Source organism: Pleurodeles waltl, chromosome 9 (assembly GCF_031143425.1).
Source record: "Pleurodeles waltl isolate 20211129_DDA chromosome 9, aPleWal1.hap1.20221129, whole genome shotgun sequence".
NCBI classification, from domain to species: domain Eukaryota; kingdom Metazoa; phylum Chordata; class Amphibia; order Caudata; family Salamandridae; genus Pleurodeles; species Pleurodeles waltl.
In genome coordinates, this window is record NC_090448.1 from 753,753,695 (window position 1) to 754,656,619 (window position 902,925).

Below are 902,925 nucleotides of genomic sequence, written 5' to 3' on the forward strand. Positions count from 1 at the left end.
ACCGTATTTGTGACTGTATTCTGTGCCTTGCTTTATTGTGCCTTTTTGCTCCATTTGCTTCCATTTGTACTTTTTTGACTTTTTTGTGACTCCTTTTGCCCCTTGTGCGCTCCCCTTAGCCGCGTTTCCCCGCCGCTGCCTCCCTGCGGCCCCGCCCCCCTCGCGACCCCATTTGCCGCTCCCTCCCGCCTCCCAGCTGCTCCTCCCTCCCCCTCCCTTCTTAATGGCTGGCGCTGCGCGTCAAGGGTGAGCGACCTCTGACCTGATTTCAGTCAAGAGCTCGCTCCCCCACGTCCGCAGCACCACCTTGCTGTGTCCGTGTCCCTGACCCCCGCTGCTGCTCGCGTGTTCGAGGCCCTCCTCCACCCGCAGGCATCGACCTGCGCCTCATCCCTGGTGTCTAGTGGGCTTCTGGTAAGCGTCGTTAGACTCGTGTGCATTGTGCCGTTTTCACCATATTTGTGACTGTATTCTGTGCCTCGCTTTATTGTGCCTTTTTGCTCCATTTGCTTCCATTTGTGCTTTTTTGACTTTTTTGTGATTCCTTTTGCCCCTTGTGCGCTCCCCTTAGCCGCGTTTCCCCGCCGCTGCCTCCCTGCGGCCCGCCCCCCTCGTGCCCCCATTTGCCGCTCCCTCCCGCCTCCCAGCTGCTCCTCCCTCCCCCCTCCCTTCTTAATGGCTGGCGCTGCGCGTCGAGGGTGAGCGACCTCTGATCTGATTTCGGTCAAGAGCTCGCTCCCCCACGTCCGCAGCACCACCTTGCTGTGTCCGTGTCCCTGACCCCCGCACACGCTGCTGCTCGCGTGTTTGAGGCCCTCCTCCACCCGCAGGCATATACTTGCGCCTCATCCCTGGTGTCTAGTGGGCTTCTGGTAAGCGTCACTAGACTCGTGTGCATTGTGCCGTTTTCACCATATTTGTGACTGTATTCTGTGCCTTGCTTTATTGTGCCTTTTTGCTCCATTTGCTTCCATTTGTGCTTTTTCGACTTTTCTGTGACTCCTTTTGTCCCTTGTGCGCTCCCCTTAGCCGCGTTTCCCCGCCGCTGCCTTCCTGCGGCCCGCCCCCCTTGCGCCCAAAATTTGCCGCTCCCTCCCACCTCCCAGCTGCTCCTCCCTCCCTTCTTAATGGCTGGCGCTGCGCGTCGAGGGTGAGCGACCTATGACCTGATTTCGGTCAAGAGCTCGCTCCCCCACGTCCGCAGCACCACCTTGCTGTGTCCGTGTCCCTGACCCCCGCCCACGCTGCTGCTAGCGTGTTCGAGGCCCTCCTCCACCCGCAGGCATCCACCTGCGCCTCATCCCTGGTGTCTAGTGGGCTTCTGGTAAGCGTCGCTAGACTCGTGTGCACTGTGCCGTTTTCACCGTATTTGTGACTTTATTCTGTGCCTTGCTTTATTGTGCCTTTTTGCTCCATTTGCTTCCATTTGTACTTTTTTTACTTTTTTGTGACTCCTTTTGCCCCTTGTGCGCTCCCCTTAGCCGTGTTTTCCCGCCGCTGCCTCCCTGCGGCCCGCCCCCCCTCGCGCCCCATTTGCCACTCCCTCCCGCCTCCCAGCTGCTCCTCCCTCCCCCCTCCCTTCTTAATGGCTGGCGCTGCACGTCTGCACCCGTCCCCGCCTGGACCGCGCCCAGCACCACCCCCCCCCTGGTCCGCACGACCCCCACACCACCAGACGCCGCTACTCGGCCAACCAGCTCATCGCCCTCAACCCCGGCTGCTCCACAACATGCTTCCAGGCCTCACCAAAGGACCCTTCTCCTGCTGCGCCTGCAATTTCACCTGCGACAGAACAAGGAAACCTGCAACAACCGGCACAAACCACCTCCACGGCATACTCCTCAACACACGCTCCGCACACAAGCACGCCATTGAGCTCTGGGACCTGCTCGACACCGTAGCCTTCCTGACCGAAACCTGGTGGAACGACTCCTCAGCACCTGACATCGCCATAGCCATCCCGGACGGCTACAAGATCACCAGAAGGGATCGCCCCAACGGAATCGAGGAGGAATAGCCATCGCCCACAAATCCACCCTCAAAATCCACACCCGGGACATCTTGTTTGGGGTCAAGGGCAACAAGTTTTTATGTTTACTTTGTCCTTGGGACAAGTAGGCCCAACCCTCTGCAGCACAAACCCTTTGGCTGCCTGTTTGCAGTTGAGGTAATGTGTTTCCAAAAGATAATGCTGTTCGAACTTGTATTTATGGTTCATTATTTGAAAACCTTCATTATTAGGGTGAGTGCTGTAAATAAATGTTTTAAGGTCACACTTCACTACTGACGTTGGTTCCAGTACAAAAAAAAAAAACGTGTACACATGTTTGAAATGTTTAGGCAATGAGGCTAAGTATAATGCTCCCAGAATGCTCTCTGATTAGATGCAAATGAAGTGTCATTTAGTAAAATGTTTTGATGCATGCTAGTATTTCCCAAAAATATTTCTAATGAAAAATCAGTGTAACCATTTTCAACACGATTATGGGAAGCATGAAAATAAACAAACACTGACAAAGCCAACTGATCTGACATATTTTTATAAGTCTTTTAGTTTCATCAATGCGTGTCTTGTTTTGACATGGCTTTTGTAACACTTTATTGTTGTGGGAGCTACCAGGCCCTCAACATTGTAACAAACACTGGCAAAAAAAAAAAAAAACGTTTTTGAACTCTAAAAGCACACGTTGCCACCAGTGGCATAACAAAGGCCCCGCAGCCGCCTTCCAGGGGCCCCTTCAGCACAGCACCTGTCCTGAGTGAGTCTGGAGAGGGGGCTCCTCCATGTTCTTTGCAAAGGGGCACCCTCCAGTTTCGTTACGTCACTGATTGCCACTGTAGTTCCTGCAATATGCTCCTTGTGGAAGAGAAGAATGCGATCACTCACAGTAAAGCCAGCCGAAAGAGAGAGAAATAGAAGTTTAATAAAAACAAAATGTCTTTGTTAACACCAGACCTAATTAGGGACCAAGACCCACATGTAGGTAGCTTTTTGCATGTCGCAAACAGTGACTTTCGCTGTTTGCGACGTGCAAAAAGCACATTGCTATGCACAAACCCAGTTTTGCGATTCGGTAACCTGGTTACCGAATCGCAAAACGGGTTTGCGACTCGCAATTAGGAAGGGGTGTTCCCTTCTTAATTGCGACTTGCAGTGCAATGTAGGATTGTTTTGCGAACGCGGGCGCAAACTAATCGCAGTTTGCACCCATTTTAAATGGGTGCTAACACTTTCACAAAAGGGAAGGGGTCCCCCTGGAACCCCTTCCCCATTGTGAATGTCACTGTAAACATTTTTTCAGAGCAGGCAGTGTTCCTGTGGACCACTGCCTGCTCTGAAAAATTAAACGAAAACGTTTCATTTTTCGTTTTTGTAATGCATCTCGTTTTCCTTTAAGGAAAACGGGCTGCGTTACAAAAAAAAAAACTGCTTTATTGAAAAGCAGTCACAGACATGGTGGTCTGCTGTCTCCAGCAGGCCACCATCCCTGTGAGGCCGCCATTCGCATGGGGGGCGCAAATTGCGACCCACCTCATGATTATTCCTGAGGTGTGCATTTGCGAAGCCCTTGCGAATCACAGATGGTGTCAGGGACACCATCCTACATTCGGATTTGCGACTCGCAATTTGCGGGTCGCAAATCTGAACCTACCTACATGTGGCCCCAAATTCTTAAAGAAAGTCACAAAAGTGCACCCATGGTATATGTCGTACCCCTATAAAATATTTGTGAAATGTATTTTAGCATGGGTAAATATGCATGTGTAGATTTGCTCATGTGAACATCTATTGAGCATTTGCAAGTTCATTTTCCCTCCATCCACTTTCTTCCCAACCCTGGAAGAAGTTCTAATTCTGCCATTGTCAGGAGTAAATGTCCAACCTTTCTTATTATGGGAAAATATTAGAGAGAAGCTGGTGAAAATCTTTGAAACATGCAGATTAGTAGGTTTGCAGACTCAAAGGCATTCCAGCCCTGAAACTATTGCTCACTGCTTCCTCCAGCCCCAGTATGCAGATCTGCAGAAAGGTGGAAAAATAAGGAAATTGCTACAGTAGGGATTGAAACTGCAAGTATTCAAGCCCTACTATGGTAGTAGCCCTGACATAATCAGAGAGGCTATTATTAGAGCTCTTACATAATGAGATTGCTGCCATAATTTGGCGCCACACTACATGGCACCAAAGGGACAAGTAGATCTTTTTACAGGACAAGTAGATTTGAGAAGCAACCTGTCCCGTGGACAAGTAGATATTTTAATAAATTCCACACCCCTGCACCTACACTTCTGAATCCACACTGACCCCAACACTACTCTCAGGGGAACGCTCATCTACAGACCCCCAGGACCACGAGCACCCTTCAGCGACTCCATCGCCGACCTCACGAGCACCCACGCGCTCCCTTCTACGGACTACATCCTCCTTGGAGACCTCAATTTCCACTTGGAGAACAACAACAACGCCAACACCGCATCTCTGATTGACAACCTCTCCAACCTCGGCCTCAGACAACTGGTCAACACACCCACCCACATCACTGGCCACACGCTTGACCCGATCTTCTCCGCAAGCAACCACGTCACCTTTAACCACACCACCGAACTTCACTGGACCGACCACCACTGCATCCACTTCACATTCAAGAAGCACACCGAGCACCACCGCACCCAACAACCACCACACCGCCACCGGAGCAAAGTCACTGATAACCAGCTGACCAGCACCCTCACCCAGAACCCACCCACTGACTCCACCGAAACAGACACCGCCGCACTCAACCTACGACGGTGGATCAACAACTGCGCCAACACCCTCGCACCACTCAAGAGGTCCACCGACAACCAAGAAAGAAAAAAAGCCGCCTGGTTCACTGACGAACTCCTAATCTCCAAACGCGTCTGCCAGAAACTAAAGAAGAAATGGCTCCTCGAACACACACCGACAGCCTTTCAGCCCACAAGGAGGCCACCCGCAAGCACCACCAGCTAATCAGACTCGCCAAACGATCCCACTTCACAGAACGCCTGAACAACAACGCACACGACAGCAAAGAACTCTTCTGCATTGTGAAAGAGCTCTCCAACCCCAGCGCCAACGTCAACGACATCCCACCATCCCAAGAACTCTGCGACACCCTGTCCACCTTTTTCTATCAGAAGATCGCCGACATCCACAACAGCCTCAACACCACGCCTCCGTCAGACCCCACCCCCGAAAACTCCACCTGCACCAACCGCTTGACCGCCTGGACCTACGTAGACGACACTGAAACAGGATCATGAACTCCATCCACTCAGGATCCCCTTCTGACCCATGCCCCCACCACGTTTACAACAAAGCTGAGTCTACCATCGCCTCCCCCAACTTCGAAAGGTCATCAACTTATCCTTCGAAACCGCAAGTTTCCTGGAAAGCTGGAAGCACGCCGAAATCCACGCCCTCCTTAAGAAGCCCAAGGCAGACCCCAACGACCTCAAAAACTTCCGACCAATCTCCCTGCTCCCTTTCCCCGCGAAGGTCACCGAGAAGATCGTCAACGCTCAGCTTACCGACCACCTCAAGGACAACTCCATCCTGGACTCCTCCCAATCCGGTTTCAGACGCAACCACAGCACCGAGACAGCACTCCTCGCCGCCACAGATGACATCAGACAGCAAATGGACAATGGCGAAACATCAGCCCTCATCCTCCTGGACCTATCCGCAGCCTTCGACACGGTCTGCCAACGCACCCTGTTTACACGCCTCCACGAAGCCGGAATACAAGAAAAAGCCCTCAACTGGATCTCCTCATTCCTCTCCGGCAGAACCCAGAGAGTCCGCCTCCCAACCTTCCGCTCCGAAGCCACCAACATCATCTGCAGCGTACCCCAAGGCTCCTCACTGAGGCCGACGCTGTTCAACATCTACATGGCCCCCCTCGCACAACTGGCCCGTCAGCACAACCTCAACATTCTCTCTTACACCGACGACACCCAGCTCATCCTCTCCCTCACCAAAGACCCACACACCGCCAAAGCCAACCTCCACGAGGGAATGAAGTCCATCGCCGAGTGGATGAGATACAGCCGCCTGAAGTTGAACTCCAACAAGACGGAGGTCCTCATCCTCGGACGCACCCCCTCCGCCTGGGACGACTCCTGGTGGCCCACCTCGCTGGGAGCCCCGCCAACACCAGCCAACCACGCACGCAACCTGGGTTTCGTCCTCGACTCCGCCCTCACCATGTCCAAGCAGGTCAATGCAGTTTCCTCCTCCTGCTACAACACCCTCCGCATGCTCCGTAGAATCTACAAATGGATCCCGAAGGAAACCAGAAGAACGGTGACCCAGGCCCTCGTCAGCAGCAGACTAGACTATGGCAACGCACTTTACACAGGCATCTCAGCAAAAGACATCCGACGCCTCCAATGCATCCAAAACGCCTCCGCCCGGCTGGTCCTCGACGTACCCCGCCGCTGCCACATCTCCCACCACCTGAGAGACCTCCACTGGCTCCCCGTGGACAAGAGGATCACCTTCAAGCTCCTCACCCACGCTCACAAGGCACTCCACAATGCCGGACCAGCCTACCTGAACAAGAGACTCAACTTCTACACCCCCACCCGCCAACTCCGCTCTGCCAACCTTGCCCTCGCCATCGTTCCCCGCATCCAGCGCAAGACCTCTGGTGGCAGATCCTTCTCCTACCTTGCCGCCAAGACCTGGAACCCCCTCCCACCCTCCCTGCGACAGACCCAGGACCTTCTCACCTTCAGGAGACTTCTTAAGACCTGGCTCTTCGACCAGTAGCAGCACCCCCCCCTTTCAGCGCCTTGAAACCCTAACGGGTACGTAGTGCGCTCTACAAATGTTGTGATTGATTGATTGATTGACGGCCGGCCAGAGGCACAGGTGAGTCCAGGTTTGGGGGGCACTGTGTGTGTAATGGATGGAGTGGATTGCTCTGATGTGCGCTCCTGTGAGCCAGGATGGGGCTTGGTGCATGGAATGCTGCGTCCCACTGTCCTGCATGTCTGGGAGTACTGTCTGTCCTATGTCTAACAATCAGCCAGCTATTGCCATCATGCTGGTGCCTGACCTCTGTGTTTCTTCTCTGTGTCTCCATACTAGGTCAGCACCCAACAGAAGAGGGCACATTGGCATGCCATCGCCAAGGAGGTAAGGACCCCGGGGGTCTACAACTGGCGGAGCACCCACTGTCATAAGAGGTGGGAGGACCTGCGGCGCTGGGCGCGGAAGATCAAGCTGGGGAAGTCCTCCCAATGTGGAAGGGTGGGCACTGACCCCCCTCATGCGAAGGATCCTGGTGATTGCGTACCCAGGCCTGGGTGGGCGCTTGAAGGCTGCACAGCAGTCACAAGGGGGTGAGTACTCACAGCCCATACTTCAGCCTGGAAGGATGAGTGTGTGTGCGATAGGGCTCATGGTGCTTAAAGCAGGGTTTTTGACTAGTGTCCAGCTACTGTCTGCTCCCCAAAGGGTGTAGGGATGTCCTTGTCAGGTTTCACCTACCTCAGCTTCAATGCAATGACAGGATATGGATATAGGTCACTATACTGCTCAGTAGTCAGGGCCATGGTCATGGGCCTAGTGCACGGTGCTGCCTGTTGGGTGTGTCTGCTGGGTAGGTGTATGGATGGCAATTGTGTATCAGCATTCAGCTACTTACAAGTGTCTCTCCTGTTTTGTCTCCCCATCCCTGTTCTCTTTTGTGTGTCTGGTACAGCATCAACATCAGGCGAGGGAGCTGAGGCACCGGCTAGTGGGGAGACAGCGGCCCACGGATCCTCGGAGGCAGAGACAGCGGACGCCCAGAGGAACAGCGGGTGGGAGAGCGAGGGGACTTCCACTGGGGAGGCTACTACCACAGGGGGAAGTGACTCTGAAACCTCCTCCGTTTGGTCCATTATTTGGCGGTCCGGACCGCTCCTCTGTTGGCGGTTTCTACCGCCACCGCCGGCAGTGCGGAACGGACCGCCATGTTCATAATGAGGGCCTATATCTGCCAAATCCTTGGTTCGCCCACCTCTGCAACCTGGCTGCCGAATTCTTGGTCTGCCTGCATCAGTCCTTGAGGTAGTAGGGGTAATTAGAAGAAGGGCGTTAAACTGTCTGCCCTATTCAGGGTTGATGGTGTAATTTATTTTTTACCTGTCTGTCACCACCCAGTAAAATCTGGTGGTGAGGTTCAGAAAAAATACAACAATGACCTGCCATACCCAGGGAGGAAATTCTGCGTGTGTAGGGGTCATTAGTTTCTGAAAAACAAAATGATTAGAAGCATTTGGGAAATGGCTGCCAAAACTTACAGCAGCCATCCACCAATCTTTTTGTTCCTTGAAGGGAATCAATGTGATGGTCATGGGTAACAATCAATTCAATCAACCAAACAGGATTTATAGAGCATGGCTAATCACCAGCAAGGATATTCAGGCACTGAGAACATAGCTGCTAAAGGGTTCATTTGAACAGTCAGGTCTTGCGTCCTTGCCTGAATTCCAGAAGAGAGGATGAGGTCCATAGTTGAAGGTGGAGATCATTCCAGTATTTCTTCAACTGATGCTTTGGTGGATGAGGAGGTGTGTGCGAGGGAGAGGGAAGTGGAGCACAGGTATCTGGTGGGTTGGTGTAAGTTCAGGCGGTGGTTGATGTATGCTGGTCCTTGATTGTGAAGGGTCTCTCGCTCCCTTCTGAATTGGGAGCCTGTGGAGCTTCTTGAGGTGGGGAGTGTTGTGGGTCTGTTTGGTGAGGCCGAGGATGAGTCTGGCCACTGAATGCTCTATGGTCTGGAATGTCTTCAGGAGGTGCATGGTAATTCCTATGTAGAGTGTGTTTCCGTCGTCCAGTCTGGTGGTGTCTAGGGCTTGAGTGACCGTTTGTCTGTTGTTGACGGGAAGTCATTTGAAGATCTTACAGAGCATGCGAAGTTTGAGTAAGCAGGCCAAAGAGACAGTGTTGATCTGTTTTTTCATGGTGAGCTTGCTGTCCAGGATGATGCCAAGGTTGCGAGCATGGTCTGTTGGAGTGGGTGCTGGTCCTAGTGCAGTAGGCCACCAGGAGTCGTTCCACAGGGACGCCCTGTTCCGGAAGATCAGCACTTCCGTTTTGTCTGTGTTGAATTTTAAGGCAGTTGCCATTCATCAAGTCGGCAATGCCCATCATGCACCTGAGGAAGTTGGCCTTCGTGTTGGAGGGGTCTTCTGATAGTGAGAGGATGAGATGGGAGTCGTCTGCGTAGGTTATTATGTTCATTCCATGTATTGTGACAATGTTTGCTAAAGGGGGTCACATAGATGTTGAACAGTGTAGGGCTAAGGGATGACTGAGCCATGAGGGACGCATCAGATGATATTCTTTGTTGTCAGGGTGAAAGGTTTTAGGCGGATTCTCTGCTTTCTTCCAGTGAGTAAGGATGCGATCCATTTGAGGGCAATTCCTTGGATTCTGCTGTGATGAAGCCTCTTGATAAGGGTGTGGTGGGACATGGTGTTGAATGCTGCTGAGAGATTGAGGAGGATCAAGGCTGCCATTTCTCCCCAGTCGAGAAGGGTGCTGATGTCAGTGGAAGCGATCTGGGTGGTTTCGATGCAGTGGTTTGTATGGAATCCGGATTTGGAGGGGTCCAGAATATTGTTGATCTCCAGATGTGTGAGTTGGCGGTTGATGGCTTTTTCGAGGACTTTGGAGGGAAAGGAGAGCGGAAAGAAGTGACAGTAGTTCTTGAGTTCACTGGGGTTGGCGGAAGGCTTCTTGAAGTTTCTTAATCACAATGAGATTCAGGGGCGAGATGATCAATTTTCAGGTTGGGCTGTTCTGAAGAGGAACAAGGTCAGTATTGATTTTCATTAAGAGGGCCTTTGTCTAGAGTGGCACAATGGGTATAAAACAATGGGTTGGAATGCTACCCGAGTGACTTGAATGAATAGGCTATTTGTACACAATCGTCCTATCAGCTTTTGGGTGTTTGATTGGAATGCCAGTAGTGTGCCTGGAAACCTGAGACTGGCACAGCCTTCTAAGCTTACTACTGCTAATATCTGTAAATTACAAAAAGAACTAAACTTACACCCATTCAAGGAGTACTTTTACCAGTGCATATACCTTGAAGTCCTTGACCCAAAAAATAATAAGTTTAAACCTCTTAGAGAGATTAGAATAATGAGAAAACCAGACACAGACATAGGATATGCGCTTGGGGCCCCAAGATCCAAATATATGTTACATTTATTTGGGGGTGTCACACCCCACACACTCCCCTGAAGTTACACCCTTGGGGATGGTGGTTCCCTTCAAAGCAACAGGATGACTGCTGTTTCAAGGGTCACCTCTAAATTTGGCAGATGATAGTCTATCAGCATAGCAAAGGTAATGCCCCTCGCCACCTTCACAGATGGAGTATTATCTGCCAAACACTCAATCAGGCCCCTAGTCTCTCATTTAGGGTTTAACCCACACCTCTTCACAGGCTTCCTTCTGGCTTAGCTCCTGTAGCCAACTGTGTAACTCCTGTAGCTAGTGGGCACCCTCTACCCTTCTGCGTTTGCACTCACACCTTCCGGTGGTCCTTGCTGAGCTTCCACTACCTAACCACATAGGTGTCCCTTCCTGCACATAAGCAATCTACAATGGCAATTTGGCACTTCTATGTGTGCTGTAGAATGCAGCACACATAAAAGTACTGAATCATCATTTTAAATGATTGTTTATGTGCAGGAAAGTGTTCCTTCCTGCACATAAACAATCAATCATGAGCTTTTGCTCTTTCTATGGAAAAAGCAAAAACTAAGAGGAATAAAAGTATTCCTCCTTGTTGTGCCATGCTAATTCCATTTGCGGCATGGTGTTAGTTTTTGGTGCTGCCACAGATTTTAGACTTGTAAATCTGGGGCAGCATCAAAAGCAATGGGTGTTGCAGTGGAACACCCACAGCAACACCCATTGCACGCCCCTCAGATGCAGAGAACTGCATTGGGGGAGGGGGGACATAGTTACAAGGTGGTGTGAAGCCACAAAAGTGGGTTAGCGCTGCCTTGTAAATGTGTCTCACTGCCTTTTAAATCTGGCCCTAAGTGCTTTGCCCAGAAACACAGGATGCTGAGTGGATCCGAGTCCTAAATCTGGGTCACCTGTTCCAACGTCGGCAGCTCTGGCCAAAACGCCACCTCCTAGGGAGGGGATAGGCAGAAGCCACATGGAAGATCGGCTCGTTATGGGCTCGAGTTTCCAACAGGACCTCGTGTTGAGCCAGAGCCAGGCTTCAGGCCCGAACTTTCAGTGGCTCGCTCACCTCTAGTCACATGTATCATGTTTAGGGAGTGTAGAAAAGTACCCGCCCCACGTTTCTCCACTGACATAGGTGTATTAACGGTGGATGAATGTCAAAACTGTCCCGGCTTAGGTGCTATGTAATCACAGAACTTGTTTAGTCAACAGTCTCCGGATTTGTTACGGCAATAAAATGTTATTGGCGTGAATAAAGAGGCAAACGAGATGGGGGTTGGGAAGACTGAAAACGTGTGCAACGCAGGCAGCAATAGTGGAAACCGTGCAAGAAACGGTCGCCTCCCTCACACTTGAATAAAGGAGTACAGCACATGACGGAGCACTGCAACATTCCCTTTGATGAACAACAGGCCGGGCCTCTGCACATGATACAAAGTATGCCACTGCGTAAAGAATAGTCTAAACAATTGTCTTGTTGGTAAAGCAGAGAGGGCTCTGACAGCTCTCGCGCTGGAGCTGTTAACATTTAACAACACAGCAGCGCGGTGTGATTCATTTACACGTCTGTTAGTGTCAACATATGCAGGACATAGAAGACGGACGTACAGTTGTCACTGGAGGCTGGAATGCAAGCAGTTAAGAGTGTGGAAGTGGGGCAGTGCCATGGAGCGGGGAGAGGGCACAAAGGTTGGGCGCCAAGTCCTAGTATCAAGATCGCGAGATTGGTGACAGATTCATAGCGACAATGCAGGTTTCTCAATTAGGCAAAGTCCGCTTAGATAAGGCTCTACTTTGGCAGTGTGAAATGGGATAGGCTGTCTGAAAAGCAGTTGATATAAAATATTCTCTAGGGTGGCTAGCGAGATTTGGGGCCACACCAGTGCGTGCAGTACAACCGCTGCTTTTTGGAACCACTCATTTCCAATCCAGTGTTGGGTATGGTCGAGCAGAGATAAAAACTTGGACTCTTTATATAAAGTGCAATTCTCATCAGTGAAGGAGGGCCCACATTAGATTTCAACTGGTTAAGATTTTTCATAATCTTCTCCACGCATTGTTCCTATTTTAAGTGCAGCACAGTTACAGATATGTAATTTCTTTTTTCTTCTTTCAAGGGACATAGAGGGATATTTAGTGGGTGGACCGAGACTCCACCCCATCACTGAGTAGAGGTTTGACTTGTCCCGATTAATTACACATGCTGAATATTTGCCAGATATCCTCATTTTATGCAGCACCTATTTATAAAGGCATCAGCGTCTGCCACACCAATTAGTATTTCATCAGTAAACAAGGACAAACGATTGTCCCAGGAGTCGGTTCAATGAAATCCTAAAATCAAAACATTTTGCTTGGTGCAACAGGCCACTAGTTCTATGGATTTCTGATTCATAGTGAAAACTGAGGGCACTCCACCGCCCACCCCCTCCCAGTGCCCCAGTGGAGCATAAAGTTTTGACATAGGATGCCGTTCACATTTACGCCGGCTAGTGACTCATAATGCAGCCTAACCCAAGATTGGAATCTCAGGCAATCTCTTTTTCGCCAATATGGTCAACATTAATGGCCGCTCTACAGAATTAAATGTTCTTTCTGTGTCAACTGATAATATTACTGCTGGTTGTGACCCCTTACAGGAGTACTGTTACACATTAACAGAATACTGTGATTGAGTCTGGTTGAGCTCTGTGGCACAAAACCAGATTGGTCATTATGGAACAGTTCACATATTACCTTACAGGACTTTTAGCCAAGAGTTTTGATTCTGTGTTTAATAAGGATCTTGGCTTGTATGAGGAGCAAAGCTCTGTCAGTTTGTCCGGTTTGTGTATCAGCACTGATGTCGCTATCCTTAGATCTGGAGTTGATATTCCCAACAAAGGTAGAACAAGATAGTTCATGAAATGATAACTTATAAAAACAATAGCCAGCAATACATGATTCAGAATCAGCGGAGAGTATCAAAAGACGCAACTCTGCAAACTCACCATGGAAGTTAGTGGAGCACAGGCCATGCTCCAGACATGCTCTTAAGTTATTGCTCGATGCTGGTACTATATGGGATGGCGTTACTTGTTGCAAGACACAGTGTAGTACCATCAGGTTTATATTAGTTCAGATCCAGTGTGGGTCCACCAGGATACTGCCATACCACTGCTCGATCGAAGTTGCACATTGCGAGGCCCCAGTTCACTTTGTTAATCAGGTGCAGCGGTTCAAGCTGTGGGCCATTTCTTAGCAACCGTCATTGTTCTGGAGAGGGACGGCGACCAGTTTGTTCTCTGTGGCAATTGTTATGAATGTTCAGGTGATGCAGAGGTGCAGACCTTGCTACTAGTGCTGCGCCCCGCTGCACATGCACAAAAAATCTGCATACTTGAACGGCCAGTGGCGGAATGCCACCCAAGCACATCAGTCTCCCTTTTATTTTCTCTACACACCAAGTCAGGTTTCTGCATGTGTATGGTCATCAAGGCAGAGTAATGTCTCTTTCTTCAGAGGTACACAAACACATTAAGGATACCTAACACTAACGTTGATTCGCTCATTAAAACCTGATCATAAAAAAGATTTTCTACTAATTTCCTCTTGTCCATTGACCCCCCCCCCATTTCAATTTTAGTTTTCTTCTCTATCCCATTTTATGATGTGGCTTGACATAATTGTCTGTCGCTTCATGCACTGTTAGTATCACTAGAGAGGGCCTTTGGCGCCACCCACTTGTTGGGAGTCAAGATTACATGTTTCAATTAGGCAGAAAGTGTGTGCTTCCAAAAACAAGTGCTTGCTCTCCACATAGCTGTGATCAATTTGCTTATTTGTCCTTTGCCTGAGTTTGAACTTTCAGGGGCACACACATGACACTGTAATATTGTTGGCATGCCTTAGATAATTAGATGATTGATAGTGTTTTCTGCAGCAGCACATATGGGCGGAGAGTAATCATTAACCTACATGGATTTATTGGTCTGGCTTGACAGTGCATTCATAAGCTATACCTACTGGCATTGCCAATGCTTGCTCGGTATGTGTCCCACTTTGGTTTCAACTGCTCTACAGGTTTAGATTTGAATCTGCTATTAATATGAAAAAAACCTGCTCATCCTGTCACTCCAGCTTCACTTTCTCCTTCAAAATGAAATTTCTGTTCCCAATCTGCTTTGTGCTTCTTTGTCCAATCCCTCGTGATTTGCAAACCAGAAAAATGTCCAAAGTATGGTGGACGGCCATCAAAACCGATAGCAGCATTGCACCAAACGTTTAGTCCAATATAGGTAATGTCCTCCAAAACAACACCATTAGTAATGCCCTTTCCCATTCTCCTCTTACAGTCTCTTTTCGTACTGACATCACCGGGAATGCTTTGGATTTGCTCAAACCAGCTTCCTTGATAGGTGAACCATTGCTTTATTTTTATGCTCAGAAAAAATGTTATGTTTGGAATTTGGGCTCTTCAAAACTGGCATCTACTTGGAAACGTTCGGGACAAACATACAGTGACACCCAACATTAGTGTAAAAGATCATTTATTTAGGACAGGATTTGAACATAAACATCAATAACTTCAACTGTATACCCCAACTTAACAGACCCCAACTCTTCAAGATTTCTTTGATCCTCTTTCTCTCTTCCAAAACCTTTCTTCGATTCTCCTCCCCTAGACACTCCCCTATTCCTCTCATGCCCTCCTTGCTTGGAGCATACCCAGACTCTGATCCTTCACCCTTCAAAGGGGAAAAAAACAAGGAGGTGGACAAGCTAGCATCTGGCTCTCCACCCTCCCCCATCTTCTGCCATCCAGCAAAACCCGCCAGGCGTTTTGGTGCCCCACCCCAGGAAAAACAACCTTCCTCAGGGTTCTTCTTCTTTTTTTTTTTTGACTCCTAAACTTGTTCCCTGAACCACAGCTTCTCGCCCCATAACTCGCCTAACAGCAACCTCAACTCCGTCAAATAGTATGCATTCCCCAATTGTGACAAATGCACCCCATCCGCTCTGAACAATGTCTTGTCTTGCTCTTTAATATCCTCATGCCTCAGGACTTTGATCCCTTGGGCCCAACAAAATACCCTTATCGCCCTGTTCAGTTTCTTGTGAGCCCGCTCGATGGCTCCATGTTTCACTGCCCCCCTCCACACTCACCTGGGCACAAATTCTGTCCACACCAAACATGTCCCACGTAACCTCTGCTTCAAAAGTTCCACGTCTCTCTGCATATGCTGTATCAATGTGAGCCCCGATAGCTTCACCAGGTCATTTTCCCCTTTAGGTATCAGCAATAGATCAGGACATCCCCATTGTGGCAAACTAGCAGTGATAAATGGAAGCAAACTTCCCCACCTCATGCCACTCTTCCCCCACCAACAAACTTTGAGATGTCTGCTCAGTAGTCACATAGCCCTGCCGTAAATTTGTTTCTCTGTGAACGTCGCCGCCCAGTGGACGAAGGAATGGCCAACCAGCCATGTCACCAACTTGTCTTTCTGTGGCCCAACCACACATCCTGCAAAGAAAAAACACTGTAAAGGTTGTCATGAAAAACCTAAACAACCTCCCACCCCATATGTCCCCGTTAAACGAAACCATCCACTTGAACCATACTACCTCACGGCCTCATGTAGCATTTGCAGCATCTAGACTTCCATCTACCTATGGCCTTAATTTTAGCCCAGTCCCAGCCTAAATGAGCTGCCGCTGTAGCTGCGCCAATCCTAAACTAATGCGTGCCGAAATCCAATGAATGCCGACCTGTCCGCCCAAGAGCCATTCTCAAAACCTGCAACAGCTGATAGCTGGTAAACTTCCCCCCTGAGCCATGTACAAACACCCCGCTGTCTCCCGTCAAGCATAGCTTTTGCTTAAACATCATCCATTCTCTTACCGGGCACGCCAACTCATCTCCCCCCTTTTTCCAGCCATACCCATTTACCTTTCCCCAACTGATCCGTCTTTGAACGCCTGAGCCAAATACCTAACCTGTCCTTATGCATCCAAACCTCTTTGACCCTTATCCCAATCTCTTTCCCTACACCCAGCAATTCAGATACTCAAAATGCGCCAAAAAACATCCAAACCATACACAAGCAAAATAAACCCACTTCATACTCATCCGCACAACATACTGGCAAAACATGCAATAACTCCAAAAGTATCTCAAAAGTAATGGGTTCCCTGGCTGGTTTGACCGCACTAGCACTGACCCTGCCCCAACCTTTCAGCGTTCTTCCTAACAAGTCATTACGCGCTGGATGAGAACCAAAGAAAAGTTTCCCATAAAAGGAAACCCCAGCTAGCTTCCCTCCGATTGTAGCTGGAGATAATCCCTGCTTAATCAGAAAAAGCACGAAACGTAATGCACGTGCCTCTAAAGCCTGTGGCCCTTGTGCCCAAACATTGCCCCAAAACAACTCAAAAGATTGAAACTCCAACCATGCAAGCCTGTCACTCTGCCGCGTGGATACTGCTAAAGACATCTCCACCAGCCCCGTGATCATCATGCCCCCCACTCCCAAATGTCTTGCTACATTACGCTCCTGGCGCCAACTCGGGAAAACGCTGCCACTGTGAACGAGACAGGGAATCTGCAATCTCGTTGTAAACCCTGGGTAATTGTGCAGCTTTAAAAATAACATTTAGAGATAAACATCTAAGCATAAACTGGCGCAATAAGCGCAACACTCTGAGATCCCTAGCCTGCTGTCTGTTTACTAACTCCACAACTGTCATGTTGTCCACCTGAAAGACCACTGTCCTGTTGGCCAATTCCTGCCCGCAAACTGCCAGTGCCACTAACAGAGGAAAAAACTCCAGGAAGGCAATACTCCTCCCTTGTCGCAGCCATTGCTATGGCCATGTCTCCGCGCACCACCTTCCGTCCCAGTAAACACCAAAACCCAAAGCTCCTGCTGCATCAGAAAAAATGTGAACCTGCCACACCATGCCGTGTCTCCAAAAGACATGGGTACGCCATTGAATTCCTTAAGAAAGGTTTCCCAAACCTTAATGTCCTCTCTCAGAGCTAACAAAACCCTTATCCTGTGGTAGCACTGCTCCTGACATGGATAGCCCCAAACGTCTGCAAAATGTCCTTCCTCCCTGCACCACCCTGCATGCAAAATTTAGATATCCCAACAATTTTTGAGCCGTTCGTAAATCCATTTTGCAATGGACACGCACCATAGCCAAAAACTCAAGGTTCTCTATCACCTTTGTCACTGGCAATCTGACCACTAGCGTGTTTGCATCTAATTCAATGCCCAGAAAGGTCAAAACTGACAGCGGCCCCTCTGTCTTTTCAGGAGCCAAAGGCACTCCTGTCTGCTGAGCTAATCTTTGAAAATCTGCTAGCGCCCGACCACAGGCCCCAGATGTGGCCGTCCATACAAATAAGAAATCATCCAGGTAGTGCGTCACTGTCCGGTAGCCACTGCTGCTGACAAAAACCCACTGCAAAAAGATGCTGAAGGTTTCAAATAGAGCACATGAGACTGCACAGGCCATGGGTAACACCCTGTCCACGTAAATGGCTCCGTCCAACCGCATACCCAGGAGGTCAAAGTCAGCTGGATGAATGGGTAGCAGCCTAAAGGCAGATTGTATGTCACATTATTCCATTTCCACCTTACGTCCGCACCTCAAAACTAACCTCACGGCATCATCCACTGAGGCATATACCACTTTGGTGTCCTCTTGTGCAATAAAATCATTGACCGACGCTCCCTCAGGCCATGACAAATGGTGAATCAACCGAAACTCGCCCAGCGCTTTTTGGGGGACAACCCCCAATGGGGATATCATCAATTGATCACTTGGCCAATCATGAAACAGCCCTGCTATTCTTCCCAACACCACCTCTTTTGCCAAGTTGTCCCGTACTACCTGAGGCTGTTCTTTTACAGACCCCAAATTGTCTGCCCACCTCCTGTTTCGGGGACCCTGATAGCCCACCCGGAAACCTTCACAAAACCCCCACTCCAACTGACAAGCCTTCTCCGAATCTGGATAGATGCGTAACCAAGGCAGCAGAGTCTCTAGCCTAATTGGCGTAGGACCCCTTTGGCGCAGTAGTGCCCTGCGTGCCCCGCCCTCTGGACGCCCTCCATTGCTCCGCCGGGCTGGAGAGGGAAAAACATTGAGTGGCTGGATGACGGCCCCCGCACTTGGAGCAGTCATGTTTAAACCTACACTGTTGTCGTGAGCAGAAACCTTTGTTGAAATTCCAACAAGCCCCCATGGTGGGCACTGGGGTCTTGGGAACCGCACCCGGCCCTCCTTGGGCAGGACGGGCCTGAAAAGGCTTGTAAACTACTGGCAGCCCACTCGCCGTATGCGTGGACGCCGAGGATTGAGCTGATGCCATCCATTGCATCCATAACTCCGGATCTACATCCCCCCATAGCTTCTCTGGGTTGACACTCACCCGAGCTCTAAACTCTTCATCATAGCTCAGCCAAGCAAAACCCCCAAAATGCATCTGTGCCTTCCTTATGATGTCCATGTATTTGAAAAGTGCTATATCCCTCTCTGGATATTTCTCACAATATATACTGGCGAATATCAGGAAAGCGGACGTCCAATTGTCCATTGTGATAGGAACCCTGGGCCTGCGTGAAAATTCCCATTCCTCCTCCTTGGATCCCTCCTTGGCCTGTATATCCCTATGTAAAAGCTTAAAAACATCTACATACTCATGCCTCCCGATTCTCGCCATTGTTTTGTCAGCCACGTGAAACCCCAGAGGCATGGCCAGTCCCATATACGGGAGCCGTTTCTTATGGCTTCCCCCCTCCTTGTCCTCTGAAACTGTGTCTTCCCCTGTCTTCTGACTGCCTGATTCTGCCACTGTTACAGACGTGGCCTCGCTGTCCTTGTTCACGTTTCCCTTCTGTCCTGAAACCGCACCTGTTGTCTCCAACACTGATCCATCCCCCACACCAATGGGCTTGCTTGTGCATGGTACCTTGGTGCCCCCCCCCATCACCCCAGACTGACCACCATCTCCCCTTACCTCCGTCCATTGCCCCCAAATTGCGTGGAGGTCTCTTCAATAATCTACCACGTGACGTCATTTGCCGTAATCCTGATGGCCCTTCAGCCAACCCGGTGTCCTTTAAGACAAAAGCAGAGGAAGAGGTTGGCCGCACTTGCGCCCTCGCCCCCCCTTCCTGACACCGCTCACCTCATTCTCCCGAATCTCTCCATCTTCCCAATCATCCCTGTCTTCATCATAATCCAATTCCAACTCTTCCTCGCCTTCCCACTCACACATGTTTTCAACAAACCCCGTGACTTCGTTAGCGGTGCAGCTGTTGTTTCCTGGCCCATATGGCGCAAACCATCTGTGTGATACCGACGATCCTGCGGTGTAGAGAAGGCTGCCGTAGACCCCTCTAGTGCTTCAGACCAACGTGATTGGGCCGTGTTGCGCCCCGTTGGCATCGCCCTTCTTCTGCCAACCTCCACTGTTGACATTGACCTGTTCCTTCCCATGTGGCCGTGTGCGCCACTGGGGCTTCCAGCGCCAACCGGCCCTACGGCCTCACTAGCCTCCTGTACCCCTCCCCCCTCAGCCTGCAGTACCCAGACCCAACTCCCTGCCCCTGCACTAGATGGCTGTGGCCCTCTGACATCTGGGACCTCTCTAACCCTCAGGCTTGCCTCACCCTTGGCTCCCAGTTCCTCCCGGTCCTTGCATAACTGAGCCCATCTAGCCTCTGTTTCTTAGCCGCCCCCCCCCTGGATTTCCCAGTGTATTTTCTGCATTTCTTTGCAGGGGCCCCAAAGTCCCCGGAGCTGGTGGCCCCCCCTTGGGGCATGACAAATCTAGCGTGGCCCAACCCCCAATGGGTCCGGGCAAAAGCTGCCCCCCTTCATCTGCCTGAACTGCAGGGGCCCACCCCCCACCATGTCCCCTTTGGCCCCTAGGGGCCCTTCTAATGTTGGGCCCAAACCACTCTCTCCACTGGTCCCTCCTTCTGTCCCCTGTGTAACAAGGGCCTCACCACCTGTGTTTTGGGGGCTGGGACCGCTTTGCGCCCCCCCCCCCCCCCCCCCATGTGTCAATGTTCTGGGACCCCCCACCCTCCCTATCCCCATCCGAGTCAACTGAATCACACGCAGCAATTGCAGCTGCTACCCGGCTTGACGCGGGCCACGTCGGCCGTGTCATTCCGCCCCAAGCCTGGTCCAAAACCCCAGGCCTGAGGAGGTCGGAACGGTCGGCTTCGTCCAAGACGTGAAGCGCAGCCTTTACCGCCTCAGCGTCATGGCTGGTTGCCATGGCGCTGTGCGGTCGGAGCAGTGAAGCCGCGTGTCCAAAATTACAGAAAGCGGAGCCGCCTGGCCTCGCATTCGCGCAGCAACAAACTCCTGGCTCCCTGCCTAAAAGCACGCTCGGCCGCAGAGCTGCACACCTGCACACAATGTTTATTTAAACTATAAAGCGGACTAACCAAAAACCTCCCGCCCTAACTACCTCTTTACAAAAACTCTCCCACTCACCTGCCAATTCTCTGCTCCTTTCTAACATGGTCGGCGCGGAAAAGAGGCCGACCCTCCCTCCCACCCCCCTTATAAACCCCTACTAAAAACCCACCCCTACTTCCCTGCAGCCAATCCCGGCGTCCCCGCGCCACTTCCTGTCCTCCCGAACGTGCCAGCGGAGAGACTAGAACGAGTCTCTCTCTCTCTGTGGGCCCCTCCATTGGGGTAGCGCTTATATAACCACTTCACCAAACACCATTAAATAAATAAATTATTGTTTTATAGATCGTTCTAACTAAAAATTCTATTCTCTGTAGAAAGAACTTCAAACAGTGGATTCCGCAATAACACTTGAATGCTTCCCTCTCAATGCTAGAGTATTTCTCCTCTGCTGATTTTAGTGCCTACAATACCAATGTAATCGGAGTCTCTGCAGATGGTCCCTTCGAGCTGGAATCTGTGATTGGTACAGCTTTACGACTGATGTTGAAGTGACTCAACACAGTTCCTGTCCCTATCTATCTTAATCTTCGCAAAATCTTCTTCAAACATTTCTGAATAAATGAATTATTTATCCTTCTTAAGAAGCAGCCTAAAAGAAACCAATTTCTTATACAAAGTCCTTCATGAGTTTGACCTTATTTGACAACACTAAGAACTCCCTCAGGTCATTTCTACTCTCGGTGTGGCTACCATCTCCACTGCCTCCACCAGCTCCAGTTCGTGTTTAACCCCTCGAATTAATAAAACATGACCCGAATAATGGGGCATGAATTCACACTTCTGCTTTTCATTCTAAATCCACTCACTTTCAATCTTTCCGAAACATCCCTCAGACCTTAAGCTCTCACATACTTCCCACATCATGATTTAGCATCCTGGAAAAACATTATTGTCATCATAATATATCATCCTGGAAAAACATTATCGTCATCGCTCCTTTACTACATATGTTACCATCCTCTTGAAAGTGACCGTCGTTGATGCTGAAGCAAAAAAGCATCCTCATAAATCTGAATGCTCTGAATAGTGTTACCAAGAAAGGAAGCTGATGAGAGCTGTCATAAAACTTTAATTGAAATAAGAGTGAGGAAAGTCCACTATACTAAGGGGCATATTTACAATAAAGTGGTGCAGAGCGGCACTGCGCCATAGTTGGCAGCGCAGCGCTGCCTCACTTTAGAAGCATGGGAATGAGTCGTATTTACAAAAATACAACACACGCCTGTGTTTCCCCTAGTGCTAGTGCTAATTTAGGGCCAGATGTACGAAGCTTTTTGCATGGCTCAAACAGCGAAATTCGCTGTTTGCGCCATGCAAAAAGCACATTGCGATGCTCATTCCCATTTTGCGAGTCGGTAACCTGGTTACCAACTCGCAAAATGGGAATGCGACTCGCAAATGGCAAGGGGTGTTCCCCTTCCTATTTGCGATTCGCATCGCGATGTAGAATTGCATTGTGACCGCGAACGCGATCACAAAGCAATTCACAGTTAGCACCCATTTCAAATGGGTGCTAACCCATTCGCAAAAGAGAAGGGGTCCCAATGGGACCCCTTCCCCTTTGTGAATGGTCCTGAACATTTTTTTCAGAGCAGGCAGTGGTCCTAAGGACCACTGCCTGCTCTGAAAAAATGAAACACAAACGTTTAATTTTTTCGTTTGTGTTGCAACTCATTTTCCTTTAAGGAAAACGGGCTGCAATACAAAAAAAATAACTGCTTTATTGAAAAGCAGTCACAGACATGGTGGTCGGCTGTCTCCAGCAGGCCACGATCCCTGTGAGTGCTGCGAATCGGACGGGGGTCGCAAATTGTGACCCATCTCATTAATATTGGTGAGGTGGGTCTTTGTGACCACCTTGCGATTCGCAGATGGTGTCAGGGACACCATCCTGCATCCGGGTTTGCAACTCGCCACTCAGACTCACAATTTGCGAGTCGCAAACTCTGACTTTGCTACATCTGGCCCTTTGCTAGCTAGCACCGACGCAGGCACGTCTTGCACATAAACAATCAATACTGGTGATTTGGCACTTCTATGTGTGCTACAGAATGCAGCACAGAGAGAAGTAGCAAATCGTCATTTATTAATGATTGTTTATGTGCAGAAAGGGACATCTTCCTGCACATAAACAATCATTCATGCCGTTTTGCTCTTTCTATGTGTGCTGCAGAACGCATCACACATAGACAAAGCAAAAATGAGGAGAAATAAAAGTATTCTCAACAGTTATATTGTTTCATCTCAGCACACTCATATCAAACAGTGTTCCAGTTAAGGCACGTATACAGGTGGCATTGCCCACCAAAGTCATCCCCACCGCGATGACTTGAAATAGAAGCGGATCTCTTTAAACAAAAAAGGACAACTACCCATTATCATTTCCTCTGCTACAGGATAAATGTAATACTCTTAATATAGATTTTTACAAATTTGTCAAACTTCAATTAGTCTTGAGGAAATTCAACATCTCACAATCTTATTGGCATTAGGACATTTTCCTGCTAACCAGTGGTTAAGTGCTTGTTCTCTATCCTTTAAGCATGGTAAAATGTCTTACACCCAAGTGGCACATTTAATTTACTTGCAAGTCCATAGTAAATGGTACTACAGGTATCCAGGGCAAGTGAATTTAATGCTACTTGTGGGCCTGCAGCACTCACTGTGCCACCCACTAAAGTAGCCTTTTAAACCATGTTGTAGGCATTCAACTGCAGCCTGTACTGCCATTTTAAACTGAAATCTCAACCTGGTAAAATAAAGTTTCTGCCAGACATAAACCTCCTATTTTCATTACACAAAATTCACCTCTAAGGTAGGCCCTAACGGCTGATAAGGTAGGGTGCATTATATTTAAAAGGTAGGTCATGTGGATTTAAGTTTTACATGTACTGGCAGTGAAATATTCCTAAAGTCATTTTTTACTGCTGCAAAGCCTTTTCCTCTCTTTGACCAACACTAGGTTACCTAATTACTTAATAAGTAATGCCTTCTGATTGGAAATAGATCGAGATATGGTGTTTACATTCAAATGAATCGTAATTTTAAATCCAATGTAATGTTAGAGTTGAATTTTAGGTCACAATTCTGAAAATGCCACTTTTAGAAAGTTGGCCTGTTCTTGTCCTAATCACTTCTGCCTTCTGCCAGTGTCCTGGATCACATGGTTGTGAATTGCTATTTTGTTGGGGATTGTGTATTCCTTTCAGACAGTGGCATCAACGGAGACTAGCTGTTGGCAGGATGGTCATCCTGCCAAAATGGTTGAGGGCAGAACTGTGCCTTGCCCCACTGTTCTCACACACAAAGGAACCGGATACTAGTATTTTGTCACCCCAGGCTTCTTGTACCCTTGACAAGAGAAGGGAAGAACTTTCCAAAACCAGATGTGGGGGTAAAATCGGGAATCCCCCCACTTCTAAGGTTGGCACCAGGTATAAATATTGGACCTTCAGAGCCATTTTTCAATATACTCCCAGACCTGTGTATATTATAGAAGAAGCATTGCCTTGCTCCCCAGAGGACTGCCTTACTGTTTGAGGCATGACCGTAACAGCAAAGCTCTGGTGAACCAGATTCTTTGCACTAGTTATTGCCAGTGATGACCAGCAATGCGAGATCTGCATTTTGTGCTATACCATCCACAGTCCGGAGAGATCACCAATGCAAAGCTCCAGCAATGAGGATCTGCAATGGCCGACTAGATCTTCTCGCTACAGCAATGACCATCTGCGACTCCATGCCTGCTCTTTGCGTTACAGTGACAGCCATTTGAAACACTCCCCATTCCTCGCGGGCCTCCTCCACTGCGAATGAATCTCTTCACACCAGACTTTGAGAAGGTAACTTTTTCAGTGAGAAACACCTGGCCCTGTATCAGCACGTGCTCCATCACAGTTGTCCTAAACTTATGACTTTCCCTTGGTCAAGCACAACCATATGACAGCAAGTGGCACTTTGTGCTTGTAGGTGTTATATCTACCAAACACTGTGAAATGTCATATCTCTGGTTCTACTGATTGGATTTTTATTGATCTGGTATCATTTTTTTAAACTAAAATGTAAACTTTTTTTCTAAATTGGTTTGGAATTTTTCTTGTGATGGGTTTTCACTTTACTACTATTTGTGTGCTGCATAAATACTTTGCGAATTGCCTTGAAGTTACGCTTGACAGCTTTGTGCCAAGCTATCAGAGGGACAAGATAATTTAGTGACTTTTCGTGGTTCTCTCTTAAGAAGGACTGTAGTTGCTGCTTGAGTGGGGCTTCCACATACCTCAACCAATAACCCAATTTCTTATATTCACTAATTGTGAATTACAAACGTTTGATTTAGGTAATGCACATAGAGTTAAACAAAAAAAGACATACAGGTATTAGAAGACTGGGATCACAAGAAAAGAGCGAGGCGGCCTCAATTTGTAACAGGAACATAAACATTTTCGGCTCATTCAGCCAATCAAGACTTTCGTATCTCAGGACCAAAGATGTGGAAGAGAGGCTCAAAACATCAGAGATGAGCACTTCAATTAGGCATCTGTTAAAAACGTAGCAGAAATGGATGAGTATTAGGAGTTACTGATCACCTTGCCTCTCTGGAGGTGGCCCAGTGAAGTAGTTGCTGTACCCGAGTCGGAGAGTGTGGCAAACACATACCACAAAAACAAAAGAAGAAAAAAACAGAAGACAACATGATTCAGCACATGGGGGGTCATTCTGACCCCGGCGGTCTAAGACCGCCGGGGCCAGGGTCGGCGGGAGCACCGCCGACAGGCCGGCGGTGCCCCGCAGGGCATTCTGACGCGGCGGTTCAGCCGCGGCCAGAAAGGGTAAACCGGCGGTCTCCCGCCGGTTTACCGCTGCCCTTAGAATCCCCCATGGCGGCGCAGCTTGCTGCGCCGCCATGGGGGATTCTGACACCCCCTACCGCCATCCTGTTCCTGGCGGTTCGCCCGCCAGGAACAGGATGGCGGTAGGGGGTGCCGCGGGGCCCCTGGGGGTCCCTGCCGTGCCCATGCCAATGGCATGGGCACGGCAGGGGCCCCCGTAAGAGGGCCCCACAAAGTATTTCAGTGTCTGCCTAGCAGACACTGAAATACGCGACGGGTGCAACTGCACCCGTCGCACCTTCCCACTCCGCCGGCTCAATTCTGAGCCGGCATCCTAGTGGGAAGGTTGATTTGCCCTGGGCTGGCGGGCGGCCTTTTGGCGGCCGCCCGCCAGCCCAGGGCAAATGTCAGAATCACCGCAGCGGTCTTTCGACCGCGGTGCGGTGTTCTGACGGCGGTACCTTGGCGGACGGCCTCCGCCGTCCGCCAAGGTTAGAATTAGGGCCATGGTGTTTCAAAATGAAAAAATCTTAACAATCATATCTGTTTTAAATAGAATATTACGGTCGCTTCCTAACAGACTGATGAATAAGGTTGGCTGACCCAAAGCCCCATATATTTATGTATTCATCTGTGTATTTTTTATTTTATGATATTTTTATTGTATGAGGCATGTGATGCAGCTGAAGCTATCTCGAGGACAGAGCTTAATTTCCCAATCCCAGCCCACAATGTGGTGTTAGTGGTTCTAGGCTGTAAGCGCTAGAAATACCATTTACAATTTACAATAACAAGAACAAGAATATACCCTGCCTGAGTCACCAAAGGAGAGAGAAATGTTAAAAGGAAGGATAGCATTACAACCTAAAAACAGGCGTTTGTGGCATCTTCCCTAGCCTGGAAGTATGCAAGTGAACACGCCACACACAGTGCTCTGTAGCAGACATCTTTATTCCTCAGCATATGATCACACGCTGCACACTGATTATGTTATAACCACTAATAACCACACCTTAACACCTCCCAGCAAGTTACATAATTTCTCTGATGAGTCCAACTAGAACCGCAAGGGTCCTAGCACACATAGGCCCTCATTACATCCCAGGCGGTCAAAGACCGCCAGGGTTGTTTTGGCGATCGTACCGCCAACAGGCTAGCGGTACAATTTGCCATATTTTGACTGCGGTGGTAGCGCTGCGGTCACACCGCCAGGACTGGCGGTTTCCCGCCATCGTTCTCCCGGTGATTATAATCCGCCAGGGCAGCGCTGCCCTGGGGATTATGACTCACCTTCCTGCCAGCCTGTCCATGGCAGTAGAGACCGCCATGGAAAAGCTGGCGGGAAGGAGAGTCACGGGGCCCCTGGGGGCCCCTGCACTTGGCATCGGCAGTGCAGGGGCCCCCAGGCACAGCCCCACCCTGCTTTACACTGTCTGCACAGCAGACAGTGAAAAGCGCGACGGGTGCAGCTGCACCCGTCGCACGGCCGCAACACCGCCGGCTCCATTAGGAGCCGGTTGCAATGTTACGGCCCAGCGGGGATGTTGTAATGCGGGTGGCGGTTTGCGGCCGCATAGGCGGCCACTCGACAGTTCAACCTTGGCAGGCGGCCTCTGCTGCCCACCAAGGTTATAATGAGGGCCATGGTCTCATGACACTACATCATTGAAGAGGAAGGAGGGAATGGATATGTGCATGGGGTCACCATAAATTTGAAGAAAACAAGTGTTTGATGGGGATTTCACTGAGGGAAACTCACTGTGCCACTACCGGGCTGGGAGCCCCACTGCACTGCTGGGATACAAACGTTATTAGCATTCAAAGGTCAGTTCACTGTCCACTATGGTAGTTTGGTTCCGATGGCTCTCCCAAAAAGCAAGGCGGCAGAACTCTCAAAAGTTGTGGAGTGAAGAGTTTAATGATAAGCACAGAGGGCTTGACAAAGTGCCTGGTTCAACTTGACTCCTTTCATCGATGCTCGCTAAATTACCCTTTTGAGTGTACCCATGAATCATTCTACAACACCATTGGATTGGGGGCCACAGAGGTGTACTCTTTTGATGCTTGACATTAAGTCTGACTAGAAACTCCTTGAATTCTTTGCTGTTGAATGCCAGACCATTGTCAGATTTGAGAATGGCAGGGATGCCCCACACTGCAAAAGATGTTATTGAGCAGCTTGATGACCTTGTCATGGGTTGTTGATGATAGCTCCTCTGCTAAAGGAAAACGTGAATACTCATCAATGACTACCAAGAGATGATGTCCATTTCCTAAGGGCCCAAAGAAATCTACTGCAATGCTTTCCCAAACCTGTGCCGAAAGGTCAGACATTTTCAATGGATGCTGCGTCACTTTGGGGGATAGGCAGTTGCAAAGATGGCACTCTTTTTGTTCCCTCTCAACTCGCTTTTTTCAACGTGGGAACCACACTCGATCTCTAAGAGATATTTTGGTGGCTACAATGCTACAGTGTCCTCTCCTGGGCTAGTTCAATGACTTGCTGTCTTAGAGTCTCAGGTTTGATGGTTCCTGAGCCTCTCAATACAACACCTGTCCCGCTCACAGACAGTTCATCCTGTACATTTTTGAATTTTTGAAATTCAACATCATCAGCAAAAGGTCAAGTGCCCCTCTTCCACAACTGAGTTGAAATGATGTCTTTGAGGACAATCATGTTCTCATCAGTATTTGTTGCAGCAATAAGCTGTTCAATGGACAGGGCTGCTGACATGCTAGACCTCACAATTAAATTAATCTCCTCAGCCATTTTGGATGTCGCACTGTGGCGATGTAGTGGTACTCGTGAAAACTATTCAGCAGGGTTCTGATCTTTACCCGGTTTGTGTACAATTGCATAGTCATACTCTTGCAGTCAACCCCTACACTTCTCAGTGCAAGGGGGCATCTTAGCTTTCAAATTTCTAAAAATAGTGAACAGCACTTGGCGGTCTGTAATGATAGTAAAATGTTTCCTGCAAAGAAACACATGAAAATGTTTGCAGGCCCACACTACAGCCAGACTCTCCTTCTCCTAATGAGAATAGGCATGTTCTGTGCCAGACATACTTCGACTGGCATAGGCAAAAATGTGTCTCTCAGCATTTGGATGACCTTCATATTGAGCAGGGATTGCCCTGCGGGGCTTGCTTCTACTGGGATCTCAGTATGTAACTTGGGGCAAAATAGGCCATCTGGATTGCATTCTCAACAGCTTGTTTTATTCTCTTTAAGTTTTGACCACATTCAGCAGCCCACTGGAAAGGGATATTTGTTTTGTCAAGTCTCAATGTGGCACTAATTGTAGCAAAGTCATGATGTACCATGAGGAATAACTGGCCATGCCTAGGAAGGATCGCACCATGGTGATGTCTTGTGGGGGGCAAGTAGCTGACAGTGCTTGCACTTTCTCTGGGTCTGAAGTCATTCCCCATCAGAGAATATGTGCCCAAAGAATTTAAGTTTGGTCTTGTGAAATTCACACTTTGCTGCATTCAGAGTGAGACCTGCATCAGCAAATAACTGGCACACTAAAGTAAGAGCCTTGTCATGCTTCTTTTGCATTGCTCCAAATACCCTTATGTCATCACTGTAATTAAAAGCATGCGTGACAGGTTGACTTATTCGACAGATAAAATCCTGATACATTTTTTGCAGCTGGCGACACATCAAAAATCAACCTTTTGTTTTTGAACGAACCAACATGAGTGGAAAAAGTAGTGATGTACCTGCAATTCTCTTCCAACGCAAGTTGATGGTATCCCTTGCTCAGGTCAACAGGGGAGAAGACTTTGGCACAGTTCAGTTGCATGGTCATGTATGCAGTTTTTGGACCAGGATGTCTTTATCTCTCAATTGCTTTGTTGGCCTGGCGCATATCAATGCCGATGCGCACTGCCCCTCCACTGTCCTTTTTTGGCATCACCACTATGGGCGAAACCCATGACGTAGGACTGGTGGAGCGCTCAATGATATCATGTTTCAACAGCGTTTCTTGGTATTTCTTAAGGGCTTCTGGCATGTGAAAAGCAACTCTGCTGTGCGGCTGGGCAACAGGTTGAATGTCCTCATTAATGTGAAGTCACAATTTCATTGTCTTGAGCCTTCCTAGGCCATGAAACAACAGAAAATGACTAACAATTTCAGATTGAGTGTGAAGGTTGTAATTGAGAGATATCGGCCCCATGTCAACAGCAGTGGCAAAACTGAATAGACATGCACTGGACGAAGTTCCTTGAAGAATGTGAATTGGCACTTGCAATGATACTGCTTCATGTCGCTATGAATGACCCTTGACTCTGCCATGGTTTAGAAGCAGCCCACATGTATACAGGCTATTAAATTTCTCATCTGGCATGATGTTCATCAACGCACCACTGTCTACGATAAAGGTTATGGGGCAACAATTGACTTCTTTATTGTAGTCTTGGGACCGTGTCCACATGAATTGTTTCATTTGATGGTTTAACTTTGTCTTGCATTCTTCCTTGCAAGAAACCCAAACCCATAAGTGCATGTCGTTCCTTGGTCGACATCATCATCGTACATCCATCCACTTCACTGGCACTTGTTAAAAAGCCTTTGTAGGATGAGCTTGATGATGACTGACTTTGTCTGGTTTTTACTTGTCATAACTGGTGCTGTTTTTTGGCCTTGAGGCCATGGCGAGAATGTATCTGGAACCTTCTGTCGCCCATTTTCTCTTCTTACAATGACGGATTTGGTTTCTTTTTCGCTTTGCAAGCTGTTATGAAGTGGCTTTCTTTCCCACAACCTATGCATGTCTGTCATATGGCTGGACATTTACCTTCATGGGGAAATTTATTAAATCATTGAACATCTTGAACCATGCAGTCCATCTGGCGCCAATCTTTTGCTTCTTGGCAGTGTCAAATGGTGAGGTGGTTTCAGAAACACAGCTTTGTCATAATTCGTGCTCTTTTCTACCACCATTGAGAGCATAAGCTGTCCAGATAACTGCCACTGCTCATGTAGACTGGTAACCTCTGCAAGCACTGGCTGTGTGCTCGCACTTAGTCTATGGCCTCAGATCAGGCATGATGACTTGTCTTCTTCTTTCTTGACAGTGAGTAATGGTTCTATTTCCTCACACTTGATCATTGTTGCATTAAGCTTTTTGCATCAAACCTGGTTGTTACTGCCTTCAGCATTTTTTTTGTATCAGTAATGGCTCTGCGCAATGGTGCAACACAGTATTTATTTTTTCAGCCTTCCCAACAAATTCTGGTGGGCTTTTCAAATGTGCTCCTCTACAAGGCCTTCCACTTCTTTGAGTGCCGCATGTGGGCTGGGGCGGGTCTTTAACTCCACACACACCAACTTCAAATTGCTTCTTATTGATTTTGGTGCGTGCAGCACACACAGGTAGTTTGCTGTATCATTGCAAACTCTCAGGGAGAGCAGTCTCGTTTCTTCAGGGGAATGTATTCCATCATCACCACCAGCATTATCACATAGGAGTTTTGCAATAATTATAAGGTAATCTTTTAAGGACACCTCCCCCCCGGTTAGACAGGAGGTACTGGGCTTAGATTGTGATAATCCATGCCCTTTCCCACCAGTGTCATGGGGTTTCCCCATACTATTGAGCCCCTTTAGCACTTGCCCCACTGGGGCATTAAAGCAAATACCCCAAGGCTTAATCAAAGAAGTGCTGTGTTTTTAGCGAGACCAAACTCAATACACCAACTAGAACAAGTTTATAACTGAATGGCCAACCAGTGCTTACTCTTGTGAAAAAGAAAGAATACTTTATTTTCAATCACACATGATCTAATTATATATATAAATAAATGGTTTATAAGCAGAACATTACAGTGAGTATTAATATTACCCTTTGAATATTTACTATAGGGAAAAACCTAAGCTACTCTCTTACGCAAACTTATTAAGGTGCTCTCAGTGCTCAAATCTCCTTTCTTGGTAGTATCTAGGGTTCCCCATAAAAATCCATATAGGGATTTACAAGATATTTAGACGGTTATATGTCGGAACCACGGGTGCCTAAACCACCCGTGGCTCAACAACGAGGTCGGAACAACGACCTTGTTCTAAACACTAATGCCTTTACCACGAATGCGTTTACAATGATTTTACTGTTGTAAATGCATTCCTGGTAAAGGCATTACCAATCAGCATGCACAACCCAGCAAAGGCTGAGGCAGGAAGGAGGTCACACCTCCCACCCCCAACCAGGTTAGTTAATAGAGCCATCAGTGCTGTGAACTGTAAAGGTTTCATCGCTCCTGAGAGCCATCTGTGCTGTCCCCCGGCAGAAGAAACAGTCCTCCCACTGCCCCCAGCACATATGATAATGGATAGGTGGGAAATTAGGAATGCAGGACTGTGCACACCCCCAGCAGGCTAACCACACCTCTAGGGTGAGCATCCTGGTCTGTGCACTAAATTTTGATTTCTGTCATCTTAGGAGTGGCAGAATAGAGGGCTATGGGTAGCTAAAGGTGACCTATCCAACCAGATGTATTCACCTCAGGGGCGGATTAGCTGTAGGAGCTAGCTGCCCATTGGCACTAGTTTCCACACCACTAGCTCCCCTAAATCCATGATTTAAGGGACATCTCTGACACCAGAACCTCAGATCTGATCAACCAACTTCGAGAAGGACCAGAAGGAGCTCGGCATCACCGACAACCGGACTCTACCCACTGCACCAAGGCAAAAGAGGAATACTCTTTCCCTGAGGCAACCGACTGGTAACTGCGTGATCGACCCTCATCCTTGACTGAAACTCATCACGCCGACCAGACGGACTCCTATCGAAGCCAGAAGCACCTTCAGTCTCCCTTGGACTAGAGGCACTAATCACACCTGCAGATTCCGAATCTTCACTGGCCATCGGGCCCACTGAGGAATTGTCAAAAAACAGGTGGCCCAGTGTCTTTTGGGAGCTGTAGTCAACCTGCCTCCAAGTTCAGACTGCAAACCACTCCCTCAGACCCCAGGAAGTTCCTATAGGATTTCTAAACCCTTACCGCTGCCAAGGCTTGTTGATTGCCAGTACAGTAACTAACCTCACACTTGACGCTGCAGGTGCATGGCACAGTGTGCAACCCAGCCCCAGCAGAGTGTTGCATCGCTTTGTCAGCAATGTGGTATAAGCAGTAAAATCAGCACCAGTGTGAGTCCTGTTCCGCACCACGAACAGCCAGGTCAACTCTGCACCCGGACCTCACAGACCAGGTAGAAGTGAGCTGACTGCTGTCAACTAGACCCAGGACCTGCACAACCTTATCCTTGCAAGGGTTCCCCGCAGCACGACCTCCAAGTGGTTGTTTGTCACCAGTGGCTCCCTGCTATTGATTTAAACACGAATCCCGTTCAGCACGACGGACAGGCAGGACAACTCTGCACTCGGACGCCACGGGCCAGGTAAAACTTCACTGACTGTTGTGATTTGGTCCTAGGGACTGCACAACCTTAACCCCAAAAGGGTTCTGAGCAACTCACTTTCTAGGTGCATTTTTGCAACCAGTGATATTTCTCCCATGTTTATACTTGCTCAATTCTGTTTGTTTTGGCGTCCGAATTAAGATAAAAATAAGCTCTATTTTATGAATTGGTGTTGGATTTCAATTCAATATCAATTACTTATTGTCCATGTTTCTGCTATAAAATGCTTAACGCCTGTTCCTCTAAGTAAAGCCTGACTGGTCTTTGCTACACTACCAGGACTGAGCTAAGGATTTACTAGTGTGAATCCAAGCACCATCTTGGTGGTATTGTGAGAGTATTGCATGGTGAGGGCTAACCCCCACACCACATAATACTCCACTTTCCTACACACAGCATCCAGTAATGCCGCAGGTGCAACAAATGCAGCCACAGCACAGATACCAAGCACCCCCAATGATGACTCCACCCCAAGGTGGACAGAGAGGTGTGATTCTAAGAGGAGGACACCCTGTCCAAACAAATTACGTGGGAGGCATATACAATGAAAATGCCTACAGAGTTGTCCAATGTGTCCAGTATTGTCAGTGCCGCACCACTGTAATGGTAGCTATCAATAATAAGAGGTATGCATTGCTGATAAATACTGGAGCAATACGATCTTGCATCCGAGAGGGAAGTCCTCCAATTTCTCAGAGATCAATGGAGGGACACACAAGGATTCTCTGGGGCGGTAATGAGGGTTCCGTTTATTAAACAAATGGAGATAGAGATAGGAGGGGGGTATATTGATGGTTGTTTTTCATTCTCTTCGGCTGTCCCCGTTAATTTATTGGGGGTTATGGCTTAACTAAACATGACTATCCATTTTGAGCCTGACTGTACTATTGTTTGTTCTACCCCAGGAAGTCCCTCCTTCTAGGATCATGGCTGTAACAGTAGATTCTTCTACTGGATACTAATTTGGAGCTCCACCCACTGACAGAGAGGCATTTACCAAAGTGATATATATAATAGTAGCAGAAATGGCAGATCTATTGGGAAGAGTGATCCAGCTACCCAAGGAGTTCCTTTTCCGATTATAGGGACAAGAGCCCTGGCTACCTGATAGTGTTAATTCCAAAGCCTCTATTTGTAATATCAACTCGCTGACGTATGGCGCTCTGACAGCCTGTGATCATAACCATGTCCTATGGGTATGTGGTATATTCATTGAGCTAGGTAAACCAGTTAAGGACATTTGAATTATCAGTTGTTTGAGGATGATTCTAAGAAAACTGTCATAGTATTTCAGAATGGTATACCGCCACGGACAGTATTGGAAGTGAGGATGCCCAACCAGGTAGTGCCTTTGATACTGTTAGGGATGTAGATCTTTGCCAAGTACCAGATACTCTGTGAACCAAGGGTCCCCATGATGTAGACATTATTAGCACTGCCACCCCATTCAGAATTACATTAAAGGAGGGTGCTATCCTACCTAGGGTGAGAGAGTGTTCCCTTTCCAAAGAAGCAGATTAGGGCATCACCCCCACTATACAGGCATTACTACAGCAAGGAGTAATTTACCCCAGAGTGTTACCTTGTAACACCCCTTTTTACTCAATTAAGAAATCTAAGGGTAGTACTTGGCGTATGGTTCAAGACCTGTTTCCTCTTAATAATGTAGTGGAACCAGAATTCCCAATTGTTCCCGACCCTTCTTTTATTTTGACAAATATTCCTCAGGATGCTAAATGTTTCTCTGTCATAGAACTTAAGAATGCTTTTTTTAGCATCCCTCTTCACCCAGACAGTCATTATTTGATAGCGTTCTCCTATCGCAGAGCTCAGTGTTTGCATTCTCGTTTGCCTCAAGGGTATTGTAAATGCCCTATTATTTTCAACAGGGTAGTGAAAAATGATCTGTCAAACTTTTAGTGTGGCAGCACATTGTTGCAATATGTTGAGGACATAGTCTGCAGTCCCACAGAACAAAAATGTAGGAAAGATAGTGTGTCTCTTATGGTTACTCTTGCAGGGAGAGGATATCAAGTGGAGAAAGACAAAGTTCAGAATTGTCAGGAGGAGGTCCATTATCTAGGGCAATTACTGTCAGCTCCTGGTCAACGAGTAACTCCTGAAAGAGCAGCATCTATATAGCAAATGACTGAACCAGAGACTGATAAGGAAATTACGAAGTTTCTTGTCCTTTGTAATTATGTGAGGAAATGGGTCTTTGGGGCACTATAATAACAACTTTGCTGATCTCTATTAAACAGGGAAAAGACAGATATGATAAGATAACTCGGACACCAAAAATGAGTGAAAACTTCCAAAAGTTGAAAACTGAGATAACAAACGCCCGTTTCAGGGACTCCTGATTACACTAAAGAGTGTTACCTCTTTTGTCACTGCAATGGTCAGGTGTTGACGGCTGTCCTCACACAAAAATATCCTTTAAGGTATAAACCCATTGCATACTTTAGTGGTCTGTTGTGCTCAGTAATAAAAGGACATTACCCCTGTGAGCAAGCTCTCAGCACTGCAGCCTTTGCGATACAAAAAGCACCCCCATTGTCATGTGGGACGCTTTATGCAGAACATGCAGTGGTTGCTGTTATTTAAAAGGCTAAGACTATCTTAACAACACAGAAACCATCAGGGTAGGAGGTAACAGTGTCACACAGTGAACCCCGCAACATTTTTTGCTCTTCTTATACTGGACTCTGAGGATGATGCACATGATTGTGCAACATATATCCCTAATGAACCTAGCCACGAAACAGAGGATTGAATATTTTGTTGGTGGTTCCACTACCATTGACCATGACACAGGAGTAAGACACACAGGTGCAGCAGTGGTCAGAGCACAGCAGCACTATTCCTTAGACACACTTCATATAGTTTGAGCAGCTAACATTGCCAGCACATTATTCTGTGCAAGCAGCAGAATTGACAGTCTTGATAGCGTCTCTCAAGCAAGGAATAGGAAATATTATCACTGTCTATTTGGATTTGGCTAATGTAACTACCACAGTAAATTCAAGCATCATAAGATGGAGCAGAAGAGACTTCCTCAAATCAGACAGGAGTCCTGTCATGCATAGGAATCACTGGGAGGCTTTAACAGATGCACTTGCTTTACCACAAGCAGTGGCAGTTGTAAAGTGTAGAGCACATACAAATGGACAGAATTTTGTGTCATAGGAAAATGCATTAGCAGACGGGGAAGCTAAAGACGCAGCTAGGCGTACACCCCCATCTGTGCTATTAGGTTCACAATATATCCCAGTCTTAGTGGCCCCGGCTGCCTTGCTGAATGAGCCTGAGTCGAACTCTACCACAGAATTATGCTGAGACAACATGTTTACATCTTCGAGAACTACAGGAAGCTGCTCCATTGCATGAGAAACAATTATGCAAGACTAGAAGGTGCTCCCAGTCAGGGGATAATTTGCTCTATAGACAAATACCTACAGGTAAACCAGTGATGCCTTTGGCTTTACTCATAATAGCTCTTGATCAATTGCATTTACCAGCTCACATCTCAAGAGGTCACGTGTCTATGCAAATACAACAAATTGGTTTGTTCCTAATTTGCATGATATGCTTACTATGTACATTCATAATTGTACTATTTGCCAACAATTCTCTCCAAACCCCATATTTAAGGTTATACATTCTACCATACCAGGTCCTCATAGTTCCTTTTAAAGCTCTTCACATTGATTGTTTTGAGATGATTGATCGATGCAACAACTATCAGTACCTCCTAGGTGTGGTTTGTCCTTTTCCTGATGGGTTGAAGCAGGTCCTTGAGTCCACTGTGATGTTAAGTCAGCTGTCACTTTTCTGATTTGTGAGGTGATTCCCTGCTAAGGAATTCCAGGAGGGATAATATCTGATGACACACACTTTGTTAATGCTATTTTTACACATTTTACAACAATGCTAGGGATAAAACATAAACTATCTTCTGTTTACCACCCCAAGAGTATTCACTTCTTTGAGTGCCTTAATAGCCTGCTGAAAAATTAGATATGGAAGCTATGCACTACACTGCACAAAAAATGGTTGTATTGTTTATCATTAGCACTATTGTCCCTTATGAACAAACCTAGTTCCGATCAACACCTAACTCCCCATCAGATAGTGAGGGGAAGACTCATGAATACTAAAATACCTGCCACTAAATGTAAGGTGCAGAGAAAAAGAACAGCTGAAATTTTTAATGATGAAAGCATGTTTATCTTATTGAATTAATGAAGGCTGCAAAGTTTATTTCCAAACAGGCAGCCAGAGTAAAAGAGAAGTGCCCCACCGCTGAGGTCGACCTCCCAGCTGTGAAAATAGTAGATCAAGTCTTTGTAAGGGACATTGGTCCTGATTTAGAACTTAGCGGAGGGGACTACTCCATCACAAAGGTGATGGATATCATGTCCGCCGCATTACAATTTCATTATATTCTATGGAGATCGCAATACAATGGACAGGATATCCATTACGTTTATCCATCCGCCAAGTTCTAAATCAGGCCCTTTGTTCGGAAATGGAAAGACCCCAAGTTCGATGGACCTTTTTCTGTAATGATGAACACCCCCACTACTATCAAAATCAATGGCAGGAAGCCATGGATCCAGCTGTCATATTGTCGCGTAGGCTCTCATTATTCTAATGAGACTACTGGATTTGACTGGCAGAATCGCCTGCGATGTGGGGGACAACTGAGTCTAACCCACTACAGGTGACACCTGTCAGCCTAATCCAGGTTTTTTGCTCCAGCTAACTAGCAGTGCCTCATCTCTAACCAAGAGCAGGGATGATTGGGAAGCTGAGCGTATGATACAATTGGCTCCTCAGGGAAATTGTGGTCACTCAGATCGCATCCGTTTCTCTCAGTTACATTAGTCTCATATATACAAGGACAAGCAGAAGCAGTATATGTTTCAATAAGGTTTTTAATGAAGCAACTGCATCTTAAATATTGAAGCATGTACTGTAATAACCAGGATGATAAAGCATGACAGGATTAAAATTGTGACAAGGAAAGTAAAGCATAGAAATAACGCTACCATATTGTCACTAGAGTCAATAGACTAATTTCTACCTAGGCTATATTAGAGCTCAGCATGTTAAGCTCTAGTCCTGCCCTTCAGGTTCCCCTGGGAAGACATCATCCCCATATCTGAGCAAAGGCCTGAAGTCTGCATAAGAAGCTGTAGTGAAGCGTTCAGCAATCAGCATACAGTCGTGGTCATCTGGCTGGAATCTCCCTCTAACGTGTATGGGGCAGGGAAGTGTTTTTTTAATAAAACAGCTGATGTTCTAAGAAAATGTCCCTACATAAGGATGTGTATGTTTCTATGAATACCAGAGACAAAGCGTTACCATGTTTACCGGCAACCTATCTTACTGCAGCCTTGAGAAAAGCACAGAGTGAAAAATATGTCTTGTTTAAGAACGCTGTGTTGGCCTAGGCAAAGAACTGCTAGATAGAGAGAAATAAAACAAGACCGCAAATGTGGCTATTGTTAAAATAATAAACAAAGCTGAATAAAATATATCTAGGTTAAAGCGCACAGCTGCAGGCCTAGTTTTACTAAAATAACGTGCATGGAGCTATAACTAAAATGGCTACACAACAATATGTTCCATGAATCCTATTTCACGCCAAGCACCACCAGCTATATAAATGGGACAAGAGGGTGGACCAAGATTGTGACTGTAAAGATCCCCCTCTCCACCTCTGCTTTGGGACAATTTTTTGATTCCACGAATTGAAAGTTATGTTTTGTTTGTTTTCTTTATTGTCTTCTACGAATATTTCTGTTGCGGACTTTCTATAGTAATGCATGTTTAAGCTCTACTTACTATTTCAAAGACCCTAAAAGAGAACTGTCTACTCATACCAATGTGTCTCATAAAATTCATGCTAGTCTGCTAAATAATATGTGGTATCAACATATGTCAGAAATAGGATTAGAAAGAACTGATGAATCCTGTTTTGTTTGCTCCCTGATAACTCAGGCCACGTGATCAGACAGGTTACACTCAAGTAAGGAAGTACACCCAAGAACAGATTTATGTCTCTTACAACTCTCTCTCTGTAGGATTAAGGTCCAAATGCAATCAACACATTCTTTAGTCAATGCCAAGAAATATGACTCCTTAGTAGAAGTATAATATGTCCTTTCAGAGAGGCAGGACATAAAGAATGAGATAGCACGAATGCAGAAAACAGGTTGTCCTAACCCAGCTGGATAGAAATGGTCGTAGGTTTAGGCTTTTTAGAGTGACATGCCCACCCGTTGAGTGTGATGGTTACTTAATAAACCCCTTACTACCGAATAGTGTTCATAGGCCAGGACTCAGAATTTCAGGATCAATGGTATTCTGATATAGAATTTTCCTTTAGGGCCATATCCATATGGAATGTTATTGATATTAATCAGGAAACGTTAGGAAAGTGTGCACGTGTCTGGGATAAAGATTTTGCATTAAACTCTTAGATGGATGGTACAGTGAGTCCTCGGATAGTCATGAGATTAATGTCTGTTTCTTTATGCTTCACAGAAAACGGCACTGTCAATGTAGGGAGAAATATCAACTGCAATACCATGACAGGTAACAATGACATGCAGGGGAGGCAACTCCAGCCTCATGGACTATTATTGGCAGTGTGGAGACCTGCAATACACCCAGTTGCCATCTAACTGGAATGGTTTCTGCTCTTTGGTTACTGTGCACACACACCAGTTTTCGTCATTCCGAGAATCAATATCTCTAAACTACATGATTACCCCATGAGCCGTCCAACGACTTTGTTACATCATCACCGGAGGAACAGAGCTGCAGACTGTTATGGCACTAGGACCTGGAAAGATGATCCCCAAGAACAAAGGTTGTTCAATGATGCTCAGTTGTTTTTTGGAAGTGTTGTACCATTTGCTCAGCAAAAGCAACTGCCCAATGGTTTCAAATAACTAAATAGGAAATAATGAAGGCAATGAACGGCTACAAAAGATGGATACTATGACATAAAGGAAGATCTGCGTGCCATGAGAATGATGATCGTGCAGCACCATTATGTACCTGATTTTATGACAGCCATGGAAGGAGGAGTATGCGCCAAGATAGGGACTACCTGTTGTACTGACAGCCCAGCAAATCATGCGGGCAATGGAACATTGTTGGATGCCATACAGACTTTGCACAAACTACAAAAGCAAGTGGTGGATGAAGGAGGTGCACCTTATGAATGTCTTAGAAGGTGGTTTGATTGGCTACCATCCTGGATGCCAGGGCTGTTTAAGGCTTTATTGACATTTCTTGTGTTATTGCTTTAGATATGTTGTGGTATTCAATCAATTGTAGCTTGTTGTAACAAGCTGAGTACAAAGATGGGAGGGAAATTCATAGTTAGGCCATCTACACAAGTAGTAGTTGCTCAGGGCAATACATATCATTTGATGCCAAGTGCAGATCTGGGATTAGACAAAATAGTTGAAATATCAACTAGAAGGCGGAATGTTAAGGAAAAATGAATTACGAAGAAATCTTGCTAACGCAGACATCAGTAGCGAGTATTGCAGAAATATCTATGGTTAAAAAACAGTTCAGGCCTAAGCTTCACTTTGAAACAAAGTAGGTGAGAGTTCACTAGAAATTAGATGCACAATCAGTAAGTTTCAGCTAAATGGAAACCCGTGTTTAAACAAACCTTGAAGAGGTTATGATCCCAGCACACAGGCACATATCTCATTCTCTTAGTTAATGGAAACGTGACCTAGAGAATATGGTTAAAGGTAGCATCAGTCAAGAGTACACAGATTCAGATAAGAAGTCTTGGGAGCAGTGCAATAAACACTCACACAGGCTCAACAGGATATTAATGTTTCATCAAAGCTTTGTAAGATTTACAATAAGAGAATGCAGAGGAAAGGAAATTAGTTTAAAGGACACAGGTGATGTGATGTTTTTGTAAAAGTTTCTTATTAACATTTGAACCTGTCTTGACTTGTTATTGGCTTTTGAGATAATTGTAATGTGAGCAGTTTTTCAGCTTTATAAACAGCTGTCAGTGAACAGCAAATTGAGATCAGCTGTTTACCTCTGAGGAGGTAACTGGACTCTCGGCCAGGACAAATAAACCTACTTTTGCCTTGCCAGAGAGAAGTCTTGTTTTTCTTTATTTCAGTTTCCCTGCAACAGCGTGGAAGCAAGCTTCATGACCTATGCACAATAGCAGGACACTAAATGCTCATATAAAGATTTTCAGCTTCTTTCTACATTTCAAGACAATTCTTTGACTATCACCTTATGGTACTTAACTCCTACAGCTTTGCATGCAGGTGATTCTCATGCTTGTTCTGTCAAAGGCTAATAGACTTTTGTATACCTCACAAGTAATGATTTGGAAGAGGATGGGGGAAGAAAAGGAGATCTTTATTGATAATCTTACATACACTTAGACCTACTCCAGCTCATTCCAGTGATTACAACCCATGAACCCTTCCTTTCTTCTGGGCCTTTGACATTGTTTGGAACTCCATGAGGAAGCTGGGAATGCCAGCCCTAATAAGGTCTCCAACTGAGGATGGACAGGGTTTCCATTCAGCACTCCTGTTTGCTTCTGTCCAGAGATGAGGATTCACCTCATAAATGACCAGATTGCATACCTTCAATCTTCATTAATCTTCATCCTACTCATCCCAGTCATAACTGCCAGTTGTTCCCATGCCATCTATTGCACCCTCTGCCTGTACTGCCATTTGCCTACTGCTAGTTGTACTCCGGAACTCGTAGTTCTGCTTTTCAAAGTATAATACTGGCTCAAAAAAGCATGTAATGTGTTATTGTCTTAAAGGCCAGGATTGGCTGAAGGATTAAGACGTGTCATGGGACAGTTTTGAAGGACGGGTTGTTTACTTACATCACAATCAAAAACTTCTGTCTTTGTCCAGATGCAGATGAAGGTGCAGGCTCGCTAAGAACCACAGAGCCCGGAGGTAGGGTTGTGGCCGCTGACCAGACTGAAACCGACCACAGCTAAGCAGCTAAACTGAACGCCGGGTCCCCAACACCTGAAACGCCCGCTGGCAGTGACGAAGCGGGCACTCTCTGCTGAAATTAGTGATCACAGACACTCCCCAGACACAGTCTAGGTGAGGTGAAGACGTGGATGTCATCTGCAGCAGCGAGGCAGTGATTGCACTGAGCTAGCGGCAGCGGTATCTGACAGACAGTGAGGCTGAGGGGGGGCTCCTCCCTTTCTCCATCTCCTCTTCCACCTTTTCACCTTTTTACCCTTCACTCATCATGACTGGACCATAATAGCATGCTTGTGACCCCCCCCGGTTAATATCAAAGTTACAGCGACGTAATAAGTTTAAAGACTGACACAGGGGGGTTGTGACGGTGCCCATGGGAGATCTGATGCCAACGCTGCTCCAAGTGAACTAATCAAGCAGTTGTTTGTTTGCTTCAAAAACGGAAGCCTACCACTGCATGAAGGATGCTGGTTATTCAAAGGGAGCCTAGAGTATCAGTCGGGCCCAATGTGTGAACCAGTGATCGGACCTAAGATCAGACATTCAGACCGAAAAGGACTAGGACTTGGTCTGAAAATTACTGAGTAGATTCAAGAGGTATATGAGAGTACCTGAGAATAAAGTAAGTGCCCACCACACCACACTACACCCCAAGTGCACAGTGCTCTAAACAGTCTGTTGAGCAAAGAGCAAACATCTGCAAATGGTTGCTGCTGCCAAGAGCCAGTGAGAAGCCACAACTAGAGACCACAGGAGACTACAGGATACCAATATAGGGTCACAAGGGTACTGGGATACAGGATGCGGGACACAGTGCACAGGGAATAGGCTCAAGCAGGACCCAACCCCGACAATGTTTCATGGCGCTAAGACTTGCAAGGGAAAAGTGGCCATCATAACCATAACTGCAGCAGCCGCAGTGCATCATGAGGTTGGGGAGATCGAGAAACCTGCCACAGCGCAAAAGAAAACAAAAGAAATCGACTGCAAGTGTAACACGTCTAGTAAATATATGTGGAACCGGGGATTCTGATGGTCAGACAAAAATTACTATCAAAGTCCAACTTTTAAAAGATGTGGTGGCTGCCATCTACTCACCAATTACACCAATTATGGGGCTGCCAGTCTCCCTCACTCTGACCATCATCATCCAAATGAAGGGTTAGCCCTCAAACCTGACCCTGGTTAAAATTTCTAAAACAACATCAGCCTTTCCGTCCAACACTATAGTCAACGATCTTATTGAGATCATAAGTAATCAAAATGGTACCTCAAAAGTAGACTCCACTAATAAAGTATCAAGGGGAAGCCCTCAGCATTGGCACTCCATAAAAGGAAGTGACAACAAGAATGAGAAAGAGGACATTAATCTAGATGACAGACCATAGAAACCCTTTCCAAATAACCCAAACAGCCCGGCAGGTCAAACTGGGCACGAAGTTTCAAATCAAGTTACCATACTGACTCTCAGCAATCGCGAGGATAACATTAAGAGTCCTAAAAAATCAGTGAGTCAGCAAACAAACAAAATTGCAGGGACTACCCCTGGAAGAAGCCCTCTAAACCTGCCTGAAGAGCAAACCATGCAGACAGCAGATGAAGGCCAAAGGGAGCCATACAGTAACACTACCATCGATATGGACCACAGCCGCACACCTCCAGTAAGGAAGGTAGGCGGCACCGAAGAAAGATTAGAATTCTCAGACTTTATACAAGAAGAGTGCAATGAGCTATTGGCCTCATTTGTTTCTGATAAAGATCATGAGAGCTCAATTGAGGGCACAGAAGGCAAAGACTGCATAGAAAGCTCAGAGGGTATCCCACCGTCATTAGGGGCTTCACTCCATGGAAACAAGGCAGAGCAAATGGACCAGTCCAACAAGGGGGAAAGGCCTTCTTTGTTGAAGACTATCCAATCAATGGCCAACATCCTGGTCTACCACTCTGTCAAAATGGACATACAAATTGAGGTACTCAACACCGTAGCAGCCCATGTGGCTGGAATTGATGGCAAAGTCGCCAAGCTGAATAATCTAATCAAAAGAGCTCAAGATGGCACATCAGAACTCACCCCGAGGTGCACCTGCTCCTCAGTACTAGAGAAATTGAGCACACTGCCTGAGTTTTTGAGTCAGGTAATAGAGGGTCTCAAAGCTTCTAAGAAGCATTAAGCAAAGGCAGAGCCACCCTCAAGGGTGGGGTATGAGGATCCAAACCGAGACACCCTAGCACTTGAATACAGAACATAAACAGTGGACAGACCTGTTTAACACCCATCAGAACATCTGGGCAGTCCAATCACATCCCCAACAGCAACGGGTAGTACAGTAACAGAAGGTGAGGTCACGAGGTTAAAGGCCAAAACAAGGACTGGAACCACTTTAGGAGTGGCTAGTAAAAGGGGCAATCCTACGAATTCTAAATCACCCACCAAAGGAGGAGCCTGTCCTGCCTCAGGAATAGCCAGCAGAAGGGATGACGGACCACAAACTTATACATCCATTCAAAAGGAAACCTACTCTCCTGCTGAGGGTGGAAATAACACAAAAAGGAAGACTAAAAGAGGTATAAAAAAAAGGAAACCACACAATAAAAACTTCCCTAAAACAACTTTTTACTACAGAATTATGCCATCTTTGATACGCCTGGCCCTAAAACGGAAAGACATACTAGACTGCCTTTGCTGCCAACTGAACTGTCCCCAAACAAGAAAGTAAAGCAAACCAACAGCCCACACGTTCAGCCACATGCGCTGAGACTCGAAGGGCCCATGCCAGGTTACCCTCACTGCCCGAGAATAATTTTTATGAGACACACACAAGGCAACCCTGCAGCTGGCCATTTAGAAACTCTTAATTGCCCTCCAGACCCCATTGGCAACCAGGTAGGATAACAGCTCATTCTGTTATGCCCACAGGAAATGGAAACTCGGACACAGTACACTCTCCCCAGCCAACATTGGAAGTATCAAACCCCAACCACACAGTCCTCCAAAAAAGGACAGTCTTAAATTCCAGCTTTGGGGATGAGCTCCATCAAATACCCTCCATCCCGTGGGCTTCACACATCATTGAACAAGGAAATAAAAGTGATAACGTTTCCCCAGATAGCCCACATTATTTACAGGCAGCTACCCTCAACCACCCCAGTTTTCTAACACCTACACAAGGCACAAAGGGGCCTAACAGCGATCAAGCCAACGGAGTCACAATCAACCTTACCTTGGGAGCAATGAGCAACCCAGTGAACCCTCCAGGAGGGCAATCAAGTGTAACTCTGTTCCACCCTGAATATCATTTGGTGGGCAACGAAGATATTCTAAACTGAGGGAATATAATCAGACTGTTAAAGCAGATACCTATGCTAGCTGGGATTTCCTCAACCAAAATAGATGCAGCTCAACTCATCAGTCCAGCACCAGGGTATCTTTGTGACTCAACCCAGGTTACCTGGAGATCCACTGTCACAGCCCAGAGAGTCCTAAACAAAATCAAATAGTCTAATGGCTGGGAGATCGTGGAGGAAAGCTTTCCCAAACTTGGTTATCCACACCCTATAAGAAAGATTAAACACCCTCAATCAGAGAACACAAAACTCTCATACAAGCCCTACTCGGTCCTCAGAAACTGTAGAGGAGGGTCACCACCAAAAGGGGGTAAAGCCAATAGTCCAGACCTAAACCTTTATCCAGTGACACACCTCACAAGGGAGTCCCCTAGGAATGACTGGGGGTGGATCCCAGGCTTCATAAATCACCAGCAATCTTGGAAGCGAACTGACTCCATAGAGGCTGCATCGGGACAAAGGGGTCTAAACTGAGACTTTATTCCTGTAACATTCATGGACAAAGGGACAAAATAGATGATCTGGACATGTTAGATATCTCCTAACTTTTGCAGCCGTAGCCCCGCACAAAACCTGGGCACTTCAGCCAATGCCCATCCCTGGTTTTCCTCACACGTTGACTCTGGCCATTAAAGATGCAAAATTTGGCCCCTGCAAAGATGGCCTAGGAACATACATATCGACAGCCATCAAAGCCAAGAGTAAGGTATTAACAACTAACTTGTAAAACATTCAAATACTGCATATAACATTTGAAGACAGTGGGCTGAAACAGGTAATGACTCTAATAAGCATTTATGCACCTCCCACCCACAAGGACCAAGGAGAGTTATCAAGAAAACTAACTGAATACATCTTCAGAGTAGAGGGACTCTACACAAGCACATCACTAGTAGAGACTGGAGATTTTAACATGAAAATGCTTGGCCAGACAGCACAAAATGGAGTTATAGAGGCCCAGCCCAGAACTGGGACATCCCCAAACAAGTACAAGTAAACTTTGGCAGGTAGGACATAATGAGCCAAACCCTGCTTGGCAAACCAGAGCATCTAGGTTTGCGGTATTAAAGATTGCTTTAGTGGGGACATTCCTCCATCTTATTAATTTCATTCAAAACAAGGAAATATGCTGATAGATTACACACTGGTATCTCTACCCCTGCTACATTTGGTTGCTTCCTTCAAAATGGGTGCAAGACCAAATAGTGATCATCTCCCTCAGGAGTTGGAACTCTCCTTCGAACTGTCTGTGCACAATCCTACAATAGAACCATTGGGGTACACCTACAAGATTGATCTAAAACGTCAAATGGTCCTCTGCAACATTAGAGACCTTGGCCTGTGAGCCAAACATCATCTGTTGAAAATTCAACAACTTAGTTGTTCTGTACTAAAACAATGGGAGGTTTTCATAGAAATCTTCACAGAGCAATTTGCCTCAAATGTTAATCCACCCAGGGCCCAATCCCAACCAATTCCTTTGAACACCCAAAAAGTTCATAAGGTAGGAGCGTTGAAAAAATTAAAGCAGAAAGTCAATAAGGCCTTCTGAACAGCCCGACAGTCCCCACTCAATGAAGAATATATCTGTATTTTGAAGACCTCTAAACAGGAATACAAACGAGCTATATGAGCCATAAAGAGGCGAAATATAAATATTGAGACATTTTAGGCTAGTTTTATTTGGGAACTGAAGTACTGTTAAAAATGGGAGTCTCAAGTTGGCAGTGGCTTGCACCCTGTCCAAGTAGGGACCCTTCCTTCTAGTCAGGATAAGGAAGTTACACACCTAAAATAACCCCTGCACACCTCTTGGTAGCTTGGCACAAGCAGACAGGCTTATCTCAGAGACAATGTGTAAAGAGTTTGCACATAACACACAGTTATACAATGAAAACACTACAAACTGATACCACACCAGAGTTAGACAAATAGCCACTATTCATCTCTGTGAAACAAGACCAAAACAATCAAAATCCAACATACAGTACTAAAGATACAAATTTTGTAAGAATCAGATTAAACTACTGTTCCTTGAAGTTGATAGCTCTGCCTGGGGCTACCACAGCGTTGTGAACGACAAATCCAACAGTTCAGACTGACCACCAGGTTGCAGGCCTGCTATGGTGTCGGGAAGATCCATAAACGGTACCTTGGAAATGCAGGGCATCGTGGACCTAGCGATGAGATCCGAAGTTGCGGCGTCACGGGTGTCGGCAGGCATCGGTTCCAGTGGTCGGTGGAGAAGTCATCAGACCCTTGAAGTCACACGCGTTGCAGATCGAACTCCGTTATGATGAAGTCAGGAGCGCTGGTGTCGGAGGCTTCGGTGCTGCGATGTGAAGTGGGAAGATGTGATGTGCAGTGCCGACAGGTCACGGTGCAGGCAGCGGCTCGGTGGCGGCGTCTGTGAAACCAGGGTTGCAGTGTGAAGCGGGGCGATGCAACATGTGGTATCTACAGGTCAGGTGCAATCAGCGGCACTGTCGTTGCAGAAACGCTGTTGTCAGTTAACCTAAAGTTGCAGTGCAAAGTGGGGTGATGCTTTGTGCCGTGCCCACAGGTTGCAGTGCAAGTAGCGGTGTTGGTTGACGAGGCTGGAGACGATGTCGCTGACGACGGTGGACCAGGGCTGCAGTGTGGGATGAGGTGATGCTTTGTGTATCTCACAAGCGGTATCCACAGGCCACGGTGCAGGCTGTGGCTTGGTGACGGCGTCAGGCAGCATCAGTGAGACCAGGGTTGTGTTGTGTTGTGTAGCAGAGTGATGCTCCGGGCCATCAGGTCATGGTGCAGGCGGTGGCATTGTTGGTGGTGCCGTAGTTGTTTTTCTTCTGTTGCAGCACAAAACACACAGTTCCTAGTGCTGTTGGCAATTTAACTTGAAGCCTTTGATGTTGCTGAGACTTCCAACAGGATGCAAGCTCTACTTAAAGCCCTTGGAGAAACTCAAGAAATAAGTTGCAGAAAATTCAGTCCAGTATTTTCACTGCCCAAGACAGAAGCAGCATGCAGAAAAGTGTAATTCCCTTCTGACAGCTTCTCCAGCTCTTTTTCTTGGGGGTTCCTTAGTCCAAAACATTTCGAAAGATCTGGGGTCAGGGCCCCTTACTTATACTAGTCCTGAATTTTGAAGTAGGCAACACATTTCAAAAGCTGTCCTTCCTCCTCACAATATCCAGTTCTTTTTTGCTGTGTCCCAGATGCTCTCCAGGAGGGGGAGACTTCTCCGTGCAGGACAGGTCCAGCCCTGTTCAGGTGCAAGTGTCAGCTCCTCTCACCATTCTAGCCCAGGAAGACCAATCAGGGTACGCAAGGCACACCTAAGCTTATTTTGTGTGACTGTCTAGAGTGTATGCAGGAGGCCCCAGCTGTCAGCTCTATAGATGTTAATTCCACAGGCAGGCACAGAATAGTTAAGCAAGAAAATGCCCACTTTCTAAAAGTGCCATTTTCAAACCTGCAATCTAAAAACCATCTTTGGTAAAATATGTATTTTTAGATTGTGAGTTCAGAGATACCAAAATCCAACTTCCTATCATCTTCCAATGAGAATTTACACTTGAAAGGTGTTTCAAGGAAGACCACATGTTTGCCTATGGAAGAGATGTCCTGATAGTGAAATACTGTGCATTTCATTTTTCACTATTGAAAGGCTATGTGAAAACACACCGATACATGCCCTACCTTTTAAATACCATGCATCCAGCCCATGTGGCTGCCTGAGCCTACCTTAGGGGTGACTTACATGCAATAAAGGGGATGGGTTAGGCCTGGCAAGTAGGTGCACTTGCCAGGTCTACATGGCAGTTTAAAACTGCATGCACAGACACTGCAGTGGAAGGTCTGAGACACATTTAGAAGGCTACTTGTGTGGGTGGCACCACCATTGCTGCATGCCCACTAGTCTGGGCATCACATGTTGCACTATACTAGGAACTTACTAGTAAATAAAATATGCCAGCCATGGATAACTAATCATAACTTACACAGGGAGCACTTGCACTTTAGCACTGATCAGCAGTGATAAAGTGTGCAGCGACTGGAAACCAACAAAAACTAAGTCCAGCACATCATAAAAGCAGGAGGTCAGAAAGCAAAAAGGAAGGAGAAACATGCCAAAAAATACCAGGTCTAACAAGCACCACAACCCCAACAGGTGTTGGAAAATGGTAAATGCCAAAAAAATACTGCCAACCTCAAACCGGAATGTAGCATTCGAGACAAAGTCTGGGTTGCCTACCTATACGCACATTTTAACCCTCAAATGGACACAAATAACTCAGGGGCTCTACATCTGGAGGGAACTGACTCGAATGTGGACCAACTGTCGGGTCAAGGCAGCTTGCCTCAAATCATTGCTAATGAGATCCTCAAGCAGATTGCTAAGGAGGTCCTCAAGCGGATTTGCACCAGGCCCAAACAGTATCCCTCAAGCCATTTACAAATCAGATCCATCAACATGGGCTGAAGCGATGGTGCCACTTTTCAATCATGCTCTAACAGGGGCCACGGTCCCAGCCTCTTGGAGAGGCTCCCTAATTTCCCCAACCTTTAAAGGTGGCCATAAACTCAATCCTGGGAATTATAGGTTAATAGCCGTCATTGACAATAAGGTGAAATAAAAGGCAGGTATTTTACATCTCTGTAACTGGGCAAGCTCAAACTTCATCATTCATCTTAGTCAAACAGGCTTTACTAGGAAAACCAGAACCACAACAAATATGTTGGCTCTGTCACTAATCTTTGACTCCTCTAAAACCAACAACCTTCCTTTATACTTGTGATACATTGATTATAAATCGGCCATCAACTGTGACAACTGCAAATTGCTCTGAGAAAAGCTAAAGGGTTGTTTCTTCTCCCCACTTCTCTTGAGAGCAATAGAAAATGTGTATTCTGACACCTGGGTCAGAATTAAGCGGGGCAACGAAAATGTATCAAGGGCTATACCAACAGTTAGTGGCCTCAAACAGGGCTGCGTCTTGTCATCCATCCTACCTAATTTATTCCTGGCCGACCTCCCTCCAGTTTTGTCTTCGACAAACTCACATTCTCCAAAATTGGTGTCAATATAATTGTCGTACCTTCTTTATGCTGATGAGCTGGTGATACTGAGACCAAAGTTGGGATGTAAAGTCGATTGGGTGCGGCACAAGAATACTCCCTGCAAATGGGCTGGAAATAATATGTTTAAGAATTTGAATGGGTACTCATTCAACCCTATACTGGAACTTGCAAGGGCACACATGGTTCTGACCTTGGCCTATGGCCGTGAGGCTCTCTGAGGGAGAGAAACAACAATCCTGGACACCACAGTACTACGTATTTACAGGCACATTTTTCAGCTCCCCCATAATAGACCACCAGCCCAGACTGGTAAATACAATCAATTACTATATACAGGAGAATATCTCAATAAGGTCCAATTCATCAGCAAGCGACTATCTCAGTGAAACGATTACTCAGTTTGGGTTCAATGATCCATGGTCGGCTGCAGTGATCCATGGCAATTTCAAAAAAGCTGTCAACAAAATCACGAAAATAATTTCCTCATTAGATGACAAGGCTACTTTAGAAAAACGCTCTCATGCCTGGACTACACCTAACAGTTACAAGGCCTTAAGTCCACTGCAATAGATTGGGGAAGTCCTAAACTGCAGGACCAAGAGCAGATACCTGAACTGCTGCCTTGGGATCTCTCCCTCTTCCATCTACAACAGCCCCTGGCTGAGGACGGAAGGGGCAAAGAAATGCTGACCACGCAGCTCTGCGTCCGAAGATCTGGGGCACACTATTTGTCTCTGCAGCTCCAGCACTAATATCCGCTGGGAATGGCTGCGCCCTGTCCAGAATCAGTTACGGGTCCCTTCATGTAGACAAGCCATTCCGGCATGCCTGGGTTCAGCAGACCAGAGAGCAATGTCACTGACTGGTAAATATCTCCGAGGAGTAGCGAGCGCACTAAAGCAAGCACCATCCACTTCATCCTAATTTGTTTGCAAAATTACTTACCTCCCCCACGTGACGTAAATACAGTCTTTGAACCTTTCAGTTTCACTACCACGCTCCTTTGAATGACTGCTAATTTTAACTGTTTTCAGCTAACCCCCTAAAAGTTGTTTTTTAATGCCTTGCACTTTGTGCCCTAGTTTGCACATTACTTCTTGAACGATTGAGACCAGTTTTGTTGGTATTTTGTAACGATTTTGATTAATCTAGCAATTTATTTGACTACTACTACTACTAACATCACAATCGCCACCAATCAATAACTGGCAAGCGCATGAATTTCACACATCACACTTCCTGATTCATTATGTGACCTGCACCCCTTGGACCTCACCTCTGCTCCTTTCCCTCTCTTCAGAATGTACCCCCCCCCCTCCCCCCACTCACTTCTATCCCCGGTCCCTGTTCAGGCCATGTTTCTTATTATCCTTCTCTATCCTTACGCCCTCTTCGTCTTATCTCACTCGTTTATCACCAAATGTCCTCGTCGCCCTCTGACCCTGTTTTGTCAACTGAACTTTGTTGGGAAAGCAAGTTACAGGAGTACTGCCACTGTTCATACAGCCATACAACCAACAGACAGAGCGACATACTCGTGACGTTTCTGTTACCATGCAGTGGTTCAGTCGTTAATCCAGTGGGTGCCCATGCCTGAGATTGCGCTTCATGTCTCTACCCCATCCATTCAGTTCATTCGTGCTTTATAACCTGATTTACAGACTCGCGGATCTGTCAGAGCCGTTTTACGTGTTTCCTTTTCCTACTGACATGATTTCGCAGGTTGCCCTTCCTGGGTGTCTCTTGGTCTGTGCGCAGACACTTCTATAAAAATCAACTCCTACGACACAGCCCGGAAGGGCAATGTACAAGAAAAATGCGATTTCTGTATCATTTCAACTTCTCCGCCTACATTTGTTCCTGCCCTCTGCGATCCTCTCCTCCCCTTTTTCAGTCCACCCCCCTTTTTAACCCACAACGCCCTAACGTCTCTCTCCTCCTCTTTCCCACGCCCTGTCCTATCCTCCCTTCAGCGTTTTTACATTCCAACTGCCCCCCTACCCGCTTCCCAAAAAGACAAACGAAAATGAGCTTTAAAGACATGCTAGGCCAGTGGCGACGCCTGCTACGGGAGTACATATACATGCTTAGCTTTGACACAGTTGCTTTCTAGCCCTCACATCTCCTCAGCCCTCCACCACCTTGATTCAACTCCCCCTCGGCAATCTCACTCCACCTTTGTTCCCATTGCCTCTTCTCTATGCCACTCCCTTTCGTTAATTTCTTCCCTTGCGCCCACTTCAGGTTTGTTGGCATGATAACTTATACCAGGTCTCCAAAGCTAATACAATGCCTCTCAACCAGTAAACAAACAAGTTGCCAGGTTTCTCAATTCCATGCATGACTAGCGAGCCAAACACAGATTTGTGCTTTAGTTTCCGCTACTTCTGGTCTTGTGTTTCTAATGGGATAAACAGAATTCAAAGTATGAAAACTTCTCCCGCATGAAATTTATGAAAGTGAATGAAATGGGGGCGTGATTATTTTTGACACACCCACATAATGTAGTTCATGTTTAGGATTCCACTCTTTGCCTAAGCTCATGACAGCAATTAGCATATCTGTCAACAACTTCTATCCACTCTCGTGATACCTTAGCCGGTTTCTTCGCTTTTTTTCTGCTGGTTCTCAGAGGAGCTACTCGAAACCTTTACCCAACGCCGCCTCCTATCACCCTCTCTCTCCCGTCAGGTTCAGCCCTCTCTATCCGCCTCCCTCCGCCCTGTACCGCCCCCACTCTTTCCCTTTGTCCCGCCCCAATTCCTCCCCTCCGCCACGCCTCCTCTGTCCTCCCTCGGGCCCGGGTCCATCCCGCCCCTCCTCTGTGCTCCTCATCCAGGCAGAAGCTTCATAGTTTGTTTGTCTGGCTCCCGCAGGGGCCGTCTATCCCTCTACGCCAAGGGGCCCCGAGGGAGCCCACCCTCCCAGGGCCATGGCCGGGGCCCGTCCGGGGGTGCACGCTCTTCAGCTGAAGCCCATTTCTGTGCACGAGACCCTCAAGAAGGGCAGCAAGTTCATCAAATGGGACGAGGTGAGTGAGAGTGGGCATTCTTGGGGGGCGGGGGCTTCCGGGAAGTGACCAGGGCAACGACTGCAGTGACAGGGCCACTTGCGAAAGAAGGGTTCGAGAGCAGTTAGAAATCCAAAGGGGTTGATAGGTGGGTGGGAAAGGCAGGGTAAGAGGGCAGAAAGGCAGCGAGCAGTTAAAAATGTGACGGAGGGTGGCAAAGTATCGGGCAGGTTGGAGTAAGGCAGGGTGGACAGGACGGCGACAGGAGCAGCTAAGCAGTGACAGACAAGTGGGTGACAGGGATAGATGTGGGTTACAAGAGGCACCTAGGAATATAAGGGGTTCAGCGAAGGGGCGACTGGGTAACAAGGAACGCTACCTGAAGAAACCTAGGGTTAAATTGACAGGAAGCTGGGAAGAGCTGGGTGTGACAACGGGGTGAGGGAATGCCTTTCGAGTTGGAAAAGTTACATCGATATATTGAGGAGGAATTCCTTTGCAAGTGAATGGGAATCTAGTTAGCGAGGTGAGATTGAGTGCACCTTTACACCGAGGGTTTCACTCCCTCTGGGGGCTCCTGGCAGGGCTGCGCGTAAAGCACGGGCGGGACCGACCGACGGGGAGCCTTCTAAGGGAACGGGGTCGCTATATGGACAATCGATTGTATGTAACGAGAGTGTAGAGGCGAACATCGAAGCTTCGCTGGGGTAGAGGCACACTTTGAAAACTGCCTGCAAGGCATTGAGGTGACCCATGGAGCATGGTTGTCAAGTGGACACAAGTATACAATGGGGGTTGGCTGCAGAGTACAGAGGGAACTACTGGAGCGTGGCTGTGAAATGGCCACATAAGTAAAGATTGGTTGCATGGCACAGAGATCACCGCGGGAGCCTGGCGGTAATGTGGGTGCGATAGAGGTGTGCCTTGAACGTTGTCTGGAAGGTATAAAGGTGATCATTGCAGCATGGCTGTTATCGGGGCACAGAGATAAACGCGGAAGCCTGGGTGCAGCAGTGATCTTTCGAGCGTGGTAATAAAATAGACGCAGGGATAAACGCGGACTTATGTCTGTAGGGTACAGAGGTCACAACTGGAGCATGGCTATGATATGGAAACAGAGATAGCCACTGGCTGTAGAGTACAGGGATCACCATTAGACCATGGTAGTAATATGGGTACCGAGATTCACAGTGAAGATTGGCTCTAACAAGGGTACGAAGGTGAACTCTGAAGATGGGCTGCAGAGTATAGTGTTCACCTTTGATTCGCGTCTTTAGGGATGGCTCGTGGGTGAGCAATGAAGCTTGGCTGTAGGATATAGAGATGGATGTTGACACCTTTTTTTAGGATGTAAAGGTTATTGCAACATGTATGTTATTGCATAAGCTGAAGAAATGTCTTGTATTTCTTCTCTGTATGGTACAGTACGGTTTGGTGGTCCACACTGAAACTGACTTGGAGGCCTGGCTTACAGTTTACTACTAAAGCTTGGCCCTTGACGGGGGATAGAGGGTACTCCAAAGGTTGCCCTCAGGTAGGGTGTGGCGTCAAACATCAAAGCTTGATAATCAGTAGGGTCTAGTGGCAAATCCTGAAGCTCAGCTTCGGGTAGGGTAAATAGGTGAACATCGAAGCTCGACTATATGCATTGAGTGGAGGAATATGGAGGTGACACACCGAAGCTTTGCACAATGTACTGCTGAAACGTAAGCACTGAAGCTTGGTTGTTGAATGGTATGTAGGTGAACACTGCATCTTGGCAGTCAAGCTTTAGAAGCACAGAGTGAGAACTGAGTGCTGGGATAGAAGTAAATTGAAACTTAACTATCGTCTCAATAAAGGTTAACACAAGCTTGGCTATAAAGGAGGTTAAAGTATAAATAGGCATACATAATGCATAGATTTGAGATATTAAAGGGAACAAGAACGTTTGGCTGTAAGCATGATATAGAGGTCAACACAGCAATGCTTCAATGTATAAGGGTGTACAATGAAACTTTTGTTGGTGAACATGTAGGGGCGTGTTCATTCTTGGCCATAGGCAGAATATACAGAGGGAAATTAAGCAGTGAGCAGAGTGCAGAGGTGAAGGCTGGAGTCTGGATGCAGGCGGAATATCGGGGTAATCACCAAAGCTTGTCATGTAGGCGGGATACAGGGGTAAATAATGAATCTTAACCTTATGTAGGCTGCAAGGGTAAACGTTGATGCTTGGGTCTAAGGATAGCAGGTATACTAGTACTGAGAGGAGAATGCTGCCACGTGATCGCAGCAGAACAGAGAGGTAAAGGCACCTGCGGGGCTAGACATGGCTGATGAGGTGACCACAGAAGCTGTTCATGGAGATTTTGTATACTGTCACTCACCAGGGGAACCACTCCAATGTTATTCTTGCTGTAGTTTTAGTTAGCAAAGGATGTCAGAGTGTGAAAACTAATTGTTGCTTCCAGGAGGCACATCCTGCCGGGGGATTGTAAATATGCCACTGCGGAATACTCGTTAGTGCACTGAGCCTAAGAACCAGGCTTATGTAGGAGTTGAATTCTTGATCGAGCATTTGCTTGGCTCGATGATGTTACTTATTTGTACAGGGATTAATGCCACCGTGAGTTCACTTCAAAATCCTGAAAGGAGTTGGCAGTGATGGAAGGTGCCCAGAAAGGTGGGAAAAAGGGATGGGCGAGATGAGAAGTATTGTCCGTTTTCTTTGATCCAATAAAAATGATAGCTCATATTTGTGAACGAAGTGGAAAAAAAGCAAAAGATGATGGGGGAAATACTTAAAAAGTCTCAGCCACAACGATCTTCAGAGGCTGGATAACAGCCCATTATATTATTTTGCCCACTGCACCACTCCAGACAGGAAACAGCCTTTTACAAAGCAGTCTGCTCCTTCTCCAGTAGAAGCAGTACAGCTGACTGCCAGGCTACATTCCCTGGGAACAGAAGCACAAACATCCCCAGGCTGGTTTCAGCCTTCTTGGTGCTCATCAGTGAGATCCAGCTTGGAACCACGTATGGGCATATTCTTTCCACTTACTGTATCGCGTTTGCAATGCAATTGGTCTTGCATTTGCTTGAGTTAGAGCTATTAGCGTTGTAAATTCCTAATAGGACTTTTCTTGCCACATAAATAGAAATGAAAAGTAAAACAGTTGACACAAGCAAGTCAATTCCAAGCGGCATGAGCGTGAAGGAGAGACACAAAAGGAAAAATAACTTTGCTCACAGTCAAACCTATCAGCAATCATGCAATTATCCATGTAACAGGGGCAGTCTGCATGGGGGTAACAAAACCGCTCCAAGGAGGGACAAACGTAGAGCATTTACCAATGATAAAGGATTTTTGAAAGGCGAGCCCACGAACAAGTGAAAGTGATGGGCATGCGGTGGGTGTGGTTAAACGCCTACAATACTTACAACTGGTCAAAGTGCTTGCGCACTCGACCTAAAAACGGTGATGGGTGGATACCTACAAAAGTCTTTGGCCCTGGCAATTGCTCATCCCTGCATTTCAGTCACTCTTTTTTTTTTTTTTTTTTTTCACTCACTGCAGACATGGAGCAACCATTTGCAAATTAGTTAAGGTAATGCCATAATAGGAACAGTTTGTCCAGAAGTGCCATCCTTTTGAACGGAAAGTAAGCAAACTGACCAGATGTTTTCTGGCAGTTTGAACATGCTTCTATTGCAGCAGGACCAAGACAGATTTGCAAATGGTTGCTCCCCGTCTAGAGTGGCATAGCAGGCTAAATAGATTGGAGTGCTTGAGAGTGGCTAATATTTTGCAAGCTTTACTCCTTTCATCGTCGCTAGGTTTCTGCAAGCTTTCCTCCCATCATCATCGAAGTGGAATTGCTATTGTCAGATGCCTATGACATATTGTTTGGAGGTCAAAGACATGTTTCCATGTTTATTGTGTCCAGATTACAAATAGGACCAGCCCTATGCAGCGCAAACCGTTTGGTTGAAAGTTTACTGAAACATAGTGTGGATCTTCGAAAGAGGCTTGCCTGACACTAAAGACAAGAATCCATCCATATGTATAAGTTGTTCAAATTTTTAACTATGATTCATAAAGTCTTCACTTTTGGACCAAGCTCACAAAGCTGTGAGCTCGGCTTGTATCACAAACAATGGCTCTGTTACAAAAATATGGACATGTAATTGCAAAATGTAACTGGCAGTGCTCTCAGAATGCCACCTTATATACACGGAGAAGCGTGGAGGCAAGACTGATAATTGTTTGCGCTCAAAATAAAATGTACACAAAAAACGTGCAGATTGGAAAAATGTTTTGTTAAACAATTCTACAACTTTACATACCATATCTCTGAGGTATCATCTAGTAAAGCGTGATTGACACATGCCAGTGTTTAAAAAAAGACTAACAATGGTGAATCGCTCTAAAACCATTATGGGCAAGATGAAAATTAAGGGCCCAGTTTTTAAAGAAAGTCACGAAAGTGCACCTGTTGGTATATATATATCCTTTCACTGGTACATATTTATGGAATTCACAAGAATTCCGTGTAGGACTGGAAACCGTATGCCAATCAAAATGTTGTGATTTCTATTTTTGCCTGTGCAAATACACATGCATATATTTGCTAGAGTGAAAATCTGCAAATTTACTTGCACTTCACCTCTTTTTTTTCCTGCTCTGGAAAACATTTTACTCCTACCCTTGCCAGGAGTAAGTTTACTACGTTTTCTAGGGTGGGAACAGTTTGAAGAGGAGTTAGTGAATTACCTTAAACCAGTACATTTGTAGGTATGCACAGACGTGCACAGCATTTCATCCCTATAACTACTGCTACCTGGAGGCTTTCTGTCCCTGTATGTAAATTTGCAAGAAGATGGCAAAATGACAATATTCAACGAAGCCAAACCCTGATATAATATGAGCCCTGGCAAACTCAGAGAGGCTGTTATCAGAGCTACGATATAACACAAGTGCTGCCAAAATTTATCACGTCACTTCATGGCACCAAAAGGGAGAAGTGGATTTTTTTTTTGCAGGACAAGTAGATTTCTGAAGTATCCAGTCCCTTGGACAAGTAGATATTTTATAAAGTTCCACCGTCCTGCATCAAGTTCTGTTTTTATGTGAAGAAATACCACACAATGTTCGGTCTTGTTATATATCTCCCTTGTACCGTATGCATAAAAATGGGTTGTTGTGGTGGGCAACATATTGTGCTGCTTTCCAGCGTTTTCTCGGTCAGGTCATATCTCACTGTTAGGCTACGGTTGCCCTTTCACTTTTACTCCTGCTATTTTTCCACTCTTGTAAATTGGATTTCATTCTTCTGTTTTGAGGTCCACTGTCAGAAACTACTCATTTTTGTAGTAGGCTTAATTTAAGTAGTGAATATATCATAACATAGCACAAAATGCCTTTGCCTTACTTTGTCAGTAGAGCAGTATAAACAACCACCTCTTTTAAAAACCAGTTAAACCCACAATGTAAACAGGAGAGATTTTTGTAAGTTACCTTTCATCAACCAAGAATAATTTCTTGCTATTTAATTTTGTTGTTCCCTGAGAAGTGTTTCCCACTGAGGTGTGCAGTAGGGTGCTCCATTTCTTCCTCACTGACATGCTGAGGACATATTGGTCATTGGCCCATAGCAGTGCTTCCGAAACTCTTTATAACCACCGCCCAATTTTTAGAACGACAAGCTTCCGTGACCCATATAGGTTTAATGGACCTGACATGTTTGATTTTGTTTTATGTAACTAAAGCATTGTGGGGTAGCACACTGTCATTTACAGACAGCACATCTGCCATTTAATTAGTCACTAAATTTGCACAGACATACAGTTTTATAGCTAAAACTATATTGCACACAAATGATAATGTTTGGAAATCGGTTGAACACTTACAATTTGTGAATCACCAAGTAAAGTGTCTTGATCTGTTTTTACCCTATTAAAATCTTTGCCATCTCACTTCAGAATTACAATAACATGCTTCATTTTTACTTTTCTAACTGCTGAATATTTACAGTTTATTTACAGATATTTGCATTTTGTTGTGTTACAAAAACTGACGTACGCACAGCCTTTCTTTTCACACGAATAAAGTGCAGTGTGTGAAAGATTTGTCACAAAATTCACTTTGTTTCTTACTCTGACTGCAAAGTGAGAGGTTTATTAACACCAATCGCCTAGTTAAAAAAACTAAGCAGCAATTTGTCAGTAGACATACCCTAACATTTGACTTATATCTTTGAAGCACAGCAAATGTAACAAGATAAATACCTAATTTCAAGGCCTCCACGACCCACCAAAAAGGGCTGCCACCCACAGTTTGGGAAACACGGATTTAGTGTTGTATATTAGCAATTAAAGTGTTCCATTGTAGCATTGACATAGTGCTTCGTGCCCTTTGTAAGGACATGAAGCTCTCAGATTTGAAGCGTATTCTGATTCGAAGTGTACACCTTGCTCCTGCTCAGAATGTGTGGTTAGGAAGGTGTGGGATGCAGTTTTTCCTGTAAGTAAGTTCGAGTGAGGTGTGTGGGACTATCCAGTGCTGTGAGTCAATCGCTGGGGCGTAATGTGCACAATACAAATGTCCTGACCTCCATCATTGGCCCACAAAATACCAAATCAAAGTCAGATCTTGAGAATAACCACCAAGTGTTTAAATGATTTCCATTTGGATGAATTAATACACATGTATCACAGGTGGAACACTGAGCCGGTGTTGGACACCCCTTGTGTGAGGCATTTGAACAGTGTGTGATTGTTTGTCAGAGGTCAGAGTGGAAGGTATGCTTCTGACCAAGAAAGGCTGCTTAAAAGCATTTGTCCAAAACACATTCTGCAACTTATTAGACTCATTTCCTTTTTCAAAGTAACTACTGAGCTGTTTTTGGATCGACGTTTGGGCTTCAATTTGTGGTGCCTTGAAGTTTTGCCAGCACTATGGAGAGAGGGATCTAGAAATTGGCAGGGTTGTTCCTAACATAAATTACTTTACAATGAGCTTGTTGAGGGCCACGAGGTTAGAGAAAGATGACCACTGCCATCCCTTCGGGTCGAGACCACCTGCCTGTGCCCTCTGGTCAGGCTCGTCGCAGAGATTATGTTTCTAACAACTCGTTGGTTCTGGGCAGTGGCTCTAGTTTAACTCTTGGTGACCAGACTGATTCTTCAGTTGTTAGCGCATAACCTCAATGATATGTTCCATTTGGAATAGTGATTACTGAAATGGACCAGGGGCTGTGGGAAGGCATACTGACTCCCACCCACATAACCTGTTTGATGTTATCTTTTACCTTCATCTTAGCAAGGTCAGGGACCTGTATAGCATTTACCAGATGGAAGCAGCTACCCCTACCCCTCTTCATGCACCTTCCTTAGTTCGCTGCTTAACAAGGACCTGTAAGCTGTTATCACCAGCCCTGCTGTTTTTGCTGTCGTGAAGTGGTTTCAGTAACTTTGATATTGTCTTCTTGGAGATGATTTTCTTTATCTAGAAAATGGGAAAGAAAAGTCACATCGTAATATTCACTATCTTCCACCCGAGGGGCCCGCAGTCCTGTCCTTCCTGAATCTTTCACACCATGATACAGTTCATGATGTCCATCTGGGCTATCTGAGCACTGGGTGACCCCTAAGCTCACCTCAGATGAGTGCTTGAAACCCTTGTACGAGCCAGTCCAGTTGGCCAGCATCTTGCCGTTCTAGAACTAAAAATAACATCCCCATACAACATCTTTGGAAGTGACCTGGTCATTTTGCTTCTTTTATATTTATTGAGATATGGCCAGTCGTGTGTCCTGTTCCAGCCACATCTAAAGCTCAGCATGCAGGGATGTGCAGTACTTACTGACCAGGGTCCTCTTCTTTTGACTCTCGCAGAAATTCAAAGAACCCCCGAGGCATACTGGCTGCATAGGAATCTTAACAGTGTGCAATCATAGTACGTGACTAACAGGTGAGCTGAGGAATGATTCCCTGTCTGTCACCTCTAGCAGAGATGCAGAGCACGCTCTTCACTGTTAATTTGTTTTATGATACTGCTCGTCCGAGAGTAATACAGATGCTAGGTAGGTCTGAGAGCACTGCTGTTGGGATGACCACCATGTTAAACACAGCTATCACAGCTCTTTCTACACTGCAGCTTACAACACAACACAAGGCACAACACATCTCTTGGGTCTATTTCCCACTCTGGTCCACTTTAGTTTCCTTATCTGCTCAGCATTCTACAATCTCTGTCTTCTTTCTTCTCCATCACTGTGCCACTCCACTTGCCTGTCCATTCAGAATTGCAGTGTTCTCTCTTGCATCGTTGGAATATGTTTAATGTGGAAGACGAAGACTAACTATTTTATAGTCCCAGGCAGACCCATGTCCAAGGATTGCAAGTTCCGTTCTCTTTCTCCTCTTCAAGAGCAGGTAGAGACATTCCTGCCCTTGGATAGCCTGAGTTTTCATGTGTACTGCAGGAGCACTGTTACCCCTGCGGGGCAGAGTTGGGCTATTGGTGATGAAAGGCTTACTTGGGCAACAGGTCCCCAACTACGCCCTCTGTCTGTGGCAGTGAACCTCCAAGTATTTCATCAGAGAGGCTAAGTTAGGAGGGTTTAACTACATTCACCCAGTGACTACCTGGACTAGGACCATTCCTGTTAGCTAGCTAGGATTTGGTATTCCAATGAAAATGTTCAGATGGTTTGCCGCCCACCCCACCTCTCCGAGTACATTTGGCGCTTAAAGTAGCGCATACAGCCAACTCCTTATGTGATGATGGCAACACGTTATCCCTTCTTCCGTAGAACAACCTGAGCCGGAGTGTTTAATAGTTTTTGCTTGTCCTGACATGGGCCTGCTGGCCAACTCCACTGACAGTTATATATAAGCTAGCACTAGTATGTCATAGACTTTGGATCGGTTTTGCATAACCAGCACCATGTTCCCTCAAATACCCTGAAGCTGGAGAACCTCCCTCGCAAGATGCAAGGTTGGTTCTGTTGTGATCACCTCTCATCAACCCAGTTGCTGCTGATGTACACAGTCTGGTTTCACCAGCAACATAAGAAAACCCAGGATGCCCTGCGGCTTGCCTAGTCTTTGTGTAACCCTTTCATGCCCTGGGACACTGGATACGGTTCCCCTGCTGGCTGTATTTTCTCTGAGCCTAGGCCAAGTCCTGGCCCAGAGCTTTCCCTTGCCTCTGGCCGAGTGTTGACATCTCCAGAGGATTCCACCTCCCGGGCCGTTTGAACTGCCAGTGTTCTCAGTCCTTCCTTCTCCACAGTGAACTAACCCACATTTTAAACACAAGTAAACAATAAAAATTAGACCGGCATTCATTACTCCCTTTAACCAACATATAAACAATTTTTGTAGGATGTTAAGTTTCTCCTTTGTATGTTAAGTTTCTCCTTTTCAAAGCTTAGATTTCAAGAGTAATTTGGCAGAATGTTTTTAAGGACATAGGGCCTGATTCTAACTTTGGAGGACGGTGTTAAACCGTCCCAAAAGTGGCGGATATACCACCTACCGTATTACGAGTTCCATAGGATATAATGGACTCGTAATACGGTAGGTGGTATATCCGCCAGTTAGAATCAGGCCCATAGTGTGTTTCTATGTCATTTTCCAACTTCATGAGACTGCTACAAGAGAGCGGTAGGGTACTCTCTACGCTGAAGCTGTATTTGCTGCTGCGCGTTTTAAAGGTCTATAAAAATACCTCCTATCTTGCCCTTTGACAGTATGCCAGCTCCTTTTCCTCCACAGAACCCCTCGGGGTGTTCAGTCCGCTTACCCCCTCCCTGAGTACCCTATTTGCAGTAGCTGAAGAAGTGGTTGTATGTCATGTTTGTGCTACACTCCTCTTTCACCTGGCTTCACTGTTTTCTGCATTGTTTCACTTAGCCTCTCTCTTGTTTGCTGTCGTTATCTCGTTGCCTCTATCGTGTGCTTTTTTTCTTCCCCTTTACTTATCGGACCATTTCCCTCTTTCTCTGTTTTGATGCTAATTTCTCGTTAGTGCATCCACCTTCTTTGTCCTCCCTATCTCTCCTGTTCTCTCTCGTTTTTGGTCTCTGCTTCCTCCCCACCCCCACCTTTCGTTTCCTTGCCCATTTCATTGTCTCTCCCATTTTTTTCTCGAGCTCCCTCGATCTTTCCGTCCGTGTTTCTCTCCGCCTATACCTATCTTCCTGTCATCGATGTGTCCGTCTCCTTCACTTCGCTGTAGTTCTTTCTGTTTCACTCACCTCTTTCCTCAGATAAGTTCTCTTGCTCTCTCCTCCTGAACATGTTGCTCAGAACTCCTTGCTCTGTGTGAGTCTTGCTTGAAACTGGGCCTTACCATGGACTGCGAAAAAAAACTAAACTTTGAAAGCCAAGGAAAATGTTAGGAACTTTTTTCTCTCCTTTTGATTAAAAAAAGTTAGCCAAATAAGGAAGTGCAGAAGTTCAGCGATGACGGGTAAACAAAGAAAGAGAATATACACAGGGAGAGGGGTGGGAAGTGAGAGCGGGGTGAGGAAGCATTAAGAGTGTATAGACGGAGAGAAAGATAGATGAGCCTGCCTGGGGAAGGATTATAAATGGAAGGTGGCCCTGGAGGAATTCCAGTGGAACTTGAAAATGGTTTCCAATGACATTATTTCATTTGCGCAAGTATAATAACATATGTCGATTTTGGGTGGCATTTAATTAACCCATATCTTCGCTCTGATAGTTCTGCTTGCTATATACCTAATGCCCCAGTACCCATAGCCACTGGATCCATTGGAAACGGTTTCATTACTGTCCATGGGAAATTTCCACAGTGGTGAGGCTCACAAAGGGTGGAGACATCAAAGAGGGATATCGAAATGGAAGGGGTAAAAAAACGGGGGAGGGACAGGAAAAAACAAAGGAGAGACTGTGAAACCAAGAGGCGGGCAGGTGAGATGGGTTGGGTAAATGGAGGGGTGAGAGAAGGAAAACCCAAGTGCTTTACTTCTGCTATTTGTAAACTATATTTTAGGAATATAGTAAAGAAACTGGAATCTAACGCTGGCAAGTCACACACCCTTCGTTCTGCCAAGAAATCGTTCGCGTACTCTACTATATTGTTTGAGGAACTGGAGTGTGAGGACCGGGTGCGGCCTCCCCAGACAGGAAGCAACAGCCTCACATTCCCCGGGGAACACATTTAAGGACTGCAGAGGAAGTTGTTGGGAGGAAAATGATGTCAATAAAGCTATGAAGCAGGATGAGCCCTGCCTCGTTTATATCGTGCTGGTTTGGCGCCTGGAAACTGCCCTGGGCCGCGGGCAGGTACCGCACTCGCAGAATGGCTTGCGCTGGCCCGGAGCAGGGTGGAGGTGTAGTCCCCATCCACACAGTGCAGAGGATGGACATGCCCTTAAAGAAGGATATTGAAGGGGTGAGGGACGAGCCCCCGCCCTCCCCCTCCCCGAGAGCGCAGAAATTGGTCTAATCCAGCAGCAGCGTGGGGTCTGCATTCGCAGCGTTGAAAGGTCAGAGTCATGCCTAGGCCCCAGTCAAGGTCAGAGTCATGACTAGGCCCCAGTCGCAGGCAGCGCGTGCGCGAGGAGCGCACGCGGGGGTGGGGGTGAGCCCACTGCCCAGGCCTCGCTGACGGTCTTTTGAAGCATTTGGCCTCATAGTGGGAAGGGGACGGGGGACTAGCCCTGAACGGGTATAATGCATGAAAGTATCGGTTGAAGTACAGGGATGCACTGTGCCCGGCCCACGGCCAGCCAGGGCTATGCATAATGACAGGAGACGGAAGGGGCCAGCCTCACCGAGTGAGAGTGCTCAGGCTAAATCGCTTCGAACCACCCAGGACTGTGCCTCACTGAGAGCCACTCGTGGGTAGACTAGGGGCAACTGAGGGACATTATAGAAAGTGGCTTGATCCTTGGACTTTATTATTTCCTCTGCAATGCAATTTCAAAAGCAACTAGCCTTGGTAGAACCAAAAGCGGCGAATGCATTGACAGCGAGACTGAATAGTTTTACAGGTTAGTGTTTTGTTAACACTCCTGTGTGCTGAATATAGAAGAAAGGCACTGCATAATCTGAGCTTCTGGGTCCCGACATAGAATTAAGTTGATGATATTGGCTGTATTTTTTATGGATTGAGTGCATAAATAATCACCACAACATTAACTGCGACATGGACATCTGTGATATTTCATTAGATATGCAACGCTTTTAGGTTTGACATCAACGGCGCATTCTGTTCTTAAAGGAGATTTTGGTCTGCCTGCCTCAGCCTTTGGCTTCTTTTTCTCCAGAACCATCATACATTTACTTGTGAATCACACCTTGGCTCAGCTAATAGGTCTATTTCAATATCACAATTCTTAAGTCTTGCCTACAGGCAGCTTTTGCTTGTCTTGTTTAAGACCTACTGACCCAACAAACAGTGGGCTTTAGGTAGGCCCCTTTCTTACCATTGGTTGGCTTTCTCATCACTGAGTCTCTTGCTTCTTATTCCTTGGCTTTCCTTCCTTTTCTTGTGTTGGTTCTTCCTCTGGAGTATAACTTCTTCACAATAATTTCAATAGGATGACTTTTATTTTTCTGCTGCTCACATTCAGCTACAACTGCAACAGTAATCAGGCAAGAAGTGGTCACTGCAGACAGTGGCTGGGAGTTTCAAAGACTTTGCTGCTCCCCTTATGCTAGTGAAAATCTCTGCACTGAGTGAAGAGGTATTGGAAGTGATCTGCATTCCTTAGCTATCAATTTATCATGAGTAAGTGTGCAGTTAACTTGATATGATTTGTGACAAGCCTGAGACTTTAGCAAAAGTAGTTCCATTTTTAGTTGTGGCAATGATGCAACTCCAGATAGAGTGGTAAATAAGTGACTTGTGTATGTATTTTATAATTTAGGCTTAAGTGTATGCATTCCAAGCATCATTTTTAATTGAATGCATTTTTGTTAAGATTTTTATTAATCACAGCAATAAAATAATTTCTGATTCTACTTTCTCCTTTTGCTTTTAACACTCCTTGGGAATGGATGTGCTTTCCTGATCTTTCCCCATGCGTGCTATTTCCCTTTCAGAAATAAGCATGCAACCCTCAGTTCTGCTGTTGCTTCCACTGCCCCTCGCACTTGATTTTTATTTTATATTTCAACTCCACCATGCCTCCGTTGATTGCTTGGCCCTTTCTGCTATCAAGAGCGCTCATGAGCATTTGTTTTCTTTTTTCGATGCTGCAATGTGCAAAAGTATTGTCTGAACGAATTTGCAAAGCCCATATATGTGAATAGGTAAAGGCAAAATGTGAGACCTAGAGCCTTTCTTGATCTTTTGGCAATGTGGAGGTGTACTTCTGCCGCCCCTGTAATCGACACATTCATGGTAATGCAACAAGCAACAACTGGCAACTCAATTATTGAAATAAATGCACATTCCAATAGTCTATTAAAAACAAATAAGGGTGCTCATACACTAAAACACATTGTTGCCATGATGTGTAATGCCGGATTGCTAAAAAGCAAACCGGTAGCATGAACTGAACAAAAACAAAATTAGTGGAGCACTCCAAGAAACTCAATATATCCAAAGTTTAAAGACAAATGTTGTCTTATAAGTCAAGTTGGAAAGAAACCATAAATTAAACCATCAGGGTATTTCTTATAATGGTGTTGGTACTAATATCATACAAAGAATAAATGTACAAACATACAAAAAGAATATGTAAAAAACAATAGTGCCAAAAAAGAAGAGAATTTTATATATATAACACATAAAAATATCGCAGAAATACAAATGCAATACAAACAATTCATAAATAGATACAAAATACAAAAACCAACAGCCGACACGTGTTTCGTCCAAACCGGACTTCTTCAAGGCTTAATCATTCAAATGGCACTCGACCTCGTATCCCCCTTTGGGACTGGGTTTAACAAAAGAACCCGTCTCTTGATGTCTTCAGACTGCAACCCACATAATATTATTAGCAACTTCCTTCCATCCTTCTGGTCTGAACTAGGAGACAGCATAGTCTTAATGTCCCTTATAACCTATAGCAATAGTCAGCATCTGTATTCAGTTTTTTCCTTTTCTTCGAGTTGGCGCCAATTAGTGTGAACGAGCGTCATGGTAATGCATGTTGGACTATATCACAGCAAGTGAGTCGCCTGTAGCATTGGGGAGTAAATGTTGACAAAAGCCTTTGAAAAATGGACACCATAGAGAACAAGCAGCAACAAAGTTAATTTGTCCGTCAAGCACAGTTCTAACTAAAATATTTAAAAAACTGCTGCAGTGAAAACAAAACAAAAAAACAAACATTTTGCTTGTTGTATAAAATGCATCTACTTGAAAATCAATGTAATATGCAATGATTTTGTTTCAATTTACTTTTGAGATGCAAAATATTCCTCCAGGATTTGCAGGGCAAGTACTCCCTAAGAACAGGAACGATACACAAAACAGCCAATGGCATGAGATGAGAATACTCTTCTTGGGGGAGACAAATCTAACTTGATGTACATTGTGAGTCGCAGGTCATGCAGACATATGTGCTGTTTAGCGAGGCCTAAATAAGGGTTGATTTACTTTCGGGAGCATCCATTTTCAGATGCGTTTTTCAGCGCTGACACCCCCCCCCCCACCCCCCAGTGTAGACTCAAGTATTGACAGTGCCATTATCATGCAGTGCAAATGTCAAACCTATTTGCTTTCCCAAAGACTTAATCGAGCTGGGTCATATGTTGAAAGTTATTTATGTGTGCTAGGATAGGTGAACACCTGATCCAGGTGTCACTAGGGAAACATAGTTGCTATGTTCAGAATGTGCTCCTGAGGCATCAAGCTGCATTGATTTTTGTAAAGAAATTGTTGCTGCAGTCACACGTGCAAACAAGGCAAATAGCCTGGCAATGCCTCCCAGCCCTGTACCCCCTTGCTAATGTCCAATTGCCTCACACACCAGAAACGCCCAAACACAAGACATACCGTACCCACCCTCAGACCTGCCATGTAGTTCTCCCTTACATCCGATGAGCCTGCAAAGCCTTACCTTGGTCGTGCTGTACGTGCCCTCTTGTAAGCGCTATTTACACTGCTGTAGCACGGTACTGTACCTGTTCTGCTGCTGAAGCCAAGGCTATGTCTGATGTCCTTCTTTTATTTTTAGGAAATGTCACGGTTTTTTGGTGTATTAAAAATCTGGTCATCCTAGTTAAGTTAGTTTGGCCTGCTGTTGTGGGTTTTGTATGTGTGAGAGAGGCATGCTTACCATGTGCGGCTGTATACCAATTGTCTGCAAGGAATGCACAGCAACCAATCAAGTGACTGGCAAACTGCTAGTGGACTGAAGAATGGATTTCACATTGGTTGGGTTAAGAGGAGAGGGAGGCTACCAGAAACAAGCAATAACGAGCATTGGCTAATGCAGAAGGTCCCTCCTTTTAGACCTGTGGGGTTTGCCAGTATCTATAGAATCTGCAGTCCGTTCTACTGTACCCATGTGCTCCAGGGTAGGAAGCAGCAGGCCCAAGTTCTTGGGAAACTGTGTACAATTCCAGATACTGATGGTTAGAGTTGTGGTACAGCTTTGGACTCATATAACCTTATTTACATTAATAGAAGAAAGAAAGTCTTAGACTGCAGTGTAACGCCTGATTACCCATCGACCTTCAAACGGGACAAACATCTTGTTTGGGAAATGCTTGAAAAATGAACTGTTCTAGTTTTCTTGCAACGAAATGTACATCTGTAATGGTGACGACTGAAGAATGCCAGATCAGGGCCTTATCTTCACCAATTGGACTTCAACTCCCTATCTTTGCTTCATAAAAATATTTGACATAGCTCTCTGTTGTGAGAGGAAAAAAAGGTACAGAACTTTATAAAAGTCTGTTATAATCAGATCTGTGTTTTCACCCAGCATGTAAGAACCCACTGTTCACCTTGGTTTTTCCGTGATGACTTGTTAAACTGTATTATAACCTGTGACACCACTGAGAGTGGGGCTTCGAAGAATACATTTAGACATCCCATGGCTGTCATTCTGTAATCTGCACCAAATTCCGCAACTTGTTGCACCTACCATATTGCAGTCATCGCTGTGCCCCACATCAGATTTGCTATGAGTAATCCAGAGAGTACCAACATGAAAATATGCACACAAAAAAAAGTGGTAGCTGGGCAAAGTGAGCGTATGCCAAAGTTTGGTCCCCTTAAGGCTGGGATGGGGTAGTAGGACAAATGCTAGAAGACAAGGCTGATGGTCCTGCCTGGTCTCTGGCGACCTGTTGTCTACTAAAAATATCTCAGCATACCTCCATTGACCAAGGAGACAAAATAGCATGACCCCCATTGCTGGTGCAAAAGAGACAAAACGGTGTGCAGGTCCATTGTTAGTAAGACAAGTAGGGAGGCCTGCAGTGCCCCCTGCATGGGCTGGCACTGCTCTGAGACTGCAGACCTCCAAGGCTGATTTCTTGCTGACTTGTGAGGCTTGGCCACTGCTGCTTTGAGGCCAGATATGCTCACATGAATCCTTGACCGCCGGTGTTCCTCCGAGGATTTGAGCTCTTTCCGCGTGGTTACAAAGCCTGTGGCCGTCTTTGCCTCCTACAAGCTTCATCGCCGTACATTGCACCTTAGTGGCATCGTTGAAAGTAGCAGCAAGTGTTCTAGCCAAACCTTGAGTGCCTGTGGCACTCTGTGACTGGCAGACTTCGATGGTTGTGCGTTGAGGGCGCTCTCGTGTTTCGTACGATTCGATAAATGTGCAGCTTTTTGGCGCGCTTACATCCTCAGGCTTCAAACGGCGCTGAAATGTCAACCAATAATCAAGAAGTGAGGCATTCGAAATAGAAGACATCCGGAATCATACTGGAAAAGCTGTGTCCGCACGTTCAGACCCTTCAGAACTTCGAACACGCAAACGGAATGGTTTGCACACCATCTTTGGGTCTTCTGAAGGGAGAGGGGGTCTCCATTCTAAAACCACCAGCGTGCCCCATTACGGGCACAAGCTTGGTGTGAGTCAGAATGTGGACACGTGGACGCTTAAGAGGATTCGATACTCACAGATGTGTAATGAAAACGGATTTCTAAAAATGCTGTCATTCCAGTTCCTCAAACAGCGGTCGGTGATGGTCATGGCAGCAGAGACCTGTAGCTGCTGCTGTCTGCCCTTGACATTCAGAGTAACTAAGGCTGGGTGTGACTTTCTGCCTTTAATTCGCGCCAACCCTTGGCCTCGCGGCAGGGTGAATATGTCCTCTTATCTTATGACCATATTCAGATTTCCTGTCTAGGGCTGAGTGGGTGCAGTGCACGCTGGGAAGTAAAGGGATGGCTGTGCGTCAGAGGCGTGTGCCTCTAATACAGGCAGAACCTGAGGGACAGCCTACTCCAGAGCAGTGATTTTTAACCTTTTGACTTATGTGGACCACCACTTAGTCGGGATCCCGGGGTTCCAATAATGATTAAGTTATTACTTGAAGCAGGGGACACAGACCTAAGCAATTTTGATGATTTGAGTGGCAAATCAATACAGAAACAAACATTCATCAAACAAATACAAATTATGAAATATTTTTAATTCACAAATACTTTTAAAAAAAAATACATTTACATTTTTAAGTTGGAGCGTTTCTAAATTCAATTGAGACCACCCATTGTCTATTCTACATTCTTTTCGATGTACTTTGACTAGTCCCACTAATCAATCTGAGGATACCATCCTATTTTTTAGCCTCCAATTTCAATTCTTTTATATCTGTAGACCGTTTTAAATAGTTCAGTTTACATTTTGTTTATTTATATGCACTTATTATTAAATAATTTGTTAATCATTTTTTATTTTCTAAGCAGTCATAGACCCCTGAGCAGGCTTTGCAGATCTTCCAGAGAACCCTGGACCACACATTACGAACTGCTGCTTGGAGGATTTGTATGTCTGGAGCTTTCCTCTAAAAATTCTCAGCTTGGGGCCAATGTGCTCTTCACAGTACTCCTGGGTTTGCTAAGGGGTCGCTCTTGAGGGCACCTTTTTTATTTGGCACAAAAAGCCAGACCTGCTGGAGAGGAGGGGTTGGAATAGTCTGTGCTTAATTTGTATTATACAAGCCTCATGGGGCCTACGTCTTAATTCTTGGGTTATGTGTAAAAATGCTAGTTTTCTAATTTACTTGCCTCTGTGCCAACCAGGAAGTTTACTGGATAGATAGTGGGAGTAGAAATGTCTCCATGGTTTAGAGTAACTGGATGTGTGCCACCTAAACTATTAGCAAGAGCATCTTGCATAAACTTACAATGGACAGTCGCTAAGGAAAGGTGTGCAAAATCACTTTTACTTACCAGTGACTGGCGAGAATGGGGCTGTGCTTAATTTGTAACAAAATAAGTGCCAGGGCCCTTGTCAGGACGCCTCTGCATCTTGCTTCACCCATGCCAGCACTGCCAATAACAGTACCAACACAACTACTAATCATTACGATCCTACAGGTGTGGCAATTCAGAGTATTCCAAGCCCCTAAAGCTATAAGAATGGCTTGGGTGGTGGGTATTTGTCATGTTAAATGTATATTGAATTAGAAAAACAACTGTTGTTGTGCTCATCTCTAAATTAAAGAGGCAGTGTCATCATGTGGCAGACTGTCATAAGCACCAGTATTGACAATTAAGTGCTGTTGCCGAGCACTGGAAACCACTGGCTCAAATTAAGCACTGGAATAGGGCTATCACAATGAAAAGCGTTGCTAGAGTCCTGATTTTTCGTAGATGGCCACCCGCACATACTATTCATAAAACCCGTAGTTCTCATGGGAATTGCACATTCTACTCTGGAAACCACTGAGCAGTATTGGAGCACAGAGGGTGAGTGCTGAAAAAGATGCTACATTGGAAATCTGGGCCGGAGCGTTCTCTTTTAAATCTTTTTAAAGCTTAGCTACTCTCATGAAAATGGTTGAAACCCAGGCTTTTGCGCCATTCAGTCTCCTCAGTCAGACCTAGCTAATCCACGGAGTTACTTTAGAATTCATTTATCCACTCCTCCATTTCTGCTCGGGCACTCCTAGCGCCTGCAGTGGTAGAAGCTGGCAAGGAGGAACCTTGTAAAAGCAGCGGCATTCCACAGCTGGCTGAGAACTTGTTCAGACAGCTGGCAGCAGCACTTGGCACCCATCAGCTAACCTGTACCACAGCTTTCAGCAAACATTACACACAAAGTATGGGGAGGGAGGAGGACTGGAGAAGGAGACGGAGGAAACGAGGAACGGAGACCAGTAAAGGAGGGAGGTGCTGCCGTTCAAATTGGGATGGGGACCAATGGGAAATTTAGGTGGAGAATTAATAAAAGCAGGAGACAGAAATAGTCACGTGGCAGACAGAGAACAGGATGGAGAATTCGGATGTAAAAAAAGGGAGAGACAGAAAAAGAAAGGGAGAACTTGAGGGAGAGAAATGGAGAAGAAGAGGCGACAAAGAGAGAAGGGATTAGGCTGTGGGTGAGATGAATAAGACCAATGAAGAGAAGGTCCACTTTCGTCCCAAGGGATTTTGAATCCTGACTAGCATCTGGGGTGAGAACAGAATTTGCTGGCCTGTAAAAAAAAAAAAAAATGAAGGGCAATTCCTGAAGTTAAATGTGCCTATTCCAAACTTCAGTACAACAACGCCAACTCCACCACATGGGGAGTTATAAATGCTCCCCAGCCCGATGCAACTACTCTAGTTCAAGAACCATATTCAGAACTAATCCCTTCATCAAATCCATCTTAGCCGTGGGTCCAAGAGGGCTCATCTCGGGCAGACCCCTAAAAGCCCAACCTTAGAGCTACAACACTACCATGTGCTGTTCTGCTATCAGGGCCAGCAGCTCGCATCCCTAGCATACAGCACTGCAGACAGTAGCCAAGCGCTACTCCATAGTGCTTCATGTTCTGGACATATAGTATTTCACCCATAAGCACACAGCTGTACAATCGAGCTCAGGGCCAGATGTGCAAGGATCAGCAGTGCACAGCCAAAACAGAGTCCAAGGGCCAGCTGTGCACAACCATTCGGATAGGGCCCATTGGGCAGCTATACACAGGTATACCAGAGAGCCCAAGGGCCAGCTTTGCATAACCATACCATAGAGCCCGAGGGTCACCCCTGCATCCCATACCATGTATATCCCTAGGACCAGCTGCATTGAAACTGGATCCTGCAGCAACAGCAGCGCCATTTAATACGGGGACTGATGGTGGCAGCAAAAGCACTGAAGACCGTAGCCAACAGAACACACTTCCGCTGTGCCCCAGAGCCAGCAATGCTGGCATAAAATTCACTGGCAAGGGCCTGGGTGCAGTGATACTAAAGGGTGTGCTAATCTCTGGAGCGGATCCCAACCTAGGCAGATGTGCACGCCTGGGCCTCTTGTGCGTGATAACGAGGTGACGAGTTTTCTGGGAAGAGTTTCTGTCAAACTGTTAGTAATCTTTGTAAGCCATGCTTGCGTCGGTGTGGTCAAGGTTAATTCACTTAACATTTAGTTTCCTCTAATCGGATCTCGGTCAGGGCTGGTTAAGGATTTGCATGAGATCTGACGAAGCAGCTCAAATCTTGGCTCATGGCGCACTTAGCCATTGTGAGGTTGTGCGATTCGTGGCGAGAGTGCATTTAAACACGTTTAGTGAATCCTCTCTTCCTCCTTAAAATAATAGAGTGCAAATGCTGAAGAGGAATTTTTGATAACTCCTACGAGGCCCTTTGTACGTTTTTTTGTTTAGGGTCCTCAAATCTACCAGAAAAATAATAGCTTATTATTGCCACTCTTTCGGTAGTTGGTTTGCACCCACTGCATATTCGTGCTCGGAAAACCTTTTTTTCTGCGCACATTCTGGGGAATACATTTTATCAGTCCACCCGTTTGGGAAGCCTTCGGGGTTCGGTATCTTGTTGGCAGCGGGTAAATCCCAGCTTGCCCTGAACCCCTGCAGTGGATGCAGGCCGCAGGTGCACCAGCCAGGCGAGTTGAACTGCGATCTCCCTGAATAATAGTCCCCTTTATTTCCTTCACGAGCTGCGGAATAGTGCGCCAGAGGACTGGCGGGGGCCTCTGACGGGGTCCTGTGTTGTGGGAGGTGAATTCAGGCGAACTGTTTATTTCGCCATTTTTCCAGGGAAGGCGATGGTTTTGGCAGTGGATGCGTCCCACTCAACATTATCTAGGCTGAGAATCCTTGCTGCGAATTCCACCCCTTTCAGTTCCAGTCAGCCCGAAATTCTTGCACAGTCGGAAGGGCGCCACTCTGCGGTGCAATAAAATACATGTTTTTTGGTTGGCCCGGTCACCCCGTTTCCTATCAGCTGGAGCAACACACACTTCAGTCAGATGTCCAGGGCGCTCGGAGGAGATTCGAATTTTATGGTCAAAATGATGATGCCACTCTGTGGCAACTGTTTAAAAAGGTGCGGAAATAGGCCTGGCTCAAGGTGCGTGCTATGTATAAAACATCACAGCATGAGCTTGACGAATCAGGCGTCAGCCCGTGGCAACTGTTTAACAGGTACCGAATGTTGGCATTTGTTTTGTGAAACGATGTTCACAAGCATTGTTATCTACACAGAACAGGTACAGCCTGGGCAGCTGCAGTGCCCCTCTCGAGCGGTGGTAGCCACAGCCATGCTAGCTGAATGCAGAAACTGTGCAGGCAGAGGTCAGCGAGTGCCAGTGAAGCTTTCAAAGAAATGATATACCACGGCCAGCCCCTGCGCAAGCATCCCAGACACTGAACAGGTACAGCACAGCGAGCTGCAGCGCAAGCATCCCAGACACTGAACGGGTACAGCACGGACAGCCACAGCGCAAACATCACAGACACTGAAGGGTGCATCACAGCCAGCTACAACATACGCATCCCAGACACTCAACGGGTACAGGACGGCCAGCCCCAGCGCAAGCATCCCAGACACTGAACGGGTACAGCACAGCGAGCTGCAGCGCAAGCATCCCAGACACTGAACGGGTACACCACAGCGAGCTGCAGCTCAAGCATCCCAGACACTGAACGGGTACGGCACAGCGAGCTGCAGCGCAAGCATCCCAGACACTGAGCGGGTACAGCACGGACAGCCACAGCACAAACATCACAGACACTGAAGGGTGCATCACAGCCAGCTACAACGTACGCATCCCAGACACTCAACGGGTACAGGACGGCCAGCCCCAGCGCAAGCATCCCAGACACTGAACGGGTACAGCACAGCGAGCTGCAGCGCAAGTATCCCAGACACTGAACGAGTACAGCACAGCGAGCTGCAGCGCAAGCATCCCAGACACTGAACGGGTACACCACAGCGAGCTGCAGCTCAAGCATCCCAGACACTGAACGGGTACGGCACAGCGAGCTGCAGCGCAAGCATCCCAGACACTGAGCGGGTACAGCACGGACAGCCACAGCACAAACATCACAGACACTGAAGGGTGCATCACAGCCAGCTACAACGTACGCATCCCAGACACTCAACGGGTACAGGACGGCCAGCCCCAGCGCAAGCATCCCAGACACTGAACGGGTACAGCACAGCGAGCTGCAGCGCAAGTATCCCAGACACTGAACGAGTACAGCACAGCGAGCTGCAGCTCAAGCATCCCAGACACTGAAGGGTGCAGCACAGCCAGTCGCAGCACAAGCATCCCAGACACTGAACGGTTACAGCACAGCCAGTCACCGCGCAAGCATCCCAGACACTAAACGGGTGCAACACAGCCAGCCACAAGTCACGCATCCCAGACACTCAACTGGTACAGCACAGCGAGAAACAGCACAAACATCAGACATTGAACAGGTGCAGCAAGGCCAGCCGCAGCTCAAGCATCCCAGACATTGATTGGGTGCAGCACGGCCAGCCACAGCGCAAGCATCATAGACACTGAACGGGTGCAGCACGGCCAGCCACAACACAAGCTTCACAGATGCTGAATGGATGCAGCATTCCAGCTGCAGCGCTAGCAATCGAGACACTGAAGAAGTGCAGCACGGCCAGCCACAGTGCAAGCATCCCAGACACTGAACAGACACAGAACTGTCAGCAGTAGGTGCAACGTTCTCTTTTTCTCAGAGCTGACCCAGCAGCATCCTTAAGCCATGAACTGGCTAAAAGAAAAAGCATTTGAAATGCAATAGGTCTCGCATTTTCTTAAGTTAGAGCTATTGTCATTGTAAATTCATAACTGGATTTTTCTTGCCACATAAATTGGTCAACCATGCTTCATAATTTTGTCTTTTGCTGACATATAATTCCAGTGGCTCAGCATTTAACTAAAGCACTTCCATTTACCTTCTTCCTCTATCTTAAAACATTTACAATTAGGATATAAACCTTTATCAGAAATAAACTTTTGGCATTAGAGTGTAATGCTCAAAACACCTTACAAAATATAATTTGGGATGTTTTGGAGGGTGAAAGAAAAGAGGGAGTCGGGAGTAAAGATGGAGGGGACAAGTGGTGTAGTAACGGTGTCATGGGTCCTGGAGTAAGAAAGGGAAATGGTTGACTGCAAGTTTGGTAGGAAATACAGCAGTATGGACATAAATGGGCCCTGTCTCTAAGGACTGCAAAGCCCTGGTAGAGCTGGGTGCCTAGCCTATAAACAATTACAAGCAATCCTCCCGCCTTTGCTCTCGCCACAAAGGCAGGCACACCTGGTAAAGAAAATCCTAGCCAAGGAAGGGCAGGAGCCAGGCAGCTGAGAGAGGGTGCAGAGACCCCACAAAGACCAAATATGACCAGTATAACAGCCTGATTCATAGCCTTGTTTCAGCTAAGCTCAGAGGAAGAATGCTCTGAAAATGAAAAGGGAAGCTTCCCTGGACAGGAGCAAGAAACAAGGTTAAAAAATAAGTCCTGTACAGACCAGATAAACAGAACAAAGCGTAATTATACTGTAGGTGGTCCCTCCTCCCACACAGAAGAAGGAGGGACAAATAGGCATGACTGACCCCTAGCAAGCAAGGATTTTTAAATGACACTGAAACTAGCAAATGAAATAGCTGAAAGCCCACAGAAGAAGTATATTTAAAAGTATCCAAGAGATCATACGCTTACGTTCAACCTAAAATGTACTCGTTCAGTTTCCTTCTTGTGTTGTGAGTTGTACACAATCGAGATAGAAAAGTGTCTCCCATTTGCTTTTGTTGGGAAGGGTTTAGGAGGTCAGACGTAAGATTTCCACAACTGTTTTTTTGGCGTTGGGTGGACTGTGAAACCTCTCATCCTTATTGTTTCAGGAGCGGTTGAAGATTTTCCCATCAGCACCTTCAGTCTTCCCTTTCCACCTCTTCACTTGCCGGCCTATGTCCTTCCTTCACTGCCCTCTTGGCTCCTCAATGCCGTGTTCTTTCCCTGACACCTATCTGTAGCTAGCTCTTCTGACTCTTTCCCAATTTCCTTCCTCCCCAGCTGTGTCTCGCAAGGGAGACCTATTTTTTCTATCTTTTTTTACAACTTGCTACACTGTAGCCTTGTTTTTTGACGCCTGGGAAGAAACCTCTTACTGTAATGTGAACAGTGCTTTTGTAGCGATGTTTTATCTCTTAGATATTGAGGGTTATGTTAAAATCGATTTTCCACTCTGTATTGCTAGACAGAATGCAACTGACCGCAGTACTTACTGTGTAAAAATAATGAAAATAACAATAAAAATAATAATAATTAGTGCACAGGTCCAGAGTTTTTCTTAGTAGAGTGCAACAGCACTACCAATTGCACCAGTGGCCAGATACAAGGCTGCCTAGCTTTGATTCCACTAAAAGACTCTTTCTTCTCCCACCTAATACTTTGAATCTTTAAGGTTCTTTTTCGTCAAGTTGTTCTCCTTCTGTCACTGATTTTCTAGTTTTCTTCCCTTTTTCTTTTTAATTTTGCTGCTTTTCTTGCTTTATATCTGTGTCAGTCGAATGATGAAAGGTTAGTCTTGGTCCTCCAGAGTGAGTGTCCATGCTCACCACCTGCAACCACTGGCACAGAATTAGCAAAACAGGTTTGCCAAACCTATTACCATATTTACAATGGGCATTACCAAAAGTATTGCATGAATTTTGAGTATCTTTCCATCTAAATAGTTCTGCATTGCGTAGAACATAATGCCCCTGAATAAAATGTTCCGAAGATACACCGAGTCCCTATTCCAATAGTTGTATAGTTATTTCTTTCATGTGAAATACCAGCTTCATACAATGCACAGATCAGCTTACGCGTTTCACCCGTAACAAGTTGGGTCTTCATGATGGTCGAAATAACTCGTATGTATAGTCACATTTGTAGTTATTCTAATTATTTAAATATCATATTTCTGTATATTGACATCACAGTCTAGTGTCAAACATTTACACCATAAAACGTGCCCACTTGTATTGACACAGTACAATAATGCTGCAAGAAACCCTTACCTGCTCGAGAATCATGTGTTTTTGGTGTTCTTTATTGTCGCCATTTTGATGTCCCATTTGTATTTAGAATGGATATAAAGCACCTCATCATCAGTTTGAGGTGTAACCAAAATGTACTAATGTTACCACCCTTTGAACTGATCCAGGATTCATACAGGATCAGGGGTGGTCAGTGTACTGTTCCCATCATTTGAACTGATCCAGGATTCATACAGGATCAGGGGTGGTCAGCGTACTGTTCCCATCATTTGAACGGATCCAGGATTCATACAGGATCAGGGGTGGTCAGCGTACTGTTCCCATCATTTGAACTGATATAGGTTATGGCCCTGACATACATTGCACCATCTTGGAATAGTTTCGATACAGCACATACAACGGAGGCAAGTTATCACTTTAGATTGATCTAATTTGTGATTGTGATGTGCATTATGGCATCTTAAGTTAGTAGATGCTTTTGACAACCATCCCGTTTGAAGTATGGCAGATTTAATAATTTAAGTATGAGATGGTTATCCAGTCTAAAATGTATAACGTGTAAATATCTCCACACAATAATTACATTTGTGCATTTTTACATGTTATATTCACCTGATGCATATTCTATGTTGGTCGGATTGTTAGGCTACTGGTCTTCTAGAGAATTGCACCATTTTCAAATATATTCATTGGTGTTCCATAATCTCATAGTAGCACATTTATGTTAACACCTGTAATGTGTCTGAAAGCTTAACAAAACATAATGTAATCCATTATATGTATTGTGCCCATTTCTAAATGCTGGGTCAATGAATCCATCTTGCTTTAGTTTGTTTAACGTACATTTTTAATGTTTGAAGCAGTACAAGGTATGTTTGGGTATATGGTCCCTTTGTGTCTGAAGGTTTCTGCTGTCTCTAAGCACCTGTTGAGGGGTATGTAAGAAAATGTGAGATGTGTGTGGGGACTGAGGTGGTGTGATTGGCTTACATAAGTGTTGGGGATCTAATGGAGCCTTAGTGGGAGGCTGATGAGCTGAGAATGTATGAGCTACCTGAGGGTCTGTTTGGGCTGTGTGTATTTCTTGCCAGTGGTGTCGGTCTTTTTAAAGGCACAGATCTGTCTGTAGAAGTTCTTGTTGTGGTCTTTTGTGGGTTTATAGTCAGTTGAGATTGACTGTGGGTGTTCTGATAATCATAGATTTTATAGTTTGTGAGGTTTTGACTATACTATTGGAAGATCAGGTGAGGCTAGAAATGCTCTTTCCTGGCTATGTGAAGAGGCATAGCTGAGTCTCTGGTAGGGCTCAGAGGATCTGCTGTTGTGGTGTGAGGGTCTATTAGAGACTTTTTTTGTGGAGCTGTATGGGCTTTTGTGATTTTCTTTTTTTATGGGTTTGTGAGGTTATGTTGGAGACTTTCAGCAGGGTTTGCAGGAGATTCTGTGGGAGCCTGTTTGGACTTAGGGTCATCTTGTGGTCTGTATTAGGGACAGGTTAGTGTAGAATTGCTTCAATTATCTTGTGATGAGGTGAGAATATGCTGGGGCAGTTTGATGCTCTAATTGCGTTGTTTTATTGTTTGTTCGCCTTGGGTGAGGATCTGTTGAAGATTTAAGATAGTTTATTATGAGCTATGTGATATTTTGGGAGCAGTGCTTAGATAATATTGGGAGCTTTGTCAATATGTTCAGCATGTGTAACTTGTGGGGATTTTCAAGAACCAGGTACTGTCAGCTGATCGAATGTCGAAAAACTTGTTTTTTAGATTAGGTAGTGGCACTGGTCTCAAGTTTGGACAGTATTCTTTGCGTTGAAACATGTTTTTCACATCCGGCACATGCGCAGCTGGGTCACGATTCTTAGGGCTGGTAAGGCAGTTTCACAGCAATCAAATCAGGCGTTCTCTCTTCGAGTTATTCAGCAATACAGGTTTTACTGCAGTTTTTAGGTCAAGCGTGCAAGCGATCTGGCCTGTTGTAAGTATTGTGGGCTTTTAACCATGCCCACCGCACAAGCCCATCACTCACTCGTTCATGGGCTTGCCATTCAAAAATCCTTTGTTATCATTGGTAAATGCTTTACACTTGTACCTCCTTGGGGCAGTTTTGTTACCACCTTTGCCATCTATCCTTTTACATGGATAATTGCACTTTTGCCGAGACATTTGACTATGAGCGAACTTCTTTTTCCTTTTGCGTCTCTCCTTCGCGCTCATGCTCATGGCGGCCTTGGCGCTTTGAATTGGTTCTCTTATGTCAACTGTTTTACTTTTCATTTTCAATTTATGTGGCAAGAAAAGTCCAGTTAGGAATTTACAATGCTAATAGCTCTAACTCAAGCAAATGGGAAACCCATTGCATTGCAAATGCTTGTTCTAGTCTAGTCCTAACTTGTGACACTGGGACAGCAAATGTCCTTGGTGCAATGGCTCTCAGTGGTGGCTGATGTCTCTAGAAAATGTTGGGCCATTCAAAGGGTACTTGCTGCTGTAGCAAGTACCCTATGAATGCCCCACCATTTTAGCCCGTCTGGTGTCTAATGTCACAATGTGGAGGGGGTAAGCACATAATCCTTCCTGAAGTTAACATAGAAACCGGCAGGCATACAGAACTCTTGGGGAACTAGTGCACACAATCATCAGGAACACACAACGTCTTAGAGCGCGGTTTCCATGAGTATCAGTTACATTACTTTAGGATGTTTAATTAACAGAAATAATCTTACCTGTGCACCCTCTTTGCTTACTGGTGGGCCGGCTCTTCATAATCCACCTGCATCGAAGCGTTGAGCATGCCAGGCATGCAGAAACTAAATCATAACACATCTCGCCAATGAAAGCACTGCTCTCATGCTGTTTATAGTAGTAAACAACATAATAGTAGTACGAGTATTGGTTGGGGCAGCTGAATACAGTGCTGCATCTGAGACCGCTGGGGCTGTATCTCTGTTTCCCAGCTACCTTACAGCAATCACTGGGAAGCCTGAACTACGCATGCCAGGATGGCCACAAGAAAATAGCGGCCAACCTGACGTGTGCAGTTCAGATACACAGCCCCAGCTGGTTGCTGCAATAAACAACGCCTAGGAGCACAGTACGCCTTACCTGCCGGAAGGTAATAAATAAGGTATTTGCGGGGTGTAACGGCTCGTGGGTAGCAAGTCGTCGCCCCATGAAGAAACCATGCCTGATTGCTCTCTGACTGGATACAGATCTTTTGTGCAAGTTAAGGTTCGTCCATTTCCCTGGCTCGCTTTGCTAGATTATACCTCCTGAGAGTAGCTGCTGAGCAATGGGGTCACCCAGCCACTTGGAACAAGCGCAGCACTAGAACTGTTGGGGATCCATTCACGTTAAACCATATCTTACTCATAATGGAGTTCGATTTCTTAGAAACTGACATTTAATGATTTCAGCTCTTCCCCCATGGTGACAGCAAACATGCCATCATAATTGTATGCTTAGTGGATGCAGTCCTTAGTTCGCCAATCAGGTTCCTGTCACTTGGCTACAGCCCGCCTTCTTCCAGAGCTCACTGCACTGCGTTGGATAGGCTCTCTGCAAACCTCATTTGCCTTTGTGTTGGAGTCGCTTTATTTTAGCCTCACACATTCTTTCGATACTGCTATATATCCTTCCAGGCCACAGATTGACCTGCAAAAATCAGTCTGAACTAATGGTGCAGGAACATTGTGTGATTGACAGTTTGTTAATTGCAATCAGCCACACAACGATCAGGCTTCAGTGACCAGGGACATTCAAGGGGGGTGGGCTGTATCTGTGTGTTGAGCTGATATTTATAGCAGCCCACCTGCATGTGTTTATATCTTTTTATCAACGCCACACACGTGCACTTTAACACACTCCACAGTTGGGCGGTGGGGTGAGTGTCCTGTACTTGACAACATCATCGGCTGCCTTCCGCATTAAGCGTGTCCTATCCTGAGCATGGAGAAGATAGTCATCCGCTAAGAAGAAACCCACTCTGCGTGACCCCTTCCTAGCAGAGTTGTGTGGTCTGCTGAAGAGCTGCTCACTCAGACATGTCACGTAGGGGCTGCTGGAGACTGCGTTTTCTGGCAGGAAATGTACTGGGTATGACAGGAAGTGATGTAATCAGGACCACGGTGGCACAGTGCAACTTTGCCAGAGACTTTCAACCCTTCTGGGTATGGTGAGCAGTGCCTGAAGACTTGGGAGCCCCATGTTAGTGTACGGAGGGTGTGTGGGAAAATAGTGGGGTGTCTGATGGTTTCTATGTTGCATACTTGAACATGGGTTCACGTGGGCCGTGAATGATTTGCTGTGAGCTGCACAAGTGTCTGTTGGGGTTCTGAAGAGGAGGGCAGTTCTGGTGTCTTTTGGGGTTAAACACTTCAGTGCTAGCCGTCTTAAAATGCTGGTGGACGCTTTGCGAACGCCCTTTATGGCCAAACAGGGAACCCTTGTGGACTACATGAGGGACTGTTGGGACGCTGCGCTACACAACTACCGTGACTTGAACTAGCAAGTTACGGAAGTACGTTTGGTGCTGTATGATGACCATTTGTAAGAGACGAAAGGTTAGTTTGGTGTCTTTGTAAGACTTTGTGGCCTTTTTGGAGTCACCTGTGACTGCGGGGCTGTTTTGACCTTCTGTTGAAACTTACCACCTAGAAGTACCTACAGAGCAGAAATATTTTCTGTGCAGCGGGCACCCGCACCGGCTAAGGAAATACGTAAGCAAGTTGGCACAAACCTCGGATCTCACCCATCCTAAATCACAACTCATTAACTGACACACACGCACGCGCGCGCATCCCTCCTAAACCGAAGCATACTTTGTTCTAAAATCTTCCCTCTGACTAAAGAAATCCACTGCAATGCTGTACTAACTGTACACGGTTCAGTATAGAAATTCTAATTAACAGTAACAACATTGTTGTGGGCTTTTGGGGCCTGCTGGCGATAAGTAGGAGCTGAGAGACTATGCCCTCCTTTCAGGCTGATACTGACTGACTGCGCTCCAAGGCTTTTCTGCGGCATGGAGGCGGCGCACACCCAGGCCCCACCCATTCTGCCCTGGAGGCTCTCTGCGAGCCCCACTCCTCTCGCCCACTGACACATGCCAGCCTCACGGGTAGGCCCACAGCCTCGCCTCACGAGTTCCTAAGGGCTATCTGCAGGAAACATAGGTCTCAGTGAAGGCCTGAATCCACGTCCTTTGGGCCCAATCCGTGGCTCGGTAGAGTTTGATAACTCCTTCCCAGACCCTTCCTGCCGTCGGAGACCTCTCTGCCCCTCCCTACGCCGCCTCCTGAGGCGGTGACTCACGAGGCAGCAGTGAGGCCTCGGCAACACGGTTCAACCGGTCTCGGCTGCAGAGTTTAATGTGGTTTCTGTGAATCTCCCGCCTAGCTCTCCCTTCTGACAGTGCAAGGAGGGGAGAGGTGGGGGCAGCAGACAGATTTCTTTACAGAGTTGCTTCTCTCAACTTTCGCTGGTATCTGTGTTTCACTCCCCTCTTGCTCTTTATTCTCAATAGTTCCCGCTATGCACCGTCGGATTGGGATCAAAATAAGGCCCAGACACTCCTATAAAGTGGCCCATCTTCCCAGATCGAGCCATTTCATGAAGTACTAATAGATTAGTCTCTCTACTAATTTTTATAGAAATGTTTGGTAACTTTAGCATTTTATAGCTGATAGGGCCAGTAATGTGTGGTAAAAACTAGAAGCACTGCATTTTGGCAGGGGGAGCAATGGTAAATATATTGGTCCAAAGGGCACAACTCCTGATCCAATGGGTATTGAGGTTTTTATATGTAAAGATTCCTCTTTAATTATCATGCATTGGCCTTTGCAGAATTTTAAAACCTGAACAATGGCCGTTTTTTGTTGTAGTTTTGTATAATGTCAACTCTACCCAATGACATTGGAGCAATTTACATGAGCATCAGTTACATTACAGCAGATCAAATTCGCTTTTGTTTCAGGCCTCAGGAGATTAAGTGATTTGCCCAGAATCACAGGATGTTGAGCTAACGCCAGGATTCCAACGTAGTTCCAGAGTTTGAAAGTTGATAGCTCTGGTTACAGTGGCCTAACAGCTAGGCCTATGCAAACACACTGGTACCATGGAGGCTGCTTCCAACTCACCCCTCCCCAGCCCACTTTAGCCTCAGGGCTATGGTCTGGAAGAGAAGGAAAGAGCAAAGCTTCATGGCCGGCCTCAAAGGTGTGGGCGCAATGGGGGCTGAAGTGAAGATGGCCCAACAGCCCCTGTATCACTATATAAAGCCCTCCTCAGCAGAGGCTGCATTACTCTTCCTGTCCCCGCCTCAGGGGAGATGGAACACTCCTCTTTGTAGTCTGTGCAGCCCCACAGCAGTCAAGGTGAAGTGTACGACAGCAGGTCTACATAGCTGCAGAGGTTTCAGATTAGTTATGTGTGACATTTTCATAATTTCAGTGTAATTATAAGTAACGTTCAATAACTATGAGTAAAACTTTCTTGCAGCAAAATCAAGCAGTGAGAACGAGGTAACCATAAATAAGTACCAGAAATTACACCGATTTGATCAACGGCAAACTCTAAGAAGAAATGGAAGGGCAATACATAGCTTCCAACGTTTCAAATTGCTTATGTGTGAGATTTTCATGGTTTCAGTGTATTTAAGGGTGGGCAGATCTCACTGAGTTAGCTAAAAACTTTGTGAAGTTCTGTGGAGTTCTGCTTGCAGCGGAATGTCGTCTGTCCTACCACCCTGGCTTGAATGCACCCGATCTCACAAGTGGTAAGCAGTGTTGGGCCTGGTTAGTATTACTAACCAGGCCCAACACTGCATAGTGCTTCCAAATTCGGGTGCATTCAGGTCAGGCTAGTATGCCATAGGTACCAAAAGCTGCTGTTTCAGGCCTTTTGTACTGACACAGCCCATCGGCACGGAGCCTGCTGTTCTCAACCACACCTGCACACTTCCCTTCACCAACTGCCCTCCTTCACAAACTTGCTACGTAGGACCAAGCACACCCACTGTCTTGCACTAGCCTTGCAATAGCTTCCTCTGCACTTACATACGGCCTCAGACTGCCGTTTCTTTATGGTCCAGCACTAGCAGCAGAAAACCAGCTCACCACCAGCAGCCTGGTATTTTCACAAAGTGCCTAGCCTTGCTTGCCACGGGCTCTAAGGCACTCTCTCAGGCCATACAGATCTCTATCCGGCAGGGCCTGCCAGACTAACACTCAGCAGCTGAATGCTACCCGGGTCTCCAGCTCTCCCTACTGGCCCCAGCACTGTATCCCATATCACCCCTTCCTTTCCCAGGGACTCTGGGAAGACAGGTTCTTTTCAAGTGGAGCTCTGACTGCAAGTTTCCTTTTCTCCAAGCACAGACCCCCCCCCCCCCTCATATGCAAAAATCTTGTCAATGCCCAGTGCTGCCCCCCCTGTGCTTGCAGCAGCTCCACGCCTCAGACCGGCAGAAAGTAAAGCCTTAGCTAAGGGGTCTCCTTGCTTGTCCTAGGGCAAATGTTGTCTTCATTGTGGGCCATGTGTAAAGTGAAGCCCAGTTATGGGCCACACAGCGCAAGCCCAGACTGCCGATTACAAGCAATTTAGTGCATAGAAAGACATTAATATTAGAAATTGGACCATTTTGAGCAGTGAGAAGCTCTAAAACAAATATCTTGGAACTGATGCAAAATCCTTGAAATGGAAGGTCAGTTAGCTACAGCTGCTTTTTAAGACAATCATTGCATATTCATAGTGCCTAAACGGTGTGGTGGAGGAGTCATCCCAATCTGTGTTAAGGTTTATAGTATTATTATTTTGTTTTTTAACTGTATTAATTTAAATTTTTATAAATATCTGGACAGCTCAATTTAGCATTATAAATGTTACACTGATGTATTTCATATAACCTTTGCCAACATTAAATGTTTAGATCAATATGGGATCTCACAAAAAATATTAATTTTTGTACTGTTTGATAAAAAGTAATTTAGCAATGCCATGAGAGTATAAGTAGTAACTTTACAAATTAATGTCACTTGTTACTGTTAGAAATAAAGTGGTGGAGAGAGTGCACATCCTGCTCATTGTTCGGTGCATCTTGCTGAGCTCAGGCATTCTTGAAAATTATGTTCTGTTATTGGCTAGGAATGCCCGTACAGTTAAAATTGGCATCAGAAGGAATTAGCAGAGGATTCTGGTGCCGAAGATTATAGAAAAAAACTGCACAGAAGTGGGCACCCATTCCGAATGATGCCTCCACATTCAGAGTGCCCGAAGTCTGGCTGTCAAAAGGGCAGTCACTGTCAGTGACACTGGGGCAGCCCTGACAGTCAGGCTGCCTCACATAATAGTGGCCTAGCAGGGAACTGGTGAAGATATTAAGGGTTGGTGGGCCAGGTGACAGAGTGCTTAAAAAAACAGGTCCCCAGGTGACTCTTAGGCACCGGCCTATTGGCCAGTGCCCAAATGCATCCCTTTCCAATCCGACCCTGCCGCTATCTTGCGCTGGTTTCTTCTCAGAACTTCATGTTATACCTGTTCTCTTTCCTCATCCCTCTTGTGGGGACTCATGATACTCCCTCTATCTGTCTTCCATAATTCCTGCTCTCATCACTCTCTGCATTGGTTGTGAGTCTTCTCAATTTCTCTGTAGCCATTGCTGAGTTTTTCATCCTACCTTGAAGCCCATACTGCTGCTGCGCTGTACTCTTCTAGCCAACCTACCATCCATTCCTGTGCTCCATCTTTTCTCTGAATAAATTATAGAACTTGTTAAGAGCATTAACACCCTACTAGGGCATCCTTAAGATTCCATTCTCCCTCCTTCCCAACTAACCTCCAACATCCCTGCTCCTTAAGTGCTTCACTTCCCAGGCCTAGCATTCAGCATGCCACTACGATTTGTGGTTTTGACATAGTGTTCCCTACTATTTTAATCATATCCTTTGGACCATCTATCCTCTCTCTCCAATTTGGATTTCACAAAACTGAATGGGCGAGGACCTGTAAAGCACAATATCTACCCTGAGAACCTTGGACTTAGCACTGGAGAGAAACCCAACACACCAGAAGAGTTAATGAAATGAAAAGGAGTGAAGGAAGGAGCAATGTTTCATAGGATACTGTTGAAGTGGAATTTGCAAGTCCCTAAACAAGCCTGAAGGACCCAAATCGTGAATATCTTGATTCCAAGATCTGCTTGTCTGCACCGAAATACTACAAAAAGCCGGTGTGCCTTTGACTATTATTATTATTATTACTATTATTATTATTATTATGAGAAATGGAGAAAAGCTCACAGTACACAAAATTGAGATTTGCACAAGATTACACTGATGTAACTAAAATGTCTCAATGGGATAGTTATGTTTTCCCTTCTGGGTTCGTTTTCTTTCTTCCCTTTTTGTATTTTCTAACAATATTGTTTCTGCTCTTCTGTGACTCCATCTTCCATATGTTTGCGCTCCTTTCATATTTGCTTCTTCAGACCGATATCTAGTGTGGTTTGTATTACTCTCCTACAACCCAGACCCTTTGTTCCTTTCTTGCTCCTAATTCTGTCCCCCATACTATGTATCTCACTTCTTTACCCCACCTATCTCTCTCTTTGTCTCAGGTTAACATTCTCTTCATCCAGGATCCATGTGAAAAATGTGAATTCAAAACATAGAAAAGCAAGTACTTTGAAACAATAATATTGTAGTGCACTGGGAAAGTGAAATGTATTTGAAACCATAAATTCGAACTTCCCAAATTGTTTTCTCCTTTTTTATTTTTTTTCCTTTGGCCGTGCACTTTTTTTCCATGTGATGCTTGTGCCATTCATTTGTTTGTGTGTTTATATGTTCGTAATTTTTGTATTACCTTCTCATGCTTTTTTGACTCGCCTATAAGTGTCTGTTGTTGAAAAGACCTATAATGGACCATATCAAAAGTTAGTCTGGTTTGGGACAGACCATTGGTTACCATTGCTTGGCTTTCTTGTCATTATCATGTGCGTGTCCCTTATTTTATGGCTTTCTATCATCTTTTTGTATTTGTCCCTCCCTTGAGCATGGCGTTTTTGACCATCCTTTTGATTGAATGACTGGTATCATTCTGATGCTTAAATTCCGGGAACTTTCTTTTGCTTTCATCACTCCATGAGAATTCAAGTTTTTTTTTTTTTCCTCTGCCTCATATTTTGCTTTCCGGCAAATAAAGCATCGACTTCCCCTACCCACCCACTCCTCCACTGCTTCCACACGATTCCTGCTGCAGTCCTTTAAAATTGGCTATTAGCTACCATTTGCTACTGCACCGCTCCTTTATTCAAAAAGCGGTTTTGAGCATGCTTATAATTTTTTTTTATTTATCACTCCTAGTGGTGCCCATCATCTCGCAACAGCTAAATAAATAAAATGGTGGCCATGTCATTGGTGTGTGCTTGCATCATCATGCTGTACTGCCATGACATTAGCACCCTCTGTGCACTTTTTTCTTTTGTTTTTGTTTGTTTAAGCCAATGGAGCACAGCATGAACACAAAAAAAGTGAAGGCAAAGCTAATAGGTCGAAAAGGCAAGACCAGTTGGTTCTACCAATGCTTATATCAATGATCTCTTACGTTCCCTACGGCTGCTGCAGCATCTTCTTTTTCACATCTTCTCAGTAATTGGCTATTTCATTTTAGAAAGACCACCTCTGCAACTCAAACCCAAACAACTGCCACTTTCTCTTTGTCTTTATTACTTTAAATCCTGTGAAACAGGCATATACCCCAAGGCCCATCAGCTCCACCTTGTTCCCTCAAGCACCCCTCCATGCTCCATACACCGTTTAGGTTTGATGTATGACACTTGAGCTGTTCACAGTGAACATATTGTATTCTATACTTAAAGAGGCTTTTGGTTAGCCTTCCTCAGTCAGTATCTTCCTTTGTTCTTGAACCTTCAGGCATTGGCTTGGGACATTGTCGATCACATCTTCAATTTTAGTTGAGTTTTTAGCCTTACTTTTTTTGTGAGTCTCACCAGCGAGAGCACTTGCGAAAGTGCATGCACTCTTCCTCGTGAACGTTATTGTATACAACAAGGGGCATGGAGCCGACACATTTTTTACCATTCGTTGTATTCACTGTCACTCTTGTTTGCTGCCTCCTAATTGGCCAGTGCATGCCTGCTTCACTTCCTCTTATTTCACGTGGAGCATGAACCAAGTATTGTTTGATTTCTTTAGAGATGACCTTACACTAGGTGTGCTCGTGTTGAGGTACTTATTTTTTATCCTCCCTCCACATCCTTTGCTTGTTGCTGTTGTCCCTCTTGCTCTGTCGTTCTTCTTTTTTACAGATGCTCTCCATGAGAGTACATGTTTTATCTATCCGTCTCCCTTGTATGTTTTCCAACCCTCCTATGTCACTCTGAAGTACAGTGTGCTTCTGTGCAAGCTCCGGCCTTCTTCACGTTATTATCTGGCCCTTACTTCTGTGACCCCGACATGCACCTGCTTTGCTCTACTTCATGCGTGTGTTTCTAGTATTTATGGCACAAACTCTGCCCAGTGCCATTGGAGCGCTTTCTATGAGCACAGGTTACATTACACAAGGTCAGATTTGTTTATTAGGCACATGGAGTGGAGATTTAGAGATGTGCCCAGCATTAAAGATGTTGAGCTGATGCCGGGTCTCGAACCTGGTTCCCCAGTTCCAATGTCTGAAGCCGTGGCTGTAATGGCATCTCCTTCAGCCACTCTCCTTTTACAGCTTAGTTTAAACAAATGTCTCTTTAATGGGCTTCAATAATCATGCCGTTTACACATCCAGTGCACAAGTGTCTTAACTGGGCAAAGAAAAGCACAATGGCATGCCTTTTACCTAAATTAGTTTGGTGTATTATGGCAACCAGATCAGCATTAACTTGCTTTGTGTGTGTTAGAGAGGCTTCTGCTGCAGAAAAAAAAATGGTCTTTGTGAAAGCGTTCCGCTGCTTCTTGGCACTAGATCTGTGTGGCTCTATCTATTAGAACCCTTAAAACTTATTATACATGGTTCTGTCTAGCGTTAGGTTCCCATGACCCCTTCACCACCTCGCCAGTTCTAAAAATCAGATGAAAACTATTTACTTGTGTGTGAGCGTGTGAGTGAATGAGTGTGCAATAGGAAGTGATAGAGGGGAAGGCAGAGGGCCCAGCAGCTAGATTTAGCAGAAAGGAGCCTGAATGGAATGATGCAGCCAGTAAGAGGGAGTTTGATACTGATGCTGTTGCAAAAATAACTGCATCTTTTTGCACGTTTATTTAGTGATCCATTTGAATTTACAGACATTTATAACTCAAAATAGCACTTTACGTACATTTAGAATTTCAATTTTAAAGAACAATTTGCTTGTTTTGTAGTCTATTGTTAAGCGTAATGCGTGGGGAATTGGGGAATTAATTAATTGGCAATGCCTTCTGGCTACAGAAGGGATGCATAGCAAAGGGGCACAGGAGTCATTTACCTCTTGCTTACCTTTGTTGCCCCTGAAACGGTTCTCACTACCCCTAGTCTAGGGGGCCATAAATGAAGGTTTAGAAAATTAAAGTTACTTTTTTATTTTTTTACCATACTTTACAATAACGGGTCAAACCATACTATACTTTACCATACCATACTATACTATACAATGACAGGCCAAACCATGATATGCTGTAGCCTACTATACAAGGACAAACCATACCATACAATGACAGGCCATTCCATGCTGTAGCATATTAAACATACCATACATTGACACTTCATACTGTACAATGACAGGTCATGTCATACAATACTATACAATGACGGGGTCATACTATACCATACCATAATATAGAATGACTGGCAATACCATGCCATCCCATACCACATCCTGTAAGTAAAATAATTAACAATGCCTGTAGATCTTGCTTAGGCGAGATTGATTGGCTTTGCTAGTGCTTGTTTCTTTTGGTTGTTTTTGTGTGTCTTTCTGCCTCTATGGGAATCCAATGAGGGCTTGTTTACATGTACAATCAGTGTGGAGTAGCCCAGTAGCATTGGGGTTAAAGTGTTGATAATAAACATCCTGAAAATGGATACCTCTGGGGGGGCTCTGTTTTTCTGCAACATTCATTTTTCCGATGTTTTTCTCTGTGCTTTAGCGCAATAGGTTTGACTTTTGTACGCACACCTGATGTTTAGTTGGTCTACAGTAGGTGTACTCGTTTTTGCTATTTTTATAGTATCTTCAGAAAACATAATTGCCACCAATTGAATTTGTTTTTCATAAATTATTTTCCAACTTTTTTTGTTTGAAACTTAGTTTCAATGTGTATCTTCTGGGTTTTTATTATCACGACCTCCTTCACTCGAATTCTAATGCAGATATTTCACTTGACACCACCCCTTCTCTTTCCACTTTCTGTCAAACTTTTCTCCACATGAAAAAAGGGTTCTTTGTTACACTCGGCTGAGTCTCTCTATGGAGACTCCTTTACTTTGTCACCCTACGTGTGGACCTCACTCTCTGGATTTTCCCTTTTCTCTGAGTCCTCTCTGACATATCTTCTTTACTGCGGGCCTGTATATTCTCCTTTTTAGGTCGAGTACGCCCAAGCGCTCTGACCTGTTGTAATCTATCTGTGGGCTTTTAACCACGCCCACTGCACGCCCATCACTATCACTCATTTGAGGGCTGGCCTTTAAAAAATCCTTTGCTATCATTGGCAAGTGCTCTACATTTGTTCCTTCTTGGGGCGGTTTGGTTACCACCTTGGACATTGACCCTGTTACATGGATAATTTCACGTTTGCCGATACGTTTGACTGCGAGCAAACTTCTTTTTCCTTTTGTCTTTCCTTCGCGCTCATGCTCATAGTGGCCATGGCGCTTTGAATCGTCTTGCTTATGTGAACCTTTTTACTTTTCATTTTCAATTTGTAAGTGGCAAGAAAAGTCCAGTTAAGAATTTACCACATTAACAGCTCTAACTCGAGTAAATGCGGGACCCATTGCATTGGAAATGCTTTTTCAGATTCCCTCCCTCCGGGCTAAACGTCTGCATGCAACTCACTAATCTCTTGTGCGAAGTCCAACAATAAGTTTTATCCTCCTGCTGGTAATTCGGCTCTCCTCACTGCTCCAGCGCCCCCCACCCCCGGTACATCTATCTAACTGTCTATTTATCTGTCTAGCAACCTCTCTCTCTCTCTCTCTGTCTCTCTCTCTCTCTCTCTTTCTCTCTCTCTCGTTCTCTCCATGTACTTCTGTAGTGCATAGCGCAGAGGGATTCTCATAGCTCTTTACAGTTTCTGATACATTTCACAATTATTTTCAATATAGTATGGTTTCCAGTACGGGGACAAGTCCAAATTTTTGGATCAAGTTACCTAAGTCAGTCCAGCACTCCATAAATGTGGCAGGTACTGCTCAACGTTGAATAGACAAAGAACCATTCTGAGATTCAAATCAGCAAAGCATTAAATCCAACTGCAGTTCTCCTAAAAATACTTTCCTAATGTGTACCATGATTGAGTAGTTGAAGAAAAATGCTTTGACGTCGCTGTAGAGTAAATGCACGTGGGGAAGGGAACGGGCGTAGATGCAGCAGAAAAGGAGAGCCTTATGGGTATCTGTCAGTCCTCTTAGGAACAAGTGTGTCGGGTAAATTAGAGGGAAAGAGAAGGGGATGACGAGAGGACGAGATGACCAGAGGAAATGATATCGAAAAAGAGGAGCAATTACGGAACGTGTCATTTAGCAAAATAAACGAGGTCCGATTGGACCGAGCATGGAGGAAGCGAAGCCCTCGTCGGACTAACGGCGCAGCAGTGCCCTGTTGGTTTCTGGATCGGGCACATCAGCCAGACAGATCAAAAGCCCTCCGTGGGTTATAACATCCCGCAGCCTTGGTATCCAGCATAGAGTTGAATCTAGCACCAAAGCATTACCTCCCGTCCCTCCCTCGCCTTCCTTTTAACCAATGAGGCCTCCCGCCTCCCCCCTAGACCCTCCCTTCCCCTTTCAAAAACCCCCCCCACCCTTATCCCCTCCTGTTCTTTTGTCTAGCCCACGCTAGACGGTTTTCTTTCCCTTTCTTACCTGCACGGCGGAGCCTGGAGGTCGTCGATGGAGGCACTCCTCGGGACGCGGTGCTCCGCGAGGAGTGCTACGGCTGGGTCACGTCTTGAGCGAACGGCATGGCTGCTCGAGAGGCGTGTACTGGGGGCCGGCTGACGGGGTCAGCCGGCCCTCTGTGGCTGGGGCGTTAGTTTCCGGGTTTCCGCGCCGCGGTGCCGCGAGGACCGAGAAACTTCAATTTTTGGATGCTGGTCAGGTAGGACGGGCGTTCTGCCCGTGGTTTTTTGGATTTTTACATGGATTGTGAAGCCCTGTTGGGGGAGGACCAGGGTCCTATATGTAGGGTGGTGTTTTGGAATGAGAGGCAGTGTTATTTTGGTTACCGTGCCTAAAGCTCCAGCAAAGAGACGTGGTTGTCTCTTCTTCCTCCTCGGAGGTGGGAGGGGAAGGTAGCATTGCTCTTCCTGAGAACCCAGAGGTACCTGACAGGGGTACTCCCCTCATGTCTAGTGAGGAAGTGCAGGATATGGTTGAATTGGCTGTCACCAGGGCACTGCAGGCTGGCGTGGCCAGGACTGTTCAGTCTAAGCGTGCGCACTCATCGGTAGCGGCAAGGAAATCCTCATCGGAGAGTGAGGATGTGGCCCCATCAACGTCATCTGGGGGGAAATGGGTTCCAGATGAGGTAATGTGGGCAGTGATGACACATGGTCGGGACAGTTTAGGTTTCCCTGTGTTTCAACCTACAAACTCAGAGTCTCATTTATTTCCTCAAATATCAGACGCCTTTTATGTTTGCCATGCCTTTCCAGGGACCTGTGAAGGATATGGTGTTTCGTGAGTGGAAGGATGTGGAGAAGGCTCAGTTTCCACGATTCCTTCAGAAACTTTACTTACTTGAGGGTGAGGGGGTTTTTCCTCCTTCAATACGCCTGGACTCTATTCTGGCTACTGTAATTGGCGAAACGGCAGTCAATCCGGACGATTGTGTGCCTACGGATGCCACAGACCGTAAAGTGGGTCAGGTCTTAAGAGGGCTTTTGCTGCGGAGAATCTGGCGCTGAAGGCAGGGTTTTATTCTGCTTATGCGTCACGATCATTGGTTCAAGGCTTTGATAGACTGGCGGTGGCTGTCCAGGAAGGGGCAGAATGTTCGGAGCTCCTGGCTGGTATGGAACAGCAGGCCAGATTATTGGCGGATGTGTCTTCAGATATAGTCCGTACTTCGGCTCTGGCATCTGGGTCTTTGATTGGGGCTCGTAGGTCCCTCTGGTTGCGTTCATGGAAGGCTGATCCAGGGGAAAAGGCGGCCTTGTTGAGACTGCCGTTTGAGGGTTGTAACTTGTTTGGAGAACTATTACCATCCATACTTTCCAAGGCGTTTAAGGAGCGGAAGCATGCCTTACCTTATAAAGGGGTTTCTTCTTCGGGTAAAGGGTGGAAGAAGCATTCCAGTTCTTCTCCTACTAGGGTTGCTAAATCCTTTTCGTTTAGGAGACGGCGTTTTCATCCGCGTTTTTCAACTAAGAAGTCTACTCCTGGGACCCGGGGTGGTTTCAAGAAGGGGTCCTGGCATTCGCTGTGGGCCTGGCAGAGAGCCGGTTGGGGGATGACTGTGTCACTTTCTTTCAGCTTGGGAGGACAGTGTAAACGATCATTGGGTACTAGACATGGTGTCCAATGGTTATGTCATTGATTTTGTGGCGGTTCCTCCAGATTCCGGGGTGCGTCCCACACCTCTGCCTTCAGAGGGGTCTTGGAGTGGTGCATTATTGGACGGCGTGCGGGCCTTACTGGTCATGGGGGCCATTTCCCACGTTCCGCTAGACGACCGCGGTCAGGGCACTTATGCGGTCTTGTTTTCTTGTGCGGAAAGTTTCAGGGGGATTTCCACCGGGGCTCAATCTGAAGGAGGTGAATACCTGGATCAGGACAGTGCATTTCCGCATGCTGTCCATTCGGACTATTTTTCCATTGGTCAGGCAAGGGGATTTTCTGGTGTCACTGGATCTGCAGGATGCTTACCCACACGTACCGGGGGCATGGTCCTCTCAAAAGTTCCTGAGGTTTGCTGTGGGGCAGGATCATTTCCAGTTTTGCGTTCTGCCTTTCGGTCTGTAATCTTCTCCCCGAATTTTCACGATGGTGCTGGCTCCTCTAGTGGCTTTGCGTCATTCAGAAGGGGTGTTTCTGCACCCTTATCTAGACGTCATTTTGATTCGTGCCCATTCATGAGACCTTTTGCAGAGGCAGGTGGCCCAAGTTCTGGGGGTCCTGCAATGACACGGGTTTTTGATCAATTGGGGGTAATCAGACTTTGTGCCGTCCCAGGATCTGGTTTTTCTAGGGGCTCGGTTTCAGCCTATTCTAGGGTTGGTGACTGTGTCCGAAAAAAGGTTGGATGCTCTCCAGGCTTTGGTAAAGAAGGTATGGTTACTGTCTGCTCCCCGAGCTCTTCTATGGTTGCGACTGCACATTTGGCGTCAGTGATATTTTGGGGTTCTGGGGCACGTTTCCATCCCCTGTGCTTGAGGACGTGGTTCTTGAGTAGGTGGGCTCCAGGGTCCGGTTCTCTGAGGGACGGGGTTCCAGGGTCCGGATTGATTCACAGAGAGTTGCAATGGTGGTTGGATGCAGACCACCTGAGGGTAGGGGTGTCTTTGTCACCTCTGAGACCCGTGGTGGGGACGACGGATGCCAGCCTCTCCGGTTGGGGGGCATGGATGGGGTCAGCTCAGATTCGGGGGTTTTGGTCCCCTCGGGAGGCGAGTCGGTCATCTAATTGGCGAGAATTGCGGGCTATATTCCTGGCTCTGGTCCATTTCCAGGATTCCCTGAGGGGATTGGCGGTTCTGGTTCGCACAGACGTCTTAGTGGCCGAGGCTTATGTCATTCGGCGAGAGTGGTAAATGTTTGGGCGGATCTACTGTGCAGAGTGATTCCTTCCTCTCAACTTTTCTCTCTCCGGAGGTCTCTGTTTCGGCATCTGGTTCGGCTTTGGGGTCTTCCAGTGCTGGATGTGTTTGCGTCAGTTGAGAATGCGATAGTGGGGTGCTTCTGCTCCCGGTTTCGGTGTCCCCAAGCATGGGAGGTGGACGGGATGTCAGGTCCTTGGCCGCAGGGCCTTTTATATGCGTTCCCTCCGTTTCAACTATTCTGGGCGTTTCTGTTAGGTGCCAGTGGCTTTGTGTTCTACCTTGCTGGCTTCATGGAGACGTTCAACTTTGCTTTCTTATGGTAGACAGTGGAAGGTGTTTTCATCTTGGTGCTTAAGTCGTGAGTTGGATCCTTCCTGCGCTTCTCTCTTTGAGGTGATGCAGTTCCTGCAGGACGGTGCTCGTTTAGGGTTGTCAGTGGCTTCTCTTCGGGTACGGTGGGCGGCTATTCAGGCATTTAGGGACCGTGGCGTAATCTTCAAGTTGAAGGGCGATTGATGCCTGGATTTTTTCAGGGGTTTATTAGTTTATTTCCTCGCCCGGTACGTTCTTTTCCCTCATGGGATCTGTCCTTGGTTTTGGATGGGTTGACGGGGGCCCCTTTTGACCCATTGGGGGACTGTGATTTGCGACGTCTATCTTTGAAGACGTTCTTTTTGGTCACCATTACTTCGGCTCGTCGGTTGGGGGAATTGGGGGCATTTGCATGTTCCTTTCCTTTTTTGTGAGATTTTTCCCGATGGGTGGTTCTGGTTCCGGTGCCTTCTTTTATTCCACAAGTCAATTCTTCGTTCCATTCCAGGCAGGCGGTCATCCTTCCTTCATTTTGTCCGGATCCCTCATCAGGGGAGGAGGTCCGTTTGCATTTGTTGGATGTACGTAGGGTGTTGTTGGAGTATCTGCGGGTGGTGGCTCCTTTTCATACAGGGGATTCACTGTTTGTTTCTTTTGGTCCGGCGCGCTAAGGTGAGAAACCTTCCACGGCTTCCTTGAGTCGGTGGGTTCGTTCTTTGATTCTGTTGGCCTATTCCTTGAAAGAGGTGGTTCCTCCTCTAGGGATTCAGGGGAGGTCTTCCAGAGACATGGCGGCGACGGTGGCAGAGCTTCAGGGGACTTCTGTGGTGGAGATTTGCAGGGCCGCCTCTGGGGCTTCTCCTTCGGCGTTTGTGCGTCATTATAGGCTGTCGGACTTGGGTGGTTTGGAGTCGGTGTTTGGTCACCGGGTCTTATCCTCTATGAGATAATGTTTGGGATGTTCTTGGTGCAGGATATTAAATATGGGTCTTGCAACTCAATGTCCGTCTCCTGTGTGTGTTTCTTGCTATGTCTCATTGGTTAAAAGGAAGGCGAGGGAGGGACGGGAGGTAATGCTTCCATTTTCTTACGATAATGGCATTACTCCTAGTCCTACTCCCTCGCCTTCCTTTTCCGTTCCCTCCCACCCTCCCGGTACGGACTGTCCGAGTTGCGGCTTGGGCTTGGTTTTTGTACAGGAGGGGATAAGGGTGGGGGGGGGTTTTGAAAGGGGAATGGAGGGTCTAGGGGGGAGGCGGGAGGCCTCATTGGTTAAAAGGAAGGCGAGGGAGTAGGACTAGGAGTAATGCCATTATCGTAAGAAAATGGAAGCAAGTCCCATGCTCTGAGGTGGACTCTCGGGCCATTTTACAGCAATCTCTTGGGTTCTTTTCGGGGGTTTTCTTGACAAAGACTGTCTTAGAGAAACCAGCATCATTTGGATGACTGTTCAAAGCTCTGTTTATTAGACACAGATTACAGGCCAGCAAAGCACTTCAAATATAATACAGCACTCGATTCATATGCGCTATCGATATCTAGAATGGCCATGAGTGGACCAGAAGTGGGCACTTTAAGACTGAGGCCGTGGCACTGAAAGCTAGACTTGCAGGAGGTCCGTGCCTGCACAGCATTAATTGCCTCCAGTTGTGGCAGACGAGACTATTAACGTTTTCACAATTTGCAGAGCCGGTGTTGTCCAGGACACATAAGCAGAGCTGTGACCTCTTCCAGTAGGTTTCCCTGCTTCAAAAGCAATGGAGGTAGTACGGGAACGTCTCCCACAGACAGTCGCAGGGTGGGGGTTCACCCGGGGCCTGTAACTGCCGACGGGAAGGAACAGATCTGAAGAACTGCTGCTTAGCTGACTCGCTTCTCCTCCTCTGGGCAACTATCCTCCCCCCCCCCCCCCCCACACACACTTCGGACCTTTGTTCAGCGACCATTTCCAGGTTTTAGCAGAACCCTCCTGAGCTCCAGTCATCCTTACGGCCTCCACTCACGGCACTCCTTAGCAACTGGTCTCAGGTTAATATCCTCTTTCTTGAGACGGGAGTGTAATGATTTTCTAGCGCTAAACACAAAAACAAGCAATCTGTGAGGTGTGCGAGGCAGTGAAATTAAAGACACTGATAGTATTTAGAAGCTCTCTTAAAAATGTGGTATTGATTTGTCTTTCATGGAACCAACTGTTACCCTTCTACTGTGGATTTCAGTTACTGTATATGCAAAAGCCTGGATAAATAATGAACTGAGTATTAGTGGTATTATATGCAAAATTGGGATTGATGGAACTTTAGAACAGCATCACAGCATCCTCGCAGTGGGACCATTTTGATTTATTACCTGTCCTCCGAGTTCGGTACACAAATGCATTAATGTACACAGATAATGAATGCTGTGTGTTGTCCACAATGCCAATATCTTTGAAACATCAACTGAATTATTTTTATCTTCTTGTTGCATGCTAAATTATTTTATACCAATGTAACGACAATCTGGCGATGTTTCCGAAGGGGAACTATTCTTGTAATTTACTTATCAATAGAATATTCTTAGACCAAATGTAAAAATGTGTGATTGTAAGAAAACAGGTTAGTACTTACATTAATTGTGTCCCTTGTTTCCACAACAGATGGAATTTCGGGCTGAGGACAGGGATAATCTTATATTTTTTATTTAAAAGAAAACAACTTTGAAATTATTTCCTTTTGAAAGTAAGGACATTTTTACTACCAGAAAGTAGTTTTACTGTTATTTTGTTGATCTGAGGTTTTCGTTGGGTGTGGGGGAGGAGGGGGGTCATATAAATTAGTTAGTAGCAGAGAAGGAAAAATCTGATGTTCTAATTTCTGTGTTCCCACAAACCCTCCTAACCTCACCATTAGATTAGGTTAATTGTATCGACTACATTAGCTGGAAACATTATACTTCGTAAATGTTTAAGAAAGTTTACAGTAGCTTGGCTTCAAAGATTCTAAGACAGAAATTGGAGCTTGATATCAGTAAGAGGAATCTCAATTTAAATTTAATGTTCTGGCTTCATTCGTTGGACAAGGATTGCACATCAACGGTGGAAAGATCTAAGGCAAGAAACTTTCTTTTGTTTGTTACTAAATTTGTTGTTATTGGCATTGTTTGCCTGATATAGACCTTGACCGAAGGTAATACTCCATCAGAAACGTGACCGATATCCCTTCCACCGTATTATGATCCCATTATATCCTTTGGAGTTAGTAATAAGGCGGACAGGATATCCGTCACGTTTGTGACAGAGTATTCCCTCCGGCAACATCTAAATCAGGCCCTTTATCTATTAGAACAGCCTAGAGAATTGCACAGAATGTAGGGCATTAAGTAAGTAGGCTCGAGATGCCTTGGATTGGTGTGAAAAGATGTCTTGGTCAAATGTCTGCCCTATGTATATTGGGACTATGGACTGATTGAGTTAAGAATCAGGGGCCAGATGTAGCAAGCAGTTTTGCCCATTCTGTGTCTATGGGAAAATGTGTTCGTACATATGGCCCCTAGTGTGCATTTTTGCTACATTGGTGGACTGATTCTAGTGTGTATTTTTGGTGAATTGAGTTTGCTGGTACGTATTTTTGCTACATGGGTGAATTGATCCTAGTGTGTATTTTGGGGGAATTGAGTTTGCTGGTACGTATGCTTTTAAGCTGCCCTCTGACAATGAACGCTTTCAGCATTTAATTGGCTTGTTTCAGCTGTGTACTGCGTGCTCCAATGTTTTTTATTTTTTGTAATCTGACATGTGTAACAAACAATGTTTAATGTGATATCTTGCAAAGAAAGAAGAAATAATTTTTTTTTTTTTTTTTTTTTGTGCAAAGTGAATAGTACCTACACCAAATTAGTTTTTAGGTCCGGTTTAACAACGCAGTTGTTGCCCTACCTTATGTGATCAACAGAAAAATGGCTTTAAGAAGCACTGCTGATAACAGGGACTTTGACTTGGCCCAAATTTGTATTACTTTAAGTACTTATTTTGTTTGGACAGAATTTGTGTACTTTAGCTGGCTGTGTTCTTGTATTTACCTTTTTTGGTCTCAGGTAGAGAGCTCATGCATTTTCTCTTCAAGACATTTGTAGTCCTACAGTGGGCCTAGAGGTTGCCCGTTGCTTGCCATTTGTTGGCTTGCATGGCACTTGTATTTACAGTCTCGTAATTGGTCACTGCAGGACTAGCATAATTTCCGTTCCTGTCTGTAGAGGAGGGATCAAGCACTGATTGATTCAACCTAATCAGTACCTGTCTGCTGTTCCCGACATGATTGAGGTACTTCTTATCCGTATGTGCCCAGCAGGACAAACGACATTGCAAAGTTTGTTTATTTTCTATAGTTAACTTGTTTCTTTTATTTTGCCAAGTCATCATTTCTCACTTTGCACTCATGGTTTTCTTTTTTTTTTTGCTCGTGGACACTGTTCTCAAAAGATGATTATTATCTTGTTCTAAATGCTGCAAAGCAACATTGTTTCTTTCTTATGTGTAATTTCCAAAATTATGCTTTAACACATAAATGTGCAGTACACCCGAATCCACCCCACTCCAATACATTCTGCCCACTCCAATCCACCCCACCTCACACACATCAGTCCACCCAACTCAATCCAATCCACCCTAGACCAATGCAGTCCACCTCACTCCAATAGACAATTCTCATCCCAAGCGACTCAAATCCACTACTCTCCAATCCTCCCAACCCACCCCACTCAAATCTGTCCCACTCCAATCCAAAACAACCTGCCCCACTCCAATCAAAAACAATCTGCACCCTTCCAATCCAAATCATTCTGCCCCACTCTAATCCAAAACAGTTTGCCCCACACAAATCTAAAACAATCTGCTTCAATGCAATCAGTGCCATCCCAACCCAAAACAGTCAGCCCCACCCAGTCCAAAACGATCTGCCCCACTCCCATCCAAAACAGTCTACCCCACTACAATCCAGGACAATCTGTCCCCAATCCAATCCAAAACGATGCGTCTCAGTCCAATCCAATCCAAAACAATCTGCCCCACTACAATCTACCCCAAGCCACTCCAAAACTATCTGCCTCATACGAGCCCAAAACAATTTGCCACATTCTAATCTGCCCCATGCCAGTCCAAAACAATCTGCCCCATGCCAGTCCAAAACAATCTGCTCCATTCCAATTCAAAACAATCTGCCCCACACCAATCCACAACAGTCTGCCCCCAAACCAATCCAAAACAATATGCCCCACTCTAATCTAAAACAATCTATCCCACTCCAATCAAAAACATTCTGCCCCACTCCAATCCAAAACATTCTGCCCTACTCCAATCTGCCCAACTTCAATCCAAAACAAATTGCCCCACAATAATCTAAAGCAATGTGCCACCAGTGCAATCCACAACATTCTGCCTCACTCCAATCCAAAACAATATGCCCTTCTCCATTCCAATCTGCCCCACTGTAATCCAAAACAATCTGCCCCACTCCAATCTGACTCACGTGAACCTAAATTAATCTACACCACTCCAATCTAAAACAATTTACACCACTTCCATTTGACCCCACTCCGATCCAAAATAATCTGACCCACTCCAGTGGGCTCCACTCCAATCCAAAACAATCTGCCCCACTCCAATCCAAAACAATCTGCCACACTTCAATCTGTCCCATGCCAGTCCAAAACAATCTGCTCCACTCCAACCCAAAACAATCTGCCCCACTCTGCTGTCACCCTCCAGTCCAAAACACCCTGCTGCACCCCACTCAAATCTGCCTCACTCCAATCCAAAACAACCTGTCTCACTCTAGTCCAAAGCAATCTGCTCCACTCCAATCCAAAGCAATCTGCCCCACTCCAATCCAAAGCAATCTGCCCCACTCCAATCCAAAGCAATCTGCTCCACTTCAATAAAAACAATCTGCCCTGCTCCAATCGAAAACAATCTGCCCCATGCCATTCCAAAACAATCTGCCCTACTCCAATCCAAAACAATCTTCCCCATGCATTCCAAAATACCCTGTCCCACCACCTCCGATCTGCCCCAGGCAATCCAAAGCAATCTGCACCATCTCAATCTGCCCAGCTTTAGTCCAAAACATTCTGCCCAGCTCCATTCCAAAACAATCTGCCCCACTCAATCCAAAACAATCTGCCCCACTCCAGTAAAAACAATCTGTACCACTCTAATCCAAAACAATCTGACACACTCCAATCCAAAACAATCTGACACACTCCAATCTGCCCCACTGTAATCTGCCTCACTCCAGTCCGCAAATATCTGCCTCACTCCAGTCTGTCCCACACCAATCCAAAACATTTTGCCCAACTCAAATCCAAAACAGTTTTCCCACTCAAATCTGCCCCACCCCAGTCTGGCCCACTCCAGTCGGTCCCACTCCAATCCAAAACAGTCTGTCCCACTCCAATCCAAAGCAATCTGTCCCACTCCAATCCAAAACAATGTGCCCCACACTGATCTAAAACAATCTGCCCCTCACCAATCTAAATCACCACCTCAATCTGCCCCGCTCCAATCCAAAACAATCTGCCCCACTCCAGTAAAAGCAATCTGCACCACTACAATCCAAAACAATCTACCCTCTAATGTGCCCCACTCCAGTTAAAACCAATCTGCCAGACTGCAGTCTGCCCCACTCCAATCTGCTCCAGTCCGAAGAAATCTGCCCCACTCCAATTCACTCCATTCCGGTCTGACCCACTCAGATCTATAACAATCCGTTCCTCTTCAATCTGCTCCACTCTAATCTAATCCACCTCACGCCAATCCAAACTGCCCCACTCCACCCCATTCCGCTCCACTCCAATCCAGTCCACCAGAATCCATGCCACTCCTAGCCAAAACAGTCTACCCCACTCCAGTCTTTCTCACTCCAATCAAAAATAATCTGTCCCACTACAATCCCAAAAAATCTTCCCCTCTCCAATCCAAACAAAATGTGTCCCACTCCAGTCAAAAACAGCCTGCCCCACTCTAATCCCAAAAAAACTGCCCCAGTCTAATCCAAAAAACCTTCCCCACTTCAACCCAAAACAATCTAGCTCACTCCAATCTGCTTTACTTGATCCATAACAAAGGCCCCACTCTAATCTGTCCCACACCAATCCAAAATAATCTACCCACTCCAATCTGCCCGCTGCAATCCAAAACGTTCTGCCCTATTCCATTCTAAAACAATATACTCCATTCCAGTCTTCCCCACTTCAATCCAATCCACCTCACCCCAATCCACCCATCCCATTACATCCTAATTCACCCGTATGCAATCCACCACAATTCACCTGACTCCAGTCCAGTCCACCCTACACCAATCTAATCGACCTAATTCTAGGACATATCCAATCTACTCCTCTCCAATCCAGTCTACCCCACTCCAATCCAATCCACTTTACACCAGTCCAATACACTCACCCAATCCACCCCACTCTAATCCAGTCCACTTCACTGCAGTCCAACCTGCTACATTCCAGTCCAATCCACCCCAAACCAATCCACCACCACACTATAATCTACCTACTCCTATCCACCTACCCCACTCCAGTCCATCCCATTCCAGTCCACCTTAACCCACCCCACTCCAGTCGAGAGTAACCCACCTCCTCCAATCTACATCCCACCAAGCTACCAATCCAACCCACTCAAGTCAAGTCCACCCCACACCAATCCAATTCACCCCACTCCAATCCACCCCACTCTAAAAAGTCCTCCCCATTCCAAAATGTCGACCCCACTCCAATCCAATTCACCCCACTCCAGTCCACCCCACCCTAATTCACCCCACTCCAGACTAATCTACCCCAATACAATCCAACCTACCCAAAATCCAATCCATCCCACCCCAGTCCAGTCCACCCGCTCCAGTCTACCCTCCCCATCCCATCCCACTTGAATCCGTTCCACTCCAATCCACCCCACCCCAGTGCACTCCAACCCACCACACTCTATCTCAGTCCACCCCACTTTACTCAAATACAATCCACCCCACCCCCAGTTCCGTCCTCCCAACTGCAAACCAATCCACATCACTAATCCAGTCCACCCCATTCCGGTCCAGTAAATCCAATCCACCCTACTCCAATCCAATCAACCCACTCTAATCCACCCCACTCTGACCTACCTCAATCCACCACACTCCAAACCACCCCACTCAATCCAATCCACCTCACCCCACCCCAGTCCTATCACTTTAACCTAATCTAATCCACCCACATCATTTCCATCCACCCCATTTCACTCAATCCATCCACTCTACTGCAATCCAATCGTCCCACTCTACTCCAATCCTACACCAACCCACTCCACCCTATTCCATCCCACTCCACTTCACTCTACTCCACTCTTTGACCCTGTACTCTACAACACCCTCTACGACTGAACTCTAATCCCCTCTACTCAACTCTGTGACACTCTACCTCCCAACTCCACTCTACGACACTGTATGCCAACAAAGCCACTTTAAGACACTACTCCCCCACTGCACCCTGACTCCCAAGCCACCAACATTTAGCCATGTGGAACAGTAGCCACACTGGTGTACAACATGGCAAAAACACATTGCCAAGCCCATAACTCTTGTATAGATGATGTCCATTGGCTTTTCCAATGCTTGGTGTATTGTTGGGGGCAGTTTATGTTTAACCCAGCAGGACGAAGCTGGTTATGATGGCAAGCCACTGGCAAAGGCTATAGGCCTGATCTGATTTTTAAGAAACGTTTCAACAAAGGGAAAAGGCCTAACATGTTTTTTGTGAAATGCATATGTTGAATCCAATAAACTTTAAAGCCATTACAAGTGTGTTCAAACTTTTGGACAGGTGTTTTGATATAAGGATTCTCGCAGGTAAGGGTCTTGGTGCTGGCTTTGGGTAGAAGATTTGCACCTACAGATCACTTGTTTTCCCATTTTAGATGGGTTATGTATTGTTTTGCCAACTGTGATTTTGCACTGGTTTGTAAGTTTATTACTGTCAAAATAGAGGCTTGGAGTCCACCCAAACGTTCATCCCTTGGAGTACATATTTTGATTGGGCAGAGGTTGTGTGTTTCCTCTGAAAGAAGAGTTTTTGCATTATGCTCAGTACAGTAGGACTAAGTTGGTTATAGTGACAAACCATTGATCAAGACTATATGCCTGTTCTGTTGATTATGGAAAGTTATGACAAAACCAGTAGCCCTGACGTATCTGTTTTGGAAAGTATATGCTAAAGCCAGTCCTTCTTTCAGGGTGATTTGTCACTTCACTGTGTTAACAAATGTAGACAGGTGTTTGACATATTACCATAGGATCCAAGGGTTTTGTTGTGGGTTACCTTCTGTGATAAATTCTCAGAGAAAGTTTTGACTTTGAAAATCATATCCTAATAATGCTGTTTTTGTAAGGGTTGTACATTGTTTTGTCCACTGTCATTTTGTACGTATTTGTAAGTATGTAACTATACCAATAGCTGCCTCGGGGGAAAGCTTATGTGGCATCATCCAGTTCTGGCGACAAAGCAGTGATAACGGCTATAGAACTGATTGGTTCATTAGTAAAAGCTGTGTGAGCAGCCATAGGTCTTGTCTGATCTGTTTACTATGAAAAATTACAAATAAAACAAACACAGTAGGCCTGACATATTTATTGTGAATATCATATGTTAAAGCCTGTAGGCCGGCAATGGTGGCTTGATTCCTGGAGAAGGGAGTATTGTTATAGCGAATCTAACAAATTACTTAAGCAAGGAATTCACTGATGGTTACTTCCTTTGACAAACCCTGAAAGTGCCAGAATTTCCTGGTGATAATTTTTGCTAGACTCTTTCAAGAGGACTTGGCAGGAGTAGTGGTCTGTTTGGCCCTGGAAATGAACAGAAAAAAATCGTACATATCTATGCATAGAGGGTCTTGGGTCATCCCTCTTCTTTCTATTCGAATGTCATTCACGTTCTGCTCGTGACAGCATACTGCATGAGGCAATGGGGTAGCCCATTTTCGTCCTTTGGCTCGATCCCCCAGAGAGTTACAATGTTTTACCTGACCAAATGTTCATATCAGGCTGAAAATGAGCTTCATTGTCTGGGCTGGAGGCCAGGCCTTTAGTTTTCCATGTGTTTCTTTGATAGGCCCCTTTCATTTGTTTACATTTTTGAAAAAAAGGATTATATGTATTTATTGAAGAGTAACCTGTAAGTCCCCAAATAGTCCTACTAGCCCTATATTGTGCCTCTCATTTCTCCTGCAGTGTTCCGACATCCTGTGTAGCCACTATTTCTAAACTGAGCGACCATCTTGGAATGACCATGTCTTTAGTGTTTCCCTTGGCGCCCTGTTTGAAACATTATGTTGGCCACCTTGAATTTGTACAACCATGAAATGCTGTACACTATGCAATTCAAATATGTCTGACCATTAAGCTGAGCAGACATCTTTGAATGGTATTCTGTTGTGTTGTACTGCTGTGTTATTTCTAAACATGGCAGCTATGCTGGAACTTTAAAACAAAGGTACACCATGTATAATAACCTTGCGAGGTGCCCTCTTACTGCTCTATTTAGTTTTATTTTTTTACTGGAAGCGTAAACATGCTAAGTTTTAGTGGCACCATGTTTTCTTTTTTCTTTTAACTTTTATTCTTTTAATTTGTCTTCCATATGCTTAATCAGTTTGTGTGTCTGTTTTATTTCAGAATGATAAGTGAGTGAATGCAAGAATGAGCCACTAGGTAGATGAGTAGATGTGATGTACTAGCACCTGTATGAGTGACAGTGCATGTATGATGACTTATTGAGTGTCGAAACACATCAATAACTGAAGAAGCACTCTGTTATAACTAAGACCTCTTGGCATTACCAGTCCTTGTTTTGACTTATGAATTCTAGCAAAAATAGATAATATTAAATGCTAATATTTAGTTGTGTGCACGATGTTCTAATTATGATGATCAGGTTAAGTAAGATATATGTAGTTTTTTCTAACTTGGAATATTAAGACTCACATTATTGGCCAAAATGATCGGTGCATAACATCTTTGTACATGGCTATAGTAAGAGGAAGAGAGTGTGTGTTTTTAGACTAGTTGACAGGTAATCCTCGGTGTTTACAATGTGTCCTATTTTTAATGGTACTGTGAAACACACACAAAATTTCTTCGACAGTGGATGCAAATTACATTTTTGGGCTGATTAAAACCTAGTGGATCCTCACCGTTTAAAGGGGAGGGACTGATTCCTCTGTTCTGACCATATATTCGCTATGTTTTATTCTTGGGGGTGTGGCAGCACAGCGTTTGCCAAATACTTGGACTTTCGGAACTTTAAACCAGCCACGGTCTGCAGCTGTGATTCATTCAATGTTGATTTCCAACTAAGGAAAAATTATCCCTGAAACGCAGTTGGTGTGGGTGTGTGTTTAGAGGAGTGGGGGTTGTTGTTAATGAGCTATTTCTTGAGTGGGAATGGTTTTAAGTATTGCGAGTGTGTGTGTAGTCTTCTGTCTCTACATGATGGTTTACAATCCAGGTCTGTCTAACTGGTATCAGCTGATGTTTCCCTTGTACAAGTTTGGTTCAGACTGAAAATTGTGGCTTGGGGATGCTGTACTCTTCTAATGGTTAGATGTAGCACAAGTGGTCAGCTGTACTGTGGTAGCTCTGCTGTATGTTCTGCGAACTAGATAGTTTGATGCTGTCCACAGAGGTCCTTGGTGTCTGGTGTTGTCCATGTAGTTGTGTCTTAACCCTTAGCACAGCTTCCTGATATTCCCAGTTTTGAACCCACTAAACCCATATGTTTGATATGTAGATGTCTTCTGCATTAGGAGTTCTTGACTTTGGAGGCGTATTTCACAGTGTTTGTATAGTAAGATAGGAGAGAGTTTCAGTTGTCTGGAATTCAAGCCATAGCCTATTCAGACAAGCTGTTTAAGGATTCCAAACCAGCTGTAAATTACAGGTGTCCTAAACTGTAATTTGTAGGGTTCTTAGATCAATCACATGAGTTGTTGATCCTTCATTAAAATAAGCATTTTTAGGTTAACCTTACCAGACAGCACAGCTGTCTGGTTGTGAAAGTTCTAGTGTGCACTTACCAAGAACATACAGAATCTTGGAGCCCACCTAATACTTACCATTGGTTGGCTTTCCTGTCAATCTCATTTGGGTGCTTCTTATTCCTGCCCCAGCTTGGCAGTTCCGTGTTTGCCCTGACCACAGATCACAACCTGTTTACCGTGTTTTTTGATTGGCTGGCTCGTATGCTTCCACTGCTTACTTTTCAAGCACTACTTTTTCCTTCTATGTTAAGCTATCCATGAGAATCCTCTGTGTTTATCTGCCCACCCAAGCTTAAAAATGCTTTTGCAGTACTTTTTTACTTTGTTTACTGTTCCAACTTGGTAAATAAATAAATAATAAAAAAATACGTCATTTTGTATGCGTGCAAATAGGTAGTGGTGCGCATCTACAAAATGACTTGACCACTGCATCATAGCACCTTTTATTTTGCTTTGTTTTCTTTATCAATGTTGCACAGCATCATAAATGCTGTACAGTATGACTTAATCCCATTGACAAAGCTAATAAATCCCAAAGGCGAGATCTATTGGTTTATAAATATAATGTATTTGCATCTAAGTGGTTGAGTTATATAGACTAAAGGTTATTAAAATACTATAGCATATGATGTTGATGTTCTTGGTTGTCCTTTGTGTGTTGGCATATTGCAGGAGAAAGGGTGTGCCTAGGTACATGGGAGACGAAGAGAGGCATAGAAGAGTTCTGCTGTATTTTATAATTCATTGCTTCATGATAAATGAAAGGTAAGGTATTATCTTGAGTGTAGTATGGTGTTTAGGTTTGTGTAGTGTGGAAGCGTGGGGGTCATGGAATTCAGTTGGCTAGAGCATGGATAAGGAAACTTTAGGCTTCTGCGAATGGAGTTTGAGGCAATGTGCAGAATGTATGTAGTGGGTTGGTGCTGAGGTATGTAGGGAGCTGGTATGTTTTGTTGTAGATTGTATTGTGTTATGTGTTCTGTAGTTATATGGATGGAGAGGGTAGTTAGCTACAGTGGTGTTTTGGTTGGTTGTGTATTAATGAACTTTGTAGGTGGAATGGCCTGGATTGGTTTTTAGTATTTAGATAATCAATGTTACTTCCTTCATTGGCTGGCACTGCCAAAGGTTGGCTCCGAGGCACAGCTCTACTAAAAAGTAGATGGCTTGCAAATTCCTTCATTACCTTAAGCATTTAGCTCAGTCTTTGAAATAGTTTTGCTTATTATAACACAAGTTATCTTCTTGGCAATCCATGTACTTATGATCGACAATCTTACCAACCAGATAAACAGAAGCCAATTGTTCCTGGGTGACCTTGCTTTACTTCTGGGTTGAACTGAATCTAAATCTTTTTAGACCAATTCCCAGTGTTAATGACCCTACGTCTCCATTTCAGATGTCCAATTGATCATCAAGAACGATGTGTGGTTTCCATGCTTGTCCGATACGGTTATTAACTGAGCAATGCAGACTCGGCCTCCTTCAGTTGTCCTAGAAAATCATTAGGAGCTGCCTTTCATCAGCAAATTTCCCCACCTCCAGATTAAATCTCCTCCTACATCACTGTCTCTTCTTGACAATTTCACCACTCAGATGTAGTGTGGTATTATCTCGGCCCACAGTAAATTCAAAATACCATACCTGTTTGCTATTTCAGTAAATGTCTACCCAAATTGTTGCCTCATTCCCCACCTTTGCGAGGCAGTTAACACCAAATGCAGGAAATATAGTTTGGGCTGTGCCTCTTTACTTAACTGCTGTTCTAGTGTGCCCCACAGTATGATCCCGTCATCTGGATTTACCAAGCAATTCACTGAAGTTTTGCTAGAAACTAATGCCTGTTTACAATCTGTTTATTGGCAGCACTTCATTCTCTGTCCCGGTCATGCCTGAGAACTCTGACGAACTCTACAGAGAATCAAGACAATTCACACTTCATGCCCAAACAAACGTCTGCAAACAAAGGAGGATCCAATGTCTGTCACAAATAATTTTTTTCATCATACTACAATAACATTGCAAAACAATCACTTAGGGCCTGATTTAGATATTGGCGGCCAGGTTACTGCGTCAAAGCGGTGATGGATATTCCATCCACTGAAATCTAAATCCCATTATGTCCTATGGGATTTAGCTTTTTGTGGATGGGATATCAGTCACTGTTGTGACGGAGTAACCTGTCCACCAATATCTAAATCAGGCCCTTAGTTTAGTATTGTACTTTAATGTCATGTAAAATTATGCTCTTGGATTTCTATTTCCATATTTTTTATATCTATAGCTTGTACATCTCGTAAGTGGTTGTTGCACTGATCTTGATGTCAGAAGTTATCTGAACATTCACGTTGGTAGTTTGAGTAGGTTCTGGATACATTTGGAGGTAGAATTGCCCACCGGGGTGCCTCAATGTTTGGAAACTTAATCAAGGAGGCCCCTTGATTCTCAGGTTCTCGTTCACCAATTTGCAGATTACTATCAGATAGTTATCTGTCCTCCATTGAGAGACCTGCTTACTTAAACTAAAAGATCCAAAGGTTGTTGTGGAAAAGGCATCTTAGTGTAGAAGCTGGAAAATGGTCTTTATCCAGGTAGCACCGGGAAGGGCTTGATTTTCCTGAATACAACAAGAAGATGTCTATCTCACTTCAGGCCTTCACTTTTTTCATATCTTGTCATGAGCACTTTCAGCAGGCAGGCCTTCTCACAGACCTGACACACATACATTTACTTTCCTAAGAAAGTTCATCCCACTTTACCCTGTTTCTTATGTCCTGCTCACCACTGTTGCTTATGCTCAATCACTTACCGTCTGTTGAATCTCACCCAGTAACCCAGCCAATTGTATAGAACTGGGAAGGGCTCTTTCTTGCTGCTTATTCTCCTACATAGAGGTTGTGCATGACAGTGGCGGCTCCAACTAATTATATTCTGCTCACCAGGTCCACTTTGAAGGTTCTGGGATTGCCTTTCTGCTGTTTACTGAGGCAGCTGTCGTGGGGAAGAGTTTGAGGGAAAGATGGAGAGCAGATTCTTGGATGAATTGCAGACCTATCAAATCTTTGGATATTTGAAGGGAATCAGCAAACCGAGAAAGATGGAGTCAGAGTGTGAAAGTACTACAATCTAATGGATTTTTTGTATGCACCAATATCTCCAGAAAAGCTGAATACATTGGTTTGGCAGATTATTTCTACATTGCAACAAATTATTTTTAAGAGTGTGAGACTCTAATATTGAATTTACAGGTCTAAATAACAATATTATTGCCTAAAAAGGTGTCTCTTGGCACTAGTCTTGTTATACCTTAGAAAAGGCTTTCTGAGCCTGTCTGAAGAATATCAAACAGATTAAGGTTGGAGTGAATTCCATAGCAGAAGTTCATAAATCAAGAAAGCCTGCATACCTTGAATGTAAGCTTATATATCTAATAGAGATTTCTATTTACAGATCCCTTAACTTAAAATTTCCCCTGGTGTCAGTTTGGATCTGAAGATTTTTCATCGAGCAGTACCCCTACACGCCATTAGGTGGTGTCCGTCAACTCTGCGTCAATCATTGGTGTTGTGGTCGCCAGATATGATGTTGTGAGTCTTTTATAGGCGCCACCCAAGAGCGCTGACGTCAGTTCTTTTCTTTCTGCGCCAGCCTACGTGCAGTTCTGAAGAAGAGCTACTCCTACAGTCTCTTTTTGACTGGCCTTTCTGACTTTTATCAACTTTTTTTAACTTTTTGGTGCATTGAGATGTTGTCACGGAGGACCGGCTTCAAGCCGTGCGACTCTTGTCATCGGATGATGTCCGTGACGGATCTGCACCTCGTGTGTCTTTAGTGTTTGGAGCGCGAACATTACCTGTGCTCTGAGTGTTGGGCCATGAACCTGAAGGCTTTGAGGATGCAGTCCCTAAAGCTTCTTGTGGACCGGCGCTCAGCTCTGTGTTGTTCTCGATCTGTGGAGAGAAAGATCCCGGGACCAGTCGCGGAGCCCACACTCTTCTTCTTATGCTTACCCGAACGTCCCGGAGAGTTTGAATGGGATGACAAAGTCGAAGAAGAGTAAGCATTCTTCGACTTCATCCTGTTGGTCGGATGACACGACTTGGGACAAGGAGCGTCATTGCTCTAGGCCTCTGTCCTTAGAGCCTACATCTGGGTGAGCTCCTCGCCTCCCCAAGTTTCCAGGAGCTGTAGCCACACCTGCCCAACTCTGCGAGTACTATGAGGCCGTGCAAGCATTTTTGGACAGTCCGACCCTGTTGGTGCACCTTCTGGCCAGCTTGGTCAGACGGGGCCCCCTCGAGGTCCGCGCCAGCAGCTTTTGTCTTGATTCTCGGTGGCACCCAGGGTTCTTTTTCTGGATTTGCACCAGCGTCGCTTGTGCCACTGTGACCTTGCCCAACCCTGGTGCAGATGTCAACCCTCCCAATGCCATCCGGGCCTGCAGCTGGTGTAAACCCCATAATTATCGCAGACTTAGGCATAGGGCCAGACTGATGTCGCTTGACGCCGATTCAGATTTCGGTGGGGACCTTACTTCTTCTGTTGGATCGTGACCCTTAATTGTATGGGTACGGGTATGGTGAAAGTTTGGAGGGCTTTAGAATACCAGTTTGATGACCCCATGGACTGGAATCAGGACCTGGGTGAAGCCAGTGGTCTTGACACTTCTCCTGACCCTGGCATGCTTTCTCCCCCTAATGTGGCTATGTAGGAGTGAGTGTCCTATTCAGTGGTGGCGATGAGAGCGGCTGAAGTCTTGGGCCTTGAGCTGCCTTCTGTGGCCGTCAGGACCAACCTGACTGAGGTGTTTCAGCCTGGGGCTTCCTCTTCAGAACCCCTCTTGCCCTTTAATGAAGCCCTCACTGATGTCCTGCTGGGGACTTGGTCCAAACCCAGGACTGGCTCCTGTTAGCAGGACAATTACCCGCTGCCAAAGGCATGTGCCTAATGACCCAGTTTTCCTGATCCAACATCCCACCCCTGAGAGCTTGGTTATCCAAGCCCCTACTGCCTCTGGTGCATTCCCTTTTGCACCCCCACATAGGGAATCCAAAAGACTGGATCAGATTGGGAAGAAAATGTTCTCTTCCTCATGTCTGGCATTGCGGTCTGTGAACATCACATGCCTTTTGGGACGTTAAACCCATTCTTTATGGGACATGGTTGCTTAGGTGCTGCCACAGGTTCTGAAGGAGGCCGGGCCATTCTTTCCTTGGTTGAGGATGTCTGGCTTTTCGGGGGATGTCCAAGCTGTGCTTATGGACATGCCCTTTGATGGCACCCGACTCTTCGGAGGCAAAGCAGACTCAGCGCTTGAGTGCTTTAGGGAGTCCTGGACTACGGCTCGATCCTTGGGCCTCAGAGCAGCTTCTTCGCACCCCCACAGCAGTCTGCTTTTCCTCCCCTTTAGTGGCTCCGAAAGGGCTGCCCAACCACAACCCTTTCCTTCCAGCCACCGTACTGTGCATGCTTTCCAGCTACTGCGTGGCCAGGGGCATGGGATCCAACATGCTGGTGGATCAGGAGACCAGCAGATGGCCTAGTCCACCATCCCTTCCCCTGCAGCCTCCAAACCTTCCTAGTCTGACACTTCCTCATCAGGGGCCAATAACAGGCAGCATTCATCATCACCTGCCCCGCCGGGAATCCATCACATCAGACAGGTGGGTTTTGCTAATATTACCGAGGGGCTACTCCCTCCTCTTCAAGACTACACCTCTATCCATGCCACCATCCTGTGAAAGGATTACGGAGGATCACTTGGCACTTCTCTGCAAGGAGGTTACAGCTCTTTAGGCCAAGGGAGCCATAGAGAGGGTCCCTGTGTAAGAGGTAGGTCGTGGTTGCTATTCCTGCTACTTTCTGGTGGCAAAGAAAGATAAGGGCCTATATCCTATCCTAGACCTCCGGCCACTCAATCTCTTCCTCAAAAAGGAGAATTTCAAAATGCCCACTGTGGCACAGGTCCTATTTGAACTGTTACCTGGAGACTGGATGGTAGCATTGGACTTGCAGGAAGCTTATTTTCATATTCCCATCCTGCCTGCCCAAAGACGTTACTTGTGGTTCATGGTAGGCCACGAGCATTTTGAGTTTACTGTACTCCCCTTTGGCCTTACCATCGCTCCTTGGGTGTTCACCTAGGTGAAAGCGGTAGTCGCAGCTCACCTGCACAGCTCAGGGGTTTCAGTCTTCCCCTACCTCGATGACTGGTTGTTGAAGGCCGGATCACCCTAGGCTGTCGTCTCCCACCTCCAGACTACTGCGGGCCTCCTGCATTCGCTGGGGTTCACTATAAAGGTGCCAAAGTCACACCTGACTCCCACCCAGATGCTCCCTTTCATCAGAGCTGTTCTTGACACAGTGCTGTTTGGGGCCTACCCTCCCAAGCGACAAGTCCAGAATATTAAGGCTATGATACTGATGTTTCAGCCTCTATCCTGGATTTCGGTGAGAATGACTCTGAGGCTGCTGGGCCTCATGGCCTCCTGCATCCTGCTGGTAACACATGCCAGGTGGCATATGCAGGCTCTGTGGTGGGAGAGGCAGAGATCAGAGGGTCTGGTCTCTGGGCAAGTCCGAGCTCCATATCAATCTTTTGGAGCTCAGGGCGATCAGTCTAGCATTGAAAGCATTCCTTCTCTCTCTTTAAAAAAAAAAAAAAGTGGTGGAGGTGTTCACAGACACCACTGTCATGTGGTACTGCAACAAGCAGGGGGGGTGAGGTCAGGGACCCTTTGTCAGGAGGCTCTGCTCCTCTGGATATGGCTGAGACATCAGGGCATATGCCATCTGGTGGCTCTCTGAACACCAAAGCAGACAAACTCAGCCATCAATGCCTGGTCGATCACTAATGGCGTCTCCATCCAGAGGTGGCACAAGGTCTCTTTCAGCAGTGGGGAGAACCTTGATTAGATCTGTTCGCCTCCACAGAGATCGCACAGTGTCAGCTGTTTTGTGCGCCGACGTTTCCAAGGTGGCACTCGCTCAGCGATGCTTTTCGTGTCAAGTGTGACTAAGGCCTCCTTTCCACCTCTCTACCAATACCACTTCTGCCCGGAGCTCTCAAGAAGATCAATAACAACTGCACCCAAGTAATTCTTGCGGCTCCAGACTTGGTAAGAAGAGTCTTGTATCCTGAGCTCTTGCGCATGACCATCGATCCTCCACTCAGACTGCCCTTCAGGATGATCTTCTATTGCAGCATCGGGGGATGGTTCTCCACCAAGCCTGTCCAGTCTCCGCCTTCTTGTGTAGAGATCGAGCGGCGGTAGTTGACAGCTTTTGACCTTCCACCCGAAGCCTGTGACATTATCTTGGCAGCCAGCATCCCTCCACAAAAAACAGTATACGTCTGTCGGAACAAATTTGTGGCATGGTGTATAGACAAGTCTGTTGATCCCCCTCTCTGGCCTAATATCGGAGGTTCTCCTGTTTGTTCTTTCTTTGGCCCAGCAGGGCTTTGCTCTGGGCACCATCAAGGATTATTTGTCTGTCATCTCGTCTTAACTCAGATTACCAGACCAACCGTCCCTGTTTAAATCTCCAATTGCTGGTACATTTCTAAAGGGTCTTACCCATATTTTTTCTCCTTCTCCGTTCATAATGCCCCAATGGGATTTGTACTTGGTTCTTACCTTCTTGATGTGTGCTCCTTTCTAGCCACTTCATAATTGTCCAGTTCGGCTTCTTACTTTAAAGACAGCCTTTCTAGACGCCATCACCTCTGCTTGCAGAGTGAGTGAGCGAGCTGCAGGCCCTTTCCTCCAAGCCATCTTTCATTTCCATCCATTCTGACAAGGTGGTGCTTTGTACCAGGGCTTCCTTTTTATCAAAAGTAGTCACAGCATTTCATTTAGACCAGTCCATCATCTTGCCTTCTTTTTACGCACCCCCACATCCTTCTAAAGAAGATGAGACTCCACTGCCTGGACCTAAAAAGAGCATTGGCGCTCTACCTGTGCCGTATTAAAGAGTTCTAGGTGGATGATCATCTCTTTGTAGGTTATGGCATGTGAAGAAAGGTTGAGCAGTGCAGAAGAGATCCATCTATAGATGGGTTGTTCTCGTCATTCAAATGTGCTACACATTGGCTAAGAAGCAATGTGGGCATCACTGCACATGTTCAGCAAACACTACTGCCTGGACAGTCAGGTTCGAAGGGACGGATACTTTACCCGTTCGGTCCTGCAGGACTTCCTAGCATGATTTTGGTTCACAGACCCTCCTCCGGGGATGATATTGCTTGGGTATCTATTCTAAGGTAAGAAATCTGCAACTTGAAGTCTCTATCAGATGAACAAGTTACTTACATTCTGTAACAAATCAGGTTGAGACCTATTCTAGTTGGAGATTCCTTACCAATCCACCCATCCTCCCCACTCTCTGAACTGATTACTAGAGACAGGGAGTTCCTTTCAGGGCCCTAGTTCTGGCACACCGGAATCGGTGTTCTTCATGGCGCCGCACTTCGAGCATGGAAAGTCCTGAAAAGAAACTGACGTCAGCGTGCTGGGATGGTGCCTATATACGCCCCAGAATGTCATATCCGGCAACCACTACACCAACAATGGAGCAGTCGACCAATGCCACCTAACGACACACAGGTGTGTACTGCTTGATTAAAAAAAATCTTCAGATCCAGACTGACACCTGGGGTAATTCTAAGGTAAAAATCTGAAACTAAAATATGTCTCTACCAGATAATTTGTTACCAAAGGCAAGTTACTTGTTCGTTATTGGAATATCAAGAGCTTTATATTGAGATGCTTAGGGTTCCTTGTTGGCGTGTATTAGTTTAGTCTTTTGGACATACATTCGGGTGTTAGATTATGTAGGCATCTGATCAGCAAAAATCGTAATTTGAATTGTTCCGTCACGTGCACCGGAACCCATTGCAGTGACATTAATGCTGCTATTATTGGATCACTTCAAAGGGCATTCTGCTGAGCGTTGGGCTTGCTGAAGCCTACAAATTTAGTAAACTGGCAACCCTGCTTAAAAAGCATTATAATTATCTTATTGCAAAGTCATAATCGTAGCCACCACCGCTGCAATTCAATTTTCAAAACCCCTCCTTTGGTAGGTCATTTGAAACCTACATGTAATTATGAGTATTGCCTGTTTAAGATTGCTCAACAAACAGCTTCGCCGGAAAATATATGAAATGGAGAGAATGGTACGATCCACCTTGTGGAACACCCAGAGATTACTAACAGACATCTTGCACCATCATCTACCATAAAAAGATTGTTGTTCCAGTTTCCATTAAATGTTTGTTGATAAATCCTTTATGAATTGGAAGTAATTTTGTAGAAAACTTTGTAAGTGCATTGTCATCAGTTTCTGGTTAATTTTGGCAATTTTGCGGTTTCAGTCAGGAACCCCTTCCAGATTTTACAATGCACTCTGTGCTGACTGGCTTGATCTATGCTTGAACATACTCCTATCAATGTAGGTTCAATATACCACTTAAATATATTCTCGCACGTTCACGTTTTCAATAATATATTGTCATTTCTACAACGCATAAAACAAGGGTTTTGAGGATTATTTTGTTTAAATGTGTTCTAGTTCGCTCCTCTTTCCATTCAAAGTTTAATAATTGCACACATGCGCGATCATTGTCATTTCGCTTTAACTGAACTTCCTCAGGCGTGTGCATAGTGTTAAAAAACCTGTCAAACGATGCATCAGTTTCCAGTTGCAGATCTTACAATACATTCCTGTAATCTACGAATGGACCCACAGCCTCTCATGATTTGTAAGACAAACTCGGCCTTGTGTTGTTACGTGTCTTTTTGTGGTTTCTGTTACTCTTGACTGATCTCGATGAACGACTCTTAACTGTATTCATCAAGATGTCATTAAAGTATTAGAAATAATTCATGGTTTGTTTCGGTTTTTTAAAATGGTTATCATCGGAGATATTTCCTATAAATGATGCACATCTTAATAGTTCACAACCACCATGTTTGTGTTTGACCCGGTCTTTGTAATATATGAAGGTTCCTTACCAGGCATCTCATGCTGACTGTCACTTTTACCAGTTTTGCAAAGAAATTGTCAAATACCTATCGGTCTGCTGCATCATTAAACAAATGTCACTGCTTTGAAAATGTGTTTTTGGGACAGTAGAATCCTCTTGTTTTGAAACCAGTATTTGCATTATGTTTTGGAGGGTGATTATAATAAAGTCGAATTCTTACCAAATAACGAATGTCCATCTATATGCATCTTCAGCGTTCCCTTGCCTGTCTAGTTGGAACCGTTCGTCTCAAAATTCATGTCCCTGTCTCTACTCAGGGTGCAGCATATTACCTAGATGCCTGCGTTCTATCCACATTTTGTCACTGAGAATCTGTACTCTTCTGTTTCTTTACTCTTGCTTTTATTTTATAGAATGCACATCGATAGCAAATTATGTTTCTCATCCTAAATTATCTTCTAGTCCGTCTACTCTGATTTGCAACCCCATACATCACCAGTGGGTGAGTCCTTCAGCAAAAAGAGATACATTTGACTGTTTCCCAGAAAGATAAAAGCTAGTAATGATGATAGTAGAGTCGTAACTAGATGTTTTTTAAGTAGTTGTTTGACCTGTCCTCTGGTAAAGCCTTAAGGTGGTGACCCTTTTGGATTTTTGCAATTTCCAAAAGACAAGTGGAGTCAATGTGCGAAAGACTTTCAGAAGCCAGTCAGGCGGGGTGTCAATCGGCGTGTCAGTGAGCTTCAGAAAGATGTGTTCTGTATGTACCTTCAAATGAGCTATTTAAGCCCTATTTTATTTTTTTTATTTCAGAGGCGCGAAATTAAAAAGTTGCATACTGGCCCTCAACGATCCAGCACAGTCTTGCCACACTAAGCCACAATATAGCCTGTATTCACCATTAAAATGTTTCATAATTAGCCTGCTTTGCCACCTGACCATCAGCAAGCAGGATGCACTGTTAGGAGTTGGGACAAAAAGGTAAGTTCCCCACCCCACCCCACCACCAGAAATTATTTTTTAAAAAAAGGCTATTTATTCGTTTTCCCACACAACTTCCCAGACATACTGAAATAGTCACAGTAATTACGGGCGACTATGAAGAGGAACTTCTGAAGTGTTGCATTGTTCACTGTCTTTCACTGTGCAAGGGAAACAGGCCCACTCAGAAACCCAGGGAGGCTTTGGTCTCCCTTAGCTATAATTGCAGTTCTGTCAAATGCTAAAAATTAGCAAGAGTCCCAATCTGAGCCTGCTTCCCAGGCCCAACGATGTGCCTACAATATCATCTCAGGACTGCAGCAAAGCATCATGAATGGGCCATTAAAGGGAATTTTAACACTGTTCCACCTGGCACTATTTTCAGACGAAGACAGGCAGATGGTATGGACCTTACCCCCTCCACCTCTGACAGCAGCCTCCCGCCCTCCAGGTCATGTATTCTGTTGTGTTTCCAGTGTGCCCTTCTAGCCAGTTCACCATGCCCATATAGGGCTGGAGGGGCCTTTCTGAGACTGGCATTTTCCTAGTTTGTTGCTGATCCGTGGGCCCTGTTCTTTTAGAGCTGATTGGGCGCCAGGAGCCAACCATAAATAGCAAGTCTAGGTGCTGACGTCTGCTTTCTGGATGAGGCTGGTCTGAACATTTCTGCCAGGGCTGACTTTGTTTGGTACTCTGGTCTGTGCCCACCTTCAGCTGTGGTGGAACGCGGCATCTAAATTGCAGCAGGTGCGTACAGTGTAACTTCCATATCGGCTATTAGGATTGTTCCACTCAGCATTGCTGCGTTTGTAATGAGGGAGTCATTTTGTGTTTGCACATCTAGGCCGTGTCTTGCTAGTTCAAGGGATTGAGACAGAGTCGACATGACATAATGTGCCCTAAATGCTTATTTGCTTCTGAAAGGGGACACCTCACGCTGCTGCCGCCCGCATCAGGTTGTGCTCGTCTTGCTCCTGTGCGTCATGCTGGCAGAATCACGGGGCTTTGAATAACAAGATTCACTTCTTAACTTGAAAGTCTGAACCCATCTGAAATCGAACGGATTTTGCTCATGAACATCAATTCACCAAACGCGCTCTTTCATGTTGGTGCAGGTGTGAGGAATGGACCATTTCTTCTCATGAATCCAAAAACAAAATGTTGCAAGCAACTTCACCACCGCACTCCAGGAAGAAATTATTTATTTTTATTGCAGTCAGGATTAAATCACCATCCTTCACCACTGACACGTTTCGACCTACTGGTCTTGATCACAGTTGATCAGAGTATATATATATATATATACACACACACTCTCCCTCTTCTTCTCTCTTCTCTTTTCTCTCCTTCTTCTATTTTCTCTCTCCGTTTGCTCTTCTTATCTCTCTTCTCTCTCATATCATTTTTTACTTACCTCAGCTCCCAGGAAGGGGCATATTCCAGCAAACTATAATTCATTCTTTTACACCTTGTGAATAACCTATTCCTTACTATTACTGTAATAAAGAATTTCCAAAAAAACAAGGAAAGGGGGGCTGCCCTTGGGCCTGGGACTGATTTAGCCACCTCTGCTGCCAGGGGTCACAAGGGTCAAGCCAGGGGTTGCAGCTGTGACCCCTAAATTATGTCCATGATTCTGGTCCTTATTTTATGAAGCATCCCTGCCCCAAAGGAAATAAGAACCTCTTTCCACTCACCGGGGAGTCTGCGTACCCTGGTCTGGGCAGCTCCTTGGTACTCCTGCTTGTGCCCAATGGGCTCGTTAGTCTCCTGCATACCTGGCCTTTTTATTTATTTTTATTTTAAAATATTTGTAGAGCGCCCACCTTCACCTGGGAGTTCTGGTATTTGGCTGCTGCCATGTGAAATGCATGACTGGTATGCTTAAATAGTTGTACCCCTATTAGGGCTGCAATCTCTGATCTCAGTTAGTGTCTTGGTATGTAACACATACATTTCTGTGGTAAGATTCTGTCCTGAGTCATACGAATCTTTATGGGAGTCGTATGTTTCAGTTTTTTTGAAAATCTTGGGAAGAGAATCCGCACTAGAGCAGCTTAATCTAATGGAAATAGGGCATGTATAATTACAAAATTCACTTTAAAATGCATAATTGAAGTAAAAATGAAAGTCTGACTAGTTTTGCAAAACCTAATCATCCCTTAGTCAATTAGATGCCAAGGTTCTTGACACAATTTTATTTCTATGCAAATTATCTGGGTATCATTCACATACATAGCCGTCATCAGACCAGAAGGCTAGATTAAAATAACCAATGGGCCCCTGTACAGATTGAAGAGTAGAGGGGGCAGCACAGAGCCCTGAGGAAACCCATGAGTCCATGCCTTCTTATCTGATTGAAAAAAGGGGTCCAGGTAGACTTGGATCATTGTGGATGAAAGAAAAGTCCGGCGCCAAAACAGAGCAGAACTTGATATTCCAGATCGCTCCAAACAGCTCAATAAAATACAATAACCCACATTATAAAACACAGCTGAAAGATCCAAAAGGTTGCGCACCGCTGGAATGTTCAATATATACAACAACAAAGAGTATGTAAACCAGCCAAACGACTCAGTTCTGCTTGATAACCACCTTGCGTGAATTGCAGCAAAATGTGAGTGTCAAAAAATTGGGACAACTGATTAGGCACCGGGTTGTAGGGACCTTTTGGAGCAGTCGGACACACAAATGCCTTCTTTGCACAGGCCCAGTGCACTGGATGCTGCTGCTTGAAAAGGGATGGTCATTCGCTTTTTCGGTTCTCCAGAGGCAGCTGTGGCCAGGCAGTCATGGCTTATGCAAGTGTGGCTATGCAAAAGTTGTTTTGGTGCAATACTACACAAATATTGTCACAGTAAAGATCATTGTGTAGCCATGGGTTCTAGGAAAAGTAGTATATTTTTAATAAATAGTTCTCAATAGGTAACAGAAGTAGAATTGATCACAACACTTAAGCACTTAAAGGTGCCCAGAGATGGCGCTTAAAATAATCTTTACGTTTTTTATACTGACTGCAGTGCAGTATTAAAAATAAAAAAAAACGACTCCTGCTGTCTATAATTGGTTCGGTTTATGTTACTCTGTGGAAAAGAAAAGCTTCATGATAAGCCAGAAGCAAGCGAGTCACAACTTCTGCAGAGCACTGTGGCTCCAGGAAAGCACAACTGTGTTTGCATGCACATTCTTTGTGATACAGTGTACCCAGTAGTGCTCGACAAGGTATTCATTGGAAGCTGGCAGGGATATTTAAGACAGATGAGTACCTCGCCGATACTATAGCTATAACATTCAAATTTAAATAATTGGAAAGGTAGGAATTGAGATATATATATATATATATATATATATATATATATATATATATATATATATATATATATTTTTTTTAATCAAAGGAGTGTCTTCGATTAAAAGAAAAAGTAACAATTTCTAAACAGTGAAATAAGTTTTTCTATGTCCACTGTTGCCCCCTTTGCCTCTCTTGTCTTGTGCTTTCTATTGGGAGCTTTCAGGGGTTAAGGCCTGCGGAGGGAACACAAACGAAAAGGCCACTCTTTTGCACACTACTAGTTGAGATCAAGTTTCAATCACGTTGGTTACAGGGACCCAGAAGTCCAGGTTCAGAATTTCAGCCTGGCAGAATAGGTGCACATTTCAAGTGTCCTTGTTGATGCAGTGGAAGCCTAATTCCTTGGGCAAGTGGAGGAACATAATATGGCTATATGCGGGATATTCTGGTCACATTTGAAAAATAATTTCAGTTACATCTCTGACTGCTCTATATAGAGTTTCGGAGTTCCATACGCAGATGGATCCCTGAGGCCTTAAGCAGGTGAAAGGATGCTTTAAGTCAGGATTCCATACTTGGGCAGCTGTTTGCTAGACCGCAGTGCTGCTGTTATAGAAGGGGAAGAGGCACGCCATGTATCAGAGGATGCTCCCAAAGAGGGAACATAAGTGGAGGGCATATGCTGAGATTTAGGAGCTCTTGAATACTAAATTCTCCAAGCTCAGCCTGAGGCTACCAGAAGGAGTGGCGTCTTGTCCTGCATGACCTTCAAGACTGGTGGTATTTGCGTCAGATGATGCAACATGTGAGGGAAATCTGAATCTCACTAAAGACGATATGCATCCCCTATCGATCCTTGAGAAAACTTTAGGGTGCAACGTCTGGATTTTGAGCATTATCTGAGGTATCAAACAAATGTACCATGGGCATGCCCTACTGGGTGGAAATCCCCAGTGCCACTCTGGATGCAGGCATTACTGATGATCAGGGAGATGACAGCGGCTTAATTCCTCCTCCTTGATTTTAGGGGGAACTTGCAAAGGTATCTGACCGTCAAGGAGATCGTATGTGATCCAGTCATCGCCACTATCTCAGGGCCTACAGACGGAGGTAATGGGACCCCACTCCGCCTGTTTGTTGCAATACCATATTGTTGTGTTTTCTATCATGACCCGGACGGACCTATTACTGATGAAAGGCAGAAAAGTTGTGAGGTTCAGCCAGATGGTGTGCAACTTTAGAACGTTGATGTGATAACAAAATTCAATCTTTGACCAGAGGTCCCTGATCTCCACACTGTCCAGATTGCCGACTTAGCCCAGTGATGACGCATCCATTACCATCATAAACTCAGGCTGGTGTAAGTAAAGTCATCTGTACGCATCAGTTTAGCATCTACATCAATAATTGCAGATCCCAGGTGGCATTATTTGAAATATGGATGTTTTCTGAGGTGGATGGATGTTTTCTGTGTGCCTTTTAATGTTCTGACTCGTTGCAAGGATGAAAACACCATTGACGCCACCATATCCAGTGTGGCCCTTACAAAGGGAATCACCTGAACAGGCTGAAGGTGGGATTTCAGTTAATTGATCGAGAATCCTATAGTTGACAAGAGCAACACAGTCACTTACAAGAGGTCTGATACTTACTGAGAGGAGTGCCCCTTCAGGAGGCTGACATTGAAGTATGAACAATCTGAATTAACTAGTCATCAGAAGTAATCACACATCAGCCAATGAGGCACAGTTGAATTCTTCCTCATACTGGTCTCAGTTGGCAGCCCGAGTGGGAACTAAAACATCTTAGTGGTAATGGCGACATGTGAAGAGAAGGAGTAATGATACATCTGTTGGTGACCTCCCTCCCTACGCTATTGCTGTCTCTTCTCTTGGAGCCGCAAAAGGACTGGAGCTGGCTGCACCAGCAGCACCGCAAAAGCAGCACAATTGGGCCCTTATTGGCGAGTCTAATTCCATATGTTGTGGTGTTTTTAGACCACTGGCTTTTTGGGGCTCAAGGCATAGGCTAGAATCAGTATAATGTGAGAGGAGCAGATAAAGCGCCTCCTTGTTGTCCTCTTCATTTCTTCATGATCACAAACATGCTTCAGTTCGAGGAGAAAATCAGAGTCAACCTCGAAGAGGTTCTCCATCGTCCTGAAATATTGTTGTAGATGCCGAGTGAACAGAAGGAGGGTCATCCTGAAACTGAGGTTCATCCTTGGTTATTTCATATTGCAACATTGGAGATGCCCTTGCTGCTGTCGGCCCCTGATCTGACAGTGGCATTGGAGCAGGATCTGGGACTGGATCCATTGAAACAGACACTACCTATGGTACAGAACCAAATCTGCAAGAGGCTCTAAGCCCAGTCCTTCATCAGAGGTGCAGAGGGCTGAGGCAGAGAGGGGCCAGTCAGTGCCAGGGAAGACAACCTTGTGGCCCAAATGGATCTGTAGTGCCCGAGAGTACACCAGAGCAATCCAGAGCCATTTACAAAAGTTTAAGTCCTTGCTCTTTGAAGGCCTCAGTCTGCTGCAGAGTCAATGATGGCCTGGGAAACTTATGGTGCATCAGCTCCAGGACAAGTGCTGGGGCCAACCCATCAAGTTTCAGTTATGGGATGCCTTCTGTGAATGGGAGCTACGCAAAAGTCAGAAGCCTCACTTGGTCAACTTCTGTTTGCTTTAGGAGTTGTTTTTAGACTTCACTTTGGACTTACCTGAAAATGGCATTTGAGGCTGAGGATGGCCCTGTGACTTGAAATGGGACTGGCCCCACTTCTTGTGTTTGGTCTTGTAGATTGTCTACTCCCCGTAGATGCATGAGGGAGCCTTTTTTTCTGTGATACTTGGAGTTGTGTTTGATCCCTAAGCATCTGAGGCAGACATTGGTCTGTTAAAGAAAGTCAGGACACGTCAATTAATATCTGAAGAGTTTATTAACAAAAAGAAAAATTAGTAGTTTGTGATTCACACGTTCAGCTGACCAAAGATACCACTAGAAACCTGGGATGGAGAAATGCCATATGCAAAGGCAAAAAACACATTTATAGTATTTCGTGAATGGTTCCTCTATGGGGTACTTGTGATAGAGTGAATAAGAAGAAGAATAGAGGTGTCCGAAGACTGAGATCATGAAAAGGAAGAACAAATTGTAGGCTTGAACAATAATGCATAAAGTTTGGCTGAGCATGGTAATCTAACATTTCTGGTTTTGCGCCAAGATGTCAAAGATTAGGTCAAACATCAGAAAAAAAAACCTTCTTTGAAGAATTTTGTTATATTTGGCAGAAAACCGTGGCTAGTGGTAGTGAAAGAACTGAAGAATAGGAACAGAGCTCTGGATCCCCATCATAAGGTAAAAGGCACGAAAGAGAAGGAACTGAAGTTTGCGTGCAATGGTGGCGTTCATCTGCAGCTCCATGTTGCCATGTCGGGATGTGAGGTGAAGAAGCAATGAAGGCTGAGGATGCCGCCTCCAGAGCACAGGAGCAATTGCATAAAGTTTACCGTATGCAGTCCTGGGGAGATTCGCAAGGTTTGGCTATGCATTTAAAAGTCTTGTTCAGAATGGATGTATTGTAGTTATGGTGGTCAAAAAATGCTGGCAAATGTGCACAAAACCTGGCATGAACATGGTACCTGCCTCCAAACAGAGCCTTTTTGTAGTATTCTTTAAAGCTGTTCAATAGGTTTGTGGTTTATCAAGAAATTTTAAAAATGACAGTAATATCAAGTACCATTAAGAGTCAAAAGTTTGCATTCAGAACACATTTTCCAAACTAGTAAACAAATTTGTTTGGTAAATGGTCATGGTCTCCAAACGACAGGGATTTCCATTGGTCGAGGGTACTTCGAAGGTTTTCTGTATCTGCTATCATTACTATAAAGGTGGACCACTAAGTTTGGGCTGTGAACCCTAAGCTTGAAACCCTTCAGCTGGGGCAGCACTGGTCTAAATTATACATAGAATATAGGGAGGAAAAACGTCATCACTTGAAGAAAAGAAAAAAACAATGATGGCTAGCATTATCATTTTGAGGACTTGCACTTCCTGATCAGTTGATGTATCTTCTTTGTAGTGATTTCAATCCGTTGTAAATCACAGACTGCGATTCTCTGCTTGCAAACTTTTTAAAAAAACTACAAACGAAATATAGTGAATTACAAAACCAAGGTAAGTCGGAGAAAAGCAAAACATTGTGGACCGTTAGACTTTAAACATTAAAACCAAAACTACTTAAGTGGACCAGTTATGTTTTCATCACCACTGGACCCATATCAAACAGGTATCGATACTAATTTAACCGTCCACTCTCTTTTGCTTTTAGTTTCTATATTTATTCTAGTTGAGCGTGATTACTCTTTTCAAAATACAAATAGGAAAAAAAGAGGTATCGCATTATGTTGGAAGAAGGAATAGTATGTTTGGGAACATAGATGAAATAGTAAAGTTCAGTGGGAGAGGAAGTTTATAAGGCAATGAATGTTGGCTAATGTGGTGTTACGGAGTATAGATTAAGGTGGGGCGAAGAGGAGGATTGGCAGAGCCGCCCTGTGGCGGAGTGGCCTTAAATGATTTCGGGGGCGGCGCTAGGCTCTAGCCAAGAGCTGCAATTATTATGCTCCTGGGTAACCGAGACAAACACCATCAAAACAATGAAAGTAAAATAGAGTGGTAGTGAGTAACTCGGTAATGGGCGATCAGTAATGTACTTTGTCACTCATGTCTTGGTAGGGAATAGGTGTCCCAGTGTTTGTGGAGGCCCTCAAAATCCCTCGCCCTAATTTTGAGGGAGAGCTGGCTGCCAATCTAATGTTGCCCATCATATATATGATCTCATATTTAAAGAGCTAACTAAACAAACCGGCAGTGTTTTGTTTGACTTGTTAAATATGCTCAGAGTCCCAATTTGCTAGAATAATTGTGTTAAAACGTTTGCCAGTTTGGGAAGGTGCTCTTTTTTAACACAATGGGGGAAGGTGGTATTAAAAAGTTTGAAGATCATTTTTTTAAACAAGAAATGAATTGCTTCTGTCATTTGTCATTTCGTTTCACATAGTGTCTGTTCCCTCGGGTAACAATCAACAATGATTTCGATTTCTTAGTGATTGTAACCAAAATAGGCTACAGCTTGACAGTTAAGTTGTAGCTAACTTCGTGTTATCAGACTAGAAACAACCTTTGTATCCAAGAAACAACCTTTGTATCCAAGAGCTGCATCAATCATTTACTGGACTCGTTCAGTTTCTTACATTTATACAGCCACGTGGAGTCCTCCATGTTGCACAATGCTTTACAAAGTGTTAGTACTACATGAGGCTGTGCAGAAACAGGAGAGGGGTGGAGCTGCCTGTTCCTTTCTATTTCCAAACAACTTAGATTATATTTTGAGGTTCTCTCGAGCATCATTTCAGCTCTGTTATGCTGAGTCTATTTTTTTACATTCTTTTTTTTTGTAAACCACTCAAATAATTTTTAGGAAGTTGCAGTCAGTGCTTAATTTGTGGAAAAAAGTGGTGCCAAAAATGGAGGCCACTGTAGCTTGCACCACTCGCTGCCGCAGCCAGCACAGCCAATGACAGTACAAACACAGCTACTAACCATCATACTCCTACAAGTGTGACAATTCAGACTATGTCAGGCCTCTAAAGCTATAAGAACGGATTGGGTGACATTTATTAGTAATTTTTAATGTATATTCATAAGCAACTGTTGTGCTCATCTCTAAATGGGACAAACAGCGCCCCCATTTGGCAGACTGTCATATGTGCTGGTGTCGGTACTTAAGTGCAGCCGCGTACTGGACGACGCCTGCTCAAATTAAGCACTGGTTGCTACCACAGGACTGAGGCTCTGATTTTGAAGCAGAGAAATAAATTGGCATTTACAGGAAAAGGATAGGGTCGTACCCCTTATTTAGCTTGTGTCCACAGCCTTCTGCAATGACAATCCTGTGGTTTCACGCTGCAACAACTGTATATCAGTGACACATGCTGAGTTGTACTGTCATCTGCACCCAGCGTTAGCACTTATTTTTTTTATTACAATTCCCTCCCCAGTGCTAACAAAATCACAGCACGCTGGGCGAGTGCTGATGCCAACACAGCCATCAAAGCAACATGTTGTAAAACGTAGGAAGATACTTCATCACTGGTCCACAGTGCTTTCTTCCAGTCGGCGCTGAAGTTGGCCCTTTATATGTGCTCTCGCCCGAGCACCCCGTTCACCAGCTAAGCCCACAGGCCATAGAAAGAGAAGTTGGGGAAGACGCTGAACTCAAGCTACAAGAATATTGTGCCTCAGTCCATGTGGGTAAATAGAACTATGAAGGTCATTAGCTGGGTGGCTTCCCCACCTGGGACTGCTGCTGACATCACTGCGCACGGGCTCAGCGCCGAAGGCTTCATGGAACACGTCCTGTCCGGGTTGCAGCATCACTGCCCTACGTTCAAGGAAGAGGTAAGCCCGCTAGAGCCGTGGTGTTTAAAACACCTGTCCAAAAGACAACTCGGAGTACCTGATCCACGGCAAGGATGCGTATGTTTGAGTTATTTTTAAAGGTTGACCTTCTGCTGTTGGCAGTTAGTTGGCGACACAGAGAGAATTTTTGATGACAGGAGCGAAGGCTGGCTCTCTGTGGTTCCGTTTTCTACCCTCCTCCTTTACATGTCCCTTCTTCAGCCGCCGTTTATGCGCCCACACCTTTCTCTCGCCCTTACTGCTGCCGCCCTCCCTCCCTTTCTCCCTTTCCTTCTGCATTTCACTCTGGCGCTCTGCCCGCACCCTTTCACCCTCTCCCCGTATCTGGAGAGCTGGGTCCAAGTCCGGAGCCTCATTAGGCACACTGGGTTCACTCCTTGAGCCCTAACTGCAGTATTTTGTCCTGTTCCAGAAATCGGACGTGGAGTTTTGTCGCGTTCTGAGAGCTGCTAAAGGCCTCCTCTGACCATGATGTGGTTTTGGGAGGGTTTGCATTGCAGCTTCGTGTCCTCTGGTGTATTGTTTAGTTCTCCGTGTCTCCTATAGACTTTATCTAGAGTGCTGTGTTTGTTCCCGGAATTAAAAAAAAAAAAGTTTATTTCGGTAGTTAACCGAAAACCATACAAGAATAAAAGAATACAATTAAACTGGTTCGCAAGTAGATTTTTTTAAGGAATATGGTCAGCGTCACAACAGGTTAAGAATGAATTCGCTGATTTTATATTTTTAAGAATATGGTCAACATCGCAATCTGCCCCTAATAAATCATGCAGGGAACAAGTATCTGGATACCGCAAACACCACAGCGCTTGACGCAGAGCACTTCAATAATTCTAAGGTTTAAAATCGGGTTCTGGACACCCAATCTTAGTGATGGGAGTAACCTTGTCTACTGTGGCATAATATATGTTACAAGAGAATGAAAAGTTTATCTCAGCCCCAGTGCAGTATCACAACTGGGGCAAGACCTTCATTGAAACGGTGAATTGCCCCAAGTTGAAATAAATAGTTTAATTCCAAAATATTTATTCTAAATTTAAGGGACAACCCTTTGGCTAGCACTGGCTTGACTTCATATAGAAATGTATTATATTTAGATACACATTCATAGGGCAAAACTAGTGTGTCAAGCAAGCATGCGGATCTTTAAAGTACTGCTTCTCCTGCAGCCAAAGCCTGTATGCGGACTCCACTTCTGTGGCTGTATCAGATTGCAAAGGTGTACGAGATCATATGCCCCAAGGCATCCTGCATATCGGGTCTAGCCTTAAGCACCACCATTGTGGTGGCTCATTACATGTGAGAACCTTCCTTGAGATTGTTAAACTCTGGGGTACCCCAAGCTCTAATCCAGTGCAGTAATGCGTCCATTTTCTTGCGATAATGGCATTACTCCTAGTCCTACTCCCTCGCCTTCCTTTAAACCAATGAGGCTTCCTGCCTCCCACTAGACCCTCCCTTCCCCTTTTAAAACCCCCCCCACCCCTACCCCCTCCTGTACAAAAACCAAGCCCAAGCAGCAACTCAGACAGTCCGTACCGGGAGGGCGGGAGGGAACGGAAAAGAAGGCGATGGAGTAGGACTAGGAGTAATGCCATTATCGCAAGAAAATGGACGCATTACCTCCCGTCCCTCCCTCGCCTTCCTTTAAACCAATGAGACATAGCAAGAAACACACAGGAGACGGACACTGAGTTGCAAGAAGTTCAATATCATGCACAAAGGCCACCAAAACCCCACCCCTAAGACTTCATAGAGGATAAGACCCGGTGAACCAATACCGACTCCAAACCACCCAAGTCCGACCGGCCAGAATGCCGAACAAACGCCAAAGGCGAGGCCCAAGTGGCGGCCCTGCAAATTTCCACCACTGAAGACCCCTGAGACTCTGCCACCCTAGCCGCCATACCCCTGGTAGAACGACCCTGAACCCCTTGAGGAGGAACAACCCCTATCAAGGAAAAAACCAAACAGAATCAATGATCTCACCCACCGACTCAAGGAAGCCGTGGAAGGCATCTCCGCTACGGGCCGGCCCAAAATTTACAAAAAGCGAATCACCCTTACGGAAAGGAGCCACCACACTCAGGCACTCCAACAAAGCCCTGCGTACATCCAACGAATGCAAACGAACCACCTCCACCGAAGCGGGATTCGGACAAAAGGAAGGAAGGATGACCTCCTGGCGAGCATGAAAAGAAGAATTGACTTTCGGGATAAAAGAAGGTATCGGAACCAGAACCACCGATCCTGAAAAACTTCCCAAAAAGGAAAGGAACAGGACAAGGCCCCCAATTCTCCTAAACGGCGAGCCGAAGCAATGGCCACCAAAAAGAACGTCTTTAAGGAAAGAAGACGTAAACACAGTCCCCCAGAGGTTCAAAAGGTTAATCCGTTAAAACATCCAATACCAAAGAAAGATCCCCTGAAGGAAAAGAACGTACAGGGCGAGGAAACACATGAAGAAGCCCCTGAAAAAATCCCGGCAACAAACGACCCTTATCCGGAAGACTGCGCCACGGACCTCTAAATGCCTGAATAGCCGCCCACTGTACCAGCAGAGACGCCCCTGACAACCTCAACTGCGCACCGTCCTGCAAGACCTGCATCACATCAAAGAGAGACGTTCCGGTAGGATCCAATACATGCCCCAAGCATCAAGAAGAAAAAAACCTTCCACAGCCTACCCTAAGAAAGTAAAGTGGAACGCCGCCTGGAACCCAGTAAAGTAGAACTCAAAGCCACTGGCACCCCCAGACCCGTCAAACCTCGGCGGGCCACTTCCAGGCCGTCAAGAGTAACCTCCCCCAAGACCTCAACGAGAGGCAGGGAAACTCCAGGGGTGACGGACACAGAGGAAGAGGCCACATCCGACCGGATGCCCTCAGCCGCAGCAATGGGAACCAATTCGCCCTAGGCCAATGGGGAGCAATCAGGATAACGCTGTCCCCCAGAAGCCGCACCCTTAACAGCAAAGGCCTGAGTAGCTGAAACGGCGGGAACGCACACAAAAGGCCCCTCGGCCAAGGACACGACATCCCGTCCACCTCCCAGGCTTGGGGACACCGAAAACCGGGAGCCAAAGTGACCGAGCTACGCGTTTTTCTCGGACGCGAACACATCCAGCACTGGAAGACCCCAGAGCCGAACCAGATGAAGAAACAGTGATCTCTGGAGGGAGAAAAGTTGAGAGGAAGTAACACCCCGCTCCGCAGATCCGCCCGCACAATGCCCGAATGTATGCAGCCCTGAGAGCAGAAACCCACTCCTGAGCCCACACAAAAAATCTTTCTGGCCAGACTGAACAAAGCCCTTGACCAGGTCCCCTCTTGAAGGATGACATAAGCCCTGGCCACTACGTTGTCCGAACAAGCACCGTAGAACCACCAAATGACCTTGCAGCCGCAACCATAGAAAAGCACGGAGGGCAGTCTGTACCACAACCATCCACCGGAGCATCACAAACTTCTTCTCTGACACTGCCACCAAGCCAAGAAGAGTCCGAAACTGAGACCCTAGAAAAACCAGATCCTGGGATGGGACTAAACCGCTAGCCCCCCGTTGATTAAAAACCCGTGGCTCTGCCGGACACCAGAACTTGGGCTACCTGCCTCTGAAATAGGGCCTGCGAGGTAGAATGGATCAAAACGTCGTCCAGATATGGATGAGTAAACACCCCTTCTGAATGTAGCAAAGCCACCAGCGGGGCCAGCACCGTCGTAAAAATCTGAGGAGAAGACTTGAGGCCGAACGGCAGTACACAAAACTGATAGTGCACCCGATCCACAGCAAACCTCAGGAACCTCCGCGAAGACCTTGCCACAGGCACGAGCAGGTAGGCATCCTGCAGAACCAGTGACACCAGAAAGTCCCCGTGACTGACCAAGGGAAAAACAGTCAAAATAGACAGCATGCGGAAATGCACCATCCTGTTCCAAGCATTCACCTCCCTCATATCGAGCACAGGTCGAAACCCCCCAGATACTTCCTGAACTAGAGATAAGACCGAATAAGTGCCTAGACCCCTTACTTCCAGCGGGGCGCGGGCAACGGCCCCTTGACCAGCAAGTCCCGGACACCGTCCAACCACGCCTTTCTCCACTACCCTCCAGCCGGCAGAGGAGCGGGACGTACCCCGAATCTGGAGGCATCACCACAAAATCGAAGACGTAACCATTGGCCACAATGTCCAGCACCCAACGCTTGCTGACACTCTCCTTCCAAGTCGAAAGAAAGGGGCTCAGCCTTCCCCCAACCAGCCCTACGCCAGGCCCACAGTGATTGTCAGGACCCCACCTCGAACCCACCCCGGTTCGAAGGCGCCGACATCTTAGGGGAAAAACACGGCTGAAAACGCAGTTTCCTAAAAGAAAAAGATTTGGCCTCAATCCTAGGAGAAGAACGGGAATGCTTCTTCCAAACATGTGTTATGACCAGCCGTGGCGGGATACGAACCCTTGTCCTGGGGAGCTTCCAGCACCAGAGGCAGATGACACAGCCGCTGAGCTATTGCTCCTTGCCTATAAGGCAAAGCATGCTTCTGTTCCTTAAAAGCTTTGTAAAGCATGGAAGGTAAATGAACCCCAAACAAGCTATGACCCTCAAAAGGTAGTCTCAGCCAGGCAGACTACCCCCCCGGGACGGCCTTCCAGGCTCGGAACCAGAGGGACCTCCGGGCCCCAATCAAAGCACCAGACGCCAGAGCCAAAGCACGGACCACATCTGAAGACACATCTGCCAACAACCTGGCCTGCTGCCCCATACCAGCCAGGAGCTCCGAACACTCCGCCCCATCCTGAACAGCCACTGCCAGTTCATCCAAGTCCTGCACCAACGACTGGGCCGCATAAGCAGAATAAATACCTGCCCTCAGAGCCAGATTCTCAGCCGCAAAAGCCCTCTTAAGCCCTGAGTCCACCCTACGGGCCGTGGCATCAGTAGGCACACAAACCTCCGGATTGACAGCTGTTTTGCCAATCAGGGTAGCCAAACGTGAATCCAGGAGGACCGAGGGAGGCCATACCTCCTCACCCTCAAGTAAATAACGTATCTGAATGAACCGTGGAACCTGAGCCACATCCACATCCTCCATTCTCGAAACACCATATCCTTCACAGGTCCCTGAAAAGGCATGGAAAATTCAGACAGCGTCTGATATTGTGGAAATAAGTGAGAGCCAGAGTTGGTAGGACTAAACACAGGAAACCCCAAATAGTCCTGTACATGTGCCATCACAACCCACATCACCTTCCAGGAGCCATATCCACCCCCAGAGGACGTAGATGGAGCATCCCCTTCCTCACTCTCTGAGGAGGACTTCCCTGCAATTGCAGGAGAATGGGTAGCCCTAGCCCCACTAGGCCAGGCCCTCCCCGCATGAAGAGCTCTGGAAACAGCCCCCTCGAACATCTCCTGCACCTCCTCCCTGGACATGATGGGTGCAGCACCACCACCCTGAATCTGGGGGCTCCCAGGAGTGGAAATGCCATCAGCACCTCCCTCCCTTGAGGAGGAAGAAGAAATAATCCTCCGTCCATTAACTGAATCTGTAGGCACGATCTCCTCCACAGAACACATTGTCACCAACCTAAAAAAAAAACACCTCCAAATATACAGGGCCCAGGAACAATATCCCAGAACCAATCCATATAAAGGTCAAAACAAGAATTTCAGTCAAAATGCGGGCAGAACGCCCGTCTTACCCGCACAGAAACCAAAAAACACTCTTTGGCATCCCTCCGCGGCTCCGCGGCGAAGAAAAACCGGAACTTAACGCCCCAGCCACCAAGAGCCGGCTGACCCCGTCAGCCGCCTCCCAGGACGCGTCCTACGAGCAGCCCCGCCTGCTCAGAAAAGACGCGCCCGGCCGAAGCACACCTCGCGGAGCTCCGCTTCCCGAGGAGTGCATCAAACGACGACCTCCAGGCCCCGCCGTGAAGGTAAGTGAAAAGGGAAAGTCTAGCGTGGGCTAGACAAAAAGAACAGGAGGGGGTAGGGGTGGGGGGGGGGTTTAAAAGGGGAAGGGAGGGTCTAGTGGGAGGCAAGAAGCCTCATTGGTTTAAAGGAAGGTGAGGGAGGGACGGGAGGTAAGGGTCTATGTTTTGCACATAAGGTGATGTCGGGAGCCCAGGCCCAGAGACAGAGGGTGTGTGGATGTGTCTGTGGAGAGTCTCTGCACTCCTTTGTAGATTGACAGTTATTTAGTGTTCATACTGCCTCAGAGTCATGGTCCATACAGGGAAGCATTCTGGGGCTGAGTCTTGTATACTTGCAGAGCAGGGGACACAAGTGCCCACCGATTTTCACCGCAAAACATACACCTGAGCATAATTCATTTGTTTTCTTCAGTAATCATTGCTAGGCCTTTGGCTCGCCAGCATCTTGCGAACATGTGAATTCGATTCTGTAAACGATTCGATTCTTTGGGACGAGGGACTAAGAGATCGTCATCTGTGAATAATAATGTGAAGATCTTGTCCCCAAACTGCCCTGCAGCATCATTGGTACAGCTACTAACCTCAGAAAGCACTTGATTTATGTGCAATGAAAACAGGATGGTTGCTGGTGAGCAACCCTTTCCGGCACCTTTATGGACCAGAAACGTGGTTTTGTTTCAGCTGCCAGTCCCCATCTACCGTGAAGTGGCTGTCATGGAATCGAATTGAGACGCTCAAAAGACATGAAGGATTGTACCCCTACCATGTTGGGATTTCCACAACGAACTGGATCCTCAAAAGCCTCATAAAGGGGCGCTATTTTCAGTATGACCAACTTTTCATAGATCAGCTGGAACCTGGAAAGGTTGTGTCTGTTTTCTTTCTGAACTCAGCCTGAATCTAGAACAGAATTTTATTAGTGTATTATAAGAATTTAGTATATTATGGCTGTAAATTTCAATCCCGGCGGCTTCAGGGTGACCCTTGACCCGTCCCCCCTCCTCATGTGGTAGGTGACCTCTCTCCACATGCGGAAGCCCGTCTCGCGCACCGCGGGCTCGTTCTGACCTTTCTGCACACGCAGCTGTAATTAAGTGCCCTCTGGGTCTGGGCGTGATTAAAGGTCATTTTATGCCATTAAGCATCTCGTTTCCCCTCCACTGGGGAGAATACTGACTTGTCAGTTATTTCACCAAACATCTAATTACTTGCAGTCTTTGCTTTTCCCCTGACCCAGTGTGTACCAAACGTCCTGCTTCCTGCAACCTTTCTCCACAGCTCTTCCTGCTCTCCCTGCTCTCTACCGTCCCACTCTCCACAGCTCTCCCTGCTCTCTACCGTTCCACTCTCCACAGCTCTCCCTGCTCTCTACCGTCCCGCTCTCCACAGCTCTCTACCGTCCCACTCTCCACAGCTCTCCCTGCTCTCTACCGTTCCGCTCTCCACAGCTCTCTACCGTCCCACTCTCCACAGCTCTCCCTGCTCTCTACCGTTCCGCTCTCCACAGCTCTCTACCGTCCCACTCTCCACAGCTCTCCCTGCTCTCTACCGTTCCGCTCTCCACAGCTCTTCCTGCTCTCTACCGTCCCACTCTCCACAGCTCTTCCTGTTCTCTACCGTCCCGCTCTGCACAGCTCTTCCTGCTCTCTACCGTCCCGCTCTCCACCGTCCCGCTCTCCACAGCTCTTCCTGTTCTCTACCGTCCCGCTCTCCACAGCTCTTCCTGCTCTCTACCACCCCACTCTCCACAACTCTTCCTGCTTTCCCTGCTCTCTACCATCCCACTCTCCACAACTCTTCCTGCTTTCCCTGCTCTCTACCGTTCCGCTCTCCACAACTCTTCCTGCTTTCCCTGCTCTCTACCGTTCCGCTCTCCACAGCTCTTCCTGTTCTCTACCGTCCCGCTCTCCACAGCTCTTCCTGCTCTCCCTGCTCTCTACCGTCCCGCTCTCCACAGCTCTTCCTGCTCTCTACCATCCCACTCTCCACAACTCTTCCTGCTTTCCCTGCTCTCTACCGTCCCGCTCTCCACAGCTCTTCCTGCTCTCTCTGCGCGCTACCGTCCCTCTCCTCCACAGCTCTCCCTGCTCTCTACCGTCCCACTCTCCACAGCTCCCCCTGCTCTCTACCGTCCAACTCCCCACAGCTCTTCCTGCTCTCTACCGTCCCACTCTCCACAGCTCTTCCTGCTCTCTACCGTCCCACTCTCCACAGCTCTTCCTGCTCTCTACCGTCCCTCTCCTCCACAGCTCCCCCTGCTCTCTACCGTCCAACTCCCCACAGCTCTTCCTGCTCTCTACCGTCCCACTCTCCACAGCTCTTCCTGCTCTCTACCGTCCCGCTCTCCACAGCTCCCCCTGCTCTCTACCGTCCAACTCCCCACAGCTCTTCCTGCTCTCTACCGTCCCACTCTCCACAGCTCTTCCTGCTCTCTACCGTCCCGCTCTCCACAGCTCTTCCTGCTCTCTACCATCCCACTCTCCACAACTCTTCCTGCTTTCCCTGCTCTCTACCGTCCCGCTCTCCACAGCTCTTCCTGCTCTCTCTGCGCGCTACCGTCCCTCTCCTCCACAGCTCTCCCTGCTCTCTACCGTCCCACTCTCCACAGCTCCCCCTGCTCTCTACCGTCCAACTCCCCACAGCTCTTCCTGCTCTCTACCGTCCCACTCTCCCCAGCTCTTCCTGCTTCCTCTGCGCTCTACCGTCCCACTCTCCGCAGCTCTTCCTGCTCTCTACCATCCCACTCTCCACAACTCTTCCTGCTTTCCCTGCTCTCTACCGTTCCGCTCTCCACAGCTCTTCCTGCTCTCTACCGTCCCACTCTCCACAGCTCTTCCTGTTCTCTACCGTCCCGCTCTCCACAGCTCTTCCTGCTCTCTACCGTCCCGCTCTCCACAGCTCTTCCTGCTCTCTACCGTCCCGCTCTCCACAGCTCTTCCTGCTCTCTACCATCCAACTCTCCACAACTCTTCCTGCTTTCCCTGCTCTCTACCGTCCCGCTCTCCACAGCTGTTCCTGCTCTCTTTGCGCGCTACCGTCCCTCTCCTCCACAGCTCTCCCTGCTCTCTACCGCCCCACTCTCCGCAGCTCTTCCTGCTCTCTACCGCCCCACTCTCCGCAGCTCTTCCTGCTCTCTACCGCCCCCCTCTCCACAGCTCTTCCTGCTCTCTACCGCCCCCCTCTCCGCAGCTCTTCCTGCTCTCTACCGTCCCATGCTCTCCCTGCTCTCTACCGTCCCACTCTCCACAGCTCCTCCTGCTCTTCCTGCTCTCTACCGTCCCACACTCCACAGCTCTTCCTGCTCTCTACCGTCCCACTCTCCACAGCTCTTCCTGCTCTCTACCGTCCCACTCTCCACAGCTCTTCCTGGTCTCCCTGCGCGCTACCGTCCCTCTCCCTGCGCTCTCCCGTCCCGCTCTCCACAGCTCTTCCTGCTCTCCCTGCGCTCTACCGTCCCACTCTCCACATCTCTTCCTGCTCTCTCTGCTCTCTACTGTCCCACTCTCCACAGCTCTTCCTGCTCTCTACCGTCCCGCTCTCCACAGCTCTTCCTGCTCTCTACCGTCCCGCTCTCCACAGCTCTTCCTGCTCTCTACCGTCCCACTCTCCACAGCTCTCCCTACTCTCTACAGTCCCACTCTCCACAGCTCCCCCTGCTCTCTACCGTTCCACTCTCCACAGCTCCCCCTGCTCTCTACCGTTCCACTCTCCACAGCTCTTCCTGCTCTCTACCGTCCCACTCTCCCCAGCTCCCCCTGCTCTCTACCGTTCCACTCTCCACAGCTCTTCCTGCTCTCTACCGTCACTTCATTATTTTGTCAGTTTTACACATGGTGTTTAATCTGATTATTGCCAGGATAGCACCCAAATACAGCAATAAGCAAAAGAAAGGTGGTGGTCAGGCTTTGCGAAGGGCTTTTGACTGCGCAGCAACACCGGTTACTACGTTTTTAGTAACTTTTGGTCCGTTTGAGCTGCGAACTAATTTTTGTTTAAACCTGCAGGTTATGCAGTAGATAGATGATGGATTATGTGGCAAACGTGGCACATCCATAATTATGTGAAAAGTGCCACAGCTGCAGAATTAAACAATTCCTGTGGTTCTGCCTGAAGTCGCGCTATCCACAGCTCCTCCTGCTCTCCCTCACCTTTATCATCCCACTCTTCTCGGCCTCTCTCAGCTCCCCCTTTCTACTGTGGCCCCACTCTCTACAGATTGTCCTGCTCTGGTTCCACTCTTTACAGCTCTCCAACTCTCCTCTCTTCTTGCCTGCCTCCTTTATTGTCCCTCTGTCCACATCCCCTACTGGTCTCCCTCTGCTCCATGGTCCATCTCTCTACGGCTCCTCCTGATCTCCCTTTCTCTACCGTCCCTTGGAGGGGAAAAACACGCACTTAAAAGGAAGGGCAGAATAGAGATAGCTGCCAGGGTGGACTGTGTTAGTCATCCCTCGTGTGCCTGGATTGTTCCAGAATAATTCTGCAGTCGGGACCTCCAAGGATGCGTTTTATTAGAGTCCTCGGGGCTGCCCGCCATGTCCGGCGCATTTATTCAGTCAGAGATTGCATTTTCAATCTGTGAATGAATGGTTGGTTAAGCTGGTTTCATATGGGATGTAATCGGCAGTAGCGGGCCCAGTATCGGTTCGGAGTCACTGTAAATTGTTATTAGGACGCAGTTTGAAAGGTAAGGGTCATAGAGCCCGTTTACCTGGGTGTGCAATGGTCATTCTGGCACCTCAGTGCACACTCCGCTCATAGTTTGACTGGTCAGTGGGTGTACTGGTCAAGCAATGCTGTATCGGTTTGTGCACAAGTAGAAATGATACCACAGTCTCTGCTCATGTCTTCCAAACCTGTACATATAACCAACGTGGCCTAATTCTGCTACTATGGAGCAGGCCCAGTTTAGCATCACAACCTCTGTTAGCCAACGGGGCCTACTTCTCAAAGAAAGGACTAGATTAGTTAGCGGGATCAGGTTAGTTAGCGGGACTAATTCACAAAGGTGCCTTATTTCATCATTGCAGATTAATCTACTGAATACAGCCTTTTTCAATGTACAAAGCAGAGATAATCCCATTAGGCAGCCCCTCTTTTTAGAACAACAAACCGTTGCGCCTGATCTAGCTTTCATGGGCATGAGGCAGGACAGTTTTTTAAATGTAATAACAGTAATTGTTTGCAAAGTTCACAACCTTGACTGCATCCTTGGATTTATACCACTGTGGCCAAGATATTGATCTGCCCATAAAAGTGGCAGATGGTAAAATACACTGGAGTCTGGAACACCTTTCAGAGTGAGTTGCTAGCCTGTGGCATCTGTTCACTAAAATCACAAGGCTTCTGAAAAACCTTTTTGCTGATACTAGTGAATTTAGTAAATTTGAGAAATCCCTTTTGAGGCAGAGCATGGGGAAAGGCCTCATATCTATTTTTGTGTTAAAACGCGACCCAGTGGTGCATTTTAGACTTATATATATATATATATATGTGTGTGTGTGTGTGTATATATATATATATATATATATAATCACTGAAAAAACAAAGGCTACATGGTCGTTATAGTTAGGTTCAGAATTTACATATACAAAACCACAGACATTTACCAGTTATAGTTCCCGTTATCTCAAGTAATTATAACCCGTGCCCTAAGATAATTATAACTAGCGCCCTCCCCATTCACAGTTTTCGTATCAATAATTTCACTGGAAATGTTGCAGTGAAATTATCAGTGATGTGATAGAAGATGTCATGAGTGATGTAATATGCAAGATAATTAGCAGTGCATAGCGAGGGCATGAGTTATAGTTACCTTAGGGCACGAGTTATTCTTACTTGAGATAACAATAACTATAACTGGTGAATTTCTGTGTTTTTTGTGCAGAATCAGAACCAAACTATAACGTCCTTGTAACATTTTTTTTTTTCCAGTGAATTTCTAAATTTTTCAATGCTGTTTCCTAACTATAACATCCTTATAACCTTCAGTTTTTTTAGTGAATTTCACCTTTTTTTAATATAAATGTTACTTCAGTGTGTGTGTAAGTGTCTGTATGGCTGTGTGAGTGGGTATCTGAGTGTGTGTGAATGGGTCTGTGGGTGTGGTAATGGTTTAGTGGGTCTGTGAGCTTATATGTGCGTGAATGGGTGTGTGGATCTGTGACAGGGTGGTGGTAGTATTTTTGGGGTCTGTGAGTGGGTGTGTTAGTGTTTGAATGGGTGTGTGAGTGACTGTTGGGTCTGTGAATGGATGTGATAGAGGTTTTGTGGGTCTGGGATTGGGTGCTTGAGTCTGAGTGGGTGTATGAATGGCTGTGTGGGTCTGTGAGGGGGTGCGGTAGTGGTTTTGTGGGTCTGTGAGTGGGTGTCTGAGTGTGAATGAGTGTATGAGTGTGTAGCTGTGGTTCTGAGTGGGTGTAGTAGTGGTTGTGTGGGTCTGTGAGTGGATTTGCAGGTGTGTGAATGGGTGTGTGAGTGGCTGTGTGGATCTGTGAGGTGCAGCAGTGGTTTGTGGGTGTGAGTGTGTGAATGGGTCTGACAGTGGGTGTGGTAGTGTTTTTGTGGGTCTGAGGGTGGGTCTGTGAGTGGCTGTATTGGGTGTGTGTGGTTGTGTGAGTGCGTATAAGTGGCTACATGGGTGTGTGAGTGCTGTGTGGGTGTGTAAGTGAGTGTGAGCATGGGTCTGTGAGTGGGTGTATTTTTTAATTTTTTTTATTGGGGTCTTGATCTGTGGATCCACCCGAATCTGTGAGGATCTGGTTGAATCTGCAGATCCTCGTGCGCAAAAAAAATTTTTGGGACAATTTCTTGCCCACGAGAGATCCCTCACAGACCCTTTCATCAGTCCCCGGGGGCCAGGGTACCTTTACCCTGACCCCTTCTATCACTTTCAAATTTTATTTTCCCTGCTGGAAACCAAGGCCTGATGAACAAAATGGCTGCACCTACTTTCCTCTCAGGTTGCGGCCAACCAGTCACAGAGCATTGCAGTTGGTGCAAATCTACCGGGATCCAAGGAGGATCCACAGCAGATCCGTGTCTCCAGATATACATACTTATTTTTCCTTTAATAACTTCAAACTAATAAATAGATTTACACCAAATTACTATAAAATTTCTTTCTGGACCAAGATCTAGCTTTCTGCCAAATTTGGTGTAATTCCATTCAGCGGTTGGGGATGTAGTCGTGTCTACAATCCCAATGGGAAATTGGAAGAGGAAAACTCATTTTGGGACCCTCCTTTTTCTTGTCCCCTGCTTGACGAATAACCCCAAATACCCCAAAACTTTACAGATAGCAGGTGAAGTGACTGGCAAACTAGTTTTGAAAAATTTGTGAAGAGTTGTCAAATGGCACCAAAGTTATTAGCAAAACAAAAAACGCTTCTCCTATGTAAACAAGGTCCTAACTATAACTACTTAACTACATACTGGTGACCACTAGTAGGTAATTAACACACATGTATGTATATATATTACATACAATCTGGAGCAAACATAAAGTGCTCCAGTGCCCCAGGACTGTGTTTGTATTATAGAAAACTGGAGAGAAAAAAAAAAAAATATATATATATATATATATATTTTGTTTTTGTTTTGTTTCTTTTTTTCTTTTTCAGTTTTCTATAGTACGAACATATTCCAAGGGCATTGGAGCACTTTACATTTGCCCCAGATTACATTACGCAAGGTCAGATTACTTTTATTACAAGCCCAGGAGATTAAGTAATTTGCATAAAATCTAAGGTTGTTGAGTCAACACTAGGACACAAACCTAGTTCCCCAGTTCCAGAGTCAGCACCTATCCCCTTTAGGCCATATCCATATTTGTTAATTTGTGTGTAAAAGTCATACAAGTGATGTGGATATGTATGTTCATGTTTAGTGAGCACATTTTCTGTTGAAATGGCTTTGTGAAGTAAAAAATCATCAGCAACAAATACTAGATGTTTCACCTGGAGTCTTGCTTGGGAAAACTTGCTATGGTTTGTTTTAAAAGTGGACTTAGTGACATTGTTCAACATCTTTGCACTAATCATTTTAATTATTACTTACATGTAGACCAGGATTTTCGTGGCCTACCAAAATCTTGCTCACGACCTCCGTTGGGTCCCAACCCAGAGTTGGAGAAACATTGGTCTAGTTATTCATTGCTGGCAAATTAGGCCACGGTTCCCTACAGTTTGGCGAAAAATTGCCATCTTCTACTCGCACAGCCAACGCGGCCTAGTAGTTTAACCAACACTCCCGGTACAGGCCACACAATCTAGCTGTCAATGCCCTGATGAGGGTTAAAGAAATATATCATAAAAAACAGCATTCCACAAAGCAAATAGCTTAGGCTGATGTTTTTATTTGGAGTTAAACTAGTGATGCCTGCCTCTGGCCTAGGCATCAGTAGAACCTTTTCTTTGAGCTTGTTAAAGTTGTGAGAGTTAACTGACTGTGAAATGCTGGGCCCTTTCAAAATATTGCATCAAAATGCATTGTCGTGGATGTATGAACTAGAGACATGATGAAATGGTTATTTTTCTAAGTAAAAGTGCGGTAGAAGCCTTGATGCTATTTTTCGGAAATGTATGAACCATAGGTGTGCTAGCCCTGCTTATTTTCCTGTCCTGCACAGGCATACGGAGTAGAGATTCAGGGGCTCGTGCTGAGCCATTCCCATGCACTTCACCGCTTTGGTGAGATTTCTGAATTGGATGTCGAAATAGTCGTAGTCTTTTTTTTTTTTTTCCTTTTCCATGTCTTAGACCTGTCAGGCCTCGCTTACGTAATACCGCGTGTACTCTGCAGAGGAAGCCTTGTTCAGTCAAATTTACTGGATTTAGCCATGGCCTCTGCAATTCTGCCTTGTCCACGTTCTCGCTGCACTTAGGTTTTTTTCACTTGCCACATATTCCTCCATCTGCTGTAAATGTTTCAGTTTTCAACAAAACAAAACGGTATTGACAAAGCCAAGAGACGTGACCTTGGCGGTTACCCTTTTGGCTTTGTCAATGTTTGTTCTGCTTTTTGTTTTTTGTTAAACTTTACTGTTGAGAGCTGCAGGGCGCCACCAATACATATTTGCTAAAATCACACATTTCTAGGGTGAATCTGTGGCACTAAAGGCAACTTTTTTGGGGGTATGGATGTGGTGCCTGTGAAAGGGATTAATTAAATGCCTTCACTCAGTGAGGCTAGTCAATGCCTCATGCTGTAGTAGGTGGTAGAAAAATGTGAATGACACAACAATAGACCAATTGGTGAACAGAGATGGCTGTGCGTCCTTATAGTTAAGTATGTTATACATACAATTCTGGTAGAACCAGCAGGTCTTAGCTAACGCCAGACTCATTGATTTCAGTAGCAGCGGATCGAAGTTTCTATAGAAAAGAGGGTGCTGCGTGTGGCGCAGTGCTCTGGCAGAAACTTTGGAACTGTTAAGTAGTCTTTTTCAGTTATTGACATTAACCTGGTACTAATAAGGTGACACTTTTATACGGACGGTATTAAAGTCGCCAATTGCTGGATTGCTGGAAGGCCTTTTTTGGCATCATGAAAAAATAGTGACACATTGACATGTAATTGAAATAATCACTCTTTATTAAGAAAACACTTTGGTTTACTGTTGTGCAGATTCATGTCACCTCACTGACACGGTTCTCAAAACATTGCTTATTTCAAGAGGCACTCAGAGGACAGGAACATCCAATTTTCCCTGCTTATGATCAGATTTTTTGTATTTTACTGCGACCCGCCTGCATTATGCACTTCAAAATGATAGACTGTTCTACGGGGTTGTTTCTCAGTAGCAAGTGGTGCTTTCGGTTTCCATAGAGTGGAGGCAGAGTGAAACCAAACTAAAACTGGGATATGCAGAACATAAGAGGTACACCTTTTTATGACAAGGAGTGTGCACACACAGGCTTGCTTGTTTTCTGTTGACTACAACATTTGTGTGTTTTAGAAAAAACTATATCACTCTTGGAGCTAGACAAGGTATTGTTATTAAAATTGTGTTCTTGTTTTTCCTTACTCTTCGTGAACGTGTATACTTTAGTTTTTTAAGAACCATTTTTAATTTTGCATGGTGATGGCATCCCTTTTGGACCAATGTGTGTTATAGTACAGTTATGCGGTAATATCGCTAAAGGATGTCTGCATAATTCCGCACAATTTTCCTGTTCTTGTCACATAATTTAATCAACGTAATTCAGTGCTTCATTGGCTCATTATGTAAGTAGTACCTGATTATAGTTTAGTCACTGCTGGTGATGTCGGCCAATGTTTTGGTTCCGCCCATGCAGACCAGGTCATGCCGTGCAGACAGGTTCAGCCCAGGTGATGTAGGACAACAGAGGGATAGAGCCAACGTGGCCGTGCTACATTAATGTTTGTGGCCTGGATATAAGGAGAAATATGTGACACATAAAAGGGGTTTCTTGGAAATTGAAGTAGCACCATCTGAATGTGGCTAGTTAGAAAATATAAATAAAATACTTTGTCACCTTTCTTCGTAGGGCATTGTTGTGGTTATTTTATGGACTGTAAAAGCATGTTTGCCTACACTTCATTGAAATGTTTGACCTCAATAAATAGTGATAGTAGATAGGTAATGTAGAACAGGGGCCTTTTTGGGAGATGTCAAAGCTGTGCATTTAATAATTTGTAATATATGTGTACTGCTTCACATCGCGCCTCTGCTGTTTCTGTACAATGTACAATTCAGGTATTACTGTCCAGTGTATTCATGTTTGAATCTGAATTGGATGTCGAGAAACGTAAGACTGGTTTGCCGTTTTTCACCGCTTGTTTTAAAGCCACTCTTATATCTGTTTGCGCAATGAACGCCGTCCTCACCCCAGAAGACAGCTTGAGCCTGTGATGTACATTGACATAACAAAAAAAATCTGACTTCCGTTCTTGTGTAACCTTCCTGTGCTCGTATGAGATTTCTGGTTTGTATGCTGCGAGCCATTCATCACTTGTATTTTGTCTTGTGAGACTAAGATCCTGCGGTGAGGCACTTCGAAAGGGCTTTGTGTACGGCCACAATTCTCCAGTCGCTGGGAAGTGTACGGCTTAAATTTGAGGTACACTGCCATTTAATGAGCCTCACTGCTGAAACCAGGTTTGAGGTGGATTGACCGAGACCTACCGAGTTTTCCAGGTCCAGTCCTGCCTTTCCCTCAGCATGCCGGGACTCGTAGTACAGAGTTTATAATAGCTAAACAGGACTACAACTCCCAGAATGCAAAGTAAACTCATGGAACAGATGAGCTCTTAGCGTGGGGACCTGTTGGCAGCTCCGAGTCGGCCATAGTGCCGGATTCTGAGGGGGTGTTGAAAGTAAGGATTGGTGAGGGCTGCATGCACTGGCAGGACGGGATTAGGGTGGGTTGGCAGGGCCCAGGGTTTAGCGATTCGGGCCCTGTGTCGCAATGCCTATTTAGGCACTGTGCACGGGTCTCTCTTCTAAGTGTTTATTCTGCTTCGTTTTATGGGATTTTTCATGAGTCTTTCTCGCCTATTTTATGTGACTTTTTACTGCTCCCTGTGACTCTCGGCCAAAAACATGAGAGGCCTGGAAACTGGCATCGCGACCGTAATCAGAGCAGGACTTGACTGCCACTGTTACTACACGAGAGTGTTCAGAGTGTAACCGTCCACATCTCGCCGCGTCTGGTGACACCGACTCGCACTCCTGTCACTGTGAGATCCCTGCAGAGAACATTTACCGGCTCGCTCGCTGCTATAGCAGAGCGGTCTCACCCCGGCACTGGGTGTCACTCCTTAGCACTGACGTCTCACCCTGACTGCCGTAACTCCAGAATCATTGACCGGCTCACCCTGAGAGCAGCGGCGATTCATCATGCCAGTGTCCTCACACTGGAGGGCTCCCCCCGAAACACAGGCCTTCCTATCCCCCCCCCCCCCAGCAGACATGTCTCAACCGGTAACTGCCCCAGAGCAGAGGGACTTAACCTGTGGGCCCGGGGGTCCCTAAAGCCTACTCCGGGGGGCGCGACTACTTAGATAAATAAAATAACATTCGCAGAGTTAAGAAAAAGTGCATACAACGGAAGACGCAAAATGTACAGTTGAAAAATTGTAAGTGTTCAATAAATATGAAGTATTTTGAAAGTGGAGACTAAAAATTAAATTAGTATCCTCAGATTGATTGGTGGAAACAGTGGGTGCAAGTGAATCACTCCGAATATAGTATGGATGTCTACTGGCCTCAATTGAATTTAGAAAAGCTTCAATTTTCCTATTAAATTTTTTTTATTTTTTGTGATTTAAATAACATACTTCACCATTTGTGGTTTTGTTTGATGAATAGTGTTTGTATTTTTTGTGTATTGTTTTGTGGTTCAAGTCTTCCACAATGCTTAGGCCGGAGTGTCCTGGCTTATAGTAATGGTTCAATGGGCCCCCTGCTTCTAGTGATGGTTAAGTGGGATCCACAGAAGTGGAAAGTTTAAGAACTGCACCAGATTGTCCCTCTGACATTAAATGTCTCCAGCCTCATAGTACAGACGTTTTACCCTGGCGTTTGTCATAACTTTAAAGTGTTCCTCGGCCACACTGTGGTCCCACACCGCACAGCAAGTTGTCACCATCACAATGGCCTAACTCTAGAGCGATCCATCTGCATTTTTGACAGTCTCAACCCTGTCAGCACAGGGAATTCACCTGGATACTGTCCTAATACTAATGTGCTGTATCACGCGGCTGTTACGTGTTGTCCTTAACATATATTGAAAGGCCTAGAGTGAGCTTTTAGCTGTCCATCATCAGGAAATAGAGTCTCTGATAAAAGAGGACGGTTGTGTATTTACTCCATGCAGTCATCTTAATGTGCCTTCATATCCCATTTACATGGCAGAGACTCAATGGGAGGGAGAGGTTTAAAAATGATGGATTGTTTCTACAAAACATGGACTAGTGTACTGGTGTTCTCACTGCAGAGGACATGATAGACTGGGGAAGAGGGTTTGAGGGGAGATTGCTTCTTTTTTTTTTTTTTTCACTCTTTACTTATATTCTTCTTGGTCTTTATTGGTTGCACTTAAATGGTTGCATCAGTATGGGCATAAACTCCTCATACTATCCTTTTTAGTTTCTTTCCCCTACCCTTTTTAGGTCAAGTGCGCAAGCACTATGACCCGTTGTAAGTATTGTGGGCTTTTAACAACACCCACCTCACACCCATCACTTTCATTCATTCATTCCTGGGCTTGCCTTTAAAAAATCACTTGATGTCACTGGTAAATGCTTTAGGTTTGTCTCGCCTTGAGGCTTTTTGTCACGCATTGCAGACTGCCCCTGTTACATGGATTAGTGCACGATTACTGATATAGTTCAGCGCGGGCGAACTAGTTTTCTTTTCTTTTGTCCCTCCCCTTTGTGCTGCATGGCGACCATGGCACTCACAGTGTAAACAGGCACAACATTATGAACTCGATCAGCAGTATTGGAGCGCAGGTCTCATTGTTCACAGTTACCTAATAAGAGTAATTTCTTGTGGCACTACCCTTAAAACACTTGAAATTGTTAAATGCTTTACGTAAAACAGAAATCCTCAAAGCGAAAGCGGCTCTCCTATGTCAGCGGGAGAACCAATACTACACTATTCACTGCACTCAGGAAACTTGCCCTATAATGCTTTGCAGGGCATTACTTTTAAAAAACATTTTTGCTCATAACTCAACCCGTGGTGATCCTCGGACAATGAGACCACCTATAAAATGTTCAGCATGACGTGCACTTTCTGTTTACATCATCTCTGGGTCCCCACACTAGGTTAGTGGGGACCCCAAATTAATAACCCCTCCCACCATTCATTGCCTTTTTAAGTGCTATTAAGGCTGGACCTTTTGTTTTACAGCTGGGAATAGCTTGTGTTTTAAGGGCCCAGTTTGTAATATCATTGCCATAGGCCTGGTACCCCTGAAAATGTATAATGTGCTGTGCCCTCTAGGGGCTAAATATATGGTTGCATTCCATTATTTAATGTCATATTATTTTTGTGTGGTGTGTGGTGTACTTTAGGGGCAGTAATCTTTTCAGGGCATTAGTTTTACAAAACATTTTTTCTCATAACTCAGCATCTGGTGGTCCTAGAACAATGGGACCACCTTCAAAACATTGACCACAATGTGCTCTTTCTCTCTACATCATATCTGGGTCCCTAAATTATGTTAGTGGGGAGTCCAAAATAACCCCTGCCACCATTCATTGTCGTTTGGCTGTAACGTTTGTTTTACAGCTTGGAGAAGTTATGTTTTATGGGCCTTGTTTGCAAAATCATTGTAATAGTCCTGCTGGCCTTGAAAATGTGTTATGCATTTATGTCCTCTATGGGGGTAAATATATGGTTACACTACATTACTTCCATTCTTTTTCATGTGGTTATGCTGTCTAAGGACTGAACTGTACGGTTACATGACCATGTTTATTCCAAATGCTATTTTTATTGTGGTGTCCTATAGGGGCTTTTCCGAGCATTGCAGTCTAGCACACTATAATATTTGTGGCACAAAAATGTGCCACATAATGCTTTGCCGGGCATGACTTAAACAAACCATTTTTTATCATAATTCAGCCTGTGGTGGTTCTAGGACAATGGGACCACCTTCAAAATGCTCTTTCTGTCGACATCATCTGTGGGTCCCCAACTAGATTAGCGTAAACCTCAAAATAATAACCCTCCCAACATTCAGTGTCTTTTAAGCTTTTTCATGGTTTGAACTTTTGTTTTATAGGTGGGAAAGGATTTGAATTAAAGGCCTTGTTAGTAATATCATTATAGTAGGCCTGTTAGCCTTAAAATGCTTCTAGGAGCTACGTACATGTTTACACTGCATTACACAGCGGAGATGAAACATGGGATACAATTTGTGAAACTATTTTTTGGAACTTTGTGTGATACATTGTGTCTTCAGTTCAGTTACCCTAAAGCTAGTGGATAGCAAAAGGGAGCTTGCAGTATGTTTGTGTATGTGACGAGTTTTGGTCATGAGGTGTTTCGCAAGTTTTTTGCATCTTGTGTGGGTCAAAAAAATGTGTGCAGGGCTTTCAGGTTGAGGAACGTGTTGCTTACTTTAAACAGCTTTTTTGTGGTTAACACAGTGATGCAATTCTGCTTGCACAATGGGCCTTTTTATGTTGATTCCATTTCTTTGTTGTCTGACTGGTATTGTTTCGGGCAATTTGATCGCCATTTTTACGGGAATTTGATGGCAATTGTTTCTTTTTAAATCTAGCCAAACCCCCAGCCTCCTCTGTGTGCCAGTTATGTGTGAGTCGAGGCGTTTTCTCATGGGACAAATGCGTTGAGGTCTCTAGTGATCTTTGCTTCTGTTGTTGACTGTGTATTAAACCAGGGATGTTAGTTTCTGTGGTAGCTTATGAAGGCAATGACAACGTGATCACATCATGGTGGTATAGCAGCATCTGTTTGGAGACTGTTGAAGTCAGAAATTGCATCTGTGCTCTGACCTGCTTCTTGGAGTAGGATTTGTTCAGTTAACTCAAGGCACATTCTTTCTAGGGTGGTCAAAAAAATTACAAGTTGGGCTTGTTTTGGGTGGCAAACCATGTAATACGTTTTCTGGGATTTTGATGCCAGGTCATATAGGATATGGCATATGTTAGAGTGCATTTGGATGTCTAGGACACCATATATCCATAGTAGATTAGTCAGAAGGAGAATGTGGTGGTGTATTGGGAGGAGGAGTAGAGCTGGAGAGATCTGCATTTGGTGCAAAATTATGGGAATGGTTTTGTGAGGTCTTAAGTAGAGCACTGCCTCTGGTTTACTTGGATAATATGTGAATTATTATTTTACAAGTGTTCAGAATGGGATCATGAGCACTCTAGTTGTATGTCCTGTAGCTTGTGTTTTAATGAGGATCAGCACAACGATGTTCCCCATGCTAGAGGAGTCTACAGATGTTCACGAGTTCTTTGAATGCTGAACTGGCGCCTAAGATCACATATGTGATGGTGTATATCGTGGTTCAGTTGAAAGGTGGAATGAACAGAAAGTGGTGATCTAATGTTGACTATGTTCTAGTACACTTCTATGCAGAGGAATTGGCAAGGTGGATGGTAGACTGCTGCCAGCGTTCTGAGTAGAGAGAATCTTGGCCGTTTGTGCAAGCAGCATCTATATGTTTACTGAGTGATGGGATAGGAGTGAGTGGTTATGGCATAGTTTGTGCTTGCACAGCACCCTAGGCTAATCCGTGACATCCATGTGGTGTTCCACCTTGTGGATATGGGTCTTTGAAGCTGAGTTGGCTTAACCTTCTGTCAGTTCTTCTAGTGTTATTTGTGAATTTTTAGAGCCCTTGTGGATCTCTATATGAGCAACAGGATTACGTCTTTCCATGCAGTGTAAGTTCGGGGAAAGGCTTGTACCTATTATATGAAGGTTTTTTTAATCACAGATATTCATTCGAGAAACAATCATGGTGCTGGGACATTAACAAGCTAGATTTTAAGAAAGGACATCTTTTTCTTGATAGCGGTGGATTGGTCCTCTGCAGCCTTGTTCTAGGGCACTGGTTCTTAACTTGCGGTCCGTGGACCCTTGGGGGCCCGCAAAGCCTACTCAAGGTGTCCGTGACTGCTTAGAAGATTCATTTAAATTGTATTACCAGATTAATAAAATGTATTTAAATTAAGCAAGTGTAAAAGTGAATATTGTAAAACGTTCTGTAAATGTGAGGAGTTTCAAATTGGAGGTTAAAATTAAATTGGTTTACTTAAATTGATTCATGGGAGAGTGCAAGTGCATCAGTAGCAAATGTATATGGTATGCACAATGGTTTGCCTTAATTGAATTTAGAATAGCTCTAACCTTCCCATTATAATTGTGATTTTTTTCATATTTGTGAACTAAATAAAATATTTAATCATTTGTGTATTGTTTTGAGATTCAAATCAGTGAAATTGCTTAGGCCGAGCTCTCCAGCTTCTAGTAATGAGTCAGTGAGGGTCTCCGGATTCCAATAATGATTCAGCAGGTTGAACCATACTCCAGGAATGATTAAGTAGGGGTCCACAGAAGTCAAAAAGTTACGAGCCACTGCTCTAGGGAACACTAATGCACTGTACAAGTGCAGTGTTTGAAATTTCCGACCTACTGTAATGCTAAAAGAGAGACTTGTCCCTTTCTTTCCCTGTCCAGTTGTTTACTGTTTGCCCACTACTTGCTGACTCCCACCAGTGCTTATTTTGTAAAATACAAATATTTCTTGATAGTTGCCGAATAGCAAGAACGGTTTTCAATACTTAATTTGCGAATTAAAAAGAGTTGGACGCCAATATTTTACAGGAGGCTGTGTAAGGCAGGAAGGCAGGCCTTACCGGCAGCACTGCTACTGCCCTGTCTGTTTCTGTCATCCACCCATTTTCTGCGGCATGGTCACCCCAGACAGTGTGCAGCATGCACCCCATCTCATCTGAAAGGGGCGCAACACTCTTCTGTTCTCATTGTTGCTCGTGAACTGAGGACCATGTGTTGTAATACATGTGAGTTACTGCTGAGCCCATAATGCCTTCGACTACATGTGTGACATAGCTGCAGGCTGTAATGTTTTCTACTTCATGCACATCAATGCTGCAGACCATAGTGTGATTCCCATAACGTGATATCCAATATTTGTGTACTATTGCTTCAGACCGGTAAGTGCTGCACTACATGCATGTCATTGCTGCTGACCATAATACCTTCTAGTACGTGTACCAGTGTTGCAGACCTATTATGATCCACCACATCTGTCATTGCGGCTGGCCAAGTATTCCACTACAGCTGTTGCATTGCTACTGTATGTGTGCTATTACTGCAGACCATGTTGTGCTGTTCGTGGCAGTTTTTGCCACAGGCCATAATCTGTTTCAGATACTATTGAAATATTGAGGAAAAGATAAAATAAAACTAAAAACATTGTTATAAAAAATACACAAGTAAATTACCTTCAAATACTGCAACACCTGAAAGTCTATGTTTATACAATACAACTTTAAATCTCACTATATTATCTTTCGTGTACCTTCTAGATTCCCCCCTCTTCTATTCCTCCATTATTCTAGTCAATCCAACTAACAAACTCACATGTCCACCCCTCAAATTAACTCAGATTTCCCTATACTAATCCACCACTAATCCTTTTGGGTTCCAGAGTAGTGTGCTACTCGCCGAAATGTGATTCAACGCCTTGTCGGGGGTAGTAAGCTCTATATAAATACAATTAGAACATTGGAATGTTCGGATCTCCATTGCAGACAATGGAGTGCTGCAGGCTTTTACTGGCCGGTAAAAGCCCACAGCGCCAACATTCCAATGTTTGCTTTGTTCACAGCAACTGCTGTGAACAAAGCCTCAGGGAGCCCGAGGGGATTTTAATCCCCTCGGGCTCCGTGAGCAATTTGTTTTATCTAATAGAACATTCTTCCCTGAGTGGCAGAATGTTCTAATAGCCTTAGAACCCGCCGTAGCGGGCTCTACCGGCTATTAAAGGCCCTTTCCCTTGTTAAATGCCCTCGCCTTCGGCTCGGGCATTTAACGCAGGAGCGGGCCTTTAATAGCCGGTAGAGCCCGCTACGGCGGGTTTTAAGGCTATATTACATGTTAGTTATTACCAGCCTTAAAGTCTTTCCTTGCCTATGTGCTCTTTCTGAGGGCTATAAGGTTCCACAATATGTTTGTAACGCCAGGCCATGATGTGTTCACACTACCTATGTGCTACTGCTGCAGGTTATGTTGTGTTCCACTGCAGGTGTCTTGTTAATATAGGCTGCAACTTTTTCTTAGACCTTCGTGCTGTCTCTTGACAGTCTCTGTGTACTATCTAGTTAACCCATAACTTACCTGACTGATTGATTAATTGCATCTGAATACAACTGTGATGAATGTGTACCATTGCTCGTTCTACTAAATGCAAAATTGTAGCATGTCATATAATACTTTTTAGGTCAGGATTGACAGTATAGCTGTCAGCCTTATCTTTTGTGGTCAATTCTTGCAGTTATACATAACTAGGTTTTTGGGTCAACCTCAGCGGTGTAGTTCTCTCTCACCCCAGACTGTTGGCTCTACGGTGTATCAGCCAGCCTCGCATGGGGTGCTCACATTGGAAGTCTATTTTACACCTCAAAAGCATACTGAATCATCACAAACGAAATTTATTATAGGTGCATTATGTCCAGAAGCAGTCTATTTTTGTTTTTTTCACTGCAGCAGAATTCAAAAAATATTTTAGTTAGGCCTTAAAATGTAGGCCAGTGCAACCGATTTTCGGCAACCCTTGTTTTTACATTTGCACTACCGAAAATGATTATTTACTGCTTATGGGACATTAGTGTGGACTGCACAGTTACTTACGTGTACGTCTATCTTGAAGATGTAACTAATTTCACTAATCGTGTCAGAGCACTACTACGTCTTAATTACTGCAGGCTACAATTTATTCTGAGATATGTGCAGTTATATTACATTAAACGGTTGCAGCAAGCTTTAGCAGTTTTAGCACATTTTATGTCCATGCAGGCATGTAGTTCATATTCATTTTATATTCATTTTATTGGCTGGATTCCAGAGAGGTGGAAAGTTGGTGTGTCCAGTTGATTCCATCAGGTGTCAAATTTGCCTCTAATTGCGTCCTTCTCGTCATCTGCCTGTAACCCTGTGCCCAGTGCATGCCTGGCATTATTTTGTCAGTGTTCTGCCTGCAAGTCTGTCCCCTGCTTGAGGCCAGGATGCCAGCATCTGATCTGCTTGTGTGCCAGTGCACTGCATGTGACCTACATATGACCCTGTGGCGTGCCTGTGAACCTTACTTTTCTGATATACTGCACTACGCCTGCGGTGCGCCCATAACCAACTCATTACCTGCAAGTCTGTCTGACATGTCTGCAAGCATGTTTGCAGGTAAGCCTGACTTGGCTAGAGATGTGCCCATGATTCTGTGACCTGCACGTATGATGCTTGTGACTTGCCTGCTATGTTGTGGTCTGTCTCTGTCCTTACTGTGAACGTGAACACTTCCTGTTACCCCCCAAAAAGGCCCCTGCTCTGTCCAGTGGGAGAGCGGGGGAAATGTGCTACTGTTAGGGCTGCCTTTGCCCTTTCCAATACCCCTCTGATTTGCAAGTGCCCCGTCTGCGAGTCTTTGGCCTGACTGAGATCCTGTGGGCGTTCTGTGACCTTGTGTCCTTTTTTTTTTTTTTTTGCGGCAAGCACAAAACGCTCTGTCCCTCTTCTAATGTCTCTTTAGGGGGATTTTAACCACGCCCATGTTACGTTAGTCACTTTCATTGGTTCGTGGGCTTGCCTTTTAAAATCCACTTGTTTTCATTCATGAAGGCATGCCTACCTCATGCCCTTTCCGGTGTGTAGCCCTCCTCGAGAGCACCGGTAAATTACTGAAAACATACAAGGCTTCATGTTTTCCGTATGGTTTCTGGACTACTTCTTTTTATTTCGCAGCGGGATCGCGATGTGTTTTACACAGCGTGATTGTGCTCTTTTTTCTTTTTTTTTTTGTTCATTTAATGTGGCAAGAAAAGTTTTTGGTTAGGAGTTTACAGTGCTAAAATAGCTCTAACTTGACGTAATGCGAGACCCGTTATATTGCAAATGCTTGTTTTCTTGCTGCTAACTCCTGACTTTGTTCTGCTCTTTGGATTGTGTTCTATCTTAGACGTGTAGCATATTTGGTACGTATTTGTGACTTATGTACACCTACTTCATGCCCATAACATGCCAACAAGTCTCTGACTTGCCTGTTACTTTTCTGTAATGTCTCCTCTCTCTCTCTCCCTTCTAGGAACCTACAAGCCGCAACCTAATCACCCTGAAGGTGGATCCCCAGGGGTTTTTCCTGTACTGGAGCGGGCCAAACATGGTAGGAGGAGGGACTCTATTCATATATAAATACGAACACACACCCACACTCGCCCTTTCTCTCTCTCCCTCTCTTTCTCGCTCTGTGTTTATTTTTGCATGTGATTGCTTAAAATCGATGGCACTATAGTTATGGGCCTGGTGATTCTAGGACTTGAAGAATTTGTGGTGCTGTCTCTCGAGAGCTTGCCGGACTGCATGCACTTTGGTGACTGGTACATTAATCCAGAAGTTGTTACTTTTATGGCTCGAGGGGTTAGGGAACTGGCAAATGGGATACTCACACGGGGTCCGGGTGGACCCAAGGGGTGGCTCCTCAATTTGGGTGGAGGGGCATTAACCCCCCCCCCCCTTTACACACACCACCACCACCAGCTGCAAGCCTTTTACCAAACAACCATAATAAACTTTGTTTATTATGGTTGTTTGGTAAAAGGGCAGGGCCACGGGGGGATGAGCAGTGAGGGGAGTGTTCAGCATTCCCCCTCAGAGCGCATGTGTGTCTTGGGTCAGCCAAACACACATGCGCAGTAGGCTCTCTCCAGCCCAGCAATGCAGTTGCGGGGCTTGAGAGAGTCTGCACAGGCTCCCACTCTGCCTGGGAGTGCCCTGGTATGGGCGCTCCTAGCCAATTCTGAAGCTGCTCTGAGCAGCGTCAGGATTGGCCGCAGGGCAGGCTGGGAGCCTGTGCCTGCAGCGAGGAGACGGAGGAGGGGAGCAGCGCACGGCGTTAAGGTAAGTGTTTTTTAAAAAATATTAGTTTTAATTTTATTTTAATTACCCCCCTGGGCGCCACCCCGCCCCTTCTCCTTGCCGCAAGCCGCTCCTGTATTAGACCAGGCTGCAGAGCTTTCATCTCTATAATGAGACACTTAGTGCTGGGATACAGGTAGGTGCTCCTGATTGTTATAGAGACAATGCTACTGGATTTAGAAGATTCTATGTCAATGGTATATTCCACATATTTATTGATTCACCACTCTTGCCGCACTATCCAAACATCTGCTTACTTTAAAAAAACAAAAAAAGGATTTAGATCAATCTGATAAAAAGTTACTAAAAGGAGAAGCCTTATACAGTTCTGCTCTGTGGCAAATCCTTGGTCAAGGTTAACTTGTCACCTTGAAATTGCTGATTACTGCATTTAGGTGTTACTAATGAGGTCATGATGTTGTCCAGACAGCATTAATGTGTGTTATAATTATAAAGTGGCTAAATAAACAGTGCCACCTAGTGTGCAGTATTATAATACAAAATGTGTCTGTTCCTGCACCATAATTTATTGAATTCTGTTTCATAATTTGTTCCTCCATCACTGCATAATTCCACAAGCTTTTGTCATAGAAGTCAGCGTGTAACTTTTAGGACTAGATGGGGGTAGTGGGTTGGTACTTATCAATCCTCTACCCTCTAGGGCTGGACGGTCTCATTGGTTTGGCACACAATGCCAAATTCACTTGTTGGCATGATTGGAATGGATTGCTCTTTGGAGACTGTGGGCCATGACGGGTCTCCTCAATACACTTGACCTCTAGATTTCTCTTTCTAACACATACTGTCTCTCACTCTCACACTCTCCGAATCTCTTATCCGATCTCTCTTCCTTTCCTGTTCATTGAGCATGGGGCTGGGTCAGCTTAATTCAACCATTGCCTGTCTTCATTGTGAGATAAGGCTCTCAGATTACAGTTCTCAGCAACAGTTTTGATGTTGGGGACCAACCCGAACAAACCACGGAAATAGAACATTTGCATTATGGTAATTCCTGTGAGGCTCTATTAGAGGGGAGTTTATTCTTATGACAACTGTAAGTTTCTACATATTTGTAATTTTTTTTATGGGGGGGCCTTGTGGCAACACAGTAGGTCTGAGTTGATTACGGTGACAAGCCAATGTTAAAGGTTAATGGCATCATTGTTTATTATGAAAAGTTATCATAAAAGCAGTAGAACTGACATTTTGATTGTGAAATGCTTGTGCTAGTCAATAGGCATTCAGTGATGAATTAATACTTTGTATTAAAGTTTACATGTAGGTTTTTTTTTACATGGAATCTCTCAGTATGAAATAGTAGGCAAGGGATTTGGTGTTTGTATCCCCCTTTTTACAGACTGATTGCAGAAGAGCTGCACTATGATAATCTTTGGAAGACCCTCTTAGGAGAGACAGTGTTTTACTTTACATTCTGTAGATTTGTTAACTTGTATTTTATGACTCTATGCCTAGCAGTTGCTTAACCAGAAAGCTTACATTCGGTGCAGTAGACTGAGCTTCTTACGGTAAGAAGCAAATGATAAGAGCTAAAGGCCTAGATTGTTCACTAGGAAAAAAAGTATTTGTGATGTGATAGATCAGATCTGTTTATTATGAAAATTTATGACAAAGGCAGCCCTAATTTATATATAGCACATACTTTAAAAGTCAATAGACCTTTCAGGGCGGATTGTTTTTGCACAGATTTAAAGCTTGAAATCAAGTATTTTCTTATCTGAAATCTCACTGAACATCATTACAGGAGGGATTTCGATGTTGATACTCCCACTGAAAAACCCTAGGGGTAGAAGTTTTGTACTGTCTTGCTAGAATTGTTTCAGAAGGCCTGACAGGCTTTGCAATCTACCAAGACCTTGTAATAAAACAAATCAATAAATAATACATACACTTATATATAAAAATATGCATATTCATTAAGATGCAAAGAAGGCCTTTGCGTCAATGCTGTTCTAATATGGGTCTATTTGAGTGTCATTTATAATCTACTTTCATTCATGACGGCATACTGCATGTGGTAATGGTTCAGTCCACATCAGTTATTTCCTCTCTTGTCTTGCGAATGACCGCATTTTCTGATGTTGTGCACAATTACATGAAGATGAATGGGCTTCAGTGTCAGGGTTGATTGGCTGGCTGTTTAGTTTTCAATTATTCCTTTAATAGTTCCACTTTCATTTCTTTGCTTCTCCTCTTTTTACCCCATTTCTTAGGTTTTGCCTGCATGTGCGCTTGCGCACCTGCTTGCAAAAGCCTTTGTTGGTTAAAAAAAACTTTAAATGGGCTTGGAACTAGCCTCTTATTACCTGAACTTACCATTAGCTTACTCCAACGTCGCTCTGAATTACCTGCTTCGGATTGGCCAGCACTTCGTCTTCACGTCACTTCCTGTCTTCGTCTTCTTCTCTGATCCTGCTGTCGAGTTGCTTGTGGACCGAGTACTCCTTCCAGTCACTTAATATTGGACACTGGCCAGGGTCCTTCCCACTGGCTGTGACGATGAAGGTACTTCTTTTTTCTTGCGTGCCGTCTTCTTTCTTCGTTGACATTTTCCTTCTTCACTGACATTTTCCTTCTTCACTGACATCTTCTCTGTCTTCTTTCTTCGTTGCCGTCAGTCTTCTTTTTTTTCTGCATGCCCTCTTCTGTCTTTGCTGTCTTCTTTACTGCGTGCCATCTTCTCATGTCTTCGGTCTTCCTCCGTCTTCTGTCTTCTCATGCCTTCACTCTTCTCCCGTCTTTTCTCTTCTCCCGTCTTTTCTCTTCTCCCATCTTCACTCTTCAGTCTTCTCTCTTGTCTTCCCTCTTCTTCCATTTTCTGTCTTCTTCCGTCTTCTCTCTTCTTCCGTTTTCTGTCTTCCTCCGTGTTCTGCCGTCTTCTTCCGCCTTTCCCGCATGCCAATACGTTTTTACCTTTGTCTTTTGTTCTAGGTAACTGGCTTAAAAATATTAGAAAATTGTTATAATAATGTTTGTTTTTAATTTAATAAAACACACATTATCATTACATTTTTCAAATATTTGTAAACCAGTTACATATAAAAAAGACAAAGGCGAAAACTTTTGGCTTTGCCAATGCTAGTTTATAAGAGAATTCTAGAGCTCCCTAGGCAGTGACAACAGGCTGCCTTCTTGCTGTTCATTTAATCTCCAGTCTGCTGCATCCCATGTGTTTACTTCCTCTAAACCAGTTGACCATTATCGAATGCTATTGTTCATAGTGTACCATTGTTTTACCATTCTAAGATATGCAGGTCATTGGTTCTAAACATGGTGACTAAACTGACACTTTAAGGCTACAATAGATTATGTATGATTCTACTGCAAGACAGGCACCTGCTGCTACATTTAGTTTCTTTATTGCAAGCATATGTATGCTATGTTTAGACCGTAGTGCCCTTCCTTTTCAGGGTTGAGCCTGTGATAGCATGCGCTATGAGACACTATGGTTAACAAAAAGGGCTTGGAGCCCACCCTTTGACTACCATTTGTTGGCTTACCTGGCACTCGTCTATAAACTTCATAATTGATCACTGCTTGCCCACCATAATTTATTTTCCTTTCTGCGGAGCAGCGACCAGTGACTCATAGATCCAACTTAATCAGTGCTCCTCCGCTGCTCCAGAGGTGATTGACATACTATTGTGTTCCTTTTAAATTCTAGTGCCCTACAAACAGAAGGGGTGTGACTGGCAAAAATGCACCCAGCAAGACAAACAAAATTGTGAAGTTTTGTTTTCAATAGTTCACTTTCTTTTATTTTGCCAAGTCTTTTCTCACTTTGCACCTATGTTTTGGTTTGTTTTTGCTCATGGACGCTGTTCTCAAAAGTTGATGACTATCTTGCTCTAAATTTGCATAGCGACATTGTTCTTTCTTTTGTGTAATTTCCGAAATTATGCTTTAACACGTAATCGTGCAATACACCCCAATCCATCCCAATCCAATCTGCCCCATGCCAGTTTACCCCAACTCACCCCAATCCAATCCACCCCATTCAATCCAGTCCATCCCAGATCAAATCCACCCCACACTAATCCAATCCACCACAGACCAGTCCAGTCCACCCCAATCCACTCCACCCCACTCCAGTCCAAACCACTCACCCCAACCCAGTCCACTCCAGTCCACCACACTTCAGTCTTCCCAGCCCACCCCAGTCCAATCTGCCACAATCCGATCCACCCCACTCCAATTCACCCCCCTTCAGTCCTATTCCCCCACCCCACTCCAGTCCTATACACCCCACTCCAGTCCAATCCACTCCGCTCCTCCCCACACCAGTCCAGTCCAACCCTCTCCAATCCAGAACAATCAACCCCACTCAAATCCAGCCCAATCCAATTGAACTGAATCCAATCAACCCCACTCCAGTCTAATCCACCCCACTCCACCAAGCCCACTCCAATCCAGTTCACCCACACCAATCCAATCCACCCCACTCCAACCCAATGGCCCAGTCTACCCCACCCCATTCCAATCCAGCCCAATCCAATCAAGCCCAATCCAGTCTATCCCAATCCATACACCCTACTCCAATCCAGTCCAACCCGCTCCAATCCACCCCACTCCAGTCCACCTTAATCCACCCCACCCCACTCCAATCCACCCACTCCATTCTAATCCAACCTACGTTATTTCAGTCCAGCCCACCCACTCAAATCCAATCTAACCCAGTCCGCTCCATTCAAATCCAATACAGTCCACCTACTCCAATCCACCCTACTTCAGTCCATCCACTTAAATCCATTCCACCATATTCCAATACAAGCCATCTCATTCCAATCCACCTCTCGAGTGCAATCCAGTCCTCCTTACTCCACCCCACCGCAATCCACCCCACTCCAAACCACCTTAATCCACCCCACTCCAATCCATTTCTTCCCACTTAAAACTACCTTGATCCACCCCACTCCAATCCACCCAAACCCACTCCAGTCCAATTTGCCCCACTCCAATTGACTCCACTCCAGCCCACCCCTCTTAATCCAGATCACTCCACTCCATTCCACCCCACCCCACAGTCCAACTCAATCTAATGCACCCCTACCCAATCCAATCCACCCCCCCCCCTCCGTCCATCCCACTCCGGTCCAATCCATCCCATTCCTGTCCAAGCCCCCCCCAGTCAAATCCATTCCAATTCTCCCCACCCCAGTCCAGTTGACCCAATCCAATCCACCCCACCCCACCCCACTCCAGTCCAGTCCATTCCAGTGCACCACAGTCCATCCCACTCCACTCCAAAGAATCTAATCCACCCCACCCCACTTTGTCACTCCACTCTACAACACTTCACTCTACAACACTCTGCCACTGAACTCTACTCCCCTCTACTCAACTCTACAACACTGTACTCCTCCTACTCCACTCAACAACACACCACTAACTTTTAGCCGTGCTGAAGAGTTTCCATACTGGTGTACAACATGGCAAAAACACATTGCCAAAGCCAATAACATTTGTATAGGCGCGACCTATTGGCTTTGCCAATGCTTGTTTCTGCTTGTCTTCTTTTCATTTATCTAGCATCTGTTGTTTCATTTGTGTATGTTTTATTGTGGTTGTCTCAGAGGGTGAATAGAAGAGTAAGTCAGTGGATGAATGAATTGATTAATGAGTGGAAAGCGGCATAATGGTGTGCATGTATGATAACTTAATAAGTGCCTAAACCCATCAGTGATGGAAGGCGCTTTGATTTTTGAGCCAGACGTATTGGCATTGACAATGTTTTTATGAATTTCTTTTTTGCATTTTATTTATTTTTAAAAACTATTTTATTAGTTTTTTCCTCAAACAGAATGCCCACTGCCTTTAGACCACCTTTAAATGACGGCATGTTTACTTAGTGGGCCAATCTCTGGTTTCATTTGTGTGTGTTTTTAAAATTCTTTTTGTGATGAGTCATTTTTTACTTGTTATTTATGCCAGTGCGTGTTAAAATAGTCCTACCACGCCCTGCTGTAGTCCTCGGGCATCTCCGGTTAACCTGGGTGCTCTTGTATTCTTTTTCTTTTTTCTCATTCCCCTGCCACTCCTACTTCCCTTGCTCCGGTCAGTACCGGTAGTTGTCTCCTATTCTCATATGGCTGCCATGGGCATCAGTTGTGTAACACTAGCCCCCGGAGCCTCCGTGGTGCGGGGGCCCCCGAGCTTCAGGGATCCCCCTCCTGTACTGTGCATGGATGGCGGGCTCCTGGCCTGAGAGCTCTAGGTTGGGTCAGTGGGGGGGGGCTCCTTTATGTATTTTGCGGGGGCCCTCTAGTTTTGTCACGCCACTGATGGGCATAGCAGATCTTGGTGTATTTCTTCTTCTCCCACTGTAAAAAGCAGTGTAAGTTCTGTGTGCTGTCCGAGGCTTGATTAAGTGTGTACCTGTAAGAAGCACAGACGTATTCCACTTCCCTGAACTGCAGACATTTTCTCCAGGGTTGGACTGGCCTACAGGCAGGGCCACTGGAATTCTACAATTGTGCGGCCACTGCAATTTTTGAAAAATATAGATGTGCCGCATTTGCCACATAATCCATCTTTTCCATCATAGCCTGCAGATTTTAACAAAAAAACATGCTTCTAGCTCAAAAGGTTCGAAAGTTACTAAAAATGCAGTGGCACGCTTTGCCACACAGTGGAAGGCCCTTTGTAAAGGTTGACTAGTTACATTTTTATTGCTTATTACTATGTTTGGGTGTTAAACTGAAATTAATGAGGATCAGCCAATGCCCAGACAATATTAACACGTTTTAAAATGACAAAATAATGAAATACTATAACAAAATGTGCCACATGCTGCATAAGTTACCTTGTCTTGCTGCATAATTTACTCAACTCTGCCACATAATTTGCCCCTTCCCTGCTGCCTAATTCCAGTGGTCTTGCCTATAGGGAAATTGGACAGCGCCCGATGGGCTGGTCTGACAAGTCAGTGTGTCGGACGGTTTTCGTAGTAGTTTGTAGGCCTTTTTATGGCCCAGTTTTTAGGTCGCAGCCTACCAGACAGGCCAGCTGTTTGGTATGTGAAAGACATCTTGGGGAGTTCCAGAAAGTTGACCTAGAAATGCATTGTGTCTGTTGCCTGCCATTGGCTTTGCAACTCACGTTTTCTAGCTTTCAGTTTGCTGGCTTTATTTACTTTAGGCTCCCCAGCTCCTGTTTGTGCCTCACCTTGCCAAAGCCTTGTTTACAGTATTCTTCAAGAAACTGTTTTTCTCTACTAAACAGGCCTGCAAATCTTGTTCTTATCTCCTCAAATTTACTGGGTATTCAAAGACTGAGGTCAAACGTTAAGCTGTGTGCTTGAGGGAGCCTGGTGCTTATTTTGCTTTCGGCTGACTTCAAAGAGAGAGCGTTTTCAGGAAAGAGGAACACAGCATGCTTTCAGTATGGAGCCCTCTTGTACCTTTTTTAAAATTTCATTTTGAACATACCCATTTCAAAAGGTATCTCATTCTTCAGCTGCACAAAACATTTGCCTTTCATTTGTGGGGCATGAAGTTCACTAATGACATTGTCAGGGCGAGTGGAAGCATGAACATTTCTACTATCATGTTTGAAAACTACTCCTTACAAAAAAAAAAAAAACTTGCACTGATTTAGTCTGATGTACTAGTACTTCTAAGATGAAACAGTTCTGCTTGTGAATAAAATACATTTTTGTTTTTTTTCATATTTAACAGATTTTTGCAAAGTGTCTTTACAAATAACGGTGGGCCAAACATTACCTGTGCAGGACACACTAGTTATTTGCTTTCTTTCACATAGATTGCCTTGTAAATAAATACTTGCCGGTTTTGAACAGGGAGCCACATGCATAGGTCAGGAGCGTGCTTGCAGCCCCCAGGCTATAGATCTACAGGGACGTTACAGTATAGATTATACAGCAGTGCTCGTTTGGTGCAGCATAGCTGCAAGTAACAAAAAATGTCATAACGCGGTCAATGCTGGCTGTGTCATAAAGCTTTTTATCTTTATTTTCAGCCGTTTGCAACATGGCTAAAAAAAATTGGCAAAGCCAATAGATCTCGCCTAGGCAAGACTTATTGGCTTTGCCAATGCTTGTTACTGCTGATTTCCCTGCTATCGCCACAAACATTACTAACAGCAAAGACAAATGCATGCGTTCTCCCATACCATATAAAATATACATACAGGTTGTCTTTAGAATCTGGAAACTGGCCTGATTTACAAATGTGGGGCACTTTTTTAGCTATCTGGTTCGCTAATCTGGGCCACTTTTATTTTGGTGACCAGGCCTATTTTTTTGTCCCAGTCCGATAATAATTTCCACTTCTAACAGATCTTAGTGGTCTTTTAGATAATGAAATGTTTATTGCAGCACCAAATATACATCACACAGTTACAACCACACTTATCCAAATTGATGAACATTTGCAAACTTAGTTTGGTTGAAGGAAGTGTGTTAAGGAGGTGATTAGGGCTGCCTCTCCAGCAGTCTTTCTTTTTGACACTTCTTTCCTGTACTTCCCCACTGATATTCACTTTTGTATCCATCTCTCCCCTCCCTCTTTTTCCCACTTTCTCCACCTTACTCTCATATTTGCCCCCATTATCCTCTGGCTCACCCCTGCAGCAGAGTGAAAACAGGCTATGACAAAGCCCCTCATTTTTAAAGCAAACAAATATGGCCAGCTCTAATGTTAACACTTAAGGAAAATATTGTCTTGGCTACTGGTCCAGTTAATCCAGCTGGAGGGAGAGGGGGTGTGGCGGAATAGAAGGTTATAGAGGGAGCAATGCAAGAGAGGTGGGCAGCATGAGGTAGAGCGTTATGTGAGGCTGTAAGAAATTAGAAGAGACTTTAAAGGGCCAAGTAGAGTATGAAAGAGAAAGAAATAAGAAATGGTAAAGGGAATGAGACATGGATGAGATTATGAAGGAGAATGAGATATGAAACAGAAAGGGATAAAGGACTAGAAGGGAAGTGGGAAAGACTGGGAAAAGAGTGCTGGAGCACTGGCGTCCCAGAAAATTTCTACTCTCCAGTTCCGGGCTCAACAGCCACCAGCGCTTGGGGTGAGACACCAATACCAATCTCACCTACGAGGTTGACTGGATCTTTGGACTTGGCAAAGAGTGTAGTAGTCATAATCATTTAATAGCAAATCAATGACGTTATGTCACAAATAATATTAAACACCACAACAATTTAAACTCTAAATCAAACTCCAAACCGAGTAAAGTTTCAAAGCTTTATTACAATCCCAAAATCAATGTTACTTAGATGGTTCGCAAAACCAAATTTATAACCATACATGAAAAGATTAAATCTTCTAAACATCAACACTGTTAGATTAGCAACAATACAAAAAGCGCATGATTATTAACATTCAAAGCAGATGATGGTGACATCAGTAAATCATCATAATACAGTTTTCACAATTAATTTCAGAGCTGGGCCACTCTTAACATGATATGAGTGTTTTGTAGAACTTAGTAAGGTATTTGTTCTAAGCTCCAGACCTCTGTGAGGACGAAGTGTTCCAGGGATGTCAGTTGCAGCTTGACTGGTGGAGAAACAGCTGAGTTGTCGTAGAAGAAGAGAGTAAATAAGCTTACGAATAACTTACCTTCAATCTTGTTGAGTTTCGAGTAGAAGTCAAAGTACAAGATTTTTTAGCGACGAGTTGGCCAGTCAGTGACTGTACGACATGGAGCTGTAATCCATTGCGTCGCAGCAGGGAGACGAAGTCTAGAGCAAGTGGATAGAGTTCAGGGCGACATTGGATGAAGGACACAGACAGTGGTTCCATTTCTGGTGGCTGTTTTTGAGGTGGTTGTGCAAAATTCAGACTTATGCGAAAGGCTCAGCTCGAGCAAGTGCGCAAGCTGACATTTTACCTCAACTGAGACGTCATTGATGTACCCATGTCATACGCATGTGTAGCCGCCATCTTAGATACAATCATTTTCATGTAATACTTGAGGGCAAACGCCTTTTTGAGTGTGGATTACAAAGGTGATATGCACACCATTCTTCCACGAATTATATTTATTGTTCTATGTTCGGGACACCGTTCCAGAGGTTAGGTCCACAGTTTGGACCAGCGACAAAACCTGTCAATCTGAGTCCTAGGAACGTGCTTCCCAGGGGGCCCTTTCTCAAATTGGGGATGGGTGACCTCATGTAACCAGTGTACTTAAATGTAAGTTACCGGTTTCTCTACCCTATTAGAGGTGGTTATTTCTTTTTCTCTTGTATTTTGTGAAGAGGTGATTCATTTTTGGTCCTGATGAAGCGTCAATGGATCCGGATGGACCGATAGATGCGAAACATGTTGACCTGTTCCTAAAGGCCCTATAAAAACCTGGAGCCCTTAGAACTATGTGAAAGTACCACGAGCATTATACTCTACATATGACTTTCAATTTTTGTTTTTAACCTTGGTCTTCATCTTCATTATACTGATTAAAATTATGATGTTGTTTGGAAGATGAATAACCAATTTTAATCAACTCTTTTTGACCTCTTTTTTGCACTGGTGCTTGAATGTAAGCATCTTTGACTGTATAACAGATTTTACAAGTCTTGATTAGATGAATATGGTCTAGAGCCCCCCGTTTGGGGTGCCCGCCAGGCATTGCAGTGCCAGCTTGGTGTGGAGCATTTCCCGATGATGATACTATTCATCCATTGTGATGCTTGAGGGCTCTTGCTCCTGAGACCCGTGGTCCCCTAGGATGATATGTAATTTTTGGAACAGTGTACTTTATATATTTGACTATAGTTTGGGAGATCGTACACTGGACCACTCAACCTCCCGGTCCCTCCCCCAATTTGTTTCTTGAGACGTCATTGATGTACACATGTCATACGCACGTGTAGCCGCCATCTTAGATACAATCATTTTCATGTAATACTTGAGGGCAAACGCCTTTTTGAGTGTGGATTACAAAGGTGATATGCACACCATTCTTCCACGAATTATATTTACGCGTGTTACATCAGTGACAAGCATACCACAGTTTTTGGACACGCTTTACGTGCACACATCAGCGTTTGTATGCACTTTCCTACGTGTGTTCCTTCGGAGACACGCACACCTAATGAACTGCAACGGTGACATGCACAACTGAATGAAAAGCTTTTTTACATCCTTGACATTTCAGTAGGATTTAAAAAAAAAAAAAACATTATGCCTGCTGAGTATAACAACAATTTACTTTTGCACACTTATAGGTAACTTGTTTTTTTGTCTATGTGGATTGCGCACACACACCCCCACTGCCTGATTTTTGTTATTAATTGATTATATCTTTTAACATTATTGCAAACGCATATGATATATATATACATATATGGTGCGCGAATATCTATAGTCAGTATGCAAGCTCAGAGTGCCATTGTGTCACTACCAATTTTCAGTTCCAAACCAGGACCATTTTCTATGGAGTGAGAGGACTGGATAAGCATGTTTGAAACATACATTGAAGCCATGGATATTACAAAGTTCAGTGTGACATGAAAGAAGACATTGTTGTTGAATAATCTAGGTAAGAAGGGGCAACACATTTTTAAGTACTTATCTAATGCCACCTTCCCCAACGGTTATCCGATGGAACATGTCTATGAAGAAGCAAAGACAAGTCTGGAATTAAGATTTGGAAAGAAGTCAACATAGTATTAAATCCCTACAAATGTTACACTTATCCACAAAAAGAATCTGAATCTATATATGAATTTGAAACAAAATTAAGAGAGTTGAAGATAAAATTTATATTTGGTGCAATGTCCGAAGAGTTAGTTCGAGACCAGTTGATAGTACATTGTAGATGTAAGATAACACAGGAATATTGATGGGCTGCTAGAAATCCATCTCTTAAAGATGCCGATGACATAGCAAAGATAGTAGAACAGTCACAACTGTACTAGCGAGAACTAAAAAAAACAGAAAGTACAAGTAGTGCGGTATCCACAATTGATAAAGAGAACAGTGATGTTGACGAAATAGTCAAATTAAGTCGAGCAACTACCAAGACGAAGCAAGCAGCCAGAGCAGCGGTAGCAACTCCCATACAGCTGATTTTTGCAAATGAATAACCATAAATAAGGAATGGTGCAAATGTGGCCACAGGGATCACTTTGCAGCAGTATATAAACAGGGAAACAAAACAAAGGTGACCATAGTTGAAGAGGATAATATAACAACTGAAAAACAAAATAGAATTCTCTGTATTGGGGATGGGGATACAGTGCAAGGAAGGAAGAACAGACCTAAAGCGGAGTTCAGAGTCAATGGGTGTGCAGGAGAACTCATGATTGACTCAGGATTCATGTACATGATTATCCCAAAATCCATGTTCTTGAGTCATTGGAAGGGCATTGATCTACATCCTAAAGATAGTAATACTGTAGGATATCAGGGTGCGAAAATAGACATTGTAGATTATATGGAAACAAGTGTGAATTTGGGGGAGAGTGATTAGAGGCAAAGTGTATGTGGCAGAAAAGGGTCCACCGATTTTAGGATGGATGCACCAGTATGATTTAAACATTGTAGTTAACCCCAGAGCACATAACCAACTGATAGTTGAGGACCTCACTTTGTCTGACATCATAGAGGAGGCTAAAGAGGTAGTTAGGGAGAAATCGAGGTACTTGAAGTGATATATACATAAAATATTTTAAAACCGAATGCCATTCCTGTACAACATAAAATGCATAGGATTCCCCTTGTGGCATGAGCACCAGTGTAAGAGATGCTTGATGAAATGCTGGCAACTGGGGTAATCAAACCTATTGAGACTTCCAGATGGATATCCCCTGTGGTCATTACTGAGAAGACCGATTTCAAATATAGGTTTTGTGTGGATTTGAGATCTCCTAACCAAAGTGTGGTAGTGGACACATACCAGTTGCCAAATATAAATTAATTAGTTCTAGCTCTGAGTGGGGGAGGGTATTTTTCCAAATTAGATCTGAAGAAAGCCTACCACCAGCTCAAGCTACATGAAGAGTCAAAACAGCTGACAGCCTTCATTACCCTGGGAGGCATGTTTCAGTTTATGCTATTAGGTTTTGGTTTTAAGTTCCTCAGCAAGCATATTCCAACGTAGGATGAGTGAACTGTTTAGGGGAATGTCGAACAACCCTTACTGTCAGGATGATATATTGAATATGTATTTGTTCTAAGTTCCAGACATATGTGAGGTTAGAGTGTTCCAGGGATGTCGGTTGCAGCCAGACCGGTGGAGGAACAGCTGTGTTGTCATATAGGAAGAGAGTAAATAAACTTCAGAATAACTTACCTTTAATCTTGTTGAGTTTCGAGTAGAAGTCCAGGTACAAGATAATACTAACCAGAATTGTGACTTGTGTGTGTGGGAACGGGCAAACACATACGGACAAAAGCAAAAAAAACAAAAGAAAGACAAAAATAATTTGGAAAAAACATCCAACTAGAATAACTCACAGCAAACATATGGTAGTGCAGGTTACTTTCGGAAAAGGAAACAAGAAACCACATTTAGTTATACCTCTCCTCGTGGGGCAGCATACAGCATGATTCATCAATACAGGGCAGTCACTATCTTTTGACATTAGTTGACAGCAGCATGAGGACAGTGGAGAACACAAGCTGCACATAGGACAGATTAGCAGTTCAGAATTAGCTGGCCTTAATCGGACTGAACCACTTAACAGAATAGGGCAGATGAGGACTATGATCAGGAAACTCCTAGAATATGAATGTAAAAGAGCAGGCTTAAGCAGGAACAGACAAACTCAAACAAAGTTCTAAACAGTGCCAAGCAGGGGCGAAGACTGATGAAGACTCTCAGGACAGACTGTCTTCAAGAAGGTTCTGAGGGGATATGACTCCCATTCTGAAGTTATTCACTAATTAAAATACCCACAATTCATTCATTGGTTCTTCAGGTGGGCACATTCTTGGCGTCAGTTTCAGCATCCTGTCACTGTAGATGACAGCACCAAGTTCTGATACTTTTAAGAATCTTCTCAGCAAAAGTGTGTTGTTTGCTATACAACTCAATACAGTTCTGCTCAAATATTACATTTTCTAATAATTTGCTACTTGCAGTTCTTTTCACACAATCCACAATAAACTAAACTTGTATTCTTTCAAATGAACACTGTGATTTCCTGTTCCGTTTGACAGCTAGAACAAATAGTGTTACATTATTGCATCTGAAACATGTCTCTTGCCTACTGTACAATAGGATATTCAACATTACATTAGCTGCCTCGGTAAAGAATTCAGGTCAGTGGGGCAAAATAAATAAGTGATTTGCCATTGCGGATTCAAAATGAATCTTCAGGCCTTGTCAAGATAAGAAACCTAAATGCACATTAATACATTATTAAAACCTATTGCGCACCTTACAATTCATGTATGCAAAGCAAATTATTTAATTTCAAATATTATTCATGTTATGTCAAAGAAAATGTAAACATATATTTATTTTTCTTCACAGGTTAATGGAATTCATTTAATTCAATACAAGTGTGTTTAATTCATATTCATTTAATACTCATCAGACATTTTATTTCTACTGTTTCTACCTAAAAATACTTTCATATTAATAATTCACACATTTATGAACGTACAATAATGTCATGTTAAACTTGGTGTCAAAATACGAATGGTAGGCACAAATGTCCAGCACATTTCAAACATGCACATTTTAATTTCTACATTATTTTCTCTGTTGGACTTTTGTAACTACAGATTTATTAGCTGCCATATGTTACTTCTATGCTGCTAATTTATAATTAAAAATGTGATCTCTCTTAATAGCAAGCTGGAAAGAAGCCAGGGTGTAAGGAGGATTGTGAGAGTAGGAAATGGGGGATAAAAAGGGCATGCCAAATTTGCGTACTTTTCTCTTTTGTACTAATGCAGAATTTCTGAAAAATTATGCACAATGGAAACTGCACATCTAGTGCCATACTTTTTTATGAAATGCATCCTCACACAGTTTTTAAAATAGCAGCTGCACAAGGTGCAGCACACTACAGATTAAATGGGCAGCAAATGAGCAGCCAGGTAGGGCGGTCTGTGAAACTGCTGGATTCTATAAGGAAGGCGAGAGAGAGAAGGAGGTAAGAAAAGAGCAGGCAGGCCTATAAAATGAAAAAAATTGAAAACTATGGGACTGACCACCATCCCAGACACTGAATCACCCTCGTTAGATGGATTTGTGTGTGTAATCAGGCGAAATGCCTTTAGTCATTGGGCAATAAAGTTGCTGGCAGAAACGGGCTACCCCATTGCTTTATGCACCATGTTGTAAGAGGGAGAAGTAGAACAAGAATGACCCTCAAATGGACAGACGAAGGCTGACCCAACGACCCTCTACATTTGTATATGCATGTAGAGATTTTTTTTAACACTTTTTGTTTTTACACAGAGGTATGGCAGACCGCTATAACTGCCTCCTTATAGGGACTAGCAAGAAATAGACAGTGCAAAGATGGAGGAGAGATAGAGGATCTGTTGGGGCTGCTGCAGCCAGAGTTAAAAAGGAAATGCAGTAGTGAAATGCGTGCTAAATAAAGAGACATACAGTCTAAGCAGACTAGGAATCACTTCACATAAGTAGGAACTCAAACTTGACATTTTTCAAGATTTTTTTAAGGAATGAGGCACAACACTTCTATTCCCCGTTTGCCAAACTACCAAATCACTGCCTGCAGGAATTTACACCACTAGTCAATGACATATGTATATGCTTTTCTACCAATACTGCTAATACCACTAGCCATTAGCAAGTACAGATGGACAGACATGACAATCAGTGGAACAGCTGTAACCAAACACCAGGAGGTGCCTAAAAAGTCAACCAGTGGAGGCATTGTTAACATTTGAAACAATGGGATGGAGCTATCCTTAGTGCCAATTCAAGAACATTGAGTGATAAATTGTGAGTTTTAAACATACTGGCCAAATCTGATACATTTACAACAAATATGTTTTGATTTGAGAATCTTTACAGGCTACTGACATATTTAAAAAGTGATTCTACAAAAAACAGCTTCTACAGATTTCAGTGCAGATCACTTTAGAACAGTAGTTTTCAAACTTGTTAATGCCGCCCCACCACCACCCCTGCACCCCCCAGTGGGAAAAAATAAATCGGGTCCCCACTCACAATTTTTCATAACTATTCTATTAAGTTGGCAATGTTTAAATAAGTCTAGACTTATTCAAACATTGCAGTTAAGTTCTGTTACCTTTTTACAAATGCAATAAAAAAAAATCTGCTTTAAACAAAGCGCTATTACTCTGCATAATCTTTCTTTTGGCCAGAGCCAGGCGCCCCCTCCCACCCCCAGGATCACTTGCGGCCCCTCTAGGGGGGCCCACCCCCCAGTTTGAAGACCCCTGCTTTAGAACAAGTGTTCCTAAAGCTGTTTTCAAAACGATTACCCTTTTTGTTAGTTACTACAGTGAAACAACCGTGAGCTCATGAAATATTTTTATCCTAGTCTTCAGAAAGACGCTACTGTGTGTCTGTTGCCCAAAGAAACATTTTCAGTCTGCTCATTGAGATGTGGCAACATATTACATGTGGGCAGCTCCACATAGTACAGGTCTCAGGAGATTGAGCTTAGTGGGCTAACAGACCTGATTTCGGGATTCCTAATGTATCTCTCATTCCACCTGACATTGAAGTGAGAGCCAATCAGTTGGCAGTATTACCATCTGTTAATTACTCTGGCAGGAGTCTGTGCTATCCTAAATCAAAATATAATAGGCATCCGACATGAAGTAGTCCTTCTATGAGAAGAAAGAGTTACAGCCATACAGGAGGCCACCATGCCTACAAAACTGGCAAAAAGATAGTTGCTGAGCAACAACTTTGCAACGAACAGTGTACCTGCATGCAAATAAAAAAAAGGTTTCCTATAAGCTCCAGAACATACCGACTGTGTGGCCTATGAACAATTTCCTGCCAAGAGGTTACACCAACATAAACAGAATTTGTCCCTGTTGGTAGCGTATTTCATAATAATAACAACCATGCCTTCAGTTCTGAAGCTCCCAGCACATACATTGTCTAATCCACTGAAATATCATTGGTGTTTTTAAATTATTCAGGGGCAGAGTGCATTATAAAACACAACATTTGTCATGAAATTCTTTAAAATTCCTTTGAGAAGAACAACAATATTCTCTAATAGTTTTTCCTAAATACCCTGGGGACTGCCACCTCCCCGGTGCTGAATTTAAATAATGAAGAGTGTCCGTGATGGACTCCCGGCCCTGGGGACTAGCACCTCCCCAAGGCTGTTGAAGTTGGAGGGCAGCCCCCCTCCAGGAGCCGTAGAAGGCCCTGGGGACTGCCACCCTCATGGCCAGCTCCTGCTATGTCCCAGGGTGCCCACCCCTAAGACATAGCTGTTTGCCTTTGCTTGGTGGGCGGTGACAGCTGTTGTTGGGTAGTTATAGCGGTTGGTTGGAGGGCCTGGCCTGTAGTCAACCTCCCGCGTGCTGAGTAGGTTGTATTAACATGTTGTAATTATAATTACGTTACGTTAAAAAACATAGAAATTCACTGAATTAAAAAAGGTTACAGGGGTGTTATAGTTATGAAATAGATATTTAAAAAAACCTTAGAAATTCACTTAAAAACAAAGGTTACATGGACGTTATAGTTAGGTTATGAATTTACTCGCACAAAACCAGAGAAATTCAGCAGGTATAGTTAGTTATTTCATGTAACTATAACTTACGCCCTTGCCATGCAGTGCTAATTACATCACAAATTACAGCACTCATGACATCTTTGATAACATCCTTGATAATGTCACTGTAACATCTACAGTAAAATTTTTGATCAGATAACTGTGCATGGAGGGAGCGCAGGTCATAGTTACTTGAAATAACTATAACTAGAACTGCTGAATTTCTCTAGTTTTGCCTGAGTAAATTCAGAACCTAACTATAATGTTCCTGTAACCTTTGTTTTTTTAAGTGATATATATATATATATATATATATATATATATATATATATATATATATATATCTCCGATACACATCGGGTGCTGTTTATCTGAAGGCATGTTTGGCTCCTTTCTTTGTCTGCAGCTGTTTTTTACTTGAGAACTATTTGCATGTATTTTGGAGCCTACTGAGCCCGCTACAAAACGCCGCTGCAAGAGGCAGGAGGGATCGGGAATTATTCTACCTTTACTCTCCCTTTGAAATGTTTAGGGTGATCCATCAAGCTGCTGCTGAAATAGGAGAGTTTCAAAATTATATGTCCCATGCAATTCCAAAGTGATTTTTGAACAGCCCTACATCCCAAATGGCTGAACCGAATTACACCAAATTTAGTAGAAAGCTGTTTTTTGTGATCGGATGTAAAACCATTCCCTGTTTTTTGAGAAATTAAGGTTCAAAGGTTACATATATCTGGATTGTTGGGTTGCCTGGAGTTCAGCAAACATCAAATAATAGAGCTTTCTGATTGACCAAAGGGGGCTTTTTTCCCTGTTGGCCCATCTCGCTCCAACAAGGGCGTGCATTATAGATACTCAAAAGACTATAACTGATGAATTTCTGTGTTTGTTAAAGTTAAAAATGGTAAATTTAAACCAACATTTTCACCTTACTAAAACGTTACTTTAACCAATGTGTTTTTTTCAGTGAATTTCTGGGATGTTTTGTTAATGCAAAGTAAGGTATTATTGCCATTCCTAACTGTAGCAAGCTGGCATTATTTTGTGGTATGACTGTGGGGGCGGCGGGTCTTACCATGTAATACTAACATATTACCCAGAAGTGGACCTCGGGTTCACACCAGTAATCCTTAACTCAGTCCTGGTAGAGTGGCACAGAGCAATCAAGCCACTTAGAGGAACATGTGTAAAGCATTTCACAACACAAATATAGACGATAAGTAATTGACATGACTCAAAAGAAATCCAACACTATTTTAGAAAAATAAAGCAGATTTGTATCTTAATTTAGACACCGAAACAAACATTGTATCCTACATACAACCGGAGTTGTGGATTTTAAAGCATTTAAAAATAGTTAATTAGTTGTCAAACGAATACTGTTGAAGTCAATTGGGTAAAGCACAGTGTGCAATTGGTCACTTGGGTGGTGAGTTCCATGGAACCCACCTGGAGTTAAGGGCTGAGGGGACCCTAGATCACGTTTCTATAGACAGTACCTTTTTAACTTGTCCAGGGAGTCCGGGTGCAGAGGTAGCCTTTCTGTCCTTAGAAAAGACTGGGAACCACGACTGCTTTCAGTCAAAGATGCAGCACTCTGCAAAACCATACTTGGAGGTGGAGTTACAGTCTACCCTCAGAGAGTAAAGGCATTTGGGGTCCTAGGACCTGATACCACAGCTGACACTACGCCACTACGGTCTTGCAGCTCCTGGTGCAGAGGTGGCCTTGCAGCTGTCGATCACAGGATGGTCTTGCCAAAGTTGCTTTGCCACTTAGTTGAAGTTGCCTTCTTCAGGATGCAGGATGTCTGCCACTATTGCTGGGAGTTGCTCTGGAGTTGGTGACATCCGGGAACGGGTCAGTTACCGGGCTGATGATCAACGAGCCTTGGCAGCAACAGATGTAATCCACAGAAACTCCATTGGCTGGAGGTCGACAGGAGTATTGCAGTGGCTCGAAACTTGGTGTGATCCTCACTACAACTCCTGGGGATTTTCTTTTTGCTGACCCAAGTGAGGCCCGACAGGTTGCACTTCTTGTGACGCAGCAGGACGATTCTTCTGCAGGTTGCAGTGGACTGGTTCCACTGGTTAGGGGAATCTACTTCAGTTTCTGGCATTCACTGGAGTCCCTTTTGCTGGGGGCAACATGCTTTTGCTACGGGCACATGTCGAACACAGAGTTCCAGTATATGGTCTCCTCGGGGCACTTAAATATCCTCTCTTTGTGCTGCTGCAGAGTCCAAGGTCCTGTTGTTGGTAATGGTATCTTCTCTGTGCCTCTTCTCGGATTTAAAGTCAGAACTGAGGTTCTGGTGCCAGGGGAGCCCCCTAAATCCTAGTTTAGAGGGTATTAGTGGTGTGGGGGGGGGTCAGTGGCCAATAGGCTACTGGTCCCTGCAGCTAGTCCGACCCTGAGGTGATGACTTCTGTGAGAGTAGTTCACTTTTCTATGCAGAACCCTATAATTCCAAGGTTTGGCAACATGGCACCACCTTTCCTCAGCTGTACAAACCTCCTAACCCACCCTAAAGGTGTGGCTAGCCTCGTGGAGGTGTATGCCTCCTGAATAACTATCTTCCTGTCTGTCAGCCTGGACAGGGTTAGAAGGGCTTTGTTCTTAAGAGGAACAAGTGATTCCATATCAAGGGTGGTGAAAGCCTTTGAGGCTCACTGCCTTGATCACTGTGAACATTAACCATCCTGGAAGGGCGGAGGTCTGACCTTCTCCCTAGCCAGGCGCTTTGTCTCCATCCTGGGGTAAGTGCTAGCACAACTAGCAGGAGGGCAGACTCTTGACTTGGCGGCAAATGGCCCAGGGGAGCCTGCCATGGCAAGAGAAAGCTGGCAACTTGGTGGACATCCTCTAAGGATGCCACTAGGGTACATGCTAGGTAACCCCGAGCATGTGAATCGTGCTCAGGGTTAAAAAGCATGGTGTTTGACAACAGACATGGGGGGAAATCGGTCGGGCCATCGTGGAGCTGGACATCTTGGGTTTGTCCGGGTGCCAGCCCATGGTATCCTATTGACCACCGGTCACTTTGCGGTAGCATTACTTTTAAATGCTATCACAGGGTCATATATGCTTGTACATATATGTCCTCACCTATAATCCAGTGTACCCCGTCTTCTAAGCTATAGGAAGCCTCCCTTAGGGTTGACTGGTCTGTACTATGGGCAGTGAAGGGGCCCTGCCTTCACCTGGCATGGGCAGAGGCAAACTCTGACAGACAAGCTTCTCGTGCAGGTTGACATGGGAGCTCTGCAGGCTTTGCATTTTCCTTGGGCCAAGCATGGTGGCATAATCGGTGCTGTAGCTCTGGTGTCCCCTTTACCATCCTTGCCCTGTGTACCATGGTAAAGTCCTTGCCAACTGGGTTTACAAAATCGCAGTACAATTTAAGGGGAAGAGCAATGACACTGAGGTTCGATTAGTAGGCCCAGTTTCTTACAATGACTATAAGGTCTTTATAATGTCACTGTAACCTTTGTTTTTCACGTGAATTAATATATATAAACACACACAAACATATGTGTGTGTGTGTGTTCATATACACACACACATGTGCACACTTTGGCGGTCATTCTGACCGCGGCGGTAGCCGCCCGCCATGCGGTCACCGACATTTGGCCGCTCCGCAGTCAAAAGACCGCGGAGGCCATTCTGGCTTTCCCGCTGGGCTGGCGGGCGCACGCCAAAGGAGCGCCCGCCGGCCCAGCGGGAAAGGCCCTGCAACATAGAAGCCGGCTCCGAATGGATGCAAAGCAGACAGTGAAAATCATGCTGGGGCCCTGTTAGGGGGCCCCTGCACTGCCCATGCCAATGGCATGGGCAGTGCAGGGGCCCCCAGGGGCCCCACGACACCCGTTCCCGCCATCCTGTTCCTGGCGGTAAAAACCGCCAGAAACAGGGTGGCGGGAAGGGGGTCGGAATCTCCATGGCGGCGCTGCTTGCAGCACCGCCAGGGAGATTCAGCCCAGACAGGGGAAATCCGGCGGGAAACCGCCGGATCCCCTTTTCTGACCGCGGCTTTACCGCTGCGGTCAGAATGGGCAGGGAAGCACCGCCAGCCTGTTGGCAGTGCTTCCGTGGTCCTCCACCCTGGCGGTCGATGACCGCCAGGGTTGGAATGACCCCCTTTGTCTCTCAACAGCTCTCTCTCCCTCATTACCTGATATTTCCCAATATGTAATTGTATTGTCAGGGCTAAGACAAAGGTGGAGATTTGTTAGAGGCTATGAGGTCCTATCCGTAGGAAAAATGGGCAAAACAGGTGGGCTTGGTAACCCCAAGCTGCAACTAATATTTTGGAAGCTATGTACCTGAATGGATAGCATCATGATAGAAGCAGAGAGAGAGATTTGGAGACCAAGGCCGTGGTTACAAGTTATGTAGAATTCAGGTGATAAATAGTGCATGTTTTAAGTATCGTTACACTGGTGTAGGGTATTTAACAGGTAACTAAATTGACTCAGCATGTGATCCCCGCCTCAGAAAGAAGCCTAATATGTTGAATTGGTGTTTACCCCACCAATTACTACATAGTTTACATTTTTGTGTTGGCATTTTCTCTCACCACATTTCCTCAGGATTTTCTGATTAAATGTATTAGGAGAAAATTGCAGAGTGTGGTTATTGGTGCTCAACTCAAAATTGTAATCTGTGTGTAAACATCCTTTTGTGCATGGATCAGTTTTTAAAGCACAGCTTTGAATCAGGGTCAGACTCAGTAAGGTATGTACATCCATAGAAGGCAGGGTTAGGTCTTGTCAGTAGAGATTTGCCTCACTCTATATTGCCATTGTTATGGCTTTGTGGTGCTGTAGGGCTTGAGTATGTTGTATTGTATTATAGTTGTGTTTATACAATGCTTCACGCTACTATTTAGGCAATAAAGTGCAGAGAGGTAGCACGTTACGCTGTGGAGTACCATAGATGGAACAGTGTGTGCTTATTGTACGGCCAATTTGAGGAGTTTTTTGATGCCATGCGTCATGACCAGATTTACGCTCTTTATAAATGTCATTGCTATACTTCAGCATGAATTCAGAGCAAAAGTGATGAGATTTAGGGTGTTTAAGCATTATATTCTACTTGTTGGACAGAAGAGTGTGAGTGCAGAGTGTGTTTGAAGAGTTTTTGGGTGTAACTATGGCAGAAACTGTGTCATAAACTGACCTCTAGCTGCTCCCCTGGAATGTGCAAACATTGGGATTCAGTCAGTTATGAAGCCCAAATATGCATCCAGTCAACCCCAAAACATCCTCTGTTGAAGGAAAGTGGAAGAAAAAGCACCATGAGCATCATAGTAGGCCCAGGCCTACAACACCTGCAATGCACTTTGCTTAAGGCAAGTGTTAGGATCAGGAAAACGGACAGACTTTGGAGGGCTGGTGCTTTAATTATAATCATTGATAAAGGCTTACGACCAAATATAATATATTTTCGTTCAGTTTATTTAAATAATTCCTGAAGTTAATAATTTATTCGAAGCAATAAGAAAATAAAACATAACAACTTTGTTGCCATCCGTGCGGTTTGAGCCTTTCAGGGGTTCGGAAAGTGCCATACAAATGACAATACAATACAGTATCACTCCCACTTTCTTTTGCATTCTGATGCACTCTTAAATTTTCTGTCTTTTGTTGAAGTTAAAGCTCTGGGAGTATTCCTGCTGTGCATTTGTAGATGTGGTAGGATATGATACCAAGGCCTTTCCTCCCTGTTTGCCTATCCCACGGACTTGATGTAGCCCACCATGGCCGGATTACAAGTTGCACAGTACTGGCAGGGTGCAAACTCTATACCAGTAATTGCAATACTATGTTGTAATAACCCCCAGTATTGTAAAAAAGAGTTGAACCCCATGCAATTGAAAACTACTGTGCTGCCCCGGGTTTACCGGGTGGGATTCTGCATGGTATGCCCTTTTCTGTGGGGTTTAACGCTCACATTTACCACATATCCTGAGAAGGTGGTAAAAGTATTAAATGTGCTATGGTAAAGTGTGCGCAGGATCTGTTGTAAGGCGGGTGATGGAGGAGGAGGCGGAGAGGGTGACGGAAGTAATGGAGAATGTGGGATAGTGGGGGAACCATGTAATGCTCTCTCGGTGCCCTCTGAGGTTCAGGTAGGGCTTGTGGAAGAGGATTCTCGCAACAATGTAGCCTTTCCCCACAGTGAATATACCTGCTGGATATTCCGGCTGGTAAAATTAGGTTAGTTTTTCCTACATGCAGTAAATCGGGGTACACTGGACCTCTTATAAAAGTGTAGAACACAATTTGACTCTGGAATTCTGCTCCGTACAATTACCAGTCCGGGCTCATGTATTTTAGGGGCACCTTGCCAGTGTGCTGATTAGAGAGAGAGACCATATACCAAGATAACAGAGAAGCAATGAAAAAGACAAACCAAGCCTCCTCTACCTGTAAACAGCTGTTGGCTAACCTTAGTTATTTAAGTTGGTTGGGTGTATTGGAGAGAACACAAGCCATCTTTATTTTAATTATACAATAACAGTTCCTATTCTTGTCTCTTCAACAATGATTTCAGAAAGAGTAGTGCAGATCTTCCGGTGTCTCTGGCTGAAAAGGAAGGAAAGGTGTCTCCTGTTCTTGGGAGTGGGAAACCTTGAGCCAGATGTCTGCCTCTGGCTCATCTTGAAATCCTCTTGGACCCCGGATGAGGTCGAGTTTCCTTGTGGCTTCTACAAGCCACCCACGCTCTAACCTCATGTACAAAGAATAAATAAAAACAAAGCAATGACCTTTGATGCAAACAAGAAGAGAGAAAGAGACACCCGTCTAGTGCCTGAATTGCAGAATGTGAAGCCTGAAATCCTGGGATCCCTCTTTCCCAGTTTGACCAGACTCTGTGATTGTAGTCAAATATCTTATTTCACAGATCCTCCTTTTTCTTTATTATCACATATTGGAGCACCTTCAAATACATGTGTTCAGGATATATGCTCCACAGAAAAATTTGATTTAATACACTATAGTTTTGCCCTGTATATAATAAGAGTTTAGGTCACGTATTAGGTACACATGACAACTGACTTATTTCTTGATTAATTATTTGTGGTATTGTCATTGATTTACAAACCAAATATTTACAAGGCTCGGCTCCTGCACATGTTCTTAAAGCCAAGCTAGACGATTGGCTTGACTGTCCCTGTTAATTTGCTACCTCACCTGCCTCTACCAGTTCTGTGAAGCAAAGAGCGATAGAGAGAGAAAGAAGAAGCAAGTCTTCTCGCCAGGATGCATGCTACTTGAAAGGAATTTAAATGTGTGCAATTGGTTAGTCAGTAAATCTAAAGGCTTCTTGGGAGACAGTATTGGGCTTAAGTGATGGAGCTATTTGAGGATTCGTTGTGACAAAGGTTTATTGTGTTGTAAGGTACTGTAAGAGTGTTACCAGCTGAGTCCTAAAGTACATTGAACTAATGGAAACTTATTTAAAAAGGGTCCACTAGGTATGGTCTGATTGTGCATTACTAAAAATGTGTATTTTTATTGCGCTTGATTGATCTTAAACACTAGGAGTAAGGTTTACTTACATTTTGCACAAGGTTTGCATCAGAAAAGTCAAGCAAACCAGCCCAAAATGTTTATATGGAACTTACTTTCCTGCGCAAAATGTGGAAAGTTGCTTGAAGTAGCACAAAGCACCACTTTGTGCAGCTTTGCATTACTTTGTGTCAATTGGGCGCTCCATGAGTTGTATATAGGTATTTCTTTGCTAACACCCACGTTTTTTTTTTTAACGCAAAGCCCTGACTATGTTTAGCTCATTTTGTCTGGTGATCTTAATGAGCGGGGCCATGTAGACGTTGAAAAGCGCAAGGATTTGTGAGGATCCTTGGGGCACTCCGCAGCAAGTGTCTTTAGGTTCTAATGTGAACAGTGGTAGTCTGACCCTCTGTGAGGAAGGACCTGATCCAATTCAGGGCTTTTTCTCGAATTCTGGCGTTGTGCAGTCTGTTGCAGAGGGTGGAGTGGGAGACGGTGTCAAATGCAGCGGAGAGGTCAAGGAGGATGAGTGCGGCAGTGCCTCTGCAGTCCAGTATGATGCGTTTGTCATCGGTGGCTGCTAAGAGTGTAGTTTCGGTGCTGTAGTTGCTTCTGAAACCAGACTGGGAACGGTCCAGGATGTGGTGTCTCGAGGAACTTAGTGAGTTGCTGGTTTTCGTGGCCTTCTCCGTTACCTTGGCTGGGAAAGGGAGCAGAGAGATGGGTCTGTAGTTCTTCAGCCTCCTAGGGTCGGCAGTGGGTTTCTTGAGTAGTGGGCTGATTTCAGTGTGTTTCCAGTCTGAGGGGAATGTGGTGATCTTGAAGGATAAGTTGATGGTTCGGCAGAGCTCCGGTGCTATGGAGGTGCTGCCAAGTTGTGGATGTGATCGGGGCATGGATCCGAGGGTGCTCCAAAGTGGATGGAGTTCATCAGTCTTTGGATGTCCTCTATGGTGATGGGGGTCCAGGAGTTCAGTATCTGGAGGGGTGCAAGGTCTGTGGTGGTGAGCGGTGCTGGCGGGCTTTGGTTCCTGAAGCCTTCGTAGATTTCCTGGATCTTACGGAGAAAGAAGGTGGTGAGGTCATTGCAGAGATCTTGGGAGGGAGGGAGGGAGGGATGGAGGGATAGATGAGGTGTCTGCCCCGGGGTTCATGAACTCTTTGACGATGGCGAAGAGCTCTTTGCTGTTGTGAGTGCTGGTGTTGAGGCGTGCTTGAAAGGTGACTTTTTTAGCAGTTCTGATGTTCTGGTGGTGCGTGGCGACTGATGTTTTGTAGGCTGTCAGCCTTATAGCCTGGGTCAGAGTTTGTCACAATATCCAACTCAGGCAAAATGTGTAATGCAAGCATTATTTTTCACATTGAAGTACACACCTGCTGCCAATCAAATCTGTATTCAGAGGAATTGACAGATAATTCGAGCAAGAGCCCATCTGTCAGTGCTTCGTAAAGATCTTTTTTTCTGTTGCTCATGTTAGGTCTGTAGACAACTGTGCTGTCAAGCCAGAACTAATGAACTCCTAGGCTACTTACGGTTCATAGCTACTACTAGTACAAGGAAAACAATTAGCACAAACTCTAGTAATTTGTAGATGGTCCCAAGTGGCCATTTATTTTACAACTAAGAGGACATGGGCAAAGCTGTGAGAAGTGAGGATGGTGTGAGACTGGTGGGATAGCATAGGCAGTTTTTGGGAAAGAGAATATTAGTTGGGTGCTTAGTCTGCCACCAGCAGGTGGTGTCATATTACTGGTATAAGCGGCAGATGTGACACTCTTTAAATGAAGTGGTTGATACAGAAAGATGTACATTGAACTAAGGTGGCAATAGTACTTGTAGTGATCCTGGATGGTGCAGAGACCTATATAACAAGAAGAGAGGAGGAAGTAAGAGCGGTGGTAGATAAGTGAGCAATAGAAGGGGTGAGAGAGTGGGACAAAATGAGAATAGTCTGGCAGGTTGTGTGTGTGATAGATAAGGTTAGGATAGAACAGGGTGAGAGTGAAGCAGGTGAGAATGAGGGATGAGTGTGAGGAATTTGAGGGTAAGAGAAAATAATTGTAAGGAAATGCCTCCTTGGCATGGTTGCCCCCTGACTTTTTGCCTTTGCTGATGCTATGTTTACAATTGAAAGTGTGCTGAGGCCTGCTAACCAGGCCCCAGCACCAGTGTTCTTTCCCTAACCTGTACTTTTGTATCCACAATTGGCAGACCCTGGCATCCAGATAAGTCCCTTGTAACTGGTACTTCTAGTACCAAGGGCCCTGATGCCAAGGAAGGTCTCTAAGGGCTGCAGCATGTCTTATGCCACCCTGGAGACCTCTCACTCAGCACAGACACACTGCTTGCCAGCTTGTGTGTGCTAGTGAGGACAAACCGAGTAAGTCGACATGGCACTCCCCTCAGGGTGCCATGCCAGCCTCTCACTGCCTATGCAGTATAGGTAAGACACCCCTCTAGCAGGCCTTACAGCCCTAAGGCAGGGTGCACTATACCATAGGTGAGGGTACCAGTGCATGAGCATGGTACCCCTACAGTGTCTAAACAAAACCTTAGACATTGTAAGTGCAGGGTAGCCATAAGAGTATATGGTCTGGGAGTTTGTCAAACACGAACTCCACAGCACCATAATGGCTACACTGAAAACTGGGAAGTTTGGTATCAAACTTCTCAGCACAATAAATGCACACTAATGCCAGTGTGCATTTTATTGTAAAATACACCACAGAGGGCACCTTAGAGGTGCCCCCTGAAACTTAACCGACTATCTGTGTAGGCTGACTAGTTTTAGCAGCCTGCCACAAACCGAGACATGTTGCTGGCCCCATGGGGAGAGTGCCTTTGTCACTCTGAGGCCAGTAACAAAGCCTGCACTGGGTGGAGATGCTAACACCTCTCCCAGGCAGGAATTGTCACACCTGGCGGTGAGCCTCAAAGGCTCACCTCCTTTGTGCCAACCCAGCAGGACACTCCAGCTAGTGGAGTTGCCCGCCCCCTCCGGCCAGGCCCCACTTTTGGCGGCAAGGCCGGAGAAAATAATGAGAAAAACAAGGAGGAGTCACTGGCCAGTCAGGACAGCCCCTAAGGTGTCCTGAGCTGAGGTGACTCTGACTTTTAGAAATCCTCCATCTTGCAGATGGAGGATTCCCCCAATAGGGTTAGGATTGTGACCCCCTCCCCTTGGGAGGAGGCACAAAGAGGGTGTACCCACCCTCAGGGCTAGTAGCCATTGGCTACTAACCCCCCAGACCTAAACACGCCCTTAAATTTAGTATTTAAGGGCTACCCTGAACCCTAGAAAATTAGATTCCTGCAACTACAAGAAGAAGGACTGCCCAGCTGAAAACCCCTGCAGCGGAAGACCAGAAGACGACAACTGCCTTGGCTCCAGAAACTCACCGGCCTGTCTCCTGCCTTCCAAAGATCCTGCTCCAGCGACGCCTTCCAAAGGGACCAGCGACCTCGACTTCCTCTGAGGACTGCCCCTGCTTCGAAAAGACAAGAAACTCCCGAGGACAGCGGACCTGCTCCAAGAAAAGCTGCAACTTTGTTTCCAGCAGCTTTAAAGAACCCTGCAAGCTCCCCGCAAGAAGCGTGAGACTTGCCACACTGCACCCGGCGACCCCGACTCGGCTGGTGGCGATCCAACACCTCAGGAGGGACCCCAGGACTACTCTGATACTGTGAGTACCAAAACCTGTCCCCCCTGAGCCCCCACAGCGCCGCCTGCAGAGGGAATCCCGAGGCTTCCCCTGACCGCGACTCTTTGAACCTAAAGTCCCGACGCCTGGGAGAGACCCTGCACCCGCAGCCCCCAGGACCTGAAGGACCGGACTTTCACTGGAGAAGTGACCCCCAGGAGTCCCTCTCCCTTGCCCAAGTGGAGGTTTCCCCGAGGAATCCCCCCCTTGCCTGCCTGCAGCGCTGAAGAGATCCCGAGATCTCTCATAGACTAACATTACAAACCCGACGCTTGTTTCTACACTGCACCCGGCCGCCCCCGCGCTGCTGAGGGTGAAATTTCTGTGTGGACTTGTGTCCCCCGCGGTGCCCTACAAAACCCCCCTGGTCTGCCCTCCGAAGACGCGGGTACTTACCTGCAAGCAGACCGGAACCGGGGCACCCCCTCCTCTCCATTCTAGCCTATGTGTTTTGGGCACCACTTTGAACTCTGCACCTGACCGGCCCTGAGCTGCTGGTGTGGTGACTTTGGGGTTGCTCTGAACCCCCAACGGTGGGCTACCTTGGACCAAGAACTGAACCCTGTAAGTGTCCTACTTACCTGGTAAAACTAACAAAAACTTACCTCCCCCAGGAACTGTGAAAATTGCACTAAGTGTCCACTTTTAAAACAGCTATTTGTCAATAACTTGAAAAGTATACATGCAATTTTGATGATTTGAAGTTCCTAAAGTACTTACCTGCAATACCTTTCGAATGAGATATTACATGTAGAATTTGAACCTGTGGTTCTTAAAATAAACTAAGAAAAGATATTTTTCTATAAAACACCTATTGGCTGGATTTGTCTCTGAGTGTGTGTACCTCATTTATTGCCTTGTGTATGTACAACAAATGCTTAACACTACTCCTTGGATAAGCCTACTGCTCGACCACACTACCACAAAATAGAGCATTAGTATTATCTATTTTTACCACTATTTTACCTCTAAGGGGAACCCTTGGACTCTGTGCATGCTATTCCTTACTTTGAAATAGCACATACAGAGCCAACTTCCTACATTGGTGGATCAGCGGTGGGGTACAAGACTTTGCATTTGCTGGACTACTCAGCCAATACCTGATCACACGACAAATTCCAAAATTGTCATTAGAAATTGATTTTTGCAATTTGAAAAGTTTTCTAAATTCTTAAAAGACCTGCTAGGGCCTTGTGTTAGATCCTGTTAGCATTTCTTTTAGAGTTTAAAAGTTTGTAAAAGTTTGAATTAGATTCTAGAACCAGTTGTAGATTCTTAAAAAGTATTCCAACTTTTAGAAGCAAAATGTCTAGCACAGATGTGACTGTGGTGGAACTCGACACCACACCTTACCTCCATCTTAAGATGAGGGAGCTAAGGTCACTCTGTAAAATAAAGAAAATAACAATGGGCCCCAAACCTACCAAAATACAGCTCCAGGAGCTTTTGGCAGAGTTTGAAAAGGCCAACCCCTCTGAGGGTGGCAACTCAGAGGAAGAGGATAGTGACTTGGAGGACAATTCCCCCCTACCAGTCCTATCTAGGGAGAACAGGGTCCCTCAAACCCTGACTCCAAAAATAATAGTCAGAGATGCTGGTTCCCTCACAGGAGAGACCAACACCTCTGAAATCACTGAGGATAGCCCCAGTGAAGAGGACATCCAGTTAGCCAGGATGGCCAAAAGATTGGCTTTGGAAAGACAGATCCTAGCCATAGAGAGGGAAAGACAAGAGATGGGCCTAGGACCCATCAATGGTGGCAGCAACATAAATAGGGTCAGAGATTCTCCTGACATGTTGAAAATCCCTAAAGGGATTGTAACTAAATATGAAGATGGTGATGACATCACCAAATGGTTCACAGCTTTTGAGAGGGCTTGTGTAACCAGAAAAGTGAACAGATCTCACTGGGGTGCTCTCCTTTGGGAAATGTTCACAGGAAAGTGTAGGGATAGACTCCTCACACTCTCTGGACAAGATGCAGAATCTTATGACCTCATGAAGGGTACCCTGATTGAGGGCTTTGGATTCTCCACTGAGGAGTATAGGATTAGATTCAGGGGGGCTCAAAAATCCTCGAGCCAGACCTGGGTTGACTTTGTAGACTACTCAGTGAAAACACTAGATGGTTGGATTCAAGGCAGTGGTGTAAGTAATTATGATGGGCTGTACAATTTATTTGTGAAAGAACACCTGTTAAGTAATTGTTTCAATGATAAACTGCATCAGCATCTGGTAGACCTAGGACCAATTTCTCCCCAAGAATTGGGAAAGAAGGCGGACCATTGGGTCAAGACAAGGGTGTCCAAGACTTCAACAGGGGGTGACCAAAAGAAAGGGGTCACAAAGACTCCCCAGGGGAAGGGTGATGAGACAACCAAAACTAAAAATAGTAAAGAGTCTTCTACAGGCCCCCAAAAACCTGCACAGGAGGGTGGGCCCAGAGCCTCTTCACAAAACAATGGGTACAAGGGTAAAAACTTTGATCCCAAAAAGGCCTGGTGTCATAGCTGTAAACAGCATGGACACCAAACTGGAGACAAGGCCTGTCCCAAGAAAGGTTCCACTCCAAACTCCCATCCAGGTAACACTGGTATGGCTAGTCTCCAAGTGGGATCAACAGTGTGCCCAGAGCAAATCAGGGTCCACACTGAAGCTACTCTAGTTTCTGAGGGTGGGGTGGATTTAGCCACACTAGCTGTCTGGCCGCCTAACATGCAAAAATACAGACAGCAACTCTTAATTAATGGGACTAGAATAGAGGGCCTGAGGGATACAGGTGCCAGTGTCACCATGGTGACAGAGAAACTGGTTTCCCCTGGCCAATACCTGACTGGAAAAACTTACACAGTCACCAACGCTGACAATCAGAGAAAAGTACATCCCATGGCAATGGTTACTTTAGAATGGGGAGGGGTCAATGGCCTGAAACAGGTGGTGGTCTCCTCAAATATCCCAGTGGACTGTCTGCTTGGAAATGACCTGGAGTCCTCAGCATGGGCTGAGGTAGAACTAAAAACCCATGCAGCAATGCTGGGTATCCCTGAACTGGTGTGTGTGAAAACAAGAGCACAATGCAAGGCACAGGGTGAAAAAGTAGAGCTGGAGTCTGGAAAAATGGCCCAGCCTACCAAGAGAACAGGAAAGTCAGTTGGGAAACCAACTACAACACAGCAAAAGAAAGGGAACCTCTCTTCTCAGGAAGAAGTTCTGCCCTCTGAGGGAACTGAGCCTTTGGAGCTTGAACCTTACCAGGTTGAGCTCTTAGGCCCAGGGGGACCCTCCAGGGAGGAGCTGTGTAAGGGACAAGAAACCTGTCCCTCTCTTGAAGGCCTTAGGCAGCAAGCTGCTGAAGAGTCCAAAGGCAAGAAAAATGGAACGCATAGGGTCTATTGGGAAGATGGACTCCTGTACACTGAGGCCAGAGACCCCAAACCTGGTGCCACTAGGAGAGTGGTAGTGCCTCAGCTGTTCAGGGAGTTCATCCTAACATTGGCCCATGACATTCCCCTTGCTGGACATTTGGGACAAACCAAGACGTGGGAGAGGTTAGTCAACCACTTCTACTGGCCCAATATGTCCAACATGGTTAAGGAGTTTTGCCTCTCCTGCCCCACCTGTCAAGCCAGTGGTAAGACAGGTGGGCATCCAAAGGCCCCCCTCATTCCACTTCCAGTGGTGGGGGTTCCCTTTGAAAGAGTGGGTGTGGACATAGTTGGTCCACTGGAACCTCCCACAGCCTCAGGAAATATGTATATCCTGGTAGTAGTGGATCATGCTACCAGGTATCCTGAAGCTATTCCCCTTAGGTCGACTACTGCCCCTGCAGTAGCCAAGGCCCTCATTGGTATCTTTACCAGAGTGGGTTTCCCTAAGGAGGTGGTGTCTGACAGAGGTACCAACTTCATGTCAGCATACCTAAAGCACATGTGGAATGAGTGTGGAGTGACTTATAAATTCACTACACCATACCATCCACAAACTAATGGCTTGGTTGAGAGATTCAACAAGACATTAAAAGGCATGATCATGGGGCTCCCAGAAAAGCTCAAAAGGAGATGGGATGTCCTCTTGCCATGTCTGCTTTTCGCTTACAGAGAGGTGCCACAGAAGGGAGTAGGATTCTCACCCTTTGAACTTCTGTTTGGTCATCCTGTAAGGGGACCACTTGCCCTTGTTAAAGAAGGCTGGGAGAGACCTCTCCATGAGCCTAAACAGGACATAGTGGACTATGTACTTGGCCTTCGCTCCAGAATGGCCGAGTACATGGAAAAGGCAACCAAAAACCTTGAGGCCAGCCAACAGCTCCAGAAGTTTTGGTATGACCAAAAGGCTGCACTGGTTGAGTTCCAACCGGGGCAGAAAGTCTGGGTTCTGGAGCCTGTGGCTCCCAGGGCACTCCAGGACAAATGGAGTGGCCCTTACCCAGTTCTAGAGAGGAAGAGTCAGGTCACCTACTTGGTGGACCTAGGCACAAGCAGGAGCCCCAAGAGGGTGATCCATGTAAACCGCCTTAAACTCTTCCACGACAGGGCTGATGTCAATCTGTTGATGGTAACAGATGAGGATCAGGAGGCAGAGAGTGAACCTCTCCCTGATCTTCTGTCATCAGACCCAAAAGATGGTACAGTAGATGGAGTGATCTACTCAGACACCCTCTCTGGCCAACAGCAAGCTGATTGTAGGAGAGTCCTACAACAGTTTCCTGAACTCTTCTCCTTAACCCCTGGTCAGACACACCTGTGTACCCATGATGTGGACACAGGAGACAGCATGCCTGTCAAGAACAAAATCTTTAGACAGTCTGACCATGTTAAGGAAAGCATCAAGGTGGAAGTCCACAAGATGCTAGAATTGGGAGTAATTGAGCGCTCTGACAGCCCCTGGGCTAGCCCAGTGGTCTTAGTCCCCAAACCTCACACCAAAGATGGAAAGAAAGAGATGAGGTTTTGTGTGGACTACAGAGGGCTCAATTCTGTCACCAAGACAGATGCCCATCCAATTCCAAGAGCTGATGAGCTCATTGATAAATTAGGTGCTGCCAAATTTCTAAGTACCTTTGACTTGACAGCAGGGTACTGGCAAATAAAAATGGCACCTGGAGCAAAAGAAAAGACAGCATTCTCCACACCTGATGGGCATTATCAGTTTACTGTTATGCCCTTTGGTTTAAAGAATGCCCCTGCCACCTTCCAAAGGTTGGTGAATCAAGTCCTTGCTGGCTTGGAGTCCTTTAGCACAGCTTATCTTGATGATATTGCTGTCTTTAGCTCCACCTGGCAGGATCACCTGGTCCACCTGGGGAAGGTTTTGAAGGCTCTGCAATCTGCAGGCCTCTCTATCAAGGCATCCAAATGCCAGATAGGGCAGGGAACTGTGGTTTACTTGGGACACCTTGTAGGTGGAGGCCAAGTTCAGCCACTCCAACCCAAGATCCAGACTATTCTGGACTGGGTAGCTCCAAAAACCCAGACTCAAGTCAGGGCATTCCTTGGCTTGACTGGGTATTACAGGAGGTTTGTGAAGGGATATGGATCCATTGTGACAGCCCTCACTGAACTCACCTCCAAGAAAATGCCCAAGAAAGTGAACTGGACTGTGGAATGCCAACAGGCCTTTGACACCCTGAAACAGGCAATGTGCTCAGCACCAGTTCTCAAAGCTCCAGATTATTCTAAGCAGTTCATTGTGCAGACTGATGCCTCTGAACATGGGATAGGGGCAGTTTTGTCCCAAACAAATGATGATGGCCTTGACCAGCCTGTTGCTTTCATTAGCAGGAGGTTACTCCCCAGGGAGCAGCGTTGGAGTGCCATTGAGAGGGAGGCCTTTGCTGTGGTTTGGTCCCTGAAGAAGCTGAGACCATACCTCTTTGGGACTCACTTCCTAGTTCAAACTGACCACAGACCTCTCAAATGGCTGATGCAAATGAAAGGTGAAAATCCTAAACTGTTGAGGTGGTCCATCTCCCTACAGGGAATGGACTTTATAGTGGAACACAGACCTGGGACTGCCCATGCCAATGCAGATGGCCTTTCCAGGTTCTTCCACTTAGAAAATGAAGACTCTCTTGGGAAAGGTTAGTCTCATCCTCTTTCGTTTGGGGGGGGGTTGTGTAAGGAAATGCCTCCTTGGCATGGTTGCCCCCTGACTTTTTGCCTTTGCTGATGCTATGTTTACAATTGAAAGTGTGCTGAGGCCTGCTAACCAGGCCCCAGCACCAGTGTTCTTTCCCTAACCTGTACTTTTGTATCCACAATTGGCAGACCCTGGCATCCAGATAAGTCCCTTGTAACTGGTACTTCTAGTACCAAGGGCCCTGATGCCAAGGAAGGTCTCTAAGGGCTGCAGCATGTCTTATGCCACCCTGGAGACCTCTCACTCAGCACAGACACACTGCTTGCCAGCTTGTGTGTGCTAGTGAGGACAAACCGAGTAAGTCGACATGGCACTCCCCTCAGGGTGCCATGCCAGCCTCTCACTGCCTATGCAGTATAGGTAAGACACCCCTCTAGCAGGCCTTACAGCCCTAAGGCAGGGTGCACTATACCATAGGTGAGGGTACCAGTGCATGAGCATGGTACCCCTACAGTGTCTAAACAAAACCTTAGACATTGTAAGTGCAGGGTAGCCATAAGAGTATATGGTCTGGGAGTTTGTCAAACACGAACTCCACAGCACCATAATGGCTACACTGAAAACTGGGAAGTTTGGTATCAAACTTCTCAGCACAATAAATGCACACTAATGCCAGTGTGCATTTTATTGTAAAATACACCACAGAGGGCACCTTAGAGGTGCCCCCTGAAACTTAACCGACTATCTGTGTAGGCTGACTAGTTTTAGCAGCCTGCCACAAACCGAGACATGTTGCTGGCCCCATGGGGAGAGTGCCTTTGTCACTCTGAGGCCAGTAACAAAGCCTGCACTGGGTGGAGATGCTAACACCTCTCCCAGGCAGGAATTGTCACACCTGGCGGTGAGCCTCAAAGGCTCACCTCCTTTGTGCCAACCCAGCAGGACACTCCAGCTAGTGGAGTTGCCCGCCCCCTCCGGCCAGGCCCCACTTTTGGCGGCAAGGCCGGAGAAAATAATGAGAAAAACAAGGAGGAGTCACTGGCCAGTCAGGACAGCCCCTAAGGTGTCCTGAGCTGAGGTGACTCTGACTTTTAGAAATCCTCCATCTTGCAGATGGAGGATTCCCCCAATAGGGTTAGGATTGTGACCCCCTCCCCTTGGGAGGAGGCACAAAGAGGGTGTACCCACCCTCAGGGCTAGTAGCCATTGGCTACTAACCCCCCAGACCTAAACACGCCCTTAAATTTAGTATTTAAGGGCTACCCTGAACCCTAGAAAATTAGATTCCTGCAACTACAAGAAGAAGGACTGCCCAGCTGAAAACCCCTGCAGCGGAAGACCAGAAGACGACAACTGCCTTGGCTCCAGAAACTCACCGGCCTGTCTCCTGCCTTCCAAAGATCCTGCTCCAGCGACGCCTTCCAAAGGGACCAGCGACCTCGACTTCCTCTGAGGACTGCCCCTGCTTCGAAAAGACAAGAAACTCCCGAGGACAGCGGACCTGCTCCAAGAAAAGCTGCAACTTTGTTTCCAGCAGCTTTAAAGAACCCTGCAAGCTCCCCGCAAGAAGCGTGAGACTTGCCACACTGCACCCGGCGACCCCGACTCGGCTGGTGGCGATCCAACACCTCAGGAGGGACCCCAGGACTACTCTGATACTGTGAGTACCAAAACCTGTCCCCCCTGAGCCCCCACAGCGCCGCCTGCAGAGGGAATCCCGAGGCTTCCCCTGACCGCGACTCTTTGAACCTAAAGTCCCGACGCCTGGGAGAGACCCTGCACCCGCAGCCCCCAGGACCTGAAGGACCGGACTTTCACTGGAGAAGTGACCCCCAGGAGTCCCTCTCCCTTGCCCAAGTGGAGGTTTCCCCGAGGAATCCCCCCCTTGCCTGCCTGCAGCGCTGAAGAGATCCCGAGATCTCTCATAGACTAACATTACAAACCCGACGCTTGTTTCTACACTGCACCCGGCCGCCCCCGCGCTGCTGAGGGTGAAATTTCTGTGTGGACTTGTGTCCCCCGCGGTGCCCTACAAAACCCCCCTGGTCTGCCCTCCGAAGACGCGGGTACTTACCTGCAAGCAGACCGGAACCGGGGCACCCCCTCCTCTCCATTCTAGCCTATGTGTTTTGGGCACCACTTTGAACTCTGCACCTGACCGGCCCTGAGCTGCTGGTGTGGTGACTTTGGGGTTGCTCTGAACCCCCAACGGTGGGCTACCTTGGACCAAGAACTGAACCCTGTAAGTGTCCTACTTACCTGGTAAAACTAACAAAAACTTACCTCCCCCAGGAACTGTGAAAATTGCACTAAGTGTCCACTTTTAAAACAGCTATTTGTCAATAACTTGAAAAGTATACATGCAATTTTGATGATTTGAAGTTCCTAAAGTACTTACCTGCAATACCTTTCGAATGAGATATTACATGTAGAATTTGAACCTGTGGTTCTTAAAATAAACTAAGAAAAGATATTTTTCTATAAAACACCTATTGGCTGGATTTGTCTCTGAGTGTGTGTACCTCATTTATTGCCTTGTGTATGTACAACAAATGCTTAACACTACTCCTTGGATAAGCCTACTGCTCGACCACACTACCACAAAATAGAGCATTAGTATTATCTATTTTTACCACTATTTTACCTCTAAGGGGAACCCTTGGACTCTGTGCATGCTATTCCTTACTTTGAAATAGCACATACAGAGCCAACTTCCTACAATAATGAAAAGAAGAATTAAGGTGAAACATGGGGAAAATGAGAAGAAAGAGAAAATCGGAATAGGTGAACACAATAGATAGTGATAAGGAAATAAAAGAAGTGTGGAATGGAGAGACTGGAAAGAGAGTGAGAGAAAGGGCAAGAGCAGAAGGGCAGCATAGAGCGTGTATTTTGTTTTGCCATTTTGTCTTTGAATAGCTGCACTGGACACAGGCCTCTCCCACCATTGCCTGTTTAAATCACAAGTATGGAATATCTCTGTATTGTTATATCAGGAGCCCAGCCTTTGAGGTCTGAAGTCCATTGACAAATGTACATGTGATGGCAGCAGTTGGAGCTACAGGAAATGACAGCAGCAAGACTGCAGCACATGACAGGAGGCGTTACAGCAGTGACAGATGGTCTTCAAGTGATAGGAGCAGGACATTCAAGATACTGATGTGGAATATCACCCAGTGAGAATGGTGCCAGGACTTGTTTGTTCACTAACTCATTTGCCTGTGAATTGCTCTCAGTGATTTAAGCACCCACTGGAGTGATGTCTGTAACTTACCTGTCACCCATACCTTAACTATGCCTATTAACAATGCTTGTTCCAAGAGCAATGAAAGCCTGTGCTAAACCGCTCAGCTGAATCTGTTCTGCTGGAATGGCAGTATGCACTTTCTGCCTTCTGTGAGAAAAAGAAACCTGCTTTGCTATTGCCATGCTCTACCTGTTTTATGTGGAAGCAAAACTGTCACTGCTAGTGCTCGATTTGTACATGTCCTTCATTGGCGAAAGCTTGTGATGCTGCTGCTGTTAGGTGTACATGTTCCTTTGACGAAGAGAACCTTGAAGCGTTTGTGCCCAAGGTGTCTGAAGAAGGTTGTGTCCACTACTGGTGCCATATGTTATGGAAAAACAAAGCATTTATTGAATAAACTTCATAACATGCCCTGTGTATCAGGGGCTGTTTCACAATATTTGATGTGAGATATGGAGCCTTGTTGCCCCGACGCAGGTGCTGGTTCTTTGGGACAATATAGAAGAGCTGAAACATGTTAACAGAAAAGAAAATTGGGGTCTGCTGCTCGACCCTCCTTTTTATTTTATTTTTAATAAAGTGTGGCTTGACAGTGTATCTGCCGCAGTTGCTTATGTGATCAAAAGAAAAAGCACTTTTAGAAGTGCTACAGAACATGGCTTTGGCTCCGCCCACCTATTTGTTTCTTTAAGTATAGCATTTGATTTGGCAGACCTTTTGTGCTTCTGCAGAAAAATATACCCGATGGGTGCCTTGTGGTAAAGTTTATGCTCAGTACAGGAGGTCTGTAAGGATAGATTTGTTAAATCCTCTAGGCATGTATTCTGATATATGAAATCTCACTGACTATCTTTTTTGCAAGGATTTTGGTGCTGATTACCTCCTTTGACAAAACTTTGGAGGAACATTTTGCAATGTCATAATTTTTGCTAGAATCTCTTCAGGAGACCTCTTCTGACATTGATCTGAAGGAGTGTCATTCGGGGCAATAGGTTATTCCACTTCAGCAATTGACTCTGATGCCTTGTGAGTGACATCATTTGCTAATCTTCCGTGCACATATGTCTGAAAATGAGGAGCTTTAGTGCCAAGGCTAGTGGGCCTGTCCTTTAGTTTTCCATTTTTTCTTTTTATAGGTCCCATTTCATCTCTTTCCTTTTCCTCATTTTATTTTAAATTTTTAGAGCATACTGCATCTCTAGTAACTGTTAATGGTCTGCTTGCTTGATGCTCGTTCCATCACAGTCTGCTGTTTACTGTGCAGATAATATAGAATGGTATTTTCTGAAGTGTATCATTGTTTTACCATTCAAAGATGACAGACATGTTGGTTCTAAATGTAGCTGCCCAGTTGAAACATTAAAACAATGATACACTAAGTACAATGCTGTTGCAAGACGAATATCCACTGCTATGTGTTTTATTGTAATGGTGTAAGTGGGTGAAGACAAGAAGGAGTCAGCGGGTGGATGGGTGAATGAGTGCAAGGATGAGTGACAGTGTACACGTATGATGACTTATTAGTGTCTAAACGCATCAGTGACTGGAGAGACACTTTCATTTATAAGCCAAACCTTTCTAGCTGCAGGTTCCTCATCTTTTGAATATTCCCCAGGTGTCTGACTGTATCCGGAAACTTGTTAGCAGTACCTCTGCGTATCAGAAGGTGGCGCTGTGCGGATCAGCGGATCAGCACTGATGCCATTTCACTCCAGAAAGGACTTGTGGAGCCTATATAAGCACCACTCCCGGGGCTGACGTCAGTACCTTTCTTTCTGCACCACCAGACGCGGATTTGGAGCTCTCTCCCTCTCATCTGTCAGAGGCAGGTACCTCAGAAATTTTGTCAAAATTGACGGATTTAAAGCTCTGTTGGGACTGTTGCAAGGAACTGTCTGTGACAGATCCCCATCAGATGTACTTGTGAAGCCTGGGGTTGAGTCACGACTCTACGTCCTGCAGTGACTGCTCATTGATGAACCCAAAGGGCATCTGACACTGCAAGGTGAAATTCTACATCGCCAGAAATAAGACCGTTTGACAAGACCAGCCAAAGTTGTGGTCCAAGATGAAGGATCAGTCCTGTTCTCACTCCAGAAGTTGAAGAAACCATTCCAGAAACCGGTCTTTGTCAAGATCTAAATTACCAATAAGCCCAAAAAGAAGCATTAAAAATTCAAAGCTGGACTCTGCCCCCTTTTATAATATGTATTCACCTGAGGAGGTGCAGGGCGGCACTATGGCTCCTGCTCTCATTCCTGGAGTCAGTCGCCTTTGGAGACAATCCTGCAACTGGTTCCAGCACATCCGGATTTTCCGGGGCCACCTGTCTCTGCTAAACAGATAAAAGAGTTCAGGGAGGATATGCCTTGAGTCTTTGGATCTTTGCCAACTCCCTCTGACATGCCTTTAGGCTCCAAGGAGTCAAGAGTACCTACAGGACTCTGAGTCAGCGCCAGTCCAACCTTGATAGAAGCTGCACATGCCTGCTGTTAAGGCGCCACATCTCCCTAATGATATGTCACCTCTACAAGGGAGAAACTCCCACCTTGCACTCCTTTTACAGCATGGACCCGAACAATGATTATGAAGCAGTGATGATTTTGCTTAGCCCTATAATGAGGACAGTTGGTACGATGACTTGCAGGAGTCCTGCTATCTTGAATCAGGTCTTCTCCCACTCCCTGGCCCAACCACTGAAGAATCGGCCACCTACACCAAGGTAATGTGTTGGGTGGCTGAAGTCCCGGACCTGCAGATCCTCCAGCTGAGACATGCATCTTCTGAGCCCCTTCTGGAGTTTAATGAGGCACTAAGGAATACCTTTTTGGTTGCCTGGGCCAAGTCTTTTTCAGGCCGTCCCAGTCAACAGACAAATAGTGAGATGTCATCACTTTGCCCCGAGCAATCCTACATTCCTGTCCCAACACATGTCCTCAGAAGGTTTAGTTGTGCAAGCAGCCACAAACAGGTCTAACATGACTGCCGCACCCTCCATTTCTTTCTCTCTTTCTCTCTCTCTATATATATATTTATATATATATATATATATATATATATATATATATATATATATATATATATATATATATATATAGTGTGTGTGTGTCCCTCTCTCCCACTGTCCAAGGGAGGGGAGACATTTGGGAAACAACTTATTTTTTCCACTAGTGTGGCTCTCCATTCAGTGGATGCCAGCTGTTTCCTAGGACGCTACTCCACGTCCTTTGAGACTCTGTGGTCCTCCCTAGTGTCCCCGAAGAATTCAGACCTGTCCATTTCCCAGGTCATCCTGGCAGTCATGATGCAACCAAGTTCACAATTCGTTGTGGCTTGAACACCACCTATTCCACTGGGCAGGCCATTGGCACCAGTGTTGCCATTTGCCACCACATTTAGCTGCTGTCCACTGGTTGTTCAGATGACATCCATTTATTCCTCATGGACATGGGACTCCCCTGTTTGGGTATAAGGCTTATTCTGCTTGAGAGGGGTTCTTTTCAGAGATAACACAGACTTAACTCTCGAGCAGTTCAAGGAGAGCAGGGCCACGGCTAGCTCCCTAGGACTATCTGCCCCACCTTGACAACCACACCGGACCTAATGTTCCTTTCGCGGTTTCAGCAGAGATACCCCAATACCACTAGCCAGTACAGCCACAGCATGGCACCCAGCAGTTTTTCCATCCCGGCTGCAATGCCCATTGCCCTCTCAACCAAGGTCAACAGGCTGCTCAGTCCTCAGTCCCCCTGCAGCCCTGTCTGCCAAATCCCTTTGACATGCCCTTTGTGGAGCTCAGCAACCTAGTAGGAAGCAGGATCCAATGATTTTTGGCAGTTTGACAGGCTACAACATCAGATAGGTGGGTACTGCAATTGTTTGGAAGGGCTAGGCCTTACCCAGCCTTTCAGCACCACAGGACCTTCTACCATCTCCCCAGCAACTGACATAGGAACAACTATCCTTCTTAAGGCAGGAACTGCTAGCCCTTTTGGCCAAAGGGCTATTGATAGAGTGCCTGTGCCAAAGTAGGGTGTGGCTGCTATTCCTGCTACTTTCTGGTGCACAAGAAGGATGGATTCCTCCGTACTATTTTAGAACCAGGCCCTCTCAACCCCTACCTCTCAAATTGGCCCAGACTTTGTGTGCCCTCGACACTGGAGACTGGGTGGTAGCACTGGACCTGCAGGATGCCTACTTCGATATACTCATCCTGCAGACCCATCAGCACTACTTGTGGTTTGGGGTGGGACAGGAGCATTTTCAGTTTGCTATGCTCACCTTTGTTTTCACCAGTCACGAAAGTGATGGTGGTGATGGCAGCACACCTTTGGAGGTCAGGGATACCAGTCTTCCCCTACCTCAGTGACATAACCCGGACAGTCATCAGCCCACTCCACACTAAATTGACCCATCTGTCATCTCTGGGGTTCATTGTCAAAGTATCACACCTGACTTCTTCTCAGATGCTTCCCTTCACCAGAGCCATTGTGGACATGGCTCAGTTTTGGTGCCTTTTCCACTGTAAAGATAGTCTAGGGCATTCAGGTTATGATCCTGATCTTTCAGCCTTAGTCCTGGATGTCAACTCTTAGCTGCTAGGACTGATTGCCTCCTGCATCCTGCTGGTCGAGCATGCCAGGCGGCATATTTGGGCTCTGTAGTGTGATATGAAGTCTCAGTGGGCCCAACATTAGTAGGACCTTTCCTACCATGTACAGATACAGAGGAGACTGCAAAAGACCTGCAGTGGTTGTTAAAGAACCATGAAGGGGTCAGTGGCTGACCCCTCTCCGTTTCCAACCCAGAGCTGACAGTGGCGACTGATGCATTGTTGCTGGAGGACCATCTGAGAAAGATGCATATCAGGGGCCTTAGGGAGCGGAGGGCCATCTGCTTGATGCTGGATGTCTTAATTCTGTCTATGAAACTGTGGCTGATACAGGTGCTCATGGACAACACCACTGCCTTGTGGTACTGTAGCAAATGGGTTGATTGGGGTCATGTACCCAGTGCCAAGAGGCCATGTGCCTCTGGAAGTGGCTGGACCACCAAGGAATTTTCCAGGTGGTGAACCACTTGGCAGGAACATTAAATGCCAGGGCAGACATGCTCAGCTGTCAGCGCCTAGCTGATCACGAGTAACTGTTACACCCAGAGATGGCACAAGGTCTATTTTGCGAATGTAGAGAATCTTGTCTCAGTCTGTTTGCTCCCTGTTGAGAATGTGCAATATCCACACTTCTGTGATTTGGAGTTTCCAGGGCATCTCTCGCTCAAAGACTCATCCCATCTTGATTGGAACTCTGAACTCCTGTATGTCTTTCCTTCGGTACCACTCCTGCCCGAATTCTCAAGAAGATCAGGACGCACGGGCCCAAATCATACAAGTGGCCCAGGATTGGGCATGGAGAGTATGGTGTCCAGAACTACTGGGCATGAGCATCATTTCCCCCAATCATGCTGTCTCTCCAGGAGGATCTGCTATTGCAGCAGCAGAGTAGGGTTTTGCAACGGGCCTGCACAATCTCCACCTTCATGCTTGGAGATTATGCGGCAATTGCTGAACACGTTCAACCTTCCTCTGAAGGTGGTTGATGTTATTTTGACAGCCGGGCATCCCTTGACAAAAACTGTGAACGCTTCCTGTTGTGAAAAATGTGTGGCTTGGTGCGGTACTCTGCAGATGGACCCCATCCAACCAAGTTATCTGAATATTTTTTATTTCTTTTTTTATAAATCTTTAGCCCAGCATATCACTGCTTTTGGCATAGTTAAAGGGAACCTTTTGCCTTTTTTACGGTTGCCAGATCAGCCCTCTTTCAGTTTTTAGTTTTTATGCTTTTTTTTAAAGGGTTTTGCAACATTTGTTTCCCCCTTCTCTCTTCATCATGCCTAAATGGGACCCTAAACATGATACCTGCTATTCTGATGTGCCTTCCATTTGAGCCACTTCGCTCTCTTCCTTGCAACTCATCACTGTGAAGACAGTTTTCCTCATCCCCTTAACATTGGTGCGTATGTGAGTGAGCTTCAAGCTTTCTATGTTAACCCACTGTACACCACTTTCTTTCCAGACAAACTATCTTTGCAGACACAGGCATCTTTGTTGCTAAAGGTTGTGATGCAATTCCATGTCAGTCAAAACAACACCTTGCCGGTGTTGTGTGCTCCACCTCACTATTCTAATGAGGAGGAGAGACTCCATTGCTTGTCCCCAGCAACTCACTGAACTTCTACATATATATATCGAACCAAAGAATATCAGGTTAATGATGATCAGCTCTTTGTTGGGTTCACTGGAGTGGAAAAAGAGCTGCTGTGTAGAAGAGAACCACCTCCTGCTGGATTGTGCTGTGCATTAGGATCGGCTGCACATTGAAAAGAAGCTTCCTCTGGATGCACTGCATGCTCACTTTACCAGGGCAAAATTGCTTCCACTGCATTACAGTGCAAAGTCCATGCCCCTAAGCATCTGCTTGGTGGCTATGTGGGCATCTCTCCATATGTTCATGAAGCACTATTGTCTGGACAGTCAGGATCGCCGGTAAGGGCATTTTGCGCACTTGGTCATACAGGAATTTCTGGTTTGAGTCCATTAACAGTCCCACCTCTAAATAAGTACTGCTTTGGTATCTATTCAGAAGAAGAAGAATCTGTGGCTAGAAGTATAAGCTAGTTAGCTTTGGTAACACTCTTAACCCTCGCATCCTCCCATTCTGTGGTTGGCCTCTGTCCATTTATAAGATCCCAAATCTAGGAATCTGCACGCTGGTCACATCAGTTTGCTTTTAGGGCATACTTACTGGCATGCAGACGTACTGCTGAAAAGTTTATAGATCAAAGTCTGATGCTTGAGGACTATTCAAAAGGTGAAGAATCTGCGGCTAGACAGAGACTCAACCAGCAAGAGAGTTACTGAAGGTAAGTACCTTGTTCATTGGCATTGTCAATGCTTGTGAATCTTGCAGTAGGAAGACACCTGTAAAGAAATAGCTCACCCACACACAATTTTAACAAAGTTCTGACAGTTGAAGGGATAAGATAAATAACAACATAAGGGAAATAACTTCACCCAAACCAGGAAATCCATCTCTAGGAGTGACCTCTGATGCTGCCCAGTGCTAGATGTGCAACCCATTGGGGGAGGATTTGCTTGCAGCTTAGCCTCCTAGAAATGTGCGGAGAGACTCATTTCTGTAACAATACCCATGGATTTGAGGGGAGACGGACAACAATATTGTGCTTCTTCGAACACTTCTCAGCGGTTGTGTTTTAACGCGTTAGCAGCCTCTCTCCTCCTGTTTTGAGGTGACGTCACGTCTCTTCCCTAGCCTTTTCACTATTTATGAGAAATAGCCAATGACTTAACCCCCCTTTGCGTGAGGGCGAACCCTTATCCTGGCCTCTTTCCTCGTTTGTACACCAGTAGAGGTTGTTTGCAAACAACTGTTTCAGGCCATCTGGAGGCGGCTGTTGCAGCTCCGTCTCCCAGCTGCATTTTCCCAGGACTTCCCACACAGCCTCCTCCCTTGCCGTCACCTTTCACCCTCTGCGGGCTGTGAGAGCAGAGCCACCCGCACCCCAGCGACTGAGGCATCTCTGTTTACAGTGGGTACAAGACCCTTATTTACACCCCGCCGACAAGCTGTGCCATCCTTGGGGCACCCTGGGTCTTGCGTGAGTAAACCGAGTTTTTCGAGTCCCTGAAGTCAAGCTTCATCTTCCACAGGGGCCGGGTTTATGCCTCGCACGGAGATGCATTGTTGTCCCCATGGACCGACATTTCGTAGTCCGCAGGAACTGATTATATAACTCTCAGTGACGGATTTTGTCATCATCCGGGATAAGCTTAGTTTTCTGCGAGAAGAGGCTTGTTTTTCCCAAACACAGATTTTGTTCTCCCAAGGTACTGTCTTTAAGATCCCCAAGGCATGTTCTTTCTTCTCCTGTTCTCCGAGGACAGACTCTCCTCCAACGAGAGGGTTTCTTCTGTGGTACCCTTGTTATCTAGTAGTGATGAGGGGAGTGAAATAAGGAACACAGAAGAATATGTTGTGATGGAAAATGAGAAAGGGACTGGGATAAGAGTGTGGGAGTTAAGAGAAACAACCATTGGCAAAGCCAGGCCTTGCCTTTTTGACCTAGTGGATTCGCCAATGTCTTTTTTTGCCAAAGGAAGAAGAGATGAAAATGGGAATGTGTGCAGTGATAAGGGTATGTGGTGTGATGATTATGGCGACCACATCCATTCCATAGGCACGCAAATACATGATGATATAAGCGCTGCATGCATCACCATGCAAGCGCACGCCTGCGAAATGACACAGGCACATTTATTGTTTTTAATATTTATCAGTGCAAGACGGTGAGTGAACACAATTTGGAGCAGATATTCAGTATTTTGATTGATTCATTGTAGGGAACAGCTTAGCCTTACTGACTAAGCCCAATGAGAAACCAATATGCCTGCAGTATCTTGTTTTTAGCCGACCACAGTGTGCTTTATGGGACTAATAACAAAAGCAAAACAAGCCTCAGCACATATGGTGAAGATGGTTTAGAAGCCATGGTTTTATCAAAGAATCACACATGAGGGGGCCACTTGGCAGCTCTGTCTGTATCCCACACAATTGTAACAGGATGTAGGGTTCTGAGCCGACTCGTCCTTTAAGTGCAGCAGTGAACTTTATTGTTGATGGTTGCTCAATGCTTTAAGGGCACAGGCATGATAAGAAATGGCAGACTGCTGCTGTGCGGACATAAATGTAAAAGTTCACGACTGAGAAACCATCAGCTCAATCCTTTGTATCACATGTTGTGATGTGAATTATTTTAGGGCCGTAAATCAATAAGTAGACATCATTTGAGACTGGGAACATCAGGGTAAGATGGAACAGCATCACTCTTGTGAGAAAAGCGGATTATTATACAGTGTGGTTGTTTGACCTCTCCTTGTAAAAATGGCACAGTTTGGTATCCGGTTCAGTCCGGTTCATTTGTTGAACCTTAGCTCAGTCCTGGTTAACTGTGGCTCAGAACAGTCAGGCTTAATCAAAGGAACAAGTATAACGCATTAAGAAGTACCAAAGCAGTTACGTAGGAAGAAAAAACACTTTAAAAATGTAACACAATTTATAAAAATAAAAAAAAAGTCTCATTTTTTCTTTAAATAAATATCTTGACATCAAAAATCCACTGGAGTGTCCTGGAGATAGACATTTTTAAAGAAAGAATGCATCATGGTGTTTGACTAAATGTAATAAATCTTTGTAATTTGCCATGATCGCTGTTTAATGCTAGCCACAACAGGCAAGTTGAAAAGAGCTATATGGGCACTCTTGGTGGTGCCAATCCTTCTTAGGAGCCAGTCACGGACCACTTAAGTCCAGATGGATAATTACCCGTTGGTTTGGGCAGTCTCCATTGCAGTTCTGAATTCTATGAGCAAACTCCAATTGAAGTTAATAGAGTCATCCGATGCAAGGGATAGCGAATATTCTCAAGGATGCTGAGCCTGTGACGATGTCTTCCAGTGGCTACTCCTGGGTTTCCTTAGGTTGGTGATGACCTCCTTGCTGGGTGACCAAATGGTACTCTGATGACTTTCCAGTATCCAGCAGACTTGGGTACAACTTTTGAGGGTCAGGACTCTGTCTCCCAGGCTCCACCTTGGCATCCAGCAGTGGTCACGCTTCATGGCGCTGGGCTGTCATGGGTGCAGACTTTTCAGCTTTTATGGCGTTGTGGCTGTAACAGGAAGTTTGAAGACTGACTCTTGGAGACACTTCCCTGTCTGGTAGTCTTGGGTAACTTTTCCACAGGTTGGACACCACATGCACAGTGCAGTCTTTGCTAGTCCACAGGTGCAATTCAGTCTTTGATGCCGCCTCTCTTTGCTGGGTTAAGGGAGCAGCAGGTCTGTCAGTCTGTAGTCCTCTATCCTCTGTAGTTGTGATCTGAGGTCTGAATTCCACTGTTGCTACTTTTATGCCCGCTGTGAGCCTGGGGAATGTAATGACTAACTAGCCAATAGGGTAGCAGGTCCACTCCTGCCTGATGATGACTTCTTGTGAAGTCTGGCATCCAGCTAGCCTAGAATGCACTATTCTGCCCTTTCCCAACATGGCAGAACCCTTCTGTCAGTTTGTGGACGTGTGGACTTCCTAGCCCCACCCAGAGGTGTGACTACCTGGGGGGCTGCACTCCACTTGAAAAAGTGATTTGACAACAGCTTCTCCCTCTCTGCCCAAGATGCGAGCCTGTCTGCCTAACAAAGGAGCAGCCCCTTCCTAGTGCGACTTTACCCTTCAAATACCCTTCAAAGGCAACATCACTTTGAAGCTCACCTTTTGGGCTTACACACATCCTGGCCATCTTGTCGGGAGGTCACACCTCTTCCTTTGGCAGGTCCTTTGCTCCTCTTCCTGAGAGGAGTTCTTGCTTCTCACCAGGAGGGCAGAAGGTTGACTCGAGGACAGAAACTTTGTGCAACAAAGTGGCCTTTTATAAAATAGTTACATTAAATTAGACTTGAGCATCAAATCAGGTTTTATACATTGATTCCTTTGATAGCTTGAAGTACCATAATTAGTAGTCCCATTTGGAAGTTAGCACTGCTGAGTTGCCGGCGTGTAACTCTATACTCGCCAATGGGGCTACTAGCCTTTCTACAGTGAAAAAACAATGTTTGGCCTTTACTTTCAGGATATGTAAAGTTAATAAAACACTGCCATTCATTTTAAAATAATGCACTGTGCCTTAGGGCTCAGTATACGCCTGCCTAAGAGGTGACTTATAAATATTAAAAAGGATGTTTTGTTTTTTCCAATTGGTTTAAATAGCAAAGGCGATTTAGCAGTTTAAGAACTGCCCTGCCAGTTTTTAGTGGCAGACTGGGAGTCATGCTGTGCTTTGTCACACTCAAGGCTACAGAATAAGTGCAGCAGTCCACGAGAGACGCTAAGTTTACAGGCTTTAGGTACCCCAAAGACCATGTACAAGGGACGTATAAGTAAGTTAAAATATACCAAGTATGGGTAAGCCAATTGGACAAATACTTTTTAAAGGTTAGAGCACACACACTGAGGTCTGGACAACAGGCCTCTGTGTATTTACAAGCCATTATACCAGTACCTAATAGTCAACAAGCATTGGCAAAGCCAATAGGCCTTGCCTATGTGAGATCTATTGGTTTTCGCAATGCCTTTAGCCATGTTGCAAATGGCTGAAAGTAAAGATAAAAATCTTTGACACTGCCAGCTTTGATTGCGTTATAGCGTGTTTTTTTTTTTACTTGCAGCTATGCTGCTTTGAAGCCAGCTCTGCTGTTTAATCTATGTTGTAATGTCCCTGTTGATCTATAGTCTGGCCGCCTCAAGAGCACTCCTTACCTTTGCATGGGGCCCCCTTTTCAAAACGGGCAAGATTTTTCTTTACAAGTTAATCGACATGAAAGAAAGAAAGTAAGTAACTAGGGTGTCCTGCACAGTTGACCTTTGGACCACCTTCATTCTTAAAGACACTCTACAACAAACATGTAAGATTATGAAAGATTATCTTCAAAACCTCAAAAAATGCATTGTACTCACATGCGGACTTGAACTTTAGTAGTAGTAGTTGTACATCAGGATAAATCAGCGTAAGTATTTTTTATAAGGAATAGTTTTCAAACACAAATTTTGAAACAATCATGCTTCCACCCATATTGACAATGCCAATTATGAACAAAGAGGCAAGTCAGTTACGTGACCCTTTGGATGGCCTGGATTGCTATCCTACATGGACAACATTTTAGTAAAATCAAATGTTGATGGTTTTTTTTTTCAGTGCACATTCTGAAGGTATGCATTTCAAGATTGTATTATATATAATAATAAAGATCAAGCACTGGCAAAGCTAATAGTTTTCCCATATGTGAAATCTATTGTATTTGTCAATGTCTTTGTACATGTTGCAGATGACTATTGTACAGATGTGAAGTAACGGAAAGAGCTGCCAACTTGGGGAATCAGATCTCGGCATCAGCTCAATATCTTGTGATCCAGGCCAAATTATGCAATCTCCTCAGTGCCATAAAAAAGTGCCTTAGTTGGATGTGACTGGTGCTTTTATGAAGCACTGAAATTCTTTGTAGAACTTTTAAGTGCTTTTTAGAAAAGCTGCCTGTACTGTGAAAAAAGGTGATCTGTACAATTTTAGGGTGTGCCAGTGTCCTGGGTGAGAAGAGGAAGCCTGCAAGGTGGAAGCCCGTGAAGGGTAGAGAAGAAGGGTCAGGAAGCATGGCGACAGTGCTTGTACCTTGCCACAGGGAGCACTGGATTAGCAGACGGTCGCTAGGGAGCGGGGAGATATCGGCCATAGCTGGTTCCGAGATGGGGCAAAAATCCGTGTTCAGTGGGTTTGCTAGATGTTTTGGCTCCTGAGCCACTGCATCTGCTGCTCTGTTCAAATCATGGCCCTAGTGCCTGCAAGGTAACTGCACCTGTGACTGCTTTTATTTAGTAGTAAAATATAGCAATAATTTGTGTTCAGTAGGTTTCCTTGAGATTTTGGCACCTGTGCCACTGCACCTGCTGCACCTTCAAATCATGGCCCTAGTGCTTACAAGGACAAATGAGTAAATTGTTTATATCCAGTAATATTTGTGTTCCAAAAAAAGGCACAGTTGCCGGGGGAATACATAATTATTGTGTAGCTAAACATAAACACAAAAGCTTTCATAAAAAGTGACTTTAAACTTATCCAACTCTCCAAAATTAGTTGCCACAGATGTCATATCTAAAGAGTATGCTTTACACATCAAAGTGTAAATCAAGCATTGTTAAATTGTATTACAATGTGGCTGGCTCTTTCCCGTGAATATATCTTATCCTGTGCTTGACAGTGAATGGGTCATAAACAGTGTAAATTGCCCAAGATCAACATATGTTAGGTTGAAGCCGAGAATGAAATGCGATTTTGAACTTTGTTCCTAAAATGGCAGTTTCACAAATTAAATGGAGTCACCAAAGAATAGGAATTTGGCAAAATACATGTTACATATGAAAAAAACATTGCCGAAATTCCAAAAATGTATTTCATTTGAAGGCAGCACTGTTTCATCTTAGTAGCACTAGTACATCAGACTAAATCAGTTCAAGTTTTTTTTTGTAATAGTTTTCAAACATGATTTTAGAAACTTTCATGCTTCCATCGACCCTGACAATGCCAATAGTCAACTTCATTCCCAAGGAATGAAAGACAAATGTTTTGTGCAGCTGAAGAATGAGATATCTTTTGGGATGGTTATGTCTAAAATAACATTTTTAAAAAGGGTACGAGCAGGCTTCATGAAGAAAGTATTCTGCATTACTCTTTCCTGTAAACGCTTTCACCTTGAAGTGATCCGAAAGCAAAATAAACGCCAGACTCCCTTGAAGACACAGATTGACATTTGACCTCAGTTTTTGAATTCCCAGCAAATGTGATGAGATAAGAACAAGATTTACAGGCCTGTTAATTACAGAAAACAAGTTAGTGGAAGAATACTGTAAACACAGCTTAGGCATGGGGAGGTATGAATTCAAGCTGTGGAGCCTAAAGCAAATAAAGCTAGCAAACGGAAAGCCAGAAAACATGAGTTACAAAGCCAATGGCAAGCAAAAGGCAGAATGCATTCCTAGGTCAACTTTCTGAAACTCCCCAAGATGTCTTACACATACCACACAGCTGTGCTGTCTGAAAGACTGCGACTTAAAAAGTGAGGTGAACCTGCAAAAAGCCATTGTCTTAAACCTGTGTTCCTAACCCCCTGAAACATGAACCTGCCCCTGACAATTAGGTTTAATTATTGACCAGCTGCTACATGTGCACTCACATACACTGCACACAATACAAGGTGACTCTCAGCGTGTCTTCTTTTAAAAAAAAAAAAAAAGTAAGCTTGTCACATTGAATGTCTTATTTTGATTCCATATGTATAACGGTTAGGTACTGAAGTGCCTATTGAGCACCTTATAAATCTGTGAATTATCAGCAGTTCTGCAAAACAGACTGTGGCACTGTTTTGGAGAGGTATTAGAGACCATGAGGCAAACAGACTTTTAAGTTCTGCAGTAACCAGAGCCTGTGTGTTCCCCCAGAACAGGAATCTAACATAGAGTGTATGGATCTAATTCCACAGTTGTATTGGCTTTTTTTGTGGGAGTTTGCGAATTCAGTTGGCTAAATGTTTTTCACGTTGGCTTACTGTTTACACATTTGTGTTGCATTACTTTGCTTTAGTTGGTGTGCTCTGTATATTAATTTATTTTGAAGAAAACTTTATCAAACAGTATTTCATATAAATATGCATGTGGCGATTTCTTTTCCGTTGCTCTTCAAAGCATTTCTCTGTGGGAGGCTGAGCTGTAATGGCTGTAACACAAGCATTTTTTTTATAGTTATTGATCTGAGCTAGATCGGTAATTTAAAAAAGTAATAATAAAACTTGCAAATGCGGTTTGTTTTTTAAAAGTGCAGGCAGGGGTGCGGCGGACGTTAAAGCAACACTGAGTGTGTGGGGTGTAACAAAGACGAAAGCAACATGGGGTGGAAGGGATGGGAAGCAGCACGGAACGCACAGCGGAGGTGGATGGAGTGGGGAGCAACACATGGATGAGTGCACTAGGGAAGCTAGTGGGCGACAGTGAGCAGCACATGGAGAGAAGTACACGAGGGAACTAGCTGAAAAACACACACTCTTATGGAGTGCTCAACACAAAAAAAAAATTGCGCTTGAAAAGCAAGCAATAGAAACAGAGATGTCAGCCAGTCAAAGCAATGATAAAGAGGCAGTTCTCCGTGGGAGGGTAAAACACTGGATTTCCAACCTGGGGCGGGAATAAGAAGGCGGCAAATTAGAGTGTCAAAGCAAGTCAACCAATGGTAAGCGAAGGGCGGGCTCTAAGCCCCTCTATATTCATTGTAAGCCACAATATTCTTCCCAATACACAGTACATGTGCTGTCTAGTCGGTTCAGCTTAAAAAGGGAGTGATTAAAGGATTCGCAAGTACAGGAAAGAGGCGAGGGCAGGCAGAAGAGGGAGAGGAGTGGATGATTTGGAAAGAAAGAAATGGAAGAGTAAAGGCTAAGTATAAAGGCGTGTGAGCAGGTGAGTGAATGATTTTTCCTGTAAAACATTCACTGAAAATGTAATCGCACCATTACTGAAAACTTAATCTCCTGTAGGTGCTCCAAATTTTTGCACATGTGGAAGAACAGACAAAGTGAATTTCCAAATTGCCATATTAACTGGTTTTATAGAGTGTGGATTTTATCCAGTACGATTATCTTGATGCTGCAAGCAAACCAAGCAGGATGAAGGTATGGTATAATTTGTAAGATATTGAACAAGTTGATATCTGTTCACTAGTTTTCTAAATGTAAGATGATCGTATAGGTTTCGAGAGGATGATAGGTAATCTATTACGCAGCTGTGGTCCCCAGTATGATAAAGTGTTCGCCTCAGTGGGCCTTATTCACAAAAGGGCACTGTTATGAAAGTGCTCTTGAAGGAGTGTAGGTTATGAAATATTTGGTAACTTTGGAATCGGTTTATTAGCGACACTGACACTTCATCACAGAATGTCTGATGTGCTACGTGCCACATCTTGACATGGACCCTCTGTGCGACAGGTGACCGATGGCGGGAAGGAGAGGCACTGAGTGAGGAGTATTGTAGCTGATTCAGTATTAAACCCTGTTGTGTGCCATCAGCTGAGTCAAGTGCAGTGCCAGCTAAGGCAGATCACACCATTACACACTGATAAAAATTAAAAAAAATAGAAAATCTGTTAGGGACCTGTGGAACCCACAGCTCCAGAGCATCCTGCATCCTCTAACCTGATCAGAGAAGGAATGGTCTTTGTTCCGTTTATCTCCAAGGCTAGTAGAGAAGACATAGAACCAGATCTGGTTCTGAGTCAAACTGGCCAAGGGTGGTCATGCAGAGGCATCAGGATCCAACAGGACTTCCTCTGCAAAGGTCTGTATGGAGCAAGACTAGTTGCATGCCCAGCAGTGACCTCATTGGAGTCTAAGCAAAGCTCAGATTATGGCATTTTAGTCTTGATGTAAAGTGTCCTCAGTGGCTCTCTTTGCTCCTTGGAGAAATGTTCAGTTATCACCTCAAGAGTAAGGGACTTGGAGGGTGTGGGTGCAGACTCTGCCCTTTCCATCCTGCCCCGTCCATACTAATTGTCCAGAACTGATCAAACCATTTAAAATCACTCAGCAATTTTCATTGATTTTGCTCAGTGGCTTCATAGCCTAGTTGGCCCTAAAGTACCCTATGAAATATGCCAAAGTTATCCATCCCGGTATGCCACATTATAGGCTAGGCAAGCAGCAGTGAGTCCAAAATGCAGCAGCCAGGATCCTGCTATATCAGTAATAGTGCTTCATCCAATTTACTTTTGTTCAGCATCTCGCAAAGAGATGAGATCAGTTCCTCTGTGTCGTTCCTCTGGCCTTTTATGGTGAAAAGCCCAGTTTCCTATCTTGGCGTTCTCATGAGGATACCCAGAGTTGAGGAATCTTGAACAGAGGCAGCTCTCTGTTCTATCTAGGCTTGTAGCTGTGGAATGCTCCGCCACTGCCAATCTGAGCTACTTCACATCATTTCCCTTTTAGAAATAAGTTTAAGATATCCCTGACAAACTCCTTCTAGATGATGTCAGCTTGTTTCACAACTTCTTTGGCACTAAGATGCCTCCCTGGGTGACTGCAAGGAAGCACTAAAATATAACAATCCTGGATAATCATGACTTGCAAAAACACTGCATGAAGCATAATACAACACAACACAACACACTCATAGCTGCATGAGATGTAGAGTAAATCCACAGTGGTATTTATGTACACAGAAGTACAGACAGCGAAGACACTGGTACCCTACGAATACCACCCTATTCTGAGATTGCCCCGAGAAATGGGGAATAACACACTGAAATTAAGCTTGTTGTTCATTTTTGGGGCCTTTATCTCCAGCACATCTTGAAAGCAGTGAACGGATAAAATGTCCATGTGAAAAACTAATGTGCCGTGGATCACCTGCTAGTACCTGGTCAAATCAGTAATTGTAGGCTTCTGGTCATTGGACCATTAGATTGTCACCCGTAGTGAGAAATGGGACCAGCTTTACAACACTGAGAAAAAAGGTAGCAGTCCATTGTTATATAATTTCTCCAACACCTTCCTTCTTCAGCTTTGAAAGAAGGGTGGTAGTTTGACAGTGTGGACAGTCGTTGATAAATCCAATTCGGCACGGGTTGCAATGCCAACTTGAGCAAGTCCCTTCTCATGTCATCATCTATTCCTGGGAGGACCAACACAGACCTTGTTCTGTTGCAGAAATTTGCCTGGAAAGGATGTGAGATTTAGTTTCTCTTTTCAAGGGCTAAAAATTAATTTAGGGCAATTTTGTTTTTCAGAGGGTTTGATCAGATGGTAGATTTCGAAAATTGCCTGGAAATGGAAAGATTGCTACGTTTACTTTCTTTTACTTAGAAGGGGGGTTTCAAAGATGTCTTTATGCCCATGTCTAATACAACATGTTTCCAAAGTGGCTCTGAAAAATGTGATTTGTGTTGCTGGGCGAAGGCCACTTTTAGCCACCAGGTTCAAAATTGTAGGTAGAGTCATAGATTCAAAGGCTGTAAAAGCTTTCTTTCAGTCCCTGTGCAGACTGAGATGCTGGTTTAAAACTGTTTCCATCTCTTGATTCGGCTACTTGACATGTTGATGCAGCATAGGTACCTTTCCAATGGATCTCTATTGTGAAGAGGTGAGCTAGTGTATCGGATAATTGATCAAGCTGGAAATTGAAACCAGGCCTCTTGGTTCCAAAGCCACACTGTAGCTACTGGACTGCAGCTCTAGTCTGGGGAGAAAGACTTAGTCAGTGCAGGGGTTACTGGATGAGGGGAAGTTGGGTAGATAGAGGCAAAGATGGAGAGTGGATTGATAGAGTAAGCAAAGAGTAGGGAGTGAATAGACTGCCAGAAGCTGATGGTGGAAGCTCTGGAAATTGAACGGAAGCCTTCATCTCAAAGTCGGGCATGGTTGGTAGAGCTTCCTTCAGCCTGGTTGAGGCCTGCACCCCTAGCGGAGTTCTGTCTCTAATAGAAAACAACGTGGAATTACTGGCTGTTTAAACATGTTTCTCCTTATCACAAATAACACAGTAAAAAAACAGATCTTGATAACCGCAAAGATAGACCATGAAACGTTGTGTTCTCATGTCAGGTGGGTGCTCGCATTGGCAGATCCCAGCTTACAAGTGACCCTGTTCTGTCCCTGGCAGGACTCCTGTGTGTCGGTGTCCATGTATCAGAGCCCAAGGACAGCCATCTGCAGTATTTTCTGTCGTTTCTGTATCAACGGACAGGGCAGGGAGAAGCACTAATCCCTCAAAGCGTATCAGGTGAATATGTTCACGCTGCTAGCAGAGTCCAGTATGACACCTGTCGATGTCCGTCCTGATGCCAGACATATCAGTGGGCAGCATGAATTGTAGCCCTTTATTGGTGCAGCATGTCTGATGAGGCTTAGCCAAGTGTTTTGTTCTTTTGCCTGATTATCAATCCTGCACATCGCAAGGTGGCTTTTCCCCAGTGCTTTCTGAAATCTTGCCTCATTAATATTTGTTTATTAGTTAGGTTTGTGGACGGCATGGAATGCAGACATCATCACCAGGAAGGGACTTCAGACTTTCATCTTTGCATTCACTGTCGCAAAGTGGTGGTATGCGACCCCTGTCATAATAAGAAAACAAGCAGTGTGTCTGGCATTGACTGCCAACTTTTGACTTTGCCGTTGTTTGTGAATGTTTTTGTGAAACTGTACAAGGGGGTATTTGCCATGTGCTAAGTGAGCAGAATACCTCTGCTTACAGAGAGGTAAGGTAATGGCTAAGTGGGCTACATGCTGTGTTCTGTTCTTGGCAGAACAAGAAGTTGAAAGGCACACTGACAGACCAATTGGTGAAGAGACCTGGCTGAAAACCCAGTGAAAAAACCCTATACCTAAGTGCATTATTTATCTTTTTTTTAATCAAAAGATCTTGCCTAACACCAGATCTAAAAAGTGGCACATGACAAAAAGATACCAGGGTGGCAGACTGAAGTGCTAGGACCAGTTGCGTATCAAGGATGCCATGGGTCCTTGGTGCAAGCAAGGAAAGTGGCCCTTTTGACTGCTGTTGGGATAGTAAATACAGCCATTATGCAGTTCAGTGGGCCCCGGTGCCACTGCTGCACCAGTGGCAACTACGGTCCTGCCCTGGACCCAATGTGTGCCCAAGCCCCGCCGCTATTGCCTTCCACGGTCAGTGCTTTAAATGGGCTGGTACTCACAGGTATTGAGCGCCATCACTTCTTATTTTTATCATTCTGAGCACTGGCTCGTCTCTACTACTGAGGAGAGTACTGGTACTCATGAAAGGTAGGTTCATTAGCTGCTAGTCCTGGTGAGCAGTAGGCTGTGAGTTGAACCTACCTCTGAGAGCCGAGGTACTTCTAGAGACCTGTGCTGAACCGCAGCTGAACTACTTAGTATGGGCTCATCTGCATAATGTCCGGGTGCTCATCGTCACAAGGTGTTTGACAGAGCAGGGTCCATTCAAGCCCTGTGCTGTCACTCACATTCACATTTTTGTGTGCATCTGTGCAAAGACAGGAATGGAGGCAGCCTCCCCAACAGCGGCAGTTAAGAAAGCCATGGGAGGTAAAGAGTCTAAAATGGCTTTAATACCACCTGAAACTTTTGTGCGAGTGTCTGAATATGCCTGTGTGTTTGCCTACTTGTGTGCCTGCTAGACTCTGCTCTCATTAAATATTAAAAACTTTCATGATGTGTCAGGCCAATTTAACGTGATGCTCCCTAGAGTTCACCCCATTTTTAACAAAATGTGCTAGAGGTCTCCCATACAACAAAAAGTACTTCCATTGTGCCAGGCACAGCATATTATCATGGGTGCTTCACATGTGCCATATGTGACCCTTAAGTCATAAAATTACATACAATATGCCACTGCCAGAATTCAGACATTAGTGCCACTCATAAAACATGTGTGAACCTAATGTCAAATATTAAATCTAGCATGTCAGGGCAAGCACTGTCATAATTGCCACCTCCTATATACCATAGTTGTCCTCCTTTATGCCAAAACTTCCCTTCAATGTGCCAGCATTTAGACACGGGTTGCCCCCATGCCAAGAATTTTCTTCAATACGCCAGCAATTTTACAAATTTGCCTCAGTGCCTCAAATTGCATCCAGTATGCTGATGCCAGCATTTTTTCATAGGTATCCCCTTATGCTAAGTATAATGTCTGGTGTGCCCTCGTTTGCTAGCATTTTTTCACAGGCGCTTGTCATACAAATACCTGCCTCCAGTATCCCAGTGCCACAATTTAGCCAAGGGTGCCTCTTAAAGTCTAGAATTCCCATTAGTATGCCAGGGTTGAGGGCACACTCACGAGCATAACACCACATTCTCACTCATGCTCCCTAATATTCACTCATCCACACTGACTCTCATTCATTCTCTCTAACTTGCATTCTTTCTGACTCACAGTTCTGCTCGCTCACAGCCGCTCACTCATTTTTGTTCACACTCATACTTGTTCGTTCTCACTCACATACTCTCACTTTTTTTGCAGATACTCTTTTTCTCACTCATTGAGTCATGCATACTCGCTGACACGTTGGGGCACTTTTACTAAACAAAATAACACCATGCAGCGCAGCAACCAAAGTTACTGTGCTGCCCTGCACTAGAAGACAGCATTGTAGAGATGTAACTACTACTCTAAGGCTCTTATGGTCTCTTCTCCAGCATTTGTGCACAAACAGGCTGCCTAGCACCATGCATACTTACCTTTGCACCATGGTGTAAAAGTATGTGCATGATGTTTAGCATATGTTTGTACTTGAAAGTTAACCTTCCAGGACAAAGTACAAATTACTGTGCCTAGACAAACTCTAAAGCGTTTCACACATTAGATGTGCGCTGAATAGTGCAGCACAGATGCAGGGTGTAAAAAGTTAGAACAAAATAAAACATTTCTCCAACTTAACACCTCCCTCAAGAAGGTGTTATGGTTAACTTTTGGTGCAAAGCCCTGTCTAACATTTTAGTAGACAACAGTTTGCATCAAAAACCCAAGGATGTAGAGTGAGAAGGCCCATATAGCACCCATGTCGTGCTCACACGATGCAAAGTAGCGCAAGGCAACACAAAGGAATATTTGTGCTACTTTGAGGCTATTTTCCAATTAAAAAAATAATTTATAAAGATTTTGCACAAGTTTGCATCACTTTGAGTGACTTTGTACTCGTGCAAAGTCTTGACAAACACTCTCAGAATCCCTACACAGAAACAGACAATATGGAGGTTCAGAAGGACGGTCACAGCTCTGGGCCCTGATGCCACTGAACCTGCGCATCATTGGCAGGTAACACCGTGTCTCCACTCCCCTAATACACACTGCCCAACTACAGGTTGCCTCAGACACGAGCAAGGGTTGCCACAGGGCCATTTTCTTCCGACATGAATATTTCAATGTCTCAGCCAGTGCAGAAATAGAGGAAATCATCTAAAGCTGGTGTTTTTTTCCTCTTTTCAGTACATACATAAAGGAGCGTTTATAAAAACCAATGCACTTTATTATGTGTTCTAGAGCTGCAAAGATTCCTGGCTTATAAATAAATACATGCAGAAAAGTAATGTTACAAATGAATACATTCGATTTTAGTCATAATCTTTTTTTAGTACCACGTCCAGGCCTTTGCGCAGTCATAAAACTACAACAGATGACATGTATTTCTCTTTTGGAAATGTGGCAACCCTCCCCCCGACTGATAATTAGTGTAAAGTAAGCGAAAAAACATCAGACGGTTTGGCCGTCCATATGGAGGGAGCATTTCCCAGGTGTGTTCTTCATGGCCACCTGTGCTGAGTGGGTGGGCCAAAGGTCCTTTTTGGTTGGGCCTGGCAAAACTGATAGAACTGGGCGTGGCTGGTATACCTGGCTGAAAGGTCCTTCATTCTTCAAACATGTCAGGTGCTCCATTTAACTCTCTGGCCATCTCCTCAGCTTCCTAGCTTGCCTGAGTCAGAGGTTACAGGAAGGCCCTTCATATTTGAATGGTTGAGATTCCTGGTCCTCCTTTTACAGAACCGAAGGCGATGAGACAAGAGTATGGGAGGAAAGACAGAAAAAAGACAGTGTGGCAAGGTGGAGCAGATCGTAGGGGGAAGGTGGGTTCGCAATCGGAGGGCCAATTAATGTTTATCAACTTAAACTTATTTATCCAGCGCCAGCTGCATCCTGGTCCTGTACACTGTTGTGTTACACATTTTCTGTGTAACACACCGTTGGTCAGTTCCTTGTACTCTCAGCACTTTAGGGTGTCTCAAACTTCAGGCTTTTGTTGGTTAGTTTTCTTCAAGGAGGGTCTCCTAGGCGGTCCTGGGTCATCTGACCTTCAACCTGGCCAAATAGAAAAGTTTGGTGTGGTCTTTGTGGGTTGTCCTGCTGGAAGTTCTTCTAGAGGACGGGTCTTGCGACCTTTCTCTAACTTGAGCAAGTTTGAACCATGCCTAAAGCATGTTTATCCCTCCACCTACCTCCTAGAAGCTATGGCAGTGCTGTTTGTTATCGTGGTGGGTTCTTAGGGCTGTTCTTTCTAGGGGCAGTGGTCTCGAGCCTTCACCAAGACCCTCGTGAGTGTGGGCAAGGTTCTTTGTTTTGCAGTATTTGTGCCTGGCCCTTGTATCTGAACATTATTTCCTATTCCTTGCGTTCACTAGTCATTGTCTCCGTATCCCTCTGATACCCTGTTCCCTTGTCACTGACTTTCCTGTCTTCATCTCTCACCGATTCTACGTTCTCGAGTCCCGTCCTTCCATTGATCCCCGATTTCATTATTACCAACCCCATGCCCCAGTGTCTGTCTCCTAGTCCCGGCCTCTCCCTAGCCAGTGAGTCTCTGTCCCCACGTCTTATTTCCTCATATCCTCCTGCCTGTGTCTCCGTGAGGATGTACCGGTGATATTTAACTAATTTAGGTTTTTGACATCACTAGGATCAGAAGAGGCGGGTGAGTAGATTGAGTAAATGATGAAAGATGGAGCGGACACATGTTTGAAAGGTGAAGTATATTGCATCTTGGCTCAGTGGCGGCCGGCAGCTTTAGGAGGGAGGGGTTGGGCGGGATACACACACACACATACACTCATTCTTTCACACACAGACACGCACGCACATCCATTAACAATACTCATAACACTCGAACATGCACGCGCCCACCAAACATTAAATTTAAAACATCACACACACTTACCTTCAGCCTCCAGGTCCCAGGAGGGTTGGGACTGCTGCCTTCCCTCACTGGCTGACCTTAGGTCAGCCAATGAGGGAAGGCAGCAGTCCCAGCCTCGTCACAGAGTGGGATGGGGTCAGTGAGACTGCTAACCCCACCCCACTCTGTGACGAAGTGTCACTGATTGACACTCGCCCTGGGTGCTTCAGGGCTTAAACCTGAAGCGCCCAGGGCGAGTGTCACTGGGTGACGCTTTCCTCGTCACCCAGGGGAGGGCCTCGAGGCACCTTTGCTGAGCTGAGGAGGTCACGCCCATAGGAGCTGTGACCTCCTCAGCCCAGCAAAGTTCAGCTCAGGCAGCCAGGAGTGTGCGCAAATCGCGCATGTCTGCTCCTGGCTGCCTGAGCTGAACATGGAGAGTGTCTGTCAGGCGGACCTTTGTTCAGCCTGACAGACATTCTTCATGAAGGGCAAAAGGTGGGGGGCGTGGCCCCTCCGCCCTAAAGGACTGGCCGCCACTGCCTTGGCTGTCCCACGGGCCCTCATGAGTGTAACAAGGATCCCAAAGACCTGCATGCCTCCCCCGTTGAACTCTCACCCCTATCAAGGGCACAACCATGGGTTGTTTGCCCCAGGCAGCATACATTCTGCATACTGAGAATTTGGACCTCTTGTCGTGCCAACGCTTAGAAATCCTTCAAATTCACCCTCGGTGTTTGAGGCTTCAAAACACAGGTCCCATATGCCCCTTATATATTAACCATAGAACCGTTTTTACTTGGTACCCAGACCTAGCGGCAAACCCCACACTGGGGCTTCAGTGGAATGGCCCACTTCAGTCTATACCTTTTGCGCTTTCACCCTGCAAAATGATAAAAGGTGACATGGTGGGACATTCTGGGGGAATAGAAAGAGGTTTAATAGGTACGAACATGGAAGCCGTGTCTTCACTGAATTATATGTTGGTGAAGTCGGTCTAGAGGTGACCTGCTCTTGGGTAGTTTGTACCAGAGGCTTTATCCAGAGTATCACACAGTCCTTTGGACAGGGCCACTGGAATTATGTGGCAGGTGAGGCACATAATGGAGCAGTGCTGACTAAATTATGTGCATGAAAAGGCAAATTATATGGCATAATGTGGCACAATTGTATATAGTATTACTTCATTATTTTGTCATTTGTACACATGGTAATACTTTCTGGGCAAAGTTTCACCCCATTAGTACAAGTTTAACAACATACAGACATAAGCAACTGAACGATGACCATTTTAACTCTGCATGTTTTTAGTTATTTTTGATCCGTCTGAGTTAGAAACAAATTTTTTGCTTGTTAAAATCTACAGATTATGCAGCAGATGACATATGTGGCAAATTCATAACTATGCGAAGAAACACACTGCCCAACAATTGCACAATTCCAGTGACCCCGCCTCTAGGCCACGTCTGGTGTACTTTGTATCCTGGAGAACTGTATCCATTTCTTATGGCTGAACTATAATTGTCCATTTTTAAAAGTTAAGTAGGAACTATTGTGTCCACCTTTGAAGGACATTTCTTCATACCTAAAGATGAGGAAGGGCAGAGTCCTTAAGAGATGGCACAACAACTGCATCACCACTAATACAGTGACTCAAAGCTCGCGACAAACCCTTGTGGGGACAGAGCTGGCAAATCACAGGTAACAAAAGTATGCTTGACATATGACTTCACGTCACTGAGGACACAATGCTCCAGTCCTAGTCTTTTTGTTTGCAAATCATTGTTTTCAGATGTGATAGTTCATTTGGATCAATGTAAGAGCACCAAGACCACAACTCCCAAAATTCTTTAGTTTTTTTTTTTTTAAACTAAACCCCAAGAGTTTAGCGGTGTCCTTACAGAGGCGGGCTCATCTGCTAAACTTTAATATAATAACGCTGATGGTAAAAAAATGTTTAAAAAAAAGTTTGGTACGTGCATTGCACCAAGACTGGGGGAGCCAACCTTTCAGGCAGCAAAGTCCTAGCTACTTGTCACCAGTGCCTAACAAACTGTACGCATGGAAATGAAGTCTGGGCCAAGCAATGAGCCAGTACTACCCAGATTTTGATAAAACGGCAATAGAAACCAGAGCATTTGCGTATGTGCAGCTGAGCGTGCAGAAATTGACCGTTCCCTCCGTCTATTGTAAAGCGAAAGTGAAGCACGTTCGCTTCCTCTCGGTAAATCAATAAACAAGAAGTATATGTCTAGAGAACGCCAGCTGCAAAGGAATCACGGTAGTTGGTGTCTGAAATGGATTATTGACTAAGGGAAAGAAAACAGTAATCTAGAGTCACCGAGACAATCTTTCTGTGTTTCTTCCAGCAAAGGTCAGCGGAAGAGAGCTCACAGGCTGAAGACAGGACTCAAATGTATACCTTAATGTGCACAAGTTTCTAGCAGCAGTTGCATGGTTAGACTGAACAGAGGCAGGTGCCTAGTTGAGCTCATGATAATCCGAGAGATTGGCCTTCAGACAGTAGTGGAAACTCACCTTGACTTTTCATGCCTTGGGTGACAAATGCAGCAGTTGCTCCACATTAGAGACAGGCGCATCTTGGGGGCAGTGTTAACATGAGCAAGCTTATTTCTCTGCGATTCATTGTTATAATATATGATGCTTAATGTCCATCATGAGCTTGATACAGAGCTTTTAATTTTCATCCTTATGACCTCATGTGTTAGTGAATTATTTCCAATATGGATTGTGCATACGTGAAATGATTGTCACAATGTATGAATTCGTGAATCCCGACTTGAAGTCTTTCTCACCGTAGCTTTGAGAGGGTCCCATCTACACTCTGGGGAAGTTGGTGACTTTCAATCAATGTTACAGACTGAGAACATCCATTCTGTTTTCTCAGAATATATATAAACGGGGCCTGCCGGTAAATATAAACTGCAAAAAACAACAGATGATGGCCGGCAAAAGAATTGATGGATTAAACCAAGATCAGCATTCCTTCCATCATTTGTGTTTGCTTTTGTCACCATAAGTGTGCCGGGTATGCCCAGACATGGTTCCTGGGCTCACTATGCCACTGGATTCAAGCTAGCCTGGCTGATGAAGGGTGATCCCCCTGAAACCGGTGCCAGGATGCTTGTTTCCAGGTCCAGGGAGGACCTGGCGTGGCAGTTTGGGCTGGTCTGTTCCAATGGGGAACAGGGTCAAGACTGATTTGCATATGGCTGGGTCCAAACTTGGGTGGCATGGTGAGCAAAATAATTGATGGATTAAACCTGGATCTGTGACTGGGGGTGAATGTTTGATTTATTCAGCATTCTGTCCATCATTTGTGTTTGGTAAATATATACTGGCATCCAGGCTGTTTGTCTTCAGTATTGGTGTATGTGATGAATGAAGTGCACCCCTCACAATTGGAAATCTTTCATTGCTAATCACCATTAACCAGGATTGATTTAGAAGGGAATGTGTTTATCCTAGTATGTTGCCTGTGCATATAATAATTACTCCTAATTAATTTATCATCACAATATTTAATTTAGTTACCAGCTACTACAATTTTACAGATGCTTTGCATTAGATTGGTGTCAAATAAAGCTTTATCTAATGCTGCAAATAGTGTTGCAGATTTCCTGTATGTGCTTGACTGTAGAAAATGTGAGCCCAGTTTCTTTAAAACCTTATGACTGTTGTTACTTTTCAAAAGTGAACCTTCTCAGATTACGTTTAGTAGAGATTAGTGGGACACCACCTGCCTGTGTTCCCTGCTCTGAATGTTAAATTAGCATGCTTGTGCTTGCCTTAGGGCTATGAGAAATTACTAGGTGTGGGCAAGATTGACCCTCTGATACGCAACAAACAGGGGCACGTAGGGAAAAACTTCCTGGTGCAGCTCTTGTGACCACAATGTTGAGATCCAAACAGTTTACACAGACAGGAGCCACTTACTATCACAGTGTAACAAAGGATAACTACAAACTAAGAGACATATGCTGTTTTTCAAGATCTCTGAGAAAGAGAGTGCCAAAAATCCTTTAATTTCCTCCAATGATAAAAAAAAGACTAGAATGCAGAAGGAATGGTGTATACCATGTCATCAAATGAACATAAAATACAAAGTTGATCAATATTTATATTTTATGGCTGACATTGATAACAACAGATACGCCAAATACAGCCACTTAGCAGGTGTGACAAAGCCACTAAACTGGCCTTTTATCGTGGGGCAGCAGACAATTCCACAGAACGATATTAAATTGTCCAGAAAGAACCATAGACCCAGACCATTCATGCAAACCTACCTCTGCCGTGTAGTCAAGACCTGCATCTTTCATCTACACAAGCTTGGCTAAACTGCACCAAATACAGGGCAAAAACAAGAGTTAGTCCTGTTGTGCTTTGATTGCACAAACACTTACTATCCTCCTGGCCTGCCTAGGGCATTCAAAATATAGTAGCCTAGTTTTACTCCAGACCCTGCATGGAGATAAAATATCCACACTAGCCTCCGAACCCTATACTAGATGTAGGCACCACGTTCTGTGGCCCTAGGGCCACAGCAGTATTTGAGCCGGGTGGTACTAGAATTGAAGTGTAATTATGTGAGCTGAAGGGGCGTGATCAGAGACGAGGACAGGAATCTGCCTAGTGCCCTATGAAATCTTATGTTATAGTGAAATTAACTGCGTTTTGCAATTTTTAAAATGGATCAAATTGCTCAGCATTCACAATTGGAAATGTCCACTCTGCACCTCTACCATCGGCAGTTCCTTTACATTTACATTCAAGTTAAGGTAATGTGACCCGGGTCCAGCAATATTTTCTTTGAATCGGGCTCCATGCAAGTAACACATGGCCTCCGCCCCCTCCAGAAGGCAGGTTACCTGCCTAAGAGGTGAGGAAGAAACTTATCTCTTCTGCTGGACCTGTTTTGTAATAAAATCACACACTAGATTAAACCGGACACACTTTCTAGAGCAGGTCATCTCATAGTGGCCTGGATACTAGTTTAAGGGGAAACAGAAAAACGACATACCGCGAGGCCCCTAGACATGGAAATGATTTCCCGACTTCGTCTATAGAAATTCCTGCAACAACACAGCATTAAGAATAAAAGAGTCGCAGTCTGAGGCTAATGTTTCTAGTAACAGTGGGACAGTTAAGATCTCCCCTTTCACAGCTTTCAGGAAGTCTTTAAACTTGTCTCTTTGCATCAACTAACCAAACCCTCAGGGCCCGAATTTGATGCCGGAAAATGTTGTCAGGACGTGCAACGGTTTGGCCACAAAGGTTTGGGCGTTCGCCATTGTCCAGAAGACTATGCCGTTTACCTGGAGCGCTTGACACGGTTCTTATCTTAGAAAGGTGGTTTTAAGCAGCAAAATTGTTAACATGATTTAATTCGCTTCCGATCGCCTTCTCTGGTCGTTAGTTGGTCCTCTGTGGTAGGCACGCGCACTGTCAGCGCGCGGCACGTATCTTGCACCGGGTGCATCACTGCCAGGTGCTCTCGGCAGGCTGCCCGTACGTCTTCCTTACCAAGGGGCTGCGCATGTCACTTGCAGCAGACCCGGCGCGCGGGAGGGTCAACTTAACAACTTCAGTATTTGCTGCTTTGTGCAGGTAGTTTTGTTGCACTTCTTATTCCACCAGGAGCCAAGCATGCAGAAAAGACAAGGAAAAAGCACATTGTAACATGCTAAAACAGGAACCGAGAGTAAGAGGGTGAGAAAGCAATCTTCAGGAAGAGAACTGGAGTGGAAATGGAGGCCACACAGGTAGAGAAAGGTGACAACATAATTAGAAAGCAACCAAAGGTAAGAGAAAGTAGATACAACATGAAAAACACCAGAGGCTGATCTACAAAAGCAACGATTTTGTACTAAAAGAAAAATGAAAATCAGCCAAAAATAACAAACCAGGTGGTAGAGGTGAAAGGAGCATCTGAAGACACAAAGGAACCACCAATTGACCCGAAGAGCCAGATAAGGGGACAACAGAAAAATAAGGATAATTTTAGGAAAACAACCCCATAAACGGGTATTTTATGTTGCAGATGAGATACCACACAGGTTTAATGCATTTATTGCATCATTGTATGTATAGTCCTCACATTGGTTGTAGTTTGAATGCTGATTTGTTCTGATGTACTTGGCTAATTTGTGGCTTTAATATTAGTCAATCCTATATTTGTTTACATAACGTTGAAAAGTTTGTTCTGGATACAGTTGCAGTGCCGATGCCAGGTCACTTGGAACAGTGAGGGAGACTGGTTCTGTATAAGCATTGGGGGGAAGGGCTTTGTAGTGTGCCTTGAAGGGGGTTGGAACAGTCAAAGCGACTCTTAGTGGGCAGGTTGCAAAGATGGATGCCTGGTTTCTGCAGAGTACTTAAGCTCCCCATTCCACGCATGATTATTTAATCTTATGCTATTGTTAGGTCTGGGGATAACAAAAATCTTCTTATTTTACTACAGTTACTTACTGGGCCTTTCAGATAGCCCTCTTCTGCCAGTGGTGTGGTGCTCTGTCGCTGTAGGAAACTGGGTTCTGGTTGCAGATGCCCCTCACTTTTTGCCTGGCTTTTGATGCAGTCTTGACTGAAGTGCACTGGGTTCCTGCTAACCAGGTCCCCGGTGCCAGTGTTCCTTACCCAAAACACCTGGTCACTTCATCCCCAAGTGGCCAGGCCATTTAGTGCTTCTGGTACATAGGGCAAGAGTACTAAAGAGGATCCTCTAAGAGCTGCAGCAGAGCTTGTGCCACTCTAAGGGGTCCAGCACCAAACTCATACAGACTGCCACTGCAGGCTGCATGACAAGGTGCTCCAAAGAGTAACAACACAACATGGCATACACTTGTGTACCATGTCCCCTAACACTGCCTGTAATACTTGTAAGTCACCCTTACAGCAGGCCTTACAACCCTAAGACCGGGTGCATTATATTATTGGTGAGGGCAAATCTGCATGAGCAAATATACTTTTACTATGTCTTTGTCGGTTATTAGACATAGTAATTGAACAGGGAAGCCATTTTAAATACATGTGCTGGACACTGGTCAATACGAGTTCCCCAGCTACATGAGGGCTTCATTGAAAATAGGGCTGTTTGATATCAACATCTCGTATTAATAAAGCCCCACTGATTCCAGTGATGGATTTATTAATTCAGGCACCTAGAGGGCACCCTGAAAACCTACCAACTGCTGGTGGACTGACTGATTACTTTCCACCAATCTGCCACCAACAGATGAGTTTCTAGCCCCCCACCCCCAGGGGTGAGAGCCTTTGCTCTCAGGCGGTCAGGAACAAAGCCAGCTCTAAAAGGGGTGTTAACACACCCCTCCCAGCAGGATGTCCTGCAAATCTGTATTCCAAAGCAGGGGAGCTTCAAAGAAGCCCAACACCCTTAGCATGCAGGTCTGGCTTCCCTCAGAAGGGTGATGCCAACGCCCTTTGCCCTACAGCCCATTTGGCACCTGGACAGGTGGTAAAATGTACTATGCGGGAGGCATGTTGTATTTGCAGGCTGGACACGTCTCTCGGGTGTCCAGCCTGAAATGAACACAACCTTAGGAATTCCATCATCCTATGTGTGGTGGAATTAGGAATTCTGGGACAGGGTGATGCCCACTCCCCAAAGGAAGTGGTAATCTAGAGGACGTAGTGACCCCAGGCGTAAGTAGCCCATTGGCTACTACCCTTCACAATCCTTAAATTGAGTATCTAGGAGACCCCGATACCAGGACCTCGTATTCCTGCTGACCTACAAAGAAGGACAACACTCAAGAGCTGCAAAAGCAAAAACTGAGGAAGAAGCAACTGACTTGGCACCAGCCCTGCCGGCCTGTCCGCTGTTCCTGCTGAATTGCGCCAGATTTGTCTTGTCCTGCAAGCTGTCAAGCCTCCAAAAGCCTGAGAGGACTGCCTGCCTTCAACAAAGATCCAGGAATGCCTGTGGAGCAGCAGAGCTGCTTCCTTGCATCCTGCAGGCACCCTAAGAGACCTGAGAGGATTCCGGACCGCCAAAATCCGACACTGGAAAGCACCATTGCACACATGCTGCCTAGCCTGAGCTGAAGTAGGCCAACAGTTCCAGCATGGTCCCCCGGCTCTCCAGAGACAAAGTCCACATTGTACTTGCCCACTGTAGACCTCCCGATGATGAAAATCTGACACCTCTGCACCCGTCACCCCTGGCCCGTGGAGAATAGAACCTAAGGAGTCCCCACCCCTGAGCATCGTGAGAGCTGAGCCCACTTTCTGGTTCAGCCAGACAGGCCTCCCATTCCAAACCTGCAGCCTCTTTTTAACTGGATCAATCCCCATTGACTAACATTGGCCATCCAACGCTGTATTGCATCTTATCACCCGGCTGCTCGGTATGACCTGTTGGTGTGGCCTTGAACCTTGCTCCATACTTACCTTAAGTCCAGGAGATTGGTTCCATAAGTCAATGTGAAGTATCCGAATTCAGTACATGTCCCCGTTCCCCCATAGGATAACTTTGGGCACCCAACACTGAACAGCACCTCTGCACCTGCCGTCCCATGCTGCCCAAGGTTACCTGTTGGTGCTACCTTGACCTTACCACATACTTAACTTTAGTCCACAAGATGGGTCCAGTAAGTCACTCCTAAGAACCCGTATGCAGTATATGTTTCCCTGCATAGGATAACACTACCGCTCCAAAAATCGCAGTCAACTTTTGAATACTGTAAAAATTCTTAACTCGAAAAATACTCACTTGATTCCAATGATCTTGGTATCAAAATTTATATAAAAATGTTATTTTTATAAATTGGTGTCTGATTTCTTTATTGAGTGTGTGTCGTGATGACTGCCTTTGTGTGTCCAATTCCTGCTTAGCAGTACCCTCTAATATGCCTAAATGTTTGGCCACACAACCACAAAAGAGAACATTTCGGCTGTAACTCCCCTGGGGTTTGGAGTTTTTACACAGTGTACCTCGTTTTGGTCCACTATATAAAGTGTGAGCTTCCTACAGTTTTGTCATGCACATTTTTCTTTTCCAGCCACTCAATACTTTCTTTGCAAAAGAATAGGCGCCAAGGCCCAAAGTTTTGCTTAGAAGTCCATGGATGGTGCTTTCGAAGATGGGGGTGCTGAACACCTAGTTTGTGCAGTCTCGATTCCACCTCATCCCTCAGTAATCCACCACCAGACAGTCATTGCCTCTTTATCTCACTTTTGCAGTTACTTTTTCTTCCCTGCTATCTCCATTTAACACTGTTTTCTTTTTTTTCTTTCTTCTTCTTTCAACTTGTTTTTTGTGCGTTGCTTTCTCTTGCGCTGGTTCAAACCCTGTTGAGAAAAATAAGTGCTGGTCCTTAAAAGTGAGTGCCCGTGTGCCTCACCTGCAACCCTCGGCTCAAACTAAGGACTGATCATTATAGCACGTGTCTGCTCACTTTAGCAACTCACTACTCAACTGTGACACCATTTTCCTCTTTCACAATGAAGATATTTGCACACAAATTAGTTCCTTTCAGTGCCAGGCATTACTATGAAAATGTACGCTTTTTGAGACCAAAGAACTATTTTTGCTTTAACTTGGCCTTTTTTTTTATATTAACGAGGGCCCTTAAAAGTATATAAAAATGGCCAGCTTTTATAAAGTAAAAAGTCTGTCAGCTAACACCATACCCATGTGGCTTTTGCAGTCTGGCTCGTGTAGCATTACTTTTAGCGTCAAAAGTGTACGACTTAAAAGTGCAAGAGTTAAAAGCTAACCCGAAGAGTGGATAACCTAACAGACATGGTGCAATTCGACGTCTCAGAGTCTCAGCCCTAAGTAATTACTGTAGGAGAAAAAGACAAGGCTTACGTAGCAAGTCGCAAAGAGAGTAAACTGGGTTTTAGGAGGGGTTCAGAAGGCTTGGTTGGCCTTGTTTCTCCACCTGTGAAATGTGGCATGGAGTCAGAAAACAGAATTGTGGAGGAGAAAGAAGGCACGAGCGAGATAAGTGAAAAGAACATGTAAGGACGCGCCCATCCTTCCTTCCCTCCCACCCACTTCTCCCTTTTCGTTCCTGCCTCTTCGAGACTTTTCCCGCCCCCATCTCACTTGTGTTTCCACTTGTAACCTCCCCTTAGCTACTTTTCGCCTCCTTTTTTCTGGTGCCTCCTCCTCTGCTTCTGTGACGGCCCTCCCCCATTTTCTCTCCTCCCCCAGGCGTGTTTTTCGCTTTCCGCCGAAGGGTCGTCTCCTGACTCTGAAATTTGCACTGTCACGATAATTACGCCTTTTCTGCTTCCAGAGTTCATGAAGTAAAACAAACACATAACCTTCATAGTCGTGCATCAGACCACGTTTCACAGGAAAACGTGCTCTTCGAAGTCTTGCTGCCCTCCCAGGAAATGCATTGGAAAAACATGTCTGTGCCGCCAATCAAAACTACAAAATGTATGTGACGTAGAAAATATATGACGTCAGAAACCTGCGCATTATTTAGTTTGACCCGTTTTATTTAGTTTGGCTCGTTTTTTTCCCACTGTTACTGGCTATTGCATATCAGTAGTTTGAATTTTGCATGAAGTGTCATACCACGTGCAAGCCTCGTGGTTTGCGCTGGGCTACAAATGTGGCTTTGACACTCATGTCAGGCTATATTTATCATAGGGCGTGTGGCCGCTGTCTGGTGCTGCATCGAATTCTCTATTTTGACTACCTTATGTACAGTTCACACTTTTCAGTGTGGATGTTTCTGCTGCAGATGTACTCAAAGTGGCCAGTAGGTGTCACTGTTTTTCCCTTGCGGTGCACACATCCTCTGTGATGACTAGTGCAGATTTAACTGTCATTTTTGGCATGTTTTGCTACAATGAGGAATAACATTTTTTCTAGCTAACGCGTCAAGATTTTTTCAATTCTATTAAGGACACGGAGGCGAGGATTATGCTTTCTCTTTCTTTACTGAACAAAACAGCAGCCAATGAAATACAAGTAACAGAAAAAACTACACATCCCAGGATGCCTAACATCCTGTCACATGGTCCAATCACTGTCCATATCCTCAACTATAAGTCCTTTGACCTTTGATGTCACTTCCTCTTTCTTTGGTCAATACAGATAATATCAACTTGAAAACGAAACTTCTTACGCCAACACGAACTCCAATGGCTTAACATCTATTCTTCCAGGGTAATCTTCTCCTGGCCAACTCGAATCCAGGCATCAGCCGGAACAGAACATGAAAAAACCAAACTATTCCAGCTGAAAAAGGTTTCAGGAATTTTTCTAATCGGATCCTGTAAAAATAAAACAGGCAGGTAACATCTCCATAAAATTGAAAAGTCTCAATAAAACCGATGGTTCAATAATAAACAATCAAATGGGAGGGAAACAATAACAATAACCATAATTATACACAATAATTGGTATTTCTTTATTCATTATATTTTTTATTGGGGGGGGATAATCCTCGCCTCCGTGTCCTTAATAAAAATAAAAATTCTTGATGCGTTAGCTAGAATTTTTTTTATTCTATGTCAGGACGGAGGCTCCGATTATGCTAGTTTAAAGCTGTTCCATTACTACAGTAGCTACGTCCAATACCGGTTTGTGATAAAACTTACGAAATGTGTTTTTTGAAGACCAGTCTGCTGCCTTCATAATGTCTTCTAACCAGGAACCAAAGGCAAATGATTTGGAAGCCATAGCTCCTCTCCCAGAATGAGCCCCGAATATAGAAGTGTCAATTCCTGCTTCACTCATCTCAACCATCTGGTCAGAGTGGCTGAAGTCACTGGTTTAAAAGGCTTTTGCAAAGAAATTAATAATGGCCCTTTAGAATTTTGACGAAATTCTTCTGTGACTGCTTCATAATCTTTTAAACATTGAACTAAACACAATTTTGAATTTTCCGTGTAAATAGGGTAGGATACTGACCTGTAATTAGTTTTAGTTCTTCTTGTCACAGCAAAAGTGACCCCTTCTGGGGAAAAAACTCTACCAGCTAGATCCAGAGCTCTGACGTCTGAAACCCTTTTGCAAGAGATAAGGCATAAGAGCATGGTTAGTTTAGCCGAGAGCTGTTTGCGCGATAAATACCTGTTGGTAGGCGAAGAATCCCAAAATTTTAGAATAATGTTAACATCCCATAAAACAGAATATTTAGCTTGAGGAGGTTTGGAAAGACGTATACCTCTTAAAAGTTTGCAAACTAATGGATGTTCACCAACGGGTTTACCCTCAAGATGAGCGTGCCCCGCTGATATAGCTGATCTAAAGTTATTAATTGTCCGGTAAGCCAAACCCGAACTTGCTAGTTCTGCCAAAAAATTAATAATCATACCAAGGTGTGTTTCCACTGGATTGGCACCCCGTCCATCACACCAACTAGACCATCTGCGCCAAGCTGAGTCATATCTTTTATGGGTACTACCGGCCCATGCCTGCTTAATGAATTCCGCAGCTTGCTTCGAAACATCTGGGGTACTCCATCTCGTCCTGAAATTAACCAGGCGAGAAGGACCAACTTCACTGACAAGACCAGAGGATGTTGAAGGCCCTCCGGACTCAACAGAAGATTCAGACGAGGTGGAATCAGAAGAGGAGAGGCACAAGCTAAATGAAGAGCTATAGGGAACCAAGGCTGTGCTCTCCAAAACGGGGTCACCAGGACAATTTCTGTCTTCTGTCTCCTCACTTGAGACAAGACCCTGGCAATCATCAGGAATGGAGGGAAGGCATATCCTCGAAACTGGGACCAATCCTGAAGAAAGGCATCGGTCCTTAGCGCATAAGGGTCTGGACTCCAACTGAAGAATTTTGGAAGTTGGCAATTGATCCTCGAGGCAAAGAGATCTATCTCGCAACTGCCCCATTCCTTGATTATCTGTGAGAAGATCAGAGGGTCCAATTTCCAATCGCTGAAATCTGAGAGGTATCTGGAATTCCAGTCTGCTATGATATTCTGATCCCCAGGGAGGTATTCCGCTATGACAACTAAGCGTTGGGTTAGGCAATAATGCCAGAAATCCTTGGCAATCTCCGCTAGAATTCTGGACTTCGTGCCTCCTAGTTTGTTGACATATCTTACAGCTGAGACATTGTCCATCCTTAAAAGTATGCAACAATCTGTTTTCTGAGGGGAGAGACTCTTTATGGCAAAAGATCCCGCTATAAGTTCCAGGCAATTGATATGTAGAGTTTGCTCCCATTCTGACCATCTGCCCCCCGTCACTAGGGAGTTGTAGCGTGCTCCCCAACCCCATCTGCTGGCATCGGATTCTATCACCACTTCCGGATGTGACCCGAAAATTGCCCTGCCGTTCCAAGCCTTCATGTGGTGAAGCCACCATTGGATCTCTGAGCGTACTTCGGCAGTCAAGGGGATTAATTCTGAGTAACTCAGACCCTGTTGTAGATGTCGGATCTTGAGCCTTTGAAGTGCTCGGTAGTGTAAGGGTGCGGGAAAGATCGCCTGAATAGATGAAGCTAATAGGCCCACTATTCTGGCAATATTCCTCAGAGAGATGGTCTGTTTGATTAGAACTGATCTCAATTCCCTCTTGATGTTGCGGATCTTCTGAGAGGGGAGAATGAGTTGACAAGAAATGGAGTTTATCTGGAATCCCAGGAACTCCATCACTTGAGAGGGTATCAATAATGCCTTCTGCACATTGATAAGGAAACCTAAATCCTGCAGAAGATTGATGGTCCAATCCAGGTGAGATAAGAGAACTTGAGGGGACTGGGCCATCAACAGAATGTCGTCCAGATATATAATCAGTCTGACACCTTTGGCTCTGAGCCATTCCATCACAGGTCTCACAAGCTTCGTGAAGCACCACGGGGCTGACGACAGACCGAATGGAAGGGCTAGAAACTCCAAGTACTGTCCCTTCCATTGGAATTGTAGAAACCTCTTGTGAGGTGGAAAAATTGGGATCAACAGGTATGCATCTTTTAGATCCAGACAAACCATCCAATCTCCTTCTAAAAGGATGTCCCTTAACATATGGATGCCTTCCATCTTGAAGTGTCTGTAAAGGATCCAATGATTGAAATCTTTCAGGTTCAGGACTAATCTGTGACCTCCTCCTTTCTTGTCTACTACGAAAATAGGACTGATAAAACCGTAAGGATGAGGGGAGGCAAACTGGACGGCTCCTTTGGCTAAAAGAGCTTGTACTTCTTTGTCTATAAAATTTTGATTTGCTAGGGAAAAACACATTTGTACAGGGGGGAGGAGCTGTTGGGGAGTGCTGATAAACTCCAAGTGAAAACCTTCTACTGTTTGGAGGATCCAAGGATCCCCTGAAATTCGCTTCCAATTTGACAGGCATAGTGCTACTCTGCCCCCAAGTTTGACCTGAGAAAAATGAATAATGCTCACCTGTGAAACTTGAGTCCTGAATGGCTCCTTGTTGCCCTCTGCGTTGACCTCTACGGAAGCGGGGACGTCCTCCTCTAGAACGTGTGTGGTAGAAGGTGGTGTCTTGATCTCCGTACCAGTCACCTCTACCTCTTGGGTAGTAGTTCTGGGGACCATTGTAAGTTCCTCGGCCGGGCATACGTCCCCCGTAACGACTGGCCTTGAGAAAAAGGCCTCGTTTAAAGACCTTCTTGAGGGACATTTGAGCCTTATCCAGCGTAGAGAAGGTGGAGCAAAACTTGGACAAATCTTTGATAAATGAGGTTCCAAAGAGCAGTCCTTCAGCCGAAGGTCCTGCTTCTGAAGATGCAAGATCAGACAATTTAGGGTCAATTCGCATTAACACAGATTTTCTGCGTTCTGCAGAAATAGCGCAATTCGAGTTCCCCAGTAGACAAATGGATCTCTGTGCCCATCCTATTAGGACATCAGTGTCCACCGGATCCCCAGATTCTTTGGCCACGTACACCATTTCAAGAATCTTGGTCAAAGGACCAGAGAGGTCCAACAGCTTGTCTTGGCAGTTACGCCAGGTGCGATCCAAACCTTTTTTGGGATCCTTAGAGAATTTCTGCATAAAAGTGACCATAGTGGGATCTATTTCTGGGGTCTTGGATACCTTGCCCTCTAGATCAGGTCTAGGGCATTCCGCTTTTAAGCGTGATCGAACTTCTTTGTCGAAGCATTTTTGTAAATTAGATTGTACATATTGAGCCACTTCGGGTGGGGGAACCCAATCAGAAGCTCTGGGATGAATGATTTCTGTGGGATCAAAATCTAGTACTTGGCAGGGAGGAGGCGTTTTCCTGGCTTTTGTACTAGGTCTAGGAGCGTTGGATTCATCTGAATCATCAGAGGAGGAATTATTATCGGAAGATGAGGAATGGAGGAAGACTTCCTTTTTTGAGCTGTAATTATGCTCTCCACTACGTTTTTTACGTAGTTTTTCAAAGGCGTCTGCGTGCAGACTACTAACCTCTGCACTAGGATCTAAGTTTTTTGCTTTGTCCTTAGCTTTTTTGGCTTCGGGAAGAGGTTGTTGTTCTTGTGTCCAGCCCTGTGCACGAGCATAGTCAAATAATTGTCCTGAAAATGGGCCCAAAGCTCTCACTAGAGCATCATTTACCGACTGTTGGACTCTAGAATCAAGGGCTTCAACTATATCAACTTCTAGTTGATTACTTAAATCATCGGTATAATATTCTGCTCCTTGATCCTCCCATTGAGCCATGATTAAGAAGGTAAAATACCTTTAAAACAAATCAGTTAAAGATCAAGGAAGGGGGAGTGCAAAACCCCAAGACCGGCAATATAATAAAAATATGAGCCCTTAATAGAATGTGGAGGGAGCTGCCTGTAAAGCACTCTCGGCAGAAGCCTGATATCAATTTTACAACCCACACAGTTGTACTGCTGGGCGTCAGGGAGCAATCTTTCGACACTGAAAAAGGGCCTAGGACGCCCTCGCCGCGCTTCCCACGAGCCGATCGATTCAGAAAGAGAAAGGAATCCGCTCGTCGGGACGCGCGCGCGCTAGTAAAAATGAAAGGGAGACTGCAAATGCAGCTCCGCTCCCGCTCCCACTCCATGAAAAAAATACGGGCTCAAGAAAAATTGGCAAAAAGCCAATAATTTAGCACGTATAAGCGCTCAAAACAAAGTAAATGAAGCGCGCTGAATCGCGACGCTATTAACACAAATAAAACGTTCTAAATCATTAAACAAACACACAGATATCTTGAAGAGAATAAAAATCGTGTACTTATCTGCTGCGAAGCAGCAAAGAAAGAGGAAGTGACATCAAAGGTCAAAGGACTTATAGTTGAGGATATGGACAGTGATTGGACCATGTGACAGGATGTTAGGCATCCTGGGATGTGTAGTTTTTTCTGTTACTTGTATTTCATTGGCTGCTGTTTTGTTCAGTAAAGAAAGAGAAAGCATAATCGGAGCCTCCGGTCCTGACATAGAATTCATAGAAAATGTTGCATTCTAAAAAACACAAGTCTAACCTGTAAAAATTCAGTTTACATTGCGTTTTAAATTGTTAGCTGGCACTCTCTTAATGAAATAATTAAAAAGAGCTTAACTTCCATGGTATGCATTTGTCTTTACAACACAGTTTTGATCGATGTGAGAAATTGGGTTGTTGGTTCACTGGGGTGTAAGTCCCGGTCAAGCAACAGCCACAATCCCTTGCAGGGTGAACCACAGAAAGTCACCAAGTTGACCTGTGCTTAGCCCTGGGTAACTTGGCACAAAAAGCAGTCAGGCTAAACTTAGAGAGAATGTGTTAAGTATTTTGTGCAGTACACAAACAGCAACACATTGAAAGCACAACACAATAAAATCCCAACCCAATTTGGAAAAAGAGAGAACATCTTAATACATTATTTGACACCAAAACCATGAAAATCCAATCAGTAGATCCAGAGTTCTGAATTGTTTAAGTTTCGATCTAGCAAGTCCTCAGTTTTGGAAAAATGGCTACCTGGGCACCTTTTAGCACCACAATCATGGGTCCAGGAATGGATGGAGAACTCTTTGGGGTTCAAGACTCATTCAGGCAGGGTCCAGGTGAAGTTTTTTTTTTTTTCAAAGCAATTTTTATTGGAGTTTGCCCAAAAGGTACAGTAGAACATATTAACAACAGTTTGGGGAAAAGACATTCCATTCTGGCATAGCATAAACACCCTTGTGACTCGTCAGCAGCAGGCCAATAACAACATCTCTCCCGTCAGGTGGGACATTAGGTTAGTTGGCCAAGCCATTTACCCCACTCTCGACCATGCTTGCGAGGACAACCTCGGGCCTCATAAACCAGCTTCTCCTGTTGTGAGCACCAATCCACCCCTCCGCTCCATTGAGAGGCAATAGGTGGAATAGGGTCAAGGCCGTACCTAAAATTATTGTGTCAGCTCTCGTACCCCTGTAGTCTTCGAGGGCTCCAAGTAGAAGCATCAAAGGGAAAGGGAGACCTCCCACCCCAGCACTTCAGTCAGCTCACCAACCACTGTAGCCCAGAACTCTTGGATCGTCGGGCATAACCAAACCACATGATATAAGTCAACAGGGGCTTCACTGCACCAGGGAAAGGCAGATTCGGAGAGTAGGCCGCTTGGTGTAATCTAACTGGGGAAAAGTATGCACTATACAAATATTAGATTTGAATCAGTCGTAATTTAGCCGATATAGTGATAGTCTTAGGTGACATAAGGGCATTTCTGCATTCCTCGTCCTCAAGGGGGCCTATCCAATTCTCCCATGGATCTCTAAGGTGGTCTAAGGTACCTGGGGCATTGATAATCAGTGTACAATAGATTTTGGAGACCCCACCTTTGTCCAATGCACCCATGAGATGTTTAGCTTCCAGCGGGTTGAATTTGGGGTTGGGATTGGACAGGTGGACATGTAAATGAAGGGCTACCTCAGTTATAGACATTTGTAAAACTTTGTGTTCGCCAGGAAGAAGTCAGTCCGAAGTTCTTGGAAGGAACGTATATGTATTTCCGACTAGATGTCGCCTAATTGGGAAATGCCTATAAGGTCCTACCTCTTGAAGCCTTGCAGGGAAGCTGCCTCCCTCAGCCAGGCACTGTACCAGAGGGGCGTTTTGCTGCATCAGTGTTAAATTCCATTGAGTGTGGTAAACGGCTGCCCTCCAGGCCAGGTAGATCGTCTTAGTCACCGGCGGTGCCTTCCAGGCGATCAGAGATCCATTAAATGTAGCCAAAATTTGGGAGAACCCTAAAAGGGACAGCTCTAGCGGGTAAGCGGGTTCCGATCAACCTCCATTAAACCAGTCGTGGATCGCTAATAAATGGAAGGCTAAGCAGTAGAGATAGAGGTTGACCATACCCAGGCCACCATTGTAAGGGGCCCTTTAACAGTGCGTGAGGGCCAGGCGCGGTCGTGATGGATGCCTCAAAAAAGAGGTTTAATTCCGGTCCATAGCCCTAAACCAAGATGTGGCATGAGGAATGGCAGATTTTGGAAAATGTGAAAATGTAGAAAACCTTGGAAGAATCATCATCTTATATACGGCTATGCGACCCATAACATTAAAGGGAAGCATCTGTCATTTGTTGAGATCAGCCCTAGCCCTACGTGCCAGAGTCTGAAGGTTGAGGGATCAGGTAAGTTCGGGATGTAAAGCCACCCAAATGCCCAGGTACTTAGACGAAGACAACGGATGGGTATGGTGTCATGCCAGGCAAAGCAGTCAGGGGACAGGGCCAGAGGCACCAATACCAATTTGTAGGGATTCATCTGGAGCCCCGATGCCTCCCCGAAGTGCTGAAGGATGCAGAGACCACGTGGGTCGCTTGTTGCGGGATCTGCAAGATAGAGAAGGACATATCTGCATACAAGACAATTCGGTCCTCATGACCCTCACTCCATCTCCATCCTCGTAGCTGAGCCTCCGTACAGATGAGGCAAGCCAGTGGCTAGCGCAAAAACTAAGGAGGCCAGGGGACAGCCCTGCGTAGCCCCCCAGCTGATAGGAAATGCTTGGGAGAGGATGCCATTGATCTGGACCCGAGCCAAGGGGTTGGAATAGGCTTGGACCATCATCCAGAAGCAGAGCTTGAGCCCTGCATGCGCCAGCACAGCCCAGAGATAACTCCAGTCTACCGTACAAATACCTTTTCAAAGTCGATGAAAAGCAAGGCTGTCGGGAGGCAGGCAATGACTGTGGGCCAGGACCACGTGGAGTTGTCTGATGCAGTGCCTTGTACTACGGGTCGGCATGAAGTCACATTGATCATGATGTATCGGTGTGGGGAGAACTAGTTTGAAATGGGTGGCAAGCATTACTGCAAAGATCTTAACCTCCCCATTAATGAGAGATATGGGGTGATAGTCCGTACATGCCGTTGATGGGGGTTGCCGTTTCGAGAGCACCGCACTTGTGGCTGTGTCTATGTCCATTGCGAGGTACCTTTGTACAGGACCACTAGACGAGGTGGGGGGATCAGGAGATCCTGAAAAGTTGTATAATATTCTGCCAGAAACCATTAGGTCCAGTGATCTTCCCTGAAGCCACCGTGGACAATACTGCGCTCATCTCTCAGCCTTCAAGGTCTCGTCTGGTGCACGGGCCTCAGCTCATGATAGTCAGGAGAGGGGTATCCCGTCAAGGAATCGAGAGGAAGAGTCGGCGTCTCTCCCATGAAGCATTGTATATACATGATGATAATAATGGGCAAATGCTTGTGCTATCTCAGGCTGAGCATGGATAGTATTACCTTGTCCATCAACAGTTTCGGGCACAAACCTGGTCACCTGGTGTTGGGAGGCCAGGCAACACAGTATTTTCCCGTTCTTGTCTCCCCAGCCGTAGACCCTGGCTGAAATGGCACTCATATGTTTGGCAGCTTCCAGGGATTGAAGACCTATTTCCTCATGCAAGAGACCTAGCTGGCAGGATGCGTTACCATGTGAACCTGTCACAAGGCTTTTTTCTAATCGTAGGGCACAAGCCTCCAGCCAAGTAATGTGAAGGGAGCGAGTTCCTGCCCACGGATTTGCCCCTGAACAACTCCCCTCATGGTCGCCTTACCTGCAGCCCAAAGGGTGCCAGCAGAGGCAACAGATCCTTCATTACTATAGAAGTAGGCCTGGAGTTCAGTGCGAAGGGCCTGAACACAGGATGTCTTGAAGATACCAGACGTTGAGATGCCACAAGGGCATAATCCACCCCGGGGGGAGCCAAGATGAAGGAGAAGGGGGGCATGGTCTGAAATGCCACGAGGAGGAATCTGAGCTTGAGAGATGGAGCAGCAGTCAGGAGCAGGCATATAATCCGGTCTATACATGGTAGAGTGTGGTGTGCAGCCAAAGTGTTTCTGAATTGATGACGTAGAGGATTCCAAAGCCTCCAGGTTTCACATAGTCCAAGATTAGAAGCCCAGTCATTGAGCCCACAAGCCCTGGTTCTTCTTGACACAGTAGGAGGTCCACTGGCATCAATCTCCGGATCCGGAACTGCATTAAATTCTCCAACTATTACAGCAAGTTCATGTGGGAGGTCTGGAAGGACCTTGACCAGATCCTGAAGGAAGGGGGGGAAGGACACCGGGGGAGCGTAAACACTCACTAGATTTACAATTCGGCCTTCTAGTGTACTGGTGATTGTGAGGAAGTGACGTGAGGGTCTTGAACCTCCCCTGAAACTGTTAGCAGGGAAGTAACACCTTAGCAGGATGGCCACCCCTTGGGTGCCACAATAGTAGCCCGAGTGACAGACCCTGTTGTAACCTTCATGCACCAGGAAGGGGCAACAGTTACCCATAGGGTGGGTCACTTGGAGTAGTAATACTTCATGGAGGTGTCGATGGGTGCAACTAAGGACAGCACTACACTTCACATGATCTAAGAGACGTTCCAAGGCAAAATGTGAAATAGTGTCATGTTGGTAAACGTGGGGTCTGAAAGTAGGCAGGAAAAGTAGAAATGTGCAGTCCTTTTGTGCTTGGGGACCAATGCATATGTCTGTCATGTAGTTTAAGGAATTGTGTACTTGGCTGTGGTGTGTGGGGTACATCACAGTTGCGTGCTGATGTCTGTTCCCACAGTAAAACAGTCAATATCATAAAACATCACCTGTAACTGAAATAAATGTAACAATAATTTGACTCCCAATCTTACTGACCCCTGTACAGAGCAATCACCTGGTCTTTAATAACATAATGGCAGTTTTTAGGCGGGTTATTTCTGCTGCAGTGAGCTGTAGTCAGATTTGCTTAAAGTTGCCCACTGTCCCGTATCCATAGTCAAGGCAAAGAGTCCAGCAAGGTCTCTGCAGATTGGTAGATCACTGAAGTATCTGAGAGGGAGACCTCTTGGTCTGCAGGTTACAGCCTCTTAACATTAGGAGCGGGGCATGCTGAAATGTTGCGTCTGCCCTTGGACAACGCTTTCTTCCTGAATCTGTTATGTCTCTTGCTGGGCTCCCTAACAGGATATGGGGAGGAGGTACTTCACGCTCCTTTCGGTTCTATACTGTCTGGCAATTGAGTAGGTCAGTGTTCCATTGCCCAATCCTATTCCTGCTCAGGAGTGTCGAGAAGTATGTGGAGGTGAAGAAGTATGGGGAGGAGGCAAAAATGACTTTAAGGCATGCAGGAAAGAGGAGTATGTAACGAATGTTAAGCGCACAGAGTTTTTGTTTAACTTCTTCAAAGTGTTGCTGACATTTCTGAACTGCTTTGGTGTAGTCTGGAAAAGTCAGGATTTTTGCATTTGAGTATCGCAGTTCAGGTTGAGCTGTGGCCTCGTAAAGAATGTCATCCCGATCGCAGTGATTGAAGATGCGCACTACCACAGGTTTGGGCGAGGTTCCTGGGGGGGGTGGCTTTTTAACCAGGGCTCGGTGAGCCCGCTTCACGATGAAGCAACTGGACAATTTATCTGCTGGAACCTAGGAGCGAAACCAGTCCTCCAGGAGGCTGTCGATATTAGTTACATCCACACCCTCTGGTAGGCCAACAAGGCGCAGATTGTTCCTGCGCAAGCAGTTTTCTGCATCCTCCACCGGATTGTCCAGGACCGCCAATGTGGATTGTAGCCGGGATACTTGTCGCTTAAGGTGCGCCACCTCGTCCTCTGCTGTTGAGAGCCTCGTCTTGGTCTCTGTAACCCTATCGGCCACCTTTCGTAGGTCCTGACGTAGAAGAGAGAGGTCGATTTGGATGTTCTCCACTTTGGATTCCACTGCGTCCCTGGAATCCTGGATTGCTTTGAGGATGGTCATCAAACCCGCAGCAGGTGGAGTGGGCAAGTTCTGTGATGATTCCCCGGTAGCTTCTCTGTATCTGGGGCAGAGGAGGTGTATTGATCAATTTTTTTTTAGCAGTTTTGGATTGGGAATGCTTATAATGCCCCACTGTCCAGGTGTGAGAGGCAGAACACAAGACCGAGTGGTTGCCTGAAACAGGCCCACTAGCCACATGGCAGCATGAGCAGCCCGCCACCAACTTAGTAATAGATGGATCACAGGTGCCGTGGATGTAACCCCTGCGGTTTAGAGAGATAGTGCCAGTCGAAGGAGGGGTCGCAAAAGTCTGTATCACCGACCTGCTTGTTCTGTAGCAGCACAAGCAGTCGGGGGCACAACAGTGTACAAAGAGTGCAACTGGAGAGGGGGCGCCCTGGAACACCAGCTAGCTGGACACACTTTGTGTTGTGGGAAATCCACTGAGTCAGAATGGACAGCAAGTCAATAGGTTCCCTTCAGGTGGGGGGCCTTAGTGTTCAGGGATGCAAGTACATCGTGCTGCGGGAGGTGAAGTCTCCACGGTCCCCAGCTGGAACACCTGGTTTAGAAAACTGGTGTGCAGATGTCTCTTATTGGCAGATCCATGGTGTACCCCTCAGTGTGACAGCTCTGAAAGGTGTCACTTTACCTGGGGGGTAGACAGAAGGGGAAGAGCCCTCCCCATCTTTTTCCCAGGATGTATAGCTCAGTCGATGTCCAGAGGACATGTAGGACCACGCAGGCCGCTCAGGGAAGCGGTCGACCCTCCACTTCAGGTCCCAGGGCAAAGCACTGTAAGGCGCACCGCAGGAGCTCTTGGTGTGGTGTGCACCTGCATCCTCTTATGTTTTGTCCTCTGCCGTCCCAGGAGGACCAGAGGTCTCAGCAGTCAGTTCTTTGGCTGGGGGCTGTGCACACAGGCCATTAACTAAGTTAGCCTGGTCCTCCAGCCCTGTGCATTCAGGAGAGGGGGTGGAATGGTATGTCCCCCCCCCCCCCTTTCCATATTCACCTCCCATCCTACGCCTCATCTTAGGCCCTGTCCACCTCACCCAGTCCTCAGCTGCTCCCTGGCCACCTGGGGAGGGCTCAGCAGTTTCTGCTCTCCTGCTCCTGACAGTCCCCACATCCATGATGCACTTGGGGGCCGAATCCAAATGAGTCAGTGTCTTTGGTGGGGAGCACGCATAGCAGCTCTAACTATTAGAGGCTGGTTCCTCAGCACAGCCATAGAGGAGGGGAGGTCCTCTCCCCTCCTATACTCAGCTCACAGCCCAGACCGCACTGACTGCTTGGGCTGCTGTGCCCTGACCCCAGTTGCCCTCAGGTTTCCCAGGGAGGGCACGGCAGTCCCTCCTTTTCAGTTCCTAACTGTCTGTATGGCCACGGAACACCAGATGGCCAGGGGCCTCAGGGGTTAGCATCTCAGGGTGTGGGGGGTGCGTACCAACCAACTAACAATGCAGGTCAGTCTCCAGGTACAGTTCCTGTCACCTCCCGGTCCCAGCCACACCAAAAGTCTGGGCCACTGCGCCCAGCCCTCCGATGCTCACAAATCAGCCGGGGCGGACTCTGCAGTCCCTCCTGCCGGGTCTTCCGCTCCAGGCCCTAATGTATGCGGGCAGAGTGGGCCAATCAATCTTTGCTGCGGCTGCCTCAGATACTGTTGGTGGGACCTGCCAGGGCTGCACAAGGGTGGAGTTTCCGCTCAGAGCTCAGTTACTTCTCGTCCTTACAGGACGGGGTGGACAGCTGTGTCCCCACGCTTCGCATCAGTGGGAAGGGGTCAGAAGGAGGGGTCAAGGATCCGCTGTCAGGCAGGATGAAGTTACATTAATGTCAGGCCCGGAGAGTGCCACTAATGTGTGTCCACCTTCTCCCACCCCCAAGTGCAGGCTTAAGATAGTGGGAGCCTGTTATGTCACCGTGGCTCAGTACAGGAGACCAGCTAAACTAACCCTTGGAGCAACTTCTGAAGTCTAGGGTGCAGGTGATGATGCAAGGCTGTACAGGAGGGCTGGCCTCTGAAAGCTTCCAAGCAGGCTCCAGGCAGCAAAGCAGCCCTTCCAGGCTCAGCAGCAGTCTGGCAGAGTGCACAGCAAGTTACAGCAGCAGGCAGTCCTCTGATCATCCTTTTGTAAGTCCTGTAGTGAACTGAGAAGCAGTCCCGAGAGCCCTGTTTTTATACCCTGGTGCCTTGCTCCTAGAAGTTGGGTGATGTTTCCAGACGGGTTCTCTGAAGTTCCAGGAATTTCCTGCATGCCCTGCCCTGGCCCCTAACTGGCTGCACAGACAATACAGTGTTAAGCCTATTGTGTGGCAGCAGACCCCAGCAGCTTACGGGCACAGAGAGACGGAAAATGCCAATTTTTTTAAAGTGCCATTTTCAAACTTGGAATGATAAATCCGACTTTACCACTAAAGAATTAAAGAGGGGTTATCATTACAAGTTTATAGATACCAAACATGAGATATCTACCACCTCTAGTTTAGGAATTAGAGCTTATTAAATGTAGAATGGAATCCCCATTGTAATTCTATGGGACTGATAGGCCTCACAGTAGTGAAAGAACGAATTTGGGAGTTTTTCACTACGAGGACATGTAAAACTAAACAGTACATGTCCTGCCTTTCAATTAAACAGCACCCTGCCCTATGGGCTACTTAGGGCCTTCAAGCTGTAATGGCAGACTTTGGACATGTTTTAAAGTGCTACTTAAGTGGATGGCACAATAAGTGATGCAGGCCTACTGGTAGCATTTAATTTACATGCCCTGGGTATACGGTATACCACTCTGCAATGGACTTAAATGTAAATTAAATATGCCAATCGGGCGTATGTCATTCAAACCATGTTTAGAGGAGTGTGCACATGCACTTTAGCATAGTTTGGTAGTGGTAAAGTGCGCAGAGTCCTAAGGCTAACAGAGCAAAAATCCAGACAAGATGGAGTCAACCAGGAAAAAAAGTATGGGGGGGAAGACCACCCCTAAGGCTGACCGGTCTAACAGTCGACAATGCAAGTATGTGCCTCTAGTTTACATGCCGACTTTACTGGCCAGTGCGTGCCATTGTTGCACATGTTGCACTGTAAGTTTCCACTAAAAGTGTAAAAAGCCATGCCACCCTGAACATATAAGGCATTGGGAAAGTTGTTCTGCTAGATTAACCCGAAGGCAGGTGCTAATCTCCTTTATGTCTGTTTAAAGATTGTCTCTTGGGTCTACAGTGATGTGTTAAGTATCCCTGCTTCATTGGCGTAACACAACTTGATGGGGCCCACCCCTGTAAAGTACATGGAGCACCCCTAAATATCGGTCAGGAGCTCTTAGGTTAGGTTACTGTGCAGGGGTCCCCTACACTGTAGGGGCTGCGGGTGCCTGTGTTACACCTCTACCCTGCGTTGCCTTTCTATATAATTCAGGCCACCATATGTTACAACTATATTTTCCCAAGCTTTGTGTGCTGGAGGTTTAAGGTAATTTTAAATCTGTCTGTCCTGGTTTAAAATTCCAAAGGGAGATACCAGTCCAGTCGCTCCATCAAATGTAATCCCACCCATTGTCGACAGCCAGAAGCTTTTTGATGCCAACGTGTTCAAAGTAGATGACTACTACAACTTGCAGTTTTCTCTTAGCGTGCCTTCATACTTTACATGTTGAAACTATCCGGTAAATCCAACTCTGCCTGTCCCGGTTTAAGGTTTTGAAGGGGCAGCCCAGCCCATCCGCTCCAGGTTATTGCACCATTGCTATCCCTAGCCCCTTCCAGGCATAATAAATCACATCAGCAACTCTTTGTGGGTAAAATGATGTTGCAAGTTTGATTACGAAGGTTGGGTTAGTTTCTTGGGCTATCCAGATGTCAGTGTTGAATTCAGTAAACACCCTCAGATCGTCAAACTCACGCGGCGCCACCGTGTGTCACACGATATCCGCTTCCTTCACCCGGTGAGGCGCCAGTATTACTCTGTGCGCACAGCTGGAAACCCCTACGGAGAGCAGGTTTCCAGCTAATTGTTTTGAGGTTCTGCACAGCAGATGTCCATTACGAAGTGTGAAACCTCACCATGACATCAGCGGCAGCCTCAACAGCTTTGTTTTTTGTGTTGGCCGGGCAGAAAATGGTGTGAAAGGTTAAAATCCGCTAGTTTAAGGGATGCAAACACCGTTCCAAATACACCAACAATATTGTGCGTTAAACGTGGACAGTGCGCGTGATCATCCCCAGGTTTACTCATGCCAGTGGTGAGAGGTTGTTGGAGGCTGCGGAAAAATCGTTTTGCAAAACGTTTACTTTAACAGATGTCAAGTCAGTCTAGTGATGGAATCGAATGTGCTATAGTGAAATGTACACATTCAAGAAATAACCTGAAAGAGTTTACATCATATTTCTACTTGTTTGGTGTGTCCTATACATGCCAAATCTTTTAATGGGCCGGCTTATGCGTTGGCAGACTCCTCCACAAATTACTGCGTAGTGAGCTTAATCCTCCTGAGCAGCTTGATAGCAGCAAGCAACCTAGTCGCACGCCATTCCTTACACGGAATGATTTCTGGCCAAATTCTGTCACATTGGCGCTAAGAGCGGTAAGTCTCTCTTTTAGAGTGAAGTGGGGGACTCCTCCCAGGAAGTGAGGCCCTTCGCCTCAGCAGCATCGTAACGAAACTTGAGGTGGCCCCACTGCAAAGTACCTGGGGGGCTCACCCCCCCGGACCTAGTCAGGGGCCTGCCGCCCGTGCACGGAGTATAGGGGCCCCTCAGCAACGTGGAGGCTGCGGGGGCCATTGTTACGCCACTGCGCCTCAGATCAATTACAAGCATGTGTAGTTTATACAAATTCTTGAGCTCGTGAACATTTGATACTGTAATAAGGGATACTGCCTGTTACTCACTCACTGCTATAGAAAGCTATGGCACACCTCATCTTAGTTCGCACACTCTGGTATTTTTCACACCCATAAAAAGACATCAACACTGTTTGTTCTTAGGCGGACGTAGCTAATTTTATTACACCAGCCACAAATCTTTGAACTAGCTGGGGAACCGCCACAATTTGGACTTGCTCCCACTGCCTTGGGCACACAGTTAAAAATGTGACGAATAAGACATGATTGGCGATAGAACCGCTTGGAAGTGATAACAGCTTGCAGACTTTGACTTAATGACCGCACATACTGATCAGCTAGACGTAACTTCCTTTTTTTTCTAAAATTGTTGCCATAATATATTTTTCATGGGCGTTATAGTGTCGCTTGCACATCTTGCACGCAATAACATTTGCGATTCATTAATGTTGAAAAAGTACAATTCCAGCACAAACAGCAGATGCAATTGCACCGATTGCCTTGGCTTCCTTGTTGTTCTGAGGATAAGCAGCCATGTGCTTTCGGTTCAAGGCCAATTTCTTCTCTCTTCATTGATCTGTCCTGTGCCTTTCAGCGGGGAGGCCTTTCCGCGTGGCCTAGATTTGTTTGCGCCTCGCCTGTGGCCCTCAGCACCTGTTTGCTCAGTCACTTGTCCTATATTTGCTTGCGGTTTTTGGTAACGGAGCAGGCTTTCATGTTTGGCGGGCCTGATTTGCATTGCGGAGCTGTCTCAATATGATTTGCTTGGTTACAGAGAATGAACACTACTGTTCTGTCCTCCGTGGCCAGGCCCTGACAAGATCTGTAACCTCTAGTGCCGCTCCACATTGTCTTTGTGACTTACCTCCAGCACTTTGACAGTCACAGCATTTCAGCTCTGTCCACATCTGCGGCTGTTTTTTGAAGACTCTAGACAGCGGCAGCGCCTCCGCAATGCCGGGTGAGTGTTGTCCTAATGGCGCAGAGCCAGCAGCTGAAAAATAAAAGAATATTTTCTTTTCGTTCTACTTTTCAGCTGCTGGCTGAGCCAGCATGTGTTAAGAGGGACGGGGCCGAGCCATGGGAGGGGGGAGGAGGAATGGAATGGAGTGGAGTGGAATCACTGGAGTGCACCTAAAAGTGCGCATATCAGTTTGGCTGGCCTTCTGAGGCCAGCCAAACAGGCATGCACACACAGGTTTCTCCAGCCCAGCTGTGTTGCTGAGCCGTGTTGGAGGGACAGCACAGACTTCCATGCACTATCTGAGCGGCAGACCAAGCCGCACAGACCAATCCTGGCACTCCTCCGATGCTAGGTATAGCATGACAGCAGTGCCAGGATTACATTGGGAGCCTGCGGTGGTGTCCCAGGGACTGCTGGGACACCATCAGGAGCAGGAGAGCAGAGGAGCGAGACAGTCGGCGGCAGAACAGATTCGTTTTTAAAATAAAAATTATTACCCCCACCCTCCAACTTGAGATTTGCGGCGGCCGCCACTGACTGTTGACCCAGTTCTTCATTTGTGCTTGTACTGGTGGCTAGTGGTCCTGCATCGGCACTCATTTTTGGGAACCGGAACTTGTAATTCGTCATAAAATGTTGACTCGGATGTCAAGAAAGGCAGACAAGATAAAAAAAGAAGCAGGAAGAGAAAGATAGGTAAAACTGTGACAAATGGAAACGGAATGAAAAGGAACCTGCAAGAGTGAGGGAAAGAGACGAAGTTAAGGGTGATGGAAAAAAGAGTAATGTGGTGCAGTCAGGACTAGCTACACTTGGTATTCAGCAACCTCAGCATGCAGCAGCATCGGCGAAGGGCTTCTGAGAAAAAAATGGGCCCTTCACCCTTTTATTTAACAAATTAAGCACCATATTCACACATTCCGTCCTCCATTTGGACGGTTTCTGTCTTTTGGATGTCTCACATATATTTTTGCTGTGAATATTATGACCCTTTTTGGTGCCATATTTTCCCTTTGCCAGACTATTTGGTAGTCTCTCCATCTGTAGTTAAATTGATCCTTTTTCTAATCTGTATCACAGATTATTTTAGAAAACTACATCAGGAGGAATCAGTGCTTGAATATTTTTTAACTCTAGAAATTTGAATGATTAGCCTTTGTTTGTTACAGGATACATTGTTTAAATATGGTATTTTGATAAAGCAGGTTGGCCTTTGTCAAAGTGCCCAACACAGAGGCGTACTGTTTGGTCAGGCGAAAAGTAAGAATTTGACAAGGGGACATCACTTGACTAAAAATGGTTTTCTCCACCCCATTTGACTGGTTCCTATGGCTGGTCACCAGAACCCATGTTTCTTAAATTCTCAGATTTCCAATGAGCCATCTTCCCATCTACAGCAGCTACAAGAGCAGAGATGTGAACGCCTTGGTAGCATGACTCCTTGTCCACAGAAACAGCGCAGTACTGATGGCCTGGCATTTTGTGTTGTTTCAACTGATAGCAGGCATAATTTATAGGTCACCAATATTTGCCACTATGACCTATTTGCCCCTTTTGTAACTCTCATGCATGACTTCCATCTGCTTTTATATTTTGAAGTTAATCGTTTTACACTTATTGAAATGCCTTTATTGGGGCTGCACGAAATTTGCGTTATTTGCTTTCATGTAATTACACAGAATTTAAAAAATGCATTAAATTACAAGTAAAATGCAAAACTGGCATATATTTTTTTGCAAAATGGGTCCTCGATGACACATTTCATGCTAAAACCCCCCCACAAAAAACACAACTTTCTTGAACAGCAGCCACTCAAATACTGGTTGTGTTGTTCCTGAGTGATCATGGTAAGGTATTACCATGAATGACTCTTAATTATTTATTGTGATGTAATAGCATAATTCCAATTTGCAAAACAAGCGTAACACAGACTTACTGAAATCACATGAAATGATTGCAGCATAATATAAATTTTGCCTAAGCCCAGTTGCTGTGAAAGTCTAGGCAATGTTGCATCTTGTTAAGTCATGAGGTTCAAAAGTCGTGATGGTCCTTCACGTGTTCTCTTACGGATTCAAAGGATGGTTTTACTTCTCCGTCTTATTTTTCTTTTGGTGAAATTGTTAGTAGCCAAAAAGGGGCTTTCATGACTACAACTTCTTGGACACGCCCTTATTGGTTTTAAGGTCTGACCTTAATTGCTTGGGGAGGCATGGGGTAAGGTTATTGCTTCCTTTATAAATGTGAAATCTACTATCTGCTTATAGCAAGAGATAACTTTTGTGCCATATAGACAAACCATATGATCCATATATTCGCTTACGCAAAGGAGCCAGTGGTCCCAAGTAAAAAGAACTGTACATCCAGCGTAAGCCAGCCAATTGGCTAATTTTGTAAAACAAACCTTCTTTTTCAAGAAATAAAATTTACCCTGGGCAAAATTTGTTTGTCTAGCAATAGGAAAAACATTGATTGTGAGAATGAAATGTCTTAGAACAGAGCAAAAAATGTATTGGTTTCCCGAGAGAGAGCTCTTGGTCTGAGGAAGATAACCAATAATTTGAAACACACAATACATTTATTTCAAGCACAGAGCCATTTGTTATGCGTAAAAAAACATAAGTCCTGATCAAGAAATCAAGAAAGCTTTTATTTCTGAGCAAGAAAGCTGCAAATCTCAACCAAACGTCGTCCACCTTTGTGGAGTAGGCAAATCTTAACAATTCTCACCAAGCCACAGACTATGGAAAAATCCAGTGATCAATATTCTGCTTTGATCTTACCGAAAGGCAAAGGCTGTTTGTAAAGCTCATCACCATGTCCCACTAACAGGTTTTTAAGGGATTCATGGTTTTAAAAGCAGCTTAGCAATGGGCACTTGTAGGATTTTAGGGGTTTAGCTGTGATGTTTGTGTACAAAAGTCTTAGACGTTATCACAGAAAGGAGAAGCACAAGAATGCAATGTATTCGGTTGACATGAAAAACCAAAAGTATGCATAATTGTCTTGGGCCTAGTTAGGAGGGAAGTCTGCTATATTACTGAGCCAAGTTCAGGTAATAATTCCAAGAGCCCTCTAAAAGATGTGCTTGTGCACCTCCTGTATGATTGTTTTTTTGTTATATGAATAATGTGCTAAGAGTGATCTTTCTAAAATGGTTTGTCAGACCTCAAGAAATAAACATAATTTCATTATTTACCCCAATTTTCAAATACCACTTATGCACTGAAGAGAGGGGCAGTAAAGCGACTTGAAGAAATTGGTGCTCTACACGTATAGGCGTAATCTGCTTCATACAAATTCTGGTGGCAGTTCATTTGAAGGAACCTTGTTTTTGGACTGATTTCTTCTGTACAGTCCTGTCTTTCTTAATTATTTGTGGCCTACTGTCTTTCAGTACACTTATGCCGAATATTTTCTGTCATTCACCTTTCATGACCACTTTCTTTGTGGCTGGGAGTACCATTAGTGAATAGGGGTGGCCCCCATAGCTGTCCAGTAGTGCGCCACAGTTTCCCGGCTCTGTGGAGCTGTTACAGCACTGTTTTGGGGGAATACACCTGCTGGCTATGTGTCTTAGTTTCTTGGTTTCATTTGTTTTAGCCTCTCCATCTAGTCATTGTCCTTCCTATGGATCATAGCCTGTTTACTATCTCTTGGTCTGGTACCTTTTATCCTTCCACAAGTGTCCGCCTTTCAGGAACTTTTTCTTTCTTTTTTTTCAAAGCACTCCATGAGTGTGTACGCGTTTCACACGTTCTGTGTTTTCCTGCTTCTCCGAGCACATTTTTTATTATAGCTTCATAAAAGTTCTATTTTCAGTGACTTTTTTCTTTGAGCTTCTCTGTGTCTTTACCGTTTTATACAGATTTGCCCTTCCGTTTGCTCTTCCATGCACTATCAATTTCAAACCATTTTATTTAGGCCTTTCCTATACTTCACATGCACATTTACATTTCTTAAGGTTAACATTATCATTGTTTAAAAAATGTAAACTTCACCTTTCTCAAATATTCCTTGACAGTGCATGCTTTTTTCCCATTCAGAATTTGCCCACCCTCTCAGCGCATTTCTTTTCATAACATTAAAACATTGTTATTTTCCTCAACTTTGTCCAACAAGCCGCTCTTATGTACACTTTCATGGTTATGGGGCTTCGAGCTGCTGTCCCGTGTACTATAACTCGACACTGCGCTGTCTTGTTCCCCGCCTACTCCGTGTTGCTCTGTCTTCATTTGATTCCCTCACCACAATCACCTCCTCCAGGTTTCTTCCTCCCACACATCTGTGTGTTGCTTCCACCTGCTCTCCATGTTTCTTCCGACCACCCCGCTGTTACTTCCTCACCCACTGTGGGTCCTCCTTCCATGTTGCTTTATGGACCTGCATTCTCTCCCCTACCCCAACCCTAATTATGCTGTTTCCTCCAACAGCTGACTTTTTTAACGGTCCACATCAGATCTGTAACCCTAAAACACATGTACTTTTGTATGTGTTTGCATGCTAGGTGCGTGCGCCTACAAAATGACGCACCATTGACATTTACCACTACTTCTTCTATGTGTTCTGGCGCTTATAGTCGGACTTATCCCCTCAAAAAAGACTGACTGCAGAAGAGCTTTCCTGGACGCTATGGACTGGGTAAACTAAAGAGAAGAGCTCTCGGAAGTCCATAACATCCTTGCTCACTACTTGGGAGGGTCAGAAGGACATAGGGGAAAAAAAAACAATCCGTTCAAATGAAAAGTGTACTGGTAGCGTTGAGATTCAGTGGTCGAAAACAAGACATTCAAATACTACCTATGTCTGTAAAAGAACATAAACAGTTAATGTAATACACACCACCAAGCAACGAAAGACACTTGCTGAGTGCAAAAAAACAGTTATCCAACATTCGCCACATCAGCGGTGCAAAAGATGATGGGTTGCTTCCTTATTGCACCTGGACACTGAAACACTCTTAACTGCCGCGGAATCTCTCCAAACCTGCAAGAGGTCAGAAGACCATCTTGGATGTCTGACCTGTGTGGCCTGCTCCTGTCTACATCCCTTAGACACTCAGGATCTTGAATCAAAGCTATTAATAACACTAAATCCACTATGCATCTCATCACCTCATCAGCATCTGTGGGAGACTGACTGGGGTGCGCTTTGATGTTTTTTGCTTTCTCAGGAGCTCTATCTTATCCTGTGTGCAAGTGATGACTGAAGTCACTTGCCAAGTTACCCAACAAGGCAAGCATTTGGCTTAATCTGGCTGATGCTCTTTGTTAGAATTGGTGACTTTGGCAGTGTGGGGGAGCTAGACGCATTAATCAAGCAAATTTTGAAAATATAGAAACCAGATATTTTGGCTATAAATGCAAGTAGACGTTTGTGGCGGGACAGGTGGGTAGCAGGGCTTAATTTATAAAATAAACAGTACCCGAGCTGGAACTTTTTCACATCTACCCGTAGTGCCAAGTACCAGGGCTGCGTAGACTTAATTCCCTCTCATGCATCTTTGATCCATCATCATGCACTGTGCTCCTCACACTCACTCCTGCACAAGCTTTTTTGTCGTTGCCTTCTCCCTTTGTCACTTATTTAAGCCGTCCTCCTTCTTTCCCCTTTTAGGCTTTTCTCTCTCTTGTTCTGCATCAAAGTCAGATGAGGAAAAATAAGTGCCGGTGGCCAAAAATAAGTGGCAGTGGGCCCCATTAGCAACCACCGGCTCAATTTAAGCCCATGTGGGTGGTAAAATAGCTTTAAATCAATAACTTGCTGTCAAAATAGACAGGTATGTGCCCTCTATATGGGTGGAACTGGTACGGAGCGATACATCATAACACTCATCTTAGGATAACAGAGGCCTATTTGTGACCCCACAACCACAGGGAGTGACATATATAGTGGTTAGTTCCTGTCCTGGCTTAGTAGTCCTGGACCAGAGATTAGTTTCTGTCCCTACATGTTGACCCACGTGCCCCTAACCCAGATCAGGAAAGCACCATGCATGTCATTTAGGAGTCACCAGGGGTCGCAACTGTGACCCCTGGCTTACCCCTTGCGACCCCTGGTAGTGCCTTTGCAGCCCTGGCCTCAGATGTGGCAAAATCAGTGCCAGAAACTCAGGAGCAGCTCATCTTTATGGGCGTCGGTAGGGGCTCCACTCTACATGTTTTCAACCTATTTTGTTATTACACAAATAGTGAATACAATTATTCACTGATAGTGTAATAACAGTTGTGCACAATTAGCTAGAATGGGACCTTCCTGGAAGCTAAGGTAAGTAAAAATGATTTTAAATGTATGTTGTGGTCTTACTTGTGGTTGAGCATGTATTTATCTTAGAGAACATTTGTGTGTACCTGTGTGTCACCATATGGGTGTACATTGGAGTCTGTGACAGGTAGTGAGTTATGTGTTAGTGTCAGTAAGTGAATATGAATGAGTGATAGTGAGTGATTGCAAGTGAGTGTGAGGAAGTTTTAAAGATTGTGAGAATCAATATGAGTGAGAGTGACCGCGAATGAGCAAGAAAAAAGTTAATGAGAGGTAAGAATGAGTGTGAGTGGGAAAGTAAGAGTGATTTTCGGTAAGATTGAGTGTTAATGAAAATATGTGCGTAAGAATGAGTGATAAGTGGAACAGTGAATATTAGGGAGTGGAGTAAGAGTGAGTGCAAGACTGAATGATCATGAATGTGTGAATGCTAGTAAATGAAAATGAAAAGAAGAGAGTAACAATGAGTGTGAGTGAATGTAAATGAGCGTGAATGAGAATATGTTATGCTTGTGTCTTCTGTCATGGGCCTTGGCATAGTGAAGGTAATTCTTGTCTTATGGAGGCACCCCTGGCAAAATGCTGATGCTGACAGTCAGCATGACAGACACCTGTGACAAAATACTGAAATATTGGAGGTTAATTCTTGGCATAATGGTAAAATACTGGTACTGGCAAACAAAAGGTAATTATTGGCATACAGTGCTGGAGATGGCATACTTGAGAGAATTCTTTCAATAGGAGCAACCTTGACAAAATATTTGCACTAGAACATTGGAGGTAATTATTGTCATGGGGGAGGACAGCCGTAGCATTTGAGACAGGGGCAACCATGACAAAATGCTGGGCCTGACATACTGGAGCAATTTGTGACATAAGGGTAACCAAGGGAATATGGTTTGCATTAATGGCAGATGTATGGTTCTAGTATGATGCGATGTAATTTTTACCCTAAAATGGCACCCAATGTAAAATGCTCCCCATGGCACAAAGAATGTCAGTTTTAACATATGGGGGCACCCATAACACATTTTGACAAAAGTGGGATCAGTTCCTGGGCAGTGTCAGGTTTCATATGCTTGGCACACAATGAAAGGACCGGAATATTTAAGGAGCCCCTTCAGAGTTCAGAGCCTATGGCGTTGTAGCAAATGTATACGAAAGTTGTACTTTGAAATGCACTGATTAATTAAAGAAAGTTTTCTGGGGTGGGCCTCCCCCAAAAGAGGTCTGGCTCACTTTCTTCACTCGCTTGATATAATTTAGGGTGGTATTATGCTCCAGAACATTCAAAGATAATGTCTGTACACTATTGTAGGTGGTATCTAAAAAAAGCTGTGTACAAACAGTACCCTTTGGGGATAGATTCTTAATACCTTGTTTTTCAATGGCGGCTTCTGTCGCTAATGGCAGCCAATAAGTGGTCTATTACAACTTTATATGTTTCAAAAACATATTGCGTATAAATCCTTGTAACAAATAAGTCCCATGTCGATTGTTAATTAACACTATTTATTCATGTTATTTCAGCATTGCTGTACTTAAAAACAAATTTAATTCACTTCTGCTATGCCTGGTATTTGGTGAATCGACGTACACAGAAAGCATGAAGCAACACAGGGTCCATTACCTTTTAATATGCCATAGAAGCTGAGGCAATCTGGCATCACTTAAATAGCTCATTGTGATCCAACAAAAATTCCCACAGGCTTGGTGTTCTCAGCACGGGCACTGACTGTGCCAAGTGCTGCCTGCTGCCTCCGGATGAGCTGTGAGGTCTCAGTGAGTACTGAATAAATGTCAGAGTTTGGGATTACAAGCCACCTACTGGCACAGGGCATGCATTTTTCATTTGTGAGAATTAAAAATCTATCCAAGCCAGCATATAATTGGCCTTATCATTGGTCACTTTATTTTGCCTTCAACTAAGTAATTAGTAGCAGTGGCCAGACGCGCACCACTGATTGGGTTGTTAGGGCTTGAGCCCACAACCCCCTCCCCGCACCCCCACTCACAAGAGTCCCCACCCATCCCGTTTATGTACGTCTTTGCACGGGCTGATGCGGCTTCCAGGACACACACAATTATTTAGCTGATGTGTTGTAGGCTGCACTGCAAATGGGACCTAAATGCCATCCTCTTACATAGTATTTCATCTGTCATTCTGAGATTGAAGTGCATTAAAAAGCATAGGAACTAAGATTGCTTCTTGTGCCCCATCGTGGTGCACTATCTTTCCCCAATCATTCACTTGCAAGGTGCACATAAAGGAAATGGGCCCTGAATGGGAATTGTGCTGAGCAGAATTCCATTGTTGAATTTCATTCCGCATAATAATCAAAAGTCCTGTGTTTCTGCATGCACATTTACTGTTCAAGGGACCAACAAACCTAATTTTACTAGCTGGAGAATCCAACTGGTAAAATTACTGTGGGAAAAAGACTGAATTACAGCCCACACCCCTTCCATAACCCATGCACACATCTCAGCCAGCCAACATTCTCCACTTCTCCCTTCACCCTCCTCACTCCTTCTCTCCATATCCCCCTCACAACACACTTTTACCACAACCCCCTGAATGCTTTTACCACCTGCTCAGTGCATGTGGTAAATGTGTGCATTAAACCCAGGGAAAGAGAATACCATGCATGCAGAATACCCCTGGAAAATCCGGATTCACACTGTAGCTCCCCATTTCTTAGCATTTAACACATAAATGTGCAGGGCTTGGAAATTGGTACTGCGTGTTATTGGTAATTACTGGTGTAGAGTTTGCACCCATGCCCAGTATTGTGAAGCTCGGGGCCACAGTGGGATAGATAAAGTGTCTGGGGATAGATCAACAGGGATGAAAGACTCAGTGTCACATCCCTCCACATCTATATAGAGCAGGGGTACGATACCACACTTCAACTTCAACACTCTCTGCATGCCTGATCTCAGATGATTGTTGGCTTAGGCAATGTGTATTGTGGGCGCTGTGGGCCCTGTCGTACTGTGAAGTTCATATGGATTTTTCCTTCCATAAAAGCTGTTTTGGAGTTAATGGGATGCAGGCCTCATAACTGCCTCAATTCCTGCATATGCCCCACCTAAGGTTAGATGCCATCATCCCTGTGTACATTCTCAGTTCTTAATATTTTGTGTGATTCAAACTGTATAAAGAGAGAGAAGTCTGTAAAGTATTCTAGGAACTGGTTTATAAGGCTGATCTATCTTCATACTTGTCTCCTGTTCCCATGAGTAAGACAGCTTAATGCTTGCTTATGACACAAAACCCTCCCCATATAGGCCATTTATTTATGGGCTTCCACAAAGTAGCGTGCTACCTTGCTACAAATGCACTTTGGCACTTCTTTGGGAGTATGAAGCACTGTATAAACATAACTGCAATATAATACAACATACTCGAACCCTACAGCACTGCAATGCTATAATGATGACATGCAGAGCTGGGCAAATCCATATTGATATAACGTGTCCTTGACTTTACTTAGACCCTTTCTCAAAGTTGTATTTGAAATGCCAATTGATGCACAAATGGATGTTTGAATACAAATTGGAATTCTGAGTTGTACATCAGTTGCCACATTCTGCTATTTTCTCCTGGCAGATTTCACCAGAAAAGGCCTGAGGCATTCTTTCAAGATGAATGCTACAACATAAATGCAAAACATATTGTAATCAGTGTGGTAAACACTGATTCCACATTTTAGACTTCATTCTAACGTAGGAAAAACTGACCCATTCAGTGCCCCACACCAGGGTTGTGGTATATTAAATACCCTGCCTACTATATCTTGGTAGACCATGCTTAGGAAGAAATTTAGAACGTGGGGAGATGGGCTAGAAGGGATAAGTCTGTGCAAAAGACTTTAGAGATCCCAGCCTGCCTACCTCTTTGCTGTCTGGGCAGCCACGGTGGCAGCACCCACTCAAGCTCTATAGTCTTGCTGAGCGGGCACCATTTTTTAAAATTGTTTTAAAAAACAGGTAAGTTCACAACCTTAATTATTATCATATCCCTCCCACCCCCCGCCCCCAAAAGAGGAGCGAATTGTAGCAGTTGCATGCTGTACATACATGATGGATCGCATGTTGGCACTCGAACGATACAGTCAACTTTTCAACCCAGTGCATATGTATGTGGATTCCTTCATTGCTATTCCCCAATCAATCCATCAGTCAGCCACATGATCTTCTGTTCCTGTCTCTGCCTTCTCGTCCTGTTCTCGCTGTAAGTGCACCTCCACCGTATCCCATTCAGCCAGGCCTCCTTAGTTCATTCCACCATACATTAATCTATGCTGAACCACGCACTCCGCCTGTGTCCATTTAGCAAATTACCACATCCACTGTTTCTTGGTGTGTGGCTTGGTTGTCATCCACTGCAGAGCAGCATATTTCTTGGCCACCATCAACCTGAGTTCTAATGCTTTCACCATGTGTTTGGCCTGCTTGGGTCGCGGCACAATTCCCAGTAAGTACACCTGCGCCGTTGGTGGGATCGCAAGTTCTGTCAGATCCCTCAGTTAATCTCGACTTCCTTTCAGAAGACATCCACCCCAGGGTAGGTCCACCAAATATGTATGTTCCCTGTGCGATCTTGCATCTAGAACACTGCTCTGTGTGATAAGTTGACCACTGCTCATTTGTAGCTCCGGGAGCGTTTGGTTAACTATATGTGTCTTCGGATCTTGATGGAACCCCTCCACAGCTTTGCATACAGCCGCCGCTATACCAGCATATGCCAGGAAGCTGCCGCCACCCACTCCCCTTGTAAGGCAGAAGTTTGCGTAGCTGATCATTCAGCCCTCCTCGTAAAACTCACCGAAGGTTAATAGCGCAGTCCCTTCTACCCTGGCCCTAAAAAATGGTAGTATCTGGGGGCTGACACCCATACGCCTTGGAATAAGGTCCTGCTTATCGATATATAGGTCGCCTTTTGTCTTTTTTACCCATTCTCAGATCTCCAAGAGAGTCCTAACATGCAGGGGCAGTGTGAACCTTTTTTTCTTAGGGACCAGGGGGAGTGCCAACAGCTCACTCATAGACTAGACGCTTTAGAATGTCATCCACTGAGTTAATGGCATCCTCCCGAAACTAGGACACCACATTTTGCATATAGGAGACCCAGTAGTATTCTCGGAAGTCAGCAGCCTGCATCCCCCCGGTTCCCATGGCAATCTCAGGACCTCTAAACTTACTCTTGGTCCCTCGGTCCCCCAGTACAGTAATCTAAGGAGTTCATTGAGTTTACGGAAGCACACCGCAGGAACACACATTGGCATGTGCTGTAATACATTTAAAACTCTGAGCAGCATTATCATTTACTTATGACTCTGGGGCCCGGCCTAGTACATGGAGAACCGGAGCCCTCTGCGTACACTCCACTCAATTTTAAGCAGCATCCCGCCGACATTCACCTCATATGTTTCCGTCATATCTGAACTCAAGTATATCCCCAGGTATTTAACCGATGGGGTCTGTATTTTCATAGTGTGTGTGTCTTGGAACCCCTCTGGGCCCTCTGACATTGGCTATAATACTAATTCATCTGCATTCAAGGTGAAGCCTGAGCAAATCCCCACTTCTTTTATGGTGTCATTAAGGGTTGTCCAACTAGTGGCTGGGTCCCTCATGGTATGCAAGGTCTCACCAGCACATAAAGATGCAATTTCCCTCTTGCCCCCTGTCCGGACGCCAGTATCAGTGTGTCTCCTGCGTCTAAGGTTCTATGACCATAGCAAAGATCAAGGGGGGATAGGGGGACCGCTGACGGGTCCCCCTCTCTATCAGCCAGGCCTCCGACATTCTGTGACCCACCTTCACCCTGGCTGTGATGTCAGTATATAGCAATTTCACCCACCTGAGGTAGTCCTCCCCCATTCCGTATCTATGGAGAGTCCTATCCATAAACAGCCAGTCAACTGTATTGAACGCTTTATGAGCGGCAAGACTAGCTAGAACACATCTCTTCCCGCTTCACAGCCTGCTCTGTAATGAGGAATGCCTTCCGTATGTTGGTGGTGGTATTTCGTCCCCCCACAAACCCCGCATGGTCCGTGTGTACAACTTTTCTGCTACCTTCGCTAGTCTATGGCTAAGATCTTCTCTAGAATCTTTGCATCCACCGTGATGATCGATAGCAGTCTATATGATTTGCATTCTACAGGGTCCTTCCCACCTTTAGGTAGTGTCACTATATGTGCTTTCCTCATTGATGCGGGCAGTACTCTTGTTTCAAATGCCTCCCTAAAAGTTGCTGATAAAGGGACGCACAGTAAATCAAAAATATCTGATAAAATTCTACTGTTAGCCTGTTGTTGCTGAGTGCCTTCCCGGTATTCGTGGGTGCAATCGCCCATCGAATGGCTGTTTCCTTTAATGGGCTATTTCCCTCATCCACAAGGGGTAACTGTACCTCATTCAGTATAGTATCTATGTCCGTGTCAGGACCCCGATCTTTCTGGACATATGGTGCTAAGTAAAATTCAATAAAGCAATTCAGTATTGCATCTTGGGACGTCAGAATTTCTCCATTCACATCTTTGAGGGCCACCACTGCATTTCCCCCTCTTTCTGAATTGACCAGCCATGCCAACAACCGTGTATGTGCGGTAATCATGTTGCCCAAGTGTGTCTCGAGCCTCATTGAGGTTGGTAGACATTGTGTGCTGTGTTTCCCAAATCTCCTCTGTGTGTGGGGCCTGCCTATCAATGTCCACTATCTGTTTTTCTAGCGGTGTTACTGTTGCGGCGAGACCTACATGCTCCACACGTGGCTGCCACACATTTCCCCCTGATAGTCACCATAAAGGCCTCCCATAATGTTCCTGTAGACTGAAAGTACCAGTGTTAAGGTGAAAGTATTCTGATATTGCCTCTCGGTTATCTTCCCTGTAAGCCTGGTCATGCAGCGCCCAGGATTGAAACCACTGTGGCATTGGGGAAACATAGGCCATCCCTGCAATTCTGCAGCAAATGGGGCATGATCCGATAGCGTTCAATCGAGGTCTTATATATCCCTGAACTGTGCCACCTGCTCTTGATGTATAAACATATAGTCTATCCTGGAGAATGCTAGGTGTGGTGGGGGGTAGAAGGAATAGCCTGTGTCAGCCCATGAAGTACCCGCCACAGCTCCACCAGGTCCAGTGTGTCCACCCCTTCAAGTAATGCTCATGAGGACCTACACAGTGGCCGCATCATGGCTCTTAAGCTAGCCAACCCATTATCCATTACACAGTTACAATCCCCCATCCAGATGATGTCATAATGTATGTATGGTGTCAATAATTGTTACTTCTTCATGAAAATCTGGTGTATCTATATGTGGTGCATATGTGTTAAACAAAACTGTCTGCCTGCTGCCAATGTCACCTACCACCTCAATGTAACGCCCATCTGCCACCTTCAAAAGTGTATCTCCTTTGAAAGGAACACTGGCGTCCACCCATAATAAAATTACCCATGCCGAGGAGGTGAAACGGGCATACCACATTTGGCCTCCCCACTTAGATCGGATCTTTTCGTGTTCATGTGATAATAATTGTGTTTCCTGTAGAATTACTATCTTTGCTTGTTGCTTACGGAGGTAGGACCATTTTCTCTGTCTTTTGATTGGACTCTGAACCCCCTTAACATTTCAGGATATTATTTTCACCTTCATGTGTGAGAAATATGGTTCTTTTGTGACCAGAGCCTACCCTGTGCCAATAAGTAACTGCTCCGCCCAGTCTGTATGCTCCTCCCCCCCCCCCCCCCCAGGCCCTCAAAACTGAACTGCTCCTCACCCATGTGGCTAACCCCAACCTGGCCTCCACAATTGACACACTCAGTGTCCATCCAATTCCCCACAAATAAGAACAGTTACGCATCCCCATCACAGCGCACTGTTCATGCGCGCCCGAGGTTAGGACTGCAACCTTCGAGGTGCTACCATTAACCGTGCACTCTAGAGGAGCTCCCAAGTCTATGTAACATGGATTGAGGCAGACGTTCAAGCTGTTCTCAGTCAACCCTTAATCACCCTCCCTCCTGGTGTAGCAATGCGAAGTCTCCGCCCCCTTCCCACAAGAATGTTGACATTCTCGCCCTCCTGCACTTCTCCTCAATCACAGTTTGTTTTTCACAGTGAACATGGCCTCCTAAAGTCTGTCGAAGAAATGTCTTCCCGTGTGCGTCCAACCATAGCTGTGCCGGGGGCAGCAGTGCATATGCCAGACTGCGTTCCCAGAGTTTCTTTTTGACCTCCACGAAGGACCTCAGTTTTTTCGGTGTTGCCGTGCCATAGTCCAGATAGAAGGCGATCCTGTTTCCATTATATTCCATGTCCCTCTGTGTATGTGCCGCTGTTAACATACCTTGTATCTTGGCATTTGGGTGATCAGCATGCAAGATGGAGAACCTGGATTTGGTCTGCCTCCTGGTGTTCTATGGGCTCTATCCACCTGTAATTCCTAATCGACTTCAAGACCTAGCAGTATGGTCGGCAACCGGTTCTCCAGGAGTTGTTCAATCGGTGCAGTCTCTGTCCCTTCCGGCAGCCACAAGATACAGATATTATCATGTGGTGACCTGTCTTCCAGGTCCGCAAGTTTAGCTTCTTCCATCTGTAGGTGTCGCTCATGCTCAGCCAATGTGGTGGTGTGCACCATTAGTCTCTTCCATTCCATCCATTCTGGTTCCCAAATCTTTCACTTTGTCCCGCATCATGTCAATACCATGTCACAGTAGTGCTACTGTGCTGGCCACCCCATCCATTTTTTCCTGTGATGGCCTTATTGCCTACCAGTATCAACGTTTTAAGCTCCAGCATGGACGGTGTCGCGGCCACCCCATCTCCTGCTCCTCGCTTGAGTTCACACTTTGTGCGATCTGGAAGGCCATCCTTAATGGTGTGTCGTGGTTTGGGGCCGTGCCTATACCCTCCTTTGGCTTGGGAGGCATCTATATCCCATGGCGTTCTCCTCGTTTTAAGTGGGCGCCCGAATGCCCGAGCGTAACCCCCTCCAGTGAAACTTCCGTATCTGGGTCACAGTCTAATCGCTCCCCATTCAGCTGTGTCTCACTCAGCGGATTCCTGGCCTCGATCTTGCCTACCCTGTTGAATCAAGTTACATATGGGGGGCCCGATCATTAGTGGAGGGCCGCCCGGCTACTCTATTGGCTACTCTGCCGTGGGTGCCTCATCCGCAGCAGATCCGGGCTCATGTACACGGTGCAGGGGCCGTCCGCAGCACCGATTGCTCTCTCTTTGGCTCCCAGTGCCACAACGCTGCTTGTCTCCGGCGAAGACTCATGCAGCCCACCCGTCTCTCGTTCTTCCTCCCAGGCCAGCTCCATCAGGGCCTCTGAGTCACCGGCAATGCAGTGTCCCTCCCTGGCTGCCCCAGCCTCAGAACGATTCCCGCTAAGCTTGTGTGCATGGGGTTGGAGTTCCTGTCTCGCCCTGCTCAGTTGGTGTTACGGTCACAGTAGGGCTCGAGGGAGGTCCAGTACGGGTGATATGTTAGAGCTACTGTATGGCACGTCCGTTCAGATGGCCATCTTTTCTCTTCCGCGAGCAGGCACCATTTTTAACATCCCTACTCAACATACTTCTTTATACTGAGAAAATACACTTTCAAAGTGGGGTTTCTTTCCTCAATACAAAACACTGATGGTTGACACACAAGGAGCTTTTCTCCATGCCTGTGCCTGTGAGGTCCATTCTGCATGGTCCCTGATGGTATCCACCATACTTTGGAAAAATGTGTGATGGTTGCCCTGCCCTCAGTTGCTTGGTACAACCATCATTGTGTCTTGGAGGGACCTTGGCATATGGGATGCCAGGTCATAGGTTCAAACCAGCAGAGCCATTGGAGGCTGTATCAGTGTAAACGTGGCTCTTCTGCCAACTCTACATAGAGCAGGAGAACACCCACTAAATTTGAAATAAGACCCTTTCTTTTATGTGTATGTTTGCTTCTGATAAACACAAAATGGCAAATAGGCTTGGAAAAACAGGAACAAGGGATAGAAACCACGATTATAGTCTACATAAGGTATCCAAAGAGAATTGGAGTAGATGCCTCACCCTGAGCAGAAATGATGGATAACTGAGTATTGTCACCCGAGGGAGAGCTTGGGTGTCTGACACCCGACTGATGCCTAGACTGAGAGATAGCTCACCTGTCTTAACTCTGAACATATCATTTATATCCCCCCAGAGGCACACCTCTGGTGCCTAAATCATACACCCCTGCAATTCGTTTTTCAGAGTCCTTTGTAAGACAGATGTAGAATTTCCTTTAACAAATGCCTTCTGCGTTTTCTCTCTGGAGTGGTGTCTATGCAGAGGCAGTACACCCGCAATCCCCATGAGTAGGCATTACATCACTGTACCCTGCTTCTTCAAAGGGTTATAGTTTGGCAGTAAAATGCTTGTGAAACATTTTTCTGCTGCCAAACTAAGCCTGGGTCTGTCACAAGCAGGAGTACTCTGATGTGGTGTATAAAAGGTTAACAGTGCAAAAGCAGTGCACAATGAAACCACTAGTTTGTGCACTGCTTGTTCCAGTGTTACAATGACACACTGTTAGCCACACTATCTATGGTGTCTCTCATGTCCCATTCAAGGGTCCCCTTCCCCTGCACAGACCAGGCTAATTGCTATAATTAGTATTGACATTTAGGACACTATGTTTGTGCTTCTTAAATACATTTTGTGTAAAACATAACAAATGTTACCCCTGCAGGATATAAAAACAACATTGATATTTTAGTGGTTTTGACATATGTGCTGCAGGCTTTAGAACAGATTTGAAAGCGCAGTTTTTGTTATTACAACATATGCTTTTAAGATGCACTTTTTTCTTTCTATCGGAGTGACCTCTTTCCGGGACATTGCCCATCCTCATCACATTATGTCTTCTGGAGTTTGAAGAAATACTTTCATCCTTTGCATGTTAGAACACCATTTGTTGTGACATTATTTCAGGGTATCTACCTTTTTTGTCTGTACTTTAGACCTTCTGAATGTAGCTCAGCCACTTCATATGATAACGGCTCAATGTGGGCTGCTCACAGCAACGCTTATTTTGATTTAAAATAGCGTAGATAGCGGGAAGAGAAACAAACGTGTAGTAATGCCATCTGACTGGCATTCACTTTTTTCACTCTCATGAAGACTACCACCAGTGGCGGCCGGCAGCTTTAGGAGGGAGGGGGCGGGCGGGATACACACACACACACACTCATTCTTTCACACACAGACATGCATGCACGCACATCCATTAACAACACTCATACCATTCAAACATGCACGCACCAAACATTCATTTTAAAAGATCGCACACACTCATTCTTTCACACACACACGCACGCACATCCATTAACAACACTCCTAACACTCAAACATGCACGCGTGCACCACACATTCAATTTAAAACATCACACACATACACACACACACACACCCACACACACAGTTACCTTTAGCCTCCAGGTCCCAGGAGGGTTGGGACTGCTGCCTTGAGGGAAGGCAGCAGTCCCAGCCTCGTCACAGAGTGGGATGGGGTCAGTGAGACTGCTGACCCCACCCCACTCTGTGATGAAGTGTCACTGATTGACACTCGCCCTGGGCACTTCAGGGCTTAAACCTGAAGCGCCCAGGGTGAGTGTCAATGGGTGACGCTTTCCTCGTCACCCAGGGGAGGGCCTCGAGGCACCTTTGCTGAGCCGAGGCGGTCACGCCCATAGGAGCTGTGACCTCCGCAGCCCAGCAAAATTCAGCATAGACAGCCAGGAGTCTGAGCACATCGCGCATGTCTGCTCCTGGCTGCCTGACCTGAACATGAAGAGTGTCTGTCAGACTGACCTTTGTTCAGCCTGACAGACACTCTTCATGAGTGGCAAAAGGTGGGGGGGCGTGGCCCCTCTGCCCTAATGGACGGCCGCCACTGAATACCACCACCTGAATTCAAGGAATTTAAACATTACTCATTGCATTTTTTAAAGATCACTGTCAGTAGCATGTGCACATTTCTAGATCCACAAAAATCTGCTTGTTGTAACCCTTTCAGGTTTGACCAATATCTTTAAAATGCTCAGCTTTCACTCTGTCTTTTGATATTGGCTCTAACAATAACTCTGGCCATTCTTTGAAATGTCTGCCCTTCCTCCATTTGTTGACCTGTTAGCGACACCTTCCTTCCCTCCCCAAGTTCAGGTCTTTGTGCGACCCTCCACCCTTCTATTTTGATACTTCACAGAGAAAAAAAGTCAGAATAGTATTTGACTTCTACCCTTTTCTGGTCTATGACTTAAATAAATCTGACACTTTTAGATTTTGGAAACGGGCCTCAGCTCCTCTGATGCGAATGTGCCCATAAGATTTATTCAGCTCTCTTCTACTACTGGGAGGCCCTATTGTGGAGGGAAGACCTTCGGAAGTCCTGGGCCCCTAGTTCCCTGGTGCCCCTCCCCCTGAAGCCAGCCTAAATGTTCTCATAAAACCTGGCCACTGAAAATATGCGATTATGAGATTTGTGAAGTTTTCCTCGTAACTATTGATTTGTTTCACTTGCCACACATTCCATCTTAAGCATATTTTGCAGATTTTAACAAAAGTATGTTTTTATAGCTCAAATGACCAAAAGTTATTATAATCGCTGCTTCACCTCGCACCGCACAGGACACCTTTTAGTTTCTGATTTATCTATTAAGGTGTTAATCTGATACTAATGAGGTGAAACAAGCATTGACAAAGCTAATATGTCTTGCTTTTGGGACCTACTGCCTTTCCTATGCATTTTAGCGAAGCTGCGCTGCATTGGCAAAGGTAAGAAAGGAAGATAAAACAAGCATTTGCAATACAATGGGTCTTGCATTTGCTTGAGTTAGAGCTATTAGCATTGTAAACTCTTTACTGGACTTTTCTTGCCACATAAACTGAAAAAGAAAAGTAAAACAGTTTCACATAAGCGAGTCGACGGCCCCCATGAGCGCAAAGCAGACATATAAAAGGAAACATAAGTTCGCTCGCAGTGAAACATTTCGGCAAAAGTGCAGCAGTTATCCATGTAACCGGAAAAAGTGTAATTGTCCATGTAACCGGAAAAAGTGTAATTGTCCATGTAACCGGCAAAAGTGTAATTATCCATGTAACCGGCAAAAGTATAATTATCCATGTAACCGGCAAAAGTGCAAATATCCATGTAACAGGGTTGATGTCATGCAAAGAGCTCGAGTACTGCCCAGCGAGGTCGCGCTGCCTACAAAATAAAGAGAGAAAATAGTCCAGAAACCATACAGAAGACACGGATCCCTCGTATGTTTTCAGTAGTTGGCCGGTGTGCTTGAAGTGGGCTAAACACCAGAAAAGGCATGACGTATGCATGCCTTTCACTCATTAAATCAAGCTAATTTTAAAAGGCAAGCCCACGAACCAACCAAACTGATGGGCGGGGTTAAAAGCCCACAGATAGATTACACCAGGCACAGAGCGCTTTGACAAAAACGGTATGATGTGGCCATGGTGGCTGCATCATTTTGTCGGCGCACGCATGCCTTATTAGGCCTAAGTGCCGCAGAAGTAGACATGGTGAGAGTGTGATAAGAAAGTGACCAACACACCCTTTGGGCATCTCAAGGCCACAGATACTCAGTGTGTCAAAATCAGAGGTTTTTCATAGACTCTGTAAAGTCCATGGCACACTAGCTGCATTTAAAATGTATTCTTCTCCCTAAGGCTTGGCTTCACTCTCTCGGCCCACTGCGTTCATTCAGAATGCCCCCTCTTTGTTGCAGGAGACACAAGGCTTGTTTTATTCCAACGTTCACTGACATTTGATCAGAGCATGCACTTCTGAGCAGGTACAAAAATAAAGAGGGGGATTGGGAACGTTAAAATTATTGCCAGGCTGTAGCAATACCTCCAACGTTCCTGAATCAGTGTACCATAAAGGGAGATTCTTTGCTTTTGACACACTGGCCGTCAGTGGGAGGCGGTCCGTTACCCACTCCCAGTTTTGTTGTTGGTGAGGTCTGATCCGTCGGCCAAAGCAGATTTGAAAAACGTGATGTCGACTTGCTAAACTTGTGTCGGTCCCTTTGAACACAGAAATGTTCCATGTATGGGTCGATTTAAGAGACATTAGTGAGCAGTGACATTAGATTGTTCGTACAAAGGTAAGTGGAGGGCTTCTGTGGTAGTTGGCTGTACCTGCGCCAGCTGATGAAGCCCATGGCGTTTTTTGGATCTTATGACTTGATGACTACTGGTTGGGAAGAGTAGCAGGTGTTTAGGTTATAGTAAACCCTTTGTGGATAAAATTGCATATCTTATAGGGCTTGTCGTAGAGACGGGAAGGTTCATTTTAGGCTTTACTGTCGCAATAATTTGCCTGATTTTTATTCACGTTCCAGCTTGCCAGTCTTCTGTTTGCCCTCCCATGGAGCAGAGCCTCTTTGCCATCTCTTTGATTGGCTGGCTTCTATGCTTGCATTGCTTGCTTTTAGGAAACTGCTTTCCTTTCTTTCTGCTTAATCATTCTGTGAGAGTGCATGTGTTTTAAAGCTGTTTCCCTCATACCCCTGTGCTCCTCACATCTGTTTGCTTCTCCACCATGTTGCTCTCGTCCTCATGTCCTTGCCCCCACGCAACTCACACCACATATTGCTTACTCTCTCATTTTCCTCTTTCTCATGCACCAAAGACTCTGCCCCTTTCTGCACATTTTCCTATCTCCACCCTATTATTACATCACTCACCTCTACCACCCCAGGACAGTAGCGTCTGATCTCTCAGCTTTTCTACTCACTGCAGCCAGCAACTACCACCATCTTGAATTCTCTGCTCCAACCTCAGCTGCATCCTCTTAAATTCTCTGCTCCACCTCAGCTGCTTCTGTAACTTGTCACCACCCCACCAGATGATCTAGACATAGAAACCACTGGGGCACTTCTACCCCCAGCATGCTTTGAAACATACTGCGTCTCTGCATAACTTGTCGGACACAGCTCTTGCCTTGCACGACGAATCATTGGTTCTCAGCACATAAGATACCCTTCTGTGGGACTTCAACTTCCACCACATGCTCAATTGTACATGTGTTCTTTTTGCCTGTCACCACCTTTTAAAAACACAAAAGTGCATCTTCGAATTTCTCTAATTCCTAAGAGAGAAAAGTTGTGGACTGTTACTCCATTGTGTTTTAGTGTTCTTTAAGGAACACTACAACTTTAAAGCTTACGTAAACTTTTTTTTTTTTTTAATGGAACAGCAGTCTTCGTCCCATGCAGCAACAGCAACCTGTCAATCACATGCTATTGGCCTCACAGTAAGCCGGGTGTGGAGCGATAGTGGAGTGTAGGAAGGATAATGGGGCAGAGAAGTGATGATCCTGAGGCACTGTCAAACTAGCTTGGTGGTGGTACATTAGAAAGTGGGTCATTATGAAACCTTTCTCAAGAGTGGTCCCTAACAGAAAGGGACAATGGAGACCTAGGCTGGCTACATTGTGTTTTGCATGGTTGCCATGGCCTAGTGTGTAAAGCACCATTTCCAGGACAGTATGCAGGTTGCCTTAGTATGTTAAGGATGATAGCTACACCAATACTGGATCTGTATTTTTGAGGGAGTACTGGCTATGTTCTTGTGCTTTACATAATGAAAGCTACTCTGTCAATGTGAATTCCATCTTGTTTGCATTTCTGCTGTATTTAGCGGCCCATCGTGGAAGAATTAGCATGGCTATGATGATTGACATAGAGCAGAGGTCTTCAAACTGGGGGGCGGGCCCCCCTAGGGGGGCCTGAAGTGATCCCAGGGGGGGCCCCAGACCCTGGCCAAAATAAATATTATACAGATAACAGGCCTTTGTTTTAAGCAGAAGCATGTTATTTCAGTTTAAAAAAGGTAACAGTACTTAACTGCAACGTTTAAATAGGTTTAGACATATTTAAACATTGCCATGTTCATAAAATAGTTGTGAAAAATTCTGAGGGGGGCCCAGTGATTTTTATTTTTCAACTGGGGGGGCGCGGCATTAAAAAGTTTGAAGACCTCAGACATAGAGGAACTACATTTTTCTTTTTGGCTGCACACTCCATGAGTACTTTATAAGAGTGCATCTGTTTTCCAGCTCTCTTTCTCGTGTGCTTCTACTATCACCAAACTTCCCTACCCCATGCTCCTTGTTTGTCTCCTTCACCTGTTTTGTGTCTTCCCTGCCTCCAGCCCTCCACTTCTAGTTGCTTTTCCCCACCCACTTCCCCACCTGCATACCTGCTACTATACCCAGACCCTTAAAAAAATATATATATATGTTCGATGGCATGTGTAGCTGCAGATACACATGCTGTGCACATCCCGCCATCTGGTGTTGGGCTCGGAGTGTTACAAGTTGTTTTTCTTCGAAGAAGTCTTTTCGAGTCACGAGACCGAGGGACTCCTCCCATTTCGACTCCATTGCGCATGGGCGTCGACTCCATCTTAGATTGTTTTTTTTCCGCCATCGGGTTCGGACGTGTTCCTTTTCGCTCCGTGTTTCGGGTCGGAAAGTTAGTTAGAATCTCGGAAAAATTGTCGGTATTGTTTGCGTTCGGTATCGGGTTAGTTACAACAGATCGACACCGACTTTGGAAGAGCTCCGGTGGCCCTTCGGGGGTTTTTCGATCCCATGTCGGGGCCTGGTCGGCCCGGCCACGTGTCTCTTCAAGGCTGATGGAACGGACCCCATTCCGCTTCTGCCCAAAATGTCATAACAAGTATCCATATACAGATCAGCATCTGGTCTGTAACTTGTGTCTGTCTCCAGAGCACAAGGAGGATACCTGTGAAGCCTGTCGAGCGTTTCGGTCGAGGAAAACATTAAGAGACCGAAGAGCGAGAAGGTTGCAGATGGCGTCGGCCCCGACAGGACAAGGGCGTTTCGAGGAGGAAGAAGAAACCTTCTCCATCCAGGAATCGGACTCGGACGAGCTCGATCCCGAAGAAACGCCAAAAACCGTGAGTAAGACGTCGAAGCATAAAGCTCACGAGAAGACAACAAAAGCCCAGGGGACGCCACCGCCAACAGGCCATGGCTTAACCCGAAAAATAAGTGACCGATCATCGGCACCGAAAAAGGGCATGCATGTGGCGAAGTCATCCGACTCCGGTCGAGATACCGCCACACAACAATCTCTGGCCCGAGACAACGGCTCCGAGCAGATTCGGCACCGAGACAGTGGCACCGAAATGGTTTGGCACCGAGACACCACGACGCCGAAAATAAAAAAGGTTTCCTCGGAGCCCAAAAAGGCGACCGAAAAGATTTCGATTCCGAAACATCCAGCCTCGGAACCGAAAACAGGTTCCTACACAGAGGAACAGGGATTGTCCTCCCAGATGCAAGGACATAAGTTCGGGGAAGAACTTGAATCAGTTGAGCCAGACTACACTCAAAGAAGGCTCCACATTCAAAAAGACACAGGGAAGATAAGCACTCTTCCCCCAATTAAGATGAAAAGAAGACTTGCCTTTCAAGAAAAGGACAAGCAGCCACAGGCAAAGGTGGCAAGACAAACAACTCCACCACCATCTCCACCACCATCAATGCACACATCACCGGAAGCCACTCCACCACTGATGCAATCCCTGACTCATACTGCAATGAGTCAAGATGATCCCGATGCATGGGACCTTTATGATGCTCCTGTATCAGATAACAGCCCAGACTGTTACCCTGCGAGGCCGTCGCCACCTGAAGACAGTACATCCTACACGCAGGTGGTCTCAAGGGCAGCTGCTTTTCATAACGTCACCTTGCATTCAGAACCAATTGAGGATGACTTTTTGTTTAATACACTCTCCTCCACTCATAGCCAATACCAAAGCTTACCTATGCTCCCGGGAATGCTAAAGCATTCTAAACAAATATTTCAGGATCCTGTAAAGGGCAGAGCCATAACTCCAAGGGTGGAGAAGAAGTACAAGCCACCGCCAACAGACCCTGTTTATATTACGCAGCAATTAACACCAGACTCTGTGGTTGTTGGGGCAGCTCGCAAGAGAGCAAACTCTCATACCTCAGGAGATGCACCACCTCCAGACAAGGAGAGTCGCAAATACGATGCTGCGGGTAAAAGGGTTGCAGCACAAGCAGCAAACCAATGGCGTATTGCCAATTCACAAGCACTTTTGGCAAGATACGATAGAGCTCATTGGGACGAAATGCAGCATTTCATAGAACACTTACCCAAAGAGTTCCAAAAAAGGGCACAACAAGTGGTAGAAGAAGGACAAAGTATCTCCAATAATCAGATACGGTCAGCAATGGATGCAGCAGATATGGCTGCCAGGACAGTAAATACTGCAATAACTATAAGGAGGCACGCATGGTTGCGTACGTCAGGATTCAAGCCGGAAATACAACAAGCCGTGCTGAATATGCCCTTTAATGAACAGCAGTTGTTTGGGCGGAGGTCGACACTGCTATTGAAAAACTCAAAAAAGATACTGATACGGCAAAAGCCATGGGCGCACTCTACTCCCCACAAAGCAGAGGCACATTTCGCAAAACACAATTTAGGGGAGGGTTTCGAGGTCAACCTACAGAGGCCACAACCTCCCAAGCAAACCCCACTTATCAAAGCCAATATCAGCGGGGAAGTTTTCGGGGGCAATATAGAGGGGGACAATTCCAAAAAAATAGAGGGAAGTTCCAAAGCCCCAAAACCCCTCAAAACAAGCAGTGACTTCCAAGTCACACATCCCCAACACAACACCTGTGGGGGGGAGACTAAGCCAATTTTACAAACATTAGGAGGAGATAACAGACACTTGGGTACTGGCAATTATCCAGCATGGTTATTGCATAGAATTTCTCAAATTCCCTCCAAACGTCCCACCGAAAACACACAATATGTCAAAACAACATATAGATCTTCTAGGACTAGAAGTTCAAGCATTGCTACTAAAAGAAGCAATAGAATTAGTACCAAAACACCAGAAAGGAACAGGAGTTTACTCTCTGTACTTTCTCATACCCAAAAAAGACAAGCGTCTGAGACCTATATTAGATCTCAGAACATTAAATACCTACATCAAATCAGATCACTTTCACATGGTGACATTACAAGACGTAATCCCACTGCTCAAACAACAAGACTACATGACAACACTAGACCTAAAGGATGCATATTTCCATATACCGAAACATCCTTCACACAGAAAGTACTTAAGGTTTGTATTCCAAGGAGTACATTACCAATTCAAGGTGTTGCCATTCGGAATAACAACTGCGCCAAGAGTTTTTACAAAGTTCCTGGCAGTCGTAGCTGCACATATCAGAAGGCAGCAAATACATGTGTTCCCGTACCTAGACGATTGGTTAATCAAAACCAACACGCTAAAAAGGTGTTCACAACACACAAAGTATGTCATATAAACCCTCCACAAACTAGGTTTCTCAATCAACTACACAAAGGCACACCTTCAGCCGTGTCAAACACAGCAATACTTAGGAGCGACAATCAACACAGCAAAAGGGATTGCCACTCCAAGTCCACAAAGGGTTCAGGCATTTCACAATGTAATACAGGCCATGTATCCAAAACAAAAGATACAAGTCTAAATGGTGTTAAAACTCCTAGGCATGATGTCCTCATGCATAGCCATTGTCCCAAACGCAAGGTTGCACATGCGGCCCTTACAACAGTGCCTAGCATCACAGTGGTCACAGGCACAGGGTCAACTTCTAGATCTGGTGTTGGTAGACTGCCAAACATACACCTCGCTTCAATGGTGGAACAGTATAAATTTAAACCAAGGGCGGCCTTTCCAAGACCCAGTGCCACAATATGTAATAACGACAGATGCCTCCATGATAGGGTGGGGAGCACACCTCAATCAATACAGCATCCAAGGACAATGGGACACTCACCAAAAACAGTTTCACATAAATCACTTAGAACTATTGACAGTATTTCTAGCGCTAAAAGCATTTCAACCCATAATAAGCCACAAACACATTCTTGTCAAAACAGACAACATGACCACTATGTATTACCTAAACAAACAGGGAGGGACACACTCAACACAGTTGTGTCTCCTGGCACAGAGAATATGGCATTGGGCGATTCACAACCATATTCGTCTAATAGCACAATTTATTCCAGGAATTCAGAATCAGTTAGCAGACAATCTCTCTCGGGATCACCAACAGATCCACGAATGGGAGATTCACCCCCAAATACTGAATACTTACTTCCAGAGTTGGGGAAAACCACAAATAGATCTATTTGCAACAAAGGAAAACGCAAAATGCCAAAACTTCGCATCCAGGTACCCACAAGATCAGTCTCAGGGCAATGCGTTATGGATGAGTTGGCCAGGGATATTTGCTTACGCTTTTCCCCCTCTCCCACTCCTTCCATATCTAGTAAACAAATTGAGTCAAAACAAACTCAAACTCATACTAATAGCGCCAACATGGGCAAGACAACCTTGGTACACAACACTACTAGACCTCTCAGTAGTGCCTCATGTCAAACTACCGAACATACCAGATCTGTTAACGCAACACAAACAACAAATCAGACACCCAAATCCAGCATCGCTGAATCTAGCAATCTGTCTCCTGAAGTCCTAGAGTTCGGACACTTAGACCTTACACAGGAATGTATGGAGGTCATAAAACAAGCTAGGAAACCTACCACTAGACATTGCTATGCAAATAAGTGGAAAAGATTTGTTTATTACTGCCATAATAATCAAATTCAACCCTTAAACGCATCTGCCAAAGACATCGTAGGATACTTACTACATTTGCAAAAGTCAAAGCTAGCTTTTTCTTCCATTAAGATACATCTCACAGCAATTTCAGCTTACCTGCAGATTACGCACTCAACTTCTCTATTTAGGATACCAGTCATAAAAGCATTTATGGAAGGCCTAAAGAGAATTATACCACCAAGAACACCACCAGTTCCTTCATGGAACCTCAACATTGTCTTAACACGACTCATGGGTCCACCTTTTGAGCCCATGCACTCTTGTGAAATGCAATACTTAACATGGAAAGTTGCATTTTTAATTGCCATCACATCTTTAAGAAGAGTAAGTGAGATTCAAGCATTTACCATACAAGAACCATTTATTCAAATACACAAGCATAAAGTAGTTCTACGGACAAATCCTAAATTTTTACCAAAAGTCATATCACCGTTCCACTTAAATCAAACAGTAGAATTACCAGTGTTCTTCCCACAGCCAGACTCTGTAGCTGAAAGAGCACTACATACATTGGACATCAAAAGAGCGTTAATGTACTACATTGACAGAACAAAACTAATTCGGAAAACAAAACAATTATTTATTGCTTTCCAAAAACCTCATACAGGAAATCCAATTTCTAAACAAGGCATTGCTAGATGGATAGTTAAGTTCATTCAAACCTGTTATCTTAAAGCAAAAAGAGAACTGCCTATTACACCAAAGGCACACTCAACCAGAAAGAAAGGTGCTACCATGGCCTTTCTAGGAAATATTCTAATGACCGAAATATGTAAGGCAGCAACATGGTCTACGCCTCATACATTTACCAAACACTACTGTGTAGATGTGCTAACGGCACAACAAGCCACAGTAGGCCAAGCAGTACTACGAACATTGTTTCAAACAACCACTGCTTTTGGGGAGATAACTGCTTAGTAGTCTATGCACAGCACGTGTATCTGCAGCTACACATGCCATCGAACGGAAAATGTCACTTACCCAGTGTACATCTGTTCGTGGCATTAGTCGCTGCAGATTCACATACGCCCACCCGCCTCCACGGGAGCCTGTAGCCGTTTAGAAGTTGATCTTGAACATTTGTAAATTTGTAAATATATTACTTTAAACTACATTATGTACATACGTATTCACTCCATTGCATGGGCACTATTACTAGCATACACAACTCCTACCTCACCCTCTGCGGGGAAAACAATCTAAGATGGAGTCGATGCCCATGCGCAATGGAGTCGAAATGGGAGTAGTCCCCCTGTCTTGTGACTCGAAAAGACTTCTTCGAAGAAAAACAACTTGTAACACTCCGAGCCCAACACCAGATGGCGGGATGTGCACAGCATGTGAATCTGCAGCGACTAATGCCACGAACAGATGTACACTGGGTAAGTGACATTTTCCATATATATATGTGTGTGTGTGTGTGTGTGTATATATTTTGGGACACACAGCAGAAATTGGTGCTGGAGCCTCAACCTTATAAAAAGCTGATTCACACTCCTTGTATTTCATTCCTTCTTATTTACTGATCCATCTTAGAATGGTAAATTAAGAACAAATTGGGACTGTATAATTTCCTACAGAACACTTGCATGATGAGGCACACGTGTAAATGTGTTATCACGAACACTAATGTAATAAGAAAATGATATGGCTTCCAGTGCATACTGTGCCCCTATTACTTTTTTTTTCTCTCTTTTGGCTGATGCCACACAGCTTTGCTGATGCTTCAAAAAGGCATTGTCCAAACTAATAGTTCCCCTGCGAGACCCGTTGGCTTTGCCAATTCCTGTTTTTAAGCGTTTGCAAGTATCTAAATAAAACAATTGGTGCTATGAGTAGTTTAGATAAGGGAGCACGAGAAGGGTCGAAGGAGCAGATTTTTGATGTTGGGGAAGAGAAGATAGTATTCTGAATGGTAAATATTCTTGGTAGAGAGATGTATACTATGGCCCAACATATATTTGTGCAGAAACCGTGGGATTGTACAATTTTTAGCTGCTGAAACAGTCAATATTATGAGTTAATGGCCCTAACAGGCCTGAGCTGCAGGTAAATACTCTTAAGGAGGGTGAAAGACAACATTAACGTTATTTACGCGGTTCTGTGCAGTATTAACATGTGAATGTGCGGTCTCCGCCTTTCCTGCCCCTCTAAATGGCAGTCTGTGTGAGAGTTGCCTCGAGCCTTCAGTGCTCTTTAATGGACCACATTCTGAAGAATCGGATTGACTTTCCCGCTCCAAACAGTTTATTGAACGCACCACTCCATTTTATGCATTTCAAAGATCGGCGTACGCGGAAGTAAACGTTTTATTTTTGTAAGGTACAATTTACAACGAAACAAAACTGAAATGTAACCCAGTATAGTACATCTGTGCTTGGTCGATACCCACAATTAAGCTTCCCCACTTAAATCCATTGTATAGATTCACAGCTGCCCCCATGTTTGCGGTGCAGTGTACAGTGAACATTGATATGCTGCTGTTGAGACATTGGTTGAGCACTCATACCGCGCACCCATCCTCACCGTCAGTACACTCACAGCTCCCCAACACTGATGCTAAAGTCACGAGCTTTCAAGATGTACCTCTGATCGGACCTGCATCATTCACTGATACAGTAGTGAAAAACAGAATACTGGCACCCAGAGAGCTCGCACAGGGCCCTTCTATCCGGATTCCCATAATGAGCACGTGTCTAGTGCTGATTCAGCAACAAGCTCTCAAAACAATGCTGTTCCCTATTACACTATGAACTGCATCAGTGTTTTGTTTTGTTTTTGTGCCCTTGTCAGGAATTCGTGTTTGGTTCAGATACAGACAATCGTCACCGTTCACAAATACCTTTTCAATGAAAGTCGTAGGTAACAAACTTGACAACATGTGTACAAGCTATCCCTTTGACCTTTTACCTGTTAAGGAAAAAGGTTACGTTGTTCAAAATAATACATTACATTACATCATTTCACATTTACTACAAATGTCTTCATCTGTGTCCGCCCCTTCCTGTTCACCTTTCGGGTCCTGGAGTGAAGAGAAAAAAGAGACAACATGTCAGTGGTCCCTCCAGAGCCCCCACGGGGGCCCCTTTCACGCATCTGAACTGTCCAGTATTGCATAGTCACTCAGGAGGCTGTGGATCATCTTCTGGCAGCCCAGGGTCGATCGCTCCTTCCCTACTACCCGGCGGTTTCTGGAAAATAGAAGAACATCTTTAAAACAGTACAGGAGCCTCCAGCAGCCCTGGAGGTCTCAGAGTGTGTGGGAACTGGGGAACAAGCCATACATTACAGAGTCTGTGGTGATGCATGATGTTGGTAGCTAGGCCCCAAGTTCGGTGCTTAGGGCCTTCAGCAGGTCTTGGGTATAGGCGCATTACCAGAAGAAATGGTAGAACGTCTCATCTGCGGTCCATCCTCTCAGGCAGGACTTGTTTCGGTTGAGCTCTCTTGCATGCATGAAGGCTCTCACTGGCAGGCCTCCCTGGATCGCCGTCCATGCAATGTCTTTGTGGTGGTTGGTCTGGTGCTTGGAGGCGACGTTTTCCCAGATGTGGTCCGCTGTGGCAGACGGGAGGGGGCCAGCTGGTTTACAGACGCCCCTCGCATGGATCTGGCGTTGGGCGATCTTCGGAGTCCACTGGGTCTGGGCGGTAGCCCCCAGACCAAACTCCTTTGTGAACTTTTCCACTTCCATGTAAAACCAAGAGGTTTCCTAGTTGTAGGGGACTGTGCTCTCCCACTCTGCCCATCCGAGGCGCCTCCACGTTGGCAACTAGAAGAAACATGCCATCAGGAAGCCAACATGGCTTTTGTCTTCTGTCCTCAGGGTGTTCCTCACGCAGTGGCATACAAAGGTTCCCCACAGAATGGTGGTGATGTCCCGCACTCCTTTACCTCCCTTGTCGTGGGGCTTGAACATCATCTCCCTCTTCACTCTATCCATCTTGGAGTTCCAGATGAAGTGGAAGATCACTCTTGTGATGGCTTTGGCCATTCGAGGCTTCACTGGCCACACTTGTGCAACGTACTGGAGCACTGGCAGGGTCTCATTCCGCAGGACCAAAGACTTCCCTTTGATTGTCAGCTTCCGGAAGCCCAAGAGTCCCTATTTCTGCTTTTTCTTAGCCAGTCTTTCTTCCCATGACTTCTTTGCCGCACCCTCTCCGCAAAACCAGACTCCAAGGATCTTCAGGAAATCCTGCTTGATGGAGAATGGCAGGGGATCTCTGGTGGGGCTCCAGTGGCTGAGGAGTAGGGTTTCTGACTTGGCGCCGTTGATCTTTGCTCCTGATGCCATCCCAAACTTGATACAAATCTTCTCCAGTTCTTCTATGGAGCGCCCGTCCATGCAGAATACTGAGACGTCGTCCATGTAGAGGGAGCACTTCACTTCACCCTTCCCTTTGCTTCCTGGCACTGTCACTCCTCTGATGTCCCCGTTCTGTCTCATACGTTCGGCAAGGAGCTCGATAACACAAATGAACAGTAGGGGTGAGAGTGGACAGCCCTGCCTAACACCTGACAGGACGGGGAAGGGGTAGTTTGTTCATCTGTTGACCAACGCTGTGCTTAGAGGTGTCTCTATACATTGTGGTCACCACGTCACAGAAGAAGTTGCCCAGACCCAGCGCTCTGAGTGTCCAGTCCATGAACTAATGGGAGACGCGGTCAAACGACTTTTTCTGGTATAGACTGACCAAGGCCACGTGAACCTTTCGGCTCTTGACGTACTCAATTGTGCCCCGAACCAGGGCCAGGCTGTCCGCGATCTGTCAACCCGGTATCCCACAGGTCTGGTCAGGGTGGACTATCTTTGCTATTAGTTTCTTTAGGCGGTTGGCCATTGCCTTCGCTTGTATTTTGTAGTCCACATTGAGGAGAGAGATGGGCCTCCAGTTCTTGAGGTCCTCCTTCTCTCCCTTCTGCTTGTACAAAAGCGTTATCATGCCTTCACGCAGGGATTGCGGCATACTGCTCTTGCCCACCATTTCCTCGTAGAGGTCCAGCAAGTCCGGCCCAATCAGGTCCCAAAGTTTGACATAAAGTTCCACTGGGAGACCATCACTTCTGGGGTCTTGCCTCGCTTCGAGGTCATAGCGGCCAAGTGCAGTTCTTTCAGGGTGAAGGGTGCATTTAGGCCCTTTCTCTCTTCCGGACTCAGTGTCTTTGAGATGCCCTTTAGGAAACTGTCTGCCTGGGGTCTCTCTGACGACTTTGGTGAGTAAAGCTCGCCATAAAAATCGGTAACAACTCTCATGATGTGTTCTTTCCCACTCTGAAAATTGCCCTCCGAGTCCCAAAGCTCTACCAGCGGGGTGTGGGCCGAGTGAAGTTTCTTGAAGAAGAATGAGTTTCATTTCTCGCCCTTCTCAGGTCTGGTCTGGGAGATGATTTTTCTGGATTCCTCCCTGAAGTGCTTTGCGAGCCCTTTTCGGGTTTCCTCCAGTTCATCATCCACGTCCCATCCCCTGAGCTCGAGTTTGAACAGGCGCTGCAGTCTTCTTTTCCTGTGCAGCAGCTCTGCTTGCATCTTGGAAGAAGCTCTGGAACCTGCCCTTCACCCATTCCCACCTCTAGCCGACGGAGTGAAAGAGGTCCCTCATGTCCTCCACTCTACATACGCGACTCTGAGGTTCGCCACTAACTCTTCGTTTTCCAGCAACGAGCAGTTCAGTTTCCATGATCCGGAGCCAGCGCGGAACTCCCCTGTAGGTTTCCCCTCGAAACTGACTCCTATGTGGTCCGAGAAGTGGACAGCAACATGGAGCTCCGCGCAGGCTTTACCATTGGGGAGGTGAAGAGGAAGTCGATCCGTGAACGCACGGATCCGTCGGGCCTACTCCAGGAGAAATTCCTGGCTTTCAGTCCCATACTCTCGATGACATCCCACAGGGATGCCTCACTTATCTCCACCAACAGCCTGGACGCCACATCCACTCCCGCAGAGTCTGACCCAGTGCGTCCATCCAACTCTACTGCGCAGTTGAAATCACCAACCATCAGGATGGTCCTGGAGGTCACGAGCTGCATCCTGAGCACCCTGAACATCTTGAGCGTTTATTCTTTTCCAGGGGGGCATAGACATTGATGAGCTTAGCGGGCTCACTGGACCACGAGTCATCCATGACCAGCACTTTGCTGTTGACCTGCTCAGCAACCCTGTTGGTGGTGAAATGCCTCCCCTTGATCAGGATGGTGACTCCAGATAATTTGCAGTTGTTTCTTCCGGACCAAAACGATGGCCCATACGTCCACTGCTGTTCAAGCTGGCTGTACGTTTGGGTGTACGGAATCCCGCATTCCTTCAGAAAGCAGATATCATGGTTCTGGGTGGCCAGGAAGGAAAATGTGCCAACACGCCTTACCTGGTCCTTCATGCTCCTAACGTTTAAGGTGAACAATGATATAGCCATTGTCTCAGTGCTAGCTATCAGTGTCTAGGTAAGGGAGAACCACTACTGGGGTTGGGGGCCCTGAGCTGTTCTATTGGGGGTGCTGAGCCACCTGCTGGTCCTCCTTTCTCTTGTTCTCGTTGTCTTCCCGAATCAGTATTTCGGCTATTGCCTCTGGGATTTCTGTCCGCTGCGTCTTTATGATTGGGGCCCCGGTGACATCTATCAGGGCTATCTGTTGGTGTAGCTCCTGGAGCGCTGTTTGTATGGCCAGGTTCTGTTCGCCCAAGGTGCCTCCTCTGTCTTCTATGTCAACCTCATCGGAGTTGATGGTGATGTAGCCATCTTTTGTTCCTCGGCTTGGGAAGTGATGCGCTTCTTCTTGTTGGTGTAGAAGACCTCCTTCCTTTGCTGTTGCCTCTTTCTTCCTGGTCTTTGGAGGTTCTGGTCTTTGGAGGTTTTGGGCCGCTTCCTCATCCCCCTCCATCTCCTCTTCTTGCGGGGTTTCGGGCTGTGACTCTTCTTGTGGCAGTGCTTGTTTCCCGTTTGGTCAGGGCCCGCCTTCTTCCTTCCTTTTCCTCTCTCTCCTTCCTGCACTTGTCCTGCAGCCTCCGGGACTTCACCTGTTTCCAGGCCTCCTCTATCTCCTCCTCGTAGTCCCCGATGCTGTCCACCTTCTTCTTGGGGTGTTTGCCCTTTTTCTTTCCTTTTGCTTTGACTGGGGCTTGAGCTGGGGTTAGATCAGTGTTGAGACACTTGCATCTCATAAAATCGCATAAGGCTCAGCACGTTTCAGTAGGAAGTTAAAGTGAATTTAAAGTTGCTTGCCACATTTTTATTAGGTCTGGCCTTTGAGATAGCTTTGTCTCCTCTATTACTTTACTAAAAAATCCGCCAAAATATATGCATATACAGAAAGGGCTTCATCCTGCTTTTAAACAGTGATTCCAAGTTTTGGCTCCGCTCAGCAAACCACACCACATAGGACAGTGGGTCGACGTCATCCATTGGCTCCCTGGCAGAAAGCCTGTGCACACTGCTCACACCCGTCAAAAATAGCTCTTTTCTCAATTGCAAAATTGGTTCAACGCATCCTTTTTTATTTATTTTTGTATCAACGGTCAATACCAGCTATTCATTTTCCCTGCACTCACTTATATGTTATAAAGTGTTCATGTGACATTGCAATAATTATAGCTGCTAGCGAATTGAGTGCTTAGAGGTGAATTTATTTTTGATAATAATAATGATAATATTAACAATAATAACAATAATCAGCAATGCAAGGTGCAACAGAAGGGCTTTTTGATTTAAAACTGCACTGGTAAAACTGCTGCATGGTGAATGTTTTTTTTACATTTAAATGTTTTCTTGTAAGTATAAAGCAGCCAGGTTTTGATGTCAGCATATTTTCTTTTTTTCCACAGTAGATTTGCTCGCCATTGCAATAGCTTGTCAAGGCCAGCCCTTCTGGCTTTGCCAATGCGTGTAATCCTTTGAGGTCGATAAAATAGATACTATTGCATTCAGTGATGACACTTGTTATTTGCTGCCCTTGGGCATTTCACTGATTCAAATGTAGTTTAATCAGAAATGGTACAGCAAATTTGTGCCACTTGTATGTTCTATAGAACTGTTATTTAATTTGTCTGCATTTATTTCTAATAACATTCCATACAACGCGAAGCCCTGCTTGAGGTCTATGTGTGTTTTATGCAAATAGGTTGAGAAAATCTGGTGATTGATTGATTGTTTTCATGACTAACCTACTGGTTCCAGGTTAAATTTCCAATGAGATAATTCTAGATGATGAGTGTTGGCTGCAGTGAAGCAAAGGACATAGATTCAAATGACAGTCAATGGATTCGTGGGTTATTTCGTGTCCCGTGAATATAATTCAGAGGGGTAGTAGAGTCTTTACTGAGACTATGCATTCGGCATAAGCTTCCCAGATATTGTGGTTGTTGCCGGGTGGGAATGAATTCAGATTACAATGTACATAATATTATATTGGGGGAGGAAGAGGAGGATAGCAAAATATATTGATGAAGGTATCAGATAAAACGCTTTAGAGTTAACATTACTCCTAATTTACATGACACATATTTCCCACTTGAGGGAGTGGGAAATACAGCAGTCTGCTCCTTCAGTTTTTATCCCATGCGAAAGCCGCAATTGGATCGATCCATCCATACATGCAGGCGTGTGCTTCTGAACCTCCAAGCAGCAGAACAAAGAATGAACATTTCAATGGTGACATGCACATGTCCATAGAGTGCTGTTGATTCCAAGTGAGACCATACCAAGAGACCTGCCAGGCTGAATCTGGAGTCCCTAGTCCTGATCATGAACCCCAGGACACACATCTGAAGCGTGTTGCCCCATCCCAGACTCTCAGAATACAGGTTGCTGCCTACTCTGTTCACGTGGGGTTCAGTGACTTTGTGTTGAGTCTTGTGGTGCGTCTTGGGATGGTAGTGGAGTGGTTGTAGGACACCATTGCGTGGTTGACCAGGTGAGATTGCATCTACAGTGGTGGGATAAAGGCAGGCGGAGCATTGAATCTTGCACTTTAACCAACTTCCTAACATCATTTTTTCTCTCTTCCTCCCTCCCTTGCTATCATCTTCTCTCTCCTCATGTAGGAGGTGGACGTGGTGGATATCACCTTAATAAGGGACACAAGGACAGGCCGATATGCGAAGACACCCAAGGTAAGAGCCCCCCGTAACAAACACTGTGGATTAAAACATCTTGTGTCAAAGATGGCAGTAGATACCCCTGTAAAGAGGCATGGGTAGAAGGAAATATCTTCAGTCTAAAATTGGCACTTTTGTTTGTTTGGATGTTTATTGTGTATATGTCAAATATTTTTCTGAGCTGTGGGATGCGTTGAAAACACGGTATCCCTGAGACTCCACAGAATACCTTGTGCAACACAAACATGGAAAACATAAAGTCTGCTATAATACTGAACTTGCACACGCTTTGATCATCACTACAGGACACCATCAGATACAAAGTACGCGGTATTGTTTATTCCGTTACTTGCCTTACAGGATAGTCGATCTAAAGCTTTCCGTAAGTAATGTTGTTCCTTCTGCTCAGCCTGTCACTGAATGATCCCAAGGGAAAAACTAAACTGTAGAACTCACCCACCACACTTTCTGCACAGAAACACGAACAATCCCAGGCATTGACACAGCACCGACCACGTACAGGAGGCGGCATAACAAAGAACCCCACACTCCTCTTCTCACAGAAGGTTGCTTTATAAGTGTGTTTTTTTTGCTTTCCGGGAACGTTTTGTTATGCAGAATTTTTTACTGTGACTTTGCTGGTCTGTTGCTGTGCACAGCTGGTATTTTAATAGGGTTGTATTACTCGCTGGCTACTATGCAGTCTGTAAGTGCCCGACTTCAGCAAACCATACCACTAAAGAGTTGGCATGGTGCCGGAAAAGGAAGAAAGGTGTCATTAATGATTTACCCATCTACAACCGTCCTTTATAACGGCCACCTTCGCACCCTGACGAACTCACAGCAGTTTTGTCTTTGAGGCATTTGGCGCTGTGCGCGCCAAGGCATGCGTCACCCCTGTCGTCAGAATGCTCATGTGTGAGGTCACAGCTCTACCGGGAGTGGGTTCCATTTTAGCCACTTGGGAGCCAGCATTCAGTGCAGGGCTGAGCTGATGTGAAGATGTCTCCTCTGGGTACGGTGCCTATGCACAAGTGCTTGCTGCCACCCGAACATTACCTGGCCCGTGCCCCTGTACAAGAAGCTCCTGGTTATCGACGGGCGTCTCGTGAATCCGCAAGCGACGGCACCTTAGCATATTTCTGTAAGCGTTCTTCCCTTTTAGACACCATATGCTTGTAGGTAGTGTTTTTTCATGGAAGTATATTTGTAGAGCAACTCCGTTTTTCTTAACTGGTTTGCCTAGACGATACTGGGTGTTCTTGAGCTTAGTTGTAGTCGAACAAAACTGCTAATATTTCTACCATGTAACTAGTGTAAATGTTTGGGGTTTATTTGTATTTTTTTGGTTTGCTGTCTGCCTGACCTCAGCGGCACAACCATACAGTGCTTAAATCACCAATATGTTTTTTTTGTTAGCCGTCCTTTCGTCCAATCAGGCTGTGGGCTGCCACTTTGTTTGTGTATAGCGAGTCTTGATGCTCATGGAAATAACATAAAGGTAAGGCCAATCTAGAATCCACCTGCATATGTAATGGGTGCTCGCCCTCGAAAATGGGAGTGCACACTTCAAGAAGTTTGGAATAAAGGTGTCAAGATCGGTGGACGCCCAGCTAAAGGTCAGTAGACAGCCTGATAAAGCAATAGTTGCTGAGACAGAGCTCAGCTAAGGCAGGGAACTCCCATCCAAGAGTGACATGAGTAGAATGTGGTCACTGTCTATATTGGCATATTGAATAAATAAGCCCAATCGGCGGCAAGATAAGCTAAAACAAGCGTAATTGTGCTGAGTGTCCTCATAGCCACTTGTGTATAATGTGCCAGGCAGTCCGAGGGTGTCTGACCATAAAACAAATACACAAGGTATCATCGAGGGAAAACCTCTTTGATTTTTTTAGCACATTCTACGGGCATTACAAGCACGGGGGACACAACTAAGATTCAATCTGCATAAAACCCTTGAATTGAAATAGAGGGCCTTCTATTGAGCTCACCTCTGGATTTTCAAAACAAACTGAGGTAATTGAAGGTTTCTCGGTGTCACTCACTGGTTATTAATACTACTGTTGTCTTGATGTATAAGTTTGATCTGAAAGGAAGCGGTTATCTAAATCTGCAACAGGCAAACAGCTGCACTTCCGACTCCTGCCTGAAGGGGGTAGTAGCAGAGGTGTAAGAAGTGTGACCACACTTCAAGGGAGTATCCTTCAACCACGCATTTATTTCATTTATTTGAGAAATTTATATCAAGGCAACAAGGCATAGGAGTATTAGAGCACTTTACATAAAAGAGGTATTTTGCTTAGCGATTATTAAGGCTCTCAACAAAGTGCCTGCAGTCCTCATCACCAATTTTCTGCCAAGCCAACTGTATTTAAACAATGAAGTGCATCAGGGAATTGTTCAAATTGATACTGACAGTGACCTCTTTAAGAAGCTGCTGTCAATCAAAATAATTAGTAGTGGAATGATTTCTTGTTGCGTGGGCTTTGAGGAAACGTTTAACTGGAAGGGACTTCAAAAGGAAATGGAGGATTGGGGTGGGTTATACTGATAGGAAAGCTGTCATGGGGGGGGGGGGGGGGGCAAGATCCAGGTGAGCCAAGGAGCTGTCTTATAACTGCGCCGTCGAGAGACCAGTCATAGACATCACATATTAGTCACTTAGTAGATGGCATACAAACACGTGGTATGACTGGGCTTAAAAATGTTTTTAAAGTTCAGTTTTTGTTGGCAGTTGTATTTGGCTTTCTGTAAGGCATTGCCTTTTTATATAATAAATTCACTACACGTTTTACATGCCCACTTCGCTCGTGGCACCTCGCTCAGTAGCAAGGAAAACTTTATAGCGACGTACAGGTTTTTTTGTTCCAAGATTTTATAGTTTGAACTGGTGTAGGTCTAGGATTTCAAGCCAGATTTTCTGATCTCACACGGTCTGGAACTAAACCACAAGAGTAAGGCCTTGAGCCCCTAGATTTATAGGAAATGACAATGCTTTGTGCACGACTGTCTTTAAAATGTTAAATAAGTACACTGTGTTCAATAGGTTCATTAAATGTGGCCTACAAAGTACACAAACCACCCTGTAAACCTACCAGGCACTAAATAATACATCTTTGTAGGAAAAAAATTGGCTGAACCCAGCGGTATTCAATCACAAGTGATTCTCTTCAAAATGGATGTATAGCACGCTTGCAGTCTACATAGTATAAACATATTGTTGTTCTACATAGTACAAAGAGGAACTCTTCATTTACATATTGAAATCAGTGGCTTCCTTGACTTGAAACACAAAACTGTTTGTAACAAGCTCCCACCTCAATAGAGGCAATAAGATAAATTAATTACACCTTATAAACGCTGAGAAGGTTGCTCGACAATTGCTCTCAGGCTACATGCAGGCTGTCCTCAGCAGAGTTGGCTGCCGCCTGCTAGACATGTAATCGCTCTTGTTCTGCATTTTATTAAAGTGAAAAGTCAGGCATGGATAAACTGCACTTCTCAGATTTCATTTATGGTCATGCTGCTAAAGCAGCTCTCCCTTTTGCAGGATGGAGTGTGGGGGGGGGGGGGGGGGGGGGAGAGAGAGGACCGTGCTCTGGTTAATCTTTGGCTTGCACTTGAATTGGCCCCCCAGAGCCAGGCCTAGCCCAGACTTTTGGACCTAGCCAGGCTTGAGTTTGACGTTCCAGCACACCAAGAGTAGGTGGGAAGGCCCAGGTATAGAGAGCTATAAGCGCCTTCAGGTCGCTCGTCTCTTTATAACTTGTGTCCCTAGTGCAGGTGTGAGAAAGGAAACACCAAAAGTTCCTACTGCGTGATCACAGCTATCCCTCGGAGCTACCTGTGCCTGACAGCGCATTTCATGTAGATAATGATGGAGTTTGTGGCAGCACCACTCCTACGGAGCATATATATTGGTGAAATTCATCATCACAGGGATAAGAGCACTCTACCTCTCAGTTCAACAAGCATTGGAGAAGCCAACTAGTCTCGCCTTTTGGCTTTCCCAATGCTGACAATTGTCTTTGCCATTGCCATTGCTATTTGCTAATGCTGGATAAAAGAAAAACGATAATTTGATAAATATGTTTTGCTATTTTACACAATTGGTATTTCAACGATGAACCGCTATTGTTGCCTTTCGGCGAGACCTACAAGACCGGTTAACAGCTTAAGAAGAGCAGCTTTGTGCCGCACTTTTTCACTATTGAACCACAGTGCATATAGTCTCAGTTGCACTGCCTGCTTGCACTAGGGAAGCTTTTTGTAGGTTGAGTGCGAAAGCGCTTTTCGACCTGCTGTAGGTATTCTGTGGGCTTTTAACCACGTGCATCTCACGCCATTCACTTTCACTTGTTCGTGTGCTTGCCTCTCAAAAATCCCTTAATGTTATTGTTAAATGCTTTACGTTTGTCCCGCATTGGGGCTGTTTTGTTACTGCCTTGCAGACTGACCCTGCTACATGGATTATTGCACAATTGCGGATAAACTTCAGCGTGAGCGAACTTTTTTTTTTATTTTTTATTTTTTATTTCTCTCCTCCAAGCTCACAGCACGGACAGTCATCTGCGGTATTGAAGCACTGGTCACATTGTTCACACTGTTGCCTAATCAGAGTCATTTCTTTTGGCTCTCCCCTTCGCGCTCCATAGCTTTTACAAAAACACTTGTAATTGATAAATGCTTTACGTAAAAAACATAGAACTCCTCAAAGCGTCTCTCCCGACCCAGCGGAAGAGCTGATACTACAATATTCACTGCACTCAGGAAATTCGCCCCATAATGCTTTGCAGGCCATGATTTGTAAAATAATTTTCAGCTCATAACTCAGCCTGTGGTGGTCCTAGGCCATTCACCACAACACGTTCTTTCTGTCTACATCATCTCTGGGTCGCCACACTACGTTAGTGGGGACCCCAAAATATTACCCCATTCCCATCATTCAGTGTCTTTTTAAGCTCTCTCATGGTTGTAACTTTTGTTTTATCGCAGGGAATAGTTTGTGTTTTAAAGGCCTTGTTTGCAATTTCATTGCACTAGCCCCAAAAATGTGTAAAGTGCTATGCCCTCAAGGGTAAAAGTGTATGGTTACAGTGCATTACTTTCTGACATTTTCTTGTCATGTGGTTATGCCCTCTAGGGGCTGGCTATATGGTTACATGACCATGTTACTTACAAATGCTATTTTTATTGTGGTGGCCTCTCAGGGCTATTCTGAGCATTACAGTCTAGTGCCAAAAGTTTATTTCTGATAAAAGTTTTTGGGGATTTATATGATAATTGTGTATGTTAAGTGCTTTAATTATATGCAGGGCCAGTGGAATTATGTGGCAGGAAAAGACAAAATGAGGCAGGGTTGACCAATTTATGTGTCAAGAACAGTCCAGTAATGAATTTACAACACCACTAGCTCTAACTCAAGCAAGTGCAAGACCTAATGCAAGTGCTTGTTGTTTTTAAAATAATAATAATAATGGAAGAGTCGAGGCTTAAGTGGGAATTCAGTTGCTGTGTATATTTCCTGGTGTGTCATTGCTAGTTTTCTGGCGCCAAGATACCTGTGAGGTGAACATTGCGCTTTATAAATGAGGATTAACAATAATTAATAATTATTGTATTTTCTTAACTTTTGATTCAGTGCGGCATGGTACTTGGCAAATAACACAGCTCATATTACCTGTGGTGTAAAACACATTAATTTTCAGTCCTAACTAACACCAGGTGAATTTCATATTTGTTAACTATTGATTTAGTAAGCTGACAGACAGCAGAATTCCTTTTTGCTTCCTTTCGTAACACAAGGACAATTCTATATTAAAGTACTGCAGCCAAGGACCATAGTTTTTCCTGAACTTTTTGTAACTGTCCTCTTTTTTTCAAAAATTGTTTTATCACCCTACATTGATTGATCTTTTTCAACTAAATTTTTTTTTTTTTTTTTTTTCGAAGTCCCCTCATTCCCCAATGAGTTTAAGAGGCAGAAACACCTTAACTCCTACCTGTAGATTCTGCACGACTGTTTTCTCTAGTGGGCATATCTTCAGTTCCGGGTTAAAATTCAAACCTCCTCAGTCATAATCGTCCTCTCCTCTGTTTTTTCCAGAACTGCAACATACTTAATGTGTATCAAATGTTCACATTTTAAGAGGTTCATTGTTCTTGCACCACCCTTTTTAGACAAGACTCCTCAGTTTGCATCCTCGTCAGCCTAGTTTAAAAGGTACTTCCTTTGGAAACATGCGTGCTTCCTCTACTTCACAAGGGTTTCCAGCTCTTTCACCTCCAGTTGTCAGGTGTGAATGAGGAGAGTGCATTGTATGATCTTGAGATGAATGTGGACTCTCTTTTACAGTTTATATTATGGGCATCTGAAGAGAATTTCAGGGGTGTAACACAGATAGTGTTAATCGTCTGAATCATCTTCAAGATAAGCTGCATCACATACAAGCCCACCAGAACCAGCTCCCGTGACAGAGAAAGGAACCACTTAAAGTAGACAACACCACTGCAGTAGTGAGGACATCGCCAATCAGGGCACAAAAATCTGCTAAAAAAAGAGAGAATATGACAAGTCTTTTCCATTCATGCACCCGGGATCTGAAGCAACATCAGAAAGACCCTAACCCGTCTACAGTCCAGAACAATCCAGAAAGGAACCGAAGAATCACCTCTTAAGAAAACACTGCATCTCAACGCAGTAGGATTTGCCGCCCCTAATCATCTTGCCTTTAAGTAAACAGCCCTGATTCTCAGGGTTCCTCCCATGTTCAACGCTCCTTTGCTCAATAGCTAGGTTATCACTGCAAAGATGCCTCTACATACATAAGTAAAATCAGTTGTGCCTTCATTGCAGATGTTTGCAGAGATTTTTATTTTGAAGACCAAACTCTCCCTTGAAGACCCCATATGACTTCAGCTCACTCAGATTTAGAAGATTAACCATTTTCAGTGTCTCAAGCTGGTCCCACCTCTTGAAATCCTCTTGTTGGTTCCCTTGTGTTTGCATCTATCATACCCACAGTCGGGCTTTGACTGCCAACTTAGGAATGGTTAATAATGGGCCCTGCTATACCGTATACAATTCTTAATGCAAACCGTTGGGCCTTATCTCATAATAAACTCAGCAATTCTTCTTATCTTGCAGAAATTCACGAGTTTTGCAGAAATTGGGCCCAATGCACTAAAACATTTACGGCACTAAATCAATATTTACGTCGAATAGGCTACACTGACGCCTTACAGGTATTGGCCAAAGGATACCTATCCGGGGTAAATGGTTTTACTATTGCATAATTGTAGACCATCTCTGTGTAAAATTGTGCAGTAGTAAACTCCATGCAAGGGAGTGGGAAGTTATAGGTGTTTGCCGTTAGTTTAACAACTACAAACTCGTGACTTGTTGCCATTCATAGACCCCTCCCTGGCCCGTTTCAGCCTGGAAACAGTTGGGGATTTACTCCAGCAAAGGGCTGGGGTAAATGCCTTCCCTTGATGGGAAGGTAAGTGAAACACCTCTGGACTTTATGAGGGTGTGATTAGACTTTGCTGTGCCCTCACATTGGGATGATACACCTGTAAAGCTCCACCTTGCACAGATTTCCAGTTTTACTGTTGCAAATGTTTGTGAGTTTGGAAAGTACTCCTATGTAGGAGTATGTCTAAGGGTGTAAACCTTTCGTGGATTAGGCCCTGGTGTTTGTGTTACTTAAATGAATATTGGATCTGCTTTAATAAAATCGCCCTAGTGATTTCTTTCGTCGTTAGTCGTTGTTGCCTTGTTGTTACAGCAATCATTGTGATTCCTTGTCACTTTAAATACCCGGTGATCTTTAACACTTACCAAGAATTCTGGAACTAGGCGGGAGGGCGGTATAGAGGGGGGGGGGTGAAGGGGCGATCCTGAAATCCTCTGTGCAGCAGTAATCCCTGGTGAATGGTTTCTGCTGTCTCCGAGTCGCACAGCCCGCTGCAGCCAGGCCGCATTTCTTGGCAGATTGGTTCCAGTGCCCACGCTGGTTTACAGTGGTTGCCTTGTTTTCTGTTATTTAAACACCGACGTGCATTTTTTCATTGTGTTCAGGCCTCCCTGTAAAACTTTGAAGTGGTGTGTGTATTTCATTCCCAGTTTTGGCAGCGAAGGAGGTGCTTAAGCGAGTGAAAACATGTAAATTAAAACAGGGGTCGTTTTGTTGTAATGTGTATTGTCCTTGCAGCTAGTGTTTTATGTAACCGAAGAACTAAACTAAAACAATGATTCTGCCCCGGCAAGAAGCTAAGGAGCATTGCGTCACCACCCCACTCCCGCTACCAACCTTGTTTTTTACATTTTGACACGGTGACTGGTCTCACTGTGATGTCACTGTGCAGAAAGCTCTGCTTTTCTAATAAAGGAAAATTGGCGCTATGCGAGGAAGTGACAAACGACCAGCATCGTGTGACTAACTATAACAAGTTACTTCCGTTTTACATTGCACTTACACTGCTGTAGGTGTGGCCAGAATCTAGTTTATAAAACAATAAATACGTCAGTGCAAGGGTACAAGGGCGCGAAAGCTTTCCTTAAGCTCGAACTACTGAACCCTGCGGCTGACGACCACCCAAGCTGCCATTACCAAGCCTTCCTCTTGTTTCTTCCTCATACCTCCTTCCTCCACCCCCCCCCCACACACGTGGCCTCCTTATCCTACCACTGCGGGTTATTTGTCACTGTTTTCCCGTCCTTTACGCCTTTCTGTTTCTAGCACTGAGTCTCGGAGTCTAAGGATGCAGAAGAAGTCCTGGTCCCAAAAAATGAGTGCAGGTGCCGGCAGCCGGTTAACACCGGTTTATATTAAGCACTGCACATTGCCCACCATCTCTGTGGCCCGCTTGAACTGTGACTGCAGGGCACTGATTTGATTTGAATTTTATAAAGGGCACTGATACCAACGTTTCCCTGTCGCAAGGAACCAAGCCAGAGCAAACACAAGCCGAAATACTAAATCAAGTTAACCAACAGGCGCGAACATCACTATTAAAAATCTGGGTGATTAGAGATTAACCTTGAGGCATCCTACCGCTAATACTATGTCTTCTGAGAGAAAATGGTTTAACTTGACTACTTGAACCCTTCCAACTACAACCCTTCCAACAAGAAGAGATTTAAAGAACGTAAGCTCTGCGCCAGCTTCACCTTCCTCTCTGTCGGCTGAGAAAGAAATTGTGGTCGGTCGTACTGAAGGGCGTTAAGATATCCAAAAGGACCTCTGCCATCTAATGACCGTGATGCAAGATTTAGTTTAGAAGGACACAACTGCATGTAGTAGTTTGCAAGGGACCATTACCTCTTCCATCCAAACACCCTTGCTGTCACAGTGTCTTTATTGCCTTTTTACTACACAGTTTTAATGATTTTACCTATTATGGATTGTAACGGCAGTGGAGTGTGGTGCATGAGAGCATACTTTCAGGACTATCCTTGCAAAGAGCAAGCAGAACATACATTACAATGTCTAGGCTGAAGCTATGCATCAGCGACTTAACAGCGGTGCATGGTGGTACTCCAAATGCCTTGTTGTTTTGTGGTCGTTTTGTGTAGCCGCTGAGCATAGAAGGACTCTTGCCTGTGTCCATGCTCAACTACAGGCATTAGGCAGGACTCAGCATATTGTAAATTCTCCAAATGTGCCAGCATAGGATGGACGGATACTTTACGTGTGAGTTTTTGCAGACTTGGCATGCACAGCCACAGAGTCCTAATACTCGGGGACAGATGAGGATGAATATCGTAGTGAAATCAAGAGTTGAAGGAAATTATTTACATAATCACGTGTGACAAACGGTTGAAGGCCACCATTTCAACATCTCCATCCCTAAAGAATCTCTTGTCAAACACCATATCATTTTAGTCTCTCGTCAACAGGTGGAGTTACCGTTGGCTTCCAGTACGCACGGCAATTAACCCTTGGCGTGTTTCTGGTCACCACGGCTGCTTATCCTTTCCTCAGGCTCTCGGGTAGCCAACTCATATCGTTCAGTGCCAGTAGTGGCCTGTGAAAGGAGCGGGAAGTTGTTGCAGCAGCTTCCAACATCATGTCAGTCCCCTGCCTGAAGAAGTTCCTGAAAGGGTGAGTTTGGCAATTACTCCACATGTAATTTTCTGTGACAACATAACCTCAATGAGGGTTTTCAAATGTATGTTAGGCCCACAACACAAGTGGCCTGGAATAGAATTCAGGGTAACGGTGTTGGAGCAATCTTTTTAGGGAATATAATGAATAAGCAAAACTCTTAACTTCTTCAGCGATCCACTCATTACAGCAGCCAGAGCAATATCCTTTTAGGTAAAGCCAAAGTATTCTTCTGTAATATACCACAAGTAAATAATCAGATTAAGCTCCTCCTTTAATCCATTGCTGAGTGAAATGCTCTGAGTACTATTCTCAAATCTGTTGAGGGGCAAAGCATAAAAGCAATGTCCTTTTGTATCGATTACAGGCAAATTGGTCAGTGCAGCCTGCTTTGTGAACTAATGCAGGGTAATCAGAGCAAAAGTATTCCATGATCTAATGAAGCCTAACCCAATCCTGGTAATGCAGCGCAGCGACATTTATATTTTGAGTGGTATTGCGGTACTCTGGGTGCAGTTAATGCCTATAAATTGCTTAGAACAAAGGTTTCAACTTCTTTTATTATTCATACATATATTTGTATCATTAGAAATGACTTAGTGATCACTGTTCACATTGTTTATCGCAGGACCATTCCCTCGCCCCACCAAATAGTGTTGTGCTCATTACAAGGACATATGTATGTTGAAAATACTTTTGCAGTGTTCCAAGCAGCATTGATATTTATGAGGATACGTTTTACAAGTAAGAATGAATTCTTTCCTCCCAAGGTCTTCATTATGAGGCTCCCTAACTCTCGATACTGGTACAACACCTTTGCAGAGATATTAAACGTAGTGACGTTGAGGATGTCAGTTGTGATCTGATAGGCCAAATGATTTAATTTGTCTTGTCACGTGTGAGGTCATGCACAGTACATGGTTGAGGGAGTTGTGGCTGCTTAGCTAGCTCACCATGGTTGACAATTTTCAGTTTTTGTTCAGCATTTGGATATATTATTAACATCTTTTCAGCTCACATTTGTATTAAGGTTTTATGCTGTTTTCTAATTACGTGCCCCTTAGAACCACACTTCCTTTTGACGTAAGAGTTGTCAGTAATTTTGTGTCACCTTTTGTTATGATATGTTAGATCCGGTTCCTGTAATTTGCCTGGGCCTGTACCCTCAGTGCCTGATGGTGTGTCTTAATTCTGGCCCAGCACACATTAATTAGTGGTGTGCTTGATTTGCTTTCGTGTAATTATGTGAAATTTCAGGAAAAATGTCAAATTGCGCAAAATGCAAATCCATCATTTGACACTATATTTTAGTGTGAAATGTGTCCTTGTGTTAATCTTTTACTTGAGGACTTATTTTGTGCTAAAAAAAAACATAGCTGGAAAAACACAAGTGCCGCAAGGAATACTCACTCATAATCTGGCTGTTCCTGTTGTCCCTGACCGTTCACAGTAACATTTTACCACAAATGGCATGTAATGCGATATTGTGTAATAGCTTCATTTTCAGAAATTTCGTATAACAAGTGTAGCACAAAATTCCTGAAATTACACTGTCGTAATTTAAATTTCGCTCAGTCCTAATATAGATGTCATTTTCTAATTTATGTCATGTTTTTAATGTGAAGGGGCAGTTTTTCCATTTGTGTCTTGTTTGCACCATGATGTAAGGACAGCATCAAAGTTTAGGTTATGGTAAAGACTGCTTTTTGTTCACATGCTGATCTGAAGCCTGTAATCCCATCCAAAGATGGAAGTGGACCGGGAATGGGGGAACGACGTTCCTTACCTTTATCAATTTATTCAAAGCGGTTCCCATACTTTTTATTTAAAAAACACAAACGTTCCTGAACAATTGAGTTGACTATGAAGTAAGAGAAAGGAGAGGCAGCCAGAGAAGTATCAAGCCTTCTCTCTAGTGTGCTTGCTAACTGAAAGAATTGTAAATGTGTGCAAGTTGTTAATTGTCAGCACTGAAGGCTGCCTGGAAGCCAGTATGGTTGTAATCAATTGATAGAATCTGGAATTTGCCATTTTAGAGGAAACATATAAAAAAGGTTTGCACTAGATGCAATCTTTGCTTTACTAAAAGCATACACGTTATTAACCAATTTAACAGTCCTACCCGAAAAAGGCGTTTCCCACAGATTATTATAAGGTGCGTTTATTTTTTATTTGAGGTGCGTGCATTGTATTTTATATGCAGTTACCTGTAAGTCAAACGCTAACAGAATATTTTGTTCTTTTAATCACGGCTCTGACTCCGCCCAACCGTCGCTAGCCACACACCCCTTGTAGTCCGGAACACAGTTCCCACACTTTTTTATGCTCTTCAGTCGCTGTTTCCATCTTTTGTTGTATTTAGATTCCCATAGGCATAGCGCTTGGCAGCCGTATTTGAGGTGCCGTCTTTGTAAGCACTATCTGGAAGTTCAAGCAAGAGCCCAGATGATAGGCCCAGGCTCCCGTGTTTTTGCGTAATATCGTAAATTGGCCTAAGAACCATTGCGTGGTTTATGCCTCGGCAAGACTTGTCAGTGGGGCGCTTGCGCATGCTGGTGGACACTACAGAAAACACACTCGTGCCGTACCAATTATTTTTTCCTGTGAAAACTGTGATGCACACCCTAACTGCTTCACAAGGGAATAGAGGGGCGGGGTTTATGCAAGCCATTTAACTGATTTACAAGCATTTTCAAGTTGCTTAATCCCTAGACCCTATACTAGTTTTACAGAGGCTCAGCTGATAGATCGCAGCCATCTTGAATCAATTAGGTTCACTCTGAGACCTTTCAGGTTTGTTCGGTTTAGCTTGACCACTTTTACACTAATATTTTATAAGCCGTTCTATTTTGGCATAAGGCAGACCCACACCATTTGCTTGTATGCTTTGTGCCTCTTCGAGTGTTACACCAGGGCTGTCTAATGTATGTCTTTTAGGTGCGGACCCATGCTGAATTTCAGAATAACAATTTTTTGAGTAAAATTCAGATTCACAGTATCTAAAATGTGCCCTGTAATGCTGGTGAAACAGCGAGGACCAGCGCGCAGCAGAAACGGACACCAGACGCAGACACAGTGTTAGTAATGAGGAAGGGGTACAACTAAACTTCCCGCTTTCCACCTTTATTATATAATAATCTCCAATCTCCGGAAATACACCCTTTGTCTTCCGGGCCGTCATAGTGGTCAGTCACCTGCCGAGCTACTAGACCGGCTCACAACATTACATCTCTCCCCAACTGGATCAAAACATCTATAACTTCAATGTACATGCAAAGTCATTCAGTCTTTGACTGGGAGGTGGATTGGGTCTTAAATTGTAACTCCGGGACTGGGACCTTTCTCCACCTTCCGGATTCATTGGGACTCTGGGCACTGGTTGTGTCAAAGTAGATAGCTCAGTTGCTGCCGGTAGGTAACCTTTGTACTCTTGTCCTGGGCTCCCACTTGCTGACCATCCTGGAGAATCGTCATCACCAGTCAGTTCATCTGAATGTTCCACAAATGTCACTTTTCGAAACCAGGAGATGTTCTGGGTCACTCTCTCTCAATTGTTCTGCAGCAACCATAGTGCCAGCCACTGGCCATATTCCTGGCTCGTATGGTGTGCGGAACTTCCAACCAGACTTTCGATCTTTAAGAATAACTTGATCACCAACCAGCACATCCCGCAGCATGGCGCGCTACTTCTTGGTCGCCCTATCCTTCATGACCTTCCGTTGGACTTGGGTTTGCTCCGGATGGTAGGGAGCTGGCTGCCACCCAGGAGGGGTGGGGATGGTGTCACGCCTATACCCCGCAAGCATGAGGGACCAAGGGGTTCGTGCAGTAGTACAGTGGGGGGTTCCTTGTACTCTCTTACGAATTGCTGGGAGGCTGAGTTTCGGGTCGAGGGTCTCCAAGGTGGCTATGGGGAAAGCTTTATTGAGCGCGCGCATAAACCGCTTGACCTCTCCATTGGCTTGAGGCCATTGAGGTCTGATCTTGCGATGACGGATGCTTAGCTGTTTTATCAGTTCCTGAAACTCACCCCCTTGGAACGGGGGTCAGCTGTCAGTTTGAATGTCCTTTGGGAGACCAAATGTGGTGAGGATCTTTTCAAGGGTGGGGCCAACGTGGGTGAAGGCCTTGGATTCGAGGACCTCCACAATTGGATACTTGGGCCAAGAACCACAGTGATTTGTCCTTCTGGAAAACTTCCAAAGTCAAGGCTGACTTTCGACCACGGAGAGGTGCATGACTCCTCAGTGATAACTGGGGCGGGTGCCTTGGGGGTAGCAGTCAGCTGGCAGGCTGGGCACTGTCGCACGCAGTTGTCCACTCCTTCCTCCAGGCCAGGGAACCATACCTTCTCCCTCATGCGCGCATTAATTTTGACTATTCCTTGATGGCCACCATGCACCAGCATGATTACCCATTGTTGTAGTTGCAGAGGAGTCACCAGCCAGCGACCCCATAGGAGGAGTCCATCAGGAGTTGAGCTAAGTTCATTCCGCACCCTCCACAGTTTTGTTAGTCTATCTTTCACAGCCACGGCCCAGCCGCCTGTGTTTCGAAGAAACTCGTGCTACGACCCGTTCTCCACTGCTCGCTTCACTCTTAGCAGAACATCATCGGCAAGGATAGCCTCTGAGATTTCTGGGGTGCTTAAGGCTTTTGGACAGCTGCCCTTGGCTAATGCCTGTACGTGTGCTTCAGTGGCCTCCTCTTCTCAGTGGTTGACTTGCGCTGACTCCAACGGGTGTCTTGACAAGAAGTCAGCAGGGTTCTTGGCCCCCGGTTGGTACACCAACTCCATGCTTTAGTATTGGAGTTGTATTGCCCACCTTTTGATTTTGGTGCAGTCACCTTGAACATGGGGACGAGTGGCTGGTGATCATGGACCACTCGGAATGGTCCCTTCTGTAGATACAGGTGGAAATGTCTGCACACCCATTTGATGGCTAGGTCCTCCCTCTCTATTTGGTAATATCTTTGCTCAGTCGGGGTCAAGCCTTGCTGGCATACGCCAGGGGGGCCCACCTGCCGGTTCACTCTCTTGGGTTAGGACGGCGCAAATGCCTACCGGGCTCGCGTCCACCATGAGCTCTGTCTTTTCTTTTGCGCGGTTGAAATACGCTATTGTGGTCTTGCACAAAAGTGCCTCTTTGAGTGCTTGGAACGCTTTTTCTTCACGGCTCTCCCACACCCAAGGTGCATCAGTCTTAGTGAGCGCTCGTAGTGGCTCTGATAGTGTGGCTAATTTTGGGATGAACCTCCCATAGTAGGTCACCAAACCCAGAAAAAACTGCACTTCTGTCACAGTTTGAGGAGCCAGGGCTTGTCTGATGGCATTGGACTTCCATGGGTCTACTTGAATTCCCTTTTGGTTGAACAGGTACCCAAAGAAATCAATTGATTAAAAAAAAAAAAAAAAAAAAAAAAAAAGAACATTTGTCTTTGTGGAGGGTAAGTCCATGCTCTGATAGCCGCTTGAGGGTGGCCTTCAGGTGTCGGTGGTGGTCCTCGGCCGTGTTAGAATGATTTACAGTGTCATCACTGACATTCATGGCCCCCCGGTAGTCCTGACAACACCTGGTAGTTTGCTTCCTGGAACACTTTAGCCACTGAGGACACCCCGAAACTCAGGCATCTGTATCTCCTCACCCCCATGTGCGTTGAGAACGTAGTGATATAACGGCTCTGCTCCACTAGGCTCAGCTGGTGGTACCCTGCATTTAGGTCTAGTTTCGAAAACCATTTAGAGCCATTGAGATCTGCAATAATGTAAATCTATTGTGGGGGTGATGTGTCTTTCCCTTTTGATAGCTTTGTTGGGCAATCGCATGTCAATGCAGAGCCTAATCTTGCCGGGCTGTTTTGGCTTTTCAGCTGTCACCAAGGGCGATACCCAGGGCGTGGGGCCTGATACCTTCTCTATTACCCCCCAGGTCTTCCAGTTTGTTCAGCTCTTGTTCCACTAGCGGCCTGAGATGATAGACAACAAATGGCAACTCATTGATTGAAATAAATGCACATTCTGATTATGTATTCAAAAGAGAATTATGGGTGCTCATACACTGAAACACATCGTTGCCATGATGTGTAAGTCTGGGTTTGCTAAATAGCAAACCCGTTCTAGAAACAAAAAGCAGAACAGTGGAGCACACCCAAACAGTCAATGTATCTACACTTTAGAGACCAAGTGATGTCTGATAAAACAAAATGAGAAATCACAATAAATTTCACTATAGTGCTTTTTCTTAGTCGGTTTTGATGAACATGTACTAACCAGAAAACAAATATACACAAAACAATGCTATCCACAAATAGGATTTATCCATACAAAGGAGGATTTTAATACAAAAAATATATTTTTTATTTTTTATAAACATAGATATATATATAGAAACGAAAAACATATAAATACAAAATAGAAAGCCAGCGGCCTGAGATAAAATGGGATGTGCCAGCGTCGCAGCGCAACCGGCTTCACAGCTTTGTCAATGTGTAGCCTGATTGGGAGTGCTTTGAGACAGCCAAGTCCTTTAAACAGCTCTGGGAATTCTCCTAATAAATCATCTATCTGACACGTTCTTACACTCCTTGCGAAGGACACCAAACCCAGTTCTTTGGCTGACTGGCTACCAAAGAGGGTGTCAGCTTCCATGTCGACCACCTGTAACATGGTGTGAATTGTTCTGTCTTCCGTTTGAACCGTTACTGTCATGCGGTACTTCAGAGGAAGAGGTGTTCGGCTTCCATATGTTAATATTTTGATGGTTGACTTGGTCAGTGGCGGGTGAGGTTGGAGGCACTGGTATTGTTGCGAGCCCATCACATTCACGGACGCCCCCATGTCCGAGTGCCTTGATGCAAGACCCTGCAATCTCAACCCTGCACGTTGGCTGGTGCCGCCGACGTTTCTTCAGGTCGCTTGTGAAGGATATTAGAAATATCTCTTCTTCTTCTTCTCCCAGTGAGGAGTCTTCCAGCCACGTTCCACTGGATCATCCAGCGATAGTTGCTTGACCACTCTGGTAGGTACACACCTTCCTCTCACCCCTCTCCCTCTTGCGCTGCCTTTGCATACTGCAGCAAACTGATTAATTTTTCCACAGTTTGAGCATGTCCTCCATTGAGCTGAGCAGTCCTTTGGGTTATGTTCTTCCCTCCCACAATAGTCACATAGTTCCCTTTGTCTAGGGGGAGCAAACTGCCTCTGCATCCTCCTTTTCTGTTGTATTTGCACTGCATCTGCACGTTCTGTCTTGACAGTTGGGGCCGTTTCCGGGACGCGTGATGTGGCTAGGTTAATTTCAGCCGCTCTGGCTGCTGCAAAGTCATGAGAACGTGCCATGATTAGGATGTCGTCGAAGCTGATGTAAGATTGCCTCAATATTAGCCCTCTGAGTGTCTTGTTTCTGCACCCCTGTGTGACTTGTGCACTTATCTCTTTCTGTTGGTCGTCCTCCATGCATGTGCTTGCCAGCTTGCGGAGCCGGGCGTAGGACTGGTTGATTGACTCTCTCTCTCTCTAGCGCTTGGCGCAGTTTAACACGTTCAAAGTCCGGGTTTAGTTGCAGGTCAGAATGCGCATTTAATGCTTTTACTGCTGCAGCATAGTCGTTGTGCGCACCTGTGTTTGGTAAATGCCTGAAAAGTTTGTATACTTCATCCCCTGAAAAATGGAGGAGTAGGGACCTCTGAACAGCCCCATCCCGCTCACAGGTACCTACAAAATAGTTCTCCAGTTGTCCAACCCAAACCTTCCATCTGGGCGATGCTATGGCAGGATCTGATAGCTCACTGAATGGCGGGAGAGCACCTACCATGGTATGCTGTGGTGGTGGGTGGGTAACAGGAATCGAGTCATCCGCCATAGTCACTGCCACTTGTGCTCTACTCCGGTTGTTTGAGCAAATTACGTCAAAAGATTTATTATTCTCTTCTATGTTTATTTTTCTTTTTTCTTTTCAACACGCAGGTTCCCGCTCACTGTGGTTTGGCGCCGTTGGCCGGTAGCGCACGTGGGAAGCAGGCGGGAATCTTGTGTGCATGTCCCTAACTGCCGTTTGGTCAATGGATGTGTGTGAACACTCACGCATGCTGTGACTGAAGCTTGAGAGGCAGCGTCAGGACCAGGGCCTTCTTGTTGCTTGTGTTGATTCTGTTGCTCATTTGTGTAGGCCTCGGCACGTCAAACCATGGCAGGCAGGACAGTGGGGCCCTGGAGCTGTCTGGTTGGTTGTGCCTTCACACGTCAGCGCTAGCTCCCCTCTCGCCTTTGCTATGAGATAGGCCTTCGCCTCAGGCTATAGACAGTAGGCTTTGTCGGCCCTCGGGTCACGTTCCACACTGCCCGGTTTGTTCTTCCCCTTTCTGGTGTCTCTGGTGAGCCGTGCTACTGTTAACGCGTTCCCAGCGCTTTCGGGGTTCGCCGACTTGCAGCACTGCAGGTGAATGAGGGCAGGAGCGATATACCACCCTCGTCGCCAGTGTAATGCTGGTGAAACAGCGAGGACCAGCACGCAGCAGAAGCGGACACCGGACGCGGACACAGTGTTACTCAGTATTGAGGAAGGGGCAAAACCAAACTTCCTGCCTTCCACGTTTATTGTATAGTAATCCACGCTCCCCGCAAATACACCCTTTGTCTTCAGGGGCCGTCAATCTCCTGCCGTGCCACTAGACGGCTCTCAACATCACATGCCCTAAATGAGTATTCTCAAAATACGGCCTGGAATTGGCCTTTCTGGATCTACAGACCTGCCAACGAAATTACACCATTTGAAAAGGGATGGGGCCATTGAGGGGGGCGATGCCTAGTGTTGAGAAGCACATTAAGTGGCAAGTGTGCCCCTGTCCCGGCCCCAAGCCCTCTTCTTAAAAAAAAAAAAAAAAAACAACATAAGTCGCTGAGGCTGTTGCCGATGTCCTGGGGTTTTTTCACACCCATTATTAGACGTTGGCAATTCAAAGCCTCAGAAAACAAGCTGAACTTGTTTTCTCTACCACGTTTTGATATTGGCTCCACACCATGTGACCCATGTGAAGGGAGTCAATATTGTGTGTCACACAGTGGCATTGTGTAGGTTGGCAGGCCTGGATCTTTGGTGGGCACCTTCTCTCACCAGGTTTCTCTGTGGCTAATGTTATTGTAGGATCTGGAGGGTCCACCCACTACCCACTGTGCCGCTTTGTGCTGTTCTCCATAGGGTAGGAAGGCCTCACTTGAAAGAGGTGTGTTTCTGGTATATCTGTGTGTAAACTCTGGAGGAAGGGGCAGACTGATGAGCTTCAAGTAGGCTGTTTGATCTTCATGAATTTGAGTGGTGCAGGGGCCCGCACTGGTTTTCAATAGGACCAGGAATGCGCACCACATCAGGTGTCCTGCTAAACAACACTGTTGAAATACGTTTTTTTAACTTTGCAGGTGCTAATTAGGAGTCATGTAAATGCCTACAATAAAGCATCCCTAAACCAGCATAGGACCAATGCAGAGGCTTTAAATGCAGCCCATCCTCTTTTGAGCTTTGCAGGTTTCATTAATTGGTCAGTTCATCGGTATCTGCTGGGCAGGAACTTTCCTTTCTCTCTGATACTGTGGGGTCTGGGAGGGCCTTCGCTACGGCTGTGGCTCATTGTCGGCTGCACAGGAATCTCCTTTTGAGCCTTTGTGCATTTATCAGTGTTTAATTATTTTATCTGACAGAGACTTCTAGCTGCAGATTCCTTACCTTTGAATTCTCCCCAGGTGTCAAACTGCATCCAGAAGATTTTACATGAGCAATACTTCTGTGTGCCAGTAGTTGGCATTGTGGTTCTTAAATAGGTGCCACCTGGGCGCACCAACGTCAGTTCTTTTCTTTCTGCGCCAGTCAGCGCTGATCCAAGAGAAGAGCTAAGCCTCAGTAATTTTTCGACTGGCCTTTTTTGACTTTTTGTCAAACTAATTGAGGTATTACCTCCTGGTGTGTCATGTCATCATGTAAGACGGGTTTTAAGCCCTGCGGATCTCGTCTTCCCCAGATAGGGAATCCAGGAAGCTGGACTCATTTGGGAAGAAGATATTTTCTTCTGCCAGCCTGGCAATGTGGTTTTGAACCCTGCATGCTGTTTGGGCCGTTATTCCCACACTCTGTGGGACATAGTTGCCACAGGTCTCGGAGTAAACCCGGTCTGTACTCTCTCAGGCTGTTGCTGTCAGAAGAGACGTAGAAAAGTTCACAATCCATTGCAGACTGGACACGACTGCCTTGCTAGGCAGAGTGGTTTCAACAACAGTGGCCCTGTGGCACCATGCCTGGCTGAGGACGTCTGGCTTTTCAGGGGTTGTCCAAGCTTCCCTTATGGACATGTATTTCGACAGCAACCATCTTTTCGGAGACAAAGCAGATTCATCGAATGAGCACTTCAAGGATTCCTGGGCTATGGGCCAGGTCCTAGGGCCTCGTGGTGGCCCCTCTCTCCCCCCACCCACTAAATCTGCCTTTTGCTCCTTTCATAGCTACAGAAGGGGCTTCCAACCGCACCAGTTCCTCTCCAGCCACTGTGCATGCATGCTGCCCAGCTTCTGTATGTTTGAGGGTGAGGGACCCACTGACTTTGTGGGCCAGGTGGCCAGTGGTCTGGTCAGTCCGCAGCCCCCCCCCCCCCCCCCACAGCAGCATCCTCTAAACCCTCCTAGTCTGCCTCTCTTACACCATTGGCACCAGTTGGTGGGAGGATTTGCCATCACTACTCCCTCCTCTTCAAAACTGTCCCTCCGTCCATGCCGCCATCTCATGACCGGATGACGGAGGATCATCTGTCCCTTCTCCGCGAGGAAGTTGCAGCTCTCTTGGCCAAGGGAACCATATAGAGGGTTTCGGTGCTAGAAGTAGGCTGTGATTGTTGTTCTTGCTACTTTCTGGTTCCCAAAAAGTACAGTGGTCCTCACCCTTTTCTAGACCAGCTGGCCCTAAATCTCTTTCTCAAGAAGGAGAAATTCAAAATCCTCACGCAGGCTCAGGTCTTGTCTGCCTTGGTCCCAGGAGATAGAATGGTAGCGGTGGACTTGTAGAATGCTTATTATTACATTCCCGGTCTGCCTGCCCACAGACTTTACCTGCGGTTTACAATAGACCACGAGCTCTTCCAGTTCACTGTGCTTCCATTTGGCCTTTCCAGCGCCCCTCGGGTGTTCACCAAGGTGGTGGCAGTGGTTGCAGCTCCTTTACTAAGATCAAGGGTGTCAGTCTTCCCCTATCTCGATGACTGGTTGTTGAATGCAGGCTCGCTCCAGGCTGTCATCTCCCACCTCCAGACTACGGTGAACCTCCTGCATTTGCTGGGATATCACTATAAACATGCTGAAGTCACACCTGACTCCATCTCAGACACTCCTTTTCATAGGAGCTGTTCTCTACACGGTGCCGTTTCGGGCTTATCCACCTGAGCTGTGAGCCCAGGATATTCCGGCTATGATACCGATGTTTCAGCCTCTATTCTGGATTTCAGTGAGACTGACTCTGAGGCTATTGGGACTTATGGCCTCCTGCATCCTGCTGGTGACACATGCCAGATGGCATATCAGGGCTCCGTAGTGGGACATGAAGTTCTAGTGGGCACAGCATCAGGAGAATCTCTCCGACACAGTCCAAATCTTGGAGGGACCTGCAAAAGATCAGTGGTGGTTAATGAACCGTGATTGGATCAGAGGCAGATCCCTCTTCCTTCCCCAACCAGATGTGACAGTAGTGACAATGGCAGATGCATCACTCATGGGATGGGGAGGCCATCTGGGAGAGGTGGAGATTAGAGGAATCTGGTCTCCAGTGAAAGCAGGACTCCACATCAACATGCTGGAGCTCTGGGCGATCTGACTTGCATTGAAAGCCTTTCTACCCTCCATCAAGGGAAGGCTGGTGGAAGTGTTCACGGATACACCACTGCTATGTGGTACTGCAACAAACGAGCTTGGTGGTGTAGTCGACCCTTTGTCAAGAGGCTCTGTGCCTCTGGACATGGCTGGACCAGCGGGCATATCCCTGGTTGCTCAACATCAGGTGGGCTATCTGAATGCCAGAGCAGACAAACTCAGCTGAAAATGCTTAGTGTATCATGAATGGTGTCTCCACCCGGAGATGGCGCAAGGTCTCTTTCAGCAGTGGGGAGATCCTGGTAAGATCTGTTCACCTCTCCTGAGACCACACAATGTCAGCAATCTTGTGTGTTGGAGTTTCCAAGGCATCTCTCACTCAGAGACGCTTTTTGTCTAGAGTGGAATTCAGGCCTTCTGTACACCTTTCTGCCCATACCACTCGTTCCCAGAGTGCTCAAGAAGATCAGGAACGACCTAGCACAAGTAATCCTTGTGACTCCGTACTGGGCAAGGAGAGTCTAGTATCCTGACTTGCTGAGCATGTCCATCAATCCTCCAATCAGACTGCCCCTTCGGAGAGATCTTCTGTCGCAGCAGCAGGGGAGGGTTCTTCACCCAAACCTGCCCTTTCTCTGCCTTCTTGCGTGGAGATTGAGCAGCAGTAGTTGACAGCTTTTGACCTTCGCGAAGTCTGTGATGTCAACTTGCCAGCCAGGCGTCCCTCCACCAAAACAGTATATAAGCCTGTCGGAAGAAATTTGTGGCATGGTGCACAGACAAGTCTGTGGATCTCCTTTCTGCCCCTCTCTCCGAGGTTTTAGTTTTCATTCTTTCCCTTGCCCAACAGGGCCCTGCTTTGGGCACTCATAAAGGCTATTTATCTGCCATATCTGCTTTCTTGCGGTTGCCTGATCAACCATACTTGTTTAAGTCTCCCATTTTGCATAGGTTTCTCAGAGGTATTACTCATCTATTCCCTCCTTCTCAATTCATTATCTCCCAGTAGAATCTTAATTTGGTTCTGACCTTTTTGATGTGCACTCCTTTCAAGCCCCTCCACAATTGTCCCCTCCGGCTCTCACATTGAAAACAGCTTTCCCTGTGGCAATTAAGTCTGCCCGCAGAATGAGTGAGCTGTAGGCTTTATTATATAAGCCGCCCTACCTCTCTATATATCCTTCGCACAAGCGCCTCTTTTCTGCCAAAAGTGGTCACACCTTTTCATGTAGGCCAATCAGTCACATTGCCTACTTTTTACTCACCACCACATCCTGCTAAGAAAGAAGAGAGACTCTACCTCCTGGGCCCCAAAACAGTGTTGGTGTTCCACCTTGATTGTACAAAAGTATTCTGGGTGAACGACCAATGTTTCATGGGGTATGTGGGTGTGAATAAAGGTCAGATGGTGCAGAAGTGGACCATCTCACGTTGGGTCGTGCTCTGCATCATGATGTGCAATGCATTGGCCAAAAAGCAACCCCCGAAAGGCTTGTGAGCTCATTCCACCAGAGTTAAAGCTGCGACCACTGTGTCAGCATATGGAGTTCCAGACCTGGACATCTGTCAGGCAGCAACGTGGGCATCTCTGCACACATTTACTAAACACTACTTCCTGGAAAGTCTGGTCCATACGGATGGACACTTTGCCCATTCGGTCCTGCAGGACTTTCTCGTTAGAAATTGGTTTGCAGACCCACCTTCGGGGATGGTATTGATTGGATATCTATTCATAGTTAAGGAATTAGCAGCTAGAAGTCTCCATCAATGAACAAGTTTACTTATCTTCGGTAACGCCTTATCTAATAGAGACTATATGTTGCTGCAGAGCCTTTACTAACCCACCCATCCTCTCTGCTTAGTGAATGGATTTCTAGGGGCAGAGACTTTCCTTTCAGGGCCCTAGTTTTGACACACCAATGGTCAGTGTCCTTCATAGCTCTGCGCTTCTGGTGTGGAAAGTTGTTAAAAGAAACTGACATGGGTGCGCCTTTGTGGCGTGTATATAGGAACTGTGGAACTGTAACATCATTTCCAGTGTGGACAACACTAACAACGGACGTGGAGCCAATGGACGCCACATACCAGCACGCAGGGGTAGTGCTCATGAAAAAATTCCAGTCTGAAGCCTGGGGAGAATTCAAAGGTCAGGAATCTTCAGCAAAAGTCTCTACCAGATAAAGCGTTACCAAAGGTAAGTAACTTGTCCATTAATGCAGTGTTTGCTTATGAAACAATACTTCAATATACACTCATTCAGAATAAATCTCAAATGCATTGAAAATATAAAACAACCTATTTGTAATTTAACATACATACTGGTACATAAAAATTGGGGCTTGCTACTGTAAATTCTGCATGGAGTGCCCTTCCGCACTATTTACTGCGGCTTGATTTGAGACAAAACACCTGCCTGTATTTTAAAATCAGTGCCATCCTTTCTAAAGGACTAGTGTCCATAAAGCAAGGTAAGCCAACCACCTCGCAGCACAAACTGCAGGGCCTACATTACAAAGGGGGGCCTCAAATGCTACTCTTTTGCCAAGGGGAGCATCTAACAGGCAACATACGTTTTTGCTTTTGTTGCAGATAACCCTTGCACCATTCCTGCAGCACTGTTAGTTTTTCTGATCTGCTTTTTTCCTTAGCGTTTTCTGACAGGATGCAAGCCCATTAGAGTGAATCCAGATTTTATTAAAAATTGCGGAACAGAAGATGAAAGAAGGAACGCCTCAACCAAAGTGAGGATGGCTACTTCCTCCTCAGGCTACGTGGTGACTGACATAGAGGAGGTAGATTTATGAGTGTGTTGTCATGGACTGGTTTACTGTTCTTAGTGTACTCTAGAGATGCGAACTACAGAGGAGGGTTGTTTACCTACACACTCGCCTCATCCGGCCTGTCCTTTTGTTCAGGGAGGACCTGATACTAGGGCTATTTGGTGACAGGGGACAGTTATTCCCCCGTTGTAGAACAGGTTTGCCTGCTATTCACTAAACCTTACCACCCCTTTGCCTTGCTGTGCCTTGTGCAGGTTATTACCTATTAACACAAGCACAGTAGATCAAGCAGTCTGTTTTGTACGTACAAGTGCCGTTCATGACCATGACAGAAATACAAGACAGTTGCACATTGATGGCAACTGTGGCACCTGACCACTGTCAAGTCAGTATTGGGTGAGGTCCATAGAACACTAAAACGTTAAATGAAGGAAGAGCTAATGGAGAACCAGATCAAAGAGAAAGGACAGCCTGACGGTTACCTATCAGTGTTCCCAAAAGAGATAACTATATGCTGGACCCTCATGGTCAACTGAATCAGAGATCCTGCTGAGCGAACTCTAAGAGAGACCATGCACCTTGGATGCATAAGAAGTAAATGAATGAGGTTGCATGGGTAGATGCACTTTACTCCCTCTAGAACTCTTCGGTCAGCCATGGCTCTGTTCGTCAGGGTTATTAAGTTTTATTTGGTGAGATCAGTAGGTTGGTCCTTTTCGGTGTTGGCAAGCAAGGCATGGAATGAGCTTCTGCTCTCTTTGTGTTCAATTCAGTGTGAGGCTCGTTTTAGGAAAGAATTAAAAACACCTCTTTTCTTCCTTAAGTTATTGTGAGGGGCTGTTTCTAATCTAAGCAGTCTCTTACCGAAACATCTCTTGGAGTAGTGGTATGCTTTGTGAGTGGTTTCATTCATTCATTTATTAATTCATTCATTCCTGAAAGTGTAATTACATACCACATCCAAAAAGTAGACAGACTTGTCCGGGAGTGGTGGGATTTCTGCTACCAAGGTTGTCAGTAGGCCTCAAATGAATTTGCACGCTTTCAGAGATGCTTCCAAGACATCATGGCTGCGCCAGTTCCACACCACATTGGTACTCTTTGGGTGTTAACATCTGTCCAACTCCAGCCCTAGAATTGCATAGATCTTTGAGGTCATCATCACAGGTCTTGTGGCAGTATTCAATTGGCTGCATTTTGGGTTTTCCTCAATACCAAACTATTTGAATCTTTTCAGTAGCCTTTAAGTAGCTAGAGATGATATCGTTTGAAGATACAGTTGAGCTTATCCCCAAACACCAGTTCTCAGTTGGGGCCGATAGAGCGACCACCAACAACAAATAGTGACCTTGACTAGCCCATTTCGAGGTACAGGCCTCTGAAGTTTACTGTTCCTGGAGACACTTGTGTGGGTACCACTCAGCCTTTTGTCCCATTCAAAAACTTGCAAGAGACTCTGAAACTGATTTTATCCTTAACCGGTCTCACCCTGATCTGTACCCATCCTGGACAGCAACTTCTAGACCAACAGGAACCCCATGTCATACCATCTCTGAGGTTTGGCCGTGACACATTTTTGTACTAAATTTGTTCTTGGTTCTGTTTAAAGTTCTTACGTGGGTAGTGGGATTTTGGTAGAAAGGGGCTTTTAGACTATTTTTCTGAGACACGGCTGCAGGGTCTGAAACTCACTGAGCTAGCAGGCCTGGTACCGAGAGTAAACAACAACAAGGTGGAGGTCACATATCACATCCCAGTTGGTACATCTGTTTGGCACCTCACCCCATTGCCTGATATTTGTTTACTAACACTCTGGTGAAATCCTTTGAATCGAACCTTAGAACTTCCACGGAGTAAACCATTTTGATGGTTCTCCAAATGGATAATGTTGGCCATCGGGATCAATGGTATTATCAAATCTAGGGCCTCATTACGAGGTTCTGGACTTTGCTGTGATAGGTAACTAATGCCCCTCCAGCCAATGGAGCTAACAATACCAGATGTACTGGTAACTCCAGGGCTGTGGAGTATTGGGGGATTACGAACTAAGGGGTTCCCACAGAAATTAAGCATAATCCATAAAATCTGTAATACCAGACTGCATTCCGCATGTTGTCTTTTGTCCCAGAATTTGTGTGGAGAATAATGTTGCTTTTCATCTGTTGTATTCATGTGGAAAACAACAAGCCTTTGGAGTTACTCAAGAACTTTTTATTTCTGAAGGGTCTGGTAACTTTTGTTACTGGCCTGGTCAGAAATACCAATCTACTCATAATGAGGACCCTAACGCCTTGAGTGTAAACATTATAAACCTCTTCGGGACAGAAGTCGGCCCCTACAAAATGCTATTGCCTTCTTGCTTTTGTGTATGCTTCATGTTCTTCAATGAAATTCCTATCCTGCACACCTGTAGTAACAGTCATGGACTACTGTACCCTGCTTGCACACTGCCCAGTAACCACAGACTACTGCAGTGCACCAAGAAAGGGATTCACACCAGGTGTCACGGGGAGCTCTCCTAAACCAGCCATTAACTCGAAATTGTGCCATTGCTAATTGTGAATGGCCTTGCTCAAGAAACAGAACAATGCCCCTATACAGATCCATAACACACGTTCACAAGAAGATGGAAACAATTGAATTCAGACAACATATCTGCACACCCAGACCTCCAAGTAGATATTCTACACATCATAAACTCACGGTCGCGCCTGTCAATTGCTGGATCTTGACCACTAAAATTAGACCCTTTCGCTTGCTGTCACACCTCCTCCTACTGATAGCACATCCACTTTCACCAAACGTGAAAGAAAGACAACATGACGAATCACACAGATGTTGCCTCACACATACTACATCACAAAAGCACTGCACTCAATCTCAACATTTCACCAAAACAGAACCCTACACGAACTACAATTTCACAGGCACATTCCAAGTCATACTCATCGTTCCAAAAAACCCTCTTAACTTGCCACAAAGACGCTGGAAACAGGAAATACATGGACCCGTTGCTAAAGAAAACAGAAGCCTAATCACAGTACAGCTTCTAAGATCCATTTAATTACTCACTAACCTTGGGTTACAGAGTGGCAGGCTACCCAACCTAAAGTGCTGCAACACCTCACCTCAAGTAGTAAGTGGTATACAAATGCAATTAAAATACCCTTCCCGCTTTCTCTGAAACCCGCGCATTTTTTGTACAGTGATCTGGTGCTTTTTTTCATAACTTTTCGTGGTATGCCCTACATACAGAAATAAGGGCCAGATGTATCAAAGGGTTTTTCCCATTCTGTGTCAATGGGAAAATGTGTTCGTACATATAGCCCTAAGCTCTTTTGGAATCTCTTCCCTGCGCCTGCGTGGCACTGTAGGCCAGGCGGCAAATTTTGAATTTTTTTTTTAACCTTGAGGTTTGTGGTAAAGAATTCTCTGAAGTGCAGACAGGCTTCCGTCATAGTATGAGCCTGTTAGACATGCGTTCTTCTAACCTTTGTAGGAAACCCATTCTCGGCCCTGTGCTACTGTATGGGCGGTTTGTAAGCTACGCAGTTCAGGGGGGTCTCCTTCCATGCCTGACTGTACGATTCATGTGCTGTGAATCTCTGTAGCTCCTGTGACTGTAAAACGCCATTTTTGTGTGGAGAACAACAACCTGTTTCTGGCTCTGCTGCTTCAGAGGAGCAGTGGGTTATGAGTCTTTGAGGTTTGCTTGAGGATTGCGTTGCCTAAACTACCGCTGTTTAGCTTTGACTTAATAGCGCACTCGAGCGCTATTGAGGCAAACACTGCTGTGATGGTCTGTTTATGGGGCCCGAGTCATGCCAGCGAATCTTTATGGCCGTTGCCAAGAGAAGTCTAAGTACTGGTGGTATGTGCGTGCATTGTGTTTGCCTCCTCCATCTGCTGTTGCACTAATGATTTTGTGTGTGTGAGAGATATTATTTTTGCCTAACAACCCAGCCTATTTGCCCATGAAGCAGCGATGGCCACCACAACTCTGGCGATGCAGTAGTACCAGAGCACAGCTCTTAAACTGTACGGCTACAGCAAAGCTGCAGCACAAGAACCACAGTGGAGCTACAACCCCGCAAGTCTATAACTCCACATCTACACCTAGAGTTAAGCGAAGTACTGTACAGCCGTACAACCGCCTCAGTAGCACTGCCGTAGAGCTGCACATTTACTGCACCTCCAAACCTCTCTACTCTTTAGCTGCACAACAACAACAAGGTGCACGTCAACACTGAACATGTTGATATACAAAACTACACAGGTACAACTGCAAACATAAGTTACCACTACTGTTACACAGCTCTACAAGTGCACATCTTAAACCGCACTGCATACCATCACAGCTGTATATCAATAATGGTGAAAGTCTACAAATGTACATCTTTAACCACTGCACAGATCAGCAGATTCCCACCTACAATAAAACTATACTTCGGTAAAAATCAGCATCAACTAAACGACAATACAGCTTCATGGCACTACATCTAAACCATTTTGTAACTGCACCCATTCAACAGTACTCGAACACTACAGCTACATGCATATATCACTAATTCAGCTCTCAAACTAAACATATACAACACTACATCTGCACATCTCTGATTGATGAAATCCACAACTGTGTATCCACTACAACACTTCAGCTGCAAACCTAAAGTAACTCTACAATTGGACAGCTCAACACCTGAGGAAATCTATATATGCAACTCGGACTGCACTGCTCACCTGTTATACAACTCTGAAGTGTACAGCACGGTACAACAGCAACCCCACAACATTAACTCTGCCATTGCAACACAAAACTGTTAAGCGACCCCACTTCATCACTATAGTTCCATAACCACAGCACAATAAGACTAGTGAGATGGCAACAACAGCACAAACAAAACACTATTTTCTACAATTTCACATCTGCTATAGCACTACAGCTCTGAACTGCACATGCACAACTCACTATAGTTCTATAACTAGACGTTTACATACTATGCTATACTATATTATACTATACAATAACTAGCCATACCACACTATACAATTGCAAGCCATACATACCACCCCAAAGAGGTGGGTGACCCAAGAATTTAACAGGGGGAGTTGAGCCAAAGGTCTGGCTTGGCCGAAGAGCCCGTGCATAAGCTAAGTCCTGAAAATATTTGCCACATAAATCGTCCAACAGACATCATTTAAAACTATGAAAAATCTCTTCAAAATTCAAAATAGTGTATTTCTTTAACTCACATGAGAGTTTCACCTCCACATCTGACTATATCTCTGCATTGAAAGACCTTTATTAGCAAGCATTTGCAATGCAATAGGTCTTGCATTTACTTGAGTTGGAGTTTTTGGCATTGTAAATTTATAACTGGACTTTGTTTTGCCACATTAATTGGTCAACCTTACTGCATATTTTGATCCTTTCTGCCACATAATTTCAGCGGCCCTGCATATAACTAAAGGACTAGTAGGCCTACCGGAATAGTTTTTCAAACAAGGCCCTTAAAAAATAAACTACTCATGTGCAAAACAAAAGTTCAAGCCTTAAGAGAGCTTACAAATACACTGGATGGTGGGATGGGTTATTATTTTGGGGTCCCCACTAACCTAGTGTAGGGACCCAGAGGTGATCTAGACTGAAGGAGCACGTTGTGGTGAACACGTTTTGAAGGTGGTCCCCTTGTCCTAGGACCACCAAGGCTGAGTTATGAGCAAAAATGTTTTGTAAAAGGAATGCCTTGCAAAGCATTATGGGGCAAGCTTCCAAGTGCTGTGAATATTGTAGTATGTTGGCTGTAAGGCTCAGAACAGCACCCAGAGGACACCACAATAAAAATAAAATTTCTAAGAAACATGGTCATGTAACCATAGAGTTAGCCCCCTAGAGTGCATAACCACATGAGAACAGAATGGCAGAAAATAATGCAGTGCAACCATATATTTAGCCCCTAAAGAGTGTAGTGCATTACACATTTCAGGGCTAGCAGGCCTACTATAATGATATAATGATATTATAAACAAGACCCTGAAAACACAAACTACTCTCAGCTGTTAAATAAAAGTTCCAGCCACGAGAGAGCTTAAAAAGACATTGAATGGTGGGAGGGGCTATTATTGGTTATTATTTTGGGGTCCCCACCAATCCAGCAATGACCTAGATAGAATGTGTTGTGCTGAATGTTTCGGTGCTGGTCCCATTGTCCTAGGACTACCACAGGCTGAGTTATGGGCAATAATGTTTTTTAAAAGAATGGTTGCAAAGCATTGTGGGGTGAGTTTCCCGAGTGCAGTGAATATTGTAGTATCAGCTCTCCCACTGTCGGGAGAGCCATTTTGAGGATTTCTGTGTGTTTCACGAAAAGCATTGATTAATTACAAGTGTGTTTGAGAAAGCTATGGAGCATGAAGGGGAGAACCAAAAGAAATGACTCTAATTAGGTAACAGTGTGAACAATGTGACCAGTGCTTCAATACTGCCGATGGAGTTAACGCTGATGTACTACTCTGTTCGCGCTGTGAGCACCATGGCAGCCATGGAGCTCAAAGGGGAGAGACAAAAGAAAAAATCAGTTTGCCCACATGAAGTATATCGGCAATCATGCAACAATACATGTAACTGGGTCAGACTGCAAGGTGGTAACGAAACCACCCCAAGGCGGGACAAACGTAAAGCATTTACCAATGATGTAAAGGGATTTTTGAAAGGCAAGCCCCCACACGAGTGAAAGTAATGGGTGTGATAAAAACCCCACAGAATACTTACAACAGGTTCAAAAGCGTTTAAAACGTAATTTGAAACATTAATGCACCATCCACCTAACCACAGTGCCTTTATGACACTAAAAGGCAAGTCTCTTCTCGTGTGCACCCTTCCCGTGACCATGATTCACACATCAGAGAAAACAGAAATCCCTGTGTTGTCCTAACTATTGAATTGCCACAATAAACATTTTCAGATTCACTCATTATGTTTGATAGAACAAGAACTACACGGGTAAACATTTGAGCTTGCTGACAAATCCTAAATACTTTTCGAGGGAGTTTTGTTTGACAAAGGTAATTAATTGAAAGGTTGGACAGCTGTAGCCCTAAGGCACAGCAAACATAGAGGGCGTCTGCTGGCAATGCCCCTCCATTAAGTGGAAAATCTGCAATACATAGGTAAGGCACAGGTTTGCTTTCACGTTTGGTAGCATAGAAAAGATGCCTCACCTTAGATGAAGTTGTGGGGACCAAAGCAGAGCTCCTTTGCTAGCCCCCTTACGGGGGAGCGTGAACTCTGCTGCTCAGGAGCCTGTGGCAGATGCCTACCTGTTGTGCTCTAAGGCCAGGATGGGAGGTGGTGCACCACATGCTGTGCCTGCATGTGCTGGTCGATGGTAATTCTGTACATAATGACAATGGCTGGCCAACCGCCTGTGCTGCATTAGGGAAAGGCTGCTGTGGTTTCTAGAATGATGAGGAGCAGCGCAAGCTTCCCCAACACTGACCAAAATGTGGGGAGCAAAATAGCCCTCATCTGGCCTCCGTTATTCGGCCTCGGGCAATTTTCTAAGAAGGTTATCTCGTTCTTCTGCTTTATGAATGCCTTGTCTTAAATTGATGGTGCACAGCATTACAGTGTGGGTGGCAGGGCGAAGCCACATGAAAGCTTGTCTCGTTGTGGGCTTGAGGGCCCAAGAGGACCTCGAGCTGAGCCAGGCATCGGGGTCGAGCCTGCCTCAAGCCTTAAGTAGCTTGCCCACTTTTATCACACCATCCTGTAACATACAATACAATGACAAGCCGTGCCATACCTTACAAAACTATACAATGACAAGTCGTTCCATAGTACACTGTACAGCAGGCCATACCATACAGTACCATACCATACAATTACAGGCCATACAACACAATAACAGGGTGTTGCAACGGATTGAGGCCTTTCAAGAGGCCATGTTGCATATCTTTAGCACCCTTCTTGTGTGCCTTTGGGCTCCAAGGATTAGCTGAGGCCTCCATTCAGTGGCTCTGTTCTTGTTTTCATCTGTGCGTCCTGAACCCATCTCGAGTTACACACAGGCTTCAGTGCCGATTTCCACTCTGGCTGCAAAATCCACATTGGTTTCTTATACATTGACGCTGGTTCCAATGCTACCAGTGCCGAAGGAGGATGCTGTACCAATAGTTGTGTCCGACTTTCTGCTGAATTCATCTCAAACTCAACCAAGGTCACAGTTTGAATCCTCTCCACTCACACATTACCTGTAGAATCGGATTCAGTTCAATTCAAGTAGAACTTGTATAGCGCGACTTATCACCCAAGGGGATATCCAGGTGCAGGTTTCAATCAAAGAGCCAGGGCTTGAGTCCCTTCCTGAAGTGGATCAATGAGGATGAGGATGAGGATGAGGTGCAGAGGTGGAGGGGGAAGGCGTTTCAGGATTTGGCAGCAAGGTGGGAGAGGGATAGTCCTCCGGAACGGCAGTGGCGGATGTGTGGTATTTGTGTAAGAGTGAGGTGGGTGGAGTGGAAGTTCTTGGGAGATTGTTGGAACTGTTGGCAGTGATTCATGTAGGCAGGTCCTTGGCTGTGGAGAGCTTTGCAGGCGTGGGTTAGAAGCTTGAATTGGCATCTCTTATGGCCTGGGAGCAGGTGGAGGTCCTTCAGAGTGATGTGTGTGATGTGGATTCTCTTGGGCAGGTTGAAGACCAGTCTGGCAGCTGCGTTCTGGTTCGTCTGGAGTCTTTTCATAAGTTTGTAGGTGGTACCAGTATAGAGTGTGTTGCCGAAGTCTAGCCGGCTGGTTATGACGGCCTGCATCACTGTTTTTCTGGTGTTGATGGGGAGCCACTTGAAGATTTTGCAGAGCATGTGGGAGCAGGCCAAGGAGACAGCATTGACCTGACTTTTCATGGGGAGTATGCTGTCCAGGATGAGGCCGAGGTTGCAGATATGGTCTTTTGGGGTAGGGGTTTTGGATGTGTTCCAATGGCCACCAGGAGTCATTCCAGAGGGCGTTTTGTCTGCCGAAGATTAGCACTTCCGTTTTGTCCGTGTTGAGTTTAAGACAGTTGTTGTTCATCCAGACTGAGACGTTCTTCATACAGTTGTGGAAGTTTGTCTTCGTTGAGGTCAGCTGAGAGTGAGAGGATGAGTTGGGTATTGTTGGCATACGAGATAATTTTGTTGTGCGATCTAATGATGTCTGCGAGAGGTCTCATGTAGATGTTGAAGAGGGTTGGACTGAGGGACGAGCCTTGGGGGATGTCACAGATGGTGTGCTTGGACTGCGAGGTGAAGGGAAGGAAGCGGACTCTCTGGGTGCATCCTGTGAGGAAGGGTGTCATCCATCTGAGCGCATAGTCAGTGATTCCAATCTGGTGTAGTCGATTTATGAATGTGTGGGCTGATACTGTGTCGAAGGCTGAGGTGAGGTTGAGCAGGATCAGGGTGGCAGATTCTCCTCTGTCGAGTAGGGTGAGGCAGTCATCTTTTGCTGAGCTAAGAGCTGTCTTGGTGCTGTGCTTGTCTCTGAACCCTGTTTGGGAAGGGTCTAGCAGGTTGTTTCACTCCAGGTCTTCAGTGAGTTGGAGGTTGGTGGCTTTTGCCAGGAGTTTTGGCATGGAACCGGAGCAGTGAGATGGGATTATAGTTCTGGAGTCCCTTTGGTTTGCAGGGGGTTTCTTGAGGAGGGTTTTCACTTCTTACAGGACAATGCCTCTACCACTGAGCTGCCCTCCAGTGGTCCAGCAAGTTTTAGGTTTTGACTCTGACTAGAGCTAACCAGCCTTTCGAAATGGCAGTGGACATGGTGGGACTATGTAGATGACAACATTTATATGGATTTACAGCAGGCGAATAAGTAGTTCTCTGGATTCCGGGTTGGGCTTCTCCCTTGGGCCATCAACAGAGAAGAATGCTTCCTTTGCTATCACGATATGCTGTGCAGCTAAACTATTGGGGAAACATCCTAAACAACTATAGCCTAAACCACTACTGCTAAACAACTAAAAAGTCTCTACAACTAAGTACTGAACAACTATTGTCCAAACAACAATTGTGCCTGAATAACAATTGTCTGAACAACTAATTTTAAGGTAAGGTTTTCTTTTTGGTTTTTATGGTTTATTAGTTGTTTAGAATATATATACATATATTAGTTGTTCAGGCAATTGTTATTCAGGCACAATTGTTTAGACAGTAGTTGTTCAGTACTTAGTTGTAGAGACTTTTTAGTTGTTTAGCAGTAGTGGTTTAGGCTATAGTTGTTTAGGACCTAGTTGTTGTGTCACATATTCAAACTATTGTACTGATAACATCCTTCTATGAAAGTCAAGACATACTTTCTAACTGAAGTTCTCTAATCCGAACAGGCTTCCTGTAAACCTTTAATGCCATTTAATTAGACCCTGACCTCCATGTTATGGTGCACCTCAGCTAAACCTTGTTCTTGGCTACCGGTGAAGAGGCAGGTCTGTGACTGGGGGTGAATGTTTTTATTGTTCAGCATTCTGTCCATCATCCTTTTGTGTTTCTAAAGGTGCCCTAAGTGGGAAGGGTATGCCCAGACATGGGTCTCTTGCTCACTGTGGTACTGGATTCAAGCTAGTCTGGCTGATGAAGGGTGATACCCTGAAACGGGTCCCAGGATGCTTGTTTCCGGTTCAGGGAGGACCTCGTCTGGTTGTCCGGGCTGAACTGTTCTTAAGGGGAACAGGGTGAAGGCTGATTTGCATATGACTGGGTTCAAACTTGGGGTGGCATGGTGAGCAATAATGGATTAAACCCAGATCTGTGACTGGGGGTGAATGTTTGCATTGTTCAACATTCAGTCCCTCATCCAGTTGTGTTGCTAAAGTTACCCTAAGTGGGAAGGGTATGCCGAGACGTGGGTCCCTTGCTCACTGTGTACTGGATTCAAGCTAGCCTGGCTGATGAAGGTTGATACCCTGAAACGGGTCCCAGGATGCTTGTTTCCGGTCCAGGGAGGACCTGGCCTGGCAGTTCAGGCCGGACTGTTCCCTTTGGGAACAGGGTCAAGACTGATTTGTATATGGATGGTTTCAAACAGGGGTGGCATGGTGAGCAAAAGACAATGGATTAAACCCAGATCTGTGACTGGGGGTGAATGGTTGCATTGTTCAACATTCAGTCCATCATCCAGTTGTGTTGCTAAAGTTGCCCTAAGCGGGAAGGGTATGCCGAGACGTGGGTCCCTTAATCACTGTGCTACTGGATTCAAGCTAGCCTGGCTGATGAAGGGTGATACCCTGAAACCGATCCTTGGGTCGTTCGCTTCCCCACCGCTGCAGCTACGCCTGTCCTCTTCGCCGCTTCCTGCTTTGCCTGACTTCTGGACTCCTCTTGCGATCCCGGCGCGATCGCCGCTCGTCTGCTTGTGCCCAAATTTCCTTCTGTACCCCCGTGTGCCTGTCAGCCTCCCCTTCTCTTTTGTACCCATTGTGAGTGTTTGACCCTTCTGTGCTTTCGCCCATCTGTGTTTTTTCTCAACTGTTTTTCTTCGGATCATCCCGATCCGCTGCGGGCTCCCCAGTGCCGTTTTTCCCACCGCTGCCTCCCGTGCGACCCCACCCCCCTGCTCCCATTGGCTCCTTCTCTCCCGCCTCCCAGCTGACCCCTCCTCCCCTCCCACCCTCATATGGCGGCTCTGCGCGGCAGAGACAGCGACCCTTGACCCTTGGGTAGGTCGCTTCCCCACCGCTGCAGCTCCGCCTGTCCTCTTCACCGCTTCCTGCTTTGCCTGACTTCTGGACTCCTCTTGCGATCCCGGCGCGATCTCCGCTCGTCTGCCTGTGCCCAAATTTCCTTCTGTACCCCCGTGTGCCTGCCAGCCTCCCCTTCTCTTTTGTACCCATTGTGAGTGTTTGACCCTTCTGTGCTTTCGCCCATCTGTGTTTTTTCTCAACTGTTTTTCTTCGGATCATCCCGATCCGCTGCGGACTCCCCAGCGCCGTTTTTCCCACCGCTGCCTCCCGTGCGACCCCACCCCCTGCTCCCATTGGCTCCTTCTCTCCCGCCTCCCAGCTGACCCCTCCTCCCCTCCCACCCTCATATGGCGGCTCTGCGCGGCAGAGACAGCGACCCTTGACCCTTGGGTAGGTCGCTTCCCCACTGCTGCAGCTCCGCCTGTCCTCTTCACCGCTTCCTGCTTTGCCTGACTTCTGGACTCCTCTTGCGATCCCGGCGCGATCGCCGCTCGTCTGCCTGTGCCCAAATTTCCTTCTGTACCCCCGTGTGCCTGCCAGCCTCCCCTTCTCTTTTGTACCCATTGTGAGTGTTTGACCCTCCTGTGCTTTCGCCCATCTGTGTTTTTTCTCAACTGTTTTTCTTCGGATCATCGCGATCCGCTGCGGGCTCCCCAGCCCCGTTTTTCCCGCCGCTGCCTCCCGTGCGGCCCCACCCCCCTGCTCCCATTGGCTCCTTCCTTCCCGCCTCCCAGCTGACCCCTCCTCCCCTCTCACCCTCATATGGTGGCCGCTGCTCGCCCATGGCGCTGGCGCGACAAAGGCAAGCCCGTCTGCGCCCGTCCGCGCCTGGACCGCACCCAGCGCCAGAACCCCTGACCCCACCGCACCCAAAGCACCCGACTGAGATACGACGCCGCCTCCCTCAACACCCTCAACACCGGACGAACAGCCACCTGCTACCAGGCCACGCCAAAGCGTACCCATGGGCCCTTCACCTGTCAAACCTGCAAATACACATGCCTCCGTACCTGCAAACCACCCACCGGACCTCGCAACAACAACAACCACCTCAAGTGCATCCTCCTCAACACACGCTCCGTCCACAAGCACGCCATCGAACTAAGGGACCTCCTGGACACAACAGCACCAGACGTCACCTTCATCACGGAAACCTGGATGAACGCCTCCTCGGCCCCAGACATCGCCATAGCCATTCCCGACAGCTACAAGATCACCCGGAAAGACCGCGTCAACCAAACCGGAGGAGGAATCGCCATCATCTACAGGAACACCATCAACATCACGACCACCACCGAAGACACACCCCTCGCCGCCGAACACGTACACTTCCAGATTCACACCGACCCCAAGACCACCCTCAGAGGAACACTCATCTACAGACCCCCCCGGCCCACGCGCACAATTCAGTGAAACCATCGCCGACTTCATCAGCCTGCACGCCCTAGCCTCACCAGAATACATCCTCCTCGGAGACCTGAACTTCCACCTGGAGAAAAACAACGACAACACCACCACCACCCTGCTCGACAACCTCGCCAACCTCTGACTCAAACAACTGGTGAGCACCCCCACCCACATCGCTGGCCACGCACTCGACCCCATCTTCTCAGCTAGCAACCACGTCTCCTTCAGCCACTCTTCCGGACTACACTGGACCGACCACAGATGCGTTCACTTCACCTTCAAACGGGACACTCACCACCATCGCACACAACAAATCCCCCGCAGATGCTGGAGCAAAATCACCACAGACCAGCTCCTCTCAACACTGAACCAGAACCCACCAGCCAACATCACCGACGTCAACAACGCAGCCCTCAACCTCTCACACTGGATCACCAACTGTGCCGACAACCTCGCACCGCTTACGAACCCCCCAGGCGGGACCAGCAACAGGAAAACCCCATGGTTCTCGGATGCCCTCAAGGAATCTAAGAAAGCCTGCCGTACCCTCGAAAAAACCTGGCGCAACGATCGAACCACTGAAAACATGTCAGCCCTCAAGATCGCCACCCGTGAACACCACCAGCTGATCCGCTCTACCAAAAGGACATAGTTCAAAGAGCGACTAGACAACAACAACCACAACAGCAAGGAACTCTTCAACATCATCAAAGAGCTTTTCAACCCCAGCGCCAGCTCCAACTACATCACGCCTACACAAGAACTCTGCAACTCCCTCGCCTCGTTCTTCCACTGAAAGATCGTAGATCTACACGACAGCTTCGGACTCCAACCCCGCCTCCTACCACCGAACCAGAAGCCCCCTCCACTACCCTTAGCTCCTGGACCCCTATCAGCTCAGAAGAAACCATAAGCATCATGAACTCCATTCACTCCGGCTCCCCCTCGGACCCTTGCCCCCACCACATCTTCAACAAAGCCGATACCATCATCGCACCCCATCTCCGGAACATCATCAACAGCTCGTTCGCATCAGCCACCTTCCCCGAGAGCTGGAAACACGCAGAAATCAACGCCCTTCTGAAAAAACCCACGGCAGACCCCAACAACCTGAAGAACTTTCGCCCCATCTCCCTTCTTCCCTTCCCGGCCAAGGTCATCGAGAAGACCGCCAACAAACAGCTGACTGCTTTCCTCGAGGCTAACAACTCGCTCGACCCATCCCAGTCTGGATTTCGAGCCAACCACAGCACAGAAACCGCCCTCATCGCAGTCACTGACGACATCAGGACCCTGATGGACAACGGAGAAACAACCGCCCTCATCCTCCTGGACCTCTCGGCAGCCTTCGATACTGTGTGCCACCGCACCCTAATAACCCGCCTCTGCACCACTGGAATCCTTGGAAAAGCCCGGTACTGGGTCATCTCGTTCCTCTCTGACAGAACCCAGAGAGTCCGCCTCCCTCCCTTCTGCTCAGAACCCACTGAGATCTGCGGCATTCCCCAAGGCTCCTCGCTCAGCCCAGCCCTCTCCAATATCTACATGAGCCCCCTCGCCGCCATCGCACGCAAACACAACATCAACATCATCTCCTACGCCGACGACACCCAGCTGATACTCTCCCTCACCAAAGACCCAGCCTCGGCCAAAACCAACTTACAGGAAGGCATGAAAGACGTTGCGGAATGGATGAAGCTCAGCCGCCTTAAACTGAACTCAGACAAGACGGAGGTCCTCATCATCGGACAATCCCCTTCAGCCTGGGACGACTCCTGGTGGCCCACGGCGCTGGGCACCGCACCGACCCCTTCGGACCACACACGCAACCTCGGGTTCATCCTGGACCCCCTCCTCACGATGACCAAGCAAGTCAACGCTGTCTCGTCATCATGCTTCAACATCCTACTCATGCTCCGTAAGATCTTCCGGTGGATCCCCACCGAAACCAGAAAGGTGGTCACCCATGCCCTCGTCACTAGTGGACTGGACTACGGAAACACCGTATACGCAGGAACTACCGCCAAACTCCAGAAACGACTACAACGCATCCAGACCGCCTCCGCACGCCTCGTCCTCGACATTCTTCGCCACAGTCACATATCCGCCCACCTGAAACACCTGCACTGGCTCCCCATCAACAAGAGGATCACCTTCAAGCTCCTCACCCACGCACACAAAGCACTCCACAACAGGGGCCCCGAATACCTCAACAACCACCTCTCGTTCTACAGGCCCGCCCGTCAGCTCCCCACACGCCTCAGAACTACCCAGGACCACCTCGCCTTCAGGAAACGACTCAAGACCTGGCTCTTCGAGCAGCAGTAGCCCCCCCCCCCCCCCCCTCCAGCGCCTTGAGACCCTCGCGGGTGAGTAGCATGCTCTACAAATGACCTGATTGATTAATTGATTGATTGATTGATCCCAGGATTCTTGTTTCCAGTCCAGGATGGGCCTGGCCTGGTAGTTCGGGCTGTACTGTTCCTATTGGGAACAGGGTCAAGACTGATTTGCATGTGGCTGGGTTCAAACTGGGGTGGCATGGTGAGCAAAAGAACAATGGATTAAACCCAAATCTGTGACTGGGGGTGAATGTTTGCATTGTTCAGCATTCTGTCCATCATCCTTTTGTGTTGCTACCCCTCAGGTGCTGTTTTTCAGTGGAGCTATCTTGGATATGATGCAGTTCAATGCCTTTCCTCCATCACAAGTCCAGAACATTGCAGTGGTGGCTGCTTGATCACAATTTGACTGGTGGCCGATCCCTCTCCCATCCCACCAGTAAGTGATGATGGAGATGATGGATGTTTTGTTAATGGGCTGGAGACTTCATCAGGAAGAGGCGGTGATCAGTGGGCAGTGGTCTCTGGAGCGGGCCTGCCTCCACATCAACCTGTTGGAGTTGCAGGCCATTCACTTGGTGCCGAAAGCCTCCCTGCCATCCATCAAAGGGAGGCTTGTTAAGGTCCTCAGGATCAAAACAACCTCCATATGGCACTGCAACAAACAGAGCAGGGTGTGGGCCTGTATAAAGAGGCTTTGTGTCTCTAGAGCTTGCTTGAGTGCCAGGGAATTTTCCTGGTCATGAACCACCTGAAAGATCTTTGAACGCTGGACAGACAAACTAAGCTGCAGTGTCTGGCAGGTCATGTTGCTTACAGATATGATAAAGGGTATCTTGAGCAATGAAGAATACCCTGGCTAAGCCATTCATCACTGTTGAGAACGCTCAGTGTCTAAACCTTTGTCTGCTGGAGTTTCCTAGCAGACTATACCTCAGAAGTGCATTCCAGCTAAAGCACTGGACCTGTGAATGCCTCTCTGCTGCTGCCTCTCCTGCCCCGAGTGGTGAAGCAAACCACAAATGACTGGGCTCAAGTGGCTCCGGGTTGCGCCAGAAGATTGTAGAATCTAGAACATCTGGGAAAGAGTATCTGTCCTCTGATCAGGCAATGGCTTCTGGAGGGTCTCCAATTGCAGCAACAGGTTAGAGTCCTACATCTAAACCTGTGCAATCTAATTCTTTGGATGTGGATATTGGGCTGCAGCAGTTGACTTAGTGTGATCTCCCTCGGAAGTTGTGAATGTCATCCTTTCTACCAGGCGTCCTCTACGGAGTCTGTCTATGCCAGTCACTGAGGCAAGTTTATGACTTGGTTTGGCCTCTGTAATGCGGATCTATTACTTGCCAAACTGTTGAATGTCTTACTGTTTGTTTTATTTCTAGTTCAGCATGGCCTTGCAGAGGGTATCATTAAAAGTTATTTATCAACTCTTTTTCCCTTTTTGCATTTGCCAGACCATCTGTCCTTGTTCAGTCACTTTTCGTGAGGACATTCATAAAAGGTTTGACACATGCTTCCCCCAACCCTTTGGAATGTCACAGTAGGATCTCAGTTTCGTCCTCACTTTCCTCATGTGCATTCCCTTTGAGCTGAAGGCATAGCTGCCCACTTCTTTGTTACGATAACTTCACCTCGTCACATAAGTAAATTCCAAGCTCCCTTGGTGCAGAAGAGGACTGGAGACTCCATCGGCTGGATTCCAAATGAGCCACAAGGTTTTATATTGATTGCCCCAATATAAAACAAGACAATTTGGTGGATGATCAGCTTTTTGGGGGGGTCTCTGGGCAAAGAAAGGGAAGGTGGAAAGCCCTCTGCATTATGATCTACTTACTATGCATTGACTAAGAAAGCAGCCCTCAGAGTGAATTAGTACCCATTCCACCTGAACTAAAGGATGCTACCACTGGATCCCACTACTGCGTTGATACGCGAGTGCCTTTTCTTGCTGTCTGTCAGGCCACAATGTTGATATTAGTGCATACGTTCATGAAGTATTACTGCCTTGACAGCTAGGTCTGATGAGAAGTACATTTGCCCATCGAGGTCCGCAGGGCTTTTTGAATCTGAGCCATTCCATAGACCCACCACCTTAGGTGGTATTGCTATGATATCTTTTCCAAATCGTACAAATCTCCGGTAGGAGTATCCATCAGAGGAAAAAAGTTACTTCCCTTCAGTAATGCACTTTCTGGTGGATACTCTACAGATTCCTCACTGCCCTACCATCTTGTTCTGTGGGATGGTCTGTTTTTCTAATCTATAAAGGTCCCAGATAAGCAATCAGCACACCTGTACCTATGACTGTTATTGGGCTCTGCATCCAAAGGTGCCGACAGAGTCCAGAAAGAAACCTGTGGTATGCAGTGGCGGTGCTTATACTTGGCTCCACTTATCACTTTCGGGGAGGAACAAAGTCAGTGAGAAGCCACACTTTGTCGCCTGCTGGCACCTTGGAGCACCACTGTTTAAATCTTCTCGATCCAGTGTGAAGCTCAGGGATATTCTCTTCAGATTAATTGGATCTGTTTTCACGTTCAGTGGGGAGCAATGGGGTCCATGTCCCACCCAATTCATGGCTCTTAGAAAAGTGTGTAAAGTGTATGTGTATAGGCAAGAAAACAGAACTTGAAGCACATTCAACCCATGAGTGTAAAGATATAATCCCATGAAAGACTACTAAAGAGGTACCTGAAGTTGATCATTAGTGATGCAACAGGCTCAGACAGCTTGTGCCCTTTGCTAAATTTGTTGGAGATGCAGATATTTTGCCTGGTAGCCCAGTGGGTCATAAAGCCACTCTGATCTGGATGAACCAGGTTCATAATGAATTTGGACAGTAACATGCTGCAGAAAATGTGGCTAAGAAGTTGAACTCCCTATTTAAAATGGAAATATGTCTATATGATTTGCCTCTCTCTGTGGGTGGCACTTCTCTTTCCACAACCTACATTTGACTAATCTCTCGGAAAAGTCCCCCAAGGTCTCTGGCTTTTCCAACCAGTCCAATAGTAGTTATGCCAGTAGAGCATCAAGACACTTAGAACACCTAGCTGGAAAACCATTCGGGCCCAGCAATTTACCTGAGGGTAGGTGTTTAATAGCCTCCAGAATCTCAACTGTGAAAAATAGCTCATCAAGATGGTAATGCGAACAGGAGGAGGATGAGTTATACAGGAGCTATATTAAAATACAAACTCATTTGCCATGTCTACTGGTTAGGTATGAAAACAGCTGCCCCCCCCCCCCCCCCATACTGACTAATCTGTTTAGATTCCGCTAACCTGCAAGTTAACCAGTATAACACTTGCCAGTTTTGTCTCATATTGCCTGTAGGAGGCTGGACTGGCTTGTAGTGAGTACCAAGGGGTACTTGCACCTTGCACCAGGCCCAGTTATCCCTTATTAGTGTATAGGGTGTCTAGCAGCTTAGGCTGATAGATAATGGTAGCTTAGCAGAGCAGCTTAGGCTGAACTAGGAGACGTGTGAAGCTACTACAGTACCACTTAGTGTCATATGCACAATATCATAAGAAAACACAATACACAGATATACTAAAAATAAAGGTACTTTATTTTTATGACAATATGCCAAAGTATCTTAGAGTGTACCCTCAGTGAGAGGATAGGAAATATACACAAGATATATATACACAATAGCAAAAATATGCAGTATAGTCTTAGAAAACAGTGCAAACAATGTATAGTTACAATAGGATGCAATGGGGACACATAGGGATAGGGGCAACACAAACCATATACTCCAAAAGTGGAATGCGAACCACGAATGGACCCCAAACCGATGTGACCTTGTAGAGGGTCGCTGGGACTATTAGAAAATAGTGAGAGTTAAGAAAAATAACCCTCCCCAAGACCCTGGAAAGTGAGTGCAAAGTGCACTAAAGTTCCCCTAAGGACAAAGAAGTCGTGTTAGAGGAATAATGCAGGAAAGACACAAACCAACAATGCAACAACAATGGATTTCCAATCTAGTGTACCTGTGGAACAAGGGGACCAAGTCCAAAAGTCACAAGCAAGTCGGAGATGGGCATATGCCCAGGAAATGCCAGCTGTGGATGCAAAGAAGCTTCTACTGGACAGAAGAAGCTGAGGTTTCTGCAGGAACGAAAAGGGCTAGAGACTTCCCCTTTGGTGGACGGATCCCTCTCGCCGTGGAGAGTCGTGCAGAAGTGTTTTCCCGCCGAAAGAACGCCAACAAGCCTTGCTAGCTGCAAATCGTGCAGTTAGCGTTTTTGGATGCTGCTGTGGCCCAGGAGGGACCAGGAGGTCGCAAATTGGACCAGGAGGTAGAGGGGACGTCGAGCAAGACAAGGAGCCCTATTAGCAGCAGGTAGCACCCGGAGAAGTGCCAGAAACAGGCACTATGAGGATGCGTGAAACGGTGCTCACCCGAAGTCGCACAAAGAAGTCGCCGGAGAACAACTTAGGAGGTCGTGCAATGCAGGTTGGAGTGCCGTGGACCCAGGCTGGACTGTGCACAAAGGATTTCCGCCGGAAGTGCACGGAGGCCGGAGTAGCTGCAAAAGTCACGGTTCCCAGCAATGCAGTCTAGTGAGGTGAGGCAAGGACTTACCTCCACCAAACTTGGACTGAAGAGTCACTGGACTGTGGGAGTCACTTGGACAGAGTTGCTGGATTCGAGGGACCTCGCTCGTCGTGCTGAGAGGAGACACAAGGGACCGGTAATGCAGCTTTTTGGTGCCTGCGGTTGCAGGGGGAAGATTCCGTCGACCCACGGGAGATTTCTTCGGAGCTTCTAGTGCAGAGAGGAGGCAGACTACCCCCACAGCATGCACCACCAGGAAAACAGTCGAGAAGGCGGCAGGATCAGCGTTACAGAGTTGCAGTAGTCGTCTTTGCTACTATGTTGCAGTTTTGCAGGCTTCCAGCGCGGTCATCAGTCGATTCCTTGGCAGAAGGTGAAGAGAGAGATGCAGAGGAACTCGGATGAGCTCTTGCATTCGTTATCTGAAGTTTCCCCAGAGACAGAGACCCTAAATAGCCAGAAAAGAGGGTTTGGCTACCTAGGAGAGAGGATAGGCTAGCAACACCTGAAGGAGCCTATCAGAAGGAGTCTCTGACGTCACCTGGTGGCACTGGCCACTCAGAGCAGTCCAGTGTGCCAGCAGCACCTCTGTTTCCAAGATGGCAGAGGTCTGGAGCACACTGGAGGAGCTCTGGACACCTCCCAGGGGAGGTGCAGGTCAGGGGAGTGGTCACTCCCCTTTCCTTTGTCCAGTTTCGCGCCAGAGCAGGGCTAAGGGGTCCCCTGAACCGGTGTAGACTGGCTTATGCAGAATTGGGCACATCTGTGCCCAAGAAAGCATTTCCAGAGGCTGGGGGAGGCTACTCCTCCCCTGCCTTCACACCATTTTCCAAAGGGAGAGGGTGTAACACCCTCTCTCAGAGGAAGTTCTTTGTTCTGCCATCCTGGGCCAGGCCTGGCTGGACCCCAGGAGGGCAGATGCCTGTCTGAGGGGTTGGCAGCAGCAGCAGCAGCTGCAGTGAAACCCCAGGAAGGGCAGTTTGGCAGTACAAGGGTCTGTGCTACAGACCACTGGGATCATGGGATTGTGCCAACTATGCCAGGATGGTATAGAGGGGGCAATTCCATGATCATAGACATGTTACATGGCCATATTCGGAGTTACCATTGTGAAGCTACATATAGGTAGTGACCTATATGTAGTGCACGCGTGTAAAGGTGTCCCCGCACTCACAAAGTCCGGGGAATTGGCCCTGAACAATGTGGGGGCACCTTGGCTAGTGCCAGGGTGCCCTCACACTAAGTAACTTTGCACCTAACCTTTACCAGGTAAAGGTTAGACATATAGGTGACTTATAAGTTACTTAAGTGCAGTGTAAAATGGCTGTGAAATAACGTGGACGTTATTTCACTCAGGCTGCAGTGGCAGGCCTGTGTAAGAATTGTCAGAGCTCCCTATGGGTGGCAAAAGAAATGCTGCAGCCCATAGGGATCTCCTGGAACCCCAATACCCTGGGTACCTCAGTACCATATACTAGGGAATTATAAGGGTGTTCCAGTAAGCCAATGTAAATTGGTAAAATTGGTCACTAGCCTGTTAGTGACAATTTGAAAGAAATGAGAGAGCATAACCACTGAGGTTCTGGTTAGCAGAGCCTCAGTGAGACAGTTAGGCACCACACAGGGAACACATACATATAGGCCACAAACTTATGAGCACTGGGGTCCTGACTAGCAGGGTCCCAGTGACACATACCAAACATACTGAAAACATAGGGTTTTCACTATGAGCACTGGGCCCTGGCTAGCAGGATCCCAGTGAGACAGTGAAAACACCCTGACATACACTCACAAACAGGCCAAAAGTGGGGGTAACAAGGCTAGAAAGAGGCTACTTTCTCACATTGCCTGCTTTGTGCAGTGAGCCATATCTTATGCTCCAGTTTTGTTGCAATTTAGTTTGGGTGAGTTATCTTCAGATTTATCGGATCTGTTTTCACCTTCAGTGGCTTGAATTTTCTCCTGAAGTTGGCTTGCCTTAAGCTGGTTTTTTACTTTTGTGGTGCGATACCCTAGCGATTACTTGGCTGTGCACAAACGCCATTTATGCTTCCCACAAAACTACTACTGACACTGCCGTTCCCACATTAGTTTCAAAATGTTGTGTTTTGTCTTCTATTAGGGATTCTCTGACCTTGTGCTTAACCACCAAAGGCCCAACCATCAGTGATAGGCTGTATCAGGAGGCTTACCATGAAACTGTAACTAAATAGGTGAAAGATCTGACAATCCCCTGGTGTAAAGGAAAACACACTTAACCAATCTCAGTTTTTCTGTCAGGAAGTAGTCTGTATAAAGAACCTGTGTGCCCCAGAGAAAAACCTATAATTTCCCTCCCAGGTTTGATAGTGCCTCCATGCATCACGTAAACGCTTATAACTTAGAAAATCAGCCGCTGGTGTTGACGGAGGTAGCACTGAAGGTGGGGGTGGGGCAAATCTATATTTTGTATAATCAACCCATTAAAATCACCTGCCACTATTGGTAATCCAGTTGGCCCTTCCAAGAAGATCAATAAAATAACAGGAAATTCCTGAATTTTCACCACTTAACTATCTTCCATGTGTGTGTCATCGCTTATGTGAGGTGTCTGTTGACATACAAAAGCAACACCCCTTGAGTTGCCACGTAGGCCTGCTCTCATTATTCTAATGAGACTACTGGATTTTGAGCAGCAGGATTGTCCACGGTGTGGGAGACTGAGTCTAACCCACTGCAGGTGCCACCTGTCGCTCTGAATCCGGGTTTTGCTCCGGCCAACTAGCAGTGCCTCATTCCTACCAGGGGATAGTGATGATTGGGCAGCCAAGCGCATGACATATTAGGCTTCTCAGGGAAGTCGTGGTCACTCAGGTCGCATCCGGTTCTCTCATTTACAACTCAGTCTCATATATAAACGACAAACAGAGGCAGTATATGTTTAAATAATGGGTTTAATAAAACAACTGCATCTTAGATAGCAAAGTGTGAGCTGCAATAACCAGGACGACACAACATGACAGTATTAAAATGGTGACGAGAAGAGTGAAGCATAAAAATAATGCTATCATATTGTCACTATGACCGATGGATTATTTCCTGTCTAAGTCATAATCTGAGCACAGCCTGTTAAGCTCTAATTCTGCCTTTCAGGTTCCCCCGGGAAGACATCAACCCTCATCCCTGAGCAAAGGCCTGTAGTCTGCATTAGCATCTGTAGCGAAGCATTCAGCAATCAGCATACAGTCGTTGTTCCCTGGCTGGAATCTCCCTCTAACGTGTAATGGAACTAGGAAGTGTTTTTAAAATAACACAGTTGATATTCTGAGAAAATGTCCCTACATAAGGATGTGTATTTTCTACGAATGTTGAACTTCTACCACGTTCACCGGCAATGTACCAAACTGTAGCCTTGAATGCAGCACAGAGTGATCAAGAATATCTTGTTTAAGAACACAGTGCCGGGCTAGGCAAAAACAGTTAGATAAATGAAAATAAAACAAGACCGTAGAAATGGTTATTGTAAAACTAACAATGCAAAGCTGAATAAAATATATCTAGGTCAAAGTGCACAGCGGCCTAGTGTGTTAAAATAACGTGCATGGAGCTGTAACTAAAATGGCTACACAACAGAGTCTCTCTCAAACTCAGGGCGATACTGTAAGAAAAGGCATCTACATAAATAATCTTTTAGATTTGTCTGCTGCTATTTAAGTATATCAGCACCATAGTGTGTAGAAGCTGTTTGTATTGAGTCTCTCTTGACTTTGTTGAGGAGCCCATTTACATTCCAGGAAATGCATCTTACCAGGGCTTGAGGAGGTCCCACCTGCCCACTAATGAGTGTTTTCCCAGATGTGTCAATAACCATCTTTTGTAGATTCCCAACCCACAATGTTGAACTAGGAGAGAGAAGAACATCTACTTGTTGTCTCATTTCTCTCCTTGGTCTACCCCTCCAAAGGGGTCTGAGGACCGTGACATTTGGTTGCTCTCTGATCCATTCCAAGGCATCTTGATGAGACTGGGGAAAAAAGGTGCAGTTCTAAAAAAAAAAATAGCATTGAATTTGGCTGGCTAGATCAATGTGTATTGAATATCAACCTCAGTTTCATCGTGATCTTCTGTAGTTTTTAGACTTTTTTTGTATCATCTGCGAATCATAATTTGTTGAGAGTTGTAGTGCGCTAATCCTTTTTCTATGAAGGTAATCAGAATTTCTTTCCTGCTTTTGTAATTGAGAACCCATGTAATTATTGGCCCTATGAGCATGCATCCCCTTTAGGACCCATTACCTGATCCCCCACGCCAGGAGTTGGACCAAGCTTCTGTTGTCTTTAGTGTCTGTGGATCCAAGGAAGCAGAAGTTGTTCTGACGCATGTGACCTTCCGCAGCTTCTGCTCACAGTTCCAAGGATTTGCCAGAGACACCAGCTTTTCATGCATTTCTTTAAGGAAGTACCCTGCTTCTGGCAGGCTGGACTCAGTTGTGGTGATCTGTTTTACTGCTTAAGTCTTGTAGGAGCAGTGTAACATCTAACCCCGCCTCTCCAATCTTTGTTACTAATGGTTCTTTTGAGTATTGAATGGACTACAGCATCATTACAGTGGAGTGTGTGGTCTTGAATGTAGCTCCTGCAGCAGCAACCCCACCCTCCTGCACTGCAACCCGAGAGCTGGAATGAGATTGACATAGTGAGTGTATCTAAAGTGCCCTCTCTTGAGATGTGGATGAGTTTATCTTGAACCATGTTGATTTCAGAAACCAATGTCTGGGGAACCAATGTTCTATCTCAGGTCCAAGGTATAGGGGAGGGAGAAGGAAACCCCATCATAATCTAAAAAGTGAGGGTGGTACACAGCACAGTTCTGCCTCCAATGAGGATAGCAGTTGTCCACCCTAGACTGCCTCCCTTTGGACACCAAAACCCCTACAGTGACCCTAAAGCGGCATGAGCAGACTCCCCCATGACCAAGAGGGGCACTCAATGAGATGGAAGACACACCACAGAGTGGGCCGCAAAGAAGCCAGTCAGCAAGTTCACCCCAGCCTCCACTTCAGTTCCGGTTGTGTAACCCATGCTGCAGCAGGTTCCAGCTTGGGCCCTCCCCAGCGGAGATATCTCATTAACAATTAACACTTAAAACCATGGAAACCTTGGTATACCACTGTCATGAAAAACAGTGGTTCTCATTGGTATTATTTTTTATCACAATGTACTTTGTCAGCAGTTACTACTGTTAACTCTTAATGTTTAGAATAAGTAATGTGACATTACTACTTCCAGACAAAAGTTATAGTTTATGAATTTAAAATCTGGTTCTAGAAAAAAACATACAAATGCTAAAGTACAATATGCCCTTAGTGAGCAAAACCACAAAACTACAACCTACGGGAAAGAAACAGTAACGTGATCGCCTGTGAGTTTTTAAAACAAGAACTCAGTATATCTTCAAGTCCATGGCCTGGCTTGCCTATGCCTGTTACTTAAATAAGACCTTTTGCAGTTTGTTTGTTGGCACTGTGTTAACAACGTTTCGACCCTTTCAGTTACTTATAGAGCCTTACCAGGGCTTTGGTGATGTTGGGACATCCTCTAAGTAAGCAAGATAAGTGCTGATCCTAAATATGACTCAGCAGGATAGATCCCTGGTGGCACAAAATAAGAAATACTGCAAATGCTAGTACTCCAAAGCGTGGAGGGAATGAGATGAGTTCTGCTACTAGATATGCTCCTCAGATGACAAGGATCAATGTATGGTGCTGGGTCACACCTGTACGGCAAATTTGCTGAGCCTACATGTTTGGGTGTGCTCTGAGGTAGGAAAGAATGGTCTCTGATCGTCACTGAGCCACATTGGTCACATTACTTATTCTATTAAGTGTGAACAGTAATAATTAATAACAAATTATTCCGCAGGGGAGATGCAATGAACGGGTAACATATGCAGTCACAACTTGCAGGTAGCAAGTATATCAAAGCTGCTCTGAGGAAGCCAGGTCTCTCTGGCCAGTCCAGGGGTTAGCTGTGCAGCAGATATCAGAATGCGGCCTCCTCAGGTAAAAGGCAGCACATGGGTGCATATATGATCTCCACTTGGAGGGAAGCAGGCCAGTCCAGTGCTCCACCATGCAGCTGCTTCCAGTATGCCTCCCCGAAAACCCAAGGGCTGGAGACTCTGCCACTCCCCGCTCGACCTTAGTCGGGTGAGAAACCACTGCAGTTGGGGGGCTAAAGGTCCCAGGAAGTGGGCTGCGTTGCCAATCCAGGGCCTCCCCAAAGCTTTCATCTGTTAGCCCATGACCAGAGCCTACCTCGCGCCAGGAGCCAGGATTCTGCTGCCTCTCTGTTCTTGTTGACCCCTTCGACCAGTACTTTGAAACATCCACTGAAGCCTAGAGACCCGCATGTCAAGCATCCACTACTACAATACTGCAGCACTCAAGTGTATGGCCACCACTGTAGTTCTCTGCCAGTGCACCATAGTTGATCAAGGGGCTGTACTTGTTGCCCTTCCTCGGGTATGCAATCTGCATTTGAATAAAAATAGGCCAAAATATGCCATCTTATTGCAGGATTATAAAGGCTCGTTCTGGGAGAGCTCCGCAAAAGAGCGTCTGCTATCTTGGCTCTTCAGGCCACGACCAGCAGTACTTTAACTTGGTGACATCCTGTTGGGAGACAAATTCACCTAAATAACATGCATTATAACCTGTATTGTACATGGGTGTGTTCCTTAGTGCCCCACTGCATATGAAATTGGTATTCAGAGTTTTATTTCGGCCCCAGCATCACACTAACCTAACAGGTGCACAGAACTTTGGTCTGTTCCTCACAATGCGAGGTCCAGGACTGGTTCTATGACTTGCAGGGGGTGCTAAGTGTGCCATCATCAGGGGCAGTAGACTACTGTCCTTATCCTGAGTTGTAACGCAGTGGTGGCAGCATACATAACTATATAATGTGCCCAAACCTTTTTCTCTGTGTTGGGGAGAGTGGTGTTTATTGACTTGTCTCGTGTAGAGTTCAGCAGTTATGTAAAACCCAGAACCTGGCACTGATAGCCCATGTGTGTGTACAGTGAGCATGTGACACCTGTATGGTAGTAGGATTCTATGTGATGAGTCTGAGTACTGAAGCCAGTGGAATGGATTTTGGCTCCATGATTTACTATGGCACAAGATGGTGAGTGAGAACAGCCTTTGCAGATTGTGTAATTATTTTGCTTGCATTCTTGTAGCTGAAAGATGGAGACCCAAACACTGACGTGTGGAGGGTTTGAAAATTGCTACCTTGAGATATTTCATGATAACTTGGTTGGAATGGAGCTGCTGATTAGTTCTTCCAGAGCACTGACATTTTTGGAGGCCAGTAGGGTGAGGGGTTGGATTTCCTTGTCTGTTGTTCAAAGTGAGAAAGTTTCTAGGCCAGGCCTGTCCTTTTGTCTATCCCTGATTCCATATCCAGGAAGGCTGATGGTAGTACGGTTCGTATTCCAAGCCAGTCTCAAGCTCTCAAAGACCCCCAAATGCAGACTAGCAACAGTCAGACCAGGCTTAGTCAGGTAAAGGCTCAGACCCAACCTAGACTGGCGCTCCTACACATGGGTGAGATATGAAGCACTTGCTAGCGTACAAATTAATTACAATTCTCCTCCAAGTATAGAGCTGTCTCGTGGATCTTTTCGAACAGTCGAAACTCTAAGTATAGAGTTGGACTGCAATAGAAGGAGGTGTCTATTTGGGCTGGGGAGTGCAGTTAGCCTTCTATCATAGACCACTTTCGATTACTGAGGCCTCTACTCTTGCTGAATGCTTCAATTTATCAAGTGTCAACAACTAAAATGAAGCCACTAAATCAAGTCTCTGACTCAGCCTCTAAACTAGAGACCTATAGGTGACTTCAAAGCCATGGCTATCTTCGTCTGGATGAAGAATTTTGACAGATTGTATTTTTCAAGCCTTGGGGCCGGATTTAGAGTTGGGTGCATGGCATACTTCACAACATAGGTGACATATATCACTCTGGATGTATTATAAATGCATTATATCCTATGGCAACTTGTAATACAGTGAATGGGATATTCATCATATTTGTGATGGATTATGTCATTCGCCAAACTCTACATCAGGCCCTACGTTACTTAGGTATGCAAAATTATCCCCCTCTGTACTTTAAGATCTTGGTAAAATACCTTTTCCACATTCAAAGTATTATTAAATAGTAACACTGAATCAAAGCCCATTACATCTGATTAAGAATATATTCCATAGCCTCTGAAATTTAATACTTAACACATATTCTGTTTGGCCCGGAAATATGACATAAAAAGAGGGGTCCACACTCAGTTAATTTTAGGTCTTGGGATCAGAGGAAATAGAACACACACAAAACACAAAATTTCACACGACCTGTATTTCATCACTTCTGGCTCAAAGTGCACTGTGGTCTGACCAAAGATAAATCCTAGAAGTCTTTTAACATGGTTTCTTTTACTTCTTTTTTTATTAATCATTTACTTTGCATAAATATGTAGTACTCTTTTATCACATATCCAAGATCTAATTTACATTTATCAGATAATCAGATCTTGTCTTTCATCTTCTTTCATCTTCATGTATTGATACATCAAGATAAAAGAGAAGATCTGATGATGAGGATAGAACTCCTCTTTGGTAAGGACATACTGCACTTTGAGCCAGAATTGAAAATATACAGGTTGCATGGGATATTGTGTTTTGTGTGCAGCCCAGAAATGTGGCCAGTCAATCTGCTTAACTGACAGGCAGGCAAGATAAAGAGCACATGCTTTGCATGCACCGTTGAAGTGTGTGGTCAACTAGATTAGCAGCTAGCTTCTCATTGGACGTTCCAGGCCAAAATCACATGCTGGAGCATCATTATTGTTAGGTCAAATTTCTTCAGAGGCAAGGTTTACGGGGACAGCTGTTCATAATGTGTGACGAACAGTACAAGAGGCGAATTTGGAGCACACCAAAAGAAAGTAGTGTAAATCTTGTGCTAAGTCGGGATAAGAGTGCGTAAATCTCACTTCGAAGTCAGGATGAAACTGTCTCGCAATCATTTTGCTATGTCAGTATGAAAGTGTGACAAAACACCCTGGCAAGTCTAGATAAAAGCTAGTGTTGACGGCAGTCTGAAGTACTTTTGATATTGGTTTAGCCCTTGTTTCCTCCTCCTCCCATTTGATTGACCCCCTTGGCTGCTCAAATGATTAATCCAATGAGAAACCTTGTGGAAAAGCCCACTTTCATAATCCTGGAGACTACCCTAATATATTAGGCTTCCAATGTGGAGAGACTATTCCTTGGTCTAGATGCAGAGTGAATTTGGTCCAAAACAACCATTAAGTAGGAACGCTGCAAACCTGTGACACTGAATAGTCTTGGTTGACATTAAGACTGTCGTTAGACCTTATGTGATCAACAAAAAAAAGAGTTTTCATAGAAACACTGAGAGGGGCTTAGGCTGCACCCACATGTTGGTTCCCCTGAGTACAGGATTTGATTGAGCCAAAGTTGTATACTTCCACTGAAAGGCATGCTTGTATTGCACTTTTTGGCTTGTTGCAAAGTTTATAATCAACACAGCAGGACCTGAGTTGGTTATGGCGGGAAGCCAGTGACCATGACTATAAGTATGATCTTTTTTTCCCTAAATTTTACGATAAATGCAGTAGGCATGGTATATCTGTTGTGAAAACCTATATTAACATCAAAACATTTAAGGATAGATTGTTTTTAGTCCATATGAAACTTTTGTTACAAGGAAACTCACAGAATACTGCAGTAGGCAAGAGTTTTGGTATTGGTTACCCCTGTTACAAATTTGGTATTTAGAAGATTTGCTCTGTGAGAATTCTTTTTAGGCCCTCTCAGGACAGATGATATTTTGCTTAGCCAACCATAATTTTGTATACCCTTATAATTTTATGACTGCGTGCCCGATGGTTACCTTGTGGGGAAGCTTATGCTCAAAACAATAGGCTTGAGTTTGTTGTGGGGACAAGCTGCATCCCTGATTAGTGCACTGTGAAAAGTGTTGCCTGATGCTGTAAGTCTAATTTTTTTTATGTAACGTTATATCAAAGGCAGTAGGCCTAGCTTATTTATTCTGAAAAAAGCATTTCATGAAACTAGTAAACCTTTAACAGTGGGTGGCCATCATATTATTATATAGGCTGCAGCCAGAAAGTTTCTATTTATATGTAACCTCAAAGATAACCATAGTAGGCAATGGTTTTGGTGTTGGTCACTCACGCACTCTGGGAGTAGAAGACTTGCTGTTTGATTCTTGTTAGACCCTACTGAGAGTTGTTGTATATTGTGTTGTCAACTGTAATTTTTTACAGGGTTGTAATTTTACAAATTTTCATGATGGTTTCCAGTTTACATGTATTGGCTTGTGTAAGATTTAGGGTCAAGCCAACAGTTAAGACTATAGACATTATCAGTTCACTTGGAAAAGTTATGTCAGATTCCTTAGATGTAATCTATCTATAGTGAAAGGTTACGACCAAGGCAACAAGCTTGCCTTACTTATTGTTTAAGCCATGTGTTAAAGACAATAGTTTTTTTTTAAGGGGAATTGTTATTAAAGTGTGCTAAAACCTGTAAGCAGGTATTTTCTTACTTGAAGTATCAAAGATTACTGTAGAAGGCAAATATTTTGGTTTTTGTGATCCACCCAAATAAACCATGCATATAGAAGATTTGCACTGTGGTAATCCCTTTAGCGTTTATTACCAGAGATTTTCAATTGCTTTGACAGCTATCTTCTTGTACACATCTTTTAAGTTTATTACAGGACACCTAATGGTTGCCTAATGGGAAAGCGTATGCCCAACGCAGTAGGTCTGAATTGGTTATGGTGACAAGGCAGTGTTAAAGATTATAAGCCTTATTGTTTATTATGAAAAGTTACGATAAAGGCAGTAGGCCTGGCACATTGATTGTGAAAAAATATATAGAATATAAAGGCATAAGGGCCAATTTTTATTACTTTATATTAAAGCTTACAAATGGCTATGGGATCTCATAGATTACTTTAGTAGGGTATACTAATTATGGATGTAATGTACACTTGAGTTTAAACTCCTGAAGTGGAACATTTGGGGCATGGAAAAGGCTACTCGAAGACACAAGATTCATATGTTTTTGAAGCGCCTGGTGGTACATATGGCTTTTACAGGAGACACTCCTCGCCACTGTAGAGGCACGGTGCTACCACCGGCATTGGAGTGTGCAAGTAAACTTCACAGGTTATTCTGCATATGCCCGGGGAGCCTTTATCTGGATACGGGCAGAAGTCCCCTTTGAAGCTGTACAATGATGGCTGGATAGAGAGGGTAGATATGTCCTAGTTGAAGGGAGGCTGGATGGTTGGCCTTTGACATTTGGATGTCTCTATGGCTCTAACCAGCACCAGCTCACATTCTTGTCTCACCTATCAGCGCAAACTAAAGGGGAGATGGTTATTTGGGGAGTCTTTAATTGTGTGGCGGACACTTGTCTCCATCGCTCTACCCTACCACTCCCAGGGGCATCAGCACACAGGTTCCCAAAGGGATTCCACAATTGGGCGACCTGTTGGGACTTTGTTGATTTATGGTGGACACAACACAATGGGAGAGGGATTACTCCTTTTACTCTGGTTTGTACGCCGTCAATGTCCGCCTGGATGAGTTTTCAAGCTTGGCCCACCTCTGTCAATTGGTTCATCACACAAATACATTGGCGGCACGGTCTTGGAACATAGTCTGCTCTTGATGGGGTTGAGGTGGGGGCACCTCAGCCAGTGATCCCTATATGGCGCTTCTGCCCCAGTACCCTACAGAACAAAGCCTACCATGAGGGCCTCGGCGAAGCGATCTCTGGTTACTTTGCTAAACAAATCTGGCATTGTATCTGGAGATAGCACGAGGTAAGACCCCTGGACCTCATGACTTCCCCGTACAATTTTATTCCACCTTTGTGGGATTGCTAGCCCCACGCCTCACTGATATGTATAACATGGACCTAGAGAAGCTGGAACATTCGGCTTTCACTCATGAAGCGATGGTTGTTCCCCTCCCCAAGATGACAAGAGGGGCACCCAACACGCATATCACGGCATGTAGGCCATTGTCCATGCTGAACCTAGACTTTAAGATCCTTAGTAAGATCTTGGCCACACACTTACTGCCACATATGCGCTCACTAATCCACGATGATCAACGTGGGCCTATCCCACAGCGTAATACCTCCCTCAGTCTACTCCACCTGTACACAGTGCTCTTTTCTCCCCGGCCAAAGGGGAAGGGTAGGGCAGGACTGACAGCAGTGAATCTGGAAAAGACATTTGACACCATTAGCTGGGCCTACCTTGAGGCAATTATGAACTAGATGAGACTGGCGACTGAGTGGGTACCATGGAAACGGCTATTCAATACTACACCCACAGCCTGTGTCCGTATGGGCAGGACTGTGTCTGACTCCTGTGAAGTACGCTGGGGTACCACACAGGGGTGCCCGTTGTCCCTACTCTTTTACACACGTGCTATAGAATCATTGGCAGAGTTGTGTAGGATGAGTGGCAAGGGCAGGGGTTTTCAAGTGGCTGGTACTGAACATCTAATTTTCCTGTATGCCGATAACTTGTTGCTATATGTGGCTGACATTGATGCAGATTTCTCATTCATGTTGCAGATGCTACACAAGTTTGGGGAGGTATCTGGGCTTAAAGTAAGTTCAACGAAAACATGTGCCTACCCTCTACTACCAGGCTCGAATAGGTCTCAGACTTTGATACAGGAGATTGGCCTGGCCCCCTCGATGTCCCGGTACTTGGGGATCCAGATCTACCATACTCTGGAAGGCTTGTGGGAGGGCAACTTGGGAGTAGTGCTATGCTCCTTACAGGGATGTGTGGTGTGTAGCTTACTGTTGCTTAATTATTTTGTCAACCTACCGGTCTGGGTTCCTCTCAGTTGGATCAGACCATTGGATTCGCTGCTGAAGAAGCTTATATGGGATGGCAAATTACACAGGGTCTCATTTGATATGCTCTGCTGGTCTATCCTGCAGGGAGGTCTGGGTGTGCCAGACTTTGAGCTATGCTATCTGGCCACCCAACTGCAGTGGATCACACTGTTACTGGGTGGTGAGAACTCAGCAGAGCTGAGATCGATGGGCGATGTGCATCAGCGGGGAGCATTACTAGCCCGACTTTAACGGCGAAGGCCAAAGAGAGGGAATGACGGTGTGCTTGTGTCAACGGCACTCCAGAGATGATGGTGCAGTGTATGGTGGACTAAAGGGTGCCCATTGTACACCCCAGCCTCACACTGGTGGGCCTGCCAAATGGGGACCCCCTCCTCATGCTTTTCTCGGAGACAACGCTAGCATCCTGGACAGAGGCACGACTAGTGACTACCCGGGGCTGTTACGATGCATCCACTTGTTATCCTTGGCAGTCCTTGTTGAGGCGAATGAGTTACCCCCGGCCAGTTCCACACAAATGAGGCGCTGGTCAGGGCTTTTGAGGCTCTTTGGGCTACAGGCTTGCATGAGCCCTGGACTCCTAGTGTCCTACATGTACTACTGTCTCTGGGTAGGACTAGACATCTGGTTATCTGGTATTTTGTCTGTTCACCAACTGTTTATGGTGCTTTGATTTTTCTTTTGGTAATTGACTATCCTCTGAATGAGGGTTATACACTATGGTGGTTAACGTGCTCTTGCTGGAGAGAAGCATCGAGGGATGCCACTTATATGTGACTATTATTTTTGCTGCATGTATCGACTGAATCCTACGGACCTATTGGACTGTCATCCCCTAGAGGGGCATTACAAACATATTGCATAAATGTACCATTCTGTTCTGTAATAAAGTGGTGAGAAAATGCCAGTTGAAAAAAATAAAAAAAGAGTTCATTTCAGTGTCCAATCCTTTAGTGTTCAGTTTTTGTCTTTTATAGATCCCCTTTCATGTGGTTGCTTCTCTCTTTTTTTTTTTTTTTTTTAAGAGGATGTTCCTGCTAACGTGCCACATCCCGCTTGTCCACTTTATCTATACCAGGTGACCATTATGGAATGCTGTAGGCCATGGCGTATCATTGTTTTACCAATACAAGATGGCCAAAACATTAGTTCTAGTTGTGCTGACTACGCTGGAACTTTAAAACAATGATAGACTGTGTGCAACAGCACTGCAATATGGGCACTCACTGCTATGTTTCGAATCGTTATTGCAAGTATATTCTTTCCATGTTTAAGCAGCCGTGTATTTTCTTATTTCTACTTGTATTCTTTTAACTTATATTGCGTCTGTGGTGGAGCTTGTGTGTGTTTATTTTGGTTGTGTGAGCCAGAGAAGGTATGAAATGACGCAGGAGGGTACAAATATGACTGACAGAGGACATGTATGATGACTTACTGATTGCTAAACCCATCAATGACACAAAAAGCACTTTCACTCATGAACTAGACCTATTGGCCTTACCAATACTTGTTTTTCTATGTAAAACTCAGATTTCTTTACTTTTAGCAGATGTCTTTAGTTCTCTGCAGATTTTTGAAATTTTTGCAGATTTTCCTCAGACTTTTTACATTTTGGAAATTGGTTTCAAAATATTTCTTTAACCCTTAATTTTGAAGGTATGAGAAAGTGTGCAGAAACACCTGAAAGGAAAAATGACAAGAACCAATGAGGCGGAGATTGTAGACTTAAATCCGTTCTGGCACTGTATCCATTAATTGCACCAGCACCTCAGCTAAGCTGTGGTTAGGTGCATAGTCAGCTTTTCTAAAGAAACCAGCTACCCCAAGTCAACCTGGCACCCTATGACTCCTGCCCCTTGTATTAATGCATCATCAAGCAAGTGTACCATCACGCAGGAGAGAGAGTCTGTGAGGGTGTGTGGTTGTGTGTATGTGTGTGTGACCGTGACATCAGGTCTCTTAAATTGTTCAGCGATATGTGACCGATGAGGGGTAGCGACCTAAATATTTCAACTATTTAATAATAACATTGCATAGTTGAAAATAAATACAGCGAGTGAAGTTTGATGTCCTTTTCTCATTTTGGGGAGTAATCTGAGAAACGTTAAATTGATTTTTTCCTTCCTTTTGTGTTTACGGATTTTACACTTTTTTGTCCATAAATATGAAAATACTGCTACCGATTTTTACATTTATTTCCTTATGTTTGGACAGACCGTACTCTAAGAACTTTGAAACATAGTTTTTCTAAAACAGGCACTTTTGGAATGAGGTATGGGAAATATACTCCCTATAGGGCAAAGTGAAATAGTAAAGAGACAGAACATGTTGCTTGCTCTCAAATATGAATTCGGAATGTTACAGAAAAAACACTGCAATCCTTGCATATAAAAAGTAGTACTCCTGAGTACTGCCTTACTTATGAAGATCACTTTTGATGTGTCTCAGTGTGAAGGCTTGAGAAATAATATAATGTTTTAGGGAAGAGAAGGAGAAATGAGAATTGTATAGCTTTGGTCAATAAGAATTTTTAATTCTATTAAGGACACCGAGGCGAAGATTATTTATTCTCTTCTTTGCTTTATTTATATTAGCAGCCCTGTAAAACAACCATAGGTAATAAAGGTACAAACGTAGATAATAAAGGTACATTCAGTACCAGATTGCACATAGGAAAAAAACTACAAGTCCCAATATCAGTATGAACATTCCACCTATCACAGCACTGGAAACCAAATAATCATTTGTAACATTAAGCGACCCGCCTCCTCTTGCTGCTAGGAAATGTTCCATGCTATGAACCGATCAATAGAAACATTCTTGTTTTTGGTCTAAAACTGAAAGAAAATAGAGAACTAAGTGACCATTAATCAATAACTGATGGTATAGTTGGTGAGGGGAGGGTAAGAAATGCACACTTTTTCAGTCATTTAATGTAAACAAGTACAAATGGGATAATCCTTGACTCTGGGTCCTTAATAGAATTGAAAATTCTTGTTTATGAATGCTATAAAATGTTCAGTTTTATGGCAGGACTTGAGGCTTCAGATTATGCAAGTTCAAAGCGTTATCAACAATTATGGAAAAAGGATTACTTACCGGCTTGTAATAGAGTTCTTTAAATATAGTCTGACGACCCATCCGCCATGCGGATGATGTTCTTTAGTTGAGCTTTAACAATAAAAGATTTTGAAGCCATAACTCCGCTGACAAAATAGGCACTGAATATTGAAGTTTTAATGCCCACATATGAAAAAACCCTTCTAATCTAACGACTTGGGGAACCTCCCTTTCTTAAAAGAAAAAGAAAGCAACAATCAATGCGGTTGAATCACCAGGTGGTGTTGAAAGTGAGTAGGCGTTTGCCACGCAGTGAAATCTCCTCATATTCTCCGAACCATATACCAAATTGAAATGGGCCCTGTCTTCCCAGAGGTCAATTGGCCAGTACCACAGAAACAAAACTTGAAAAGCTTAAGCATCCCAGTGGACGACACTTGAATTCCAAGAGGAGTCCGGAAATTCTCCAGCACATGCAGCATAAAGACGGGAAAGCCAAGAAGGGATGTTAATGAAGGGATAAAAATAAATAGAAAGTCATCCAAAGAAACTTCTGAAGATCAGAATTTCATCTGGGAAGTCTGTTATAAATGAACAAGGGCTTGAACAGGCAACTTGCTTAGACTGGAGCACAAGGAAGACACAAGATGTGGGAGTTAGCCGATCAGTCTGGGACAGTTTTGGTGCTCGAGAGGGTTGATGCTCCTGGATACTGTGGCAGACCATACAGTAAAAATACAGCCCCACGTTTAAAAAAAAATGCTTATGGGAGGAATGCTGCTCCCCAACCCGAAACATGGTGAAGGTCAAATTAAATTACTATCCTTGCTTGCATCATCTAATATAGCTCTTCAAATCCTGTGCTCTGGACTACATGGGCAGGAAAATTGAATAATATTGGCATTAAAATGAGACCCTGGTGACATCTAGAACCATGAAGCACAAATGTGGATAAAGTGGAGTCACCTCTGGAAATCGAGGAACAGTTAATGGCTCTATTGATCGCAAAATATGCAGAGGCTACTGGTCATATGGATGCCTTAAACCAAGCACCTGACAAACTTCACCATTCTTGGAAGAAATGTTAGGATAAAACTCGACAATAATTGTGACTCGTCACGGCCTCACAGGTATGTCATGGGGAGCTTCCAAACTGGCCAACCAGTCTCCCTGCAAAGTTAACACCTGATGGTGTCTGCATCCGTTTCTTCTGCTGTCCTTCCATGTAGCCCTTCGTAGTACTGAAACCTCCAGGTGCATTCAGACGTTGCGGGCACCATAATGAAAGTCTGAGGCTAGTGCCACTGCTCCTTGTGGCCATGATTGGTTAACTGCCTACATCCCAAGTTTCTTGGGTATGCTGTATAAATCACTAAAAAATAACTCCGATGAATGCAAAGATGATTGTCAGGTTGACTCTGGCAAGCAGTAGCAAATTTGATGTCTGTACACTAAATTTTGGCAATCATCAACAACTGTCTTACAGAAACCCAGGTATTGAGACGAGTCTTAGCCCAAATGCTAACATATGTCACTACTCAAAAACACAACAAAAGCAGGTTAGCTTAGTCTTTGCAGATGGTGGAACAAGTCATGTAGATAAAGCCATGTACTTTGCGAACAAGCTCTTCTTTTGGGTCATGCACCTTCTTCGAGCCCTTCTGAGTGACCAGGTCATAGCTGTCCTGTTTGATTCCTGCAAATACGTATTGACTCTTGCTAAATCTTTGGTCTGACTTTCTCTGCTACATAATTATCAATTTGGCCATTTGCTGTTTTAGATCCACGAATACCTTGACGGAATGTTTCTTTGGCACTTCGAGTTAGATCATATTAGATAGTTATGATCTGATTCCTGATCCACATATTGCTGTCCAGGGCTGGGTTCTATTATTTGCTACTTGAATTCATCAGGTTATTTTTGGCACTTCTCTGTTGTTCTAAGTGCATAATCCAACTCCAGCAGAATACATGTAGTGTCTAAGGGTTAGATTCGGCGTATGTTCTGTATTCCTGACTAAACCTTGTCATTGCAGGTGCACAGTAAATATATTGTTTCATGTCCATCAATAACATTGATTTCCTTTGTAAAATGTGCTAGATCTCTTCTTAGGTTACTACATCCAACGATGCATATGTCCTGGAACCCAAGATTTCATGACTATTGACAGTCCTATCCTTGTTCACCAAGGACGTCTATCTGAACCTCAAAAAATCGAATGCAGAGGTGTATGAAAATGATGGCATGCCCTTGTGAATTACCGTTCGAGTAGCACTTACTACAGGGAATAGATGCCTCAATATGCACCAGAAGCCTTTAGAACTGATTCCTGGGTAGTAAAAAATGGGCAGCAGTCAGACCATCCTTGCCAGAGTTTCTCTGGCTAATAATACCCTCTTTCAAAGAGCGGCCGTAACATACGACACGCTGGCAAAGCTGTAGATGAGAAATGTTTTCATGGAAACACTGGCGGTGGCTCAAGAGTCCAACACCTTTCTCTCAGTGCTGAATAGTTTCACGGAGCCACCACACAATGTTAATGTGATACCTGGCAACGCAGTACCACAGGTGACCAGACGAGTGGAAAAGATGCCAAGATACAAGATGAATAAGCAAGTAGGTACCCCAAGACTCCGACACATTTTTGAACGTACCTACCAAGAAGCCATCTTTTATCTTAGCCTTTACCAGAAACGCTGAGTGAGACAGGAACAGCAAAAAGATGCATCATGTAGTTGGCAGGTATCTAACACAATGTCTCTGACCCTCTGAAGACACATCTGCTGCCTTTACTGCACATGGATAGTAGAGACCAGCGGAAATAACTTGATAAGCTAAGTGCCTTTGTTGCAGGTGACAAAGAGGAGGCAGCTCTCTGTGGGTGAGAGGAAACCCCTCACAAAGTAGTTGACTGGCTGCACAGAATAATGGCGATTAAAAGCCACAACGTGACAGTTGTGCTGCAGCAAATGTGTTTCTTTGCAGACCACAACAAAAAACAATGGCTTCGTGACTCAAAAATGGACACCTGTCTCAGAAACAGACTTCCCCAAAGACAACCAGATCACAAGGCTCAGGGAGAGAGCTCATTATGGGGGCAAAGACAGGATGGTGCGAGTGACTCAGCCTCCACAATAACTGACCACCCTCCTGTGCCATTCACCGCATCATCCAGCCAGACGGTTAGTAGTTTCCAAAGAAGTGTGGTAAATTATGGTAATAGCTTGGTGCTCGACTCAGTGACAGGAAAATGCTGCACACATTTTGACAAGAAACTACACGGTATTCCATTGCTGAGATGCGGAAGACACCCTACAGTGGCTCCAGTCCATATGCTAAAATTCTACATTTGTTTAAGGTGATTGCATGGCAATTGACAGAAACACTGACTGTAATTGTAAGCATTGCAGGCACTGCCACTTGGTACCAGTAGCTGTTATATTGGAAAATAGCCACTAAAATAGGGTTTTCACTCATAACTCCTAAAAGAAGCAAAGGATTTCACTTCTTATTTTTAATTTGTACAATAATCAATTTAGTACAAACAAATATACAGCAATAGTTTCCATATCTGCCACTGTTGTATCTGAACATTGTTCTAAAGTACTGATAGCAGGAAACCACTGCCTTGCAACGATCAGTGTTTTTTTTTTTTTTTTAATGAAGAAAAATATCTGAAAGGGACTATGATTCCTTGCTTAATTGCCCCATGACACATTGTGACTTGTGCACAAACGAAGTATTATGACCGAGCGGATAGATGATCCTTTTTATGCACATATGTCACAGCAGTTGCTGTAAGTTGTAACAATAGTTCTGTTGATAACGGTTTAACAAGAGTCTAACACTTCAGGCCCATAAACAGTAAAATTATTTGAACCGGTTCCTGTATGACGTGATTTTTAATTTGAAACTCACTTTATGGGAGGAAACTGTGACTAGGGGTTTAAGTTAGAGGAAGGCGTTAATGTGTCCGACCTACAAGGAAGATCACCAAAGATGGAGAGAAAAGTATTTTTGTCAAAAAACAAAAACTGACAAACTAACATGTCCTGCTGATTATGCCAGTGGGATCACAGCCGTAAACCATAGGGAACAGTCTTTAGGCTCTTGAACTTGTAAGTAGCTGAACTGAAGAAATTGGGACTGCAGGCAGATTGAATCGTGGCATAAATATTCACACCATGCTCCTCCAGTTTAAAGCGAAGTTTCACAAAATGTACAATTTGCGCTACGATCAGAATGAAGTGGGATGCAAGAAAAACAAGCATTTGCAATGCAACGGGTCTCGCGTTTGCTCATGTTAGAGCTGATCGCGTTGTAAACTCCTAACCCGACTTTTCATCTATCGGCAAAAGTGCTTTTATGTACGTAACCCGAAAAAGTGAAATTAACTGTGTAAAGCACTCGACTTCTGCCAAGCGAAATCGTGCTAGGAAAATAGAGAAAAAGTTGTCCACGATCCGACAGAAAACAGCAAGCCTCGCATGTTTTCTGTACTTGGTCACTGCGCTCGAGGAGGGCTAACCACCGGAAAAGGCATGACGTGTGCATGCCTTCCACTAATGAAAGCAAGCAGATTTTACTAGGCAAGCCCACGAACCAATCAAACACACTGACGTGACGTCGACAGGGCTCCGAGCCCTTTTCTAATAACTAAAGCGTCTCGCTGCGATACGCATGCGCGAGCGCATGCAACGCAGGCTCGACCCTAAAAAGAGGATCCTTCTCAGTCTAATAATGCATAAGTATCAGAGAGTGATTGTGGTGGCCCTTCTACAAGTACATTTAAAAGGTGACAACCTGCTTCCAGTCCCTACTCAGAACAGAAATGTTTCTTTTGTCATAGTAAAGACTCCTGCAGAGCTGTTAGAAACATTGTTTCTTACATCACCTTGTAAAGTGGACACCCATGTAGAGATGTGAGCTTTGAATCAGCAAGATGAGGGGCTAATTTACAAGGCAAGGGAGGGTGACATGATTGCTCCGGGTGCAGTTTGCCCAGGGCTAGCTCGCCTGCATGTGTCATAAAAACAGCAAACAAGCCAGAGATGAAAACAAAGATTCACAGTGTTTGATGTTCAAAAGCACATTTTGTAGAGCTTATGGCTTTTTCAATCCAAACTAGAATGTGAAGAAAATATGCTAGTTTTATACTTAGTGAAGTTAAGCCCCTGTACTAGAGAGACATTTAGCATCTGGGAGGAAATTCCACAAGTCTAAAACAACAACTCTTAGCCAATTTCTCTGAATCCTGTGCCTGTGATGAAGGCAGGGATATGTTAATGTTTTTAAACCAACAAATGTTACGCTGTCTGAGGCAGAACTATTCTGTTGATGATGAATCCGAAGCTGCAATCTTGGCACAAACTGCGGTCATATTATGTCACAATACTCTACAACACAAGCAACCACCCCTTTTTGGATCGTACAGCATATATTGGCGAAACAAAATCATGCTTTCTACATTTCGGTCTCTAACATCAATGATAATGTATGGCTAAAGAATAAAAAGTGAGGTAACTTAAGAATCACAACCAAGTCTTACCGTGACACAACTAACTGTCTTCAACAACTTTAAGGAGCACTGTCAGTTCTCTAAAGGTGTAAGACCCTCAAGCCAAGAGACAGTACTTTTATTAGCCTCTTACATCCACTCAAAAAAACGACCCAAGGAAGTTGTGGACTTCGTAGTACATTTCAGCATATCAGTGTAAAATGGCCATGTTTTAAGCTTCTCAGCTGCAATAGGGGAACTAGAATGCGGCTCATTTTCATGATTTTGGTGCAGTAATCCGCCCAAATATAAACACAAGTCATTTACTATCTATTTTGATAATAACTTGGATCACAACCACTGTGCCACAAGTTTAAGTGGCTCATTCAGTGGAACTGGAAATTCTCTCATCCAGCAAGTAAACCATTGGTACAAGTCAAACCATTAAAATAATTAGATGTTCTTCCAAAAAGGAGATGAAATTGCCTACAAACCATTCACTACATAAGAGTTGGCAGAAAGACACCACTCATACCACTGCATAAACTGCTCTCCACCCGTTATTTAAAAATTATTCCAAGTCAGTTGCTATTTTTCATCATTCCATGGATTTTATTATGAATGCAATAGCAGTTTTGCATCTTGACAGATACCTGTCATTACATTTGATCAACCACCCTACCATCTTATGAAAGAAATTGAACTGGCCTGATACTTAAGGATAAGAAGTGATATCAGGGAAATGATAAACATAAAAAAATGTAAAATGAATACAAAACCCCAAACATCACCAGAGTCAACTCCTGACTTACTATAGTTTGTGTCTAAACTCTAGCTAGTTTGTCCTAGCTTCCGAAGAGATGTGTTGTTGGGCATCCAGTGTGTGGGGATTGATTGATGAAGCCTCCAGAGCTCCCAGGAGCCTCTCTGCACATAGGAGTGGTCTGAATACAGTTACATTTAAAGTTCATGCTCTAGCCATTCTCACCATATGTGAAAGTGAATCAGTTTTGAGTGAGAACTCGTCACAGGCTCCAAATGTGAGTCTCTCTCACAGTGAGTGAGATGTAAAGTCTTTGTAGCTGTTTTTAATTTTGCATTTCCTAATTTACACACAGCATAACTGCAGAGTGTTGGGTCACATGGGTTGCACGGCCTGCCTTCTCTCATTTCAGGAAAAATTAAAATCGGAGTGAGAAATAGGACAGTTTTAAGGGTGCACTCTTTACAGTTGGCCACAGAAGGTCATGGTACTTCAGAGGAGGAAACCGGTGTTACCCCTTCCGCACTTACCGAGCTACAGTGGCTCTTTTGGCTCCTACTCAACTTGGGAACCTCAGCTCTCAAAATCCAGCTTACCCTTTGGACTGGAGCAGGTCACGGGGGTCCTCACTGATGCCCCCTCCAAATGTATTAATCTCCTAAGCACATTCAAGGACAGTACCAGGAGGTTAGCCCACATACCATCAAAAGACTGACAGTCTATGCTTCTGGGCAGAAGGGTAGCTCTAAGCAGGTAGAACAACATATTGCAGTCCTGGTCAATGAGGCTCAGATCCAGGGAGGCCTCACCAAAGTAATTAATGTGCAGAGTTAGGGCAGTCAGCCCTTATTTGTTACTGATGTCAGGTTACCCCCTGAAAGTCATGCAAACATTACACTCCGAAGGGGATCTCCTTGAAGTGAACACTGACCTCACTAGACAAAGAAGCTTGCATTTCATTGGGAGTGGGTGTCACCACTGGTAATAACATTCGGGGAAGGTAGGCGTGTAGATGCCTGCAGCCAGGTCTGCTGCCAGACCTGTGTGCTGCTGTCCTATTTCTTTCTCACTACGCATAGAGGCATGCCATGTACACATTCAGAGTTCATGAAGGAGCTTCAGGGGATTGTTGAAATAGTGCTGCTTCTGCACCACTTTCAGCTGGAAATGAAGAGGCTTTCAGATTCCCCCACTCAACGCTTTCCTCTCTGTACCGTGCCCTGCTGCATTCATCCTGTGCAGATCATCAGAACTCCCAAGATTTCCTTCTGCTCGCCAGAGGATGCCTAGAGTGACCCTCCTTGCTTTTTTTTATCCACAGGTGGAAAGACTAGCTTCCAGGGATGGGCTGCATAAATTCTGTCTGCAGTCTGGCTTATCCAACATATGGTTTCTTGCCTGCCAATTCCTCCTTCTCTTGCACCATCCCCTCCCAGCTGCCATCCCTTACAGGATTGGTTTAGACGTTCTGCCTCCTTGCAGTTCATTGGGACCTAAAGAAATACCACCTTTATTCATCTGATCAAGACCAAATCGTCTGCCCCCTGGGTTTAAAATGCCCCCCAAAGACAGGCATTTGGTTGGAAAGCTTTCTGTGGTTAAGCTGGGCTCATTGTGCCCATTGTGGCTGTACACTGTGGAAGTGTGTTTACTTGCTCTAAACTTTGCTCTCTTAGGTACAGAGAATAAAGAGATCTTTGTTTACATTCCTTGAGCCATAACGTTTCGTGGAACAAAGTGTGTAGTGTGAAAAGTTTTGTTCATGGTATGTTTTTGCTAGTATTGATTCTCGATCACTGTTGCTGGTGCCAGAGGTTCTTGGCCATAGGTTGGAGCACATTCACCTCCATTTATCCAAAACCAGGATGTGGTTGCTGTACAAAGCCTCCTGGAGGAACTTACCTTATGCCTACATTCTTCTATGCCACCCCACCATCTATGCAGGGTTGGATTGGGGCAACAATTGGGCCCAGGCAGCCAAACAGAAAAGTGGCCCACATTTGCAGTCCACAACCCATGGACCTTAGTGGTGGCAAACATTTGTGGTAATGGCACAGACCTAGATTGCCTTTTACACTCACCCAGGGCTTTTATATATATATATATATATATATTAATTAATACTTGAGAGGCCCTCCAATGCTCATAGTCTGGTGAAAGGTGTATCTTTTTTTGTTTGTTTTACTGCTAACATCACTTGGAAGTTGCAATAAAAGTGATGATGCTAGTGTGTAAAGGCAAAACTTAATTTTAAAAAATAGTGTCACTTTACTCAAATACATGCAGCTTTATATAACAGGAAATTGGCGCAAAGGCATTGAAGTGCTTTACATGAGAACCAGATAACATTGCAGGTGATTATGGTTTCTATGGGCGAGCACAAAGTGCTCCCTCCATTCTGTAATCTCTCTTTGGGCTTGAAACCACGCCCATGCCACGTCAGTCACTTACATTGGTTTGTGGGCTTGCCTTTTAAAATCCGCTTGCTTTCATTTGTGAAAGGCATGCATACGTCATGCCTTTTCCGGTGTTTAACCCACCTACACAGCACCGTAAAGTACCAAAAACATATGTCCGGACTACTTTATCTGTTTATTTTCCACGCAGCGCGATCGCGCTGCATTTTACATTTTTGTTTTGCTTTATAACACCAATAGCTCCTACACAAACAAATGCGAGACCCGTTGCATTGAAAATGCTTGTTTTTTTTTGGGCTTGTGCAGGTTAAGTGATTTGCCCAGATTCACAGGACGTTGAGCTCAAGCCTCGATTCCCAGTTTCTAGGGAGGTAAGGCCACACACTGTCTCTCCCTATTGACTGCAGCAATTGATTTATGGCAGGCAAAGGAGAGCAGATACTAATGTATCTCTTGTTTGCTGCTGGCTTCTGGTGGGGCCAGTATGTATTTAGTCAGAATACGGAAAAGACAAATCCCGCTTCCTGTTTCAGACTGATGCTTTTTATGAAGACCTCAATATTTCAGTGTTTGCCATTTGTAAGCATGGCACATAGCGGGTTTTACGGTTACCACATTTAATGATAGCTAAATAAGTTAGCACATAGAATAGTACTTAAATAAGTTACCACATACATTGGTAAATAAATAAGTTACCACATATGATGGTACTTAAATAAGTACCATTATGATTGGGAACAATAAAACCCGTTACTTCCAATGCGTAGAATTCGTAACAACTGTGATATTAAGAGCTTTATAAAAAAGCTTTTTTCTATTCTAAATTTTCAGCATGGGAGAAAATATGCAGCAACCTGATTCCTGCATATTTCTTCTTTCATTCGGCCTTTAAATTAGGGGACAGATTGTGTTTTCTGTAAATAATTTCTGAGCCCCTTCGGCATAAATTGGCATATGTTTATTTCTAAAGCCCCTTCAGAAATGAACAAGGCATTTGAGAAGTACAATACTGCCCTGGCTTACAATACAATAACCTAAATGTGTCATGTAACGGTTTGCGCATCTATATAATGGATATAGTTATTTTTTGCCCTCTTGTCTCCAGAGCAGAGATTGTCCTTTCTCTTTGCCTGAAAAATATGAAAGAACTGCTTTTGGGCAATGGGTTTATAAATCCAAATTGCACACCTATCCCGTGCAGGTGAGGGAGAAAAAAACACTGAAGAGCCCACTTGCAGGTCCTCAGCAACCCCCACAGCCCTTCCAGTCCTCTCGCCTGCCCCAGCCCCTGCAAAGCAAGTGCTAGTAGCTTCCCACCTGGAAGGTTCCAGGGGGCAGGCACGCCTCCTGCTGTGATAGCCAGAGCACCCTATTTTCACTCTTTCTCTGCCATTGAGGCGGCCCAACAATGTGTATATTTGTGTGTGTATATCTATATATAATTCACTTACAAAAACAAAGGTTACAGGGACTTGATAGTTAATCTCACATTTTAAACATAGCAAACCATAGAAATTCACCTGCTACAGTTAGTTATCTCAAAAAATGATAACTCTTGCCCTAAGGTAACTATAACTCGCGCACCCCATGCACAGTTTTTTCATCAAAACGTTTACTACATATATTACACTGATATTATCAGTGATGTTATCAAAGATGTCATGAGTGGCGTAATGTGTGAGGGAAATAGTGCCTGGTGAGGCTGCGAGTTATAGTTACCTTAGGGTATGATTTATAGTTACTTGAGATAACTCTAACTATAACAGTTGAATTTCTGTGGTTTGGTATGTTTAAAATGTGAGCCTAACTATAACGTTCCTGTAACCTTTTGTTTTTAAGTGAATTTACATACTTTACAAATGTTTATTTCCTAACTATAATGCCCCTGGAACCTTTTGTTTTTTCAGTGAATTTCTATGGTTTTTCTAACATAAAGTAATTTTCATTACTATACGTTAATCCAACCAGCGCACAGGCTTCGCAATGCGTGGCGGCGGTAGGCTGTAGGCGGCAGGACCTGGCCTGGGCCAGACCCTGCGGCCAACCTCCCTAACCACCCAACCCCAAGCCGCGGCCTATCTCTCTGGGTGTGAGACTAGGTGTGAGAGGGTGAATCTGGGGGTGAGAGTGGTTGTTAGAGTGTGTGTCTGGGTGTGAGAGTGGGTGCATCAGTGTCTTAGTGGGTGTGTCTGTGTGGGTCTGTGAGTGTGTGTGCAAGGGTTTTAGTTGGTCTGTGGATGGGTGTGTGAGAGTGGGTCTGTGAGTAGGTGCATGAGTGTCTGAGTGCTGTGCGCGTGAGGGTGTGAGTGGGGCTGTGAATGGGCACACAAGATTCTGAATGGGTCTGTGAGCGGGTGAGTGGTTGTCTGAGTGGGTGCCTAAGGGTCTGAGTGGGTGTGTGAGTGGGAGAAAGAGATTGATAAAGACAAATTGAGAGAGAGAGAAAGAGAGCAAGAGAAGTAGTTTTTAGGTTTTGATGAATGATATACTTATCAAATTGAAAATAAAAATGTATTTGTCAATTAAAAAGAGTGAGACCACCTTTCAGTACGAACCTTCAACTTTAACCTTCAAGTTTAAAAGAAATGAAAGTATGGAACTGACCACAGACACACCTGGACTAGAACTCTCAACTTTCAGTGTGAGGGTCTTGGTGACCTTAACCATTATAACACAGATAACTATTTACTCTATTTGAAGTCATTGCCTGGAGTATCTTCCAAGGACTATATTTCTCTCTCCTCCATCTCATTATGATATGGAAAACAGAGAAGAGAGTGTGACCGGACCGTGGGGGCAGCCTGAAGGCCCTCATTGTCCAAGCCGGATCCCCGCATCCTGTGGGAGCCAACATTGTTTCCCCAAGCTGGGAGCTGCTTTTAATAGCAGCTCCTTGCTGGTGGAAGCAATGTTTTCTTCAGGCTTCCCCGCACACATATTTGCGTGCAGGGAAGACAGATGAAAACTCTGCTTTCTGCAAGTCAGAGCTGTTTGACAGCTCTGACTTGCAGAAAGCGGACTTTGTTTGCTTTCGCTTCCAAGCAAAAGCACAAACAGCTATGTCCCGGGGTGGGCACCCCGGGACATAGCAGGAGCCGGCCCTGGGGTGTGGTGGTCCCCTGGGCCATCTGTGGCTCCTTCAGATGGGCCACGCAGCCCCCCACCCATCAACCTTTGTCTTGTGGTGGTGGTGGTCCCTGGGGCTTAGGAGTCCGAAAAGGACCCCTTTACTTTTTTATTGTAGCCCTAGGGATGGAGGTCCCTGGGGCTGCGGGGGGCGTGCCCATCCCACATTGAATTGGATAATAGCACTGGAGAGGTGGTGGTCCTCAGGCTGCAGCAGTTGGGGGAGCCACGTGGCCAACCCGCATTGAATTGGATTTAAGCCCCAGGGAGGTGGTGGCCTCCAGGGCTGCAAGGGGGGCCATGTGGTCCCCTCCCGCATTGAATTGGATTTAAGCCCCAAGGAGGTGGCGGTCCCTGGGGCTGCAGGAGCCCCCTCCCACATAATATTTTTTTCACCCAGGGAGGTAGCGGTCCCCAGGTCAGCCGGGGGGCCGGGTGCCCCCCATCCTGCATGAAAATGGCAATGCCCCCGGGACCTGGTCCACCCGGGGGCTACAGTAAAACAAGTGCAGGAGCCTGTGCTTTTTTTTTTTTTTTTTTTTTGCCAGAACCTTTGGGACCCCAGCACCAGAAATAAGGGGTCAGGGTGCCCTTATCCTAATCCTTTTTGATTTTTTTTTTTTTTACACTTTTTTCTTGGATGTGGCTGACGTTGAATCCCAACATGGCTGCCAACTCTTCCTTGCAGCCAATCAGATCTCAGCACAAGATTGGGATGGTTTGTGGAGTCCTCGCGTTCCTATATATACAAATTTGGATTTTATTTAATTTCTCAAAGACTACTGAACGGATTTACACCAAATAACAAAAACACTTTCTGAACCAGGAGCTACCTTTCTGACGAATTTGGTGTAAATCCGTCCAGTGGCTCAGGCGCTATCGCTGTTCAAAATCCCTATGGCAACATGAATGGTAAAAACACGTTTTGGGACCCCCCCGTTTTTCTTGGCTCCCCGCTTGAAATATCACCCTGAAACTTTCCAGACAGCAGACAAAGGGAGTGTCGTACTTTCTTGGAAAATTTTGTGAAGATTCATCAAACGGCACCAAAGTTATTAGCAAAACAAAACAAAAAAATTCTATAGAAACTAGGCCCTAACTATAAAACTACCTAGTAGGGGCCACCATTAGGTAATATATATAAATATATATATATATATATATATATAAATATATATATATCTGAGATTGAAACGTCCACGAAAAAAACGGCACACCAACTGGCCTTAGGCACAGGCCAATTGGCCTCTGGCCGATTGCCTGCCTTGGCAATCCGAGGCTGCATCCATATGAGCAAGAGATCATCAGTGAGGGTCATACCACTCTACCACGTTTCCACTGCGTCCAGAACCGTTCTACCCAATCTTCAAGTGCATACTTGCCAAGTCTGCCTTCATAGAGCAGAGCTCCCTTGAATAACACTGAAACTCGGAGCATAAAGCTCTGAACCAGAGAGATGAACGCATCTGAAAATACTTGACAAATGTAACATGCCGCCCAAAAAAACAGAATGATAGGACAGAGGTTGGTTGATTGCCAAAACCTCAATCACTGCTTTTAACTCCTGATGTTCCAGGCTGTCCCCCCCAGCCACTGCTGCAATGGTCTCATTGGTAAACATGCTCGTGACACTGGTGTGGTATGCATGTGTTCTTGCATCAGTACGAAGAAAAAAATGAAAACGTCTTAGCCCACAAACATTCTACATAACTAAACTGATAGAAAAAAAAACAATCTGCTTATCTTTAATTGCATGAAATCACCTGCCTTTATTTATGGAAATAACTTCATGCTGGGTGTTTGCTGCGTTCCGCTTTGAATAGTTGGAAATTTGAAGAGTTCTGGATCCATCTCCTACAGATAAACTACGTAGTCCGTTTTGCTGATCTAGGGGGTTGGAATGAACAAGCTCCTCCTCGTTACGGAAGACCTCTCCCTTTCCTGTCCTGCTTTTCCTGCTCCCACAGGCAGCCACACAACTCGTAGGCCAGATGGACTAGGAACAGCTTTCTTCATTGATTATTTTGTGTGTGGTGTAATTGTTTAAAAACAACTGTGGATCCACAGGAAGATAGCAGTTTTAAATTTTTCTGGAGTTTTTCTTATTCTTACAATTTTAACATCATGATGGCCTGGAACCTACGCCCTATAATTGGTGATATTTTAATGCTCTAGGCAGGTATCTGGGATCTCTCGGTTTAGTGCAGTTTGTCCAGTATTTCCAATAGACGTGCAGTCCTTTGACTAAATATTATGTACTTAATTTAAAAAGAGACGTGTAAAGATATTTCTTATTTTGCTAGTGTTGTATTAGTTTTGATTATTTTTCAAATTTACGTTTCTTTTGTTGATGATAATATTACTTCTTTGATGTTAATCTTATTTCAGTGTTCATTCCTTTTTATCGGAATGTTTGGGTATAAGCTCAGTGTATGGGTTGGTGCTGTTCTCATCTCTTCAGGTAGGGTGGCCACCTGTCCAGAATTGTCACGCATCGTCTGTGATTTCAAGTTTAAATTAGTTTTCCGTAATTGCCTTTCCAAGTGATGCTTTTTGAATGTGTTTTTTTCGACTTGGGCATTTGTTTTAATGAGCCCACATCTAGTTACAGTGACTTGATGCCCCTTTTACACTGAACACAGTAACTTCATACCATTCTGAAAGAGCGGAAAAACTGCACATGGAAAAACTTAAATACAGATCTAGCATAGGATGCTGTTTAGTGGTGGCTGGTGAACTAAGAAAAGTAGTGGGCCGTAATTTCCTACCCCACATTTCACCATGCAAGCAAGCATGACTAAACAGTGTTGGCTGGTTTCCTCAAAATATTTTTCTAAAAACGGGGTAAAACTGTAATTTCCAGCACAGGGTGTCTAAGACATTGCCCAAAAGGCCTTTGTTTTAGTAGCTATTTCTAAAGGAGTCCTCAACAGGGAAGGGATATCACTGTAACGTTCATTCTTCGAGTAGATGCCAAGAGGTCACAAGGTATCCTGTGCCAAGCATGATCAGATTATTCACTTCTTGTCACTTTAGAGAATGTAAGATCAAACATCCACAGTTCTCAGCATTCTCTGTTGCAGATAAGCCTCTCTGGAGCCTCAATTTGTATTTTTTATTCTGGTATTCGTAGCTGTCTCTACAATTGCAGGACGACAAGTACCAGAATGGAAACTGAAGAATCTGAAGAAATTGAACTAGACATTTTCCTACCACAGGTGGGAACGAGATAAATCTAAATATGGCGCCTTTCTAGGTCACCTCCTTTAATAACTCCACAAATATAGACTATGCTGTGTTGTCTATTGAATATACCCTTTCATGTAGCGGTCCCTGCTATTAAATTACTTGCGAGGAACTAGAAAATTAACATGTGGCAATAAATAAATAAAATTGCTCTAAATTAAACTACACACACAAGGATCGCATGTTACCAATCAATCCATTAAGGACTTGTTTTACTAAATGACTTTGAAGTCCAATGTAATACATTAAGAACTCATAAAACACACAGCAAAACATGGACCCTTGGCCTTTTGTGTAACTGCAGTGTTTAGTAAATGGATCAGTGGTACTCCTTTTATTGACTCGAAGGATGAATGGCAGATTGATTCATGCCAGTACTTTAACCACCAGTCACATGTCTACATCTATTATTCAGTCCACTGAGCTCTGCTGCCAGGGTGGGGTGGTCAGGGCAGGGTTTTCTCCGGAGCTACATGCCCAGTGGGCAGTCCTTCCAGTGTGGCTATGGCAGAGTCAGTTCTGAACAATCCCTGTCATTAGACTTCTTTTTAAAGTGCATTGGTGTGCATAACCGGTAATCTTGCAGACTTACAGCAGCTCACTGCATACATGCCAGCATTTTAGAAGGTGAGTGAAAGATTTAAAAAATATCAGGAGCATTTATTTCCCATTGACTTCTATTGAAACAGAGGCAATTTCAGGCGGGAGACAGACAAAATAAAGCCACTTTTTTGCTTAAAAATCTGGAGTCTCCCACCTAAAACGGGTTAATTTGAATGTATGTTACTGTTGCAAGGAAATCTCTTCCTTCACCAAAACAGTGGGCACAGGAAGAGCCTTACTTGGTACCAGCTTTAACCAAGCGCTCGTTGACTTCAATAATATATGTTCTTTCATTCCCCTGTCGTTGGTCTACCCCCATTATCACCCCTATAATTTTCCCTGCCCTTTGCTTTTTACTCCCAGAAGTCTTAATTTGAGGCAACATCCCCTAGGTAGGTGTATCAAGCAGGCTTCTGGGGGAGATCTGCTTTCACACTGTAACTATACCTGCGAATAGCCCTCTGTGGGAAGGTGTTTGCTCTTCAGTGCCCAGGATGTTGGTGCCCATTTTGTGTGTGCGAGTTGTATTTTCTAGTCAAGTTCTGAACTGTTAGAATTCACTTGCCTTGCAGACTGTCATCTTGGAGACAGCTTGGCTGCCCCACATGCACATGGCATTAATGTGCTCTGTGCATGCACACAGCCTTCTTGGTATAGCTCTGGGACTTGAAGCCTGCAATGATTGTGTGCGTGCACATAGCCCTTTACAAGAGCCATCTGCTGCCCAAACCCTATAATCTTAGTGTGCTCTCTGCTGACACAGAGCTCTGTGAAAGATGGCTTTGCAGCCAAAGGGCTGAAACGTTAGTGAAATATACCGTGCAGTAAACAAGGAGTAGTGATGTATAGCGCAGGAAATGCACGTACTAGCAGGGAACAGGGACAGATCCTGAAGGGAATGCACACTCCAGGCAGTGATAATTAACATGTGTTATTGCGGCCCAACTCGGTGATACTCGTTTTGTCGGCCTCGGAGTGATGAAAGGCAGATGGAACCCTTCGTGATTCGAATGTGTGACCTTGTTTACTGGAGTGAGTGCATTAGTCCACTGAGCTAGACCAGACGTTGTCAGGAGGTGGTTTGCACTCATAGATCATGTGGGAAGTCCTTCAGCAGAAAGTAGAGAATTATTTGGATGGGAACACACTCCGCAGGACAGACCCTGCAGGGAGTGCACACTGGATGACCCTGCTGAGAAAGCCTGCAGGGACGGAGCATTCTGGTAGAGTGGTGAGAGGGATCTACGTGGAGAGTACACATTCTCCCGGGGAGCTGTGGCAGATCACACAGTGAGTGCACATTCCTGTCTGGAGCTGTGACACATTCTGCATGCACTGCCTTACCGACAAGTAGGGGGATCTGACAGAACCTACATAGGGTGGGCCCCGAGGGAGGGAGTGGCTGTGCGTCCCGCGGGAAACAATGACAGACTCTGCAGGCAGAGAGCAAAAAAAGGGTGAAGGGCTATGGGGACAGCAAATCGGTTATAGTTTAGCTTACTTTGAGAGGTACTTCGTTTGAGCCCGATTCAGTATTGAGCACCATAATATATGGACATTAATGTCACTGGAAAGTTTTCTAAAGCAGCCTGGAAATCACTGGAGTGATTACCGGATACTAACCTTAAAAATATTTGACATAAAATAAATTTGCCCACTGGGTACAAATTCATTCTTTTCATAAAACCTTTTGCCTATTCATGCCAACTAAATGAATTCTCGTATGAGAGGTATTTTAAAGATTTGGCAGAGTACTCATCATGCAAAGCTGGTATTATGTTAAAAGTCACACTGTTCATAAGAACGTGAAGTAGAAATTAATATTTGTGGAAACGTGTTGAATAATTGTCGCTGGTGGAACTGAGCAAAAATGCAATTACCATAGAACATGCACTGCGTTTTCTATGCCTAAAAAGGGAATCAGCCGCACGCCTTTAGCACAGGGCCTTTCTAAAGCCAAAACTAACACTGCCTAGTAAGTAGTTGACAGATCCTTGAGTAGTATCGCATGCCACCGATCAGCAACGTTTGCTAAATCCATCGATGTTGTAAGTAAGATTATATAAGGGTGTCACTAATGTTGCCCGAGTCAGAGTGATGTAAACCGCTTATCCGGCGACCCGACGTGTCAGTTAGTGCGTACTTTCTTGGGGTGATCAACACAAATGTGCCGTGTTTTCTAAATGAAATGTTGATTGAGCTGACGGATCACCTAGCACACAACCCCTCCGACACGTGATTTTTATGCCTTTCTATCAGAACAGGACAAGGGCGTAAGAGGCCGCATTCTTGTTGTAGTTTTTCATTTTTAATCGGAAACATTGCGAAGGTTTTGTGATGTGGAAGCCCTTCACAGCCCTGAAAGGGCAGAGACAGCCAAGAAAGGCTGGATGCCATTGAAGTGGATGGAGCGGATCAGTAGTCCGTACTAGTAGGATTCAGGAGATGAGCCTCGTGCACTGCCACAGAGAAAAGGCACTACCAAGGCCTCAAGGCTCTAACACGTGTAGCGTGACCCACCGTGCTGCTCACAGCTGAGGCTCTGAAATCACATGCACCTTAGAGCCACCCCACGGAGCTGGAGGCTGGTAGAGAGGAGCAGAAGAGTCCATAGCCCCCCCTTTCCCACCTCATCACAGTGGGCGGAGACATTGAAACTTGCTGATCCCACCTGACTGACCGACGAGATGGAAAGGCTGGGGTGTCTGTCCTTGAGTGACACCCAGGCAGCCTCCCACGAGGCTGGAGAATGAAGTGCCTGAGGTTGTTTTCTGTGGATCCTCCAGGAGGATGAGGAGACAGGGAAGGAGGGGCACCTGTGTTCCAAGGCAACAGGAGGGCTGCTCCTGGCTAAGCCCCCCAAATGCTGCAGTGGTGCGTCATACTTGTTTTGCACGTAGGTCTGGCTGTCGACCATTTCTTAGAGCGTGGGATTAGTCAATGGTAGGTTTTTATTTCCATTCACCGTTTATATATTTACAGACAACAAAAGGTAACAAACAGTGGGGGCAGCAGCCACACACCACTAATCAAGAGCTGCTCCTGGACACATTGACTCCAAATACTGTGGCCTGGTGCTAAATGAGTGTTTTTATTTGCCAGAAACCAGTTCTTTGCATACAGATTTATCTAGTGCGTGAATATGGAAAGTAACAATCGTCCCATTCAGTGCTGATGACATGCTCTTCCCCCTGCAAAAGATCTTTGAGGATCACACTAAATAAATCACAGAGCAATGAAACAACACAGCTTTTCTCGATTTCAAGCACATGTGTTTTTAGTGCATTGATTTTCTAGATGGTGAACGTCCAAGACTGCATGATGTATGGCAGTGCTTCAGTGTGCCAGAGATGAACAGCACTTCTAAATTCAGTGTTGTAGTGTTAATGCCTAAATGAATGCACATGTTTTGGTTCTGGTTTTTTATAGCTTGCAGATACATTGAATTATTGATATAATTCCATGTGGTTGTTTTCTTTTTAAAAAAGAGATGTTCTGTTTAAACCTACAATTGTCAGTGTATTGGCAGAGCGTGTTTTAGACATACTTAGAAAGCATCTTCTTATTAATACCTTTTTTTGAGCTACATAAGGAGGAAGATGCCACAGCCTCAGTCTGTGTTGACAAGCCCTCTGACCCTTCTTTTCAACTGTTTTCTTCCAGCCAACAAAATAGATTTCTGGTTATTTTTTAAAAAAAGAAGCTTAAATCCTTCTCCATCCCCATACATCCCATGACGGTCTAGCATTTGAATGTTAATTTATCTGCCTGGAGCTGGGGTACACTTTAAAGATGGCAGAGGGTCTTCTGCTGAATAGGGGAGCGTGGTCTGTGTTGCCTATTGCATGCTTTTATTTCAAAGGGTTTGCCTGTGTCGAGCAGATTTTGATTGCAGAACAGCTAGACAAGTAAACACGTGGTTTCTTTTAGCTCATCCATAAAGCCAAACTCTTGTACTGGAAAATGGTGACTTGGTAGAAGTCCCCTTGCACATAACAAATCCGTAGGTTACTGTGTCTTGTAAATATGCACATTGAGAGTTTGGCATACTTCAAGTTTATAGTTAAGTAATTTCCGAGTAACGTAGAGATTATCTCCCAGACAGCTGACATACAAACGAGCCTTTTGCCTTCCTTACTTTGTCTCCCAAGCCTCAAGCCTTAAGAGTTGCCTGAATGCCAGCCAGCAGTAACTGGATCCAGCTGCTTGCTCCTGCGAATGTGAGGCAGGCTAGTTACCATGCCTTTGTCAGTAAAAATCTAGATCCCCCTGAGGAGAGCAGTGAATTCATCCACAAATCAGGCTACCTCTGGTCCTCACCCCATCCATTTTAGTTGAGATCTGAGTTTCTGTCCGGCTTATTGCTCTTCCAATTCTTTTTACTGGGGTATTATTTTGTTGTTTTGCTTTATTGAGAGGCATGTTGAGAAACTGACAACTGGTTTTATTGGCCGTGAATTTTGCATTCATAAACTTTTCTAAGGCATCTGTGTATTTTCGTGGCAGGATATCATGCCCTTACCGTTTAACGGCAGTTACTGTCTCTAACCATGGAGGTCAAAGGCACGGAGTAGTCAGTGAGGTTTACATAAACATTGTATGCACAGACCGCTGTCGCCCTCATTCACAGCTCTGTCCCACGTGAATATTTTCAGTTGTGTGGTGAGTATAGGCTTCCAAAAATAAAATTGAGGATGGTTTTATTCTCTTGAAACGCCCAATGGATTTCCTCAGAAAAAATGTCACCTTGGCCCCCACTCTTGCTGAGGTACTGGCAAGCTTCCTGCATAAGCCTGTTCAAGGCTTTTATGGGATATGCTTGTAAGATCTTCATATTAACAGCCACGTTTCAAGAAAGCTGCTGCCCTTGATGACACTGTTTTTGCTTGTTAAGTTGCCGTCCAGCCACTGTTATCTAAGACGCCTTCTAAGTACTTCATGACTGTCCAGGACTAACCGGACATGCCGCATAAGGCATCCCTTACAACTCAATACTACTAAACATTCATGGGAAGATACTGAGAATGTTAGCAGAACACAAGGTTATTTTGAAGTCTGGGGAAAGCTCCTGACCCGGAAAGCCCCACAGGGCGAACTGTGTGTCAAGTAACCATTCAGTAACAGGCTGGTACTGGACAAATTGAAGCACTCTACGTAAAGCACTGGGATTTCAGACCAGTATAGCTGTATTAAAAGCATGTGTTTTCTCCTACATTATTGTAACAACATTAAGGACAAAATCATAGATATATGTTTTTCGTCTTCTCCTGTGTATGTCAACTGGATACCTTTGCCACTCACATACAGCAGTGGAAATCGCCACTAACCAAATAAACTTTCGAGAATACACCAGACATGGGAGAGCCTCTCCCTATGGCCCTACACTAAAGTGCTGAAGTGCAATCTACCAAAAGATGAAATGCTGATGGTAAAATATGTTCGGTACTGGTGTGATACTCCCTGAGTCACATTGTTATTACAAATTCAAATTATTTTATGGTTCTCTGCATTTGCAATAAGAAATACCTAAAAATACATACGTACAAAATGATTAGAAAATAGTACAACATATCAATAAATATTTAAAACAGTACACGATACTTATAACATTACACAATTAAAATCAGTTACATTCCCATTTCTAAATCAAAATCCAAGCACTCCAAATAAACTTGGAAACTGCATGGTAAATCTCCGAGTTATCAGTGCTGTAACAGAGAGCAAAAGTGTCCATTTCGCTATAAATATTGAAACTGTAAAATAAAGGAGAAAGCCATTTCATGTGAGCACTTGCTACATTTGGACAAAATAGCATGAAGTGGGCAATGGTCTCAATTTCACCACAAGCACAATCACATACTGCGCCAATTCCCTTGGGCTTGCTCCATTTAGCTACGTAAGCCATCAAAGGGAGGATCCTTCGTGGAATTTTATGTATAAAGAATGCCATATCTCTGGGTAAATGACATCCAAATAGGGTTCAAAACCAATAATAGATTTATGCTTTAGATACCAGGATCCTCTTCGTACTTGGATCAAATATCATTTGATTCTTATATTACCAATAGGCATCCTCTACCTTACTTATAGTTTCCCCCATTAATCACTGTGGGATTCTCGAATATGATGTCAAGGTTCAGCTCCTTTAATGTACTACAAATGTGCTTCAGGTCTGAGTAGGAAACAAAAACATGGGGGCACACTAGACTCTCAAGGGGGGACTACACCGCCCAGACTGCACTCTGGCCCCAGGAGGCGACCATTTCCTTGCTACAGATGCTCTCCCTCGCCAGCAACGATTGCTGTAAAGCACCTGGGAGCACACCGCAGCGCAGGACATGCTAGACTCTCAAGGGGGGACTTCACCTCCCAGAATGCACTCTGGCCTCATGAGGCAGCCATTTCCTTGCCACAGCTGCTCACACTCGACATCAACGAGCGCTATAAAGCGGCAGGGAGCATTCCGCAGTGAGGGACGTGCCCGGGCAAAGCCCGGACTAAGGCTGGGCCCGTCCGAGCTCGTCATCGGCCGAAAGAGGCTGGGCCACCCAACTGACATCTGGAAAAAGCAGGGTGAGCGCTAACTTCAAATATCCCTATCAAATCATTGCTGGAGGGGGTTTTCTGACTCACCCTCCCAAAGCTGTAACTGTCTAGCGCTTGAGAAGTACATTGGGTGGAAAATGGTTACTGGATAAATTGGCAGGATGGGCAGGAAGACGACTCTGCAGAAGGGTGAAGAATCAGTAGGGGGGCACCAAATTCAACTTTAGACTCCTTTCTAGCCTGAGCAGTTGGGGTAGTATCAAGGAGATAGATTTGTCAGAGAGACGCCTTTCATGGGAAATGAGTGACTGGCAGCGAGCATCAGCTAATGATGAGGCTTATGAGCTTTCTGATAATGAAGATGGTCGGGCTGTGGTACACTGGGTAGAATTGGTTAATTCACCTCTGGCATCAGCTGGAAATAATGTTGTGGAGGATCCCCCAAGAAAGTGCAAGTTTTTTTTGTCTGACTCCCCTCCTGGCTTTAGTAACTCTCCACTCAAGAGGAGGAAACCTGAGAAAAAACCTGGGAGAAAACCCACAGTGGCACTTTCTGAAAATCTGAACTGCTCTGGTACCCAGGAAGGTACTCACGCCAGTCAGTGTCAAGTGTCCGGCTTTGAGAATCTCTTGGTAAAATTCAAGGAGATGGTTGAGGCATACCTGTTGCCGGTAAATGAGAAATTGCAGGCCTTGGAAGCAGCAGATTCTCTGTTGTATTCCAGGGGGGTTCCAGTACAGCACCAAATAAAGTCTGGGACTTTGGATTTTGAATGCTATAGCCCTATCCTGGAAATGGAAACCCTGCTGGATGAAAACCCAGCAATTCAGGAAAGTGTTACCTAGCAGTCCCCACACCATCCAAATACAGGCAACCTTGAAAAGCATATAAAGACTGCCCTGGTGAATTTGTGTCGAACTGCTGGGGAATCTAGTAGAAATGGTATTAGAGGGAGATCCGGGAGCCGGACTGGAGAGAATGCAGTGACGGTTTAAAAGCGGAAGAGGGGTCAAAATTTGCACTGTTGTAATGGTCTCCCACTCGCCCGTTTGGAGCTTCCACTTGACTGTGCCCCCTATGTGGTAATACTTACAAATGTTCCATCATTAGCGCCGGGTGTAAGCGAATCCACTCCGGTTGTAAGCGAACAAGCCAGGACATTGGCTGAGAAAAAACTGTGATTTTAACTGCAAGGACATTACGGATATTTTATTTGTTAGACGGATTGGGTGGGTAGGCCCCCTGGAAAAGGAAGGACAAGAGGACTTGTATTATAGTGAACTGTAGATAACCAGATCTAGCCCAAGGTTGGCTCTCGTCATGATACACTGATCCCCAGGCGAGTGAAAAGGTTGGTTTGGCCCCTTTAGGCTTCTTTTATTGGCACATCCCTCCCTTAGATGGTTTCTGAGGCAGGGGCCTTCCCAAACTGCAGGTGGGTTGGCAATCACTTGGAGTGGAAAATAGATTTATTGTAGTCTCAGACCTGGAGGAGAATGATTGACGGTATGAGGGGGTGCATCCGTTAACACAGGAGGTAAAAGAGAAGTTAGTTTCATGGAGGTTGCCTATTACAACCCCTGGTTTGGGACGGTTGGGTGAGGTGTCTACCCTGGCTCAGCTAATCTCTTGGAATGTGGTAGGTTATGATGCTAAGCTGCAAGATGGGCAATGAGTAAAGTTTATTTCAGGCTATGATTTTATTTTACTTCAGAAAACCTGGTCAGAAGGTGCCGCGGTATGGGATGGATTCCAAAGGTTTGCCGTTCCGGCTGAACAGGTGCCTGGTTTTCACCCCAAAGAGGGTTTAGTCACCCTGGTTCGCATCTCTAAGATTGCTAGACCGTATCAGATTAATTGTAGGTATCAGGAGCTCCTCATCATTTGGGTGGTTTGCCCAAATAAATATAAAGTCCATTTCTACAATGCCGTATGGGATTCTGGTTGCCAAATCAGTGTCCTTTTCTCAGTGTTGCAGATACTGAAGGGAAGGTTGGAGGCCTGTGGTATGGAATTCCATGCAATTGTATCTGGAGACTTTAATGCAAAGTTAGTTTGAGTGGGATTATGGTGTCCCTGCACCTGAGGATATATAGGATGCGAGGGGAAAGTCCCTTATTAATGGGTTACAGAGCCTGGGTTTGCAGAATACTTTTGACCTAGAATCTGCATGTGAAAATCAGGTACCAACTTTTGTGGGGAGAGGGGCTGGGTCGATAATTGATTATATCTGTATGTCCCTTTCAGTTAGAAATCTGATCCAGCATGGAGAGGTGAAAAGGCAGCACTTTAGTGATCACAACCCCCTCACGGTCTCCCTAAACTTTCCATGCAACATGTGCACATCAGTGATTGGTGGGCCAGTAGGTTTGAGAATAAAGGGTCAGGGCAGGAGAATAGTTTGGAGACAGGTGAGCATCCCACAGGTAGTGAAGAGGGTGGTGAGCCAAAATTGAAATCTGATAATAGGGATTCTTTTGGCTGAATCCCCCTCACCTGGGGAAGTGATTGATGCTGCGAATACAGTAAATGACGCCATCAAGGAATTCATGACCAAAAATGAAGAGACCATTCCTAAGCATCAGAGAGGATGGTATAGCAAACCCTGTTATGTGGCGAGGGAAACCCGGAAGAGGGCATTGAAGGCACAGCCCAGGGATAAGGCCTATGTGAGTAGTGTACAGTCTCAGTATAAATCTGCTCTGAAGGAAAGAAAACAGCAGCTCAAGGAGCAGGCTAGAGAGGGTTTGGAGCTTACGTCACACACTAAAACTCAAGCCTGTTATGGAAGATAGTTAACAGGGGTATCTTTGAGACAGAAACATCAGAAGGGCTGAGCTGCAATATTCCTCTTGACATGTGGGTGAGTCATTTTTGCAGGGTTTTCCTGGGAAGACCTCAAGGGGAGGAAAGGGATGAGCTGGCAGGTCATACCTCAAATTTGGCCATTAGATTCACACTTGATGAGGTGTTGGCAGCTCTACAGGACAACTCAGGCCACAAAGCGCTGGGCCCAGATGCGATCCCAGTGGACCTATATAAAAGTGATACTCCGTTGTGGGCACCTGTAATGCTAAATGTCTTAAATGCAGCAATGAGTGCAGAAGTCCCTGCCTCCTGGGAATCTACGTGTATCGTCCCCGTGTTCAAAAAGGGAAACTGGAGTGATCCCAAATCCTACCGCCCGATCTCACTCTTAAACTCCTCAGTGACAATATTGGGACAAATTGTTTTATGGCGTATTGAGGAATGGATGAGAGAGCATGATGTGTTGAGTAAGGTGCAGTATGGTTTTAGGGAAGGGCTGGGGACTCAGGAGCAATGTTTGAGTTTGCTCATGTTGATTGGTAAATACACCCAGACGAAGAAGGGTACCCTGTATCTTGCGTTTATTGATCTTAGCTGTGCTTTTGACAAAGTAAACAGCAGCAAGTCATGGTAACGTTTAACCTCGATGGGTTTGGGGCCCCCAAATTGTGGAATTGCTCTGATACTTACTCTCTGGGACAAACGCAACCGTGAGATATGGGACTCAAAGGGAATGCATGGAACGTTTTAATTTTAAGAGGTGTGAAACAGGGGTGTGTTTTGGCCCCCACCCTGTTTCTTTTATATACAAATGGTTTGCATAATTATATGGTGGAACGATGTAAAGATGTTCTTATAATAAATGGTAATAGTTTGCCAGCTGTGATGTATGTTGATGATGCGGTGCTTATGGCCCTTACTATAAATGGTCTCTGTGAGATGGTTAAGGCGTATGGTAATTGTATGGCTGATTTAGACTTAGAGGTTCACAGCAGTAAGTCCCATTTTATGGTCTGTGGCAAGCCACTGACCAAAGCGGGTGATTTGAAGATTAACGACCAAATCATCAGCCATGTGCAGGAATTTCCTTAACTAGGGCTAACTTTTGATGAAAAAGGAACACGGAATCCCTGCAGTTCACGGCGATGTGTGCGTTTTAATGCCACTGTAGGAGCTTCTTTTGAGTTTGCCGTAAGAGTAGGAAATAAACGTATTCAGCCTCTGCTTGAAGTGTATAGACGCAAATGCCTCCCGGTTCTTATATATAGGGCACCACTCTGGGGCTATTCGGGTAACACGGTTCCCCAGATAGAGGAAAATTGCTTCTGCAGAAGGTTATTGGGCGTGGGGCAAAATATTTCCGGGTTTTGCCTACACGAGGAATTGAATTTGGAGTTCCTGGAGGATGGGATTAAGATTGCACCCCTTATGCTATAGATTTCCATCTGGTCAAATGATTGAGCCTCCCTAAATAGGGAAATGCTGCCTGACTGCTTGGCATGTGTTCAAGCTCTGGATATCCCCTGGTTGGCATATTTAAAAGAGGTCGCCACATCCCTTGGTCACCCAGAAATTTTTTCTGCCCCACAGTGTTTAATACGTACTGATAAACGATGAGCAAAGGAGAACCTTTTTAAAATTCTGGGAGAAAAAAGGAAGGCAGAGGTATTAAGGAAACCTATGGGTATGGATTTCTTAATGCTATGGGGCAAGTGGATCCAGAGCTGTATCTTTTGATGGTACTAAATGTGTGGGAAAGGTCACTCATTGCTCGCTTCCGATTAGGAGTAATTAGAAGTAATTTGTGCTTCCCGCTTGGCCAGTACGATTTGAAATCCATACAAACTTGCCTATGTGATGGGGTGTCCTTACATTCTGTAATACATTTTACCAGGTTTTGTGAGTTTTATGCACCGTTTATACAAAGATTTTTACTCCCCCTACTGGGGAAAAAAGGGTTTTGTGCAGTACCGCCCAGCATATTTGTGGTTGTGTATGGTCCCGGATATGTTGGTGTGTTGGGGCGTGGGGTCCTTCTTAAAAGGAGCTATAAGTAGGCAGAACAGTGTAAATTCCTTTCAATTATTAAATATTTGATTTTTTAAAATTTTGACTGTAAATGAAATTGGAAGCTTTTAACATTTTAAATATTCTTTTTTTAATGTTTTGTATTTTATATGTTATTTATGTATGTGATTTATGGTTAATATTACATAACCGAATAAAGAATTGGATTGGAAACAAAAACATGATTTTCTCCAGGGTGCTACCGTGGAAAACCTAATACAAGTTAGTTAAAAAGAACCAGAAACCCCAGTAGATGAAAGAAACCAAATGCAATACACGGGCGAGTTTAAAGGATCTGGAGCAGCCTTTAAGAATATATTGGTAATTGTTTATGTACCATCCTATTCAGTCGATCTTCTTAGGCGCACTTACGCTTGTCGTCACTGGGTGGCAGCATTATACAAAGCAAGCAAAACTAGATGCAGCTCTGAAGCTGCGAAACCAGGGTTACAGGTTATTTTCAAGTCAGACTCCTGCCTCTTAAATTTAGTTCTGATAAAAAGTTATTATTGAGAGTCATTTACAGACAATCTGTTAACGTTTTACCCAGTAAATCTGCGTAAATACGTCCCTCAGCCGAACCTATTCTTTCAGCTTACAAAGCAGTGGTTCCTCTATTGCTGCTTTAATGGGTCATTGGTGCTAAGTATAGAATCAAGGTTTGATTGGGGTAATCTTGAGGGTAAAAGTCTTAAATGTTTTAGACTTTCCTCCTACAGTACGCTTCAAGATTAAGAATTGAAAGTAAACTGACGTCCTGGTACATCATTGTATCCTCATTAAGTTTTACGTTTTTGTCAGAACCACATATCCTATAAAATAAAGGTGTCTACGATATGTACAAAAGAAATCTGTAATGGCAAAAGAATGTGGGCAGGACAAGTGAGGGAATGTTTGCAAACTCTCGCTTAATATTTTAATATACCGGGTTTCTAAATGTGATGCCCCTTTATTAATATCCAGAAGGGAATTACAGGAAAGATGTGCCTTTGAGTCAAGGAGGAGACATATGGATTGTCTGAGTGCTAAGAACTCTACCCTCCCCCTTATAGACTCCTGGAAAAATGGCACCTGCGTTTCCAATATACCGAGCCCGGCAATGGTGCTAGCAATCCTAAAATTTCGCTTAGGACAGAATTCGGCTTTTGCACTGGCCGGGAGAAAGTTAAATACTCGAGATGTAGCCAGGAGCCGTAACTGTGGCTTAGGTGCTAGTAATTCTCAAGTACACGTATTAATGGATTGTTTGTACTTTTTTATCTTTTAAATTTAGCAATTTTAAAACTATTTTTTAAGAAATACGCAATTGTTTCTAGGATGAATGCGACATGACTTCAAATTCTCTCATGTAACTTGTGCCATATGAAGGTTTTATTCGTTTTAAATAGGAGAGAGGGATGTGAAATGAATTTGTAAAACTAGTTGTTTTTAAAAGTGTGTGTACTGAACAGTTAGAAACACTGAATGGTTCAAATAAACATGTTTTAATACTACTACTGCGCAAACCGAGGTTTCGTAAAATTACATGTCCTCGGTGTATTGGTTTATCTATTAGATATTTTTTAAATTCATCAGAACTCTTTAGGGAATCGGGACTCATCTTTAAGATTTACATAGTATTGGTGATTCCGTTTTGCTTCGGTTTAGTGCGATGATCGGACAGGGAACTTCCTCATCGCCTGTGTGCATGAAGCTCAGGCGTCCCTGCTCCTCGCCGCCTCACCCGCGAGCCTGATATGTGTTGACACAGCATTTGCTACCATTGTTCGCCTTTCGTGACCAGTCACTGTCTGTCTTTTCAGGACCCCAAGATCCGGGATGTGCTGGGATTCTCGAGTCCCGAGACCAGGCCTGAGGACAAGTTGGTGACGGTGGTGTATGGCCCGGACATGGTGAATATCAGCTTCCTGAACTTCATGGCGGTGCAGGAGGACACTGCTAAGGTGAGCACTCCCTGGAGACCCAAGTGACTGTTCCTGTGGTATCCCTGCTTAAAAACCATTAGATTTCGGCCTTCAGTCCGCGGTTTTAACTTTCTCTTTCAAGTTCCCGCTTAATATGCCCAGCCGCTGTGCGCTTTAGCGAGCTCAGAACGTGCTGTTTTCGCATTACTGTACTTCTATGAAAACGGCCCTCCAGCCCTCCCCGCAATTTATGAGGAATGGTATCTTCCATGCCCCTAGCACCTGCGTGTGCGCGTGTCTGTATGAGTAAGAGATATCAAACCATAGACCTTAAAATCAGGTTTATTGTATTTTAATAGTACTTATATAGTGCTTACTACCCCTGACGAGGCGTCAAAGCGTTTTTCGGTTTATACTTTCCATGTCCAAATCTCATTACATCAGAGGTGTCCTGAAGGTGGAATTCCACAGTATATGTAATACAGTAATGCTTTATTGGCATTGCTGAACGAACAAGTCTAACAAAAGACACCCATACTTGAGTAATGGGGGAAATGTAGATTTTCCTAGTAGATTATGACTGAAAGTCTTAATTTTATTAAAGACACGGAGGCGAGTATTATGCTTCTCTAACTTGCTTTAATTTTAATAGCAGCAGTCAAGAAGACTACAACTCCCAAAAGGCTTTGTACAGAGAAGCCAATGGGAGAGAAAAACGTAATGAAAACTGCACCAATCAGAACAATGGAAGCTATGTATCCACTAAGCTTGACTGCGACCAGCCGTTTTCCTTGATGCGAGAAGGCTAGTAATTACGAGAAAACAACGGGAAAATTGCCAAGATTATAGCAATTGCTAGAGTCAAAGAACAAAAGTCCTGGATCAGTTCCAGACACAAACGCAGTGAAGAAGATATCCGGTAGGGAGGAGAGGTACTGCCTCGGAAAGGATCCGACTGTCCAGCCGATATGCTCATGTCCAACAAAACCACCTTCTGATCAGGTAGAAGTTTGAGCTGGAGTGGAGGTTGCTGCAGGGAAGGGAAAAAACAAGAGAAAATCAGAAATATCTCCTTGTTGAGGCGGGATAATACTCGCCTCCGTGTCTTTAATAAAATTAAGACTTTCCGTCATAATCTACTAGGAAAATCTACATTTTATGTCGAGAACGGAGGCTCATATTATGCTATTTTAAAGCATATTAATCACTATTGACGTAGCAGTATGAACTGGTTTACAATAAAATGTCCTGAAAACATTATCATTGGACCAATCAGCAGATCTCAGAATGTCCTCTAACCTGGATCCAACCCAAAAGGCCTTGGAAGTCATGGCCGCTCTAACTGAGTGAGCTCCAAATATGGAGGTATCAATACCCGCAAGGGACATCACCCAACGAACCCATCTGGCTAGAGTCGCAGCAGACACGGGATTGTGTGGTTTTTGGAAAGAAATTAACAGTTGGGAAACAGAGGACTTTCTGAAATTAGCTGTACGTTCTTCGTAACATTTGAGACATTGTCCTACACATAGCTTAGGTTGATCAGGAAAATATGGGTAAAAGACTGTACGTAAGTTCGTTTTGGTGCGTTTAGTAATGGAAAATAGTACCCCTGTAGGGGCAAGCTGTCGAGAAGTAACATCAAGTGCTCTAACATCCGATAAGTGCTTAATAGAAACTAAGCAAAGCAACATAGTAAGTTTTGCTGAAAGCATTTTTAAAGACAAGTCAGAATTATCCTGCCAAGACAGAAACAAATTCAAAACCACATTGACATCCCATAACTTTGAATATTTAGGTAGTGGAGGAATTGAACATTTTACTCCCTTTAACAGCCGGCAAAGTAGAGGGTGTTCACCCACCGGTTTTCCGTTGACATGAGTGTGATGAATGGAAATAGCAGACCTATACAAATTAATTGTCCTGTAAGACTTACCTGCACTAGCTTGCACAGCCAGAAAGGTAATTACATAATTTATATCTGCTGAAATGGGATCGAGGTCCCTTCCCATACACCAGCTAGACCAAAGAGACCAGGCGGAAGAATATGCTTTTCTGATGCCGGGAGACCAGGCTTTATTGATGAAGTCAGTAGCTTCATCCGAAATTGGGATGGTAGATGGGGAAGATACCTTCCAACCTGAAAGGGTGAGTGTCTTATTGAGAACCAAGGGATGAGGATTCCCTAAGGGATCCAGCAGAAGGGAGGGAAAAGAGGGGAGAAGGAAGGGAAAATCGATTGCCAATTCCAAGAGAGGAGGAAACCAAATTTGAGATTGCCAAAATGGTACCACCAAGACCAGAGTTGCCTTCTGACGTCTGACTTGGGCCTGAACTCTGGTGATCATAATAAAAGGAGGAAAAGCGTAATTTATCGTCTGTGACCAATCCTGAAGAAAAGCATCGGAGGCCAATGCCGAAGGATCTGGACGCCAACTGAAAAAGAAGGGGAGTTGGGCGTTGAGGCGAGAGGCAAAGAGGTCTATACTGAAGGGGCCCCATTTGTGGAGGATAGACTGAAAGACTGAGGGGTGAAGTTTCCAATCGCTGTAATCTCTGAGGAAGCGAGAATGCCAGTCCGCCGTTTGGTTGAGGGAGCCCGGAAGATATTCCGCCGTGAGAGATATTTTGTTGTCCAAACAATATTCCCAAAGGCTTTTTGCCAGGTCTGCTAACGGCTTCTGGTTCCTCCTAGATGGTTTATGTATCGGACAGCCGAAACATTGTCCATGCGGAGGAGGATGGTGCACTGAACCCTGCTTTTTGCCAGACTCTTCATCGCAAAGGAACCTGCAAGCATCTCTAAATAGTTGATGTGCAATCTGGACTCCATTAATGACCATGTACCGCCAGTCGAGATTGGTCCACAGCGGGTGCCCCAACCCGTCAGGCTTGCATCGGTCTCTAACACAAGATCTGGGGCTGATGGAAAGATAGTTCTGCCGTTCCAGGCATCTAAATGGTCTATCCACCATTGGAGTTCTAGGCGGGATTCTTGGTCCAGAAAGATCAGATCCGAATAGGCTAGACCTTTTCTGAGATGACGGATTTTTAGTCTTTGAAGAGCTCAATAGTGCAAAGGGCCGGGAAATATGGCCTGAATCGAAGAGGACAAGAGGCCCACAATCCTGGCTAGAGATCTTAGAGAGATTTGGGTTTTTCGGAGCGTTCTTAAGATTTCTGATTTGATGGAATTCACTTTTTGTAGGGGAAGATGAAGGGTGGAAGAAGATGAATCTATTTCGAATCCCAAAAACTGAATCCTTTGAGAAGGGACCATGCTTGATTTTTCTTCGTTGACTAGGAACCCCAGTTGGGAAAGGAGAGAACAAGTTAATTGTAAATGGGAAAGAAGGGTCTCGCGATTCTGATGTAAGATAAGGATATCGTCGAGATAAATCAGCAGTCTGATGCCCAAAGATCTTAGATGCGCCGCTATTGGTTTCATCAGCTTTGTGAAGCACCAGGGTGCTGACGACAGACCGAACGGAAGGGAAGAAAACTGGTAAGTTTGACCGAGGCAATGAAACTGAAGGTACTTGCAGTGATCCCAGTGAATGGGAACCGAAAGGTATGCATCCTGAAGATCTAAACGTACCATGAAGTCCACAGGGAGGAGAATATCCGTAAATGAAGAATTGTCTCCATTTTGAAATGTCGGTAGATGACAAACTGGTTGAAATACTTTAAATTTATGACTGGCCTGAACTTCTTGTTCTTCTTCTGAACCAAAAATAACGAACTGAGGAACCCGGAGGGATCTGGAGGCGAAATTTGGATGGTGTTTTTGGAAAGGAGAGAATTTACTTCTTTTGAGATGAGAAGAGACATTTCTTTTGAGAAACTTAGTGGTGGAGGAAGATAAACTTGGTGAGGTTGTGAATAAAACTCTATTTGGTATCCCTGAACGGTTGTCCGAACCCATGGATCAGTAGTTAAAAAGCGCCATTTTTGAATGAAATAACTGAGCCTGCCCCCTACTGGAGGAAGGCCAGAGGTAAGGCTTACCTTGAGTTTTGTTGGATCTGAAACCGCGGTGTCCACGGCCCCTGTAACCTCTGCCACTCTGAGGGTAAAATTGGGGTTTGTAGGATTGATATCCGTAGTTTGAGTATGTGTATGAGGAGCCTCTGAATCCTTGAGGATGAGTGAAACGGCCGGTAGAGCGGCTCCTGCCTGTACCGGTCCTGGCGAAAACCCGTTGGTTAAACACTTTTTTAATGTTCGGCTGCGCCTTGTCGATAGAAGAAAAAGTTGCTACAAACTTTCCTACATCTTTAATAAATGAGTCCCCGAAGAGACGACCCTCGGCTTTCACTCCAGGATCCATGGAAGCCAGATTAGATAACTTAGGATCCAGTTTGAGTAACAACCCCTTCCTTCTCTCATGGGTGATGGCAGCGTTGGCGTTACCTAACAAACAAAATGCTCTTTGAGTCCAGAGGGAAAGTTCGGAAGGGTCGATGTCCGTTTTGGCTGCTTCTGCCAGATCCAAACTACGAGCCAGAGGACCCACTAAATCAAGGAGCTTACCCTGGCAATTTGACCAGGCCTTGTCTACCCCTTTGTGGGGGTCTTTGCCAAATTTAGAGCAAATAGTCAAAAGTGATTCATCAATCACAGGGGTTGTAATAATGCTGGAAGAGAGGAAAGGTCTGGGGCATTCTGACCTTAATTTAGCTCTCGTTTGCTTATCCAGGGGAAGCCTTAACCTGGAAGCTATATATTGACCCACATGGCACGCAGGAGTCCACTCCGTGGAGTTAGGATGGTGGAGGTAGGAAGGATCAAACATGGGGTTACCTTCTGAATCGAAAACAATTTTTGCAGAAAAAGGGTTAGAAACTTCTAATTTAGGCTTTTTAGGAGGGGAAGCCTGTGAGAGCGAGCCCCATACATCAGAATCATCGTCCAAATCATCCATATCACCGACCTCATCGTCGGTATCAGAAATATGTGTTACTATAACCTGTTTTGGCACTGAAAAAATATTTTTTGTTTTGGACTTGCGTTTGTCAGAAACATTATTAGAGTTACCCTCCTGAGAAGGAGGCCCGGGAGGCATCTCATCCTCAGTCATGGGTGAAGAGACTTCACCAGTCAGCAAAGCGCCATCTTTTTGTAGAGACAAATCCTTGTTTTTTCTCTTTCAGCTATCCCCCGCAGATTGGGCCATAAAGGATTTGAAAACCATATTCTGTACAGAACTCTCAATGTTCTTTGATATTTTATTCATAGTGGCTGACACAGCCTTCGTCACAGCCTCATTAATAAAGGCTCCAATTTCTTTATTATTTGAAAGTTTAGAAAAAGGGTCTTGACCTTCCATAATAGAAAAAATAACAAAGGGCCAAAAAAGTTAGAATGAAATAGGCCAGGAGAGGAAAAAAACCTGAGAGGAAAGAGTTAATTCTGCACGAAGGCTGAGGAAGTCTATAAACACGCCCTAGGAGGCGTGGCCGAGCTCCAAAACACAGAGGAAAGGAGACCGGAAAGCTCTTCACCTCGTAAACGAGGTCTAGGAAGAAGCGTGATGAACTGGCACACCCAGTAAATTTAAGAAGGCAGTCTGAGGCAGGCTGAAGCCAAGATAGAGCCGCGGGGAAGCCAAACAACGAAGCGGACGCGTCTCCAGTCGGGCGCGACCGTTAGAACGCTTGAGGCAGCAAAGCTGCCGCAGACGCGCGCGAACACGCTGAAACAAAACGGGTCGTGAAGTCCGAGCAACTTCAATAAATCAGCTATAAATACCGGGAACTTTTAAACACAGCGCAAAGCCATACAACAGCATTAGAAAATAAACATAAAGAGATGCATTATAAGAATAAATACGTAGGAAAGAAATGTGCGTGACTTATCTTGACTGCGAGCAGCAAGAAAGAGGACTGGTCGCAGTCAAGCTTAGTGGATACATAGCATCCATTGATCTGATTGGTGCAGTTTTCATTACGTTTTTCTCTCCCATTGACTTCTCTGTTCAAAGCCTTTTGGGAGTTGTAGTCTTCTTGACTGCTGCTATTAAAATTAAAGTAAGTTAGAGAAGCATAATATGAACCTCCGTTCTTGACATAAAATTAACCAAAGTTCAGTCTTGTACCTTTACAGCTTGAGACAGGAATCAACACACGTGTTTGGAAAAAAACAGGCGCTTCCTACTAGCACGCTCACTTACCCCAAGTGCTTTGTAGTTATATGTGTGAACACACCTGCTGCATTTAAATGAGCAGTAGTAGCACACTTAAAACATATGTGACTCAGCTGGATGTTCACAACTTTAGTCAAGGCTTGCGTCAACTTGTTATTAAATCTGTGTTGTTACAGTAAAAGTGAATTTATCAACTGTAGTTGTCCAAAACAGATTTCCAAATCTTTGTAGCAGTGTTGGACATTGTCACCTCCAGGATATAGGATGGCTTTATACAGGTTTAATTCCGAGTTGATTTAAAGAACTAGTGGTTTCAGAAGCCATTCCCAATATATTACAGCTTTCAGCCAGCGTGCATTTCATCTCTCCAAATGATACTTTTTAAAGGCTAAACTATAATATTGAAAACTTATTAATAGTATGAGTGATTAAGGCATAATTTCGTATAGTGTCTGTAAATCATGTGCTAAGTATGCTCCGTGCCATTCATAGTGCAAAGCATACAAGTAATATGTTGACTGTTCCGAAATGATGAAGCAAAGATAATTTATTACACTAGGAGGGACAAACTGAAAAAGCAAGTACCCAACTCCTTACCCAGGAGAATGAGTGGGAAAAAAAGCGTGCTGCTTATTTCTAAAACGGGACACGTAGCGCTATATCATGACAAAGGTATCAAAGAAAGAGTCAAAAATGTCCCGAGAATTAACAGTTTAAAAGATGAAAGATCTCCCAAGACTACGCATCTCAAAGTAGCCTCAGAAAATATGGAGTAATGCTGGCGCCAGGAGACAGAAAGTAGGGTAAACATTGTAGTTAAGGAATGATGCATTACCAAGTATTAACAAATCTTGTTTTTAATAGTCTTTCTATGTACATTCGTGAGACGTAATTCGTATTTTAAATTTAAAAGAGGAAGGGGATCAGTACTTTGTTCTTTGTATTTGTGTAAAATTAATCTGGCCAGGCAGTTTGTTTATGGGTTGTTTAGTGCATTATGCTACTGGATTCTGTTAGTTAGTCAGCTTTTTCTGCCATCTCACAATGTTCACCAGCAGAATGTGCCTCATTTGTTTGTGACTGCTTTCAATTTATTTAGGTAATTGTTTGTGTTCCTTGGTTTTTTTGCTCAGTAGGTATCCTGCAAGATTAAAGCATCAGTTCTTGCTCTCGGTAATAATTCATCTTGGGTTATTATTGTTGGAATTTCACAGCGTGTTATCTATAGATGTTCAGCCTCTTTTTCCCGTTAGTGCACGCATAGCTTTTTGTTTACCCTGCTGTAGTGTGTGGTGAGCTTTGAAATGGTGAAGGTTGTTGTCAATTTCTCTTAAATGAGCCTTTGCATTTGTGTGAACCTAGTTCCATGTCCATCAGTAAAGGGATATGTACCAAGATCTTCTGTGCATGTGTTGTAGGCGGCACTACTAGAATTCGGTTTACTAAATAGTAGTTGCATCTTTTGCTCTAGCATATTGTCCCATTCAAGAAGACCTTCATTCATCCTAAGTATTGGTTTGCAGCATGTGTGAGTGCAGATACACATGCTATGCACACTCCTGCCATCTAGTATTGAGTTCAGACATTTGCAAGCTGTTTTTCCTGGAAGAACGTTTGGTCATAAGATGTCCTGTGATCTCTTCCGTAGCCCACAATGTACTAGGAAATATACTTCACCTCACATTGTTTTTTTTATCTCTCTCCATCTGGTTTGTTGGTTCAGCTAATGCTTGAGGTACGCCAATGAATTTTATTTCTTTCGGCTTAGACATTGAGGCTCCTGGTCATTGTTCAAAGATGCATCAGCAACTTCTGCAACCGCAGTGTTAGATACTGAACTGCCCAGGTGTGATTTCCTACAGAACTCAAGTTAAACCTCAAATGATTGATGGGATGGGCGAAGGGGGTGGCGTAGACACCACCAATGTGCCAGCCATCTTCAACACCGAAGAGACCGAAGAGGAAAGGGGGTGATCAGGCTACATAACAGGACAAAAAGGGAGAGGCACTAGAGGCTTCCTGTTCGGAGATCTGCGATGTTGAGGAAGAGACTGTCATTCAAAGGGCCCAGTACAAATATTATTTCTTGGCCCACTATCGATTGACTCCATCTGAAGTCCGACTCACCGAGGATCAGCCACAAAAACAGTCCTAGCAGCAGGCAGAGCACAGGTTTGAGGGAGTTACACATCTAGCCCCAAGACTAGACAAAAAAAGACCCCAACGTTTGGGTTCAGTTCCACATTCCGACATCTCTTGACCTCGACACTTCCCCTCTGCGTTGGGCAAGCTTTCGGCAAAGGGCACCAAACCTGTGCACCAGCTTGAGCCACTGACAAGCTGCCCTTTAAACCAAAGTCAACGTGGAACTAGACTCCAAAAATGTCCCCTGTGTCAGCTCTGTACAAGGCTTTGACACCAAGCTCGGAGATCAGTGTCTCTCTTCCCCATGGAGCTGTCAGAGATGCCTGATGTTAAGCAGCGTACAATCTATCCACCCTACATTATCCATGCATCATTTCGTGCCCAATCCTCAGGAGGACATACCTACACCACAGCCAACACCTGCTCAGGAAATACAACTCACCTATGAGGAGCAGATATTAGAAGAAAGCCTCTGCCCTCGCCATGCACACCACCTTTGCCTTTGCCTCAAGAGACTGATCAGGTGAGTCCTGCTATTATACAAAACCCATAAGTAGAGCGTTGTCACTAGGAGACAGGGATGATTTCTGGAAAGATTACGGTGTCAAACTACAGGACAACAGGTTTAGCCCCATCAAAGCCACTTCTCTGACTGACGTCACAGGGCACATCAGTCAGTGGGATTCATAAAGTCTAGCTGCATCTGATGGAAGGGGACGATGACTTTTTAGTTGTGACACTGTCCAAAACATAAGTGCATCTGGCTTTCACCCCCCTTAAGAGCATGATCAAATGCAGTGCAGAGAACATAAAATAGCCCGCGCTGAATGGATTGTTACACATGGGGTGGAAAAACAGTACAAACCAGCCCCAGATAACGCTGTCTACTTCAGGGGGTGCATTCCACCCGAACCTTTGTTATCCAGACAACTGGGGATGTCCCTCCTCGAGATTAGGAGTGCAAAAATATCAATGCAGTTGGCAATAGGATGGCTGTGGAACACTCACTCAGTGGAGGATAACTAATTCAGTTGGATTGATCAATGTGAGGAAATGGAACAGTTGCTGTAGCACCTGCCAGAACCATATTGCAAGAAAAAATATAGTGGCAGAAGGAAAGACATTTTCCAATGTGAACTTTCCCTGTACTCTGGACTCGGCTGATACTGCTTCAAGCGAGAAGAATACCAGCCTCATTCTCCAACACCATGCATGGCTGAGGGTGTTTCAGTTCAAAGGTTCAACAACACTTCACTAATGTACCTTTCGAAAGAGAGCATTTGTTTGTCCTTCAGATCAACAATGCGCTCGAAAAAAATAAATAAAATGGGCACCAAAAGAAAAGCCAAAGCCAGGAACACTGCTGAAGCCAACGCTTTTTGTTAGCAACGGGTCAGCAACCCTATTTACAAAACTGGAATAGCATCCACAGCAACCCTTTCAGGAGGAGCGCGTGTCCAAGGTCACTGGAAGAGGTGGCTACCATGTTAAAGGCAGAGGTGGCTCTGCCAGGGTCACTCTGTCTCTAAGCAATGGCTTGCCTTTTATACCCTCTGATCACACAAACCTGTCCGGGGAAGACTGTGGTTATTCCATCAAAAAATTGGAAATAACAGCTGACAAATAGGTTGCTGAAGTACGACAGGGGTCTACTTTGAGTTCCACACAATACCATCAAACATACCACCTCATTGTCATTCAGTGCATCAAGACTGTACGACACAATTCCTGGAGAAAGAAATGGCTCTTCTCAGCAAGGGTGCAATCGAGCCTTTGCTTCCACACCAGCAGTGCCACAGATGGAGTTCTGTGGCCCGTCTTAAATCTCAGGCTTCTAAAACAGGACATTTTGTCAGAGCACTTCAAAATGACCACCCTGCAGGAGGCCATTCTGCTGCTCCGGCCAAGGGAATCACATGGCAACCCTCGGCCTGAATGATGCATACAGTTATATCCCCATCCATCTAGTGCGTCACTGGTATTTGTGCTTTGTGATAAGTGGATAACTCTACCAATTAAAAGTTCTCCCCTTTATTGTCGCAACAGTCTCAAGGATATCTACCAAATGTTTTATGACGGTAGCTACTCATTTGCACACAAACAGCATTTACATGTTTCCTTAACTGGACAATAGTGTGATAAAGAATAGCAGCTGAGAACAATGCCAAGCACACTCAGACAAGAGTGTCTCTGTTGCATAAACTAAGGTTCACAGTCCATGCCAGTATGCTGCATTTCATACTAGGGCAGATCCAAACCTTTCTAGGAGGCTGTGTTAAATTCAGCAATGGGAAAAGCCTATCGAAATAAAGAGAGGATGGCAGTATTTCAAAGACTGCTACCTCTTTTTCACATACCATGTTCTGTTATGGTCAGGACAGTAATGATCCTTCTGGGAATGATGACTTGATACATAGCAACAATGCTGTATGCAGAAGTGCACATGTCAAGTGCAAGAGTGTTCAGTGAGACAATGGTGATGGGCAGAGGTGCAGTGGAAAGATCTAGTGTTGGGAAAGTCCTGAACGCAGTGCACTCTGGTGTGGTGGAACAACTGCATTTTTCCTGTGCCTTTTCTGGAACCTCAACCACAAGTGCTAATTACCATGGATGCCTCACTCTTCAAGTGAAGAGCACATATCAACCACATGATTGTTTAGTAGACCTTGTTACAAGAGAAACAAGGGTACCTGTTAGAAATGGGGTCTCTACTTGGCAGTGGTTTGCATCCTGTCCATGTAGAGACCCTCACTCTAGTCAGGGTAAGGGGGCCACAGAACTAAGATAACACCTGCTCACCCCCTTGGTAGCTTGGCACGAGAGAGAACTAAGACTTATCTCAGAGGTAATTTGTAAAGTAGTTGTACACGCACACACACACAGTAACACAGAGAAGACACCACAAAAGTACGCCACACCAGCTTAGAAAAACAGCCATTATTTATCTGAGTAAAACAACCAAAACAACAAAAATCCAATACACAAGTAAAGATACAAATTTTCAAAGATTAAGAAACGCTTAGAAACATAATTGCTCCAACTGGAGCTATGTCGTTCCCAACAGTCCAACGCCACTCACGAGGAAGTGAAGGCCAGTCAGAGTGTCGCACGGACCCCATGTACAGTACCTTGGAAAACAATGAGGAAACAAAGACTTTGCACGGAGTTGGGGAGGTGAGGCATCGCTGGAGCTGGTGCAGCATCTGTTTCTTATTGCTACTGGGGAGGTGAGGTATTGGTTTCTTACTGCTAGGCAGGGGAGGTGAGGCATTGGTGCCTTACAGTTGCAGGAGAGGTGATGTGGCGTCAGTGGCAGTCAATTAATCCAACAGGTCAAGACGTGAGGCGTTGACTTTGCAGTGTCTCATTCACACCACGGGCCACAGGTGCTCTGGCGCCGTCATGTTCCATGGATGTTGATGACACAGCTCTCTGGTTTCACACTGTGGCAGGACTTCGGAGATGCTGGGGCCGCGGGCCTGCGGCATTGGTCGCGGTAGTTGCACTCAGAGGGGACCACAGCTCCAGTGCAGGCAGCAGTGTGGAGTCGGATAGCAGCACTAGTTCCGAAGTCTCTTTGGAGTCTATGTGCTTGGTGTCTTCTTGGTTGCACCAGAACCCACTCTCAAGGGCCCAGGGACTAGATTTGCCAGTCTCTTTAGAGTTATGTGCTTGGTATCTTCTTGGCTGCACCAGAACTCACACTCAAGGGCCCAGGGACTAGATTTGGCACCACTTGGCAAGCCAGGACTCTCATCAAGAGAGCCCAGGTGTTGGCAGATGAAGTCTTTAATGTCCCTGAGACTTCTTAATAGGTGGCAAGCTCAGTCCAAGGCCTTGGAGAACGTTTTGAAGCAGGAAGCAGGAAGTAGAAAGCAAAGTCCAGTCATTTCACTCACTCCAGGACAGAAGCAGCAAACAGCAGGCCAGCACAGAAAAGCAACAGACAGAGAGGCAGTCCATCCTACAGCATCTACCTCTTCTTCCTGGCAGAATGTCCTCAATCCAGAAGGATTCTGACTTTGTGGGGTGAGAGGTCCAGTATGTTTACCTCTTTCTGTCTTTGAAGTAGGCAAACTTCAAAGAGAAGTCTTTGTAGTTCATAAGACCCTGCCTTTCCTGCCCTGGCCCCAGACACCCTCCAGGGGATTGGAGATTGCTTTGTGTAAGGTCAGGCACAGCCCTATTGAGGTGCAAGTGCCAGCTTCTCCCACCACTCTAGCCGAGGAAGATCCATCAGGATATGCAGGGCACACCTCAGTTCCCTTTGTGTGACTGTCTAGAGTGAATTCACAAACAGCCCAACTGTCATCCTGACCCAGATGTGTATTCCACAGAATACACATCTGGGTCAGAGGCACAGAATGGTTAAGCATGAAAATGCCCACTTTTCTAAAGTGTAATTTTCAAACTCACAGTTCAAAAAACAACTTCACCAAAATATATCTTTTTAAACTGTGAGTTCAGAGACACCAAACTCCACATCTCTATCTGCTCCCAATGGGAAATTGATATTTCAAGGCAATCCCCATGTTACCCTATGCACGAGACCGTCCTTGCAATAGTGAAAACCCAATTTAGCAGTATTTCACTATCAAGACAACATGTAAAATACACAAGTACATGTCCTACTTTTTAAATATACTGCACCCTGCTCATTGGACTGCCTTGGGCCTACCTTAGGGGTAACTCATATGTAGTAAAAGGAATGGGTTGGGCCTGGCAAGTGGGTGCACTTGCCAGGTTGAACTGGTAGTTCAAAACTGCACACACAGACACTGTAGTGGCAGGTCTGAGACATGTTTACAGGGCAACTCCTGTGAGTGGCAGAAACAGTGCTGCAGGCTAACTAGTAGCATTTGATTTACAAGTCCTGGGCACACATGGTGCACTATACTAGGGACTTTCTAGTAAATCAAATATGCCAGTCATGGATAAACCAATCACCAATGCCATCTACACAGAGAGCACTTGCACTTTAGCACTGGTTAGCAGTGGTAAAGTGCCCAGAGTCTGAAAGCTACCAAAAACGAAATTCAGTACAGGATGATCAAAACAGGAGGTCAGAAGCCAAAAAGACAGGGGAAACCATGCCAAGAGCTGACAGGTCTAATAGTACCATATCGGTTTTGTGGAGCTGACAGCAATCTATTTGTCCCTCTTTTTACTTTTTCCAGACAAAACACTCCTCATAAAAACTTACAATATAACAGCGATGCATTACATTCAGTAGCCTGAAGTGGGGGCTTGCTCTTTCCGTCGGTCAGCATTTGCCCGAAACATGTCATTGGGCCATTCAGACTCACATACTACTTTCAGCGGAGCACTTCCTCGTGTTGAATAGGGATTTTGCAGACATGTAAAGCATAGTGCACCAACAAGTCCACAATGAATTCCAAAGTACTGAGACAAATGTGACAAACCCACAATTTATCTGTTCCCCAACACTCAGAAAAGCAGACATTTCACTCTAAGAACCACACCCGCAGTCCATGGCCAATGCACCATGAATGAACTTGTTAGGGATATTTGCTTATACTTTTTGTCCACAATCTCTGATCTTATATGTTCTGAAGAGAAGATGACAAGTATCAAAACTCTTGATCCTCTTGGCACCAACTAGGGTGAGACAGCCATGGCATCTCATGTTGCTGGAAATGTTGGTGCATCCTTATAAGAAGGAAACCTCTTAGACCAGATCTCTACTCTCAGCATCAGTGTCAGCTCAGACATCCAAACTTCAGCCAGCTGAATATAGCAATCTGGCACTGAGGTCTTAGGGCCAGATGTAGCAAAGGTTTTTACCCATTCTGTGTCTATGCGAAAAAGTGTTCGTACATATGGCCCTTAGTTTTGTTAGCTTCATCCCCAGAGGACTGTGTAAAAATCTTGCATGAGGCACGTAACCCTACCTCGCTCACTTACTATGCTGTAAAGTGAAAGATATTTGTCCATTATTGTTTGAGAAAGCAAATTGAATCGCTAACACATCTGCTCAAGACTTCTTCTATTCATGCATTTGCAGAAAGTATCACTAGTGTACACTTTTACTTGTTTCCATTTAGCTGCAGCCTCTGCTTACATGCAAAATAGAAAACGTGTGTCTTTTAAAGTACCTGTGGGCATGGCCTTCATGGAGCACCTTAAGATAGTGATTCCTCCCAAAGCTCCTCCAGTGCCTGCCTCTAATCCTAATATAGTTCTAACAAGATTAATGGGGTCTCCTTTTGAGCCACTGTACTCTTATATCATGCAGTTCTTGTCTTGAGACATAGCCTTCCTTGTTGCTGTCACTTCTATCAGGACAGTCAGTGAGCTGAAAGCAGTAAACACAAAGAAGCTGTTTCTTCCCCAAGTGTTTCCCCTTTTCCAGTAAACCAGACAGTTGTTCTCTTCCCACGCCCAAAGTCTGTAGCAGAAAATGTGATTTCAAAAGGACACTAATTAATATATTGACAGATCGAAACCCATCTACAAAACAAAATAATTCTTTGTTACTTTTGCAAAACACCACACAGGAAAGACGGTTTCCAAGGCTGGGGTTGCAAGATTGATTATTACACTGCGTTCCACTGAAGCTAAATGTATGTTTAATGTAATTTCAAAAGCGCATTCTGCTACGACTAAGGCGGCCTCTATGGCATTCTTGGGAAACATTCCTATTGCAGACCTCTTTAAAACTGCTACAAGTACTGTGTGGCTATCCAGGCCTTTTCTTTAGTTGACCAAGAAATCTTGAACTTTGTTACAAACACATCCGTTGCACGGAAGCCACAGCTAAAGGAAGACAGTGCTTTACAGTCTGTACAGAGCATGTGTATCTACAACCACATATACTACAACTGGACAATGTCACTTACCTTGCAATTACCTTTAATGTTCTTATAGACCTGTAGATTCCCATGGGTCTTCACACTTCCCTAGAAGCGAGCAGTGATCTAAGATATTTCCTTTAATTGTTCATTCACAATGCACCATACAATTTTGCATGTACTTTTTCACTCCACTCCACTAACATGCCTCACCCTCTGGCGGAAAAAAGAGAAAGATCACAGAACATTTTGTGAACCAGAATATCTTCAAACAAAATCAATTTACACACATTCTTGTCTAGCACTAGATAGTAGACGTGTTCAGAGCATGTGAATCTACAATCTGCAAGCTACGAACAGATAGTTACAGGGCAAGTAACATTTGCCTTTATTGTTTTTTCTTGACATAACAATATTTATACCTTGTTTGTCTACATTTAGGGTTCCACTAACTACAATACTTGTCAAGGCCATCCAGGCTTTGATATAAGCCTTCTTTTTCAGATGACCGAAGTCACAGTAATCGAAAATAGAGGAGAAATGTTATCTTTGTATCACTAGGTAGTGACAAGGGGATGATAATTTGCCCAAAGTAATAGGCTTTGCATCCTTTGAAAAGTGAAGACAGCACATCGTAGCATCCATCCCAGAGTGCTCTGCAGCTGCTGGAGACCGGCAGACAGGGTGGGAGGGAATTGTCTATACGACTAAGTGGCATACCTGAGAGCCAATCGTGGGGCAGGCATCTCTGCATGTAGTTTTCTAGTGAGTGAAGTGTGTTTGTGTATGCGTGCAGTACTGTGTAAGCTGTAGTTCTTTTTCTGCACAATGTTAAGAGACACGCTGGCACTCCAGTCCTAGTCTGCCTCATGATAGGTACTCTCCAGCCCAGCGGGACCTGAACACAAGCTGCCATCTGGGTGCCCCAGCACCCACAATTATTTTGATTATGTTTTACTATTTTACATTGTAACCGTTGCAGGCTCAACTACCTTTCTTAATCTGTCCTCTTCTGCCATTGTAGATAGTTGAATTAATATTTAATTTGATACATCTACTGTATGGATCTGCTATCGCTGAAGTTCAAGTTCTCACTGTTAACTACCTAGACATTTCTGTATTACTATCTGGTCAGGCATTGCGCATGATTTTAGGAATCAGAGCGAGTGTGCCACTGGTTCCATCTCCAAGAGGGTGAAGTTACGTGTTTTTGAGGGCTCGCGATGAGCCCATTGAATTTAGTTTAGGTGAAAAGTATTCTGGAGGTGAAGAAAATATGGTGGGAGAGCAGTGCTTAATTTGTGCTTGTTGTTTCCGGTGCAATGCACCGGCACTTATTTTTGAGGGCCTGCACTGCTTTTTCAGCCTCAAGCATTTACTGCGAGCAAAAGACACATATGGGAAAGAGGGAGGAAGAGAAAAACGAAAAAGAGTCACAATGGGAGAAACAGAAACCTGCAAGAGTTTTCTGAAAGGGCGGGAAATGGCTGTAAATGGATTGAAGCAGCCCGAGATGGCTTCTGGATTATGCTGTCTCATTATTCTGTGTTCACACATTTAATTGCAGCAGCCTTGTGTTTAAGAGAAGGGATTTGGGCACCAGCACGTTTTTATTTACAAATTAAGCACTGAGGGAGAGTGCTGCATCTTGATGGTTCAAAGGATGCTACTCTCCAAAAAGGGCACATTAAGGCTTATTAGGCATGCACTGGATGGGGCAAACTGCCAGTTCATCCCTTGCAGAGACTTTTTAAGGCATGGGCAACATGGGATATTTGCAGTAATATTAGTGTGCTGCTGCTGTGTTACAGTACTAAAAACACACTTCAACATCCCTGAATATTAAAATGTGAAAACATTTAGAATTTTGACGAGTGTGCCTGTATACTGTCAACGACCTGCCAAAGAGGGCATGAAAGAACTTGGATCATAAAATCAAAGATGTTCTGAATAGGGGCCCCCAAAATACGTTTGGTCCAGGAGCCCCAAAATCCTTAGGATGTCCCTAACCCCTTGTAGATATTGCACTGTGGAGTGAGTGATTCATGTTTTTGTCCATCTCAACTGACTGAGGCCCTTGCTTTCTCGCCCTTATTCAAATGTTTTTCTTTAAACTCAGTTTGTTTCCCAAACTGACAAACAGGTGAGTAGCAAGCTAATTTTGGTGAGTCGCGAAAGTCCAAGCAATTATTAAATAGGCCTTTAAATTATGTATTTAGCTTGTTACATTTGTGGTGCTTCAAAGACAGAAGTCAAATGTCGGGTTTGTCTGCTGACAAATTACTGCTTATTTTTTAATTATGGGACTGGTGTTTACAAACTCCTCTCACTGCACGCAGAGAAGGACAAGTAGAGTGAATTATGAGACAGTCTTGCTGGAGTAGATGGATTGTGAAAGGAAAGTCCGCAGGATGTCATTTTTATATAACACCTAACAAAATGTAAATACATTTAAGTGAACTGTACACAATTCAGCAGATAGGATTGGAAAAATTAAGCACTGTTTTGTAATTATGCAGTGTGAAGGAATCCGAGATTTTAATAGGATCAGAACAAATCAAGACACTTTACTTGGTGATGCACAAATAATAAATATTCACTGAAACACAATTTACAAGCATTATCATTTGTGTGCAGTATAGTTTTATCAGTAAAACTTTATGCTTGTTCAAATTTTCAATGGAAATCGTGCAGTCTGTAAATGACAATGTGCTACCATGTGATGCTTTACTTACAGTAAAAATGTGCCCACCTCATGTCCATTAAAGATAGGTGCGTCATGAAAGTTTGTCATACTAAAAAGTGGGTTGTGGTTCTAAAAGTTTGGGAAGCACTGATTTAAACCATTAATGTTCGTCTAAGTTTGATGTCCCTTTGTCTTGCTTTTCGATTCTCAATCACTTTCTACCTCTTACTTTCTTCATCTTGCTTCCCACCCAGCCACTCTCTTTTGCCCTTGCTTTTCAGTTAATTTCATCTCTCCTCCCACACACTGCCTACTTCACTCTCTGTCCTCCCCCTTCTGCCTAGTGATTCCACCTCACTTTGCCAATTTCTCCTCCCACCGCTTTCTCTATCCCATCCTTCCTTTCTGTTTCATTCTTCTCATTTCTTCCTCAATCACACATTTTCTTTACTATTTTTTCCTTATCATTTACTTTCTTCCTTAGTGCATTCCTCTCTTCCATTTACATGCATTCCTGCATTCCATTTCTCCCTCCTTCCTTCTCTGTGCCATTTAGACCTCATTCTGCCCGCCCTTCCCTCAACCTCTAGTTTATTCTTTCTGCTTCATTCCATTCTTCCACCCACTTTCTACTCTTCCTTCATTTTTCTCACATTTCCTTCTATCGTTTTCCTTTCTGTAATTTGTTAATGCTCATCTCTGTTTATATTTTTGTGTTTTCTTCCCAGATCTGGACCGAGGAGCTGTTTAAATTGGCAACAAACATCCTGGCACACAATGCATCTCGAAACACCTTCTTGCACAAAGCGTAAGTTGGGACAGTAAAACTTAACTGAGCAAAAACCAACAAAGTGTTTTCTTACACAGAAAGTACATCTGCCTTGCTTACTTGGTTTCCCTAGAGGAGAGGTGTTCCTTTCACTACTAACATTCTACAGGCTCCAGTCTCGGACATCAGAGTTAGGACTTATGTTACATCAAACTTATAGTGTTAGTAATAGAACCTCAGAGAGACTTGTCAAGCTACATCAACTACACATATTCGAGATCTGACAACAGCTATTCTTTAGGATGAACAGATCTTCAAGACTCAGAAATCAGACAGGAGAGCTGTCTCTCAAGATAAACTCATTTTGCAAACTCTGGAACGAGACTGGAGAGCTATCGCTGATGTTATTCCCATCTTACAGACATCGGAAAGGCGGCACCACAGCTGAAGCTTTATAGTGCTTTAGATAGATCCTAAAGACTGAGGTAGCATATATATGCCTGGAGGTCCACGTATGTTTTACATTCCGATCTGAGAAGGTAGAACCATACCTCAAATTACTCAACTCTTGATGGCATGTTTCAGATAATGAAATTGAATCTCTCATTTAGTTTTTTAAGAAACATGGTTTTGGTCTGTTGACAGCAGGCATTGTACTGTCCTTCCTGTTATTAAAGGCTAATGCTTGGTCTGGTAGTGGCAAATTTTCTAGTGCCATGTCTTGCCAGTAGATTCTAACATCTAAGAGTGGCTGATATTTCGTAGTTTAGGCTGACTGTAAGATGTCTTTCCCTTCTTGGGGTGGAAGTGGGAGCTTTTGCAGTGCCTGGTGGGGTAGTGATTTGATCTTGCTCTGTCTGGTCTGGGAGGAAAAGGTCTTGCAGATCCTGGTCTTTAAGTAGCAGATCTACTACTGCCATCGCAGTGTCCAAACGGATAGTTGTAGGTCTTTCGGTAAGTAGTCTGGTAGTGGCTGGTTTGGTATTAGTATGTGCTGAAGTTGTCTGTTCTAGTGTATATAGATCTGTTGTAGGTGGGGAATATATTGCAGTGTAGTACCAGTTAGTGGTTCAGTCTTATACATTTTAGTCCGACTGGTGGCACGTCGGAAAGTGCCCAGGTTGTTAGTTGCAGGACTTCTAGCGTCAGGACTGCTGGTAGTAGATCATGCAGTTATTTGTCTTCTAGTGGCAGATATCACATTCTTAGCTCTTTTAATGACAGCCCTTGCAGTGCCTGGTCTGGAATTTAAGATCTTGCATTCACTGCTCTGGCAATGGTGGGTCTAGTATTGTTACATCGTACAGATCCTGGTCAGACAGCGGTTGATATTTCTGTAACTGGTTTGGTATTAGCATGTTTCCACTCCATTTTTTCAGTGTTTGCCATAGTAGCAGAAAACGTCCAGCGCCTGGTCCAGTAGTGGTAGATCTGACAATGCCTGGTTGGTCATGGTAGATCTTGTAGCATAGGTCTTGGAGCAGTCAGAGTTACGGTGACCCGTCTGATTATTGCAATTAAATGTTCTTACCTTGTGTTTCCCTCCTTGCAGCTACACTAGGCTCAAGTTACAGGTGAACCAGGACTGCAGGATTCCAGTGAAGAAGTAAGTGTCAAATGTGAATGATGTCTAGTTTGCACAAGACTGTCTTATTTGCACACGTTCCCAGTCTCACTTATCACCATCTTCTAGCTACACTCTCTGCGTCCAATTGTTGCTTCTGTATTACCTTCTTGTCTCTCTCTCATTCCACCCACCAACCTGCCTCTGTGCCCTCACGCTGGCTTCTCGTCTCCGCCCGTCACTTAGAATATGATGATAATTCTGAGCTTCAGCATCAGAATTACCACCAGAAATAAATGCATCCATATTTCACTCTAATGTTGGGTGTTAGTACATTTTATCATGGGGGCAGTGTGGAAAGGTGTATTTAAACAATCTTTACCACACTTGTTAGCACCACTATGTGGTGATGTTTATTTTCACAGAACCTCATTGAGGTAATGGTATCGCCACTTTTGTGAGTGAAGATATGTCTCCCCACTCTACCACTTGTCTCTCTCGTTCTCTTAGATGAGGTCTCTGATCTCACACCTATCAACCTATGTTCCCTCCAAGTTGCTCAGCTTAGGCGTCTGCACACACCCTCTTTTTATAACGCGCACAGAGAGGATGTCAGTACTCACAAAGGAGACCCCTTAAACCTGGGATAAAGATTGCACCCTGCAATAATTCAATGACAGTTAATCTTAACAGGTTAATTCCTGGGCATCATCAGTGTCTGGTGCCCTGCTTGCTTATGAGTTCATAAAGAGAGCACTTTGGCAACATTTGGCATCTGTGAAGGCGAACGGGCACTACTTACTCTTTGACACCTTAGCTGACGCATCTTCTGTCTTCCACATCAACAAGTGGTAGTCAGTCGAAGCACTTATATTCCGAAAGTATGAATCCTGCCTGTATAACCAAACAAAACTCTTTTAGCCAGGAAACTGTAATGTGAAATTATATGTTTACTTGTTCATTTTCCGTGCTTTGTATTACATATGTTTGCTGTTATTGTTTTAAAAGAATTTACCAATAAGAGTTGTTGCTTATTTACTATTACTGCAAATCAAAATATTGTGTTTACTCTTTTTAATACTAATATCGTCAGATGTGCTTTGACGATCAGATTTAGTGAATGACATCTTAAATCACAAATGAAATATTCGTTTTCTTAAAGAGATGCACCAAAATAGTTTCTACTGAAAGAATACCTGCTTCACAATGATTCAGTGATGGCGTTTTAGAACAGTTCGTAGTGTTTTCTTTCCCGATTGAAACTTCTTACCGCAGATTCCTGACCCTGTGAATTTCCCCAGATGTAGACTGGATCTGGAAGGTTTTCACAGCAACATCACTATCGCTTGCCGATAGGTGGCGTCGTGCTGCCCGACGCCACTTCCGTCCTGCCCCAGATGTGATATAAATGCTGCTATATCTGCGAATCCTCCGCTCACTGACATCCGTTCTTATCTTTCTGCACCTTTCCTAACTCCTTCGTGACTGTCAGGTTTGATAGTTTTTTCCTTCCAATTTCCAGTGCGGAAGGACCATGTCAGCTAGTAAGACTGCAGGATTTAAACTGTGTAAGGGCTACCACAAGCAGATATCAGCGACAGACCCACACAAGGTCTGTCACTGGTGTCTGCTCAAAGCATGATTCTGTATTGTGAACAGTTGCAGCAAAGTGAACCCCAAAGCCATCGACAACCGTAAATCCAAGTTTTATGTCTCTGAACATTGACGGAAATTAAAAAAATTCCAACATCACCTCTAGCCCCATTTTGACCCTCATATCATTCCCTTACCCCATTATGAATTTGGAGACAACAGCGACTATTCTACCCATGTTTACTATGGGAAAAGCTTATTTCTGGTCTGGCTGGACACCAGTGGCCTGGATACCTCATTTTCGGTCTTGCCAGACACCAGTGGCCTGGACATTTTCTAACACTGGCCTCCATTTGCCTGTTCCAAATGTAGCCACAGAAGAGTCTGTCGGCTTTGCCATAGTGATATGGTGGACGCCAGAAGTCTTTGATCTCACACTAACCACCACTAACATACAACTAATGTTTTCACAGAAGTGCTTTTTCACGGACAAACTAACAAGAGCCTTTATTGCCATTCTGTGAGACCCTTTTGGAAACCATGTTGGGCACCTGGGCAAAACCAGGCTCTTGCCTGCAAGTCAGTAGCCAGATCGCAAGGTGGCATAAGCCTGCTCTGGGGGGAACCCCTGCCTTCCTAGTCTGAACATCGTCACTAGAAAGCCTGGTGCTACAGGCCTCCAACAGTCTGCATCCTGCATGTGGACCATGCCAGGTGGCACATGGGTTTTGCAGTGGTATCTGAAGTCTCTCAGTGGACTCAGCGTCAAGGGGACCTTTTGGATTACATCCAGGTGTTGAAGGAAACAGCAATTGGACTCCCACCAGACCCTCTTTCTCCCCCACCCAGATCTAAAGGTCTTGACGGATGTATTATTGGTGGGTTGGGGGCTATCCGTGAGAGATTGAGATCAGAGGACTTTGGTCTCCAGCAGAGACCTGTCTGCACATCAACTTGTTGGACTTGAGAGCCATTCACTTGACACTGAATGCTTTCCTCCCGTCTTTTACAGGGGAACGGGTACAAGGTCTAACAGACAACGTGATCGCCATGTAGTACTGCAACAAACATGGCGGGGTGGGGTTGCGAGTCCTGTTTCAAGAGGCTCTACTTCTAAAGAAGTGTCTGACTGCCCAGCACTTGGCAGTATCTTTAAATGCCTGGATAGACAAGCTCAGCAGACGATGCCTCATGGATCACAAATGGGAGTTGCATTTGGAAGTGGCACAGAGTGTCTTCCAACATCTGTTGACCACCACAGAAAGCCTGCAGTTTCCAGGCTTTTTCACAAAGGAGTTCCGAAGACGTGCTCCCTCAGAGTCACCTTCCGTCTGGACTTGGGCTCGGGACTCCCGTACACCTTCCCCCTGTACCTCTTCTGCCCAGAGAATTCTAAAAGATCAAGAAAAACCGTGCCCAAGTCATCCTAGTGGCTCCACAGTGAGAGGAGATTGTGGTACTCACAACTTCTGGCCATGAGCATATATACTCTGATTAGACTGCCCCTTCTGTAGGACATCCTGTCGCAGCAGGGCTGGATCCTGCACCCTCACCCTGCTCAACCCGCACCTTCCTGTGTGAAGATTGAACTGCAACTGTTGATATCTTTCCATTGTCCTATTGAAGTAGTTGGTGTCATCCAGGTGGCCATGTGTCCTTTCACCATAACTGTATATGCAGGAAGCTGGGAGAGGTTTGTGGTCTGGTGTTCCTCCTGTGACATTCAGGCTTTATAAGCACAGTTGTCTGATGTTTCATTGTTTTGTCTCTCTTTCTATCCCAGCAAGGCTTGCTGCCGCAACATTAAAGTTTAGTCTTTCGGCCCTTTTGGCCTTCCTATTGTTACCCGATCAGCCATCCTTTTTCACATCACCCATTGCGATGTGGTTCTTGAATGGGCTGATCCACATGTTGCAACCAGCACCTTTTATGATGCCACGAGAGCTAAGTTTGATTCTTACTTACTTGATGTGCACTCCTTTTAAACCACTGCACAGCTGTCATATATATACCTGTTGACCACGAAGACAGTGTTCCTCATAGCTATCACCTTGGCTCAACAGGGGAGAGAATTCCATGGCTTGTCCATCCAGCAGTCTTACACATCTTTCTTTCCAGACAAACCGGTCCTCAAGGCAAAGGCGGATTTCTTGCCAAAGGTAGTCACACCTTTTCGCATAGGGCAATCCTTCACGCCGCCATTGTTCTTCACCATTCCTCATTCGTCCAGGGTGGAGGAGTGGCTCCACTGGTGTGTTCCTAAGCAGGCCCTTAATTTTTACATCGATTTGTGGTATTCTCTTGAGCCAAAAAGTCGAAAGTGGAACAAAAGTGAACCACCCCTGAATGGATTGTATTATACATAAAGAGTTGCTTTGGGCTAGCCAAGAAGCATGCTCATTCCACTGGAGCAAAGGCTGCTATCACTACGCTGGCGTGTGATGTGCCAGTCTTGGACATCAGTCAGGGTGCTATGCAAGTCCATCCACACTTTCAAGAAGCACTCCCTCCTCCATGGCCAGTTCCATTGAGACAGATACTTTGCCCTTTCAGTCCTGCAAGATTTTCTGGAGTGAGCCATTTCACAGACCCTCCACCCTGGGAGATACTGCTTTGGTATCTATCTACAAGGTGATGAATTTGCAGTTAGAAATCTCTATCAGAAGAACAAAATAATCACCTTCAGTGATGCTTTTTCTGGTAGAGACTCCATCAAACTGCACATTTCTCAGAGACTCGCCTTCTGCACTGTTCTGTTGAATAGTATCATATAGTCTGTAGGAAACTGCCACTGTTGGCATGGTTACCCCCTAACATTTTGCCTTTTGTTGAATCTAGTTATCATTGAAATTGTGCTGGGACCCTGCTAACCAGGCCCCAGCACCAGTGTTCTTTCCCTAAACTGTACCTTTGTCTCCACAATTGGCACAGCTCTGGCACACAGATAAGTCCCTTGTAAATGGTACCCCTTCTACCAAGGGCCCTGTGGCCAGGGAAAGTCTCTAAGGGCTGCACCGTGTATTATGCCACCCTGGGGACCCCTCACTCAGCACATGCACACTGTCTCACAGCTTGTGTGTGCCGATGGGAAGAAAAATACTAAGTCGACATGGCACTCCCCTCAGAGTGCCATGCCCACAAACCACTGCCTGTAGCATAGGTAAGTCACCCCTCTAGCAGGCCTTTCAGCCCTAAGGCAGGGTGCACTATACCACAGGTGAGGGCATAGCTGCATGAGCACTAGGCCCCTACAGTGTCTAAGCCAATTCTTAGACATTGTAAGTTCAGGTTAGCCATAAAGAGTATATGGTCTGGGAGTTTGTCAAACACGAACTCCACAGTTCCATAATGACTACACTGAATACTTGGAAGTTTGGTATCAAACTTCTCAGCACAATAAATCCACACTGATGCCAGTGGGGGATTTATTGAGAAAGTCACACAGAGGGCATCTTAGAGATGCCCCCTGTATACCAGTCGAACTACTAGTGCTAGGTTGACCAGTTTCTGCCAGCCTGCCACATCCAGACGGGTTTCTGGCCACATGGGGTGAGTGCCTTTGTCACTCTGTGGCCAGGAACAAAGCCTGCACTGGTGGAGGTGCTTCACACCACCCCCTGCAGGAACTGTAACACCTGGCGGTGAGCCTCAAAGGCTCAAGCCTGGTGTGACAGCGCCCCAGGGTACTCCAGCTAGTGGAGATGCCCACCTCTCCAGACACAGCCCCCACTTTTGATGACAAGTCTGGAGGAGATAATGAGAAAAAACAAGGAGGAGTCACCCTCCAGTCAGGACAGCCCCTAAGGTGTCCAGGGCTGAGGTGACCCCTGCCTTAGGAAATCCTCCATCTTGGTTTGGAGAATTCCCCCCCAATAGGATTAGGGATGTGCCCCCCTCCCCGCAGGGGGGAGGCACAAAGAGGGTGTAGCCAATCTCAAGGACAGTAGCCACTCCGGAAGCGTGAGTCCCCAACATTCTCAACTTGACGTCCCCAGCTCGTGTTTAGAAGAACCAGCATTGCAGATAGGACCCCCAGGCGACTCCAACGACGTGGACACCCTGAGATGACCTCCCTGCACCCCCACAACAATGCCTGCTAAGAGGATCCAGAGGCTTCCCCTGACTGCGACTGACCTGTAACAAAGAACCCGACGCCTGAAGTAAAACTGCACCCGCAGCCCCCCGGCCCAAGAGAAACCAACTACTGATGCAGGAGTGACCAGCAGACGGCCCTCCTCCTTGCCAGTCGGTGGCTGGCCCAAGAAGCCCCCCTGTGCCCTGCCTGCATCACCAGAGTGACCCCTGGGTCTCTCCATTGATTTCTATTACAAACCCGACACCTACTTCACACACTGCACCTGGCTGCCCCTGTGCCGCTGAGGGGTATTTTGTGTGCCTGTTTGTGACACCCCCGTGCTCTACAAAACGACCCCGGTCTGCTGTCCGAGGACGCAGGTACTTACCTGCTAACAGACTGGATCCGGAGCACCCCTATTCTCCATAGGCGCCTATGCCATTTGGGCCCTACTTTGACCTCTGCACCTGACCAGCCCTGTGTTGCTGGTACTGGGTGTTTAGGGTTGACTTGAACCCCCAACGGTGGTCTGCTTATGCCCCGGAGACTGAACTTGTAAGTGCTTTACTTACCTGAAAAACTAACCAATACTTACCTCCTCCAGAAACTGTTGATTTTTGCAGTGTCCACTTTTAAAATAGCTTATTGCCATTTTTTCCAAAACTGTGTACATTACTGTTTTAATTAAAAGTTCCATATTTACCTATGCCAAGTACCTTACAATTTATGTACTTACTTAAAGTCTGAATCTTGTGTTTCTAAAATAAATTAAGAAAAGTATATTTTTCCATTTAAAAACCTATTGGCCTGGAGTTAAGTCATTGAGTGTGTGTTCTCATTTATTGCCTGTGTGTGTACAACAAATGCTTAACACTACCCTCTGATCAGCCTACTGCTCGACCACTCTACCACAAATTGAGCATTAATCTTATCTAATTTTGCCACTATCAACCTCTAAGGGGAACCCTTGGACTCTGTACACACTATCTCTCACTTTGTGATAGTATATGCAAAGCCAACTTCCTACATAGTCCATTAATAAGATTCCAACTTTAGAGATCTGCACACTGGAATACTCGAATTTGTATAGGCTCTGTGTCTGATGGCATGGAAAAAGCTCAGAAAAAAATGATGTCAGAGAGCAGAGGTGGTGCAGATATAGTGGCCCCAAAGTAACATCCAGGGTGGGATAGACCCAATGCAGCGCTGCACAGTGCCACCTACCAGCTCGTGAGAGAGTTGAAATGAAATTAAAATCTTCCAGTTTCAGACTGGTGCCAAGGGAAATTTATAAGGTGAGAAATCTTTGGTTGGATAGAGTCTGCACCTGGAAAGGCTTTACGGAAGGTAAGTAACTTAAGGTTCATAATATATATCAGCAGATATATTCCTAATTGAGCGTGACACAGTGCAGACAGTGCCATAATGCCTCAGCTTTCAGTGGGAGGTCATTTTGCTCAAATCAAAGGTACAAATGGGGTTCTGTTAAAAGCACCAGATAACATTCTTGTTTCTTTTTTTGCTGTTTCTTCATATGAATCTTTGCTGGCCTTCTTTAGCTTCCTACTCCCATATCAGCCCCTCTCTAAAGTAGCTCACGCAACATAATCTTTTGTGAAGCGGCTCATTGCACACAGCCAATAAAAGTGTGTCTGTTACTATACTGTAGCTGCACACAGAGAAAAATAAGTAGAAGGAACATTGCTGCCAACTTGTTGACTCTTCAAAGAGGGTGAAGTCAGATGTTTAAGACTGTGATGCAATTAAAGGAAATGGAGAGTGAACAGTTTTTGGGGGGTGTTATACGTTTGAAATAAAGGTGACAAAGGCATTTTGCTTGTCAAGGGGCTGAATATGAATCAAAAGTAGGTGACACTCACCAATTGAAATTGAGTTGACAAGTAGGTTATCTACTAGTTTCGTCTGCTTTCTCTTGTATAAGAGATTACCACTCCCCATCTTTCACTTGTAAGCTTACCAATCCATCCTCCTGATTTCTGAGACCCTCGCACTAGAATAAGACTCCTCATTCTTCCCTTCATATCTCACTCTCCTCTCTCACCATCCCTTTTTGTGCAGCATCCTGAAGATGTTCTCCGCCGACAAGAAACGCGTAGAGACTGCCCTGGAGTCCTGTGGTCTCAATTTCAACCGGGTATGTTGTTCCATTCTTGGAGGGGAGATGGGTAAGCTTTTTTTTTAGCCATGTGGGGGAGCTATGCATGGAATTAGGGCCTAAGCAAGAGCCATAGGAGGGGGTAAATTGTTAACAGTCACTAGATCTGCTTTGATCGTCTCTTCCTTTCCTTCCTCCCCCCACAGAGTGAGTCTATCAAGCCAGATGAGTTCACACTGGAGATCTTTGAGAGGTTCCTGAACAAGCTCTGTCTGAGGCCAGACATTGATAAGATCTTGCTGGAGCTGTAAGTTTTCTCTGTCCTTCCTGTTTTAATGTGAAGCATACCCCTTGCTGCAGTCACATAAGGCTACAAGTGGTGCCCTTGAGGCCCTTTATGACGTGTTACAGTGTATTTAAGAGGCACCTGCTTGGAAAGTGATGTTTCAGTGGATGTTTGGCTCAACCTTGGACAGTCTGCTTAGCTTGAGTTGTTGTCTTAACGTGAAAGTCCTGGAAGGAGTGGCTTTTTTGCCTAGAACCTTCGTAAGCTTTACATAGACAGCAAACATAATAATAATAGTGACAGAATCAGCACAGAGTCTCTGAGTTTATTTTAAAATTCATATTGATGAAATGCTAGTGTTCAAAGAACCAAGAAAGCAAAAGTATATCTGGAGACAGTCAACGGTCTGTGGTAGCAGTTGTATGGGAGAAATGAGCAGAGGGGGAGAAACATCCCATTTATAGCTTCCAACATCTCCTATCTTTCTTTATAAAACAATTCTGAGGGATGCTATATAACCCCCCTCCCACCCCCCGCGCCTTGCGACCCTACAGGGTGAGTAGCGCGCTTAATAAATTTGATTGATTGACAAAATGTAGAGAATTCTGGGAAAGCCCTCTCAAAGCGGATGCCATTTGTTTGGGCTCAGAGATTAAGCTGTGTAGTAAAGCAAAAGCCATGGAATTTGAACAGTGCTAGAGAGATGGAAAGTAATGCATGCCAGGTGAGGGTTGGTTATCCCCTAACATTAGTGGAAGGTGGTAATGCATTGTAAGTTGGTATTGTAGCTGTTGTTGCATTAACTTTACACTGCTCCTATTTGCAGGGGGGCCAAGGGAAAGCCGTACCTGACTCTAGACCAGCTGATGGACTTCCTTAACCAGCGGCAACGAGATCCTAGACTCAATGAGATCCTGTATCCACCACTGAAGAAGGACCAGGTGCGGCTGCTCATCGAAAAGTATGAGCCCAATCGCCAGTTCCTGGAGCGAGGTTAGTGAGCAGGGAAAGAGAAGGGTTGATTGAGTTGAGAAGTGGGCAGGGCAAAAGGGCAAAGCTAGTGAGTAGGAGGGTGGAAAAAGCGATCAAGAAAAGAGAGTGCATTAACTGGTAGGTGGTTTGAGATGTTGAAATTTAGCGAGGATTTGGGGTGATTATACGAGGAAGCAGAGTGAATGATTAGGTCTGTGGAGCCACTGGGCACGGTGACCTTGCTAAAAGATGATGTTTCTGAGTAGAGGGTGAAAAGTGAGAGTGACTGGGGAGTGGTGAGTGAGTCATTGACGAAAACAATGAGCTTCAGGTAAAGTTGAGTACCTTGGTTAGAAAGCTGTAAGTATTAGCACATGGAGTAGGGTGAATAAGGCAGTGTGAGTGATGCAGAGTTGGAAAGCCATGATGTGAATGTGCACGGAGTGAGGTTTGAGTGAGTGATTAAGGCAGAGTGAGTGAGTGAGGCTTGTGAGTAAGGAATTAGTAAATTGGGTGATTGTTGAATCTTTAAGTAGGCAAGAGGCATCAAAATGAATATAGGAAGGAGTGGTAAGTGACTGAATGTGGGAGGGGTAGTGAGCAAGAATGAAGAATAATTAAAGACGCAGAGGGCACTGAAACATCATAAGAAGGCCATATATATTGATATACTAGGATGTGCTCAAGAGTAGTATCAGATTGTTTTCCAGGAGTATCTAAGGCTCACTTTTAAGTGTCAATGGCACAAAACCTCCAGGAGTCCTGGTTAGGTATGGTAAGTGGGTCTGAGAGTGGGATGAAAGGGACTTGGAACTTAGTCAAGATTTGGGGAGGCCACTTCAGTACTGAGTCAGGAGGCAAGTAAAGGTACAGAACTGTGCCGAATGTGGAAAAAATCCTTCAATAGTCCATGAGACCAATATTCTTATCCCCTTGTGGCCATGGTACCCTAAGCAGGATTTTTTTACAGAAAGTCTGTGGGTGGCTCTCTTTGTATATCTGGAGGGAAGATTATACCTGATAATGTCAATATTCTCCTCTTCTAAACCAGTCCCTAGTCAAAATAAAGTCATATTCACCTTTTTTAGATAGTCCTTAAAAAAATATAGTGCCACTGACTTTGCAACCTACTTCATCATGGGAGGCTCTTTCACCAGCCCACATATTAGTGCAAGGTGGACCCATCCTGAGCTCTTTTTAAAAATGGAATCCTCAGCTTTTTTTGGGCAGGAAAATTCAGACTGGCTTAACTTTTTTAAAAAAGGTGTCTGAATTATGGTACTGATTTTAGACCGAAGTTTCAGTTTACTCCAGCCATCCACATGGTGCAAGACCAACTGATAACATTCAAACAAGCTGCCAAGGCAGACCTGTGAAGGACTGAAAGTGTTCGGAAGAGGAAGTTCAGCAACCTGTCAAGGGAAGAAGGGAAGCGCACCAACAGCAACACTTTCATAAGAATACCAGTTGATAAGGGCGCAGCCGTTGTAATACCATACAATGTCACTGACCTACAGGAATGTGAAAAGCTGCTCTCAGACAGCAAGAGTTACAGAAAATGGCCTGACAATCCAATGCAGGTAGTTGCCAAGGAATTTGGCTCCTTGATAGAAGCAGTCAGAGTGAAGGACTGGCTTTCCAAAGGGGAAAGTAAATTCCTAATGGCTAAGAATTCAAGAGTGCCATACATTTACTTCACAAGAATAGGGCTTCACCACTCAGACAACTAGTAGTGTCAGCTGTTGGTTCACCAGTGCAACATTTAGTACAGTTCAATGATTTCGTCTTGCAACCCTAAGTACCAACATTGCCCGACTTACTTGAAGGATGCCATGGACACTAAAGCTTTTAAAGGATATGCAGTAGAATGTAGAGACACAATGTCTGATAACCATGGATGTGGATGAACGAAATACCAGAATTCCCCTGGAACATAAATACCATCAGGACAATAGGTGAAATAGTCTCTAAAACAGAATAGGAATACCAGACCTCCAAATAGCTCATCATGGAAGCCATCAGACTTATTTTGAGATGGATTATGCTCAAATATGAAAGTGAGTATTACCAAGTGATTAATGGAATGAGTAAGCAGTGCTTGTGTGCCCCAATTCTGGTGAATTTGTATGTGCACAACTTTGAGGAAACCAGAGTGCTGTTTACATTCAACCAATACTTCAAATACATCAGATGGTTAAAGAAATATATTGACATTGTGCTCGTAATTTGGGAAGTTGAGGAAGAAAAAAATATTTGAATTTCCATAATGGATGAAAAAACATCATACATATCTTATGTTCACCATAACAGTGGGCAATAGATCAGTTTCCTTCCTACATTAATTATATTATGTTACTGCTATTTATAGAACATGCAGTTAGCGACAAGTTATCCTGGCTCTTATACTGACAATCCAGAAGAGTATTGTTAAACTGTGCGAGTTAGCATGTGAACAGATACTTTTTAAGTGTCTTCCTGAAAACCAGATGATTTCAGGTGTGATGCAGACAATAAGGAAGAGCGTTGAACATTAAAGGGGCTACATAGGAGTAAGATTGTAATCTTAATCTTGAATTACAAATCTTTGGGGTGGGGGATAGCTAAACGCTGTTTTCTGGATGGCACGTGAACAGTCATCAGCCCATTAATAAATGAATGCGCAATTCTGTAAAGAGCATTATGAGAGATAGGGGCTTAAATGTAATCGTTTTTCGACTAGAGGTCAGTGTAGATCACTGAGATGAAGGGAAACCAAAATACATTGAGGTAGGCACAGTTTTGCCCTGGGTGTCAGATTTTGATTGACCTGAAGTTTACTTCTTGACATTTTCAGGAGTGCACTATACAATGTGTGACAGTAATCTAGGTAAGATTGTACGTTTGCTTCGATTAATGTGACTATGTGCTCATCTAGCAAAAAAGGGCAGTAACTTTCTGAAAACACACAGGTGCGAAAAGCATGACAATGCTAACATTAAAGTCTGTTTGAACTCTTCAGTTTACTGTTGAGTATAAACTCTGAATTGCAAACAGAGGCAGCTGGAATGGAATGGGCTCCCACTCTAAAGCCACCATGACCATGACTAGGACTAGATTGAATGGGGGTCTTGTAGGAGGAGTCAGATTTTTCTGAGTTGAGCTTCAAATATTTCTCTTCTATCCATGTGGCTACTCCATAAGTCAATAAAACTAGACAGGAGTAGGGTGAACTCACTAATCATTTTATCAATTATTTGGGAATCATCTTTGAACGTCATAAGATCCAGCCAAATGATCTGATTAGCTGGGCAGAAGGGACCTAATAGGCATTAAGCAGAGTTGGACTTAGTGTGGCCCCTATGTTCCAAACCATTGTGATTTGTGGTAGGAAGATGTGTCTATGGATACTATAACTGCCAGATGACGATTGCTTTGTAAGAGCGAAAGCTATCCCATTACTGCATCCTTTAGGCCTATTTCATCAATGCGGGAACTAAGTGTATCATGTCAGACTGTGTCAAAGGCTAGAGACAGATCCAGCACGATGAGATCTGACACTCTAAATTGGTCTTAGATCATCTGCACCTTATCCTTCACATCCAACAGTGCTAGGTTCATTCACTAATCACAGCATTAGATGAGAAATTTGTTAATACAGTTTACAAGAAAACAGCAGATCATAATTCACTTTTAAGATCTGAGAGCCAGCCACCATGGGTTATGGGACAATTTCTGAGGATCGGGAACTACATGATTAAAATGATCAGGTAATCTCACTGCCAAGCTAAAGCAACAGGGAAATTGTGACAGATCCATTAGGAGTGCAAGTGAGAGGGTGTAAAATAAGGAAAAACTTCTTGAAAAATTTGGAAATTCTCTTTCAATATGTCTGACTTGTTACAACTTTCTCTACTTTTTTTAACATACTAAAACCATCTATTCTCCAAACACTGGAAAATCATGACTACTATAGATAGAGATTTGGAAAAATCCTCTTGTATTCAAGGAGGGGTTACGTATCCATGCAGAATAGATAAGCATTCCCAGGTCACTACCCAGAATGAACAGCAAATCCTATGAGGACTTCCGAGTACCAAGGGTCACCACCTTTGTTGCAGTTGCAGCATTGGTAGACACACTACAAGCACTACCACGTTGTATCTTGGGTTAAAAACACAGTGAGAACAGAAGACCCACAGTAACTGGAACAGTGACAATGTAATGTACCTGCTACAATGCATGTGCAGTCTTAAATATGTACTCAAGACCGCTAGAAAGATCAGAACCCGGATTATGAAATACACATTCTCCATTAGCAAAGGACGTTTAACCACCAAGTTAGTTACACATTTTAAAGAGCATCCATGTGCGGCTGATAAACAGAAATGAACAGTGCTGAAAAAAATAAGTGATAATATCAGCAACACAAAACAAATCCTGTCATTTAGAGAGCATGGTAACGAATTGGAACACCATTAGTCCTGTCCCCATTCTCCTTGTTAAAAGTAACCTACTCCTTCTAAAAGTACAAACAAAGTAGGGAGAGACCCACCATGAGTCTGCAACAAGGACAGTATCTTGAATAGGTAACATACGCACTGCATGGCGAGACAGTTACGCATGTGTAGTCATCTGAGTTCTAAAGGGTTTTTGGGCACCCAAGTTGGAAGACTAACTCAGACTGAGAACAATAGATTAGTTATATCCCTTGAGGATACATGTACAGTGCTGTCTGAAAACAGCCAATGGACTCTAATTCTGGTCTGCTTTAGTAGTAAGTTACCTTTCATTGATTGGTTACAGCATTCCAACTCATATGTAAACTAATGTGTTAATTTGGCTATAGTTGTTTATCTGTTATTTCACTGTTGTCGGCAGTCTCACTTTTAGAGAGTCCTTTTCAGGCAAAATGTCATTTATGACCACCCTTTCTGCTCATAAACAATCATACTCTGTAGTGAGGAAAGACCTGTATTATCCCGTAGTGTTATGACCTGTGTAATCAGCCAACTTGGTGGATGAGTGACATGCTATGCCCATATAATGAAACACTGATGAAAGCACGGACGTCCTAACTGTGACTTTGTTCACAGAACCCACAATCATGCAGGGTGGGTATGAATGTTAAGTCTTCCAGCCCCAGGAACTACATAGAATTGGTAGCTAGGTAAGGACAAGTCAACATAGAGTGCTCACAATTTGCAGTGGATTGTATGCACTTGTAAAAGTAACCCAGTGGTTATTGGGTTGGTGATCAGTGATAATGACCTATAAAAACGCTACTTTTAGTTATGTTTACTCGTTCCATTTAAGGCACAGGAATTGACTTGCTAAGAATCCAATAGATTTAGTTAATTAACCTTATTCCTTCCTTACACGTAGATTTAGGTGACGGGTGTGAGACACTGAGGGTTAGGTATAGGTTCTGGAGAAAGCCTAGGGATACGTTTAGCCATGTTGGGTAAGTGAGGGAGGAACACTTAGTTACCTTTACCCCGACTCCTTTCTTTTTTGGAAATTCTATAAGTCAGGCACTATTCAAATAAAGCTAGTCCATCCCTTTTCTCTAATACAATTTTAACAGTTTGTACCCCCATCATATAGAAATATCAGGATTAGGTTTTTCAAAAGAGCTCAGGCAGAGCCCAATTTACTCTAATAGGGTGCTGGTAAAGGAGGCCCACATGATGAAGCAAGTCACCAAGTACAAGTAAGTGATACCCTCCTTTTTAAGGGATATGTTGAAAAAGGTAAATATGACTTCATATTTATTAAGGATTGTCTTAGAAGATGATACGATACATAATCCATCAGGAATAATCATCCCTCTGGTTTTTAAAAGAGATCCTGCCCCAGTATTTTTTGCAAATAACTGATGATAGCGTGGGAGGTGATAGCAGTTGTGGACTGTTTAATTCCTCTCTCGCCTCACCTAGACATGTCGACCCTATGCAAAATGTCAGGCCCTCGTGGCTAATCATTCATTTGTTGTGCTAGTCGCAATGATGTCTTAAAGGTGGAATTCCTGGCCACTGAACGGCTCGACCTAGAGTCATATATATTTTTTTGTGTTTCTTTAGATCAAATGTCAATGGAAGGCTTTAGCCGGTTCCTTGGCGGGGAAGAGAACAGCATTGTGCCCCCAGACAAGCTTGATCTTAGCGACGATATGACACAGCCTCTCAGCAACTACTTCATCAACTCATCCCACAACACTTACCTCACTGGTATGTCAGCAAAATACCTTTTGGGCAGGTCAAGAGCTCTCTCAAGTGATTAAACTGTATAGCTTATCTCTAACTCAACAATGTACCTGTTGAACGTTGTGAAACTACCTACAGTGTATCAAGGAACTACTGTGTATGCAAAAAACTTTTTTCCAGGACATCATTGTATGTCTGCAAATTAGCATGTGTGACTAAAATACTACTCATGTTTTGTTTCTTGTCAACAAATTACCCTACTTTTGCATTGACAAAAAAATAATAAAAGTAGTACATATCAATCAGGATTCGGAGGCCATGTGAGAGACACAACTGAAATTAAGAAATATGAAGGACTCAGTGATTTCAGCATCATGAAAAAAAAAAAGTCCAGCCCCTCCGCCTGTGTCAGTTGTTTCCCCGCTCTCTTCCACTCTGTTATTTCTTCCTCCCCGCCGCCCTCCTTCCATGTCTGTTGTTTCATCCTTCTGATGATCGGTTTCTCACCATCCCATCCTCCCCCTTATGTTGCGTGCATCCTTCATCCACCCTCACTGTTTCAGCCTGAGTGGAGCCCCGAGCTGTGAGCAGAAGGAAAACCGATATAAACTATTCTAGTGCCATCACAATGTGCTATTCAGCAACTAAAGAGGTAGGAGGAGACCCAGTAAAGTACACTTCCAGTGAACCCCATTTGTGCCTCCAGGGTGTGGAATAGGGTTGGATGTTCAAATTTGCCAAAGGCAGCTGAGACGTCCAGTAATATGAGTAGGCAGGGGTCAACCCCATATCTTTGGTGATAGTGGTGGTGGAGATAGGCCTCCAGTGTCATTATCTAGTTAAGAATTTGTGCTGAACAAACACATTTTACTTACAGGTTTAGGTCCACCACTAAAAAAAAAAGGGATAATGTGTATGTGCTGGATAGTAATATGTCCTAGCCAGCAACATAGTATATGGAAGCAACAGTATTGTTTCCTAAGCACATTTTAAACAATCCCTTTGACCACAGGAGTCATTCTGGTTACGTCAGATGCAGCAAATTGACTTGTATAATCTGTATGTTCCTTCTTTTTAGTGAGTAGTTTGAGATGTACTTATTTCCTTGGTGCCATATTATTTTGTTCTTTTGGGGTGTGCTGAAATATCAAAGTGATATTTGTCTCAATCCCAGTTTCATATTCTTTGAGCCTCCGGTTACAGCCGATTTATCTCATATCTTCGATAGCTAGCACTCCCAGTTTTCTATTTCTTCAGAGTTTTACATATGAAAAGAAATGTAACACAAAATGTTTCTATGCCTGCATTACATATAATCATGGAAAACATGTCTTAAAATGAACACCCCATGCTGGTCCTAAGCCTATCAGATCACTGACTGCGCAGACCAATGGCATGAAAAGCATTAAAAAAATGCCTTTGCATGCATTCTGCCTTTCTGTTCATTTCCATATCTATATATCTGATCCTGATTTACAGTATACCCCCATCTCTAATGAACTGGGTCCTGCTTTGTATTGGTGTTTGCAGCTGAGTGTCGACTTTGATTAATAATCTTGGTTGATTCACATGGCATCCTGCCATGTGCTTGCTCCTGCTCTCGGGCACCCTCAATGGGTTAGGAAAACAAGCGTTGGCAAAATCAGTAGGTTTTGCATATGCAAAATCTGTTGGCATTCTCAATATTTTTTTCTATTACAAGTTGCACATCAGTGTGAGCTGCTGTGCAACATGGTTTAAAATAAAAATATATATGCTATGACGTAACCAGCATTGACCATCTAATAACTTTTTTTCCTTTAAACCATTTTTCACAGCAGCCCACACTCTAATGCAATATGTCTAAAAACAGTGCAGGTGGGGTTAGGGGACAAGCAACACAAGGGGAGATGGTGGAATGATAAGAAACAGATGGCACGAGGAGGTCCAGAGGTGGGAAATAATGACCTGCATTTGGAGCACCCTCTGGAGACTCACTCAAGACCCACCAACATTATTTCCTCCTGGGTCACACTGTTGTAAACCCTCAGTCTATCAAACAGGCCTTCCATTCATCCACTGAGCCGTGCTTCGGAGTCCCATCAGGAGTAGGGAGCCCTATGCAAATGCTACTATATCATAGGAAATATACGGAGACAGACTCTGCTCGTTCCCGCGAAAACTAAACCGGGCCCTTTACTTGACTGCATCACAGATACGTGTCACACAAAACCATATTCCCTTCTCTTCCTTGCAACCTCTTAGTTAAGTGATAAGGAAATCACTCCCTTGTTTTAGAGATATCATTTCAGGAATCCACTCTCCCTGAACACTACTTTCTGAAAGGGTGATAAGAAAAGACCGATAGTTCATGGTGAGACAGATAGTCGGGGGCATTGGGGTAACAACCCCATTCCTTATGCGCACAAGATGGCGAAACAACATGTCACTTGCTGATAGCTTCCAGAGCTCGACAGAGAAGAGATGACAATAACTGTAGTCCTGCCCCACCCCTGACTCTGATTGTGATTTTGAGCATGTAAACAGAAGGAACACACAAAAATAATGTATCCCACACCCCAAACCACATCCCTGCGCCATACAATACAAAGGCAACTGGGAAATAACTTAACACACAGGCACAACTCACCTATGTCAAAGAGTGCAACTTTTGCCTACACCCATACATCCTTCTTCATGAAGGAAGAAAATATGTGAAAATGAAGGAGCAGTGTTGAATGTGAAGGCAAGTGTGCGGCTAGTGCAAAATAAATGTCAGCCGACCTTTCTGCCAATCACAAAGCTCAGTAACTGAACTGACGACGACCTTGGTTGTATTGTTGAATAATAAATTGTGATGACACTGAAATAGTTTACGTCAGTATTCCACCAGCTTTTGTCTTCCCTCAGGCTGAAATGTGAGGCGGGAGTGTGGGTTGGTGAGAAACTAATGGTGGGAGGAGGGCAGTAGTGGGAAACTCAAAGTTCAGCTGAAGATGAAACAATGGACATGGGAGGAGGGTGGCCGGAGGGGATAAATAACGGACAGTGGAGGAGGGTGAGGAAACAACTGAGACAGGTGGAGAGCTGGGGATGGGCAGGCAATGGACAGTGTTGGGGGAGAGGCAGGTTGGGAGACAAGGTAAAGCATGGGAGGAGTGAGGAAAAATCTGATAATGTGGAAGGAGGGTGGGGGTAATGGAGGGGGATTGCAGACACATGCAGTCCAAAAAAAAGTGCATGTGCAAAAGTTAAAAAAAAAACAAAAAAAGAAAAAAAAAAGGTACCTACAGGACCCTGCAGCCAGTGGAAAGCCACTGGCCGCAGACAGGGGTTGTACTTGGTCCATGCTCCACGGCTAGGACACATATGAAGACCGAGCAGAAAGCACTGAGGAATAAGAAGTAAGAAAACAAGAGTGATGTGGAAGCCAACCAGTAGTACGTAAAGGTAAGTAATGTGCAGGCTCTAAGCCACTTTCAAGATTTTTTTGTTTTATAAGAAAGTTCACAAGTGCTATGCAGGCGAGTCCTAAAAAGCAGACTTCCTAGATCTCCAAACACTTTTTCTTCTGTTCTAGCTAAGTTAGGATAAACATTTTTATTTTCTGTGCTGTAATACTGGCCAAGAATGATTTTTTTTGGGCGTTCTGCTTCCATAGTTTTGCAGGCCCTGCGTGTTTGAACAAGTCCAATACACCAAGTAGGATTTGGAGATGAGTTCCTCCTCTTCCAGTATGGTCGTAATGCAAAAGCTGTTTCTCCTATACCTGCAACCCATGTTGTCTACTCCTTGTGGCACATTAGATTTTGGTTTCTGTTTTTTGTGATTATTCTGATCTCACAGAGTCCTTCACATTTCTCAGTTTGTTTGTTCATATGGGCTCCTCCAGGACCCAAAAGATCCCTATCACCTACGGAGAGCCTCTTGGTTACATACTATCTGCTGGTATTTTCATACTATACACAGATCTCTTTGATGCTCTACTCACAGATAGCAACTTCAAAATTCACCAAGATGCAGAGGATACCTCACTGTACTTGACAATCTTCTCATCTTCAAACATCCAATGCCTCAAACACTTCCTGCATTTCATTCACACTAGGATGTCCAGTTCTTGTCTGAAGCTAAATCCAGCCAAGACAGAATAACAAGACGAAGTACAAAAGAGAAGAACAAACAAGAAATAGCAGTAATGTGGCTCAGTAACCTCAACATGGCTAGTTCAAGCCCTAAATTTCACTAAACACCAAGTCACTTGGATTCACCTCAGACACCAAACTCACCCTCAAGGAACACCTTGCCAACACAATAAAGTTGGCTTTGCATCAGATCTCTCTTTTAAACAAAAGTGATAATGTTTTTTTCTAGAGAATGAATTCAGAACTGCTGTTCAAGCCCTCGTACTCTTGCAAATGTGTGGCGGTAACACCCTGTTTTATGGTAGCCACTCTTGCACCCCTCAAGGGAATCTTACATGCCTTGGTTTGTCACTCTGAGTGCTGTGAAAAATATGATAACATCACTCTTCTCCTCATGGAACTTGATTGGCTCCTCTTGCCAGCCTGTACATCTTAAAAACCATTTAAAAAGCCCTCATGACCAGAACCTCTGCTTAACTTGCGATGAAGCTCACCATCTGTGATGGTTCTCTGCAAATCTGCAGCCATGACACCATCAGACTGGAGACTAACAAGAGAGGAGGTATTTTTAGTCTATGCACCCAGGATCTCAGCAACATGCCATATCTATAATGACCTCCCCATCGCTTTACCAATTTAGGAAAGAGTTAAATACACCCATTTTGAAAGAACATTTCTTCACAATCCAGTAACAATCCAATAATCAGCAACCTAGTCTATCACTTGTTGAAGGTATGGTTGCCTTTGACCCTGCAAAGTGCTTGGCTACTTCTTTGGCTAGGTTTGTGCTACACAATATTATGTTAAACATATATACATACATTTCCCTAGAAGACTAGAAACATGTCAGAGGCCTAGATACACGTAAGAAGAGTTCGATTCATGAACATGGTTTAGTTTAGTTCACTTCAGTTGAGAGATGCTGCCTTGTACTTATTTACCTCCTTCTCCATTTTAAGCCAATTTCTTCTCATACAAAATACGTTGCAATTCAGAATGAGTCGGGCTGTGTCATAACCATTTCGAGGAGGAGGTCAGCAGGACTTAGGGGGTCATTCTGACCCCGGCGGTCTTAGACCGCCGGGGCCAGGGTCGGCGGGAGCACCACCGACAGGCCGGCGGTGCCGCGCAGGGCATTCTGACCGCGGCGGTAAAGCCGCGGCCAGACCGGCAACACTGGCGGTCTCCCGCCAGTGTACCGCCGCCCTATTGAATCCTCCAAGGCGGCGCAGCTAGCTGCGCCGCCGAGGGGATTCCGACCCCCCCCTACCGCCATCCAGTTCCCGGCGGTCCGCCTGCCGGGAACCGGATGGCGGTAGGGGGGGTCGCGGGGCCCCTGGGGGCCCCTGCAGTGCCCATGCCACTGGCATGGGCACTGCAGGGGCCCCCGTAAGAGGGCCCCTACAAGTATTTCACTGTCTGCTTGGCAGACAGTGAAATACGCGACGGGTGCAACAGCACCCGTCGCACCTTCCCACTCCGCCGGCTCGATTACGAGCCGGCATCCTCGTGGGAAGGGAGTTTTTCCCTGGGCTGGCGGGCGGTCTTTTGGCGACCGCCCGCCAGCCCAGGGAAAAACTTAGAATACCCTTCGCGGTCTTTCGACCGCGGAGCGGTATTTCGGAGGGGGAAGTCTGGCGGGCGGCCTCCGCCGCCCGCCAGACTTAGAATGACCCCCTTAGTCTCTGTGGCCTTACTCTGCAGATGAGTGTAGCCAAAAAAACAGACATTGAATAAGTATTGCCATATTTACACAACCAATTGGTCTAGCTTGGGCATGTATCCAGATTTTGTTTTGCAAACACATAAACTATGGAAAACTTGACAGAATGTAAAAAATAAAGGAGGTCCAGCAGAACTGAAGTGCACTCGTTTTCACACAGCTTTGCACAGGGACTCATAAAACCTGCGATAAATATATGAATTCATTCAGATAGTAACCTAACTGGCATATCCAAAAGGGAATTTGAAGTGCAACATTTGTGCTTAAAACTCCGACCTCACCTTAATTAAAATCCAAGAACAGTAAGGGATCTGGTCCGTCATTTGCTCTTCATATCCTGGAACCAGGGCACAAAAAATCTGCATAGATAAGGTCATAATTCTGTCAAAGAAACCTTTGTTGCCACGTTCCTACCAAATATGTCTCCCACTTTGAACAGTAGCCAGAATGCAGTAACTCATTTATCCTTCAGTGGAGCTAGTGCATTTGATCATTTCTCCTTCCAAAATCAAGATATTGTGACCCAAAATCAGGTTTAGGTTTGATAACATATAAGTGCTGGTTAGCCGGCAGTTTTAATAGAAACAAAAATGAAAGAAACCAGCCCAGGACACACATTCCCATATTAAGTAATAGTTACTTGAGATGACTGTAACTATAAATGCTGAATTTCTATGGTTTTGTGTGCTTAAAATGTGAACCTAACTATACCGTCCCTGTAACCTTTTCTTTTTCTCTGTGATTTTCTATGGTTGTTTGAACGTAAAGTAGTATTTAATTACCATACGTTAATCCAACCCCCCACATGTAGCCAAACTCACACAGCCTTTGGCCATGTGCAGCAGAAGGTTGCCCGCATGCAGCCAGGGGATGGCCACAAGAGCGATTTTGATCCTGGGACCCCATCTCCTGGGGCCCAGCCGTATTCTTAAGGGGGAGGAAGGCATGCAGCCCCCCTCCCCGGGCCAATATTGGCCGTGGGGACCCCATCCCATCCCCCTTTAGTATCTGGCCTGCCACTTTGGGATGGGGACCCAGGGCCAATATTGGCCCCAGGGCCTGGCCAGACAGTAGCAGGAGAGGGAGCCATGCTGTTGCTCTCCCCGGAACAGTATTGGCCCCCAGGGATCCATCCCTCTGGGACTGGCCAGAAAGTAAAAGGGGAGAGGGCCACCCAGCCACCTCTCCCTGGGCCAATATTGACCCCGGGAACCCCATCCCCCGGGGTCTGGCCAGACACTAAAGGGGGAGGGGCACACATACCCCCTCCCCTGGCCATTATTGGCCCCAGGGACCCTATCCCCCAGGGCCTGACCAGACAGTAAAATGGGAGGGGGACACGCTGTCCCCATCCCTGCCCCCCATCTCTGGGGCCAGCCACTACATGGTTGGTGCCCTGGAGCCCACCAAGGGCACCCACTGACTTTTTCTTGGAGGCCGTGTTGGGGGCCCCAATGCCCAGCTGCTTCATCCGGCTCCCTGCCTGCTGAGGGAGCCAGCATTGCTCCTGCCCACAAGGAGCAGCTTAAAATGTTGCTCCCTGTGGACTGGAGTTATGTTTTTATCTGTTTCCGTGCTTAACAGTGGGCAGGGAAACAGATGAAAGACCTCTCCCAGCGGGTGGAAGCATTTTACAAGATCATGCCTGCTGGGAGCAGACTTAGTGTTTGTTCTCACTTGGGGGGAGCTGTCCAATAGCTCCAATCCAGGTGACAGCAAACAGCTATGTCCCGTTAGTGGACACCTGGAGACATTGCAGGAGTCGGCCCTGGAGTAGGGGCGGTGGTAACCAGGGCCATTAACGTCTTCAGGAGGAAGTCACTACAACCCCCGGACCTAGCCCATCCGTTGTTTGTTTTAATTTTACTGGATTTGCAGACCCTCTGTGATTTTGCAGTAAAATTAAAGAAGAAAACAAAAAAAATTTTTGGGCCCCAGGCCTCTGGGACCCGCCACCAGACCAAGGGGATCAGGGTATTGTTACCCTACTCGCTTGTTTATTTGTTAAAGTTTTTCTTGAGACTCGGCTGAGTCCAAGTCCCAAGACGGCTGCCGGCAGATCCTGGTTAAAGTGCTGGCAGCCAATCAAATCTAGGCATGAGTGCTGTGGGATCTGTGGAGGATTTGCATCCCTAGATATCTATATGTTCGGTGGCATGTGTAGCTGCAGATACACATGCTGTGCACATCCCGCCATCTGGTGTTGGGCTCGGAGTGTTACAAGTTGTTTTTCTTCGAAGAAGTCTTTTCGAGTCACGAGATCGAGGGACTCCTCCCATTTCGGCTCCATTGCGCATGGGCGTCGACTCCATCTTAGATTGTTTTTTTTCCGCCATTGGGTTCGGACGTGTTCCTTTTCGCTCCGTGTTTCGGGTCGGAAAGTTAGTTAGAATCTCGGAAAAATTGTCGGTATTGTTTGCGTTCGGTATCGGGTTAGTTATAACAGATCGACACCGACTTTTGAAGAGCTCCGGTGGCCCTTTGGTTTTTTTTCGATCCCCCCGTCGGGGCCTGGTCGGCCCGGCCATGTGTCTCTTCAAGGCTGATGGAACGGACCCCATTCCGCTTCTGCCCAAAATGCCATAACCAGTATCCATATACAGATCAGCATCTGGTCTGTAACTTGTGTCTGTCTCCAGAGCACAAGGAGGATACCTGTGAAGCCTGTCGAGCGTTTCGGTCGAGGAAGACATTAAGAGACCGAAGAGCAAGAAGACTGCAGATGGCGTCGGCGCCGACAGGACAAGGGCGTTTCCAGGAGGAAGAAGAAAGCTTTTCCATCCATGAATCGGACTCGGACGAGCTCGATCCCGAAGAAACGCCGAAAACCGTGAGTAAGACGTCGAAACATAAAACTCACGAGAAGACAACAAAAGCCCAGGGGACGCCACCGCCAACAGGCCATGGCTTAACCCGAAAAATAGGTGACCGATCATCGGCACCGAAAAAGGGCACGCTGGTGGTGAAGTCATCCAACTCCGGTCGAGATACCGCCACACAGCAATCTCGGGCTCGAGATAGTGGCTCCGAGCAGGTTCGGCACCGAGACAGCGGCACCTAAATGAGTCGGCACCGAGAGACCACGACGCCGAAAACAAAAAAGGTTTCGTCGGAACCTAAAAAAGTAGCCGAAAAGGTTTCGATACAGAAACATCCGGCTTCGGAACCGAAATCAGGTTCCTACACAGAGGAACAAGGACTGTCCTAACAAATGAAAAAACATACATTTGGACAGGAATTAGAGACAATGGAGCCGGACTACACCCAAAGACGGCTCCACCTCCAAAAAGAAACGGGAAAGATCAGCACTCTCCCTCCTATTAGGATGAAACGCAAACTTGCCTTCCAGGAGAAAGACAAGCAGCCACAGGCAAAGGTGGCTAAACAAGTAACCCCGCCACCATCTCCACAATGCTCTCCGCAACCATCACCGGTAGCCACTCCACCTATGATGCAATCCCCGACCCACACAGGGATGAGTCAAGATGACCCTGACGCATGGGACCTTTATGATGCACCAGTGTCAGATAATAGTCCTGACTGTTATTCAGCTAGACCGTCGCCACCAGAAGATAGTACAGCCTACGCACAAGTGGTGTCGAGGGCAGCGGCATTTCATAATGTCAGCCTACATGCAGAGCCCATTGAAGACAACTTTCTATTTAATACACTGTCGTCCACATACAGCTAGTACCAGAGTCTTCCCATGCTACCTGGGATGCTCAAACACTCCAAACAAGTGTTTCAGGAGCCTGTAAAAGGAAGGGCCATTACTCCAAGAGTGGAGAAAAAATATAAACCGCCACCAACAGACCCCATGTACATCACACAACAGCTAACACCGGAATCAGTTGTAGTAGGGGCAGCTCGCAAAAGAGCAAACTCACATACTTCAGGAGATGCACCACCTCCAGATAAGGAAAGTCGCAAATTCGACACAGCAGGCAAAAGGGTGGCGGCACAGGCAGCAAACCAGTGGCGTATTGCAAATTCACAGGCTTTGTTGGCCAGATATGATAGGGCTCATTGGGACGAAATGCAACATTTTATAGAACATTTGCCCAAGGAGTTCCACAAAAGAGCACAGCAAGTAGTTGAAGAAGGACAGAGTATCTCCAACAATCAGATACGGTCAGCTATGGATGCTGCAGACACAGCTGCTAGAACTGTCAACACAGCAGTAACAATAAGAAGACATGCATGGCTGCGTACATCAGGATTTAAACCAGAAATACAGCAAGCTGTGCTCAATATGCCATTTAACGGACAGCAGTTGTTTGGGCCGGAGATGGACACTGCTATCGAAAAACTTAAGAAGGACACTGACACGGCCAAAGCCATGGGCGCACTCTACTCCCCACAGAGCAGAGGCACATTTCGAAAAACACAGTTTTGAGGGGGGTTTCGAGGGCAAAGCACAGAACCCACGACCTCACAAACAAGGCCCACTTATCAGAGCCAATATCTGCGTGGAAGTTTTCGGGGACAATATAGAGGGGGACAGTTCCAAAAAAAATAGAGGAAAGTTCCAAAGTCCCAAAACTCCTCAAAATAAACAGTGACTTACAAGTCACAAATCCCCAACACATAACACCTGTGGGGGGGGGAGACTAAGCAAGTTTTACAAACATTGGGAGGAAATAACAACAGATACTTGGGTCCTGGCAATTATCCAGCATGATTATTGCATAGAATTTCTCAAATTCCCTCCAAACGTCCCACCGAAAACACACAATATGTCAAAACAACATATAGATCTTCTAGGACTAGAAGTTCAGGTGTTGCTACAAAAACAAGCAATAGAATTAGTACCAAACCAACAGAAAGGAACAGGAGTTTACTCTCTGTACTTTCTCATACCCAAAAAAGACAAGAGTCTGAGACCTATATTAGATCTCAGAACATTAAATACCTACATCAAATCAGATCACTTTCACATGGTGACATTACAAGACGTAATCCCACTGCTCAAACAACAAGACTACATGACAACACTAGACCTAAAGGATGCATATTTCCATATACCGATACATCCTTCACACAGAAAGTACTTAAGGTTTGTATTCCAAGGGGTACACTACCAATTCAAGGTGTTGCCGTTCGGAATAACAACTGCGCCAAGAGTTTTTACAAAATGCCTAGCAGTCGTAGCTGCACATATCAGAAGGCAGCAAATACATGTGTTCCCATACCTAGATGATTGGTTAATCAAAACAAACACGCTAGAACGGTGTTCACAACACCCAAAGTATGTCATAGAAACCCTCCACAAACTAGGTTTCTCAATCAATTACACAAAGTCACACCTTCTGCTGTGTCAAACAAAGCAATACTTAGGGGCGACAATCAACACAGCAAAAGGGATTGCCACGCCAAGCCCACAAAGGGTTCAGGCATTTCACAATGTAATACAGGCCATGTATCCAAATAAAAAAATACAAGTCAAAAAGGTAATGAAACTCCTAGGCATGATGTCCTCATGCATAGCCATTGTCCCAAACGCAAGGTTGCACATGCGGCCCTTACATCAGTGCCTAGCATCACAGTGGTCACAGGCACAGGGTCAAATTCTAGATCTGGTGTTGGTAGACAGCCAAACATACACCTCGCTTCAATGGTGGAACAGTATAAATTTAAACCAGGGGCGGCCTTTCCAAGACCCAGTGCCACAATACGTAATAACAACAGATGCCTCCATGATAGGGTGGGGAGCACACCTCAATCAGTACAGCATCCAAGGACAATGGGACACTCACGAAAAACACTTTCACATAAATCACTTAGAACTATTGGCATTTCAACCCATAATAAGCTACAAACACATTCTTGTCAAAACAGACAACATGACAACAATGTATTACCTAAACAAACAGGGAGGCACACCCTCAACACAGTTGTGTCTCCTGGCACAGAAAATATGGCATTGGGCGATTCACAACCACATTCGCCTAATAGCACAATTTATTCCAGGAATTCAGAACCAGCTAGCGGACAATCTTTCTCGAAATCACCAACAGATCCACGAATGGGAGATTCACCCCCAAATACTGAATACTTACTTCCAAAGCTGGGGAACGCCACAAATAGATCTATTTGCAACAAAGGAAAACGCAAAATGCCAAAACTTCGCATCCAGGTACCCACAAGATCAGTCTCAGGGCAAAGCGTTATGGATGAGTTGGTCAGGGATATTTGCTTACGCTTTTCCCCCTCTCCCACTCCTTCCATATCTAGTAAACAAGCTGAGTCAAAACAAACTCAAACTCATACTAATAGCACCAACATGGGCAAGGCAACCTTGGTACACAACACTACTAGACCTCTCAGTAGTGCCTCATGTCAAACTACCAAACATACCAGATCTGTTAACGCAACACAAACAACAGATCAGGCACCCAAATCCAGCATCGCTGAATCTAGCAATCTGGCTCCTGAAGTCCTAGAGTTCGGACATTTAGACCTTACACAGGAATGTATGGAGGTCATAAAACAAGCTAGGAAACCTACCACTAGACATTGCTATGCAAATAAGTGGAAAAGATTTGTATATTACTGCCACAACAATCAAATTCAACCCTTACACGCATCTGCCAAAGACATCGTAGGATACGTACTACATTTGCAAAAATCAAAGCTAGCTTTCTCTTCCATTAAAATACATCTTACAGCAATTTCAGCTTACCTGCAAATTACGCACTCAACTTCTCTATTTAGAATACCAGTCATAAAAGCATTTATGGAAGGTCTAAAGAGAATTATACCACCAAAAACACCACCAGTTCCTTCATGGAACCTCAACATTGTCTTAACATGACTCATGGGTCCACCTTTTGAGCCCATGCACTCTTGTGAAATGCAATACTTAACATGGAAATTGCATTTTTAATTGCCATCACATCTTTAAGATGAGTAAGTGAGATTCAAGCATTTACCATACAAGAACCATTTATTCAGATACACAAGCATAAAGTAGTTCTACGAACAAATCCTAAATTTTTACCAAAAGTCATATCACCGTTCCACTTAAATCAAACAGTAGAATTACCAGTGTTCTTCCCACAGCCAGACTCTGTAGCAGAAAGAGCACTACATACATTGGACATCAAAAGAGCGTTAATGTACTACATTGACAGAACAAAACTAATTCGCAAAACAAAACAATTATTTATTGCTTTCCAAAAACCTCATACAGGAAATCCAATTTCTGAGCAAGGCATTGCTAGATGGATAGTTAAGTGCATTCAAACCTGTTATCTTAAAGCTAAAAGAGAACTGCCTATTACACCAAAGGCACACTCAACTAGAAAGAAAGGTGCTACCATGGCCTTTCTAGGAAATATTCCAATGACAGAAATATGTAAGGCAGATACATGGTCTACGCCTCATACATTTACCAAACACTACTGTGTAGACGTGCTAACAACACAGCAAGCCACAGTAGGCCAAGCAGTACTACGAACATTGTTTCAGACAACTTCAACTCCTACAGGCTGAACCACCGCTTTTGGGGAGATAACTGCTTACTAGTCTATGCACAGCATGTGTATCTGCAGCTACACATGCCACCGAACGGAAAATGTCACTTACCCAGTGTACATCTGTTTGTGGCATTAGTCGCTGCAGATTCACATGCGCCCACCCGCCTCCCCGGGAGCCTGTAGCCGTTTAGAAGTTGATCTTGAACATCTGTATATTTGTAAATATATATATTACTTTAAACTACATTATGTACATACGTATTCACTCCATTGCATGGGCACTATTACTAGCATATACAACTCCTACCTCACCCTCTGCGGGGGAAAACAATCTAAGATGGAGTCGACGCCCATGCGCAATGGAGCCGAAATGGGAGGAGTCCCTCGATCTCGTGACTCGAAAAGACTTCTTCGAAGAAAAACAACTTGTAACACTCCGAGCCCAACACCAGATGGCGGGATGTGCACAGCATGTGAATCTGCAGCGACTAATGCCACGAACAGATGTACACTGGGTAAGTGACATTTTGCTTCTTTTTTCTTTAATAACACTAAAACTACTGAATAGATTTACACCAAATTACAACAAAATATATTTCTGGACTAAGATCCACCTTTCTGCCAAATTTGGTGTAATTCCCTCCAGCGTTTTGGGCTGCAGTTGTGTCCAAAATCTCTCTGGGGAATTGCATGAGAAAAATGCGTTTTGGGACCTCTCCCATTTTCTCTGCCCTCGCTTGACGAATCATCCCGAAACTTTCAAAACAGCAGTTGAAGTGAGTGGTGAACTAGATTTGAACATTTTGCAAACATTTGTCAAACGGTGAGTGGGTGTGTGAGTGCCTGTGTAAATATGTATGTGAGTAGCTGTGTGGGTGAGTGAGTGGCTGTGTGATTGACTATATTGGTGAGTGAGTCGGTGTGTCAGTGGCTACATGGGAGAGTGAGTGGCTGTATGGGTGGGTGAGCAGGTGCATGTGTGACTGAATGAGTGGGTGCTTGAATGGCTGTATGAGTAAATGACTGGCTGTGTAAGTGGCTCTGTGGGTGAGTGAGTGGCTGTTTAGTTACGTGAGTTGCTGTGTTTGTGGCTGTATTGTAGAGTTTCTGTCTGTTAATGGATGTATGGGAAAGTGAGCGGATGTGTGAGTGCTTCTACGGATGTGTGACTGGGTATGTAAGTGGTTGTGTTGCTGTTTGAGTGACTGTGTGAGTGCATGAATGGGTGAGTGAGTGGCTGTGTTAAGAAGCAGTATGGGTGAGTGTGTGAGTGGCTGTAAAGGTGAGTGACTGGTTGTATGAGTAGCTGTATGGGTGGTTGGGTGAGTGTCTGCATGAGCGATTGGGTGTTTGAGTGGCTCCATGGATGAGTGAGTGGGTGTGTGAGTACTTGTATGGGTCTGAGTGGTTGTTTGGGTGTATGAGAGGTTGTATAGGGGTGTGAATGGGTGTGGAAGTGTTTCTGTGGATGATGTCATCAGTGATGTCACTGACCTTGTCATGTGTGATGTAATATGTGAGATCATAAGCAGTGTACTTGGGGGACGTAAGTTATAATTAGCTCAGTTAACTATAAATACTGAATTTCACTGATTTTGTACTAATGAAATGTGAGCCTAACTATAAAGGCCCTGAACCTTTGTTTTTTCAGTGAATTTGTACGTTTTATTTTTTTTATTTTTAAATTCTGTTTCCTAACTATAACGTCCCTGTAACCTTTGGTTTATGCAGTGAATGTCTAAGTTTTTTATATGTTGTTTCCTAACTATAATGTCCCTGTAACCTTTGTTTTTTTTAAGTGAATGTCTAAGGTTTTTTAAATTGTATTTCCTAACTGTAACCTCTTACCTTTGACAGTGAGTGTGTGAGTGAGTGCTTGTGTCTCAGTAGGTCTGTGAGTGGGTGTAAGAGTGTCTGAGTTGGGTATGTCAGTGGTTATGTGGGTGTCAGAGGAGATCTGTGAGTTGGTGTGTCAGGCTGAGTGGGTCTGTGAGTTGATGTGTCAGGCTGAGTGGTTCAGCGAGTGGGTGTGTGAGCATCTAAGTGGATCTGTGGGTAAGTATCTGAGTAGGTCTCTGAGTGGGTACACAAGTCTCTGAATGTGTCTGTGTGTGAGTGCATGAGTTTCTGAGTGGGTCTGTGAGTGAGTGCACGAGCCTGAGGGGGTGCGTGAATGTCTGAAAGGGTCTGTAAGATGGTGTGTGAATGTCTGAGTGGGTCTATGAGTGGCTGCCTGAGTGTCTGAATGGGTCAGTGTTTGAGTTCATGAGTCTCTGGGTCTGTGAGTGAGAGCATGAGTGTCAGAGTGTCTCTGTGAGTGGGTGTGTAAGTGTCTGCGTGGGTGTGTCAGTAGCTGCGTGTCGGCCTCAAAGGAACCACACCTGACCCTTTATCCAACAACAGTCCACAGTTTTGCACAAAATGTCTACCCAATTAAAGTACTTTATGCTAGTTAGTTAGTAAGTGCTACCTCATAGCTTTGCCTTTGCCAAGTCCAGAAGTTAGGATCACTTGTCTTTTCCAGAAATGGAGCTTCAACTGGGGCACATGCTACGTTTATATTTGTAAGTGGTTCTAGTTGAGGTTTAATTTATATGAAATGAGCATGATGGCCAGAACGGAATCTCACCTGCCCGTTTATCCATCAAGAGTCCACAGTTTTGCAAAAAATGTCTATCCAACCGGAGTACTTTCTACTGGTTAGTTACTAGCTGCTACCTGGTTGGGTATATGACCAGTGTCCAGGTGGGGGGGGGGGGGCAATTTGGGCCCCCAGGACACCATCTGCCTGGGTCCACTATAATTCAGTGGGGGTGGGGGGCACATGGCTCCTCTCCCCAGGCTAACCCCACCCCTGAGGGCCCCACCCCCAGGGCCCGGCCTTCATTAAATGAAGGAGGGGGTCTGATTTTGGCTCTGAGGACCCCTTCCTCTGGGGCCTGGCCATCTGTCCTAGGTGCCTCCCACTGCACTCAGTGTGTAATGGCACCGCAGGGGGAGCCTCAAGGCCCCTGTCGTACCAGCCGGCTCCCTGCCTCCTGCGGCAATCGGCATTGCTTTTGCACAGAGGGAGCTGCTAAACATGCAGCTCCTAGTCTACAAAAGCAATCGTTTCACCTGTTTCCCTGCCCGCATCAATACAAGCAGGGAAAGAGATGAAACCTCTGCTTCCACTGGGCGAGAGCACTTTGACAGCACTCGCCCACTGAAAGCAGAGTGTTTCAAAGCACACACCAAGTCAGCAAGCAGCTCTGTTCCTGGGTTGGGCACCCCAGGACATAGCAGGAGCATGCCCTTTGGGGTGGCAGTACCAAGGGCCATTATTGGCTCCACGAGGGACACTGCACAGCCCACTTCCGATGTTTAACTTTGCCCTGTGGAGGTGGTGGTCCCTGGGGAGCGACGGACTCCCTTCGTTATTTTCTTTCAGTCCCGGAGAGGTGGTGGTCCCCGGGGCTTTGAAGGGGGAGGGATGCCGGCCCCACACAAATTGTGTATTTAGCCCCGTGAAGGTGGCGGGACCTGGGACAGTGGGAGAGGCCTCACAGACCGCCCCCTTCTGAAATAAAGATTTACCCACATGTAGGTGGTGGTCCCTGGGGCTGTGTGGGCCCCTCACACAAAATCTGTAATTAGCCCCAGGGAGGTGCCAGTCCTCAGGGCTGTATAAGCCACCCCCATATAAAATAAATATTTTGCCCCAGTGAGGTGGTCGTCCACAGGACGCAGGCGGGCGTGCGTCCCCCTCACATTTTTGGCTAATCTCCCCAGGGAGGTGGTGGTCCCGGAGGTTAATATAATCCCTAGGAGGGAGGGCCCTGTGTGACCGCATAATTTTTCAATTCCCCCAGTGCTCCTGGAACCTGGCCGTCCCATGGGCCAAATCAAAGAAAAGGTCAGGAGTCTGTCATTTTTTTTTTTTTTAAATCTGGTAAAAATCTGCAGACCCTGATCCATGGATTTTTCTGTGATTTAAAATGCTTTTTAGCCCTGGCAAGGTCCGTAAGGCGCCACTAGACCAAGGCTAAGGGCTCAGGGTGATTGTACCCTTGCCCCTTTTCTTTTTCTTAAAATTGTTTTGTGGGACTCTGCTCCCCATTCATATTGATGAAGTGTTGGCAGCCAATCAGCACAAGGACAGTTGGGTCCGCGGAGGATCCGCATCCCTACATAGCAATATTTTCTAATCTCTAATTACTCTGAAAGCTACTGAATGGATTTTAAAATTTGGTGTAATTCCGTCCAGCGGTACAGGCTGTAGTCATGTTCAAAATCCCTATAGGAAAATGCACAGGGAAAACATGTTTTGGGACCCCCCTCCCCTTTTCTCATCCCCCCTCTTGATGGATCACCCAGTAAACTATAAGTTTTGAAAATTTTGTGAACAGTCGACAAGTGGCTCCAAAGTTATTGGCAAAACAAAAACTGCCCTTCCTATGGAAACTAGGTCCTAACTATAACTACCTACTGATATATTTTACTGGCAGTCACCAGTAGATAGTTATAGGTAGTACCTAGATTCCATTGAAAAAGAGTGTTTTTTACTTTTTCTTTTTTTTTTACTTGCCTATATCTTTGGCACTGTTAGACAAATCTTGATGACATTTTCAAAAACAAAAAGTGTGTTAGAGAATCTTGTGCATGGGAGGTATCAGGGTGATCTGTCAAGCGAGTGTCGAGAAACGGGGAGGGGGGTCAAGAAAAGTGCGTTTCCCATTTTAATTCACGTAGGGATTTTAGACATGGTTACAACCTAAACTGCTGGACGAAGGTACACCAGATTTGTCAGAAAGGTAGCTGTTGGTCCATCAAGGGTTCTTTTTATTATTTGTATATCTGGAGGCACGAAGGCTTCGCGAATATCTCCCGATCTCATACATAGATCTGTTTGGCTGCCAACACTTCAATCAGGAAGTGTTGGCAGCCATCTTAATACTCTGCGTCAGTCAAGCCTCAAACACAAATGTTACAACAACAAAAAAGGTTGGGAGGGTACTGTTACCCTGTCCCCCTAGTCTTGGTGCACAGGCCCCCAGGGACACCCCTGCAAAATCGTGGCAAAACAGCTAATTTTGCTGTGATATAAGAAAAAAAAAAAAAAAAAAGCACTCCTGGTCTCACGGGCTAGCCTTTTTATGTTGCCCCTGGGCGGAGCAGGTCCTGGGTGTAGAGCAAAAAACTAGGAGGGGGTCCGCCAGTTCCCAAGGCAGAAGTTGATAAAATAAGGTGTGGCCCAGTTCTTCCCTAACGTAATATCTCAGGCCCCTCGTCCTGTCTCAACATATTGCCACAGAGATGGGTAAAAGAAAGGCGACCAATGGTGGGGTGGGAAGCACAAGAAGAACTCCAAAAAGCCGGGCTGTAATGATGTGCTCGATCGTATTGATAACTTCCTGGTGGATTGCAGGGAAATATTAGCTCCACCATCTGGTGTAGACCAACCAGAGTCCCAAACTGTGGTTAGTATCCGAACCGCTGATTAACAAGCAGGAAAATATAGCCAACATGCTTAATAAAGCTAGGGTATGGATGAGGAACAAGACCAGCACAGCGCCCCAAAACTCTTTAGATCTAGTTCCCAGCTCTGCCTCCAACCATGACACAGCAACAGTGCTCCCTCACTCTCCCACCCCCTTTACCAATCGCTTTTTACCACTAACATGTAACCTAAATCAATTTACAACTCAGGATTTCGCAGTTTTTCCTGCGCAAGCTGGGGCAGGTTGCCTACCAAACAACCAGCCATGCTCCCCCTCCCCAAATGATGACTTGGTTGGTTGTATACAAACACTTAGGACAGAAATAGCAGCTCTAAAGTGTATGATAGACTATCTTGTGGTCACCCTCGGGCATCTCATAGAAGAGAGGGGGAGAATACCTAGGGAAGGAGTTGCTACCCCATTCTTGACCAACAGCCCCGCTCTGGCACCCATTGCTCTTACTATGCCCCCCAAGTAAAACACCTTGGAGGCCGTACAGGCTTGCTACAGGAGGATACTACCCCCAGGACACCCGTCGGAGCCCGCACCATGGGTACCCGAGCACCTGCAGGTGTGCTAAAGGAATTCGCTTCCATCTACCAACCGATCAAAGGTCCCAACCTTTTACTCCCTACACCAGGGGAGGGTTGTCACTTCAGTAGAACACAGGTTGCCAGAACCACCACCACCCCCCTTCCCTCAAAATGTTTTTATGACAACTGTACCTAAAATTAACTCCGGGGGGGAGGGGGAAGGGGGTGGAAGGGGAAGACTGCTTGATTAACAAAGTCACCCACTGGATTCGACATAGAAGAAGATGTCTCTCAGTAATTTGAAAATATATTCTAAGGGCCAGATGACTGTATTGAACTTCTTTTAGAAAACGGGCAGTTAGCTTATGACTTAGTGGCCTAGATCAAAGAACCAGTCCTCCAGATGGGTCTACTATACAGTTCAAACTTGAACCATCCCTCCCTTTTTGTGTGCCACCCCTCCACGCTGTTTTAGATGATGGCATCGTCTGTTCTAAGTTAGATTGACCCCTAGAGGCTGAGGCACAGGCCTCCTATGATAGTCCCATTAGCTGTGCAAGCTCTGACAACTGTCTCTTCAGTTACTATCAGTTACTCAGTGGATATGCCCAGTCAGAGAGGCAGGAAGGCCCCTACTGTACCACCTAATGCTATTGCACTAGACACTAAGGAAGACTGTAGACTTTCTACAGGCTCCTTAGATTCCCAGGCAAATCCTCCCCCATCGCTTAATTCCATGACTACTTGTCGGAAAGCAAACATCGTCTCCTGGAATGTGCAGGTCTTAAATCTAAACTTCCATTTTCTTACTGGAATACCCTTATTGACCAATATGATATATGCATTTTCCAGGAAACCTGGCTAGCTGAACCTGCCTACAAACCTGGTTATGCAACCTACCACATTCCCACAATTTCTAGTAAGGTGGGTCGCCCATCGGGGGGGGGGGGGCTCCTCATATGGGTGAAAATCGCACTACAGTGCGTAGTGAAATGGCTACCTACCGACAGCCCTGATATTCTTGGCATCAGTCTCAAGGGACCCATGACCACTGTCACTGACATATTCAACATCTACGCCAGGGGTCAAGGGGGCCCAACTACTCTGCCACCTTGCGGTCTCTTGAGACCCTGCTTGGTGAGAGACCTTCCTATCATGCCCTTATTGTAGCAGGGGATTTCAATGGCACTTTCGAACCCCTCGGTCTGGGCAACATGGGCGATTTCCTAGAAGAATATAAACCTATGGCATATAACAAGGCTTGAGCTCCCCCCATCAAGAAGCGGCACCAGGCTGCCCTGCAATTAAATGCCTTGACCCACTGCCTAGGCCTGAGGGCAGTCAATGGAAGAACCAAATCCAATAGGTATGCTGCCCATACGTTCATTGGCAAAAATGGGAAGAGTCGCATCGACTACATCCTGATGGACCTCAGACATTGGCATTTGGTAGATGACATGGTAGTCTGGAACCAAATGGACAGTGACCACAATCCACTTTGTCTTAGCCTGGAGCCCCCATGGAGTAGGGCGCATACTGCGTCCACCACCTTCAAAGTAGCTAAGGTCGTCCAGTCCGAGAACAACAGATGGCGTTTAAGATGGAGTAAGGTCACTCTGCAAGACGACATGCTCTGTACTATCAACCAAGATCTGACACACTGTGTAACATTGATATCTACGATGGAAGAGGAAATGGGAAACTGCTCCTCCTCTATTCGATGTACATACTGGGTTTTTCAGAAATTGGAACAGCTACTAACTATGCCAGCAGCCCACAACACTCGTAGTGCTCTATCCCACGGGGGAGTTAACTGGTTTAACCGAGACTGTTGGTTGGCCCGAGCAAATCTAATTAGAGCAATCAAGCAAAATGATGTTGCCCGTTTTAGGATTCTGTGGAACCAATACAAGCAGACGCAGGGCAAGGTTAGGAAGGACTGCGAGGAGGAAAGATGGAGGCTTATGAAGATCGCTTGTGAACGCAGGGACTCCAAATCCTTCTGGCTTATGGTAAACAAAAGAAACCAAAGGAGAGTTCTTGCAATTGGAAATAACATCCAGCCCTCAGGCTGGTTTCAACATTTTAATTCCCTCTATAATGCTGAAAGTCAGTTCTTGACCACCTATGTCCCTTTACTCCCTCCTCAGCTGAGTACTAACCACTGGGATGGTTTGTTCAACCTCGGACATATTCGTGATACAATAAATAATATAGTATGTTTGAAAGCTGCTGGCCCCGACGGTATCCCCGGTGACCTTTTTCCTCCATAAAATTGATAAATGGGCAGAATACATCCTGCTATTATCTAATGCACTCGCTAGAGGAGCCTCATTCCCGAGTCATGGAGGGGAGCCGAGGTAATACCATCTATAAGAAAGGCGATAGGTCTCTACCTGCCAATTATGGGCCCATAAGCCTTATAGATACAATACAGAAGGTATTCTGTTGTGCCCTATTATCCAAAATCCACGACTGGATCACAGAGAATAACATCTTGTCACCATTCCAGGCTGGCTTCAGGTCCAAAACAAGCACCATAGATCAGGTGTTTCAGTTTCCGCTCTTGTATTGTAAGATTGTAGCGATAGGGAAGGGGAGTCTCTATGTAGCCTTTATAGAACTTAAATCTGCCTTTGACCTGGTCCCCAGAGGTAAACTCTGGGAGGTTCTCAATGAGATGGGAATGCCTCCGGAGTTCTTCACCATAATCATTCGATTACATGCAAGAGTACGTTGGGGGAACCAAGGTGACCTCACCGATCCATTCAGGGTAACCAGGGGCATCCGGCAGGGTTGCGTACTAGCTTCAACTCTTTTTTCCCTATATTTGAACCAGGTAATTCAACACCTCACCTCACAGCCCTCTGATGCACCAGCCCTAGGCAAAGACAAGACCGCGACACTTCTGTTGCTGATGACACCTTGATAGTTTCTAAAACGTTGATGGGTCTCCAATCTTTGCTGGATCGATTTGACAACTTCTGTTTTTAGAGAGGTCTAGAAATAAACACTTCCAAAACCAAGTTTATAGTTATTAACCCACACAGATTATACAGGGGAAATCTTTCCCTAGGCGGGTCTAAATTAGAACAAGTTAACACCTTTTAATATTTAGGGATCAAACTATCGGACTCAATATCCTGGAAAACCCATATTAATTCTACATCGTTCAAATTTTGCCCTTCTAAGGGCGCACCTCGCATCCACTACACGACCAATAGCTGCTGCTCTCCAGATCTATAACATGAAGTCAGTCAGTGCAGCACTTTACTGGGCTGAACTCTGGGGCTTCGAGGATGTAAATGAGCTTACCTGTACAGAAAACATGTTCATGAGAAAGCTCACCTCCCTGCCCCAGCGTACTCCACTCATTTGCATTTTGGATCTGGCCTGTAAACCATTAGGTGCCGTAGTTGGTCTTAGACCGTTGCTGTTTCGGAGGTAAATAATGGCTACTCCCGATCTGTCTTCCTATGCCATTGCATTTAGGAAAGTCTGTTTGCTGGATACCTCCAATAAGATCAAGTGGATCAACTCAGTTAAGTCATCATTGATTGCCATTGGGATGGGAGACACATGGAACTGCTTATTCACAGGGTCACCACCCACCAAAGAAAGACTGAAGTCCTGCTACTGGGAGTGGGTAACTCAGTCTATATCTCACTCACTCTCTATAGGGCCACTAACTAGCAAGTTTCTGGATATCAAGTCTACCTGGCTGCTAGACTCCTACCTGGATAGTATTCTAGACCCTGAAAGGAAGCTCTGTATACAATTTAGATGTGGCTCCCTCCCTCTCAAAACTTTGACTAATAGATGGCAGAATAGGGTCTCTACTATAGCCTTAGAACCCGCCATAGCGGGCTCTACCGGCTATTAAAGGCCCGCTCCCGCGTTAAAGGCCCGAGCCAAAGGCTCGGGCCTTTAACAAGGGAGAGGGCCTTTAATAGCCGGTAGAGCCCGCTACGGCGGGTTCTAAGGCTATTAGGCCATTCTGCCACTCAGGGCAGAATGTTCTATTAAATAAAACAAATTCCTCACGAAGCCCAAGGGGATTAAAATCCCCTCGGGCTCCGTGAGGCTTTGTTCACAGCTCTTGCTGTGAACAAAGAGAACATTGGAATGTTGGCGCTGCGGGCTTTTACCGGCCAGTAAAAGCCCGGAGCACTCCATTGTTTTTAATGGAGCTGCCAACGTTCCAATGTTCTAATAACTCGTTATGTCCCTGCTGTAACCTGTCTCAGGAGTCTATTGCCCATGTTTTCTTCGCATGCCCATTTTACACCTCTTTACGCAAGAAACGACTTGCTCAAACCTGCAAATGGCTGGGGATGCGATATCATGCTGCAGCTATGAGGATTTTAAAATCTGACCCTATCCTGCCCATTGCCATCGCAGTCGCTAAATTCCTTGGAGGAATGTGGCGCATTAGAAGGAAGCTGGCTAAGACTGTTTAGCTCCAAAGTTCCTTTGTAGTTGGCACTGGATGACAAAATAAAGTTTTATTGGTTATATATCTGTCTGGAAACTACAGGGCAAAGAGTAACCTGTGGCCTAGAGGTTAAGGTCTCAGGCCCTCACCCTGAAGGCTGAGGGTTCCAGACTAGGTGTGTCAGTAGTAACATTCCTGCTATAATTAGTTTTCAAATTCAAATATATAAGGTATATACCGAAAGGTGATCACACTTTTTTACTTGACAAATACATTTTTCTTTTCAATTTGCTCTAACATATCTTATTCTAAGAATATCATTCATCTAAGTCTAGAAAAGCTCTTTCATTTTCTCTTTGTCAAAGTTTTACCTGTAAATGTCTCTCTCTCTTTCAATATCTCACTTTCCCTCTCTTCTATCCCATAATGGGATGAAAGAGAGAGCAAGAGAGATTGGTGTTGCAATGGTTTCCATATGTGACGTCAAAGTGTCACACTAGTAAGATGTTTGGTTCAAATATTATAGCTATATTTTGATGCATAGTGCAACAGAGTCACTTGTGGCCATCTGGTAAAGCTCTTGAACGACATTCAATAGGTTGAGGGTTCAAATCCTCTTATCTCATGGTGGTCTTTTTATTTACTAGTGTTTTGAATGTTAAACATTCCTCGTGATGGAACACTGAAGTCTTTTTCCCAAAATCTTTGGGTTGCTGCCAACCCACTTTAACCACCCAACCCCAGGGCAGGCCCTGCGGCCAACCTCTGCCGCATGGCGGAAGGTTGGGTGGTTATAGGGGGTTGGCCGCAAAGGCCTGGCCAACGTGGGCAAAAACCGTGCGTGGCGTGGGGCTGGGTGGTTATATGGGGTTGACCACAGGTCCTGACTGCAGGCTAGTCCCTGATGTCACCTCCTGCAATGGCAGTTATTAAATTAGGTATAGTAATTAATAATACTTTGTTAAAAACACCCCATAGAAATTCATTGATAAATTCAAAGGTTACAGGGGGGTTATAGTTAGCAAATAGAATTTTAAAAAAGCATAGAAATTCACTTAAAAAACGTGCCCTAAGGTAATTATAACTTGCGCCCTTGCCATACGCTGCTAATTACCTCTCAAATTACAGCACTCATAACATCTTTGATAACATCATTGATAATATCAATGTATTATCTGCAGTAAATATTTGATGAAAAAATAATTATAATATATTTTTATTACTGAAAAAACAAGTCAACAGGACGTTATAGTTAGATTCAAGTTTTTCCACACACAAAACCACAGAAATTCAGCAGTGATGGTTATAATTAAACTCTTATTAAAAAACTAACTATAACTCGTGGCCTAAAGTTACTTTCTGGCACAAGTTATAGTTTCTTCAGATGCAAGATCTGTCTGTGAATTTAACACTTGACATGGCTGACTTAGTTGATATGTGGCTCACTGCTTCCCAGTCTATCCAACTCTTCAGAGGGATAAAAATGTGATAACGTTTACATTTTTTTATTTGCAAGGCAAATAAGACAAAGATTACTGCAATTATGCACAGTCTAAATTCTGAGCTTGGCATTTCCAGGCTTTGATTTGATCCAGGAAGCAATTTGATTCCTTTCAAGCACAAAAAAAAATATACACACAAAAAAGTAATATCCAGCTAAATGACAAATGACCGTCAAACGCTCCAGACCAGCACAATTTCCACAAGATTAAAGGAACGCTGTGACTGGGGAAACTGATTTACTAGCCACTTAGTTTGAGTAAATTGATCAACATACTAGACTCATAAAAATCTTTTGCACTATTGCAACTTAAGCTCAATTGACTCATTTTCCTTTAAATATTACTAATGTTCTTAGCTTGCATGCAACCACAGCATATTCAGGGCCAGCAACAAAATATTTTCCATTGTCTGTCCACTAATCCTCAGTTTGCATTTCCACCAGCTCCTTTGTCCTGCTGCTCCCAAACACCTTCCCTCGCTCTGTGTTAATTGGCAGCAATAAAAACAAGCTTTGGAAAAGTCAGTAGGTCGTGTCTGTGCAAGAGCTATTGGCTTTGTCAATGTATTTTAACCATGTTTTTCAGCAGCACAGCTGAAAGGAATAAAAAGTGGTATAATGCTGCCAGTCCTACTGCACTATATTGCTTTTTTCGTAGCATTATAATGCAGAACAGTGCTATTTTTCCATAGCTTTCAGCCATGCTACACATCAGTTGTGCAGCTATACAAAATGGCTTAAAGACATTGACAGTGCCAATAGCTTTCTCCGCATAGGCAAGACTATTGGGTTTACTAATGCTTGTTATTCCTTTGCTCCTGCCAGGATGGGAGCAGATTTTTTTTATGTCCTCCTGCCAGGCAGGAGCAAAGCTGTGATCCCTCCGTGGGAGTGGAGGCAGAAAATAGTTTTCATTCCTGGCCCTCATTCTTGCTGGCAGGGAATACAGCAGTGTCCTGGGGGATGGGATCCTCGAGACACTGCTTTGATCAGGCTCTGGTCAAAAGGGTTTCCAGGGCAGATCTATGGTTCAGGGAGGGGGGCCCGATGGTTGACCCTAGGTGGTTATATTTAGGGCCATGCTTTTATAGGAAAATATTTTTTTGGTTGGCCATTGGCACCATTTGATGAAAAGTGGGCATGTTCCTCAAAATGTGTTTTTCCCATGCAGTTTTACACAGGGAAATTGAATAGGGATACGCTCCAGAAAGTGTCTTTTAGGTTTTGCCTGCACCGGCACGCATGCACACTGTGCGGAAGACTTTTGTTGATTTAAAAAAAAAAAAAAAAACGGAATCTTAAAAGGGGCTTAGAACCCGCCTTTACTTATCTGAACTGACCATTGGCTTAGTCCAACATTGCTTTCATTTACGTGCTTCTGATTGGCGGGCACGTCATCTGATTTCACTTCCTGCTCTCTGCTTTGCTGTCCATGCCACCTGTGGGGTCAGGACCAAGTACTTGTTCCAGTCACTGGCCGTGGGTCCGTGGTCAGTGTCATTCTGCAAACATCACAGACTTCAAGAGGTACTATTTTATTTTTAATTACATTTCCCTCTTCATCCCAACCTCCTCACTCAATATTATCTTCCCACCTTCCTCCAATGTTGATTGTCTAGCCACCCTTATCCTATATCAAGCTTCATGTCTTCTTATGGCCAGAGCATGTTTATTAGCACCCCGTGCCACTCCACCCATTCTGAATGTAGTGCATATGTGCCTGCATGCAGGACCGCACCAATCCCCTTGTATGCGCACCAAGATGCTTGCCGCAACACTCTTGAAAATTGCTGCCATTGACACACAACATTAGCTGTACATTCTCCCGTACTGTTGTAGCAAGAATTTCACTCCTAGTTTTCCATCCCTCCCTTGCCCTCTTCCCTCCGGTCTGCCGTTCCTCGCCCTCCTCGTTCATCATAACAAGCTCCCTTTTCCAGGGATTGCATCACCCTGCGACTATGTGAACTACAGCCCGATACCGGGAACTTCCTGATGTACAAGAGAGCTGCCCTTTTGGGCCTGAGTACTTTTTGATTATATGACTGCAGACTGGATTTACGGACACCTGGTGCTCGTGATATCTGAACCTGGGGACATGAGGGCTCTACGTTATGTGAGATAGCAGAATGGCCCAAGAACCTAGAGCATGCCTGCAGAATTGCCAAACGTGCCCTCCTATTGCATCTACTGAGTGAAAAGAGTGAGCCCACCAAGAGGATCCCCCTAAGGAAGAAAATTTTATCTGGTGCTTTTGAGCACTGCATTGGAATTGCAGGAAACTTCCATGCCTGAGTTGCACAGAGATTATGCACATTATGGGAACAATACAAAAAAGTCTTGGGGACACCAGTGTAAACTTCCTTCATGCGCAGTACATGCTAATCACAGGCATCAGCAGTTAAGAAGTCACTCACAAAACGGGTGCAACATGGGCCCCAGCAGTTCGTGCTTCCTTTAAGCCGTCCGGGCAAGTATCACACTGAGGCAGTAGCCGTGCAAGATTGCCTCCACAGACGTTTCTCAAAAGTGTGGTGCGGTGCATCATCTAGGCGAGTGAGTACCTCAGTTTGGTAATAACAGTGTACGTGTGTTGCACCTTCCTCATCAAGAGAGCATAGTGCACAGCCTTTAGCACTTTTCCAACAGAGCTCCAACAAACGGTATGCAACCCCTTCCAGGGTGCAGACTGCAGCTCTGGTAAACATGCCTCCAGGGACCTCAGTGTGCAGGCTCACGCAGGATGCCCACCTTGTGCAGCCACTGCACATGGTGGGTATCAGTGAGGCCTTAATGCAGTTGTGTATTTATAACTCCACTATCCTGTGTGTGCAGCAACTGTCAGCCTTAAGGCTCTTGCCCACCTAGATGGTGCAGACGTGTGGTGTTTTAGGAACTGTCATTTGGGGATTCATTTACTTCTGCCTAGACATGCTGCAGTTAGATATTAAAATGTTTTGTTATGTGATATTGATTGCCGTTTTGAATCACTTCTGGCATTGGTCATGTGTAGGCGATGTCCAGGGTGTTCTCCCTCTCATGGTTTACTGTGGTTTGTCTGTTTTGAGGAGCGTATGTGGAGTCACCATTTTAGTTACCCCTAAGACCATCTGTCTGGAGGTGAGTATTCGGTCTGCTCTGCACACCGAGGTCGTAAAGGCCTCGAAGCCCCCTCCCAGCTTATTTTCTCCTCCAGTGGGTGGATCTGAATGAGCTACGGTTGCTCACCCTCAATGCTTTCTTGCAGGAGACCTACCTGAAGGACCTCTGGTCCTTTCAAACTTTTTTACATGTTGCTCAGTTGAGCTGCACTGCAGCATGGCTTAAAAAAAGGCTATAACACAGTCCGCATTGACTGCGTCATAGCCTTTTTTTTTTTTTTTTTAATACTTAATGCCATGGTGCACAGCAACGCAAATATTATGCACCATGTAAAGGAAACATTAACAAAGCCTATACACAACGCATAGGCAAAAACTATTGGCTTTGCCAGTGATTGTTGTATTTTGGTGTAACTCTGTTCATTACTTTAAGAGAAATTAAGGTTCTAAACACTCATATATTTCACACAGTGTAGGAAGTTTATGAATTCGACCGATCTAAAGATAATATCTGATTGTCTGCCACCACATCAACAAAGATCTGGCAGCAGCCATTTTAGGACTCAGTGACTCAGTCCCATGTCATGACAAAAATAAAAAAATATAGAGCAGCAGGGTAGGGATACTGTGCATCCCTAGGCCTGGTGTGGGGTCATAGAAGGGACCCCACACCCTGGGGCAAAATACCTAATGTGCATTTTAACAGGACCGCTAATTCGCAGTCCTGTTAAATAAATAAATGAAAAAAGTGCGGCTGCCCACCCTTTTTAAAAATAAGCACTGCAGGGTGAGCCAGGGCCCAGGGTGTTGGTGCTATTTATTTCATGGGTAGGGGGGGCTTGTGGTCCCTTTCCCTGAGCTTTCTAGAGGCCCTGGGGCCCCCATGGCCTGGGGCCAAATACATATTAAGAGGAAGGGGCTTACAGCCAACCTCCCTGAGACTTGAGAAAGCCCTGGGGACCCCTTTCCTTGGGTCTGACTTTAATTTTAGGGGAGGGGTGTGCGCCCCCTTCACCTACCCACGTGCCCTAAAGTAACTAGAAACTCTCGCACTCACCATATACTGTTTATTATCTCCCATATTACATCACTCGTAACATGTTTTTGACATCATTGATAACATGACTGCAACATCTGAAATTACATTGGTGACAAAACTGTGCAAGACGGGCGCAATTTACAGTTACTGTTAGAAATAGGGGCCTCTAGCTAGCAGTCCGTTTGAACCCTGTCCAAGTAGGGACCCTCACTCTAGTCAGGCTAAGGGAGATACCTGCTCAGATAACCCCTGCTCTCACCCCCTTGGTAGCTTGGCACAAGGAGTCAGGCTTATCTCAGAAGCAATCTGTAAAGCATTGGAACAGAACATACAGTAACACAGTTAAAACACTACAAAAGGACACCACACCAGTTTTAGAAAAATAGCCAATATTTATCTATTTAAAACAAGACCAAATATGATAAAAATCCAACATACAGTAATAAAAATATGAATTTAGCAAGATTTATTAAAAAATACAGTTCCTTGAAGTCAATAGCTCCACCTGGGACTATCACGGCGTTGTGATCAACAAAACCAACAGCTCAAGCCGGCCCCGGCATCGCGGGCCAGCTACGGTATTGGGAAGACCTGCAAACAGTACCTTGGATTTGTTGGGCGTTGTGATCCTCACGGTGAGCTCAGGAGAGAGGAATCGTCGGACCCTTGAAATTACACACGTTGCAGATCGAACTCCGGGCTGATAGTCAGGAGCGCTGGTGTGGATGGCATCAGGGCTGCGGTGCGAAGCGGGACGATGCGACGTGTGGTGCCCACAGGTCACGATGCAGGCAGCGGCTCGGTGACTGCATCCAGCGGCGTTGGTGAGACCACGGCTGCTGTGTGAAACGGGGCGGTGCAATGTGCGGTGTCCATAGGTCAGGGTGCAGGCAGCGGCGTTGTTGTTGCGGAAGCTCTGCCGTCGGTAGGCCCAAGCCAGTGGCGCGGGACCGTGCTTCGTGTCCCTCACCAGCACTGTCCACAGGCCACGGTGCAGGCAGGGATGCCTGGTAACGGCACTGGAGTTGATGGTGCTGGCATCAGTGGACTGGGGCTGCGGTGCGGGACGGTGTTTCGTGCTCCTCACGAGCAGTGTCCACAGGCCACGGTGCAGGCAGCGGTGCCGGTATCAGCAGGAGCGGCATCGGCGGGGTGCCGAGGCTGTGGTGTTAGCAGGCGATGCCGGGGTGCGGGGACCACAGGTCACGGTGCGAGCAGCAGCTCGGTGAAGTCGTCTGATGACGGTGGCGGTGAGACCAGGGTCGCGGTCCGAAGCGGGGCAATGCGACTCTGTGCGGCGTCAGCTGTTTACGGTGCGGCCAGCGGCTTCGTTGATGGTGGCACAGTGGTTTCTCCTCTTGAACAGCACAAAAGACACAGTTCCCAGTGCTGCAGGTCAGGGAAACTGAAGTCTTTGGTGTTCCTGAGACTTCCTACAGGAGGTAAGTTCTACTCCAAGCCCTTGGAGAACTTTCTCAAGCAGGACACACAGCAAAGTTCACCCTTTGCACTCTTTTCAGGCAGAAGCAACAACGGCAGGCCAGTCCAGCAAAGCAACACAGCAAAGGGACGGTACTCCTCCTTCACCTCTTCAGCTCTTCTCCTGGGCAGAGGTTCCTCTTGATTCCAGAAAGATTCTAAAAGTCTGGGGTGTTTTCTGTCTTCTTCTTATACCCCTTTCAGCCTTTGAAGTTAGCAAACTTCAAAGCGAAGTCTCAAGTATTTGCCAGATCCTTCCCTGTCCAGGCCAGGCCCCAGACACACACCAGGGGGTCGGAGACTGCATTGTGTGATGGCAGGCACAGTCCTTTCAGGTGTGAACGACTACTCCTCCCTCCCCTCTAGCTCAGATAGCTCATCAGGAAATGCAGGCTACACCCGTGCCCCCTTTTGTGTCACTGTCTAGAGAAGAGGTGTGAACAGCCCAACTGTTAAATTGACCCAGACGGGGAATCCACAAACAGGCGGAGTCACAGAATGGTTTAAGCAAGAAAATGCCTACTTTATAAAAGTGGCATTTTCAAACAGACAATTTAAAAACCAACTTCAATAAAAGATGTATTTTTACATTGTGAGTTCAGAGGCCCCAAACTCCATATTTGTATCTGCTCTCAAAGGGAGTCTGCGCTTCAAGGATATTTAAAGGCAGCCCCCATGCTAACCTATGAGAGAGATAGGCCTTGCACAGTGAAAACCGAATTTGGCAGTATTTCACTGTTAGGACATATAAAACACACTAGTATATGTCCTACCTTGACCATACACTGCACCCTGCCCCTGAGGCTACCTAGGGCCTGCCTTAGGGGTGTCTGACATGTAGTAAAAGGGACGGTTTAGGCCTGGCAAGTGAGTACACTTGCCAAGTCGAATTGGCAGTTTAAAACTGCACACACAGACACTGCAGTGGCAGGTCTGAGCCATGGTTACAGGGCTACTAATGTGGGTGGCACAACCAGTGCTTCAGGCCCACTAGTAGCGTTTGATTTACACCCCCTGGGCACCTCTAGTGCACTTTACTAGGGACTTACCTGTAAATCAGATATGCCAATCATGGACAAACCAATCAACAGTACAATTTCTATATGGAGCACTTGCACTTTAGCACTGATTAGCAGTGGTAAAGTGCGCAGAGACAATCAACCAGTAAAAACAGACCTGAATAAATAGGAGGAAGAAGGAAAAAAGTTTGGGGATAACCCTGCAAAAAGGATCATTTCCAACAGTTACTTTATAGCACAAGTTATAGTTGAGCTAACTATAACTGGTGAATTTCAGTGGTACTGTTTGTTTAAAGTGGTATGTTTAAACTGACATTTTCACCTAAATATAATCTCCCTTTAACGTTTACTTTTTTCCAGTGAAAAAAACATATATATACACACACAAATGCTTATTGCTTGCTCCCTAGTTCCATGCCCAAATTGGCATAACAATTGTGAACAAGACCCCGCATAGTCAAAATGCGTCGAATTTGGGGCAATAAACACCTTGATAGAGCACACCTGAGTGCGCTTTTTTCCTCAACCAGTGGATGAGGTGAAAGTGAAATCGATGTGTGTGTGTGTGTGTGTGTGTTTGTGTGTGTATATATATATATATATATATATATATATATATACATGTACTGGCGCTCACCAGTAGGTAATTATAGTTAGGACCTAGTTTTCATTAAAAAAAGCATTTTTTAACTTGCCTCTATCTTTGGCACTGTTTGACCAATCTACTCCAATTTTTTCGAAACAAGTGCCCTCTTGAATTTTGTTTTGCCTGGAAAGTTTTGGAGTCCTCCTTCAAGTGGGGGTCAAGAAAAGGGGGGAGGTCAAAGAGTGTGTTTCCCACGTTAATTCTCATAGACTCTTCAGACACGCTTGCAGCCCAAACCGCTGGACAGAATTACACCAAATTTGGCAGAAAGGTAGCTTTTGATCCGCAGATTAACCTTTTTTATTTTGTGTTAATCCGTTCAGTTGTTTAGGAGAAAGTAAAGGAAATCAAAATTGGTATATATAGGGTTGTGACTAATTTGCAAATACTGCCGTTCTCGTGCAGAGATCTGATTAGCTGCCAACACTTCATCCAGGAAGTGTTGGAGGCAAAAAGTGAAAAATAAAAGGGAGAAGGGTACTGTTACCCTACGCCCCTAGCCTTGGTCCAGGGGTCCCCCAGGAACGCTCCCAGAGCTAAAAATATTTTTTTTAATTCACAGCAAAAATTGCGAATTTTCACAAATTTCACCGTGGATTTTAAAATAAAAACTAAAATAAAAAAGCATGACCTCCCATGCTTGCTTTTTCATTCAGCTCCCGGTTGGGCCAGGTCCTGGTAACATTAATAAATTATAGGTGGGAGGCGCTGAGGCCCCCCTCCAACGGCTTATCAAAGTCCCGGGGACCACCACCTCCCCTGGGAAAGAGTAATATAATATGTAGGCAGTCGAGTGTACCCATGGCACCCTCGGACCACCGCCTTCCTGGGAAAAATCCTCGTAAAGCTATGCAGGAGCTCGCATGGCCCTCTGGGGACTACCACCTCACCAGGGCAATAAACTATTATGTATGCGGGGACTCACCGGGAAAGATGAAAACATTGCTCCCGCAAGCAGGGAGCTGCTATTTAAAGCAACACCCTGCTTGAGGGAGCAATGCTTGCTCCCGCAGTATGCGGGGAGCCAGCTAGGACCACGGGGTGTGAGTTATAATTACCTTAGGATAGAGTTATTTGAAATAACTCCAGTAGGTGAATTTCTATGGTTTTGTACATTTAAATGTGAGCCTTACTGTAACGTCCCTGTAACCTTTTTTTTTGTAAGTGAAAATATATATATCATTTAATTTTTATGATGGATACTTCTAGTCGGAGAACCTTCACTTTAGAGTATCCACAGGCACGAGACTAGATCAGAAGAGTTGAACAGCATTGCTACTGCGTTGGTTATTGGTCGCATGTAGCTCTGCGTTTACTTTGTACTGCCTAGAATTGACAATAGAGCTGCATACAAGCTCCACCCCTGCAGTCAATATAAGTTCCTTTCATATGTGGATCAAGCACTCGCTCCCAATGTTTTCTTCCTCAGGTTTATTTCTTAAAATTCAGGTTTTTTCCAGTTTGCAAGGGAACTCTCCTAAAACTACTGAGTTTCAGCATTGTGGGTACCAGCGCAAACAAATATCTGTAACAGATGCCCATGAGGTGTGCTTGTAATATTTGGGTTTGGGTCACAAATCCAAGTCCTGCAAGGAGTTGCCCTTAAGACTCTGAAGTCAATCCAGGTGAAGCTATATATCGCCAACCTCCCAAAAAAAGTCTCAGAAGTCCTGATCTAAGTCAAGAGAGTGGACTCGTTCCTGCTCTCGGGCCATTCTGGCCACAGATCCATGTCGCGGTCCAGCCCTTCTTGTAAGTCGAAGTCAAAGCATATGAAAGCCAAGCGGGGGGTTGTTCGAGTTCCACAACTCTCACCCTGAGAAGTTGCAAGGATATCTGGATGCCTCGTGGTCTCGCCCTTAGTTCCTCCATAAAGCAACAGAGGTTACAACTTTTTGATATTTTTCAAGAGATCTCAACACTTGATCTTTTCAGATACAATTTAAAGAGGTCAAGTGGAATTGTGATACTTAGTTCAATGTCACAGAATTAGGGGAGTGATTATAGACAAGTTCTTGGAGCAATCCCACTTTACTATGTGTTGTATTAACAGAACTAGTCAACGGCAAGTCTGGATCCAACCTCAGTATGTGAAAAACATGTACAGTTGTAATAGATGTGAAGCTGAAAAACAATGACATGGGTAAGTAATGTTGCCTTCAAGGGTGCAGAAATGTACTTCTGTGATGAAGAAAGGTATTCCCTCACCGAAATACCTTCTCATGGTTGAGTTCTGTTACAATGAAGGCTCTATCACACATGATATTATCGGGTATGCACTATTTGTCTGGGGGGGGGGTGGTAGTATCTGGGGATGCTGTCTGAGGCAGAGAGCTCGCGCCCCGCACCCAATTTCTTCAATGGCCCAGGGAGGTAGTGGTCCCTAGGGCTCTGGGGTGCCGATTGGCCCCCCACATACATGTGAACAAATGCCACATTTAATTTAATTACAGCTCCGGGGAGGTGGCGATCCTCTGGGCTGCGAGGGAGGCCGGGTGCCTCCTCCACCCCCCCCCCCGCATTACAATGAAAAATGCCTCCAGGAGTTGTTCCACCAAAAGGCTTAAGTATTCCAAAGCGTGGAAACCCACGCTTTGGGTTTATTTGTGCTTTTTTTTTTTTTTACTTTTACATTTTCACTGGATCTGTCGTGGATCGCACAAAAATTAACCAAAAATGTTTTTGGGCTGGGGGGGTGGGTGGGGTTGGTTGGTCCCTCCAGCACCAGAGCTAAGGTGGCCCCTTTTCTTATTTTTTTTATTTTTATATACATGTTATTTTTTTCTGGGACTTGAATGAAACTGTTTCCCAAGATGGCTGCCAGCACTTCCTTGTTGAAGTGTTGGCAGCCAATCAGATCTCAGCACGAGATCGGAAAGGGTTGCAAATCCTTTGCGTCCCTATATATACAAACTTGGATTTTCTTTAGTTTCTCAAAAACTACTGAACGGATTTACACCAAATAACAAAAAGGGCTTTGTCTGGACCAAGAGCTACCTTTCTGCCAAATTTGGTGCAATTCCATATAGTGATTTTGCCGACATTAAGATTTCCTAATGGAATTAACACTGGAAACGATCTAATTTTGTCTCCCCCCCCCGTTGATGGATCACCCCAAACTTTCCAAACAGCAGCTCTTGTGACTGTCAAATTTTTTGGTAAAAAAATTTGGGGAAGATTCGTCAAGTGGCGCTAAAGATATAGGCAAGTAAAAAGCAGCTTTACCTACAGAAACTAGCTCGTTGCTATAACTACATAGTGGTGACCGCCACTAGGTAATATATATATATATGTGTGTGTGTGTGTGTGTGTGTATGTATAAATATATGTGTGTGTGTGTGTGTGTGTACATAGATACACATAAAAACATACTTAAAAAGGACACAATACTCTTACCTGCATAGTTGCGTTGTGAAGATCCGTCAGTAGTATGGACTCTTGTTGGGGTAAGTGACCTATATTCCTCTTGTATGGTAGTGACTTATATTCATTCTTATGGCTAGCATGTCTTGCTCTTAAAACGTTTGCCATAGTCTGACTTATTCCTTATCATGCAGCTGGACAGCTGACAGGGAACTCTTCTGTTGAGATGTACCGACAGGTCCTGCTTACTGGTTGCCGTTGCATTGAGCTGGACTGCTGGAAGGGAAGACCACAAGATGAAGAGCCATTCATCACCCATGGCTTCACCATGACCACAGAAATTTCCTTCAAGGTACCATCAGGATGCACACTTTGTATGTAAGGAATATGTGTTAAATCTCACAAGCCCACATTTCAGTGCTTCCAATACCATTACCTTTACTCATCTAGAAATAGTGTATATTCTTCGATACCCTTATAACAATCTAATATATATTTTAGCTGTAAGCAGTGGCAGCCATTATAAGAGCATCTAATTGGTCATGCACAGCATACTATGACCACACAATTGCAGTAACCATTTGAATTACCCTGTGGGCTAATTATACTTGAATTAACACAAACAATTGACAATAAGGTAGGGATATGGGGTGTCGATGTTGAAGTTGGAAAAGTGAGGAGGATTAATCATAAATTAAGTAAAAGGGTAAACTACCTGTAAACAGAGTTTGCCAAGATACTTTCTTGAGTTATCTGGACGTAATTCCACAGATGTGCTAATCCTTCGATCAATTAATGACACCATACAGTTCGCACCTCCACCCAACATCTTCTGGAAACAATGAAAACTGTGTCAAATCATTACAAAGATGGAGGGGACTGAGGCACAGTGAAATGTCTGATCTTGCAGCTGCCATATGACGTCTCTGAACCACACCTAGGGCTCCCTGCATCCCCCAATTTCCAAATTAAAAAAAATAGGGGGTAAAGAAAACTAGAAGAATTGAATAGACCACATTCTAGGTACTCGTGTTAACTCTCTTAGAGCCTGCTTCATAAGTATTCCACGCTGAACCACCACAGTTAAGGATTCAGAGGAGTAGCTGGAATGTATCCAGCGTTCTGACGTGACGAGATGTTCCAATCAAGGAAATGTAGAATTAGAGTACATGGACAGTATGACAGGTGTGGAGTGGTGTCTTGAACCAAAGCATTTCTCTTGACACCACTCATTGAAAAAGAGAAGAATGTGGACACCAATGGATAACAGTGACAACTGAATCCCACTGTTGTTCTTGCATTTAGCACACTATGGGTGTTCAAGACAGTCTGTTCTCCACCAGACACAAATCCCGATCCAGGCAGTGTACGTAGCGAATGAGTTAGATCTGCTGGTCTGGGTTACTGCTTATGATGTTGAATTGTCCAGATTGTTCTTCCTATTTACATGACCCACTACGTCGACCAGAAGTTGAGGTTCAGAACATATACTCATTTCGATATCCATCACTTTTTATCCCTAGTACTTGTTCTCCTACAAACATCGAACCTCCTCTCAAAAGTGGATTAAAGGTTCTCAGGTCTTTCTTTCCTTTTGTGATTTTTTTTAATGCCTGGCACCTTGAAAAATTTGAATCACACATGTCTACTCTTAAAAGAGATGTCCCAGGGGCAGGTTATGCTCAACAAGTGGCCAAGGAAATCAAGGAAAACTTTCCAGTAGTGGCCCTGTTGGAAATATTACTGTTCACACTGCAGTTGGCTTGTACACTTATTTAATTAGATGTCTGTAAGAGTTAATTGTTGGCACTACAAGAATTTCCTTGATGCTTCCTTCCTTGTCTAACCTGGTTATTAAAACACAGTTTGGCAAACTTCTCTGTTTGTTCTCCAGTAAAAAAATCACATTCTCACTGGAATCTGAGTTTTGTTCTAGCAAACCTGGCTTCGCTGTTTTAGAAACCCATGGATTGTTTTAGTGTATTGCCTTCCTAGTGGCCTTCACTTTTCTCTAGTCCATGACTCCTGACTCTTCTTCAGAACCGATTTTTTTTTTTAACAGACAGGTTAGTTTCTTTATCTATGTCCTAATTTCAGACTTTCATATGAATAAGGAACTATGGGCCAGATGTAGCAAAGGGTTTTACCCATTCTGTGTCTGTGGGAAAATGTGTTCGTACATATGGCCCTAAATCTCCATATCTTTTTCATAGGCCTCAATCTTTTCGGTAGATGAAGATATTGTGTATACTAGCTGTGAGGCCTTCCCTGGAGCAAAAAGACAGACGGACCTTAGTTAAGCTTTAGCCCTTTTTATGATTTCTAGAGGAATGCAGGGAGTTCTTGACTGTTAAAGCGGTAATGTGTTTTGCACGGCTTTACCTGGTCTCACATTTTTGAGCAGTGAACATGCAGTTTCCATTCAGTACCACAAGGTGGTGCAAAATTTCCTTTGGTGGTAACTGGAAGGGCCTAGTGAGTCAGAGTGTGGGGGTTCCATTGTAGAGTAACAGTGACTTTTCTTCATGCAGGAGGTGATTGAAGCGATCGCCGAGAGTGCTTTCAAGACCTCCCCATATCCTGTTATCCTCTCTTTTGAGAATCATGTTGATTCGTAAGTATATGTTCTGGTTTTACTGGTAAAACATACAATTTGGGGATGGCGGGAGTAATGTATATCTGTTGTCTGGAGAATTAAACACAGCTGCTACACTGCCTCTGGTAGAGTCATGCAGGATTTGTGAATTACCCACCTCTGCTCCTACCACATCCTCTACAGAGGTTGTGAACGTCTGCCATTTATGGGGCTCTGCGCTATCCCCCAAAGTGCTGCCTTAGTTAGGGCTGTCACTCTTAATGTTTGCATTTTTCTGTCTGTAATATTCTGTAGTGCCAAGCAACAAGCTAAGATGGCGGAATACTGCCGAACCATCTTTGGTGATGCCCTGTTAATCGACCCTCTCGAGAAATATCCGGTAAGAAATCACTCTGAAATGTTTTGATCAGGTGGTGGTAATTGGATGTGAGTAATGATGCAATCTATACAGAGTATATAATACAGCAGGAGTCATTTGAGAGTGTCTGCTTCTGGTGAGTGAATAAGGATCCCTTTGCGGCAAGCACATCAATCTCTTTTTCTTTTTTTAATATAAAAGGAGAGCCAGAGATGTAAAAGGATGTGGGAACCTAAAGCAATATGAGCTGCTTGCTTCATGTAGTTGGAAAAATCGAGGATGCTAGGCATTTGCCAACTGGAATGTTCTTGGTTAGAAAGTAAAGGTGAGCAAGCCAGCAGATTCATAGAGTGAGCCGTGGCAGAGCAAGGCCAGATGTCTGACTTGGCTGTTAGAGCCAGAGCTCAAGCCAAATCCATGAATATTTGTCACATAAATCATGCATTTTTCGTCAGACAAACATATGATAAAAAACAATTCTGTTTAACTTTTGCACATTGGATCATGTCACTGGATTTGCAGACATTTAATAAAAGTAAAGGTTGAAGCGGAAAATAAGTTAGTTGTTTAAGGCCTTATTTACAGTTGGGTGGATGTGACAGCTTCCAAAAAGTAGTGAATGTCCCATCTACCATATTAAGATTGATAGCATTTTCACGCTACATAAGGCTGACAGGACATCCATCACCTTTTGGTGGATGCCCCTCTCAACCACGCTCTAAAATCCCTTGTGTGTTTTAAAAACTTTATTAGGGAGGAAAATGAGCAGTGCCTGGCATGCTTGGCTTGACTTTATCTTGCACACCCGCCCCTAGGGACCAAGGTCCTAGCCAGATATTTCAGCCAGGCTTGAGCCATGCCTTCCTTGGCAACCTCTATCACAAAGCTATGCAGCGCCGGAAGGGGAAAACTTATGATCATGTTTTGAGGTGTAATACACAACTGGGGCAAATTTAGAAAGATGAATCAGGATTGGATGTTTACTTGGTGGTGGAGTATTTTATCAAGCAAAATGCTGAGTCAGAGAGAGGCGAGAAGTGCATGACATGGTCCGGGCTGTGACTTTAACATAGTGGGCATAGTGCACGACTCATCGTCTGAGGTAAAATAAGCAAACCCGGGAGTGATGAAGTTGTAAGGCTGCTGTTGCATTAGGTGTGCTGTGGTTTAAGAATCGTAAGAGTAAAGTAGGGCACAATACTGCTTCAGGGTTTAAAGGATTTGAATTATGGTCGTTTAGACTGCATAACTGTTGGAATAGGCTATGAAAAAGAAAACTATTGCGGAGCACTGCATTGGTTTAGAATTCTGTTCTAGTCCATAAGTGACTGCCACATGTAGAAGTTCTCCACTGCAACATGTACATTATTACTCATGGCTGTTGAGACCACACATTTATCACTGAATTGTGTCCCTTCTCCATATACCAACCAACTGACATGGTGACGCCTTCTTCTGTTCTAGTTGCAAGCCGGCGTTGCCCTGCCCAGCCCTCAAGAGCTGCTTGGCAGGATCCTGGTGAAGAACAAGAAGAGGCGGCAGCACCACTGCAAGTCATACGATGGCAGTCTGAAGAAGCGCCCTGTAGAGCAGACATCAAGTAGTTATAGTACCTACAGCACCTACAGCGACTCCTCCAGTGTGGGAGATCTGCCCTCGCCAAACCTAGGTAAAGCTGAGATTCATCTTCAGAGGTCACTTCGGGGTCTCACACCTTCACCCCTGAAACCTTCACACTAACCAAGATAATTAGATGCTTGCCTGGCTGGATGGTGGAATTATCTTTGTCCTTCTACACAAAGGAAGATTTTGCGCACCTCCACAACCCTTGAACTAGCATGTGGAAGCTGTTATTTCCTGTAGGGGAAACCCTGCCCTGTCCTCTTTCCACACTCTTCCTTATTGTGTTCTTATCTAGCCATGTATTGACGTAGTCCTAGATGCATGTGTTCATTAGACTATTCATTCTTTGAACACTGTATAGGTTGACCTCTGCAGCCTGAGAATCAAAGATTGTCTCAGGACTCTGGTCAGAATGTTATCTGACCTTTGAAAGGTGACAGCATCGTAAAATAGACCAGAAGAAAGGCGATTAGATTATTACCAGTGCAAGAAATGTACAGGGACAATTTCTTAGTCTGAGAACCAGTCGGCATTAGGAACCGAATATGTGTGTGAAAAATATGGTCCTAGATTAATGGTGCAATTAATGAAGTATCAGATCACTAGTCTAAGAATCAGTGGACATTCATTGTTGGTGTAAAAAGGAATTGAGGACCTATTACTGTTTCAAGCGTTGAAAGAAGTGTTCGCAGAAAGAGTATCTATAAATGCACATGGTGTGCACTTTCCTGCCGCATAGTGTTGAACTCTGAACATTACAAGTTGTTCATTGAAGTAGTAGTTTCGGTTTCCAGATGACCTGTTTTACCCTCCCCTGAGACCCACACTGCACCAGGACACAGACTGGACCTCAGATTATTTTTTCCGCCAGCTGGCGCAGGCGTGCTTCGATGACTCTGTAAACGCTGCTCATCGAAAAAGACTTCTGATGCCACTAAACTAATTAACCGAGACCCCTTAAAGCGACGCTGAGAAATACAGATGAACCACAATCACCTCATGATCCAGCCATCCAAAGAGCATTCGCAGCGCCCCCAAAAGATCAACAAGAATCAGCTAAACCTTATAATAGAGAAGTGCATGCACTGCTACGAAAAGTTGCTGTTGAAGAACTGCTTGTGAATCAAAAGGGGCAAAGGGTGTGTTCACCATACCTACTTATTCTCGAAAAGGACAAACCCGTAAGCTCAATGTTGGATTTCAAGCATTAATCAGTTACATCAGTTTCCCTCTTCTAACTCTGGAATACTATATGGAAACACTTGACCATCCTGAGTCTCGACAACGATTTTCCTGATCTTCTCACAGAATGTATGAATAAGTGAGTAAGTGGGAGAACTACTCCCAGATCTCAGTCAGTATTCCCAGCATTGGAGGATGCTAACAAAATACTTTATTGCAACATAAAAAAAATTAAAATACAAAACCTTGGTGTTATGGCTCCTACAATCATGCCGCCTGGGCAGTGATGTCTGTGTGTACTGTCAGGGATATTTGATTATCATTTCTCCTGCTACTGCTGAATCCACATGTGGTATGGAAACTGTGTCAAACACCAATGGACCTAATTCTAATTGCTGCAGTGCGTGCACGTTGACCCAGTTATTTTCAATCTCTACTCCTGAAGTTGAATAATACGTCTGCTTTCTATACAGTGAAGTGGAACCAATGTGCCAGTCACTGTTCCAGTGGCAAATTCAGCCCTTGAAAGAAAGTCAGGGTTGGCGTACACTTTTGCATGAGCAGACTCGGTAGCAATAGCTGCATACTTGGAAAACTGAGATCAACAGAATTTAGAGTTCCTCTCATTGAAGCTTTAATGCAACGTCTTAAAAGGGTACTATGTCAAAAACTGCTTCCAGTTCCCTACTTGGATCTTAACATTGTCTTCACTGGGCTCCTTGGTGCAACCTTTGAGCCTGTACACACCTGCAGACTTCGGATTATCTCTTAGAAAGTTGTCTTCATGGTAGCCATCATCTCTCTCAGAAGAGTGGATGAGCTTCAAGCTTTATCGGTCGAGGAACCCTTTATGCAAGGACAGAACGACATGGTTGTTCTGCACACCCCCTCTTTTCTGGCTGAAGGTGGTATCAGCATTTCATGGCAATCAGTCCATAAAGTTACCTTCTTCTTTTCACCCACATCCTCAGTCAGCTACAGAAAACACACTACACACATTAGATGTCAAACAAGAAATCATGCACTATGTGTACTGAACTCGATCCGTTAGAAAAGCACAACTTTTAGTTGCTTTTACAAATCTGCATCTTCGCAGACCTAGATCGAAAGCTGGATTGTCAGATCCATTCAGCCATGTTATGTCAAAGCTAAATGTACTCCGAGTGTCGCACCAATGGCACGTTCAGGTCACAAAAAGGGACCATAATGACATTTCAACAAAACACTCCATTGGCAGATATTTGTAAGGCTGCCACATGGTTTTCTATCCACACAGTCACTAAACACTGCTGGTGGACATGTACACTAGGGAAGAGGTGTTAGTTGAACAAACGTTACTAAAAACTCTGTTCAAGGTATCGTCCACCTTTTGTTCGTAAGCCCATACACATATTAAGGGGTTGTGTTCTCCAAATGGCATGTGATATGTTGCTACTTACGCTGCAAATGGAAAACGTTTCTATAAAGCTAGGTTTGCAGGTTGTACTGCAATAGATTCAGATGTACCTTACCCTCCTTATGAGGTGCTAGCAGTGGTATAACATGTCCGGAAACATTCTAAATGAACAAATACATTACTTTTTGTAAATATTTCTCCATTACATAGGTAGAATTTCACTTTACTTCAGCACACAAAAACGTACTGATAAGTTGAAAACACAATCTAAGGTAGAATCTGAGTCCTGGCATTGTGGGTTTCAGAGAAGGTAACACGTGTGACATCAAAACACAGGCTCTTCCTTTGAAGAAAAATAACTTGTAATGTTCCAAGCGTAGCATTAAGTGGCAGAAATGTGCACAGTGTGTAATGCATAGCTACTCCACTACGGGCTGAAAAAACACTGTTACTGGTAAGTAATGTTTACCTTATTACTGGCGCAGGGAACGAGCAAAGGCAGATCCCTGCTCAAAGAATAATTGATATCAGATTACTGGTGCAAGGAATGAAAGGAACCACAACTGGTTCTGCAATCATTGGGCACTGATTATGGTGAAAAAAGCATGATTTCAGGGGCAAAGAAATGAAAGGGACAGATTACTTTTCAAACAAACTAGGTCAGATTACTGGCGCAAAAAATGAAATGTGCTAAAAATCTGTGGACACTGATGAGTGATGCAAAAAATAAAAAAAACAATTCAGGTTACTAGTGCAAAGATTAATTTTGGGTCTAACGAAATGAGGAACATATTACTGGCCTAAGAAATAATGTGGACGGTTTACTTTTGTAAGATTTAATGACGTCAGATTGTTGGTGCTTAAAGGAAATAGGCAGATCATTGGTCTAGGAATTAATTCACATCACTGACACAAGAAATAAATGAGGCCAAACCACTGGGTGCAAACAATGGGATGTGCTGTAAATCAGTATCCATTGGTTACTGTTGCAAGAACAAAGCTAGCATTGCAAAAAACCCTGAGTCCAACCTTGAAAAGCCTGCAATTCTTTTTTGTTTTTGGCAAACAGTAGACATTATTAATAGTATAAATGCAATACAAAAAGTAAAAAATAAAAATAAAAAAAAAGTGTAATGGTGGCATACATTTAGTTAAGTTAATAAAAAAGGGCCAGTCATAAAAAATGACCCCTCATAAATTATGGCCTATCTCAAAAATAAATAAATTATTAAATGAAAACGGCATTGGCCTACCAGCCCTGGCGCTGAAGTGGTCTACTGTCTAGGTGGATGTGCACATACATGTGCAAGAATAAATGCACCAACCAAAGGCTAAAGTGGGCTGACTCACTGCCCAATGTTGTAGGCTGGGGTGGGTGGAAGCAAAATGTGAATGACACTGAAAGAGTGGATGAAGTGGGCTGACCAAAGGTCCTTCTATGTATGTGCACCGCTCTGTTTTTTAATTATGATTGTTATGGAAAACATGACGCTGGCGAGACAACTAGACCTGTCAATACAAGATCACTTGTACAAAGAATGAGATAACTTATTACTAGTCTAAGAATCAATGGTCACTGATTACTGATATTACAATAAATCACAGGTCATTGGAGCGGAAAATGAAACAGGCTAAGAATCGGTTGGCACTAATTACTGGAGCAAGAGTAAAACATGGCAGGTTAGTTACTAACGCAAAGAAAAAGAGGAAAGGGTTAGTGGTTTCGGAATCAGCGAGGGCCAGTTACATGTGCATGAATTGATTAAGGACAGATTTCTAGTGCAATGAAAGCAACCATTTACTGGTACAGGTAATAAATGAGGGCAGATTACCTGCAGAAGAATTAATGATATTGCCTATGCCTAATGGAAGAGTAAATGGCGTCCAGTTGCGGGTGCAGGGGATGAATGAGCACAGTACTGGGCTAGGAATAAATGGTCTCCTCTTAAATTTGCATCAGATAAATTATATTGATTACTGGCTCCAAGAATGAAACGTTGAGAAACAATGACCATTGATTCCTGGAGCAAGAAATATATGATAATCTACTGGTGAAAGGATTGGGACCCACCGTGTATGTCCTAAAGCAAGTTTCTGGGGGCTTGAGTCGGGTATGCTGATGAGTGCAATCACATTAATTCTGGTATATCTGGGGTTTCGAAAAGAGGGGCTCGATTGATGATCAAAAAGATCATGATGATGGGAACCTAAATAACCCATACTGTTGAGGGTATTGCAGGGAAGGGCGTACAGAGGTGGTTGAGTCAATAACATGGTGTGGATAGTGATGATTGTTTGGTCAGCTGAAGCGAGTTACTGGTTTGTTAAAATAAAAAAGGTCTCAGTGCTTGCATGGGTGACATGAAATCACTTAACTAATAAGCAAGCCAGCTGCACCTGCTTTCAAAGCCAAAATTCACTTCTTCATGGACTAACTCACCCACTCTTGCCTGCGTTTCCTCCCCGTGGAAGCTCAGTTCATCCAAAAGGAGGGCAAACATTAGGAGAAAAGAGAAAGTGATATGCTACAGTCTAGCAGAATGCGTCATCATTTAGAAATAAGACCACATTTTGAAAAGCCCCAAATGTTGCCAATATAATTCAGTTTTTTTTATTTTTTTATTTCTTTATGAATTAAATAGCATATTTCATAATTTGTATTTTAATTCAGTCTATACTTATTTTTATATTTTTGTGTATTGTTTTGTGGTTCAAATCCAAACATAGGTTGGGATCCCCAGTTTCCAGCAATGATTCAGTGGTGTTCCACAGAAGTCAAAATGTTAAAGGTGTAAGGGTAGGGTTGAGTATGGCAGTACAAACTTAAAGGAAGCAATTAAAAGCAAACAAAACACTCATTGGCAAATCCAGTAGGTCAGGGTCAATGTACAGACATGAAAATCGCAGTATTAGACCTAAAAAGCTCACCTTTGGTTTAAAATAATCACTTAGACAGAGGCTTCCGCTGGAGGAGCCTGCAACCATGAAGAGGCAAACTGAATGAGAGATGCTCCGCTTAGAAACTCTTAGAGAAGGGAAGGCGCATGCACTGAGGTATGCATGAACGTCATAGTTTTAAAAAAGTAAACAAGGTTTAGAACGCCAATGTATTGTGTATGTATAGCGAGAATACCTTCCTATGGTGATAATCACTAAACAGGTACTGCCAGCATCAGTGCAAGCTTCCATTACCACACAGAATGGGTACAGAATGGGCAATTGTGATGCAAGCTTCCCCTGCAGACAGAAAAGACCAAGTTACCCAGTAGCTGTGCAAGTTTCTCTCAGACACAAAACAGCTGTAGCACAGCACAGCTAGGAACGGGTGCTATGTTGCCCCACTCACACAAAGCAGACAGTGGTAGATAACTGCGGCGTAAAAATTATCACAAAGCTGATCATGTGCATCATGCATCTGCAGCAAAAGTTTCACACAGGAGGCAGTACTGTCTTCCTCACAGACCACGGCGAGAACATGGGCAGATGTCATGTACATCTTTCCTGGCAGGAGAAGCTATCACAACTTGGGTGAACTCAGTGCAAGCGTTCTCCGCACACAAAGAGAGGTAATGAAGCAACAGTGCTTCAACTTGCATCTGTGCAAAATGCTTCTTAATATCTCTGCAGATTATTCCTTAATCTTCTCGCTGCATCACTAGATTCCGAAACGTAAACCAGTCAACATAGAATGCTTGCAGCAGGTGTAATTCTAACCAAACCACCTAGACCAATATGGTGATGAGATGAGAGAAATAGAGACAGATTTTACTTAGAAACGAGCCAGAGGGCTATGACACAGGAAAATAGACTATAGAAAATAGACTATGCATAATGACGAATTTGCCAGGGTTTTCAGATTAAACAGAAGTTATTGAAAAGTCTAGACAACGTGGGAGATTAAGGATTTGAAAAGCTAGAAAGCATAGTAGCCCTACAAATGTGTTCTGATACCCTAAAACAAATACTGTGGCATCAATGTCTCACTAAAGAAACCTCGTTATGGTTAGGTAACCTACTTCCAGAAGTTGCACCACTCTTTGACTTTGAGGGCAGGGATACCCTGGGCATACCAACTCTAGGAGCTGTTCTGACACATACCCATCTTAAATTGTTTGCATATTTCTAAGAATATTTTGGCCTAGCACACACACAAGTTTGCAGATTTCTATAGTTGAGTTGTGCTGCTACCTTATATCTAAGCTTTAGATGCTGTACCAGACTCACCCATTGGAAGCCAAAATAACAATGGACGATTTTGCCAACAAAAACAAAATCTCTGCAGCTACAAGTCAATGGTTATCAAACCACCTGATAAAATGGGAAATTAAGAGAGGCACGTGAAACTGATTTTGGCCCCTTTGATGATGCGGAGTGGAGGAAGACCATCACTGCTCCCAGAGAAATATTGATTGCAACTAAATTTAGTCTCACACCATTTAAATATCTGCATCGGGTGCACTACACCAAAGAAAGGCTCTGATGCATCCAAGTGACTCATCACCATCAGGTCTCTGGAATCCGGCTGAGGTCGGGATTTGTTACACACGGTATGGCATTGCAGAAACCTATGCCCACTCTGAGGCACACTTGAATGGACATGCAACAAGGCGATTGGTTCCAGGATTTCACTCAGTCCATGCATTGCTACTCGGAATCTTATTGTTGATCTTGGCCTGCCAAGGTATTAGAAGTTGTTGCTTGGTGTAGCTTTGATTATTACTAAGTGCGACATAGCCAAAAATTGGTGTACTGCAACAACCCTAAGCATTGCAAAATGGAAACAGGGCTTAGAATAATCCCAGAGTTTTTAAACAACCAATTTATGAAGCACAGGGTTGCCCACAAAACCATATAGGTAGTGTGGGGTATCTGTGCTCAACATAATGGGATTGTTGACTAGAGGTTCTGACTTGTAGCCATGAAGGCAGATAACTGGTGCACTAACTACTACATGAACTATTTGGTTGGAGGTATGTGTGATGCAGTGTATAGACACACAAGCTTTGTGTCACTTAATTTTGTTTTCTTTGTATTGTTGCACCAGTCTATTTTCATCTTGGTAGCTCTGGATCTAGCCATTTTACAATCTATTGTAACCTGCACATCATATTTGTGTGCTGCTTGATGTTACAAATAAATAATACACTTATATCTGATATATACTTCTAGTAGCAGATTCTTTACCTTAGAATTTACCCCAGGCGTCAGACTTGATCTGGAGATTTTTCTTCGAGCAATACCCTTGTGCGCTATTAAGTGGCATCGGTCGACTCTGTGTTCGTGAATGACCATAGAAGAATTCAGGCTTCCAAAATAACTAGAACAATTTCCAGAGTTTTAGTATGGAACGTTTTTGATTACTTTCCAATCGGTGTAGCTGGGGCTCTTCCAACCAAATTAGATCTCAGGGTCTGGGTTACCGTTAGGGGTCTACCTCCTGAGCAGTGTGCCCAAGGCCTGCTTACTGTCTGAAAGTGCTGTAATGCTCTGTGTTTAGGGAGGCTGTATTTGTGGGCACCTCGTTGCTGTGTGAACTCTTGAGTTGGAATAACCCAAACATATATTTGCATATAGATTCTTTTACAATGAACCATCCATTGGATTGCTGCTGAAGAATGTTCCATCCACAGAGAGTGTATTTCAGCTTTTGTAATTTATCATTTGCATATTGGTTTTCTATTCTAGGAACGTCCTTCACTGACCAGTCTGATTCCAGCAATGTTCTCTCCAATGGAGAAGAGAAGCTGCCCAAGTTAGAGCCAAGAAAGTCCATTGGTGAGAGTCCACAAAATGCTCTTTTCTTCCTCAGCTTAAGCCTCCAATAAAGCCATTTGAATTACTTCTATAGAGTTATCAGATCTCAGCTGACTGCAGATTTTGTATTGCAACCCATTTACCCTCCAGTCTCACAATAGTTCTCCTTGCACAGATCGGGAAGCAGAAAGTGATGAAGAGGAGGAAGAAGAACAAATGGAGCTCAAGAAACCCACCACAGATGAGGTAAAATCACATACTATCTCCTACATCCTGTGAAGTGATTGAAAATGAGGTATGGAGACTGAAAAAGGGTGTGCAATAAATAAAAACTGAAGACATTGAATACAAGGAGTGTGATGAGAGAAAAGAAAAGGGAGTGAAGTAAAAAATTAATTGAGTGAGGTGAAGAAAAAGGGAGTTGGGTGAAGATATGGGAATAGAGTGAAATATTGTAACACATTGAGAGAGACAGGATTAGTGGAAGAGGGGAGCTGAGTGAAGGAAAAGAACGTCTTAGACAAGAAAAGGAGTAAGGTGAAAGATAAAATATTGTGATTGTCACCTGTGAGAAAGGGACTCTGTAGGTGAGAGAATAAATTAGGACTCCTTATTACAGAGCTAGAAAATGCTTTTGCAATGATAGTAAAAGAAAAGGAAGAATATGGCGAAGAGCATTTATTAAGAGAACATGAAGCAGGATACAATGAAGAAAAAGGAGTGCACTGAGGGCAATTTATAGAGTTAATTAAGAAGTGAGTGAATGAATAGGCACTGAGGGTGTGGGGTGAAAACTTAGCAATTCCATTAAAGAATGTTAACCATATTTAAATTAGCTTCTTTCATTAAAAAAAAAAAAAAAGAATCCCTGAACTAAAACTATTTGAAAACTCTAGATCTGGGTAAATTAAACTTAGCTTGAAAATAATAATGGGTTTATTCCATTGTAAAATATTTGGCCCATTTTAGCTAGAGGAAGCCACTCCCATGCATGACATGTGATCTCTGAAAATGTCCAAGGTGGAAGAATACCACCCTTTCCCCCACCAACAATAGTGGCAATATCACTCTGTATCTAAAGTGCAATTGCAGTGTCTTAAATTTAACTCGCTTGTAATTTTAGAGATTTAATATTTTTAACAAACGGCCACCAAAAAGGTAAATGTGGATGTAACAGAAGCCTTGGGCACAGTAGGTATAAATATATGGGTAGAAACATCACTATCTCTGAACCTGTAGCTTCCAACACTTTCATACTTTAAACTCATCGTATTATACTCCTGTGAAATTATTTTGTTGAGAGTGCCTCACTGATTCAAAATGACCCAAATGTGGGGTAGAAGAGGCATATGATCTTGCATATATTTGGTAATTGTGTTACCCTTTGGCAATGCTCGGGAGAGCATCATGAAAAACTTGTGCAAAATAACTTATACTTGTTTGGGCTTGTCTTCAAAGACCAGAACGACTCTAAGGGATGAGACCATAATTAATTGTGAGATTTCACTTTGTTTCATTGTGATTGTAGTTACTCATCCTTGGATAGCCTAACACTGAAATGATTCAGTACCTCCAAGTTTTGAGGAAAGGTTGATGCACTTATGTCACATTATTGTCGAACCAGTTGTTGACAGGATAGAAAGTGGTGGCAGGAGAAATGGAGGACATGTTGTTATGAACCACTTTATAGACTGGCTATATTTGGATCATATATAATGCTGAGACAATAATTGTAATACACAACTGATGATAGATTTAGATCTTTGATTGTCAGTTGTATAGTTGTACAGTTTGGCCAAGTGTAATTTAAAATGTATGTCTTTTTTGCCTTTTCATTTAAAAAATAAAATGGGAATGAGTTAAATGCAAGTGTAATGAGGCGAAGGAACAACGGGTAGGGGAAAGAAAGAAGGAGTGGGACAGCTCACAACTGAATGAAGTGGTGGACGCGTATCTACAGTCCTAGTGGCAAAGGACTTTGTTTCCCGCAATCCTGTGGGGTCTTGGATGAGTCCTGTTACTAGACTTCCTGTTTGGATGCCATAAATTGATTGTGGCCACCGCAGAGCAGGACATACAACTGTATTCATGGTGGCTAAGATCTTTATTTCCTGAGATTCTGCGATGTCTCCGAAGAACCTGGAAGCTGAACTTGATGTTTGGACACAATAAAAGTGGTTGAGGCCAACGCAGCGCGGGATGCGCAACAACATTCCTAGTCACAGATGACTTTATTTCCCACAATTCTGTGGGGTTTTAAACGAGTCTGGAGGCTGGACTTCTGTTTGGTGCCACCAAAGGGTTTGAGGCTTCCTCAGAAGGGGACACACAACTACATTGCTTGGTGACAAGGGACTTAATTTGCCGGATCGTGTGGGGGTCACAGATGAGCCAGAAGGCTGGACTTACTGTTGGGCACCATAAAAGTGGTCGAGGCCACCACAGCTCAGTACGTGTGCGGTTGCATGCCTGTGCAAAGAACTGCCCTATCTGCGCCTGTCAAAGCCTGAAAGAGGCTGTGCTGGGCTACCTCTTTTGGCCTTACTTTTGTTTTCAGGATCATTTGAGAACTGATCCCATGGGAAAGAGGAACGCCATGGCTCTGACTTGGTCTGGTAAGAACTAACCGCTAACAACTTCAATAACTAATTTCCTAACTATTGCAGTGGGTGCTATTAACTCTGAGATTGAGTGTGTGAAAGAAAGATTGGAGGTCACCCAGAAAGCTTTATCACAGACCCTGGCCATTTGTACGGACTCTACTCTCAATTACTTAAATTATGAAAATATACAACAAGATCAATAGGGTGAGACATCTAACCTGGTGTTTTTAGAGATGGTTTACCAATTGAAGCTGTTACCAGCTATTCTAACATTCTAATAGTAACAAACTTGTTTGGTTTCCACCACCCAAATAGAAAAAAAGGCACCTGTCAGCCTCCAAATGCTCATGCAAGAAGACCCCCCATCGGAAATAAGACATTATCCTTAGACAGGCAATCCCAACCAGGGGTTGACTTGAGCTGAGTAGCTAGTTCCGAACTATTAAAAATAGCTGGTCTGGAAAACTACATCAAAGCCATCGAGGGGTCCTTAAGACATTTATTGACCTTATACTATCATCACTCAAGGGCATAGAGCCAAGTCTTAAGGAGTTACTAGAACAAGTAACACGTAAGCCATTACCTAGAGGTGTGGGGCAGATGGGATTGTGAAGCAGAAGTGGTGATAGTGGATCAGTGGAAGGCACCTTTGAAAACATAGTGGTTGAACCCTCCATGATGATTATCACGCCAGAGTTACCCTTTTATACTAAGGACCCTGTAGTTTAACAACTGTATCTACTTCCCGCCGACCAACATCACATGCAGGGCATGCCTTGCAGCCCCCAAACTCAGAAATAACTTTGTCCTGAAATGGTATCTCTTCCTCCCTGGATGCTGGCAATCTGTTTCATCATCCTAAGTCGTTTAGAACTGCCCCTTGAAGCTACCCGACTGGTGATTGTGTTTACAAATGTTCCCACACTATACCCAAACCAAAGAGAAGATGTGTCACAATTAAAAAACAAAGTTATTCATTGGATGGCAAATGCTTTGGAAAATAGTGCCACCTTGTATAAATATAAAATCACTGCCCTGAGGGTCGCCTCGGTGGGGAATTTTTTTTTTAAAGGGAGACAGGTGATTGTGTTATCAATTTTAGAGCTGCACGGGTGTGGTTGCGTAGTATTAAGGCAACCCCTTCGGGTTAATTTGTTTAGTACAGTAAGTGTGTGACCTCCTGCACCGTACACAAGGGCCCTTGAGAGAGTAGCCTGCTATTGTGACTCATAACAGATATGTACCTCTCGAAACCTTGGAGCATGTTGTTTGACTTGCAAATATAACAAGGCCTCCAGGTATGTGGAACACTATGTTGTCACTCTGGTATCATGATTCATCTAGCTTTCTGGGGTCGTGAGTCAATGAAATGTGATGAACCTAATTAATTTGATGAGGGCTATTATGTTATGGAGGCTGAGAAGCCAGTGCTCCTAGTACCTATCCAACTAGAGGAAACTTATTGAAAATCCCCCCATACAAGTTTTGAATGAGCTGATTACTTCAGACTCGATTACAGTACCTGCCCAGAATCTTAATTTAATGTCTTGGTATGTGGCTGGACTTGTTAACAAGTTAAGTAACCTGATGTAGGGTGGCATGTGTAGCTGCAGATACACATGCTGTCCATAGTCCGCCGTCTGGTGTTGGGTCGGAGTGTTACAAGTTGTTTTTCTTCGAAGAAGTCTTTTCGAGTCACGAGACCGAGGGACTCCTCCTCCTTTGTTTCCATTGCGCATGGGCGTCGACTCCATCTTAGATTGTTTTTTTTCCGCCATCGGGTTCGGACGTGTTCCTTTTCGCTCCGGGTTTCGGGACGGAAAGATAGTCAAAACTTCGGAAAACTACGTCGGTATTGTTTCGTTCGGTATCGGGTTAGATAGAATCGACACCGAATCGTGAAGAGCTCCGGTAGCCCTTCGGGGTAACTTCGACCCCCCGTCGGGGCCTGGTCGGCCCGACCGCGTGTAACATCGACACCGATGGAACGGACCCCGTTCCGATTCTGTCCTAAATGCCACAGCAAATATCCATATACAGACCAACATTTGGTCTGTAACTTGTGCCTGTCGCCCGAGCACAAGGAAGAAACGTGTGAGGCCTGTCGTGCGTTCCGGTCCCGAAAGACGCTCCGTGACCGAAGAGCCAGAAGGTTGCAAATGGCGTCGACGCCGACAGGACAACGAGGGTTCGAGGAACAAGGAGAAGAAGAGGAAGCCTTCTCCATCCATGAATCGGACTCGGAGGAGTTCGACGTCGAAGAAACCGTGAGTAAGACGTCGAAACAAGCACCACAAGGGAAAACAGACAAGGCCCAGGGGACGCCACTGCCAACAGGCCATGGCTCAACCCATAAAATAGGTGACCGTCCATCGGCACCGAAAAAGGGCGAACTGGTGCCGAGATCGTCCGACTCGGGTCGAGACACAGGCACGCAGCAATCTCGGGACCGAGAAAGTGCTGCCGAAAAGGGTCGACGCCGAGACAGCGGAACCGAAGCTGCTCGACGCAGAGACAGCGGCACCGAGTATGATCGACGCCGAGAAAGCTCGACTACAAAAAAGAGAAAATTCTCCTCGGAGCCGAAAACAAGCAAAGACACAGTTTCGGTGCCAAAACGCCCTGCAACCGAACCGATTGCCAGCTCGTATTCAGAGGAACAATCACTGTCCTCTCAAATGTGCAAACACAGATTTGAAGAAGAGTAACAATCCACTGACGTAGACCACACCCAGAAGCGGATCTTCATACAGAGTGGGACAGGGAAGATCAGCACTCTTCCCCCAATCAGGAGGAAAAGGAGACTCGAGTTCCAAACACAAGAACTAACACCACAAGCAAAAGCGGTGAAGAAAGTAACTCCACCACCCTCTCCTCCACCTGTAACTCATACATCACCGGCACAAACTCCGTCACATTCACCAGCTCATACCACCATGAGCCAAGATGACCAGGACGCTTGGGACCTATATGACGCCCCAGTATCAGACAATAGTCCTGAGTCGTACCCTACCAAGCCCTCACCACCTGAGGACAGCACAGCGTATGCACAGGTGGTAGCTAGGGCAGCAGAGTTCCATAAAGTGTCGTTACACTCAGAACCTGTCGAGGATGACTTCCTTTTCAACACCCTCTCCTCCACACATAGCACCTATCAAAGCCTGCCTATGCTCCCGGGAATGCTAAGGCACACAAAACAGATATTTAAAGATCCTGTCAAAAGCATAGCGATAACTCCACGGGTGGAGAAAAAATATAAAGCACCGCCCACGGACCCTGCTTTTATCACATCACAACTGCCACCAGATTCAGTTGTAGTAGGGGCAGCTCGCAACAATTGTTTGGACCCGACGTGGACACGGCAATTGAGAAATTGAAAAAGGACACTGACACAGCCAAGGCCATGGGCGCACTCTATTCCCCGCAGGGCAGAGGCACTTTTGACACATTTCGCAGAACACCCTTCAGAGGGGGGTTTCGGGGTCAAGCCACACAAGCCAGCACCTCACAATCAACACTGCCTACCTACCAGGGACAGTACCAAAGGGGAGGCTTTCGGGGGCAGTACAGAGGGGGACAATTCCCTAGAAACCGGGGAAAATTTCAAGGTCCCAAAACCCCTACAACCAAACAGTGACTCACAAGTCACTCAACCCCTTCACACCACACCAGTGGGGGGAAGACTAAGCCAATTTTACAAAGCTTGGGAGGAAATAACAACAGACACTTGGGTCTTAGCAATTATCCAACATGGTTATTGCATAGAATTTCTCCAAATCCCTCCAAATGTCCCACCAAAAACACAAAACATGTCAAAACAGCATTTAGACCTTCTGGAATTAGAAGTTCAGGCATTACTGCAAAAGGACGCAATAGAACTTGTACCACGTACACAAAGGAACACAGGAGTTTACTCACTGTACTTTCTAATACCAAAAAAAGACAAAACATTGAGACCAATCTTAGATCTCAGAACACTAAACATCTACATCAAATCGGAACACTTTCACATGGTCACGCTACAAGACGTATTACCACTGCTAAAACAACAAGACTATATGACAACCTTAGATCTAAAGGACGCGTATTTCCACATACCAATACATCCCTCGCACAGGAAATACCTAAGGTTCGTATTCAAGGGAATACATTACCAATTCAAAGTGTTGCCGTTCGGTATAACAACCGCACCAAGAGTATTTACAAAATGCCTAGCAGTAGTAGCTGCACATATCAGAAGGCAGCAAATACACGTGTTCCCCTACCAAGACGATTGGCTAATCAAAACCAACTCCCTAACAAAGTGTTCACACCAAACAGAGTATGTCATACAAACCCTCTACAAACTCGGTTTCTCCATCAACTATGCAAAATCACACATTCTGCCGTGCAAAACACAGCAATACTTAGGAGCGACAATCAACACAACAAAGGGGATAGCCACTCCAAGTCCACAAAGGGTTCAAAATTTTTACAAGGTTATACAAGCCATGTATCCGACACAAAAAATACATGCAACGATGGTATTAAAACTCCTAGGCATGATGTCTTCATGCATAGCCATTGTCCCAAACGCAAGACTGCACATGAGGCCCTTACAACAGTGCCTAGCATCGCAATGGTCACAGGCACAGGGTCACCTTCTAGATCTGGTGTTGATAGACCGCCAAACATACATTTCGCTTCTATGGTGGAACAGTATAAATTTAAACAAAGGGCGGCCTTTCCAAGACCCAGTGCCACAATACGTGATAACAACAGATGCTTCCATGACAGGGTGGGGAGCACACCTCAATCAACACAGCATCCAAGGACAATGGGACGTACATCAAACGAAGTTGCATATAAATCACCTCGAATTGTTGGCAGTATTCCTAGCGTTGAAAGCATTTCAACCCATCATAACCCACAAATACATTCTTGTCAAAACAGACAACATGACAACAATGTATTATCTAAACAAACAGGGGGGAACACACTCGACACAGCTGTGCCTCCTGGCACAAAAGATATGGCAATGGGCGATTCACAACCACATTCGCCTAATAGCACAGTTTATTCCAGGGATCCAGAATCAACTAGCAGACAACCTCTCTCGAGATCACCAACAAGTCCACGAATGGGAGATTCACCCCCAAATTCTAAACACTTACTTCCACATTTGGGGAACACCTCAAATAGACCTATTTGCAACAAAGGAGAACGCAAAATGCCAAAACTTCGCATCCAGGTACCCACACAGGCAGTCTCAAGGCAATGCTCTATGGATGAATTGGTCAGGGATATTTGCATACGCTTTTCCCCCTCTCCCTCTCCTTCCATATCTAGTAAACAAATTGAGTCAAAACAAACTCAAACTCATACTAATAGCACCAACATGGGCAAGACAACCCTGGTACACAACACTACTAGACCTGTCAGTAGTACCCCATGTCAAGCTACCCAACAGGCCAGATCTGCTAACACAACACAAACAACAGATCAGGCATCCAAATCCAGCATCGCTGAATCTAGCAATCTGGCTCCTGAAATCCTAGAATTCGGACATTTAAACCTCACCCAAGAATGTATGGAGGTCATAAAACAGGCTAGAAGGCCATCCACTAGACACTGCTATGCAAGTAAATGGAAAAGATTTGTTTGCTACTGCCACAGTAATCAAGTTCAACCATTACATGCATCTCCAAAGGATGTAGTAGGATACTTACTACATTTGCAAAAATCAAATCTGGCCTTCTCTTCCATAAAGATACACCTCGCAGCAATTTCTGCATACCTGCAGATTACCCATTCAACTTCACTATTTAGGATACCTGTCATTAAAGCGTTTATGGAAGGCCTAAAAAGAATTATACCACCAAGAACACCACCTGTTCCTTCATGGAACCTCAACATCGTCTTAACAAGACTCATGGGTCCACCTTTCGAACCCATGCATTCTTGCGAAATGCAATTCTTAACGTGGAAGGTTGCATTTCTCATTGCCATTACATCTCTAAGAAGAGTAAGCGAAATTCAAGCGTTTACTATACAGGAACCTTTTATTCAAATACACAAAAATAAGGTAGTTCTAAGAACCAATCCTACATTTTTACCAAAAGTTATTTCACTGTTCCACTTAAATCAAACAGTAGAACTACCAGTGTTCTTTCCACAGCCAGACTCAGTAGCTGAAAGGGCACTACATACATTAGACATCAGAAGAGCACTAATGTACTACATTGACAGAACAAAACTAATTAGGAAAACAAAACAACTGTTTATTGCATTTCAAAAACCTCATACAGGAAACCCAATATCAAAACAGGGTATAGCCAGATGTATAGTTAAGTGTATCCAAACCTGCTACCTTTAAGCAAAGAGAGAGCTGCCCATTACACCAAAGGCACACTCAACCAGAAAGAAAGGCGCTACCATGGCCTTCCTAGGAAATATTCCAATGAACGAAATATGTAAGGCAGCCACATGGTCTATGCCTCACACATTTACTAAGCACTACTGTGTAGACGTGCTATCCGCACAACAAGCCACAGTAGGTCAAGCCGTACTAAGAACTTTATTTCAAACTACTTCCACTCCTACAGGCTGAGCCACCGCTTTTGGGGAGATAACTGCTTACTAGTCTATGCACAGCATGTGTATCTGCAGCTACACATGCCACCGAACTGAAAATGTCACTTAACCAGTGTACATCTGTTCGTGGCATTAGTCGCTGCAGATTCACATGCGTCCACCCGCCTCCCCGGGAGCCTGTAGCCGTTTGGAAGTAATCTTCAACATTTGTACATTTGTAAATATATTACTTAAACTTTATTTGCTAAATACTTATTCATTCCATTGCATGGGCACTATTACTAACATACACAACTCCTACCTCACCCTCTGCGGGGAAAACAATCTAAGATGGAGTCGACGCCCATGCGCAATGGAAACAAAGGAGGAGGAGTCCCTCGGTCTCGTGACTCGAAAAGACTTCTTCGAAGAAAAACAACTTGTAACACTCCGGCCCAACACCAGACGGCGGACTATGCACAGCATGTGAATCTGCAGCGACTAATGCCACGAACAGATGTACACTGGGTAAGTGACATTTTCAATACGAGTCCCAAATTGTAGTCACTTCTACTTTATTTTCGTTATTGCCATAAAAGCATACATAAACATTATAAAAACAATACATTGTTAAAACACTAAAATCCATAAAACACAGCAAATAGAAAGTTAAATAACGCAAAAGCATAAAACAAAGTGGCATCATGTGAAAAGGCATCTGACAAATTAGAGTAGGGCTCCAGGGCACAATTTCAAACATTTGTATAAGCCAAAACCCCCCACCCACCCCCCAAAGAGACAGCATAAAATTTGTCAAAGCTGATAATGTCAGCTAAATAACCTAATAACTCACATAGGCCTTGAGGATTAGGCAGTAAAATTAGGACAATCGCCATTTTTTGTCTGTCTCTATACACTTAAAAGAAAACGGGAGACAGCAAATACTATTGATCACGTAGTGTCTGTCTGCAGTATCCTGGTGGCAACTTTGTAATTGCTAATACCCAAATTACAGCATACCGGCGCAATCTACTTCTTCCTATAGGCATTATGGGGGTCATTCTGACCCTGGCGGGAATTACCGCCATGGCGGAGGTCGGCGGTAGCACCGCCAACAGGCTGGCGGTGCACCGCTGGGCATTCTGACCGCCGCGGCCAGAAACGGAAAGTCAGCGGTGTACCGCCGACTTCCCGCTGCCCTTGAGAATCCTCCATGGCGGCGGAGCGCGCTCCGCCGCCATGGGGATTCTGACACCCCCTACCGCCATCCGGTTCCTGGCGGGTCTCCCGCCAGGAACAGGATGGCGGTAGGGGGTGCCGCGGGGCCCCTGGGGGCCCCTGCAGTGCCCATGCCAATGGCATGGGCACTGCAGGGCCCCCCGTAAGAGGGCCCCACGAAGAATTTCAGTGTCTGCTTTGCAGACACTGAAATTCGCGACGGGTGCAACTGCACCCGTCGCACCTTCCCACTCCACCGGCTCCATTCTGAGCCGGCGTCCTCGTGGGAAGGGTGTTTCCCGCTGGGCTGGCGGGCGGACTTTCGGCGGTCGCCCGCCAGCCCAGTGGGAAAGCCAGAATGACCGCCGCGGTCTTTTGACCGCGGAGCGGTCTTTCGGCGGGAACCGCTTGGCGGGCGGCGACCGCCGTCCGCCGCGGTCAGAATCACCCCCTATGTTGGGGACAAAAATACAAACTATGATCTATTGTTTCGCTGGCCGCAGAGCAAAAAGGGCAACTTGATTCTGGCTCAATATCAGCAAAGGGATGCTGCCGCTTAACAGTAAATGAGCGAAGAGGCAGGGTCCCCACGCAAAACTTAAATAGAGGGATCTAGCAGCAGGGGGCCCGATTGCATCCATGAACTCTTCCAGGCAGTAAGTATCTTTGAACTCCAGAAAGCTCAAAGTTAGTGTCTAGCGCCTCAGACCTATATAATTTACCATCTGCATGCCTCCAATAAAGCCCCTTAAGCATAGACTAGACTTGGAAACCCCACATAACGTTTCTGGGTGTGCCCACAAATCCTCACACCCAATTTCTTCCAAGCAGCGCTTGATGAACCACAACCACTGGATCTTAAGGGCCCCACAAAGTTTTAAGATTTCTTCCAAACCCGCCCGATAAGATAATAAGTCGGGTGAGGATCAAATCCTCCTCCAATACAAAATAAGGTTAAGTCTAACTTTAGAGACAGGGGGTCGTTCCAAATTGTGTGTGTCTTAAATGGAGCCTATTAACTCTGATTTCTGTTTCCCTTGTAGGCAGGATATCTATGATTCATTGTGATTCTTTGCATTTTTAAATTATACTTATTACCTTTCCCACTAAGTTCTGGTTACCTTTTACTATAATAATTTTAATCATTATCAATTTGAAATCACAAACTCACTTGTTCAGGCTATTAACAATGCACTCAGTGAGGTAGATGAAGATCTTGTAATTTGAGTGGGTGATTTTAATATTAGACTCTGCACCCTCTTGCAGAACATAGTCTGTGGTACTTCAGGGTTCAACAATGTTGGTTACTTGCATTTTGGACACAATCCAGGTAGTTTTCAGTAGATCTAGTCCCTGCAGTGGGTCGTAAGCTAGTTACCTTTACCAGGAAGGGAGCAGAAGTATGATTTAGTACATTGTTGTTTCAAAATCATGGATCAAAAGTTTTTAAATTTCACAATTTCTTAGAATTGTTTAAGTGATCTTTACCCTCTGCTAGTCTCATTATCCTTGGCTTGTACACAATCACAGCTCAGTTAATCTATACTTACGATCAACGCTCACAGAAATAAGCATTCCTGCAAAAATAGGCTAGCATTGTTCCCGAACTCCTAGTGACAAAGGTAGTGGGCAAGAATAGAGACAATTGGATGGATTGCCTGGAGGATGGGAGTGAGCCTGCTCAAGTACCTAGGTGCATTCTGTGGACCAGTGTCTGAGTTGATGACTACATTGTCACATAGGAAAACAAATAGTAAAAATCGGTTTGGCTGGGTTTGTTCCTCTGCCCACTGGAACGTAACTGGGTCTCTCATGTGATCTCTGTAAGAGGTGGAGGAAGATAAGTTATATAGAGCCAGTAATAAGTAGGCAATCAAGGCAAGAAAGATTGTCATTAGTCAGAAAGATGCAGGTGAGTGGGACCATCAGTAGGAATGATGTGGCCTTTTTTTGGAAGACTATAAATACACGTTTTTCCGGAGGTAGCCAGAACACTAATTTGGGTACCATTAGACCACCTCAAATATGGGTGGATCACTTTTTCAAGTTGTACGATAGTTCAATGACAGACACAGATGGAGCCGTATCTATTGGTGTATTTCTGAGATTTACTAGTAATCACCTTAAAGGAAGTAGTTACCTCCATTGAACGAAGCCCAAGGAATAAGGCGCAAGGACTGGATGGGGGTACCTATTGATCTTTTTAGAGATAATGCAGGTCTGTGGGCTCCTTTATCAGTTAATGTATTGAGTGCTGAAAGTATAGCTCCTCCTAAATCCTAGTCAGATCAAAACAGGAGAGACCCCAGATGTTATCCCCCTATATCACTGATTGATTCTACAACTGAGGTGCTGGCCAGAGTCCTGTTAGATTGCCTGGAGCATGGGCCATGGAAAGTTGTATTCTGTCTGATGTCCAGTATGGCTTTAGAAGGGGCTTGGGGACTAAAGATCAATGCCTGATCCTTCATCCTATAATTAACAAATACACTAGGGTGAAGAATGGTTGTGTTTACCTAGTACTCATGGACCTCAGTTAAGTTGCGTCATTCAGTCAACGTTATCGGGTAGATTGATAGAAATGGGAGTTGAACCCCCAACTGTGCACTTTCTAAGCCAAATCCATGGTAGTTTTACATGGTGCGTCAGACATGGCCTTAATGGAGAGTGGTGGTTAGGCAAGGGTGCATGTTGGCCCCTTTTCTCTTTAGCCTCTGTATTAATGAGCTTGAACAATTGTAGATGTATGTAGGGGCTGATACATCCAAGGTGGTGACCAGGCAACTTTCTGTACTGTTAAATGCAGATGACTGTGTTCTTATGCCAAGAACTGGGGTAGGCTTGCAGAGGTCATGTACCATTTTGTTCAGTTAATCTGTTTACTAATGTTTCTAAATCATGCACTATGGTGTGAGGTTGGTGGTCTAGCAAGCAGAAAGCCTATTATGTCACAAAGACTTGACTGTTATGTGTACCAAATCATATGCACTTCTGGTACCATTTGATAATAAAGGTATGTTAGACCTGACAGCCCTATTGGGGTGGTTTTCCCCAACTTTTTTGCCTGCCTTCCTCCATTTTTGTGATCTCACTTTTGCTGGTTTCTGGACCTTGCGCACTTTACCACTGCCAACCAGTGCTAAAGTGCTTGTGCTCCCTCCCCTAAACATAGTAACATTGGCTCCTACCCAATTGGCATATTTAATTTAATTATAAGTCCCTAGTAGAGTGCACTATATGTGCCCAGGGCCTGTAAGTTAAATACTACTAGTGGGTCTGCGGCACCAGTTGTGTAACCCACGTAAGTAGCCCCTAACCATGTCTCATGCCTTCTATTGCAAGACCTGTGTGTGCAGTTTTGCTGCCACCTCCACTTGCCATTTAAAACCCTTTGCCAGGCCTCATAACCCCTTTTTATTACATATGTCACACCTAAGGTAGGCCTTATGTGACCCATATGGCTTGATGCAGTGTATGTGAAAGGCAGGACATGTAATGTTAAGTTTTACATGTCCTGGTAGTCATTTTCCAATATTTGAAAGCCTGCTCTTCTCATAAGCCAGCATTGGGGATCCCTTAAAAATACTTTTCAGCTGTAATTCCTGATTCAGAAGGAGTGGCTACCTCATGTTTCATACCTTTGGAATGGTAATGATAAATTCTCTTTATTGGTAAAGTTGGATTTGACATTGCTATTTTAGAAATGCCACTTTCAGAAAGAAGGCATTTCTCTGCTCTTACGGTTTTATGTGCCTTACAGCCTGTCTCCAATCCACGTGTGATCGGTGCTGGGTGACATCTCCCCTTGAGCACTCCATCCAGGCAATCATAAACACAGGACACTCAACTGCATCTGTAATCATCTGCATACTGTTGGGTCTTTCTTGACAAGAGACTGATGACACCCACAGATAACCTGGCAAACAGGACTGGGCTAAAAGTGAACTGGTGCACTTCAAAACCACTCTTTGAAGTCTCCCCCACTTCAAAGACACATTTGTCTATATGTACTGCTGCTCTGACCCCCCCTCAAATCAGACAGTACTGCACCAGAAACTAAGACCCTGTCAGAAGAACTGCTGGGCTGCCCAAAGGACTCAACTAGACTGCCTTACTGGAAGGACTGCTCTGCTGCTTGTTGCCCTGCTGGTCTCTGACCCTGCAAGAAGGACTGTGCCTTCTTATCAAAAGTGATCTTCAAGGGCTTGCTGTTTTTCCCTGAGGCCTCAGGGACATCAAGGACTTTGTAAACAGTACTTCATCAGCTTCAGCGCCGCTCTGACCAGGTGGAACCTTGTCACAGACTATCGCTTGCCAGTGCAATGCTTCTCTGCAGCCCCGTACCGCCCCCCTGAAGCGGTGCCCTGTGGCCCACTAGCTTCTTTGCAGCCCTTGCACCACTCTTCTGAAACTGTGCCTGTTGCCACAGATTATCACTACTGATCACGGAGTCCCTCTCCTACGAAGTTGTGCCTACTGCCTCGGATCACTATCATCGGGTGCAAGCCACTCCACAGCCCGTGACCTGCTCACCCAAGAACTGTGTCCAGGGCCGTGGATCCTGCTAGCGAGCATGGTGCCTCTTCGCAGCCCCACACTGCTCTACTGCTGTGGTGCCGCCTGCACCCCCTGAACCACTCAGCAGCTGGGATGCACCTGATGGACGGTAACAAGCAGTTCAGGAGGAGTGTTTGCGCTCACCGATCGTATCCAGAGCCGAGTGCAGCCTTCATCAAGGGCTTGCCACCGTTACCAGCTCAGACTTAGAGCATTGAGCATAAGTGTTGCCTCTAAGCAAAGCAAGCACTTTTTTTTAGCCTAAACACACACCTTCTCCCCTCAATCAAACGCTTGTGGAGCAAAACAACGTGGGCAGAGCCTAAGCATCTCCTTCTGTGTACTGCTTCTCAAAGCTTCTTATTTGGTGAACATATAGCTGAACTGTCAAGCCAATCAGTCCTAAAACCTTTGTAAATTGAAAAAAATACTGCAGAGTTCCTGATCAAAAAAATGATGGTTGAATAATGTTTTAACGTGTGATTATGTGAAGAACTTAAAGATGCAAAACCATTCTTACAGGTGATCAACTGGTTTATTTCAGAACAGAATTCCTATTTAAATTAATAAAATAAAACCAATGATCAGAACAGTAAAAAAGGAGCATATGTTGCTGTAGATGCACATGCTGTGCCTCCTGCCATCTAGTGTTGGGCTTAGATGTTTTCAGGTTTTTTTTCTTTGAATAAGTCTTTCAAGTCACAAGTTATATAGTGACTGCCTTTTTTTGTCAATACACATAGGCACCAATTCCATGTTAGATTGTTTATTACACAGTGGGTGAGAGAAGCACAGAGAGATAGGCAAACAGAGTGTGGTGCACATGTGCATTGCGGAGGGAGCTTAACTAGTAAAGAGAAGAGATTACTGATCAGAGGCACACACGTCTGCAGAGGAGAGTGGCACACGTGAATCAACAGCACTACAAGCTATGAAGAGATGCTTTTATATGGCCAGTAAAGTTTTCCATTTGTAATGTGTTGCTGTAGATACACATGCTCTGCATAGACCGTAAAACAGTACCCTTCTGCAAGCATGCATGTGGATGATGCAATAAGGTCCTTAAGACTGTCTGACCAACCATAGCCTGTTGTCTGCCAAGAATGTCCTAAAAGTAGTGTTTGGTGAATGTGTGTGGGGTTAACCACGTGGCTGAAGGCAGACTGCCTAACTTCACCTTCAGGTTTCCACACTACCTCTCGGAAAGAAACACACAGTCAAGGAAGTTGTCAGGGTTCTTTCTCTACGTACTATCATCAGTCCCATTATTATTATTTGTAATTGCTCTGTATTGATTTTTCAAATATACAACCAACACATAGTTCATACAGTTTTATCGGCCATTTCACCTTATTCTTTACTGCGAGGCTGGGTGTTTGCAAGAACATTTTGTAGTATCCAAACATTGAGATAGCACTAGAGAAAGTGGTTATAAACATGTAACGGTTTGCATTCATTTTCCCAAACCATGTTGTTGTGGTGCTAGTGTACAAAAGTGATTGTTCTCATCAGTATTGCGGGCGGCCCTTGAGTGTTTCCAGAATCTGATAACAATCTAGTCACTGCCAAGTGGCTTTAGAGTCTTATTTATAGTAAACATACTACTGAATAGCGCAATTTGTTTATGTATGTATAACCGTGAAATTACCAAAATTATATTAGACCATACCTGATATATCAACAACTTTCCCTGTCCAAGAGTATTGACCCTCTGGTTTCTCTTCTTGTTAAATAAATTTGCCCCATAGAGCTGTGGCTGCTGCCCCATTCATATCTGCACCTATAGCAGCTCTCTTTGCTTCTGACCCTTCTTTTGATATCAGCCAGCAATACTTTTATTTTTGCCTTGATCTGTACCTTCCTTCTCATGGCTATTCTGCGTTTATTCAATACAAAGGCAAAATCAATAAATCTGTTTGTAAACTAGATTTTTTTTATCTCTGCAAATGGCATTGCAAACATGCATCTGGAGTGACTTCAACCTTCTTATCTGTTACCCTTGATATTAGTTTCTCTGTGTCATCCCAAAATGGCAACACTACCAAACAATCCCATACCAGATGGGGGAAACAATCTTCTGCAGCCCTGCCATATGTCAGGCAGCAGTTTATTGCGCCTGGTTATATTGAAGCTAATGTTGCTGAACAGAGGTAAATCAGAAGGAAATGATTAAACTCTATAAATGTATTGACTGTATTTCTTGATCCCATTCTAGTATATTCTAACATTTTAGCCCACTCTGCACCAGACAGAGTGCTGTCTAGATTTTCCTCCCACTTCTGTTTCCATTTACTGATCTCAGGATAGAAGAGAGCATTATGAAATACAGTCACCCTATGTCTGCTGTACCCATGTGCCAGTTTTGAATGTAATCCTTACTAGGTGGGGGGAGGCTCGTCTATGCCTGCATTCAAAGTAAGTTTAATTACCTTCACTAATCTGTCATAAAATGTCCTAGCCCAATATCTTATGCAGCTCTTAATTTGTTGAAGGTACATAGTATAGTACCATCATATGAATTCTCCACTAAGTATATACCTGCCTTCGTCCAGGGTCTGTTATACTTATCCATGCCATCTTGTGGAACCTCAGAGGCTACATAATGGGAGATCTGGTGTATAGGCTGGTAGTTTACATATTCTGCCTAAGTTCTTCACCCAGTGATAGTTAGCTCTAGTTGTCACTCCGGGTAGGAGAGAGGATCTTTGCATAGGTCCCATTAAGGTCTGAATTAATGTGGAAGTTATTGACTCTGCTTGTGATTCTTCGCCGACGGGATTTCCTCTGGCCGCCATCTATCTAGCTGGCCACAGCAGTTGCGATGAACAGAAATAAACCTTATAATTGAGGGTCACCCAGCCCACTCCCCCATCCAGAGTTTTAACTAAAGCTACACTTTGCCCTCCCGCTCACCCCATAGCAAGTCAAAAAATAGGGTACTAGGCTCCATAAATGTCTAATTTCCACTTATTAGTGGTAGCGCAGCAAAATGACACAAGACATAGTAGCACTATCATCTTAGCTGTCAACACCCCCCCCAGTGGACAGACTAGTCCTGAACGGCAATAAAACCATTATTGGCTTTACCCTTGTTACCTGTCATTGGGTTGGACTCCTTAACGTACACCCGTATCCCTTGGCATGTGTTTCCTATACCAACAGGGTGTCCATCTGTGCCTGGTAGTATGGAGATGCCGGGTACCTCAGCGGGAACAAGCAGGATTTGCCACAATTTACTTTTGACCCTTAACTTAGTGAGGATGAACACCATTGATACCACAGATAGTCTGCAAATTCATGAATACTTAAATGACTTTCATACTGGTGACATCAGTTCTGGGTGAGACCACCTTGTTTTCCACAACTTGTGATGAAGGGCATACCACCACATCACAAGTTCACATCCATTCCCAACTTACTACTGATGCAGATAGGGAAAACATTTCAAACTGAGTCATTGAGTTTTATCTTGCTGGCTTGGCTCCTGAAGTCTTTGAGTTTGGACATCTTAACCTATTAAGCATACTATAGAGGTGTTGAGGAATACTGGAAAACCTACTACAAGGAAATGCTGCAGAGCAAAATAAAAACCTCTTGCATAGTGTAAATCAGGGTCAGTTGTGCACTTCCCTTTCCAACCGTAAAACTAATGCTAGGAACAGTTATACAAATAGTTGACAGTGAATTGAACGATATTTCTTTGCGTGCGTTAAGCAGCCATTTCAGCACATGTAATGAGCACTCAAGGAAAGTCATTATTTATATTGCCAGTGACCAAAATTTTCTTTGAGGTAATAAGTTGCAATTTTTATGACATACTAACGGAAACGTGGAATTTAAAAATGATTGTTGGTAAATTGTGACAACCTCTTTAGTCTGTTTGTATGACAAGTTTAAAACACCTTAGTCGTAAGTCAGTCATCCTTGTATCAAGCATCTCATTAAAGAGAATTGGAGAACTACAAGCACTTACTTACTTGCAGATTGATCATGATAATTTTCATAGGCACAAATACAAAATTTTTGGCAAGCATTGTCTTGCTTTTCCATATCAACCAGACGATACAACTTCCTGTATTTTTATAAAATCCTCATTCAAAGGCTAAAGAATCCCCCATATGCTAGACATTTGGAGAGAGGTAGAGTATTATTTATAGCAAATCATATAAGGCAGTCACCAACAATTATCTTCTCTTTTCCTGCTTAATCACTAGGCAAACATGTTGTGGACCCAATTTGGTTCTGCAATAATGTAACAGGGGGAAAAGTGTTTATTTAATGGAAGGGCACATTCCATGAGGTAATATGGTTCCTTGTTAGCATTCCCAAAGGGTCCACTTAGGCTTTCGCCATTGAAGGTTGATAAAAATGGTACTGTTGGAGAACAATAAACATTCATATATTTATATAGTTCCAAGAAACCTTTGAGGTAAACAATTCATTCTTTAAATATGCCTGTTCTGTTTTTTCTGTTATGGCGGAATAATGTACAACATGTGAATTTAGAACAGCCTAAACCGTCAAAGCTATTTTTAAAGGGAAATAACGTGTTTATGTTCCAGTGGGATGGTTTCTACAGTGCCTTGAGTTCTTTAGTGGAGAAAATATTTTGTGGGTGGAGCTGCATGACTAGATAGGTACTTTGGTAGGAATGGTTTTCTGGGGAGATGGAATATCTTTATAATTGATAATTTAGTGTGATCAGTTCTTTCATATTTTGGTTTCTCTGGTGGTGGGATGGCTTGGTAGTATTGGCCCTGTAGTGAGAGGAGTTCTCTGGCGGGGTGTTCTTTAGGAATAAGCAGGCAAGCAATGTAGGTCTTTGTTGTAGGATATTCTGTCTTGTAATGGATAGTGTTTTGATAGATAATTGGAAAGGCGGTGTTATATTTTTTGGGTTTTCTTTGGTGGGGTCGTCTGTGGTGACTGGAGGATTATGTTTCAAGTTTTTCAGCTGCATAGTATTGGTTATTTAGAGACTTTGTTTTCTTTGGGTGGGTTCTTTAGTGGGAGGAGTTAAAGGAGCTCCATAACGGGAGGGTTGTTTTAAGGTGGGCACTTCTGAATGGGGTTCTGTGATGGAATGGATTCTCTGGGTGGTTTTTGCGGACTCTTCCAAGTGTGGTAAGTGGGAGTTTTCTTTGGTGAAAAATGTTAGTAGATTTCGTTCTTAGGTGGTTTGGAATATAAATGATTATGCACAGAATATGCATCTACAGTGGGTCCAAGCTGCAAAACAGTTGATACAGGTAATTTACCTTTTTTTCTTTGCTTGAGTTGATTTCTTGACAAGCTTTTTTGGTAGGTGAAGTCTTAGATTCGTGGGTTACTCAGTGGGATGTGTTATCTGGTGGCCGAAGCAGAATGGGACTTTCATGGTTGTTTTGTCCTCTTCGCTAAAGGTGCTTCCTTGTACCAGTTTTACATTTTACATCCCTCCTTCTATGTTTATACTTTGGAATCTCTGCCTCATTCTGTAATGTTGTTTTATATTCACCATAGGGAACAGCAAGCAGTGAGGCCAACGCCACCGAAGAGATGTCCACCCTTGTCAACTATGTGGAGCCTGTCAAGTTCAAATCCTTTGATGTGGCCAGCAGTGAGTAGAAACCAGTTTGGGGCATAAAGGTCAGGGAGCAGCAGTGGGGGAGTTGAGGAGGGCAGACCTTTCGGGCATGAGATTGGTCCTCTGCAGGACCTGGAGCCCTTATCCACTGCCAGCTTTCTAAAATATCTACTGGCAGCAAAGATAATGTATGCTTTTCTGGGTATGGGTAGTATTTCCACTGCTAGTTCTAAGTGGCATCCATTAGTCACTCCCAGCTCTGAACTGGATCAACCTGGGGCTATATACTGAGTGGTTCTATGAGCAAACCAAATGGCAGGTTTGAAACGTATACATTGAAGAGTAATTTTTTATCTATTTAGTTCCAGACAGCGGACAACAGTAAAATCAAACCTCAAATTATTGATTATATAAGATCAACTCCTTCATCTCTGCATGAGTACAATCCTAGTAAAATGTAGTTTGTAATGTACCACCCAGTGGCAGCTGTAAAAAAAAAATACCACCTGGCTGCCCTCTGTTATACCAGCTGCCCAATCATAAAGTTACACCCACTGTCAGCCCTGATTATTACACAGCACCAGCTCTTAGGCAGATGCCCACTATTGTCTCGTGGAGATATACTGACCACCAACTATTGTGCCCACTGCCATGTGAGAAGATGCACTCACTGCCATCTATTAGTGCCTACTGACGGTTACCCACTGTCTGCCCCAAGAGCCTAATCACTTTCAGTTTTGAGGGGTATATCATCTTCCAGTTTTGAGCTAATTTTTCTTCTACCTCAGATGGTAAATATTCACTGTCAGTCCTAAAGTAGTTGGCACTACCGGCACTGTGTTCATAGATGCTAACTGCACCACGGGATACACTAAATGCCTTCTCTTAGAGTATAATCCTGCCAGGCCTGGCTGTATTCCCACTCCCATTGGTGAAGGAATGTACTCACATTCAGGCCAGAAACTACACCTAAGTACTTCTGAGAGGTGTTTATCCACTGCCAGCCTCGAACTGTACTCTGTGGCTGTCTTCAGTCATGACTCAGTATTAAGGGAACCTGAAACCTTTAAATACACACATCTTGAGAGCCAGCTTTGTTTCTGTTGAATTCAGAAGCACAAATGGCACAGGAGGAGGAGATTCAAAGGATGAAAATAAACATAGATATGGAAACCAGGATTGGGTATTTTGAAAGTTGGTACTTAGTCACACAGTAAGAAAATAAATCAGCAAAAAGTGCAGTTTGTCTTTTTTTTCTTGCTTTTGAGGCTCTGGATGGATGGGTAAAATGTCATTGAAAATTTACTAAAAATTATGTTATATGTTTCAATGAGCAAGGAAAATTTTCTTCTGGGCCCCGACTTTTAGGCATTTTATGCTGTGGCTTGTTAATAGTTAGTTTCTTTTCTTAAAAAGACGGAGGGACCTGGCCACTAAATGCAAAAGTGAGCACTCAGACCTAAGACATTTCAGTTTCTCTGGGACTTGGACATATATATTTTCACATGATTAGGGAGCATTTTCCAGACTTTAATGTGCATTCACCGGACCTTCTTAAAGCAAGCCATGGTGACTTTCACTCTATTAAAGGCCTTAAGGTGGAATTACAAGCAAAGGAAATCTCTTCTGTTTGCTTTGGTTTTGTTAGATCTCTTAGGAAGATTCTCAATCATCTTCCTGTCTCACCCAGAAGAATCCTGGTCCAGGCATTGGTCCTTTCCCGCCTGGATTATGGGAATTCTCTTTATCTTAGTTCCCCAGAATATGTAGTAAAGAAGCTGCAGATTGTGCAGAACGCGGCAGCTAGACTCCTTACGAACTGTCCCAGACATCTGTCTGCCAAGCCGGCTCTTGCAGCACACCATTGGCTGCTGATCAAACAGCGCATACATTTTAAATCTATGTGCATCACCCATAGAGCTCTACACAACAGAGGTCCACATTTCCTTAGCAAGCGAATCTCCATTTATGCTCCTTCGAGACACCTGAGATCATCATCTGCTCGGCAGATTTATACACCCCGTGTCAACAGATCATGGGTAGGAAACTCTTTCATCATTAAGGCTGCCCGTCTCTGGAATGCCCTGCCCTCTGAACTCCGCCACGAACCTTCTGAATCTCTTTTTAGGAAGAGGTTGAAAACTACTCTCTTCAGCCGCTAGCCTGTCCTTCTTGCTCCTCCCAAGAACTTTCCTGTACCTTTAGCGCTGGGATGCCCTAGGGTAGCTACGTGCTCTATAAATTCATAAAACTAAACTAAAACTAAACTCAAGGTTCACAACTTATGCTTGGTGCCAGCCGGGCATTACCAGAGACAAAGGTCTTGAAAATAGATTTAAAATAACAAATCACATAGGATATCCTTCCAGTGGAACATTGACGTTGTTAACTTCGAGGTACATTTTTTCATGCTACAAAAACAGTGACTTTGAGTCTTAACTATGAAGACAGAATATATTCCAAGCCCTTGAGTTGAAAAGCCATCACTTGGAACGTTCATCCTAGCAGTCAGGCACCCACCCATTAGGGCACCAAAAAGAGGCTGAAAACCGAGACTAGAAATTGAGCTGAAAGGAGAAGATAGCCCTTCCATTTCTAAAAAAGAGACAAGGAAGAGAGCAATAGAGGAATCCTCGAATTGAGAGGAATGTCACCCCTCTACCCTTAATACGATTGTGTACATGTAGCAGCAAACTAGGTGGAGTCTCAAAAGAAATTTCACAGCACATGTCTAGATAACCAACTCCACTATTCCTTTGGGACACTGTGATTATCAAATTATCCACACGTGCACAGTGATGAGGTACTCAAGCACGTACCAGCTAAAAAAAACGAAGAAAGAGCAGGTAATTGTATTGACGGGGAGTGACCTTTAACATATACACCAAGGCATGCCTGGGTTCTTCAAACACAAGGAGAGGCTGGTGGCTAAAGGTGTCTGCCTTATAATCTAGGATACAGGTAAAGACAGCTAACTTTGCTTTTTTTGGCATACTTTTGTCAGGACAAGCAACTGATGAGTTGTTAGAACGTATGGAGATTTATAATGAGACAAGAAAGTTCACTGGGACTATGTATCCGAAAACAGCATTCGCAACCAAACAATAAAAGAACCTTGATGCTCCACAACAAAACTGTTACTGACCTATAACAATTGTTTTGCAGCTTGACTCAACATAGATTCACAGACAACCTTCTCTCACTCAAAGCTGAGGCGTAGTTAAAGAATAGAAAAAGACTTGGGGTAAATTTAGAGTTTGACAGACAAGGTACTCCATAACAAAAGCGAGAACCCTGCCTGCCGGGAAACTGTTGGGAGCACACTCCCACACTCCGGCATGCAGTTTGCCCCAGTGCATTATGGTAAATGCACTACGAATGTGTGTTTACTTTATCTGTAGTCTGTAGTTTTTCACTGTAGTGGGTGCAGCAAGAGCTGTAAATCTCTAGACCCGTGATTCTGGATTTAGCCCTTCATTAGTTGCAGCAGGCTTTCTTCTGGGGTTGCTGGAAATGCTGTCAAAGTCATTCCAGGTCTCAGTACCACTGAGTGGCAGCCTGCCTGCCAGACGGAGAGTTCGCCCTGCCTGTTTAGGGTCGGGAGGACCATCAGCTTTCCAGCAGGGGAGCACTAGTTGTCTCAGTGGATGGAAAGCTTCCTCCAGCATCCAGAGGGCGGGGATTCACACTACCCGTCCTTTTTAGGGTGAACTGTGTGATGTCATGTCTGTTTCCGTCCCAGGTGAGGGACAAAAAAAAGAGAAGCAATGACGGCCTCACCCTGGGACGACACTCCCTAGGTGTAGGGGATCATTATTTATTTACTTTTCAGAAACGAGCTACCACCTTGGGTGTTCGCTTTTGAAAATCATAAAGCATACACTTAAGTAAAGCTTGGGAAACTGCTGTCAAAACTGAAGGTGGCTGCCCGCCAAAGTTTTTGTCACCTGACAGGAACCGCAAAGGTAATTCTTATCAAGATAAGGAGATTGCCACTGGGCCGGCAGTGATCTCTAAATTTGGCGAAGGGTAGGTTGTCGGGATGGCGGACATAATGTCCTCGGCCACCCTGATGGAGTTTACTCCATCCGCTGAACTCTAGATCAGGCCCTTAGCTCAGTAATCGGAAGGCACCTCTAGCTGCGGGGACGTGTGTCTTCCAGGCCAGTGTCAGAACGAGTCATTCAGTCTCACCTGTGGCGGACACCAAACTTTGTAACATTAAATAAAAAGAAAAACAGTTCTGAGCTTAGCCACTAGATGGCTAAAAAGCACAACAATATGGATCTAAAATTGCAGCAAGCTGAATAACAATTGATGCAAATAAGTAGCTGTATACGTCTCTACTCTTACTTGGCCTTACTGCTCTTCCCTCTTTCTCTATATTTTTCCTTTGCTCCTCTCATCTGTTTTCTCTTTCTTTTCTCCCTTTTATTTTCCTTCTGTCGCCTTCATTTTTCACCATACCTTTCTCCTCCTTTCTTTACTTTCTCTTCTCATCGCTGTTGCCATGTTCTCCCCGATTTGTCTCACATGTCTATTTTTCTCTCTTTTTCTCAGTATTTACCATGTCCCTCAGACCTTTTTTTAATCTTTATTTCCTTTTCTCCTTCCCCCTGTATATCCATGTTACCCCTTCATCTAACGCTTTTTTCGCCATTCCCACTTATCTCTCACTCATTTCCCCCAATCTGTTTACTTTTCTGTTTCCCCCCTTTCTTACTTATCTTACTTTCGCTTTAAACGGGCTAATGTCTCTTTTCCGTCCCTCCCCACCCCCCCTTTAGAACGTAATAGGTACTTCGAGATGTCATCTTTTGTTGAAACGAAGGGACTGGAGCAGCTCACCAAATCCCCTCTGGAGTTTGTGGAGTATCCTTTCATGGTGTCATACCATTGCATATCTTTTTCTTTCCACAAATATGCACACGTCTGCACATCTCTTCTTTATATTTGTAATATTTGCGTTTTCAAATTAATTTTACCCATTTTGAAAGAGTCGACTTAGCACCCGTGACAGTTTAAATGAAAAGCAAAGATTAACGAAAGATTACTAATAACTTGTAGTCTTTGGTCTGGCGTGAGCCAGATGACTCGCCCACCAAACCGATGTGTAACCAGCAGAGATGTGATGCGAGTGGTGTCTGAATTCAAGGAGGTACTTATCCCCCGACCAGAAGATAAGCAGGTTTGCTCGTGCTTTGGTGCTTTAGCCTGCAAGTCTGGAGAAATGGGGGCCAAGGGCTAGGAGTTTATGGGGGAAACCTCAGTGAGTGATACATATATACGTTGGTGGTATAATTGGCTACGCCTTTCAAGAACGTAAACGTATGGCAAGTTGTCAGACATAAAGCAAACTAAAGCTCGGGATGGACAGAGTACACATTGATCTCATTGCTTCTCGGTGGAAATGGCTCTCCAGCGGATAACATTGCGGAGCACGCAGTAGGCCTCCGGATAGCAAATGTGTCCCTGTGGGTTACGTTGTTTTTATCATAACAAATGTTTTTACTATTTTGCTACCATAGAGCACACCGTGTTAATGATCTCGAAGCCGATGGTATGCCTGCTGCTAACCTCGTAAAGCATTGTCATTTTTACTTACCCATGGAACGCATGCTTTTACCACTAGCGGAACTGCATTGTTGTAATGTTTCCTGATGATAATGTGGACTCATTTGCTTTTAAACAAGTTACAGCAAAGAGCTCACTGCTGATGACATCACTAAACACAAACTCTTACTGGCAACGACATCTTAGAGCCTCATCTTGCTGCTGTTAACATAACAGAGCAGTCTGTTGATGATGACCGCACATAGCTCATTGATTTCTTTCTGATGTCCTCACAAACAGTGCATCCTCACTGCACCTAAGAGGTGGAGGGCAGAAATAGAATAGTCCTTCTCCCCTTTTTCTCTTTGATCTATTTCTTTTTTCTCTTTGTTATTCTGGAAACATAACCAAGTCAGTTTTTTTGTTCCAGTCACTGTTAAACTCCTGAACCCACATCCAGTCCTCAGCAGGTTTCCTCCTTAACAAACGCACCTTCAGATATAACAAGAAGCAACTTAGCCGGATCTACCCCAAGGGTACACGTGTGGATTCCTCCAACTACATGCCACAGGTCTTCTGGAATGCTGGTTGCCAGATGGTGGCGCTCAACTTCCAGTCGCTTGGTGAGTGGCCATTTTGCAGACTGGGGCAGAAAAGTTGTTTGGTGCTATCTCTTCGTAAAGTCTAGGGTAGTTTTCATCAGTGTGAGGTGTTTTGTTGTGTGTCTGAAATCTCTTTCAGGTTCCATATGCTTTGCACTATTCCGCCATCTAGTTGTTGGATCCGGAACCGTCCTTGTTTTCCTAAAACGTTTGTTTGTTAGCTTGTGGATAGGAGTCAACATAGGTGGAGCCCCTGTATGATGTGAACTGTAATCCCACAATGCTTATATGCTTGCCCACCATGTGAAATTCTTATTTTCTACTATTGCGTACAGAGCTGCATCGAAGATCTCTCTTCATATTTCAACAAAGGTTGTCGAGAATTGCTTGGAATAAAATAGTAAAATTGGCACTTGAGATAAGTTTTTCAGTGTTTTTTCCTGAGGGATTGACATTCGAGGAATGTTATCTAGTCAAGGTGAAATCCTCTAGGTCATTTTAGAATATGAGCAGACTCTTTAAGTTTTGCCCGAACTGCCATTGGGAATTTGCTCTGAATGACGAACACCCTATCTCAAGACCATAAGTTGTAAGACTGCGTCCAATGCTAGTACATCAAACCAAAAACTCTAGTTCAGAGATAACATTCTTCTAGCATTGGGCAAATGTAGACATGGCTGGCCTATCCTTGATGGAAAAACACAGAAGCGGTGCTCAGTTGATGTAGGAGATGGGTTTTTTCAACGACGACATAAAGGTCACCAGTAAGGTTACACCAAAAGGCATCTTCTTGACTTCCGAGGGCAATCAAGTGCCGAAAAGGAAGTGGGGGGGGGTGCACCCCGAAAGGAAAATGTTGAGAGAAAGAAGAGGGCTCAGGAGGCTGAGATAAAGAATTTAGAATTTAATGAAAAAGGAAGAAAGTCTTTGAGAAAGCCATGACCCCTCTGAAGGAATCAAGACATGTAAGGAACAAGTCAACACAGGAGTTCATCTTGACAGAGCAGGAAGAAAAACTCGAGGCAAGTCAGGACACAGATGTAGAGGAAGAGGAGAGCATTTTCACCACAGACCTGGAAGACTTGGGGATCGGCAACCCATAGGAAGAAATGTTGTGGGAAAGACTTTGAGGCAGACTCCTCTTCGTCGGAGATTTGTGCCTAAAGGATCTTCTCTCTGGGTGATATCTCAGCATACCATACAGTCATAAGAAAGGGGGTGGAGATAAAAGTAGACAGAACATACACATTTTCGCCTGGAAAAACTAAATCTGGTTTATAAAAAGATCCAGTGCCTCTCGATGCTTCACAGCTTAATACAGAAGGTTAAGGAGGTTTTCCCGAAGCCGGCGACAGTGAAAGCAGTCACCCCGTGTATGGAAAAGAAATAAAGAGCTTCTACTCGACCCTAAATACATCGACCGGCATGTTGAGCCAGACTCTCTTACGGTCTCCATGTCAAGGAAGAGGGCCGTGCCCCTGCATCTATTCCCCTGCCAGAGAAAGAGCAAAAGGATGGAGCCTGTCAAAGGGAAAATGGAGAGAGCCGTCGCTGTGCAGTGACGGATTGCTAATTCAAACCCCTTTGAAAACCGGCATGCCCTGTCGCCTCTCCCAGAGGAAACCCACAAAAGAGCAACAAGTATAATTAATGGGTTAAAAAAATATCGACAGCTCATGCCTGAAGTCAGCCGTCGATGCGGCGGACACAGCAGTGACGCCTGGCCGCAGAGGCAGTCACGTGGAGGCGTGCATGGTTGTGTATCACAAGTTTTAAACTTGCGGTGCACTGCAGTGGTATTGGCGGGCCCCTTCGCGGGGAATCAGCTTCTTGGACCTGGAGTGGACTAAACTTGGGAAGTGATGAAAAAGGCAAATGGGACGGTGAGGTTATTGGGAACCCGCCAAGTGTACAGGCCCACATTCAGAAGAGGAACCCCCCCCCCCCACCCCCAGAGAGGAGAATGGATGCAAAGTTTTGGAGCACAGGGTCAGAAACAGTTAGGAACCGGCCAATTTCTAGTTACAACATAATGGCAGCAGCAACAGCCTAACCCGTTTTCTTGGGTAGAGGGAAAATAAGAAGCAGAAGCCCTAGAGGATGTGTCTCTATCTCTTCCAAAAGACTCAAAAACCCTCCACCAAGATACCGCTGACCAGGCGGTGGGAAAATACAGGACTTTCTGAAAAACTGGCATGCAATTTCCACTGACAAGTGGCTTATAAATATTATTTCTCATGGTTACTGCATGGAATTTATACAAAAACAGCCAAAGCACCAGCATTACAGAAAGGACAAGTTACAAGTCCTACTGAAAGAGGTGCAAGAACTGCTGTCAAAGAATGCAATCAGAAAGGCATCGAAGGAAGAAAGAAACTGAGGTATGTGCTCCATTTAATTCCTAGTGCCAAAGCAAGACTTGACCATGCAGCCTATTCTAGTCCTGAGCTTTGTAAAAAAAGATACATAAAGGCTCAGAAATTTCAGATGACAACCTTGCAGGATGTTCTCCCTTTGGTAGACAAGACGGACCTTTTGACAGTGGTAGACCTCAAGACGCTTACCTCCACAGCCCCATTCACACAGCACAACAGATAATGTTGGTAAAGAAAGGGGAATACTACTATTTAAGCTTCCTGCCATTCAGTATAAAATCTGCATCGAGACTGTTTTCCAAGATGCAGGCAGTGGTAGCAGCACACCTTAGGAAATAGGCCATACATGTTTACCCGTACCAGATGATTAGTTAACGAAAGTGAACACCTTACAACTTTGCCAAGGGAACATGACAGAGGTAGTATCACCGCTATACACACTAGAGTCCACAGTAAACTTGCCAAAGTCATCTCCCACTCCAGAAACAAGGAAAATATCTCTAGGGGCAGAACTAGCCATGGAGTTAGGAATGGAGTGTCCAGGCCATGCTAGCCCAAATTCACCTCTACCATGCATCACAATCTCGATGGTGAGGATGGTAACACAACTTCCAGGGATGAAGGCTTGTTGCATTCACCTTATTTCAAACACAAGACTACAAAAGTAACAGTACAGGATTCAGTGAACAATTATTGGGATCAGGCAGCAGGCACGTGGGAGGGGCTAGTAGTTGTAAAAGACAAAGTCAGCCAGGGACTGGGTTGTTGAGATCTAGCAAATATTTTCAAAGGTTGACCCTTCAAACCAATCTTAATGCAAGCCATAATTACCATGGATGCCTCAGTATTTGGTTGGGGGGGGTTATGGTGGCGCTGGGTTATTGTGGCGCATATGGAGAGTTGTGGTCAGCACAATATGTGACCAGACACATCAACTTTCTGGAGTTGAACATCTTCCTAGCACTAAAGTCCCCAGGAATGTAAAACGCACAAGCCGACGGGTTAAGCAGACAGACAAGTTATGTGCATGACTGTGAAGTAAAACAGTGTGTAGTGGATACACTATTCCAGCAGTGGGGAACACCAGAGGTAGACCTGTTCACAACACCAGAAACACAAAATGCCAATGCTTCCAATTCAGCCATTACCATCCTCTGTCATTACTCCCCCTCCCCTCCCCCCCACAATGCCATTAACCTCAACTGTTCTACAGAGATTCCAGAGTTCCAATATTACAGCGATTCTCATTGCCCCAAAGCGGCCTCTCCAACCACGGTTCTCACATCTTCTACAATTGTTGAACCATCAGTATGCCAAAATGTCCTTACCCAAATCCTATGGAAATACAGTTCGTGGTACTTGAAATAGCTGAATTTGAACACCTAGATCAACCAAAGACTACATTACTTATCATTAGGGAAGAACGGAGATTATCCACCAGAAGCTGCTACACTTTCAAGTGGAAGAGTTGTATAATATGATGCCAAAGCAAGAAAATGCAATGTATACTCCATCAGGACATGATCGTAGTTGAATATTCAGTTCATCTTGTGAAATTTAAACTATCCTATGCTTTAAGTGTACATTTGTCAACTATTGCGACTAAGCATTTTTCTTCCACTGATAAAAAGGCCTTTTCCTGCCAGTGAAGATTCCTCCTCAGCAGTGGAATTTTACCCCAGTGTTAGCAGAGTTAATGAAGGTGCCACTTGATCCCATACATAAAGCCACAGTTGGACATCTTCTATTGAAAACGTTCTTGGTAGCTGTCAAATCACTAAGAAGTGTGAGTGAGATGTAACATCTAACAGTACAAGAACCACACATATACATACACAAGGGTAAGGTCATAATGAGGACACAATCAGTATTTGTGCCTAAGGTAGTTTCAACTTTTAATATAAACTAGGCTATGACTATACCATCCTTCTTCCAAAAGCCTACTAATGCTCCAGAAAGGGCACTACATACACTGGAGGTCAGGAGGGCAGTTATGTATAGAGATATCTGACAGTAGATGGATATTCCGGTAGAGATATCTAACCACAGATTCTTCACCTTTTCAATTTTCCGCCAGGTGTTAGACTGGATCTGGAAAATCTTCAGTAGTACTCCTACAAGCTAGCACATGCAGGCAGCGGCTTCATGTCGTCGTTTCACACCAGAAGTGACGTGTGTGGGCCTACATAGGTTCCACCCATGCATGCTGACATCAGTTCCTTTATTTCTATGCCCACTGATGTGGAACTGTAGCTACACCTCGTCTCTCTGAGACCCCTTTTTTGACAAAAACATTCTGCCAGTGTGCAAGGGGAAATGCCACCTTCCAAATCAATAGGGCTCAAACTATGTGGGCTATGTCACTCACAGATGTCTGTGACTGACCCACATATCGTCTACCTGGGATTGGACCACGACTCCAAAGCCTGCTGCCACTGTTCCTAAATGCACCCCAAGGCTATTCGAGACCGGGCAGCAAAGCTGTTTGTGACAAAACACCACAAGACTCCAAGTCACTATAGGTTAAAATCCAAGGACAAGTTCTTGATCTGATCCTGAGTCCATTGCTGCAACAAGTTGTATTCATGGTAAAAATCCTCTGGTAAGTCCAAGAAAAAAAAAAGAAGTCCAAGCAGGACTTAGCCCTATCCTACCCCTCTCAATCACCTGAGAAGGTGTGAGGGCATCATTGTGCCTCCAAGTCGCACTCCCAAAGTGGTTCCACTTTGGAGCCAGTTCTGACCCTTGTTCAATGGCAGCCCTAGTTTCTACATCAGTGACAATGCAGCAAATTCAGGAGTTTCATGAAGCCATTCTGTGTCCTTTTGAAACTTTACCGGCTCCCTCTGGTGTACCTTTGTGTCCTATGGAGCCGAGAGGCCTCCCAACTGGTCTGCCGCTGGTGCGTCTGTCCTCGGTGCCTGCTGGGCCCTCTGGCTTTACTCTGCATTCTGGACCAAATATGGTGCCAGTTCCCTCTCCAGCACCAAACCCTATTACAGAACATGATCCACTCATGTCACTGCCAGCACCATGGACTCTGGATGAAGACCGCAAACTCATAGTGCTGTTCTACACTGAGATGTCGCAGCACTGACCTCAGCCAAGGCCGAGCATGGCTTTAACTGATTGTCAGCCCTTCAGGCACCCTTCTAACTCAAATTCAATGCCCGTAGCGCTGAGAAAGAGTGAGCCTCTTCCACAAATTGTTTGGCACAGATTCTGATAACGGTGGCTATGATGCAGAGGACACATTTGCCCACCCATGTGAAGACCTTAAGGATGCCAGTAGTTTGTATACTTTCCGGACACTGGATTGGTTTTGTCTCCCAGTCCTGCCGCAGAAGACACCGCCTCTTTTACTATGGTTATGCAAAGGTGACGATGATTCTTGATCCTCCACTTACTACTCAGGACGTCTAAACCAATGACTTGTCTGCAGTATTGCAGCCTGGCGAAACAAGTTTGGAGCTCCTCCTTCCATTCAGTGAGGCTCTTACCAACACCCTTTTAGAGACTGGTGCCAAACTCTGCTCAGGTCCATCTGTTACTCTGAAAATCACCAGGTGCCATCGCCCTGCTCCAGGTGACCCTGACTTCCTCACCCAGCACCTCACTCCTTAGAACCTTGTAGTCCAGGCTTCTGCTAGAAGGGTTAACCGGAACTTGTTCCCCACTACTCCCTCTGACAGGGAATCGAAGAGAATAGAATCTTTTGATCAGCCGGTCTTCTCTAAAGCTTGGCTCTTCTTTTGGTGAATGCTAACTGCCGCTTAGGTCACTGCTTTCACACCTTGAGGGAGTCAGTGGCCCAGGTACTGCCAACAGTCCTTGAAGAAGCCCTTTAATTTTCAGGATGTAAGATGGTCATGAATCAACCAAGGTCACAATTTGATGTGGGATGGACAGCATTGAGTCCCTTGGTTGGGCTAATGGCACGTGTGTCCCTTCGCAGGGAGGCCTAAAGCGTTACACTTGCATTTTGGGAGACATACAGGCCAGTCTTATGGATATGCCATTTGATAGTTCCTGACTTTTTGGGGATAAAGCAGATTCAGCAACTGGAGCCCTTCAAAGAAACAGTTCTACGGTGCGCTTCCCAGGCCTTGCTGCTTCTACCAGCAATTTAGCACCCTTTGTAGCTACAGTAGGAGATTCCTATATGTTCAGCAACTTCAGCCAGTACAGCGATCACCCCAGCCTTTTGGTGGCCGCAGCAGAGTGCCCACAGCAGGTTCAATGCACAGCCCAGTCTTCTGCCCCTCGGCTGCCACATCCCCTAAACCTCTTTGGCATGCCTTTGATGGTGCACAGACACCTTTTCAGAGGCAGGATCCATCATTGTTTTCTAGGTTGGTAGGTTATAACTTTGGGTTCTGCAGATTGTTCAGCAGGGCTATGCCTTAATATGTCTCAGAATCCTGCTGCACCTTCCATAATTCTCAGACCATCCGAGCGGGGGCTCACTTATTTCTGTTAAGGCTGGAAGGGCAGGCTCTTTTGGCCAAAGAAGCCGTAGAGGGTACCGGCCCCAGAAGTTGATTGTGGTTTCTATTCCTCTTACTTTCATCCTGTTATAGAACTTCACCCTCTCAATGGCTTCTTGTGGATATTCAAGTTCAGAATGCTCACCTTGGCTCAGATCTTGTTTGCTCTCTACCCTGGAGACTAGATGGTAGCTTTGGACTTGCAGGGCACTTATTCCCACATTCCTGTCCTGCAGACCTACATGTCCTACCTGCTTTTCACTGTAGGCCACAAGCATTTTCAGTTCACTGTGTTTCCTTTTGGCCTTACCTGAGCCCCTCTAGTGTTCACGAAAGTGATGGCAGTGGTGGCAGCACATCTTTGGAGGTAGGGGTGCCAGTCTTTCTCTACTTCGATGCCTGACTGTTAAAAGCAGGCTCGCCCCAGGCCGTCGTCACCCACTTCCAGACTATGGAAAACCTCCTGACATCTTTGAGGTTTACCATCAATATGCCTGAGTCACACCTGACTCCTTTGTAGACTTTACCCTTCATCTGAGCCATTCTGGACATGGTGCAGTTTCGTGCCTATCTCCGTCTAGGAGAGTGGAGGACATTCAGGCTATGATCCTGATGTTTCAGTCCCTGACCTTGACCTCAGTGAGGATGACTCTGAGGCTGCTGGGACTGATGGCCTTGTGTATCCTGCTCAACCACCACAATATCTACGGCAGACTCCTCTCTCTTCCCCAACAAGAGCTCACAGTGGTAATCAATGTATCATTTCCAAGTTGCGGAGGCCACCTGGAGAGGTGGAGTTAAGCGGCATCTGGAGTTGAGAGCCATCCACTTGGTGTTAAAGGCCTTCCTGCTCTCCATCAAAGGGAAGCTGGTACAGGTCCTCATGGTCAACACCACCACCATGTGGTATGGAACAAGCAGTGCAGAGAGGGGTCATGGACCCTGTTCCAGGAGGCCTTGCATTTCTGGAGGTGGCTATCCTGCTGAGAATGATTTTGGTGTCACACCACCTGGCGGGTTTTCTGAACAGACGAAATAAGCCATCACCGCCTTGCGGATAGTGATGACAGCTCCATAAAGAATTCAGGACTGCTGTACATCTTCCTACAGATATTTCTCCTCTCCTGATTTCTGAAAAATATTTGGACCGACTAGACCCAAGTCATCCTAGTTGCCCCAGATTCGACACAGAAAGTAGGGTATCCTGAACTCCTGTGCATGAGTATTTGTTCTCCCTTCAGGCTGCCTCATCAGAGTGATCTTTTGTCACAGCAGTATGGCTGGCTTATGTGCTTAAACCTCTGCAGTCTTGGAGATTGAGCAATGACAGTTGAGTGCTCTCGACCTTCCTCCCTAAGTTGTTGATGTCATCTTGGCAGCCAGGCATCCCTTGACCAAATCTATATATGCCTGACATTAAGATAAGTTTGTAGTTGGGTGCGCTTCAAACAGATTTACCTAGTCCATGCTAAGGTGTCTTAAGTTTTGTTGTTTGTGTTGTCTCTAGCCCAGTAAGGCCTTTCTAGGCTACCGTTAAAGCATACTTGTTGGCTCTTTGGGCTTTCTTACGGTTGCCGGACCAGCTCTCATCATTCAAATTACCAGTTGTGATGCTTTCCCACAAGGGGTTACAATATACATTTCTACCTTCTCTGTTTATTGTGCCCCAATGGAATTTAAATTTGAGCCTCACATTTCTCATCTGTATACCTTTTGAACCTCTCCACAGTTGCTCTACCCGGCTCATTACCCTCAAAACAGTCATCTTGTCTCCATAACATCAGCGCAACAGGTGAGCGAGTTACAGGCTCTGTCTTTTAACCGACCTTATACAACTTGACAAAACTAGATATGCTGGTTCTGCGGGCTGGAGCCTCCTCCTTTCTGGAGGTAGTGTCTCCTGTTCATGTCAGCTGGAGCATCACTATTCTGACGTTCTTTGCTCCACCTCACCACTCAAAGGAGGTGAAAAGACTTAAGTGGCTAAATCCGAAAAGCACTCTCAGCTTCTACATTCATCGTCCTGAAAAAAAAAAAAAAAGCAGATGGATGATCAACTGTTTATTGGATTCTCCGGAGAAAAGAAAGGCAAGGATGTTCAGAAAAGGACCATCTTACGCTGGATTGCATTTTGCATTAACATCTGTTGCACACACACCCAAAAGCAGCTCCATGACGGCTTATTCTACCATAGCCAAGGCAGCTACCACTGCCCTGGTGTGCAGGGTGCCTTTTCTGGACATTTGTCAGGCTGCTAGGTGGATATCACTAAATACGCATACATGGCACTATCATTAAGAAAGCCAGATCCACCTGGAAGGTTAACTTTCCTGCCCGATCCTACTGGACTTTTGGGTTTGAGCTAGTTCACAGACACATCTCCTGGACAGCACTGCTCTGGTATCAATTCAAAATGTGAGGAGTATGCAGTTAGATGATTTTATCAAAAGAAATAAATTACCTTCTTTAATCCTATTTCTGGTAACGACTATAACTGCAGATTCCTCCCGCACCCTCCCGCCTCCCTGTAAGTTTCCAAAATAAAGATCTGCTCACTAGTTACAGTTTGCTCTGCATCTGAATCATGGACAAGTCAGAAAGCAACTGATACTAGTTAGCATGAGTGGCGCTTATGTAGGCCCACGCCCTTCACATCTGGCGCCAACTGACATCAATGCAGAGCTGCTGGCTCACAAGTGTACTGCTGAATATTCAGAAGGTGGGGGATCTGCGGTTAGAGTCTCTACAAGAAAGAGCGTTACAGAAGGTATCCTCTTTCTTCTGATTAAAATAGGTAAGTAACTTGTTCATCAGAAAAACATAACAGTTCTTCGTGGACAATTCAACCCATGCTCTTGAGATAGCCGTTTCGATAAATACCACTGATAGATGAAATTATAAAACAGTGGTAGAAGGATTGTACACACTGTTCATCTGTGCTGCACGGTAGCAAGCCAACTATTGCTCGCTAAATCAGGGTCCCTGCCTACCAGCAAGAAGGGGGCAATCATGACCTTTATAGCAAATGTGTCTATGCAAGGCAGCCACATGGGCCGCAGAGCATAATTTCACAAAGCATTACTACATTGATTTACAATCATGCAGGGAGGATGAAGTTGAACACGCTGTACTTAAAAATATTTTTTGCTTTCACTCCCTCTTCTGCCCACGGCTGCAAGGCAGGAAATACCGCTTAATAATCTGTGGAATGCATGTGAACCTAGAAGAGATTTCATGCTGCAAAAGAAATCAGTAACTTACCTTTAATTATGATTTTGCAGCTTGAAACTATTCTAGATACACATTTGACCCTCCCACCTATCCGTTGCAGGAGGTTAGTGGAAGGAAAAAATGACAATGCCTATGTCGACTCCTACCCACAGCTAATAGACAAAAGCTTTAGGAAAACAGTGACTCTTCCGAATCCAAACATTAGATGGTGGAATAGTGCAAAGTGTGCAACTCTAGAAGCATTTCATGCTGCAAAACCATAATTAGAAGCAAGTAACTGGTTTCTTTAATTTCTGCATCTACTTTACAAATTTTGGTTGAGCTTATGCTGTTGTGATGGTGCTCACCAGCTGATGTTTATGCTGCATGCCTATTTGATGCCTCTCTGTGAGTGACCATGTCTTCTAATGCAGATCTCCCAATGCAGTTAAATATGGGGATCTTTGAGTACAATCGGCGCTGCGGCTACCTCCTGAAGCCAGAGTTCATGCGGCGAATGGACAAACACTTCGACCTTTTTACTGAAGACATTGTGGATGGAATTGTGGCCAACACAGTGAAAATCAAGGTACCATGCTGGTGGACAGGAAGAAATGACAGAGGGAGTGTAGTCTAGAGAAGCCAAAATATGTATTTTGTATAGTATTTAAATCAAATAGAGTCCTCACAAAATCCTTAAAAAGACCGGGATGTTGAGTTGTCTGCATTTATTTGATGGGTTAGAGAGAGAGAAAATGGCCATGATGTGTTGACCTACTGCAATCTAGTGGAAGTCTTCTGAAGATCCCTCACTTCTTCTACTGACTGTCGCAGGCAAGAGAAAGGCAGATGCTGTTGGATGACCAGCAATCCAAAGCAGCTTCATCAAGCATTTAAAATGGTTTTCCATAGACCTACAAAAACACCCAGGTATTAAGTTTGAATCCCAGCACCGCACTAATGGCACAATGCATGTGTTATTAATTACCTTGATTTTCTTTCCAAGGAGTTACTTTGTCTAAAATGTCTACTTGAAAATCTGCTCTCAATCACACAAATACCAGTGCAAGCCAGAAATGATAAATGTATCCTTACTACTTCAGAATTAGTCCAGTTGTCTTAATAAATTCCTACAGGACTAGGAATGGCAAGACCAGTTGCAGCAGGGTACCAATTTTCCATGTTGTACGGCATGCTTCACTGCTACTCTTTTTCTTTCTGATGGCTTCAGAAGGTAGCACAACATCTGATGTATTTCAGTAATACACAGTGAGTTAGATTCTGCAGCATCGCAGTGAGTGCCCACTACTTCAGAGTATCAAAATATCCAGCCTCCGTTTTGTGTATTGGAAGCAGAGTGTACAGTGAGATTAGACTCTGCTGGGTTCTACATTTTATCACCTCTGTCTTTGTTTTCCTGCCACTCATCTGCAGCTTATTCCCTGAGCAATTGTTTGTATTCTTGTGATTGCTGCAATTAATAAAAAGCCTATATAAATGTGTTAACGTAGAGTAATACCTTGTCTTTTTATGTGTAGAAAATTGTTAACTAAATCAGTCTACACACTGAAAAGTGCTTTGCTATTTTTAGGGTTTAGTTCCTATTTGCAAACATAGGTCGAAAGCAGAGAGTTAGATTCTTTTGGATTTGTGTAGTATTTAATACCTTTTTATGAGAAAATAAATCTCAGCTCTACCCATTGTTTAGTACAGCATTGCTGACTGGTTCAATGAAGAAATGCAAACTCTTGCAAACTGAAATAATTTAAAATGTTGTCCTCAGCAATAAGCTGTGTGTCAAGATCACTGGCTGTTCTAACGCCCAAAGTCTAGCCAAACAAAACATGAGGCAACCACTCTTAAGTTGAGATGGTTTAAGAAATTGTCTGTGAATAACAAGTAAAGCTATAATCAGTTATAATCTGACACTGAAAGATAATCATTAGAATGGTAAATGTTTGTACAAGGGCACCGAGCAGCACTACTTTTAATTCCCTCTCAGCCAGCACAGATGCACTGAAAAGCTGCACTTGGTGTCAAAATCATTGCCACATAGCCCGCGAGGCTCTGTGAAGCCCCACTCTGAGCCAAATCGAGGCTGATAGCTCCTCAGTAACTGGCATTAAAGCCAGCACCCAAGCCCACGTTGACATCAAAGTCAACCAGTGAAGGATCAAGCTATGAAAAACTCTTTGAAGTGCTGTATAGAAAGCATCAAAAGCTCTTCATCCACCTGGTCATGGGAAGGTTCTTGCCTAATCTCCGGCTCCAGGACTCACCCGGATCTGCCTTTGAGGAACAACCAGATAACGACCCTCTCACCCCATCAAGTCCTAAAAAGGTCGGGGGTTTAGCCACAGCTCATGACAATACCTACTACTAACACCTACAGTTCCCACTCCATCACCACTACTACCATGAACCCTACTCCACCCTAGACACCCACTCAGAACCGGGCAGCCCTTTCTATCTACAGGACCCCTATGAAAAGTCCATGAGACCCAAGGGGGGAGATGATCCCTGGGAGAATTATGTGGTAGACCCCAAGACGATCCAGATTTAAAGCCCACTCCTGCCAAGTCATCCCCATCAGGTGATACTACTGAATACCATGCAATAATACAAAGGGCTGCCCATGATCATCAGGTAAAAAAAAAAAAACACACCCAGGTGGACGAGGATGACTTCGTAGTCAAAACTGTCTAAAATAGTGTGTGCAGTCCCTAACTTCAAGGGAATGCTTAGGTCAGCCACCGACAAATTTAAGGAGCCGAAGAAATCCAGGGTGGTTACCACCCATGTAGAGAAAAAACATAAGCTTGCACAAAATGATCCAGCTTATATTTGTGGACAAGTTGGCTCTGACTCTTAGTTGTGCACGCTATCGGTAAAAGGGCTGCACAGAGGCCATAGGAGACGCCGTTCCACCACGAGAGCTCTAAGCATCTCAATGCTGCAGTAAAGTGGGGTGCACTTGGGGCAGCCACATATTAGCATATTGCAAGTTTTATGGGCTTCCTCTCCAAGTATGATGGGGGGCCTGGTAAAGCACCTACCAGAAGCTCACCGTAAAAGGAGACAAGACTTGATTGTTGTGGGGAAAACCATCAGCAATGCTAATATTATAAGTGCTCTCAAAGCAACGGTTAACACAGTCGGGGGTATTAATACCATCCTCCTCCTCCATAGGCATTCCAAACTTAGGGTGTCTGGGTTTAGCCTGAGGTGAAACAGTACCTCTCAAACACCCCTTTTGATGGTGAGCATCTGTTCGGCTACGAGGCCAACCAGATGCTCACAAAAAAAAAACACTGACCTCACCAAATCTATGGGCGCCCTACACTATCCTAGCCTTATATCTGCTTTTCAGAAGCAGCAAAGCAGGGGAAGTACCAAACCTGGATACTCGGGTCACTGATCTGGTACCAGTGCCTAACTGGCCAATGAAGAAAATCTCTCTCGACCAATCAGAAGGTCCTATTTTTAGATTTCAGTACTTTGGTATCTCTGCTGTACCAACCATCCATATATCCCTTTCTTTTTCTGTGCATTGACCTCTTCATGCCTGACCCGAGCTTTGTTTAAATGCTAATTTATTGAAAACAGCTGAATTGATGTTCACCTGATCACAAAAGTGCACAATTTTCATTTTTTTTTTTTCAAATTCACTATAATTCAATTCAGCTGCTTTTTATGAATCGGAGAACAAAGTTTCCTATGGGATAGGATCTCCATCCCAGTTAGCAGACATCATAATGTATTGGTCCGGGAATGGGAAATAACATGCTTTTAAGCCAAATACCACTTTTGGCTCCAGATTCCAGGCCCATTTTCATGTTCATTTTCCTTCTGTTCACATCTGGAGGAAAATGCACTTGGAAAAAATTTGCTTTTATTGGGTGGGATCCAGTAAAACTTAAAATTGAGTGACTTTGTATCTCATGTGGGAATTCCACCCTTAACAGCTCATAATGACATCTGATATGAAGTAGGAAACATAAGTAGTTTTACGGATCAGAAGCTCCGATGTGGAAAAAAAAAGTTCTCAGCATGTTAATGGTGCACTTTACCTGGGAAGGGAAGGGTAAAGGAAAAACATATACTGGAGATAGATACCAAATGGGTAGCACTTGGAGTAAAACTGTATAAGATGAAGCTAGATGTGGTGTATGATGTCCATGAGTGATCATGCCTAAAGGTAATGCAAACAGAGCATGAGATATAGAATAGCTGGTTGGGGATGAGCCAAGTCTTTGAAACTTTTTGGAATGCCAGATGTTAATTCCTCTTATTCTTGCATAGGAAGAGTTACAGAGTATGTAGAAAGTGTAATATGGTGTTCAGCACTGAAGTAAGTACATATTTCTCGCTGTACCTTCCCCTTTGTTCCTTATCCATATTCCCCTTTTCATGGTGGTCCTACCACAATCACCCACCTGTCAGTGAGGCTTTTGTAGGTCTTTGCTATGTGGTATCAGCAGACAGTGAACTACTTGCATCTTTTGGAACATGGGGAACTTTGTGGAGAGCAAGTTAGTTTCTGCCCCATGTTTCCTATAATTTGGATACAAATACCTATGCTTAGTAAAGGCCCTCTTGTCCATTCACCATCTGGGAATTGGTACATTTATTACAAAGGAAAGGCCGATAATATACAAAGGTTGAAACATGCACTACAAAGAGTCACATGTTCATATCGTACGAGCTAAATAATGATTCCTGATGAGGGATTTCTTGTGTGGCCTCTGGTGAACTAATTTCCATTTGGTTTTAGGATATTTCGTAAAAAAGGCACCTACTATAGTCTCCTACTCCTCATAAGGTTTGAGGGATGTGTGGATGAGGAATATTTTGTTTCAGTGATTTCACGGTGTGTCTTATTATGAAGAAATGAAATTTAATGTCAGAATTGTCTTCATAATTGTGGAACAGCCATCCTGAGTATGACAATCCCTTTTGCTCTTTTCAGATAATTTCTGGCCAGTTCCTCTCGGATAAAAAGGTTGGCATTTATGTTGAGGTGGATATGTTTGGACTTCCAATTGACACTAAGCGCAAGTACCGCACCAGGACATCACAAGGGAACTCCTTTAACCCTGTCTGGGATGAGGAGTGCTTTGTCTTTCAGAAGGTAATGTACCCAAAAAATGGCTTTTCTCTATAACTTCTATTACTCAGTGGGGCCATGATAGTTCTTAGAGTCTTGCTCTCCCATTTTACTGTGTTAGTTTTCTTGCCTTTTACTTCTATGTCTTACTCCTTACCATAATTTCTTCCATACACTTTCACTCTCTTCTCCAGTCTGTCTGCTCCCATTCTGCCAGCTTCTTTTTCTTTCCTTCACTATTACTATATTTCTTTTAGTTTGTCTTGTTTCTCTTCATCGTCTCCTTTTTCTCAGTTCTAGGTCTCAACCTCTGCATGATGGCTGCTTTACTTTGTGGGGCATCGCACCCCTTCTGTCTTGCTTCCTTTCAAGGGTAAACCCCTTGACACTAGTGATACTCTCTTAGACTGGTTTCCTCTTTGAGGTGGATCGCAGATCATCATTCCTGTCTCTTTTGACAAATAGAGCCCCTCTCCCTGCCTTAATCATCTGTAATATTTTTCCATTGCCCATGTGGAGCCCCAAGACCTTACCATCTTTGTCCTGCTCACTCTCCAGGTAGTGCTACCGACGCTGGCCTCACTCCGTATTGGAGTCTTTGAAGAAGGTGGGAAATTTGTGGGTCATCGCATCCTGCCAGTGTCCGCTATCAGACCAGGTAAAGGGAAGCAATAAAATTCTTTGGATAGAGTATGATGACGTTAGTGATAGTAGTTGGTGCTCACTTTAGAGCAAGGTGACGATTGCCTGGGCTACTACATGCCAAGTGCACATTAGTGGGAAGGCAATATGAAGACTGGTTGTGAATAGTCTTGTTTCCCCCTAGATCGTTTTGAGGTAGTTTTAAGGATAAAGACTTTCTTGATGTCCCCTGATATCTATGAAAACAACAATATTTTCCTTTTTCAATGGATACATCTAACTATATATGTCTCACCTTTAAAATATTCCCCAGATGCCAGACTGAATCCAAAACATTTCCATAGCAGTGCTCCCGCACTCTGCTAGGTGGCGCCTTGCAGCTTTGTCTCGATAGCACTACAAATAAGTTCCACCCTTGTGTGCCGATGTCAGTTAATTTCATTCTGCATCTTTGTATGCAGATAAGGTGCTCCGCTACCTTTTTCATTGGCATTGACACTTTTTTCAAATTGAAATCCTGTGTGCAAGGAAACAATGTTTCAACCTAAAACAACATGGTTTAGACAATCCCATGACTGTCAAAAACAGATGTTGGTAATGGACCTGCCTGAGATATTCCATTGGTGTTTGGGCTCGAGGCACGACACCAAGTGTGCGATGAATATGCCCTCATGCATCTGAAGGCGATCTGGGAACGTGAAACAAAGCTGTACATTTCCAAACGTTGAAAGAAGTAAGGGACCTCATATCAGTCCTGCTGCAAGTTGAAAACACAAATCCATTCCTGCTCTCAAGGCTGATCCCGCAACAGCACGCCTTACAGGATAGTCATCCGGTAACTCGAAGACCAAATAAAAAAAGAAACTAGAGATGACAAAGAGGAGCTTGACCCATCCAACCAGTCTCTATCTAAAGAGAAGACATAATGACACATAGGTGCCACTCTATCTCGCTCCTAATCCCTGACCGAGTAGCCGGTCCTACAGTTCATCCCAAAGTTCCCCAGGCCATTGGCCGCTCTGCAGCAGGTTAAGGCCTTTAAAAAGGCCATGCTTTGTATTTTTGGCACTCTTCCAGGCCCCTGTTGGTGTGACATCTGGCCTCAAGATCCTGCAAGGGCCTCCAGTTGAGTTACTATTGGCAAATCCATTCTCAGGCAGTCAGAACCCATGGAGCCAGTCTCAGGTTTCACACCACCTCTGGGGACGACTACCATTCCTGCTCAAAGACCTGCGCCGGTCCTTTTATCGACGCCGGTCCTGATGTTAGTGGTGCCAGAGTGGGATCTGCTGCCAACTCCAGAACCAAATCTAACTCGACCCCAACTAAGGTCACGTTCTGACTCCACTCCAATATCCACTCCGGATATTCATTCCCCTACCTTAGGGCTGCCCTCAGAGGCTGCATCATCTTTTTGGTTTAGATTTCGCCACTCAGAGATGGTGATGATGGGGATAGTTACCCCCACATTTTGATGATGACAGTTTATAGATCTCATCCTGCTTGATCTATCAGCAGCCTTTGACATTATCAATCACAGGCTGCTAATGGATCGACTAGCCAAAATCAGGATCTCGGGCACAGCCTGGGATCTAATCAATTCCTTCTTCCTCATTAGAGAACAGACCGTCCGGCTGGGCAAATTTGTTCCACAACCTTTCTCCCTTCGTTGCTGGTTCCCTCAGGGGTCCTCGCTCAGTCCAACATTCTTTAATGTGTACATCACCCCTCTGGCCAACCTAATAAAATAATTTGGCTTTTCCCTTGCATCCTATGCAGATTACACCCAAATTATCATCTCCCTGGCCAACTGTGACACCAGTATAGAGCGCAGATTTTGTGACTGCTTGCAGGCAGTTAACACATGGATGAATAAGAACTGTCTGAAACGTAATGCAGAAAAGACTGAAGTTACACTTTTTGGAGCCCAAACCTCCTTTTGGACCACTTGTTGGTGGCCCCAGGAAGTGGGCCCTCCTCCCACATCAGTCAGTAAAACCCGGAATCTTGGAGTCCTAATCGATGATGGACTAAGCTATATCAACCGAGTCATTGCAGTGACCTCCTCTGCCTTTTTTATTCTCAGGACAATAAAAATAATATCTTTCATTCCAGCGAACCTCCAGAAAACTGTGGCTACTTCTCTAATAATGGAACTACTGCAAAGGCCTACTTTTCACTGCACACCAATACTTATTGAATAAACTGCAAACTGCGAAACGCAGCAGCCAGACTTCTACTGAAGATTCCCATCACTCTGTCCAAATCCATGAAAAAACTGCACTGGCTCCCCATAAGACAGTATATTACCTTTAAGGCACTCTGCATCGCCATAAAGGCACTACATGATTCACTCCCTGATTTCTTACAACACTGCTTTGAATGGTACACTCCAGGCAGGTCCTAATGCTCGGTTTCAGCCAAATTTGTAGTTGTCCCCAGGTTTAGGCGGGCTATTTGGGGAGGCAGAAGTTTCGTGCTAGGGGCAGCTAAAGCTTGGAGTGCCCCTCCTCTGCACATTAAAGAGTTACCCAATCTTTGAGCATTCAGAAAAGCTCTGAAAACCTGGCTTTTTAATACTATGTAGCATTTTCTCACCATATTCCTCTGCAATGCTGTTAAAGTGAAGCACCAAGTCACCCTTTGGTATTACAGTGCCCTATAAAACCAATTACCCTTACATAATATACATGGGTTGAGACTTTCCTTATATAGGGTTGATTTCATCCTTGGGCTGCCAACAGAAGAGATTCCTTCAATTACTGTGGTAATTTGATGTGATGCTGAGATCATGGCACCACAACTACTTTCTGTTGGAGTTAAGACATGAGCCCTTACTCCGATTCAACAAGGCCCTAAGTGATACTCTTATGGGCACTTGGTCTAAGCCTTTCTCCTGCCCACCGGTGAAGTGGCAAGTGGCCAAGCTCCACAGACTGGCACCTGCTGACCCTGTTTTTCCTACACAGCATACTACTTCTGAGAGTTTGGTGGTCCAAGCCTCCACTGGCAAGATGAATACTAAATCATTCCCCATGACCCTCATGGACAGGGAGATGTAAAGGATTGAGGCAATCGGGACACTAATAAGATCTCTGGCTTTTCTAGCACTGAGGTGGTCAATATGGTTTGCCTAGTAGACCATTAATGCGTGCTCTGTGGGACATGACTAGCAAGATCATGCCAGCAGTACCAGAGGGGTCTAGGGCTTCCTTGTCTCAAACCATTCAGGGTAGTCAGGAAGCAGCTAAATGTGTGCTTTGTACTGGTGTGGACACTACTGATTGGTTGGGGTGATCAGCCAGCACTATTCTGGTGATCCATTGACCACGCATTAATGCGAGCCATTGTTTTCACCTGAGATGTGCAGACATCCCTTATGGATATGCATTTTGATGGATATTTAGCGGAAACGCCGATTCTGCCCCTAAATGCTTCAAAGAAAGCCAGTCTACTGGATGTTATGGGGCTAGACAGTTTCCTTATCAGTTTTGGCCCTTCAACAGCTGCTACAGAGGGCTTGCACGTCAGCAATGCGAGGCCACCCCTGCCTCTTCAGCAGTCACCCCAGTCCTTCTGGGGACCGTGATCAGGCAGGCAAAGCGAAGGTCACTGGGGTCATTGATCTTCCTAGTCCCACTCCCCTGCAGCATCACCTTCCAAGCCACTTTATTTTGCCCTTAGCAGCAAAAACCCACCTTGCAGAAGGCAGGATTCAAAATGTTCTCCCAGAGTGAAAATCCATTACATCCAACAGATGGGTCCTTCAACTTGTCCAGCAGGACAATGTCCTTCTGTTCGTTTCCAAACCACTGCACCTTCCTCCCACATCACAACAGCTTAAAAATAATTATCTATCCATCTTACTGCAATAGATAAAAGCTATACTATTCAAAAGTGCAAACAAAAGGGTTCTGGTTTCAGAAATTGTGACGGATTGTTACTACTGCCTCTTCCTCATGCCAAAGAAGGATGGCAGTCTTTGTCATACATTAGATCATAACCCGCTGAATTTTTCCTGTGGCAGAGCAAATTCAAAATGCTCACAATGTCCCAGGTTCTGTCTGCCTTGGATCCGGACGACTGGGCTTCCAGACCACATACTTTCATTTTCCCGTCATAAAGTATCAAGAACATTTTCTGTGATTCAGGGTTGGCCAGGAACAATTTCAGTTTTCCTTGCTTCCCTTGGCACTCAACAGCACCTCTCAGGTTTTCACTGATGTGATGGTGATGGTTGCTGCCCATCTTCGGAGGATGGAGATTCCAGTTTTTCCCCTACCCCGATGACTTGCTGTTGAAGGGGGGCTCGCAGTTGTTGACCACCTTCCCACAGCGGCAAACCACCTGACATTGTTTGGGTTCTTGATCAATGAGCTGAAGTCACTCTTTACTTCTTCGCAGAGGCTTCCTTTTATTGGAGCTGTCTTGGAAACAGTGTAGTTCAGGGCCTTTCATCCGTCCCAATGAGTCCAGAAAAATTGGATTTTGATCCTAATATTTCAGCCTCAATCTTGGATCTCGGTGACAATATCTCTGAGGATTCTTGTCCTGTTCCCCCCCTTATGCATTTCACTTGTGCACTTCGTCAGGTAACATATGCGGGCTCTGAAGCGGGATCCAAAATTGCCGTATGCCCAGCACTGAGGAAACGAGCCATCCAGATTTTGGAGGAGATTGTAGAATCTCCGGATGGGTGGAAGTGCAACCGTTACCTGACCAGCGTCAGATCCGTCTCCCTTCCTCACCCAGACCAGACAGTGGTGACAGATGCATCACTGCTGGGTTGCGGAGGTCATCTGGGAGAGGTGTAGATCAGAGGACTGTGGTCTCTGACAGAAATCGGCCTCTATATCAGTGTGTTTGAATTTTGGCCATTCACCAGGCGTTTGAAAGCCTTCCTACAGCCCGAGTTTGGGCTGTTACAAGTTCTTAAGGACTACACCAGTTCTTAAGGACTACACCACCGCCATGTGATACAGCCTCAGGAAGGGTGGAGAGGTGGTTCTGTGCAAGAAGGCTTTGCCCCTTTAAAGGTTTGTGGAACATCGGGGCATCCACTTGAATGTGAACCACCATGGGCCATCAGTAAAAGCCAGGTCAGACAAGCGCAGTTGGAAGTACCTCCTGATCATGAATGGCAACTGCACCCTATAGTGATTGATATTGAGCATCTTCTGAAAACTTGGAAAAACCCTGCCTAATTTATTTCAGCAGTGCAGAGAATGTGTTGTGTCCAAACAATTAGGCTTTGAAGTTCCAGCAAAGGTCCTCCCTAGGAAGTGCATTTCGACATGAGTGGAACACTGATCTCCTGTATGTCTTCCTGTGTCTATCTCTACTACCAAAATTTCTGAAGAAAATCAGGAATGACCAGGCCTAAGTTTTCTTAGTGGCTATTGATTAGGCTAGGAGAGTGAGTGTAGTGCTTTGAACTTACGAATGTGTGTGTCTGCCCTCTGATCAGGCTGCCGCTTTGGATAGATCTTCTGGTGCAGCAGCAGGGTAGTGTGCTCTATCTGAACCTTCACAATGTACACCTATATATATATATATATATGTTCGATGGCATGTGTAGCTGCAGATACATATGCTGTGCACATCCCGCCATCTAGTGTTGGGCTCGGAGTGTTACAAGTTGTTTTTCTTCGAAAAAAGTATTTTGAATCACGAGATCGAGGGACTCCTCCCCTTTCGGCTCCATTGCACATGGGCGTCGACTCCATCTTAGATTGTTTTCTTTCCGCCATCGGGTTCGGACGTGTTCCTCTTCGCTCCGTGTTTCGGTTCGGAAAGTTAGTTAAATCTCGGAAAAATCAACGGTATTGTTTGCGTTCGGTATCGGGTTAGATAACGCAGATCGACACGGAATTTTGAAGAGCTCAGGTGGCCCTTCGGGGTTTCGATTCCCCGGCGGGGCCTGGTCGGCCCGACCACGTGCGTCTTCAAGGCTAATGGAACGGACCCCATTCCGCTTCTGCCCCGAATGCCACAACAAGTATCCTTACACAGATCAGCATTTGGTCTGTAATTTGTGTTTGTCTCCCGAACACAAAGAGGATACCTGCGAGGCCTGTTGAGCGTTTCGGTCGAGGAAAACGCTAAGGGACCGGAGAGCAAGAAGACTTCAAATGGCGTCGGCGCCGTCAGGACACCAAGACTTGGAGGAAGAAGAAACCTTCTCCATTGCTGACTCGGACGAGGCCGAAACCGAACAGACGGCGAAAACCGTGAGTAAAACACCCCTGGCCAAGACTCACAGAAAATACATCAAAGCCCAGAGGACGCCACCGCCGACAGGCCATGGCTTAACCCGAAAATTAGGTGACCGTCCATCGGCACCGAAAAAGGGCACTCATGTGTCGAAGTCATCCGACTCCGGTCGAGATACCGGCACAGAACAGACTCGGTCCCGAGACACCGGGTCAGAGCAATCTTGACATCGAGATACCGGCACCAAAATAAGTCGGCACCGAGATATCGCAACAGCGAAAGCCAAAAAAGTGTCTTCGGAGCCGAAAAAGACGGTTGAAAAGGTTTCCATACCGAAACATCCGGCTTCCGAGCCGAAACCAAGTTCCTACACTGAGGAACAAGGCCTGTCCTCACAAATGCAAGGACACAAGTTCGGACAGGAGCTAGAAGGAGGGGAGCCAGATTACACACAGAGAAGGCTCCACATTCAAAAGGAGACAGGAAAAATCAGAACTCTCCCTTCAATCCGAATGAAAAGGAAACTAGTTTTCCAAGAAAAAGACAAACAACCACAGGCAAAGTTGGCAAAACAAGTAACTCCGCCACCATCACCACATCGCTCACCACAACCATCACCAATGGCTACACCACCGATGATGCAGTCTCCAACGCACACAGGGATGAGCCAAGATGATCCTGATGCATGGGATCTTTATGATGTGCCTGTATCAGACAACAGTCCCGACAGTTATCCAACAAGACCATCACCACCTGAAGACAGTACTGCTTACACACAGGTGGTGTCCAGAGCAGCCGCATTTCACAATGTCACCCTGCACGCAGAGCCAATTGAAGCTGACTTTTTGTTTAATACTCTGTCGTCCACACATAGTCAGTACCAGAGTCTTCCTATGTTACCAGGAATGTTGAAACACGCAAAGCAAGTATTTCAAGAGTCTGTGAAAGGCAGGGCCATCACTCCTAGGGTGGAGAAAAAGTACAAACCTCTCCCAACAGACCCTGTGTACATCACGCAGCAATTGACACCGGACTCAGTGGTAGTAGGTGCAGCTCGCAAAAGGGCGAACTCACACACCTCGGGAGATGCACCACCACCCGACAAGAAAAGTCGCAAGTTCGACGCAGCAGGGAAAAGAGTTGCGGCACAAGCAGCCAACCAATGGCGCATTGCCAATTCACAGGCCTTGCTATCGAGATATGATAGAGCTCATTGGGACGAAATGCAACACTTCATAGAACATCTACCCAAAGAGTTCAAAAAGCGTGCACAACAGGTGGTGGAAAAGGGCCAAAGTATCTCTAATAACCAGATACGGTCGGCAATGGATGCAGCAGACACAGCTGCAAGGACTGTAAATACAGCGGTCACCATACGGAGACATGCATGGCTACGCATCTCAGGATTCAAGCCCGAAATTCAACAGGCGGTGCTTAATATGCCTTTTAACAGACAGCAGTTGTTTGGGCCGGAGGTGGACACTGCTATCGAGAAACTTAAAAAGGACACAGATACAGCCAAGGCCATGGGCGCGCTCTACTCCCCACAGGGCAGAGGCACATTTTGGAAAACACCATTTAGAGGGGGGTTTCGGGGACAAAGCACAGAACCCTCAACCTCACAAACCAGACCCACATACCAGAGCCAGTATCAGAGAGGAAGTTTTAGGGGACAATACAGAGGTGGACAGTTCCCTAAAACTAGGGGAAAGTTCCAAAGTCCCAAGACCAATCACACTAAACAGTGACTTCAGTGTCACAAATCCCCAACACATGACACCAGTGTGGGGGAGACTAACAGAGTTTTACCAAAACTGGGAGGAAATAACAACAGACAAGTGGGTTCTAGCCATTATCCAACATGGTTATTGCATAGAATTCCTACAATTTCCACCAAATGTGCCACCCAAAACACACAACATGTCCAAACAACATATGGATCTATTACAGCTGGAGGTCCAAGCGTTGTTGCAAAAAGATGCAATAGAACTAGTACCCAATCATCAGAAAGGAATGGGTGTTTACTCCCTGTACTTTCTCATACCCAAAAAAGACAAAACTCTAAGACCCATCTTAGATCTCAGAACACTAAATCTTTACATCAAATCAGATCACTTTCACATGGTGACACTTCAAGACGTAATCCCCTTGCTCAAACAACAAGACTACATGACAACATTAGACCTCAAAGATGCGTATTTCCATATACCCATACATCCTTCCCACAGAAAATACTTAAGGTTTGTAATCCAAGGGGTACATTACCAGTTCAAAGTGTTGCCCTTCGGGATAACAACAGCGCCAAGAGTCTTTACAAAATGCCTTGCCGTAGTGGCAGCCCATATCAGAAGACAGCAAATGCATGTGTTCCCGTATCTGGACGATTGGTTAATCAAAACCAATACGCAAGAACGGTGTTCTCAACACACAAAATACCTTATAGAAACCCTTCACAAGCTAGGGTTTTCACTCGACTACCAAAAATCACACCTACAGCCGTGTCAAATACAATAGTACTTAGGAGCAACAATCAACACAAAAAAAGGGATTGCCACTCCAAGTCCACAAAGGGTACAGGCATTCCAAAACGTAATACAGGCCATGCACCCAAACCAAAGGTTCCAGGTAAAATTAGTGATGAAACTACTACGCATGATGTCCTCATGCATAGCCATTGTCCCAAATGCAAGATTACACATGCGGCCCTTACAACAGTGCCAAGCATCACAATGGTCACAAGCACAGGGTCAACTTCAAGATCTAGTGTTGATAGACCGCCAAACATACACCTCGCTTCAATGGTGGAATACTATCAATTTAAACCAAGGGCGGCCTTTCCAAGACCCAGTGCCTCAATACGTAATCACAACAGATGCTTCCACGGTAGGGAGGGGAGCACACCTCAACCAACACAGCATCCAGGGACAATGGGGCACTCAACAGAAACAACTTCATATAAATCACTTAGAACTACTAGCAATATTTCTAGCATTGAAAGCATTTCAACCACTAATATCCCACAAACACATTCTTATCAAAACAGACAACATGACAACAATGTATTATCTGAACAAACAGGGAGGGACACACTCGACACAATTGTGTCTCTTAGCTCAAAAGATATGGCATTGGGCGATTCACAACCACATTCGCCTAATAGCGCAATTCATTAGAGGAATTCAAAACCAGTTAGCCGACAATCTCTCTCGGGATCACCAACAGATCCACGAATGGGAAATTCATCCCCAGATACTACAAACTTACTTCCAAAGATGGGGAACACCGCAAATAGACCTATTCGCAACAAAAGAAAACGCAAAATACCAAAACTTCGCATCCAGGTACCCACAGCCTCACTCTCAAGGCAATGCGTTATGGATGAGTTGGTCAGGGATATTTGCATACGCTTTTCCCCCTCTCCCACTCCTTCCGTATCTAGTAAACAAATTGAGTCAAAACAAACTCAAACTAATGCTGATAGCACCAACTTGGGCACGACAACCTTGGTACACAACACTACTAGACCTGTCAGTAGTGCCTCATATCAAACTGCCAAACAGACCAGATCTGTTAGCTCAACACAAACAACAGATCAGACACCCGAATCCAGCATCACTAAATCTAGCGATTTGGCTCCTGAAATCTTAGAATTCGGACATCTAGACCTTACACAAGAATGCATGGAGGTCATAAAACAGGCTAGGAAACCAACCACAAGACATTGCTACGCAAATAAGTGGAAAAGGTTTGTTTATTACTGCCATAATAATCAAATCCAACCATTACACGCATCTGCAAAAAACATCGTAAGCTACCTACTACACTTACAAAAGTCCAAGTTAGCTTTTTCATCCATTAAAATACATCTCACAGCAATTTCGGCTTATCTGAAAATTACGCATTCTACTTCATTATTCAGAATCCCAGTCATAAAAGCCTTTATGGAGGGTCTGAAAAGGATTATCCCACCAAGAACACCACCAGTTCCTTCGTGGAACCTCAACATCGTATTAACATGACTCATGGGTCCACCATTTGAACCCATGCACTCATGTGAGATACAGTACTTAACATGGAAAGTAGCTTTTCTAATAGCTATCACATCTATCAGAAGAGTAAGTGAAATACAAGCCTTTACCATACAAGAACCCTTTATACAGATACACAAACATAAAGTAGTTCTATGCACAAATCCTAAATTCTTACCTAAAGTCATATCACCGTTCCACTTAAATCAAACAGTGGAACTCCCAGTGTTCTTCCCAGAACCAGATTCTGTAGCTGAGAGAGCATTACATACATTAGACATCAAAAGGGCACTAATGTACTACATTGATAGAACCACACAAATTCGCAAAACAAAACAATTGTTTGTTGCTTTCCAAAAACCTCATACAGGGAATCCAATATCCAAACAAGGCATTGCCAGATGGATAGTTAAATGTATTCAAACCTGTTATATAAAAGCAAAAAGAGAACTGCCTATTACACCAAAAGCACACTCCACTAGAAAGAAGGGTGCCACCATGGCCTTTCTAGGAAACATACCAATGACTGAAATCTGTAAGGCCACATGGTCTACGCCTCATACATTTACCAAGCATTACTGCGTGGATGTGTTAACAACACAGCAAGCCACAGTAGGACAAGCAGTATTAAGGACATTATTTCAAACAACTTCAACTCCTACAGGCTAAACCACCACTTTTGGGGAGATAACTGCTTACTAGTCTATGCACAGCATGTGTATCTGCAGCTACACATGCCATCGAATGGAAAATGTCACTTACCCAGTGTACATCTGTTCGTGGCATTAGTCGCTGCAGATTCACATACGCCCACCCGCCTCCCCGGGAGCCTGTAGCCGTTTTAAGTTGAGAAAAAATTAAACTTGTACATTTGTAAATTTGTAAATATATCACTTTTAGTCACATTATGTACATACATACTTACTCCATTGCATGGGCACTATTACTATATACACAACTCCTACCTCACCCTCTGCGGGGAAAACAATCTAAGATGGAGTCTACGCCCATGCTCAATGGAGCCAAAAGGGGAGGAGTCCCTCGATCTCGTGACTCGAAAAGACTTCTTCGAAGAAAAACAACTTGTAACACTCCGAGCCCAACACTAGATGGCGGGATGTGCCCCGCTTGTGAATCTGCAAATCTGCAGCGTCTCATGCCACGAACAGATGTACACTGGGCAAGTGACATTTTCCAAATATATATATATATATATATATATATATATTTGATGGCATGTGTAGCTGCAGATACACATGCTGTGCATATATCGCCATCTAGTGGTGGGCTTGGAGTGTTACAAGTTGTTTTTCTTCGAAGAAGCTTTTTTTGAGTCACGGGATCAAGTGTCTCCTCCTCTCTGTGATAGTGCGCATGGGCATCGACTCCTTTGTTAGATTGTTTTCTTTCCGCCGTCGGATTCGGACATGTTCCTTCTTGCTCCGGGATTTTAGGTTCGGTAGTTCTCTGAACTTTCTATCTTTTCTCTTACTGTCGGTATAGTTTTGAAAGCTGTTTCCCACTGCACTCGATACGATTATACTATATGTTGGGATCGGTTAAACTCCCTTTTGGGCGCCCGAACCCTTCTCGGGCCTCTTCGGGCCTACTGTGTCACAGGCTCATGGATTGGACTCCATTCTGATTCTGTCCAAGGTGCCATGCCAAGTTTCCTTACACCGACCAGCATTCGGTGTGTAATCTTTGCCTTTCCCCAGACTATCGGGAAGAAAGCTGCGAGGCTTGTGGGCCTTTTCAGTCGAAGAAGAACGTACGTGATTGGAGAGCAAGACGATTGGAGATGGAGTCGAAATTCACAGAGCCCACCACTGACATCCTTGGCAAAGAACAGGCACAAACGGCTGTCTTGAATCCAGATTCGGACTCCGACTGAGATTCAGACGAGGACAGCCAGGCACTATCTGCGACGCAGTACGTGAGTACATCAGTCCCGACCCCAGCAAGTAAAAAACCACGCAAGGCCTTGGGTGCACCACTGCTTCTTAGCCATGGTTCCACCCGAAAACATACAATTGTCGACTCACCCTCGGGTTGGTGCCGAAAAAGCCCAAGACACTTCCCCCATCAGGCTACCACACCTGTTTCTGTGTCTGTGTCGAGCCAAAAGATACAGGGTTCCACCTCCGAACCGAGTTGGCGCCCTGCTACATTGGAATCAAAACTTCCTCACTCCTCTTCAAAGCCAAAACATCAGAGTCCTCCTTCAGAGCCGAAAACACCTTCCTATACTCAGGAAAGTGGACCTTTGACTCGAACTAAGCATGATGCCAGTAAATATACAGAACATTATTTTCAAGGCACAAAACATGCTTTAAAACAACAAGGGGATGAATCAGACATTCAACCCATTCTGGAGGTTATGGACCATAAACAAAGGAGAATTCAAATCCAGTAGGAGACTGGAAAAATTAGTGCTTCTCCACCTCCGCTTACCAAAAGGAAGTTTGCATTCCAGGAAAGTCTGGATACTGCCCCTTCACCGGTGAAAATTTACAAACATAAGTAAAAAACTAAAACTGTTCAGCTTTCTCCACCATATTCACCTCAACTTTCTTTTTCTCCACAACCTCCTGCTCCACAACCAGCTTCACCTACACACTCATACTTCCTCACAGGACAAAGATATAGGTGATGCTAGTTATAACATGGATCCGTGGGATCTGTATGATTCTGATCCAATCCCACCTAACGATCCTGAATTGTATCCCACAAGACCATCAACACCCGAGGATACAACAGCGTACAATCAAGCTATTTCTAGGGCAAATGCATGCTATGCTATGGGGTACAAATGCACGCTGAACCATTAGAGGAAGATTTCCTTTTCAACAACTTATCCTCAACTCACAAGCAGTACCAGTGTTTACCAATGCTCCTGGTATGCACAAACATGTAGATGACATTTTTAAGGAGCCTGTTAAAGCCATAGTCTTAACACCCAGGATAGGTAAAAAAATATAAGCCTGCACCAACAGACCCAATTTTTATTTTCTAAGCAGTTACCACCAGACTCCATTGTAGTCAGTGCTGCCAGGAAGCACGCCAACAGCCAGCCCTCTGGGGATGCTCCTCCCCCTGACCAAGAGAGCTGCAAATTTGATGCAGCAGGTAAAACGGTAGCAACACAAGCAGCCATTCAATGGCGTATTGCTAATTCCCAAGCTGTTTTAGTTAGGTACGACAGGGCACACTGGAATGAGATGGAAAAATTCTTGCAATATCTCTCCAAAGAACATCAGAAAAGAGCGCACCAAAAAGTGGAGGAAGGGCAAGCTATTGCAAATAATCAAATCAGGTCTGCATTAGATGCAGCTGATACTGCAGCCAAAGGAATAAACACTAGCATTACCATCGGGAGACATGCTTGGTTAAGGCCCTCAGGTTTTAAATCTGAAGTTCAGCAGGTGGTCCTTAATATGCCATTCAATAAACCGAAGCTTTTTGGACCAAAAGTGGACACAACCATTGATAAACTCAAAAAGGACTCTGAAACAGCAAAGGCCATGGGAGCCCTTTATACTACACAATTTCGGGGCTCATTTTGTAAACCTCAATTTAGAGGAGGATTTAAATCACAAACTCCAGAGGCTTCCACATCCCACTCAAAACAGGGACAACAATATTACACTAGGGGATCTTTTAGGGGTTCTTACAGAGGACAACATTTTAAATCCAGTACCTCAAGGGGTGCTTCCACCTCCTCAAAACAATGACTTCCCAACCATTCCACAGCAACATACATCTCCTGTGAGAGGAAGACTGCAACATATCCATTCTCACTGGCAACAAATTACAACAGATCAATGGGCACTGTCAATTATTCGCAATGGTTATTGCCTAAAACGTATATCTACTCCACCAGGCTCTCTCTCGAACACACTGCTCTGCTAAAACAAGAGATACAATCTCTACTACTAAAAGAGGCTATAGAAATAGTTCCTATCAGTCAACAAGGGACAGGAGTATATTCTATAAACTTCAAAATACCAAACAAAGATGGCACTCTCAGACCCATTCTCGATCTCAGGCCTCTAAATCAATATATCTTGTCAAAGAATTTTCACATGGTTGCCCTACAGGATGTTATTCCCTTGTTACAAAAACAAGATTACATGACAGCATTAGACCTAAAGGACACTTACTTCCACATTCCCATACACCCAGCTCACCGCAAGTATCTAAGGTTTGTAATAGCAGGCAAGCACTATCAATTCAAAGTACTACCCTTTGGGGTAACAACAGCGCCAAGAGTATTTACAAAATGTCTAGGTGCAGACACAGCATACCTCAGAAGGCAGCACTCACATGTCTTTCCTTATCTAGACTGGTTAATAAAAGCCAGCACCATTCTAAACTGTCAACAGCATACACAATAGATACCCTACACAAATTAGGGTTCACAATCAATTACCAGAAATCTCACCTACAGCCAGCACAAATTCAACCATATCTAGGAGCAATTGGCCAAATCTATGGATTAGTTGGTTAAGGATATTTGCTTATGCTTTCCCCCCTCTCCCGTTAATTCCATTTCTAGTCAACAAAATCAGTCAGACTTCCCTCACTATAATACTCATAGCTCCCACATGGGCACGTCAAGACTAGTACACAACACTATTCGATCTGTCAGTAGTACCACATCACAAGTTCCCAAACAGCCCAGACCTGTTGACCAAAAACAAGAGTCCGATCAGGCATCCCAGTGTGCTCAACCTGACGATTTGGCTCCTGAGGTCTTAGAATTTGGATATTTACAGCTTCCATCGAAATGTATGGATATTCTAAAACAAGCACGTAAACCTACAATCAGGCAGTGCTACGCAAATAAATGGAAAAGTTTTGTATATTACTGCCAACCTAAAAACATTGATCCACTAAAAGCATCAGTACAGGATATTATGTGTTATTTGCTTCATTTACAGAAAGCAAATCTTGCATATTCATTTATTAAAATTATTTTAACAGCAATGCCAGCCTACCTCCAAAACAGACAACATAACTCTGTGTTTAGAATTTCTGTCATAAAAGCTTTTATGGAAGGTCTTAAAAGATTTATTCCACCTACTGCTCCACCAGCTCCAGCATGGAATCTTAACATAGTACTCACACAACTCGTTTCCACTATTGGAACCCATTCATTCTTGCCTTCTTCAATTTCTCTCATGGAAAGTTGTTTTCCTAGTAGCAATTACTTCTTTACAAAGAATAAGTGAAATTCAAGCATTCACTTTAGAAGAAACGTTCTTCCCGGTACACAAACATAAAATAGTACTTAGGACAAATCCAAAAGTTTTACCCAAAGTCGTCTCACCATTTCACATTAATCCGTCAGTAGAATTGCCAGTCTTCATTCCACAGCCAGATTCAGTTGTTGAAAGAGCTCTCCACACTCTTGATCTCAAAAGAGCTCTAATGTACTATATAGACAGAACAAAAGACTTTAGAAAATCTAAGCAACTTTTTGTCACTTTCCAACAACCTCATAAAGGTAATCCTATTTCCAAGCAAGGATTAGCCAGATTGATAGTAAAGTGCATTAAAACTTGCTAACTTAAAGCTAAAAGGCAACTATTAGTAATTCCTAAAGCACATTCCACTAGAAAAAAAGGGGTTCAATGGCATTCTTAGGAAATATACCAATGGCAGACATATGCAAAGCAGCCACACGGTCCACACCAGACACATTTACTAAACACTACTGTGTAGATGTGTTATCTCGACAACAAGCAAATGTTGGTCAAGCAGTGCTTAAAACACTATTTCAAACTACTTTAACTCCTACAGGATAGCCACCGCTTACTTGGGAGAGGAACTGCTTTTCAGTCTATGCACAGCATGTGTACCTGCAGCTACACATGCCATCGAACTGAAAATGTCACTTACCCAGTGTACATCTGTTCATGGCATGTAGTGTTGCAGATTCACATGCCCCCTCCCTCCTCCCCGAAAGCCTGTAGCTGTTGTAGTACTTTATCATGTAAATATGCATATACATTGCATGAACGTCTTATTCACTTTCTATATATATTTGTATTATATACAATTCTTCACTCCTTACTTCACCCTCCTGCGGGAAAACAATCTAACAAAGGAGTCGATGCCCATGCGCACTATCACCGAGAGGAGGATTCACTCGATCCTGTAACTCGAAAAAAGCTTCTTCGGAGAAAAACAACTTGTAACACTCTGGACCCAACACTAGATGGCGATATATGCACAGCATGTTTATCTGCAGCACTACACGCCATCGAACAGATGTACACTGGGTAAGTGACACTTTCCATATATATATATTCACAAAAAAAAAACAAAGGTTACAAGGACGTTACATTTAGGTTCAGATTTTACACGCACAAAACCATAGAAATTTAGCTGCTATAGTTAGTTATTTCAAGTAACTATAACTCGTGCCCTTTGGTAACTATAACTCGCGCCGTCGCCATGCAGTTTTCTCATCAGTAATTTTACTGAATATGTTACAGTGATATTATCATTTATGTTATAGAAGATGTCATGAGTGATGTACTATTTGAGGTAATTAGCAGCGCATGACAAGGACGCAGGGGCTGGCATCGTGCTGCCCCCATCCAAGCTTGCTGCCTCTGCCCCCTTCCTCCTTGCCCTCCATTGTCCAAGTCCATGCCTCTGCTACCTCATTGAAGCCCTGTGTGGCCATTGTTCTTCCACTGCCCATCTCGCCTGCCCTTATCAGTTAGCTTACTGCTCCATCCACCTCCTCCCTACCCTCTGTTGTCCGAACCCATGCACCAGCCCCCTCCCTCCTGCCCTGCCTGGTCCATTGTGCCGCTACTGGACTCCATTTAGCTTGATGTCCCTGCCCACTTCTCCTGCCCTCTGTTGACCAATTCTAAGCCCCATCTTTGCCCTCCTACTTAGCCTCTATGCTTAGCTTGCTGCCCCTACCCCCTCTTTTTTGCTCACCATGTTCCATGAACCTGCCACTGTCCATCCTATCTACTCTGTGTGTTCTATTGAGCATCCACTGCCTAGCATGGTCGGATGACTCCCTGCTGTCCCTGGCACCTCCACCCTGCATGTCCGAGTTCCATGCAACTATCCCCTCCTTCCTGTTCTCTATGGTCCATTGTGATGCCACTCACTTCTGCCCTCCATGCTGTGTTGTGCTGCAACTCCTCCTCCTGCCTACACCGTGTGGTCTGTTGTGAAGCCCTTCTCTGCCCTCTCTTGCCTTTGTCCAGCCCCTACCCATCCCTTCTGTCCTCCATGTTCCTTTGTGCATGCCCCTGCCCCCTCCCTTTTGCACATCATGGCCGTTGTGCTGCCACTAACACTCAGGCTTACCATGCATGACCTTCTGTGCTGCCACAGCCCCTCCTGCCTGCCCTGTGTGGCCAGCTCGCTACACCTGACCCCCTCCCACCTTCACTCCATTGTCTGTATATGCCATTATATTTTCACTGTTGGCCTTCATGGTGTGCTGTGCTTCCAGTGTCCATCCCTCCTGCCCTTCATTGTCGGCTTGCTGCTTCAGCCCTGCCCCTTTCCTCCCTGCCCTTCGTTTTGCATGTGCAGGCCCCTATCCCCTCGCTCCTGCTTTGTCTTCTTTGTTGTCTTGCCCTGTCCCCTCCCTCCTGCCCTACATGGTCTGTTATGCTGCAACTGTCCCTCCTGTTTGTCTGGTATGGTCAGCTTGCTGCCCTTTCCTGTTTCCCTTCTGTTCCATGTTGTCCATATGCATGTCCCTGTCCCTTCCCTATTGCTTTCCATGGTTCGTAGTGCTGCACTCCCATCCCCCCTGCCCTGTGTGGTGTATTGTGTTGCTGCAACCCCTGACATCTGCCCAGTAAGGTCAGTTTGGTGCCCCTGCCCAGCGCCTTCCTGCCGTCTGTTATCCGAGTCTGTGTCCCTACCCCATTGCTCCCACCCTCAGTGATCCAATGTACTGTACTTGCCAACATTTTGAAGTTGTAAGAGGGAGATTTTGTAAAAAAAAACAGGGAATTGATTTTCCAAATATGTTACACGGAAAAAGAGGAGATTTAGGCAGAAGACCGATAAAATAAAGCCCTTTGGGGGCTTAAAAAATTGGGAGTTTTCTGCCTGAATTGGGTCTGTTGGCATGTATGGTTGTACTGCCACTGCCTCTTCCTTCTGCCCTCAATGGTCTGTTGCATTGCCAGAGCCTCTCTTCCCTGTCCTGCATGGTTGGTTTGTTGCCACTGCCCACTTTCCCTGCCCTCCATAGTCCCTTGTGCTGACAATGTCCCTCCCGCCTGCCCAGTGTGGTCAACTTATTGCCTCTGCACCCTCCTCCCTGCCCTCAATTATGCAAGTCCATGCCTCTGACATCTGACTCCCCACAGTAATCTAATAAACTAGATTGCTGACATTCTATATTTACTGCAAAAGTGCGGCACGCAGGACGTCATCCTGATTTAATTAAAACTGTAATACCGAAAGCATTTCCTTTAGAAACTGTAGAAATCAGAGAATCTTATTCCCCTAGAAATCATGGTTAGTGCTATAAAAAACTAAAATGAGGACATATTTTCTGAGTTCTCAAATAGTGACAAAGCACTATTAAATTATTTGCTGTCTTGATGTTTTTATCCAGTTGATCACTTGATTAGATGATGCACTGAGGGGAGACACTGTGGCGTTACGGCCACAGCAGCAGACTTTGCAACTGGTGAACCAGGTTTGTGTTTCAGTGTCAGTTAGACATCCTGTGATTCTGGACAGATCACGTAATCTCCCCGTGCCTAAAGCCCAAAATAAATTTGTTCTTGTGTAATGTAACTGATGCCCATGTAAAGCACTCCAGTACCTTCGGGTCAAGTCTGTGCTATATAAAACTGCAAAAAAAAACATTAAGGGGGTCATTATGAGTTTGGCAGATAAAAAAGGCCGCCCCCAAACTCCTGTGGTCAGGTTGCTGCCAGTGCGGCCTCCTTCCTGCAGGCCCCTTTACAAGTTCCCCACTGGGTCAGCCGGGAACAGCCTACAACTTTGACGCCCGCTCATAATTGAGCCAGTGGCAATGTTGCGATGCGTGGGGTGCAACAGCACCCATCACGCTTTTCACGGTCTGCAATGCAGACAGTGAAAACGCAATGAGCTGTCTATGGGGGCCCATGCACTTCCCCTGCCAAGTGCATGGGCAATGCAGAGGCCCCCATGGGGACCCCAGCACCCTGTCTCTGCTACCTTTTACATAGTGGTGTAACCGCCATGTAAAAGCTGACAGAGAGGGGGGTTGTAATCCCCAGGGCAGCGCTGCATGCAGCGCTTCCGTGGCGGATTAGGCTTGTCAGCATCGCCAGGCCCTCCAGTGGAGGGCACATTGCTGGTGGTCCGACCGTGGTCCAACCACCATGGTCATAATGTGGCAGTCTGACTACCGCCAAAGCGATCGGACAACCTCTTTGCAGCGGTCAGACCGCCACCGCCAGAACCAGGGTCGTAAGGAGGGGCTAAGTGTTTTGCACACTTCCGTCATTGGGCTACATGTAGGTGATATTTGTGATACATTTGGGTTCTTCCTAGGAGATTTCTTTGTTATGAAGCGTCCTAATCTCTTCATTTACTGCAGTATCCTCATAAGAAAATGCATTCAGTTATCCACATCGCTTCCATCAAGATGGCGGCCAGATGTGTCACACTTTTGGCATCAATTCAGAATATACATGTTTCAGTCTACATGTCAGAATGTTTTAATGAAATAGAAGAGGAAGATATTTGAGAACTCACTTAAAATGTGTCCTAATTTTTTTTTCTACAGCACTAACCATAATTTCTATGACAAAATGAACCCATTCATTTTGTTCCTTTCTAAATGAAATGTTTTTAAGTTTTACCAGTTTGATTCAATCAAGATGGCTCCAGGTGTGCCACACCTTTGTCATAAGTAAACTGTTAGCGCTCTAGTTGGTCTTTAGAAAACACTGGGAAGCTGCAGTAGAACACAGGGGAATCAACTGACAGGCTGCTGCTGTTGGAAGTACATGTTTTACTGAGAATGTCAGACTTCATTGTCATATGGCTGAGGACGATAGTGTGAATATACAAAAAATATTATCTCATTTTAGCTTCTGGAGATCCTTACATAACCTCTATAGGAAAATAATGCGAAAACTGTTATATCTCAAACATGAGTCGTGAAATCCCAGCAGAAGGCTTTCTCACAGGGTAAAATCATCTTAGCAATAAATTATTTATATTGTAACTAAAATCTGTTATCACTCTTTATATAGTACCTTCTTTGTGACCCTTAAACACTGCCATTCACTACAATGCATTTCAATGGGGTGCTATTAAATAAATTGGTCTAAAGATGGCTGCCATCACTTTCTGTTCTCACTGTGAGATCTGTGCTTAAGCTCCGCCCATATATACAAATGTGGATTTCCTTAAATATCTCAAACTACCAAACGGATTTACACCAAATAACAAAATGTGTGGTTTTTGGACCAAAAGCAACCTTTCTGCCAAAGTGGTGTAATTCCGTCAAGCGGTTCAGGCTGTAGTTGTGTTCAAAATCCCTATGGGCAATAAAATTGGAAATACACTTTTCTTGGCCCCCAGTTGACGGATCACCCCAAAACTTTCCATGTACAACAAGACACTTAGGCACACTTTTTTGGAAAATTTCATAAAGATGCATCAAACAGCGCCAAAGATATAGCTAAATCAAAAACGCTTTTTCTATGGAAACTAGGCAGTTATAGTTAGGACCTTGTTTACTTAGGAAAATTATTTTTTGTTTTGTTAATAACTTTGGTGCCCTATGATGAATCTTAATGAAATTTTACAACTAGTTTGCCACTCTCTTCAGCTGCGGTCTTGAAAATGTCAGGGTAAGTGATCAAGTAGGAGCCAAGAAAAAGGGGGACCCCACAACTTGTTTTCCCTCCATGTAATTTCCCATAGGGATTTTGAACACGACTACAGCCCAGTCCACTCAATCAATCAATCAATGCATTTATAGAGCGCGCTACTCACCCGCAAGGGTCTCAAGGCGCTATGGAGGGGGAAGGGTTACTGCTGCTCAAAAAGCCATGTCTTGAGGCGCTTCCTGAAGGCAAGGTGGTCCTGGGTAGTTCTTAGGTGGTCGGGGAGGGAGTTCCATGTTTTGGCTGCCAGGTAGGAGAAGGATTTACCTCCTGCGGTGGTTCTGCGGGTACGTGGGACGGTGGCGAGTGCGAGGCTGGCTGAGCGAAGCTGACGGGTGGGCGTGTAGAACGAGAGGCGTCTGTTGAGGTATTCGGGGCCCATGTTGTGGAGGGCTTTGTGTGCGTGGGTGAGGAGCCTGAAGGTGATCCTTTTGTTGACGGGGAGCCAGTGCAGGTGTTTCAGGTGGGCGGATATGTGGCTGTGGCGCGGTATGCCGAAGATGATGCGTGCGGAGGCGTTCTGTATGCGTTGAAGACGTTTCTGTAGCTTTGCGGTGGTTCCTGCGTATAGGGTGTTTCCGTAGTCCAGGCGGCTTGTGACGAGGGCGTGGGTAACTGTTTTTCTGGTTTCGGCGGGGATCCATCGGAAGATTTTTCGGAGCATGCAAAGGGTGTGGAAGCAAAAAGACGAGACGGCGTTGACTTGCTTGGTCATAGTGAGGAGGGGGTCCAGGATGAACCCGAGGTTGCGTGCGTGGTCTGTTGGGGTTGGTGCGGTGCCCAGAGCCGTGGGCCACCAGGAGTCGTCCCAGGCAGACGGGGAATGTCGGAGGATGAGGACCTCCGTCTTGTCTGAGTTCAGCTTCAAGCGGCTGAGCTTCATCCATTCCGCTACGTCTTTCATTCCTTCCTGTAGGTTAGTTTTGGCAGTGGTTGGGTCTTTGGTGAGGGAGAGTATCAGCTGGGTGTCGTCGGCGTAGGAGATGATGTTGAGGTTGTGTTTGCGAGCGATGTTGGCGAGGGGGCTCATGTAGATATTGAAGAGGGTTGGGCTGAGCGATGAGCCTTGCGGTACGCCGCAGATGATCTCGGTGGGTTCTGAGCGGAAGGGCGGGAGGTAGACTCTTTGGGTTTGGTCCGAGAGGAACGAGATGATCCAGTCCAGGGCCTGTACTAGGATTCCAGTGGAGCGGAGGCAGGTTATTAGGGTGCGATGGCACACGGTGTCGTCGGTGACTGCAATGAGGGCGGTTTCCGTGCTGTGGTTGGCGCGAAAACCTGATTGGGAAGGGTCGAGCAGGTTGTTAGCTTCAAGAAAGTTGGTCAGTTGCTTGTTGATGGACTTCTCGATGACGTTGGCCGGGAAGGGTAGAAGAGAGATGGGGCGGAAGTTCTTCAGGTCGTTGAGGTCAGCTGTGGGTTTTTTCAGGAGAGCGCTGACTTCCGCGTGTTTCCAGCTCTCGGGGAAGGTGGGAGATGCGAACGAGCTGTTGATGATGCTCTGGAGATAGGGGGCGATGATGGAGTCGGCTTTGTTGAAGATGTGATGGGAGCACGGGTCCGAGGGGGAACCGGAGTGGATGGTGTTCATGGTGATTCTGGTCTCTTCGGAGCTGAGAGGGGTCCAGGCGTTGAGGGTAGTGGCTGGGGCTGTTGGTTCAGGGGTGGACGGCGGGGTCTGGGGTCCAAAGCTGTTGTGTAGGTCAGCGATCTTTCGACGGAAGAAAATAGCGAGGGAGTTGCAGAGTTCTTGTGAGGGCGTGATGGTGTTGGAGCTGGCGCTGGGGTTGGAGAGCTCTTTGACGATGTTGAAGAGTTCTTTGCTGTTGTGGGTGTTGTTGTCAAGTCTGTCTTTGAAAGATGCCCTTTTGGTGGAGCGGATCAGCTGGTGGTGTTCACGGGTGGCGATCTTGAGGGCTGACATGTTTTCTGCGGTGTGTTCTCTGCGCCAGGTTTTTTCGAGGGTACGGCAGGATTTCTTAGATTCTTTGAGGGCGTCCGTGAACCATGGGGGTTTCCTGATGTTGGTCCCTCTTGGGTGGCTTTTAAGTCGGGCGAGGTTTTCGGCACAGTTGATGATCCATTGTGTGAGGCTGAGGGCTGCGTTGTTGGCGTCGGTGGTGATGGCTGGTGGGTTTTGGTTCAGAGTTGAGAGGAGCTGCTCTGTGGAGATTTTGCTCCAGGGTCTGCGGGGATTTGTTGTGTGCGATGGTGGTGGGTCTCCCGTTTGAAGGTGAAGTGGACGCATCTGTGGTCGGTCCAGTGTAGTTCAGAGGAGTGGCTGAAGGATATGTGGTTGCTGGTGGAAAAGATGGGGTCGAGCGTGTGGCCAGCGGTGTGGGTGGGGGTGTTCACCAGTTGCTTGAGTCCGAGGTTGGCGAGGTTGTCGAGCAGGGTGGCGGTGTTGTTGTCGTTGTTTTTCTCCAGGTAGAAGTTCAGGTCCCCGAGGAGGATGTAGTCTGGTGAGGCTAGGGCGTGCGGGCTGATGAAGTCAGTGATGGATTTGCTGAATAGGGCGCGTGGGCCCGGTGGCCTGTAGACGAGAGTTCCTCTGAGGGTTGTTCTGGGGTCTGTGTGGATCTGGAAGTGTATGTGTTCGGCGGCGAGGGGGGTGTCTTCGGTGGTGGTCGTGATGTTGATGGAGTTCTTGTAGATGATGGCGATTCCTCCCCCGATTTGGTTGATGCGGTCCTTCCGGGCGATCTTGTAGCCGTTGAGAATGGCTAAGGCGATGTCAGGAGCCGAGGAGGCGTTCATCCAGGTTTCTGTGATGTAAGCGACGTCTGGTGCTGTTGTGTCCAGGAGGTCCCATAGTTCGATGGCGTGCTTGTGGACGGAGCGTGTGTTGAGAAGGATGCACTTGAGGTGGTTGTTGGTGCGAGTGCCGGTAGGAGGTCTGCAGGCTCGGTGGAATGTGTACTTGCAGGCTTGACAGGTGAAGGGTCCGTGAGTGCGTTTAGGGCTGGCTTGGTGGCTGTATGTCCGGGGTTGAGGGCGTTGAGGGAGGTGGCGGCGTATCTTAGACGGGTGTTTTGAGTGCGGTGGGGGCCAGGGGTTCTGGCGCTGGGCGCGTGCCAGGCGCAGACAGGTGCAGACAGGCTTGCCTTTGGTGCGCCTTTGGCGCGCCAGCGGCGCGGCCGTGCAGCGGCTGCCATAAGAGGGAAGGGGGGGAGGAGGGGTCAGCTGGGAGGTGGGAGGCGGGAGGGAGGACAACGAATGGGAGCGGGGGGGCGGGCTGCACGGGGTCAGTGGCGGGAGGTGGGAGAGCGGGAAAACGGGAGGTGGGAGAGCGGGAAGGCGGGAGAGCGCAACAGGAGAGAAGAGGAAAATCAGAGCCAGAGCACAACAGGATAGAAAAGGCAAATCAGAAGCAAGGCACAACAGGAGAGAAAAAGGCAAATCCGAAGCAAAGCACAACAGGAGAGAAAAAGGCAACAGAAGAGAAAAAGGCAAATCCGAAGCAAAGCACAACAGGAGAGAAAAAGGCAACAGGAGAGAAAAAGGCAACAGGAGAGAAAAAGGCAACAGGAGAGAAAAAGGCAACAGGAGAGAAAAAGACAACAGGAGAGAAAAAGGCAACAGGAGAGAAAAGGGCAACAGGAGAGAAGAAGGCAAATCAGATGCAAAGCGCAAAGGTAGAATCTAAGACCTACACACAAGTGGCAGGGGCCTGGGCAGGTGGAGCTGCAGGGGCGGGGAAGAGACCTACCCGAGGGTCGCTGTCTCTGCCGCGCAGCGGCGGCCATAAGAGGGAAGGGGGGGAGGAGGGGTCAGCTGGGAGGCGGGAGGGAGGACAAGGAATGGGAGCAGGGGGGGCGGGGCCGCACGGGGCAGTGACGGGAAGGCGGGAGAGCGGGAAGGCGGGAGGTGGGAGAGCGCAACAGGAGAGAAGAGGAAAATCAGAGGCAGAGCACAACAGGATAGAAAAGGCAAATCAGAAGCAAAGCACAACAGGAGAGAAAAAGGCAACAGGAGAAAAAAAGGCAATTCCGAAGCAAAGCACAACAGGAGAGAAAAAGGCAACAGGAGAGAAAAAGGCGACAGGAGAGAAGAAGGCAAATCAGATGCAAAGCGCAAAGGTAGAATCTAAGACCTACACACAAGTGGCATGGGCCTGGGCAGGTGGAGCTGCAGCGGCGGGGACGTGACCTACCCGAGGGTCAAGGGTTGCTGTCTCTGCCGCGCAGCGGCCGCCATAAGAGGGAAGAGGGGGAGGAGGGGTCAGCTGGGAGGCGGGAGGGAGGACAACGAATGGGAGCAGGGGGGGCGGGGCCGCACGGGGGCAGTGGCGGGAAGGCGGGAGAGCGGGAAGGCGGGAGGCGGGAGAGCGCAACAGGAGAGAAGAGGAAAATCAGAGGCAGAGCACAACAGGATAGAAAAGGCAAATCAGAAGCAAAGCACAACAGGAGAGAAAAAGGCAACAGGAGAGAAAAAGGAAAATCCGAAGCAAAGCACAACAGGAGAGAAAAAGGCAACAGGAGAGAAAAAGGCAAATCCGAAGCAAAGCACAACAGGAGAGAAAAAGGCAACAGGAGAGAAAAAGGCAACAGGAGAGAAGAAGGCAAATCCGATGCAAAGCGCAAAGGTAGAATCTAAGACCTACACACAAGTGGCAGGGGCGTGGGCAGGTGGAGCTGCAGCGGCGGGGAAGCGACCTACCCGAGGGTCAAGGGTCGCTCTCTCTGCCGCGCAGCGGCCGCCATAAGAGGGAAGGGGGGGAGGAGGGGTCAGGCGGGAGGCGGGAGGGAGGACAACGAATGGGAGCAGGGGGGGGCGGGCCGCACGTGGGCAGCGGCGGGAAAGCGGAAAGCGAGAGGCGGGAGAGCGGGAAAGTGGGAGGCGGGAGAGCGCAACAGGAGAGAAGAGGAAAATCAGAGGCAGAGCACAACAGGATAGAAAAGGCAAATCAGAAGCAAGGCACAGCAGGAGAGAAAAAGGCAACAGGAGAGAAAAAGGCAAATCCGAAACAAAGCACAACAGGAGAGAAAAAGGCAACAGGAGAGAAAAAGGCAAATTCGAAGCAAAGCACAACAGGAGAGAAAAAGGCAACAGGAGAGAAGAAGGCAAATCAGATGCAAAGCGCAAAGGTAGAATCTAAGACCTACACACAAGTGACAGGGGCCTGGGCAGGTGGAGCTGCAGCGGCTGGGAAGCGACCTACCCGAGGGTCCACTGACCTACCCGAGGGTCCACTGAACCGAATTACGCCAAATGTGCCAGACAGATCTTGGTCTAGAAAGAGTGCTTTTTGTAAATTGGTGCAAATCTGTTGTTTTTTGGAGTTATTCAAAGAAAAAGAAATATAGATATCCAGGGACGTGGAACCACCGTGGGGATCCGTGTGCCAGAGCAAGGCCCTAATTAGCTGGCCACAGCCTGAGAGAAAAGTTGTCGCTGCCAATTTGTTAATCTGCTCGGTGCATTGGGGGAGGGAAGGGCACTGAAAAAGGATGTAAGGGGTCAGGATAGAAGTACCCTGAACCCATAGGACTGATGGAGAGGTCTCTGAGGGACCCCTCATTGGCAAGAAAGGACCCACAAAACATTTTTTGTGGGGGTACGTGAGAATCTGCGGATCCACTGCAGTGCTCAGCGCGATCCCCAGTGTAAACCCGCAATGTATCTGTGAATCCAGAGCCCAGTGGAAAAAATACACTCACTCACTAGCCCTGTGGGGGGGTTGGCCGCATGTGGGGTGGTTGGCCGCAGGGCCTGGCCATAGGCCAAGCCCTGTGGTCAAGCCTCCACTGTGTTAAAAAATAAAAAAATAAAAACATAGACATTCATGGAAAAAAAACAAAGGTTACAGTGATGTTATAGTTAGGATCAGAATTTACACACACACACACACACACACACCAATCAATAGAAATTCAGCAGTTATAGTTACAGTTATCTCAAGTAAATATAACTCATGCCCTAAGGTAACTATAACTCACGCCATCAATTTTGAAGTTGACATTTAAACCAACAACCTTAAAAACATTGAATTTCAAACTGGACGTAGAACAATCTTAGGCTTCTCAGTCAAAATCAAAATACAAGTGCACAAGGACAAGAGCTCCAAGCACAGTTGAGATGGGGAAAAGAGGCTTTATTGAAACAAACTCTAAAACAAAGGACATCAAGTGACAGACATTGAACGATGTTGAAGGAACAATTAAGTGACTTGATATTATATTTAGATTATAAATAAAGTGACAATGCTGTATTAACTTATTTACTATAGAAGAAAAAGAGCTTGACATTTACTACCACTCTATTTGGATGAACAAACCCAGAGAGTAGGTGGAAGCAACTACACAAAAGAAAAAGTATAGGCTAGTCATGCCTACACAAAATATGCCAGATACACCTGCTCATCAACAAGAAGAGGAAAATACAGGCGAGGACTGTCGCATACAGCTTACATGACTTAAGTCATCCCCCGACCCTGTAAGAGAAACATTATACTACAACCAGAATGAGGAAGATAATATATAGCAAAATATTAAAACAGAGACTGCAAAGGAAGAAATACTCTTCCTTGTTTTATCTTCCTGACAACATATTAATTTACAATGCTGTCACTAAAGGAACTGTAGATGTGTATGACGTTCAGCTAGGGAATGAACAGAGTCATGATTCTTACCAATTACTTTGAGTTTGCCACAGGAAAGTGCAATTTTAATTGTGTTGTCAACTGTGTTGTAACAAAGCAAGGAGACTTTCACTGAGCCAGCAACAGCTAGAATGGTTATGCCCAGAATCAGAATATTTGATGTTTATTATAAACCATATTCAATAGATTGTCCTGTCTATAGCCACAGTAAGCAAAAGATCTAAAACTTCATCAACAGGTCACCACCCGATAAAGTCCACAAGAAATCAGAGGCAGTGAGTAGAAGGCTGGAGATTTAATGGCAAATGGCTGTCAGTGCTTTTTTAAGCAGGTTTGCACAACAGCAGTGGGCGTAGAGACAGGAAATAATCAATCATGTGCCAAAGAAATGTAAAACACCCACTTGAAAGCATCTCTTGATTCTGCACTTTTCGGATTTTAAACCTAAAGTACATGCAAACATCATTGTCATGCGTTTTACAAAGAGGCATCTTCTAAGATCCTACTTTCTTGGAAAATAGAAGAAGGCTAAGGATGTGGACAAAACTCTGGGGCATTACAAACATGAGAAAACAAGACAACACCCCCCCAGTCCAACTCTCAACTCCTCTTAAAGGAAAGGTTGAAGGTCATTCTTAGTCCTGTTCAATGCAATGCTTTGCATTCAGTATGAATTGGCAAAGCAAAAGTCACAAGTAGGTCTGCTACTAATGGTAAATGGCCTTCCCTTTCCACCAGGCAGCATCAAATACCAGCAGAAGACAGATAAGGAGTTGCCTACAGCAATGACATTCCACAACAGCTGATAAGTAGCTATTGAACATAATAAAGCATGGGTAGTGCATCAGGTTGATCAGTACACCAGCTACTACCAAACCCAAGTATCAGAAGGGCAAAAATAAACATATACTTCTGTTACATCAAGATGCAGATGAATTTCTGTTGAAAGTAACAGTAAAGGGTGTGCTTTAAGAGACAAAGGGGTCTACTGAAGCTCATATAAATTATTGTGAACGAAATGCAAACCTAAAGTAGGTGCTTTTCTGCTTATACCGGTACCCTTTTTGCAGAGTCTTTTAGTGAGTATGTAACAAAAAGATGTTTGAGGGCACCTTGTTGTGTGAATTTACTTTATCTTAATTTTCATTTGTGTTAGGTTTTTTAAAAATAATGTCCAGTCATTTTATCCAGATTATACATTCTATGTTCACTACAATTATGAACCACGGATTTTAATAACAGTCAGACATATATTCTATCAAAGCAATAAATGTACAGACTTGGGTATTAACTTGGTAGGATGTCTGTAAATGGTTGGTAATTCATTAGTTGTTGATTTCCCCCAATCTCCAGGCATAATAGACAGTCATTGTCTGTTCCTAGCTGCCAAGTCTAGCATGCTGCTGTGATGATGTTTGACACTACTAGAAAAGAAATAAATCTGAAGGTGGTAATTTTATTCTGGAGTGCTGTTGGTATATAGTCAACATCATAGGAAGTCATAATGCCTTAGGCTGCAGTCAAACATAAAACTTTTTTAAGTCCAGCCCAAACAACTAAGTAGTGGAATAATTTGCAACATTTGAATCTAGAAGTATTTAAAGCCAAAAACTATTGTTATATGTACGTGACTAGTTTCTTCTTCCAAGCCCATCAATTTAGAGACTGTAAGTTAGTGTTGAATTTTTCTTATATGCTACAAGCATGTGTTTTCTGCCATCTGATCCCATGCCAGGATTCATTTGGAGCTTATATGTAATTCAGTCCCAAAACCTGGAAGTCCAGCTGTTGGAGGACATTCGTCATGTCCACTCATTTTACTTCAAAACAAGATCATGTGTTATCAGCATTTACTTTACCAATGAGGTCAACACATATGTCCATCTGTTATATTTTTGAGAGTTTCGTATCGAAACATTAGTAGGTTTCGGAGCATAGCTCAATTTTTACTTTCTACATGGTGTTGAAGCATATATATACAGCAACATGCCATTGAATGTCAAGAGAACCGGGGCCACACTTTGAGTTGGCAGAACTTCATTTTAAGGGGTTGAAAGAGAGATAAGCTGCAGTACCTAGGGCCTGATTATGACCCTGGCGGACGGCGGAGGCCGTCCGCCAAGGTACCGCCGCTGAATGACTGCACCGCGGTCAAAAGACCGCGGCGGCCATTTAGACATTTCCTCTGGGCCGGCGGGCACTCTCCAAAAGAGCGCCCGCCGGCCCAGAGGAAATGCCCCTGCAACGAGGACGCCGGCTCAGAATTGAGCCGGCGGAGTTGCAGGGGTGCGACGGGTGCAGTTGCACCCGTCGCGTATTTCAGTGTCTGCTTAGCAGACACTGAAATACTTTGCGGGGCCCTCTTACGGGGGACCCTGCCGTGCCCATGCCATTGGCATGGGCACGGCAGGGGCCCCCAGGGGCCCCGCGGCACCCCCTACCGCCATCCTGTTCCTGGCGGGCGAACCGCCAGGAACAGGATGGCGGTAGGGGGTGTCAGAATCCCCCATGGCGGCGCAGCAAGCTACGCCGCCATGGGGGATTCTAAGGGCAGCGGTAAACCGGCGGGAGACCGCCGGTTTGCCTCTTCTGACCGCGGCCGAACCGCCCTAGTCTTCAGATTGAAACATACAGCTTCTTACGCTATATACAGTGGAACATGCTTGATGTTTACAAGGTAATTCTGCTAATCAGCTTTTCTTTGCTTAACATGATTTCTTTCACAAGAATAGACCATAAAGCTGCACTAGAAAATAACTGTTCTAACAGAGTGTGATGTAGACACTTTCAAACCTTTAGCGACACACCGTCAACTGTACACCTTCTGTCAATAGGACATTTAAAATGATATCTTCCTCACTGCAGCAAGCATTCAGTACACAGAAGATGACCCTGGAGTCTTAAAACTAAGTAAAAGAAGAACTAAGGCCCAAAGATTCTGATGGTTAGGGGCACCACCATCGAGAGGATACCATAAGCTAAGTGTATGAGACCATGGACTGCTAGACTGTAGAAAGAGAAGTATGATAAACAGAACTTATTATGTTTTTGAAGGTATCATACTACACTCCCACCCCTTTCATTTTTGCCTCCTGCCCACAAGCATGGTATCTTCATTTTCTCTGTGTTAGACACAAGCCAACAAGCCATCTAAAAACAAAAAAAGAGAATGAAGACCAGTTCTTGCCACAGAGGAACACTGCGGCTATTGAGTTGGGAGATTGCGGTACTAAATCTCTCAATGAAGTGGAGATGTAGACAGGTCTGAATAGAAAACTTTGTTGAGACATTATGGATACATCTTTTTCTTCAGAGATTAGAAACCGCACTGACTGTTACAGGTAAGTAATTTTTTCATTCGTCCTGAATTTGCAAAACAGGTTGTGATTCTCAGGAAATGATTATTTAGATTTGAATCCTTACCAAAAATCTAAAGTTGCCTAGGCAGCATCAAGAAATCTGTTTAGATACCCTATTTTACTTTTGCTCTACCAATACAATTTTTTACTTTCTGCTTGCTCATAAGCCTACGAGTCTGTGGTGAATCCTTGTGACAATTGAAAACATTAAATGCCTTGAACATTGAGTTTGTAGCATGTGTAGATGTAGATACACATGCTCTTGCATAGTTCTGGCAACTAGTTTTGGGTGCAGATGTCTGCAAGCTGTCTTTTCCCAAATAAGTATGTTATGAAATGTTTTGTGACTCCTCCCTTAGTCCAAAATGCACGAGGGCAAAGAGTCTACCTCCGATTGTTTATTCCACCATTGGGTTCGGAAGTTTCAGCTCCATGACTGTCTGCAACTTCTCCAGGTCCTCCAGTGCCAGTCATTAAGAATTAAGCCCCAGCAACAGAAAAACTCTCTACCATATTGGTGCCCACATGGGATTTGGCTTTGAACTGACACAACGTGGCTTCTTTGATAGAGATCAGGTTGTATCTAGAGTGACTGTTGATGGAGGGTGTTATGGAGAAAACACCCTTCCAATTTTGTCCTAAATTCGACAACAAATATCTATAGTGCGTTCACTGTCAGGCCTGTGACCTCTGCCTGTCTCCAGGGCACGAGCAGTTGATCTGCTGGGCAAGTAAGGTGTTCAGTTGTGAGAATACTAGCTGATATAGCTATGAATTTTGTTCTGTTCACCACAGAATGCAGTGCGGAGATCATGAACCTGACCTATTCGGACCTTAATATGTCTAGTGCATTGAGCACAAAGAGGGAGTTCTTTAGGTATCCAGTTGGCACAGGAAGACCAAAGACTCATCCTCCAACGTATTTGTGGTTGAGGAGGAGGAACTCCCATTTGCCGTAGTGCAGGACCAATGTGAAAAGCAAATCCTAGAGCCTCTATTCCTCCACACTAATTTGAGGATCAAACCCCTCTGCACTTTGTTGGCCTAATCTTGAAAACATATTCAAACCAAAGCTAAGTGCGGCTCCCGAAGAAATAGCGCTTCGAACCCTGGCCGGAGTCAAAAGATGCTCAGGTCTGGATCTGATCCAGAGACAGCCCAGAGAGACTCCTTTGACTCCCAGAGAACCTCAGACAAAGATTACTGAGCCTCAGCACCAATCCACACTGTCACAATCTGAGGCTCTGAAAAACCATCATCTGAGTCGAAATTGGCCCCACACCAAGCCCATGCCAGCTCCAAATGAGGCCTTGATTCTGCTGTCAGACATGAGCACGCCACCTCTCACCCTCAAACTTCCAGAGGTGCCCTTTGTTAGGCATGCCTCCACTTTAAAGAGGACTGCTTCAGTATGGTGATTCCGGATTCAAAAGGAGAGGAAGATCCCACATTGGAGTTGTCCTGGCTACAGGAGGCAGAGCCGGAAGAGAACCACACTGAGAGCCCTGATGACACGGAGGCAAGTGGAGCGTCAGCTGGGACTGAGACAATGAAACACAGTGTGGACCGAAGCAGAGGAACCGAACCGAGATGTGCTGTGACAGGAGGAGACCCATCTAAACAGGACCGTGAGACAACCAGTGAGGAACCCGTAGACAAGCTGAATCTCCCAGCCACACGTCAGAAGGAGCGTGACTAACTCAGTGAACGGCGATCGGACATCCTCCTTTGTAACCTAACGATAAGAAAGGACAACCAGTTAATTTGTCACTGTTGGTTTTTAGTGGCCAAAATCATGAAATAAAAGCGATGTAAGCATACAACTTACATCGGGTCTGGCTGCTTGTTGACAATTAAGAGCAGCCTTAGATCACAGCAAATAATCGTGTGGGAAGGGGTGTGCAACACCATAGCCTGAGCAGGCTTTGTTTCTGATGACCAGAAAGCGAAGGCTGTCGCCCCGGTCCCATTCTCATCTGTTGATGGTAGACTGGCTTGAACTGGTCATTGTGCTCACCAGCAGTTGGTAGGTTTTCAGGGGGCACCTCTAAGTCGTCCTTTGGGTGCATGTATTAACACATCTGTCACTTGAATCAGTGAGACTTAATAAATACGAGATGTTTGTTATCAAACATCCCTATTTTCAGTGAAGCTATCATGTAGTTGGGAACTCGTATTGACTAGTGTCCATCACCTGCATTTCAAATGGCTTCCCTGTATATCTACTATGTCCAAGATTCGACAAAGACATAGTAGGGGCATATTTGCTCATGCCATTATGCCCTCACTTGTAATATATTAGGGCTGAAAGGCCGGCTGTAGGGGTGACTTACAAATATTACAAGCAGTGTTTAGGGGTCATGGCACACTAGTGTGTGCCATGTTGTGTTTTCACTTTTGGGATCACCTTGCCACACAGCCTGCAATAGTAGTCTGCATAAGTTTGGTGCCGGGTCCCTTAGAGTGGCATAAGTTGTGCTGCAGCTCTTTGGGGCCCTCTTCATTATACCAAGCCCTAGGTACTAGGGGTACTATTTACTCAGGACTTATGGAGGTGCTAAAGGGCCTGGTCACTTGGGGATCAAGTGACCAGATGCCTTGTTTTGGAGAAGGAACACTGGCACTGGGAACCTGGTTAGCAGGAATCCAGTGCACCTCAGTCCAAGGGCCAGATGTATCAAAGGGTTTTACCCATTCTGTGTCTATGGGAAATAGTGTTCATACATATGGCCCCAAGTTACATCACAACCAGGCAAAAAGTCTGGGGGGGCGGTACTGCAACCAGAACTCAGCTTCCTACATATATTACAGTAATCCAGCTGCGATGATAGGCAGGCATTCAAAATTTCTATCTTCTCATTATGGACGAAAATACATTATGTGCCTCAAGGTAAGTAGCTGAAAAAGATTGGATTTTTACCACCTCTGATACGTTGTCTATCAAAGTTAGTGCTGAGTCATTTTATGTTCCTGGGTTCTTCACCACATTTACTGGGCCCAGTGAAGACGGCCGAAATGGGAAATTCAGAAACTCTGGAAGTTTAGGTGACTACAGAATCTTGCTCTTATTTCAATTAAGTTTAAGGAAGTTTCTGCTCCTCCAGCACTGTACTTCGAAAAGGCAGTGGTGCAGTTTTGCCACTTTAGTCAATGGGTAACCTCAAGTTTTACGACAATCTGAGTATAGTCTACAAATAAAAAGAAGATGAACTCAAATGACTCAATTAAGTGGGCCAGAGGGATAAAATAAAGATTAAAAAGCAGTGGGCAAAGGATATTGCCCTAAAGGCACGCCGCACAGCCAAAAAATGTCTGTGAGTCCAGAGGGTGCCCGCACCATCCTTAAAGATCTGTCGAACTTAAAATTAGCAGTCCAGAATACTGCCTGTGAGTGATGCCAAGTTCGGAAAGCCTGGTCTGGGCAAAGAATGGTTGGCAGTGTTCAAGGCTGCTATAAGATAAAAAGATCAGTGCCATTGCATTCCTGACAGCAGCATGCTGTTAATCGTTAAGCATTGAAACAGTGGTGAGATCAGTCCTATAACCTGCCTGAAAGCCCCCATGAGAAGAACGAAATAGTCCATTACTGGTCACAAAACTCAGTTGCTGATAGTCCGCTTTCTGCAGCTGCATACTGAAGAAAGGCAGTTGCGAGATAGGTTTATAGTTCAACATTGCCCCCTGATTCAAAGACGGTTTCTTCAGAAGATATCTATGATGGGAAACGTCCTAAACAAGGCATGCATGATTAAGGCAGAGAAAAGACAGAGAACAGTCTAGTGGATCGGTAAAGGGCGCGGTGAGGTAGCTGCAGCTGGGTCGGTTTTGGGAGGTAGTTTATATTTTCGGAGTGGGGAAGGTTTAAGGAAGGGAGGGAGGAGAGGAGGAAGGATCAGAGGTGGGGTGCTTTGATTTTTAGGGGTGGGGGCGGGGTAGTTTATTTTTAGGGGTACGGAAGGTTTAAGGAAGGGCGGGAGAACGGTTGAGAGGAGAGGAGGCAGGATAAGGAGACGACCTGGTGAGGTAAGTGCAGATGGGGCCAGGTTTGGGGGGGGGAGGGTTAGTTTTTAGCGGTGGGGGTGGATATAGGGCTTAGGGTGGGTGGGGGGGTCAAGGTGGTTTACTTGGGGGTCGGGGAAGGTGTTAGGGCTCATGGCAGGTGGGGATGTCAGTGAAGTTAATTTTTTAGGGGGAGGGGGTAGGGGGTTGGGATTTATTTTTCTTAGGGATTGGGTGGGTGGGGGATCGGGTATTTTAGTTAGCGGTGGGAGAAGGTTTTAGGGCTTGAGGGTGGGTGGGGATGGGGTAGTTTAATTTTTAGGGGCAGGAGTCGGGGGTCGCATAGTTTATTTTTTAGGGCTTGGGTGAGTGGGGGTCGGGATTGTTTAGTTATTAAAGGTGAGGGAAGGTTTTAGAGCTCAGGGCGGTTGGGGATGTCAGGATAGTTTAGTTTTTAGTGGTGGGGAGGTTTTAGGGCTCAGGGTGGGTGGGAGATTCAGGTTAGTTTTTTTTTTTAATGTAAACAGGGGCCAGGGTTTTCGAGGGGAGGTTTTTAGGGGTGGGGGTAGTTTTGGGCGTCAGGGTGGGTGGGGGGGTAGTTTTGGGCGTCAGGGTGGGTGGGGGGTAGTTTATTAAGTTAAGAGGGGGTGCTGTATAACACAACCACACATGTCCTTTCCACATATTCCTTTACTAAGCATGCTTTTACAACAAGGCATGAGTGGTAAAGGCATGCGTAGAAAAGACACGATCGTGGTTCCGACCACGTTGTTAAGGCATGCATGGTTGTGTCATACAACCGAAAAACAGAAATTTTACTTTGGGCAATCAGTACACCAAGTTCCTCATCATTCAGAGGCATACAGCAGGTAAAGTAGCATGATTACAAAGACAAACATGGGAACTGTTGGATAATTGGGAGGATACATTAAGGAAAGACTGAATATTCTCATTGTTCTTCATGAACAAGTCACCATTCAGGTTTCATTTTAGATTGGAATTTATAGCCCCCTTATGAGCAAATGGCTCCCTGAGGCTTTTAATAAAATAAAAATTGGTTTTGGCAGGGTTGGTAAATGAACATTTTTGGAATAGAAAGTGGCTTTGGCTTTCCGGATAGTATATGTTCGATGGCATCTGTTGCTGCAGATACACATGTGTGGCACAGTCCGCTGCCTGGTGTTGGGCTCGGAGTATTACAAGTTGTTTTTCTTCGAAGAAGTCTTTTTGGTCACGGGACCGAAGGACTCCTCCCTCTTCGGCTCCATTGCGCATGGGCGTCGACTCCATCTTAGATTGTTTTTTTCCGCTGTCGGGTTCGGACGTATTCCTTTTCGCTCCGTGTTTCGGTTCGGAAAGTTAGTCAGAATCTCGGAAGAAAGCGTCGGTATTGTTCCGTTCGGTATCGGGATAGTTAGGTACATCGACACCGATCATCGGAAGACTTTGGGGCAGTTTCGATCCCCCATCGGGGCCTGGTCGGCCCGACCGCGTGCGACATCGAAGCCGATGGAACGGACCCCGTTTCGTTTCTGCCCAAAATGTCACAGTAAGTATCCTTATACAGATCAGCACTTGGTCTGTAACTTGTGCTTGTCCCCCGAGCACAAGGAGGATACCTGTGAAGCCTGTCGAGCCTTCCGGTCCAGAAAAACACTCCGGGACCGAAGAGCCAGGCGTCACCAAATGGCGTCCACGTCGACAAAACAACGTTTCGACGACGAAGAGGAAACATTCTCGGTTCCGGAATCAGAATCCGGAGACTCCGACGTCGAACAACAGCAACAAACTGTGAGTAAGACGTCGAAAACTAAATCCATCGACAAACCAAAAGCCCAGGGGACGCCACTGCCAACAGGCCATGGCTCGACCCATAAATCAGGCGACCCGTCGAAGGGGCCGAAAAAGGGCACGCCCATAGCGAAGACACCCGACTCCGGTCGAGGGACCGCCATGGAGCAACCTCGGAGCCGAGAAAGCTGCTCCGAGAGACAAAAACAAGATATCGGCACCGAAAAACATCGGCACCGAGAATCCATGCCGAAAGGAACAAAAATTCTGTCGGTGCCGAAACCGAAAAAAGATTCTCTCTCGGCGCCGAAAAATACCACACCTTCATCCTACTCAGAGGAACATGGACTAAGTGGCCAAATGCACAAATTTGGACAAGAGCTCCAAAGTGTAGAATCGGACTACACACAAAAGAGACTGTGCATCCAGCAAGATACAGGGAAGATATCAACCCTTCCCCCAATCATGAGGAAAAGAAGGATCGGACTTCCAAAGGATGACGCACAACCACAAGCCAAAGTGGTTAAAAAAGTCACGCCTCCGCCCTCTCCACCACAAGCATCGCCGGCACAAACACCGCCACAAATGCACTCACCAGCGCAAACTACCATAAGTCATGACGATCAGGATCAAGACGCTTGGGACCTGTATGACACCCCAGTGCCGGACAATGATCCCGAGTCATACCCCACAAAGCCGTCACCGCCAGAGGACAGTACCTCCTACTCGCAACTGGTGGCTAGGGCTGCAGACTTCCACAATGTCCAACTGCATTCCGATCCTATAGAGGATGATTTTTTATTTAACACCCTCTCGGCTACACATAGCCAATATCAATGTCTCCCAATGCTACCAGGGATGTTACGGCACGCAAAACAAATTTTTGAGGAGCCCGTAAAATCAAGAGCCATCACCCCAAGGGTGGATAAGAAATACAAACCACCACCCACAGACCCAGTGTTTATTACTTCGCAGTTACCACCCGACTCTGTGGTAGTAGGGGCAGCTCGCAAAAGAGCAAATTCACATACATCTGGCGACGCCCCACCTCCGGACAAAGAAAGCCGAAAATTTGACGCCGCAGGGAAAAGAGTGGCATCACAGGCAGCCAACCAGTGGCGCATCGCAAATTCACAAGCGCTGCTGGCCAGATATGACCGCGCACACTGGGACGAGATGCAACTTCTCGTAGACCATCTTCCCCAGGAATACCAAAAAAGGGCGCAGCAAATAGTGGAAGAGGGACAAACGATCTCAAACAATCAAATCCGCTCTTCACTAGACGCAGCCGATACTGCAGCAAGAACAGTCAACACTGCTGTCACCATAAGGAGACACGCTTGGCTACGCACTTCAGGCTTCAAACCTGAAATCCAGCAGGCTGTCCTTAATATGCCCTTCAACGAGAAACAACTGTTTGGCTCTGAAGTGGATACAGCCATTGAAAAACTTAAAAAGGACACAGACACGGCCAAAGCCATGGGCGCACTCTACTCCCCGCAGAGCAGAGGCTCTTTCAGAAAAACTCCATTTAGAGGGGGGTTTCGTGGCCAACCCACAGACACCACCAGCCAACAATCAAGAACCACACCATATCAGGGTTCCTTCCAAAGGGGAGGTTTCAGGGGATATCGGGGGGGTCAATTCCCAAGGAGTAGGGGAAAATTCCAGACTCCAAAAACACCTCCACCTAAACAGTGATTTTCAAGTCACGCAACCCCTTCACTCAACACCAGTGGGGGGAAGACTAAGCCAATTCTACCAATCTTGGCAACAAATTACAACAGACAATTGGGTATTAGCAATAATCCAACATGGCTATTGCATAGAATTCCACAACTTCCCACCAAACATCCCCCCCAAAACACGCAAAATGTCACAACAACATTTAGAACTTTTAGGACTAGAAGTTCAAGCACTACTGCAAAAGGATGCAATAGAATTAGTACCAGTACAACAAAAAAACACAGGAGTTTACTCCCTGTACTTTCTAATTCCAAAAAGAGACGAAACATTGAGACCAATATTAGATCTCAGGACACTAAATACCTACATCATATCGGACCATTTTCACATGGTCACACTACAAGACATCATTCCACTGCTCAAACAGCAAGATTACATGACCACATTGGACCTAAAGGATGCGTACTTTCATATACCAATACACCCTTCTCACAGAAAGTACTTACGGTTCGTATTCAAAGGAATACATTACCAATTCAAGGTGTTGCCATTCGGAATAACAACTGCACCAAGAGTGTTCACAAAATGTCTAGCAGTGGTAGCAGCACACATCAGGAGACAACAGATACATGTGTTCCCTTACCTAGACGACTGGCTAATCAAAACCAACACAGTAAAACAATGCGCAAACAACACCACTTTTGTCATACAAACCCTTCACAAACTGGGGTTTTCCATCAACTACACAAAATCACACCTAGAACCGTGTCAAACACAACAATATCTAGGAGCAACCATCAACACATCAAAAGGAATTGCCACTCCAAGTCCACAAAGAGTGCAGGCATTCCACAAGCTAATAAGTGCTATGTCTCCAAACCAAAAGATTCAAGCAAAATTTGCGCTAAAACTTCTAGGCATGATGTCATCATGCATAGCCATTGTCCCAAACGCAAGACTACACATGCGACCCTTACAACAGTGTCTAGCATCACAATGGTCACAGGCACAGGGTCAACTTCAAAATCTGGTGTTGGTAGACCGCCAAACATACCTCTCGCTTCTATGGTGGAACAGCAAAAATTTAAACAAAGGGCGGACATTTCAGGACCCAGTGCCTCAATACGTTATAACAACAGATGCTTCCATGACAGGGTGGGGAGCACACCTCAATCACCACAGCATTCAAGGACAATGGGATATACACGAAACAAAATTTCATATCAATTACCTAGAACTGTTAGCAGTATTTCTAGCGTTAAAAGCCTTCCAACCCATAATAACACACAAATACATTCTTGTCAAAACAGACAACATGACAACCATGTATTATTTAAACAAACAAGGAGGAACACACTCAACACAATTGTGCCTCCTAACACAAAAAATTTGGCAGTGGGCGATTCACAACAACATTCGCCTAATAGCACAATTTATTCCAGGAATACAAAACCAACTAGCAGACAACCTTTCGCGAGACCACCAACAAGTCCACGAATGGGAAATTCACCCCCAAGTTCTGAACAAGTACTTTCAAATTTGGGGAACACCCCAGATAGATTTGTTCGCAACAAGAGAAAACTCAAAATGCCAAAACTTCGCATCCAGGTACCCACACCGCGAATCACAAGGCAATGCTCTATGGATGAATTGGTCAGGGATATTTGCGTACGCTTTTCCCCCTCTCCCTCTCCTTCCATATCTAGTAAACAAGTTGAGTCAAAACCAACTCAAACTCATACTGATAGCACCCACATGGGCAAGACAACCTTGGTATACAACTCTACTAGACCTGTCACTAGTACCGCATGTCAAACTACCCAACAGGCCAGATCTGTTAACACAACACAAACAACAGATCAGGCATCCAAACCCAGCATCGTTGAATCTGGCAATTTGGCTCCTGAAATCCTAGAATTCGGGCACTTGGACCTCACACAAGAATGCATGGAGGTCATAAAACAAGCTAGAAAACCTTCCACTAGACACTGCTATGCATCTAAGTGGAAAAGATTTGTTTACTACTGCCATGCCCATCAAATACAACCAGTACATGCCTCTACTAAAGACATAGTAGGATACTTACTACATTTGCAAAAAGCAAATCTCGCTTTTTCATCTATAAAAATACACCTCGCAGCAATATCTGCCTACCTACAAACTACTCATTCATCGTCTCTATTTAGAATACCAGTTATTAAAGCATTCATGGAAGGGCTAAAAAGAATTATACCACCAAGAACACCACCAGTTCCTTCATGGAATCTTAACATCGTCTTAACAAGACTCATGGGTCCCCCTTTCGAACCCATGCATTCCTGTGAAATGCAATATCTAACTTGGAAGGTCGCATTTCTCATTGCAATCACATCCCTCAGAAGAGTAAGTGAAATACAGGCATTTACCATACAAGAACCATTTATTCAAATACACAACAATAAAATAGTTCTAAGAACAAATCCAAAATTTCTGCCAAAAGTAATCTCACCATTCCATTTAAATCAAACAGTAGAATTGCCAGTGTTCTTCCCACAACCAAATTCTGTGGCTGAAAGGGCACTACATACATTAGACATCAAAAGAGCACTAATGTATTACATTGACAGAACAAAGCTGATCAGGAAAACAAAACAACTGTTCATAGCTTTTCAAAAACCACACATAGGAAATCCAATCTCAAAACAAGGCATTGCTAGATGGATAGTCAGATGTATTCAAACATGCTATCTTAAAGCCAAAAGAGAATTGCCTATTACACCAAAGGCACACTCAACCAGAAAGAAAGGTGCTACAATGGCCTTTCTAGGAAACATTCCTATGAGCGAAATATGTAAGGCTGCAACCTGGTCTACGCCTCATACGTTTACTAAACACTACTGTGTAGACGTACTAAATGCACAACAAGCTACAGTGGGCCAAGCTGTACTAAGAACATTATTCCAAACTACTTCAACTCCTACAGGCTAAACCACCGCTTTTAGGGGAGGTAACTGCTTTACAGTCTGTGCCACACATGTGTATCTGCAGCAACAGATGCCATCGAACTGAAAATGTCACTTACCCAGTGTACATCTGTTCGTGGCATTAGTCGCTGCAGATTCACATGTACCCTCCCACCTCCCCGGGAAGCCTGTAGCCGTTTAGAAGTAGATCATGAATCTTAAACTTCTGTACATTTGTAAAAAAATTATTATAAACTCTTAACGTACATACATATTCACTCCATTGCATGGGCACTATTTATAGCAAACAACTCCATCCTCACCCTCTGCGGGGAAAACAATCTAAGATGGAGTCGACGCCCATGCGCAATGGAGCCGAAGAGGGAGGAGTCCTTCGGTCCCGTGACCAAAAAGACTTCTTCGAAGAAAAACAATTTGTAATACTCCGAGCCCAACACCAGGCAGCGGACTGTGCCACACATGTGAATCTGCAGCGACTAATGCCACGAACAGATGTACACTGGGTAAGTGACATTTTCATTATAGTTCTAGTAAAGTGTGGTTATTTAAGTCTGTCAGTAGCATCTAGTTGGCCAGTGTTAAGAACTTTGTATCAAATGTCTGCGCCATCCACTTGCTAGCCACTGCTTAGGACGGGTACTGCTGTACTGTACAGCAGACACATCAACAACAAAGGTTCCAAGAGGAATAATGACATGTTCCTAAGTTAATCACTCAATAAAGTACAGGAGTTGTTCATATGTATAAATAATCGCAATAGTAAAATAAAAATATGGACCCATGAATTCAATATACAATATCCATGTATTGCTAGTATGTTGCATGAGGCAGTGCTCAGGTGATCTCAAACTAACAGGTACCATTGTAGTGTGGAACATTTTGTACAAGACATATGACAATGAAACAATATTAAACAATTGTGGTCAGAGCAATTCTCCGGTCCCAACGTGCAAGCAGTCAATCAACTATTATGTTCACATTGTCATAGTCGTCGACAGTGTTTCAACCCTATATTAATAGAGGGTCATCTATTGCACTAGATTGAGTGGGAACCAGCAGTTAAAGAAAAAATTGAAAACATTGATGAATTCACAAAATATGAGGATACTCCGGAAAGAAAATTCCCCGGGATTCAGTTCTGAAAAATGTCTGAATAATTTGATGAAAAGCATGTCAGTGGTTGTAAAGTGCACCCCCAATTGATCATAAGTTCTATTTTTCCTCTGTTTTTTTAACAGCTGGTTCCCATCTTTTCTTTACAGTAGAATTGGTCTTGCATCACTGAAGCTCCATTAGCCCTGGCGATCGCCCTGTAATGAAACATGGTCGACAATCATAACAGTGTCAACATTATACTTGATGGACTGTTTGCACATCGAGAATGGAGAATTTATTTTACCATAATCGTTTACTATTGCTTCATAGTCATAGGTCGAATGGAGAATTTATTTTACCATAATCGTTTACTATTGCTTCATAGTCATAGGTCGAATGGAGAATTTATTTTACCATAATCGTTTACTATTGCTTCATAGTCATAGGTCGTGTACATATTGTTCCACACTACTATGGTACTTGCCACTGTGTGATCACCTGAGCACAGGGCACTGTTTCTTGCTACATATTTACTATAAATATGTGTGATATTGTATATCGAATGCATCGGTCCAGCTTTTTCTTTATTTAGTGCTATTATTAGTACAGATGATCAACTCTACCATTGAATTCATTAACCCAAGAAAATCTCATTGTTCTACTTGGAACTTTTTGTAATTGATGAGTTTGTATGACCTGGGTTCCAGACGATGTTTAGGCTGCCCCTGTTCCTAATAGCCACTGCAGCCTCTGCAGTGAATGAGCATCTACAGCCACAGATGATATGAACAGAAAATGTTATTTACCCTGTAACCATCTGTTCATAGCTCGTAGTGCTATAGATTCACATGCGCCCTCCGGCTTCATCCAAAGCAAACAATATCACGAGATGTTCTTTTCTTTTTTCATTCACCACAATGCATACTACAGTCATTCGTTTTTACTTTACTACGCTTTACGGAGATTAGTCATCCGCTGGGGTTAAAATAATCTGAGGATGAGTGTTTGTGCCGTCCTGGTTCATTGTGAGTACTAAGGGCAGATGCACAAGTCAGCTTGCGACTGAAGCTTCTCTGCAGAACAACAGCAAATGTCCAGGTCCAGCATTAGATGATAATAGTATTTGTAGCATTTGAATCTACAGAAGTACACGCTATGAACATATGGTTACAGGTAAAGTATGTTTTTCTTATGCTGGCTGGTATCTTTCCTACAGTCACATGCGAATAACGAGTGGCAAAGGTAGGATGATAAAAATGAGCTTTCTGCTGTGTGTAACAGTGCTCATAGATGCTTTTAAATGTTTCCAAAGAGTAAGTTTCAATATCTTGGTACAAGGTGGCAGAAGTATAAAAAAAGAATGTGAATCAATGAAGGATACCAAACTAAAAAAAAAAAAAAAAAGTTATGTATACTTTGTTGGCGCTAGTCCATTGGAATTTCTCTTTTGTCAGATATCAGTGTGACATAAAAGGCAAATATTTTAGTGCTCGGTCACCATCTTTCTCCTCATGGTCTCTGTCTCTGTCTCTCTCTGTACATCTTCACTGAAGTCTGACTCTATCTTTTCCCACTGTTCAACTAATTTCATCCATCTTGCACACTCAATTCCTAGTCTCCTCTCATCTCTTTTTCTCTTCTCGTTTCATCTGTCCTCCCTTTGTCAATGTCCTTTTTATCTGCCTTCTTCTATCTCCTTTTTTATTCTCTTTTTCAGTCTTGCTGTCTACCTCCATCTCTCTTGCCTGCCATCATTGTGACTGTTGTATCCCCTCTGCAGGATATCACTATATTTGTCTGCGCAATGAGAGTAATCAGCCCCTTTGTCTGCCCGCTCTCCTGGTCTACACTGAAGTTAATGACTACATCCCAGATGACCATCAAGGTAGGAGAAGCTAGCAATAATCCTTCACCGGAGCAGGATTTGAGCACTCTTTTGGTATATAACTGCAATTCTCGTTGTGTTCCGTACTGACACTGGCAGATTTTCTAGCTCTTCTCCCCCACAGCGCACAGAGTTGTTCCTCTCAATACTGGATGACACCCCCCCTCTCTCTTTCTCTCTCAGATTATGCTTACGCCCTTACCGATCCCATTAAACACGTCAGCCATATGGATCAGCGAGCAAAGCAGCTTATAGCGCTCCTGGGAGATAGCGAGGTGAGTGTTTTAGGGCTGCTCATTGTGACACCGGGCCAGCCTGCCCTGGGAGTGCTTTATTTACGCGACACTTGCTGGTGGGGACTGGTAGCACTAGTCTTAAACTTAACTGTGTCTGGTGGTACCTTGTGGCCTGCTCTTAAAGTATTTCTCTTAAAGTGGAATCCACTGACCAGTTTTGTAAAAAAAATACTTATTCACTCTTGGATTGGGTTCTGCAGACATGGGGCTGCATTCATTCACACCTACTGTGTTTTGTTGCTGAAGTAAGGCTCTTCTAAGCACTTTATAGGGATTCTTTTAATCGTTCCTTCTTTTCGGTCCCTTTTCCTTCTCAGCAAGGAAACATTGAAAAACCAAAACAACTACCAAAACCCGGAGGGAGACCTTCACCGACACCTGGACCACTGCCTAGGCCTGAACCTATCCAAGTATCTGTAGGCAGCCCTAGTTTGACAAACACAGGTAATACTAACAGAAGCACTGAAGGCACTTTGACGCACTGTAATTTTGTATTTCACGCACATTCACTGTCTGTTTCTGTTTCAGGCCAGAGGGATGATCTCATCGCAACCATTCTGACAGGTAACAAAAGCGATTACATTTACCTTGTATTTTCTGCTTTGTTGCTGCTTTCCACCAGGCCCTTAGTTCTTAAAAGTTCAAACATTTCCTGTCCAATGTGTTGCTCATGTCACTCAACTAAAATGAAATCTAAACAAGATTATACGACTTTTAAACCCAAGAATGTATGTGTGAGAGAATGGAGCAATTTCGTAAAAGAGTGGAGAGGACCCAAAAGGTGGGTGTGATAGGAGACAGCTCTACCCCTAATGCTTTTACCCGTGGGTCGGTTCATTAGGACTCTTGTTTTAATGACAAACCTTTACCTTCAACCGAGAAGCATTCAACTGGAAATGGTTATATTTAGTTCCAAAAATATTTTTACAAAGTTCAAGTGGCCCAATCTCCAAAGCTTCTCATTCATTTTAAAATCTCTGTTGTTAAAGCATGCTGCTTCAGTCAGCCAATCGAAATCTTTGCCTTCTTCACCCCAAAATAATAATATTCCACTTTCCTGATTTAAAGAGACACAACATGATTTTTCTCAAAGACTTACCATGTCTTACTTAGATTGTCTTACTTGCCTAATCCTTTTAAGATTGCAGTACCGATCAGCTTCATCCTTTTAGAACTGCCTTTCGATAATGGCAAATGCTTTAATGTAATGATGACCACTCCCAAGACTGTTCCTTCACTAAGAGCTGTAAGAAGAGCTACTCTTTCATGGCGTCTTAATTTACAGTTGTCAGAATGTCTAAGGTCTATGCATTGATGTGAAATCTTGCTTTCATAATAGTCTCATTTTGAGAGAAAAAGTTTGTGAAATTCATGTTCCCTTTTTTGGCCAGCTGTTTACTGTTGTTTGTGTGTAACATTGTAGATATTCCTGGAAGAGTAATATTCGTAGCATGTGTTGGCCCTCGATACAAATGCTTAGCTGACTCCTGCCATCTAGTGTTGGGCTTGGACGTGTGCAAGTTGTTTTTCTCCGAAGAAATCTTTCAAGTCACAAGGCATTGTGACTCCACCAGTAGTCTGTATTGCGCATGGTCATCGGCTCCTTTGTTAGACTGTTTTTCTCTGCCACCTGGTTTGGATGTCAACCTGAGAGGTCCCGTACCAAAACTTCGATTCTTCCCTCAAGGCCTTACTAATGCCCGGATTCATACCCCTTTCGACGGAAGACACAACATAGACGACCAACTACTAGTTTTCTTGACTTTCTCAATCCGGACTTGGCTTCTGCCTTCTCCGCCATCTTCTTTAACTCAATGACTCAGATTTATAGAAAAGAATCTCTTCAGTTTCTGCCCCAGGTGCCACACCAAGTACTCCAAGCAGTATCAGCAGATGGTCTGTAACCTTTGTCTGCCCTGGAACAGGACGTGGCATCGTATGAACGTGGTCTAGCCTTCTGCTCTTAAAAGACTCTTTGGCAGCGAAGGGAACGTCGCTGGGCCCATTCCTCCAGACAAGTGCCCCATACGGAAGATGTGGATGATATCTTTGGCAAGCAGTCACTCTAGCTCCTTCCATTCTGAGCAAGCTGCATGAAAAATGTGATGCCAAACAAATAACTTTGGTTACCAATCCGGACACTGGAAGAGTATTTGTAAAACCTCTGCTACCACCAACTGATACTCTCCCTAAAATAAAAAAGACTTTTGAAGAGATCATCATGGAGCCAGAACTGCAAAGAAACATCAAAATAAAGGCACTAGCCCAATAGTGTTTCCTCAGTCTCCACCTCCTCCACCTGCTCCTACACCACAACCTCTACCCTCTCCTCCACCTCCTATTATTTCAGTGGTACAAGCACCTGCTTCTCCACCAGCTCATCCACCATCACCTGCACACTCCCCTCCCGATCAACTGCAAGCATCCCCAACATCATCATGTATAGAGGATCGTAGCACAGAGGATGACATTGACCCCGTGACACTCCATACTATCCTCATCCACAAGATGATCCAGACAATGTCAATAAAGCCTGGGAAGACTATGATGTAGACCTCCTTGATGACACTGACCCAACCTATACCCTCTAAACCCTCACCGCCAGACGACCCAACACCTATGATGAGGTCCTGCATAGAGCTGCACACTACCATAAAGTAGATATGCACACACTAGAGGTTGAGGATGGCATTTTAGTGGAAACTTTTAGCAAGTCTCAAAGGACAGTATAGTTCTTGCCCATGCTCAAAGGTATACATAAATCCACAGTAGAAATCTTTAGGCAACCAGTAAAATCCTGAGTCCTAGCCCCAAAGATAGATAAAAAAATACAAACCAGCCCCTTCTGACCCAACATACATTAAAGGCCTTGTTACATCAGCTCCTTTGTAATACATACTGCCAGAATACCAGCCAATTCGCAAGGGACTTGAGATGTTCCCCCCCACTGATAAGGAGAGCAAAAAGTATGATGCGAAAGGAAAATATGTATCCACACAGGCCGCCAGCTATTTCAGCATAGCAAATTCTGTAGGACTCCTCTCAAGATATAAAAAGCCCAATGGGATGAGATGCAAGAACTACTCCAGCATCTCCCAGGACAATGCAGACAAAGAGAGGCAGAATTAGTGGAGGAATCCAAAATTAGTTCTAATGCCTCCATACAATGTACATTAGATGCAGCAGATACAGTTGCAAGAGAAATTAATAACAGTGTCATCACCTGGCTCCACGCATGGCTTAGAGTCTCTGGCTTTAAACCTGATGTCCGACAGCATCTACTCAGTTTACCATTTGATAGTGAACATTTGTTCGGACCACAAGTAGATGAAATGTTTGAAATGTTTTTTTTTTTTTAAAGACAATGATACCCTCAAAGCCATGGGTGCACTACAAACCTACCAATATAGGGGTTCCTTTCGTTGAGGACACTATAGAGGGGCATCAAATGCAGCCACCTCCACAGACACTGTCACTGCGCAAAAGCAGCAATGTTCTTATCAGTCCCATTACACTAGAGGGACATACTATAAGCAACAATACAAAAACAATAGAGGACAGGGTTGTGGATCTGCATCCAAAGAGACCACTCCCACTAAACAATGACTCTCTACGCTTCACCCCTCCACACCTAACACCAGTAGGGGACAGCTGCACCACAACCACAATGACTGGGACGAAATTACAACAGATAATTTGGTCCTTTCCATGATCGAAGATGGGTACTGTCTAGAATGCACATCTACCCCACCCACTCCACCACCAATGCCAACAGAATGTCTACTCTCCTACAAGAGGAGAAATATGCTCTGCTTCAAAAAGGGACCATACAGCAGGTCTCAAAAGAACATCAAGGACATGGGGTGTACCTACTGTACTTCCTCATTGAAAAAAAAGGATGGAACTTTAAGGCCTAGACTACACCTCAGGCCGCTCAACAAGTATACCATTCAGAGCATTTTCATATGGTAAAACTACATAAAGTAATATCTCTGCTACCAAAAGGGAGACTGCATGGCAGTCATAGACCTCAAACATGCCTACTTCAACATACCAATACATCCAGCTCATCGCCACTTCCTCTGATTTCAGGTAAGTGGCCAACATTACCAGTTCAAAGTGTTGCTGTTAGGAGAAACTACAGCACCAAGAGGATTCACAAAATGCCCCGCAGTAGCAGCAGCTCACCTGAGAAGGGGGGGTGGGGGGGGCACACATGTGTTCCCGTATGTAGATGACAGGCTGATCAAAAGTTCAAGCAAACAGCAATGTCTGCAGGAAACTTAAAATGTAGTCAACTGTCTACACAAATTGGTCTTCACGCTAAAACAACAAAATCGCACTTTCAGCCCTTAAGAGTGCAACTGTTTTTAGGCACAACCCTAGACTCCATCAGGGCCAACGCTTATCCCTCTCCTGCAAGAGTACAAAACTTTGAACAAACATTGCCTCTCTTTCAGCCACATCATCAGATTCCAGTCAAAACACTGAGTTTTCTCAGAAGGATGGTGTCATCTATCTTGATAGTACACATTCACGTCTGCACATGCGCCCCCTTCAACGCTGCCTCCAGTCACAATGGTCTGAAGCTGTGGAGCATTTACAAGGTCTAGTGTTGGTAGGGCTACACAACCATCGCTTGCTGCAGTGGTGGAACAGCAACAACCTGTTGCACGGTCTGTCCTTCAAAGCCCCAATCCCGCAAGTGACCATTACCACAGATGCATCTCTACAGGGTTGGGGGGGCACACATGCAGAATATCAGTCTGCAGCCTATGGTCTTCAATTCAAAAACACTTACACATCAATCACCTAGAGCTTCTTGCAATTCAGTTAGCTCTCAAAGCATGTTAGCAGCATCTCCCTCACAATGTGGTTCTAGTCCGTAGAGACAACATGAACATGATGTGTTACATACAAAAACAAGGGGGCACACACTCCATACAGCTCTCACACACAACAGAACAGATGATGGGACATCTTAAAATCCACATTCTAACAGAATACCTACCAGGGGTGGACAATGACTTTTCTTATATGCTCAGCAGAATGGAACAAAAAGTGCATGAGTGGGAGATCAACACAACACTGCTTCGATTGAATTCCAATGGTGAGGAACCCCAGAGACAGACCTCTTCACAACACAGCAGAACGCAAAATGCTAAAGCTTCACCTCTGGGTTTCCTCACCCACAGTCCGAAGGCAATGCCCTGTGGACCAGGTGGTCAGGGATATTTGCTTACATTTTGTCCCTCTCTCACTCATTCCTTAACGTGGTTGAAAAACTCACACAAACATCCCTCACCCTAATCCTTATAGCCCCAACATGGGCTCGACAAGCATAGTTCACGACCCTATTACAACTATCTGTTGTGCCACACAAGAAACTGCCTATTTGGCCACAAATCCTGACTCGGAAAAAGGGAAAAATCACACCCCCAAATCCCAAACAGCTGGATCCTGAAGTCTTGGAATTCGGATACCTCAGTCTACCACAAGAATGCATGACCAGTCTAAAATAAGCTTGCAGGCCAACTACATGAGCCTACTATGCAGCCAAATGGAAAAGGTTTATCCGTTACGGCGTAACCAAACAATACTTAGCAGCACTCGCATACATGCAAAGCAGACAACATATGTCTCTGTTCAAAATTCCAGTAATCAAAGCATTTATGGAAGGACCAAAGGGTCAGTCCCCGCTCCATTCCTCCAACCCCAGCCTGGAACCTTAATACAGTTCTCACCAGAAACATGGGTCCAGTGTTTGAACCACTACATTCATGTGATTTACAGTTCCTCACACGGAAAATAGATTTCTTAGTCATGATTACATCTCTTAGGAGAACAAGTGAGCTTTAGGCACCCACTTTAGAAGAACTTTTCTTCAATATCGATTCAGATAAAGTAGTACTTAGAAAAAAAAACTAAGTTGCTCCCTAAGGTGGTTTCTGCATTCCATGTAAACCTAACAATTGAGCTAGCAGTAGTCTTTCCTAAACCAGATTCGGTAGCAGAAAGAGCCTTGCACACCTTTGATGTTGCAAGAGCAATAATTTAAAACCCTTTCGCAAAACACAACAGCTCTTAGTTACCTTTTCTAACTCACAAAAGGGTTCCCCTAGCTCAAAAGAAGGAATTGCAAGATGTGATAGTAAGATATGTCCAGACTTGCTACCACAAAGCTAAACAATTGCTTCCCGCAAATCCTAGGGCTTACGCCACACGTCAGAAAGGAGCCTCTATGGCTTTCCTCGGAACAATTCAGTTAACAAACGTCTACAAAGCAGCCGCTTGGAACAAACCACATACATTCAGAAAACACTATTGTGTGGGTGTCCTAGCTAATCAACAAGCTAGAGTGGGTCAAGCTATGTTATGAACACTCTTTCAAACATCTATGTCAGCCACTAGTTAGCCACCACTTTTTTGGGAGTACAGCTTTACATTTGATGCTAAGCATATGTATCTACGGCTAACACATGCTACAAATGAAATATGTTACTTTCCCTTTAAGCATCTGTTCATAGCGTGTAGTGCCATAGACTCATATGCACCCACCGTCCTCGCCGGAAGCTAATGGCTGGCGTACACACCTCTCTCGTCAAACACTTCACTTCTTGCAACTATATCTGCATGTTCATCCTTTCTGACACTCTACTGCTCCTATCCTAAACTCACCCAAAGAGCCAAAAATAATCTAACAAAGGAGCCAATGACCATGTGCAATACAGGATGCAATACAGCCATTAGGAGGAGTCACAATACCTTGTGACTCAGAAGACTTATTCAAAGAAAAGCAACTTGCACAGGTCTGAGCCCAACACTAGAAGGCAGGAGTATGCTAAGCATATACATCTATGGCACTAGATGCTACAAATAGATGCTTATAGGGTAAGTAACATATTCCTTCTGCTATAAACAGTTTCTAATTTTCACATTATCAGTCAGCCTCCCTTCTGTTATGCTTTCTGAATTATTCACATCCATCAGAGCTGTCATTGTTTACCTTAGATTCGTAGAGTACTAGTTCAATGTCTCATAACATTGTTAGGACTAAAGATTTTGTGTTTTGTAATTTGATAATAGAGTGCTATTGGGTAAACAGGGAGTCAACAGGTGGGTTTAGGTATGTTTTAAAGCAGTGGTCCTTAACCTTTGCACATCTTTGGACCCCACTTAATTATTACTGGAACTCTGGGACCCCCCACTGAGTTTTTATCGTAATCCTGGACCCCTCACTGAGTATTTTATCGTAATCCTGGACCCTCCACTGAATTTTTTATCGGAATCCTGGACCCCACACTGAGTCATTACTGGAAGCCAGGAGCCCCAGCCTAAGCATTTTCGATAATTTGAACCGCAAAACAATACACAAAACAGTCAGAAACAAGCGTTCATCAAACAAACACACAAATTATTAGATATTTTATTTAGTTCACGAACCAGTGAATATATAAAAAAAAAAATAGGTGGGTGGGAGCATTACTATATTTAATTGATGCCACTCCATTTCCATACTATAGTCTGTTTGATGCACTTGCAATGCTCCCATGAATCAATCCGAGGATATTAACTTTATTTTAAGCCTCTAGTTTTAAATTCCTTCACATTAGCAGAATGTTCTCCATTTTCTGTATTTTTTTGCTTGTTTATTTATATACACTTTATTGATCTGTTCACAATATTTAATATTCTAAGCAATCGTGAACCTTTTGCATGGGCTTTACAGACCGCAAGTGGTCAAGGGACCACCAGTTAAACAACCAATGTTTTAAAGCATGCTGTCTTACCATGTTCAGTTGCACTGTGTATAATCCCATTCCATTAAAAGCAAAGCAGACTGTGCATCACTCTGGCATAACAGTGTGTTTGATGGAATGTGTGGCTGCAGATATGCATGCTCTGCACACTCCTGCCATCTAGTGTTGGGTCCAGAGTTGTGCAAGTTGTTTTTCTTTGAAGAAGTCTTTTGAGTCACAAAGTTAAGTGACTCCTCCTCTTGGCGAAAATGTGCATTAGCTCCATTGTTAGATTATTTTCTTTCTGCTGCTGTGTTCGGTTGTGTGTGCCTTTGCTTTGTTTCCGACTCCGTCATGGTTCGATCTTTGGACTCACTTCCAATCCCTTCCGTCGGTATTGTTTGTGTTTTTCCATCTGCATGACAAACAACTGTGCCGATTCGACTCCAAAACAAAGCCCTTTTGAGGCACTTCCCTTAAGGGCCCACCTTTGAACTCCACCCAGTTTTTCCAACAATGCTCAACTAGTAACGGAAAGCACGCCTTTTCGGTTCTGCCCGTGTTACGTGAAGTACCCTCACCTGAAAAAGATCCACGTCCATAAAGCTTCCTCTTCACCACCTCCGAAAAGGAAGCTAACTTTGAAGAGGCGTTGGACAAGCCGGACTCTCCTAAAAGAAAGACTGTAGTCTAGGCTACCAGTCCTGCCTTCCTTCCACGTCCCTCACCAACTCCACCTCCCCCATCTTTACCCCCACCATCACCAGACTTTCTTTCACCACTGCCTCCTCTAGGAGACCCAGTAGATATTTCACGACAGGGGACACCACAATCAGATATTGGTTGGTAAGGGGGGCTCCAATTAGATGATCCCTGGGACACTTACTACCCATCTCCCCATGCTGATATGGATCCGGACCTTTATCTTGCTCGCCCTTCTCCCCCTGAGGATGCTATCTCTTATAGCATACTGCAGAGCTACATAAAGAGCCACTAAAGGATGACTTCCTCTTCAATACCCTGTCCACAAAACAAAGGGCTACTCACTTTCTACCTATGGTAAAAGGTTTGCTTCTGCATACCAATGACATATTTAAAGTCCCTTTTAGAGCTAGAGTCATTACACCTAGGGTAAATAAAAAAAAATCTAAACATGTGCCATCTTACCCTATTTTCATTAATGGACAGCTGCCACCAGACTCACGTGTTGCCACCACAGCACACAAGAAAGACAACTCCCAAGCTATTGGAGACTCCCCTCATCCAGACTAGGAGAGCAAAAGAATACGCTTTGCGGGAAAGAGTGGCAGCACAAGCTGCCAACCACTGACATATTGCCAACTCTCGAGCTCTCATAGCACGCCATATTTAGGGGCAATCCTAAACACACAACTAGGATTAGCCTACCCCAATCACACACAAATCCATAACTTTCAGGCAATACTGCCCCAGTTTCAAATGAACCAGCAACTCACATTGAAGATGGTCACACCTTTTTTTTAAATGGGGGCTTCTTAAATTGGCATAATACCCCACACATATGCATCTGTTACAGGAGTGTCTAGATCGACAGTGGTGCCAGTCACAGAGTCAGTTGGAGGATCTAGTGTTGCTTGACCCCCACACACACCTCTCTCTGCAATGGTGGAACACCACCAACCTGTTGAAAGGAAGGTCTTTTCTCAACCTTGTTCCCCACATCACTCTCAGAACTGACACATCACAGGCGGGAAGGGGTGCATACCTACAGGACTAAACAGTGCAGGGCCTCTGGGATGCCAAGCACCAATCTCTCCACATCAACTAATTATAGCTTCAAGCAGTTCACCAGAGCTACCTCATCTGACTCAACGTTGTCCTAATCCGGACGGACAATATAACAGCCAGGTATTACCAACAAAAACAAGGGGAGACATGGTCTCCGCAACTGTCACACCTGCCTCAGACGATCTGGAATTGGGGTGTACTTCACAACATTCATCTGTTAGCATAATACCTTCCGGGAACAGATGACTTTGCAGACCTGCTCTGCAGTATGCAGCAAAAAGTCCACTAATGGGAACTCCACCCAGTTCTTATTCCAAGCTTCCACAGGTGGGGGTTCGTTTCAAATAGATCTTTTCGCGGCCCCTCAAAAAATGCAAAATGGCCAAACTTCGCATTGAGGTTCCCACACCCACTATCCAAGGGTAACACACTATGGATGACTTGGTAAGGGATATTTGCCCACGCTTTTCCACCTCTCCCTCTTATTCCATTTCTGGTTTGGAAGCTCAGCCAAACTTCTCTGACCTATGTTCCTAGTAGCTCACACATGGGCTTGTCAGCCCTAGTTCATAACACTTCTTGACTGGTCTGTGGTCTCCAACAGGACGAACCTTCTCACTCAGAACAACAGACAAATCAGATACACAGATCCCAAAACTCTCAACCTATCATTTTGGTTCCTAAAGTCATAGAGATTGGTTAACTTAACTTACTACGAAAATGTGTAAACATTCTTAAAGAAGGACATAGACCCACCACTAGAGCTTGCTGTGTAGCAAAGTGGAAACGTTTTGTCTGCTACTGTCATACAAAATGAATTTACCCCTTCAAAGCAACAGTACAAGACATTTTCTGCTCCGTTCTTCACCTACAGAAGGCTGGGTTAGCGTTCACATCTATAAGGTTACATCTGGCTGCAGTGGCTGCCTATCTACAAAATAGACAACACCTTTCTCTGTTTAAGATCCCAGTTATTCAAGCCTTTATGGAGGGGCTTAAAAGAGTTATTCGACCACGAGTTCCACTCTCACCTTCCTAGCACCTCAACATCATCCTTACAAGTCTCATGGGTCCTCCTTTTAAACCCCTACGCTTATGCCCTCTTCAATTACTCTCTTGAATGGTTGCCACTTCAAAGAGACGTGTTAGTGAGCTCCAGGCTTTAACTTTGGAATACATTTTCTTCCAATTACTTAGAGATGGAGTGGTTCTTCATACCAGGCCTAAGTGTCTCCGTAGAGTGATATCTTAGTTCTACCTCAATCAAATTGCCAGTTTTCCCCCCACAACCCGATTCTGTTGCAGAAAGATCCCTTCATACATTGTCGTATGTTAGGACTCTTACCATGGAGATAAGCCTGCTGGTTTCAGGCAGCAGCATCACCACATGTAGGGGACTGAGTCGATCTCACTCCGTCTGGTAGCTGTTGGCCTAACCCTTTCGGCTAGCTAGCAGCACCTCACCCAAAGGTAGAAAGTAAAGGTGATTTTTGGCAGCCAGACACATGACACTCTGACTCCTCAGGGAAATCGTGGTTGGACGATCCTGCCCCTTTCTATCGTTAGCACAGGTCTCACACACGCACATAGGCAGAAAAAAGATGCAGGACAGTTTTCAATGCATTTACTGAAAAAAATGCAATCTATAATAAAACATCTGAGCTGTGATTATTAGGAAGATGAAACATAGCACAGTTAGAATTGTTACAGTGAGTGAAAAGCAAATAAACATTCTCAGCATGTTGGATTAAGAATGTGCCTAAAGATTCCTATTTACACTTTCTAGCATCTACATGAGAGCATAACAGTGATAGCCCTTCTCTGCTCATACATAGAAGAAACACCCACCCCAAACCTGAAAACAGAGGGCTGGCTGCCATCTCCTCAGTTGGCTGTAGAGGCATGGCAGAGGCCAGCAAACTAGCAATGAGTGGTATACAGCACAGGATGGATCCTCTAGCTGAAATGACCTCTCTAACCTTCTTTGGCCCGTGTAATGTTTTTATAATAATATGTGTTGTGTTCTGAGAAACATGCCTGATGTGATCATTTGTCTTAGTGTCGAGGCAGGCTGTGCACTCTTGTGGCGGAAATACTAGATAGATTATCATGTACAGCCTTGAGCAGAGGTACACGGTGAAATGTTGTGCAATCAAAGTAATAACAACACTTTCGCAAAATAGCAGCTGATTAGGCAAATAAAACCTTTCCTCTAAAAGCAAGCCATGCTAAAATGAATTAAAATGAATAAATTAAAATGAAGCATGTAACTAGGTAAAAGGGTAGAGGCCGCAGGCCTAAGCTAAAATATGTGTGCCTAAGCAAGGCTCTAAAACGAATCCATGATACCCTCCCCATTGTCGAGACAAGAGCGCAGGCCCAAGACCTAAAAACAATGACATCTTAAAACTATAATACTAAAAGCATATTTAAATGTATTTAAACAGAGATAAAAATGTCAAAGTTGACAAGGCAGTCCAGCAGATAGACAGGCTAAATTAAAATAAGTCCAGCTTAGGGGGCAGTGCTAGATGTAGAAGGAGCCAAGACATCCACAGGGGGCGGCTCATTGGATGCCTCGCGTAACCACAGTATCAATGGGCAAATCTGTGAATGAACCCTTATCGAGAACATTAACAGATCTGTGTCCATATAAGGCACATGCTGCACGGCAAGACACACCTTCGGTGTGCATTCGAAGATGCACCACAGGCAATGGAAAATTGTCTGCACACAAGTGAGAATCTGTCGGAATGACAATGAGCAATTTAATACTAGTTCCTCCAACAGTGAACCTCTAAAATGCTGCATCATGCGGTCAAGACACAGGTGGGCTGGTCGGAGCTCATCACTCCGCTTTGTTGAAATGGGACAGCCATTGTGAATCAAAAACAGCAACAGCAGTATGCCGCCAATTAGTGCCAAAGTTATTGGGAATCCACCAAAGACACTCAAACAAAGTGAGTGGATGGCTGAAGGTATAACACCAAATGCAAACTATTGAATGCATTAAAAATCCTTCTTACCAATTGTAGGAAGTTGGCTCTGTATGTGCTATTTCAAAGTAAGGAATAGCATGCACAGAGTCCAAGGGTTCCCCTTAGAGGTAAAATAGTGGTAAAAAGAGATAATACTAATGCTCTATTTTGTGGTAGTGTGGTCGAGCAGTAGGCTTATCCAAGGAGTAGTGTTAAGCATTTGTTGTACATACACATAGACAATAAATGAGGTACACACACTCAGAGACAAATCCAGCCAATAGGTTTTGTTATAGAAAAATATCTTTTCTTAGTTTATTTTAAGAACCACAGGTTCAAATTTAACATGTAATATCTTGTTTGAAAGGTATTGCAGGTAAGTACATTAGGAACTTTGAATCATTTCAATTGCATGTATACTTTTCAAGTTATTCACAAATAGCTACTTTAAAAGTGGACACAGTGCAATTTTCACAGTTCCTGGGGGAGGTAAGTTTTTGTTAGTTTTACCAGGTAAGTAAGACACTTACAGGGTTCAGTTCTTGGTCCAAGGTAGCCCACCGTTGGGGGTTCAGAGCAACCCCAAAGTTACCACACCAGCAGCTCAGGGCCGGTCAGGTGCAGAGTTCAAAGTGGTGCCCAAAACGCATAGGCTTCAATGGAGAGAAGGGGGTGCCCCGGTTCCAGTCTGCCAGCAGGTAAGTACCCGCGTCTTCGGAGGGCAGACCAGGGGGGTTTTGTAGGGCACCCGGGGGGACACAAGCCCACACAGAAATTTCACCCTCAGCGGCGCGGGGGCGGCCGGGTGCAGTGTTAGAACAAGCGTCGGGTTCGCAATGGAAGTCAATGAGAGATCAAGGGATCTCTTCAGCGCTGCAGGCAGGCAAGGGGGGGCTTCCTCGGGGAAACCTCCACTTGGGCAAGGGAGAGGGACTCCTGGGGGTCACTTCTGCAGTGAAAGTCCGGTCCTTCAGGTCCTGGGGGCTGCGGGTGCAGGGTCTTTTCCAGGCGTCGGGACTTAGGTTTCAGAGAGTCGCGGTCAGGGGAAGCCTCGGGATTCCCTCTGCAGGCGGCGCTGTGGGGGCTCAGGGGGGACAGGTTCTGGTACTCACAGTCGTAGAGTAGTCCGGGGGTCCTCCCTGAGGTGTTGGTTCTCCACCAGCCGAGTCGGGGTCGCCGGGTGCAGTGTTGCAAGTCTCACGCTTCTTGCGGGGAGATTGCAGGGTTCTTTAAAGCTGCTCCTTTGGATAAAGTTGCAGTCTTTTTGGAGCAGGTCCGCTGTCCTCTGGAGTTTCTTGTCGTCGTCGAAGCAGGGCAGTCCTCAGAGGATGCAGAGGTCGCTGGTCCCTTTGGAAGGCGTCGCTGGAGCAGAGTTCTTTGGAAGGCAGGAGACAGGCCGGTGAGTTTCTGGAGCCAAGGCAGTTGTTGTCTTCTGGTCTTCCTCTGCAGGGGTTTTCAGCTAGGCAGTCCTTCTTGTTGTTGTTGCAGGAATCTACATCTTTAGGTTCAGGGAAGCCCTTAAATACTAAATTTAAGGACGTGTTTAGGTCTGGGGGGTTAGTAGCCAATGGCTACTAGCCCTGAGGGTGGGTACACCCTCTTTGTGCCTCCTCCCAAGGGGAGGGGGTCACAATCCTAACCCTATTGGGGGAATCCTCCATCTGCAAGATGGAGGATTTCTAAAAGTTAGAGTCACCTCAGCTCAGGACACCTTAGGTGCTGTCCTGACTGGCCAGTGACTCCTCCTTGTTATTCTCATTATTTTCTCCGGCCTTGCCGCCAAAAGTGGGGGCCGGGGCCGGAGGGGGCGGGCAACTCCACTAGCTGGAGTGTCCTGCGGTGCTGTGACAAAGGGGTGAACCTTTGAGGCTCACCGCCAGGTGTTACAGCTCCTGCCTGGGGGAGGTGTTAGCATCTCCACCCAGTGCAGGCTTTGTTACTGGCCTCAGAGTGACAAAGGCATTCTCCCCATGGGGCCAGCAACATGTCTCTATTGTGGCAGGCTGCTGGAACTAGTCAGCCTACACAGACAGTCGGTTAAGTTTCAGGGGGCACCTCTAAGGTGCCCTCTGGGGTGTATTTTGCAATAAAATGTACACTTGCATCAGTGTGCATTTATTGTGCTGAGAAGTTTGATACCAAACTTCCCAGTTTTCAGTGTAGCCATTATGGTGCTGTGGAGTTCATGCAAAACAGACTCCCAGACCATATACTCTTATGGCTACCCTGCACTTACAATGTCTAAGGTTTTGTTTAGACACTGTAGGGGTACCATGCTCATGCACTGGTACCCTCACCTATGGTATAGTGCACCCTGCCTTAGGGCTGTAAGGCCTGCTAGAGGGGTGACTGACCTATACTTGCATAGGCAGTGAGAGGCTGGCATGGCACCCTGAGGGGAGTGCCATGTCGACTTACTCGTTTTGTTCTCACTAGCACACACAAGCTGGCAAGCAGTGTGTCTGTGCTGAGTGAGAGGTCTCCAGGGTGGCATAAGACATGCTGCAGCCCTTAGAGACCTTCCTTGGTATCAGGGCCCTTGGTACTAGAAGTACCAGTTACAAGGGACTTATCTGGATGCCAGGGTCTGCCAATTGTGGATACAAAAGTACAGGTTAGGGAAAGAACACTGGTGCTGGGGCCTGGTTAGCAGGCCTCAGCACACTTTCAATTGTAAACATAGCATCAGCAAAGGCAAAAAGTCAGGGGGCAACCATGCCAAGGAGGCATTTCCTTACACCAATTCTCCAAATTATCTGGGGAAGTTGGTATTTAATAGGGACTATAACGCTGCAGATGACCTTGCTACTTGGAGGTAATAGGTCACTGTAGCTGATGTCAGAGCCACATGTTTTTTAAACAAAAGAGCCTTCATTCTGCTCAGCTTGTCAAAATTTACATTTGATGTAGCAACGTGAGGCGACAATTCGGATACTCTTATCTCTTAGTTGGGGGTAATAACACATTGCAGCAGCAAGTTACAATTTGGGAAAACAAAATTATGTAGGCGATTCCAGGTTTCATACCACAGCAGCATTCATCACTCAGCATCAAATAACTTCCATTCTAAAGTATTTGAATAACTCGGTGAATCTAAGAAACAGAAGTGCCCTTCAGAGAGCAAGCCAAGTTCGCCATGGTCACATTACATGTGCTGTGCAAGGACTCCTGTTTACAAATCATAGAATGACTATCTGAAGTCTCACATTCTCTTCCATTAAGAAAGACCTCTGTCTCGCCATTAAGACATTTGTAATCGAAAGGTAACTCCCACACCTCGTGGATGTAACTGTCGCCGAATTGCTCAAATCTGCCTACAGGAAAATGTTTCAAACCCAAAATGAATTGGAATGTTGAAATGGGCAGATTAATCACTCCATGTATTAACCATACTGATAATGGAATTTCCCGCCACAGTAAAAGGCAACTTTTCTAACTGTTTGATATTAAGCGTGATGTAACTCGCTTCTTTCTTAGTCATTATCTGTTGCTATTGTGTTAAATCAAACATGGCAAATAACTCCTTGGAGTTAACATGCTTCCAGGGCACTCTGCCACTTTTGAGAACCAGCAAATTGCAACCCAGCAGAATAATGGACCTAAGCTGACTCTGTCTTTGATGTAAGAGTTAAATTTCATTTTGAATTATGTCAACGGCAGAAGACACAATGTTATTTAGTGTGTAAATGTGATTGGACAAGGTGTTCATACCATTATTGACAATGGCTAGAGCCTTCTCTATGTCTTCCTTATCAATCTGTCTTAAACGTGAGGCAGCTTCCATTTGTGAAAGCTTCCATATCTCATTATGTATGGCATAGGAAAAAATTTGAGTGTGGCCTCCTAGGACCTAACAAGAAATCTTGTCAGTCAACATATTCTGAAAGGAGACTAAGGTGTTCTTTTAAAGCTGTTAATGTGGAAGTGCGGAAGCTCTACTGGCACAGATAGCCCACACTATATGTTGTGAAAATACCTGAGTGTTGTGCTGTGACATAACGAGGTTCTGGTCGGCTCGCTCTCAAACCCTGTGTGGAGTACACAAAATGTGCATGACAACCATTTGTGTCCATTGGCTATAATAATGTGAAAGTGATGAGGTACCATTCTGAACCCAACTATTGAGCTTCAGTGACATTTAAAAGCTTTTGCCAATTGTCAAATTTTGCAAAGGTGGGAATACTGGGCGCATTCAGTTCTATTATTTTTGCTAATCCAAGGCAAGTCGTTTGTTGGACTGTCATTTAAAAATATTTGTAAGGAAATACGGCATGCTCTAAATAAAGCTGGCTTACCCGGCCAATCTCGTGTTCCCCACACACTCTTTAAATCAGTTGATTTCTTAAAAAAACCTATTGGCCTCAATGGCCCTCTGGGAGTCAGAGGAATCTGAATAAATCAATTTGGTGTCGGTTAACAAAAATTTTCTTGCTTTAGAGGGAGAGGATTTGAAATAATATGACTCAGCATTCTTAGCATCACACACAGTAAAAAATATGCAAACTTGTCTACATGTTTTAGAACTCCTCACTTGTGGAGTTGGACAATGTTCACATTGTGTGTAATTGTAAACTAATCTTGGGGTACCAGCTTGATGCAGAAAATAATGTCTGTAATTATAACAGAACATCTCCAATAGTTCGTAGTTGTCATATAAACATCTTCACTTTCAAATACTGTATAATATTCAAGCTCAGAAAGCATAGAATCAACTGTTTTTACATCCCAGTCATGAGAACCACACCCCGGTGTAATAACATAATTCATAGATACTTTGAAAACAACACAAGCAATGACAGTTTTATCCATAGCTAGTACCATGGACAAACCAAATAATTGTTTTTAAGGCAGTTGTAGAGTATAAGTGTTCTTGATACAGGTGCAGCTGCTGATGCTGAGGAGGTTGAAAAAAAAAAAGTCACCAATGCCGGCAAAGTAACCAGAAGCAGCCTGTGCAAAAACTGGAGCTGGTGCCAGTGGTGGCTTGTCCGCTATGGCAGAGGAGCGTCACCCCCTCACCCCCCACCTCTCCAGCAGCAGAAGCTGCAAACCTTTCACAACGAAAGGAAAATAAACTATGTTTATCATCCTTTTGTTGTGAAAGGGGCGGGGCATTAGGGGTGACGAGCAGTGTGGGGAGTGTACTGTGCACTCCCTTCAAAGCGCATGTGTGTTTGGCCGGCCGCCTTGTTGCCGGGCTGGAGAGAGCAGAACAGGCTCCCAGTCTGCCTAGGAGCGCCCTGGCTGGGTGCTCCCAGCCAGTTCTAATGCTGCTTTGAGCAGCGGCAGAATTGGCCGCAGGGCAGGCTGGGAGCCTGTGCCTGCCTGCTGCTGAAGAGACGATGGAGGATTGGTGGCGCGGCACGGAGTTAAGTCTTTTTTAAATTTATTTGTAAAAAAATTTATTAAGACCCTAACCCCCGCTCGCTGCTCCGTCCCCTGCCCCTGTAAGTCCCACGAGCCGTGTCTGGCTGGTGTAAAACTAGTAGATGTACCCAATGGTGGTGGTTTATAATAAACTATGTCATCCATTTGTGTCGCATTAGAATAGTAGAGATTTACATCTTGCCATTTATTGTCAATGAAGTGGTGACAGGAATTAACAAAAGTGAATTCTCCACCCTACTCAAGCTCAGGGAGACAATTGTAGCATTGTTGCATGTTGAAACTTGTTGAGAGCTTGAAGAGGTATATCCCGTGAGTTAGTGATGGTGAGAGAGGCAAGGGAACTAGCCAGAAATCCTCTTGGTCTGTTGTGCAAGATAGGCCAAATAGTGCAATTTGACGTCATCAATTGGGAAAAAAAGTGGTTTTGTTTCAGAACCAGGCAGTGGTGGTAAAATGACAGTTCTGGTACCGTGTATTCCCAGGACTGGAAAAGGTGCTCGATATGATGGACGGAACTCCTTTACAGCAATTATTTCACACACTAGATCCCCAACTTTAGGAATCTAGCTGGTAGATGTTGTTGGCAAGTCCCTTATTCCCAAGGTGGCAGCATATGTAGATGAATTTTCATCACAGAATTATTGTGTTTGCTTTAAAACAGCGGCACATTCATTTATGCTGAATGGTATTTTTGCCGCCACTGTGGCAATGCCGTCAAGATATAGGATATACATAGGTATCCCAAACAAGACCTCATAAGGAGTACGTCCTCCCAAGGACCTTCTGGGCAGATTGTTTAGTGCTGTCTGGATCTCATGTAGGTGAGGAAGCCAGCTACGACCAGAAACTAATACTCTCACTGTTAAGGATTGTTTCAGTTTGTTCGATGGCATCTGTCGCTGTAGATACGCATGTTCTGCAATAGCTCGCCATCTGGTGTTGGGCCGGAGTGTTACAAGTTGTTTTTCTTCGAAGAAGTCTTTCGAGTCACGGGACCGAGTGACTCCTCCTTTTGTCTCCATTGCGCATGGGCGTCGACTCCATCTTCGATTGTTTTTTTTCCGCCATCGGGTTCGGACGTGTTCCTGTCGCTCCGAGTTTCGGAACGGAAAAAATAGTTAATTTCGGAAGATTTTCGTCGGTATTGTTGCGTTCGGGATCGGCGTACTTAGATTCAACACCGCATCGAAGATCGAAGAGCTCCGGTGCCCTTCGGGGTAGTTTTTCGATCCTCCGTCGGGGCCTGGTCGGCCCGACCGCGTGCTAAGGAACGCCGATGGAACGGACCCCGTTCCGTTTCTGCCCCAAATGCCACAATAAATACCCCTACACAGACCAACACTTGGTCTGCAACCTGTGCCTGTCACCTGAGCACAGCGAAGACACCTGCGAGGCCTGTCGTGCGTTCCGGTCCCGAAAAACACTCCGAGACCGTCGAGCCAGAAGACTTCAAATGGCGTCCGCACCGACAGCCCGACGGGAGTTCGAGGAACAGGAAGAGGAAGGTACCTTCTCGATCCAAGACTCAGACTCCGAAGGATTCGACGATACACAAACCGTGAGTAAGACGTCGAAAACCACACAAAGAAACATTTACAAGGCCCAGGGGACGCCACTGCCACCAGGCCATGGCTCGACCCATAAATTCGGTGACCGACCGTCGGCACCGAAAAAGGCCCAAACAGTGCCGAGATCGTCCGACTCCGGTCGAGACACCGGCACGCAGCCTTCTCGGGACCGAGAAAGTGCTGGAGACAAGCCTCGACACCGAGATGCCGGTGTGGACACGGCTCGACGCCGAGACAGCGGCACCGAAACAGATCGACGCCGAGAGGTTTCGGCCCCGAAAAGGAAAAAAGTCACCTCGGAGCCGAAAAAACACGCAGACAAAGTTTCGATGCCGAAACAAACTGCAAGCGACCCAGCTTCGGGCTCTTATACAGAAGAGCACTCGCTAACCTCCCAAATGCAAAAGCATAGGTTTGAGGAAGAGCTACAAGCAACTGATGCGGACCATACGCAAAAGCGTATCTTCATTCAGCAGGGGACAGGAAAAATAAGCACCCTTCCCCCCATTAGGAGAAAGAGAAGGTTGGAGTTCCAGACGGAACAAGCACCACAACCAAAAGTGGTGAAAAGAGTTACACCACCACCCTCTCCTCCGCCCGTGATTAACGTTTCACCAGCACAAACGCCATCACACTCCCCAGCTCACACCACCATGAGCCAGGGTGACCAAGACCAGGACGCATGGGACCTATACGACGCCCCAGTGTCAGATAACAGCCCAGAGGCATACCCTACAAAACCATCTCCACCAGAAGACAGCACCGCGTACTCTCAGGTGGTGGCTAGAGCAGCACAATTTCACAACGTAAGCCTCCACTCAGAACAGGTCGAGGATGATTTCTTGTTCAACACACTCTCCTCCACCCACAGCTCCTACCAAAGCCTGCCTATGCTCCCTGGTATGCTCCGGCACGCAAAAGACATATTTAAGGACCCGGTCAAAAGTAGGGCAATCACACCAAGGGTGGAAAAAAAGTATAAGCCGCCTCCTACGGACCCGGCTTTCATCACAACACAGCTGCCACCAGACTCTGTTGTTGTAGGAGCAGCTAGGAAAAGGGCCAACTCTCACACATCTGGAGATGCACCACCCCCAGATAAAGAAAGCCGCAAGTTCGATGCAGCTGGTAAGAGAGTCGCAGCACAAGCTGCAAACCAGTGGCGCATCGCGAACTCCCAGGCACTACTTGCGCGCTATGACAGAGCCCACTGGGACGAGATGCAACATCTCATTGAACATCTGCCCAAAGACTTCCAAAATAGGGCAAAACAAGTGGTTGAGGAGGGACAGACCATCTCCAACAACCAGATCCGTTCCTCCATGGACGCTGCAGATACAGCTGCACGGACAATTAATACATCTGTAACTATCAGAAGGCATGCATGGCTCCGAACGTCTGGATTTAAACCAGAGATTCAACAAGCAGTTCTCAATATGCCTTTTAATGAAAAAGAACTGTTCGGTCCAGAAGTGGACACAGCGATTGAGAAACTCAAAAAAGATACAGACACTGCCAAAGCCATGGGCGCACTCTACTCCCCGCAGAGCAGAGGGAATTACAGCACATTCCGTAAAACGCCCTTTCGAGGGGGGTTTCGGGGTCAAAGCACACAAGCCAGCACCTCACAAGCAACACCGTCCACTTACCAGGGACAGTATAGAGGAGGTTTTCGGGGACAATATAGAGGAGGGCAATTCCCTAGAAATAGAGGGAGATTTCAAAGCCCCAAAACCCCTACTACTAAACAATGACTCACATGTCACTCACCCCCTCCACACAACACCAGTGGGGGGAAGAATAGGTCATCATTACAAAGCATGGGAGGAAATCACTACAGACACTTGGGTTCTAGCAATTATCCAACATGGTTATTGCATAGAATTTCTACAATTCCCTCCAAACATACCACCAAAAGCACAAAATTTAACAACACACCATTCCAATCTCCTGGAGATAGAAGTGCAGGCACTATTGCAAAAGAATGCAATCGAATTAGTGCCAAACACACAAATAAACACAGGAGTTTACTCACTGTACTTTCTGATACCAAAGAAGGACAAAACGCTGAGACCAATCCTAGACCTCAGAGTAGTGAACACTTTCATCAAATCAGACCACTTCCACATGGTCACACTACAAGAAGTATTGCCATTGCTAAAACTGCACGACTACATGGCAACTTTAGACCTCAAGGATGCTTATTTCCATATACCAATACACCCATCGCACAGGAAATACCTAAGGTTTGTATTCAAAGGAATACATTACCAATTCAAGGTACTGCCTTTCGGATTAACAACCGCACCAAGAGTCTTTACCAAATGTCTAGCAGTGGTCGCAGCACACATAAGAAGGCAGCAAATACATGTGTTCCCATATCTAGACGACTGGCTAATCAAAGCCCATTCGTTAATAGAGTGCTCAAATCACACAAATCATATCATACAAACCCTCTTCAAACTAGGGTTCACCGTCAATTTCACAAAATCCAAAATTCTGCCACGCAAGGTACAACAATACCTGGGAGCCATAATAGACACATCAAAAGGAGTAGCCACTCCGAGTCCACAAAGAATTCAAAATTTCAACACCATCATACAACGCATGTATCCAACACAAAAGATACAGGCAAAGATGGTATTACAACTCCTAGGCATGATGTCATCATGCATAGCCATTGTCCCAAACGCAAGACTGCACATGAGGCCCTTACAACAATGCCTAGCATCACAGTGGTCTCAAGCACAGGGTCACCTTCTAGATCTGGTGTTAATAGACCGCCAAACTTACCTCTCGCTTCTGTGGTGGAACAACATAAATTTAAACAAGGGGCGGCCTTTCCAAGACCCAGTGCCACAATACGTAATAACAACAGATGCTTCCATGACAGGGTGGGGAGCACACCTCAATCAACACAGCATACAAGGACAATGGAACGTACATCAAACAAAACTGCATATCAATCACCTAGAACTTCTAGCAGTTTTTCAAGCACTAAAAGCTTTCCAACCAATAATAGTTCACAAATACATTCTCGTCAAAACAGACAACATGACAACAATGTATTATCTAAACAAGCAGGGAGGGACGCACTCCACGCAGTTAAGCCTGCTAGCACAAAAAATTTGGCATTGGGCAATTCACAACCAAATTCGCCTAATTGCACAGTTTATACCAGGGATACAAAATCAACTCGCAGACAATCTCTCTCGAGATCACCAACAGGTCCACGAATGGGAAATTCACCCCCAAATACTGAACACTTATTTCAAACTCTGGGGAACACCTCAGATAGACTTGTTTGCGACAAGGGAGAACGCAAAATGCCAAAACTTCGCATCCAGATACCCACACAAACAATCCCAAGGCAATGCCCTATGGATGAACTGGTCAGGGATATTTGCTTACGCTTTTCCTCCTCTCCCTCTCCTTCCTTACCTGGTAAACAAACTCAGTCAAAGCAAACTCAAACTCATATTGATAGCACCAACTTGGGCAAGGCAACCCTGGTACACAACGCTGCTAGACCTATCAGTGGTACCCTGCATCAAATTGCCCAACAGGCCAGATCTGTTGACACAGCACAACCAAAAGATCAGACACCCAGATCCAGCATCGCTGAATCTAGCAATCTGGCTCCTGAAATCCTAGAATTCGGGCACTTACAACTTACCCAAGAATGTATGGAAGTCATAAAACAAGCAAGAAGGCCATCCACCAGGCACTGCTATGCAAGTAAATGGAAGAGGTTTGTTTGCTACTGCCATATTAATCAAATACAACCATTACACACAACTCCAGAACATGTAGTGGGTTACTTGCTTCACTTACAAAAATCTAACCTAGCTTTCTCTTCCATTAAGATTCACCTTGCAGCAATATCTGCATACCTGCAGACTACCTATTCAACTTCCCTATATAAAATACCAGTCATTAAAGCATTCATGGAGGGCCTTAGGAGAATTATACCACCAAGAACACTACCTGTTCCTTCATGGAACCTAAATGTTGTCCTAACTAGACTTATGGGTCCACCTTTTGAACCCATGCACTCCTGCGACATACAGTTCCTAACCTGGAAGGTGGCATTTCTCATCGCCATTACTTCCCTGAGAAGAGTAAGCGAGATTCAGGCGTTTACTATACAGGAACCTTTTATACAACTACACAAAAATAAAGTCGTCCTAAGGACCAATCCTAAATTTTTGCCAAAGGTTATTTCACCGTTCCATCTAAATCAAACAGTGGAACTTCCAGTGTTCTTTCCACAGCCAGATACCGTAGCTGAAAGGGCACTACATACATTAGATGTCAAAAGAGCATTAATGTATTACATTGACAGAACAAAGAACATCAGAAAGACTAAACAACTCTTTATTGCATTTCAAAAACCTCATGCAGGAAACCCAATTTCAAAACAAGGTATAGCCAGATGGATAGTTAAATGCATCCAAATCTGCTACCTTAAAGCTAAACGACAGCTGCCCATTACACCAAGGGCACACTCAACCAGAAAGAAAGGTGCTACCATGGCCTTTCTAGGAAACATCCCAATGCAAGAAATATGTAAGGCAGCCACATGGTCTACGCCTCACACATTCACCAAGCACTACTGTGTAGACGTGTTATCCGCACAACAAGCCACAGTAGGTCAAGCTGTATTAAGGACATTATTTCAGACTACTTCCACTCCTACAGGCTGATCCACCGCTTTTGGGGAAATAACTGCTTACTAGTCTATTGCAGAACATGCGTATCTACAGCGACAGATGCCATCGAACTGAAAATGTCACTTACCCAGTGTACATCTGTTCGTGGCATCAGTCGCAGTAGATTCGCATGTGCCCACCCGCCTCCCCGGGAGCCTGTAGCAGTTTGGAAGTTACCTTCAATTATTTATATATGTATCATCTCAACCTTAAATAGGTGCATACTTAGTCACTCCATTGCATGGGCACTATTACTACAATTCAACTCCTACCTCACCCTCTGCGGGGAAAAACAATCGAAGATGGAGTCGACGCCCATGCGCAATGGAGACAAAAGGAGGAGTCACTCGGTCCCGTGACTCGAAAGACTTCTTCGAAGAAAAACAACTTGTAACACTCCGGCCCAACACCAGATGGCGAGCTATTGCAGAACATGCGAATCTACTGCGACTGATGCCACGAACAGATGTACACTGGGTAAGTGACATTTTCATTCTGCTCCACAACCAGAGTTTCCCTCTAGATGGTAGGGAGTGGAGGCATGGAGTTGAACACCCACCGTTGCCATGGTGACCCTGAATGCCCTGGAGGCAAAAGCAGGGCCCTGGTCCGAGTGGAGTGCAGGAGAGCATATGTCTTGAAGAAGACTTGCAAATCTTCAATAACAGTTTGAGCATCAGCTGATCATTGTGGCCGTACCCACAGAAATCTGGAGCATGAATCTACAGCGGCTAAGATGTATTTGTATGCAATATCTGGTTGTAAGGGACCACAGTGGTCTAGGTGCACACATTGTAGGGGTTTGTTTGAAACTAAGAGGGGTGTCTACGGTGGGCGTTTGGTGGACCCTTCAATATGTTGGCAAATGTCACACCAAAGGACATATTGCTTGGTCTGTTTGTATAGACCTGGCCACCAGTAGCATTTTTTAAATAGAATTTTGTCTGAGAACGAGTAATCACAGAAACAGAATCTGTAGCACCTGCAGGCTTGGCTGCTCATTGCCAAAGTGTTTCCCACAGCGTGTATTCCAACGCGTTGATGGCCCAATGTATGAACCGCGTGAGCTTTTGGTAGCTTGACTTTAGGATCTGCTACCCTCCCCCACAAGAGTTTATGTTTGATGGTGTTCCTTTTTGAATCTCTGAACCCATTTAGGTGTCAGTAGCGTAAGTATTCATTGAAGGACTGGACACAGTAGTACGAATCACATATAATCAAAGTAGAAAGTTCAGTATCCGTGTGTTCCAGTGCAAAAATTAGTCATGAGCTTTGCAAGTTGTGCTGTGCAGTCCCGCAGGGTCTACATGTAGGTATGTTGAGGGAGGATTTTACCATCCCTCACTACTCCCCTTACAGCTGCGCAAGCCACAGAGTATTGGTCTTTAGTACCAACAGCTGGTTGTGCCGAACCATTAATATAAATGATGATTCTGTATTGGTCAAGAGGCAAGATGTTAGTGGACATTAGGTACTCCAGTTCGTACTGAAGGAATTCCTGGGTCTGACGTTTTGGGGCGAAAACATAATGACATCCGTGATCGTCAGAGACTTCGCCCATTGAATCTGATGCGGATGTAATGCTTTTGTGTTTGGGACACTAGCCTTGGCGACAGCCTTAAAGGCTGGTATTGGGGTAACAACAGTGATGTGTTTCCCCTGGGCATATAGTCTCTCCTTGATGAAGACCGTCTGAACAGCAGTCAGTATTTTTTCTGTTGTGATTTGTATGCTATAAGTATTGTGTCACCCTCAATAAATGCGACAGAGGTGAACCCAGTGGCACCATGAATTACCCTGATGACCAACGTTAATTTGTTGTCACGTGTGTGTAAGTGTTTTGCTTCAAGTATGTCTTGTTGTAATGCTCTAAAATTGTGTATATGTTCAGGTGTCCAAAGTTTGCTTGAGAAAGCTGGAAAAATTAAGTCATAAATGGGTTTTAAGCGTTGGTTAAATGTAGGTTCTGCCAAAGTAAAAAAATAAAATAAAAAAAAATCCCAGTAATAACTGTAGCATTCTGATGGTATTCGGAGGTTGTCGTTGTGCGTAGTTTTCTAGAAAGTGCAGGGCTAGACTGTTCCCTTGTTACCCTCATCAGATAATTTGTATCTTAAAAATAAAGCACTAAGTAAAGCAACTTTGGTTTTCATAAAATTGAATTTATAGCCTTGGGTGGTGAATTCATAACAATACGATCCATCCTGGCTAAGTGTGCATTGAGGTTGTCATCTGTGAGATAGATATCATCTACATAGGACAACGCCTCAGAATCAATATCATGTAATATTGATATCACAGAGGCGGAGAACAATCCTGGACTGTTCTTTTAACCTTGGGGCAAACAACAAAATGGCCTTTGGGAGTTAATCCCTGTAAGGATACTTAAAGCCCGACTTTTAGGCGCTAGATTTTGGCAGAAAAAAATATCCAAGGTTTTGTATTTTTTGCGCACTATGTTGGCAGCGGTCAGAGTAGTGGTCAACCATGGCGGTGCCCATGGCAGCACTGCCGTGATGATCATGAGTCCACTTTCTGTCAGTGTGGGCCCCTGCACTTCCCATGGCATGGGTAGTGAGGGGCCCGCCTGCCAGCACCATCAGAATGAGCACTGTCTGCTCTGGGTGCTGTTGTGCAACGGCCAGCCGAGGTCAATGTCGTGGCACTGTTTCCGCCGGGCTGACTGGCAGAAATGTCATAATACAATGCTTCCGCCAGTAAGCCCTTAGTGGTAGTCTTCTCCAGAAGATAACTTTAATAATACACTCTGGGTCTCCCTCAGTTTGAAGGTTTAGTTTGTAAACCCTGACTCGTGGGAGGCACGCCTGTCCTCTGTTTCAACTTCAAGGAAGTCATTAGTCGGTGTCACTTTGAATTTATTTAAACACCCCTGGAAGACTCGCAGGTGTTGGTATACCATGTGTTGTGGTATATATTGCAGCAAAGACCATGCCCCAAGTAGCACAATCCTCTATGGAGGGAACCATTCCAAAAGGCAAGCGCATTGTGAGAATTGTATGTGTATCTTGGGGTCCCGTATGAAGAGACACTGCTTCCAGCTGGTTTGTTTTTTGTGCAACTGAATCCTCTCCTGCTCAGTGGTTGCTTTTCCTATTATTTAATGGATAGTTTGTGGATTTAGACCTGTTTTAACCCATAGATTTACAGCTGGAACAGCCCTCTCTAGGACGGTATGTATATGAACAATATATATTTAGCTACGAGTTCATTGTTTAACGTACATACTTCAGCTACTTCATAGTTTGTACATTGGAATGTGGTGTATATGTGGACAATTTTGGCCATGTAGGTCCATCATTGCTTAAGAGATCAAATCTAACAGGTGGTATTACATGTGGAAGGGCGCCATTAAACCAAACATGATGTTCTTGAAAAGTTAGAGGTGTCTCTAAGTATTGGTATGCTCTTTATTGTTATGGTACATTCGCTCTTCTTTTTGTGTGAAATGTATTGGAGTCTGCCTTAACTTCAAGAGAGGTGACCCATGAGTTGAATATTTTGGGGCTGCATGCATCGTGTGCCTCAACAACGAACGTAACTTCACCACCCTCACTGTTTAGTCCATTAGCTAAGAAAAACTGTGTGACAGGTTTTGTATAGTTTTTTTGAATATTTACTGGTTGTGCTTTAGCCGTATCAAAAGATAGAGATCAGAGATGGGAACAGCAACGGGGGAATCCTTTTAAGGTTCAAGCTTGAACAACCCACAGCCTAAGATAGGTACTCCCTATTCAGCTGAGGAGGATATTTCCTTAACACTACGGACGTCTCTGCATAAGGTAATTAGGGTGCCTTTAGCATGTGTGAGAAAGAGGTACTCAGGAGACCTGTAAAATTAGTGCCTTTCCAATGTTGGTGGCGCTACATCGTAAGATTCTTATCATGGAGATCAGACTGCTCCACTCCTAGAAGTAAAGGTGACTTGTGGCAGCCTGAAGCATGACAGTCGGACTCCTCAGGGAAGTTGTGGTTGGCAGATTCTGCCCCTTTCTCTCGTTAGCACAGGTCTCACACATCAAATAGGCAGAAAAAAGATGCAGGACAGTTTTCAATGCATTTATTGAAAAGACTGCAATCTATGATAAAATATACGAACTGCGATTATTAGAAATATGAAACATAGCACAGTTAGAATGGTTACCATGAGGGAAAAGCAAATAAATAGTTCCAGAATATTGGAATAAACATGTGCCTAAAGATTCCTACCTACACTTTCTAGCATCTATTTGAGAGCGTAGCAGTGATAGCCCTTCTCTGGATGCACTTTGGTACTGGCAATGGTACCCGTGGCCTGGGATTTTAAGGCTTTATGGAGGGTTTCCCTATCTTGTTGTGTGGCTTGAGTTTGGGCCTCCACTACCAGTTGTAAGTGTTGCTGGCCTTCCGCCAGTTGTTATGTCATTTCCTCCATGGTGATTGGCTCTGCCATGCTTCCTTCCTGCAAAAAGGGAATTAAGATCCCACTTCTGACACCACTGTCAAAGGATGGAAAACACAACTCCAAGTTTGAAGGATTATTAAAAGAAGAAAGGTTTATTGATATATTAGTTTTGTATAAGCAAGAGCATAATGGTACGCCAGTTCAGTCCTCAAAAGTCATTGTAGGAAGCGTCCACTTTCTGGTAAGCATCTTCTGAATGCTTCTCCTGTGGATGGGCTTCACCCTCGGGGAAAACAGAAGGAGGTCGAAGTACTGGTCAACCAATACATTAGTGAAACCTGTCACCGCAAACACCACTGTCGATTGGTCAGAACCTAGGTATTGACACCCTAGTGCAAGCTTAAAAGAAGGGGATCCAGAAGATATATGTACCGGCCTGTCTCTTGGCCCTTTTACTTGGTGAGATTTGTGAAATAAATACATGAATCACAAGACACCTATCCCAAAGGTGTCTCCAAACGGGAGATTGCATAGGCAACCTGGTAACAGAGTGCACGCAGCGACAAGTAAACATGCAGCTGTCCTAGCCAGATGTTAGCACTCTCTCTTTCTCTCTCTCTACCTCCTAACTCACAGCACCACCAGATATCACCTCGAGACTGCCCACCTGAAGAGGATTGTCAGACTTGCCCCGCCACTTGTCTGTGATCGTGGCTCTTGCCACAGCACCCTCGTCCAGTTCGTCTTTCCCTGGGGTTTGCCCGCTGTTGTCCGTTTCATGCTGCAAGTGCTCCTCCTTCTTCTGTGTTGTCTCCCAACCTCCTAGGATAACTGCCTCTGTCTCCTTGCTGCGCCTTTCTCTTTCTTCTGGCCTGTCACCGCTGCAGAAGCCGGATGACCTCCCCTCAACATTCCCTCGGTATCAGTCTTACTCCATTGTTTCTCTGTCCCGCTTCTCTTTTCTCCACACTACTTCCTCCCAGACTTCTCTCTCACACACCTTCGTCCACCTATCAATGAGCGGCTTGTCAAGGAGGGGCATGGCAGGTACAGCAATTAGAATGGGAGCTGCTGTCTTTTCAGTACCCCAAGGCACTCATCCAACATCCTCTGCAACCATGGTATCTACTGTCTCGTTACACACAGCTAAGAGATTATCCGAAGCCCTACTGATTAAAATTACCATTGCAGAAAATACCTTCAAAATAGTAACCAGATCCCAACATTCAAAACTTGTCTAGTGGAAATAAATTCAGAAATTAATTAACATAAGGTGTTCCTGATGCAACAAAAATAACTACGTTTCAGAAGGATATTAAAAATGTGAAGGGCAAAAAATGTACCCTTATATGAGGACGAATTTCCCAATTGAGGACTACTTCGGAAGAAGGCAGTACTACACAGAACAGGCGTGGAAAATCATTCAGTAGCATTTCCAGCTCTATAAGGTGGGGCACAGATGATGAGTTTACAGAACCCCTACCTCCCCCACCACACATGATGTTTGGTTTCACATGGGTTCTTTTCAATACTCATAAATAATGTGGCAACAATAAATTCCCCCCCAAATACCCCCGCCCCCCAAACGACCACATCCTCCATTTGCCTAGCCTTTTTTAGGCAGAGGCAAGGGCAGCAGAAGAGGCAGAATAAGAGGAAATGGCAAACATGTACAATAGAACTAGGAAGAACCTTAGATGATAACGAGGAGCAATCTAAAAGACCAGAAGACAACCTGATTGTTAATCTGTCTCACAGGGCACTCACCACCAGTGAAAACAAGGAGCTCAACAAGGGCTTAGACTTTTTTTCCCTAGCCCCCCCAGAGGGACAAATTCAGTTTAATTTGTGAATTAAGATATTTCTTCAGGAAAATACGATAAACTGCCTTCTTTTTGGATAAGGCTAAACAAGACATGACAGAAGACTCAGGCTTGAGAAACCCCTCTGTGTTAATTCTGAGTGACAATACTATACCAAATTAAACCTTGACTTATGAAAAAGCAGTGCTAAAAGACATAAGGGATTTAAGGGAAACTACATTTTTACAACTTGTCTAGAAACGAAAGGATGGCCATAAAATCCCTCTCTGATGATGATTCTATCACTATAAAACCCTCCGATAAAAGGGGTTTTATTGTAATTCTGTTCACCACTGACTACAGGAGAGAGAGTCTCTGATAACTCTCAGACCCCAAATACTACAGAATCATCATGGAAGACCCATCTAAGAGATTGACTCACAGAATCCGCTCTTTAGACAATGAAGCTGAAGGTATGGGCTGGATGGCAAAGAGAGAAGCAGACTTTTTAATTAACTAAAATCCAAGGAGCCCCTATTTCTATATATTTCCCAAAATGCATAAGGGCATTAGTCCTCCACGGGGATGCCCTATTGTGTCAAGGATTGGCACCCTACTGGAACCCAGTTCAAAATGTTTTGACCATTTTTTGAGGAAATTGGTTGAGAAAACCCCAATCTTTTTAAAGTATACCAAAAATGTTCTTAATCTCGTTGGGAGGATTAATCATAATGAGGTGACTGATTGCCTCATCTCTCTGGATGTGGAGACTTTGTATACCAATATCCCTCAGAATATCACATTGGAGGTTATTGAAGAAATAATGAGATCCGACATCTGGATCTTCCCTACCCAACACATTTAGAAAATTAATTCCAGTTTGAGGAGAAGCTATATCTGCAAACACAGGCAACTTTGATGGGGAGCATGTTTGCTCCCAGCTTGGCCTGCTTGTATATGTCCGAATTTGAAAAGGCTTTATCCTCTGCAACAATAATCCCTATTTAGATAACACACAACTATGACGGCGAAATATAGATGACATCCTTATACTGTGGAAAGGTGATCTGACAATGTGAAGAATTTGGCGATTCACTTAAAATGTCTCAGACAAAGAACTCTCATTTTCAGACCTCAGTATCACACTCAATAATGGCCTTTTAAAGACTAAGGACCTGATTACGACCTTGGGGGAGAGGATTACTCTGTTACAAATGTGATGGATTTCCCATCTGCCGTATTACAAGTTCCTTCGGATATAACCGAACTTGTAATGTAGCGAGCGTTATATCCATCTCATTTGTGACAGAGTAGTCCCCTCTGCCAAGGTCATAATCAGGCCCTAAGGCATTTACACAAACCAGCTGACCGTAAGAGCGTGTTACTCTTTGACAGTCACCATCTAAGGTGCTAAGGAACAGCTTACCTTTTGGCCACTTTCCAGGGATCAGAAGGAACTGTAATGACATTAGGGACTTTGCTGCACAATCTCAGACATTAAAGGGTAAGTTGGCATGGAGGAACTATCTCAGCAATATCATTAACACAGCTCACAAAAGGGCCAGGATTAACAATCGGTATGCAGTATTGGATAATGGAGCACGAGAATCTACTAAAACACTTACCCGCATAATTACCTTCAAATAAGATGAAAAAGATCATCAATAAATGGTGGGACATTCTCAATCATGGGTCACTTGATCTATTCCATCCAGATGCAAACGAATCACTACTAAAATGAGTGCACAATTTTTTTAGAAATTAACCCCTGACGACATGTAATGGGCTATCTTGAAGGTGAAGGAAAACTTTGAGAAAACATCACTCCTATAAAATGAACAGAGATGGGTTGTTTGCCTTAAAACCCACATCTTAGGGTTTAATGACGATATTCTCTGGAGCAAACTCATTTACTGGTGACCTGTTATCATAGTAAACATCTGCCTGTTTTTTGGCACAAGTTTTTTAAAATTACACTGGGTTGAGAGCCTAAAATCCCCCTTCATAGATCTTAGTGTATGTAAATCCCCATATACTTCTAAATTCATGCTTTTGATGGGTGACAACATCACTGGGCCTTGGAGTTCCAATCATAGTGTTCCTAGTTTTCCCTATTTTGCTTATCACATATTACTTCTTCTTGAGGTTAATCGACAGAAACACAGTGCCTGTAACAGATTAATACACAAGTAATATAGTATCTTAAATTTTATTTTGGAGCACTTTGTTGTACAATCATGCTGTGATCATAAAAACGTATTGGCACTATGATGCCCCATTAATGCCTGATTTTAGATTTCTCTGAATTGGGTATCGAAACAGAATCACAAGACCTTTAGAATACTCTCCTGTCATCTGTTTCTGATAATTCTTCTAAGATGGCAAAGGTGAGGGGACATGATGTGGTTATCCAGTAAGCCTTTCCTTTCACATATCTGTGTAATTGATCCTTCCAAGATAGCGCAGATGAGGGGGCAAGATGTGTTTTTCCAGCTGCCCGCTGGCTACACATCTCTGCGTCCTGATGACGCACCCAGGTGCTGGCATGACCAACCACATGAGTATGCTGATGGAATTCCTCCAGCCTTGGTATGTGTATGGTGCACTCATGGACACCGATCTCCAGGGTCGCAGACAGGGTTGGTTCTCAAGCAGCATCTACAAGGGCGACCGTAACTACTGACTATCCAGACTCAGATATGGATCACCTCCAGTGCCCTGCAGCTCTCACTGATACTACTACTTAGCCGTTTAGAAACTGCAAATTCAGTGGTTTACCAAGACCCCGCAAATCCTAAAGGGCCTTATCTAAATAGGTACTGGGTATGAATCTTAATTTGCTTGACTTTCACATGTTCCATTTCACTTTTTTGATGCACTACCGTGTGTGGTGATTATTGGTGGTTACTGACGTTGGTCACAGCAGCATTGAGGCATGGGTCTGAATGGATTTGACATAATTCACACATTGTAATTACTGCAACGTCCTCTGGCAGCAAAGTGATTATTCCTGCATTGTCACGTTATCATGTTTTCCAATGTATTTTCATCTTTATCGTAATGGATTGGATGCTTTTAGAGACCGTATTTCTGTGATTCACTAGAAGTATTCTGATTTCCATACAGGTTTGCTGGTTGTGGAACAAGGGCTCATTTCTAATATGGAATCTGAGTACCATCCTACTGTAGATCTTGATTTTATAGGTCCGATTGCCATAGATCTGTTGGCTGTATTAAGGGCAAGAAACATGTTCACCCCATCTTGAGGATAAGAAGAAACACTATTTTTCTTCATGTTCCACTCTGTTCTTACACATTAACAAAGACCACCACAATAATAAACAAGTGAGTTGAGGGGTTCTCATTTAGTTTTAAAACATTTTTCACCAATCCACATCAGAAACAAACCTTTCATCATCATCAAACCTCTTTTACTGCAAACTAGGAAAAAATAACTCTGACAAAGAGCCCCCTTGAGGGGCCCATGGCACCTAGTGAGGAGCTCCCCGATGGGGAAGCATGCCACCAAATTCAGTGGGTAAGGGCCCTTGCTCGGAAATATAAATATTCCCTCTGACCGTCTCTCCGTCTGGGTACATGATTGGTGTTTACCTGGAGTATTAATAGGAACAGTATACTTGTTATTCCATTATATACCCGGGAGTGTTTATGCTGGAGCTTCGATACTGTCTAATTATATAGGTGAAGCTCGATCACCATCAGCAAGTTGTTAATGTTACTCTTCAGCATTAACTCAGTCTGTGGGAGAAATCTTTGGAATCTGACTTATCATGTCCATCAGGAATTGCCCCAGAGTGTTGTGAGTTGCATCTTTACACAACAGCAGGTTCTTGTCGTAGTCAGATTATCCTGCATCTGCTTGAAGCAGACCCTGTGTGACTTTAAGTCACTGGAAAGCCACATCACACGATTAGTGTTAGATCAGGTTTTCATAAGGTAAACTGCTATACATTCTCTGTCATGGTTCACATTAGGCAAACTCCAAGCCAGCAGTCTTCTAATTCATTGTGGAGATGCAGAATCAGTAGTTTCAACTGAGTGTTTATCAAATGAACCAAGTAAGGTCCTGATGTTGAGGGTGGCTCCCTCATTACCGTCAGTGCTGCTGGTGTTGGAGCGGCTGTGGTACAGGGCTTATCTGTGCTGAGTTCTTTAAAGAATGGAGGAATTAGGAGCTTATAGGGGATGATGAGTGAGAATAGGGGTGTAGAACAAGAGAGGAAGAAGTGGAGAGGCAAAGACAACAGCATTTGCAGCATTTAATGGCAATCGCTATATCGAATCAACCCAGACTGCAGGTGACCGAGCCAAATCAGTCCGCCAGTCGCATTTAGTTGTTACACGAGCACAATAGCAGAGCATATAGCAACGAAGAAGGCACACATTTGTGATATGGTCTTGGTTAATTATATCAAAAGATTCACCCAGGTTTAATACTTTTATGATAACACGTAATTATGTAGAGAAATGAGTGGTTCTTGGAGTTTCATCGGATTTTAAGGAGGGTAGTTTTGTCAGTATGTCTTTTCCTGTAATGGGAGACAACTCCGGCTGTGACAAGATGCCTTCTTTTTTTTTTTTATTCCTGAGATCTGTTTCAACACTTTTATGGCTCCTCTCCAGTTATACTGATCAATAAATGTATATCTAGTTCCCTTTACCTACACAACACAGACTTCCCTTAATTAGCAAATGTCATCGTTCTCACCAATTGAACCACGGCAGCAGGCTCCCAAGAATTTGAGTTTTCCAACTAGTGCGTTAGGCAATTCTTCTTGCCCTTGGTATACATTAACGTGCGCGTGTTGCTCCGCTGCATGAAGTATGCCTGTGTGTTCCGTTTTCTTTTCCCACTGGCGAAAGCTAGTGAAATGTTTCAGAAGTCATGTTCGAAGAATGAGTGACACACCATGAAGAGGTCGACACAGAAAAACATCTGAGGGAGGTCTGGTTCTTGAGGGAAAGACTGAGTTGAAAGATAACAGCTGTTCATACATTCCTGCTCAGCCCGAGGCTTCCAGCTCATTCTGTTACTGCGCAGTGCAGCTCGAGGATTACTGGGGCTGGTGGCAGCCAGTAAAGGAGCACGCGCCACCCCGCGGAGCTCCTTGTCGCTGCCAGGCAGTTGAAAAGGGTTCTTGGACAATGAACGGAGTGGAGGTTGGGATTTTCTATTCTTGTCACACCATTCCAGGAGACTTCCGCTGACCAGGACAACTAATCTTAAATCCAGTGTATACTCCATTACCTGTATAACAGACTTTAGAAAAAAAACAATGCGCGTTTCATAAACTTCAATGTCAAGGTCTGTTTTCTCTGATAACGTTTCTTACGGGTTGGATACAACATTTCAATGGAAAGTAAGAATTTCTTCGTAAAAATCCAGCCTGCTCTTGCCAAAGGGAGGTCTGCACGGAGCTCATGTCGTGGTTACGTCGAGCAGTCTGTGTGAAGGTTGTCCTTTAGGAAATGAGTCTATTCTGTTCTCATACCCTCTTCCGGGCCCCATAACACCTAGGACTGCTTTTATCCCTACACCCCTTTCATCTACCACCATTTCCTTCTCAGCCCTACTCTACACCCGACAGCAGGCGAACTGTGCACTGCTCCCTCCATCGAGCCTCGCTCCCCTCTCAGCTCCTTTCCTACCTTTCTCTGTCTCACATTGCGCTTCCATCCATCACTCGCCATTCCCTTCTCAGTGGTATCACGCACCGAGTGCCCATTGATTTGGATACAACACTTTACTTCATCTATGACAACACCGTCCTGAGATACTATAACACTCCACATTGAGCCTTGCTACCACTCACCTCTCCAGCTACTGCCACACTACCTCAGACGCGTGTGCCCCTTACCACTTCTGAGTGATTGTTGTGCCCTCTTCACCCCGATCTTTGATCGAGTGCTCTAGATGCAGCTGTTCTTTGTTAACATTTTTGTTCAGTTTTAAGAAGATACACTTACAGTACAGATGCAGCTCTGTTCTTGTTAACTGCAGAGGTCCGAGTGTGTGCTCATGACTTCACTCCTGGTGAGGAAGGGGCTAACAGCCTCCTACAATTCCAGGTGTCTGCATGTGTGTATTCTTAGTCCTCTCCTGCACCTTCTTCCAAGCAAAGTACATCTTTGACTCATCGCCCCTGTGCTCCCTTCCAGAGGTGAGCGCGCAGTCAGTGGAGGAGCTGAAGCAGCACAAGGCGTATGTGAAGCTGGTGAGGAAGCAATATAAGGAGCTGAAGGAGCTGAAGAAGAAGCACATGAAGAGGATCTCAGCCCTGAACAAGGAGCAGAACAGCCGCATCAACGAGTTCCAGAGCGACAGCCTACGGCGCTCCATCAAGATTGAGAACAAGCTCAAGTACTCTAGGCGAGGGTGAGCATTGTCTGCGGATCTTTACTCCTGCGCACTATTGTTCACAACATGTGCGTTTTGTAGTTTATAAATGACTATGCCCAAACAGTGCGGCCAAAAGTTTAGTGCAGATTGTGCAACCTCTCCATCCAGGCCGGGCTGTATTCATGAGCTCCGACAGAGGTTTAGCAGTTAAATACGTCTTTCATCCGTGAATTTGTATTTGTATCAGAGCTTCATCCAACCATGGGTTTGTATGACCGTGTGCGAGAACATTGTCCAATTCCATGGGTTGTAAGAGTCTCTGTGAAGGTACCATAAACGTTTGAGTTGATAAGTGAGGTTGAAGACTCTGTGCGGACCTTGATTTAGAACTGTGTGTGAACAGACCATCTATCTAGGGAGTCATAAGTGTAGCATGCTGTCCGACTGCAGATCAGCTGTTTGGGTGGTGAACAAAAGAGGGAGGATGCCCTGTGGTTTATAAGTGTAAAAACAGTCCAGCACAAAACAAACCTTGGCAAAACCAGTTGGTCTGGTCTTGGTATGGTGATGCTGTGGTTTAATATCTTTTTTTATTGCAAGCGTGTGCCACAAAAATAAAGAAAACATGCAGCCTCGTAAACCTCACCACCATAGGCTTGGAGTAAAAGTTCTAAAAAAACACATGATGAAACAACTAAATCTGTTTCAAAGGCCAGAATTAAAGTAAATGTTAATGGTTTGAACAACGGAAAGGTGACAGGGAGACCAGAGAAAAGAAAGCTACTCCGAGAAATAGGGCTTTAATATTTACCTGAAGTGAAATAGCTGTTGTTGAAGTCTGATATATCGAGAAAGCAATTCGACTATGATCTTTCAATGCCTGGAAAGGAACACTATTAGAGGGCATGTCCTGATTTTACTTACTGACTTCAGGGCAATAAGGAGACAAACTTTGTTTAATGTATTAAGGTCCATTACCAAACAGTGGTTTTTAGCACCTTAAATCTGACATAAGTGTCCAGCTGACACCAGGGCAGCTTTTGGGACCAGCTAATAAGATATGGTGGGTGGTGTTTGATAGGTTACGGACTCCTTGCACTGTCGGTTTCTGTAGAACCTGCAGTGGTGGCTGGTGAGGTTAGAGAGTGGTGGGACTAGACTTACGGAGGTGGGGGCTAGGAAGCGGGCTGTTTGGGGTTCACATTGGGGGGGCACAGCATTATTGGGAGCTCTCAGTGTACTCGACAGCACAACGTTATTGAACAAGGAACGATGACTGATTTGGCTCCCTTGTCAGTTAAATCGATGAAGTGCGTTTTGCACTTATGCTTCACCAATTTCCTCAATAATTTGATTAATATTTCACCAAATACTGCTAGAAAGCTACACCAGGCTGCCACCCCCTTGAGGTGACCCAACACTTGTACCTCTCTTGACCATGCAACATTCTGCCCATCAGTCCCACGGCCCTGGCCTGCTAGCACATACAACTGTCAATTCCCACATGGCAATGAAAGTTTGGAATGGGGCCCGAGAGTCTGGGTGTTATCATTTCAAGGTACTTTTCAGCCTCTTCTTTCTGATTCGCATGCACTTCACGCTACATAAAAAGTGCACAAAAAAGTAATATCAAAGCCACGTAAAGAAAGACAAATAGATACCTGGTTACTGCCGGAGTTGTACAAAGAGAAACCAGAAAACTGGGTAAATCGCGGCTTCCCCGGTTAAATTGCATGATCTTAGGCAAATATTTTATTTCACCAAAACTCCTTTTTACTTGTTATTGCATATGAAAGGACTTTCAAATATGTCTTCAGAATATAAACTGCAAACACAGCTATTGTGACAGATTTAAGAGACTAATGTTGCTGAATAATAATCTGAGACAAGTACAGAGTTTACACTACAACTGTCTTGCCTCGTAGTTCACTCATGGTTTATGTTAAAAACTATCACTTTCCGTTAGTACTTCGTGCAGCTGTCACAGACGCCCAGATCCTGGAGGGTGGCCACACTATAAATCTTGTGGAAAGCTGATTGCCAACAAAGCAGCTCTCAAACTGACCAGAAGGATGAGGTGCCTGGCACACTGCGCAGTTTGTCCGCTTGCTTACCGATAGGATAGCTCACTGGATTAAAGGACCATGCCCTTCGTCTTAGCGCCCACAGTTGTCATGTTTGAAATATGGTACACTCGTTCACGCATTATTATTCACCTTTTTGAGGAGGAAAAACACTAGAGATTATTTAAAGACCTGTCCCTTTGCTTGAACAAGAGAGCATGCAATCTCTTTTGCTGCAGTGACGATTTAGGCCCCAGACTGGACCGGGTCAAATTATTTTTTTCTTTTGAGAAACAGAGTGTTTTCTAAATAGCAATATAGCAATCATTTGGAACACATAGGGGTGTGTTCCCCTCAGTACAAAAAAAATAACAAGATTAGCTTTATAACACTTACTATTACCGAAGACAAGGCACTAAATCACCGGTGCTTGATTCTGCTCCTACTGCGTGAAGGAGGGGGAAAGGGCGACATCTGTGCCTGTGAACGGCAGATGGCTGCCCTTACTCAGGGATGAAGACTCAGACGCCCAAAATCATGACGCTAGAACCGTCACTGGCCTATAGTGAATACTGCCAAAGACCACAATGGAAATGAAGGGCTTTAAAGCAGTCAGCCCTGCGTCGTGCATCACAGTGTAGGAAGTTGATTTACTTCCTGGCTTCCGTCTCCTGCTTCAAAGCGAGGCGTGGCAGGCAGCCTGGGACAGACAGCCTAGACTTAAATGCATAAATTTTATCAGAGATACGTTCGTATCTCTAAACAAATCGATCTAATTAATATTTTTTCATATGAATGTGCAGGAATTTCAGAGGGGCGCAGCCCTAAAAGAGAAACCACCCCTGAGAACCTGTTTCTTATTGACATTAGTAGAAGTCCCAGTCAGCAAGGCACTGTAATAATCTGTGTCTTCTATGACTACGCAACACTATCCAGGGTCTGACTATTACTAAAATCTACCCAGGAAAATGTAAATGTAGCACTCTGTTGCACAAGTAAGCACATAGCAGTGGTCTTTAAGGAGTGGGAGGTGAGGTCCCGTCACAAGATTATTTAGATGATGCTGAGCACTGCATTCCCACCTCGTGGTCTGCCAAAGTACTAACCAGCATTATTCTGTAGTAGAAAAAATGCCCCTCCGACAACAAAGACACTGGAAAAGTTCTCGCCTTGCCTATGCTGCGGCCCATTGCATTCCTGTCGTGCCCAGGGGTGGTAAGTGAGAATTTAGGACTAGATCCAAACGAGTAGTATCGGTGTGGTGCTCGGGCTCCTTCCCAGTCAAATAATTTCAATGAAATATTAGTTTATTAAATTAAGCAGTAGAGCAGTTAACATACTGTTCACATATAAATAGATGCAGTCTAGACAATATATAAAAAAACACAACCACATCTAAGAAAGCATCCTGGATACTTAGTAAAAAGCTTGTCACTGAAAAGCGGTGGGGGCTTCAGCGCAGTTAACCACTGCAATCATTCTTGCACTGCCCCAAGTCAAAATGTGCAGAAAACTGAAATTAAAACAAGTGCTCCACTCAAGGGTCAATGGGCAAATTAATAGAAATGTGTCTTTTACTCCTGTGTTGCAGCTACACATCCCATTTAAGTGAGTGGCATTTCCTTTTTCTCTGGATCTCTTTAGTGAGAGAGACTCAGACTCCGCTTTAGCAGGGGACTCTGACGATTTAAATGAAGCACAAAAGGTAGGTATGAATTAGGAAGTGAGCCCACCCCATCATAACACATAGGTTTAAATACCTCTTCTCTTTGCTGCAACTAGGGTCGTGGGATACACAGCAGCTCCTCATACTGATTGTAAAATCATGTTTGTTCGGCCTTAATTGGTCCGCAGAGCTTAGTCCATTGAGGAACAGCCTAGAAAGCGTATCCATGCCTGGCTAGACCAAAATGGTTTACCTAATCTATGTTCATGAACACAAAAAGGCTAGCAAATGCTATTTTTGGATTGATGTACTGTGAACAGATAGCCAGCCCTGTAAGTTCGCCTCTGCTACATAACACATAGAAAAGTTTTAGACATATGGCCCCAGTCACCAATGGTGCCAGGTGTGATAATACTTGCTTTCAACACATACCCTTTAGTCTGTTCAGATTTAGCTTACCCTAAAGTGGCATAAAAGGGAACCCGCGTAGTAGAAGTGGTATTATTAAGAAATGGTTAGATTTCAATAAGAGCTCTATTGAACAAGCTCCCTCATAGTTGTAAGTACCTTCCACCTTGCAATTTTGCAATTCTTCCCCCACAATAGCCTGCATAGACCTATCAGTCCATGGAAATGGTATTCATGGACTAACATTGGAAGCTGCTTCAAAAGATTCCAAAAGCATATGTCCGAATTCCAGAACCTGGGTCTTTTGTGTCTTTATAGGAAAAGTGTTAGCGGAACAATATGTGGCCAAAGCATCCGACTGTCTGTGGGTCAGCAGGTAAAGAAGAACATTTACTAGACAAGATAGTACCTAGGCTGGGAAGCACACCTATTTTCCTTAAAAGCTTTAGCAAAGTCAACAAAAAATAAAGCAAACTGTGGTGCGAGAATGTATAAAATTGTTAGTGTACAATCCACTAGTACCTAAATAGACCTGCGACCTAGTGTCAGTGTGCAGCCATGATATCAAGAGGAACCGACCTAAAATCATTTTTTCCTGATGAGGCAGCTGGTCAAGAGTATTCAAAGCTGAGCAGAACTCCACAAACCAAGCACATAATTGACCCGCACTGCTGGGGACTTCGGTGCAAGAAACTGGAGAGAAGGTCTGGTAAAATATCTCCATCGAAAGTCAAAAGCCTGGCTGCTTCCTAGATACTAGCTGATTCTCTAAGGTCCATGAAGCTAATTCGCCTAACAAAAAGTCAGTGTATATCTTTGCTTCAGCGCCCAAGAGAGAAATTAACCTATATGCTCCAGCTGAGTTTTAACTCCAATTTTAACCAGCATTGGCAAAGCCAGTAGGTCGCACCTATGAAACATCTATGGGCTTTGTTAATGTATTATTTAGCATTGTTGTACAGCGGCATGGACACTGTGCATTACGGCTGAAAGTTAAAAAAATAAATAAAAACTGCTATGACTCAGCCAACGCTGGACGTGTAATAGGGCATTTTTGTTTTTAACTTTCAACCATGCTGCACAGCAAGGCCGTGCCTGTACAACTTGGCAAAAACATTGACAAAGCCAATAGCTTATGTATAGGCAAGGCTTATTGGCATAGCAGACCTCAGGTACCATTAGCACCCACTCTAACTTCCCAAAAAGTAAACAGTTCTCCTATGGGCTTCATAAAACAGCATGTGAGGGCCTTCTGTAGGTCTGGGGTTATAGCTAAGTGTCGGAGGGCACCTTGCAGCCAAGGCCTTTATAAATGAGCATCCTTTAGCATGGTGCTTGAATACATACCGTTTTCTCCCAACTCCAGGTTAAACAGCTCGTCGGAGGACATGTTGAGGGAGCTAGACAGCCTGCAGCGGGAGCTCAACCAGAAGAGATTGCAGCTGCAGGAGGGGCAGATGCGGGAGCTGTTGCAGGTGCGAGAGCAGCAGCATAAAATTGAGAGGGACAAGAAGCTCGAGTTCTTGGACCAGGTAAGAAGTTTTTGTGCCCCTTCCTGCCTCTGGTCTTTGTTAGTCTGTTTGAAAGTGATGTAAATTTTAATTTTATTGTGATATGTCTATATGAAGGCAATTCTATTATTGTATTTTACGCTTACTTCTGTGCAAGTTAGTACATAATAAATAAAAACTTAAATAAATAAATTGGTCCATTCTTACACTGCTACTTGACAAATAAAAAGGAGAGTGCAATTTAACCCACACAACAAAATGCTAATTTTTTTTTCTAAATTATTTGTTGTGTGTAGGACTGGAAAAAAACAGAAGTCCGAATTAAGAGTGCAGGTCTATTGGGTGTAAACCCATTCTTTGCTGTAGAAGAACATGTGTGTGCAGCATTTAGGATATGAACTAGAAATCAGGGTTCCTCAATAGAAATGGCACTAAATCCATTATCTTCAGGGGGCGGGGGGATAGGGGGTGACAATTGATTTTCAATCAATTAAAGATTCCGAATAATGCTGAGGTTCACAGAAGAGCGTTTTAACACTGTTTTAACGTGGTACTTCTAATGACAAAGCTTTCGTTAACAGTTGTTCACACACCTAGATTCCACAAAACGCCTCGAAATCATGAAGCAGTGACAAGGAGCTTTCACAAGATGTTTCCAGTGCCAAAGAAACCCTTGTGACATGCTCCTGAAGCACCAAGCTTCTAAGAATAGGTTTTATTTGAACAAGTGTCTAAGTAGCACTAAATAAAGCATAGGAAGGGGGCTTGTAAGTAAGGAGTTTTAGAGCCCAAAGCTGTCGATTTTGTATTCCCATACTTTTAGTAGATTAATTTACACCTCAAAACCCTTGTCCTTGCGCAGAGACCGCTTGAAGGTGCTCCCCATGTAAGAGTGACCAAAGTGAGATGGCATGCTCAGCCCACCTTCAGATTTGCATTTCAATTCCTGATAGGAGACAAGGAGATTGATGTGACGGAAAGGAGACATGGAGTTGGGGGTTGATGATTAGTGTGAATGGGAGAGGAAGTGTTCTGGACATGATTGCGTGGCTGGTAATGCAGGCTAGTACAGTCACTGGAACAGTACTGAGGAGTGACTGGTAGCAGGGCATGTTGATAAAGTGACTGAGGGAGAAATTAACCCTGGTGTGTGTGTGTGTGTGAGACATAGGCCGAGGAGGGTACTGTGAGTGCAGGGGCAGAGAGTATCAGAAAGACAGACAGACAGCCAGTAAACTGAGACTGTGTGAGAATGTGGGTACCGCTCTCCCAAGCTGTTGAAGCCTCGATTGGCAAGTTTACTTGTGTGAATCAATTGCATATTAAGAGCTGGCTGAATAATTTGGTGCTGAGCTGTGGTATGCGTAAGTTGGTATTTTACTCAGTGGCAATAGCCGTTCACACTATCTACTCCAAAAAATCACAGCTTACCTTTAGCAAAAGGTGCGCTGAATCATTTCTTAAGTCTCAGCTCACTTTGTAGAAATCAACTGTAATTGGTTGAAGCTTTGTGACCATATAAGAGCTGTAATTATTTGCAGAGGGTTTGGAGAACCATTGTTAAGAATCACTGTAAACTACCTGGTGTACCATTGTCTCTGTCTTCGCTTTCTTTTCTCACCACTTCTACTCTTCAAACAGGTCGTGCATAAGCTGAGGGAAGTGGCGGCTGAGTGCCAGGCAGCCCAGCTCAAGAAGCTGAAGGAAGTGAATGAGAGGTAAGAAAGAAGGTGGAAATGGGAAGTGGGTAGTGATGTAAGGACCACCTGGTGGACCAGGGAAGAGGCAAGAAAAAAATCAGGCACATGTGGAAGAAATGAGCTTGTATGGACTAAATGACGTAAGAGTAAGAAAAGAGTTCATTCTGTGGTAGTGAGATGACAGTTTGAGAGCTGTAGTACAGGTCTCCAGTGTGCCATGGGGAAAGGTAAGAAACAGGAAAGGAGACACAGCGGAGGGGGGAGGAATGGTTGGCAGGGTAGAGATGAAAAAAAAGTAATGAAAGAGGTGTAAAGGAGTTTTCGTTTTGATCAATAACGTATTTTTGCAGCATCAACCTTCTACAGATAACTTTTTTTGTGTACTGGCCTTGTTGTGGAATTGATTTAAGTCTTCTTCGACTATTGCAACCACAGATCTGCATAGGCTCATCCCACTCATCATTCAGGTTGCTTTTTGATTGCTAGCATTCATTATTTTACCTCAGCACTTTACTATGATTTGGAATTGTGGCCCAAATAATTAAACAACTCCATCCTCACTTACACAAAAGAGCTTGGATCCAGCGCCAACAGGAAAACAGACAACAGTATTCCACCAGTATCTCAGTATTTCTGGCCCATCTCTAGATTACTATAAACTGTTTCTTATCCAGAATTGTCCAAAAATATAGGTAATGATGATAGTGGTGGAGGAAGCCACAACCTTTCTCATGACCCGGATTCTTGGGATAACCCTGTATACTGTATGCACAGCTCAAAATATGTGCACAATATTGGATTTAGATCGTTCCTGGCTCAAATGCATCGGTCCAGCAACCAAACAGCCAATCACATGTGTTGAAGAGGCCACCTCCATTACGGTTCAGCCACCATAAAGAACCAGTCACTTATCCTGTCACAGTAGCATCTTCACTGGTGTATCAAAACAGATTTGAAAACTTCCAAGAATTTGATAATTCAGCTCTAAAAGTCGTGGATGGTTGAAAACAATACCTCACAATTATTGGTGAATATCTCAACTTGCTCATTCAGAATAAAGGATTAAATAAAAAATACTATGAACGTGGATTGTTGTGTAAGGGGACAGGTTGTGCAACAACTAACCTATTTCTAGAGACCAGGCTCTACTTTTCAGTGTGTGGGAGCATACATATGTTTCAATAGGTCTCTCTATCTCAATAAGCCTCCCTCTGAAGATCCATCTTGAGATGAAAATCTCTTTTTACACCTCAAGATCTATTTCCATTGGTATCTGAGGAAGACCGCATCTATCTCTAGATCTATCTCTGAGGAAGACAGCATTTGTCACTAGATCAGTTTCTATCTGTATCTGAGGAAGAAGGTGTCCCTAATAAGGAATCTCCCTGAGCAACTGAGTCCGAAACAATTCCTAAATCAGGGAAGGGCACTTTGGTACAGGTAACACTGAAACATGCAGTTGCTGCTGTTTGTGAAGAACAACTTCCTAGACTGCCACATGTTCCACAATTGGGTGCCATTTACTCCGAATGCACCTAAACAAACTGAGCAAATTATCTTTGCGCTCCAAAAGATCAGTCTCTGGGATGCTGGCCTTCTTGAATGTTTCTGTACAAATAATTTGAAATATTTATTTTGAATTCAAATATGCATCAGTTCAAATTATTCAAATACAAATCGTTTGAAAAATGCCCACCTACGTTAAAATAGACATTGATTCAAATCATTTGGCTTGGCTCAACAGACTTTATCCTAAGTGTTACCCTCAAACTTACTGTAAATCAGCTTCTACCCAAACATCCAGTTCAACTCTGATTCCTACTCCTACCTTATGCCTAACTCCTAAGTCTTTGGTAGTCCATACAATCAGGAAAGAGGCTTTTGCACAGAGCACTAGGGATACCCCTCCTACTCATAAGAAAGGCAAATTGTCAGTGCTGGCAAGAGAATAGCAATGACCGCGAATATTCAGTGATGCATTGTAAAGTCAAAGGTCCTGCTATCCAGATACAACAGTGTTGAATATGCAGCACCTCACATGAATGTGGTGGAGAGCTTGGCATATTCAGTAAAGTGACACTTATTCTGAGTTAGTGCCCCACCCATCAGCAGAGTCAGTTGGAGTGTCCACTCATTTCTGCTTCCTAGTGCTTCTGGCCTCTGCTTACTGTTCCCAAATCCCTGAACCTCACACACCATGACACAGTTCTAGATACCAAACGTTTCCCCTCATTTGGCAGTGTGAAGCACTATTTTATGCTATTAAGCTCATCTGTTCTTTAATCAAAACTAAAATGATGCAAAACAAATAAAGCATATCATAGGTAAACTAAATATAAAGTTCGTAAACAAGAACCATTTGCAAAAATGTGTAAAGCATATAATAAGCAGTAGGCATGTACAACTGCAGTACAACAACCATGTCTAGATAAATGAAAATGTCTAGGAAGGCCTCATGACCTGGTTTCCATTCATCAATTTCTGGTGACACCCACATCTACTTCAAAACATCCACAGTTCCTGACATCCTCACAGTTTGTTCTGCCTTTCTCATTATGCATTCATGAATGTTTGAGAACTTCATCACCCTAAATCCCCCAAAACAGAATTCACCCTTGTTAGAAATTAGGTTTCTGGTTGCCAGAGGTATGCACCCTGTCCATGCAGGAAACACAACCCCAGTCAGGGTAAGTCAGATACACACCATAAATTAACCTGTGCTCACCCTTTGGTAGCTTGGCACAGAGCATGCAGTCTTAACTTGAAGCAATGTGTAAAGTATTTGTGGAACACTTCAAACAGTAACACCATGTTAGAAAAATAGATTACATTTATATGAACAAAACAAGACCAAAAAGACAAAAATCCAATAAGTAGAATTGAAGATATGAATTTGTAAAGCATAAATATAGTGGTAGTGCTTAGAAGCATAAAGTGACAGTCAGGCTATCTGGTCGCACTAGACTGGGACAAATCTGAAAAGTCAGGCCAGCCGCAACGGAGTGCAGGTTGGATATGGGGACCAGCCTTGTCTGCTAAAACAGTGCCTTGGTTTGGAGATGTCGATGTTGAGAACAAGATCCAAGGAGCAAGGGAGGAGATACATTTGCATTGATCCCGAAGATGTAAGCGATGCGTCAGCTCTAAACCGCGCAAAGTCGAAGAATACATCGGGAATGGAGGCGATGCATCAGGCAGTCGGCAGTGCGATGCTTCCAGACATCAAAGCAGCTGTGAGGTGCCAGCATCAAAAGCCATTTAATGTTCTCGATCCTCGCAGAAGCAGCGGTGCGTTGGCAGTGATGGAGATGTGCCAGGTTCCGATCGGTGCAACAGCGTCAATGCACAGGTTTTGGCAGTTGCAGCATTTTATACCCACTTCTAAGGGCCGATGACTGGATTGGCTCCACTTGCCAGGGCAAGACTTGCAACAAAGTCCTGGTGCAGGGGGTTTTGATGAGTCAGTTTTTTGTGTCCCTGAGACTTCAGAAGAACAGGAGGCAAGCCCTTGGAGTCACTCTGGGTTCACGTTAGATGGGTCCAGCCATTCCTCAGCAGGACAGAGGGCAGCAGGGCAGCACAGCAGAAAAGCAGTTCTTCCAGAGCAGCAGTCTAGAGTGGCAGCCCTTGTAGCAGCACAGCAGCCCTTCTTCCTGGCAGAGTTATTCACAGGTCCAGTAGTGTACTGATTTGGTAGTGCCAGAGGTTTAGTACTTAGACCCAGTTGTGCCTTTGAAGTGTGGGTGACTTCAAAGAAAGGTATCTGAAGTGCACAGAGGTCCCTTCTTCGTGCCCTGGCTCCAGACTCACTACAGCAGGTTAAGCAACCCTTTGTGTTGAAGCAGGACACTGCCTATTCAAGTGTAAGTTGATGGCGCATCAGTCACGCCTAAGCTCCCTTTGTGTGTGACTGTCTGGAGGCAAGGCACAATGCCCAGATGTGTATTTGAGACAGGCTGCAGACCCACAGAACTAAGAGCAGGAAAATGCCAACTTTCTAAAAGTAGCATTTTCAAACTTGTAACAATAAATCCAACTTTACAGTTAAAGGTGATTTATAATTACAATTCCATGGGTACTAATATGACATTTCTACTCCTTCTTAATTAGGAGTTACAGCTTATTAAATGTAATGAGGAACCCCCAATGTTAACCTATGAGAGTGCCTGCCTCACAGTAGTGAAAAACACATTTGGAAGTTTTTCACTACCAGGACATGTAGAACTAAAAAGTATATGTCCTGCCATTTAATTACACAGCACCCTGCCCTATGGGCTACCTAGAGCCTACAACGCCAAGAGGGTTTAAATGCCAAATTGACATGCCAGTGTAAACTGCACATACAGGCTCTGCAGTGGCAAGCCTGAGACTTATTTAATGGCTACTTGAGTGGGTGGCACATGCAGGGCTGCAGCCCCACTAGTAGAACTTAATTTACAGGCCCCGGGTACATGTAGTACCCTTTACTAGGGACTTATAAGTAAATTAAACATGCCACTTTAGCACTGGTCAGCAGTGGTAAAGTGCATGCAGTCCCAAGGCCATCTAAAAGAAATCAGAAAAAATGTGAAGCAAACAGACAAAAGGTTTGGGAGAAGACCATCCTAAGGCTGTGAAGTCTAACAGTCCTTCAAGAATTGTGGCTCATGAACACATCTTTGACTTCTCACTACTCACTTTTTAACCACACCCTTTATATTGCTCCTGTTCTCTTGGCTGTCGCATCACCGTGTGTCACAAGATCATTTACTTTCACACGCCTGTTCTACACTGCCACTCTGTTGAGATTCCAAATTCTTGAATCTTCTGTCTTCACCGCATTTGAAAACATGTTGGTTCTTCTCATGGATCTAGAATAACTTGAGCGGGGAATTTTTATCCTGACTAAATCTAACCTTTCCTTTGTCAAAAACTCTCTGGCAGATTCAAGCTTCTCTCATTCTTTATTTCTCCAATAATCATGTGTTCGGCACTTATCGCCCGCCGTTCACTACTGTTAGAAAGGAGGTCTTTGGTTGGCAGTCAGGTTACCCCCTGTCCAAGCAAGGACCCTCACTCTAGTCAGGGTAAAGGAGAATCACCCTCAGTTAACTCCTGCTCACCGCCTGGGTAGCTTGGCATGAGCAGGCAGGCTTAACTTCAGAAGCAATGTGTAAAGTATTTGTACCAACACACACAGTAACTCGTGAAAACACTACAAAATGACACAACACCGGTTTAGAAAAATAGGTAATATTTATCTAAAAAAAAACAAGACCAAAATGACAAAAATCCAACATATACAAGTCAAGAAATTAATTTTCAAAAGAATAACTCTTACTCCTTCGAAAACAGTGAGAATGCTGTTGTTTCACATAGTGCCTGGTTAGCGTAAAAAATAAAGTTGCACGGGAGAGTGTGCATTGGAAAACACAAAAGTCAGCAATGCGTCGATTCCTTACCCGCAAGTAAGGACGTGCATCGTTTCCTTCTCTGGTCGGCGATGTGTCGTTATACTTCTATAAGAGAGCGATGCGTCGATTTCCGGACGTGGCACCTTGGATCCGCGCAGAGTCGGTTGACTTTGACGCCCAGGGATGAAGTGTGGAAAATCCGGTTGCCGAGTATCAGAAAACCGCGCTGTGAGGGGTTTGTGTCGTTATCTGCCTCCATTAGCAGGTGTTGCACGTCATTTCTTCAGACGCGTTGCGTCTGTCTTCCAGCCACGATGCAGGTGGAGCATTGACTTCAGCTGCGAAGACGGTGGCGCATTGTTTATCAGCTGCATCTCGGAAGGTGCATCAAAAATGTTCCCGCACAGCGGGCTCTGCGTGGATTTTCAGTTCTTGCCTGTCAACTTTACCTTTCAAAGGCCCAGGAACTGAATAGGGCACCACTTGTCTGGGCAGGAGTCTCAGCAGAGAGTCCAGGTGCTGGCAGGGGAAGGCTTTGATGGCCCTGAGACTTCAACAACAGGAGGCAAGCTCAGTTCAACAGTCTTAATTTGCTGCTTCACAGCCAGCCACTTACATAGTAACATGAGCAAGGTGTATCGCAAAAGGTCAAATAATAGATTATGTTGTCCTTGATTAATGTAACTGGTGCTCATGTAAAGTTCTCCAATACCTTTGAGTCGAGTTCGCTCTATATAAAACTGCACACACAAAAAAAACGTTGCGGTTGCATGTTTGCTGTAAAACATCACATCACTGGTGTCCTTAAACCCTTAACCTATTTCTTAGACATTCTTTACTGCGGTTCTAACAATGCTTAACAAACTAACTATTCACTTCTCTGGAATGCATGTGCATGCAGGTTTTATCGCTCTGCTCACAAGACCTCTTATCAGATTCTGTGTACCCTTGGCTAATTCAGTCTCCTGCTCCCATTCATCAATCATGTTTTTAATTTACTGGGACAACAGATTACATGCCTGTGTGCTAAGCCCATAAATTCCTTCAAGTTTGCAAACACGAGTTTTCCTTTAACTAAGACCTTTCTGGCCATGCATTGCATCTTCAAGTGAACTCTTCACCTCTCTGGCATCAGCACACATTTTAGGCCACACTGCTCTTTCACCACATTTAATTTCATATTGTTTTCTACTGATGTCTGATGTAGCGTATTTTTTTCACAATGTACTTCCTCTCCAACACAACGCTGTCCTATGGTGCTTCTGCAAGCCTAATCGCAACCAAAAGCTGTACACTAGTCTTGCATTGAGGTTAAGACAGGTATCCTTATGGAAATCTTACAACTTGGGCGAGAAACATCTCTGCTCGTTTTCCCTTTCAATTGAGCCCTTATTGATACCTTAATGGGCAGCTGGTCAAGGCTCTCTTCTTGCTCACAGGCGAATAGGTAGATGTCGGTCTATGACAAACCAGCACCTGGGGATCCTTATTTTCTCCCTAAACATACCACTCCAGAGAGTCTGGTAGTTCAGGTTTCAACCAGCAAAGAGAATCCCAGTTCATGCTCCTCCACTTCAGCTGATAGTGAACCTAAGACAGTTAAGGCGCTTCGAAACCGAATGTTCACTTCGACTAGTTTAGCACTGCAATCAGTCACTGCAGTCTGTTTACTGTGCCGATGTATGCATGCCCTCTAGGACATGGCCAGAAAGAGTTTGCAAATGGTCCCTGAAAACCTTAGGGAATCACCGGCTCAAACCATTTAGGAGGGCTAAGATCCAGCCAATTATGTGATTTGTGCCAACTTTGATACAACTGATTGTCTGGGAAGGGCAGTTGGCACCAGTGTGGTGCTTCACTGCCATGCCTGGATGCGCTCCACAGGATTTTCCAGAGACATACAGACCTTTCTCATGAACAAGCATTTTGATGGTTCACACCTGTTCTGCATAAAACATGATTCTGGCTTGGAACAATACAAAGAAATTTGATCCTTGGCACGCTTTTTGGGTCTTTTTACCCTTCCAAACAGTCTCCTCACAATTGTAGGTAATTCCAAAGCCACTGGCATATAAGCAACATGAGTCTCCCCAGCCACTGCAACAGTCACACCAAACTTTTGAGACAAAGGACTTGGCTCTGGCAGGCAACACGAAAGCCACAAAGGCCTTCTGGCCTCCAAGTCCCCTTCCACTGTGACAACAGCCATCAAGCTGCTTTCGTTTTCCATTAGTGGTGCACAACCACCTTGTGGGTGGCTGGAGCCAGCACTTTCTTCCAGGGTGGTAATCCATCACTTCCGCCAGATGGTTCCTTCACATCGTTCAGCATGGTTATGCTCGACAGCAGCATGAGTGGCATTGAAGCTGTTCCACTGAGAAAGAAGAGGAACCTGTGGTGATCCTTGGTCTATGACAACTGCCAGCTCACTGCAAACCTGGAAGATAACCTGTCATATCAAAAGACTGCCAACACTCCTCAGAGTGACTGCCAGCACCTTCGAGGGGCAGCCTTCATCAATTCTCCTGGGATGGGTGCTGAGTTCTGATGTATCTGCGGCTGGTTTATCTTCCAAAGGTTTGAAGAAGGCGAGGACTGACATCCAAACCTTGACTGGCCGTGAGGATTCACACTAGTGAGAGCGTATAAAGACTGAATGCACTATTCTGCCTTAGTGGGGGGTAACTCTGTACCTGTGCTTGAGACCAACCACAGAATGCTCTGAGTTATAAAAGGGGATGGGAAGCATCAGGAATACCCTTGCCCATGGTTGGGTGGCCTTGCGCCAGAGACTCTGTGTATGTGCATCTTGTCTGTAGTATTGTATTTTGGAATACTTCCTTTATCATAAAGGCAAGCACTGAGTTGTACATTCAGCTATTGCTCTCTTGGGTGATTGTTGAGTGCTGAGTTTGATGTGCTCTCACATTAATTTTCTTGAGACACATGTGACTGCTCACCATCACTACCACTGAAAGCAATTAAAGTATTGTTCTTAGTCCTGTTTGCATAGTAATAGCAGGGTGGACCACAGGATATCGAAGGCAAAAGACCTCATCTGAAGTAGAGTAGCCTGTGCTTGACAACCCCCACCCCCCCACCTCGGGTCGGGTCCAAGAACAACTATTTGTAGATTTCACCTGACCCACTTTAGTGAAACCCATTTCCAAGTCAGACCTTACAAGGTTGATAGTCTAGTGCATCCAAGTTTATTATGCCAAAGCCAAGCGCATGCAGGTTACAGAAAGGGAGCCACTATGCTTTATTTGGTAGTATCCAACTTTCTGACATTTGTAATGCTGCAACATGGCTTACCACCAGATTCTCACAAAACATTGTTTGGACATACCATGTGTGCCAGTGGGCACAAGTTGCCTACTTCACAACTCTACACATACTAATACTCACAAATACAATCTAAAATGGCTTTTATATATTGGTGCATTCTGGGTTTCGGGTAGGGATCACATGCCCGCTTGAAGCTTCTGTTTCTCACAAAAACAACGCAACATCAGTCCCCAGCATCAGATGGCAGAAGGGTGCAAAGCTTGTGAATCTACTGCACTACAAGCTGCAAATCGGTTGTTAGGGGTAAGAGTAAGTTATCTACCTACAACACTGATATTGCTGCTTAGTATCTGTTATAAGTTTTTTACACCTGTCTGATTTAGCCTCCATCTTAATATCCGTGGGGTGGGAAATAAATGAGCTCAAACTTAGGCAGCACTAGAAAACAAGACAATAATGGAATCTAATCCAGAAGAATTTTTGTGTACTTTCAATTGAGGTTATTTGCATTACATTTGGAAACTATTACAAATTAAACTGACAGATGACAGAAGTAATCAAAGCATGTACATTAACTGGGGCTACAAACAGCCCTGTTGATAGCTGTGGATGAGGTATGGTGTAGCAGTTTGTGGTTGAATTAATACAAATATTCCTGGGGAGACCAAGGGCCCTTGGGTTGGGGCACAAGGTGTTGTAGGGATGGTTGATTCTTCTGTTAAAGGTTCAACAGTAAAGGGACACTGCTGTTTTTCCATCTTCTATCTCAGAGAGAAGAAAGAGCTACAGAAGATCCTGGACCGCAAGCGGCTCAACAGCATCACTGAGACTAAATCCCGAGATAAGCAGAAGAAGGAAGCGTAAGTGTAATTTCTTGATATCTTTTCTGGATCTTCTCTTTGGCTCCAATTCTTTTTCCAGTCTCTCACTGCATTTGCTTTTTTTTTTCCTCCCAGGGAACTTTCTGAAATCAATCGGCGGCACATTACAGAGTCAGTGACATCCATCCGACGGGTGAGCAGCAGAAGTGTTCCTTATTGATGGGCGTAGCATAGGAGAATTCACCTAGTCCTGGATGCCCAAAAGTACAAGGTCTTCATAAGGACAAATTAACATCCCAGGACAAATAATTCACAGCTGATAGCCCGCTCTTTGGATATAGGGACGTCCACCCACTATTTGGTTAAACAGTTTTGGTTATTTAATGATTGATTGTGAATAGCCAGTAAAGAGATTCTACCAGTGTGCAGCGATGGACAGCTCGAGTAGTAATGATGAGTAGCTATGCAGCGCACACTAGAAACAGAATTGGCTCTATGTCTTTAAAAACGTATGTTTATTACTCTATTGTATTTATTTTATTGGCTTGACCTTCAAACATGCAAGTCTCTATCATAGTCTAGGCAGTACTGAGCTATGTCCCTTTGCAGGGTGGTGAGGACATAAGAGTGTGTGAAAAGCCAAACAACAAAGATATTTGGGACTGGCATTAAGTGGCATTAAGCCTTCTTCTCACAGCCTGACCTGTCTTATTAAAAGGTCTTTTGACCCTCCCATTGAAATGGCCTTGCTGCAAGTTTCAATAGAATTGACACTCGCTCAGTAAGTAATGAGGCGATTGAACTTGTCTTCTACTCATCACTCACCTAGAGAGCACTAATTCACAAAAGATCCACAGTGTACCACACCTAACCGGTTAAATATAAAGCATGGTGGAGAAGATAAGAGCTACGTTTAACTCTGGCTTTCCTGTCAGCCTTTCCTGTCAAGGTCATTCATTTACAGCCTTCCAACTCATTATCAACTCCATAAATTGACTCATATGCCATGAAAGGTAGTAACCTAATAGTAACAGTGACACATGTCTAAGGATTAAATCACAAGGGATCTTGGAAAGAAGTGTATATGTTCCAGTTCTCATCTAATCACTTTTGTTTGAAGCAGCATTACCTCCCTTTGAGGCAGTCATTTTAAACGGCCTTCCGTTTTATAATTAATTGAAGCACAAGCCCACAACCTATACAGAATTAGATGGGTACCTTTTTGGGGGAGGGGCTTTTGGGGCATTGCGCAACAACTGGTAGTTGGATTTCCGTACATCTAATGTGCCTGATGTGGGTAGAGATGAAGCTGCTTTAGTTATTGTAGGACTATAACAGTCACATTAAGCTTCTTCAAACCCAAGATAACCATGTTGAATGAACTGCATCATACATGTGCTGATTCAGCTCATAAGCAACCAAGGGTGCCCTACACTTCTAAGTATAGACGTTACCTAGTATATTGAACCAGATTGGTGCTGACAGTATTTCTGGTTTAAAGACGCTTGAAATCGTTGTGCCAAAAAAGTCAATGGACAGGAAGACACTATTTGCTCCTTAGAAGAAAGGTGGCCATGAATGCATTGTCAAAATTTCACACATCATTCTTCAAAGGAGCAAGTGTGTTTATTACTTCTAAAAGTTACAGCGCCTATACAGATTCTCATTGTTTTTTTTCCTGATATTGACAGCTGGATGAGGCTCAGCAGTTGCGCCGGGATAAACTCATCAACAGCCAAAAGGAGATTGATTTGCGGATCAAGGAGGAAGAATTAAGGGTAAGTGAAGGGTGGACAACTGTTGAAGGTCATGTTGTCAACCTTCTGTCAAACCTTCTTAAGCTGTCAACAAGAAGAAGTGTTTTTGTGTGTGTGATTCTGAGCAGGAGATAATGAAAGCAAAGTTTGTAATATGTTGCATGGAAATAATAAGGTAGATGTAGAAGGAAAATACTGAAAGAGAGAAGTAGAGTTGTCAGGTGGAACATTTTTCCTTGTAAAAGAAGAGCTAACGATGAAGAATGGTCAGTTGTGCAGAGGGAATCGGATGAGTCCAATAAAGTGAGAGGAGGTTAGTGTCTATGGTGCATTAGTGCATATAGGAAAGGCCATCTATAAATACTAGTTGAAGAAATTTTAGTGGCTGCAAATAGTTGAAAGTGGAATGGAGGCAGGTGAGTAATGTTTCAAGTAGTGTGAGTCAGATAAGAATATTAAGTGTTACAACACTTTTGGTTTCCATGGAGCTGCCAGACGTGCCTTAGGAGAAAATAGATTTGGACATAATAGGTCCCATCAGTACTGCAGGTGGTAGACAGAGGTAGGTAGTACTGGCCAGAGATCTGCAGCATGGAACAATTTCCTGGAAATGGGAAAATATGTAAGAATTTATGGAAGTTAAGGGTTCAAGGGTGAAGGCAATCCACTGCGCAGTTGTGTGCAGTTAACCTAAATTAAAAAGTAATGTGTCAGTATTAAGAATCAAATGGATTTGAACATTATCAAAAAATTAGCTGTGGTCAGACTCGTAAATGCTTACCAAAGGTATTCAAGTAGCAGCAGAAGGTGAAGAATGCCCGAAAGAGAAAATATAGACTAACTCATTACTCATTCAACTCAAGGGAAATCCCTCAATGGATCAAGAGGGTAAATATACCCTAGTATCATAGGGTCTTCATAGCACAACTGTAGTAAAGGCAGTAACCCAAGAAAGTAATAGACGGAAGGGAGTAAAATGGTGAAAGTTGCTGATAGGCTACAGATCACGCTGCCAGGAACAGGGAGAAAGGGTGCCCATTATATTCAGACCCCCATATTATGATTCTCATAGGATATAATAGGATCATAATACAGTGGACGGGATATCGGTCACGTTTGTGATGGAGTAACCCCATCTTTCAGACTCTATTGAGGCCCTAAGTCTCTGTATTTCTATGTTCTTGTTGTTATAAACACAGCCCTGCGAACCTCGCAGGAGCCATATAACAAGTGTATCTAACATTGAAGGGATCTCACTAACAGGCAGCATAAACTTGTCGGAACCACATAAATGGAATGTGTGCTCTGCATATGCAGGTGACATAACATCTCTAACAGTGCACACTGCAGTGCTACACAGTGTACCTGACAATGGAGAGTTCTGGCCAGTGGTGGCCGGCAGCTTTAGGAGGGAGGGGGGCGCACACACACACACACACACACACACACACACACATTATTTCTCACACAGACACACATGCACGCACGCACATCCGTTAACAACACTCATAACATTCAAACATGCATGCACGCACTAAACATTCATTTAAAAAGTTCACACACACTCATTCTTTCCCACACGCACACACGCACATCCATTAACAACACTCATAACACTCAAAAATGCACGCGCGCACCAAACATTCAATTTAAAACATCACACACACACACACTTGCCTCCAGGTCCCAGGAGGGTTGGGACTGCTTCCTTCCCTCATTGGCTGACTTTAGGTCAGCCAATGAGGGAAGGAAGCAGTCCCAGCCTCTTCACAGAGTGGGATGGGGTCAGTGAGACTGCTGACCCCACCCCACTCTGTAACGAAGTGTCACTGATTGACACTCTCCCTGGGCACTTCAGGGCTTAAACTGAAGTGCCCAGGGAGAGTGTCACTTGGTGACACTTTCCTCGTCACCCAGGGGAGGGCCTCGAGGCACCTTTGCTGAGCTGAGGAGGTCACGCCCATAAGAGATGTGACCTCCTCAGCCCAGCAAAGTTCAGCTCAGGCAGCCAGGAGTGTGCGCAAATCGCGCATGTCTGCTCCTGGCTGCCTGAGCTGAAGACGGAGAGTCTCTGTCAGGCTGACAGACACTCTTCATGAGGGGCAAAATGTGGGGGGCGTGCGTGGCCCCTCCGCCCTAAAGGACAGACCACCACTGGTTCTGGCCACTGCCACCCTCCGGACACAATCACTGAGGCTTGTAGACTGAATAGCAGAATCAGAGTCAAAGGGCTCATTGTTTGATTGAGAAGCGGCGCTGTACCTGTATTTACTCTACTCTAACCATTTTTATTACCCCCCACAGCTTCGGGAACAGCTTGACAGGGACTATGCAGCAGAAACCAGCCAGCTACAACAGGAGATCAGGCGGTACCTGCAGGATGAGCTTGATGGGAAGCTGGACAGCGCCAGCATGGCAGATAGCCTGAATGGGCATACGCCCCCATCGCGTGGCCCTGACAGCCCTCTCCCTCGCGGGCCACCCTCAGCCCAGAGCACTCCATCTTCAATCGCCAGGAGCCTGTCGAACTGGCGGAGTGACCACAGCCTCGACATCAGCACCCCGTCACTGACGGACGCTGTCGGGCCCCTTAACCACAGTGACGAGACCACAGTGCTGTGACCTTACGCAAGTGTGTTGCCTCTGGACATGGGGCACACCGGCCTTCCTGCGTCTCACTACATGACTGTGATGCAAGTGAGGATGGCCTGAAATCACTAGAACTGTAGTGACACTTTTATAGTGGAGGAAGGGGCAACAGCGCCGTCACTCAGCCACCCTAAATCCATGAACTCTGGCATGCCCCCTCAGGCGAGTGGCAAGGACAAAGGCGATAAGCCACTGTGATCCCACTGAGTTGAGGGAGACAACGGCATTCAGACAATTGCATTAAGGAAAAGGGAGTGACCAATGGCTCTTCCCAATAACATATCTGACCAAGTGCATTTACATTCAACCAGCCCTTGACAAAACACACTTAAGTGGACCTGTTTGTTAGATTAACGTGTACATGCACACGTATGTGCATTTGACAGCAGATGCTAGGTACTTTGAATCCATGTTGGGAGGGGACATGTATGTATTTTGATTAGACAACCGGTACTATGTGCTCCATTTATCCTCTACTTTTATTTTTTTTACTTGAAAACCACTGATATTTTTTAAGCAGAGGCCCGATCTGATTTTTATCTTGGCCTTTAATTTAAAATATTTCCACTAGAGACTTTTTTATCTTTTGTACAAACTTATAAATTTTATCAGCTAAAATCTCCATTTATTTCCCCCATTTGTTACCCCGCTAGTTTTGACACCACTGACGTTTTCATACATTAGGGCGTAAGGCGGGATGATAACATTCCCACCTGCTTTTCAGGACCAAGGTACTTTTGTAAGATACTCATATAGTATTTCCACAACTAAAGCCCCCCGACTTCGACTGTCCTTAACTTCGCTGTACAGAATGGACATAAATAGTGGTGAGCGTGGCACGCGGATGGGGGACTGAAAGGGAAACACAGCTTCTATTCTTGGATGTATGTAATTTTATACAAACAATTTATATCATGTTTTTTTATAATCTATACAGCCAATAAATTTGGAGGTGGAAGCACTGTGATAATAGTGATTGGTCGTGTCTCCTGTTTCAGAAGCTTTCCCCAACTATTCCCATATCGACATACATGTGGGTTCTATCTCTTTTCCATTTTCTCATCTGGACATCACTCGAGATTCGTTTTGTGGGCCTTGTCTGTTGGCCTGGACTTTTCTTTGTAAGCCACATCTGAAAAAGCATGTCCAGCTAAAGACAACACTGTAACATTAATGTACTCCGATCTGGAGCAGATGTCTAAGTAGTTTAAAGTTAGCACAGCATGCCATTGGACAAACTACCATCAGCTACCAGAAGTGAAACCCTGAAGAGTTAGAACTGACGTAATGCAAAGGACATATTGTTCATAGTACACTTTCTATAGCTAAACTAGGTATCGTTCCCTCCCCTTACCTCTAATACAAAAGATAAACACTGTCTACAAAGGAATAGAGGTAACTAAACACAAACCAGAAACAAAAAGATTAGACACTACAAAAGCAGCCTTACTGGAACAACTAAACGCTTAAATTGTCACCCTACAGCACATAAGACATCTAGAACAAACTAAAGCTGTCATAGTGTTAAAGCCGGAGAACCTCATTCGCTCCCATACCAATTTGGTCTATTGTTGGACTGACTTCACCAGATACACTGCACCATGAATTCGGATTATAAGCATGAATGTTATCAACATAATTGTTGAAGGTGTAGGTTATGCAGCAGGTGAATTTGGCCAGAGGTTCAAGGTAAGCATTTAAGATACATGTGTAGGAGGCATACAGAACCCAACACCGGACTGGATGAGAGATGGGGAGAATACTACAAGAAAGATCCCTCAATAAGGCAATGGATACAAGTCTGAACCAAGCCAGACATGGGGCCAGGGACGGATCTTAGAAGAGGTGTTTGGGATATTACACCCCCTACTAAATGTATTTTCTGATAAATAGTTTGGTACTGGTGCTTTCAGTTGGGCTTGATGAGGTATCTGTTGGATTTCACTAGGAATATTTACATACACACAGACAAAAATACACACACTATTTTTGAAATTCTTCAAAAATGTTTATCTTCTTAAATATTGTGGTTTCTCGTACTTAAGACCTCTACCAATCTTCATTTCTCTCCATTTCCTCTGCTCCTTAAACTCCTCTCATGTGCCCTGCTTGTGGGAAATTTATTTTAACATTCTATGATTGTTTGAAAATCTGAAGCTTACCCCCCAGTCTTACTGACCAAGCTACGCCCCTGCATGAGGCATGCTTGCTGGACCATGGTACGCCATCAGCATGGAGTGCTTGTTAGTGTTGGATGCTACAGAGTCCAGCTGCATCAAAGAATCAAAAGGTAATGGTGGGAATGCTTGCAATTTGTCTAACCACTGAAATCTCTCAGGATAGCATCCCAATCCATTGTTCTTTTGCTCACTATACCACTGCAGTTTGGACCCGACCATATGCAAATCAGCTTTGACAGTGTCCAGAAACAACAGTCCAGGCTGACCTGGCCTGGCTGGCAGTTCATTGAACCGGAAGACAAGCAAACTGGGACTAGGTTTGTGCTGAAAAGGGCTCATCAGCCATGTATAATTTGGTTCCAGTGGCACAGTGGGCATGCATTCCTTGCTCACTGTGCCACTGGAAGCAAGCTATCATCAACTGAGGAGCCCCTATCAGGGCAAAACCAGTCTTTGGTTGCTTTTGTTCTGGTTCATAGATGACCTGGCCTGGCAGTTCGGGCTGGACTGTTCCTGTTGGAGCGGGCAAAGACTGATTTGCTTACAGCTGGGTCTAATCTGAGGTGATATGGTGGGTTAAAGAATGATGTGTTGGAATGCTACCCAACTTTATCAGAAGGAATAGATTTGAGTTTCAGAACATGTTAAGCTAACTAGCTGCTGAACCTTCCAAAGTATTTGTGCCTGAGGGAGGAGGGAAATAGGATGAAAATAAGCCATTTGAAGAGAAAACATATTCCCCTCCCCACTGTGCTTTCCTTCTCCAAGCAGAATCCGGCCCACGCCGTGACCCCACCAGAGCTTAGCCAGCTGGCAACCCTTCAGATTCTGATACCATGACCTTACCATGTAGTAGAGCTCAGACTTTACACATTCTTTTTGGAACGGATTCAGACAATGTCGATGAAGGGGATGATTTGTTTCCTAATATGATGAGGAAAATTGGTATTAGAAAGAACAGGATGCCAGTGGACTGGACACTTCTCCAGATACTGGCCTTATTTCTCCTCCTGGCTCTACCACCGAACAAAGCTCCTCCTTCACTGTTTTTATGAGGAGGGCAGCAGAAATACTGGATTTACAACTACCCTTTATGGAGATGAAGACTAATGTTCTTACAGAGGCACTCTATTACCATTTAATGAAGCCTTTATGAAAACCCACTTGGACGAAACCATGTTTGGAAGCACTAGTCAATAGGCTGGCCACTCAGTGCCATCAACCTGCACTTGTCGACTGTGACTTTCTTACTCAACACTGACACCAGAAAGCTTGATGGTGCAGGTGTCCACCAGTTAGGTAAGTCCTAACGCTTTCCAACCCCACCGCACGTGATCCTGAGTGTAAATGGATAGAGACATTTAGAAAGGGCATTGTAGACGGATCTCTTCGACCGCGTCTACTGCTTCACGTAGCTGGCGCCAATTGCCCCTCCTCCCGGCACGGCGGTCGCGTTCCCATGATGACATGGGAACGCTATCGGAAGCGTCGGACCCAGACTTCGGGGTCCGACCGAGAAAAGAGACGACGGACTCCCAAGAAGGGGTGAAACGCCGGGAGTCCGGGGAAGAAGAAAGGAAGGAGAAGACGCCGAGCAGGGGATCGAGGACCCTGGATCCAAGAAGAGAGCCGAATACCAGAACCGCGGGTTTCCTGCAGGACTGGAGAACCGAGGGATGCGCAGAGCAGTTCCCGAAGAGCCCAGAAATCAACGCTAGCAAGCCCAGCCACGACCCTGGAGGGTCTTGGCTCAGCAAGGTACAGTCCTTTATAGGACTCCCTAACGTATACCCACATAAAGGGAAGCAAGGAGGGGAACCCAGGCACGAGGGGAGGGTTGGGAACAAGGGAAAGGGCACGGGGTTCGCACCAAGAGCACGGTCAGTCTCACCAGAGAAAAGAGAGTGATGACACCTGCCAAAAAGCACGTGTGACCAAAACCCTGCACAACTGGACACTCCCCTTTTACCTTTCTCCTCCAACCCAGAGTACCCTTTCTCCTTGCATGCCAGTAATAAATAGAACCCTTAAGAAACCCCACATTCGACTTACCTGTTCCTGCCATTTCTTTTCCTTTCCGGTACCCTCAGGACAAGACGAGCTGACATCCACCACACCTTAAAGAACCAGAGAAGAAGAGACAGTTAATATCGGAACAAAGAAGACTTAATAGATCTACGTTTACCGGAGTCCGTCCCTTTTCCCTTCCCATCAATAAAACTGCACTAGAACTCATATAAATAAACACCTCTCACCTTATCTCCGTCTCCGAGTCCTCTGTACCGACAGTAGCCTACCACAGGCATCTTCTCCATAAACCTTGCTTTTGAGATCTGTAAATACTCACTGACGTCTAGGCTGCTACATTCATCACCTAAGTGACACAGTGGCCCTAGATTTACCAACAGTTCCGGACAACCTTTGGGTGCCCCTTCCCAAGCTATCAGCTGTGATGCAGCAAAATTTGTGATCCACTCTACCTTAGACATGACCAACTCTTTAGGTTAGGCAAATGGGAAGAGTGTGGTTCTTCAAAGCCGCGCCTGGATGAGGTCAACGGGCTACTCCAGGAATGTCCAAGCATCTCTAATAGACATGCCATTTGGTAGCTCTCACCTTTATGGCGAGAAGGCAGACTCAGCCTAGAAACATTTTAAGGAAAGCAGGGTCACAACACATTCCTTGGGCTTGTCTGTCCTCTCTAGACAGTTCCATTAACAGCTTTGCCCCCTTTGAAGCTACAATAGTTTTCCAAACTGTCAACATCAACCCCCACTGTCAGCACAACCAGTCGCCCAGCGCTTTTGTGGACAAGGCTGCAGCTAACAAAGATAACGCCAAGAGCATCAGGGACAATGGGCAGTTGTGTCCCCCACCCTCTCCAGTTACCCCATTCACAAAACCTGTTTAGTATGTCCTTCATGGCACACAGCCACTTTGACGGGAGCAAGATACTGCATTTTCTCCAAGTGTGGCAAGCCATCACATCAGGCAAGTGTGTACACCAAGTTGTCAATCATGGCTATTCCCTCCCATTTCCTTCTATCCCACCACACCTTCCACCACCATGAGGTCAGCAGTCTTGCAGGAAGCGCAGGCCGTCCCGGCCAAAGAGGTCATTGAGAAGGTTCTGGGTTTGGAAGTATGAAGTGGATTTACTACTGCTACTTCCTTGTGCCCAAGAATGATGGAGGCCTTAGTCCTATCTTCACCCACTCAACACCTTCTTCTGTAATGATAGATTTATGAGGCCCATGTTAGCCCAGGCCCAGACTGCCCTAGAACTTGAAGACTGGATAACAGCATTGGACCTGCAGGATGTTTATTTCCATATGCCCATCCTGCAGTGCCACAGGCGATACCTGTGATTCACAGTGGGCCAGGAGAATTTTCAGTTTGCAGTGCTCTTTTGGCCTCCGCAGTACCACTCTGGTGTTCACAAGGGTGATGGTCGCAGAACACCGACGGAGGCTAGGGTATCAGTCTTCGCCTGCCTCAATGACTGGCTGGTAAGGGTGAACTCATCCCAGGCAATTGTCAACAACCTTCAGGAGATAGCAGACCTCCTAACATTGTTGGCTGCCCTCTTTCATCGGACCTCAATCATGCTAGATGGAATTTGAGGAATCTGTAATGGATTCTAAAGACCATGTGGGCATAGCATCAGGGGAATATGTCAGATTGCATACAGATTTCAGAGAAGACAACAAAAGCTCGGCACTGGTGGCCGCTGGGCCGTAATTGGGTCAGTGGCAGACCCCTTGCATTACCCCTCCCATATAGGACTGTGGTGATGGAGGCATCACTTCTGGGTTGGGGAGGGCTTTTTGGAGAGGTCGAGATCAGAGGTCTCTGGACTTTGGTGGAATCTTGACTTCACACCAGTTTGTTGGAGTTGAGCGTGATTTGTTTGGTTTCGAAGACCTTTGTGCCCGCCATATTATGCTCCTGCACAACATCACCGCCATGTGGTACTGCCACAAAGAGGGTGGGGTCTTGGGTCCTGTGCCAGGATGTTATATGCCTCTGGAAGTGGCTGCACCTCTAAAGAATTTATCTGCTGGTGAGCCACCCAGTGGGATCCTTAAAAGCCAGAGCAGACTAACTCAGCCGCCAATGCCTTGTGGATCACGAATGGCAGTTACACCAGTATGTGGTGCAGGGCATCTTCCATCAGTGGGAAGAACCTTGGCTGTGATTTTATTCACCACTGCCAAGGTCGTGAAATGTCAGCACTTTTACGTGTTGGAGTTATGAAGGGAATTGTTTGAAATGTGCTCTTTCTGCAGGGTATACCCTTATTTTTTGCCTTTCTGCTGAACCCCATATTTGCTGACCATAGAACCATGTGCACTTAACTAACCCCTGCTAACTAGTGATGAAGTGCATGTGCTCCTCCTTTCAAACATGGTAACCATGGTATACTCCTGATTAACTAATTTACTCATAAGCCCACAGTATAGTACCAAGTATATCAAGGACATGTAAATTAAATGCTATCAGTGGACTGGAACATGCATTGTGGCACATAACGTAGTAGCACTGTAAAACCTGTCCTAAGGCCTGCCATAGGAAAGCATTGGCATGCAATATTTATTTCAATACATATCTCCTGCTAGGGAACAGCTACAAATTTCATGTTTAGTCTTTTTGAAATATTTGTTAAAGTTCCAATTTAATGGTGAAGTCAGATTTGTAATGAATGTTTTGGAAAGGGGACTTCTAGAAAGTTAACTGTGCCAAGCCTGTAATCTCTATAAGCTAAATCTGCATTTCACCGTCCCACTTCTGCCAGCTAATAATTAGCATTTTAATTTTTTGAATAAGCATGGGTGGTGTGGGAACTTGCTCCCAGAAGCAAACTATAAGCTGACCTGAATGGGTATTTCTTGCACTTGAAGGTTCAGGTACTTTTTCAGAATGGAGGCCAATGATCTTGAAAAGTCAACGATGATAGGTCTTTGCTAATAGTTAATCTTTGTTCGAACCAATTTTACACTAAAATGTTGCAGTTGTGATGTGCAATAAGGAGAAATTCTATATTTGAAGGGTTGAGTTTTAGACGGTGCATGTACATATAGGTTTATATCTTGCTGAGGATGTCTTCTGTTGAAGTGATTTTTATGTTTCATGTCATTCACATAAAAAAGATAGCTGGTGCTTGAATTTTTTAAGCTAGAGCAAGATGTTCCATATAGATGTGAATGATGTAAATGACAGTATTGAGCCTTAGGGTACCCCTGGGTGATGTTTTGTTGTACTGGAGATAGAGTTGTTAATTTTGGTGCTTTGACTAAGAATTTCCACGAATGAGGAGACTCATTGAGAACTGCAGAGTCGAGGACCATTCTGTCCTTGAGAATGCTCAAGGGAGAGTCAGTTCTTTTTGTCAAGGGCCTCAGAGATCTGGGAGGCTGAAGAGGCAAGGATTTCTTTCATCTAAGATGTGCAAGGCAAAATCCACGATGTTTAGGGTTGCTGTTTCCTTACTGCATTACTTTCTGAACCAGAAGGTAGATCATTCAAAAGCTAATTTGTGTCCCAAGAAGAGTTTAAGTTGATTTTCTACACTGCTTTCTAGGTATGTGGCTTGGAATGGTAGATAGAATACTGCACTGAGTCCTCAGGACTATGGTGTAGTGAATTCTAATTAGTTTTAATGGGAATCAGGAATTTAGCTTGGCCTTCTAGCTTGCAGGCCTGTGCCCCCGTCACCTAGTGACTTTTAACCTACTTAGCCTGCTCTGTTTTAGTGCATTTATTTAATTATTTCTTCCAAGATGGCTGCTATGTTTATAGTTAGGAAGATGTTTTAATTTCACGTTATCAGTGCCACTCTGTGAAGGCGTTATTATCAGCATCAAAGACAAGTGATTAACGTAGGTATTCACATCATGTCCCTTTCCTAATTACATGTGACAGGAACATAATGTACTTTTGGAGGGAATTGTTTATATAACTGCAGCCCCAGGCAAGCCTTCTTATCCATTTTTTGGTAACATAACATAGAGGGGAATGGGCTGAAGTGCACATTTAATTTTGGCAGAAAGGGTGACTCTGTGAGGGTCTTCTGTGTGTCTGGCTCTCATTTGGATCTTACTCATGAGCAGTAAGTTCACTTTTTATTCCATTGATTGTGAAGAAGTTGAGGAGGTGAACTATCTGATAGAGACTTCTAGTTGCAGATTCCTTACCTTAGAAGTTTTCCCCAGGTGTCAGACTGGATCCGGAGATTTTTCTTCGAGCAATACCCTTGCGCGTCGGTAGGTGGCGTTGGTCGACTCCACAGGTGTCATAGGCGTCGTGGTTGCCGTGATGATGTCGGGAGTAGTACATAGACGCCGCCCTCGCGCAGTGACGTCAGTTCTTTTCTTTCCGCGCCACGCGCTGATCTGGAGAGAGCTACCCTAGGCTATTTTTTGGCTGAATTCAACCGTTTTGTCGAGTTTTTTGTGTGCGACTTTGGTACTTCGAGGATGTCCCGAAGACCGGGTTCGAGCCTTGTGAGGACTGCCATCGGGCGATATCGGTGACGGATCCTCATAGCATTTGTCTGTGGTGCCTTGAGCACTACCACGACCCGAAGTCATGCTCTGAGTGTTGGGCCATGCACCCGAAGGCTTAAGGCTACAGACCTTAACAACTCGATCTTCACCTTTCCTATCTTAGAAATGAAAAGGTCCAGTATATATCCTTTGTAATTAGTTGATAATGTCCAGAATTGTGTGAGATTGTTGGTAAGAAATGAAGAAACATATGAGAAAACCAATGTGCTATTTTTGTTGTCCTAGTGCATGTTGCAGACTCTGAGCTTTTTTACAGAAAGTGTCAAGGCAGACAAGGTTTTACTCAGTCAGCTGTTCAATTAAGATTGTGTAGTTTGTGGGTTTTTTATTATTATTTATTTTTGTGATTTTATGTAGCACAGTCTTGATCCAAAGGCACCAGAGCACTTTATCACCGAGTTAAACTGATCAGTAACAAGTTGATTATACAAAGGGTTACCCTAGAAGGAGTACGTAACAGGGTACTTATAGCTAGGGGGAAAATACACACACTCATAACAAAAACATAACTATGAATAGCAGATGATATTGGCCAATGGGGCGGATGCTGTACAGTGTAAGGCTCATCGATAGATTGTGCCAGAAGAGGCTATAGTGTACCCAAAGGTGGCATGCGGATGCATGGGTAGTTAACCCACGTGTTGTTTCAATAGAGGAGCTTGAAAGCCTTTTTTGATGGTTTTGTGACATCTTGTCAGGCTGAGGCTCAGAGAGAGAAAGAGAGTTCCAGCTTCTTGTAAAAGGATTGGGTCATGTAATGTTCCCTCTTGTTGGTGGGGTACTCTAGGAGAAGGGTCTGAGCACTTCTTGAATCCTGATTGGTGTCTGAAATTTTCAGTTTCTCAGTTGTGTATAAGAGTGAAGAGGAGTGAAGTTCCTTATACCTGATTTCAGGCATAATTAAAATTGGTCTGTTGCGTCTATGGGAAGCCACTGAAGGGAGAGTAGAACTGGGGGCGATGTGATCAAATTTCTGGTGTCCTGTTACAAAGCGTGATGGCGCATGTAAGACTACTCTGTGGATTTGGGGAATTCCTGATAAGAGAGCGATTCTTTAGTCAAATCTGGAGAGGACGAATGCCTATAAACTGATTTTAGGTCCTGTTAGGGACTGAGATGCCCAATTCTCCAAAGCATTCTTAGCTAAAACTGGCCACTATTGGTCATGGATAATATATGGCTCAGGAGGTTGAAATATTTGTTAAAGAATAATCCCAGAATCTTGGCATTCCTAATGATGTAAAGGTGACCCTCCAGGGCAGGGAGGAGTAACATAACAGACTTGAATCGATGGGTTAGCTTTCCTTGGAGAGATAAGTAGGAATTCTGTTTTCAAAGGGTTATTTTTGAGGTGGTCGTTTATCATCAAAGTTTAAATTCTTTTTAGTGTTGAATAAGAGGGTAAAGAGGCTTTCAGGTATATTTGGGCATCATCAGCATACAGATGGGAGATATTTCAGAGTTCCTGAGGATGCCACAGCGGGGTGCCAGATAGAGGTTGAAGATGTTTGGAGAAAGAATCGAACCTTGTAGGACCCCTAGTTGTAGTGTCATTGAAACTGAGTTCACAATTTTTGCTACTTCGAAGCAGTTTGTTAGGTATGAAGTGAACCACTTTATCTTTATGCCTTCAAGACCCATTTGGTGCTTTAGAATGTTTAACAAAGCCTGTGTCAATTTCAGCAGAGGTTGAGGAACACAAAAAGACAGGAATTTCCAGTGGATGCGAAGGGGGTCATCACGATCTGCAGAATTGCAGACTCCGTGCTGTGGCCATGATGGAAGCTAGATCGAAGAGGGTCCAGGAGGTTGTTTGCCTGTATGTGAAATCAAAATTAGATAGCTATGCAGCTTTAAATCACCTTGCCTAGGAACTCCTGGGTGGAGACTGGATGGTAGTTATTAAGGTCATTGGGATCCAATGATTGTTTTTTTACAATAGGATTGATTTGCCCCATTTTCAGACAGCCTAGGAACACACCTTCTTCGAGGAGGATTTGATCAGGATGGACCATGTGAGGAGTAGCTGTTTCACCAGGTATTTGCTGAATGAGCCAAGATTGGCAGTACAAATATGGTTACAGGGTTTAACCTTGGATAATATTAGTAGTAGATCTGTCTGTGAGTTTAACAAGCTAGTGGACTATGGCTGCAGTACCTTGCATGATAAGTTCTCCTTGATTTTGTTATTAAGGTTGGCTGGAAGGGAGATGTTTAGATCTTTTACTTTTTTGCAGAAGAACTGTACACTTTTGTTGCATTGCACCTCTCATGGCTTAAATAGAGGAGGGATTGTTGGCTTGTTTGATAATCTAAAATAAGTGTTTGAGTCTGAACTTGGCAGTGTCTGGAAGAGGTTTAATATGTGAAGCCTTAGCTTTAGAGATGGGTCTTCAAGTTTTTCCTGGCAGAATGCAGCTTTTTCAGGTTGAACAGAAAGGGGCTTTGTCTTCATTCTTTTTGCAGCTTTCTGATACACCTCCTTCCTTCATATAGGGTTTTTGAGTACCAAGGGCAAGAAGGCTTGGGTCTGCTCTATTTGCTCTTTGTTCTTGACTGGTGCAAATTCTTTGATAATGATTTCCATGCAGGAGTTTAAATTTCTGTAGCCTTGTTTATGTCGAGTTGATAGTAAGGGTTGGATTAGCCATTGCTTCCATGTTGATGCTACTAGTGTCTTTGAACCAACGCTTTTGCTTTCTTCTGTTCACAAAGAGTTTTTGTGTTTGTTAAAGGCACTGTGAAGGGGATCTGCAAGTGGTCAGACTAGCCTACAGAGATGGGGTCTCTGGCACTAGACGTGGTGAACTGGAGATGATCAGATCTGGGGTGGAGCCCTTAGAGTGAGTGGGTTCCTGGCAATGCTTCATGACTCTACTAACTTCAGTTTGATCCATTCCTGTCGTGGGCACTCGTCCCAACCGCTGGGTGGTAGGACTTTTGTGGCTAACTGCAGATTCCAGATGTTTCCACAAAAGAAATGTAAGGAAAATGCATGATTTCAGGCACAGTTTAAGGTTTGCAGGACATTCCGGGTAAGAAAACGTTGCGGGATCTACGCAAGCCACACCAACCTAGAATTCCCTGGTTGTCTAGTTTTCAAAAATGTCTGTGGTTGGTAGGTTTCTGTGGGAGGCAGCTGAGCACAGCACAAAATACCGCAGCCACCCCCTATTGCTGATATCTCCATATAGTGCTTTAGGGCCTTTTGTGACAAGGTCTATTAGTCCATCACACAAGGGAGGTACCATTTTTATCAAGAGACTTTAGGGAATGCTGTGTGGTAGGAAATATGTAGCTTCCTGCAGATTACAGAGTTCTCCTCACAAAATGTGAAGAAAATGTCTACTTTTAATCAAAGTTGGAGTTTGCAGGCTTTGTGGGTATAAAAAGGGTGTGCAATCTAGGCAAAGGAAATTACCCTGGACTCCCACAGATGTCTAGTTTTCAAAACTGTCTAGTTCTGGAAGGTCGACTGCCCTAGCCACCTCCAAGAGGGGCAGAAAATCTATTGGGCCCCAGGGTGAGGTGGAAGCACAGGCCCTTGCACTCCTTTTGTCTAGATTACATGTAATTGCCCACATCTGATCCCGGAGGAGGGTGGGGGTTGCAGAAAGGCTTCCTTCTTTGTTTCTGGGGTGGGGACAGGACCATACCCATGTTGGATAGCACCCACCACTATATTTCTTTAAGCCCCTTTGGGGGCAGACAGGATAATGGCCCATTTAGTTGGGGTGGGGGCATGGCCATGCCCATGGTGGGCAGCCCCCGAGCACTATATTTAGAAGAAAGATGTTTTCCCTGACATCTAGTGAGCTTTTTGAAGATGGGAGCCGATCTGCACCTGTGGGGCAGAAAGACAGGTGCCCCGTATAGTTAGGGGGGCTCGGAGTGTTACAAGTTGTTTTTCTTCGAAGAAGTGTTTTCGAGTCACGGGATTGAGTGACTCCTCCTCTTCGGCTCCATTGCGCACGGGCATCGACTCCATGTTAGATTGTTTTCTTTCCGCCGTCGGGTTAGGACGTGTTTCCTTTCGCTCTGATAGTTCGATTCGGAAAACCTTGAAAATGCTTCATTTCTTGTCTGTATTGTTTTGATCGCGTTACACCTTCTATCGACACTTCGGTACCGTCGGAACAAACATCTCTACTTGCCCTTCGGGACGCGCATGCCCAACTCGGGCCTGATCGGGCCGACCGCGTGGAAGCCTCATGGATCGGACTCCACTCCGATTCTGTCCTCGGTGCCACTCTAAATTCCCTTATACAGACCAACACCTTGTCTGTAATCTTTGCCTTTCCCCGGACCATCAGGAAGAAAATTGTGAGGCCTGCAGATCCTTCCGGTCAAAAAAGACACTTCGGGACACAAGAGCACGAAGGCTCGAGATGGCGTAAAAAAACTCCGAACATCTCTACGTCGAAGAGGAAGCGATCATGCAGACCGCAGTCTCCGTTCAAGGATCCGACTCCGACCAGGATTCCGAGGAGGACAGACCGGTCACGGCAGGACAGCACGTGAGTACTCCTGCCCCTGCACCATCTAAGCCAAAACACAAGGCCTTGGGGACGCCACTGCCAGAAGGCCATGGCTCGACCCGAAAGAAGACACCCGGTGACCAACCCACCAGTTCGGCACCGAAAAAGACCACTCCTCTGAAGCCATCGGAGTCGAGCCGAAGCTCTGTCTCTGAACCGAGCAAACAGCGCTCTTCTGAGTCCAAATTTCAAAAATCTTTTTAGGAGCCGAGACCATCCACAACGCAATCTTTTTCGATACCGAAAAAGCCAGCTTCGGAGCCGAAAAGACCTGGTTATACTGAGGAGCATGGACTTTCAAAAACACTTAGAGAAAGCCATAAAACTACTGAGGAGAACTCACAAATACAGCCAATCATGGAAGGTATGGATGAAAGGCAAGCCAGGATTCACATACATAAAGAAACTGGCAGAATTTTAACAGCACCTCCTCTAAAACCTAAGAGAAAATTAGCATTTCAGGAGGAATTGGACACTACACAGCCTCCAGCTAAAGTGGCAAAGACAAAGGAGAGACCTCCACCTCCTCAATTTTCTCCTCCTCGTTCTCCTCCTCACTCTCGACACCTGCATATCTTTCCTACTACCAGTCCTATACCAATGCAGTCACCATCACATTCAGTTGACTCGCAGCAAGACAATGTGGACCCATGGGATCTTTATGATCCAGACCCCAGTCCCGACAATGACCCTGATTGCTATCCCTCTAAGCCTTCACACCCTGAGGATAGTACAGGCTACAATCAAGTGCTAGCTAGGCCTGCAGCATACCATAGTGTCACCATGCACACTGAACCGTTGGAGGATGATTTTTTGTTTAATACACTCTTCTCCACGCATACAACATACCAGTCGCCCCCTATGCTCCCCAGCATGCTAAAACATGCTGATCAAAAATTTAGCGAGCCTGTAAAAGCAAGAATAATAACTCCTAGAGTAGAACAAAATATAAGCTACCTCCTTCTGATCCTGTGTATATAACTCAGCAACTCCCTCCAGACTCAGTAGTGGTAAGCGCTGCCAGGAAGAGGGTAAACTCAGTCGTCAGGTGATGCACCCCCACCAGACAAACAGAGTAGAAAATTTGATGCTGCAGGGAAGAGAGTGGCATCCCAGGCAGCCAACCAATGGAGAATAGCCAACTCACAGGCGTTGTTAGCTAGATATGACAGGGCCAATTGGGATGAGATGAAAGATATAATTCAGCATCTTCCCAAGGAACAGCAAAAGAGGGCACAGCAGATAGTGGATTAAGGGCAAGCCATCACCAACAATCAGATTAGGTCTGCCCTGGATCAGCAGACACAGCGGCCAGGACCATCAACACTGCTGTAACAATCAGGAGGCACGCATTGGCTCAGGCCCTCTGGGTTCAAACCCGAAATCCAACAGGCGGTGTTGAATATGCCGTTCAACAAAAAACAGCTTTTCGGCCCAGAGGTGGACACTGCAGTTAAAAAAATGCATAAGGATTCTGATACCACAAAAGGGATGGGTGCACTATACACCACACAATACAGGGGATCCTTTCAGAAACCACAGTTTAGAGGTGGATTTAGGGCTCAAACTGCCGAGGCATCCACATCGCAGCCAAAACCGGCCTACCAACCTCAAAACCAATGATGTGGTTTTAAGAGCACATATTGAGGCCAGTACCCCAGAGATAGAGGGGAATATCAAACACCTAAACAAGCCTCACAACACAGTAAACATTGACTTGTTCCATTCCCTTCCACCCCACACCTCCCCTATGGGAGGGAGACTGCAAAAGTTCCACACCAATTGGCTAAACATTACCACAGACAACTGGGTATTATCAATTATCCGCAATGGCTTCTGCCTAGAATTGATACAAACTCCAAACATTCAACCAAAACCACACAAACTATCCACAGAGCATATCACTCTGTTACAGGAATAAGTCAAATCTCTATTACTCAAACAAACAATAGAACCCGTGCCACAAAATCAAGTAGGGATGGGAGTTTACTCACTGTATTTCCTCATTCCTAAAAAGGATGGCACCCTAAGGCCAATATTAGATCTCAGGACCCTCAATCTTTATATCCTGTCGGAACACTTTCACATGGTAACTCTCCAGGATGTTATCCCACTACTTCAAAAACACGATTTCATGGCAACATTAAACCTCAAAGATTCGTATTTTCATATATCCATCCATCCCGCGCACAGAAAATATCTCAGGTTTGTCATTCAACGAAAGCACTATCAGGTCAAGGTGTTACCCTTTGGAAAAACAACAGCTCCAAGGGTATTCACAAAGTGCATAGCGGTGTCGCAGCCTATTTAAGAAGACAACAGATACATGTCTTTCCATATCTAGACGACTGGCTGATAAAATCAAACAATCCTACACAGTGTCAAAACCATGCGCATTACGTAATACAAACCCTGCACACGCTAGGGTTCTCAATAAATTACCAAAAGTCGCAACTACAGCCTGCGCAAATACAACAGTATTTAGGGGCAATACTAAATACTCAAAAAGCGCTTGCAAGTCCAAACACGCAGAGAATACAAGCATTCCAGAATATAATAGCACACATACAGACAAGTCAACAGTACACTGTCAAATTTGTCATGAAAATAGGCATCATGTATTGCAATTGTTCTACATGCAAAACTAAACATGTGTCCCTTGTAACAGTGCCTTGCACAACAATGGTCACAAGCGCAGGGTCAACTTCAAGATCTAGTGTTGATAGACCGCCAAATATACATGTCCCTTCAGTTGTAGATTTCCACGAATCTATACAAAAGGCGAACATTTCAAGACCCTGTGCCTCAGACCATAATTACAACAGATGCATCAATGATTGGCTGGGGAGCTCACCTCAACAGTCACCACATCCAAGGACAATGGGATGCCCAACACAAACAGCTACACATAAATCACTTAGAGTTGTTAGCTGTCTTCCTAGCACTCAAAGCTTTTCAGCCACTTCTCATTCACAATAATGTCCTGATCAAAACAGACAACATGACCACCATGTATTACCTAAACAAGCAGGGAGGGACACATACGTCCCAACTCTCTATCCTAGCTCAAAATATTTGGAAATGGGCAATACACAACCAAATTCACCTGGTAGCACAATGAATTCCAGGGATAAACAACCAATTGACAAATGTTCTCAGCAGAAATCATCATCAACAAACACACGAGTGGGAGATTCACCCTCAAGCACTACAAAAATACTTTCAACAATGCAGAACACCAGACATAGATCTGTTCGCCACCAGCAAAAATGCAAAATGCCAAAACTTTGCATCCAGACACCCACATCCCCTATCCAAGGGCAATGCTCTATGGATCAATTAGTCAGGGATATTTGCTTACTCTTTTCCCCCTCTCCCACTCATTCCATTTCTAGTCAACTGTCATGACCACACAAACTTATCAAATCAAAGAAATGCTTGAGAAAAACAAAGAGATATCCTCAGTGGAGACAGCAAAGCCCAAACTGGAAGAAGGTTTGCAGAGTAATCTTGCGCTTATTTCAAAGGAAGAATCAAGAAGAGAAGATTCAAGATGGCCGTCGTGAGTCCTGAAAGTTAGGTACAGATCTAGTCTTGCAATCGGTTGGTTGCTAGGTTACGAGCTCACCAGCTGGAAGCTTGGCACTTCAACTGAGGCCTGACAGGAATCAGCTGTGTGTGGAGAGAGCGCACTTCAGAGCAGAAACTCCTGTGAGGTAAAATTACACTTGAAGACTATTTTACAGAAAACGTGATAAATATTGTCAAGGTTTATTTGAGGAGTTTGATAGTAGACCGTTCCAGTGGAGGTTTGGCAAGGCTACAGAGTTTAATGTATGAATAAACCTTATGTTTACAAGGTTCCTGTTTAAGATACCAAAGTCAAAAGAAAAACCAACTTTAACAAGCAAGTATTTACAAACACCAAGGTTAAAAACGAAGGCCGAGTTTAACGGAGAAATGAATGTTAACAAGTAAGCATTTACAAATGCAACGGTAATAAACTAAAGTAGAGTTTAAAAGAGAAACAAACTTTAATAAACAAGCATTTACAAATACAAGTTATCGACAGATGTCGAAGTAAGAAAGGAGAAACTAACTTTAATAAACAAGCATTTACAAATACAAGTTATCAACACATGTCGAAGTAAGAAAGAAGAAGCAAACTTTAATAAACAAGCATTTACAAATACAAGTATTGACAGAAGTCAAAATAAGACAGGAGAAACAAACTTTCACAAGCAAGAATTACCAATGCAATAAACGTAATTGAACTCTCTAATGTAGAGTAAAAACCAACTAACATCAGATGATTTGGAGAACGCATTATCACCAACTATATATATATATATATATATATATATATATAGCAACATAAAACCAATCTCTAACAAAGGTTGAGAAGTTCTTCCAGAATCAGTAATAAGCATTTTTAAGAAGATTTTATCATTCATAGAGAGAAGCAAGGATACAGAGAACTCAGCGTGAGTGAAGAAATAATAGAATTAAAGAGAATTAAGTGGTAAGAGTAGAAAGGGTAAAACTGATGTTGTATGTCCCTAGTAATTGCGACTGTGACTCTTGCAGGTGCTGCATCCAATCTTAGACGTGAAGAGGCAGACTGAGTACTGACGTTCATCATCTCTGTGGCAGTCTCTCTACATTCCCATTCCCCTTCCCCCCTCCGGGGTACTCAGCACAAAGGATTAAAATTTGTTGTGAGTAGCTCGGGTCGGGACTGAGGAGTTATCTTCTGCTTCTGAGGAAATCGAATTGAAGTATCCTGACAGATTGAAGTGCCATCACCCTAATTTTAGGGAAAAAACAGATTTCCTCTTGAGCAGAATGGCAGAAGGAATTAATATAAAAGCATTAGCCACCGTTTTGGAAGGGTTACAGAAACAATTAAATAACACCATAGAAGAAACAGTCCAAATAAAACAGAGAATAAATGAGTTAGGGAACACCGCTAAATCAAATGAATCTGTGTTTTCACAAATCCCTAGCCCTTCACAGTCTGCAGGTATATCCACTCAAGTAATTCATGCGGTTTCCCCTATTATTCCTTTGGCTCAACCCGAGCGCTTCGGTGGGGATCCAAATAAGGCACAGATTTTTCTGACCCAATGCTCATTGCATTTTTTATGTAGACCAGTCATTTTTTCCGAAGACCAGTCCAAAGTGGCATTTATATTGTCTTGTCTGACAGGTGATGCGGCCGCATGGTCCATGCCAATAATTTTCAGAAATGATCCTGTTTTATATAATTTCAAAAATTTCAAGGAAAAGTTCTTAAGAATATTTGATCAGCGAACTGCAGCTCAAGCCACTGACAAGGAACTATTGGAAATCAGGCAAGGTAATAAAGATCTAGTAGCCTATCTGGCTCATTTCAATGAACTCATTGTAGAGACTGCCTGGCCGGAGTCAAAAAGAGCTGCCATATTTTATCGTGGACTGAGAGATGAATTGAAAGATGCCTTAGCACAAGTTCCAAATAGACCCACCGAAATTTCGGAGTTAATTGATCTTGTGTTACTGATTGACCACTGGTTAACCGAACGAAGAGCAGAAAAGAGAAGAGAATATCGACCATTTCCCCTGAGAATTGATCGTGTAAGAAATGATCATACGAGAGCCGGAGAAGGGATAACGATAGAAGAACCAATGCAAATTGGTTCCATCCGAGGTCCTTTATCTAAGGAAGAAAAAGAGAAAAGAAAAGTGAATCAACTATGTTTATATTGTGGTGCATCTGGGCATTTTGTTAAAAACTGTCCCAAGAAACCCAAAGCTCTTCAGTCGGGAAAAGGCCAGCTTCATCAGTAGAGGGAGTTGCCCTGATGAAAGCAGAACCCAAGACAACTCCTTTAGATCAACGAGTGGCAAATACCTTCCAAACCGCAGGCCCACATTTGATGCAAACAGTATCAGTTAAGACCCTTGAGAAGGAAATTCAAGGGATCTCAGTTATGATAGATTCTGGAGCTACGGGCAACTTCTGTGATATCAAATACGCTCGTAAAATGGGTATTCGAATTATCAAGAAATGTACTTTGGAAGTAGTAAGAGCTGTGGATGGAACCAATCTTTCTTCAGGACCCATTTCCCATGAGACCAAACCAATTCAGATGCAAGGTTTTGGTGGGCATCAGGAGCAGATAATCTTTAATTTGATAGATGCTCCACAATTTCAACTCATTTTGGGTCTACCCTGGCTTACAGAACATAATCCACAAATTGATTGGAGCAAGAGAACAATCAAGATGAATTCCTCTTACTGCAAAGAGAATTGCTTTCATGATGGAGTGGAAGTGTCCACCAAGTCCCAAGCGGCCTGTTTATCATCACACTCTTCAATGATCTGTGCACTAAAAACAACAGAAATCCCAAAAGAATATGAGGATTTAGTCGCCGTTTTTGATGAAAAGGAGGCTGAGAAATTGCCGCCACATCGACCCTACGACTGCAAAATTGAACTGGAGCCAGGTACGATATTGGCATGTAGCAGAATATACGCATTGACCAAAGCAGAGAACCAACATTTAAAGGAGTATTTGGATCAATATCTTGCTAATGGTTTTATTCGTCCTTCTGAATCCCCAGTGTCATCCCCACTATTTTTCATAACAAAGAAGGATGGGGGTCTTCGAACTTGCATTGATTATCGAGCCCTCAATCAGGTTACCATCAAGAATCGATACCCACTGCCTTTAGTGTCAGTTTTATTAGATCAAGTAAAGAATGCTAGAATCTACACCAAATTGGACCTGCGAGGAGCACATCATTTGATACGAGTGGCTTCAGGGGATGAATGGAAAACCGCTTTTCGGACTCGATACGGATTATTTGAATATCAAGTGATGCCTTATGGGTTATGCAATGCTCCCACTGCTTTCTAGCATTTCGTTAATGATATATTACGAGAATTCCTCGACCGGATTGCTGTGGTTTATATAGATGACATTTTAATCTTTTCCGACAATCTACAGGAGCACATTTCCCATGTTCGATCCATCCTCACAGAGAAGTGTGCATTTCATGTGGAACGAGTTGAGTTCTTAGGATTCATTTTGTCACCAGAAGGAGTTAGTATGGATCCTACCAAGATAAAGACAGTGCAACATTGGCCTTCTCCTTGCAATGTCAAAGAGATCCAGAGTTTCTTGGGGTTCGCTAATTTTTATCGAAGATTCATATCCAATTTTTCTCAAACAGTTACACCCATTACTCAATTGTTGAAGAAAGGAGTGAAGTTTGAGTGGACAAAAGAAGCTGAAAATGCTTTTAATTTTTTGAAGAATTCCTTCGTCTCAGCTCCAATCTTGCTCCACCCCAATCCGGATGAGCCATATTATGTGGAGGCAGATGCTTCAGATGTTGCCATAGGAGGTATCCTTTCCCAGCGTCATAAAGATACAAATCAATTGCATCCAGAGGCCTATTTCTCTTGAAAATTAACACCACCAGAGATAAATTATTCAATTGCGGATAAGGAGCTATTGGCAGTCAAAGAAACTTTTTGTGAGTGGAGGCATTACATTTTGGGAGCTAAGCATAAAGTAACCGTTTACACGGACCACCGAAATTTACAGTTTTTAAAATCAGCTCGAACTCTAACAGCTAGGAAACTGCGTTGGTCCCTATATTTTGCAGACTTTGATTTTGTTATCACTTTCAGACCAGGAAAAGTAAATGGGAAGGCAGATGCTCTATCTCGAATTGATACCGGTGCAGTTAAAGATCCTCCAGAAAAAGAATTGATTATTCCACAAGAGAAGTTCATATCTGCCATATTGTATGAAGATTTACCCAAGAAATTCAAGAAAACTTAACATTCGAAGGAATGCTGAAGTGGTCCAAAGAAGGCCAAGGAAGAGAAATCAAAAATGGTTTGCCATACTTTAAAGGTGCACTGTATGTTCCGACTGTGGAGCTGCACGAAAACATTATTCAGGCTTATCATGATGATCAATTGGCTGGAAACAAAGGAATTAAAAAAACTCAAAATCTGATACAACGAGAATTTTGGTGGCCAAAAATGAAAACTCAGATAAGACAATATGTGTCAACTTGTGACAAATGTCAAAGAGGGAAATCAAATAGAACAGCTTCACAAGGTCTGTTAAGACCTTTGCCCAATGCACCCCATGCTTGGCATACTGTTACTATGGATCTTATAGTGGACCTCCCTAGTAGCCAAGGTTTTAACACTATCCTAGTTTTTGTAGACACTTTCACTAAAATGGCACATTTCATTCCTTTGAAAGAAATCCCTCGAGCCCCACAGGTTGCACAGTTGTTTACACAACACATAGTATGCGCCCATGGTATCCCAAAAATTCTAGTTTCAGACAGGGGGTCCCAATTTGTTTCTCGCTTTTGGAAGGCTTTTAGTAAAAGATTAGGAATTGATTCTCATTACTCTACCAGTTACCATCCTGAACCCGATGGGCAAACAGAGAGAGGGAATCAAGAGTTAGAACAGTATTTAAGACTCAATTTATTTGATCAAGAGAAGGAATGGCCCGAGTTGATGTGGGCAGCTGAATTTGCTTACAATAATGCTGTTCATTCCACCACTGGGTTCACCCCCTTTTATCTGAACCATGGTAGACATCCTAATGTAATGTTGGGTAAAGAAGATGATTCAGTGCCTGCAGTAGAAGAGATTGTGAGGGATTTGCAGACCACGTTAGTTAGGGCTAGAAAAAACATAATTCAAGCAAAAGATTCATATAAGACTCAGGCTGATAGAAAAAGGAGAGAGAGACCCATTTATTCGAAAGGAGCCAAAGTTTGGTTATCCACTCGTCATTTACGTCTCAAAGGAAATCGCAAATTTCAGCCACGATTTATAGGCCCATTTAAAGTTGACAAGATGATCAATCCAGTGCAGTTAAATTGCAGTTGCCAGCTCATCTAAAGATACATCCTGTTTTCCATGTCTCCTTGTTAAAGAACAGTCCTCCAAATTTACGTCAAAACTCCCCTCCAAGTCCTATCCAGATTAGCTCTGCAGAAGAGTATGAGGTAAATCAAATCTTAGATTCCAAAATCCGTAATGGCAAGCTTTATTATCTAATTGATTGGAAAGGTTATGGTCCAGAGGAACGATCCTGGGAGCCACACGAGTATGTACATGCTTCAAGATTAGTGAGAAACTTTCATAGAACCTACCCAAGCAAACCTAAATTGGAGAACTGTTCCTTGTGGGGTAGTACTGTCATTACCACACAAACTTGGCAAATCAAATCAAAGAAATGCTTGAGAAAAGCAAAGAGATATCCTCAGTGGAGACAGCAAAGCCCAAACTGGAAGAAGGTTTGCAGAGAAATCTTGCGCTTATTTCAAAGGAAGAATCAAGAAAAGAAGATTCAAGATGGCCGTCGTGAGTCCTGAAGGTTAGTTACAGTTCTAGTCTTGCAATCGGTTGGTTGCTAGGTTACGAGCTCACCAGTTGGAAGCTTGGCACTTCAACTGAGGTCTGACAGGATCAGCTGTGTGGAGAGAAAGCGCGCTTCAGAGCAGAAACTCCTATGAGGTAAAATTACATTTGAAGACTATTTTACAGAAAACGTGATAAATATTGTCAAGGTTTATTTGAGGAGTTTGATAGTAGACCGTTCCAGTGGAGGTTTGGCAAGGCTACAGAGTTTAATGTATGAATAAACCTTATGTTTACAAGGTTCCTGTTTAAGATACCAAAGTCAAAAGAAAAACGAACTTTAACAAGCAAGTATTTACAAATACCAAGGTTATAAACGAAGGTCGAGTTTAACGGAGAAATTAATGTTAACAAGTAAGCATTTACAAATGCAACAGTAATAAACCAAAGTAGAGTTTAAAAGAGAAACAAACTTTAATAAACAAGCATTTACAAATACAAGTTATCGACAGATGTCGAAGTAAGAAAGGAGAAACTAACTTTAATAAACAAGCATTTACAAATACAAGTTATCAACATGTCGAAGTAAGAAAGAAGAAGCAAACTTTAATAAACAAGCATTTACAAATACAAGCATTTACAGAAGTCAAAATAAGACAGGAGAAACAAACTTTCACAAGCAAGAATTACCAATGCAATAAACGTAATTGAACTCTCTAATGTAGAGTAAAAACCAACTAACATCAGATGATTTGGAGACGCATTATCACCAACTATATATATATATATATATATATATATATATATATATATAGCAACATAAAACCAATCTCTAACAAAGGTTGAGAAGTTCTTCCAGAATCAGTAATAAGCATTTTTAAGAAGATTTTATCATTCATAGAGAAGCAAGGCTACAGAGAACTCAGCGTGAGTGAAGAAATAATAGAATTAAAGAGAATTAAGTGTTAAGAGTAGAAAGGGTAAAACTGATGTTGTATGTCCCTAGTAATTGCGACTGTGACTCTTGCAGGTGCTGCATCCAATCTTAGACGTGAAGAGGCAGACTGAGTTCTGACGTTCATCATCTCTATGGTAGTCTCTCTACAATCCCATTCCCCTTTCCCCCTCCGGGGTACTCAGCACGAAGGTTTAAAATTCGTTGTGAGTAGCTCGGGTCGGGACTGAGGAGTTATCTTCTGCTTCTGAGGAAATCGAATTGAAGTATCCTGACATCAACAAATTGCGTCAAAACACACTCAATATGATACTCATAGCACCAACGTCGGTACGTCAACCGTGGTATACAACACTGTTAGACCTGTCAGTAGTACCACACTCCAAACTGCCAAACAGCCAAGACCTGTTGACACAAAACAAAAGGCAGATCAGGCACCCAAATCCCAAAACACTCAATCTGGCGATTTGGCTCCTGAGATCATAGAATTTAGGTATTTACAACTACCATCAGAATGTATGGAATTGATTAAGCAAGCAAGAAAACCCTCTACTAGACAGTGCTATGCTAACAAATTTAGCATTCTCTTCCATAAAAATACATCTTACTGCAATTTCCACATATTTGCAAAATGTACAGCACAGCTCTTTACTTAGAGTTCCTGTTATCAAAGCTTTCATGGAAGGCTTAAAACTCATCATTCCACCCAGAACAGCTACAGTTCCTTCGTGGAATTTGAACATAGTGCTTATGCGACTTATGGGCCCACCATTTGAACCTATGCACTCATGTCAAATAAAGTTCTTAACATGGAAGGTTCCCTCCCTAGTCACAATTGCATCATTGCAAAGAGTTAGCGAAATTCAAGCTTTCACTATTGAAGAACCATTCATACAAGTACACAAACATAAAGTTGTACTACGAACTAACCCTAAATTTCTTCCTAAATTAGTATCACCTTTTCATATCACTCAAACAGTGGAACTACCAGTCTTCTTCCCACAGCCAGATTCGGTGGCAGAAAAAGCTCTACATACATTAGACATTAAAAGAGCACTAATGTACTATATAGATAGAACAAAACCATTCAGAAAAACTAAACAGCTGTTTGTTGCTTTTCAAAAACGCCATACTGGTAACCCCATTTCAAAACAAGGTTTAGCAAGATGGATAGTAAGATGCATCCAAACATGCTACGTTAAAGCCAAAAGACAACGCTTAGTTACTCCTAAAGGACATTCCACAAGGAAGAAAAGGTGCTACAATTGCCTTTTTAGGAAACATACCAATGGCTGAAATATGTAAAGCAGCTACTTGGTCAACACCACATATATTTACTAAACACTACTGTGTAGATGTTTTAGCAACACAGCAAGGCACAGTATGTCAAGCTGTACTTAGAACATTATTTCAAACTAACTTCAACTCTTCCTACAGGCTAACCACTGCTTTTATGGGAGGAATAACTGCTTTGTAGTATATGCACAGCATATGTATCTGCAGCTACACATGCCATTGAACGGAAAATGTCACTTACCCAGTGTACATCTGTTCGTGGCATGTTCCGCTGCAGATTCACATGCACCCTCCCACCTCCCCGGCAGCCTGTAGTCGTTTAAGTTGACAACATTTGTACATATGTAGATATATTTATATATATTTAACATTCCATTAGCATGGACATCCCTTTTCTTTATACTCTATCACTCCTACCTTACCCTCTGTGGGAAAACAATCTAACATGGAGTCGATGCCCATGCGCAATGGAGCCGAAGAGGAGTCACTCGATCCCGTGACTCGAAAACACTTCTTTGAAGAAAAACAACTTGTAACACTCCGAGCCCAACACTAGATGGCAGAAGTATATGCAGAGCAAGTGAATCTGCAGCGGAACATGCCACGAACAGATGTACACTGGGTAAGTGACATTTTCCATACCTCTCTATATGTATGTATGTATCAGGGATGTGGAATTCCTATCGCCCGACACCCGGGACATCTTGTTTGGGGTCAAGGGCAACAAGTTTTTATGTTTACTTTGTCCTTGGGACAAGTAGGCCCAACTCTCTGCAGCCCAAACCCTTTGGCTGCCTGTTTACAGAGAGTGGAGCTCTCTGCAGTTGAGGTAATGTGTTTCCAAAAGATAATGCTGTTTGAACTTGTATTTATGGTTCATTATTTGAAAGCCTTCATTATTAGGGTGAGTGCTGTAAATAAATGTTTTAAGGTCACACTTCACTAATGACGTTGGTTCCAGTACAAAAAAAAATAAACGTGTATACACATGTTTTAAAAGTTTAGGCTATGAGGCGAAGTATAATGCTCCCAGAATGCTCTCTGATTAGATGCAAATGAAGTGTCTTTTAGTAAAATGTGTTGATGCATTCTAGTATTTCCCAAAAATATTTCTAATGGGAAATCAGTGTATCCATTTTCAACACGATTATGGGGGAAGCATGAAAATAAACAAACACTGACAAAGCCAACTGATCTGACATATTCTTTATAAGTCTTTTAGTTTCATCAATGCGTGTCTTGTTTTGACATGGCTTTTGTAACACTTTATTGTTTTGGGAGCTACCAGGCCCTCAACATTGTAACAAACACTGGCAAAAAAAAAAAAAAAGGTTTTTGAACTCTAAAAGCACATGTTGCCACCAGTGGCATAACAAAGGCCCCGCAGCTGCCCTCCAGGGGGCCCCTTCAACACAGCACCTGCCCTGAGTGAGTCTGGAGAGGGGGCTCCTCCATGTTCTTTGCAAAGGGGCACCCTCCAGTTTCGTTACGTCACTGATTGCCACTGTAGTTCCTGACACTGAACAAAACTACTTTGTGTGCCAATATGCTCCTTGTGGAAGAGCAGAATGCGATCACTCACAGTAAAGCCAGCCGAAAGAGAGAGAAATAGAAGTTTAATAAAAACAAAATGTCTTTGTTAACACCAGACCTAATTAGGGACCAAGACCCACATGTAGGTAGCTTTTTGCATGTGGCAAACAGCGACTTTTGCTGTTTGCGATGTGCAAAAAGCACATTGCGATGCACAAATCCAGTTTTGCGATTTGGTAACCTGGTTACCGAATTGCAAAATGGGTTTGCGACTCGCAATTAGTAAGGGGTGTTCCCTTCCTAATCGCGACTCGCAGTGCAATGTAGGATTGTTTTGTGACCACGAACGCGGGCGCAAACCAATCGCAGTTTGCACCCATTTCAAATGGGTGCTAACACTTTCGCAAAAGGGAAGGGGTCCCCATGGGACCCCTTCCCCATTGTGAATGTCACTGTAAAAACAATTCAGAGCAGGCAGTGGTCCTGGGGACCACTGCCTGCTCTGAAAAAATGAAACGAAAACGTTTCATCTTTCATTTTTGTAATGCATCTCGTTTTCCTTTAAGGAAAACGGGCTGTATTACAAAAAAAAAACTGCTTTATTGAAAAGCAGTCACAGACATGGTGGTCTGCTGTCTCCAGCAGGCCACCATCCCTGTGAGGGCCGCCATTCGCCAGGGGGTCGCAAATTGCGACCCACCTCATGATTATTCATGAGGTGGGCATTTGCGAAGCCCTTGCAAATCACAGATGGTGTCAGGGACACCATCCTACATTCGGATTTGCGACTCGCAATTTGCGGGTCGCAAATCTGAACCTACCTACACGTGGCCCCAAATTCTTAAAGAAAGTCACAAAAGTGCACCCATGGTATATGTCTTACCCCTATAAAATATTTGTGAACTGTATTTTAGCATGGGTAAATACGCATGTGTAGATTTGCTCATGTGAAAATCTGTTGAGCATTTGCAAGTTCATTTTCCCTCCAGCCACTTTCTTCCCAACCCTGGAAGAAGTTCTAATTCTGCCATTGTCAGGAGTAAATGTGCAACCTTTCTTATTATGGGAAAATATTAGAGAGAAGCTGGTGAAAATCTTTAAAACATGCAGGTTAGTAGGTTTGCAGACTCAAAGGCATTCCAGCCCTGGAACTATTGCTTACTGTTTCCTCCAGCCCCAGTATGCAGATCTGCAGAAAGGTGGCAAAATAAGGAAATTGCTACAGTAGGGATTGAAACTGCAAGTATTCAAGCCCTACTATGGTAATAGCCCTGGCATAATCAGAGAGGCTATTATCAGAGCTCTTACATAATGAGATTGCTGCCATAATTTGTCGCCACACTACATGGCACCAAAGGGACAAGTAGATCTTTTTACAGGACAAGTAGATTTGAGAAGCAACCTGTCCCCTGGACAAGTAGATATTTTAATAAATTCCACACCCCTGATGTGTATATATATATATATATATATATATATATATATATATATATATATATATATATATATATACACATACACACACATATATATATATATATATATATATATATATATATATATATATATACACATGAAACAGAAATTGGCAGTGCACTCCATCAAGGTGTCCATAACTCTTATTTTATTCCAAGACTTGAAACAACGAACAACGCATTTCGACCGTAAGGTCTTTTTTTAGTTCAAGCGTCCTGTTAACAATCAAACCTTTTTATAGTGAAATCCTCTTACTATATTAATGCATGCTGGGAGCTGTAGTTCATATATAACATATTCAACCAATATTAATCAATTTAAACTACTTATATGAGACTTCTCATAGAACAAAATTATAAAATCAAAACTTCCAAAAACAATATTTCGTGGGGAATAAACATAAACAAAATTCACTTCATATGTCATCCTTAAAGGCAATTAAGTCTAGAAAACGAGAGGAACTTCTGTCCAATAAAAGAGAAAGAAATTCTAAGGAAGTAGCGAGAATGATTATGAGGTACACTAAAGAGAGTACACTTATAAAGAATATTTTGTGCAAACATTGGAAGATAATTAGTAGGGACTCGGATTTGGGACCCTTAGTTGGCCCCAAACCTCTGTTTTCATACAAAAAGGCACCCAGTATCAAAGATATGGTAGTTAAAAGTCATTTTGTCTTAGAAAAAGATTGTAACTGGCTGGAAGCGGAACAAAAGGGATTCTTTAAGTGTGATAGTTGTAAGGCATGCAAAATAGGGCAATCATTGAGAAAGGTCAGATTCCCAAATGGACAGGAGTTGGCGATCAAACACAAAATTACATGTAACACCAAATTTGTAATTTACATCATAGAATGTCATTGTGGCCTTCAATATATTGGCAGCACAATTTGCATGTTGAAGAAAAGATTCCTGGAACATATCAGAGCGATTACTCATAAGGATTATACATATGCAACAGCCAGACACTTACAGACACACACAAAAAATGACTGGAAAACTTTAAGATACTATGGTATTGATCATATTCCAGAACACGAGAGGGGAGGTGATCGAGTTAGATAGTTAAGGCAACTTCAATCGAGATATATAATTCAAATGAAAACTAATTCTCCATTTGGGACGAATAATGATGAGGAACTTCATGTCCATTTGTAGTTTTAGAATTCTTAGACATCTTGTACATTTATTTTGATATGCCAAATAATGCTCTTTTTCCTTTATCATAATTACATTTTTTAAATTGTGATTCATTTGCGAGTATTTGTAATAGTCTATAGTTAATTGAATTTAGTATGACGCAGTCCTGATGTTAACAATATTTAAATACTTAAATTTGCACACATGTACAGAAGTTTTCGTTCTGCATTGGTGTTATCAACATTGTTTCAAACTGAATGATAACAACTTTTTAGTTTGTAAATTAGTTGACTAATTATGTAAGCGATTACATTGTCAGAATTAATTGTTGGAATTGTCCACAGTGGGGTTAAGGATGACATATGAAGTGAATTTTGTTTATGTTTATTCCCCACAAAATATTGTTTTTGGAAGTTTTGATTTTATAATTTTGTTCTATGAGAAATCTCATATTAGTAGTTTAAATTGATTAATATTGGTTGAATATGTTATATATGAACTACAGCTCCCAGCATGCATTAATATAGTAAGAGGATTTCACTATAAAAAGGTTTGATTGTTAACAGGACGCTTGAACTCGAAAAAGACCTTACGGTCGAAACGCGTTGTTCGTTGTTTCAAGTCTTGGAATAAAACAATTTGAACGAGCCGCTTTGTTTTGGTATAACATATATATATATACATACATACATACCTACATACTTTCCTTTTCTGCCACCCTCCAGGGAGGTCGGGATAATTACTCCATCTGTCCCAGGGAGGGGAGGTTTGAAGTATTTAAATATGGTTGGGGAGTATAAACCCTTTCTTAAGGGACTGATCCCCCCATCCCTGGTGCCTAGTAGGTGGATCCCTGCTGGTGATCACTCTACTATGGCTATTCCCAACTCCACTTTCCAACGATACCCCAAGCACTGTTTCTTTGGGACTGGTGAGATATGCTCAACAAGCACTGACAATTAAAGTAAAACTAGCCCATCAGCTAATTTTACTTTCACTTTACTGTAATGATTTTAGCATGTCCTTTGGGCTGATTGTCATTACAGTAAAGAAAAAAAACAATCAGGCTGCTGGGAAGCTGTTCCTGAGCAGCCTGATGTTAAAAAATAAAAAAGGTCTTTCCCTGGTGCAAAGGGACCATTCATAGCTGCCAAGTTTCCCAAGTCAATGCATAATGTGCTGCTCCAGGCCAGGGTTTTTCCTTTGAATTATGGGACTTGTTGTCCTGTTTTATAGTGGAATTAATAACATTGCAGGTCCCAAAATTCAATGGAAAAACCTGGACTGTAGCAGCACATCACACATGGACCCTGGGAAGCTTGGTAGGGTTGGCTTTTATGTACCTTCCCAGTGTCGGCCAAAGACCAACACAAAGACTGAGGCGGTAGTGAGTGTGTTGGCCACCGGCCAACACTCGCACTTAAAAGGTTAATATATACATTTCTCTGTTTTGATGCTTTAAAAGAAGGTCTTCTTTCAGAAATACATAGTCCCTTTTTCTGTTATTGTGCCCCCGAATATAGGATATCTCTTTTGTTTAGAGTTAGTCCTTTTTAGGGTGTGCTTAGCAGTGAGCAGCGCTGTCTGCAAGACATATTGTATTGAATATAGGCTTTTAACCACACCCACTCTTGCATTGGTTATTTGTTGTGCTTGTCTTAAATGCATCATTTTTATTGGTGCATTTTGCTACATGTCCCTCCATCATTTTGATCCATTACAAATTGTTTAAATGTGTCATGTTGTGACATGGTGATGATTTTGCATTTTGATAAGGGCCTCTATATGAACAGTGGGGAAACATATTTCTAGTGGTCAAATAGAAAACCCCACTGTAACCTACAGGCCAATGACCAGTTCCCACCAATAAGTGAAATTAACTAGAATGTTTCACTATACTAGTTCAGTGGAGGTTATACAAAGTTCAGATAAACTATCGGTCTAGTGGAAACCAGTCATATCGGGTCAACTGGAAGTTAGATCAAAGTTAACACAAAGCATATTTAACACACCTATGGGCATGTTTGTGCAGCGAGGTGCCACATTTGAAGAAGCTGCATGTGGGAACTGTTTGATCTTGGCACATGTTCAGGTAATTGTACAAAAGGCATGAAGTGTGTGTGTTGTATAGTGTGGGCAGGGGAGAGAGCTCTGTGCACTAGAAATCTACAGTGTACTCTGAGTGCAGATGTTGCATCTGTGGAGGTGAGATAGTCTGCTCTTCCTCTCTCAGTTACTGGTGGTGTGCGAGGTGAGGTTTCAAGGGTGGTTGTGACGATCACATGTGGCACCCCCTGCCGGGAATCTGCAATTGAGTGCACTTTGCAGTTTCTGCTAGGGCAAGCAACTAATGTTTTGTTGAGAGTTCTGCATATCTTTATTTGGGGTTTCTGATAGTTTTTGCGTCTTTGCTGATGTTTTAAGCTGACGATGGCCATTAAGTTTTGTCAGTAGTGTCCTGTGTTCCCCACATGAAAGTTTGATGTGTTTAGGGTCCCGAATCTTTTGAATCCCACAAGGCAGCTGTTTCCCTTGTTTTCCACTTATCCTGTCTTGTGCATGGTGTCGCACCAGCTTTTGTTCTGTGATCGGAGCTGCTCTCATTCCCTTTTGGCATTTATAGCGCATTTATGGCTGTTTCTGTACATGCAGAACAATAGTTTGAGCAGAGCATGCTTTTCACGTGTCCCTCATTAGGAAGGCGTGTTTTCGGTCTGAAAGCTACTCTTCTGCTTTTATGTCAACCTCACACTTTTGCACTTTGTGCAGCATGTTTATATGTGTGAAAGTAGAAGCAGTCCACATGTGTATAACTTATGAATTTATTCAGTTTTCTTCAGGAAAGTTAGTTGAAATTGACTAACCACATTGGAAAGGCATGGCGCCAGCACAGGACAAGCCCATTCACGTAAAACTTGCAGAGCCTCGCATCTGGAGTCTCTCTCTCCAGGGGCCCCTCCCTGCCAGCCCTCACAACATCCACTCACTGGGCATAGCTTATCTCCTTCACTGGGGCCATAAATCTTCTCAGGCTGCGTCGTTACTACGCTCTCACGCTCTAGTATGCTGCATTCACTTCAATTATAACTTGCTAGCAAACATGTTTTTTATTTTTTATTTAACTTAAAGCATATGTGCTGAATTGTTCAAAATCTAAAATGTGTGTGGATGTTTATCTTTTTTTCCTAGATTAGGTAGAGTTAGGTGTCCTTTATATTTCATCTGCACTACGTTCGCTTCCAATTGTCCTTATTTTTAGAGGGGTTTAATTTTACTCACACTCCAAGCCTTTCCTGGACATAATATTTGCAAATCTGTTGCCTGTACTGTATCTGCTGTGTGTGAGGGAAGCGTGCATGGTACGTTCTCTGTTAGGGAAGCTTGTATTGTACCTTGTGTGAGGGAAGCTTGCATTTCACCTTCTCTTTGAGCGAAGTTTGCATTGTACCTTCTCTGTGAGGGAAGCTTGCATTGTATCTTCTGTGTGAAGGAGGCTTGCATTGTACCGTCTGTGTGAGGGAAGCTAGCATTGTTCTCTATGAGGGAACTTGCACTGCTGCTGGGTTGTATCTGGTGTGTGTGAGACAAGCTTGCACTGCTGCCTGCACTGTATCTATTTTATGTGTAAGGGAAGCTTGCATTATACATTCTCTGAGAGGAAACCTTGCATTGCTGCTGTGCTGTGTGTGAAGGACGCTTGCACTGCTGCTGCCTATGCTGTATCTGCTGTGTTGGAGGGAAGCTTGCACTGCTGCTGCCTATAGGAGGCTGGCCTGGCTCATAGTGGGTACCTGAGGGTACTTACACCTTGTGCCAGGTCCAGTTATCCCTTATTAGTAGATTAGTAATGTTCTAGCAGCTTAGGCTGATAGATGTAGCTATAGCAGAGCAGCTTAGCCTGAACTAGGAGACATGCAAAGCTTCTACTGTGCCACTTATATCATATAGCACTATATCATAAGAATCACAATACTCAGAGTTACAAAAAATAAAGGTACTTTATTTTAGTGACAATGTGTCAGAAATATCTCAGAGGATATACTCCTTTAGGAGGTAAGTAAGATACACAAAATATACACACAAACCAGAATCAGGTAAGTAAACAGTTAGAAAAGTAGTGCAAACGCTGTAGAATACAATAGGATGCACTAGCCCTAGGGGCAACACAAACCATATACTAAGACAGTGGAATGCGAACCACTTAGGGACCCCAGGTCTAGTGTAGTGTGTAGAGGGTCGCTGGGAGTGTAAGAAAACATTAAGGGTGTCCAAGATACCCCTCCCCAAGACCCTGCAAAGTTGGAATAGAGTTACCCTACTTCCCCAGAAACACACTAAAGTTGTGATAGGAGATTCTGCAAAGACCACAACTGACTGCAAAGCACTGAAGATGGATTCCTGGACCCGAGGACCTGCAAAGGAAGGGGACCAAGTCCAAGAGTCACGAAAGTGTCCAGGGGGGGCAGGAGCCCACTAAACCTCGGGTGAAGGTGCAAAATAGCTGCCTCTGGGTGGAAGAAGCTGAAGATTCTGCAACAACGGAAGATGCCAGGAACTTCTCATTTGCACAGAAGATGTCCCATGCGTGCTGGAGGATGCAGAGTTGTTTCTATGCAGGAAGACCACAAACAAGCCTTGCTAGATGCAAAGGTCACAGATGAAGAAAAAGGGTGCTGCCCGGGCCCAGGACGGACCAGGAGATGCCACTTGGAAGAGGAGACAGAGGGGGTGCTCAGCAATACAGAGAACCCATGCAGAAGCAGGCAGCACCCCCAGAAGTACTTGAACACAGGTTCAAGAAAGCTCGGCACGGCAGTCGTCTCAACACTACAAAAGAGGGTCCCACGAAGCCGGTGGTCAACTCAGTGAGTTGAGCAATGCAGGACAGAGTGCTGGGGACCTGGGCTGTGCAGTGCATGAAGGATTCCTTGCAAAAGTGCACAGAAGCCCTAGCAGCTGCAGTTCACGCAGTACACAGGATTACTGTCTGGTGTGGGGAGGCAAGGACTTACCTCCACCAAATTTGGACAGATGGACCACTGGACTGTCGGAGTCACTTGGATCTAGCTCCTGTGTTCCAGGGACCACACTCATCACAATGAGAGGGGACCCAGAGGACCGGTGAAGCAGAAGTTTGGTGCCTGCATTAGCAGGGGGAAGATTCCATCGACCCATGGAAGATTTCTTCTTGCCTTCCAGTGCAGGGTGACGGTCGACAGCCCTCAGAGCATGCACCACCAGGAAACAGTCGAGAAAGCCAGCAGGATTAGGCGCTACAATGTCGCTGGTAGTCTTCTTGCAACTTTGTTGCAGTTTTGCAGGCGTCCTGGAGCAGTCAGCAGTCGATCCTTGGCAGAAGTCGAAGAGGGAGATGCAGAGGAACTCTGGTGAGCTCTTGAATTCGTTATCTGAAGAGAAGCCCACAGGAGAGACCCTAAATAGCCCTCAGAGGAGGATTGGCCACCTAGTCAGGTAAGCACCTATCAGGAGGGGTCTCTGATGTCACCTCCTGGCACTGGCCACTCAGAGGCCTCCATTGTGCCCTCACACCTCTGGATTCAAGATCGCAGAGGTCTGGGACACACTGGAGGAGCTCTGGGCACCACCCCTGGGGTGGTGATGGACAGGGGAGTGGTCACTCCCCTTTCCTTTGTCCAGTTTCGCGCCAGAACAGGGGCTGGGGGATCCCTGAACCGGTGTAGACTGACTTATGCAAGGAGTGCCCTTCAAAGCATTTCCAGAGGCTGGGGGAGGCTACTCCTCCCCAGCCCTTAACACCTATTTCCAAAGGGAGAGGGTGTAACACCCTCTCTTAGAGAAACTTCTGTGTTCTGCCTTCCTGGGACTGGGCTGCCCACACCCCAGGAGGGCAGAAGCCTGTCTGTGGGTTGACAGCAGCGGTAACTGCAGTGAAAACCTCAGAGAGCTGGTTTGGCAGTACCCGGGGTCCATGCTGGAGCCCCGGGGATGCATGGGATTGGCACCCCAATACCAGATTTGGCATGAGGGGACAATTCCATGATCTTAGACATGTTACATGGCCATATTCGGAGTTACCATTTTGGAGCTACATATCGGTATTGACCTATATGTAGTGCACGCGTCTAATGGTGTCCCCGCACTCACAAAGTCTGGGGAAATTGCCCTGAACTATGTGGGGCACCTTGGCTAGTGCCAGGATGCCCTCACACTTAGTAACTTTGCACCTAACCTTCACCAAGTGAGGGTTAGACATATAGGTGACTTATAAGTTACTTAAGTGCAGTGTAAAATGGCTGTGAAATAATGTGGACATTATTTCACTCAGGCTGCAGTGGCAGTCCTGTGTAAGAATTGTCTGAGCTCCCTATGGGTGGCAAAATAAATGCTGCAGCCTGTAGAGATCTACTGGAACCCCAATACCCTGGGTACCTAGGTACCATATACTAGGGAATTGTAAGGGTGTTCCAGTATGGCAATCAGAATTGGTAAAAATGGTCACTAGCTGGCAGTGACAATTTTAAAGGCAAAGAGAGCATATGCACTGAGGTTCTGATTAGCAGAGCCTCAGCGACACAGTTACGCACTACACAAGGAACACACATTCAGGCCACAACTATGAGCACGGGGGTCCTGGCTAGCAGGATCCCAGTGAGACAGTTAAAAACAAACTGACACACAAATAAAAATGGGGGTAACACGCCAGGCAAGATGGTACTTTCCTACACTGCCTGTGCTGTATCTGCTCGGTTTGTGAGAGAAGTTTGCAATGCTGCTGTGCTGTATATGCTGTGTGTGTGGGAAGCTTGCACTGCTGCTACCTTTGCTTTAGGTGCTGTGTGTGTGAAGGAAGCTTCATTGTACCTTCTCTGTGAGTGTCCATGCATTGCTGCCTGTGCTGTCTCTGCTGTGTGGGAGGGAAGCATGCACTGCTGCCTGCACTGGATCTGTTCCTTGTTTAAGGGAAGCTTGCATTGTGCATTCTTTGAGAGGGAAGCTTACAGTGCTGTTGGGGTGTATCTGCTGTGTGTGAGAGATGCATGCACTGCTGCCTATGCTGTATCTGCTGTGTGTGTGGAAAGCTTGCATTGTACCTTCCGTGTGAGGGACGCTTTCATGTGTCCTTCTGTGTGAGGGACGCATCCATCAGTTCCTAAATAAACTACCTATCCCTCTTTATCTTACTTTCTATCTATTCTATGCAGCTCTCACCCATATATATTCACCATGCCACATAATTCTACTATACAAATACACTCCGTACTGCACAATTCTACAAGTAACAATTAAAATACAAACCACAAATTTCCACTCCACACCACATATATCCCCTACACTCCAAACCAAAACACATAAACAAAGGACATTGTCATTGACAACGCCAATAGCTCTTTTTTAACTGTTGCAAATGCGAGACCTATTGCATTGCAGATGCTTGTTTTGGTTTTGTGGCCTTTTTCTCCCCTCTCATTCTTGTGTCTGGCCCAACATGACTGCCACCTTGCATCCGAAAATAAAGAACAGGAGGGCGCAAGACCGATATCAAAAGTGGGTCCTGATACTGCCAGGCCGTTCAGGGTGTCATTTAAAGTTTTACAGCTTGCCCTGCCATGTTGCGCATTATGGTGGTTGCAAGAGTACTTTGTCCCAAAGGGGCATGAAATTAACCTCAATTTGTATTTGATACTGTCTTAAATGCATCCCTGGTCAGGAATGGCAAGGCTACGCATTGCTTGACGAACATTAGTCTGTGGGTGGTTTAGGCCTTCTGGATTTAGAACGCTACTTTTCAGCTGCACAAGTCCAATGGGTGGCTTTCTGCCCACCCCCCTGCACGAGATGGGGTTTATCCGTAAAGACTTAAGTTTTAAGGAGGGCTTACTGCACTGCTCATTGTTTCCTTCTGACCATTCTGCGGATCACCATCTGGTTATCATTCACAGCTTTCCAGTGCTTAATTTGTAAATAACAAGGTGCCAGTGCTCAAAGCTCTCCTCTTAAACACGCGGCTGCTGCAATTGAATGTGGGAACACAGAATATTGAGGTAGCGTAATCCTGAAGCCAACTTTGGCCACGTCATTTCATTTAAAGCCACTCGCTGCCCCTTCAGCTCACTTTTGCAGCTTTCTGCTTTCCCCGATTGTGACGCTTTTTCGTTTTTCTCTTCCTCCGTCTTTCCCACATATGTCTTTTGCCCACAACAAATGTTTGGGAGCGAAGAATAAGCACCGGCCCTCAGCAATAAGTGCTGGTGTTCAGCACCGGAAACAACAAGCACAAATTAAGCACTGAAGCTTTCTCTTGCCTTGCTAGAACCTGTAAACTTACTGACACAAAGAAGCCTTGTGCACTACCTTTGCAAAGCCTTCCCACTCGCACAGGACGGCTGTGTTCAGAAAAACTCCATCAGTGGTATGCTGCAGGGGTCTTAAAATTGGGGGATTTGTTTCTGGATGGCGAGCTACTAAATATTCAAACCATTGTGGCAGACTACCATCTTCACCCTGGTCAACCTCTTTTTTACAACCACCTTAAACTATCATTATATGCCCTATTTCATGTCTGCCACCTAGCATTAATCCTACATGAAGTGTGCCAGAAGCTGTACACCATAGGAACTGGTGGCAAACTGATAGAATGGGTGTACAGACCTTTCTTGTAACATTGAGACCAATCCAGATCTTCTTGTCATACTATCTGGGTGATTGATGTGGCCAAACCTCTGCAGGATACTGACTGGACTAAAAGACTGTACTTTCCCCACAATGTATCCCACGGCTGTCACTTTAAGTACATTCATGGAGCTTCCTTGAGAATGCATTCCGCCCGTTGCTTGCCATTGGCTTTGTGGTTTGTAACTCACATTTTGTGGCTTTCAGTTTGCTGGCTTTTGTTTTAGGCTATGCAGCTTGAGTCCATCCCTTCCCTTGCCAAAGCCTTATTTATAGTATCCTTCTGAGTGATTCCTTTCTGTAATCAGGCCTGTAAATCTTGTTCTTAGCTCATCACATTTGCTGTGCAATCTAAGAACAAGGTCAAATGTCAGGCTCTGTCTTTGGTGGGAAAATAGTGTTTACTTTTCTTTATCTGACTTCCAAGTGAGAGGATTTATGCGACAATCTTGCTGGATGGTGGGGTTAGGAAAGAGTTTTTCTATCCCATGACAACATTTAAATAAACTTCAGAATTACAGTACAAATGAAGCACATTTTTGTTAATTCTGAACTGTGCTGGAAACAAATAACTTTATATGATTAAAACAAATCATTAGGCGATCTAATTTCCACACATCATCGTCTGTGCACTGTATAGTTTTATTTGAAAAACTGTATGTCTGTGCAATCTAATGGTCATTGCAATCAAAAACGTGTTGTCTGTAATGGCAATGTGTTACCACACCATGCATACTCCACTCTGCACCACTCCACACCACTGCACGCTACTCTGCATCACTCCACTTTACACCACTCCATGCCACTGCACTCTTCTCCACTTCACTCTATGCCACTGCACTCTATTCTACTTCACACTACGCCTCTCTACTCTACTCTGCATCACTCTACTCCATGACAATGCACTGTATGACTCTTAACATCACTGTGCTCTGCACCTCTGCACGCTATACCACTCCAGTCTAGGCAACACCAATCTAGTCCGCACAACTCCACGCCACTCTGGAACACTGCACTGTACGTCACTCCGCTCTATGCGAAAACACTCTGTGCTAGTGCACTTTACTCTGTAACACTCAACTCTATGCCCCTGCACTCTACATCGTTACACTGTACGTCACTCTAATCTACTTTATGCCAAGGCACTCTACACCACTTTACTCTATGCCATCACACTCTATGCCACTCTATTCAACTCCACGCTACTCTGCAATTCTGCACTCTAAGCCACTTCACTCTACTGTGAAGCAATCTACTTTCCACCACTGCACTCTGCGCCACTGTATTCTAAGCCACTGCACTCTACCCTACACCTCTCCACTCTATGCCACTGCACTCTACTCTGAAACAATCTATTCTGCATCACTGCACTGTACACCACTCTCCCCACTGCACTTTACACCACTGCACTCTACTTCAATGCACTCTGAGCCAATGCACTCTAAACAACTGCACTATACCCCACTGCACTCTGACACTCTTCTCTGCAACACTGCACTGGTCACCACTATACTCTACACCACTCTACTCTGTACTACTGCATTCTGCATCAATACACTCTATTCCACTACACTTTATCCCACTCTACTCTGCTTAACTGCACTCTACGCTACTGCACTTTACAGCACTATACTCGGCTCTGCACTGCACCACTCAACACTACTCCACTCTACATTACTCCACTCTGCACCATTCTACGCCACTGCACTCTATGCTATTTGAGTCTACTCTATGCCACTGCACCACTCTACACTACTGCACTCTATGCCACTCCACTCTGCCTCATGCCACTCTACGCCACTGCCTTCTACTCTGCACCATGGTACTCTACGCAACTCTACACTACTGCACTGAGACACTCTTGCCTGCAACATTGCACTCTCTCTGCCACTGTACTCTACACCACTTTAGTCTGTACCACTGCACTCTATGCCCCTGCACTCTTCATCACTCCACTCTGTCACTGCACTCTGAAGCACTATACGCTACTTTGCACTGCACCACTCTACACTACCCCACTCTGCACAACTGTGCCGCTGCACTCTATGCCACGGGAGTCTACTCTGCACTCTATGCCACTGCACCACTCTACACTACTGCACTCTGCCACTCTATTGTATGCCACTCTACTCCACTGCACTCTGTCACTCTACTCTGCCCCCACGCCACTCCATGCCACTACACTCTAAACAACTGCACTGTACCCCACTGTACTCTTCTGTGCACCACTGTGCTCTACGCCATTGCTCCTATGCCACTATACTCCACTCTAAACCACTGTGCCACTAACTTTTAGTCATGTTGGACATCAGCCCCTCTGGTGTATAACATGGCTAAAACACATTGGCAAAGCTAATAAATCTTGACTAGACGAGACCGAATGCCTTTGTCAATGTTTGTTAGTACTATGAGGTACCGAGGTCCCTGAAAAAACTGTGAATGTGTAAGTCCTTATTTTAAACATGCATTACACACATCATAATATAGGCTGCTACAAAAAGCGCAAATACATTTTGGTTAAATATAAAAAAAAGTCCTTCTAAAATAAAGATTTGAATAATATACAGTTTATACCTAATACTAGCATTTTTGAATAACAGTCCAATAAAACCATGCACACCACAGCTCACCTTGGAACACCCTTACAGTCCCTCTCTAAAAGAAAATATCTTTATCATTAGAAAGCTTCAAGTGACTCCTTTGTTTAAAGTCAGTGTAGGTTTCCAAGCCCCTTTACATTTGCAGATTTACCAGTTGCGCAAATTTGCATTTATTTAGGTAAGGAGACCCCCAGGCAAGAAGGCTTTTTCTTATCTGTCTTCCCCTCCTTCCCACAGAACACAGGAGACTCCCTGCATTTCAGTCTAGCTGGGGAAACAGATCTGTCCTAATTAAATGTTGTCATTTAAAGGTGAAATGCTAAAATTATGGACAAATGCCGTCCCTTAAGCCTTTCATCACGGACAACGGACTCCAGGGTGAAATTACGGGCAGTCTGTGAAAATTACAGATAGGTAGTCACCCTAGGCCTCCCTGACATTTGTGGCTGGTCTCAGTGGTGTAACAAAGGCCTCTGCGGTGTGAGTAGTGGGCCCTGAGTTTTGAGGGGGGTCCCACGGCACACCGGCCTGTGAGTTCTGGAGTGAGTCTGGGGTGCCTCCAAGGAGGTTGCAGGGGGCGCCTCGCAAGTTTCCCTATGCCACTGGCTGTTCTGATCATCAGCAAGAAGTTACTGTTCAAGTCAGTGAGTCCACAAAGTGGTCATTCACGTCACACGTCAGATCGGGGAATCGCAGCTCCTTACCTCGGGTGTCACAGGCAGATCCTGGTCATTCTTGTTTGGACTGTCTTTCTGAACAATGTTTGCTTGGTGGTATAAGCATTGGGGTCTATAGAGATTATAGTCAATCAACCTTTTACTCTATATATAGACATTGAGAACTGTTTTCTTTTGGTAGGCGTCTGCATTTAATGAATTCCTTGTGAATGACTGCTGCTGCACCACCTATTTCATTTGTTCTGTCTGGGTGAATGATGGCATAGCACTGAGGGACCTTCAGGTCTCAGGTTGGTTGCTGCAGTTAGTCTATTTCTGTTGAAAAAATCAAGTTAAAGTTGTGTGGTATAATGACATCTGATATGTGCAGGCTGTTCACTGAAATTATCAATGAACATTAGCCCAGTAACCCAATTGCTTCCTTTTACTAAAAATATAACACAACACTATATATATATATATATATATATATATATATATATATGTTCGATGGCATGTGTAGCTGCAGATACACATGCTATGCATAGTCTGCCATCTAGTGTTGGGCTCAGAGTGTTACAAGTTTGGTTTTTTTCCGAATAAGTGTTTTCGAGTCACGGGATCGAGTGACTCCTCCTCTTCGGTCCATTGCGCATGGGCATCACTCCATGTTAGATTGTTTTCTTTCCGCCATCGGGTTCGGACGTGTTTCTTTTCGCTCCGATAGTTACAGTTGGAAAAGTTCTAAAACTCGCTAATTCTCATCAGTATTGTTTCGATCCCATACCATCTTCCATCGACACTTCGGTACCGATGGGTCAAACATCTTTACTCGCCCTTCGGGGCGCCCACGCCCAACTAGGGCCTAGTCGGGCCGACCCCATGGGAGCCTCATGGACCGTACCCCATTCCGCTTTTGTCCTCGGTGCCACGCAAAATTTCCCTACACAGACCAACAAGTCGTCTGTAATCTGTCTCTCCCCAGACCATCGGGAAGAAAATTGTGAGGCCTGCAGATCCTTCCGTTCGAAGAAAACTCTCCATGACAGAAGAGCACGGAGACTCGAGATGGCGTCCAAGACCACAGAACGTCTCGACGTCGAGGAGGAGGAGATCAAGCACAAGGCAGTCTCCGTCCGAGGGTCTGACTCCGAACAGGAGTCCGAGGAGGACAGACCAGTCACAGCAGTACAGCACGCGAGTACGGCTGCCCCTGCCCCAGCCAAGCCCAAACATAAGACCTTGGGAGCGCCACTGCTGGAAGGCCATGGCTCGACCCGTAAAAAAACCTTCAGTGACCAACCAACAACTTCGGCACCGAAAAAGGCCACGCCACCGAAGCCTTCGGACTCGAGCCGAAGCTCTGTCTCCGAGACTATCAGGCATCGATGCTTCGAGTCGAAACCTCGAAAATCGCTTTCGGAGCCGAGGCCACCATCCACTCCCAGCCTTTTGATACCGAAAAAACCAGCTTCGGAGCCGAAAAGGCCAATTTATACGGAGGAACATGGACTTTCGCAAGCACTCAAAGAAAGCCATAAAATCACTGAGGAACATTCACATATAGAGGATATAGATGAAAGGCAAGCCAGGATTCACATCCACAAGGGCAAAATTATAATAGCACCTCCTCTGAAGCCTAGGAGGAAATTGGCCTTTCAAGAACAATTGGGCACTGCTCAGCCACCGGCTAAAGTGCCAAAATCTAAACAAAAATCTCCACCTCCTCAGTCTCCTCTTCACTCTCCTCACTTGCTTATCTCTCCTCCTACTACTCCCACACCTGTACAACTTCCTGCACATTCATTTGAATCACAGCAAGACAATGTGAATCCATGGGATCTGTATGATCCAGATCCCATTCCAGATAACAACCCAGACTGCTATCCCTCTAAGCCATCACCACCAGAGGATAGTACCGGATATACTCAGGTCTTAGCTAGGGCGGCATCCTACCACAATGTCGCCATGCACACTGAGCCCTTAGAGGATGACTTCCTTTTTAACACACTATCCTCTACACACACCACATATCAGTCGCTTCCCATGCTTCTAGGCATGTGAAAGCATGCACACCAAATATTCCAAGAGCCAGTGAAGGCTAGTATAATTACTCCTAGAGAGGAGAAAACGTATAAGCCACCTCCCTCTGATCCTGCCTTTATTACACAACAATTGCCTCCCGACTCTGTATTCGTAAGCGCTACCAGGAAAAAAGCAAACTCGCAGTCATCAGGGGATACGCCCCACCAGACAAGAAGAGCAGAAAGTTTGATGCTGCAGGCAAAAGGGTGGCAGCGCAGGCAGCCAACCAGTGGAGGATAGCCAACTCCCAAGCATTGTTGGCTAGATATGATAGGGCCCACTGGGATGAGATGAAGGACATAATACAACATCTCCCCGAAGAGCAACAGAAAAGGGCGCAACAAATAGTTGAGGAAGGGCAGGCTATTACAAATAACCAAATCAGGTCAGCCCTAGACTCTGCAGACACAGCAGCTAGAACAATCAACACTGCTGTCAATATACGAAGACATGCATGGCTTAGGTATTCAGGGTTTAAGCCTGAAATTCCACAGGCGGTCCTTAATATACCATTTAACCAAAAACAGCTTTTTGGCCCGAGGTAGACACAGCTATTCAGAAAATGAAAAAAGATTCAGACACTGCTAAAGCCATGGGTGCTTTGCATACACGCAATACAGGGGGTCATGTTGTAAGCCCCAATACACAGGTGGATTTAGAACCCAAACACCTGAGGCATCCACCTCACAAACAAAGTCAACCTACCTCAAAGAGGTGGGTTCAAAGGCACTTGCAGAGGCCAATACCCCAGAGACAGGGGAAAATATCAATCAACCAAACAAGCCTCACAACAGCCAAAGCAGTGACTTAATCCATCCCTTCCCAACTCACACCTCACCTGTTGGGGGGAAGACTGCAAAGGTTCCACACCAATTGGCTACCCATTACAACAGACAACTGGGTATCATCTATTATCCGCAATGGCTATTGCATAGAATTGGCACCAAATCCCCCAAATATTCCACCAAAACCACACTACCTCTCCACACAAAATATCGCCATGTTGCAAGACAAAGTAAAATCTCTATTACTCAAACAAGCAATAAAGCATGTGCCACAAGATCAAATAGGAACAGGAGTTTACTCACTGTATTTCCTCATCCCCAAAAAGGACAGAACCTTAAGACCAATATTAGATCTCAGAACCCTCACTCTTTACATCCTGTCAGAACACTTTCACATGGTAACACTACACGATGTGGTCCCACTGCTCCAGCAGCATGATTTCATGGCAACATTAGACCTCAAGGATGCGTATTTTTACATACCCATCCATCCAGCGCACAGAAAATATCTCAGGTTTGTAATTCAGGGAAAACATTATCAGTTCAAAGTGTTACTCTTCGGAATAACAACAGCTCCCAGAGTATTCACAAAATGCCTGGCGGTAGTAGCAGCCTACCTAAGAAGACAACACATTCATGTCTTCCCATATCTCGAATACTGGCTAATAAAATCCAACAGTCATACACAGTGTCAAAAACATACACATTATGTAATTCAAACCCTACACACCCTAGGGTTCTCCATAAACTACCAAAAATCGCACCTACAACCTGCACAAATTCAACAGTATTTAGGAGCCACACCAAATACACAAACAGCACTTGCAAGTCCAAGTCCACAAAGAATACAAGCATTTCACAATATAGTGACACAAATACAGCCAGCCCAACAGTACACTGTCAAATTCGTCATGAAACTGTTGGGCATGATGGCATCCTGTATCGCCATTGTCCCACATGCAAGACTAAACATGCGGCCTTTACAACAGTGCCTTGCACAGCAATGGTCACAGGCACAGGGACAACTTCACGATCTAGTGTTGATAGACCGCCAAACACGCATATCACTTCAGTGGTGGAATTCCACAAACCTAAACAAAGGGCGGCCTTTTCAAGACCCTGTGCCTCAGACCACACTTACAATAGATGCATCAATGACTGGCTGGGGGGCACACCTCAACAATCGCAACATTCAAGGACAATGGGACGCCAAACACAAACAGTTTCACATAAATCACCTAGAATTGCTAGCTGTATTCCTAACACTCAAAGCTTTTCAGCCTCTTCTCACTCACAAGAACATCCTTATCAAAACAGACAACATGACAACAATGTATTATCTAGACAAACAAGTAGGGACCCATTCATCCCAACTCTCACTCCTAGCCCAAAAGATTTGGAAATGGGCAATCCACAACAACATTCACCTGGTAGCACAATACATTCCAGGGATACACAACCAATTGGCAGATGTTCTCAGCAGAGATCATCAACAAACACACGAGTGGGAGATTCATCCCCAAGTGCTTCAGCTATACTTTCACCACTGGGGAACACCAGACATAGATCTATTCGCCATCAGCGAAAACGCAAAATGCCAAAACTTCGCATCCAGGTACCCACATCCCTTATCCAAGGGCAATGCTCTAAGGATGAATTGGTCAGGGATATTTGCTTACGCTTTTCCCCCTCTCCCACTCATTCCATTGCAGTTTCAGAATTTTACAAACTCTGCCTTCCTTTGCTAAAAGGATGTCTAACGCAAGGCGGTTCTGAAGAGTCATAGATCTTACCGCAGTCATTTCTGTGTCCAGTAGGATCATGGCTCCCGAAAAACTAGTCAGCATGTTATCCACAATAGTAGTCAACTTTTGAATTTTCACATAATTTAGAATAACTCCCACTGTAGGAATTATAGCTCCAAATATATCTCCAATTTTGCCAGAGTAAGATTCTTCCTTTGGTCTAGCAAGGTGTGATTCATTCAGTTTAGGAGTCTCATTCAGGTTTTCATGTTGATAAATCTTATGGAAAACTATTTCCAAGTAACATGTGCCATACCATCCTCTCAGAATACGGTAATAAGCATTTGATCCACATATGTAATAAAGCCCTGGAATTGCTAGGTCCTGTCAATTTAACTTAAAAATCCATGGACTGTGGAAAAGAAACACATGTCTGCATTCACTCTTTCCCACAAATAATGTATCAGTTCTATATTTGTGGCCTATATATACACAAAGCTTCCCTATGTGTTGTGCATCTAAAGCTAACTTCCATTGTGTTTCGATTTCACTAAATGCATTGTCATTTCTAAATGTTCTTTTCACTACAGCCTTATCTAATGTCTCCTTTAGTGCCTTTCTCCTGTCACCAGTTTGATCTAAGAAACTCTTTTCTACTGGTGTAAGCAAGCATGTGAGATTGTTCTGGTGCCTAATGTCAATGTAGGTTCAAAGAAACCCCTCACTAATTCTATTCTGTTTTCCTTAGCCACTCCATTCAGGTATGTAATAATAGGAACAAACGTAAACAACAAATCATGATTTGAATAAAAATACTGGATGTATTCTTGGTTACAGAACCTTGTTAGTAAAAGACTGCAACTAATTCCATACATTAGTGGCAAACTATGGTAGGTTATCCCTTCCTCTACTGATGAAGGAATTTGCGTGCAAACATACCACTCCCTCACGTTCATTGTCTCAGCGTACTCATGCAATAAGCGATAGAAAACATTAGAAAAAAGATCTCCTTGTGGATTATCTACATGTAAATACATCTCATCCCTTTTAAACTAGTCTAACTCTGTAAGTGTAGTAGTAGTAGTTTCTAAAACAGAGGTATGACTAGGGACAGCTTTATTAAGAAAGCTCATACTCACAATCAATAGCAAACATACTATCATGCACACAATTGCTAAGCCAATACCTATGTATTTGCAACCCTTATACTTTCTAACCTGCTCTTTGTGGTAACTCATGGTCTGTAAAGGATCAGAAAGAAGAAGAAAAAATATCTATGTAGCGAAACAAAAATCTTCTTTGCAATTATTTACAGCTTTCAGTCTCTCTTCCATGTCAATTCAGTAACTTGTCAAAATTAGTTTGGCAGCTTGTCAGAATCAGTTTATTCTCAGAAGTCTTTTCAGGTTACTTTCAATCACTTTCAATGTCTCTTTTCTCTTTCTTTCAGTTGCACAGAATTCTCAAAGTTCAGTTCATAGACCAACTTCACATGCCAAAGTATTGACCTGGGATTTCATGATCAAAACAAAACGACAAAAATTCACTTTGCCAGTCACTAGTTGTTGTATTTGCCCATTCAGGACCTGCGTATGTTCGATATGCAATTTGCTTTCTTTTCATTCTTCGATCTCCATTTAACCCTCCATCACTCAAATCTTCCTTTCTTGTGGTGTCTACTTCTTCTTAGATTATTGACACTGTAATTTATTGTTTTCTCATAGCTTGTGCTTTTGGCCTCTTATCTCCTTTCAGTTGCCCCTTGGTTGGTGCTCTTCTCAATGTTGGACTTTCAACTTTTTCTAGTTTGGCAGGATTTTGATTTGATGTACCTGTGATTTCTCTTGGAGAAGTCAGATCGCTTTGACATTGATCCAACTCAACTCCCTCCACCGGGTCTGTAGTTTGCTCTGTTTGTCTTTCAAGATCATCTGCTTCTAGGAGAGCCCTCCTCTTTCTAGATTCTCCTTCTACCTCAGTTGAGGTTGGTTCAATGCCACTCTCCTGTAGGTCCTCCTTTTCGTCTCTCACAGGAGGGTCTGGATTGTCTTCAGTCTGCTCAGAGTCTGTCTCTGATTCTTTGGCTTCCTTCTCTGAAGTTTGTCCTAAAGATGTTAGTACTCTCAACAACTCTTCTTTATTGTCTAATGGACAGGGTACTTTCTGAGTATGGCTGGCATGAATCCAGTTCTGAACTCCTGCACACTTCACAGCCGTAGTAGTAACAAATACTACTTGATAAGGACCCGTCCACCGGGGCTCCAAACAAATCTTCCTCACGTGTTTTCTGATCATAACCCAGTCTCCAGCTCTCAGGTTGTGGCTTTGATCTTGGGATGGCTGCAGAGTTGTGGCTTCCGCTTGATGAGAGAAATAGTGAACCACATCAGACAGACCCTTGCAGTAGTCCAACACCATATTATCTGTTATGGTCACAAGAGCATTGGCAGGAACTGCTGGCAACTTAATTGCTCAGCCCATGAAGATTTCATGCGATGACAGTCCAGTCTTCCTGTCGGGTGTGTTTCTCATACTCATCAGAACTAGCGGTAGTGCATCTGCTATTTCAGATTTGTGGACGCACACATTTTTGCAAGACTCGACTTCAGGGTACTATGCATTTGATCAACAAGTCCTGATGCTTCAGGGCGGTAACTACAATGCAACTTCTGCTCAATGTTTAAAGCTGAACATAGTAATTTGATTACTTCATTGTTGAAGTGACTTTCTCTATCTGGTTCTAAAGAGACCGGAAAACCAAAACGAGGGATCAGCTCCCTAAGCAATAGCTTTGCTACAGTAAGGGTTTCGTTTCTTCGTGTGGGGAATGCTTCAATTCAGTGACTAAAAATGCAATCACCAGCACCTATCTCAATCCTCCACACAAAGGCATCTCAATAAAATCCATCTGCATTCTGCTAAATGGACCTCCCGCTTTTCCAATATGGTTCATATTAGCCACAATCTTTTTACCCACCTTCATTTTCTGCCAAATGATACAACAGTGGCAAACTGCTTCGGCAACCTGTCTAAACTTTGGATTGAACCAAGATTGCTTAAAAGTGTGAATCATAGCATCCCTCCCAACATGTGCTTGACCATGACAATATCTAGCCATCTGAGTCAACAGGCTATTTGGCAGGACTATTTGGCCTTCCCCTGACACCCACACGTCATCTTACCTTTGCACACATTTCATTTTAACCAACATTTTCTATTCATCTTTCTCAACATTTTCTTGAAGAGCTTTCAGCTGTTCCCAAGTTTCAATCACAGTTAAAGCATAATTTGTATGAATTTCTTCTTTAGGCAACAGCTCCCATTTGTCTTTGAAAGATATACAATTCAATGTGCAAAACCTTGCGACTTGAACCGCATATCCATTTTCCATTTATACAAAATCTTGCAATCTCAGGTGTGCACTGCATTTCACCACAGCAATCCTTTCAGGCATTTGTAATGCTTGTAACAAATCATTGATCCTTTCACTATTTCTAACTGGCGAACCAGAAGATGTAAGGAAACCTCCCTGTGACCATAGCTGACCAAAATCATGACTATTCCAAATCCGTACTGGCTGACTGTATAAATGGTAACTTTTAGCTGTGCAGAGACATGGTATGCTTTAGTAAGAGACACTAATTCAGCTACTTGTGCGGAATACACTCCCTGAAGCCAGGAAGCTTTGTGTATATCAGACATTGTGCACACAGCATATCCTGCTTTTAATGTTCCCATGTTATCTCTTAAACCGGAACCATCAACAAAAATAATTTGGTCATTCTCTTCCAATCGGGTATCTCGAATATCAGGTCTAGGTTTCGTGCACAAATCAGTTACTTCCAGACTGTCATGCTCAACATCTTTTAGAAGCAAAGATGCTGGGTTAAGCACTGTACCCCTTTTCAGAGTAACATTTGGGGATCCTAAAATTATAGTTTCGTATACGGTCAATCTCGCATTGGTAAGATATTGGGTCTTGGTTCAGGTAAGCAAAACTTCAATGGAGTGAGGGACTAAAACAGTTAAAGGATGTCCCATCACAATGCTCTCACAATCCAACCGCTGCTACAGTTTGCAAACAGCCAGGTAACACTGCTGCAACTGGGTCCAAAGTAGCGGAAATATAGGTTACTGGGAGGTTTACACCACCATGTGCCTGTGTTAGGACAGACAACAAACATGCATCATGCTCATGACAAAACATAAATGGTTTTGTGTAATCAGGCATTCCCAAAGCCAGAGCTTTGCCTAGACTTTCTCTCAACTCAGTAAAGGCTTTCATGCATGCTTGGTCTAACACTAGGAGATCAGTAACCTCTTTGTGAGTCAGCTTCAACAATGGCTTTGAAATTATTGAAAATTGTGAATCCACTGTCAACAATAGCTCACCATTCCCAGAAACATCCTGACATCTGTCTGCGTAACGGGGGGATTCATCTGTGACTCTCTCTCTGGAAATCTTTCTAGCTCCCTTTTCAATTTGGTGTCCCAAATATTTCACTTCTTTCTGACAATACTGTAAGTTTGCTGGGGACACTTTGGCCCTCATTATGACCTTGGCGGGCAGCTGAAGCCGCCCGCCAAGATCGGACCGCCGGGCGGCCGCCAGTGCAGCCACACCCCCGCCGCAGCCATTTGGAGATCCCCGCTGGGCTGGCGGGTGGAAACCTAGTTTCCGCCTGCCGGCCCAGCGGGGATCTCGGCCGCAACACAGGAGCCAGCTCCAAATGGAGCCGGCGGTGTTGCGGCCGTGCAACGGGTGCAGTTGCACCCGTCGCGCTTTTCACTGTCTGCATAGCAGACAGTAAAAAGCTGCACGGGGCCCTGTCAGGGGGCCCGCGACTCCCCGTACCACCAGCCTTTTCCTGGCGGTTCAAGCCGCCAGGAAAAGGCTGGCGGTAGAAGGACTCGTAATCCCCTGGGCAGCGCTGCAAGCAGCGCTGCCCTGGTGGATTACAGCCGCCGGGGCCATTGTGGCGGGAAATCGCCGGCACAGGCGGTGCAACCGCGGCACTTCCACCGCAGTCGTAATGCCCTGGGAAGCACCGCCAGCCTGTTGGCGGTGCTTCCTCCTGAACAGCCCTGGCGGTCTTAGACCGCCAGGGTTGTAATGAGGGCCTTTGTCTGTTCTTTCCCAAACGATTTAACAAGGCAATAGTATCATACCTGCATGCTTCTTTTGACTTTGAAGCGACTAACAAATCATCAATGTACTGGACCATTGTCAATTGGAAAGGAGTTTCCAATGACTCCAAGTTCTTTTTCAGTATCTGATTGAAAATTAACAGTGACTACTTGAGGAATTCTGCAACAACAGTTCACTTGATCAAGGAATTTAAAACAGGAAATAATCTGGCTATCCTCCAGAAGAGGTACAGAAAAGAATGCTTGTGAACCATTCAGCATCACATGGGACCTGAAACAATATCACTGCTGGATTTGGCACCACTGGACAACATTTAATCACAATATAATTTATTTTCCTCAAATCCTGAACAATCCGAAATTTCCCACAGCGTTTTTGTAAACCCATGATAGGTGAGTTACAGGGGCTGCTCAATACTTCTTTTAGAACACCTTGCCGTACAAATTCTGCAATTATAGGTGCAATCCCTTCAATAGTATCCTGTGACATGTGATATTGGGGAATCTGGGGGAAAATTGCATTTGGCTTGACTGGGACTTTAACTGGCTCAACTTCTCTGATTAAACCAATGTCCTTCCTTGAAAAATCCCATACTTTCATCTTAACTGTTTCCTGTAAGTCAGAAGGAAGATCTTGTACTGTAAAAACAGGAAAGAACTGATCAAGGGGTACTCTTCATCCACAAGTCACAATTTGTTACCTCACATTGGTCACCTTCATCATCACTATTTGTCTGCATGGCAATCCCATAATTTGAACAGGTAATTGAACATCTCGTCTTGCATAGCAGATCTCTTCATAGTAAGGAAACCAGACTCGAGTCATAAACTACAAATTTGTGTAAGCCTTTGAAGTTTCCAATTTTAACTGAAACTGTTTCTTTAACCAGGTTGGTTAAATATTGGTTTGCAGCGCCTACAATTTGCACTGTTTTCCCTGAAAGGGGCAAGTTGGGAACTTCTGCAGTTCTCACTGTAGAGCGTATAGCTCCTGTGTCGACTGGGAATGAGACTTTGTGGCCCATCAATTTTCCATTCACATATGGATCCTTTTGGTCTACTTCTAATGAAGATGCTAATACACATTCTTCCTCATCTGAACTCTCACTCACCCAGTCATCATTCAATTCATCCTCACTGTGTAATGGGTATTGGTGTATTGTGTTATTACTCATATTAAACCTTTGACCTGTGCCCTGCTGAGGAAGCATCATCTGCTGCCGTTCCATTGGGGCTTGAGGTACCTGGATTTGTTGCCTAGGTGCCATTTGGGCTTGAGGTTGCATTTGCTGCTGCTGGGGCATCTGAAAATGAGGCGTTTGCATCCTGAGGCATGGGCTTCAGACCTTCCACATGATTCACATTATTTTGTAAATTCAGATGTTGACCTCTCACTCTCGGTCCTCTCATGTTTGGAAAATAATTGATCCCATTTGTCTGTGGAGCAACACCTTTCTGTCCTAGCACTGGACACTCCCGCTTCCAATGGCCAAGGCCTCTGCATGCGTGACAAGGAACTATCTTTTCATTCCCTGTACATAATTCTGAGTCACTACCATATTCAAATCGGGACCACGGTTCACATTTCCAGTTCCACCACAACCTCTATCTTTTGCCTGCTTCTGAAACCACATGTTTCCCTTCTGCTGCGGAAAACTCCCTTGCATTCCTGATTGTGCTGCTTTAATCTGCATCACCATTGCCTTCGCTTACAACTCTTTGCTTTAATTCAATCTCATCACTACAGTACTCAGCATACTGCAGTACTTCATCAATCGGCTTGGCTTGCCAACAAATCAAATGACTCTTGATCATCTGGCTAATTTCAGGTCTCAATCCTTCAACAAACCTGAACACAAAATGGATCAAGTCTTTCAGCTCAGTTGTTTCTGTATCACTGTAATGTTTAAATGCCTGCAACAATCTCTTATAATACGCATGTATGGACTCATTTCCTTCTTGTGCTGTCCTGTCTATCCTCTGCCAATCTATGCTCTTGGGAGAAATTCTCATTTTCAAAAATTCAACCACCTTATAGTAATATTTCATAACATCAGGAGATGGTGCACCTGTAGCCAGATCCCGTGGAGGTTCTCTTGTCAGCCAATCTACACTCCTTTTGCATTCAACCGATAAGTCTGCTGGAACTACTATTTCTAATAAGGTATTCAAATCCTCCCATCGGCATTTTGCAAGTTTTACGAACCTAACTATTTGCTGGTACCATTCCACTGGCTTCTCTCTCAACCTGGGGTAATCATTTGAAAAAGACAGAATGTCACTTCTGCTCCAAGGGACATGGCCAAAATTCCCTCCTGGAATTTCTCTCATTGGTAATATTTTCACTGGGTTATCCGTCTGCTACACACTAGCAGTTAAAGTTGCAGAATCCCTTTCTTCTTGTCTTGTTTCTTTGCCCATCTGCCTTCCCATTTATCTAAGGCTCCCCATGTTTGAATGCTCTGGATTAATTCCCTAATGTGAATTTTCATTCCCGGTATTCTCATGTTCTCAATGCCATTTGCGTCAAATTCTATTCTGTAACTCCTTTTCAAATGTTTTGTTTTCTTAATCTTTATGTTATATTTCTCTGCCAGAACTGCTAATTTCTGATGTACTAATCCTGCTCTGTTGGTAATTAGTTTGCACAAAAAGAGTAACTCCTCTTCAATGTATGAGACAATTCTGTGATTGTTCCTTCAATTAATTCTTCTACTTCTAATTTTAGCCTGGTCAAATTCAGTGGACTTCCTCCATTTTAATCTCCTTGTGTGCTGTTCAGCCTTTCCAGCCATTCTGTTAATTGCTGGGCTGTCAAACCTTGTAACGAGATATTATTCTTACTTACACTGGGCACTTGTTGTAATGTTAGCCATGGAGTCTCTGGTGACACCAAACTTGGGTTAGGAACTATGTCTGATCTCCCCGGATTATTCGGTGGGGTCCTGGGATCACAAGTCAATTAATAGACCTGTTATATCAAATGCCGGTTTCATTGGAGTCATCATTCCTGTATGTTCATTGGACCTTACCATCTCTACACTGGAATTCTGAATTTTCTGTTCACTGCTCTTATTGTTTCCCTGAGAAAAAACAATGATATACCGGGGCCAATAGTAACAGATACTGACACAGCGTTTGGACTCAGTCGGACATTTTGATCTCTAGAGTACATTACTCCTGTATTCTGACTTGTTAATACAGAGATCTCTATCTGTGACCCTGTTATGGGGTTGCATCTCTGGATTGTCTGTGCTTGCATTGGAGACATTAAATTAGGGGTGGAGTCTATCTGGATCAGTGTCGGCTTCTGATAAACCTGTCTCATGTGTGCAGCGTGTCTTGTCGGCACCCTTAAACTCGTTGCAGTATCTACAATAGGTACATTTGGGTAGATTCTAGGTATACCAGCCTGCGGCATAGGTATCTGTGATGTGGAAGTGGTAGGAACATTGCTGCTAACCTGTGCTTGCATTATTGTAATTTCAATCGGTACTGGAGTTGTAGGGTCTGCGCTAGTACTGGGACCTCTCTTGTGCTGCATATGGTAGGGGACGACTACTCACTAATTGCAATATAAACTCGTCATCTTCTGATCCTTCAGCATAAGTCAAAGATTTTCTAGACTCCTTTAAATTCTGCTCTCTTTCCCCAGAAGGGTATCAATCCCTCTTCTTGGTGCTCTTTCTAGACTTGCTCTCGTTCTCTTCTGTAGAAAACATCTTAATGTCCTGTAAAGTCTCAGTTCTCCAAACTTTCTGCTCACTATCCCATCTCGCCTCAGCTAATGTTTTCTCAGCTTTTCTCATTCTCCTCTCAAATTTCTGTTGCTGTCTGGTCACTACCTCCCAAAAAGCTAATGCTTCAAATTGTGCAGGTTTCGGAGCAGGTTTCGAATCATACAATACTCTCCTCAAATTCTCTAAGATTCTCAAATTGAATGTTCCGTGCGCAGGAAACGCTAAGCTCCCTGCTTTCTCTGTCTCTGCACCATTGTTTTAACCAAAGACATGGCGCAGCACCTTGTTCTTGAAATACGATAAATGCAGGTGTACCTTCTGGAGGTGTAACTTCACTCACTCTGACTGGAATTAACACATCTCCCCTTAGGGCTCTATTAAATTCTTTGAAAAATTAGATTTCTGTAATTTACGATACACTTCAATCGAATCTGGAAGTAAATTCCAATTCCCAAATCCTTTTCGCTTGCCTTCTCAACCAACTGAGCTTCACGCCTGTCCACCAATCGGCTTTTATCACCAACCAACCTATCCCAGCGCAGCTCTAGAGACGTCACTCTCACACGTACAGCGGCTTACAAAGCCCTTCAGCTTGACTTTCTCAATTCAGATCAGCATCAAAGTATATGCAAATATAGCGAGCACTAAATAAAAATCAACATACAACTTGTCTGTTTACTACAAGTAGGTAACACAATTGCTTCAGAAACCTTACTGAATTTTCAACTGCGGCTATTAGCTCTAACATGTACTCCTTCTATCTGAGTTTCCCTGACTCGCAAGCAAAATTTGACCAGCAAATTTTACTCTCAACTGATCATTGGATCCTCCTGGTGCACATAGGACTCACCAAATCTCTGTTGAAAACTATCACTCACTTTAACACGCACTCTGAGTTTGTCAACCATGCCCGATTGACCTATTAAACAGACAAATTACAACTTCAAACCAAGTGTCTCATACACTTGTACAATAACCAATACTCTGGAGTCCCAGACCACTCAGGGTCCATATACTAACAACCATGTGGGCTATTTTTGAGCACAAAGCACCACACATATGTGATGTTCGACAACTTCCCCACAACACTCTTTGGAGTACGCAAACTCCCTAAACAACTTTATTGGAGTACGCAAACTCCTTAACCAACTTAATTTGGAGTACGCAGACTCCCTGTTCACTCACAAACATCAAAATTCACCTGCAATTTGCTTAAGCCGTGCAAGCGCAAAACCTATTCCATTCACGGTCTCACCAGAAATGCTGAGAACATCTTCAAGCATGCATTGGCAAACTCCAAAGTTTTGGGAAAGTCATGGTAGGGTCTTAGGGAGACATAATCTTTCATTTGTACTACCAAAATCTGGAATATTGTAGCTGTTATATCTGGGAAATCATAGTGGTCTCTCTGCAACACGCCGTTACCGCTACTGAAATCTGAAAAACCTATGGTGGCCTCTTAAGGAGACTTATTTTTTCTTCTATCAATAACTGAAATATTATGGTGGCCCCTTAAGGAGACGTAACCATCCGACTCTGCTACCAAAATCTGTGAGCGCGTCTGGCCTTATTTGGTCTTCTATAATTTATTTATAAGGGGGCGCGTTAGAGGTTCGATGGACCTTTTGACTACGCTTAGAGTTATTACACCATGTACCCAATCTTTACTTATAATCTGACCAACAACAACATAACAAGAACAACAAATCAATTATCAGAAACTTTGAGTCAGTAGTCTTTACGCGCCATGACCCATGTGGCCAGGAAATAACCACACCTTTTAGTAAAATTAGAATGTTTATTTCCCTATATTAATAATGCTAATATCACGTAAATTAGTCTCAAAACCAAATGATAAGCATTTACAATCAACACAGGCTGACTAAAGCGTCAAAAGAATCTCAATTGAACTAACGCATTGATGATTAAACATTCAAGAGTTACAGTACAAACTAATAACATCAATTACTCAACAACAGAATTGGCATACATCTAGATTCAACAGGTGAACAAAATCAATTCTTTGTTAAATAACATTTGTCAACACATTGGGCATACTAACTAACCCTCCAATTAGAACAGCATGTTTGGGCTTCATCTAAAAGCTATTTAGTCAAAAGTTAGTTTGGAAAACAACTAACTAGGGCTCTATCAAAATAGTGATTGGTACCTAAAAGAAAGAAAAAAATCTACAACAGAAACAATAGCATTTTGTTATACCTCTCCACAATGGATCAGCAAGCTGCGATTTCCCTTCGTCAGTTGGACATTTGTCTGGTCAGCAACGGGACAGTGAAAGGGATTGGCTCAGCCACAGTTGGGCTCTAAGTTAACTGAACCAACTTAGAAAACATTAAACTAAGGAATCAGCATCTACCATTAACAGATTAATCAATTAAGCTAAAGTTAGGAAAGAAAGACATCAGGAAGCTGCTCAGCTCCTTGAACAGGACTTGAACAAACTAGAATGAAAGAAGGACTGTGACTGCTACACTAAACTGAACTGAGCCGCGTTTCTAGTAGTCTGGATATACTAAAATCCATAAAGCATTTTCTCACGCCGTCATTGGTCAGGAAACTGAACATTCACAGTAGGACCAATAGCCTCTAAATTCTAAATATAAAATATAACTGGACAGTCTTCCACACGTCGATGATTGGCTCCTCTTCTCCTGTTCCCATTGTCAGCTTCGTCAGGTAACTTTTTAGTTGCAATCCTAGCTCCAGTCAGTGCGGCTATTGTCCAGGCCTGGGAATGTCTTCTTTTTCTTTTCACGCATCAGATCTACAAAGTATCAACTTCTAGAACAGGATGTTTTTGTTAGTGGTTCTGATCAGAAAAGTTTAAGACATTTACAAATCGCTTGGTCAGTGCAGTGTGAGCATTGAACAATATTAATTATCTGCTTTCACAAGACATTTACAAGCATTAATTAGGCCAAGGAACTTAGCATGAGGCTTTGTTGACTAGGCCAAAACCCCATAATTAATCAAAGCTCAATATTATTTTAAGCAAATACATAACATTAATATATTAAAATAACCCATTAATACATTTTATTCTACTTGTGCACATTATTTAAACTGTAAATGTGTATTCATTATTAATTTTCATATGCGTTATGATGGCCACTCAAGTGGGCACATTCTCCAAGTTGCACATGATTTTCTATGTTGGCCTAATTCATGTAAATTCTTAACCATTAATCAATGTAAATTTATTAGTAATGAATTCAGCTTTCACACCACTCCCGTCCACTCGTGATTCCCAGGGCACTGCCGACTCTCTCTCAGGCCTGCTCTGTGTTGGCCCCAGGCTCTGCAGTCTTACATGGCAGTGCCGGTATTCTCCCCAGGCTGTGGCAGCATGCTCCAACCACTGCTTCTGCGGGCCTCTTGGCCACGTCCTCCTGACTTGACAGAAGGATTGACACCCACCAGTTCCACATGAGGTTGAGAACCAAGACTCACTGCTGTTGCTACTTTCTACTCCAGACCCCTGGGGCAGCATAGATTTTTCCTCCGGCCCATGCGATCCCCATGCAGGGCCCAAAGTCAGGCTGCCTTTCCTAGCAGACCTGGGCTTCTCCCTGGGCCGCAGCCACACACTCTGACCTAGGGCCGCAATGACGATGCCGGCCGTCAGAGCCCCTTCATACCCTCGGGATGGCCCAATCCCCTACCCTCGACACCTCACTCCATCGATGCAGTGGCTGCCTGTCCCCAATGGCCACTCCTGGATCAAGCCAATGACAAATGACTGGATTCCATAGGCGATAAACAGCGTAGCGAAAGGTGTAAGGAATTGGACTTGGACACCAAAATCTCTTCCATTTTTATATTTGTTTTTTTTTAGTTTGAAGAAGTAACAAACGTAATAACAAACAATGACAAGGTAAAACAGAAATGACTGCAGGAAAAATAAATAGTCTATGAACGTCCAGTTAAGGATCAATTACAGTAGATTTCCAAAAACAATCAATCAAAACGCTTTCTTCAGCTACTAAAAGCCATAGAGGCACACATTTGACATATAAACATAAAAGTTACTTTATCACCTTAAAATAACAACAGATAAAAATATAATTTAAAAGATTTCCAAAATATTCCTGAACTCCTCCCCCCAGTTCATATAGTAATTCACATCTTGAAAGAAAAACACTAGAATCAAGCTACGGAGTCCTACAGATCAATCAACTGTCCCCCTTATTATACCAAATTCCTCTATTTTACGGCTCTATAAAGGGTCTCTTCCTGTTGCCAACATCAAAATTCTTGCACGCTAGCTCTATATTTTAGGAGTCATTTCATATTCCTGAAAATTACTTTCTTCAGCATGGAGCGAAATACTTCTCTCATAATTTTCATCAGAATTTTAACAAAATAAGGCCTCAGAATTTAACAGCACACCAGTGACCACAGGTGTGACTCCTGAGCGTGTCATAAAAATCACAAACCAGGTCACCGTACAAGAGAACATGGAGACACACCTAACACTTGCTAGGCATTGAAGTCATCCACAACACAATTTCAGAAGCGAAAACTGAAGAAATAAATGAATTTTAGGAATATTTGCCAGAAGCGCTTTCTACTCAAATGACTGGACGTTAATATTGAATTATTTTTCTCAAGTCAATCCCCACACTGTGACGTAGAAGATTTCATATAAACACATTCCCCAGGTAAAATCAGATATAGCTAAGGGCATTTACCTATTACGTCAAAAACCATAGCTCAAAGCAAATTCTTTACAAGACCTTTGAATGTGTCACTTCTGATTGATGGATGAACAGACTTCTTATTTGCTCAGTCATTTCCACTTCAAAAGGAAGTTTCTGTTTCTTAAATCAACCTCACAATTACTTCAAGACAGCAAATTTGATAAACTGGGGATTTCCCATGTTCACAAATTATAAGCTTTCATTGGAAAGACATCATAAAGAAGAATACATATTTGCCAAAGTTTCTAATTATAACACACACTATTTCTAGAATAAAAATACATTGTAATCGTAGGTTATATTTATTTTCAACTTTGGGGGTCTTGAGTCCACTTTGAAAGGGACAGTCCCAGCTTTCAAGAGTTTCTGTGCTCGGTTTAATACATAACAACCTTGGACAGATATAATTTTACTAGATTGATTAAACCCCAAGTTCACACCTTAAGAGTGTTTCGCCTTTCAGATTTCTCAATCAATTCAAGCTCCAAAGAAGCTAACTTAGAAACTTTAATTGTATTCCTGGTAATTTCCTTCCAAGTGGGCCTGTGAGGACCCCAGTGACTATCACTTCCTGTGATAACAGAAAAGATGACCATTAGTCGATGATATGCTTTATTAGCAATAATAATTGTTTGAACACTGAAGCAATAATTATTCTTGCAGTTCCTTTGTCGCCTGCGATGAGAGATCCAAGGCAGACAAGACAGCAATTTTGTTTCTATGGAATTAGCCGACATGCGGGTTAGATCATTTTCCAGCTGTTCGTGCCTTTGTAGAAAATCAGTGCATACAACAAAACAGTCCAGTCAATGGCAAAGACAATTTCAGGAAAACCAGTATTTCTTAAGGTAAAGCCTGAAGCATAAATCAACAAAAGAGGGAAAGAGAAAGTAAAAAACACAGGAGAGAAATTACTGCACAAAGCATGTATTTTGGCAAGAGTACATGAAGACATCTATGTATATGGCAAAATCGTTTGCTCCAACATGTGCAGAAATGTGACTAAAGTGCTCAAGACATGTCAAAGGCACAGTGACTAAATATAAAAATATAGTAAAAAGGACAGAGACACAGTGCTCACGCTGCCTGTCAGCTCTCTGTCAAGTATAGTTCAATCCAATTCACAAAGGGCAAATAGAGAGATTTCACAATGGAGGAATTTACATCTATGTGCAGGCACTTTTTTAGAGTGTTGACGTTTCGACCCAGAAAAGAGCAGTTACTTCAAACCATCAGAGAGGATCTTCATCAGGATGTGAGTGCGGGACAACATGTGTGGTAATATGAGAATAGATTAACAAGCATTGGCAAAAGTAATAGGTCTCGTCTGTCCAAGAGCTATTGACTCTGCTAATGTGTTTTAGTTATTTAATTTACTGTGTGGCTGCTGTTCAGCATGGCTAAAAGTTAGTGGCATAAAGGAGAGTGACGTGGAATGGCAAAGAGTGGAATGGCAAAGAGTGAAGTAGAGTGTTGTGGAGTATCAGAGAGTGTTGTGTATTTAAATGGCATAGTGTGGAGTCACATTGAGTGGCACACAGCAGAGTGGACTGCTGTAGAGTGCATTCGTGTAGAGTGCAGTGGCTTTGAGTGTCGTGGCGTTGAATTCAGCAGCATACAATACAGGGCCAAAGAAAGCAGTGGTGTATATTAGAGTGATGCATATTGGAGTGGAGTGCCGCAGAGTGGAGTGGACCAGAGTAGAGTGGCATAGAGTGCAGTGGAATAGAGTAGAGGGGTGCAGAGTTGAGTGGTGTAGAGTTGAGTTATGCAATGGGTAGTGGTACAGAATAGAGGCAAGTGACACAGAGTGCAGTGGCGTAGAGTGGTGCAGAGAAGAGTATAGTGCCAGAGAGTGCAGTGGCATAGAGTGCAGTAGTGCAGAATAGAGTGGCGAAGGGCTCAGTGATGGAGAGTTGAATGTTGCAGAGCAGAGTGCCAGAGTGCAGAGGTGTTGTATGGAGTACAGTGGCAAAGAGAACAGTAATGCAGAGTAGAGTGGAGAGACAGAGTGCAGTTGTGAGAGAGCAGTAGCATAGAGTGCAGTGGCACAGAGTGGAGTGATGTAGGGTGGAGTAGAGTGGATTAGAGTGCAGTGGTGTAGAGTAGATTGTTTCAGAGTTAAGTGAAGTGGCGTATTGGAGGGGTGCAGGGTAGAGGGCAGTTGTGTAGAGTGGCATAGGGCATAATGGTATAGAATAAAGTGGTGTAGAGTGCAGTGGCATGGAGTGCAATGGTGCAGGGTAGATTGCAGAGTAGAGTGGAGGGGCATAGAATTGAGGGTTACAGAGTAAAATGTATTGACGTAGAATGTATTGGCATAGAATGCAGTGGCATAGAGCACAGTGTTGCAGAGTGGCCTAGAGTGGAGTTGTACAGAGTAGATTGATGTGGCCTAGACTGGAGTGGTGTAGAGTGCAGTGGTGTAGAGGAGAGTGAACAAGAGTGCATTGACACAGGGTAGAGTTGAGAGGCGGAGCATGAAGTGGTGTAGAGTACAGTGGCATAGAGTGGTGTAAAGTAGAGTGATGCATAGTAGTGTGGAGTGGTGCAGAGTAGAATGGAGTGGCGTAGAGTATTCATGGTGTGGTAGTGCACTGCCATTACAGGAAACACATTTTTAATTGAAATGACTATTACATTTGCACAGACATAAAAGTTTACTAATAAAACTGTACAGTGCACAGACGAAAATATGTGGAAATTGCATCACCTAGTTTAATGATTAGTTTTGATCATACTAAAGTATTTGTTTCCAACACGCTTGAGGAATAACAAAAAATGTGCTTCAATTGTGCGTTCATAATTCTGATATAGTCTGAACTACTTACACAATTCATTTAAACGTTGTTGTGTGCTAGAAAAAACTCTTTCGTATTCCAGGTATCCAGCAAGATTGTCACATAAAACCTCTCACTTTGAAGTCAGAGAAAGAAAAGTAAACAAGCATCCTTGATAGACAGCGCCTGACCTTTGACCTGGGTCTTTGAATGGACAGCAAATGTGACAATATAAGAACACGATTTAAAGGATTGCTAATAGAAAGAGTTTGTGGAAGGATACTTTAAACATGGTTTAGGCAACAGAAGGGACAAACTGAATCTGGAGAGCCTAAAGCAAATAAAGCCAGCAAATGGAAAGCCAGAAAGTGTGAGTTACAAATCGCAAAGCCAATGATAATCAACGAGTGGAATGCATCCCTAGGTAAACTTTCAGAAAGTCCTGAATATGTCTTTAGCAAATTGCGACCTAAACAGAACACACCGTGTTCCTTGCACTTCTCCCTCTCAAATTAGCATGCAGGTGTCTGTTTTAGGGGGTCGGTGCATCAGGCAGATGGTGCATCTGTCTTCTGTCACCATATTAACAATTTCGTAGTGCTGTTCCGCATCAAGTTGGTTAGCGAGGTTTGTTGTTATGCTTAGATCTCACAATACAAGTGTTTTTAAACAGCTTTTGAAATTTACCTATTCTGCTTTGGTGATTTGGTGTGATGATTATACCTACTTTATTGGCACAAAATACCCATGTCCTGTACATACACCATATCAAGAAAGCCCACAAGGGTGCCACATTTTTGTGGTGTTTTGAAAGAAACTGTTGAACATAGGGTTTCATTTTTCTGCCACCCCCACCGTCCATTTTCACCCTTACACTCCCTGTCTCTTTTTACTCCATCCCTGTCCGGATTGTTCCCCTCCACCCCCACCCTCATGCTGCTTAACCACCCATCCCCGACCATTTTTACATATTGCACAGCAGCATGAACTTCTGTGGAACATGTTTTAAAAGTAAAAAAGTGCTATGGTGCACTCAACGCTGATTGCGTGAAAGCGCTATAAAAAAAAAAAAACTTTAAAAGCTGTTGCACAGCAGCACGTGCTGCTGTGCAAAATGTCTACAAAAAATTGACAAACCAATAGATTTTGCTAAGTCAAAACCTACTGTCTTGCTTTGCCAATGTTTTTTTTCCACTGCCTTCCTCTTTTATGTTTCGAAATGTTGTCTTGTATGAATCCAACATTCTTAACTGGGTCCACCTGTCATACCTATCATTTCTTGCACTGCACATCAAGTTGTCCAACCTCACAAAACATGTTCCATGTAGGCCAAAACACAAAAAACACTCTTTTAAACACATTCACTATGAAGGACGTCTAGTAACCGGATGTAAATCAGAATCCTTTACAACCCTGCCAGAGTATGATGCGTTATAAAAAATAATCTGAATGAACATCTGGAAAAGTGCTTTAGGTCTTGAAGGGGCTATGGAAAGTACTGTAATAGTACCAATTATGTTACAGGATATCCAGTCCGCTTGATTCTCGAGGTGTAACCAGCCATTGATATGCTAGGCATTTATTTATTCTACTGATGTGCTCCACACATCTGTCTTGTAGGATAAACCATAGGAAATCACTCTTTTGGAGGACTGGGAGCAGGCAGAGGTTCTTCTACAGGTTTCAACTTGATACTAAACGTTTGTAAAGAAGCTTTCACTAGTTTTGAGTTTTGTTAACTTTCATGATGCCCAAAATGTGAGGTGCTTCTAAAAGGATTTGCGCAGTGTTCTGCTAGGGGCACAGGAAGTATTAATGTAAAAACAAAAATTACATACATTTTCAACGTCCTAAAATATAGAGGTACCAGTACAGCGCACTCAAATAAAACGCACCTCTGGTATCTACTGCTTCTATCTGTCTGAGAAAGGAGTAGAGAGTAATAAGTCATTAGCGACTGAAAAGCACGCCAAAGACACGCTGAGTCCCTATGTCGCGGGGTGGTAAGTGGACCGCTCAGAGGCCCTATGGGTCAATATTTATTGTTGAATTAAATTTTTGCTATGTCTAACATGCAGCAGTAGCTAATATGGCCCTGCCCATACACATTTCACGTGTACAGGTGTATGAACTCAGTAGTTAGCCTCCTTCATTCTTTTACATTGAAGCATCTCCATAGTTTTAGGCAGCCACATGATAAGCCTCCAAGCAGTGGACACATTTCTTGGGGTAGCCCTGGCCACCTGGTTAAGTGACCGCTTGCCGCAGAATAATGGGTTGTATGGGATTCCGCAACAGAACACTCCAGAGGCTTGACCACACCTCAAATTATGTAATTTTGTATTTTGTTGTACGTTCTAGTGGTCAAAGCGGTTGTTCTTAGATGTATGTATTAGGTTTCACGGGGAGTTCACATGCAGGTTGGTGTGACCTACTCAAGGGTGTACCCAGGACAGACCTGTTTACAGAGGAGTTTGGAGCGAGTGAAAACATTTGTGCTCGTGTTAGGTGCTCTTTAGCAAAGAAAAAAGTAGTTCCTGAAACAGATCCTAAAATGGAAGCAGTGGAGGGATAGTAAAATTGGTCCGTTCCTGATAAAACTGTGCTCCGGTGGTCTACAATTTATGGCTACTTTCAGTCATAGCTTTCTGATATATAGTATCTCCAAATCTGGAATGGTTAAGAGCGAATGATGGGATATTGATAGTGCTTTTGTCTCAGATGGCTAAGTCCAGGCACAGAGCTATCTAATTTGCCTTGATATTTTGTTGTTGAAGCCATCTTGTTTCACATTCACATTGATGTAGGTTGCAGGAGATAGTGACACGAGTGCAGCCATAATAAGCTTTATCTCTGCACTGCCATCCTTCAAGCTATTAAAAACAGCAAGAGTGTGCAACTGCCTGCCCTGGGCACAAGTTTGCAGTTTTTTATGTGGAGCCCATATTTGAACCTACCTCTGAAAGTGAACAAATGTTGCTACCATCCAACAGTGGAAAGGAGCGGGTCCTGTTCCAAAGGAATTATTTCCTAAGCCACTTGCTCGCACGATAGCTCATCTTACCATTATCAATCTATCCTATGGTTAACTTTCTTGGACTCGCGGTCCTAATTACAATGACGCAGCAGGAATAAGCGTTCTCTAAAACACTTAGGCCCTCATTGCCGCCCGCCAAGTTGTAACCGCTGTGCGCCCGCCAATGCGGCTGCACTCCCGCGGTGCCCATTATGACAACCCCGCCGGCCCAGCGGGGTTGTGGGCCGCAACATGGGAGCCAGCTCCAAATGGAGCTGGCGGTGTTGCGGCCGTGCGACGGGTGCAGTTGCACCCGCCGCGCTTTTCACTGTCTGCTGTGCAGACAGTGAAAAGCTGTGTGGGGCTGTGCCAGGGGGCCCCTCGACTCCCCTATCCGCCAGCCTTTTCATGGCGGTTCCTACCACCATGGAAAGGCTGGCGGGAAGGGGACTCGTAATCCCCTGGGCAGCGCTGAAAGCAGCGCTGCCCTGGCAGATTACAACCACCAGGACCACTGTGGTGGAAAACCGCTGGTCCCGGCAGTGCGACCGCGGCACTTCCACTGCGGTCGTAATCCCCAAGTTTGTACTGCCAGCCTGTTGGCGGTACAACCTCCAAAACAGCCCTGGCGGTCTTTGACTGCCAGGGTTGTAATGAGGCCCATAGATCTGTACAGTAACCCAACGCCCGTGGACAAAGACAACTACTTGTAGGACACATACTTGACTGCATGCCCCGATTTACCTTCATATCGCAAAGACACTTAAAATGCTAAATTATCCACGACTGAAACATCTGCATCATTTACCAGCACTAACAGGTAATTTCCTCTGGGCTAAAAAGCATATGCAGCTAATCGATTTTAGCCATCTTTAGCTGTGTGGCTTAATATACGACTAATGGATATCATGAGAAATAGCATTAGAAACTGACTCTTGGCTCCATGAAGTAGCGTGTACCCATTCATAAAGAATTTCAACACCTCATACAGGTAATGAGGGCCTTAATAATCCACAATACAATTATGTAGTAGGTGATCATCAGCAAATCTCTGCCTTTTATAAGAAAAAACACAAGGTACTGCTGCGTTTTTGAGTGAGGCAGAGGGCGCTTCACTAATGCTAAATAAATACACTGAACGCAGTGATTCCATACACCACCTATTTGGGGAATGTATAATACAACAGTCCACCTGGCGCTTTGAATGGAAGGTTTCTTTGTGATCTTGTGTAGGCCATGCATACCTAACAACAGGCATGGCTCCAAACCTTGTCCTAGCAAAGGGGGGTTATACAGTACCTTACACACCTGGCCTGCCTCAAAATGGGGGCTTCTGCGGGTGGACATTCCCACCCCTGGGGTTCTTCGGGCGGGTGGTGGAATCCAGGCCAGGGGCGCGTCGCTGATTGGCTGTTGGAAGAGCGGGAGGAATTCTCTGTAAAAACAGCCGTTTGGAAGTGTAAACGGCAGTACGACGCTGTGGACCTTTAGTAGAGGTTGGAAGAAAGTTTGTCTGGGGTATGGCAGATAAAGCGGCAGCGGTGAGAGAAGCTCTCTGGGTGCTTTGTGGGGCAGGCAGGGAGGATTTGATACAACCGGGTGTTTTGTCTCAGGCCTGGATTGGCCTTGAGCACCCGAAGCGCGCTGGGTCAAGAAGGGTTGCAGCGGAGATATGGGCTTGTTCGCCGCCGCAACAAGGGTAAAAGGAGAAAATGCGTGTTGTCTAGGGGAGGCAGGTCTAAATAAGGAAAAATTAGGTGAGACACCACAAGCTAATAAAGCCTAACCTGTGGTGAAGAAGCAAGCGTGTTGCGCGGTCATAGCCGCATCTGCATTCCAGACGAAGTCAGCATGAGAAGGAGGAGTGAAAAAATGAAATAGAAAGTGATCAAAGGCGTGCGGCTTCGGCCCCATCCTTCAGATAGCATGTTGTGTGAGACAATGAATGACGGTGCACCAGTTATTAAACGCACGTATGAGAGCACGTCTATGCATGTGTCAGGAGAAAAATGTCAGAATTTTTACAGTATTCCACAAAAGAAAGACGTTTCTGCAGAAGTTGCTCCAAGCATGGAGAAAGCGCTCCTGCCTATTAAACCAGCATGGGGGGGAGGGTTTGAAAGTAAGAGGCCTCTTAAAGCTACTAGTAAATCAGTTAAAGTTTGTGAAAAAGAGGTGGGGAGAATGCCTGCAATGGTTACAAGTGATTTCATCAACACAACAAGCAGATGGAATTATTAAATAAAGGTGCAGGTGTAACACAGTTAGTAGGCGGGGAGTGTGGCTCTCGGCAAGCGGGTAAATGGGTGTGGTGTCCTGAACCAAGCGTAGCGGTTAAGGAGAATGTAGATCAGAACAATAGTAAGGCCACAGTCCCTGCAAGTTTGGGCGACTTGCGGGGCAACTTTGGGAGCATGCTGCATGAACAGCGCAGATGCAGTGAGGAACAGCCGGCCAGGTTAAGAACGACCTGGGGGGACCGGCAAGAAGTGAGGGAGAGGTTCAGTGCAACCGTCCCAACAATGAGGGAACAAAGGATACATGAAACATCGGCAACTAAGAAACCAAAGTTTGACTAGAAAACTTTTGATGGCGGAGTGGGAGATGGTGAACGTCCGGGTGTGAGTTGTGGCGAGTTGGATGAGTTTATAGAATATGAATTGGACTATGATGAGGAGGACGAAAAATTGGAAGAGGGGGAAATTCCTTATTGGCAAAAAAATGAAAGAATCGAAGAGGTAGTAAAGAATGGGGGGAACGATAAAAGTTTGTCCAAAGATCATATTTTACAGAAAAGTACAGGTGGCTCTGACAATTTTGAGAGAAGGCAGGGTGTTAAGAGACCACAAGGGACCCACGGAAGGCACAGAATATCACCTGAAGCAGGAGGCAGATTGAGTACAGGTGAGACACAATGGTGGTGCAGTTGACGGGGTGGAAAAGAATGTGGGGATATTGTAAGAGTGTGGGGTCTGACGAAGGAACAGTGAAAGAGACGCCAAGTAAGACGAATGAGGGATTGGATACAAAACTAGAACCCAAATCCAAATATAAAGAAGGTGGCTTAGATGAGAAGGAGGAGGATAACCTAGATAAAGCAGAAGAATAGAGAGCAAAGAGCAAAACAGAGGGGCTGAAAAGGCTGCCATACATGGGTCTATCAATGCCACAAGGGGCTAAAGAGAAAATATGGAAAGAGGAATTTGTGAATATATATGAACTATTGCATAGGGAAATACAATCCAAAGAAGGGTCGAGAAAATAAGCGTGGGAATTGGCTAAGAGACCTAGGGTGCCAAAAACTATAGATACACGGACATCGGCATTTTTAATCTTTTGCAAGTGTTTATTGCGAAAAATACCCTGATAGGTCAGTGTCTATTTTTAAACATATTGACACAATTAGGAAGACGAACTCGGAATATGGAGGGTTTGCGTGGTTTCACTATGATGAAGAATTTAGGGCAAGGATGGTGCTTCTGCCTGATAAACCTTGGGGGGAAGTGGATAATGAATTATGGGTACAATGGATGTATCCACAAAGGCCCCCACCTATGATGCATACAGCGAGTGGTTTAGCGGTTCAACCCAGGCCTTTTCAAGGGAGATCCACCCCGGGGTGGGGGGTGGTTTCATGGGGACGTGGACAAAACATCAATTCAGGTGCATGTTGGGGGTTCAATAGGGGTTATTGCCCAAGAAACCCATGTCGATACAAGCATGAATGCTCAAAATGTGGAGGCAGGCATGCAGTCATGCAATGTTTCGGTGAACAAGGTGGTTTCACTACAGGAGGACAAGGAAGGGGGAGGGGTGGATACTCTCAATCTGGTCAAAAGGGCTTTTACTCCAATTAAATTGGAAGTATTGCAATATTGGTTACAATTTTACCCCAACACAGAAGATGCAGTAACATTACAATGGGGGTTTAAAGAAGGCTTCAGGTTGGGTTACCAGGGTCCAAGGTTTCGTAGGTTCGCAGACAATTTGAAATCTGCAAAAGACCACTACCATATAATTAAAAAGAAGCTTTGCAAGGAAGTGGCGGAAGGAAGAATAGCAGGTCCCTTCCATCACTGGCCTTTACCCGATTTGATGATATCACCATTGGAGATAGTTCCAAAAAAGAACAAGGTTGAGTTTCGTATGATACATTATCTCTCATGGCCAGAAGGGTTATCAGTCAATGTTTACATGCGAAAGAAGATGTTACTGTTCAGTTTGCTTCAGTGGATGTGGCTATCAAGATTGTGCGAATGGTAGGTCCAGCTGCAGAACTAGCTAAATGCGATATTAAGTCAGCGTTCCGGCTTTTACCAGTGCATCCTATGGATTTCTCTTTGTTGGGAATTCATTTTGATAATCAGTTTTACGTGGATACGTTTTTGCCAATGGGTTGTGCCGTTTCTTGCAGATTGTTTGAGTCCTTTAGTACCTTTTTGCAGTGGTGTTTTACTTATTCAACAGGTAATGAAAAGATTACACACTATTTGGATGATTTTTATTTTGTATGTTCTAGTAGGACATCAGAGTGTGCAAATTCTTTAGCACAATTTCAAGCAATGGCAAATGCATTTGGTGTACCATTAGCCCCTGAAAAAAACAGAGGGCCCGAGGACTTGTCTGGTGTACCTTGGAATTGAGCTAGATACTGTGAAGATGGAGGCGAGGCTTCCCCTGGAGAAAGTTAAGGAAATTATTGATACTCTTGATGTAGCTATAAGAGCACACAAGTTACAGTTACACCACATTCAACGCCTACTAGGTCTTCTCAATTTCGATTGTAAAGTGGTAAGAGCCGGAAGGGCATTTTGTAGGAGACTTGGTTTTGCTGTGTCAGGGGTTTCCTTGCCACACCATAGGGTCAGGATTATCTTGGCTATGAGAACAGACTTTGTAGTTTGGCTGAAATTTCTGAAGGATTTCAATGGCGTTACCATGTGGTCCCCTGATGTGGATTTCAATTGGACGGTCCAGATTTTTTCAGATCCAGCTGCTGCTAACGGTTTTGGAGTGTTTTGGGAGGGGAAATTGTGTGTTGAGGTGTGGCCAGAAAAATGGTTAAGAGAGAAAAGGAGCATTGCATTTTTTGAGTTTTGTCCTTTGTTGGTAGCATTGGCAGTCTGGGGCAAAGAACTAGAGAATAAAACAGTCACATTCTATGTTGACAACAAAACAGTAGTGGATTTGGTGAATGGTCAAAGAGTCAAGGACAAACACCTATTAGAATTACTGCAAAGATTTACGCTGGGTTGCCTGATGTTTAATATTGTCTTCAGAGTAAAGCATTTACCAGGAGTGAACAATAATGTAGCGGACGCATTTTCCCGTTCACAGTGGCAGAGATTCTGTGGTTTGGCGCCCGGAGCAGAACTGCTAAAAACACGGGTCCCGCAGGAGGTATAGGATCTGGGAAATTGAGAATGCTAGCTTTGGCTGAGAAATCACTAGCAGATAGCACTCGAAAAGCTTATAAAAGAGCATGGGAAAAGTTTTTAGGCATTGGTGCGTCTTGCAGGGACAGAACTGTAAAAGGTTGTTTGTTAAGGAGAGATGACGTGCTGAATTGCCATAATGAGCAATGTCAATAGAAATATTTCAGCAACAACTATTGCTGGTAAGTTAGCCGGCATAAGTTTTTATGGAAAACATTTCTGGAGAAATGAGCCTTCAGCTGGTGAGATGGGCAAGAGATTGTTGCAAGGTTGGGCTAAAGAAAAGCAAAGAGCTGGGCTTACAAGGGATCCTATCTCCATGAAACTGTTGATAAATTTGTTAAAATGTTTGGAGAATATATGTTTTTCGCAGTATGAACGACGTTTGTTTCAATTATGCATGTCATGGCTGTTTTCTGGTGCATTTAGAATTTCGGAGCTTGTGAGTAAAACAAAAGGGGGAGAGTTAAAGAACGAACATGTGAAATGCACAAGTGAGAGGGTTCAGATTTTCCTACAGCAGTGCAAAATGGATCAGAAAAGAAAAGGGGCAACAGTGTCATTATACAGAATCGGAGGGATATTATGCCTGGTGGAGAATTGGTTAAATTTCAAGGCAGTTAAAGGAGGTGGGTTTGGGTTCATATTCATGCATCTGAATTATACAAAGCTGACAGCATTACAAGTGTTGGTCGTGCTGAGGAAAGCGCTTTGTAACCTTGGCTTGGACCCATTTCGTTTTGGCACTCATTCGCTTCGAATAGGTGCGGCGTCTGAAGCGGCAAAGCTAGGTTTTTCAATCACAGAGGTGAAAAATCTAGGTCGTTGGTCATCAGATTGCTGTTTACGTTACATTAGAGAGATTGAGGATGCTTAAGTTCTTAAGCATATCTAACATTTTTCTCTTATTTCGGTAGCGTAGCTGTCCCGGCTGTGGCTTTTCTGTCAGTTTGGATAGTTGGACACTCTTTTGTTAAGTGGGCTGCAAAGCATGCTGACAGCAGACCTTTTGGAAAGAACTTGGGTTTCAGTAGCAATGATGTAAAGATTGAATGGTGGGGAAGAGGGGGTATGAAATGGGGACAATTGTTACCTTGTTTATCGAATTTGATTTCTGTTAGAATGTGTACTGTTATTACATTTAGGTGAAAATGTCTTAGTACAATTGTCAGGTTTGGGGTTGATTAAAGAAATAAAGAAAGACCTGGATATCATTGGGGGTTCATGGTCAGGGACAAAGACAGCGGTAACAGCTTTAGTACCTAGGAGAGTTTGGAGAGGGGCAATAAAATACACAGAAGTAGAGAGGGCCAGGCGCAAAGTTAACAAGGAGATTTCTCGCTTTTGTAAAAACAGAGGTTTAGGTTGGTTGAAGCATAATGATATCAAGAAAGAGGCATTCCAATTCTTCAGACAAAATGGGATACATCTTTCATGGGCACAGAGTTATATCTGCTCCAAATCAGAGAGAAACTGGTGGCAACTATAGCTATTAGAAGATGGTGCTGGTAAAATGGCTGAGGTGGTCCAATGAAATTGTTTCCATTCATTTATTTACAAGGCATTTTTGCGGTATCTACCTGATATGCGGCAGTATTTTAGTGTTTTATGACAAGGTTATCAGTTTTTCTTGAAACAAGTTATCTGGAGGACAGAAGGCTTGGAGGTGGAGCAGGAAATAACTCCTTATCAGGGTTTTTCCAGGTGGCGCAGTAAGCATGAAGGGTTGGGGGCATTACAGACTAGGGGTTGGCATAGGAGACACCAGGGAGCGATGGGGGAGTCAGGGAGAAGGTCAGTGAATGAAAGAAAGAGAATGGAGGAGATTGAAACCTGGAAGAATGCCCTCGGGATTTGTGTGGTTTGGGAGGGAGGTTTAAGGGTGGGGTGTTAGTTTTGGTTTTGTATTAGTGAGGCTGGGGTCATACACTGTAAATTGTTTTTAAGGTTTCAGAACTGTTTACCTGTCCAATAAAGTGGCCTTTTGCACCCTGAACTCTGGCCTGGTTATTTTGCCTTCTTGCCCGATGGGGGCACCTGGGGGTGGCATCCGTAGGATGTCCACCCTGGGGTTCTTCGGGTTGGTGGTGGAATCCAGGCCAGGAGAGCGTCGCTGATTGGCTGTTGGAAGGGCGGGAGGAATTCTCAGTAAAAACAGCTGTTTGGAATGTTAAACTGCAGTACGATGCTGTGGAACTTTAGTACAGTTTGGAAGAACGTTTGTCCCCTCCCTTCCTCCCATATTTTCTTTGAATATTCGGCATGCTTTGTTTGTACTTAGGTTGCAATTCTTAGGCGCTGCTGTCTCTTGGACAGGTGGCAGTTGGTGTTGTAAGCAGGAAGGGTTGGGGGCATTACACACTAGGGGTCGGCAGAGGGACACTGGGGAGCGATGGGGGAGTCACGGGGAAGGTTAGTGGATGAAAGAAAGGGAATGGGGAAGATTGAAACCTGGAAGAATGTTCTTGGGATTTGTGTGGTTTGGGAGTGGGGTTTAAGGGTGTGGTGTTAGTTTTGGTTTTGTATTAGTGAGGTTGGGGTCATACATTGTAAATTGTTTTAAAGGTTTAAGAACTGTTTACCTGTCCAATAATGCGGCCTTTTGCGCTCTGAACTTTGGCCTGGTTATTTTGCCTTTTCGCCCGAGGATCCCCAACCTCACCAAGTCAGCCTGAGTGAAAAGTAAAATGTCCCTCTTAACTTAAAAGGCCAGGGCGCAATTTACTGTAACAAGGAAAAGCCAAACCTTTGCTCGTCTGTGCTTCTTACAAGGGAGGAATTACGTTTATCACTTCCAATTCGAACAGACAGTCCAATCTTAAAGAAAATACAGAAAACGCAGCTCTTTCCGAGCTGGCAGAATGAAGGCAAAAATAGAAATCCATCACCTGAACCTCTTCTGAGCTGGAGGGAAAGCGGTGAAGCGAGCAGTTCCTGTCGCGCTTCCCAGCAGAGGCTGACAGAAAAATCTCGGCCAGAGCTAAAATAAAAGCACTCTTCTCTCCAGGCTCACAGCCAGTCCCAGCAGATACACACCTGGTCCTTCCACCTTAAAATAGAATGTACCTCTCAACTCACAAGCAGTGCACCCACAAAACGTGCACACTGATGACTGACAGACACACTAACCAATCAGACTCAAATCTTTCCAAGCACAGAGCACTCTCTCAGCCAAATGTAATTCTGGGAGTAGCAAAGGAACACCTCTATCCATATTTTTACACTTTCCTCACATACAATCTGAGTGTGCGTGTATCAGTTGTTGCTCAAGTATCCCACGCAGATATCTCCTAAGATATATAGAACCTTACCGTTTCAGAATATGTCCAAAAACCTGCCTACATTATATCGTTTTTAAATTCCTCTACAGTGGAAAGCATATAACAGCAATATATTCAGAAATTGTAATTGTATTTATTTAGCCCTTACTATCCCCTGAGGAGATGTTGAAGCACTTTACGCCAGGCTGCACAGACATACTGCTCTGGAACCTGTATTTAGTCCAGAGGTATTAGTTATTGTTGGTTACAGGGATTAGTCGTGTATACTCAAGCATACTATTCCATGCATTCACTCCAGTTTCTTTGTGGTAAATTAAATTGATAGAAGTGAGGTGGGATCATTAGTGGGGCAGAGGGGTCTGAACATATGCAGATTGTTGATGGAGTTAGTAGATTAACTTGAGGAGATTAACTATTGTTAGGTTGCAGGGGTATGACTTTCACAGAACAGCATGTGGTCTTTGTTGTGAGTTGTGAGCAAGTTTCGGAAATACAATCATTTACTTTAGGTCAAACATGAATGTGACTTTGACTAGGTTGTGCTCAGAGGGAGGAAAAGTACTCTTATTCCATTTTTTTTTACGCATGGTTGGTAGATGTAATAATTCCATGGCTACACACCTACAGCAGAAAAGAGATTGAAGTGACAGAAGTGATCATCATGCAACTGAATTACACTTCCATTTACAACCTCAAACATTCTCAGACATACTCTATTTATGGATCTTTGATACACATTTCTGGTGCACATTCCATCATTCCCTTCCAGGAGCAGGGATGATAGATAAGGATGATATTTGCACCGCACAAACTTCATGAAAACCCGAGATTCTGCTATGTCCACTATGGACCTTTATCTCAAACTGGGGTTCAAATCTACAAATTCAATAACTTTGCAATGGTAGTGAAGCTAATTTTGCCCCACATTAACAACAGAGAGGATTACATTTGCAAACCATAATGGTTTATTAGCAAATTAGTAAAGTTACAATCTCCAATCAAATCCATTAGACATAAATCAAACTTTCACCTGGATACAGCATACAAGAAAATGATCCTAGTAACTACATTTCTAAAATGCTGTAACAGATACAGATATTGTGTAGTTAAAGGCAGTATATGCAAATTAAGTAAAGGTTTGTTCCCATAGTAAAAACTTCATAATGCTCAACTGAGGTTATGTAATGTCATGCAGATTTGTGGAGGACTCTATCACCTGGGTGGGTATCCTGGTGCTGAGCAGGTGTGAGCCTAGGCACACCTAGGGCCTAGTGGTACTACTCAAAAAGCCAGGTCTTCAGCTACGTGTGGAAATCAAGCTGTGACAAGGAGTTTCTTATATATAGCGGGAGGTCATTCCAAACTTTAGGAGTGATGTAGTAAAAGGCTCATATGCCATACCTGGTTTTCCGTATGCATGAGATTTCTGCAAGTAGAAGTATAGACGAGTAGAAGTGTCTGGAAGGTTTGTGAAAGCAGATGCCATTATTGAAGTATGCTAGGCCAGTGTTATGTAGTGCTTTGAAAGTACTTATGAGGAGTTTGGATTTTGTGCTCATTTGCACATGGAGAGCCAATGGAGCTCCTTCAGGTGTGGTGTGATGTGAGTGAGGCGTGGTATGTTGAGAGTATGTTTGGCCACTGAGTTCTGACTGGTCTGCAGACTTCTGGTGAGTTTTTACTTGATTCCAGCATAGAGGGTGTTCTTGTCATCCTGCTTGCTTGTGACCAGAACATGTGTGACAGTTTTCAGAGTGCTGATTGGGAGCCATTTGAAAATCTTGCTCAGCATCTTCAGGGTATGGAGGCATGAAGCGGTGACGGCATTGACTTAGACGGTCATATCTTAATTGTGATGATCCCAAGGTTTGTGGCTTACTTATTGGGGGTGGGTATTGATCCTAGCTCTGTTGGCTACCAGGTAGAGTTCCAAGGTGATACACTCTTCCGGAAGATTACAATTTCAGTTTTGTCAGTGTTCAGCTTTAGACAGTTGATCTTTATCCAGTGGGATATTTCAGTCATGCAGGCAGTGAACTTGATCTAGGTACTGTTTGTCTTGTTTGTAAGGGAGAGAATAAGTTGCTTGTGGCAACACAGGAAAGGACGTTGATCTTGTGAGAGTAGATGATGCTGGCTAGGGGAAAATCCTTACAGTACTTCGCAGATGAGGTTATGTGTGTCTGAGGAATACTGTGCCAGACTGGCTGATTGGGTCCTTCCAGTCAGGAAGGAACAGATCCATCGAAGTGTGTGTCCTTGGATTCCAATGTTGTGTAGGCATTGGGTAAGGATGGGGTGGGAGACTGTGTCAAATACTGTGACAAGGCCCAGGACGATGAGGTTCGCTGTGTCCCTTTTGTCCAGAGTCAGGGGAATGATATCCGTGGTAGCGATTATGATGTGGTTGGGTGTGAAACCAGAGTGAGCGAGTGATGTTGAGGAGTCAGTGCTCATTGAGGTATTTGGTGAGTCACCTGTTGTTGATTTTCTCTATGACCTTGGCCGGGAATGGTTGCTTGGAGGTCGATCTGTAGTTGTGGGCAGACTGGGGATTTTCAAAAGGAGCAGGTGATAGCAAATGTAGCACTGAAAGAAGAACCAAAATAAGGTTCCAATTAGAATGACAAGCAATGTGCTTGCTCTCAAGAGTACCTCTATGAGCAGGAAAATAAACAGCATTGGTCTCATGTGGAAGGAATGGTTGCCCACCTGCTAAGATGGATATGGGCAAGAGATCTAACGAACAAACTTCACACAGTCAAACCATAAGTTTCATCCAAGTGATACATTCTTCATGTTCCTGTCAGGCAGAAACCAACCAAAACCCAGTGTTCTTCCCATACTTGGGCCCTCCTTATGAACTTGACGGCAATCACCGCCGACCGCTGTGCTGACGGTCAACAAAAGACCGCCAGTGGCGGTGAACTGCATACCGCCGTATAATGATGGCAAAAAGACAAACCTCCAAAAATCTTGTAACCTCCACCCACCGCCAGGGCCAACAACGGTGGAAAGACAGTACAGCTCGCCCCACCACCACCATGCAGAGAAATACCCCACCCACCAAATAATGATGCACAAATCATCTCGGCAGACAGTAAATGTCGAATGACCATTGGCAGTACGGACCGCCACGGCCAGCAATTGGACCCGCCAACAACAAATGCACACATTGGCAAGTTTGAAAACCACATATCTGACACACATCCACAACACTTTAAAACACACACATACACACCCCACAATCCTTTTCAACGCCAATAGCACGACAGATATTGACAACACAACACGCATACACTGAACTAACCATCACACAAGTCACACACACAAATATACCACCAAAACGCATACATAGCACAACCACTATCACAAGCCATACACCCAACCATACAACAGCACCCTCACCAATACACCTACAACACACCACCCACAACACACACCATGGCACCCCCTAAGCACCCCCGCTTCACAGGCAGGGAGCTAAGGACCATGGTCGACAAAATATCCAGGGTCGAGCCATACCTTTTCGGGGCACAGATGCAGCAGACACCTGTGGCCAGGAAGATGGAGCTATGGCAGATGATAGTCAACAAGGTCAACGCAGTGGGAAACAAACCACACACAAGGGATGACATCAGGAAGAGATGGAACGACCGGCGCAGGAAGGTTCATTCCATGGCATACAGGCACAACATCGCCATACAGAAGACTGGTGGTGGTCCCCCACCTCCTCCCCCTGAATACTCCAACTGGGAGGAGAAGGTCCTGGCTATCCTGCACCCGGAGGGGCTCACTGTACTCAGTGAAGGACTGGACTCGGGTAAGTCAACTACAATACTTTAACAGTCACCACACCTATAATGCATGTATCACCCCATCCCTCTCACTACCACCAGGACCCCATCCCCAGCCCAGTCCACAACACCCAAACACTCACATCCAAGTCTCCTGCATGCCCACAATTCCCCATACAAATCACCATCCAGCCCCCTGTGCACAGTCACCAACCCATGCCTGTCCTCCCACTAGCACTACAACACCCACAATGCACCACCACCCCCCTCAATAAATGCATCTAAATGTACACGAAGGGACCTTGCCTGCCACTACATGGTAATCCAACCACCAATTACTGCTGACCAGTGCTGCAACTGACAAGAAAGTGCAGGACACCCACATCTCTATTCTCTCACACACAGGCACTCCACCTGAAGACGGAGGCCCCACTCAGGAGAGTGCAGAGAGATGTCTGGACACAGAGGAAATCCCTGGCCCATTCCACACCCCTGGACAGTCACCCTCCAGAAGCCCCACCCACTGACACCCCTACCACTCAGCCACCACCATCAGTTCTGGCCAAACGACCCCACAACAGTGTCACGGCCACTGACTGGCTGCCAACATGTACAGAGGCCCGAGTTTCCACCCACCACCAGGCAGGATGATGAAGGGCCAACTGCAAGGGGGACTGCCAGACCTGTGCAGGGGACACAAGAACAGGGGGCTAGGGCCAGTGAGAGGGCATCAGTGGTCCAGGGGGGTGGCCCAAAGATGGATGCTGCAGCCCAGGAGGTTATTTATGAGGTCCTGGGAGCATACCACCATTCCCAGGACAGGATGGGCCAGATCCTGGCCACCTTGGAGAAGAATCAAAGGCTGCAGGTAGCACACCACCAGGAGGCCATGGAGCAATGGAGACAGCTCCATGCCACCATGGCCTCCATTGCAGGGGTGCTGCAGCACCAGACAAACATCTGGCCTGAGTCCTCCACCCACCTGCAGGCCCCTACCACTAGCCAGGACACTGCCCTGCCATCTACATCTGCAGCATCCACTGGACTGGTGGCACTGCCAGAGGACACAGAGGACACCAGCGCCCCTACCCCTGAAGCCCAGCTGCACCTTCTCAAATGTGCCTTCATACCCTGACATCCCACTGAACACCAGCCAAGACTAAGTCCAGTGCCAGGAAGTGACTGCCCTGAACTGTCTCCCTTGTGTGTCACTGAGCTACCTCGTTGACATGCCACTGCCATCTCACCATCTTCTGATGGCCCCACTGACGATACACCTATGCAGCCTGGCTGTCAGCTATGTAACTGATCCAGTGTCATACACATTCACCTATGAGCCAAGCTCTTTCCCCCTGTAGTTGGCCCTTCATGTGTGGCACACTGCTGCTTCTCAGGACAAATGAATCATGGACTGATCCTGGGAACCTTGCATTGACATGTGAAATGTACTGATCAGCAGTACACATCAATTGGACATTCATTGACTGATAGTTTTTACGATTCCGATACACCTGTTCATTCACTCTTGGGGGTATGAGGGCTATGTGGGTTCCATCAATGGCACCTGTGACATGCGGGATATTTGCAAAGGCATAGAATCCTGATTAGATGGTAGTGAGATCAGCCCTTTAGAGAAAGTGGACATAACTTTGCAAGTGTTGAATGAATGCATTCAGGAAATTGGAGAGGATGTGGCTGAACATTGGTTGAGATACCCCTGCAGCCATGCCCACTGTCACTTGAAATGAGCCTGCGGCCAAAAAATGGAGCACAGATAGTACCTGCACAGTTGTAGGTATGGCAGGGTGATTCCTATTGCCCGGCTTCAGAACAGGATCCATTACTGCACAGAGGTCAAGGATTGTAGCTCGATTAAGTTGGTAAGTTATGATGATCTGACGTTCCTCCATGGTGGCCAGATCTACTAGGGGTCTGTAAACAGATGGGGCTCTCCCTCGCCACATGAGTCTGTACCTATGGGTGATGAAGGAACACATTTTGAGTTTGGACATACACTTGCATCACCTGGTGACACAATTAATTTTTACAATGTGACACATATGTAACGCCTGCAAACACAAAGAATGAGGTAGTTCATCAGGCTAATGTGTGGTGAGGTGTCTCAGTCATAATGGCATGACAGTGTAGACACACTTCCAACTATGATTACATGTGGGGGACCAGTACTGATGTCAGTGATTGACGAAGGGGAGAGAGAATGGGGCCATGGATGAGCCCCTCGACCAGGCTATGGAGACATGGTGGAAGCAAAATGGCACCTTCCAGCCATTCAGGTATTGTAGTGTGGAAGTTACTTTATTCCGCTGGCGTTAGTTGTCATGGCGGTAGGCGGTGTTCACCCCCTTGCACCTGATCATTGGATTACATGGTTTTCAATAGGGAACTTGGGCCATTCATGATCGCCCCGGTGGTGACGGTGCACACCGCTGTAGTATCTACTGCCATTTTGACAGGCCCTTGACACTTGACTCCTGCATTACGAGAAGGGAGGAACTCCACTGCGTGTGCTGCCGTTTCCTGACTCTGGTCCCTGAGATGAAGCATGTTACAGGTGAATGGGCCCTGCCCTTCACCGCGGAGGAGCTTGAGAAGCTGGTGGACGGGGTCCTTCCCCTGTATGCCAAGTTGTATGGGTGACCAGAGGAGCAGGTGAGTTGCTATTTGTCCTCCTTAGATGTGTGTGAATGTATCAGATGCCTGTATGCGTTTTTGTTTGCTGTGTGACTGCTCACCTGTAGTGTGTCTGGCAGTTTCGGCTTGAAATTTGTACATATGCATGCCTGCATGGGCCATGTCAGTTTGAATGGGCATGGAATTTGTGTATGGGGCACCCACACTGACGTCTGTTTCTTTACTCTGTGTGTCCCATGCAGGTCAGCGCCCATCAGAAGAGGGGACTATGGCAAGCCATCCCCAAGGAAGTGCGGACCCTGGGGGTCTACAACCGACAGAGCACCCACTGCAGGAAGTGGTGAGAGGACCTGAGGCGCTGGCCAGGAAGACTGGAGAGGCCCAGCTGGGGAAGGCCTCCCAACGAGGGAGGGGTGCCCGTCGGACCCTGACCCCCCAATGGCCGACATTGTAGCGGTGGCCTATTTGGATTTGGATGGGCACTTGAATGCAGCACAGCAGCCACAAGGGGGTGAGTGCCAACACTGTTGTGATGCCACTATGAGGAGTGTAGTTAGATGCTAAGGGGTGCATGCATAGTAGTGCCAGGCACATAGACAGGTGTCTCCCTGCAGTCTTGCCCCCCTCCACATCTGTGGGCTAGTGTCATAGCTAGTTTTGGCATGGTTTGTAGGCCTGTGAGGGGTCCCCTGTTTGGACCACTGTATTCAATGTAGCCTCATGAACTTGTAGATATGTTGGCTTTGCATCGTCTCTCATTGGTTCAATTCACAAAGTGTATCAGAGTAGTGGGTCAGGATGGGAATGTAGTGTATTGTGGGGTCATGCCTACCAGTCAGGGGCACATTCATAACATGTGTTGTGTCTGCTGAGGGTTTGTGCCTGGGCTGGGTGGGAATGCATGTGTCCCAACATGTACATATTTCCTGGAATTTACATACTTCTTTCTTGTTTTGTTTCCCCACCCTTGTGCTCTTGTGTCCCTGTGTACATTAGCATCATCTGTCAAGGGAGCTGTGGCACTGGCGAGTGGGAATGCTGCAGCCCAAAGTTCTCAGGATGCAGAGTCGACCGATGCCAAGGGGACCAGTGGGTTGAAGGGCAAGGGGAGTACCACGGGGGAGGCAACTACCACTGGAGGTTGCGACGCTGATACCTCCTCTGATGGCAGCTCCCTGTTGGTGAAGGACCCTACTGGGCCTACCCATTCTTTGTCATCTTCCGCCAACCCCCATACTATCACCGCCCTCCCAGTTGCTTCCCACCGAGTTGCATGAGCCCGCTCACCCAGGAGGGTGGGCGTCTCCTTTGACCCACGCACCTCATCCCCTGCCCCAGTCAGCCCTGCTGCCCTCACGGAGGGGGCTACTGACCTCCTGAGAACCATCTCTGTAGGGCAGACAACCATCATGAATGCCATCCAGGGGCTAGCATCCCATATGCAGCAATGCAATGCATTCCTGGAAGGCATTCAAAGTGCCATGTCTGGCCTACAGAGATCTTTTCAAGCTCTGGCCTCCTCTTTGACAGCAGCCAGTGTCCCTGGTTTTTCCATCCCCCCTCCCACCACCTCTACCACTTCCAGCATCCCACTCGCTTCACCCATCCCAAGCACACATACAGGCAGCCATGCACACACATCAACACACAAGAAGCACACAGAGAAACACAAGCACCACACTTCCCACCACAGGCAGGCACACACCCAACATACCAAAGCACACACAACAACATCCACCTCCCCCACTGTCAGCCTCTCCCTCCTCCCTGTCTGTCACCTCACCATGCACACCTACATGCACTGCACCCTCAGTCACTGCTGCTGCCCTCATTCTTGCAGTCACCACAACAGCTGGCATCCAGTCATGCACCCCAGACACCACACCTGCACTCACCATGACTACATTCACATACACTTGCAGCACACTCACCAGACCTGCAGACACCCACACAACATTCATATGCACAGGCAGCCTGGCTTCTCCCACTGAGTCCAACCCCCCCCCCCGAACACTCAAACGCTCCCACTCATCCACATCACACACATCCACCATACATAAGCATACTAAACAGGCACCGGCATCCACATCTAGCACACCTACACCTCGTACCACCACTCCCTCAAACTCCACTTCCAGACCTGACTCCAAATCCCCTCCAACTGCACCTAAGATGCTTTTCTTCTCCCATGTTGACCTGTTTGAACCCACTGGCCCACCCCATCTTGTCCCTAAACGTTCCCATGCCCTAGCTCACTCCACTCCTTCCTCGTCAAAGTCTGCCCCAGTCTGCCCTTTTCATTCCCGTGCCTCTTCCCCAGGGAGGAAGATGACTCGTGTTGCCCCAGGTCCCTCTGCCACACCCCGGTCCAGGCCCACTCCCCCTCCTTCCAAGGGCAAGCCCAAACCCTCTTAATCCAAGACCCCACCCTTCAAGACCTGACTCACCACCCCCTCGCCCTGTTCCCTGAAGTGCCTGGCTGCCCCATTGATAACCCTTCTCAGTGGAGTTTCCTTTACCTTGTGGGAGTCAAGTGTAGCCTATATTTGCCCTTGCAGGACTTGTTTATGGACTGGCCTATGGCCTTGTTTGAAAATTCATATTTATTTGTTAAGAATAAGTTTTGGTGCCTAGCAGACAAGTTGGTGCAATATTGAGCCATTGTGCAGCGTTACACTTTGGGGGTGTGGTGTGCACAGGTGTGTGCATCGGTGCAGGTATATTTTGGTTTGTGACTGGTAAGTACATTTTGTTATGGAGTGTATGGCTTGGGATGGTGGGAGGGGTTGGGAGTGCATTGCGGTGTGAGTGGGGTGGATGGGTGTGTAACTGTGCCCTTTCTTCCCATGTGTACTAGGCTGTGGTACTTACCGTCGTCCTGGGTCACGGTCCTGGAGGAATATGGCAAGGAGAAGCACTGGGATTACGTCCAACTCTCACTCCATGTCTTTGTTAGCATGTTCTGTGTGCCTCCGGTGATTGTTTCCCTTTATATGGGTCGTTTCCGCCACGCTTTGCCTGGCGGTGCTTCCCGCCCAGGAACTGATGGCAGTGTGGTTTTTCATAATTTGGTGGGTGGGTAGGGCCTTTCCGCCAGCCTGAGGGAAGCCTCCCCCTCATCGGCGGGACTACCAAAATGGCAGTGGGTGGATGGCCCGCTGCTTGTTTCTCATTGGTGTCATTATTTGGCGGACCGGACCTCCAGCCTGTTGGCGGTAGTTACCACCACCTCCGGCGGTGCAGTGTTTCCCACCAAGTTCATAATGACCACCTTGGTGTCAGCCACTGATCATACAGTGCCAACTTCTTCCCTCAGCTCCAGCCTTCACTATATCAAATAAAGGAGTATTCACCTCCTCTACTCAATTATTGCAGGTGCTGGGAATCATGATCCAAACTACTTGATTTGTACTGTACGACCTCCAAACTCTAGGCTAACAAAGAAAAGCATTTGTAAATGGGAACACAGTAACTCTGGTGCCTGAAAACAGAAACAGTATTATGCACAGCAAGTAGAATGTTAATTTTGAAATGGAACAGGGCAGCGGGCCTACTCATGACAATTTAGGATGCACATAGGCTAACTAAAGTTAATAAAAAACATATGATTTATTCAGTTTACTCAATCTAAATGCAAAATAATGTAGAATAACATGTGAAATAATGTGTAAATAATTAATAAATCGGGACGTTAATCATGTAAGTTATGGTTATGCGGGTTATAGGTTAACATATCATTAAGCACAAATAATTGATGTTGACCCGGTATTACTAGGAAAAGGGCTCAGATAGGGTACTCCTATTAAGCCTGTGAGTTAACTTGCAAGAAAATGCACTCAGAACAAGCCTTTTGCTGCACAGTGGTGCACATTACAAGTAATCATAGTATTCTTGAAGAGACCTCTAAAAGCAAATTATTTCCTAGTTATTTCTTCTCTGTTTTCAGTGTTCAGGGAAATTTGTCTCCTCAGAAACCTACGGGGTTTCAAACCTTGTGGGGAATGCTACAGACAGATGTCTGTGACTGATTCCCAATAAGTCTCCCTGGGAGCCTTGGCTCGGGCTCCAGTGCAAGCCTACTCTAACGGCCTATAGGGGGATTAGGGAGAGGGTAATGAAACTCCTCGTGGAGCAACACCAACAGCCTCTGTGTCATTTACACTCATGAAAATGGTCTTAGTCCTGCAGCTGTTCACATGCTCATTCCCAGAGCCATTCCCCTAAAGGGTCTTCATAAAAGATCAAATCTTCGCCAGGTAAGAAGAAACTGAAGCACCATTTAACTGCTTCTTTCCCTTCCAAATCCCTAATGTGGAGCGCAAGACTACCTCTGCGTGTCTAGGCCTCACTCCCACGTAACCCGACCGTATCAGTCTACACAATCCCTAGGCTCCGGAGTGACTTGTGCCCCAATTCAGGAATTTTACCTAGCATCAGGGGCGGCTCCTCCATAAGGGTGGAGGAGCGTTGCCCCCCTGCCAACAGCAACCGCTGCAAATCCTTTCACAAGGAAGGGATAATAAACTGTGTTTATTATCCCTTCCTTGTGAAAGGGGCAGGCCATTTGGGGTGATGAGCAGAGGGGAGTACACTGTGCACTCACCTCAGGGCGCTTGTGTGTTTGGTCGGGTGTCTCGGGCCGGCCAAACACACATGCACACAGGGCTCTCTCCAGCGAGAGAGCCTGCACAGGCTCCCAGTCTGCCTGGGAGCATCCTGGCTGGGTGCTCCCAACCAATCCTGACACTGCTTTGAGCAGACTCAGGATTGATAGCAGGGCAGGCTGAGAGCTTGTGCCTGCAGCATCCGGTGATGAAGGACAGGAGCGGCGCGATGCAGGACTAGAGGTAAGTTGTAAAAATATATATTTTATTTTGTTATTTATTCACCCCCCCTGGGCTCCCACCCCCATGCCCAGCCCCACGTTGAGGAATCCCCATGAGCCGGGACTGCCTAGCGCTGGCCCGCATCTTGGGGCAACCAACTCCCTCTGAAGCACCTTCATTCCCCAAGGGATATTCCAACCATGTTCCTGTTGGTGAGTTCTCCCCCAGTGCCAGTCTGACACTCAGGATCCACCCCCAGATCCAGACTGACCCTCCATGGCACCATGACTCTTGCCGGAGTTTGATCTTTTGGTGCTGCTACTGGCATCACCGACACTATGGGCCTCATTATGACCCTGGCGGTAGAGAACCGCCAGGGCCAACGGGGGCGGGAGCACCGCCGACAGGCCGGCGGTGCTCCCTTGGGCATTCTGACCGCGGCGCTTTGGCCGCGGTCAGAAAGGGAAAACCGGCGGTCTCCCGCCGGTTTTCCACTGCCCCTAAGAATCCTCCAAGGCGGCGCAGCTCGCTGCGCCGCCGAGGGGATTCTGACAATCCTTACCGCCATCCTGTTCCTGGCGGCTCGCCCGCCAGGAACAGGATGGCGGTAAGGATTGTCGTGGGGCCCCTGCAGTGCCCATGCCAATGGCATGGGCACTGCAGGGGCCCCCGTAAGAGGGCCCCGCTAGTATTTCACTGTCTGCATAGCAGACAGTGAAATACGCGACGGGTGCAGTAGCACCCGTCGCACCTTCCCACTCCGCCGGCTCGATTACGAGCCGGCATCCTCGTGGGAAGGGAGTTTTTCCCTGGGCTGGCGGGCGGTCTTTTGGAGACCGCCCGCCAGCCCAGGGAAAAACTCATAATACCCTCCGCGGTCTTTTGACCGCGGAGCGGTATTATGGAGGGCTGAATTCTGGCGGGCGGCCTCCGCCGCCCGCCAGAATCAGAATGAGGGCCTATGTGACAAACCCATCATTCTTTCCAACTCTCAGGTGGTGCTGCATAGAGTCCACCAGACATTGAGACCAGTGCCACCTGGGACTCACTGACCTTTTGGCTCTGATATAGACCCTTTGTCTCTGGATGCTCAATTTGAAGTGGAGGCAGCATAAAAGGTCTTTGACCCCACTGATGGTATTGACCAGGGTTTCAGAAAAGAGAACGGCTATGAAGAGCTGAGCAATGACAGGGAGCTTAGACACCTCTCCTGACTCCTGTTCAGTCACTCCACCTGGTCTGGTCACCGGGGAGAGCGCATCTTTGGCAATGGTGACCAGACGGGCAGCTAACACCCTTGACCTTCAGGTTCCAGTGGTGGAAGGGAAACCAGCTCATTGACAGAGGTACTTCAAACAGAGCAGGCAAGCTCAGAACCCATGCTCTTTTTAGTGAGGTACCTAAAGGCATTGTACGAAGCTGGCTATCTATATGGTGCACCAATGTATGGGGGCACTATGCAGATAAGCCAGGCAACCCTTATTGGTTTACAGGGTTACAAATACCAATCCCAAAAGCACTCTTTTGCAGTAGTGTTGGCGAGCAGTTAGGGTTATCAGAAGGTAGTACCAAGCAATTGTTGTGCTCACAGAGGCAATAAATGAGGCATACACTCAAAAAAGAACTCAAGACCAATTGTTAGAAAAATAGATACTTTGTTTATATTATGCTTCAATATCAGATTACTTTAACCAAGATAAATATTGTTGCAGTTCTGAAATAAAATAGCAAGATACTTTAAGTGTCTTTGAAGAAGTAATGCAAACCTATGGATAAAAACACCTGTATTGCAAACAAGCATTCAACAGCGACTTACAGGACCAGTTCTCAGGAGTTAAGATAATACAGGACACTTTCAAAAGCAGCACCAACAGGTCACCTCCGGGGACTTTGGGGCGTCCAGGTGCAGAGGTGCTTTACACCGACGGGTGCCGCACTGGATTCAATAGGAAAAGGTCCTGGGGAAAAAAAGCTGCAGGTGAGGACTGGGAGGTGGTGGGGGGGGGGCAGTCTGACTGAACCAACGGGGAGGCTCAAGTCTTACAGTGCTCGAGAATGTAGGGACACTTTTGGTCCTCTTTTTCTCAGTTCAGGGCAGCTGGGTGCAGAGGCGTCCTGAGGCGTCTGCTCTCCAGAAGCGGTCGTGGTTGAGGGGGCAGGCACAAAGAGGCTGCAAGCGGCATCAGGAAATCCACAGTTGCAACACTCAAGGTTTGCTTGTGTCCTGGAGAGCCGGGGAACCATGCTGGCACCATTGGCCCACTTTGAGTCAGGCTAGGGGGCACAGGTGCAGTGGTGCTGTCTGGTGTCGGGTTTTAGGCAGTTCAGAGTCCTCAAGGTTCTTTTTGGGTTGCTTGCAGGGTGCAGGGAAGTATCTCCACTACTCCACAGGAGATCCTGGTGCTTTTAGAAATGCAGGCAGTCCACCTAGGCTTCTGGAGGCAGGGCAACTGCAAAATGAGACAATTTTCGTGCAATGGTTGAGGACTGCAGACAGACTGGCAGGGTTGAGACTGAGTCAGTAGCTGTTCCTCTGTTCTTGCTTTTCGCAGCTCTTCAGTGCCCTTCTTCTTCTGTGACCAGTGAATCTGACTTCTGGTGTCAGGGAGCCACATAAGTACTGAATTTAGGGGCATTTAAGGGTTTACAGGGTAGTAGCCAATGGGATACTTACCCTTGGGGTGCCTAAACCCCCTATATGACCACTTCCTGTGAGGAGTGGGCATATTCCTATCCCAGAAGGCCTAGTTCCAACCAAAAACAAGATGGAGTAACCTTCATTGAGTGTCCACCTCAGGTGGCCCACCTTAGGGGTGTGGTTAGCCCAGAGGTGGTACATGGCTACAGACTAGCTAATTTTCCCACCTGTCCTAAGGCCAAATGGGACTCGGGGTACGGGGTGGCTACACCCAGGTCTGGGGAAGCCAGGAGATTTGCATACCAAACAAGAGTGTGGGCTCTCACCTCCAGGGGGTCAGAATCCTGTCAGTTAGTAGCAGGCTGGTTTAAGGTCGGTCATCCAACACACTAAGGTGGTCATTATGACATTGGCAGTGACTGTTAAAGTGGCAGTAATACTGCCAACAGGCTGACTGTAATTACCGCAAATTATGACCATAGCGGTGATACCTCCCATAGACAGCCAATGTACCGCACCAACCGCCAGGGCGTTAACACCACTGACCACGGCGGTAGCCATCAACAGCCAGACAGAAGCCAAGGTACCGCCCACCATATTATGACACAGCAAACCGACAGGATTTCCGGGACGGTACTAACGCCATCAAAAGCCTGGTGGAAACACTGCACAGACAATCAAAGACTTACCAACAGGGACACAGGATTCCGCTGCTGCCATGGAACCGGAACTTCAATTCTTCCCGATGCTCTACTAGGCCATCACCGTCCTGGAACACCAACGCCGTACAGCCGCCTAGCACACAATGAAGGGAGGGAGAAAAAGGAGAGCGACACACACACACCATACACAGAACCAGCTGCAGAGTAAAACAAATGTCACAGGACCCATGTTAAATTAAAACAAGGACAACAATTAGAGTGAACAAACACTGTAAATTGCTGCCAACAGCCACCATAATGTTAAATCAAATGCAAATGCAGGCGCCAATGTCCAGATTGGGCCAATGGCTAGTCCAAAGTACAAAAAAGGGACACAGGGCACAGTCCAAGGCCCAACTTGACTCCTGACAACTTCCGGGCATCACTGTTCAGGGGCATCATGTGGGAAATGGGCAGGCACCTCAGGGGGAAGGGGGAGCATCTCAGCCGAAGTGGGTAACATGCCCACTGGTTCTGGAGGGGGCTCCTGGCCCAATTGTCTCTGGTGGTGAGTGTAAGGCCACAGTTTCTGAAGTGGGTAACATGCCCACTGGTTCTAGAGGGGACTCCTTGCCCAATTGTCTCTGATGGGGAGTGCAAGGCCACAGTCTCTGAAGTGAGAACATGCCCACTGGTTCTGGAAGGGGCTCCTTGCCAAATTGTCTCTGGTGGGGAGTGTAAGGCCACAGTCTCTGAAGTGGGTAATATGCACACTGGTTCTGGAGGGGGCTCCTTGCCCAATTGTCTCTGGTGGGGAGTGTAAGGGCACAGTCTCTGAAGTGGGTAACATGCCCACTGGTTCTGGAGGGGGCTCCATGCCCACTGGTTCTGGAGGGGGCTCCATGCCCACAGTCCCTTGAGGGTGGCCTACATGCCCTCTGCTGGAGGAGAGGGCTCCTTGACCACTGCTGGAAGAGAGGGCTCCTTACACTCTGCTGGTGGAGGTGTATCCTTTGCTTCCTCTGCTGAGGGCTCCCTACCATCTGCTGTTGGAAGTGTCTCCTTGGCTGCCTCTGCTGGAGGTGAGGGATCCCTGCCCTCTGCTGTTGGAGGTGTCTCCTTGGCTGCCTGTGCTGGAGGTGAGGGCTCCTTGCCCTCTGCTGGTGGAGGGGGCCCCTTGCCTTTCTTTGGTGGTGGAGGGGGATCCTTGGCACTCTTTAGTGGTGGAGGGGGCTCATTGGCACTCTTTGGTGGTGGAGGGGGATCCATGTGTTCCCTCTTGTGACAGACCCCTTGGCCTTTGACATGTGACTTGTGTCCTTGCCGCCAGGACTAGGAGGTGCCTCCACTGTCCCCATCCTCTGTCCCTTGGTTTTTGTCACCCTAGCCCTCCCTTTCTGAGGTGGAGGTGTGCTTTTACTAGGAGTGGCTTCCATCACACACAGGAGCCCCCCTGTGCCAGCAGCTGATTTTTTGGTGGGAGCAGTGGCAGACTGTTTGGCTGAGGTGCTGGGCTGGGTCGTTGGGACCCTGCTCTTACGGCCAGGATGGGGATGGAGGGGGAGGTAAGAGGTCAAGTTGGGCAAGGAAAAGCTTCTTAGGGACGTTGGGGCGGGATGTGAGAGGAGGGATGGGAGTGAAGGTAGAGGGAGTGGTTATCGGAGGTGTACGTCTGCTGGATTTGGGTGCAGGTGCATGGACAGTGTGTGTGTGTGTGAGGTGGATGGCTGTTGGGTGTCTGAGTGGAAGAGTTTGTGTCTCAGGATGGGGGCAGACAGGGTGGGAGAGGACAAACAGGACACTTGGATGGATGTTGTGGATGTGTCTGCAAGTGAGGTGTGTGTGCTGCATGATGTGGTGGTGGTGGTGGCTGTTGATACAGTGTATGCAGGTGTGAGTGCAGATGTGACTGTGAGGGAGGAGGAGGGGGAGAAAGTGGAGGCAGTGGATGTTGTTGTGTGTGAAACTGTCTGTTTGTGTGAGTGCTTGTGGCTTGAAGTGTGCTGCCTGTGTTTGTCTGTGCCACTGTTGTGTGATGTTTTGTGTGCATGCTTGTCTGTATGTGTGCATAGGATGGGTTGTGGTTGAGGAGACTGGGACTGGGAAGAGGTAGTTGGAGGGGGGACGGTAGGAACAGGGACACTGGCTGCCATCAGAGAGGAGGCCAGAACCTGACATTATCTCTGTAGGGCTGCCAACCCACAGTGGATGCCCTCAAGGTAGGCATTACATTGCTGCATCTGGATGGCGTTCACTATGGTTGACTTCCCTACAGAGATGGATCTCAGGAGGTCAATAGCGTCCTCACTGAGGGTAGCAGGGCTCACTGGGGCAGGGCCTGAGGTGCTTGGGGCGAAGGAGATGCCCAACCTCCTGGGTGTGCAGGCACGGGCAACTCAGTGGGGGGCTACTCGGAGGGCGGTGCTGGAACGGGGTGAAAGCTGTACCTGTAGCTGTGGTGGTTCCAGAGGTGTCCTCCACCACCAGGGAGCTTCCATCGGAGGAGGAATCTGAGTCAGTGTTGTCACCTCCTGTCTCCGCCGTAGTGCTCCCTTTGCCATCGGTGGACTCTACCTCAGGGTCCTGTGGGATGCAGCTCCCTCAGTCACCGGTGCCCCTGCTCCTCCACCAGATGATGCTAATGCACACATGGACGGGATGACAGAAGAAAATAGGGGGGGGGGGAGAAAGGGAGCACTGGGTCAATTACAGCACCAACACCACAGATAACATACACATTACCATCACACACAGAAATCAAAATTGAGCACTATGCACTGCACTGGCATTCCATTGGCTAGGTACTACAGCAAGATGAGAGCCAACCACCGCCATCTACACCCCTCCAGGGACCCAGTAAGCCCTGCCTGACATGGAATGCCGCCTAGCTAGTTAATAAGATTTTTCCATGCACCCATTTACCTTGAGCTAGACCACGCAGCACTGTCTGAGCTGGCATTAAGGGGCACCCACAAACTGGATCCCACCACCAGGATCCCATGCAAGGCAACAAAGATGTTTGTTACACACACTATACTCACCCCCTTGTGGCTGCTGTGCTGCCTTCAAGCGCCCATCTAACTCTGGGTAGGCCACCGCCAGTATGCAGGCCATCAGGGGGCATCCCTCCCTCATTGGGAGGCCATCACCAGCTGGGCCTCCGCGGTCTTCCAGACCCAGCTTCTCAGGTCCTCCCACCTTTTCCTGCAGTGGGTGCTCCGCTTGCTATAAACCCCCAGGGTCTGCATGTACTTGACGATGGCACGCCACAATCCCTTCATCTGTTGGGCGCTGACCTGCAGAGGTAATACAGACAGGAGTACACCAATAACCGTACAATCCAGCCAGTCACACATATGGTCCACAAATACCATTTCCCCTCAATTGGCATACACATCACCCGGAACCCTGCATGTACACTACCACCAGACATACCGCCCCACCCAAATGACACACTGCCAGCACACACATCTCCATGCAACTTTGTTGCATGCATTGTCCCCATGGTGTACTCACCCTGTTGGTCTGGAGGCCCTTACAGCTGTCCATACATAGGTAGGACCCCATCCACCAAGCACGCCAACTCCTCTGAAGTGAAGTTAGGGGCCCTCTCCCCTGTCACACGGGCCATGGTAGGTTCCAGACACAGGCCACAGCAGCACATGCAGAGGCAGTGTTGTTCAGTGAAAAGTCAGGAATCAAGTGAGGTTACAGACAGAAAATGGGGGTCACGTCCACGGCGGTGTACACCGTCACCGCCGCCGGTGATCCTCATTGGACACTGTACTCCATAGAGCCCCATATAAGCCAATGAGGAATAGCACAGCGGTGCAAGACCGCCTTTCGCCATGATACCCAACGCCGGTGGAGTTACATCACTTCCACCGGTCCCTACATACAGGACAGGCGGTCGCCATTTTATGGCAGTGGTCAACAATCTGAAATTGGAAACTGCGTCATTGCTGTCAATTGTATATACATTGCCATTTACATTGTCCAATTTCATACATGCTCAGTTACACTGAGGTGGTAGTTCCATTGTTCAGTTTGTGACACCCTTCTTACTCTTGTGTCCCTCAGATACCTACCACTGCAGAGGAATAGGAGGAGGAGGCAAGACCCTGTCTACAGACCCATTGTGGACTTGGCTACACTGGAGGACAGGCATATAATACTCATCTATAGACTGCCCAGGGTCACAATCATAGAGCTGTGTACTCAATTGGAGCCTGATCTGATATCAGCTATCTGTCATCCCATTGGGATCCCCCTCTTGTGAAAGTTCTGTCTGTGCTCTATTTCCTGGCAACTGGTTCTTTCCAAGTAATAGTGGGCTTGGCAGCAGGAATGTCACAACCAATGTTCTCAATAGTGCTGGCAAGGGTTTTGTCTGCTTTGCTCAAACACATGTGCAGCTACATCGCTTTCCCCAAGTGGAAAATTTGGCCACTGTGAAGGCTGGATTCTATGCAATGGGACATATTCTAAATATTATTGGGGCCATTGACATAACACATATTGCATTTGTACCCCCCCCCCGGCACAATTAACAGGTGTACAGAAATCAGAAGAGTTTCCACTCACTCAATGTGCAAATTGTGTGCCTGGCTGACCAGTACATCTCCCTTTTCACTGCCAAGTATTCTGGGTCGGAGCATAATGCCTTCGTTTTGAGGAATAGCACAATCCCAAACTCAGGGTGTGGCTAATAGGTGAGCCTAAGTCCCCACCCAGCGCATGTCAGTGTATGCCATCAGGAGTCATCCCCCATACCATTGTGCAAGGCTAATGTGTGTACCTCAATTCTTGCAGGTGACTCTGGCTACCCAAACCTGTCCTGGCTCTTGACCTCTGTAAGGAATGCCAGGACAGGGTCTGAGAATCTGTATAATGATGCTCATGTACGAAACAGGCAGATAATTGAGTGAACCTTTGGCCTCCTGAAGGCCAGGTTCAGATGCCTCCATCTGACAGGTGGATTCCTGTGCTACTCCCCTGAGAATGTCTGCCAGATTGTTGTATGCTGCATGTTGCACAACCTGGCCCTCAGATGACATGTGCCCTATCTGCAGGAGGAGGAGGGTAAAAATGCTCCTGTGGCAGCAGTGGACCCTGAGGACAGTGAGGAAGAGGAGGCAGAGGATGAGGATGTGGACAACAGGACATAAGTAATACAACAGTACTTCCAGTGGCACACAGGTAAGACAGTGGAACTGACCATTCCTCTGATTATTTATCTTCTCAGTGTGGCCGTAGCATCATGGCAGTCACTTCCTTTGCATCTCAACTGACTGTCACCTGTGCCTTCTCATTTTGCAGATGGTGTTATTACAACTGTGTACTGATATGATGACTACAGACAGCTACAGGCCATTATTTGTATGCAATCACAAAGTTCAGGAAAATTGCACAAGATGTAACTGTTGATATTATTGCACATTTTCATCACATAAAGCACTGTCACACAAGGTGTGTTCAAGGGTGTTTATTGAAGTGAAAAATATAGGAGGAATAGTGCAATGGAATGAGGTGATGGTAGAGGAAAGTCCTGGGTATTGGTCCAGTCTGTTTGTAGCACAGGTCCAGTGTCCAAGGGGCCATAGGAAGGGGTGCAATGGCAGTTCAAAGTGGACAAGGTGACAGAGTGGGACACAAGGGGGTCTCATTTCCTGGTGGTGGTCTTGGTCTTGACAAGTGTCTCTGGCATCTGTCTGGGTCGCAGGGAACATTTTCGGTGTTGTTCACCTTCTGCAGGGGGAGGGGTGCTGGCTCCTGTGGGTCCTGTGGCAGGGCCTCCTGTCCACTAGCTGCAGCAGATGTGGATGGCTGTTCAGTTGAATGGCTAGTGGAAGGAGCCCGCTGGTGTGCTGTGTAGCCCCTCATGATGTTGGCCATATCAGCCAGCATCCCTGCTATGGAGACCATGGTGGTGTTGAGGGCCTGCAAATCTTTCCTGATCTCATTATGGTGTACCTCCTGCAGATGCTGGTTCTCCTGCATGATGTTTAGACATTGGTGAGTGCCTTCTGGCCAGTCAGTTCCCTTGGCCTGTCGTCCCCCTGGCACATAGCTGTCCTCTGACCAACCCTGGCCCTGTTCCTGTGTCCCCTGAACTGTGTGCCCACTGCCACTGACCTCAGGAGCCTGATGGTCTTGGCTGGGAGGTGTGGACTGGGTTCCCTGTACAGGTGGGCACACTGCTGATTGACATGTCCTGGGGACGGAGGTCTGGGGACGTTGGGTGGCTGCTGTGGTGTTGGATACTGAGGGGGAGGCACTGTGGTGGAATGGGTGTGGGCAAGAGTTACTGTCATCACTGGGGCATCTTCTGTTGGGGGACTGGGTAGTTGTGGTACCTCCTTGCCGCTGAGATTGGCTGGGGCAACTCTGGCGATGTAAGTGGTGTATTATGCTTCATGATCATTTTCTACATCCCTAACTTCCCCTATATTGTTGTTGTTGCCCTGCCACCTTTGTATGTGTATGGTGATGTATTGTGGGATTGTTAGTTCTCCATGTTGTGCATGGATTGGTGGTGGGTGTACATGTAGGGCTGGGAGGGATGTTCATGCAGTGAGTATGGCATGCAGGGCTTGGAATTGAGGGTAGTCAATTGTGGTGGTGCACTGTGTGGGATGGAATGGAGTGATGGGTGTCGGGGTGAGGGGTGGTGGTGGCATTCAGGTATGTGGGGTATAGGTAGTAAATATTGGCTCACCAGTGTCCAGTCCTCCGGCTACTCCAGTTAGTCCCTCAGGATGCAGTATTGCCAAGACTTGCTCCTCCTATGCTGTCATCTGTGGGGGAGGAGGTGGGGGTCCACCGCCAGTTCTCTGGATGGCAAGCTGGTGTCTTGCTGCCTCTTCCTGGTGTCGTCCCTTGTTCTTGGATGCTGTCCCATGGCGTTCACCCTGTCTACAATTCTCCGACGTAGCTCCATCTTCCTTGCAATGGAGATTTGCTGTACTTGTGATCCAAACAGCTGTGGCTCTACCCTGACTATTTCCTCCACCATAACCTGCAACTCCTCATCTGTGTAACGGGGGTGCGTTTGTGGGGACATGGGTGTTGTGTGGTGTGTAATGTGCAGTGGGTGTTGTATAATGTGGTGGGGTGTGGGGTAGGCACCACGTATGGATGGGTGTTTGTGGTGTGTGTAGTTTGCGTGGCTATCTCTTGGCTATTTTTCGTGTTCGTAAAGGGTTGTGTTTAATGTGGGTATATGTTTTATAGTGCTGTGGGTGGGTGTGGTGTGTGTATCAGTGTCAGGTGTGTGGTTTTAGTTTTGGCCAATGTTGTGTTGTTTTGTATTTGGGTGGCCATTCTGACCACGTTGGTGTGTACCAACAATGGCTTATCACTGTTGAATGTCCGCTGTGGTGATTCGTGGGTGATAATGTGGAGGATGTTTTTGTTATTGCCGTTGATGGTATGTGTGTTCGTACTGACACTTTAACACTTACCTTTGGTCTGGCGGATATGTGTCTGTGGCAGTATTCTGTCGGTTTAGTGTGTGTGTGTCATAATATGGCAAATGGATGTTCGCCTCTGCGACGGTATGTTGGTGGCCGTCACAGCGGCAGTAAGCAGGATTTACCATCAATGTCATAATGAGGGCTAGGTGACTAGTGGGGTTCAGGGAGCACCTCTAATTTGCCCTCTAGGTGCATAGCTTAATAAATGGGCGGCTGGCATCAGCCTGGACTTAGTAAGATGAGGTATTTGACACCAAACACATTAGGGTTCAGTGAACCCAATATGTGACTGTGTCACTCATGTTGGAGTGTGTCCAGCACCTATCTTAAGATGGCTTCCCTGTTCATTTGCAATGCTCAGCAATGGAGCTGGGCATCAAAGGGGCATATCTGCTTCTGCAGATATGTCCACACATCAAATATATTGCACCCTGCCTTAGAGCCTCCAATCCTGCTGTAGGGGTGACTTACATATATTCAGATGCAGTGATAGTAACATGGCACACAATGGGTGTGCCATGTTGTATTTCTTGCCTGGCTTGTACCAGGACACACAGACTGCAATGACAGCTGTGTGCATCTCGTTTTCAGTGGGGTTCCTGAGGGTGGCACAATATGTGCTGCAGCCCTTAGAGACCCTCTACCTAGTCCCTAGGTACTAGGGTACCACGTACTGGGGACCTACATAGGTAGGAGAGTGTGCAAATGGTACCCATTGTTACCTGTTTTAGGGAAAGAGCACTGGCATTGGGGACTTGTTTAGCAGGTTCCCAGTGCACCTCAGTCGAAAAACCTCAGTACTAGAGGACAAAAAGTGTGAGGGAGGGGTGACCATGTAAAAAAGGGTACTTTTCTACACACACACACACACACAAACACACCCCGCCCCAAACAAAAGTGAATGATACTAAACTTTCCTAAGAGAGTCTTAATTGTCCAAGTGTAAAAACCTGGAAAGGCTATCTGTGTTGGCGTGGTCCACCCCTGGTCTGTGCTCCACTGTAAAGTCCATACCCTGTAGGGAGATGGACCACCTCAACAGTTTAGGATTTTCCATTTCATTTACATCATCCATCTGAGAGGACTGTGGTCAGTTTGAACAATGAAGTGAGAACCAAACAAGTATGGTCTCAGCTCCTTCAGGGACCAGGCCACAGCAAAAGCTTCCCTCTCAATGGCACTCCAACACTGCTCTCCGGGGAGTAACATCCTGCTAATGAAAGCAACAGGTTGGTCCGGCCATCAACACTGGTCTGGGATCGGACCATTCCTATCCCATATTCAGAGGCAACCGCCTTCACAGTAAACTGTTTGGTATAATCTGGAGCTTTCAGAATGGGTGCTGAACGCAGAGTCTGCTTTGGAGTGTCAAAATCCTTTTGACAACTAACTGTCTAGTTTATCCTTCTTTGGTTGATTCTTGGAGGTAAGTTCTGTGAGGGGTGCCACAAAAGTGCCATACCCCTTCACAAACCTCCTGTAGTACCCCGTCAAACCAAGGAATGCCCTGACTTAAGTCTAGGCTTTTGGCACCTCCCGGTCCAGAATTGTCTGGATCTTAGGTTGTACTTGGCCTCCACTTACGAGGTGGCCCAAGTAGACAACTTTGCCCTCCTCTATCTGGCACTTGCTTGCCTTGATAGTGAGGCCTGCCTTCTGCAGAGCCTCAATGACCTTCCCAAGATGGATCAGGTGATCCTGACAAGTAGATCTATAGGCAGCAATATCATCTAGGTATGCCACACTGAATGACTCTAACCCAGCTAGGACTTTTTTCACTAACCTTTGAAAGGTAGCAGGGGCATTCTTTAATCCAAAGGACATCACAGTAAACTGGTAGTGCCAATCTGGGGTCAAGAATGCTGTTTTCTCTTTGGCACCTGGGGTGAGCCCAATCTACCAATACCCTGATGCTAAATTAAGGGTACTGAGAAACTTAGCTGAGCCCAGCCTGTCAATCGATTTGTCAGCCCTTGGAATGGGTTGATCATCTTTCTTAGTGACAGCATTTAGGCCCCTGTAGTCCACTCAAAACCCCTGCTCTGATTTACTGCCCTTGGAATGAGGTTTGAGGACTAAGACCTCTGGGCTATCCCAGGTGCTTTTAGAGGGCTCAATCACCCCAAGATCAAACATCTTGCTTACTTTAGCTCTGATGCTTTCCTTGAGTTGATCAGACTGTCAATTTTGATTTTGACAGGCAAGCTGTCTCCAGTGTCCACATTATGGGTACACCAAGTAGGCAGACCCAGGGTCAAAGAAAAGAGCCCAGCATACTGTCGAGTACTTGCCTACAGTCAGATTGGTGTTTGGCAGTGAGGGTGTCTGACAAGACTATTTCTTCAACTGACCCATCTGCAGGGTTGTGGGACAGAAGGTCAGGGAGTGGTTCATTCTCTTCTTCCTGGCCCTCATCAGTGACTAGTGACTATCAGCATGGCCACATCAACCCTGTCATAATAGGGTTTAAGGTGATTTACATGGATGACCCTGTGAGGGCTCCTGGGAGTGCCAACGGCCACCAGATAGGTGAGCTCCCCTTTCCTTTCAGGGATAGGGTACAGCCCACTCCATTTGTCTTGGAGGGCTATGAGAGGCATAGGTTCCAACACCCATACCTTCTGCCCTGGTTGGTACTCCACCAGTTCAGCCTTTTGGTCAAACCACTGCATCTGGAGCACTTGGCTTGCCTCAAGGTTGTTAATTTTTTCCACGTACTCAGCCATCCTAGAACATAGGCCAAGCAAATAGTCCATTATGGCTTGCTTGGGCTCTTTGAGAGGTCTCTCCCAGCCTTCCCTTACTAGACTCAGTGATCCCCTAAAAGGATGGCCAAACAAAAGTTAGAAAGGACTAAAGCCCACTCCCTTTTGAGACACCTCTCTGTCGGCAAAAAGCAGGCATGGGGAGAGGACATCCCATCTCCTTCTTTTCGTTTTTCAGGGAGCCCCACGTTCATGTCTTTCAAGGTTTTGTTGAACCTTTCAACTTAACCATTTGTTTGGGGATGGTATGGGGTTGTGAATTTATAAGTCACACCACATTATTTCCTCATTGCTGTAAGGTAAGCAGACATGAAGTGTGTACACCAGTCTGAAATTACCTCCTTAGGGAAGCCTAACCTAATAAAGATACTAATGAGGGCCCGGTCATCTGCATGTGCAGTGGTAGTCCTCAGGGGAATTGCTTCAGGGTACTTGGTGGCATGATCTACTACCATCAGTAAACACCTGTTCACTCATGCTCTTTGATGGTTCAGGTGGGCCTACTATGTGCTACAAACTAGCAAGGCAAATCACAAAGTCACTGCAAACACAAATTTTAAAATCCCTACCATTTCAAAGGGTACGCCATCCACTGGTAATAGAATTAAGGGGGCTTTTGGTCTGCCACCTGTCTTGCCACTGGTCTGACAGGTAATACATGAGTTATGAAAAACCCTTTACTTTCTGGGAAATGCCTGGCCAGTAGAAGTAGTTCACCTACTCCAAGTTTTGACCTGGTCGAGATGCCGAGCTAGGGGGATTTCATGGGCCAATGTGAGTAAGAACTCCCTGTACCGCTGGAGTACTACCAGTCTCGTAGTGGCACCAAGTTTGGGGTCTCTGGTACTGTAAAGAAGCCCATCCTCCCAATAGGTCCTGTGGAAGCCACTGACATCTCCCTTTTCCTAGTAAGCAGCTTGCTGTCTCAGGCTTTCAAGAGTGGGGTAGGTCCTCTGTCCCTGGCAAAGATCATCCCTAGAGGGTTCCCCTTGGCACTAGGAGCTCTGCCCTGTAAGGCCCAAGTTCCTGAGGCTCAGTTCCCTCAAGGGCTGACAGTTCTTCTCCTTGAGGAGAGGGGACCTGAGCTTATGTCACCTCAGACATTGGTTCCCCAAACTTCTTATCTTTGCTCTTGGAGGGTTGGGCCATTTTTCCAGGGTCCAACATCTCTTTTTCACCCTAGGCTCTGTCTGCTGTGGTTTTCACACACACCCATTCAGGTATGCCCAGCATGGCTGCATGGATTTTCATCTCTACCTCAGCCCATACTGAAGTCTCCAGATTATTCTGCAACAGACATTCAACTGGGATTGCAGGGGACAATACCACCTTCTTCTGGCCAGTAACCATCCCCCACTCTATGTTCACCATAGCCATGGGATGGACTTTGACAATGTTGTCAGTGTTGATAACTGGATAAGTTTGTCAAGGTACATAATGGTCTAGGAATATCAGTTTTTTAGTCACCATGGTGACACTTGCACCTGGATCCCTCAGTGCTTCAACTTCAATCTCATTGATATGTGGCCTTTGTCTGTACTTCTCCAGGTTGCTGGCCTAACAGCCAGGGTAGCTAAATCCACTCCACCTTCTGTGACAGAGGTTGATTCTGTGGTGTCCCTGACCCTGTCAGAGTCCACTAAGGATTCTATCTGGAGACTCACCACCCCAGCAGTACCTGAGGGTGCACTAAAGGGGGGCTTTTTAGGACAAGAAGAGTCCCAAGTTCAGTGTCCATTGGCCTTACAATGAAACACCAAGCCTGTTTGGGATCCTGGTTCTTACCCTGGTACCCACCCTTTGATTGGGAAGAGTCTTGACACCCAGCCTCCTGAGAAGATTTTTGAGGGTCTTTAGAAGACTCTTTGGGGTTTCCCCTTTGTGCCCACTGTCTTATTCATTTGGTCAGCCCACAATGGGTCTTCCTCGACACCGTTGTTTTGACCCAGTGGTCTGTCTTCTTCCCCAGCTTTTGAGGAGAGAGTCTTCCTAAGTCTACAAGCTATTGGTGTAGTTTTTCTGAGGTACAGTTACTCAACAGATGCTCCTTCATCATCAAATTATAGAGCCCTTCATAATCATGCACATTACTTCCCTTCAACCAGCCTCCCAGTGTTTTACCTGAAAATTCCACATGATCCACCCATAACTGCCTCAAGGTTTTATGAGTCTCCCTCTTTTAATCCTGCACTCCTTAGTTGTGAGCCCAAAGCCCTCAATCAGGGCATCCTTCATGAGGTCATAGGAATCAGCTTCTTCCTCACTCAGTGTCAGGAGCCTATCCCTGTACATGACTGAGAATAGATCCCAAAGGAGAGAGCCCCAGTGCCTTTGGTGGAGCCTTCTCATTTTATAGGCCCTTTCAAAGGCTGCAACCCATTTTGTATTGTCATCTTCCTGGACACATTTTAGGTCCATCCCTTTGGGGATTTTGGGATCAAAAGTTTCTTCTTTCTCCCTAGTTATTTTGCTGCCACCACTCCGGGGGCTAACCCCCTCTCAGCCATTTCTTTCTCTATAGCCAAGATTTTGGCTTCAAGGGCTGCCCTTCTGGCTTGTCTCTTGATGATGAGCTCCTCATCATCTAGCTCCTCTCTGTGCCTGGAGGAACCTGCCTTATCCTCAGTAGGAGGAGGCATTCTAGGCACAGCCTTAGGGTACATTGAGGCGGTACCTCATCACCTTCTCTATCCAGGTGTGAGGGGCTACCCCCACTCTCATGATCACTGTCCCTCTCATCCTCAGGGGCGGTGACAGGATCCTCACCTACATGAAGGGCATCAAACTCTGCAAGTAGCTCCTGGAGCTTACCCTTAGTAGGGTTTGAGCCACTCTTGATTTTGCTGGCCTTGCAGGGGCTTCTTAACTAGTGCATGGACATCTGCAGGCAAGGGGTCATGTTGAGTTCCATGGATGTATCCTCAGTGCCAGACATAATTTTTTTAAATATTTGGGACACTTTTAGTACTCTAGAAAAGGGGATACTAAGCAGTTTTAACAGGACGAAACATTTAAAACTTTTAATACATTTGGGGGGACTTAACACGTGGCCCTACTGGTCAGATTAGAAATTTAGAAAATCAAAAAGGTTGGCCCTTTTCGACTCGGTCTAGGAGGCACGGGTGCAGTGGTGCTATCTGGTGTCAGAATTTAGGTGGTCGGGAGACCTCAAGGTTCTTCTTGGGTGACTGCAGGGTGCAGGGAATTAGCTCCACTACTCTAAGGAGATCCTGGTGCTTTTAGAAGTGCAGGCAGTCCACCAAGGCAGAGCAGCTGCAGGACAAGATGTCTTTGGGCAGTGCTCGAGGACTGCAGGCAAGCTGACAGGGTTAGGGCCAAGTCAGTAGCTGCTCCTCTGTTCTTGTTTTTTGCAGCTCTTTGGTTTTCTTCTGCTTCTGGGGTCCAGTGAATCTGACTTCTGTCATCGGGGAGCCTCCTAAATAGTGAATTTAGGGGTATTTAGGGGCTGCAGAGGATTAGTGTACCCTCAGTTATTAATACCGGCTAGGTGGGGGTTCGTGCTAAGGGAAATGTATAATGAGTGTCTCTAAACGGGTGGCTGTGTTAAACAAGGGGGAGTTCCTTTACGGACTAGGTGGTCTCACACACATAATAGTGTCATGCTTCATCATTTGACCACCTAGCCCCACCCAGGTAAGATGATACTACCTGGGCGGACTCAACCTCTTTGTTAAAAGAACAAGAGGGAGTGCTGAAATTAATCTTACTGGATAAATATCAGGGATCCAGATAGGGTTAGAATAAAATTACCATACGTGTCACCTATTTCAATTGATTAAATTTAATAGAGGTGCATGTCGGTAAGGTTAAAAAAGGGGGGAAAGACTCAATAGAGTTTTATGTCTCTTAGAGTCTAAAAGATAATCAAGACCAACATGTTTCTGCCCTCTCTATGTTCTGGAAGGTCAGGGGCATTCGTTAGGGTCTAGGATCCTTAAAGCACAGCTGCTAATGGGTGTGCTCGCTAAGTGCAATAAAGGAGGTCTGACGGTCTACCTGACCAGTTGGTTCATTTTTTGGGTAGGTCTGTGAGGAGGATTGATAAACTAAAAGTTACAATAAAGTAAAACAAGGTGACACACCACAGCACACAACACAGCAAACACGGTGGTAACACACACAGTTAAAGATAAAGACACTCGAAAACACATGCAGTGGTGACTTACCCTAGAAATAGGGGCGATTAGCCTCTGGTCTGGGTTATGCTGGGGGTGGGGTTTTCCCTTGTAGTCACACTCTTGGGGGGAAAGGTGGGGGAATAAAGAAAGCGAGGAGAATCAGATAAAGATCAGAGAGGAAGGAGGCCAAAGAGGAAGAAGGAGAAGAAAAAGAAAAGGAAAAGAGGAAAACGGGGGGGAGAGGAAAGAAGACAAAAAAGAGAGAGGTAGGAAGACAAATTAACAGGAGGGGCTGGGACAAGCCCAGCAGTATCGAGATAATGATGGTGTTCAGTGGGGATTGCCACAGAACTGAGGGAGGGAGGGAGGGGTCTACCTCCTGCCAAAAGACAATGAAAATCCAAATTGCAGGCAATGCCTGAATAGAGACTTACCACTCCAAAGGGAATACCCGGTGAGAGTACCTACATGCCGGTGCCCAACGGCTCTGATATCGAGCTGAAGGTGGGCCCGGTATTTGAGGTAACTGGTGGAGTGGAAAGCGTGATGCATGCTGGGCCGGTGGTGTCCGGCGTACAGAAAATGTATGCGGCGCTCCCGGACGTTCGTCAGGGCCGGGTATGCCTCCGTATCCAAGGGGAGTGCCACGCTCAAGGAATGATCCGTACTCAAAGGCACGTATGTGGTGAAACCCGGAGGTGCCGGGGTAGTTGAAGTGGGATCGCTTCAACTGTGTCCTGTGACTGAGACATGGGGAAGCGCATAAGGATGACGCGTCGCGGGGTATGCAGCGCGTCACATGGCTCCCCGGGACGATGGGAATTGTAGTCCCGTGGGAGCAATGCTCAGCCCGGGACGAGTCAAAAAAGACCCGGGGAGAGCTTGCATAGATTACGCGCCGCGAATGTTGCAGCGCGTCAAGGAGCTCCATGGGACGACAGGAGTCCCACCTCCTACTTCCTCTTCCCCTTTTTCCTTTTCCACTTGCCTCCACTCTTTATCCCTCCTAAAACTCACTCACCTCTGGCCAGCCCCATACCACCCACCATTCCACACTTCTCTCTTGCTTCCCTGCTTCCCTCTTCTTTCCCCCTCCTCCTCCTTTCTTTCTTTCCTGTTTTCCCCCCCCCCCCCTTTCGTCTCCCTCCCCCCTCCTGTCTTTCTCTTTCCCCCCCCCACCCCTTTTTCTCCCATTTTTGGATTCTTTACTTCACAGCTCCATGGGGACTACAACTCCCGTCGTCCCATGGAGCTCCTTGACGCGCCGCGACATTTGCGGCGCGTCATCTATGGAAGCTCTCCCTGGGTCTTTTTTGACTCATCCCGGGCTGAGCATTGCTCCCACGGAACTACAATTCCCATTGTCCCGGGGAGCCATGTGACGCGCTGCGTACCCCGCGACGCGTCATCCTTATGCGCTGCCCCATGTCTCAGTCACAGGACACAGTTGAAGCGATCCCACTTCAACTACGCCGGCACCTCTGGGTTTCACCACATACGCGCCTTCGAGTACGGCGCATTCCTTGAGCGTGGCACTCCCCTTGGATACGGTGGCATACCCGGCACTGACGAACTTCCGGGAGCGCCGCATACGTTTTCTGTACGCCGGACACCGCCGGCCCAGCATGCATCATGCTTTCCACTCCACCAGTTACCTCAAATACCGAGCCCACATTCAGCTCGATATCAGAGTGGTCTTGCACCGGCATGTAGGTACTCCCACCGGGTATTCCCTTTGGAGTGGTAAGTCTCTATTCAGGCATTGCCTGCACTTTGGATTTTCATTGTCTTTTGGCAGGATGTAGACCCCTCCCTCCCTCCCTCAGTTCTGTGGCAATCCCCACTGAACACCATCATTATCTCAATACTGCTGGGCTTGTCCCAGCCCCTCCTGTTCCTTTGTCTTCCTACCTCTCTCTTTTTTGTCTTTTTTCCTCTTCCACCCCCCTGTTTTCCTCTTTTCCTTTTCTTTTTCTTCTCCTTCTCCCTCTTCCTCTTTTCCTCCTTCCTCTCCGATCTTTATCTGATTCTCCTCGCCTTCTTTATTTCCCCCCCCTTCCCCCAAGAGTGTGACTACAAGGGAAAACCCCACCCCCGGCATAACCCACACCAGAGGCTAATCGCCCCTATTTCTAGGGTAACTCACCACTGCATGTGTTTTCGAGTGTCTTTATCTTTAACTGTGTGTTACCACCGTGTTTGCTGTGTTGTGTTTCTGTTGTGTGTCACCTTGTTTTACTTTATTGTAACTTTTAGTTTATCAATCCTCCTCACAGGCCTACCCAAAAAATGAACCAACTGTTCAGGTAGGCCTTCAGACCTCCTTTATTTCACTTAGCGAGCACACCCATTAGCAGCTGTGCTCTGGGGATCCTAGACCCTGACGAATGCCCCTGACCTTCCAGCACATAGAGAGGGCAGCAACATGTTGGTCATGATTATCTTTTAGACTCTAAGAGACATAAAACTCTATTGAGTCTTTCCCCCCTTTTTTAACCTTACCGACATGCACCTCTATTAAATTTAATCAATTGAAATAGGTGACACGTATGGTAATTTTATTCTAACCCTATCTGGATCCCTGATATTTATCCAGTAAGAATAATTTCAGCACTCCCTCTTGTTCTTTTAACAAAGAGGTTGAGTCCGCCCAGGTAGTATCATCTTACCTGGGTGGGGCTAGGTGATCAAATGATGAAGCATGACACTATTATGTGTGTGAGACCACCTAGTCCGTAAAGGAACTCCCCCTTGTTTAACACAGCCACCCGTTTAGAGACACTCATTACACATTTCCCTTAGCACGAACCCCCACCTAGCCGGTATTAATAACTGAGGGTACACTGATCAAGTCCCACCCTCAACTTTAACTACCCCAAACCTTCAGTGGTTGACGGATATGTAGATTTTTCTTGGGAGTATGTGTGGGATGGTATCACTCCCATAACTCTCTCTTTGTGTTTCATGCTGCAGAGGATTAGCCCGTGAGCTACCTACTATTGGGGTGCCTACATCCCCTATATGACCACTTCCTGTGGGGAGTGGGCATATTCCTATCCCAGAATGCCTAGTTCCACCCAAAACCAAGATGGTGGATCCAGTGGTTGAAGTGCATTAAAAAAAAGTATGGGAACTGTGATGCTGTATGCAGTGGGGACGGGGTCATTAAGCTTGGGGGCGGGGTCAAAGGTGTGGCTATAAAAAATACACTATTCTTTAAGGTTTTTGGTATTTCACCAACAGGTAACTACATATAACATAACATGCAGTTTAAATGAAAAATACAATTTAAAAAGTTGTTACTCATTTGGAAATGCACTACAGCCCTTTATGAAGCCTCTATTAGTCAATACACTGCAGAGGTCTGTGTGTAACCAGAGAGGCACAGAATTAAGTCTTAGGTGCTGCAGTAGAGAAAAGTGACATGTGAATTTTTAGTGCTATGGGGTCACAGACTGTGACAGAAAGCACTGTGAATATCTCATTCATAATTTTAAAATTGCATTACACACAGTACAAGATAGACAGCTACACATTGCACAAAATGTTTATGATAACATGGTGCTTCCAAAATGTAGATTTTAGTAATATTCAGAGTGTAGTTAATACAATTGTTTTACATTACTGTCCCTTCAACACCTCCAGATGTAGTAAGCTGATACAATCACAATTAAAAACACACACTTCACAGTCCAGTTGTTTACTCTTTGCATTATGACTCAAAAAGAATAAATCTTTGTCATCACAATGCTTTGAGTGATTAGGCCAATTAAAGCCAGTTTGGGCTCCAAAGCATCCTTTACATTTTCAGATTAACTAGTAGCTCACATTTGCATTTCCTTCAGGCAGGCAGGCAGGGACCCTGGCATGAAATTTTGTTTAGCTGTCTGTCTGGCTTCAATTTCACCGCACTGAAGACTCACTAAATGACACTTCTGCTGGGGCATTTTAACTGTCAGAATTGACTTTTATAGGATAGTTGGTTTTTACTAAAAGTAAGGGACTGGTGTTTTATAAATCATAAAAGAATGGGCACGTCTTGCCCCTCTGATCCCACCTACTTGAACCACTGAGTGGAATCCTTCCACGAGTGTCCACCTTGGGTAGCCCACCTTAGGGGTGTGGTTAGCCCAGAGGATGTCACGGGTTCCTTTTTGCTCTTAGATTTGGCACCCTTATTTGAGCTCTAGGCCTATAGCCTGTGCCTTTTTGCATACATATATTTTATTTGTTTCATTTATATTTGACTGTTTATTATATTTTAGCACAGCTTGAAAAGTGTAGTTGTTTTTATATTTTAATCAGCTGCCTTTCAGAGAAGGCATAGTTATTATTCGTGTTTTTCATTTATCTGTCCTTTGCATGCATTTTGACTCTGTGCTCTGTTGAAAGCTGTCATGTTTGGTACATGATAAATTTACCTTGTATTTATACTCCAAGAAATGAAGGAGTCAACTCTCAACCCTAGACATATCTTCACATCAGGCCTATTCTTTGAACAGAACTTGTTTTGTTATATAAGGCTTAAGGAGGGTAGGGGGCATTCAGCCATGACCATATGGGGACATACTACATTTTGCTGACTCGTCCACTGATCCAGACTCTGTTTTTCCAGCCAACAAGGAGGATTTCCAGCATGCAACAGGCAGAACCTTGCCTTCTTTCACCTATGGGGTCGGGGTTCTTCCCCATAGACCAGGATAGGCCGAAGGGCTAAAAGTACGATGCTCTCAGGCTTAAACATTAGGGTGTAGGTAGGAATTATTACATTCATGATTAGACCACGAGGTTGGGATTATTTAAACTCTTTACACGGATGGTCACTATAATAACTGTATTACGTTTCATCTGCCTCATAATCACAGCTCATGTTTTTCATAACCGGATGCAATTTCTTCAATAAATGTATTGAAACTTGTCCTGCATCTCCTTACTTGCCTTTGCATGTGTGAACCTTTTGATAACTGAGAGAAAGGGGTATGATCTGTTCACCACAACTTCCCTGGGGAGTCAGAATGTGATGTTTCTAGGCTGCCACAAATCAACTTTACTTTCTAGATCTGTGTGAGGTACTTCTAGCTAGCCACTGAAGTCAGGTCGACAACTTCCAGTTGATGTGGGACCAACTCAGTCACCCACACCTGGTGGTGCTGCTGCTCCCTACTCTAAGCAGTCTTACCCCCAAGGTAAGAGTCCTACAACAAGTTGGTACACACCTGTTGACAAGCTAATTTTCCCACCTGTCCTGGTGCCAAACAGGCCTCAGGGCAGGGGGTGACTACACCCAGGCCTAGGGAAGCCAGGGGGTTTGCATACCAAAGGCGGCAGGGTCTTTGAAGCCCCTGTCCTTTGTATGCAGATCTGCTAGCTGTCCTGCTAGAGCTGGTAGTAACATCTCACTCCAGAGCAGGCTTTGTTTCTGACCTCCGAGGGCATGGATTCTCATCTCCATGGTGTCAGAAACCTGTCTGGTGGTGGCAGGCCAGTTTGAGGCTGGTCAGCCAACACACTAAGGCCCTCATTACACCCTGGCAGTAGGTGATAAAGTGGCGGTAATACCGCCAAAAGGCTAGTGGTAAGTACCGCCAAATTATGACCATGGCAGTGATAACTCCCATAGACAGCCAATGTACCACACCAACCGCCAGGGTGGACACAACAGCCACCACGGCGGAAGCCGCCAACAGCCAGGCAGACGACAAAGTACCGCCCACCATATTATGACACAGCACACCGTCACCTTTTCCAGGGAACTACTAACGGCAACAAAAGCCTGGCGGAAACAGAGCTCAGAAGTGAAAGGACTCACCATTGGAGACACAGGGAAGAACCACGCCACCATGGAACCCGAACTGCAAGGTTTCCCAATGATCTTCTACGTTATGCTCCACCTGAAACACCAATGCCGACAAAGACGATGACGGCGAGTACAGCCGCCTAGCACACAAAGGAGCGAGGGAGGAAAACGAGAGTGACACACACGCACGACACACACCCGACACGCACACCATACACACAATCAGCTGCACACGTAAACCAATTGCACAAGACACACAGCAGAATAATACACAGACCATAATGCTGAAGTAAAGACAATGTATTAGCATAGCAAAATCCACCCCACAAACCAAATATATACAAATGTCCATAAAGGGCCAATGCCCAGTGTAAAGTCATGAGGGCACACAAGGCCACAGGGCACATTTCAAGGCCCAACATGTTCCATGACACAGCCGGAGAGAACACTGCAGGGGCATCATTGTGCAAGTGAGAAGGCACCTTAGGTTAAGCGGGGGCACCTCAGCCGAATATGGGAACGTTCCCACTGGTTCTGGATGGGGCAACATGCCTATTGCTTTGTCCTGGGGAGTGCAAGGCCACAGTCTCTCAAGTGGGTGACTTGCCCACTGGTTTTGGGTGGGGCAACATGCCCATTGCTTTGTTCTGGGGAGTGCAAGGCCACAGTCTCTCAAGTGAGTGACTCCCCCACTGGTTCTGGAGGGGCAGCCCACACAGTAGCCCCTGGGTGGTGGCCTACATAGCGTCCACTGGTGATGATGGCTGCACTGTGGTGGTGGTTGGAGGGGTCTCCTGGGCACCCCCTGCACTCGCTGATGGCTGCATTGTGGTGGTGGTTGGAGGAGGCTCCTGGGCAGCCCCTGCACTCACAGATGGCTGCATTGTGGTGGTGGTTGTTTGGAGGAGGCTCCTGGGCAGCCCCTGCACTCACTGATGGCTGCATTGTGGTGGTGGTTGGAGGACGCTCCTGGGCAGCCCCTGCACTCACTGATGGCTGCATATCCACAGCTGGTGGTGGGGGCCCCGTGACAGCTGGTGGTGGTATTCGCCTGACAACTTCCGCTGACGTAGAGTGCCTCGTCTCCTCCTGACCATGGGTTGAGGATCCCTTACCCTTCCTGGCAGGGGTGGATGGGTTCTTCCCCTCTCTGCCTGGTGGTGCAGGCTCCTTCCCCTTCTTCACAGCTGGAGCAGGCTCCTTCTCCTTCTTCACAGCTGGTGCAGACCCCTTCCCCTTCTTCACAGCTGGTGCAGGACTCTTCCATTTCTTCCCTGGTGGCGCTGGCTCCTTCCTCTTCTGTGTTGTAGGTCTGGTATCCTTACCACCACAAGTAAGTGGTGCTACCAATGTCTCCGTGGACTGTTTGGCTGAGGCGCTGGACTGTGTCCTTGGTACCCTGCCTATACGTGCAGGGAGGGGGAGGGAAGAGGTCAATTTGGGAAAGGAAAAGCTTTTTAGGGACAGTTGGGCGGGAGGAGGGAGGAGGGAGGAGTAATGGGAGTGGAGGATAAGGAAATGGTTGTTGGAGGTGTATGTCTGCTGGATTTGGGGGCAGGTGCATGGGCTGTATGCTGATGTGAGGTGGGTGGCTGTTGGGTGTCTGACTGCTTGCGTTTGAGTCCTTTAGGAGGGGGGATAGACACGGTGGGAGAGGACACAGGGGATACGTGCATGGATGTTGTGGAGTTGTCTGCCAGTGAGGTGTGTGTTCTGCTTGGTATGGTGATGCTGATAGTGGATGTAGATGTAGTGCATGCAGGTGTGAATGTGGACGTGACTGGGAGGGAGGAGGAGGGGGAGACAATGGAGGCTGTGGATGTTGTTGTGTCTGCAACAGTAAGGTGTTTGTGTGAGTGCCTGTGGGATGAAGTGTGGTGCTTGTGTTTGCCTGTGCCACCCTTGTGTGTTGCCTTGTGTGCATGCTCGTCTGTCTGTGTGCTTGGGATGGGTTGGGGTTGAGGAGAACGGGTCTGGGAAGTGGAAGTTGGAGGGGGTACAGTAGAAACAGGGAAAATGGCTGCCATCAGAGAGGAGGCGAGAGCCTGAATTGATTTCTGTTGGGCCGCTAATCCACCATGAATGCCCTCCAGGAATGCATTGCATTGCTGCATCTGGGATGCCAGGTTCTGGGTGGCATTCACAATGGTTGACTGCCCTACAGAGATGGATCTCAGGAGGTCAATAGCCTTCTCACCCAGGGCAGCAGCGCTCACTGGGGCAGGGCCAGAGGTGCCTGGGGTGAAGGAGATGCCCACCCTCCTGGGTGAGCGGGCACAGCAACTAGCTGAGGGGCTACTGGGAGGGCGGTGCTGGTTTGTGGGTGGCGGCTGTACCTGTAGCTGGGGTGGTCACAGAGGTGTCCGCCACCACCAGGAAGCACCCATCAGAGGAGGTATCAGAGTCTGTGTTGTCCCCTCCAGTCTCCGCCGTGGTGCTCCCCACTCCCTCCGTCCCACTGGTTCCCTCGCTGTCGATGGACTCTGCCTCCAGGGTCATGTGGGATGCAGCTCCCTCTGTTGCCGGTGCCCCTGCTCCCCTGCCAGATGATGCTAATGCACACAAAGACAGGACGACAAAACAAGAAAGAGGGGGGAGAAAGACAAAGGATACACTGGGTCAGTGACTGCACCAACACCATCGTTGGCGTTCACAGCACCCTCACACACAGGGAACAGGCCTACGCACTATGAATTGCACTACCAGTGAAATGGCTAGTCACCAAGGCATGAGGAGGAGCACACACCGCCAACTGCATCACACCTGGGACCCACGCAGCCCTGTCTAGCCGTGACTACTAACAAGCTAGGTTACCTGTATTTGCCATGCAACCATCACCCTTCAGAGGACCCAGGCTGCAATGTCTGGCCTGGCCTCAGGGGCACCCACTAACACACAACCCTCACCCGGATACCACCCCACCAGCCATAAGTTGTAATGATACCCACTGTACTCACCCCCTTGTGGCTGCTGTGATTCCCTCAAGCGCCTATCCAGCTCAGGGTAGGCCACCATCAGTATGCGGGCCATCAGGGGGGTCAGGGTCCAACAGGCACCCCTTCCTCGTTGGGAGGCTATCCCCACCTGGGCCTCTGCGGTCTTCCGTGCCCAGCGTCTCAGGTCCTCCCACCGTTTCCGACAGTGGGTGCTCTGCCTGCCATAGACCCCGAGGGTCCATACCTCCCTGGCGATGGCACGCCATATTCCCTTCTTTTGATTGGCGCTGACCTGCAGAAGAAATGAAGACAGGAAAACACCATTAAACTGACAGCCCAGGCTGTCACACACATGGCCCACCATGCCTGTTTCCATCACCATTAGCACACACATTGCCCAGTGCACGACAGGTATACCACCAACAGATAATACCCCCCTACACAATGCCTTCACACACATCACCATGCATCCATGCCACATGCATCGTGCCCACAGTGTACTCACCTGTTGGTCTGGAGGCCCATACAGCAGTCCGTACTGGGGTAGGACCCCATCCACTAGTTGCTCCAACTCCTCCGAAGTGAAGGCTGGGGCCCTTTTCTCGGTCAAAGGCACCTCGGTAGGTTCCAGAAACAGGTCACAGCAGCACATGCAGGGTAGGTCTTCTCCTGTAGAACGTCAAGAAACAAGTGAGGAATGATTGAGAAAATGTCAGTCATGTCCGCCGCGGTGTACACCGTCACCACGGCGTACATTCCCATTGGCCACTGTACCCCATAGGGCCCAATATTATCCAATGAGGAAATGCTTGGTGGTTCACGACCGCCTACTGCCATGAGGCTCAACGTCAGCGGAATTACCTCATTTCCACCTGACCCCACACAGGACAGGCGGTCGCCATTTCAGCGGGGTGAACAGGCCTAATGATAATTGCTACATCACAGGATAAATAGGCACATACTTTGAAAGTTACACTGTCCAAATACATGATTGCACGATGTGGACTGCTGTTGTTATATAGTTTTTCAAATTGTGACAGCCTACTCACTGTTGTGCCCCTTAGATACCTACAGCTGCGGATGAATAGGGGATGGACACCCCATGTACAGACCCCTGGTGGACATAGCTACACTGGAAGACAGGCACATAATACTCACCTATAGACTGGACAGGGCCACAATCACAGAGCTGTGTGCCCAGTTGGAGCTTGACCTGATCTCAGATATCCGTCATTCGACTGGGATCCCCCCTCCTGTGCAGGTTCTATCAGTGCTCCATTTCCTGGCAACAGGTTCTTTCCAAGTGACAGTGGGCTTGGCAGCAGGAATGTCACAGCCAATGTTCTCAATCGTGCTGGCAAGAGTCTTGTCTGCCCTGGTGAAACACATGTGCAGCTACATTGCTTTCCTCAAGGTGGAAGATTTGGACACAGTGAAGGCCAGATTCTATGCAATGGGACATATTCCCAATATTATTGGTGCGATTGACGGAACACATATTGCATTTGTTCCTTCCCGGCAGAATGAACAGGTGTACAGGAATCGTAAGAGTTTCGACTCCATGAATGTGCAGATGGTGTGCTCGACAGACCAGTACATCTCCCACATCAGTGCTAAGTATCCTGGGTCGGTGCATGATGCCTTTATCCTAAAGAATAGCAGCATCCCAAATGTGATGGCCCAACTACAGAGGCACAGGGTGTGACTAATGGGGAGCCCTGGTTCCCACCCAGTATATGTTGGTGTATGCCTATAGTGTGGGCCATATAGGATAGTGTGTGGCTCAATATTTGCAGGTGATTCTGGTTACCTAAACCTATTATGGCTGCTGACCCCTGTGAGGAATGCCAGGACAAGGGCAGAAGAATGTTATAATGAGGCACATGGGTGAACCAGAAAGATCATTGAAAGGACCTTTGGCCTTCTGAAGGCCCGGTTCCGGTGCCTCCATGTAACAGGTGGATCCCTGTGCTACTCACCCAAGAGGGTCTGCCAGATAGTAGTGGCATGCTGCCTGTTGCACAACCTGGCCCAGAGGTGACATGTGCCTTTTCTACAGGAGGAGGAGACTGGAGATGCCCTTGTCTCAGCAGTGACCCTGTGGACAGTGAGGATGTGGACATCAGAACATCTGTGATCCGTCAGTACTTCCAATGACACACAGGTGAGACAGTGCAACTTTACATTTCTATGACTTTGGTTGTATTCTTTGTGGCATTGGCATGCTGGTATTTCCCACTTCTATGCCCACTTGCTGTTACCTCTGGCTATTCTTCTTGCAGATGTTGGTGATTTGACAAATACTCCTGGTGTGATCATAAAAGCCAGCTACAGGTCATTGATTCTATGCTCATTCGCTGTACAAATCATTTGCAATTGCTGTACCTGTTTCAATCAATACATATTTGAAATACATGACATACTCGAAATTGATTAATATCAAAGGGTGTTTATTGTAGTGCTAATATATAGAGGGGAAAGAGCAATGGGATGGGGTGATAATGAATGATAGTCCAGGGTATTGTTCCAGTCTATTTGTAGCACAGGTGCATTGTCCAAGGGGACATAGGAAGGGGAGCAATGGCAGTTGAAGGTGGACAATGTGACTGAGTGGGACACAAGGGGGACAATCAGGAGAGTCTCATTTCCTGGCGGGGGGGCTTGGCCAGTGTTTCTGGCTTCTGTCTGGATCACAGGGAACGTTTGCGGGGTGGTTCACCTTCTGCAGGGGGAGGTGAGGAAATTCGATTTTTAATACGATCGTATCGACCCGCCATTTTGTGGCCCGCCGCCATTTTATGTTGCCTTCACTCAGGCAGCACAGCGAACGAAGTCCATTCTGCCTTTTCTGCTTATTCTGCAACATGGTGTTCAAAACAGCCTTCTGCCTCTATCTTTACAAGGCTGGTATTAAGGTCTGACCGAGTACACTAATCCCTGTCTGGTTTTCTAATCCTTGTTTCAACTATCTGTAGGCTCACACTATTCTCCGCCGATCTTATCTTATCGTCTGGCCTTCGCTGTCCTTTGCTAGTATTCTCTCATTTCACAACTGTCCTCCAAACGCACACAAACTTATCACACCACATGCAACTTCGTTGTGGATCGGTTAATGAATTAGTTCAAGGGAGGGGTGACAAACACAGCTGGAGGGGAGGCAACCTTAAGTCACTTGATACTTTGTTCTGTCTTGTTTTCCGACATTTCTATTGGCTCTGTTCTATCTTTACATCATTCTTACTGGCTCCTTTCTATGTGTTCTGGGAGTGTATGTAGTTAATAAATGGTTTTTATACGGTATATAAGATTGTGCGCCACAAAGTAAAGTGGCAGTCTCCTGAGAACATACCTTGTGTACTTCTTGGACAACTGTACTAGCTGCAGCTAATAAAATCTGATCTTTTACGCCTGACAGAGTGTCCCGTGTCTCTGTTAGTTGAGGCAGGTGAATCCAAGGAGATTTCAGGCGTACCCTGCGCCGCCAGGCCCATAAGGTTCTGGTTCTTCAACTGGCACCCAACGTGGGGCGGCTTCAGCGGTACCGGTTCTGCCTGAAGGTCGTGAGGAACCCCGCAAGAAAATTCTGGAGGAATCGCGAGCCACGTCAAGCGACCCCTGTATGTCAAAGTGGTCCGAAGGTCTTTTTCAGCGCGGTTACTCCTTCCTGACGGCTACTGACGACTGCTGCCCTGACTGCCGCCCTGCCTTGGCCCTTTCTTTGATGATGTATGGTAAAGCGAGACGATAGACGGGCCTCTGTTGGTGTAAGAAGACATCCTTAGTTAAGTATTTGGTGGGTCGCGCCCACAAATTTTGGTCTTTGTTTTGTCCTTAGGTCCTTAGATTTGGCCATTGCAGTGACCAAAGCCGAGGGGTAAGTGCATTTGTGCTGTGTAAACTGAAAGTTTTACCCCCTTGATGTTTGTGAACAGCCAGTAAAAATCGTGAGATGTCTGGTCTGACTAAGTTTGGAAAACTTTGTTGCTTTGGTTGTAATAGGGACTCCCAGCTTGAGGACTCCTGTCCGATTCCTTCGGTTGGAACTCCCACATATGAGCTCTATTCTAAACATGGTGTTGGTCCTATTGCCTTTAATAAGACATGGACCCGATATACAAAGAAAGATGGTGTTTTAAAATGGCCAGAAAATGGTAGTTTCGAAACTGATGTGCTAGATAATTTAGAAGCAACGTTATTTAAAAGAACAGCCCGGCCGGCAATGTTTGACTCTTTTCGCCTTTGGCGTAAGGAAGCCAAAAAGAGAGAAATTAAACAAGCGAAACGAGATAGGAAAACACAGGGAATGACGATTATACAGGCTGCTCAGCAATTCAAAGATGATGAAATAGATAATGCAATGGAAATTTCAGACAGACAGCATCGAATGGCAATAGATAAATGCTATCCGACGTTGTCTATCTCTTCCCTTGATAAGAGAAAAGATTTTGAGGAAGATTCCTTAATGTCCCACTTATTGAAATTGCCTCCGCCCTATGTACAAGGTGCTAATGCACCCCCGATGTTACAGCCTGTTCAGCCGCCAGTTGTGCTTCCGCCTGCTCCAGCTTTTCCACATTTGCCTCCTCAAGTATTGCCTATGCCAGCTTTGCCTTTAACTCCTTTGCCTTCTGCTCCTTTGGCAATTGCTAATGCTCCTTTAGTTAATTCACCTAATACCTTGTCCCCTATCCTTATGTCAAATTCTCCATCTATGCGTAAGCGATTTGCAGATACTTTCTCTGGTCTCTTATCACCTTTCTTTGAAGCTTTAAATGTGTCTCCAGCTTTTTCTCGAAGACAGTCTCGTAGTCAATTCCCAGACTCCGAAGAGCGAGAAAAATTGGACTCACTTGCTTGTAGATGGATCAAGAAGGGTCCCCAATATAGTACGTCTGATATTATGTCCACCTTTCTGCAATGGAATGCACCTACGCAGAGATATGTTTTTAAAGTTATGTGCGATACTCTCGCTAAAGAATGGGAGGATATGAATTTGGGTTCGGTCCCACAGGATCTGTTAGATGTTCAGGCTGACTTTGACAAAGGACTTATTGTGGGTCCTAAGGTTGAAAACGCTGTCAGAACACTTATTTCTTTCAGATCCCTATTGTTCTCACAGACTTTTCCTGATTCTGATCCTTCAGTTAGGACAGCACTGAAAAACTATCCCATGAGAGAGGTTTCTCCAATATGGAAGGAAGAAGTTGCAGCAGCAGGTGCTAATCCAGCTATTCCTGCGCATTTTCAGCGCATATGGGTACATGTCCCCTGGAAAAGGTCTGAAGTTTTAGCACTTAAACAGTCACTACCAGATCCACGCAAAAATCCTGCTGGTTACTATAAAGAGTTGTCGCAAACAGTTGATGCATGTACTATGAATCTAGCAGATATTGACATGTTGATGGGAAATGTAGTTCCACAGACAATATGGGCTAAAATTCGTAGAGAGGATCACGCTCAAGAATTAGGCGGCGATTGGAACGCTATTATTGCCGCAGATAGAGGTCAAGTAGGTGGTGCAAAGCCCGACGCTTTGATCTCAGAACTCCCTGGTAGGATTATTACATTAATGAAAACAATGATGCCTGCTTTGAGAGTTAATTGGGATATGCTAGCAGCATGTAAACAAAAGAAAGATGAAAGTGTTTCCGATTTCTTTACCCGATTCGAGGAGACATTCATTGATCACAGTGGTCAAGATATGGCTACAGAATGGGGACAGCGATTATTTGTGGATAAGTTCGTATATAACTTGCTTCCTGAACTATCACACAAGCTAAAAGACTCCGAGAGTTCATGGGCAGTTTCTTCTTCCGCCCAGATATTGGCTACTGCACAATATTATGAAAATAGAGACAAAGAAGAAAGGGAAAAACAAGAGAAAAAGACGAAAGAATTAAAAACTAAAGTTCTCTTGCAACAGGCTTATCCTCCTCGTTATGTTCAGCCTCAGTTTCAACAGCCTCCGCAGTTTCAGAGGTTGTATCAAAAGCCTGAACCATTCATTCCAAGACCTTTGCTAGGTCCCAATCAATGTGCTTATTGTAGGGAGGAAGGTCATTTTAAGAACAGTTGTCCGGCATTGTTGCAGCGTAATGGAGCAACATCTGCTTCACGAGGTCGTGGTGGTCCTCAGTCAGCAAATAGAGGTAGAGGTCGAGGTGTGTTAACCCAAGAGCAGCGTTCTTTTGTTCCTCCAAATTCCGGAAATTACTTTGATCAGCAAAATGTTAGGTCTACACAGTATTACAGTGAGGATCAGTATATTGAAGGAGGGAATGAAAGTCTTCATTTTGAATAGGACAGCCATGGACAAAGTAAGGGGGTTACGTCAATTCCAGTGGATCAGAATGGACCTTATGTTAATGTCACTACAATGGGTGTTTCAGAGCCATTTCTTTTAGATACTGGTGCCATGAGAAGCTCTATCATTCATTCTAAACTCCCTGGCGCACCTTTGTCTGGCTTAACGAATGTATCTGTAGGATTTTCTGGCGCCCCTGTTCGCAATCCAGTTTCTTGCCCTTTGCCTGTTTCAATAGGCCCTTATGATTTAGAAGCTCCGCTTCTTCTGACGAATGGTTGTGGTGAAAATCTGTTGGGTTTAGATCTATTAAAAAGAATGCATGCTACGATATATTGTTCACCTTCTGGGGTATACCTCACTCTAGGACAGAAAATGACTAGTCCAATGTACTTATCAAAAGATCAATTCCCACCTGAATTGCTTTCTCTTCCCGAAACGCTTTGGGCTACGGGTCCGAATGACGTTGGTTGTCTTGAGATCCCACCTTATGTTGTTACTCTCAAGCCCAATGCTGAAATGCCACGTATTCCGCAATACAGAATCTCTACTGAAGGTGAGAAAGCACTTCTGGAAATTGTCCATGATTTGATTCAGAAGGGTGTGGTTGAGGAAACGAGAGGAAATACATGTAACAGTCCTGTTCTTCCGGTTCTTAAACGCACTGATCCTTCTCAGCCTCCTGTTTATCGTTTTGTAATTGATCTTCGGGAGGTAAACAAGATTGTCGTACCGCAGTTTCCTGTAGTCCCAGATATCACTGCTCTGTTGACGATGATACCTTCTACAGCGACTTGGTTTTCAGTTATTGATCTAAAGAATGCTTTCTTTAGTATTCCCATCGCCGAAGAGAGTAGAGATATTTTTGGTTTTTCCCTCGGAGGCCGAAGCTTCCGGTTTAAACGCGCACCTCAAGGTTATTGTGAAAGTCCCTCTATTTACAGTCAAGCTCTAAAATGTCATCTTGATGCCTTTTCCTTACCGTCCGGTGCCGCTCTCATTCAGTACATGGATGACTTATTAGTTGCCGCTGATTCAGAGGAGATTTGCAAAAACGTGACCGTTGCACTGTTGCGTCATTTGTTTGATCTGAATCACAAGGTTTCTCCTTCTAAATTACAATATGTCTGTCGCGAGGTGACTTATTTGGGTCATCTCTTGTCAAAGGAGGGACGACGATTGACCCCCGAACGAATTCAGGCAATTGCACAAATGTCAGTGCCATCCACACAAAGAGAGGTACGTGCCTTTTTGGGCATTACTTCTTATTGTAGACAGTGGATTCTGAGTTTCTCTTTATTGGCTAAACCGCTGTTGGCGCTAACTTTAAAAGATATGCCTCAGCCTCTTCCGTGGACTGACGAATGTCAGAAGAGTTTTACTGATTTGCGTATTGCTTTGTGTTCTGCTCCTGTATTGGGTACTCCTGATTACAGTAAGCCCTTTACGCTCTATGTCCACGAAAGAGAGGGTTGTGCATTGTCAGTCTTAACGCAGCGTTTTGGAGATCAACAGCGACCATGCGCATATTTCTCAGCTACGTTAGATCCAGTAGCTAAAGCATTGCCTAGTTGTCTTAAGGCGACAGCGGCAGCAGCAATTTCTATTCGACAGTCTGCTGGAATAGTGCTAGATAATACTCTCATTGTTATGGTGCCACATGCAGTGGATACTTTACTAAATAGAACAAAAACGCAGCATCTTACGAGTGCTCGGTTGTCCGGATATGAGCTGACGCTTTTGGCTAGTCACATACACATCAAACGATGTAATACCCTGAATCCAGCTACTTTGTTGCCTCTTCCAGAAGAGAGAGATGTCTCTGAACAGCATGATTGTTTTCTCCGTACTGAAGAAGAGACTAAGGGTAGAATTGACCTAAAAGACACGCCATTAGTGAATCCAGATGGAACACTATGGGTAGATGGTTCTTGTTTCAAGCTCCCGAATGGAGATACAGTTTCAGCCTACGCTATTACTACTTTGCATACGATTGTGGAGACAGCACGCATTAGACATAATTCAGCTCAGGCAGCTGAATTGATAGCCTTAACTAGAGCGTGTGTGTTATCCAAAGGAAAAAGAGTAAACGTGTACACTGATAGCCAATACGCTTTTGGTGTAGCGTTTAACTTTGGGCGCTTATGGAAGGAAAGAGGATTCTTTACTTCCCATGGTACTAAGATACAACATGGTCAATTAGTGACTGAACTTCTTGAGTCACTTACAATGCCTACTCAGATAGCGATCGTGAAGTATAGTGCACACAAAAAGATTGTGGACGATGTTGGTCGAGGAAATGCATTTGCAGATGAGGTAGCGAAAAAGACAGCCAGAGACAACACAAGTCGAATGTATGTTGCAGGTCCCGCAAACTGCGTAAGAGAAAAGGGAATGTGTGAAGATACAGTAGAGAGTGTGAAATCAATTCAAGGAGAGGCTACGGAGAATGAGTTGAGAAAGTGGAAGGAAAGTACAGGAATGTTAGATGAGATGGGATGTTGGGTTGAATTATCAGAACATCAACGTTGGCTGTTACCAGATGCTTATGTACTACCTGTAGTTACTATGGCACATGGTCCAGCTCACCTAAGTGCAAAAGGAATATGTAAACTTCTGGCTCCAGTGTGGCAAAATGAGGGGATCCCAAAGTGTGCAAATAATGTAGTAAAACATTGTATTGTTTGCTTGATGTACAATCCGGGAAAGGGAACCCCAACTCCAGCAGGTCATTTTGCTCCTCCAACATATCCATTTGAGGTGTTGCAGATCGATTATATTCACATGGAACGATGCAACAACCTCAAATATGTTCTGGTGGTAGTATGTGCTTTTTCTAGATGGGTAGAAGCCTACCCTCTGAAGGACAATACTGCTTTATCAACTGCCAAAATACTTTTGAAAGAATTCTTCCCTAGGTTTGGTTTGCCGCGCATTGTCTGGAGTGACAATGGGAGCGAATTTGTGGGTCAAGTCATGCAAAAAGTTTGTGCAGGTCTTGGCATAAAACAGAAGTTCCACGCGGCGAATCACCCACAGTCGGCTGGTTTAGTAGAATGCTACAATGGAACCTTGAAGCTTAAAATTGCTAAGGTGCAAGCTAGCACAGGACTTAATTGGCCTGATGCTTTACAATTGGCTCTTCTGTCCACCAGAACAGCAGTACACTCTCGTTTGGGGCTTAGCCCTTACGAAGTGATATTTGGTCGCCCAGCCAATGTATGGGGAGTTCCTCGCCCTAAGAAATACTCAGACTTGCCATACCCGATGTTGATTGACTACTTGCATGACCTTACAACTAAATTGCGTGTTCTTCATCAACAGGTTCAGAGTGCTCTACCAGAGGCTTCCACAGACCCAGGTCATTCCATCCGACCAGGTGACTGGGTCTGCACGAAAAATTTCCAACGACAGAGAAATTTGGAGCCCAGATGGAGAGAGCCACGCCTGGTTCTTTTGACCACAAGAACAGCAGTTAAAGTCGAAGGAAAGAAAAACTGGGTGCATGCCGTGCACTGCAAGAAAGTGCCTTTGCCCTTGCCTTTCGATCAGTGGGTCCGTAGAGGCATCAGTGACTCTGAAAGTGAGAAAGTTCCGCAATTTGTACCATTCAGTGATGCGCGTCTAATTGGAACACTTTCTGAGAAAGAGGACGACGACATCCTTCAAGAAGCAATACCATTGCATCGTCGCTTGAACACGACAAATCCAGGAACATTGTTTCAAAACCAGACTGCCTCTGGACAGGAACGCTATAATTTGAGACCAAGACCAAAGAACTTGTAAATTTCTCTCCTATGTAGTACTCTATCCCGGTTGCAGGGTCACGGTAGGAGTCTTAGTTACGACCTGAGTAAGTGGCAATAGGCCTGCAGGACCTCACAGTGTCATAGGACGGTAGATAATCGTGACTACAGTGATTGAGGAAGATTGCCGTGAGCATCCACTTAGAAAGATGGAGGCTACATTAGATAAAAGAGAAAGTAAAAATGTAAAGAATAATTGTAAAGAAATATATAGTTGTTGTAGTATTGCTCTATGCGTCATTATATTGTTGTGTATTCTTTTGGCATCTGTAAACTGGATCATTATTACTCTGCAGCAAAAAGTTGTCTCTTCTCCTACCTCTACATCTTCTTCTACTATCTCTCCGCACCTATTTCACACTCTTCCCCAGCATGAACTCATCAGAAGAACTGAATACTTTAACAATTCCTTCGTCCAGTTGTTACATCAACATCAGTTAGTGATCAATACAACTGACTGTTGGGTGTGTGGACTCATACCACATACGGTAGAAAAAGGAATGCCATATTTAGTTCTTCCATTCTCCTATGAAGGTTCCGCTTGGGCTTATTTTGTCATTTTCAATAATGCATATCAAAGTAAAATTAAACAACCTGTCAGTTCACATAGTGTTGGTTCAGATTTCAGTCATAGTTTATTGATAAAGGGAATGGTAGCTATGGCTAAAATCATGGAAAAAAGTGAAGCTTCCATAGATGAAAGAAAAGCATATACCAATTGGAACATAACTAATTACATTTCCAGCCTCAATGATAAGGTTAAGCAAGGAAAATCTCCTCCGATACGGGTCATACCCCAACAAGGAAATTTCTGTCTGCAAATAAATGGTAGAACTCCAAACACCGGACAAAGAGAAAGTTTATGTTCCCATACATATGTTTATTCAGCCCTGAATTCACTGCCGTTAGTACCATCTCAAGGTACATACTTCGTTTGCCACGATAGGGCTTATACATGGTTGCCAGCTGATTTCTCTGGTACTTGTTATATAGCCTTTCTTCTTCCCCCTACATACACCGCTCCTGCGAACCATCATAAAAATAGATATGGCAGAGGGATTGTGGATTCGAAAGACACAGCAGGACAAGAGGGAGGAGATTTCCTCAAAGGATTTCTTCCCTTCTGGGGTCCAATGGCCAACAGCAGAAATATAAGGCAATTGGTTTGTGTCGTAGAAACCACCATAGACATCACTGTAGGAGCTTTAAGTAACATTACAGCTGAACTACAGGCTGATCGTCTTATGACCTTGCAGAACCGTGTTGCCTTAGACTTTGTTCTTGCGGACCGTGGTGGAGTATGCAAATTGATCGGATCAAGTTGCTGTATTTTCATACCTAATGACGCTCCGACAGTATACCAAGCTATCTCTAAGTTACACATAATCTCCGAGTCGATTCATCAGGACGAAGGAGATTGGTCCTTTTCAGAGTGGTTTTGGGAATTACTGTCCAAATGGGGTTGGAAGGTATTGACATTCTTTGGAGTAATTTTAGCTTTTATATTCTCTTGTTGTCTTTGTATGCACTGCGGTCCTGCCATCTGCAACCTATGTGCTACTGCATGTATTCCCAAACCCAAGTCACAAAGAGCAGAGAATATCAAAATGATGGTACAGCAACAGCTTGATGACCTCATGGCCATAAACATCGACTCAGATTAACATGAGTTTGTGTATCTTGCCTGAGTTCTGGCAAAAGGAGGGTCTGAGGAAATTCGATTTTTAATACGATCGTATCGACCCGCCATTTTGTGGCCCGCCGCCATTTTATGTTGCCTTCACTCAGGCAGCACAGCGAACGAAGTCCATTCTGCCTTTTCTGCTTATTCTGCAACATGGTGTTCAAAACAGCCTTCTGCCTCTATCTTTACAAGGCTGGTATTAAGGTCTGACCGAGTACACTAATCCCTGTCTGGTTTTCTAATCCTTGTTTCAACTATCTGTAGGCTCACACTATTCTCCGCCGATCTTATCTTATCGTCTGGCCTTCGCTGTCCTTTGCTAGTATTCTCTCATTTCACAACTGTCCTCCAAACGCACACAAACTTATCACACCACATGCAACTTCGTTGTGGATCGGTTAATGAATTAGTTCAAGGGAGGGGTGACAAACACAGCTGGAGGGGAGGCAACCTTAAGTCACTTGATACTTTGTTCTGTCTTGTTTTCCGACATTTCTATTGGCTCTGTTCTATCTTTACATCATTCTTACTGGCTCCTTTCTATGTGTTCTGGGAGTGTATGTAGTTAATAAATGGTTTTTATACGGTATATAAGATTGTGCGCCACAAAGTAAAGTGGCAGTCTCCTGAGAACATACCTTGTGTACTTCTTGGACAACTGTACTAGCTGCAGCTAATAAAATCTGATATTTTACGCCTGACAGAGTGTCCCGTGTCTCTGTTAGTTGAGGCAGGTGAATCCAAGGAGATTTCAGGCGTACCCTGCGCCGCCAGGCCCATAAGGTTCTGGTTCTTCAGGAGGGTTGTTGGTGGCCTGTGAGTCCTGTGGTGGGGCCTCCTGGCCACTAGCGGCAGCAGAAGTGGAAGGCTGCTCAGATGTCTGGCTAGTGGCAGGGGCCTGCTGGTGTGAGACTGCCTCCCTCATAATGTTGCCCATGTCTGCCAGCACCCTACTATGGAGCTCAGGGTGTTGTTGATGGCCTACAAGTCCTCCCTGATCCCCTGATACTGTCCCTCCTGCAGCTGCCTGTTCTCCTGCATGTTGTCTAGGATCTGGCCCATCGTGTCCTGGGAATGTTGATAGGCTGCCAGGATCTCAGAGAGCGCCTCCTGGAGAGTCGGTTCCCTGGTCCTGTCCCCCCTCCAGCGCACAGCACTCCTCCCAGTTTCCCTGTTGGCCTGTGCCTCTGTCCTCTGAACCGTGTGCCCACTGCCACTGACCCCAGGTCCCTGATTGCCTTGGTAGCGAGAGATGTAGCCTGGGGTCCCTTGTACAGGTATTCACACTGCTGTTTGACGTGTTCTAGGGACAGAGGTTTGGGTATGCTGGGTGGGTGCTGTGGTGTTGTTTCCTGATGGGGGAGGCTCTGTGGTGGTCTGTGACTGGGCTTGGGTAACCAGCTGTCCAGTGGTCCCTGATGGGCCAGGTAGATCGTCCAGATCCTGAAGACCAGAGTTACTGGCATCACTGTGGGCCTCTTCTGTTGGGGGACTGGATAGTGCTGGCACCTCCTCTCCAGTGACATTGGCAGCGGTACCTGTGGAGATCTAAATGATGTGTTATGGTTAATGTGTATGACATATTGTACATCCCAGGCTTCCCTTCTATAGTTGGTGTTGCCCTGACAGCTTTTACTTGTGTATGTTGGTGTATGGTGGGATTATTAGTTTCCCTATGCTGTGCATGCTTTGTTGATGAGTCTCCATGCAGGGCTGAGGGGTGTCCATGCATTGGTACAGCATGCAGGGTTTGGCATTGGGATTAGTGGGATGTGATGGTGGAGTGTGTTGGATGGAGTGGAGTGATGGGAGTGAGGGTGAGGGTATGTGATGGCATGAAGGTATGGGGGATAATAATTGATGGATTTGACTTACCAGAGTCCAGTCCTCCTCTGACTCCGGCCAGGCCCTCAGGATGCAGTATTGCCAAGACTTGCTCCTCCCTTGCTGTGAGTTGTGGGGGAGGAGGTGGGGGTCCACTGCCAGTCCTCTGGATAGAGAGCTGGTGTCTTGCTGCTGTGGAACGTACCTTCCCCCGTAGGTCGTTTCACCTCTTCCTGATGTCGTCCCTTGTTCTTGTGTACTGTCCCATGGAGTTGACCCTATCCAAGATGCTCCGCCATAGCTCCATCTTCCTGGCTATTGATATTTGCTGCACCTGTGCTCGAAATAGCTGTGGCTCTACCCTGATGATTTCCTCTACCATGACCCTTAACTCCTCCTCAGTGAAACGGGGGTGACTTTGTGGTGCCATGGGTGTCCTGTGATGTGTGTTGGTGAGGGTGTGTTGGGTAATGTTTTGGAATGTGTGAAATGGGGTGAGTGAGGGATGTATGGGTGTATGTGGTGTGTGTGTCTTAGTTGACGCAGTGGTCTTGGTGTCAGTGTGGTGGCACTTATTGGTATTTGTATTCATATTATTGGTATTCGTAAAGGGTTGTGGGTAGTGTGGGTGGGTGTTTTATAGTGGTGTGGGTGTGGTGTGTGTATGGGTGTCAGGTGTGTGTTGTTTGAATAGTCCAATGTGGTGTTGTTTTGTTTGTAGGTGTCCATTGTGAGCGCGGCGGTATGTACCGCCAATGATTTACCACCTTTGAATGTCCGCTGTGGTGATTCGTGGGTCATAATGCGGTGGTCGTTGTTCTGTTGGCGTAATGGTGTAGGTTTTGGTACCACCACTTTATCACTGACCTTTGGTCTGACGGATTTGGGTATGTTTCTGTATTCTGTCAGATTGGTGTGTGTGTGTCATAATATGGTGAACGGATATTCGCCACAGCGGCTGTAAGTTGGCGGCTGTCAGCGTGGCGGTAAGCGGGATTTACCACCAGCGCCATAATGAGCACCTAAGTCCCCAGCTTTCAGTAATGATTCAGCGAGGGTCCCAGGATTCCAATAATGATTCAGCGAGGGTCCCCGGATTCCAGTAATGATAAAGTAGGGGTCCACAAAAGTCAAAAGGTTGGGAACTACTGCTCTAGAAGTTTCATTCTCAAGCATGGGTTTTGGTGAAACTGACTTTGAGGCTACTGGGTGTGATAGCCTCCTGACTCCTGCTGGTGAAACACGCCAGATGGCATATTCGGGTTCTGCAGTGAGATCCGATGTCCCAGTAGATTCAACATCAGGGGAATCTCTCCATCCAGGTCCAGATTTCAGAAGTGACTTCAAGAGATCTGCAGTGGTGGCGACTGAACCGCAATTTGGTCAGTGGCAGACACCTCTCCCTTCTACTCCCAGAGTGGACTGGGGTGGTTGTATGTCAGAAGAACACATACCTTTACCCAACATGCTGTTACTCCACAGTCTTTACAAGTAATGCATTCCTTTTCCACGCACATCATTACAACTACATGTCTTAGAGAAAGCGCTGGACTTTGGAGGAGTATTATTTACTATTCCAACTCCAGCCTCCAGTCTGCACAACAGTAGGGAAAGCATTGGACTTTAAAGTCCAACGCTGCTTTCCTTAATGCAATGTCATTATAGTGACATGTGTGGTAAAAGAATGTGTGATGTTACAGCTGCATTGTAACTGCGGTGTGGTTAGGCTGTTGCAGTAAGGGCTGTTTCCCTTCTGGGGCGGGGTGGCAATCTGGGAAAGGTGGAAATCAGATTACTTTAGTTTCAGGCGGATACCTGCCTCCACGTCCACTTGTTGGAGTTTTGGGCCATCCTTATGCATTGAAAGCCTTCCGGCTATCCATCACAGGGAGGCTGGCTCAGGTGTTCCCAGATAACACCACTGTCATGTGAGGCTGCAACAAGCAGAGCGGAGTGAGGTCGGGGATCCTGTGCCAGGAGGCTCTGCACCTCTGGAAATGACTGGAATGTCAGGACATCTTCCCGTTCTTACAACACCTGTCAGGATCTCTGAATATTCGGACAGACAAACTCAGCAGTCAATGTCTTGAGAACCAGGAATGTTGTTGACACCAGGAGATGGTGCAAGGTCTCTTCCAAGAATGGGGAAAACCTCAGTGTCAGCACTTCTACGGGTTGAAGTTTCCAAAGCGGCTCCACTTGGAGTGGAACCCAAGACTCCAGTATGCCTTTCTGAAAATACCACTCCTGCACAGGACCCGCAAGAAGGTCAGGACCGACCGGACCCAAGTCCAGACTGGTATTTTGAACTCCTGGGCCTGAGCATCCATCCTCCGATCAGGCTGCCCTTTCAGGGGGATCTTCTATCTTAACAGTAAGGTTAGGTTCTGCACCTAACCTGTGCATGCTCTGTGTTTATGCTTGGAGATCTGTCTGAGGTCTTGCTGTCTGGATTGTCCTTGGCCCACTAGGGCCTGGCACTAGGCACTGTTTTGGTTTTTTTGGGGTGCTAGATCAGCCTTCCCTGTTTAAGTCAACTGCTGTGAGTCAGTTTTTCAAAGGTTTGCAGCACATTTCCACCTCTTCTTTCATTATGCTCCAATGACCCTTGGATCTGGTCCTCACCTTTCTGATGGGCTCCCCTTTTGAGCCCATGCATTGCTGTCCTCCTAGGCTGCTGACATTCAAGGCTGTCTTCTTGGTGGCCATCCATTTGACCCGAAGGGCGAACGAACTTCAGGCTTTCATGGTTCAACCACCATATACTATACTCTTTCAAGATAAACTGCTTCTCTGAATGCATGCCTCCTCAAACACAAGGTGGTGACTCCCATCCGTGTTGGTGAAGTAATCATCCTTCCGGCGTTCTTTGCTCCGCCTCACCTCTTGAAGGAGGAAGAGAGGCTCCATCATTTGGATCCAAAGAGGACCCTTAGTTTTTATAATTATCAAACCAAGGATCACTGAACAGACAAGCAGCTTTTCTGTGGATTTGCTGGATCAAAGAAGGCTAAAGCTGTGCAAAAGAGTACCATCTCGTAATGGATTTATGCTGCATAAAAATCTGTTACACATGGGTGAAGAAGCAGCCTCCAGAAGGCATGAGTGCTCACTCTACCAGATCCAATGCTGCAACTACTGCATTAGAATGTGGACTCCTTGCCCTCAACATTGCCAGGCAGGTATGGGGATTCACTTCATACGTTCATGAAGCACTACTTTCTTGATGGTCAGGTCCATGAAAAGAAGCACTTTGCTCACTCTGTCCTGTGGGACTTCTTCGTTTAAGTCAGTTCCCAGCCACTTTGCCAGGTAATGATGTGGTATCTATTCTAACATAAGGAATCTGTGGTTAGAAGTCTCTTCTAGAAGAACAAGTTATTTACCTTCACTAACACCATTTTTGGTAAACACTTGATCGAATCGCATATTTCCTACCGATCCTACCTTCTACCCTGCTGTTTGAATTGAACTTCCTCATATGGAAGGTCCTCTAAGATCTAGCACACCGATAACAAATATTCTGACGTGGCTACTATGTGGCTCCGTGTCTTTGGGAAACAAATGTGTCATGAAAGGAACTGATGTCAGCGCAGTGCAGAGGACATCGAATCAGAGCCGTCGATGCCATCTACTGGTATGCAGAGGTATTGCTCAAAATTGTCCAGATCCAGTTTGTCACCTGAAGAATATTCTCAGGTAAGGAATTTGCAATTAAATACAGCCTCTACCAGAAACGGCATTACTGAAGGTAAGTAACTTGTTCTTCAGAGGTGGTAGTAATGAACCTAGTATAATGGGTACTTATGGTGCTGAATCTCGGTAATTCTAGAGAATCCTAATTTGATCGCCTTTTAAGTTCTTATAAAATGAGGCGTAACAAACATTTGTGCCATTGCACTATTTTGTTAATTGAGAATACTAAGTTCCAGTATTACCACAGGTTGATCCCCTATAGGTAGTGTTTAATTTGGAAAGAAATTATAATAAGGGCTGTGGCTCCAAATTGTCCTTACGCACATGCCCCCAACGCTGCTGAATGCTATGGTGACAACTTCCCAAGTTGCCTAGAATTCATTCCTCCTTATGCTTCTTTCTTCCACCAATCTACACTTTCTTTCTCTTAATCTCATTCTTGCATGTTCTTTGTCATGCCTTCTGTTTTCATATTTTTCACTCCCTCCTTCTTTCTTCCTTTTCTGCCTGTCTCCCTATTGCTCTGGGTCAAGGTCCGATGATGAAAAATAAGTAGTGATCCCCAGAAATTAGTGGTGGTGCTAACCAATAGCAACCACTGGCACAAATTAAACAGTTGTTTATCAGTCAAAAACATCAGACAAAAGAGACAGTTCTAGGACCGACGGTTCATCTTCTGAATCAGACTGCAGTGACTCTGAACACACAAAATCATGGAACAAATAATCATGCAGGGGACAAAGATTTTGTAGACTGTATCCCCACCACAATAGCCACCCATTATTTTGGGTAGACCCCAGAGGTACAATAACCACAAACATTACCCCCGCCTGCCTTCCATTGGTTCAGACACTCACACCTTTTTTAGGCAGAGGCAGTGGAAAGGGGGGGAGGAAAAAAAAGAGACCAGAGAGTACAATGGAACAACCAAAAGGAGCAACAGGAAAATGAGCGCCATCCACAACCAGGAACAAGCAAGTCATGAACTGAGTATTAAGTTTGAGCATTAACACTTTCTCAGACATGCAAATACAGTTGCTTAATAAGCGTTGAAGCTTAGTCCCCACTCCTAAATCAGACATCTTCAACCTTTCTAAAAACAAATCCCTACAGAATTTTTTTAGCGAATTAAACTTCTGATCTTCTTTCCCGACAAAAACACAATTGGTAAAGAACAAGAGAGAAATACGGAATTGAAAAATCTATCATGGTTTAATCCACCATCAAGCAGTTTGCCTCATGAACTACTTGTATTCAAACAGACAGTGACATGAGACATTGATCTACTAAAGAAAGTGAATACACCCACCTATAACAATTTAAATAGAATAGAACAAGAGGCTTTCAAATAGATATTACAACTGGATTTAATGGTAATAAAACCTGCTGATCAAGAAGTTGCAATCATGTTACTTCCTAAGAGATGTACAGAGCAGAGAGTTTAAGACTTTTAAGTGATCTGGGGAACCACAACAAATTAGAAAGGGACACAACAAAAGACAACATGGAAGATATAAACCCAAAAGTCCTAAATTTTTACATTCTGAGAACACTACATAAAGGTAAATATCCTCCACCATGAAGACCAATAGTGTCAGGCATAGAGTCAGTCCTGGAACCACTATTGAAGTTTTCTGACTACTTCCTGAGGCCCCTTTGCATTTAAAATGGCATCAATTGTGAAAGATACCAGATTACAAAAATACATCGCACCCCTGTGTTTCCCCTAGCGCCACTGTTAAATTTAGCTGCCAGTGCCAATGCAGGCATCCTTGCACCAAAGTTCAAGGGTGTCTGCGTTGAAGGGAATGATTGTTTATGTGCAGGAATGTGTCCGTTCCTGCACATAAACAATCTACAATGGCGATTCGGCATTTCTATATAGAAGTAGCAAATCCTCATTATTGAACGATTGTTTAAGTACATGAAGGGACACCTTCCTGCACATAAACAATCCTTCATGGCGTTTGGCTTTTTCTGTGTGTGCTGCCATGGAAAAGGCAAAAACGAGAAATAAAAGTATTTCTCCTTGTTGCACCATGCTAACACCACCCCTGGGGTGGCATTCGTTTTTTGTGCTGCCTCAGATTTACGATTCCTTGTAAATGTGGGGCAGCATCAAAAGCTTGGGTGTTGTAATGGAACGCCTACAGCAATATCCACAGCATGACCCTCTGCCGCAGAAAACTGCGTCCTTGGGGCCCATATTTACAAGGCGGCGTTAAGCCACAAAAAGTGGCTTAGCACCACCTTGTACATATTATGCAGTGCACAACACCACTGGAGCATCACAAAAATTTACACTTCCGTGGTGCTAGGGGCATGTAAATATGCCTCTAAGAATCGACGACCACACAGGAACCTGCAGAGAGCTTGGAACAATGTAGTATTTATATAAACAATAACAATCAATATCTGAAAATTCCCTTCCAGCTGCATACCACACACAGCATCAACAGGAAAAGCACATTTATGAAATCAAAAATAACTTTTTATAATCAATAGAGAAATGAGCTCCATTCATAATTATCCCATTTTCAACTTGCATGAGCTCTCACTAATTATGTCACCTGACTCCTACCAACCTATCTATCACAAGAAGTGGTGGGAAATGCCCCTAATAATTTCCTAGGAATATATGTTTAAACCAATAACACACAGTAAATAACCACTAGTTTATCCACTAACTCTGGGTTAAAGTGTAGCGTGCTAGCTGCCGTAAAATGCTAAAAAGACTTGTCAGGGGCTATAAGTAATTTATCAATACAATTGCAGTAGAATGAATTCATATACCTACGAGGAGTCACACATATTAGAAAATGCCCAGCGCAGTGCATTTGTTTATATAAACAAATTTAAATGGTTATAAAACAATAACACTACTTAATTGTGGGTAATAACTTTTTAATACCTTTGGTTGCTCACACCTCAGATTAGACTTCAAAGCCACGTGTATTGTGGAGTTATAAATAAAGTGATAAGCCTGCTTTTCATGCAGTTTTGAAATACCCAAAAAAAAGAAAGTGCCTTTCTCAGACCTCATTTACCAACATTTGAAGCCCTGGTGTCGAAACCACAGTCCTAATAAATATAGTGACAGTGATATATGGATTTCTTTTTCGGTTCGAAGCTGCTACTGACCCTTGGTGAGCAGTTAAGTTTCCTATGTTTTCTTTTTTTATTTGCAGCTAATACATTTTTCCTTTTGTTGTGACTAAAGCTGACAGCCAGGACTATTAAATGAAAGCTATTATATTTCTGTAAGTGCAGTTTATACTCTTTGAAGCAGGCAAGCCTGCAACACTAGAAATATAAAAATGTTTTGTCTGTAGTAAACAAACATAAACATAGCATTTCCTAGGGAAAACTCAAGAATAGTTAATTACATTGGAGAAAAGTATCTCTTTTACAGGAAAAAGCGAACTTTGTTCAGAAAACAATTCCAGCCAATGTGATGATTATGATTGCCATTTATAAGTGCGAACACCACGAGATTTCCCGAACTGAGCTAAGCTAGTCAGATCACATTGGCAGAAAAGCCAGGTTTTCAGGCACTTCAGGAATTCTGATAATCAGATTCTTAGCGAAGATGGGTCGGAAGAGAGTTCCATAACTTAATCCACACTATAATCACTTTCTGAAGGATACCTCCAACCAAAGATTCCTCACCTTTAGAATACTCCCAGGCACTAGACTGGATCCAGATTTTCAACAATGCTCCCGCATGCTGGTTGGTGGCACCTTTGGACTCCGAAACGGCCACGCACCGCAATAGAAATCATGTCACAGACCTGCATGTAGATGCCACCCCAGCATGCTGACACCAGTTCCTGTCTTCTGTGCCCTTCTTCGTGGATCCACAGCTGTGCTCCGAAGTTCCTCATTTGTCTAAGCACAAAATTCCAATGAATAGACACTGCCAGGGAAAGTGGCCCTCCCACCCTAGGCGATGGGCGTTAAACTGTGCTGTAACTGCAGGAAGCAGGTGTCAGTCAGGGATCTGCACAACATTTGTCTGTGGTAACTAGGTTCCAGGCATGATTCGAAGCAGTGTGACAAATATACCTGGAAGCACTTTGTAGGAAACTGGGCTTCTTTACAGACCCCCCCCCCCACACACACACACTTGTCCACGTTTAGAACTACTAGATGCTGGTTTTCAACTCTGATAGTGCACTGAGGCCTGCTAACCACACCTTAGTGCCAGTGCTCCTTCCCTTCAAACAAGGCATGTCTGATTCTTTCACAATTGGCAAAGGACTTTAGCATCCCTGCAAGTCTCTAGTGAATGGTACCCCTGCTACCTAGGGCACCGGTACTAAAGAGAGTCCCTAAGGACTGCAGCATATCTTATGCCACCCTAAGGGACCCACACAAAAATTTCACACAGCCTTCCATTGCAGACTGCGTGTCAGGGTGCATGCCCTGAATGAAAAGATGACATGGCACACTCATTGTGTGCCATGCCAAAGTCACTTCGCTGCATGTATTATAGATAAGTCACCCCTAGAGTAGGCCTTACGAGGCCTAAGACAAGGTACGTTATAATACATATGAGGGCATGCCTGCATGAGCAGATATGCCTCTTTGATGTCTAGTTCTATTCCTAGATATTGCAAGTGACAGGGCAGCCATCTTAGAACATGCACTGGACACTGGTCATGGCGAGTGACCCAGTTATAAGATGGCTGCACCGAAAATAAAGGTGTTTGGTATCAAACACCTCTTCTTAATAAATCCACACTGATGCCAGTACTGGATTTATTATGTCATGCAACAAGAGGGCACTCTGAGGGTGCCCTCTGAAACTACTGGTCTTCTAGTATGCTGGCTGACTGGTATCAACCAGCCTGCCTGCCAACCACAGTCGAGGTTTCTGATCCCCTGGAAGTGATAGCTCGTGCTCTCAGATGTCAGAAACAATGCTTGCTCTGGCAGTAGGTGTTATCACCTCCTTCAAAAGGATGGCTAGTAAATTTGCATACCAAGGCCAGGAACTTCAAAGTCCCTGCCGTCTTTGATATACGACGCCAGCTTCCCCCAGACCTGAAATAGACAACCCCCTGCCCTGAGGCCCATCTGGTACCAGGACAGGTGGGAAAATTAGCTAGTCAGGAGGCATGTCACACTTACAGGCTGAGCACACCCCAAAGGTGGGCAGCCTGAAGTGAACACAGGAAGTGGTCATCTAGGGGCGTATAGTGACCCCAAGGGAAAGTAGCCCATTAGCTACTACCCTCTTCTTACCTCAACACCCTGAAATTGAGTATTTTGGAGGCCCCCTGACACCAGGAAAGCAGATCAAGTCATGACTTGACTACTGGGACTGAGGAAGGAAGAAGGACTAAAGAGAGCAAGAAATGAAGACCTGTACCAAAGATTGGAACAAAACCCTACCAAACTGCTTGTACTTCGATGATCGCAGGACCAACAAACTTCACCAAAAACTGCACACCTCCCCAAAACCCTTGGATGACTGCCCAGCATCTAAAAAAACGGCATCTGCAGGCACCGCAAGCAGATGTCCGGCCCACTACCAGTAAGAGGTCACCAAGGCTCTATGAGGTCAGTCCTGTCTTCCAGCAAGTTTCAGGATGCTAACCCCTCCAGAAGCCCCACAGCACTAACACCCTGGGTACCAGAGCAGTAGGTGCAGCCAAGGCTTGTTGTGTCCAGTCCAGGCACCACTGCCGAGAAAAACCGACCTGCAGGTCGAGGGACTTCAGGAACAGTGAGACCCACATTAAGAGTGGCCCAGCTGTCCTGTTTGACCTTACAGGGTAGTCTCAGACCACTACGACCCGATGCCTTAAAGCACCTCTGCACCTGAGCCCCCACAACCCGATTCGCAGGAAGTCGATGATGCCCACGGGGTCCTGAGACCCTCAAAAGCTGATTCCATGCTTGGGTTTGGCCAGACTGGTCCCCCAGTCACCACCTGCAGCCTCTTTCTGCAGGAACCTAAAACTGCAATGATCTTTAGCAGCGCGATCCGATGCCGCAAAGCCCCACTGTTGAAGAGCCTCACAGCCCAAGTTCATGTGGACAGACGGTCTCCCTCCATGTCCAAGACCCTCAAGACCTGGGCCCCCAATTGATTCCAGCTGGACTTGCCACTCAATCCCTACTTGCAGCCTCTTTTCCACAGGACTGTTTCCCATTGAAGTGAATGGGACACCTGATGCCATAACACACCTCTGCATGTGGATGCCCCTGTGCCACCCTAAATGATCTGTTGGTATTGCCTCGGACCTTGCCCCACGCTCACCTTAACTCCTGATGACTGGTCCTGTAAATAGTTGCTAAAATCCAGATGGCAGTATATGTTATCTCCCCACAGGATAACTTTACTGCTTAAAGCCCACAGTCCAAGTGTATTGTTCTGTGACTTGAAAAATTGATAACTCAAGAAGTAGTTACCCATTTATGGTGCCTTTGGTGTCTAAATTAATATAAAAATATGTGTTATTTTTATAAATTGGTGCTGGATTTCTTTATTAAGTGTGTATCTCACACTGACTCTATCTGTGCATTAAATGCTTAACACTAGCCTTTGATAAGCTTTACTGCTCACCCACACTACCACATGAGTGCTTTTAGGGTTATTATTTTAACCCATGTCAACCAATAAGGGTCACCCTGGACTATGTGCATAGTGTCCCTTACACTGGTACACTACATAGACATCCAAAGACGATTTTTGATAGGGTAACAAAATTCTATGTCATAGAACAAAGGAAGAGATCATGCTTGAGACAGCAATCTCAATCCACAAGGTTATTCCTTCCTCAAGTTATCAGGTTTTCCCTAGGCGAAAAGGGCTTTGTTCCCCTCACACTAGTCCACAGTAGGCAAGAAGCCAAGCAGTCAGCATTTCAAGGGACTAGCTTCATGGATGTTTTCCGACTCCAAGCCCAATCCAAGGCTGGTCTGCGTGCCCTGAGTTCCTGGACTGTCATCGGTGCCAGAGTAGATAAAAGCCTTTAAAGAGGACATGTAACAGATCTTCAAGTCAGTGCCAGCTCTCTCTTGAGCACCTTCGTATCCCAGGGCAGCCACAGGGGTTGACAAGTCGCACTTCTGACAGGTCCTTCCCAGGCGCCAACTGACTATGCTAGGCATCATCCCAGTTCCTTGATGGTGCCAGCCCACAAATACCCTGTAATCCTTTAGGCTATGCCAGTTCGGACCACGCTGGCATCAACCCCAACACCAGCAGTGCCTGTTCTGGATCCAGTCCAGACACTGATGTCTGACCTGGAGGCATCAGAGAACCCTGCAAGACCAGTGCTGCATTTTTAATTCACCAAAGTGCTGTCTGCGTGTTCCACACCATATGTCCCAACAACTATACTATAGGAGGACAGAGGCCCTGTTTGGCTCAGACTGAGATGCAGGTCAAGGGCTTCTGAACATATCACCTGATGATGATACTAAAGAGGCGGGCAACTTGCTCCTCCCTCACTATAGTAATACAGAAGTGTACATTGACTTACAATTTGCTAATGAGTTAGACACTGAGAATGAAGTAGAATCTTCACCAGGTCCACCCGCTGATGAAATTGCTTCTTTCGTGATAATTGTCCGCATGGCAACTGAGCTACTTAGTTTACAACTACCTGCAGAAGAATCAAAAGCAGACTTGTTGATGGAAATCTTACAGCCTTGGCCTGCCACCTCGAAACCTTGCTGCCTTTCAATGAGACACTGACCACCATGTTAAAGGCTACCTGTACAACTTTGTTTTTTTTAATCTTTTTATTTAACAAAAAGAAACAGGGTTCACGCTGTACATTACAATTAAGCATAGATGTTGCACAATAACCAATCAGAAGTACCTTTCGTCACACCATACATTTTACCAATAAAAATACAAGTGGCGCTTTCACAGCCTCTTTACCATTGAAAAAATACCTCATCCTGACCCCAGTCTCAACTCTCTTGGCTCCCTCCTAGATCCACCCAAATACCCTGGCCTCTAACAGACACCAAAGCCCCCCCCAAACTTTCTCTCATTTTTTGGGGCATCCCCTTCCTTGGTATATAACCTTCTCTGCTCTCTGGCACCAGTCCAGGTCAATTGCCACTCCACCAACCTGGGGGTCATTGGACTTCCCCAGGCTCTCACTATGTTGCGTTTGGCTACTCCTAAGGCCAGTTGCAATACTTGTACAAAGTTGTGCTTGGCTTCCCCCGTCAGTCTAGTCATGGCTTGACATAATACAGCCCCTTTTGACCCAAATTGTTTCACTCAACATCCAGCACTAGAAAGATTAAAAGTCCAGTTATCCACAAGCATAGTAAACCCAGCACATTCTCTTCTGCGCCACCAGATAGGGAGATGAAGTGCATCAAAGTATTCAGTAAAACTGTATTTTCTTCTGCCAGCTTGGCCCTGTGTTTCCTAAAAGCAGTCTTTCTTTTAGCTAATTATACATACTGTGGGACATGGCTGGCGAGATTTTGCTGGCTGTGCCGAGGAATTAAGAACATACTTTGCCCACCCAATTCAAGATGAGAAAGATACTGCTAAATATATTTGCATTCATAGTATTGTCATGATCAGGCGTCTTGCCATAATGCAAGCTTCTGGGTCTTTAGGGGATATTCCGTAATCCTTAATACATAGGTCCTTTGATGGATCCAGACTCTTGAGAAAAGACTGACTCAGCATTAGAAAGCTTCAAAGACAACTGTGTTACGGCCCTGTCCCTAGTCTTGCTCTCTTGTTTTAGCAACACCAGAGAGAATTAAGAGGTTACTCGGATCTGGCTAACCGACAGTTGGCAGCCCTCACACACAATTCAGCAGCCAGCCAGCAATTTTCGTGGCTTCCGAGAATATGGTAGTGCCAGAGGTCAGGGACACCACCAAGGAAAACAATCTTCCACCTCCTGTAAACGATTCCTGGCCACTTTGATTTCTCTTTACAACATTATGCGCAGCTGGCAGAGGGCAATTTGTTCAATTTGTTCTAATTGCTCTAAATCCATTACTTCTGATTGACGGTACACAAAGGGGATATGCACTATCATTCCTTTATTCCCCTTTTTAACCCACTCATTCCCACTCACGTGTCAGCAGATCATGCTGCCTTTATTTTCCAGGAAGTAAAGTCCCTATTGACCAAGGGTGCCGGAATGGGAAGAGGGCGAGGAGAGTTACTCCCGGTATTTCCTGGTGTCCAAGAAGGGCGAAAGGTTCAAATTGATTTTAGATTTTCACATCCTGAATGCCTTCCTACAAAAGAACAAAAAGAAAAATGCTCATATTGACCCAGGTTCTTTCTGCCCTAGATTCGGAGAATTGGCTGGTTTCCCCGAACATTCAGGAGGCTTAGGTTCTTGTGTAACTACTGCAGTGCCATAGACACTACCTTGAGTTTATAGTGGAGTCAGACCATTGCTAGGTTGCTGCTCTTCCTTTCGGCCTCACCTCTGCCCCCTGAGTTAATATGAAGGTGATGGCTGTAATCACGGTCCACCTTCGTAGGTCAGAGGTACAAGTCTTCCTGTACCTTGATGACTGGCCATGCAGTCATTTGCAGATGACCTCAAAAAGTTGGTAGCCCTTCTTTCGCCCTTTGGGATTTCATCAGTGAATCAAAGTCCCATCTTTCTCTTGCCAATGTAGAGGATTCCTTTCAAAGGGGCCATTCTGAACATAGTGTTGTTCAAGACCCTCCCCACACCTTCAACGAGTGAATGACATTCATAATATGATCCTGATGCTTCTGCCTCGATCCTCGGAGTCTCGGTGGTTTCAGTTCTGAGGCTTCTTTGACTGTATTAAGTCTACAAACACACAGCCCATATTTAAGGTGTGTTTATTACAGCATTTCTACAAGCATCCACAGCACCCTGAATCTTGCAAGAACTGCCAAACCCATAATTATTTCTTCATGACATTCATTCAACTCCAAGTCACAATTCTAAGCATAACAGTTCCTAAGCTTGATATATCCCATTTCCTTATAAACCAACTGAGGAAACAATATTAAATTATAAATGAACTTCACTCTAACAACATGGATGATGATCATTACTATTAGCTATCAGAAGAATCATACATTCTATTGTCAACAACTCAAACGTGTATCTATTACTTGCCTTCACATACATCCTGCATGACTTCGGAATGACTTTTAGCTCGTTTCTGAACATTTCAAATGTCTTCTTCTTTCAGCTCCACAGTGTTTCCTTTAACCTTACAAATTATGCAAGACATTCTTACAGTTGTTTCCTCTTTCCTACCAATCCCTCCTTTTTTGGACCGAACCCAGTTAGCTTTAAATGTAATCTATACACACCTTGATACTTTTTCATGTTTCACTTGATAGCCTTTATGATAACTTTCCACTTCCTCCTTCACACATTCTGGATCGTACACCTGCATATCGTTACGGAACATCCAGCTAGGGTACACTGTAGAACGGGGTTCTCTATCGTTCAGCATATAAAATGGTGTTACCCCAGCTGTGCTATGTGGTGTAGCGCTAGAGCTCTACAACATTCTTTGGATCTCCTTCCTCCAGTATAAATCATTACACTCAATCAGCTGCAGACTTTTGAACAAGTCACAATTAAATCTCACCTACCAGGCTATTTTCCCTTTTGATGATACAAGGCAGTATCACAGTGTTTAATACAGTTTTCCTGTAGGAAACACTCCAAATAACTTGACACGAATTGGGGAGCATTATCAGTCAAAATTTCTTTCGGCCATCCTTCCTGCATAAACACATTACCCAAAAACTATCACGGTATAAATATGCACACAATTTATAAACTTCACCTCCGGCCATTTAGAAACAAATACATTAATACTAAGGCATACTTTCCTGAGCATCGTTTGACAGGAAATGCTCCACATATATCCAGACACAATTTCTGCCATGGTTCATCAGAAAGTTCAGTGGGAGTGATAGTTGTTTCTTGTGACTCGTGTTGTCACTCCTTGTACAGAGCAAAGAAAACCTGACATATTTCTTAATCGTGTGTTCCAGGCTTGCCCACCAAAAATGATTTCCGGCATTTTGTTTCCATTCTAGACATTCCACCATGACCTACATGTAGAATCTTAATTAACTGTGCCCTCAGTGCCACAGGAAAACAAGTTTGTCTCCACAGTACAATTCATCCACTTCCCACATTACCTCATCCCATATAGACTTGTAACTGTCTAAAACAAAGTCTCTGCCTTCTCTTCTGGCTACCCTTCAACCAAACAATCCTTGATTTCTATTTTTTCAGCGTCTGTACGCATTTCTGATTCCATGTCTTTTTCACAAATTACTCCCTTACAACACTCTAGTGTGGTTGATATGAACTATTACTCTCATCATCATCACACTCTTTCTTATTCTCTTCATATTGAAGAGGAATGGGATAAACAGTCCACATTGATGTTTATGTGTTCAGGTACACATTTAACATCAATTCAGAATCATGGCAGATAATAGAGCCACTTAGCTAAATTGGGTGTTGCCTTGCCAGCACCTTTGATGTACCCTTACCAGCTCCTTTTGTGGAGAAAAGATCCACCAACGGTTTGTCATCTGTTCTTGACTCAAAGGAGCAGCCCTATATATAGTTCTTGAAATTCTTAACTGCCCACCAACAGGACAAGGGTTCCTTCTCAATCACACTTTCTCTGCCCATTTTAAGAGTAGAAGAAGCAAATACCACTACTCTTTTGAACCCATTCCTTTACTGCATCAAAACTGCACACAAGCCATACAAACTGGCATCAGTTACCAGAATCGACCAATCATTCACATCAAATGGTTTTAACTACACACCTCTGACAACACCATTTTAATCATCATAGAAGATCTCTCACATTCCAAAGTGTGTTAAAATCTAACATTTTTCTTTGAAAACCCTTGTGATGGCAGAGAAATGATCTGTAAATTTAGCATGGTACTCAGCCATGCCAAGGAATGACCTTAATTGCTTTTTATTTACTGGAGATGGAGCATAGTTACTTGCCTCCACTGAATTCACCTTGGGACTAACACCCTTCCTGAAATTGTGTGAACCAAAAACTCCACTGTTTTCACTGCAAAACAACATTTCTTAGAGCCCACTGGTAAATCTGCATTACTCAAAACCGATAATACTCTTCTCAACACACTATCATGCTCATTTAAATCTTTTCCCCACACAAGAATGTCATCCTGGAAAAAAATGTACTTTGGATTCTTTGGCAAATCATTTCTCTATTACTCTTTGGAACAGCACAGAAACAGAAGCAAGCCCAAATAGGATTTGAGCAAAACTATACAATCATCTGGCATTATAAAAGATGTAAGATGTCTCAACTAAGGATGTAATGTAATTTGGTGATACACCTGAAACAAATCTGAAGTCAAAAATACCTCAGCATCCACTATGGTGGACAACATCTCATTTAAATTAGGTTTGGGTATTGATCCACCTAAAGGGACTTGTTCAGCTCTTGGAGATTATGGGGGAAAATACACATTTGAATTTTTTCAACCTCCTTCCTAGAAAACCACTGGGGTTACCCACTTAGCCAATTCCATGTATTCAATAATACCCCTGTGGCCAATCAGTTGAGTTCATCATGTAAAGCAGATCATCGGTACCCCTCTTACTTTATGTATCATTGGTTTCAAACCACCCTTTGGTTCAATCTTATGACGCAAACCCTTTAAATATCGTAGTTCTCATGAAAATACATCTGTAAATTGCCCTTTCCACATTTAGGCCATTTGCTCTTTCATTTTAGTGGACAAAAACTTATCAGGATGATTAGGGTTAAAGGCTATACCTAATTCTTTCTGATCCTACCATCCCAATAGATTCTTGCTATGGCTGACCCCACATACCGTAGTCTCTATTTCTCATTCCTTAAAATGAACATATGCTTGAAAAAGCCTAAAAGAGGTAACTTCTTACCACAGTATCCTACAGTATTGATATTGGCAACTTCCAACTCCAAATTTCCCAACTTTCTGAAGTCATTTCATCTATTATAGTGTAGGGGATCATGAATCTGCCCAAACTTCAATATCCCTTTCAAAGTATTGTATTACACATTTAAAAGGTTGATAAGATCCTGTTAAACTCTGTACTTCTTGTTCAGAGATTACTAGCACTTCATCTTTGTCACAGTTATTTTCTTTGCCTTCATTTATCACATTCACATTGTTTGTCTTAGTTTCTTGCCAGTTGCACACGTGAACAAAATATCAACACTTAAGATTTAAAACAGCTAACATTGTTCAATGGACAGTTAGTGGCTAATGCTATGTGCCTACTACTACCTCAACAATCACATCTATTAAACTGTGTACTCATTTTTCTCCTCTTTCTTATTAAACTCATTTAGGTTATTACCTGAATTTATTTTCCTTAAATCTTTTTTTTTTTTTATCTTTGTACTACAATAACCATGCTGGATGCACCATCATTTTGATTCAACTCCTTTACTTATTTAGATGTACTTTCTATTTCCTTTGCTATCTGTATTGCTTTATTAAGCGATGGCTCCTTGACGTTGAGAAAAACTTTTGGAATTTTATATTTTTTTGTTCTGTTAACTAAGTGATCTCTGGTTATCTCATCACACAGAATTTGAAATCTGCATGTAGAAGCCAAGGAATGCAACATGGTAACATACAGTTCAACTGTTTCTCTTGTCAACTGTTTGTGAGAGAAAAATCTGAGAACTCCTACCACAGTATTCATTGTTGCCATGTAAAAGTCTTCTAATGCTCTAACAGCCTGTATAAATTTGTCGTCTTCCTCATCAATATCCATGTCCTCCACTCCTTATTGTTCCCTTAAGGAGTAAGCAACTGTTTAAGAACCTTCATACCCTTGATGCCTAAATTGTGTTTTTAATAGGGCAAGAAAAGATTGCCTCCTTTAGCCTTCAAATAAGTTTCAAATATATCAAGCCAGTCTTCCCATGGCATTGATGGATCACCTTGATTGGAAAGATATGCTGGCAGTGCAGCTATGGAGTCCAAATGATGATATACTAAGTGCCAAACTCGGAAATAAATGCAAATACCAGACTTTGTCGTTCATGTACAAATGTATCACATCCCACTTATTTCTGTGCGGGTCGAAGTTGCTGCTGTAATAAAATAATCAGTCTTTCTTTTTCTTTAAGTATATTTTCTTTCCCGGTTCACAATTTTGCTTGAATTAAATGTGCACGTAGTTGTATTGCACTTGAAATTATAAATATTGTGTACAGAATCATTGTAGACCCAAATACCTCAAGAGGGCACAGCTACTTCCCTTTTGTAACAGAAGTCAGGTAGAGTGCGTAATGGCGTGTACACAAGTTGTGACACGTTTTCGTCTTGCCTGATAGTGATGTCTTTATCAGGCAGAGTATGCTCACATGAACCAGGCCTTCACTTGGTGCCAGTATATCCTGCCGTCGGATAGGATAGTATCTTCCTACAGGTTCCCCACAGGATTATTTTTGTGACGAAATAGCTGGATTAAACCGTGCCGCACCTGCTCTCCCTGATAACTTGAAGCACAGGGCATCACCCTGGGAGGGGTGACACGTTGAAAAGTCTCCATTGTGACACGTCCTTTGTATAAAATACTAGTATTTAGGCAGGTGCGCATTGCACTCAAGACCAATGGACAGGGAGACCCACTGCTGACGGGTGGAGCTGGGGACAATGAGAGGTCGAAGCTGCAGGGTTCAGCAGGCTCCGTAAAGGAAGGGGACAGGGGTGGGTATAAGTGGACAAGGGTAAATCGTCCGGAGTTCAAGATCCAGAGCGGAGTTCACAGGGGAAGGAGAATGCGCTGACGGACCGGCGTGCTGACACGCATTGTGAGCGCGAGCCGCGAACCGCAAGTGCAGCAGGGAGCACAGACGAGGCAACGCTGCAGCAGAGACTGCAGACAGGTGAGGGCCTCGAGAGCCAGGTGAGAGTGGACGGAGCAGGGCGATGCCAAATCCCCACCCCTCACTGATTTGTGAGGCCCGAAGAGGCCAGAGGTGGCCCAGAGCAGCCAGGAGAGGCCCGGAACACCTAGGAGAGGTCCAGCATCCACGGCTACCTCAGCTACTAAGGGTTTGCAGAATTTCCCCCCTCCCCACCAATGGTTATCAGGTGAAAGTTGGAGGAAGGTGGAAGAAGGCCAGGAGGCCAGGAGAAGGGGGATGGGTGAGGAAAACTGCTGCCTGAACATCTCGAACCTGCCATCACCTGCATAACACTATTGTTGACCCTGCACACATTCTCTACTTCGTCTGCCTACTTTGCTGCTTGTGCCTTCCCTGCATCCCTGCACCCTTGTGTTCTAATGAGGGGGCAAATAAAGGGGTACATAAGGATAGAAAGAAAAGGAAAGAAAAGGAACACAAGGTTATAGAGACAAACAAGGCTGTAAACGGGCTACTAAACCCCTGCATGATCTGCTTGACCACTCTGCCTTCAGCCATGCTACCAGCGAGAGAGCATTCCGCCAACTGGAGCAACTGCCTTATTAGGACTGTGCAATGAGGATTTATAGAGATATTGCAAATCTGAGACTCTGAGACTTTGAGACATAAGATGGTCAGTGCAGCAGGCCAGGCCTGGGCTGGTGCAGCTTGGTGTGGTGTGCGTGGCTGAGGCGTTAGAGCCAGGTCTCTAGGGTTGAACCAGGTTCTGGTGCGGCTTGCTGCACTCTGTGTGCTCCTCCGCCACCTGGGCCTGGACTAAGTGGTCCACATTGTTGGCCACGCCACTAAAAGGGTACCATGACACACAGTGCTCGACTGTGGTTGACAAATCAATTGGCCATTGGTCACTGTTGGACATCGGTAGTGAACAGAAAGTAACAGGGAAATGAAAAAAAGACGAACCACCAGTGCTAGGCAAACAGTACAGAGGCACTCAATGAGAGTATATAGTAGACTGATCATGGCACAGCCTAAAGCAAAAGGATATGGCTGAAAGGAATATAAGACTACTGCTATCCCTTATGGATCAATGCCTAAAGGACATGATTCTGCTCCTGCCACACCTCTGTTAGCTGGCGACTCTAGAGAGGCTGACTCCTGTCTTCCCAATATGCTGATAACTAGTTTCTACCAGAAGGTGGGTCAGAAGGTGGAAAAGGCACCTTCCCTACAACAGATCACTGAGCAGATCACTGAACAGATCAACAAGCAAATAGAATTGGAGATGCAGCTAGAGTCGCAGGGTGTTGCTTTGGATCAGGACCAGGAGCATGAGCCAGTCCTGGTAGCCCTGGCATTGGAGGATGGTGGTGAAGAATCTTATGACAGATGCTTAGAGAGAGACAGCGAGATAAGAGCTGCTGAGAGTGTTAAAATTGACTCTGCAGGGTCATCAACGACAGTGCTGGCGGCCGAGCAATCTTATAGGAAGTCCCGCCGTACACCAAAGGGACAACAAAGTGCACTGGAGAGGCTGAGAATGGAAAGTGAACCTAGAGGGCCCCAGAGAAGGAAGGGCCATGAGCCTTTGCAGGAATCTTCACACCACAGGCGACCTAGTGGCCAACATATGACAGCTAACAATGAACTGGGGGACATAGGGGTTTCGGGCAGTGGTATCCCAGAGGGGAAAAGTGACTATCTTAATGATAGCTCCCTGTTGTTTCTGGATTATATGCTGCCAGATGTACCTTGCAGCCCAATAGCTAAAGCTGGACCTTGTGGGCGATCTAAGGTTTTGCCAGCAGCTGAAGATAGTCCTGCGTTGGGCTTCAAACCTGCAATCAACAGCTCCTCCCCTAGTAGGGGTTTTTGTTTGACTGACTCTATATACCAGCATATTTCTGCCTGCCAGTCCTCAAGGAATAATCCTGTATCTGTGGAGACCCCCACAAGGTTTTATATTTATAATTTCTGAGGCTATGACTGCATTAAACAATGTTTTAGTCTCGATCCTTGCACTACTGGAGAAATGTCTTGGGGGAACTGAGCACATTAAATCGCTACTAACTATGATACTGCAGGCCCTAGTCCTGGGAGAACGAACAATTGGGTCGAATCAGGCTCCACCTCCACAGACCCCCCCCAGTATGCTAGTCATAGCCGGTTTAATCCCTCAAATCCTATAAAGAGTACTACACAGATGCAAACTGCAGATTCCATCCCCACTCAAACTGGTAGTAAATTAAAGATTAATACAAGCATGGCTAACCCCGTGGTGAAGGCACGTATGTCCATTGGGAGGGTGCTGGGCTCACTACAACAGAGAGGGGTAGCCTTCCTGCAGATGAAAACAAGGCGAGTCCTAGCAAAAAAACAGCAACCATTGAACCAAAGGAGCTACTAGTTAGCACCGTGGAATGTAAATGGAGAGCCCTGGGATCCCAGAATGAAGCTCCTGTTGAAAGAGGGGCAACCATAAGCCGGTGTAATAAGAAGAAGGGAAGTGCTAAAGAAAAGGGGAAGCGGCTACACTATTCCCACACTACTCCCTTAACCCCTTCGCTGCCAGGCCTTTTCCCCCTCAGGTAGCAGGCCTTTTTTTGGCTATTTGGAGCAGTTTGCGCTTAAGCCCTCATAACTTTTTGTCCACATAAGCTACCTACACCAATTTGTGTTCTTTTTTTCAACATCCTATGGATTCTAGAGGTACCCAGAGTTTGTGGGTTCTCCTGGAGGAGACCAAGAAATTAGCAAAAATACAGCAAAAATGTTGTTTTAAAAATAAAATGGAAAACAAGGGCTGCAGAAGAAAGCTTGTGTTTTTTCCCCTGAAAATGGCATCAACAAATGGTTTACAGTGCTAAAAGCACCAACTTCCCAGCTTTCAGGAACAGGCAGACTTGAATCAGAAAACCACATTTTTCAACACAATTTTGGCACTTTACTGGGACATAACCCATTCTTACTATTTTTTGTGTTTTTAGACTCCTTCCAGTTAGTGACAGAAATGAGTGTGAAACCAATACTGGACCCAGAAAGCTAACCATTTCTGGAAAATAGACAAACTTCTGAATTCAGACAGGGGTCATTTGTGTAAATCCTTCAATGTTTTACTACAGAAAGTAACATCTAAAATAAAACAATATTGAAATTGAGGTGAAAAAAGAGCCATTTCTCTCCACGTTTTCTTCTATAACAGTCCAGCTGTGTCAGATTTTTGAAAGCAATATACTGTTACGTCAGCTGGACTCGTCTGGTTGTGGGGATATATAGGGCTTGTAGGTTAATCAAGAACCCTAGGTACCCAGAGCCAATAAATGAGCTGCACCGTGCAATGGGTTTTCATTGTATACAGGGAATACAGCAATTCATTTGGTGAAATATTAAAAGTGAAAAATAGGTATCAAGGAAACCTTTGTACTTCCAAAATTGGCACAAGATAAGGTGTTGAGAAGCAGTGGTTATTTGCACATCTCTGAATTCCGGGGTCCCCATACTAGCATGTGAATTACAGGGCATTTCTCAAATAGACGTCTTTTTTACACACAGTCGTACATTTGGAAGGAAAAAATGTAGAGAAAGACAAGGGGCAATAACTCTTGTTCTGCTATTCTGTGTTCCCCCAAGTCTCTCGATAAAAATGGTACCTCAATTGGGTGCGTAGGCCTAATGCCCGCGACAGGAAACGCGACATGGACACATCACATTTTTACATTGAAATCTGATGTGTTTTTGGGAAAGTGCCTTGCTGTGAATTTTGGCCTCTAGCTCAGCCAGCACCTACGGAAACCTACCAAACCTGTGCATTTTTCGAAACCAGATACCTAGGGAAATCCAGGATGGGGTGACTTGTGGGGATTTCCCCAGGTTCTATTACCCAGAATCCTTTGCAAACCTCAAAATTTGGCAAAAACACACTTTTTCCTCATATTTTGGTGATAGAAAGTTCTGGTATCTGAGAGGAGCCACACATTTCCTTCCACCCAGCATTCCCCCAAGTCTCCTGATAAAAATGGTACCTCACTTGTGTGGGTAGGCCTAGTGCCCGCGACAAGAAATGCCCCAAATCAAAATATGGTCACATCACATTTTCCCAAAGAAAACTGAGCTGTTTTTTGCAAAGCGCCTAGCTGTGGATTTTGGCCTCTAACTTAGGTGGCACCTAGGGAAACCTAGCAAACCTATACATTTATGTAAAGTAGACACCTAGGGGAATCCACAATGGGGTGACTTGTGGGGTTTTCGCCAGGTTCTATTACCTAGAATCCTTTGTAAACCTCAAAAACTTGGCAAAAAACACACTTTTTCCTCAAATTTTGGTGATGGAAAGTTCTGGAATCTGAGGGGAGCCACAAACTTCCCTCTACCCAGCATTCCTTCAGGCCTCTCGATAAAAATGATACCTCACTTGTGTGGGTGGCCAAGGTGCCTGCAACAGGAAAAGGCCAAAAACTTGTAGAGATTGAGGGGATAGCACAGCGAGTTGATAAGTAAAAATTTTTCTTTTATACATTTTTAGGCTGACTCTGCTTTGGGGGTCCCACACAAGTGAGGTATCATTTTACTTGAGAGACTGAGGGGAACGCTGGGTGGTAGGAAATGTGTGCCGGCGCAGTGATTCTACAAAGAAAAGTGAGGAAAATATGCTTTTTTTAAATCAAATTTTGTGGTTTGCAGAGGAGTCTGGCTAAGAAAATGTTGGGGGACCCACGCAAGCCACACCTCCCTGCTCTCCTCTAGGTGTCTAGTTTAAAAAAAAATCTAGGTCTGGTAGGTTTCCCTAGATGACCGCTGCACACGGGACCAAAAATGCAGGTGACCCCCCCCCCCAGAAAAACAGGTAGTGTTGTAATATATAATTTTGATGTGTCCACGTCCTTCTGTGATGTTCCAAACACTAAAATTGTGAAAAGAAACGCACTTAGGTTATGATAAGAAGACCCCTCACCCACCAACACAGTTGGTGGCATACTTCATCATCGGGTTCCCACCCGAGACACCTAACATGTCACTGGTGTGCTCTGACGTCTGATTACAGCGAAGCAGGTTTTGTCATTTTTACCACACAGTCATTTTTACCACACATACAGGTTGGATTTGGCACGAGTGTGAGTGATTGTTCAGCAGATCAAATTTTATTAACAAGAGATTTCACAAAAATGAAATTCACTGTTAATAACTGAAAGGCAAAAAAACTGAACTAATGACTAACAGCTTGTGAGCTGTAAAGCCGCCTCAAGGCACCAACCGCTTTACAGTCCATTCACACACCTTTCATACATGACATGCACAAGACCATTCACGCCGCGAGCTGCAGGCCCAGCTCATTACAACAGTCGCATCAGCAGACAGCTCCCTTTAAGGGCCCATCACTTTCATACGCCCACATTCCTGATACAGCAATCACACCAGCTGATGGGCGTGTGTGTACTGGAATTTGGCTGGCAGTGTGTTGTAATGGTCAACAGCAAGTCACTATTTACACTGCCAGCCAAGCGCCACTCCACGCCCACTGGCATCACTTTTTTTTTTTAAACAAAAAAGAGACCAGTAACTAATTACAAATAAGTACAAAACTACAAACTCAAAAGCTCTAACTAAATGCATGATAGTAATGCCAACTGTGAAACTTTACAAAAAATATAAAACAATACAGAACAGGCAGTGTTCACTCGTGATAGTTCCCAATAATCCTTTTGGGGGTGGTAACTTCTAAAACAGCCAGCCACACACAGCCCAGGCTTAGAAGGCCAATCAGGGCAGTAGTTCTGAGTCTCCCTCCGGATACCTTTTTGCTTACAGCCTCTACATTTCTTAGTGGGAAAGTCTTTTTTGTGAGTGGGAGGAATGTGATCAGGAAAGTGGCAATCTTTGAATCTAGCTACATCCTCCACCACTACTACTCTAGGAACTCTTGCCTGTTCCACCACAATAAGGCTCCCTATCACTGACTCCTGCAATTTAACAAATTTCATCCTTGACTGAGGGGAACAATCCTTGAACACAATAAAAGCATTAAAAGTTGCCAAATGAAATAAATGTACGGCCAACGTTTTATATCACACATCAAGAGTTACGAAGAACAGTGTAAGGTTCCAACCTCTGGTCTACTCTATCAACACCACCCATGTGCTTGTTGTAGTCTAAAATGCACACAGGTTTGCGCACTTCAGCAACTTGACCCCAAACAGCCACAGGTGAAGTACTCTCGTCATGTATGGTAGTTAAAATGTAGCCATCCCTTCTGTCTGCAAATTTCAGAGCTAGCAGCTCATCATTCCGCAAGGCACTGCACTGTCTGCTCTCAAGTCTTTTACAGACAAGCTCCCTTGGATAGCCTTTTCTATTAGAGTGGATTGTGCCACACGCAACAGTATCCACTTTGAACAATTCCTTGAACAACTGCACTCCAGTGTAGAAGTTATCTACATACAAATGGTGACCTTTGTTAAATAGTCGTCTACCAAGTTCCCACACAATTTTCTCACTAACTCCAAAAGTGGGCGGACAACCAGAGGGGTCAGTGCTGGAATCCCTACCAGCGAAGACCCAGAAATTATACACATATCCTGTACTACTTTCAGACAGCATATACATCTTAATTCCATACTGTGTCCGCTTGCTAGGAATGTACTGCTTAAAAAACAAACACCCCTTGAACGGGACCAAAGACTCATCTACAGATTTTTCTTTCCCTGGAACATAAACCTCTGAAAACCGATCTACAAAATGGTCAAGGACTGGCCTAATCTTAAAAAGACGGTCACAATCAGGGTGATCTCGTGGCAAGGCTAAAGCATTGTCAACTAAATGCAACATCCAAAGAAGAAGCAAATACCGATTACGAGTCATGGTTGTAGGAAATATAGCCATTGCCATCAAGGGACTAGTAGACAATAAGAAGCCAGTGACGGCTTCCTTATGAACCCCAACAAAAAAGTCAGACCCAGGAACTTTTTCAACTCTTCCAGATTTGTGGGAATTCACTGGGTAACTCTAGACTGAGGCCTAAATCTGGCAGCGTTGTCCCTCATATATTGCTCTGCATACAAATTAGTCTGCTCAACAATCTCTTCCCAAAATACATCGTCCATAAACAATTGAAAGAACTTCACAGGCAAAAAGTTTTCCATATTGACTCTACACCCTGGCAGACCAGTAAAGGCAGGCAACTGTGGCTGCTCCATGTTTGGGGCAATCCAGGTGTCAGGTCTTCTAATGGGGAACCTTTTAACCCCAGGCTGCTGCACTATTGGCACATCAATATCCTCTTCTAAAACAGGCCATTCATCTGCACTGAGAGTCGCTTCCTCATCAGAAGATTCCTCTCAGACAGAAAACTCACTGCCAGATCTCTCACTTCTTACTCAGATGCAGTGAGTCTCATAATCATGGTCAATAGACGACTCAAAAAGCATGCCAACAACCTGCTGAGTGGTCACTCAGCGGCCAGCCATGATCCTTTCTAACAACAAATGGATTGCCAACAACAACCAGCACTGTCTAAAACAAGTAATAAACAAAGTGTCACTTTATCACAAAGAGTTATGTAGTTAAAACAATACCAATCACTTGCCTGTAATGACTACTCACCAGAAACTACTCTGCACAGACACACCAATCACCAATGATATCCCACAATTAAAAAAAAAAAAAGCAAATTAGACATAAGACAACACAAATATCATTGTGCACAAATCTAAGGACAATTTCACACAGAATCCTGCATTTAGTACACAACCTACAAACATGTCATTTATGCATGTCAACAATACTCCTTTGGAGTAAATTGCTTTTACTTACCTAAAACATGCAACTATGCAAACCGCAGGTCAGCTACTGCCAAAACCGCAAGGATCCACAGCAAAGGAAGCAAAAGTTTTGAACTAGAACAAAAAGGAGAAATAAACTGTTATAATCACAAATACAAATACTTTGCCAGTTGACAAACACCCCACACTAAACACACACACGAGATCCCTGTTGCCTATGTGGATTCTGCCCCCTTGGGGGTAGATGGGCCTAAAGAAACAGGCTGACCTGCCCCCAAGGGGGCAGAAATGGCCAACAGTTCTGTGTCCCATTTGGGGGGCGACCCTTGCCAAAGGGGGAGCCCCCCAGCACCAAAAAAAACAAAGGGGAACAATAATAATTTGCTGGTGTCTTGGTGGCTTCTGCCCTTCTTGGGGGCAGATGGGCCAAAAAACAAATAGGCCGATCTGCGGCAGAAATGGCCATCGTAATGTGCCCCCTTTTGGGGGGTGACCCTTGCCAAAGGGACTGTCCCCACACACATCACACACACACAAGATCCCTGGTGCCTAAGTGGATTCTGCCCCCCTTGGGGGCAGATGGGCCTAAACAAATAGGCCGATCGGCCCCCAAGGGGGGCAGTAATGGCCAACACTAATGTCCCCCCTTTGGGGGGGGGGGGAGGCGGCCCTTGCCCATAGGGTGCCCTTAACACACAAAAAACACACACACACAACCCAATCCCTGGGGCCTAGTGGGTTTCGGATCCCCGTGGGCGTGATCGGCCAAAGACATGGCTGATCTAGCCCCAGGGGAACAAAACATATAAAAAAAATATTGCCCCCAGGGCAGCGACCCTTCCCTAAGGGGTTGCAGCCCTAAAACATACAGTAAAAAAACTCTGTGGTGTCTAGTGGGTTTCGACCTCCCCCCCGGGGCTAGATCGACCAACAAAACCCAACAAAACGGCCGATCTAGCCCCCAGAGGGGGCCAAAACACAGATAGAATAATGCCCCCAGGGGAGCGACCCTTGCCTAAGAGGGTCACTCCCCAAAATACACATAAAACACTCCCTGGTGTCTAGTGGGTGGATTCCTGCTCCATGATCGTGGGCCTCGCCCGTGATCGTGAAGCAGGAATCCACTCAAAACAGGCACAGGGGGAAAGGAAAAACTCTTTCATTTCCCCCTGTGTCTGTTTCCCCCCTCCAAATCCCCAAGGAGAAGGACTCACTTTAAGCACGTCTTCTCTCCAATTGCGCTGGAAGCAAATGGCTTCCAGCGCGTCCCCAGCAGCATTTGTTGACGTCGGCACGCTGTGAGCGTGCTGACGTCATCAGATTGCTGGGTGGGGATTGGGGGTGGAAGGGGAAGCGATTCCCCTTCCATCCCTGAAGGGGGTGTGGGTGGGCCGGGTGCAGGACGAGCTGGGCTTGTCCTCGGCATACGGCAACCGTGGCCGAGGGCGAGCCCAGCTCGTCCAAGGCAACCAAGGCGTTAAATGGTTATTCTCCAACAATAAGAACAGCATAGACAGGGGGCCAGCTCCCGTTGCCAGCTACAAGATACACTAGGTGAGGAGAACATGGGCATTCGAAATTCAACTGCCCCCGCCTGACAACACCTCTGCTAAGCGTAAGGGGGCATCGGATCCCTCACGATCCACCCAGCTCCAATCCTGCGAGGATAATCGTGGAGGGTGGGAGGGGGTGTAGTGGAAGGAGAAGCTTGCCAAGAAAGTCCAACAAAGGCAAGGAAGCCCAGGAATAAAAAGAAAAGCTCTACAAAGAAAAAAAGAAGGGGGGGTAAGGAAGGGCTCAAGGAAGGTAGCTAAGACTGGCACCTCCCCGCCTTGTCCCCACGAGACGGTGGCAGCCCAAGTTGAACAAGCTGAACAGGAGGTATTATGCGCTCCTGGAGAATGGAGGGTGCTCCCTGGATTGAACCTGGATGCTTCGCCATTGCTTGTGACTTACATTGCAACAGAACAGATGGCTCCAGTGATGCTGCACCAGGGAGAAGATATGGCGGACAATGCCTGGAATTAATCAATCTCTTCCCGGACGTTGGTTTAAGCCAACCCCTAAATAGGTCGAGATTATTAAGTCTTTTCTATGCTGTACCTGAGTTGAGAGTTCTCTCCTCCAGTGATGTGAAATTAGTCATGGTGGGAACTACGCAACAGCGGGTTGATTATGGCAGGAGGTGCACTTATTCTACCATCTGCTATCTCCTGCCCCTCAGCTCTGGTTGAATTTGCCCTACCAGGGATGCTAGATTAATCTTCAATCATGCAGATTGTTGCCATATAATAGGAGTCGACCTGCTGCCCTGTCCTACCCCCAATCAGGAGATAATTAATGGGGACGAGGGGTGTGGGAGCAACGCAGATACATTTAGGGAAGGCAGTCCTACTAGGCACAGTTTGGCGCCATGGCGAAATAAGAAGAGTTCTATAGCCAAGGGCAGTAGAGTGCGAGAATTACTGGCCATCGCCACCTACAAAAACAGTAGACAAATCTGGATCCCCAGCCGTGATGTGATGAAAAAAGGGCCCAACTGTGAGAACTGGTCATGGGTAGGGGCTGTACTTGCTGGTGATACAGGAGCATCCCCTAGAGCAAGAACGGACTGATTAGTAAAGGAATCTTCTCTCTATCCAACCATTCCTCCTGTACACTCCCCCCCCACCCCTTTTGCCCACAATAACTTGGAGGGGGGTTGTTTGCGAACACTGTCCTTGAACATAGCAGGCTTGGCCAGCAAACTAGAAGATAATGACTGGACACAATGTGTCAGTTTGCATGATATTTGTTGTTTCCAAGAAACATGGGCTGTTGAAGGATTATGCATTAATGGGTTCTTGGGCTTTGATATGCTGGCCGCCTAGGCAGGGAAGGTTGCCCTTCGGGGGTATCTCAATATGGGTGTCATGCAAGCTAGAGTATAAAGTAGAGCAAGTTGATGTACCACTCCTGATGGCTTCTACCAACATCCAGCATGTGAGACTTAGGTCAGGAAATGATAAAAAGGTGATAATTTATCTCTTGAATGTATACATTCCGCCAGGGTGGTCTTCGGGGGTTCAGGCACTCTGGAAAGAGTGCTCCACATAAATCAAAAAGATCCAAGAAACACAATAGATGGTAAAACTGTACGGGGCTGTGAAGGAAGCAGGAGTGTGATGCTGATTTGTGGTGGCTTTAACTCATCAGTTTGTGACACTCTTAACAGCCATGAATTCCTGCTGGAAGATCATAGTATCAGGATCCCTGAGACAGCTATGAGTCGCTTTAAGTCTACAAAAAAAGGTGAGGCCTTTACTGATCTTTTATTGAATAACTTTGTTATTGTCTTTGTTAATGGGCGTTCAAAGTCGGATGGTGCTGCTAATGCAACTTTCAATAATGGTAAATCTTCCTCGATCATTGATTATGTTATCGTCAATGTGGACGCATGGTCAACTATTTTAGATATGGCATGGTTAGAAGAGTGAAAAGTGATCACAATCTATTTGTCCTCACTATGAGGACGGACGCTCTGGGGCTAGGGATTACAACATGACGGGCCCCGGGGCTGCATAAGAGGGAGATTGTTCTGTCCAACTGCAGAAGAAGAGTATGATGGGGTGGTGAGAAGTATCGACAGGGACTTCCGCAGCTAGAACCCAAAATAGCCAACTATGGACAATCTATCATAGACACCCTGGTTAATGACAGCCCTCTGATACTGGCTGCTTATAACCTAATGACAAGGGAGCTGGGAGCCCTGTGGTCCAACACAGCACAGATTAAATCAGATAGAATTATTAGAAAAGGGCAGTTAGGACATGAAAGATGGTTTGACAAGGAGTGTGCAAAGGCAAAAAAAGAAGTCTTGCTTGCCTTAACACCCCCCCATGTTAGCTCAATTAGTCAAATGAAATTTAAAGAATATAGAAGAGACTATAAGTGCCTGCTAGCAACTAAGAAACGGCTGTACCAAAATGCAATTTGGGCTGAACTCAGTGCAACCATAGCTGACTATAACACCAATAAATTCTGGGAACTAGTAGCTAGAGTGAGGAAGGGGTCAGCGAACGTTGTAGAAACGTTGGGTTCACCACTTCAGTACATTGTATAGTACTCATGTGCCCGATACCTTGGCCCCTAGACAAAGGCCAAGCTCCCTTTTTACCACCACTAGTGAAATAGGAATTCTAATCCCAGAAGGGATTAGAGCATTGGGAGGAATGAAGAGGAATAAGGCCCCGGGCCCACATATGGTTCAGGTGGATCTTTATCATGAGGCACCCTATTACTGAGCTAAAATACTTACCAAGGTGTTCAATGCTGCTTTTGAAGATAATGCAGAGGGTAATGCAGTTCCACAGTCCTGGCGCTATGCTATTATTGTACCGATTTATAAGAAGGGCGATCAAGGCTTGTAGTGAATCCTAGTTTGTTTTAATGGGATACAGGAGTTAGCTTAGCCTTTGGCTTGAAGACTCGTACCCCCGTCACCTAGTGACTTTTACCCTACTTAGCTTACTCTGTTTTAGCGCATTTATTTAATTAAATCTTTTAAGATGGCTGTCTTGTTTTTAGTTAGGCCCATGTTTTAGTTTTGCGTTATCAGTGCCAAAGCGCTAAGGTGTCAATATCAAGCGACAAAGATAAAAAAACTGTAGGTGTTCACATTAGGTACTTCCCTCTTCACGCGTTCGAGGGAATTGTTTATATAAATTACCATCCTAAGCATGTCTTGTTATCTACTGTTTGGGAACAGACCTACGTCAGGGGTCCAAGCAGTTCTGTATAAATGGTCCTCACTGAAACAGATAGTCAGAGGGATTCCAACCAGATGCCATTGCTGCTATCGATGCTGCACATCCCCTTGACGCTGGCCCAGTCTTCATGTCCCTACGGAGTCGAGCTAGAGACCTCATTCCAAGGTAATGAGGTCTGGGGGGCTCCTCTCAAGGACATGGCATTGGCAGATTAGGTTTAACATACCTAACTCTCTTTTAGGTTCGAGGTTAGGCTCACTATGCTAGGGTATTAGGACATGTATCACATCTCATGTCATTACATGTTTTTGAAAAGATGGTGGGGATTTTTGTATTAATGACTCTTGTCTTTACCATTCTGTTTCTTGCACTGTTCATTATCCTAATCATTGCAGCCCATGCAACTTATTGCAGATTGCAGTTTTGCTAAATAAAACCTATTGAAACTTTACTGCATCTTCTTCATTGCCTGTTTGATTGAGACATGGTGTTTATGTGAGAAAGGGGTAATCTCCGTTTAACCACGACACTTCCTGGGATGTCACACTCTTGAGTCATGCGTAAAGGCTGCCACAAATCACCTTTTACTGTTTGGGTTTTGGTGAGGTGCTGCTTGTGAGCCGGGAGGGTTGGGACGACAGTTGCGAGTTGCTGCAGGATTGGCATAGTCGCCTAAAACATAAGTACTGTCATCCTTAAACCAGCAGTCTTGCCTAGAGCAAGAGTCAAACTATGACATGGCACCACCAACGATGGTGTTTAGAGACTAATTTACGGATACCCTGATTATTACTGCCTCACATACTACTGGTACCGTTATACGGAGACATCCGTGGTCTTGGGGAAGATCCTCCTCAGCTGAACAGAGAGCACCTAATTAGGCTGTAGGTTGTTCAAGCTCGAATTCATAAAAGGACTTTACTCCCCATTTGGTGTTCCATCTCTTAGGCCCTTTATACAATATGGCTAATGCCATAGACATTCCTGAGAATGCTAGAGAAGCATTAACACTACACTTAGTAGCGCATGGCTTAACAGATGAGGGCGGAGATGTCACATTCATAGTAGCTAGTGAAGCTTACCAAACAGAAACATTCTACTCTTGGGTCACCTTTCCTGAGGAAGACCAAAGATCGTTTACATTCCACACATACAGAATTGCAAACGTACCTCAGCGGTACCAAGCATACTCGTATCTTGAGATTCCGATTACTTATCAAGAACACCAGAACTGGTTTAATGGCGCCCTAACACATGTAATACAACCCGTGAGATTAGGTCCCTTAGGTAATGATGGACCAACGTGGCCTATGTTTCCCACATACATACCTCACCCAGGTATACAAAATATGCAGGCAGCAGACCTGCAAAACGTATATCTAGAACTAGTAGCACTCTACAGATGACTTGTTCATTTCATAATGCAAACTTTGAACACTTCACCAGAGCGTCCAGCTCCACCAGCACCTGCTGGATATCAATTGGCTACTGGGATTAATCCACAAACAGTACATACTATCATGGGTAAGTTACCCATAGAATGGGAGAAAATACCGTTCTGGATAGCCCAGAAAACAAATCAGCTGGAAGCTGTGTTTTCCCATACGGGACCACAGGAGAAACATAGAATTCTCACAATGTGCCTGCCCTTCGGGATGGTTCCCTCGGTGGATGACTGCGCCACATGAGGTACAGTCTTTGCTGCAATTTATACAACCACACATGGTACCCCAACACTTGCCAATTTACCGGAAGTGTTAAAACAAATACAGAATGAGCACGAGGCTGCACCAGCCCTAGATTTGGGGATGAAATTAATGCGTAATTTTGACGCAGTCTCCTCAATAATACTTAGTAATATCAAAGAGGAGATGGTAGCACTGGCTATATGCCAAAGTCTCAGAGAGATTCCACATTTGGACCGGGAGAAAGAGCTACCGAAAATTATTTCCGACACCTATACCAGTATAGGACGAGATAGTTTGGGAGCCAAGCCAAAGAAGCTCGAATTACAGAGTACCACCCCTAAGGAAGGTACTAAGCAAGCACAGGAGGGTTCTAAGAAGCGCTGGGATAAGCAAAAATAATTTAAAGATAGACGAAATCAGAGAGCAGATTCTCCACATCTGGAGAACTCCGAAACTGATGTACTGATTCACATCTCTCTCGTTCCTTTCAGGACGCACCAGATAGACGTAGCGAGAGAGGTGGCCGTCCTGATCGATGTCCTGAATACGTGCAACAGAAGAAAGACTCACCACAGTCTTCAGACAAAAAAGAAGAAAAGTCCCCACAACAAAGGCCATTGTTTAAAAAGAAAAAGGTGGTTGCACTGTCAATTAAAAATGGCAGTACACTTGAGAACATTGCTGAAGAACAAGACGTGGGCAGTGACACTGTTAGACAGCGCAGCAAATGTCACGATATGTTGCCAGAGTCTGAAAGATCATCTGGATGCGACAGCAACTAGCAATTTCATTGTAGTTGAGACTGCAGACGGCCGTGTCCTCCCACCAACAGGGTTCATGATTTAAATATCCAAATTGAGGAAGATGTAGAGCGCACCATTGGTGTGATATTTTGGGATGAACTTAGTTGCGATATCCTGCTGGCCGAAAGGAACTGGCTACCAGAGCACATCCGTGAGCTCCCACATGGGGAAGATGTAATTTTGCCTTCTTTCTCTCATCTAGTTCCAGAAGTGGCAAAACAAGCCTACACTGTCAATTGGGCTTTAGCGCAGATACCTGCGTTGTACCACAATCATGTAGGTTGGGACAAGGATTCTCCTTGCCATGTAATACCTATCAGGTCTACGCCCCAACCTAAGCCACAATATCCTGTTAAACACGAATCAAAAGCTCCAGTGAGGGAGATCCTCACTCAGCTCTAGTACCAGAGGGTAATTGAGCCCTGCGTCTCTGCAATGAATAACCCGTTATTCCCTGTTGCAAAACCAGACCATTCTTATAGAATAGTCTTATAGATATTTAAACAGTCATACACGTACATACGCTATACAAAATTCACATAACACAGTACTAATTAACCATATAGTGCATCAAATATTCAAAACAACGTTCAATATTTCCAACGGGTTTTTCATAGCACATGAAAGTCGGGACCTGAGTGCATTCTCATTTGGGTCACAGAAACGCTTGTTCTGTTTGCCCCAAGGCTATAAGAACAGCCCAGGGCTGTTCTCAGCCCGATTAACATCAATATTGCATGATATTTATCCTGAGAAGTTGTCCTACGTGGATGACATTTAACTCGCAGATGACAATCTCATCATTCATCTTGCCTGGGTCGATCGGATTTTCTTAGGATGCGCAGCCCTTGGCTACAAATTCAATTTTAGGACAACAAAAATAGCCTTTCTCAGCGCATTATTGGTGGGATACGAGCTATCGAATGAGGGGAAGAGCCTGGCCCCGCTCTTTCCAGAGAAATGTGCTCAACTACACCCACCTAACACTCTCAATAAGCTACAGTCTTTTCTTGGTTTCTTCAATTTTGGCAGAACATACATTCCTGACTATGCACAACGTATCAAGCCACTCTATGACTTAATACACCCTGATTTTTCTAGCAGACACTGGACAGTTGAACACACACACACACACGCTAGAAGCAAAACACTTGCACACCCGTGACAGCAAAACTAATTTGTTCATCAGAATAATTGCTGGTGCCATTATGTTTACTTATGTCACCCTTAACGAGGGCGACACAGTGCCCATAGCATATAAATCACATTAACATTCTAATGCAGAACCACATTTTGCACTCACAGAAAAAAATTCTAACTGCAGTTCAGATGGCTGTCATTACGGAGAGGCCACTTGCCCAAGGGAAACGCATCATTGTCATTACCCCGTTGCCAGCCTTAGAGGCCGTCACCAAAGCAAGCGTTCCTAACGCTAAAGCATTACATCCAAGCTGGATTCAGTGGGCAACCTCCCTGACTTCCACAGATGTTGACTACATCTTTGATCCAAAACTTCAGACACAAGAATTTGTCCAATACGAACAGGAGTACCCCGCTCCTCTAGATATCTTGCGTCTTGACAGATACAATACTGTCATATACACTGATGGTTCAGCACAACCAGCTGTAAGCACCAAACATCAATACTCAGCCGCTTGCGCAGCTGTGAGTGGAGTGATGAAGGATGGAGTTTTCCACCCTCAATACTTACTCGCAGGCCCTAGGGGACTGCACAGCTCAGCTGTCTGAACTCAAAGCCCTTATTCTAGCGCTAGAACACACAGAGCCCGGATTGCTGACTTTAATTGTCTGTGACTCATACTACTGCGTCCAGTCCTACAATGATTACCTCAATCATTCAAAGCTGAACGGGATTAGAGAACATCATAAAACACAAAACGTTGTGGGGTAGGGTGGCTGATCTCAAGGACAAGCTACCTTGTGTCCATGTAGTACATACATTGGGCCACCATTGTGTAGGAGTACACGTTATCAGCAATACTTTGGCTGATGAAGCAGCCAAATCTGCAGTAGCAACGGCTTCTGTGGCTGCAGTGACTCGTTCTCAGACGAGATTGGATAATGAAATTCTGGCTGCCGTGAAAGCTTCGGCTGAAGGCAAGTCCCTTCCAAAAGCATACCCTACAAAATATTCTTACCATATTAGTGCACAGAATGTTGCTTATGCAACACTTCCTGGGGTTGGAGATCGAGTGATCCCCAACGAAGACCAGAGATTAGATCTAATAAAAGCAGCGCATGAGGGTGTCGCTTCTGCACATGCTGGTATCTCGGCCAAAGTAACACTCTTACAGAAATGCTTCTGGTGGCCAGGTATATACAAACAAAACAGTGTGTTCTTTGTTGTGACATTTGCCAGCAAATTAAGGGCTCCAACATTAACTGCCCACTGCAGATATCCCTCTTAGTGTCCAGCAGGCCACTACAATGTGTGTACCTAGACCATTGCGGTCCACTTCAACCTGATGGTGCATACAAATACATCTTAGTCGCTGTAGATTCTTGTTCTAGATTCCTGTGGGTATGGCCTCAGCAGTCGGCTGACACTCGAACTGTTATAAAAGACTTGTTGATCTTTATCGGTACATATGCGGTTGCAGCATTACATTCGGACCAGGGCCCTGCATTTGCCTCTAAGGCATTCATGGACACCATGGGGATGATGGGTGTTGAACTCCATTACTCCTCACCATACCATACTGAGGGAAATTTGGTCATGGAGAGGTGGAACCGTGATCTAAAGCAGTCCCTAACAGCTAGAGTACTAGGTTCTGGCCGCAGCTGTCTTCATCACCTATATGGGGTCCAGAGAGCACTGAATAATCTGCCAAGACGGTCCTTGGGGGGGATGCACTCCCTATGAGGTACTCTTTGGGATACCTATGTATGTCCCAGATCTTGATGGCCCTGGTTTGGTGGCAGTAAACACACCTTTTGACATAAATGAATGTCTCACTGTTTTACAGGAGCTTTGGCAATTTTGTGATGATAAATCATATGGCAGTGCTGCCACCTTAGGAATAAGGGATTTACCAACAACTTCCACTGGCTGGATTCCTAAAGTCAGGGATCTGGTTCGAGAGAAGATCGTTGTGAAGAAGGAATTTGTTCCATCCTACAGAGCACCGGTCCCAGTCCTGGGAGTACAAGGTACCAGAACTGTCATTCTACCACCGCTGACTGGTTCCAAAGGAATCAGACTAATTTCCATTGACGACGTCAAACTACACCATGTGGCCGATTCTGCACAGTAGACCCAGAGGTCCCTTGGGTAGTTCCCGGTCCCCTCTCACTAGCCAACAGGACATACCTCTTCAAAGTAGAAATAACAACACTACTTCGGACTACACAAGCATGTCCATCGATGCTACAAATACCTCTTTGATCGTGGGGAGGGCAGAAAATTAGCTCTTGCTGATTCCAGTTACCACTTCAACGATAACACCTGTTCAAGATTTGGCTGTTTTCTACACCAACACTACACAGCTTGACGACACCGTCTACTATGAGCCTCCATGCAAAGTGGATCCACCCACCAGTAATGCACTTGCTCCTGCATTTGCAGAGACTGCCTCTGGCTATTTTATCGACATTGATGACTTTTTTTCAGATTCATCCACTCCAGTAATTGAAAATGTTTCAAAGACACGTAAGCTGTACCTATGGCTTAAAAATAACTATTTAATACACTCATGGAACTATTTATGGTTCTGCTTGACATTTTTTGCATTGTTCCTATGGATTGGTTTTGTGACTGTTTTCGTTTTACATATAAATGGTCATTACCTTCCAGAACGCTCCTCAGTTGAGCTAGTGGATGGCTTAACTCCATATCATTCCTCACATAAGGCCGAAGAGACACGTCCCTTGTAAACATTTCTGCTGTACCAACTCCTGAAGGGATTGTGTGGGACAACGTTCCATTTGATATAAATGGGCCTACTGAGGTCATTAAAATTCCATAATTCAAAATTTCTATGACAGATGTAATTACACCTGGTGTTGTATCTGATGATTGGGATGTCCAGACAGTTGATTCTATGTTAACTTGGAATGAAGGACTATTCAGTATTTGAAAGTAATGATGTATATAGAGATACAATTAATTATGGGGAAATGTTCTGTTACAATAACTGGGAACATTACTACCTGCACAGTGCCACTAGACACAGACCAGTACTTAACCACACACAGTGGGAACACTGTTCAACACCATCAGTGGGGAGCCTAAAACATTATACAGATAAATTCACTTATTTTTCTGGGCAGGCCACAAAACATCCTGAGTCATATTAATTCAAGTTACCTCCTTCCAAAATTAGGAAAATTTTGCTAACTGATACAAAGCTGATATATTCAGATTCCTTTGTTTCCTGTCTTGTAGTTGAAGGTTACGAATACTGGAGGAAAACTGTTGATTTAAAGAGTGTATGGGGAACACATGATTGACAAATACAGGGTAGGGAAGCTTTATTTAGAGCATGCCCGATTCCTGTGCAAATGATCTTTTTGAATGACACCATTCAACAGACATCCTGTCTGGGGTTAGCAAAAATAAGATAAATAAACACACCCAGTATCCCCACACCGGCAAAGTTTAATGATTGCCAATTCTTCCTGAATGTCACTGAGGCAGAGCTAGATGCAAAGGTTCAGGCTGATACCTGTAACTAGCCACTTTCCAGTCCCGGCGGGTGGTTGATTTGGCCAATAGACACCAATGGATGTCAGGCACGTTTTTTGAATTCCTCAGGGGGTTTCAAGATTAGCCGGCCAGACCTTTGCTTCGTCTCAGGTCAACACATGGGTATAGTTACAACATACAGTGTGGGTAAGCTGTGCCAACAATGGGTATAGTCTAACACGTTAGCTGCAGTTAAATAACATCTTAACACTCTTTCTGAGGATATAGACTTGCAGGACTTTTTGCTAGGTCCTAGAATGCCATGCTCTAAAAGATTCATCTATGCTATGTATTATGAGATCTGGAAGCTTGTTTAAGGCAGATAAACAAGGAAAAGGCTTTAGCTGTTGTCGATAATGGCATGAACACTCTGTCCAACAGGATTTATTCCCTGACAAATATAGTATTGTTTGCAATAGATATCATTCAGACAGACATGTCCCTTTTATATCATGGACAGAGTCAGCTGCGTTCCATCATGCAGTTAGGTTGGACGTTACAGACTTTGAAAAATGGCCGAATTCCATGAAAGTACATTAACAGTAGTGAATTGTTCACTGCTTTTAATTTATCCAGGGAACAACAGACAATGGCTAAAAGGGAAGCAAGTTTCACCATGCTTCACATTGAAAAGTTAGAAAAGTTGCCTTTCACAGTTGCAGAGTGTCCTTCAACATTGTGGCTCCTACATAGCATCATTAATCTGCCCATTTCACTTTTCGTTTTTCGAAATGCCTGAAACATCTTGCCGTGGGCAGGTATGAGCAACTAGGCGATAGCTATATTAAAGAAGAGTGGGAGTTGTCCTTTGAATACAAATGTCTGAACGGCGAAACAGAGGTCTTTCTCAGCGGAAGCGAATGCAAGACTACTGTTAGTCATTCAATGATCTGCAAGCAGGTGTCCCTTCATGGCCTTTGCAATACGCGGGTCGCAAACTTGGCCTGTTTTCTGAAGGGTACTCCCGTCCCTTTGATTAGACCAGCCTTCCATGTACTTTCGAATGGAAGTTATGTGGTGCTGAGCGACCAAAGCTGTTGCGGTATGAGACCAGGAATTGCCTACGCAATTTCAGTCTCTAAGGTCGTTACGTGTTGTGGACAAGTTTTATCCCCCCCACACACAAGAGAGAAAAGTATCAGAAATGTGGCCTCACATTGATACTGTTATGTAAATTATGACAAGCTGAGCAGACTAAAGGCACTACTGTTTCAAAAACAAGTTGTGTTGACATCAGCTAGAGAGACGTATGCTCTCCAGATTGCGAGGTCATCACCTGAGATACAATCCCTATTAAATACCAACTTCCCCAAGCACTTTGGAGAGCTGGTATCCAGAATTTTCAATGTCTCGGGCACTACAGGGATTGTCCACTTCTTTAAGACTGTTGGGTCTGGATTTGTGTCCATCTTCCAGACTGTCTTCGGAGTCATCACATCGTCCATCCATTCACTCTTTTCAAGTGTGTTTGGCGTCTTTCCCATAATTTTGGCATTGTTGGCAGAATACTACTGCTATTTCTTCTGATTTGCAGTGGTTGTATCTTTCCAGCTACGCAAAGCACTGGAGCTGCTGCCACCAGCTCAACTGTTCCGTGAACGCGTTATTCAGGTCTTCGATGCTTCCTTGCTGGAGGAATTGGAGCGTGATTGGTCATTGCCATTCCGATCACTCCTATGGTGCGTTCAACCACTGCGTATGGTGCCTCTTCGAACACTTGCCTACAGTGTGTCTTGCTGTTACGCCAGTGCCTCCTGTGGACCAAGCACTGCTGATGTCCCCACTGAGGGTTCATTCACTGTCATGCCCCTTGAGACTAAGGCTGATTTGCGAGGCCACTTATGCGCCATCCTTGGTGAACGATCTGGCTCTTTTTGGCGCTGTGGAGAGTGCCACACCTGCAGGTGGACCTGCACAAGAGACTACTACACACTACTGCTCCGTGGACCCGTCTGCCTATCCTGTGATTGATCTAACATCTGACGATGTGGCCTCTTTCCTGAGGTCCTTTCCATTCAATGGCTACGAAGATGTTCTTCAAGATCATGACTATTGTTAGAAAATTTGATGATTGGCTTATTATACCAAATCCGAAATTTACATTTATTACCCTTACTTTGGCCTGCTGTGCTTGTCATGATCAACATTATGGGGGTCATTGTGACCCTGGAGGTGAATGTTAATGTGGCGGCAGTACCGCCAACAGGCTGGCGGTACATACTGCCACATTATAAGAAAGGCCGGTTGGCTGCAGCCAACCTGCCACTTCTCAACTCATACCGCCATGGTGGTATCAGCCACCGGACCGGATATGTCAATCTCCAGCCCGGCGGCCGGCATAGTACCGCATAGTGATAGTACCGCATAGTGGCAGCATTTTGAGCCTGCCTACCACCATGATTTTCGTGGCGTTAGCAACGCCACGGAAACCATGGCGGGCTCCTCCTATCCTCTTTAACACCCACCTGACGCCCCCACCCCCGTTATTCAAACTCCCCCCCTTCTGATCCTCTCACTCCCCCCATACAAGCACACACCCGCAGACACGCACCACGCATACACCCAATCACTCACACTGGCATACACGCATTCATACACGCATACTTCCAGTCATGCTCACACACATTCTTAAACACATTCACACTGACATGCAGACACGCACTCACTTCACCATTCTTACACTCATTCACTCACATGTATACACCCACGCAAACACTACACACACAGACGCATTCACACACACACTCACACATTCATGCACACAACCATACACACAACTCCCCCCATTCCCCTCCCCTGTGGGAAGCCGATTTACCTTGTTCTAGGAGGTCTTCCGGCAGGGAATGGGAAGGGGCGCTGCTACCACCAGCAGCGCCCACCTGCAGAACACTGCCAGGCCGTATCACAAGTCATGATACGTCTGGCGGCGTTCAACTGGCGTGGCGGTGCTGGTGGTAGCAGTGCCAGCTTACCACTGTCCACCAGTATGATCACTGCCAGATTTCCGCCCTTGTTGTGGCGGAAGTCTGGCAATGATCATATTATGGCGGACGGATGGTAGCCGTAGTGATGGTATTTTGGTGTCTGTCACCGCGGCGGTAGGAGGTTTTTACCACCAATGATATAATGAGGGTCTATATCTCTTTGTATGTTTTTTAGCTATTTACTTTAACATGTTTTTAAATGTGATTTTTTATCTAGCTTTTATGCTTTTACCTTTTAGTCCAGGGCATTTTTTAGCATTTGGATTTATTTACCTTCGGTTGTGTCAAGTTATGGCGTCATACTTGTTACGGCAATGAGGAGGTTGTAGTGAATTCTAGTTTGTTTTAATGGGATACAGGAGTTAGCTTAGCCTTTGGCTTGCATATTCGTGCCTCCGTCACCTAGTGACTTTTACCCTACTTAGCTTGCTCTGTTTAGCGCATTTATTTAATTAAATCTTTTAAGATGGCTGCCTTGTTTTTAGTTAGGCCCATGTTTTAGTTTTCTGTTAACTGTGCCACCACGCTAAGGCGTCAATATCAAGCGACAAATTGTAGGTGTTCACGTTGGGTATTTTCCCTCTTTACGCTTTCGAGGGAATTGTTTATATAAATTACCTTCCCAAGCATGTCTTGTTATCTATTGTTTGGGAACAAACATACGTCATGGGTCCAAGCAGATCTGTATAAATACTCCTCACTTAAACAGATAGTCAGAGGGATTCTGACCAGATGTCATCACTGCTATCGATGCTGCACATCGACTTGACACTGACCCAGTCTTCGTGTCCCTACGGAGTCTGAACTAGTGACCTAATTCCAAGGAAACAAGGGTTGGGGGGCTCTTCTCATGGACATGGCATTGGCAGATTAGGTTTAACATACCTAGCTCTCTTTTAGGTTAGAGGTTAGGCTCACTACGCTAGGGTATTAGGACATATATCACATCTCATGTCATTACATGTTTTTGCAAGATGGTGGGGGGTCTTTGTATTAGTTACTCTTGTCTTTATCATTCTGTTTCTTGCACTGTTCACTATACTAATCATTGCAGCCCATGCAACTTATCGCAGATTGCAGTTTTGCTGAATAAAACCTATTGAATCTTTACTGCGTCTTCTTCATTGCCTGTGTTTAATTAAGACATTGTGTTTATGTGAGAAAGGGGTAATCTCAGTTTAACCACAACACTCCCTGAGATGTCACACTCTTGATTCCATGCGTAAAGGCTGCCAAAAATCACCTTTTACTGTTTGGGTTTTTGGTGAGGTGCTGCCTGTGAGCCGGAAGGGTTGGGACAACAGTTGCGAGTTGTTGTAGGATTGGCATGGTCGCCTACAAACATAAGTACTGTCATCCTTATACCAGCAGTCTTGTCTACAGCAAGAGTCAAACTACGACAGGCTGTCCCATTAATTATCTTCTGATCTCCCTACCAAATGGAGCCAGGAAGGTTCTAAGGAATGTCCTACTTAACCGCCTACAGGGGTGGGCTGATGCCCAGGGTGTGATAACAGAAGCACAAGCTGGCTTTAGGCCTCGAGTGGGAACTATTGACCAGATCATCCACCTCTATTTGATTTCATATACGTTTACAGTAGTCAGGAGGTCCTCTCTGTATTTTGTCTTTATAGATCTGAGAGCTGCTTTTGATTCAGTGGAAAGGGACAAATTGTGGAAGTCATTGATTGACCTAGGTCGATGCCCCCCTAGTGAAAGCCAAGTGGCACTGCATACAGATATTATGGCCAGAGTGAGATATGGGGTGGGCGGGGAGTGCACAGACCCTTTTCAGGCACAAAATGGTGTTCAGCAAGTTTGTGTCCTGGTCCCTCTACTCTTCAGCCTTTTTTTGAACAATGTGGTTGACTATCTTTTAGTGGATCAACTAGATGTCCCTCTTGCTGTTGGTAGGAGGGTTCCAATATTACTCTTTGCGGACGATGCTGTACTTATGTAATGCACTGAGAACACGGCCCAAAGGCTATTCGCCTGTTTTGTTTAATACTGTGAGAAAAAAATCTGTCAACTGCTTGAAGACCATGGGGATGACCCTGCAACTCTCCACCAGTTTCTGGCGGAAACTAGCCATCAACCACATACCAATTGAGGCTACTGCACACTTTGATTACCTAGGTGTGCTGTTTTTAGAGAACTTGAGCTGGGACCGCCAAGTTCGGAATGCAGCCATAGTCCTTAAGCAAGCGGCGGAGGCAATATTGAAGTTTAAGCACAAAGTTGGAGTGAGAAATATTAGCATAATTCTGGAAATATATGCCTGGAAAGCAGTGGTTGCAGCATTCCATGGAGCAGAATTCTGGGTATACGCTGATATTAGTGTGCTACAGATAGCCGAAAATAACTTTTTGAGATCTCTACTGGGGCTAGGGACGGGTACTCCCCTGAAGGCCCTCTTTGCAGAGCTAAGTTTGGTGCCGATATCAGAGTTAGCAGCTTTAAGGCCAATGTTATATTGGGTGAGGTTAGTTCACAATCCTAGGGCAGCAGTGTATTTAGAAACCCTTGAAGAGGTCACTGCGAGTGGTGGACCAGGAGGATGCTCATGGGGAACTCATGTCAAAGGCATCCTAGATAACTTCCAGTTAGAGGCTCTCTGGTAAGATCCGGGTGGAGTTAATCCGGACACTGTGGGTAAGGTAAAAGAATGATATCAGGAATTTAACAAGAGGAGGATGTGTCAGGAACTTAGGCCCAATTCAATCACAAGTTATTACTTTATCAATGTGTATAAGCCAGCCCCTCCAGATTACTTAGATCTACTGTATCCTGAATTGAAGCGGTCTCTTTACATTAAATATAGACTGGGTGTGCTGCCCCTAAGAGGTTACCATGCATGTGTAGGCTGGCGGCAGGACTCTCGAGTACCTTGACTGCTCTCCTGTGGGGGTAGACAATGTGGTCCACTTCACCCTGTTTTGAAGAAATTAGATGTGGCAAGGCCTCCCTCTTTTTAAGTCTAACAGAGCAAATTGCACTAAAACTGCACAAGCACTTTGTACAAGACTGGGTAATATTAATGAACACAACTTGATAGCCTCACACATCAGTCCCGGCTGAGGGAGCAACCAACTAAACTAGGGCTGATTGAACCAACAGATCCATAAGACCTATAAGGCCACAGTCAGCGTTGTGAGATACATGGCCCTCCGCTACATAAATGGGGTACATCCATCACCTTTTTTTTTTTAATACCTTTTTAATACCACAACGTAATAAAATCACTGCTGCTAATACTAATCACTACGAGCACTTGCACTTTTCTCCAGAGGCCCCTTTGTATAGATCGGTGTTGACGGGAAATGTTCCATCCCCCAGATATATAAGGGGGGTTGTAACTGTAAATTATTCACCTGTACATGTCTATGTGGTTCCGTTATGGGGATCGGACATGTCTGGGTGAAGCTAATCCTTGTTTTCAAGTTTTTAAGCTTTTAAGGAATGAATAATGATTTTATGTAATCAAGATTGAGTTGTTTTATTTATATATGGTAAGGCTTGAAGCTGAAATAATTCGATTAATAAAGTATATCCTGCCAGTCTCAAAATGTCACAGCATGGCTTTCCTGCTAGATAATATAGTTGTAGGATCCCAGATGTCCGCACCTATTTAGCTCTGCCTATCTCCTCAAAGATGCCTCCCATATACAGCACAGATGCTGCAACATCAATCTGTAGAAATGTCCAGATCACATTTGGATGCTGAAGGACACCAACCCATCACCACTATTAAGTCCACTAGCACATGGACTGTATTTTAAGGTGAGTTTCTTCCAGCATTTCTAGAAGCATCCAGCAACAGTCCTGGTCCAGCAGCAACAGCCAAACCTAGAATCCTTTCTCAAAGACTTTCTTTCCCCACATTTCCAAATTACAATTCTAAACAAAACAGTTCTTAAACATCAGACTGGTGGCCTCATGCATCCTTCTGCTTGTGTGTGCTTACTGGCGCACGTGGGCCGTGCAGTAGATCCTATATTTGCAGTCAGTGCAACACAGGGAGTATCTATCTGACTACATGTGCATCTCCAAGGAAACAGCCCATGAACTTCTGTAGTAAACTCATGGCCAGTTTGTCTTGTAGCATGCAGCTCTGCTCATCCAACCGAGAGCTCAAAGTAGTGACTGATGCATTGTCTCTGGTTTAGGCCAGTCACCTGGGAGAGCTGGGGACCAAGTACCTGTGGTCCCCTGTGAAATGATGGCCTCATATCAGTTTCCTGGAGCTACATGCCTTCTGGCTAGCTCTGAAAGCCTTTCTTTTGTCTATCAGAGGTAGGGGTGCAGGTCCTGATCGACAACACGTCTGTTATGTGATACTGCAACAAGCAGGGTAGCATAGGTTCTTGGATTTGTGCCATGAGGCACTGCACCCTTGTATGTAGCTAGACCAACAAGGGATCTTTCTGGTGGCTAATCAGATGGCATGGTGCTAAACGCCAGGGTAGTCAAGCTCAGCAGGCCTTAGCTGAATGGAGTCTTCCTCCTGGAGTAGTTCAGTACATCTTCGATCAGTGGGGCGTGCCCCGGCTCTATGTTTTCAACACTGCAGAGAATATGCATTGTCAATACTACTGCACACATTTCATCTGTGGTGGAGCATAGGTCTTCCATTTCTCTTTCTACCATTACTCTCCTGCCTCAATTTATAAGGAAGGTCAGGATGGATCAAGTCATCTTAGCCCCGGACTATGCCAAGATGGTGTGGTATTCCAACCTATTAAGCCTCGGCATTTGTCCTAGCATCCATCTACCTTTCTGGAAGGGCCTCCAGTCTCAGAAAAAGCATCCTAGAGCGTAAGGAGCAATAGAGAACAAGAGTGCATGAGCTCAAACGGTATGCACATCAGAAAACCGATGACCAAGTGAAGGCCCCACTAAGGCATAATGAAGGCTGTATGAGCTTACAATGCATGCCTTTACCATTCATGGTAAGTATATAAAGGTAAATATCACTGGAAAGAAAAGGAGAGGCTGCACTGCCTTGATCAAAGGTGAGTCTTCACTTTTTATATCAAATGCACAAAGGAATCCTGTGTAGATGACAAGCACTTTGTGGCGTTTGGTGGTACCAAGAAGTGGAAGGTAGTGCAGAAACAGACTTTCTCTGGTTAGATCTGCCTAAAGACATGCCTGTACTTTAAAAATGCATGTTTTCCTTTGTGACATTGACCTGTGGAAATATACATATATTTGTCAACACAAAGATAGGTCAATGTCACAAAGGAAAACATGCATTTTTAAAGTACAGGCATGTCTATATTTAACTCCTCTAACGTACTGTCACCATTCAACTATGTGCTCCTCTGTCGCTAGAAGCTATGTCTTTTTAAAGAAATGTAACAATTTGGGTTTTTATGTTTCAGCTGTACTTTCACTGTCATGCGTAGTGTGTGAATGAAGTTATGTCCTACTTTTCTTCCTCTAGGTTTGACTGGTGGTGGAGGCTAGTTGGCTGCTTTAACACACTCCTATTGTTGGGTAAAACTAAAAAAAATACATTGTACACCAATACACTTCATAAGGGAGCGAGGCATCTTCAATTGTGCCTCAACTCTGCAATCTGTGTGTGTATGTCTAACATACCAAGTACAGAACAATCTCATCAGCCTCACCCCTAAAGAATATCTGTACTATGTACACCAGTTAGTGTCAAACGGCACAGAAAGGCAGTGTACGTTTGGCAGCACCATCAGACCATCTTAGGAACTACTTCTGGAACGCTTAACAGTGATGCCGAAGTCAGGCAAGTGTGTGTGACTCCTGTGCCTAATGAATGTCTCAGCTCTAATGAGCTATGGCTGCTAATATGCACATCTTGCAAAAAATCATTGGCACGCAGTGGGACAACCGCATGAGATACCCAAACAGGTACTATGCTGTGATTCCCGAAGCACAAGCAATATTGTCTGAAGGGATAGTGTGTTATAGAGATATACAAGTGATATATTTTTAACCACATAATACACATGAAACTCATTAAATTTTACACTTCCATGTGGAAGAAAGAAGGAAAGAGAACAAGAACATTCAGTGCAGAGGCAGCCCCCCCACCCCCCCAATTAGGGCAGAGGAAACATCACCCCACTGCTGCCAGTGCAGCAAATAAGCTAATAAAATGAATTACCATGTTATTATTCACTGCTCCAAGCCCGAGCAATGTTTGGGGTCAGGGCACTGCTGTTAATTGGCAGCTGGGGCGTGGTGCTCACTCCCCCAGTTTACACTGCGCATGGCAGTTTGGCCTGCTGTCTTAAGCCGGCCAACCTCATATGCGCAGTGTAAACCTATCCACTCAGCTGTCTGAGACAGCTGGGTGGAGAGCAGGCACAGGCTCCTTGTGCCTTCTGGGGCGTTGAGGGAGCCTGCTCCAGCCATTCCTGCTCATCTGCAGCATGAAAGCAGCATCGGGATTTGGAGAGGGGAGCTGCTTGAGTCTCCAGGAAGTGGCGTTGTGCAGACTGGATGACGACGAGGAGCAGAAGCAGCAGGAGAGTGCGTAAGCATATTTTTATTTCATTTTAGCCCACTGACAGGCACTGTGAGAAACTCTGTTGCCTCCAGCCTTAATTTCAGAGCTCTCAGTCACAGCCCATCATAATAACGTGCCATGATTAAGAGTTTTGAAATTTGAGCCTAAGTCACTGTGTGTTTTTTGTTACAGTGCCTGCCACTGGACTGCGGCTCGATGCCCCTTTACTGTTAAGGGTCATCAGCCACTACTGATTACATGTTGAAGCAACCCAGAACTTAAAGCACAAATCTCACTGTATTAAAAGACCCAGCCATGCCACCTATCTCGATGTGCCTGTTCGACACCTTCGGGCACAACAGCACAAGGTCGGGCAGTTAGGACCACTGATGCTACTTGGATCCTGAATGCGCACAAAATGAAAGGAGTGCAAGAACAAATAGAGAAATTGCTGCACCTACATGATCTTCATTTCCTTGCCTTAATGTTCCTTCCTAGTGAGAACAACAGTCCACCTCGGTTGAAACGCCAGCTTCCGTCACTGTGTCTATAGTATTACATTGCAACATTTATAGCACTTACTTTCCCTATGTGAAGTCCTGCAGCACTTGCCTATATGGCTGGCCTTAGCGCTGGTAGCACCCTATGTGACAATGTTTGTTGGTGCCCCTCAATAACCTCCTCCTCAACGGATTCCCTCATGACCACCCTTTAAAAGTGCCCCTCAAGTCAAAATCACCACTCTCTCTCAGATGCATTGAATTGGTTTTATAGCCCCACTTATACCAGTTTAGGGTGTGTGGGCACTTTACATTGCATGTACATTACACAGAGACAGTCATAGGTGTGTAAATTAGTGTATAATAAATGTTACATAAGACTGAGAACTGCAAGTTTTAGGAGTCACATGTCATCCCTACTGGTAGACTGTATAGTTTAAGAGTGCTTGCTCTGGAGAAGCACAAACTCAGAATTAAAAATGGAATGCCTTGGTTGGGGGTTTTCTTTAATAATAACAATTGTTTTCTACCCAAATTAACACTTTATGCAACAATCGAAAAGGGAAGACTGGAGGAAAAAATCATAATGCTGTAATCTATACTTTGTAGTATGCATGTAGTTATTTGATGACAGTTAATAGCTTACTGCTCTATATCAGGATTTTAACTTATAAACAAAAGAACCTCTATGACAAAAGTAGTAACCCACTGACCTATTTACATTATATGCATTTTGTGATCTGCATGGTACACATTCTTGCAGCAGGCATATTTAAGGCGTAACCTTAAAACTTCTACTAGAGAAAACTGTGATCTCTCTCCAGGCAACACATTAATCACCAGAGTTGTCTTGACATATTTATTGTTCCCTGAAAATAGCTGGAGGCAAAAAATGTAGAAGAAGGTGTTTTTAAAACCATAATATACTTAAAAACAGGGTGCCCCCCACCCAAAGTCAGCACCCAGTGTGGTGACACTGGTCGCACCGCCCTACAGCCGGCCCTGCTTGCCTATACATGGGCAGCATACTTCACCATGTAGGGTGTGTGGTTGGAAGGGTTGTCTTTGGTTTGATCCTGTGTGGGAAGTGTTCCGATGTCATGTGTGAGGCCACGTCAAGGAGCCTTTACTGTGTTAAGGGACGCAGTGCTTAGAGGTGTGATGGATGACTTGAGATCAATAGAATCTTCCTTAGGGCACTAGTAGCCATATGTACAAATCATTTTTGAAGTTGGAAGCTACCACATCTGGACCATATGCAACCGCAAACCTTTTACTATTTACAAAGCACAAATTGCAGCTCTGTAACATGTTACCGAATTGCAATATGTGTTTGCGATTCGGTATTTGGAAGGGCCTTTTTAGGATGCCCTTTCCGAATACTCAATTGCAGTGCTATTTATGAAAGTTTTGTGACTGAATTACGGTTGCAAACATTAATTTTTTATCGACTACTAAAAGGTAGTGGTAACCAGTTGCAAACGGGAAGGAGACCCGAAGAGACCCACCCCCCTTTAAGAATGTAAAAAGTCTATTTTTTTTAAGAGCAGACACTGATAATCTTGAAAAAAAAATACTTCAAAGTTTCCTTTTTAATTCTTAAATGCATCTCATTTTCCTTTAAGGAAAAAGGGCTGCATTTAAAACAAAAGTTTGGATGGATACTATACCTAATGGGTCGCAAACTGTGACCTACCACATTTTTAGGGTCGAGACTGTGAGTGCATGCTCTTGTGCATTTGTCTCGTATGCGAGACACTGTTGTTTTCAGTAAAGGGCTTGGAGCCTGCCTGTTGCTCACCATTTGTTGGTTTACGTGGCACTCTTCTTTACAGCCTCGTAATTCGTCAAGGCATGTCTGGCATAATTTCCGTTCCTCTGCGTGGAGCAGGGATCAAGCACTAATTGATTTCAACTTAATTATTCTCCATCTGCTGCTCCCAACGTGATTGTGGTACTATTTTGTTCTAACTTCTACTGCCCCGCAAACAGAAGGCTTGTGACCGGCAAAACATGCCCAGCAGGACAAACAAAAATGCAAAGTTTTATTTTTTAAAGCTAACTTTATTTTATTTTGTTAAATTGTCTTTTGTCTGCTTCCTCTGGTTTTATTTTGCTTGTGGGCGCTGTTATCAAAAGATGACAACTTATTTGAAATACGCAAGACCTATTGCATTGCAAATGCTCATTAGTTATGAGGTAGGTAAACTTCCAACCCACTAGGAATCACTATTTGATAGGAGCACTCTTCTGTTGTGGAAATGACTGAGGAAGGACTCTGACCAGTGCTTAATTTGTGCTTGTTGTTTCCGGTGCGGGGCACCAGCAATTATTTTTGAGGGCCGGCACTTCATTTTCTGCCTCAAGCATTTACTACGAGCAAAAGACACATGAGAAAGACGGAGGAAGAGGAAAACGAAATAGTGGCACAAAGTGAGAAAGCAGCAAGAGTGAGTTGAAGGTGCATGGCATGTTGTAACTGGATTAAAGAGGCCTGAGATGGCTTCAGGATTACGCTGCCTCAGTATTCGGTGCTCTCACATTTAATTGCAGCATTCACGTGTTTCAGAGAAGAGCTTTGCGTACCGGCACGTTTTTTATTTACTAAGCACTGACTCTGACACTGTGGTGTTGACGCGATGCGTGAGACAAGGTGTGACCGAAAATCCGGAGCTCCTGTAACCCCTGCACTTGGCCCACTCCAATTAATGTCATTCCCCATAAACATTTAAAACAAATTCACAACAAACCAGTGTGTTTGCAATCTCTTGTGGGAATACTGGGGCGCAGTTTTATTACAAGCATAGACTCTTGCGACAACCTTTGACCCCATTACTCATTAGGTTCAGCCATCAATCACAATGACAAGGCCATAAATTATCATAATGTCATAAATCATTTTGAGTGCCACACATTGCTTTTGTTATGATTGCAAATCGTAATTTGGAGACAGGTCGTAAATCACAGTTGATATGCCATACATAAATCATTTCTCCAGGATCATAACTTTGCTGCATGACATCGTCTCTGTTATAAATCAATCAAGTCCTTGTCATTTGCTTGTCATAATTCTGACACCTATTGTTGTTGAGGTCGTCCTTCATGCTGCTTTTTGGGGTCATCCATTTTTTGTTGGTTCTTTTCTGATCGTGAGGAGGGTAGCCTCTTAGTGCTGTTAGGCTCAACTCGCTACCTTGTCTGTCCATTTTGTGCCCTGCCAACCGGCGGGTCTGGGCCGCGAGTGCCGTGTTCCGCTTACTCCCCCATCGGCCTCCTTACCCTGCCGTAAGGCATCCCAAGGTAAGTAGCCTTTCTCCAGCGCACCGCCCACTGCGCTGTCCCTTGTGGCCCACGCAGTGATTTCTGCCTGGGCAGCAGTATCCTTTTTGTCTGCCCTCCAAAATGAGGGCGGGCGGTGTCTCCCCAATCCCATTGGGGGTTTGCACTTTTCTTTGTTCCTCCACGGAGAGGGGCTCCTCCCTCTCCCTTGAGGGGGAATACCCAATGTCCTTCGTCCTTCGTTGGTTTTGCTGCTGGGGCGGCTTTGAAATACAATTTCCGGGTCCCCGGCAGCGGTTAATGCGCCGGCCCCTGATGCCCCCTGCGGGGGCGGTCCTTTGCCACTATGAGCCCCGGGACACCCGGTGGAGCGGAAAGCCTCGAGAGAGTGAGAGCACGGACCATATTAGCACCAGAGCTGGACCTTCAGCCAAGCAAACCGCCTAATGCGGACCGTGCTACCTGGCTGCACCATCGATAAAACCAGCATAATGAACCCGCGACCTTCGGCCCGCTCGCAGGGGTGCTAGGTTGCTGTGACTGAGGCTAAGCGGGGGCCCTGGGGAGACGGCAGTCGCCGCAAAACCTCATAAACAAAGCGCAGTGCCCCAGTGAGGTGGTGGGACAGAGAAAGTAGAGGGGAAGACAGGCGGTGAATTTACAGGACCTAGGCGACTTCCCCCATCGTGAGCAGAGGCGGCTGACTTGAGGTCGGTGCGGCTTGCCCACAAGGGGGTGTCCTCCTTTACACTGCTTCCTTACTGTCCTGGCGGGTTTCCACTAGCATCCAGACTCGGCTTCGTGTCGAAATGGTGACACCTGGAGGCACTTGTTGAAGCAACCTCTAACCCTGCCTCACAGCCCACTACCATCTATAGCCCCCTTTAAAGTTTTTTTTTTTAAATATTCGGAGTTAGGTCCGCTCGAGCCCCTTCCCTGTCATCACACGAGGGCGTCACGCCATCAAGGAAGATGAGGCTGCGCACACTGTCCAGCCTCCAGGTCCCCCTGTGGCTGATCCCCGGGTTGCTGCCACAGGTGTTGTCTTGGTTGACGTCACGCCACTATCCCTAGTATTCTTCTGTACTCCATCGGGCGTTACCGTATTCAGCCGTATTTCCCTTGGTCCAAACGATCCTCTGCGAGTTTCCCACCTCTAAGCCGAACCAGCAGCAGGGGGCAGTAGTAAAGTTGAAGTCGAAAGTAAGCATTGAACGAGGAGGAGAAGGAACATAACTAGGCAACAGAGTGGGGGTGACATGAGATCTACCAAGATTCGCGGGGCTGTTAAACCAGCCAGTAGACAAAGGAGCATGGGTCAATGTAAAAACAAAAAATATAACAGACAATAATAAATATGAGCTGCTGGAGGGAGGGTTGTTAGTGACGCCCTGATCCAGGATGCATTAAGTATTACATCATCTGCTTCCAAGAAAGTAAGAATTACAGACTTTTTTAATCCTGTTATTATTGTCAGCAGCACGCACCCACCCCAGCTCGTAGGTTGCCCATTTGAAGTTAAGCAAGTTAAGAAGCAAGGTAGGAATTCCAACCAGCTCTTGATAGAGAGCCTCGAACCCATCAGTGGTATGTCAATCACTACGCCAGCCATTATGCATTCATCAGGCCCACATGTCGCCCACCTTATAAATCCTGTAGGAATTGATTAACTTTGTGGGGAGGTGCAGCAGCTACTAGTGAAAGGAGGCAAACCCGCAGTTGGGATGATTTGCACAAGTAACTTTTCAGCACGGTCCCGTAGCATCAGTGCTGACAACGGGGAGTCTCCCAACGCAGCTCCAGTTCCGGTGGTCCTAGCCATGGATGAGCCAACTCTTTTTACAGGAGACAGTCTCGGTTCTCCTTAGTCTAGGGCATGGGTACTTGCAAACTTTTTCTCAGGGACCAAAATTGCAGTATGGTTCGTGGCCGAGGGCCGCACTGAAGGGCTGGCGGGTGGGGGGCGGGGTCGTGGGCAGGGCTACTGGGGAGGCACAACCCCTCCCTCCCTTTTCAAAACATTTCTAGAAAATGCTGTATTTTGAAGCCAGGTATAACTACAAAGCTACAAGGAGGACATTTTGAAAAAACATTTTTATTATCAGACAATAGCAACTTTAAGAGGCATTGCATGGTAATCCTTGTTAACTGGATATTCAGCACAGGCCCAATGCTCAGAGCAAAAGACATATGGGAAAGACGGAGGAAGAGTAAAACAAAAAAGCGTCACAGTGGGAGAAAGCAGAATCCTGCAAAAGTGAGCTGAAAGGGCAGGGAGTGGCTGTAAATGAATTAAAGGGGCCGGAGATGGCTTCAGGATTAGCTGCTTCAGTATTCCATGATCCCACATTTAATTGCAGCAGCCGCATGTTTACGAGGAGGGCTTTGGGCACAGGCACGTTTTTTTTTTTTTATTTTACAAATTAAGCGCTGCGTTGTGGTGGAGGTGAAGATCCCATTATCTGTTTGTGCCTCCTTCCGTGCCCTGCATTTAGCAACGTAGTGGCAGAAGACAGAACATTGGCAGCGAGAACCTTCGGCCCCCTTCTGCCAAAATTAAAATTGGGGCCAAGGTGTGGAGAACGTCATTACTCTCCCTGACTCAAGGTGAGTACTGCATTCTAGAGCTGTACAAAGTGAAGGGCAGTTCACAATAAAACGGCAGCTCTGACTGAGTTCATTTGCATATCTCTCTCGCATGCTCACATATGCAGAGGAGCTGCCAAAAAAGAAACAAAATCATTGAATACGCATTCACTCGGATTACCCCAAGCAGTTCTTGGCAGCACGTATATTCCCCAACTCCCACTGAAATCCTGGGTCTTTCACACGCATTCTGTTTCCCACCGAGCTTCTGTGGCAGCCCACAAAATGCAAAGCTGGCCGCCGAACTTTCCAGAAATGTAAAAGACTGAAGATACACAGAGAGTAAGAAGGGGCAGACTAGAAAATTAATTCAATTAATATTTATAAACTGCAGTCTAATGTGTCGTTCTTCAAAGATGTACAAGTGAGGCAAACCATCATGGCTGCCCATCAAACTTAGAACAAAGTTGCACCGTTTAAAAAAAACAAAGCACATGATTAAAGAACCACATGTTACTGATTTCATCTTTTAGTCTATACCACAGTTCTTTTCAGTTCTTGCGTCACTGGGGGCCTGCGCTGCCTATTTGCCAGAGCCACACATAGACTGAGATGCCTCACTTCACATGTTTGCGTTCCCTGCCTCTGCTGTGTACTGGTCCAGACACCGGTGGTAGGGATACCCAGAGAATAGCTGAGCAGGTCACAGGGTGGTAAAAACATTTCTGCTGGCTTACCCCTGCAGGAGCATTTCGGCAGAAAGGGCTGACTGCAGGTGACGTGCAGGCTGTTGGCGGTAAAAGTAGCAGGAAGCTTCAAAAAGACCCCGTAAAAGTCTGATGACTTTTAAAGGGCTTTTGCTTCCCACCAGTGCAAGTGTATGATGTCACAACGGCTCCAGTAAAAACAGATGATGGCCCCTGGAGCAGTGCAGCTTCTATCGCGCATGCTCCAGCGGCCCTCTTTTGTGTCTACGACTGTCTTGTGCGGTTATTAACTGCACCAGATGGTCCATGGGCCACCAAGGAAAGTCTGCCGGGCCACTGGCAGCCCGCAGGGCGTACTATGAGTACTGCAGGTCTAGGGTGACCAGATTTTCAGAAAGAAAAACTGGGACGGGCACAGGCATAGAAATATGTCTAAATGTTCTATTAGGTATCAGAATACATATATATATATATATATATATATATATATATATATATATATATATATATATAAAAAGAGGAGAAATGTCCTGACAAGCGTGTTGTGGCGCACTTATTTCACCGGTGGTGCTGATTGAAGACAGGACGTCCGTATTTCAAAAGAAGGGGATTTCTCTTTCACTTTGTCAAGAGAAAAGAACCGCACTCCGTCGTTGTGCAATTAATAATTAAACTTTTATTCCATTCGTGGGATTACAAACAAACAAGACAGGAATCCCCTGACGCGTTTCGGTCACACCGGACCTTGTTCACAGGTGTTTCCTGTGTACTCATTTAGCGCTTTAAATAAACTACCTAGACTCAACAGAAAAAATACTACTAAAATTGCACCCAAACATCAAAAAATCAAAAAATGCTCCCTAACATCACAAAATATATACACTTTAGCAAGAAAAAACAAAAACTTTTTTTACTAATGTTCTTCAACCAACAATAATATTGTTACAAAAATCTGAGATGTTTGTCTCCTCAATTTCCCATTTGCTATGTCTTCTGGTAGATGTAGTTTATAACATCTCGTCAAATAAATTAAATTATTTTAACATGCATTATTTTTAATTTTGTTTCTTAAATTGATTGAAAAACAATATTAGAGCAGTTCTAGAGGTGTTTTAACATACTGCATGGAGCCTCATTAATTTTTGATTAATAGAATAAGGATCATATTCATTTCTTGCCTATAATAGCACAATCCCCAAAAATCTACTTTAACAATGGCCCACACTTAATACTACACCTCTGATGTCAGTCCATTTTAATGTTATTACTGCAATAAACTTCTATTTTTGGCGCCAAAAATATGTATATGTCCATCATAATAATAACTAAGAAAGACAGAGAGAGGAGGTGAGAAATAAAGAACAAGGGGAGGGAGGGAGGGGAGAGGGAGAGGAGGAGAGTATGACGGGTGGGAGGGTGAAGGGAAAATTAAGGGTGAAGCAAAAACCTATAATTCTTCCCTCAGCAATAAAAAAATGGAAAAATGTTTTCTTCTCTTTTCTCTTTACTAACATATAGGCCAAAACAAACCCCCCAAGGAGAAGCATCTTAAAAATTATGAAATTCAGTTAGATAAATGGCAAGCTTTTTAACCCTTATAGGTGTACAAATAACTCTTCATCCTGGTTTAAACCTAACGGAGTGAAAGATCGGATATCCAGTATTTATCTGGGTTCCAGCTGGCGTAATTTCTTTTCTCTATCACCACCGCGCTCCAGTTTTGGTACCTGATCAAGTGCATAAAATTTCATGAGTTCCCACTTGCTATCATGTTTTTGTTCCATGTGTCTCGCCGTTGCATAGCTCCTATCTGTATTGATAGTTGCTCGAATGTGTTCTAAAATTCGCTTTTTAGTTTCACATATAGTACTGCCAATATATTTCAGCCCACAAGGGCACTCAATCACATATACTGTGAAACGACTTTTACAATTCAAATGTTTGCGTATCACTCTTTCCATGCCAGTATTTGTAGAGTACTCTTTCTTGTTCACACCAATTTTACATGCCTTACAGCTACTGCATTTCCAAAAACCAGGTTTCTGTAACCAGTTTGTTTTTCTTATTTTGAAATGACTGTGTGTTAATTTGTCCCTCAGATTTGCTGTTCTTCTAAAAGTCATTTGTGGGTATTGTCCCATAATTTCTCCCACTGTTGGGTCCATAAGTAAAATTGCCCAGTGACTCTCCAAAATTTTTCGAACTTGTGTGGCACTCTGAGAGTATGTAGTTATAAACCTCAACTGCTGTTGTTTGGAATGTTTAGTAACTTGGTTACCACCATGCATTAGTTGTTCTCTTGATGATTGTTTCAAACGTTTCTTCGCTACAGCTAAACATTTGTTCGGGTATTGACTTGCCAGGAATCTCTCCTCCGATCATTTTAAGTGCTCCTCACACTCTTTTGGTTCTGAACAGATTTTCGTTATTCGTAAGAATTCACCATAAGGAATATTCCACTTCGTTCGTGGTGGGTGAAAACTATTAGTATGTAGTATAGAATTTGTGGCTGTTATTTTTCTATGTAATGAGGTTTGAATTGTCCCCTCTTAGACATAAATTTATGTATCAAGGAAAGTCACACGTTTTGCACTGATGTCATAGGTGAAATTCAATTTTGCTACATTAGAATTCAAAACCTTAAAATATTCATCAAATTCTAGCTCAGTGCCATCCCAGATCAGAAAAAGGTCATCAATGAACCTCAGCCAGATCACTACTTTTTGTTGATAAGTCTCATTCTCTTCTGCCCAAGCTATTCGCTGTTCAAACCAACCCATTGTCAAATTAGCAAAGTTTGGGGAGAAAGAAAAACCCATTGCAGTGCCTTTTATTTGCAGGTATAGTTGTTGATTAAACAGGAAATAATTATTCGTTAAACAAATGTTGATCATTTCCAACAGCATCTCATTATGTTGATAAAAACGTATATTCCTTTGGTCAAGGAAAAATTTGCATGCCTGGATCCCTACATGATGTTCAATATTTGTGTAGAGTGAGACCACATCCATCGTTACTAATTTGTAGGTATCCTGCCAGGGTATGCCTTCCAGTTGCAACAATAAGTCTCCTGTATCACGCAAATAGGAGTTCAAATTTCTTGCTAAAGGTGCTAAGAAGAAATCAATATATTCTGACATAGGTTCTAATAAGGATGCTTTGGCTGATATAATTGGTCTGCCTGGTGGATGTTGCAAGTTTTTCTATCGCGCATGCGCCAGCGGTCCTCTTTTGTGTCTACGACTGTCTTGTGCGGTTATTATAGTAACTGCACCAGATGGTCCATGGGCCGCCAAGGAAGGTCTGCCGGGCCACTGGCAGCCCGCAGGGCGTACTATGAGTACTGCAGGTCTAGGGTGACCAGATTTTCAGAAAGAAAAACTGGGACGGGCACAGGCATAGAAATATGTCTAAATGTTCTATTAGGTATCAGAATACACATATATATATATATATATATATATATATATATATATATATATATATATAAAATTTATTTCTATTTTTTACCCGTTCCCTCCCTGTTTTGTGACGAGCTCCAGGTTGGATCTGCCCGGGTTTCACATTTGCTCTACAGCCCTGATTCATACTTGATTAAATCCTGTTGTGCTGCTTGAATTAGGCGAGGCAGCACAGCAGGAGAGTTTCAACCAGTAAACTTCTGTCCCCAGTGTTCAAGGAGGGCTGGTTGAAATGTAAGCCCGCACAAGGATATGATCAATGTGCAGGTTCAACCAACACTCTTTTAAAAACTGGGACATTTTACTGTTTTAGAGTAAAGTGTTTGGACGCCGGGACAGACTTTCAAAAACACGGGACTGTCCGGGCAAATCTGAGAAGTCGGTTTACCCTATCTTATTCCCTTTGGGCCTCCTAAGCTGAGCCTGAGCAGGACCAATAAGAGAGGATCATGGCAGATTATAATAATTTACTCACTCGTATAAAGTTACCCCTTCTAAAATCATTCACCATCCGATCAAACAACTCAAGCCCAGTCGGAATCGACTTCCTTGGACCAGCTCAAAGAAAACATCTGGAATTCATCCCTCATTCTACCTGGGCGAAAGCAATGAGGTTAAGACACTCCACAGTGGAGGCTTAAAGTGCGCCTTAAGGAGCAGACTATGCGACAGTAGAGGCAGAAAACACAAAGCATGGGCAAATTGCTATTATTTCCTACTCCGCTTTACAGATGGCGTCACTTTGGAACTCTCTATTACATAATCTGGAAGTAATACCTTTGGCCCTCAAATGCCACTCTGATAAATTGGAGTTGGAGGAGGATTTGTTCAACATGCTAGCTATTCATTTCATGGGAATTGATAACAAATTAAAGGCTTTTAATGAAATGGTTCTCAGAATGTAAGGTGATCCTGCCATCAGTTATCAAACTTGCTGGTGTTTATTTACACTTGATCTCCTTACCTCTGTCCTACCAGTACTATCTGCTATGCTGGAGGAAGTCAAAGGCACCAGACGCTGACCTCATAGTTGTCCCCCCATGACGTGCCGTAAAGAGGAGATTTCATTGAAAGCGCAATCATTAGTTCCAACAGGTTCAGCCATACCCATAGACCACAATCAATCTCAGAGCTCAAATGATGCCGCCCCAGTGTTGATTGGGCCGTGGAACCATCTGTATTCTGCGCCTCCCGCTCCTCAAAGGATGCTTACAAAAAAGGAGTGAAAACGGCAGAAGAAAGCAAGAAAGAATCTAGGCAACCAAACTAGTCAAGTCAGGGTCGACTCATTCAGCAAACATCGTGCTCCATTGCTTCAGCAGCAACAGTTGCAACACCCAGCAACCCCTACAATGAAGAATACATCACCAAAGGGAAAGCAGGTGTATTTGATCTTCCAGCCTACAGTCATCCTAAAGTTAGATCAGTTGCAAGTTGTCGTGGATAAAGGTGAACAAGATTCAACCACCAACCTACATATCCCATCCCAGAACCATCTAACCACCCAGCTTGATTTGTTGACCAGCTCAGGGCAGCCTTTCCTGGTGAAGCCAACCATGCCCTCTTTGACACTCACCAGGATTTGTGATGACTTCACCATTCTCAGGGAGGGAGCATTGCCAAACACCCAGCAATTAGACCAGAATCGCTTTGCCTATACGAATGGAAAAGTAGCAGGATGTCTGGCGCCTCATGGTACAGGCGTCCCAGTGCCATTACCCTTGCTGCAGGAGCAGTGGCACAAATTATCGAACATGGATCATCTCACGTACAGGGCTCCTGTTAAATGCGCTGGGGAGGCTGGGCAATATACCGGTATGGCAACATCAGCTGGGCCAGAGACCAAAAGTAGACCATGCCCACAAATGAAGAAACCTGTGCTACTTCTCAGCTATGCGTCTAAAAACAAACATTACATTCTCAGTAGGAGAGCCATACACAAACTGATGGGTACTTTAACGGGCCTAGAACATATAACATTAAACCATCTTGAAATTGTGGAGTTCCAGCCCCATCCAGCACTGCGAGGTAGAAATATAACTGTGACCTCTTGGTCCACTCAGTAAATAGCTCACCAGGTCTCGTAGTTCAGAGGTAAATGTTTTGCCTGGTAGATTGAGGTTTCACATAAGGCTCCTCTTTCGTTATCTTGCCCATGTAGATCTTAGCTCTATGAACCCTCTCTCTACCCACAGAGGTATTCCTAGAGGCGCGGTGGCTCGGAGCAACATAGGAGCGACTGTGAACACTTGCAAGTTACTAGTGTTCTCTCAAATGGTCGCCTTCGCCAAATTGTCAGCCTACCGCTCCTAATGATAGCAGCAGGGTCCTAGCCTACACAGGAGTTTTCCCATACAGGAAATTTTCATTCACATTTTACGTATGGACATTCAAATGCAGAAGTTAGTTTAGCGCTGGGCGAAACGAGAAATGAGTGCCCCGTGACAGTCACCGGCTGCCCTCTGTCTGAACCTGTCATGCCTTCCGCACAGCATGAGCTTCCTGCTGCTGTTAGAGCAGTATGAAAATACCCCGGAGCGCTCCCCTGAGCTATTGGACAACCCCTGAGCCGCTGGCTCTTCTTTTTCGTAATGTAGCAGGACTCAGGGCCAAAAGCGGCAATGATTTGTGGGTCGAATTTATGGAGTCTTCCTTCGTTAGCCTGTCCGCAAGAAACCTTGGTAAGAACGCCAGTAGATTTAAATGGCTACAAGACTTTCCATCTTGCTGCTGTTCCATCCTCATCCAGCAGACCAATGGGAGGTTTGGCAATCAGCTTCTCAATTATAGTACACACCAGAGTCTTTTTTTCACAAAGCAGATACACATTTTTGTCAGTTATTTGGTCTTTAATTTAGGAAGGGCCCAAGGTTGCACATAATTGCCTTTTATAATACCATCCCTCCTCCTAGTAGTCAGTGTTTTGTCTGGGTTGGACATGCACAGGGACCCCCTCACCCTAAGAGGAGGTAAAGATTTGTGCTTGGTGTGAAGGGTGATTTCAATGCCCATCTGGGCTCCTCTGCACTCTGAGATGCCTGTAGGCTTTTAGATGCAGATGGGAACCCATAGACTCACTTTTTGCAAGACGTCTACGGAAGCATTCTCAATTTTATCAAGACTAAGTATAACTTGGGTTTTGCAAATGAATCCTGCCAAATTAATGTGCCTTTTTCGAACGCGTTCGACGGAAGCATTTTTCAATTTCATCAAGACTAAGGGGCATATTTATACTCCGTTTGCGCCGGAATTGCGTCGTTTTTTTTGACGCAATTTCGACGCAAAACTAACTCCATATTTATACTTTGGCGTTAGACACGTCTAGCGCCAAAATCCATGGAGTTAGCGTCATTTTTTAGCGTGGACACCTACTTTGCGTTAATTATATGCAAGGTAGGCGTTCCCGTCTAAAAATTCGACTCCGAGGCATGTGCGTCGGATTTATACTCCCGGGCAAAATTCACGCCCGGGAAAGGGCGGGTCAAAAAAAATGACGTACGGCCGCTTTTGCGCCGTTTTTTTGCGCCTGCAAAAGGCAGGCGTTAAGGGACCTGTGGGCTCTGAAGGAGCCCAGAGGTGCCCTCCCATGCCCCCAGGGACACCCCCTGTCACCCTTGCCCACCCCAGGAGGACACCCAAGGCTGGAGGGACCCATCCCAGGGACATTAAGGTAAGTTCAGGTAAGTGTTTTTTTTTTGTTTTTTTGTGGCATAGGGGGGCCTGATTTGTGCCCCCCTACATGCCACTATGCCCAATGACCATGCCCAGGGGACAGAAGTCCCCTGGGCATGGCCATTTGGCAAGGGGGCATGACTCCTGTCTTTGCTAAGACAGGAGTCATTTCTATGGGGGTTGGGAGTGAAACAAAATGGTGCAAATCGGGTTGAGGCGAAAAAATTGCCTCAACCTGACTTGCCCCATTTCTTGACGCCCAAGCCCCATATCCCCCTACGCCGGCGCTGCCTCGTGTACGTCGTTTTTTTCCACGCACACCAGGCAGCGCCGGCGGCTAACGCCGGCTAACGTCATTGATTAAATACGGCGCCCGCATGGCGCTTCAGAATGGCGTTAGCCGGCGCTAATTTTTTTGACGCAAAACTGCGTTAGCGCAGTTTTGCGTCAAAAAGTATAAATATGGCCCTAAGTATAACTTGGGTTTTGCAAATTAATCCTGCCAAATTAATGTGCCTTTTTCGAACCCGTTCGTTGATAAGGGCTCTCGTATAGACGTATTTTTTTTTTACCAGCCAATTTAGACACGTGTTGGCCATTTCACTACACACTTAAGTCCTTTTAGTTACCACCTGCCACAAAGTCTATCCATTAATATCTCTCTTTGGCAGACCACTTATCGTTCAGATAGGCATGTAGCACATATCTCCGTCCATGGAAAGAAGGGCTGTAGGATCAAGTGGGAATCCAGGAACACCGTAGCCTTCATTTCCAAATTGTTTGGAGATAATCGTCCGCTGTATAACATCTGTCTGGCGGATGAGGCGGGTCCTACTCATATCACAGAGGCCTTTTCCTCCCTCTCTGGAGCTATTAAGGAAGCACTCTGCAGGCCCCACAAACCATATACAGGGAAGCGCAAGGGCTGATTTGACAAAGAGTGCTCAAGTACCCAGAAGGCACTCATCCTTGCTCTTCAAAAACCTCACAGAAATCTGCAAGAAGAGGCTGAGTGTAGGAAAGCCCACCGGAAGACAGTTGAGGCCAGGCAAAATACCCTAAAAATGAAAGCTTGGGAGGACTTTGAGGACCCTAGCCATAAGAAAAATCTTAGGACATTTTGAGGCATTGTGAACCAGTCCTTTGTAGGGGAGGTCGAGGATCCCGCCCTTGAAATAGCTATACCAGGACCGGAGTGGGCATTCTTTTTGGTCTTGTTTACGCAGCTGGCCCTGGGGAGGAAGGGACCAGGGTACTTATTTTCTTAACTTCCACGTTTTGATGAAGTGTTGGAGGTTATTAGATCAAATTCTGTCTGTAAAGCCCCTGGCACTAAGAGAGTCCACCTGCACCTTTTTAGGAGCCAGACTGACCTCTCAACCCCACTGGTAACAAATGTCCTTTGGGTGGCAAGCTGCTCTAGCAAACTACTCACATGGTCGCAATCAATTATCATCCCCATATTCAAAAAAGGGTAATTGTGGGGATGTGAGTTGTTACTGCCCAACCTCTCTCTTGGACTCAGTAGTGAAAATCATGCTCCATGTCCTTTTGTCCCACCTCGAGTCATTGACTGAGGACACCAGAATACTTTCAGATATCCAGTATGAGTGCAGAAGGGGGCTCAGGATGGAGGACCTGTGTCTTAACGCCACTCTCTCCTGTTGGGCAAAAACACCATACCCAAGAAGGGCTCTTTTTTGGGGGGGGGTATTAACCTGTCCAGTGCCTTTGATTGTGTTTCTCAGAGTAAACTGTGGAGCATAATGGAAGATCTTGGCGTGGATAGGTCCATGATCAACCCCATCAGGGAAATACATTGTGATTGTAGTGTCACAGTCAGGTTTGGTCTGGGGGGCAATGTTAGGAGTCCTTTGGTCTTCATAGGGGAATAAGGCAAGGCCTACTTGGACCCTTCCTCTTCACACTCTATATCAATCAGCTGGAGAGGGAATTGGTCTTAATGTGCATTGACTTGCCCCAGATTGGATCACGGCCCAAACCAGATTTGCTGTGCACAGACGACTCTGTTCACATGGGCTGTAATCTTCTGGTATTACAGCATCTATTAGATTGATTTTCTGCCTTCATGGACGGGTTGGGCCTGAAAATCAACATTAGCAAAACTTTTGCATTGGTCTGCTGTCCCAAATGCACTGTTAAATCAAAATTCTTTCTGCAATCGAAACCCATTCCAATTACGAATAATTTTAGTTATCTTGGTCTGCTTTTTAACAATAACGGGTGTTGGCACCAGCAGATGGAGAGTGGAGACTAGTAACAATGAATTTGCTAGGAGCATTAATGCTCTTTTTCGCTTCACTGCTAAATTAGGCAAGAAACCGGTTTCATCATGTGTTAGCAGTTTATCTGGTGAGATGCCTAAGTGTGACTACCTATGGGGCCATGGTCTGGGGTATCAACAAAGCAACTGGGCTGCAGATCACTGAAAGTAGGTTTGTCCATCACCTGCTCTCCCTCCCCCATTGCACTGCCACTTTCATCTGCCTTAACGAGCTATGATTACTCCCTATGGATAGAATACAGACCCGCCCTCTCCGATTTGTGCGCTGAGTCTGGACCAACGAGGCATTAAAGAAAGCAAATATTGAAAACTGTCTATCATTGAATCGGGGTCTAGAAATTCCTAGGCTGATGAAGGTTAGGGATATGGCCTTTACTCTGTCCAGACCAGATCTGTTTGACAACCCACATCCTATTTTTCTCCAAATAAAAGGACTTTGAGAGATATGTGGTATGCAATGTATGGGGCAGCAAGTGGGTCAAAGTCAGAACTACTGTATGCCTTTGGTTATATCCTGTATCTCGTTGGCCTATTTTGATGACTCACCGCCATTTTTGTTCAATGCTCAGCACCAACAGAATTTCCTTCTATTGAAGTTCAGACTTGACTTATTCCATTGGCTAGTCACCTTTCCCACTGCAATAACAGGTAGCATAAACTTGGCCTGTGTCCTTGTGACTCGATCTCACCACAAAACACTTGTCATTCTTTTTTTGCAGTTTTTACGGTAAACCTAGATCATGTACCATTAAAGTCTTCATGAATACATTTTCTTTGTGATATTTCTCACAGGCACTTTATTTCCTACAACGTTTAGTAACTGATTAAATAATAGTAACAGTTTATACTTACCTCAGACTCACAACAAGGATCAGGAAGAATCAGGCACTTAATGGGGAAGACATTTTTGGGCCTATTTACGACTTATAATGTGTGAACCCCACATAGGAGCACATAGTGGATTTTCCTTCTCGTGGTCACGTCTCTTACCTCTGTACTTGCTCATAGAGTGCTTTATGCCCAGAGGGGTCTTGACTTTGAATTTGTATTTCTGAATAACGTTTATTCATTTTTTTAGATTAGAGGTCTAAAGAGATTTGGACTCTTTAAGCTTTATCTCTGACCTTATGTACAGCACTATCAGCACTTTAGTTACTTAGGGCCTGATTACAACTTTGGAGGACGGTGTTAATCCGTCCCAAATGTGACGGATATCCTGCCCACCGTATTACGAGTTCCATAGGATATAATGGACTCGTAATACGGTGGGTGGTATATCCGTCACATTTGGGACGGATTAACACCCTCCTCCAAAGTTGTAATCAGGCCCTTAATGCCTCTGTCTTACCCCCACAACACAGGATAGCGGCTCGCTTCTTTGGGTCTCTTGTGGTGTGAGATTTTGGTTATGGGCCCCGGTGATTCAGACCATATACAAAGTTCTTTAAGTAGGTTGACTTAAGCTGTTGTTTGGCTGAAACTTTGACTACGTACTACATATATCTTTTGAACAACTATCCTATAAGATCCTGTACATAGGTGTTTTCCTCAGCGTATATTAGATCCATTGAAGTGACAATCACATTTGTAGGAGCATATAGCGAACCCTCACTTGAGGTTTTTGCTCTCCTTCTTTAAAAAAAAAACTAAGCTTGAATATGAATTGTCATTAATTTCTACGCCTTTCCGAATCTGGAAACGTTAAAGCATGATAGTGTTTCCACACTAATTGTTCTATTCTATCATCAAATAAAGTTTATGACTGACTGAGAGGTGTACGTTTTTGTATATTAGGAATTGCAATTTCCTAATTGCGATGTGGTAAGTTTGGCAAATAAGAAATCACAATTCCTAAATTTTGTACATGTGGCACTAGCACCCTTACCCTCAAAACGATACATAAGACATGGAATCCCCATGTACAATGACTTCAGTGACGCACACTTACATATAGCACCAATGCACAAAAACATGAACTTTTTTCATAGTTCAGGACAAAAAAGGATGATTAGAGTGTCATCCACATAGGTGCAGCATATGAAAGTCAGGAATTGATGAGATGCGGAAGGGGCTGAGGAATGTGTTGAAGAAGGGAGGGGATATGGTGAAACGTCTTCAACATTGGCAACAGAAGCAAAAAGAACTAGTGGGAAGAAGAGAGACAATGTTGGATCATTTGACAAGATGGTAGAAGTTCAATGTAAGACAATAAGTTAAAATCTGATCTCACTAGCTCTGTAGTTGGGTTTGGTGGTGTCCTGTGTCAAAGGTTGATGAGAGGGTTAATTACAAGTGGGAAGCAACTCCGCTTGCGAGTATTGGAGTCATGTTAGGGAACCAGTAAGTTGGATACTGGAGTTGTGCCTCACCTGAATCCTATTTGGTGAGTGGATGAGGTGCGTCTTTGTGAAGAAGGTGGAGATACGTGCCATAGCTGACATTTCAATAGGTTTGTCCATGGGCAATCTGTTAGATGCTGTTCAGAAGCTGGGTGTATTTGCCAGTCCAAGACTTTGTTTCCTTAGGTAGGACTTGTTATAAGAAATCTTGAGACCAGTTTGAAACTTTCTAGATGTCAGGGGATGATTGAAGATGGCTCTGACAGGGAGAGTTGCTGATGTTCAGAAGAATATGCAGTGGGCATTTGTCTACCGGAGACCAGGTCCAGGAGATTGTAGGTAGAGAGCGATAACTTTGTACAGAATTCTGGTGAATGGTAATACTGGAGAATATGCTTTATAGATTCTGAGATTCAGCAATTAATTTAGTAACTCATTTGATGTGTGTGTTGCATTTAAGACATGGTAGGTTTAATAGAGTTTCTATGCCTTCTTCATACTGGCTTTGTATGTTCTGGAGGTGCACTGCCATTAGGGTTGTTTGTGCTTTCCATTGTCTCATAAATTGTTTGTTCTCTGCATTTAAAGTATTTATGTTTGAGTAGATCCAGGTGGATTTCCAACATTGCTGTGAGGCAAAGGTGACCTAGAAAGGGATGAGTTTTTCAAAGACTTCAAAAAGCCAGAGGTAGAGTTTCGGAATGGTAATCATGGGGGTCAGTGGAATGCAATTGTACAGTTAGAAGAATGTTGACGTTAAGTGTCTTTCAATATTGTACAAGAACCTTAATGTTTGAGGAGAATAGAGTAGATGAAGCTGAAGGGATGTTCAGGAGGAAGCAAATGATGTGCTGGGTAATCTAGGTGACTGAATGATTTTCTATCACAGAGATCAGCCCGGTTGCTCAAGAATAGTGTTGCAGGAGTGTCCAGCTTGGTGTGAGGGGACTAAGATCAGGTTTTGGGATTTCATGGCTTCCAGGATTGAAAATAGAGATTTATCCTAAGGACAGTATTGTTTGTTGAGCCAGGCGCTCAAATCTGAAATAGGCAGAGTTTGGAGTGGCCAGTGCAATTTTAACAAGAGAGTCCAGGAAGGTGTTTTTGAAACCTGGGTTTGTCAGATGAGGGGATCAGAATGAATGAGGAAGAGAAGGTGACTAAGTGGTGACTACTAGACCCCTAAAGAGATACAGTAGCTGAAAAATATTTGAAGTTAGTGGTGGTTAAGGAGTTTTTGAAAATGGCTGTTACTTCTCTGCTAGTCTTCTTGGTGAGGTGGTTCATGTCTTAGCTTAGCGTGGTGGTCTTTTGTAATGCTGTAGCTGCATTTTCACATTGTCGAGTTTCTGTTTTTATGAGAAGGTATAGCCTGGAGTCAACAATCAAGTTGCAGCTGTAAAGGCAGATTTGTTAATTAGTATTGCTTTAATGACGATGCAGGACAAACAGTAGATCTTGGATTAGAAATTGGACTGGTTCGCAGAAATGGTGGAGAGGTGAGAGAATAGAATGGTGGACAGATATGGCAGGGTCAACGCCTGACTGTAGAAGGCTGTGGGTCAAGGGACAGTAGGATGTGGAAGAAAAATGCAGCAACGTAGATTAAGTTGAGAAGGGGAAGATGCATAGATGGAGTGAAGGGGGGATTAGAATGAGAGAAAACTGTTTGAGTGAAGGAGGTGGAAGAGTGTGGGAAGATAGGGTCGAGGGTTTCTGCCTTGGTTCATGGGACAGAGCCTAGGTACGTTTAGAGGGAGGTGGCTGGCACAGAAGGACTGGATAAATTTAATGATAGAGATGTACCATACATAGGTTGAGTTCAGGATCAAATGAGGATAGTGGAAAGGGTAGAGCAAGCAAAAAAGATGTGTTTTGAATGACGTAAAAAGAGGTAGGTATTGGGATATATTATATAGGTACGGTTGAAGGTTAAGGTTAGCATTGTTAAAAAGGAAAGGGTAACAGTGACAGAGGAAGAGTAATGATAGGTAGGAGATGACATAACAGGTAGAAAGAGTAGGGGACTTAGGAGAGAAAGAGAAGGACGCAATTAGTGAGTTGAATTGTGGTTGAGATGGAGGACGAAGTTACGTGGGTGAGGGAAGGAATGGGCGAAGGGACCGGAGGTAAAAAGGAGTGCAAGAGGGGACTGATGGCATGGTCTGGGAAATGGAAAAATCAGTGGATGGGAAATGGTGTCTCTGTGAAGCAAGAACCGAATTAGAAGGCCTGGAGATGGCTTCATCTGGAGAGAGGCAGTATTGGGGAAGTGACACCAGGGCAGACTCACCTTTCTTATCAACTTTTTTTCACCTAAGTCACACAGTAGTTAGATCACGAGGGCCGCCCGGGTGGTTTCAGTGACCAATGGAGATGTTGTTCAAATCTATCCGGCGTTATGTGTATCCTACCAATAACCATAATGGCAGACATCTGACCAAAGTTGGACCAATCATGGGGGATACAGCTGCAACTTAGGGAGATGAAATGTTTAAACCAATAAGTGGTTAAGAATTCGTATTGTACGCTCAGATAGAAATTCTTTGGGTGCATCCGGGTGTGGCAGGGGCGCCCCTCACTACAAAAAAAAATCCCAAACCAAATAGGTGTTTAAGCATCTATGGAGTCCACCTTGGGTCAGTGGAGCAGTAACTCACTGGAAGATTCCAAAATCCACAAGTTGTTTAAGAATGTATTGGGTCCACCTAGAAGCATTGATAGATTTTGGCCCACTTTGAAAGCTGTTGGTTTCTGCAATTCTTCTAAACAATTAATCAGTCTTGCAGTGTGCTGGGAAGTTCCATTAGTTAGGGATCTTGTAAACTATATGGTGCAACACTAATTATTCTTTTCTTAACTTTAAAGGAAACAAATATCAGGGAAGAACAAAGGCATTGTTTTCTAATTCTAACAGTTGATGAGGAGACGCATGCATGACACCGCCTAGTAAAGACAGCCAGGAGTTCTATGTACACTATGAGCCGGAGGGAGGCCTGTGAAACACGCTATAGGATGTTGTCTCATTAATTTTAGGTCTCAAATCAAACGGTAAAAGGGCCTATTAAGGTCCTCCAGTATCTTCTCTCTTGTCACCCTAAGAAGCAGTTTCTGGTTGGTATAGGAGGTGTGCGGGCAAGGGATTATGATCCTTTAAACTGTCAACTGTACCCAATAGTGCACATTGACACATGTTAAAGGATCATAATGCTGCACTATGTAGTTTACAAGATCTTTAACTGGTCGATCAAGAAGTGAGAGAAGTGCAACACAAAGGAAGGTGCAGCTTCCTACAACCACAAGTTGTTTAAGAATCTTTGTGGTTCAAGCAGAAGTGGCAGGAAAGTAACCCACTAGAAGACGAAGCTTCATAAACATCAGGTTCTTTAACAATCTATGAACCCACCCAGGGCATCTGAGGTGCAGAAAATTGGTAGACACAGGGGTAGATTTAAGAGCCCCTAGTGCCACCTTAGCGTCATTTTTTTTTACTCTAAGGCGGTGCTAAAGTGGCAGTTTCCCAGTGCCACATCTACAAAGTGGAGCAATGCATGCATTTTGCCACTTTGTAGACCTTTGTGCCACATTATGCCTGCACCAGGTATAATGTACGCAAGGGGGGGCTTTCCCCTGTTGGGGGGGCGGCTGAAAAAATGGTGCAAGGAGAGCTAAGAGATTTCCTTGCACCATTTTTGCAGCACTTTTAATGCCTGCTCAGAGCAGGCGTTAAAAGGGAGCTTCCATTCATTATATTATAATGGGCCCCTATGTGCTCTGCAGGAATAGTGCCAACATTTTGGAGTTACACCTGCAGAGTACATCAATGGTGTAAAAAAACAAATGATGCTATTGCCCCCTACCCTGCGCGTTGGTTCACCACATTTTAAATATGGTGCACACATGGTGGCTGTAGGGGGTGCAAAGACAGTGGCGCTGCACCTAGTGCACCACTTTTCTTAAACCTGCCCCCGGTTTCCCAAGAAAACCAGTTGTTTGAAAATCTAAGAGGTCCACACATGCATGAAAGATGTGCAACCCACTGGAAGAGTGTGCTTCTAAGAAGTAGGTATTGGGCAAGCAACCAGGACTTATAGCTTTACAGGTAGGTAGCACCATCCAAGGGGATGTGGGCATACACCAGAGCTATGGGTTTTCAGTAACCACCAATCAGTCAGGCTAGAATGCTAGCAAGGTTGAGAAGTGGATAGAGAGAGGAGAGTGACATTTGAATTTCCATATGCTACCAGAGGAAAGTTACCCAATTAAATCTGCCTTAAAATCTTTGCCCCTTACCTGGATGCCCGGCCAGATACCCAGTGGTGGAGCAGTTAAGTAAGAATCTTATCCTAAGTCAGTTGGGAATCTCACAGATCAGACACAACACAGACAAAAGAAGTCCTTACCTTCAGCAACAACCACTCCCCCGGGACACCTCTTGTTGGCCCTCTGAACTCGACCCCCTACGGAGCATTCCAAGAACCTCGGGATAAACCTGGACAACAACCTCTGCATGAGCAGACAGATCACACCATCACTTCACCATGCTTCCACATCCGGCGAATGCTTTGCAAGATTTTCAAGTGGATCCCACTTAACACCAGAAGAACAGTCACCTAGGCTCTTAGTATAATTATACTTGACTACAGCTACTACTTTGGAATCCCAGCCCATGTTCTACCCCAACTCCAAACCATTCAGAACCTGCTGCAAGGCACATCCTGAGCATCCAGCGAAATAACCACATCTCTCCACACCTCGACAATCTCCACTGGCTCACAGTCTAGGAAACATGTAAATTCAAGCTACTCACCCATGCCCACAAAACTCTCCACAACACCGGTCCAGCATACCTCAACCACTGCCTCAAATTCTGCAAGAGCACGCCTCCCGTGCATCAAAAAGGCCAGAAACCCAGGACGCTCTTCCTCATACCTTGCAGTCAAGACCTGGAAAGACCTCCTGCAACACCTCAGAATCCCTCCTCCCTCATGGATTTCCAAAGGACATGGCTCTTCCAGATGAAACAAGCATGATCTCCTCCCTCTTCAGACCTGCCCTACTCAGCTTTTGGATACCCTCACCTATGATTAGACATGCTCTACAAATTCACATAACAACAGATGAAGTGAGAGCTGGAAAGGGGGCCGGCTGGTACCTTGACCTAGACAGGGACGGGTAAATCCAGGGACACCGCCAGCCAGCTTGTAGCTTTCCAGCTCCTGATATCTGCATTTGCTACACCTCAGCAGAGCTTGTTACTCTCCGAGGTATGCTTGCACTCGAGATTTCAATTTAAGTAATGATGTTGCCATACTCACTTGTCTGTCTTGCGTTTTCAGTGCTGAAGTATGTCCTCACTGTTCGCATCCACCTTTGTCTGTGTCTAAGACGCTCCAGACAGGGCCATTCTCAGGATATCTTCTTAATGTGCATTTACTGCAGAAATACGCTGCTCTGATGTTTGATTACAATGTGAAGACTCACCTGACGCCCTTTTTATTACAGAGACTTGGGTCTCAAGTACAGCCATCCCTCTGATTGAAATGGCCAGCCACCCAGGATGGGGCTACCTAGGGCATAACTGAGGGGTGCCTTACATGTAGTAAAAGGAAAGGTTGAGGCCTGGCAAGTGGGACACTTGCCAAGTCGGATTGGCAGTTTAAAATTGCACTCACAGACACTGCAATGGCAGGTCTGAGTCATGTTTACAGGGCTACTAATGTGGGTGGCACAACCAGTGCTGAAGGCCCACTAGTAGCATTTGATTCACAGGCCCTGGGCACCTCTAGGGCATGTTACTAGGGACTTATTAGTAAATCAAATATGCCAATTATGGATAAACCAATCCACAGTATAATTTATGTGGGGGAACACTTGCACTTTAGCACTGATTAGCAGTGGTAAAGTGCGCAGAGACAATAAACCATCAAAAACAGAGTCCAAAACCAGGAGGTCAGAAGGCAAAAAGATAGGAGAGACACGCTAAAAAGCTGCCAGGTCTAACAGCCAGCCACACAGGATATAAGATGTACAAATTGGATCTGCCCTATGGAAGGGCAGCGGGCATAGCTATTGTGTACAAATACATTTATAGTTGTATGGTCTTTGAGACCAACAAATTGGCAAGTGCTGAGTCTTTTAGATTTTGCCTGTCCCTTTCTCCTCAGGAATCTATTGGTGGTGTCTTATTTTAACGACCTCCAGGCCAGGCAGAAGTATTTTTAAAATTCTTGGGGTTGCCCTTTCTCACTTGGCACTTGGGTGTTCACACTTCATGGTACTCAGTGACTTTAATAATCATTTAGACTGCACCACAGCTAATGAATTGGCATCCTTGTTGGATACTATGTCCTCCTTCAATCTGACCCAATTTGTTTCACAGTCCACTAACCTGGTGGGTCATATGATTGATTTGGGTTTTTTCAATGTCAAACTGCAGATACAGGACCCTCTTCCCTTACCTTGGAGGGACACTTCCTAATTAATTTTAGTTGGCCCTCCCCAATCTTGCAGGATGTTCTGGTAGGGTAGGCCCTCTTCTCATATACTGTAGAGCATACAGTAAAGTAAAGCAAAGTGAGCTTCTGCCCTCCCTAACTGAGGACACTCCCAAGCTTGTGGGCATCACTGAAACTGACACTATTAGGGTTGATAGATGGATGCGCTGGCTGTAAAAAAGCTTGCCCCTATTAAGTCTAGGAAATCTGTTAGCAGCAGACTTTCTGCTCCTTGGTTTACTCGCCGCAGAGAAAACACCTCTGGAAAAAGGCTGAGAGGAACTGGTGAAAAGGGTATAAGATGACAGAGAAAGGTATCTATTGGGAAGCCCTATGAAAATACCATGCTTTGGTCAATATGCCAAAAGGCCTTCTTTGAAGACAAGATTGAAATGGTTGGAAGCAAGTCTCAAGAAGTATTCAAGGTAGTAAATAAGTTCATTGCACCCACTGCTTGTATTAGCGGTGTGAAAAATTGGCACATTTGTTTCCAATATAAGATTCTTCAAATCCAATCCAGCTTGACGGCTTCCTTCTTGGATGTTAGTAGCCTTTATCCTTCTGAGGAAGTGACTAAGGTGGCGGAATAGTCCCTCTCTTCTTTCAACTCTTTTTCCTTAGAAGAGTCGCTGGTAGCCACTCAGAGTTTAAATCTGGCTCACCAGTGGACCCCTGGCCCATTAGTTTGTTATGAATGCAGAGGCAATTAATCCACTGGTAAACATATTGCTCAATGACTGTCTCGCTACAGCAGTGGTTCCTACTGGTTGGAAGCAGGCTAAAATCCTCCCCCTATTGAAAAAACCTTTTGGCGGGCCCCAACATTCCTGGCAATTGTAGGCCTATCTCTCTGTTTCAGCCACTGTCAAAGCTTTAACAGAAATTTGTGAACAGGCAACTCTCATGTTACCTGGAGAAGATTGATCTCCTGCACCACAGTCAGTCAGGTTTTAGGCAGAATCTGAGTCCTGAAACGGCCCTATTTAGGGTATATGTGCAAATCAAATGCACTTTGGACACAGGGGGTAAGGTGATTCTGATTTTGTTGGATTTATCAGCAGCTTTTGATAGGATACCTCATTTTACCCTCCTGTGTCGCCTCCAGATGATCGGAGTAAAGGGGCTGACATTGAAGGGGCTGGGCTCTTTTCTAGGGAATAGAGAACATAAGGTTTAAAACTCTCCCTTTACATCACGCAATGCTATAACAGTTGGGGCCCCTCAGGGGTCCTCCCTTAGTCCCACTTTGTTTAATATCTATCTTACCCCTCTTGCTTTCCTACTCAAACCATTTAGTGCCAAGATCACATTGTGTGTGGATGACACTCAGATATTATTTTCCTTTGATAAAGGTGAAGACATTTCCACTAACCCAGGCCTTGCTTGGCTAAAGTGTTCTCCTAGATGCATCAGAAACAGCTGATGTGTGATCCTGACAAGACGGAAACACTCTTCTTTGGCACACCAACACCTACTAATTGGCAGATTGGCTGGAGGGAGCTCTTCTTCCGGCTTCTCAAACAGTGGTTGTTAAGAATCTTGAAGTTAAATTTGATAACCAGTTATCATTGCAGCTGAAAGTCATATCTGTGCTTGGAACATGTTTCGGGGTCCTCCACAAGCTAAAAATGTTTCTGTTCTTTTTGTCTGTTTCATCCAGGAAAACAGTGATTCAGGCCCTTATTACTTCTCAGCTTGTCTATGCCTATACTTGGTACCTTGGACTGCCAGACTATGTCATTCACAGACTACAGGTGGACCAGAATGCAGTGCAACATTTACTACCTGATCTACCTCCGAGAACTCAGGTCTACAATCAGCTCTATAATTTGCATTGGCTCCCAATTTTGTTTAAGACTTCAGTGCTGATTTATCAAGCTTTGCATCAGATTGGGCCAGGTTACCTGTTTACCAGAATCAATTTCTACTGCCCTGCCTGAAGTCTCTGGACCTCGAATAGGGCCTTAGCCACGGTCCCTAGAATTGTTCAGGCTTGGGCCTAGGGGCATTCTTTCTCCTTCCTTGGTCCGTTCGAATGGAATAAACTTCCCCTGGACGTTCGGCAGGTGAGCTCGGAGCAGATTTTCAAAAAGTTTAAAAAATGACTTTTCTCCCAGACGTAACTGTATTACTAAAAGACTAGCACCGGGACCCCCCTAGGAACATCTGTGCACTCTACAAATTCCACTCATCATCATCATTTCCTGAAATGCCTGGATGACAGGGAGACCTATTGCTCAATATGCACACAATTTCAAAGTAGCTAATGCACCTTTTGAACTTACTTAAAATAAGACCCCATGGGCAGGAAAAGGACCAAGGATGTCTTTTTCATTTTTTTAGGGCCGAGCCTGTGATTGCATGCACTAGCACATGCGTCTTGCTTGTGAGCTTCTCTTGTTTACAACAGGGGCCTTGGAGCCCACCCACTGTTTATCATTTGTTGGCATCAGCACCTTTCTTCTTTGCAGCCTTCTAATTGACCAGCACACTGCAAAAGTCACATCTGTTCCTTACAGTGGAGCAGGGACCAAACACAGATTTATTCAAGTCAATCTGTGCCCTCCCACTGACCCCTACTTGATTAAGGTAATTTTGTTATTTTTATTAACTTTTAGTGCCAAGCAAACAAAAGGCATGTGACTGGCAAAAATGTGCCCAGTAAGACAGACAAAATTGCAAAGATTTATTTTGTACAGTTAACTTTTTTATCTTGCCAAGTCTTCTTTTCTCACTTTGCACGCATGTTTTCTTTTGGTTTTGCTCCTGGGCGCAGTTCTCAAAAGGTGAGGATAATCTTGTTCTAAATTCTGCAAAATGGCATTGCTTCTTATGTCTAATTACTGACATAATGGTTTAACACATAATTGTGCAGTGCACTCCAATGCACCCCACTCCAATCCACTCCACACCAGTTGACCCCACTCAATCCAATCCACCCCTCCTAACTCCATTCCAAACCACTTACCCCAATTCAACCCACTCCAATATACCACACTCCAGTCCACCCAACCCACCCTACTTCAATCTGCCTCACTCCAATCTCCCACACTCCAATCCAAAAGGTTCTGCCCCACAACCCAAAACAGTCTACCTAACTTCAAGCTGTCCCATTCCAATTCAAAACAAGCTGCCCCACTCCAATCCAAAGCAATCTGCCTCACTCCAATCTGCCACACTCTGGTCCAAAACAATCAGCCCCACTCCACAGTGTCCCATTCTAATACAAAACAATCTGCCCCAATCCAATCTGCCCCACTGTGATCCAAAACAATCTGCCTCACTCCAGTCTGCCTCACTTCAATTCAAAACAATCTGCCCCACTACAATCCGCCCACTTTAATCCATCCCACTCACCCACATCCAAATAACATAACATGTGTACTTATAAAGCACACATTCATCCTGAATTCTATCTTGGTGCTGAATAACAGATGTTTATTGTTACCCAACTCAATGGTACTCATTTTATCGACCTCAGAAAAATGAAAGGCTGAGTGGCCCCACCAGGATTTGAACCTGTGACCATGAGGTTGAATACAGACCCTTATAGTGAATGCATTAGTCCACTAAGACACCACACCAATCCAGTCCAGCCTAATCCTATCTACCCCACTCAAATCCAATCCACCTCACCCCAGTCCATTTTAACACACTCAACTCCACCTCAGTCCACCACAATCCATCCCACTTCAATCTAAAACAATATGCCCGTTCCAATTGGCCCCATTGCAATCCAGAACAATCCGCCCCACTCCAATCCAAAACAATCTGCCCCACTCCAATTTGCCCTACTCCAATCCAAAACAATCTGCCCCACTCCAATCGAAAATAATCTGCCCCACTCCAATACAAAACAGCCCACCCTACTCCAATACAAAACAGTTTGCCCCACTTTAATCTGTCCCACTCCAATCCAAAGCAGTCTGTCCCACTCCAATCTGCTCCATTCCAATCCAAAACACTCTGCCTCACTCCAATCCAAAACACTCTGTCCCAATCCAAAGCAATCCCCCCTACTCCAATCCAAAACGATTGGCCCCACTTCAATCCATCTCACTCAACCTCACCCCAATCCAAATAACATAACATGTGTATTTGTTTAGCACACGTTCACCCAGAAGGGTATCTTGGTGCTGAATAATAGATGTTTATTTCTACCCAACTCAATGTTTTTTATTTTATCGACCTCAGAAGGATGAAAGATTGAGTGGACCCTTGGGGATTTGAATATATGAACATGAGGTTGAACACAGGCCGATATAGTGGATGCATTAGTCCAGTAAGTCACCACACCAATCAAGTCCAATGCTATCTACCCCAATCCAATCCACCTCAACCCAATCACTCCACTCCACCTCAGTCCACTCCAGTCCAACACAATCCATCTCACTTCAATCCAAAACAATTTGCCCCACTCGAATCCAAAACAATCCGCCCCACTCCAACCCAAAACAATCCACCCCAATCCAATCCAAAACAATCTGACCCACTACAATCTGCTTCATTTCGGTCCAAAACAATCTTCCCCACTTCAAACTGCCTCACTCCAATCTGCCGCACTCCAATCTGCCCTACTCCAATCCCTCTACTCCAATCCAGTCCACTTTACCCCAATTCACCCACTCCATCCCAATTCACCTCACTCCAATTTGCCACAATCCACCCCACTCCATTCCACCCCACACAAATCCAGTCCTCCATAATCCAATCAACTCCAATCCAATCCACCTCACCACATTTCACCCTATCCACCCCACTCCAATCCAATTCACCACAATCCACTCCACTCCAATCGAAAACAATAGGCCCCACTCCAATCAGCACCACTCCATTCCAAAACAATCTGCCCCACTCCAACAGAAAACAATCAGGCCACTCCAATCCAAAACAATCTGCCCTGTTCCAATCCAAAACAAGTTCACCTCACTCCCATCTCTCCCACTCGAATCCAAAACAATCTGCTTCACTCCAGTCCAAAACAATCTGCCTTACTCCAGTCTGCCCCACTCCAATCCACCCCACTCCAATCCAATCCACCCCACACTAATCCAATTCAATCCAATCTACTCCAATCCAATCCACCTCAGTTCACTAAAAACAAATCCACCCCAATCCAGCACCCTCTACCCCACCTCATTCCAAAACTATCGGCCCCACTCCAATCTGCCTCAAGCCAATCCAAAACAATCTGCCCCACTCCAAACCAAAAGTATCTGCCCCACTCCAATCTAAAACAGTCTGCCCCACTCCAATCTAAAACAGTCTGCCCCACTCCAATCCAAAACAGTCTGCACCACTCCTATCGGCCCACTCCAATCTGCCCCACTCCAATCCAAAACAATCTGCCCCACTCCAATCTGCTTCGCTTCTGTCCAAAACAATCTGCCCCACTCCAATCCACCCACTCAAATCCAATTGATTTCACCCCATTCCACCCACTCCATCCCAATTCACCTCACTCCAATTTGCCACAGGCCACTCGCTCCAATCTACCCCACACCAATCCAATCCACCCAGTCCAATTAACTCCAATCCAATCCATCTCACCTCACCTCACTCCAGTCCACCCCAATCCACCAACTCCAATCCAATCCACCCCAGTCCAATCCAAAACAGTTGGCCCCACTCCATTCTGCCCCACTCCAATCCAATACAATCTGCCCCACTCTGATCCAAAATAATCCACCTCACTACAATCTAAAACAATCTGCCCCACTCCAATCCAAGGCAAATCCACCTCACTCCAAACTATCCTACTGCAATTTGAAACAATCTGCCTCACTTCAATCTACCTCACTCCAGTCCAATCGACCCTACACCAATCCAATCCAATCCATCCCAATTCAGCCCATTCCAATCTACTCTACCCCAATCCATCTCACCTCACCTCACCCCAATCCATCCCACTCCAGACCAGCACAATCCACCCCACTCCAATATACAACAATCGGCTCCACTCTAATCTGCCCCACGCCAATTCAAAACAATCTGACCCCTTCCAATCTAAAACAATCTGCCCCCTCCAATCTAAAACAATCTGCCCCACTCCAATCCAAAGCAATCTGCCCCACTCCAATCCAAAACAAACTTCCCCACTCTAACCCGCTTCACCCCAATCCAAACTATTTTGCCCCACTCCAATCTGCACCACTCCAATCCAAAATAATGTGCCCCACTCCATTCTTCCCCACTCCAATCCGCCTCACTCCAAAACAAAAAATTCACCCTACTCCAGTCTGCCTCACTCCAATCTGTCCCACTCCAATCCACCCCACTCCAATCCTTCCCACCTCAGCCTAATCCAATCCACCCAAATCCAATCTACCCCACTCCAATTCACCCAATCTCAGGCTAATCCATCTCATTCCAACCCACCGCCCCAATTCAGTCCACCTACCCCATTCCCACCACACCCCAATCCAAACCATCTCAATCCAACCCACCTCAATCCAACACACTCAATTGAATCCACCTTAGTCCAATCCAAACTACCCCACTGTAATCTATTCCACTCCACTCCACTCCAATGTATACAACTCCAATTCACCTCACTGCATTCCAATCCACCCCACTCAATCCATTTCACCCCAATCAGTCCACCCCACCTCAGTGCAATCCACCCCACTCCACACCAACCCACCACACCCAGATTCAATGCACCCCACCCACTCCAGTCCACCCCACCCCAATCCTATCCACCCATCCCATTTCAATCCACCCAACTGCAATGCAATCCACTGCATCCAGTCCACCCACTCCAATCCACCCCAATCCAGTCCACCCTACTCCAGTCCAATCAACCCCTCTCCAATCCTCCCCACTCTTCTCCAATCCACCTGCTCCACTGAATCCGGTCCAATCAACCCCACTTCAATCCACCACACTCTACCCCAATCCACCCCACTGTACTCCAATCACAGTTGGAGACCCCGGGGATGCAAATGTTGTGGCAATTAGTCCTTGGGGAGTGTGGCTATTTAGTCCCTTTGGCCTGCGTTTATAGGTAAGTGATCAATGTTGTGGACAGAGTAATCAGGGATCAGTGACATTTTAAGCATGTGCTGGGCTCAGGGCAAGATATATTTTAGGGACCCGTGTTTGGACCAGATTTGAATCTGTTACCCTATTTCTGTTCATTCTAGCTCTTGTGAGGGCAAATAATATTTATTTAAATGTCAAATCTCCAAAAACGGGTGTGCGCAGAAGCAGGCAAAAGCTCAAGCTCCTTGTGTCTGCAAGGGCAAGAGTATCAAAAGAAAGCTTGAACAAGCTATTATAAAGCCATTTCTCTGGGAATCTCCCCTTCCATCTCAATCAACTATGGTGAACAGCGCAAAGCCGGTGGCTATCCTTGGCATATTGTTAGCCTCTTTGGCACTGTGGTACCCACCCGTGGCCTAAGAATGCGAACATCGCAGTAGTTTTGGCAGACATAATTGATGCCCAGCATAAGGTTGCCACTTTAAGCATATTGTGGGTATCCATGGCAAAAAGGCAAACATTTGGACCGTAAAGATCGCCAAACTAGGCCTAGTGGTTATCCTTAAAGTTATTTTGGCCCTGGGGTCAATATCACCATCTTTGGCATACTGTGGACATCCTTTATGTTATTTTGTCGGTTGCTGGAAAAATGGAAGTCCTAGCAAAGTGCTGATATTGTTGGTATGTTTTCGTAATTTTTTTGCATATGGGTAGCCAGTCCAGTTGTTGTGGTGGTCACTCATGATATAATGGCCCTTTTGGCATAAGTGTAACCCGGATGTACAGTGCCCATCATATACATACTGTGGGCAGCACTGGCATTATGCATCTGCCTAACTTGCATACGACGCCCAATCCTGGTATGGAGTGGACATCTTTGTCACTAGTATGTTCATCACTGATATAGTGGTCGGCAACCCAGGAAAAATTATGATTATATTAGGCATAATGGTAGCCTTTTTTGTGCATACTGGTGATCCTGGCATAACGGCGGCATCATTTTCATCACTGTGGCCCTCCCTAGCATACCTGTAGCCTGTTATAGTACTGGCATCTCGCAGGTTTTACTGGCATTAATTCCCTTGTGTCAGTAGTGGCAATCTCAGGCATCACCACAGATTTAGATCAGGAGCCCTGTGTCCAATCCACCTCATGGCTACTCGGCGCCTGGCTAGAACTAGTGCCAATTGCAGCAATGAATATGACATCTTTTTCGGGCGAGGTTATGTTCCCTAGGTGACAACATTTTGGCGTTAATGCTATACTTACCCTTACAGTTCTCCTCACGTCTACCACCACTTGTTCCAAAAATGTGTGTACCTCTCGGCAGTGCCAGGACAGATGAAAAAAACCTGCCTCATCGTCTCCGCATCTGGGGCATTTATCTGAGCGGGAGTGGTACTGGGGTTACATACGTCATGTGCAGGAAATTGTAGTGGATTAATTTAAAGCGGGCGTTACAGGAGACGGTGTGGGTGAGAGTGTTAATAAGGAACCAGTCCAAAGCCCCCAAGTGTGTTCGACTAGATCCAGTTCCCATGCAGCCTGTGGTCGTGGGAAGTGTCCCCCGTCTAGTCTTATTGCATTGTGTGATAATGTTATCACATTGTTATCTCGTGCCCTCCCGTCCATGAGAGTGACAAGAGCAGGGAGTCCAACTGTGTAAAAATCTGTACTGGAATGGGGCACAGTGAATTCTGCAGAGTGTATTGACACCTCAGGAGCATTACCATCTTCACGATGGCTAAGCGGCCCATCAGAGAGAGGGGGGTAAAGTGTTTCAGTAGCAAATCAAGGGCTTAAGTCACTCTAGGACCCTTTTTACATTCAGGTTAAGCTGTTGTGCAGTTTTATGCACTACTTCTATGCCCAGGTATCTAAACTGCTCCATCCCCCACCTCAAGCCCAACTGGGGCAACTCTATCTGCAGGGTGGCCGAGAGCAAGGTGAGCAGAAACAGTAGGGACTTGGTTCTGTTGAGCCAAAGCCCAGAGATATCACCAAATTCTTCCAGCAACCGGAGTAACCGTGGCACGGAAATGTGAGTGGACATATAAAATAGGGCATCGTCCTCGTAAAGAGCAACAGTATGTTGAACCTCCCTTGGTATGTCTCAAATCCACAGATCTCAGTGCACCCAAATCACTCACGGCTCGATAGTGAGCGCAAACAGGAGTGGCGATAGCGGGCACCCCTGTCTTGTCCCTCTTCCCATTGTCCACACTTCCGAGTGTATACCCTCCCACCCCAATCCTTGCCCTCAGCCCCATGTAAAGGAGGCTAACCCAACACAGAACTGTGGACTGAACCCCATCGCCTGCAGGACCCCAACTTGGTATCCCCAGTCCACCGTATTGAATGGCTTTTCTAAGTTGATGGAGACTAGCGCCATCTCCTCACCACAGCCTTCAACCTCGTGCGGTATATGTGATAACTGCCAGAGGTTCATTCCTGTGTTCTGTCCCACGCTGATCCTCGTGCACCAGCTGGGACAAGGGTATTGTCATGCGAGTGGTGAGTAGCTTGCATAACACCTTCATATCAGAATTGATCATGTTGATGGGCCTATGTGCAGCTGGATTCAACAGGTACGCCCCTGTTTCAGAAGCAAGCAAATCTTACCCTCTCTCATGTTCGCAGGAGTGTGCCCTCATCCCAGGCCTCTAGGAACACTTCCAGCAGCTTCTGCGTTACAGTCGCTGAGAGTGCCTGGTAAAGTTCTGGCAGGAAGTTATCCCCTCCTGGCGCTCTCTCACACCAGGGCTGCCCTCATTTCCTCCAAACTCAGAGGGGCTTTAAAGCCTCCACTACATCCGGGCTGAGTCTTGGGATATCAAGTCCTTCCAGAAACTACCAGTATTGCTGTGCCTCAACACTCTGGTCAGCCAAGTACACTTGTTGCAAGTGCCATTTGAAAGTTTGCACTATGCCCATCCTTGTAGGTGACACTATTCCCCTCTGGGGTCAATAAGTGTGTAACATGCAGGGGAGACGCTTCCCTACATAGGATCCAGGCTATGAGTTTGCCTGGTTTGTCACCCTCCCGGTGCAGCTTCTGTCTATACTGGAGTAGTGTATATTTATCGAGTCTGTCCCAAATTTCGCCGGGTAAGGTCTTCCTTGTTGCGTGTTTCAGGCCTGTGTGGGCTCTCTGCCTGTGTTCGTGCAAGTTCTGTTTCTTCCCAAAGGAAGTCTGACTGCAATTGTCTGCATACACAGTATGTTAAACCCATAAATGTACCCCTCTACATTGCTTTAAGAGCCTCCCATTGCGTAGATCTACGTATTGTTTAGTCCCAGATTGACTCAAAAAAGTCAGTGAGTGCATTCGATAAAGCCTCCCTCTTCTCTGGATCATCTAATATGTCTACCGACATCCGCCATGATCTCGTCCCCTGATCTGTCCCTCCCCACACAATCCCGGATCGAACCGGAAAGTGGTCTGACAGGAATCATGCTATGTGAGTAATTTCAAAGTTCTCAAGGTGGGGGCTTCCTGCTACCAAAACCCTATCTAGTCCAATATGTGTATTATGAGCCAGTGAGTTGCGCATGTACACTGCCTGTGAGGGGTGTTGCAGTCTCCAAACATCCTGCAGGTCAAGATTTTGCATTACCTGCAAAGGGCCTCTGTCATAAGAGGTTCTGTGCCTGTACGTGTGGGGTTCCTGTCTGGGGTGGGGTCCAACACACAGTTAAAGTCCCCTAGCCATAATAATGACGAGTCCAGAGTTTGAGTCAGTAGATCCTGCATGGCGGTGATGAAGCCGGGTCGTCGGAATTTGGGGCGTAAGTATGCCCAAGAGATAGTGGCGAGCTATATAATGTTCCCTGCAGAAGGAAATATCGCCCCCCCGCCCCCCATGTCTGCCTGGGAGTCAGTGAGGGAGAACGGGGCCGACATTAGTGACCACCTATCATAGGTGGAGTAGGAGGAATGATACAACTGACCTAGCCACTTTTTGGCCAGCTGTGCGGCCCCTGTATCATTTAGGTGGTTTCCCTGCAGGCAGGCAATGTCTATTTTATGTTTCTCTTCAGGAAGATAAGCAATCTATAGAGCTTTACATATGTGCCCAATCCTCTGACATTCCAGGTTATAACTCGGAGATCACCCCTCATCGTCATTTAAGTGGTTGGTGCTCAGTGTCCCTCCCTCCATGTGCCTTACTGTGCGTACACTGCTGATAAACACTGTAACTCAAATAAAGGAACCTTCCCCCCTCCTTTTATCCCACCAATGGGCAGATATATGTGACTAATGACCACCCAAGTGTGTGCCAGGACTCGCACTGCTACCCAGATATCCCACCAGGGACTGGCTAACTCAGTCAATCAAAACGTAACTGGACCTCCTTGCCGGCCATTTGCTCTCACCTCCCTCACTTAACATCTCCTAATTCTTACTGGCATGCTACGTAAATGTGGGTGACCTAGCTATGTTATCACCCCTATAGTGCGGTGTTAGGGTCTCAAGGCTCGGGGTCTATCCACTTTCTCCACTCTGCTGGGGTGGTTGGCATAACAGTAACATTCTTCACTTTCAATAACTAAATATGACACCTCCGGCACCACGTTTTCTGCCACTCCCCCGGCCCCAGACCCACCTATTCTTGCATGGACAAGGTGCTAGTGCCAAGTCAACCACAGCTCTTCTGTAAGCCCTCCAGTGTCGCCAAGGAGTCGGCATAGGGCTCTGTGAAGGGGTAATCCCCCAACGTTCTCTTGAGGACTCAGTGTGCTGTCCTCATCCCCCACAGTATCGGAGGGTGTGACTGTCAATTTCATTGTTTCATCTTCTGGAATTGTCATCTTCTGAGCGCCCAGAGGGACTGATTCAGTTTCTCCCTGTCCGTTGACCAATGATGGGCATTCATTCCTCTGAGGCCTGCTCTCACAGTTTTGTCTTTTTCTGCCCCTGCTACTTGGAACATCTGCCTGGGCTCCAGCTACTCCCAAACCACTTCCAGGCTGTCAAAGAAGTGCATCTTATCCTGAAATATACCTTTCGGCCTTGCCGAATACAACAACATATACCACAGTTGCAGGGAATGTAGTTTATGCTTGACTCCAGTGAACGATTTTCACTGATCTTGGACCAGCCTTGTGTAGTCCGGGTAAATGGCGGTTGTGTTGCTGCTGAAGCGGGGGTGTCTTTTCCTGGGCTGCCCGAAGTGCACAGTCCCTGTCCAGATAGTTGAGGAGTTTAGCAATGATGGCCCTGGGGGTGCCACCAACGGCGGTGTGACTAATATCCGTGGATGAAAAGCTCAGCTGGTCTTGTAGGAATTTGAAAGCATGGCCTTCAGGTCACACATAAACGAATCAATAACCAACTTTGCCTTTTTAAATAAATTTAGCGGCACTTATTTCTTCCGGATTGGGAGATTGAAAGATGACTCGCCGGTAGGTCACACCTTGATCTTTGCAGCATGTAGTTTACCCCTTGAGCTATATCGGCGACATTATAAATGTACTTTAATATCAGGCAGCTTTCACTAATTGGAAATTCTACTAGGGTCCTTTCAGTTAGCACGTTCCTCATTTGACAAGCAAAATGGGCAAACCACGCACCTGAAACATAATTGCCATAACTGTTTCATACCAGTGATTCGAGGTGTTCTTCAGACGCACAAGAACAAAGAATGCAAGAAATCATTTCGGCTACAAGGACGGGGGTGCTGAAATTAAATTAAAATCGTAATTCAGAGGAATAATTATCAAAGGGCCGTAAAACGGCAGGGTGACTACTTTTCCATAAACACTATGCATTATGTTATGACACGTCTTTGTGTTTTTTAAAAAGCAGGACTGTTTTACATCACCCTGGAAGGCTGTGAGGGCCGAGTCTGATCGTATGACCTACGAACCCCTTCAATTGTCAGTAGTGAACTTTTTTATCCGCAGAGAAATTTTGCGAGCTTGTGACAAGAGGTGACGTCCAGTGCGTGTTCTACTTACTCAAACAGCATCGGTGCAAACAAAAGTCAGAGGTTCAGGGGTGAGAGAAAAAAGATAGATTGAGATTTTCTATATCATGTATCACTCAGTCAGTGATGTAAAATGATGGAGTCCCTTGCAGAATGGGATGAGGGGCTCTTGAGTCTCCCATATCTCACAGATTTTCATTGAATTGGGTTGTGTGGGGGTCCCTCAGAAGGGTTTGAAGCCATGGACCGGTGAGGCGCAGCTGGACCAGATAAGGGCCCAGGCTGAACTCCTCCTGAGGGTGGGCAACCGGGAGCAGGGAAGACTGCAGGTCTGCGAAAAGTAGGCGCCGGAATTGGCTGGTGGGATTCAAATGGCCTTTTGTATAGGACAAGGTTAAAGAGGCAAGTGATGGTACAGGGGTCAATGTGCCATGTCCCCAGAAAGAATGGACGTGATGTGTCCCCAGGAAGATGCTGACCAGGAATGTTGTCACCACCCCCAGAGATGCTTCACTGAAAGAATGACTCTTCCACCCAAAGGACGGTAAGTACCAGGCAGAGTACCTGAGTGCGGTCAGCGAGCCATGGACAGAGGCTGGCCCCGAAGAGCACCCTAACGAAGCGCAAACACTGTGTGGTGGCGGTGCCCAGAAGCAGGCAGTGACCTCCAGCTGCAGGCCCGGAAGTACAGACGTCTTAAAAGCTTTGGGTGGCGGCAGACAAAGAAGCTTGACCAACAAAGAATCGCAGGAGGAGCGGTGCCCAGGAGCAGTGGCAAACAAAGAGTCTCATTGAACAAGGAGTCTCAGGAGGAGCACACCTGTCTTGACTTATTGGCACCCGCAGCTAGTGCAGCAGTACCAAAGAGCAGATGACGGGCGCTTGGAGTGCAACGAGGACAGCATGGCCAGCAGGACAGGCCTCCCAGAAGCACCGGGAGCCAGCCCAGCGGGTTAAGAAAGGGGACTAGCCGCAGAGCAGATACAGCACTTACAGCCCGGTCATGGCCAGAGTAGGGTGACCACCTGGCATTGAGGCAAATTCTGGACAGGACTGTAAAAAATTCAGGACAAAGGGTCAAAATTCAGGACAAAATTCAGGACAAAGGGTCAAAATTCAGGACAAGAATTCAAGAACAAACGTCAGTTTTACAGACACACGCAAGAGAGGCAATGCCTCACTATGTTGTCAGTGCATTTATGTACTCTTTTTTAACATAGCACTATTTATTTACTGTGGACCTTTTGTGATTGCCTCCTGGTGTGCTACATTCAGGTGTCACATTACGTCCTTGTTCAGTAGTAAATTAATGCCCTTCACGGCAAGGCCATCACCCCTACCCAAATCTACCCGATCTTTCCTGAAGAGAAAATAACAGCAACATTTTGATTAAGTTTCTGAACATTTCAAAACCCCTGGCAAACAGTTTGGGAAACATTAAGGTAATTAACCTTATGCTAGTTTAAACAAATTGAACAAAAACATCTGGCTTACCCCAACCGCCCATGGACTTTCAACCTAATTTTTTTTTAAGAGGTAGGGCAGATGGTGTGGGTGACAGTCTCACATCTAATGACAGGATGTGATGTACCCATAACTTGTCTGTAGTCTCACTGCACTAGAGTGTATGTTTGGGACTCTACATTTATCTCAGAAATTGGAGCCCGGACTACCAATCAAAGATAACAAAAGAGTAGGATGAAATCGAGATCAAATGGGAGATCCGCGGCAAGTAATTTAAAGGGTTGTTGCTAACAACTGGATAAATAAAGAAGAGAAGAACAAGGTGGGACAATTCCTAAAATCAGACAAGATGGGTCCACCAAGACTATTTGAAGGTATTGGGTACCTGGGGAGTTGTCTGCACACAGGAGCGAAACTGAAGGGGCACTGTCAAGTGGTTGAACAATCAACACCCATCCACCTTGGCAAACTCTTCTGGTGCAATGGTTCACTGTTAGTGCTTGTGAAGGGTGAGCAGGGGCCAGACCCCTTGCAAGGTTGTGCAAGGCAATTGCCCTCTTAGTCCATGTCTTTATATGGTTTTGAAATTGAGCAAAAGCCAAACTAGTGATCTGCGTTATCCCTAAGTGTCAAGTACACATAGAATCTTCAAAATATTTGGGATGTAAATTGCACAAACAAAATTTACAAATTTTAAAATTGAATTTGTGTTTCTTTAACATATGGCACTGTTTTCGCCTTCATACACAATTAGATCTCAGATTAAACTGGGAACCAGTTACCTTTTGATACCTAGTGATTAATATCTACCATTCTTACACTGATTTCCAAGATGAAAATCTTGGCAGAGCGAACGGTCCCTCCAAGCCCAGTTTGCTTTTTGGTCTTTTCTTCTGCTTTCTGTAGAGGCCATGTGGCACTATCGAAGATGGTGTGCTACCCCAATGATAGTATTATTTTGCAAACCTTCCCCTGCTCGTCCTTCATTCCTTCTTCAGGCAGGCCACACATCTGATTTGGTCGCTGCGACGCCATCAGGAGCTCTTTCCACTCTAAAGCTAACTGTGACTGCGGGTGGATTAGATCTTCTAGACTTAGAATGCTTTTATTCAGCTGCAGATGTCCAATGGGTGGCTCACTGGCTTTCTGCCCACCTCCCTGCATGAGATGGGGTTTACCAGTAAAGACTTTTAAGGGAGGCTTAATGCACTGCGCTTAATGCACTGCTCATCGTTTCCTACTGACCATTCTATGGTTCACCATCTGGGGTTATCATGCATGGCTTTCTCTTGCCTTGCCAGAACCTGTAAACTCACTTTCACGAAGAAACCCTATGCTCCTGCACTACCTTTGCTAAGCCTTCCCACTCGCACAGGATGGCTGTGCTCAGAGCAACTCCATCAGTGGCATGTTGCAGGTGTCTTAAAATTGGGGACTTTGTTTCTGAACAGTGAGCTACTAAATTTCCAAACCCTTGTGGCAGACTACCATCTTCACCATGGTCAACTCCTTAGTTACAACCACCTTAAATAATCATTAAATGCCCTATTTCATGTCTGCTACCTAGCACTAACCCTACAAGAGGTGTGCCAGAAGCTCTGTACCATAGGAAATGGTGGCAAACTGATAGAATGGGTGTACAGACCTATCCTGCAACATGGAAACCACTCCAGTTCTTCTTGTCATACTACCTGGGTGATTGATGTAGCCAAACCTCTGCAAGATATGGACTAAAATACTGGACTTTCCCCACAAAGTACCCACAGCTGTCACTTTAAGTAAATTCATAGTGCTTCCTTGTGAATGCATTCTGCCCGTTGCTTGCCATTGGCCTTGTGGTTTGTAACTCACAATTTGTTGCTTTCACTTTGCTGGCTTTATTTGTTTTAGGCTATGCAGCTTGAATCCGTCCCTTCCCTTGCCAAAACCTTATTTACAGTATCCTGCCGAGTTCTCCCTTTCTGTAAACAGGCCTGTAAATCTTATTCTTTTCTTATCACATTTGCTGTGCATTCAAAGAACAAAGTCAAATGTCAGGCTCTGTCTTCGGTGGGACCTCAGTGTTTACTTTCTTTTCTCTGACTTCAAAGTGAGAGGATTTATGCAACAATCTTGCTGGATACTGGGGTTAGGAAAGAGTTTTTTCTATCACATGACAACATTTAAATAGACTTCAGAATATATCAGAATTTCACCCTACTCTGTATCACTCCACTTTACGCCACTCCATGCCACTGTTCTCTTCTCCATTCGGAACCACTTCACATTATGCCACTGCTCTCTATGCTACTTCACACTATGCCTCTCTACTCTACTCTGTTCTACTCTACTCTAAGCCACCGCACTTTGCGCCTCTCTACACCACTGTGCTCTGCCCGTCTGCACACCATACCACTCCAGTCTAGGCAACACCAATCTAATCTGCACAACTCCACTCTCTGCCACTCTGCAACGCTGCACTGTACGCCACTGCACTCTAAGCTAATACACTCTATGCTAATGCACTTTACTCTGTAACACTCAACTCTATGCCCCTGCACTCTACATCAATACACTGTACATCATTCTAATCTACTCTGCACCTCTGCACTCTATGCCAAGGCACTCTACACTACTTTACTCTATGCCATCACACTCTATGCCACTTTATGCAACTCCACTCTAACCTGCACTTCTCCATTCTAAGCCACCTCACTCTACTGTGAAATAATCTACTTTATGCCACTGCACTCTGTGCCACTGCATTCTATACCACTGCACTCTACCCTGCACCTCTCCACTCTATGCAACTGCACTCTACTCTGAAACAATCTATTCTACGCCACTGTGCTCTATACCACTCTGACCACTGCACTCTAGTTCAGTGCACTCTATACCACTGCAAGCTGACACTCTGCAACACTGCTCTGGCCGCCACTATACTCTACACCACTCTGCCCTGTACTACTGCATTTTGCACCAATATACTCTATTCCACTGCATTCTATGCCACTCTACTCTGCCCAATGCCACTCTATGCAACTGCACTCTACACCAGTGCACTCTAAACAACTGCACTGCCCTTTACTCTGCACCACTGTACTCTATACCACTGTTCTCTGTACCACTCTACACCACTGCACTGACACTCTACTCTGCAACTCTGCACTCTACACCACTCTACTCTATGCCACTGCACTCTAGGCACTATACTCAACTCTACAATACTCCACTCTGCACCACTCTACACCACTACACTCTATGCCACATGAGTCTACTCTGCACTCTATGACACTGCACCACTCTGCATTACTGCACTCTCTGCTACTCTATTGTATGCCACTGTACTCCACTGCACTCTATGTAACTCTACCCCATGCCACTCTATGCCACTGCACTCTGCGCCAATGCACTCTAAACAACTGCACTGTACGCCACTGCCCTCTACTCTGTACCACTGTACTCTACGCCGCTGCTCTGTGCCACTCTACTCCACTCTACATCACTGCACTGACACTTTACTCTGCAGTGTTGCACTCTCCACCACCATACTACACACCAATGTAATATGTACTACTGCATTCTATGCCACTCTACTCTGCATCACTCCACAGCACTTTGCCCTACTCTGCACCACTCTACACTACACCACTGCACTCCCTGCAATGTGAGTCTACTCTGCAATCTATGCCACTGCACCACTCTACACTACTGCTCTCTCTGCTACTCTATTGTATGCCACTCTACTCCACTGCACTCTATGCCACTCTACTCTGTCCCATGCCACTCCACTCTAAACCACTGCACTCTACGCTAACGCACTCTAAACAACTGCACTGTACCCCACTGCACTGTACTTTGCACCACTGGGCTCTACACCACTGCTCCTATGCTACTCTACTCCACTCCACACCACTATGCCACAAGCTTTAAGCCATGCTGAACAGCAGCTACTCTGGTGTATAACATGGCTAATGGCTAAAACACATTAGCAAAGCCAATAACTCTTTCGTAGATAAGACCTATTGGCTTTGCCAATGTTTGTTAGTACTATGAGGTACCGAGGTACATGAAAGAACTGTGAAAAATACAATTACATCATAATAAAGGCTGCTACAAAATGCGCAAATACATTTCAGTTAAATTAAAAAAAAGTGCTTCTCAAATACAGATTTGAATAATATACAGTTTATACCTAGTGATAAAAAAAATTATAACACTCCATTAAAACCACACACTCCACAGCTCACCTTGGAACACCATTAAAATACCTCTCTGAAAGAAATATCTTTGCCACCAGAAAACTTCAAGTGACTCCTTTTAGTAAAGTCAATGCAGGTTTTCAAGCCCCTTTGTATTTGCAGATTTACCAGTTGCCCACTTTTGCATGTCGTTAGGGAAGGAGACCCCCTGTCAAGAAGGCCTTTTCTTATCTGTCTGCCCCTCCATCCCTTAGAGCACAGGAGACCCCCTGCCTTCCAGCCCAGCTGGGGAAACTCCTCTGCCCCTAATTTCGCCCTGCCTCCGTTGCCCTTTATGTGAAAGGCTAAAATTACGGACAAATGCCGTCCGTTAAAGCTTTCATCACGGACAACGGACAGCAGGTCGAAATTACGGACAGTCCGTGAAATTTACGGACGGGTGGTCACCCTAGGCCAGAGAGTGCCGCAAATGTCACACATCGGTAACAAGGAAGCCTAGAAGCCGCAGAACGCAATCCCAGGAGGCCTTTGCCTCCATGGCACAGATTGGAACGGAGCCGGAGAGAGCTGTCAAGCTGGGAGTGAAAGTCAGGAAGCATGAGGGAGCTGCCTGAGGTCAAAAAATCACAGGCAGCGCGGCAGAGACAACACAGAAGAACAGCTAGGACAAGCGCAATAGCCTAAAAAGATGAGCCGTTCAAGGTTGTGTCCTTGGGATGTCTTACAGCAGGGGCACTGGGGAGCAGGAGAATGGTCAGTAAAGGGGGTCAGCACAGGGCGGAAATGGCACTTGCAGCCTGGACCAGGCACAAGGGTGTCCACACAAATCTTAAGAGCAAGGTGGCACCTAGGGGCCGCATAGGTGCTAGATGCCCACAAGAAAGGTAGGCTATCACTCAAGATGCTGTCAGAGGGTGCTGTCATGGCAAAGGACTAAAACTAAACCTATTGTTAACAATATCAGCTATGCATGACGTTTGTGGTGATCATGGATTTATTGTTAAGAATACATATGTGAATAAACTGTGGCCATTTTTTGCACCAACTTTGTCTATTGTTTGTAAAAAAAAAAACAGAGGGTAAAGTGCATATGGCAATGGCTGGGCGCTCCCAAAGGGGCATGTGCCCATCTGGGAGGGGCTGGGCCCACCCGCGGCAACTTGTGTTTCACCCCCGCAACCAGTGTCATAGAGGCTGCTTTGCAGTAATGTACACAACCCTTCAAGCCTCTGTGTCTGGCAGCCAGAAGCCACATACAAAGATTCTGTATTACATAAAGCACTGGTGATGTCATAGTGAGCGAAAAATAGCACAAACCTTCATGGTATTGTGCAATAAGGCATACTTCTTGATTAGGGGAAAGGCCTCCTGTAAATGTTCCGCTGTACGAGAGCCAGGCAGTGCATGGATTCCAATAGTGCACTCGTGTTCTGATTCCGCTCGGATTCAAAGGAACATCTAACAATATCCGTGATGCGCCCCTCTTGCTATTGTCTGCATTTCTTTTATTTGATTTACAAGAAAGATTTTATATTCATGAAAAAGCTCCATCATTGTGTTGTTGCAGAATAAATTAGTGTCTGAGAAAGCAAAGCTAACCAACAAAAGGCTCATAGGAATTCATATCGACACACATTCATGCACGCTACAGCGATATCCCACAGACTTCACACACACACACCACAGATGGGCAGCTGTACACTTGCAGCACAAACACATGCATACACTCCTGCTCAGACACCATATATACAGTCAGACAGCTACATAGATCGTGAACAAATGCACAGAGAACAGATATCACAAACACCACTTACACACACAACATTTTGGTAAACCAGGAACATATGGCAAAATAAGATTTGAAACATCTTTACCTAAAATGCATACTGGTTTAACTGTTTTCAGCACAAGCTATAAGGTGTAAATGGCTGTAAAACCTAGGCCAGAAGGCCATAGTGAAAGTGGCATACCTAGTGGAGAGATTATAATAAAAACAGCATTTATCAAGGTAATTCACTGAGAGCCAAGTGGGGTGCCTGATATCCCACCATCAGTCTTTGAGGCTAATCAACTAGAGTCCTGGAAAAAAAATATGTCTGTTTGTAGCTACAAGTGCGGCCCAGCTGGTGGGGACTGCAGGGCTCCAAACCCAAACTGCCGGCCTAACATGTTGAGTTGAACCCAATATTTACAAAGCAAATAGTTATTCCTGAGCTTTGACAGAGTGGACTGTGCCATATGAATGAGGACACTCCTAAGATGGACCTTGAAGGGTAGTTGAAAATAAAGGGAGTTCATGAGTAACCAATTTAACATTCAGTTTGTGAAGCCTTTTCAACCTCAATAAAAAGGACCAGAAACCATTTTCTAAGTTCAAAGATTTATATACCAAATTAGTTCAGTCAATCAATATCTATGTCGGCAAAATATAGGTGAAGATACAGAGTCAGAAATGGCAAGCTGAGACATCGCAATAAATTCCATCTCAATAAGGTATAGAAGAGAACAATTACAATCACAAAAATACAAAAACTGAGAACCAGAAAATAATGTTCAGTCGAGGAACTGGAATATACTCTTCTACACATCAGGGTTCTAGAGTTCTAAAAGGAAGTCTAGTCTAATAAAAAATATTTGGGGCAAAACTTTTGCAAAATGCGAGGAGGTGTAAGCAGGATGAAGTGCTCATCCAAAGGCGTCCAATAAGGAGCAAGTGTTTAGCATAAAGCTTCAGAATCTGGGCAAAAACCACAGAGAGGTCTGTACCGCCCTATAGCAAACTGAATCTGCTCTTCTCAAAGGATAAAGAGAATCTGCTCTTCGCCTATCAGATAGAACATTGGTTAAAGAAACAGAAGCTTCAGGAACACTCATGTCTCTGTCCACGTCATCAGTAGCCAATGAAATCACTCAGCCTAGGTCCAATTGTAAGATTTTCTAGTCTTTTCATCCCACTTTAGTCCACACATTTAGGGCAACCTGGAGAATCTCCGGTGTCCATAACGAATGAATAAAGATCTCTATGGGCCTGTTAAGACCTTACAATTCTTTGCCAAGAATCCTTTTCTCCTGCCTCACTATGAACAAGCTAACATTAAAACAAAACTTCTTTCTATAACTAACAAGGTCATGAGAGTGCACCTGCAAAGGAACATTACTAACAAACCAAAATACATTTCGAAGCAAGGCCAAGACTGAGGACCTCAATTTAGTTACGTTACCTTAAATCTAATATAATTATTAAGCAAATACACATGCTTATAATTGTGCACTTTTAGCTTTCAATAATCAGCACATCTACTGACTATATACACTCAAAAAATAAAAGTAGAATGTGAATGATGATTACATATTGAAATGTCAATCAATATATTGACTTTGATGATTATTTTCAATTAATTCAGTTAAAACATGCTATACATGTCACATTACATTAGTGCACACAGTAAATATAATGTCAAATATAAGTATCTAATTGTGCATATATGATGTGTAATGGGTGGAGCCCAAATTCTATCTCTCCAGTCCCCCCTCTGATGGTGATCTTAGACATCACAATCAACATATATATTAGTCTTATCGCTGAGATCAAGTCAAAACTTTGTAATCCTCAATAACTTTCGTCTAGCAGTTTCCAACCGTTTCATGTCATCATAAAAACTCCTCTGATTCTCCTCCAATTCCACTTAATTTCTAGTCGTTTTCTGTCCTCTTACATATTTCTGTTCTGTCCTTGTCTTCAAGAACTTGTATCCTCTAAAGACCACAAACAAACAAATCACACTGATGACACTCATGACAACAGGTCTCGAGATGGCTCCTACTATTCCATTTCCCAAATCTCCAAACTATTTACCAATCTTAGCAAAATTCCTTTCCAATGTCTTCACCTGTACATGTGACTTTCACTTATTTCAAATCCTTCTTCAAGCCAGTAATGTTCTGTACGTATTTCTCTAAATCCGTACTCTTGTCTGAGATGTAAATACAGCATTGCAGAACTTTTAGTATCCGTCAGCTTCTTCCCTCCTTTGCAAGAAGAAGGTCTATTGCAAGTCTGTTCTGCAAAACCATAGATCTTATCGCTGCCATCTCTGTATCTACAATCAATAAGGAACTTGCTGTACTTGTTGCCAGTTTATCCTCTATTGTAGACAACTTTCTAGTTTTCCAATGATTCTGAATCACACCTACAGACAGAATCAATGCGCTAAAGCTGTCACCCACCTCTTCTCCAGCACTAGCACCTTTCTTAGTTCTAGGTTTCGTTTCCCATACAGGATCATTAAAATGTTCAACATGATAAATCTTAGGGAATACTACACCCAAAATAACACATACCATACCATCCCTTAAGCAATTTAAAATAAGCATTCTTTCCACATATAAAATATACTCCAGGAATCACAGGATCCTTCCCATGTAAAAGTGATTCCCCCTTTCCTCTAACCTCAAAGGTGTGGTCACATTCATTCTTTCCCACAAATAATGGATCCAAATAACTTTTGCCAATGTGTATACACCACTTTTCTTTATGCTGCCTATCTAAAGCTAATACTGGTTGGTTTCCCTTCAGTTGATATTCAATTTCTTCTCTCTTCCACCTGTGCTCTCTCCTAAGGTATTTATCTGTTTCAGATTTAGACTCTATATCCCTACTTCTGGCTTCCACTAGATTCACAAATTTCTTCTGTTCTTCTGTCATTTCACAAGTCATGTCTATGTGCTTATGCAGTGTCTAGTGACAGGTATAAAATATTTACCTGCCCTTTCTATGCCTTTGAAAATAAGGATTTTTATTCAAATGTTTAATAAAGGAACTTCAAGAGAAACTAAATCATAATATGATAAATAATATTGAAAGCCACCCTGTCCATAAAATATACTCAATAAAGGACTACAGGGAACTCTATAGGTCGAAGGAATGTGATGATATGTGAAGCCTTCTGAAACTGAAGCAGGTATTTGTGAGGAACGCAGCAATCCATTGCATCCATAGTGTCAATATACTCATAAAGCAATTTAAAATATGCATTTGAATAATAATCTCCTCTAGAATCATCTACGTGCAAAGCCGCGCCATCTAATGTGTGTAAGCCACCATCTATAGAACTGATTGTGGAGGAACACTAGACTGAAGCTCATTTACTAAAGAAGGTGTAGAAGAAAACGATCCTACTAATAAAACAATCAACACTACAAGAAAACAATCAACACTGCACCTAATAAGTATTTGTGTCTATAGGTATTGTTAGTTTCCATAATTTCTCCAACATCAGACCGTAAGGTGGAATGTAGCAGCAACAGAGTATTCTCTGTCAAGTTCCACCTGTGCCCAGTGGCAAAACAAAGCCCAAGTGTTAGACAAGGTCTTTGTGAGTCTTCCTTAGCCCTGCTTCGTATTCTTTTAAATGACACCCTTCTGCTCCTTCTGCTATGCCTCTTGCTTGGGTACTCTTCTTACTTTTAATAAACAAAGTCTCTATTTTTTTCTAAAAAAAAAGTCCAGTTCAGTTCAAATGATCAGGAATTGCTAAATTCAAATCATTCAAAGCAAGTGAAATAGGGAACTCAGTTCAGGTTCAGGTTCATGGGGCCTAAAATTAAGTTCCACTTTCGCCTCCTTGATAATTTGTTCAGTCTTCACTCTGTCACCTTCAACAAAATACATCCACTCAGGGGATAAGTACCTTCGACAGGGCACTCTAACTCTCTTTGATCATCTGGATACAGGTTGTCCTCCCTCACTGTCATTGAGACCAGAGTCCCCTGTATCATCTGGGACAGTATCTATACTTGGTTCAACAGGAAATGTTGTCCTCTCTCCCCCTGCCTTTGCACCCAACTTTCTTCAGTTACTACTGGGTGTGACACAGCACTGGGCCCTTTCTTCAGGTTCTGAGTCTGGTTCAGATAGCGGTTCAGGCCACAACTCTTCAATTGTCAGTGCGTCATGACCCCCCTCAGGCTGAGGATTTGGTGTCATAGGCGCTTGTGAAGTCTCAGTACTTTGTGCACCCTCTTCTTGCTGCCTGTCATTTGTGGGTAGCACTGCAGGGAAAGATACTGCCTCTTCTTCAGAGGACTCTCTATTCTTCTGGTGTGAGCAGCATGGATCCAATTGGGAAGCCCACAACACTTAACAGTAGTATTTGTCACCAAGATGATTTGGAAGGAGCCACGCCATCTAGGCTCTAAACATGTTTTCCAAACATGTTTCTTCACCAGGACCCTGTCACCTGGACTGAGGTCATGGTACTGCTACAGAAACAGTGAGGTGGCAACTGCTTCAACCTGTTGAGATACAGAATGGACCTTTGCAATAGTCAAGAGCCATGTCAGCTGTAATCTTCATAAGCACATTAGCATGCACTGCAGGCAGTCTCATTGCTTGCCCCATCAATCCTGTTTTTCTCTCAGGAATGCTGTGAAGTCTCATAAGCACAAGAGGCAATGCATCAGACCACTTCAGAGATGTGGATGCATGCTCTTTAGCCAGTCTCATTTTCAAAGTACCATTGACTTGCTCATCAATGCCAGAAGCCTCTAGCCGATAACTGCAATGTAATCTCTGTTCCACCTGCAATGCTGGACACAACATTTTCAGGACCTCATTGTTGAAATGAGTCCCTCGTTCTGACTCCAGGGAAGTTGGAAATCTGAACCCTGGTTTTAGTTCCCTAAGCAATAGTTTAGCTACTGTAAGGCTGTCATTTCTTCTAGTCAGGTAAGTTACCACCCAATGCGAGAAGATGCAGACAGTTACCAAGACATATCTCAACCTGTTACACACAGGCATCTCAATGAAATCAAGTTGCATTCTGTTAAAAGTAACTGCTGACCTTCCTACATGACTTAGGCCCTCATTCTGACCCTGGCGGTTTGTAACCGCCAGGGCAGAGGGCAGAGGAAGCACCGCCAACAGGCTGGCGGTGCTTCCGGGGCAATTCTGACCGCGGCGTTAAAGCCCCGGTCAGAAAAGGGGAACCAGCGGTTTCCCGCCGGTTTTCCCCTGCCCCAGGGAATCCTCCATGGCGGCGGTGCATGCAGCGCCGCCATGGGGATTCCGACCCCCTTCCCGCCAGCCTGTTCCTGGCGGTTGACACCGCCAGGAAGAGGCTGGCGGGAACGGGTGTCGTGGGGCCCCCTAACAGGGCCCCATTAAGATTTTCAGTGTCTGCTTGGCAGACACTGAAAATCGTGACGGGTGCAACTGCACCCGTCGCACCCCAGCAAATCCGCCGGCTCCATTCGGAGCCGGCTTCATCTTTGCTGGGTCTTCCCGCTGGGCCAGCGGGCGATCTTTTGAAGATCGCCCGCCGGCCCAGCGGGAAGGTTGGAATGCTCCCCGCGGTCATTTGACCGCGGGCGGTGTTTGGGCGGTGCCCGCCGCCCGCCGGGGTCGGAATGACCCCCTTAGTGTCACTGGAGTTCTCTTTCCTACATTCATTTTCTGACACAAAACACATCCGTGACACAACTCTTCAGTCACCTGTCGGAACCTGAGATTGAACCATTGCTGTTTAAATAACTGTATCACGGCATCCCTTCTGATATGGCCGGTCCATGAAAACGTCTTGCAATGGGTCACAACATACTATCAGGCAACACTAGCCTAACATCCATAGAAGCCCATATATTACCATTTCTCTTCATACAACCTGCTCTGATCCAAACCTGCTGTTCATACTCTGCCATCCTCCTGCAATCTCTTCTCTTCCTCCTAAGTATCAGTAGTTGACAACAAAAGGTTATAGTTGGTCTTGCCTTCAGTTTCATTACAATATTCTCAATTGAAAGATCCAGAACCATAAGCACAGTATTGGGTGACTTTGTTTGCATAGCGGTTGCCAACAGTCACCTAATTATCGCCACTACAGTGGGCTGAGCACTTCACCACTGCTATCTTTGCAGGCAGTTGCAATGCTTTTAGCAGTCTCACAATATGCTCACCATTTTGTATTGGTGATCCAGAGGAAGTAATGCACCCTCTTTGGGACCAGAATTGCCCATATTCCTGGATAACACCAAACCCATACTGACTGTCCATATCTATTGTTAATTTCAGCTGGTCAGACACACAGAAAACTTGTAACAGCTACCAATTCAGCCACTTGTGCGGAGAAAACTCCTTGAATCCAGGAGGCTTCAGTCACTCCTGAGACAGTACAGCTTGAATAAGCAGCTCTCAGATCTCCCTCATTGTCTCTGAGGCATGACCCATCCACAAACAGAAGTTAATATTTTTCTGTAAGTGGCTCTGCTAAAAAGACAGTACCAGTATTGCTGAAAAGTGGCTTTATCCAAATGTCTCCTCTACCACCTGCTCTTCTCTCACTAGCTAGAATTCTCACAACATTCTAAGGTACACATGAGTGGAAGGTTCTACTGGGTGCAGGAGTGAAGGGGTGGAAAAGATAGATTATACCAATAGGAAAAGGGTCACAGGAACATGCATTAGGAGATATAAGTACATACATAGAATACAGTAGATGACAACTCATCTTCCCCCAATAATGAAGACAAACACAAAAAAGGTTTACATTCTCAAATCATATTCCTTGTGCCAGTAGGGTGGTAATCTTTTTCTATTGTTGGCACTGATTGTTCTGTTTCTGTCACTTTGGGGAACATTTTGGTGTTCTGGATTTTTTGCCCCATTTTTTGGGGAGCACTTTACAAGTCTACCTATACTCCACGATTGACCATTATCCATTGTGGCTGCATTCCATTTGATGTTGGCTATAAAATTTGGTTCAGAAAATTTTGATTCATGACTACCCCTTCCACTGGGTTTTTTAATTTGCACACAGTACCCTACTCTCCATTGTTGTTGCTTCACCCCATGTTTTTGTTATAATAATTATTATATCTGTTTCTTCGATCTGTTAAGTCTTTCCTCAACAGATTTCCACCTCCCAGTCAGTTTGGGAACAACGTGGTGCACAATTTCCTTCCTTTGAGCGATGAGAATGGGAACACTCCAGTGACTTTATTGGGAGTTGTGTGATAACACCCACATAATTTCTTGTATGGCAGTCTCAACTGGTATTCCATTCATACATGGAAGTTGTATACAGTTTTTTTATCATAGGTTGGTTGTCACTACTAGGCTATTTGCCTAAGGACAATATAATGCAGTCTTGAGTTGGTTGATAGATAAATGTGCTAGGAAATCACTCATTGCACTGGATGTAAATTGAACTCCATTGTCGGTGATGAGTGTAGATGGAATACCTTCTATGGAGAAGGTGTCCTTTAGAAATTGAATGAGTGAATCTGTAGTAATATGATTAACCATCTTAGTAACTGTCCGCTTGGAATGATAATCCACTAAGACAAACATAAACTTTTTCAAGACACCTCTGCGGTTTATGGGTCCAATAATGTCCAATGACGATTTTTCCTTGGGCTTATCTGGAATGGACACCGGAGATATGGTTGTGTGTTATTTTTGATGTATCGCTATTGGCACAGAAAACGCAATCTTTAATTTTGAGTTCAACCATACAATCCATTTTGGAAAACCAATAAGAGTCTCTCATTCTCTATTTGGTTGGGCTTCTGCTTAAGGGCCTGATTTAGAGTTTGGCGGATGGGGTTACTCCGTCACAAACATGACAGATATCTTGTCTTACGATCCCATTATATCCTATGGGAATTGTAATATGGTGGATGGGATATCTATCATGTTTGTGATGGAGTTACCCGTCTGCCAAACTCTAAATAAGTCCCAAAGTTATTATGTATTAATTTGCATGATTTATTGGGTGTCCAACTTGTATTTCAATCTGATTTCAAAATGATCTTAATCAATGTGTATGCAAGGTCTGTTTCCCGAGGCATAGAGTCTCAAACACTTGCCCAGTTAGCTGAATATATGGAGTCCCTGCACCAGTCTACCAAATTGGTGGTTGCTGGGGACATGAACTGCACTTTTGAATCAAATTTCCTTAATAACACTTTGATGACTGAAGAGGATTAATTTTGGAGTATCCCCCAATTGAAAGAAAACACTCTATGCATAGGTTCCAGTGCTGCCTCTCAGTTGACTTCACTTTGCCTCAGATTTTCCCTAAGAGCATGCAATGGTCGTACTAGATCTGATCCAAATTTTGCCCCCACCTTCAAGCGAGGGCTTTCGTCCAGTGTCATCGACTATTTTCTGGTGCACAATAGGCTCTGGTCTATCCTTATAGATATGAAGGTAGAACCCCGCCATGACAGCGACCATAATCCTCTTCTCCTTACCTTAACCAGTCACATGTTTAGGAGAGTTCAGAATATCAGGATTTCCGATGTCCCGGGTCCCCTTTTGAATTTTAGACAAACTTGTGTTAGCTGGCCTAAAGTAATGGCAAATCTATACTTGGTTAAGGAAATTTACTCATCTTTCTCCCAAAAAAATTCTGGTTTTGAGGAGTATGAGGCCAGTGATATCCCAATTGTGAGTATCCATGCTAAAATAGTAAGGATTCTTCAGGGCATCTTCTATAGGGAAACTACAACTAGGCACCCGTACCCCTCTGATAATATTAAAGCAAGGGAATGGTTCAATAGGGATTGTTCTGATGCAAAGAAAAATCTAAAATCAGCCATTAAGACTCACTCTCAGGTGGTGATTAGAATTGTTAGACTTAGGTATAATAAATCTCTGGAACTGGCATAAAGAGATTGGGAACATACCATTTGGCAGAGAATGCTGGATACAACTAAACATCAAGATAATGGGATCTTTTGGAAGCTTGTGACCAAAAGATATAGAGGGGGCAATGATACTATCTGTAGGCACATCCAACCCGAAAGATGGGTGGACCATTTTTCTGAGCTTTATGCTCTATCCGTCCTACAGGATTGTACTGCCCTGTCTCAGGAGGGATTGTGCCATGGAACTGATGATTGGAGAACATCCACTGATGGTTCTGCAGAGATTATTGTCTTTTCAATGGCGGAAACCATAGCTGCCATTAATTCTCTAAAATCAGCTAAGGCACCTGGTTCCGGTAAGATTCCGGGGGACCTGTTTAAATCTGAACCTGTTATTTGGTCATGGTACATTAATACATTATCAAATGCTATAGCAGCAGGAGGCCCCATTCCCGAAACTTGGCACAGGCGTAAATAATTCCCATATATAAAAAGGGCGATGTGGGTTCACCAGTAAATTACAGACCAATTAATCTAATTGAACTCCAAAACATTTTTTCAAAACAAGTCCTGGGTAGGCTCCTGGAATGGGTCCAAGTTAACCAGATACTATCCCCGCTCCAGGCAGGGTTCCGACCAAAAATCAGTACGATGGATCAGGTTTTCAGGCTCACCCTTTTATTTTGGAAGTATGTCGTCCTAGCAAAACAAAATTTGTATGTTGCCTTTATGGATCTAAGATCTGCCTTCGACTTGGTCCCTAGAGGGAAGTTATGGGAAGTTTTGCATAAAATTGGTGCCCCGGAGAATATAGTACATCTAATACAACGGATATATGAGAACACTTATGCTCCGGTGAGATGGGGCAGCCAGGGAGAGCTCACGGACCGTATTGATATCCAGCAGGGGGTACGACAGGGATGCATCCTAGCTCCCACTCTTTTTACCCTATTTATTAATGAAGTGGTGCAAGCTGTGTCCGCTTGCCAAAATGATGCCCCTTCTCTGAATAGACAAAAAATTCCCATTCTATTATTTGCTGACAATTCACTCCTGATTTCCAAAACCCCTATGGGTCTCCAGGTCTTGGTGGATAGGTTTGGTGCCTTCTGTGCGGACCACGGATTGGAGCTTAATGCTAGTAAAACTAAATTAATGATTTTAAACAAGGTTTCTGTCAGGAGATGTACTATTTCACTAAATGGGGCTTCCCTAAGTAAGGTATGCTCAATAGACTACCTGGGAGTAAGAATCACAAATAACCTGCAGTGGGCGGCCCAGGTTGACAAGAGCGCTGCACTTCTCCAGCACAGATCGGGCACCATTCTGCATTTTTATCATTCCACCTCTGTGAAAGCAGTTTCTCTGGCTATTAATTTTTTTTTTAGCAAAGGCCCAGGGTGCGGCATCCTATGGTGCTGAGGTCTGGGGATCCTCTAATGTCAGTAAATTATTTGTGGGTGAAAATAATTTTGTAAGATCTCTTCTTGCATGCCCTCGTAGTACACGACTGATTCTAGTTTTTTTGGACCTTGAGTTTCCCCGCATCTCTGATGTGATAGTCTTAAGACCTCTACTTTTTTGGGTGTGCATTTGGGCTACCCCTGAGCTAGCTGTTTATAAGGAATCCATGCAAGACATTTCAGGCAGACCGAATGTACTTTCTATCCCTTGGTTTAAGCATGTTTCGAAGTGGCTCTATACTTTGGGCCTTGGGGACTTCTGGAAGCATCCCCATAATTTAGGGAGGGCTCAGAAGCAACACTTGAAAACAGTTTACTGGTCCTATGTTAGGAATAATTACCTGTTATGAACATCACATGTGCTATTGACAACTCAATTTCTCGACTCTAAATGGTACCCACAGTTCGAATCCTACTTGGACTTAATACCTGACCTATTATGCAAAAGCCTGAATGCTCATTTTAGACATGGATGTTTACTGCTAAAGCATCTTAATGGTACCTGGCAACTCCCATTCCGAATTGACCAATGCTCCAGTTGTTATTGTGCTTCTGAAACCATAGTACATTTTATGTTCATCTGTCCTGCCTATGGGCTTGCACGGTGGAAGTGGATTCGCCCAGTTTGTAGGAATCTGGGCTTGAGACATTGTAAAATTGCACTTAGAGCCAGATGTAGCAAAGTTTTGCGAGTCGCAAATGGCCTGATTCGCAATTTGCGACTCTGCCAAATCGGAAATCGGATGCAAAAATCCCATTTCCGAAGTGCAAATTTCGATGCAAGCCATTACCGACTTGCAAAAATAGCGGCCTGATTTTGCGACCCGCAAAGAGGAAGTCGCAATTTGCGAGTCACAAACCATATGAAAAAGCCACTCGCAAATTGCGACTAGTCGCAAAAAGACCATTTTGCACACCCAAATTACCACTAAGTCAGAGCAGGTGGTAACCAGAACCAAAGTATAAAAGGAGACCCAGAAGGCATCTGGGTAACTCTAAATGGCTGAACTGTATGTGATAGCAAGGAGGAGGAGAGTCCACGCCGCCCAGCAGAGGAGGAGGAGGAGCCAGAGACAGGAGAGAATATACAGAACCAGGCAGACACTTTTCCAACAAACTGAGGAGGAGATTTATGACAAATATAGACTCAGCAGTGCAGCAATATTAGACTTAATTGAACTACTCAATCCACAGCTTCAACGCCAGACAATGCGCGGCAGCGCCATCCCCACACATTTGAAAGTGCTGTGCTCACTTCACCTCTTGGCCTCGGGTAGCTATCAGGAGGTTATTGCATTGGCAGGTGGGGTATCCCAAAGTGCACTCTCATGATTCTTCAGATGTTTCCTAGATGCCATACTCACACGCATGTCCAGATACATATACCTACCCAGGAATGAGGCAGAAATTAACAGCACCAAGTTGGACTTCTACAGAATTGCCAACTTCCCTCATGTAATAGGGTGTGTGGACGGGACACATATACAAATCTGCCCTCCTGCTAATCTGGAATATGTGTTCCGCAATAGGAAATGTACCCACTCACTGAACATCCAGGTAGTATGCGACGCCCATAATGTCATCACTGACATTGTAGCCAAATTTCCAGGGAGTACACATGACTCATACATTTTCAGGCACAGTGGGATACACCAACGCCTAGAACGTGGGGTGTTTGGAGACGGATATCTATTAGGTATTGCTGACTACACCCTGAAGCCATACACACAGGTCACTGTAGAAACCATCCATGCCCTGGTAACATTGCTTATTTTTGCCAAACAGGTGACAGTGCATATGCGCTAAGACCATGGATACTTACCCCGTACCTAACACCTGGCAATGAGAATGAGAGGTGATATAACAGTGCACATCGGCATACCAGAACCGTCATAGAGAGGACCTTTGGACTGTTAAAGGCAAGATTCCGATGCCTCCACAGAAGTGGAGGTGCGCTCCAGTATGCCCCAGTAACAGCATTCAAGATCGTTGGTGCATGCGCGATCCTACACAACATTGCCACCAGACGTGGGCTACATCTCACCCCTGAAGACACAGATTCGGAGGATGAGGAGCAAGAGCAACAACATCGCCAGCCTGGGGATAGAAGCATTGCAAATCAAGGCAGACAGAGACGGGACCACATTGCAACCCAATACTTTGGCAGGTACGTGGCAACTGTCACCACACTCACTGATGTCACACAAACAGAGCCCAGTTGTGTAGTGGAACAAACAAAACCTTTTTATTTGTGAACGAAATGTTGAAAGAAAAATGCTGTCCGTAAGGGGCTGTACATGGCCAGATTTTATGAGGACACATTGACTTCATGTGCCTCATGAGTCATGCTGTCTTATGGCCTACACCCACCTCCTTGTTCGCCCAGCATGGCTCATCCCAGGTGGGTCTGCTGACCCCTGCCGTGCACTTCCACTCCTCAGCACACGTGAGTCACTTGCAGACACACTGCTGATTGTGGACCCCTCCTCACTGTCCTGAGTGGTCTCACCTGTGCCCCTTGCCACCTGCCTGGCTTCCAACATGTCCACTGCATGGCTGATGCGGCCTAGTCCCTGTGCCACATCCCCAGCAAAGTGGCCAAGTTCGACCTGCAGACCCACGATCCGTCTTGACAGGCCAGTAGTCTTCATAGCAAGACGCCCAATGGACGCTGCCATGCGGTCAAAGCGTGTGACTAGGTGGCGCTCCCTGCGCCTTGCGCTGCGTCTATCAGCCACCAGTTCCGTCACTAGTTGGCGGATGGACTGGGTGAGTTCGCTCACATTATCATTGAGTCTTGTGAACTGCGAGTTCACATCAGCCGGGCCATGGGTCATGTTGTTTTCAAGTCTGTGCAAAGCACTTGATATTGACCGCAATTGTCTTGTGTGCAGGTGATGACCGGTAAGGAGGGATGCCTCTACTATAGACATTGCTGCCTCCCCTATCTCCTCCTGGGGCACCGCCTGAACTTGGCATCTGCGTCTGCGACGTGGTTGTGCTGCTGGCTCTGGACGTCTCACTGTGGGGCTGGGGCCAGGGGTCGTGTGTGCTTCTACCATGTCCGGCACTTGTTCCAGAGGGGACTGTGGTGGTGTCGTGCTGGACCCTGGAATAGCTGCTGCAGCCTCCTGCACTGCCTCTGGCCTGTTGTATCCTCCCTGGATGGTGTGGCTGCTGGGGGTGTTGTGTGGGAGACCTGTGGGACATAGGGAACACACTGTCAGTCTCTCACATCTGTTGTATGCCTCATAATAAACATTTGCCTATATGCTGACTACTGTAATACATTGCCCGTAATGCACCATTCTAGTGGTTGCTAGTCTGGAATGGAGCTAGTCTGGTTGTGCCTGCTGCTGTGTACTGGGAGAGTGTGGATACTGCATTTGTAGGTGTGAATGCATATTTCATGGTACTCACTTTTGGATGTCCCTGGCGCAGAACTGTCCAATGCTCCCATTCCTGACACGGCCTCAGGCTCCAGGGTCTGCTCCACCATTTCTTTCATGGCTGTGGGTGGTGGGACGGTGGATGGGCCTCCTCCTGTGCCCCTCATTTCCCTGAGCCGCTCTGCCACCCTCTCCTTTGTTCTGGAGCGCAGGTCATACCATCTTTTTTTTATTTCATCCAGGGTGCGGTGGCTCACCCCAATGGCATTGATCCGGTCCTGGATTGGCAGCCAGATTTTATTTTCTCAGTGTCTGGGACACTCAGGGCTGCCTTGCCAAAAAGTTGGTCATGGTGCTGGCAGCATTCCTCAGTTAGCACCTCAAGTTCTTTCTCAGAAAACTTAAGTTTTCTTTTTCTCCCTGCACTGCCTGTGTCCTCCATGGTAGCAGCAGCTCCTCTCTCCTGGGTGTTGCACAGCAGTTTGGAAAGGGTGTGGTCCTCCCTCCTCCCAGGTGTATTTGATGACTTCCTGGTTCTGATGTCATCAGCAAGAGCCAGGAAGTGTACTTCCCAACTGTTATGCTGCACCTGCAGGCAATTTGCGGGCCAGTCGCAATTTGCGACACCCGACTCGTAAATTGCGAGCTCGCTTTTAGCGAGGTCGCAAAAAGCGACCTCGCTAAAAGCGAAATCGCAAACTGCAGTGCAACATTATTTGCGAGTCTCAAATTGCTGTCGCTTTTTTTTCTTGGATCCCATTTTGCGAGTCGGAAATTGCGATTCGCAATTTTTTACCTACCTACATCTGGCTGCATGGTTCATTTGTACCCGTTATTATCTCTTAATGATTGCTGTCTTAAAGTTTTTATTCATTTATTTATTATGTACATAAGTATTTGATTGTTGTGATTTTTTTTTTTGCTTTGATGGTTAAATGTGACCGAATAAAGCTTGTGTTGATTACGTCCCAAAGTGTCCTTCATGGGCCAACTTGATTATTTTGTCTCTCATCACTGCGGATGGTATCATTTTGTCATTACGTAAAATTAAGTTGCTGTTGATATTTATTTCATGTTGCACATTCCAGCACTTCTTTTTGCAAGTTTTAGGCCACCCTAACAGTACATGCAATTTTTAAGCTGGTCTAGAACCCTGTCCCAGTCACGGCTTGCGCTAATGGAAAGGGGCGGGGCGGCGCGCCTGTGTGTAGGGAATAATTAAATTAAATAAAAAAATGTTTTAAAAACACTTACCTCCGCTCCTGCACTACGCCACTCCTCTGCTCCACCGTCTGGCTGGCAAGGCAGGCACAGGTTCCCAGCTTGCCCTGAGCCAATCCTGATGCTGCTTAGAGCAACGTTAGGATTAGGTGGGAGCATCCTGGCTGGGCGCTCCCAAGCAGAGTGGGAGCCTGTGCAGGCTCTCTCCAGCCCAGCAACTTTATTGCTGGGCTGGAGAGAGCCCTGTGCGCATGTGTGTTTGGCCGGCCTGAGACAGCCGGCCAAACACACATGCGCTCTGAGGGGGAGTGTTGAGCACTCCCCCTCACACTCGTCACCCCTATGACCCCGACCCTTTTCTCCAAAAAACTATCATAAACATAGTTTATGATTGTTTTTGGGGAAAAGGGTTTTCAGCTGGCGCTGCTGGCGGGGGGCGGGGGGGTGGTGACGCTCTCTCCGCTCCTATGGAGGAGCCGCCCCTGCCCTGTCCTTAACAATGTTTTTGTTCCATTCCTCCAAGAAAATGGCTGACTGAGGATTTCAAGAATTGGATATTCCTGTGTTTCCAGCTCTGCCTTTTACTCTACAGTAAAAGAGCTCTAGACAAGAAATTGGTGGCTTTGTTCTGATTGCCTAGGACGTATTCCATTTTGTAACAACAAATCTCCAAGCCTAGTGCCCTTTTAGCTATATGTGGGGTGCTGTTGGAAGTCCTTTGGAAGAAAACATACAAATAAGGGGTTTATTGTCAGTACAAATGCAGAAATGTAAACCCCAAAGGAAGAAGCTAAAATGTTTTACAGTCCAGAAGCACATCAGGTCTTCATTTTCAATTACTGAGTAGTTCAGTTACGTGTGCGAGAAGCGATGCCTTTATTGTTAGCATCAGTGCTTAGTATTGTTTTCCTTTTAGGCTCGAAATCGCAGAAATGTGAGGCTGTTAAAATCATTTCCTTGAGTTTTTTGAAGGCTTGTTGGTGTAGTTCTTTCCACCTGAAGTGAGTGCCCCTTTTGATGAGATCTCTTAAATTGTTTGCTAAGTCAGCGAAGATCATGACATACTTTTACATGTATTCTACTAGTCCGAGGAAGGATTCAGTTCCTCTTTATTTTTACATGCAGGTGCTTTTGTAAGGGCTCCTAACAGACATTTTTTGGGCTTGCAACCTTCCTTGGAAATCGGGTGTCCCAAATATTCCAGTGAGCTGACTCCAATTTGGAATTTTTCTTTCTTTTAAGTAAGACCCGCATCCTTCAACTTTGTAAGTACCGTTCTTAAATTGGCATTATTTTCTTCAATAGTTGCATCATGTATGAGAATGTCATCTTGGAAGCATAGAGTTTTTGGTATGCCTCCTAAAATATGCTGCATAATTTTTTGGGAGACAACAGCTGCAGGTGCCAGGCCAAATGGCATCCTGCAGAACATGAAGGTGCCCATGGGAGTGGTGAAGGCGTTTAGCCACATGGATTCTTGATGTAGTTTTACTTGGTGGTAAGCCATAGATAAGTTAATCACACTGAAACATGTGGCTTCAGCCCATATGTTGTTATTAAGGTCACACAAACCCACATTCCCTCTCCATGAGATTTCTTGGAAAAAACTACTGGGACTATCCATTTAGAACTTTCTATTGGTTGTATGATTCCTAGATTCTCTAATCTGGAAAGTTACTTTTCTAAAAGGTTCTTTTAATAAGAGAGGCTATGGGGCAGGTTTTATGTATTACCGATTTGGAGTCAGGTTCCAATTTTATTTTATTTTATTTTAAGTTGGTAATTTTGTAGTAGACTACAATTCTCTGGAAACACATCTTTGAGGGGAATGGGGTCCTTGTTGTATCATCTGGGTGATATAAGCGGTGATTGTAAGATGTTGTCTTCTGTGTTGGCTATGAAGTTGAAATCATTCTTATTTATTAATGTGAATGGAGAACAGGAATCAGAAAACATGAATATAGGACTGCCACTTACATATACTTTACAATCTGGGTATTTGAACTGATTGTTCGAACTTTTCTTATTCACTTGGTAAATTATTTTCTTCTATTTGATCTTTTTCTTCTAACATTTTGCCCCCCAGTTTCTTTGCATAGTCTGGCGAAATGGCCTTTCTTGTCACATTTCCTACAGGTAGCTGTTTTGGCCTGGCAAGTAGGGTTATTCATCAAATGGTTACTGCTGCTACACCTGTAGCATTTTAATTTGTTGGGTTCAGACACAGTCTTAGGCATATCGTTAGGATTGTTCCTTATTTTACACAGTTCTTGTTCTGATGTATTTTCTTTAATTTCTGTGACTTGCTCTGTCGGGGTTCTTATTTCCTAGATACACTATGCCATAAGTTCGATGGACTTAGCAATTTCAAAGGTTTCATGGAGGCTAGGTGTTTTTTCTAGTAATTTTTTTTAATTGTGTGATTGTTCGTGTATTAGACCAATTGGTTTCTTATGAGGAAGTCATTTAAGTTGCCAAAATCGCAGAGTTTACTTAAGCCTCTAAGAACTGCAATGTAACTTGTTACACTTTCTTGTTTTCCTTGAGTTCTACTAAAGAACTTGTGGCATTCTAATACAATAATAATTTTGTCCCCAAATTGACTTTCCAGTCTTAAGTATGTAATTTTGTACTCATCTGTATCTTCATCATCCACTTCTTGTGTCATATTTGGTGCTGGAAGACGTTTGTACATTTTACTCCCATGTGTTCCCAAGTTGTATAGTAAAATGTGTTGTTCGCTTGTTGGGCTGAATTTGTCATCTCCTGTTGCTATTAGGTATGATTCAAATACTTTAACCCACTCCTTCCATGGCAAATCAGGTTCACCCATTTCATTTAGAAATGGTATTGGTTATGACATACTTGTGGCTGCCATTGTAGTTATGTATTATAATAATGAAAATTATTCTAAAGTAACTTTTAAATGGACAATACCATTATAGTATTATAGCAATTATATAATGCAATGTAACACACAGTTAACCTTAGAATTACCTCAACAATTACTAATACAACACTGACGCATTTGGAATGTATTTAGCAAATATTTACTATAATAAAATGGATAAAGATGCCAAGTAAGCACAACATTAAGTTGATGGTACATAACAGTTAATACCAGCAGAAAGCCCAAAATGCAAGCGAATTAAAAATTACCACTGAGGTTTGCAGGGAGCGATAGCTCAGGTGTCTGTGTCACCGATGATGAAATTATGGTATATGGTAAATTATAATTTATCAAGGATCACAATGCGGCATATAGAGCGGGAACAAAATTGTAAAGTTTGTAGAGGTGTGCATAACACTGATTCTGTGACACACTATATGGGGTGCGTGCCACAGAAAACAAAGATGGAAATGTGCAAGATTGTGCGGTCCATTAATACTAGTAAAGTAATATATAAAATATTATATTACAAAAGTAGTAGTAAGGTGAGTATATCACCGAAACTATGACACGCTATGATGGTAATTGGTGTGCATATCACCAATAAAATAAAGTTGAAGGGGAGGGTGAGGAGCGTCTAAAATGGTGGGAGGGAGGGCCACATGTTGATGAAGCAGGATATAAGTACATATATAAAATAAAGTAGATTACAGCAGGCTCATCTTGTTTGTCAGGTCTTGGGCTGGTTGACGGTTCAGCGACATCAAGGCAATCATGCTCAACCTCTCCATCATCACTCTCATTTTCAGGGAGAGGCATTAACGTGGCAGGGTTCAAAGTTGCACAACGCTTCAGTGACGTTCTCACCCGCTAAAAACAGTTATTCATATTTAGTTAGTCGACTGTTTGCTGAGAACTAACAATAACTCTAAAGAATGTGATACAAGAGCAGTTAAAAGATGTCCTATTACAATCGATCCCCACTTCTTCAAACTTACACCCATGGAAACCACAGTTTTAAGACAAATAGGCAGAGCTGCGGCTACAGGGTCAAGAGTGGCAGAAAAATAAGGCCCTGTATTCTCACATTTCTGTGCAACTGTGTAAGTACTGAGAGAGTACAGCCCTCCCTCTTTCACTGCAGAACAATGTAAAGGCGTTCTTGTAATCAGGCATTGCCAGAGCCAGGGCACAAAAGAGACTTTCTCTTAGCTCTGTGATGGTATTGGATCAGACACATCTTTATGTGTCAGCCTCTGTAAGGGCTTCACCACTAGGGAAAAGTTGTGTATCCACTAACAACAGTAGCCTACCATCCCTAAAAACATCCTGACTTCTCTCTGAGTTGTTGGCGGATTCATCTTTAGAATCGCTGAGATTCTCTCTTGTGACACCTTTCTCGCACCTTTCTCAATGTGATGCCTGAGATACAGGTACTCTTTCTGACAATACTGTAACTTATTCCAGGACACTTTGGCCCTCATTCTGACCTTGGCGGTCGGCGGAGAGGCGGCGGTCGGACCGCGAACAGACCGGCGGTATTAAAAATGGCATTCTGACCGCGGCGGTCACCGCCGCGACCGACCGCCACTTCCCCACTCCGACAGCCACGGCGGTCATGACCGACGGGCTGGAGTCTGCGCACTCCAGTCCGGCGGTCGACCCAAGACCGCCAACGGTATCATGACCCTGCTTACCGCCGCGGTTTCTGGCGTTCGGGAACCGCCATGCGAACCATGGCGGTAGGCACTATCGGGGCCAGGGAATTCCTTCCCTGGCACTGATAGGGGTCTCCCCCACCCCCCACTGCCCCCCCGAGTCCTCCCCCCACACCCTCCACCCCCCTGCCACCCCCCAGAGGTGGTACGAACCCCCTCCCCACCCCCACCCCGACATGCACATACACGCACCCCGACATGCACACACCCCCAACATGCACATATACACACCCCCTACACACACACATACACAACGGGGACACATACCCGCACACATACATGCCGACATGCGCACCCGCCGAACTACACACATTGCCCATAGGCACAGCAGCACTCCCCGCCCGCATGCACGCACTCACACACCCCCTCTACACACTCACACGCACACCCCCATGCACGCACACATCACACAACACCCCCCCACCCCCTCCCCTCACGGACGATCAACTTACCTTGTGTGTTGGTCCTCCGGGAGGTGACAGGAGCCATGGGGAGGTGACCGCCAACAGAAGACCGCCAACAGAAGACCGCCACACAGAAATGTGGGTCGTAATTCTGTGGGCGGTGTTCTGCTGGCGTGGCGGTGGAGGTTGACCAGTCTCCACTTTCCCGCCGACCGCCAGTGTGGCTGCTGGCGGTTTTCCGGCGGAACGCTCCCAGCGGTCAGAATGCGCACAGCGGCATACCGCCGCGGTCGGCGGTCTTCACCGCGGCGGTAACTCGGCGGTCTTGCGAAAAGACCGCCAAGGTCAGAATGACCCCCTTTATGTCCGTTCTCAGACAAGTGATTCAACAACACAATGGTGCCTTGTTTGCAAGCTCTCTGAGTATCTGATGCCACTAACAGGTCACTGATATACTGAACCAAACCCAAATTGTACGGTATATTAGAGATTCAAGATTTTTCTTTAGAATCTGGTTAAAATGGATAAACTCTATGTGTACCCCTGTAGGACTCAGCACCATGCCAAAACATGATTCTGAAGCCAGAAAGTGAATAAGAACTGACTATCTTTGTGCAATGGCATGGAGAAGAAAGTCTGACACAAATTGATAACGGTGAACCACTCAGCCTCACATGGAATTTGAAACAATATCACAGCTGGATTTGATACAACTGGGCAACAAGGGATTACAATATTGTTAATTCTTCTCAAATCTTGGAATGTTAGGTTCTTCTCACTTGGCTTCTGTAATCCCATTATAGGTGAGGTGCGTGGACTCCCCATGATCTCTTTCAGTATGGCTTGCTGTATCATTGTCTCAGTCACAGGAGTAATTCCAGCAATTGTTTCAGGAGTTACATTATACTGTGGTGTTCTTGGGTACTCAACATAAGGTTTCACCTTTATACGGACAGCCTCAACTCCTTTTATGAGTCCAATCTCCGGTCCTGAAAAATCCCAAACTTTATAATCTACAGTCTCCCTAAGGTCCGGTGGTAAATCTTCAATAATCGTCTTTGGAAACAGATAAATTTCGGACTTTTGTGTCATTAATTTAAAATCCTCACCTTGTTAAGGGTCTGAAACTGGACCCCCTTTGGTGTGCAATATATGATGCAGTTCAGTTTGTACAACAACTCACGTCCCAGTGGGCTCACATGACTCTAATCACTCACCACAAACTTATGATTGTCTTTAAAAGACCCTATTTTAACAGGTGTTTCTTCTGTCAAAGAGTTGGTCATTTGTTTATTAGCAACTCCTATGAATTGAATTCCCTTTCCAAAAATGGGTAGATTTGGGACTTCCATTGTCCACACAGTCAAGCATGTCACCCCTGTGTCAATTAAGAATGATATGGGATGACCATTTACTTCACCCTTCACAAAGGGATAGCTCCGATTTACTTCAAGTGCTTTACCAGGCACGCACTCTTCCTTCCCCTTCTGACACAATTCCTGGGACAAATCAGAATCTTAGTCTTCATCTCAATCAAACAAGGTGGGACATTGGAAGTGCAAACTTTTGTAACGCATTCTGATTTAAAAAGGAATTTTGGTTCGAGTTGAATCAGGTTTTTTGTTGTGGCATCATAGCTTGTGGAACCTGCAATACTGGAGCTTGGGCCACATTAGAATTCTGCATTCTCTGTTTCTGTACATTCTGTGATTGTACTGGGTTACTGTCTTGGGGCTGCACAAATCCTGAATTTTAAACCTGATCTTCATTCATCACTCTATTGGGATTCGCACTTCCAATGTCCCACCTTGTTACAATAATGTCAAGGTGTTCACCTCTTTAGAGATGCAACATCCATTCCAGTACTCCGATCAACCAGAGCACCACGACCTTCACTTTGCTGCGGAAACCCATTTCCACCATGCATCATAAGGCCTCTCTGTTGGTATACTTCCTGCACAACCCCAGGACTCCCTGTGTAAGGTGTCTGCTTCATTTCCATTTCATCACTACAATTTTTTGCATGTCTCAGAATCTCCTCAACTGATTCATTCTGCCAACAAATCAAATGCAGCTGAATCATCATGCTAATCTCAGGTCTCAATCCCATCACACATTGAAACACAAAATTTCCCATGTCTCTAGGTTCAAGAGTATCCCCTCCGCCATGCTGTTTAAACACCTGCATTAGCCTCTCATAAAAAGTGTGCACTTATTCCTTGGGTTCCTGTGTTGTCCCCTCAATTTTAAGCCAATCCAAATCCTGAGCAGGAAACTTATTCTTCAAAAAGATTATCACTTGCTGATATTTTTTTATCACCAACAGTGACGGGCCATGTGATATTGGATTTTTCAGAGGCTCCTTCTCAGGCCACTCTACAGCTATCTTACACTCTTCCCACAAATCACTTGGTACCACAATATCAAACAAAGTTTTCAAATCCACCTACAAAACCTGCAAAATCTTCACAAACCTCTCAACCTGTGTATAACATTCCACTGTTTTTTCTCTCAATTTAGGGAAATCATTTGTGAATGATGCAAGATCACTTCTACTCCAGGGCACATGGACAAACCCATCAGGAGGTACTTCCCTTACTGGAAACTTTGAAGCACTCTCTCCATCCTTTAAAGGTGGAGGTAGCTCTCCCTTTGTTATCCACGGCAACACTCAACTGCTACAAAATGAAATCCCACAACAGCACCAACAGACATGGAGACGGAATTGCCATCATACACAAGGAATCTATCACTTGTACCACCATAGACGATGAAACCACATCGATCATGAAACATATGAACTTCCAGATCTGCACCGACGACAAGACCACTGTCAAAGGCACCTTCGCATACAGACCACCAAGACTGCGCAATGGCTTTAGCGAAAGCCATCACGGAATTTATCTCCCCTCTCGCCATTGAATCCGAGCACTACATCTTCCTGGGAGACCTCAATTTCCAATTAGACGACTCCATCTCCACTGACCTCCTAGAAAAATTAGAAAATATCAGCCTCAGGCAGCTGGTCACAGACCCCACGCACAAAGCGAGACACATGCTGTACCCCATCTTGACATACAGCAACAGAATAACATATAGCCACACCTCTGAACTCATCTGGTCGGACCACTCCATCATACACTTCACCATCGACAGCCTCCCGAACCGGCCCCAACCAACAAAGTGCCCACTCTTGCAGCTGGACCAAGGTCACCCATTAACAATGGACTGACGCCCTCAGCATGACATGGCCCAATGAGACCACCATCCTGGATTAGGCAGTACAGCACTTCAACAACTGGATGACCAACACCACTGACTTAGTTGCTTCAACCAAACCACCCAAACTTTACAGATGCACTAAACAAGCCAGCTGGTACACGCAAGAATTCAGCATGGCAAAACACTAGTGCAAACAACTAGAAAGATGGTGCACACGCAAGAACCACACCAGCTGAGTCACCTTCAAGTCAGCTCTCAACGACTACCACCGCCAGATCAAAGTCGCAAAAATGGAGGCCCTAACCCGCCGCCTCAATACCAGAGTCAACCAAACCAAGCAACTCTTCACAATTGTCAGAGAATTTACAGGCCCTTGAGTCACTGAAAACTCCATCCCCTCCTCACAGGAACTCTGCGACACCCTTGCCAACTACTTCCACAACAAGATAGGAACCATCTACAGAAACTTCAGTCCCCAACCCTCTGACCTTCTCAGCATCCCATGAACCACCACCGCCGACTGCCCGCTCACCGCATGGGAGCAACTTAGCACGCCAAACACAACCACTCTTATGAACTCCATCCACTCTAGAGCACCCACTGACCCCTGCCCCCACCGACTCTTCAAACTCGGAAGAGACGAGATCAGCAGCCAGCTCACTACCATCCCTAATGCCTCATTAACCACAGCAACCTTTTCTGAATCCTGGAAACATGCAGAGATCAGATCCCTCCTCAAGAAACCTCTGTGGACCCCAATGAGCTCCAGAACTACCGTCCTATCTCGCTGCTCCCATTCCCCACAAAAGTCTTAGAGAAGACCATCAACCTCCAACTCACCGAGTACCTGGAGAGAAACAACTTACTAGACCCATCTCAATCAGGATTCAGAGCCAACCATAGCACTGAGATGGCTCTAATCGCTGCAATGGACGACATCCGCAGACTACTCAACAAAGGTGAATCTGCCACCCATGCTTTACCTCTCTGCAGCGTTCGACACCCCCTCCCACCACACACACATTGCCCGACTATGCCAGATTGGGATCACAGGCGACTCACTCAGATGGATGGCTTCCGTTCTCATGGGATGCACCCAAAGAGCCCTCCTTCCCCCACTTCACCTCGCAAGCCAAGCACATCATCTGCGGTGTCACCCAAGGATCATCCCTCAGCCCAACCCTTTTCAACATCTACATGATACCACTCACTCGACATCATCATCATCTCCTATGCTGATGACATGCAGCTTGTCATCTCGCTCTCAGCAGATCCCACCTGGATGAAGACCAACTTCCACAACTGCATGAAAAAAATTTCGGCCTGGATGAGGGACAACTGCCTGAAGCTCAACACGGGCAAGACTGAAGTTCTGATATTTGGCAGACACAAAGACCTCTGGAACGATTCCTGGTGGCTGTCGGAACTCGGACCAATCCCCACGCAGAAAGACCATGCACACAACTTTAGCATTGTCCTCAACAGTGAGCTCTCCATGAAAATAAGGTAAACGCCGTCACCTCAGCCTGCTTCCACACGCTCCGCATGCTCTGCAAAGTATTCAAATGGCACCCCATCAGGACCAGGAAGACAGTGACAAAGGCCGTCTTTACCAGCAGACTGGACTACGGCCACACACTGTATGCTGGCACCACCTCTGATCTCATGCAAAGACTCCAGACGATCCAGAACGCAGCCGCCAGACTGATTCTCAACTTGCCCAAGAGAACACACATCACTCAGCACCTGAAGGACCTTCACTGGCTCCCAATCCAGAAAAGATGCCACTTCAGACTCCTGACACATGCCTACAAAGCCGTCCTTGACCAAGGACCCACCTACCTAAACCACCGCCTGCCCTTCCATCAATCCCCCAGGATCCTTCACTCCGCACATGTGCCCTTGCGCGAATACCACACATACGTCGCTGCCACACTGGAGGACATTCCTTCACCCCCTCACTGCAACGCCTGGAAAGCCCCTCCCTCTCCACCGCCACATCACACCCTCGCTGGCCCACTTCAGGAAAGGGTTCAAGACATGGCTCTTCGACTAACAGTGGCAGCTTTTCGACTAACACCAGTAACAAGCATCTGGATACCCTCTCGGTGACAAGCCGCACTCTAGAAATATGACTTGATTGATTGATTTTATTCTGTACTTTCTTTTAAGCCCTCTTGCCTTCCCACATATCCAATTCTTTCCAATTTTGAATGCAACCAATTATTTCCTTAATTTGCACCTTCGTTCCTGCGGTCCTCATGCTACAGATATCTGTATTATTAATCATACACAATAACTTCTCTGCCATGATTTCCTTCTTTGAAATCTAAATCTAAGCTTGAGCTAATTCTGACAATTTATTTTGTATTAACCCTGCACATTTAGTGATATATTTGGGCCTTTGCACATGAACATAAGTTTATTCTCTTGGTAAGTGTCTAATTAAGAGAATTAAAGATTTTCTTCAATCATCTCATCCAATTCTAATTTAATCTTAACCACATATCCGGGATCTTCCTTCCCAGGTAACTGAATTATTTATTTTCCCTTTTCTAGACTTTCACTCTCCCTCGACATCTCATTGAAAAATTTAGTCAAATCTTCTACATCCTTAGAATTTGTACTATTCTGTACTACTGGGGTATTTAACACTATCCTACCTTTGGAACCAGAATCAATACCACTCTGAGGTGCACTACACATGGACATAGCTGAAGTATGAGATCTCTGACTCTCATTCCCGATTAAAGGCGTAGAGGTGATATAAGGTACACTCTAATTAAGCAAAGTCAAAGGGCTTATACCTTCCATTCATGCTCTTCTGACATTCCCAGAAGTATTTTGCCACAAATTTACTCCAGTGGGAATTGTTAAATTATGTGTCTTTGCTCCTTTTGATCCAGGCTTATACGTAGGGATTGCACAAACAATTGTAACTGGAACAGCTATTGCATGTGCAAAACTGGGAACAAAGAAGCTAGCAGAGCTATTAATTCCCAAGCTTCCTCCAACTATGGGGCTTAGAGTATTAGAAACAGTAAAAGCAGCAGGCATAATAATTCCTGAGGTCTCTCCCGTCATTAAACTTGGGTTAATGGGAACAAGGGAGCTTGTGGGAATGCGATTTCCTGATTTCCCTCCCATCCAATCTGGACTCGTACTCTTTGGGGTGGTAGCTATCCCAGAATTACTACTCAAGCTCACAGCATGCATCTCTTCATTTTCTGTCACATTTTATGGGGGTGGACGTGCAGATAACAGTTCATCCATGAAATCATCACTGGAATCAGTGTCGCTATCTTCCTTTGCACACCCTGAACCTTCTTTTTTATTCCACCTCTTTATCCCTTCCCTCTCTTCCCTTTTCTCGGGTTCTTCACTGGTCAGAGCAGAATATAATGGAGCCCCCCTCTATGATATTCATTCTCCATCGCTTCTGCTCTGCATCTCATCAGGCATTGGCCTAGCTCTTTACCGCTTGCCAAACTTTCCCCTGATGCTTTTCCTGTTTTTTAGCATGAGTCACACGTTCCCAGGCATTAAGTGCTTCAAACTGTGCGGGTCTAGGGGATGGTTTAATTTTTTACAGGACTTGTCTCAGATTTTCAGTGATCCCCAGCTTAAATGTGCCATAACGTGATAACATCAATGCTCAGTGATCTCATGCCATTGACTCAGCCAAATACACATGTGGAGCCCTACATTCGCAATCATACAATAACCTGGAATACACTGAATAGAATTAATAATCGAATACATGTGCTTATACTTGTGCATTTTTAACTTTCAGTAATATGCACATCTACTGACTTCATACACTCAAAATATAAATGCAGAATGTGAAAAATTATTACATGTTGAAACTTCAATCAAATTGTACTGACTTTGATGATTATGTTCCATTATTTGAGTTAAAACGTGTTATACGTGTTAATGACATTAGTGCACACAACAAATATGATGTCAAATATAAGTATATAATTTGCTTATATTTGACGCATAAAGGGTGGGGCCCAAATTGTGCATCTCCAGCTTCGAACTTCATCAGATTGTGCATGATTGACTCATCCAGCCCAGCATTTTACTCTGCATTCTGTGGCTTGTAGCTTTCTTCATCCCAATAGTGCATTCTGAACTTCATGTACCAGAATGCTACATAAATATTGAAAAGGGAGGGATACGAGGCCTGGGAAACTCACAAGCGTAATTAGTTGTTCAAATCAGAATTTACACTCAAGCCTTCAAATTGTTTGTAGGCATTTTGTGCTTGGCATTTTAAATTCAACATTCTCTATCAATGGCCCCAGCTCCCATGATAGTCCTGATTCTGGTGCCCCGGAAGCGGCTCCTTGAGTCGAGACAACAAGTTTCCTTCTGTAAAGTAGGGTTGGTCCAAGATCGGTTTCGTGAGTAATTACTTCCTGGAGCTTTTGGTAGGACTCCACAGATCTGCTGCTCGCTTATGGAAAGGGATCGGGCCCTCTTTTTAAGGAATGCCAAAACAAGGCAAGATATTATTTCACTTAAACAAGTTAATAGTCTTAACCATTTCCTTATTTCTGCACATCAGATGGGTGATTGAATATACTAAGCATTGTTCCAGTTGTTTATTTTCCTTAATCCACAGGTGAACATATCTAATCCAAGGATGGCCAAGTCTGTCAGTCATTCATCAGGTGTCACTGGCATCAAACCAACCAAATCCTGATACAGTGCCATGAAATGTTGAGATTGCAGTAATACATTACTCTTCAATGTGAAATCTGAAGAAGAGGCGTCCTTTACAGACACAGCCGTGATTCCAAAACCGCATAATATTTTGCTCTCTGTTATCACTTAATTGTAGAAAGATAGACTCTCATACTCTGCCAAATACCTAATGCTGTCCAGCGCAAGGGGGTGGTGGACTGTACCTAACTTTAGGTTTTAGTATTGGGCTGCAGCTCTTCAATATATGAAGATTTTACCAACAGGTAAGCAACCGGGTGGTCTGTTGGGGGCCAACCTACCTCCCATTTATGATCTTTTGATGGGTGAAGAGGCTACTGCATGCTTCTTAAGAGACATGGAACCAGGCTACTTTAAAACGACTAAGACCCATATTTATACTTTTTGACGTCAAAAAGTTTAGGGCTGGCTGGCGCCATTTTTTAACGCCACCCAGGCATCATATTTAAACTAACCAGTGCGCCTTGTCGTAAGGCAAAATGACGTTAACGCCGGTAAAAACGGTTCTAACCTGTTTTACGACACATAAACATGTCGCAAAACGGAAATGCACCATTTTTACCCGCATTAGCATCAAATTCAGACACTAGTTCAGAAAACAGTGCACAGGAGAGGCAAAATAGACCCAGAAAGTCAGAAGAGACCCCAGGGTGACCCCAGACAACAAGGAACCAGCCAGAAGAACACATACAAGTCCCAGGGAATGGAGAAGAAAAAGCGCAAGTGTCGTTTCAGTGCGGAGGAGCATGAAATTCTTGTGAGAGAGGTGACGGAGCACCAGCAACAACTAGTTCTTGTTATAAAAAGGGTGTGTGCTTATGGGAAAAAGTGGCGCTCAAGGCTACGTGTTACTTGTAAGTATTGAGATAAGTTCTCACACGGTGCCCTCTTAGATGACCACACCCCTGATCCCCAACTGGATGGTGAGAAGATAACCAAGAGAAAACAATAAGAGGCACTCATTAAATCATCATGAGTATAATGTACAGTACAATAATATTTACCAGAGTTACTGGAACTGTCCTTAGAGTATTATACACTATGTTGAAACAAGAAAGCAAAGCAGTCTTCAATTTGAGTCGGAAGTCCAGCACCACAAGAGGACTTGGACAAGATGGAGGAGATGGTTGCAGCGGTCATCCCGGAAGAACTGGTCACTGGCATCACAGGACAGGACAGCACAGACTACCAGGAAACACCACAAATGCAGGGTAATTTGTGTGGGGGAAAATAATGTAAAATTGGTAAGTGCAAGAAGGAGGAGGCGCATAGGACACACTCAATGCATGTCAAAGGGGCGCAGAGGGACACACTGCACATGAAGCAAGTTGCAACATTCAAACGTAAGTGACATATGTACATTCGCCTTGGTAGTGCCATGTACCACAACACATATACAACCTGGACATATGTTAACCACCAGGGATAAATACCTACATGTACATATGCAGCACATAGGATGGAAGCCATGTATAATGACTCTGCCCCTGGTTGTGTCTTCACAACGTCTCTTGCATATAGTCAAACAAATCCTACCAACACGACCAAGGCATCAGAGACTAGGAAGTAAGTCAATACCATTCCTGGGGTTACGTCATGGTGGTGTCCCTTGCAGAAACAGCTTGCAACGACCTTGTCTTATTGCCAAAACACGTGTGCTGCATCTTACAGCACACAATACATTGAAACCTTTCCCAACAGTACCCAGACATGTGCTGGAAACACTAACACCCCACACATAAACAACACATCTCCATAAGGCAGCCACAACTCCATCGTGCAGTAAGGCTGCCACTCTGGGTGCAGGGAAAATTATTCTGGGCAGGTGCTGGGGAATTAGCAGGGTGGTCCTATATCACAGGAAATATGCCACTACCCAGTGTAACTAAACTGGTGTAGTGTGGAGCCACACATTTTGACGCAGATCAGAACTGTGCAACTAGAGAAAATATGTACTACAAGCTGCAATCTGTAGGTCAAAACAAATACAGGCTGGCCTCACAACTACTCTGACACAACCATGTGAGACACATAGGAATGGGGAAAGAACCACACAAATACAACACATGCTGTAAGTCTGTGAACATAATGGTGGACAATATCACGTTGACGGGCGGGGGATGGTGCATGGGCCAGTCTTCTGTTGGTAAGACTGTTAGTGCAGTGTACTCTTTGCGGTTGGCAGTTTGAGTAACACTCTGGGATGGCAGGTGGAAATATGTATCCTCATGGTAGCTCTGTAGGGCAGTTACCACTACATTGTTGATGGACCAAATGGAGTCAGTGTCAGTCTTGGGGTGCATTGGGTGTGACAGGACATGCTGCTGTTAGCTATGCAAATCAGGCAGTAGAAAGCGCAAAGGGCCTGGGCATGGGGTTGCAGGGGCAGCCAGAGGCACACCACATCACCACCAACCATTGCATGGGGGTTTCACCGCCATACAAATGCTGGTGAAAAAGCAGGAACATACCTCCAATAGCAAGTCAGTGATGTGACATGTCAACAGCAACAACATTGAAAGATTGATTTTACACCATCTCATTGCAGATGATGATGGCTCTCCTGCTGATCTGTCCTGGAGTCCCCAGATGACCTGGATGACCAGCTGACAACCATCAGCCAAGAGACCCTCCAAGAAGTCCTGGTATCCCTTCAGACACCACCTCCAGTTGCAAGGAGGACAAATAATGTAGCAGCCATCCCAGATGCCCCACCCAACACCCCAATAGTATAACCTGCCAGCACCCACACAGCTCAGAACTCCGAGGACACAGAGACCACCTTTGAGAGGACAGTGGTAGGAGTCCAGAGGGAGCTGGCCAAGCAGGTGCGGGTGGGGATAGAGACTGTGGCAGCCAGCCTAGAGGGAATGCTCATGTGCCTCGTGACGGCCAATGAACATACAGCAGCCAAACGAGGCACACACTCCACACTGCATGGAGTCGAGCAGTGTCTGAGGGACATAGCTGCTGCCATGAGGGAGAGGCTACAACAACTGGCAGCAGTGTGCTTGAGAACAAGATGGACTCCATGCAGTGGGAACTAGCCTTCCTCAGGGCAGACATGGCTGCCTACCACCGGGATGTTGCTGCTATCCTGAAGAATCAGCAGCTCCTCCTTGCTGCAGTGATGCCATATGTAGTTCCACAAATGTCAGCTGCCGGGAATTGGGATTCCACATCTTCAACCACTGAAGTGTGTGTGGCCCCTCTACCTCCCCACCACAACCATCAAGGGCAGAGGAGGCACCACACACATCGGAGGATTAAGATGTGGAACAGATCACCTTCACTCAGAAGAGTACCCGGTAGCACCAGCCTATGCCACAAGGGCAGTGTTCTCCTTTGTCCTGTGCTTGAGATCATGCCAGTGTTGGAACAGTTGGATATGTGCACTCTTCACCTACACACTGTTGACCTGTCTGCTATGGACTGTCATTGTCCCTCACTTACCAATTGGCAATTATTATTCCTCCGCACTTAACAACACTACACCCAAGCATGTTCCATAACATGTCCCTCAACCCTGGACTTGTGTTGTGTCACAATTGTATGGATTTCACAAATGGGGTCACTGACCTGGACATTGTAAATATCGCACCACGACACTTGTATATAAACACCTCCTACACAAACAGCATGTCTTTGTGTATTGTGATCCATCTACTACGCTAAGTAATTGTGATATGTGTAGCCATGTCATTAGTCATAGAGTGTCAGTACAAGAGTGCAGGACTGTGGGGGCACATACCTACACACAAGGCCCCAACATGACAAATGTTAATGCTGGTCTCATCCCCTACAAGCAATTCACTGAGTATTTCACAAATAAAGAATACATGTATGTTTCACTCACTACATATAGCAGGAATAGCTGTGAAACAGTTCTAGGGCAATATCGTCAGCTGGGAGTACCAGTAGAACACATTGATGTGATATAGAGATACCGAACCTTATTAGAGATTGCCACCAGTCAGTTTAGCAGGATAGAGTTCAAATTTAGGCTGTTGTCAGATGTACCACAGTTCCTAATATTCCTACACAAAGGCCTCAACACTGACAGCTGAAGTATCACACCTACCTGTCCAATACAAAGTAAACATAGTCACCTTGAGTGGTGGGTACACTGGATGGAAGATGCATGGACAAGTAGATGTTTTGTTGCTGCTAATGTGACAGCTCAGTTGTCAAGAGGTGATGCACATGTCATGAGAGGTATTTGGAGGCAGGACGGAATCCCTAGGCCAACACACAATTTGCACTGTGCACTCATGGGAAGACCCTGAGACACAAGCATATAACAAAAATGTTTATTAAAATGTAACTAAACTAAAAACAATAATAAAACCTACCCTATCCTATACTAACCTATTCTAATTATACTTAATCAACAACTAAAGCTAACTACCCTATGCTAAACTTAACTAACACATTTAACACCACACTCTAAACATTGGCTCCCAACTCCCTTAAGTTACAAGACACATTCAGGGCAATATACTAAAACTACACATATACTTACTAAATCTTAACAAATATATATTTTGTATATTTTTTTAATAGGAAACACATAGATACCCCAACATGAGACCCCCCCCACCCACCAATTAACCCAGAACAAGTAAATAACCCACCCCCCGAATCCGCTTATCCTACCTAAGTTGAAAACCTGCACTACCCTAACACTAACCCCCTAAAACCCACAACAAAACAACAATTAAAATCAGAAGGGAGGGGACAGAACTAGGAGGTGGCAGTTCAGAGATGACTCATAGTTTGGCCTTCTTTAGTTTTTTCTTGATGCATTTTAGCCTCTTGGTGTTAGCGGCCACCTCCTTCTCCAAACTGTCCAAACGTTTTAGGACCAGGGAAACGTCAATCTACAGACCATGCAGCAATTGCGTGTCCCTGGCAGCAGGTGGTGTGGGCTGTAGCACTGTTGTTGTTGTAGTTGCAGCTGATGTTGTGGCTGTGGTGGCAGCTGTACCCCCCTGCACTGCTGAGGAGCAAGTGCCTGCTGTGCCTTCCTAGCCAGTGTGGGGTCCCCTTCTGGGAATGCCTGCCATTTCCTTGTTGCCCTCTCTGCACGGTAGCGGCGAGCCATTTTTCGGAACCCAGATTCCACTGCCAGGATATGGCAGTACTTCACTGCTCTCTTTTGAAATGCACGCAGCTCATCATTGGTCATGTTGGCAGCTGTTAAACGGAGACAGGCAACCATCAGTGTCAGCATTGTGTGAAGTCTGTAAAGATTAGTAGCTTACACTGCTAAATCGGATTACACATGCACTCTACCTCACATTCCAGAAAAGACAATGGCCCTGATAAATTTAACGATGACACTACCTTATCATCATATTTATGACACTAAAGCGACACAAACCAAGAATATGAACCAAACATTTGGAAGTGTGCATTGCTTTTGCGTAAAAAAGAATAATGCAAAGGCAGCGCTAACTTTACATAGATCAGGCCCAGACTTCCTCATCATCTGTGTCTATTTCCAACCATACACCACCAGTAACATGGACATGTTATTGGGAGGATGGGATGCTGTTGGTAACCATGAGGGGTCAGAGGTGATAGGTACACATGCAAGCCTGATCAATATGACTGTCACCTACACTGTGAGCATCACATCCACCTACACATTTGGTATTCATCTTCCCCTGAGCCTAAGGGGGGATGGCCATGCAAACCATAATCTCAACTGTCCTGGTCATCCACCAAGACCTGCCCACACATACATGGAGTCAAGGAATGGATCATATGTTAGGAGGGCTGACAACTAGGAAGCTGGTATCCATAGTTCTATCACATCTACATTCATGTGTCCAGGTGTAGACAGCCATCAATACCAGATCTGCCACTACTATTCCCTTCACACCATTTCCATGCCAGCACACGTTTGGCCTAGACCTGCATGCAAGCCAATTACATTCCACATAAGTGTATCTTACATGGAGTGCAAAATACGGAGAACCATGCTGGGGGAAAATTGCCAGCCCAGTCCTTCATCTTCATGACAATACAGGGATGCACCAAATTGAGTTCAATATGGTGCACCCTTGTGTTGTGTGAACGATGGAGTGCGCTACTGCCAATATTCTCACAGTGTTGCACTCTGTCATTCTTAGTCACATATGGCCCTACATGTGGCTTCTCACCACCTTGTGTACACGATGCTGGCCATTATGCACCACAAACCTCACAAAATATGACCTTCTGGTGGTGCATGGGGATCCTGTAAATGGGATTTAATGTCAGCATCCAGCCTACTTTGATATCTGATCATTGGACAGCTTATGACATCTGGCACTGTATTCAACACACATGAATCACTCAGACCAAACCCTGGATTACTTCACAGGACACACATTGTTACTCTTACTGGATACAAGTGGGTCCTCAAATCGCACCACTTCCCCAATCGTTTAGGGAGCAGGTCCACCTGTAAGACATGAATGGTAAACCATGCTTAGTGTCAAATCATAGTCACTCCGAGTGGACAACAAATTTCAGTGTGAACTAGTTGAGAGGAGTGAGCTAGTTATCTTAGTGGAAAACAGTGCAACAGACACACCACTACAATCACACAATGACACAGACACTCAGGTGAGTTAGAGTCACACATCTGAACACTAACACTGGGTCAGAGACTCATGTAGTGCTACACCCTGCAACATCCATATGTGGGCCATCTATAGAAGATGGAACAACATGGTATAAGTGGGGGGTGGAAAAAAACATGACACTACCCTGGCGCTTTGCAAGGCTAATGACTCTGGTATTCAAGCATGTCCTGCAAGGCACACAGAGGCGCTTTGTGATAGACATGCCACTCAATTTAAAGTCTGCAATGATCATGCGTTGATTAATCCATGCCTGATGTGGCAAAGTTGTCTAATGGTATCAAATGCCCCATAGTCCTTGCCCCTTTAGGCGGGTAAACCCGCTTTGCTAACGTAATTGCTGGGGCAGAGGTCCTGTGCGTGAAATGTTGACTAAGGTGCTCTATGCATGCATTGCGCCACTTTGTTGACACAATCCAGGGAAACTATGGTAGGCTGGCAGTGCCTTGGCATTTCATACATGACACTATGCTGGGGCACAGGTGTCGCAATGGCCTCTGAAATGTGTGCCTTCATGATGACCTGCATTGGTATCATTGTTGGACATGTGAACTCCAGAGCTAGACTGGTGCAGGCAGATACACTTCATTCTGGTTGCATACAACCTGTCCACAAGCATTGCATGCAGCACTCCAACTCATCTGCTATTGTCATTCAAGAGCAGTGAACAGTCAATAGTATGCCAATGGGAGACTCACCAACAGGGCCGCCAATATCAATCCCAAGGTGATCGAGCAGATCCTGCTCCCTGGCCACCAGATCTGCCCAGCTATGTTTTAGCTGGTGCTCATTTCTGCCGGTCCTTTATGCTCGCTTCAGGTGGTGGAGCATCTTGCCCCACCGCAGCCACCTGCCATCAGTCCGGTATCCCTGGATGACCCAGACACCCATATCAAGCATCACAGACAGGTTGTGGGATATCAGCCACACAAATCCACCTAGCTCATCCTGTGACATCCTCGTCAACCTCCCAATACCAGACATGTCGAATATGGTCAAGGTTGACCCCAAATACCAAGAACAAAAAAGAAACGGAAACCTAACCCCACTAACTTATCCCATCCATCCTAAATGAGTAACTACCCCGGACACACACCCCATAGTACAAATACAAATGTTGACAAAAACCACACAAAATTACAACTACTGGGACATAATGCATACAATATATAACAGGACATGACAGGAGGGACACCACAAACTTCAATACACAACCAAGACTCAGCCACCAGCTCCAACACACAACCACACAGTCACAAAGGCACAGACTGTAAAGAGTAAGTGAAACTACACCCACTGTACCATCCTTATAGACAGGATTTCCTATTACATCACTTCCTGTCCCTGTGCATCACGTTTTTCTGTTATGCGTGTATTTTTTTGACGCATTTGACATTTGCGTAGATGTTTTTAGACGCATAATGCATGTGCGTTGTTTACATTGACGCATGACGGTTATGCGTCGATTTTACTGAAGGCAGCATTGAGAGGAGTGCAAAGGTGGAATTCACGCTAAGGGCCCATGTGTCATTTTCTTTGCGTTTGCAGACGCATTTCCTTCATATAGATTGACTCATTTCCTGATTCCGTGGATTTTCGCATTGTCCTTAGATGCACCCTGAATCAACATACATATGACATGGGTTGTTCTGCAGTGTGGCATATTGGGTATGGCCACATGTGGTAGTCCATGCAACAATGTGGTAAGGGTGTGATTGGTCTATGTGTGTGTTACAGAGTCAACAGCATTCAAATTGTTGCACGTCATGCATGAATATGCATGTGTGACAACAGTGTATCCACATATGTTTGGCATTCATTACAATGCTATAATTCTGATTTGTGACTGTGGATTGTGTTGTCATATGTGATGTGTGATGTTGTCATACAGAGCATAATATTTAAATCTACATACATAACTCAGGCATTGTTGATGATGGGTGAATCAATGCTACCAAGGAAATATCACCTGACAACTGTCTCCGTAGGTAGATTTGGAGTTTATGGGGACTTGTGTGAAGCCTGCATATTTGTCTGACATGTGTACATCTTTGGTACATAGTGTGTATGACACACTCTGCCTACATTCCACCCAGAATAGGTTTTGATCACAAAAGTTTGATTAAATTTGTTGCATTTACCAATGGATGATGGTTTTGTGTGGTGCACCTGCAGCCCTAGATGCATATGTTCTCACCCATACTAATGTGAATTCCACAGACATGTCCGTGCAATGTGTGACGTCATGTGTACCCTGTGTCAGGACTGGGCTCTATGGCAGTGGCAGGACAGATTACCATGGAGAGACTGTCCAAGCCCAACTCCTTCCATTGGTTGGTGTCCCTGGGCAAATCATGATGACCATAGTTACCAATAATGTCCCCCCCCTTGTCACACATGTTCCATGCAGCCATTGGAACTCTCACACTGATTTGTGACAGTGTTCTGTTCCAACATGACTAAATTTCTATTTTTTGACATCCACTACCTCATGTGTGGGCCCCTTGAATGCATCCTATTTGGACATGATGTAGTTGTGTCTGATGACCTATTAACAAGTTGGCAACGTGAATGTACAAAATATGTTGTAGTCCATAGATTGTGTGCTTCAGTTGTCACATACCAGTGATTAGGCTGTTAGTGATGTGTGTGATGGTGGCAGTAGAATCTTACACATCACATATGATGTCACAACAGTACTTGTCAGATTCATATCTGTAACATGCTCCCTGAGGTTAGACTCACATTCCTTTGGTATATGTAGTGGATATTGAAGGAACCAAAGCAGAATTGGTTGTATAAGTGAAGTGTTTATTTACAAAATTGACAAGGTGAATTAAGTGGTTCTTAAGAGTAAAACTTCTCAACGATGTGCTGTCTCTGGCGTCCCCCAGCAGCTGTGTTGTGCTGTTCCCCCTCCATATTGTCACCACCATCCTCCTCCTCCTCAGGCAGGTCATCAACCTGGTCATATATAGGAACGTTCATCCGCACACATATGTTGTGCAGGATAGCACGTCGGGATGATTTTGCACATAATGTGTGGGGCATATAGGAGACTGCCTCCTGTGAGGCCCAGGCACCTGAATCTTGTTTTCAGTATGCCAAATGCCATTCTCACGATATTGCGTGTCTTACGGTGTCCTTCATTGTATGTATGCTCTGCTGCTGTGCTTGGGTTTGCAAATAGGGATATCATCCACGGCTGTTTGCCATAACCCTCTTCCACTGCAAAAGATAAATGGTGTACATTGTTGTTAAGGCTTGCAACAGGTTTGTCATGTAGCATGGCAGTTGTTATTTTGAGTTGGTTGTGACTCATACATGTTTATGGTATGGTGTGAGTTCCTGGCCTTATGCAAAGTTTTATTAGCACTGTGTTGTTGAACATGACAATCTTGGGTATTGGCTCAAGGACCTAGGACATATAGACCCTCATTCCAACCCTGGCGGTCATAGACCGCCAGGGAGGATGTAGACGGAAGCACCGCCAACAGGCTGGCGGTGCTTCATTTGGCATTCCGACCGTGGCGGTACAGCTGCGGTCGCCCAGCCTGGTCCAGCGGTTTCCCGCCGGATTTCCCCCGGCTGGGAGAATCCTCCATCGCCGCCATGGGGATTCCGACCCCCTTCCCGCCAGCCTGTTTCTGGCGGTTTTTACCGCCAGGAACAGGATGGCGGGAACGGGTGTCGTGGGGCCCCTGGGGGCCCCTGCACTGTCCATGCTACTGGCATGGGCAGTGCAGGGGCCCCCTAACAGGGCCCCAGCATGATTTTCACTGTCTGCACCCGTCGCACCCCTGCAACACCGCCAGCTCCATTCGGAGCCGGCTTCTGTGTTGCAGGGCCTTTCCCGCTGGGCCGGCGGGCGCTCCCTTGGCGGGCGCCTGCCGGCCCAGCGGGAAAGTCTGAATGGCCCCCGCGGTCTTTTGACCGCGGAGCGGCCAAGTGGCGGCGTAAGTTTGGCGGGCGGCAACCGCCGCCCGCCAAACTTGGAATGACCACCATAATTTGGAACCCTAACTGATGCTCAGTATGTATGTACCATGTGTTGTGTAGTGCACCTTTGTAGCAGTTTGCTATCACTAGAGGGGACATGACATATCCTCACAACACAATGGGGTCAGATGTGGTGACAACGTGGTAGCCCTACAGAGCCTACACATCCCAGCCATTTTGACATGTGTCATTACAGATGAAGTGCAATACTTAGGCCCATTTTAATGAGTAAGTGACAATGCACAACACAGCTCTAACATTGGCAGCACTGTGCTGCAATATTTTAACTATGAAGGAATGCACCATGTGTGACAAGTTACTAGGCAACCCTTTATTGTCCCCTGAGCTAGTGCCTGATATGCAGCCACGCACCAACTCTACCAACCTTGCACCAGGATGCTTGGCTAGCTGCCCTGTGGAGGTGGATGTATCTGTGCAGGAAGGGACACCTTCCTATACATATACTGTTTTGATAGACAATTAGCTCTTTCTGTGTGTGCAGCAGTATGCAGCAGACATAGGTGGCACATTCATATGAGGTCATATCACAGTCTATTTCCTTATTGCAGCCTGCAAACAACACCCCTGAGGTGGTGTTTGATGTTGGCACTGCCTCAGGTTTCAGGTGACACCTACATCTGAGTCAGCATCATCATGCTATGTATCTTGTGGTGACAGACCTGCAGCAACACACATTGCACGCCCCTTCCATGCTAAGTGCTGCGTGGGACGGTGGCCGATTTACAATGTGGCTTCAAGTCACAAAAGAGTGGTCATCTGCAAACTTGTACATACAGTGCAGGCCATAACAATGGCACTGGGGGCTCTTACATAGGTCCCTTACTGATCCTGAGTGGCAGCTGATGTTTGTGCCAGCCATCAGGAGTCCAAGGTTGTGTATCTCATTGTTTCAGGATGATTAACATTACTACCAGTGTCTCTCCTATCTTCCAAAACATGAATCAGCATTTATACAGGCTATATAGGATGGAGCTCAGCTACTTAGCAAATGTTTCCCTTAACACAGTGCATGTAAGATCAGTGATGTCCTAAATACTCCTAAAGGGTCCCACTATGGCATCCATGATCTGCACTGTCTAACAGTGATTGTGCCCCATGGTGGGCCATTTATTGTTTACGGTACAGACATGATGGTGTTGTGGGTTAGTAAGTGGTGCATGTGAGGTGGCACTACAGTAGGTGTGGTGCTACTTCTCACATATATGGCACATGGTATGTAATGGTTGTGAATTTGGTATTCCTATGTGTGCGACCCAATGCATCAGGCAGATGTATATGCACACTACAGGTAAGTCAGGTATGTGTTGATGAGATGTAGTTGGTATTGGCACCAGTTGTTTGGCATTTGATGTTTGTTCTGGCAGAGACTTGCACAGCATGATTTGAGGGATCTGTGCCTATGTGTGACTTACGTTACATGAGCATGGTGTATACCATTGACATTGCTGTGCTATTCTTTGTTTGGTGTACTGTGTGAGTGAAGTGTACATATGAGCCAACCTGTGGGCACTTGTAGTGGTTTGTGTACGTCTTCTGTTTTCAAAGGGTACATATCTGCACCTGTCCTTCATGTGGTGTGCCTGTCAAGTTGTGGGTGTGTTACGTACATGTCGGAGTATGTGCTTGTGGTGTGCACTGATTGTGCTGTACTGCAGCATGTACATATGTGTTGTTACCTGCACATCTGTGTTACCCTGGCCATGTGTTTTTGGAGTGGTGTATGTCTTGTGTGTTCTACAGGGTTGGTGTTTTGTGTGTAAATTTCTATGTTTGTTGACTTACCCACAAGTAGGCCATTTCCATATTGGCCATCCTGGATATGTTTGTTGATCCTGCTGTGCCTGAATATGTAGGCATCATGGACACTCCCAGGATACTTGGCCAAAAAGTATGTGAATAATCCCTGGTGGTCCACTATGGCCTGCATATTTATGGAATGTGTGTGTTTGTGATTCCGGTATAAATGCTCTGTTGCTGCAGGTGGAACAAGTCGGATATGGGTGCAGTGAATTGCACTGAGCACATGCGGGAAGCCATCAAATTGGTAGAACCCCAGTTTTATCTCCTGCTGCATTTGCTGGGTGTTGGGGAAGCTGATCTGGTGGGGTGTCAGAGAGATAATTGCATCTAACACCGCTGGCAGGAAGACCGAGAATGACGGCTGTGACAAACCAGCAACCAGGGCACCCGTTGTTTGAAATGAGTCACTTGCCAGCATGTGCAGGTCAGCCAGCAGCTTTGTCACAGGTGGTATATTATGTGGGGTCTGCAGGCTGGCTGCGATCTGTGGCTCAGTGTGGTGCAGCAGGTGTAGTATGGCTTGCCAGTTGAGTCTGTATGTCCTTATGATGTCTTGTTCCCTGAGGCCAAGGAATATTGTCCTGTTTCGGAATATCCTCTCCTGCCTTCTGCGTTGCCTTTGTGGGCCCCATTGTGGTGGTTGTGGTTGCTGCAGTGGTGGTGGTGGTTGCTGTTGTTGTTGCTGTCCTCTGCATCGTCTCGCAAGCTGGAGCAGTAGAACTTCCATCTTGTCCTGTGGGCTGGTAAAATTGCTTCTGTGAGTTTTCCTTAAGTAGTGGTGTCTGGGCCTCATTTTAACACCTGGTCTGACCCAGACGTTAAAATATGTCTCAAATCGGAGTTAACATCGTTTTTTGGATCCGCCTCCCACCTGTGTGTCATTTTTGCCCGGATGGATAAATATGGCGCTAGGGGCTTAGTGTCATTTTTTGGACGGGAACTCCTACCTTGCATCTCATTGATGCAAGGTGGTTTCACGCATCCAAAAAATGACGTTAACTCCAATATTTTGACGCTAGACAGGCCTAGCGTCAAAATATAAATATGGAGTTAACTTTGCACTGAATTAGCGTTAAAAAATGATGCTAATTCAGCGCAAAGCAAGAATAAATCTGGGCCTAAATTCAAGAAAGTGCAATCTGCGTTTACGGTTTGGTCTCAGGTCAAGCGTAAGTTTGGGATTGGGTGATATAATTATTATACTCCTGTGGGGAAAACTCAGATTCTTCTTGCCATTATCTATGACAAGTATTGCAATAGCAGGGAACAATGTGGAATTGAGAAGCTTTGGGATTTTTTTATCAGAACCAACTAAAATCTTTTGAGGAGATGCAAGGGGAATTTGGCCTTGGAAGGTGGGATTTTTTTTAAGTTTCTTCAGTTTAGGGCTTTTTTATTAAAAAATGTCAGAGGTACTGTCTGTGGGAAGAAGATTACAGTGATTGAATTGCTTGGTAAAACAGAAGATTGTAAGATTAGTCCAATCAATCAATATTTAATTGAGCTTTTGCAGGATGATCTGGAAAAACAATCAGACAACTAGTGCTCATTGTTGGGTATTAATGAAGTACAATTTCATGAGTCTTTGGAGATAGGCCAGCGGGTACTATTATCTGCAGGGTTACAGGCCCAGCATTATAAAACACTTTTTAACCCCTATTACACCCCTGCAAAACTAGCTAGCTAGGGGAAAAGTGTAGGCATAAATTGTCCACGATGTAGAGGTCAAAATGCAGATCTCGCCCATATGGTTAGCAACTGTCCTACGTTGGCTGGGATTGGCAGGTTTTTAGGAGCTGTTATGCATATACAGAATCACCTTTCACCTCAACTCGTTTTATTGGGTATAGATGAAGGTGAGGTTGTTGGTCAGTTTCAATATTTCATCTTTGTGGTTATGGTTGCAGCACGGATTTGTATTGCCTCGGCCTGGCTTAGCCCAGACCTTCCCACATATAATCAATGGTTGGCAAGATTGCTCTCTATTTTTGATCTTGAAAATAACTCATATGCATATAAGGGTGGGGCTGTAAAGACGAGGGGGTCACGGTATGGGCTCCTGCTTTGGAATGGATGGAAAGTAGTCTCTCTTAATCCACTGAAAGACTGGTTATGAATTTAATAGGATGTGATATTCCATAAACCTTTTTTTTAATTCTTTTTTTACATTGTGATTAATTATGGGCCTTGTAATCTTTTTTGTGATTATTAATGGTTTATCTTTTCTAAATGCTATCCCTCGCTGCTGCTTTGTGGATTGATTTTCGATAGAGTTGAAATATTTGTCTTTACTCTGAGCTTGATTTATTTACACGGAATGGTCTGGAATGAGCAATGATTTATGTAAAATTGTATTTTTGTTTCTCCTTGCGATTCTTGTATTGGTCATGTTTATAAATCTTCATTGTACCTCTTGTGTGTGATAGCAAAATAAAAAATAAATTAATTAAAAAACCCAAATCCCACTCTTGCATCAGGGTGAGAATAGGCATCCTTTACAGGCACAGCCACGCTTCAAAGAACCCGCATATTTTTCCCTCTGTTACTACTTATTTGTTGCATGTTAGCCTCTCATACTCTGCCTCCTTAAGCCAGACCCACCGCACTGCCAATACTTGTTGGTAGATGTAGTCTGGGCTCACTTCTGTTGGGTAAAGTGGATAAACACACCTGATAGTTTCTACTAAAGAGAAGGCCAGATCTGGATAATTGGTGTTAGGGTGGGACAACAATTATAATGTAGTCCTGTGGAGAGGGATGGGAGGAATGTGGGAGTAAATTAAAAATAAGCCAATACTGTGGTAAGTAATTGCAGAAGTGTAGTGCAAGATTTCTCTTTATACTGTAAAGTTGAGCAGTCCAGGACGCAGTAACCTGGGGCTCTATATAGTTGGTTAGCTCTGCATGCTGCAGGTCTGAATAGGCTTATTGTATGAGTGGTCTGTGTACGTCAGTGTACAAGGATATCAGTGTGTGGTAGGAACCAGAATAGAGGAACAAATTTAGGACCTCATTAGGAACATGGCGGTCTGGGCCGCCATGTCGGTGGTGGCGGCAATTACTGCCACTGGCATGGCAGCCCAGACCGCCATATAATATACGTGGCAGAACCGCCACTGGCGTAACTCTGCCACCGCCAGGCTACCGCTGCCAGACAGCCTGGAGATGGCGGAGTTACTTATCCGACAGGGCAGCGCTGCCTGCCGGATAATGTACCTGATTCCACAAGCCTTTCCCTGGCGGTTTACCCCGTTAGGGAAAGGCTGGCAGAATGGGTGCCTCGGCGCCCCCGTGCAAAGCCCCGTTGCGCATGTCACTGCCCGATTTATGGGCAGTGATATGCGCGACGGGTGCTGCTGCACCCACCGCACTGCTACATTGCCGCCAGCTCAATGTGGAGCCGGCCTCCATGTACAGGCCCTGCCAAACAGTGTGTCTGTCAGCCGGCCCTGCAGAATGTTAGTAATGTGGCCGACGGGGTCTTTAACGCGCTGGCGGTCTTTTGTAGACCGCCAGCACCGAACTCGGCGGGTTTTCCCGCCGAGTTCATAATGAGGCCCTGAATCAGTAAAGTGATAAACGTGGGTACAATCACACTATGGACGTATTGTAATATTGATTTAAACATCCATAATATCCATTTTATCAAATACAATAAAATGTGGAACACCTAGTTTTCTCCCTGTGTTTTGCATGTAAACACAGAAGATTACAGGTGAATTATATGTTAATTTGGCTTATAAGTACATATATTAATTCTACGGAGAATGTTCACTACTATGAGTAGGAATAAGTCCTCCTGTAGCACAATTAGTTCCAACGAAGTACCTCCCATTCATTTGTTGTGGGGAAGACCACATTCACATTTGCAACCCCCAGTACTACTGGCTATTGGATGCCTCCTGTGTTTGTTTGTGGTTTCCATCTCCTGTCTGGACATTCCAAAACAGATCTTGGGTGGGAGGATGTGAGGCGACAGGGCAGGAACCAATTACTGAGCCACCAAGGAATTCATCCACAGCATGGGCAGTTCACTCTATGATGAACAGCATTTTATCTACCTCTAGACACAATGCATAAGACATTAGGCCAGGTGTCCACTTACCTGACCAACCTTTCAGGAGACAAGGCACCTATCACGATAAGTCCCTTTACAATGTGCAAAATACTAATTTAAAGAAATGTGTCTGTGCTCAAAAACACACAATCCCTAGGCAAAGCCCTTATGCAAAAAATTCTGCTTCACTAACACAATGTACATACCCGTCAAGCAACCAATCCAGGTGGCATTGAAGAGGTAAAGAACATAGGGGGTCATTACGACCTCAGCGGTCTTTTGAAAAGACCGCCGAGGCCGCGGGAAACAGAATACTGCCATTGCCGGCGGTATTCCTGTCTCCCTATTATGACATTTCCGCTGGGCCAGCGGACGGTAACAGTGTTACTGTCCCCTGGCCCAGCGGAAATCTCACATCAACATTGCAGCCGGCTCGTAATAGAGCCGGCGGCAATGCTGATGTGAAGTGGGTGCAGTAGCACCCGTCGCGCATTTCACTGCCTGAAATTCGGGCAGTGAAATGCGCGATGGGGCTATGCCTGGGGGCCCCTGCACTGCCCATGCCAAGTGCATGGGCAGTGCAGGGGCCCCCAGGGGCACCCCAAGCCCCCTTACCGCCGGCCTTTCAATGGCGGTGTGTACCGCCATGGACAGGCTGGCGGTCGGGGACTCATAATGCCCAGGGCAGCGGTGCTTGCACCGCTGCCCTGGGGATTATGACTGCCAGGCGGAATCCTGGCGGGAAAATGGAGGTGCCGGCGGTATGGCCGTGGCAATTCCGCCACGGTCATAATTGCTGGCGGAACACCACCAGCCTGTTGGCGGTGTTACCGCCAACATACCGCCGGCTGCCAGGGTCGTTATGACCCCCATAGCCTTATCCTGCACCCTGTAAAACTTTTCTAACCCTGCTGCCTAGAGACACGTTTCAGAAGACACTACATCAACCAAACAGACCAGGGCGAAACCTTGCATCCTTGTGTACCTGAGCATGAGAAGGAACCTCTCCATTTTTAATTTCATGAAGGGGGTTCCCCGTAGGAAGAGATTCTTTTCTGCGAAGAATAAGAAATAAAGAGTTTAAATGTGCAAATGTGGATTTTCCTGTGTCTCTAAAACAACTACCATTCTGGTTCCTTTTACCTTTATTTGTTTGTATGCCTCAGCATCTCTGTATCCATATGTACCTGTGTATATACTAGGCCCCACACACTGCCAGTAGGGGTGTTCTCTGTCATCCACCTTGTCCTCCTGCACCTTCTCTTTTGTGAGGTCTCCTGGTGTTCTACACTCACTAATTGATACTTAGGGCCTGATTCACAAAGGTAAACTTACACTTTTGTACAAGTTTACAAATGTTTGCTATTTACAAAGGGATTTACAAGTAGTATATTTACGAGTTTGGTGTCTCTACATTAAAAGATAGGACAATTCTATTTAGTTAGGAGTTTTATATAGCACTTGCAAGACCCAAGAGTGTCAGAATGCTTTACATCTGTATGTGTTTACATCAAAATAATGTATAAGATGAGAACAACAAGGTTGAATCAAATCGAGTCAATGGTTGAGTACGAGGGAGGAAAAATAAGGAAGGGGTACAGGGAGAACCAGAGAAGAGGTACTGTCTTGTTGGGGGATTGAGGACCCAATAGCTGAGGTACCGGGTGAGGAGGAGATCCTTTAGCTGTCTCTTGATGCTTAACAAAAAGGGGTTCGTCCTGATATGTATTGGTATGGAGTTCCAGATTTTGGGGGTGTTGCTTCAGAAGGACCTTGTCAGTGTTTTTTTGTTTGACGGCTTTAGGCAGGATAAGGAGAAGGGTGTTTGAGCTTCTGAGGTTTCTCGTCTGTCCATCCTTTTTGAGTTTAAAGGGGAGATAAGTTTGTTTTCTAGTGTGAAGGGCTTTGTGGGTAAGACAAGTAGTTCTGAAGTTGCAACAAGCTTCAGTTGGGAGCCACTTCAGTTCTTTCAGGGCTGGAGAGATGTGTTCATATTTTATGATTCCTGTGACCTTTCTGGCTGCTGCATTGAGAGTGGTTCTAAGCGGTGCATGGTGGGATTTAGCAGTGCCTGTGAGGGTGTTGTTCCCGTAGTCACACTTGCGTGACAGATTTAAGAACATTAAGCAGGAGGTATAATTTGATTTTGTTCAGAAGTTTTAGGTTGTGGAAGGCAATGAGTGGTTCCATACCAATATTGAATAGTTTGGGTGAGAGGACAGGGCCTTGGGGGACACTCCTGGTATTGCTGTTGTATCAGAGGTCTGATTGAATATTTTTATTTGTTGGCAGCGGTTTTGTAGGAAAGATACGAACCAGAGTAGGACCATCCCGTCCGCACTGATCTTTTTTTGGAGGGAATCAAAGAGATTTGCCAAAGGCCAACAATACATCTAAGAATATGTGTAGGCAGCATTGGTCTGTGTCCAGGGATTTGTGTAGGTCATCTTTTATGTTTAAAATAGCTGTTTCTGTGCTGCATCTTTTTCTGAAGCCTGATTGGTGAGGGTCCATAAGATTGTTGTTTTGTTGTTTTTGATATGCTGGTTAAATTCTGAGAGAACACTTCTGTCTAGAGTGTTGGCTAGGAAGTGGTGCTTCATTTTTTGTATGTGTGGAAACCAAACACTCGTAAAGATAATCATAAGGCCCTTTGTGAATAGTAAACAATCCTAAACTTACATAAAAGTGTAAGTTTACCTTTGTGAATCAGGTCCTGAATGTCCGCATTATCTCTCATCAGCCTTCTAAAAAATATGTCTAAGGGTCCGGTGAAATGCTGACACTTCTTCCTTCCTGACTTGACTTCCGTCCTACGTACCTTCCTTTCTCTCTACGCGGGTCTGTCTTCTTACCTTCTTCTGTCACTCTCAGTTTCTTTTATATTCAATGTGTACAACTCTTTTCTCGACACTGTTTCCCGTATCCCATTCTGTTCCGAGGCTCTTTCATTTCCTCTAGGCGCCTTCCTTCCTACAACTCTCCCCCACCCACCCTGTCTCTTTACATCCTCCTCTGCCCTATCTCCTCTGCCACCCCTCGGATTACCCCCTCTTCGTCCTATATCCGCTGTGTTTCACTTTTCACGCCTTCCTGTCATTTCTAACCTTCCCTTTCGCACACTATAGTTTCCTCTCACCCCAGGGATCCTCCCTCACCTTCCACTTAAGATGTTGCCCTTCTTTGTTATTTATTCCCCACCCGTTCTTTCCCTCATCCACAGCCCTTTCCGGTCCACCCTCCAGCCCTGCCCCCGCTTGTCCCGCTCCACCCTTATCGTCTGCCCCGTGCTCTCTCGAGGGATTTGCATGTCTGCCCATGTAAGGCTTTGTTTAGGGGCAAGGGTGACTGACAGCCCCCTCGACTAAGCCACCGAACCTGCTCAGAATATGAAACACCCCCAGAGAGGGGCTGAGACAGGATGATTGATCAACCGCAGAGCGGCATTTGGCGCACACAAATATTGACGTGGCGCAGTGCCGCAGAGAGCGGTCTATGCCCCGGAACGTGCCAGGTGTCAATCGCCAGAGAGTGTGCCGCATAAAATGCCGGCTGCGTACCACCGATTGTAACGCGAGCCGCAGGAAAAAGCATTTTTTTTCTTTTGCTGCAGGGTGCGCTATGTATGTACCACAGAGTGCGTGGTATGTCGCAGAACACGACTACACGACAAATTAATTTTACGCTGCTTCTGCATAGCACAGCTAACGAGTAGATGCGTAGGAAGTGTTTTCTGTTGGGTTGTCACCTTTCTCAGAGAAAAACACCGGCTATTCGTCAACGTTATCAGATTCAAGAAGGGCCAAGATCTGGTACGTGTATAAGAAATTGTGTCAAATCATCTATATGCTTTTTAGGGTTGACTTTAAGCTTAACAGCAATTCACCAGACTGTTGTTTTTCCCCTCCAAAAATTATACACAGTATTCACACCATGGTTACCACTTTTGAAAGAGAAAATACCGGCCATTTGTTCATGCTTCTGCAAAGGTCCGGACATGAATGGTAAATAGAACTATTTGTAAAATCGCCTGTGTTCATTTGTAACATGGTCTTTCTGTCTTTGTTTACTTACATTTTCAAACAGGGGTCATCGGGGCAGTGCTAGACCAAATTTTAAAGTGCTGTCTACTCATATTTACTATTTAAATTATGTACTAATAAGAGGAAAAAATACCACCTTTAGGTCATTTTCCTATTTTTTTTTACTTGCGGGACATTAAAATACTGGTATTGCGGGTAAAAAAAGCAGCCAGGTGATAACGCTAATTCGTAAACAGAAGGGACTTAGGGCCAGATGTAGTAAAGGATTTGCAACTCGCAAACGGCAAAAACTGCCGTTTGCGAGTTGCAAATCGCATTTTCCTATGTAGAAATGCATTCTGCGAGTCGGACCGACTCGCAAAATGCATTTCAGAATCGCAAATAGGAAGGGGTCTTCCCTTCCTATTTGCGATTCCTAGTGGTATGCAATACCATTTGCGACCGCATAAGCGGTCGCAAATGGTGTTGCAGTTACCATCCACTTCAAGTGGATGGTAACCCACTCGCAAATTGGAAGGGGTCCCCATGGGACCCCTTCCAGTTTGTGACTGGACCCAAAAACATTTTTTCAGGGCAGGGAGTGGTCCAAGGGACCACTCCCTGCCCTGAAAAAATACCGAAACTAAAGGTTTCGGTTTTATTTTAAGTGCAGCTCGTTTTCCATTAAGGAAAACGAGCTACACTTAAAAAAAAAAAAACTGCTTTATTTAAAGCAGTAACGAACACGGAGGTCTGCTGACTACAGCAGGCCTCCATGTTTGCGAGTGCCCATAGTCGGTATGGGGCCGCAATTTGCGACCCACCTCATTAATATTAATGAGGTGGGTCATTGCGACCCCATACCGACTCGCAGACGGTGTCTGAGACACCGTTCTGCATTACATTTTGCGAGTTGCAAATAGCGAGTCGCTAAGACTCGCTATTTGCAACTCGCAAAATGCTTCTTTACTACATCTGGGCCCTAGTCCATGGGCTTCATCCAATGGTCTGCAAATTATCATTCACATTTAACTTCCACCCAAAACACCCTACCGCATGAGATATCCACCTTTGGCTGGCTCACTTGACTCGGACTGACTTCACAAGCCTGTGCACATCGTTTACGTACACCTAAAAGCAGGCCCATTCTTTTCAGTTGCAAAGGTGTTTCAAAGTGTTCTTTTTTAAATGTATTTTTATATTAACTTGAAATACTTGCTATTTATTATGCTTCAGTGCTTAATTTGTAAATAAAAAGGTGCCAGTGCTCAAAACCCTCCTCTTAAAAACGCGGCGGCTGCAATTAAATGTGCGAACAGTAAATACTGAGGTAGAGTAATCCCGAAGCCATCTCGGGCCTCTTCAATCCATTTAAAGGCCCTCTCTGGGGTTCATTCTGACCCCCGCGGGCGGCGGAAGCCGCCCGCCTGGCGGGAACCGCCAGAAGACCGTACCGCGGTCAAAAGACTGCGGCGGTCATTCAGACTTTCCCGCTGGGCTGGCGGGCGACCGCCAAACGGCCGCCCGCCCGCCAGCGGGAAAGCCCCAGCAACGAGGATGCCGGCTCCGAATGGAGCCGGCGGAGTTGCTGGTGTGCGACGGGTTGCACCCGTCGCGATTTTCAGTGTCTGCCAAGCAGACACTGAAACTCTCAATGGGGCCCTGTTAGGGGGCCCCTGCAGTGCCCATGCCAGTGGCATGGGCACTGCAGGGGCCCCCAGGGTCCCCATGACACCCGTTACTGCCATCCTGTTTCTGGCGGTGAAAACCGCCAGAAACAGGATGGCGGGAAGGGGGTCGGAATCCCCATGGCGGCGCTGCTTGCAGCGCCGCCGTGGAGGATTCCCTGGGGCCGCGGGAAACCGGCGGGAAACCGCCGGTTTCGCTTTTCTGACCGCGGCTGTACCGCCGCGGTCAGAATGGCCCCAGAAGCACCGCCAGCCTGTTGGCGGTGCTTCCGCGGTCGTTGGCCCGCCAGGGTCAGAATGACCCCCTCTGTCCCTTAAGCTTACTCTTGCAGTATTCTGCTTTCTCCCCTTGTGAAGCTTTTTCGTTTTTTTCTTCCTCCGTCTTTCCCATTTGTGTCTTTTGCTCGCAGTAAATGCATGAGGCTGACAAATAAGCGCCGCCTGCAAAAATAAGTGCCAGTGCTCCGCACCGGAAACAACAAGAACAAATTAAGCACTGTTCTGCTTCCACTCCTTTTAGGTCTCACTTGAGACAGCACATGCTGTGTGGCTTCCGAGGCATTTTGTACCTACAGGGGGCCTAAATGCCGCCCATTCCTTACCATTAGTGAATTTCATCATCACTATCATTTGCTAACTTTTCATAAGTTGGAGGGTACTACATCCACTTCCGCTTCTTGTGTTTGTCCTTGCCCTGGGGCATGCCACAGTACTTGTGTCCTTCCACTACTCCCTTAATCGGGTGCAACTTTTTTCTCCTTGCCTGAGCACTCAATTAGAGTATGTGTTCTTTCCTGCAGTCTCCCTTATGTACTCGTACTCTGTGTTGCTTCGGGCCTCTAGCAACCACCTTCCGTGTTACTTGCCCACACTCAGTCCCTGTTGTTACTCGCCCCCTCCTGCTGTCTGTGTTGTTGATTGCCCCATCCTCTGTCTGTGTTGTTGCTCTCCCTCCAGCTCCCTCCCACCCTGCCCTCTGCCTGTATGCTGCTCTCTCTCCTCCCTACCCGCTGTCCATGTTGTTGCCTACCCCATCCTCTGTCCATGTTGTTGCTCTCCCTCCTGCTCCCTCCCACCCTGCGCTCTGCCTGCTTTGTTGCTCTCCATCCCACCCTGCGCTCTGCCTGCGTTGTTGCTCTCCCTCCCACCCTGCCCTCTGCCTGCGTTGTTGCTCTCCCTCCAGCTCCCTCCACCCTGCCCTCTGCCTGCGTTGTTGCTCTTCCTCCAGCTCCCTCCACCTTGCCCTCTGCCTGTGTTGTTGCTCTACCTCCCACCCTGCCATCTGCCTGCGTTGTTGCTCTCCCTCCTGCTCCCTCCACCCTGCCCTCTGCCTTTGTTGTTGCTCTACCTCCCACCCTGCCATCTGCCTGCGTTGTTGCTCTCCCTCCTGCTCCCTCCACCCTGCCCTCTGCCTGCTCTGTTGCTCTACATCCCACCCTGCGCTCTGCCTGCGTTGTTGCTCTCCCTCCCACCCTGCGCTCTGCCTGCGTTGTTGCTCTCCATCCAGCTCCCTCCCACCCTGCCCTCTGCCTGCGTTGTTGCTCTTCCTCCAGCTCCCTCCACCTTGCCCTCTGCCTGTGTTGTTGCTCTACCTCCCACCCTGCCATCTGCCTGCGTTGTTGCTCTCCCTCCTGCTCCCTCCACACTGCCCTCTGCCTGTGTTGTTGCTCTACCTCCCACCCTGCCATCTGCCTGCGTTGTTGCTCTCCCTCCTGCTCCCTCCACCCTGCCCTCTGCCTGCGTTGTTGCTCTCCATCCCACCCTGCGCTCTGCCTGCGTTGTTGCTCTCCCTCCCACCCTGCGCTCTGCCTGCGTTGTTGCTCTCCCTCTAGCTCCCTCCCACCCTGCCCTCTGCCTGCGTTGTTGCTCTCCCTCCAGCTCCCCCCCACCCTGCGCTCTGCCTGCGTTGTTGCTCTCCCTATAGCTCCCTCCCACCCTGCTCTCTGCCTGCGTTGTTGCTCTCCCTCCCACCCTGCACTCTGTCTGCGTTGTTGCTCTCCCTCTAGCTCCTTCCCACCCTGCTCTCTGCCTGCGTTGTTGCTCTCCCTCTAGCTCCTTCCCACCCGCCCTCTGCCTGCGTTGTTCCTCTCCCTCCCACCCTGCGCTGTTGCTCTCTCTCCCCCCTGCTGCCTATGTTGTTGCTCTCCGTCCCACCTCACCCGCACCTGTGTTGCCTCTCGCACCCACCCGCAATGAACAAATGAAAGCATTACAAAGCAGCCGGTGCTGGCGATGTCATAGTGCTTTTCCCCCCACATGGTCTGCCCTGTTGCCACCCCATATGCCATCCCTCCGTGTTGTTGCTTACCTCTGGACAACAAATAAAAGCACCATGAAGCAGCCAGCGCTAGCCGCCATAGCTCTTTTTGAATTTAATTTTAGCCATGCTGCACAGCATTGACAACATTGACAAAGCCAATAATTCTTATAGACAAGCCCAATTCTCTTTGCCAGTGCTTTTTTTTAGCAATGCTGCATGACATCCGGACTGCTATACAACATGGCTAAACAAAGACAATAGCGCTTGTTGCATAAATGAGGCATACTGGATTTGCCATAGCTTATTAAACTTTGTATTATAAAGTTTTTAAATGACATGGTAACAATGCAGCTTCCTGTGACTTGAGTATTTGGTTAGTTGGTGACTTATTTTTGTCTTCACAAATAACAATAACATGGATGGCACAGCAGATGGCCTATTTAACAAATATCACTCGTTTAACAGCTACTCGTTGAATGCTTTTTAGATGTAAAATTATCAGTAAAAGCCATCCACAATTAAATGCTGGCACATGTTATTTTTTCCTTTTCAGTTTTGTGCCATAAGCACAAAAAAAAAAAATACAAAATCGCACCAGCTTGCCCAGGCCAGACATATTGGTCTAGTTAGAAATCCACTTTTTGTTACAACATTCTAATTTGGATGGGATATCTTATGTGTTTCAGGCAGAGAGCAGTCATTGAACTAGATTTCTGTGATGGCAATGTAAGTCGTAACAAGAGTCGGCAACGAGGCTGTGGATGTCATGGGCATTCTTGATAGCAGATCTTGCATTAAGGAGTGCTCCCGAGAGGCCCGTGCAGGGCAAAGGGTGTAGAGAGAAAAGTCTCAGTGGAGGAAGAGGACAATTGAGGGCTAGGTAAAATAAGGGGTTGTTGTCTCCAGGGGGTTTATAGATGAGCTGTGGAGGGGGGGAGAGGGTGAGGGTATAGGGATGGGAAGGTGGAAAGTGGGTCAGCTGTAGCACAAGAGTGGGCCATTTCTTTGAAGCTTATGAATTTGTGTTCCAATTTTAGCAGTAGTGCTGGGAATCCTTGAATTATGACCTAATCATTGTCATAGGTGTTGATAATCATTGAGAGTGACTTGGGTACGGCGATATGGCACTTGCCACCAGGAATCAATGACAGTGAAGAGGTGAGTGAAAGGTGTTGGATAGTTCTCAACCAGGTTGAAGTGGCATTGGAAAAGAACAGGAGATCAATTATGACGAGACTGTGAAGGAGGGGGGGTAATTATCCACCCTTGATGTCTTATGGTGAGCACAGAGAATGGTGGATTTGAAATTAATTTTGCTATGTTGGAAGTTAACAAATGCTAGGTAAGTTATTGTGAAGCAGAGTGACCCTAAATTGCACTAGCAGTTTTCTGGTGTGACGGCAGAGCACTCTGTGACGGTTGAGAGGGTATATAAGGGGAGGAGGCATGATGGTTATGAAGGAGTAACAAAAGGAAAGGTGATAAGTGCAGGATCCGTGTGGGGTCAAAGGAGGAACCACTGAGAGATAGGTGGGAGTGGAATACCCATTGAGGCTCCAGGATGCAATCAGATGGAGAAGTGCCAGTGTGAGAGATATAAGCAGTAAGGGGGCAGAAGCCACAAAACTTGGTGGTGAGCAATGTATGAGAGAAGACGCTGAGCAATTGGATTGGAAGGCAAAAAGATTGATAAGTGCTTGATAACGGCAGGTGGCAGCACTTGTTAGTATAAAAGGAGGTTGGTGGAGGATTAAATAAAAAATGCCTGGAGTGAAACCTATTCATAGTTGGAATTATGAAGTGTTCAAGAGGTAAGGTAGAGAGTACAGTATAGGTGCATAGAACACTAGGTGAAGATCGTGGCAAGAACGAAAGTAATGCAAATAGAGTAACTACAATTGATCACTGGTGAGACCTTGTGGAGAGGAACTAAAATGGTGTGGCAGTGACAGCACTTTGGGCCCTCATGCAGGATGGCGGTTCTCTCTATATTTCCGCAGATATTGGTAATGTAATTGTTGTGGGGAAGAGAAATTGGTAAAATGGCTGCTGTCCATCAGCAAAAGGATGATTTATGGTTGGTTCGATCTTAGTGGCGCTTGACTTCAGTACAAGGGAGGGGCCCTCTGCCCATCTCCTGTGCCTGTAAGCATCCTTGGACATTTGCAACTCCCTCTTTGGGGTTTAATCAGGACCCTGGCCTACATGTGGCAGGATCTGCTCCCAGGATCCACCTCTTACGTGCACTTTGAATCCTTGTTTCCCCAAGAGCACTATGCTGGGTTCACCTAGAGCCTTTTACAGACACAATGTTAATAGCTGAGAACACCCTCTTCCTACAGGGAAATAGTGTAAAACTGTGATTGAACAGGGTAGCAGTGTCTCAGCATCACACAGAATCAATTTCAAAGACAGGAATAGAGAAGCTCATTCAGAAGACCACTGCTCATTGAGTAAACAGGCCATGCACCAAGACCAGAATAATATACAAGTAGAGAACTCTCTCAGTGCTTCACAGCTGTTTCATACAGTACTGAAGCTCCCCAACTTGCTCAAGCACCTGGGTTTTTCCTGCTGTCATACTGTATTCCAGTTTCTTCAGCTCATCCTGCCTTCACCCTAATTGGCCTACATTTACAGGTTTCTCTGGTTTCCTTAATCTGCATCTTTACTTTCTTTCTTTCTCATAATTTCTGATACCACAGTTCTGCCTCATACTTCTTCTGCAATCCTATTAAACGTACCACTACCATTCAGCTGAAACTCCTTGTTAGTGTTGCCTGGTCTTCATCCTATTGGTAGTCTGCTCATCCATCTTCAAAGAGCTCTGCTGTGGGACTATTACACTACACTTAGGGGGTCATTACAACCTCGGCGGTCTTTTTACCAGACCGCCGAGGGACCGCCGTGTGGAAGACCGCCAGTAGTGGTGCTTTGCCGCTCAGCGTATTATGACTGTTGGCTGCTCTCCGTCCTTTTTCCAACGGAGAGCCGCCAACAGCCATACTGGCGGGCGGCGGGGAAGTGGAGGTTCCTCCACCTTCACCGCCACGCCAACAGAACACCGCCTTCTGAATCACGTCCTGTGATTCGGCGTGGCGGTGTTCTGTTGGCGGTGTGGTGTCGGCGGAGCAGCCCCCATGGCTCCCGTCCCCTCCCGGAGGATCGACAGAACAGGTAAGTCGATCGTCCGTTAGGGGAGGGGGGCGGGGGGGCGTTGTGTGGGTGCATGGGGGTGTGCGTCTGTGTATGTAGAGGGGGTGTGTGAGTGCGTGTATGCTTGCGGGGGTGTTGCGTGTTTTGGGAATGAGTGCGTGTATGTCTGTGGGTATGTCTGTATGGATGTGTGCGTGTATGTGTGAATGTGGGTGTGCATGTCTGACTGTGTGTGTGGATGTTGGCATGTATGTCGGGGTGTGTGCGTGTGTGTGTTGGTGGTGCCTGCATGCATGTGTGTGAGTTATGTGATGTTGGGGGTCGGGTGGGGAGGGGGGCCCTGCCACCTTTGGGGGGTGGTGGGGGGTGGTTGGGGGTGTAGGGGAGGGAGTCGGGGTGGGGGTGGGGGGTGGGGGGTGGGGGAGACCCCTATCAGTGCCAAGGAAGGAATTCCCTGGCACTGATAGTGCTTACCGCCGTGGATTTCATGGCGGTTCCAACCGCTGGAAATCCACGGCGGTAAGCCGGGTCCAAATACCGCCGGCGGTATAGTGACGGCCGCCGGTCTGGAGACCCAGGTCTCCAGCCCGGCGGTCATCTCTGCCCTGGCGGGCGGAACGGAGAACCGGCGGATGACCATGGCGGTAACCGCCATGGTCATAATCCCACAAGGTAAGACCGCCAGCCTGTTGGCGGTTTTACCGCCGGTTCTCCGCCTTCCGCCAGGGTCGTAATGACCCCCTTAGTCTGTTGCTCCACAGTGGCATAGCAAAAGTGCACTGAGTCCTCATGTAACCAAGGACTTTGTACCCTGAACTACAGTTTTGTATTTAAATGCAGCCAAAATTGGGGTCCAAAGGGCCACTCAGAACATGGGCCCTGGTGCTACTACTGATGCTCTAGTGATAGGCCCGCTGCTGGCCATCAGCAGCACTGAAAAGGCTTCATCAGAAAACAGAACTGGGGCTATAAAAGCCACTCTTAGAATTGGAGTAAGGGTTGTCATTCTCTGCCTCACTCAGCCTGACAGTTTGTGAAGCCACTGGGGTAGTCAAAGATTGACAGAGATTATTGGGATGGAAATGTTCTCTGCATGGAAAAGACGTGTACGCCTGCCCTTAGTGCCCTACTGTACTGTTTTCTGGATCCCTAATGCTGACTTTTGTCATAGGTGCACATGGATCATGCATGAGCACCATCATATAGGCCAGTCTCATGGATTGTAGCTTTGTTGGACCGGGAGGGGTGCCCAAAGTACTACACTTATAGTGGTGGAAGGCTACCACCTTAACCAGGAGTTAAGCAGCACAGTGGTAGGAGCATACCCTGTGGTGATCAGTAGTGATGAACATGACCTATTTACCCTCTGTCAATGGAGTGAGGCCTACAGGCTTGCTCATGTTTAAAAACTCACTCTTGGCCTACATCAGGTAGATGTGTTTCTGTGTACCCGCAAGGGTACAATGTAGCAAGATATTCGTGCTGGACAGTAAGTGTGCTGTGGGTGTACACTAAGTAAATGTGACAGCAAGGGTGTATTATACAGAGGACCCTGAGTTACATTTTGGAAATCCGAGGCCTGCTTGGTGAAGGCATGAGGAGGAGAGGAATCCCCCAGACAAATTTGTGGATTGCTGCATTCTTGTGACTGGGAAGGACACACACTGGAGGGAAGAGAGAGACATCCTTTGCACAACAAGAGGTTGCTCTTTGATTCAGTGATAGATCACCAGGAAGAAGCATGGACACATCTCAGGAATGGAGATGGGGTTGATAAAGGAATTCATAAAGAGTAGGGCTGGGAGCCTGGGATTAAACTTTTGATGCACATATCACTGTGGCGGATATCCAGGTGTGAACTCTGGTCACTCCCATGAATTGTGATGTGGGTGAATCAGCTTTGGGATCTTGCCAGTGTGACAGACATCTTTCATGAGGAAAGAAGAAAGAGAGAAGTGTCCACTTCAAAAGAAGTAGAATCCCACCATAAAGCTTCAAAGAATCAGACTCTAAATCACATTTGATGTCTGGAAAAGTACTATAAGAAGGGGAGGTTGAGTCCCTAAAGATTTGTCATCTGCTGAGCAGCCAGACGGGCTATATGAGAAGGGGAAGCTCTGCAAGACTTCTGCTTGTGATAAGGACTGGGGCCAAAGCCTGATAGTCTCCCTGCCTGATGAGGGGGCATCAACTAGGACACCAGCTACCCTGGAGCCTGAAGCACCTTTGTCTGCCTGCTTGCCAAGACTAGTGTACCCTGTGAGGGAGAGGAGAGCCTTAGAAGGGGTAGAGTCCAGTGGGATGCCCTGCACGAGGATTCTTTGAGCAAGATGTGAGGCTATGCACCAATCAGGCCAATGCTTATGTGCAGTATTGGCTCTGCGATCGTCATATACCAGGACAAGAACGTGTTGTTCTAATCTGTTAAAACTGCTGGATGGGAAGCACAAAGCTGTGCTGTGATGACCCCATTTGCCAGAGGGGGTCACTGGTGAACTGAATTTTGGCCAGGCGCGCAGAACTTGTGACTGCCGAAATCGGTCATTCCGTGTGACAAGGAGGGTTGCTATAGTGAGAGCGATCGCATAAGTAGAGTCTGCACCCAGATTGTGATTACTTCGGCAACCCTATATGCCAGGAGAGGCTGCTGGTATCACTTTTGCCAAGGGGTTCGGGTCGTCACCCGGACAGAAGGAAAACTGCTGTGACCAGTAGGTCGAGCCTGCATGCTGTGAACTACACCTGATAAAGTTCCCGAGGTTCACTGAGATGCTGCTGAGGATGTTGCACCCTCACTGGAGCTCTGGTTGCGAGCCATAGGCCCACACCAGCACCCCCACCTGTCTGCTAGAGGGAAAAGCATCTTACCTTTTGTGTCTGCTGAGTGGGAGCAGCTCCAATCACTGAAAATGACCGTCAGCACTGCTCAACATGAAGACCTTTGTCCGCTGGGTGCTGCTACGTCCATCATGGGCGTCCCGACTTCGCCTTACAGAATCTGGACTTGGAAGCGCCCGAGGAGAGGACACTCTCTGCCCCACTGAACACTGCCAAACTTCCAGAGCAGGTAAGACTGAAACTGGGTGTTTGGGTCCCCATGGAACTTGCTGCTAAAGGTGCAGCAGCACCATTGACACTTTTGACTAAATCCTGAAGAGTCAAAGGGAGGACTCTTGAGTATGGCCAAATAGTTGAATTCCTTGGATGAAACCACCAGTTAATGGGGAATACTCCCAAAAATGCTACACAAAGAAGGGTGGAACATGGAGGGAATCAGACTAGCCTTGTCTCTACAGACTTTTCACTTGAGGTGCCTCACCTGGAAAGATGCAGTTGTAGCAAGTATTATGGGCTTTGTCACTCTCTACTTAGAAATGGAGCCATTGAGAGTGATTACCACCCAATTTTCCATTCAAGCCTAGGAGAGCTTCGTCAGTGCTCTCATAATTGCAATTATATTCAAACCACAATCTTTTGAGCAAGGCTGCGGTCTAGTGGGGGGCCAAATGGTTCTACCCACAGCTGCTGATAATGAAAAGGCAACTTAACAGGGAGATCAGATGGCCACTCATGTTGGACTCACAGCCCAACAGAGAAACCAAATCTAAAATCACTGCAATGAGGCAAGCCTACAAAAAAGTGATTTGAACTGCTAAATTCAACTTCCTCACAGGCACTTGGACTAAATTGCTCCATGCGAGAAAACAAAAATAACTCAAACTGTTCTCAGTCGAAACTAACAAATTAGTAAATGGAATTTATCAACATCACAAGACTGGCCTCAGTGAGTCCGCCTGGTCAACGTACATAGCCACAGTATACACCCTGGCAGAACTGGGCCCATCATCGAGACCACAAGTGGAACCACCTGCTTAGTCTTCCTGAGCAAAACAGCCTCAATTACTCTAATCCTCAACATCCATCACCATCGGAGGTATCTTATCCCATGCTGAATCACTTAAAGGCAGTACAAGATCTGAAAAGACAGGTCTGAGGGGGCACTAGAGCCCACTGGCCTCTCAAATGCGCTATTTAAAAAAAATCCCTTATCTTGGGCAACTCACCATTGTTCAATCATGCATTTTTTACATATTCCATCCCGGACTCTTGGCATGGCAGTATACTCCACTCAATTTATAAATCAGGCAGATCTCACATCCTGCAAACTACAGGCTAATCACCCTAATCAACGTGGAGATATAGCTTTACGTCTCAAAACTGCTCTTAGATCAGGAGGCCTGGATCAATCAGGCGAATATCCTTCTGAGAACAGAGACTGGCTTAAGAGCACGCATGAGTACAATAACAAATTTGCTGGCAGTCACTCGCCTCCTAGCAAAGGCAAAAGATAAATCCAACAAGATGTTTGCCTGCTTCGTCGACCTGAAATCAGCTTTCATTAAGATTTAGAGGGGATGACTATGGGGAAGAAATGGCCCACGGGGGGGATGTGCCGTCAAGACTGCGGGACGCAATCGTCAACCTATACACTAACACCTGGGTACAAATCAAGGTCGGAGATGGACAGAGAACTACACACGAGATTAGTACCAATATAGGTCTGACACAGGAATGTGTTCTGTCTCTCTGCCTGCTCAACATTTACATGGCCAACCTTGATAGTCATCTGGTCCAAGTGGTGAACGACCCCCCGACCAGGCTGGCACAGAAACAATTATGATGCCTCTAAACTCAGATGACATTGTTTTGCTCAGCAAAATACCTATAGGCCTGCAGCGCCTAATTGATCAATTGAGCAGATCCATTCAAAACCTGCACTTGAAACTCAACCATAGTAAAACAAAGGTGGTTTGCTTCTCGAGTTCCTCCATCAAATCAAAGCTCACATTCATATAGTGGGCAAATGGCTGATCGCTATAACTGCCTAAATCTTATGAGTGCCTTGATGTCTACATGGATTCCCACTTAACATTCACAGACCACTTAGTATCCATCAACAGCGAACAAACTTTTGTATGCATTTAAAACACTTCCATTATCGAAACGTAACACCTCAAATCACCACCTCCTTCAGTCATCATTAGCACAAAGTTCATGTCATTGCTCACTTACAGCTCTGAATTGCTGAAGGAGAAAGACGTGCCTACTTTGAATACACTTCACTTGAACTTTTTCAAAAAGTTGTTTGCATTACCACAACATGTCTTGCAAGCCCAAGTCAGGCTAGAGTTTGGCCTCCTCCACCAGGGTCCAGTAAGCAACAGGGTTCTAGTTTAATTGTGTTATGGGCTGAGATCTGCTACGCCTGACACAGTGACCCGCCTGTGCTGGCAGGAAATTGAAAAACAGCCCTATGGTGAGTTTTCATGGAACTCTGTTGTACAACAGTTGAACACAACCGTGCAATATGCCACCTTTAAGCGTGTCACAAACTGAGCTGCAAGCTCTCATCACAAATTTTGTATAAGGCAGAATTTGCTCACAAATGTCATGCATGGGCAGTTTTGCCACCATATGCCGCCTGCGGCCCACAGCCATATCTGACCTCTAATTTCTCTGTGGCCAAGAAAAATGATTTGCTGCTCACGCGCCTTGGCGTTTTTCCATCTAAGGACTTGGTCCACACCTTCAAGTAGTCTTGGCCAAACAACCACTGTTGCGTATGCAGATACAACCAGGATACTTTGCTCCATCTGCTTTACGTGTGCCCACCCCTTTTAGCCCACAGGCGAAAACTCCAACAGCCAGCTTTAAGAGCACTCAAGGTTAGGTTGTGCCTCTTGGCAGTGATTGCTCTTCTAAATGGGAACTCAGTCCAATTGTCCTGCAAGGCAGTGACGTTCCTTACTTACACATTCAAGTAGCTGGAAGAGCATTTAAATGTTTTGGCCGGGGAGGAGGGGTGGGAGCAGGGCTCTCACCAGGAGTTGTTTGGTGTCGGGGAGCTCAGTTGTTGTTCACCAAACATGCACCAGCACTTTATGCTTTGGTTTAGTTAATCTATTTTCCATTACCTTATGGACAGAGGGATTTTACTAGTTGGTTTTAATATTTTGTTTTTTTTATATATATGTATAGTGTTAAGATTTTAATACTGATGGGCTCTGGGAGTGCCTATGGACTTTATATATATGGGGCAAGTGGCGGGAAGAGCCTTCCCTCAATGAGTCACCTGATAGGTGGGTCTGGCTCCCATTGGGGGTAATCCACTTGAATCACCTATTAACACTGCCCCTGCACACCATTGACCAGATGAGTCCAATTTGAAGCACTTTAGTTCAGAAAACCCATAATGTGGGAAGATGAGAACTCCAGATGATGCTCATACCACATGGCTCAGCAGTTTATGTTCCAGGCTGGATCATTATTTTCTCCACCTCAGGGCTTATTGACTTGTAGTGGAAATATTACCCCAAAATTGAGCCTACTCGTCAGTTTCTTATGAGCCAATATGGTCTTTTATTGTCCGTTCTAACATATGTTAATATGCAATTCAATAACCTAATAATACTGCTCTTGCATATCATCAACTTAATAAGTCTAACTGGAAGCACTTTAGTTTGTTAGCAAACCCAAAACGTGGGATGATCATGACTTCAGATGCCACTTAAAGTTCACGCACCAGCACTTTAAGTTTTGAACTGGATCATTATTTTCTCCATCTCATGGCTTACTGACTTTTAGTGGAAACCGTCCCCATAGATGCAGGTTGCTCGTTGGCCCCCCATTAGCAAACAGAGTTCTTCTTTTCCATTGTCTGCTTTAATATCTGTAATTATGTATATTGTAATTATTTTAATTAATCAAGCATTAGAGAATACTTACAGCATATGGCTGAAAACCACTAGTGCCCTGATCTCAAGTGGGGAATGGGTTATTGTTTCTGAATAACGTTGTAAACCTTTGCAGGTGGAGAGTCAGAAATAAAATATATTTTTTTTAAAAGACGAGTGTTGGGCTGGACCTTGACTTACTGTGTGCAATGTTTGCATTTTTAGTTAAAAGTCATGTCGCTGACCTGTATCTATATCCCTCGGAGGGAGACGTGACTGCTCGACTACAGCTACCTCTGAGAGTTAAGTGCAGAAGAGGTACTCAGCCTAGTTGCTCAGGACTCATAGTAGGTCAGACCTTGGGATATCAGAAGTAAAAGGCCTCAACCACCTTTATTGGGCTCAGTAGTTCATGCATGCCCATTGGCCCTCTGAAGGGGATTCTGACAGAGATGCATTTTCAGGCTCCCATTTAGGGTTCGACTTGGCCCACAGTGACTTTATCACCCTGAAGAAGTTTCACAAGATTCCTGTAACTCTCAAATAATTTTCAACTTATGTCAGATACATTTTCTATGTGAATTTGATGCATTTTCATTTGAAAAAGCCAACATAACCATGTATTGGGCAAGCTCACAGAATAAGGGGCTTTATGGTCTTCCCCACTATTAGGAAATCCACAGTGCCCTTTATTTCAATCATATTCTGCCACTGAGAACAATTCTCATTTAACCTTTCAGGGCAGGCAAGCCCCACAAACAACTGAAAGCAAGCTCCTTGATCTTCTTCAAGACAGTTTCGATTTAATCACATGTTTGCTAAGTTCAAGTCCTGTGCTTCTATCTCCAAATGGAATGATCATGATTTAGGTGGCCATTTTAGGTATTATTTGAGGCGAAGGTGAACCAGCACACGGAACCATACTGTACACATGCTCTCTTTTAATTGAATTACTCATTAAAATAGACTAAAGCAGAAGTGAGTTGTGTAACAGTCTTTTTTTGCCCGGTCCCTTTACCCAAAGAAGACCGAGTGAATTCATATATATCAGAGAGCCTATGGAGCTAGGTAATAGTTCCAGTGTATGGTTACCTCAACAGCAAAGGGAGGGTAGAATTACTGGGGAGTCTTTGCACCTACCCTACATGTGAGAGTGAGATCATATCTGAGGTCGGCAGTACTAATGGCTCGACTGTGGAAGTAAATTTAGAAGTAATAATGTATGTTTAGTTAATATAAATAGCTCATAAGTGATACATTTCATGTGAATTCGACAAAACAAAGTTTATAACGTTGACATGCTAGGCCTCAAATTAATTTCCCATTCCTCTCTGTACAGCTTGAATTAACATGTGTCATTCAGCATTTAAAAAAATACTGTTTAATTCAAGCAGTTTTACGGTGCTGTTCCACTTGTATCTTAAAATGGATTCTTTGTTTTCCTAATGCTCCTGAAGAATAGAGCAGAGCTTGACTGTATTGTTACAAGGTCACTTCTCATGGCTAGTGGAGGTTGTGTATATTATTTCAATTGTGCCTTTGTTTTGATAGTCAAAGCCCTGTGCTGCATGCTATATGCACAAGGCTAGATTTGGCACGGCCCCAAGATACATACAAGAGCTAGTGGCACCTTACCAGCCCACATGGCTGCTCCGGTCATCCAACCAGGCCCTCTGTAGAATGCTTAGAATTCGCCTAGCATACACGGGGGGCCATAATTTTCATATCGTGGTTCAAAGTTATGGAACAACTTTCCAGAGACACTGCAAAGCTGCTCTTCCCTTAGTGAGTTTTGCAGGGGATAGAAGATCTAACTGTTTTAGCATGAGGGCCGCTTTCTTTTCACCTTACCTGTATCTAGCGCCGAGAAACCCCTTGGGGTAGCTGTGCACATTATAAGACACAATAATAATATAAATCATAATCATGACACTAGTCAGTAGCTTTTTAGGTTAAAGGCCACTGCCCATTATTAATGCAAGATGGTGTTCTTATTTTCCATGTAATGTGTTTTCTGTTTTATTGTGAGATATCGAAATGTATCATCTGTCTCACACCATGCTCTCTGTTTGAAAAAAATATATAAATGCTGTTTTTGGGAAGTAAGTCGAACCTTTTTAGCTTTCCTTAGAGAACAGACTCCAGGCTAGTCTGTTTATTGACTCAATACTTAATAATAATTTAGAAAGCCTCCCCTTGATTTTACACCGAATAGACTTCATGTCTGTCTTTTGCTAATGCATTATTTTGCTTTGTGCTAAACAGTATTTGGTACTGGCGATTTAACTAGCTTAGGGCTAAGTCTCTATCATCCTGTTCTAATTCCCATGTATTTGCATTGTGAGATTTATTGATTTAAAGTGACTATTTTTGCCTTCCGTAATGAGTCCTACATTTTAAATAAACTTTCAAGGTTTTGACTTTGAACCTTATCTGATATAAGTGATTTGGCCTGGTTTGTCTCTATTCCGTGGTCATCATCATTTGGGGTTCACACAAGGTTGCTAGGGCTGCAAATTTACACTGAAGAATAATAATTACATGTCAGGAAAACATATGAGCGCCAACACTACAGCTCCTTTGTCAAGTTGACTAATGGAGACATTTTTCCTTACTAATAACTCTTTATTTGCCTGCTCAACAGATCCATGCCTCCACTATTATTGACACAGGAGCCTGTGGTAATTACATGCATTTTTCATTTGTTCGACAAGTGGGGATAATACAAGTATTGGAAGGTAGAGATGCTAGGGCCTAATTTGCTGATTCCGGTCAGCATCTCCTGCCCTAAAATCTGTGCATCCTAAATTGTTGGACCTGGAATGGGAATATTATGCTGACCAGGCATTATTGTGTCAACGTGTGCATAAGGATCCTTCTTCTGGGCCATTTTCAACTCCTATTTACCACCAACTCTGAGAAGATGGTATGTGGGAGCATGGGCTTAATGCAGGTCATTAGGTAAGAAGGGGTAAAGAGGCAAAAATGCTTTGTCCTGGCAGGGGGACGGATTGCATGCTCCCTGCGCATTAAGTGATGAGGTTGGATGGGGCCGTGCTTACCATTGTCTGCAGCCTTGTGGTGGTGGCTGGTGATCTTTGAAAGGGATTGGGTCTATTACTTGTCCCAATTGTAGATGCAAGTGAAGTGAATTAACCTGATTCTGGGTGAGACTGAGGGGTCCTCCCACTCAGAATGGTTTGAAAATTAGGGTCAAACTGTGTGTTTAAAGCACTTTTTCACATATTGTGCTAAAAATGTCTATGCCAGCGTCAGGATTTTGCCATGGGTACCTCTGGACCAATGGCTGATTTACAAGCATACCACCACATTCTCCCTCATGCTCATGTTTACGCATTCACCTATTACCATTCTCTGACACGCCTTCATTCTCAAGCTCTCTCTTACACTCACTTTTTTAATCTCACTTCCTCATTCTCACTCATTTACATGAACTTATTTTCTCAGTCATAATTATTCTTATTCACTCCGACTCACTCATTGTCACTCAGTTATACTCACTCATTCCCTCTCACACTTCCTCACTCTCACTCCCTCACACTTATTCTTGCCTCTTAATTATAACTCTCTTACTCTCAATTGTACTAGCTCTGACTCACTCATATTCACTCACTGTGGTGAGTTGAGAAAAGGTGGGATGGTAGGTGGACTGGCATGGAGAACCAGGCACTGAAGCTTAAGTCTTACGTGCCTCTAACTACCTTTTTCAGAGACAGTGCAACACCTCACAGATGGGAAGGCCCTGGGCATGGAAGGCCCCCGACGCCATGGATGAGACTTGGCCAGCCCTAGATAATATCTGCCTGATGGTTGGTGCAGGTGGCTCTATGCCCCTTCACCTGCACTAGCTATCAGAAAGGTGTCACCACATGCCTCAAGCTTCTTGATTCTCAATGAAAATGTCAGCATTTTTTAATACACCAATAGTTAATTATAGTCCACCATCATTGTAATAAAAACAGAGCAGAAAACAAGGAGGATGGAGCCCTGACACCCATAAAGAACAACAGCTAGTGCCTCAGGCCCTGCCCAGAGTCAAAGGTGGCATGAATGGGTGCGGTAAAACTAGAATGACATGGTGCAAAAACACTGGGCTTTTTAGGAAAGCCCAAAGCTACACCCGATTTAGGCAGGCTTTAGAAACAAACAGTAACAGGCTATATTGCTATAGTCCAAAACCTAGATGATATTTATGTGTTGTCAAAACCGCAAATTTCATATTCTGCTTTTATTGACTTTGACAGCTAACAAAAGGGTGGATTGACCTACAGTCTGGAGGAAACTGGCCATGCTGGTGATATTTGTAAATCTATTAAGATTGATTGTTGCATTACATTTGTCCATCTGGTGTAAAGTCTTGATGGGTGGGAACAAGGTCTTGATGCTAAAGATTATCACAGAAAACGGTTTAAAACACTGAGCTGTATTCAAGCAATTCTTTTGTTTTCCATTTATCTTTATGATTTGCCTACTCAATTTATTAATATTAAAAATTTGCCTCCCAGAATTGCCTCACAAAACTTGCATGTTTTAATGTATGCAGACAATGTTGTTATTTCTAATCTTACTCTAAGTGGCCTCCAGTGAAATTTGAATGCTTTATTCTTGTATACAAAAAAAACATTTTTGAAAATAAAATTTTCCAAGACTTAGTTGATGCCCTTTATAGAAAAGAAGCAGTGCTGTTACTTTGATTGGAACTTTGGTGGAACTTCATTAGAAATTGTAAAAACCTACATCTATTTGAGTAGAGTCTTTATGCAGACCCTAGAAAATAAGTCACACCTAGCACATATAGGTAGCAAGGCACTAGCCCATATTGGCATGCTCAAAAACGTTTATAATTCTTCTGGAAGACACCACTTCAAGTTTTTGTTGGAAATTTAAAAATCCCTCCTGTTCTACTTTATGCTCTTGAGTATATTCCCCTTTACAAATGGTTGTCCATGAATCTATACGAAGGGAAGATTCTTTGCAAATTACTTTCCCTCAGTCAACAATCCCCCCACAAACCTTGCACTTTGAATTCACACTTACTAGGGCTCCTTTCTTATCAATGGCAAATGTACACAGGTGTGCATATAATTTATTACACACTTCTGATGGCATCCCAAGAGATTTGTTAAAGCGGGAAACTTTTATCGATGGTGCAAAAGACTATAGTTTCAATGCCAATCCCAGGATTGCTCTTACCAATTGCAATGTACAATAGTCCACCCACAATTGAGGACTCCTGCTCAACGTAAGTTATTTAAAAAAAATGTAGCCCATAGAATAACTTACTTGAGTGATATTCCCACTGTTTGTCTTTAAAAATATATAAATCCTATCCTTATATAGTATCTTTAAAGCAGACTCAAAAAATATTTATACCAGGTGTCTTCAACCTTTTCTGTTATAAGAGCTACTTATGTTCAAAGAAAATCACTCTGAGCTACTAACATTGGTGAATTGATAATGACCAACCCATCCAAGATTGTCAGTAGTGATCACATTAGTGCATCTGTACAGCATCCATTTTAGGACATCCTCATTCCTCACTCCTTATCCCTCCTTATCTTCCCTGCTTCTCATCCATCATCCTTACTTCTCATCATTCATACATCATCCCTACTTCTCTTCCATCATCCCTATTTCTCATCCATCACCACTACTTCTCATCCATCATACATCATCCCTACTTCTCATCCATCATCCCTACTTCCCTTCCATCATCCCTACTTCTCATCCATCATACATCATCACTACTTCTAATCCATCATCCCTACTTCTCATCCCTGCTTCTCATCAATCATCCCAACTTTTCATCCATTATCCCTATTTCTCCTCCTTCATCACTATTTCTCATTCTCATCCCTACTTCTCGTCCCTCATCCCTGCTTCTCATCCATCATACATCATCCCTACTTCTCATCCATCATCCCTGATTCTCTTCCATCAACCCTGCTCCTCATCCCTGCTTCTCATCACTACTTCTCTTCCATCATTCCTACTTCTCATCCCTCATCCCTGCTTTTCATCCCTACTTTTCATCCATATTCCATCATTCCTACTTCTCATGCCTTAGCCATCATCCCTACTCCTCATCCCTCGGTCATACCAACACGTTTTCAGTTTTGTGAAACACACCTTCATACTGATTGGCTGGTAACAGCCAATCAGAGTTATGAGAGAGGCCTGCATTCTATTTCACTGAAAAACAGCCTTCTGAATGCATGTGCTGGGTGAAGATGGAGGAGAGGAAATGCAACTGTGTGTTTGTTTCTGGTGAATTCAAGGCTGTACAACTTTCATTTTATTTAACTAAGTTTTTTTCTGTTTACACAGGCCTCTGCAGAAAGCTCTGCTGGTTTGGGAAATACAAGGAGTCCACAGCTTGGGTCATAAATCATCTCTTAGTGAAAGGGTTATACAGTTCAATGAAAACCTTTCTGCTTTCAGAAAAGAAAAACAAAACATCTCTCAGAGATAAGTAGCTTCAGATTTAAACATTTTATTTGTTACAAATATAAATGAAACCAGAAAAGGTTTGGATGAATTGGATTGCACTGGCACCAGAGTTCATTTTAAACATTTTCTTTCTACCTATGAAACCGGTGGGGGTGGAGCTTGCCGCCAAGAGCGATGGCGGCACCTGAGTGAGGCACTGAGGCCAGGGATGAAACCAGAACTGTTTTCACATCCATAAACTGCAAATCTCTTCACTTCAACTCAATCTCTATAGATGGGAACTCCAACGATGTCCAATGATCGCCCTACTTTAATTGGACTTGCACTTTTAAGGGAATAATTGTGACCTCACTCATCTACGGGGCCACGCCCAAGGAAGAACAAAGGGCATGTTTTCCTGCAGCTTCTTGTCTTTGGGCCCTGTCTTCAATTAAATACTGGTCTTAAGCGTACAATATTATTTTTGCATTTGCACTGTAAGACTTCTGTATTAAGAGGGTACAGTGAAATTCTCCCTTTCAGACAATTCAATGCTCCCTGCACTCTGGTGCCTCTTCCATCTCCATAATGCTGGACTGAAGTCTTGACCTCTGGGCATTCTGAAGCTTTAAGGGAGCCATCGAAACAAACACATTTTTCTTTCAAAATGGATAGTTTCTCGTAGCGCCAAATTTAAAAGATAAGGGAAAGGCCTTTTTGCAGTAAGCTGGTGGAAACCAATAGAATCACAATAAAGTGGCATAAGCGGGGCAAGGACACCAACGGCCGATAGAAAACACCGCAAGGCACCAGCCAGTCACCCCCAATACGTGCAGGTTGGGGTGCTTTCACCTGCAGTCCTTGGCGTGCTGACCCATGAAACTTGCTCTTTCTTCGGACCACAAGGAAGTACAGTAGTGAAAACTTAATTATTGACGCCTCATCTCTGCTACTCTGCTGTGTACATGTTGAACTTTCCCCCGGAGGAGCAGTGGGCCAGGGGCCACGCACAAGTGGGACGCAAAGCTTTAGACACCAAAAACTGACCTGGACACCCCTCCACGGGTGGAAGTGGGTCAGCCTTCCTTTGGGGGGGCGCTAACATCTGACACTGTTCGAGGGGTCGGTGATTAGCTGAAATACCGGCCCTCGGGCCCCACACCGTCGCTCTCAAGAAATTACAAAAAAATGAATTTCTTCTCCTCAATAACATAAAGCACAGGGAGGCTCGCCGGTGACAACAGAGACCACCTCCTGGAGGCTGGGAGATTCGAACCCGGGAATCAATAGTCTGGAAAACAGCACCAGGGACGTGCAGCGGAACGCAACGCTTGCAACCGAGGAGAGAAGAAACAAGACCGTGACCTCCAACTGGGGAGGGTGCAAAGAGGGCTGAGACCCGCTACTGGAGATCAGAGAGCATAGCGGAGGCTGGAACCCATCTCTGGGAAGGTACAAAGGAGGCAACAGGGGTGCACAAGAGCTTCAGGAACTGGGACCTGCACCTCTGAGAGTACCAAGACTTCTGGTGAGCCCAAACCTATCTGGAAACTTAGGAGAGTACAAAGGAACTTAGAATTTGGGACCTTCCACGGCGCGAGTTTTAGAGGAGTCTAGAAACAGCCACTGGCAGTGCACAACAAAGCTTTAGAACCTGCAACCTTGAGAGTGAAACTGAGACAGGAGGTTGCATCCGGTATATGGCAAAGGAACTTGGTGTATGCAACTGGGAGACCCCAAGGGGTCTTGAACCTGCCAAAGGGAGACTACAAAGGAGGCTGCAAGCTGTAACCGTGGAGGAAGTTGTGTACAAAGGAGTCTGCAACTTTTTGCTCAGGATAGAAAACCCCTTTGACTCTGAGAGTGCTGTGTTTGTTAGGGGGGTCACACCCAAGGAAAATCAAAGGATAAACCTCTGTGCAGCCTCTTTTTTGACCTGGCTTTCATTCCAATTCAGCCTGCAATGCAAATTCACATTAAGAGACTTGCAAATCAAAGGTGCAGTGAAGTTTTTTCTTTCTCACACATGATTATCTCTTCAAAACATGCCTCAGTAGTTGAAAGGCTTTCTCAGTAAACTGTAAACATGTTGGGGTGGAGCCAGGCACCAAGGAAGATGAAGGCTCCGTCCTAGAGGGGGAGCAACAGAGACAGGGAAACTTGCCAGAATAAATGTTGTCTAAACTCCAAGCAATAAATAAAACAAGCATTTTCAATGCAACAGGTCTCGCATTTGCTCGGGTTCGAGCTATTAGCGGTGTACAGAAAAATAAACGCAGCGCGATCGCACTATGTAAAATGCAGCACGAAGGCGCTGCGTGGAAAATAAACAGATAAAGTAGTCCAGACACCAGGCTCAAAACATCTAGCCTCGTATGTTTCTAGTAGTTTACCGGTGCTGTGTAGGTGGGCTAAACACCAGAAAAGGCATGACGTATGCATGCCTTTCACAAATGAAAGCAAGCGTATTATAAAAGGCAAACCCACAAACCAATGTAAGTGACTGACCTGACATGGGCGTGGTTTGAAGCCCAAAGAGAGATTACTGAATGGACTGAGCACTTTGCACTCGCCCATAAAAAAAGGATAGGGATGGCAGATGCATAGGGTTTATTGCTTGAAGCAAATCACTCTGTAACTACTGAAGTTAAAGCTTAAGGAAATGTTTATTTGAAAAGCTTAAAATGCTGATCTGCAGATAAAGAGGAAGCATTCTTTTTAAACAAAGTGAACTTTCCTCTCATGAATAGTCAGAAGTACATTAAAACACTTTCAGCATTAAAAACAAGTTGCACTATCTAATCGAGAGATCCCTAATGTCTACATGATTAATGGTAATCTTGGAAATTAAAAAGAGAATAGAAAAATGAAAAATAGAGTGTATGCTCACTACAGAAGACCATAAAAGAAGGGAAAGGGGGGGGGAGAAAAAAAATCACCTGATAATGGAAGAAGTCTGGAAGAAATTAAAAAAAGATTTCCTTTGCCAGAATCTAAAGCGGTAAGACAATTATCATATAGTGCAGCTCTGTTATCTAAATCTGGTACCACTGACTTAAAATGTAAAATGGCTGAATCCACCGAACTACCTTCCGCAGCTATGGACACAATATTGAAAGAACTATTAGATATAATGGCTAGTCGCATCACGGAAATTGAGTCTCGTCTCAATAAGACTCCTGACACAAGACATGATATCTGGTATATGCAGCCAAACATGATTGACTTAGAAGATCGCAGTAGAAGGAACAATCTTTAAATCATAGGTCTTCCGGAACAAATAGAGAAAGTTGACATTTTAGAGTTTTTGACCAATTTAATACCAACCCTGATGAACATCATCTTTACCGTTCCTTTGGAATTTCAGAGGGCCCATCGTGTTCTCTCCCGTACATCAGATTGTCTACAAATTCTCGACATATTTTAGCCTGCTGCATGCGACATGAACAAGCTTGTCAAATTATTAAGGTAGCAAAGAAGCATGGTCCATATGCATATGAAAGATCACAAATTATTATCACTGCAGACTTTTCAGCACCCACCAATCTTAAAAGGAAACAATTTTTAAATGTATGCACCAGACTGAAGAAGAGAGCCATAAAATATAGTCTTTTGGAACCTTCCACTATAATTGTGACTTTTCAAGGGAAAACCAAGGAGTACTTTGATCCTCATGATTTGGAATCATTTTTTTATGACTTAGACGATAAGGATCCAGAAATGGATCATAAATCTTCACTTCCACCACCCATAAAAAAATCTTTTACGTCTACTACTCCAGACAATGCTGATCAAGGAGATTGGGAGACTGTTCAACGACATTGGTCTCATGGCAGTAAACTTAAAGCATGGAAGAAACATCAACCTTGAGATAAGTCTAGATCACCTTTGAAACCTTGATCATGATAGACACATATTAATTAATGCAATAATGTTTTGCACTCTTTTTTCTTCTTTGTGTTTTGAAATTTTCTGCATCATGTTTTTCTTCAGTTTAGATTTAGAGTATTTTTTTAAAATATATTCTTCCTTTGGTGTCCTCTTCTTTTCTATGTGACTAAATCTTGACATGTTTTCGGATATTTTATCTCATATTTGAATTGGCATTACTACCCTTGTCTCTGTTCACCACTTCACCGCACAATTTGTCTATCACCTCAGTTTAATGACTCAGGCCCGCATTACAACCTCGGTGGTCTTTTGAAAAGACCGCCGAGGCTGCGGGAGTCAGAATACCGCCAGTGCTGGCGGTATTTCTGGCTCCCTATTACGACTTTTCCGCTGGGCCAGCGGACAGAAAACGGTGAAAGTGTTACCGTCCGCTGGCCCAGCGGAAAAGTCACATCAACATTGCTGCTGGCTCGTAATAGAGCCGGCGGCAATGCTGATGTGCAGCGGGTGCAGTAGCACCCGTGGTGCATTTCACTGCCCGAAATTTGGGCAGTCAAATGCGCGACGGGCTATGCCTGGGGGCCCCTGCCAAGTGCATGGGCAGTGAAGGGGCCCCCAGGGGCACACCAAGTCCCCTTTACTGCCAGCCTTTCCATGGTGGTGTTTACCGCTGTGGCCAGGCTGGCATTCGGGGACTCATAATCCCCAGGGCAGCGGTGCTTGCAGCGGGCCTGCAGTATGGCCGTGGCTATAGCGCCACGGTCATAATAGCTGGTTGAAGACTGCCAGCCTGTTGGCGGTGTTACCGCCAGCTTACCGCCGGCCGCCAGGGTCATAATGAGGTCCTTAGTTGTTAAGTGTATGTACTTGTCTTATCACTCTGTGTTGGACAATTTAATTTGTATTGATAGCTTTCTTAAATAATCATTTCTTATTTCAATTTATTCTTAATATTTAATTTGATTTTGTATTCATATTTCTTGTATTTCTTCATATTCACATTCATTTATCTGTATTGATGTATACTAATTTTTGTATTTCTTTCGCTCTCCCTTTTGATTTTCTTCTTTCCTATATATCAACTGTTTTTATAAAGTTATAATCTTATTTCTCTATGTCCCTATAAACTCTAATATTCTTATCACTATTTTTTTATCTTTATCTTGAATATGTCAGTTTATAACATGAAGCCTTTGAATGTTGTCTCTTTAAATGTTAATGGTTTAACACATTTTATGAAGAGAAATAAAATACTGCATTTTCTTGGACAACGAAAACCAGACATTGCATTGTTAAAAGAAACTCATCTCACTGAGTCAGAAAGCGAAAATTTTAAAAGAGATTGGATTGGTCAAGTTATACACGCTAACATAACCCATAGCAATTCTAACAATAATAATACTCCTATTCGTAAGTGCGAGTAGCTATTCTTTTTCATAAAAATCTGCCATATAAAGTGATTCAAACATAGTTAGATGATAACAGTAGATATGCATTTGCTAAAATTCGTGTTAAAAATTCCTTCATGATTATTGGTACGATATATGCACCAAAAATCACAAAAGAATGTACGGGGTTCACAAGTTTGTACGTAGCTCTAAACAGTGGAAATTTCCTAGTAGCTCCTAGACCTTGTTAGGTAAGTCGATGCTGGTGGGTACTGTGGAGAGTCGAGATTCGGAGGTGGGGGAGGGGAGGGAAAGTTTCCTTTACGGACTAGGTGTTCTTACACACTATATAGTGTCATGCTTCATCATATGACCACCTACCCCCACCCAGGTAGGACAATGCCACCTGGGCGGACTCAACCTCACTGTTAAAGGAACAGGAGGGAGTGCGTAAATTATCACTGTTCTGGAAAAATGTGGGATCCAGCTAACCTAGGGTATACATAAAAACACCTAAGCAGTCACCTGTGTGAAAGTACACTTTTAATAGTGGTGACCGTTGGTGTGGTTAAAAACAAATTTGGGACACCTCTGTGAGAGCAAGGACTCACAGGGTCGCCTATCTAAGAGTCAATGGCCAACATGTTTCTGCCCTCTCTATTGAGCCATGGAAGGTCTTGGGGCATTCATCAGGGCCTCGGATCCCTACACCTCATAAAATATGAGGGAAAAAGGACTACTCCTTGCACTGGGAGAGTACGTGGAGGAGGGTGCAATGAAGGTAAAGGGCCTACCTTAAGCAAGGCAATACCTTGTGGAGGCCCTATACCTGAAGGCAACTAGCCCCAGGAATCCAGGAGGAGGAGTGTCCCCTTATTGTCACACAAACGATATATGCACCCACGGACTCCAAAATGACCTTTATTTCTCAGATTAGTAGGTTATTGTCATTTTTTGGAGCTACGCGACTAATAATTGGGGGAGACTGGAATGTCACTATAGATCCATTCTTTGACTGATCGGGTAAAACTGATACCCATCAAAAAATTGACAGACATATCTTAAAAGATCTTATGGAAGATTTTGCACTCCAAGAACCATGGAGACTATTACATCCAGATTACATAGATTATACTTTTACATCTGGTTCTCATTTAATTCGTTCTAGAATAGATGACTTCCTGACATCCTCTACAACACTACAGTTGATAACACATGCAGGAATTATTCCATGCAGCCTTCCAGATGATGATCTAATAGATATACACATTAATGTTGGATTAGCGCAGACCCCCAAATCCAATTGGAGATTTCATGTTTCTTCATATAAACACCTCAAGCAAAACTAAGTTTATGTCAACATGTTGAACAATTTCTTAAAGAAAATGAGAATTCAGTTACAGATGCTGGTACACTTTGGGGAGCTGGCAAAGCAGTAATTAGAGGTATGATCATGAGAGACTCATCTATCTTCAAAAAACAATTAAATACTGAAAGGCTATCCTTGGAAAAAGAGGTTAATCACTTACAAACAATTATGATAAAACCGATTCTCCCGAGATATTAAAGAAATTGCTCTCAGTTAAATTTAAATTTCACAATCTATATACATCTCATGCTGAAAAATTTATATTTTTAATTTCTCAATGTAATTATGAAAGGGGGGAGAAAACTGGAAGACTTTTAGCATATCAATTACGCCAACAGGAATCCTCCAGAACGATATCTGCAATTAAAAATTCATCTGACATTTATTTACACTACTATTTAACATATTGACACAATTTCAGATCTATTATGAAACACTCTATACATTGTTGCAGTGTATAGATACTAGAGAGGAAGATGATTTTTTCATTAATTTAAATATTCCAAGATTATCTCAAGAAACAAAAAATAGCCTTGAAGGGGAAATAACATTAGAAGAAATTACAAAAGCTATTGATTTTTTAGCTACAAGTAAAGCTCCAGAAGAAGATGGCTTTCCTATTGCATTTTATAAGATTACAAAAACTCAAATAACCCCACTGTTACAAACTTTCTTTAATGAAGCATTAAAAAAGGACACTTTTCTCCCGAGTTTTTGCGAGCACGTATATCTATAATTCTTAAACCTGGCAAAGATCCACTAGAATGTTCTAGCTACAGACCTATTTCATTGATAAATTCCGACATTAAAATATTGGCAAAAATACTTGCAATTTATCTTAATTCAGTTATTACATCACTTATTCATCCATCTGAAGTCGGTTTTGTCCCATCCCATTCCTCTTCAAATCATCTTCGAACAATTTTACACTTTCTTGGGCAACAACATAAAACGTGATATTGTCCCTAGATGCAGAAAAAGCTTTCAATATAGTGGAATGGATATATTTATTCCAAACTATGGATAGAATGAGCTTTGAAACAGATTTTATCACTTTAACCAGAGGAATGTATCACTCTCTAATTGCTGCAATTACATGTAATGGCTTTACATCTTCCTACTTTAAATTTTTTTGTGGTACCAGACATGGATGTCCTCTCTCTCCATTGTTGTTTCTTCTTGATTTAGAACCATTGGCTATGGCTATCAGACACAATATCAATATAAAAGGTATTGTAATCCCTACGGGAGAGGTAAAAGCTTTCTATTATGCAGATGATATATTATTGACACTAACAAATCCGGATTCTTTGGCTAATACTTTGTTTTCCCTTTTAAATTGCTTTTCGAAGTTTTCCGGCTATAAAATTAATTGGTCTAAATGTGAAGCACTACCAAGGAACAATAGTACTACACTAGCTTCCCTAGGTAATTTTCCTTTTAAGTGGAGATCTTCTCAACTTAAATATCTTGGGATTTTACTTAACCCTGGGCTGAAGAATGTAATGATGGATAATTTGAATCCTATTGTAGGTAAACTTAAACGGGATTTTACACAATGGTCTCAATTAAATCTTTCGTTATGGGGTAGAGTACAAATTATTAAAATTAATACAATTCCAAAATTCAATTATGTGTTCAGCATGCTATCACTCCCTGTAACCTCTACTTTTTTCAAAAACACCTCATCTTTGATATCTCATTTTATTTGGGGAGAAAATAAACCTCGCATAAGTAGCTAAAAATTATACTCATCCTCATTAAAAGGAGGCTTAAGACTCCCACATTTGGAAAATTATTGGGTGGCCCAACAATTAGCACATTCAACATACATGTTATCTGTGAATTGTAATACCCCTTTATGGGTGAATTTTGGACAGTTTTTATTGAAAACTACTACCCCAATGGCTGTTTATTATACCAAAATATTCACAATTTTCAAATCCAGTTATTTACTCTTCTCAATTAGCATGGCAAAAAGCTCATGGAATAATAAAATGCAATGCCTATATTCATTTAAATGCTCCAATTTGGAATAATTCTGCTATTACCTAAAGGGTTAAGAGCTTAATCGGATTTATATACACAAAATAATTCCCTGAGATCATTCTCACAATTGCAAGAAACATATTGTCTTCCAAATTCACAGTTTAATAATTTTATTTTATTATTGTCCATTTTAAATTCAAAAACAGACTCCAGTAGGATCTTGTAATGCAATCATCTATAGTAAATATTGGCACATGGAAAATTTTCAAAGGTACTGTATCTGGTTTATATTCCATATTAATTGATAGATCCTTCTCAATCGATGCGTCCGATAACTTAAAAACTTGGTGGTCCACATGACTTAATACTACCTTTTCGGACTAAGGCTGGACTAAACTTTTAGAAAATTATAATGAAGGTCTTTGTGATGCGAGATTGAAATGTAATTACTTTAAAATACTTCATCACTGGCATTAGTCACCTGCTAAACTTTACTCTGCTAAACTTAGCCCAAATTCCAATTGTTGGAGATGTCTGCAACCCAATTGCGATATTGTACATGTTTTATGGGGATGCCCCAAGATTCGTCCTTTTTGGACACAACTAGTAAGCTATTTGAGGACACTATTACCTGATATTGTCTCTCTTTTAACCCGATTGTCCATATTACATGATACCTCTAATTTAAAAAAGATCTCTCTGCAGATATTCAGATGGTTATTCACAGCTCTTCGCCTGGCTAAAGTTAACATATTACGTTTTTGGAAATCTAATGTTTTACCAACGATTCAATCTTGGCTGAAAGATACGTTTGAAGTTGCGCAATATGAATGAGTGATATACAAACTGAATGATAATTTTATTCAATTTGATGCTATTTGGGATTCTTTTTTAGAATAGTTGTATTTCTCTTTTTGTAAATCTCATTTTGTTGTGTATTATGATGACCTCTTGAATTTTTATTTCTGTAGAATGTAGTGAACAAACGGATACCTAATTTTCTTAAAATTGTATTGAATATTACTCTTTACCTCTGCAAAATTAATATTTGAATAGGATTTCTTCCTCTTTTACCTAAATATTTAGTTATTGTGTCCTCCTTTTTCTTTTCTATATACAATATGCAATGATTCTGGAAATTCATTATTGGTACACTTTTGTTTTAACCATTTGGTGTATATTTTTACTTTAGTTAATATGTATTTTATATATATCTGTTTTCAAAATTAATGAAGAATTGAAACACACAAAAAAAAAGAAACTGAAACCGGTTTTCCATTGAACTGTAGATGAACTGTATAACCCTTTCTCCAAGAGTTGATTTATAGCCCAAGCTGTGGGCTCCTTATATTTCCCAAACCGGCAATGCTTTCTGCAGAAGCCTGTGCAAACAGAAAAACAGTTGAATAAAATGAAATGTTGTACAGCCTTGAATTCACTGGAACTAAACACATAGTTGCATGTCCTCTCCTCCCTCTTCACCCAGCACATGCAATGAGAAGGCTGTTTTTCAGTGAAATAGAATTCAGGCCTCTCTCATAACCCTGACTGGCTGTTGCCAACCAATCAAAGTGAAGGTGTGTTTCACAAAACTGAAAATGTGTTGGTATGACTGAGGGATGAGGAATGAGGAGTAGGGATGATGGCTGAGGCATGAGAAGCAGGAATCATGGAAGATGGATGAGAAGTAGGAATGAGAAGCAGGGATGAGGGATGAGAAGTAGGAATGACGGAAAAGAAGTAGGGATGATGGAAAATAATTATGGGTGGGGGATAAGAAGTAGGGATGATGGAAGAGAAGTAAGGATAATGGATGAGAAGTCAGGATAATGTAAGAGAAGTAGGGATGATGGATGAGAAGTGGGAATGATGGATGAGAAGTAAGGATGATGTATGATGGAAGAGAAGTAGGGATGATGGATGAATAGTAGGGATGAGAGGCAGGGATGAGGGATGAGAAGTAGGTATGATGGATGAGAAGTAGGGATGATAGATGAGAAGTAAGGATGAGAAGTAGGCATGAGAAGTAGGGATGATGGATGAGAAGAAAGGATGATGTATGATGGATGAGAAGTAGGGATGATGGATGAATAGTTTGGATGAGAAGCAGGGATGAGGGATGAGAAGTAGGAATGATGGATGAGAAGTAGAGATGATGTACGATAGATGAGAAGTAGGGATGATAGAAGAGAAGTAGGGATGATGGATGAGAAGTAGGGATGATGTATGATGCAAAAGAAGCACAGATGATGGATAAGAAGTAAGGATGATGTATGATGGATGAGAACTAGGGATGATGGATGAGAAGCAGGGATGAGAAGTGAGGATGAGGAATGAAGAATGAGGATGTCCTAAAATGGATTCTGTACACCTGGCAGAGTTGTCATCAGTAAAGTAAAAAAAAATAGCAATTTGCAATGCCTCTACATGGGTAATACATAACAGCCATAGCTGTAATATGAGTAGCACCCAAAGTAATAATATTAGTAATGTGTCTCTCTAACAGGACATTATTTATCACTCAATTAATAGCTTTAAATACATTTTGAACGTTCAAACATTCTTCTACAAACATCAGCTTCTGAGTTCCAAAAATGCACACATTTCTGTCTCATATATCCTGTTTTCAGGTTGAGTGCACAAGCGCTCTGACGTGTTGTAACCTATCTGTGGGCTTTTAACCACGCCCACCTCATGCCAATCACTATCATTGGTTCATGGGCTTGCCTTTCAAAAATCCTTTGTTATCATTGGTAAATCCTTTACACACTCTGACGTGTTGTAATCTATCTGTGGGCTTTTAACCACGCCCACCGCAAGCTCATCACTCACTCGTTCATGGGCTTGCCTTTCAAAAATCCTTTGTTATCATTGGCAAATGCTTTAGGTATGTCCCTCCTAGTGGCAGTTCTGTTACCACATTGGCCATCGACCCTGTTACATGGATAATTGCACGTTTTGACTGCAAGCAAACTTTTTTCTTTTGTGTCTCTCCTTTGTGCTCACACTCATGGCTGCTGTGGCATTTTGAATTGGCTTGCTTATGTCAACTGTTTTACTTTTCATTTTCAATTTATATGGCAAGAAAAGTCCAGTTAGGAATGTACGATGCTAATAACTCTAACTCTAACAAATGCGAGACCCATTGCATTTATGCTTGTTAATTTTGCTGTACATATATTAATTCAACCTAGCAAATGCTTCTAGTTAATGGGCTGGGCTGGGCTGACCAGAGGAGAGCTACTGGTAGCTCACGAGCTACTCGTTTGAGACATCTGATTTATATCTTTTTTTTTGGACAACAGTGTTAGATGTCAATACTTATGCTAAGACTGGGTACTTTGCGTTTGAATGTTTACAATAGGCACTAGTCTGGTGCTGTTAACAAGGCTGGAATATGTGATCTCTGTGATGGTGGGGTTCAAGACCTCATGCATGTACTTTTTGTCTGTCCAAACATGATTGTTTGTGAAGCTAGAAATCGTTTTTAATGCCATTGTGTTTTAAATGCAAAATAATAAACATTGATGAATTGATTGGTATAGTAAAAGCTCCACTAAATGAAGTAGTCTGTTATAATTTTAAATTATTTAAACTAGTTTTAGATGAGTGTCACAGTTGTTAATTTGTAAATCTTTTTATATTGTGGATATCAGTTGGGATCTATACTAATAAAATGTTTTGACTTGCCTACCCGAGCCAGTCATTATGAAGGGCATGTGCTGTTCCTACTGCCTGAGTAAGTGTTTCTAGTGCACTATGGACAAGATTTTGCTCTGAGATGCCATAAGGGAAATTTGCAGCACTTGTGGTTGACTTTTGTATGCAACTCAGAGTACAGTTTGTAATTGTCATGCTCTGTCATGTTTGATTTACTTCTCAAAGCATACATTTGGCATTTATTTCTACAATGTCACTTATTTTAATTTCCTTATTTTGAAGGATTTGTATGTGCTTCCTATTTGCATTCTACAACATTGAAAAAAACACAACTTGTTCACAAAATCTTTTACTATGCTCAATTTATAAACTGTTTCATTAAACCGTGTTAACATTGTCCTTCAGTCCGAAGGGTCCCTAATAATAAGCCATTGTACTGGACCGTAAGAAACATAAAGCATTGAAATGAATTGCTAATTTCGGTCACACAAGATATTGCTATATACGCTGGCTATTAAGGTTAATGCAAAGCCCTAAAATGGCTTGTCTGCACAACTTATGTTTTTTCAACACTGCGTCAGTTTAACCATCAGAAGCCATTTTAGAATGTTGAAACAGTTAACCTCCAAATGTCAAGTTTGATATCCACATACCTTTCTTTTACTTACCATTACACCAGTCCACTTAGCTCACCCAAGGAAAATTGAAATGATAGGACAACTAGCTCTTGTGGGGCATATCTGTGTTAAACACAAATTTAAGAAGGTATTCGTGAACACAGCCATGATGAGGTAAGCAGAACTTTTGTTAGCTTCCTACAGTCTTAAGTGTGGTGTTTACAATTGACAAAGGCCCTACCTGTGACTGGCCCAATATTTTGTTCACTAAAGCCGTCTGTCTGTTTCCCCTGTGTTGTGTCATTCTCAGTTTGTGCACCGGATTACTGAAGATTATTCCATTTTTGACAAATTCCCTATGCAAATTTGACACGTTTTTTCCTAGTGAAATGTGCATATGGAAAATTCTCAGATATGCCGTGATTTGTAGAAGCTACAATGC

The 902,925-nt window shown here is 45.0% G+C and overlaps 1 protein-coding gene across 1 annotated transcript; it reads left to right on the top strand.

Annotated features, from left to right (window-relative positions):
* The first annotated feature begins 53,236 nt into the window (after positions 1–53,236).
* On the top strand, positions 53,237–603,355 carry PLCB3 (phospholipase C beta 3). Its single transcript, XM_069207906.1, has 33 exons — positions 53,237–53,454; positions 156,671–156,748; positions 283,108–283,176; positions 372,854–372,994; positions 391,472–391,551; positions 393,065–393,118; positions 400,824–400,899; positions 401,067–401,167; positions 401,973–402,139; positions 408,178–408,324; positions 444,413–444,570; positions 446,750–446,832; positions 447,109–447,193; positions 448,637–448,841; positions 457,059–457,148; positions 457,303–457,373; positions 477,560–477,656; positions 482,411–482,495; positions 483,675–483,799; positions 494,285–494,439; positions 498,820–498,981; positions 499,516–499,615; positions 544,010–544,114; positions 544,298–544,389; positions 544,728–544,854; positions 544,939–544,974; positions 580,947–581,163; positions 586,631–586,796; positions 588,417–588,493; positions 597,927–598,016; positions 598,113–598,170; positions 599,669–599,755; positions 602,039–603,355. Exons 1-33 carry the CDS (start codon positions 53,356–53,358, stop codon positions 602,354–602,356), a joined length of 3,801 nt encoding a protein of 1,266 aa, XP_069064007.1. The 5' UTR covers positions 53,237–53,355; the 3' UTR covers positions 602,357–603,355.
* The last annotated feature ends 299,570 nt before the right edge of the window (positions 603,356–902,925 follow it).

Bases quoted from the DNA above. Each gene is read 5' to 3' on its own strand.
- PLCB3 (XM_069207906.1), top strand. From the start codon at position 53,356: ATGGCCGGGGCCCGTCCGGGGGTGCACGCTCTTCAGCTGAAGCCCATT. The intron at 53,455-156,670 runs GTGAGTGAGAGT...TCTCCCTTCTAG, and splicing joins AGTTCATCAAATGGGACGAG to GAACCTACAAGCCGCAACCT. The intron at 599,756-602,038 runs GTAAGTGAAGGG...TACCCCCCACAG, and splicing joins TCAAGGAGGAAGAATTAAGG to CTTCGGGAACAGCTTGACAG.